Raw genomic sequence first — 1,153,433 nt, forward strand, 5'->3', positions numbered from 1 at the left:
TTCCAGGACAAGGGAATATTCTGTGTTGCATTAATGGTTTCAAATACCATGTACAGAATGTCGGCCCAGATTTCCGGGAAACATTTGAGTTGTTTATTCGAAAGGCCATCTGGGCCAGGAGCTCCCGAGTTACTCGCTTGCGATATGCATAGAAGGATATCATCTCTATCGAACGTGATATGAAAAGGTGAAAGCGGACCCGGGCTAGCTATGCCCGATTGATCCGATGGAGCAGCAAAAGCAGTGGAGTAATATTGGATCCACTCATCCTCCATGACATCATTCATTTGAATGGCCACTTGGTGCCCAGATGTAGCTTGGTTTATGATGTTCCAAGTTTGCGCGGAGTTTTTAGTGGCCAAAGCTTTTAGCATGTTAAACCCATCGCTTTGGTAAAGTTTGGCTCTTTTACCTCTTATCCAATTTGTATATTTAGTTTTAATTGTAGTTAGGGCATGGTTGCGCAATGACGGGGGAAGCTTAGCAATGCTTCTTTTATCAGCTCTAAATTTGGCTTTTCTCATTCTTATTTCATGATCATGAATGTGAAGGTGAGGAGTCTGCTTGTGCTTATGTATAGTTGAACCTCGCTGAAAGAGTTGCATCAGATCATAATATATTAAGTCACTATATCCAGAGACTCCATTTCTAGCTTTTAACTCGGCTTGATAACAATTTCTAAATGCTGTCAGGGACGACTCAGACCACGTCAATTTATTCCTTGCGGAATTTATGTTACAGATGCCCGGAATATATGCAGGCAATGATTGGTTTGTGTTTAGAGTAGAAGACCAAATCATATTTAACATGTTATGATCACTAGCATCTGTTTGAAGGATTTGGAAAGCTGTGATCTTATTTAGCATACGGGTCGTGGTATACATGAAATCTATAATTCCCGTGGACCCATTCCGATGCCAAGTGGGTCTCGGAGGGACATCCTGTGGCAAAGTTCCATTCAGCACAAGCAGACTCCTGGACCTCACAAAAGACGACCACTTATCAAGTCGTTCTCTTTCAGAGGTGCGTGGAGGACCCAAACAATGAAGATTTAGATCGCCAACCACAAGTATATGTTCTGTTAAACCTTCAAGTAAAACAATGTCAAGTGCCTTAGCCATACAGTCCAGAAAACAGTCATCCTGGATACCCGCCGGGTTCCAATAAACATTTACAATAGCACATGTAAACATCCCCATCCCGACTCTTGTCATTTGTAGAAACGGGTTAGGAGAGTACCATGGTTTGATTTTTAGGCCTGCCGACTGCTTCACTGCCGTCAGCAAGCCCGATGTAGGCCGACCCCACCGACTTTTTACTGCTGGGGTTAAGAGGATATCAAAGTTGTTCCATGAAGGCATCTCTGTGAGCCATGTTTCTTGTAGTATGATGACATCATGATCAACCAAGCATACATTCTTATTGTTTAACAAATGATTATGGCCTCTGGAGTTCCAGCTAATAAACGACACTGTCACACTTCGCAAATCCTTATCCTAACAATCACTTGCTTTGGTGTTGCACTTACATGTTTTTGCAGTTGGGGGTTGGTCTTGTTTTAAAGTATGTATTGAATTAGATGTCGGGATATAACTTGATACGGAGTTTGTGGGTTCTATCATTGTCTGGAGCTTGAAACCCAACTCGAGCAATTGAGTTTTTACAGCCCATATGGTGTTTACCACTACTCTCGAGTTGAACCATAAATTACCAGATGTACAGTTTGATTGATTCACAAATTCAACTAGTTCAATATCAATTGTTCCAATATCATCTAACTCTGGAATTTCCCCAAAAATTGCAAGGACAGAAGCTCGATTAAGATTGTATTGCTTTGCTGGTGCGGGTAAACAAGTGAGGGTCAGAGCATGAATAGCTGGACGTTTAAATCCTACAGTTGTTATCTTTTTGTTACCTATCGATGGTAAAGTTTTAGGGTTCGATGGTATTTCCAGACTGGCTTTAGGCTGAGAAAGACCATGGTTCTCAAAGAACTTAACCAACGAGGACTGAATCAACATATCCATATTTCCCGCAATGCCAAGCTCATGAGGGGATTTATTTGATGTTTTTGTTGGGGACACTTGAATCGGCATTTGAGATTCAGAGTTTCCAGGTGCGATATTCGAGACTTTCTGTGTAGTTGTTTGGGTACAATATAATTCAGATGTAGCCAATTTTGGTTTTGCTACCTCGTTTGTACTAAATTCTAGCTTTCTGGGGGCTGGTTGAAGTGCCATATATTCATCAATGGCGTGCCTCAACTCTTTGAGTCGTGTGTCTCTATTCACGCATGGTTTTGATGAAACCATATTAGGTGAAGGTGTACTGGGGATCTGTTTTTGTTGGACATTTTCGGAAACATCAGTGGCAGCACGGATCAGATCATTTAAAGGACTATGATCTGGAGCTGGAGTTATCGATGCTACATGATCGTTTATTTTTCGGTTTCTTGCTTGAGAAGAATATTTTTTGGCAATCGCTTTGGCCGCAGTTACAGAATTAGCAGCTGGAATGGAGATGTTTTTAACAAAGGTTTTAATTTGTGAGGAACCTTTGATTGTAGATTTAATATTTTTAGATTTTTTTGCAAGTGGAGGTTTTTTAAGTCCCCGTTTGTTGTTTGAGTCAAACAAGGGATATGTGGCTTTTTGAGAATGTTCCACCCCAGTGTTAATTGGGTCGCACGAGAGGTCAATTATGGGATTCGCAAAACAAGGAATAGTCTGGTAAACATGCAGGGGAACTGCAGTTGGAAAGTAGGTCTGAGATGCTATTGACCTTTTGTTGCTTGTTGGGCAGTCAGTTTTGGACATGTTTTCTAGTTTACTGGCAAGTGTTAGATGCTCTGCCAGTAATTGATTTAATTGGGCGGAGTGCAGGTCTGCTTTCGTTATTAGGGCCTCAAACAACTTTGCTAAGGCCATAATGGCCGTGTTCATAGACATTAGAGCTACTCCTGTGTTTACAGTAGAGGAATCAGTGAATCCAGCTTCTTTAGTGTTTTGGGTCGTCATTCTCCGCGGTGTAGGGGCTGTAAAAGACAGATTGGCAACCGACTGGGCTGCACTGACGTTTGTGAACAAGATTGGTGATCTAGACAAATTTTCAGAGCGAGTGTATGAAGAGAAGGCCGTTGCATTATAGTCCAAATCAATGATGGGCACAGTTTCAATATTTGAGAGAGGGTTTAGGCTGGAACCTGTTTTTAACTTGTGAGCTTCATCTAGAAGCAAAGACTTCGAATCAGATATTTTTATATGCTGAGCAGTAGTGCCTGTCAAGACATTCTTTAATAGAACGCTATCTGTGAGAGACACGTTTTCTTCAGCAAAGACCACAGAATCAGTTACACCAGTGTCAGCGACTGTAACCCTTGGTGTTGTGCCTTCTTTTACTACTACCTTTGTATCAGGCTCAACTAAGGCGATTTCGTGATCTATAGGGGGTGCTAGCACAGGACTGAATAAAGGAGGACCATTGTTGTATTTAGAATGTAGTGAGGAAGTTGGGATAGACGAGTCACAACAAAATGGACGGATATCCATACTTGCCAGTATGTCCGTTTTTGTTTTGGATTTTCCAGTGACATTGCTCACACGAGGGGTGGAACTCAGTCGTGGTTTTTTGGATTTTGTAGCTGTCACTTTTTCAGCAGAAATGTCATCATTTGAAAAGTGTGAGGTTAAAACTGGAGGCATGCCTGTTTTTAAGGAAACAATGCTGCGTTTCATGTTGAACAATTCAGTACAAAATAAAAAAAAATATATAGATAAATAATAATAAGTAAAAGATGGATAGGTAGATGACTGATGTCTTGTCCCAACAAATCACCTTAGATATTATCGCTGCACGCTGCAACAAGCGCGGCAAAGCGGGTAAGCGGGACTTGACCGGGACTTTGCTCCGGTGCGCGCGCGCGGTGCGCGCGCTCGGCAGGCTTTATAGTACCGCCCACACAAAAGGTAAGCAAAGCCTAAACAAAGGAAAAGTGCATTAGTTAATGTCCAATATATATGTTGGAAAATGGTGAGTGGTAAGTTCAACGATTCCTTTCACCTTCTGGGCGTTGTAGTGTAAATCTTCCAAGTAAACGTCCAAATAATTCAGCGAGGATCCTGAGAGATCGGCAAGAAGCTGCGGGTAAGCGGGACTTGACCGGGACTTTGCTCCGGTGCGCGCGCGCGGTGCGCGCGCTCGGCAGGCTTTATAGTACCGCCCACACAAAAGGTAAGCAAAGCCTTCTGGGCGTTGTAGTGTAAATCTTCCAAGTAAACGTCCAAATAATTCAGCGAGGATCCTGAGAGATCGGCAAGAAGCTGCGGGTAAGCGGGACTTGACCGGGATTTTGCTGGAATGTGACAGCCACAGTTACATCAAAGCATCTCAGGAAAGGGGAAGACAATACCTTCCTCTGCCCATGGCCAGATTTAAAATCTCAAAGGTCAAATGTCTGAAGTTCTCTATTGTCTGAAGTTCTGCTGGTGGCAGCAAATACTGATGAGTTAATTGAAACAGGCCTGCGATAGGCCTGAGTGCAGAAGTGACAGAAGGGGGCAGGACACTAAAACCTCTTTGATATGCATGTGTCAACTTGAAACTAGCTCCCACCCATCTGTATGAAGAGCAGTGAATGGGATGTCTGGGGCAACTATTTACAGTAGGCAACCCCTGCTGAGGGACCTCCTTTCAGAGTGGCGAAGTATGTGATTTGAGGGAGAAATAAATCTGTGCTCACCACAAGCTTAAAGGAGACCTGTGCTTTGATCAAGAGTCACAGAGAGCTCAATTAACCAGAGAGACACTTTGATCCACAACAGACAGAAAGATGGGTGGGATTTAGTATTACATGTTGTCACCCTTTACCTTTCCTGTTGCTGGGAGGGAGAAAAAGGAGAGTAAACATGAATATTAAAAAAGAGGGGGTCTCTCAAAGGTGGGGTAGAGTTCCATTTATTGTGCCCTAACAAATACCACACAGAACGTAGGTTGGGTTGCCTGTGCGACTCAGAGCCAGTTTCCACTTTCTAAACCAAAACGGATTGAACTGAGCCTTTGTCGATTAACCTACTTCAGCAAAACTGCCATTCTGCCCATGCCACGTGGTCCACACACTGATGGAGAGGGCACAAAACAAAATGGCAAGGAGGGGGATTATCTTTTTTTTTAAATTTACATTTATGCCCCAATTTCTACCATATAAGTGCATTTGGCTACTAATGTAGTAAAATGCTACCACCCTGGTGTAGCCAAAATTAAATTTCAGCTGCCATCAGCCTACTCTCCAACACTGGGTTAGAATCATCCTGGGATTAAAATGGGTGGACACCTGCCCAGGCAGCCATATGGGATACTAAGAGCAGCACATAACAAAAATGGTTGCAGTGAAACAGGGGCTTCAGTATGCTATGATATGATATTTTATTTGTATCGCGCTCGTACACAAGTGTTTCAGAGCGTGACAAGGAAGGGGAGGGGAACAGGGGATAGCACAACAACCATCTTACTAGGCCCAGTGACATTGAGAACGAGCAAGTGCATGGGACAGGGAAAGGGGAAAAGTGCATGGAAGGGAGAGACTGGAAAGTGCGGAGCAGAGGTGAACAGATTAATAATAATAAATAAAAAATAAATAGAAAATAGAGGCAATAAACAGTGGTAGTGCAGCCAGCAAGTGGCAAGTGCTGTGTTTAAGGCAGCAGCAGACTGGGTAAGTCTGAATAAGTGCAGAAAAAGAAGAAAATGGGAGGGGGTTGGGGACTGTATGGGTACACAGTTCCCAGTGCAAGGGGTGGCCAGGAGGCAGTGCAGGTGGGTGGGAGGGTGAGCAGGAACCTGGGCCCAGGGGACAGAGTGTGGCCAAGTGCACAGTGCCAAAAGAGAGCAGATCAGCAGGGGAGAGGGAAGAGGGGAAGCAAAGGCAGAAGCAAAGAGGAAGGTCTTGCGGTGCTTCCCGAACCAGAGATGGTTCTCCTCAAGTTTTAGAGTGGCAGGGAGGCTAGTCCAGAGGGAGGCCCCAGCCGAAGACTGAGATCTACCCCCAGCTTGTTTCTTTAAAAAACGACTGACTGTGAGGGAGTTAGAGTTGGAGGAGCGAAGAGCTCGAGAGGGGAGTGTTAGGAAAGATTTCGTAATTGTAGGTAATTTTCCTTCCATGTGGCAACCCCTAAACTTTTTGCTGTTGTTTTTCACCTTGTTCTTGACTTTGCCAGAGAAGTGCAGCCTTCTGCCGCACCCCTCTGGGCTTTCGCTCCTTTCTTATGGGGAAACTGACATGCCCTTAAGACAGTCAGTACCGGGGAACGCTGTTTCCCGTAGTTTCTTTTATCATGTTGCGGCTTTCGTGCAACATGACACAAGAGGGCACTGTAAGCTAAGTTACAGCTCTCTTGGGTCTCTAGCCTTCTACAGGCCCTAGATACTCGTTTAGGATTGTATTTGATCGGTGCAAGTCATTCAGGGACTGGAATGGTGGCAGCGATCGTTTTGTGTATTTTGAGCTCCTTTTGGCGTTCTAAGCGCGTTTTCTGCGCTTCACCCAAAATGGTGGACTGGCTCCCAAAATGGCCAGACCACGAGGCTCCTTTGTCCTGTCCGCTGACCGTCTTGCTCCCTTCACCTTCCCCAGGTCGAGCCGACCCAGGGCCTTCCTTATTTGGGCATCTACTTTCCCGCGAAACACGGATGCTTTCGCGGGCTTCTACATGTCTTTTGTGTGCCTCCAGGATGTGGGCTGGGATGTCTGGTCCCAATACACATCCTGGGTGCCAGAGAGTCTAGGGTGGTGTGAATGCCTGGGACCACCGTGGTCCGTGATTGGTCCACGAATGGTGCGAGTGTTGATGAGCGGATCTCCCATTGGGTCCCCTCCGTTTTGGCGCGAAGGGAACCGTGGATAAGAGGGGGCTGGAAACACCACTACCATGTCGATCTCCTGAGTTCTCACGAACGAAGGAATACAGGAGCCAAGTATCCTGCAACCAAGAGGCTGGACCGAGGAATCGCTGGTGACCCGCCGAAGGACTCCTCCTTTGCACTGCTGTCGTCCTGTGAAATCCTTTCCTCCTTTGATCGAACCAGAAGGCCTGTACTGGTGCTTCGACCTTTGGAATAGCAGGAACAGCTATTCTCGGCATCTTCACCATCTCCTGCCAGTAAGCCTTCGGAAGCGTCTCTGGGCCATCCAGTTGACTGACCAGCTTACACAGGAGTCTTGCTCTGTAACCGCCGCCAGGTTGTGTAGTATTTCGAGTCCTTGTCACTCTCACACGCTTCGTACACTTGGCGTTCCCAAGTCTGAAGTGAGTAGTGTACATTTGGCTCAGATACACCCGGCCGCTCCGTTGCCCTGCTGTGGTGACAAAACTGTGCAGGTTTCTTCGATTGGGATGTCTTTTTACTCAACACGACGACGAGGCGTTCCCTGCTCTTCTGAACCTGCCAGCTGCTGAAACTGACGCGGAGAAGCCTGGGTCTGCTTGCATCGGGGACCGGTGAGTAGTTTAGCTAGGATCTGGTCGCCCTCCTGCAGGAGCCCATTGCTTTTCCCCGCTGTGTAAAACAGCACCCTTTTGCCGTACTCGCGCTCTGCTTCTGCTCACTGTGGAGGCTGCGCTTGAGTCGCGGAACTTGTTCTCCTTCATTTGTGCACTGAACTGAACTGCCTGCTTTCCTTAGAAGAGACTCTCCTTTTGCCCGGTGGCACCAGCGTGTGCAGGTACTTTTGAGCACAAGGCTCCACTCTTCACAGGGCTCGGACTTCCATCTAGTTAGGTGCCTCTGAAGGCGAACTGAGTCTAAAGCATTGTATCGCACTGCCTGTTTTCCTTCCCTTGCAGGTGGACTACACATTTCGTGCATATAACGCTTGCGACTGTCGTATTTGTATATATATTGTGTTGATATGGTATGTGTTGGTTTACTATCATTATATTGTGATTTTCTCGCTGCGGTCATTGTTTTAAAGGCCTTAAAATAAATGTGTATATATTTTTGATATAACAACTGTTTGGAGTAGTTTGTAAGTGATCTTGCTTTGTGTGCTCATTGCGGGCTTTCAGTCACCCTCACCCCTCTTGAGACCTAGTCTTGACCGCCGCGATCGCTACCTTGATTGGTCTGGCTCGTCCAGAGGTTACCCTGTTCCAAGTAATTAGGTTGGCCTTCTGAACTTCTGCGCCACCAGGACAGAGTTCAGAAATCCGTCTTAACAGGGAGGTATTTGCGGAGGGATAGCTGAAGGTATTTTGGACCCAGGCCCCAGAAAGTCTTGTGGACAATGCAGAGGGTTTTGAATTTAATCCTTACATCCACTGGGAGCCAATGGAGAGATTTCAGAGCTGGAGAGATACGATCCCAGGGCTTGAGGCCAGTCCTGTTCTGGATTAGTTGCAGAGGGCAGAGAGTAGAGGCAGGTAGATTTAGAAAGAGGCTGTTACAATAGTCCAACCTAGAGAGAACCAGAGTTTGGGAGACAGCTTCTGGGGGAAGGAGAGGAAAGGCAGAGTACCTCTGAGTGGGTGCAATAGGAAATTTGACTTTTTAGAGATCTTAGAGATGTGGGCGGAGAAGGAAAATGTGTCGTCAAAGATGACCCTGAGGTTCTTAGCCTTGCAGGTGGGGGTAGGAGGAGGGCCAAGGGAGGCCGGCCACAGAGTGAGGGGAAAGCATGGTGAAGGTGTGCCGATGAGGAGGATCTCTGTCTTGCTGGCATTCAGTCAAAGATCATTGGGGGCACACTAATCTTGAATGGCAGTTAGGCAATCAGAATTGAGAGAGGGAGAGGAGGTGGCAGAGGGCAGCCTGAAAATTAGTTGAGTGTCGTCCCTCTAGTGTGAGTAAATGAGTAGATGTCCCTCTAGTCACAAAAAGAAAGGCAAATAAAACATGGAACCAGCTAAAGTTTTGGAGGACCCACAAAGTTTGATAACATTATCCCAAAAATGAAATTATGCCCCAATAGTTTCCCACCACATTGGCTAAACAGAATCCTCTTTCCTTGGGTCAAAGTTCTACCCATGGAATGTTCTACATCACTGTTATGTCCTGGTCTGGGGCACCCAGACCAGGACGACCAAGGCTGGGGGCACCGAGCTGAAATGCGGCGGTCACGCAGCGGGACTTCAGGCAGGGATCACCCTGCAGATGTTGGGAGCACCCGACATGACTTCCAGGCTGGTGACACCCAGCAGACAGCTCGGGACTGGGGGCCCGTCTGGTTATGGGCTATGTGTGTGGTAAATTAGGGTGGGGATTATGGTAGTAGTTACTGGCTTTAGTGGTTGCTGGGTGTTCAGGGGGGGTTGGGTTCTGAGGATTCAATTATGGCAGGTATTGATAATATTCAGACAGGTGGGAAGAGGTGGAGAGCCTAGGTTTTGCAGGTGGTTTACAATGAGTTGTACTCTTTGCAGTAGGATATCAGATGTCCGAAGGGATATATGCAGGGCAGGCCCTCAGTCAGATACGCAGCACCAGAATGGGTGCACAAACCTCGTAAGAGGTGCAACCCAATGTGCCAGGCCAGTTCTTCCTGTTTCCCAAAGACCAGTGTGGCAGGATGACAGGCCACCCATTCTGCACCTCTCAGGCCCTAACATGGACCCCTCCATTATTCACCGCTGGAGGCCTGGGTTCTTCAAGGCCTGTATTTACATTATTCCTTCTCTTCTTCCAATTGCGGCTGGTGTGCGCAGCATCTCTTCCCAGTAGGGAGAGTGGCAACAGTGAATGCAGCGTAGGCCACGCCTTACTTCCCCTTTTTTTTTCCAGCACCGTTCACGGAGCACAGCACACTCACAGCCAATGGTCCCAGGAGGGCAGTGCATGCTATCCTTTCACCATTAGATGGCCCGGGATTTCTTCGCTCCGGAGCATTTCCCCTTTTCTTTTTTTTAATTGCCTTTACCTGGGGCTCCTCTGACTCTCGGCAGGGCCCAGGATCATTAGGGGGCAATCCTCTTTATTTGAATCCTCTCCGGCAGGGAGCAGGCATTTTTTTCTTCATCTGCTCATGCTGGAGTACATCTTGCACGGGTGCCACACTTCCTTTCACCGCCAGGCCCGGGATCATAGTGGGGGTAGATGGGGCTCTGGCGGTTCTCCTCTCTGCTCCAGCTGGAGCACTGTAGCCACGCTCCCGACAGCGATCATAGTGAGGGCTCTAGCGGCGGCACCACTCGGGACGGTGTTGCCGCTTGCAGTTGCAGGCACTCACCTCCTTCTCCTTCCTTCGCTCCGGAGCGCAGCAGCGGGCCCTTACACCATGAGGCAGGAAGCCTCTCAGCATCTTCTTTCTCCTTGCGGGGTGGGGGCCAGATCCTTCTCACTGAAACCTGCCACAGACCGCTCGCAGGGCCCAGCCAGGACAGCTGAGACAGCCACGGCGACCAAGGCTGGTGGCACCCAGCCGACATGCTGGGGACACGCAGCGGACCATAGGCTGCGGTCACGCAGCGGGACTTCAGGCAGGGATCACCCTGCAGATGTCGGAAGCAACGGACATGACTTCCAGGCTGGGGACACCCAGCAGACAGCTCGGGCTTGGGGGCACGCAGTCAGCCGTGAGCATGCGGGCTCCTCCTAGTCCTGGGGGCACCCAGGCCTGCAACAGAAGACGGTGACCGCGTTGCCCAGCAGGGGCACCAGTTTCCTGGTGTAGAGTTTCCCAGCAGGGGCTCTACTGTCATGGTAGGCAGCCAAGCGGGACGGTGTTGCCCGGCAGGGGCACTGTCAATGTGGAGGGCCTGGCAGGGCAGGCCCTCAATCAGTTACGCAGAACCAGCATGGTGCTGCGCAATAAACACACAGTACATCAGAGTTCCATACTTCCAGACTGAATGCGCAGGAGACCGCCCATTCCTTTTTTATTGCATATAGTCACGTGGCTACTGCCACAAGCTCCTGGGAGATACAATGCTCCCAGGAGGGGTGACCCATTACAATCACCATTGCATCCGCCTTTCCACTATTCTGGGTCCATAGGTTGCCTCTCCCTCATCTTTGGTACTAAAACACAGGGCCCATTTTCTGTTAAACAATGGTTGCCTAGCAACCTACCCCTGGGAGATCTTTCATTACACAGGCGATTAGATAACCCTGCAAATGAGTGAATGAAGCCACTACCTTCCTCCAAAGCAGAGGTCTTCAAACTGTGAGGCACGCCAGAGCCCAGCATGAAATGTGTAAAAAATAAAAATAAAAAAAACTTTTTTTTTTTTAGTTTGTAGGATATGGGCAGGGGCGGCTCACATGGTCAGACTGGACCATAAAACAGCTCAGGCACCAATGAAAAAGTGTCCCACAGTTGCAAATGGATATTCATTCCTTTAGGCACAGAATGTTTGAATAGTACCATGGGCGTGTTTTTTGTTAAAATGTAAGCAAATTGTGATATTAAAGAATATTTATTCAGCAACAATGGTCAAAACTACTGGTTGCATAGTTAAGTAACTCATGAAACTGGCCTATTGGTCAAAAAGAGTGACCCATTTTGACTGGCCTACACTAGCATTTTGCGTTTTTGGTACAGGCGTTGCCCTAATACCCTATAGGCCAGTCCGAGCCTGGCCGCTCATCCATAATGGGCTTGTCAACCCAGTGGCCCACTCACCCATTATGGAGGAGCCGAGGAGCCAGCCCAGTGAAACACTGAGTACTCCCTCAGCTGCTTTTTCCAGTTGAGGGAGTGCTCCTGGGCTGGCTGAACTGTCAAAAGGAAACACTGTTTCCCTTTGACAGCACAGTACCCCAGCCACACTTGCTCACTGAGCTATGCAAGGCTGGGGGTGTTTTGCTTTGCCAGCCTTACATAGCTCATTGGAAATGCTGGCTGGGGCACTGCATGTCTGTATGTGTGAGGGGGAGCTCTTGCACCTCCTCGCACATACAGACAGAGCAACCTGGAGTGGGGCATTTCAGCTCCCACGTGCAGGTCCCTGCAGAAGGTACGTTTATGTTCATTTATTTTTTTATTTACATAGTGTATGGATGCACGTATGCTTCTGTTATGAGTCAGTGTATGATGATGGGTGCTGGTATGAATGATAGTGATAGCTGTGTGAAGGTGTGTGTGTGTTTGTTTTGGTCTGTTGAGCTGATTTTCTTTATCTATTAGAGATGTCCAGTCAAAAATACCATACTTTCCCCCTTTGGCCCCAACGCCAATTGTAAACTGTTTGGTTTTTTTACCAATTTTATTTTTAACGTATGCTAAAAAATGCAACATTTTAACCCATTATTTTAAAAAAAATTCACGGTGGAAACCCCCCGGAAACCCACTTGATTGGTTCGGGCTCAGCTCCCTCTGGCCCTCGGACTGTTTTGGGAACAGAGTGGGGGGAGCCCATGGCCTGTGATGGGGTGGAGTGAGCCCAGGGACTGGTTGGGAGTGTGATGAGGGAGCCCAGCGACTGTGATGCGAGCAGGTGGGGGAGCCCAGGGATTATACTGGGAGTAGGGTGCGGTGACAGCGCAAAATAGTTCATAGCCGATTGTACATACTGTCCATTTGGCATTTTTGGGGCGGCCCGGCCTGCCCAAATTTTGCTCAGGGGGGGCCCAGGTCAAAAAGTTTGAAGACCACCGCTCTAAAGGAATGGGAGAACCACAGTTGCCACAAGAGCAGGACCTCCCATTCAGGCGTTGTGGCACTATTGAATGCTGTGTTTGGCAAGGCGCAGCAGGTGTTGTGGGTTTATAAATAGCAAATGGGCTATACCCTGGGTCGCAAATTTGTGTGTATTAATATGATGGCGAGTTACTTATACGAGCCTTGCTGTGGATGGGTAGCAAGCTTCTACGCAGCTAATGGCTGAGCACTTCAGGACAAGGCAGAAAGAAGCTCTGCAAGTGATGTAAAGCGCACATATTATTACCCCCAGAACGAAAATAGAGAAACACATGTATTACCCGTTACAAGAAGGCTGACTGGCAACATGGAGGCAGTTTTTTTACCCCTAATTCATTTGAAAAAGGTGAAAGGGTTCCATGTGGCTTTAAAAACGAAACTTCATTTGATTGGCTATCACGCATTTAAATGAGCTCAACGAATGCCGTTTTTTTTGTGTGTGTAGCAGGAAGGGGGTTGCTTTAACTTGCTACGCGGGTAGGCAGCAGATAGGTTTTTGTTAAAAATTGAAGCAGACCATGTTATATTTTCATTTAGTTGAAGTTCTCGTTTGTAGTTGGACCAGCTCCATGCTTGAGTGATGGGGGTGGGACTAGACCACTGTTGTTTGTGTTACTTTGATTCTTTTCATTTTGTATTAAAAGTTTTGTATGCGAGGCTGTTTGAAAGCGTGTAGGTTATGACCACTTGAAAACCTCGTGCACGCCTCTTGCATTCGTTTGCTGTCAGAAAATCCAATGCCTTCTCAGTAAGTAACAGGGTTGGATTTTCTGACAGTGTGGATCTAGACTTTCTTGCTTTTAAAGACCTAAAGCGTTAGGCTCCCGTGAACGCCATGACGGCTGCTTTACATTCCGTGGGGGGAACGTTTGAGCAACTGAGCTATCCCGGAATGCACGGACCATTGCCGCCTTTCCTAGACCCATAGATGCATCAATTTAATTGTGAAGATTTGTATGTACATCTTTTGATCACCGTAATACGGCAAGATTGGCGTTACAAACACACAGACCTGCCTACTTTTGAACATCAAAAACCCTAACAGTTCAGTGGTGCACGCACGCCTCACATAAGTGCTTACAAATGACTATCGGGATCTCTTTTTTTCCATCTAGCTAAACCTAAATATGCCTGTTTTTTTAAAAATTAATAACAACTTCACAAAATGTGATTTGCCCAGGATCACACACACTAGTTAAGTGACGAAGCTGGATTTGAGACCAGCCTGCAACTTAAGCACCTGACCATATATTATTTATTTAAAGAGCAGGACCTCCCATTCAGGCGCTGTAGCACTGTTGAATGCTGTTTGGCAAGGGGCAGCAGGTTTTGTGTGTTTAGAAATGGCAAATGCGGCTGTTACTTATGAGCCTTCCGTTGCGAAAATAGAAAAGCAAATGTATGACCGGGTTACAAGAAGGCTGACTGGCAATATTGAGGCAGTGGCCTAATTTGTACCCAAATTAATTTGATAAAGGTAAACATGTGTTTTTAAAAATGAAACTTCATTTGATTGGCTGTCGCACATTTAAATGAGCTTAATGAATGCCTTTTTTTGCGTGTGGGGGGGGGGCTTTGCTTTAGCTTGCTACGCGGGTAGGGAGCGGTTTGTTTTTTGTTAATAAAATAGAAGCCTCCCATGTTGTCATTTAAAGTTCACGTTTTGAGTTGGACCGCTCCACGCATGAGTGATGGGGGTGGGGCTAGACCATTGATAGTTGTTACTTTGATTATTTTCATGTTGTAATGAACGTTTCGTATGCGAGGGTGTTTGAGAGCGTGTAGATTATGACCACTGCAAAACATCATGTACGCCTCTTGCATTCGTTTGCTGTCAGAAAATCCTATGCCTGCTCTCTAAGTAGTTAACGGGGTTGGATTTTCTGACAGTGCGGATCTAGCTTTTCTTACTTTTATAGACCCAAATACATTGGGTAGCAGGCTTCTATGCAGCTAACGGCTTGTGCTGAGTAGAGCACTTCAGGACAAGGCAGAATGTATTCCAAAGGAAAAGGTGATGCAGGGATTTTCAGGTGCTGACAGGCAGCACGGAGGTTAAACACTAATTGCCCACTGGGGAGGCTAAACCCTTTTTTGCCAGCAAGTGGTTGAGGTGGAGGATTTGGCAATGAGGTTATAACACTTCTGTATATCCCACGAGAAGGGGGGAAAAGAAACTTGTACTACAAGCGATGCAAAGTGCACCTATTCTTCCCACCCTCCCCCATGAAAATGAAGAATACAATGTATTGCCAATTTACAAGAAGGCTGACTGGCAGTTGCTGTACCCCCAAATTAATTAATTGAAAGGGTCGAAAGTCACTGATGCCACCCTGGTCGGATGCAGTCTCTGCATCCAAGCGTTGTGGCCTTCAGGCGAGATTAAGTGGGTACGTTGAAGATGGTGGTTTGAGGTACTAGCAGAGCAGTACCCATCATTGCCAGAGGGTGGGAGAACCACGAACATTTTCTTGCTCCCCCCCCATATGCAGACCGCACAATTTCATAAAGCCTTCTTCGTGCCCCCAAACATCCCACTTATGCATCTACTTTTTTGGTAACGTTAGTGGCAGATGGCATTTTAACACGTAACAAATAAAACTGCAGGAACATTGCAGATGCAGAAAAGTGATCTATTGGCGATCTGTCCAGGTGCTCTTGGGCAAAATACATGCAACCCTCCTAATTTGCACATGGATTGCACCAACAGAAATGACTTCACAGAAAAGGACATTGCAGGGAACATAATCATCATTCTCTGAATAAATTGCTATTAGGCCAAGTGGCAAATAACTTTGGTGCAACATACCTGAAATTGCACTATGGAGCAACTCTTGGCACTTTAAACACTGTTCAGTTGTATATAGCTCCCAACAAATGCTCAATAACAGAAGAAAATAGTCATTAGGCTTTTAAAAAAAAATAGAATGATATATTAACATAAGCTATGAAGTGATGCACTTGGAAAGCTGCAGTTAACATCTTGCGAGTAAATTATTTGCCCAGTATCACACATTTTGGTTAAATGGTGAAACCGGAATGTGGACAATTTAAGTAACTGAGCACACCTTCACAGATTTAGTTGATGAAGATATTTATTTAGGTTTTGCTTTGCATTTCATGTGCTTAAATAATACTTTATTTATTGCAATGCCTTGGAAGCAAACCAATAACCTAATAACCTTAGACTTTCGTAGTAGACTAACTATATAAACATTGTCATAGAAATATGTTGAGAAATGAGTATGGCTTTACGTTTTATTCTTCTCCCCATCCTGCATGCAAAGTCACAATAGCATGACCAGATTAATGTGAGCCTAACAAATCCGCCTTGGGTTTTAAAGCCATAGTCATTATTTCATAAATCATGCAACATTATGCACTCCTGTCACTTCAGATTACGCCCTCCTGTTGTGGTTTATTACGCGGTCACACCCAACTCTGGGAGTTTCTTTCCCCGCAATTAATGTGCTGTAAAATAAAGCACTTTTAGTTTTTGTTAAGGTTGAATATGGTAAGGCCTCCAAGTATCTATTGCCACAATGGAATTGGAACCAGGCTGGTGTATTCAAATTTCACAAAGAGATTAACATCAGCCGCCAATGCTGTGGCAACACGAGAACAAAAATGACTTCCGTACAGACACTAACACAGATAATACTAAGATATGCAGTCACAATTATTTTGTTTTAAATCACTCACCAATACAGTAAAAAAAATAACAATTTAATAGACAGTGATTTCTGATTTGTGGCAGAATACTTTTCTCCCAGCAAACCCCCCCCCCCCTCCAATTAGACTAGGCCCCTCTGAACTGAAGGCCAGAAGCAGAGAGCGGCAACACAATTGGAACATCTGTTTTGTGATTAGAATCACAGATGCAATATGAGAAAGAAAAGCACATGGGAGAATTTGTTTTGCTGTATATGAAAAACAGGCAGGGCTTTGGGGTTTTGGTCAGAGCACAGTGGCTACAAAGGGGCAATTTCGTTTTGCAGCTTGCATATGTAAATACAATACCAGGCTTCACACATCTGATTTAAAATGAAGGGGATCAATGGGGAATTTTGTTTTACACCCTGCACACTCAAAACACACTGAGTTTGTTGGTTTTGAATGCCAACAAACCACCACCTGCGATTTCTATAGGGGAATTAATTGATTTACTTTAAAGACAAACAGGATATTTTTCTATGGGGAAATAACTAGAACAGTGCTTTAAAAATGATCGCGCCTACACAATCTATGGCTTTGGGGTAGTTTTACTTAAAGGAGATGCCTTGAAACGGGCATCAGGGAACATCATGGCACCTCTGGGACGGCAAGGGGGTTTAAGGATCTCCTCTGAATCCTCCAAGAGGGGTCCCAATCAGCTTCTCTGTCTCCTGGTTCCAGTCTCCAATGCAAGATTTAGGCCTCTTTGCTGGGATGTTTCTCGCAAAATTTCAGCAGCAGGGTGCCTCAGTGGAGGAAGTCCAGTTCTAATGGCAAATGACATCACAAACTTGTCATGATTCTCGCGAAAGGGACTGGGTAATTTTTCACTCCCCACCTGTGTGCTAATCGGACAAGGGGATGTGGGAGTGAGTTATATGCATACATGTAAAGATTTGAAAATGTAGGGTACTTGCCATGTTGAGAGATTGTGTTTAAAGCAGGCAGAGCCCACCTGTCAAAGTGGGATGATGAAGCTTTCTCCTCCCACAGCTGGTGGGGTGTTGTGGGTTCAGTGGGGTGGAGGGTTACCCGAAGCAGGGTACAGGTTACATATTTCCTAAACCTTCTGGCAGAGGGCCGGTTATGGTGATTTTGTGTGCTGTCAGATGTAGCTTTGGTTTCAGCATAAGTGCAATTCTTTCAGTGGGGGTAGGCGGGACAGGACTTTGTCAAGGGTGTGATGCTTGCATGGAAGGGAAGCAGCACTTCTCAACAGCTGTTTCATAGTTAGCAGCACTTTAGGTGCTGGAGCCCCATCCAGTCCCTAGCCAGTGTTTCAGCACAGGTGCAGAAAACACATTCCATCTCATAAAATCACAGCTATCTATACAATTTTCAAGACAATCACTATGGAAGACCTCGCTGCCATTCTTGCATCCCTCAAGGCCACATTGTATGTATCGGACTCCATACTCAAGACCCTTTCCAGCTGAAGCACTCCTCCATTACCTGACTATAATTAACAGCTCCCAGCAGGACAACACTATATTAGTCCCTCAGGCAAGTGGCCACTCAACAAAAGTGGTGTGTGGGAGACAAACACCTGCATCATGCTTTACATGGCAAGTAAACTTACAGGTGCTCCATGTACATGACATGACGGTGACCAGATACTGCTCTGCACTAGTGTCCTGGCTGTGACTGTGAAGACATTATTACCTCCTCATCCGGTTTCCTGCTGTGAGCAGGAGTTCAGTGTCGGAATCCCAGTATGAAGTTTCAGTAGCTCACACCTTTGCTCTGTAGTCCGTGCACAGTGAGTGTTAACAGCAGCCTGTTTCTCCTCTCCCATGACTACAAACATATTGTTGTTCACAGCAGCTAATCCATATGAGTCTTCAAGCATTATGATGCACAGAGCCGGAACCAGCCCCTTGCCTCGCTTAACGTTTAAATCTCTAACTAGTAACTTCCCTCCCACCCCTGAACGTCTTTCCCTGACAATTTCAGAGTACATACCTTCCTGTTGACTGCAAAGCTGTCACTTGTCGCAGTTCCCACTTCCCCTCCCCACTTGCCCCCCCTCCACCCTGTTTCCTGTAGGTAGTAATCCCTGATGGGTACGAAAAAATCATTACCTGTGCTGTCATATTTTCCTACCCTGTGAAATGTTCCTACCGCTGCTTTTTTCCATTTTCTCCAGCATTGGATCTTTCATAGATGTTCATACTGTGAACATTCCCTGTCGTCACGCTGGGAACCCCCGGTTACCTAATGGAGAAATTGACACCTTGAGTGCCCTACCCATATTGTTGTGAATGCTTTTGGTCCCTACCAATGGGCTGTTGAGTGCATAGCTCCGCCCCAGCAGCTTCCCCTCATATTTCAACCACCTTCTTTGCTGATAGGAATCCTCGTGTTCGTGTCTCCAAAGAGCAATTATTTCAGCAACAATTGGCTGGAAATTACCTAAGTACCAACTGAGTATCATAAGAACGCAATGATCACATTGCACTCCTTTTTCCAAAATGCTACTATTCCGGCGGAAACAGCATTACATTATTTAGATGCCAAGATAGCCCTAAAGTATTACCTCAACTGCACAAACGCCTTCAGGGCTACAAGACAACTTATCATTGCATTTGGGGGTAGCTTAGGCAGTGGTGGTAGACTGAACCTGCAGAGATTCAAAAACCTCTCATTGTTTCATATTATTAGCACTCGTATCCCAGAAGGAATGCACCCTGCAAGGCCACAAGGGGGCAGAGAGCTCCCTGTGAAAGGTTATCCCATGAGATAGAGGACACGAGCCTCCGACCTTCACTAGTCCAAACCCAAAGTTTTAGTGCCCAGATGCCCCATCCCAAGATCCCAGCATTCCAGTGTACCCATCAACCCCAGACCACCGTCCATAAAACTGTAAGTGTGCCGATCTATCCGGAGGATCACAGCAGAAAGGAGCGCTCACCCCACCAGGGGTCCCTGTGATATATGCTGCGAGAAAACTAACAAATTTAAGCTTGGTGTGGGAAGAACTGCAACGGCACTGACGCGTCTGGTATCGAGCAGGGGTTTAGAGTTATTGTGACCTCAAAAGTAGTCTGTCTGCAGGCTACAGATGGATCTACTGAATTGTTACAGTAATTGCCAATTAGGATCTTTAAGCTTGATGACGTATTAAGAATCATCCCACATGGAATAAGAGGAGCAGACTAAGCTGGGAACAATGGCTGCCTATGTATCGGATCGCACCAACCAGCTACAAATATTTCTAACCTATGCAATGTCAAAATGTGCTATTGTTAGGATTTTCTGACGAGTAGCAAAGAATGACATTACACTGAGCTTTGACCTATTTAAGAGCAAGGAAAACTTGTAGGGTTATGTTTTCGCTGTGGAGGGTGTGGCAAGCTGGCAGCCAACTTCATGGTCAAGCTTTCTATGCCCGATGGTTGCACGGTCTTGCCCCAAAGAAATCCACAGGTGACGCACTTCCTTTATTAAACTAAACTTCCTTCATTCCTTACATCGCTAACCCTTCTTGGCCAACATCCAGCTTCTTTACAGAATAAGGAGGAATGGTCAGGCAAAGCAACAACCCAAAGTTAAACCTTCGATTTGCATATTGACTTCTGCTTTTAAATACATTTAATTTGGGTCACAGCTTTGTGAATAGGCAGGGGCGCTGAACTATTGGACACCATTTACATCAGTTAGTTCTTAAACATGTTAATCCAACTGGTTTGCGCATGTGCTGCTGTGGAGGGTTGTAATGGAGAGTTGGTGCATTACACAGGACATACATTGTGCTTGAGGAGATGGCATACGATCATTTTTAAAAGCAGTATTTCATCACCCTTGGGTCACTGGTGTGCAACAGGGAAATTGTGCCATTTAAGCGCAAGATTATGGAACCCAACAGGCCCATCAATGTCACAGTGAATGGACTCCTTGCTAGCTGTGCTGCAATTAATGGTGTTCCTGCAATGGTTTTAGAATCGCATCTGTGAAGTACAAACCTGCATTTCAAAGTAATCCCTGTAGAAGGCACAGTTCATGACTTGTTCAACAAACGTGAAACAGTATTTATTCTGTTGAGATGTATATTTAAATTAATCATGCAAAACCACTCCATGAAACTTGTGTAGGATGAGGACAAACAGAAATGATCGAACATGTTCTCTTGGAGTGTGTCTTTAACCTAATAGTTACAGATGTTTAAAGCAGCCCCTTGTGTGTAATTATGTTCAGCTAATTCTGGTGTTTAAGCCCCTTTTGCATTATGGTGAATGTAGTCCTACTATGGAAGTTTACACAAATATTACGCCCAGGGCGAACACCAGAAACATGGATGGCAATTCACCAAAATGCCTGGGGTAGGTCACACACACCTATGATCACAGGAAGTGATTTCATATGACATTTGACTCCAATGACATTATGTAAAATAAGATCACATGCCATTTAATCCTAGCAACATCACCTGAAGCAACTGATGGGTGTAAAAATCATACTAAGTTTTACATTTTTATAAAACACCAAACCAATACTAAATAAGACATGAGAACTTTTTTAGATACTAACCTTACTTTAAGATGTATGCTGTCTTGATATGCTATGGAGATCAATTTATGATGGGGCTAGACCCAGTAGAAACAACATTGGACAGGGGTACTGCCATTCATATGCCACTGTAGTCTCCTATGGCCACTTATGTTTTTAGTTTTCATCTTGATTGGGGTACACTGAGTGTAATTCCCAGCCATGTCGTCTTTAACATGGGCACCTAGTGTAGTGCATTTGGGTTTATAGTCATAATGTCGAAAAAAAAAATGTCGAAAAAAAATGTCAAACAGTAATGTCGACATCCCATACATATAATGGAGAAAGTGAATTTTTCGACAAAAAAATGATCAATTAACGTAGGCAGTAACACAAAGTAAATAAACATGACAAAACTAGCGTTTATTATTGGGGGGGTTCCCCCACCCTACATCACGAACCATCCCAGCACCCCCTCCCCTTCCCCTCGTCCGTAATCACCCACTTCTCTATTACACTAGATAAAGGTAGGTTACGAAATGGTTAACACACTAGATGACATTCCTGAGTAAAGCACCTTGTTTTGGTAGCAGGAAACCAGTAACGGGTGTGGAAAACCGTCATTCACTGACAGAACATCTCGTGAGAGGGTACTTCAGGCAATATATTACACTTCATTCATAGTCAGAACTGGAGAAAAGGTAAGACACACGACCATTATAATAAAATAAAATGTACTATAACACACATAGTATAACATACCACAAAAAAATTTTTATGTATCGTTTCAGGTGATAAAATGGAAAACAAAGTGGAATTTATAAGCAGTCAAAAAGGAGGAAAGCAGTTAATTTGGAATGGTTACATATTCTATAAGGAACTTCAAAGAAAAGAGGATTTACTGGCGCTGCGCGGAATATGCAAAAAATAAATGTACAGCACGCGCAGTAACAGTCGGAACAGAGGTACAGGGTAAACAAGAACACAATCATATGCCTGATCAGATGAATATAATAATCAAGAAAACCTTGACGGAACTAAAAAGAAAAGCGATTGAACATGAGGGGGAAGCTAGCGGATCTGTACTCAGAGAAGTTTGTGGCCAGTTACCGACACATATAACAGCTCAGTTGCCGGCTGAAAAATTAATGCAGCGCACTATTAACCGAACCAAACATGCTAATGAAAACCTACCACCTCCACCAATATCCTTTGAAAATATAACAATTCCGGACATTTTTAAAGTTACTGCGAGAGGAGACAATTTTTACTGTGGCTCAATTGAAATGAACACTGACAAAATCTTAGTGTTCGCTACCGCAAATAACTTTAAGCATCTGAGTCGAAGCAAAAATTGGCAGAGTGACGCAACTTTTAAGGTATGCCCTCACCCGTTTTTTCAGTTTTACACCGTACATGGGACAATCAATGACAAACTAATACCGCTAATACTTTTTGATGCCAAAAAAAACAGAGGAAACATACAAAATCATATACAATAAAATGAAGGAAACAACACCAGATACGAAACCAGAGACCATAATCATGGATTACGAAACAGCTCAAATCAAGGGATTTTCTAGCGTGTACAGAGAAACTAAAATAAAAGGATGTTTTTTTCATTTCACACAGCGTGTTTGGAGAAAGATACAAAAATTAGGTTTGGGATCAAAATATACAGAGGACAGTTGCTTTCAAATGAACGTTAAGAAACTTTTTGCTTTGGCTTTAGTACCGGAAAATCATGTCATTACTTTTTACGAACATTTAATTGAAAGTCAGTACTATAAAAATCATGAGGATGAGTGTACAAATTTACTGGACTACTTCGAGAACACCTGGATAGGCCAATTAACTAGGAGTGGAAACAGACGCAGACCGAAATACCCAATAGAATTGTGGAACTGCTACCAGGCTACCATGGAAAACAAACCAAGAACAAATAACGCGTTAGAAGGCTGGCATAGCCGCATAAATAAAAATTTCAACACACAGCATCCTAATTTGTGGCATTTTTTAAAGGACTTAAAATTAGAGCAACAGCATCAGGAATTGCGCATTTCACAAACAATTTCATTGGCAAATCAAGCACCAAAAAGAAAAAAGTACAGAGATTATGACAATAAATTAATGCAAATAGTACACAAATTCAGCATGGAGAACAAGGAAAGTTACTTAGATTCTCTAGCATTTAACTTGAAATGTTAAGAAAAACACTTACAGTTCATGTTCATCGAGATTCCGTGTTGAAAAGGGTGAAAACTCCGAGAAAATCCCATAAATCCAGGTGTAAAGCAAAATTGAAGTGAACATGAAAAAGTGCCGATTCCAGGCGAAAATCCACACCATCAAAAAAAAAATGTCCAAAGTCCAAGAAAAGAATCCGTAATCCACATAAATCCACTGTCCAAATACCTGTTCCAGGTGAACGCCATACTCCGGAAAAAACCAAATAGTGATCCATATGCGAAATCTCCAGCTCCGAAAAAAACCATAATCCAAAAAAAAAGGAAACATCCAGGTGGGCACAGTCCGAGGCATCCAAGTAGACCCAGTCCATCCGATGAAAAAAGCCAGAAAAAATAGTGAAAAACAAAAAAAAATCCAAAAATTCCGAGGACCGAACTAACGTAGACGCGACCGCGGGAGAAACTTATCGAGAGTGAGCTTTAAAAATGGCGCTTACGCCAACGTTGAAGTACGTGCCGTGCATACGAAACCAAAAAAAAAATATGTTATTATTGATAGACATGCATTTTTAGCACGCTAGCACCATCAACTGGTTATCTAAAGTATTACATGTTCAACTGAAATATAAACTTACATTTATTTATTTAATTAAAAACATGCATCCCAAAGTTATATTTAAAAATATTACTTATATTTAAAAAGTTTACTATTTACTATTTAATTATTATACAGATTTAATAAAACATGAACTGACTTGCCTTATATGAGAGATGATTGCTTTATTAATTATTGCATGTATTGAATGCATGTTATTATTTTAGTTATGTCAAAAAATGTCGAAAAAAACTAATGTCGACATTTTTGTATGTCGACATTACAACGTTTCGACATTAATTTGTCGACATTTTGACTGTCGACATTATTGTTGTCGACATTATGACTGCCCACCGTGCATTTGATATATTAAGGCAATAAGTAGGAGTCAGAATTAAATGCAGAAAATAACATTGGGTTTGGACTTCCAGGCTTAACAAAAGACCTCATCCTGTTAGGGAAAAACAGCAAGTGAATCCTGTATACCATTTTTCTAGAATACATTTCAAACTTGGGTGTTCCAAGTACCTTGGTTATAGTAAACATAGCAGTTATTTCTTCAGTGCTCCCTGCAAGGCTTGTAGCCACAGTATGGTAAGACCGCGGCTAATAAAACTGGGTGAATGGTTTTACAAACTCTACATTGGCCTTGCTTTTATCATAAACACGCTTTTTGCTTCTCTGAAAAATGCTGAGCACTGATAAAGGGCTGAAGATGTACCAGAATTTTGCTTCTGTTAGATGGTATGCTAATAGGGGGATTTGACAGCTTATGCTCCGCTAGTATAGAAGGGCTGACATCCGAAGACAGTGTAGGAGATTAGCTGTTCTGACGGGGCTGGCAGACGAAGGCAGATGGAAGGCTGGGAGGACATTCCATAAAGATGAACTGGGGCGTTTATCCTCTGGAGAAGGGAGAGGTCGAAGTGCCTCCTTTTTTCTTGCTTGCGTTTCAAGCCTCTAAATTAGATTTTTGGATTTTTTAAGGCATTTGATTCCCCAAAGGATGAAAGCACTATGGCTATTTGCGTCTGAGATTAACTATTTTCAATAGTGCCACATGGGGATTAAACCCTACCCATAGTAATAAGCTCACCACAAATTCATAATTGATTATTAGCTGACACCATGGGCCCTTCCAATTGGCACTGCGTCCCTTTTCGCTGTTTTTGCCAAAAGAGACGATGGTGATTCTGATTTTTCCAGTTGGCAGGGATATTTTTGGAATTTTTAATTGGATTGTGCAGACAGCTCCAGACATGGAGTCGTCTTTTACAGCCCTCATATCTCCCTACCTTGTACATCTATTAAGTATTGGAGGTTTTACCCATCATTCATTTCACATTGAGAAAGGTATTGAGGGAAGGTGTGTCTATGAAAATGGCTTAGCAAGATTTGACGAGGTAGCCTTGCAAGACCCGGCTGAGGCAGGCAGTTACTTTTAAGGTAGCTATAATGTCTCTGAGAAGGTTGATTAGTCTTGGGTTGACTTGGCGGCAGTGCTAACTATAGCTGCCTACTCAAACATTTTTGCATATTAAGTGTCATGTTTAGTCACGATATTAGCAATGTTTATATATTTCTCATAATTAACAGATGCATACTATACAGGAGGGTCTAAGAGCATTTGAGTTTTCATTACTGAGAAATTTGGCAGAAGCCTTTTGAATATGAGCTTTATCTGTAGCGCATCTATTTTGTATTGATATGTTAAATATGGGCCCTGTCTTTAAAACACACTAAGGGTTATGGGAAGGTATGTGCAGTGGTCTTTCAACATGGGTGACATTTGTAAGCCTGTCTTGTCCTGTTGCAATTAGCTACCCACTGCAGGAGGTAGTTGTCTACACTCTTTACTGATACACAAGGACAGGTATGTGCTTTTCCCTACCTTTACTCCTACCACCGCACCTGCAAAGGGGGGGGGGGGTTCTTGGACACTCCCCCGGGGGAGGAGGGAAGGAGGCTCTGAATGTAGGAGGCTCTGAAGGTAGGAGAGCTAAGAGTCACTTAATGCTAATACTGATCTAAGCTGCACATGTTGGGTCTAGTATTCAATTGCAGTGGCGCAACAACCAGTTGGCAGATTGGACTCTAGCCCCGCCCCCCCGTGAAATTTTGGACTACTTTAACTTGACCTGGCTGACCTACAGAGCAGTGGCTGGACAGGACACAGAGGATGAACGGTGACAGCAGCATACATTTGTAGGCAGATGAAATCATGATGGTGGTAAGAGTTGATACTTGCATGTCTGGGGAATGATTGGAAGGGTGGGGGACAGGAAACTGCTTTTTCTCACACCGGTTCTGAAGTGCGTGGTTTCAAATGAGAAGGGGAGAGTTAACTGTTGTAACATTGAAGTTGAACTTAGAATAGTCTCATTCGAATATCTAACAAAGTTAGATGTCCCCTTACAAGTACGTTTGTCCCTGCCCCACAGTTTCTGATGTTGGTGCTTCTCCCAACATTCGAATGTGTAGCACCCCCCCAATATATTTTAGCCCAGGTGCACCCCTGAACTTCTGCCATCATATGTGAAGTACAGCCTCAAATGCCCAGTAATGCAATTGAATGCCCTTTAACAGTGTATGAGGTACCACATGTGAAGCCTCGGGTGTATGAGTCAATCGTGTGCCCATCTCAGCCCCAAATGATCCATAAACGCCAAATAGTTCCTTACAGGCATGGCATACTGAACAAGGGTGATGTGCACCCTCAAATATCACAGAAAATGACATTGAATGTCTCATGCAAATGGTACATCACTACAAGTAATGTGCAGCCTCATGGCCAGTTGCTGCTGTGTTTTGCTAAATGCATCCTCAAATGTCAATTTGAGGATGCATTTGGTTCCACATATTCAAGGCATCTTTGCCATCATGGGTCTGCAGTCTGTGGCTAATCTGATGTTTTGGCCTATAGCTCCCATGATCACTTGCAATTGACTATGATGTAAAAGCCTGATGGCTGATGTAGTCTGAAACATCGGGAGAGGCAAAGATAGCAGGCCACCGCAATAGGTGATTTGCAGCCTCATATGTCCATTTGCTGCCACCATATGCCACAAATGCCTAAGAACATACATATTCCCAATACTTAATACAGCCTCACCACTTTGCCTTTCCACCTAACCTTTCTAACTGTCCTGAAAACATTTTGTAATTTCTGTCTTACCTCCCACAAATGTTAAACTTTGTAAGGCGCTCTGGGACCCTCTGCATGCGTTTGATGTAGACAACATTGATGAGAATATAAGTGGGGCAGAAGTGGAGAAGTGCTGGGTTCAGGGGAGGTGGGGCACTGCTGATAACAATAACATTTTTCCTATATACCAACCCAGTTTCATTCATCTTTAGACATGCCAGTATAAAATGAGATTCACACATCTCAAGGAAGCACTTCTTAAAGAGACACTAATTTTAAGCCTGACATTATTCTGAGCCTATGCTTGGATGTGTTGATGCCAACGCTAAGCATTTCAAATGATCTATTACTTCACCAAAGCACTTTACACAAATCACTGTTGTCCCAGCAACTTAAATAAATGATCATTTGCTGACCTCAAAAGGATGAAAGGTTGAATTGACCTTACTAGCATTGAAACTTGTGACGTGCACACAACACAGATCCCAACATAAAACACTTCAACTCCTGAGCTATATTATCAGTTTGTTATCCTTAAATATGCAAAGCACAGTATTTTGTAATGCATTGGCTCTGGGAAGTTAGGTTTCTTAACATCACACTGGCTATTACAGTGCTAAGAAGCAGCATGAATGTCATGGTCCACTAGTTAACCTAATAGTTTTGAAAAGGACTGGACTGGAGTGGACAGGAGAGGGTGGGGGGCGGGGGGTAGATATTGTAATCTTTTGAACTTCAAAATGTATTCAAAAAGCATACTGTCGTAATTGTATAGCTCAGCAACTCAGGAACTGAAAAGCTCAACTGACATGTGCCTGTCTGCACTTTCCAAGATGAATCAGCCCTTTATCCTTCAGAGGTTGAGAAATTAAGTACTATTACATTTCTTAGTAATGAAATATATTTTCCTAGCACTTCAGAGTCAGACATGAAGCACTATGCATAAATAATGGTATGCCAATTATTTTACCTGCATAGAGGGAAATGTAGACCACATGAAAATCAAAATGTGATTGTTTTTGCACAAATGACATCCTTAGAAGCATGAAACAAGAAGGTATGCATCTGGGGCATCCAATTCTGCTTGGCATATATAAAAAAAAAGAAAATCTCCAGCTGCACCTTTCCAAATAAAGTACATTGGAAGACAAAACTTGACAGGCTGTTTTTGCAATTAAAGAGGATTCTGATACTCACTTTACATTTGTTTTACTCACTGCTTCTGTGTTCCTTGACCAGGGGTCACAGAGGCAGTGCCAGAGGTTGCAGGAGAGTCACCAGGGATCGCAGTATTCTGCCTCTGGAGATCCCAAATGAGGTCTATGACCAGAATACGCTCCCATTCCCCCCGGGATTGCTCTTCTACCCCACAGTGCACTGCCTCTTCAAAATTCAATATTTTTTGCTGCTCTCTGTGACCTCTTAGACAGGTGGGGTTTTCATTTTACTAATTATGCAGATGACACCCAGCTGGTCTTTGAGTTGAGCGGCACATATATTGAGGATGCGCAACATAGTTTATTTGGCAATCCAATATTGGAGGAACTCATGCTCTTTGGATCTTCCCAGGCCAGATCTAAATTGATTGGCCAGTATGAGAGTTTCTCTATTGGTGAACATATTATCAAAACGGTAGTTAGAGTCAAAAAATTGGGTATCATCTTTTACTACTATCTGAGCTCCAATGTGCACATTGATCAGGTCACTCGAGAGTGAAACCATATGTAACAGGTCAATTGCAAGATCCTTGGGCATGCGTTAATCATGTCAAGGATCGATTATTGTAATGCTCTGATGAGTGGAGATAGTGGAAACTGCATGAGGCGCCTCCAAGTACTCCAAAATGATGCTGTGTGTGTATAGTCATGGGTATTCCTAGACATGAGCCCATAACTATACATCGGAAGAGTCTACACTGGCTCCCAGTGGAAGCACAAGTTTGTTTTAAAGCTTTGACCATCGTCCATAGATGTCTGTATGGCAAGGCTCTGGATTATCTGAGAGATTGTTATTTAGCATCATGTTCGAGTCACTAGAGTTAGTGATTCAGTGCGCCTATTGTCCCAATAAGTAGAACAACTACGGGCATGGGCAGATCATTTACTGTCCGTGCCGCCACTTTGTGGAACCAGTTGCCGAAAGAGCTATGTTCCGAGTCAGACCTTCTGATTTAGGAAGAGGCTAAAGACCTTCCTTTTTGAGTATCCTAGGTGGTTACGTCTACCTGCTGCTGGCTTCTCCCACTCTTATGGGTTCTCGGCGCCCTGATGCCTGCGGGCTTCAGCGCCTTAGAAATACAAATCAAAACCATTGCAATTTAAGTACTGTATTATTGACTTTTACTTCAAATTGATAATTAGGCAATGTATACAATATTTTACATAGAAATTCATGTTCTCTCTAATTATTAGAGCCAATTGCTCTCAAATAAAGGCACAGTTAGGCAGTGGTAATAAGCGGTTCCCGGTTATATTAATTAAGTTTAGGTTACGAAGAGTAACTTGAATCTACTTTAAAGCGGTTCAGAGGAAGAGAAGCTATGATGGCAAACAGTCATGTTGCCATATGATCTGCGTACCCAGACAAAACATAACAATGCTTGCCGAATGTTGAGTGCATGAGAATTAAATGGGGGAAAACCTGGTACATGGTGAGAGTACCCGAGTATAGGATGGCATTAGTACTTATGCATGTGATGACAACACCTGCCTGGTGAGAGTTCCATGGCATGTAATGTTAACTATTGGCAAACAGTAGCATGTCGGATGCAAAGCTCATGTGCAATGTGCTGGTTTGGGGAATGGCACAATGCCATGCATCAAGTTTGAAACCCTGGAGGCACAGAGTAAGCCATAATGGATAGAATACTATTAGTGGGTAATAAAGCCAATAAATATAGAGCTTAGAAGTGATCCATCTACAAGAAGCACTATAAAAATACCCCAATTATAATTGTGATGCAAGTACAATGCCATCATACTGAAAGGTCCAGTAATTTGTGCAAGTTGCTGAATAGCTGGCAATGATTGGAGTTCCTTGCTGTATGAAGATAATACCTGTACAAGTTTGTATATTGAAATATCCTGGTAAAACCTAAAAATGATGCTAACTTGGTCATGCACTTGTACGATAAACAAATCCTGAAAGTACACAAATCTCAATAGCTACAGTAGGAAGAAAGAAAGCAAAGGGGTTTGTGTCGCAGCTTAACCCTCTGGGAAAGGAGGGGGACCCTGCCGAGGCCCCCTGGAACCGCAGCTGGGCTTGTGGATGGTCAACCCACATGGTATAGAGCTGCCCAAGGCCAGGGATATTACACCAGACCATCGTGGAGATCTGGCTCAGCTGTTACATAAAATGTTCCTCCTGGAACAGATGGGGACCCTGCTGAGGGTCTCTGGGACTGCCTGGGGGATGGTCAACCAACATGGGAGAGAGCCGCCGAAGGCTAGGGACATCACCCACAACCATCCTGGAGCTCTGGCTGTGGTGGTAGGGGCTCATGTACCTGGCCTTGGGTGGCTGTCTCCATGTGGGTTGAGCATTAACAAATACTTTTGTTAACTTGCTTCATGATGCCTTCACATGGCACTTATTATAAAGTGCTTTATGTAGAGCAATATACATACAATATCACCCACCCTGTGTTGGTACTCATTTATCAACCTTAGAAGGATGAAAGGCAGAGTTGGTCTTTCCAGGATTCGGATCTGCAACCTGCAGATCACACACACACACTACAGCAGTGAGCACTCATCCCACTGAGCTGTCTTACCGGCTATAGTAAAATGAGGAATTGCTCTCAAAGTCAGAAAGCAAATTACACTCTGTATTGGATACCATTAAACTGGTAACTGAACAGCATGGCAAGTTCATCTGCAGGTCTGGTGCGAAGTTGGCCACACGTTAAGCCCAAGTGGATCTACTTTTCCGGCTTCAGAGGTGGGCAAAATACATACCATTTGGAGGGTTCATAACTGTGTAATAAAGAATTTAGAGTAGCGCAGGGAAAACAGCGCACTCACACAGCATCCCATACTCTGGGCACTCATTATCTCATATATGCAAACAAGCATCTCGAACAGCATGCCGTGGAGATAGGAAAGAGACACATTACAACAAAGCATTAATTGTGGCACAATGAAATCAAGGGCCACATTATATGCTATAGTCCCACATTGCTACACTGTACACAAGCGTTTTGTCAAGTGACCCAAGGTTTTTGTCAAGTGACCGAACACACTAAGATAGAATGTATTGGGGTGATATGCAACAGAGACAAAGGCAGAAAGAACATGCTATAACTACAATTTGCGAAAAGCAAAAGACATAGTCCGACATGGATGCTTATTCTACTCTCAATGATCTTTGGAAGTTTTGTCTGCATTGTGAATTTGAGGTGTTTAAGAACAGACTAAATCATTGACTCACCTCCCCTGCAGTGTGCCTGAAATAAACCTTTTATGAGTCTAGCAATTGTATAGAATTCCAGAAGGGCACATGATTTGTTATTCTGATACCAGAAACAGCCCAGGAGTTTACATTGTTTAAAAAAAGATGTATTTCTTTTAGGGGTAGCAATGGAGTCCTCTGCGGTTGCAGGTACAACTCACCCCTCCTCCCACCATTACGTCCCTGGCCATTCAGGCATTGCCATGAGTCATGCAGTTTTGATTTTGGAACAATAGTTTTAATGATCTGGAAAATATGCATAGCAGCAGCTTGTTGGCAGAACCCTCTGAAAATGTACATGCAACGTGAGCGTGAGCTTATCTAGTAGATTTTGATCTACTGGCTTCTGTGCATTTGCTCTTGAACATCACAAGCTCATCTGCGGGTACTTCCTCGCCCCTACACCACAGGACGTGCGAGAAAGCCCAATGGGGAAGGGAGAAGAGTAACTCGAGCAATGCCTTTCAAGCCAGTGGTTTGTATCCGTTTGGCTACGTTGGCCACTTCAGTGACTTATATCTGACATCTGAAGTTCAGCGGACAAGCCTAACTTATAGACTTTTTCTAACATTGATTCCGACTATGTAGACCCAAAAGTTTATTAAAGAGTATATTTTGTTATTACGGCTAATCGAATCATGTGTTTAAAAGCAGGCTACCTACGTTCCAGGTTTTTGTCCTAAAATGTCATTGATCATGCTTGTGCAATTTTCTTACTGATCTCTGATCTGGGACATTACACAACTTTATTCAGAAACAGTTTCCAATGTTTGAATCGACATATTTAATTATTTCTCTTAACAGACAACACACAAATTAACACCGGGATCTAGTTGCCACTTTTTAACTGCTGATAATTGATGATTTAATTTTTATGATACTTATTATTACAATATCTGTTTTCTTTATTTATCCACTGTATCCACTGGACCTTTTGATATTCTTTAGACTCACATCCTCGCCCCTTGTTTCCTTTGTTGTGGAAACTACTGGATCATTGTTGTGGATTAGGGGCAAAATAAGAAGAGATGGTGGAAAAGAAAATCAACTCACCAAGTAGGGTCAATAGAAGGAAAAAAACAAAAGAAATTAAATGGGACTACAACAAAAAACAATATGGAGGGTACATGATTATGTAAAAGTTAAAGCTGGGAAAATATAGGAAATCAAGTAGTCAGTCGAAGCAGTAGTCAAGAATGCCAACCCTAAAGTAACTCCAACAACCCACAGACAGGGGATGCAGAGGTGGGGTGATCGCCATGACCGGTGGAGACAATCCTCAAGACGAACCATGAGAAGCTACCAAGACTATCTGTACGCCTGTAGAGAGCCCCAACAGGGCATTAGACACACATACAAACCCCTCCATCCCTACACAGCTGAGAGTTTACTAATTTAGCGACAGTCCTCGTAGAAACCTGCCCCTGTCTGAGGCACGTGAATACCTCTGTAGAAGAGCCAGTAAATCTACATACTTTATTGCCTTAATTGCTGGGATTACTAGAAGGTGCATTAATGGACTTCTCAGAGATGAAGTTTAACATCTTGACTGTTTCAAAAGTTGTTTAAGCAATCAGTCTTGGGTTCTTTAACCATAATGGATGATTTGGTAAGGACCATTAATAAAAAGATCCCTGATGACTGGATTAGCCCACGGGCAGCGAACAAGTTGCCTGCAATCCATCAATTGAATTTGAACCCTTATCCAACCTACTCTCAGAGATCTGTGACCACTGAAAACAACCAAAAAAACGGTTCTAAAGCGGGTAGTGGCTTTGGACAGACCCCACCTGGTAAGGCAGAAATCTGGAAGTAGGCAAGATCAGACGTGTCTTCTCCATGGTTCTATGAAATATCACATGAAATTCCCTAACCACCACCCCTTCCCTCCTCCAACCCTCCCACATTGGCAAGATCTTTTGTCAATCAGTGGGGTTTCACCCCCAAAGACCCCCTTCCCCGCCTCTCCTCCGCTCCCTTCCCCACCAAAAGCCTTTCTCACCACAGCACGCTAACAGGCATAAATACGCACACACTTATTTAGCTGCTCCCTGCCCTCTCCCCAAACATTATGCGCGCACACACACTCGTGTGCATCGCAGGGGCTGACAAGTTTTTTTTTTCTTCTCAAAAGACCGCTCAGAGCAGTCTCCGAGCGGTCTTTCTCTAAATCAGTGTTTGAAGATGTCGATTTTACCAAATAGATTTCTTCACTTAGTACACTTGTCCATACATCTATGGGAGCATCTGACATTGCAACAGACCCTCTAATCAGGGGGTCTTTTGATGGGGATAGATCCACTTAAACCTAATGAGAGGGAATCAACTGTTCCTTTGATCAAAAAGGCTACCCATTGGCTCAAAACTCATTATTTTGCCCAAGATAAATCAATTTTATTGCCCACACGAACGGCATGGGTAGGTAATGCAACAACACATTCAACTGGGGTCTGAGTCACCATCGGCTTTTCAAATATGGTTATTACTCAACTGTATCAGTCCAGTCACCTAAAAGGAAAGCTAGGATTTACCCATTGTCATTTTTATAGTACAGACCTTTCTTGTCTAGCAAATCCGTGCAGTTTACAGGAAACCCAACAGCACCCTATCAGAGGGTAACGCTACTCCGTGATTGCTAGTGAAAACCACAAATTAGGCACACAACTGCCTTAGTCCCATAATCTCCCCAACGAGGAGAGACCCTGTTTGGTTGGTATTTTGACAGACAACTGATTCCAAGTGCTAACAGCCTTAGAATAAATTGATTGACTACCTGAAGATAATCCTAAACGCAGGCATGAAGTTTACAGAAAGGCTACAAGGGGAATTGACAGTGTTCCATTTTGACAACATGGAAACTTGCAGGCCAATTTGACAGATTGATAAATCGGGACGATCTCCATAAACTACAATTGTATATGATGTGATTCTCCTGGAGGAAACAAGGGCCTTGTACCCTGGTGGGCTTGATGGCTACGCCACATTACAAATTGTGCAGCAAAAAAAAGATGAGGTCGCACCTACGGTGGCCTAACAACATCGGTGAAAGTTTCTTGGGAAGCTGCATTAATCCCATTACAATATACCTCACCAAATGTCCAATTCAACTCGGTAAGATTAACCAAAGAGGTCCCACTGCTATATATAGTCAACTTTTACGACATGGTCTGCAATGATGCTGTGGAATCCGCACTTGCCAATTTAAAAATAACTATGTACCATCAATTGAGTTGGTTGTCAGGCAAACCCCCTAGTATTACACTGGAGGGAGATTTCAATCTTAAACTAAGTAACTAACTGGTTGCCTGAAAGAATCCTGGATGACATTGAGGACTCGATGTTGGATATCCCATTGGTGTTCATTTTAGATCCCCATACCTGGGTGAATGTACTTAAGCTGTACCACTGGCTACATGATGTGAGATTATGATCAATTGATGTTCGCTACAAGAGTGATATCCCTGACAACTACATTTTTAGAAATCAAGGTAAATCAACACTAGATTATCTGTGCCATCACTCCTAAGTCTCTGGAGAATAGCTCTGGGGCAGCGCGTTCACCTTGGAAGCAAGACGCGGTGCAACACAGGTTCGAGCACTGCGTCCACGCTTAGAAACCTCTGGGTATTATGCGTGTTATAAATAACCAATTACATTTACAAGTATTTAAAAGTCCATTAAGAAATTCAAAGTAGTTTGGTTCTAGTAGCGCACCATTGTGCACTGTCGCTGATTTTGGGCTAAAGTCCTGTATTTCCTTGGACCAATAAGTCATGACTACAAACTGAATAGAATTCGAAAGGATGGTGGCAATGTAAAAAAAAAAAAGTGGAATTATCGGTGAAATAGTAGTTCGCTGGCTTCTATTTTAGCTCAAGGCTGTGCTGCCAAAAGGATCTTGCAACATCAGCATTTAATCCTGAGTATCACTGTGAGCTTTGTCAGAGATGGAGCATCAGGAATGAGGGTGGCCAGCTCATTTAATGAAGATTGTAAGGGAACTGAAGCAGCGCTGATGAATGCACTAAGTTCACCCCCTAGACAAGCAATGTGTTTGCAGGGAAATCTCCTTCAATGAAAAGAAGTGCTATTTTAAAAACAAAGATGTAATCTGCGGTTTGTGCACAGCATTTGAAAAACATACGAGCAAAGTGTGCAGTATTTTCAAGTCCCCTCGCATCAAAATACAGTGACAAGGCCCGAAATGAACATTGCAAGTACAAGAAAATATCCTGCATTAAAATGGAGAACCGTTTAATCAAAGAAACAAATGGGAATTTAAAATGACAACAGACACATTTGGCCTTGCATTTTCTACCGCTGTTTATTTTACAGAAATCAGGGTTTGTGGTTATGAAACCTACAGAGGACATGTGGACCTTTTGATGGGCGTTTGACAGGCCAGAGCAATGGATAAACTGCTGTGTATTTGGTGAAAATTAAAAATATAGGGGCATAGAAAAATGTAATTTTAAAAGTGGCAACCAACCAAACGAGAAACCAACATGAATCCAGCATTGGCTATAGGAGGTTTGAACTCTGGCATCAGGTATTCTGTTCAATTCACCCCCACCAGCACTGAGATGTTAAGACAGATCCCATGTTTTCTCAAGCAGTTGGAATTCTTGTAGTTTGAGCCATAATAAGGACAGTCTTTGGGACTTTGTCACAGGGACGCTGAAAAGCAGTGTTTTTATGGCTTGCATCTCTATATGTTGAGCTTAAGATAATGGAAAAAAAAAAAGTTCAGCTTGACCAGCGCATCTGTTTTGCCTAATCAGCTATTTTAATCTCCGAGGCCTCTCCTGGAGGAAGGAACTGACCTTTTGAATAAAAAGGGAAGGCTGTCTGAGATCGCCAGAGCCTGAAAACCCATTCTCTGTTTTTGACAGACCCACATGCAGATGAACTGTAATATTTTGTGAAAAAAGAGAAAATGCATTGGGGAAACAGCACTGGATTCATATTTCTGTTGATATCTCCCAAACGAAATGTCACAGCAAGCTCATTCGTTTTGTTAAACATTCTGTTTAGAGTATCAGGTGCACTAAAAAAAATGTGATTTCTAATGACACAAATTTGCCTAATTTGCATTTCAATGTGTAGAATTGTCAAATGTCCTAGCATCCGCAGTGACAAGCCCATTACTTTTAGACGGAAAATAATTTGTATATAAAAGTAGGAGTGAGTTAAATGGAAAAACCGGCATCTCATCAACCATTTCGGATGTCATGATGAAAATTGCATTGTTTGATTTGTGCAAGAGAGCGAAATATGGTGAGCTAATTGGTAAAGTTGCATATGTGTAGAAAGTACTATTTCAGAATGTTAACAATGATATTGCATTAAATGAGAGGAAAACGGGGTATAGAATGTACTCCCATCAGACTGCCCTCTTCATTCCTATGTCCAATGACAGTGCATGGGTGGGTCACATTTGGAACACTTTCAATCACATATATTGTCCAATCAGATTGGGGACTGTATACACACCTCAAAAAGGTGGGGGTTTGGGTCTATAAAATATTCATCAGACACTAGGGGTAGGAGGAGGAAGAACAATTGATAACAGTAAGAAGGCACAGATTGCTCTCCTTTTAGACCCATTGGTGGATTATTAGCACAGATTGTAAGTGCGGCCTACCAGGAGTTAACACCACAGGCCTTCTTTAGTGGAAGAAATAGCAGACTGGCTGTGAAGGAGAGCTGATCCCAACTTGTTGACTGATGCCAATCGCTTCCTAGAGAGGAGGAATTGAACCAGTCCTTAAGAGGGTGTCTACCTGCCTCTGATAATATGCAAGTCTGATCTAAGTAGAAAATCCTGAGTGGAGTGATACTTTTAATGGAATTGGATAACTTCCTGGCCCTGTTATTTGTAAGTACTGAGGGGCAGAGATATATAAATTGACTTACAGTAAATATGTAATGGGCGTTTGTGCTTCTGGAATTATATATTTGATTAAAAAGATCATATGGTGTGTATATGGGTAGATCCCTTGACTCCTATTATGTGAATTGTACAAGCACAGACGAGCATGATCTATCTCACTGTGTGTATACATAGTCAAAGTAATTGAAGTCACCATCAAGAAGACTTGTTATGCTTAGTTGCTCCAGACATATTTTTAAGTTAACCATTGAAAGTGAGAAAGGTACACTTTTACACAGTAATAAAATAAAACATCACTGAAGGGAATCTAGTTTACATACATTTCTCTTTCTACAAGCGATTGACATACCTGACGGTGCAGTAGTTTGTTGCAATTGAGTTTTATTGAATGCTGCTGAAATGCTGACCTGTCTATTGAGTAAGGGTGGGTGTATTTTCAATAAATGGTAAGTAGAGGGAATTGGAAAGGCAGGGATACTTTAAACTAATTTTATGTCTTTTAAAGGTGAAAGATTCATCCAAACTCGCACGCATTCCATCCATGGTGCACACTCTCTCAAGGTGTTAAAAGTCTCAATTTCTATAACTGCAGCTTTGAAAACTGCGGTGACTAGTGTGTTGATTATTTTTCATCATATAAACAAAGGGGGGTGTCCTAACAGGCATAAGCCTCACAGCTAAATCCGTATTCATGTTAGTTATGGGTTGTCTCCACAATATAATGAAAATAATTTGTGGACATCATTCAAAGAGTGTGTGTCTCACAACTAGTGGGGTTTCCTAACAGAAACTCCCTATTAAATAAGGAGCTCATAAACCTGTGTTTATTAATAACACATTTCCATATGTCCTCACATTGGTCCCTTAGAGCCTAAGGACCCAAACACACTCAACTGAATTGAATTCTGTCAAGAAATAACTTGTTTTATTCTTAATAGTCAAGGCTTATAAAATTCAAATAACAAATTTATCAATACATCCAATACAAACATTGGAAAACATGTAGAAAACCTAGTATATACAGTCTTAACAATGAAATAAAGAATCCTGCAAACAGTTCACATACATAAAAATGAAGGTAACCTTAAATATGGAAAAATGTGTATCCCAATGGTTTAAAACAGTTAAGCAAAAAAAAATCAAGCTGTTTACAGTTTATATCCCAAAGCACAGCAAGAAATCTGCATCCACTTAGGTGTATGTGATCCTAAGTTTTTAGATGGGTAGAGCTCTAAATTGCAGCTACGTTCCAGTTTCAACTTAACTGAATCTTTCCAGAAAAAAAGGGTTCAACTGTTATCCCAATTAATTCAAAGATTGAGTCCATGGGCAGCTGAACTCGAGGTCTCAGCTCAACTGAATCTTTACCAAACCATTTACCAGTTGTTTTCCAATAGATTCGAAAATTGAGTCCATGGGCAACTAAACTAGGGCGTCTACGCGTGACACCGAGATGAATCCTAATCTGTGCTGTACTCGTACAAGACTAGATCAGGAGGTACGGGTGATCTAAGTTTCGGCGGATTGGAATATTTCCCACCTTCCTCAGGACATGTAGTAGAAGTGACCCCTGAGGTAAAAAAGAAAAACAAAAACTATTTAGTCAACAGAGCTTATGCAGCGGGTTGTCTTTAAAGTGCTGTTTAGTGACTAGTGGGGCATGCGTAGGTATACTAGGTGAGACTACCCGCCCAACGTCTAATGGCATTACGTCACTATAGCCAATAGTAGACGTCTGGGGTGTAAGTTGAGGGTTATATATATCTGCATATGCGAGAATTGAAGACAAAATCAAATAAAAAGATGTGCACAGAAAGAGAAAATATCAGAAACTAGGGAGTCTGGCAGTAAGTGAACCAATAAACCCTCAGGTGGTGTATTAGGAGCTACGGCGTGGTGTAGTGTGGCATGTGAAGTCCAGTCAAAAGCCGGAAGCCCTCTGGCTTCATTGGTTTAGAGAAGGTAAAGTCCGCAGCACGTGAAGCTACAACCAGGGGGGGGGGCGGGCAGAGCATATTTCATGCATCTCTGTCTTAACCAAAATTTAAACACTTACAGACTCTGGTCAAAAGAATAACTTTTGACCAGAACTGATTGCACTGCTATGCTGACATGTGCATGTGTGCACCTCTATGTAAAACAAAAGAAATGATTAATGAATGGACGCATCTATACATGTTAACAGCACAATGTGCTCACATCCATGTCTACGCATTAATTAGAGTAGCGTAATGTAACCTAAGTGCCTACCTTTCTCATGCAGTGCATAATGCCATCATGTTGGGTCACTGCAGCTTGTATTAATAAACCTTGGCTGCAGTTAGAACAAGAAAGAACACCGTAGGGGCCGCAGCGTGGCTTGTTGGCAACTTTAGAATATTCGCGTGTTAGAAAAATCAGTCCCATCTAAATTGAAATACGCGTGTGCACAATAACATGTGTGCTGCTACCTCTGTGTATAACAATACCGGAGTCACATTTGCAAACTTAATAAAAGCTAACTGTATTACCGGGGTTAGACATTCTAGGAAGTTGTTTGTCATGCAAATCCGTAAGGGTTACTGCCTCGAATGGCTTGCGGTTGTCAAAGAAACTGTCTGGCAATAGAGAAGGAGCATAGATGATTGCAGGGAGCTCTCTAGCTCTAAATTAACATAGTTTCAAGGCAGAACTGCGGCTGATACTGTTTAAGGATGCAATGCCTATCAGCTAACAGTCTAGCCCTAAAGATACTGTGTTGGTATCTCGTCGTTTAGACCCTTAGTTTTGTCCATGGTCTCAAGACGATAGATCCATCTTGCCTCCTTATATAACAGTGTTTTATGTAAATTCACACTGTTTTTTTTACTCCATCAACCATCACTTAAGATCGTCTGGAGAGTTTTGTGATTCTAAAAAATGTGTTGCCATGGGGGCTGCATGATTTCTGCATCTAATCCTCGATCGATGTTCTCCGATCCTGGTAGTAATAGAATGTGTGGTTTGTCCTACGTATCTAAGCCCACAGGGGCATTCAATACAGTAAATCACATTGCTTGTCTTACAATTGGACATAAATCTTATGTCCCATTTTTTTTGTACCAATTTGAAAATGCGTTGTTTTACTCGTGAATTTGCACGCCCTACAGTTGTCACAAGGGAAGTGTCCTACAACTGTACATAAAGTTTGCTGACTGATGTTTGTCCTCTGGTTATATCGCACATGTGCCAACTGATCTTGTAGGTTCCTTGATCTTTTAAATGCAAACAATGGCATGCTTATATTGTGTAGGCATGTGGAAACCATAGGCCAGTATTTATTAGGGCTTTTTTTTACTGCAAATTACTCTGTGCTAAATGTAGTAACACAGGCTATTCTCTCCTGTGCCAACTTCTTAATTTTTGGTTCCAAGAGACTTTCCCTTGGGGTAAATCTGGTCCTTTTTAAGGGCATTTCAATTTCTTGGGGTATCCCCACTCTCTCAGATCACCTGCTAATTTATTAGCATGTGTAGTAATCCGTGATCTCTGTACAATTTCGTCTAAGTCTCAGGAACTGGCTGAAAGGCAGATTTTCTTTCAATGCTCTTGGGTGAAAGCTGCGGAAATGTAGCGTTGTGTTCCTGTCTGTAATCTTCTTATATAGGGAGCACAAGAGATGGCCAATGTTAGTTATCTGTAGATCCAAGAAGTTAATGGAATGATGGCCATATTCCATGATAAAAGTAATGGTATCATGTAGACTATTTAGATATTTTAAAAAGTCTCCTACTGATTCAACATTACCTTCCCAAATGAAAATGACATTGTCTATGTATCTGTGCCATTTTTTTTATCTGAGTGTTGAAAGGGTTGGTATCACTGAGCACAAATTTCTCTTCAAAATCTGCCATAAACATTATAGCCAAACTAGGCGCAAAAGCAGCACCCATAGCCGTGCCTCTAGTTTGGAAGTAGAATTGGTCAGCATATTTGAAGAAGTTCTTTTTGTAAGGCAATGGACATAAGTTCTGCAATGAACGCAGCTGGAACTCTTTGTTGAGTGGCATTGTGAGTAAGCTGATGACATAATTTATATTGCTTCCTCTTGTGGTATGTTAGTGTAGAGCACTTGTATGTCCATTTGTGACCAAAAGTTCCTTCTCGTCAAAGCTCAGTCCTTCAAATATTTTAATGGTCGCAGTTGTATCTTTGAGATGTTCTTGTTTTTTGACTTATTGGTTGCAGAAATAGATCGACAAATTTACATAGAGGTTCTAACAGTGACCCACACCTAGACAATATGGGTCTACCCGGTGGTATAGTGGGATTCTTGTGTATTTTCGGAAGAGCATAAAATGAGGGTGTTCCTTTACTCTGAAATATTAAGCTATTCCAGTTCTTCCTTGGAGATCCACCCTCTGTCTGCTCCAAATTGTGTAGATTCTCGGATTAGCTCCAGGATAGCTGCTGACGGGTCCCGTCTTAATGGCTGATAGCTCTGACTGTCTTCTAGAAGGTCCAAGACCATTTTATTGTACAGTGTCTGGGAAAAAACTCCACTGTCTCCTCCCTTGTCTGCTGGTTTTATCACAAGTCTGTGATCTGATGTTAACGCTTCCAGTGCGTTTCTCTCATTATTGGATAGATTATTCCTGATGTTTTTGGTTTTTCCTTTAAGTCTTTTAAGGTCACCCAAGACACATAGGATTTCACTTGCCACTTGATTGTCAGTAGCGGTAAAGGTAGAAGGAAGCCGAAGACCTGTATCCTGTATATTTTATTTCTTCATCTTTATCCAAGAAGTAATGTCCCAATCGAAGTTTTCTAAAAAATAGTTTTATTTCTGTCTCTGTAGTGAACCAGTCCGTACAATTTGTAGGGATGTATGAGAGGCCCTTGCCAAAAAGATTTATCTGGGTAGGGGACAACTCCATCTCTGAGAGATTAAATATCGGGATATCAGGCTGTGCCTGTTCCCCGGTGCAGGTCTATTCGTAGATCTAACGGTCTGTTCTATTGGAAGAATCCCCTCCTTCATTGACATTGTCATCGCCTGTCCATGGTTCCCATTCTGGATATTAGATTTGTCCCGAGTGTCCTCGGAATTGGCCTCTCCCTAAAAAAGACCTTTGTCCTCTTGACCTATGTTTGTTGCTGCCCTATTTGGTGCGGGGTATCCCCTGAGGAATTGCTGCTAGTATCAGAGAAAGTTACCCACCTACGATGGCCTCTTCTATTATTTGTTGCGGTCTAGCCTGATTTTTTTGGTTGTAAATATTGAGCACTTAAATAGGGATAGATGCTTTCAACTCTAAATTCCTGTATATCCTTCCCTAGTTTTTTTGTTTTCTTTGAGAGAGTAGCTGTTTTGAATTCTTATAGTTTCTCTATCTCTCTGATTTTCGCATTAGTATTAAGCAGATTAGAGGTGAATTTGAGTTCCTCAGCTTCTAATTCCTTCTGCGCCATAATTGCTAATCTTTGTGCAGTGGAAATCGTCAAAACCATTAGATCCCTACTTCTCTTTGTAGCAATTTGGCTAAATCCTATTTTATAGGCCTCGTCCTCTAAGAACAGGTCTGGTTCATTATGTAATATCAGGCCAGCTGGCCAGCCAGTCTTTATTTCATTGTTAAGACTGTATATACTATGTTTTCTATACGTTTTCCAATGTTTGTATTGGATGTATTGATAAATTGTCATTTGAATTTTATAGGGCTTTTTTATTAAGAATAAAACACTCATTTTTTGACATAATTCAATTCAGTTGAGTGTGTTTGGGCCCTTAGGCTTTAAGGGACCTATATGAGGACATATGGAGATGGGTTATTAATAAACACATGTTTATGAGCTCCTCATTTAATGGGGAGTTTCTGTTAGGACACCCCACTAGTTGTGAGATATACACAATCTTTGGGCGATGTCCACATTTTCTGTTCATTATATTGTGGAGACAACCCATAACTAATATGAATACGGATTGAGCTGTGAGGCTTATGCCTGTTAGGAAACCCTCCCCCCTTGTCTATATGGTTATATTTATATCCCAGTCCTTGACAGAGCAGGGATGTACCCTTCACCATATTATATTTTTCATCATAGGCAGTCATGGATGGATGTTTAACTTATCTTTATATGTAGTCAATTATTTCTATCTGGTTAAAAGATATACCATCTGTGCAACCCTATGTGTTTCTTGTCCCGAAGGGGGGGCCTGTAAGAAATAAATGTTAATACATTTGTGGGTCCCAGATTCATAAAAATAACTATATAATAAAATTGGCCCTGCCTGGTTTGGGATGGGTGGAAAGTTCCACTGAATTAGATGTTGCCCGATTAAAACATCCTACAAAACTACAGGTCCAATAACTAAATAAATAAAACAGATTATTCCTGGGATAACCAGTGTCATTGCAACATAGACCTTTTTAACTTGTGCGGTGCTCAGAAATATGCGTGGAGATTTTCTGTTGCATTGAATTATATATTGATATCACAGCCTACTTGGGGAAATACTAAGGTTTGCACAGATGTAGAGAATATTAAGGTTTGAATTGGAGTTGTAAGTGAATCAGTCCTAGTAGAAAAGTTTGCACTTCTGCTTAGTGAGAATTTTGGAGGCAGGCTGTTCAGTTTTAAAGAGAGAGATGTCTGACATAGCAGCACATGCGACACATGCCCTTGCTCCTTCAGTTATATTTGGAAGGGCATTGGACGGCCACAGATATTGTTCTTTGAAGACAGATGTTCGACAGAATGGCCTTAGTTGGCACAGGCATTTGGGATGAACGTGGCCAACTAAATCAGTCCCTACAGAGGTTATATATTAAGAATACTTTAAACTGTTCTGCCTCTTATTCTCACCTCCAATTGGTAGAGGGCAGGTTAGCAGACGGGGATGCTCAGATTAAACGGTACCAAGAAGCGGCCAAGGAAAATTCTGAAGAGCTGCTGAACAATTTTGCAGTAAAACAATGGTAGAAATTGTGCGGCTGCAGGAAAACCTGAAAAAATGGCAGGTTTCCATATTGGAACAGCACAATGTCATGGTCCAAAAGCAAGCTGAATCTCGTGATAAACTGCGGAACCAAGTGACACAATGTTTGAGTCCCCAGGACACTTAATCAACAAAAGGGACTACCTCTGCTCCGTTCCCTACTACAACTCGCATGCCGATCAGCACCGATGCACCAAATTTTGCGACAATGTACAATCACCCGCCACCCTATTTAGAATACCTCCCCCCATAGCGGTCTTCCCACTCACCAGGGGGGAGTATTCTCTTTATTCTCGTTTGTTTTTAAACTGCACCCGTTGTGTCGCCTCACAAGTGATATGCGTCTCTCTAGGAGAATTAACACCAACCGTAGTCGGATGGCTCCAGCTAACCTATCACTACGGGAATACAAGTTCCATGATCCAGACCACAACGTCCGACTCACAGGTATACCTCTATTTACATACTTCTGCAGTCCAAGCCTGTCCAGTGTATAGTCCTGGTTATTCACCAGAACCTTTTACCTCGAAGACCTACACACAAGCTCCAGTCCCTATCCAGACAATACAATTTAACATTTATACAACATACTGATCAACAATACGTCCTAATACTTAAAACTTTTGCCCATTGTTGCCCCACACAATCACACCCTCCCCTCAAAGCACATGTTGCTGGTTGCTTGTACTTAAATTTCCTATGTTGCACTGACACTTGTTCTGCTACCGGACCCCCCCATCAAGGCGCTTCACCGTACCCCTTCTTCTGCAGGGCTCTTGCCTGCCCTTAAGTGGGGTTTTTCCAAGGGGCCCCTGATGCCTTTACCCGGGGCCTTACCTATGGGCCCCGGGGCATTACCTGAGTCGGTAATGCCCCCGACGCTCGGGTTATATTGCTTAAAACAAGAACTGTGTAAAATTAACAGTTTGGGGGCATTATCATTTAACTGTGGCGAATCTACATGTGCTCTAGCGCCTTGAAGCATCTTCTTTGTGCTAGATGGAATTACCAGTAATTATCACTGACCAAAATTAGATGGTAAAATACTGCTTTAATCTCAATGAACAAAAGCAGGGGGAAATACAGCTATTCAATTTCACACCTTGGTTTGCTTGTACAGAGTTTATATACTTTCACATACATCACGATGTCATACTTGGCATTTCATAAAAGCCCATTAGGGGAACATATCTACTTACAAAATTATGTAAGGGTTAATATCTCATTGGGTGCCCCCTTGTCTGTAGGACACGCCCTGAGCTACTTCTACATACATCACATACTGATTATAGCAGAGGGCTAATAATGCAACATTGTATATGAAAGTGTGTGGCAGGCCTTTTCATTGGTTGGCAACCCTTTTCAACTTTGGACTTTCAGCTCGTCTTAGTAGCACGCAAACAGAACAAAACATCATAGATAGAAACACAAGGTGTCGTTTCCTTCCCTTCAGCAAACAATGTATTGCCTTGCCTTCCCTGTTCTGCTGAAAGGTGTGACTTGGTTTTTTAAGTTTGCTGATTTGCTGATTTGCTGATTTGCTGATTTGCTGATTTGCTGATTTGCTGATTTGCTGATCACCAAGGGGTGTTCTCCCTTGCTCTTCCACCTGTACTCCTGCATCCCCGCCTTCTGTGCTAGCCTCTAATACTACTTGAAAGAGCACTGTAAAGAGTGAGGGATTGTAGCAGTAAACATTTGCATACCAAACATATTTTGCAAGCAGAACCTATTTAATGTCTTATATTATGTGCATTCTAAGAATGTCATCAATTGACATGTACATAATTATTTTCCAGTGCATTCAAGATTTTTTGCAACACATACCCCACACCTACAACCCTATATTATTAAACATGTGCTCAGTGAAGCTGTTTCTGTATACCAGCGAGTTACCGTATACTTTAAGGTCTATGCCCAATGGAACTCTGAACACTTGGAAAGGATGTAGATTTAGTGAGAATCCTTCAACTATTTGAATAGCCATTGCCCTAATATTATAGAGAAGTAATACTAGGCATAGTCGATACCCATTTTCCCTTGCAGGCCAAGAAAATTATATTGCAATGTTGCTCTCCACCTATAGGGTATTGTTAGCAGTGTTAAAGTAGGAGATGTTGAGTAGAACATTTGTCTAATCAAAATCCTTAGATTGGCAAATTATTAGAGTTTCGTAATGTTTTAACTTGCAAGGAGAACGCTGCAAAACACTTGCATGACATATGTACAAAGAGGAAGCATCGGATGAGGCTACACATCCAAGTAGACTGCTTACTCGAAGTCAGTAACCAATTGTTGGCTGATAGTTTGTTTACATAGTGTGGGTGAAGCTTTTGTTAAGGCACCATGAGTAGCAGAAATTCTGGTACTTGAATGTTATCTTTCGTAGAGTCAAAAGAGGAAAAGTCCAGGTTGATATCTAAATGTGTTCTGGGGCACAAGTGAGAGTCATAAGGTAAAAGCATGGTAGAACCAAGTGTCAGACATGGGTCGGGAGGGAACATTATTTAGGTAATGTGTCCAGGCAAATCTTGGTTAGATTCTGTTGTTCATGGATCCACTTTTTCATATAAGTATTTAACCTCTTGTGGATGTATTCTGTTAGGGTTTTATAGGCTTTTAAGGTCACCCTTTCATAGTAGGGTAATGCAAATGAGCTTTACCAGAAAAGTAAGATTAATTATTTTAAGAGAAAGCAAATGCCAGTTAATTGTTGTGGCTTGTACCTTATTAAATCTTTTTAGTAAGGTGAGAATTGTCTGTGTGCGCTGCTAAAAATCTTCTGAGCGGCACCCAGAAGCAAGCTTGGCAAGCTCACATGCGCACAGTTTAGAGGGAACATTGGCTCGTCATCCATTTTCTTCCAATGGCAATCCCAAACAGTGTGTGTGTGTGTGTTTGTGTGTGTGTATATATTTAGCTAGCTTCTCTATGCTTTTTCTACCTTGTGTTACAGTGTATTTACAGTTATTGGTCAACAGGTTTCTAATTTTCATAACTTCATATTTTGGATCATGTTTCTCTTAGTTCATTCGGTTCCATCGTCAGTCTTCAGTATTTTCATATTGGTTCAGCATAGGCTTATATTTTCATGACATCATGTTACTGTCCTCAACCTTTGGTTCAGAGTTCAACCATGATTCACATAGCTGCATTCTGGCACTTTGCCAGTGGACATCTTTCTTGGTTACTACCTTCCACTGTTTCAATGTGGGGGTAGCTTCTGAATGGCTGTCTGAGTGCATATTGTCTTTCATTCAATCGACACAGTATAGAGAGGTCACACACTTGTGCAAGGTTTCCCAATTGTAACTCTTCGTCTGCTAGTCCAATTAGACGGTGCAGAGGGGGCAGCAACTAGAGAAAGCATCCACCTGCTCCTCTACATACCTATGGGAGTGATGAAGCATTGTGGCTAGGATTGCATGTGTGACTATTTTTTCTAGAAGTGAAAAGTGGATGACTCTACCCAAATCACAAGATGTATTACCATTGGAACCTTTTGCTGATTAACTTTTGTTAAGACATTTACTTTCTATGACTGAACAATTTTCATGAAGTGATTTTAAATCCTGGGGAAGAGAGATTGCCCAAGACATTAGATGGTCCTTGAGGAAATCGTTTAGTATTCATGGCCTTGTGAATTGCCATACTTTTTATTTTTGTGTTTGTATGAGAGTATGAGAAACCCAAAGGCACTCTCACAACTACTCCCCTGGGAAGGGACAACGGTTTTGGATCATGACCTTGGTGGTGGACTAGCGAGGGAGGATCACCTGGGGATTTGGGAGAGGTTGCCAGAGGGTGAGACACGGTATTCCCCCTTTTCTGACAGTGACTTACCTTACCCTCTCTCGGCCTTTGTAGGGTATTGCTGTCCATTTCCTACTGTTTCCCCTGAAGTCAGACCAATTTCTACACCTAGATTTAAACTGTCCAGAGTCGGTGGCTGTAGCTTTCAGGTCAAAGCAACTCAACTCTGGAACTCCCTACCATCCACCCTGCGGACAGATCAACCATACCCCTCGTTCTAACATAACCTCATAAGGTGGCTCAAAGACACTGACAAATAACAGACTACCTACTGCCTGGATTCTATCCTGCATGTCCCTCCACCTTTGCATTTTTGCACACACCTACTTCTTAGCAGCTACTGCCTAGCCGAGTAGGACTGTAAATATGTGTACCATTATTGTTGCCTTTTGTGTATATTCTTGTATATCTCCTGTTCTTTTTATGCCATGTGTTTCTGTAACCAAGCTGTAAGTTGTCTTATCAAATGCGCCTGGTTACCCCTGGGTCTGGTGCGCAATACAAGTAATAAAAACAGACAAACAAAACAAACAACAAGTACTGAGAAGAAGAAGCTATCCCCAGGAGTAATGCAGATTACCTATAGGAAACACTATAGTACTGGGATGAAGAGGAAGCCTGAAGGCTATAGAGCTGAGGACCAGCCATGTCCTGTCAATTGAACTGATTGTGGTCAGGCAATTGAGCCTTGGAATTCACATCTGCAGCCTGTTAGAGGCGCCCATGTGGACTCCACACGCAGATCAGGGCGCAAGAACCCTGTGGAATGAGCGAGGAGCCGGAAGGCCATCACATCCCACCTGAAACCGGGGGAGAACGGGACACAGAGGCCCTCGAGGAAAGCACAGTATAGCAGTGTCACTGCATGGCGAGGGAGCCATGGAAGGTGGCTATCCCTGTATTGTGGCTGAGAGGTGCTTGTTCCCTTGACTGGAAGCCAGTCTATTGGCGTCTATGGGGCAGGCAGTGAGATCCTGACCGTGCAAACCAAGAAACTTGGAAAGAACTGTTACGCGACTGGTGAGTGCCAATGAATTTATTATTATTATTATTATTATTATTTATGCGCAACCAAAGTGGCCTAGAGGCATACGGGCGCAGATCGTTTGGACATTTCCAGCAGATAACTTAAGAAGCTGATTATCTAAAGAGGTGTGTCTTGAGTTAATTCTTAAATTCTCCAATTGAGCCACAGTTTATGTTGGATGGTAAGGCGTTCCATATTGCGGGGGCGCTAGACCAGAAATCTCACTTTCTCACGAGTTCTAAGGAGGTTTTAGGAACTTCAAGGTTTCGATCCATATTTGAGGGGAGTGACTGTTTATTTGCTTACATTTTAGCCTATTAGCTATGTAAGAAGCATCACCGGCAAGAGCCTTAAACGTGATAGTTTGGAGTCTAAAAGTCACCCTCTGCTCTATGGGTAGCCAATGCAGTTTTCTTCTTATCTCTGAAACATGGGCACATTTTCTTAAACCCAGAAGTGCTCTTATAGAGCTATTCTGAACTACCTGGAGCTTGTTCAGTTTTGTTTATATCAATAAGTGGTGCAAGGGCAACAAGGGGCTAAGGAATAAACATAAGGGGAGCAGGGAAGTGTGAGCAAAAAGCTAAATTGAAAGTTTAAGCTGCGTTTGAATCTTTCTTACAAAGTGTGAATAAAAGGGTGACTGGTTCACGACCTGTAGTGGGTGGACCATGAGGTCTGTCAACTGCGCCAAGACCAGGTAGCGCCAAAAATAAAGAGGAATTGTAAAAGTGACCTACAAATCAGAGATAGGGGAATATTGAATTTGAATCAGTACAACAAGTTTGGGAAAGGGGAATCTAAGCTCCTGCTGAACATTGTGAGATTAACTGTGAGTCAAGACTGCAAGCTTGGAGAAGGAAGTCCTGAGCTTCTTGGGAACACTACCTATAGAACATTGTTTTATGAATCCACGCTTGAAGCTGAAGTTGTTTTGGAGAATCAGTACCTGCAGCTTGGAGTAAGAACTCTGAGCTCTTTCAGAACATTGTGGTTTGAATCAGTACACAAAGCTTGGGGGAAGGGAAGCTTGAGTTTCTTGAGAACATTATCTTTGGAACAGTATCCTGAACTATGGGAAAGGGAGCTGGAGACTGCTCCAGACTTTAACTCGAAATAGTGTCCAACATAGAGTATCCCTGCACTACCTTTAGATATTAGACGTGAGGGCAAGGATAGGTTTTGACACAGACCGTCTTTTGTTTGGGACTTCTGGACATAGACGTTCCTTAGTTTCTTTAGGTAGGCCAATCCCCACCATAGCTATAGGGGAAGTTAGGTGTTACACCCATCCGACTTTTTAAACTACTGTTACATCTATTTTCTGTGCCATCACTTTATACCATGCCTGTGTCATAGAGGGCCAGTTGTCATGTGTTGGTGTGTTCCCTTAGCTTTTAGAAGAGGCAGGGAATTCCTCTACACAGTACGGAAAGTGAGGCATGTTGATACATTTTCTTTTAAAATAAAATGGCATATTTAGAAAGATCTTCAACCAGTTGTCTGTCTCAAATTACTGACCCCTCAACACCCTGTTCATTTTCCGAAGGCCCCTAGTGACGTTTTATGATCCATTGTGCCCTTTGTGTTAAAACAAAGTATGCTTGAACTATTGCTTTTATTCACTATACCGACTACCCACCTGTCAGTATCCAGAGTGCATCCTTTTTCCTTCTTTGAAACTCTGTCCTTTGCATTCATTTACAGGGTGGGTTGTATTTCGTAGTTGTTAAAGCCTTTATTCAGCAAGAGTCATCAGGTACAAATAAAATATACAAAAACGCACGCATGCATACAAAACCAATATAAGAAGATTCCATAAAAAAACAGGTTAAATAAAATTGGAAGAACTTTTGCAAAAAACATTTACATTTCAATTTGATAGAACTAGTGAGTTGTTCCTCTTGTGCCATGCCCATCGAATGAACAGTGAGACAAATAACCTGAATATTATATCGATAGATTTGCATTGGTACAAAGCGTCTGTGTATTCTCCTTGGGGTGAGAACAACCAATGGGACCAAATATCTTCTCCTGAGCTCCTTTAGACCAGGACAAAATAGTAAGAAATGTAATTCTCTTCATCACAAATTGGCCATCTTTTGTTTTGATATTTGTAGCAACTGACAGTAAAGGACCTCAGCCGCAAAGTGCACAAACAAAACCTGGTAAACTGTGCCCGAGTAAAGGATGGGACTAAAACATCCAAGTAATCCTCCCAGCCTAGCAGTGGTTTGTAAATCATGAACTCTGGTCCACTAGCCAATGCTGAGCTATTTAGAATGACTGTATATTATCTATATCTTTGGTAGTCCATCTTCACCAATAGCTTAGCAGTCAAGGGCATAGTTTTTGGGCTTTCCCAGAATATACTTAAGCCCCACACAGAGCCATTTGTTCACGTGGATCAGCAACAGGACTTTATAAGAACCTCTCAGGGACATCACATAAGTGAGAGCATCCCAGTATTTGGACAGGCCTGGAGTTCCCCATACTCTCAACCACTAAATAACGGGTCTCGTTTCTGCTTAATCTCCTGTAGGGCCTATATCACACTTCATCCTTTTTGCTGCTGTTGGCGTGCTTTGTGGAACAAATAGAATGTTCTTAAGAAATGTGTTCTCAACCACAATTATGGGGGAAGAGTTTACTTATCCCCAGACCTCAGACCCAAAGATGGTGGAAGCTTTAGCTTGGGCATGGTACACTGCGATGACTGTCGTAATTGCTCGTTCACCATGCCTGAAAACTTTTTAAGGCCCCACTGTTTTTTTTCGAAAGTGATCTTGGACTTCGTGAGCTGTTGCAGCCACCCGCCCCCTGATGAAAAATCAAATGGTCATAACATTGCACCTGTGTCATGATGCCCACTCCCGGGGAGCCGGTTCAAGCCCTGCTTCACCGAAAGTGGACATCCAGTCCCCAAGGAAAGACCCAGCAACCCCATATAGGGGCATTTTGGACAGTGTCCTGGCGCCTATGGTGCCAGGCTCATTATGGGAGTGCTTGGGTGCACTTACCTGATGCAGACCATTCTGCAGGATCCCGGCTTCCTTGAGGCCTGAAAGGAACTACTTTACCTGTGGGACTAATTTACCATCCGGGTGTGGTCGGGGAAGGATACATACCTGATTGGAGGAAGGATACATACCTGGAACTTCTTCCAAGGCTATTTAAACCCCACACGAACAGCCACACGCTCACCGTGTCTGCTCCTGCATCCTGAATCACCTGCAAAGGAAGAGAACAGAAGAAGGAAAAGTTCTTACCTGCTAAATCCGCATCCCGGAGACATCTCGCCGACAATCCTGAAAAAGAAGACTTTTATTTAAAAGCTCATCGCGTCAATCGCTGCAGCGCCGCATTGCACTCACCTTTACAGGGCGCCTCCATGTTCAGCAGCGATCATCCGGATTCGCAGTCACGCCCCAGCGCCTAGGGAGAAAAAGGCAAGAACAAAAGGTGAGAGAGAGAAGGGGAAAGCTAAATCTCCATGTTAAGACTTACCTGTTGATTCATTCCCTCTTCATTTCGGGTCCGCGCCGCATCCTGGCATTAGCGGACCCCGGCCCCTAAGGGGAAAAAAGGACATCAGCGTTAATGAGCGAATGAAAAGACATTACCGAAAAACGCTCATTAAAGACTTACCTGATTTCTACAAGGATTTCACCTCTCATCTCGGGTCGGTGCCTGTTCCCCGGCATCCCGTACCCCCGGCCCCTATGGGGAAAAAGACACTAGCATTAGTACATTAATGCATGGACACAAGGGGAACCTCTTATCAAAAAACTTACCTGGAAGCCAAGCAAGTTTGGTTCTCACCAATCCGGAAATCCAGTGAAGTAACTGGATATCAACGCGCCCTGCATCAGAAGCAGGATGGAGAGCTCGTCCTTCCAGACCCTAAGAAGGATACTTCTGCGAGCCAGACAAGCCAGATTTGGGGGCCCGGTCCAGTCCGTCTTCCGAACCCTGCGCATCACCTTAGAAGAGGTCACAGCACCGCGAACCAGGCCAGCGCCTCCGTGGGAGTCAGGTGAGCGTTACAACCTGCTCCTGTATGGTGCATACCACCATCATGTCCAGACCCCTGTCTCTAGGGTTCCTTAGGCCGAAGACCATCTATTTAGTCTTGCTGGCATTGATCTCCAGCCCAAGGTCCTGAGAGCTACGTTCAAAACAGTCGACACCCTTTGTAAACCCATCAAGGACGTGGACAACAATGCGGCATTGCCCGTGAAAGAGTGTGAGCATCCTATCACCCCCAAGCCTAGGTGGACCTGAATTGGCAGCCAGAAGAACATCAATAATGGAGTCTATGTCAATGCAAAATAACAGGGGGGCCTAAATGCATTACTGGCGCAACCCCCTATGAACTCCCGGAGTCTGTCTTGTATTCTCCTCCAGGCTCCAACGGACAACTCCAGTATTAGAATATACTCAATGTATTGGCTTCAGGCCAGAAGCATCCCAGATAACCTTTTGAAGTACCTCCCATAGCTGCCTCCTGGGGACACTGTCTAAGGCTGTCTTCAGCTCCACAAACGCAGCATACAGCCTGGTCTTATTGATTAATGGATGTTTCTGAATGATCAAATGGAGCCTAAAACTCTGATCCACTGTGCTTATGTCTACCTGGAAACTTGCTTGAAGATTGATTAATGGCGAGGTTCATCCACCCATGCTTTGTAGCGCTTCAAGATGCTCTTGGCAAAAAAGTTCCTGCCACGTCATGGAGTGCAAGATAAGGCGATCATTTGATGGTTCTCCCTTCTTGAATATTGGGACAATTACTGCAACATTCTATGTGTCCGGCATCATGACAGTAGCCAGTATGAAGTTCAAGTTCTTAGTCATTCTCGGCACCCAGATTGCAAGCTCACTTTTGGATATGTCTAGTGGGATGTTATTGGGACCTGGGGTCTTCCCACTTGTGTTGGGACCTTAGTGCCTCTTCTACCTCCCCCAAATTTAATACCAAATTGGTCATCCCCTGTAGATCTGATTGTATTTTGTAGTGTGCTAGAAGTGTATGTTGTGATGATAATACAGTAGGTATTTGTATACAACCTTGACTGGGCAGTCCTTTTATAATTTGGTAATTGTATTTTTGCTCTGTTGCAACTAACCAATGATCTACAATCTTTCAGAGGTAAGCCTGCCGTTCTGTCCACGTTACCAAAATTGGACAAGGAGGTTTATAATTTGCTTGTGTGACCAATCTGTTTGGATCCTTTCTGGTGTACCAGAGGTGTGGGGCTGCTATTAAAAACAGATTGAACATCTTGGGCACCAGCGGTTCAAGGATGAATAATCATCACTTACCTCATCACACTTAACCCCATCAAGAATACGTTTTTCTTAGAGACTGGTTTCTCAGATACCTTCTTGACGGTGCTGTTATACCAAAAACATGACGCAGCCAACAAGGTAATCTCCTACGTGGGCAAAATATTGCCCTCTATAGAAGAAACATTTAATGATTGTGGAAAAGCACTCCAGGCAGCGGTGTGGGCATTGAAAAACTACTGGCCATTTATCCAGGGATAGCACATCATAGTAGAGACCACCAAAGCATAACTTTGCTCCCCCTGGACGAATCCTCACCAAACTTTGCAAAAAAAGTATAAGGCCTGCTCTGAATCTTTTTGGCAAGTTGGGTGAGATTTTGTCAAGGGGGGCAAAGTTGTAGGCGGGGTCCCAAAAATCTTTTTTTGCAATAGACCTAATGGAAAAATATTTTGCTCATGCCTACAGCCCAAACCGCTGAACGGATTTTCACAAATTTTCAGCAGGAGCGGCAGCTTGGTCCCGAAAGTGTGCTTTTGTAAATGTGGTGTAAATCCATCCAGTAGTTTTTTTTAAAACTGGCAAAATGTAGGTCTACCCACTTCCCTGTTCTCTCCAGACAGGACCCTGATTGGCCCAAGGAGCATATTTTATCCACAAAAGCATGTGGATGTGTTTTGCTTCTCTGGATTGATAATCTTTTTTCCAAAAGAAGTGTTTCTCTTCTCCGAGGGGAGGTATTGTTTTATTGCAGATAAACTGTAGCATGGCAATAAAGCGCTGGTGGTGGAAGTACCTTGATACATTTACAGGGTCAGGAGAAAAGAGTTTTCCTGGTGTTTTTATGTCTATCCCTTCTTTGTTTTGATATGCTATGCGTAGGAAGTTGTGCAAGTCTTCCCATACATACTCTGTACAACTCAAAGTGACAAACCGTGTGGGTGGGCCAAGGTTGCGTAGCATAAACCGTACATATGCTTGATGTCAGACCCAGTGTTGCTTTGTACCACATATGTTTGCCAAGAGATTTGTGATACTTGACTGTAAAACTTCATCTTTGTCTTGCACCTTTTGAAGTGGTTGCATAGCAGACAAGTTTAAAACATTGGAAACTGTTTTGAATGTGTGCAACTCTGAAAGTGAGCTAGCAACCCTGTTACAAACAGGAGGTGTAAAATGTATTCAACCTTTTGTCTGAAGCTGGGGTCTTCAGAATACATTTGTAAAGAGCGGTATTCTGATGCTGTTATTTGTGTGCATCTTTCATCATACCTGCTACCTTTTCCAGTAGGGAAGATTGGAGGAATGGCTTGTGCTTCTACACTTTTTTTCCCATATGCTGATTGGAGATCCTTGGGCTTGCCGCATTTAATGTTTCTAGTGCATTGTCTATGCTGTCTTTGGAGTGCAGTGGGTGAATTGTATACTGGTCTAAAATATTGGATGCTGTAATAGGATCTACATGTTCAAATTGGCCAGTTGATGAGGACTCCTGAATTATTTCAGAGGTTTCACTGAGGTTTCTGTCAATGTTTAATTGTTTGTAATATTTATTGTTCTCTTTAAGATATTGTAGGGCTTCGCTAACTTTATTTAAGTCTACTAGTTGCTGCCAAATTCTTTTGTAGGTACACCATTAACTAGGATTATCAAAGATTGATCTATTGGCCGTTGCACTCCCAGAGTGTGCACATTTTCTTTAATCTTTAAGATCTAATGGCAAATAAACTACTTTGCCATTAACGCCTTTTAGTAATTCAGCAGGCGGCAACTAGGCGGTTTTAGGTTGAAGGCGTATTATAGCTTGAAATGGGTGTACTGTTTGGATTATAATACTCTCATACAAATTAAGCTGTTGCAGTGGTTTTGGAAGTCGAAATATTTTCAAGTTATAAGTGATAGCCCTCTTAGGCATTTGGTTATTATCAAGCTTTGCTATGCAGTATGTGCAAAGTATTGAGGGGTTACTAATTTCATACTTGTTTTCTGTTATAAGGTAGAGAGCTAATTGGAACCATTGGGATTACTCATTGTTTTCTATTTTGTACTCTATATCTACAGTTTTGGTGCTGTTTGTATAAAATGTTCTTCGGCAACACACTCCTACTTGGTTTGGTACTTCAGCAGATGTGCTTCTAAACTTTGCTAATAATGTTTTGTACTTGTGTATTAGAAGGCTGGTATCTGTGAGGTTGTTGCTACCCTTTTCTAAAGTTACTGGATTTTGTAAGTGCTCTTCACTTCCAAAATATTTGCTTTGGATGTGGTCTATTTCTTCCAGGAGTTCTTTGGCTGTGCCATGTAGGAGAATGTGAATGAAATGCTCTAGTTTTAAAGCAGGACGTTTTGCATAGTACAGTCTCTGGATAAGATTTCGTATAGTGGAATTGTGTTGCTAACATTTTGATATGGTGGAAGGTGCTTCTGCAAGCAGGCCCCCAGTAATGCAGGCTAATGAATGTCCTTGCAGTCCTGTGTATTTGCACAGTCGACAGGAGTCCATGGATTGCAACATTTGAATTTCCTCTTTTGCTTTCAAATAATAGAGGAATTATAAGATTTCAAGATTGCTTTTGTACGTTACACATTGAGGTTCAGGGCCATTTGTAGACGGTACAGATTGGTTCAGTGGAATGGTATGTAGACTGGAAGTTTGTTACGGATATTCTTTCAATGAGAGTTTCCTCTGCCATAATGGTGTCTGCCATTTTACACAAATATGTCTCTGTGCTATTTGTGTGAATCCACTCACCTAGACAGAAGTTTTGCAAAGGTATCCATGTTCATATTGCGCATGTTGCGAAGTACTTTTACTTTTGTTAGTGGTTTCATGCTGTTCAAAATTAATATAAACACTTCCTTTTGAGGAGCATTGCATTGTGTAAGAGACCTTCCAGGATCAGTTTTCTGTGGTAAGTTTTAAGGGTTGAGCGTGATTTCTCTGCTGCTTATATAAGGTTCTGAAGGACTCTATGGTGGAACATTTCTTGTAAAATGTTTTAGAATTCTTACCTGTGGCTACGTTAACATTGGCATGCAGTGATAGGGCCACTGGTAGTTTTATTCTTTTTAATACATTTCTTTTTAGTTTTACATTTTGGAAGAGGGGTCACACTTTTTTTTCCAGCTAGCTGGTTCAGTTTTGCTCAGTGACCGTATTAGCTGTTTTGTTGGAACATTTCGTAAAAACTCTGCTAGAGGCGATTACTATGTTGTATGCTTTTAGTTTTATCTGCTCTATTTCTTTGTTTTCTAGGGAGTTGCTTTTTGGTAGGCATTCCTTGTGTCTTTTGGGGGAAAAAAAGGATTTTGTGGATTTTAAAGTTATGCACAGTTCACACAAATATATTGCACGAGTATGTGAATATGAGGGTAGGCATAAATAGAGGGGTGTGTGATTGTGGAATGGGCTGTTACTTCTGGTTGGGAAGGTTCTACTGGTATCCGTGTGTTGATGCGTGAAAGGATTGCTTTAGTGTCTATGACAGTGTACTGTGCATGAATTAGTAAGGACATTGTTTTCAGAGAACTAAGATACTGGTGTTGAGATGCAAATACAAAGAGTGGAGCTGCTGGGATGCAATGAGTAAGAGTGAAGGAAATGCTGTTGTATTGTAGCCTACAAATTCTATCCAACCCAACATTGCACTTTCTGAGTAACAGGAAGAATACTGGAGGAAAAAACACAGATGAAACCTACTCTTCATATCCAACAAAGTTGAGTACTGTAGTAGTCGACGTTCCTGTCTTTCAAGAGGCTTTTCTTCACTGCAATTGCGAAATAAGGAAGTTGGTGGGTATGTGTGTTAATGGCACAATAAATGCTAGGAGAACACATTATTTTACATCATAGGAGGATTTGTTGGGAGGAAGAGTTTGTATGTGTGCAATTGTACAGCACTGCATAGGAATGGGGATTTAGGAGCATCAACGTTGTTATGGGGGCTAGTGGTGCAGTGATAAGTAGGCCCTACGGAGCTGCACTTTTCCAAGTGTGTGAGTTGTTGTTGCACTACTTGCATTGGAAATGGAGTTGTGCAAGTCCTAATACAGTGAGAAAAAGGTCCAGAAAGATGCACAGATTAGTAAGAAGAATGTTAGTGTGTGGAATTGTATTAACTTTCCCACCCACACATGCTTGCTACATGAGTGCCGAAATCCTTTCCTGTTGCTTTCATTTATTTATCAAAATTTACCAGTAGCACTGTTGCCAATGTATACATGCATTTGTTAGCTTTCCTTGCAATGGTGCATTTTGTTAATTGTGCAGTTTATGTACTTGCCATGCTTTGGTAATACACATGCATTTTCCATTTTTGTTTGCATTCTGGGCATTTCACAGCAGGTGTGTTAGTGGGGGAAGGGGTTGTAAATGTGACAGAAGAAAAGAAGAAAATAACAGTTTGCACATTACAATGGGTGATAGGCGAAGAATGCATGTTGTGGTGATATAGTGACGTTTTACATAAGATCTAGCACTTGAACCTGCTGTGCAAATGTTCTCAAAGTCGTTTACTTTTTTCTTTTTTAAACAAAATGACAGAGTGCTGCTAAAATTGAAATATATGTGGTTTGCAACTGTTATGCAAGTGGGCATTAAAAGAAAACGTTGAAAGACCACAGCATTGTAAGTAACTGCCACTTGATGTCAGGAGATTATGATTATTGAGTAGGTTATGCAGGGTAAGTGGCAGGCACCCTGTTCATATGCATTTGTAAAAGAGTTGCAAATGTACTCTACAAAATATATGAATACCTGTAGTGTTTGTTGATGGATGCAGATGTGGATAAATCTGGAAGCAGAAATCTTGGAGATTTGTACAGTCCTTTTTGATGGAGGTGCTTTTGATTTACAGGAGACCTGCACTGAGTGTTCAACAGTACATCTAACGTGTTCAACAGTGATGACACAGATGTAGAGTTCTTGGATGTGATTGGTGGATGGGTTGTGTGACTAAACAGTAGCCAATGAGGGAGTGCTGCAAAGAGTGAAGTGGAAAGGAAAGGATGACTGCCCTGGTGTTACGGGGGTCACATACATCACGGTAGTCCACAGACAGGGCGGGGCCACCTCCAGGGCTGCTTAGCATGCCTGGCATTGAAATTGGACTGTGGGGATTAGCCAATCAGGTGTTGAGGGTGTGCTTCATAGGAAGAGAGGGTAATGCTGTTTCCATTGCTGTGTGCAGTAAAGATGGTAGAGATGCAGAAAGTCAGGGTGATGATAGTTGGAGATTAATTTGTAAATGATCTGGAGAAATATGCAGAGGGAAGAAGCATTTCTGCCAATCTTGGTTTTGAAGGAGTGCAGGCTTAGTGGTGCAGTGTGCATGGCTGAAATTTGCCAGGAATGCTTGCTCTTTGTAGAGTTATGGCCACTTTCAGAACTCCTGATGTTTTACTGGTGCATTGTGGCACACTGCATTTGGGTTACATTAGTGCTCCAAATTTGCTCAGTGCACTGAAAGACTTGGTGAAGGCACTGATGCTGCTTTTTCCAAGTGCAAATGTGGTTTTCTCATACATACCAGCTAGGGCAACCCCAATGTCCTCAGTCCCCAGCAAGATGCCGGAAGGTGTCTTGTAAACAGAGGCATGTCTTCATGTTTGTATAGTGCTGGGATGTTCTCTTTTGACAATGAAAACATTAATTCTCTGAATGTGAAGTTTTCACTGCAGATGGCATTTCTTTGTCCACCATTGGAAATGCCATTTTTGTTTTTTACTTCATGGAGGGACATTTGTAGAGGGCCCTCCTTTCTCCTTCCTGGTGACGTGGTACTTCCCTCTCTGATAAACCTTTTTGTGGGAGATCTAGTCAGTTTACTGTAGGGTGGTGCTGTTTGCTGCTCTGTGATGTTTAGTGGTGCATGGGCTGAAAATAAAGAGCCTGATGCATGGGCAGAATTGACCAGAGGCTCCTCCCAGCCCCTTGTTGGGAACACCACAAACTGTCTTCACAGCCTCTGCACCATATGTATGCCATTTTGAGGTGTAGCTGTAAGATATTGAGCTGTTTCGAGTAAAATAACTCCTCCTCCCCAAACCCACCTGCAAACTGCTAGTCCTTTTCATTCTCCTTCTGCTTTAACTCCCTCCAAGCCGACTACCTGCAGGCCGAGTGGCTGTATCATGGCGCTGTCCCTTGTACTTCCTACTTCCTGTAGTTTCTGGTCTGTAACCTGAACAGCTGGGGTTCCTGGCCAGCTTTATGGGAGGTTTTCATTTTTGAGATTCTACTTGTCTGAAAATCTTTGTCTCCTACTGTGGGTGAGTATACAATTGGTTGGAGAGTCACTTTCTGTGTTGTGGTAAACTGCTCATGTAGTATGAATGGTCCTGTGCCAGATGCCAGCAGGCTGCACTCTCATATGTTGGGGTCTGACTTAGGGTTTTGTAAAGTCTGTAAGAGAATACTAAACGTGTTTATTAAGGTTCTTATCTGTTCTTCATGGCCCTGTTGATTGTCCCCACCTCTTCATAACTTCCAATACTCATTTTGAAAATCATGTTGGTTTGTTTTCTAAAAATATTATTTAAGTGTGGCTACGTCATGAATCTCAATTTTTGTGAATTCTGGGCCAAGTTTTGGGATTGAGAATGTTGCTGGCTGGGATATGTTTTGTGATTTGATGTGTTTTTGTGAAATGGGGCCAAGTGTTTTAGACTCCACTGGTTTGAAGTGGTGAGAGGGTACTCCTCTGGCCTTAGGGATTCTTGGCAAGTTTTCACCATTTGAATCTGGCCCATAATTTTAAGATCCTCTACAGTTTTTATTGCTGATATTGTAATGCATTATGCAAGATCTGGTTTGCAAATTCTCTTTCCTGCGTTGATGATGCTATAATCTGGGGAACATGTGTAGGCCAATTACTTAGGACCTGCAGGGAATTGAAAAGCATTCTAGGAAATCCTTTTTGTATCGCCTCTAAGGGTACACTGCACAGAAGTGGTACGTACACTCTTGGCCCTCGTGTACCTCCAACTTCATTGCCTAGGTTCATGTAATGGGTGAATCCATCCCAGACGAGAGTGTTCATCAAGCACCTGAGTGTCTCCATTCAGCCTTAAATCTCTAGAGAGAGACATACGAAGTGTGTGCTGCCTAAGCTGTGGAAATAAAATATGTATGCTTGCATCCCCTTCCTTGATGGGGTATTGCAAACATTGTGTGAAGGAGACTCAGTTGACCTGGTGGTGTTTCCAAGCAACAAAATGTCTAATGTTCCTCTCAGCTACATTTTGATCCTAAACCTACGAAACGTAGCAGGCTTGATATTTTACATTTTAGAGCATTATCAACTTTGTTATTAATCATCCCCTTCAAAATCTTCACAGTATAATTTTATCTTTAGAATGTGGGTTAGTGGTAACCATGAAAGCAAGAATATCCAACTCCTATGGTCCACTGCTCTTCCGACCTGTTTTTCACCAGGACAAAGGTCATTCTCTGAGTCCACTATGATCAGTTGCTTGCTCTCAGCATACTGTTGTGGTTCTTGTAGGAGAATCGGTGTCTAGCCATAGTCTGTTGGTGTTGATCATGTTGTTGAATAGCAGGTCATTGGCAAAAGGTATTGGGAGGCTTCTTCTCTTGTCAGACAAAATTGCACCAGCAGCACTGAAAATATGGTTCCGATTACATTGTAGATGGGAGCAGCTTAGGAAGTCGATGGCTTCACAGATGAGCACGGCTTGCCACACAGACAGCTTAGATAACCAATATTGGCCGGATTATCTTCTTTTCAGTGCTAAAATGTCACTCAAGTTCACATCACCATTTGTGTAGCATTGGGCTTGCTTCCACTAGCTATTGTACACTCTGGCTCAGCCACATTGGAGAATCAGGATCAAGAAGCACATGAGTGTGTGAGAATTGCACGTGCCACATGAGGTCCACCTTTGCCTGACACGGATGCAGTTTTTAAGAGGGGACTGACATATGACAGATTGCTACTTGCTGGTGGGGATTCTCAGCTATCTGTCATTCACTCCTATTCTGTAAACAATTATTCTTTTAAAAACATCTTGTGCAGTTATACAAATTTAAACTAATTATCAGCAGCATCTTGAGATGCTGCCCTCCTCTCCAGTCAGAAATGTAGCCACTTTCCGCTTAAGTGATGGAGGTAGAGCTGGGGGGGCAAGTTAATGGATAAGGTGTGACAAAGTCCCCTGCCTGCCCATTGGTGTAATGGTAGGGGTGCCACAGGGTGTCTGGTGCCACCACTCACACCATGATGCTGAACACCAGGTGGTGGAATGGGGAGGATCCCATGGCCAACTCTTTCAAACCATGTGCTGAAGGCAGGGGCACACCACAAAATATATCAAAATGGTGATATCACTTTAAGGTATTTAGAGCAGAGTTTCACACTAATACGTTAACCCACTTGGTGATTCCCGCCACAGAGAATTAGTACATAGACTTTCATATATCACAGGATGCAGTCCACACAAAGACACAATCATTGCAGACACTACAAATAGTCAATAGACAATGTGAAGAAAACACAGACCACAGCAGTAAATGTTGCGGGACACATCACCTAGAGAAGACCAAGCTGTTCCATGGAATACATTCTTCTGACTGCACAACACTCATAGAAAAATCATGCAAATCAAAAGCGAGAAGGTGGTGGTGTGCTTTAAGAGCTCACACTACAGATCCATAAAAAGTGAAGGCGGGGCGTAGGCAGTCATTAAGAGGTTACAAAGAATATTAGTCCATAATAAAAGTTATACAGAGAAACACCTGAATCCTGTGTAAGTCAAATGAGGCCCATATTTAAGGGGCAGGTTCTTACCAGACAGTGCGATTTTTCTGAATGCACTCTTTCTCAAAACAATCTGGACGAGAGCAGATGGAGAAAGGAGAGTGTAAGATGAGGAGTATGAATACCAGGTGAAAAGAGGGAATGTGAAATATCTGTCTGTGAAAAAGAGGAAAGTGAAAGGAACACTGTAAAAGAGAGGGGGTGTCTCTAAGAGAAAGTGAAATTGGAGTAAAGGTCATGTCTGGCCCATATAGGACCAAGTTGGTAAAGGCATGGGGCCAACCTGGAGCATGTGAATGTTGAGCTGGGAACAGGTGGAGAAGTGAGCATTTATTGTAATGTCGAGGAGGTGCAAGCAAAACACAATGTATAATAAAGGAGAGAAACTAGCTTCCATTACATATGAGCACTTGGTAAGGCATCGAGGAGGAAAGTGTGTTTGGTGTGATGAGCAGTTATTGCAGGACCTATCTACAGGAAGATTAAATTATTTATAATGCGCAGATCCTCATGGGAAACGAGCAGAAACTCCATCTATGCTCAGAGTTTAACAGTATGGTAAACAATGGTAAACACAGGCATGATCATAAAGTAAGGTGAGTTATTGGAAAAGAAATGTTTAACTTCTTCCGAAATAATGAAAGGGAGTTGAGTTTCAGAAGGTCAGGAGGCGGCAGCGAGTTCTAGGCTCGAGGACCACATACAGGAAAAATGTCTGTCTCCACGATGTGTGAAGTGAGAAGAGGATCTTCAGAAGATTTTGACTAGTGGATCTTACTATACGATTTGGACAACGTGCAGAAATCTTGGAAACAATATAGCTGGGAGCTAGGCCATGGAGGCTCTTGAAAACAAGGCAGAGGATATTGAAAATGATCTACTGTTGTACTGGGAGCCAATGAAGACTTCTAAGAAAGGGGATAGTGATATGGTTCTTGGGATATTGTAAGGGAGGCTGATGGCTGCATTTTGTGGGACTTAAGATGATGCATTTGCCCAGCCAGAATGCCCATGAGAAGAGCATTGCAACAATCCAGTTTTGAATTCACCAGTGTCCCAACAACTGGATCTTTTTGTGCAATGAGAGGAAAAATAGGCTCCAGCAGTTTAAATAGATAATACATTGATTTCCCAATTCTGTTGACATGTAAATTACAGTTCAGGTTCGACTTTCAGATGGAACCAAGGTTCTTCACTTCATAAGAAAAAAAAAGTAGGTACTTCAAATCGAGCGGGGCAGGGGATATAGGAATGTGAGTCTGCCAAACCGGTTTCTTGGGCTAAATGGAATAATGTTGGTCTTAGTGGGATTTAATTCTAGCTTTTTATGTGTTGGGCACATACAAATATTGGACAGTGCTGTACATGGGATCACAACAAAAACAAGAAGTGTGGCCAGCAAGTGGTATCCAAAAGTGCAGGTAGGGGGACTTTAGAGTTACAGATACAGACCCAAGTGCAAGGGTTGCCAGGAGGCAGTGTGGGTGTGCAACTAGACGAGCAGGTACCTGGGCCCGAATCAGAGGGTAGCCAGGTGACCAGTGCAGTATCGGACAAAAAAATCGGCAGGGGAGAGGAAAAGAGAAGCCAGAAGCAAAGAGGAAGGTCTTGAGGAGCATCTGGAACTGGAGATGGTTCTCAAGTTTCAGAGAGGCTGGATGGCTGTTCCAGAGGTAGGTCCCAGCCAAAGAAAGATCTACCATGAATCGTTACTTGCAGAGGAAACTGACCCTGTGGGAGTTAGAGGAGCAGAGAGCTCGAGTAGGAAGGTATTTGTGAAGAGAGAGTTGGAGGTATTGAGGACCCAGGAGGCCTTGTGGACAATGCAGAGTCTTGAACCTAATCCTGGCAACCAATGCAGAGATTTCAGTGCTGGAGATACTATCCCTGGGCTTGAGGCCAAGCACAAGTCTCGGTCTGTTTAGGATGAGTTGCAGAGGGCGGAGAGAGAAGCAGGCAGATTTAGAAAGAGGGTGTTGCAGTTGTCCAGCCTTGATAGAACCAGAGCTCTGGAGACAGTGCGCTTCTGGGGGAAGGAGAGGAAAGGAAGTGTACATCTGAGGAGGTGCAGTTGGTAGTATGACTTCTAGAGATGTCGGATATGAGGGGAGAAGGTGTGTGGAGTCAAAGATGACCCAGAGGTTCTTTGCCTCACAGGTGGGAGCAGGAAGAGGGCCAAGGGAGGCCCACCAGAGGGCAACAGGAAAGGAGGGTGCAGGTGTGCCAATGAGGAGAATCTGTCTTACTGGCATTAAGGCAGAGATCGTTGGCGGTACACCACTCCTGGATAGCAGACAGACAGTCTGAGAGGAGAAGAGGTGCCAGAGGGGAGCCTGAAAATGAGCTGAGTCATCCGCATAGCACTGAAAGTTGTAGCAGAGAGCGGCAATGCGGTGGGCAAAAAGTGCCAGTTATTGGTTGAACAGCCAGGGAGAGAGGTTAGACCCCTGGGGAACACCACAGGTAGAGAGTGAGGTAGAGAGTGAGATAGAGGAAAGGAAGGACCCAAGTTGGACCTGGGAGGGTCGATCAGAGGAACGAGGTCAGCCAGTCCAGTGCCTGATCGTGATAACATGGGTATCACTGAGACGATTGATCAGGATGTCATGGTTGACCGTGTCAAAGGCAGAAGAGGGATAGAGTAAGATGAGGCCAGAGGGGAGATTAGACTCAAGGTTAGAGAGCAGGTCTTTATGGATGTTAAGGAGAGCAATTTCTGTGCTTCTGGCTGCTCTGACGCCATACTAATGGTCATGGAGACAACCAACAAATTCAGTGTGAAGATTTAAGCTGGGAGATGGCCAGCTTTTCCAATAGCTTGCCCAGGAAAGGAGTGATGGAGATTAGGGCGATAGTTAGCCGGGCAGGAGGGGGTCAGCAGAGGGTTTCTTGAGAAGGGGATGCACAAGAGAGTGCTTAAGGGGGGGAAGGGAAGGCTCAAGTGGCAAAGAAGTGGTTGCAGAGGTCAGCCAGGGCAGGAGCAAGGGGGTCAATGTGGCCCTTGATGGTTTTGGAAGAACAGGGAAAAACCTGTTTGACAAAAGCTTCATAGGTCGGACTTGTCTAGAAACCTTGTCAGGGAAGAACAAAGGAAAGGAAGAATAAGAGAAAGAGGGCGGAGAGGTGGCCACAGGCTGGCCAGAGGTGGATGGAGGAGGAGAGAGCTAGAGGGTGGACCGGATGTCCTGGGTTTTAGAATTGAAATGAGAAGCTGTGGCCATGCAGAGGGCCTGGGACAGGAGAGGTAGACTGCAGCAGGATTGGCCAGCTCCTTGCACATTTTAAAGAGTTCAGCGAAGTTGTTAGTGCTAACAGGTTCAAATCTCCCAAATTCAAACTCATAAACACAATGCCTGCAAGTGCCACTGATGTAGGATAACCAACAGGTCATCTAAGCCATAGCTTTTCATTCTCTACAAAAAAATGCTGTACATGAAATCCTTAAAATACATGGTATGAGTTAAAAATAATTTTGGACAATAAATTAGTGGGTGCTTTAAAGTTTCAAGTTTTTTTTGATATTCACAAAATTAACAATAACATACCCGGTGGTTGCTTAAATTATTCTTTTCAAAAGCTCTCTAGTCGGATGCAGGTTCCATTCTAGTCGTTCTTGTGGGTTAGGAAAGATTTTCACATAAGGAGCAAGTAAACCAAGTAGCTTGTGTTCGTATTGTATGTGACAGTCACTCAAAACCATGATGTAATTCCAGAGCGCAGCTCCAATCGTGCTGGTACAATCTTATTTAAACTTTTCCTGTATTAGCCTTTAAATCAGCCAAAGACAACTCCAAATCAGACAACACCTTTTCACGATATGCACCAAGCAAATACAACATGGTTTCCTGTCCAGAAGTCATGACCATTACCAGATCCCCATACAACAAGTCCCTAGGTGGAATCAAGATTCTAGAATAAATTTGCAAGTACTTCCACTGGGTTCTAGATGTTATAGAATTCAACTCAAACTCAAATCAAATTGCGACACTGTGGACTGCATTTGAGCTATGCAGTGCTTTGCGCCATATGAAACTTTCTAACTTATTGAGCATGTTAAGCACCCAGAACTGCAAAGTTTTGGCTCCATAGTCAATTTCGGAATAACCTTTCCTGCATAGTATTTCACTACAGGGGTCCATGAGAATTTGCAATTTATAGATTTGATCCCTAACATCTGAGATGCCAAAGCAGCAGCATTATATATCATGTATTCAAGTATGTAGTGCTTGCTAGTCTTACCAATGATGGGGAAGCCAAGGTAAATTTTGTCAACCACCTTCATACAATCATGGTTAATCTTCCAATTAAAAACTTACTTTTTCCTATACTTGGTAAACTTCAAAACTTTGGTATTCCTTGTATTCACTTTTAAAGAATTCTCTTCAGCACCTTCTCTCTTCAGCACCTTCTGAGAAAGCTGTAATCAACTGCTGTAACCCATAGGGGTGCGATCAAATAACAGAAAATCATCAGCATAAGAAAGCCAGACTAATTTACACGACCCTAATTTTAGAAGAATAAACTAGCACAATCCCAAACACTTGTGTACATTCGACATGTACATTTTTTGTGTACATTCGACATGTACATTTTAAATAGGCAGGGGGCCAAGATGCATCCCTGCCTCAAACCTATCGTAGTTTCGATTTTCCTTGAGAGATCCTGATTGATCTAGATGCACCTGTTTGAGTGCTTGTACAACCCAAAAATCAGTTGAAGTCCCACAGGTATTCCCCTATTATACAACTTGCGATTCATCAGATCCAAGGCTGATGTTAAATCAGTTGAGGCCACATATAGACACTCATACCTTCCAGATCAAGTCAATTCCTGCAGATATCTCAGAACATTGCCAGTCAAGTTGGTACTATGTAGCTTCCTAATGCCTGTTTGAGGTTCCCTATAGCTGTCCATGCCTACCGCCCATTCTTCAAGATGATGTAGCAAATAAGTGCCAAAAACCTTATTGTCCGCATAAAGGATAATAATTGGGTGATAGATTCTACAATCAATTTCAGACCCTTTTTGTACACTGGGACAATATGAAGTGTGCCAGAAAGTAGAAAAACACCCGTTGTCAACCACATCTATATAAATAAGATGGTTAGAATGGTTGTCCATACCAATGGATCACCCTTAAATAAACAGTTTGAAAGATCATTATGCTCAGCGGCCATTGAATTACTTACTTTCCCAATAATATCCTGCACCTTCTCTTGATCAAAAGCAGTTGTCCCATAATCGACACATTGGTCCAATACAGGATTAATTGGAGGAGAAAGCACTGTCCATCAAATAAAGGGTTTCAAAATTACAGACCCAATCACCCACATCTACTGCATTAATTTGTTTCTGTGACTGCCCACAGCCTAAAGAGTTAACCACTCGCCAGAAGTTTCATACATCGCTCTTTTTTTTTTAGGATGTCAAGCATTGTTTCAACATCTTTTTGAAGATGTGCATGCTGTTACTTGTGCCAATTTTTAAAACTTTGCCTAAATAGTTTTATTTCTTTTACTTCATCAAGCACCAATTCATTTTTCTTCGATTCCCCTTATTGGGTACCTCACCACTCATTTCTTCTGCGCCACAATAGAATCAAAAACATGGATATATTTACAGGGCTTCCCCAATTGCATGTTAGTCGCTTTGTTTTTCAATAGTGTCCTTTAAATTTCTATCTATAAAAAATTCATAATTGGTAAGATTAAAAGTATTTAAATCGTGAGTAGTATTTAGAACAGATGCTATTCGCTTATAAAAGCAAGCAACTGCCCCAACATTCCAGATAGCTATGTTATTACCTGGTTTAAACTCTAGATTAACATGACCTCCCATATTACACCTAGACAGTTGCAGATCGAAAAGCAGCCATCAAAATATTGTGGTCACTCCACACACTTTGTACACATCCATGAGACTACAGAAATTGAATAAAAAAAATGATCAACAAGAATATAATCCAAAACCGAAAAATTGTTAACATCATACCGGAATATCATCGGCACAAAGTCCATTTTAAATCATGTACATTTTTTTTAGAGTTGGAATCCACAGGAGGCAAGCAGACCATGTTTTAATAATATCCCCATTAAGACTGGTGGAATGGAATTCAAATCCTGTGCTAATAGCACTAATCAATTGTCAGTCGAGCCATGCAAATTCAGAATGCATGCAAATACTCACTTCTGCAGCTAGAGACCCCCCCCCTTCACCTTTAGAAACTAAAGGTCAGAACATATTTTACCATATGCTTTGCTCAGTTGGTAGATTTAAGGATACAAAGCCCTCCTTCCCCTCAATGGTTTTTTTTTGCCTGCGACCGCCTGCCTTTGGAAACACATGTCTCAGCTTCTGAGGAAACTGTTTGGCTCACCAGTGGGAATTGATTGAGCCTTGCGTCTGCCCCTGGTGCGCTTTACCTTTCCTCAGTGTTTATCAGGGATTTGCCTTGAATGAACTTGCACTGTTATTGATAACTGGAAATAACTGACCTAGTGTCGCTCTTAAATCAGCAACTGCGGGCCACTGGAGCCTTGGCGCTGATTTTGGTATTCTACACTGTGGCTTCAGCACTGAAACATTCTTGTTTTTAGTTTTGGGTGGTGACTGCAGGTCTTGGAGCCTTTGAGTCAACACATTTAACAGATAACCGTATTTGCTGTGAATATCGAGAACTGCAAATAACTTGCCCAGTGCAATTTTCTAATCCTTAAATGTGGGCCTTTGGAGCCTTGGATCCGATTTTGGAATTACACACTGTGGCCTCTGTTCTGAAACTTCCTTGCTTTTCATTTGGGCGGTGACTGCAGGCCTTGTGCCTTTGAGCCAACCCAGTAATACATTTAATAGGTAACTGCAGGTTGTTGGAGGCTTTGAGCTGATGGAACTATTATACTCTGACAAAATCCAATACATGTTCAATAATAAAACAAGTCTTTGGTCGGTGTCTGCGGGCCACTGAGCATTTGAGCGTATCGTATTGTTATACATAGGTGCTTTTGTGTCAAGGTTTTATGTATTTGTCATCTTTGTGTTACATTTGGTTCTGTGTTTTGCATTATAGAGTAGATTTCTGCCTAAAGTAGAGTACATTGTTGTCAATCTTATGCCTATATGTTAAAATAATCAATGCCACAAAAGAAATCCCAGGGAACAGGTGAGGTAGTGCTCTCTTCAAACTCAAAGAGCTCTGGGCAAAGAAAGAAATTACACACTTGCTGAACTAGAAAGCCCCTTGAACTCTGTCCTAAAATTTCTTCGTCTGACATTAGATCTTATTGGACATATACAGAGGAACAGGAAAAACAGCTACAAGTGAATTACTTCCATGTCTGCCTCAAAAACCCACTTTACAAAAGGGGAGAACCGGGAGATCCTTTTAATAAACTTTGTCTGACTTCCTCCGCCATAGCAGAGTCTGGAATTTCTTCAATCAAAATGGGGACATCATTATAAATGCTCAATTGGACGGACTCTCTGGCCAGACCATAGGGGCAATTATGGAGGAACTCCAACATCAATGTTTTCCTACAACTGAGGTAGAGGTTCATTTTGATCAGACCCAGTAAGAATGACACATCATACCCAACCATCTCAGATTTTGGCTAGCTCATCAAAAAACTAACATGGAAACCAACATCTATCAATAATCCCGGAGACAGGCCTTGGGCCTACCGACTAGGAAAACCTGTTCAGATCTATCACACCAAGATGAAATAATGTTAGTACAAGAAAATCACAATTTCAAGCACCCTTGCTGGCTATCCCGTTAAATCTATACGCTCCCCAATTGTATATCCTGAATCACTAAATTCCACACTGAACTCCTCACCATCATCTGCAGTTTCTTTTGTAAATCCAACTCCAGGACAATCTTTTGGTGTATCTCCAGGATACTCCATTGTTAGTATTATTCATAGCAGTTAGTGTAATTTCTATAATGGCTTTAACAAAAATATTTGAAATAATGGAGGAAAAAACAGATACTCATTCAATTCTATTAAACTCACTTTTAGATAAGGTGACAATGATGGAAAAAAATGATCTAAATACAATTTCATCTTCAATTTTACAACGGAATGAGTATCAAGAGGTAATACCACCAAAAAACATTTCTTTACTTACAGTAAACAATATTATACCCGAGGCAACTCAGACCAGATGTATCGTTGACTATGGAGTCTTGGAAGAGCACATTACACTGATTCCACAGGACTGTGACAAAGTTGAAACATATCAAACTCCATTAGATCAAAACATTTTAAAATTTCCTGATTTAGAAAGTGGAAATCATCAAGAGACATTTTTCGATATATTTACCAAGGTCTGATCAACATTTAAAAAAATAAAAAAAACAAATTGCTAATAAAATCAACAACCTTTGGCTCCAGGAAATCCCTAGGAGCATTGACCATACACTCAAGACCAGGGAACCCCAAAAGTAATTTAATTTAAAAAAATTCAGGATAGTAAACGGAAACAAACAGAAACCAACACATTGCTGACTGAAGGGTTGGGAGGGCAGAGCAACATTCAGGAGCAGGCTTTGGTTGTAAGCAAGGGAACACATAACTCTCCAGGGGACGGGAACCTGCACAATCTCTCTACTTATTCAATACCAAGTGAATTATCAACTCCTAATCCAACTATGCCTAGTAGCCCTGATCCAGTTCTGCTAACACGCCATATGCAATGTATTGCGATGCATTTAGAAAACAAGAGCGTTTATTTTGGAAAAATTCACCACACTCGAACAGAGAAGACTCTACTCATCACAAGACCAGGAGAGGTCTACTCAATAACCTGAATATCACCCCCATAAGGCTAGGGGAAGCCATAGGAATGTAAATGGGTCTAGGAGTGCGAGTTTAAGCACCCTGAGAGAAGGGCATACATCCAATGAAGAAACTAAAAGACTAAGCTCCTCTCCTATGGTTGGAAAAAAAGGAAAGGCTTGATTTCAGGGTGGGGGACAGCAAAAGGATGATCAACATTGCTTATACCTACATATGAAGGATAGGCAGAGGCGAGTCTCGTATCGTAACAAAACATTTGTTCTAGCACTTATGGAAGCAATCCCGGGCCTACCGTCAATTCAGTCTACAGATATGTTGATCGAAATGTCCTAGACAAAGTAAAGCTGGTAGTTCCATCAACACTTTTCAGGGAAGCCTTATGAGAGGCGAAACGTCATTTTAAGCAGGGAGGATTTAGATTGGAGAAGGATAACTGTGATATTAACTGTAAACAGTCATATTCACAGAGGTTAATACCCCCAACTATGGAACCTCATTTGGGGTATTTACCCTTGCAAAGGAGAACAGGGAAAGTTAGTGAGTCAAGTTGTTGTTGTAGATACCGCAAACATGAGGGATCAAACTGCTTGGTCTTGATTACAAGGTGCCTTAGGGAAGCACAGAAATACCTTGCAAAAGTAATGTCTAACAGCTCCTACAAAACACAATATATGACTTGCCTCATGGAACACTAGAGGCTTTTCTCATTTACTATTGCATATAAACACTGCACTATTATTTTGTTTCAGGAAACTTGGCTTCTTGATCCGCCAGTATGGGAAATCATACGATTTCAGCCATTAAAGGTAAAAAAGCGAGGCCTTCAGCCAGTTAATTGACGGCATGTAAATTAGCCCTGGAACCTTGGATGGCTCCTAATCCAGTTATCCAACTGACAAGACTGTATGGCCCTAAAACAAAGGTCTCCCCTTGAAGCAGCATGCTGTACTGAATCTATACTGGAATCTGCAAGTTATTGTGGATGAAGAGTTTATAGTGGCAGTGGAATCAATGTTGGATCTCTGTCAGGCTGATGATAACATTTACACTGTCATTATAGCGGGTGACCTGAACGTCAAGTGTTTTCATACTTAAGATACCTTAGCATCCACCAGAGCATCACGATGGCAACACCTAATGAAAAACAGAGGTTTTGTGATGTTGAAAGGGGTCCTTAAAGGAGATAATCCCCTGCATCCAACCTGGAGGCACCTCTCAGATAGCAATAATTGACTTCGTATTGGTTTCCAGACAATCCTTTAATGAAATGGTTGAGTTTGCATTTCCACTCAACATCTAAGTGACCATGACATCCTCACAGTATCCTAGGAACTACCAGTTACTCAATCTCCCCCACGCCCCAAGAAGTATCTGTAAGCACACGGTAGAGATTGAAAGTGGGGAAAAATGTATATTTTGTTTTGAGACACCCCTTCAGTCTTTCTAGCCTAAGTTCCATCCTTGAATCTAAGTGGTGATTGAATTGAAGAGAGATGTCAGTCCTAAACTTATTCATGAAAAACAAGCAGTATGGGCAGCAGAGCACTTTTAAACCGACACATTTACGATGAGGAGCTAAAACAAAAAAAACTCAATGCAGGAACGCGCTAAGAATTCTGCTCAAGGACAACTCTGAATTTAAATGGCCCCTGATAAGAAAGGTAAAACCGAAATACCGAAATTGTGCAAGAATGCACAAGGCCAAAATGCTCCAACAAGATGGGAAAGCTATGCTCCTTGCTATAAACTCCAAATCGAGTGCTCAAATCTGGAATTTTTTAAATTTGCCTCCAATGATCTGCGCTTGCCATTAATGATCAACTCAATTCAGGATGATGAATGGAGAGCTTATTTTGGCAAACTATATGCCAACATATATGATCAAGTCCTGAGGATACAGATTCCCCCTGATGGTCTAGGGGAGCTGCTATTTGATGAGGAAGATATCCTGTATGAAATTCAGGAAGATATCCTGTATGAAATTAAGAGGTTAAGTACTTTGCGAGCCCCAGTGTCAGTTGGCTTAAACCTAATGCTGAAAACCCACCCAGAGCAATGATATAATAGTTTATTTATATAGCGCCTATACACAATGTGTTTCAAAGTGCTTCAAGGCAAGGTAGGGAACAAGGGAAAATACAATGACATTCTTGTAGGCCATGAACAGTAAGGATGTGAAATGTAACTATTGTACTCGGCCTGACAACATTTCATATAGTGCAAGAGCTAAGACATAGATAAGTAAGGGAGGGGGAGAGTAGGAAGGAAATGCAAACAGACTACCATACTAGGCCTGATGACATTTCTGGTAGAGCCAGAGAAAAACAAAAGGTGAGGGAGAGGGGTACAGAAAGGGAGGGGAGGAACAAAAACAAGCGACTATCGTACTAGGCCTGATGACATTTCAGATAGTGCCGGGGGGGGAATGGAAGGGGAAGAGGAGTAAGGAGAGGGAGGATGGGGAGGAGACAGACAAGGTTGCTATCATACTAGGTCCAGGGACAATTCTGATAGAGTAAGTGCATAGAAGAAAGTAAGAGGAGGAGGAGGAGGAGAGATGGGGGGAAAAAGGAGAAAGGGAGAGGAGTAGAGAACAGGAGTAAGCAGTCAAAAAGAGCAGAGAAGCAATAGGGGAGAGTGAATACATTTGCAGAAGTCAGTAGTAACACATAATGTTGCATGCCAGGATACAAGATGAAGATGGGAACAACATGATTCAGGGCCACCATGAGTACAAGATGCAAAGGAAGTCCAGCATGAGAGTTGAGAAAGAGACACACACTGTGAATCAATGAAGTCCATAAAAGTCAAATCCAGCATTGGCCACAAGACGGTGATTGTGAAACCAGAATGTATTGGGACAGACTCCTGCAGAAGTAGGCTGGAGGAGGTGGAGGTGGAGGGGGAGCAGGGTTGAAGAATCAAGCAAAACAGGCAGCACCTCTGTGTGAGAAGGGTGGGATTGTACAAGGGAACATCACAGTGGGACCAGAGGGGGTGGGGATGCCTGTAGAGACAGAGGGAGTAAACGCATGTTGGTGCATGCTGACCTGCTGTCTGAGCAGGGGGTCGGACCATGGGTCCTCTTGGACTGAACAGGTCCAAACAGGAATTGCCCTTTCTTTTGTCTGCCTTTCACTTCAGACAACTGGGCGAGAATGGGCTGCAATACTATATCTCATTTGTATGCAAGTATTGCAGAATAAAATTCTTTTGTCATGGAAATATTCAGTGATAATTCTGATTTTTTTTTTAAAAAGGGAGACTGACATAATCTGGTAAATTATTGCCCAATAGCCCGTGTGCACTTCACGGGAAAGGTATTCACACGCCTGATAGTGGAAGACCTAAAGAAATGGGTGATTGTGAATCTCCAATTTGACACTTGTCAGTCGGGTTTTGTCAGCAATTAGGACACTGCTAAATCTACTAATATCAACAAAAAATAGTAGTTCAAGCTGGCCTACCTCTCTATACAGCATTTTATAGACTTTAAAAAGGCATTCGACTCAGTGCATAGGGAATTATTGACTTAGAAGAAAGACAAAATATATTTTTAATTTGATCAATCAACTGTATTTGGCGACATTTATACAACGCAAGTTAAACAGGGAAGGACTATTGTCAGGGCTGATTCCAACCCATTCTGATCTAAAACAAGGCTTTGTTTAAGCCCTGGCTCTTTTCACCATCTTTATTAAAGATTTAGGGGCGCATCTCTGCAAAATAAATTAATTCCCACCAAATGTAGGGTCATTATTAATGTCATGGGTAATACATGCAGACAATTTAGTCCTATTGGATAAAAAGTTGATAGCACTTCAAAGAAAACTTTGGACTTTAGAACAATATGCTGTGGAAAACTTGTTAAATGTTAATGTACAAAAATCCAAAATGTTAATGTTTGCAACAAAGAAAATGCATAGGAAACCTTCATTCCGATGACAAATATGTAATGAGCCTCCCCAGATTGTGCCATAATATTATCTGGTAGTTAATATAAGTACGAATATCCACAAAAGTCCTTTAAAACTGCTAGTGAGACGTAAGATGGAAACAATGGTGGCTCAAGCACCATTGTCCATAAAAAATATAAGAAATTGTCAGGTATTCCCGTGATGAGCATTTATAAGCACAAGGCAGTCCCTACGGTAATCTACGTGGCATAGACAAAATTAGAGGAGTATAGACCCAATTGGGAGAAATTAGAGGGACTGTATTGGAAAAGAGTATTACTAGTTACAAAAGGTTTTCCTATATAGATAATCCACTTAATTTTTACATCTTTGAGAGGCATGGTAACTTGGCATATTCTAATACTGTATAGGAAATGTTTCATGAATCGCTATACTACCTGCTTGCTACCGCTTTAGGTCAGATATTAACTATACAGACAGACAAATCCTTTGCATCATTTCCAAACATTCCTACACCCAACATTCTAAGGGCAGAATTTGGCCTAGATTGTTACTAAATAATCCGGAATGACCGAAAAGCTTTTTCTTTTATTATGATTGGAGGAAGTCCTGGGAGGACTGCAATAACAGTGGTATGATATGATATGATAGTTTATTTATATAGCGCCTATACACAATGTCTTTCAAAGCGCTTCAAGGAGGGAGGGGGACATAGGAAAATACAGTTACATTCAGCAAGAGTCCTTGAAACAATACAGAATGTGAAAATAACTATCATAATAGGCCTGTCGACATTTCTGATAGTGCAAGTGCATAGACAAGTAAGGCAAGAGGTAATGGATAGGAAGGAGAACAAAGCAAGCAGTAACATTACTATGTCTGACGACAATTTAAGCAGTGCAGGTGTTAACAAGAGGTGGGGTGGGGTGGGCAAGGGGACGGAGGGGGGGGTAAGGAGAACAAGGCACGCTACTGAGCAAAAATGTCAGTGACGAATTTGAAAAGCAGGGGAGGGTGAGGAGGGGAGACAGACAAGCTGCTATCAAGAGTCACGGAACAGATGATAGGAGTAAGTGCTAGGAGGGGGAAGTCTGAGAGGAGGGAGAATAAGAAGGGGGGTAGGAAGGTAATGGAAGAGGATGGAAGTGAGGAGGGGGGAAGGGAAGGAGGCAGGAAGGTAGTTGGCATGGAATGTTAGAGGTATTAGTACGATGGTACAAATGGAAATAGAATAGACGATTCAAGTGCATGAGACGGGTGTAGTGCATGGGACAGATGGAGTACAAGGGACGGATTGAGCGCATGCGACAAGTGACATAGGTTGAACCGATAATGCAGGATGAAGTACGCAGAATGATTGAGAGCGTGGTAAACAATTTATATTTGTTTGCTATTAAAGTGCTCCATCAAGTTCCTATATAATTGCAGAAATGTCCGAGCCCTAGATAGTCCAATTGGTTTTTAAGGCTGCTTTTTGATTTATGGATATACAGAGAGGTTTTAGGAACCTATTCAGAATGGGCAAATTACCAGAAAACATATAGATTCTGCCAAGATAAGGACGAGCTTGAAACATTACAACACATTGTCACTTGTCCAAACCTACTGATCCAAAGGAGGCAATTTTTCCACAGGCCCTTCTTGGATTACAAGTTTCTACCTAGGGATAAAATGTGGGACAACATTTTCTTTTAAATGGTCAATTTGTTTCACTAATTTTAGCTGCAGTGAATTATTTGTTGTTCTTGAACATCCTATCAAGTAATAATGAAGGGTTTTCTATTCAATGCTTGGAATTTGTGAAAATCAATGGCTTTGTTTTTAGAAATTGGTGAAAGATTTATTAAATTCTTTGTATTCGATCTAATTGTCTATAAATGTGTCATTTTATGTAGAATAGAATATTGAAAGGTTGAACATTTGCAGCCAAACCATTAAAAGGTTAAAAAAATTGTAAAACATCTCAAACATTTCCTGAATGATTTACTAATTGGATTTTTCATTTGTGTCAAGGGAAAAAGTCTAAACATTCAATCTTCCGTTCTTACTCTTCTGGACCAACTTCTTTCCCAGAAGCTCAACAATTTAAACCGCTTTTGAGGCTATAGGAGGATTCCCAGCATCCTCCACCGGAGCCAAAACCTGCAGCGATTCAGGGATATGTATTATGTCCAGTGAATCACAGGAATTACTGCACAACCCGGGTGCTCAGATTGTATGGGTTGAGACAAACATCAGTTTAGCAGTAAAGAAATGGCTTGAAGCAAGAGGCAGAGGTGGGGTCCAGGTGTATTAACACAGCAAATGAGTTTGATTAGCATTTTCAAATCCATTATTTTAGGTTCGAATTGAGCAGTATAATATACACTTTTACCTCAGATTTAATATTCTCATATAAAGAAACTAACATCAAAACCACATAATTCAGCACCACCAGAGCTTCCTGAGCACTGCCATCCATTTCCATATCTGTTTGCTTAAGTAGAGTAGTGTGCCTCCTAAACGAATCAGTACGAGGAGCAGATATATGAGGTCAGAGGGCTATCATTGTTGTCACTGTTACCTTCTGATGGAATTGGAGGAGGGTTGTCAGTTATTTGAAACACCACCTTGCCCTTCAAGCCCTCCGCAGCCTGAATGTCAGCAAATGGGTTGGAATCGAGGACATATCCTTTCCCACAGTATTAAAAAAACAGGATTTATTTTCCATCTTTTTATAGCCGCCTACCCAGCTTAGCAATCCCCAACTGGCAGGATGTTACCTAGTTCACTTCCGCCCCCCCCCCACCCCTGAGAAACACTGGGACAGGAAGGGCACAAGCCATCTCAAACATCTGTTCATTTAGCGGTACATTACTCTACTGTGAGAGGCTTCTTGATGCATACATAATAAAAACACACCTGGTGGCGAAACTCACTGAAGATTTGCTGTCCTTATACAGTCTGAGTCACCTTCAGTCTGTGCCTATCTCCCGCACAGCAAACAATACTAGTCATGCACTGTGTGCGTTCCATGCCAACCAGGGTGTTTTATAGATGATAGGTGTCACACAAGAAGCAGTCTGCATAGAAAGACACAAAAACAAAGTAGAAAAATTCCAAGCAGTGCAAATAGCACTCGTGCACTTCCCAGGTGCTTGTTGGACATCTTTTTTGGCTATATTTTTTAGTATCTCATGCTATCTCGTTGTATCTTGCGTTATTTTGGAATAGTGGTATTTTTGTCAGCTCTTGGTAATATACTATGGTACATTTATTGGGTATATTTCTAGTGGTGAGACTAACTTCAAAATGCTGCCTTATAATTATTTTACCAAGGTCACTAACGCTAAAGAAGTAGAGGACTTAGTACACTATGACTAATCAGCTCATGCACTCCTTTGGTATCTTATGTATGCCAAATGATGCCTTTTTAGCTTTGTTTCAAAATACATTGATCATTTCACAACCACATAGCTCTACTCGCACGCATGCCTAGCACTGGTGAAAATTCAACTCATTAAATAAAAGATTGATCTTAGGTTTTACCACATGTGGTAATGTGAATTACTGCCTGCAGTAAAATAGACTTACCACCCGTTAGCTCATAGACTGAGGTTCAACAATAACTTAGAAAAACGAACTGGATCAGCATTCGTATTGTCTCTTTTGTGGCTTTATAAAATGTTAAAATTCAGAATATGACCAAACAGTTGCATTATACTGTACTCCTTTACAGTGGCTTATACTTGAACATGGATAAAATGCATTTCATTAGAGCCCGCACAAATTAAATGCTTTTCTAATAATAAGCTTCAGTTTCACATTTGTTGCTGGCTGGCCTGCGCACCGTCTGATGAGAAAACCTTGAATGTTTCTCTCACAATCCTTGGCATTTAGGAGACTTACCTTAACAAAAGCTGACTTCATAAATGAGTCCATGTAAAATATATAGATCGTGAATTACTTTAAAATATATATATATATTTCTCTCAACCTGTAAGCATTTCTCATGTATATTACATGATCCTCAATTGCTGTATAATTACTAAATCTGGTGGTGATAGGAACAAAGGAAATCATGTGCTATTTAATGGGCTGTCTTGTCAAGGGCAGGATCTCATTGACTGACACATGAGTTTGAGAAAAAAGGCTTGAGACAGAGGGCTGGGTCATTCACTCACCCACTGGTAAAAGTAGCAGAAATACTGGCAGAGAGCTGACTACAGGGCCCTTATCTCTGGCTGACTTCAGGGAGTTGAAAGGCTGACTCGTTCGTTCCATGCAGAAAGGGAGTGGACGTGATAAGAATTCTCCTATCCTGTCTTAGCTGAGTAGGGGAATATCGCCAACAGATTTAGTAATTATACAGTAATTGAGGAGCGTATAATATACGTGAGAAATGCTTACAGGTAGAAATATGTTTGTTTTTTTAAAGTAATTAACAATCTATATTTTACATGGACACTCATTTATGAAGTGAGCTTTTGTTAAGTCTCCTAACTGTGAGAGAGAGCGAGCTCAATAGAATGAGCACGACAGTGAGAGCAAGAGCGAGCGCGCAAGGGAGGAAGAGAGAGAGGGCACAAGAGATCGAGACAATTGAGTGAGAGAGTGTAAGAGAGCAAGCAAGAGAGCAAGCGAGGACAAGAGCGCAAGAGAGCCCGAGAGTGCGATTGAGAGACAGAGTTCGTGAGAGAACAAGAGCATGTGAGTGAATGAGGGCGCAAGAGAGGGGCAGCGCAAGAGAGGGGCAGCGCAAGAGAGGTGCAGCGCAAGAGAGACACTCACTGGTGAAGGTAGCAGAAGGACTAGCAGAGAGGGTAATGACCCAGCCCTCTCTGCGTCAAGCCTTTTTCTCAAACTAATGTGTCCTTCAAAGAGAACCTCCCCTTGACAAATTGGCTCATTAAATAGCACGTAACTTCCTTTGTGCCTTTGACTGAGATTCAAACTGCATCGTTGAAGAGAAAAATGTTACATTCATCCAGCGCCCTTTCCTCCTTTTTCATAAATGAACAGTGGGGTGCAGAGAAGTATAGGGGAAATACTTTTCCCTATTCTGAATTTCAACAAGGTAGCTCTGCATTTCATCATCCGCAGCTTAGCAAAGGTCTGAATTTTAACTAGGGCCAAGGGTGTGAGACTCATGTGTGAGCCTCAAACTGTGTCTAATAGATCATAGTATTACGCAAAAAGCTCAAGCCAGCCAATTTGAATTTGAGCCTGCACAACAGGTTTTATTATTTGCACCACACCACAGCAATGGACTAAATGCAATGAAAGTAAAATAACATACTAATTCTACTAACATTCCCCGACCCAATAACATATTCCCCTACTAATATTCAATGCAATTTAGGCCATTGCTCATGAGTGCAAAAGATTGGTTTATAGGGGCAAAGTGGCCCATTTAATAAAATGTAAAGCTATTTGAACAGCGCAAAGCCAACTGGAAATGTAGAATTAGATTTGTTCTGCAGTGAATACATGACCGGGTTGAGATGCAAGTTGATTCATTGTTCATTTATGAAATAGGAGGAAACAGTGCTGAACGAATGTAACATTTTTCTCTTCAGCACTGCAGTTTGAAGCTGCATGCGATTTAATGGGCTTTTTTGTCAAAGAGCGCGAGAAAGAGCAAGAGTTGAAAGCAAGCGAGAGTGAGAACGAGCATGAGGGAGAGAGCGAAAGCGAATGAGGGAGCATGAGAGAACGTGAGCAAGAGAGTTGGAGAGAGTTAGAGAGAGGTGTTAAAAAACCAACCCGCAAAGGGACCTAGGAGCTAATTACCGCACCATAATTTACGGTGCCGTAATTAGCACCTTCCCCATTGAGCCCTATGGGGCAAAAATGGGAATGGGGACGGGCCCTTGGTGAATGGGGAATTACCGACCCCCGCCAACCTTGGAATGGGGTGGTAATTCCGCCATTCACCATGGCCGAGTCGCAAAAATAACGGCGTCAACCAAGGCGCTAATAGCGCCTTGGTTAATGCCAGGGTTGGAATGAGGCCCATGGTGTTTTCTACTTCAGTCATGGCTAATTCTGCTTCATTTACTATGAGTGGCTCTCCAAGAGGTTCTTGACTTCCTGTAACAGAATGTTGACTGCCCTCAGGAGTGTCTTCCTTTAGTTGTGCTTGAACTTCTTCCTCTTGTTGGTGTTCATTGTCCAACATGTTTTGTACTACTTGAATTTCTGTTTTTATACTGCTTTTATTTGCATTGCCAGCATCTTCAATGGTGCCTAATAAATCCTTCTTTTCTCCACGGTTTCTAAATTTGGAGTAGACATGTAGTAAAGTTCTCTATGTTCAGGAGTTTTAAATGATCGATTTATAGGATTCATTATGCTGGTTTTGGTAAGTTTAACAAGACTACCTGCACAGGTTTTGACTATGTATTTACTTTTTTTTCATCTGGTTTAATATTCTTGTATGAGAAATTTTAGGCTACGTGGTATAGGCACATGTTTTACAAAACAACTTCTGTTGGGGTAGTATGTGTCTAATACATTGTTTTTCAAAATGTCCTGGCTGTTGGGATCATTTTTGGCTATTGTTTCTATATCTTGGTACAATGTGAGTACTCTTTTTCTGGATGCAGCAGGACCAAGGCTTAGCCAGACTGCGTTCAGATTTGCCATATAGGGCTGTGCCTGTTGAACGGTCTGCAGCTTTTGTAGCACCCACATTCTCTATGGAAGAGAATTTTCTATGCCAAAGTTGTACAATTTTTGTGACAGTGTTTTGTCAGATATGTCACCCCAGATGTCTTTTAGGTATATTTCCTCAACTATGGTTAGGTAGGCTGTGACATATTGTGAAACAGCAGTGGAATTGTTTGCAATGTACTGTATACCTATGTTTGCATTCCACAAGAGGGCAATGGTTGCATTGTAATCATTTATGTACTAGAAGCTTATTTATTTTAATGCAGTATGTGTTTTTAGGTGACTTGCCTTTCACACTGTGTATAAAAGAAGACATGGAGCTCTTTACTTTTACTGAAACTGGATTGCCTTTGTTTTTATATCTGCGTCGACAATATTTGCCACATTTATGTCTTAGTGGGCTACATACACAGATGTTACACTTCCATTGTGTGGTTTCTGAAGGGATGTCACAGGTCACATATTTGTGAATGATCTGCAAAACAGTGGCATCACTGTCCTGAACAAATTTAGGAGCATTTGTAATCCACAAAAGCATGTGGATGTGTGATGCTCCTCTGGGCTGATATTCTTTTCTCCAAAAGAAGTGTTGCACTTCTCTGAGGGGAGGCATTGTTTTATTACAGATGAAGTGCAGCATGGCAATAAAGTGGTGATGAAATTACCCTGATACATTTACAGGGTCAAGAGAGCAGAGTTCTCCTGGTGTTTATATGTCTATCCCTTCTTTGTTTTGGTTTGCTATGCGTTGGAAGTCATGCAAGTCTTCCCATGCATACCCTGCACAACTTTAAGTGACAAACCATGTGGGTGGGCCAATGTTCCGTAGCATACACTGTACATCTGTGTGATGTCGGAACCAGTATTCTTTTGGCAAATATGCATGGTACAAAAGATTTGTGATACTTGATTGCAAAACTTCATCTTTGTCTTAGTTCTTTTGAAGTAGTTGCGTAACAGACATGTTTAAAAAATTGGAGCCTGTTTTCAATGTGTGTTCAACTCCGTTATAGGTTTGCTAGTTCACTTTCAAACAGGAGGTGGAATATGTATTCAATGTTTCGTCTGAATCTGGAGTCTTCAGAATACATTCATAAAGAGCGGTATTCTGATGCTGTTATATTTGTGCATCATTCCTACTGAAAAAGATGGAAGGTACGATGAAACAGTAGAGGAAAGGCTCGAGTTCTACACTTTTTTTCCCCCATATGCTGATTGGAAATCCTTTGGATTGCCACATGTGATATGTTTCTAGTGCATCATCTATGGTGTATTTGGAGTGCTGTTGGTAAATTGTATACTGGTCTAAAAAAATTGATGCCGTAATGGGACCTACAAGTTCAAATTGGCCAGTTGATGAGGAATCCTGAATTATTTCGTTATTGTCCCTTAAGTTTTCTTCAATGTTTATTTCTTTGTAGTACTCCTTGATCTCTTAAAGTTAGAGAAGCCCTACAATATCTTAAAGTCTACTAGTTGTTGCCAAATTCTTTTCTTTCATAGGTACAGCATGCACAAGGATAATCAAAGATTGATCTATGCACTCCTAGAGTCTGTTTTCTTTGTTTTCCATTAGATCTTAAACTACTTTGCCACAAATGCCTTTCAGTAATTCAGAAGGAGGCAACTTTGCTGTTTTAGGTTGAATGCGTATTATAACTTGAAATGGATGTACTGTTTGGATTATAATTCTCTCATATAAATTATGCCCACTTCCAAAACCTCCAACAGCTTATTTCCAAGTTATTAGTGATAGCCTATGAAGGCATTTTGTTATAATCAAGCTTTGCATTGCAGTATGTGCAAAGTATTGAGGGGTTAGTAATTTTGTATTTGTTTTCTGCCATAAGGGATTCCTCATGGTTTTCTATTTTGTACATTATCTACAGTTTTGGTGCTCTTTGTATAAAATGTTCTGTGACAGCACACATGTATTTGGTTAGGTTCTTCAGCATATGTGCTTTTAAACTTTGCTATTTTTTTGTGATTGTTCATTAGATGGTTGCCATTTGTAAGGTTTTCGCTACTCTTCTCTAAAGTTACTGGATCTTCACTTCCAAAATATTTGCTTTGGATGTGATATATTTCTTGGAGTTCTTTGGCTGTGCCTTGAAGGAGAATGTGATTAAAATGTTCGAGTTGTGTAGCAGGACTGTTTGCATAGTACAGACTCTGTACAAGATTCTGTATATTGGAATGGTGTGTTGCTAACATTTTGATGTGGTGGAAGGTGCTTTTGCAAGCCAGTCCGGAAATGCAGGCTAATGAATATCCTTGCAGTCCTTTGTGCACTGGACAGGAGTCCATGGTTTGCAATTACCAAGTTGTTGTTCTCATGTTCTGTTACTTTCACATAGTGATTGAGGAATTGCCATAAAAATTTGAAGGTTTCTTTTCATACGTTACACATTGAGGTGCAGGGCCATTTGTAGATGGGACGGATTGGTTCGGTGGAATGGAAAGTTGATTGTAAGTTTGTTGGGGACATTCTTTGAATTAGGGTTTCTTCTTCCATAATGGTGTTGTCTACTATTTCAAACCCCCGGCCACTGCTATATATGGCAATTGGGTTTTTCTGCTCTTGTTTGTATGTCTCTTCATTGAAATATGGTTCTCTGCCGGTTGTGGGAATCCACTCACCCGCACATAAGTTTGCAAAGGTTTCTATGTTGAAATTGCACATGTTGTGAAGTACTTGTTGTAGTTTAATGATTAATTTTAATCAGCATGAAACCACTAATAAAATTAATCTAAAAAATGTTCATTTGAGGAGCATTGCACTGTCAATGATGCTTCCAGGATTAGTCTTCTGCAGTAAGTTTTAAGGGTTATGTGACTTCTCTGCTGTTTTTATAAGATTCTGAAGTACTCTACAGTGGAAAAACCTTTAGTAAAATAAATGTTTTGGACTGCTTCACTGTGGTTATGTTAAAATTGGTAGATGCAGTGCTAGTGCTGTTGGTAGGTTTATTCTTTTTATTTTTACTTTTTGGAAGAGGGCCCATATCTTCTTTCCTGCTGGCTGGTTGAGTTATGGTGAGCGACTGTAGCAAATGTTAAAACAAAACAGCTTATACAAATTTTGCTAGAGGTGGATGACTATTTTGCATGCTATTAGGTAGGCATTCTCTTCTGTTGGAGAAAAAAAGAACATTGTCGGTTTGAAAGTTGTGCTATGTATTTGCCTGCACTGTTCATGAATGTGCGAATATCAGGGCAGGCATGCATTGAGGGCTGTGTGATTGTGCAATGGGCTGTTAATTCTGGTTGGGAAGGTTGTAATAATAGCTGTGTGTGATGTGTGGAGGGCTTGCTGCAGTGCGTATGACAGTGTACTGTACATGAATAAGTAAGGACATTATGATGTTTTTTACGATATGGTTGGTGTTACAATACTGGTGTTCAGATGAGAATACAAAGAGTGTGCCAGCTGAGGTGCAATGAGTAAGAGTGAAGCAAATGGTGTTGGATTGGATAGAATCTTGTAGGCGACTATATGGCTACACTGCACTGTGAGTTTCAGAAAGAATACTACTACACTTTGTTGGATGTGAAGAGTAGTTGCCTTCTGGGTTTTATCTTCTAGTGGAGATGTTTCTATCTTTCAGGAGGCTGTTCTTTACTGCAGTTGGAAGAGAAGAATATTTGTGAGTGTGCATGGTAATGGCACAACCTGTACTTGGAAGAACACATTATTTTTTAACTGTAGGAGGATTTGTTGAGAAGAAGAGTTAGTAACATTACATGTACTTAAGAGGATGTAACACTGCTGTTGGGGCAGACGGGTTGCCACCAGATTTCTAATGCTTGTTAGGCAGGTAGCTTCCCAGTGTCACTAGGATATTACAGGCCCTGTTGGCCTACAAAGTCAGGTGTTGGAAAATCTCACCCTCTATGGGTGTGCAATTGTATAACACTGTATGGGAATGGGGACTTGGGAGCACCAGCATTGTTGGTATTGGGGCCGGTAGTTGGTATTATACCCTATGGGGCTGCAGTTTTCAAAGTGTGAGAGTGGTTGTTGCCCTGTTTGTATTTGAAATGGCATACAAGTCCTAGTAGGCTGAGGAAAGTGGAGAAGCCTAGAAAGATGTACAGATTCGAAAGGAGAATGTTAGTTTGTGAAATTTCATTAACTTTCCCACACATGGATGCTTGGTACATGAGTGCTATTGCAGTATGTTTGAGAAATGCTTTTCCTTGACTTTCATTTTTTTATTAAAAATTACACACAGCACTGCTGTAAAGTGCTCATGCATTCATTTGGTTTCCATCACATGGTGGTGAAATGTGTAGCTGTAAACGCAGTGCATTTTGTAATTTTTCGATCTATGTACATGGCATGCTTTGGTAACTTGCATTGTTTTTTTGTTTTCAATTGTGTATTGTCGAAGTTTTACTGCAGGTGTGTTAGTGGGAAAAATGGTTTTAAAAGTGACAGAAGGAAACAAGAAAAGAACAATTTCCACATTAGAATGGGTGATAAGGGCAAGCATGCATGGTGTGGTCATATACTGAAGTTTCACATAGGATCTGGCACTTACACATGCTGTGGAAATGTTTCACATGTGGATTTCTTTTCTGTTACACATAATCACACAGTGATGCTGAAATCATAACAGTTTCAAAACAGACATTTCAAAGTGCTCATTAAAAGAAAACCTCAGCAGGCACTATTGTAAGTAACTGCCACTTGATGTCAGGAGATGGGAGAAATGAGAGTATTATTGATTTAGTAGGTTATGCAGGGTAAGTGGCAGGAACCCTGTTCAAATGCATTTATGAAAAGTTAGACATTTACTTTACAACATGCATGCATACCTGTACTTTGTGTTGCTTGATGTAGATGTCCATGAATCTGTAGACATATTGGAGACTTTTACAGTACTTTGTGATGCAGGTGCTTGGGTATCACAGGAGACCTGTAATGAGTGTTGAACAGTACATCTGCAGTGTTGCACTGAGATGATGGATTTATTTGTAGAGTTATTGGCTGTGATTGGTGGATGGATGTGTGACTGCTTAACAGTAGCCAATGAGGGAGTGCTGCAAAGAGTGAAGTGGAAAGGGAAGAAGGGCTGCCCCTGTTACGGGGTCCGCAGACACTGCGTGTCACATCCAGGTCTTTTGAGCATGCCTGGAATGGAAATGGGACACTGGGGATTAGCCAATCAGGTGTTGAGGTTGTGCTTTATATAGGAAGAGAGGGTAATACTTTTTTTTTCATTGCTTTGTGTAGTGAAGATGGCAGAGATGCAGAGTTAGTGTGTTGATGGTGGGAGAATCCTTTGTGAGTGATTTGCAGAAATGCCTCTTCTTGTGCACATCTTGGATTTCAGGGAGTGGAGGCCATGTGGGGCAGTGTGCCTGGCCAAAAATTGCATGGAGTGCTTGCACGTTGTATGGATATGGCCGCTTTCAGTACTCATGATGTTGTAGAAGTGCATTGTGGAGCACTGCGTTTGGGCTCTATCGGTGCTGCAAGTTTGCTGAGTGCATTGAAGGACCTGGTGAAGCCACTGATGCTGGTTTTTTCCAATGCAAAGGTGGTTTTCACACACATGCCACCCAGAGCAGAACCACCCCAATGTTGTCTGTCCGCAGGAAGGTGTCTTGTAAACAGAGGCATGTCTGCATGTTTGTGAAGTGTTGGGATGTTCTCTTTCCACAATGATAATTCTTTTAGTGTGAACTCTTTTACTGCAGATGGCATTTTTGTCCAGACTTGGAAATGCCTTCTTCTTTTACAATCTAAGGGATTTTCTGAAGAGATTCATGAAAGACTGTAAGGAAGAAAATAAGAGAAAAGGCACACAAAATACAAAACAAAAGGTGTTTTTTTTACCAGCCCCTTAAAGGCTCTTTTCAGAGCCACCACCAAAGAGGAAATCTCCTACTATGGGTTACATTTCTTTCTCCACCCCCTTGAATTGGATGATATGTCTGCGGACACCACAATGGTCCATGGATTGCACGTGGCACATATAGGGCTTTTGAGGATGGTAGGCATGGGAATGGGACTCTAGAGGGCAGGGGATTGGCCAATAAGGTTTCCTGGGTGTGGTATGCTAGGAGAGACTGGCAGAAGGTATGTTTGCTGAGAGGAGTGCAGATGGCTATGGTTACAGCTGTGTCTTTCAGGAGGCAGAGTGCGGATTTTTGGGAACTAGTGGATACATTGGTTGCAGGTATATGCAGAGCACTGTGGAGTGACGGCACATCTTGGATTTTTTCATGTTGATGTGCAGTGGTATGGAGTGCGCGGCATGAAGTGCGTGGACTTGCTTCCACTTTGTGCCACTTTGGTGATGCGCCATCATCCGGTTATTATTATTTTTCATTGTGGAGAGAACAGTTCAGGACATGTTACCACAATCTCACTTTATTTTGCGATGAAGGAGGCATTTGGGAAAGTCATAGACATGTTGCCAAACTCCTGAGTAATTTTTTCTCACATTGTCCAGAGACAGATGTGGCTGCGCTCCAGTTCATTTGGTCCGCAAATGGAGAAAGCGAGGTGCAATGTCAACAAGGCTGTTTGCGCATTTTTGAGAGATGTTGGCATGTCGTCCTTCCAAAATAAAAACATTACATTTCATAGTACCAATATTTTTTGCAGAGATGGAATCCATCTTACTCATGGCAATAAGCTTTGTTTTGTGAAATATCCAAAATGCTTTGCTGCCCTTTTTGCAACTATAGCAAGCATTTTGCAGTAACTGTTGCCCACTTTAAATCTTCCAAAAAAGTCTCTTTTCAGAGCCACGAATTACCCACGCGAAAGAGTGGAATGTTGTTTTTTATGGCACCACCAGCTAAACTTTTGGGATATCCATGGACTACTGCACTCTCCACATACTTCGAAGGGGCATGCACCATTTCTATTTTTCAACTGTGAAAGGTGGCTCTGAAAACAACCCGTTTTTTTTGTTTTATGATTTTGTTTTGGTATTTATATACAGGACACACAAGGAAGGGATGGATGGATGGATGGATGGATGGTGAAGGGGCACCAACCCCAGGGATGAAGGGCAGGTGGAGAGAGGAAGAAGTTGGTTGGGCCTCACTTAGGTAGGGGGGGGCACTGTTCCTCATGCTCTCGACCGTAGCCTCGAAAAGCACTTTGAAACTGTTCCCCCTGCAGAGTACTGCGTCGCAGTACATACACAATACAGTGTGACCCTCAAAAGGCAAGTGTCCACTGCGTTATGTATGGCCTGTGAGGCCTGTTCAGGAATCTGCTGCCCCACAGGAGTGTCTCTTGTGGTGACAGGAGCAGATGTAGGGAATGCAATATGGGAACTCAACCTGCTACCTCCTTCAAAACGGACGACCCTCCGAACTGCTGCCTTGTGGTACAACCTCAGGTGTCACTGCATGGAGGTGGTCCCGTAGCTGTACAGCCCAGGCTTACCGCGACTGAGTTCTGCCTCAGTGCAGCGAACTTTGTTTGCATGCGCCTTGGGTATCCACAAAGGTGGTAAATGGCCTCCACACTCAGACTCACACTGGCAGCTGGTAGTGGGGACTTCCAATACCTTATCCTCTTCCTCAGAAGCACCATGCCTGTTCCCCTCTCCAGACCCTCTAGAAGATGGTGGTGGTTGGGGGTGGTGGTGCTGAGGAGGCAGCAGCAGGAGCAGCCATGGATGCCATAATGTGCATCAGCAGGAATCCAGCAACCCCAATCCCAATCTCAGTCAAGTGCTCTGTCCTGGGTAGCCAAAAACAGAATGAGGAGCAGCAGTGGAGTATGGCCTTTTATAGTGGTGCAGGTGAGCGCTCCATGGACAGCCGCACACTCCGTGGAAACTTCGAACCCCAACCTGGGCTCAAAGTTGCAAAAAGTCTCTAGATCAACCTGGGCATGGTCTAGGACCTCTGCAAGGGTGTGGTTTCAGCTTAAAACGCCCTGGATTGGGCAACAATGCACTTTTAAACTGTTCAGGGGTACGAACAGTGTTCACGGGTGGGCCTGGTGCTCAGCGTGGGTGTGAACACATAGTGACGTCCGCGGATAGGACGGCTATCCATAGGTCACTTATTGCGCGATGTGCGTATGCGACTTTGGTGTTTGTAGGACTGGGGCAGGATTCCCACACTAATTAAAAGTGCAACACATGCAGAAGATAGTTCCGGACAGGCGCAATGTCCGCGGACTCCAAATGGGGCTTTGTAAAAAGAGAAAAAAAAACACAACCCACCAACAATATATACATAGATATTTATTTCCACACTGAAATACACTACATTATGAAAGGCAAGGGGTATCCGAATGGGAAACATATATAGGGCATATGGGGAATTGGGGTTTTCAAAAGGCTGTTCATCGGGTGGGGGAATTGGGGTTTTCAAGAGGCTGTTCTTCAACTGTGCAAAATTGGTGTTAAGCTGATCCATTTTTGCAGAGAGACTTCTGAGTTCATCTATAACATTAACATTTTGGGTCTGTCTGTGCCCCTATTCTTGCACATTTGCTGGTAATTCCAGGCCAGTTTATTCATTTGAACTACGTGCTGTTAAAAAAAAAATACATGTTTCAGTGACATGTGTAGCAGTGTACATTACTTTTACTACTTTAAAAATTGTATTGTGTACCATTAGAGTTCTTCCGTCACTCGTTTAATCATGGGGGACATTTTCCTCTAACCACTCCAGGATGCTTGCCATTTCTGTGGCCACCATTTTGGGGCTGGCAGTATGATGTAAGGGACATGTAGGCAAATCAATGGTATCATCGTAAAAACCTAACAAATTCTGTGGGAAAACATTGTTAAAGGGATATTATGGTTACAAGTAAGATTGAAAAACCCCAGAATTTGACCGTTATGGTAAGCTTAGCAACCATAACTCGCACCACCACCGTGCACTGATGAGACTAACACACAGGACATCAAAGATGACATCACATATGGCATGGATAACATCATGGATGATATGAATTTAATTTTGATAAAGTCTCTACAAGGAGTTGTGATTATAATGTTGGAAAAAAGATGTCAGGGGTGATCGTATCATGAACTACTTCATCTGTTAAAGAATGTACTGCTCTAAACAACATTCCATGGCAGTAATCTTCCTAGTACAGGAACCTAATCATACAAAAACATAGGCATTGGCTGCAGCATGCGACATAAAGGTACAATATTTATAATCTTGCTATGTTGGATAGTAAAATAATGAATGCTTTCTTATCAGACTTTTGAGTACTGTCAAACATTTAATAACTAGCTAATAATTCAAACTTGTGTTCTACTGCAAGCCATACATACAAAGACCACAATGCATACACATCAGAGGCACATACAGAGAAACTAATGTAAGTAAAAAAGAAGCAGTATCAACACACTGTTAATAACCTAAACATTTATCTTCATGTACAGACATGATTGGTGTGTTTGAGGCCTGCTCATTGCCCCATGTATATGCACCATAAGCTGCGGTGAACCCTAAGGAAAGTACTGTAAGAACCTATGAGAAGGGTAGCATCTACATATATAGTACTTTTTGAGTTTTAAGTGAACAAAACCACCTGGCCTAGATATCTCCATGAACAAAAACAAGGGGCCAGGCATGTGATGTCATAAGTGATGACATCAATGACATTTATGATGTCATCTTTGGTGTCCTGGGTGTTAGACTTAGTAGTGCACTGCGGTGGCGCGAGTTATGGTTGCTTAGCTTACCATAACTGGCGAATTTCTGGTGTTTTTCGATTGTACTTGTAACCATAATATCGCTTTAACAAAGTTTTCCCACTGAATTTGTTAAAACTTTGATATGTTTTTATTATTGCAATTTAACCATAATGTCCCTTTTTCACTGAATAATATATATAGATGCAGAATAATGAATAAAGACCATCTTTATTTTGCGTGTACCTAAGTAGAATACTGGGATAATTATTTTCCAGCAGGCATGGCTATTCATGAGCTGTAGTTACTTTTCCACAGAAAATGACTGGTAAATTCCTTATTTTCCTTTGTTTTCTGCTTAACATTAAAGTAGATTAAAGTAGTCTGTCCTGCCTCTTTCTCCATCTACACCTCTGCTAGGTATCGCTTGCTGGCTCACACAGCTCCCCGACCCCTTAACATTGCATGAAACCTGGTGCCCTGCACTTCAACATGAGATATGGAGGTAAGCTCCCCCCCCCCCTTTGGCCCTGCAGACATTCGTACATTGGCGCCTCCAACTGTCCTTTCCCTCACATCTCTGCCTGATTGTGGCAATACATTCATGGCTGAGGTCATGAATAAACAAAAACACTGACGTGCGTTGCACCTGCAAATTACGTTTATTCTCATTCGGACTGAACTGCAAGCTGCCATTCCAAGAAGGTGGCCTGCACACCGCCCTACTCCCAAGGCCTGATCCTAAGGCTCTTGTCTGCTCCATGTCCACTCAGGTATGCTTCCTACCCCCCTTACCCCCTGTGATGCATGTGTGCGCCCCCCCCAATCCCCCCCATGTCCTGATGAGGCATGTCTGTGTGCCCCCCACCCCCCTCTCGTCCCCATGAGGCATGTCTGTGTGTCTCCCACCCCCCTCTGGTCCCCATGAGGCATGTCTGTGTGTCTCCCACCCGCCTCTGGTCCCCATGAGGCATGTCTGTGTGCCCCCACCCCCCCTCTGGTCCCCATGAGGCATGTCTGTGTGCCCCCACCCCCCCTCTGGTCCCCATGAGGCATGTCTGTGTGCCCCCACCCCCCCTCTGGTCCCCATGAGGCATGTCTGTGTGCCCCCACCCCCCCTCTGGTCCCCATGAGGCATGTCTGTGTGCCCCCACCCCCCCTCTGGTCCCCATGAGGCATGTCTGTGTGCCCCCACCCCCCCTCTGGTCCCCATGAGGCATGTCTGTGTGCCCCCACCCCCCTCTGGTCCCCATGAGGCATGTCTGTGTGCCCCCACCCCCCTCTGGTCCCCATGAGGCATGTCTGTGTGCCCCCACCCCCCTCTGGTCCCCATGAGGCATGTCTGTGTGCCCCCACCCCCCTCTGGTCCCCATGAGGCATGTCTGTGTGCCCCCACCCCCCCTCTGGTCCCCATGAGGCGTGTGTCTGTGTGCCCCCACCCCCCCTCTGGTCCCCATGAGGCGTGTGTCTGTGTGCCCCCACCCCCCTCTGGATGCTGTGTACCCCCCACCCCCCCGGCCCCTGTGATTGTGTGTGTGTGTACCCCCCGGCCCCCCGGCCCCTGTGATTGTGTGTGTGTACCCCCCGGCCCCTGTGATTGTGTGTGTACCCCCCGGCCCCTGTGATGCGTGCGTGTGTACCCCCCACCGCCCCCCCGGCCCCTGTGATGCGTGCGTGTGTACCCCCCACCGCCCCCCCGGCCCCTGTGATGCGTGCGTGTGTACCCCCCACCGCCCCCCCGGCCCCTGTGATGCGTGCGTGTGTACCCCCCACCGCCCCCCCGGCCCCTGTGATGCGTGCGTGTGTACCCCCCACCGCCCCCCCGGCCCCTGTGATGCGTGCGTGTGTACCCCCCACCGCCCCCCCGGCCCCTGTGATGCGTGCGTGTGTGTACCCCCCACGGCCCCCCCGGCCCCTGTGATGCGTGCGTGTGTTGCCCCCACGGCCCCCCCGGCCCCTGTGATGCGTGCGTGTGTTGCCCCCACGGCCCCCCCGGCCCCTGTGATGCGTGCGTGTGTTGCCCCCACCGCCCCCCCGGCCCCTGTGATGCGTGCGTGTGTTGCCCCCACCGCCCCCCGGCCCCTGTGATGCGTGCGTGTGTTGCCCCCACCGCCCCTCCGGCCCCTGTGATGCGTGCGTGTGTGTGCCCCCACCGCCCCCCCGGCCCCTGTGATGCATGTGCGTGTGCCCCTCCACCCATAGTATGCATTTGACCTTTTTGGATTTTATGGTGTCAAACAATTCCTAACTTAGATGCCTGGTAGCGTGAATTCAGTCTTACTGCTGCGGATAGGATTACTGCTTTTGCACTAGCTTTGAAAAGTTTTTAAATGTCTGTATCTAAAAAATAGTGAGTTTGGAGGGTTCCACGGGCTTGACCCGCACTGTAGATGGGTTGATGGACTACTGCGAGGGAGAAGCTTATTTACAAGTCTGAGCCTTGTTCCTCCTACATTTAATGCAAAGCCTTTCCCGTTGGTATATTACATTGTTTATTCCAAATACAATATGAAAAATGTAAATGCTCTTCAGTCCACTGACTGAGCATGCTAATTAAAGCTTACTTAGCAGAAAGCTTGATACCACACATTTTTCTTAACACTGACAATTTAAATACATCACGGTTTATTTCAAAACAAGCCAGAGACAAAGCTGCAGCCAGAGATATAGCTGCAGTTCCCACAATATCGAGGCATGTTCCTCAGCCCATGGACCTGCCTAAGATTCCCACAGGTTTGTTCTTGGTGGCATCTTCTCAAGCCTGTATCGGCCATAGAGCCTGCTATATAATTGACACCAACAATACTAACTTGCACCAGTTAGTAACTTCTCCTTATGTCAAGAGTGGTGAAAAGCGGGTCTGCTTCCCCTGTGTCTGTGACAAACAATAGAAGCCTCTCCTCTTTTTATGGTTGAGTTTAGGCTATCCACCATTTACTGAGAGGAGACATGTCTGTATTCTGATTGGTTAGTTATTCAGGCATAGGAGAAGTAAGGTCTGAAGACATGGGGGAGCCATCTTGGATTCTGAATTAGTGCTTTGGATAGATGATTTCCAATAGGTATCTTGTCTCCCCCCAACCCCTTGCCCTCTTAAAGATTGTCACTTTGTTTGGAAATTCCTGCAGTTGTAATGAACAGGTTTTTGTATGAAAACGAAAAACCAAAAGGCAGTTTTCTTTCCCATTTTAATTTTTGTATTAATCATTCTGCCAAGTCTATGGATGGTACCTTTGGTCCTTTGGTAAGAATAGCAATGCTGCTGAGGGACTTGGTGTGGTGGTGTTACCGCAGAGTTGAGCTTGGTAAGCCCAGGTGTAGCCTTCATCCTCGTCTAGGTCCTCCTGCATGCACAAGGAGAGAAAGACAAACTGGATATAATTGAACAGACCACAGGATTTAGTTTTATTCTTTTCCTCGCCTTTTGATAGGATGCCTCTCCTACTTACCCCTGGAGCTCTAAAAGGAGAACATATCCCTTGAGGCAGAGCAGTCTGTGTGTGCCTGTATTCAACTTCTAGTCAGCGTACCCCTGCTTCATGTAGCCACATTTGTAGAGGTTCCTCCTTTCTCCTTCCTGGTGACGTGGTGCTTCTCACTCTGAAACATTTTTGTGGAAGATCTGGTCAGTTTACTGTAGGCTGGTGCTGTTTGCTGCTCTGTGATGTTCAGTGGTGCATTGGCTGAAGATATAGGCCCTGGTGCATGGGAAGAATGGACCACCAGAGCCTCCTCCCAGCTCCTTTGTGGAAAACCCCCAAATTGTCTTCACAGCCTCTGCACCATCCTGTAGTGCGTGTATGAAAAATGTACTAAAAAAACATAGCGCCAATGCATGGTCATTTTGGACACTCACTTCCATTACCGCAATAAGCCATGAAAGCCTACATTTTCATGGGCTCAGCAAGTAAACATGTATTTCTGCAGTTGAGGCAAAGTCATATATTGATGTTAGTTGAACTAATTGGGAAGAATAGTTATGGTATTGTCCGCCGAAGGACAAACCAGAAAGGGAGTCGGAGCGCTCTGCAGGTGCAGTAATAAGGGACACTGTGAATGAAAGCAAGGGGAGAAGCTGGGGTTTCTTCCGGTTCTTACTGGAATATTCCACTGTGGGCCCCTCATGGTTATAGTCTGCTCTTCGGCCGGGAGCAGTCTGGTAACCCATGATGGGCAGGGATCGAAAGTAGCCCCATAAAGAGAGGTTATTTGAAGAAGTCAGTTAGAATTTAGACCACAGGTGATGCAGTCTCACTGAGAGGGAGGATGCTCCACCTCAGAATCCAGTTAGGGAGAGTGATCTTTGTCTACCTGCTCTGGGACTAAGCAGTGGTGTTGTGGCCAAGATGAAGGTGTCTTCTGCAACAATCTTTCTTAACAGTGAAGTTACTTTTCTATGTTTTGTATGACTAATTGTGTGCTTATTCTTTCTATATATGTTTAATAAAGGGCCTATAACGAGCCATTTATATACCTAATATAGCTAAGGTGTGATGTGCAGTTCTGTTTCTATCCGAGTCCAATAACTGATTTTGCTAGGGGCTGGGAGGCGTAAGCATTGGTTCTCCTTTTGTGGCCACGATAAATGCAAAACACATCCGTTTACCGTTTTGAGGTGTAGCTGTAAGATATTGAGCTATGGTGTGTAAGTCTCACTTCCTCCCCACACCCACCTGAAAACTGCTGGTCCTTTGCATTCTCCTTTCCTTCTGCTTTGACCCCCTCCAATCCGATGACCTGCAGGCCGAGTGGCTGTATCATGGTGCTGTCCTTGGTACTTCCTGGCCTGTCACCTGACCAGGTTTGCTGGGGTTCCTGGCCAGCTTTATGGCAGGTTTTAATTTTTGAGATCCTACTTGTCTGAAAATCTTTGTCTCCTGAAAACTTTACTGTGGGTGAGTAAAACATTGGTAGAGAGTTCCTTTCTGTGTTGTTGTCTGTTAGTTTTGTGGTAAGCTGCTCATGCAATGTGAATGGCCCTGTGCCTGATACCAGCAGACTGCCCTCTCCTACATTGCGGTCTGACTTGGGGTTTTGTAAAGTTTGTAATAGAACACTATATGTATTTAAGGTTCTTATCTGCTCTTGGTGGCCCTGTCAATTTTCCCCACCTGCTCATTACTTCCAATAAATAATTTTTTGATAAACCAACCCAGACTTGATTTTCAAAATGAGTAAGTGTGGGCTAGGGGAAGCATACACATTTTTGAATTCTGGCCCAGGTTTTAGGGTTGAGAATGTTGCATGCCTGGGAGGTGTTTTGTGATCTGATGTTTTTGTGAGAATTGAGGCCAAGTGTTAGATTGCACTAGAGATTCTTGATATATTATATTTTATTTGTATCACGCTCATATAAGTGTTCCAGAGCGCGACGAAGCAGGGGGAAGAAGGGAGGACAAAACAACAATCTTACTAGGCCCAATAACATTGATAAAGCACACGTGCAGGGGGAGGGAAGGGGGAACGTGCAAGGGAGAAATTAGTGGAAAGTGCTGAGCAAGGGATAACATAACTGGTAGTGCAGCCATTGAGGTGGCAAGTACAAAGGTAAGGCACAGACAAGGGGTGTCTGATAAGTGCAGCTAAGGGGACTGCAGGGTTATGGATACCGACCCAAGTGCAAGGGTTGCCAGGAGGCAGTGCGGGTGTGTGGCTGGGTAGGCAGGCACCTGGGCCCAGAGATCAGAGGGAACTTCCCAAGATCAGACTTGGGAAGTTTTCCTCATTTGAATATTGTCTAAGTTTTAAGATTCTCTACAGGCTTAATTGCTGATATTGTAATGCATTATCTAAGAGGTGGTTTTCAAATTCTCTTCCCTGTGTTGATGATGCTTTAATCTGGGGAAAATGTAGGCCAATTACTAGGGACCTGCAGGGACTTGAAAAGAGTTCTAGGAAATCCCTTCTTGTTTCGCCTCCACGGTACACTTCACAGAAATGGTGCATACACGCTTGGCCCCAGTGTACCTCCAACTTCATTACCTAGGTTCTTGTGATATATGCTTGATGAACATACCCTCAGTTCTGGGATGATTTCACCTGAGTGTCTCCATTCAGTCCTATGTCTCCTGAGAGAGACATACAAAGTGTATGTGCTACCGATGCTTTGGAAATAAAATCTGTATGCTTGCATACCTTACTGGATGAAGTATTGCAATAAATGTGTGAAGGAGACTCAGTTGACCTGGTGGTGTTTCCAAGCAACAAAATGTCTCCTCTCTGCTTACAATGATGATGCCCTAAAATGTCAAATAGCACGTCTGCTGCGTTTTGCATGTTTAGGTTCAAAATGTAGCAATCATCACCTTCAACAACTTCACAGTATAATTTTATCGTCAGAATTTGGGCACGCGTTTATCATGAAAACAAGAATAACCAACCACTACAGTCCACTGCTCTGCTGACTTGTTTTTCACCGGGACAAATGTCGTTTTCTGACTCCACTTTGATCGGTTGCTTGCTCTCAGCATACTGTTGCGGTTCTTGTAGGAGAAGCAGTGTCTTGCCATAGTCTGCTGGTGTTGATTCATTTTGATGAATAGCAGTTAACTGACTGACAACAGAAGAAGCTTCCCTGTACCTTTATAGAAAATTTCAGCAGCACTGCAAATATGTTCTAATTTCATTGTAGATGGGGGCAGTTTAGGATGTCTTCATAGACTAGCACGGCTGGCCAGACAGCTTGGATAACCAATATTGGATGGATTATCTTCTTGTCAGTGCTAACATGTCACTCAAATCCACATTCATCATTTGTGTAGCATTGGGCTTGCTTCCACTAGCTAGTGTACACTCTGGCCCAGGCACATTGAAGAATCAGGATCAAGAAGCACATGAGTGTGTGAGAATTGCACCTGACACAGAAATCAGTCATGTCAGTCCCCTCTTAAAAACTGCATCTACTTGCCGGTGGGGATTCTCAGCTGTCTTCCCAAGATGTTTTTGAAAGAATAATTGTTTATCAGGAGCATCTTCATATCCTGCCCTCCTCGCCAGTCTGAAAGGCAGCCACTTTCAGCTTAAAGCAGCCGGTGGAGGTAGAGCTTCGGGGCAGTGGGGGGCAAAGTCAATGGATGAGGTCTGCCAAAAAGTCACCTACCTGCCCATTCGCATCATGGAGTGGTGTCACCAGACACCCTGTGGCACCCATACCATCAGACCAAACACCAGGTGATGGAACCGTGTGAAGGCAGGGGTGCACAACAGAATATATCAAAATTGTGATATCACTAAGGTATTTAGGGCAGTTTCACATGCACATGTAGAAATTGTGAAAATGGATGACTGTTTATAGAAATTGGAGAAAGATCAAATACATAAATAATTCCCTAAATCTAATTGTTTATACATTCGTCATTTTATGTAGTATAGAATAATAAAAGGTTGAACATTTTTAGCCAAACCATAAAAGTAAAAAAAAAAAATTGTAAGATATCTCAAATATTTCCTGAAGGATTTCCTAGTTGCATTTTGCGTTTGAACGTTTTTAGACTGTGTCAAGGGAAAATCTTCCATTATTACTCTTCTGGACCAACTTCTTTCCCAGAGGCTCAACAATTACTGTTCTCGAGGCTATAGGAGGATTCCCAGCATCCTCCATCGGAGCCAAAACCTGCAGCGAATCAGGCACATGTATTATGTCCAGTGAATCACAGGAATTACTTGCACAGCCCGGTTTCTCAGATTGTATGGGTTGAGACAAACATGAGTTCAGCAGTAAAGAAATGGCTTGTAGCAAGTCGCAGAGGTGGGGTCCAGGTGTATTGGAGTTTTTAAATCCAATTAATTTGCTGCATTAACCGATTATTTAGGTATCGAATTGAGCAGTATAATATACACCTTTACCTAAGATTTTATATTCTCATATAAAGAAACGAACATCGAAAGCGCATACTTCAGCACCACCAGAGCTTTTTGAGCACTGCCATCCATTTCCATATCTGTTTGCTTAAGTGGAGTAGTGTGCCTCCTAAACTGACCAGGATGATGAGCAGATATATAGGAGGACAGAGGTGTATCATTGTTGTCACTGTTACCTTCTGAAGGAATTGGAGGAGTCTTGTCACAGGTATCATTTGAAACACCTCCTTGCCCTTCAAGCCCTCCACAACCTGTAGTTCAGCACATGGGTTGGAATCGATGGACCTATCCTTTCCCACAGTATTAAACAAATACAGGATTTCTTTTTCCATCTTTTCGTTTTCAGACACCTGCCCAGCTTTGAAATGCCCACTTGCAGGAAGTTGATACCTAGGTCACTTCTGCTCTCCCTCAGAAACACTGGGACAGGAAGTGCGCAAGCCATCTCAAACATCTGTTCATTTAGCGGTATATTACTCAACCGTGAGAGACTTCTATATGCATACATGATACAACACACCTGGTGGTGAAACTCACTGAAGCTGTGCTGTCTTTGTACAGTCTGAGTCCCCTTGAGTCCGTGCCTATCTCCCACATTGGAAACAATAGTTGTCATGATCTCTGCGTGCGCTTTACACCAACCAGTGTGTTTTGTAGAGAATTGGTGTCACCCTAGAAGCGGTCCGCACAGAAATACACAAAAACAAAGTAGCAACATTCCAAGAATTGCAAACAGCACTCGTTGTGCACTCCGCAGGCGCTTGATAGAGATTTTTGGGCTATATAGATTATAGAATCTCATGTTATCTTGGTATAGTGGTATTTATGTCAGCTCCTGGTAATATATTTTGGTACATTTATGGGGTATCTTTTTAGTGGTGCGAGTAACTTCAAAATGCTGCCTAATCATTATTTTACCAAGGTCACCAATGGTAAACAAGTATTAAACTTAGTACACTTTGACTAATCAGCTCATGCCCTCCTTTGGTATCTTATGTATCATACCACATTGTGCCTTTTTGGCTGTTTGAAAATTCATTGATCATTTCACAAACAAATTGCTATACTCATACGCACTTCTGAAAACTCAACTCATAAAAAAAAGTTCTCTTACGTTTTACCCCATGTGGTGATGTGAATTTTCGCCTGCAGTAAAATAAGCTTACCACCCGTTCACTCATAGATTGAGGTCCAACAATAACTTTGACACATATTGAGAATGCTGATCCAATTTGTTTTTCTCTTTTGTAGCTTTATAAAATGTCAGAATATGACCAAACAGTTGAATTATACTGTAATCCTTTACAGTGGCTTATACTTGAACATGGATAAAATGCATTTAATTAGAAAAGCTATTTAATTTGTGTGAGCTCTCTAATAAAAAGCTTCAGTTAAACATTTGCTGCTGGCAGGCCTGTGCCTGTGCACTGTCTGATGAGGGAACCTTGAATGTTACTCTCATAATACTTGGCATTTAGGAGACTTATCTTAACAAAAGTTGATTTCACAAATGAGAGTCCATGTAAAATATAGATTGTGAATTAATTTAAAAAATATATATATTTCTCACGTATATTACACGCTCCTCAATTACTCCATAATTACTAAATCTGTTGGCGATAGGAACAAAGGAAACCATGTGCTATTTCATGGGCTGTTTTGTCAAGGGCAGGTTCTCTTTGACTGACACATGAATTTTTCAGAAAAAAGCCTTGAGGCAGAGGGCTGGGTCATTCACTCACCCACTGGTGAAGGTAGCAGAAGGTAGCAGAAGCACTGGCAGAGAGGGAGAGCGGACTACAGGGCCCCTATCTCTGGCTGACTTCGGGGAGTTGAAAGGCTGATTCTTTCATTACAGGCAGAAAGGGAGTGGACGTGATAAGAATTCTCCTGTCCTATACTGTCGGAGCGGAGTCAGGGAATATCGCCAACAGATTTAGTAATTATACAGTAATTGAGGAGCGTATACTATACTTGAGAAATGCTTATATGAAGAAATATATATGTTTGTTTTTTAAGTAATTCACAATCTATATTTTACATGGACTCTCATTTATGAAGTGAGCTTTTAAGTTAACAATCTCCAAACTGTGACAGTGTGAGGGAGCGAGAGTGTGATTTAGAGAGGAAGAGAGCAAAAGAGGGCAAGAAAGAGAGCGAGAGAGTGCAAGCGAGAGAGAACAAGAGAGCACGAGACAGTGCGAGTGTGTGACTCAGACTGAGCTAGAGAGAGTGGGATTGAGAGAGGACGAGAGAGCGGAAGAGAGCAACCGAGAGTGAGAGATCGAAACCGAGAGTGAGGGAGTGTGCACAAGAGCAAAAATGAGAGCAAGAGAACAAAAGAGTGATCGACAGTGAATGAGCGAGCATGAGAGACAGAAAAAGAGTGATCGAGAGTGTGAGCGAGCACAAGCAAGAGTGATCGAGAGTCAGTGAGCGAGAAAAGTGAGCATGAGCAAGAGAGCGAGCAAGCAAGCGAAAGAACAAGTGCGAACGGGAGAGCTTGAGAGAGAGAGACACTCATTGGTGAAGGTAGCAGGAGGACTGGCAGAGAGTGAATGACCCAGCCCTCTCTGCGTCAAGATTTTTTCTCAAACTCATGTGTCATTCAAAGAGAACCTCCCCTTGACAAATCAGCTAATTAAATAGCACATGACTTCCCTTGTGCCTTTGACCGAGATTGAAACTGCAGCGCTGAAGAGAAAAATGTTAAATTAATCTGGCGCTGTTTCCTCCTTTTTCATAAATGAAAAATGGGGTGCACAGAAGTATAGGGAAATACCTTTCCCTATTCTGAATGTCAACAAGGTAGCTCTGCATTTCATCATCCGCATCAAAGGTCTGAATTTTAACTAGGGCCAAGGGTGTGAGTCTCATGTGTGAGCCTCAAACTGTGTCTAATAGATCTCAATATTACGCAAAAAGCTCAAACCAGCCAATTTGAATTTGAGCCTGCACAACAGGTTTTATCATTTGCACCACAGCAATGGACTAAATGCAATGAAAGTAAAATATACTAATTCTACTAACATTCCAGGACCCAATAACATATTCCCCTATTAATAGTCAATGCAATTTAGGCCATTGCTTATGAGTGCAAAACATTGGTACATAGGGGCAAAGTGGCCCATTTAATAATGTAAAGATATTTGGACAGCACAAAGCCAACTGGAAATGTAGAATTAGATTTGTTCTGCTATGAATACATGACGGGGTTGAGATGCAAGTTGATTTATTCAAACTGCCTCCATTGTTCATTTATGAAAGGAGGAAACCACGCTGGATGAATTTACCATTTTTCTATTCAGCACTGCAGTTTGAATCTCTGTCAAAGGCACAAAGGAAACCATGCTGGATGAATGTACCATTTTTCTATTCAGCACTGCAGTTTGAATCTCTGTCAAAGGCACAAAGGAAATCGCGTGCTATTTAATGGGCTGTTTTGTCAAAGAGCAAGAACGCAAGAAAGCAAGAGAGAGTGTGAGAGAGAGCAAATGAGTGAGAGCGAGAGCAAATGATGGCGTATGAAAGCGAGCATGAGAGAACTTGAGCTAGAGAGCAAGAGTGCGAGAGCGTGCAATTGAGAGGAGAAAGCGAGTGAGAGCAAGCATGAGAGCGTGAGCGAGCACAAGAGTGATCTAGAGTGCAACAGAGCGTGTGCAAGTGAGCGAGAGAGCGACAGCGAACGAGAGAGGGCTATCACGAATGATAGTGTGAGACCGAGAGCAAACAAGAGAGCTATCACGACCGAGTGTGAGAGACCGAGAGCGAGTGAAGGGGAGGGAGAGACTGAGCACATGAGAGCAAGAGACAGCAAGATAGAGAATGCAAGAGAGCGTGAGAGCGACAGAACAGGAGAGCGTGAAGAGAGAGCACAAGAGTGAGTGAGAGTGAGCGAAAGCAAGAGGAAGAGCGCAAGCAAGAGTGAGAATGCAAGTGAGAGCAAGAGAAACAGAGTGAGCGAGAGCAAGTGAGAAAGTGAGCGTGAGCGCGCACGAGCGAGCGAGCCAGAGAGTGACCAAGCCAGAGAGTGAGCCAGAGCGATCGAGAGAGAGAGGGCAAGAGATCAAGAAAGAGAACAAGTGAAAGCAAACCTGAGAGAGTGTGGAAGTTCCAGGAAATGAGAGAGCCCAAGTGAGAGCAAGAAAGAGAGAGAGAGCACAAGAGCGAGAGAGCATGAGAGCACAAGAGAGCATGTGCGAGAGATGGAGAGAGCAAGCGAGAGCAAATGGGAGAGAGAGAGAGAGAGAGAGCACAAATGAGGGAGCGAGCACAAGCGTGAGAGTGAGCGAGCACGTGCATGAGAGAGTGAGTGAGCAAGAGTGAGGCAGAGAGGGCACAGAGTGAGGCAGAGAGGGCACAGAGTGAGGCAGAGAGGGCACAGAGTGAGGCAGAGAGGGCACAGAGTGAGGCAGAGAGGGCACAGAGTGAGGCAGAGAGGGCACAGAGTGAGTAAAGTAACACCTCCTATGTTGTAGGCAGCTAAACCTGTGGGGGCTGTTACAACAGCTGAAAGCTTGTTGGTAAATTTTTGGAGGAATTTGCTGATAATTGCTATTGATGTTTTGCCAGAACCAGCTTCACCACTTACATAGAGAAGTACAGGTTTATAATGTTTACAGCTACAAGTTTTAGTTTCATGCTGCCGACCAGGTTCAATTTCTTTAGTTATTTCTAGGAAAATGCTATGTTGCCCATCATTGAGTAGTGATTTCAGCAGAGCAAAGTTTTCTTCGGATTCCTCATATTGACACATGGTGTTTTCTACTTCAGTCATACTAATTCTGCTTCATTAACTATGAGTGGCTCTCCAAGAGGTTCTTGACTTCCTGTATCAGGTTGACTGCCCTCAGGAATGTCTTCATTTAGTTGTGCTTGAACTTCTTCCTCTTGTTTGTGTTTATTGTACAACATGTTTTGTACTGCTTGAAATGATTGAAGAAGCTTTCAATGCAAATGAAAGCAGTATAACAAAAGGAGTCATGGGTGCCTAATACATCCACTTCTTTTCTCCACGGTTTAAAATGTTGGAGTAGAGACATGTAGTAAAGTTCTCTGTTTTAAAATGATCGCTTTATATGATTAATTATGCTGTGTTTGGTAAGTTTAACAAGGCTGCCTTCACAGGTTTTGACTGTGTATTTACTTGTTTTTCATCTGGTTTAATATTTGTCTTGTACGAGAAATGTTGGGCTACGTGGCATAGGCACATGTTTTACAAAGCACAGCTTCTGTTTGGGTAGTATGTGTCCAATACATTGTTTTTCAAAATGTCCTGGCTGTTGGGATAGTTTTTGGCTATTGTTTCTATATCTTGGTAAAATTTGAGTACTCTTCTTCTTGATGCAGCAGGACAAATGCTTAGACAGACTGTGCTCAGATTTGCCATATAGGGCTGTGCCTGTTGAACGGTCTGCAGCTTTTGTAGCATCCACATTCTCCATGTAAGAGAATTTTCATGCCAAAGCTGTACAATTTTTGTGACCGTGTTTTGTCAGATGATATGTCACCCCAGGTGTCTTTTAGCTCTGTTTTCTCAGCTATGGTTAGGTAGGCTGTGACATATCGTGCAACAGCAGTGGAATTTTCTGCAATGTTATGTTACTTATATTATGTTATTTTGCATTTCTATAGCGCCTTATGTACCATTGTTATGGTCTCAAAGAGCTGGTAGGTTGAAAGCCCTCGGGAACTGAAGCTCAAGTCAGTAGAGGAAATGGAGAGAGTCAAAGATGCGTGTGAGCACCAGATATGTGTGCAGCTGGTGTGGCATTTGTGTGATAGCTGCTTCTTAGCAGTAGGTGTGGTGGTTGAGAGATCAGGGGTATGTGTTTGTTCTGGCATGTTTTGTCCAGACCGATTATGGCTGGGTTATGCCAGAGGAGAACGCCTAGACTGGAGGGTGTGTAGCTGGAAGAGTTTAGTTAGAGTGATGGGAAGTATGCGGTAGATGATGGTATGAGAACAGCTATACCGAATGGTGTCATAGTATCGCTGTGTTCTAGTTGAGTGGTGGTGTAAGGAAGAGAGTAAACGTGGAGTTGTGAATGGTGGTTTACATTAGGTGTTTGAGATCGGGCCTACTCCAGTAGTTATGTGTACTCTATACGTACTCTTTTCTCCTGGGTCATCCGTTTCACCTGGTTCGTCGGTTCCACCCAGTTCATTCGTTCCCCTTAGATACTACACTTGTTCCAACCCTGTACTTCCATACTTCTTTTTCTTATTTACATTTCTCATTCGATCGATCCACTTCATCCTTTCCATCTGTATACTTCAATCATTCTATTCAATATATTTGAAATCCCTTACAGGTATACTACAGTACATTGTAGTGTGTAGACAAAATGGGTCAATCAGGCACACACCCAAGTCTTGCCTAGTAGGTAGTGTGCAAGTGAAACCATTATTTATTTTCATCTATAAGTTCAATATTCTGAATGATATACCACTCATATCATCCCCTTCTCAAAATACCGACTTCCCCCCGGTCACACTGAACCAGGAATCAGGCTAGTGGTAAAGGTAATTTGTTTATTTACTTAGAATTTATTTAATTTTTATTTATTTATTTAAATCTCTGTATTTAGGTTATTTCAAAGTAATTACAACTCAGTACCGACAATCATAAGTTAAACAATCAGAGCATAACAACATATAAAATGTAATAAACATAACAAATCAAATACAGTGCAGAAAAAACACAATCAATAATTGACCATTCACCATTAATTATCCTAAATACTGCTCTTACACTTAACCAACAAGAATACAACATCAAAGACACCACAAACATCAACCCTCCCCTCCCACCTACCGCCCAAAGAAAAATAAGCAATAGATGAATTAAAAAAATGTTCTGAGCGCATCAGGCATAAAACTCATTGAATTTACTCCACTGTTCATCATAAATATCCTCTTTGTGTAGTCTACTCATTTTCAATTTACTTAGAATTTATAATCACAATATATTTTTAATAGGTAACAACGATCACCAATGGGGTGACAGGAACAATGAATAATATCTTTAATGCACTAGGAATCAAGTAATGAACACAAAGAATACAGCAAAGAAAAGAATACTTTTGGGTTGGTTTGGAACAGATAGCACTATGGTTAGGGGTTCCCCCTGCAACACCCCTCAAAACCCACCAATAGGCAATTTAATTAGATGGGAGGGGAGAGCAGGTACTCGGGGGGGAGAGGTGGGGGAACACAGACCAAACAGAATATCACTCCCACCTTCCCCCTTTGAACAAAAGAGAAAAACGGATTTGACTTTTCAACTGTCAGGATGGCTTTGAATTTGGCTGAGCAAAAACACTAAATATGTTCAAAAATGTTTAACTTAATATACATTTCTACGGGAGCTGCTTTGAACAGATGCAAGCAAGCAAGAGCAATGATTTAATCAAAAGAAAACAATTGGAATCTCAAAGGCAAAGTGGGAAATAATTTAAAGGCAATTGACATGTGTAAAACCTTTCAAAATATACATTTTCTGCAAACTTTTACTTACGCGATTTCTAATAAAAACGGGTCAACCGCAGTTTCGCAATTTTGAGTTGTGAATGTAGCTGAGGATGTTACAAGTGGGAGTTGAAATTTTGTTTGTATCTATCTTAAAAACTGAGGGAGTTATAATATGGCTTATGCTTTTACTCAAGACTAGAGTATGCAGGCTAGACAACCAAGTCGGGACGCAGTAAGCTCCGAGACTGATTCATGACTTCAGTAACCGATCCCCAGCACCTTCCCCGGTGAAACCAGGCCAAACACTGAAAGTGGGATTTATGGATCAGAGTTACACAAATAAAGATGACTATGAAATTGGCACTGTAGCAACTAGACCGAATAAGTAGCATTAAAGATTCTGACACTATTGCTGGTTAGGAAAGTAGGGATAGTTCGGAGATTATGGTGGAACAAGATAATGCAAGGTATACAATAGTTCTCTAGCGTCCTGTTAATACTCACAATCCACTGGGATTTAAGATTTTTGGCCTGTCAAGATTCTGGTCAATGGATCGGATCTATCAGGGAAGGACAGCACATCAGTCTCAGGACAGGATCAGCTAGGCCGGTCACCGGAACTGGACGGCATCTGCCCTTGTTGTTTCTGGTATTTCAAATCAGCGGGATGGCGAGTTCATCAGGGAAGCATGTATGGCAGCGAGCCAGATAGTTGCAGGATGCTAGTTTCAGGATGCTTTCCAGCTACACTGGGTTGTGAGGATAAGTTGAGGATTGAGGCCTTGCTGAAAATGGTTCAGCTACTGCTTGGCCTGGTCCTTGGCATCTGGATCTGGAAGGATATTGAATGCTGGATCAGAGTGCTTCGCTGGAATCAGAAGAGAGTCTGTATGTGTTAGATGTCATTTGAAAGGATAAATAGAGACATCACAAAAATGGGTGTATCGGTCGGCTTAACTAAACTTTCCCCTGTGAACTGGGATTGGATCAGACCTTCATCTCTGCCTTGCATTCAAGTGATTGTCTCAAAGGCAGATGCCAAATTTATGGTTCGGTTTTTACAATCCTTAGAAACCTCCCCTAGCCACTAGTATCAAAATCGAATTTTGTCCTACATACATATTTATACATTTGTAACCCCAATGAAAATCACATACAAGGATTTACATATTTTATGGAATATCTGTTCCTCAAAATCCCGCAGCTGTGAGATCTTGTTTCGCCTTTTTGCAGCATTTTGTCCATTTCGCCAAGAAACATTTTCCAAATTTCCACAAATGTGTGTTTGACATAGGAATGTGTGTACAAAGTTTAACAATTCTAGCATTAATACAGTTCCCATAAAACCACATATATTGCCGTTCCTGGTAAGAATACGTTACACAGTTCCACCACGTTTTGAAATGTAGTGCCAAAAATTAGACTAACAAATCTGCCCTTGTTATATTTTTCACCACTTTGGATAGCAAGTTATGAGTCTTTAAAAAATGGTTTGCAGCAAATAGTCAGCCTTTTGTCTCTCTGGAGCTCAAGGAGTAGCCCCCACCTTTGGCAACCTTCTGCAAGCCAAGTTTACGACCTCTTCACACGTCCATTTACTGGCCTGGAGAATCTGCCATTGTTCAGTCTCTGGCTGCAGACAAAAGTCTGTCCTACCCCACAATTATCATATGTCAGTGAATATCTGCTGAGAGGAATGCCCTCCCCTTGGGGGAAACCTGTTTTTCCACTTCTTGCAGGCCCAGCCAGGCTAATTTACTTGTAATAAAGCAGAAAATAAACTTGTTGCATCAGATGAAATAGATAAATTACATTCTTGGCTTTAAACCTATGGGAAGACTGAGATCTGTATTCCTTTCAGCAACAGCACTTTTATATTTGCTAATCTGGCAGGCTTTTAGTTTAGATAACTTTGAAGTTTACCTGGGAGAGCCCATTTGACAGGGGCTGTCACTCACAGGTAGCCCAGTGTGCTGCACCCAGATTTTTGACAGCAACTGTCATTCACAGGCAATCCAGTTTTGCTGAGGAGGTGTATTGCTCGACATTTCAGGACATGTTGGGAAGTTTAATATACAGGCAAACTTTGGAGTTCCCCTTGCAAAGCGCTGCTGCTCCTTCTGCACTCTGTTTTTGTCATGGGGCCCACTGGCACTTTTTCTGCAGCATGTGCTCTATTCCACCACACATGCACCCTGGGTGGCAGGTTGTGCAGCCATCATTTTGTGTGTTCAAAATAAAACGTGGTTTTGGTGTGCACAAAAGTTTTGCCGCCATTTTAATGTTTCTTGCACCATAGATAGCAGAGTGCTATACTATGCGGCCTCAGAGTGGGTCAATACATCCCACATACCTATGTTTGCATTCCACACGAGGGCAGTGGTTGCATTGTAATAATATATGTACTTTGAAGCTTTTTTCTTTTAATGCAGTATGTGTTTTTAGGCGAGTTGTCTTTCACACTGTGTCTAAAAGAAGACATGAAGCTGTTTACTTGTCCTTTTACTGAAACTGGTTTGCCTTTGTTTTTATATCTGCGTTGACAATATTTGCCACATTTATGTCTTGGTGAGCTACATACACAGACGTTACGCTTCCAATGTGTGGTTTCTGAAGGGATGTCGCAGGTTACATATTTGGGAATGATATGCAAAACAGTGGCATCACTGTCCTGAACAAATTGAGGAGCATTTTTAATCCACAAAAGCATGTGGTTGTGTGATGCTCCTCTGGACTGATTCTTTTCTCCAAAAGAAGTATTGCACATCTCTGAGGGGAGGAATTGTTTTATTACAGATGAAGTGCAGCATGACAATAAAGTGGTGATGAAATTGCTCTCTTGACCCTGTAAATGTATCGAGGTAGAGTTCTCGTGGTGTTTTTATGTCTATCCCTTCTTTGTTTTGGTTTGCTATGCGTTGGAAGTCATGCAAGTCTTCCCATGCATATTCGGCACAACTTAAACTGACAAACCATGTGGGTGGGCCAAAGTTCCATAGCACACTGTACATCTGCGTTATGTCAGAACCAGTATTTTTGTACCATGCATATTTGCCACGAGATTTGTGATACAAGACAAAGATAAAGTTTTGCAATCATGTATCTTTTGAAGTAGTTACGTAGCAGACATGTTTAAAAAAATTGGAACCTGTTTAAAATGTGTGTGCAACTCCATCACAGAGTTGCTAGTTCACTTTCAAACAGGAGGTGGATTATGTATTCAATGTTTCATCTGATTCTGGGGTCTTCAGAATACCTTCATAAAGAGCGGTATTCTGACGCTGTTATATTTGCATCTTTCATCGTACCTTCCACCTTTTTAAGTAGGAAACAGTAGAGGAAATGCTTGTGCTTCTACACTTTTTTCCCAAATGCTGATTGGAGATCCTTTGGCTTGCCTCATTTGATATATTTCTACTGCATCTTCCATGGTGTCTTTAGAGTGCACTGGGTGAATTGTATACTGGTCTAAAAAATTGGATGCCGTAATGGGACCTACAAGTTCAAATTGGACAGTTGACGAGGAATCCTGAATTATTTAGTTAGTATCCCTTAAGTTTGCTTCAATGTTTATTTCTTTGTAGTACTCCTTGGTCTCTTTAAGATATTGTAAGACTTCTCTAACTTTGATCATCCTTGTGCATGGTGTACCTACGAAAGGCAAAAGAATTTGCAACGGCCAATCTTTAAGTCTACTAGTTGTTGCCACTCCTAGAGAGTCTACTTTTTCTTTAAGATCTAATGGAAAAAAAACAAATTTGCCACAAAGGCCTTTCAGTAATTCAGAGGAGGCAACTTTGCTGTTTTAGGTTGAAGGCGTATTATAGCTTGAAATGGATGTACTGTTTGGATTATAATGCTCTCATATGAATTAAGCTGTTGGAGAGGTTTTGGAAGTGGGCATATTTCCAAATTACTAGTGATAGCCTTTTATTATAATCAAGCTTTACAGTGCAGTAAGTATTGCGGGGTTAGTAATTTTGTATTTGTTTTCTGCCATAAGATAGAAAACAATTAGGAATCCAAATGGTGCAAATTAGCTCTATTTTGTACGTTATATCTACAGTTTTGGTGCTCTTCGTATAAAAAGTTCTACAACACACACCTATTTGGTTAGGTACTTCAGCATATGTGCTTTTAACTTTGCTATTTTTTTGTGTTTGTTCATTAGAAGGTTGCCATTTATAAGGTTTTTGCTACTCTTCTCTAAAGTTACTAGATTTTCTAAGAGATCACATCCAAAGCAAATATTTTGGAAGTGAAAGATCAATTTTCTTGAAGGAGTTCTTTTGCTGTGCCTTGAAGGAGAATGTGAGAAAACTGTTCCAGTTCTAAAGCAGGACTTTTTGCATAGTACAGTCTCTCTACTAGATTCTGTTTAGTGGAATGATGTGTTGCTAACATTTTGATGCGGTAGAAGGTGCTTTTGCAAGCAGGTCTGGAAATGTAAACTAATGTCCTTGCAGTCTTTTGTAATTGCAAACCATGGACTCCTGTCCAGTGCGCAAAGTTTTTATTCTTATTTTCGCTTTTACTTTCACATAGTGATTGAGGATTTGCCATAAAGATTTGAAGGATTGTTTTCATACGTTACATATTGAAGAGCAGGGCCATTTGTAGATGGAAGGATTGGTTCGGTGGAATGGAATGCTGATTGTAAGTTTGTTGCCGACATTCTTTGAATGAGGGTTTCTTCTGCTATAATGGTGTTTTCTACTATTTCAACCCCCCAGCCACTGCTATATATGGCAATTGGGTTTGTCTGCTCTGGTTTGTATGTCTCCATTGAAATATGGTTCTCTGCTGGTTGTGGGAATCCACTCACCCGCACAGAAGTTTTCAAAGGTATCTATGTTGACATTGCGCATGTTTTGAAGTACTTGTAGTTTACTGATTAATTTTATTAGTGGTTTCCTGCTGGTTAAAATTAATATAAAAAATGTTCATTTGGGAAGCATTGCACTTTCAATGAGCGCTTCCAGGATTAGTCTCCTGCTGTAAATTGTACGGGTTGTGTGACTTCTCTGCTGTTTTCATAGGATTCTGAAGTACTCTACAGTGGAAATTCTTTGGACTGCTTCACTGTGGCTATGTTCAAATTGGTAGATGCAGTGCTGGTGAGATTGGTAGGTTTATGTTTCTTAATACATTTCTTTTTATTTTTACTTTTTGGAAGAGGGCCATACTTTCTTTCCTACTAGCTGGTTGAGTTCTGTTGAGTGACTGTAGCAAATGTTAAAACAAAACGGCGAATACAAATTTTGCTAGAGGTGGGTGACTATTTTCTCCAACAGACGAGAATGCCTACCTAAAAGCATGCAAAAAAGGAAATTGTGAGTTTGAAAGTTGTGCAATGTATTTGCGTGCACTGTACATGAGTATGCGAATATCAGGGAAGGCACAAATAGAGGGCTGTGTGATTGTGCAATGGGTTGTTAGTTGTGGTTGGGAATGTTGTAATAATAGCTGTGTGTTGATCTGTGGAGGGCTTGCTGCAGTGCGTATGACAGTGTACTTACTGTACATGAATAAGTAAGGACATTATGATGTTTTTATGATACTTGTTGATGTTACAATAATCATGTGAGAACACAAAGTGTGCCTGCTGAGGTGCAATGAGTAAGAGTGAAGCAAATTGTGTTGGATTGGATAGAATCTTGTAGGCTACTATATGGCTACACTACACTGTATGAATTTCAGAAAGAATACTACTACACTTTGTTGGATGTGAAGAGTAGTTGTCTTCTGGGTTTTATCTTCTAGTGGAGATGTTTGTCTTTCTGGAGGCTGTTCTTTACTGCAGTTGAAAAAGAAGAAAATCAGTGGGTATGCATGGTAATGGCACAACATGTACTAGAAGAACACATTATTTTAGACTGTAGGAGGATTTGTTGGGAAGAAGAGTAAGTACCATTGCATGTAATTACGAGTATGGTTGTAACACTGCTGTTGGTGCAGACGGGTTGCCACCAGATTCCTAATACCCGTTTGGCAGGTAGCTTCCTAGTGACACTAGGATATTACAGGCCCTGTTGGCCTGCAAAGTCAGGTGTTGGAAAATCTCACCCTCTATGGGTATGCAATTGTATAACACTGTATGGGAATGGGGACTTGGGAGCACCAGCATTGTTGGTATTGGGGCCGGTAGTTGGTATTATGCCCTATGGGGCTACAGTTTTCAAAGTGTGAGAGTGCTTGCACTTTGTAGAGATAAGGCCGCTTTCAGTACTCCTGATGTTATAGATGTGCATTGTGGAGCACTGCGTTTGGGTTATATCAGTGCTGCGAGTTTGCTGAGTGCACTGAAGGACCTGGTGAAGGCACTGATGCTGCTTTTTCCCAGTGCAAAGGTGGTTTTCTCACATCGCACCTAGAGCAGAACAACCCCAATGTCCTCTGTCCTCAGCAAGATGCAGGAAGTTGTCCTGTAAACCGAGGCATGTCTGCATTTTTGTGTAATGCTGGGATGTTCTCTTTCCACAATGAGAACATTAATTCTTTTAGTGTGAACTTGGCTACGGCTGTCTTTCAGGAGGCAGAGTGTGGATTGTTGGGAACTTGTGGATACATTGGTTGCAGGTGTATGCAGAGCACTGTTGAGTGGCGGCACATCTTGGATTTTATCATGTTGATGTGCATTGGTATTGAGTGCGCGGCATGAAGTGGGTGGACCTACTTCCACTTTGTGCACTTTGGTGATGCGCCATCATCCGCCCATTATTGTTCATTGTGGAGGGAACAGTTTAGGCCATGTTACCGCAATCTCACTTTATTTTGCAATGAAGGAGGCATTTGGGAAAGTCATGGACATGTTTCCAAACTCCAAAGTCATTTTTTCTCTCATTACCCAGAGACAGATGTGGCTGCACTCCAGTTTGTTTGGTCCGCAAATGGAGAAAGCGAAGCTCAATATCAACAAGGCTGTTGGCACATTTTGAGAGATGTTGGCATGTCGTCCTACCAAAATGAAAACATTACATTTCGTAATACCAATATTTTTTGCAGGAATGGAATCCATCTTACTGATGGCAATCAGCTTTTTTTGCAAAATATACAAAATGCTTTGCTGCCTTTTTGCAACTATAGCAAGCACTTTGCAGTAGGTGTTGCCCACTTTTAATCATCCAAAAAAAACAAAAAAGGCTCTTTTGCGTGGGAAACTTGTGGCTCTGAAAAGAGTTAAATGTTTTTTATGGCACCACCAGCTAAATGTATTGGGATGTCCATGGGCTACCGCGCTGTCCATGGACTTCGCAGAGGCATGCACCATTTCTTTGTTACTTCTTTTTTTCAACTGTGAAAGGTGGTTCTGAAAATAACCATTTTTTTTGTTTTATGATTGTTTGGTATTTTCTATACAGGACACACAAGGAAGGGAAGGGATGGGTGGTGAAGGGGCACCAAGCACAAAGACGAGGTGCAGGTGGAGAGAGAAAGATGTTGGTTGGGCCTCACTTGGGTATGGGGCACTGTTCTTCATGCTCTCAACCGTAGCCTTGAAAAGCACTCTGAAACTATTCCCCCCGCAGAGTACTGCATCGCAGTACATACACAATACAATGTGAACCTCAAAAAGCAAGGGTCCACTGCATTATGTATTGCCTGTGAGGCCTGTTTAGGGATCTGCTGCCCCACAGGAGTGTCTGTTGTGGTGACAGGAGAGATGTGGATGCAATATAGGAATTCAACCTGCTACCTCCTTCAAAAGGGACAACCCTGCGAACAGCTGCCTTATGGTTCAACCTCAGGTGTTGCCGCATGGAGGTGGTCCCATAGCTGTACAGCCCAGGCTTACAGCGACTGAGAGCTGCCTCAGTGCAGCGAACTTTGGTTGCACACGCCTTCGGTACACCCCAAAGGTGGTAAATAGCCTCCACACTCCACACTCAAGACTCACGCTGGTAGTGGGGACTTTCACTACCTCATCATCTTCCTTTGCATCATCATGCCTATTGCCCTCTCCAGTCCCTCTAGAAGATGGTGGTGGTTGGGGGTGGTGGTGCTGAGGAGGCAGCAGCAGGAGCAGCCATGAATGCCATAATGTGAATCATCAGGAATCCAGCAACAGCATTCTCATTCAAGTGCTCTGTCCTGGGTAGCCAAAAACAGAATGAGGAGCAGCAGTGGAGTGTGGCCTTATATAGTGGTGCAGGTGAGCGCTCCGTGGAAAGTCGCACGCTCTGTGGACTCTTTGAACCCCAAGATGGGCTCAAAGTTGCAAAAAGTCCCTAGATCAACCAGGGCATGGTCTAGGTCCTCGGCAAGGGTGAAGTTTCAGCTTACAATGCCCTGGATTGGGTAACAATGCACTTTTACACTATTCAGGGGTACGAACAGTGTTCATGGATGGGCCTGATGCACAGCGTGGGTGTGGTTACATGGTGACATCTGCAGATAGGATGGCTGTCCATAGGACACCAAAAGAGGGATGTGCATATGCGCCTAGGTGTTCGTAGGACTGGGGTGGTATTCCCAAACTAATTAAAAGTGCAACGCATGCAGCGGATAGTTGTGGACAGGCGCAATGTCCTCGGACTCCAAATGGGGCTTTTTAAAAAGAGAAAAAAAAACACACCCATATAGTTATTTATTTATACACAGAAATACACTACATTAGGAAAGGCAAGGGATATCAGAATGGGACACATATAGGGCATATGGGGGAATTGGGGTTTTCATGAGGCTGTTAATCAGGGGAGGAAGGGATTGAGGTCTCATCAATGCATTGGTGATCAAAGGGATCTGGTGGGGATGATTGGCTGGGACAAGAAGGGGCGGAGATATACGTGGGCAGCGGTATTTAATTTTGTCTATTATATGCCTTTCTACAAATGTCTTCAACTGTGCAAAATTGGTGTTAAGCTGATCAATGTTTGCAGAGAGACATCTGAGTTAATCTACAACATTTACATTTTGGGTCTGTCTGTTCCCATATTCTTGCACATGTGGTGGTAATTCCAGGCCAGTTTCTTCATTTGAACTACGTGCTGTTAAAATAAATAAAAAAAAATATGTTTCAGTGACATGTGTAGCAGTGTACATTACTTTTACTACTTTCTAATGGTACACAATACAATTTTAGTTACTTCTGTCACTCATTTAATCATGGGGGACATTTTCCACTAACCTCTCCAGGGTGCTTGCCATTTCTGTGGCCACCATGTTGGGGCGGGGGGTGCTGTATAATGTAAGGGACATGTAGGCAAATCAAGGGTATCCTGGTAAAAACCTGTGAAAAAACATAGTACAATTTAACCATAACACCCCTTTAACGAATATAAAACCTATCTAATTCAGTGGGAAAACTTTGTTAAAGGGATATTATGGTTACAAGTAAGATAGAAAAACCAGACATTTGCCAGTTATGGTAAGCTTAGCAACCATTAATCACACCACCACAGTGCACTGCTAAGAGACACACCCAGGACATCAAAGATGACATCAAATATGTCATTGATGACATCAATGATGTGAATTTAATTTTAATAAAGTCCCTACAAGGAGTTGTGATTATAATATTGGCAAAAAGATGTCAGGGGTGATCGAGAGACGTATCATGATCTACTTCATCTGTTAAAGAATGTACTGCCAAACACCATTCCATGGCAGTGTTCTTCCTAGTACAGGAACCTAATCATACAGAAACATAGGCGTTGGCTGCAGCATGCACCATAGAGGTACAAGATTTATAATCTCGCAATGTTGGATAGTAAAATAATCAATGTTTTCTGATGAGTTTTGAGTACTGTCAAACATTTAATATCTAGCTAATAATTAAACACTTATTAAACACTTGTCTAACTACAAGCAATATATACAAAGACCACAATGCACACACTTCCGAGAGAACATACAGGGAAACTAAAGTAATTAAAAAAGAAGCAGTATCATCACAAACTGTTAATATCCTAAATGTTTATCTTCATGTACAGAAATTATTGGTGTGTTTGAAGCCTATTCATTGCCCCATGTATATGCACCGTAAACTGTGAAGCAACCCCAAGGAAAGTACTGTAAGAACATATGAGAAGGGTGACGTTTACATATATAGTACCTTTTTGAATTTTAAGTGAACAAAACCACCTGGCCTAGATATATCGAACAAAAACAAGGGGCCAGACATGTGATGTCATCAGTGACATTTGTGATGTCATCTTTGATGTCCTGGGTGTTAGACTTGGCAGTGCACTGTTGTGCCGTGAGTTATGGTTGCTTAGCTTACCATAACTGGTGAATTACTGGTGTTTTTTGATTGAACTTGTAACCATAATATCCCTTTAACAAAGTTTTCCCACTGAATTTGTTAAAACTTTGATGTTTTTATTATTGCAATTTAACCATAACATCCCTTTTTCACTGAATAATATATATAGATGCAGAATAATTAATAAAGACCATCTTTATTTTTCATGTACCCAAGTAGAATACTGGGATCATTATTTTTCAGCAGGCATGGCTATTCATGAGCTGTAGTTACTTTTCCAGAGAAAATGACTGGTAAATTCCTTAATTTCCTTTAATGTTAAGCAGAAAATAAAGTATTTTGTACTGCCTCTTTCTCCATCTACACCTCGGCTCGGCATCGCTTGCTGGCTCACACAGCTCCCCGACCCCTTAACATTGCATGAATCCTGGTGCCCTGCACTTCAGCATGGGATATGGTGTGAAGCCCACCCCCCCCCCCTTGGGCCCTGCAGGCTTCCATACATTCCCCCCTCTGGACCCTGTGATGCATGTGTGCGCCCCCCGACCCCCCTCTGGACCCTGTGATGCATGTGTGCGCCCCCCGACCCCCCTCTGGACCCTGTGATGCTTGTGTGCGCGCCCCCCGACCCCCTCTGGACCCCGTGATGCGTGTGTGTGCGCGTCCCCCGCCCCCCTCTGGACCCTGTGATGCGTGTGTGTGCACGCCCCATGCCCCTCTGGACCCTGTGATACGTGTGTGTGCACGCCCCATGCCCCTCTGGACCCTGTGATACGTGTGTGTGCACGCCCCATGCCCCTCTGGACCCTGTGATACGTGTGTGTGCACGCCCCATGCCCCTCTGGACCCTGTGATACGTGTGTGTGCACGCCCCATGCCCCTCTGGACCCTGTGATACGTGTGTGTGCACGCCCCATGCCCCTCTGGACCCTGTGATACGTGTGTGTGCACGCCCCATGCCCCTCTGGACCCTGTGATACGTGTGTGTGCACGCCCCATGCCCCTCTGGACCCTGTGATACGTGTGTGTGCACGCCCCATGCCCCTCTGGACCCTGTGATGCGTGTGTGCGCGCGCCCCATGCCCCTCTGGACCCTGTGATGCGCGTGTGCGCGCGCCCCATGCCCCTCTGGACCCTGTGATGCGCGTGTGCGCGCGCCCCATGCCCCTCTGGACCCTGTGATGCACGTGTGTGCGCGCCCCATGCCCCTCTGGACCCCGTGATGCGTGTGTGCGCGCCCCATGCCCCTCTGGACCCCGTGATGCGTGTGTGCCCCCCATCCCCCTCTGGACCCCGTGATGCATGTGTGTGTGTGCCCCACATCCCCCTCTGGACCCCGTGATGCATGTGTGTGTGTGCCCCACATCCCCCTCTGGACCCCGTGATGCATGTGTGTGTGTGCCCCACATCCCCCTCTGGACCCCGTGATGCATGTGTGTGTGTGCCCCACATCCCCCTCTGGACCCTGTGATGCATGCGTGTGCCCCTCACCCCCCCTCTGACCTGCATGATGTAGCATATGTACCCCCACCGGACCCCCATGATGCAGCGTGTGTGCCCCCCACCCACTCTGGCCCCTGTGGACCGCTGTGAAGCGTATGCCCCCACCCACCTTACCCCCTGTGTTTTTTCTGTGCCCCCCCATCACCCGCTCTTGCCACTAAGGATGTTGCTCGGTGCCCCCAACCCCTCTGGTCCCCCGTTTGTACCCCCACCCCCCTCCTGCAGGAGCTGTCTGGATACTTTATGTTCAACACCACCATCTTGCAGCCAATACTGGGTTTTTGACTTTTACTCATGGACTCATGGTGCTTTACCCTTTCTCAACTTTCATTCTGGACTTCCACTGCATCTCGGACTCATGGTGGCACTTGTATTATGCTGTGACCTTCCTTATCTTGAATCCTGGTTTACATTTGATTGTTCTCTTGCATCATTATGTGTTATACAATTGCAGGAGTCAGAAATATTACGCTCCCCTCTGGTCTCCCTTGAAGTCTGTGTGCCCCCCACCCACTCCCCTGGTGCCCTGTAGTCTTGGGATGTCGGCCCCTTTGAATCCTTCTTCTGTCCCCCCTCCCTCTCCTCCCTTCCCTATATCCTTAGCACTTATGCTATTCAGAAATGTCACCTGACCTCTTTGATAGCTGTTTGTTTGTCCCCCACACCTCATTTGTTTCTCCTACCTCTCCACTTCCAGCACTCTCTGAAATGCCATCAGGCCTAGTACGATTGTTGCTAGTTTTGTTCTTTTCCCTTACTCCAACCCCCTTACCCCTCCCCTCTTGTTTAATTCCAGCACCACCTCAATTGTCGTTGGGCATAGTAATGTAGTCGCTTGTTGGTCTCTTTCTCCCCTCCCCCCTCCGCATCGTTGTCTATAGCACTTGCACTATCTGAAATGTCGCCAGGCTGATTATGATATTTAATTCTCACATTCTGATTGTTTGAAGGACTTGTAAAAATGTCATTGTATTCTCCCATGTTCCCTCCCTGCCTTGATGTGCTTTGAAACACATTGAATGTAATATTTTCTATTGACTTGATTATTTATATAGCACATATACACAGTTTGCTAGTATACTCAGGAAAGAAGGCTATACAAAATGTAGCTTTGATAAAATGAGTGAAGTTGAAACCTAGCTCTATGGCACCAGTCACTACCATTACAGATGTTTATACTAGACCAACACATTTGTAATCCTGCTGAATAGACTCTTCTGAATGAGTTGCTGTGACTGAGGGTCCATTCCTTGCTTCTTACTGCCACTTCCCCGCCAGGACCAGTGTCCGGGCCTTCAAGTTTTCATTTAGGCTTTACGCTCCTTTGCTGCCTTGTGTTTTGCACTCATGTGCAGAGGTCAGTAAACAGCCCCGTGATAATCTTGATCTACTCTTTCCCTCTATTGCTTTTTGTAGGATTTTGCCAGAGAAGCCGCAATGTGTGGCTGTTGGTATGCACACATTCTCCAAAGTAGCATCCGTCTCACAAGTGAAAGACTTTGTGACTGTGTACTTGCCAGCCAGACCTCTTTCAAAGCTGTTCACTTATCACAGGAACGTGGTTCCCTACTTTCTGTTTTGAGGGATGGGGAGTGGATAAGCTTGGGGATGAAGTTAAAGGTTGGCATCCTGTAATGTACCCTCCATGATAAAAGCTAACAAATCGTCCATTGGATTGTGCATTAGGTAATTTCTGCATTACCTATGCTGCTTTAGATTATTTTCCCAGCTGAAGTCAAGGCCTCCCCTTGCATCCCCGATGATGAGCATTTTTCTTCCACAAAATATCCACACCTTAAAGCCTCCACTCATATTATGCATTCAACCTTTTTGGATTTTATGGTGTCAAACGATTCCTAACTTACATGCCTTTTTTAAATGTTTGTTTGGTAGCATGAATTCAGTCTTGCTGCTGCAGCTAGGATTACTACTTTTGCACTAGCTTTGAAAGGAGTTTTTAAATGTCTGGATCTAAAAATAGTGGGTTTGGAGGGTTCTACAATCTTGACCCTCATTGTAGATGGGTTGATGTAAATGATAATCTTCTCCCTCAAGTAGTCCAAGTCTGAGCCTTGTTCCTCCTACATTTAATGCAAAGTCTCCAAGTCTATAGTTGGTACCTTGGTCCTCTGGTAAGAATAGCAGTGCTGCTGAGGGACTTGGTGGGGCAGTGTTACTGCACAGTTGGTCTTGTTAAGCCCAGGTGTAGTCTTCATCCTCCTCTAGGTCCTCCTGCAGGCACAAGGAGAGAAAGACAAACTGGATATAATTGAACATACCACAGGATTCAGTTTGCTTCCTTTCCCCGTCTTTTGACTGGATACCTCTCCTACTTACCCCTTGAGCTCTAAGGCTCTGCCTCATGGGATTGGTTGTCCTCTGTTTGTGGCTGTACCCACCGTCTAATCGGCGTACCCCTGCTTCATGCAGGAACATTTGTAGAGGTTCCTCCTTTCTCCTTCCTGGTGATGTGGTGCTTCCCACTCTGATAAACATTTTCGTGGGAGATATGGTCAATTTACTGTAGGCTGCTGCTGTTTGCGGCTCTGTGATGTTCAGTGGTGTATTGGCTCAAGATATAGGGCCTGGTGCATGAGAAGAATGGACCACCAGAGTCTCCTCCCAGCTCCTTGGCGGCAAAACCCAAACTGTCTTCACAGCCCATGCACCATCCTGTAGTGCGTGTATGAATATGAATAATGAACTAAAAAACATAGCGCCAATGCACGGTCATTTTGGACACTCACTTCCATTACTGCAATGACGACAAGCCATGAAAGCCTACATTTTCATGGGCTCAGCAAGTAAACATGTATTTTTGCAGTCGAGGCAAGATCATATATTGATGTTAGTTGAACTAATTGGGAAGAATAGTTATGGTATTGTCCGCCGAAGGACAAGCCAGAAAGGGACTGAGCGCTCTGCAGGTGCAGTGATAAGGGACACTGTGAATGAAAGCAAGGAGAGAAGCAGGGGTGTCTTCCGGTTCTAACTGGAATATTCCACTCTGGCCCACTCGTGCTTAACATCTGCTCTTCGTCCGGGAACAGTCTGGTAACCCAGGATGGGCAGGGATCGAAAGTAGCCCCATAAAAAGAGGTTATTTGAACAAGTCAGTTAGAATTTAGACCCCAGGTGATGCAGTCTCACTGAGAGGGAGGGCACTCCACCTCAGAATCCTGTTAGGGTGAGTGATCTCTTTGCCTACCTGCTCTGGGACTAAGCAGTGTTGTTGTGGCCGAGATGAAGGTGTCTTCTGCAACAATCTTTCTCAACAGTGAAGTTAATTTTCTATGTTTTGTATAACTAATTCTGTGCTTATTATTTCTATATATATTGTTCAATAAAGGGCCTATAACAAGCCATTTATATACCTAAAATAACTAAGGTGTGTAGTTCTGTGTCTATCCAAGTCCAATAATTGATTTTGCTAGGCGCCGGGAGGCGTAAGCATTGGTTCTCCTTGTGTGGCCACGATAAAAGCAAAACGCATCCGTATACCGTTTTGAGGTGTGGCTGTAAGATATTGAGCTGTTGTGTGCAAGTCTCACTTCCTCCCCACACCCACCTGAAAACTGCTGGTCCTTTACATTCTCCTTTCCTTCTGCTTTGACTCCCTCCAGGCCGATAACCTGCGGGCCGAGTGGCCATATCATGGTGCTGTCCCTTGTACTTTCTGTTGTTCCTGACCTGTCACCCTACCAGGTTTGCTGGGGTTCCTGGCCAGCTTTATGGCAGGTTTTAATTTTTGAGACCCTACTTGTCTGAAAATCTTCGTCTCCTGAAAACTGTTTTTACTGTGGGTGAGTAAAAAATTGTGGTAAACTGCTCATGCAGTGTGAATGGCACTGTACCTGATAACAGCAGACTGCCCTCTCCTATATTGGGGCCTGACTTGGGGTTTTGTAAAGTCTGTAATAGAACACTATGTATGCGTTTAAGTTTCTTATCTGCTCTTGGTGGCTCTGTCAAGTTTCCCCCATCTGCTCATTACTTCCAATATATCATTTTTTGATAAACCAACCCAGACTTGATTTTCAAAATAAGTGGCACGCATATACGTTTTATTTTAATTCTGGCCCATGTTTTAGGGTTGAGAATGTTGCATGCTGGGAGATGTTTTGTGATCTGATGTTTTGTTGAGACGTTAGGCCAAGTGTTTTAGACTGCACTGCTTTGAAGTGGTGAGAGGGTAGGCCTTTGGCCCGTAGAGATTCTTGATATGATATATTTTATTTGTATTGTGCTCATACACAAGTGTTGGAGTGCAACGAAGCAAGGGATGGGAAACAAGGGAGGACAAAACAACCATCTTACTAGGCCCAGTAACATTGAGAAAGTGCAGGGGGAGGGAAGAGGGAAAGTGCAAGGGAGAGATGAGTGGAAAGTGCTGAGCAAGGGATAAAATAACTGGTAGTGCAGCCAGCGAGGTGGCAAGTACAAGGTTAAGGCACTGACGAGGGGTGTCTGATATGTGCAGCTAAGGGGACTGCAGGGTTACAGATACAGCCCCAAGTGCAAGGGTTGCCAGGAGGCTGTGCAGTGTGGCTGGGTGGGCAGGGGCCTGGGCCTGAAGATCAGAGGGAACTTCCCAAGATCAGACTTGGGAAGTTTTCCTCATTTGAATCTGTAGGTTTTAAGATTCTCTACAGGCTTAATTGCTGATATTGTAATGCATTATCTAAGATTTGGTTTGCAAATTCTGTTCCCTGTGTTGTTGATGCTTTAATCTGGGGAAATTGTGAGCCAATTACTCGGGACCTGCAGGGACTTGAAAAGAGTTCTAGGAAATCCTTCTTCTATCACCTCCAGGGTACACTTCACAGAAGTGGTGCGTACACTCTTGGACCCAGTATACCTCCAACTACATTACCTAGGTTCATTTGATATATGCTTGATGAACATTCCCTCAGGGCTGAATGGATACACTCAGGTGAATTCATCCCATACAAAGTGTGTGTGCGTGCTACCTCTGCTGTGGAAATAAAATCTGTATGCTTGCATACCTTACTGGATGGAGTATTGCAAAAATTATGTGAAGGAGACTCAGTTGACCTGGTGGTGTTTCCAAGCAACACAATGTCCAATGTTCCTCTCTGCTACATTTTGATCCTAAACATACAAAACGTGGCAGGCTTGATATTTGACATTTTAGGGCATCATCATCGTCATCATCATTATAAGCAATCATCACTTCAGCATCTTCACAGGATAATTTTATCTTCAGAATTTGGGCACGTGTTTACCATGAAATCGATAATAACCAACCCCTAAGGTCAACTGCTCTGCTGACCTGTTTTTCACCGGTACAAAGGTCGTTCTCTGACTCCACTAAGATCGGTTGGTTGCTCTCAGCATACTGTAGCGGTTCTTGTAGGACAAGCAATGTCTTGCCATAGTCTGCTGGTGTTGATTCATTTTGATGAATAGCAGTTAACTGACTGACAACAGAAGAACCCTCGCTGTACCTTTTTAGAGAAAATTGTACCAGCAGCACTGAAAATATGATCTCCTTTCAATGTAGATGGGGGCAGCTTAGGATGTCGATGGCTTCAGACTAATACGGCTGGCCAGACAATCCAGCCAATATTGGTTATCCAAGCTGTCTATGTTCTTGTCAGTGCTAACATGTCGCTCAAATCCACATTCATCATTTGTGTAGCACTGGGCTTGCTTCCACTAGCTAGTGTACACCCTGGCCCAGGCACATTGAATAATCAGGATCAAGAAGCACATGAGTGTGTGAGAATTGCACCTGACACCGATGCAGTTTTTAAGAGCAGACTGACATGACTGATATTCTACTTGCTTATGGGGATTCTCAACTGGCTGCACGAGATGTTTTTGAAAGAATTGCCATTCACTCCCTACTCTGTAAACAGTTATACATATTTTAACTGTTTAACAGCAGCATCTTGATATACGGCCCTCCTCGCCTGTCTGAAATGCAGCCAATTTCTGGCTAAAACAGCCGGTGGAGGTGGAGCTTGGGGGGCAAAGTCAATGGATGATGTGTGACAGTCCCCTGCCTGCCCATTAGCATCATGGTGTCTGTGGTGTCAGACACCCTGTGGCACCCATACCATCAGGCCAAACACCAGGTGATGGAACAGGGAGAACCCATGGCCAACTCCTTTAAACCGTGTGTCTATATATTCTGTTATGCACCCCTGCCTTCAAATTGTGATATCACTTTAAGGTATTTAGGGCAGTGTTTCACATGCACATGTAGAAATTGTGAAAATTAATTACTTTGTTTTTAGAAATTGTTGAAAGATTTATGGAATGATTTAGGTACGATCTAATTGTTTATACATTTGTGTAATTTAATGTAGTATAGAATAATGAAAGGTTGAATATTTTGAGCCAAACCATGAAAGTTAAAACATTGTAAGAGATATCTCAAATATTTCCTGAACGATTTCCTAGTTGCATTTTGCATTTGAATATTTTTAGACTGTGTCAAGGGAAAATCCTCCATTCTTACTCTTCTGGGCCAACTTCTTTCCCAGAGGCTCAAAAATGTTAACTGCTTTCGGGGCTTTAGGAGGATTCCCAGCATCCTCCACCGGAGCCAAAACCTGCAGCAAATCAGGCACATGTATTATGTCCATTGAATCACAGGAATTATGTACAGAACCCGGTTGCTCAGATTGTATGGGTTGAGACAGACATGATGAGTTCAGCAGTAAAAAATGGCTTTTAGCAAGTCGCAGAGGTGGAGTCCAGGTGTATTGGCGTTTTCAAATCCAACTCATTTGCTGTGTTAACCAATTATTTAGGGATCGAATTGAGCAGTATAATATACACCTTTACCTCAGTTTCTTTATATGAGAATTTAAAATCTAACATCGAAAACACATACTTCAGCACCACCAGAGCTTTTTGAGCACTGCCATCCATTTCCATATCTGTTTGCTTAAGTGGAGTAGTGTGCCTCCTAAACTGACCAGGATGTGGAGCAGATATGTAGGAGGACAGAGGGGTATCCCTGTTGTCACTATTATCTTCTGAAGGAATTGGAGGAGTGTTGTCACAGGTATCATTTGAAACACCTCCTTGCCCTCCACAACCTGTGGTTCAGCACATGGGTTGCAATCAATGGACCTATCCTTTCCCACAGTATTAAACAAATACAGGATTTCTTTTTCCATCTTTTCATTTTTAGAGACCTGCCCAGCTTTGAAATCCCCACTGGCAGGATGTGGATACCTAGGTCACTTCTGCTCTCCCTCAGAAACACCGAGACGGGAAGGGCACAAGCCATCTCAAACATCTGTTCGTTTAGCGGTAAATTACTCAACCGTGAGAGGCTTCTATATGTATACATGATATAACACACCTAGTGGCGAAACTCACCGTAGCTCTGCTGCCTTTGTACAGTCTGAGTCACCTTCAGTCCGTGCCGATCTCCCGCATTGCAAACAATACTTGTCATGAGCTCCGCGTACGCTCTACACCAACCGGGGTGTTTTATAGAGAATTGGTGTCACCCTAGAAGCGGTCCACACAGAAATACACAAAAACAAAGTAGCAACATTCCATGCAGTGCTAGCAGCACTTGTTGTGCACTCAAAGGGCGCTTGATAGAGATCTTTTTGGGCTATATCAATTATAGTATCTCATGTTATCTTGTTATAGTGGTATTTTTGTCAGCTCCTGGTAATATATTTTGGTAAATTTATTGGGGTATCTTTTTAGTGGTGAGACTTACTTCAAAATTCAGCCTAATAATTATTTTACCAAGGTCACTTACGGTAAACAAGTACTAGACTTAGTACACTCTGACTAATCATCTCATGCCCTTCTTTGGTATCTTATGTATGATACCACATTATGCCTTTTTGGCTGTTTCAAAATACATTGATCATTTCACAACCAAATAGCTGTACACGCATGCCTAGCACTTATGAAAACTCAACTCATAAAAAAGATTAATCTTAACGTTTTACCACATGAGGTAATGTGAATTTCCGCCTGCAGTAAAATAAGCTTACCACCCATTCACTCATAGATTGAGGTCCAACAATAACTTAGACACATAATAAGAATGCTGATCCAATTCGTTTTTCTCTTTTGTTGCTTTGGTCATATTCTGAATTTTAACATTTTACAAACAGTTGCATTATACTGTACTCCTTTACAGTGGCTTATACTTGAACATGGATAAATGTATTTCATTAGAGAGCCCGCACACATTAAATAGCTTTTCTAATAATAAGCTTCAGTTACACATTTGTTGCTGGCTGGCCTGCGCACTTTCTGATGAGGGAACCTTGAATGGTTCTCACAATCCTTGGCATTTAGGAGACTTATCTTAAAATCTCACGTCATATGAGTCGATGTAAAATATAGATCGTGAATTACTTAAAAATATATATATATTTCTCTCACACAACTTGTAAGCATTTCTCACGTATATTACACGCTTCTCAATTACTGGATAATTACTAAATCTGTTGGCGATCGGAACAAAGGAAATCATGGGCTGTTTTGTCAAGGGCAGAGTCCCTTTGACACATACGTTTGAGAAAAAAGCCTTAAGACAGAGGGCGGGGTCATTCACTCACTCACTGGGGAAGGTAGCAGAAGGACTGGCAGAGAGACAGCTGACTACAGGGCCCTTTTCCTCTGGCTGACTTCGGGGAGTTGAAAGGCTGACTCGTTCGTTCCTGGCAGTAAGGGAGTGGGCGTGGTAGAATTCACCTGTCCTATCCTGTTTTAGCTGAGTTGGGGAATATCGCCAACAGATTTAGTAATTGTATAGTAATTGAGGAGCGTATAATATACGTGAGAAATGCTTACAGGTAAAAATATTTTTTTGAAGTAATTTGCAATCTATATTTTACATGGACTCATTTATGAAGTGAGCTTTTGTTAAGTCTCTTAACTGCGAGTGCGAGAGAGCAATCAAGAGTGAGCACGAGTGAGGGCGAGCGAGCAAGAGCACAAGAGAGCACAAGAGAACGAGAGGGAGAGTGTGCAAAAGAGCGTGAAATAAGGAGAGCGAGAGAGCAAGCGAAAGATGGAGAGAGCAAGCAAGAGCGTGAGAGCATGAGCATGAGATGCGACACAGTGAGAGTGAGCGTGTGAGCGCTGGATAGAGTGGGCGAGAGAACAAGAAATCAACAGAGCATGAAAAAGACAGAGCAAGAAAGCAAGAGTGAGCAAGTGAGACAGCGAGCGAGAGCAAGAGAGCCAGCGAGAGAGCAAGCGACGAGAGAGAGAGCAAGCGACGAGAGAGAGAGCAAGCGACGAGAGAGAGAGCAAGCGACGAGAGAGAGAGAGCAAGCGACGAGAGAGAGAGAGCAAGCGACGAGAGAGAGAGCAAGCGACGAGAGAGAGAGCAAGCGACGAGAGAGAGAGCAAGCGACGAGAGAGGGAGCAAGCGACGAGAGAGGGAGCAAGCGACGAGAGAGGGAGCAAGCGACGAGAGAGGGAGCAAGCGACGGATGAGTGAGGGAGCAAGCGACGGATGAGTGAGGGAGCAAGCGACGGATGAGTGAGGGAGCAAGCGACGGGTGAGTGAGGGAGCAAGCGACGGGTGAGTGAGGGAGCAAGCGACGGGTGAGTGAGGGAGCAAGCGACGGGTGAGTGAGGGAGCAAGCGACGGGTGAGTGAGGGAGCAAGCGACGGGTGAGTGAGGGAGCAAGCGACGGGTGAGTGAGGGAGCAAGCGACGGGTGAGTGAGGGAGCAAGCGACGGGTGAGTGAGGGAGCAAGCGACGGGTGAGTGAGGGAGCAAGCGACGGGTGAGTGAGGGAGCAAGCGACGGGTGAGTGAGGGAGCAAGCGACGGGTGAGTGAGGGAGCAAGCGACGGGTGAGTGAGGGAGCAAGCGACGGGTGAGTGAGGGAGCAAGCGACGGGTGAGTGAGGGGGCAAGCGACGGGTGAGTGAGGGGGCAAGGGACGGGTGAGTGAGGGGGCAAGCGACGGGTGAGTGAGTGCAAGCGACGGGTGAGTGAGTGCAAGCGACGGGGGAGTGAGTGCAAGCGACGGTGATGGATAGAGAGCGAGTGAGAGAACAAGAAATCAACAGAGCTTGAAAGAGACAGAGCGAGTGAGCAAGCGAGAGAGAATGCAATTTGGAGAGGGTGAGAGCAAGAGAGGGAGAGCGCGTGCAACAGAGCTAGCCAAGAGACCGAGACCGAGAGCATGTGAGAGCAAGCGAGACAGCAAGAGAGGACATGAGGGCGAGTGTGCAACCGAGATTGAGCTAGAGAGAGAGTGCGATTGACTGTCACTATCTGCTTGCTCTCTTGCACCCTCTCACGCTCTCTCCCTTTCTCGCTCTCTCAGAGCATGAGAGCAAGAGAGCAAGCAAGAGGGCAAGAGAGACAATGAGAGTGCAAGAGAGCAAGCGAGAACGCGAGTGTGAGCAAGCAAGAGCGTGCAAGCGACAGCAAGAAACCCAGTGAGCAAGAGCATGAGAGAGAACAAGAGAGCGAGTGAGAGAGCATGAGGGAGCGAGCGTGAGAGTGCAAGTAAGAGACAGAGCGAGTGAGGGAGAGAAAGCAAGAGTGCAAGAGAACGAGAGGGAGAGTGTGCAAAAGAGCGAGAGCGTGAGGGAATGTGTGAGCAAGAGCACGCAATAGAGTAAGAGAACAAGAGTGAGCGAGAGCATGAGCCAGTGAGATGAAGTGAAAGAGCAAGGGAACAAGAGAGAGCACAAGAGAACACGAGAGAGAGGGAGGGAGCGAGCAAGAGAGGAGTAAGAGAATGAGATAGAGCCAGCGAGAGAGTGAGTGAGATAGCTAGCGAGCAAGAAAGCAAGCAAGCGAGAGAGAGCAAGCAAGAGAGAGAGCAAGAGAGACCGAGAGTCAGTAAAAGCACATGAAAGAGCGAGAGAGCGCGAGCACGAGAGATTGCGAGAGAGCAAGAGTGAGGGAGAGAGAGATGGTGAGAGAGCAAGTGAGAGAGAGCAAGAGTGTGAGAGCGCGAGAGAGTGGGAGAGCGAGAGACGGTGAGAGAGCGAGCAAGGAGCAAGTATGAGAGAGGGCAAGAGCGAGAGAGCAAAAAAGAGAGCACAAGAGTGATCGAGAGGGAGAGAGCACAAGCGAGACACTCACTGTTGAAGGTAGTAGAAGGACTGGCTGAATGATAGAGAGTGTGAATGACCCAGCCCCCTCTGCATCAAGCCTTTTTCTCAAAGAGAACCTCCCCTTGACAAATCAGCTCATTAAATCGCACACAACTTCCTTTGTGCCTTTGACTGAGATTCAAACTGCAGCGCTGAAGAGAAAAAGGTTACATTCATCCGATGCGGTTTCCTCCTTTTTCATAAATGAACAATGGGGTGCAGAGAAGTATAGGGAAATACTTTTCCCTATTCTGAATTTCAACAAGGTAGCTCTGCATTTCATCATCCGCAGCAAAGGTCTGAATTTTAACTAGGGCCAAGGGTGAGAGATTCATGTGTGAGCCTCAAACTTTGTATAATAGATCTCAATATTACGCAAAAAGCTCAAGCAAGCCAATTTGAATTTGAGCCTGCACGACAGGTTTTATCATTTGCACCACACCACAGCAATGGACTAAATGCAATGAAAGTAAAATAACATACTAATTCTTCTAACATTCCAGGACCCAATAACAAATTCCCCCTACTAATATTCAATGCAATTTAGGCCATTGCTCATGAGTGCAAAACATTTTGGTGCATAGGGGCAAAGTGGCCCATTTAATAAAATCTAAAGCTATTTGAACAGCGTAAAGCAAACTGGAATTGTAGAATTAGATTTGTTCTGCAGTGAATACATGACAGGGTTGAGATGCAAGTTGATTTATTCAAACTGCCTCCATTGTTCATTTATGAAAGAGGAAACAGCGCTGGATAAATGTACCATTTTTCTCTTCAGCACTGCAGTTTGAATCTCCGTCAAAGGCACAAAAGAAATCGTGTGTTATTTAATGGGCTGTTTTGTCAAAGCGAGTGAGAGTGAGAGGGAGCAATCACAAGTTTGAGAGAGAGCAAATGCTAGAGAGTGAGCGAGAGAGGGCAAGAGAGTGAGCCTAGAGAGTGAGAGCCAGAGAGAGAGCAAGCAAGAGAGGGAAAGTGAGCGAGAGAATGAGAGAGGGTGAGCGAGAGTCAGAGAGCAAGTGAGAACGAATGAAAGGGAAAGTGAGCGAGAGAGCAAGCAAGAGAGCAAGAGAGAGTGAGCAGGGAGCAAGTGAGAGAGAGGGAGCCAAAGAGAGCAAACGAGAGAGCCTGAGTGAGAAAGTGAGCAACAGAGGGAGAGCAAGTTAGAACAAGAGAAACAGAGTGTGCGAAAGAGCAATCAAGAAAGTGAGCATGAGAGCACACGAGAGAGAGAGAGCAGGAGAGTGAGCGATCAAGAGAGGGTGAGAGCTTAAGAAAGTACAAGCGAGGGAACAAGAGAGCACAAGTGAGAGAGCAAGAAAGAGGGAGAACAAGTGAGCGAGAGAGTATGAGAGCACAAGAGCAAGAGATAGCAAGCGTGAGCGAGAGCAAGCAAGAGCGAGAGAGAGAGCAAACTGGAGCAAGAGAGAGCGTGAGAGAGTGAGCGCGAGAGAGAGAGTATGAGCGCGAGAGAGAGTATGAGCGCGAGAGAGAGAGTATGAGCGCGAGAGAGAGAGTATGAGCGCGAGAGAGAGAGTATGAGCGCGAGAGAGAGAGTATGAGCGCGAGAGAGAGAGTATGAGCGCGAGAGAGAGAGTATGAGCGCGAGAGAGAGAGTATGAGCGCGAGAGAGAGAGTATGAGCGCGAGAGAGAGAGTATGAGCGCGAGAGAGTATGAGCGCGAGAGAGCAAGAGCACAAAAAAGTGAACATGAGAGAGAGTGTGAGAGCATGAGAGCACAAGAGAGCAAGTGCGAGAGATAGCAGGCATGAGCGAGAGAGTGCCCGAGCATGAGAGAGGGAGAGCACGAGAGCGAGCATGAGTGAGTGCAAGAGAATGGAAGAGAGCGCGAGAGAGAGAGAGCGAGAGAGCATGTGAAAAAACTGGAGAGAGCGCGAGAGAGAGCGAGAGAGCATGAGCCCGAGAGAGTGAGTGACCGAGCACGAGAGAGAGCAAGAGAAAGAGCGAGAGCTTGAGATAGTGAGCATGAGAAAGAGCAAGAGAGAGAGGGAAAGTGAGAGAGAGCGAGCAAGAGAGAGTGCGAGTGACAAACCGAGAACATGCGAGAGAGCGAGCAAGAGAGCGAGCAAGAGAGCGAGTAAGCAAGAGAGCGGGTGACTGAATGGGAGAGCGTGAATAGAGCGAGTGCAAGAGCTAGCGAGAGACTGCAAGACTAGCATGAGAGAGCATGAGAGAGAGAGTGAGCGAGAGAGAAAGATCAAGAGAGAAAGAGAATGAGTGCGAGCAAGAGTTTCTCTTGCTCTTACTTACATTCTCTGAGTGATTGAGAGTGCGCAAAAGAGCAAGCTAGAAAGTGAGCATGAGAGCGCATGAGAGAGCAAGAGAGCAAGCAAGCCAGAGAGTGAGAGAGCCATAGAGTGAGCAAGAGCGATCGAGAGAGGGCAAGAGAGCACAAGAGAGCAAGTGCGAGAGATAGCAAGCATGAGCGAGACAGAGCAAACGGGAGGAAGTGCGAGAGAGTGAGCATGAGTCTGTGAGCACGAGAGAGGGAGAGTATGAGAGAGTGCAAGAGAATGGAAGAGAGTGAGATGAGAGGCAGCAAGAGTGAGCGCAGGAGAGCTAGAGAGAGTGCGAGTGAGAGACCGAAAGCGTGAGAGAGTGAGAGAGAGCAAGAGAGAGTGAGAGAGCCAGAGAGAGTGAGAGAGAGGGAGCGAGCGAATGAATGAATGTAGGCAACAGAGAGTGAGCAAGCACGAGAGGGAGAGAAATAGCGAGAGAACGAGAGTGCAAGAGTAGGAGAGAGACAGCAAGAGAGCAAGTGCGAGAGCTAGAATGAGAGAGTGCAAGAGGGAGTGCTAGAGAGAGCGAGCATGAGCGAGAGATACTGAGAGCGTGCACAAGAGAGCAACAGAGAGAGTGTGAGAGCCAAAGCAAGAGAGCAAGATAGCAAGCAAGTGAATGAGAGAGCAAGCACGAGATCAAGAGAGAGAGCAAGGGGGAGATGGCAAGAGAGGGAGAGTGAGGGAGAGAGGGAGGCAGAGGGAGAGCACATGAGAGAGAGGGGAGAGCACGAGAGAGAGCGATGGCGAGAGAGAGCAAGAGACAGAGCAAGAGAGTGAGCAGTAGAGAGCGAGCATGAGAGAGTGCAAGAGAGAACGAGAGAGAACATGAATAAAGGGAGCGAGAGAGTGAGAATGCAGGAGAGAGCAGGAGAGAGCATGAGAGCAAGAGAGCAAGAGTGCCAGCAAGAGCGTGCGAGTGAGTGAGAGCAAGTGAGAGAATGAGAGCAAGATTGATCAAGAGAGAGGGCACAAGAATGAGAGTGCTAGAGAGCCAATGCTAGGGAGAGCAAGCGCGAGGGAATCTGAGCATGAGAATCCGAGAGAATCAGAGCATGAGAGAGTGCGAGAGACTCTCTCTGCCAGTCCTTCTGCTACCTTCGCCAGTGAGTGTGTGAATGACCCAGCCCTCTCTGCCTCAAGGCTTTTTCTCAAACTTGTTATTCAAAGAGATCCTCCCCTTGACAAATCAGCCCACTAAATAGCAAGTGATTTCCTTTGTGCTTTTGACTGAGATTCAAACTGCAGCGCTGAAGACAAAAATGTTACATTCATCCAGCGCTGTTTCTTCCTTTTTCATAAATGAACAATGGAGTGTAGAGAAATTTCCCTATTCTTAATTTAAACAGGGTAGTTCTGCATTTCATCATCCACAGTTTAGCAAAGGTCTGAATTGTAACTAGGGCCAAGGGTGTGAGACTCATGTGTGAGCCTCAAGCTGTATCTAATAGATGTCAGCATTATAATGCAAAAAAGCACAAGCCAGCCAATTTGAATTTAACCCTGCTCAACCGGTTTTATCCTTTGCAGCACATCAAAGCAATGGACTAAATGCAATGAAAGTAAACTAACATACTCATTCTACTAACATTCCAGGACCCAATATTATATTCCCCTACTAATATTCAGTGCAATTTAGGCCATTGCTTATGAGTGCAAAAGGTTGGTGTATGGGGGCAAAGTGGCCCATTTAATAAAATGTAAAGATATTTGAACAGCGCAAAGCCCACTGGAAATGTAGAATTAGATTTGTTCTGCAGTGAATACATGACAGGGTTGAGATGCAAGTTGATTCATTGCTCATTTATGAAAAAGGAGGAATCAGTGCTGGATGAATGTACCATTTTTCTCTTCAGCACTGCAGTTTGAATCTCCATCAAAGGCAAAAAGGAAACTGCAAGCTATTTAATTGGCTGTTTTGTCAAAGAGCAAGAGTGCGAGAGTGAATGTGAGCGAGAGGGAGCGAGCAAGAGAGCGCGAGAGTCAGCAAGAGTGAAAGTGAGAGAGAGGGTGTACGAGAGAGTGAGCATGTGAGCGTGGGAATGAACAAGAGAGCTAGAGAGCGAGAGAAAGAGCAAGAGCGTGCGAGAGAGCAAGCAGAAGTGAGAGAGCGCAAGCAGAAGTGAGAGAGCAAGCGTGAGAGAGCATGAGAGAGAGTGCGGTAGAGAGAGAGGGCGAAAGAGGGAGAGTGAATGCAAGAGAGCGAGCATGAGAGAGCGAGCGAGAGGGCAAGAGAGCGAGAGAGTAAAAGTGAGAGAGGGAACATGAGAGGGAGCATGAGAGCATGAGCGAGCATGAGAGAGTGAGCAAAAGTGCATGAGATAGCGAGAGTGATAGACAGCAAGAGAGCATGAGAGCTAGAGTGAGCAAGCATGAGATAGTGCAAGTGAGAGACCGAGAGCGTGAGAATGAGCAAGAGAGCAAGCAAGCTAGTTTGAGAGCGAGATGTCAAGAGAGCAAGACAAAATGTAAGAGCAAGCGAGAGAGTGAGCAAGACAGCACACGAGAGAGAGCAAGCGAGAGAGAGTGCAAGAGAGTGGGAGAGAGCAAGAGTGAGCGACAGCAAGACAGAGCAAGTTTAAGAGCTAGAGAGAGCGAGCATGAGGGTGCTAGAGCGAGCAGGCTTGAGAGAGTGACACAGCATGAGAGAGAGCGAGAGAGCGTGAGAGCAAGCGAGAGTGAAAGTGAGCGTGAGGGAGAGAGCGAGAGTGAGAGGGAGCTAGAGAGATTGAGAGAGAGCAAGTCTGAGAGAGCACGAAAGAGTGTGAGAGAACGAGCGAGTGCAATTTAGAGAGAGAGGGAGAGTGAGTGCGAGTGGGAGCACAAGAGAGCGAGCATGAGTGAGCACAAGATGGAGTGAGCTAGAGAGCGAGAGTGCAAGAGAGCAAGCACAAGTGAGAGTGCGAGAGAGAGAGCACGAGAGAGTGAGCATGAGAGAGAATGAGCATGAGAGAGTGTGATTGATGGAGGGAGAGAAACTGAGCGAGAGAGCAAGTGAAAAAGTGTGTGAGAGCACACGAGAGTGAGGGAGCAAGAGAGCAAGCAAGGCAGTGAGAGAGAGCGCGAGTCAGTGAGTGAGAGCAAGCAGGAGAGCAAGTGAAAGCAAACACGAGCATAAAGCACAAGCAAGAGAGCGAGCGAGAGCAAGTGCGAGAGATAGTGCGAGAGATAGCAAACTGGAGCAAGCAAGAGAGAGAGTGAGCAAACTGGAGCAAGCATGAGCACGAGCGAAAGAGTGAGAGTGACCAAGCACGAGAGAGGGAGAGTGAGCAAGAGCGAGCTAGAGAGGGAGAGAGCAAGAGAGTGAGAGCGAGCATTAGAGAGTGCAAGAGAGCGGCTGAGAGAGAGACAGCAAGAGAAAGTGAGCGCCGGAGAGCTAGAGAGAGCGAGCATGTGAGAGAGCAAGCACGAGAGTGCTAGAGAGATGAAGTGCGATTGAGAGACAGAGCAAGAGACAGCGAGAGAGAAAGAGAGCGCGAAACCAAGAGGGATAAAGAGAGCTAGAGAGCAAGAGTGAGCGGATGAGCTAGAGCGAGAGAGAATGTGAGCAAGAGAGCGAGAGAAATGGCGAGAGAGCAAGAGCAAGTGAGCAAGCATGAGAACGAGCGAGAAATAAGGAGAGCAAGCAAGAGACTGAGAGCAAGAGACAGCAAGCGTGAGAGAGTGCGAGCGTGAGTGCTAGAGAAAGCAAGCATGAGAGACAGAGCATAAGTGTGCGAGAGCAACAGAGAGCAAAAGCAAGAGCACACGAGCGAGCGATGGTGAAGGAGCAAGGAAGAGAGCGAGAGAGCAAGGGAGAGGGAGCAAGAGATCGAGGGAGAGCGGGATAACGAGGGAGAGCACATGAGAGAGAGCGAAGGCAAGAGCAAGCAAGAGAATGAGAGAGCAAGAGTGTGAGCAGTAGAGCGCACAAGAGACAGTGCAAGAGATAGCGAGCGAGAGAGCAATCACGAGAAAGTGAGAGCCAAATGCAAGAGAATGAGAGAGCAAATGTGAGAGAACGAGAGAGCAAGTGAGAGAGCAAGAGAAGGTGATCAAGAGTGTGAGAGCGAGAGATAGCGAGTGAGAGCGAGAGATAGCGAGTGAGTGCATGAGACAGAGAAAGCACGAGAGAGAGCAAGTGAGAGAGCAGAAGAGCGAGCAAGAGAGGGAAAGAGCAAGCTTGAGAGAGTGCAAGAAAGCGAGAGAGCTAGAGCGAGCGAGTGAGAGACTGAGCGCAAGAGAGGGCAAGGGCGAGAGTGCTAGAGAGCCAGCACGAGTGCGATTGAGGGACCGAGAGCAAGAGAGCATGAGACCAAGAGTGAGCAAGCTAGCTAGAGCGAGAGAGGAATGTGAGCAAGAGAGCAAGCGAGAAAGGAGCAAGCACGAGAGTGAGTGAGAGAGCGAGAGAACATGAGAGAGAGCAAGAGAGCACACAGAAATACAACAGAGCAAGCAAGAGAGACCGTGAGAGCATGAGAGTGGGAGAGAGGGAGAAAGAGCAGGCATGAGAGAGAGAGGGAGCATGAGTTGAGAGGCCGAGAGCGTGAGAGTGAAAGCAAGAGAGCACACGAGAGAGATAGCAAGAGAGCAAGCAAGAGAATGAGAAGGAGCAAGCAAGAGCTAGAGAGAGCACATGAGAGAGCTAGCAAGAGAGCAAGCAAGAGAAGGAGCAAGCAAGAGAGACAGAGCATGCGAGAGAGAGCACGAGAGGGACAGAGCAAGCGAGAGAGAGCGCGCAAGAGAGCAAGAGATATCGAACGAGAGTGATCACGAAAGACTGAGAAAGAGAGCAAGAGAGAATGAGAGCAAGTGCGAGAGAGAACAAGATAGAAAGTAAGAGAATGAGAGAGAGCAAGTGAGACAAGAGAATGTGATCAAGAGTGAGAGTGCGAGTGATGGCGAGTGAGCGAGATAGAGTGCGATAGCAAGTGAGAATGAGAGATCATGAATAGAGAGCACATGAGAGAGCGAACACAAGAGTGAGCAAGTGAGAGTGAACAAGTGAGAGTGAGAATGAGAGCAAGATTGATCAAGAGAGAGAGCACGAGGGACTCCGAGCACGAAAGAGACTCTCTGCCAGTCCTTCTGCTACCTTCGCTAGTGAGTGAGTAAGTGAGTGAGTGACTGACCCATCCCTCTGTACCTCAAGCCTTTCTCAAACTCATGTGTCATCCAAAGAGAACCTCCCCTTGACAAATCATTCAACTAAATACTAAGTGAATTCCTTTGTGCTTTTGACCGAGATTCAAACTGCAGCGCTGAAGAGAAAAATGTTACATTCATCCGGTGCTGTTTCCTCCTTTTCATAAATGAACAATGGAGTGTAGAGAAATGTCCCTAATCTGAATTTCAACAAGGTAGTTCCGCATTTCATCATCCGCAGTTTAGCAAAGGTCTGACTGTTAGACACAGCTTGAGGCTCACACCCTTGGCTCTGTTTAATAGATGTCAGCATTATAAAGCAAAAAGCACAAGCCAGCCAATTTGAATTTAACCCTGCCCAACAGGTTTTATCATTTGCACCACACCACAGCAATGGACTAAATGCAATGAAAGTAAAATAACATACTAATTCTACTAACATTCCCCAACCCAATAACCTATTCCCCCACAAATAAGCAATGGCCTAAATTGCATTGAATATGTGTGCAAAACTTTGGTGTATAGGGGAAAAGTGGCCCATTTCATAAAATGTAAAGATATTTGAACTGCACAAAACCAACTGGAATTGTAGAGTTAGATTTGTTCTGCAGTGAATACACGACAGGGTTGAGATGCAAGTTTATTTATTCAAACTGCCTCCATTGTTCATTTATGAAAAAGGAGGAAACCGCGCCGGATGAATGTACCATTTTTTTCTGCAGTGCTGCAGTTTGAATCTCCGTCAAAGGCACTAATGAAATCGCGTGCGATTTAATGGGCTGTTTTGTCAAAGAGAGAGAGCCTGAGCATGAGAGAGTGCAATAGTGAAAGCAAGCAAGAGCAAGAGCGTGTGAGAGCAAGAGTGAGAGCACAAAAGCGAGAGAGAGAGCGAGCGAGAATGAGAGCAAGCATGAGAGAGTGAAGCAAGAGTGAGAGCGAGAGAACAAGCGAGAGAGCAAGAGCGTGAGCGAGAGCAAGTGAGAGAGAGAGCAAGAGATTAAGCGAAAGGGAGTGAGCAAGAGCACGAGAGAGCAAGTGAGGGCATGAGAGAGAAAGTGAGAGAACGAAAAAGCAAGTGAGAGAGCGAGAAAACAAGAGCAAGCACGAGAGTTCGATTGAGAGAGCATGAGACAGAGCGAGCAAGCATGAGAGCACGTGATCGAGCATGAGATTGAGCAAGAGAGCTAGAGAGCGAGAGAGAGAGCAAGCTAGAGAGAGTGAACAAGCTAGAGTGAAAGAGCTAACAAGCAAGAGAGCAAGGCAGATCGAGAGAATGAGAGAGCAAGCGAGAGAGAGCAGGAGACTGAGCGCGAGAGATTGAGAGCGAGCGCAAGAAAGCGAACACGAGGGAGAGTGGGAGTAAGAGAGTTTGAGTGAGCGAGTGTGAGAGCGCGAGAGCAAGACAGAGGAAGGTAGCGAGAATGAGCAAGAGAGTGAAAACATGAGCGAGAGAGAGCACGAAAGTGAATGAGAGAACAAGTGAGGGAGTGAGCAAGAGTGAGAGCAAGCGAGTGAGAGCGAGAGATAGCAAGAAAGCAAGCGTGAGCGAGAGATTGCGAGAGAGCGCACAAGAGAATGAGTGAGCAACCAAGAGCAAGCACGAGAGGGTGACAGTGCGAGAGTGAGGGAGAGCAAGACATCAAGAGAGCAGGCAAGAGAGCGCAAGAGAGCAAGCGAGGGAGAGAATGAGTGAGTCTGAGCAAGAGAGATCGAGCAAGCAGGAGAGAGAGAGAGAGAGCAAGACTGAGTGAGAAAGTGAGCATGAGAGGGCAAGTGAGAGCAAGCGAGTCAGAGAGAGGGGGCAAGAGTGCAAGAATGAGAGAGTAAGAGACACAGAGCGAGCAAGAGTGAGCAAGCGAAAGAGCAAGAGAGCATGAGAGAGAGCAAGAGAGCAAGCGCGAGAGTTAGCGAGATAACGAGAGAGCAAGCAAGAGAATGCAAATTGGTGCAAGAGTGAGTGATTGAGAGTGAGTGAGTGAGAGCGAGTGAGAGCGAGAACAAGCACGAGAGAGAACGAGCATGAGAGAGTGAGCGACTGAGCATGGGAGAGGGAGAGCGAGAGTGAGCAACAGTGAGAAAGCAAGAGATTGCGAACAAGAGAGCAAGCATGAGTGCGTACGAGCGAGAGCTAGAGGGAGCGAGCATAAGAGAGAGTGCGAGAGACAGAGAAAGAGAGCGAGAAGGAGCGAGCAAGAGAATGAGAGAGCACATGAGAGAAAGAGAGAACATGAGAGAGATAGTGAGAGTGCAAGCAAGAGAATGTGCGAGAGAGAGAGAGCAAGAGAGTGAGCAAGAGTGAAAGAGAGGGGGAGCATGAGAGGGCGTGAACGAGATGAGCATGAGAGACTGATTGAGAGAAGGTGAGATGGTGGGAGAGGGAGAGAGTGAAGGAGAGAGAGACGTGAGCAAGCATGAGGGAGAGCGAGCAAGAGTAAAAGTGGGAGAGGGAGCATGAGAGAGTGAACATGAGAGCATGAGCATGCACGAGAGTGAGCCAGAAAATGACAGTGAGAGAGAGAGAGCGAGAGCAAGCGTAAGCGTGAGAGAGCACACGAGCGAGTGCGGGAGAGTGAGTGAGAGTGACCGAGCACAAGAGGGAGGGAGAGAGAGAGGGTGAGCATGAGAGCATGAGATCGAGAGAGTGAGCGCTAGAGAGAACAAGCACGAGAGAGTGCAAGTGAGAGACCGAGAGCATGAGAGCGCGAGAGAGTGAAAGCGAGCTAGTACGAGAGAGAGCGAGATATGGCAAGAGAGCAAGACAGAATGTAGGCAAGAGAGCAAGCCAGAAAGAGCGAGAGAGAACTTGAGAGAAAGCAAGAGAGCACACGAGAGAGAGAAATGGCGAGAGAATGAGAGAATGAGCAAGCGAGCGAGAGTGGAATCGGGTGAGAGTGATGGGGAGAGAGCGAGAGTGGGAGAGGGAGCATGAGCGTGAGCAAGTACAAGAGTGAGCAAGAGAGCAAGCACACTGCGAGAGAGCATGAGAGTGAGAGAGCGTGAAAGAGAGAGAACGAGAGAGTGCGAGAGATGGAGTGAATGGGAGTGAGCATGAGCGAGAGAGTGAGCAAGAGTGAAAGTGAGCAAGACAGAGTGGGAGCACGAGCGAGCACAAGAGCGAGCAAGAGTGCGAGAGAGCAAGCATAAGTGAGCGAGAGTGCAAGAGAGCATGAGAGAGCGAAACTGAGTGAGTGAAAGTGTGAGAAAGCAAGTGAGAAAGTGTGTGAGAGCACACGAGAGAGAGTGAGAGCAAGAGGGCAAGCGAAGCAGAGAGTGAGCGAGAGCAAGCAGGAAAGCAAGTGAAAGTGAACGCGAGAAAGCATGAGAGCATAAGCAAGCGAGAAGGCACAAGTGAGAGCATGCGAGAGCAAGTGAGAGAGATAGCGAGCGACAGAGCAAGCAAGAGAGAGAGATTGCAAACGGGAGTGAGAAAGAGTGAGAGAGAATGAGCACAAGCAAGAGAGCGAGCACGAGCACAAGAGTGAGTGAGCGAGCATGAGAGAGAGTGTGAGTGACATCATGAGAGAGCAAGATAGAGCAAGCAGGAGAGTGCTAGAGAGATCGAGTCCAATTGAGAGACAGAAAGCAAGAGAACATGAGAGCGTGAAATGGAGATAGCGAGAGAGCAAGAGTAAGCAAGCTAGAGCGAGAGAAATGGCAAGAGAATGTGAGCAAGAGAGCAAGTGTGCAAGCACGCGAGAGCGAGCAAGGGAGTGAGCGGATGAGCAAAAATGAGAGAGCAAGAGTGCCAGAGAACACGAGAGAAAGGGAGAGCAAGAGAGCACACGAGAGAGAAATGGCGAGAGAGCAAGCAAGGGAACAAGAGAGCGAGAGAGTGTGCGAGTGATTGACAGCAAGAGAGGAAGCGCAAGAGAGCGAGCATGAGTGTGATTGAGAGACTGAGAGCAAGAGAGCCAAAATCGAGAGAGATGAAGAGAGTAAGAGTGAGTGAGCGAGCTAGCGCGAGAGCGATGGTGAGAGTGAGAATGTGAGCAAGAGTGAGATGGTGATAGCAAGGGAGAATGAGAGAGCAGGAGAGAGCACACAAGAAAGAGAAATAGCAAGAGAGCAAGCAAGAGAACAAGAGAGCAAGTGAGAGACACAGAGAGCGAGCACGAGCGTGCATGAAAGAGTGCCATAGAGCGGGAGAGAGTGAGAAAGAGACAGCAAGAGAGACCAGGCATGAGAGGGAGCATAAGAGAGCCCGAAAGCGAGAGCAAAAGCAAGAGAGCACACAAGAGCAAGCAAGAGAATGAGAGCAAGCAAGAGAACGAGAGCGATAGAGAGAGAGAGATGGAGCAAGCGAGAGAGAGAGCGCAAAAGAGTGAGCACTAGAGAACGAGTGTGAGAGAGTGCAAGAGATAGTGACCGTGAGTGATCACGAGAGAGTGAGAGAAAGAGAGAGTGAGCAAGTGACAGAGAGAGAATGAGAGAGAGCAAGTGAGAGCAAGTGAGAGAACGAGAGAGAGCATGAATAGAGGGAGAGCGAGCACAAGAGTGTGAACATGAGAGTGAGCAAGTGAGAGTGAGAAAGTAAGGGAGAATGAGAGCGCAAGATTGCTCGAGAGAGAGAGTGCATGAGCAAGCAAGAGAGAGAGCGCTAGAGAGTGAATGCGAGGGAGAGCGAGCGTGAGGGAGTCTAAGCACGAGAAGGAGCAAGAGAAGAGTGACGGAGAGCATGAGAGAGACACTCTGGTAGTCCTCCTGCTACCTGTGCCAGTGAGTGAGTGACTGATAAAAAGGCTTGAGGTACAGAGGGATGGGTAAAAATCATGTAATTCAAAGAGAACCTCCCCTTGACAAATCAGTCCACTAAATAGCAAGTGATTTCTTTTGTGCTTTTGACCGAGATTCAAACTGCAGCGCTGAAGAGAAAAATGTTACATTCATCCGGTGCTGTTTCCTCCTTTTCATAAATGAACAATGGAGTGTTGAGAAATGTCCCTATCCTGAATTTCAACAAGGTAGTTCCGCATTTCATCATACACAGTTTAGCAAAGGTCTGAATTTTAACTAGTGCCAAGGTGTGAGACTCATGTGTGAGCCTTAAGCTGTGTCTAATAGATGTCAGCATTATAACGAAAAAAGCACAAGCCAGCCAATTTGAATGCAACCCTGCACAATAGGTTTTATCATTTGCACCACACCACAGCAATGGACTAAATGCAATGAAAGTAAAATAACATATTAATTCTACTAACATTCCAGGACCCAATAATATATTCCCCGTCTAATATTCAATGCAATTTAGGCCATTGCTTATGTGTGCAAAACTTTGGTGTATAGGGGAAAAGTGGCCCATTTCATAAAATGTAAAGATATTTGAACTGCACAAAACCAACTGGAATTGTAGAGTTAGATTTGTTCTGCAGTGAATACACGACAGGGTTGAGGTGCAAGTTTATTTATTCAAACTGCCGCCATTGTTCATTTATGAAAAAGGAGGAAACGGCACCGGATGAATGTACCATTTTGTGCTGCAGTTTGAATCTCCGTCAAAGGCACTAATGAAATCGCGTGCGATTTAATGGGCTGTTTTGTCAGAGAGAGTGCATGAGCGAGCGAGAGTGAGAGTACGTGAGAGACCGAGAGAGTAAGAGCAAGAAAGCAAGAGAGAGAGAGCGCAAGTGAGAATGAGAGCAAGCATGAGTGAAGCAAGAGAGAGTGAGAGCAAGTGAGAGCAAGAGCGTGAGCTCGAGAGAGAGAGCAAGTGAGGGAGAGCAAGAGTGAGCGAGAGCAAGTGAGAGAGAGCACGAGCTTAAGCGAAAGGGAGTGAGCAAGAGCATGAGAGAGAGCAAGTGAGAGCATGAGAGAAAGCGAGAGAGCGAAAGAAAGCAAGTGAGAGAGAACGAGAAAACAAGAGAGCAAGCACAAGAGAGTGCGATTGAGAGAGAATGAGACCGAGAGAGCGAGTAAGCATGAGAGCACGTGATCGAGCATGAGATTGAGCTGGAGAGCAAGAGAGCGAGAGAGCGAGAGAGCAAGCTAGAGTGAGAGAGCGAACAAGCTAGAGTGAGAGCTAACAAGCAAGAGAGCAAGAGAGAATGAGAGAGCAAGCGAGAGAGAGCGAGCAAGTGAGTGAGCGCGAGAGATTGAGAGAGATTGAGAGAGAGCATGAGAGCGAGCGCAAGAAAGCGAGCACGAGAGAGGGTGTGAGTAAGAGTATGAGTGAGCGAGTGTGAGAGTGCGAGAGAGCAACAGAGAAAGAGAGCAAGACGGAGAAAACGTGAGCGAGAGAGAGAGCAAGAAAGCGAGAGAGAGAGATTGCAAGAGAGAGCACAAGAGAATGTGAGTGAGCAACCAAGAGCAAGCATGAGGGTGACAGTGTGAGAGAGAGAGAGAGAGAGAGAGAGAGAGCGAGCGAGAGAGAACAAGAGAGTCCGAGCAAGAGAGAGATCGAGCAAGCAGGAGAAAGAGAGAGAGCAAGACCGAGTGAGAAAGTGAGCATGAGAGGGCAAGTGAGAGAGCAAGCGAGCCAGAGAGAGGGGGCAAGAGTGCAAGAATGAGAGAGTAAGAGACACCGACCGAGCGAGCAAGAGAGTGAGCAAGCGAAAGAGAGAGCACGAGAGAGAGAGCAAGCGTGAGAGTTAGCGAGATAAGAGCAAGCAAGAGAGCAAGAGAATGCAAATGGGAGCAAGAGTGAGTGAGAGTGCACGAGTGTGCGCGAGTGAGAGCGCGTGAGAGCGAGAACAAGCACAAGCAAGAGAGAACGAGTGTGAGAGAGCGACTGAGCATGAGAGAGGGAGAGCGAGAGTGAGCAACAGTGAGAAAGCAAGAGATTGCGAGCAAGAGAGCAAGCATGAGAGTGCGTGCGAGCACGAGAGAGAGTGCGAGAGACTGAGAGAAAGAGAGTGAGAAGGAGCGAGCAAGAGAGCGAGAGAGCACATAAAGAGAGAACATGAGAGAGATAGTGAGAGTGCAAGCAAGAGAATGTGCGACAGTGTGAGAGAGCAAGAGTGAGCGAGAGTGAAAGCGAGAGAGGGGGAGCATGAGAGAGCTTGAGCGAGCACAAGAGTGAACGAGCAAGCACAAGTGAGAAAGAGTAAGCGCAAGTGTGAGCGAGCACGCGAGAGATGAGCATGAGAGACTGCGATTGAGAGAAGGAGAGAGGGTGGGAGAGGGAGAGAGTGAATGAGAGAGCGCGAGCAAACATGAGAGAGTGAGCAAGAGTAAAAGTGGGAGAGGGAGCATGAGAGAGTGAGCATGAGAGCGTGAGCAAGAAAGTGACAGTGAGAGAGCAAGAGAGTGCGAGAGAGCAAGTACAAGTGAGAGAGTGAAAGCAAGCGTAAGCATGAGAGAGAATGAGAGTGATCGAGCACAAGAGGGAGAGAGAGAGGGTGAGCATGAGATAGCAAGAGTGAGAGACAGCGAAAGAGTGAGCGCTGGAGAGAGCAAGCACGAGAGAGAGTGCAAGTGAGAGACAGAGAGCATGAGAGTGCGAGAGAGAGCGAAAGAGAGCAAGTACGAGAGAGAGCGAGATATGGCAAGAGAGCAAGACAGAATGTAGGCAAGAGAGCAAGCCAGAAAGAACATGAGAGAAAGAGAAAGCAAGAGAGCAAGAGAGCACATGAGAGAGAGAAATGACGAGAGAGTGAGCAAGCGAGCGAGAGTGAAATCGAGTGAGAGTGATGGGGAGAGTGGGAGAGGGAGCATGAGAGAGCGAGCGTGAAAGAGAGTGAGAATGAGTGTGATTGAGAGGGCGAGAGAGATGGAGTGAATGCGAGTGAGTGAGCATCAGAGAGCGAGCAAGAGAGAGCAAGAGTGAAAGTGAGCAAGATAGAGTGGGAGCACGAGAGAGCGAGAGAGCGAGCACAAGAGTGTGAGCAAGAGTGCGAGAGAGCAAGCACAAGTGAGAGAGCCCGAGAGAGTGCGATTGAGAGTGGGGGAGAGAGCGAAACTGAGTGAGTGAACGTGTGAGAAAGAGCAAGTGAGAAAGTTTGTGAGACCACACGAGAGAGAGTGAGAGAGAAAGAGGGCAAGCGAGGCAGAGAGTGAGAGCAAGCAGGAGAGCAAGTGAAAGTGAACACGAGAGAGCATGAGAGAGCATAAGCAAGCGAGAGCACAAGTGAGAGAGCATGCGAGAGCAAGTGTGAGAGATAGCGAGCAAGAGAGTGAGAGAGAAAGAGCGAGAGAGAGAATGAGCACAAGCAAGAGAGCGAGCATGAGCGCAAGAGTAAATGAGAGTGAGCATGAGAGAGAGTGAGTCAGAACGCGAGAGAGCAAGACAGAGCAAGCACGAGAGTGCTAGAGAGATCGAGTCCAATTGAGAGACAGAAAGCAAGAGAACATGAGAGCGCGAGAGCGTGAAATGAAGAGATAGCGAGAGAGCAAGAGTGAGCAAGCGATCTAGAGCGAGAGAAATGGCAAGAGAGAATGTGAGCAAGAGAGCGAGAGATGGCAAGAGAGCGAGAGCAAGTGAGCGAGCAAGGGAGTGAGAGCAGATGAGCAAAAGTGAGAGAGCAAGAGTGCCAGAGCACACGAGAGAGAGAAATAGCGAGAGAGCAAGCAAGGGGACAAAAGAGCGAGAGAGCGTGCGAGTGATTGACAGCAAGAGAGAGGAAGTGCAAAAGAGCGAGCATGAGTGTGATTGAGAGACTGAGAGCAAGAGAGCCAAAATCGAGAGAGATGAAGAGAGTAAGAGTAAGTGAGCGAGCTAGTGCGAGAGCGATGGTGAGAGCGAGAGAATGTGAGCAAGAGAGTGAGAGATGGTGAGAGCAAGGGAGAATGTGAGAGCAAGATTCAGAGCAAGAGAAAGAGAGCAAGAGAGAGCACACGAGAGAGAAATAGCAAGAGAACAAGAGAGCAAGTGAGAGAGACAGAGAGCATGAGCGAGCATGAAAGAGTGCCATAGAGTGGGAGAGAGTGAGAAAGAGACAGCAAGAGAGATCAGGCATGAGAGAGAGAGAGAGGGAGCATGAGAGAGTGCGAAAGCGAGAGCAAAAGCAAGAGAGCACACGAGAGCAAGCAAGAGAACGACAGCGATAGAGAGTGAGAGACAGAGAAAGCAAGAGAGAGCGCAAAAGAGTGAGCACTAGAGAGCGAGCGTGAGAGAGTGCAAGAGATAGCGATCGAGAGTGATCACGAGAGAAAGAGAATGAGAGAGAACAAATGAGAGAATGAGAGAGAGCATGAATAGAGCGAGCACAAGAGTGCGAACATGAGAGAGTGAGCAAGTGAGAGTGAGCAAGTAAGAGAGAGAATGAGAGAGCAAGATTGACCGAGAGAGAGAGTGCATGAGCAAGTAAGAGAGAGTGAGCGCGCTAGAGAGTGAATGCGAGGGAGTCCGAGCATGAGAAAGAGCAAGAGAAGAGTGACGGAGAGCATGAGAGACACTCTCTGGTAGTCCTTCTGCTACCTTCGCCAGTGAGTGAGTGACTGAGAAAAAGGCTTGAGGTACAGAGGGATGGGTAAAACTCATGTCATTCAAAGAGAACCTCCCCTTGACAAATCAGTCTACTAAATAGCAAGTCATTTCCTTTGTGCTTTTGACCGAGATTCAAACTGCAGCGCTGAAGAGAAAAATGTTACATTCATCCGGTGCTGTTTCCTCCTTTTTCATAAATGAACAATGGAGTGTAGAGAAATGTCCCTATCCTGAATTTCAACAAGGTAGTTCCGCATTTCATCATACACAGTTTAGCAAAGGTCTGAATTTTAACTAGCGCCAAGGGTGTGAGACTCATGTGTGAGCCTCAAGCTGTGTCTAATAGATTTCAGCATTATAACGAAAAAAGCACAAGCCAGCCAATTTGAATGTAACCCTGCACAATAGGTTTTATCATTTGCACCACACCACAGCAATGGACTAAATGCAATGAAAGTAAAATAACATACTAATTCTACTAACATTCCAGGACCCAATAATATATTCCCCTTCTAATATTCAATGCAATTTAGGCCATTGCCCCTATACACCAACGTTTTGCGCTCATAAGCAAAGTGGCCCATTTCATAAAATGTAAAGATATTTGAACTGCGCAAAGCCAACTGGAATTGTAGAATTAGATGTGTTCTGCAGTGAATACATGACAGGGTTGAGATGCAAGTTTATTTATTCAAACTGCCTCTATTGTTCATTTATGAAAAAGGAGGAAACCGCGCCGAATGAATCAAACTGCAGCGCTGAAGGGAAAAATGTTAAAATCACTGTCAAAGGAAAAAAGGAAAACTTGCTATTTAATGGGCTGTTTAGTCAGTGAGAGAGCGCGTGAGGGAGGGAGTGAGTGAGAGAGCAAGAGTGAGAGAGCGAGCAGGAGTGAAAGTGAGCAAGAGTGAGAGAGCGAGCGAGAGTGAAAGTGAGCAAGAGTGAGAGCGAGTGAGATTCAAAGTGAGCAAGAGTGAGTGAAAGTGAGCAAAAGAGAGTGAGAGCAAAAGCGAATGAGAGAATGAGCGAGAGAGCGAGCGAGCATGTGAGAGCACGAGCGAGTGAGTGAAGGCAAGAAAGCATGAGAGAGAGAGAACGAGACAGCGTGAGCGAGCATGACAGCGAGTGAGCTAGAGCAAGTGAGAAATATAGCGAGAGCAAGCGAGAGTGAGAGAGCGAGTAAGATCATGAGAGAGAGCATGAGTGATCACGAGAGAGAGTGTGAGACCGAGAGCGAGTGAGAGAGCGAGAGAGAGAGAGAGAGAAAACAAAAGGGAGCATGAGTGCAAGTGAGCACGAGAGAGAGAGCAGGTGAGAGAGAGCAAGAGCGTAAGAGTGAGCAAGCGAGAGAGAATGAGAGAGGGCATGAGAGAAAGCAAGTGAGAGAGCAAGTGAGAGCAAGAGTGAGTGTGCATGAGAGCGTGTGAGAGCGAGAGAGAGAGTGAGAGTGAGCAAGAGAGAGAGAGAGTGAGAGAGAGAGAGAACGAACACCGGAGAGTGTGAATAGAAAGAGAGCAAGAGAGCTAGCGAGAGAGCACAAAAGATGGCATGAGAACGACATGGAGCATGAGAGAGCGAGAGAGAGCCGGAGAGAGAGAAAGCTAGAGTGAGAGCAAGAAAGATAGAGCAAGAGAGCAAGCGAGAGAGAGAGAGAGCAAGCAAGAGAGCGAGAGAAACAGAGTGAGAGCACGAAAAAGAGCAAGTGAGAAATTGAGCGTGGGAGCGCATGAGAGAGAGTGAGTGAGCCAGAGAAGTGAGCAAGAGAGCAAGCAAGAAAGCAAGTGAAAGCAAACACGAGAGCGTGAAAGAGAGCGTGAGAGAGTGAGAGCACGAGCAAGTGAGAGAGAGCAAGAGAGCTAGAGAGAGCATGAGAGAGAGCAAGCACAAGAGACAGAGCAATAGAGTGAGAACGAGCACAGGAGAGAGAGAGAGAGCGAGAGCAAGAGAGCGAGAGAGAACAAGAGAGTGAGGGAGAGCGAGAGTGAGCATGAGTGCAAGACAGCAAGAGAGAGCAAGCATGAGAGAGTGCAAGAGATGAGAGTGAGTGAGCACGAGAGAGAGAACAAGAGAGAGCATGAATTGAGAGAGCGAGAGAGTGAGAATGCGGGAGAGAGCATGAGAGCAAGAGAGCGAGTGCAAAAGAGTGCCAGCAAGAGATTGCGAGTGAGTGAGAGCAAGCGAGAGAATGAGAGTAAGATTGATCAAGAGAGAAGGCACAAGAATGAGAGTGCTAGAGAGCGAATGCGAGGGAGAGCAAGCGCGAGGGAATCCAAGCATGAGAGTGCGAGAGAATCCGAGCACGAGAGAGTGCGAGAGACTCTCTCTGCCAGCCCTTCTGCAACCTTATCCAGTGAATAAGTGAATGACCCAGCCCTCTCTGCCTCAAGGCTTTTTCTCAAACTTGTGTCATCCAAAGAGATCCTCCGCTTGACAAATCAGCCCACTAAAATAGCAAGTGATTTCCTTTGTGCGTTTGACTGAGATTCAAACTGCAGTGCTGAGGACAAAAATGTTACATTCATCCAGCGCTGTTTCTTCCTTTTTCATACATGAACAATGGAGTGTAGAGAAATGTCCCTATTCTGAATTTAAACAAGGTAGTTCTGCATTTCATCATCCACAGTTTAGCAAAGGTCTGAATGTAACTAGGGCCAAGGGTGTGAGACTCATGTGTGAGCCTCAAGCTGTATCTAATAGATGTCAGTATTATAACGCAAAAAGCACAAGTCAGCCAATCTGAATTTAACCGGTTTTATAATTTGCAGCACATCAAAGCAATGGACTAAATGCAATGAAAGTAAAATAACCTACTCATTCTACTAACATTCCAGGACCCAATATTATATTCCCCTACTAGTATTCAGTGCAATTTAGGCCATTGCTTATGAGTGCAAAACGTTGGTGTACAGGGGCAAAGTGGCCCATTTAATAAAATGTAAAGATATTTAAACAGCGCAAAGTCAACTGGAAATGTAGAATTAGATTTGTTCTGCAGTGAATACATGACAGGGTTGAGATGCAAGTTGATTCCTTGTTCATTTATGAAAAAGGAGGAAACAGTGCTGGATGAATGTACCATTTTTCTCTTCAGCACTGCAGTTTGAATCTCCATCAAAGGCACAAAGGAAACTGACAAAACAGCCAATTAAATAGCTTGCAAAGAGCGAGAGTGCGAGAGTGAATGTGAGCGAGAGAGAGCGAGCAAGAGTGTGAGCGAGAGTGAAAGTGAGAGAGAGAGGGAGCACAAGAGAGTGAGCATGAGAGAGCGTGAGAGTGAACAAGAGAGCTAGAGAGCGAGAGAAAGAGCGTGAGAGAGCAAGCGTGAGAGAGCAGGAGAGAGAGTGCGATAGAGCAAGAGAGGGAGAGTGAATGCGAGAGAGCGAGCATGAGAGCGAGCGAGCAAGCAAGAGAGTAAAAGTGAGAGAGGGAACATGAGAGAGCGAGCATGAGCGAGCACGAGAGAGTGAGCAAAAGTGCATGAGATAGCGAGAGTGATAGACCGCAAGAGAGTGAGCATGAGAGCTAGAGAGAGCAAGCATGAGATAGTGCAAGTGAGAGACCGAGAGTGTGGGAATGAGCAAGAGAGCAAGCAAGCTAGTGTGAGAGCGAGATGTCAAGAGAGCAAGACAAAATGTAAGCAAGAGAGCAAGCGAGAAAGAGTGAGCAAGAGAACACATGAGAGAGAGCAAGCGAGAGAGAGTGCAAGAGAGCGGGAGAGAGCAAGAGTGAGTGACAGCAAGACAGAGCAAGTTTAAGAGCTAGAGAGAGCGAGCATGAGTGCTAGAGAGAGCAGGCATGAGAGAGTGAGACACAGCATGAGAGAGAGCGAGAGAGCATGAGAGAGCAAGCAAGAGTGAAAGTGAGCGTGAGTGAGTGAGGGAGAGCGAGAGGGAGCTAGAGAGATTGAGAGAGAGCAAGAGTGCGAGAGCAAGCACAAGTGAGAGCGAGAGAGCAAGTCTGAGAGAGCACGAAAGAGTGAGTGTGTGAGAACGAGAGAGAGTGCAATTTAGAGGCAGAGGGAGCGTGAGCAAGAGTGAAAGTGAGCAAGAGTGAGAGTGCGAGCACAAGAGAGCGAGCATGAGTGAGCACACGATAGAGTGAGCAAGAGAGCCTGAGAGAGAGAGAGCGAGAGTGCAAGAGTGCGAGAGAGCAAGCACAAGTGAGAGTGAGAGTGCATGAGAGAGTGAGCATGAGAGAGAGCCAGCATGAGAGAGAGAGGGAGAGAAACTGAGCGAAAGTGTGAGAAAGAGAAAGTGAGAAAGTGTGTGAGAGCACACGAGAGAGAGCAAGGGAGCAAGAGAGCAAGCGAGGCAGTGAGTGAGTGAGAGCGAGTCAGGGTGAGCGAGAGCAAGCAGGAGAGATGGCAAGAGAGCAAGCAAGAGAGCAAGTGAAAGCAAACACGAGAGTGCACAAGCAAGCGAGAGAGCACAAGCGAGAGAGCACAAGCGAGAGCGAGAAGAGATCAAGAGAGAAAGCAAGCGAGCGAGAGAGCATGCGAGATCAAGTGCAAGAGATATCAAGAGAGAGCAAACTGGAGCGAGCGAGAGCAAGAGAGAAAGAGTGAGCGAGAGAGAGTGAGAGCGAGCGAGCACGAGAGAGAGTGAGAGCGAGCGAGCACGAGAGAGTGAGAGCGAGCGAGCACGAGAGAGTGAGAGCGAGCGAGCACGAGAGAGGGAGAGCGAGCGAGCACGAGAGAGGGAGAGTGAGCGAGCACGAGAGAGGGAGAGTGAGAGAGCGAGCATTAGAGAGTGCAAGAGAGAGACAGCAAGAGAAAGTGAGCGCCGGAGAGCTAGAGAGAGCAAGCGCGATAGTGCTAGAGAAAGCAAGCACGAGAGAGTGAGAGACTGAGAGCTTAAGAGTGTGCGAGAGAGAGCAACTGAGAGCAAGAGCAAGAGAGCACACGAGCGAGCGAAAGCGAGGGAGCAAGGAAGAGAGCAAGGGAGAGGGAGCAAAAGAGCGAGGGAGAGAGGGATAACGAGGGAGAGCACATGAGAGAGTGTAAGCAGTAGAGCGCTCAAGAGACAGTGAAAGAGAGCAAGAGATAGCGAGTGAGAGAGCAATCACGAGAAAGTGAGAGCAATCACGAGAAAGTGAGAGCAAATGTGAGAGAGAGAACGAGAGAGCAAGTGAGAGAGAGCAAGAGAAGGTGATCAAGAGTGTGAGAGCGAGAGATAGCGAGTGAGTGCATCAGATGACGCACGAGAGAGAGCAAGTGAGAGCGCAAGAGCGAGCAAGAGAGGGAAAAAGCGAGCTTGAGAGAGTGCAAGAAAGCGAGAGAGAGTGAGTGTGAGAGAGCGAGCATGAGAGAGATTGCGACTGAGAGCCCAAGAGAGGGCAAGGGCGAGAGTGCTAGAGAGAGCCAGCACGAGTGTGAATGAGGGACCGAGAGCAAGAGAGCAGGAGAGCAAGAGTGAGTAAGCTAGCTAGAGCGAGAGAGAGAATGTGAGCAAGAGAGCAAGCGAGAAAGGAGCAAGGACGAGAGAGCGAGTGATAGAGCGAGAGAGAGAGCGAGAGAACACGAGAGAGCAAGAGAGCACACGAGAGAGAGAGCGCAAGAGAGCATACGAGAGAGAAATGGCGAGAGCAAGCAAGAGAGCGAGAGGGAGAGCAAGAGAGCTGGAGAGAGTGCAAGTGATTGACAGCAAGAGAGAGCAAGTGCAATAGAGAGACAGAGAGCGTGAGAATGCGTAATCGAGAGATGAAGCGAGAGAGAGAGAGAATATGAGCGAGTGAGTGAGAGAGGGCAACAGAGAAATACAAGAGAGTAAGCAAGAGAGCAATTGAGAGAGACAGTGAGAGAGCATGAGAGAGTGCAAGAGAGGGGGAGAGAGGAAGAAAGAGAGCAGGCATGAGAGAGAGAGGGAGCATGAGTGAGAGGCCGAGCGCGTGAGTGAGAGTGAAAGCAAGAGAGCACACGAGAGATAGCAAGAGAGCAATCAAGAGAATGAGAAGCAGCATGCAAGAGCTAGAGAGAGCACATGAGAGCTAGTGAGAGAGCAAGAAAGAGAACAAGAGCGAGAGAATCAGAGCATGCAAGAGAGGGAGGACGAGAGAGACAGCAAGCGAGAGAGAGAGCGCGAGAGAGTGCAAGAGCAAGAGATCAAGAGATATCGAACGAGAGTGATCACGACAGAGTGAGAAAGAGTAAGAGTGAGCAAGAGAGAGTGAGAGCAAGAAAGTAAGAGAACGAGAGCAAGTGAGACAAGAGAATGTGATCAAGAGTGTGAGTGCAAGAGATGGTGAGTGAGAGCGAGATAGAGTGTGATAGCAAGTGAGAGAATGAGAGCATGAATAGAGCGCATGAGAGAGCGAGAGAGGGAGGGCAAGAGTGCAAACACAAGAGTGTGAGCAAGTGAGAGTGAGAGCAAGATTGATCGAGAGAGAGCACGAGGGACTCCAAGCACGAAAGAGACTCTCTGCCAGTCCTTCTGCTACCTTCGCCAGTGAGTGAGTGACTGACCCATCCCTCTGTACCTCAAGCCTTTCTCAAAATCATGTGTCATCCAAAGAGAACCTCCCCTTGACAAATCATTCCACAAAATAGCAACTGATTTCCTTTGTGCTTTTGACCGAGATTCAAACTGCGGCACTGAAGAGAAAAATATTACATTCATCCGGTGCTGTTTCCTCGTTTTCATAAATGAACAATGGAGTGTAGAGAAATGTCCCTAATCTGAATTTCAACAAGGTAGTTCCGCATTTCATCATCCGCAGTTTAGCAAAGGTCTGACTGTTAAATAGAGCCAAAGGTGTGAGACTCATGTTTGAGCCTCACGCTGTATCTAATAGATGTTAGCATTATAAAGCAAAAAGCACAAGCCAGCCAGTTTGAATTTAACCCTGCACAACAGGTTTTATCATTTGCACCACACCACAGCAATGGACTAAATGCAATGAAAGTAAAATAACATACTAATTCTACTAACATTCCCCGACCCAATAACCTATTCCCCCACAAATATTCAATGCAATTTAGGCCATTGCTTATGTGTGCAAAACTTTGGTGTATAGGGGAAAAGTGGCCCATTTCATAAAATGTAAAGATATTTGAACTGCACAAAACCAACTGGAATTGTAGAGTTAGATTTGTTCTGCAGTGAATACACGACAGGGTTGAGGTGCAAGTTTATTTATTCAAACTGCCTCCATTGTTCATTTATGAAAAAGGAGGAAACGGCGCCAGATGAATGTACCATTTTTTTCTGCAGTTTGAATCTCTGTCAAAGGCACTAATGAAATCGCGTGCGATTTAATGGGCTGTTTTGTCAGAGAGAGAGCCTGAGAGAGTGCAAGAGTGAGCGAGAGTGAGTGAGTACGTGAGAGACCGAGAGAGTGAGAGCAAGAAAGCAAGAGAGAGAGAGCAAGTGAGAATGAGAGCAAGCATGAGAGTGAAGCAAGAGTGAGAGCGAGAGAGCAAGTGAGAGAGCAAGAGCGTGAGCTCGAGAGAGAGCAAGTGAGAGTGAGCGAGAGCAAGTGAGAGAGAGCAAGAGAGTGAGCACGAGATTAAGCGAAAGGGAGTGAGCAAGAGCACGAGAGAGCAAGTGAGAGCAAGCGAGAGAGCGAAAGAAAGCAAGTGAGAGAGAACGAGTAAACAAGAGAGAGCAAGCACAAGAGTGCGATTGAGAGAGCATGAGAATGAGACCGAGAGCGAGTAAGCATGAGAGCACGTGATTGAGCATGATATTGCGCTAGAGAGCAAGCTAGAGTGAGAGAGCGAACAAGCTAGAGTGAGAGCTAACGAGCAAGAGAGCAAGACAGATCAAGAGAGAATGAGAGAGCGAGAGAGAGCAAGTGAGTGAGCGCGAGAGATTGAGAGAGATTGAGAGAGATCAAGTGAGAGCATGAGAGCGAGCGCAAGAAAGCGAGCACGAGAGAGTGTGTAAGAGTATGAGTGAGTGTGAGAGTGCGAGAGAGCAAGCGAGAGAGAGAACAAGAGAGTCCGAGCAAGAGAGAGATCGAGCAAGCAGGAGAAAGAGAGAGAGCAAGACCGAGTGAGAAAGTGAGCATGAGAGGGCCAGTGAGAGAGCAAGCGAGCCAGAGAGAGGGGGCAAGAGTGCAAGAATGAGAGAGTAAGAGACACCGAGCAGGAGAGTGAGCAAGCGAAAGAGAGCAAGAGAGCACGAGAGAGAGAGCAAGAGAGCAAGCGCGAGAGTTGGCGAGATAAGAGCAAGCAAGAGAGCAAGAGAATGCAAATGGGAGCAAGAGTGAGTGAGAGTGCACGAGTGTGCGCGTGAGATCGAGTGAGAGCAAGAACAAGCACAAGCAAGAGAGAACGAGTGTGAGAGAGCGACTGAGCATGAGAGAGGGAGAGCGAGAGCGAGCAACAGTGAGAAAGCAAGAGATTGCAAGCAAGAGAGCAAGCATGAGAGTGCGTGCGAGCAAGAGAGCTAGTGAGAGCAAGCAGGAGAGAGAGTGCGAGAGACTGAGAGAAAGAGTGAGAAGGAGCGAGCAAGAGAGCACATAAAAAGAGAACATGAGAGAGATAGTGAGAGTGCAAGCAAGAGAATGTGCAAGAGTGTGAGAGAGAGCAAGAGAGTGAGCCAGAGTGAAAGCGAGAGAGAGGGGGGAGCATGAGAGAGCGTGAGCGAGCACAAGAGTGAACTAGAGAGTGAGGAAGAGTAAGCGAGCACGCGAGAGATGAGCATGAGAGACCGCGATTGAGAGAAGGAGAGAGGGTGGGAGAGGGAGCGAGTGAATGAGAGAGCGCGAGCAAACATGAGAGAGAGAGAGTGAGCAAGAGTAAAAGTGGGAGAGGGAGCATGAGAGCATGAGCGAGCACAAGAGAGTGAGCAAGAAAGTGACAGTGAGCGAGAGCAAGAGAGTGCAAGTACAAGTGAGAGAGAGAGTGAGAGCAAGCGTGAGAGAGCGAGAGAGAGAGCACACGAGCGAGTGCGGGAGAGTGAATGAGAGTGATCGAGCACAAGAGAGGGAGAGAGAGAGGGTGAGCATGAGAGTGCAAGAGAGCATGAGATAGCAAGAGTGAGAGACAGCGAAAGAGTGAGCGCTAGAGAGAGCAAGCACGAGAGAGAGTGCAAGTGAGAGACAGAGAGCATGAGAGCGCGAGAGAGAGCAAAAGCGAGCAAGAGAGCAAGTACGAGAGAGAGCGAGATATGGCAAGAGAGCAAGACAGAATGTAGGCAAGAGAGCAAGCCAGAAAGAACGAGAGAGAACATGAGAGAGAAAGAGAGAGCAAGAGAGCACATGAGAGAGAGAAATGACGAGAGAGTGAGCAAGCAAGCGAGAGTGAAATCGAGTGAGAGTGATGGGGAGAGAGCGGGAGTGGGAGAGGAAGCATGAGAGAGCGAGCATGAGCGTGAGCAAGCACAAGAGAGTGAGCAAGAGAGCAAGCACACTGCGAGAGAGCACGAGAGTGAGAGAGCGTGAAAGAGTGAGAATGAGAGTGTGATTGAGAGAGGGCGAGAGAGATGGAGTGAATGCGAGCGAGTGAGCATCAGAGAGCGAGCAAGAGAGTGAGCAAGAGTGAAAGTGAGCAAGACAGAGTGGGAGTACGAGAGAACGGGAGCACGAGAGAGCGAGCAGGAGCGAGCACAAGAGAGTGAGCAAGAGTGCGAGAGAGCAAGCACAAGTGAGAGAGCGAGAGAGCACAAGAGAGTGCGATTGAGAGTGGGGGAGAGAGCGAAACTGAGTGAGTGAAAATGTGAGAAAGAGCAAGTAAGAAAGTTTGTGAGACCACACGAGAGAGAGTGAGAGAGAAAGAGGGCAAGCGAGGCAGAGAGTGAGAGCAAGCAGGAGAGCAAGTGAAAGTGAACACGAGAGAGCATGAGAGAGAATAAGCAAGCGAGAGAGCACAAGTCAGAGAGCAAGTGTGAGAGATAGCGAGCAAGAGAGTGAGAGAGAGAATGAGCACAAGCAAGAGAGCGAGCATGAGCGCAAGAGTGAATGAGAGTGAGCATGAGAGAGAGTGTGAGTCAGAGCATGAGAGAGCAAGACAGAGCAAGCACGAGAGTGCTAGAGAGATCGAGTCCAATTGAGAGACAGAAAGCAAGAGAACATGAGAGCGCGAGAGTGTGAATTGAAGAGATAGCGAGAGAGCAAGAGTGAGCAAGCGATCTAGAGCGAGAGAAATGGCAAGAGAGAATGTGAGCAAGAGAGCGAGAGAGATGGCAAGAGAGCGAGAGCAAGTGAGCGAGCAAGGGAGTGAGAGAGCAAGAGTGCCAGAGAACACGAGAGAAAGAGAGAGCAAGAGAGCACACGAGACAGAGAAATAGCGAGAGAGCAAGCAAGGGGACAAAAGAGCGAGAGAGTGCGAGTGATTGACAGCAAGAGAGAGGAAGCGCAAGAGAGCGAGCATGAGTGTGATTGAGAGACTGAGAGCAAGAGAGCCAAAATCGAGAGAGATGAAGAGAGTAAGAGTAAGTGAGCGAGCTAGTGCGAGAGCGATGGTGAGAGCGAGAGAATGTGAGCAAGAGATGGTGAGAGCAAGGGAGAATGTGAGAGCAAGATTCAGAGCAAGAGAAAGAGAGCAAGCGAGAACATGAGAGAGAGAAAGAGAGCAAGAGAGAGCACACGAGAGGGAAATAGCAAGAGAACAAGAGAGCAAGTGAGAGAGACAGAGAGCATGAGCGAGCATGAAAGAGTGCCATAGAGTGGGAGAGAGTGAGAAAGAGACAGCAAGAGAGACCAGGCATGAGAGAGAGAGGGAGCATGAGAGAGTGCGAAAGCGAGAGCAAAAGCAAGAGAGCACACGAGAGCAAGCAAGAGAATGAGAGAGCAAGCAAGAGAGCACATGAGAGCAAGCAAGAGAACGACAGCGATAGTGAGTGAGAGAGACAGAGCAAGCAAGAGAGAGAGCGCAAAAGAGTGAGCACTAGAGAGCGAGCATGAGAGAGTGCAAGAGATAGCGACCGAGAGTGATCACGAGAGAAAGAGAGTGAGCAAGTGTGAGTGAGCAAGTAAGAGAGAGAGAATGAGAGAGAACAAGTGAGAGAACGAGAGAGAGCATGAATAGAGAGAGCGAGCACAAGAGTGCGAACATGAGAGAGTGAGCAAGTGAGAGGGAGCAAGTAAGAGAGAGAAAGAGAGCAAGATTGACCGAGAGAGAGAGTGCATGAGCAAGCAAGAGAGAGAGAGAGCGCTAGAGAGTGAATGCGAGGGAGAGCGAGCATGAGGGAGTCTGAGCATGAGAAAGAGCAAGAGAAGAGTGACGGAGAGCATGAGAGAGACTCTCTGGTAGTCCTTCTGCTACCTTCGCCAGTGAGTGAGTGACTGAGAAAAAGGCTTGAGGTACAGAGGGATGGGTAAAACTCATGTGTCATTCAAAGAGAACCTCCCCTTGACAAATCAGTCTACTAAATAGCAAGTGATTTCCTTTGTGCTTTTGACCGAGATTCAAACTGCAGTGCTGAAGAGAAAAATGTTACATTCATCCGGTGCTGTTTCCTGCTTTTCATAAATGAACAATGGAGTGTAAAGAAATGTCCCTATCCTGAATTTCAACAAGGTAGTTCCGCATTTCATCATACACAGTTTAGCAAAGGTCTGAATTTTAACTAGCGCCAAGGGTGTGAGACTCATGTGTGAGCCTCAAGCTGTGTCTAATAGATTTCAGCATTATAACGAAAAAAGCACAAGCCAGCCAATTTGAATGTAACCCTGCACAATAGGTTTTATCATTTGCACCACACCACAGCAGTGGACTAAATGCAATGAAAGTAAAATAACATACAAATTCTACTAACATTCCAGGACCTAATAATATATTCCCCTTCTAATATTCAATGCAATTCAGGCAATTGCTTATGAGTGCAAAACGTTGGGGCAAAATGGCCCATTTCATAAAATGTAAAGATATTTGAACTGCGCAAAGCCAACTGGAATTGTAGAATTAGATTTGTTCTGCAGTGAATACATGACAGGGTTGAGATGCAAGTTTATTTATTCAAACTGCCTCTATTGTTCATTTATGAAAAAGGAGGAAACCGCGCTGAATGAATCAAACTGCAGCGCTGAAAGGAAAAATGTTAAAATCACTGTCAAAGGCAAAAAGGAAATAACTTGCTATTTAATGGGCTGTTTAGTCGGAGAGTGTGTGAGGGAGTGAGTGAGAGAGCAAGAGTGAGAGCGAGCAAGAGTGAAAGTGAGCAAAAGAGAGTGAGAGAGCAAGAGCGAATGAGTGAGAATGAGCGAGAGAGAGAGCGAGCATGTGAGAGCAAGAGCGAGAGAGTGAAGGCAAGAAAGCATGAGCGAGAGAACGAGACAGCGTGAGTGAGCATGACAGCGAGTGAGCTAGAGCAAGCGAGAGAAATATAGCGAGAGAGAGCAAGCGAGGGCGAGAGAGAGTGAGTAAGATCATGAGAGAGAGCATGAGAGCAATCACGAGAGAGTGAGACTGTGAGCGAGTGAGAGAGAATGAAAGAGCACTAGTGCAAGTGAGCATGAGCGAGAGAGAACGAGAGAGAGCAGGTGAGAGAGCAAGAGCGTAAGAGTGAGCAAGCGAGAGAATGAAAGAGAGCATGAGAGAAAACAAGTGAGAGCAAGTGAGAGAGTGAGTGCATGAGAGCATGTGAGAGTGAGTGAGAGAGAGAGCAAGAGCGAGCAAAAGAGAGCAAGCGAGAGAGAGAGCGAGAGAGAGCATGAGAGAGTGCAAGAGAGCAGGAGAGAGTGAGAGACAGCAAGAGAGCGAGCATGAGAGTGTGTGAGTGAGACCGAGAGACCAAGAGAGAGTGAGCACAAGAGTGTTAGAGAGACATGGCGAGAGAGTGAACATGAGCAAGAGAGCGAACAAGAGAGCGAGAGAGAGAGAGTAAAAGCGAGAGAGTGAACGTGAGCATGAGAGCAAGCGAGAAAGAGCAAGCAAGCCTGAGAGAGCACAAGAGTGAGTGAGAGAGCGAGGGAGCAAGAGAGGGAGAGCGAGAGAGAGCAAGTAAGAGAGACAGAGAGCAAGTGAGAGAGAGCAAGAGAGTGAGTGCTAGAGAGCGAGCTTGAGAGAGTGCAAGAGATAGCGAGAGAGTGTGAGTGAGAGAGTGAGCAAGTGAGATAGAGAATGAGAGGGAGCATGTGAGAGAGAGAGAGACAGGAGAAGGTGATCAAGAGTGTGAGTGTGTGAGCGAGAGATAGCAAGTGCGAGATAGAGAGAGCGAGAGTGTGCGAGAGCAAGTGAGAGATGTCAAGAGCGAGAGAGAGAGCAAGAGTGAGAGAGCGAGCAAGAGTGAGAGAGAAAGATAAAGAGCGAGCACAAGGGAGTCTGAGCAGGAGATAGAGCGAGAGAGCATGAGAGAGACTCACTGGTGAAGGTAGCAGAAGGAATGGCAGAGAGTGAGTGAATGACCCAGCCCTCTCTGCCTTTTTCTCAAACCCATGTGTCATTCAAAGAGAACCTCCTCTTGACAAATCAGTCAGTGAATTTCTTTGTGCTTTTGACCGAGATTCAAAATGCAGCTCTGAACCAGCGCTGTTTCCTCCTTTTTCATAAATGAACAATGGAGTGTAGAGAAACTTCCCTGTTCTGCATTTCAACAAGGTAGTTCCACATTTCATCATTCACAGTTTAGCAAAGGTCTGAATTATAGCTAGGGCCAAGGGTGTGAGACTCATGTGTGAGCCTCAATCTGTGTCTAATAGATGTCAGCATTATAATGCACAAAGCACAAGCCAGCCAGTTTGAATTTGACCCTGCACAACAGGTTTTATCATTTGCACCACACCACAGCAATGGAATAAATGCAATGAAAGTAAAATAACATACTAATTCTACCAACATTCCAGGACTCAATAACATATTCCCCAACAAATAGTCAATGCAATTTAGGCCATTGCTTATGAGTGCAAAACGTTGGTGTATAGGGGCGAAGTAGCCCATTTCATGAAATGTAACGTTATTTGAACTGCACAAAGCCAACTGGAAATGTAGAATTAGATTTGTTCTGCAGTGAATATGTGACAAGGTTGAGATGCAAGTTGATTTATTCAAACTACCTCCATTGTTCACTTATGAAAAAGGAGGAAACAGTGCCGGATGAATGTAACGTTTTTTTCTGCAGCGCAGCAGTTTGAATCTCCGTCAGGCACAAATGAAATGCGTGCCATTTACTGGGCTGTTTTTGTCAAGAGTGAAAGCAAGCCAGAGTGAGTGAGCGAGCGAGTGAGAGTGAAAGGGAGCAAGAGTAAGAGCGAGAGAGTGACAGCGAGCGAGTATGTGACAGCGAGTATGTGAGAGCGAGAGAGTGAGAATGAAAGCGAGTGAGAGAGCGAGCATGAGAGAGCATGAGAATGAGAGAGCGAGCGAGAGATCGTGAGAGCAAGCAAGAGAGCAAGAGAGAGTTAGAGTGAGCGAGAGAGAGAACAAGAGAGTGCGAGTGAGCAACTGAGAGCGAGCACGAGAGCGCAAGAATGAGAGAGCGAGTGAGAGCAAGAGAGTGAGAGTGAGTGCGAGTGAGCAACTGAGAGCGAGCACGAGAGCGCAAGAATGAGAGAGCGAGTGAGATTGTGAGAGCAAGCAAGAGAGCAAAAGAGTGCGAGAGAGAGCAAGTGAGAGAGTGAGAGAGAGGGGAGAGAGTGAAAGAAAGAGAGGGAGAGATTGAGATAGAGAGAAAGCAAGAGGGCGAGCAAGTGTGCGTGAGAGACACAGAGCGAGCAAGAGAGTATGAGAGAGAGCGAGCACAAGCAAGTGAGAGAGAACAAGAGTGCACAAGGGAGAGCGAAAGAGCAAGAAAGACTGCAAGACAGAGCGTGAGTGAGAGCACAAGCTAGCGAGAGAGCAAGAGAGAACGAGAGAGCAAGCGCGAGAGCGAGCAAGCACAAGTGCGAGCGAGATAGCAAGAGAGCGCAAACGGGAGCAAGAGCAAGCGAGAGCATGAGCGTGAGTGAGAGTCACTGACATGAGAGCGAGAGTGAGCAAGAGTGAGAGAGAGTGCGAGAGCAAGAGTGAGTAAAAGAGACTGAGAGTGAGCATGAGAGAGTGTAAGAGATCGGGAGAGCGAGGGTGAGAGAGAGTGAGCTAGAGTGAGAGAACAAGAGCAAGAGAGAGCAAGAGAGCGATCAAGAGATAGTGTGAGTGAGAGACTGAGAGAGCATGAGAGAGCGAGTGACAGAGAACAGGAGAGCGTGAATAGTGAGAGAGCATGAAAGAGTGAGTGAGAGCGACAGAGCAAGCAAGAGAGGGAGAATGAGAGCGAGAGGGTGAGCGAGTGCATGAGAGCGTGAGAGAGAGGAACAGAGAGAGAGCAAATGAGAGAGAACAAGAGAGCAAGAGTGAATGAGAGCAAGTGAGAGAGCGAGCATGAGAGAGTGAGTGACAGAATGGGAGAGCATGAATAGAAAGAGAGCGAGAGAGTGCAAGAGAGAGCATGAGAGAATGAGAGGGTGCATGAGAGAGAGAGTGAGAGCGAGAGAGAGGGTGATAGAGGCAGAGAGAGAGCAAGCAAGCGAGAGAGAGAACGAGAGAGAGCTAGTGAGAGAGCAAGCAAGAGAGCGAGAGAGCACAAGAGAGCAAGAGAGCGAAAGTGAGTGAGCGAGAGAGAGAGAGAGCGAGAGAGAGCAAGCGAGAGAGAGGTCAGAGAGAGAATGAGAGAGAGCAAGAGAGTGAGCAAGTAAGAGAGAGAGATAGTGAGAACCAGAGAGAGCAAGTGAGAGAGAGACTGAGTGAGAAAGTGAGAGAGAGTCTGAGTGTGAGAGAGAGAGAGAGCAAGAGAAACTGAGAGCGTGAGAAAGAGCAAGCGAGAAAGTGAGCCTGAGTGCATAAGAACGAGCGAGCAAGAGAGCTAGTGAAAGCGAACACGAGAGAGAGAGCGTGAGAGTCAGAGAGCATGAGCAAGTGAGAGAGAGAGAGAGAATGAGAGAGAGCACAAGAGTGAGAATGAGCAAGAAAGCGCAAGAGAGCAAGCGTGATAGAGACAGAGAGAGCGACAATGAGAGAGTGCAAGAGAGCAGGAGAGCGAGAGAGAGAGCAAGAGTGAGCATGAGAGAGCTTCTGAGAGCAAACATGAGAGAGCGAGTACAAGAGAGCGATCACGAGATAGTGTGAGTGAGAGACTGAGAGCGTGTGATAGAGAGAGCGAGAGAGAGCGAGGGCAAGGGAGTGTGAGAGTGTTCACGAGAGTGTGTGTGTGAGAGACCGAGAGCGAGTGATAGAGCGAGAGAGAATATGAGAGAGCAAGTGAGAGAGAGTGACAGAACGGGAGAGCGTGAATAGAGAGAGCATGAAAGAGCGAGTGAGAGTGACAGAGAAAGGGAGAACGAGAGAGAGCAAGTGAGAGAGCGACAGAAGGCAAGCGAGAGGGAGAACGAGAGAGCAAGAGAGTGAATGAGAGCAAGTGAGAGAGAGGGTGAGTGACAGAACGGGAGAGCGTGAATAGAAAGAGCGGGAGAGCGCAAGAGTGCATGAGAGAATGCATGAGAGAGTGAGAGAGTGAGCAAGAGAGTGAGAGAGCAAGCGAGAGAGAGAATGAGAGAGCGAGCGAGAGCAAGCAAGAGAGCAATAGAGCAATAGAGAAAGAGAGAGTGAGTGAGCGGGAGCGAGAGGGAGAGAGAGAACGAGAGAGAGAGAGCAAGAGAGTGAGCAAGAGAGAGAGAGCAAGAGAGTGAGCAAGAGAGAGACGGAGTGAGAAAGAGAGAGCAAGAGAAACAGAGTGTGAGAAAGAGCAGGTGAGAAAGTGAGCGTGAGAGCAAGAGAGCAAGCAAGTGAAAGCGAACACAAGAGAGACCGTGAGAGAGAGCACAAGTGAGAGAGCACAGGAGTGAGAAAGAGCGAGAGAGAGCACGAGAGAGCAAGCGTGAGAGAGCGAGAGAATGAGAATGAACACAGGCGAGAGAGGGAGAGAAAGAGGGTGAGCAAGAGAGTGAGAGCAAGAGAGTGAGCACGAGAGAGCTAGAGAGCGCGAACATGAGAGAGAGTGCGAACGAGAGACCGAGAACGAGTGCAAGAGGGTAGGAGAGAGCGAGAGTGAGAGCGATCACGAGTGTGTGAGTGAGAGACTGAGAGCGAGTGATGGAGAGAGAGAGCAAGTGTGAGAGAGCAAGAGCGTGAGAGAGAGCAAGCGAGAGAGAGCATGAGAGAGAGTGACAGAGAATGGGAGAGTGTGAATAGAGAGAGAATGAATGAGCGAGTGAGAGAGCGACGGAGAGCAAGCGCGAGAGGGAGAACGAGAGAGAGCAAGTGAGAGAGCAACAGAGAGCAAGCGAGAGAGGGAGAATGAGAGAGCAAGAGAATGAGTGAGTGCTTGAGAGCACGAGAGAGAGCAAATGAGAGAGAACAAGAGAGAGCAAGAGAGTGAATGAGAGCAAGCGAGAGAGCGAGCATGAGAAAGCGAATGACGGAATGCGAGCGCACAAGAGAGCATGAGAGAACGAGAGGGTGCATGAGAGAGAGCCAGAGAGAGAGCAAGCGAGAGAGAGAGAACAAGAGTGAACAAGCAAGCGAGAGAGCACAAGAGAGCAAGAGAGCGTAAGCGGGAGTAAGCGGGAGCGAGAGAGAGAGTGTGAGTGAGGGAGAGCGTAATAGAGAGCAAGCAAGAGAGAAAATGAGAGAGCGAGCAAGAGTGTGAGAGAGCAAGCAAGGGAGAGAGCAAGTAAGAGAGAGAGAGTGAGAGCCAGAGAGAGCAAACGATTGGAGGAGCAGGAGAGAGAGAGCAAGAGAGTGAGTGAGAGTGCAAGCAAGAGAGCAAGCGAGAGAGTGCAAGTGAGAGAGAGACTGAATGAGAAAATGTGAGAGCAAGAGAAACAGAGCGAGTGAGAGCATGAGAAAGAGCAAGCGAGAAAGTGAGCGTAAGAGCGCGTGAGAGAGAACGAACGAGCCAGAGAGAGAGAGAGAGAGAGCAAGCAAGAGGGCAAGTGAAAGTGAACACAAGATAGAAAGCGTGAGAGAGAGAGCACGAGCAAGTGAGGGAGAATGAGAGCACGAGAGTGAGAGCGAGAAAGAGAGCGCACAAGAGAGCAAGCGTGAAAGAGAGAGTGAGCGAGAATGAGCACAGGCGAGAGGGAGAGTGAGAGCAAGAGAGCGAGCATGAGAGAGTGCAAGAGAGCAAAAGTGAGAGACCGCAAGAGAGAGAGCAAGAGACTGAGATAGAGCAAGAGTGAGAGCGCATGAGAGAGATTTCGAGTGAGACCGAGAGAGAGAGCGATAGAGAGCAAGCGAGAGAGAGAACGAGTGAGAGAATGTGAGTGAGAGAGAGAGTGATCAAGAGCGAGAGAGAAAAAGGCAATGAACGGTGGCAGTGCAGCCTCAATTATTTATTTTTCTTATGCATGCATGTACAAAATGAGCTGCAGGACTGAGTCTCTTGCTTTCTATTGACAATAATCTATTTTATGGTATGCTGTATTATTGGCATTTGTTCCAAGCATGCCACCATTTTCATGGTTTCCAGGTGGTCACGTGTATCTGAACAAATGGAGGGAGTGGTTAGGTATGGGAGAAAGATATGTGTTTTGCTTTAATGTTGGTGCATGTAGAGCACAGAGCACCTGGTGTCTGTGTGGGTGTGTTTTCTTTGCTTGTTTTCAGATGGGAGATCTAGAGAGTCAGTGGAGGATCTGGGTGTTTTAGCCAGTGGTTCAGGTTTTCAAGTTGATTGGAGAGATGTAGAGTTGTGACTATGCTGGTGTGGGTTGAGGATTTTCTTAAGCCATTTGTGTTAGCTAGTTTGCGAGCATGTGTTGAGTGAGTGTGGATAAAACAGTAGACTGTTAGTAGGATATGTTGTTTGCATATTGCTTGTGACCTGAGATTTTATAACAGGGCTTGCAGCAGAAAGTGCAGGGTCACTCACTCACTCTCTGGCTGACTTTGGGAGCAGAAAGGCTGGCAGCTGTCTAAGGAGGGTTTGGACCAGATAAGAGTTCTTCTTTCCAACAACAAGAGTGAGGGGTCTCGAACAGTTCAAGACGCACACATAATTAAAGATTTCTGCAGTAAGTTCAGTCAACTTGAGGAGAGTGCAGATAAGTGAATGCTTGATACTAGGTAGCGTACGGTAAATGTCATTTCGTTTGTTGTTGCTGCACCATGACATTTTAAACGAGCATTTAAAACTGTGTTCATATTTTTTTCTCTCACGTTTTGCTGTGATAATACTCCGATTGGCAGAAGCTATGCTCTGACAATTTTTTGTTGCGAAGTACAAGGCCAATGTTGGCAGAACTCTGGGAATTATTGCAAATAGAATGTTTTGAAACCCATTGCAGGAAAGACTTTGCTTATGTTTGAATTACAATGTGGATGTACATGTCATTTTGAGTAACTTGCATAGTTCTAGCTTCTGATAAAGAAGTACTTATTCTGTACTCAGCGTTATTGGGTTGGCATGCAGAGAGATGTAGAACGTGCAGTAAAAATAAATCAAAACAAAGTTAATCACTGTAAATTGTCTAACTCTGAGAGGCTCTGAATGACTGTTTCGTCTTTCATTTGCATGGTAAATGTATTCTGGGATGCAAGCCACAAGGTGGTATTGTAGATAAGATACCACAGGAGGTGATGAGTTAATGGTTTAGAGTGTACTAAGTCCAGTGCTTGATTAGTGATTCCGGTAAAATAACAATTATCAGATGCTATGCTGAAGTTAGGCTCACCACTATACCAAAAATACTACTATACCACAAAAATACCATGAGATACTAAAAATATAGCACAAAAAGATTTCTAACAGGGCTTATTTCTTATAATACCTAATTATAAAACACAATGGGGAGCAACGTAATGCATTTATGTCCAAGAGCATCTAGCTATAAACTATATAATGGAGCAGTATCTGCACCAAAGTGTAACAACACTCAGAGAAAGAATATGGTATTGTGTGTTGCTACCCACTTGTATTACAGAAACACTGTGCTACTATCTCATTTGAATTATTGTTCTTTGTATGTTGGGCTTTTAGATATGTTCCTCTTCTCCTTCAATTTATTCTTCATCCTCGTGATCTCTTTGTGTGCCCTCCAGCCCCTCTGGTTTCCCGTAATGTCTCTGTATGCCCCTGATGCCTGTGATGTGACTGCATGCCCAGACCCTCTCGCTCCCTGTGTTCATTGAGTGCCCACACCCTCTGGTTTCCTGTGTCGTCACTGCAAAAACCAACCCTCTGATCCCCATGATGTCGCTATATGCCTCCAGCCCTCTTAGTTCCCTGCGATGTTGCTGAGTGCCCCTGGTCCCCTAGATATCGTTATGTGCCCCGTACCCCTCTCGTTTCCCGTATTGTCACTTTGTGTTCCCACCCCTCTGGTCTCCTTTATGTTGCTGTGTAAACCCAGCCCCTCTGATTCCCGTGATGTCTCTCTGTGCCCCCTCTAGTTCCCATGCTGTTGGTGTGCGCCCAGACCCTCTGTTCCTATTGTACCGTTCCCTCCTGTCTCTGTCTTGGCACTTGCACTATCTGGATGTCGTTAGACTGAGTCCAGTGGCTAGTCTTTGCATTCCTGTTCATGGCCTGTAGGAGTGTCTTTGCGTTTTCCCTTATCTTCGAGCGCTTTTGAAGCGCATTGTGTGCTGTTGCTGGTTAGATGGACCATCATATCATATCATATATCATATATATCACTATGCTTACGCTCTACTCCATCACTCAGAGTGTAGCTACACCCCTCAATCAATTCGGCCTAGCTGCTCTCATACGATAACTACCTCGCAAACACCTCATCATTCTAATAGAACACAGCTATATCCCACGAAAAACCGGCCTAGGTATACACATAAGCGTCCCACAGGCCTAACGCAGCCAGAACCCAGTCTTGGTTTCCACCTGCCAGACTGCACACATTGCACTTATACCAATACCACCACACCTAATGCTAGGATGCAGCTTCCATCAGGCAATTACATAAGCTGCACACTTAACTGGTGCATCCAAGCACCCTTCTTTACCCTACTCTTTCAACTGACCTGGACTACGGTCCCCCAAAGGCGTTCAACCTACCAGCGCTTTGAGGTCATACCAGTGATATATAGAATGCTACATAAATGCCAAATAACATGACATAATTGAAATTAAATAAAATCGTTACCACTGAATATTTGCAAATAGCACCTTATTTGGTTCTACAACATGGTCTGCCTATTCCGTGAAAATTTGAGTTTCATTTCCTATGTTTTGTATTTAAATGTATTCACAGGCTTACCGCTACTTAGCTGATCTCATTGCCTTGCATCAACATTCTCGCTCATTACACTCTGTTTCTTTGCGTCTTCATGTTCATGCTCCTTGTGCAACTTCTCGCTTCAGTTCATTTCACCTCTTAGATGCTAAATTAAGGAATGCTTTGCCTCTTCATGTTTGTCTAACCACTACATTAAAATAATTTAAAATATGACGGAAGCAAGATTTTATTTTCTGTCCTTAGCCTTCCTACTTAACTATGCTTATATTGGTTTGACATTGTCTATTTTGTGTACTTATCTAACATTTAAATCTGTTTAATTTGTTTTTGTGCCACCAATGTATAACGATTTGTTCCCAACTTTGATAAAAGGGCTGTAAGACTACAACGAATAAAAAAAAACCACCAACAAAGCGGTACGAATATTGGACAGTGAAATGGTTCCACGTCTGAGAAAACCCAAGAAAATAAAGCAATTTAGAGTAGTGCAATGCGACCATGTGTCAAATGGACATAAAACTCTACACAGAGCAGTGCAATCCACTTCCATGTGAGAACACCTAGTGTGAAAACACAATATTGATCAGTGCAATGCATCTATGTCTGACACACCTAGATAGAACACACAATATAGGGCAGTGCAGTCCACTTAAGTCTGAATACGCAAGTTGAAAACACTATGTAGAGCATTAGAAAATGCCATATTGATCAGTACAATGTACTTAATTTTGACACCTTCCATAGTAATGCACTTGTACGACAAAACCTAGATTGAAAGAACACAATATAAAGCAGTAAAATGTACCTATGTTTTGGAAATCATTGATATAGTACACAGTGTATACGAAAATAGAATGTGCTTATATCTGACCACACCTAGACAGAAAACACCATATTAGGCAATGTAATGTGCTAAAATCTAAGAATATCCAGGTATGAAACACAGTATGGAGCAGTGCAATGTGTGTATGTCAAAGTATACCTAGATGCAAAACACTTCTAAGAGCAGTGAAAACACCCAGGAAGAAAAATACTATATGGAGTAGTGCAATGCAATTATGTCTGATAAACATGGTAATGTGACAAGGGACTCAGGCTACCCCACCTTTTCGGCACTTGCCGGTAGTTTTCCACAACACAAAACAGATCATCTAGTTTGATCTGTACATGCATGAAAGATCACCAATGTAACATTTATACAAAAAACATCTTTATTTTCTGGATTGTTTCATAAAAACCTACTTGAGGCTGTTATACATGTTTTACCATGTTAGACCAAATACACTTTTTGGTTCCCATACATTTTGTCATATTAAACATATCACAAAATTGCAGTATGCGTTTTACACAGTGAGAAGTTAGTACTGGTGGTGACTTAGAGTATGGTTCCCATAACCAAACATATATCTAGTCTCACTACATTGGTGATCTTTCCTGCATGTACGGATCAAACTAGATGATCTGTTTTGTGTTGTGAAAAACTACCGGCAAGTGCCGAAAAAGTGGGGCCGCCTGAGTCCCTTGTCACATTACCGAGTTCAAAACCCTCATGACACAGGCTCCTCTAGATCAAAAAAGAGGGTCCTAATACACCCCACAGACACAGAAAATGATAAACATCATGCCAGGACATGATGATACTGTGAATTCAGCATTTGGAGAATGCAGCATAATGATGTTGGTAAGCTGTTGATTAAGTAGTCACAGTGTAGAGCAATACAACATAACCAAGTTATGGGTTAAACTTGTTTAAAATGCAGAGCAGTTATGTTGTTACTGTAAAGAGAACACAGCTGGAGATTCTCGTTACCCGAGTGTTGCTGGGGGTTTCATCCCAGCAGGCTGTCTGGCTAGGATGCCAGGTGAACAGGCAAACAGAAGGGCTGCTAAGGCATGGCTGTCCTGGGTTTCCGTATGAAATGTGCAGTTGTGGGTGACATGACCCAGCCATCATTGAATCAGCTGTGGGGAGGGCAGGCGTTGGTACGGGCGGAGCAGAGAGCAGTGGGACTCAAGCGCGGATTCTCTTTTAAAAGAAGAAGGAAAAAATGATTTCATTGGGAAAAAAGAGCTGGAGGGTGAGGAACACATGCTTTCCAGGCTACATGTGGAGTTTGGCTCCAAAACAGCCTAAAACATTCCATGTCCATCTGCCTTATCATTCTGGGACCAAAAGCAACACATTATATTTCATATCTCTTAGTAGCATTTCCCATGACATGGACATTTTGCCTTTCCTCAATATCCAAAGGGAACGGGTCTGTGGTAAAATAGCATTCAGTAGATCATTGATTACCCCTTAACCAGAGTTGAAGGACTAGCTTGACCTTACCAAACAATTATTTCATTGGAGTCAATTCACAAATATATTACTCTAAGTAACTCAAACCTACTCTTGACTTACTCATTGTCAGAAATCAGCATTTCAGTCATCAGGGCTCTGTAGCACAACCCTGTATTGTCCCCATGCACCCTCTTCAGTTGTGATAATTGATAACTGAGCACTCTTCTTATGCCACACTGTCTTAGGAGGGCATTTACCAGGACACAGCATCACAGTAAGAACTGATGTCTTCATACAGAAGTACATCACCACATAATCACAAACTATTAGACTGTGACCTGAAGCAAGTGCTCCTCTTGCCTTCTACTTTCAGTTCCCCCTTAAATATCCCTACTCCTGTGTGGCCTTCTGGGACTGGCATAGTTCCACCTTGGGACTAGTGGGATTTGTTCTGGAATTTTGGATTTCTCTTCCCAAGAACTTGCGACTCTGTGATGTGTCCCAGTTGTGCTGTTTGGTTCTTTTTTGTCTTGGCGCTTGCTACCTATTTGCAAAATTACTGACACTATTGTTGTTTGCTCTTGCAGCAGCAGCAGGTCGCTGTTATTTCTCCCCCCCCACAGATTTTGTGACACTGCCAGATGGTTCCATCTTACTTGTGGTCATACACTGTTCTTACATTGTAGAAGAGATGTGTAAGTGTTCTCCTCAAGGTATCATTCCACTCAGACAGTGCTACCCCATTCACAGAAGGTGTACTATGAATAATTCAGGAGTAACTCAGACTTACTCATAGGAACTTCTTTTGTGAATAAAAATGCTCTCTTCAGTAGTAACTAGAGTTACTCATAGTAACCTCGTTCTAACCTTGTTGTGAATTGGCCCCATTGTGTTTGTCATAGCCATCATAAACAAGACATTCACTTAAGTTTGGGTTACAGCCTAACCTAAAATGTCTTACTTGTAGATGATACACTTTAGATACTGACTACCATTCTTGTATATACAGTACAGGGTTTGTTTTTTAAAGTACAGATGTATGAACATTAGGAATGCCAACATTAATGTTTAATATATTATTGAATACTAAAAGTAAAATCAAATATACTTTAACTTTTTTATAAATCGTAAACCTAAGTATTTTTTAATACAGTATTAGATAGACATTTCTGCATATTGTATTATTGTTTCGAGTTGATTATTGTGCAGATTATGTAACATAACATCAAAGGTCATTGAACTTTTGGTGATATGTTCATGTTGTAAAGGTTAACATTGCAACCAATGAATAATCTTGATAGTTCCTAATTTGATTATTATGTTTGTGGTTGACGCTTGAGAATGTGGATAGTTCTAGAAGTACACCTAGACAAAAGTGAAAGTGTGTAATGTGACCTATTAATGTTTATGTATTTGGAAGCCTGTTTTTGCTTCGTAGGTTATGAACTTTGATACTTTTCATTGAGGCACAATGATAATTTGGTGTGTGGAATATACAGCACATGGTTGACATTTGTTTTTCATGTGTGTTTGAAAAACTAACTTGAAAGTTATGTGCTTATTTGTTCATTGTTAGAAATCTAGGACAGAAGTTGTACTTGATCCAGATGAATGTCTATATCCCAGGTAGAGGCTCTACCAAACTTCCACATTGAGTTCAAAATACAGATCTGCGTGGGGGGGGCGCGGTTAGAAGAAGACAGTAGTTATAGGGGGCCCCTTTTTTCAATGTAAATTCAAATTTTGATAGGTGGGAACGCCCCCTGGTTGTCCTTATTCCTGCCCCCTTTTGATATGGGTGTCTTTCTTTTTGATATGGAATGTGATATCAGTTAATGTTTGATATCAAAATGTTTTGATATAAAATGTTATATCAATTTGATATCTGTTCTATATAAACGGCTATATAAAGTGTGTTTGTGTACTTTGATACAGTTTGATATGAAGTGTTTATCAAAATGTTTTTGTTTGTAAATGTTTATTCGAATAATAAAATACTCATTAAACACATACATATAAAATATCACAGTAAGACATAATTCATTGGTGCATTTAAAATACAAACGTATTCAGTACATTTTAAAATAGTCACAAAAAAAAAGTTTCTGTTGAGTACACATATTACAATATGATTAAGATGCTGCCACTTGCCTTCTCAAAAAACCCCTTCTATAAAACATTGCAGACTTCAAGTACAATAACAAGGCCCAAGCTGACAGTTTCGTTTATGCCCTTAATAAGTAAGACAGTGCTGGCCTGTGTTGACGCAAATCTGTGTGTCTCAGGACTTGCAATATAGTCCCCTGTCTAGTGACCCCATACCCTGGACATAACAGAATAAAGTGGGTAACATTTTCAAAAGGGGCACCACAGACGGGGCAACTTGGATCGTCCGATATCCTGCCCAATTTGCTGTGTTGCCTCTCAAGCGTAAGCAGTCAAAACGAGCCCTTGTAATGAGCCAGCTTTGATGGCCTGCCCTAGCCCTGATAAAATACGGCTGTAGAGTGGACATTTCACTTATGTGCTGATGGTAACCATCTGCCTGAGACACCCGTGTTACATTGGAGCATATAGCCACAATTTCCCTGGTTCCTGCTTCCTTGGAAAATCGTACGTCCTTAGTATGTATCATCCTGGTGGCGGGAGGCACAACTTTTGCCTTACACATCAGCTCTTTAATTGATTTTAGCCAAGGTATTTTATGCCACAGATCCTTACTCAGGGTTGCCTTTATTATAAAGTGGCACAATGAGGTATTCGTGTTGCCCCAAATTCTTAGGCAAAACATGCTTGGGGCAACTGCCCAATCGTCCTCCAAACAGGTCATCCCAATTCTCTGTGCACCGAGGCGCAAGAAGAAGAACCAGGGAGTCCCAATAACCTTTTGAAGTAACAATTTTCCCTGGCCTGCATGTCACCAGGCTTTTGATACCCCCAGAGAGCTGCTCCATATAGAGAGGCTGCCTTGACTTGCATTGTATACACTTTTGAGTGCCAATTCCAAGTGTTGACCTTTACATTTAGTGGAAAAACAGGAGAGAACCCTCAGGTATTGGCACATTTTTAGGGACTGTTTTATTACATGTCCTTACTTGTTAGAGACTCAGAGTATGATTATTTGGGTGTCAGATTCTCGATCACATCCCCCTTACAGGTTATGGGGCACATCCTGATAGACATCCTGCCTCCACTACAACTCATGACTTCTGATTTTGCAGAATTAATTTTAAGACCTAGGCTGTTCATGAAGGAGGCATAATCGTCCACCAAGGCCTGTAATGCCATGGGGTTCTGGCCATGAGCACTGTATCATCGGTGTAGGCCAGAACCGGGAACGGCCTGCCCCCTACTCGCAGAAAGTCCACAGCAATGTTATCATCCACCAAGGCCTGTAATGCCCTCGGGGTTCTGGCCATGAGCACTGTATCATCGGTGTAGGCCAGAACTGGGAATGGCCTGCCCCCCACTCGCAGGAAGTCCACAACAGTGTTCAACAAAACCTGCAACAGCCCATTGATGTACAGAATGAAGATTATGGGGGCCAATACACACCCCTAACGTACACCCAGTATGATGACAAACCACTCGGTGCACCTCCCACGTGGTCCAAACCGAACATTGGCTTTGGTGTTCGAGTGGATCTCCCGCAACACTTCCAGAATATCCACAGGACAACCCATGGACTCAAGCACGTCCCACAGCTTTGCACGATCCACTTTATCAAAAGCTGTGCTTAAGTCCATGAACGCAAGGAAGACTAGCTTGCCCTTACAGAAGACAAAGTTCGATAGCAAGAGGTACAGGTTGAGCACCTGCTCCATGGTGCCCAAACCAGGGTGGAAACCAAATTGTATATCCTTTAAGATGTCCCTCTCAGTAAGCCAACACTCTATGTGGCCCAACAGCACCCGGCCAAACATTTTAAACAATGTATCCAACAGAGAAATGGGGCGATATGAGGAAGGTTTGGTGATATCCCCCTTTGTGAAAATCGGAAAAATGGTTGCCATCTTCCAAGATGGTGGATAATGGCCTGAGCTTAAGCAAGTATTAAATGCTGCAGTCAGCAGCAGGGCCCATAAATTAATTTGGCTCATGAAGAGGTCAGCAGGTATGGCATCCTGGCCAGGGGCCCGATTTCGAGACTGTGCCCCAATTGCTTTGGTCACCTCCTCCAAAGAAAAGCCTAGAGCCACTCCTGTGCACTGCTTTTCCTCTCTAACTTTGCCATCGTCATACAAGGTTCCAAAATAAGAGACCCAATCTGCAGCCCCCACATGGGTTCCCTATGGGCCTTGAGTGCCTTATCGCAAGACCCCCTTGATACAAATTCCCAGAAGCCCTTTACATCATTTACCCAGATGGCCTCTAGAAATTCCTCCCAGGCCATGACCTCCAGCTCCAGTTTCCTTTGCTCAATCGTCTTCCAATAGTCTTTACACTGCTGAGCAATGATGTGTCTGTCCACCGCAGGATCCTTTAGAGCATCCAAAAGGGCCGATTTTACCAACCTGCATTTTTGATCAAACCAGCCATGCTTTCCTTCACTTCCTGGTTGTTTAGGGACCATTGAGAAACCCCCCATGAGTGCCTCCAAGATAGCCACGAAGAAGCCCACCATTACCCGTTGGCTGTTCGATTCATCCATGATCCCCATCAGGACAGCGCATTGGGTGGCCAATATTTCCAAATGCAAGCCAGAACCAAAACTTTCCCCCATTTGATTCTTCTTCGTGATGCCACATCACTGCCTACTTGACACAAAATGCTAGAAGTGCGTGCCTCCACATCAGTTAATCCCTTAATAGTTAACACCAATGGGTAATGATCACTGTTCCCCACTAGAGCAACTTCAAAACTCTCCATGAGTTTCCAGAGGTCCAACGTAAGACAAAAATAGTCTTTGGTGGAAGAGCCCAAATGATTGTTGAACGTGCGTTTGCCGGGGATCTCTGGATTAATGTGCCCATTCACTGAGTGCAAGCCCCACTCGATAAGCCAGGTGCTCAACTGTAGGCCTCTGGTACAGACCCTTTTATCCTCCACTTCCGGTTCAAGAACCCTGGACATTTGTTCCTCGGTGGGTTCATAGAGGTCCTTAGAAAGACCACAACCCATTTTTACTTTAAATTCCCCACCCCAAATAAGTCTTTTCTTCAGGTTCATTGGGTCAACCATATACATGTCTACAAATTCCTTGAGTTTAGACCAAACCTCCCCCTCTACCTTGTTTGGACTATTGTAAAAATTAAAAAAATCGAAACCTTCGGTGCCCGGGGACTTAAACCTCAAGAGATGTAGGAATTCCAACCTGGTCTCAACCACCACCACCCTACAAGGTGAGGAGGCTTTGACCATCTCTGCCAAACCAACAGAACGCCACCCTCTCCTGTTCTTTTTGGCGAGCATGCCATACGAAGCATAGCCATCCAAACGGGGCAGCTCCTACTCCCAAGTTTCTTGCAGTAGTATGATCTTGTGACGTTTCAAAAATTCCACGTTCTCATCCAACTGCAATTTGCTCCTAGAGCCAGCTATTTTCCAGGTGACACATTTGATTTCCTTATCCAACCCATTTTCTTCGAGCCCTGAAGTATTGCCTGATTGCCCCCCTCAAGGGTGAGCACGGTGCTTCTCCTGTTCGAGCCCTGTGGGAGTCCCCACTCCCCCCCCCCCCAAGGGTGAGCACTGCTCTCCCTCCTGTCAATCCTGGGCATCCATCGACATAAGTGGTTCAAATCGATTCTGTACAACAGTTTACCAATCGTTTCTGCCCGCCCCGGTCGGTCACAGCCATTTATCCTCACAGTGGCCCATGAAAGCACGTGTTCCACGGTGGGGGGCAGCAGCTAGAACAACACTGCCCTGATAAAAATCCCCCTGTGAAAGCCATTCCCCTTGATCCTCCGGTAGGGCTGCCACCACCCTCCCTTGGGATACACATAATCCAGGCCCACCAATCTGCTATCTAGTTTTAAGCCATTAGCCCTCAGACCCCTTGTTAGGTTAGAGGTCATCATGTGGCTGCCTGTATTGTGGTGTCATTCTCCAATCCCCATATTAGTCACCCTTACTTAACTTCCCGGTGGGGCCCACCCAGCCCACTCTTCTAGCCATTAGCACTGATTTTGGGTTTATACTAGGGCCCATTATATTCGAGTTAATCCAGCGTGTAGCTTTATTCATCAATGATGTGGTTGTTTCTAAAGCACCCCCATTATCACACCTACTAAGGGGGCCACCTGCAGGGGTGATTAAGTACTGTGCCAGCGCTGCCTTCCCACCCACTGGATGTATTTTTAGATGGGGCACACGGAGGAGGATTTGCTCCTTCCATAGACAGCCCTAGGCCAGTGTGACTTGTTAATACAGCTGTGGGAGTGGGCCACAGAGGGATGTGGCTAGTGGCTATACCCTCCCTTTCCCCTGTCCCATCTGACTACTTGCCCTGGTGGTGGTTTACTCTAGACGCAGTCCACTCCCGGTGCTATTTTGATTGATGGCATTGACTTCCATTTTTAGATCTCTAATTGAGTCGTCCATTATCATCAAGGTTTCCATATTCCCTTTTTTAAATATTTGCAACAGGGCGTATTTGGCCTCTAGTCTGGTTTGCCATTGAACATACAGGGAGGGCACCCCATCAGATGGCCCCTGTTTGCATCCAGTAATGAAAACAGGGGTTTCAATTTATTGTCTAATAACGCCTCCAAGCAGGTTTTGTCATCATCTTTTGTAGATGATGCTATGGATTCATCCCTGGATAGTGATGTAGCCCCCAGATCATCTAGGGTCTCCTCAACCAGCCTAGGGATGACCAGTGATATTGCTATTTCCCCGAGGGTGCCAGATGTTTCAATATCCTTATTTACTGACGGCACCCCAGAGGCACCCCCCATGACACTCCCTTGGGGGCTCATGATACACAGGATGCTGGGGACAGAAATCATTTATCCAATTTCCCCACCTGCCATTACATTAGTAATATTGAGGAGGCGGCTTCCCAGGTGGCTTGTTCTGTCACTTGTATTCTGTAGGCCAAGTTCCCCGCCATGGTTTTTGGATAGGAGTCCAACGAAAGTTGGCTAACCTTTTGTGTAGGTTTAAGGGCCCTGCCAGCTGGCTTTCTGATTGTCTTAGGGGTTCTTATATGCTTTGATTTTTTTGTCGCTATTGGCCATAATTCCTTCCTCTCTTAATTTGCGCTTTGCCATTGTTAAGGCAGATCACCTTAGCCGGCCCACACAGGGGCCCTTAAAAGACTGATAGAGGAATAGTCAGGGGAGAAAGGAAAAAATGAAAGTGGTGTTTCAGAAGGCACCAAGAGCGGTGCCTGCACAGTAGAGAGTACCACAGCCAGGCAGCCAAGGTGCAGGGTACAGGGTTGTAGCTAAGGACACAGGCCAACTACCTTAAAATCCGTTAAGAAATAGCAAACAAGTAAAACACTGTATTAGCACTAATGTTTAAAAAAAAATATATAAAAATGCAACAGTGCATACAGTATTCTCAAATCAAAAGGATGCACCATGCATAAGTTGCGCCCAAAGCACAAATAAAATACATGACCCACAGGGAGACAGCAGACAAACCGCCTGCAATTTTCCCAAAAGGTGGCGAGAGGAGAGCAACCCAATCCTTGCAGCCCCACTAACAGCAAAACAATCAAGCTAGTGTGCTTAGCATTGCACACTGCTTGGGTGAAAAGCACTCCTAGACACGGGGGAGAGTTATGTCTCATAGCCCCCTAAAAAGGATATAACCCGGCACACAAGAAGAAAGAGGGAGAGGAGAGCCTTGCAGCCCTCTTTTACAAGCAGTTCAGTAGAGAAAAACTCTAGAGCACACTTGAATAGTGCTGATCAATAACTAAATGCAGCTAAAACTGAGATGTGAGGTATTATAAAGCAAGAACTCATATTTGAGCCAGCAAAATAGATACATTGAATACGATGTTTAAACATGCTTCATGGTTAATGCGTGGTTAATACAAAAGTACGATTGTTACGGTTGCATGGCAACAGCAATCAACAGTCAACAAGGCGTCCACAAAGGATTAGAAAAATAAAAAGCACTATGGAACACAAGTCACGTGCACACAGAGACACTGTGTCAGATGGGTGATACGAGTTTGCTACGAAATAGCAACTTTAAAAGGAAATGTCACAAGAGCAGTCACAGTATCAATGTCAATGTCAAAATGGCAGTTTTTAGCAGCATTCCCGTTTGTATTTCCTCTTTCAGGAATATGCAAGAATGGGCAGGGGAGCAACAAAACACGGCGGGGCACTGCACGACTAACGAAAGCTGAGCAAGACTCCTGGGCATCAGCGATCGTCCAAGAGGGTTCGGGAGATAAGCTTCCAAAGTATTGGGTCCCAGGCAAAGCAAAACAGATTGGGACAAGATTCACACTCCCATAGTAGGGGGGCCGCAGGGTATCACGGGATAAAGTACCAACGTTAATGCCTGCGTTAAACCAGCATTAGACTGGCCAAGAAGAACAAACAGGACCAAATGAGGGTGGGGCATACCTGACGGCTAAGGGAGCTGCCTTAGTCCGACTCCCCCCACCCGCCCTCGAGACCCAGTCAACACAACGGAGCACACTACCTGCAGCTGCAGTCTGCGGTGGACCGTCTGCCAATGTGTTCTCCCAACGCCTCAGCCAGAACTGGAGATGAACAAACAAACAGGACGAATTCAGCAGTTGTGCAGGAACACGCGCACACGCCGCCGAAGGATGCCAAAACACTCAGCAGGACTCCTGCTCCTGCAAACACTTCATAAGCAGGAAGTCCTCCTTCCAATTGTTAACCCTCTCCTTGCCAGAGCACAGAGACCAGGGGAAAGTGTTCCAAGGACGCCAAAGGACTCAGCAGGACTCCCGTTCACAAAAGGTGCACTACGAATAATTCAGGAGTAACTCTGATTTACCTATTTTTGGAAGCCTGTTTTTGCTTAGTAGGTTATTAAATTTGATACTTTTAATTGAGGCACCCATGATGATTTGGTGTGTGGAATATACAGCACATGGTTGACATTTGTTTTTCATGTGCGTTTGAAAAACTAACTTGAAAGTTATCTGCTTATTTGTTCATACAGAAATCTAGGACAGAAGTTGTACTTGATCCAGATGAAATTCTATGTGCCACGTAGTGGCTCTACCAAGCTTCCACATTGAGTACAAAATACAGATCTCGGGGTGAGAAGAAGACAGTAGTTATAGGGGGCCCTTTTTTCCAATGTTAAAGTTTTGACAGGTGGGATCGCCCCCTGGTTGTCCTTATTCTGCCCCCTTTTGATATGGGTGTAATTCTTTTTGATATGGAATTTGATATCAATTAATGTTTGATATCAAAATGTTTTGAAATAAAATGTTATATCGATTTGATATCCATTTTATATGAATGGCTACATACAGTGTGTTTGTCTACTTTGATACGGTTTGATATAAAGTTTATATCAAAATGATATAAAGTGTATATCAACATGTTTTTATATGGGAGAGTGTGTGTGTGCTGTTGCTTGATCGAGGACAAAGTGAATTGTGAGGAGTTAGACGGTGAGTGTTAGGGTTTGGTGATGCAGCAATGACGCGGGAGTGAGTGGTGCTGCATGTGTGAGAGTTTGATGGAGGTGGAATATAAAAATAGGCAGATTGGTTGACAACACAGTGCTAAGAGTTTTACGAATATAAATCTAGGCACGCTAAATGACATCATGACTTGATAGGGGTTTTAGAGAGTTTGAATATAATTCTATGGATTTGATATAATTTTACAACACTTCTAGCTGATTTTTTTTTATATCGGATATTTTTCTGATATCCTTTTTGATATCAAATTATCAGTCATTTTTATATCACAATTCATTTCTTGATATCAAAATTTCTCGATATCAAAATAATTATTGTTAATATAAAATTTGATTGAAAGGGCTGGCTTAAAACTGTGATGGAGACCCCGGGGAGAGTCGGACAACCCGGATATATATCGCTCTGAGATGGGCTGGAAAACGCAGCACTTTTTCAGGAAGCAGATATTATGAACAGTTATAGCTATGGAGAGGGGTTAACACGCCCAGGAAGTCCCCTTGATTTGCTGGTGTACGAAGGGCTGGAGGATGCTCAGGATCTAATGGCCGTTTATGAATCCGAAGAGTTTTGGGACAATGATGAGGCTGTTTTGAAGCAATCATTTGCAGTCGACGCAAACCCTGACGATGAGGACTGCGAATCTACGGTGATGTCGGCGGACGCAGCAATAATGACGGAGACCACTTCTGGCCCCCAGAACCTGATGAAAAACAGATCCAAGTGTGCGGGGGTGCAGCGAACCAGACTATGGCTGAGACTATTAATATTTATTGTGCTTGCTATTCCAGCCGGTTTGAAACCCCAGGGTCTTTTGAAAGTAGCCTGTTTAAGGCTTGTCTATCGCTGCTGGAGACCGACGGCCTTGAAGACAATGCCACAATTCAATGCGTTTGTTGTTCAAAACAAAATGAAAGCCCGGCGGATATCAATCTGTGCACGGATTATATTGTGCTAATGCACATCGACATGGACAAGCAGACCCCTCTTCGTGCTGATTTGTGTGCCACCCAAGGGATTACAGCTATCATAACGGGGGCATGTTTAAAACAACACTTTTACAGGTGGTGCTACGGACATACAATTAATGATCCACAGCAGGATGCTCACGAGTTTTTGGAAAAAGCTTTGCAGATAATTCACTACATAAAATATGTTTTGTGTTGAGCCCAAAACACAGTATAGACTTGTTGCGACGGACACAACCGCTGACACAGATAAGGATCGGAGCGGGGACTGAGCAATGTGTATCTAAAACATAATGGGCTATAGAATCGGCGAATCACCCGCTTTTGAAAATTAAGTAGTTTAGTCGCATGTGTCCGATGGGTGCTTAAAACATCATTGAAAAAACAGTTCCCAAGGAGGATAAAATATATATAAATGGAGTATAACATGAGCGCTTAACGAAGCAGTGGCATACAATGTGGTTGTGCGGTGTTTGCAGGTGTTATTTTAATGTGAATGTTCTAATGTGAATATATTTTGTATAAAATCATCATTTTTAAATGCGAATAAAAACTGTTGTTTATAAATACTGACTGTGTCATTATGTTGGGTTGTTACGGGACATATGTCTGGCCTGAAGCTGTCAAAAATATATTATAATGGCGGGGTTGACAGCCTGTATCATAAAATGCGAGGCAATGGTGAGAAGGTGTCACGGAGGCTGTTAAGACGTGGCTTTCAGGGGAGGAGGCCTAAGCATTGCAAATGCCGGGCCAGAAAAACGTTTTAAATGGCGAATGACTGTGTTATGTGATGTCAATGAACAATGGCAGGCAGATATTATGAATTTGAGCCAGCTCCGTGAAGACAACTTTACTTTATTTTATTTATAACGTGCAGCCATAAACCTGTAGGTGTGAGGGCACAGACAGAACATACTGGACATGAAACATTCACAGACTGATAGCAGGCGGTATGCCAAGGTCAAAGACCCAACCCGGACCCAGGAAATAGAAAGCTTGCCTAACGGAACAGCCAGGTCAACGATGGTTTCCGCTATATTCTAGCCATCATCGATGTTCGATCAAAATACGCCTATGTTGAGGCTTTGAAGAACAAGATGGTGCTGAGCGTAGCAGCGGCTTTAAAGCACATATTTAACAACGGAAAAGTCCCTGCTAAACTACAGACAGATGCTGGTAAAAAGTTTTTAAATAAACTGCTCCAAATTTTTCTAAAGCAGCACAGTGTACACCACTTTGTAACACACGCTAAAGTTAAAGCCTCTATTGTAGAACTTGTATACACACTTGTAAAACATGACCCAGCGGCATTTTTACAACTAAAAACACCTGAAGATATGTGGAGGTGCTACCCGCCTTTATAAATGTGTATAACAACACGCATCATAGATTAAATTAAACCATTAAAACCATACTGGCGGGTGTAACACTGAAAAATTCCCTGGCTGTCTGGAAAAAACTGTACGGTGAAAGACTTTTCAAAAAGACAAAATATATACCCCTTAAAAAGGGCCGTCTTCACAAAGGGGTACGAGCAGAACTACAGCAACGAGATCTTTATTATAGATGGCGTGGTTGAAAGGAAGGGTGTTTCTATATGTATATAGATTCAATGATTATTTGTGGGAGGGTGTTCAGGGTGTTTTTTATAAGGATGAGATCCAGAAAGTCAGTAAAAAGCAGTAGTGCATTTATAGAATCGACAAAACCATAAAAATTAAAGGTCGTTCAAATGGCTGGGATGGCCTGACAAATTCAACAGTTGGGTACCCGTCGGATCCGTAAAGACCACAGGTGCTTAGCTGGAGTCTGCATCTTTTTATATCATGCTTCCCAGCAACGCTTCAGCCGAGACATTTCCATTGAACAAAATATCCAACTTTACTATGAAGTTGGTCAAACCCGTAAATCTGGAGGGTCAATGAGCGGTTGCGCTCACTGAGGTTCAGTATGTCCGATAACGGGACACGTTAGCCCCGGGGCAAGCTATGTTTATCATAAAACGAACAAACCCTCCAATGCTTTGGCCAGGAGGATTTCCTGAGGGACATTATCCAAATATACAGCAACTTGTCAGAGTCATCAACAAGGCCCTAGCATGCATACCCGAGTATGAAGACACATCGCTACATCTAGGACCGCACCAGCAGAACATTTTTCTACAGGGCCCAGACCCATCTGTTAGGTTTTCAACAAACAGGAAAGTGTGCAGCATATTGGGAACTGTGCCAACACATTGGAAGTAAAGAACCATGGGAAAAAAACTGCACCGATATTAATGTTTTTTTTTCCATAGCTTATTGCTTTATAGCGACATTGTGGAGTATCAGAGGGTGGGGGACAGCTACGCCCTGCTACTTAGAACCATGGAGATTAAAGGAAACAACAACGATATTTTGTGTAAAAACAACTTTGACACCATCAACATACAGATCAGAGACGATCAGGGGCAGTGTGTATCATTTAAATACGGAAGAATCTGGCTGCAGTGGCACTTCAGACCGCTCCAGCTAAAAGACATATAATGGCAGTGGTGAAGAACTATGGATACCCAAGGACTTGCATGGAATATTACATGAACCAAGCCGATTCCGGTAATCAACTGTATTTTAGCAGAGCCCCCGTCGTGTATGGGGCAGGACTGAGTGATATCTTTAAAAGTCTTTCTATGGCGCGGCTTTAAATTAGTTAAACCGCACATGAAATCGGCGGCTGGCAATGTTGCAAAAGATGTTGTGGGAAGCGTGACAACAGCGGTTGCTGAGCGGCTAGCCAGACAGAAAAAGGAGGGTCAGGATGGGTCGGGGCTCATTTATAAATAAAATAAAAGCATAAAGAGGAACAGGTCGGCATCCATGTTGCGCGGTCCACCAAGACCCTACCGGAAGAACAGCGCAAAGCCCTGCTGCGCACCAACGCATGGGAAGAAGAAACATGTTATTCCTAAAAGACACAAGGGTGGTGATATCTTCTAAAGAACAATGGCCTTTCTACATGGAGCATCTGGGGAGTGTGTAAAATCGGAGCTCAATCTCTTTACCATGCCCCTACCCAAACCAGCATTGACAACTGTTTCTATTTTGAGGTCTCGCCACTGGCGGCTTTATCACTGCTAGCCCCCATAGAGTTTATTGTATCGGGTTCGACCGATATGTATCTGGATTTGGATGATACTCTGCTACATCTAACCAGTAAAATAACAAAGGCTGATAGAACCAACATTGCGGACACAATCGCTTACCCGATAGCCAGCATGTTCAATCAGGTGGAATGATGCTCAGCCACCGACTGATAACGCAGAGCGATAAATGGTACGCCTACCGGGCCTACTTACAGAACCTGTTAAATTATAGCAGTGATGTTATGGACAAACAGCTTTCGGCTGGTCTCTTTTACCATGATAACACAGGGCACCACTCTGGACAGTGATTACAAGGGATTTGTGAAAAGAGCCTATCATGCCAGGACCAAAAGAGTATTTGATTGACTAGGCTGCCTACACGCTGACCTATTCTTTCAGAATAAACTAATGATTAACAGCGTTGATCTTAAAGTGAAACTATCCAGAAACATAGATGATTTCTGCCTCATGAGCAGGGACGCCGAGCAATACAAACTACTCATTGTATTGACCAGTTTATTCATTAAGCATGTAAGCATCTCACCGACTCTTAGACTGGTGCATACAGATGCGCTCCAGATATCTAACATGAAATACCCTGTGGAGAGAGTTGCTCTCAAAGTTTTCAGCATTCCTACCAGTTGCCGTGGTACCAGTCCCGACAACCTGGTTCTATGGCAGCTCCCTAAAATAATCATCATAGGGATTGTTGAAACAATGACCCTCACTGGGGCATACGATAAGAACCCCTGTGAGTTCAAACACTGTAACAGGAACTATGCAGTGCTGCACAAGGACAGTGTTTCGATCCCCGCCAAAGCGTATACCCCCAACTTTGGACTTCCGAACATAATCAGAGAATACATGGGGGTGGTGGCTGTCACGGTGAAACACAAGCACCATATGCCGGTTTCATTTACACAGAGCAAATATGCTCTCAACTATACCCCGCTGGCCTTTGATCTAAGACCTGATCATGTGTCAGCGGGGCATTTCAACCTCGTGAGGACCGGAAACCTACATGCTGAGATAAAGTTTGAAAGAAACCCAACCGCCACACATTTGCTGCTAGCGTGGAGCCCTTTTGATAGCGTTGTTGAGATCAACGCACATTGTAACATACTTTTTGATATTTAATGGACACTCTACAGATAAGAGGATTTCTGTGCATGCATAGACTCGCATTAAAAACATTTCACAGTGTGTATACTAGCGATACATGTCCCAGCCGTTTACCCAGAAATGTCCTGTAAGCCAGGTGGTGAACAATGACCCTCAGGACCGGGGTGGAACATACTGGATAGCTCTGTGGCTGGAGGCGGATGTGTTAATAGTGTTTGACAGTTTTAGCGTGCTTCCTGTACCACCCCATGTACACCAGAGTTTTAATAGACTATGTACAAAGCATCGCAAAGTATTTATGCTATATTACTGTACCGGTTCAAGACTCTAAATGCATGACCTGCGGTCAACACTGTATATTCTTCATCACTCAAATGTCAGAATGGAGAGCGCTGTCAGCTGTTTTGAAAATGTATTCGAGCAACCCCATGCAAAATGATCAAATGGTGGACATATTTGTTAAGAAGACGCTACACAACGTGCCTAGATCTTGCAAAATGTTTAGTGTGTCAAAAATGTAAATGTGTATCGTCTGTACACTGATACATGTGTCAAAAATTAGCAATTGTTTAAACCATGCAGCGCGTGTTCTTATTCATACTAGATAATATAACATAATAAACAACCAGTCATGTTTATGAATTGAAAACATTTATTCATAAAAAGACATTTAATACTTAAGGAAAAATGTTATAGCAGAATATAGCGGCGAAGAATAATACACATTCAAAAATTGGCGCGCACATTACTCTGATAACCATATAGACCTGTCACGGCCTTGTCGAGGTCTATACGTTTCAGAGTCATGCATGCTGAAGGCAGTTAAAGAATCCATAAGCCAACTGGTATTCCACCCTCTTTCATGACTGGGTGAGCGGAGGCTGCTGATGGGTGTACAGACTATTTTGTTGGCGAGGAGTTGCAGGAGCCCCGGCTTTTAGCTGCTCCAGAAGGTGGCATTGGCCGACATTACCCACAGCCAAAGTCGGTATATTTTAATCAGCCACCACCTGCATAAACCCGTTCCAAACGATGACGGCATTTATTGTAGAAGTAGGGTGTCGGTTTGCAAAACTTTGTACTAGATCGTGCAAGTTCAAATCCCTTAAAACCCTGCCTTTATAAACAAACTCTCCCCTATCAGTCCATACGGCCACATCCTTTGCAAATTTCATCTTATGTAGCAATAGTTCTGCATTAAGTTTAGAACATTGGGTAAGCATGTTTAAGACATCAGCTACAACTTAATCTGTCCCCGACGGTTCCCTTGCACCGCTAGATTCTTCGGGCGGCATGTATAAAGGTTGTTTGTTTTTCTCTGCATCGCCGTGTCAGGTATGGTTTAAGTATTTGTGCAGACTATTCAAATAGACCGCTGCTTTATCATGCAATGATAAATAAGATCTGTTCAAAGCATCCTTCATTTCCAAGTCAAGACGCATTCTAGCAACTTTTCATATATCTCAATCCGGCAGAGCTTTGGGAGTCGTCAGGTTTTCTAACTGACACTTGTCGATGAGATACAATTAATGTGTGTGTTCTATTATTGGCCCCCAAGAAAGCTGGTGATTAACGGTACGGCTATGCCTATGAGCGATCCTATGAACCCACCATCCTGCGAGACCACTTTTCTTTTAGCCCTTAGCGATATTTGCTTATTGCACAGTTTCTTGATGACCTTCATTTTCTTTTTCAACAAACTTATTTGACTGTGTGTTAGGGGGACATGTCCCTTTAAAGTGTTCTGAGCAATCTCTGCAATAGTTGACGCCAGATTGTCAGAGGCAGTGGCTAGAATGGCCTTCAGCAGTGCAATGTTTCTTCATATGTGTGTCGACATGGTGATAGCGTGACAGGGTTGTGACGCGATATTGCATTTAATGTTGTTTTTAGATGTCTTTCTCAGGATATAAACAGCAAGTAATCCCATCAGAAATAGATTGGTGCGCAATCTATAATCCTCACAAGTGTTTGTTTTTAAATTAACCAGGTGAAATCCGTACGGTTTACTGGTCACGTCTTCAAAATCTTCAATGAAAAAATGTGTTTTGGTCAGATACATCTGGCGGGCTATCATGGCTAGCTGCTGTTTATCCCGGGGGGGTTTAAATAACACTATATAGCTTGTGTTTCGTGTTATTGATCTGTTTTGCACGATATAACCTATGCTCAGATTGCGGAGATGGGAATATGGAGTAAAGGCTTTTTCTAGTTTGGCATTCTGACTCCCCTCGGTCATCAAATCGTCCACAATAATCATACTCACCACGCTCTGCGGTAATAAATAATCGTCGTTGAGACTCGGGTATCCTTTCTACAAACCGAAGGTATTTAAACTGATGTTGCAGAGTGTTGTAAATAGGTTGCCAGAAGCTTTGAAACCAAATAATATTTTAAGGGGGCATGTGATATCATGGTGTGGGCGTTTTCTAAATGTTTTCTTTTTAAAAAAATAACACTTGCCCCAGCTAGAAGGGCCTGCCAGCACACAGGCGAAGGGGGTGTTGTAGCCTGGTATCCATAATGAAAATACTTGCGCATTAGTGAAGCATGTGCAGATATCCAAGTATCAGCCACTCGGTAAGTTGAAATCACATTGAATGGCACGCCCTTCAAGCTTCTAAAAGTTGATAAAACAAACATTACTGCAGCTGCAAGCTTCTACCCAGCGTTTAAGCCCTATGGCGAAACTTACACCGAACTGAAAATAAAAAAGTTATAAATAAAACAAAATGATGCATTATACATCTTGAAAACTGTATAAAACACATACCATATGTATTGCACACGACATAGCTTTAGGAGTTATAATGATTCATTCAGTGTATAGTGCCCCAGCCTCGCGAACCTGTAAAGAACATTGTGTTAGCATTTGCCTTGCATTCCACAGCAACGGTTTTCAGAAATAAGAGAAGAATTTGTGGCGTTGAAGCCACAGGCCCCTTTGGATGAAACAAAAGAACAACTCCATGTTACGGGCCCCCAGATACTCCTTGGGCCCTGATGGGTGAACCAGAAACAACTTGGATTCTAGGGGCCCCCAGACACTCCTTTGGCCCTGATGGGTGAACCACAAACAACTTTGACCTAGGTGCCCCCAGACACTCCTCTGGCCCCGATGGGCAAACCAGAAACAACTTTGATCCTAGGGGCCCCCAGACATTCCTTGGGGCCCCGATGGGCAAACTAGAAACAACTTTGATCATAGGGGTCCCCCAGACATTCCTTGAGGCCGTGATGGTCGAACTAGAAATATCTTTGATCCTAGGGGCCCCCCAGACATTCCTTACGGCCCACTCAGGATGACTCAAAAACGGTGCTTCGCCCTCTGTGGCGTGGTTGTCAAAACTCTGTGATCAATGTCTTGGTAGCAGCAGCTCTGCCAGTCTACAACCCTTGGAGATGACGAAGCAATGTGAGCCATGCAGAGCCAAGCGGGCCTAGTGTTGAATTTACAAAAGAACTCTGTGGCGTTAGGATCCCCAAATCCCACGACCCTTGTTGATGCTGTAACAAAAGAGGGAACCCGATTCCGGTGTTGTTGAAACATTCCAAATGTGTTGCTCTGTGCAGAACAGCCCCTGTCCCAGCACCCTCAAAAGCCCCAGTAGAAACAGGTTGCGTCATTCCATTCACCTCGGGACATCCAAGATTTGTTCAACCGTCTGCCAAATGCGCCAGCCCGCTCCATCCTGCCATCTGTAATTTGCTGAATCAGTCACTCTACAATTCACATCCAGAGATTGCGACACCTGTCCCATCGGGTGTTGAAGACCATTTCTATAAAAACAGAGAAATATAGGCTTATAATGTTAATATTTATACCCTGAGTCAGAAAATAAGATCCTGAATCTCAGCAGCTTAAAAAATGTCAACCGCTTGTGTGATCTGTGACACATATACAAACCGAACATTATTTTATAAAAGGGGCCGTTATATTTTAAAATCATGACACACAGTTAAGAAAACAACACAATAGCGATTATGTAACCATCAGGCTCAGTGCGGCCATTTGGACCAGTAGGGACAGTCGCAGGATCGCCGCTGCAATACCGCAAATGTCTCTAATGGTCCAAACGGCCGCCGTGTCCCTAACTGTTTAAATGGCCGCACTGTTCCTAATGGTCCAATTGGTTGCACTCTCTCTGATGGTCAGCTGTGCTCTCCAGCAAATTTGAAAGATCCCCCATGTTTAAAATAAATATTTAACACACACAAATGATGTATCTAACGCACATTTATGTTTTAAAAACTGACACACACACACAAGCATGCGCACACAATTTGCTGGAATTTGTGATTGTAAAAATACACATGAATTTATCAAAATGTATTTCACCTTTGACTATTGTAAATGTTCATGGCAGCATGTGCTTAATACGCAGAGCTATCTTCTGAACTATCACTGCACCTAAGTTTATCAAAATTTATGTCAACTTTGGCTACTGTAAATGCTTAATACAGCCCTGCAGAAATGTGAGCCGGGATTGCTTGATCAGCACGTAATTCACAACAATAGCCATGCGATAGGGTTAGAGCTGCCGTGTGATATTTAAGTTCGGTGAACAATGCAAACTGACTTCTTTAGCACAGACGGATCTATAGTTTAAACACCCCCATACCAGAAATTGCTAAAGCTCTCAAAAGCCAAGCTTTCAAATATTGCAACGCTTAACTAAAGAAGAGCGCTGTGAACTCCCTTGTGGATATTTAAAAAAGCATTCTCACAACCGTTGCTTGCAACAAAATACGAGGAATTTGGTTAGTGGTTGGTAATTAACTACGTCCACGCACAAAACCCTCTAAGATCCTAGATCATTGCAAGGCCTGCAACTAAACACGTCTTTACATTACAAATGCCACGCTCATTGTCTGTAGCTATCTTCCAGACAGTGGGGAGCTGTCATTGCCTCCCAACACAGATTGTCTAGGTCTAAAACTGCTGTTTCACATTTTAAAAGCACAATACCCTGCCATCAGAAACACCTTTTGAAAAATATATGCAAATCCCACCAGGCAATGTTTCTTATCTTATTCACACTGTGTTGTTCAACGCCTCAAAGTCAAGATAATATAAGCTGGGCCTGGGGTGGTGTCTTCCTGCTCCGGCTGAGATATCGGCCTTCAGAGTAGGTTTACAAAGGTCTACAGCGCCAACACTCTCTTATTCACTGTCGGCCCGTTAATCCATCTCCCACTGAGAGTTGCACCATGAGGGGGCTGTCTCTGTTAGCTATTCACCTTTGAAGGGGGGCTGTAACTCACACATCCAGTTGTGCAAGCCCAGCGCTGTACCAATGGTTCAGGGGACCCCTCTTCAAAAGAACATGTTAAACATCTTTGTAGAAGGGGATTTGTAGTTCTTTTTCCCCTTGTGACACTTAGGTGACACCATTAGGGCTACATAATTTTGAATGTCCCACATTGCCTCCTTAGACTGTGTGAGCATACAATACTCAGCCCTGGATCTCTTGACATTGCAAATTTAACACGTCTAGTCTAATAGTTATTTAAAGTTCTGTGTTCATCAGGAAATGTGCACGTGCAGACGCCTGGAGCATTATCATTAATGCCCATCATCTTAAATGTTTGATATTATCTTTTTAGATTGTGTGAGCCTATGATACTCAACTCTGAGTCTTCTGACAGTGTCATTTTATCATACCAAATTAAAATACTTGGCTATACACTCCAGGCATAACAAGAGCCCAGATTCACAGTCTGTCCTCTCAGCCATGGATCGCTTGACATTGCAAATTTGTCCCACCTATCGTAATAGCCATTTGAAGTTCTGGGTTTATCAGGAGATGTGCACGTGCAGGGGCTTGGGGCATTATCAAGAATGCCCCGTCATTTTAAATGTTTGATATTATCCCTTAAAATTGTGTGAGGCCACGCTACTCAGCTCTGTGTCTCCTGAGAGTGTCATTTCGTTACACCTAGATAACAAGAGCCCCCATCCATGAGCTGTACCATGTTTTCCAAGCTCAAACTCTACGGGGGCAGTGCGCTGTCTTTCAGCTAGGCATAGATGCATTTAATTTGCATAATTCAGGAACCAGTTTTAAATGTGCAAAAATGCCTATTTTTCATCACACGTATGGTACCATCATTGCGGGGACTTATTTCATTATTCTTATTTGGAACTGAATGCATTCATATGCACATTCCTAAATCATTTTCACATTACTCTTCATACATTGTAACATCTACTTCTGAATATCAGTACCTGCCCGCATCAAAGGGATGCACAAGAGATGAACAGTGATGGTATTGTGTTCCCCATAACATATTCACTTAAAGGCTCTTCATTTGGTTATTGCGCCCAAAAGGGCGTAATGACAGAATGAAGAGCCTTTAAATAAACATTCCAAAATGTGTCTGCAAAGAGAACTGGGGAACAGAATGATGATGCACACGACCTAGGATCACACACTGTGGTCAAGGGAGGATCATGGATTTATATTCAGGTTTTTTTTGTTTTACAGTCACCATCTTGTCCACTGAAACACATCTCCTCTCAAGGATTGTTTTTTACAAAGATGTTATGGTCCACTTTGGGATTGTTTGTGATAATATTGAAGTTAATTTCCGTACGGGGAGAGTGCATGATTATTGTAAATGGAAAGTCCCCATAAAGATTGTGTGTTAATACTTTTTTTGAAGTACCCTTAGGGTTGGTGTGTGTTCTTAAAGATGCTAAGTCCTCATAAAGATGGTGTGTGATAATGGTGATGTACATTTTCCTCACAGGGATAGTCTGTGGTAATAATGATGGAGATGGTACATGGTGTGTGATGATGATGTTGAACAGACATGTTGTATGGTAATACCAGTGTTGAAGTCCCCACATAGATGGCTTGTGATTATCAGGACATTAACGTCCTCATAAAGATGGTGTAGTGTTCTGTAGTCCCAAATGAATTTTTGTATCATGATACAGATGTTCAGGTCCTCACAGAGGTGTCTGTGATAATTAAGTTAATGTCCCCACAGAGATAGTGTATGATAAGAATGAAGTCTTCACAGAGGTGGTGTGTGGGTATAATGATTTTAAGCACATATCCTCTCGAAGATTGGCTTTATAAATATTGTATGGTCCATTTTGGAATTGTGTGTGATATTAGTGAAGTTAATTACCCTATGGGGTGGGTGCATGATTACTCTAAATGGAAAGTCCCCACAAAGATTGTGTGTTAATAATATTATTGAAGTACCCATAGGGTCAGTGTGCGTTCATAAAGATAAGTCCTCATAGAGATGGTGTGTGAAAATGGCGATGTAAAAGTCCCTCACAGAGATAGTATCTGTTAATAATGATGTTAAATCCCTGATGGAGATGGTGTGTGATTATGATGATATTAAAATCCCCATACAGTTGAAGTCCCAATACAGACTGTGTGCCATCATACAGATGTTCAGGTCCTCACAGAGATGATGTGTGATAAAAATGAAGTCCTCACAGAGGAGGTGTGCGATTACAATGATTTGAAACACATTTTCTTGAGGATTGACTTTATAAAGATGTTACGGTCCACTTCTGGACTGTGCATGATAATAGTGAAGTTAATTTCCTTATGGGGAGGGTGTAAGATTATTACAAATGGAAAGACCCCACAAAGAAGATGTGTTAATACTATTTTTAAGGACCCATAGGATTGGTGTGTGTTCATAAAGATTCCACGTCCTCATAGTAATGGTGTGTAATAATGACAAAGTTACTCACCATGGTGACTACTTTGCTCCTAGTCCATAGTTCCCTTTCCTCCACACTTGTGGGACATTTTCTCCTTTGGGTCGGGACCAGAGCACTTTTAATAGCATCAACAAATTAACTGATTTGTGAAGAGCTTCTGAGTTCACTTGTTCTATTGAGGTAGAACTTCAGAGCTCGTCTGACATCTAGGTTATGAAGGACCCTCTCAGCATCAGAGAGAGGAAGAAGACCAGTAAAGATAATGACGGATTCAAATGGAATTCTGAAACCACTTTAGGAAGGAAGGAAGGGTGAGTGCAAAGCACAACCTTATCCATATGGAAAGTTAGGAACAGATGTTCCACAGAAAGAGCCTGAAGCTCACTCATTCGTCTTGCAGATGTTACCACAATGAAAAAAGCCACCTTCCTAGACAGGTACTTGATTTTGGTAGTGGCCATGTGTTCAAAAGGCTTATGAAATAAAGCAGTGAGGACCACAGTCAGAATCCATTTGCGGTCAGGGGGACGAACCAGTGGAAAAGATGGAGAAAACCTGCAAAATGTCTCTTGACTGGATTAACCAGTGCAAAGGAGCTATTTCTGTAGACAGGTAAGGCGCAATGGCAGAAAAATATGTCTTGCATAATAAGACATGTATCCCGGAGGCTGCAAGGTCAGATACAAAAGACAAAACAGTGTCAATAGAAGCATGCCTGGGATCAAGCTCTTTGGCTAGACACCAATGACAAAAACGGAGCCACTTGCTCCTGTATTGAGCTCTTATAGAGGGCTTTCATGCCGCTTGAATTATACGCATGTTGTCCTCTGAGAGGTTGAACTGCGCTAATTATCGGAACTGAGGCACCAGGCCGCCAAGTTGAATGATTGTGGGGAGAGGTGCCACAGCTGGTGATTGCTCTGGTGAAGAAGGTCGGGAATCTGCAGCAACACTGATCGAAGAGGACACCGACAGGTGCTGCAGTTCCGTAAACCAGAACCTGGTTGGCCCCCAAGGAGCTATGAAGAGGAGAGTGCATTTCAATGCACTCCTGAGTTTCCAAAGTGACCGATGAATCAATGGCAAAGGAGGGAAGGCCTAGGCTTTCATGATGTCCCGGCGGCATCTCGAGGGCGTCCCCCAAGGAAGACACCCTGAGTCCGTCCCTGGAAGCATAAAGAGGAAGTTTCCTTTTCCATGATGTCGCAAAGAGGTCCACCTCTGGAGTACCCCATTGCTGAATAATCTTGGTGAGAACATCAGTGTTCATCTCCCACTTGTAACTCGCTGCAGATAGGTGGCTGAGGGAGTCCGCAGTCACATTGATGTGACCCGGAATATGCACAGCTTGGAGCCAGACATTGTGTTGGATAGGCCAATTCCAAATTTTAATTGCACCAGAAGGGGAGACTTGGTGCCCCCCTTTTTGTTGATGTAGAACATTGCTACGGAATTGTCTGTGCAAATTTGAACCACACTGTTGGTGATAGAGGGTTGAAAAGCCTTGATGTCATGACCCTTGCCCCTGGCCCTTACTGGCAAGTCAGCTTTCCAGTTATGGCCAGGTCAAAAGCCTTAAAACCTCATCCAAGACTCTCTTGGAGTCAGTTCTGGCGCCTTTGGCGACAGGCTCATAACCATCATGAAGACCAACATTAGAATGGGACTATTTACTTGGGACTATTTAACTTGTGGGGGGCGGGGGTTCAGCCAACATGGAGGCACACACATAGCTCAGTTACAAGGAACTGAGCTCTGCGGTCTAGTCTTTTGTGTGTGGCAGGCCTGGGACTACTTTACCTGGACTACTTTGGGTGTGGCAGGCCTGGGACTATTTCACCTGCACTACTTTACCTGAGACTATTTAAACCGCACCCAAACAGCAGAACATGCTTTGCGTTATTCTGCTGTGGGTAGCGTAACGCTCACCGTGTCCAGTTATTTGATGCCAGCTTAACTGAAACCAAGGACCTGCACAGAGAGAAAGAACACTACGAAACCTACCTGGAACTGTATCCTGTCTTCAATCCATCTCTGACTTCAGTTCCTCTCACCTGAAGGTACAGACTCCATCATCCGGCACCGCATGCATCCTGGAATACCATAACCTGGAAAGAGGAGAAAGAAAGACAGCATTAGTAAGCGCTTACTCACGTTTCCTCCCGAATGAAGAAAGCCACACAATTCTTACATGGGTAGTCATCTCCTGGTAAGTATCATTGCTGGAACATTACGGTGCTCGGCGAGGAACATCGCAACCTGCAAGGAGAGAAAAGACACAGGTTAGCAATATAAAAGGCGAAATAGCGCCGCGCATTGCGCATTACTCACCGGACAACATCGCGCACACCGCACTTTCGCCTACCGGCCCATGCTATTCTTCAAACTGCATGACAACACCAAAAGAAGCAAGACATTATTATTCGAACTAAGAGGAACATAAGAACTGCATATAAAGACTGTAAAGCAGCAAACCTACGGAGTCGCAGCAGGACTGGATTCCCACAGGTGGGCTTGCACCAGTGAAGTAACTTGGTCGCTGCTCGCCCCCCACATCTAAGTGCCCCTGCCATGAGGAGCAGGACGAAGAATCAACCTTTTACAATATTAAGATGAGGAGAAGGCCCAAAGGGGAGGAAGGAGTTGGGGCCAAGGGAGGTGGGAAAACATAAAGACAAACTGGTATTGAATCCAGCTCTCCTTTATTGCAGACCCATCTTTAATAAGAGGCCTTACCAAGGGACCGGGAGAGGGTTAGAGAGTGCAAATCATCAGACCAAGGCTGGGTGGCATCCCCGTGGATACCAGGTGAGCGTAACACTTGATCACCAGAAAAACTGCCAGAAGCTCCAGGTAATTGATATGGAACCACCTGTCATGAGACATCCACAAATTGTACACCTCGAGGTGACGCGGTGACGCAGTGTCGCACCCCACCCGAGAAGGGAGGTGGGCAGGGCTCCTGGAAGGAGGTCCCCACTGAAAGGTTGCTGGCGGGTGACCACTATTGAAGATCCGCCGTCATGCAGGATGGGACTGGAATCATCTTGGAATCCGGTTCCGTAGCCTTGGACCAGCAGTTCCAGCGGAACCCTGCCCGAGCGACTGACAAAACCCATCTGTCGACTGTGATGGTCTGCCACGCCACCAGATGAGAAGAAATTCGTCCTCCCAACGGAGTCTCCTGCAACCGATGGAAAATATCATTTGCTGAAGAGTAGGCTGTTGGCTGAGAAAAATAACAGCCACTTTGCCGTTGCTGTTTACGGCCGGGCCCGCAAGCTGGAGCCTCTACTCAGTGCGCACAGCGATACTGAATGCCTCTGAAACCAGAGACGGACCTTGTTTGAGACCCCAATCTCTGAGTATAAGGTGCCGTTGCTGGTATTTTCGCAAGGACTGGCAATGACTTGGCAGTTTGTGTACTTGCCTTGGTCTTTGTGAGTTCCTCATCCGTGGAGGAGTGGAACAGTTCTTTACCCTCGAAGGGGAGATCAAGCACCTTGTCCTGAACTTCCTTCAAACATTTTGTAGCATGCAGCCACGCCTGGTGGGACGTCTACCCTGACCACAAGGCCTTGAGCAGAAGTGTCTACGTGATGGGCCGCAGCCTCAAGTAAATCCTGCGCCAGAACCCCGACGTCGGATAAGCCGAAGTCTTCGAGCGATCAGGAGGAATACATTCCTGAAACTTGGCTAGCTCCTTCCACAGTTTGTCATTGGCAGCTGCCAGGATAAGCTCAGCATTAGCCTGACGGAGCTGAAGAGCCGAATTGGAAAAACCCTTTTCCCAATGGCGTCTAGAAGCTTTTCTTCCTGAGATGCTGCAGTGGAGGATGTAGAGGTCAGCTTTGACTGGAGCATAGCTGCTGCCACTTACATTGAAGAGGGGAGCGGGCATGCCGACAAGTATATGTTCTCAGATGCGTAAAGCTTATTTTTTTCATTCATTTATTTATTTATTTATTAAACATTCTTGTATCAATGCGCCACATGCTCATGGGCCTCAGGGAACGCACACATACGACCACAAGATAGACAACCAAAACAAACAGTATTAGGAACGGTGTGAAAAGGGAAATACCAGTGGCAAACTCAGGTCAAAAGTACCAGATCCAAAAAGGGGAACAAATCAGGCGGACATGGTCTAGTCAGGAGGTAGGTTAAAGAGGAGTGTCTTTGGCTCATGTTTGAACTTGACAGTTAACTCAACAGCTCTAAAGTTTGGGGGCAGCAGGTTCCACAATTGCAGGCCTTGCACACTAAAGCTAGGGCCACCAGCCTTTACCAACCTAAATCTGGATTTGACCAATCTCATGCATTATTGGGGCCTAAGAGGGCGAGAAGAAACCTGAAGGTGTGCTGATACTGGGGTGCCATGTTCGTCACACATTTATGTGTGAGCGTCAAAACTCTGTGCCTGATTCTAAGTTTTACAGGCAGCCAATAAAGAGACCCGGCCGGGCCACCGTAACATGGCCTTGCCTAGAAAGATATGAGACTGCCCGCACTGCACCATTCTGTGAGACCTGCAGGGCTGCTATGAGGGGGTTTGTGTAGCCAGTGAACAGACTATTATTGTAGTCCTTATCAACGTGTGTTGATAAGGACTGATGCCAACATAGCTAGGTTTTCTGAGGAAAGAAAAGGGCGAACGTTGCATAAAAGCTTTGTAATCAGCCCACAGGAGGAGCAAATGGATGCCACATGATGTGACATGGACATTTCAGAGTCCAGAACCACTCCTAGGGTCTTGACCCTCTCTGCCACCGGGATCAATGTAACCAGGAGTAGGAACTGTTTATACTCTCCTGACAGAGACCTCCATCTCGTAGTGGGAGCTATGATTAAGAGCATGGTTTTGCTGACATTGAGAGCCAAGGAATTAGTGGCCATCCAAAGATGGATCACTTTATAGATGATCTTCAACTTGGCTGCATCCTCAGAATATTAGCCTGACAATTTGGCAACCGCCTGCGTGTCGTCAGCGTAATTGGCCACCTGGACAACCAAGCTGATCAGCAGGAGCACAAATGGAATCAGATAAACATTAAACAGGGTTGCAGCAATATAAGATCCCTAAGGCACCCCACAGGTAATAGGTGAGGGATCCAAACAGACTTCACCAACATTCACCCTAGAGTTCCTAGTGCCCAAGAAGGAAGAAATCCAACAGGCTGCTTTGGGAGAGCACCCAGCCAAATATTGTAATCATCCCTTGAGTAGGTCATGATTAACAAGGTCGAATGCTGAGGATAAGTCCAGCAGCATTACGACCGATAATTGTCCTTGATCCATGTTCAACAGTAGATTGGTTTGCAGGTCAAGCATAGAGGTTTCCGTGCCAAACCGTTCCGGAAACCGGATTGGCAGGACAATAAAATCTCCCCACAGGGAGAGCTGGAGGAGGTGGCACCGTCGGAAACGGCATAGGGATTGTTGGAGCAGGGGCCGGCTCAGGCGGCTTAGGATAAATGATCTTAAATAAATCCTTAAAGTATGCCGTCATGGAATCAGAATGTATAAGCATCTGAAACTTGCCAAAAAATGTATCCTCAGATGAAGGTCTAGGTGCTGAAGTGGGCAGAGTGGGCAGAGGCCGCTCGGAAGGGGTGTACACCCAGGTTCGCAAAGAGGATGGTTGCCAGGATGGTTCCCCCACTAACTGGATCCACGTAGATCAAAGGCGTGGGCGCAGGAGGGAGTGAGACTGTATGCAGCAGCAGAGTCCGAGCACACCAATCCATTGGAGGGAGGAATGGGTTCTTATTATCCACAAAAGGTGGAAAAGGCTGCTCTGCACGAAAAATAGGCTCCTCAGCACCAGCCGTGGTGAACGTTGGTATAAGAGAGGTAGTCAAAATGGCCACTGTGGACCGCAGGGGTTGGACCGCCATTTTGTCAATGCCTGAGGCGAACTGCGTCACAGGTGTAAGTGAGGCCGTGGTCACCACAGGAGAGTCATGGGTCTTATGTGCCATTTTAGCCTTGTGCTGAGTGGCCCGCTGGGAATCTTTCCTGTTGAGGTGTCCTCCTCAACACCTAGGCGATCATGTTGACACCAACGCTACCTGATTCGCAAGATGCCGTCCACCCCTCTACTCCCCGCCACCCTGTACAGCTGTACCCCTCCTCTGTGCCCCTCTTCTTCCTACCCCACTGTACATCTGTTCGGTTGTTGCCTCTGAAAAGCACTCCATTATGCGCTTGAATCTTACTGAATAGGATTGGTAGCTCTGGTTTTTAAGCCTTGGCTCCAGATCTCTGGAACCAGCTTCCGTCTTCTCTCAAGGGCTGCGAGTCTACCACCATGTTCAAGAAATTGCTAAAGACATATCTATTTGAGCTAGCCTAATGTAACTATTTTATTCCATGGTATTGAATCTCCCGTTTCCGACACTCATTTCTTTGCTTTCTGTTTTGTCTCTGTCATGTGAGCGCACTGGGACCTATGGGTGAATGGCGCTATATGAGAACATAATAGATAGATAGATAGATAGATAGATAGATAGATAGATAGATAGATAGATAGATAGATAGATAGATTATGCATCTGTACTGTTGTATAACACTGTAAAGCGCTCTGTTGCTTCTTGATGCTAGGTTTGGACTCAATAATACCATAATAATAATAACAGTGAAAGGCATTTGTCAGGCGTTCATCAGCTGATTGGTCGAGGCAGGGGCAAGAATCCCATGCTGTCTTCCACAAGCCCCAAACACCTGCTACAACAGCCACAAAGCACCAGGTTTTGATGCAGCGCCAGGCATCTGGTATCAGATTGATGCTGCAACCGTACAGGGGATTCTTAACAATAGAACAAGGATCAACAAAGATGTAAGATTGAGTGTGGATTTCTAAAAATAAACGTGCAGAGTCTTGGCCTTAAAAAGGGCATGGAGAGCCAACACGGTTGCAGGATGTTGAAAAGCAGTTTGATGGCAGTGACAGAAAGGGATGTTGGTTGCAGGGATATGATGCAGCTTTCTGTAAGGCAGCAGTTTCGAGTTTGCAGTTTTTGTAGTCCCTTTCTAATCCCTTTCTAGCTAAGAGTCTCAGTCTAAGAGTCTCAGGAGAATGTCTTTATTTGTGCTACAGCTGACTGCACCAGTGCAAATACAGTCATGCTTTATTCATCAATATTTCAAGGGCTGTACTTCCAAGGGCAGTGAGGGAACATTGAAGTATGAATACCTGAGATGGTGCAAGGACATTTAGAGGAAATATCTCACAATTGATTGTGCACCTGGGGATTTCTAGAAAAACCTGTTAAAGGTGAGAGTCCCTTGAATTATGATAGTAATACTTGGAATGTGATAGGAGTACTGGCACGTATCATGGAAAAACCTGGTAAGAAATTACAGTAGAAGGGTGTATGATGACAACAGCTGGCAAATGTCGTGTGTACCTCGGTATATGAAGGAATTTACTAAGACATGTGTATGCAATTGATTTGCAAAAGCCAAAACTATTCACTTTGGCCATACAATTCGTTATTGCTAATGAAATGTAATAGTCAAGCTAAAAGTCCCCATACAATTGTCATAAATGTATGTATGACTTGATATAGTTGGATCAGATAAAGCTTGCCTTGTAATGTAATGTAAAGACATTTTCTATGGCAGAGCAGCTGCCATTGTGGTGCGCACTGTGATCAAAGTTAAAAAGAAGTCAGACCTGGACTCAGGTTTGACTGAACCACAGTGCAGGGAAACATGCTGAATGATGAAGCAGTTGGCATTAAACTGAAGATACACATTTATATAGTTGAACTGCCTAACAAGAAAGAACTGCACTGCTGTATATGAATGAACTGCAAAGTAAAATCTCGTGCGTGAGCCAGCTTATGTCAGTAATATAGATGAAAGAGAAATGCAGTGGTAATGTGTTTTTGTATTTCCTCGAAAAATTAATATATATGCTATGTTTTAATAACATGATAGTGACACATAATTAGTAAATAGTAGCATTTAATAATTTTAAGCAAACGCTCCTTTTATTTTGTACAGTTTCTGCATGAAGTAAAATGCTGAGCAAATCACTTGTGACTAAAGACAATTCTTGTGTTGAGTATTCTGTTGGAGCAGGGAAGGGAGATGTCCCCTTGACCTCTTGCCTTATCCCAGCATAAGGGAGATGGATGTCAGTCTGCAGGCAGCAAACCTGTTGTTTCGCTCAAGTTCACATTCAGCGTCGTTCCCTTTCTCTGATGCAGTGCTATTCCTCTGTTGCTCCCTTCGTTCCTTCCTATGTCATTATAAACTTTGGCTTTGAAAGTTTAGTGGAGGCCCTCATGATCTAGAACAAAACTGTGCCAGTACAATTGTATAAATATTGTACATTGCAAAACAAATGCATGTTTTTCTTTGCTCAGTCTTTGTATTTTGAATGCATGCAGAAAGGCAGCACATTCTGTGCCTTGAATATGCAGGCTAGTTAATGGGGGTTACTTTAAACAAAGCCCCTGTTCCTTCTGCCTGTTCACGCCCTGTAACAGATGTGTAAATGTAATTTACATTCAAAGAGATTCTTGTAAGAAGCCTCTGCAGTAGTTGGCTGAAAAGAAAATGCTCTGCCTCAGATGTAACCTTTTTTTAGCAGACGCTGTAACTTTGATTTTAATAAGGTTTAACTTGAGAGGGGGCGCTGTTGTGCACGCACAAGATGGAAGCCTAGCTGTAGAGCTCTGCCCTGATCGCAATCCTGATTCAAAATTAATCCTACTTCGGGGCCACCCAGAGAAGCACTTCGGCTCAATATTCACTTCTTAAGTGAAGAAGACTGGCTGAGATATCCGACCTGCGAGGTGTGACCGAAAGATACGAGGTACGGCATCCAGCCCTGAGTTCCACACAGAAACCACTCCAGTTTGCAGGGGGAGCTGCACCACTGGGCCACAGAGGGGGAGGAGCCCAGTGGATCTGCTGGCCTGCGGTTCAGCAAGGCTTGCCTTCCCCCTCGTGCAGGGTCACATCAATGGCTTTCTGGCTACCCGCACAAGTGAGGCTGCACTAGCTGCAGAGTTATATATCCCGAAGCGCCAGAAAAACGCATCAACACCGACCAGAGGGTCTGCGACCAGCAGCCCACCAGGGTACGGCCGTGGCTGCCCACGCAAGCCGCTCAGAATTAACACATCACCTCCTATGTAAATGATGCACGGATTTAGGGGCTGAAGCGGCGACATTCGGAAAGGACACCCAGCCGTGATCTGTCATCGCCCGGAGGTGACAGTGGCCATCCCACCCCCCACACAAACTTACCGACTGTGGAGTTGATGTCACAAAGAGAGCAGGGTCGGCAGACTTGCACACACTCTGAACCGCGTATGTGGCAGGTATCCTCAAAGAAGAGTCCCACCGACGAGGAGAAGATTTGATATGATATGGCATTTATAACACACATATGCACAAGTGTTTCAGGGGCCGAGAAGTCAAGGGGGGGAACAAAGGGAGGACAGACAACGATCCTACTAGGCCAGGTGTCATTCAGATCACGCAAATGCATGGGAAGGGGGCAGGGACAGTGCAGTACATGGGAATAGATAATAACAATAGGCAAGTAAATGCCAGCATGTGGCAAGTGCATGGGTAAGTGCAGACACCAGGTATTAGGAGCTGGTAGGGGGAATGTAGGGATACAGAAACAGACCCTAAGTGCGGGGGTTGCCAGGCAGGCAGTGCAGGTGTGTGACGCTGGTGGGGGAGGGATCTGGGCCCGAGATCAGAGGGAGTCCAGGTAGCCAGTGCAGTTTTGGTTACAGCCAGGAGGTCAGCAAAGGAGAGGAGGAGAAAAAGCAGAAGCAAAGAGAAAATATTTGAGGTGCTTCCGAAACCAAAGATGGTTCTCCTCAAGTTTAACAGAGGCAAGGAGGCTGTTCCAGAGAGAGGCACCAACCGAAGAAAGAGATCTCCCACCAACACGTTGCTTGGAGAAGCAACTGACCCTGAGGGAGTTGGAGAAGGATGAGCGAAGGGTTCGAGAAGGAAGATATTTAGGAAGAGAGAGTTGAAGGTATTGAGGTCCCAGGCCAAAGAAGGCCTTGTGGATGATGCAGAGGGTTTTGAACTTAATCCTGGCAGCCACTGGGAGCCAGTGCAGAGATTTCAGTCCTGGAGAGATACGACCCCTGGGCTTGAGGCCAAGGACAAGTCTTGCAGTCTAGTTCTGGATAAGTTGCAGAGGGCAGACAGTAAAAGCAGGCAGATTTAGAAAGAGGCTATTGCAATAGTGCAGCTAGAGAGAACCAGAGCTCTGGAGACAGTGAGCTTCTGGGGGAAGGAGAGGAAAGGAAGAATGCCTCTGAGGAGGTGTAGCTGGTAGTGTGACTTCTTAGAGATGTCAGAGATGTGAGGCGAGAAGGAGAGTTTGGAGTCGAAGATGACACCAAGGTTTTTTGCCGTGCAGGTGGGAGCAGGAAGAGGGCCAAGAGAGGCCAGCCAGAGAGCTACAGGAAAGGGGGGAGCAGATGTGCCGATGAGGAGAATCTCAGTCTTACTGGCATTGAGGCAGAGGTCATTGGTGGCACACCACTCCTGTATAGCAGACAGACAGTCAGAGATGAGGGAAGGAGAGGAGGAGGCAGAGGGTAGCCTGAAAATGAGCTGGGTGTTATCCGCATAGCACTGAAAGTTGGGGCAGAGAGCGGCGGTGCGGTGGGCAAGGAGTGCTAAGTATTGGTTGAACAGCCAAGGAGAGAGGTTAGACCCCTGGAGGACACCACAAGTAGAGGAGAAGATAACGGAGAGGAAGGACCCAAGTTGGACCTGGGACGGTCGGTCAGAGAGGAAAGAATTCAGCCACGCCAGAGCCTGGCCGGTGATACCCAGGTTATCACAGAGATGGTTCAGCAGGATGGCATGGTTGACAGTGTCAAAGGCAGAAGAGGGATCAAGCAGGATGAGGACGCGCAGGGTGTTAGAGTCAAGGTTGGAGAGCAGGTCTTCACGGATGTTCAGGAGAGCATTTTCCGTGCTTCTGGCAGCTCTGAATCCAGACTGATGGTCATGGAGACAACCAACAGATTTAGTGTGGAGATTAAGCTGAGAGATGGCCAGTTTCTCCAGAAGCTTTCCCAGGAAGGGAGTGATAGAGATTGGGCGATAGTTAGCCGGGCAGGAGGGGTCAGCAGAGGCTTTCTTAAGAAGAGGGTGCACAAGGAGGTCTTCAGGGGGATGGAAAAACTCCAGTGGCGAAGGAATGATTGCAGAAATCAGCCAGGGCAGGAGCCAGGGAGTCGATGTAGTCCTTGATAGTTTTGGAGGAACAGGGTTGAACCTGTTTCGATGATAGCACTTGGCAACCAGATCCGTTGAACCCAGGGCCCCTCCCGATCAGCTCACTCAACGCGATTAAACAGACCACAGTACCGGTCCATATGCAGACGGAAGCCTTTCAGGATCTCTTGCTACTCGGCTGTTGGCTGCTGCAGCGACTGCGTTTACGATACGTGGGGGGACACAGTCCATCCTTGTGTCCCTGCCCGAGGGCACTCCGGGTCTACTGCTGGTATCTGTTAGATAAGAGGTTGCATTCTCCTTCAAAAGCCTTTTTTGTGCTGCAATTCCTTTTCGCTCTGATAAATTCACCTTTCGGGATGTTGTCAATTACATTTCTGCTGTGGCAGCTCGTGGCAAATAGTACTGAATTCACCTCTGTGGGTTTCCTGTAAGTAGTTGTTATTATACTCTTGTTTTCAACAGCGATATTTATGTCCAGAAAGCCGATATTGCATTCACTGTGTGTCCCTGTGAGTTCGATACCATACTGGTTGGTAGTCAGGTATTCTTTGTAATGTTTAGTTGGTCTGTTGTTCCTGACCATATCATTAGCACATTTCCGATATATAACAATACCATTTGTAAATCAAAGGCTTGAAATCTTGGTCCGAAAAGGCATTCGTATTGGTGCATAAATACCATGGCAGGTGCATATGCTCCCATGGCAATACCCTTAGTTTGCTTGTAATAGGCCTTGTTGAAGATAAATACTGTGCTTGTAAGAGAGAACTCCAAAGAATCCTTGGTAAATTCCAGACGATAAAAAAATAGGAGGCTTTTACAAATGCAAAGTCGATGGCCTTGAGTGCCGGAGTGTGGTCTATTGCTGTGTATAGTGGCTTGAGATCTAAGGTCACGAGGAGGAAGTGGGGATCTCAAATTACCTCATTGAGGATGAGTAGGGTGTGCATAGTGTCTCTCAAATAGGTTGGTATTTTGTGGACCTCTGGGGCTACGTAGTTAATGTACTTAGCTATTGGCTCGGTGACCCACCCTATTGCGCTCAGGATAGGTTTTCCGTCTGGCATTTTATCAAATGATTTGTGTACTTTTGGGATAAAGTAGATGGTAGGCATTTTGGAATGTTTCAGCTGGAGGTAATTCAGTTCCCCATACGTTAGTAGCCTTCGATAGTGACATTTCATGATGAGGATCTTTGCTTGTCTGATAATGGATTTGCTGGGGTTTTTTGTCAGTTACTTGTAACAGCCTGGGGTTGATAAGAGCGTGGTAGCCATCTGGATATAGTCAGTTCTGTCTAGTATCACTATGTTTCCACCCTTGTCTGCTTCCTTGATTGTGATAAAGTTTTTTGTCTAAGTATTTTGAGGGCATGGTTTTCTTCTGGGGTTAGATTATCAGGTCTTGTTTCTTTCTTGTGCCTCATTTTATCCTCTAGCCTGTGTAGATCACGTGTGACGGCTCGCTGAGATATGTCAATCGCGTTTTCTCCTTGTATGTTCCATTTTCTCCTTTTTTGTTCGGCGTGAATTTCGACCGGTGTGATTTCCGGTATATTGAGGTTAGGTTCTTCTATGTCTAGGACTTTAAGTATGTCTCTTTTTGAGTGAATCTTTTCAATTTCATGATTCTCCTCTAAATTAACAAGTAGATGCTTCAGTTCCCTTTTTTCCATATTTATTTCACTGATTGTTGGTTTGGTTATTCGAGGGGGTGGCAAGACACCTGCTTGGCAAATAGTTTATTTTATTTAAATTTTGTAGCATATTTGAATAGGTCTGTGTTTGCTTCAATGAGATCCACTTTGGCCGTTGACGCAAAAGATAATCCATTTTCTGGTTTCCTTTTTAATCAATAAAATACCAAATAATCAGAACTGTGAAGAGCTCACTTTGGTAATCATTTCAACAATTTACATCACGAGAGCTCACTGCTGCCATGTATGGCACAGCAGCAAGTAAGAGAATTAGGAAACAAATTCAGTGCTGGTGAAAACCTGCAGATTTAAAAGAAGGCATGAAATATTTATTTAACATTTCTAATAAGCCTTCTCCTAGCATACGTCGTACTTCTTGATTCTTTTTTTTGCTGCAGCCTCAAAAAACAGCAATCCTAAATTGCCTTGTGGAATCACATACACAGTTACAAACTTTTGGGAACTCTGACAGAGATGACCTGCAACGGAAATTTGCCATTTACATGTCTCTCTCAATTCCAATATGGGGTCTCAAAACTCTGATATTTTAAGTATTAATATAGATTAGGATAGTCCTGCATTTTTCTTCCACTCTAGCTGAAATTTAAAATGCCTGTGCTATTTCGTCACATAGCTGCTAACCTTACAAATAAATAATTTGAGTTCTTAGATAGGGAAATCCTACTGCCAGGTCTGCCCTTGCGAGTTTAATAAGGCTGCAAAAGTATTTTAGGGGTGAAGCAAGAATTCAAGAAGTTCACATGGTTCAGATATTTATCAGACAATACATGCGTTTTTCAGTAATGTATGGATGGATATGTGGTATGCTTTGTACACTAATGCAATAAGCCACTTTGGGGGCATTTTGTAGGAATGTATAATTGTTCATATGCTGGCTGTTGTTTATTTGGCATGGGTTTAATATTGGACATTTTAGGAGTGGGATGAGGCAAGAAGGAATGCTGATATAATTCTGCACAATATCCTCACCCATCATCCAGCCAGTGTTTGAATGTTTATTTTATTAGTACATTTGCTGAAGAACGTTAAGCAAATTTGGGCAGATTATCAACTGGCACCACCTGACAAATCTCAGAGTTTTTGCTTTTGAAATGTAGGCAGCTCTGGATGTCCCTGGAGCCTCTTGTTAAAGTTGCCACCTATAAATACTACTTTCTAGCGCTCTCCATTTTCCACAAGAACATTCAAATCTTGAGTGCGACCCAGTTCATTTGCACTGTTTGGCACAACAGCTACCTATTGGACAAACCACTGCACAACGGGGATGTACAGAAACCCACTTCAGAAAGTCTGGAGGATATGGATCCTTTCCATACACATTTCTGCAATCCGGAAGCTGCCACCCACTCATGTGGAACACGCAACACCCTCCTCCACCCACCAGACCTGCCTAGTCACTGGGTTTAGCTCAGAGACTCTCGGTTTTTATGCTCTTCTCCAGGTTTTCTGCAGCAGGCCCAGAGTTGCTAATAACTTTGCGACTGCAGCATCTCTTGTTGGAGACAGTTTCTGGCCTGTCTGTGCCCACGGCACCGCCGGCCCTGGCTGCCCTCAGGCCATAGCTGAGTCTCCCAAGCTGAAATCCATTCATCATCATCCATCCGCAGCGCAGTCCAGGCCACTGCAGCTGATCTGACTGTTGTCGGACTTGTGCGGTGTGTGTTGGCCTGTGAAAGAAGGTTGTCTGACTCTGGTCTCGAGATGACTCGTACATGCATAGTCAATCAGTATCATACTGTTATGTAATGAAATCTGTTATGCAGCTCTTGGCTGCTTAGAGCAGAACTGTTTCTAATGATATTCCAGGTGATGGTTTGATTGCACTAGCATTCTTGTCAGTGCTTCAGCCTCTGATCTGAGAATATGAGCTGTAGCACACAACAAGATAGGCTCTTCTATAATGAAAGCCAACATAATGAGGGTCATCATGGCTTAGTCATGAGGGTGCTTCCAGTTAATTTAAAGCCAATGGCCTCTATGTCCAGATGATGAAAGTGGCTCTCCTTTTAGTGTTTCTTTCTTAAAATCTTACTGTATGGCCTGGTGTCCTGGTGTCAATATTAGTTAGGCTCTATCTCTACTCAGTGCGTATACTGTGTACTTAGCTAAGCATGCCACTTCCTGCTGATTAACTAAATTGGCCACTACTTAGGAGAAGCCACACAAAATAGTGAACATGTTGTACTCTATTTATTTATTATTTTGTAAAGGACTGAAACAAATGGCCTGGAGATATAAGAGTGCCAACAGGACAAACATGATGAAGAACAGAAAAGATACCAAACAGATTTGTAGCATATCGGGAAAGGGGCAGCATTAAGAGCCAAGACAAGAGCACAGCCTTTAACCCCCGTTTAAAGCAGCCAAGAGTGACACATGCCCTAAGTTTGGGGGGTAGGGCATTCCAGCATTTGGGAGTGATATACTGAAATGCTTCCTGATTGACCATGGTCAATTTAGCTCTGGGGACACACAGAAGGTGGGTGCTGTTAGATCGCAATACTCTGCGAGCCAGAAGCTAGGACAGCCTGTTTGACAGATAAATTGAGTTAAGGCTCTTCAAGTATTTGTGTGTTAAGAAGAGCAAATGAAAGGTGATCCTGGTGTCAACTGGAAGCCAATGAAGCGCTCACCTAGTTCAGAAATGTGAGATATTTTACCTAGACCTTCTACTGCCCGAACAGCGCTGTTTTTAACAGTCTGAGGTTTGGTGGGTACTCCTATCCCTTTGCCCTTCAACACACTGGCACAGTAATCTATTTTCGAGTCAGAAATGACTCTAGCAACAGCCATGCTGTTGTCATGGGTCATTAAAGGTCTAAGTTGAGTCAACAACTTCATATAATAAGACGAGGAAGAGGAAAGACTGTTAACATGCATATTCATTTTAAGTTCTTTATCAAAGACAACACCCAATGTCCTTACTTTGGGAAGTGTAGTAATAGAGCAGCCAGCTGTAAAGCATTCTCAGTATTTGGGGTCTAACTTCTTGAGCCCGGCTGCAGTACCTGTTCTCATCAACTCTATCTGGAGTCATTAAGAGCAAGACCATTGTCCATCATCCATGATTGAATCATGATCAATGCAGGTCAATGCTGGAGCTCTCGAGGCGAACACATAATGGATGTAGTTCAACAGTGGTTTTGGTGCTTCTAATAATTATCTTTAACAAGAACAGCTATCAGGTGGCTTGTGATGCTTCAGTGCCCAAGAACAGAAAGTTTGCTGAAGGTTAGGTTCAATGCAGATGTAAGTTTATTTGGAGCCATGACCCAGCACCTAAAGTACACACATGACAGGCTGCCTCCTTACTTGTGTGTTTAGTCATAGTTTTCTAAGAACTGTAGTGGATGCTGGCACCCACCCGTGGTGGTAGCACTCATCAGCTCCATCAATCAGGGGTCCAGAAGCAGATATTCTCCTGTTAGTGGCCCCAGCACACAAGCACATCAAAGCTCCTCCAGCAACGATCAACAATGCTTACCACTGCAGCTGTAATATTGCTCAAGGCAATTCCTCATTCAGACAGCAGTCTCCCTTGCATGGGAGGGGGAACTGGCCTGGGATAGTCTAATCCAGTTCCACACCACTAGTGTCTACTATAGTGTACATGAGAGTAACACTGCATCTACTAAACTACTCCAAATTGGGCCTCATTATAAGTGTGCCGGTCCGGTAACAACGGTGCCGGTAAGCCTACCGGCACTGTTGTTACCAGACCGGCACTACAAGTCTGCCTGGTATGTCTGACCATGCCGGGCACAGCAACACGGTAAGCAGACCGTAAGGGAAGCACCATCACCGTTATTAACGGTGCTGGTGCTTCCATGTTCCCCACCCCCATAGAGTCTTATGGTACCCGATGGGAATGGGGAGTAACACAATTGCCGGCGCCTGACTTTCCGGCCGCCGGGGGTTGCAATACCCTGTTGTTACCTGCAAGTCAGGCGCTGGTAATTTTTCTCGGGTCTGGCGGCAAGCTTGCTGCCAGACCCGTAATGAGGCCCAAAGTTGTTTATCTCACCCATCAGACTAATAAAACCAGCTTAGATCAGCATGGGGACCTGCATCGAGAATGTCACTCAGGCTCCTGTCATGAATATGCACCCTTTTCTCTATTTAGAGGAAGCCACAAAATAATGGTCATGTCCCCATGCTGTGGTTAAAGGCTTTGTATGACTTTGAAGGGGATTGGATGCAGCATTTTGTAGGACACAGACAATAAAACATGTAAAGAAAGTCTCCAAGGTATCCACCAGAGTAGCAGGACTAACATTGACAAAACTCCCAGGTCCAGGCAGTTTGACAAACTTTTTAAAGGTGTCTTTTGCATGATAAGTTACATTTTATATCCTATATTTAATAGCACCCTAAATATTTATTTAATTTCAGATTCGTGTAGAGGGAATACAATGACTTCAATTCATAAAACAGGCTGCTCACATAGATTATCTTTTTAGACCCTTTTATTAAATCTATCCTGGCAGAATTTTAAGTGTGAAAAAGTAAGAATCTTATTCAAATATAAAAGGCATGTTTGCAGAATTGCTTTTCCACCATTCATTTTATTTTATGCTATTCTTCCAAGCACAGACCTAGTTTGAGAGCAGCACAAGGCTTCAGGACAGATTGCACAGGAGCAGACAATGCAGGCTCATAGGGGTCTTCTAAACTGGTTTGGCAATGCATGGTCAGAAATTCATAAAGTAGAGAGAGCCAATCCCTGGGCCAAGTTAGAATCTTGAAGTATCTTAAGGGGTCTATTTATAGCATAACTTTATCTCTCCACTTAAATAACTACACCCAAATAAAAAAATACAAAGCATGCATTTGTAAACCTTTGTTTATCTGTCAGGTGTCACTAATTCATTGGGTCAGGACTATGTTTTGCCCCACATCTTGACCACTTTTCCTGGAGGATTTAACCAAATATTTGCTACAGAAACATGCAATTAACTATAGGTTATGAATCTTAGATAGCAGGCTCATTATACAATGATGAAACTGTAGTCTGTCAATGTGTACCTATTATTTTGCAGAGGCAACTATGAATATAGGTAGAAAGCATTCTAGAATATTGGGGTTAGATGCTGCTTATTTAAGAACACCCGCTTCGATACCCTAGAACACAGTTGTGTAATACCAGCAAACAAACTACTATGTTGACACCTTATTGTCAACCTTCAACCAAACCATGAACAAATTGGTAGACGTAAGACTATGTGAACACAAGAAAAATGCTGGTAAAAACACATAAACCCAAGGACCGCCTCACCTTGATGGCATGATGTAGTACATGCTGGGCACTCATCACTGAAGCTAAAACTCTGTATTTGCCATGGCTATCGCAGAAGCTGCTAACCGGAATCAAGCCCTCTTTGTGCCAGTCACGATCGGCCTTCATGCAACACAACCCTAGACATCCATTGCAACCCTTACTTACAAGGACTTCACTGATACTCTTCCATCACCAACATTGGCCTCATACAAGGACCATCATTACCACTGCCATCATGAACTAGTTCTCAAAATCCACCTTTATCCCAGACCCCAAAAAGTCAAGGCCTCACTCGATCTGGCCAATTTCCTGAGCTCCTTAAAAATAGGGGTAACATGCCCAATCCCCAGAAACCCCACTCTAGACTCAGATCACCTTGCTAAATATAGACCAATCAATATCCTTCGGGTCATTGGTAAAATCATAGAGAAGGCAGTTGCCAATCAACTCTATAATTGGATTAACCAATATAACCTGATACATGACTACATATGTGGATGTAGACCTAGTTATAGCATGGAAACTTCAACATCCAGGTCATAGATGATGCTCTCCAAATCATAAATAAATATGACTCCTGCCTCTTAGTTTTCCTAAACCTCTCTGTCACGTTGAACAAGGTTGACCATGCATACACGCCTACTCTTAGATAGAATGTAGTTCATAGGGACAGTGCTCAACTGGTTTGTCTCCTATCGCTTGGAGAGATACATAGCAGTTCAGATGTGTAACTTCACTTCTGACCTTTACCCAGTCACCTGAGCCGTACTTCAGTGATCAGTACTTTGCACTATGATCTTCAGTTTCTGTATGGAATACTGTGATTGTACTCAAGAGATGTCATGCCGCAGAATTGCCTCGACACCATCCAAGAGTGAATAACAAGCACTTACCTGAAGCTCAGCCCCAGCAAAACTGAATTATTACTATCTATCTAAATAGGAGGTCATCCAAGGGTGGACAAATGAAATGCACCTTGATATATTCGCACATCAGTTGGCCCCATGTGCAAAATCAGTTTGGTTCATTGACAGTACTCTCCTTCTACAACATATCAAGTGAAAAGCCCTAAACTGTGTGATATTAACAAGCACATCTCCAGAAGATACTTTCCTTTCAACTGAGGGTTTCAGAATTGCAGTCAAGACCATAGTTACCTCATGTCACTGTGACAGAATTCCATCTGGTGAGGAAGGGATAGCCTGAGCCATTTTGATTTTTATTACATACAATTTTGCAGGTAATTCTGTTTCTGAAAGGTGGGTCTGCTGATCTGACCAACTGCTCTATTCTAAAATTATAAAGCAAATATGTGCATTTGCTAAAATAATCTCCTGACACCCTCAGCACCAGCTACAGGTTGAAATGTCACAAGCGCATTTCTAGCAGCTGTTGGAACACAAAGTGGGAGCAGGCAGAGGTGGCTGTTTAACTGTCTGCTCCTTTGATACAAATGATAATAATTTTGTAGCATATGCAGCCTGATGGCACATTAAACTGTACATTTAATCCATGCATAGTTGTATCATGGTACTGCTTCGATCACACATTTATACAGCCACAGCAATTTATATCATACTAGTGTCAATCCTATGAGCAGGGCACAACTATGACAGAACAATGTCTGTTAGCTGTATGGCCTGAATGTCTCCACAGTGGTACTTTTTGGCCCTCTTACTGAAAGGGTAGCACCTTCCTTCAAGGTACATAAACACTTGTGGTAGAAGGTTCTTGAAAGCCAGCACTGACATAACAAAGCCACACTAACAAGGTTTTGACCACTGGAGTCCCATTGAAGGCAAGAGACATAGGAAGGGGTCTGTCAAACACCAGTGTCCTCCGCCGCACATGGTGGTTGTAATGGCGTCTAGCAGATTAAGTACAGAACAGCACAGGAGACTACTCTTCCCGGTTTCCCAAGCATGCTGCACATGCATCAGCTGATGAGTTACATTGTGTCGGCCTCTGAAGGTGGAGGATGTGGTCAGAATGCAGTGATTTTGGCTCTTGCTGCTTCTCTGTGCTCCTCAACTGTGCTAACAAGTATTGAGTAGCTGGTGAACTGTTCTCTTTGGTTTTTGGATTGTCTTTTGGATTGCTCTGATGCCTGTTTTCTGCTTCTTCGACTAGTTTGGATCAAAGGACTTGGGTATAAGTGGTTGAACTCGGATTTCTGCAAAACAGATTGAACTTTGGAACACCCTCTTCTGGATTTGGTGCCTTGGATTGTTTTTTCTTATGGAACGGTCTGTGGGTTCTTCTATATCTTGGAAATGCCTTCTTGGTGAATGTTTCTTGCCTCCTCCTTTTTTTCCCCTTGTGTAGTGCATCCTCGTGCCATCTGGGTTTAGGTCTCTTACTTTTTTATTCTTTTCTGGGTTTCTTCACTCCCAACATCCTCTCACAATGATCAGACTGTTATTTTACTGGCCAGACCTGCTCCTCACCTACTCCAGGTATTTGATAAGGGGACTGGGGAATTAGAGTAATAAGGGGACTGCTAGTTCAGACTTTATTATTCACAGTATATTTTGTTTCCTTTACAGCTTGGAGAGAGCTGGGTGGTGCACCTCCTTAACTTCCTTTTGCTCATTCACTCGGTTAGTGGAGTTAGTGTCATTTCTCCCTGGCTAATAGATTGAGAAGGTGGCCATCACTTAAACTGGGACCTCCGTGCCTAACAGATTGAGGAGCCTTTTCCACATGAACTGATAATGGAGGCCATATCCTCGTTCTGACAGGATATGCCCTGATAAGGGGAAATGATGAAGATATTGAAACCCATTTCAAGGCCTAAGCCTGAGACCTGGAACTCCTTGATTTGACAAAGGGCGACACCAGTGTCCTAGATTATACAATATGTTTCTATCAGCTGGCTGCAGAGACAGCTTAGCTAGAACAGAAAAAGGCTGCCGTCTTTTATAGGGGTATTAAAGATGGAAATAAGGACCTGTTATCAGTGGTGCTGCCCATCCCTACTTCCTATCCGGATTTGGTAGATGTGGTCCCCCAAGTTGTTACCAGTCATACTGAGAGGAAGGGGGAATCATCCCTTCTGTTTGACCAGTTGCGGGAGTCCAAACCTTACTGAACCACCTCCTGAGCCCATGCAAATAGGAGGAATTAGTGGCTTGTTAACCGCAGCTGTGAAAGCGAGAAGGTGCGCAGCCAGCACCTGTTATTATTGTGGGAAAACTGGACATTTCATTAAAGAATGTCCACAGAGACCCAAAAGACCCAGTGGTTTTTCAGAAAGCTCATTCATAAACCGGGTGTCTGGATGAGCCTAACTCTTGTTCACCCTCATCGTGCTAGAAACCTCACGTCCTATGTTTTGGTTCTTTTCTCGTTTTCTTCACTCCCAAAATTGTTTGTAATCAGTTAGACATTTCTTCTACTTGCCTGGATCTACTCCTCACCTATTCCAGGGATTTGATAAGGGTACTGGGGAATTAGAATAATAAGGGGACTGCTATTTCATGCTTTATGATTCACCATATATTATGTTTCCTTTACAGCTTGGAGAGAGCCTGGCAGCACACAACCTTAACTTTCTTTTCCCCTATCTTTCTGTTAGTGGAGTTAGTTGCATTTTTCCCTGGCTGATAGATTGGGAAGAAGGCCAATCAGTGCATATGGGACCTTTGTGCTTAGCAGGGGCAGAGTTAGAGTAGCCAGACGATAGAGGGGGCAGACAGATGGGTTTGACCATCTTGGTTTCTGTCAGGGCTCCCTACAACTTCCTGTCCCCTTATTTCTTGCTGGACAAGGCACTCTGGCTGTGATGGCAAAGGACACTTGTTACAACAGCCTGCATTGGGTCCCTTACAGCAAGATTGCTTTGGACCAATCCCCTGTTATCTTTCCATTTTAAGGAGAAGGGCACCCCTTCTTCTTTGCTTCATCTATGGACTCTAAAGACAATAAGAAGGATTCAATTGACCTCTCTTTGGAGTATAGTCTACTGCAACGTCCTCTGCCAAAGAGGTACATTCAGAAGGCAGAGGCAGGCTCTGACCCCTAAACATCCATGAAAAAGTGAGGGTTAACTGCTGAGGCCTCTCTTCTGCCTGCATTGGAACCAGTATCCTGTTCACAGGAGATGAAGGACCCAGTGTAGGTGGCAGCCCAATTCTTGCAGTGGAAGCGCAGAATGAAAGGACTCCCCTTGTCCCGGAGAACCTGTATTGGGCCTCCCGTCGACCCAGAAATCCAGTAGCAGCTTGAAACCCTGTTTCATTGCCACAAGACATCTTCAAGTGGATTGTCTATACTCAAGGCACTTTGAGCCTCCACAGGATCCAGGGGGCTGCTTTGGGCATTCCATGCAACTTCCAATCACTTGCAGCACTTTGAGCCATCCTGATGCCAGTTCGACCCATTGAAGCAGACCGTCTCATTTTGACCTAATCGCAGGCTCAATGTCATGAGAGCAGGTGACTCAAGTGCCGACTTGATTGCTGGAAGCCATCAACTCGCCTGTTTCAAATGTCCACTCAACCCAGCATAGTCAACATTGTTATGCCGACTCAATCACCACCTCCAAACTGTTGCAAGCCATTGTCTCAACCGTCTCGAACACCAACGCCAACAGGAGCCTGCACCTTTGAGCCCATTCAATACCAACTGGTAGTTGGGCTCCATTGACTCAAACATCTTGACATCGGCTAGATTGCACCAAAAGAGTCTAGAAAATGTGAAGGTACTGTGAAGAGACCCTGTCTCCATGTGCAACCTTTTGGGATGATAGTGACTTTTAATCCCCTTTCTGTACCTTTTTCTACATGAGCATACCTTTGAAAGTTGGCATTTATAGAAACAGTAAAACATATCCACCATAAAACACAGCCCTACTTAGCATTATATAGTGGTGCACAATGTGTAAACGGGCTGCCAATTCTAAGGGAGCTGCTTTCACATGCGATGATGCGGCAAGCAATATTCAAATACTTCCCAAACATTCGTAGGTGATGGCATTAATCTTGGAGTGCTGGACAATTTCATAAAGGTATAGTCAATGTGATAGCATTATCAGAATGTTTTTTCTGTCTAATGGTTGTCAGAATTGACTTTTCTTCTTAAAAAGTCTTTCATTGGGAAATTCACTCCATCTACCCTTGTGTGGTGTCTCCCTTCTCAAATGTCTTTCTGGACATTTTGATACATTCTCTACATTTCAAAATGCAGTGTCAGGGATCTCTTTATCCTCACAATGTCTCTTGGATATCTCAGTACCTTTACTACATTTGCCAGATTGCACCATCAGAGCTCCCAATATCACAATGGGCCGTACTACAAGCTTGGCTGCTAAAATTCAATTACTGTTATCGTCGCTTGCAATGTTACTTAATACAGCCAATTACAAGTGGTAGAACAGTGGTGTTAGCCCTCGTATTTGGAGTCCATAGGACTCCAGAGGGATTTTTGAGGAATTAACATGGATGCAGGGCTGTCACAGGGTAGTTGAGGCCCGGGGCAAAACAAGTGGTAGGCCCCCCTTGCTATTTTTTGACTACGCCTGTGGCATCGAGAATAGGAGACAAAAAGAATCTTGTTTTCAGTTTGTGTGTGGAGGGAATAGATATGTTGATGAGGCACCCTGGATGCAGTTAGGGCAACTGGGCTAAGATCAGATTTTGCTGTTGGTTCATTGTCCTTACCATGAAAAAGATATGAAGGATATATCTGGAGAATTAAAACACTGGATATCTCGCAAAGTTCATGTCAATGTCCTCCCAACATATGTCATCTTCCACTATTATTTAGAGTCATGAACCATGAGCCTATGTTTTAAACTCTAGTGAGATGAAATCTTCCCTCACAATACCCCCTACCAGAAGCCTTCCTTATTTAAAGTGGGTTTTGCTTCCTATAGTAAGCTATTTTTGCAGGGGAGTATTATTTGTGTAAATTGGCCAAACAGACTGATGTATCAGACCAAAAGCTTCTTGGAATGAACTTGATTGTTTTATGTTTCTGGCATCTATTATTTTGTTCAAATATAATCCATGTTTTGATGTAACAGTAGCCTAGGTATTCCTATATTCAGATCGAAGAGTTTGTATTATATCACATTTATACGAACATCGATTCAGGTTTGACCTCTGGCTTCATGTTCTAAGCACTGTAAAATAGGTGCCAACACCAGGACCACATTGACACCCTCGGTCCAGCCTTGGTCAATTCCACATCCAAGCCCACGTCTCTGTGGCCACTAACAGCATGGCAGAACTTTTTTAAATCTGTAAGGAGATGGCCAATCCTTCTGCATTCTCCGCCTCTCCTGTTCCCCCCCAGGCCCTCTGTATGTCCCTGGCTATCCACTTCACTACTAAAACTTAGGACATCCTGTCCTTGCTCTCCCCTTCCTCTCTCTCTCTCAGCCCCCTTATGGCCTTTCCCTCTCCTCCTCCATTCTCCTCTTTCTCTCTGAGAACACTTGATGATGTTTCGAGACACGTCTGATCTATGAGTGTAGTCCAAACAGGTGCTCCCCTGCTCCTCTAGAACCATCATGGACCACATTGACACCCTTGCTCCAGCCTTGGCCGATTTCTGCAATCACTCCTTTGCCACTGGAACTTTCCACTCTCTCTTCAAGCACTCCCTTGTGCATCCCCTCCTAAAAAAGCATTCTTCAGATCCCACCTGTCTGGCTAACTGTTGCCTTATCCCTTTCACTCCTTTCCTTGGCAAACTTGTGGAAAAACTGACCATCTCCCAGATTACTCTTCACACTGAAACTGTTGGTTGTCTCCATGATCATCAGCCTGGCTTCAGAGCAGCCAGAGGCACAGAAACTGCTCTCCTGAACACCGTGAAGATTTGCTCTCCAATCTCGACTCCAGCATCCCTTCTGTCCTCATCCTCCTTGACCTTTCCTCTGCTTTCGACACAGTCAATCACACCATCCTGATCAATCGACTCAGTGAGAACCTGGGCCTCACGGATCAGGCCCTGGAGTGGCTGACCTTTTTCCTCCTGGACTGAGCCTCACAGCTCCAACTTGTGTTTTTTCTCTCCATCGCCTCTCTCTCTCTCTACATGTGGTATCCCAAAGGGCTCCAACCTCTCACTCTGGCACTTCAATCTCTATGTCTCTATGTGGCCCTTTTGGCCCACCTAATCTCTACCTTCTGCTCCAACTTTCAGTGTTATGCGGATGACACACAGCTCTCTTTCAGGCTCCCTACAGCCTCCTCTCCTCTCTCATGCATTCCTGACTGTCTATCCATGAGTCAGGAGTGGTGTGCCTCTAATGATCTCTGCCTTAATGCCAGTGAGACTGAGATCCTTCTCATCTGGATACCTGCTCCCGCTTTTCCTCTCTCACTCTGGCCGCCCTCTTTGGGCCCTCTTCCTTCGCCTTCCTGTGAGACAAAAAACATTGGGGTCATCTTTGACTCCACTCTCTCCTTCTCTCCTCACATCACTGACCTTTCCAAGAAGGCTCATTACCAGCTGCACCTCCTCAAAGGTACTCTTTTTTTCTCACTTTCCCCCAGAAGCTCATTGTCGCCAGAGCCCTGATTCTCTCTAGGTTGGACTACTATAACAGCCTCTTTCTCAATCTGCCTTCCTCTACTATCTGCCCTCTGCAACTAATCCAGAACAGGACTGTGAGACTTATCCTGGGTCTCAAGCGCAGGGACCGTATCTCTCCAGCCCTGACATCTCTCCACTGTGTCCTGGTAGCTGCAAGGATCAAGTTCATGACCCTCTGCACCTTCCACAAGGCTTTCTGGAGCCGGGGCCTGCACTACATCCAACACTCTCTTCCTAAATACCTTCCTTCTCAAGCCGTTCGCTCTGCTGCCTACAACTCTCTGAGGGTCAGGTGCTTCTCCAGGCAGAGAGTTGCGGCAGATCACTTTCCTATGCAGGTGCCTCCCTCTGGAATGGCCTCCCTGCCTATCTCAAACTTGAGCCAGACCACCTGAAGTTCCAGAAGCAGCTCAAGACTTTCCTTTTCTCCTCTGCTTTCTCTCTATCCCTCCCCTGCTGACCTCTCTCCCTAGCTGCCTGCTGCGCTGACTGGTTGCTTGGATACCCTCAGATTCTCACTGGGTACCAGGATCTGGTATGACCAGTCTCCTCAGCAATGCCTCCGGGTCTGTTGCGCACTATGGGCTGTAACTGAAACCTCTACAGTCCCTTGCCTCTTTGCACTTACCCAGAGCCGCGCTGCCCTGGCTTCACTTAGTCAGACCACAAATGGGTGGACGGTTTTGAATGAATCCTAACCACTGGCATTGCTCTGGGCAACCTTTCACACCACTGTTTTTTAGCCCTTCTGCGCTATTGCCAAAGGGGTCCAGCCAAATGCAAATCAGTCAGGTACGGCCACCAATGGTAGCAGCCCAGCCCGAACTGTTAGGCCAGGTCCTCTCTGCATGGAAACACAAGCAACCTCAGACATGTTTTGCCCTTGTTGGGCCTCCTCAGTGAGGTGCAGCTTGGTTCCCTATGGCACAGCAAGCAAGTGACCCACGTCTGGGCATACCCTCCTCACCTGCAGTTCCGGAACCCAAACTGGAGAATAACTGTGGTCTTTGGGCGTTGTAATCTTTCGCCTTTTTTTTTAGAGAGAGTGTCTCTCCCGAAATGAAGCCACAACGGAAGCTTTATGAACCAGCTACCCTGGGGACTTCCTTCTGGAAGGAGACAAAAATAAACGGGAAAAAAGCCTAATCAGGCATAAAAAAAACCTGCGTTGGTAGGATACAGAGTAGTTCTCGCTGAGAATCATAACGAAAGTGAAGGGTAGATGGGCTCCTATGGCTGCGAGGCGAAGAGTAGCCAGTTGAGTGGTCAAGGCAGCAATGACAGGACAGAAACTCCTGTAGAAACACAGCACCGTACAGGGAGGAAGCGTGGAGACCAGGGAGATAGGAATGCGGAAGGCAAGCAAAAGCGCTACTGCGTGGGGCAGCTAGATGGAGAAAGAGCCCACGGCTCAGAAAGAGAAAGAGAGAGAGGGAGAGAGAGAGAGCGGGGGATAGCCGCGGAGTACGCCGGCCACCACCAGGAGGAAAATGTAAGCGACACAGAACCACAACTGCAGGGAACAGAAAGAACAGCAAGAAAGTGAAAGATAGGATCCTAACAAGGAACAAGAGAAAACTTACAAGCGTTGTGCACCCGAGGCAGCGGAAAGTAACCGCGTAGGTTGCAACGCAGTGAGGAGCACAATGGGCGTGGCTAAAGTACGCATCCAGTGTGCATGGAAAACACTAGACCGAGGCTTGTGGCTGTGGTGGAACATGGCAGGAAGACTAATGGCCACCCAGACACGTTCTGGACCACAGGCGCCATGGCAAGAGGCGCATGACAGTATCTTAACCACTGGCAGTGCTCTGGGCAACCTTCCACACCACTGTTTTTAGCCCGTCTTCACCATTGCAAAAGGGGTCCAGTCATATGCAAATAAGTCAGATACTGCCACCAATGGTAGCAGCCCATCCCAAACTGCTAGGCCAGGTCCCTTCTCCTTTTTGGTTTGCACTTACTCAGAGCGATGCTGCCCTGATCGCATTTTCCCTTTCCCTCTCCCTCTCCCTTGCACGATCTGAATGACACAAGGCCTAGTGAGATCGCTTGTCTTGCCTTCCCTCCGTGCCCTCCCTTGTCTTCTCATGCCTAGAAACACATATGTACAGGCGTTATAAATGACTTATCATGTCATATCATACTATGAAATGTAATTTTACTTAATTTATCAACCTCAGAAGAATGAACTGCTGGTTCAGCCCTGCTGAAATATGAACTTGGAAAGTGCAGACTGGCATATGTCAGATTTGAGCTGTTAACCAATTGTGACACAGTATGCTGTTTAACCCACTGGGCAGTAAAAAGAAACATGTATTAGGATTTCACCCTCTCGTGCCCCATCAAGTCCTTTTTTGTTACAAAATGAAACAATACTCTTATCATGTTTACTAGTGGGTTATGCCATATTCTTCCTTCTAATCACTGTAATAATAAGTCAGAAATATATTATAAGAAAGCTGAGAAGCTTAAGTGTTCACCAATGGGATTTATGTGTAGTCTAAAGGTCACAGGTTTGACTCCAATGACCACTCAAATGCTCCTACATTGCATAAAGGAACTCCAGACTCGGAGAGTACCCAGGAATTACTTCCGACCTGGTACTCATAGGTATATGTCACCCCTGTAGTATGGAATAGCCAGTCTACTATATAACCTTCAAACTCTCCTTCAGCCAATGTATGTTAACCCCAGATTACTTCTAGATCAGCTCTTGCCTTTTAGCAAGGTTCATGCTATATAAATACAAATACAAATACTCACAGTGCACTGGATATGATATTCATTGGAAAAAGGCTTGACCAATGTGCCAGGGTCAGTGATTAGGCATTATTAATACATATGATACAAAATGTGCATGTACTCCATGAGGCTCAAAAGTGAATAATAGTAATTATTGCAATGAGTCTAAACAACTCAGATGGTCTTCAATATCAAAATATATACACCCTACCCAAGAGCAGCGGTAAAAATCCAGCCATAAAAAGTCACTTGCCACCTCAATACTTCACATACGCACGGCACGCCACTTCATACTTGCCATGAGTCAATAATCACTAGCCAGTTAAAATGTTGAGCCCTGCTATGAGGCTCTCAATATATACATAAATTCTCCCTGTATTGATTCAATATAATTAAACAAAATCCATGAAGGTAATGCAATATCATCTCATGCTACCTCTATAGGGATTTCAATATCAACTTAGAACTTTAGCATGAACGGAATTATCATCCCTGTAGGTTGCTCGATACTAATATAAATTAAGCCTGTGCCACTCTTAATATAATGCTTCACAAGGGCTGTGGTGGTGACACCCGTATAATCACGCATCATCCTGAAGGGCAAATAATCGCTCATTATCCTTCATGGATAAGCAATACACATACAAACACAAGGACTAGTACAATGACAATATCATCACAGAGATCTTGGGGGCTTCAATATCATCACAGAGAATTCCCATGTTGACCTCAACATCATGACATACAATCCCTGTGGGAACTTCAATACCATCAAACAATTCTTCTGGGTATTTCAAGATCATCCCACACGCCATGCTTTTAGGGTGTTACGCATCATCACACAGCATCTCTTTGGGATTTCAGACCAAACACCATCCCTATAAAGTGTCCCAGGCACTCCCAGGTTCGAAAGCCGGGGACTAAATCTACCCCGTACAGTCGGTAGCAAGGGAAGCCAGGCAGAACACGGTACCTTAAGCGGAAAGGATCCTCCAGCGGTGGCAGTTGTTCCAGGCAGTGGCAGCAGGGCTCGACGTCGGTCAGGGGAGAAGAAGTTCTCGCTGAAGAGCAGAAGAAGAGGGTCGTTGCACTGCCCGGGAAGAAACCAGCCGCGGAGTCCTCCGGTTAAAGGGTTGGTACCGACTTTCGCGGTATGGGGGTAAAGTGTGGTATTCCGGTTGCCGGGGTGCTTGGCACAGGCAAGGCGGCCACGAGATACCTCAAAGAACGGAAAGAAGGCGAAAACTGGTTGTCCCCACCAGTCAAGGGAAGGAGCCACTCCGTTAAGAGTTCTCCTCGGTCGTCGGGAAAAAGTGGTGAGACGGTTCAGCAGGGCTCCACCGGGTGGTGTCGTCGAAGCAGGTCGGCTCAGCTCTTCCCTCGTCGGATTCTTGGTCCTGTGGCGACTTCTGAAGTCCCAGTCCCCAAAGCCCTGCTTTTATGCAGCAAACCCCCATTCACCCAGCCTAGCTGTCACTCAAACATGCTAAGTGGTGAGCCGGGCGGCTCACCACTTGGGCCAATCAGGACGGAGTGCGACTTGAGTTACCAAGGTAACTCAGTCCAGGGTGCCTAAATCCCCCTCCACCCCTCCTAAGTACCCCAGACAGAGTGGCACCACTTTGGAGGGCTTCTGTGGAGAAGCCCGCCAAAAGTGGAACAAAGGGCTCCACTTTGGGTCAGAGTTACAGAGGCGAACACCAACGCCATTTTAGAATCAAGTTTTGGCAAAAAGTCCCAACCGGAGTTATAAAAATAAATATATAAACCGGCGGTATGTTTAAGGCTACCGTAAATAAATAATTAAATGTGTTAGCCTAAAACAATGGGAAATCCCATAGGGAAATATTCGCGGTCGAATATAAAAAGTAGTTTCCACTGCCACCAGCCAAAACTCGATCAGGGGGGACGGAGACGTGCCCCCTCGACTAACAGACCCTGGGGCAATCGAATTGCCCCAGCCAGTACGTCCACAATATGATGGTTTGTACTGGTTCTGTTCAGGATTCAAGACTAGCAAAGTCTTTGGTGACTTTACATGCCCTGGGAGACAGTAGTCAGTCCCAGGGTATGGAGTCTATGTTGGGGAGTCCCTAGGACACCCCTGGGTCACGGCACAGAGGGTGCTGTGTGACCCACATCACAAAAATACATGAGGCCCTATGGAGTAAAAGACCCCATAGCCCATTCAACACAAGGTTCAACCAAGAAAACACACTTCAACATGTCCAAGAGTGAGGGTAAAAGAGTCTCACTCTTGGCAGGAGAAAAAAATTAAACCCCAGAAATCCAGCAAAGCTGCTGGGGGACTCACTAGGTAGGGAAATTCAGCCTAAACAGAGAATTCTCCCTAACACCATCCCAGCACAGACTTCTTCATTGTCACACAACTTCCTTGTGGGGCTTCAACATCATCGCACACAATCCCTGTGGGGACTTCAAGTACATCAAACAATACTTCTGGGTACACCGATGCTTTTAGGGTCTTAACCATCATTACACACCATCTCTTTAGGGATTTCAGATCAAACACCATTCCTATGGAATGTTCAACATCATTGCGCATCAGTCCTGTGAGTAGTTCACTATTATCAGTCAACATTCTTGTAAGGACTACAGTACCATCAACATTTCCACTCATGGATTACAGCATTATCACACACCATCCCTGCACAGACTTCTTCATTGTCACACAACTTCCTTGTGGGGACTTCAATATCATCGCCCACCTTTCTTGTGGGGACTTCAATATTGTCACACACCATAATTTTAGGGATAAATGCATCATCTCGCATCACCTCTTCAGGAACTTCACATCAGATGAAATCATCCCTGTGGGGTCTTCAATATCATTACATATCCCTTTGCTTTGTGGGAAGATCATTATCAATGATCATGAACCATGTGTGTTAACCTTAATATTGTCCCATTGAAGATCTGTGACAATATCAGTATAAATATTCAAAAGTATAGATGTATTTTATCATCTGGTGCCTTCCTTCATTATCATCACAAACATTTCCTTGGAAAACAATTTTCATGAATTACAGTGTCAGTGGGACATCAGAATCATTAGACACTATCCCGGCAGGGACTTCATTATCATTGTACAGCATCCCTGAGAAAATTACAAAATTGATCAAACACCATCTCCTGTTGAGTTTTTAATAGCATCCCTCTGTTTATGTTAATAGTATCACACAACATTCCTGTAAGGACTTTAGTATTGTGAGGACTCAGTAATGCGGGGCGGACAACTGTTTGAAGATCTTTCAAAATATGCCATTTTATTTTAAAAGAAAATCTATTAAAATGCCTCACTTTCCCTATTCTGTTGAGGAATTCCCTGCCTATTCTAAAAGCTAAGGGAACACACTCTTAACATAGGGCAACTGGCCCTCACACTAAGCAACAAACATTAATAAAAGGTACGGCAATTGAACAGGACATGAATTATACATCATGTCTTAAATGACCTTTGAGTTTCCTGGGTGATCTCCCTTCCCCAGGATTTAAAGTCACTTCATGAAATTGTTCATTCATAGAAAGAAAATGTCTTGGGTTAGTTCCTGATGATTTTTGAAGTCAAAACAAAAGTTCATCAACAAAAGGTTCCAATAGTAACAAATCTCATGACTTGGGTAGTGTTTTCCACTTCTGGAAAAAATGGCCACAATGGAAATCCTGCCCACGATACTTTATCACTCCCATAGGTAGATTCTCCACAGTTCAAAGAAAATTACAATATCCAAGCTGGTAATATTACACAGTTCTTGATTAACAATTAGGACTTCTTCAATTAAAGCCTTGACATTGAAGGGTATGCTTATCAGGATGCCTTTTCAATACTGCTGCTTCTACTTCAACAATGATTCTTCTACTTGCTTTACCATGAGAACAGACACCTCTTGTCCCACGGTTTTTCACCTTGGCTTCAACAATTGCACCATAGCATCTACTGACAACCAGATACACCTCTTTAGTTCTAGGGCTTTGGACTACCGCGACAACTTCAATGACTCTTAAACACGAGGTTATTGCATCAAAAGATGACTCCTGTTCATTCCATTTGACCTTGAGATCACCTCCCTACTTGCTGGGCATGCTGTCCTGCTGATTGGTTACTCGCCACCATAACTGCCAATCAGGCAACGCCGGCAGGTGAAGCTGGCCTCTCCCACAAAGGCCTTACAACTAAGGCTACTCCTGTCCGATCCTCTCAAAGCCTGGAGAAGTGGAGACCGAAGGAACTCTGCAAGGTGACATTCTCACATGTATCTGTGCGCTTATCACTCTGTGCTCCTGTACAGGCATTATCTAACCTGTGTGTACGGGACACGTTGTAACCAAAGACTCACATGCCAGTATTACACCTTTCCTCCCCATGTCAGAGCGCTGATCACCTGAAACGATACTTTAACTTGGCCATTGCATCCCATCCTGGCCCAATACTATGCACCTAGCCCACCCGGAACTCGTACTTGTCTTTATGCTATGCACTGCAAATAAACCACTTTTATATGTATTGCAACTAGCTTATGCTATTTACCAGGTACAGCACCTAGCCTCCCTGACTTTGCATCGTACCTATCATGCCATAATGTTATGCACTGCTACCATATCCTCACCGATTTTGTTATTGAGTCTTTCAATTCTAGTGAAATGTCCGCATCCATTAAAGTAACATGGGTCAGACCCCTACTCAAAAAACCTTCATTAGACCCAGCAATCCCCACGAATGACAGGCCCATCACAACAGTGGCATTTCTCTTCAAAATCATTGACAAAATAGCATATACCCAAGTACAAACCCACCTAGAACAGAACCACTTACTAGGGGATAGAAAATCAGGATTCTATCCCAGTCACAATACTGAGACCGCCCTTCTAGATTTAAAAAAACAGATGGTCTCTATCAGGGATTCTGGTAAACTGTGCATCTTACTACTTCTAGACCTCTCTGCGGCTTTTGATTTAGTCGACCATGACAAATTATGCCAAGCCCTAAACACCAACTTTCACTTCTCCAAGAAAGCTACTATTTGAATAAAATCCTTTCTCTCTGACCGCACCTCAAGAGTCACCCTAGGGGAAGAAGCAGCTGATCCCAACCCCGTACATTTGGGAGTACCACAAGGATCCTGTCTCTCCCCTACGCTTTACAACGCCTACACGAAATTACTCTTCGCGGCACTAGATGCCATGGGAGTAATGTATACAAACTTCGCCGATGAAACACAAATACTTATACCCATTACAGGTAACCTCGAACAGGACATAGCTTGCATTAACAAAATCTACTCCCTCATCCAAAATTGGATGGCTAACAATAGTCTCTCCCTCAACGGAGAAAAAATTGAGATCCTCATCGTCGGCTCCCCAGCCATACTCGGCTAACTCCACCCTGACTACACATCCATAATGATAGACAACACCTCCATCACTATATCTCACAAAGTCAAAACCCTAGGAGTTCACCTTGACTCCAATCTCATCATAAATAACCATATTAGCGCTCTTGCCTCCTCCATGGCATATACAGCCAAACTCATCACACTAAGCAGGCCTCTCCTTTCCACTGAAAACTGACTGACAATTGCCAGAGCCTTTATCCTAACAAAGATAGACTACTGCAACGTTCTACTGTTAGGTACCTCAAAAAAGAATTTAAACAAACTGCAACTACTCCAAAACAAAGTCCTTAGAGCAGCTCGGGGTATTAACAGAAGAGAGCATATTTCTCAACACAGAAAAGATGCTCATTGGCTTCCAGTACAAGCGACAATTCTCCACAAAACTCTCACCATCACCCACAAATGTATCTCTGACAACGCCCCTATCTATCTCAGTCGAAGCATTTCTTGCAAAATCACAGCCAGAACACTCAGATCCAGCGCCAATACACACCTCCACATCCCACGCTTCACAACATCCAGAGCAGGCAATGCCAGCTTCCCCATAGCAGCTCCTTGCATCTGGAACTCGCTTCCCACCCACCTTAGCAATGAAACGTCCTTTCCAAAGTTCAAGAAACAACTAAAAACCTAGTTGTTTAAAAAATACTAACACTGTAAGTGCAACACAGCATGTTTCCTCAGTCTGTATGCTGCCAAATCTGCATGTACCTCGCGTTTATTTTGTGGAACCCAACTATCCTCTTCATGCCTATGTATCTGCCTAAGATTCCCAAGATTGATGCAAGTTGCTCAAGGCGCCTGAGATGCTTGTAACTGCCTAAGATTCTCAAGATATTTGGAACTGCTTAAGATGCCTATGATGTATGTAACCTATGCCGTGACACCCAATGGTTTAGGCGTGTAATCAAATGCAATAAATAAAATTAAAAAAAATAAAATAAACAGACTGCTACAACGTCAATGATTTTTAGACAGACTTCAACAAGACAGATTTTCAAAATGTTTCAACCTCCTCAGGTAGGCAAGATTCTTCCAATAGATTCCTTCAAAGGGACAGCCTCTCTGCCTCTCTTGTCTAACTGCCATGACAACAAGCTGTGCTTGCCTTCAGAACTCACTCTTCTCTGGCCGTGACCTTTTTGGGCATTACAGGTTCAGTCTGCTTCTGTATAATCTTTATAAGCTGCCAATTCCCCTTCCCCAACTTAGCCCATACAATTACCTAGAGGCATTGGTGTCACTCCCTTAGCTTCAGGTAATACGTATGCACTTGTATCTTAGGCCTTTGGGTTGTTAGTAACTTCACAATACTGCTGGACTGCTTTAAACTCTGAGAAAGTTTCAGTTTTACTCTTGGTATGGGGTACCTCTAGGCTTAGGCAATGCTTGTTCTCTTTTTCAGTCTTTTATACTCTCGTGAAAGAAAGGTTTGTCACTTGTATACAATGTTTAAAGTTTAGTCTTTCAAGAACAACCATAATTAGGCACACGCAACCACTCCATGATGTAATTCTCCAGCTTTCAAAGTGGTTGTGTAATTGTAATCCCATAGAAGCAAATGATAGCGTCTAGGCCTCTTTGGGGAATCACAATAAGGCCCACACAATGACTCATTAATGTAGTTTTCCCACAATGAAGATTGTAACTTTGAAATTGTCACCGTTAAGTGTTCTGCAATGGCCTTCGCAGTTTTCCCTTTTCTTAACGAGGGGCACGCGACCACACCTTGAACATTAACAGTCTTCGGTGTGTGGAACAGTGGCCTGTAACAGCATTAGCTTCCTACGTGAGCAAGGAGACTTTTCCTCTATAAGCATGTGTTACATTTCCATTGTTCAAAGAAGCTTTAAATACAGCAGTTTGGGAGGGCAGGACTCTCTTAGAACACGCAGCTGGAATCTGCTGTTTCCACACTCCTGTGTGCCTCTTATTCTCCCACTTCTACTTGGTTTTACAGCCTTGTGCCTTTAACTCCTTCCCCCTTTCTCTCCCTGGGGGGGCCTTTTATGCCTCCCACGTTCAGTGATAATTTTCAGGTGTGGGCTATCACCAGCCCTCTTCCTCCTTTCATTCTATCTAAGATTCTGGGACTTGTAGTTTATTTCAACAAAGTTAGGTTTTAGCACATTTAAAGTTCTTTTAAGGGGAGGTTTAATTCCCATAAAGTTATTAAGATAGGGGCTATAAAGATTAGCCTTTACACAGGAAACTAGTTTATTGAAGACACCATTTCCACATTCCTTTATAGTGTATCCTTGGGTTTGACAAAGGTGCTTAGTTTGTGATACCAAAAAGGATCTTTCTTTTGGTAATGTTTGTTCAGATGTTACAACATTAAAGTCCATAACTCGAGATCTAACATGAGAGTTAGGGACTTTAAAATGACAATAAGCAATCACCTCTCTATGTACTTTGGGAGGATTCTTTCTTCCAGAGGAAAAATACAGTCTCATCCCACAGAATCTCCTCATCACCCTGGGCCCCTTCTCCTCCCAGGTGATCCTCCTGCAGAATGCCACCCCCATGGTTAGGATCAGGAAACATCTACCTTCCTATGGCTACCTATGAGGAGACTTTAGGCAGGGTTTCAGTGAGGGATCTGCAGGATTCTTCACAGTATCCTCACACATACACTGGAGGAATTCCAACCCTATCATACACCATATTTTCACAGACTTCAGCATTGTTACACAGCATTGCTTTGGGGACTTAATTTGTATCCAATACCAACCCTGTGTTGACATCCATATCATAACGCACCATCCTCATAGTATTTTCAATATGACTCCATTCCATAGGGACTTTAGTTTTATTATGCAGCATACTTGCAAGGCTTTAAATGCCACCAAAATCCCTCCTTATGGGGACTTCAGCGTCCTCACACACAATCTTTCTGGGAACTTCATATCATATCACACCCTCCCTATAGAGACTTTGATATCATCACAAATCATTGTGTAAGGTTTTAATTATTATCAAACCATCTTTATAGGGCCTTGAGCACCCTCACAAACCATACCCTTGGAGCTTCCACATAACACAAAATATGTGGTGAATGTATTATATAATCCCAGAATTCATGTTGGAGGTTCTGAATAAATGAAGATCATCAACCCTTTTTCATTTTTTCATTTTAATATTATAACACACAAACTCAATTAAAATGAATGGTATAACTCAATGAACATGTCAATATATGTACATACCCTCTCAGACAGACTGTTAATATAATCATCATTATTTAGGAAATTTTGGCCCGATCCAGCACAGAAGTAGCCGCATGCCAAGAAGGAGCGTGCGCCAACCGCGGCACAAACCAGCAATTGCGCGCCACGCGTATTCATGGATTTCCTGAGGCATCAGTAGCCGTGGCACAATGAACAGCAGGCGGCGCCAGTAACGCCCCCAACACGGCCCTGTGCGCAGGAAAAAGCCAGTGAAATGCCTAATATGGCGCAAGGCCCCGTGCCATCCATGGCCCAGCACACAGCCCGCCCCTCGTAATCGGGTGAAAAATCAGAGCGTACCCCGCTCGCGGCAGCCAAATCACGTGCAAAGGGCCACGCGTACCCCCGCAAAATCACGTACCCCGCTTGTGGCAGCCAAATCGTGTGTAAAGGGCTGCGCGTACCCCCATGAAATCGCATGCCGCGCTCGTACCAGCCAAATCATCTGCAAAGGGCCGCACTTACCCCTGTGAAATCGCGTACCCCACTTACGCCAGCCAAATCCTGTGTAAAGGCCTGCGCGTACCACCGCGAAATCGCGTACCCCAGTCGTGCTAGCCAAATCGCGTGGAAAGGGCTGCGCATACCCCCATGAAATAACGCACCCTGCTCGCGCCTGCCAAGACCTGCGCGTGCTGCCATCTGCCGCAAACACACCCGCAGGCAGCCCACACCACAAGGGCCGCCCCAACACCCATGACCATACCCCACAGGCAGTCCACACCACATGGGATCCCCCATTACCTGTCACCATACCCCACAGGCAGACCACCCATGACCATACCCCGCAGGCAACCCACACCACAAAGACCCGCCAACACCCGTGACCATACCTGCAGGCAGCCCACACCAAATGGGATCCCCCATCACCCGTGGCCATACCCCGCAGGCAGCCCAAACCACAAGGGCCCCCCAACACCTGTTACCATACCCCGCAGGAAGCCCACACTACATGGGACCCCCCAACACCCATGACTATACCCCTCAGACAGCCCACACCACATGGGACCCCAAAACCCGTGACCATACCCCCCAGGCAGCCCACACCCATGGGATCCCCCATCACCCGTGACCATGCACCGCAGGCAGCCCACACCACAAGGGCCTGTTAGGGAGGATTCTCCAAATGTGCTAATTTCCCTTACCTTTTGAGACCCCCAGCAACTTTGCTGGATTTCTGGGATTTTATTTTTTACCTAGGAAGAGTGTAAGCCTTTTTTCCCACTCTTCCATGTATTTTGTGTGTGTTTTACTTTTGTGTTCTTTGGTGATGGAGTTTTTAAAGCAACACCAGTGGCATCATCTTTTTCTGTGTCACACAGCACCTTCAGTGCAGTAGCATAGGGTTGTCTTTCAGACTCCCCAAGGTTTAAATACCTTCCATGAGACTGACTACTGTCTCCCAGGGTATGTAAAGTTAAATTAACTTTACTAGTCTTTTTAAATGTACTGACCCAGCACACCCTATCTTACTATAGAGTACTGGAGGGGTTGCTTAGCTTCCCCTGAGTCAAAACACTCATGCAACAGTAAAATGTTACCTTTTAAATGGCTGGTGGCAGTGGTTTAGATCAACCGCTAACAATGGTAGCTCAAAATCAAGGGTAGCCATGTTTTTCAATATTGCGCCCCAGACCTATCTGTAAATACAGACTCCGGTCATCTTTTTTCGCCATTTCTTTTACGAAAAGTCCTTCTTGTGTTTGTCTCCCAAACCAGGTTTGGTCCCTTTGTTCTTGCCCTTTGTTGGGCTTCTGTACGGAAGCCCTACTCTGGTGCCAGAGTGTCTGGGGTGGACAGGATGTGAGGGAGGTGCCCGCAACTCCCTGTGCTTAGTCTCCTAGGAGACCTGAATGCACTCTGGTGTGGTTGGCCGGCTGGCTGTCTGGCAAGGACAGCCACCCTGCTGTGTGAGTGAAGCCAGGCTGTGATAAATGGGGGAAAACTGTTTAAAAGAAGGTGTCTGGGACTTGGAAAGCAAAGTCGACCATTGGAACGAAAGAACCGAAGAGGAGAGGAAGGAAGAGGACTGCTGCAACTCCTGGATGACCGGTGAAGCACTGCTGCAGGTCCGAATTGCCTGAAACTCTGACGACAGAGAAGCCCTTCAAGGTTAACTTCTTCCCTTGAGTTTGGTGAGAACAACCAACTCGCAAGCCACCTGGACACCGTCCTATTCTAGTCGAATTTTCTTCAAAGTGCTGTTGAAAACCGGATAGCCAGAGGGAAGGAAACCAGGGGGACTTTAAGGCACTCACACCTTAAACTGACGTCTTGCTACAGCTTTTGCCCTCTTCCCTGGGCAGTGCAGAAACCTCCCGACATCCTCCTTCTTGTCCCCACGACTGAAGCTCACGAACAGCGAGATCTGCTTGAACTGCCAGGAACAACTGCCTCAGCTACAGCTTTCTTCATTTAAAAGGTACTGTGCAAATGCGGTCCGGAAAACTTTTTGGCCATTGAGAAAGTGCGTGAAACTTTCCTCAACTATGAAGGCTTGTCCTTCCCTAAACATTCGTCCAACTTTTTTGCCTAGCCAAATCCTTTAAAAATCTGTGGCAAAGACTTAACCGTTACTTACCAGGACTGTGCTATCCTATACAAAAGATTCTGAACCATTGACTTTGGCCCAGGCCTATTGAGAAGTTTGCTTGTTGCATTTAGCTGAAACCCTTTGCCCTGACTATGAATGTATTTTGGCTGTCTATTCTGATAACCTTGTTTTTTTTTTTCCTCCCTTCTTAAGTATCTGAAGTGCCGTTTTGCTCACACTTCATTTTTGAGCTAACCTTGTTCAATTACTTACCAGTTGGATTTTTGTGGTATATTAGTGTGTGATATTGAAATGCTTGTCTAGTGTCATGTTTTATAAATGATTGAGTAAATAAATGTATATTCTTTTACTAAGAAACCTTGAGTAAATGTCTACTTGAATCACTGTGTTGGTGGGTTCTTTGTGTAACTTGTTCTACTGCTCACTTAAACTCTTGAGATAAGTCTGTCTGCTCAGCCATCGCTATCCCTTTACTGTGTATTTCAGGATTGTACCAAAGGTGAAATTGTGCTTGCACTTGTAGTCCTAATTACCTGTAGTGTTCCCAAAGGGTACTGTATATGATTCTGCCTAACACTGGTGTACAGTGGTGAGGATAAAGTATAGTGATTACACTTAGAGTGCTACTATTACCTTTGCTCAACTAACCACAAGGCTAAACACCACTAGAAGCAATTTGAATCATGTCTGATCTGGAAAGCTACAGTCAGGAGACCCTCCTTACTTACACTGTTGATCATTTGAAAAATCTGTGTAGAGATAGGAATCTCTCTGTTAAGGGCAAAACGTCAGAATTAATTGAAAAAGTGTTGGAGAATCAAAGTCTGGGGAGTGGGTCTGAAATGTCTACCCCTCTAGCAAATGTGGAAAATGATGAGGAAGATAATGTTTCAAATATTATGGATGAATTAGATGAGGCAGATGAGTCTCACAAATTAGGCCCTATTGCTCCCCTATTTGCTCAGAAACCTCAACCTTTGTCCACTGGCACCCCATCAGGTCCTACACTCAGTCCTGAATTCATTGCTCTAGAAAAGATGAGGATTGAATTGGAATTCAAACGTATTAATGCTCAATCTGAACAAAAGCAGCAAGAACTTAAGCTAAGAGAAATGGAGTTGAATCATGCACTAGAAATGAAAAAGTTGTCTATTGAGAATGCTTCTCTCCCAGAGTCTTCTAGGTCTTCCAGTCCTAAGAGACCATGTATGCCTGAACAAATTGTTGGTATGTATGAGGCTAAGCTTGATATTTTGGATTGGTTGCCAATGTTTGAGTAAAACCATGGGATTCAAGATATTACAGGGAATCAGTTGCTTCCTTGGTTCTTCTATAGGCTACCCACTGTTGTACCTGATGTTGTGATGGAGTTGGGGGAGGTGGATAGAATGGATTATGAGTATGTGAAGCTAGCTTTAATTGCTAGATTTGGGAAGACCCCTTCCCAGTACCTTTAGAGGTTTAAGACCCTCAAAAAGCATGATGGTACCCCTTGGGCTACCTCAGTGTGTGAATGTTTGAAGAACTTAGAGGGTTGGATTAAGGGTTACAGAATTAACACTTATGAAGGTATGAGAAATCTTGTTATGTTGGAGTCAATCTATGATGCCTGCTCTCCTGAGCTCAGACAGAACTTTGCTGATTCTAAGGAGATAGATCCAAAGAAGTTAACTAAGGCTGCTGCCTTGTGGGTTGCCAACAGGGCTACTCACAAGGATGTTGTGGCAACTCCCAAAAAGGATGGGGGAAGCAGCACAATGGTGAGAACACAGATAAATCTAAATCCATCCAACCAGAAGAGGCCCCCACACATATCCAGGGTAAGCCACATGGGAAACCAAATAGGGCTAGTGAATCTTCTGGTGCCCAATCAGAGGGAGGTCAGCAGAAACCCCCATTCCAGAGAGCATTTGGTAAATGCTATGTCTGTCGGTCAACTGACCATGTGAAAGGAGATCCCATGTGCAAGGGTAAACCTGCAGGGATCAGCACTGCCTCCTTAGCCGTCTCCCCAGAGGAAGAAGTACAAATAGCTATTGCCCACTTTCAACTATTTGCTGAAGCACCCTTGGGTCTTCAAGCTACTGTATCCATAGAGTCCATGGGTCTGGGTAAGAAACAGAATATGGATGCGTACAAACTCTAGAGGGTATTATATGGACAGTGTTCTTGTCAATGGCCAGGATATTCCTGCCAGGAGAGACACTGGGGCCAGCAGAACAGTAGTGGATGAAGGCTTTTTCAAGCCTGAGGATGTTGCTGAGGATGTTTAGTGGGACCCAAAGGTCCCACTAAATTCTCTGGAGGCCCTGTTCAGTTGGTTCCAATTCTACCAGCTCTCATTCAGTGTAATAATATGACAGTGAGGATCCCTGTCAGTGTCAAGAATGAGGTGTCTGGGAGAGTCCTGTTGGGGAATGATTTAAAAACTCTAGGAGTATTATGCAGTACCCCCAGGCCTCCCAGTGAGAGAAAACAGAGCCAAACCAAATTGGCTCGAGAGGCAACTTTACGAGACCACTCTGAGCCTGTGAGAACCTCTACAGAGAACCCCACTGCAAGCCCTGGTGTTAGTAAGTTGACCTCTAACCTAGGCAAATCTGAGGCTAGTATAGTAGGGAAATGGGAGCCCCAACCAAGCTCCATCATTGTCCAACCAATTGTAAAGTCTTTGACCCCACTCCCTGCTTCTGAGGAAGAGGTGGATAGACACATTGGACCCCTCTCTAGGCCTGTGAGAAATGGTAACTCTCAACGCTGGTGGAAAACCAGGAAAAATAGGTCTAAGGCTAAAAAACTTAAGACTGTTGGAACTTCTACTGAAGACTCCAATGTAATCCTAGTATTAGGAGGGAAACCTCTAAGCCAAGTAAAACCAGATCTCAGAGGAAGTGGCAGCATGTACCTTGCTTGACCACAGCCCCTCCAGCCAAGATACCTGAGACCACACCTGCTCTTGTGAGAGAGGTGGTGAGGAACCATGGAGGCTCCTCTAGATCTAAGGACCCCTTGAAAAAGCCTAATGTAGGTTCAGAGGTTGTTACAACTTCTGAGGGACTGTGAGATCAGATCCCTGGTACATTAAAAAAGAGAGATGTACCACAACAGGTTTGTAGGTCATATAGTTTACAAATGAAAACCACTGCACGTTTCATAGCAAGGGTTACAAAAGTTTGCTGGTGTACTCAGCAGGCCTTTTAACCGACTTGCAACAGGAGATCCATCCTGGTGGGGATTCGATCCTCCTGATCCTTAGTCTGGGGGAGACGAGTGTTAAGGAGATTTCTCACACGAGTGCTACATTTCCTCTACCTCAGAGCCCTGCAGCTCTTTTGCTATATTTTTGGGCTTTGAACTTTTCATTTTCAATGTGTAGACATTTTTTGCTCATGGGCTATGGAGTCTCGCCCACCCCCTAGGCATCATCATTTTACTCTGTGTCACCCAGCACCTTCAGTGCAGTGACACAGGGTTGTCTTTTCTGACTTCCCACTTTAAACTCAATTTTCTGGGACTGACTACTGTCTCCCAGAGCATGTAAAGTTATCATTGTCTTTACAAGTGTTTTTAAATGTACAGACCCAGTACACCCTATCTTCCAATAGATTACTGGAGGGGTTAATAGTTATCCCCTTTTGTCGGATTCTCATGGAACATTAGTTTGTTCCCCTTTCTCTGAGATTTGGCTGGTGGCAGTGGTATCTACCATTTGTATTCTACCGCAGACTATGAAAATAGCCTCGGTACCGTTAGAGGCTATGGTGGTAGCCTCAAACTCAAACCCGGTAATCCACTTTTATTTTAACTTGATTTCGGTGGAGTTGTTTCGCCATATCTTTTTGTAAAGGTCTTTCTAGTGTTTTAGGGGTTGCTTAGCTTCCCCTGAGTCAAAACACTCATGTAACAGTAAAATGTTACCTTTTCCTATTTTAAGTGGCTGGTGACAGTGGTTTAGATCAACTACCGTGATTTCTCGCGACCACTAACAACGGTAGCTCAAAATCAAGTGTAGCCATGTTTTTCAATATTGCGCCCTAGACCTATCTGTAAAACAGACTCCGGTCATCTTTTTTCACCATTTCTGTTAGAAAAAGTCCTTCTTGTGTTTGTCTCTGTGCGACAAACCAGGTTTGGTTCCTTTGTTCGCCGTCTTTTGGCGGGCTTCTGCACAGAAGCCCTCCTTAGGTGCCTGAGTGTCTGGGTGGGCAGGATGTGAGGGAGGGGTTTGAGGGCCCCTGCACAGGGTATCCTTGGAGAACCAAGTCGCACTTTTGTTTGATTGGCTAGGTGGCTGCCCTGCCAGGACAGCCACCCTGCTGTGTGATTGACAGCCAGGCTGTGTGAATGGGGGATTTGGTGCATAAAAATGCAGTCTCTGGGACTGGAAGGCAGAGTTGCCACTGGAATGAGAGAACTAATGAGAAGCTGAAGGAAGACAACTGCTAAAACTACTGGACACCCGGTGAAGGCCTGCTGCAGGTCCGAATCGCCTGAAACTTCGATGACAGAGGAGATCTGCAAGGAATCTTCTCCTCTTGAGCTTGGTGGGAACAACCAGCTCGCCAAACGCCAGACACCGGTCCTCATCCTGGTCGAATTCGGTGTGCATCACTGCAGTAGATCGGATAGACAGTGGGAAGAAAACCAGTTTGGGTTTTATGGAGCGCACCTTTTATTTGTCGTTTGCTCCGCTGCTGGCTTCATCCCTGGGCAGTGCAGGACCCTCCAGCTGTCCTCCTTCTTGTCACCATGACTGAAGCTTCAGTAACTGTGAGCCTGCAGGAACTGCCAGGAACAACTGCCTCAGCTACAGCATTCTTCTTCTTTTAAGGTACTGTGCAAATTCGGTTGTTCGTTCCATCCGACCGCGGTGAAAGTGCGGGAAACCTTTCACCTCTCTGAAGGCTTGTCCGTCTCTTCTCCTTTAAATAACTTTTCCTCTGACCAACTTAATTTTGAACTCTTGGCAAAGACTTAACCGCAAACTACTTTGAACTGTGTGATCCTCTGCAAAGACTCTGAACCATTAACATTGGCGCAGACCTATTGACTTGAATCCTAGTTGTAGTAAGCCTTTTCTAGATTGCCCTGCCTATAACTTGTTGGTGTTGTTGATTTTGGATAACCTTGTCTTTTCTCCCTTTTTTCAATTTCTGGAGTGCCATTTTGCTCACACTTCATTTTGAGCCTAACTTGTGCAGAATTGATTGGAGGTTGTTATAGTATATTAATACTGTGATTTTCTGCTGCTTTAAAAGGTTGAGAGGGAGGAGGCAAGGTCGGCCCTTTCCGAGAGGAAGAGAGAGATAGGGACAGGGAGCCTGTAGATGGTGGCGAAGGTGAGAGAGAGTAGGCAAGACTCCAAGCCTAGAGATGAAGCATTCAAAAGAGGAGTAGGATTGAGTGGGTATGATGGAAGCAGGGACCCACCTGGGGAAAATCAAGGCCACTCATCCTCTGGGCCTGTTGGGTCTGGTTTTGGAGAGGATTTTGTAGCCCTCAGGAAGGAGAATTTCAAGAGCAGTGACAGAGCTGGCATTGAACCACATCTCAATAAGAGCGAGGACAGCAATTGAAGGTATTGTGGACCCAGGCCCCAGAAAGACTTGTGAACAATGCAAAGGGTCTTGAATGTAATCCTTGCAGCAACTGGGAGCCAATGAAGAGATTTCAGGGCTGGAGAAATACAATCCCAGGTCTTGAGGCCAAGGACAAGTCTGGATGAACTGAAGAGGACGAAGAGTGGTTGCAGTCAGATTTAGAAAGAGGCTGTTGCAATAGCCCAGCCCATATAGAACCAGAGCTCTAGAGACAGTGGGCTTCTGGTGGAAGGAGAGGAAAGGAAGAATACCTCTGAGGAGGTGCAGTTGGTAGTTAGACTTTTTTGAGACATGAGAGATGTGTGCAGAAAAGGAAAGCCTATAGTTGAAGATGACCCCAAGGCTTTTAGCCTCGCAAGTGGGAGCAGGGAGAGGGCCAAGGGAGGCCGGCCAGAGAGTGACAGGAAAGGAAGGTGCTGGTGTGGTGATGAGGAGGATATCTGTCTTACTGGCATTAAGGCAGAGGTCATTGGCGGTGCACCACTCCTGGATTGCAGAGAGGAGAGGGGACAGAAAAGAGGATGTCAGTAATTGTCTGCCTGGAAGTAGCATTGACCTAAGTGTCAGCAATGGGTAGGCCTAGGTTAGAGTCCAGGTGAGCTTTTTTCAGCTTTTTTCTTCCAGACCTCGTGAAAGAGGTAGGATATATAATAGAGTAGCAGTTTGAATACATAGGGGAGGTACAAAGTACCATGGGGGTAGCAGAGACGAGAGAGAGACAGACAGGGGAGCTGCACAATGCACAGGATCTCCCCAGGTGGCCTAGCAGTCAGGCAGGCAAAGAGGAAAACAGATGTGCAATGGAAGGCAGTCAATGCACAGATTTAAAAGCACACCTAAATTCGAATTTCCAATAAAGCACTAAAATGCAGCACAAAATGGAGAATGCACATTTAAAAGCACACCTAAAATTCGAATAGCCAATAAAGCACTAAAATGCAGCAGAAAATGGAGAATGCACAGATTTAAAAACACCTAAATTCGAATTTTGAGCAAGGCACTAAAAAGCAGCAGAAAGTGATGAATGTGCGAGTTTGAAGCACAACAAGGTACATATTACAAGTTGTGCAGAAATTACAGTTTGCAGTTAAGCTAGAGGGGCAGGGAGGCATGATTCAACCAAGCAACCAAGGGCAGAGTGTCCAGGGGAGGAATATAGTACACGACCGGGCGATCTGGGGTGCTTACCGGTGCAATGCAAAAGCTGATTTCACATGGTCATTGAATGCAGGGGTCACTGCCAGTTTGTTCTTTGAGGAGCATGGCCTGGGGATAAGTTGATGGAGCAGCGGCATGGAGAGGGGCTCCCTTCAGCTCTGTAGAGGGCCGGACAGGGTCCTAAGTGTGGGCCTTGAAGGGGGCTGGCTCCGTCGCCTGCGTTCCCCCTATTGGACTCAAAGGTGATGCAAGGCCAATCAAAGCCCATGAAAGGCGGGCTCATGGTGCAGGCAGGGGAGGCAGTCCCCCTACTTAGATGGCGGCAGCCATGTTAGCATGGTTGAAAAATGATGGTGAAAGTGTAGAAAATCACCAAAGCCTACTTTGTGGTGCCGAGGTCGGCGCGTTATGCCCAGAGATGATACCACAATTGGACGGGCTGGATTGTCTCAGGACATGGGATTCCTATCTATCTGACTTAAATGGGAGACAGGTCTGTCCGGAGGAGGTCAAATTGAATTCTCAGTTTGGGCTGCACATTGATGCCATGGGAAGTGTGGGTTTTGGGGCAATTTGGGGGAATAGGTGGTGCAGCCACGTCTGGCCCCCCCCGAGTGGCTTAGCTGTGGGTTGACTCGAATTGTAACATTCTTGGAGTTGCTCTTAATTCTGGTGGCATTAACGATTTGGGCAGTTGGGCTGCAAGGTAGGAACGTGATACTTTGGTCAGATAGTATGTCAGTAGTGCAGGTGATCAATGGCTAAAGGGCAACATGCCCAATCGTCCTGAGGCTCTTAAAACAACTGGTATTACTATGCCAGAGGGACAGCATACAATTTCAAGAAAGACATGTATCGGGTGTTTTGAATAATGCTCCTGCTGCTCCATCTCATTCAAGATGCAGGAATTCTGGCAGTGGCTGCCACAGGCAAAGGACTAGATGATTGCTTTTCCCGAGACACTTTGAAAGCTTAGTGCCCCGAATTGGCCCCTTCTATGGCAAACTCGGTGTCTAAGAAATTCGGTGGGGTGCAGGGTTTGGGGCATGTATTTCACAGGGATTCCTTAAGACTCTTCCTGGACAATTTGCAATAGGAGGGGGGTGCCTGTAGGGACTGCAAGGGGAAAAGTGTCAACAGTACGCTTCTTTGATGGGGTTCAGGGCATAGACAGCCCTTTGGCTGATTTTGCGGTGAGATGGGCTTTGGCTCAGCTGTAAAATGGTGGAGGCATCGCGGAAGGATACGAGGAGGTCTGTGGATCCTCAAAAATTGTTTGGGCTGGTGCAGGGACTGGGGTGGAGGGGGTTTCTATAGGAGCACTCACGAGGCAGCACTGTTTAGTGTTTGTACAGCCTTCTTCAGGGCATTCAGGATAGGCGAGTTGGTGCGAACCGCCACAGGAGATAGGGATGGAGATTGGCTTTCACTGATGTGGCCATCATGGGAGGGGTTGTCCTACACTTGTGGGTAAGGAGGTCTAAGACAGATCAAGAAAGGAAAGGGGTCAGGCTGTCTATAGAAAGACTTGACAATGAGTAGATTTGCCCTGTAAGGGCCATGGTTGATATGATCGCTCTCAGCAGTGTGGTTGGGGGTCCACTCTTTCTTCACCAAGATGGGTCCTGCATATCCCATTTTATATTTAGAAGAGTGTTTGAGAAGGCCTTGGAGGGGGTGGTGCATGGGGATCTGGGTTTTGCCCCACATTCCTTTCAGATAGGTGCGGCTACTAATGCGACAGGGTTGGGGTTGGAGAAGGAACTCATCATTTATATTGGGCGGTAGAAGTCAGTGTCATTTAAGGGTTATATCAGGCAACACTGGTTTGTCAACTTCAGGCAAGAAATAGGACCAGGGGGTCGGGGGTGGATAAGTGGTACTGAACTTTCTGACGATGATCTCCAGGAGACTGGCGTGGATCATGGGGCACTCATTCATCAGGAGGATGGAGCGGAGAGTGCACAAATGTCCAACGCTGTTGATGTGCCCTGGGGTGGATGTGTTTTTGTTTGACATGGGGGGCATGCAGGTTGGGCTGGTCTGCAAAATCGTGTCATTACAAAGTATGGGGCACCGGCTACTCAACCCAGACTTGGTCATTTTGCAAGTTAGGGGCAATGGTTTGGTGCCATCAGGGAGAAGAGAGGCGAGGGAATGTTTGGTATATCTCTTCTCCTGGTTGAGCCACTTTTGCCGAAAGGCAGTGATCGCAAGGTCCCAGATTATTCCTTGGACTCAGTGGGGCAGCCTGGGTTGGCACAACCCCTGAACATTTCCACACAAAAGTCGAATTAAGAAACTGGCCTAGCTGGCATCTTGCCACGGGTGCCTCAGGATTGTGGCCAATGGGCTGGTGATCAACCTTTACAAAGATTAAGTGCACCTGTCTGATAAAGGCAACAAACTGTTGCTCATGAACTTTCTGGCCTTCATTTGCACAGCATGGCAAGGGGAGAGTTCCCCAGACCAGGGGGTCCAAGCCCCTGTGGCTGGTGGGGGAGGACCATATCGACAGTGAGTTGCCCCTTCTAGGGATCCCGGGCCATTAAGGTATAGTGGCAAGGGCTGGCAGCCTCTCATTGTGAGATCTGCCCACATGAAGGCAAGACCACTTTCAAAATGGAAGGGCTGCCTGGTTGGGCGGGTCAGGGGTGGCAATGGCAGAAGGACGGGCGGTGTGTGACCATCCCGCATCCAGGTCAGGCTGGATGATTTTCACAGGCTTCGGCAGGCGGCCGGTGTCTGGTGGCAGGAAGATCTCTAACAGGGGAACCCAGGGAGGGGTGAACCTCAGCCCTCCCCGGACTCCACCATCACTAGCCTCTCCCCCATCGCTACTTGACCATGCAACTCGGAAAGGCGTTTTTCCATCCCACCTACCCTATACGATGGCTGGGGAGGAGTGGGGGGACCATATGGACAGTGAGTTGCACAACCTAGGGACCCCAGGGCCACTAAGGTCCAGTGTTAAGGACTGGCTGCCTCTCACTGTGAGGGTTTCAGACCAGTGGGGGTCTGGGCAGGGCCGGGGAGATGGGATCAGGAGCAGTGGCATTGATGGGGGGGGGCTGAGGCGTCTATAGCCCCAGGTCTTTGGTTGTAGTCCTGGATAGAAGCTCAGGGCTACAACCAAAAGGCTAGCTAGTCCTGAGTCCCGACAGTCCCGACATTAGCGTAGTCCCAGGTCTTTTCCAAATCTAGCAACACCCCTGATCAGGAGGCAGTAGGCACAGGGGTGGAGTATCGGGGCTCATGAGGTCGCCCCCAACAGAGGGCATGACCGGGAGGCCAGCACTGCCCCCTGAAAAGCCCATAACAGTGTCAGGCATGGTCTATGATTCCAAGAGTGCACCCATGACAATACCACTCCAATAAAGGTACTCTATGCATCAAAGAGAAGCTGGTTGTTAGTGAGTTAGAGCGTTAATGTTGTATTCTTCAACCACACTTTAGTTCTGCCAAAATTGGAACTTCAGTCTATCAAGCAACAGCGAAACAAATGAAGCTGTTAAAAGCAGTATTTGAAAATGATCTCCCTATGATACAAAATGACACTACCTTCAACGGAGTGGCTGGCGCTACTGCATTAGAGATGTATGCATCAAAGAGCAGCTGATTGACATCATTTCCCCTCTACATATAGATGTAATACTTCTGGTGGAGAGCTAAAGCTTTGTGTTTCCGGGCCTAAAAAGATATAACTGCGTCTTGTAGACAACGAATTCTTAATGAGGCTGAAAACGCATAATGTACTTTAAAATAGCACAGTATTCAAGAACAAAAGTGAACGGGTCACACTATTTTTACTCAACCTATTATTCATGACATTATCATAAAGAAAATGTTCCTTTATTAAAGCTCTCACTGTCAAAGTGCATCAAGACTCATAGGGGACCTGTGACAAAATTAGCCAAAATGCAATTACATGACAGGCAGCACCAGTCGGCTCCAGCGTTGAAGCACGCAGTGCAATGTGTCACTTCAAGTGAAGTATCTGGGGCAGTGGTTTTTATAATACAGTAGCCTAGTTTCACATGCTCTATATGCAAATCAATGAAACTGATACAGCACAAAGGAAAGGTACACTATACTAGGCTGCTTTTCTGACCCTCCCAAGTAATTAACTGGGTTTGATAGTTCTGTAGAGCAAATTAAGTGTACTACAAACGAATTTGGAATGTAAGGCGACTCTAGTAAGTGTGGAGCTTGCAAAGAGGTATCTCCTATAATGAAACAGTGAGAGTTAGGTGGCAGCTTGGGAGTTTCACCCAGCAAACTCCTTGAAGTCAGTTCAGCCTTCAGGAAGGATTGCATTTGAATTTGCACCATACAGCGTGCCTCATCACGAGTTGGGCGGTATCCCAGCTGAAGTACCGCCCAACTGTAATAGCGTTAGCGCCCACCGGTTCGGCAGGCCGATCACGGGTTGGGCGTTAACTGTAAATCCCCATTCCTCATTGGGTCCATTGGGCCCAATGAGGAATCTTCACCGCTAATACTGTGCGCTAATACAGCCGGTGGTAATACATGGCGCTAAATGGGATTTTCACCCCCAGAAAAAAGCTGGAGGTAAAATAGACCATTTTAGCGCCCAACTTGTCATAGGGTCAGCTCTTAAATGCGGCAGTAATACCGTTACCGTCGCATTTAAGGGCTACAGCCCAACTCGTGATGAGGCCCAATGTGTGCATTCGGCTTAAGTAACCAGGGGCGCAATGAACAGCAGGGGTGGAAGAACCCATTGCAATAATGCCTCGATTTTGCTGTTGACTTTTGTGCAACAATTTAAAAAAGTGTGAGCTTCATTTTCAACGAGACTGGCATTTTATTTTAAGGACATGGGCCTGATTTACAAAAGGGCTTTACAATGGTGCAATCCCATTGAAAAACACTTTGTAAATCAGGCCTCACATGTTGCATTAAACAACTGGTATCACTGGAGGGGGGCCTTTAAACTCCTGATATAAACAATAGGCCCAATGCTCAATCTTTTTCGGCACAAATGAAGGGAAACTCTGGGGCAGCTACTTCATTTAAGCCAGAACAACATTTGTCCTATTCACAAAGGGCATAATCGGCCTGTGTATCTGTGTATATGTTTAATGTAGTTTTGGAAACTAATAAATAAATATCCCAAAAAAAGATGCAGACATTCTGAATGTAAAGTGCACCCCGAATTCAAACAATCACGTGCTTTCAAATGGGGAAAAAAACAAAAGGTATTTGGAACAGGCGCAAAGGAAGATGTAATACACAAGAGCTTTATATCTGACCCTTTCATACATTCACTTTTTTTAAGTGGGTCCACAGCAGCATAAACCACTGCTGCCCCACCTTCATTTCCATGGCTCTTTTTCTCTTTTTCATTAAAGGATAGTTCCGGGACTTTTTTTTTATTGTCCCTACGGTTCGGCCATGTGTTTTTAAGCATAAATCGGTAGATTGTAGAAAACTTTCCTATGGACCTTACCCGACTTTTCGTCCATTAACGCACTCGAAATCAGCTGCCATTTTGTGATAATCCTATCACTTTCCGCATCGCCCTGTCTGACCTGCTTTTGTGGCACTAAATCAAACCCCCCGCCCCTGAGCCTGACATCAGCAGACGCGTACCGCCCATTTCCCAACGCCAAAGCACGTTTCGTGTCAACAATCACTGCGCCTCAGCTAATGGAGTGTCGCCATGGAAATGGCAGGACGCCTCTTTCCTCAATAAGTATAAACACACCGTTTCACAACACACAGCAGCCGATTTCCGATTCCATTCCTCTCTCTGTGTTACTTTGAGTATTCTGTGACTCGTTTCTGTGCTCTGGTCAGCTACCTTCGCCGCTTCTAGGCCTTGTGAACACCTGTACCATCTCTGTAAATTATTTTACTTTCTTTACCATACAATGGCTACAATAATGTCGTATATGTACGAGCCCGAGTACACCGAGGAGGAACTACTGGAAAGGCAAGCACGCGAAAACGATGGGGATTCGGAAGGCAGTTGGGAGGACCAGTCAACGAATGAAGAGCCTGGACCATGTCGCATGGACGGCGTCTCCACCTGGTGCACGTGCAATCGGTGCGAGCTAATGCCAACTGAGGAGGAGAACTGCTGCTGTCGTGAAAATTCCGGGTGCTTGGCCTACATTTCGGAAGGCGAGCCAAGTCCGCAATGCATCACCGAGCTGCTAGAGTTCGGGGAAGCCTGCCTCTCACGGACCGTGTTGAGGATGATGATGGTGCTTATGCACGAACTTCGCGGCACTGTTCGTCCGCGTAATCCGAGTAACAAGTAAGTATACTCTGGTTGTGATGTCAGTGATGCCACTACTATTTCATGGTCGTCTCCCACATATAAAATTACATCTACATATCATTCGAACGCATGTAAATTGGTTCCATTGCATCTTTCTTTTTCACAGGTGGTACAGGCTGGTGGCCTATCGTTGCTTCACTTGGTGGCTTCACGGGAGGCTCGGACACCGCGTTCGGAGAGTAATACCTGCCTGTGCGGTACTTGCCATTAGACAACATTTCCCCAGCGACAGTGGACAATACCGCGGATTTTCCCTGGATGTGCTGCAACCGGAACTTTACAATGTGTAATGTTTATTATTTATGTTCAATTGAAATTAATATCTAAAATAAAACCCAACATATATTTTAACAATGGTTGTTTTGATTTGATTTGATTTGGTATTTATAATCTCACCCCCCTGCCTTCCATGTACTAGATCCTGCAGCCTGCCTCTTACATGAAGTTAGATGGCCTCTCCTTGGTGAGGCCCTGCGGCAAACGAGTCTTGTCTGCACGACCACCGCCCCAATCCACCCCCGCCCTATCAAAGGCAGTTCGCACCGGGGTACTTGCGCTGGCAAGTGGAGCTGTCAGGGAGCGATAAAGGCCAAGAGGTGCCAAAGACCATGTACACTTCAAAGTGGTCTATAGAGCATGGGTTGTTGTTCCCATGTCTACCTCCAGACCCCGTGTCTCCTGCCAAGCATCCCCCCTCACGCTGGACCCCCCCCTGCAATCCACATAAGTGTGTCTCCATTCACGAGTCTTCCTGTGTCTTGTCTGCACGACCACCGCCCCAATCCACCCCCCGCCCTATCAAAGGCAGTTCGCACCGGGGTACTTGCGCTGGCAAGTGGAGCTGTCAGGGAGCGATAAAGGCCAAGAGGTGCCAAAGACCATGTACACTTCAAAGTGGTCTATAGAGCATGGGTTGTTGTTCCCATGTCTACCTCCAGACCCGTGTCTCCTGCCAAGCATCCCCCCTCACGCTGGACGCCCCCCTGCAATCCACATAAGTGTGTCTCCATTCACGAGTCTTCCTGTGTCTTGTCTGCACGACCACCGCCCCAATCCACCCCCCGCCCTATCAAAGGCAGTTCGCACCGGGGTACTTGCGCTGGCAAGTGGAGCTGTCAGGGAGCGATAAAGGCCAAGAGGTGCCAAAGACCATGTACACTTCAAAGTGGTCTATAGAGCATGGGTTGTTGTTCCCATGTCTACCTCCAGACCCCGTGTCTCCTGCCAAGCATCCCCCCTCACGCTGGACGCCCCCCTGCAAACCGCATAATGCCACGACATATACACGTCATTCATTCACAAACACACCCCTGTTTCGAATTCTTTATAACCCACTTCATATTTCGAATGAGAACTTCTTTGCGCTTTGCTAGTCAACCCGTGAAGGTGCTGGTTAACTGCTCTTCGTCTCTGTGAACTTCCGTGACCACTTCGATCAAACTCGTCAGTTTGCAACCTGTGAACTGCTCCCTGTTCTACGACAAGAAACTACTCTGATCCCTGCATCTAATTGTTTGTTCGTCAAGGTAAGGCCATGTACCATAATCATTTTGCGTCCAATTTTTTAATTTATATCTATTTGCTAGTAGTCATCAAATTGCATCCATGTTTTCTTTTCGTTCAAGACAGTACATGCAAGGAACTAGTCACATGTTCTGAGTTTAGTCAAATTATTTTTCTATTTTTTTAAAGTTATTCAAATACTTATCCGCATGTGAATAACGTGTATAGTTCCAAGAACCAAACCGAACCTTGCATTGGACCTTTTATGTGTCATTTAATTTTTTAACACATTGGTATTCATTGAGAATTGTTGATCTTTACTTTTCAGAACTTTCCACAATGCCTGCCTGTTCCATTGGCTGTTGCCCTTCGAAGACCCATAATAAATCTGAAGGTACTATAATGCATGTTTTCCCTAAGACAATAGATCAGATAAGAGAATGGGTCCGATATTGCGGATATCCACCGTCTGAGCTTGAAAGTAGAGTCCTAGAAGTCTTTGCGGACAAGAGGGGTGATCGATACCGCATCTGCAGCAAGCACTTTAGCTCAGACATGTACTCCACATCATTGCTAATAAAGAAGAAAACACCGCGAGCGAGGCGAAAATTGCTCTCAACCGCTATTCCCACTCTATTCGTCCACATCCCTCCACTGGTGAGACAAGTTTACGGATCTAGCTCTCGGCCTTGCGGTAGTGTGTAGCATTAGCTAACAATAATTTCCCAGAGGGCGCTAGAGGGCCATCCAAGATGGCCGCCTTGGCCTGAGCTCCCGCAATCACCCCGCATTAATCCTTAATAATCCTGCTATTTCCTACACTGCACAGCCCCAACTCCCCGTCTCCCGTCTCCCCGATCCGCCCAGCTGCCTGCCGGTGTTTTTGCCAACGAGAATCAGCCTCTCCATGCCTATTCAAGACCCGTGAGTCTGAGCCCTGCGCAACTGGCCCACCGGAGCAGGGGAGGCCGCAGCCCACGCCCAGCCCGCCGACCGCAAGTGCCTACACCGTGCCGCCGGGAGGTCGGCCCCGCTCGGCGTGGACAGAGCCCAGCGCGAGAGCGAACGACCGTGACGGGGGTCCAGAGGCGCGGGCTCGGCATCCGCCAGGCGCGCGGTCCACATCGGTGCCCGCCCGCCCCCAATCAGCCCCGCCGGAGTTCGGAAGAGGGAGACCGGAGGACCGGCGGAGACACCAGGTACGGGGGGGGTTCGCGCGCTGCGCTGAAGTTGGCCCCGACCACCCCCCCAGCCCGGCCCCCCGCCGGTTGGCCCCGGCCGCAGGTGGCCACGATCCGGAGCTGCGGGTCGGGTGGAGTTCCCGCCGGCGCACGGAGGCATCGGCCTCGAGGGAAGCCGGGGGCCTGCTTCGGATCGGCGAGGGAGAGAGTCGCGGGGAACACCCCTGGATGATCCGGCTCTCCTCGTCCCCCCTCCATTTTGGATTGACGAGCCACCCAACACTCCGGGGGCGTTATTTTTTCTGCACCCCTCCGGCACCACGGCGCCCTGACATCCACCACACAGCCAGTCGGGACGATCACCAACGCTAGGCTGCATCTCACTCCATGCCCTACCGAGGCCACAGCTACAAGCCGAACTGAGAGCTTCGACCACCGGCTCCCCCACCGCGGAACCGGCACCATCTCAGAGGGAGTCCAACGGTGGCCGCCAACCTCTCACCCAAAACAAACCGCATCAAAGGCGCAGAACGCAATCCGAAAACGGTGCTCCTTTTTGCTATTGAACCATAACTCGCCCAAAACCGTGCAACCGCTCACCCCAGGCCGCACAATACAACAGCTCTCACTTAAAGCGCACCGGCTCCATAGCCGAAATGGGGAAAAACGACAAGTCTCAGAGGAAATTAACTTTCGAAGGCGGCACGACTCCAAGGGCCCACGTCCAGCGGGAAGACCAACTGCCCGCTCCCGGTGGTTTACCACCGACAGAACCAGAGGGCAATCCATTTGAAATAAAAGAACTCCTTTTAGACCTGAAGGCAAGCATCGGAAATCTGAACAACAAAATGGACGGCCTAGCCTCTAAGGTAGACCTCCTTCAACACCGCATAGACACTCACACAGAACGTCTGGACGAGGTCGAGCAAAGAGTGTCGAATCTGGATGATGGCACGTCATCCCTCTCAACCAAAGTTTCGCAACTTGAAACCCAAATGAAGGCAACAATAGCTAAATGTGAGGACCTCGAAGGTCGTTCAAGACGGAATAACATAAGAATCGTCGGGGTGAGAGAACATCAGCCGCAAAGCAGAATGGAGGAGTTCGTGGAGTCGCTCTGCTCATCACTCTTCAGTAGGGAAGCACTGTCCCCAATGTTCATAGTGGAGAGAGCCCACAGGATTCCATCGACCCGTCCAGCCCCAGGCGCTTCACCCAGACCAATTATTGCCAGGTTACTCAACTACAAGGACCGAGACACTATCCTCCGCCTGGCAAGAGAGAAAGGAGAGCTCCTTCATGATGGGGATAAAATTCATTTCTATCCAGACTTCTCCCCTATGGTACAAACCCAGAGGAAATCCTTCACCGCCATCAAACAGAGACTCCGTGCCAATCAATTACCATACTCGATGCTCTTTCCTGCACGGCTCAGAGTGCAGCACGGAGAGAGGGTCCACTTTTTCCAAACACCCGAGGAGGCACGCATGTTTCTGGACCAGATGGGCTGTCCGGACCCGAACCCCGACCGTCCCAGGCCCCAAAGAGACAGAAATAACAGGAATCCGCCATAGTCCGGAGTGACCGGGGGCGGTGTGAAAACTTGCAGGATGGTACGACGGAAACAGGCTCAAGCCATAGTGATTTCAATGCGGGGCGGGGTAGCTTGGAGGGCCCCTGGCGCCCCTAGCACAGCTCCAGTTTATTCCCCAGGGTACACTCGGCTACCAGTAGGTCTCTAAGCTGAGTCCCCCGGATGTACAGTGTTCACAGCGACATGGTTTCCAACAGTTACGCTGTTTGTTTCAAAGGGATTAGGTGGGATCTCTCTGTGGGCCAGTTGGGGGTTGCCCACCAGGAAGAGGGAAACACCACGGGTTGGTGGGGGGCTGTCCACGGACGGTGCCCCCAAGGTTCATTTGGAAAGTTCAGCGCCACCGGTTCGCACCCCCCCTCTCGCCCTCCGCCTCCTGGGCAGACTCCGATGTCATCTACGCTAGCAAGCTACAAAGCTAGTGGCACCAAGGCCAACAAGTCTCTTCTCGGCACCTCTCCGAGACCAACGGCAATAAACGAAAGGCTGACAATTAGAATGCCTCACCCAAACCATTCAACGTATTAACGTGGAACATTAGAGGCGGCAATATCCCAGCCAAAACCAGGAAAATCCTCCAATACCTCAGGCGGCACGAAATCGACGTGGCTATGATTCAAGAGACCCACCTTCTGCCAGGGAATGAGCACCAGTGGGCCAAGAGCTGGGGCTGTCACAGATACTATTCCTCTTACTCAACCTACTCTAGAGGAGTCGCCATACTTATACACAGAAGAATGAACTTTCGCCTGTTACGCATGGCAAAAGACACGGAGGGGAGAGCCATCTTAGTAAGCGGCATCGTAACCGGACGGAAGGTGACCTTTGTCAACTCCTACGCTCCGAACACAGATGGCCCCGATAATTTCGGATGGGTACTTACCCAGCTGTCCAAACTGGATCCTGCGACCATAATCTGGGGGGGAGACATGAACACTGTGCTTGATCCACTAAAGGACAGATCAAAACCCTCTCCTCTGCCTCCCACCAAAGCGGGCCTCCAAATAAAAGAAATTTGCAACGCCTTCAGCCTGATAGATATTTGGAGGGTCTCCAATGGCGACTCACGGGAATTCACCTTTCACTCACCTGTACACAACTCGAGCTCACGCATTGACTATCTCTTCATCTCTGCAAGTGGACCTCTGACGGGAGATCGATGCAACATACATCCGAGAACTATCTCCGATCATTCCCCCATCTTCCTCAACTTAAAGCCTTCCACGCCGACACCACCGCTACAACGATGGCGCTTCAAGAACGGCTCGCTAAGGGATGAAGTGTTTGCTTCCGAGCTAAGAGACGAGATCATGGGGTTTCTGGATGCCAATGCTGGGTCAGTCACATCCGCTAGCACAATGTGGGAGGCACTAAAATGCTTCATCAGAGGAGTCTGCCACGCCAAGGAAAATGGCATCCATCGGCTTATCAAGCGCGAGCTCACAGACAGCGAAGAGAGACTAAAGAGCCTCGAGCGCCAAGTCATTAATGGGGCGGACCCCAAAATATCAGCAACCCTGAGAGAAGAATTGACGAACTTCAATCTGATAGCAGACCGTGAGGTCAAATTCCTGAATCGTAATTGCCAAGCACGTCAGTACGGAGAAGGCCAAAAGCCTGGGGCCCTTCTAGCAAACTTAATCAGAGCCGACAACAGAGGGGCACACATTGAGACGATCCGGACCGCCACGGGAGAGTTAGTCTATACTGATGAAAGGATAGCGGAGGAGTTCGGGGTCTTCTATCAAGAACTATATAGTGCTAAACTCAACAAAGCGTCGACTGCCCCGCTGGAGTACCTGCAAGACACCGAACTCTACTGGGTCGAACATCCTCTCCGAGAACCCTTAAATGAAATGATCACGCAAGACGAGATCTTAGAGGCCATAAAATCGCTCCCCAGCTCCAAAGCGCCGGGCCCCGACGGACTGACGGGAGAATTCTATAAGTCCTTCGCGGGCACCTTGGCCCCTCTCCTGGAGGCAGTATATGCGGAAGCACTGGAAAGAGGGCACCTGCCCCCTACGACCTGTGAAGCAAACGTTATTCTTCTGCACAAGGCTGGCAAACCTCCAGAAGACTGCTCGTCGTACCGACCTATATCTCTCCTCAATCTAGACAATAAAATACTTGCCAAGGTGCTGGCCAGGAGATTGATACCATTGATGCCTGCCCTGGTTCTGGCGGACCAAGCCGGCTTCATCCCAGGCCGCAACACGACGTTTGGTCTTAGGAGAATGTTCGGTGTCATGGCCGCGCTGGACCCCTCACTGCAGGCCGTGGCGGTGCTTCTCGATGCCGAGAAGGCATTTGACTCGGTCGAGTGGCCTTTTCTGTTTATGGTGCTCACTAGAATGGGCCTAGGCGCCCGTTTCATTAACCTGGTCTCCCTCCTGTATACCAAGCCTCGTGCCAACATTATTGTTGGTACAGCCAAGTCGGCGTCAATAGCTCTGCAACGAGGCACAAGACAAGGCTGCCCACTATCGGCCTTAATATTCGCCCTGGTGATGGAACCTCTAGCCTCCAATCTGCGGGAACAGAGACAACGGAGAGGTCTTACTATAGGTCCCCACAAGCTCATCATCTCGCTCTACGCCGACGACGTAGCACTATTCATCCGAAACCCAGAAGAAAATCTTAACCCAGTTATGAGAGAAGTCCTCAAGTTCGGAGCAGCGTCGGGATTAAAAATCAACCACGCAAAATCCATCGTATTCCCACTAACACCAGCCACCAAACAGTTCTCGGACGACTTCAACCTCACATGGAAGTGCTCCGGAGTTAGGTATCTTGGGATACAGCTATCTCTAAATCGTCAGGAAGTGTTCCGGGATAACTATGAAGTGGTGGTCAAATCACTTCAGGACAAGATCTCCCGTTGGAAGTCTCTTCCGCTAACCCTCTGGGGCAGGATTTCCCTGGTGAAGATGGTGATTTTACCCAAGCTATTATATCTCTTCAACAATATTCCAATGTCGCTGCAACAATCCTTTTGGAAAAAATTGAAAAGCTTGGTCCTTGAACTACTCTGGGCGGGTAAGCCAGCGAGAGTGGCATACACCACGCTAACACTCCCAGTCTCCGAGGGGGGATTGGCTCTACCGGACCTGGAAAGATACTATTTGGCGGCCCAAGCACAGTTTCTCAGTCATTGGTACGCCTCCCCAGTGATCCGACCCCATGTACAAGTTGAGCGTGCCCTTGCAACACCTAACTTCCTAACTGCAATCATCTTTAGTCAAACGCCAGTTCTCAGTGCCACGATGAACGTGATGCTCATAACGTACAAGGCTTGGAAGACGCTGGCCCAGAAGCTCGGGGTGCAGTCAAGGTACTCCCCGCTCCTACCCATCAAGTTCATTCCCGGAGTCCCGCTAACCTCGGAGACGGTGTTCCACAGGTGGGTCGACAAGCTGGGCATACGTACACTGGGGGATCTCTTCACAGAGGAGGGATTTCTAACACCGCAGCAAGCAAAAAGTAAAGGAGGAGACACAGCTCTGGACGTGTTCCTCTACTTCAGAACTCGCTACACAATGCAGACTCTACTACCAGACTTCCCTCGTCAGCCACCAACATGGCAATTACTACATAACGTCATCCAAGCGCAGGGCGAGGGCAGGCTGGTGTCGCAGATATACAAGGCTCTCACTCCCGGCTCATCCCTCGCCATCTCAGGGGCAAAGGCCAGATGGGAGAAATCGTTACAGGTTAAAATTTCTGATGAAGACTGGACGTTCTGCCTGAAACAAACTCAGAAAGTGGCGCTGAACTCACGTCTTAAACTTATCCACTTCAACTTTCTCCATCAAACATATCACACACCGGCGAAGACAAACAAGCATCACCCAGACACAGAAGCGAAATGCATCAGATGTGGGCTAGTCTCTGCAAACTTTACTCACATGGCCTGGGAGTGCCCCGAGCTCTCACCTTTCTGGAATCAGGTTCTGAAGACGACTGCCGCCGTTGTGGGAGAACCAATACAACCTAGTCATACAGCGGCTATGTTGGGCATGACTAGGCTGCTCTCCGCCCCAATAAGGAAACTGGCGGGGGTAATGCTGACTCTGGCCCGTAGGAGGGTCGCCATGGCATGGGGTAGAGGCCCCCTTCCATCGGCGCAGGCCTGGCGCAAAGACTTGCTATATTACCAGGATGTAGAAACAGACTTCATTAAATTACTCCCGCTGCACGCCCGACCCCCAGACATCTGGGGGCCACTGACCCTGTTCTTGATGAGCGAAGCAGCTGAGCACGCATCTGCATCTTCAGACTCGGTGGTCACCCCCCCGGTGAGGTCTGGGCCAGATTAACTCCACATCCTCGACATGTTGGCTGGTGGGGGCACTGGCTCAATTACAGAGGACGCTGATTCAGGGGGACGGAGATGTGAGGGGGTGTGGGGGAGGGGCAACGGGCGGGTTCCGGGTCAAGGCGCAAAGTTTCAGTCCACCCTAATGTGGGTGTGAAGTTGTATCATGTTTTAAATACCAAAAATAAAGTTCGTAAAAAAATAAAAAAAAAAATAATTTCCCCATTTATGTATCCACTCAAGATGAAGGCGGAGGATTCTCCATCCGTGTCGTTATTGCAGTCATCAGCCACTTCAAGCGCCTATCGGGTAATCTTACTTAGCTATTCTGCCACTGACTTGTTTTAGGCATGTAAATCAATACTTTTAATTTATCGTGTAATTATTTTACCTAATGGTACACCCTAGTACTCGTCCTCTAGTCTTTGTTTTCAATTATAATTATTGTTATCCAAAATAATGCAAGTACTGTCTTTCAGGGAGATGCTGAGGAGTCCAATGCTTTGACGACAACCGTTGATGTCACTCAGATGCTCGAGGTACGTTTCCGGACAGTTCCATTGATGGAGATCATCAGATCTTGCATTCTTGTAGCGTGATTGTTACACACAATGTTTCTTTCGTTTTTAGCCATTGATATGTCCTTCTGTCGTCGCCCTCCTATGTGTCTTCTTTTTTCAATATTGTGTTCATTACTAATGAAAGTCCTATGTTTCAGGGAGTCGATGGAGCATTAGTCCAAGAAGAAGGGGGAGCATGCAGTTACGGGTCGGCGCAACAGCTTGCAGAAGTGTGCACCGCAGTTACAGCGTCCCTTGATGTTCTTATGCATTTCGAGGTATGGATACTGACAGTTCGATCAAGCGAGATCATATGACGTGATTATATCCGCTATACTTCCTTCTTTATTAACGCAAGTACTATGTTTCAGGGAGATGACGGAGCTTCTTCTACAAGGACATCACCCCTAGTAGTTGATGCAGATCTCTGGGTGGTGACACTTCCAACGATCGAGCAAATCGAATCATATTTAGATATCCATTATTTATTTTTGACAACTGATCATTTGTGCAGGTCTATTTAGATGAGCCGTTGACGCCTGCACAAAGTTTATGTTCTTTTTAACAAATAGAAAACCATACTAATGCAATTACTGTGTTTCAGGGAGTTGCTGAAGCGTCATCTTCAATAATATCATCAATGGAAGTCTATGCGGAGCCCGAGGTATGGATCTTGACAGTTCCATCTAACTAGATCAACAATGCGTGAATAATTGTCGTTTGAATGTTCTACACAATGCGTTCATTCGTGTTTTGCTATTGAGATGTACGTGGGTATTGGTCCCCAAGTACATTTTGTGTTTTCAATATTATTATACATCCTAATGAAAGTTCTATGTTTCAGGGAGTCGATGGAGCGTCAGTGAGTGATGGATGTGCTTATCGTGAAAATATAGTCGTTGCATCGCAAGAGGAAGTGGAGACATGCACACACGAGTCGGAGCAACAGCGTCCAGATGTTGAAGTTCGAGGCAAGAAAGTTTCAAAGAAAAGAAAGCAAAAGAAGGTTAGTGTCCTGGTCACTATATTATGTTGTTTTTCACTGTTAATAGTTCAATACTGTAAGTTGTGTTTAAACTGAACATCCCTTTTCCAATCTGTCCTCTAGTTGCGAGTGGGTGTACGAACTAGATCTACACAGACAGTGAAGCGAACGAGAGATGTTGCTTGTCAAACCTTTTGGCAGGGACTTGAGACTGGAGATGCATCGTGCCAATGGGAAGAATATGAAGTGATTGACAACGGAGCTATACCACCACCAGCCATTGATAGTGAATGTCCTCCTGGTAGTTCGGATGCAGTCGGAGATCAATTCACAGAATCCACACCCGCAAAAACTAAGACCGCGAGAAAGTTGAGGAAATTGTTTTATTCTCCCATCGCCGGAGAAGGAACAGATGTTGCAATGGAAGAGAATGTAATGGACAACAATGAAACACCATCAATATCACTGAACATAGCGGAAGACGATATCAGAGATTGTACCTTTACTGTGAGTGACATGTCCTCAACGTTACAGGCCGAACCAGCTGGGATGCAGAGTGACAGTATAAGGAAAGAGGCCAAATTCATTGTATTCGATAGTTGTTTGATTGATATTATTATTATGCTGAAATGTGGGCATTTGGTTGGTGGGGAAGTATGTGGGGAGCCATTGATTAATGTGACTCGTGCAATTCGAGGCACTAACCTTAAAATACATGCCACCTGTACACAATATCATCCGTTCTCATGGTCTGCACAACCCATGCTGGGGCAACTGCCAGCAGGCAATCTACTTTGTGCAGCGGCCGCACTTTTTAGTGGTTCAAGTTTTAAAAAGTTAGAGTATTTCTTTCAGTTTGTGGGAATCCATTTAATTGCGAAAACTCAGTTCTACAAATACCAAACCGATTATCTATTTCCAGCCATTAGCGCAGCTTGGAGAATTGAAAAAATGTCTATTGAAAGTACATTCACGGGCAAACGGTTCAGGCTAGCCGGTGATGGACAGTGCGACAGCCCAGGATTTTCAGCCAAGTACTGCACCTACCACTTTCAGGACATGGAAAGTAAGAAAATTGTGAGTTCGGTGGTCATGCAGGTGTCACAAAGTACATCCTCAGTGGCCATGGAGAAAGTTGGCTTTGTAGCATCATTGTAAGAACTACAATCGCGGGGAATGGTGATCGACCTGATAGCCATGGACAGACACGTTTCAATTGCCAAGACAATGAGAGAAGAGTACAAAAATATAAATCACCAATTTGACGTATGGCATCTTGCAAAAACAATCAATAAAAAAATGTCGGCTGCAGGTAAAAAAAAAGATATGCAAGGTATTTCACAGTGGTCCAAGTCAATCAGCAACCATCTTTGGTGGAGCTCAAAAACATGTGAAGGGTCGTTGGAAATTCTACTGGAAAAATGGCGGTCAGTAATGCTACATTTCCACAATTGTGAACATGGCCATTTGTCCACAGAGGAGGCACGGAAGAAGAAGTGGTTGATTCCTTCATCACCCACTCATAAAGCCATTGAAAAGATTGTATTTGATAAAACTATAACAAGAGATTTGAGGGGACTCACGGAATTCTGCCACACAGGAGATTTGGAGGTGTTCCACAATATGTGCCTAAAGTACAGGCCAAAACGATTGCATTTTGGCATGGAGGGCATGATAAATCGGACTCTTCTAGCGGTCTTGGCACATAACCATAATGTTGGCCGTCAACAAAGTAGGACGACCGGAACTTTAGGGACGCTTCGCTACAATAAGGCCTTCACTAAAAGAAGTAAACAATGGGTGATCAAACCAGTGTTTGAGGATATGCAATATGAGTTTATTGAGAAACTTATTGTTGATGTCCTAGATAGGCACATACATGGAGTTGTGAACAAACCTGTGCAGGGGACAACTGCATTGCCACCCAACATTGCCTCTGTTCCATGTCCACCTAAAGCAGAGCTCATTGAGAAATACACATCACGGTTTAAATGATTGTAATTTGATTGTCTGTTCTCTCGAGCCTCCTCATGTCGCAGGCCCATTGAATATGTGTATCTATGTAATGTGTAAATAAAAGTGATTGCTCAGTGTACATGCAATGTGTCTCTCCACCCTTGCCCCTCCCTTCACCGTGCAGTAGTGCGAACCACCCGGGTGTCACCTGTGACTTTGCTCTCGAGTCTCCTCATGTCGCAGGCCCATTGAATATGTGTAGCTATGTATTGTGTAAATAAAAGTGATTGCTCAGTGTACATGCAATGTGTCCATTCCACCTTGTTCATTTGCGCATTAAATTAAACCAAACAGTAATATAAATCATTTTTCAAAAAATATAGAATGTCTCCGTATTTATGGTATTCTGGGGCTGCAAAGCACGCAGACAAAATGCAAAGATGGAGTGTAAATTTCAAGTCCTGTGAGATGGCCTTACACTGAATGTAGCTAACTAGGAATGTGTGCTCGTTCAAAGTGAAGGTCAGCTGCTTTGATTTTTTGCTCGGGTGCCGGAATGGCCCACGACTCAGTATAAGGTTCTATTGTTATTTGACCTTGACACGCCAGGACCATCCCGAAAGACTTCTTTTTGGGGGTGTGGTGCAATAACGTAAGAAACGATAATTAATAAAATTTCAGAAACGAAAGCCATTTAATGTTCGTTCATTAGAAGAAATAACGTCGGCATAGAAGGAGTGGTATTTCGGGGCTGCCCTACGCACAGACACAATGGAAAATGCAAATATAATGTAAGTAACACTTTAGATGAGTTTATACTGCAATTTAATTACTATACAGTAGCTTTAAAGACGGGTTAAGTTGTACTTGTTCGTTCTATGTGGCATATTGTTTTGTACCGCGCACTATCTTGAGGAGAACCATCTCCTTTTACGGAAGCACCTCAAAACCTTCCTCTTTGCTTCTGCTTTCTCTCTCCCTCTCCCCTGCTACAACTGGTCCACTGTCTGCGACCTCGGTCCTGGGCCCTTCCACTCTCCACCTGCACTGCCTCCCTGTCAACCCCTGCACTGGGGGACTGTCTCAGTATCCTACAGCCCCCCCTTCCCAGCACTTGTTCTGCACTTACCTTGCCTCGCCACGCCTTGAAACACTTGTGTATAGGCGCGTTGCAAATGCCATATTATATCATATCAGTGACAAAGTGGTCCACTGGCGCTCAGGCGGCTCTGAAAAAGGCCGAGGAGAGGGGGTGGGTTACTGGAAATGACGTATAATACCCAGTTGCACTGTCCTAGCTATGAAATAATTTCCCGACCTAATATATAAAATGAATAATTCTAATAAAGATCTGATGGTGAGACTAATTTCATTTTTTATGTTTTTAAAACAGGTACATCCTTCATTATTGTCCGTGTCACGAGTACCAGACACCGGCGGATGGATTTTACAACCGCCAGTTGCTTCTCCGCGTGAACAACGTTACCACCCTGACCATTTTATGGGACGATCGCCAAGTACAAGTATGCCCTTACGCGGTACTAATGGCTAGATGCAACATACATACCGTTGTGGTGGCCTAGTGCCTCGTTGTTGGAACAGCCATGCGATTATCAGTGCGACCGAAGAGCTTATTTTATCGTAAACCAACACCCTGTGTACTGCACACGAACATCGCTTGCCTCAAGACGAACTATTTTGGATCGAGAGCAAAGAAAAATGCAAATCGCTGAATATTCTCTAAACATTTGATGTCCAATAAATGTACTTTACCAAATGTACCGTGTTGCTGTTTGATTTTAAAGTACAGTTTCATATTCCGAATTGTGGCGCGCTGTGTTGTGAGCTGATCTGTGTTGGTTTCCGGGTTCTGTGTGGAGTCGCGTAGAAGACGCCTGGGCGCGTTTGCCTACGCAGCACAGTCACGTCACGGATAGAGGCGGGAATATGAATGTTTTGATAAAGTCTGTTTCAGGGGCGGGGGATTTGATTTAGTGCCGCAAACGCAGGTGAGCCAGGTCGATGGGGGGAAATGATAGGATTATCACAAAATGGCGGCTGATTTCGAGTGCGTTAATGGACGAAAAGTCGGGTAAGGTCCATAGGAAAGTTTTCTACGATCTACAGATTTATGCTTAAAAACACATGGCCGAACCGTAGGGACAATAAAAAAAAAGTCCCGGAACTATCCTTTAAGGACAGGCCACAGTGAAATGAGTACTGTGTGGGTGTTGGGTGACAATTTAACATTAGTGATGAAAGTACACAAGGGGACTTGTCACCACATAATTTACACTGATGCACTGCCCCCAGAAATGCACATGTCACTTTTGTAAGTATAGCAACTTGTGCATTTCCTAGAACCTCACAGGTAAAAGCAACACATACCCCCGATTATTTCCTAATTGCGTGATTCTTTCAGAATCAGGCTTATTATTGGCACATATTATATAAAGGGGGAAAAATATATGGGCAAAGAAACCCTCTTTTTTAGGGGGCATGACTCTTGAGGGTAGAAAGGATACACAATTATAAGGGGGTAGAGTAAACAGGCTTCCCTAGCCAGTAGCGTGATGGGTGGTTGGTAGGACCTTGCAAGAGAAATACTATATTGATAGTTAGCCACAGACAAAAATCACCACAGTGTGCATGAAACAATGATCAGCATTTATTTTCAAAGAAAAGAGAAGAAGTTTTGTCTGAAGGAATTCTTATGTGCCGTGGCACAACACAAGTACATATAAAAGTGCATGTATACTCTGCACGGTGGTGGGTTAGTAAAAAGTGGTTGCAGAACATTCAGTGTATCGCTTAGATGTGTGTTTCTGGTTCGGTAATTGGTTGGCGGAGCGCAGGGCTGGTAAACATGAGACAGCGCTGCAAGATGGATACCGAACTGTCTTCGGGACGTGTGCGTCAGTGGTCAAAATATGGCAGCTGCTTCCATTTCCTGGAAGTATAACTCCACCCCTCTGCATTAGTATTTCTGAGCCCTCCAGTTATGAACTTAAAAATCTTCAATATGACAATGTTTTCCAATTTACAAAAAAAGTCACAAACAATGTATGTTTGAATACGCCTGATAATAGTGGATGTAGCACACTGTCTCATTTCGGGACATGGTTGCAGCTGAGAACTGCAGATTTGAGAGATTTGTTCAAAAAGTATAACATTATCATCACAAGATTGTAAAGTAATTTAATAAGCTACCATCTTCCAACTCTCTGCTCTGTGACTTTTTCTGGGACACTAGGATCCCATTTTAGCTTCTAACTCTGGGTCCCAAGGTTGGATTTGCATGAAAGATCAATCATTTGATAGGTCTTTTCACAAGCTTTTCTGCACTATTTGAATCATTTTTATGAGAATGAGGGTTCCCGAGAGAATCAACAATTATGATTTCCCCATAGCATCTATGGTAATCTTAAGTCATATGCATACTTCTAACTTCAATTACACATCACATTTCTTTTCTCCACTTAGATGTAGATCCAGCCATCTATTTCTTTGTTGTTTTGGCCTACAATGAAAAACACTTATCATTCTATCAAAGAGCTCATATAGCTTCTTGGCTTTATTTCAAACAGAGGGCAGATTAGGTCATGGCAATATCAACAGCTGAGGCTGTCTAGGAGCTGAGTGAATTCATGCTTTATGTCCGTGTGTCTCAGAAAAATGTGTCATCAAATTCATGCAATTGGAATCATAATCACTGCTATGAAACATCTGGTGCTGTTATTAGGCGTATGTGGTCAAATAATTAGCAAAACAGCTCAGGCTAGTCCACCATCACGGATGTCATTCTGACTCAATGTTGTGTTCAATTGCTTAAGCATATATCTGGAAATGCTCTGACTTAAGTATCTCCTCCAGTCCAGGTTCCTCATCTGTCATTCCATCGAAACGACGCTTACCCTCTGACCTCATCATTCTTGAGCTCCTGTCTCCAGCACTGTTCATCACTCATCTCTCCTGGTCTTGCTTGTCTCAGCTTGCAGGGCATACTTCTTGCCTTAATGCCTACATTTGTCTGGTTTGTATTTGCACTCACGTCCCATTCTTCATTAATTAGCCCAATAAGTTAAAAATAAATCAGGATCACACGCTGCATAATTTTTGCTGTAACAATTTGATTTACCAAATGTTTTGTAACACCAGATTAAATGCCTCCTGGGGTTTCCCTAGACTGCTCTGTTTGTTAACTGAACTGCTTCCTTCGAGGCAAGATTTTGTCCAATAAAAAATGTAGTGAACTACTTAAAATACCAAATACATAAGAAAACAAAGCACTTATTCAAAAAGATATTTTGTTTATAGTTTGCCAAAACGTTTGCACAGAGAAAGCCGGTGAACATATAAAACAAGTACAATTCATCAATATCAATCTATACACTAACGTATACAAATCACAATGATAAATACAATACATATAAATACAATACACATACATTATAAAAAGATTTGGAATTCAATATGCACATTTTCACCTAACTGCTCATGAATCTTTATTGGAAAATGGACCAGAACAATAATGAGAGCAGTTGAGATATAATTGTGCATTGTAATGAAATCAACTGCTTAAAGTGACATACAATCATATTGTAAATGAATTCTAAGTGTTCCTCCACTTTCAGCATATTTCTCCTATTCCTTTCCCATCTGCATTCATTGAACTACTTCCCGGCCTTCCTCAATGGAGTTAATATGTTTTCTCCTGTGCCTTAAATGCTTCCAATTTAGCTGGTCACATTGTTTTGGAGCTCCTGGAATGCTGCAACACCTACCAACACTCTAGTGACGAGAGGGTCCCGAAGATACCCCTCCTCACCCCTAGATTTATGTTGAGGCGAAGAGCCAGGAATGCCTACAGCCACCCATCTTATGTCGAACGAATCCAGAGTGCACCAATGATTGACGAGTACACTGAAAGGTATCCTCTTAGTCAGCCATACAGACCTAATACAATGCAATTCTTTACATGTATAGGAGAAGAACCAGAGATCGTGGACAGAACCACATATATGGACAGTTTCAACTGAACACCAGGAAGCCGCAATGCTGACGTCATTCTTGACACCACAACATAGCAGCGTTAGACATGAAGCACACTCGCAGTCCTACACCGCATCACACAAAAACACACTTGTATACATGAAGAGCATGCTTACACAGTTCTATAGCTAGAGGACAGATACATATACATACTGTCAATGTTTTTGTTATTATTTTTTGCATTAGCCAAATGCAGTAATGCAGAACCGCTAGGCACAAGAGATCCTGAGCAAGCTTGCAGATGCTTAACGTGAACAACCCTTTTGGACTACAGGGATTATATATGGAACTTGATAGGACCAAGTGTGACTAACATATAGAGTACCTAGAATAACATGAACATGTAGAATATATATTATACATCTAAGAAAGAATACAGAAGGTCAAGAGCCAAAGGACCTGAGATGAGGAAAGCTGACTCGGGCTGCATGGAGCATGAAGCAGGTTCACAGCCAAGGTCAGCGATACGTGGACACATTTCGGTTTGCCGCAGAGAAACAGAATAAATCCTCATAATTGCAAGCTAAAGAGCTCGATTTGTGGCCCCTAAGCACATGGTACAGCCAGACAAGACAATGGACATTCACCCGTGGTGGGAAAGCAGAGCCGATCCCAACAAGTCAGACGCAGACTGCAAAAAGTGTTGCGACGTGAGGAGCACATTCTCATAGGCAAAGGTGGTAAACACAAGTTACAATGCAGACACATAATCGATCACATCACCTTGAAGAAGTGCATTGTGAGCTGAGAACTCGATCGAGTCCCAGGCTTAGTGAGATCAGCTCTAACAAATCACAGCCTAGAAACCCAGGGGTGGATGGCAAGGGGCATGAACCAATGGTAAGTCCACTACTCTGCAACAATGGAATAGATAGTTTCTTGTGGGTGGAATAGGCCAGCCACCTGACATACACGGACCAGTACAATAACCCTTATAGGAGTTCTCTATAGGTAGTAGTTCTCTCAATACTCAATCCCTTGGGATGATAGGTTTTTCAGGGAAGTGCCCAGGTGTTGACAACATACTCATACAAAACTATGTTGCATGCCATGGAGAACTGAGATGTAATGGAAAATTCCTGTTTTTCTTGAATTGATCCCACTTGGTTTTATTTGCAATAAATCGCAGTTTTATTTGCCATTGGCTGAGTTCTCTGTTTATTCTGGGGAGGGTATTGGGCCCTCAAAGTCAAGCGGACCCCAATCCATGCTCTGGCATACCTGGGAGCACCTCAAGTTAGTAGCAGATTTAATTGTTGGCTGCACCAGTCCAGCACAAGGCTGACTCCTCCGCTGCAGAACCTGAGAGACTGAAGGACTCCTCGCGTAATTGGATAATGACAGGGAACGTGTACCAGTGGAAAGATCATCAGGAGCCAGCTTGAAAATACACTGCCTGAAAGTTTGTGAGGCGTCCATGCAGCAGCCGAGCAGCACCAGCAAACCATGGAGTGTAAGTATTGACCCAGCAGCACAGCAACTTAGGTGTGAGGGGGGTGTTGAGTATTGTGGAGTACCATTTAGCATTGTTTAGCATTACAAAGTATTGTCGAGTATTGTCAGAGTATTGTTTAGCATTGTTAAACTTAGTAGGGACACGAGCGCAGGTAGATGTCATTATATCTGGTTAGGGTGCATTCGGGTTTAGAGGTAAAAGGTTCTGGTAAACAACCTAGACTATTGACTCGAAGGCACAGATGATAGGAGTATGTAAATAGTGGTTTCCTGTGGGTTGGGTGTTTTAGCTCGGGTCATAGATGACGGTATCCCTGTAAGGTTTAGCAATGAGCTGACCTAGATTGCATAAAGTGATTCGACTGGTTAAGTCTTGAGGAGGCGTATTATTTGCTAGGCGACGCCGCAGGTACAGATCCAACACAAGAGAATATTGGTATACTCTGCTAGGAGGCATGAAGACAGCTGTGGGGTTTTGCCAACAGGTTTTAGTAGTTTGAGTGCTGTGATTGACTTCTTAGCACTACCTTGTCTAGTAAATTGGTGGTGTCACCCGTAGGTTGGCACATAGGACACGGAGAGCACGAGACAGTGATGAGCTAGCATTAGAAAACATGCGATTGGCAGATCAGGTGGTGGACCAGCGGGAGGCGCATGAGTGTGGGTGTGCCTGAGGAGGCAGGGATTATTGTGAAGGGGGCAGTGCACGGAGCACACCTTACAGGTTGTGGAGCCAGAGAGGCTCGTAGTGAATTAAAAGTATTGTGATTACATTGTGTTACCCTCCAGCAGACTATAAAACCCCTCAATTTCAGGTCAGGTAAGAACAACCTCAATGTATCAAGGGAAGTGCAGGGGTGACATGACCTTACAGCACCTGTCTAAGACCCTCCCACCCGATAAAGATAAGATCTGCAAATTTATCATAGAATGGTCTAAAAGCACAGAGGGGAAGTTAACTAATCCATGGCCATGAAAATGTTTCTCCAAAGATGTGCAGCAATCACTACTGACACGCATACAGGATACCTATAAGGGGAAGAAGCTAGCAAGCCACATGGCTATATTCAAGCTCTGGAGAATGTTTTAAGAGGGCGAGGGGGATGCAGCGAGGTGTCAGTGGATGCTGAGCCAGCAGGAGGTGCAGGGGCCTGCAACCCCTCCCTCCGCTCCCCCACATGTCCCTTCAAGTGTGGTAACCAATGACACAGACGATGAGCTGGGGATGTATCCATTACATGAGCTAAGAGCAGCAGAGGGGTATTCAAATCCGATGTATAAACCACCACCATATAATAGGGAAGAGGGACAGAAAGGCACAGGGCAGCTGAACATTGAGAGAGACGCGACCAGCGAGGCACAGCAGGGCACAATGGAGGGCTAGGGGGCATAGCCACGAATGAGTGGATAGGGGGAGAAATCCTCCTGAAGCTGGAAGGGAAGACGGATGGGGAAACAGAGGGTGCAACCAAGGCAAAGGAAGGCTTGAGGGGGAGCAGCAAAACTGCGGATTGGGCTGAGATAATGGAAGGAATGGACAGGAAGGAGAAGGAAAGAGAAGAGAGGTTAGAGAGAGAGTCAGGGAGAGGAGAAGAGAGGAAGAGGAAGAGCAGGTACAGCGAGAAAGAGAAGAGAGAAGGGGGAGCGCAGAGAGAGGAACGACAGCAGCCTAGGAGGAGAAGAGACCAAGAAGAGGTTGAGAGGCGAAGGGAGGCAAAGGAGCAGGAAAAATGCAAGTTGATAGAGAGGGAACAGAGAACGTTGCTGGTGGAGATACTAGCGAGGGAGCACGTGCACAAGGAGGAGGATGAGCATGCAATCAGGGACATAAAGACATGATGGACAGTGGTTCGGGAAATGACAGAGCTCGAGGGGGCAGACACGCATAAACAGATAGCACAACCACATGGGGGTAGGAGGACTCCACAGAATCAGACAGAACAGGCCTAGGGGGCTGGGGAGGAGGAAGCAGGTACGACTTGCGTGACATCGGCATTACCATGAAACCCAACAAGGACACAACCACTAGGAGACTGAGTTTCATGGAGGATTTTTGCAGTAACATAGGCTCTGGGTCAGACAACGAAGGAAGACTCTGTGGGGACGAGGGAGGTGAGCGACGTAGGTCTCAATCCATGGGGACAGGTGCGGACAAATGTGTGACATGGGAAAGACCAGTACGGGGGGAGCAGGAGGTGGCAAGGACGAGCGGACACCCCAGTTGGTGAACGACTTATGTAACATCGATGACCAAGTACCATATGTACAAAGACTGAGACCTCCCAGGACAAAGAAAGTAGGAGATCGCTATAGTATGTTCCAGGGAAAGGATCCAGGAGGGGCCCAACCACAGTATCCAAATATCCATAACAGAACCAATAGATGTGTACACTGACATCAGAAATGCAGACAGACAGATCAGACTGACTAGAGGTGCGAATGGGGAGGTAGGGTTCACACAAATGCCCCTAATGGAAAAGGGAGGGGGGGCGACTTCAGTAAATACCATGGAAGCACATTGACAAGGAAAAAATGAGATATAGTTTACCATAGTTGTCGGCGGGTGCTGGGGAATGGATATATAAGATGGAAAGGATGACAGCGGGCCAGAGGTTAGCAGTGGGGTTGTAAAAGGACTTTTAGTGGTGATCCTCAGGGAAGCGGCAAATGATGTATGGAAAAGGGTGGGGTTCGCGGAAGTGACCTCCCAGAACATGGCACACAATGGCTTGCGTTTGCAAATTGTAGAGCTGCCGTATTGTAAGTCCTAAGGATGCAATACCCTGACACGTCAGACATTGGTGCAATTATTTCTCGCAAAATGGATATTGACGAAGACCCCTTACACTATATACAGGCGATCCAAGAGCATTGACGCCTTGAAACTCAACAAACGTGGAAGAAAACAGTAGCAGTATTTTACCACATATTATAATAATAATAATAATAATAATAATAATAATAATAATATATTATTATTATAATTAGAATGCCAGGGGTTGCCAGAACCTGTTCAGAAGCAGCTAAGAGCAAGAGAAAATAAAGAAGAAAGCGGAAGCAAGGAAGTTAGAAGAAGCGAAACTAGTGCACAAAAAATGATCAAAGTATGCCATGGAAGGGGCAGTGTTGACAAGCATGAGCATACTGCCGCCCATGAGGGAAGGATTCATGGGGCGGGGGAGTGTGCAGCATGGGTTTCGAGGAAGAGGGGGGACATCGATGGGACGTGAGTATGGGCCACAAATGCATCACAGCCAAGTGGGCCTCCAAGGGGGTTTTTGAGGGTACGGACCACAGGTGCAGTAAGGCCCAGGGGATTATGCAGGGGATTTCTAGGGGCAAGGGAGAGAGCCAACACAGTGTTTGACGTGCGTGCAGATAGGGCACATTTTTCGAGAGCTTGTAGAAGCAGGGGGATGCAGCAGAATCGGGGAACATAGTACCAGCAAGCATATCAGGGGGACCAAGATGGCTATTACACACCATGATAATCACAGCCACAACAAGGGCAGACACAGCACATACCCACAGGGACACCAGCCCAAGGCACAGATACCACAGATGCAAGCACCTGTGCCACAGTATTTGCAAACAACACATCAGGTGCCACAGATACAGAACAATATGCAGCCAAACGATGATACAGTGACACACATGGACTCCATGGCAACAGTCCCCATCAGGAAACTAGGGAGGGTTACGATGGTGGGAAACAACCCATTTACAGGGAACGGGATGTCCTCATTCCCTCAATAGGACAACCCACTCATAGACTTGATGTTTTTCATCCTGTCGATAACACCCAACCCTGTGGGGGAACCTCGCATAGGAGTGGCGATAGGTGACAAAATATTTTCCTTTCTTGTAGACACAGGGGCGACTTGGTCTTGCATTAGAGAGTGATCAGTTAGATTGTCAGGCGATACCATGAATACTCAAGGATTCTCTGGGGCTCGGGAAAAGTGGTTCCATTTACAGAGTTCCATTTACAGGGTTGCATGCAAACTCGTAATATTTTACCAGTGCCTGATTTCCCAGTGCCACTGAGAGATTCCAGGTACGGCAGCCTGGGAAGTCAGGCACCGGTAAAATGTAAGTCACCAGTACAGCATGCAATGTTATTGGGTAGGCTAATAGAAGTTATACAGTACCCCACGCAGATAGCCATAGTGAAGTGCCAGGCACACACACAAGTGGAAGATCCTTTCTCATGGGTAAACAAAGCAGCAGACTCTGAAGCAAAAGGTGCAGAATACTTTGGGGAGCCACTAGAAATGGAGACAGCATCACATGCAAGAGATTACACAAGAACAATGGTGCTAAAGGAAGGGTACAATGCATTACCAGAAACACAGATCATGGAGTTGCATGGAGCTGCACCGAGGGAGGAGAAGGCGTTGTGGACTAAGAGGGGATGCACAGTATCTCCTACAGATGCCCTATGGTGGCAGAACAAAACAGGAAAAGTGGTCATGCCATTAGCATTATTGAACACTGCACTGACACTGTTACATTATCCAACACACACAGGAAAGTTGGTCATTGCTGCCCATATTGGAGAAACATGGTTCTGTCCTAATTTGGCATAACACGTGGCTGAATTTGTAAGCAATTGTTTGACATGCAAGAAGTTCAGTGCAGGACATACATTGAAAGTTGTGAGAGGAGCCATGCCTCACCCAGCTTGTCCATTTCAGTATCTACATGTCGACTATGTTCACATGATCCAAGTGTGTCAAGGATACCGGTACATTATAGTGGTTGTGCACCCATTCTCTCTGTGGATGGGGGCAGGCCCCTGTTCACATTCTGGCACTCTCAGAGCAGCGTAATTCCTGGTCAGGGAAGTAGTCCCAAGATCTGGTGTTTGTGAGCTCCAGCACTCGCTTCGCCAATGAGATGTTCAAGCAGATCACTACGTTGCTGGGCATTCATCATATGTTCTCTTGTGCTCATCACCCACAAATGGGGTGTGTGAATGCCTAAATGGCCTTTTGAAGGAAATGATCTAAAAAAGAAACATAGCGTAAAAATGGCTACATTGCCTACCCCTTGCACTCTATGCATTGCCCAATAAGCCTGGGTCTGACCACCATTCAACACCCCAGGAGTTGGTAACAGGACAGTGCATGCAACTTCCATTAGCTCCTTCCACTCGGGCCACAAAGGACGCTGAAAGTAGTGAAGAAGTGTTAGGCTAGGAAATGTATTACTACATTACTTCCTTGATTTCTAGTGCCTCTTTTATCTCTCACCAGGTACAATGACACCGGGGAGGCCCAGAAGACAGTGGAGAAAGCAACAGTGACAGTGAACCCAAACACTGTGCACCAGAAAGACTTGTTAGTGTTGGGGTCACCGTTTTGATGAGGACTTTTATCTGGAGATGGGATGCACCTATATTCACTAGTCCCTACACCATGGAGAGAGTGGCAGATCGAGCAGTAAAGCTCGAAGGGAAGGCAGTCTGAAATCACCTCTCGGACATCAAGCCCTACAAAGCAGTGGCCTCACCTGGCAACGAGATCTACAAGACCAACAATGTTACCCACTGATTTGCACCCTGATACTTTCTCAAACCAATTTGTCCACAATGTGAGAAGGCCCAGCACATTTCGGTCCAGCTCGCCTAGAGTATACTATGTTGCCTTTGTAGCATATTTGGCACAAGCTTACCCGATACTCAGGGAAGGAATCCATTCTGTTCTTGCCATCCTGAGAGACACAGGAATACGAGACCTGTGGAAGCAGTTATTTATCTTTACCATCAATGATTACATGCCTTACGGGGCTTAAAGTATTAATCTGACACTAACACAATCACACTCACTTTGGCACATTTCAGGTGGGCAACTATATCATGAAGGGCTGCGCAGGGATTCAGCAGCACAGGTAAAGATGAGTGAAATAATAAAAAATGTACAATGTACTGATTATGTTGTGTCTCTTTATTCCAAGTGGAGTATTTGAATTCACATTTTGGAGAATATGGCTTGTTGCTAGTCTACTGCTGTATCCTCTACTAACATTACCCTGACCCCAGCAGGTGGTACGACCATGACAGGTGGACAGAAAAGCACTGCAAGCAGTAAGCGCAGTATTGATACAGACTGTAATGTGTGTCCGAAAATTGAGCTAAACAACATGGCGCCGGTGCGCAGCCATTTTGGACATTCACTTCCATCAATGCAATGAAAGCCTACATTTTCGTGGACTCAGTAAGTAAACGTGAATTTTGCAAACAGTTGCAAGGTCAGGATGATCTCAGATGTGTTAGTGGGAAGGAATGCTTGTTGTCTCGGCCACTGAAAGATGAGCCGAGGAGGGAGTGGGGCTATGCAGGTGCATCGATAATGAGTGCTGGGAACAGAGATGAGAGAGACAAACTGGGGTTTTCCACTTTTATCTAGATTTTTCCCATTTATGCGCCCATTGGTTGCTGTCTGCTTTTCGACCGAGGGCATATGCAACCATGAAGGGGTGGGGATTTATCCCAATTAAGAGCAGAGATATTGCTCAGAGAGGGGAGATAGAACTGGACCCCGGGTGATGAAGTCTTGCTGAGAGGGAGGATGCTCCGCTCCAGACCCCGTTAGCATCAGTGATCTCTCTGCCTACCTGCTTTTGGGACTAATCAGTGTTGTAAATAAAGGGCCTATAATGAGCCATTTATTTTATCTTTCTAACCAGTAGTTTATGTGTGCTTCATTGCCTCCCTGAGCCCACATTTTTGCTTCTGTTCGGGGCAAGAGGGTGCAGAAATCTGAGGCCCCTGCATGTGCCTCGAAAAGCAAAACATTTGGAGCTGTAAACAGGGTCTTTGTGCTGCTATTGATGCCAAGAAATCCCTGCTAAATTGACATATTTGATGTATTGGACTCTGCGAGGCAATATTGGGTTTGTGATTATTTGATGAGAAAGATTGTTTTTTGTGATATTGTGGATAGGGACATGAAACATTAATTTGATATCATGAGTTCCCTGTTCAGGAAGAAAGGAAGTTACGCAGACGGAGACACTCTTGGAGTGACTATCCCAGGGTGGACCAAAAGTCCATATAATAAAGTAGCGCAAACCTGGGCTTGTGGTGCAGGTCTGAGTGAGACCTGGGTTTATAGCATAGGAGAGGCAAGCCCGGCTGAGGTAGTGGGCTGCCTGCAACAGGTGCCTGTGGAGAAAGGGAAAGAGTGTTCAGCATTAGGCAGAAGAGGTTAGATTCTGTTACATGCTTTCCGAAAGCAGCATCAACAGAACGTGGAGCTACAAGTGTGTTGAGATTAGAAAAGGAGCTGGCGGTGGAGAAGCAGATTGCGTTAATGCAGCAGCTTCAAATGAAATTGTATCATGATAAGGCAGACAAATATCCGGCAGTAGCCGAGCGTGCTGCTGTAAGGGTTGCTCGAAACAAATATCGAAAGCGAAGAGGAAGGGTGAACACTCGTAAGGTAGGAACTGTGATAGCCTCTGCAGGGGTTGATTGGGACCCTGATCAATGGGATGAGGATGTCTTCGACAGTACCAGCACAGAGAGTGGTTCAGAACTGGAGGTAGCATCTCGGCCAGAGTCTGGTCAGATGGGTATAACAACTAAACCAGTGATTCGCAGGCAAGCTTGTCCTAATCCCAACAATCCCAGCGGCAGGGTTGGTGGACTTGGCCACGCTAGAGGATTATTCCCAGCAAGGTTTTTGCCCTTGTCACAGGAGACACAAATTCAGGAGATGTTACATGTAGGCCCTCCCTGTGATGATGATGGGGGAGATGTGCAAATGTCTTTATTACAATTGCTGGCCTAAGGGTGTAACCGCAAGTATCTGATCACCTCTGACTGGCCCTCGGAGGAGAAGAAAAGGTATACTTTGAGAGAGGCCATACAAAGAGTGAGGGAGCATGCTTTGAAAGAAGCAATTCATTTAGAAACACCCCAACATACCGGAGTGGTAGCATTGTCAGTTTCCTCTAGAAATGCCATAATCAGAACCGCTCCCCCTGCATATAAGAATGTTATAATTACACTATTAGTGGGAATGATGGGGAGAATGACAGATGAAGTGGTGGATGCCATTCAGCAATTGGCCGACCTATGGGAATGGGAAACGGCTGAGAATAGACCTAATGCACGGGAACGAGAGGAGCAGAGTGAAAGGCGAACTCCTGGAAAGAGGTTCGAGAGTAGAGATTTGCAGATGTCCAGAAAGGATATGTTTTTAGCACTTCTAAAAGATGGTGTGCCCCTAGAGGACATTGATGGGATTGAGACATGGTACATATACAAGTTATATAAAAAACAAGGGCTTGAAGACAAAGCAGGGTACAAGCAAGTGAAACGGCAGGAGGTGCAGAAACCCAGTAGGGATTTGGTACCTTCCGCTCCACCTGTGGAAGATGTGGATGACAAATCTTTGGGAACGTCCCCACAATTTCAGCTAACCTAGGCAGATTTGAGGAAAATGTAAGTGCAATGGTGGGAATGGAGTCTAAATATGGCCATTCGAAGTACGAATAGGATTGTGGTCAAAGTAATTAAGGTGGACAGACAACCTCATGTGAAAGTGAAATTATTTTGGCAATCAGGAAATATCCAAGAGGTCCGCGCCTTAGGCTTCTGCGATACATGGGAATCCTTCAAGATTGAATGGGCGGCATTTCAAAATTACCTGTTTGGGGGGAAAAGAGACTCCTGCCATGCAGACTAATATTGATCAGAAAATTGGAAGTTTAAAAAGGGACACTTATCTAGTTTTAGTGGATCCCATACCTGAATACATTATTGGATTTGATATTTTGGAGGGTGTACCTCACTCTAGGGTTGGAAGGTAAAAAATATCAGTTTGGGGTGAGTGCTTTGACTTGTACCACGGTTGTGGTAGGAAAATTGCCCAGGGCAGGTTCCGTTAGCTACAAAGCGGATTTCCATGAAACAGTATCGTATTGCGGGGAGACAGAAAGAGATTTCAGACACCATTAAAGGATACGGGGAAGCTGGTGTGTTGCGTCCCATAACCACGGCTTGGAACAAACCGGTCTGGCCTGTGAAAAAAACAGACAGAAGTTACTGTATGACTGTAGATTATCACAACTTGAATAAATACACCCCTCCATTAATACCTGCAGTCCCAGATGCTGTTACATTGATTGAGAATGTGAAGAAGTTTGAGGGAACGTGTTGCAGTGTTAGATTTGGCTAATGCTTTCTCCACCCTGCCGATTCCTGAGGAATGTCAGGAGCAATTTGCATTTTACTGGAATGGGAGGCAATATACGTTCGTTCGAACGTCCGCCAATGGGATATATATCCACAGTACGACCATCTGTCACCGACTGGTGGCAGAACATTTAGACAAAATTCCAGCAAACCAGATGTGCAAATTGTGCATTACATTGATGACATATTGATACAAGGAAAAGATGAGCATAGCATGCAAATGCACTTGTAACTTATCAGGGAAGGTTTACGTAAGGACATGGGAAATTAATTAAGCTAAAACACGGGGTCCAGCAGAGACCGTGAACTTCTTGGGAACACAATGGCATAATGGACACCATAAAATGGTGCCAAAAGTCAAGCAAAAGATTCTTGAGTTCTCCACCCGCAAGAAACAAGCTCAGCAGTTCATTGGGTTGTTTGGATTTTGAAGACAGCACATACCACATTTGGGGCAGATATTGGCGCTCCTTTACCGAGTGATGCGCAAGAAATTCCATTTCAAATGGGGTGAGGAGCAAGAGAAAGTGTTTCAGCTAGCAAAATATACCATACACAAAGTGCTGGATTTATGGCCCTTGAGGGAAGGGGAGGTAGAGTTGAATGTGTCCGTGCAAGACAATTATGTCAACTGGAACTTGTGACAAAAACGGGACAGGCAGCGGGTGCCTTTAGGATTTTGGAGTCGTAAGCTGCCTGGGGCTGGTGACTGATATTCTCCGTTTGAAAAACAGAGGTTAGCTTGCTATTGGGCACTAGTGAATACCGAACAGATGACGGTGGGACATAATGTATTAATCCAACCGGAAATCCCAATCACACAGTGGGTATTAAGCTCCCCTAAAACACATCGGATAGGGCATGCACAGGAGGCTAGCATTATTAAATGGAAGTGGTAGATTCAAGACTGTGCCAAAACAGGAAAGGCTGAAGTTGCAAACGTACATGAACAAGTTGTAGGAGTGCCGCTAGTAGACCTGAAATCTACGTAAAGGACAGAAATCGATGAGTCCCCAGTCAAATGGGGATTCCTGGATGGAGAATTAACACGGGAACAAGTTGAACATGCCTGTTTCACAGGTGGGTCAGCCAAATATGTAGGGACTGAGTGACATTGGAAAGCAATAGCATACAATCCTAAACTTAAGAAAGTGTTAACCACTTCTGGGAAAGGGAAAAGCAGTCAGTTCGCAGAATTATATGCAGTTTATCAGGCTTTGAAGCAAGAGGCACCTGGTTTTTGTTATATCTAAACAGACTCATGGTCCATTGAGAATGGGCTGGCTGTTTGGCTGCCTACATGGCAGAATAATGGATGGAAGATTCATAACAAAGAGGTATGTGGAAAAGAGTTGTGGCAAGATATTGCTGAGATGCTAGCTCACACAGCTGTAAATGTGTCACATGTAGATGCACATTGTGTTGCAGATGAACATGACAAAATTGCAGTCATGGATACAAGGTCAGAGGAAGATGATTTGGAAGGGATTGCTAAGTGGTCCCACCAGAAAAGTGGGCATCTTGGAGAAAAGGATACTATCAAGTGGGCACAAAATAGGGGAATTAACCTTGCATTGGAGATTGTGAAAACAGTGATTTTACAATGCCCTTTGTGACAGCATCAAAAGCAGAGGTCTATTCCCCAGGTAATTCAAGGCACATTGCAATGGGGTAAAGTACCCAAACAGATTTGGCAGATCGATTACATCGGTCCTTTACCTATTATCGAGGATGTCAATATGCGTGCACTGTTGTGGACACGTATTCTGGTTACCTGATGGTGTTGCCATGCAAAAGAGCCACGCAATGCAATAAGATTAAATTGTTGGATCAAGTGGCTGTGTACTATGGAGCAACATTACAGATTCAGAGTGACAATGGGTCACACTTTAAGGGAAAATTGGTTCTGGATTATTGTGAGGAGAAAGGCATTGAATGAATCTTTCACGTCCCCTACAACCCTGAGGCTTTGGGGTTGATTGAGCGAATGAATGGATTGTTGAAAGAACAGTTGCATAAAACAGGTGATGGCACCTTGAAGGGGTGGCGTGTGCATGTGTTGGAGGCCATCCAGATCCTTAATAATCACCCCATTGCAAACAGGGAGGCTTCCCTGCAGCGCATGTTAATGCCAGCCATACAAATGAAGCCCAACCGAGCTACTGAAACTTTCTTGTATTGGTAAATGTCTGCTGGGGGTTTAGCTCCTTATCGAGCCACTCCTCAGTCTGCTGGGTGGATTTGCAGGCAAGGGAAGAAATCCAATTGGAATCCATGGGAATTGTGGTGATTGGAGTATGGATTCCCTCTAACTATGTGGGATTGATTGCCCCCTGATCTGGATTAGCCTTAAAGGGTATTCAGGTGTTGGGTGCGATTATGGATCCAGAATATCAAGGAGAAATAAAAGTAATATTGTTGAACAGTGTAGAGAATATGTTGCCCATTTATGTAGGAGATAAGGTAGCACAACTAATTTTGGTACCTGTGAAATTGTCAGTGGTGAAGAAGGGAGAACAGCCTACTGTAGTGACAACCCGTGGGGTAAAGGCTTTGGCTCCTCAGATACGATGGCCTCTGGTGCGAAGGCGTGGATGGAAAAGCCAAGTGGTCCGCCCGTTCCAGCGGATGTGATTGCAGCAGGAGAGGATTGGGTGGTCCTGGTAATGGAACCTGTTCCCGCTGACAAATCATATTTGCGTGAGTAATGTACTCCACTGATATCTTGTTTTGCACCTTGATTCTTTAAGATCCTGGGTATGCTGATTGCATCTGCGATGATTTGTGGAGTACGTTCGGGAGGGTTTGGGGACATGCCAGGAGAAGTGGCAAATGTCTCCAGTGTACAGATGGAACCAAAGAACTGGAAGTCTGTTACAATTGCTGCACCAAATGATGCTTCCATGGGGCGGAACGCGTTGTTTCACGGAATCGACGTGGGCGTAAGCGTGATGTCTTACTCCCTTCTGCAGTTTCCATGTCCTTTGTGCAGCATGGCTATTCGGCCATAGTGGAGCAACCTGAAAATATTCAAATTTTTCTGGCTCTGAGGGTACTGAACATCTCACGTTTCCTCTTGACAGACATTCATGCTGCCTCTAATTTGATTTTCACATGTGTAGTAGCTGTGCCAACACCTGCCCCTGTGCTGCGACATCTATTTGGAGTGTTGCATGAGGATTCATTAGGGAGGAATCCAACGTATATGGTTCTTTTTCCGTTTATGAGTACTGTCACTTATAATGTTGCCCCGACTGATGTTTGTTATCAAATGACTTGTGATCTGCACTATATTGGTAAATGTCAACAATTGGATTTGATCAATGATCGAGAAGTGACTGATTTCGAAAACCGCCTGTGCAATCGACCAGCGAATGCGTGCACTGACATATCATATCAAATCATATGCTTTGCAATTATACTGTTTTAACATCCAACCACCTGAATCATGTGAAACTTACTACGGCATGGTTGTTATCCTGTGGGATCTGGATGTATTCATATATTCCTGCTAATATTTCAGGTGGCCCATGTGCTTTAACACACCTTAGTTTAATGATGTTTACTTTGCAACCTGCTGTTCGACGGTCTGCGCGGTCTAGTCACAATACAGCCTTGTCGCCTGATTGAGATTCTGATGTGCATTTGTTATCTGAAGCCGAAATATTGGCTCTGACTATTTACATGATATGGATTTGGGGTTTAGCTTCAGAGGGATGTAAAACCATGATTGCATTAGCTTGTTCAGTTGTCAAAGGGCTGAATGAAACTTCTTAAGCTTTGACTGAGATGCTATAGGAAGTAAACATTTTAGAAAAGCTATTTTGCAGACTAGACCTGCAATTGATTATCTGTTTTTGAAGCATAATTTGGGAGGCAAGGCTGTGGAAGGGATGTGTTGTTTTAACTTGGAGGACCAGTACCAGTCCATTGAAGAGCATATTGGTGGGTTGAGGGTTCTGATTTCTCAAGTCACTCAAGACTGGGACGGGGGATGGTGGGATCAGATGTTTGCATGGATTCCAGACACTTTGTATTCTGTTTTTATTTGTTGTTGTTGTTGTGTTTCATGTATTCCAAATGTAATGGGTATGTTTCATAGGTTTAGGGAACCTTGTTTTCGTCAATTGGGTTATGATAGTTGATTGTCAAAGGGGTGGAGTGTAATGCGTTGCGAAAATCGAGCTAAACAGCATGGCGCCGGTGCGCAGCCATATTGGACATTCACTTCCATCACTACAATAAAAGCCTACGTTTTTGTGGGCTCAGTAAGTAAACGTGAATTCTGCAAACGGTTGCAATGTTAGAATGATCTCAGATGAGCTAGCAGGAAGGAATGCTTGTTGTCTCGTCCACTGAAGGACGATCCGAGGAGGGAGTGGGGTTCTGCAGGTGCAGCTATAAGGGGTGCTGGGAAAGGAGATGAGAGAGAGAGAAGCTGGGTTTTTCCACTTCTATCTGGATTTTTCCACTCTGTGCTTGCTGCTCTTCGGCCAAGGGCAGATGCAACCATGAAGGGGCAGGGATCAATCCCAGTAAAGAGCTGAGATATTGCTCAGAAAGGGGAAATAGAACTGGACCCCGGGTGATGAATTCTCACTGAGATGGAAGACGTTCCACTCCAGACCCCTTTAGCAGGAGTGATCTCTCTGCCTACCTGCTTCTGGGACTAAGAAGTGTTGAGGAGGCTGAGATGAAGTTGTCTTTTGCAACCACTGCTACGGTGATGTCCTTTATTCCTGTTTATATCTAATTATGTATATGTTTTATGTGTTGGTTATATGTATGTTTATTGGGTGTAAATAAAGGGCCTATAATGAGCCATTTATTTTATCTTTCTAACCAGTAGTTTATGTGTGCTTCATTGGCTCCCTGAGTCCACATTTCTGCTTCTGTTCAGGGTAAGAGGGTGCAGAAACCCTAGGCCCCTGCATGTGCCTCGAAAAGGAAAACACAGACATGAAGGGGTTAGATCTCTATCTCACCGACACTGCTCGAGTGCTTAATAACATGTGGTATAAGCACATGACCAAAGTTGGTAAGGAAACCACCGGGGAGAGCTGTTATGTCTTCTCATTAATCCCCTATGCCATGAGTGCCTCCAGAACGTTTACAGCAACTGAAATACCAGCAGCAAGAGCCCAGTGCCTGATGTACCTGTCGATGGTAACAACTTGAAGATTTTAAGGGAAGTGAGCAACGTTGAGATGGATGTCTCAGGCGACGTTCCCATATAGGGACAGTTACATAAAGACACTCGACATGATGAACAATTATTGGCAGTTAGACGAAGCAATACAATATATAACTGATAGGCAATAGAAAGGAGACATAAAGACTATAATGTTGAAACCATTGCCCTACCATGGACATGGGGAAGGAGATAGGAGGAAAACCTGGATGCTGGGAAAGTTGCCAGATGCTTGTGTATTTTCAAGTGTACCTCGAGGATGGATGAAAGGATGGATTGGTGGGAAGCAAAGCGCTTACCCTAACACTATAACCAGTGAATAAAGTACAAAAAGAAAAGGATAAGTGCCTGAAAGAATGGGATGCAAGTGCAAAGTTGCTCACTTGGGTCGAGAATGAAGTTGGGCCAATGCCTATAATACCCCTGAAAACACCAGCATTCTGTTACCAGAATGACAGTGAGAAGAAAGATGGGGAGAATAGAGGATGCCGTAGCATAGAACAGCATGCAGTGAAGAAGACAGGAACCGCAGTACTGATGGATCACTACTGGGCATGCAGATCCAAGGCATACGAGAAGCTACCACCCAACTGGGGAGGAGTTTGCTTGCTGGTACATATCAATATGCCATCATTGGTTGTTCCATGAAATGATATAAAGTTTGATGACTTCCAGAAGATGAACACTAATAAAAGAAAGAAGATGTCAGTGGAAGAAGGAGAAACAGGAAATGAAAAAAAGAGGCCGGCCGAGACAAGTAGAGTGAAAAGAAGCAATTATTTCTCAGATGAGTCAGAAACAGCTCTAGATGATGTACCACCAGAACACAGGTTGTTCAGCAGGACACAAATGTTTTTCGCATTTCGCATCCGTAGTTCCAGCTATACAGATGTATGCAAATGCAAAATGTCTACAGACCATGAGGTGGGAACTGATGATGACAATAAACTCTACAGTGAATGGATTCAAAACAATAAAGGAAGAGCTTTGAGCAGTAAGGTTGATGGCACTCCAGAATAGATATGGTCTGGATCTGCTCACAGCAATGGAACGAGTGTGCACAAAAATTGGGAGTTTCTGTTGCACATTCAGACCTGCCAATGATGAAGATAAGGGCACCCTGACCAAAGCAGTAACACGACTATCCCAAATACATGCCAAAATGGAGGAAGAAGCCAAGGGGACTGGAAAAGATCAACGCTGGATAGTGTACCTGTGTTCATGGATACCTTCATGACTGTCAGACGGACTGAAAGTTATATTAGGAGCACTAATATTGGCACTAGTGAGGCTATGCGTGGTGAAGATCTGTATTGCCCAGTGTTGAAAACCAGCAGACAAAACTATTGGAATGAAGGCACTGAAAGATGTGAGCAAAGGACAAAAAGTGGAGGAGAGAGACAAGCCGAGAGAAAGAATTGCAAACAGTCAACTATTCCCACTTGAGGCAATGAAGCTAGATAAGCCATTTGATACTAAGTTCTACAAAGGGAAATGGGTATGGTGCAACCTGGAATGAGAAAGGAGTGTGCAGTTATATGTATTGGACTTTTGACGATCATGTAAATTATTATGGACACCTCAGAGGGATTAGAAAAATATGACAAGCAGCTAAATGTATAAAATATGAGGATGTGGTCGACAAGTCGACCAGAGGGGGAACTGAAGAGAGGGTCCCTAACATGCCCCTCCTCACCCCCAGATTCATGTTGAGACGAAGAGCAAGGAATGCCCGCACCCACCCTTCTTATGTCGAACGAATCCTGAGTGCATCAATGATTGATAAGTACACTGAAAGGTATCTTCTCAGGCAGCCATACAGACCGAATACAATGCAAGTCTTTACATGTATAGGAGAAGAACTAGAGATCGTGGACAGAACCACTTATATGGACAGTGTCGACTGAGCCAAAAACAAAGATGGGGACCCCTACATGGGCATCTGGGGGTAAATTCAATATATACTAAACAAATAGGATGCCCTATGTGCTGAAAAACTCAATACATGTGTTTCAGAAAACGCATGCTGAGGGCCAGAGAGTGTGTTCTTATTAAAAATATATAATTTTATTCTGTTACAATTTTATAAAATACATAATTTCTAAACAGTTATAAGACAACAATTCATTTCCAACATACATATATTTTTTTGTGCAAATAACGCATTTTTGTGCAAACATTTCTCCTATACATATATCGCTAATACACAATTCAACCATTCATTTTCACAACCAAATCTGGTTTGTATAAAGACGTTCTAAAAAGCTTTTGCAGTAGTAATATTCCTACTTTGACCGTCCACCATTATGCATCAACTACAAGTATCCAAGATTATTCTAGTAGTATTCCTCTCATCATTGGATTTCCTTTTGTATAGTTTCGACTTGACATCAATTGGCCAGATTTTTCATAACCATTGGTTAATGTCTTCTACAGGATAACTAGGACTGAGCACCAAGAAGCTACAATGCTGACATCATTAGTGACACCTCAACGTAGCAGCGTTAGACATGAAGCACACTTGTAGTCCTGCACCGCATCACACAAACAAACTCGTATACATGCAGAACATGCTTACACAGTTCTGTAGCTAGAGGACAGATACATATACATACTGTCAATGCTTTTCATTTTTTTTGCATTAGCCAAATGCAGTAACGAAGAGCCACAAAGCACAGGAGATCCTGAGCAAGCTTGCAGATGCTTAACGCAAACAACCCTACGGGAATACAGGGACATGTATGGAACCTGATAGGACCAATTGTGACTAACGTATAGAATACTTAGAATAACATGAACATGTAAAATGTATATTATACTTCTAAGGAAAATTACAGAAGGCCCAAGAACCCCAGGACCTGAGATGAGGAAAGCTGACTCGGGCTGCATTGAGCATGAAGCAGGCTCACAGCCAAGGTCAGAGATATGTGGACACATTCCAATCTCTGACGACAAGGGGACCAGCCACAGAGAAAAGGAATACATCCTCATAATTGCAAAATGAAGAGCTTGATTTTGTGGTCCCTAAGCACGTGGTACAACCAGATGAGACAATGGACATTCACCTGCGGTGGGGAAAGCAGACACGATCCCAGCAAGTTAGACGCAGACTGCAAGAAGTGTTGCGATGTGGGAAGCACATTCTCATAGGCAAAGGTTGTACAGACAAGTTACAATGCAGATGCAATCATTCACATCACATTGAAGAGGTGCATAGTGAGCTGAGAACTCGATTGAGTCCCAAGCCTGGGGAGATCAGCTCTAACCAATCACAGCCTAGAAACCCAGGGGTGGATGGCAAGGGGCATGAACCAATGGTAAACCCACTACTCTGCAACAACGTAATAGATAGTTGCTTGGAGATGGGAAAGACCAGCCACCTGACATGCACAGACCAGTAGAATAACCTATATATGGGTTCTCTATACTTAGCACCTATTGCTGAAGTTAGTACACTAAAGTCCATTGATTTGCCTCCCTGCAATAAGTCTCCCACCCTGATAGCAACAGCGGATCACCGCAGGTTTTGCCAAATACAAACACATTCGGGGCACTTGATGAAGAGGCAGGGGAGGAAACAATTGTTTCTTTTAACAAACTGCAGGATCCCTTGTTTATGGGTATGTGCGAGGAATAGTTGGCACCTATAGGACCAATAGCTTTTTTAATTGGGACTGGGTGTTCAGCAGTCGAAGCATGGAATCTCACCATCTTCCTGGAAACCAATATGGGTGGTGCTGACATACATCCACTCAGACACTCCACATCCATCAATTCCATCAAAGCTCTCTCCACAACGGCAATTTCCATAGTTGGTTGAAGTATTTCCTTGGATACCTCCTCATAACCATTAATTGATGGAAGATTGGTTAGGCATGGAACAGCATCCCCCTTTCGACACTCCCCACCCAGGCCAAAACCACTTCTTACAGTCGGCATATTCAAAATATGTGCTAGAAAGCCTAAAGAAAAACAAGGGACACTTCCTTGTTTCCAGGCAGCACAATTTTGGTAAAACAATCAGCATTAACTGTTCAAGGTTATTTGGTTTTAGCACCAAGGGAGAAAATGGTTGTAACTGTCTCTAGGGGGCCTTCAGAGAAGGACCAGGAGGGCAGAACCACAATGCACCTGGTGCTTAAGAGGTGCTTGACAGCTATGAGGCAGTTTCAGGGTGCTTGACAGCTCTTAAGACAGAGTTCAAGATGGGAGAAAGCTGCAGGTATCAGGCGGCAGGCAGTTCGGCAAGTGAGGGTGGATGGACGGCTGCAGGCTGGCCTACATAGCAGCTCGGTGTCAAGAATCGTTTTCTCTGTGCTGGTTGGCGGTTCGGGAACGCTGGTCGAGGGCATCTCGGACGGCTCTCGTCACCTTCAGTGTCACCAATGGGACCTGGGGGGAATAAGGTGACTGTTTCTCTAAAAAGCGACAGGCCCTGAGCCAGATCGTCCCACCCAGCTTCAGCAGCAGCAAGGACTTCGGAGTCCATAGGTAGCTTTGACAAATACCGTCGAGCCTGTTAAAAAAGCCTTTATGGATGCTGTACAGAATATTAGTGAAGAAAAGTAGTACTCTCAGAGTGTGCAAGGAGTGTGAAGTCTGGCACCAGGAATATCAAAGTCTGTCTACGACTTTAATCTTTGAAGTAGGAGCTGTGTTTAAAATCCCCAGCATCTTGTGGAGCGAGTCACGGAGAGTGTGTGAGAAGTGTGCAGTGTGGCACCAGGAATATCAAAGTCTGTCTAAGACTCCCATCTTTGAAGGAGGAGCTGTGTTTAAAACACCCAGCATCTCGCAGAGTGAGTCACAGGGAGTGTGTGAGGAGTGTGCATTCTAGCACCAGGAATATCAAAGTCTGTCTACGACTTTCATCTTTGAAGGAGGAGCTGTGTTTAAAACCTGCAGCATCTCACAGAGCGAGTCGCGGACAGTGTGCGAGGAGTGTGCATTCTGGCGGTGCGTCCAGCCGGGCAAGGGGGGAAAAGGAGGGAAAAAATGTCTGGCGTGTGCTGAAATCCCTCAGAATCCCTCTCTTGCAACACACTACTCTAGGGCTGAGGGCTGGTGAAAGCTACATACCGGTGAAGGCGTGGCTATGGGAGACCAGTGAACATTTGAAGCGGCCCTGGGACGCCTGGAATTGGGTAAGAGAAGCTGACTTCCATGTACTGTTTGACCCCCCAGCCCGGGACCCCATTATTATTTGCCAACTGTTTTGGAGAAACCACTTCCAAACCTGACATTCTATTAGGCCTGACTCGGGTGCCTGTGGGGTGATTTCCTAACCTTTTGAGCTCAAAGCAAGTCAGTAACAAGGATATGGCAACATGCTAGTCTACTGACCAGTAGGCTAACCACTGCACTTCAACTTAGCCAGATCTGTAGCTGGAGTGGGCACCATCCAAATGTCCAAATCACGCAATGGAAAGTTGTAAATCACAGAAAAGGGACGCATTGCTTTACAAGCACATGAGGAACTGGACAGGTTGTGAGAAGTGCAGTAACTTCAACTGAAAGGGACTCCTGTGGAACCAAATGTTGTCCTTAATGAAGTGGAAGCCCACCATTAGGGAGCACTAAAATGCATTTATGCTGACGTCCACAGAAGGCAAGGGTAGCAAACGGGGAACACACAGTGAGTTGGTCCTTGAAGTAACCAGTACTACTAGTCTGTACTCTGAAGCACTGCAAAACGGGCATTGCCCAATTAAGGAGGCCTAGGCTCAGAGCAAAGGGCGAAGTGGAGAAGAAGCACTTCTCACAGAAGAAGCCCACATAACTTTTGCAAATCCAAACCTCACGTCCATTGAGAATGACGTAAATGTTGCGACAGAAACCAACCTAATTGCACAAAATGCTGAGTCACAGGAAAAAAACTGACAACCAAAATCCCACTACTTTAAATAGCGAAGACCCGAATATACTGGACCACACTTTTGAGAAACTCTGTAATTATATGGATGGCATCAGGCAGCGTTCTCACCGAACATGCAAAAAAAGCATGCCGCACTGCCATCCATAATATGAAAGACCTGGAAATGGTCATGATCATGAGCTGAGTCCTTTAAACAGCTCCATAATTGACCATCAGAACTTACAAAGGATCAGACAAGCCCAGACCTTAACATTAAATGATAACTAGTTCACCCCTAAGAGCATCACGCTGAGGTGGGACTCCAACATTATGCCACAGATAGAAACCCTATGTCTAGCATCTCAAAATAACTGCAAAAGAGCTGCAGGATGGCACTGTCTGAGGGCTGAAGGCTGTAGCTGCTCTCACCTGTTGCCTGTCGCCGTTCCTCATCTCCCCAGTGGCTGATAGAAAGCCCTGCGGCGGCAGCTCTCCGTGGAATTGTGCTCCTTCTTCGTGGGTGCAGGAGTGTATCGAAGATAGCACCTGGGGCGGGACCAGAGGTCACTTCCTTTGGCTGGAGCTCCTCCCCTCCTGACTGACGTGCTCCCTCTAGCCTATAACTGCCCTGCTGAACGCGCACCGCGCGCGCACCGCAGAAGTACCGAAAAAGTACTGTTTGCTGTCCTGCTGCCATTCTGCCCACGCTACGCTACGCTGCGCCAGCGCTTTCAGGATTTGAGAGCCGTGTGTGCTCTCGACCGCGATTTGGACTCGTGGAGGACGTCTGGGCCTGCTGCACTGGACTTGCCTGACTTCCTTTCCACTGAGGTGACTGATACTTTTGGCCCGCCTTTCTCTCTCTATTCAATCGCATCGTCCAGTCACACTTGTTGTGCTGGAGTTCATTCCGGACTTTGGATTTGGTGTGCCCAATGCTGTGTGCCCAACGCTGTGTGCCCACCACTATATAGTGTGCCCTTGGGAGTTGCCATCACCTCAACTATATAAAAAAAAAAAATAATAATAATAATAAAAAAAAAGTTGTAGATTCTATGTGAATTGTAAAGATTGAATCTACTATCACACGAATTACTCGAACTTATTTCCTCTGCTTTTTGTTATAGGTCACTTCCTTTGGCTGGAGCTCCTCCCCTCCTGACTGACGTGCTCCCTCTAGCCTATAACTGCCCTGCTGAACGCGCACCGCGCGCGCACCGCAGAAGTACCGAAAAAGTACTGTTTGCTGTTCGCTGCTCGCGGTGCGCGCTCGGTGGGTAAGTTTAAACAGCTTTTTTACTTTCTTGGCTTGCGCTTAAGTTAATCTATGTCTCTCTAAGCCTACGAGTACATTTACATCAAGGTAATAGTTAGTGGTCTTCGTAGTGGAGCTACGCTACATTCTCCTGCTCCAGCTAAACGCTGCAAGAGGAATCGCTCACTATTAACTAACGCCAAAAGGGGCATTTCTACAGAGACTACGGATATGGAGGACCCTGATACTATGGTTCAAACTAAGTTCGTTACTGAGGTCACTCCATTGAATGAGATGGACTCTGGATCCAGCACTGATTTGGTAACTCCAGAGATATGTAATAATGAACCCAATGCCTCGGCTAGCATGCTGTCTTCTGATTTATGTATAACACTTCCCAATTCAATGTTTATTGCTGAATCAAATTGTTCAGGTGTTACTTATCCTAAATTGAGTAACCAAACAGGCAATTAAAATACTAACCCCCAGTTAGAACATGGGGATACTATACTCCTTAATAAAAATCAGGAGATTGCTCTTCCGCTGGCCCTATCAGAATCCTGGGTAAACATGAGTGCGGAGTCTTTGACTCCTCTGATGATCGCGCCTTCCAGCACCACTGAGATAAATTCCAGTTCACCCAAAGGGTGGATGGATGACAGTCCTAACCTGGAGGATAGCATTGTGAGAGCAGCTATTAAAAGGGAAATGGGAATTAAGAGTTTTAACCATCATTTGGCTGACTTCTCTACTCTCCCCCCAATGATTGAAACTGATCTGGGTAGACGTATTAGGCTTTCTTATGAACCCTCTTCCCCAATCTCACAGAGAAGATGCAAAGGGGACCCACCTACTTTGCCTACTTATGAACCATCCTCCCCCTACTCTGCTCCAACCCAAGTATCCACATCATATGGGAAAGCTACAAATGGAGGCTCTTCCAAGCTATATTGTTCAGAACAACGGAACAATTTGCCTATGGCTACAAAACAGCAAACTGTAATTCCCAATGTTACATCTCATCGTGACTATTCTCATTCACCTCCAATAGAAGATACTAATCTTATCCATGACTCTATTCATACACTGAATTCTCAACCTCAAATGGAACTACCATTCAATCCAGAAGCGTTTCCTATCATTACGCGTATACTGAATTTACTTCATAAAGGTCATGAACGCACGCATGAAGAAGTCAGGTTTCTTCATTTGCAAAATACGGAAATATCTTCTAAAATAAATAAGATAGAAGGTCTGTTATTCGCATGCAACACAATCTCTCTTCTGAGTTCTAATCACACTACTCCTAACATCTGCAGTGACAAAGGTACTCAGACAAAAACATATGCGGAAATCGTAGCTGATCCCCCAATGCCCTTGCAATCTCCATCAGGGTTTCAGAAATGTAAGATGGAACAATTAGTGGAAACAAATGCGGCTAACATTGAGAAATTATTGTTTGCCTTCAAGGAAATCCAGTCAACTTTATTACTAGTTACCAAATCAAATAACGACGTGGTCCAAAATACAGTTGAATCTCCTACGCTCCCTTTTCCAGATAGTCCTTCTGCATTTACTGATTTACTTGCGCTATCGGACAAGGTGATCGATTTAGATTTGGCATGTGACAAATCAATTGCATCATCATCGTCTGGTGAAGTTCTCCCAATGGTCCTTACTAGAAAACAAAAAAGAGCACAACAGAGAGCTGGAAAAAGAAAAGGGGCCGATAAAAGACTTAAACAAAAAGTAGAAAAAAAAAATCTAAGAATCAGAGTGCTCCTAAACCAGATCGTCATAATACAAACATAAAAGAAATATGCAATTTGTCAGGCGGGGAGGGTACTATTGACTTGAATCAGCTAAATGCGGAATCCAAAGCGGTGCTCAATCTTTCTATACCACTTATTCCTAATTTACCTGATGCATGTGTAAAAGAGGCTCGCCCAAAATGCAACAAACAAATGTGTAAACAATCGCCGAAAAAAAAAAAAATTGCAAATGAAAAGTAACTCATGCGAGGAAACAGAATTACCCTCCTCGATGTTCACACTTGAAGAGCCGCATTTGACTGTAAAACAAGCCACGCTCTCTAACTTTTATCCTCTGCTAGCCTTAAAAAAAACTGATAGATTCATTCAAGGTGCATGCAATGATGCAATGTCGAAAAATCAGCGAAACTCACCGACACAAATGCCAAAAGTGGCTGTGTCCAACTCGGCTGAAAATCCGAGCAGCAATATTGAAAGCCTGGGGAAAAAAAAGAGATTGATCCACTGATTGAAAACTCAAGTCGGGAAAGGCAAAGTGAGAATTTAACACCTATCCCTCCAATTGCGATCAGTTCCCCATCACCTGAGAGCAAAAAGGTAACAGCCATGATTAACACAGCTGATGAACTAAAAGGGACTGTCTTTATGGGATGGGAGAGCAATGTTGAATTTCATGGTAAGGCAAGGCTTAACCAGTCTTACTTTATCTCAACTTTGCAAGCTGTACCGGCCTTGAGATTGATCAGATCCAACGATATTGACTGGATTACACTTGCAACCGTAAACAACAATAAAATGATTTGCAGATACAATTCTCCACTAATCTTAAAATTGATCTGGGAACAAAAGGCGGATCTACTTTCCATAGGTCTAGTACCTACATTATTTTCTAATATTGACGACGCAGAAAGCTTCGTCAATACCCCGATTCCTGCAGTTCAAACCCCTTCTGTATTAAAAGATCAAGGGGTAGCTTTGGACCTCGATGCGAGTACCCTTACACAATTGATGGCAATTGTATCCGCTCTCAAGGGAATACAATCTGCAGGTACTACCGCAGTCGCACCTAGCTCCAATTCTGGAGTACTAGGACGATCCTAGCTTGGGGGATTTCTTGATTGTGTCCTGGAATTCCTGCGGTCTTAACAACTTCCGATCATGGACCAACAAAAAGAATCGTCCTCAGCCAGATGTTGTCTTTTTACAGGAAACAATGTGCCGCTTTCCATTTTCAATTGAGGGTTTTTATGTTTTCTCACATGCGGCCTCGCAGGGTCCTATGGGCCGGCCATCAGGAGGAATTGCTATTCTAATTAATACTTTAACCAAATGTGTTGCTAAATATATATGTTGCACTCAAAGCATCATTGCTGTTGAATTAACAGCCATAAATTTGTCTAAAGATGCACTGCTGTTAGTTTGCATTTATTGGAATAAATTGTCTTCCCCTCTTGATATTATCATTGAATAAATGAATTCGCTATTAGTAGCAGCTTTTGCACGAAATTCAGCTCTCAAAATAATTGTTGGTGGTGATTTTAATGCACTATGTTATGATTTATCATTAACCAAAAGGAATCTGATTCCTAGCCATTCTCTTAATTCTGTACGAAATGGACAAACTTGGCTTAATTTTATTTTGGAATGGGACATTCAACCAGCTCCTGTATTACTAAATCCATTTAACTTTTCTTGGCATAGGGGTAACTCTAAATCTCGGATTGATTTTTTCTTTGTATCAACATGTTTATACTCTTCTATCAAACCGGTTATTATTTCTGACCCTGAACTTGGGGATCATATGTTAATTTCCCTATCTATTCAACTACTTACTGCTCGTTTTGATGCTATGCCTAGCTTAACTTTATTTGAATCTGATCGACATCTATTATCTATACGATGGAATCCGAAAGTGTGTTGCAAACTGTTGCAAATGATTGCGGCGGATCCGCTCATCTCTACTGACCTTTGCGATTGTTATTTCTCTTTACGTAAAGTTGAAGAGCTTAATATGAAATGTATTCAATTTCACCTAACAAAAATTGCCTTGTCTAAATGCTCTACAATCGAATCTAATGCAAACCACATACATAAATTCAATAAGTTGGTTGCTGACTCAAAAAAAGAGAAGTACAAAAAAATCAGGGAGATCATGAGATCCATGTCTCCCTCCCTTTGCAGGTCAATTGCGCTAAATCGAATAAAACAAGTTTACAAAAACAGAATTAAATTTCTGAAAATTTCCATGTACATTACTGATAATCAAAATATGATGTATCACCTATTAAAATATAATACAAGACAATCTTGGTCACTACTACGCTCTTTAAAATCAGGCCAACAATCTGATCCGCAATGCGTAATTTCTGCTGATGCGTGGACTAACTTCATAACACAAAAATTTAAATTGCCCGACCGTTTTTCTTTTGTCAAAAACCATTATCCAAGGTTCATTCGAAATACAAGAACTGGATGGACGGTTAATGACATCATTGGTGTAATCAATAAACTTAACAACTCAAAAGCACCAGGTCCAGATGGGCTCCCTTCGTGTGTTTATAAATCGGATCCCCTTTTTTGGGCATACATCTTAAAGATCCGGTTTGATTTGATCTTACAAACCGGAGAAATTCCTTCAACATGGCACTCAGCACACATAATACCTATTTATAAAAAAGGCCCCCCTGAATTGCCATGCAATTATCGCTCCATTGCACTTACTGATGCTTCATCCAAAATCTTCTCTCTTTTACTCCTGCAGGAGCTTCAAATGTATATCACACGTAATAACTTGCTCTCAATATTCCAGGTGGGTTTTAGAAAGTTCATTGGCTGTCCTTTGAATGCAACAATTCTTGTGCATCTCTATGCACAGACGAAAAATGCACACATGGGGCCTGTGTATATGGCCAGTCTGGATCTGACAGCTGCATTTGACAGCGTAATTCGAGAAATTCTCTGGGCAAAACTGATCAAAATGGAAATCCCTTATTCCTTGGTTGCACTGATCGCCATGTTGCACCTCAAGACCTCTTATCGAATTCGCTTAAATCGTAATGGTGCCTTAACCAATTCAATCTGTACCGAAATTGGCGTTAAGCAAGGATGCAATATGGCGGCAGTACTATTCAACTTATATCTATATGGGATTGACTCTCTTTGGAAAGATCAGCATGTATTTCCAGCTAAGTTGGGTGCACTTAGGCTTGATTGGATCGGTTTTGCAGACGATCTTCTCTTTTTTGATCGCACCCCGTTTGGCCTTCAGAATAAACTCGATCTATTTGCTAAATTCGCTCATAATCTGAATCTCATAGTTAATCCAACTAAATCTTCAATTCTTACTTTCTATGATGGGCGATGCAAAGTAAACACATTTTCATGGCTCTTGCAAGGAGTCGAACTTTGCTACACCTCATCCATCCGCTATTTGGGCTATCCACTGATGGATTCTTATTCTTTAAGTATGTGGCAAACATTTCTTAACAATAAAGCCAAAACTTTAGCCGCTCAGATGAAAATCATATTCCATAAATATTGCTTATTTTCTTTATTACCTCTTATTCATTTTTACTTACTCAAAGTTGAACCCTGCTTATTATACCCTTTGGATATATGTTTATATGAAATTGATTCTTTTCTTGATACAATACAGGGAAAAATGTGGAAGTCTGCCCTGGGTTTAGCTCAGTCCATACCAAATGTCTTTATTTGCCACGAAATCAATCTGTTGCCTCTATCTGTAAAAAGAAATTGGCGAAATATAAAAAACTATATTAAAATGCTGGACCCTCCGGCAAACTCCTTATATTTTAATTTGAATAAATTACTTGAAAATTCAAGTATTCACTCACTCAAAGTATTCACAAACAAATTAAATGCAATTTTACATGCTATTGATGAAACCCCCGAAAGTATGACCTTGCTGCTTCCTGCTCAAAAAAAAAAATATGAACTCTACTTTTGGTGTAAGCTTACAGATAAAATGGGAACTTACCCATCATATTCTGAATATAACCAATTTCGTAGAAAGTGGGGTGATCGTGCATTTTATTTGACTCAATTTCCCTCTGCGGTGGGCAGAAAACTTCTAATGCGTTTTCGATTGAATCAATTTCGAACTCTATCCAAAACAAAAAATTGGAATACATCATTTCAGAACGGCTTTTCCACTCTATGCCGTTTTTGTGAAGCTTTGGAAGCAGATGAAACACTTAAACATATGGTCATCGCTTGTCCCTTCTTCTCACCATCCCGTAAAAAAATTTTCAATTTGAAGGCTCAGTTCCAAACAGACACTAGTATGGAAGCACTTTGGAACCGTTGTATGTGCAGTAATAGTTTGTCATTTAATTTGAAATTGATAGAATTATTGTCAATTATTGAAGTAAAACTAAATGAATTTACTACACTTTCGATATAAGAATTTGAATTTGATGTATTAAGCACAAACTGCGGTATGGAAATATTATCCTTACAAATCTCATGTATGTTTTAAACTCATTGTTAAATTGTTATTGTGCTGGATGTTTTAAGTTTTATTTTTAATGATTGTAAAGGTTTGTATAAACCAAACACAATAAAAAAAAAATAAATAAATAACTTTGTTTATGGAGAATCCTGAGGATCCCAATGTTGACATCACTCCCTCTCAAAATGCCTCCACTTCTAACCATCCTGAAAAAGAGACTGCAATTTCTGCTGTGCTGATGAGTTTGGCTGCTACCCCAATGGTCGAGTCTAATCTAGACATAATGGTTGCTGTTTCCCCCTGCCAAGCGCAGCAGCTGCAGGATTCCACTGTGCAGAAACCAGAACCAGCGATCTTTCAGGGAACAATAATGAGCTTGAAAATCAATCCACAAATATGTGGCTGTCTTCACATAAATAGGGGCCAATGATAAAAGGTTTCCAGGCCATTCCTGACTTACAGGCCTTGAGGTCTGACAACATTCAAAGGGTTGCCTTTCCCAAAAAAGCCACAGAGAGGTTGGTTTGTTACTATTCCTCCAACCTGATCACACAAATTGTGTGGAACAATCGAGAAGCCCATAAGACCCTTGGTTACCAGTTGGGACCATTGATCACAGAAGCGGATGTCGATGCCTATCTGTCCCCTGCACAGTTACCACAAGTTCTTGAAACTGTCTTACTAAATAAGTTTGGGAGCGCAGTAGTGGCAAGAACGGATTCAGAGGATTGTCCTTGGCTTGAAGCTTCAATTGAAATGTTTAAGAAAACTAAGGCTAAGCAGTCGAGCCTTTGAGGGAGGCCCCCTGAAAGTAATGTCCTGGAATATATGCGGCTTCCACAAATTAGACGGTCACTCTGGAGTGGATTTAAAGATGGCAAGTGTGATATTACTACAAGAAACCATGAAATCTTTGAGCTGGAAGGTTGCTGCAAGCAAGCATTCAGAGGATCAAAGGGATGACCAACAGGAGGACTGGGAATTTCTCTTGACCTAAATTGCTACTGTACACATTCTAAGATAAAGGTCAGGTCTAAGGACCTGATGGCAATTTACTTTTATCTGCTGTGCCTAGAAGCGAATGTGATGTTCATAAATGTTTACTGGAATCAAGCAAACACTAAACTTTAAGACCTACTGCAGGAATTAGATCACCTGTTTATGGAGTGGTTGGGAAAGAAGGGCAAAAAAGAGTACCTTGTTGTCACCGGGGATCTTAATGCTGGGACTAGCAAACTCAATCTTGAACTCAATCATCAGACAGGAGTTTGGCCTAATCTTTCGAGTGCCAAGTGGAAGAAATTGACAGAGTTTGATAAATTATTAAATCCGGCACCAATGTCCCTTTACCAGAGTTGGGGTGAAAACCAGAGTAGAGTGTCAGGTGCCAGTATTACAGATTTCAAGGTACACATGACCAAACAAATCTCGTTAATTGATTCCTCTAAAGTGGAGCTAATTTTTAATATGGCCACAGTAAAGAAGAAGCCCTTTAAATATGAATGCACAGTCACTACAGACCAGCTCGGTACCTACGCACTGTAAGCCGAGCATGCCAAATTCATCACAAAAAGGGAAGTGATTCCAAAATATATTCGTATCTTCCCTTGCCCAAAATTGCAGGCAATTTACCTTTGTTTCCGACTTAACCAAATCCTGTAGGTTTTGCACTAACTGTGCTGTCATAGAGACTATCAAACATCTAGTAACTAATTGTTCCGCACTGGGGGAGGAAAGGAACAGATATCTTGGGACTTTAACTGTGAGTGATGTTATTTGGACTGGCCTGATGGGAGGGCAATGGTAGGGTTTGATTTTTGCACTATGTGGGTTTCTTGCCTTATTAATTAAGGGAATTGAAGATTTAAGGAAATGATCAGTTTAATTCTGTTTTAATTTTTGATCAAGTCAACATATGATGATCTAAACTTAATTAATGTTAATAACATGTATAATGATGTATTACATTTTATTTTCTTCTCTGGTATGTAATAGTGAAAGGTGTGTACACTTGTTTGAACCAAAACACTAATATAAAAATAATAATTATTTAAAAACTCTCAATACCCAATCCCTTGGGATGATAGATTTTGCAGGGAAGGGACCAGGTGATGATGTCATACTCTTACAAAACTGGACCGCACACCATGGAGAGGCAAGATGTACTGGAGAATTCCTGTTTTTCTTGTATTGGTCCCTGTTGGTTTTATTTGCTATAAACCACAGTATTTCTTGCCATTTGCTGAGTCCTCCATTTATTCTGGGGGGGTGTTGGGCCCTTGAAGTTAAACGGATCCCCAGACATGCTCTGGCATACCTGGGATCCCTCCCAACACTACCAGTTGGAATTCCAGAGGAGGAGGTGAGCTGCCAGGTCTGTCCTCCTCCATGTCCTTGCAGAAGTTGCAGTACCCTTTAATGTGCATGTCCGCCTTCAAACCAAAACACCACCAGAGTGGTGTTTCATCTGGCTCCAATACTTTGAAAATCTGAAAATAGCTTGCACTACTGGTGCAGCCAGTAGACAGCACACCTCATACAGGTATGTTCAGGTCCGTGAGACAGAGCTGAGTGGCAGCTTCCATCGACTGGAATTTCATACTGGCAGAAACTTCCAAACAGCTCCAATGGCTTATATTACAGTATAACACAATCATGTTGCCAAGAACACAGTCTGTTCCATGTAGTCACCCTGCACCTCTCCCGTAGGCAACCATCCTATTTTGGGCCCATTGCTCCCACAGGAATCTCCATGGCCTCACAGCCCTTCCCCTTTGGATTTGCATTTTCTGTCTCCCTCAGCATCACTTAACTGGTTTCACTCCCAGTCTACCCATTCCTCACCGCTGGCTGCTTATCCTCATGCTGGCCACCGCCGAAATAGTAAAGGGAGGTTGTGCAACCTTCACCATTTCCAGTGATGGTCATCTTGGTCTGAAGCTTTTTGTGGGAAATGTCCACAATGCTGATTTCCCTAAAAAAAAGATCATTGGATCCATGTTTTTTTTCCCCGAGATCCTAGTAGCTTCAGTGGCTGTGGGGGTCTGAGAGGGGCGGGGGGGGTTGTAAGTGCCTATCAGGTGCAAAATGTCCTTTCACTCAGGCGTATGACCCAGGCCCCGGGCCGCATGAAATGCGGGACGATAGAGAGTCTGGGAGTTTAGGCGCGGGGCGGGGGAAAACGGCGCAAAAGCATAGGGAGGGGCGTCCGAATGGCGCCACAGGAAACAAAAGCCCAGGAAGGGCAGGAAACGGCACCTGGGTAGGTGCGAATTGTAACAGCAAGAGGTCAGGGGGGGTAACCCGGCCGCCCCCAGGAAGGAACAAAAGGCCGGGGTGTATAAGTAAGCCTGGAAAAGGAGAGGCGGCACAAACCAGGTAAGAGCTCACCTCTCTCGGGTAGGCTCTTGGTACCTGGAGAAGCGGAAGGAAAAACGTTTGCTCTTGCGGGCTCATGCATTTTCTACCTCTCTAGAAGTTTATACTATCGCGGTGGCTACAACAGTGCCGGAGCAGGAGCGAAGGATACTTTAGCAGTGGCCAAAACAGAAGCGCGACCGACAGAATTCAGACGAGAAGGATGGCGGAAGGAAGAGCAAAGAGGGCCCGAGAATTCTCAGAATGGGCAAGAAAGGCAGAGAAGGAGTATGGAGCATAATGGGTGCTAGAAGTAGTGCAGAAAGAAGAAAGAGCGAAGGCAACGTCACCTCTGCTGTTCATAGAGCCCAGCAGCAGCGAAGGAGAAGACGAGGTACCGCAAGGACAGAAAAGGGGGAGAGCGGAGTCAAAAAGATCAGATGAACAGACGGAGGCACCGACTAAGAGAAAGAAAAAAGATAAAAAGAAAGGTACTGTGAATAATAATGTGGGGAATAAAATAGTAAAAATGTTAAAAAAATTGCGTCACGGTTTCGGGTAAGTCGCCCAGAACCAATGACAAGAAGAGCAGACGGGGGAGGAAAAGCAGGGAAGAGTGGCAGGGGAGTTCATCAGACGAATCAAGCAGTGATGACGAAGAAAGGGATCACCTAAAGGCTTGGGTTAAATGGAGAGGAGTGGTGAGCAAAGAAAGGCGGAGTGGGGCAGGGGGGCAGGGGCAGAACCCAGAGAGGCCCCGGTCCCCGCACCACAGGGGGCATCAGCTGAGCCCAGGGAAGCCCCGGTCCCGGCACCACAAGGGGCACCAGTAGTCCCGGTGCCGCAAGGGGCACCAACTCTATCGAAACCACAAGGTGTACCGGTAGGGCCAAACATACGGGCATGGGCCACACCAACGGGGGCAATACCGCCGGTGGCAGCGGCGGAAAACGAGGTGCTACTCATGACGAAATATGGCAGGCCAACCATGGGTAAAGACGCAAAGGGCAGGTCAATGAAAGCGATGGCTTGGTACATAAATGACAAAGTAAAGGTAAAAATCTGGAGAAAGGAATTGATCGATATATTTACATTATTAGATTATCAAAAGAGGGGGATGAATGTGGCACGGGAGGACATGAAAGAGGATGAAAAAAGCTTACTAAAAAAGGGGCCAGTACTAAGGAACTTTCACAATTGGATGTCGGCCTTCACCATAATGTCTACAATCATATTACAAAAATGTAACGGGGTAGCGTTAGTGGCATATCAACAGAGGGTGCTCAAGGTCCACGCAGCATTTGGAGGGGATGCATGGCTGGAGTATGACCATGAGTTCAGAAAGGAGATGGACTGCTTTCCGGATATGGGCTGGGACGAAGAAAACTTTAACCTCTACATTTTTAACGTGCTAAAAGAGAAATGGGATTCCAAGGAGCGGAGCACAGGGGGACAGCAAAGAAGGCAGTATTGGCAGAATGATTACAAAACGGATTATCGATCGAGTGGCAGAAGGTACGGATCCAGCTATGACAGGAATAGAGACCAGAGTTTTCGGAGCAGAAATTACGGGTCACAGAGAGGAAGGCAGAGCAGCCTGCCCCAGACAACACAGGGTGGGGGCAGTGGGAAAACGGGGACGGCACGAGCGGAACCAAGGCAATGCAGGAGCTTTGAAAAGGGGGTACCTTGCACCTGGGGATGGAGGTGCAAATTCAGCCACAGTGCGAGAGATGCAAGGGTGACCACAGCAGCTCCAAGTGCACAAGGGCCGCGGCGCCAAGCGGCAGAAGAGATGAGACGCGGAAATGAAAACTGGGACAGGAAAGGGACCACGCCGGTAAAAATCGGGAAGATGGAAAGGTGGCTCCGGAAATACCCCGACCAAGAAGCGGCAGAACAGATCAGGCAAGGCTTTAGAGAGGGTTTCAACATCCCGTTTACCGGGCAGGGAGCACATGACATTCCTAGGAATCTAAAATCAGCAAGCGAAAACAGGGAGATAGTGACCAGTAAGATCAGGAAGGAAGTAGAACTAGCGAGGGTAGAGGGCCCGTTCACGGACCTACCATTCGAAGAATTTTTATGTTCACCACTAGGACTGGTGCCGAAAAAAGAAGAGGGGGAATACAGGTTGATACACCACAAGTCCTACCCCCCGGGTGCCTCGGTGAACGACGGCATCGCTCAGAGCGAGGCAACAGTATCATATTCAGACTTCGAGGAGGCGGTGGAACTGGTCAGAAAGGCAGGGAAAGGGCATGGATGGCGAAAGCAGACATTAAATCGGCATTTCGCCTGTTGCCAGTCAACAGCAGTTCACAAAGATGGTTATGCATGCATTGGGAGGGGGAATACTTCATCGACAAATGCCTTCCGATGGAGTGCGCCATCTCATGCACATATTTCGAGAGGGTGAGCTCATTCTTACAATGGGCAGTAGCACAGGAGATGAGGGAGTCCATGATGGTGCATTACCTGGACGATTTCTTATTCGTCGGCCCCAAAGGTGCGGATATATGCTGGGCAACACTGGACAAATTCATAGAAATAACGAGCGAGTGGGGTTTTCCTCTAGCGGAGGAGAAAACGATGGGGCCAACACAGGTTATCCAATTCCTAGGTATAGAAATCGACTCAAACAAGGGGAGGTGTCAGATCCCGGAGGATGAGGTGACGGAGCTGCTGAAGACAATAAAGGAACTACAAGGAAGAAACAAAGCAACAGTGAGAGAATTGCAAGCGCTGGCAGGTAAACTGAACTTCGCAGGAAGAGTCATACCTCAGGGGAAGGTGTTCCAGAGAAGGATCGAGCTGAAAACGAGAGGTGCTACCAAAGGGCACCACAGGGTCAGGCTAGGGGGAGGAATCAAGAGCGATCTGGAAGTATGGGCAGAATTTCTGAAAAACTTCAAGGGGGCGGTAATATGGCGCTCACCGGTGAACGATGAAGGTAAAAGGGTGTTGGTCACCGATGCAGCCGGTGGCTTTGGGTTTGGCGCAATACTGGGGAAAAAATGGTGTGCAGGCAAGTGGCCAAAATCATGGCAAGTGGCGGAATGGACAAAGAACATAACGCTGCTGGAGCTCTTCCCGATATGGGTCGCATTATGCGCATGGAGGGAAGAGCTAGGGAACAAGGAGTTGGCAGTATGGTCAGATAACATGGCGGTGGTGCACGTGTTAAACAAAGTAAGCGCGTCATGCATGATAGTATTGGAATTAATGGGGGCAATCACACTGGAAAGCCTAAAAATGAATACATGCATAAAGGCGAGGAAAAAAAATGTGGTGGCTGATGCAATCTCTCGCTTTCAGTGGGAGAAAATCAGGGAGCAGAGACCGGACACGGAAAGGAAAGAACGCCCACGCCACGAAAGGCATGGGTCCCGTTGGAGGCACTAGAAAGGAAAGCACGGTTGGCCTCAAGGTCGACTCAAAAGAGGTGGGAGAAGAACGGAGAAAGGAAAGGGTCATCGACAAGCTGACCATAAATGCCCTGACATACAAGACTGGTAAGCAGTATGAAAAGCATGTAAAAAATGTGTTGATGGAAACAGGTGTAAAAGAGGTGGAAAAAATTTCAACGGAAAAAATGTGTGAATTTCTTGAAGGGGCATTTGCCAAAGGGAAAAAAAAGCTGGGCAGCAGCGCACCTAGCGGCGGTGGCATATACCACAAAAGTGGCGGGCATACCGGACCCGACTGACAGCGCTAAGATGAAATACGCTATGAGGGGATGGGCAAAATTAGAGGGGAAGAAACCAGATAGCAGAAGGCCGGTAAATTTTGGGAAATTGATAATTCTGCCAAAGGTGCTGCAAGACACATGCAGCAGCACGTACGAAACCGCGTTGTTCAGGGCAGAATTTGCGCTAGCATACTATGGAGCATTCAGAATAGGGGAACTGGTGGCCAGGAATACAGTGGCAGGAGACGGCCTGGCAAGAAAAGATGTTAGTATGGGTATCAAGGGGATGTCTATAATGCTAAGGAAATCTAAGACAGACCAAATAGGGAAGGGAAGAGCAATAGATCTCAATTGCATCAGAGAAAAGGACTACTGTCCCAGATGCATCACCCAAGAATTCCTGGTGCTGCGACCAGAGGTCGACGGACAGTTATTGATCCATAGGGACGGCAGCGCGCTCAGCAGGTACCAGTTTCAAGCAGTATTAAAACAGGCGGTGGCGAAAGCGGGATGGGATGCAGCCGATTCTGGGACACACTCTTTTAGGATAGGGGCAGCAACCTCTGCGTGGGCGGGGGCCTGGGAGCAAAGGGGGTGAGACGAATTGGGGGATGGAAGTCGCAATGTTTTAAGAAATACATAAGGGAGGAACTGATATGACACTTATCTCCCCCGTTTCTACAGAGGCCGGACCATACAAATCGGCATGGATAGTGGGGCACTCTTTCGTGACCCGGGCAGGCAGGTGGCTGGAAGAGGTGAAGCAAGGACTAAATTTCAGGAACACAATCACGTCATGGTGGGGCTTCCTGGGGATGCACTGGGAGGACATCCACGACAGGCTATCGGACCTGATATTTTCAGGGAACCCCCCGAGTACCTGGTTATACATCTAGGGAGGAACGACCTAGTGAGCACAAATTGGGGTAAATTACAAAGGAACATCTGCGAGTCACTGCATAGCATAGCCCGCAGCTGGTGGAAAACCGAGATTTTTATGTCGGAGATAATACCAAGAAGGGTCTGGCATGGGGCACAGAAGAGGCATGCAATTAAGATAGCCAGAAAGAAACTGAATAAATCAGTAGAAAAGTACTGCAAGAGCACAGGGCTGCATTTCATAAGACATGGCTTACACTGGAACAACCCAGACATGTTTCACCAGGATGGGGTGCACCTATCAAAGGAAGGGATGGGGGTTTTTTCCGACAACATTTTTAGGGCACTCCAGGAACAGGGTTGTAGGTAGGGTGCTTTTGGGGGGGACCTCAGCGGGCATAAGGATCACTCACTCAGGTGTGGCGGCATGTGCCCAGGAACGAAGGCTCAGGGATAACAAGGACTCAGGAGGAGCCTTGGGCAGCTTCGGAACTGGACACAATGTGCCCAAAAGCATATGGCTGTATAATTATGTTTGTTGTGTTGTATTTTCTGTAAGAAAATAAAATGCCTACGGCCTACAACTTTTCCATACACATAAGTTGTCTGTAATTTTATTGCTTAGGTAGGGATCTGGTAAGAGAAGCAAAGTGAACCCACACTACTCAGCCTATCACCTTGGGCTAGCTGGCCATTAACAGCATTGTACGCCATTCCCGTCTAGTCTGTAAGACTATTTTACATTAACGGTTGAGGGCAAACCACAGCATACTTCTCTAAAATGGGTCTAGTCATTCCAGCACCATGGAAACACAGTGTCGTTTTGTGTCTCTCAAGCCATAACAACCATGGCATGAATTGTAGTGCAACGTTCTGAGCTGGTTTTTAAAACTTCTGTCAATTCCAATGGTTTCCTAAGGGCTTATGTGGGCAGATGTTTACATTTCTTAAAGTTTTCCGTTTCGCAACTGATGCTGCCATTGTGTCAGTCAGCAGGTCATACGCCCCTGCATGGCTGTAGAATGTGTGCACATAGTTTTTGGCTGTTCGTTATAGAGCCCCTCACGCAAACCTGTTGTGTGCAATGCTGCACTGTGTGTGGTGTGGGCGCAGAGCGGAAAGGGACAACATGTAGCAAATCCCGTCATCGTGCACTCCTAGAATTTGCATTCTAGTCTTTCCCGCTCGAGATCAGCGTGAGACCATGTGATTATGTTTTATGCAGCCTGATGTGATTTAAAACATGCACTTAAAATGGCCTTAGCATATTCCAGGCAGAGTATCACTTAAAAGGCAGCTACTGCGTAATTATAATGTTGCAGTCCTGCTAGATTACGGGACCGCCGGGGATTCCGTGCAGCGGCCGCAGCGAGGAAGAGGAAAGACCTTGCTGTCACCTTCCAGTGGTAATTGGGTTGGCTTGTGTGGAAGATACGCTGAAATATAATGAAAAGGCAAACGTTGGCTCAAGAGTCTTCCCATTACGGTTGTAGGTGAGAGCATTTTGTGAACTCCTTTTCATTTTAACGTGGTATGGAACACAATGGTTCTTGAAAACAAAAATAAAATGTCAATGAGATTTTGCTTTACTGTTGCTCCTCGGTGTCTTCATAGCTTTCGCCATTTTCCCCTGTACATTCGATGGCAATGAGCTATTCCAAGAAGTGCAGCACACGGCACCGTGTCCTTGGTACTGTAGACAGGAAAGGACAACCTCTGCGTAGCCAATGCAAATATCCAACGTGCTCTAGCGGCCAGGATGCTGCTGACATTGCAATCTGTACATCCGGATTCTGGTCATTGTCAATGTCAATTAAGGGACTACTTTGTATATATGCAAATAGGTTAACAAAGTAGCTTTTCAAAAGGCAAGCTCGATGCCACCCCGAGTTTCTGCCCCTCTACTACCACTCTTGTTCCGCCATTTGAGTAAAAAAAAAAGGTGACGGATTGTCAAATAGCAGAGATTCTACAGAGTGGTAAACCAACTAATTGTCATGGGGAACCCTGCCTTTCGAAAGTGATAAAAAGTGCATGGCAAGTCTTGGTACAGCAATTGCAGGGTTTGTTAATGCATGGTTTCAGACCACATATGTTCCTATATTATATAAGCATGAATTACTCCCATCTTAAAAAAAAGATATCCTTGGATCCAAACATTGCATCAAATTATAGACCCATTACCAATGTTCCTTTTCTTCGAAAGACCTTAGACTGCATTGCTTGTTTGCAAATACAAGCTCATCTGGAATTGCACAATCTCCTTGGCTCAAGGCAGTTGGACTTCCGGGCGCATGAGTCAGCTCTCCTAGACCTGAAAGCTAGACTGTCTACTAAAAGGGATTAGGGCTATGTCTCTTTGCTTTTATTGTTAGACCTCTTGGCAGCCTTTGAGCTGGTGGATTTGAATGTTTTATCTAAAGCTTCCTTTACCAAAGAAAATGCTTTAAACTTTTTATTTTACTTAAGGGCGTGGTTTTTACTTGGCTTTTATGTCTGTATCTTGCATACAGGCTTGCTTTGCTTTGTAGCTGTTGTTTTGTATTGCTTTTTCTTGCATGATATCTCGTACCTTTCAATTGTTTTTATTTTGTATCCTTCTTTTATGCTATTGTGCTTGTTTTGCTCTCGTCATTTTTTTCTCCACTGTTGTATGTGTTTTGTGTATTTGTTCTTTAGCGAGTGTTTGCACATGGGCCTAAGGCTATATACAAGTGCATAAATAAATAAATAAATAAAGATCTGAGCAGTTTACATTCTCATTTGCCTTTCTGCAGAACTCCTCTCACGTGACTCTGGTATTTGTTCACGCCAGCAGAGTTGGCCATTTTCTTCACAAACAGTATTCACTTGTATGACGTTTATGAACCACTCTCTGCAGCTTTGCCCCAAATAGTATTTATTGGGTGTACAGCGAACAATACGCAAATCGAATTTCGAGGCTCTGCCGTTTATTTCCTTTTCAGGCTTAAACCAGTGGGGCAGGATGACTCGTTTATCGTGACTCGGCATATCGAATGTCTGCTTGCACGATATTATGACTATTTCCTTCAATGAAAGGTGCACACCTTGCAACATGCCCATAACAGCTGTTCTCTAAATGCTACCACCTGGCCTTAAATGTTGAGTGCATTTGACCCCTGCGAATCTCCATTCATTTCACCATTCTCCTGATGGCAAGGGACCCTCTTTTAAAGGTTGCACATCTCTGAGTTAACTACTATAATATTTGCATACGCATGTGCTGTTGCAGGCAGGCACTCATTACAGGAAGGACATTTCAATGTATCACAGTGTCCCTCTGAGAGACATTCATCATGGAGCACATTCCAGCATGATCTAGGACTTCCTGACACCACAGGACGTGCACCCACCCACTGCTTTGCAACGTGACCGCTGGAGTCCCACATCCTATGCATATGGGTGGCAGCCAAACCCACCTCACTATAAATCGATTATCATCAGCGCTGGTTAATGTGCCCGCTCTCGCCGGGTCCAAGATCTAGAATCAGATCTCTAGCTGGATCTCTGGATCCGGCTTGCCTCTGCCTCAGCCCTGGCAAACAACCCAGACAAATGCTGTGTGCAAGATTTTTCGGTGCGCCCCACCTCGCCCTACCCCCTAGGGGTGGGGGCATGCTGAAACAATTTTTCTCAATGTCCCTCCATTCACTAACAATGAACCGAGGGACAGGTAGGCATGTTTTCACCAGGCCAGACACTTTAAGAACAGTTGCTGAGCATGTTTGGTCAATTGAGCCCTCTGCTGTTCTTGTATTAAACATGGGCCCTTCGACATGGGAGGCCCGAGGGCGTAAACTGGGAGGAGGGGTTGTTGTGGGCCCGGCCGGGGCAGCACCTCCCAGGTGCTTGCCCCATTAGCATGCCAGTGACAGAGCGGGCCTCCAGGCCCCAGCCACAATGGTGACCCAGACATCTGGGCACCCCAGACGGCAGGGAGGTGGCAGAGGCAGGTGACAAAAGGTAGTCCCTGCCCCTGACGCCCCACATCAAAGCTCCCCCCGTCCCATCCGGACGGATGCGGAGACAAGGGGCCTTTGATACATCAAAGGGGGCTACCTTGCCCTCAGGCCAGTTTTGGCCTATAACTAGGGCGGGCAAGGTAGCCCCCAGTCATCTGTTCCCCTATCCTGGCAGCAATCTGGAGCTGCAGGACAGCGATTAAAAAAACCTCACTCCCTCCCGCTAGATAAAGGTAATATCGACGTATAATCGGGGATCAAATGGGACAGGCACTAATAGTAAAATTGAAAAACCCTCAAGATAGAACAGGCACCAAATGAAAGGACATAGGGTCACAGGAATAGGCAAAATAAAGAAGTTATCATTGAACTCAAAAAATCTAAATAAATATATAAATCAGATAAACTGGAAGGCAAACATCTCATAAAGCAAATCAAGTAAATAACCAAAAACAAAGGACAGGCTGCTAAACTTGAAGTAGGTTGATGAAAGCGAGTGCTCAAGAACCCACCCCGAGAAGAAACAATGCAATAACAACGCATAGGGGGTTTCAAACACAAGTGGATCATGAGCTAAGTGAATGCTGAAAGGCTAAAACGCCTTAAAAATTGTCAGTTAGTAATACACAGGCTCAAAGAACCCACCCGCGAGGAGAAACAATGCAATAACAACGCATAGGGGGTTTCAAACACAAGTGGATCATGAGCTAGGTGAACGCCGAAAGTCTAAAACACCTTCAAAATGATCAATATTAATACACAGGCTCAAAGAACCCTCCCCTGAGGAGAAACAATCAAATAATGGATCATGAGCAGGGAATAATCCTAGTAAGGCTTTAAGAACCCACCCCATTGAAGAACAATCCAATAAAAGCACATTGGAAGTTCAAAACACAAGTGGAACATGAGCAGTGAAAAATCCTAGTAAGGCTCTAAGGACCCACCCCCCGGAGGAGAAACAATGCAATAAAAGCACATACAGGGTTTCAAAACACAAGTGGATCATGAGCAGTGAAAAATCCTAGTAAGGCTCTAAGAACCCACCCCCCGAGGAGAAACAATACAAAAAAAGCACATACAGGGTTTCAAAACACAAGTGGACCATGAGCAGGGAAAAATCCTAGTAAGGCTCTAAGAAATCACCCCCGTTGGAAAACAATACAATAAAAGCCCATAGGGGATTTCAAACACAAGTGGATCATGAGCGAGGTGAACGACGAAAGGCTAAAACACTTTCAGATAAGTCTGTTATTAATACACAGGCTCAAAGAACCCACCCCGAGGAGAAACAAAGCAATAACAATTCATAGGGGGTTCAAACACAAGTGGATCATGAGCTGAGAAAACACCATTTAAAACACCAAATTTGTATCCACAAAGGCTAAAGCGCCTGCAAAAAATTGCCAAATTATAATTAACAAATTCAATGGCTCAAAGAACCCACCCTGAGGAGAAACAATGCAATAACAACACATAGGGGGTTTCAAACACAAGTGGATCATGAGCTAGGTGAATGCTGAAAGGCTAAAACACATTGAAAAGGTTCAGTTATTAATACACAGGCTCAAAGAACCCACCCCCGAAGAGAAACAATGCAATAGCAATGCATAGGGGGTTTCAAACACAAGTGGATCATGAGCCTAGAGAACAGCAATACTTCACCCTGTGAGCATGGAAGGGCACAAGCCCCAAACCCAGGTCACGTTGGCTGCAAGTGGAAACACAAGAACCCACCTCTGAGGATCAGGTTGGCCGCAGGTGGAAACACAAGAACCCACCTGTGAGGATCAGGTTGGGTGCAGGTGGAAACACAAGAACCCACCTCTGGGGATCCAAGTTGGCTGCAGCTGGAAACACAAGAACTCGCCTCAGCTCAAGAACCCACCTCTGAGTTGGAAAAGTAATAGCGCCTCACCACAAAGAAACCAAGGGAAGGGCACTGCCCCCAAACTGAAGACTAGTGAAGGCAACCCAATGCTCCAGAATTCACTTGGAAAAGACAAAATGTATGAAGAGGAAAGTAAGCTGCAAAATCAAAAAGGAAACAACAGACACAGCTCACACGCTGGGTCCACCAAACGTCACAAGCTTTTTTCATAAAGGGCGGCAGGGATCAGCCTCGAGTTGGCCCTACGTGGGAGTAGGGTCCCGCTCACCTGATCCCCTGTTCCCCAAAATATTTGTGTTCGTTTTCTTATGATGTTTTATGGTTGGTTTTCCTTTGCACCATAGCTATTGTTACAATAAAGCTTGTGGCCAAAGTTTTTCCACCTCACATCTCGTTTGGCCTCCTCCTTGCAGACCTTGTCATTACAGTCATTACTGTCATACTTGCCATCAATGTCACTGTTCCACCTGCATGCCTCTTCCCCGCACTAAAACGCTTCCAGGCTTATGTGTGTGACCCGCCGCACCGCTCTTGACAGATAGAAAATAAACAGCGGTTTGCCTCCAGCTCACTGTCATGCAAACTTCAGTGAGCTGGCGGTAAACCGTCCATTATTTGCTGCACTAAGAGAAGACAGATTCCAATGCTTTTTCTTCTATCAGCAGTAAATTGGTAAGTTTGTGCTGGGGAGTTAATGTTTCAGTCTGGAAACGGCTGTAATAACACGAGTGGGTCCACAGTTCAGCTTTTATGAAGGAACCTTAGAATGTTACAGATGGCTGAAGCCAACATAGTAACACCTGGAGCTTGTCCCAGGGTAGTGGTTGCCTGAATAACGGGATCAGGAGAACAATGGAAATGTCACGCCACTAGAATTGAGAGAAAGGACAGTTGGAGAACAGTTGGAAATGTAGGAGGATGAGAAGTGGTCCTTGGGCGTGAGTAGAGGCTGGGTTGCTGGTTCTGCTGGCTGGGAGGGGGTCCCATTCCAGCGGCATTTTTAAGACATTGTGTGGCCTGGATCCTGTTGGAAGATCTGGAGGAGAGCGCACTGCCTTGACTGATGGGCCTCCGTTCTCCCATGGGGGCATGTCGGAAAGAAATCTATAGAGTACCACACAGAAATGTGTGGCAGAGCTCATGGCACTATCTTCGGCCCAGCTGGTAGCATGGGCACCGGTGGCACTAGAGCCTTGGGCCTCCACAGCTGTGCCAGGCAGCTCCTCACACTACTCCCCACTGTCAACTGCAGCTCCTACACTGCTCACCACTGTCAACTCTCTACTCTTCACATAGCCCACAGTACTAGCTTCTTACACTGCCCATTAGACAAAGCCCTTTATACTGTTCATCAGTGCCATGTCTTCACACTGCTTATCAGTGCAAAATCTTGCTCCTCACTTTGCCCACAGTACCATCTTCTCACTATGCCCACTAGCTACAGTGCCTCACCTTCCTCACCAGTGCCGCCTTTTCACACATTCCACATGTGCCAGCAGCTTTCCATTAGAACCAGCCCCTCACAATGCCCACCAGTGCAAGTTCCTCACTCTTCCCACCATTGCTGGCTTCAATCCTTACCCACTATTGGAAATTTCTCACGCTGCCCAGGGCTACCAGTTTTTCTCTGTCCCCCACTGTCCGCTTCTCACAACTACACAGCAGTACCAGCTTCTCACACTGCCAACAGGAGCCAGCTTCTTACACCACCCATCACTGACTATGAGTGACAGCTCTTCATACTGCCATCTGTGCCCCTCTCACACGGCCCAGCAGCAGGGCCATCTTAAGGAATCTTGGGGCCCCGGGCACAGGCTCCTTCGGGCCCCACTCCGAACCAAAGAAATTATAGGATACAAAATCCCTGGTTGCCGTCCTCACATCGCAATCATAACCCCCAGGTTGATTTTTTTTGTCCTCCAGCAATGAAAATATGCCTGGGGCTCCCTACCAGTCTTCCTTACCCTCTTTTCAGACTAGCTGGAATCGGAATAATAAACAAGCAGCATCTGAAGGGCAACATTTTCAGTCCAGGACGAGGTTAGTTTTGTTCAAGCATAGGTACAGGAACATTTTTTGAAATGGCAGCGACGAGAAAGGTGTAGTTCAAATGTAGGGCAGAGATAAGTAGCTGTATGAAAAAGGCACACATACCCCAGCATAGAGAGATGCCTCAGGTTGGCAGTCTCATTAAAAGTAAAAGTGCCCAACCATGTAGACAGATTGCGATTGTGGATATACATTAGAAGCTATTGTTTTCAAGAAGTTTTGCTATTAGTCCACAAATAACAAATGACTTTGTGGTGTGCAATATATCAATGGTCACGATTATTATATACAATTCAACACTAACCAGTAAAATCATGAGTGAGACTTTTTTTGAAGAGCATACCCTTAGAACAAAATGGCTCTTAGAGACCGAATTCCCGATTCTCGGCTAGGTGTACAATTCTGAAAATGTCAGGTTATGTTTTACCGACATGTTCAGTAATTAACAGCTATTCTGATGTTCTCTGATATCACTGAGGGAGCACACAATGCACCAGTTCAGGAAACTTTGCACCTGTTGCCAGCATTGGCTTGAAACCAACCTGGCAATCACCAGTTCTGTAAACAGGTAATTTGCATGTCAGACATGTCAGACACACACACTACCTCCTTTGGTGGGTTCCTTGTGTTAATATCACCACAAAAATGTCACCTTACAAGAATGGCACCTTTTTTGCAGCGATATTACCCCATGGATCCTGCCGGGGACACCCCTGGAACCCTCATCTTTTTTTTAAAGGAAGCAGGGGACACCCCTGCAATCCCGTTCCCATTAAAAACTAATATTAACCCCATCATTAATGTCGCCTATGCTGTTTCCCAATGACTATATATATGGCAACATTATTGGAGGGGATAATATTACGTGATACCCTTTGGTGGTGGTCCGCTTATTGCACTTTCGCTATTGTGGAGGAGTGTTAGCAGATAGAAGAGGCAAGGTAAGCCCCCCCTTTCCCAGTCACAACCTACAATACGCAACTAACTAGACATGTGCATTTGCACCGGGGTAAACCAACAGATTAAGTGCTTTTCAACAAAAGCAAAAACAAAAAATCTCACAAGTACGCCTGATCCTAATTGTGCTGGTTTAAGTAGATATTTTGCACATAATTGAAAATAACTCTGCAACGTTCCTAAAATGACTGGATTATTTTTGGGTGTTGGAGGGATAGGTTGCTCCACAGTGATCAACAAAGTCAGTGTAGCCTGCCAATCAGCGCTCCCTCAAAATCAGTCATGTAGTAACACTTGACAATTTATCTATTGCTTAAGTAGTTAGACCATTGCATAATAAGTAAACAGTGATAGGACAAATATTTAGTCACAAGAGTAAACACTCCATGTCTATCAGAAAATATGTTTAATAAACAAAATGGACACTGCACGCCAACACGTGTTTCAGCCCTCTCCGGGCCGTCCTCAGGGCATATTTGTTGTTACAATGTTCAGTGTTCTAAGGTGAGGTAGCTTGATAACGGGGAGTTTGCTTAATGGTCCTGGCTTCTCGAATATACGAACAAGTTCTATGGTGAGGTAGCTTGATTATGGGGAGTTTGCTTAACGGTCCTGGCTTCTCGAATATACGAACAAGTTCTTTAAACGCCTAAATGCGTGTGCAGCTCGGCAGGTTTCTGCCGTCTGTCTCCGGCTTCCTGGAAGTTGTTCCACAGTGCTACGGAAAACTTAAAAATAAACGGAATGCAAAAAAGGGGTGTTTTGGGCAGCGCTTTTGTTAAATTGCAAATGTTGTGCAATTTTACGAAATTGCTGCTGAAAACTTGCAACCCGCCAATGAATTAAAAAAACAGGCGAAATGCAGACCGTTTGTGACACAGAGGTATCGTCCTCTGCGCCAATGCCCAGGACCCCCAGAGAATGGGGCGAGTACCTGGGCATCATGAAAAGGCACAATTAATCATGGTGTTTACCACGCTCACTGTGCCTTGAACACAATCAAGCCCTGAGAATTTTCAACAGTTTACAGACTGGCAATGTGGACAAGTTAGGCAAAAGAAGATTACATGAGTTGCCCATGATCATGCATGTTTTCTTTAAGAGGTGAAGCTGAGATTTGAGCTGAATCTGTAATTTCTGTACTTGACCACATTGTTTCCCAGTTCTTATCATAGAGCAAGGTGCAATTATTTGTGTTTCACTTTCATGAACAAAAATAGTACCTTATTGTATTAAGAACTGACTTGGAAAGTATGCAATTCACATAATAACCCAATGTGAAGTATTTTAGGCAAAAGGACAATGGTTCTAGCTTCATTTTCACGATCACCAAAGCAAGTACATTAGCACCACAATATTAATTGATATGAGCTTTAACGGCTTCATCTGGGATTTTCAATTGTATTTTAAAGCTTTACATGCACCCGAAAGAAAGAATTGAAGACTGTTATTTAGTATGTGCAGGAGTACCTTTCAAATTGTATAATAAAGCAGATTTTTTTTTGCCAAATGAGCAGACTAGAAAGTATGTTTGCCAGAGGTCTGTGACGTTTGGTTAGCTTGCTTCTGTCTAGAACCCCTTGCACTGTCTGTGACATTTGGTTGGCTTGCTTCTGTCTAGAACCCCTTAGACTCAAATGACCTACATGAAAAGAATGATCAACCACTAGGCTCATCAACGCCACCTGTAAGTGAGAAGGCACGCCTTTTCACAGGAGACAGCACAGCACAATTCAGTGGCATAACATGATTTGTCCAGGATCAGTGTATCTTCTGCTGGAAAAGGTGGGATATGAGCCCAACAGTTTGGTTCCTGTGTCTCGAATTTGACAACCTAATCTCCTCGCCTACTAACACTTTATGTTCCTCATTGGAAAGTGGTTGCCAGTTTTAACAACTCTCATTCAGAGCAAAAAAAACTCTAGGCCTGATCCAGATGGATGCTATGTCACTTTTTGTAGCTGGCGCTAACTGGTGCAATCAGATTGCTGTGTAGCACACGTTAAGTGTTACTATCACGAAAGTATATATACATGCATGTTTATCAACCTCAGACATAGGAAAGGCTGAGTCGGCCTTGCTGGAATTTAGTACTGTGATTTGGCATATGAACACAAATCCCTGTAACCAGTACCTAACAAACTGATCTATCTTCTGAGCAATCATGGTACTCTAATATATCAATATGCATTTCAACATTTGGTATGGCACATGATCTATATAGATCTCACAGAAGGGTGAGAAAACTACAGGAGTTGTGCTATAATGACTAGTCAAACTGTGTACTACAGTGAACACAAAAAGCATTATAGGATTAATTGATAGGACTAAATGCACTGGTCAGCAACAGCCTGGCTGCACGTTTGGCACCCCAGCAGTTCACCATACATGGAATGGGTTAATTTAGTTTTGTAAAACAAATGGGCACTGACTAACTTCAATCAAGCAGCCATGTGGGGGCGCCCTCCAGGGTGGGGGCCCGGGCACATGCCCCTTTTGCCCTCCCATAAAAAACGTCTCAGCCCAGCAGTAGCACCTTCCACTGTCCACAAGTAAGAATTCCTCATAACATACACCAGTGTGGACCTTGGGTCCTCTGGGTTGTCCTGACACGGCTCAGAGCAGCCAGGGCATATAAAGCATAGCAGTTTCACACGCCACTGGTCAGTAGTACACTGGGCCCCATTATGAGTTTCGCTGCATTCTGCAGAAATAGCACAAAACTTGATAACTATTATGTTATGTTTTTAAACTATTATATTATTTTGAACATTACCTTTGATCGGAGCTCAACTGCCAGCTCTATCCCCTCTGAACTCTGCCTCCTCAGAACTCTGCCTCCTCCTCCAAACTCCACCCCCTACTCGGCCACTGGGGGATACATCTTTGCATTTTTTCCATTTCCACCACTGATTATCTTCACTCTTGGCCATATTCTGTGTGCACCCATAAATGGAGGATGGGTGGGACCATAATAGTGTACTCAGGTGTCGCAATTGCATTCTGAGCTCGCCAGACCTGCTCCAGGATAAAGGTTAAATCTCGTACTCTGGTGATATCTGCTACCAACCTGTGCATGCTTGTCATTATGTTACTAACTGTGGAGGTAGAGAAATTTTTTAAAGTGGCAGGGCATACATGTTGTCCCGGATTTGACATAATCAAAGCATGCAAGAAGTAACTCCACTACTTTAGCCCATTACCCATCTTGACAAGAATAAAGTATGGTTGAACCATGGATTATTTGTCTTGTGTTATGTTTGTTGATCACCATATGATAGGTTATTTATAGCGCTTAATACCCCGAGGTTTCTGCGACCCTGGGATCGAATCTGTGTGGCTTTGTGTCGTCTTGCTTCCAAGGCGCCCACGTTGCCGCTGAGCTACCTTCCCAAGGCACCAGCTATCACAAACCCTCTGTGTGCCTGTTGCTATTTAGTATTCTGATGTGCACTTGATGACGCAGTATGTGGCGGTGTCGTGCAGTAGAGCTGCATGTGGGCGACCGACACAAAGAATCTTCAATTTACCTGGGAGTCAATGCTGGAGAAGCGATGCAGGGCTCAGCACAACCGCCGCCCAATGCAGGCAAGGCTTTTGAGCGATATTCGTTACATGCTCCATATTTGTCAGCTCTCTGTTATAGATCAAGATGATGAACTGAGTGTGAAGGAGGATTCTTCCAAGAGGGCTCCAAAGTGAACGTGAAGTGCATTCTTCCTCCTTCTTTTCACCGCTTCCCACGTGTTCTCCTGGAAGTTCTCTGAGGCTCTTGAGCATTCTGAAACCCGGTAGTCATATCATCTTGATCCATAACAGACAGCTGACAAATATGGAGCATGTAACCTATATCACTCAAAAGCCTCAGAGAACTTCCAGGGGAACACGTGGGAAGCGGTGAAAAGAAGGAGGAAGAATGCACTTCACGTTCCCTTTGGAGCCCTCTTGGAAGAATCCTCCTTCACACTCAGTTCATAAGAAAAGAACACTATATGGAAAGGCAAAAAAGTAGTATGTTTATACTGTCTGTGTTCCAACTATTCCGATGCTAGAATATGATTGACAGGACAAATCACACCAGAAACATTTTCATGGAAAATCACCACACCAAACTAACGGCCATTTCCTTCGGTTGCTCTATAAATGTCACTCAGACCTAAGTCTCTTATCCCGTGATCACATGCATTTCCTTCTTGAGTGTTGACTTTCTCATCCTAAATCTGTTGCATGACTGTTTCATGGCATGCTTATTGGCTTTATCAATCTGAATCTAAGAGTTCTCGTGTTCCTTTTCCATATCTAGGTGGCACGCTGGGCATTCTGTAAGAGTGAGAACTCCCCTCAGGTGTGGGCGGCGGCAGGAACGAGGCTGAGAATGGCGCTCTCCGCCCTTATATAACTGCTTGCCCCACCGGATGCAGGTAAGGAAGGCCCTCACCCTTCTGCCGCTGAGCCCCTCCCCATTTACCCCCCACCACAAGCCACAGCAGCAGAGCAGTGATATCAAAGGCCCCTGCCATGGCCCACGAGGCAGCCCCTAATGGTGCCGCTCTTGTAGGGCCATGAGGGCAACTCCAGGTTCTGATGTCAATGTTACAGCCACTATCCTCAAGTGGAGGTGAGAGTTTGGTAAATGACTAACCCAGCCACACACATATTTACAGAAATATTGTGCTTTAAAATGAACGCATTAATCCTTGGCAATAATATTCAATTACATTCTCATAGACAGCCTTTAATTCGATTCCTTTCTTTTCAGCTAACCATTTAGACAATGCAAACAATGTTAATCTCATGACAAACTAAGTGCATGAGGGCATATTTATTCCCTCTCTGCTTTACAAATAAAGAGAGATCTAGTTAGTGTGTAAATGTGTTTGTGGTTCAATATCCATTTGACCTAAATATACTTAGAATTTGTGTGAGTTTTATGCATTGACACACCAGACTACTTGTCGCCCAGGGACCTCAGACGTCAGGTGGCCTCATCAAATCTAGATTGTCTTTTATTGGTTCCCAGGCAACAGGGCACCGCCGAGCCATAGGGATATACCGCAAGAAGGGCAGTAGCTTTGCACCACTTGTCAGGGGAAATGGAGGAGTCAGGCTTATCTTTCAGAGTATAGAATGTATTCGCTTCTGAATAAAAGTGCTCCTTTTGACACAATTATATATTTCAGGGGTTCTTTAAGCACAAGTCTCCCTGAATGGTTTTAGCTTCTCAGCAACACTGTAGGTATGGTAGCAGCTAAGGTGCTTCTTTCTGGGACAGGAACAGATGTAGGACTTTTGGATTATGCTGTCACCCAGGGCAAGCAATCAGTCACCTCAGCTCAGGGGAACAGCAAGGCAGCATCGCCTGAAAATTTATCAGCTGTGCTGCAGGAACAGGCCCAGGTAATGGCAATTCTCTATCGGGCAGGAACAATTGGGTAGAGAAGGGCAGGATTCGATCTTGGGAGGTTTTGGCGGCTGAAGGCCAGGAATTGGTTAGAGATTATTTTGGACAAAAGGGTGAATGTTAAGCATAGGCCATAGATTGGTCTCAGGAATAATTGACAGGCAAAGTCCCGGAATCAGTAAGAGTCTGTCTTGGACTGAAGGATAAATGACAGGCGAAGGCTATAGGTTGATCGCAGGGATATTTGTCATATGAAGGAGAGGAATCTGATAGAGTTTAGCTTGGACCTAAGAGTGAATGGCAAGTGAGGACCACAGCTTGGTCTCAGGAATGGTTTGCAGTCAAAGGCCCGGATTACAGAAGCCTCCATACTTTTGTCTGGTTTTACTAGAATGTTATCCTATTCGGCAAAGGGCCATTTGGTACCATGGTTCTTCCACACCTGGCTGTATCTCTCCCAAATGCCATTGTTGTAAGGTGGACATGATGGGATGCGAAGACATTAAAATTGTTTTGGAACTTTTGTTTCTCTTGTGGTGTCTGCTCTCACGCTTAAGACAGTGCTGTGCTTTGTGTGTAGCAATTCATGCTGCTTCAGCCAATTCAGGGAATGTGGGTGGCATTGGTTTTGGGGATATGGTTGGTGGGTGAGCATGGGTATGTGGGAGGTGGGTGACTATGGGTGTTGGCAGTGTGGGGAGTGCATGGGCATGGCTGATGGGGTTGTGGGAGGGGATGGGTACGAGTATGAGTATGTCTTGGTTAAATACACTTTAGTGAAGCTATTTTACAATGAAATGTGAATTCACATGTGTTAAAAAATAGTTCTGAATGAGCCGATGATGGTTGGTGCTTCCTTTCCTTGCATCATCACGTCAAACTTGAGGTGGCCTCTGGTAACCTGCATCATCTTAGTCAGAATTAGCGTTGCAGTCCTCTTGAGGAATGGGGACCTTCCTCCTAATGCACATATCGTGCTGCATTGCGCAGACCATAACAATATCCCCGACTTCCTAGGAAATCCAAATGTGCCCCCAATGCACACACTGGTCTGTAAGTATGCCTCCTTGTACGCCACCTGCTGTGGTGTTGCAGGGTTTCTGATGGGTGTCATCAGCCATGGTAGCAGCGGATAGGCAGAGCCACCGGCAATAGGTAAGAGAAGTGCTGCCAAGTGCAGTTTGAGAAGACGCTGTGCTGGAGTGCTGGAGCCCAGAGGAACCGCTCCGCTGCCTTTGATTGCTGTTTGCTTTTTTCTCGCTGGAGCTCTGTAGCATGTTGAAAGAGCGAAGCGAATCCAGATCACTAGTGCCCTTACTAGCTTGTGCACGAAGTGCTGCCAAGTGCAGTTTGTGCAATAGAGGCAGAGGAACGGAAGCACAAAGTCCTCTCTCACCCATTTAAGAGGTACTGGGTTATAGCTGTGGGGTTGTGCGGTGTGCTCTCTGATGATCAATTTTGCACACTTCAAATCATGTATTTTCTGCAAAGCAAACAACAGGAGGACGTGGGGCTTTGACTCCTGTTTTTACCCATCCTTGAATTGCCTCCTATCCGCCTCACCCTGGCAGCCTGCCTTGGCAGTCTCCCCGCTCCTCTGCAAATTGAAGGCGTAATATTTCTGAGGAGCCTTTACCATCAGCAAACCAGGACTTTGTCCTTACTTCAACCAGCATAAAAAAGAACATTATTCATTTCTTTCACACTTGGGAGCGCACGCTTGGGAGATTTACCAATAAACATCTCTGATGTTCTTGTTCCTTTGTCATCACATCAGCCCAAACGTCAGCCAGTCAATCTTGTTAGCACCTTAAAGTTCCTGTTAGGAAAGATTTCTTAATACTGGGTAATTTCCTTCCATGTGGCAACCCCTAAACTTTTTGCTGTTGTTTTCACCATGATCTAGACTTTGCCAGAGAAGTGCAGCCTTCTGCCGCACTCCTCTGGGCTTTCGCTCCATTCTTATGGGGAAACTGACATGCCCTTAAGACAGTCAGTACCGGGAAACGTTGTTTTCCGCAGTTTCTTTATCATGTTGCAGCTTTTGCGCAACATGGCACAAGAGGGCACTGTAAGCTAAGTTACTGCCCTCTTGGGTCTCTAGTCTTCGACAGGACCTAGATACTCTCTTTGGATTGTAAATGAACGGTGCAAGTGAATCACGGACGGGATTGGTGGCAGCGATCGTTTCTTGTGTTTTTGAGCTCCTTTTGGCGTTTTAAGAGCGTTTCTCGCACTTAGTCCAAAATGGTGGCCTGGCTCCCAAAATGGCCAGACCACGAGGCTCTTTGTCCTGTCCACTGACCATCTTGCCCCCTTCACCTCCCCCAGGTCGAGCCGACCCGGGGCCTTCCTTATTTGGGCATGTACTTTCCCGCGAAACACAGATGCTTTCGCAGGCTTCTACAGGCCTTGTGTGTGCCTCCAGGATGGGGGCTGGGATGTCTGGTCCCAATATACATCCTGGGGGCCATAGAGTCTAGGGTGGTGTGAATGCCTGGGACCCCCGTGGTGTGTGATAGGTCCGCATTTGGTGTGAGTGCTTTATGAGCGGATCTCCCATTGGGTCCCCTCTATTTTGGCGCGAAGGGAACCGTGGATAAGAGGGGGCTGGAAATGCCACTACCATGTCGATCTCCTGAGTTCTCATGAACAAAGGAATACAGGAGCCAAGTATCCTGCAACCACGAGGCTGAACCGAGGAATCGCTGGGGACCCGCTGAAGGACTGCTCCTCTGCACTGCTGTTGCTTTGTGAAACCCTTTCTACCTCGGATCGAACGAGAAGGCCTGTACTGGTACTTGGACCCTTGGAATAGTGGGAACAACTATTCTCGGCATCTTCACCATCTCCTGCACGTAAGCCTTCGGAAGTGTCTCTGGGCCATCCAGCAGACTGACCAACCTACCCAGGAGTCTTGCTCTGTAACCGCCGTCAGGTTGTGTTGTATTACGAGTCCTTGTCACTCGCACACGATTTGTACACTTGGCATTCCCAGGTCTGAAGTGAGTAGTGTACATTTGTCTGAAATACACCCGGCCACTCCATTGCCCTGCTGTGGTAACAAACTGTGCGGGTTCCCTGCGTTTGGGACATCCTCAACTCAACTTCTGCTGCTGCGGAATCTACATGACGCCGAGACGTCCCCTGCTCGTATCTGAACCTGCCAGCACTGAAACTGACGCGGAGAAGCTTGGGTCTGCTTGCATCGGGGACCGGAGAGTAGCATCGCTAGGAACTGGTCGCCCTCCTGCAGGAGCCCATAGCTTTTCCCCGCTGTGTCTAACAGCACGCCTTTCCGTACTCACGCTATGCTTCTGCCCACAGTGGAGGCTGCGCTTGAGACGCGGAGCTCTGTTCATCTTCATTTGCACACCGAACTAAACTGCCTGATTCCCTCGAAGAGACTCCCCTTTTTGCCCGTTGGCACCAGCGTGTGCAGGTACTTTTGAGCACAAGGCTCCACTCTTCGCAGGGCTTAGACTTCCTTTTAGTTAGGTGCCTCTGAAGGCGGACTGGGTCTAATTATTATTCGCACTGCCTGTTTTCCCCCCATTCTAGGTGGTCTACACATTTTGTGCGTCTAACTCGTTAGACTCGTTTGTATTTGTATATATATTGTATTGGTTTGGTATGTGTTGGTTTACTTGAATTTTATTGTGATTTATCGCTACGGTCAATGTTACAAAGGCCTTGTAATAAATGTGTATATATTTTTAAAATAACACCTGCTTGGAGTAATTTGTAAGTGTCCTTGCTTTGTGTGCTCATTGCAGGCTTTCAGTCACCCTCACCCCTCTTGAGACCTAGTCTTGACCGCCGCGATCGCTACCCTGATTGATCTGGCTTGTCCAGAGGTTACCCTGTTCCAAGAAACTAGGCTGGCCTTCTGAACCTCTGCCCCTCCAGGACAGAGTTCAGAAATCCGTCTGAACAGTCCCCATATCCAGTGAATCACAATCAAGGTACAACGTCTAGCAAGGACAAATTAACCCATCCTCTGGGGTAACTTTCTGAAACTGTGATTTTGTTTCCTAGTCATGATTCGGATACTTTGGATTCCTCACTCGAGTCATCCATATAATCTTGTTCTTCTTGTTTGTCTTATTCTTCAACTCTTCCCGGAAGAAGTTATGGACAGCAGCACCCTCATCACTTGCAGCCTTAAATTCCATGTTATACTCCATGGTCAAAGTATTTGACCTCATAAAAGTGGAAGTCAAGGCTCATACCCTTAAATAGACCTCAGTTCAACAAAAGATAGAGGATTGCTTAAACACCTTCGACAATCAGTCTGCATCTATTAAGTCTTCTACCTCTAACAGGCTGGGTGGGCAGGACCTTGAAAGAGCCGTCCCCCTACATGGGGATTCAGCTGTGATCATGGCTCATACTCCACTGTGAGGGAATGGCTGCAAGAAATTCAAAGATTGAGTGATCTTCCGTGTAATGAGAGTGCCAGTAACTCCCCTTCACCTGCAATATTTTATATGGCAGAAGTAAGGCATGACGAAGGCTTTATGATGAAAAAAGTTTTCCATAAGGGGCGACGAAAGAACAAATAAAAAAAACAGAAATCCCAAAAAATCAATATATGAGGAAATCCAGGAGGGCTTGGCCTGTAACTACGATCAGAAACCTGGAACCTCTCCACAGATTGCCCCTATTATTGCAACTACCTGATTAACTCGAGTTGGCAGATTCTGAACTATTTGTTTAAGAAATGCTCAACATGATTTTGGTCATGTTTGCTCTTTTGGCCGAGTTTTCATTTGATACTCTGCCGGGCGTGAAGCAATAAGGACGCATCTTTAATGAATTAAACCAGTGTCTGGGTTGTGTGAAAGGCAACCAGTCATGTAGATTCATTTGCAGCAATGTTTGCACAGTGTATGGTTTGTTAGATGCGTGTTTTTTTGTATGTATGTTTGGTGTGAGTACGTCATGGGGGAGATAGGGTCTGTATATAGTTCGGTGTTGATTTTGTGCTGATTACTTTTCTTTCATTTGTGTATCGTTTATGTAGGTTGTCTCTATTTGTAAAAAAAATAATTATGATCATGTTAACTTAATAAATATGCACTATAATTGACTGTCTTGTTCTTTTTGAATAGCATTTTAAATGTGCTAATACATAATTGGTTGAATCACATTTAGGATCTGTTTGTGTATATGACTAAGGGCAACTGGCAGGTGCCCCTGGAGGAGGAAGCAAAACCAAAAAACACCTTTTCAACTTCAGAAGGCCTTTTTCAGTTCACAGTAGTGCGGCAGAAGGCCCATCCCATGGCCAATCTTGCCAGTTTTCATCTTTCCCAATCATTTGTAAAGTTCCTGGAGCTCCAGAACAGATATGGACAAGTGCCATCCCAACATGTTAAGGTAAAGGCTGTACATATAGCTCCAAAACCAGCCACCAAGAAGCACGTCAGTGCTGTCCTTGGCTTTGTAGGCTATTATTGAAAATTCACCCAGATTGTTTTGGACAGAACCTGACCACTAACCAATAAACTAGCCAAGAGTAGCCTAACATCATCCCATGGATCAATGTACCAAGAAACATTTGACAGCATGAACGAAGCTGTTTGTAAGAGCCTGGTGCTAGTAATGCAGTTTTTATCCAAGAATTTCAATTACAAACAGATGCTTTATCCATTAGTTTGATTACCGTATGATAACAGGTACACGAGAAAGAAGAGAAGCATATAATGTTCATCAACAGAAAGCTCTTTCGCTGCAAAGGAAATTACCCGGTTGTTGAGCTGGATTGTCTAGCAATAAGATGCGCTGTATTAGTTTATGGTACTATCGGCTGGGGCGCTGTCATGATTCCTGCCCCTCATGTCCCCAGCCCTCCAAGATGTCAGGCTGGAGCCAGGCCACAATCACCTACATGGCCCTCATGGGCCTCTCCATCCCTCCAAAGACCCACTTGGAGTCAGACTTGGCGCTTGTGGCACCAGACTCAATCACTCCCATAGGATAACATTGGGGATTGGACTTGTAGTGCATTGATGGGGACAAGATGGATGCCCCCACATATTCCGGTTCCCAGAACTGCATGTGCAGTCTAGTCTTTTGGGTGCGGTTCAGCCCACCCAGAGACACCTGGGATACCCAGAGACTATTTAAGCCACGCCCAGGCTGAGAAACATGCTTTGTGTTTTCTGCACCTGCAGCGTGACACTCACCATGTTCGGATCGGTCTCCAGTAGGCCTGCATCTTTCTTCTGCGCTCAGCTCCTGCAAGAACAAGAACACTGTTAGGAACAGCCTTACCTTGCGGCGCTTCTGCCCATCATTCATCGCTCCTTCTGTTCTGCGGGCATCATTCCCACCCCGTCACGCCGCTTCCTAAGGAAAAGGGAAAAGAACAGAAAAAAGGCATTGGTAAGCATTCAGCAAATCTTCGCTTATTTTTTAAAGACTGTACGAGCTTCAAGCGCTTACCTGAAATCCAGCCGCTCTGGGGGAACTCTGTCTCCGGAACTTCTCATCCATCTGCAAGAGCGAAAAGACACTCCAGGTTAGCGTGGAGACATCTAGAGGCGCCACATACTGCGCTTACTCACCGCATTTCTTCTTCATAACCGGCATCCACGTTGAAAACGTCGCGGCACCTAAAAGAGACAGAAAAAGAACTCAGTTCAACACAAATACGAAAGGGTCGCATCGCGCTCTCACTCACCTTCAGCGCTACTCATCTCAGCAGCACGTCACCATCCCTGGACGCCGGCCATCATCTAAAGAAGGAAAGGAACGAAGTTAGAGAACTGTTCAAAAGACTCTTTATACTTACCTGTCAGACTCTTGCCAGTGAAGTAACTAAGCAGCAACGAGTCCGCATCAATCAACGCGCCCCTGCGCTGAAAGCAGGATGGACAGCACACTTTCCAAGAAAACAAGGCCCAGTCTCCAGTCAAGTAGACTCCAGGGAAGGGTTCGAGGTCGTAAGAGGTCAGAACAGGCTGAGTGACGTCCCCGTGGATACCAGGTGAGCGTTACAGGTGCCAAGTAAAATTTGTCACGGATCACGCCACATTGGTCTGGATAGTGAGAAATAAAGACACACACACCCTCATTCTGAGATGGTTCTGGGCCCTACAGCTATCAAACTTAAACATGGGGCTGCCACCAAACATGCAAATGTAAATTTTGTTTTCCCAGTGCTAGCAGGTATACAGTGGCCCAGGAGACGAGCAGGACTTGGGAGAAAGGGCACAGGTGCGAGACAAGGTCAGTAACCTGACCTCATCAAGAGGGGAAGGGGACTCCTCAGCCTGGAGTGGGAGGCGTGGGAGGCCTACTAGGGTGGATCCCATTACTGAGGAACGTTGGGAGGCCCACAGTTCCTGTCTGCTCCATAAGATCCTTCATGTGCTTAGGCAGTACCACTGTGAATTTTTCCATACCTCCTGATAACGATGCTGGCTATTTTCTATCTTTTCATTGCAGGTCAAAACATGCATTAAAGTTCTTGGCGGACTGCCCCACAAAATAACAGTTCACAAGAGACTCCAGATAGACTGCTCCAGTTACAAGATCTGCTCAGACATTATAAAATGAGTGAAGCGCTATGCAGAATGACAGAGACCATCCGCAGCTGCTAGAAATGGGGTATGCCAATAGCTGTCACCCGTGCAAGCTGTGATCAAGCTGATGCACAAGGATTCGCTAACACAGACTATTTCAAACCTGGTATTAAATCCTTCATGTAACTTTGATATTAAATTAGTCTATTTTACCTTGCTTTAGCTGTGCTTTCAAGCTGTTAATGTCTAGAAAACAAGTGGTATATATCTATTCTCGTGAACCAACTGTTAAATAAATCTCTAAACTTAAGAAAGTATGACTCCAAAATATTTATTTCATTTAGTATATGTGATATTTTATTTGACGTATGCTTAGATTTCTGAACTGCATTATCGACACTCTGTCTAGCTTGTTCCAAAAAATATTTTAATCTCAAAACCTCTGCATCGGAAATGCTCTGATTTCCAGCAGTACACTAACTTGTGCTTACAGGACCAGTGCACAATGTGCCAGATAGTAAAGAACTCATCAAAGACTCCCACCTCTACAACCGAAAAAGGATGGCACAATGACAACACTCAAGAAGGAAGTGAGAACAAAGGTTGCTTTGTTTATTGAGACATTCTCTGCATATTAGCTTCAGAATTATTAGACTAGTAGAGAAAGGAATATAAACATTTACCACCCTCTTCCTTGTAATATCATCATCATCATACGCTTTATTCTGAAACAAATGACATCGAGTACAAGCAATCACACGTCAAAAAAGGTCAATAAAAACACAATTGTCATCTAAGGACTCATAAACCATACATTCATTCAAATTAACAATAGCACAAAAAAATCCAATTGATTATCATAAAACAATAAATGTTTCAGTCCACAATGATTCCAATTTCTGAAATGGCCCAATCTTATTCAACAATGTGTTACTTATGAAGACAAGCCACACTCAAAACTGAAGCACCTGCAAATGCCACACTCTGTTTGGAATTCTTTCTATAGATGTTTGCTGCCCCCTTCACAGACTCATTGCTGCTGCTATTGACTAATGGAATTAACAACAGCAGTGTACGTCCTGAGGGTGGGGACCAAAAGAGAAAATTATGTTCATCCTTTTAGTTGCAGGAACACATAGGGCACGTTATGTCTAATGAAAGGGACCAATGGATCAAAAAAGCCAGTAAAGGGTAATATCCCTAATAAAACCTTTTCCCTTTTTAGGTTTTTTAAAGATTGGCTCTATTTAGTTAATATACACCTCTAGGCCTAGATTTTGCATGCATGTGAGGTGTCGTTCCATAAGGGTATTACCCCTGGAATTTCCTAAGGTGTCCATTAGTGCCCACTCATAAATACCTTTTTGGTCATATGGATGGAAAAAAGATCAATAACTTCTAGATTATCCCAAACTGAGCTTAGATAGCAGTGTTTTTACATGAGCGGCCCAGGGCTAAGATTGCCCATGCTAGTCTGCAATCCATTCAACGTAGCATCTTTTGAGGGGTTGCCGAGGATCACAGAATCAGTCAGAAAAAATACTCAATGATGGGGGACTCAGGTACACATCAAAGCCCAGCTTTCTTCAGACAATTAATCTAACCTGGGACAGCATACAAGCATTTCATCTCATAACCCTCGCCTTTCTAATGATTACAAGTTAGTTTTCTTACAAAATTGCATTATCAGTTTACAAAACCTACGTGAAATTTGTGTTGGTTACTAGGTCGAGCTACATATATAATGTTTAGGGATTAGTCACTCAATTGGTGGATACCAAGCTGATGGCTCCACCTGGGCCCATCCTACCGACAGATATTATTTCTAATACATCACTATAGGCCTAATTGATTGGTTGACGCTATCCATTATGGGCGGTGTGGAAAGGGGATTTCTTATTGGTTGGCATCTAGCTTACCAACCATATACACTTTGACAGGGTGTCAAGATACGAGTGAGACAAAAGTGGGAGAAGAGACTTCCATAGTCTGCCATATTCCTAATTAAAGAATACTCATAATCATTCCGAGACAATGAGGCCTTCCCTTATTGATGACTTCCTTTATTCTTTGAACTTGGCCTTGTGTGCCGCCTGGTGTCCGTGTGCATATTGAGGGAGTTCTGCACTTGTCCTATATGTTTGGCACATAACAAATAGTGTTCTTCTTATCTGGATCACGTGTTGGGATACTGGGTTTGGGAGTGGATTGCCTTCTGTTTATTAAGGTTTCAGCTAATTCTACTGTGCATGCTGTGTTCTTTGTGGCTACTCTTGGCACTGGTCAGTTACTTTCTATGAATCCTTTTGGCATGCTTATCTCACGCACCTGGACATAAAGGTTTGTTTTTGTGCTCTTATTAAACTTCATTAACTGGGAGTCTACCACATCTCATCCTGGGAACTGTTATCTCATGGGGAATTGCGGTCTATATTCGCACAATAACTTACGTTAGGATTAGGAAATAATAAGTTAAGTTAGGTTGTAAACCAACTGCGGGTGTCGGGGAGGAAATCAGACTCTGACACGGAGTCTGTGATACATAAAGAACAAAGTGTTCAAAATTTGAGACACTCCCGTCCCCTGCACACCATATGTACTGAATAAAACAGTCAAAGTCTTTATACAAAGTAAATCAAACCATTTAACTAAAAAGGATTACAAATATATGAATTCAAAAGAGCATAACAGTTGTTATACAAATAAATAGAAAGTTAATGTGCATTAAAAAAAAAAACAATATAATGCCTGTAGCTGGTGTATTGAGTCTTACTGTGACACGTTTATGAGGCTCACCGCGTTTTGGGGCTAATACCCCTTCTTCAGAAGCAAACGATTATGTAAAGTTTTATGCAAGAAGAATCAGTCAGGAACTATTTTCTAAAGATGGTGCATCACAATGTGTCAGACAAAATCAGAGATATCAGAAACCCTCTATATACATGCAACATACTATTATTAACAATTTGTCAAGAACCTTTCCATCACCATGAATCAAATCATGTTGGAAATCTGAATAATTTTCAATACTGACAATTGAATGACCCTTGGCATCTGGTGTGGAATGCTGGTTGCCTCCTCTTCCAAACGGGGGTGATTCTAGTTACCTTAGGCAGTGTAGACCTTCATTAAAACCTGGTAATAATCAGTGTTTGGCTTCTAAGTATTGGGTAGGTATGGAACAGTCAGTGTTCATACAGGGGTGCCATTCACCTAGGTTACCCATTAGTACTCCCATTGCCCTCTCAGTGTGGCAAACATAGGGGCAAGTATAGAAAAGAGGTTGGAATGCCTTGGTTGGCTCCACCTAACATAGAGTCTAACGCTTTTCCACCCTAGGGTAATGGAGTCTCTAAGATTTAAAAGCCTACCTGAATAAGGTCCAACGTCTAGATGGCAATCGCCAGCTGACCATGTCTTAAGAATGTAGCACTGTTGCTTGCTCGAAAAAAATTGCTTTCTGCAGTGTTTCAACTCGACTAAAGCATCAATCTATAGTTATCCAATGGTTAGATATTCCTGAAAATAGACCGCAATATTTTAGATAATTCAATTAGCTGACTAAACCCTAAGCCGCAGTATATGTGATAAAAAGACACTCACCTACAAATGTATATGTAAGTAGAGAAGTCCATGAATATGGTATAGTTTAGCATTGGTGGAGTTATTAGTGGCGGGACTCCCTTTCTCCTGCGCACCTCCTCTTTTCTTGTTTCTGAATCAGACCAGCAGCCTGGATCCTGGTTTGTCGGGGAACCAACTCTGGGGTTCCCATTTATTTAGAAGATTTGTGGGGATGACAAACTATGGATCAGTTGGGCGCTGGTAGGGTATGATGGTCCAGTGGTCGCTGTTGAGCGAATTAATCAAATATATGGTCCAGTCAAGTCTTAGTCATTAATTTGGTTGTTTATTTTTGGTTAGTTAGCACCAAAGAAAACATCATTGTAGAAATGAATGACAATTTTTGATATGGTAAATCGCTACACAGCCGATGCGCGTTTCAACCTAAGTCTTTTTCAAGGCTGTGATTAGTGAGTTGGTTTCATGGTGATGTGATGCACACAGTGAAGTGACATGGTGAAACCCATTGTTATTTATGACATGTATATTCCATCCAATATGCATACATTAATAGATAGTTTCAGAAATTAGGAATGGAAGCACATTGTGGCAAAAAATTGGTAATTGGCAAGTCTGTGATCGTGAGTGGTGGTGACAAGGTGGATTACAGGGCAGGAACATATAACAATTGATAGTTACATTTGGGCATAACGAGATGCATAATTGCAGTTAAAGTAAAATGAGACAGAGTAAGAGACAATGTACCAAGGGAGACAAGGAAACAAAGAGAGTCAATTAGTTGAGTGAAAGGGCCAAGAGAAATTGGTATGGCAGCCTTGTTGGAGGAAAAAGAAAAAGAAGAGTCTTACCCAATTGAGTTAGGGGGTGGGATTCAAGATGCTGTAGGCTGGTCCTCCCAGATAAGGGCGCCAGGGGGGCTGGATAGCCGGTCTGAAAGGTAGATAGATGGCGTTCTAAGCAAGGATGGGACCCATGGACGAGTGGCAGAAGGGCGACTAGTGTGGTGTGCCCTAAATGGGCCGCGTGGTGACTTGCAGACTGGCAGATGTAGTGACCAGTAGGGTGAATTCCGGTTGGCAGGGCAATGGAACTAGTTGTGCTCTGGCCGGGTTGTTCCTACCTATGGTGTTGCGGCGGTGGTAAAGGGCGAGTGGTGCGGTCAGATGACCAGAGTGTGGGTGGTTCTGGAGCCCCCAGCGGGGGAACAAAGTGACAGAGGATGCACTGGCCGGTGCAAGTGGCCAAGGGCTAGCATGTGCCAGATGCGGCACGTGGTACTGTCCAAGTTGCTCTCGAGAGAAAGCATGTCCTGGGTAGGAACCAGGCATGCTGATAGTATGGGGTGTTTAGAACTCTAGAGAGTAATTGTTACTGACTAGGAATTTATCTACCTCCCGTTAGGTTCCCTCATTGCGAAGAGGGAGGTTTATGAACATTACAGGTAGGCTGTAACCGCATGCTACTGCATACAAGTGTTTTTATGCTTGGAAAAATAATTCTTCTCCCTCCTCTTTAGCCACTTATAAAATTGCTGCTAAAGACTATAAACGTGCTATTGTCAATCCAACAAAGAATAATCGTAAAATAAGAATTCTTAATGCGCAATCAGAGGTTAAGGAATTATTCAAAATCCTTAAAGAACAAGAAACCCCTTTTAGGCAGGATATTGGTTCAGTTACCAAGGATGCTGCCTGGTGTACATCCATCCTGAAGCCATGCAGGGCAAAGTTGGCAAAATTAGATCTGATATTGTCAGGAAAAGAGAGACTCAAACTAAAATATCTGGAGTTACTGACCATTTTCCTCTGGTCATTAATTCCCATATTCCCTCGTTTAGCTTCACGGCGATAACAGTAGACAAATTGGCCACTATAATAGACCAGTTTAAGACCACCAGCTGCAAAGGAGATTCTTGCTCAGCGCTAATTATTAAATCTTGGTCTGATACTCTATTAGATGCCATTTGTACATTTTTTAATGCTTCTTTTGCAGACAATTCGGTGCCTATGGGTCTTACAAAGGCGTGGATTACACCTATTCTTAAAAAACCTGATGATAATCTGCTGAGCTATAGACCTATCACCAATACTCAATTTTCATTAAAGATCTTGGATCGGGTGGCCTATGTTCAGATCTCTGCCCATCTCAACGTTCACCCGATTCTTCATTAATTTCAATCAGTGTTTAGGCAGGGGTTCGGAACCAAGTCTGCCCATCTGAAACTCAAGTCAAGATTAGTAGATTGCATGGATAAGGGCCTGCCATCCCTTCTTATGCTTTTGGACTTATTGGCAGCCTTTAACCTGGTGGATCATTCCATTCGGATCCCCAGGTTGAGGGTGGTGGCCAATTTCTCTAACGAGGCAGCAAAGTTGCTCTCTTCTTTTTTAAGTAACCAGGAGTGCAGGGTCCAATGTGGGGATGTGGAGTTCCCTCCCTCTATATTAGAATTTGGTGTTCCACAAGGAGCATGCCTATCGCCATGTTTTTACAACATTTTTACTGTTCCATTCTTCATGCTCCTTGAGCAAAATGGTATAGTATTTACCAATTACGCTGATGATACAAAGTGCCTCATCCGTGACAAAGACAAACTATATCTCAACAAGGTTTACAATATGATCAAAAATCGGATGATTCAGCTTTACTGCCTTTTGTTAATTGTGCACAACTGTCGGCTGGGCAAGATGACGGCTTATCTACACGCCCTGATTGAAGAAAAAAGTCTCACGAGAAGTCTCAGGTCCAACAACACTGATCAGCTCATTTCATCAAAATGTAATACCGTCAAGGCTAGCAAAGGTGCATTCCTGAAATGGACTACCCCTAGAACCAAGGGGAATTAAATCAACCAAAGATTTTTTTTAAAGAAATTAAATATATGGCTTTTTAATTAACCCCTCCTCATCACTTTGGTCCCCCTCCCGGGTGGTACCTTCTTTCTGTTTGATGTCTGTGGGCCTCATTACGAGACCGGCGGTAACCTGCCGGATTTTCCGGCTCGGTTACCACCGGACTTGTATTACCATTCCGCCTCCGTGATTCCTGGAATTACCGGGGCATTACAACCCCGGTGACCCAGGAATTCCGGAGGCGGAATTCAGTAAATCCCCATTCCCATTGAGTCCTGTATGGGAATGGGGACCATGGAAACACCGGCACCATCTTGTGATGGTGCCAGTGTTTCCACGTCTGCCTACAGGCGGGTGGTGTTAAACCCGCCAGGTCAGACCTGGCGGGAATGACACCTCTGCCTGCAGGACTCGAGATCACCCGGTATGGAAACAACGGTGGCGGCGGGTTTACCGCCACCGTTATTTCCATACCGGGTGACTCGTATTGAGGCCCTGTGAGCCTTTCTGTTTGTTTTTTTGTATTGGTGCCCTTAAACCTCGGGTCCATGGACTGCACGTTATAAATTAATAAAAGTAAAGTAAAGCATTGTGTATAATGGTAGCTAGCAAGCCGGGGTTGATATTTCATACATACATACATTTAAATGGGTGATGTATACAAACTCAGAATTGATGGCTGGTTTGTCGTTGTGGGCATGTGCGGGTGTTCCATGTACAAAATGGAATCTTGCTATATGTTAAGTGATGAATTATATGAATGGTAACAATGTTCACTCTACAACATAAAAAAATGTTGTTCTCTTTTCGTTTTATTTTTCCTCTCAACATACTTCCAAGCAGGATGATATTTTGTATCCTTTACAAATTGCATTTGTAAAACTATGTATGCCGTGTGGGCTGATTTTATTTTGTTCATTTGTGTTTTAGTTCTAAATATATTATCAATTGTATTTTTTTATGGCACTGTGGACAAACACTTTTCTGCACCCCTTTGCCTTTGGATTGCACTACTGTTATTTATCAATGACTTGTTCATTATTTATTTTCTTGCAATTTTGCATGTAACTTATGATTTTATGACTTGTAGCCTGGAAGAAGAACGTTGGGTCGAAACACGTGCCAGCTATACTCATTCTGATATTATGTCCATATTAAACACATTGCCTTTGCGCAGAGTGGCTGTGTAACTTTTTGTATAGTTATCTTTGAGTATTCATATTTTGCTCACCGTGCTCACGCTGCCTCTTTGTGTGATTTATTCTCCAGGACCACAAGTCATGAAGCAGCAATCACCATTAGCTTCACAATCCTCCCAGTGTTTCGTGTAATTGTGGGGTCAATGGGACACTCGGACACTGTCCCAGAAGGTCTAATAAGATGGTTTATGGGGAACATTCTGGGTATTTCATCTGTTTGTGTATACTCATGTACTTGAGTATCCATGTTTATTATTATGGTGATTTCCACTGCCTTTTTGCCCACATTTTTTACGTTGGTTCAGTGCTATTTTCAGGACACAGATAGCTGTCAGGACCAGTACCAGTATGTCTAATAATATTTTGAATGAGTTTTCCGACCAGTTGCGTACCCATGTGAACAGATAATAAAAACAATCATCATCTTCAAAGTCTCACCTCTGATACCATTTTGGTGTGCAGTTCTTGTAAGGCTGTAATAGTCTTTGTGAATTTTCCTCAGCGTTTGCTGGTGGGTACATACGCCTCCCTCCATGGCCGTTAGCAGATCATGGACATATCTCTTTTGGAGGGTCTTTAGCCTTAATGCTTTCAACTCTACCCTGATCACACTAAATTCTTTTATAGTTGCATTTATTGTTTGAAATAGCTCACATTTGGTTATGTGTAACCATTTGGCATGTAGCACTATTTGCAAGACAGGGGCCAAATAGGAGGTGAACAGCATTGCTGCTCGGCTGAGCAGTTTATGTTCATCTGGTATGTCATTATAGGACTCTATCGATTCTGCCGAAAAATAGTTTTCCCTTTTAATACGTTTTAGGGTGAGAAACCTCTTATTTCTGACAGTTTTACTCATCAGCGAGAAATCGCAAATCTGCACCTCACTCTGAGGCACCACCAGAGTCGGTGCACTTATTATCAGTATGGAGCCAAGACCTCCCCAATTTGGGGGAAGTTGCACATAAGGCTTTGAACCACATGCCTGGTAAAACATCTACAACCTGTGTTCATTCCAGCATTCACTGTACCATTATTTCTGAAGCACAGGGTAGCATTTTTCACAGGTATTATGGGTACTGGTCCTCCCTCATCTTTTACACATTTGAGCAGTTTTGTTCACTTAAAACTGGTGTCACCATAAGCAGGGGGATACATAACCTATCATGACAAAGTGCTTATGTTTAGCAAAACCTGCATGGTATTGTTCAACATGGCATGTCAATCTTCTGGGCGTCCTTTAAATGCCTAAATACCTCACAATTCGTTTTTGGGGGAGTGCCAATATTTATTTAAATTGAGGAATTGAAAACAAGCTAGGAATGCAGAAATTGGCAGGGTAATGTTTAAAATGGCACAATGGTACATTAAGCTGAACTCTGGCACATTCAAGAGTACCATAGTGCATTTGAGCATCAACAGTGGAAGGTTGGCAAATCTAGTATGATCTTATTCTTGAAGCAATAATCATTGCTATGCTTGTCATCAGAATACTCTTGGTTGGCCTCATACATTTGCCACAAAGCCTCATAAATCAAAGCTCTCCCACTGGCTATATCACATTTCCTGATACGATAGATACATGGATTACTGTGAGGTCATCCTTCCACAGTCAATACCTCCAGTTTTGATCTTCTTTTTACACATTTGTAACGTAGGATTAGTTGCAGTCTCTACCCACAGATAAAGAAAAACACATGTTTGCTTAATTGAATATTCTATTACGGAGCACCCTGTCATATATTATCAACTTTCAGATGTTCTTTGGAAGCCACCTTGCATGTGCTACCACCATCCTTGCATATAACAGCAAGTACGATTGTATAGAGGTGGAGCAAATACCCCCACTCAAAGCTCCGCCCCCGTGCTGCCTATATGTTGGGAGCCAGGGTATGCAACACGTGCAGTACCTGTAAGAATGCCTATACCGTAAAGAATAATGCAAGTAAGGAACCCATTGAGGAAACCATATATACTCTCACGACAATATGATGGCGATTTGAATAAAATCCTGGAGGAAGTGTGAAAATAAGCAAGAAAGAAGACTGATGACATCATGTAAAGCAAAACTGATGCATCCAGAACAGAGACAAGAGGCTGAAGAATGTAAAAATTCTATGAGATTTGAAGACAAAGTGATAAAGATAAACAACATCTCGGGCTCGATGAAGATGCTCATGTTACAGAAACGATGAAGAAAATACAAAGTAATTCTAAAATTGTACAGATGCAGTAAACGCAAGTAGGGAAAAGTATCCTTAAGGCTGGCTACGTAGTGAATAGATTGCGGCGATGCGCCAATGTATATGCATAGGAATGTATAGACTATGGATGTTCCACAACACACTTTAGCAGAGTCTGGACCCTTCAATAGAAAGGCTTTTTTAGTGTGGCGCAGTTGGAAAATTACTTAATGATGGAGGTGAAGCCAAGAAAGGCTTGGCTGGCCCAGCACCAGGAAGTCAATGCCACCGTGATCTTGGATGTTCATGCAGTAGTTGCAAAACATTTGAAAAAAACAAACACCTGTCTGAGGTGAGGAGCAAGAACATTGAAGACGCCAGAGGTTCATCATTTAATAGTATTTTAAATACAGAAAAGCTCTGAAACATAGTCTCCGGTCACATGGTTGGATGAAAATAGATACTGAGTTGAGCTGTATCGAAACCAAGAGACAAAGTATGCCTATACCCCCTTTTAATCTCAGGCACAGAGAACATTTCCAAGGCCAATGTTCAAAGGCTAATTGACTTTCAGACAGCAAGAGTGATGATAGATGGCAGGCTAATTAGGTGGAAAGCTATGGTGATGACCAGCACTAGGTGGTAGCCTGCATGCTGCTAGCGTGTATGGAATATTACAAAGGGGTACGAGGGTGCCAACCAATTATAGAGGGCCATGTCATAGAGAGCCCTATAGTATATTTAACCAGTTGGACATTGTGTATTTGATGACGTCCGTAATCACCTTCCCTGACAAGTATGGAACCATACCTAAATGTTCCCTTTAAGCCCATCACTTTCACAAGTAGGTTTTTGTAGTTTGTCACATCAATGATGACAAGGTTTTGCTATATAAACTGTATTTTCTATGAAACTAGCTGAGGGAGAAGATTGAGCATATGTTCGTTGAAGTTCGTTATACTCCCTGTTTTAGATAATTGAAAATAAAACAGATGTATTTTGCCAACTACCTGAGTCAGTCTAATTATTGATGTTGAGTATATTCTGCATCCCCATCCATCTCAAAGTATTGCTACCCCATCTTAAAGGGCCTAGTGTTGAGTACATGGGTTGATGTGGCAGCAGAGGATGGCTAAAGACCCATCGACCAAGTAGGTCTCGAAATATCGAATATCCTCCTCATTTGGCTGGATGAACGTGTAGCTGCCTGTAGATAGCCATTAGCAAAAACTTGCAAGTTACTAAAGGGATAGGTGGGACGGTACCCTCTTTCACAGAATTCTCTCCCGATTTCTACAGGGAGCTGAGCGGAGCGAAGGCTGAAGCGGCTGGTTGAGGAGGACGCGATCTCGAGGGTCAGAAGCTGAAAACGCGAATAGTGAGTAGACTGAACATTTAGCTATTTGGAACCACTCTTTCCCAATAGAACCTACCAAAACAGGCATCCAACCGTTGGGACTACTCTTCTCTGATAGAACCCACTAAAACAGGTACCTAGGCATCCCATAAAAACTTCCTAAACAAGGGTGCGAGGCAGACTGATATATGCACCAGGCACTTTGAAGCTGGGTAGTTTCAAACAACATAAGTTGTCGATAAATATATAGATGTGTTACTTTATTTGCACATTCAAAACACCTTTTTCCTTTATTTATGGTATATGTTCTATTTTGAATTTCCTTCATGTTTAAGTTGTATTGGTTTGTTGAAAAAATGTACTATTTGTTTTTATTTACAATTCAAAAAAATGTTTTGTACATATATGTAAGTGTTTGCTTTAATACAAGCTGTTTATTTCCATAGCCCCTTGTGTGTATGTGGGTTTTCCTTCTGGACATTTTCACATTTTCAATGGGACATTGTCTTTAGGATATACTCCATTAGTAAAATCAACAAAGGTTCCTTGATATAACAAATAGGTCTTGCTTTACTCGATGACAAAATCAGGATGAGCCTTTATCAGTAGCAGTACCAATTTTTTCTGTATCAGTGTACTTCCTGCCTGAGTCTGCTACTCTTCACCACGGGCATACCGAATATTTGGGTGTAGTAGACTGAGAGAGAGGGCAAACAATGATGAGCATTGAGTGGGGAAAGTGATAAAGGGATAATGGGGAAAGAGTGAAGGGATTGGTGTGGTATTTTGTATTAAGGATGAATAAGGTCATAGTTTAAGGTATATGGACAAGTAGCGATCCGTATAATAAGCCCAGAATCCTTCGTCAAGGGACATTTTAAGAAGAAGTTGTTCTAAAGTCCAAGTAGACAAACCTAGGCTGCGAACGATCAAGGATCGTTAAAGAGAACTTATATTCTGATCCGAATCATTATTAGGTGCTGGAGAAGTTGTAAGGAGCGTTGACAGAGATGTACTGATGATGTTTATTGAATAGGTAGATCAAAGTAATGTGAAACATAGAGGTTTGGAGCTGCGACGATTGGTGCACGCTCATATTGTATTATTTTTCTGAAAATTATTCATCTGTGTAAAATAACCGTAAGTACTGACAGTCGATTGTGACTGGTCATGATGTAAGATAATACTCCACTTATACACTTGTGTAGGCAGCTGCCAAAACACACAACCAAGCTTAAGCAGTACAGTGCAGAATGGGTTAAAGGCACGGTAGATAACATGTTCATGCCATGGCCACAAGGAGGATCACTGTCTAAAGCAGTTTTGCAACATATGATGACATACTTGCATGCAGTGTACACGGGAAAGAAGCTAGAAAAGAGGTTAGCTAGCTTAAAGCTTTGAAAGATGTACCAGAAGAAAAAGGAGACCCGCCTCCTCAAGACTGGATGATTAACCAGTGTAAAGAGGGGGGTGAAGAGCCTTCTGCTCCTCCTACCATGCCTGAAGTAAATAGCGATAGTACGAAAGATGACGGATTATATCCTTTAAGAGAGCTTAAGGCAGCGATAGGGTGTAGCAACCCGACACAAAAATCGCCTACATGTAGCACCGACGAGAGTCCCGAAAAGACTCCAGAGATGGATGTTTCCCTAAAGTCCCACGGCACAAGGAGAGAAGTTACCGACCAGGTATGTCTTTAGATGCAGAAAGAGAAATAAAGAGATGAAAAGGAAAGACAAAGCTGATGAGGTAGTGCTTATACAGAAGAGAGGATGGGTGGTCAGATATTGCTCAAACTTGATGGGAATAGCATTGAGGAAGTAATACAAAAGGAAGATCAGGATGAACAAGATGAAAAATCAGGAACGAGAGAAACGATTGAAAGAAGATAAAGATAAAAGAAAGAGTAGACAAAGACAGGAACAACTGTATCAAGATGAACAGTTGAGAAAGCAGGAGAGAGCAGAGGAGCAAAGAAAGTATGACAATAGGCAAAAGGCAATTGAAGAACGAGACAGGCTGGAAAAGAAAAGGGAAAAAGAGGAAGAACAGAAATTGAGAGATAAAACAATGCAAAGACAAAAACACGAGAGAAGAGAGGTGACAGACAGGAAGAAGAAACAGTGAGGAAGCAAAGAAACAAAGAGAGTTTGATGACAAAATGGAAGGAAAGAGAAGGCAAAGAGCACGCGACATTGATTGCATAGTGAAAGAGTTAATGGAACTTAATCCAGTAGTGGCATGGGAGGACATAGAGGAGTTCTTCCCTACACAAGAACCAATGCCAGGACCCTCTAGAGTAGAATTATAAGATAATTTTGATATGGCAGCTATTGAAGAAAGAATCAAGAAGGTTTATTGGGAGATGAGGACAAAAAGTGAATCGAGAAATAAAGGGAAAGACGATCGATTTGAACAATCTATTTGGGGACAAGATATGTCAGACGAAGAAAGAGAAACCTTCCATGGGCAGGAAGACACTAGTGCATGTGGTCCCAAGGTGTGTTTTCCGACAGATAGGGAAGTAAGATGGTTGGATCTGGACCTCCCTAAACTGAGGACACCAGAGCCTCTGGCGCGGCCAGTTTGATATAAAAGCAACCTCTTAGTGAGAGGGGGGACACGTCACCCTATCTGACTAGGCCTAAAGTCATTACCAGGAAGAAGACAGTGTGGAACAATTGTACCTGCTATGGATAGAAAGACGATGGGAGACAAGTGCGATTTTGGGATTTCGCAGTTCCTTTGCTAGAAAAAGGAGTGGACAGACCACAGTATATACCATGGCCCCAGATGGATAAAGATAATTTAAGGTGTAAACTCCTGAGTCTGATGTTGGGTGCCGGAAATGGGTCTACGAATTAGACAAAAGGGCAGGAGGAAATACGCTAGCCATTGGGGATATTAAGGGAGAAGCTATCCTTGGGGAAAGTGCTGATGACATTTGGTCGAGAGCAGGATACATGAGTGTCACTGCACAGAACAGAGCACATGATGGAGTAATTGTAGAGCGACACTCTGGAAAGTTCTTTGTGTACAATATCCTGATACGCCAGATATGGGAGCTATAATGGCACGAAAGATGCAGGAAGGGGGGGATCTGCTTGTTTACATTAACATTTTTCAAGAGCAGTGGTCTTTGGAAACACAGGAACTGTAGGGAAAATCTATACCTGTATTCTATCATATATTATGTAAGGTACTACCAGAAGAGGTACAGAAACAGCTCAAGAAGGTGGTGGGTATGGAGACAAAACCATGGCCAGAAATACAGCTGACCAGTGTGCATAATTGCCGATTGTTGCAGGAGAAAAATCAAAAGAGAGACGATGGTAGGAAGATTGAGAAGGCTAAGCTAGTACAGAAGAAGCTATTGAAGCATGCTATAGAAGGTGCAATGGTAACTAGTGGAGAAGGGCCAGGATCACAGCAAGCAGCAGGTATGCTGCAGGTGAACAACCAACGTCAGTTTGATCAAGGAGGGAACAGATTCGTCCCAAGAGGTAGGGGAATTTTCTGTGGAAGAGGAGGCTTTCAGAATAGTAAAGGAAATGATCAGAGTAATCAAGGTGGGTTTCAAACTATGCAGAGAGATAATCAAGGCATGCAAGGAGGACACGTCATAAGAATCCCTCCTGTATGTAGGACATGTGGAATGACAGGGCACATAGCTCAAACTAGTGGGAGCCAAGGGTATATGCAGAATGGGCAGTTCTCAAGAGGGGGCACCTCTTATCCACCTGCATATAGCTCACAAAGTAGCGATGGTAAATTGACCGAGATCAGGCAGTGTATCAAGCACAAGTGCCGAGAATACAACAAGCCTTACAGCCAAAGCCAGCACCATTGAATCCAACACAAGGGCAGTCACAGCATGCATCCATGCAGATACAGCAGAGCGCAAACACAGATCAGTTATTGACTCCTGGGTTAGGGGGTATCACTGTCGAGGGTGGGAATCCTTTCACGGGCACAGGAATAAGTATGTACCCACAATAGGACAGCTTACTGGTTGATTTGATGAGTTCAGTACTATCTCTGATTCCCAATCCTCAAGAGGAACCGAGGGTTATTTGTCACTATAGGAGGCAAATCCTTTTCTTTTTTAGTAGACACAGGTGCAATTCGCTCATGTATACGAGAGGGAAACTGTTCATTGTCGGGTAATGCCATGAATGCTCAAGGATTCTGCGGAGCTACAAGTAGAGTTCCTTGTACTGAAAAACTGCCAGTCTCTATAGAAGAATGTGATATGTATGTTCCATTGTTGTACTCACGGCAGACACCAGTTAATATACTGGACCAAGATTTAATGACAAAACTAAACATGACAATCTCTTTCACTGATGAAGGCATAGCGTGTTCAACACAAGGAATACATTATTTAAATGTGGGCAAACATATTATGGCATTTACAGGTCAAATAGCCATACAAGGATTACCATTAGAATCAGAAGCATTTCACTATGGGGGACCCATTTTGTTAACATGGCTGCCTGGTGTATTGGGTAAGACTATGAGAATACGTAATGAATGTCTCTTTAGGCCAGAGATTCCCATGGATGAAGAGGGGGGACTGATTTTTCCCTTAGAGTTGCAAGCAGCTGTAGTGCGAGGGGAATTGGCTATGCTCATAGGATTTGATGATGATGGCAGATCATGGAGCATGGCGATTGCTATTGGAGAGGGTTACAGATTGATTGACATCACTGATGAGGACACATTTAGAGATGACCGGTCAGACAATAAGGTAGTATTTGAGATGAGCATTACATATTGGGTTAGGGCAGAAAGACACAAGGTTCCACAGAAAATCGTGATAGTATGACAGCGTCCTGCATTTTTTTATGAAGATATGGGGAAAGTGCAAGTTTCTTTATGGACCACTGGCCCTTATGACGTAGGCCTATTAAAAGGGCTTGGAGAAGATAAGATCAAACTGAAGGGTGGGAATCCTTTCACGGGCACAGAAATCAGTATGTACCCACAATAGGACAGCTCACTGGGTTTTTGATGGGTTCAGTACTATCTGTGATTCCCAATCCTCAAGGGGAACTGAGGGTTGACGTCAATATAGGAGGCAAATCCTTTTCTTTTTTAGTAGACACAGGTGCAACTCGCTCAAGTATACAAGAGGGAAAATGTTCATTGTTGGGTAATGCCATGAATGCTCAAGGATTCTCAGGAGCTACAAGTAGAGTTCCTTTTACTGAAAAATTGCTAGTCTCAATAGAAGAATGCGATAAGTCTGTTCCATTGTTGTACTCACGGCAGACAACAGTTAATATACTGGCCCGAGATTTAATGACAAAACTAAACATGACAATCTTTTTCACTGATGAAGGCATAGTGTGTTCAACACCAGGAATACATTATTTAAACGTGGGCAAACATATTATGGCATTTACAGGTCAAATAGCCTTGCAAGGATTACCATTGTAATCAGAAGTATTTCACTATGGGTACCCATTTTGTTAACATGGCTGCCTGGTATGTTGGTTAAGACTATGAGAAAATGAATTCCTCTTTAGGACAGAGATTCCCATGGACGAGGGGGGGGGCTGTTTTTTCTCTTAGAGTTGCAAGCAGCTGTAGTGCAAGGAGAATTGGCTATGCTCATGGAGCATGGTGATTGCTATTGGGGAGGGTTACAGATTGACTGACGTCACTGATGAGGACAGATTTATAGATGACCGGTCAGACGATGAGGTAGTATTTGAGATGAACATTACATATTGGGTTAGGGCAGAAAGACATGAGGTTCCACAGAAAATCATGATAGTACGACAGCGGCCTGCATTTTTTTCTGAAGATATGGCAAAAGTGCATGTTTCTTTATGGTCAACGGGCCCTTATGATGTAGGCCTATTAAAAGGGGTTGGAGAAGTTAAGATCAAACTGAAGGCATGAGCAATTTTACCTTGAGCAACGCAGTATCCCATGTCTCGAGAGGCAGACAAGGGTATTTTTAAAAGGATATCCCCTATGATGGATCAGGACATTTTAGTGACGTCAGAGTCACCATGCAATACCGCCATGTACCCTATCAAAAAATCTAAAGGGGGTTTGTGGCATTTAATTCAAGATATGAAACCAATTAACCAGATTGTAAAGGCAGAGTTTCCTCTAGTTCCTAACACGGCGAAAATCCTATGTAGTATCCCGGCTGAGGCATGATATTTCCCTGTGATTGATTTGAAAAATGTGTTTTTCTCAATCTCGTTGCATAAAGATTCTCAGGATCTGAGGTCATTTATGTTTCGTCAGACTTAGCTGAAAAGCACAAGATTGCCCCAAGGGTATTGTGAGTCTCCATCGTTTTTCAATAGTCATGCAGATGGACCTAAGCAATGTTGATTTGCCAAGTGTTGTGGTGCAATACGTAGATGATATTTTGCTCTGCAGCACATCAGAAGAAGAGTGTAGACGTGACTCAGTTAAGTTAATGATCACCCTAGCAGAGAAAGGATATAAAGTGGACAAAGAGAAATTGCAGCATTGCCAAGAAGAGGTGTTATATGTAGGACAGTTAATCTCACATAAAGGAAAGAAAGTTACACCTGAACGGGCTGAGGCAATTTTGAAAACAGTAAAACCGCACACGATTAAGCAAATGCAACAGTATTTAGGACTCTGCAATTATGTCAGAGCATGAGTATTTGATTATAATTCTTACTGAAGACCATTGTAGCAAGCCCTGAAAAAGGCACAGCAGAATCAGTAAAAAATGGTATGGATGAGGAGCTGGAGGAAAGGTTTGATGAGTTAAAAAATACAATTTGCACAGCTCCAGTTTTAGGGATTGCCAGTTATTCTGAGGAATTCTTTTTATTTTCGCACACAAATGGAACAGACATGACAACAGTGCTCACGAAAAGAACTACGTTGCGGTAAAAGCCTTTAGCATATTACAGTGGGATTTTGGACCCAGTAATGAGGGGTCACTTCCCTTGCGAACAATTGTTGGCAGCCGCCACGTTCCCTATTGAGAAATCTACCAGCATAGTAATGGGGTGTTCCATGACGTTATTTGTTGAAGATGCTTTATTTGCTGTTTTGGAAAAACTCAAAGGGCTTCTGCTTATGACGTGGTATATCAAACCCAATGATTAAAATAGTCAGATGTAAAACAGTGAACCATGCCACATCTGTAGCTGAACCACTGGCAGAGGACGAGCAGGTACATGACTGCTCGAATTATGAGGAATTTTATGTAGAGATACTGAGGGTAAGGGAAAACACTCTAGCAGCGGGGGAGATGCTCTTTATTGATGGTTCTTCGAAGATCGATTAAACTGCTGGGCAAAGATATTCAGGTGTCGGTGTGGTAAAACACAGGGCTAATGAGGAATTTGAAGTAAGGACAAGTGTACTACTACGTCTCAGAATTAGTGGTGCTAATTGTCACGCTCGAGAAACACGCAGACCAGGTAGTAACAGTATACAGTGACTCCGCCAATGTGACATCAACAGTACCCGCAGGGTTAGCATGTTGGAAAAGGAGGGGCTACTTCCAAGCGGACGGCACTCCAGTGCAACATGCTGCCTTATTGCACAGACTTGTTAAAGCACTATAACTCCCAGTAGCCATTGTAATAGTTAAGTGAGCAGCGCACACTAAGAGAGCAGACTTTATTTCACGTGGAAATCAAGCCCCAGACAAAGTAGCATAAAGAGTTGTATATTCACCGGATATAATGAGTTTTGATACGCCTGATATGAAAGAAAGAATGGTGGTGATGATGATTGTGAATGAATGCTTTAACAATTTGTTGAAAACACAATTGATGGAAGTTCAAGGTGGAGCCCCACAGGATGAGAAAGATCTGTGGACACTGAGTGGGTGTTCTTTATCCCCTTCCAAGGCACTTTAGTGACAGGAAATCACTTTTTAACTGGTGATACCTGTAGCCTTATTAAGGGTGGTGTTTGAACAGCTACACTACCCTGCACATGTCACTATGGAGAGCCTCGCAGCAACCACTGTGGCGGATTGGTTCGTACTGAACCTGTTATAACACTTTGCTTTTTATGTAGTAAATTGAATCACATGTCAAGAATGTACTGCTGGGCATACGCTGCGAACAGTCAGAGAAGTTATTCCTCAACCAAGTGGTCCTTTTCAGCTTTTACATATCTACTATGTTGATACGCTGCAGGTATGTAACGGATATAGGAATATGAAAGTGGTGGTGTACTCCTTCTCTAGGTGGATCGAGGCCGGTGCATGTACACACCCTGATGCCACTTGCGCTGCAAAGATTTTAGTCTGAGAAATATTTCTTAGATGGGGAGTATGTGAGGTGTTGAGATCAGATAATGCCCCACATTTTGTGAATGAGGTTTTTGAGCAAATAAGTTTGTTATTGAGCATTAAGCATACGTTTTCTTTTGCTTATCACCCGCAAGCAAACGGCATATGTGAGAGACTCAGCGGTCTGCTCAAAAAGAGGATAGCCAAACTAAAGCTAACATTGAAAAAGGGATAGCTGCATTGCCTGCTCCTTGCATTATATGTATTGAGGAATAAACCAGGCTCTGACCATCATCTCACACTCCATGAACTAGTCACAGGGAGGCGAATGAGAACACCTCTCATTCCTTCATCGAGGACTAGAAGTGATGCCCAGACAACAGCAGAATTGTTAGAAAATGAGCTACATGCTCACTTAACATGTATGACCACAAGTATCTCTCTCATTTCAGATCAAGTTAAGCGGTCGGAGTGTTGATCTCAGAACACAGATGAAGACCATACAGCAACCACATCTGAGGAATTACAGATCCCAAGAATATTTCCAGGTGATAACATTCTAATTAGGAATTTTAGGCGAAAGTGGCACAAGCCCAGACTTAACTGCCCTTTCGTAGTGGAGTACACAACCCCATCGGTAGTAAAGGTACTAGGGAGATGCGCATGGATAAACCTGGAGGACATAAATGTCTACGCTGGAGAGATGACTGCACCTCTACCTCATTTGGAAGCAAGGCACAAAGAAGAAGTTCAGGACTTGCAGACTAGATTAATGACGAGGAAGAAGGATGTAGAGACTATCCAGTAACATATAAAGAGTAAATTGGACTGTGGTTCTTCCAAGACACTCTTTGTAGCTATTAAGCAAGGAGTGAAAAAGCTATTGTTCTTGAGACACAGGAGTTTGCTAACATTGGACTGTGAGGCATTGAGACCCTGAAGAATAAAAATGTCAAATCTCGAGTTCCTTTTCAACCACTGGAAGAGGGAGCAGTTTCCTGACTCCTTTCTTACTGAGTTTCAGTTTGGAGGCACCCATGGTGGTGTCTAATGGCAACACATATCAGATCATTTTTGCTGTTTTCCTCTTCATTCTTAGTGCATATGCTGCGCTGGTTGGGAGAACTAGTGATATTCACCTGTTTCTGCAAGATCCTAAAAATGGTCCCTTTGTGAGGAGACTGCTCGCAGCCATTATTGAGCAAATCCTCCAGCTACCTGAGTTTTGTACAGAAAGTACGGCTGGTCCAATCTAATGAAGATGTCCACAAACTACTCTGTCTGATATACGAGATAATCAAGCAGATTCGTCTACTACCTGAGCATCTGACAAACTTGCCTGATTAAAGTTTATTTTCCTTCCTTAAAATTAATCACAGGGAAGATGGGAAATATTGATAGCAATAATAATAATGTGGCAAACAACGAGAGATCACAGCAACATGCAAGAAGCCACTGTTGGTGGAGCTGGATGTATTGGTATTTAATATATACATGTATTATATTTATCTTTATTCTACTGTTTCTAACAATAGATACTGTTTATTATGTTGGTCCAAAGAGAGCAGCGGTTCCCCTGTATCTTCCTATGCAGAAGGAAGGTACAGATAAAGCAATTATACAAAAGCCAAGGCCATATGTGATTGTTCCTACACCAGTAGCTCATGTAAAGACATCAAGTGTCTCTATGATTCCCCAGTAAGAAGGAACTATGCTGATATACTTCATGAGATTTTCATAAAAGCTCATGAGACAAGAAAGGGACCTAAGAGAAATGCAAGGGAGGATAATCATGATTTGAATGACTACCTAGATAGCACAGCGCATTTGGGGAATAACATGTGGTATCAGCACAGAGGTGGGAAAGAGGACCTCAGAGGAGGAATGGTATGTCTGTGCACTCCTGCCTTATAGTACGGGAAAGTCTAAGATATTCATAGCTGTTGAAATAGATGTTCAGACAGCACATTGCCTATCTCACATAACACTCTGTCAAGCAAGAGGTCAGTTCATGGGCCGAACAGCATCTTTGGTATGAGCAACAGAATGGTCAGCTCCAGACGAAGATGATTATGTCCAAGAAACAAAGACAAGAGCAAGAGCACACACCAGAAATCATGTGATAATATTTGAGCAGCTTGGAGTGAAAGGAGCTGGAATCAGATGGGAAGTAAACAGAAGACTTGAGAGCCCAGGAAAAACTGCAGAAGAAATTCGAAGCTGGAAGGAAAGAGGCCGGATGCAGATCTGGGAATCAGTACTTTCTCCAGACGGATGCGAGGAAGGTGTGGTTATCTGCAGAGCCTGGGTAGTAATTGTTTGTTTGTTTGTTTTATTTATTTATATAGCATGCCTGACCCAGAGGTTTCTGGGCGCTAAAGGTAAGGATGTGGGATCCAAGATGGCCGCCGGGGTGAGGAGACGCATTTAAGCCGCGCTCCGCCCGGGCCGCTTAAAAATAAGCACATATGTAGTAGTATGCAGGTCAGTTTGCCCCCCCCCAACAGCTGAAGATCCCCCCGGGGGAGAACGCAGCGCAGACAAACTGCGGACGATGGATAGAGAACAGAGAGAGTGAGTGACCAGCCCCTCCCCCATCAAGGCCGATCGGAACCTCCCGCGCTTGGGAGGGAGATCTGGGCAGACGAAGAGGACAGTGGTGCGGCGGCCCTCACCGTGGAGCGGGATCCGGGGTGCCACTAGCGACCGCAGCGAAGAACCGCCCTCTCCGGCAGTGCACAGACGAGCAGCTGGCTCAGTAGGAAGCACGGATGCCGCGACAGCGATAGCGATTGAAAAGGCACGGAGGCCGGAGAGGACGGTGGGATCGGGGAGGACCACTGGAGAAGTGGGGCGGGGGCCGCCCCGAGATACCTCGCCCGGAGCAAAGAGGTGAGCCCAGCTAAGGGGAACAGCGGGGGAACCCACACATATGGAACGCATATAAAGACAGACCAATACCCCGGGGGGGGGAACAAAAGAGGAATTTGGGAAGACAGAGTGAAATGAAAAGCATATCCACCGCATGGTAGAAATTTACAGCAACATATTGGATGGGGCATCCCTCTCCCAAAGAACGCAACACCGCATAATGCAGGGACCCTCCCAGTCAGCCCGAACTCAGTAGTGCGGCGGCGGCGCTAAAGGAGTCCCCCCTCCCAAAATATTGAAAGCGAGAGCAGTGGACCCGGAATTGCGGCGGAGAGGACATAGAAGAACATACCGGGGAGAGCCACAGTTTCCACGCAACGAAGGGGGGAGCCCGGCGCGCCCTAGCCATCACAAGCGGACATGCACAGGGAGACCACGGGAAAGATACGGAATCACAAGATCAACGTGCAGAAACGACAGGGACTCCGCTCACAAAAGCTTAGTTGAGGAATCGAATTGGTGGAAGGCCGGACAACAGGGCAGCAGGAGGGCGTTGAAGCCCCATCGATATTCTAACAAGGCACTCTACCATGTCAAGAGCTAAAGGAAAGGGCAACCCCACCCAACAGGTGCCACAATCCACAAAACAAGGCGCAGACATATTGCAAATGTGGTCAGCAGAGGGCACATCGCAATCGAGAGGGAAGACCCAGGGAGAGCCCATGGGGGAGACCGAAACACTCTCTCAGCAACAACAACCACTGACAAAAGCAGACATGCAAACCTGGTTTATGGACTTGCAAGAAAAGTTCATGTCTACAGTTCAAGAACAATTCACAACCATGAAGAACGAAATGAAACAAGCAGTGCAGGACATGAGAGTTGATATAGCCAAGCTAGAAGAGAGAACAGACATAGTGGAGAGGACAGTGCAGAGTCTCGAGGAAGACGCGAAACAGACAAGTGAAACACAAGAACATCTGGTAAGACTTACTCATAACCTGGAAATACAATGTGAAGATTTGGAGAACTGCTCCAGACGCTCCAACATTCGTATTAAGAACATGGCGGAATCAGTACTAGACAAAGATCTAAAAGAGGCGGTGAAATAGGTGTTCAGAGACATCCTGGGAGTTCCAGAAGCAGAAGATATAAGAATCGACAGAGTCCACAGGGTAGGACCTAGAAGAACTGGGGCCCCAGGAGAAAGATCACGAGATGTCCTGGCGGCTCTTTTCTCTTATCCGCAGAAAGAACAGATTCTGAGGAGGGCCAGGGAACTAGAGCATATTAAAATGAATGGGCAAGACATACAATTGTACCAAGACTTAGCTCTAGTGACCCTCCAAAAAAGGAGAGCAATGGCCCCACTGGTCAAAGCGTTAGTAGCGAAACAGATCCGCTACAAATGGACCTTCCCATTTGGGCTGCTATTCACATGGGAAGGAAAACAGAGAAGAGTGACCACGTGGAAAGAAGGCCTCAGTACAATGGACTACAAGAGGAAGAGATGGAACGGGAGGAGTCTACACTCAGGAGAGAATGAACAAGGAGACCAGAGGGCTGGGAATCAAGCAAGCAAAAGAAGGCAAACGCAGGAAGGGAGACCCGGAGAAAAGTACCATGAGAAACCCAGAAAATAAATACACTTTGGATGTTAGCACAGAACTGCTGAAATAAAGACCCAATCGGGGGGATGGATGAGAACGGAGCTGCATGAACAACACGCAGACGGCGGTCTGGTCGGGACCCAGCGGTTTGGATCTCGGTAAGGACAGATGGAACAGTGGGGTTTAGGATTCCCCACAAAATACCCCCCGAGGGTATGGAGGGCAGGGAGCGAAGGGTGCAACGCCCTAGCGTCAGTAGGAAACCTCGCCCTACTCGGGGGACAGTTTGTTTGGTTTAAAGTTCAATATTGGGGGGGAGTTCAGGGGAAGGGGGGGGTCGGAGGCATCAACGGAAAGAATCAAGCACAGAAGGGGACTCAACGCCAATGCATACTTGCATAACAGAATGGGGATGATACACATTTTAACCTATAACATTAGGGGCATGAATCATCCAACAAAACGGGTGAAGCTGGAGAAACAGATTAAAAGGGGAAAAGCAGATATACTGCTACTCCAAGAAACCCATATCAGAACGAGGGACAAGCAGAAAACACGCATAAAAGGGTATCAAATATGGGCACAAGCAACGACAACAGAAAAAAAAGCAGGGGTGCTGATAGCGTTGAAAGAAGGGAAAGACACTAAACTGATGGACACGGTCATAGACAAAGAGGGAAGATATGCCTTTGCCAATGTGGAGATTGAGGGATATCGCATTACCCTTGCCTCAATATATGCACCCAATCAGGGACAGGATGGTTTTCTCAGAGACGTCCTGGGGAAATTAGAAGACTTTGCAAAGGGGGAGGTGATCATGGGAGGGGACCTCAACATGGCGTGGAACCCACATTTAGATAGAAGTACGGGGAACATACACGGCCAAGGGGCACCATCAAAGCGTTTTAGACAACAGATGGACCACATGGCCTTGAATGATTTTTGGAGGGAACTGAAGGAGGAACAAAGGGGGTACACATATTTCTCGCATGTTCACAATTCCATGTCCAGGATAGACTACTTCTGGGTATCGGTGGGTCTCATGGGTAAGATACAAGGGCTAGAAAAAGGAGCGATAGCGCTCTCGGACCATGCCCCACTATGGCTAGATGTGTCTCTTCCTGGGAAGAAGAATGGGCTCTGGAGGTGGAGGTTACCGCTGGAACTGATCCAGGACCCAATAACCGGGGAATCCATAAGGGAAATGATAGAAGAATACTTTGCACAGAATGATACCGGGGAAGTCACAATGAGCACAGTCTGGGACGCGTTTAAAGCAGTTATTCGGGGGAAGATGATGGCATTGAAAATCACAAAAGAAAAACAAAGATATATGTGGGAAAAGGAGTTGAAAAAACAATCGAAGATATCCAAGAGAAAATGCTGTCACACCCCACTAAGATGTTGAAAAAATCGCTGAAACATACACAGGGCCAATTAGAGATGCTACGCACAAAAGGTGCAGAAAGGAACTTACTCTATCTGAAACAGAGATATTACCTAAAAGCGAACAAAGCAGATAGTCTCTTAGCGAGACAACTCCATGCGAAACAGAAAGAAACAACAATTAAGGCCATGCGTAATGTGAAAGCTGACATACAAACGCGCAGACAAGACATGGGGGAAGCACTGAGGGAATACTACCAAACTCTCAACTCCACACAACACCCTAATACAGGCGCCCAAGACTCTTATCTAGAAGCCCTACAGATCCCGCAGATTTCTGAGGAGGATAAACAATCCCTAGAGAACCCAATTAGTGAAGAGGAAGTTAGAAAAGCAATAAATGGACTCCCAACTAACAAAGCACCAAGCCCAGATGGTTTTACGGCTCCATTTTATAAAAAATACTCAGACTTATTGACCCCAGTCTTAGCTAGGCTCTTGAACTCATTTAAAGATAGCAGCAATGTGACCCCCACAATGAATGAAGCGAAGGTGTTAGTTTTTCACAAAACAGGTAAAGATCCAACATACTCCGCATCATATAGACGAATCTCCCTGATAAATCTGGATGCAAAAATCTCTACGAAGATTCTGGCAACAAGACTATCCCCGCTTCTCCCAAAACTGATCAGTATGGACCAATCAGGCTTCATTCCTGGCAGGCAAACGCATGACAATATTAGGAGGCTCATTCATCTAGTGGAAAAAATAGGCATAACTCACACCCCAGCAATACTGCTATCAGTAGACGCCGAGAAGGCCTTTGATCGGGTGGAATGGTCAATGTTATTTAGAGTTCTAAAGTGCATGGGTTTTGGGGAAAAATATATTGCGAGAATTAGAGCGAACTATAACTTCCCATCCAGTAGAATAGCCATTAATGGAGAGGTAACTGACAAGGTGATAATATCAAGAGGGACAAAACAGGGCTGCCACCTTTCCCCATTAATGTACGCTATCTTTTTAGAACCTCTACTAATAAAAATAAGGGAATCGACACTCATTAGAGGGATAAATATGGCAGGACAGCAACATAAGGCGATAGCATATGTGGATGATATGCTAATAGTCCTAGAAGATCCCGAACCACGTTATCAGCTGCGGTTGAGGAACTAGAAGATTTCTCAGGTCTGAAGATAAATAGAAAAAAATCAGAAATCCTATTCCTGGCGGATGATAGAGCAAACATAGAAGGGGAAGCAAAGCAAATGGACCTTAAGATCGTAGAAAAGGGTATAAAATACCTGGGAATAATAGTACCTCAAAAAATTGGGCAATTTACCCGCGGCCACTCACAAGCATCCGAAGAGAAGTAGGTAGGTGGAATCCATTACAGATATCTTGGTGGGGCAGGATTCAGTCAGTTAAGATGACCATCCTCCCAAGGGTACTATACTACTTTCAGGCTCTCCCGGTGGGTGTCCCCCATACGTTCTTCAAAACTCTAACGAAATTGGTATCATCCTTCATATGGAAAGGGAAAACGCCGAGAATAGCCAGGACGGTCCTCACGGCACCAACCAGCGAGGGGGGGATGGCGCTTCCCCACTTTAAGAAATTCTTTCAGGCGGCGCAGCTTAAGGTCCTGCGGGAGTGGTTGGGGGAGAATCCGCAGCAGATCTGGGCCAAGCAAGACAGGGCAGTAGCGAGAACCCCACTGGTAGAGCTTCTCTGGAAACAGAGGCAACACAGACACGAGAATTTAGGGATAAGTGAAATGATGAGGACCACGCTGGAAGCATGGGATAGCCAAACACGGTAAGGTATAATGACCACGACGCTGGGACCCTTTACGCCCATAAGCAGGAATCCGCAATTCCGACCAGGGATGGAACAAGGGGCATATGATAACTGGGAGGAAGCAGGCATAACGAAAATAGGCGAAATGTTCGAGGACAATGAAATTAGGTCACTAAACTCCTGCTTTGCAAGCTCAACTCTCCCCAAAGGCGATATATATAGATACGAGCAGTTAAAACATTGGCTAGATTCCCTGATCATCACCAAAGCGGCAACTAGGGATCTTATATTGTTCGAGACATACATCATCTCCAACACAGGGGCAAAAAAATGGGTATCGACTCTGTATAAATTCATAAACACACAAGGGGAAGAAGCTAAATGGTCATACAGGATCAAGTGGGGCAGAACGCTGGGGGAGGAGCTGACGAAAAGACAGTTGGAGGATCTATGGAAACAGTTCCCCAAAATGACTCGCTCGGCACAGACCAGAGAAATGTGGATCAAAATCATGACACAGTGGCACTATGCCGCAGAGAGGTTGCATTTGATGTTCCCCAACATGTCAAACCAATGTTGGCGAGGATGCGCCGAGGTGGGAACGTGGAAACATATATGGTGGGATTGTAAAGGCATAAAGCCCTTTTGGGAGGAAGTTAAAGGTGAGATGGGTAAAGTGTTCCCAGATTTGGGGCTGATTGGAGAAGGGGTGTGGCTTTGTGGAATTAGAGATGACATAACAAGGCTATACAATAAATCACAGTGGAGAAGCTTTATGGGACTTCTCATTGCGGCATGGACAACAATTGCCCAGAACTGGAAGAATAAAAACACCCAACTGACTTATACTTGGCTACAGAAGGTATGGGCCATATAACAATGGAGAAAATCCCCCACATAATCCAAGGAACGAGGGACAAGTTTGTAAAGGAATGGGAAGGGACTCTGCAATACCTTCAGTCAGATTTTATGGAACAATGGTGCCCCCATAATATCAAAGTATCAGACATCTTCAGCGCATGAAAGGAATCCTTGACATCACGATATCAAGCGACCCGAGGGGGGGGAGGAGGAGGGAGAGGGGGATGTTATAATGTTTGATGTTTATTCTATGTAAAACCAATACATACAAGTATTAAAGGTAAGGATGTGGTTACAAGCAAGATACAAATTATACAAATTATACAATGGTTACATGATACAGTTATAGAAGACAGAATATACAATTATAGAAGGCAGAGTACAGATAATGAGTACAGTAATATAAGTACAAATGAAAAGATACCAGTAATATAAGTACAAATGAAAAGACACCAGTCTGTATTCCCCTAACTTATTTAGACATCCCACCCCATCTACGGATGGGGTGGGATGTCTAAATAAGTTAGGGGAATACAGACTGGTGTCTGTATAGAGAAGTAGAGTTAGTTGTCGTTCAGTAACCATATGATGACTTGGTTTCTGAATTTTTCAAAATTTTGAATAGTTTTGATGTCCTGTGGAAGAGTGTTCCATAATTGGGTGGTTAGAACCGGGAAACTGGTACCCTCTGCTCTTTTGCGGTTGTATCTGGGCACTGCCAGGCAGGAAGTGTTGGTAGATCTTGTGATTCTGGTCAATAGTTTCATAGTGAATTTGTCTGAGAGATATGGTGGGTTTGGTGGTTCAAAGCTTTGAAGGTAAACCAGGTCGTTTTTAAGTCATTTTATTCTTGTATAGAGAGCCATTTGTGGGACTTTCTGATTGCTGAGATGTGCTCTCTTCTGGGTATGTTGAGCGCAGCTCTAAGCGTGTTATTTTGCAGAATCTGCAACTTGTTGATTATGAATTTGTTTGCTCCTAGGTATAGGCCATTGCAGTAATCCAGTTTGGACTGTATAAGTGCTCTGGCCAGTATGATGCAACTGTTGGTAGACAGCAGGGGTCTGCAAGCCTTGATTAGTTTGCCTGTGTAGGCGGTGGTCGAGGCAATCATATTAACCTGTTTAGTGAGATTGGTGTTGGCATCAAGGTAGAAACCCAATGTTTTTAAATGTTTGGCAATGGGTATATTTTTACCATCAGTGAGGATGCTATTGTAGTTGGGACTAAGTTTCTGTAGGTTATTGGGTTATCCGACTAAGAGCAACTCAGTCTTATCATCATTCAGACAGAGACCATGTTGGCCATCCATGCCTGAATGATGGTGTAGACTTCATTGATGCGACAGACATAAGCGTCATAGGTGCCTGAGAGTGTTAGGAGTATCTGGGAGTCATCTACATAGTTAGTGTAGGTGACACCCAGACAGTCCAATTTGTTGAATAGCGACTTTGTAAAGATATTATACAAAGTAGGTGAGATGCAAGAGCCTTGTGGGACACCACAGGAGATGGGGATCGGATCGGCTGCAGCTGTAGGTGAGAAGACCCGCATAGTTCTATTCCCGAGGAAGGATTGAATCCATGAGATGGTAGAGTTGATGAAGTGTGCTGCCAATGACAGGTGGTCAAATAAGATTTTATGATCAACCAGGTCAAAGGCAGCTGATAGGTCTAAAAGGAGTAGGATGGCAACTCTACCTTTTTCTTTTATTTCATCAATCTGGCTTTTGAGGTCCACAAGGGCCGTTTCCGTTCCATGTAGGGGTCTAAACCCAGGTTGACGGGTTCCTAATAATTGATTGTCCTCTAGATAGTCTTGGATTTGCACGTATGCAACTGTATCTAAGATTTTCAATAAGAAAGGGACTGTGGTGATTGGTCTATAGTTAGTGGGTATGGATGGATATAATGTATGTTTCTTAAGTAATGTTAGAACCCAAGATTGTTTCAGGTTACTTGGGACGGAGTTGCTAGCGAATGAGGCATTTATTAGTTTGGTAATAAATGGAGATAAGTCTCTGGCTGCATCTTTTATGATCTGGGCTGGGCAACTGTCATCTTTACAATTAGAAGGTATTAGGGATGCTATAATTGTTTGTACCTCAGGTACAGATACTTTGTTAAATTTGAATCCAGAGTTGAAGTATGTGTTCGAAGGCTGGGTTGGGCCGGTAGGATTGTCAGAGGTGAGTTGGAGACGTTTGTCAGCAATTTTGACTTGGAGTCCTGTGATTTTGTTGGAGAGAGCATTTTGGATGCTAGTGCACCAAGGTTTGTCCTTGGTGCAAGTATCTACCAGTGGGTTAGAGTTTTCCAATTCTCTTAAGATGTTAAATAATTCTTTAGTACTGGAGCATGCTTGATTTATTCATACGTTGAAGGTTCCTTTTTTGGTGCAGAGTATCTCGTTTTTATATGTGGCAGTGATATTATTTAGATTAATTTTGTTCTCTGAGGAAGGGGTTGTTTTCCAAAGTGTCTCAAGTTTTCTTTTTTCTGTACGTAGTAGTTTAAGTTCAGGGGTGAACCAGGAGTTCAAGTGTGCTCTAGGTTTGCCTTAGCAAAGTTTTAGCGGGGCAATGGTATCTATAGCTTTGGTCATAGAATTGTTATATATGTCAACCAGCAGATTCAGGTCAATTGTGGCTGGTATTGCATTAAGTATAGGGGTTACCAGGGGAATTATGGCCTCAGCCGTAATGTTGCGTTTGTTCCTAGTTAGACAAGAGGGTGCTGTAGCGGGTTTCCTAGGCTCTAAGTTGTTGATATCTATTTCTAGGGATAGAAGATAATGATCAGTCCAAGCGAGTGGAGAGGAGTCCTTGAGGGTGATGTTTCAGTTAAGGTCTGCTACCCAGTCAAGTGTCCTACCTTTTACATGAGTGGGTTGGGTGCTGATTTGTATGTTCTGAACCCTGCATTGGCTAAGGAGGTACGTGTAAGGTCATTGGGGTCGTTATAGCCTAGGATGAAGTCGCCTAGGATAATGTTCTGTTCTCTAAGTTTGGTATTTTCAGCAGTGATAGACGTAATGTCTTCTTTGAACGATCGGGAGGACCTGGCGGCCTATATATTAGGTGGATAGTGACAGTATTTTTAGGGGATGTTTGTAGCTTGACTGAAAGGAGTTCACAGGATGTCAGGGGAGGAGAGGTGGACAGTCTCATATCTAGGGAGGATTTAAAGATGATGGCTAAACCTCCTCCTCGCGTGTTGGGTTCATCAGCTCTAAGAATATAGTAGTTATTGGGGATAGCTAGAGTTAAGGGCGGACAAGCTACATCGTGTGACCAGGTTTCTGTCATGGCTAGAAAGTCAAAGTTATTAGTGTGAATGACTTCTGCGATTTCAATTGCATATGCAACGAGGGACCTGGCATTTAGTAGTGCCCCTTTTATGGGTTTTTGGGTGTCCTTCTGGGTGTGACTGGGGTGGTTGTCGATTAAGGTCTTTGTCATGTTGGTGCAGGAGTTTTCGTGCTTTTGATTGGGATAGTTGGAGGTTGTATGCACATTACTAGTAATCTTAGTGTTAATGTTGGCTGGTAGGTTAACGTTCATAGGGTGTCTAGTCCCTATTCTATTATTTCGTTCTATGGTGTTAGGATTGGTGATCGGTATGTCTAGTTGCAAATTAGTTGTGGTAGGTGAGAACATGGGCGCTCTAAGATTAGGATTAGGATTAGGTATGTGCATAATGTGCGAGACCTTAGACAGTGAATCCTGGTCATGCCTGCTATGGGAAATGAAAAGTTGTTACTCGTGTTAAAGTGGATCTGGTCATACACTGTTATGTGTGGTTTAATGTGTGTTTTGGTATCATGGGTGTGTTTGTTGGGGCTGGCAATGAGAGAGTGGTGTTGCCTAGGGGGAGAGGTGCCATGGAGGGTAGGAATGGCGTAGGGCATGTGATAGGGTGATGCCGGGGGCACACTGGTTTGGACAGTCCATTTTTGTAGGCAAAATAGTGGTTACCAAGGCAAGGTACACTATCCTGCATGATATAGTACGGGAACATGATTAAGAAAAGGTACTTTTGCATAGTGGCAGCAGCAGTGTCGGCTATTTCTGTGATATGCAGGAGGGCTAACAACAACAGAATGGACTATTCCAACAGTGAGTGAGAGGGCTTAACAGCAACAGGTAGGCAGTTTAGCGTTTGGCATTTAGACAGGCAACTACAGTATAGAATATTCCAGCAGTACAGCAGCTAAATACGCTGTCCCAGCAATGTGTAGGAGGGCTAACAACAGCAGAATTGACTATTCCAACAGTGAGTGGGAGTACTTAACAGCAGCAAGTAGGCTATTACAGTATTTGTGCAGGCTATTTCTATATTTCACTAATATGCGGGGTGTTATACAGTATTGGGCAGGCTACAGCAAAAATTGGTTGTCTTAGCAGTAATTGAAAGCAGCGGCATGATTGGTAATTTCAATGTTAAAGGAGAGCATTATCGGATGTTGTGTTCTGCTTACATAGGAACATCAGGGCATTCAGCATAGGATCAAGGGTGTGCATTGAGGTTTGCAAAATTAAACATATAATGGGATATAGCGGTAGGATGGGAGCACAAATAGGATCGGGTTAGCATGCAAACATTTTGTGAGGTAGCATCATACCGAAGTTTTACGTGGTAGTTCTTGCCGTTGTTATGCGCCTCAGATGACTCAGTGAGTCGCGGAGTACTAGTCCATGAAATGATCATGAGATGATAAAGATCAGCCTCCCCGCCTCCAGCGGCAAACAGGGTCAAACAGGGCCTTGGATCGGCCGGCTCTTTTGCCTGCCGGCGGATGCTCGTATAATTAAAACGAGTGGTTGATTGGCAACCTGGAGGACGCTGGCCTCATTGTGGCACTGCATTGCGCCCGACATTTTGTTTTCCATAAGCGAATGTCGGTGCTGATGCGTCCTCAGGTCTAAATCTGCCGCACGCCAACCATTGACATTGGGGAAAATGGATGCAAACCTTTATGGCCAAGACTTGCAAAACTACTGACATGGGTCGAAGATAAAGGAGGCCCTTTACAGATAGTGCCTTTGGACAATGCAAAATTGTGTTTCACAAAAAATGGCACAAGAAACGTTGGAGAGAATCAACATTGTGGTCGAGTCTTTGATGTACCAGGAATTAACATTGGAACTGCAGTGATAATGGATCACTACTGGGCCTGGGAATCAAGAGCTCACATGAAGCTGCCCATAGATTGGGGAGGACGGTGTTCTATAGTAATCGTATATGTTCCATCATTGGTGATTCCTAAAAGTGACTTGAATATTGGTGAATTTCCAAAAGCAGATGCTCACGTGAGGAAGAAGAGATCGGCTGAGCTACTGAATAGAATGAAGAGAGAGAACTATTTCTCAGCCAAGTCAATAGCAGCATTTGATTCAATTCCATATGAACACAGATTGTTCAGTCAGACCTCATTGATATTCACGATAATCTTCATGCCCTGGATCCAGACAGCAGCAAATACCAAGTGGTTACAGATAACCAGGTGGGAATTGTTATAGACGATTAACGCTACTATAAAAGGATTCAATGCAATCAAGGAAGAGCTGAGAGTCATCCGACTGATGACTCTTCAGAACAGCTATGTTCTAGACATGATCATAGCTATGGATGGAGGTGTTTGTGCCACAATCGAAGAATCACGATGCACAATCATACCTTCTCATGTTGACAAGAAATGCACCTTGACAGAGGCCATAATGCTGCTGACGAAATTACACATCCAGATGATATACAAAGTGGAAGACATTGCGGATGACAGTCGGCTTGGATTAATCTTCTCATGGGTTCCACAATGGATGGCGGACATGTTCAAGTTCCTTGGAGCCCTGATAGTGATGGTTCTGCTTGGGTTTTGTGTGATCAGAATAATAATCTCACAATGCAAGAAGACAACAAAGAAAGCTGTAGGAATGAAGATCATGATTGATGTCGAATCAGGATTGAAAACTAAGGAACTGAGAGATGAAGAGATCAGAGACTACATGAAGGCCACACAGTATGTGGGGAAATGGATCTACTGCAGTCCAAATGGACAATGCATGCTTATGTTCTGGAATAAAGATGAGCATGTTAAGTCAGCAGGATGCTTGAAAGGGGTCATAAAGATATGGGTCCCAAAGAAGCATTTCTTTAGACAAGGATGTCTAGATGTGAAGAGTGATGAAATAGTGGTTGATGAATCACCCAGAGGGGGGAGTGTAGAGGTGGAGCCAAGTATCCCGACTCAAAGCTCTGCCCCATGCTTCCTATATCTTGGGAGCCAGAGTGTACAACACTTGCAGTACCTGTAAGAATGCCTATTCAAGAAAGGCGTGGCTGGCCAAGCACCAGGAAAGCCACTGTGAGCTTGGATGTTCATGCAGTAGTTACAAAACATGTGAAAAGAACAAACTCCTGCTGAGGTGAGGAGCAAGAACATTGAAGACGTCAAAGGTTCATCATTTAATAGTATTTTAAATACATAAAAGGTGTGAAACATGGTCTCCAGTCACATGGTCTGATGAAAATAGATACTGAGTTGAGTTGTATCGAAACCAAGAGACAAAGTATGCCTATACTCCCTTTTATTCTCAGGCACAGAGAACATTTCCAAGGCCAATGTTCAAAGGCTAATTGACTGGCAGATGGCAAAAGTGATGATAGATGGCAGGCTAATTAGGTAGGAATCTATGGCCATGACCAGCACCTGGATGCCAGCCTGCATGCTGCTAGCGTCTGTGGAATATTACAGAGTTCCAACCAATTATAGAGGGCCACGTAATAGAGAGACCTATAGTTTATGTAACCCATAGGATGTTGTGTATTTGATGACGTTCGTAATGACTTGCACAAGAGGAGGGCTTAGTTGCCCCACCTGATGTTAGAGACTGAATCACCTTCCCTGACAAGTATGGAACATATCCCTAGATGTTCCCTTTAAGTTTATCACTTTCCCAAGTAGGTTTTGTAGTTTGCCACGTGGATTGACATCAATGATGGTGAGTTTTTGCTTTATAAACTATATTTATAATGAAACTCGCTGAGTGAGAAGATCGAGCGGATGTTCGTTGATGTTCGTTATACTCCCTGGGCCTCATTCCGAGTTCGGAGGTAACCACGCCGCTATTTGCGGCATGGCTCCCTCCGAACTTGTCCAAACTCCGGCCTGGTGAATGGAGTAATTGCCGGTCCATTCCGAGGTCGGAGGGACCGGTAATTCCCCATTCACCAGGGCCATTCCCCATTCCCATTTGAGCCCCCATAGGGCTCAATGGGAAGGGGGAAGGCGTCAATAACGGTACCGTAAATTACGGTACAGTTATTGACCCCGGAGTCCCCTTAAAAGCAGGCGTTAAGGACGGGACCCACAAAGGGAACTCGTAGTAGGGCGGTAAGGGTTTAACGGCACCGGTCTCGTTACCGGTGACTGTTAACCCTTACCGCCTTACTCGGAATGAGGCCCCCTGTTTTAGATAATTGAAAATAAAACAGATATACTTTGCCAACTCCCTGAGTCAGTCTAATTATTGATGTTTGAGTATATTCTGCATCCCCATCCATCTTAAAGTGTTGCTACCCTGTCTTAAAGGGCCTGGGGTCGGGTACACAGGTTCAATTGTATTTTGAATTCTGCCAATTTAAATCATAATGTATCAACTAGGGAGGAAAAACTGTATGCATTATATCTCTTGGTAGATTATCTATTATTTCAGACTGTTATACTTACGTCTCTGAGCACAATATTTACAATGGGTGTCCTTCTTAGGGCATGCAATTTATGACTGGAATTGTTTCGAGTGTGGTAGTTCTTCCCGTTTAAGGAAAATGACAAACAATATGTCTGCTGTGTAACTGTGTTACAATTGAACCTATGCATTTATGATGGGTATGTAAATGTTGTGTTGCAAGAAGGCCCAACTTCATCCGTACAAAGGGGGCCAGAGCATGGGTGAGGTCAGGATCCTATTTACTGAGGTTCATCATGCCCAGCCTACTCGAAACTTCACAAGCTGCCCTTATTATCCTTTTTGTTCTTTTTGAACCCTGATCCCCCCTTTGCCAACCACAGATTTGTTTTTACAAGGTTGTAACTGTGGGGACACAACACAATATATACAATAGCACACAAAATAAAGCCTTTATTCAGAGTTTGTCAGTGCAGGGAAAAAAAGGTTGGTGAAGTTACAGTAATTCGATTATGATATTTAATCATTTGTGATTTGGTCATAAAGTGCAGAAAATTCCTACTGAACTTCGAAGAGGTTTGTCATTCACTGTACTACCTAAAAAATCAGGATTTACTGCAGTCAAAATTACCACCAGCAGTATATCCTCTAGATTAACAATTGAGTCCAAAGGGCTCAAGATTACAACTGTCCCAAGCATAAAACAATGTAAAAGCAATCTTTCTTGTTTTTCATTACAAGACAACACACATCCATATTATGCGATTAGAAATATTGCGTTATGTGCAGATTTACATACACAACACCACAATTAAAAAAACAGACACTGAATACCCTCTCCACCATACCACAGCGGAGGGCATCTGCACTGATAAGTGTTCGTGATCATGGGTGACTGCCCACAGACTAGATGCTCAAATAACAGGGAATGGAATGGCCAATAAAATAAATCCAATCACTTTAAACCAACAATGGTGGCTCTTAAAATAGTCTTTTGGATGTCTCTTTTCACAAAAAACGACAAAGTTCATGTTTAATGTTACATAATAGACGCCCATTGCCAGAAAAACAAATGTCATCAAGATTACACTGTTTGTTTTCATTTAATACTCTCTTGGCACATTGAATTTTAATCATGTGTGAGATAAATGCCAAGAAGTGCTAGTGCATGTACATGTTCTTCTGCTGCCATTATTTACATACACTTAAACTAGAAGTGCACATCTAAAAGGGCAAGTGATGACATGTGCTAACACACATACCAATTTCACTATTTTTCATAGTTAAATTCATACCGTGAACTTAAAATATATGAACACGATTGAAGGGGGGGGGCTGGGTGAGCAAGTCTGGTCTGCATTTTTGTCAGGTCATACAACCTCTACCATGGTTGAAGTAACTACCTTTCTAAAATCCCTTAAGCTTGAAGAATATTTAAAACTGGGTGTTATTGAAACATAGTTTGTACATCCATGTATTGGAGAGCTTTCTTGCTTTTTTTCTTTGTTTTATGTGGAAAATGTGTGTGGAGTATTTTAATTTGAGGAATATCTGTGAATCTTTTTTGTATATTGTGAATACTTCTTTTATTGAGTATAATATTGATGAACTTGTTTCTTTTTCTTTTTTTAGTGTATTGTATTTGTTTAAAGTTAACTTGTTTAACCATTAAAAACGATTACACAATAAAAGAAAGCTATACAAACGATCTTCCTGAGACTTTTGTACAGCTCTAATTCACCCCAAATATATTCACATACCTCAACTTTATTTGTAAGTCTATTTTCTTTCTAAAACACATGATCCACTTTAAATTATGCTGCTGTGCTAATTGTACAAAACAGAGTATAGAAGGTATTTCTATACATAAAGAAATATTGTGTATATTTACATGGCCATTTGTATTTGATCATTACTTTACAAAGGCAAGTGATCATGTAACAAATGTAATGTTTTCAACTTGTGCAAATATTCACATTATTTAATGCACACACTACTAATTCAAATATTTGCAAACATGTACATGCATTTAAATACCCTGCTCACACCATTCCATATTACATCATCTTGTACATGTTTGCAGATATTAAAACGATATTCTTCAAAACTTGAAAACTGTTATACACAATAATAACCATGATAATCTCTCCTCATTTCACATGCTTAAAGTGCAACATACTAATACCACGGCTGGATATCTACCATGTAAATGCATCAAGCAAATCTAGCTACAATATAGTTGCCTTACTGTATACCTTAATTATTTATTTGTTTTGATTCTGAAAGAACCTTTACAAAAACAAGAAGCGAAATACTTTTACATTTCATAACCTTAAATCAATACATCATCAATAAATAACTAAATTTCCCTTTCATTAAAATAACGTAAATTAATGTGAATTAAACCTATCATAGTGCAATCGATATATTACCAAATTTCCAGCTTAATGTGCAAGAACAGTAATACAATGGTAATAAGATAAAATGGATACATTGAAAAATGCCCTGAGCAAACATTAAGCATACAAGAATATATATAAAAAATCATATGAATAATTAATATATTAATTAAGAAAGACATTTGGTTATAATTGACCACAGCTGGTATAATGCAATGTGCAAGCTCTCTGATTCGGAATTGAGGCAGTAATCCTAAAATTCAGCTGATTTAATAGAATCCTAATCATGCACATATTGTCCTGGTAAACACATATAAGCTGCCCGAAATTGTATTCATTCTGTAAAAATATGTCTCGCAGTCTCAATCAATTGCGCTTTTTCTCAAATGCGGCATCCCCTTTTGTTTTAACGGCATCTTAATATGGTCTCTGTAAGGATGACATGGTATCAAGGGTAGACGGACACAAGTGATTACAGTTCAAGGGTTTTTACTAAACTGTATAGGCAGGTTGGAAAAACGCCTAATCTAAACCTAAATCTAAGATGGGAGCAAGCTATAACCATCATATAATAATAAGTCAGTCCTAGTGGCGTCTTGTCAAGTAAAAGGGCCTATACTAAGAACAAAATATTGTCAATCCTTATGCTAAAATACAAAAGAGTGTGGGATAGGGGTCACAAGAAAGAAGTGTTCACAAATGATAAGTCGTCAGGATGGGTTAGCCTGGGGTCTCCCTTCCCCACGTTTTGAGCACTGGACAAGGCAGGACTCCTGAGCATAGAACACTCTTAAGCTTTCCCAGCACGAGACAGCAGTTCCGCTTCACGTATCAGGAACTTCGGTGGTTAAGTGTCTTTTCTACAAGAAGTCTCTTGCCCCCAAGGACCTGCTGGATTCCAAAAAAAACAAAAAAACTAAGTTCTGTTCCAAATGTATGTTGGGTGATGTTTTCACCCCTGGATCCCCCTCTTCCCGGCACAGACCCCTCAAACATTCCTTATCAATGTCAAGATCTTCAGAGGTTGTCTCTCCTGCTTTCGAGGATCTGAAAGATTCAAATAACAAACAAAAAGTTATTTTGGATTGCACTTGAGATGATGATTCTTCACCCCAGGGTCCCTCTCTTCCAGGCAGAGACCCCCTCTCCAATATCAGCCTCCGTCCCATCTGGTTCACTCTGGCTCATTTCTTAAGATTCCTTATTCTTGTGTTGTCAATGGGATGATGGTTTTCCACCCCCTGGATCCCTCTCTGCCAGACTCAGACCCTTTGATGGAGTGATGGTTTTCAATGCCCTGGATCCCTCTCTGCCGGGCTCAGACCGTTCTCGAATACTGGTCTCCCTCCATTGGATTCACTCTGGCTCTCATTCGCTGGCTTTCTTCTTTTGCTTTCAGAGTTTTTGGGTGACAACGTTTCACCCTTGGATCTTTCTCTTCTGGGCTCAGTCCCATTTCAAACATCTGCTTCCCTCCGTCGTGTTCACTCTGGCTTTTGCAAAGATATTTTCTCCTTGGCATTCACAAATGTTATTGTCCTTTTAAACAGTACTCCGTGGACATTCCTCTGTCCGGTTCACTTTTGTCAACACACTGTTTCTTGGAACTTTAGACTTCACCCCTCTTTATTGACATCCCTCCGCCGGGTTCACACTTGCCATTTCACAATTCCTTTTACTTTCTTCTGATGTGGGATTCACTTCCATTGCACTCTTAATTGTTGGTCAAAGACTTTCGACTTTACTCTGATTTTGCAAGACCCCTGTATGACCACTTTGACCTATCTTTGCGGCTCCCCTAGGGCCTTCTGGTATCAGTAGTTTCTTTCAAACACAGTATTAACCATAGTCTGTTGAGTCAGAACCCACGCGGTGCCGGACCCCTCTGCAGCTGGTCTTCCCTAAACAATTTACAATCCTTTGAAATTTCCTCAATGTGCTACTTTGCGATATTGATTGAACACAGTTCAGTTTCTTTATCGGTTACCCTTGGACTCACTGGCTTTGATTAAGCAATTGGCTTTTCACTCCTTCTTGAGTCAAGGCTTGTACTGCAGTAGCAGGCATCTCCCTCTTTCCTGCTTATCAGCAGAGGAACACTCCATGTACCATTGACATATGCTGCAACACACTGGAGCTATTGCTTGCAGCCTTATGTTTCCTTCTGCGTATTCTTCATGGGTCTGGGTCGGAAAGGCACGGTCGCTTCTCTCCTTGTCGTCCCTTCGATACTCGCTGCCTTTCTCCTCCGCTTGAACTGCCGTGCTTGGATAGCTCTCTTGTCATGCTGCATGCCTTGCTCATACTGTGCTCTTGTTCTCCACCTTTTATCACTGTGGGGAAGAGAAAGGGCCATCAGGTGTGTGTGGTTCTGGTCAACTGCCTGACTCTACCTGACCCTTGTATCAGGATATGTTAGGTAAACAGCTCTAGAGTTAGTCGGTTGTCTTTTGTGGGGTGCAAAAGTGTTCATGTTGGAAAGGGGAGCAATGTTTCTGAATGTCCTACTTGGTAGGATGCGGAAAAGTTGTTTAGGGGAATTATAACCCTCATACTGGGAGGGTTGGTAAACTTAGAAGGGTGAGTTTGGTACGGTTTGTGAAATGCACAGGACTGACCGGGATAATTGTTGTGTGAGGAGCATGGAAAATTGTGGGGATGGTAGTTTTTTGGGAAAGCAGACTGGGTGTTCAGGAAAGAGTAATCATAAGGACGTGGAGAAGATTGGTGGTGAGTATTCGGGTGGGAACCTAGAAAACAGGTATTCTGGGAGAGATGTTTTCTGAATGTAATGGGGTTTGAGATCCTTGGGGATTTGTTATAGATGGATGGGTTGTTGGATTTGGTTAAGGGAGATTCCATGTGTGGAAGCGAGGCAGATGTGGTACAGCCTACAAAATACTCAGGGACTCTGTCCTCACCTTCTTCCCTGGAATAATACTGCGTCGCAACGGGGGCATTTCCCATAGCATATCTCAGGTCTCCCCTACCCAGGTGATCCTCCCTCGCTCGTCCACCCCAGTGTTGGGATCTGAGAGCACCAGCCCTTCCATGGCCACCTGAATAAGGGATTCCCAAGGTCTACCTGGGAGAATACACTCAGGTTTTTCACAGCGCCCTGGAAAACTAACAGAGGTAATTGGTTAGTTTTCAATATAAGCATTAGATCTCGAGCTGCTGGACGGGAGCTTTGGAGAAGGTAAGATTGTGTTTTGAAATAACACAGATATTGTTTCTTCCTAATTTACACAGAAACTTGAATCCCAAATCAGCCGCAGATGCTACTTCAGAAACAGTAATCGCTACTTTCCACAGGAAGAAAATACTTCAGTTAAATAACTGCCCCACTAGAACCTGCTTGATATATCCATTTTCTGCTGCACAGCTATCCCTCAAGTGAAAGACATCTAACAAGGCCAGAACTAACCTATCTATAGACTTTCTGAAATGTTATCATCTCTTGCTATTCCCTTTGTACATTTGCCTTGGGTAAGGACCGTTATTGTTGTTTATCCTCTGTCCCCCCTCTTTTTTGCCTTGTGGCGCATAATAACACTTTTTGCTGTAGGCGCCATAAAAATGTTCAATAAATAAAGAAATAAAAATAAATAATAACATGAGAATATTTCAGTATCTTGGAAAGATAACCTCTCACTCAGTCTACAAACCTTAAATATGATGCCATATAGAGTCTGTATGCCAATTTCTCCGACCTTTTGTGGACAGAATTGATCAGATGCAGTTGCACATTTGCTAATTTGCACCAAAACATGCACCCTATTTTTAAAGTGAATTTCGATGTGAACACCATAATGCACAATTTGAAATGCCCTTACACACCCTTTCCAAAATTTGAGCAAATCAAGAAGCATTTCAATACATTATAAAACAAATCCCATAATCACAAAGGGGATACACATTTTAAATCACAGAAAATGAAGAAGTTCTTTGCACCTCTTTGGAAAAGGCACAAAGGTATATACAATGAATAACAGGATGAATTCTGACCATTTCATACTTTTAATGTTTAGTGAAATTGCCTAGGTACAAACCACTCCTATGCCACTTGGATTCCTATCCCTCAAATAGGTATAGAAATATTTGCCATTAGGAACTATTTCCATTTCCAAAAGCTGATCTTCCTGCTGTGACATTAGGTCAGAGGACTAGGAAAATCTACTATGATGTCCGAACAGTGGGATACAACATGTTTTATGGCAGGTATTGTTTTCCCTTATAGGATGCTATTTGGGAGAGGAAACATGAGGGTCGATTACTGCTGGTGATAATTTGACCTAGTTAAATGTTCCATTTTGTTAGGCTCATTGGGAGGAAACCTCCAGAAAGTGCTTCAAGTATATCCTCTGCTTTTCAACCAAAATCAGAATCTGGCAGTGCAGGAAATTAGCAGATAAGTGGGAGGGGATTGAATTACTGACACTTTATCTATATTTGCTCCTGCAATCCCAAATTCGTAATTAGACCCTTCACATTTTGTATATGGTGTGTGACCACTGGGCCTCCACTGTGCACTGCCTGCAATGTTGGTCTATAAAGAACAGCACAGTGGTGGAAAAGGAGGCCAGGGAACCTATACACAACATACCATTATAGATGAGTAGCTTTACACTATGGGGTACATTTCACCTCAAGGTTCTGAGTGACCCCTCTTTCCTCTCCGCCAGACAACTTGAGCTCCACTCTTGTTGCCTATTACATGTCACTCAATATCCCTCAGTGGAATATATCTCTGCATGATATCTGCCCATCTATAATTCAATATTTTTCTTTTTTTGTTATTTGACAATAACAGACCCTTTAAAGACCTGGCAATGTGAAATGTTCTGCTAGTGCCCATGTAGAAGCTAACAGCCTTCAATCCCATGCTGTTAAAAACAGAGCCCCAAAACTAATGTGTGAAAGTACACTTCCTATCACTTCTTTCGTATTACCACCCAGCCATGTAGGAATAGGCAAACCACCTTTCTATATAAAGAAACCTGATCATTATTGCAACTAATGCAAGCAAACAAAACACAGAATATAAGAATTTTCATCTGATTTTTTGAGAATTTGCCCGTAAATATTTAGAAATCCATTCAATATTTTCTATTTATATACAATTATATGCTACAGTATGTAAAACAGTACTTATTAAGTACATTTGAACTATGGCATTTACACATTCTTTTTTCCAACAGATAAACAAATGTCAAACAGAGATCTAAAGAAAACAAAGAAAACAAGGTACTAATTATGCAATATTATACAGTTACCATCCTCTGAAAACCTTGATCGAAAATGTACAAGCAAGGGGAGAGATGAACCTCACATTTTCAGAGCAAATTTATCAACCATCAAAATAGTAATGAATCATTCAACTACATTAAATAAGAAATCCCCAAAATTGGCCTCTACAACAGTGCCATCAGAGAATCAAAACCCAAAAGGCCCCAAAACAAGAAGTGCCTTCTTCCAATGTCAATGTGGTACCAAAAGCAAGTTAAAAAACCTTTAGAAAAAAGTTACTTTCTAGATTCCACACTAATATTATAAAGACATTGGACAGGTCATATTACTCACTTGTCTATTAGCAACGAAACATTTGCAGTACTCTCAAACTAAAGAGAGACCTATTGTAATCTTGAACAGAATGAAACTGCTAACAAAATCATTTTTTTTAAATAGACACAAAACATAGACCCATGTGCAATGTCAACATGGAAACACTTCTGCAAATGTTGTCAGGGTGATTAGTTCTATACAAACAACATAGACATGTTCTTCCATCAAACAATTTACTTCCAGGAACCAGAAAATCCATTGCAATGAAAAGTGTTGGCATAGGCTATGAGGCGGTTAAAGGAAACATTTTGATAAAAGAAACTTTGCTCCCAAAATCTTCTGTAACAAACATTTACCCAAATGCTCCTTCTTATCAGGTACCATGCCTAGTATGCAAATGGTCAGGTATGTTACATGCAGTGAAAAAATGTTTAATATATCGATATTTGGTGCAATACAAATATTGTTATGGTTGATGGAATTAAGCATGTGGCTCCTATTTGCATCCACAATGAATGACATGGGCATTCTTTGAGTTGCATTTCAGAAGCATCTTGCAAAAGCACCTTTCTCAATGTGAAAATGCTGAAATCACACCATAGGATGCACAAACGTGTGTATTCACTGTACAGGGCTAAAAGTCTAGCTCTAGAATTCCTAAAAGTAAGCTAGACCTTGCTAACAGGTACAGCACAAGAAGTCATTGGACAAATAATTGAAATTCAAAATAAATACTTTGCTGATGAGCGAACTAAATGAATATATCAAACTATATACACATGATGTTGTAAGCAATATGTTCCTTTCCACTCCATATCACTCAGAAAAAGTAACATTTCAAAACGCCACTGCCGAAATTCCAGATAAAGTCTGTGTCTGCTGTTGTAGAACATTCTACAAAAAAAATACATGAATAGTATGCATCTGTCTGAAAATATAGGATGAGCAATCACAATAGATTAAACCAGCACTGAACCTCACAGCAGAAGATGAACATTGTGTAACTGATCCATTATTAGTTTGAATGTATTGCAGTAATATTCTTAATGACAACCACATGCTCTCTTAAGCCATAACTTAGAAGTATTCACACGTCCTGAAATATTGCAACAACTGAACTTATATGAGAGTATCATAATTCAATCAGTGCACCCTGTCCAACCTGCCATACAGTGACAACCCAAAGCTGCAAGTTGCCTCGATAAGAATTACTTAGATGCATTCATTGCAATGTTGTTTACTAATCATCAGACATTAAAGACAATTCTGGAGTAGGATATCCATCTTTAATTGTGATGGACAATGAAGTAACAACAGAAAACACAAATTATCTAAAAACGAGTTGATTTAAACAGTTTGAAGCAGAACCTTCTATATCTGAAAGAGCAAAACACATACTAAAAAGACATACACATCAACAATATCATAAACAAAGCTAACCGAGTATATAAAGACACTCCACGTCCTGGTAAATTTGAACATGTTGATCCAAAAATGATGGGTAACATGTGTGCCTCTAAACAATCCACCCACTACATTCAAGAGACATGATGGAAGATGCTTTAGAAACATATCAATTGAGTCACACACAAGGGTGCTGTTTTCCACCATGTTTCTCTACAGGAAGAGGAGGAAGACATGATGACAAATGATCATTCTCTCGGAATGTACTCTGAAGATCCACATTTCCATCAAAATATTGAGCACATTTTTCATGTTTTGTTTGAAAGTGAGCTGGCAGCCTTTTACTATGGTTTTGCTCAAACATTAAAAATGGTCACTGATTCTGCCAACATGTCAGCAAGTGACAAACTCCAAAATAAAAAAAAAAGATACAAATTGAATTTTTCAGTCACATGTTATCAATATCTTGGCAAATAAGCTTGTTTTATAACAATACTGATTCTGCTGTTATGCTTACTTTTGCTATTTTCTAATGATCCCAGGTCCTGCCACTTGGTTCATGACACTTATTTATGCAGAACACACATGAGATATTTTGCATGACTTACTACACACTTGAGACCAAAATAAAAAATATAGAGATTTAAAAAGAACAGAATAACTTACCACTGTTGTATTTCCATGTTACACTTTGTAACATAGTGTGGCCTCTACTTTGAGAGCTAGAGCATTTCGTTTGGAGAAAAGAATACTATTAAAGAGAAGCTCAACATAATCACTCACTATTGTGGATAAATGATGCTACAAAATCTTGTCACGAGACTGATGACACAGTCTTAGAATGTATTGAAAAATACACTACGTGTGTCATCCCAAAGGAGGCCATGAATATTGACCTATGAGCCAAAGTATTACATTTCCAATGACATAAGTGTGGAAAATGGTGCTGACAATGATACAGAAACAAAGGGAAATACTACACCAATTGTAATTTTGGATCCCTAAGACCTGATTGCACCAAAGGTTAGGTAAATAGTTTTATGTTTGCTTTTAGACACAGTGCCAAAGTCAAACCTCCAAAACCACATGCATTACCAAAAGAGATGAAGACTTCAAATACATTAATGATTATAATTACATTGCATCAATTTAAGAATGACTACCAATTTGTCACAGATAACTCAACTATTGTGACAAGTTATGGGACATTGTATCTCATCAAGTCTGAGTAAAACGACCTCTGGGAGGGCAATTCATCTGAAAAAAACCTCTCCAACATCGTTAGGTTTTGGCATAAAAATGCATGCCAATACGGAATGTGGTTCGTATCAAGCATCCGATTGTTCAACATGCACAGCTTTGTATGGAAAATACTAAAACCTTTTCTGGCTAAGCCCAGGTCCAGTCTCCTCTCCAAAAAGAGCACTGAAAGCATTTCAAGAAGTTGAATGTCTAACAGAAGAAACAGTCAAGATATCCTAATAACTAGTGTTATTGAGACATATTGGGACATATTGGGCCTCATCCTGAGTTCCGCAGTAATACAGTGGTATTACCATAACCGCTGTGGTATCTGGTGGAATTACCACCCATTTTTGGCAGTATTTTGGTGGTATTTCAAATTGTTATATGGGGGAAATATCTGTTTTTTCATCTTGGCAGTAATTCCATTTTTTGAATTAGTGCCAGGGCTAATTCTGCCTAATTCTGCCTGATGTTGGTGGAAATTCCACTAGAGATAATTCCACTGGGGCTAATTTCACAGCTGGAATTAGCATTGACTCTTTACTCAGCGGTGTAGTAATTCCATTACTGCCACTTTTACCATGCACTGCCAAACTCCTAATGAGCCCCACTTTCTGAACATAAGTTATTCTTTGGAAAGCATATGTTTGTATGATATAGTACAATAGTAAACATTCAAAAAAATCCTCCAAATAGAGTTTTAAATTGTGAAGGATGTCAAGTGAGACATTCAAAACCCAGCTTAACTATCTGCCTATCAGCAGACCAGAAAACTCGATGTAACACAGCTCTCCATCAGTCGTTTAAACCTTGTCAAATTGAAAAAGGATTATTAGGGCAAGATGATACGTTTAATGCTGCTTTTGAGGTTACTAAAAGCAGCTAAACAAATATTAAAAGATGAGAATCACCAAGAAGAACGAATAGATAGATACATTGTTAATCTGCTAAAGGGAGTCCATCATTGTTTCTAGATAGTCAATAACTAACTAGAGATCCACTTATTCACTGAAACAGAAAAAAACAATCGGTAGGGTGGAGCATGTTATTATAAGTGCAAACAATCTGGAAATTATGTATCAGTGCCTATGTCTTAGTCAAATGATACAAAACTCATGACTGTTTACAACATAGGAGGTGCAATTTTGCATAGACTCCTACTACTAGCAGTTGAGCATCAAAACAAACTTGCCCACCATAGATTGTATGTAGAGGCAGAATGCGATTGAAGTAGAAATATGTCTATGTCACATTAAAGTTCTCACAAAAGATGAGCTGAGCATAGTTTTTAACATCATTTTAGTCCTTGTTCACCTTAGAACGCCAGAAGTCCTTAAGACTAGATATGAAGAGGTATTTGAGGCAAACATATCAATGTATTTGGTGATCTCATATAGTTAATACTTGTTACAGGTCTATCTGTTTTCAAAACATAAGGTCATAAAGACAGCCGTACCACACTTGGCAGCATAAGGAATGTAAACCGCTGGCATCACTTTTGCTACAGAGAGCTAGTGGCAAATATGTTTAGGAAACAAAACCCACTTGTGCGCAAATACAAAAAAACACCAGTCAAAGGCCAACTTGTTTTTTCAAAACATTAGGTCATAAAGAAAGTCATACTCCACTTGGCAGCGTTGGGATGTAAACCTCTAACATCACTCACATTTGCTACATAGAGCAAGTACCAAATATGTGTTAAGCAAAATAACGTACCTGTGCCCAAATTCTAAAGAAAGTCAGAATTGGTGTACTTTCTGAGCATGCTAACACAAACTTAAAATATTGACTTTGAAATGAACTATAAGTAAAACAAACAGCAGGTCCTCAACTGATGGCCCAGTTACCACATCAAAACAAGCAAGGTGTGCGTTTAAGGTCTACACTGGCAAACTGTTCAGGCAGTGCCCAATTTAATGATAGCATGTTTCAAAAAGAGAAGTAGCACATAGTCCACATCAATTGCGAACACACATTAAAAGTACATGGCTTGGTATTCTCTAGGCTTCAATAAATTACTGTCTGCCTAAACCAACCAGAAAAATCTGTATCCAATATAGCCAGATTAGAAAAGGTATAGACTCGCTGCCTCATATGCAAAGCGGTTCTAAGATGCATCATGGACATGGACCAGGGTTTAGTCAATTGAGCAATGGCTACAGTTGCTTACCTCTGTATCCAAAATACGACGAAAGCCAATTTGTCATAGTCACATTTGATAATCCTAAAAAAAACTCAAATAGGTCTTTGCACATCATCACTTTTTCTTCTTTTTGAGGGTATGTATGTACTTCTTGCTTAAAACATAGTGTATTGAAAAATAATACATTAAACATAAATTGAACATTTACATCAAGAAGGAAAGTGGAAGAGGGAAAGGAAAAAGACAACAACAAAAGTATCCGTAATACCTATTGACTGTCATACAAATCACCCCTACAGGTTGTTAAATGCATCCCATATTGTACCCAAGTCTTCAATCGTGTCTTTTCTTAGATAAGTGACCCTTTCTCTTGCAGGCAATAACATCAAACTATTCACTCAATCTTTATAAGAAGGCTTTTCTGCATTTTTCCATATTTTATTTTGCACCGTATTCCAAGTTCTATATACCAATTTGTTCTTATAGATAGTTAAGCCCAGAGCTGTGGACATTAAAAGCAATATCTAACAACACCTTCCAATAATTCTCCACCTTCTTGCAAAACGAAAACACACAGGCTGTCATACCCCCACAGATTTAAACAGACAGCAATTATCCAATGACATTAAATTGCAAGACCACATTTTCCAAGTAGACCCATGCAAGTGATCCATGATTTTGTGCTGTGTATATCTCAAGTCCAAATACACTTTCCATTGTGATGATCCCAAACAAATATGCTTCCATTCTTTTTCCGAAATTCCCTGTTGAAGCTCACTTTCCCAGTTTCTTTTACCTCTTAAAATAGATAATCAGGTCAGGAGTTGTGATAATCTTAGGTATATTTGAATAGGATAGAAGGGTCAAACTGGAAAGTCTGTAACGGACATGTGCTTCATGCAACTTTATCTGTTACACTTTGAACAAAGTATGACACAGTTCTTGTAGTTGCCTATAACAACAATGTTCTTGTGAATGTAGCTTATATTTAAATTTGAGAAATCCAAAGCCCAGAAGCTTGTTACTCTCCAGGACTTGACCAATCATTTAGATCCCCAACCTTATCCAGTGTATCCATAAAAGCATATGATTATCAATTTGTATTGCAGCGTTCTTCCAAAGACAAGATTCTTTTGACAAGATATAATTTTTCATCCCTCACCATGTTATAATTTTTCCATTACCTTATGACATGTTTAATCATTGGTGTTGTTGCAGAAACTTTAAACGTATTCTCCAAAGCACACTTCAGAGGTATCCAATGGGTACATGTCTTTTCAATATTTACCAAGTTTGGAGTCAATTTAGCATCCGTTGTCATACTGTAATGAAAAGTATGTAACAAATATGTTCTGTGATATTCCCTAAACTTGGGAAACCCAAAACCACCTTGATCAACAGACTCTTGAAGTAAATCCATGGGAATGTTTGTTTCCCATAAGAATACATTAAAAACTTTGCATATCTCTGAAACTAAATTATTAGTATGGGGCAATGGCAACATCCTAAATGTATGCAATAGTTTGGGGGAGAACTGTCATTTTGTCCAATTCTATCTTACCCAAATGTGTCACTCCCATCTCTTACAAATGTCTTCAATTGCATGTGATTTCAACAGAAAATCATGAAATAATATTCGATTTAAATCTCTAATAATACAAACCACCAAGTACTTAAACTCTTTGCTTTCCCAATTAAATTTGGTGTCTCCAAATAAACCCCTGTGACAAGAGGTATTAAAGGGAATGATTTATGTTTTTGACATATTCACCTTAAGTTCTGGAACACTTCTAAATGTGTGTAGTTGTAATAATTTCGGATTCAGAAAAAGTTAGGTAATGACAGGTTATCTCAATGACTCACCGGTACTCCTCTTCCTCTCCTCTCTCTCTCTTTCTCTCCCTCTCTCTGGATCGGATATCTTCCAACAGGGGGATGAGTATGAAAGCCTTCCTAAACTCTTTTCTCTACGTCTAGAAGACTAGAGGAGAGAAAAGGTCTCAGGGAAACCCTCTGGGGAAGAAAACTCTGTGTCAGCGACTGCAGGATCGATGTTGTCTGTGCAGCGAAGATTCAGGTGAAGACTGGTGCAAAGCGGTCTTGACGGAGAAATAAGAAGAGAGTTTGGTAAGTATATCAGGGTAAGTGTGTGATAGAAATTTAAGGTAAGTATTTCTCAAGTTACCCTTAAAAAGGATTAGGAGGTGTATCACGCTGGAAGAGGAGACTTCTGGTAATCACCTGATGGAGTACGGAAATTCGTTAGCACAGTACAGAGTATAGAGGGAGCAAGAAGTGTAAAAGTAAGGGGTCTTTACCTGGCAAGTTGTGGGAGAGGAGCTTGGGTGTACAACATCAATAACAGGTGTTGAACGAGCGGGTCTGTAGACCGAACTCGGAATCCCTAGATATTAAATAAGGGAAAGAATTGTGTCAACTAAGGGTTGCTGTTTGAATCAGGGGGTGTCTGTTTACATCTATCCTTCGTACCGATGAACCCTCACCATCTGCTCACCGGATTCCTCGACTGAGCCGATGATTAGGTGTTTGCGAGAGGGGGCTGGAGTCTCTGTGGTCGGAGAGGAGTCGAGTAGAAATGCAGAGTCTGAAAGCCGGAAAGAACGAGGGACAGATTTAGGTGCTATAAAGTTTTGGATGCAGGAAAGACATATTGGAAAGGTATCCCTAGATACGAACTTACGTAGCTTTGTCTGTGAAGAGTAGCAACGCATCCGTGCGTTGTCAGCAGGGACAGATAAACTGAATCTCGAGTAGGAGGGTGGAGCTTCCTTGGTGCTGAGTTGTGCATTGTCTAGACCCACACCGTCAGTTGCGGTGGCCATCTTTTAAGGAAAAATGGCCGAAATCCGTCGTCCATGGGACCAACGATGCCACAAAGACCAATGTCTCCAAAGAGGCGTGACAGTAGTACCTCCATCAGCCTATGAAAGGATCTCTCTGGATTACATATGAGAAGCAATCAAACTTGTAAATATAACCTACACAATCTACCTCTTTGATCTCTGCATCATTGCAAATTAATATAGCCAACGGTTCAATACATAAGTTGAACAGAAGAGGAGATAATGGACAACCTTGCCTCATCCCTCTTTTAATGGGAACCCATTTGGAAGTCATTGTATTCACCAAGACCTGGGCATTTTCTTTATTACAAAGTTTATCAAGCAGGTTCAGGAATGTAACCCAGATAATCAAACAAGGAAGATTGTCCCAACAGGAAAAGGTGGGTATTTTTTAACAGTTGAATAAGTCACTGTGTGCTGTCTCAAAATATGATCGCTAAAAGAGGAACACACTTGGCTAGGTGTGTGTAATTAACACCTAGTATGGTATCCTTGTGGTGGCTCTCTGTGCAGCGGAGAGCCAGCAACCTGTGTTATTAAAGGACATGTAATGGTATGTCCTCATGTATGCTCTCAAATATGTAGGAGCTAAAACACTCTATGCTGGACACTTAGCGTATAGAATATATCTATAGAAAAATATCACATATTTTATTTTAAACACCAGAGTCAAAAAAGAATTCTCAAATAACAATTTCTAAATACATACATTCTAGGTAGGCATTAATGAATCAAAAAAGCCTAAAATCAGAATCAGAAAAAGAAGAAATAAAGCTAAAGAAAGTTAGAAAGATATAAAGCAAATGTGGCTAATATTTAGAACAAAAACTTTGTTTTAGGCAAATCAACAAGACAAATTGCAGAATAAAAACTGCATGAGTCAAACCGTGCAGTTAGACCAGGGACTGGCCTGTGAACGGTCAATCTCTCGTAGCGTATATATCAATCACTCATATAACGTTGAGGAATTATCCTATTGGTTTAGACTAGTTGAACCCCAATTGGGAAGCAATCATGATGAGAATTATTTCTTTGTAATTCTGCTAGTAAGAGTCATTGGGCCTCATTACGAGTCCAGCGGTAACCGAGCTGGAAAAACCGGCAGGTTACCGCCAGACTCGTATTACCATTCCCCCTCCATGATTCCCGGAATCACTGGGCCATTACAACCCCGGTGACCCGGTAATTCCGGAGGCAGAATTCGGTAAATCCCCATTCCCTTGGAGTCGTATAGGACTCCATGGGAATGGGGAAGTGGAAACACCGGCACCATGCTGTAATGGTGCCGGTGTTTCCACGTCCACCTCCAGGCGGGTGGTGTTAAACCCACCAGGTCAGACCTGGCGTGAGTGACACCCCCCGCCTGCAGAACTCGAGATCAGCCGGTCCGGAAAGAACGGTGGTGGCGGATTGACCGGCTGTCTCGTAATGAGGCCCATTGTCTTTTGATTCTAGTCGGGGTTAGAATCTGCTCAGGGTGTAACCCTACATCCAATCTTACAGCAAAGGATTCGCAAATATTAACAGTTAATCCTATCAAAGGCTTTCTCTGCATCAATACTCAAAGGCGTGCATGGTTCAATCAATGACTTACTCAAATCGATTACGTTATGTAGTTCCCTAATTTCATCTGAACTATAACGTCCTAATAAAACCCAGTCTGCTTTGTATGAATTGTTAGGGAGTATTATACTTAATCTCTTAGCGTATACCTTGGACAACAACTTTTTATCCACCTTTAGCAAATATATTGGTCTATAATTTGCACAATCATCGTGATTTTTCCCAGATTTCGGAATTAAAATAATTAAGACTGATGGCATAGATGGGGTCACCAAAGCTCTATGTATCAACAGGTAAACATTTCTATACAAACTCTTGACCAAATGCTCCATAGAATTCTATGGGTAAGTCATCCAAACCTGGGTTTCTACCTCCTTTCATGAGATTTATAACCTCTAACATCTCTTCCAAAGTTGCTCTTTTGTTAAGAAGAACACATTCCCCAAATCTCATTTTTGTAGTATCCACATTATCCAAAAAAGCCAATTTTCAGATTGTTCTAAGAATATTTCTGAAGAATAAAGACTCTCATAATAAGCCTGAAACATCTCGCAATCTCCACATTTTTTTTCTTATTATATTTCATGGTCTGCAATAATTAAAACCTGTCTCCTGTCAACATTGTCTTTTAAACGGCGAGTCAACCCGTCCTTTCCCCATGCTCCCAGAATGCCTGTATTGTATAAAAAATGATTTGTTCTCTCTTTCTCTTGCCTACATTTTAACCTTGGGCTGTGCACTTGTAAACATGGTCAATAAAGTCTTTACATAGGGAATGAGTTACATGGCATTCTCATGTGTTTGTGCAAACACAGGTCCATTTTTACTAAACTTGGATGCAAGCAAAGCAAAAGAAGAAATAGCTTGCACTGTAGAGTGTAACAAACTTCATACTTTCTACACTTTGCACGTGGAAATATACTCAGTACATGAAATTCCAATCCTTCTAAAAGTCTACATATCGATAGGAAAACACATCAGAGATCTCTTTAGTGCATACCTCAATATCATCACACTCCACATCTCGAAGTGCCTTTAAATTTGAGAACAGAAGTAGATTACAAAAACTATGCAAATGTTGCCATCAATGTACAGTTTCACGTGTCACTGCTTGTGAATAATATTTACTTGCAGGATTGACCATATCTTTGTGGTGCACTTGCTGACCTGTACAGTAATGCAACAACACAACATTATACAAATCACAGTGTATCTGACATATGTGAGTTATTGGATACATGTGTAGCAATTTGTTAATTCACCCTAAACACACATGAGGATCCCTAAGAATTCCTCATGTACTTATTAGATGTTCTCGGGATGACATTCTGGACATTGCAAATACTTGGAAACATACCTGCAGATTCTGCAACCACGTTTCACATGCCAATGTTCCAAGTGAGTGATTTGTGTATGCATTTATAGCAAACTGTGATAGTTCACCATTTCAACAACTGTATTGTGCTCTTCTTGCAATTGAGGCATTATGTCCCCTACAAAAATAGACAGAAACAAACTGTCAATGTGTTATGCTAATGCTTCTGAGATATTTGACAAATGGAAACAAAAAACAACTGTAAACTAACCAACGTCAATTATGGACAAGTGTCTCTTGGCGGAAAAACGTTCAGCACAGTAGGCATAATATGCCATACAACGTTCAGTACTACATCTAGAAATTGCACAGTGAATGTACAACACAGGTGGTTGGCTCGAGTGTAATGATTCTTGCATCAGCCATAAACAAACATTACCTGTAAACACACACAATTCCTACTTATTATTAATTAAATAACTATTCACCAATTAACGTTATTCTTGCAATGTTCATCGCTTTTAATGTAACATTAGAATACACCACTGAGCGTCTAACCAATATAAAAAATGAAGAATACAGCAAGGTATATCCTATGCATTACTTTCTATAAATTCATCTTTAGAACTACAACATCAGAAATAAGTAATTCTGTATGCAGTAACCCGAATTAAAACGGAAGCCTACACTATTGATAAGTTGAACTACTCAAAATAACCTTATATTTGCACTATATATTGTTTTTAACGGTAAACAATATGCCAATGGGTGTCTAATTACTTGAGAATGCTGCTTACCCCGCAAGCTTACATGATATACAATACTGCCCATATTATCTACTTAAAAACTATAATATTACAAATACCATTGTGTATTCAGCAACCTAAATTCCAACAAATACCAGCCCTACTAAATAACCATTAAACTGAATAAGATGCCTGCACTGTTTACCAGGGACGTCATTTCACCAAAATGCCAGGGGTAGCGGAAGTGACATCACAGTGCCACACCCCCAAGAGTGACATCACAGGAAGTGATGTCATTTGACCACACCCCTACAGGAAGTGATGTCATTTGACCACACCCCACAGGAAGTGATGTCATTAGACCACGCCCCCACCATGACATCACAGGAAGTGGCCTAATAAAGCATTATCGCTCAGTGCATTAAGAAAAAAATGGTTACGATATCAGTGTATTCTGACATTTCATACAAGAATGGATCATCATATGTATCAGTGTCAAGGTCCATGTTGCCACGTGAAGTGTATGAACCCCAATCCCCTCTTTATGTGGATCTGCCCTGTTATTTCAACAGGACTACAGAGCGAAATCACATTCTGGGGGGACAGGGACGGATAGGCGGGCACGGGGTGACGGGGATAGGGGAAAGCCAGGATAAAAGGGGAGATTGGAGAATATTTCACCAGAAAACATGTATGGCATCCTCAGTTTTTAATGACTCTTCTGCTTGTGTTATTTTGGCTGCCAAAAGATTAGTTCAAAATGTGTTCAAGGCATACAGTGCATTACTGAGTGATACAAACTTCAGTACCAAAAGCCTCATCAGTCCAGTGCCCAGATTTTATGGGGGAAAAAATCCTGGCTGCATTTTGCATTACTCCCACACTCACCAACACTCTTTATATGCCTAGGTTTCTGTTCCTACATGTTCATTGTCCTCCACACCCCGCACCACAATGGTACACATTCCAACAATTAGTACTATTATATAGATTTTTGGATAATGCCCAACAGTTGCTCTTCCTTCACTCTGATCATAAGACTTAAAATGTAGTTTCTTACCAGATTGAGCAGAACAGTGGCTTGACAGACGTGCCGGTGCTGCTGTTTCAATGGCATGTGAGGTGAAGATTCTGACTCGAAGGCAGGTTGTTGCTTAGGTTACTGGAAACCAGAGGAGAGGTCTGTGAGTGTTCAATGGCAACAGATCAAGAAGACACAGAACTCTGGTAGTGGAGCTGCAGGTGTTTGGCAGAGAAGAGGCTGCAAGTATGGCAGGTGCTGTTTTGAGGTCACAGAACTCTGGTAGTCGAGCTGCAGGTGTTTGGCAGAGAAGAGGCTGCAAGTATGGCAGGTGCTGTTTTGAGGTCACAGAATACTGGCTGTGATGCCGATGGTGCCGGGCTGGTTTTAACAGAGGGCACTGACTGGGTGTGTCTCATCATTGCTTGGTTGACTACAAATCAAGGATACGGTGCTGGCATTGTGAAGACAGAACTGTAGCTGTGGGGTAGCTGGTGACTGGCTTAATGGAAGTTGCTGCTTAGATGGCTCATCATTGCTTCCTTGACTGGAAATGAAGAAGAGCCAGGCGGGAATCGGATAGCAAATGTTTTCATGACACAAGACTCCAGCTGTGCTGCAGCTTCTGGCTGACCTGTCAAGAAGATGCTGATGGAGGCTACTCAGATTCTAAGAGACTGGCGGTTGACAGATGCTTGTGGCTGTGCTACTAGTAGTGCCTGTCTGGCTTCACAGGAAAAGGCTAATTGAATGTCTTGCTGTTGCTTAGACTGAAAATCTGTAGGATGCCGGCGGTGTGGCAGATGATGCCATTTTAAAGACACACATGATGTTTCTGACGTAATGGTCCATTGTTGCTTAGCTCACTGGTAAAAAATAGGATGTTGACTAAACTCAACAGCATACCATGCAGTGTTTTGAAGATGAGACAAACTGGTTGTAGTGCATGAGCGATGTATCATGGCTGACTTCATGAGGAGAAGAGGCTGGTAGTGTAGGAGAGTAGCAGATGGTTTTGAAGACTGTATGTGGTGCTGATTAGGTCTGCGTGACTTGAAAAGAAAGACCTAACTGGAAAATTGAGCTATAATCTAACAGTGTCGAAGAATATAATGGTTCATCTTTTCAGAGGATACCTCCTGTGTCGCATGTCAGCAAATCGGTCAATGGCATCACTCAAATTTACCTCTTCAACCTCCATAGGTTCACATGCCATTACCAACAAATCACTAAGTCTGTTGTCTCCACATCTATTTCGCAAATAGTTTTTAACTCTTTTCAAACAGGAGAAGAACCTCTCATTTGTTGCAGTTGTAATTGGCAATGCAAGAACCAGATCCAACAGATTTAGGACATCAGAAAAGCCTCTTGGAGATTCATTGAGATAGTACCTGACAGAGTGAATACCTGCTAAAGTCTTGCCAGATAAATAGCCCCTTGCAGTGTCAAGCCCTGAATGCAATGCAGCATAATCTACTTGGGGCCCTAGGTAGTGCCGAGCAAGAAGATCTGCAGATGAGTCCTCCAAGAAATTTTTAGCCCTTGGATTGAACATGCCGGCAGCCTTGATAAGCCCCATGTTATCTATAAAACGAGCATCCAACTCTCTTACAAACCTATCCAAGGTGCAGAAAAACACCTCTTGCTTTATCCGTTCAGTCTGTGGCATTCGATCCTCAGAGTGCTCATAATGTCCAGGCCTCTTCCCTACAGTAGTACCAACAAGGTATTCTTTGAGTTTGCTGCACAGTTGGTGGTGCCTTACTGGTAAAGCTCTGCGGTCGTGGTCTTCAACTGTTTCAATACCACATTTTTCTGCCAATTCCGTTGCATCATTGACGATTTTCACCCAATGGCATTCTTGTCTAAGGTTGACGAGGGCAGTTCTTGTCACTTGAATTAGGTGACTCGCATCTGGCAAATCAAGATGCTTTCTCTGAAGTTCATCAGATAACACACGAATCTTTTTCAGAATTGCTTCCATACTTAACAAAGTTAGCAAAAACTCAAAGCACTGCATATTTCGGAGAAGTCCTCTGGCTTCTGAACAAGCCTGCTTGTCACGTTGTTGCGATGATTCTATTAAACTGAGAACAACTATAATGGTTTCAAATCGAGCCTGTATTTTTTTAACACACGCGTACCAATAAAACCATCTAGTGCCACAAAGTCTTTCTAATTCTTGTACTTCCAGACCGCTTTCTGTTTGAGCTTTTACAAAGAGTTCGTGCCGAGGAGAACTTTGTGAAAGGAACACATACACAGCCTGCAAAGTTGAGAAAAAATCCTTCACTGTTTGTATGTTAGTGATAGTTTGCACTAACGCAAGGTTTAGACGATGTGCATGACAGTGAATGTAAACTGCCTGTGGAGCAATTTCTTTTATTTTCGCTTGCACTCCATTGAAACAGCCACTCATAACTGATGCCCCATCATAGCATTGTGCCACACAGTTCTTCCAGTCAAGGCCAGCATCGCGTACAGATTTGTGAATGGCTGCAGCTAAACTGGAGGCATCCAACTTTTCCATGTGGTAACATCCCATGGCTTTTTCCTGAATGTTCCCATCTTGATCTACAAACCGGATCACAAAGCTCATCTGTTCTTTATGCGAAATGTCTTTGGTTTCATCAACCAACACTGCAAAGTGCTTTGTCACTTTCCTAACGATATTCTGACGTATAAGATTTGCCACAACTGAGATCATGTCATTTTGATACTCTGGAGATGTGTAGTGCCCATATCGTCTAGCCATTTTTACTTTAAGAAGTTCATTATTATCAGACAGCAAACGCAATATTGCTATGAAGTTTCCCTTATTGTGGGAGTCTTGCGATTCATCTGTGGCTCGGAAAGCAAGTCCTTGACGACCCAAAACACATACAACCTTTAGTAACTGCAGCACATGTTGACGATTCTCTTCAATCTCTTGGTCCCCAACCTTTTCTAGCATTGACACAATTGAGTGGTGAGGGCCTGTAGTCTGTTGTACACACTTAAAGTCTGCCCAAGCTACAACTGAAGACTTATGCTTATCAGAATCTGAGTGCATCTTTAAAGAACGACGTGTCTTTTCCCATTTAGCGAAGCCAATATCAACAAATGGAACATTGCCACGTGCACGCCCCCCTCCTCCAGAATTAGAACCAAAATGTCTGCATGCAAAGCAGTATACTTTATCTTTCAGAACGGAATACTCCACCCAAGGATATGTTTTGTAGTCTCCGTTAAACTTACGGGAACCAGTTACAGGGTATGTAGGAAGTTTTGGCTGTACAGGGTCACTGCATGGATTTGGGGACAGATCAGTCACCACACTGTCATCTAAATTGGGAGCTGGAGATCTTCTTGGAATGCCCTGCTCAGCTAGACACATCTGCATACTGTTATCGCTCTGCAACCAAGAGCTGCTTGTGCTCTCCCCGAGGAGTGAAATGTCGGGAGAGCAAGCACCAGTGGGAGGATCATCAAACATGCCAATACGGGAAGAACAATCCTCAACATCAGGGTTGAAAGAGCACTCTGCGCTATCCAGGAACGTTGAAGTGTTGCTTGGGTCATCAGCATCACGTGAAACCGTCACAGCAATGTCTGCATGTGAACAAGAGCCTTCAGTGGCCACTACAAATGAAGGAGATGCTATGTCAGCCAAGGAAGGTGGAGCTGTAGACAAAGAGTCAGCATGTGGAGATAGTGAACCAATGTCAGCACATGTAGATGCACTGTCTGCACCTGAAGAAGCAGCTTCGCTGCCAGCAAGAGTTGATGTGCTGGCCGATGGTTGGACAACATGTGCAGCTGTGTTTGAACTGCCACTTGAGTTATCATCAGACCTCTTGCGCTTGCTTGAATCAGAGCCTGGAGTAGGGCCAGCTCCTCTTGCTTTTGGAGAAAACATATCAACGATTGACCTCTGTTTTGGATCCTTGGGTTTTCCTGTAGGTGTAGACATGTTCGTTCTTTTAGTACTGCTAAATCAGAAGCGATTGTTCAAGCAAATGATGGATTCCTCAGTGTCCTCCTGACTTCTTTTGTGCTTCACTCTTCTTTGGAGGACCACTTCCGCTGAATACCAAAGAGGAGACAAATCTGAAATGTATTGCTTTGGCTTACAAGTTTATCACTGTACTCCCTGAAAATAAGCGAGTACGCCCCAAAAAGAAAAACAGATTACAAATACTCCCAACAAAAAATAGGAAACAAACACTGTGGACCCTGAGCCCTTCTTTCACACACACAGTTCCATGGATGTTTGGAGAGGTAGCGCACGTAGTTCCAAAGGAAGAAAGTACTATTATTACTGCTCGATCGGTAGACATGCACATGATCTTTTAATGTGTATGAGTAACTAGGTGCAACATAATTATTAGAAAAACCTTTCAGTTTTTCAGTTAAAGCATTTTTACTTGCTTACAAAATACTGCCGTGGGGAACTAGATTTACATTTTTACTCCCTAAAAATCATTTTACTTCCAAGTTTACAAAATAGGGAATACAATAGTCCCACTTCAAAATCTTATCTGGAGCACTGAGTACATACCTAAGCAGTGATTTCAAGCATTTATTTTCGTAGCTTACTTTTAGGTCAGTCCTATCTGTCAAGGTAATACTTTACATTTGAGAGATTAACAGTTGCAACCTGTTCAAACTCTGCCTCTAAGAAAAAAGGAAACCTGTGGGTCCCAAAAAACTGAAGTGAAGCATGTGTTCAGTGTCATACAGTTTGAAGTTAATTGTGTGCTGTTCTCTGATTAAATGGAAGAGAAACAGCCATCTTTTCTGTTGAAACAACTAGGACAAGGCTGCAATGCATAAATAGAGATGGAATAACAGATCAGATCATTAACATATGCTGTACATTTTCAATATGTTGCTTCACGTTCATTTACCTCTCACAGCGGTCACAGATAAGGCCTGATGTCAGCTGCTCAATGGTGGTACTGTTTGCTGGCGTTGAGAACACAGCAAGGAAGGAACTTCCACACGAAGATGCAGGTCTGAAAATAATAACAAAATATCAGAAAGATTCATTTGTGCAACACCAGACCATATTAATTTTTAATAGAGTTTTAGAGTTCTGGGGTGCACGCATCATGCAGAGACAAACTGGACCACAGAGGCTTTGCACCTGACAGACCTAGAGAATGACTTCAGGCCCGGCAACGATTCATCATTAACCTTCTGTAACTCAGAGGGATGCATGTTATGCACCATTGTCCTAGGATCTCTAGGAACTAGCTCTGTAGGCCGCAGCAGGCCCAGGCTGAGTGTGTGGCTCGGGCAAGGAGCAGTTTACATAATGTCGTGTCACAATGTAAAATCCTAGTTAAATGCATTGCAAAATGTATAGGCTGCAGGCCACAAATGACTTGGATTTCATCTGCCTGTGGTTAATTTAAGCAGTATAATTTGCATAAGCTGTTGCTTTAAGCTGGGCTCAGGAGGGCACATGAACACAGTGGCGAGGGGCAAGGGGCACATGGACACAGTGACGAGGGGCACATCGACACACTGGCTGGGGTCGTGGGCACATGGAACCGGCTATGACTTATCTTACAGCAGGAATTAAAAAGGCCTTCAATCACTCCCCCACATGATCTATAAAAGACAAAATGTAACGTTAGTAAAACGAATTTGGTGCTGCTGGCATCAGCGGCTTGCTTACTTTCCCTAATGTAAAGCCGTTGCCGTGCCAGCACTGAATTCATTATACTAACATGCTTGCCAACCCTACAGATTTAGGCAGTAGGCTACTGCTTTTTAAGCAGTCCTACCGCCTACAGATTTCAGTGACAGACCCCACTGCTTTTTACAGTGGAAGGTAATTTATGTGACTCTAAGGCGGGCTGCAGGACATAGCATGCAACACATTAGTCTGTCTGTACAGTGGGCTGGTAGGTGATTACTTTCATTGGACTCAGACCAATCCAGTGACCTGACAGCTATGTGACTCTGCCCTGCACTCTGGCCAGGACAGGCCTTAGGTGAACCACTATCAAAGGCAAGTGGCAGAGCGTAACACAATCACACTGCATCTGCCTGTCACGTAGTCACTTATTCTGTACTTCAGTTTCTTTCTCCTGACCTTTCCACCTATTTTGGCACCACTCATCTGCTCATTTTGCACACCATGGCATTGCCCCTCTGCTCACCACAGGTTGCCATATTGTAGAGCAACCAACCTCTACAGTGCAAGTCCCCCAGACGAAGGATTGAATGAATGGGGTAAATAGTGAGGGACGCCCATGTATATTGCAGGACCGTGAGAGAATTGGCAACTGTGAGCAATGTGTGGCCTATACACTTCTCAGTGTCCATCAGTCCATGCTGGAAAATATTTAGGGGGGTGGTGGAGCCGCCCTGGAAGAGACATATGCTCAAATGAAGGAAATGGGGTAGGGACAAACATTGAGCAGTGTGGATATTCTGCACACGAACCTAAATTCACTAATGATGGGGAAAGAGCCCAGCCAGGTGAGTAGACTACTGGGCAGCTGGGATTAGGGGAACCAGGCAACGAATGACCTTTGTGGCCAATGGCCGGTGTGGAAGGTGGTGATCCGGTGTGCTGAGCAGTGGAACCCTGCACACCTGCATCTTCTGAATGTGAAATAGGAGTGTCTGAATATCACAACACAGGCGGGGGAACTACAGGCTGAAAGAGGGAGACTATCAGTCACTAGTACGAGTCCTAGAGGCGCTGGTTAAGAATGTATGTGCCGGTGGCAGCTTAACAACATTGCAAGCCGCCGCCGGCACATATTTGCACGTCAGTAAAATGAATTTGGTGCTGCGGCCTGAGACCTGCCGTCGGTACCTGAATTCATTTTACTACATTGCAAAGATATGCCGGCGGCAGCTTGCAGGCCGCCGCCGGCACATATTTGCACGTCAGTAAAATTAATCACATAACATAACACTTTGACCACTGCTTCTAAGCCCTGTACATGAACTGCACTGTTGCTGCCGTAGCTACCCCAGGGCCTCTGGGCAGTATCAGGGCTCCACCTGCAATCTTGAATTCATCGCAGTAGAGTGACAGTCCCGAGGCAAGGTAGTACAACAGGTTAGGTGACACTTACTGAGATGCTTCGATGTGATATCTTCAAATTTAAACGTGTCGAATTCTTATTTACTGCTTTTTTTTACTGATGTTTTTACTGCCAAATGAGGGGGAGAGTAAACCCCGCACCACCACTCCTTTCCTATAGGCCTAACTCCAACCCACCACCCACCATACATTTCAGGCCTTCACGTTTTTGTTCGAATGCATTCTCTAAAATGTGTTCTAAAATGCGCCGTTTGCACGTTAGAGGTTCGGTTGCTTGCTCATAGGGTGGGGGATTGTATCCCCGGACCACCTACTGAAAATGAAAAGGCGGCACCAGTGATCAGTGCTTCACTCAGGCAGGTGTGTGCCGGGTCACCACTAGGGAACTAGGAGACGCAGTATATATGACTTCTTACATACTACTGTCCCCCTCCTAACTTGCAAAAAAACTCTCAAGACACTCCCCAGAAAGGCCCCTACTATCAAACATTGCCTCCTCACCCCTTACACCCATTCAACCGCAAGAGAGCGGGGCTCCGGCTTCACAGTCCATGCCTCCACACTCTGAAACGCGCTCCCTGCCCACCTGCGAGACGAACCATCATACAACAGATTTAAATAAAAAACCTCACAACCTGCCTCTTTAACTAAGCTTCTGTACCCCGGCTTTTTTTATGTTGTCCTTTTTTGTCTGATTGTAACTAGCGCCTAGATGCCTACTGGCTTGGTCGACTCATACAAATGCCTAAATACATAAATAAACAACTGCTTATTTGCTAACCCTTTCAGAAGGGGAATGTTGCCTGGGGGACTGCGGGGTGCGCAAGGTGTGACATCACAGTCAGCAAAATACCCTCACATGTACCCGATAACAATCAATTGAAGGAATTCGCTTACAAGAAAAAAACACGGAACATTCTGGTCTTAGCCAGAAGCCCTATAGTAGCCAGTCACGCAGCCGGCATATTTGTCTGCACCAGAGCACACAGAGGGAGTGGCTTCAGCAAATACATTAGCCACCCTACAAAGGTGAGGCCTGGGGCATGCCGCTTCTCGCCTGGAGACTCTTGTATGCATTTAACTCCCTGTTGGTTTTGGCGCGCAGCCTGCTTTTGTGTTGAGATGGACGAAACACAGCCCATCTCGTGGGGACAGATTGGGCGCGCATCCCAGTTTCTGCTTGTTATTAAACATTCCTTTGACGGGTCAATGCAAAGTGCATAAAGGGAGGCAGAGATATGACTGCCTCAAAAATCATTTTTATGACAAACTCGACCTTATCGGTTGGGTGGCTGAAAAGATTGGGCAGTTACAACAGTAACAAAGTGATTCATTTAGTGACGTGCAAATATGTGCCGGCGGCCGCGCTCCTTGGGAGTTTCGCACTTACTGTATGTACCTGGCTCAGACGGAGGAGTCTAAAGTTGGAAACAGTCGTGTGAATGGCTGCAGTGTTACCGACCCCCGTGCCGCTGGCATGATGAGAACAGCCCCTCCCTGAGGCTGGGCAGGCGCTACTGGAGTGTCAGGGCACCACGCCTCAGAGTCACCAGCAGAAGTAACCCGCCCGCAGCCCGGACTCGCTGCTCGTCGGCGGAGAGGGGACTGGGGAGTGCAGGAACCGCGCCCGTTCCTGAGGAGGGCTGGCCGCGCAGCCGGCGTCCAGGGAGCCCTTCCTACCCGCAGCCCAGGAGAACAGGGGTGCGGCAGCGGCGTCGTCCACTCTCACACCCGCCCCATGGAGCCCCGGGCGATGCCACTGCTGCTGCTGATGGCAGGTGAGTGGCGCCCCCTGAGCTACCGCGGTCTCCCACCCACCACTACAACATGGGTCAGATCATAGAGGGGCCATGAAACTGCAATGGCACCCCAGAGAACGAGAGATGCCCCGAGAAGTGGGGAGTGCCTGGCAGGGAGAGTCGCCCCGGGTGAGAAGTGGACCAGGGGGACGAGGGGCCACCGCGGGGTGAGAGACATCTTAAGGCCATGACAGGAGTGAGGGGCAACCTGCAGGGTGGCCACCTGTGGTGCCCAGGGCGCTTACTCCCAGCTGTGTTTAAAGACGGTTAGAGCACAGCAGCCAACAGCTGTCATTATATGAATAGTTCCAGAATTCCCAGCGTTACCTGTGGAAACTAGACGTGGTTTACAACGCGCTTCCACTGAACACTCACCTCAGGCGGCAAGTGCCCAGTGCTGACATCTTTTAAAGAATGCCAACCCCAGAGAGTAGGGAATCCGTGCTTTCCTCAAATCCCCCACTGAAGGCGGCCTGTGGTCAGTTAGCGCCTATCCCATACTTCAAAGAAGTCCGAACCTCCGGTGGCACGTGATCAGCGCACATCCCATCCTTCAAACTAGCCCCCCATCAGGGGCATTTGGACGAGAAAGGGCATAGAAAGTGAAAACATAGAGGATGAAAGGAGAGGGGGCGTAGAACTGGATGGTGGGAGGACGGGTCCAAGGGTGTCAACACTCCCATTTTCAAAAAAACAAAAGAAAAAGAAATAAAGAGCCAACAAAACCCATTCTCAGTGAAACACAATTCGAATTCATGGCCCAGAACCTTATACCTGTCCCTTGATTTCCTGAATGAACGTGCAGAGGTGACATGGCGCCTAGTACTGGCGTTAAGCTGCTTTCAAGCACTTCAAGTTTGCAGCCTCGGTGAATAAGTGAACCGAAGCGCAGGGCGAATGGGATGTTCCCAGGTCCCCACAGTGTATGTAGTCAGGTGGGAAACGGTGGGTCCAATATCAGGATGTTACACTCGTGCGTGTGATGGACCATTTGCATCTATGCTGACTTTTCTAAATAGGCGTCTCGCTCCCCCTAACACAGTAGCCCTTTTGCGGGCCCCTGCAGCCAATAGACAACGTGTTCCCTCTAATGCAATGCAGCCCATCCAAATTTAAACACACGCTAACCTCAAATGAAAGCGTTTTCGTTTTTAATGGCAGGGTGGTGTTCCAAACAGTGTTTAGGAGATGTGGTTACTTTGCAGGTGTGCAATTAATCTGCGCGGGAGACACCCCGAGGACTAGAAGCTGTGTATGCTGTACCGGTCCACTTTCCTGAGACATATCGCACTCTCCCAGCTGTGTAAACAGCCAGTGTTGCCCGTCTACGCGTCTGTCACCTGTCGCGTGAATGGATGGAGGGCTCTGCCACCGCCTTTCCCGAAGAGAGTAGTGTGGATTAGACAGCACTAGAGGGACATGTGATATGTTTCATGTGACTGAGCCCTGACCCATCCAGGCTTTCAGGCAAACCAAACGTGTTACATCGAGCCGAGGGGTGGCTCTGGATTCATGTGCATACATTTTTAGGCAATTGAAATCGTGGTGTGGGCGGCGGCCTGCAAGCTGCCGCCGGCATATATTTGCAATGTAGTAAAAATGAATTCGGGTGCCGACGGCAGGCCTCAGGCTGAGGCCTGCCGTCGGCACCGGGCACCCGAATTCATTTTACTACATTGCAAATATATGCCGGCGGCAGCTTGCAGGCCGCCGCCGGCACATATTTGCACGTCGTCAGTAAAATGAATTTGGTGCTGGGCTGCGCGGCCTGAGGCCCTCAGGCCGCGCAGCACCAAATTCATTTTACTGACGACGTGCAAATATGTGCCGGCGGCGGCCTGCAAGCTGCCGCCGGCATATATTTGCAATGTAGTAAAAATGAATTCGGGTGCCGACGGCAGGCCAGGCTCAGGCCCAAATTCATTTTACTGACGATGTGCAAATATGTGCCGGCGGCGGCCTGCAAGCTGCCGCCGGCATATATTTGCAATGTAGTAAAATGAATTCGGGTGCCGACGGCAGGCCTCTGCCGTCGGCACCCGAATTCATTTTACTACATTGCAAATATATGCCGGCGGCAGCTTGCAGGCCGCCGCCGGCACAATTACACGTCGTCAGTAAAATGAATTTGGTGAGCTGCGGCCTGAGGCCTGCCTGCCGTCGGCGGCGACCTCGGCTCACGCTCGGCTCGACTCGAGTCTCGACTCAGTCACTCACCTCGTCAGTCAGTCACTGGCCTGGCATCCTCCTTCAGCGGGGGTGGATCAACGTGGGTGGAGGATGCAGCTGGACTGTTTGGACACAACACAGCCTCAGCTGGCAGCAGCAAGACGAGAAAGCACCACACGCGTCGTGAAATAATAAAAATGGAGGCCAACACAAGCGTCGCAGCACGCTGTGGCCACGCCCCCTCCTCCTCTGATTGGTCAATGGCCAGAGGTCGCAAGAGATTGACAGGGGTCGCTGGCCAATCGCCAGCGGTCGCTCTTGCGACCTCTGGCGACCCCCAAATGACGTCCCTGCTGTTTACTAAACTTCACAAAATAAAAGTGTGCCTGCAGGCTTCAGTGTTCTTAATGTTACAATTAGAATATACCAACAGGTGCCTAACTACTTTAAAACATTGACTAGACTGCAAGATTGGGATCTAACAATGATTTAAATGGTATCCAGTGATTCCATCGAATACAAAGCATTGATTGCAAACGCATCGAAAAGATTCATTTTTTAAAGGTAAAGGTTTTATTTTTATTATATTGGGTTTTAAGGAGTAAAGAATTGGGGGTGGGGGGATCCACATAAAAAAAAGGGGAAAAAATGCATTTTTTTCGATTCAATTTTTTCTATGCTTTTGCATTCGATGCTATCACTATAAACCATATAACCATCCACTAATTTGCATATTACTGAAACTAACAATTTCTTTATGAACTAAACGTGTTTTTACTTCTTCTTGGATTTTCTTTTCCATGACTCAATGATTAGAAATATGTAAAGACAACACCAATGTTGTAGACATAACCTTGTGTATCAAACATAGTATATGTAATGTACTATTTATGTCAATAAAAATCGTAATGGGCCTCATTCTAAGTTTGCCGTCTAGAAACAGTAGTAGTTTCCAGACAGGCAAACTACGGGTTTGCCTGCCGGAGCCACTGTGCCCGAGCCTGCCGGGCACAGCGGTCACAGTAGGTAAAGCCACCACGGAAGCACTGGTACCGTTTACAACGGTGCCGTTGCTTCCGTGTCCCCATTCTGCAGAGTCCTATGGGACTCTATGCGAATGGGGATTAATGAAATTGCCGGCGCCTAACTTCCCGGCGGCCAGACATGGAATAGCCTGGTCGCACCGGGAAGTCAGGCACCGGTAACTCATTATGCGTCCAGTGGCAACCCACTGGTAGCACCGGCATGGTTAGCACCGGACCCCTAATGAAGCCCAATGTATCTAATATTGTTCAAAATATATTTTAGTTCTAATTACAATTGCTGTTCTACCACAGAAACTAAGCATGGCCAAGGCCACAGAACCGCCACTACATCCACTAGCAGTGCCTGCAGTTGCACAACACTCGCATGCCTAAAACTAATCCTGGGTAACCTCCCAGCCTACTATACACCCAACATTAGACACATGTTTTTGCGGAAAAAACAACTAATTGACTATAAACCAAACATTCCACAGGCACATTTACAACACTACAATCAGTATATAATCAGTGCCAGGAAAAGGGGGGCACACTACTACACACCCAACATTACACACATGTTTTTGCCGAACAACCAATTGACTATACACCAAACATTCCACAGGCACATTTACAACAATACAATCATTATATAATCAGTGCCAGGAAAAGGGGGGCACAGAGCCTTGCCTGAAACCATGCCCATGCACAATTTACACAGCTACAGATGATAACAAGACTGGCAAATACAGAGACATTTACAATACTACAACCAGTGCCTCTGCAATGCCAAAGAAAGGTGCATAGAATGTCTGTGCCCCTTTATGAGACATTTTCTTTTTTATATTACCTAACCTACAACACAGCCAACATAAACCAACCTTACAACCCAACCTATGAAACAGCCAACATTCTGCAAACACTACCAACGACCAAACCCTCTTTGCACCCAACATTCCACAGGCACTTTTACAATGCAACAATCAATGCACCATAAATTCCAAGGACAAGTGAGCATGGGACTGGCCTGTAACCAGGCCCCTACAATCAGTTCATCATCAGTGTCGTAGAAAGGTGAGCACAGGGCCTGGCACATTCTGACAAGACCCATGCACCTCTCAACAAAACTAAACCCCAACCTACTATGCACCCAACAATTCTGGGACACTTTTACAATAGTACAAGCAGTATATAATCAGTGGCAGGAATCCGTGGGCAAAGGGCCTGGTCACAGGCCAGGCCTCTTGCCCATTTTATGCTGGCACTGATGATAGCAAGACCGATAAACACACAACAGAAACACAAGGCTGGGGTTCCTTTATGCAAATGTCCTTTTTGCCGCAAAATATCTGTGGCCACCATTGCAATATGCGGATTCAGCAAAAAAGGTAACTTTGTTTGGTAGCATTTTGCTGACATCACCCAACCCATCATGACCACCCCTCACGGTACCTCATTATTATCACATTACTCAACCTTGTTGCAGTCCCCTTTTACCACTGCATCTCTCTATCTCACCACAGTCCCTCATTTGGCCATTGTCTCGGGAGGATAGCTCTGGGGCAATGTGCTCGCCTTGGAATCAAGACGACGCGGAGCAACACAGGTTCGATCCCCGGGTCCGTGCTTAGAAACCTCTGGGTATTAGGCGTGTTATAAATAACCTATCATTTCATTACCATCACCTCCCCATCCACATCAACCCTCATAACCTCGTAAACCTTCATTCCTGTTACAGTCTCTCATTACCATCTCCCCTCCTTTTAACAGTCCCTAATTACATGCATCCTGGCATTCCTCCACAGCCCCACACTATCCTTCACCCAGCCTCCTTCACCATACTCACAGTCCATCATAACCTCATTACCATTGCCTTGTTCATCTTCATCACAGTCACTGCTTACCAGCACATCCCTCTTTCCCATCACGGTCTCTCATTAACCTGCACCCCTCATTCCGTGCCTCATTATCCTTTCTACAAGCATCCTGATAAGTTCCTTATTATCAATACTATGTGCATCCTCATTCCAGTCCCTGAGATGTAGGCTTCATACACTTTACAACATTACAGCTTAAGCCCCCAGCCCCTCCTGTGACTCCTTTTTTACTTATCTGCACCTGCCAGTGTACCTGATTTGTAGATTGCTCAAAGAGGCATGCATTAGATGTTGAAGCCCCCAAACATTGCAGTGTTCAAGGTTTGAATGGTACATTGTGTTAAGTGGGGCAGGAGTCAGCAGAACTAAAGATATGGGAAAGAAACCAATGGAAAACAAACACCCCACACTGTTAGAGTGCTCTTAGGAAGGATGGGCTAGAGTCATTGATGGTAGTTGCAGTTCAGTTGAAACTCAGTATATCAGGACAGTCCCTTTGCAAGATCAGAGGTGGCATATTCACCCACATATCAGGCTTGTGCCTCTATAAGGCCTATAGAGATGAGGCACAACCAGTCATGTGTTAGGCCTTTGACTAATGGAGCCCATTGTGTCAAATACCCTTTTGGTATTTTAACCATGATGAAAGAGTGAACCCTGCCCTTTCCTCACAACTACCCACACAATCCTGATAGGGTATTATTAATGTTGTTGATATTATTAGTATTATTACAAATTATATATATTAGATAATTCACAAAAACATAATTGGTGATGCATAGACAAAGAAACATATAACATAGCAAGTATACATTTTTTTTAAATTAATTCTATTTGATAAATTAAATAGAAACACATTCATAGTCTTCCTCATCACAGTCCATCTTCCTTGTCTCCGATTGTATCCCTTCTTCCTTGTTACAGTACCTGGTCATTCTTCTAGACACAGTCCCTCTTTCTCCTTACAGTTCCTCTTACTATTCCTCATCATAGTCCCCCTTATCCTCTTACTCATTGTAAACCCTCTTCTTCGTCACAGTCTTTACTACTTGTCAAAGTCCCTTTTCCTCTTCTTCTTTCCAGTTCCTTTTTTGTCCTGGTACATCTTCCTCATCCTAATCCATCTTTCTCACTGCAGCCCCCCCTTCCTCATCACAGTGCTTTTCCTTCTTGCTCATTGCAGTCCCTATTCCTCATCCCAATGCCTCTTTTTGTCGTCCCAGTCCCACTTTCTCATCACAGTCCATATTCCTCTGCTTGGCCATAGTTACTCTTCCTCATCACAGTCCCTTTTTTACTTCCAGGTCCTAGTCCCTCTTCCTTGTCTCAGTTCCTCAATCATGTACCTGTTCCTCTTCCTAATCACAGTCCCTCTTGCTCTTCTTCATCTCAGTCCCTCTTCCACATTGCAGTCCCTCATCCAGTTCCTTGGCAAGGTCCTATTCCTTTTCACTGGCCCTTTTCCTCTTCCTGGTCCTAGTCCCTCTTCTTTGTCTCAGTCCTTCCTATTTATCTCAGTACCCCTTTGTCATTGAAGTCTCTCTTACTATTCCTTGGCTCAGTAAATAGCAACCTACAGTGAAGGCAACTGCCACAGGTGCACACAATCACCACAGGTGGAGTCAATGGAGCCTGTCCCAGCATAAAAGGAGTACACCCACACACCACACCCATTCCCACACCAAAATGATACCACTAGGTGTTGCAATCATGGGGCTGGAGGACATGCCTGTACTACTACAACTACAGCAACAACAGCAACTACAACAACTACTACAGCAGCAACAACAGGCAGCACAGAGGAGACGCAGGAGGAGAAGGAGGGTGAGACAGCCCAGCAATTACCACCAGTGCAGCCAGTAGTACCTCGTAGGCAGCCACCAATCCCTCACATCAGATCCAGTCCATTCAATCTAACCCCTGAGCAGATCCACACCCTGTACCGTTTGGACCGGGCCACCGTCACCACCATTGTGGACATGATACATGATGACATTGTCAGCTTCACCGAAGTACGCACTGCCACCCCCCCGCTACTAAAGGTGGGGTCTGCGCTCCAGATCCTGGCCAAAGGCACCTACCAGCACGCAGTGGGCCAGCTGCATCATATATCACAACCACTCTTTTCATGCATGCTGACTCAAAGGGTGGATGCCCTCCTAAAGCACGCTAGCACCCACATATCCCTACCACGGACTGCCCAGGAGATTGCCGACATCAAAGTAGGCTTCCATGCACTGGCAGGCATGCCCAATTGCGTTGGTGCCCTCGACTGCACCCGTGTTGAATTGGTAGTCCCTCATGCCATAGAGGCTGTGTACCGCAATCGCAAGCAATACCACTCCATCAATGTGCAGATGGTATGTGACTCCAGCAAGATCATCATACATTGTTGTGCCCGATATCCCGGATCGACACATGATTCCATGATGCTGCATAACTCCACGCTACCCCGTCACATGGAGCGACATGCTGGACAACATGCCTGGCTGCTTGGTGAGTTGCCTGACTGGCCCATGGCAGTGCATCGGGGATGTGATGTGGGTGGATGCATACTCCACCTGGGTGGGAATGGGGGGATGCATACTCCACCTGGGTGAGAATGGGCGGTGAGTGGACAATGCACTCAAAGCTAAACACTTCTGACCTGAACCTTCCAACCCGAACATGACACATCACTGCCACACATTGGACCAATGCCGTACATCAATGACAACATGTAAGACTCACAACCACGCCCCCATGGGTCTGTCAAGCAATGCATGACTTAACATGATTACAACTGTGCCAATGTGGCTAGTGTGATTAGGCACAGTGTAGCATACACTGCAATCATGGGAGGCGGGACATTGTGCCGCATCCACAGTACATCCGCATCAGCATGCAAGATAACACCCTGCAACATCTGTACAACGCCATCCAGACTAGCAGACCATATTGCAGTAGACAATGCATCCAAATAATCTTTGTGCATACGTACAGGGACATGTGCATGTCAACAGCAAATAGCTGCCGCCATGGCTGTGAATCCTGAAGGTGGCAGCTCAGAATGACTCACACAGACCTCTCTGTACTCCCATGCAGGTGATGGAGGATATCCCTTGAAGTCGTGGCTACTTACCCCCAAGCGAAACCCGCGTAACAGCCATGAAGAGGAGTACAATCGGGTTCATACCCGTACCCGTGTTGTGATTGAGCAGACCTTTGGCCTGTTTAAGGCGCGATTCCGCTGCCTAAGCAGGTCTGGTGGAGCACTCCTTTATATGTCTGAGAAGGTGGCAAAGATCACCATGGCCTGGGTCATGCTGCACAACATGTGCGTCCGGAGAAATGCACCACTGCCACCTGACATTGACCTGCATGCACCGGGTGAGGATGATGAGGATGAAGATGGAGGAGAAGGCGCACCCCTGCCAGTACGTGATACCCAAGATGGCCGTGCTGTACGCCAGTCACTGATTGACGACTACTTCTGACCCACAGGGACGTTGATGGATATGTGTCAGTACTACACTGAACACTGGGTCCACGTGGAGATGCACACATGGAATGTGGGAGTTGGGCACTGTGCACTGTCATGAATAAAATGAATACACACAAAATGAACAATGTCAGGCATTGAATGATTTTGTACACAACGGGTGTATTAATGTAAACAACAGAAAAGTGCCTCACCCCTCCACCACTCACATGCCCTCCCCTCTCCCCCCTTGCCCCTAACACACCAAAACTCCCCATACCCCCAATTAACTCTGCATACCCCCAATGAACTCCCCATACAGCCCCATGAACACCCCCTTATTCCCCTATACACCACCGACACCACCTCCCCCACTCCCATTGTTGTTCCACACTATTTTCGTGGTTTCTTAGTGTCCGGGGGCAGCATTTCCGACTGCCTCGCACTATGCCTTGTCTGTCGCACAGGGCGGGAGGGTGCAGAGGATGTGAGTGTGGTGGATGTGGTGGATGCCGTAGTGATTGGCATGGCTGGCACCGGTTGTTGCTGCTGCATTTGTTGCAGTATTGCGGTCAGGACCTGCGTGGCGGCCCCCAGACTGTCACGCATCATGACCGCAGAGGCATTTATGGTGGCAGTGTTCCCTGCAATGATCTGCGCAATCTCTCACCTTGTGTCCTCTCCCTCAGCCACATATTGCCGAACAAGTTCCAGCATGGAGTCCTGCCTTGCCTCCACCCTTGATAGCTGTGCCCCAAGGTCAGTGGAAGCAGCAGAGGTTGAGGGTGCTACGGCTGGCTGTCCAATTGCAGGGCTGGCCTTGGGGGTGGTGCTGAGGTCTGAACTGTGGAGTGCAGGATTCGCAATGGTGCTGGAGGGTGTGGCCTGAGTGTGCGGTTGAGGGTTGGACAGGGGGCTTGGGGTGTGTGGACATGCCACATGGATTAGGCCTTCCTCGTCCACATACTCCTCCGCTCCAATGTCGATGTCGCTCAGTGGGGCTGTGGCTGCTGCCTCGCCCACAGAAATTGTTGCAGCAGAATGGGTGCCACTGGCCTCCCCTTCTGCTGGTGTTGCCAGCTTGGTGATTCCGGTCTCATCCATAGCAGTGGGGCCCTCATGTGCCGGCATGGCCTGTGCACTCACCCTGGCTTGTTGTGTGGGCTGCGAGGCTGCCCCGGAGGTGGTTTTGCCAGTGGCAGTTGTTTTGACCCGGGATGTGGATGCCCTTGTGGCTGGAACTTCACTGCCATTTTCTCCATCAGTGCCTGGGGGGGTACAAGAGATGCAGGGCATCATTGATGGTGTTACATGCAACATGCATTAAATGGTGCTGTGGAGATTTTCATTTATCATGCATTCATATCTTACAGGTGTGTCACACAGGATAGTTTGAAGGGGGCATTTTGGCATTTGCCGTGACGTCTCAATTCAGGAATGCTGCATGGCAGGTGGCATGCTGTTGTATTGGGGTTAGTGTGATGTATGACATGGGAATGGTCCCTGTGTGTTGGCTGTCTGTTGGTAATTGGGATTGGCACTCAGCATGCATTTCAGTGTGGCAGGGTTTGGGCCTCCATCTGGACATGGATATGTTGATGTGTGTGTGTTGGGACATGCATTGCCTTGCTTAGGATGTATTCCAGATCACTTGTGCTATGTCATGGTTTGCCCTACTGGGGTCTGCAGGGTCACTCACCGCCATCTCCAGATGTTGCGGCACCCGTCTCCATCTCCCCGAAGCCCTCAATAGACTCCATCTGGATGAAAGTACTACATGTCTCTTCCCAGCGCATTAGTTTGGTCGGGGAGTGGGCACCCCTGCCTGTGGCCATGGCCTCCCTCCGATTGCTGACCAGGATGTTGCGGACCCTAAGGTGGAGGTCATCTCACCTTTTCTTGCATTCGTTGACTGTCCGTGTGGTGGTGCCGACTGCAGATACCTCGCGGACTACCTCCTCCCATATCTCCTTCTTCCTCTGCTTTGCCTCCCTTTTGAGGTTATGGGTGTTTATCTCCTCAGCATGGACAGCAAGGGTGTCTGTCAACATGTTAAGTTCCTCATCAGAGAAATGCTTCTTGCGCATGCGGGCGTTGGATTTTCTGGTTGCCTTAGACATGTTGATTTGAAAGGCCCTGTTCTCTCCTGTGCAACACTGGTGGTTTGGGAGGATGCAATGGATTGTGTTTTTAAAGATGGCCACCGGCGCATTTCCCGTTCTGACACGTTGACGTTACTTCCGGGTCTGGTATTACGAGCCCGGTATTAGCATGATGTTATTACCGGGTCGGTATTAAGGGGTGCTTCCTAGGCGGAGGCGGTATCGGCGGGTCCCATGATGACACTATCGGGGGGGTTGGAGGGCCTTTAGCAGCATGTCGGTATGGCCATTACCGGCATGGAGGATCGTGCGAGCTCATGCACTCGTAATCAGCTGCTATTAGCAGCATCAAACGAGCACGGACCCGCTAGTTCCTCCGTGGCCGGTAATGATCCTGTTTTTAGTCAAAAGGTAAATGTTGTTAGAGGTGACTTGTCAAAATCAGCTGTAAAGAAATACAGTTACATGTTTTGAGTACAAGAGTAAATACATACATCCGATACTGTCCAAATGTTTACTAGTGTAAATGAAATTGTAGATTCTCATCAGCATTAACTACTTTATAAAGATATTCTATCATTTTTCACAAAGCTATTACTGTTAGGGTATTCATTGAGCATAGACCTAGTTTTGTGAATAAATGGAGAGCTTCACAAGACATAGAAGGAAGTATAAAGTGAGGGAAGCAGTTCTTAAGGGATCAATACTGGAGATTGAGTGGACAAATAATGAGGGATGAGGAGTGTGGGCAATTTGGCAGTATGGGATCTACAAGCTACTGGAGGTGAGGTGGGGCGGAGCAGATTACCCAGTCTCAGGATCATTGGGAGATTTATGGATGGTGGTGTGGGCATAAGTGTTGGGATGAGCCATTCCTTAAAGAGAAGCGCATTGATCTCCTTCCAAAAATATAGAAAGGAGGTTGCAAGTCTGGGGTTGATGAGGAGGAGGTTCCAGTGCCATGTGGAAGGACCTATTCCACCCCTACGGGGTAAAATAGCGCTTTAGCTACCATTCATGTCAGCATTCCCCTTGTATATGTGAACTAGCATTTGCCTGACAAGGCCTGGTAGGAAGAAGAGCCTTGAAGCAAGTAAGCAGGAAATGTGCAATTTGTTTAAAGAGTAGTGCAACATGTCATATTTAGAATATAGCGCTTTGACAAAAGTCCAGTCTATACTCCATTGCAACATAGTTCTTCAAATAGCAGAGAGGAACTAAAAGCGCTTTAAGCTGCTGGAGGTTTATAAAAACCTCATCTTGCAAACACAGCCATATATATTAATTATACCACACATGAATACATGTAACCACTCACTATACTAAAGCATTTAGCAGTGGTAAACAGCAGGAACATTCATACGTACATGCATGCTAACATGTTCGAAAGGGTAGATATAAGCAGATCTATGCAAGAACAAACATATGCTGAAATCACTGCACTGGCCATATGTTATTTACAATCCATTTTATTCTCCATATTAAAGGCAGTTTTCCAGGACGAGAAGCAGCAGTGTACAGACACGTATATGCAAAGGCCTTGAATTTGTACCTACAAGCACAATGCTGTCCGCGCATATTGCTTTGTCATGATGACGGCATCAGACCTAAAAGCTCCGGCCTGTAGTTGATAAAGCAATGAGATAATTACTCCAGACTATTTGTTCCCTGAAGCATCATACTACGGACAGATAATGGGAACAGACAATTTGGGCACATTGCTGAAGATTGATAACATGAGGCTAGACCCTCAGAGTACTTTGCTGGGAATTGATAATAGGACGATGAGACAATATCTCAGAGTGCCTTGCTGAAGCTGGGAACTAATACCACAGACACTAACCAAAAGGGGACTTGCTCCACAAATCTGTTTAGCTATGTCATGAAGAGGAGGAGTCCTGGTCACAGGGGGTGTTCGACTTTGGGCTACACCTCATTTGCAATTGTTTTTTCTGGCTTGAATACTGTGTTTTAAGATGTGGTGTTCATTTATTTTGAATGCAGTAGAAATGTGCTTGCATTATATGTGATGAAGGTAAATTGAGTTCTGATTAATGTAATGATCTAAACTTTGGTTTTAGTTTGGAAAACGCAGAGTAGGTTCTGAAATGCTTTTTATACTATCACTGTGAATTGTGCAGTCTTTGAGATGGTACAGAGCCTTTGCTGGCACTGTTAATAGAAACCCGCTGAGTCCATGCTAGGCTGCACTGGACTCTCTGTGTCAGAAAGCTCATATGTTTTGAAGCTGCATGTTTGGGACATTGTACATTGCTTCAAGTACAGGGATATGATTAGTTATCCTCAATCACATGTGATTTATTTTACGTGCTAATTCAGAGACCTTTGGAGGGTCTTTTTATGACAGAAATAAATGTTGATACAATTTTGTTATTGTTTATTGAAGTGAGAATTCATTGAGGTCTGGATATGTAAATGAAACTCCTTTTTTACAACATGGTCTTTGTGACTCTAGTGCGCTGATGCAATGATATGCTAACTAACCACCAAATGTTATGTGATGCAGAGTTTGCTTCTCTCCTTTTCTGTCCCTTTCTCTATCCATCTGTTGTGTACATTAGGTACAGCCTCATAAATGGGTGCGCAGAGCTCGTGAGCTCTTAAATAAGCAGCTAGGTTGGTAGGTAAGTAGTTAGCTCTAGCAGAACAAAGTTACTAATGAAAAAGGTTGGTTATAACAACAGTGCTGCAACAAGTGACTAATGAGGTTGGACGGGGGTACACCTCTGAGCCCATGTAAGTAAATGTAAATCATAGCGAGAGCACATTCAGTACTGAACCAAGGCGAGGGAAGACCTTCCCTGCGATTGTTGTTCAGTGTCTGTTAGCTTCACTGTGTTAATCCACAGTGCTAGAATTGACTCTCAGTTGAACTGAGAGAAGGGGAAATTCCCTTCAGATTCAGAGATAAGGCTGACTGCAATGGTCAGAATACATGACACCAGAGTTTGGGGACGCAGACAGAGAAGGCCTGTCTTCTAGTTCTTTCCTTCCTGCACCGGATTAGTTCAAGTCTGCATGCGGTTGCTTCTGGTGGATCGCAGCCCTCCAGCAAGCCCGACCTTCTCAGGAAGATAGATTGGGCACTTGGGGCTGACGGCCTAACAAATGATGTAGCAGGGTTTAAAGGTGATATTGATGAATTGGCAGAAGCCTTTGATGAGTCGTGCTGCAGCATGCAGCCTGTAAATTAGTGATTAAGCGATAGGTGATGTCTCTAGTCATGTTATGTGAGACGTCATCAGTGATGTCATACATGTGCTCTAGTTTCCAGTGATGTCATTAGTGTGCTTATGGGCTCCCCAAAGTGGGCTCCCAGTTACAGTGGCTTAGTTCCTGCACCTACCCGAATTCAGGGTTTGTGTTGTGCTAAACCGCCATCTTCATGTCACATCAACTAAAAGATTTGTAAACCACAGACAGTACTTTAAATTCAGCTCTTGCCTTCACCGGAAGCCAATGCAAGGCCTTCCTATGATCAGAAATGTGTTGCCTGCGGTTAGTGCAGGCAGTAGTTTGAGCCGTGTCATTTTATACAACTTGCAGGTTTTGGCGGAAGTTCCAACTAGCACACTGTGACAATAATCCAATTTGGTGAGAACAACTGCTCTAACAATAGTGACACAGTTATTTTCAAACAGTTGAGGGTAAATCTGCTGGAGCAACCTTAAATTAAAGCAAGAGGAGCTCACTAGCGCACTGGTGTGGTAGTCCATACTCGAGAAAGTGTCTAGTGTTACACCCATGGTTTTGACCTTCCGAAGAGCATTGTTGACACAGCCATCAATATCAAACTGATTTTAATCTTATTTTATCCTCACTAGTTTCTGTACGGAAGCCACCAACATCTGCTCTGTCCTAGCGCCATTTAAACACATCCAGGCACAACTCATCCAGGATTTTATGAGACTGTAAATGGTACTGATCTTATCTTGATCAGTAGTAAAGTTGCCAAATTGTTCAGTCAATAGTTACGTATTGTCCACAAAGTTATTAAATATAATGTTCTGTTCGGACAATAGATTGAAGAGTGGCTTCATATATACATTGAAAAGTGATGGTTACAAACATGCACCCAGGGGGTCTCTACAGATCAGCGCCTCATCCTCTCACAGTTTACCTCCAAAGCAGATTGTAGATAACCTGATAAAATCCATGATACAGAGTTGGGGGAGAACCCCAGAGTTAGGCAACGTCCATTCAGCAAAATCGTGTCATCCAAAGGATTGAATGCTGCCCAAGGATCCAACATGAGGAAGAAACAGCATCCCTCCCTTGTCAATAATGTCAAACATCTGTGATTAAAAATGGAGTACTGACTCTGTACCATGTCGAGGATGAAATTCTGACTGATGATGGTGTAGAACATAATTCCTTTCAATATATTGCTGAAATCAGCATGTGGCTATTTTGTCCACCACTTTGAGTAGAAACGGAATGTTTGTTATAGGCCGGTAATTATTCGGGTCATATGGTTCAAGTCCAGGTTTCTTTATAGGCATTGTAACTTCAAAGTTTTTGATGATCTCTGGCACTAAGCAGTGCAGGAGGTTGGCCTTGGTGAAATTAAACATTTCTGAAACTGTAAGAAAAATCTTGGCCGGACAACCATCATTCATAATGGTGGTAAGATGCATGTTTTTAATAGTGGAGAGCATGCCCTGCACGACAATAGGTTTAAAGACAAATGGGTTCTGATCAGGAAGATCGACTAAGGCTCCTATTGTGCACTCAAATGTAATCTTAACAAGGGGCTCTGTTTGTTTGAAAGCAATTATTTTCTCTATATCGTTTGGATCTTATTTTCAAAGTGATCTTGAACTCTAATACAATACTGAGTGTCATTTCTATATGGCATTTTAGCTCACCGAAAATGGAAAAATGCTCCTGCGTATTGTTTTCTGCTTATGAAATGCGAGAGTTATGATTCTCTTTTTTAGAATTACAAATATCATTTTTATATTCAGCTGGTAAAGATTTCCAGGCTCGTTTGTCATCAAGACAGTTTGTTTTTTTCCAGGCTTTCTCTTTCAGCTGTTTATCTTTTTTTGTTGTCTAGAATTTTGAAGAACCATTTTTCTTGATTTAAGAGGGCCTATGTTGTTCAAAAAAGAGATCAATTCAGAATTGTAGGCATCACTAAAAGCCTCAGGAGTATATGTTTCTTTAGTTGAAGCCAATAAGAGCTCCATGCAGTTGGAAAGTTCAGTAGCCGATATATTCTTAAGATTACGGCTTAAGGTAGTGATAACATGCAAGAAAACTCTCTTGAGCCTAAATGGTGTCGTGATGTAAAAGAAGGCCATAGCATGGTCGGACCATATACAAGGCTCTACAGAAGTAACAACACTACTGATATACTTAGTAGTGATGCAGTCTAAATTGTTACCCTTAGTATGCATGGCTGCTCCCAAAATCTGTGTGAACCCCATATTTCATAGTGCATCCTTCAAATAAGCTGCATCTTTATCTGAGGGGTCTCCCAAACAAAAATTCAGTTCAACCAAGATAATAGTGTCCATGTTAGATTTGGGCAAAGACAGAAGAACTTCATAAGAGCATTATGAAAGTGTGTCATGTCTTTCAGTGGCTGGTAAAAAAGGATAACATTAATACAAAAATGGCCATGTGGTGTGAGTTTTACCAAAATATATCCGCAGTCATCCATAGTATTTATCTGGCTTCAGAATAATCCAAAATTGGAGCGATAAATAAATTCTGCCCCACCTCCTTTGCCCTTTGCCTGATTGGCATTACATATGGAATAATCTGCTGTAACTGCAATGTCAATTGCAGGTCCTGAAGTATCAGATAGACAAGGTTCCATAAGAAATAGCATATCCACATCCCTATCCACAATTAAGTCCCTTATGTCATCAGCATGTTTATGCAACAACAAAGTGTTGAGGAGAGCACAGCTCAGGTTCCCAAGGGTAACGGTACAGGTGTAAAGCTCATCCGTAGCGGTAGAGATGTTAACCTTACTTAGATGGAGATGATAAATATCTTCATTTGTTACAGAAGGGTCATGATAGACAATGGAGTGCAACACCTTATCAATGTTTTCATATGGTAAAGGAGGACATGCCTACAAGAATTAATCGAGAACAACCACCTCCTCGGTCTACGCCAATCCAGTTTACGACCGAGGCATGGCACAGAAACTGCTTTGCTTGATTTAAAAAATCAAATGCACGATCTCAGAGACGTCGGCAAACCCACGCTCATTCTCCTATTGGACCTCTCCACTGCCTGCGATCTGGTGGATCATCAGACCCTATGTCACCACCTCTCCACCGCAGCCAATTTCTCTCCAAGTGCCTGTACCTGGATAACCTCCTTTCTACAGGACAGAGTCATAAATGTTTTCTCTGATTCGTCCTGTGCCGACCCGAGTCTCATTAGTTGCGGGGTATCGCAGAGATCCTGTATTGCCCCTGCACTATACAACCTCTTCACTAGGCCACTTTTCAAAATTCTGGATGCCTTAGGCATCTCATACACCAACTACGCGGATGATACACAGGTATTAATCCCCCTCTCAGGTAACTACCAGTCTGACCTTAACACCCTAAATGCCATCTACTCTACCATCCAATCCTGGATGGCAGTGAACTGGCTCTGTCTCAATAGTGAGAAGACAGAACTTCTATTAATCGGATCCTCAGGTAACCTAGGAAAACTGGATGAAAAATACTCATCCTTTATTATCGACAACATCCCTATTGCAGTTTCCAAAGTCATGAAGACTCTGGGAGTGTACATTGAACCTGACCTAAGCATGAACAGGCAGGTCAATGCCGTCGCCTCTGCATCTGCATACCACTCCAAACTACTTAACGCAGCTAGACCCTTCCTCTCCCAAGAAAACTGTCTCACTATTGCGCACGGCGATTATCGGCTCCAGGATCGACTACTGCAATGTACTCTTTGTAGGGACCTTTTGCAAAAACCTGGCCAAACTCCAATTAGCTCAAAACAACACTTTGAGAGTCGCCACAGGCACTTCTAGACACAACCACATCTCGGACATCAAGAGGAAGGTTCACTGGCTCACCGTCAAGGAGAGAATTGTGTTCAAAACACTGGCCTTGACGCACAAATGCCTCCATGTGCTGGCACCACCCTACCTAGCCCACAGAATTATCCCCCACACCACTTCCAGACCATCAAGAACGGCCTACGCCAACAGAATAATGGCACCCATCACACACAAAGTGCACGCTGGTGGCTCGAGCTTCCCTAACATGGCTGCCACCCACTGGAACGCTCTCCCTCCAGAACTGCATCAGATTGACTCTCACGCAGCCTTCAGGAAAGCCATCAAGACTGGGCTCTTTGTCTAAAAGATGCCTGGAGAGCCATAAGCGGATGCACTCACTGTATGCCTCCCTGTAATGCCCAATGTAAATGTTCACTATGTATTTTATCATTCCGCACCAAGTATTTTTGTGGGGCCGCATTACTGTAACCCTGAATCATGCCTTCATACATGTCCTTCACAGCGCCTCAATGCCCGAGGGCTGCAGTGCGCTCTATAAATATAAATAAATAAAATAAATAAATCTTACCAAGTGATTAAACAAAATCAGTAAGTGAAACATGTGACAAAGTGGTGGAGGTTACACAAGGGACAGCCAGCAGAAATCTTTTCCATACACGATAGATCTGCAGTGGGTAGGAACACAGGAGGGGTTTTAGTAAGACAAGCTAGATGGAGTGCCGAGGCTGTATCTTCAGGCTGAGTATGTGTCACAATGTTCAAGATAATAAGGGGGAGGGGTGAAAAGTGCTATTCGAACCAGGTTGCTGAATGATAGCAATATTTTCTGGGAATTCTTCGCAGACACAACAGTTAATAGATCATTTGAATGATTAATCATTGTTGTATTGTGGTCTTGAGGAGTAATAAGGGCCTAAACAGTGCTACAGAAATCAGAACAAGGTGGCTGAAAAATTGCAATGTTCGCATGGGGACAACAGTTAATAAATCATTGGAATTACTAATTATTGTCGTATTGTAGGATATTATAACTGTATTATAAATGTCTATTTACTAAAAGCCTCCTCTGAATTATAGGGTGGCGATAGCTGCCCCATAGTTAACGTGAAACCTATCATCCATAGGATAATCAATGTTTCTATGGTTAATAACTCTGAGCCCTAGCACGGATCAGCATGCCCTTTGCCATTCTTATGTTAGAACCCGGCTCCTCAAGACTGGAATCTTTAGGGCAAATCTGTGTTGTGGTTCAAAAGATAGAAAGGGTAAAAAAAAAATGTTTTTTCATTTTTCCATTCATTTTTCCATGGGAAAAATGTCCAGTTTTTTCTCAGGCACATAGTCCAAACTTCTGAAAGGATTAGTGCCAAATAAGAAACAAGTTGAGGCAAAGCTCTTGAAGGAAATCCTTTTGTAGCCAAAATATTAGTTTTACAACATAGAAATTTACCATAAAATGATATAAAAGTTGTTAAGTCGTTTTGAGAGCAGGGAGTATGTGGGCAGGCTGAAGAAGGATGATGTGTGAAGGTCTAGGGCTTGAGGATAGCATAGTTTTGTTTTTTTTCAATCGTTTTGCCAAGATCGAAAAGCGGCACAAACATGGGAAAGAAAGAGTAAATGCCCCATAACTATAATACATTGAGTTGTGGTAATCAGTATGGTTGCTATTTAGGGGAAGATGAGCATTTCAAGTAAATGTAGTTTTTTTGCTTCTTGATTCAGTATTCTGTATCGAGTGATTTATGAGGTTGGTCTTTGTACAGAGTATGTAAAAGTTGATTTTAGCAATCTTTAATATTTGATTTGGTTGAAGGGAGGATGTAAGAGCTACAAAGGAGCTAGGTAACAGGATCCAGCTATTACCAGCCGCACAACCTTGTATCCCAGGGCCCAACAGGAGCCACTGTACCTACACCCCTAATCAGTCTCCACCAGGACCCATAGGGGGCGCCTGACCGCAATCCCTAGCCTTGAGAAAGACCTACGGATCGTAACACGTGTCGGCTGACCACATGGAGACATAAGAGCCCCGTCTGTACCTTAAATAAGGGTGTACTCTAAAACTTCAAAACCAATAAACAAACCCCTTTGCACAAACAAGCGCCAAAAACGCAACAAACTGTGTGGAAAATCATTTTCTTGAAAACAATTGAAGCAAGATATCTAGGTTAAAAAACCTTTTTCTTCTAGGTAAGTAAGTGGTGTCGCCCTTTGACAGAGGTGCTGTGCGCACAGAGATAAATGAGTACTATTTCACATGATCTTTCGATTTGACGAGCAATGGGATGAGTAAGAGGGAAAAAGATGGAAAACGAGTAAGAGGGATTCATGGGTATTATTCAAGATTCATGATGAATGGTAAAATTAAAGATGGGAAAAAGGAAAGGATTAATTTTACATGTTGTGGATAGTGTGCTTATTTGATATGAATGATTGTTAAAAAAATATTATTCTCAACTCAGACTGTTGATTGCATATTAGAAGTTGAGTTGATGGCGCTTTTTTAAGTTTCCCATGTTTACATTTAAATAGTTTGCGCTTAAAAGGGGCTTTGGGTTTTCAGTGTGTCCATAAACACTAGTCTGAGAAACACTAGCTATCAGATGCCAGTTTGGTGTGCCATCTATTAGTGATGTGATGAAGCCACAATGTTCTTTTTTCATATGAGAGTTTTTTCTTTCCAAAGGAATATAAACATGTAGAACCAGTGAGAAACAACTGACCACATCTTGTGCATTTGGCAATGTCTTCTTTTATACCGTCTAAACTACGGGTGAAGGTAAAAAACTACTCATGCACCCAGTGACAATTTGTTCACCATCATCATTGACTACTGTAACTTCCTGCTCTACTGGTAGGATTGCGATAACTTTCTTGTGAATAGAGGTCTTTATATGAACTAATGCTCTTATTACCATGATCACTCATCTTGTACACGAGTGAGGTGCGCTATGGCAGGCAAGGAAGTCAGTGAAGGAGATGAAACTAGAGTGTCTGAATTTTAATTGGCCTCAAGAGCAAGAGTGGTCAGTCATTAAATTACTTTTTGCTATTGGTTCAATAGTTGAAGAACATGTGAAGTGCTTGAAGTTTGATTGCCCACTTGTTAGTTTCTTTTTTTTATTGTTTCTGGTTTATTTAAATCTTTACAAGATGTGAAAATAGATAATACATAATGATGAAATATTTTGAGTAAAATTAAGAAATAAGAACATTATACAGATGTCAAAGCAAAACATACATTTTCTATAGATTTTCTAGAGTGACAAACACTAATTACATCATTAAACAACATTGCATATATTTTTTTTAAAGGCATTCTCTCTAGGTTTCATTGATATTGAGTCACTGTGAAGTAGTTTGAACCACAAAAGTTCCCTATCGACATAGTCAGTGTTATTCACAAAATGAGAAAAATATAACATTCTTTGCAGGATCAGTTTAGGGCACACTAGTAGAAGGTGCATCAAAGTTTCTTTCACTCCATTTACCTGACAAAATCTACTGTATTTAGACGTGCCAGAGATAGGATAACGAATGTTCAGTATCTCCTGCATGTTTAAAACATTAAAACAAAAGCGCATAGTGCCATTTCTAAAGGTACGAGAAGGGTATTTCACAATATTTCTTTCAGGACTAGGGTACCACTTCTAATAAGATACAGAATGATAGTACAGTTTGGAGTTCAAAATCACAACATTGCTCTCCATCAAATCAAATGATCTAATTAATTTTTTTAATCTTGATTGGATTATTAAGAGTCTGGAGATAAGATCCCAATTTGTGTACAAATATTTCAACATTCCTTTTCAGAGAGTTTATGAATAGACCTGAATTTTCTTAACCAATTTTAGTGTACATCAAATCTTTTTTACTAACTATGCATTTTCTCAAAAGTGACATTTTTTTCCAATGCATACAACTCTGCAAAGATTTTAAGCCAAATTCATAATGAATAATTTCAAAAGGAATACATTTGGTAAGAAAAACAAAACATTTCTCCACATGGGGGCCTTGATGATTTTTAGATAGAGAAAAATTCTAAGTTGTTGGTTAGGCGTGGCATTACTTTGGAACAATAGAAGTCTCTGCACAGCCACTTCAAGAATTTCCCATATTTCCTTTTGATGACTCTCATTTGTCTTGAACCAACAACTGCCGTCAGCCTTAAGCAGTTTATAAGAACATTGTTGGAATAAGAACTAGAAAAGAAATATCCGAGGTAGCAAAAAGCATTATGAGGTTTTATGCCAATAACTTCACATTTCCAAGTACAGTTCAAAGTTTGTTTCCTTGACTAAAATGAATGATAATCGTTTCTGACAGATTAATTTTGAGTTTTAAATCAGAGTTAAAAGCCGAAAAGCATTCATTTATCGCTCTAGGCCAATTGTTGTGGAATCAAATAATAAAAAATAATCGGCATAAGCGACCCATTGCAATCTCAACGAGCCAATCTTTGGAGCAAGTACAGCTCTGGAAACATGCAAATTAAAAAGAGTTGCGGCAAGAATGCATCCTGGCTTCAGGCCATTATAAGTACTTCTGTCCTTTGACATGAATCCGTCATGAATCCATCATTATTCAACCTTACTTTCATTTTGGTGCTGGAATACAGATATACTAACAAGTCCAATAGACCTTTCTCAATCCCAAGATCAGATAATATTTTCCAGAGAATGGGCCTATCAACCATGTCGAAGGCCATCAATAGGTCCATGGATACAATGTATATAGGTTGTCTACCTTTTACCCGAGCACTACACTGTAAAGAGGAGAGTAAAAGGCCCCCAGCGTTGGTCCCAATATTCTGTCTAAATCCTATGTTTCGGAAGTCAGAAATTTTTGCAAGAACAATTGAAGCAATTGGTCTATAATTAAACGGCTTCAAGCGGTCGCCTATCTTGAATAGAGCAATAACATAGGATAATTTCCAGGAGGTCAGGGTTTGCTTATGTCGGATAACATCGCTAACAATTATATTCAATACTCAAGCCCACATAACAGGATCCTGTTTGAGAACAGTATAGGACAGATTTTTTGGACCTGGGGTATTGGAAGACTTGGAGGTATTAATATATCCTATTATATTAGAGATCGAGAAAACAAGGTTCCAAATGGAAGTCGACATTTTTGACTAGTAACAGGTGCCTTATATATTGCACAAAGTACTTAATTGGATTTATGGTTAGTTGTATCTGGGAAGCTTCTGTATTATTCATAAGGGACCAGATATTCTGAGAGTTATTTCCCTTCATTGATGTTAGAATATTTTCGCAGTCCGTTTGGTGTAGTGCAGAGCGATCGAATATAATCCAATTTTTGTAGCGTTGCCTTACTTTTTAAATATTATGTTTAGTTACAAACACATCATCACCAATTTAGGATATACGTCGAATTTCTTTCCTCAACTGAGCTTTACATTGTTTAATCTCTGAATCAAATGTGTGATTATGTTTGGGAACCGGAATTAACTGAGCAAGGCCCTGAGAAGGGAATTTGTGAAGCAAAACTTTTATTCATTAAAGTTTGTGCAGAGTATTACAGTTGAAATCATGCAGCATAAGATTAGTACATTTCACTTTCTTCTGCAGAATCCATTTCACTCTTGTGCCCCTTACATTAACCTCTGAGGTCTGACAGTAAACATCACGATCTTCAGATCGCTTTGTCCATTCTGTATTGAAAGAAAGCATAGAGTGATCACTGTATGGTTTTGTGTGAATGTCCAAATCCCCTACTTTCTCAAAAAAGTTGCTCACTAATGCATATGTAGTCAATAATAGATGATTTGCCACAGGGTTTCCAGGTAGGTTTGTTGTTAAACGTGAACTTTAAACCCCCGCTGTTAGCAAGCCATTGTGCCCCCCTGTATACTTTGTTACCTTTTTTAGGGTGACAGTCACCCATAGAGGCAAGGGCCAATTCCATATCAGGGACAGACTGATTAGTCAGCATTCAAGATTCCTGCCAAAATAATTAAGAACCCATGATGAATATCAAGCCAGTCCTCCATCCTTGAATTCAAGTTCTCTAGCATTTTACTAAGCTGAATATCTGTATAGTCTACAGAATTCCAATATATATTTAATATCAAGAGATTAAATTGTCCCGCTTTGAAGGGACACTTGAAATGTAGCTAACATCATGCAATATAATACTTGTATGTCCGAGATCATTAAAATTGAGTTGCCTTTTCTGAATGCAAGAGCAAGATCGCCCTTTGGGTGGCCTCGCTCACTGATCTTTGAAGGCAGACATTTAACTAAGAAACCATTGAGTATAAGATTACCACGAGCCCAGGTTTCTTAAAGTAAAATAAATTCATACTGGGCAAGTTCTAGCATAATGCTATTGTTTGTTAGTAGGTGAGAATGGCCATGGGAATTCCAAGATACTAAACGAAAAGAACAGACAGAACTAAAGAGGCTTACCTAGAGTTTTAAGCTGGGCAATGGATTCCCTGAGAGATGGGGCAAGCCACCTCCAATCCTGGATTTCTTTCGCTGTTAGTTCAACACCATACACGGGTTTAGACTGACCTGTAGATATTCCTGTTGGAGCAGGTAAAGACTGTTGAGATTTGAGATCAGTGATCTTTTGGCTAATGGCACTATAAGGGTTTGCCTCAAAGCCACGCTTTTGGAGAGATGCAGAGTCCTTTAGTATTAGAGTTCAAATAAGAGACAAATGAATAATTAAACGAACATAGTCATATCTATATAAATGTATATAGTCAATCAATTTTATACCAGCTGAAGCAATAAGGCTCAGCTCAGGTATATCAGAAAACAGACTGAGTATATAAGAGCTGCTCAATGAATAAGGGCCGCCTTCTTCGAACACGTAGTTCAGTGTTAAACTCTGATCATTTGGAAAGACCGGAGGTCTAAGGCATTTTGCTAATTCCACGCAACTTTGTTTTCTTGAACTATGAGTGTCATGTGTAGCATTATCAGAGGGTTTCAATAGGTAATTTGGATATAAAATCGCATTATTGTGCACAGGAATCCCGTGATCAGTAGGATAAACAGAGGATCCCAACTCGTGTGTATGCAGAGGGCGCAGACCAGAAGTGTTAATCCCATGTAAGGAATCAAGTGTCTTTTGATGAAGTATACTTTCAATTAGATGGCGGCCCGATTTTTCATTCAGTCCACCTTCTTACGTAGCTCCCATCCTCTCACAATCAACAGCTGATTTGTCAAAAGATCCACTTTCAATCGATGCTTTGATCTTTTCGGTGCGGGAACTGGACAACTAAAGTTTGTGCTTTCCCTACCTAAAGAAGAGTCTTCATCATTTCAGCGACAACACCCCCTTGAAGGGAACTTGTGTACCTTTTCATGGGGATTGTTGCAGATGTTCATTAGCATTGAGTACGCATTTGTGTGATCTAAACCATTGGAGTTACTCTGATTAGGTGGAAGAGTGGGTGCATCCATAGACACAGGGATGGTAAGTCTCTTGTTTTTTTCTTTTTCGTTTGGAGTAGCTAAGCCAACCGAAGTTGGAGTGTTCAATCGGGATGAATTTGCCAGATTCTTAAATATATCAAGGACTCCAAGCTCAATAGATTTCAGGTATTTATCTATCTGACGTGAGGTTTCTTTGTTCTTAAGAGCCTCAGATAGCCGATTTGTACTTTCAGAGTATTCACATTGAGTTGCTCTATGTGTATGGAACAATAGTGGCAGGGGCAACATTACATTTCTTTGCAAGTCTGTTGTCAATAGAGTCAGTTACAATGATTACTTCCTTGTCAAATTGCGAGTCGTTAATAACCTCGTACAAACCTTTGCCGCGCAAGAACTTTCAAGAAGAATTATTGAAAGTCTTCAAGGCTTATTTTCATCTATTTTTTTTCTTTTTTCTTTGATAGTTTAACTGCAAACTGATCGACATTGGGGACCAGAGCTGCGGGGTCAGTGCCATGCACTTGAGCAGACGTTTAATCAGCAGACTCAAGGCGACCAATGTGAATGTCAGAACTATCAATGTTTTTTTCAGTTATAGATGAAACACTCTTAACAGTTGCAAGCTCAAATCTAAAGTCATTTTTCCCAGTTGAATGTGCAACACACGGAGAAAGTAATGGGGCGTCTATTGGAGAAATAACCAACAAGCATAATTTCGTTCAGATCGAATGAATGTTTTCTTAGTTCACCAAGAATCTTTCCGTTCGATGTTTCAGACATTTCAGCAAGGTCTGATTGTTCATGTATGTTCAATGCTTTGTTTGGTGCAGAACAGTTTTGTGCTGCATTAGAATAGCATGACATGGATCCAAGGTATTGAGAAAGGCCCAAAAAGCGTGATTTCGCCAGATTTAAAGATCGGAGGAGTGTTTATGTGGGAGTGCTCGAGTTCAATCTCTTTGAAGGAGCCTGCACTGTCACACTCCTCCATAAAGTTGTTTAAAGACTCAGTACAGCAGTCCTTGACAAAGAGACATTGAGACACTCACTGCGATATTTTCCAATATTTTGACACATACAGCGCAGTGACAGAAGTAACACGTGCGTTTGAGCATTGCTGAGCACAATCATCATCAGCGTTGTCTAAAGACATAGGAAGGGTAATGGAAGCAGCACGCTAAATGCTCATGCAGTGTGTCAGCGGTGGAGAGGACGTCCCACTAACATTTTCCTTCAGAGTAGAATTTTTCGTCTTCATTATTAGAGCGGAAGTTGCAATCTAATATATGTTAAATAAAAGTTATGAGCTGAGGATCATGGTGGCATGTATCGCAATGATAAAACTTCTCACGTATTTGGAAACAGACACAAGCACCTCAAAACCTTCTATATCGGTAGTAAATGAGTACAGTGATGAACGATCACACCGCAGCCAGCAAGTCCATGGCCCAGGCTTAACAGGCGTAGAGAGGTTGAAGTAGGGGCATGGTCTCTAGTAAAATGTAAGTAAAGAGACGTATTTAGAGGGAAAAATGCACAATCATTTGGAAAGTGAAGTTAAAATCATGAAGTGTCCAACAAGGTTCAACGTACAGGAGTTGTGTAAACAGACACGGTAGATGTCGCACCTGTGTGTAGATCCGTGAAGCAGAGTCTCCAGGCGTAACAGGCCACTTCCAAGGCCACTTCCTCAAGGGCGCGCATGCCGGGGTGCGTACGTATGCATTTATGTAGAGAGGTTGAAGTAGGGCTCGTGGTTTCTAGTAAAATGTAAGTAAAGAGACGTATTTACAGTTAAAAATGCACAATAAGTGAGAAAGGGAAGTTAAAATCATGAAGTGTCCAACAAGGTTCAACGTACAACAGGAGTGGTGAAGACAGACACGGCAGATGTCGCAGCTGTGTGTAGATCCGTGAAGCAGAGTCTTCAGGCGTAACAGGCCACTTCCAAGGCCACTTCCTCAAGGGCGCGCGTGAAGGGGCACGCGCATATGCGTTTATGTAGAGAGGTTGAAGTAGGGGGCGTGGTCTCTAGTAAAATGTAAGTAAAGAGACATATTTAGAGTCAAAAATGCACAATAAGTGGGAAAGTGAAGAGTGGGAAATTGAAGTTAAAATCATGAAGTGTCCAACAAAGTTCAACGTACAACAGGAGTGGTGTAAACAGACATGGCAGATGTCGCAGCTGTGTGTATATCCATGAAGCAGAGACTCCAGGCATAACAGGCCACTTCCAAGGCCACTTTCGCAAGGGTGCCATTGCCAGTTTCTATGACGAGTACGGCACCAATGAGAAAAAAAATCTGAGGAATATCTCCTTTTTTTGTCATGCTAATGTGTTTTAGTTTTTCTTTCTAAGAAGAGTGGAGAAAGAGAGAATTTTGAGTGCTTTCTGAAGAGTGCTGTGTTTGGATTGTTTGAGAATGGATAACTACTAGAGTGGTTGGAGGAGAATTTTCCCTCAGATGGGAAAATGCAAGAGGAGGGCGCTGAGGTGCTGCCGCCTGGAGGACGTTCCAGCTCTGGATTATGTGATTTTATTTTTTATGTTCCAATAACATGTATTAAAGTCTAACAATTGTCAGTTATAGAAGTCATTGTGCTTTTTATTTATGGTTTAGCACGGTAAAACAGATAGTTATGAAACTGAAAAATATGATTGAGGTGTTTATAAATAATTATGTTTTCATTGTAGCTTAGGTTCAGGCCATAGGTGAGTGGTAGCAGGAATGCCCTGGAAGGGACATATAGGCCACCATTATAACAGTAATCTGTCCTTTAGGGCAGGGCATTTACTGGTTCTGGTAATGATATAGTGTCATGTTAACGTACTCGCTTCATGAATGTCTGGTTTAGGCCACAGGTTAGTATTAGTATGAGTTGAATGGAGAGGGAGGGCCATGCTACCATGCTAATAGGCGTGAATAATTGTGGCAGGAAAGCTTTTGGGCTTGGTAATGCCATGGCAGTAATGTTAAGGAATGAAGATTGCAAAAGCGCGTAGCGCAGGAAGTCTTGATTCTATTAAAGACACAGAGGCAAGCATTATGCTTCATCTTCTTTATTGCCGCCAAACATAGCTATTCAAATGTAACCATTTTTTTTATAAACTTCTTTCTTTTAACAACTTTTTAGAAAACACTGAGTGAAAACAGTCCTTCTCTTGAGTCCTACTACAAATCCCATGAGGCTCTCTGCTCCCAGTACTCCCTGCCTCATTCTCGCCCTCCAATGAGAGCCCTCCTGCTGGTATAAGACACTCTTGCCTACAGGTGCCTTCCTCTTCTTTTTGATGCTAAACTTTCATATAACTTGATGTAGAACCTAGGCCGCTGCTGACAATATCTCTGCCTGCCTTTTCCTTCTCTTGCTCTCCAGCTTTGTCTCGCCTTCCTGATTACTCTCGAGAGTTTTTCTACTCTTCCCCTTAAGTAAAAGAGATATAACACATTAGGGAGGGGAATTCGCTGAACTCATCATCTCTGTGTCTGAAAGCTAAAGGTTAGATTTTCACATCTTACATTAATTCATTAGTGGAATTCCCTCAGGGAGGGATAATGCTCGCCTCCGTATCTTTAACAGAATCAAGACTTCCTGCGCTAAGCGCTTTGCCAATCTTCATTCTATGACAAGACCGGAGGCGAGCATTATGCTTGTTCAAAGCTCTGAACCTCTGCCATAGCAATGTTTTCTACTGGCTTGAAATAGAATGTTCTGAAAACTGAGTCACTAGACCAGTCTGCTGCCCTCAGAATCTCCTGCAGCGGAACTCCGGCTGCAAAAGCTCCCAAAGCCATAGATCCTCTTGCCGAGTGTGATCCGAAGACAGAAATGTCTATGCCCGCTTGCTCCATAACCTCTTTCACCCATCTGGCTATAGAAGCTGATGCTACAGCTTTAAACGGCTTCCTACGCGCTATTAACAATTGCGTTACACCATGTGATCTCAACGCTGCAGTCTCTGCCTCGTAACATTTGATGCATTTGGCAACACAAAGCTTGCTAATATTAGGAAAATAAGGATAAGATATAACCTTCGAATTAGTCTTAGTTCGCTGCGCAATGTTAAAGGCTATCCCCTCAGGGTAAAAAAAAATTCTATCCGTCTCTAGGGCCTTCAGGTCAGATACTCTTCTACAAGAAACCAGACAGAGTAGGGTAGCTAGCTTCCCGGATAGCTGCCTTCTTGACAGCAGATCGTTTCTTGGCCACTTCTCAAATAGGTGTAAAAATGTGTTGACATCCCACAATACTGAGCACTTAGGGCCCGGGGCTTTGTCATCTTGACACCCTTTAGCAGCCGAACCACCGCTTGGTGTTCCCCTACTGGTTGTCCATCTACTAAGTCGTGTCCAGCCGATATGGCTGATCTATTATCCCCCACTGTCCTGAAAGCTTTCCCGGTAGACAAAAGGGACGCTAGGTAATTCAATACGTACTCTATAGGGGTTGAAAAGGGAGAAACACTCCTCCCCCTGCACCAAAACTCCCAGGCTTGCCACGCGGAACTATAGCTCCGGATTGTAGACGATGCCCATGATACTTTGATAAGCTCTGAAGCTTCTTCTGAAAGGCCTGACAGGCACCATATGCACCCGTAACTCTGCCCGCTATCAAGTTGAGGCTGTTGTTCAGGATCAGGGGATGGGGCATGCCTTTCGGATCCACTAGGAGATCTGCCCTGTGGTCTATCCTGTGTGGGAAATCCATAGAAAGCTCCATCAGAACTAGAAACCAGGCTTGCAACCTCCATTCTGGTGCCACTAAGACTAACTCTGCTTTGTCCCTGCGGACCTTTGCTAGTGCCCTCGCCAGCATCGCGAAGGGGGGAAAGGCATAATGGAAGTGACCCTTCCAGCTGTGAAGGAAAGCATCCATCCCCATCGCGCCCGGATCTACCTCCAGATGAAATACTTGGGGAGTTGGGAATTTAGCCTCAAAGCAAACAGATCTGTGTCGAACGGTCCCCATTTCAGCAGTAGTTTCTCGAAGACCGATTTGTGGAACATCCAGTCGCTCAAATCTGTTAGGTACCGGGAGTTCCAGTCAGCTACTTCGTTCCTCGTCCCTTCAGGTATTCTGCTTTGATTTCTATCTCCCTCTCTAGGCAAAAGTGACAGAAGTCCTTTGCTAGTTCTGCCAACATCTTGGACTTTGTCCCTATATTGTCTATTCTGCGGAGGATAGAACATTTCGCTCTTCCTTTGGAGAAAGCCTGAATCACGAAGGAACCCCCTAGCAGTTCCAGGCAATTGATATGTAATTCTAGCTCTTCTTGTGACCACTTTCCCCCTGTCTCCACTAGGCCACGTCTTGCTCCCCATCCTGATCTGCTGGCGTCTGGCTCTATAATAATCTCCGGTATCTCTCCAAAAATGGAGCACCCGTTCCAGGCTTCCATGTTGCTAAGCCACCATTGGATCTCTGTTCTGCTCTCCTGGTCTAGCATGACTAACTGATGATATCTCCACCCCTTGCGTAGGTATCTTATCTTGAGTCTCTGAAGAGCTCTGTAATGAAGGGGACCTGGGAAAATCGCCTGGATCGATGCCGCTAGTAAGCCAGCTATCCTGGCTAGATTCCGAAGCAATATAACCATCTTCTTTAGTGTCGCTCTCAAATATCTTTTTATAGATCTGATCTTTGTCATAGGTAATTCTAAGGTGGCCTTTCCTGTGTCTATCATAAAGCCTAGTAATTATGTTCTTTGGCAGGGAGACAAAGCCGACTTTTCGTAATTTATCAGGAATCCTAAGCCTGATATCAGCGTCATGGCCCATTGGACTTTCTGAAGCAGTCTCTGTTTGTCCTCGGCCATGAACAGAATATCGTCCAGATATATGATAATTCACAGCCCTTCGTCTCGCAACGACGCCGCGAGAGGTCTCATCAGTTTGGTGAAGAGCCACGGAGCACAGGCGAGGCCAAACGGAAGCATATTGAACTGCCACGTCTGTTCCCTCCAAGTGAATTGAAGGAAGTGCCGATACTGTGGTGCTATTGGGACTGTCAAATACGCATCCTTCAGATCTAATCCCACTACCCAATCGTCCTTTCTGAGTAGGTTGGCCAGAAGATGGATTCCTTCCATCTTGAAGTGTTTGTAAACTAGCCTGCTGTTCAATTCTTTCAAATTGATTACCGGACGCACCTTCCCCTTCCTGTGCACTAAAAACATGTTGCTTAAGAAACCTTGTGAATGGTGTTGCGCCCTTTCTACAGCTTGCTTCTCTGCTAGCGCCTGAATCTCCTTGTCTAACAGCTACCGCTCCTCCTCCAAGCAGATAATTCCTGGCAGAGGTCTCTCCTGTATGTGCAAGCTCATGAAAACTAGATGATACCTCTGCGCTGTCTGGAGGACCCAAGCGTCTGATGAAAGCTCTCGCCAATTGTGCATAAATAATCCTGTTCTCCCTCCTACTGGAGGATAATTCGCACTGCGCTTTCTCACCTGAGATGTTGTTTTGATGTCTGAATTAGCCTCTGCGTCTGCTTCCTCTGAAGCTTCTGCCTCTGTTCGGAAAGAATGTGTCCTGTTGACGTGTCTCCCAGTATTGGGCTCTTTGACCTTGGGGCCTTCTGTTCGAGTTGAACCGGCCGGTCGAACAGCCTCTGAATCGACCGGCCCCGGCAAAACCTCACCCGGGGAATACTTTTTTAATTGAAGCCTGAGCCTTCTCTAAGGTTGCGTAGGACCCCACGAACCTACTCATTTCCTTGACAAAGGTGTCCCCAAAAAGGAGACCCTTTGCGCCTTCTCCTGCCTCATATGAGGCTAGATCGCCTAGTTTGGCATCTATCTTAATCAACATGGACTTCCTTCTTTCTGCCGATAAGACAGAGTTAGCATTCCCGAGCAGACACACAGCACGCTATGCCCAGCCTGCGAGAATGTTGGGGTCTACAGGCTCTCCCGTATCCTTGGATCTTTCGGCCAAGTCCATAATTTTGGGTATGGCGCCAGTCAAATCCAGCACTTTGTCTTGGCAAGACCTCCAAGTGCGGTCCATACCTTTCCTGAGGTCCTTGCTTGCCTTGGAAACGAAAGCGAGCATTTTGGGGTCTAGCTCGGGTGTCTCTGAAGCTTTGCCTTTGAGCTCAGGCCTGGGGCACTCGGCTCTAAGTCGAAATTACGTTTCCTTCTCCAGTGGCTTTCTTATCTTTTGAGCCATGTAGATAGCCACTCTGGGTGACGGGGTCCATTCAGTGCACCACGGATGGCGGATAGTGTCTGGTTCAAACATATCTGAAGTATCGTCCTCTGGGGCACACTCCACTGTGTTGGCTTGAAGAGTACCTGTCGCTTTAGGATAGTCTGGTACTTTATCAATGCTTTGAGTGTCCTCCTCCTCCTCTTGATAGAATTCTTTGGATGAGGACACAGCATCCTCTATATTTTATTCCCCTGGGGGTGGTGGGGGGAGGCTGGGCAGGGCTGATCTGGCCAGGAAGGCGTCTTTTAGTCTGAGAAATGCATCAGCTGCCTCCAGGGGCTTCTCACTCGACCCATTACTCGTGCCCGGGGGGATAGAAGAGTGCTTCCTCTTCCAGGCCACTTTACGCCCCCTATTTGTGTCTTCCAGAGGCTTAGTGGAGGTTCTCTCTTCAGGATCTTCTTGGAAGCCAGCATTACTGCCCAATATATTCTCAACAGCCAACAATCTCTCCTGTATGGGTTGTTCCCCCTGAGCAACAGCTCTGGCAAGGGGGTCCCCAAGTACTTTCTTGAAACTGAGAGATAAATCTCTGTCTTCTTCCAGCAGCTCTTCCTCCTTCTCCTCATATTCGTTCCAGTATTCATGGCTGTCAGATGCCATGCTACAGAGTTGAACTTGAGACTGTATCCCATCAAGAACAGAGAGGAGAAAATGTCCTGGTGTCTCTGCAGTACAAGCAGCTTGGGAGGCTATGAAAGCGGCACCTCAGATGTGCCTGATAGCCACTTGTCTTATTATTATTATTATTATTATTATTATTATTATTATTATTATTATTATTTTTAATAAATGCCTCTAGAAGAGGAGCGCAAGCGTTCTGAGGAGAAATCCCAGACGTTCGGGAGGTGCGCGCCCGTTTACTAGCCTCATTAGCTATAGAAATGGGCTCTGTTTGACCCACTGTGCATGCGATTGTATGCGCATCACTTGCCGTAATGCGGCGCCACCGCTGCCTTCAGCGATTGGCTTCACCCGCTCGGCCGCGTAATACACTAAACTTTAGGGGAAACGGGCCCAAATGCTAGCGATAACACTCGCGGGCTGTTTCCCATCCAGTGAGAGAAAGAATACTGCTGATTCCCTATGCGCGCCGACGCGCGTACAAAGGTGGGGCTAATTATTTAAAATGTATACTCTGTGCGCACATTGCCACAAACAGACGCTGCGCTTCGCAGTAAAAGCATAATCTCTGGAAAAAACCTGCTAACATCCGATAATCAATGCTCTGACTGAATAGCATAAAGCAAAGCCACTTAACTGTCCGGCAGCATAAAAGAAGAGGAAGGCACCTGTGGGCAAGAGTGTCTTATACCAGCAGGAGGGCTCTCATTGGAGGGCGAGACTGAGGCAGGGACTACTGGGAGCAGAGAGCCTCATGGGATTTGTAGTAGGACTCAATAGAAAAACTGTTTTCACTCAGATGTTTTCTGAAAAGTTGTTAAAAAAAATAAGAAGTTTATTTAAAAAAAATGGTTATATTTGAATACCTGTATTTGGCGGTAATAAAGAAGATGAAGCATAATGCTCGCCTCCGGTCTTGTCATAGAATTTGTTTCACTTGAATTAGTATGTCGGTGTGAGGTTTTCTATGCCCTAAGTGATACAAATTACCAATAGAGATGGTGGTTTTAGGTATGTGTATGCATTTTAAAGTAGATAGCATTGAAAGTTAAATAATATGTGAGTGAGCTACTTATATTTAATTATGTTTTTCACTGTAAATTAGGTTTAGGACATAGATAAGAGTTAGCATGAGTATCAAAGACAGAGGCAAACATGCTAATAGCAGTGAACACTTCTGGGTAGGTGAGCTATTTGGGTAGGATAATGTTATGAGTTAATGTTAAGGAAAATTCTTCATTTGGGATCCAAAAGGTGGTCTTAGGTTTTCTATGGCCTAAGTAATAAAGCTGAACAATAGATATGATTGTGGTCTTAGGTATGCTTAAGTATGGTAGCGAAGATAGTATTGAAAGTTTGATAAGTGACTTGGGTATTTATGTTAGTGTTGTTATTCACTGTAGATGAGGTTTAGGCCATGAGTAAGTGTTAGCATGAGTTCCATGGAGAGCGAGTAATGTGCCAGTATGATCACAGTAGTGACTACTTCTGGGCTGTTGAGTTTAGTTTAAGTACAAGCCCAATATGTCCTCTAATTCTTAATAAAAGTGTTATTTTGTCTGCTACTTAGGTCAGCATTTTGTGTGCTATTGGGAAAAGTACATTGAAGTCAATTATGTCTTTGTTTTGTAACATTGTATAATTTGTATTTAACAGACAAGGAAGTCATTTGAGTGAGGAAGAGGCTTGTTCGGGTGCGATATGATGATATAGAAAAGGACGCGATTAAGGAGTGTTTGGGAGATATTAAAGGAATTTTGCAAAATATTCAGATGACTGTAGGTCATGAAGTACGACATTGTGGAGTTTAGGAGGAAAACAGACAGTGTGGTAGGGGAATGTTTGAATAATGAAGTAAATTTCAGTTCTGGAGTACAGAAAGGAACACAATTCCCACAACCACTTTCCCTCCCCAATAAATATTTTGTTTAAATCTTTGTTTTACGTATTGGTATATCTTTTACAATTGTTAGTGTTATAGGAGTTGTTCAAGGAAGAGGTAGTAATAGGTAAGTGATTGAGAGGTTGTTCATGAAATGATGGTGTGTGTCTGCACGATGTCCATTTTAGGTAAGCATTTTTCTTGAAAGCATGGGATGCTGTAAGCTTGTGGCCCATTTATTCAAACAAAGATTTCTATCAGCACCCTATGTTGATAAGGCAGGGTGCTAGTATGGATAATATATTTGATGATGGTCTGCACTGGTTGATAACAGGTGGAGTGCCAGTTTGTAAGTAATTTCCATTGCCTTAGTCTATAACTTTGGTTTAAGGGTGTTAATGACTGATGTAGTGTGCTGTGTCATATTTTCTTCTCCACTTTCCCATTGGCCCACTGCACTAGCACTGCTTTTTTCCACTGCTTTCTTGTCCATCACTCTTCATCTGGTGCATCATTCCTTTTTGTTTGTTTTGCCCCTAGATTCTGACTATTTGTTAGGTGTTTTAACAAATGCAGATTTTGAGTGAGATCCTCAAGAAATGGATCATCTAAAAATATATGAGAGGATGTGCTGTTATTAGATGCCCCAAATTTGGAAATGAGCAGGTGACCTTATTGTTAAAGGTGATCTCCGCATTTCCAGGGGGCTCTGCTGACCATCTAGTTTGAATACAATTCAGTCTGAGCACTCGGTTGACACCAAAGGTGTCCCAGTTCATTTGTCCATGATGGTTCCTTTAAAGTCATGTCACTATAAAATGTGATGCAAACAAAAGAAAATGCATCATGTTTTAGGAATAAAAATGCAAGTGAGACAGCAGCAGGTTACATCTTTGCTGCCACACTCAAAGGAAAATTGCATGACAATGTCACAAAATATCATGTGATGCAAAATGCACCCCCTCTGCTCCTAATTCAAGCAGGAGCGTGGTTTTGCCTTATATTTCTAGATGTTTAAAAATGCATCCTGTTTGTGTAATTGGGATGCAAATTTAAATGTGCAAAGAAGGTCTTTGACTTGTGAAAATGGGTAGACCCAAAAAAAGGTAATCTGAATAGATGCATATAAAATGCACCCATTCATATGTTCTTTGGGCATTAAGTGGCTCCTTTTTTTGGTGAAGTGATCGCTAAAGATGAAAGCTCATTTGTGGGTTGTGGTGTGGTACTGTGCGGTTCTTATAAGCTCATCTACAAAGAAAATGGATTTCAGGTGCGCCGCGCAGTGCTGCACTGTAAGCTACGGGTATGTTTTCCTTTTTGTTTCATTTACCCACCGTTAGGACTTGCACAGAAAACTTCATAGGTGGTAATGGTGATATAAGGTTTGGTGGTAATCTGATTCTGGTGGCAATGGCATTGACATCCTTGCTAAGGGACTCTTCCTGAATTCAGTTATTTAAGTTGTGTGGTGGGCTGTTATTGGCAGGGTCAGCAAACTGGCTTCATATATTTTCTAAGCAAGAAAGAAAAGTACCCAGAATTTGGGGACTCCCATTCCCTGGACACTATCCTGGGCCTCAAAAAAGCCAAATGATTTTATAGACGGTATAATCAATTAGTAGTATAATCATATCATTTACATGGTTATAAAACAATAATTAATGGGAAAAAATCTTGGATCACGTTCTCATTGTCATAAACCACAAACTTCAATATGTAGACAAAACAAAACCCAAATCTTTTCGAGAAAAAATTCTCTTCTTCAGGGGTATATTTCTTAACACATGCTGAAAGTAACAAAAAACGAATGTAACTGTTCATTCGGATATTACACTTCCAGTATTCACAATGTCATCAATTCCAAGCACTGATTGGAATCACTGATATATGAGGTGAGTAAACAAGCCTAGGATGTATTGTGAATACTGGAAGTGTAATATTTGAATGAAAATTTACATTAGTTACTTATATTCGTTTTTTCTCATTACTTTCAGCACGCATTAAGAAATATACATTAAGAATAGATTTTTTTCTCTCAACACCTTCAGTTTTGTCTTCATATTAAAGTCTGTACATTTATGACATTGGGAATGTAAGCCAAGATTTTTTCCCCATAAATTATTGATATCTAACCATGTAATTTAGGTATATGCATACATTACTAATTTCTTATTTCCTTTATAAAAATATTTTGACTTTTATGAGGCCCAGGAGAATGTGCAGGTTACAGGAGTTCCCACATTTTTGGTATTTTTCTTTCTTGCTTGTAATCATACAGTCCATGTGCCTGGACTGCTTTTTCTCCCCTGCACCTGGAGATTATTCCACAAACATTGTTTTTGCAATCTTTTTTCACAATTTCTAGATATCACTAGTCACTATGTAACTAAGTGGTGTGCACTGTGTTGCCTTGTTTGTATTAATGTATAGTGTAGCCATCCCCAGCGCATCAGGGTGGGGGGTGTACATGAGAGGCTCCCTGTTGACTCCTCACAATCAAAATGGTGCCGCTCGGGGAAGAGCCATTCGTGGCTGGAAAATGCAGGCAGTGCAGAGTGTGTTCTCGCCCTCATTTCCCTTTGTGTACTGGGAACATCAGTGTTTTCAATGGTACCTTTATGGTTTTGTTGTTCTATACGAATGCCACAAGCAATTTGTTATGCGTTCAAAAGAATGCCTGGGGGACCACCACTGGGAATTATTCTGGGCCGGACGACCATCTTAATGGTGTTGATTCTCCCTAGCCATGACATAGTCAATGGGACCCATTTGAGTAGTTGTAATTTAATGGCATCAAACAGTGGTTGATCATTTGTACTGTATAGCCCCCCAGTTGTGGTCGTCACCCCCAACAGTTGTATGCCCTTGTTGTGCCCAATGGAAGGGCACGTTGTGCCTACCGACAAGTTCAGAATTTCTGATTTGGAGATATGTATTTGCAACCCTGTGACAGCCCCAGGCAATTCGATTTCACAAATGACCACTGGCAGTGAGTGATGGGGCTCCATAAGTGAGAGGAGCAAATCAACCACAAATTCCAATACTGTGTGGTTCTCCCCCCCAAAAGGAATAGCCCTAATTGTCCCCACGGATCAAGGTTTACTGAGAAATGGTTCTAATTGTATTGCATAAAGAAGCTCTTATAAGGGACAGCCCTGTTCAGTGCCTCGCCCCAGGGACTGTCTGAGAGAGCTGGCCATTTATTAGAAGTCTAAATGTTGTGTTAATGCAGTTGGCTCAGATTTTCTGTAGGAAGGGTGCCCCGAACGCTGTGAATTCCATAGTGAAGAACATGAAGGACCATTCAACTCGATCAAATGCTTTTTCAGTGTCTAGCGAGAGGAGTATTTCCGGGTATTCTTCATGGTTGTTTTTTCGATCAGGTGACAAACCCTATGGATATTATCAAAAGTTTGCTTGCATTTTATAAACCCTGATTGGTCCGGGGACCTAAATTATGGCAGGATATACTCTAATTTGATTGCCAGGATTTTTGTGTAGATTTTGGCATCTAAATTTATTAAGGCGATGGGTCTGTAAGACCCCCACCAGGACGGGACTTTATCTGGCTTCAGGTTAATTCTACCCAATAAAGACACAGACGACCAAATGTAGTCAATTTGGGAGAATGACGTGTGTGCCAGTGAATAGAAATTGTATCCCTTCTCTGTCCTCCAGATTGAGGTCCATGTGTCTTTCAGGGCTAGGTGGTCCATTTTAGCGACTAGGGCTTCTGAGGGGGAGACCCGTCCATGGTAGGTTTTAACGCTTCTATCTCTCTGCAGCTCCCACATTATGTTGATGTCTCCCATTCATAAAATGTCCTTCTTCGTGAATGATTCAAGGTCGGTTAGGGTTGCTTTCATGAATCCATCCTGGCCCAATATATGGTGGCCACTGTAAGTGTTATTACCCCTACCTTATGTGTGGGGAACAGGTATTTCCCCTTATTTATTTGCCATTGAGTCTAGGACATGAATCGTCTGGCCTGAGTGAATTGCGATAAGGAACATGGTTAATTTCCCTGGGGTGTTTGCTTGCCAGATGTGGGTATAGTGCTGTAGCCTATAACTTTGCCTATCTTGTTTTTTAATGTGTGTCTCTTCTAGGGCCACAATGTCAGGTTTTGCCTTCTGGAGGAATTGCTCTACTTTCCTCCTTTTGACAGGGGTGTGTAGCGCCCTGGTATTAAGCTTTAGGAGCTAGGACATACACACCTGTGATAACTGGTAGTGCTGCATCGAGCACCTCACCCCACACCTTTGCCACTCAAACAAACCCCCACATCTCCTTCCCTGTCCCCTGACCATCCCCCCTTCCCAATCCCCCACCACAACAGTAAACCATTATAGGTGATTGAGCCCGTTCATTGAGCTTCTCTTAGAATACACTCCTTCTGGTTGTTTGACGTTATTGTTGATACTATGTCCCTGGGCCATGCCCCAGGTTCTGATCTCTTCGGGCCAGTCCTATGGATCCTGTCAATCTGTATCTCTTCCACTTTCTCATCACCTAACAGCTCCACAAAGATGTGTTGTGCTGTTTCTTTATAGTCTTTGTCTGCCACTTCGAGTGGAAAATTCCTTAACTTGATATTAGATCTTGTGGATCCATTTTCTAGGTATTTGCATTATATTGTGAGGTTGTGAGAGATTCTCACCAGGTCTAGCAAGGTTTCCTCCATCTATCTAGTATCCTCGATGATCTCCTGGAGTGCTCTTTCTGTGGTGTCAATGCGCTCTTCTAGTGACACCACATTTTTTGTATTGCCTGTTTTACTTCTGTTGTAAGCATGGCGAACTGGGTCTGGAATGAGGCAGTTAGTGTGTCTTGGAAGTCATTGAAGCAAGATCCCATGTCTGACTTACTCATAGCCAGGTTTTGTACCTTAATGCTGATCTGGGTGTCTTCCCCCGGATACAGTCCACAATGTTCTGGAGCCTGGCTATGGGTTCTCTGGACCAACACCACTGTAGAGTGTCTTCTTAGATGGTGGGGGTCGCTTGCTAGAGGTGCCCCGGTTCTTGCCCCTGGCATTGGGCTGGCCAGGGGGGGCACTCATTGTGGGCCAAAGGGGGTGAGGTTGCAGAAGATTGGTGGCTCCCACCCCAATTCACTGCCTCAGGGAATGTTGCTGTCGCTTACTGTCTGGGGATCGCATCTGTCCCACCTCCCCTCTCGTTCTGGGGGGGAGGTCCTCCCCCGCCCTCAGCTGAATTTCTGCAGCTGGATTGAAGTTATGCATGGGGGTAGGAGGCAGGGGGGAAAACAGGTACCGGCCCCCGCTCCACCGGTTTACAGCAGGTCCTAGTCCCCTTTTTCCCTGCCACCCGGTCATCAGGCGAGATCCACGGGGGCCTGTGTGCCTCCAGACAACAATTGCACCTTCCTACCTGAGGTTCACCATGGAGTCACCACCAATGTTGGCAATCTCGCAGAGGGTGTGGTTGACCTGGCAGCATAGGCTGCTTCAGCTGGGTGGAGCGCCATAGGGACGCTGTTCGTGCCCCATCACCACAAGGTGTCTGGCCACTCTCACCGCCCCGGCCTCCTCGCTGCCACCGTCCAGATACCCTCTCTCCCTGCTGACAGGTATTTCTGTTTGCTGGGTGGGCTACAATGCCCCTGACCACTGGCAACCCTCAACGGGCATCTCACCCCTCATGGCAGAGGACGGCAAGGGAGTTAGATCCCCACTGTCTGCCGTTGCTTAACTTGCTTCACTGCTGCAGAGTTTCCTCACTCTGCCTGCATGTATGTTCACACCTTCAGGAGCTCATGTGTCCAACGCTGACAGGGCTCAATCTGCTGCCCCCCCCGCCAGCATCCCTTTAGTTGGGAGTGCAGGGTCATTTATACGCTGCACTGGTGCCTCATTGCTGTTTTATTGCTTGATTGCATGGAAAATGAAGACAGATATCCTGTGCTCACGTCTGGCTGTCTCTGGTCGCCATCTTGGAATCCATATAATCTTTTTTTAATACATTTTCCAGGTGGAGACGAATCTATGTGCTGTCCATGCCTGCAGAGTGTCCGCCGTTGCTCAAACTGCAAGTCCATATTTTCAGCTTACATTTATCAACTGAGCCATCATTAGCTCTTAACATTACCTGGAGCCATTTCCTGAGTTAGTGATTGGTGTTCCTTGGCGGGGTTTACTTTTAGTATTTTTTGAAGCTTTTAAGATTGGCTACTCTCCAACAGTGTTTGGTGGGGGGGCTAAGGGGGTGGGTCCTGAATTTTTTCATGATGTTGCTTAACCTGCTTCCTTACTGTTTACTGAACCACTCATTATTTTTTGCTTCCTGCTTTGTATTCTCTAGTTCTTGTTTCTCTCTGCTGTATCTTGTTTATAGATTGATTGTCATCACTTCATTATATTGTATTATTTCAATCATTATTGTCAAGGTCTTTGGCGTGAGGCGCTATAGAAGTAACTAAAACAAATAAAACAAACAGAACACTTGTCTTTCATGAGAAGTCTGGTGTTAATGTGACGTTCATGATACCTGGTGCATTGTTACGAAAATATTCCATTACTTCACTGGGGTATCATAAGGTTTTAGGAGAAAGGATGCTAATGATAGTGGGCATACCCCTGAGGACCTAGTGTTTTATGTTTAATGATATATGGGGGAGAAATAGAAAATACAAGTATATACATATTATATTGTATGGCATTATGTGGCAGGGAGGAAAGGGAACTATAAATCCCCTACATCGCAAACTGCTTACCATCTTTTCTGACGCCTATTACTGTCCCAGTGTCCGTTTCACGTTCCTGGGCTTAGAGCCATACATATACCAGACATTTACATATATAAATGCACGTACAACTATTTCTCCTACAAACCAGCTTGCATTACCAACATCGATAAGATAGCCTGATGGAGTATGTTTAAAGCATGATTATCAGATGCCTGCCAAATGTTACTGCAAACAATTCAATTGTATAGGATTGCCAGACTTTTAAGGGACATGAGAGCCAGGTCCAACCCAATACGTTTGATGTGGTTCCTGGTGAAGACCAAGGGTTTTCCTCCATAGTATCAGTACTTAATAATCTGTTTTCCCATGGAATACCAGTGTCAACCCAAATCTCTGCACCATATTCTCTGTTCTACTTTGCATGAAACACTTTTAACAAACCGAGGACAACAAGGCGACCATAAAAGAATTTGACACCACAAAGGACCGAAATGACCTGATGATTTTTAAGGGGCACCACTTCTCTCTGAGCTGCACAGTGAAATGTGTCACTGAACGTTAGCCCTACATTTTTGCTTTCCTGAACTTCCTCAAGACAGCTACTTTCAATTTACGTACAAACTTTTCTGTTCTCACATTTCTTCCCCAGGCACAAATGATCTTTGTTTTAGATATGTTTTTTACTTGATAATTCTCTTTACTGTATCTGACCACGTTAGGTCAACAGACATTACAGGCCAGTTCTGCTAAGAACTGCTAGCAAAATTAAGTCATTAGCAGAGGTCTCATATCTCATATAATATTGGTCCAGTTTAGGGGAGAAGGATCAGATTGCTATTACGTCCTCCTATACATCGGCCATATACAGAATAAATAGGTATAGTTGAGAGAATGCATCCCTACCTGAGGTCCTTGCTGCATTCTAACACCTCTAAAACCCCACATTGTACATTTAACCTGGCCACAACTGTTCTCTTAGTATACAAGTAAGTTATCATAAATAGTATGCCACCCTCAATACTACTCCTTCTTGGTTTTACAGACAGGCAAGTTCTGTTGATGGTTTCAAAGGATGTGGTGGGGTCTAGGAAAGACAGATACATAAGCCCTTCTTCTCTGCAGTGCCACCAATAGTGGAAGAAACAACCTATTCAATGAGGTATAGATATTAGGTTGGAACTTGGAATCCTGTTTGCTGGCAGGGCATAAATACCTTGGACTAATTTCTCTAAGAAGGACACTAGGGAAAATGTTACTTGATGCACACAGCAATGCATCCATCCTGTAAGTGGCTTTTAGGTACCGAAATCCCTTTTTAAAATAGGTATTAGAATACTCTGTATCTAAGAAGCTTGGACCCACCATGCAAGGCCTATCACACAGAAACGTTAGTGTAAAATATCTGCACCATTGGTGAGACTTGCATTTAGTAAGTTGCACAGCCTATTGGGGGCCTGAGGCTGTCAACAGTTTAAAATCAATAGCAATAGCAATAACATCCAGAACAAAGGCAGAGCAGTTCCACATTGATGTTGCCTCCAAGTTGGAAACACTCTTAATTCAGGACTATGGCAAAGAGCAAACACATGCTCTTTTTATGCTTAAAAATTGGATTGAACAAGACTTTTTAGGGACCATATCATCTCCAGAAGTTGTGATAATCATGATGAGAAATAATGTCTTGCATATGAGCATGCATAGCAAGCAGGAGTTGTTTTTTAAAATCATTAATTAGAACATTTTCCTTGGCTTTTCTAATCTTATTTATAGAAAAGAGGTGAGCTTTAGAGCAGAACTCACAACTGCTCTTTTCATTTCCAATTAGTCGGTTCATAGCTCCTTTATGTGTCTGAGGTCACTATATCATGAAAAGGAGATACTTTGTTCAGCCATGAGAATTACATGTATGGTGTTGGGTATATTTGTGTGCTCCTGTTGCTACCCAAACTGGTAGAGTCTCAAAAGAACTGCAGTAAGAGGCACGATCAGTCAGGGCCAATGTTCAGAGACTAATCAAGTCAATAAAGTGGACCCAAACCTCAACCTTCCTCAAAACCCTGCCGCTCATTTCAAAGCAGACGATTCCACAGTTGACTTCCAGATAAGCGGAGGCAGCCATGATCTATGGCTATGTCCAATTACAAGTTAGATGGAAGTGGTCACTCGCTAATCTGGTGATCCATTTAAAAGACACATTGGAAATGCAAAGCCCAACCAGAATAGTTTCCTGAGGCCCCTGCTCCCCTGCTTCCCTGCTCCTAAGAACTAAAGTAGCCATTCTGGCAGTTGTACAAAAATGTGTGTTAAATAATAATAATAATAATAATAATAATAATAATAATAATAATAATAATAATAATAAGTTCTTATAGTCAGATTTCTTCCTCGTATAAGTGCTGTAGAATCAGGTGTTATTATCGAGCCATTTTAAATGGTACTCTATTTATCTAATTCAGAAGTATGGAAAGCTAATTTGGCCCAATCACGAAGGTCAGAGTACCAACCAAATCCTGGATTGGGATTCCAGGAGCGTTAAAGATAATTTTTTAAACAAAGTGTAGCACCACCAATGAGGCAATCAATGTACGGAGATGCCACCTTGGTATTCTTTTAAGTAACGTTGTCTTCATAAAAAGTCAGACTAGAGAAAATAACCATATCATGTACACAACACTCTCTTTCCACAGCTTTAGGAATGAGCATTAGATGCTGCATTGGATTTAGACTGTTCAGTTCACGTTCCAAATTTGTAAACAAGCAGGCCTCACCCAGGATAATGTTACCAACTGAGGATGAAAGTGATTTTAAGGAATCCAAGTTAGTCTACTCGTGGGCGGATGGCAATCCAGAACCCAGTGAATTCTATAAAGCTGCTTTATTCTTCATTTGTAAGAGACGAAGTAATGGCAATGGAGTTCTTGGCTTAATTCTAAAGCTTCCAGCCATCACCTCTTTTGTTTTGCTGTAGTCACCCCGAGTGGGATGGGTATGGCGAGATGTGGGTTCCGTGCCTGCTGGGCCTAGAGACCTAAGTAATCCTCACTGATGAGGCCAACAAGGCCGAAACATTTTTGGGGATCTGTGTGGTCTCATGCAGAAGCTATGTCATCAAGCAGTTTGGGCTGTACTGCCCTTTTGGGGTGGTTCCAGGCCTGATTTTGATATGGTCTTTCGCCTTTTTGGCATGGCTTGGCAGGTGAAAAACGATGGTCTGGAGGGTTGACCACAGCAATGCCAGAGGTTAAGATTAATTCTTAAACTTCCAGCCATCACCTCTTTTGTTTTTCTGTAGTCACCCCGAGTGGGATGGTTATGCCCAGACATGGGTTTGCCTGCTGGGCCTAGAGACCCAAGCTACATCTCAATGATAGGCCCCAATAAGGCTGAAACATGTCTGGGGATGCTTGTGGTTCGGGCTGGTCTGGCCCTCTTGTGGTGGGGCCAAGCCTGATTTGCATATGGTCTTTCCCCTTTTGTAACATCTTGGCAGGCAACAAACAATGGTCTGGACGGTTGCCCACAGCAATGTCAGAGGTTAAGATTAATTCCAAACCTTCCAGCCATCACCTCTTCTTTTTTGATGTAGTCACCCTGAGTATGACGGATATGCCCAGGCATGGGCCATGTGCATGCTGGGCATAGACAACCAAGCTACACCTCACTGATAAACCCCAACAAGGCCAAAACATGTTATGGGATGCGTGTGGGCTTGTGCAGAAGGTATGTGACCAAGCAGTTTGGGCTGGATTGCCCCTTTTGGAGTGGAACCAAGCCTGATTTGCATATGGTTTTTCCCCTTCTGTCCTGGCTTCACAGGTGAAAAACTATGGTCTGGAGGGTAGTCCAGAGCAATTCCAGAGGTTAAGATTAATTCCACCAGCCATCACCTCTTTTGTTTTAATGGAGTCCTTAGGTACAGAGACAGGAATTGAAGTAACACAAACATTGTATTATTAGTCAATTTGTCTTTGGTGACCAAGTTCCTATAAATTGTTTTTAGATCATAGATCGTAAGCTACAGTATTGCCAGACTAAATAGCCTTTGACACCTCATGATGGGTCTGAGGCCCCTAAGATCCAGGATGAGTATCTGGAAGGAGTAAGGGCATTAGCACCTGCTGGGGTAGAGCCATGATAACTAACATTCTGTTTACAGTAAACGCAGTGCATCATGTGGCTTGACGAGGCCGGTACCATCAAGATGTTTCTTGCTAACACCATAAGTCATAAGTCATTGATTGTCTACCTGGTTTGCATACCCGTCAACCTTTTGAGTTGCCAAGGCAGTTGAGAAAAAAGGGTTTTGTTAATGTCTGTGAGAGCTCCTTTGTCACTTCTGGACAGGCAACGGGATTGGCAGATGAGTGAATTTACTCTAGGGCGGGTGGCACCGGCCAAAAGCAATTGAGGTGACAGGTATTAATAGATTGAGGTTTCGACTACAGGACACAGACAGTGATTAGAAGAGGTCTAACACTTTGTTTTGACATGCAATTTCATACAAAGGTTTACATAAAACACTCTACCTGCCATGCAAGAATGACAGTCAGTATGTGCAATGGATCTCTATGTGGTCAGCCGGCTTTATACCAGTGCATAAAGCAAGCAGACGCCATAGGGATCTCCAGCATTTGCACGAGCATGAAAATCCATGCTAGCGTAAATGCTGGAGCATTTGCTAGGTGGAGAGGAAGGAAGGTGGCGGAAACGCAAGGTTCATTCAACCCCTCCTCTCTTGCATATAACTGATTACAAATGGGGTATGACTTTAATCGAAGGCATTAAAGTCTTACTCAAGGCTTTTATGACTTCTATTAATGTTACGACGTGCTTGAAAATGAGCTCCTATGTGCCTGAATCTGATTTGTTTTCAGTTGGAGCTCTAATGGGATTCGCTAGTGTATCCTCTTCACTTACACCAGAAAATGGCACCAAAATGTATGCAATCCCATTGCACATACTCAGAATCTCTTTTTAACGCCCTACACAAATCAAAGTTCAGTTTGGCATATTTTATAGTGCATTCTGTGTTCCCAAATGAAATAATTGATGCAATGTGATGGTCTGATAGCACAGCGAAGAGCGCTCGCTTTGACATCTGTATAGAGCTTGCTGACGCAGGTTCAAATCTGGCAGGGCCAAATTCAGCCTTTCATTCTTCCGAGGTCGGTAAATGAGCACCACACACCATGGGTAATAATAAGCAGTGCTCAGATACCTGAGGGTTTGTAGCGCTATAAAATGCTAAATTATTATTATTATTATTATTTGAACAGGCGCAAGGTGAAGCATGATGCCTGAGAGGGCCATTTCTGACCCTTCCATGCATTGTGTGTACATGGAATGGAAGTGGTATGACCCAGTGCAGTCCCACTTGTTCTTAATTTGATGATCAGATAGATAATTTTTTTCATTTTTAAATCTTTCACGGTGAAGTGCCTGTCTCTATGAAAGGTGCTCCCAGCACCCACAAATACACAGAGTAGATTCTGAACAGTGGTCTGCTCTCCACATAATCACATATTTTCAGCAGCCAGACCTTTCGAGGGGGATGCAGTTCACATCTTAACAGACTTAAAGTCTGGCTCAAGTGAATGACAGAGGCTGTAATCACACTTAAGGCACAGACCTGTGTCAACAAATAAATTACCTGGGCAGCCTAATTTCAAAGAACCTCCTGACACTAGGTGCAACGATGACCAGGCCTCTCTGAGTCATAAGTTGCCCTACTATCAATTCCAAATAAAGCAGCATTATATGACACCAAATGTTCTGCTGACAGGCAAGGGGATGGGAGTGCAATTTCATATTGTGATATATCTCATTACATTACATGTAAAGAAATAAAATGCACTGTTAAAATGGCACATATGGAATCAAATGTTTGTTTATAACTTTTGGTCGAAAGGTCGTAGAAAGTTACTTTTTTAATTTGTTCAGGGTGAAAAGCTCTACTAGCTGAATGTAATTTAAAAAATATATTTGTTTAAGTATGCAAATTAGGCGAATGCAAATAGTTTACATGCAGGATAGAATGCTATTCTGTGCAGTGTCCAAGCACAGAAAATGTATTTTGGGAACTAAAAGGATAGCGCACAGTATACATAACCAAGAAAAATAATGTTACTAAAGTCATTCTCTGGCTACATCGCCAAGCAGAATTCAGTTACTAGCGCTGTACCACTAAAGAATCAGGGGAAGGGTTACTAACTGCTATCCATTTTCCCACCTTTAAGGTCCATCGAGAATGACAAATGTTCACATGAATGCAACCGAACCACCACTAAAGGGAATCTAGCAAGCATACACATTAAACAAACATTTTCCATTTTGCAAGCAATTTACATGCAGGAGTGTTAAGTAGCCTGTCTTTTAATTTGAGTTTCTGTAATGCTGTTTGAGATTATCACATGTCTATCGGGTAGAGAAGATGTGTTTATGTGTATTCCAAAGAAGTAGAGAGACTTAGATAAGCAGGGACGCTCCAATTTAATTTGTTTTCTTATAAAATGACAACTTTATCCTAGCCCACATGCACTTTTCAATGCATGTTAAATAAAATGGACATATGGTGATGTGCGTTTTACAAAAGTCTCTTTTCTGGTAAATTCAACATTAAAAATTAAGGTCACTAGTGAATTGATAATTATTTATGGGAGTCATCATTGACAGTGGAATTAATAGATGTCAAATGTATTCATTTTTTCTATTGTATTGGTAAGTAGACCTTCTATGCAACCCTGTGTGTTTCTTCTCCCAAAAGAGGAGGGAGGCTGCAGGTCATACATATTGTTGAATTGTTGATCGCAGTTTCATAAAAATATTAATTCAATTAATACAAATTGCACTTGCCTGATTTGGGGTGGGTAGAGTTCCCAGAACTAGTTTTCACCTGCTTAAACTAGAGGTGCTACTGAGATATGATTTCTGGGACTACTAGTGTCATTGCAATAGAAACATCTTAACCCAAGTTTTACAGAGTTTATGAATGTGCATGGAAGCTTTGTGTTAAATTTCAACTACATGGTATTGATATCTCAGACTCATAAGGAGATACTAAGGTGTGACCAGAAATACAACTTTTGTATAGAATATATGAAGCTTTGAATTAGCAGTTGAAGTTACAGTGGTAAAAAAGGAGTAAGAAAGGTTTTCATTTTTCTGCTTTGTGAGAAATGTCTGACATTAAAATACATGTGATTGAAGCCCATGCTCTTTCAATATTATATTTGAAAGGGGATTGGACAGCCACCGATATTGAAATATGGAAAACGAAAAGATGGAAAGAATGGCATCTTTGGGTTCAGATAATTTAGATGAAAGGGGCCCATTAAATCAGTCCCTACAGAGACTATGTTGAGACTTCAACAGTCAAGGAAGACACATTTAAACTGATATGCCTCTGTGCAGACCTGTATTTCCACCTTATAATTGGTGCATGGCAGATTAGCAGACAGGGATGCTGAGACAAACAGTGCCACAACACGGCTCAGAAAACTTCTGAGGATCTGCTGACCGCCAAGCAACTGTGTGATGAGAAATTGGAAGGCATTTTGGGCTTGTAAGAAACACTGAAAGAAAGTCAGGTTTCTGCAATGCAACAGAAAAATGGCATTGATCAAATGCAACAAGTTGTCCAATCAACAGAACCTTTAACAACCTAGTACTGGGGACGCTAAAACCAAATGGACAAAGGAGACTTTGTGCCGACCTAAGGGAGGTGAATAAAGAGGTCCACATGCCAAAGTGGCCACTTCCCTATACTGACCAATGGCTGGCTAAGATCCAAGGATCGAAAGTGTACTCAGCCCTTGACCTGACAACAAATATTGGACAGTACCCGTGAATAGGGAAGATCAGTATAGGCTTGCCTTTATCTTCAGAAGGCAACAATATTCGTTGGCCGGCATGGCCTTTGTATACATCAATTCAGGAAATGAGTTAAACATTTTCCTTTACAAGGCCATACCATATTTGGGCAAAAGAGGAAACCTGGCCTGTGTGGATGATCTGTTGATCAACAGCTCAATTGTGGAGGAATATCTGGAAGATATCTGAAATGTTCTTGCCCAATTGTAAAAAGCTGGTGAAAAATTATCTTTCCAGAAAGCGCAATGCTGTACAACCAGAATGAACTTTCTCGGGCATGGAATCACAGGTGAGTGTCTCAATCCCCAGAAAAAGAAGATTGAGACTCTACTCAAATTAAAGAACTCCACAACTCAACACGAGTTGCAAAGCCTAATTGGATTATCTAATTATAGTTTTAGTTCATTGAGGGTCACGCAGAGATCATTCCACCTTTGGTCCACTTATTGAAGGCTGGGAGTGGGTTGAGGCAGTAAATCAATTAAAGCGAAGCCTTTTAGAAGCTCTTTTCTGGCTTACCCCATCAAGAATAAGCAGTTTTCCTCAGAGATTGGTTTTGGAGATACCTGCATGAGTGCAGTGTTATCAACAAGGTAATTTACTATGTGAGCAAAACGTAAGCAAAGGTTTATCCGCCATAGAAGAAAAATGTAACGATCTTGAGCAAGGGCTCCTGGCGATGGTGTTGGTGTTGAGAAATTACTGCCCTTTTATCCAGGGGAAGAACACCATAGTAGAGACCTCCCACCAACCATTCCGATATCTACAAAGAGATTGAATATGAACTGGGAATGTCTTCTTGTGGCTTCTGTCAATGCAGTGCTTTCCTGTAGAGGTCAGGTATGGGCAAAATAAGAAGAGCCAAATAGTTCAAGGATTCACAGATTTCCATGACTGTGCCTAAGAACATTGTCTCAAAGATGAAAATATAATCACCACTGATAATAGAGACATACCTAGAGTCCCTGCATAAGGGATATGTGGATGGGTATTCATACCATGTTACTAAAGATGGAGAGAAAGAATTGGTTGTGGCATTCGGAATGCGTGGGTGAATGATCTTCCCGAAAACTCTGCTGGTTACAAAATTGGTCCCTGAAATAGTCAGGTGGCAGAGCTGATTGCAATTTATAAAGCTGTCCTTACTGCTTTAAACCACCAACTCACAGAAATGGTGATTATCACTGACTCTGATTATGTGCAAAGTGTGTTTGTGGAAAACCCAATTATTTGAAAAAACAAAGGCATGCTTTGTGCAAATAATAAACTTTTAGAACATGGTACATTGATCCAGATTATTGATAATCTGGTAACGTCTAATGAAATGATGATCTATTGGAAAAAGATCAAAGGTAATTCCAAGATGGAGGGTCCTGTTAAAACTAGAAATTATTTGGCTGACTAATTAGCCAAATGGAGATGAACAGGGGAACTTCCTAGATATGGAACACCTCATGGGAGGAATCCAGGTCACAGTAGTAACCAGATCTCAAACTCACACTGACAGTGAACTTTTAGCTGCTCAGTGGCAGCTGAGTGGAGTAGAGATTCTCCTAATGCAGACTTGATCACTGCTCAAAAGAGGATCCCATCATAGAGAAATTGTATCAATATTAAAACAACCAAAACAGTTTTCCTCGGACAAAACCAAATTATCAAGGAAAAAAAGAACTCTGAGTTCTCTTGAAATTTCAGAAGTGCGCAGTGTGTGTATCTACTCTCCTGGATCCGCTGCATGGCCCTGTAGCTATTGGAAGTTGTTGCTTTACATTTCACCTTTAAGAACCTTGCGAGACCGTGAAGCGCTGTACATTGCAGGATGTGTTCATAGTGTTCAGCTGTAGGCTGGGTGAGGAGGCTCTCAGTCACCACGCAGAGTTCACTATCGAGATACTATGAAAACTGTCAAATGGTGTAAATATGCCCTATGCAGTTCTACACATCAAGCTGGAAAGTGCAACCACGGTCCTGTAACTGTTAATGATGATACAAATGGCCCTTCTTGCCCAGAAAACGATAAACAAAAGCCAGCTGCATAAATGCAACCAAAGATTACTGGTTTCTTTACTTCTGTTCATACTGATGTTTCTGAAGGAAGCAATTCAATTGACCTAAAACCTCCCTCATGCAGTCCTGAAGCCATATTTGGAAAATAATGTCTAGGGTCTTCTATAATCGATATTGACAACTCATTGCTTAACATGTGCTTGGGCTTACAGAGAAACTCTGAAGGTGGGACAGATACTCAGCTAAATGCATCAGAGCGATATAATAAAATTATGGGAACTAATCTATCTGAGTGCCCTGACATAAAAAGACTGGTCTCTACATCTGAGTCATCAGACTTTGATAGTGGAGATGAAAGCATAATGCTGTCGGACACACTTTCTTTTTTAGAAAAAAAGAAAGAAATTCCTCTGACTTCCGTAACAAATGCCATGACTGCCAAGCTTGACCCGTTTAGTTTAGTTTAGTTTAGTTCAGTTCAGTTTATTGAGCATTTTTTAGGCACTTATACAGCAGAATTGTGCTTCAAAGCTCCACAAGAATAAATGGGAAGGGAACAGGGGAGAGAAAAAACATTGGTAGAACAGAAATATACAGTCATGGTCCTACTGGGCCTTGTGGTATTCAGACATGCAAGTGCTGTGAGGAAGTGCAGGAGATATGGATGGATGGGGGGCAAGGAATAGACAAGTGCTGATGGGGGGCCTGGGAGGGAAGTTCCAACGGGAGCCAAGGAGGAGGCTCAATGACTAAGTGGGAGTGTGGGCGACTCGGGATAGGATGTAGAGCCGCTCGGCTGGGGCCTGCAGGGTCACTGCAGTGGCGGGGGAGGTCCTGGTGTCAACTGGGCAGAAGGGCCTAGTATCCTGTGAGATTCATGAGGACCAGGCCACCAGTCTCAGTGGCAGTTGGATAATTAGCAGGGAAGGGAAAGAGGGAAAGAGGTAGAGAAAAGAAAGGTTTTGAGCAGTTTCTGGAACTTATGGAGGTCCGGCTCAAGTCTGAGAGGGGCAGGTAGGCTGTTCTAAAAGGAGGCACCATCCAATGAGAGAGACCTGCCCCCCCACTCTCTGCTTAAAGAAGTGTTTGGCAATCAAAGAGATGGTGTTAGAGCAGCAGAGAGCTCTAGCAGGGGAATTGTTTGCAGTGGTTCAGCCTAGAGAGGACTAGAGCTTTGGAGACATTGAGCTTCTGAGGGAAGGTGAGGAAAGACAGAATGCCTCAGAGGAGGTAGAGCTGAAAGTGGGCCTTCTTGGTAAGGCCCATGATGTGAGGGGTGAAGGAGAGAGCAGAGTTGAAGATGCCCCCAAGGTATTTGGTAGTGGGGGTAGTGAGCCCTGGGAGTGTGTGCAGAGGGTAGGAGGAAAAGAGGGCAAAGGTGTCCCAATGAGAAGGATCTCCATCTTACTGGCACTAAAACAGAGCTTGTTAGCTGCACACCATACCTGAATGGCGGACAGACAATCGAGGATGAGAGAGGAGGAAGAAGATGTAGGAGGGGGAACTTTTAAGGAAAGCTGTGTGCCATCAGCATAGCACTGAAAATGAAGAGAGAAGCGGGTGATCAGGTAAGGCAGAGGGACAAGATAGATATTGAAGAGCCAAGGTGATAGGATGGAGCCCTGGGGGATGCCACAGGTAGAAAGTGTGGTGGCGGAGGTGAAAGGTCCCAGTTGCAACTTGGAAGGACAATTAGTAAGGAAAGCGGTCAGCCAATTCAGTACCCGGTCAGTGATGCTGAAGGTATCACAGAGTCGTTTTAGGGAAAGAGTGGTTGACCTTGTCAAAGGCAGAGGAGCGGTAAAGGACAATGAGAACAGTGGGAGAGTTAGAGTCGAAATTTGTGAGCATGACTTCACTCATTGTTCACCCTTTGCTCAGTGGCGAAAGAACAAAGTGAGCTTAAATGAATCCTAGTAAAAATTGTGAACGTCATTCTTGTTTGCTATTCAAATCAGAAGTGGGAACATCTAGAAGTTATGGTTCCTGTCACTAATGAAGTTGCCACCCAGGAAATCATTTCTTAACAGGACTCGCCTGTTCCCATACTGCATCAGGATCAGCAGCAGATTGCTGTACAAACACCATTGACTCAAGAACAGCTTGAAGATGTGATAGAAAAATCACCTATTGAAGACATTGTGAATGTCTCTGATATTTCTTTTTATCCTCGCAGGTTTTGTAGAGGGAAGCACATTGTGCACTTCACAAATTAAGTTAGCATAAGTAAGTAAGCGTAAGGTGGCTCTCACTGATGGGATCACAGACACAAACCAGTTTAGTCCCTAGTGGGACGTCATACTTTCTCTAGTTGGGAAAACAAAAATTACTAGAGCCCAAATATATATATATACATATATATATATATATTCACTAAAATAAAACTTTGTTAAGGGGACGTTATGGTTAAGTTGCCCAACCATAAACCTGTGCTCTTCACTAAAAAACCTATTCAAACGTGCCATTATGGTTCAAAGTAAAACAGAAAAACCCCTGAAAATAGGCAGTTATGGTAGGCTAAGCAACCATAACTGGCCGCACCATTGTGCACTGCTAACACTAACACCCAGGACATCAAAGATGACATCACATCATGAGACACTCCTGTGGGGGAGCGCATTCCTCCAGCTGCGTCACAAGCCATTCGCGATGCTGTTGACCCTTACCTTTCGAGGGTCACAATATTGTGTATGTACTGTGATGCAGTTCTCTGCAGGGGGGAGAGTCTTCGAAGTGCTTTTGAGGCTACAGTCACCGAGCACAAGAAGAACTGCGCCCTACCTAAGTGAACGCCACCCTATATCTTTCTCTCTCCACCTGGCCCTTCTTATCCCCGTGGTTGGTATCCCTTCCTTACCCTCCCTTACCCTCCTCTCCTAGTGTGTCGTGTTCATAAAAGCAGTGAACTGAAAAGTTAGCAAAATTTAACAAAAGGCTCTTTTCAGAGCCGCCTTTCTCAGTGCAACAATAGAGCTTTGAAATGACCGTTGTAGGCCCCCTCGTTTTTTTTTTTAAAGTCCGCGGACAGTCATGGCACACACAAAAATGGAGGGTGCAAGCAAAGCAAAACCAATGTACTTTTCGCTGAGAGTAAGTGGTGGCTCTAAAAAGAGCCTTTCATTGGTGTTGAGTATGCTTCAAAAACTGTAGGGTGTAAAAAATGGATCACCAAATAGGCTACTATGATTCAAAAAGAAAGTTGCAATGCATGTTGTACATTGTGAAGAAAAATTTGATTGTCAACATATGTGAGATGAACTCCATCTCTGCGAAATATGAAAGAGCTGCGAAACAAAATGTTTTCATTGTGGAATGAGGACATGCCAACATTTCTTAGAAATGCACAAACAGCCTTATTCACATTGTGCCGCGCTTTTTCCATTTGTGGGCCAAAGGCAGATGAACGCAGCCACTTTTGTCTTTGAGCAATACGGGAAAAAGTATATGGCAATTTGGAAACATGTCCATGACTTGCGCAAGTCCTTCCTTCATTGCAAATTGCAAATAAATGCCAGAAACATGGCCTAAACTATTGCCGCCACAATGAATGATAAGTATATCAGGATGACGCTCTGTCTGTAAAGTAATGCAGAGAGGTACCAAGTCCAACCACCTCATTCCGTGCACGCCATGCCAGTGCACTTCCACATGAGGAAATCCAACATCTGCAGATAGACCGCAACTTTCTGCATGCACCTTCAGCCAATGTATCCACGAGTCTCCCATAATCCAGATAATCTATTGTCGAGCACACAGAGCCATGGCTGACTCGTCTCCTGTCAGGGAAAAGACGTTATGACTAAATATCTCCATACAAAACACACCCACTGACACTCAATGACCAATCCCTACCTTCGCACATTCTCATTTGCATGCGTCTCCACCCCAAAATCCCCGTTGGTAAAAGGCGGCGCCTGCAAACTACCGCCATGTTCGCGGACATGTACAGCACCAGAGCGTGCCAACTGTATATTGAACTATTATTCCCCTTTTCCCTTTGAAGGTGGGCTCTGAAAAGAGCCGTTGTTTTTTTTTTTTGGGCAGATGCCTTACAGACACCTGTTATTTTTCTTTTTTTTGTGCTATTTTTTGTTCTTACTTTACTCCTACAACCATTACAGAACCTTCTGCCAAGCAAGCGTCACATTCCAAAAGAACATGGCATTTCCCAAAGAAGATAGCGCAACACCATCTGCTTCGAAAATAAGCCTCATTACTGGGTACAATGTTCTCGTGGCTGCAGAAAAACATACCAGCACGTATCATAAAAACACACAAGCAGTACCAGTTAAACGGTCTGCAGCTTCATAGCAGCCACATTCTCTATGAGAGAGCATTTTCATGCCTATGCTGTACAATTTCTGTGACTCTGTTTTTTCAGATGATAAGTCATCCCAGAGGTCTCTGTTTTTTCTTCTTTGGTTAAGTAGGCTGTGACATATCGTGCAACTGCAGTGGAATTGTCTGCAATGTACTGCACATCTACGTTTGCATTCTTTAAGAGGGCAATGATTACATTGTAATCATTGATATATTTTGCTTCTTCTATCCTGTTTATGTAATATATGTTCTTAGGTAATTAACCTTTGACAATATGTCTAACTGAAGACATGAAGTTGTTTACTTTACCTGTTGTTGTAACTGGTCTAGGGAAAGCAAAGCGGCATTTGGTGTAGTATTTCCCTTTGTTTTTATATTTGCGCCAACAATATTTCCCACATTTGTGTCTTTGAAATTTTAACATTTGTGCATGAAGGTCACTATGTGTTGTTTGTGAAAGGATTTCACAAGTGACATATTTTTCGATAAACTGTATAACAGTGGCATCACTTGACCAAATTTAGGAGCATCTTTAATCCATAAAAGCATGTGGATATGTGGTGCTCCTCTGGCTTGGAGTGTTGCACTATACTGCTATACGTCAGTGGTCAAGCTGGTTCAGGCAAAACATTCTTAATCAAAATCATCAGCAAGTTCCTTCAACAATTGACAAACAACAAACTGTCAGCTGTTGTAAATGCCCCCACAGGTTTAGGTGCCTACAAAATAGGCAGTGTCACTATACACTGATCACTACTCCTTCCAATAGAACACCAAAACAAATTAGATTATTGCAAACTTTCTTCAGAAGCTGCAGTGGGACTACGCAGATTTGAAACAAATGAAAATTCTACTAATAGATGAGGTGAGCATGTTCTACAACCTATTGATGGCTGTGATTCCCCTCAGATTACAAGAGGTACTCAAAACAGACTACGAAGAGCTGTTTGGAGGAACACACATAATTGTTTTCGGAGATCTTCCTCAATTAACACCAGTGAAAGGTGAACCTATTTTTAAAATATTAGGGCACAAACTCTGCCGTAAAACTCTTGGCAGCATAGGAAATGTCAACCTTTGGCAACATTTCCAATACAGAGAATTAACAGAAAACATTCACCAGTCTGCAGACCTCACATACGCCAACATTTTAAAAAGTATTAGAGTTGGTGTACTATCTCAAGAAGCACATGCAATATTAAAAACCAGGCACATCCATGCACTCTATGGCCATAACTCATGTGCTACTGATCTCATGGAACAATTAGCACACAAAAAAGTCAATTGTATGTCCTTGATGCCAATTCTTGCAAACTGTTCCAAATTCAATGAAACAATGTTAAAAAAAGAAATGCAACCAATAATTGAAATTTCCACAAACTGGACGTACATGGTATGACACTACCCATGTGTCAAAAAGCCACAACAAGACTAAATCCCTTAGAAAACTCAATCTCCAACACAGCTGGTTTGGAAAAATATTAAAATTATCTTTAAACTGCAGAGTAATGCTTAAACGTAACCTTGACGTGGAGCAAGGACTAGTTAATGGAGCACTTGGTACAGTTGTTGGCTTTCAAACATACCCACGTGAGAATAACATTCAGTTTGTCAATATTCTCTTTGACAAACTATCAGAAGTTAAAAGGATAGGCCGCTCAACATCCCGCTTCCTTCTTTTCAAAGACATGTATGTACGCAGAGAACAATTTTCTCTAACTCTAGCATACACAGTCACCATTCACAAATCACAAGGTCTTACCCTAGATAAAGCATTGATAGATTTTGGAGCACAGTCTTTAAAGAAGGCTTGAGCTATGTATCACTATCACGCTTACGTACACTTGATGGACTATTTCTAATCAACTTTAATGCAAGTAAAGTAAATGCTGATAATGCTTGCATTCTAGAATACAATAGACTACGTTCATGTACACCCCATCTAAAAACCTATCCTGTTCCACAAAAAAGGCAAACGTTGTAAAAGAAAACTACTTCAAACAGAAACGATACAGGATCTCACTGCAATTCCTCCAAAGAAAGTAAAAGAAGCTAATACTTCATCAAGTACCACAACCAAAGAAGAATCTACTGCTCAAAGTAACTCAATTATTTCTTCAAAGAAGCAACACACACTGTGAACAAATGACTTGGACACAGAACTGTCAGGTCCATTCAAATTTTCAAATACAACTCGTGTAAATTGTTACGCAAATGTAGCAATAAATATTCTATTCCAATTGCCACCAATCATTGACAACATTTACTTACACAATATAGACCAATTGTGTTTGCAAATGTTAGTAGTCCAATTCATGTCTTATTCCATGAACAATGTAGGTGTTGTCAGGATTGTTGGTTGCATTTCTATGAAGGACTGTGTTGGAAAGGTCAAATTCACTATAAACTCACAAGAAGATCCACAAGAATTTCCAATGTACTTACTACATGTACTGGAAAACAAAAACATACCTATAAATTGAAATCTTCCAGATGTCATACATGTGGAAACATACATGCACTCTCTGCAGCCATGTGGCCCAGGAACAAATCTCTAATGAACGCTTTGTGTATGTATCCATACCTAACTTTGAATCCATTCCATTTCAGCAACTTGTACAAAATGCAAACCATGGCAGATTATGTACTACCTGCAATTCAGATAATCGCTACACCTTACAAATACAGACACATAGTAAATAGGTAATAGAAATGCTTTTACGTTACAATACATATGGTACTAAAAACAATTGCAAGCTGACTGGATTCACACATGGTCAAGTATCACTTGGTAAGAAAACCTTCACAACAATAGGTATAATCTACCACGCAGAAGCCACAACCAATGCAGGTCCTTACACTGCATATATAATAAAGAAATGCGGATGGTTTGAATGTAATGATACTACCATTACTCTAAAACAAAGATTACCAGCAAATCCTGTAAACGCTTATTTAATATTCTTAAAACCAAAATGTAATAACTAATCTGTGTATAAACATTAACAAAACTTCAATTACAAAACTATAAATAGCTAGAATACGCCAACAGGCATCTAACTGCCCCAAAAATCTGCAACAACCCAACAGATAGATGAATAACTTGAAAGTATAAATATAAAATGATAACCAGTTAGAATACACCAACAGGTATCTAACTGCCCCAAAAAATCTGCAACAAGCCAACATATAGAAGATTAGCAAGAAATAACAAATAAACACTGAAAACAAAGAAAGAAATATATTGTACCATAACAATAATTTTGTTTTTTTTTTAATCCAGCATGGATTTCTTTTCCCACAGACCCAATGATTTAATAAACAAACACAGAAACTGAGCAAATTGCACAGTACACTGGTTTGAAATATAGTACTTCTAAAGTACTAAATATGAGGGTCAAAATAATGCAGAAATCTCTATTATGCAATGCAATAACGCATTATGAACTACCTACACTAACATATGATCTTTGTTTTTTTCACAGAGATTGAAAAAGAATATCTGCTCCAGTTACCCATGTCATGAAAAAGATATAACCAATCACAAAAAGGTCCAACAGTAAGTATATAATAATTTAACTCACAAATACCGCCGCATCACACAACCATTCAAGCAAACATCTAACTATACACCACAATCCAAAATGTATACTTCCATGGGTATGTTATACTGCAGTGCTTATTACCGAACTTTACAATCTTAATTGCATGAATTAGCCAAAACTTCACATATAAACTCTACAAATCAAACTTTTGGGTTGTGGATATTTGATGGATGTTTGATTCTATGGGTGTGTTATGCTGCAGTGGTTTTGGACAGGGCCTAGAGTCTTGGGTGCATGGCCATGCACCCAAGACTCTAGGCCCCGGCCACAACCAGCGCAGCATAGCACACCCATAGAATCAAACATTTTGACTGTGGTATGTGGGCTACTTATAGGGGATATTAATTACAATCAATGCTCTACTAACAACCCAAAGCCAACATCATACTAAAGTAAAATAGCTAGTAGTGCATTTATTATGTCCGCGGACAGCCGCAAAGACCACGGACATGGCAAACACATCAGGGGCACCTGTCACCTAAACAAATACAGCATTTGATCCATCTCTTACTCCCCCACTCTCCCCAAGCACTCCAACACACCAACACACTCCCCAAAATTGTATTTTCCCCGTTCGAGGCCGCGCTGTTGTGGATGTCTGCGGATCAAAGATGGCGGGCGCATCAAAACAATGTGACGCACCTCACGCTTCACCTCAGCCAATCAGCGAACACGTTGCATGTCCGCGGACATGACGCAAGCCAATTAGCCAATAGGTGTCCTGTCCGTGGAGCAAACAGGGAAATGTGTCCACGGAGCGGACATAGATATCACACATTTTTTGAGACCTACCTTTTGGTCATTCTAAAAAAAACTACTGGACGGATTTCTTCCAAATTTACAAAAGCACGCTTCCGGGACCAAGCCGCTGCTCCTGCCACAAATTTGGTGAAAATCCGTCCAGCGGTTTGAGCTGTAGGCGTGAGAAAAGATTTTTCCCCATTCACTCTATGGGAAAAAAATAAATTTTGGGACCCCCCTATAACTTTGCCCCCTTGGACCAAACCGCACTAAACTTTGTAAAAAAAATTCAGAGTGGGCCATACACTTTTTTTTGCAAAGTTTGGTGAGGATTCGTCCATGGAGAGCAAAGTTATAAGCCACCCAAAAGTGATGAGGCACTTCACAGTCCCAAAAAATAAACACTTCAATCAAATTAAAGAAACAAGTTTACTGTAAACAAAATGATGGCAAAAGCACACAACAAACAATACAGGACACAAGGGGGAATATACACGGTAGTGGCTGTGTAGTTATGGTTAAGTTGCTAATCCCATAGGGATAGCACTTTTTGGGTGGCTTATAACTTTGCTCCCCCTGGACGAATCCTCGCCAAACTTTGCAAAAAAAGGTATCTGTCCCACTCTGAATTCTTTTTGAAAATTTGAGTGAGGTTTTGTCCAGGGATCGCAAAGTTATAGGAGGGGTCCCAAAGTTTATTTTTTCCCATAGACATAATGGGAAAAAACTTTGTGCACGCCTACAGCTCAAACCGCTGGACGGATTTCCACCAGATTTGCGGCAGGAGCGGTGGCTTAGTCTCGAAAGCATGCTTTTGCAAATTTGGTGTTAATCCATCCAGTCGTTTTTTTTAAATGACCAAAACGTAAGACAAAAATATTTGTGATATCTATGTCTGCTCTGCTGACAGGACACCGATTGGCCAATTGACTTGCGTCATGTTCACGTATTTGCCAATTGGCTGGGGTGAGGCGTGAGCTGCGTCACATTGTTTAAATGCGCCTGCTATCTTGGATCCGCCGACAGCGTGACGGCGAACAGAGGCAAAATGCAATTTTGGGGAGTGTGTTGGTGTGCAGAAGTGCTTGTGGAGGGTTGGGGAGTAAGAGATGGGTCAAATACTGTATTTGTTTAGGTGGCAGGTGCCCCTGATGTGTTCGCCATGTCCGCGGTCTTCGCGGCTGTCCGAGGACATAAGAAATGCACTACTGGCTATTTTACTTTAGTATGATGTTGGTTTTGGGTTGTTTGTAGAGGATTGATTGTAATTAATATCCCCTATAAGCAGCCCATGTACCACGGTCAAAATGTTTGGTAGCATAGGTATGTTATACTGCAGTGGTTGTGGCCAGGGCCTAGAGTCTTGGGTGCATGGCCGAAGGCCGTAAGCCGTAGGCCATGCATCCAAGAGTCTAGGCCCTGGCCATAACCACTGCAGCATAACACACTCATAGAATTAAACACCCATCAAATATCCAGAACCCACAACTGTGTGTACTGTTTCATTTGTAGAGTTTGTATGTGAAGTTTTGGCTAGGCTATGCAGTTAAGATTGTAGAGTTTGTAATAGGACTGCGTTATAAGATACCTTTGGAAGTAAATATTTTGGATTGTGGTGTATGAGTGGGTACATTTTCTTTGAGATCTAATGGTAAATAAACTACTTTGCCATTAATGCCTTTCACTAATTCAGAGGAAGGTAATTTAGCTGTTTTTGTTGAAGGCATATTATTGCTTGAAATGGATGCACTGTTTGAATTATGATGCTCTCATATAAATTTAGTTGTTGAAGGGGTTTTGGTAATGGGAATAATTCAAAGTTGTTTGTGATAGCATGTGAAGGTGTTTGGTTGTCTTGTTAATCACTTTTTGTTTCGTTTTACATTTTGATAGAGGAGGGAACGTTTCTGTACCGGAAGCTTCTTTTGTTTCACTTAATGACTGTATTAGCTGTTTTGTTTGAACTTTTTGTACAAAATCTGCTAGAGATGGATAATTATTTTGGACACTTTTATTTTGATTTGCTCTACTTCTGTGTTGCTTTCTACAGAGTTGATTTTTGGTAGGCATTCTTTGGGATTTGTTGGAGAAAAAAAGAAAGTGTGGGTTGTGCTGTTGTGCAATGTATGTTTTTTATTGCATGAGTATCTGATTATGATGGTAAGGATGATTGTGGAGGTGTGTGATTGTGCAATGGGCAGCTATATCAAGTTGGGAAGCATATTCTTGTATTTGTGTGTTACTAAAGTGGGCTTGAGATGACAATATAAAGTATGCAACTGGTAAGGGGAAGCTTTAATACTACACCTAATGGGAAAGGGTTAATACACTTCTTTGTTCTACAATACTAAAATGCTAGTGTGTTTGAGTAACAGTTAGAACATTATGTTAGTATTATACCTACTTTTATGTATGGAAAGAGTAGGTTTCTTCAAAGTCGTTGTTCGTACTTCAGACGCCGCTGCTTTTCAGGAGAGTGGTCTTCACTGCAATTGTAAAAGAAAGAAGTTAGTGAATATGTGTGTTTATAGCACTTTTGTTAATGTAGACATTTTATTTCTTTTTGCAGTAGTAGTGTTTTCTTACAACTGAGCATAGTATGCATATGCACTTTCCTTTGCCTATGTGCATCCTGTATATTTTATTTAGGATTTGTTAGTTTAATATGTTTTACAAATTAGTATAATAGTAAACGTATAGAGCAAACTTGTTTTTTTAATGTTATGTTATTGGATGGTAAGAGGTAGAAGAAATAATCATATGAATTATTTTGCTATTTTTACTGGGTAAATGGCAGGGATTGTACAGAAAAGCATGCAATGTATGCATTTGTGAAGGTGTGGGAAATAAAGGAGTAGGATTTCATATAGAGGCAGTGGTGTTGTTTGAGCTGGGAGCCTTTGTAATTATATTGTCTGTGTGTGTGCTTGAATGAAGATGCATGTACTCATCCTGGCTGCTTGTCATTTTATAACACACTGGACACTCTTTTTCATAATTATACTGTTATTTATCCCATCTTTTAATATGAAATAAAACATGTTTAGAAAGCTGTGTGAGTAAACAAAAATTTGGAGAGGAAACATGTTCGCAATTGACACTGCATCATAGCAAATGGGAGAAATTACGTTAAGTTAATTTGACAGTTTATAGAGCGTAAGTGGCAGTTACTCTGTTTATATGTATTCCTAGAAGAGCTGTGCATGTACTATGTAGAAAAAATTCATACCTGTAGTCTGTGTTCATGCATGTGGATGTGCATGAATCGAATCTTCAAGTAGAAATATTGGGCAGTTTTATAGTAGTTGTTGCTGTAGGTCTGTTGCAGTGACAGCCGAATTGTACTGAGAGTGAGCAACAGTACATCTAAAGTGCTGATGTGTGATGATGGAGTTAGATGTAGAGTTCTTGGATGTGATTGGGGGATGATTGTGTGACTGCTTAACAGTAGCCAATGAGGAAATGGTGCAGAGAGTGAAGTGGAAAGGGTACAAGGACTGCCCCAGTGTTACACGCTCCTCGGACACCGAGGGTGTCCGCGGGCAGGGCGTGCCACATCTGGGGTTTCTCAGCCAATGCAGCATGGAAAGGGGACTGTAGGGAACAGCCAATCAGATGTTGAGGTTGTGGTTTGTGTTGAAAGAGGCTGTGTGTAGTGAAGATGGTAGAGGTGGAGAAAATCAGGGTGTTGGTGGTTGGAGATATGTTTGCGCATGGTTTGGAGTAGTATGCTAAATGTAGGAATGTGGCAAACAATTTTGATGTTAAAGGAGTGGAGGTGGTGTGGAGCACTGTGCCTGGTTTTAATGGGCAGGGAATTGTTCAAGTTTGTGGAGATATGGGCAGGGTAAAATTCCACATGTAGTTGTTTTGTACTGTGGTGTTTTGTATTTGGGGTATGTCAGTGCCCCTATTTTGTTGTCAGATCTGGAATATTTGGTTCAGGCAGCAATGAAAATGCTTGCAAATGTCAAGGTTATTTTTCTGGTTTAGTACCTATGGCAATATGGGACAATAGTTTTGTTTTTTGTCCTCAGCAGGTGGAAAGAAGAAGATGTAGGGTGTGGTTTATTGAGGTAGGTCGCAGACCTTCTCATTCTCTGTTTTACAGTAATGTTGGTATCATTATATTTGACCCATCCACTCTTCTTTTCTATATATGCAGTGTAGTGATGTGCATTGGTTGTGGCTCCTATGTGGTAGATTATACCTACTGTTGTGAAGGTTTTTTTTACCAAGTGATAGTTTACTATGTGTACATCCAGGTAGCTTGCAGTTGTTTTTGGTACCATCTGCATTCTAACTTGAAAGCATTACTATTATGTATTTACTATTTGTCTGTATTTGTAAGGTGGCAAGACGCCCACACCGTTCATCTTGTTATTGACCGAAAGTGGGATAGTACAAACACGTGTGCAAATTATAGGCCTCTAATATATAACTCCGGTCATTGGGGTCAGGGTCCGCGGCATGGCCGGAGGGGGTTGCAGCAGGGTTTGCTCGGACATTCTCATACAAGCACATTTTGTCAGGGCTCGGCACTTGCTCCTTTCAAAAATGTTTACGTGATTTTCTGTGTCAGGAGGAGATGGGATGAGATGACAGGTGGTGTGGCCTAACTGTGGGAGTTGCTGGGAGAGTGCGAAGTTCTCCAGAGGAACAAAATAAATGATTCAAAATGTCACCCGCATTGGTGAATGGTAGCAAACAATTCATATGTTTTTCAAAAATATTTGTAATGCCACTGTGGTCTGAAGGGCTATCGGCTCCCATTCTGAGTGAAGGACAGCGCCGTTGAATTTTTGTTTCCTAGCTGAGCAAACCCACGCATGGTACACAGTATAAGGTTCAATTTTTTTTTTACCTTGAAACAAAGGGAGGATTCTGAAAGGAATGCATGAAGGGAGGGATGTAGGACTTTCAAATATGATAATGTTCACCATTCAAAAAATTGACAACGGAACTTGTAATTTCATTTTATGGAAATTTGTTGATCTGAACGGAGTGTCTGCGTTACGCTGATAGAATGGAAATGCTGAATATTATGTAAGTTTTACTTTGGATAATTTTATACACAAACTAGTCAAATTATCATTCGGTGACCATTATTGGTGGGTTACATTGTATTGCTTGTTGAGTGTGGCATATTGCAATGACACGCAATACAACATGTGTGTGTAGTTTGTTTTTTCCTGGGCACATGGGCAGTGCAGCATCGAGATGCGTGTAGTCCAGTAGTGGGTTCCCCCAGGTTCTACAAACGCGTAATTCAATGCTAATATTTAATTAAAATTCCATCTATCTGTTCTTCTTGGCTTTATCTTGCTACCTGATTTCAGTGTCAGCCTCCACATCCCATTTCGAGCTGACCATACTCCATAGCAGTAATTTGTGAAGTAAATTGAAGAGTACTTTGTACATTGTTTTGTCTGAGTTCCCATTGTTTCACGTCCGTGTTTATCAATAGTTGTAACAGGGGCTAAATTAATGGTTAACATGAGAAACTGTAATAAAGATTGGGTACTGAGACACATTTCTGGATTCCAAATACCTACTTACGTTTTTTTTTAACCGTCAGCTACAGATACACGTGAATGGGTGGATAACAGTGACGCCTTTTTGGGACGATCGCCCCGGGCCCATATGCCCTTAGCCGTACCAGCGATAAGGAACAACTTCACATCGTTTACGGTGGCCTAGCGCCAAGTTCATGCCAAAGCCTTGCGATTCACAGTGCATCCAATACACTTCTTATACCCAAAAGGAACACAGCATCACTCACAATAAATATTTGTGGATCGAGAAAGAAGAAAAGAAGAAAAAAATTACCTATTTGTTTGAATATGGCAATCGCCGGATGTTCTCTGAGCATTTATTGTGAAATAAAGTAAAATTGTACAGTTTTGCTATTTCCTTTAAAAGTATGGTTTTATATTCGAAATTGGGACACACTGTGTTGTGAGATGATGTGTGTTGATATTCCGGGTTCTGCATCAAGTAACGTTATCACATAGGTGATGACTGGGTGCATTTTACTATGCTGTATATTAATGTCCTGGAGATAGGTGGAGAATGTCACTAGGTTTGGTGATGTCAGCCTCAGGGACGGGGCATATGAATTAGTGCTACCAGGGCAGTCCACCTTGGGCGATGCAGCAACAGATAAGATTATCACAAGATGGCCGCTCCCTAGTGCCTGATTTTGCATGTGTAAAAAAGAGGAAAATTACGGTAAGGTGCTTAGGAAATGTTTGTACGATCGATCAATGTATGCTTAGAAGCACATGCCCGAACATTTGGGAAAATAATATTTCTGAGTGCACTATTCTTTTAATAGAAGGACTAGTAAATAAACCCACCTGGCCTAGATATGGAAGTGAACAAAAAAGAAGGGGCTAGACATGCAATGTCATGTCATCAATGATATTTGTGATGTCATCTTTGATGTCCTGGGTGTTAGTCTTAGCAGTGCACAGTGGTGGCGTGAGTTATGGTTGCTTAACTTACCATAGCTGGCAAATTTCAGTTTTTTTTTATTTTACTGTAACCATAACGTCCTTTTAACAACATTTTTTTACTGAATTTAATAGGTTTTTAGTAGAGCAACTTAACCATAACGTCCCTTTAACCAAGTTTTTTTACTGAATTTCATAGGTTTTTAGGTGCACAACTTAATCATAACGTCCCCTTAACAAAGTTTTTTCATTGAATTTCATAGGTTTTTATTAGTCCACTTAACCATAATGTCCCTTTAACAACATTTTTTCAGTGAATTTCATGGGTTTTTACCAGTGCATGCTATTTTCCTACAACTTACTAATATCATACTTACCCAATATAGCAATATTTGTGTCCAATTTACAAAGTTCACCTTAAAACTCCTTCTAGAATAATTTTTAACACTTCTATACAATTTTTGCCACTATTTCAACCAACTAGTTTTGCATTCGTAGATGTCTACAAACATCTGACTTCATTGCGGACCTTCCGGTCAGTGACACATGACCATACGCTGGCGCGCAGCATGATGACGTGTACGAGAACCCATCCACACTTCACGATAAGATCCGTGCTTCGCGGACAATTCAGAACTGCATTTTCTACTGATCTACGAACTTTCAACTTCAAAATTTCCATTTCACAGCTCTGACACCTATTCCTACTCATTATTCATTAACAATCTAGTACACAGTACATCATTTTAGCAAAACTGCTATTTATCTTGAAATGACATAAGCTAATGCCATTCCTCCTCCCCAAGAGCCACCACCACTGTTGTAATCAAGGAGCGTGAGAAACACTGCCCCCTACTTTAGAAATAACACACGTGCAACATTTTCCCCTGTCCACCTACCCCTCCATATTAGTGTTTGGTGGCTCTTCCCTCATTACTCTCCCCACCTTTCGTTCTTAGCTCTCCTGCCAAAAATAAATACATCCAAAAACAACAAAAGAAATGTTCCTTTAGGAACCACCTTTCACGGTTAAAAAATAGAACTAAAAAAAACATATAGACTCCATCTACTTTATATTTCTCAGTAAAGTACATAGACTCAATAAGATTTTCCAATATTTCCATTTGCATTTTGTGTTATGCTAATGGGAATATTGTGGCGTTTATCCTCCGTTCCTGGGACTGGAACGGTGGATACCAGCCCGGAAGCCCAAGTTATCAGCCCAAGCGAAGCGAGGGTGGGTAACGAGGTCTCTGGACCATTAACCCCCCATTCCAGCCCCTGTAATGGGGGATGAATGCCATTAGCAGCCTAGGTTCCCAAAGCGGGAACCCGGGCTGCTAAAAAAATAGATTTTTCTTCCCACACGTCCCGGTTTGCGAAGGAAAATCCTTTGCCAAGATGGCCACCATGGAAGGGGAAGGCGGAATTCCATACAGGGCCCTTCTTCGCTTTCCATGGCAGCTTACAGAAGGCAAAAAGGGAACTCTCTGACCATATTACCACAAGCACATTTTTCTTCCTTTTGAAATCTATCCCAATTCCGAATAATTTTATGACAAAGCCAGTCCAAGGAGGACATGGCCACTTTAATCCCATGTTGTGTCCTTCATTGTCATGGCCATTACCCAGATTTTCTGGATCATGACCTTATTCCATGACCCGGACAATGTGGCCACTGCCCTTGGCCACAAGCTACACCTCAGTCACCAAAGGTATAGCACTATTTTTTGTACCTATATTATGACACTGGTCAAAAAGTAAAACACGGGCACATTTGCAAATCCATGCTTTCAGGTCCTTCTCAATGCTCCTTACACAAGTTTGCTGGAAATCCACCCATGTTTTATTTTTTCAAAAGTGTCAAATATATCCACAAACAATAGTCATATAACCTAGCCCCCACTTAACAAAATCCATTCAGACTTTCTGAAAACATTTATATCTAGATCTATAATCGTTTTGCAAACGTTTGTGTAGATTTGTCAAATGGCACAACATTTATAAGCCTTTACATTATTTTGGGACCCCCCCTCTAATTTTGCCCCTTTTGACAAAATTCCACCAAGCTTTGCAAAATCATTTATATCTATATCTATTATCATTTTCCCAAATTAAGTGTAGATTCGTCAAATGGCACATCATTCATAAGCTTTTACATAATTTTGGGACCCCCCTAGTTTTGCCCCCTCGTGACAGAATCCCACCAAAGTTTGCCAAGAGTGGGTGAAGTAGTTGCGCCCGTGCACGGTTTTCATTCGCTCGTGTCACTAACTCTGCTGCGCTTTTCACTGATACGTTTTTCCTCCAACACGTGTGCACAGACTTCTCTGCTGCGTGAAATCTCCTATGTGCGTGCCCTTTATTACGTGAACTCTTCTACGCGTGAACATGGTCTTCGCAGGTACGTGTTATCTACAACGCGTGTGCGTGGTCTTCGCAGCTATGTGTTATCTACAGCACGTGTGTGTAGTCTTCGCAGGTATGTGTTTTCTACATATGCTAACACCTGTTTTTAGCTTCTTGCAGCCATATTCCTTCCCATCCTCATCACCCCTCACCTCCCTAAAGAATATTTGATAAGTTTCACAAGTGCAATGTTGTGTTTTTTTTATATGTTTTTACCGCGATGTCGAAGGACACCAGACGCGAATCCAAGATGGCGGGCGTTTCTAAAAATTTGACGCACTTCACGCTTCACCCCAGCCAATCAAAGAACACATCACATGTCCGCGGACATGACGCAAGCTGTTTGGCCAATCAGTGTCCTGTCCACGGAGCGAACAGGGAAGTGTGTCCGCGGAGCAGACATAGATATCACCATTTTTTTTGCCTTACATTTTCGTCATTTAAAAAAAAAATACTGGACGGATTTACACCAATCCTCATCCCCCCATATCCCCAGAGATTGTTTTTCGAATTTGACAAGTGCAATGCTGCTTTTTTGTAATGTTTTTGCCGTGCTGTCTGCGGACTACAAAATTGTTCACAAATCCAAGATGGCGGGTGTTTCAGGGAAACCGACACATTTCACGTTTTCTCACCATCCAATCAGCGGACGCGTGCCGATGTCCGCGGACCATGCAAAAGTCTGCAAATTTTTCTGCTCAACAAGAGGCCAGTCCGTGGACAGAACCGGGAAGTGAGTCCACGGACCACACATAGATATCACTAATTTTTTTGCCTTACATTTTGGTCGTTTGAAGAAAAACTACCGGACGGATTTACACCAAATAAACAAAAACACGCTTTCGTACAGTGGTTTGGGCTGTAGGCGTGAGCAAAGTTTTTTTTCCATTATGTCTATATAACGTTGCCCCCTCTGGACCAAACCTCACCAAACATTGCAAAATAATTCAGAGTCGGCCAAATACTTTTTTTGCAAAGTTTGGTGAGGATTCATCCACAGGGAGCGAAGTTATAAGCAGCCTAAAAAGTGCTCTCCCTATGGAAACAGCAACTTAACCATAACTACATGGCCGCTACCGCAGGCCATGTAGTTCAGTGAAAAAAACTTTGTTAAAGGGACGTTATGGTTCGAAGTAAAACCGAAAAACCCCTGAAATTCGCCAGTTATGGTAAGCTAAGCAACCATAACTCGCGCCACCACCGTGCACTGCTAAGACTAACACCCAGGACATCAAAGATGACATCACACATGTCATTGATGACATCACTGATGACATCACATGTCTGGCTCCCTCTTTTTTCCTTTACTGACATATCTAGGCCAGTAATAGTCAGGAACTAAACATTCAAAAAGTACTATATTTGTAGACTTATACTTCAAATATGTTCTTACAGTAATTCACTTGGGGTTCACTTACAGCATATGAAACATATACATAGGGGAAAACACAGACTTGGAAGACAGCAATGCTTTCTATGTATGAAGATGACCAGTAAGGTTATCAACACTTTCTTACAGTTCTGTTGTTCTTTTATTACTGTACTTTCACTGGATATGCTCATATTTGTATACATTGTACTCACAATACTTTCCTTAGTGTCCAGTCACATTATGTGATAGATATACATAGGAAAGTAGTACCTTTGAAGCAGAGCAATCATTTCTGTGCATGAAGATAATCAGTTAGGGTATGAAGATTGTCTGCTAATACTGCTGTTTTTTTGTTTACTTCAGTTTCCCTGTATATGCTCATATTTGTATGTGTTGCTGTCTATTTGTGTTTTGCTTGCAATAATGCAGTCACGTAGTAAGTGGGTTTTATTAGGTACTTATTATATGTTTACAGTATGCAGATCTCTAATAGGAAAGCATTTATAATTTTAATATTTAACAGGGCAAGATTATTAATATTGCACCTCCATCATGTCTGCTGCACACTATACCTATGTTTCTACATAAGTATCTTAGTATACTAGAAAAAAAACTTCATAATAGAATGCTATTTGGATTAATGCATTGCTTAATGCACGACGTACCTCATTATATTTATTCCAATCATCCTTGACACTTTTTGATTAACATTACAATAGGAATCCCTTGAACAGACTTTTCATGAAAAGTAAATGCACATGTGATGTCATCCATGACATTTGTGATGTCATCTTTGATGTCCTGGGTGTTAGTCTTAGCAGTGCACGGTGGTGGTGCTAGTTATGGTTGCTTAGCTAACCATAACTGACGAATTTCAGTTTTTTTTTGGTTTTACTTGGAACCATAACGTCCCTTTAACAAAGTTTTTTTCACTGAATATATATATATATATATATATATATATATATATATATATATATATATATAATTACTAGAGCCCAAGGAGATGGCACAATTAGACAAGGGTACCTTCAAAGGCAGCTCGACAAATGACTTCAACCATGCTCTGATCAGCCACCTTGTCATTACCGCTGTTGAACCCTGTGTCTGAAATGCCTCTGATTAGTACAGCTAGTCAGTTGCAATCACACCCCTTGACACGCAAGACAGATATTATTGCTCATTTTCAGGTTCCTGCCACATATCTGCAGCAAACTTATTCTAGAGGTCTGGTTTATTTTAACAATTCACCATTGCCTACACAAGCAACCATGTTTAATACGAGTCTCCTTTTTACATCCTCCACCCCAACTCTGCTGGGTGGGACTATGCAATTTGAATCAGGAGGTGTTTTACCATTTGGGAAAAGGGTCAAGCTGGAAGAACATAACCTGAAAATGGAGAGCCCTTTTTGAAATCGGTCTTTCCTACTTGACCTATGGCGTAAAATACCTTGCCTAAACAATTAGCTTGGAGGACTTGATCCATATAGAATTGCCAGTAGTTGATAGCCCTACTAATTGGGCACTGATAGAATATATATCACAAGTGGTTGTAGCTCTACCAATCTCACTGTTGGTGGACCTTGGAATGCAATGCATTCCTGATATAGGTCTAACAAATTATTCTTGTCTTGTGGGAAGTCAAATATGAAATAAGGAAGGAGTGGGGGGACATTTCTTGTGAAGGTAAAATGTTCCAGGGGATAGGACAAAAGCAAGCCTTTTATGAAGGGTGAAATATATGTTGCTGTGGCAACTGACCTTTGCCTTCTTGCATCATACCCAGATTGCTTTGTTCTGCACCAATTGGAAGTGAACAGGAAGGAAAGTGAGCCCAACAGAAAGGCAAGATGGAAAAACCAGTCTCAGTACTCCTGCTGTCTTCTCTGGCTTTTCTAAGACAAATCCCCTGTCCAAAGCTTTCAGCTTCAAAGATCCTTTGGTGTGCAACACCCTGTTGTGAATCTGGCCATTGTTATGTGTGTACCTCTTTGAAGTATGGTTCTTATTAGATCTCCTAGTGTGATTTCCTGGGTTTGAGAGGGGGTGCTACTAGAGAATCAATGGAGCAAGGTTTCTGCCTGTTGTCTCACTTGCCCAAGTAGAGACAGAGGGGCTAGCCCTGAATCCACAAAGTCCTGCCGTAGATAATATGGACTACAGGGTTTTGACACTTGTATGATACCAATGTAATGCGCCATTAAAACCAGACATGGGTTACTCTTAGAGTTTACTCTGTCAACAGACTGATAGGGCCTCAGTTATGATTTCTTGGATAATAGGTGCAGAAGTTAAATGCAGCCTCTGTCTGCAGTGAATTTGAGACACAGCAATTGTTAGAATGTACATGTGACCATCAAACCTGCCCTGTGCTACTGAAGAGCAGGTGCTGCCGATGTCAGAAGGGCAAATGTATACACTATGCTTTTGGTATGGAGCTTCATAAAAGAGCGCTCAGATTAGCAGATCACCGTTTCAGAGATGGATTACTCACATTATTGTTAAAAATCAAAAAGGCTTGCGCTTTCTAATCCTCACCCAATGGCATTATTATTATTACATTTCTTATAGAGAGCAACATGCCCATATGTCTCAGTGCGCATTCCTTCTCAATGAGTGAAACTGATAGATGAGGCAGAGGCAGAGGAAGGAGTGAGGGGGGTTTCAACCAGCAGGTGAAAGGGTTATATTATTCTGCAGTGTGTGTCAGAATCCGAGTCTTCGGATTCGTGACTCACCTGTTTGTTGTTTGTGGTCCTTTTTCTGGCGTTCACAGGCTTCTTTTTCTTTGAGGAGCGCGCCTTGTAGAGGTATGGTCTTGATTCTGCTGAATCCAGTCTACTAGCAGGTAACGAGCGCTGCAATTCCAGGCTTCAGCCTGCAGCAGCTCTGAGGAGTCGGAGAATGTTAAAAGTTACAGGAAGGATCCGGGAAGGGTCTGGGACAAGGAAGAACCTGACCGGGAATGAGACTGAAGCGGCACGCGTAGCTTCGAAGGGCAGAGGTAGCAGAACTGATCATGAAGATTTACCAGGAACGAGGAATAGGATATGGTTATTTTGTTTGATATGAAGGCAAAAAACATGGCTAGGTGGAAAATGGTACACAACTTGCTAGGCCGAGGAAAACAGACAAGCGGAGCATTGAGACGCACCGAGGTGCGGGGGCGTGTCTATTTTCAAGGAAGCATGAGAGTGAATCAGAAATCCTAGACTGCACAAATCCTTGGCAGCGGCCATGTTAGGAAGAGTCGAAGTGAAGTAATCATTGACTGAGGTACCAGGCTGACCAGAAGGGTCGGAATCGCCAATTCATGACAGCATACCCCCTTCTAAACTCCAGTCCACCAGACTTGCCCGGATGAGTCCAATGAAAATGCTGTAACAGGTGGGGAGCATTCATGTTGGAGACTGCTTCCCAAGTGCATTTGCTGGGCAGATAGCCTTTGCATTCCACCAGATATTGGAGGTGACCTCTTCTGTACCTGGAATCGCAGATCCTGGAAACCTCAAATTCAACTTGGTTGTTGACAAGGAGTGGGGGAGGTCGAGCTGTTGACTTGCTTGAGTGGTGAAATGGTTTCAATGAAGATGTATGAAAGACTGGGTGGATTCTTCTCCAGGATTCCGGTAATCGGAGTCAGACGGCAACAGAGTTGATGATTTCAGTCACAGTGAAAGGTCCATAAAAGCGAGGTGCCAGTTTGTTGGGTCTCAGAAGCCTGGGTAAGTATCGAGCAGAGAGCCAAACTTTATCACCCATAGCATAGGAAGGCCCAGGTCGCCTCTTGGTATCAGGAAATTTCTTTATGTCCATCATGGCCTTTTCTAGGTGTTCCTTAACTTGTTTGTGTACTGAAACCAGCGGGGCAATCCATGAATCCACTGATGGAGTTAATGTGGTCTGAGGTAAGAGCGTGGGTAGGACAGACGGATGGAACCCCTGAGTACAAAAAAAGGACTGGTCTTGGTTGTGGAGTGATCAGAGTTGTTGTGCGCAAATTCAGCTACTGGAATCAATAATGACCAATCCTCCTGGACCTTCGAAGCAAAACACCATAGATACTGTTTGAGGGTTTGGTTTACTCTCTCAGTGATAACATTTGTCTGAGGATGATATCTTGAAGACAAGGCACGTTGAATGCCTAACTGCTGACAGAGGCGTTTGCAGAACTTGGAAATGTATTGGGGTCCGCGGTCGTAGATGATCTTGGAGGGAAGGCCGTGCAATCAAAAGATGTGAGTATCCAAGATCCCTGCCATTTCATGTGCTGAAGGTAGCTTGGTTAGAGGAGTAAAATGGGCAATGTGAGAAAATAGGTCTATAGTAACCATTATAGTGGTATGTCCTTTGGAGGGAAGAAGATCCACGATGAAATCGGTGGCAATGGTTTCCCAGGGTTGAGATGGCAGGTCAGGTTGATGAAGCAATCCTACTGGTTTCCTGTTGTCAGTCTTGTTCTGGTTACAAATTGTACACGCTTGCATATACGCGCGTATGTCTGAGAGAATCTTAGGCCACCAGAAGTTCATCCTGATTGTCTGGTATGTGGCCTTGATTCCTCGGTGCCCGGAATGGAATGTGTCATGGCAAATATTCATGATCTTAGGCTGAGTGTTCTGAGTAGGAGTAAGCAAATTCTTGTCTTTGAAGAGGTATCCATCCTTGGTAAAAAGTGCCCAGTGGTTATCCTTGGTTTAATCCTTCCAAATGTCCGAAGTCACAGTCTCTGAGCGTATAATTTCTGAAAGCGAATTAACCTGGGCTATGAACACCTTGTCAGGAAACATCTTGGGAAAGGTAAGTGCTTCTTCTGTCATGTAGTCCGGTCTTCTGGAGAGAGCCTCAGAAATTACATTGGAAGGACCAGGAAAAGGTTGAATACGGAAATGATATTGGGTGTAGAAATAGGCCCAACGTGCTTGGCGGCTGTTTCTACATTCCATAGACTGCAAAACTTGGAGGTTTCGATGATCAGTCCTTACCAGCACGGGATGTCTAGCGCCCAAAAGTAGGTAACGGCATTCTGTGAAGGCCTGTCTAATGGCAAACAGTTCCTTTTCCAGGACCGAGTAATGTGTCTCACTAGGATGTAGGGTCCATGACAAATAAGCAATGGGTGCTCTTGTCCATCTTCTGCTTCGTGTTTGAGGACTGCCCCAATCGCGTATTATGAAGCATCGGTCTCTACCAGGAAGGGTTTGGTGGTGTCTGGTTGAGCCAGGATGGGTCCACTAGTAAATTGATGTTTAAGTTTCTGAAAGGCGGCTTCTTGACTTGCTGTCCAGCAAAAAGGTGTGTTCTTCTTCAGTAGACTGACAATGGGTTGCACAATAGCTGAGAATGTAGGAATGAATTTCCTATAGAAATTAGCAAGTCCTAGGATTGACTGTACTTGTTTAACTGAGGCTGGTGCTGGCCAGGGGAGGATGGCTTCAACCCTGGTTGGGTCCATGGCACCCCTTGAGGGCTCAGTACGAATCCTAAGTACTTAACCGTGGATACGTGGAAGATACACTTCTCGGGTTTGGCCAACAGATGGTGGTCTCGTGACCGTTGTAAGACCAGGGTGACGTGTTCCTGATGCAGAGCTGGGTCTTGTGAGTAAACCAATATGTCATCTAAGTAGACTATAACAAAAAGGAACAACATGTCAGAGAAGACTCGGTCCATAAAATGTTGGAATATAGCAGGAGCATTGCCTAGACCAAATGGCATCACTAGGTATTCGTAGTGGCCAAAAGGGGTTCAAAAGGCTGTCTTCCATTCGTCGCCTTCCATGATGCAAAGCAGATGGTAAGCTCCTCGCAAATCCAGTTTAGTGAAAATGACCGCTCCACGTAATGTCTCCACTATGTGCGATATGAGTGGTAATGGGTATTGGTCTTTGAGGGTACATTTATTCAGTCCCCGGTAATCCAGGCATGGACAGAGTTCATTGGTATCCTTTTTTGGTCAGATTGGTGTCTAAGTATTCACGGAGGGCAGATTTCTCAGGCTCAGACGGAATGAACATCCTCCCAAAGGGAATGACTGCATCGTCTTCCGTATCAATAGCATAGTCTTCAGGGCGATGAGGGGGAAGTGACTGTACAATGGCGGAGGAAAAAACATCTGAAAACTGATGGTATATTTCAGGCACCTGTGTTATAGTGGAAACGGTGATGTGTTGCGAGTATGGGAACCTTTCTCCTGTGGACTGTTGGGATCTCCCGGAAAGGCAATGAGTGAGACAAAACTCAGAACCCAAGAACAAGGATCCTGCCGTCCAGTTGATGTATGGATTGTGTTTCTGTAACCAAGGCATGCCCGGCACTATGGGTATGGGGTAATGAGCGGCCCTAATTATGTCAAAGCGCAATAATTCTTGATGATTGTGAATAGAAAGTAAGAGCTCTATTGAGTTATGGGTCCGGAGGATAGGGGTCTTCCATCTATTCCTTTGACCGCCTGGAAGACATTCTTGGTTTCTCATGGAATGTGATGTTCCTGTGCCCATTTGTCATCAAGAAAGATACCCATTGCCCCACAATCCACCAAGGCCAGGATGGAAGATATTTCCTTGTTGGGTGTATATAGAGTCACTTGGAGTAGCATCAAGGAATTATTTAGGGAACAGTCCAGGGTTAGAGGAACGTCAGAGCACGGACCTTTCTCCCGAAGCTGAGCTCCATTCAGGACCGGGAGCAGGTGTTTCCCGAACGTCTTGGAGGAGCTATCAGGCAATTTCTTATTAAATGTTTGTCTGAGGCACAATACATACAAAGACCACTGTTGATCCGTCGGGTCTTTCCTGGGAAGTGATGGGACCCCTCAAGGAACCCAGCTGTATGGGCTCTGGCTCAGTCGAACTTGGGTTAGATGTTTCTTTTTCCTTAGGGCTGGTGTATTCAAGTTGGGGTCTTTGTAGAGGACTCTGTGTCTTCTTCTTCTCAGCCTTTCTTTCTTGTATCCTGAAGTCAATCTGTAGACACAGACCTAATAGGGCCTGGAAGGATCCGGGACGGGCTACCCTGGCCAATTCATCCTTAACCTCTTCATTTAATCCGCGTCAGAACAAGGTAAAGCAAACTTCAGGGGTCCAGTCAGCGTCTTTAGCCAATTGTTTGAAGCGGGTTACATATGTCAACATATCCTGGGTGCCCTGCTGGAATTCCAGCAGTTTTTCCTGGGCAGAATACACCTGTTCTGGACGGTCAAATATGGCCTTAAGGGCAGTAACAAATTCATCATTGTTGTCAAGTAACGAATCCCCTGCAGACACCAAAGGGGTGGCCCAGGCCAATGCATTGCTGGATAGATGAGAGATCATAAACCCCACCTTGGCTCTGGGAGTGGAGAAATAGTACGGTTGAAAGGTAACATGAACCAGGCATGAATCAAGGAAGGAGCGTGATGTTTTTGGGTTACCATCATATTTATCCACTATACCTCCTACTGATGCACTTTCTTGATAAGCTGAATCCCTGGACAGAACGAGCTGTTTTAAGGCTGCGATTTCAGCCTTAAGGTTTTCCTGCATTCCTCTCATGAGGTCTTGTACAGCAGCCTCCATTGTGGAAACAGTATTAGTAGGTAGGCGTCTCAAACTGTCAGAATCCGAGTCTTCGGATTCATGACTCACCAGTTTGTTACTTGTGGTCCTTTTTCTGGCGTTCACATGCTTCTTTTCCTTTGAGGATTGCGCCTTGTAGAGGTATGGTCTTGATTCCACTGAATCCAGTCTGCTGACAGGTAACGAGCGCTGCAATTGCAGGCTCCAGCCTGCGGCAGCTCCAAGGAGTTGGAGAACGTTCAAAGTTCCAGGAAGGATCCGGGAAAGGTCTGGGACAAGGAAGAACCCGACCGGTAATGAGACTGAAGCGGCACGCGTAGCTCCGAAGGGCGGAGGTAGCAGAACTGCTCAGGAAGGTTTACCAGGAAGGAGGTAGGATATGGTTACTTTGTTGAATAGGAAGGCAAAAAACACGGCATGGGGGAAAAGGATACACAACTTGCCGGGACAAGGAGAACAGACAAGCGGAGCGTTGAGATGCGCCGAGGTGCGGGCGTGTCTATTTTCAAGGAAGCACGAGAGTGAATCAGAAAGACTAGACCGCACAGTTCCTTGGCGGCGGCCATGTTAGGAAGGGTCAGAGTGAAGCTATCATTGACTGAGGGACCAGGCTGACCAGAAGGGTCGGAATCACTGATTCATGACAGTGTGAGAGACAGCCAGGAGCCTTTTGCAGTTTCTACACAGTATAGGGATGGAATAGGTGGTGGGTAGGAGTGGGCAACAGGAGTATACAGGTGTCATTTCTGCGACATGTGGGCAATTCCCATGTGAACGGAGGGATAGAGCTGTGAGTGGGAGATTGAGAGTGTGAAAGTGCATCACAAGGGTGGAGTGAGATTGTTGTACAAATGCAAGGCTCCACTGAGTAGCAGTGAGTAGCTCTTCCAGAAGGGCCTGTGTGGTATGGTTACACTGACAAAGATTGGAGGGGCTCAGAACCAGCTCCTCAAGGGTAGATTTGTGAATTGGGACAGGTATCATTGTTTAAGGGTCCACTAAAACGTACAGTGGGGGAAATGACTGTACAGAAGACTGGTAGCGACCAACAAGGAATGTGCAATAGGCAGAGACAGACCAAATCTAAGTAAAAAGCAAGTAGTCATCCCACAATTGCACAGGGGGGGTCATACCACGACGTGTAAATAATAGATCAATATTGACCAACAACAGTTGCACATTGGGGAAGTAATGATCAAATGTAAATACTAGGTCAGTAGCAATCAACAATGAATACAAAGTAGGCCAGTAACAAACACATTTGAATAAAAGACTGGTAATTGTTGGGTCAATACTGATCAACACAATTACATTGTAGGCGAGTTGTGGCCAACATGATTAAACAATAGGGCAGAAGTGAACATTCACTTACATACTATGCAATTTGTGACCAACAAAATGAATTACTGAGTTATCAACCACACAATTAAACAATTAACAGCTGGAAATTAATTCAGTGGAAATAGCTGTCCAATTGCGACTTCTGTGGTTAATTAATAGTGCAGTGGTTATGTGTATAGTGTAAAACTAGGTCTAATTGCCAACAATAGGTTGTCACAGGAAGGAAAATGAGGGATTAATACATTTCCAAAAGAAACTTCAATGTTGCAGTTGCCAGGTGCTGAAATTCCACTTTCACATATTGGAGCGCCAAGGTGGACATTGCAATGCCAAGACGATTGCAAAGGTCACAGCAGAGCATTTGATATGGCATTCAAGACTGCTGCTCATACCTCTTCTGGGTCATGAGTGTTGGCTAGCACCTTACCTCACTCAGCGAGGTACTGCCACTGGCATACCTGATGGCACAAAATAAGTCAAACATGGCAAGGGGCCAATTATTTGGCTAATGCGGTCGATAAAGCCTTGTAGACCTTACGTCCCATTATAAAGGTCGATAATGGGACGTAAGGTCTACAAGGGCATAAACAACACTTCCACGTTGGCCTTAAAATACTTACTTAGGGATGGTCTTAGTAGCATTGCGTCTCAGTTGTCCTGATGCCGCACCTGGACCTGGAATTCCGTGGTTTGACAAAGTCCTGCTTCTTCTCCCACAAGTCAAGGCATTTCAATAGAACTGTACAATAGATCTTGGTGATTGGCTCTAGAAGGAAGATACTTAAGGAGGTATTTGCAAACCTATGGGAATTCAGGAAGAACAAAAAAACCCTAAGCACTTAAGGGATCAGAAATCTGGGAGTGTCTCCAATTGCACCATTGCATTTAGGGGCCGGCAGAGAGAAGGAGACCAGAGTGAACGGTTTTGCTTGAACAGGTATGCTGTCAGGCCATCTGGACTTAGAACTGTTTATGGCGGTGGGCGGAATGTCTACCGCTGTTCCATCTGTAAAAATTGGGGATTAGAGCTTTTTGCTTGGGCTATTTCTGATGGGTTGTTTAGGGATATGCCTCTCCTGCCCCTCTTCTGTGTACACATTGACTAAAAAGCTGAAATACCTGTCCTACAGGAAAGAGGTCCCTGTAAATCATGGTGCTTCGTAGCCACTTGTGATAATTAGCCATCTGCCAAAAAAGTTCCAGACTCCATATTGGCTGCTGCAAGCTTGAGTATTTGCCAAATCTGCTGGCACATTTCCCACAGCGCTGCTTGATCTCTGCACTCTGCCCTGGGGCTGGGGTGTATCTGATGGGAGCAGTTTCCTCAAAGTGGCTAGCCTAACTGCCCGCTTGGGCTGCTGTTTTGTAATCTCAATCTCCATTAAATGTAGTAGTTTATCTGTTTTTCCTATGCAGCCTCCTCAGTTTCACCACATTCATACAGGCTGCCTTTGTAAAACAAGCGCAAAATTCAAGAATCAGACCAGGATCAATATCTGCCCTTAATATGCTTTCCGTTGGGGTCTTGGGGCCAAACACAATAGTTTTGGTGAATGTGACAGGACCCCAGACATGGCATCCCAGTCTTGCTCTGATTCCCCCTACTACTGTCAACTGCTGGTGGGTATTGCGTGTATTGGGCTGACTGGAAAAAATAAGGACAAGAATGGAGTTTGTGGTCTAACTGTTGGGTCAATCATTATATCATCGACTATGAACCACTGTGATCCCGGACCAAAACATATTTTATGATGGAAGCTAATGCCCGACACTTTTAGATGGAGGCAGAGAGAGGATGCCCGACTTCAACCGGCTGTTTACCTTTCATAAACTGATAACCAGGGTCATTTGGAGAACCAAGCTTCTCTGGCTGACTTGGTAGTCGTTTACCTGGGTAGGTACGGCATTCCCATGCCTTCTTCCTTCTTGTCGAAACTGTAGCACCTGATCTCCCCAGTAGGTGGCGTAACAATCAGACCAAGCACTAGCAGAGTTTGTTTTCTTCTATCTTTCCTCTATCTTGATGAGTGTTGATTTATTTTAACAATTGTACTTCATACATCATTAGTCACCAGTGAGGGTCAATGAGCTTGTAAAATGCAAGCGCCCTTGCCCGGGCCTTACCTGATCGAGACGGCTGCGGCATCTGGAGTACTTTCCATGACTGCCTGCCATGTAAAGTGAGAAGGGACTGGCGGCCATTCTTTTTCTTTACTTTATATTGCATTGGTTTTAATGGCCGCCACGGAAAGTTAGAAGGGACTACGTGTAGTCCCTTCTCCCAGATCCTTGGCGGGCATTTTTTTTTGCTCGAGTCAAGAAACGGTTGTAGCACCATTTCTCGACCTGGGAAAAATTGCAATTAGTACGGCAGTACGACGTGCCTGGGTAATAATGGCAAAATGACCCTCGAAGGGGGACCATTACTGGTCGGGTAGTGCCCGCAGGGTTGCATATAACAATGGCCCCGGGGGCATTACCCGACCGGTAATGGACTCCCTCCGAGAGTCATATTGCCTAAGTGTGGAACTGTATCAAAGAACATTACTGACTTCTGAAATTACCAGCAATTGTAGATTCTATTTCGTAGCTACATTTTTAAACTCGTCTGAACGGCGTTTATAAAATACCATATTCAAAATGATATGGAAAGCCTTTATTAACTTACAGGCTTTTTAGTTTGTGGAAACAGAAGAAACGTAGAACAGCACATTAATCCTAAAATAATATCTTCCAAAGCCCAAATGTAATTCCAGCCGCATCCAGCACCCTTGTGTAAAGCTTAAACTGACACAGAGCTTTAGTCTGATGCAATATTAAAAAATGCGTCTCGAGGGCTTCATGCCGTCTGCGGTAATCCATGGGCAATGAAATGTATCATTGTTTTGTTTTCTTGGACATCTGGCGCTGGACTAAAAGAAGGCCCAAATCAGAGAGCAGCGTTGGTATTGCTGCACGTGTTACGTTTGAAATTCAATACGTCCCTGCTAACCTTCATAACAGGGTAAGAAAGCATTAGGAGATATACTCGCCTGCTGCACGTGCAACGTTTTATCACCTTCTACAGCAATTGCTCATGTGGTACGCAATCAACACAGCAGCTGTTCACACTGTTACTATATATATATATATATATAAGAAATGAATACACAACGGGGTCCATCCTGGTCCTCTTCAAAGGTGATGAGAAGGGTGCATCGGAGAAGCACACCGTTCCACTCTCTTTGGATATCCCCCGAAGGAGGTTTATTCCAGGCTGCAGTCAAGGAAAGTGATTGTGCAAGGAAGGCATCTTCAAAACATTCTGGTTTTTTTTTACAATTTCGATATTTACATGCATAATCAGGTGGTATTTACCACATGAGGCATTTCTATGCTTACCACATTCAGTAAATTCAAATCATAATTGTGCAGGCAAGTCGTAATGAGGCTCACACACGTGTAACACTTAATAGCCCTAAATAGCTTCGATATAATATTTTAAATACTTATGAGCACACATGGCGTTGGACACTGATACCAAGAGATGAAGGGCTGTGTTAACTATACTGGCACAAAAGTGAAACCACAAGACATATTCTTACTCTATGTAAACAACTAGAGAGGGAACACCCACAAGGCTTTGACAGTGTTTAACTAACATTATACACATTGAAGAGACTCAATTCTGGAATTCTGGGCTGCAATTCTTTCGGCGGAATCTATAGTTGTATCAGGTGCTGCCTTCAATGTGTGGAAGAAGGCCACTTCCCGAATATTTCCCCAGTAACTGAATCACCTGATGGACCTTGAATCACTTACTTGTCACTTTTTTTTCTTTTATTGGTGATCGGACATCTTATTCAAAAGGGAAATTACTTACCCTGATCTTATGTGATTATTTTATAGCATGATCTTATTGAAGATATTAACTGTTTGTACTGTGTCATAATTTGATCTTGTTTATTATACTGTATTTCATCTGGTTTTAATCGTGTATATTTAGATTGCAATATTATGTTTTCTAGTCATGTTTTAATGAAATGTGTTTGTGTTTGTATTTTAACATGTGTAAAGGTTTGTATTAACCATAAACACAAATAAAGAAAAAAGAAAAAAAATAGCCCTAAATGTTTGGATAGGCTGATGTCTTGGAACTTTAGGAAACATTCTCTTATTGATTTAATATTGATAACCCTGGATGGATGGCACCTATATCAAGTAGTTACAAATGATACGGACACAGGAGTAATCTCTTGAAGTTGTTTATGTGCTGTGTCTGTATGGCAATATGACTCTAATTATTTTTAAATGTGTGTCTTGTCTTCGCCATAGATCAGTCCACATTTTACTCTTGCATCCTGTCTGTACTTGGTCAGCTCATTGATATCACTTTTTCTGCTTTTTCCCTGGCAAGCCTCAGACTTTTCCCTCCTGTGCCTTTTCCAGGACCAGGGGTTTAATTTTCCCCTTTGACGTAGTCCAATCTCTTCCATAGAATTCTTCACCAGATCCAGGCCTCTGGCATGAGCGGCTCTTCAAACGTCTCTTTTATCCTTTACTCCTTTTTGTTCTTCTTAACTTTCTTTTCAGTAAAGAGTAATTCATTTTCTTCTTCCTCTCTGCCCCCCATCTCCCAGGTTAGACTCCCTATGTCCATGGTTACTGCCCTCTCACTATTAAGGACCCCTCTCTGTTTTCCCACTTTTTTTTAGTCTCAGTTTTTGTTCCTGTTTAAAGGGAGTCCAGAATGCTTGATCTGGATTCTACTTTTCAAATTTGAATGTAGTTTGGTTTTCATTGGTCTCCCCTTTTTGCAGCAGATTTCCCTTGTCCTTTCAGTCCAGCCTCTCAGATGGCTTGCTTTTTCATATCTGTCTTTTCCAGAGAGGGATTCCTTTGGAAGTCTGTTAGTGTCAATACGCCCTTCCTCTCAGAGAGAGGTGAACCCTCTAGAGTGGCCCTTGCAGAGACATCATTTCACCAAATTGCCAGGGGTAGGGGAAGTGGCATCACATGACACTTGACCTCTGATGACATCACAGGAAGTGATGTCATTTGACCCCACCACAAAGTGATATCACAGGAAGTGATGGAACACAATCCTTCACCCCTTGACAAAACAGGAAGTGGCATCACACAGCATTGTTCCTAAGTACACTATGAAAAATGTGGTTATGGTATCACTGTAATATGATATACATATCATACAAGAATAGTTCACCACATGTATCATTAATATCAAAGTGTATAGGCCCATATTACTAAATTACTGTGAGTAGTAGATACCATTAAACTGGTAACTGAGATTTAACAGCAGGCCAGTTCATCTACAGGTTTGGTGCTAAGTGGGCCACATGTCAAGCCTGGATCTACTTTTCAGGCTTCAGAGTTTGGCAAAATGCATACCATTGTGAGGGTTCATAACTGTGTATTAAAGCATTTAAAGTAGCGCAGGGAAACAGAGCACTCACACAGCATCCCGTACTCTGGGCACCCATTACCTTATAAATGCAAACAGACATCCTGAGCAGCATGTCAGGGAGATAGCAAAAATATGCACATTACAACAAACAATGTATCTGCTAGGTGCTAGGGCGAACATTTCTACATTGTATACAAGCTGTTAGGCAGAGGGATTTTGTCAGGTGACCGAAGACACAGAGATGAAATGTCTTGTGATGATGGTAACAGAGACAGCGGCAGAAGAAAACATTCTATGACTGCAACTTGTGAAAAGCAAAATACATAGTCCGAAATGGATGCTTATTCTACTCTAAATGCTTTTTGGACGTTTTTTCTGCATTGAGAATATGAGGTGTTTAAGAACAGAGTAAATCAAGTGTCTCGCCCCCTGAAGTGTGCCTGAAATAAACCTTTAATGAGTCTAGCAATTATTGTTTAGAATTGCAGAAAGACAACTTATTTGTTACTCCTATTCGTTCTTATTTAGGGTCACCTCTAAATTGTTACACTTGTGGAACCCCCTGTTTTTTTTTTTAAACAGGCCTAAACAAGAAAGGCAGCCACTCCAGAAACAAAGAGCCACATGGCGCTGGCCACAGTCCAGGAGCTTCCATTAAATAAATTAAAACACTGTGGTAGCAAGGGAGACCTCAGGGGTCACAACTGCGACCCCTGGTAACTGCCAAGTGACATAAATTGGGCCTTCCAGTCCTTACTCCTTTCTTTCTACCTGTGATTTTTCTCCCTCCTACTGAGAATTTCCCATCTCAAACCCCTGGTATTCTCTGACTCAGATTTTCTCATCAGCTTGTTTGACCTTTGTTTGTTTCCTTCCCACTCCTAGGCCTCGTTGTTGACCATCACAACTTCTTCTGCACTTTCTGTTCCTTTCTCCATACACCCTACTCTGAACACCATCCCTCACTATTCATAGTCTCACCATATTCTTTACCTACACACCTCCTTCTCCATGTCTTCTTTTCCATATCTCTGTTTGTTAACTGGTCGGCCCTCTTCTTCACCCTCCGTGGGATGAATGTTACTTGTTCAGTCGCATGCAAGCATAAGGAAGCCTTCTTCTTCTTTGGTCCCAGCAGGCAACTTGCATCATTCACTGTGCAATAAGTATTTGCCAAAAAGTCAGAAGAATGCATATTCCTTAGACTCCCTCTTTATTATCATCCTACCTCATTGATTATAGGTATTTCTTCCAAAGGGACTCATGGTCTCTCCAGAGAATAAGTTACTTTATCACACACCTCATTTCAGTATGCTCCTCTTTGTTCGTGGAGTGAGATTTTCGAGCATGTCGGTAGTGCAGGGGGTGCCAAGACTTTGGTTTTACAATTCTCACATCTTTGTGATGATGTTTGTTTGTTTGTTTGTTCATCTATAAAGCTCACCAAAACCCTCAGGTATCTGGGCACATTACAACTTTACATATAAAGTTAAATGGGCAGAGATAAACATGTACAGGAGGTTATTTACAATACATTACAGAGATATACAAGAAAGGCAGGTTAGCGCATTGGTTATACTTCTTGCAAGAAGGGCCAGATTTTCGCATTTTTTCTGAAGCCATGGTAGGACGATTCAGCTCTTAGGTCAGCAGACAGGGAGTTCCAAAGTTTGGGTGCGAGCACAAGAAAACGACTTCCTCCTACTTTCTGTAACTTAAATCTTTGAACTGAGTGTAGGGTTCTTGTAGGTCGGTCTGATGAGTTTCTGGAGAATGTACATGCCAAGTATTTAGGGGCAGAGTTGGAGAGGCATTTGTGAGTGAGGGTTAGAGTTTTGAAAGTGATTCTGTCTTTAATTGAAAGGGATAGGGTGTTTCCGTCTTACAACTGAGATTTACTGGGTTCTAGGGATGTTGAGCACGGTTCCTATCGCACTGTTTTCCAATATTTGTAGTTTTTTTACATTATGCTTACTCGTCCCTAGATATAAGGCATTGCAATAGTCTAATTTATTGAGGATTACTGCTCTTGACAATGTAATACAGCTTACTGTTGATAGAAATGGTCTGCAGGCATTGATTAGTTTGCAAGTGTAAGCCGTGGCGGAGGCTGTGGCATTGCCTTGTCTACTCAAGGTCAAGGCTGAGTCAAGATAAATGACCAGAGTTTTTACCTCCTTACATACTTTTATGTTGATGTAGTCTATTTTGAAAGATTTGAACTGGTTACTTTGTTTATTCAGTCTTGCCGTGGAGCCAGTGAGAAGTAGCTCTGTCTTTTCGTCATTAAGACAAAGACTGTGAGTGGCCATCCACGCTTGGATAATGAGGTAGATTTTATTAAGCAGGGTCGAGTCGGTGTTGTAATCGCCTGTGATGGTTATTCAGTCTTGCCGTGGAGCCAGTGAGAAGTAGCTCTGTCTTTTCGTCATTAAGACAAAGACTGTGAGTGGCCATCCATGCTTGGATAATGAGGTAGAGCAGGGTCGAGTCGGTGTCGTAATCGCCTGTGATGGAAATGAGAATCTGAGTGTCATCCGCATGGTTGGTGTAGGTGACACCCAGATTGTCAAGATCATTCAATAGTGGCTTAGTAAAAAATATTGTACAGCGTGGGAGGGACACACAACCCCTGAGATACTCCAGAGGTGACCGGTGCAGGCTCAGATGACGCAGTGGTACAAATACCCTCATGGTTCTGTTATCTAACAAGGATTGTATCCAAGCAGTCAGAGGAGGAATAGGCAGCTGTCATGAGGTGATTGCAGAGTACCTTGTGATTGACTAAATCAAATGCAGCCGAGAGGCCCAAAAGAAGAAGGAGCACAAGCATACCTTTATCCTTTAAATCGTCCATTTGTTATTTCAAATCTATTAAAGCTGATTCTGTGCCATGTTTAGGTCTAAAGCCTGACTGTCGCAGACCAAGGAGATTGTTGAATTCAAGGTGGGCCTGAATCTGTAAATATGCCTCCCTGTGTAGGATTTTCAGGAGGAATGGAACATTGGTTATTGGCCTGTAGTTGGTCGGAATGTTGAGGTCAAGGCTTGGTTTTTTAATAGTGGGAGGAACCAAGCATCTTTTAAGTTGGTAAGGATGGTGCATGTTTCGAAAGATGCATTTATTAGCATAGCAATGGAAGGCACTAGTTCCATGGCTGCCTCTTTAATAATTGGAGCCGGGCAGGTTCTCCCTGGCATCTGGAAGGTTTAAGGCTGGATATTATGTCCACAACTTCACAGATGGAGACCGGTGTCAATTTAAAGCGGTTACATGGTTTTACAGAAGTTGCCTGTGACTCTTGCAAGGGCAGGTCCACTGATAGACTTAATTTTTTATTTCAATTTTCTCTTATAAAAGCGATTTATTTTTAAGGAGAGCAGTTCGAATATTCGTGAACCAGGTCACGTCTTTAGTACAGGTTTCTACTGGTGGTATAGGGGATTATAGCTCTCTCAGGATGATGAATAGTTCTCTAGTACCTGACTTGGCTTTTTGATTCAATCGTTGTAAGTGTCCCTTTTAGTTTGAACGATTGAGGATTTGTATCTAGTAGAGATTTTGGAGAGTTTTTCCTTGTTCAGTGCTGTTGGGTTATTTTTCCATAATAATTCAGCACTTCTTTTTTCATTACGTAAGGCTTTGAGATTAGGGGTGAACCAGGAGTTTAGATGCGCTTGAGACTTTGCTTTGTACATTTTTAGAGGCGCTATTTTATCAATAAGTAAACTCGGAAATAGTATACTCACTAGCCGCACTCACTTTCATAAGTGATAGACCAATATTGTCAAATGAGCTCCAAAGTGCTGAGTTTATTAGACAAGGGACAGAAAATCACAACAAATAGCAACAACTAAAAGTAAATCTTCACAAGAGTATATTGTTACATGCAATGTCTATTCACATTTGAATGGAGAACTAGGGTTAGTATTTCTGATGCAGTTTCTATTCCTAAAACACAACGCCAAAGTTAGTATTGCAGATGCAATTTCTGTTTTGAAAATAGCAAAAAGCCACGCCAACACGTGTTTCGACCCTCTGGGGTCGTCTTCAGGGCACATGATAATTGTTATTTCATTCCACATGCAATCAACACATACATCAGTTTGACAGAAAATCTCAATAAACAATTTTAACACCTGTACAGTCCATCAAATAGCACAGAGGAGAGAAACGGGTACAACAAAGAGAGGAAATTGTCATTAGTTTTTAAAGGCTGATGCCACAACAATTAATTGAACTGTAGAATTGCCCCAGTTCAAAGCTAATTTTGCTTGAGTTTGTAATTCCCGAACCGGCTGTTTAGCATATCTTCATTTTAAGAACTATATTTAAGCCCCAGTTTCTGGTGAGTGCCAGAGGAGCCGGTAAGTTCGTCAGATGAGGTTGTATGCTGTCTTGTAGTGTGAAGGAGATGATGCGATGGTCAGTCCGGCACAGGGTTCATTGGATATGATCTTGATATCGCAGTTGAGGTCAACTAACCAGTCTAAAGTTCTCCCTTTGTTATGCGTGGGCACGTTGATACGGTGGATGAAGCCTGATTCTGTGATAATATTGGCAAATGCTGAGGCATTGTCATCATTCATGTCGTGGAGGCCTAGATTAAAGTCTCCTAGTAGCATGATTTGTGATCCTGGTTTAGTGTTTGAAGTGAGTAGTGAAGTGATATCTTCCTCAAAGGTGGAGATTGGGCCTTGTGGTCTATATATAAGGTGCATAGTGATTGTGCGTGAAGCCGAGAGTGGTAATTTGACTGACAGAAGTTCTCCTAAGTGGAAAGTGATATAGGGTAGGGCCCTTAGTGCCAGCATAGTTTTTGAAATAAAGGCGATGCCGCCAACCTCTAGAGGTTTCTCTTTCTAGCCTAAGTATGTTTGTTTGTTTGTTTGTTTGTTTGTTTGTTTTATTTGTAGAGCGCTCCGGATCCGTGGGTAGAAGGGCACTTAAGGAAGCGGTTACAGGCATGAGATATGCATTTACATAGTACAGCAATTTACAAAAATGTACATAGTACAACAATTTACATATAATACAGGCATGGTTGCGGCTGTTAGATATTAGAAGGTGAGCGTAAATGCTACTCTTTGTTCAATAACCAGCCAATAACAAGTTTCCTAAAGATCGGGAAGGACTCAGTGGTTTAATTAATTTTGAGTGGTAGGGTGTTCCAAAGTTGGGAGGCTAGCACTGCGAAGCTAGCGCCTCCTGCTCTTTTTAAGGCAAATCTGGGCACTAACAGGCAAAAGGAGTTGGATGATCTGGTGGTTCTGGATGTGGATTTTAAAGTTCATTTATTGGAGAGGTATGGTGGGGCTAGGTTGTTTAAGGCCCTGTAAGTGAGGCAGATAGTTTTGAGGTCAATTTCTTGCTGTATGGACAGCCATTTACACGCTTTCCTCGTTGTGGAGATGTGCTCATGCCTTGGGATGTTGAGTGCTGCACGCAGAGCATTGTTTTGGAGAACCTGGAGTTTGTTAGTAACCGACTGGTTGGCTCCTAGGTACAGGCTGTTGCAATAGTCTAGTTTGGATTGAATGAGTGCTCTGGCCAGAGTGAGGCAGCTGTCGGGGGATAGGAAGCATCTGCTAGCCCTAATTAGCTTACCCGTATAAGCAGTGGCCGAGGCAGTTGAGTTGATTTGTTTGGAGAGGTTGGTGTTGGCATCAAGGTGGAAGCCGGAGGTTTTCACACTTTTAGCGATGGGGATGGTGTTATCGTCTATCATAATGTTCTTGTAGCTGGGACTGAGTTCAGACAGGTTATTAGGAGAGCCGACCAGCAGAAGCTCTGTCTTCTCATCATTCAGGCAGAGGCCGTGGGTGGCCATCCATGCCTGAATGATGGAGAAGATTTTGTTGATCCGGGTGACATCCGCATTGTAGTTGCCTGAGATGGTGAGAAGAATCTGGGTGTCATCTGCATAGTTGGTGTAGGTGACACCCAGACTGTCCAGTTTATCGAATAGTGGCTTCGTAAATATATTGTACAGGGTGGGGGAGACACAGGAGCCTTGTGCCTAAGTATGGTGTAGTTTTCAGGTATGGCTAGTGAAAGAGTTGGACATGCTGTGGCATGAAGACAAGTCTCAGTTATAGCTAGGAAATGTAGTTGATTTAGGACTATGAGGTCTGCAATATCTAAAGCGTGAGCTGACAAGGATCTAGCATTTAAAAGCACACCCTTGATCGGTGAAGTGTCGTTGTCAGAGGTGTTTGAAGGAAGAATCACAGTTGTCTGTCGGGTTAGGTTATTTGTTGATATGCCGTTGTCTGGATTGAGCTTGATTCTGCTCCTTAGTGAGGTTGAAATGCTTGTTTTGGCTCTACCATTAGATAGTAGTTGATGGGCATTTTTAGTTCTGGATGCGAGCATGTGGTTTCTAAAGTTTATAGGGCAAGGTTGGTTGGGTGTAGGACGGGTGGCATATAATTGGATCCATTGAGATGGGGAAAGCGGGCCGTTGGGACTCGTTATTGTCCTGACGGTTGAGGTGGGATTAACAAAGACTAGTTGGCAAGGTGGCAGGAATTTGGTTGGTGTTATACGAGCCAACAGTGGTATCGTAGTGGCCATAGTAAGAGAGGTACAAGGTTCACAAGGCATGACAGGAGTGGTATAGGCTTTCCTGAAGGTGCTGTGTAACTGGGGGTTAGACATGGCATCAGTGGTGTGTGGAAGTAGAGTTAGTATGAGGAGTGAGCTAAGCACAGGCAGCATGCATAAGTTACGGTGGTGAGCAAGTACATGATTTATGGGTCAGAGCTAATGTGCGTATATTATAAGATGCTCAGTTAGTAGACTGAGGATAGGCCGAGCATAAGTTTAACTAGGTGGCACTAGTATTGAGAGGTTGACTAGATGGCTCAAAGTTTGTTATTGTTCTGATCTCGGTGATTCGCCTTGATGGTCGTGCAGCTATAAACTACCTCCGTCCCCAAGTACCGCTCAAGCAGGTAAAGAATACTGCCCTAGCAATCTTTGAGGCCACAGGTGATGAGTGGCGTCGTCAATCAGATACCCGGAACACCGGAAGGACCCCCGAGAGCTGTAAGGCAAAGGTTAGGATCAGGTATACTATGAACAATAATGGCAGTGCAAGCAAACAAGGAATATTGACAAAGCTTACCCTGGGGATGATAGGACAGGTAGTAAACCTGAAGAGACAACGAGGGAAGACCAACAGCAGGCTGGGATGTACAGCACTTCCTCCAACTCACACCGGTAGCCAGAGCGTGACCAGATAGTAAGTCCATCCAAGGTCCAGGTGGTGAACCCCAAATGACTCAGGAGACAAAACGTGATCGCCAGGAATTGCGTGGGTAGAAGTTCGCCAAAACAGAAGGGTAATCCAGAGCAATTCCAGGGCCAGAAAAAAGGGGTCAAGAGTTCCAAGGGTCCAGTAGATGCGTCGAAACAAAAGGGCAATCCAAGACAAGTCCAAATAACGGTCCATGGTCGAGTTCCAAAGTGTATCAGAAAGAACGAGGGTAATGCCGAACAGGTCTCTGGTGGAAACAGCTGTGAAGCACTGAGTGTTTCCTCTCAGCTCTTTTTGAAGGAAAGGTAGATCACGTGACAGGGCACGTGACCGTACAGGAGCGTCACGTGATGGACGTACGCCATCAGTGATTGGTGTTCGTCCGATGTGGACGCCAGCGTCGGCTACAGGCGATCCCGTGACCAGTCACGTGATCGTCTGAGCGAGACGCGATCAGAATCCCCCGTGCGCGGGAGCTGGAGTCGACGACGCCGGAGCCGTCGGGCATGTATGAGACGCCATGGCAAGCGCCAGCACGGAAATGGGCGGAAAGAGGTGGTTCTGCCCCCTCGGACATCCCGCCTGCCGTGTCTTCCCCGTTGGTGTGGGTGGTGGGTATGGGAACGAACGGTGCCTGGTGAGTGATGGGAGGAGGGCAGGACCGGGGACGTGACAGAGCCCCCCCCCAAAGGCCCACGACCGCGTGGGCTCGTAGGATTAGCACGATGAAAACGGGCCAACAAACGGGGGGCATGAACATCCCGGGAAGCCACCCACGAACGATCCTCCGGGCCATAACCCAACCAGTCCACCAAGTACTGCAGGACACCCCGATGAACGCGAGAACCCAAGATAGCCCGGACTTCAAACACATCGGGAGAAGAGACTGAGACGGGAGCAGGAGGAGAAACCAAGCGGGTAGGGCCAAGGCAAGGCTTAAGGAGAGAAACGTGGAAAACTGGGTGGATCCGCCAGGCGGGGGGAACCGCCAGACGCAACACCACCGGGTTCAGAACTTTGACTACTTCATAAGGACCCACAAAACGAGGCAACAACTTGCGGCAGCCATGGATATGTAGATGACGAGTGGACAGCCAAACCCTATCCCCCACCCCGTAAACGGGTGGAACAGCCCTCTTTTTGTCAGCAGCCGCCTTCATAGAAGCCTGTGCCTCACGTAAGTGGACCAAGGTCTGAGCGTGTACCGATACGATGTCTCGGGCACAAGCCGCTGCGGCTGGGGTGTCGGAAGAGGAAAAGTCAGGAATGGGGAGGGCACGAGGATGTTGACCGTAGAGGGAAAAGAAAGGTGAGTAACCGGTAGCCGAGTGCAGAGCATTGTTGTAGGCAAACTCCGCAATTTGTAGCAGATTGAGCCATGTGTCCTGGTATTGTAGTGTCAGGCAGCGTAGATACTGTTCCATCATTTGGTTGACCCTTTCGGTCTGACCGTCACTCTCCGGGTGATACGAAGAGGAAAACCGGGCATCTATGCCCAACAGAGCCGTTAGGGCCCGCCAAAAGCGGGAAGTGAACTGGGAACCACGATCAGAGACCAACACATGGGGCAATCCGAAAAGGCAGAAGACATGCTTGAAGAAATGTTTGGCCAAGACAGGGGCTGAAGGTATTCCCTTACAGGGTATGAAACGTGCAAACTTGGTATATGAGTCAACTATGACCCAAATAGTGTCGAACCCATGAGTGCGGGGGAGATCAGTGACCAGATCCATGGAGATCGTATGCCAAGGTCGTGGAGGGATTGGGAGAGGAAGGAGCAGACCCAAAGGCCGACCCCTGCGCGATTTGCCCTGGGCACACACCGCACAGGTATTGACATAGTCCCGTACGTCACGCTTCATCGTAGGCCACCAGCACCAACGCTTCAGTAGATCTAAGGTGCGAAGCTGTCCGGGGTGACCGTTGATGGCAGCGTTGTGGGACCAGGTCAGCGCTTGGTTCCGGGTTTCACTTGTGGGTAGAAGGAGTTTACCCCCCTGAACGAAAGGCAACCCATCTTGCATGACTGGGTCCCATTCCGCCAGTGATTGTGGATACTGAGAGGCCCATTGGCGGATAGTGGACAACAAGGAGGGAGTGGGTGTGCATAGACAGATTACGTGATTCTTTCCCAACAGGGTGTCCGGGAAAAAGGGAAGGGTCTCCCCCCCAGGTGAACGTGACAGGGCATCGGCTTTACCGTGTCCAACACCGGGCCTGTGTTTGACCACGAAATCATAAGAGGCAAAGAAAAGATGCCACCTAACCTGGCGACTGTTTGTACACTTCAAGGAAGCAAGGTCCTGGAGATTTTTATGATTGGAGAACACCGTGGTTTGATGTTTGGCACCTAGAAGGTGGTGTCTCCAGACCTGTAGTGCATCCTTAATAGCCAGTAGTTCCTTTTCTGTAACCGTGTAGTGTAGTTCGGTAGTCGTGAACTTGCGGGAGTGGAATGCTACCGGATGCAAACGGTTGGTGGTAGGGCTGGTCTGGGATAACACCGCACCTAATGCATAGGACGAGGCATCTGCTTCCAGGATATACGGAAGGTCGGGATCAGGGTGCTGTAATACCGGAGCGGAGGTGAACAGGGTTTTCAGAATATCGAAAGCAGATTGCTGAGCCGTGGACCATACATAGGGGACAGAAGGGCTAGTGAGTGCCGTAAGTGGAGCCGCAACCGAAGAAAACCCTGATATGAATCTCCGATAGAAGTTCGCGAATCCTAGGAACGACTGCAGCTGCTTGAGATTGGTCGGAGTGGGCCATTCGTCGATCGCCCGTACCTTGGATTGATTCATAGAGAGCCCCTTGGGCGTGATATGGAACCCCAGAAATTCGATTTGATTAGCATGGAACGTACATTTCTCGGGTTTGGCGTAAAGGGCGTTGCTTTGAAGTCGCGACAGTACTTCTCTGACATGTGTTATGTGTTCATCAAGGGAAGTGGAGAACACCAGAATGTCATCTAGATAAACAATTACATAAGTGTTTACGATGTCGTTGAAAACGTCGTCCATAAAGTGTTGGAAGGTAGCTGGGGCGTTACATAGGCCAAAAGGCATGACAGTATACTCGAATAGGCCTTGTCGTGAGCAGAAGGCCGTTTTCCATTCATCACCGTCACGCATGCGTATAAGATTGTATGCCCCGCGGAGGTCAAGTTTGGTGTATATCGTGGCATGGGTGAGTTTGTCCAGCAAGGGAGTGATCAGAGGTATGGGGTAGCGGTTCTTTACTGTGACGGCATTCAAGCGCCTATAATCGACACAGGGACAGAGGTCCCCTTCCTTCTTTGGAACGAAGAATATAGGGCTTGCAGCCAGAGAAGTCGATGGACGAATGTGTCCTAGCCGTAAAGCCTGTTGGACATACTCCTGCAAGGTCCGCTCTTCCATCTGAGTAAGGGAGTAGATACGACCCTTCGGGATAGATGCACCAGGTATCAGGTCGATAGGACAGTCGTAAGGTCGATGCGGGGGTAGGCCTTCTGCCGAACCCTTATCGAATACCGCCTGGAAATCGTGGTAAACAGCAGGTATCCCACCCGTGACAGCCCCTACTGTGTGCGTATCATGGTGGTCTGTATTATCCCCTATAGCCATGGACGTGACGCTTCCCAGGATGCCCGCTGGACTGGAGAACTGAGGCGTTGCCAGGAGGCAGTAGTGTTGGCAAGTTTCGGATTCGAATGAAACCTGACCCGTCCCCCAGTTAATGAGGGGATTGTGTAGCCTTAGCCAAGGAATGCCTAATATCACTCCGAACTGAGGGGTAGAGATGAGATCGAATGATATCGTCTCTTTGTGGTTTTCCTGAACAACCAGCTCTAAGGGAGCGGTCTGTTGCCGGATCGGGCCAGAGGCAAGAGACGTACCATCCACCGCCTGGACCGGTTCGGGACATTCCTTTGTGACTAAAGGCAGGTTCAATGAACTGGCCAAGGCTATGTCTATGAAGCAGCCTGTAGCACCTGAGTCTATTACTATTGACACGGCGTGAGAACCAGTAGCATGGTTCAGAAAGGCCTGTACTATAATGGGTCGCACAGGACCAAAGGTGGGTTCAGAGGTATTCCGGATAGTACTCGCTCCCACCTCTGATCTTAGGGGCGAGCCTTCTGAAAACCCGGGTTTCTGTTTTTTGGACGGCGAGGGCACTCTTTTATGAAATGTCCGTTAAGACCGCAGTAAAAACAGGCATTGTCCGTTCTCCTGCGCTCTCGTTCAACGTGAGAGATAGGGCTGCGGATCCCGCCTATCTGCATGGGTTCGGGGGTAGCAACGGCCGTGGATGGAAGTGGGAACGAGGATGAACCTTCTCCGCGTCGCTCCGATCGTCTGGCATCGACTTGCAATGTTAAGTCCACTAACTCAGCATATATAGTGGGAAGTGTAGGCACTACGGACAAGGCATCTTTCATGGCCCCAGATAAACCCCGATAATACACCACAGCCTTTTTATTTTCTGGCCAGGAGGTCTCCGCAGACAGCTGATTGAACCTGGTGATGTACTCTATGAGGGTTGAGCGACCCTGCGTGAGATCTAGGAATTCCATGTCTCTAGACTGCGCTTTGTGCCTGGTGTCAAATACTTTTGCCATCTCTTGGGTCAGTAATTCAAAATCGTACAACGCAGGGTGGTTGTTTTCCAGCAACGGATTGGCCCATGTGGCGGCTACCCCTGATAGATGGGAGAGAAGAAAGGCTGCTTTTGATACGGAATCGGGGAAAGCCTGAGGACGACACATGAAATGGAGTTTACAGTGATTGATGAAAGTACGGTATTTCTTTGGGTCGCCCTGGTATCTTTCGGGGGTAGCCAAGGGGAGAGGGCTTTGGATCACCACAGGAGCGGCCGGGAAGGAAGGGGGTATGACAGGAGGAGGGTTTTGGGGAGGAATGATTTCGTCAAATTCGGCTTCTGCAGGTAAGGGATGGCTTGTACTTAGTACCGTGTCGAGGCGGTGGTGTAATGCGGTGGTGGCAGCGGTCATATCAGCGTGTAGGGTTGCAGTAGCGGTTGCCATATCGACCCTGAGTGCTGTCACTGCCTGCATTAGAGCCGTCACGGGGTCCCCGGCTGAGGTGTCCATAGCTGGACGACCAGTAGGCTTCACAGTCTGTTCTGATCTCGGTGATTCGCCTTGATGGTCGTGCAGCTATAAACTACCTCCGTCCCCAAGTACCGCTCGAGCAGGTAAAGAATACTGCCCTAGCAATCTTTGAGGCCACAGGTGATGAGTGGCGTCGTCAATCAGATACCCGGAACACCGGAAGGACCCCCGAGAGCTGTAAGGCAAAGGTTAGGATCAGGTATACTATGAACAATAATGGCAGTGCAAGCAAACAAGGAATATTGAAAAAGCTTACCCTGGGGATGATAGGACAGGTAGTAAACCTGAAGAGACAACGAGGGAAGACCAACAGCAGGCTGGGATGTACAGCACTTCCTCCAACTCACACCGGTAGCCAGAGCGTGACCAGATAGTAAGTCCATCCAAGGTCCAGGTGGTGAACCCCAAATGACTCAGGAGACAAAACGTGATCGCCAGGAATTGCGTGGGTAGAAGTTCGCCAAAACAGAAGGGTAATCCAGAGCAATTCCAGGGCCAGAAAAAAGGGGTCAAGAGTTCCAAGGGTCCAGTAGATGCGTCGAAACAAAAGGGCAATCCAAGACAAGTCCAAATAACGGTCCGTGGTCGAGTTCCAAAGTGTATCAGAAAGAACGAGGGTAATGCCGAACAGGTCTCTGGTGGAAACAGCTGTGAAGCACTGAGTGTTTCCTCTCAGCTCTTTTTGAAGGAAAGGTAGATCACGTGACAGGGCACGTGACCGCACAGGAGCGTCACGTGATGGACGTACGCCATCAGTGATTGGTGTTCGTCCGATGTGGACGCCAGCGTCGGCTACAGGCGATCCCGTGACCAGTCACGTGATCGTCTGAGCGAGACGCGATCAGAATCCCCCGTGCGCGGGAGCTGGAGTCGACGACGCCGGAGCCGTCGGGCATGTATGAGACGCCATGGCAAGCGCCAGCACGGAAATGGGCGGAAAGAGGTGGTTCTGCCCCCTCGGACATCCCGCCTGCCGTGTCTTCCCCGTTGGTGTGGGTGGTGGGTATGGGAACGAACGGTGCCTGGTGAGTGACGGGAGGAGGGCAGGACCGGGGACGTGACAGATATGCCTAGGACAAAAGACGATTTAGCCCAGGTAGAAATGCAATCACAAATAGAGGCAAGCAGCAAGTAAATGCACAGCAAGTAAATGTATTGCCAATGTTCTAGATTTGGCAGAAGACACTATTATAAAATGGTTTATTTGCTAATCTAAATTCTTTCTCCTAGCAACAATTTGTTAATCTTATGCATTATTATGATGATTTTTAAGATATATCCTGTTACTACTTTGACTATGGATGCTGTGGAGAGCCCAGTTCATTTTGTCCAAAATAATATTGACGATTTCAAATTTAGAACACTTTCTCATAATCTTAAAATTATATGCATCAAACGTTTCCCTGAGAAGGTTATTAAACAGGTCCACATTTTTTCCTGACCAAAATAGTCAGGTCTTCTGAGAATTTTAGTCGACTGCTTTCAACAATAAGTTGTGTCTAAGACAATTAATTAATTTAATTGTGCAAAGAAATACAATATGATCACTCAAATTAGTAATTATAGGAATGTATCCTTCAACAATAATCTTCAAAAAGCGAGAAACACATATATAATCAGCATGAGGGGTTTGGCCATATCTTATTCTCAGACTTCTTTTTTATTGTATCCAGCATTGTGCAGCTCCAACCCTCCAAAAAGGTTGACCAAAAACTCAAACCTATGTCTGTATGCTCGGTATAAGCCAGAAAACTATCATCAAGAGTTTGGCAACTCGTATTTAAGGCACCAACAATCAAAAAAAGGCTGCCCCATCTCTGCCTGTGACCAAAAATTTAAGATGTTGTTAATATATTCTTGGATAGGGGGTAGCCAAGCTATTTTCATTTTGCTGAGTACAGACACGTTTGTTGGGATGTGCTTTAGTAAGTGTGTCTGTCAAATTAGCAGCAGTAGTGGAAAAGGTTGGGATAAACTGCCAATAATTTCTGGCAAGCCTGAGGACAGCTCTTAGCTCCCATTTAGGGTGCTAGCAAAGACCACTGATTTTAATTTCGCACTTTGGGGTTGTATTAATCCATTACCAACAAAGCACCCTAGGCATTTTGCAGCACTGGAAATATGTATCCCTCACTCGAGAGGTGGAAATCTTGAAAAAATACTTCTACAAAAAGAAGCCTGTTGGATTGATTTTTTAAACATAGCCAATCCGAAAAGGTTGAATAAATAATGTTGACTAAATTATTCCCTATACATTTTTGACGGGTTAAATTTAAATTAAGAGGACATCTATTGTGATTTAAATTGTTAGACAATTATAATATGTAAAATACCATTCTAAAGGAAGCATAATTGAGGATTGTTGTACAATGTATATTTTAAAATGTTCTCCTTTTCTTTCTCATTCTAATCTTGTTGTTTTCTTATTAAGAATATTGTGAAAAAGATAAAACATATGTCTTTCAAGTGTCTAAAATAATAAACAAAGTGTCAGGTTGCTTGATTGTCGTGAAGAGTATGAAACCTCCGCCCCCAAGTGCCACAGGGAGAGAATCCAAGATTACTCCCTATGCGATCATTGAGGCCACAGGTGGGTAGTTCTTGAAGCCCGGAACCACGGAATGTTGAAACCCAAGGCAGCTGTAAAGGAAAACCTTTATTAGCAATCAAATGAGTACAGTACAAGCGAACACGCAGAATAAAGAGCAGGGTTTACCTAAGCTGATGGGTGACGAAGCCCAGAATCCTATGATGGTTGATAATTCCATGGAGGGGCACATGAGCTGGTTTCCCCGATGACAATAGGGAGAAGAACTGTAGACTGGGTTAAAACCCAACCTGCCCTCCTGTAACTTGATGAAACGAAAGGACCAAAATCCAAAGTACTTGATAACGTAATGCAGTGAAGAGGAAAATGCCAAGTCCAATTCAGGGTAATCCAAGACAGTCCAAAAGGCGTTCCGAGTTCAAATGATCCAGCAAACAGAGCCAAAAGACGTGAGCAAAGCAAATCCGAAAACAGTCCAAGAGTCAAGACCCGAGAAACACAAAGTATCCAAACGCTGTATAGAGTCCTCCAAAGAACAGCTGTGAAGCGCGGACGTGCGGAAGTTCAGCGTTTAAGTAGTGGATGCTTCCGCATCACCTGATCCACGAGTGAGACGGATGAACGCGTCACGTCACCCACAAGCGCGACAGGTGAGCGTTGTTTAGATCTCAATGGTCTCCATGATCTTGGAAATGACTTTCTGCGCGCAGCATCCTGTAGCCGGCGCCTGCGAGCTCCCTCCTGCAGACGCCATGGCAGACGCCAGTGAAGGAACGGGGAACCCTTGAGTCTGCATATGTGGCCCTTGGGGTAAACCCGCTCACGTGACACCCGTCCACTGTGAGTGACAGGAAATGGAAACCTGGCTGGGGTAACTGGTGCATTGTGAGTTTTGCCTGTCCTAGATAGAGTGTGAGTATTGCCTGTCCTAGATGCTTGTGAAATAGGGACAGAATGAGGGGATTGAGTGACAGAGCCCCCCCCAAAGGCCCACAACCCCGTGGGCACAAGGGATTGTCCCTATGGAAACGGGAAACCAAACAAGGGACATGAACATCACCCGCGGGAATCCATGAGCGCTCCTCCAGGCCATAACCCTTCCAATCCACTAGGTACTGTAAGGGCCCTTGGAGAAACGAGAACCCAGAATAGCAGACACTTCAAAGACATCCGGAGAGGAAGGGGAAATCGGGGCCCCAGGGGAACGAAGACGGGTAGGACCAGGGCAAGGTTTGAGAAGAGAGACATGAAAGACAGTGTGAAGCCGCCACGAGACCGGGACTCGAAGGCGATAGGCCACGGGGTTGATCACCCGGGAGACCACAAAAGGACCAACGAAACGGGGCAACAACTTGCGGCAACCCTGCAGATGTAGATGGAGAGAAGAAAGCCACATTCTATCCCCCACAGCAAACGAAGGGGCCACAGAACGCTTCCGATCCACGGCAGCCTTCATGGAATCCGGGGCTTCTTTGAGGTGCAGCAAGGTCTGCGCATGGACAGCCGAGATGTCTCTGATGCAAGAAGAGGCAGCCGGATTACCAGAAAGCGAGAAATCCGGGATGGGCAGGATTTTAGGGTGCTGACTATACAAGACATAGAAGGGAGAGAAACCAGTGGAGGAGTGCACCGCTTTGTTATAGGCGAATTCAGCCATATGCAAGATGCGAAACCAGGACTGTTGATGCTGGAGAGTCAGACAACGCAGGTACTGCTCCATGGTTTGATTAACCCTCTCGGGCTGTCCATCCGTCTCAGGATGGTAGGCCGAAGAGTAACGTGAATCGATCCCCACTAATCTAGTCAAGGCACGCCAGAAACGAGAAGTGAATTGAGGACCCCTGTCGGACAGCAACACTGATGGTAAACCGAAAAGGCATACGATGGACTTAAAAAACAATCCCGCCAGAACAGGAGCAGAGGGAATGCCCGAACATGGAATAAACCGTGCCATTTTGGTGAACGAGTCTACCACAACCCAGATGGAATCAAAACCCTGAACCCTGGGAAGGTCCGTCACGAAATCCATCGTCAAGGTATGCCAGGGCCTCGGGGGTATGGGTAGAGGCTGCAGGAGACCCAACGGGCGTCCTTTCCTATGTTTGGATTGGGCACAAACAGAGCAAGTGTTAACATAGCATTCTACATCCCTTCTCATGGAAGGCCACCAACACCAACGTTGTAGAAGCGAGAGTGTTCTTCGCTGACCAGGATGTGCATGAACAGGGAGATCATGGGACCATTCAAGAGCCAGATTGCGAACATCCGTGGTAGGTAGAAACAACTTGTTCTGAAAGAAAGGCAGACCGTCTTGTAATACCAAATCCCAATCTGGAAGTAAGGATGGGTGAGTGGAAACCCACGTCGGACCATATCCAGCAGAGTCAGAGAAGGGGTACAAAGACATATCACATTTTTCTTATCTAGCAAGGTCTCAGGATAGAATGGCAATGAAACCTCCCCAGGAGAGCGAGACAAAGCATCAGCCTTTCCATGAACGGTACCAGGACGATGCATGATCGGGAAATCGTAAGCGTCAAAAAACAGATGCCACCTGACAAGTCTACTATTTGAGCATTTTAGAGATGCTAGATTGCGAAGATTCTGATGCTCTGAGAATACCATCACCCGATGTTTTGCACTCAGGAGATGGTGACGCCAGACTTGGAAAGCCTCTTTAACAGCCAGAAGTTCTTTTTCGGTCACCGTATAGTGACACTCTGTGGGTGTGAACTTCAGGGAATGAAAGGCGACTGGATGCAAGCGTCCAGTAGTGACACACTCTTGAGATAGAATTGCCCCTAAGGAGAATGAGGACGCGTCCGCCTCGACTATGAAAGGAAGATCACTGTCAGGGTGTTGGAGGACAGGAGCAGTGGTAAACGCAGCTTTAAGGGTATCGAATGCAAGCTGTTGATCGTTGGACCAATTGAATGGGACAAGAGGACTGGTCAAAAGAGTAAGATGTGCTGCTATGGAGGAAAATCCAGAAATGAATCTTCTATAATAGTTTGCAAAACCCAAAAAAGACTGCAATGCTTTAAGGTTGGTGGGAACCGGCCACTCCAATACTGCCTTGACTTTGGCATGGTTCATAGTGAGACCATCAAGAGTGTTGTGGAACCCTAAAAACTCAATGTTGTCGGTGTGAAATTGACATTTTTCGGGTTTTGCAAAAAGGGAGAACATGCGTAAACGTTTTAGTACCTCCCTTACGTGTAGGATGTGTTCCTCTTGAGAACGTGAAAAATGAGAATGTCATCCAGATTGACCACCATGAATACATCTAGAATATCGCTAAATATTTCATTCATGAAGCGCTGGAATGTAGCAGGAGCATTGCAAAGGCGGAAGGGCATGACCAAGTATTCGTACAACCCGTAACAAGTGCAAAAGGCCGTTTTCCACTCATCACCATTATACGCACCCCTGAGATCCAACTTGGTGTATACTGAAGCATGCGTGAGGCGATCTAATAGAGGCGTGATGAGAGGTATAGGATACCTATCCTTTTTGGTGATGGCATTTAGGTGTCGGTAGTCAACACATGGCAAAGATCTCCATCCTTCTTTGGGACAAAGAAGATGGGACTGGCCGCTGGAGACGAAGATGGACGTATGTGACCCTTACGTAGGGATTCTTGAATGTAAGCTTTCAAGGTCTGTTCCTCAGTGGGAGATAGCGAATAAATACGACCCTTTGGGACTACAGAATCTGGTAGTAATTCAATAGGACAATCGTACACCCTATGAGGTGGAAGGATTTCCGATGATCCCTTATCAAAGGCTTCCAGGTAGTCCCGGTAGAGCTCCGGAATTGACTCTGCTACAAGATCAACAATGTGCGTGTTTGCCAAGGGAACGGAAGAAGATTCCAAGGAGAATAGTGAAACAGTACTGAGGAGTTGGGCTGGAGTGCTCTCAGTAGGAGGTGTAGTAAGGCAAAACTCCTGGCAAACTTCTGACTCAAAAAACACAGAACCTGTCTTCCAATTGATCAAAGGGTTATGCAGACGCAACCAAGGAATGCCTAAAATAAGGCCGTATTGGGGCATGGATATCAGGTCAAAACTAATGGTTTCTTTGTGGTTAGTTTGTATGACCAAAGTGAGAGGTGCTGTCTGCTGTTTAACTGGGGCAGAAACTAACTAACTCCCGTCTATAGTCTGCACGGGTTCTGGTCGGGTCTTGGTGATAAGAGGAAGATTGAGTGTGTGGGCCATATTGATATCTATGTAATTACCAGTGGCACCAGAGTCGATGATTACAGTTACTGAATGTGAGACCACAGTACTGGGTTGCAACAATGCATGTACCATCACGGGTCTGATGGTGCCAAACGCAGGTACCTGGTCCGGGGAGTAACATATAGCGCTCAAACCCACCCCCGGATCTATGGTCGAGCTGCCCGAAAAACCTGAGCTTTAGCCTTTGGGCGACGTGGACATTCCTTCACAAAGTTACCAATCAACCCACAATAATAGCAAGCATTGTCCACCCTCCTGCGTTCCCTTTCCGTGGAAGTTAAAGGACTTCGTAGGCCTCCAACTTGCATAGGTTCTGAAGCAGACTCGGAATGAGAGGATCCTGTAGAAGGGATAGAACCAGAAAACCCAGCTTCAGCTTTCCGTTCTGAACGTCTGGCATCGACCTGGAGAGCCAGATCCACTAAATCGGGGAACGCTGTGGGCAAGGAAGGAACTACTGATAATGCATCTTTCATAGTGTTGTTCAGACCCTTGTAGAATACCACGGCCCTCTTGCTCTCGGGCCATGAAGTCTCAGCTGACAGTTGATTGAATTTTGTGATATATTCAATGAGTGTTCCCCTGCCTTGATGTAATTCTAACAGTTCTAGATCCCTGGATTGGGCTTTGTGGCGGGTGTCAAAGACACGTGACATTTATGTCACCAGGAGGTCAAAGTCGTATAATGCCGGGTTATTGTTCTCAAGAAGTGGGTTGGCCCAGGCAGCGGCTGTACCAGATAAATGTGACAACAGAAAGGCAGCCTTAGAAGTAGGATCGGGGAAGGAGGTAGGTCGACACAGAAAGTGTAACTTGCACTGATTGATAAATGTGCGGTACTTGGTGGGATCCCCCTTTAATCTTTCAGGTGCAGCCAATGGGAAAGGAGTGGGTAGAATCACGGGAGCAGGAGTGGCTGGGCCTGGGGCCTGGGGAACTGGGGCGGGTGGTGCTGCGTCCCCGAACTCTGCATCTGCAGGTAAAGGGTTGCAGGTACTCTGAATAGCATCTAAGTGCTGGTGAAGGGCTGTGGTGGCAGCAGCCATGTCTGCTCTTAGTACTGTGATCGCTTGAACCATAGCTGCCATGGGGTCATCCGTGGCACCCTGCATATTCTGCACGACAAAGAATGGCTTCAGAGTCTGTCAGGTTGCTTGATTGTCGTGAAGAGTATGAAACCTCCGTCCCCAAGTACCATAGAGAGAGAATACAAGATTACTCCCTATGCGATCATTGAGGCCACAGGTGGGTAGTTCTTGAAGCCCGGAACCACAGAATGTTGAAACCCAAGGCAGCTGTAAAGGAAAACCTTTATTAGCAATCAAATGAGTACAGTACAAGTGAACAACCAGAATAAAGAGCAGGGCTTACCTAAGCTGATGGGTGACGAAGCCCAGAATCCTATGATGGTTGATAATTCCGTGGAGGGGCACGTGAGCTGGTTTCCCCCATGACAATAGGGAGAAGAACTGTAGACTGGGTTAAAACCCAACCTGCGCTCCTGTAACTTGTTGAAACGAAAGGACCAAAATCCAAAGTACTTGATAACGTAATGCAGTGAAGAGGAAAATGCCAAGTCCAATTCAGGGTAATCCAAGACAGTCCAAAAGGTGTTCCGAGTTCAAATGATCCAGCAAACAGAGCCAAAAGACGTGAGCAAAGCAAATCCGAAAACAGTCCAAGAGTCAAGAGCCGAGAAACACAAAGTATCCAAACGCCGTACAGAGTCCTCCAAGGAACAGCTGTGAAGCGCAGACGTGCAGAAGTTCAGCGCTTAAGTAGTGGATGCTTCCGCGTCACTTGATCCACGAGTGAGACGGATGAACGCGTCACATGACCCGCAAGCGCGACACATGAGCGTTGTTTAGATCTCAATGGTCTCCATGATCGCGGAAATGACTTTCTGCGCGCAGCATCCTGTAGCCGGCGCCTGCGAGCTCCCTCCTGCAGACGCCATGGCAGACGCCAGTGAAGGAACGGGGAACCCTTGAGTCTGCATATGTGGCCCTTGGGGTAAACCCGCTCACGCGACACCCGTCCACTGTGAGTGACAGGAAATGGAAACCTGGCTGGGGTAACTGGTGCATTGTGAGTGTTGCCTGTCCTGTTTAGAGTGTGAGTATTGCCTGTCCTAGATGCTTGTGAAATAGGGATAGAATGAGGGGATAGCGTGACACAAAGCTTTTTGGACAACCTTTAGAACATATATCCACATCAATATGGAGTCCATGTTAATATTGTGATGGCCTTTGCGACAGGAAATAAGAAGTGAGGTTTCACCTAAATTTAAATATTTGGTGAAACTACCTGGAATATTTGGGTTCTCTTAATATTATTTGTACTCTTGATAAATGTTTATTATCAATACATAAATAAATGTGTTATTGAAACAATAAGGAATTGCTTGTTCCAGCTGGAATTTATGAGCATACTGTTGTTGAGGTATAGTGTATACATAAGGAGTGTGAATCACTATGGTAATGACTCCATCTTGGCTCACAAACATACTTGCTTGCAGATCAACAAAATGATTGTGAGAATGTTGTTTGTTCCGCATATATAAGAGTAGTTTTAGAAAAAGTAAGCTAAAACGTAACGGTCTCTGGTAACATACTTATCCATGCATTGGATATATTTTTAGCCTCATATATATACATTGTTTTCAGAGGGTCAGTGTGGATGGAGAAAGTATGGGCAAGAAAACATGGGAAAATTGGTTTCTAAGAGATGTGATGTGTGGATATATCTTTGAAAAATTGAAGAATTTTTGCAAGCTCAGTGAAAGAGTTGGGAGTGAGTAAATAAGCAACTTTGTCCACTATATATTCTTTGTATGAATACATTTGTGAATGTTAAAAGACACACTTTCTCTGACTGTATTTAGATACCAACAAGTAAATTGGAAATAAAGTTTTTGTGAAGGGAAGTCTACATTAGTTTTATATTTTGCTATGCGAGCATGTTAGAAATGCAGTCTTTACTATCTTTGGTTTAGACAGAATGCCAAGAGCAACATTAATGCTGAAAATAATATGTCTTGTAGTGAAAGAACTTGAGGTTGCACCTGAACAAGGGTCATTGGGCCTCATTCCGACCCTGGCGTTAACCAAGGCGCTATTAGCGCCTTGGTTGACGCCGTTATCTTTCCGACTCCGCCATGGTGAATGGCGGAATTACCGCCCCATTCCAAGGTTGGTAGGGTCGGGAACTCGGAATAGGGCGGTAAGGGTTTAACGGTACCGGTCTCGTTAACGGTGACCGTTAACCCTTACCGCCCTACTCGGAATGACCCCCATTGACTTTAAACATGTCCAGAATCTGGAGAATAATTCAATCAATTTTTAAATGTTTTGTATGAATTTCTATTAATACGAAGATTATGAATGGTGTAATTTTTCTCTCTGTTTAAGCTTTTACAATTTAATTTATATGTTTCTATCTATTACTTATCTATTAAGTTTAAATTCTATGGAATGAAAGAGAATACTACTATCTCTTTTTTTTTAGTCCTTATTTTCACCACTTATTTGTGCAAGTGCAATGGGAACAACCCTTGATGGTCTTCCAAGGCCATGTTCCCTTTTATTTGTTGTATACATCAGAGTACCAGAGGTTGTTTGTTCCCCCACTACCCATTTAAATGTATCATCATATTTTACTGTAACATAATATTCATACTTGTGGTCTCACTTACCAGAAGCTTTCTAACTTCACTTCTATGTGTAATTATGATTGTAATTTGTCTGAATTGCCCAAGCTTCCACTTGCAGGTAAGTGTCATCAATTTAAAATTTCTGTCTTGCATTCAACAGGACACATTGTCTGTATCTCATGTGAGGATGCATTGACCAAACAACTAACCTTTGTATTAGATCATCAGATATGGTGCTGTCATTTACTGTGTGTTAACATTTTCTTAAATATACACCAGTAAAATCACTTCTTTGCTACATTGCCCTATTTCAATCTTAAATTATAGATGTTTGATCATTAAAACTAAAATTAAACAAAATATTTTGATTGGCTATTACCAGTGAGATCAGATGTCTTTAAAATCCAAAAGGCATACATCTGCGATTTGGAAGATGATTCCAGCCATGCAATCTCTTGTTAACTGTCAACAAAACAATGTCACTCATCTCCTGCCTCTATTATCCATGACCTCTCTGCCATGATCTTTCTCCATCACCTACCCTGTGGACCCTCTCACTTCATGTCCTTTTCTCATCTCAGCCCTCATCTGGAGAACTCCTTACAACCTGATTTTGATTTTGAGAGATTTATAACACACTCGAAACGGAACAAACCGTATAATGGCGCTGATGACTTTATACTGAAAGATTTAACAGAGATACAATAGTACCCACATTCCATCCAAAGGGCATCATGTTCTGACCTACCAGGGATGATCTACTTCATTTGAACAGAAATCTTTTAAGAGCTTTACGGAACTTAAACAATGAGTCCAAGGTCCTGATTTCCCTAGATAGGCTGTTCCAGAGTCTAGGGCCAAATACAGCAAATCCTCTATCCCCTCTCAACACAAAAGAAGATGAGGGGATAGCTAGCAGGGCATGATCCCTTGAACGAAGACATCTGGAGGGTTGGTAATGCTTAAGTATATCTTTCAGGTAGTCCGGTGCTAAAGTATTCAATCACTTGAATACCAAACATGCTACCTTGAATTTAATGCAGTCCTCAACCGATAACCAGTGGAGTAAGAGACGAGAGGGGGACACATGGGCAGTTTTATTTAGTCCATAGATCAACCTAACTGCTGCATTCTGCGCTCTTTGCAATCTGTAGAGTTGTTTTTTTGGAATGCCCATCAATTGACTATTACAATAGTCTAAGTGGGCATTTGTAAGTGCTCCCACTCCCAAAGTGTGATCCCCTTCAGGAATATAGGGGAGAGTTTGCCGAAGAAATCTTAGGGAACCTGACTTTCACTACCTCAGTTGTCCTGTCAGGTGCAGCCAAGGTTTTTAACTTTGGTGGAAAACTTAAGTTCTACTCCTAATAGCTTTGGAAGTGACAGATTTTTTATATTGGCCGCCAGATGTTCTGGGCCAAACAGAATAAACTCTGTCTTAGTTGCGTTCAGTTGTAGTTGATTAGAAGCCATCCCATAACTAATCTCTTGAAGGCTTTCACTGATCTTGGCAAGGGTTTGCTCAATGCTTCTCCAGAAAGGATGTAAACCACCGAATGACATGCTTAAAAACCTTCCCAACTGTCCTTAATCTGTCCAGAAGAATGGTATGATTGACTGTATCGAAGGCGGCTGATAGGTCAAGCATTACCAGAAGTGAAAGCTTGCCCTGATCCGCCACCTTCAATAATTCATCATAGACTGCCATCAGAGCCGTCTCCGTATCAAATTTTGGACGGAACCCAGATGGTAGGGGATCTAAAAGTAGCTCTTCTTCAACAAATGCCTGTAATTGTTGAGTCACCACTTTTTCCAGTATCTTCCCTGGCCAGGGAATACCTGCAATAGGATGATATTTCTGGAGAACTAGAGGGTCCACATTGTTTTTCTTTAAAAGGGGGGTAAGTGTGGTATATTTAAGCAACTGAGGCACTACTCCTTGATCTAACAATTCGTTAACAAAGACAGTGACAAAAGGAGCGATTTTCCTCTGCCATACACTTAGCAGCGACTGCCGGTAAGGGAAACAAACAATTATTAGTAGGCTTCAGATTCTTGATCAGTGCACATAAGTTATCCACCGTCACATGGTGAAAGTCAAATTCTTTTAAGGAGTGTGCTGCTTGATCCTGATATCTGATATCTAGACCTTCGTTTAATTGCTCAGATGTAAAATGAACTGGATTTGTGGTTGCAGTATTATTCATAATTGTAGCAATTTTATCTACAAAGAATTTATTGAATTTGTTAGCCTGTGCAAGTGAGGAGGTAATAGACAAAATGTTACTAGTAGGTTGATTAAATTTAGAGATACTTGAGAAGAGTTCTCTTGAGTGAATACCTGCTGCACTAATTTCTTTATGGAGGAAATTCTGTTTTGCCTCAAAAATAGCCTTTTTGTAAGTCAAAAGTGCTTTTTTGGCTTTAGTACTATTAATTTCCGTATGAACTTATTGCCATTTTTTCCCTGTCGAACTGACTTGTTTACGTAATTGAATCAAGTTCTGTGTAAACCAAGGTTTGGAAATCCTTTTTTTCATAGGATTTATTGGAGCAAACCTAGAGCAAATAGCTTGCATAATTTTAGTACCTGCAAGCAAGAACTCCTCACTGAGCAATGTATTGTCAACCAAGGAAAGTGAATTGAATACTTCTTGTGCAGGTATTTTGTCCATATCTTTGCCTCTCCGTATCAGTGGCTCGAAGTCCTCTTTAGGACTTCGGGAATTTTTCAATTTGGCTGCAAGTATAAACACTTGGAGCGCATGATCTGACCAGTAAATTGGTATATTATCTAAAAGCGATTTACAAATGCCTCTAGTCAAAATTAAATCAAGGCAATGACGCTTATTGTGTGTAGGTGAAATTCCCAAACATTATAGGCCTTGATTTTCCAAAATATCCCAGAATCCCTTAGAACCTGAGTGATTATGGTCATCGAGCCATAAATTCCAATCCCCCAATAATAGTATTTCTGTACATTTACTACCTACTGTAGTTAAGAAAATCAGAAATCAGAACCTGAAATCCGAAATCTCACCAATACTCATACATCTAAGGCTGCACTCAAGCTCCATCTTATACACCTTGAAAGGTATACAAACTGATACCAGCAGATCCCATAAAATCATTCACTGTAAATTCCCCGACATATCTCTGTTAATACTTCTGTATGTTCCTGGCTGTTTTTGCTCCCGTTTTATGACCCTATGTTCAACTAACATCACTAGACCCTTTTGTAAGACACCTGCTTGAGGTATTGAGCATCATTTGATATGTATCACTGTAGATTAATACATACAAAAAAGTACTCTTTTAAATCATGCCTGAATTAAGTTGTTTCAGATAATCCAAGCCACAATGAATGATTCTGCTTACGCCTGCAGATAAATCCAATGACATTCCATGCTTCTCTTTCTGCCACTACTCTGAAGAACAAGTGCACAAGACCATTCAAGATCTAAAATCCACCACTTGCCCTCGGGATGATCGTCCCACTGACATTTTTGAGGATTCTCTTGATCTTTTAGTGCCCTGGCTAACAAAACTTATCAACCTTTCATTTGATGAGGGTCTAGTCCCATCTTCCCTCAAGGTTGCATGGGTCACACCTTTGCTTAAAAAGGACAATCTCAACCCATCGGTTGCTGAAAACTACAGGCTCATCACAAATGTGCCATTTATTCTCAAAACTTTAGATAAATTGGCATATCTCCAATTTCAAAAACATATTGAGGAACAGAACATCTTGGGCCTGCGACAGTCTGGCTACAAAAGCACCGGACAGAAACCGCCCTTCTTAACCTTAAATCCACCTTGGCCGGCATGGCGAACAAATGTCATCCTGCCCTGCTTATGCTGCTTGACCCCTCTGTGGCCTTCGATCTAGTAGACCACGCTCTACTGGTGACCAGGATAGGGAAGGTCACCCACTGTTCTACTTCAGCATCCAATTGGATATCGTCCTTCCTGGGACCTCGGACCTTCCAGGTTTTCACTGGGGATGATCACTCCTCACCTGTCATCCAAACCTGTGGTGTCCTCCAGGGCTCCTGTTTGTCCCCACTTCTTTTAGATGCCCTGAGTGTCCGGTATACCAACTACGTCGATGACACTCAGGTCGTTCTTCAGCTCAGTGGGCATTATGAGCAAGATCTTTGTGCTATAAATATCATCTATAACGCTATCCAGGACTGGATGGGTTGTAACTCATTAGCACTTAACTGTAAAATGACCGAAACCTCCGATTGTCGCCTCTGAAGCAGGTCTGAGTAAATTGGCGCCCAAGTATTCCACTTTCGAATTGCAGGCAATACTTTCCCATCTCCAAGAAGGTTAAAACTCGGGGAGTAGTTCTTGCTGAGGAACTATCTATGAGGTCTCATGTGTCTCACATTCACTCCACATGTGGTCTCATCACCAAACGTGTACAGTACATTCGCCCTTTCATCACTACTGAAAATTGTTCCTTGCTGCCTACTGCCCTCATTAATTTGAGACTCGACTACTGTAACAGCTTGTTAGCAGGCACTCCTGCCCTTTATATTCGGGCTCTCCAAGTTACCCAAAATAATGCGGTCCGAGCGACCTTGGGTCTCCCTCGTCACACACACGTTTCTGTTTCTAGGAAAGCATTGCACTGGCTTCATATTAAGCAAAGGATTACTCACAACATTTTGACAATGGCTTTCAAATGCCTCTCTCACTCAGACCATGTGAAGCTTAATCTCCACACTAGGAGCCTTGGTTCTTCTATGGCGCCTACTTTCTTCCAACCTAGATTCAAACTGGCACGCCTGGGTGGGACCAGCTTTGATGTTCAGGCACCTCTTCTGTGGAATCCTCTTCCTGTCACCATGCGTCTAGCGAGTAATCTCACTTCCTTCAAGAAAGCTGCTTAAACTCATCTTTTCAACCTTAGCCCAGACTAATATCTTCTTTTTTTACTGCTGAAAATTCTGGTTATTATTCTCTTCTCATGCTCTTTGTTGTCTTGTCTGTTCTGTTCTTTCTGCGCTCTGAGGCCTATGGGCGTGTGGCGCTCTATACAAATTAAAATAAATAAATAAAATGCTACAAGAGTCAGGCATGTCCTTGAGAAGCATGCGTTAGTAGGTAACGTTTGCTAGCATCTACACTAGGCAGAAGCCAAAATAAATAGTGGACCACATCTGGATTAGCTTGAGAGGCCTGATGCTGGAGACACCTGAGGGCTAAAGCAAGGTAAAGGCTGTGGGCTCTGTGAGGATTCTACAATGTTTTTTTTATCACTTGGGGGCTAGACCTCATGACAGAGGCAGGTGGATCAGATGCGGCATGCTTAAGCATTATTCTACCATATCCTGTGGGGCTAAGTTGCCAAATTGAACAATGAGCTGTGGCAAAGTGTGAGAAAGATGCAAAAGGTATGTTTCATATGTTATGTGATTAAGAAACTAGGGCCACACCATTTAGCAACAAGGAGAATTAAGTAAGATAGACATGTCCGTACAATCGTTTTTGTGTAAAAGGTGTTAAGGTCCAGGTGGTCACAAAGTAAGCACAGCATCATTGTGCAAAAACTAGAAGCCAGGCTGTTAACTGAGAGTAGTGTATCGTATAGAGTCGAAAAGTTTGTAACAGCAAAATAGACAGGTGGCAAACATTTTTTTTTCTTTTAACGACATTAACTAACCATGACCGTCTCTTTTGATTCCACCTTTTCTTGGTCGAACTGCTCACTTTCTCCTGTGCTTTGGCTTGGAATTCTGGTTGCGTAGATATGATAGCTGTTCTTATAGGAAGCATGCAGAAACATTTTGATACAAGACATTTTAAAGCCACTGGCATTTCTCAGTCTAATTATTAACTTCACATACAGTTCAGTACTTCTTGTAAATTTGACAACTAACTTTATCTTCCAGAGTGAAAGTAATTTTTTTTGTCTTTCACTTTATTTGTTTTACTTCGAAACATAAACAAATGAAATATTCCTTGACCATTTCTAACATTTCTTTAAATAATATTTTGCAGTAAGAAAAATGACAGAAAACAATTTCAAGATTTTGTTCCATTGTTCTCAGTTTACCCTATGGCCCAGTGTGTTCCAATGGATGTAACATGGTTCAAAAAGATAAACTATCGCCTGGTGGCAGGTCCCCCTTGGCCAGCTGGGGAAAATAGTACCCTCTCAGTTACAGGCCAAATTAGACAGGTATCACATTTTGGATACCTACCAATCTGGGTTTGAGCCTTTGCATGGGACTGAGACAGCGCTAGTTGCAGTGTCAGATGATGTACTAAAGAACACTGATGAAGGGGCACCAACGTTTATTTATTTATTTAACATTTGTTCAGCACACACAAAACCCTCAGGCATCAAGGCGGTTTTACAACCAGTAACACTCAATTATGAACAAGAGAGGGGCATAGATAAGACAGAGTCACGAGTGAGGTAAATAGGTATGTGAATGTCACGTGGCTTGGGTGAAAAGCCAGGTCTTTAATGCTTTTCTGAAGGACCAGTAGGATTGGTCTACTTTTAGAGGTGTTGGGAGAGAGTTCCATAGGTGAGCTGCCACTGATGGGAAGCTCATACCACCACTTTTTACCTGTTTGGATTTGGGTTGGATAAGTCTGTGGGTCTATGTCGTTTTAACAGGTCTGGAGGACTGGGCCTTTGAGAATCTTTGGGAGAGGTAGGGCGGGCAGATTTGGTCAAACGTTTGTGAGTGATGGATACAGTTTTAAAGATGATCCTTTCCTTGATTGGGAACCAATGAATGTTTCTTCTCCCCTCAGTTATGTGTTCTCTTTTTGGAATGCTGAGAGCTTTTTGGGTAGCATTGTGCTGGATCAATTGGAGTTTGTGGATGTTGTGCATCGAGGTGCCAGTGAAAAGGTCATTGCAGTAGTCCAACCTGGCTCCAATGATGGCTCTGGCAAGGGTCAGACAGGGTTTTGAGGCTTGGAAAGCTCTGCCATCATTAATTAGCTTCATGGTGTATTTTTTATTTATTTTTATTTTTGGATTTGTAGAGCGCGCTACAGCCCTTAGGCATTGAGGCGCTTGTACATGCAGTTTGTAAGCAGGCTTCATTCAAGGTTACATTAGCAGCTCCCAACATTGGGATTTCTTAATTACACATCTAGTTTGACGAGAGACAGTGGACAGTTCATGCAATGGTTAATGATTAGGTCCATTCATTGAGTTTCAGCAGAAGGGTGCAGTCATACAAATAGCCTGGTTTTGACAGCTTTGCAGAAGGCTATCTGGGAGTCAATAGATCTGATATGCGCAGGAAGAGCGTTCCAGTGTGAGCCGGCCATGGCTGGGAAGCTGGTGCCGCCTGCATGGAGCCTACGTGTTTTGGGAATGGCAATCCTGTTTGCGTAGGCTGTTCTGGTTATGTGTAAGGGCGAGGGTCTTAAAGATAATTCTTTCTTTGACAGGAAGCCAGTGCACCTCTCTCCTGACCTCCGAAATGTGATCCTTTCTGGAGATCCGAGTACCAGCTCTGAGGGCATTGTTTTGGACTAGTTGGAGTTTGGTGATGTTATTGCAAGAGGTCCCTACGAGGAGGGCATTGCAATAATCCAATCTTGAACCAATTATGGCACTTGTAATGGTGAGGGAGTTCTGTTGCGATAGGATTCGTCTGGCTCTGTTAAGCAGTTTGGAATAGTATGCTGAGGATGGGGCAATAGCACTTACTTGTCTGTTCAGGGTCAGATTGGAATCAAGATTATCGCCCAGGGTCTTGAGTGTTTGGGACACCATGATGGGTAGGTTATCAATGGTGAAGTAGCTATACCGACAATCTAGTTTACTCAGGGAGGCTGGGGTTCCAATTAGCAGGAGTTCAGTTTTGTCACTGTTGAGACATAACCAATGTTCTGCCATCCACGATTGGATTGTTGAGTAAATGTAGTTAAGGGTGTTCATGTCAGAATTATAGTCACCTGTGAGAGGGATAAGCACCTGGGTGTCATCAGCATAATTGGTGTATGCGATGCCCAGTGTGTCCAGTATGTTGAACAGGGGCCTCGTGAAAAGGTTGTAGAGGGTGGGGGCAATGCAGGAGCCCTGTGGCACTCCGCATTTGATGTGTCTAGGCTTGCCACAAGCTGAGTCGGAGTAGATTTTCATAGCTCTTTCCTGTAGAAACAACGTGATCCAGTCACATGCCCCAGGGGAGAAGTTGGCTGCTGTGACGAGGTGGTGGCAGAGGGTCTTGTGATCAACAAGGTCAAATGCAGCAGATAAATCAAGGAGTAGAAGGAGCGCGGGTTTGCCTGCGTCTCTGAAATCGTCAATTTGGTTTTTTAGGTCTAGTAGGGCCGTTTCGGATGGAATCCTGGCTGCCGAAGGCCAAGAAGGCGGTTGTCTTCAAGGAATTGTTGAACTTGCAGGTAGGCTGCCTTGTCCAGGATTTTCAGTAAGAAGGGGACGGTGATGATGGGCCTATAGTTCCCTGGAACCGTTGGGACAAGGGGGGGTTTCTTGAGGAGCGGGAGTACCCAAGCTTCCTTGAGGCCAGTGGGGACATGGGCACATCGGAATGAGGAGTTGATGAAAGCCGTGAGGAAGGGGGCGAGGGTAATGGCACAGTCTTTGATGAGTTGGGCTGGACAGATGTCCCCTTTACAGTTAGTAGGTTTGATGGAATTAAGGAGGGAGAGTACTTCATATTCGCTCATACCCTTGAAGTCAAAAGGCAGGGACACAGCCGATATCGTAGCTGGTGGGTGTTAGCTATTATTTGGGTAATGGCTTTTTGATGAGCTATGATTTTGGCTTGAAGAGTGTTGATTTTATAAAGAATGGTATTTTGAATCTCATTGCACCACTTTTCATCCTTGCAAATGGTGGATGGTGGCATGGGGGGGGTTTCCATCTCCCTGAAAATGGCGAAGATTTCTCTGGTCCCTGATTTTGCCTTTGCAATCCTTGTGTTGAAGGAGGCGGCTTTTGCTTTAGTTATGGCAGTTTTATATTCTTTAGTGATGGCATTGAAGGCTATCTTGGTAGTGTTGTTGGGGTTCACTTTCCATGCTGAGAGTGCTGCTCTTTTCTTAGAGCGTAGTTCCAGAGGTTCCTGAGAAAACCATGCATTTGAGTGTTTAGCTCTCTTAGCTTTTCTCAAGGTGAGTGCGGCTATGGCCTCGACAGCTTGAGTGATAGCTAGTTTAAATGCACTGGCCAAGGTTTCAGGGTCATTGGAGAAGGGTGGCAGGAGAGCAGGCACCATCAGGTGGGGCATGATATTCTCCTCAGGGAGCTGGTGCGCACTCCTGGCTAGTGAGACAGGAAGTGGGGTGACGGTTTTAGGAGGCCCTTTGGATGTATTGAGGTTAAATTGAATGTAGTGGTGGTCAGACCATGGAATGGCAGTAATGTCAATGATCTGGATAGAGCAGTCATGGTGTGCAACCCAATCCAGGGTGCGCCCTTTAACATGGGTTGACTGGGAGATGGCTTGAGAGAACCCTATCGTGGATAAGGCCTTCTTTAGAGTGGCTGCATGGGTGTCGCTAGGGTCATTGAGTCCTAGATTGAGAACTGCTAGGAGCAGAACTTTAGAGGTCTTTTTAGGTTGTCTGATAGGGAGTGAATCAGAGCCTCATGGATGTCTGTGACTGGGCCAGGGGGGCGATATACAATGTGTGGGGAAATGATGCAGTTGGCAGTGAGATTGATTTTGAGCATGAGGTATTCACAGTTTTGATTGAGTTCCCCATCAATCCTTCTGATGGCAAGTGTGTCTTTGACAATGAGGGCAACCCATCCAGCTTTCTGGTGGGTGCGGTCCTACCGGAAGATTGTATAGCCTGTTGGAATGGCGAGGATGAGAGCTGGGCCAGAGGATTCATTCAGCCAGGTTTCGGTGAGAATGAAAAGGTCTGTGTTGTCCTTAATAATGAGGTCATGCACATCTAGGGAGTATGCAGGAAGGGAGCGAGCATTGAGCAGTGCGCATTTGAGGGATGTGAGAGATGTGCCCTCTGAGGCAGGTGGCATGGTGGCATCAACATTTGTCACCGTGGCATTGACATTAGGCAAAGTGGCATCAACATTTCGCAAAGTGGCATTAGCATCATGCAAAGTGGCATTGGCATTAGGCAAAGTGGCATTAACAGTAGTCTTGGGTGGGATATACTTGGCGTTAGGAAAAGGCATTATGCGTATCAAGACATCAATGCCGGAGTGTGGCTGGGGTGCCTGATGGATGGTTGGCAATGCCAATTTTTCGGTAGGCGGGTGCATGTCTTTAGTTGTCATGGCATCAGGTGACAGTGATTTTCTAGTAGAGGAGGAGGGAGGATCCGGCGTAGGTCTGTCGACGGGCGGAGTGTTTTTGAGGTTGTGGCGTACCTTGGGAGGCTGGTGAGTGGCGGAGGGTGAGATGGGGGAATGAGAGCTGCGATGAGCCATTGAATGGTGAGAGCGACTGGGGGTAGGTATGGGCATTGCTAGTGGCTGTGGTGAGGGTAGGTGGGTGGGCCTGCGGGTGAGCGGAGTGGGGGAGCATGCTCAGGCCCTTTGTTTTCCAGCACTGATACGTGAATTTGGCCCTTAAACGGGCGTTTCTCTGTAGGGGATGTGGATAGTATGTTGTAGGTGGTGGCGGAAAGATGCGCTCACAGAGACGCAGATTTCTCCAGGGATAGCGTGCAGGTGCAGCGGGGATGGGAGATTCTTGGCAATTACCTTCAATACGCATGTATGGGTTAGCGTCCTGCAGCGTCGAGCAGCGGAGAGGTGCAGAGAGGGAGCGAGGCCTTGTCTCCAGGCCTTCGCTCCACGGCTTCACCTTCCGGTGCACCGCCCCTACATTTAAGGCAGGAGGGGAAGGACGGGAAGCGTGGCTGAGCCAATCTGGCTTCACCTTGGTGTTGTGATGATTGTTGGTTACCATGGTAATTGCTGGGGCCATCTTGGAGCTTCCAGTGGCCTCGTGGCCCATATCTGATGCCGCAATCTTCAACGGCCACTCCGGTGCACTGAAAGCGATCGGATGATCAGCTGGGCAGTCAGCTGTTGAACAGAGGATCATCTGGGCAGTCCCTTGCAGCAGAGCTGCAGAGAGGGAGCAAGGACTTGTCTACAGGCTTTTGCTCCACGCACGTGTAGGCGGCTGCAGTGGCAATGGTTGTGACCTGATGTGTCAGTGAGAGTGTGGAGTCGTGGTATACACCTAGAGTCTTTACTGATGCAGAGACAGGGATCTCAAGCCTGTCAATGCTGAAGTTGGCATACTGAAGATCCAGTATTTTTGATAACTGATGGAGGTTCAACCAACAGGAACTCTGTCTTTTCCTCATTTAGACAGAGGCCATTAGCAGCCATCCATGCTTGGATAGACAGGTAGATTGCATTGAGGGCTTGGGAGTCATTCAGTGTTGTACCTGGTGATGGGTGAAAGAATTTGCCTATCGTCAGTATAGTTTGTGTAAGAGATACCGATGGAGTCCAGGATATCACAGAGGGTTTTTGTGAATATATTTTAAAGCGTGGGGGGGCACAGGAACCTTGGGGCACACCACATGTGACGGGGAAAGAGGGGCACAGGCAACATCTGAAAATACTTTGATTGATCTATCTGTCAGAAAGTATGCTACCCATGAAGTGGCTTTTGTGAGAAATTGGAAGACGATGTGAGGTGGTGGCAGAGAATTTTGTGGTCCACCAGGTCTAAGGAGGTAGTTAGCTCAAGTAGGAGGGGGAGGGCCAGCTTGGCTTCATCCCTAATTGCGTCACATAGATTTTTTAGTTATAACAAGGCAGATTCTGGTCCATGCCCAGGTTGGAAGCCAGACTGGTATAGTCCTAGGATGTGGTTAATTTCCAGGTAAAGTTGTATTTGGGCGGCCCTGCTAGGATTTGTAAAGGGAATGGGATGGTGGTAATTGGGCGGTAATTGTTGGAGATAGCCGGCTCTATCATAGGTTTTTTTGATTAATTGGAGAACCCAGGCTTCCTTCAGGGATGCAGGGACTATGACTGAAGAGAAGGTAGGCGTTGATGAAGCTGGTGATGAAGGAAATGAGCGCTTCTGCGCAGTCTTTGACAATCGGGTCTGGGCAGGTGTGCACTTGACATCTGGATGGCTTGAGGTTTTTAAGGAGGGCGGCCACTTTTGTGTCCCAAACATGGTGGAAGTGGAAAGTGTCTGGTTTGGGAGGAGAGGGTGTGGTGGGGTGGATAGAGGAGGGGTTTTAATAAGTGATTGATTGGTGAGGGTTTTCTACTGTAGGCTGACGACTTTGTTGAGCAGGGCCTCTTGGATGTTTACACACTAGGTTTCATCTTTGGTGATGCCCGGTGGTGGCAGGGCAGGGGCTTCTAATTCCCTAAGGATGGTGAAAAGTTCTTTGGTGTTGGAGTTGGCATTGGCAATTCTGTTGTTATAGGATGTAGCTTTGATCTGAATGATGTGTTTGTAGTTCTTGGCAGTAGCTTTGAATAAAGCTTCATGGGCATCCAATGGGGACTTTTTCCAGGCTTTTTCGGTCTGTCATTTCTTCTATCTTAGTTCTTTTAGGTGATTTGTGAACTACGAGTTGGTGTGGATCAGTGTCTTTACCTTCCGCAGTGCTAATGGGGAGAATGTATCTACAGCCATTGCCAGTGTTTTCAGATAGATGTCAGCGAGCGCAACTGGGTTGTTGGCCATGTTATGGAAGTTGTCTAGTTTAAGCTTAGACAGTAGAGGGGTGATTCTGTCCTTGATGATTTTGTGAGAGCTGCACACTCAGGTAGGAAGCAAAGGGGTAATGGTAGAGGTGTTTTCATTAGGCTGTGGAACAGTAAATGTCACAATATAGTGGTCGGACCAAGGACACAGGTAGATAGCATTAATATTTACCATGCCATTGAGATTCACAAGTCAGTTGAGGGTGTGGCCTTTGGTATGCGTGGGGGCCTTGACACAGTGGACGAAGACTAGTGTACTTAGACCATAATGCCACTTCCCTAGTCAACTCACTGTCAGGTCATTGAGGCCCAAGTTAAAGTCACCAATGAGGATAAGTTTGTTAGAGGGCTGGCATTGAGTGCATGTTGGTGGTCTTTCTCAAAGGTACCTGGTGGTACAGGGGGGCTGTAGAGGATATTGAGCAGGATCAAGCTGGTGTGGGCGGTGTTGTGGTTAGCAGATAGCAGGTCACAGTTCCCATCCATTTTAAGTACACATTGTCTGATTTTAAGTGAGTCTTTATAAATCAGAGCAACACCCCCTCCTCTGGTGTCCTGTCTATCTGACCTAAGGATGTTGAACCCTTGCGGGATAGCTAGGGACAAGGCAGGGCCTGAGGCTGCTTGTAGCCATGATTTTGTGATGGCTAGGAAGTCTAGATCAACTGAGGTGATGAGGTCAAGGAGGTCTGTCGCCTGGGCTGGGATGCACCTGGCGTTAAGCAATGCTCCCTTGGTGTAGGTTGCATTAGATAGGATGCCCACCTGGAGCTTAGATGCTACCTTAGGCTGTGTAGGTAACATAGATCAGGGGTGGTCTGTGAACATGGTAGGTTCTTTATCCAGAGGCGGGTAGTGATGCTGAGGCTGTTTGTTATCAAGAGGCATATTTGTGGAGGTGCAGTTGTCTAACCTTGAGTTTCTCATTTGCCAGGGTGGGGTACAGGACATGTAGGTAGGTTAATTTCTCCTTTGCAGTGAGTTATTTCTAGTCTCAGCGGCTGGGGGATAGTGTGTTTCATACCTATAAGGACAGTGCTGTTGTGCACTGTAAGAGTGGGGTGTGCATGCCTGTTGCTCAGGCAGTAAATTACATGTGTTTGGGCAATTCTGTGCACTTTGTGTCGAGATCCATATTAACACATAGGTGTAGTATGGAAGTAGTGTGCTTGGCTGACAATTCGGGGGCACAGGGAAGTTGGGGGACCTTGCGGTGCCATTATGGGAAACAGGTGCTGCGGCTGTGAGTGCGGGAAGCCTGGTGAGAACATTGGAGGCACAGGGAATGACGGGGGACTTTTCAGTGTCATTATGAGACACATGTGCTGCAGCTGTGAGCGCAGGCATGCTGGTGAGCACATTGGAGGCACAGGGAAATACAGGGGACCTTGCAGTGCCATTTTTATGAGCGAGTGGGGCAGGGCACACTGTTAGGCAGGTTGTGGGGGGTAGTTAGGGTGCAATTGGTTCTACTCCGAGGCTGGTATAGGTTTCTCAGGCATGGTCAGCTGTCAGTGAGGCACATGGTGAAGGGGCAGAAGTAGATAATGAGTGACAAAAGCAATGGGATGCAGAGAGCAGTGTGGGCAAAGAAGCAAATCATAGCTAGACAAAGTGGCATTAGCTGGCATTTTCAGTGTTCACTTACTTTTGGCAGATGGCGTAAGAGCTGCATCAACTTGCTTTAATATTGTCCTTGTGAGACTTAATGCAGCGAGAGAGCGGCAGAGAGTTTCCCTGGCCTTGAGCAACAGCATTTGGAAATGGCCGGCTCCACCTTCCGGCTTCGTTGGGACAAGGCCATTTTTTGCAGGCTGGCCCAATCAGGCTACTGGATGATTGCGAGGTCTTTGTGCTGGTATTCAGTGCTTGTCCCGGCGGTCATCTTTTCAGATGCAGCTTCAATGCATTTTACCAAGGCTTTTTGGTGCGGAGAAGATCAAAGGGGTCCCATAGTGGGTTTCTGGGATCAATGAGGCAGCAGAGGCAGCAGAGAGTTTCCCTGGCCTTGAGCATCGGCCTTTGGAAATGGACGGCTCCACCTTACAGCTTGGTTGGAAAAAGGCCATGTGTTGCAGGCTTGCCCAATTAGGCTGCTGGGTCATTGGTAGGTCTTTGTGGTGATATTCAGTGGTCGTCACAGCAGCCATCTTTTTGGTGCAGATTCAATGTATTTTACCAAGGCTTCTTGGTGCAGAGGAGATCGAAGGGGTCCCATGGTGGGCTCTGGGATCAATGAGCCTGCAGAGGCAGCAGAGAGTTTCCCTCGCCTTGAGCAGCAGCCTTTGGAAATGGCCGTCTCCACCTTCCGGCTTGGTTGGGGCAAGGCCATTTGTTGCAGGCTGGCCCAATCAGGCTGCTGGGTGATTGATAGGTCTTTGTGCTGGTATTCAGTAGTTGTTGTTAAATATGTTGGACCCCTCTGCTGCGTTAGAGACAGTTAATCATGATACCCTGCTAAAGAGACTCTCAAGTGTTGCAGGAGTATCAAATGAAGCACTACCTTCGTTTTGTTTATTTCTGACGGATCGTCAGCAAAATGTGAAGTTGGGCAATTTCATCTTCCCAGAAATTAATGTAGGTTGGAGAGTACCGCAGAATACTCCCTGTCCCTGATTCTTTTTAATATTTATATGCAACCCATGATGACAATTTTCTTCAAATTCAAAATTGTATGCCATACATTTTCTGTTTATATACCCAGTTATATATGCGGATTCAAGATCTCAAAATGCCACTGAATAACATTATTAAATGCACTGAGGAAATTGCACATTGGATGTCTCTAAATAGACTCCAACTAAATCCCACCAGGACAGAGATCATCCTATTGGGCCCAAAAGATATAATACATATGTTGCTAAGGTTATGTACTTGGGAAACAACTGACAGTCTGATTTGGGCCTTCACTAACAAATCTATACTACGTTCAGTCAGTTTACTATCATCTTCGGCTACTCCAGGCAGCCTTTCCATTTCTGGATCACTGTGATGTTCCATTAGTAGTGTGATCATTGCTCAACTCGAAGCTGGATTATGTCAATGCTTTTTTAATAGGGATTCCTAAATATCAGCTTAGAAGACTGCAGGTTGCCCAAATACTGCATTGAGAATGATTTTCAAAATGCCAAAATTTACATTGGTAACTAAGTACCGAATTTCTTTACACTGGTTGGCAGTTAGTCCTCAAATTGATTTCAAGGTGCTCTGCCTGATGTACAAATGTGTGAACGGATTGGCCCCTCCTTACCTTGCAGATAATATTTCGACCTTTCAGCTTACAAGATCATTGAGATGAGAAGATAAAAAATTGTTAAAGGTACCATCATCCTGCTTTGTTCAAAGAGGAGATAGACACTTTTCTGTCTATGGACTACGACTTTGGCACTCTCTGCCTATTGAACTAAGAAGCACCATGTTAGAATAAGCATTATACTAGCATTGTATTCACATTGCATCTTCTTGTATATCATATTCTTCCCTTTGTATATAGTTTAATGACCGTGCATCTTACAAGTCTTGGTTACTTTGGAACCTGGTTGCTGGTCACTGTTCAGCATTCTAGGTTCTGGAGTGCTAAGGGAGATGGATTGATGAAAGAGAGGAGGACGGTTGAGCTGCCCCTGGCTGGGGGTCGTTTCCTTTGAGGTTGAACCTATTTGAATAAAGGTGTTTGAAGCTCACAATTGGTCTCTGCCTACAATCAATTGACATAACACACTACTTCTCTACTTTAATTTCGTAAACCACTAAAAACCTATCTATTTTTATAATTTACTCAATATCGCATTATTGCATATCTCATTTAAAAGGTAATTTAAAATCAGTACCCAAATGCAGATTATTCTGCCAGGTGAGCGTTATAAATCACAAATACAAATACAATTGAGCCAGCCCTTTATTTCTGTCTATGGACACATCCATTTGGGGATTTTCAAAAATCTATGCTAAGTAGGCACCTGCTTTAAGATGCCTTTGACTCAAATATATGGAGAATGAAGATAACGAAACAATATTTGTTAAAGAGACATGGAATGTAACTCTATTTTGCTGCAGTACTGCTGCAGTTGATTCACGTTGTAATGAGTCTATCACCTATTGAATTATTTTTCCACCTGATAGGCCATCTCCAAAACAAGAAAGATTTTTGCAAACAATGCCATTCTTGACCCAACACATTTCAGGTATTTCAAGTGGTTTATTTCCTTTGGTCACACTTGTCATGGGGTTTTAAGTGCCCTACCCAAAACTGTAGGTTGTCATGCCCGGGTTGTTTCTCTGTGGAATAAAGGGATTATGTGTGACATTGCCCTTCTCTTAAATCTCATGGAATCATCTGTGTAACTGGGTAAGAGCCTAGTCCTCTGGGATCATTCTTTGCTATGGGGGCCTCCGGAGGGATTCCCCAGGGGCTTCTGTCCCCTGGTTCTATATTTGGCTCACCCAGACCCAGTCCACATTGTCTGGCTGACCAACTATTGAATTTTAGGAGTCTTAGTGCTGGACTGTTGTCTCCTACGCAAAGGGCAGGATGACTTGAGCTGGGGATGCAGTTCAGGGTTCAGTTTGAGTCTCTTGAGATGTCATCCCCACACACATGCTGGTGTGACTGAAAGGTTACTTTGTCACAATCCGCACTAAGTAATGACACAGTTGTCCTGCAACATCAATAGGGCCTGTTTCTTTCTGGGAGCAAAGACAAGCTCAACAAATTGGATCAAATGAGTCTATTGGAACAATTTAAACAAATGATGCCACAGTTTCACAATGGTTGAGATGAGGAACCCAAAGCTAGAGTAGCATCTTCATACAACACTTTGGGCCTCATTACGACTTTGGGGATAGCCATGCCCTTAATAAGGGCATGGCTGCCTCCAAAATCTTGTCTGGGTCCGGGTTCCCTGAATGGGGAAATACCGGGCCATTCCGAGTATGGAGGGCCCGATATTTCCTCCTTCAGGGAATCCGGGCCCGGTCCTTCCCCATATCCCAAGGCTCAATGGGAATGGGGAGGGAGCTAACAACGGGCCATTACGAACGGGCCCGTTGTTAGCTCGAACGGGCCCGTTGTTAGCTCCCTGGTCCCCTCGTGGGACCCGCTATGGATGTCTGGAAAAACCAGATGTCCAGAGCGGGTCCCGTGAAGGGACCTCGTAATAGTGCAGAGTGGGTTTAACGGCTCCGGCACCATTACCGGCGCCGTTAAACCCATTCCGCACAAGTTATAATGAGGCCCATTGTATTGAAATGAAATAACATGCATAACCTACAAGAAACCACTGTGTCCTACATTGGCTAAAACCCAGATTACCAACAACTACAAGTTATACTCATGCTTAAAAAATTCAAATCAACCAAGAGGCTATCACCTTACAATTATCGTATGCTTAGCCTTGGTTATGCCAAAAAACATTATGTTCATCTCGCACATTTGCGGAAAAGATAAGCTTGGTAGAATAAAAGGGAGAGAGGGAAGAGAAAGAGTAGGAAGGAGAAATATAAAGGTGGACAGGACAATGCTCAGAAGAGCAGAAGGGAAATGAAGAAAAGAGGGTGTGTTGTGAAGGGAGAATGTCTCATATCAAAGGGAACTCTCGGTTATACACTGTGTATCATTTTACAGTACAACCTACATTCAAATTAACTGCACATACAATAGACTGCACAGTAAACCCCATGATGGTATTAAGAAGGCCTCTTTGATAATACATCTTCCCATCCTACATTGATGTGCTTGAAGGCCTCAAAACAACACCCTGCCATCTAGTTCTAACCCTGTTGACCTCTTTGTTAGGACCTTTGGGTTAGTCCACCTATATGTTTCTAGGAGGAAGGGTTGCTACTTCAAACAGAAGGTAAAGGCAATTGTCTTTAAAAGGTAACCTTCCGTCTTGTGTACATGTGCTACTTGGTTCCATCAGGCTGATATCAATAGAGGGGTAAGGTCTTTCCAGTTAGATGAGATTGCCTTGAATGCATCCACAATCAAGATGTCCAAGCGTCTTCCTTGGTCGTTATGAGATCTGGTGTGAAATTTCACAGAAGACTGTGTAAATTGAGAATGGTATTGAAATGATGCAGATCTGCATAATTATGTGCCATTTCGCTCCCCAAAAGCTTGAGGTGTATCCGGCAGGGAAACAATATGTATATTAGAGATCCCTCTTCTGACCAGCCTGACCAGTAGTGACTCTGGTCCAGGTTTCTATAAAATGTACCAAGCTTCGACAGTGTGAAGAAGGCTCTATTATAGATCATAAACTGAGTTTGTGTCATTCAGGCCAACCCGGATGTTTCGAATGTTCTGCCATGCTGGCTGATGGAATCTACTTTTGTAGAATCACAATAAGTACTCCTTTGGTGTTCTTGCCATTCAGATGGCATTGAGATCTAGGAGACAAAGACATGTAAATGGTAGATGCCGACCCTGAATATGTGCATATTGCAGTATTTTCCTGAATCTGTCCGCATTATCATTCCATTGAACCAATTGTATATCTAACAAATTCCCCAACAGGCAGTCGGTATGATGCTTGCAGCTCATCACAAGGAAGCAGACCCCCCCCCCTCTCTGAACGGACCTGGTTTATAAATAATATCCACAACTTTGACCATAGCAGCCACAATGTAAACATTCACATTCCTATTGTATTCATTATTATATAATAAAGGAGTAAAACAAGTCAGTGTTCTGGCCCTTATTCTCTTTTACATATATCTCAGTGATATTGGCAATGTTTAAGATAAGTATATGCTTTCCTTCCCAGAATAGTATTTTGCTTCATTACCTGGTTAGTTTAAGTTGATGATCTGGTGTTAATGGACCACACTCTGATAGGCTTGCAAAGAATAGTGAATAAAGTAGGAGGGTATAGCTGAAAGAGCAACTAAGAAATTTACACTAAAAAGTCCTAAATAATGAAATTTAGCAGGAAGCAAAACCTATACTCGTCTTATAAATGGACGTTGGGAAACGAGACTGTGGAGTTAATGAGTTTAAATATCTAGGATATTACTTCTATTCCAACTTGACATAAAGAGAAGGGCAATTAATAGGATAACCCCCACTACAGCTGCAATATGGGGATTTAATCATCTAAAGTATGGGGGTTCTCAGACAAAAAAATAGTCACTCAGGTAACGTACGCCTTAGAAACCAAGGCCAAATGACCTAGTTGGAGTGAAAGGATGAGATCTGTATATTGGGAAGCAGTAGGAAACCTGTCAAATTCCTGCCTCAACCCATAATTAGATTTGAATTTCGGCTAACTTTGCTCAGAAGGCTAATAGAGAAAAAAAAGAATGTCCTACTTTGTGAAAATGAAGGTAGCTAAGGACAACATCCTACAATGGTTCTTCATTTAAACAACAAGTCATGAATCCTCTCTATTGTCCAAACACAATACATTTTTGAGTGATTTTGATTTAAATTCATCATACAAAGAAGTAACTGAGCAAGAACTATTATGTCTTAATAGAATGAGAAAAAGAGTAACTAATGAAATTGGAACAGGAATTACGAGATTCTGGGGAGTGTAAACTGCTACACTTGTAGATGCTGTAACAGGCCAGACTCATGTGAGACTGTTAAACATTGGGTACCAGACCGTAAGGCACTTACTGATAAAAAATGTGACTATTTTATAAAATGTGTACATAATCCAGATTTTATTTTTACAGAGCTATTTTGAGAAAGATGTAGGCGAGGAGATCACATTTCTCTGATGCTGGAATTGTGTTTTTTTTTTTACATTATGTCCTAAACGAATTAGAAAAGCTGAAAGGGGAATTTGATTTGATGTTTTAATTGGAATAGGGATATGACTCAACACTCGATGAATTGTAATTATGTAATCTAATTATGTTTTCTTTTAAAGTATTAATGTTACATATTGCAACAGTAATTGTATATATTGCAACAGTAATACATTTTAACTGTATAGTTGCTGTAGGTTATTTATTAACCAAATGCCAATAAATAAATACAATTATAATGTATAGGTTGAGAAACTGACACAGGCGTAACCCTAATTCACCATCCACAGCATATAGCCTATTGCATGTGCATCAGATAGTTGCCATGTTCTGAAGGGAGAGTTTTGCAGTTATGAAGTGGTGCCTCCACTAAATTTGATTATTTATCCAACCAGTCTATAGAAGAGATGTGGTCATCATTTGCCTCCCATCGCATCCCCTTATTCATTACGAAAGTGTACAAGTACATTTTAAAATGATGTAACCACACTCCCACATGCAAAGTGTGCAAATGGAGTCTAGATAATGCAATTCTCGGTTTCTTGTCTTTCCACAGAAATGTGGTTAGCCTTTTATTCATATTGTTAACTAAGCATGGTGGGCATTATACTGGAAACATAGAAAGGTCAGGTTTCCATACTGCTCCGCCAAGATACAAGGAGCATGGACCATGTACTCAAGAGGAACTCAGCCTTTGATTATGTGGTTGTCATATTTAACTGTATTGTGTCTTGATTGCGGTAAGTAAATAGAATACCCAGGTACCTAAAACATGAAGGTTGCCAGAGGAAGTTAGATACCTCTATGTGCGACTTGTGACAGTGATTGTGCAAGGGAATCAATATTTAGTTTATATCCTGATATCTTTGAATTTTATACAATTTCTTCCATGAAGGTGTGGGTAGACTCTTGAACATCCTCCAAATAGGACAGGATGTCATTGGCATATTCTGGCGTTTTGATTCAACAAGTTTCTGTACCTACTCCTTTGACAATGTTATCGGTGTGGATCTGCTGCAATAGTTCTTCTAGGGAGAGTACTAAAAGCAGAGGGGACAGGGGCATCCCTGTCACAAAGTGTGAGGAAGTGTGAGGAAAAGACTCAGTTCATGAATATTATAGCCTGTGGCTGTTGGTAAAGGATGAGAACCAGGCACATAAATGTTTGCCCAAAAGCATGCAATCAGAGAGCTTCCGCCAGGAAAGGCTACCTCACTCTATCAAAGGCCTTCTGCACACTCTGGACGCTCTACCTGACAGCCTCAACCCTAATAGCCTAGTGGAAGAATTTAACAATATCATGAACATAACTCTTGACAACATCGCACCACTCAAGCTCAGAAATAGCAAGCCAAAGAACCACTTGAACAACTGGTTCACCCCTCTCTTAAAAAATCTGAGATTAGAAAAAAGGAAATGGGAAAATACATGGAAAATTAACCCCAGCCCAGAAAATAAACTGAAATTAGCTAAAATCTCTTCTCATTACAAAAAAGAAATCATCTTAGCTAAACAAGAGACCTACAATAACAGAATCACACAAGCCAAATCAAGTACTAAAGAACTGTTCGCCATACTCAGAGAACTGGAAAACCCAATAACACCTCAAGACAACTGTCTTAAAGATAAAAAGTGGTGCTCCGAAATCCAGCAAGCCCTCTCTAACAAAGTCCGAAACCTCCAAAAGAAAATAGAACTAAAACGTGAGACCCTAGCACCCAATAGATTACCGCCTATCAAGACACTTCCTAACTCCAAACCCACTACGCAATTCCACTTCTCCAAAGTCTCCATACTAGAAGTAGAGAAAGTAATACTCGGTCTAAAACCGTCCAACTGCAAAGGAGACTCATGTCCAGCACAACTCATCAAAGATGCCGCACGAGATCTAGCACCATTTATCACCAAGTTAATTAATGCCTCCTTTACCACAGGCATTATCCCCAGTAACTTAAAAGAGTCCTGGGTGCTCCCACTCTTAAAAAAGGCTACTCTAGACCCCACCATACCCACTAACTATAGACCTATTACTACGGTACCATTCCTTCTGAAGATACTGGATAAGGTGGCATATATACAAATCCAGAGTTTCCTGGAACAAAATCAACTACTAGGCTCCCGACAATCTGGCTTCCGCCCTCTTCACGGCACAGAAACTGCATTGATTGACCTGAAAGCCCAAATAGACAAAGTAAGAGATTCTGGTAAACCAGCACTCCTCCTACTACTAGACCTATCGGCCGCTTTTGATTTAGTGGACCATAAAATCCTATGTAACCACCTAGATTCAGCAGCACACTTCTCCACTGAGGCTATAGCATGGATACAATCCTTCCTCAGTGATCGCACCATGAGGGTTTTCTCACCTATAGCAGCTGCAGACCCCATCCCTATTACCTGCGGTGTGCCACAGGGATCATGCGTTTCACCAACGCTATATAACATATTCACTAAGCCCCTGTTTGATGATCTGGACCTTCTGGGTATCACGTATACCAACTACGCTGACGATACCCAGATCCTCCTCCCACTCACAGGGGTTTACGAAAAAGATCTAGCAATGGTGAACAAAATATACAGCATCGTTCAGGCATGGATGGCAACCCATGGCCTATGCCTGAACGACGATAAAACTGAGCTTCTTATCCTAGGCACCGCACCCCTCATCAAAAAACTAAGCACAAACTACTCTTCCTTTATCATAGATGGGAACTGCATACAAGTTGCCAAAGAAGTTAAAACATTAGGGATATACCTTGATTCTACCCTATCATTTTCCAAACAGGTAAACTCCCTAGCTTCCTCGACAGCCTACACTTGTAAGCTCATTAGAGCAGGAAAACAATTCCTTTCCCAGCACAGCTGTCTAACATTAGCCAGAGCCCTCATCATTTCTAAACTTGATTATTGTAACGCACTGTACATAGGAGCCAATAAATCTATCATAAACAAAATACAGATACAGCAAAACAAGGCCCTCCGAGCGGCATTGAACGTCCCCAGGAGAGAACACATTACAGCAATAAGAAGGAAACACAAATGGCTCTCCACCCACGAGAAAATCAGACTCAAAACTGCATCTCTCACATACAAATCCCTACACAACAAAGCCCCACAATACCTTAAGGACAGATTCACCAGAACACACCCCACAAGACAAACCAGACTTGCTTACACCAATCGCCTACAAGTACCACGCTTTAAACTGACCACCATAGGCGGAGCTAGCTTCCCAGTCAAAGCTGCTCAACTGTGGAACGAATTACCCACTACTGCGAGGCTAGAACACTCCTTCTCCAAATTCAGGCAAATTGTAATTAACTGGCTAACGACAGCAACTGCCAATTGAAAAACTTGCACCTGTAACTGGTAATTTCTGTAACCGCTAATGTCTGTAACTTGTAACTGTAACCTGTAACTTATGCTCTAAGCTGTATATATTCTTACTTTTGCGCCCTTATACTCCAGGGTCTGGTGCGCACAATAAATTCCAAACAAATTCCAAACAAAACATCTACAGTATTGGCCACCTACAGCGTATTGACTTCTTTTGGCCAACTCATGATATTGCAAAGATGTTGGGTATTTGTTGAGGACTGTTTGTTTGTTGTTCTTTGTTCTTCATGTGTTAACAGGGGAACAAGGAAGTCCAGTCACATCAACAAAATGTTAGCCAAGATGCTCGCCTATGCATTAATCAGTGAGATAGGCTGATAATTCATGATCAACCGTGGATACTTCTTTGGTTTGCACATAACGTGCATCATGGCCTCATAGAAGGTGCCCTGGGGAGTTATATCTGTGTTATAGCATACACCTAGAGTCTGTAACTTTGGTTGAGAAAGTCTCCATAGGTGTGGACAAAATCAATGGGGATCCTGTCTGGTCCAATGGCCTTACATTTCTTTAGCTTCATTATCGCTATTCGAATATCTTTAAGTGCAATGTCTCACTCCACCTCCCGGAGATGACTAGGGGGAACAGAAGTATTTGATGGGTGAGGAATGCTCTGTAGGCACTTGTGAATAAGAGACAGAGAGGACTAGAGCTCTAGTGTGTATAAGCCTTCATAATATTTAGCAAACTCCAAATCGTGGATTCAGGGAATAATCTCCACTGAGTGCAGCAACTTTATTTTTGTTGTTTTCGCTTATAAGTATGAGGCGGTCCGAGTTCCTGCCATATTAGCTCCTCCCAAAAATGTGGAACAGTATTTCAAGTGCACTCGTGATGCACTCGTGATGCCCATTTCTAGCTTTCGTTATTGTAGATCACCTTTGCCTTCATGAATGTGTTCACAATTTCGGGGATAGGTGATTGCGAATACTCCCTTTCTCTAACTGTTTCATTTTTATTAAGGATGGTGTCTGTATTTTGCTTCACCATTGTATTGTTCAATGTCACAAAGCTGAGTATATGTTGACATAGTGCAACTTTATAAGCATCCCATATGATGGCAAAGGACGTGGTGCCATTTTCAGTAATATGGAAGATTTCCTTCGTGAATTGTTCAACTGCTCAACTGAATTCAAACATTCTTGGGAACAAAGAAGTGTGACGTTGTCCGCACAAATATCCACACTGATGCCAACTGCTAGTCCAAGGGTGCTTATAGTGATCTTCACAACCAATGATGAGGGTGGCAGATTAAATCAGATTGTGGGGCATACCAGGGTCTTGGGGAATTTGGCACTGCGGCCGACCTCTCTGTTGACTTTCCTGAGCTTTGCCTCTTCCCTAGCCCAGGGGAACTAAACAGATGTTAGTAATACCACCAGATGCTCCGGCTTGCAAGGGAATGGGGTCAAACATTGTAGACTCTGGCACCGGCTATGTGGAATTCTTAGTCAAAGCTCCACACATTTTGTTAAATTACATCCCTAATGTCTGTTATTCTTCATAGGGCTAATGGTGTTCTTCCTGAGCTGATGGATTTCTAACTCCCTAGGAGCCTTCTAACTGTCCCTCGCCCAGCCCTGCATAGTTTTCTAGGGAATTTATGGATGGTGTCTCCTTCCACCCAGTTCCACTGACCTATCATCCACACACTGTCTCAGCAGTCCCTCTACTACACAGGGTCTCTAGATGTTTCCTCTCTACTTCACTTCTATCCCTCTCATGCTTACACTACTTCTTCCTAGGTCCACCCATTGATTTTCATTCTCTTCTCAACTCCTTCTCTCACTTCTACTGGAATCCATAGAAATTACTGAAAAAAATAAATAAGTGGGATATTTAATAGAATTTGGCTGAACGAAAATTACAAACAGCCAAAAAACAAAATGTCAAATAAATATCCCATTTGGTTCGATTACAGTGAAAAAGGGAGCAGGGTTTTAGGGGTTGTCTTTTTCACAATAATTGCAACAGGGTATGCGGGGTGGGCTAAACAATAAAGGTTTAAAACAAGAAAAAACCCTGCAATGACCGTTCCCTTGCACGTAAGTGAAGGCAACCAGCGTCACAGTGGAATGGAGGAGTCAACAGCACACCGCAAAGTGTGCCGCTAAAAGGTAAGTAAATTGGTTGGGGGTACGGGTTGCAAGAAATGTCCATAAAAAAAAAAAAAGTCATTTTCGTTTAAATGACTTTTGGTTTTATCTCAGTTTGACATTTTTGATTCGAACAAATCATGGACAATCACTTCTACTACTACCTCCAACTACCACTTTGCTACGGTCTCCTTGATACTGCTACCTCTCTGTCCTTCGCACTGTTCTTGTTCCACTACCACTTCTCACTACTACAACCTCTCTACTATCACTGATCAATGGCGCATCGAGTGTTAGCAGCCTCAGTGTGTCTTCAGCTTCAAAGCCCTAACTGTGGTGCTGCCCCTTTAAGGGCACATGCACGCGGCGGAGTGAATTTGCACTCCGCCTTGTGTGGTATAAATAAAGTGGGCATTCCTGGCCACCTCAGAGCGACCGGGGAGCTGACCCAACTACAAGTGTGCGTGCTTGGCCTTTGTAGGAGGGAGGGGGGGCTCCCAGACACTCCGGGTGCAGCGCATGCAACCGGAGACACATCACAGTGGCGATGAAGTGAGATCTCATGAACCCAGGCACGGCGGTGAAAGGCAGTGATTTTTTTGTCAATTTCACCATTCCTGAATGCCACGGAGAGGGTGAGATCCATGCCGTTTGGCCGCCATTTTGACGACTTGCTCAGGAGGTAGGCACTTTATGCCATCCGAGCAGAATTTTTGGATTCCCTAGCAGGGGAACAGCTGATTCTGTTCATTCTGTGTTTTGAAGTGTTTCTTTACACTTTTACATCGAGTTTGAAGTGAGGAGCTGGGGGAGGCCTGCAATTCCTTTGTTTGTTCCCTTGGGCCCACCCTGCTCAATTTCTGGAGCCACTGGAGTGGCTAGGAAGTCCCTGATCTGCAAAAGTCACCTGATCTGTGCACTGCTGGACTGGGGCGTACTGGGTGTGCACCTGGTGCCCCAATTTTTCACACTTTGGACATTTTCCAAGTGGTGCCTGGGTGGACATTCTGGACTGTTTTGCATGGTGGTGGAGGAGTCATCAGAAGTTTGAAGGAGCAGTGCCTGACCAACATCATCACACTCATCCTCTGAGTGCAGTCATAACAGTGTCTGACCAACATTGTCACACTAATCATCTGTGTGCAGGTCAGTGAGTTGCCACCCCATTTATTTAGGGAGGGGTGCCTGTGCGCTCACTGCCATGCACTGCTTGTGTTAAAACAGCAGGGCGCACTTACGCCAGTGCCTGAATTTGACATCTCAGGTGCCCCGTCCAGTCTGGGGCGAAGTGGAAAATGTGGATCGACAGGCTGGATATGTACTTCAGAGTAATGGGTGAAACCAACGATGACAGCAAGGTGGCAATGCTTTTGTATTCCACAGGGCCTGCAGTCGATGAGGTGTTTCAGTCCCTGGAGCCTCTAAATGCCACATATGATGCAGACAAGACCGCATTAAGGTAGTACTTCATGCCAGTTGCAAATGCTGACTATGAACGTTTTGTGATGCGCTCTGTCTGCCGGAAGGATGACGAAACATTGAACAACTTTTACGGCTGGTTGCACCGATTGCCTCTGCAATGTGCATGCAACAATGTGGACACAATGATCCGCAACCAGTTGATTCAAGGTTGCTAATCAGGAAAGCTGCTCAGATAGGTGCTGCATGAAACGGGAATCACGCTGCCTTGCATTTTGGAACTTGGGCGTTGCCAGGAGGTGTCCGGGGTGAGAGCATCCAGAATGAAAGCAGTGGTGCTCCTGGCGAAGTCGGAAGAGGTGTGCACAGTGGGCCGTGGCCAAGCGGGCAGAAGCATGAGACGACCAGGTGGCAACCAGCATGATCGCAGCACAAGAACAATGGACTCCTGCATGAAGTGTGGATATGACCTCCCTCACCCCGCAGAGTGCCCAGCGCAAGGGAAATCATGTGGCCAGTCTGGGGCATCATATCACTATGCCCGGATGTGCACAGCTCCAATGCCGGTCATGGTCCTGAGTGGACCCATTAGAGCAGGGTTTTTCAGGCAACAGCGCCCGCCTAACGTCACCCAGGTGGATGAAGGGGAGGAAGGTGCCCCTCAGGAAGACGATGATGAGGAGGAGGAGGAGGAGAACATCTTCTTTGTGTTGAGTGCTGGTGCTCTACGGCCCAAGAACAGTAGACAGCCATGGTGTCTGGTACAGGTGCTGGTCGACACAAGGGCTTCAGTGAATGTCATGACGCAGGAACACTATGATGCCATGGAATGCCCGCCAAAGCTCCAAACCACTAAAGCATGTATATTTATGTTTGGAGGGGAACAACCCATCCTGCTAGATGGGGCGTTTGTGGCCAAAGTAGGACAAAGAGGGTCATCTATCAGGGCCTGCTTCTATGTCATGGCGGTCAGCAATAACACCTTACTGAGCTGTGAAGCTGCGAAGGCACTCGGTATAGTGAGTTTTAACTACTCCATCCATGTGAAGGATGTGCAGGAGCTCCTTGCGAAGTACATTCAGCTGTTTCAGGGCATCGGCCACATGGCAGGTGATCCGGTGAGGCTCCACATTGATGAGTCCATCCAACCGATCACTTTGAAGCATCGCCGGGTCCCGTTGCATCTGCTCTGCGGGACTTGGTTGAGAAAGAGATGGACAGCTTAGTTGAGTTGGACATCATTGAAAAGGTGGAAGGCCAGACATCCTGGGTTTCTCCTATTGTCATTGCCAGGAAACCCAAGCTGCCGGGCTTGGTGCGCATATGTGTGGACATGCGGCTCCCAAACAAAGCCATCAAAAGGGAGCGCCATATCACCCCCACCAAAGATGACATCTAGGCAGAGCAACAAGGATCCTGGTTCTTCTCCAAGCTGAACTTGAGGGCTGGATATCATCAGGTGGTGTTGCACCCCGAGTCGAGGGACATCACGAGATTCATCACGCACTGCAATCTCTACCACTACAAGCGCCTGAGCTTTGGGGTGTCGTCTGCAGCAGAGGTATTCCCGAACGTAATCCGTGGTGCCCTTGCTGGCTTCGAGGGAGTGTTAAACATAAGTGATGATATCTTGGTGTTTGCGTGGTTGGGGGCTGAGCACTTGGGCATGCTGGCAAGGACACTCGAGCGACTTAAATCCCTAGGGCTGACAATGCACAAGAACAAGTGTGAATTCCTGAAAAATAACATTGAGTTCTTTGGCTTTGTGTTCAAAGATGGGGGTGCGTCACCAGACCCTCGCAAAGTGAAGGACATTGTCGAGGCACGACCCCCGGAGAATGGTCACATATTGTGGCCAGTTCTTGAAGAACCTTGCATCCCGGCTGGAGCCGATGCAGACTCAGACTAAAAAAGATGTCGCCTGGCAGTGGAGCCTTTGGAGAAGGCTGCTTTTGAAGACATCAAAGGGTCTTTGACAGCATAGGACACCATGGCATTCTTTGACCCATCCCTTCAATCGGAAATCGGGGTTGATGCCAGCCCTTTTGGACTGGGTGTGGTGCTCAATCAGACCGATTCCAAATCGGAGGTCCTGCCAGTTGCTTATGCCAGCAAGGCATTGTCAGCGACGGAGCAAAGGTACTCTCAAATTGAGAGAGAGGCCTTGGCGGTCCTGTGGGGATGTCATCACTTCCAGCTTTTTGTCCTGGGCAGGCCGGTGATGGTGGTTACGGATCACAAGCCCCTCCTGCCCATGCTGGCAGGGTTGTCCTCAAAGCCGCCGGCAAGGATTGAGAGGTGGATGCTGGTCTTGCTGGAGTATGTTGTATCACTGGTATATTGGCCGGGCAACAACAATGCAGCCAATTATCTGTCAAGACACCCACAGGGGGAACCAGAGGGGCTGAGGAACATCAGTGCAGAGGAGGCTGATGAGCATGTCAGGCTGGTGGTGGAGGTGGCAACTCCTAACTCGGTGCCGATCCATGAGCTGGGACAGGCAGCAGCAGAGGGCGAGTGTTTCATCATCCTGAAGGCGGCTCTACAACAAGGCTTGTGGAAATCTGTAGTGGAAACGTTGACGCTGAGGACCCAGGAAGCAAAGTCGGCCCTTGAACACCTATGGAGGGTCAAGGATGAGTTGGCATTCTCCAAGTCAGGACTGTTGTTCATGGGTGACCGAATTGTGATCCCACAGGTCAAGGTCACATAGGTGATTGAACTGGCACACCAAGGACATCAAGGTACTGCCAAGACCAAGGCCCGCCTGTGACAGAAGGTGTGGTTTATGGATCTGGAAAGGCGGGTTGAGGAGTTTGTGGCGGCCTGCTTCTTGGGCCAGGCGGCATCCCCGGCTCAGTGGGAACCCATCATAGAGACCAATGGCGAGAGGTACAAAGCCCTCGGAGATCATCCACACTGACTATGGGTCCACAGGCCGGGACACACACTTTCTTGTGGTCGTGGGTGAATGGTCCAGGTATCCGGAGGTGGAGTTCATCGAGTCAGTGGCCTTCGAGAACGTTGCTGTCGCGATGGAGAAAATCTTTGCTGCGCACGGAGTGCCCCAGGTGCTGTGTTCGGACAATGGTCTGCCTTTCCAAGGGGATAGCTTTGCCCAGTTGATGGAGGAGTATGGGGTCCATCACTGCAAGGTCACGCCTCTGTTGCCTCGAGCAAACAGTGAGGCAGAACACTTCATGAGAACACTAAACAAGGTGTTCTGCATTGCTCAGGGCCAGGGGCACAGTCTGCAGAAGGCTCTATACCAATTCTTCCTGGAGTACCGTGCAACTCCACACACATCCACGGGTGAGGCTCTGGCTGAAGCACGGTTCAAGCTGTGTCTGAGGGGCCTTATCCCAGAAATAGGAGAGAGAGAGCCAGCGGTCATCAATGACAAGCAGGTGGAAAGGGAGAGGAGAAGCAGGACTGAGTAGGAGAATATTAGGCGAGGACTCCACCCCCAGCAGTTGGTACCCGGCGATGAGGTACTAGTCAAGAATCGACATCCGCAAGGGAAGCTAACTTTGACATGGGAGCCGGGTCCGCTGGATGTGGTAGCAGTGCATGGCTCCATGGTAACAGTGTTAGATGGGACTGCCTCTGTCACTCGCAATGCCAGTTTGTTCAAGAAGCTTGGAGAAGCCAGGTCGGAGGCATTGCAGAGAAGGGACGTGAATGACCTACTGGATGAGGGCAGTGGCCTTGCCCATCTGCCAAGCTCCCCTCCTTGGGGGAGCTCAGGTGAGGAGGGCCCGATCCAGTAGGCAGGCAGGAGGTATCCCCAGAGGGTTGGCAGGGGGAGGCCTGCCCACCTGAGTGACTATGTCCTGGACCCCTGAACTGGTGGGAACACACTGTGGACTGGAATTGATGCTTGGTAATATTGTGTGTGTAGTTAACCTCTGTTCTTCGTTTGTTGTGAAAAAGGAGGAGTACGGTGCTGCCCCTTTAAGGGCACATGCACACGGCGGCGTGACGTTGCGCTCCGCCGCATGCGAGCAGGATTATTGAGGTGATTATTGAGCTGCCGGCTGCCTGCCTGGTTTACGATCTTTCTGTAACCTGGCCATGAGTTAATGGAATCAAGAGCTTAAAGGTACGAATGACAGATCGAAACTGTGTACTTCTACCTGTTTCTGAAGTTGGATTGTTCGGTACACACCTCAAGTCCCCGGACAGGACAGGAGGGTAGCTCACAGTTTACTGTGTGATTGGTTGCCTAGCACTCATGTTTGTGTTTTTGTGTGTGTGTGTGTGTGTGTGTGTGCCTTTGAATGAACTGTGAGTCCACGGACGATCAATCTGGAGTATTAAACACTCAAAACAGGCCGTCGGCATTGCTGACGAACTGAAAGCTAAATTGTTCATGCAAAACATTCAACACTCTTGGGCTCCCGATAATAACATAAACTTCCTGGTCCCACGTTTGCTGCAGCTACAGTTATTTGTAATTATTTTATGCAACAGACTATTTTAGCTCTTTGGCATTCCTGTGGAAGCGAGAGGAGGGGGGGGGCTGACTTTGATGACCCCTAAACACGTTGTCTGTTCGTCGTTTCCTGGTAACTGTGATTTTCGTTTTCCGTTGTACATTTGAGATTTTTTGTCATTTCATTTTTTAGGTACTTTCAGGTACTCCAAAGTATTTAAGGTAATTTAAGGTATTTTGGCTAATTTAGTCATTTTTGTATTGCATGCTCTTTATTTTACTGATGGGGAATGTCAAAAAGAAAGGCTTATTCTGATCTATCATCAGGGGTGGAGGGGAAACATTTTACCTATCAGTGATGTTGATATTCTTATTAAAGAAATTAAAGATCTGTTGCATGACATAGACGTTGTGTGCCTACCGCAGGTTAAAGGGTTAGCCCCTCTTAGGGGTCTCCCTTCAAATTGTGTTATTAAAGGGGCTAACCTGGTATTGAGAATGACCAAGAAGCGACCCATCTTGGTTCACTTTGTTCATTTAAATCCCCCCTGCAAAAAATAAACCCAAAGAACATATACAGGAATTTGAGGTAGACAAAAATCCGGGGCAGGAAGTGGATAAAAACTATGAACTACTGGTCTGTGCTATTAGTTTTAAGGAAATGCCTTTTTGCAACATAATAGAAATGCATGATTCAACGACCAGTGTGAATATTGTTGATAGAGAGGTTTCGTCTCCTGGCAAAGAGACCCCAGATTTAATTAGTTGGGAAGAACCACACCTGCTCCAGGTGGAGGTGACGATAATAGATACAAACATCCCATTAACAAACAGATTCCTTCCTTTGGGCGAAATTACCATTATGGTGTCTGGGTGCCATGTTGTAGATGACACATTGGGTAATGCTGTGGATGATGCAGAACCAGCTAAAATACCTCATAATGAAAGCAGGGGCAAGACCAAGGTTCTGACATTGAAATAAACAGCTGACTAAACACCCTAATCCATTTAAGTGTAAACATGTGGGGAAGGACAATGCCAATAGTCAGACCCTCGGGGTAACATTCCAGCTCTTGTTGAAATACATAGCTGTGCTTGGATTAATAAAGACGCCTTTAAACATTTCTGTGCGGAGGTTAGCTCATTTAAAAAGGAGTTGTTTGCTTTAGTTGTTAAAATTGAGCACCTGAGTTTGATACAACAGGGTACTCGCCAAGTGGGTCAAAGCTGTAATAAACATCCATCCGGCGATAAGGTTACTCAGGTTTATACTGTGGTTAACGATACCAAATATAAGTGTTCTGTTCACCCAAGTTACCTTACATTTACTCACCTGAGCAAGTGCAATAGCAATTTGTTGGCTCATTTGGGTTTTCCAACTGGACCAAGAGGGTTGCATGAACAACCAGGTACAGATTGGATAAGACCCATAGTAACTACATTTTAGAAGTGTACACATTTTAATCCTCCTCGCTTCAATTCAAACACCTTCCAGGCACCCAGTGGATTTCGAGGGAGCAATACATTGTTCAGTGATCCCTATTCAGGTCCTATGCGTGGAGATCAGATCAAGACTGCAATCCTAATGTATAATGTGGCTAGGATTTCAACTGGTGTCTATGAGAAATAAGGGTCCCTGACAAACAAATGTGTTCACTGAATCCGGACGGTAAAGGGCTGTATTTCTATTGTTTGGTGCTTAAGAAAGGAAATGCCCAACTGTCCTGATAATTACATCCAAGAGTTTTTTTATAATACGTTTTTGGTTGATGGTCTTTTGGCCGCTGATTTCTGCATGTATCCCCTATGCTTCAAAGATTACTCTTAGAGCTGCCCCAGCAAGGGTCAACCAGACGTTCTGAGCATCAGATAAATAGGAACTAGGCTGTTGAGCCAGTGCAATCACCCAAAATGGCTCCTATAATCAGAGCGATGGGTAGTGCCACTAGCGAAAGAGGGGTGGAGAGCTTGCTGTCTGACTGGGGACTTAAGGGGGTAGATTGACCATTGACTAAAATTAGACAGGTGTCTTATAGATGTAGATTCACCTGCATCCTGCTGTCTTGGAATATTGCTGGACTAAATAAGCATCTGTCAGACCCAACTTGGAATAATGTTATCAGGGATTTCAATGTTATTTTCATTCAAGAAACATGGGTGCTGGGATGGGCTGATATTCAGGGCTAGAAGACGTTTATAGTAAATGCTACCAAGGGTGTTTGGGGCAGACCGGTGGGTGGGTTGATTGCCGAGATGGATAGCACCCTCCACTGGGACCAGGGGATTCGATTATTTCCAATGGTGTTGAAACACACTGTATTGAAGAACGTTAAGTTGTACGCTGTTTTGTTGATCTTAAGACAGCATTGGATGGGGTTCCCCGACAACTGCTTTGGCAAGTTCTATCAATGAAAAAAGTTCCAAGTTCTTACTGTTGTCCATACAGGCCTTGCATTTTGAAAATCAGGCAGCTGTTAAATTTGGTTTAGTTGGGGAGACAACAGCACAAGGTGGGAAAAGTTGTTAGGCAGGACTGTGATCTTGCCCTGCTGCTTTTCTGCACCTTTATTACTGAAGTTACAGAATAAGTGGTCCAACACTGGCTGGAGGGACTTCCAACGTTATTTTATTCAGATGATGCAGTGTTACTTTCTACATCCCCAATGGGCTTGGAATGGACAATGTTCCCACTGGCTTTACTCTCTTCTGCCAAAACCAAGACTTAGGTCATGGAGGTGTATCAATCATTGCAAAGTCCAACTTAGAGCTTTTTTCTTCCTCTTGCCCCTGTCAAGGATGCAATATTCTCTTGGTTAAAATGACACCATCTTTCCACAGTTGTATCAACTTTGTTTTGATCTATAGGCCAGCATCTCTCTTGCCAGATTTTAACAAGGACTGCCTCTATGTTTTTTGGGGACCTAAACTGCTGGCGCAGGAATACGCTGGACAAAGAAGCCATTGACTTAGAACATGCTTTAAATAACATCAACTACCATGTCTGCAATAACGAACCTGCTACTAGTAAAAACAGTATTCTACATTGGGTGGTCTCTAGAAATCTCGAGAAGATATCAATCAGACCAGCCAATGTATGTGGTCGAACCACTTCCTCGTAGACTTTCAAATTCAGCCTATCGCTTCACCTTTGAAATTAAACAACCCTGCAAAATCAGTTACCAGTCGTAACTTTAAGAAAGTGCTCACTCAAGATATCAAAGAATGTCTAAACTTAATTATGGCCTTGCATCCTCTTTCTCCAACAACTTTACAAAAATGCTGGATCAAATTGGCTCCCTAAAACCATGGTTTGTACGGGATAACATAGGGCACCATAAATGTTTTGCACCTGAGCTCACTGTCCTGAAAAAGCACAAGTGCCAACTTGAATCTCATTGGCTTAAACACTGATTAGAGGAAAATAGAAACACCAGGAAGGAGGCTGATAGAACATACAAACTCAAAATTGCTGACATCAAAAAGAATGTCTTCAATTCCCTAATCAGCCAATCCTCTAATTGCACAGGAGAACTTTTTAAGATTATGAAATCCTTAGAGAAATCAAGAGCCCTCCAAACTACCTTCCTGCCAATTAATCGGGACTCTGCACTTGTCTAAGCTGTGTTTGAGGCCAAAATCATTAATGCAAGGGACAAAATTAACACATCTTTGGGGTTCACTGAAATACCCAATAACCTTCAGACATTTGATGTTGGGTTTTCTGAACATCCAGCGTTTTCATTATTACCAATCGCCATAAAGGACATGCATACGATGCTTTTGTCTTTGCATCCAACATCATATTCAGAAAACATTCTCTCGCCTAAATTAATCCTCGAGCATAGTGAATTGTTTGTCCCCTTCTTGACCGGATTTGTTAATGCATCTTTTGAAAGACTGATCAGTTCTGGATTCAATTAAGGCCATTACTGTTACTCCTTTCCTCAAGAAACCCAGCCTAGATCTAAAGTATCTGGGCAATCTTAGACCCATTACAAACTGCAATGTTCTCCTCAAAATCCTAGATAAATTGGCCACCTCCAAATTTCAAAGTTACGTGGAATCAAATGGTATCCAGAACTGCAGGCAATCAGGTTGTCCACCCTCTCAAAGTACAGAGACTGCTCTGGTCGATTTGCAGTCCCATACATTGTAGATCATGGATGAAGGAAAAGCTGGGCTGTTGGTCTTGTTGGACCTGTCAGCAGCTTTCGATTTAGTGGAACATGTTCGCCTCTTGCATTCCTTACATCACCTTAGATAGACACTGCTCTAAAGAGGCCACTGACTGCTTCCACTCTTTTCTAACTAATCGAGAGTCAAGGATCCAGTGGGACTCTGCATCCTCTCCATCAGCACCCTCTCTGTGTGGAGCATGCCTTTCAACGGTTTTGTTCAACCTATATATCCAGCCACTCTGCTCACTCCTTGACGACCAGGGCATATTGTTCACGAATTACGCTGATAACATATAGTGCTGGAAATTATTGGCAACCACACTTACGACTCTGCCACCTTAGCCAGGTTCTACGATCAAATCGAGGCATGGATGTCAAACAACTGGCTCTGTTTCAATAGCAGCAAAACTGAACTCCTTGTCTTCAGTTCCCCGCAGGCCCTGGCTAAACTAAGTGTCGATTACAAAAAATTTCAAATTCGGTATAGTGCCATTGAAGTGCAAAACAAGGTTAAAGCCCTGGGCTTTCAGTTGGAGGCATCTATGAATGTGGATGTTTATGTAAATCAGGAGAGCCGTAAATGTAGCTATCATCTTCATCTACTTAGAAACATCTGTTCTTTCATCACAGAAAATAACTGTGCGAGAAACCATTCTGTCGAGGCTTGACTACTGAAACTCGCTACTGATCAGAGCCTCATCCTTCAACCTAAAGAAATGCCAAGTACACAAAATGATGCTGTGTGCGTGTCAAAAAGAACACAAGAAGGGTCACTGTCTCCAACCACAGGAGGGACCTCTATTGGCTCCCGATACAGGAGCGCATACGTTTCAAAGCTTGTACCTTGATTCATCGGTGCATCTGTGGAGAGGTTCCATCAAACCTAAAACATTGAACCCCCTGTTGTATCCCAAATAGAGCACTATACTTTCCGAACCAACAGAAGGTTCTCTGCCCCAGCTTCAAATGATCAAGAGGCCTGGGTAGATCCTTTCCAGCAAGAGTGGCTAAGCCCTGGAATGCACTGCCTCTCACCCTCAGATTAGAGGCTGACTTGAAATCCTTTAGGAAATCTTTAAAAACTCATCTCTTTAATTAATTTGCATTGATCCCGGCTTGAAATTGTCTCCTCAAAAAGTATTAGATCCGGCCCCTACTATCTGGGGCCCACTTGTCTTGTTTCTTTATGTTTGTTCTTACTGCGTGAGTATTGCGTCCTGATGCTTGTGGGCTTTCGGTGCAGCATACAAATAAAGAAATAAATAAATAACATGCGTTGCTTTGTAAACAAATGTAAAGAGCTTGGCTTAGCACTGAATGTTGGGAAAACTAAGATCTTGCGTTTCCATCCAAGCAAAATTAGGAGATGTGACTTGTGTATCTTGGTGGATGGGATCAGGCTGGAACAAGTCTAATCCTATGATTATGTGGGTATCTGCTTTTCTGAGACCAATACATGGTGTGCCCAAGTGGAAAGGTCTTGGACCACTTTGGTCAAATACAGTGGGGGAGCGAGAAGTTTCTTCTGCAAGCATGATAAAGGTGCAATCTCACCAACCTTAGAAATGTATCAGAAACAGGCAGATGTGACGGCCCTCTATGGCACAGATAATTGGGGTTACTAAAATCACTGGTCTTTAGTAACAGCAGAGGATACGTTTTTAAAGAGCTTACTCTCATTGCTGCAAAGTGCCCCTGTTGCTGTGCTCCGAATGGAAGTGGATTTGTGCCATATTGGGGGTGAGATTAGTTTAAGACCGGATCTTTACTGATTCAGGGTGTGGAGTACGCTAGGTCTTGTGGAGTACCGAGAAGCCTTGCAACATGTTTTGTCAGCAGCAGAGGGGGGGTAGGTCTCTGCCATGGATAGTACATGTTAGGAAGACATTAGTTTCCCTCAATCTCCCTGGGCTGTGGTTTAACCCAACCACTATTGACCGAGCCACTGTTTCGAGAGTTAAACAATCTGCCCTGATTCTATCTCATAGGAGGATGGAAGAATCATGTTCAGCTTTGCGGCTAGCATAGGATATGTTACTGACAAAGAAGATTTTGGTTCTGAAATGTATCTTGACCTCATTACCCCTCTCCCTCATTTGCACAAACCCTCTTTCTGGGGTTTAGATTGGGCATACTGAAGGTTTCCTCCTTTACCGAGTCTTGGGGGAGCTGAATTATGGTCTATGTGTGCTTTGTGGTGCTGACAAGGAAACCCGGGAGCACTTTACGCTGTTCTAAGAGGAACTCAGGTGGATGAAGAAAGTTTATTTAAAAAATGTATCCATATGGCTTGACTATGCCTGAGTAAGATAATCAAGGAATCTGCAACCCCCTCGAAATTTAGATACAGATGAACTACTATAATTGAGATTGTGCCTTAATCTTTTGACCATTCGTATGCACATGAACTTAATGGATTTTCTTTTCACCTCTGGTACAACGTCAGATGTGTAAAGTGTTTTAAATTTGTCCTGTTTTAGGTTTTAAAGTAAAAAAATAAAAGTGTTTTGAACCATGAGTTTTGTACCTAAAGACAACAATATTGAATAAAGGCTGTAAGGCTGTGATGATAATGAGGTCTGTCACTACCACGCTTCACTACCACTACTCCCCCTTCTTTTCTACTTCCACTACCATTCTACTACTCCTGCTACTTTTCTCCCTCTCTACTCTCACTACCACACTCTACTAAGGCTACTACCACTAATCCATACGACTGTGATCAGTTCTTACTACTATGACTACCTATTCCCACTACTACTCTACCACTCCCACTTCCACTACCTCTACTTCAAAATACTACTACCTCCTTCCTACTCTTATTTTAGCACTACTACACCCACTTCTTACTCTCATGCACACCCTTTCCACGGAACCCTCTCTCCAGTAACCTCCACACTCCTTCCATGCTATCCTCCACTGGTCCCTTGAACCACAGGACTCCACTTCCTGTTGTCACCCAACTAACCCACACTAATCAACTTCCAAACACCCCTTTAAATATCCCACCACTTCAAGTATCCCACCATTTCCCAGAATCAACTTTCCCTGACCCATCAACTTACCTTCCTTGAGGGGGAGGGACTGGGTAGGGCCTAAGGAGACTTCTAAATGGCGTTTTACTACACGGTATTACTGCATTTTTGGTGTGGGCTTTGCAATAGCCCATAGCGAGCTGCTGTTCCCCATAGCTTTGACCTTTCTGCAGGCTTTTTTCAATAATATAGACCCTTGTGGAGATATTCAGTGATGATGTCACTGTGAATATGTCTGCCAGGTGGCGACATTTCCCTAAAAATGCGCCCTCCAGACAATCAAACACTTTCCCCAAATATTCTATGAAGTAATAATATATGACTATACCCCTCCTAGAATATTTGGGGAAAGAAATTTAGGGCTCAGTAAAAATGTTGCCTACCTGGCCACTTGTTCACAGCAAATTGACAAGGGTGGGCCTGGGAGTCTCTGTGCCAGACATTATTCCTGGTTACGAGAGACTTACCCAGAGTCTTTAGCTCACTATCTTTCACAGAGAAGAAATATCCCGAACATATCAGTCTTTGTCCTGCCCTGGGGCAGTCCAGCACCGAAATGCTAGGCAACAAGAACAAGAGTACCAACAGCATCCCCAGACACGTGTTTCGTTCTGGTTGGACCTCATCAGTAGGGAGGAGCTGTGCCTCTCTAAGAATAGTGAGCAAGGGGTCCACGTCTGGATTCCCCTAGTAACTTATGGTGAGACCCAAAGTTACTTAAATATGCAAATTGACAATTCTTAGAGAGGCACAGATCCACCCTACTGATGAGGTCCAACCAGACCGAAACACATGTCTGGGGTTTCTGTTCGAACTCTTGTTCAGAGGAGAATTGCCTAGCATTTCGGTGCTGGACTGCCCCAGGGCAGGACCAAGACTGATATGTTTGGGATATTTCTTCTCTGTGAAAGATAGTGAGCTAAAGACTCTGGGTAAGTCGTAACCAGGACTAATGTCTGGCAGAGGGACTCCCAGGACCCCCTTGTTAATTTGCACTTGTTCACAGCAACATTATCACATGGAACCCTGGTGGACTAGTGGGTTGGGAAGGCCTATGGCCTTTCTTTATTATTTTGAAAATCCCTGGTGGTTCAGTGGACTCCCCTCTCCAGAAAGTGAGTCCCTGGTGGTTTAGAGGGATCCAGGCTTTCCTGGAGGCCTTTGATATAGAATCCCTGGTGGAGTAGTGGTTAATTTCCCCCTACACAGGCTCCAGCTGATGATGTCTGATGGAGCCATCATCCTGCTGGTTGTGGCAGAGTCTGCTGCGGTCCTGCCACCAATGTTCTTAGGTAAGCCAGGGCTGCCACCAATGTTCTTAGGTAAGCCAGGACTCCTCTTTCCCCTGGCATAGCTGGAAAAGCTGCCCTATCACCGAAGGTTCGTATTAAGTTACCACCTATTAGATCAGTGCTGGGCATTGCACCAATCTAAGGAGATGACTACCGGAACTTGGTCCAATATAATGAGTGGGGATATTTCAGATTTGTAGATGTGCAGCCCCATAGCTTTGCTGAAGAATGTATAGTCGATCCTAGATTAAGTAGGGTGAGTTCGGCAGAAGAAAGTGTATTGATTTCTGTCTGGGTTACATAGTCCCCATGCATCAACTAGGTAGTTGCTTTGGATAAAATGCTGGAATTTTTGATGCATCTTTGAGAAGGTAAAAGTGTTATGTGGCATCCTATCTATTGGTAGGTCTACCGGATGGTTTCATCTCCTCCTATTATGAGGGAGGTTTTATTGGGGGACTGAATAAACTGGCACAACTCATTCCTGAATGCAGAGTCGGCTTGATTGGGCCAGTATACATTAAAAACTATCAAAGATGTCTCTATGATTTAATCAACTAATGCACATCTCCCTTTCCCTGTCTGTTTTCACCTTTTGAATCTGTACTTCAAGTTTTTTATGAAATAGGATTGCAACTCCCCCTTTGCAACCATTTGCCTCAGAGAAGCCCACATAACCCAAGCACAGCCCCTTAAGCCTAGCTGACTGAAGCTCTGAAAGGTGCGTCTCCTGAATAAAGGCTACTGGAGCTTCTAGGTCTCTCATGTGGGAAAGAACTCTTTGTCTCATTATGGGAGATCTTAGTCCTCTAGAATTGAATGTGACAAAATTATGAGTTTCATTGAAGGATATGATTTGCTGGCCCCCTTGCAACATAGTGCACCTTTTGACCTGAAGGCCTAATACTAATAGTAGGTGATGCATGCCCCTGCTTGAGGTGTATAGCAGAATAGTGAGTTGTGTGTATATGATCGATACAGTATATAGTGAAAAAAAGATATGTGGACATGCAGGTTATGGAACAAAATGGAAACACGTTGGTCCTACTGTCAGAACCATCATATAAGAACAGCGTCACTTTCACCTCACAGTGACCAAAACTGGGGCTAGTCCCTAGACGCAATCCCATCATCAACGTTCCAAAGCTACTCATTCTTATGAGGTCTGTTGTTGACCTCGCATTATTGTCGAGTGTGCAGACGCACACACAGATCGCCACTGTCTCAGCCTTATTCAATGCTAAATATCGCATAGCAGTCAACATTAAAGTCTTATCAACCTACAAATGCATAGGTAAGTTCAAACTTGTGACTCTTTTTCACTTTCTGGTCTCTCCTTATTATCAGGAATTCCCTTAGACTTCACAGGATCTGGATCTTTCTCTCTCTTCACAGAACATATTCCGCTTCTTGGCTGGATGAAAAGCGCCCAATATTAGTCATGGTGGTGCAGCCTTTTGTAAGCAAAATATTGACAAACTTCCTCCAACTTCTGGGGGTGGTTCTTTTGTTTTCTGTGAGAGGCATCCTTATGGCGGGGGTGTCACTTGGTTCTGACAGATGGGCCAATTTCCGCATTGTCTTCCACATTAGAATCTAAAAATGGTACCAAGTCACCTGGCTCATCAAAAACTTTGAAAGACCATTTGATGTTGTTATTACCATTTGTGCATGTGCTAGGAGGCTGTACCTGAGACTGCTTAATTGTAGCTATGGCCACAAGCTTAAGAATGTCTTCTTCTTCTTTACTGTATTTTTGGAAAAATTGTGAGATATCTATATTGGTTTTCCATTGATTAGCATCTTACCCCCTCATTCTGTAACTGCCACCAGTATCTGAACTATGTCGGCGTAGTGCAGAACATAGGCTATCATTGAGTGATGCTTCTTTTCTTGAACTTTTATTTCTGACCAACACTGTCTACTCTTTGAATCTCGAGTGGAGGATGAAAAACAAGTCGTAATGCATCTCTCAAGCCATGCCACATGATAACTGCTGTTGAATTTCAAAGGCAAGCTGAAAAATCATATATTATTTCTCCTGCTCTTATCTTCCAGCATGCTGACACTGGCATCCAACTTGAAAGGTCTTCCCTGAATGTACTCCTTGCCTTCCATTCAATCTTTTAGTGAGAGTATCCTCTCCTCTGCATGCGCCAGGTGGCTGTGAAATTGAGGCATCTCTTGCAGAATGGATTTCTCTTCGTCCTGGACCTCTTGTATGCAGCGATCAATTGCAGACATTGCCTTCTGAATATTTGCCAATTCCCCCAATATAGCCCTCCGGTAGTAAACAATATTTTACATAGGGGTGTGCTGTGGTGGGTGGGGTCGGAGCTTGTCCAGGAGCTGGAGAAGACACCTTTGTGAAATTCAGGTACTTTTTGGGGTCATCTTTCCTTTTGTAGTGGTGCATACTTGTATCCAGGTGGAGAATGTCTAATAGCATCCCAACTTGTAGGGCTTTGGCTATGCCAACTCTTATATTGAACACCTAAAACAATATTTTAAAATAAGAATGCTCCACTCTAAGATGGCCCCCGCTGTTCTGAGCACTTGGTACTAGGTTGGGGAGCAAGTAGAAAAGTAATCAGACCTGTTGCAGTTTGTGTTGCCTCCACAGCCCTGGACAACGGCTCCATAGAACTTATGAGTGCCTGATACCGTGGGTTCAGTACGCACAGCGTTAGCATGCAGCGCAGCTGTTAGGGAGAATTCTCCTGAATGGCTAATTTCCCTTACCTAATTAGTCCCTCTGCAGCTTTGCTGGATTTCTAGGATTTATTTTTCACCTGGTAAGAGTGTGAGCCTTTTTCCCACTCTTACATGTGATTTGCTGTGTGTGTTTTTACCATTTGTGTGATCCTGGGCTCTGGAGCCTTACCTACTCCATGAGCACCATTTTTGTGTATGTTACACAGCACCTTCAGTGCAGTGACTACTGTCTCCCAGAAACATGCAAAGTTGCCATTAACTTTATGGAGTCTATTCAAACTACAGACCCAGTGCACCCATCTTACATGGAGTATTGGAAAGGGTTAATTCCTATCCCTTTTTGTCTGTGTCTCTTGGAGCATTGTTTTGCTCCCTTTACATCAAGACTTGGCTGGTGGCAGTGGTAACTACCCTAACTTTTCTACTGCAGTTATTTTATATAACTATGGTATTGTTTTAGGCTATTATTTTAGCCGGAAACATAAACCCGCTTGATCAAATACATTTTATTTTGGCTCCGGCTGGGTTTAGTCACCATTTCTTTTAGTTAAAATCTTTCTCGTGTTCATCTCTGTGCACCAAACCTGGGTTGATTCCTTTGTTCGCTGTCTTTTCGTGGGCTTCTGCTTCTCCTTAAGGCGCCTGAAAGTCTGGGTAGGCAGGATGTGAGGGAGGGTTCTTTGGACCCCTACCATGGGTTCCCTTGGTAACCCAAGTCGCACTCCTCTCTGATTGGCTAAGGGGACTGTCCTTGCCAGGACAGCCACCCTGCTGTGTGATTGACAGCCAGGCTGTATGAATGGGGGAAAACTGCATAAAAAGCAGGTCTCTGGTACTGGAAAGGCAGAGTCGCCACTGGAACGCAAGAACCAACGAGGAGCTGACAGAAGAGGACCCCTTCAACGACTGAACCGCCCGGTGAAGCCCTGCTGCAGGTCCGAATCGTCAGAATCCGACGACAGAGAAGATCCTCCAGGAAACTTCTTCCCTTGAGCAGGTGGTACCAACCAGTTTGCCCAAACTGCAAGCCAGTATCCCTCCTCTGGTCGAATTCGCTGTACAGAGCTACAGTGGGCCGGATAGTCAGGAAGGTCAGACCCTGCTTGGGTTTTAAGGAGTGCACCTTTTATTTGTTGCTTTGCTCTGCTGCTGGTTTCTTCCCTGGGTAGTGCAGGACCCTCCAGTCTTCCTACTTCGTGTTAGTCCAACAGTCGCTTCAGGAACCGTGAGCCTGCAGGAACTACCAGGAACGTCCGCCTCAGCTACTGCTTCCTCTCCGTTTAAAGGTACTGTGCAAACCCGGTTGCTCGTCTCGTTCAGCCGCGGAGAAAGTGTGTGAAATCTTTCTCCAATCCGAGGGCTTTTCCTTCTCTTCTTTTTAAACTAACTTTTCTACCCCCCAACCTCGTCCGAAATCCGTGGCACAAACTTTTTGTGCGAACTACCCTGAACCATGTGATCTTGAGCAAAAGACTTTTGTCCTATTGATTTTGGCCCTAAGCCTTTTCTACCTGTTTCTATGTCTGTAGTTCCTTCTGTTCTATTGCCCTGAGTACTTACCTGTTGGTGTGGTTCAATTTCTATTAACTGTGTCTTTCTCTTCCTTTTAAATTGCTGGAGTGCCATTTTGCTCCCACTTCATTGTGTTAGCTTGACTTGTCTGGGATTTAAGGGAAGTGGTGTGGTGTATTGAGAGTGTGATTTCTAAACTTCTTATAATGGTGTAATGTTATACAACTGAAATGTGAAATAAATGTATATTCTTTTACTTGAAAACCTTGAGTCAGTGTTTGCCTGAATCATAGTAATTGCTGTCATTTGTGTAACTATTTGATACTGCTCACTTACTCTTGAGATAAGTCTGGCTGCTCCGCTACTGCTACTACTTTAACTGTGTAGTACGGGCTTGTACCAAAGGTGAATTTGTACTGCCACTTGTCTTAATTGTGTGTGGTGTTCCCAAAGGGGACTGTATATAATTCTGCCTAACAGCAGCCGTCGACCAGCAGGGACCCCAAAATAAGAAAGGTGTGGGCGGGGGGTGCAGCTATTACTGCATCTCACTAAACTGCCCCAACTCGTGCTTACTTCAATGCATGTCTCATTCTGCACTGCCTCCTGAGGGTAGCCGTACTTTTCTTGTGTCTCTACAACTGTTTCTCTGCATTTTCCTGCATTTATTCCCTCTAGGCGGGTGTTCCTGCGTGTGCTTGCACACTGCTTAGTGTTGTGTCCACTAGGCATTTCTCTTCTTCTCTAGGTTCCCTCTCATCCATACTACTGGTGTCCTATAGGCCTTTTCCTCCCTAGGCTGAGCTGAGCCTGGCTCCCACCACTTTTTCCACTCACTGCTTGTTTGCTGTCCTCGTTTGCATGTTTCCGTCTGCGCTCTGCTGTTGCTGGATGTTTCCCTCTGTCCCCCCTTCCCAAATCCCCTCCTGTGCACCTTGTGGGCATTGTTTTGGACAGTGTTCCCTTCTTCTCCTCTTCTCTCTTGTCCTTTCCCTTTCCTCTATCAGACCCTGTATGGTGCTTTCAATGTCCCCCATCTTCTTCAGCTGCTTCTCTATCACCTATCCTATTCCTCTCACTAAGACTGGAAGGAAGAAGCTCAAGAAGGATACCCTGGTCTCCAATCCAGGCCTTCCCATTGCTGACACCTATGTCAGTGCCTCCTCCAGACAGACCCTCACCGACATTCTCTTTGTCGTTACTTCTGACATTCTTCCTCTTCTCCCATTAACGGTGCCACAGGTGGGAGGCCCTCTTGGCCCCTGTCCTATCCTTCAGAGTCATCATTAATGTCTATCTGAATTGCACCGTCATGGTCCAGGGCCCTCAGCCCAATCTCCTACTATTTGAGAGGTTCCTACCTCGCCTATCCAACCCCCTTACTTCTCCTGCTACTCCTTCTACCACTTATTTGGCTCCACGGCCACCTCCTTCATCGACATCTCTGGCTTCATTTCCATCTATTACCTCTCTGGCCCCTCATCCACCTCTGTCTTCCACCTCTCTGGCTTCCCTGTCATCAACTACCTCTCTGGCTCCCTTGCCAGCCTCCTCCCCTCGGGCTCCCTTGCCACCTTCGGCCTTCACCCCTCTGGCTTCCTTGCCATCTAATACCTCTCTGGCACCTCTGCCACCCCCTCCTACTTCCTCTCTGGCTCTTCTGTTGCCTCCTCCTTCCACCTTTCTGGCTCCTCAGCCACTGCTGATGCGTACTCCTCTCTCCTGTACCCCCCCCCGAGAAAAGGATTGAGACTGAAATAGACGAAAGTTTCCTCAAACATGTTGACATACAGGTTTGCTAAGTAAGGGGCTGTGGCAGCCCCCATTGCTGTACCCTCCACTTCATTATAAAATTGGCCCATAAATTGGAAAAAGTTGTTGGTTAGTGCAACTTCAGTGCACCATCTGATAAAGGAAGTGGATACAGGATGGTCATATAATGATTGTATATCTAGACACATCATCAAGTTTTCACGTGGATCAAAAGGAAGACCTTCAATTTTCTTTAGTGTCCTGGACATAGCTCTTCATTCCTGCTATAAAGGGTCTGAGATAGGAATCAACATACTTGGAAAGGGGTTCAATTAATCCCTGATACAATGGGTCTGCCCGGGGGTTTCTCAAGGTTTTTGTGAGTTTTAGGGAGGATATAAAATACTGGTACCCTACCGTTCTCGTTAACCAAATATTCTCCCTCTTGTTTACTGAATTTCCACTGCCCCAACCACCCACTTTGGTCTTAATCATGGCAAGCAATCTCCCACTTGGGTTGCTATCCGTTTTTTTGATAGCTGTTTACATCAGATAAAAGTCTCAAGCATTCTTCAATATAATTGCTGCTGTTCATGACTACTATCGCTCCAGCTTTATCTGCTTGGCGAATGATTACATCTTTATTAGAACCCAAAGCTTTGAGGGTAATTTGTTCTTTCCGTTTAAGTTGGAGTGTTTAGAAATGCCCTTAGATTACAACAAACCTATTTGTTCCATAACTTTGCTTTAAAAAACAATGATTCAGGTGTGTGAGAGTTGTAAGGAGCGCAGAAGACTGAGAGGTTTTGTAGTCCACTGTGGTTGTCAGATTCAACGAAAGTCTGATTCATGAAGATCTCTGTACGGTGTAAATTCAAATGGATTATGGTACTTGGATCCTACAAAATTAAGACAATTGTTGAGGGTTCTTTCTTCTCTCTCAGACAGTGGGACATTAGACAGATTGACTACCAGCCCCTGTGGCTGTGGGTCTGCATCCACTGGGGTTCCCACTCCCGACTGTTATTTCCTCTCTCTAAAAAAGGTTGTCATTGTCCATTCCTTGTGGGAAGGTTTCCTTCACCGCTTGGGGTGATTGACTCCCTCATTGTCATACCCACTGGTACCTGGTCTGTTACAGTCTTTATTATCCTCAGAGCCTCTCCATCGCTCGAGCTGTAAAGGTATTGCGGAAACGTACTCTGCAATTCTGTTTCTGTCCTGGCCTTGGGTCACCAAACTTATAATCCTTAGTAGTATAAGGAAAACTCTTCTCATGTGAGAAGTTTTGTAAGTCTTTTTTCATTCTTTTGACTGTTTCTGTGACAGTTTTTACTTTAAACTCTTGCATTTCTTTAAGATGCAAAAGAGAGGGGGGTCTGGGAAACTCTCTACCAGCACGAACACAGCCCATTGACTTGTTCTTGGGTGGATGGCCCCTGGGAGAGTCTCAACCAAGTCTTTAGCTCACTGTTCTTTTCACAGAAAAGAAATTTCCCCACATATCAGTCTTTGTCCTGCCCAGGGGCAGTCCAGCACCGAAATGCTAGGCAATTCTCCTCTGAACAAGAGTACCACAGCAACCCCATACACATGTTTCAACCTTGTTGGGCATCATCAGTGAGGTGAAGCTGCGCCCCTCTAAGAACAGTAAGCAAGGGGTCCACGTCTGGATTCCCCTGGTAACTTAGGGTGAGACCCAAAGTTACTTAGTATGCAAAACAGAGGGGGGTCTGGGAAACTCTCTACCAGCACGAACACAGCCTATTGACTTGTTCTTAGGTGGATGGCCCCTGGGAGTGTCTCAACCAGGTCTTTAGCTCACTGTTCTTTTCACAGAAAAGAAATTTCCCCACATATCAGTCTTTGTCCTGCCCAGGGGCAGTCCAGCACCGAAATGCTAGGCAATTCTCCTCTGAACAAGAGTACCACAGCAACCCCATACACGTGTTTCAACCTTGTTGGGCATCATCAGTGAGGTGAAGCTGCGCCCCTCTAAGAACAGTGAGCAAGGGCTCCACGTCTGGATTCCCCTGGTAACTTAGGGTGCGACCCAAAGTTACTTAGTATGCAAAACAGAGGGGGGTCTGGGAAACTCTCTACCAGCACAAACACAGCCCATTGACTTGTTCTTGGGTGGATGGCCCCTGGGAGAGTCTCAACCAAGTCTTTAGCTAACTGTTCTTTTCACAGAAAAGTAATTTCCCCACATATCAGTCTTTGTCCTGCCCAGGGGCAATCCAGCACCGAAATGCTAATCCATGGTGGTGACGAGTGCCGCAGGGTTGGCCTGTCAGGAGATGAGCTGGCCCGCCTTTCCTCTCTAGCAGCAAACTCAATGCTGCAGCAACTAAGAAAATGGAGGTGTATGAGAGAAACAAACTGAAGGAATTACACCTGCCGTTGTATGGGAAAACACTCGTGCAAGATCTTTCAACACAAAATCTTGAGAACTGTGCAGAAACGGAGAACCCTCAACTGGTCAAAAAAGACTCGAAATATTTGCACGCGGACATCAGTGTAAAAAATACACCAGGCAAAATGGCAAAGCAAACAGAAAGTAATGGTGGGCAAATGGAAGAAAGAAACATCGACATAAAGTTAGCACCGATAAAGATCCAAATTGCAACACCTCATGGAAAGGATCTGACAAGCCCAGTCCCCTTTCTGAATAATCCTGATCCATCACGAAGAGAGGAAGTGACTAGAGACACTCACGCTTCAGCAAGGAATAGCAGCTTTGACATTGAGAGTTTAAATGACTCTCTACAGGACATGTGTAACCCCATGAACTTCACAGATTTGGGAAATGAATCCACAAAGGGGAGGGGGCAAAAGGCAACCCCATTGAAGTGATTTCATGCAAAAGCGATGAGAAATGCAAAGGTAGTGCAAAAACATGGGTGCACTCAAATCAAAACCACCCAAAAAAACGCCCTGGCGACAAGCTCCCAAAGAAGTAATAGCGCATGAAAAAGCAAGGACATACAGAAAGATCACTTCTCAAAGAATGATGAGCTCCTATAGTGCGGGCTCACTAGCAAGCTTTTTTTTAAAAAATGACAATTTCGCCCAGTTGAACTTTGGCGAACTCTCTGATGCGGGGATCCTGGAAGGAGCTCATGTTCAACCTAACCATGAGAGACCCGAAAAACAGGGTTTTACCCGGTCTGGCATTTGTCCTGCATTGGAGATTTCTACAGAACCCATGAGCTTTGACCAGGGTAAAATCATGAGCATGAGTACCTGTACTAACCAAGTTTTGGGGGAACCAGCTTGACATGCAGAAAAATAACTTTATTTCCCCTCTACAAGCAATTGAGGATACCACGGAAGACGTACATCATAAGCCGATGAACAACCATTAACATAGCCCTGACTTGAGGGGGGACAACTTGTCTCTCCATAGCACCATTCAGGATGCCCAGGAAACCTCATAATTTCCACTGGGGGGTCTCTCCCCGACCAAGACGGGAGTACAAGTTCATGCAATGAATCTGGGAATCAAGGAACTGCCCACCGAATTAAGGAATATTAAAGGTCAAGAAACGGCGACATTGGACACGAAAATTAACCAATCAAAAACGCGACATGAGGAACAAAGGAGTGCCCCAGAGCAGCACTTGACATCCAATAAAAACAATGCCCAAAGTCCTCAAAATGCACGACCATCTGTGCTATCCCTGGTCTCAAATAGAAGATCTACAGCTACATCTCAACCTAGTGGCAAAGAGACTCCAACCAAAAAAACGGATCTCTTTGCCATTATGTCCGGAGTGACGATCGCATTGGCCCCGTTTAGTAAACTATATGAGGCTTTAAATGACACCTTGAAGGACCATACCACGCTGGCTGCTATGATGCACACCAAGTTGATATACCTGGAGGGGTACATCACAGCACTAGATGCCTAAAAGGGGACTGCACAGGACACATGCAAACAACTGGATGCACCAGAAGTTCAGAATCGTGGACCTCTACAATCAGGTAAAGCACCGAGATTATCGGGCACTTTGACAATTGGTACTCAGGCAACGCGTGAGCCTAATAAAGACCTTAGACCTCACACAATGATTACTTCACTCCATGAAAACACTGGCAATACTAGCAGATAATTCAAGTCCAGACCTAAAATAAACAAGGACACCGTAATAGAGAAACAACTGGAAAAACCCACAAGAAGTACACCATGTGAGTGTGTGAAAAACGTATTACACCGACCAAGAAAACCACACAACAATTGCATAGTTCTGGAAAAAGCAGCGATTACAAATCCTCTACCTCACCTAACCAAGCAAGACAGAAACACCATTCAAAGTGATACAGATATTTATCCAATGTTCTCCCAAATAAGGTCTAATAAACAGACAGACACAAGATTTGTAACAATAGTTAGTGGTACACAAGGGAGTCATTCGTCTGTACAAGAGAGTGAAGACACCAAAGTTACAAAGCCAACTCCTATTCCGGCTCAGAGGAAAATGGCAGTAACAATTCAACTGAACGCTTTGGCTGCCTCATCCAAATGTCAGGACTATGAAAAGTTAAATACACCCCTGATAACTATAGAAGAATCGGAAGAGAGTATAGACTTAATGGATTTAACTCAATACTCAGTGGAAGAGGCGGAATCGGAACTGACCGTACAACTATTGGGGGGAAACCAATTACAGTAATGACTCAGAATCCAACTATCAGTCAACCTTGGAATAAAACAAATTCACCTATGTTGTTGACCTTGGTCGACAGGTGCAAATAATTGGCAAAGGAAAGAAGAACCCATGACCGGGGGCTGAGTGACCAAATATCAACAGGGGAAAGAACGAACAAAGCCTACCCTGTAAAGACTACATAGTATTCAGGAAGAAGTCAAAACAGACCACACCTGAGTACAAGTCCCACGAGAAGAAGGTGCAATGAGCCTATTGGAAATGCTCCAACCACGAAACAAAAAAAGATAGACAAGGTTTCGCCTGGAACTTAGTGACTGAGAGTATCTGAGCGAGCTTTGAGACCGAATAAAAGGGAGGAGCAGCAAAGGGGGGGATGCGTCCCATACAGTTTAAAGATCAAGAGTACTCGTAACTTTAAGTTAGAGAAAATAGGGGATAAACAAGAAGAGACAATCCTTAACAGAAAAAAAAATCATGACCCTCTTCCAATGCATCCCAAATCTGCGGCAGATTCGCTCAGATGATGTAAAAATCATAGAGTTTGGATCAAAGTGGAGATTGAATAGTGTATATCTTCACATCCCCTCATTGGTGGTGCAGATGACGCTGATAGCCACAACAGAGAACTTCTTAATGTTGGGTTTTGATTTTACAGAATGTACCATAGAGAGGGCCGATCCATAAAACTGCAAGCACAATGCGAGACCACGGGTAAATAGAGAGTCTCCAGTTCCTTGGTCTAATCTAACAAATTCGGAAGATGAAAAAAATTATGACAAAAGGAAAGAGTACAAAGATAAGAAAGGAGTGTTGTCACAAAATGCGAGTGACAAATTCCGAGAGCGGGAAGAGCAGGCAACTGCAGAGCGTGAACCAAATCTACGGCTCCACGAGGATGATCCATGGAGACCTAAGAGAAGAGAAAATTTGACTTTTGAAGATCCCCTCTGAACATAGGCTGTGAGCCAAAAGGTCAGCTTCCAAAATTAACAGTGACCTTTAAACCAGATGCAAATTTAACTTATCAATATGAACAAAGTAACATTCCTGATAAAGGATTGCAAACTCATTACCATCAAAAATTGGCATGGAGTTTGGAAGCCTTAGCAAACCAAGTAAGAAGATAGCCACTCATAGATGCCAAAAGCTATCAGGAAAAAGGTGGAGGTGGAATATCAACCCCTGGTTCAATGCTTAATAATCATAGGTTCTTGGAACACAAGAGGCTTTAGCCATTTACTGATGCCTACTGTTGTCAACTTAGGTGATTTTGACATCTTATGTCTCCAAGAGACATGGCTAACTGAAAAACCTTACTTGGATGGTTATGACATTTTTATTTCACCAGCCTCAAAAGCATCAAAAGGACAAACATCATCTGGACTGTTGATAGGAAAAAAGGGTTGCAGCCTTTAGGCAATCACATAGTGAGCTCTAAGTGTAAGCTATTTTGTATTTTTATGGTTCACGTGGCTGCAGCAGAATGGTGATTAACATATTGAGGCTGCCCAATGTAATAAGTACTAGTAGAGGAATAGCATCACCTTGTATTGCTTCAAATTAAATCAGTCACACTGGTGTAGTTTTTCAATCAATTTATTGTTTACCATGAGTTGATTTGGTACTGAGTCGGTTGACAATTATTTCAAAACTATAGCATGTACTTTTCCTTTATCATGAACTGATTCAATTCTGTGATAGTTGATGATGGTCCAAAAAATATGGCTCTCTCTTGATAGGTGGCTTCACATTGGCATCAATTAACTTGAAGGTCTCACTTTTGAAATTTGAGATGTTACTTCACATTATTGTTATTAATTACAAATTAGAATATCCTTATCCTTAGATAATATATTTGAAATTGTTTTGTCACTTCGGTGTGAAAGTTCTTGAAGGTCTAAAGATGTTACTTCACATCAGTATCATTAGTTTTATCCTTAGATAGTTTCTTTGAAATTGTTTTGTCACTTCGGTGCAAATGTTCTTGAAGGTCTAAAGATGTTCCTTCACATCAGTACCATTAGTTTCAAGTTTGTAGATTCCTGATTGCTTATTTGGATGTTACTTCACATCAATAGCATTGTTGGCATTACTAAGTGACGTGGGTTAAAAAACAATGCCTCTTACTAGTCCCTGGAAACGTGTGTCCCCAATTTTGTGATTACTTCTTCAGGAGGGTTTGTCAAACAAGTGCAAAAGTGTTTCGGTTTTGCGTAAGGTCCCTAAGGGTGAATACAGAGAGAGACATTGTCAATTTAACTGTTATGCCAATTCTAAAGTGTTTATTGCAGCAGGATTGGTATTGGTCGGATTGGCATTGGTTAAATATTGCAAAGTATTATTTAGATGTTTCTGAAGGCTGAACATAAGGGTATGGCTTTTGATCATGAATAACGATGTATTGTGCTAAATATTGTTAGTTGGTGCCATTATAAACACCCACACAGTATCACTGTTTCACTGTGCCCTTTTGAGCATGTCGAATTTAAGGATACATCTTGTACTTACGTATAGAATCTTGCCTTTGTTCTTTAGTGCAGGGTAAATATTGCTGTATTTCCTGAATTTACATCGGAATTGCTTTGGGTGTTGTAAGCCACCTGTAGTGTTGCTTTACACGTGGCCGCTATCTTTCAATTACATTGGTGTTTCACGTAATCTGTTTGTAAAAAACATGACATTATTTTAGTTCCAGCGTTAGTTTCTGTGTGCAGATCTAAGCACTGATATTGGGGATACCTATCGCTTCTAATCTTACCTGTAGATTATGACTATCTTGAATGGAAAAATCTTCAATTTTGCATTCGGCGTGATAACCGTATAGTTCTGTAGTTGGAACAGTGACTAATATGGAGGTTTATTTGAACCAACGTGATGCGGCGTAACGTGCATATGCTGCGTTATCGCGTCATCACGTTGTGCGCCATTTAGAATCGGGATTTACCTTGTTGTTCAATCGCGGACATGATTACAGTTGCTGATGAGTTTTGAAATCAACATTTTCTTACTATTTGCCTGCATGTTAATTATTCTGTATGGATTTCAGAGGTTGACTCAAATAGAGTAAGCTGATCTTAGCTGTCTCGGACATTGAATTTAAGGGTTGGATGAACATGGTGCTAATTGCAATTATTATGATTTTTTGTTATGGTTTTATAGCCCTGACTGTGTAATTGGCCGATGTTGATCTTGGTGGAAAAGTGAAGGGTGGAGGCTAGTCTTGTTTTAGCTGAGTTCTCACAATATGTAAATTGTTGTTGGATCTGTGGGCCGAACAGTTGTGGATTCAGTACTACTTGTACATTAAGATGAGGACCAGCTGGTTGGAATTGGAATGTTGGTTATATTATATATTATATTTCTGTATCTGTGTTCAATTCTGAGTGACAGCAATCCATTAGGCAGATCCATTTTGCTTCACACAGTCTGAGTTTTTGCTCCCAGTTGCCTCCTCTTGTTGATTTGTGTACCTTTCGGATACCAAAAAATGTCACCTGGTCAATTTTGTCCTGTTCGTGTTGCGAGAAGAAATGGTATGCCAGTGGGTATCCGATGTCTCTATTTTTGAGAGTCCCTAGGTGTTCTGCTATTCTGATCTTGAGTTGTCTAATTGTACTCCTTATGTACAGTTTGTGACAGGAGCATTTAATTCCATATACTACAAATTTTGTATTGCAATTCATGAAGTCTCCTATTTTGTGTTTTTTTCCATTCTTTAGTTTAAGTGATGTTTTGCCATTTTCTGAATACGGGCACATTGTGCATGATCCACATCTGTGATGTCTATACAGTTTTTCAGTATTCCATAATTATGTTTTCTTAAGTTGAAAATGTGATGGACAAAGAATGATTTTCTAGTTATTGGCTTTCCTGTATGTCAAACTTGGTGTGTCACTTAAGTGTCCTTTAAGGTCAACATCAGCTTTGAGGATAGGCCAGTGTTGTGTTAAAATTGTTCTCAACTTTTGAGCTTCAGAGTTATAGGTGGTAATGAATCTAATTTCTTTTGATTCCTCTGTTGTTATTTTAATTTTATTCTGGAGTAATTCTTGTCTTGTTTTGCATTGAGTTTTTTATACGCTCTTTTGAGCATTTCTGCTTTGTAACCTCTGATTTTTAATTTTTCTTGGGCTTGTGATACATGTTTTTCAAATTCCTTGGTTTCAGTGCAGTTCCTCTTAATTCTTAGGAATTCTCTGAATGGAATGTTGTTTGTGATGTGCTGCGGCTGATTACTCGATGCATGAAGGTTGCTATTGCTGGCTGTGGGTTTGACATAAAGGGTAGATTGGATTGTGTTGTTGTCGATGTATAATTCTAAGTCCAGAAATTGGATCTTTTCTGTGCTTTCTTGCATTGTGAGTTTGAGATTGTAAGAGTTGTTGTTCAGGTCTTCATGAAATGTTTTGAGATGGATTTTTGTGACATTCCTGATTACCAAAATGTCATCAACGAACCTCCCCCAGTAGACAATACAGTTGTTTTCTGTGAATAAAGTATGTTGCCAGGCATGATATGGCTCAAAGTGGCCCATATAGGTGTTGGCATAGGCTGGGGCAAATTTGGCACCCATAGCTCTTCCTTGCTTTTGTCTCAAAATGTCATCATTGAATGTGAAAATATTATTATTGAGCGTGAAGTGGAGCATTTCTAGTATCATGAGGTTTTGTTGATGGTAAGATATTGACCTTGTTTTGAGAAAATGGTATATGATATCAATTGCTTTGGTGTACAGAATACTGGTATAAAGTGATGAAAAGTCGAATGTGACTAATCTGAAGTCTGGTTCCCAATGTACTGCAGTTAATTGCTGGATCACATGTTTGGTGTCCTGTATGAAGGAGGACATTCCATTAGCTAGCGGTTGGAGGTGTTTATCAATGAATTCTGAGATGGGTTCAGTGAGCAATTCAATCCCATTAATGATTGGTCTTGTATGGAAGTTGGGAGAATGCTTTGTGAATCTTAGGTGTAAAATAAACTGTTGCAAGAACTGGATGTGGAGTTTTCATGAAGTTGTTTTCATCTTCGGTTACTAGTCCTTGTTCAAACCAGTGGTTGTTGAGATTATGCCATTCTTCTGATAACTGGGGCAGTGGGTTTTTCACACATTTTTCATAACAATTGGTATCTTCAAGGTGAAAGTTTGCCATTGTGATGTAATCCTTGGTGTAGAGGAGTACTATTTTTCCTCCTTTGTCAGCTTGTTTAACCGTTATATCCTGTTTTTCTCTCAGGTCTTGTAATGCTTTGGATTCAGAATACATGAGATAGTATTTGATTTTGGAAAATTATGAGCCTTTGTGGTAAAGTTTCCTGTGGTCATTGGTGACCAATTGTTGAAAAATGTCGATTGCATTTTCAGATTTAAAGTAAGGATTAAACTTAGATTTTGGTTTTAGTGTGGTTTCCGCTGCTAAACCAAGGTTCAGGTTTAGGTCAGATGCAAATGTTTGTATGATAAGGATATCTGTGGTTTCCTGAATGTTCATTAGATCTATTGTGTTTTCTACAATTTGGGATGATAGACCTGATGGTATGGATGAAGTCTCTGTTGCGGATTTCTTGATTTAAGTGCTGAAGTCTTTTTTCAGTTTAAGTCTTCTGCAAAATGTGAATAAGTCCAAATTGGTGAGAAAGTGAACCATGTGGTTTGAGGGGCAAAACGAGAGACCCTTGTTGAGTGCTGTAATTAAAGCAGTGAGAGTTCTATATCTGTCAGATTGACTAGTAGGTCTTCCTGGGTTTGTTGCTTTTTGATCTGGTATAGATTCCTTGAGTGTTTATGGTGTCTCTGTATGCTCCCCTTGCCACTCTTGCCTCTTCTTGTGGGTTGCCATTTGTTGAAATAGGTTGTGTAATTTTTGCTTTTGGAAGCACTGCTTTGAATACTGGATATGTCCTTGCCAATCTGTATCTTTAGTATTCCTCTAAAAAAGAGAAGGGAGTATCTTATGCAAAGGAACGGCATACAATATGTCTCGGTAAGGTAAAACTAATTGCACTGTATGCCGTTCCTTTGCAGTCACAAATGTTGCGAGTTCCACAGATAAACGTATGAGCAGGATAGATGTCCTCGAAAATACTCCACACACTTAGCAAAATTCAAAAAAGTTTTCAAGTGACGCTCACCCATGTGCACACCATGTATGAAGTTCTAATATGTGAACTTGACCTACTAGGTTCTTAACCAAATGTTGCAATTTTTATGTCCTAGTGTTTGGTGCACAAGGCCTTGTGCACGAAGCAAAGTGTGAACATCCACTGTTTTAAGTGTCCTTAAGAGATTAAGTCTATAATGGTGCTTTCTTTAATACCTAGAAACACGAATATGTGTTGATGCCCTATGAGAAAAGACCTACACATGTAAACTGATTCTAGTTGTCACTGTTGCTACTAGCATCACAAAAGTATGCAATTCTCATTTAACATCTTGTGTTTGCCCCCTGGGTTGCATTGTGTATGCCTCCTTCAAAACACGATGTAAAAATATGTTTCTTGTATATTTGTTAGGCTTGTTTTTTATTGATTTTAAACTTTATGTGAAGTGTATACCAATTAAAATATTTTTTTCTAATTGAACCTTGTGCATGGCTGTATAAACATTTGTTGACAGCTTGTGTGTTTCCTATGGGCTTTGAGTCACTGACTACCTTGTGTGTTTGGAAGTAGGGTAGCTGGTTGTGTAACCTGTTGTTCTTTGAAGCGGAAAAGGGCCAATGTTAACCTAGGATTGCCGGTTAGAAAGTAAGGAGGTCATCCAAGCCAGTGCCCAGTCCATGATGCCCAGAGTATCATAGAAATGATTCAGGAGGGTGGTATAATTGGCAGAGGACAGATCAAGGAGGATAAGAATAGAAGGAGAGTTATAGTCAAGGTTTGAGAGCAAGTCTTAACTGGTGTTCAGGAGAGCAGTTTCCATGCCTCTGGCTGGTCTGAAGCCAGTCTGTTGGTTGTGGAGACAGCCAACAGATTCGGTATAGTGGATTATTTGGGAGATGACCACCTTCTTTAGGTGTTTGTCCAAGATGGGGGTAGTGGAGATAGGGTGGGAGTTAGCCGGACAGACGGACAGAGGGGGTCCACGGGTGGATTTTTTAGGCTGGGGTGCACAAGGGAATGCTTGAGAGGTTATGAGACGGAGCCAGTGGTAAAAGATTGATTGAAGAACTCAGCCAAAGAAGGAGCAACGGTGACCATATTGTCCTTGAAAGATCTAGAGGAGCAGGGGAGCGCTTGTTTAGAGGAGACTTTCATAGAGCAAACAGTCTTGGTGAGAAGGAAGAGAGTAGGAGGGATGGAGAGAGAGGAGCAATGGAGGCCTAAGAGCGGGTGGAGTAGGGAGGGGAGTGGAGGAGAGTGAGGACAGGATGTCCTGAGTTTTGGTCGAAAAGTGTGAGGCCAATACCGTGCAGAGGGCCTGGGAAGGAAGAGGGGATGCAAAGACTACAGTAGGATTGGTAAGTTCCTTACAGATTTAAAAAAGATCAGCCGTGTTGTTAGGGGCACCAGATATGCAGGTTTGAATATGGGTCTTCTTCTTGGACCGCATGAAGAGTCTGTAATGCCTTTGGAGCAGGCGGCAAGCCAGTTTGTCAGTGGATGTGTTAGAATCAACCACTCCCGTTCCACAACTTTGCAATTGCTTTTAAGAGAGGTTAGCTGGGAATCATACCAATTGTTGCACTTGGAGGCAGGCTTCATGCAGAGCCTCATGGCACAGTGCAAATATTTCAAGGTGTTGGATATGGAGAGGTGAAGATTAGCAAGGACTATGTCAGAGAGACAGTCAACAGCAGCAGTGGAGGGGGAGTGAAAGAAGCAGCAAAGGCGGCTCCTGACACTGGCTTCATCGGTTGGATGATGGAGATGGAGGCTGTCAGTGCAGGAGGAGGTTTACCCGGGGAGCCTAGGAGCTCGAGGTGAGAGGAGAGGAGAGAGTAATCAGACCAAGAGAGAGGTATACTGAGAGGGTTAGATGGAGGGAGGTCAGCAGCGATGAGTGCATCCAGAGTATGCCCAGCTGAGTGAGTCAGACCAGAAGGAAGAATGGTGAGGGAGAGAGAGTCACAGAGATTGCGAAAGGGTAAGTCCACTTCAGGAGAGTCAAAATGAATATTGAAGTCGCTGAGGAAGAGAAGCTTAGAGGTAGAGGTGAGGAGGTGAGGTCAGCCCACTCTGCAAGGAAGAGGGATACCAGACCAGGAGACTTGTAGATAGTAGCAAGAGTGATTGACAGGGTAGGAGAGATGCTAAGCTTACAGACAAGACATTAAAAGGAGGAGTTGGCTTGAATGGGTATGATAGAGGCAGGGATCCATTCAGCAAAGACAAGGGCCACTCTGCCTCCAGGCAGGTTAGGCCTGGGCTTGGAGAGGATCTTGTAGTCTTCAGGAAGAAAAGTGTCAAAAGCAGGGACAGAGCTGGCATTGAACCACATCTCGGTAACAGCGAGGACATTGAGATCAAAGTCTTCAAGGAGTTGACAGATGTCAGGGGCATGTTTAACAGCAGAGTGAGAATTCCGGATAGCTGAGTGAAGCTGGTTGCCCCTTTAAAAGTATTATGAGGGGGAGTACAGGGACTTGGTACCGGGGAGGAGGCCAGAGGGGTGGTAGGTGGAAGAGTGGTAGGAGAAGGGTGGAAATTAAAGAGAGGCGGGAGGTGCCTGTTAAGTAGGAGGAGGTTGGGCTGAGAGTCGTGGGCAGTGACAATGGTGTTCTGATAGACATTAATGATGCACCTAGAGGATGAGAAGTGAGCCAAGAGCACTTTCCATCTAGTTCCACCATTGATGGACAAAGAAGAGAAAGGAGAGAGGACACAGACCATATGCGGAGTCCATAGGTCTGGAGAAGGAATGACAAAGAGGATTTCGGTGATAGTCTGCCCAGAAGAGTTGACATAAGTATCAGCAATGGGCAGGTCTGGATTAGAGGCCAAGAGACGCTTCTTAAACCTTTTCTTTCCATGCTTTGAAAGAGATAGAGGGAGGGGGAATGGGCGGATGCACGGGGAGGGAGGGGGAAAAGGAGAACTGCACAGAGCACAAAGGAGCTCACCAAGCAGCTTAGCAGCCAAGAGACATAGAGAGACAGGGTTTAATCAATATCACACAGGACCGTAGATTTCAATTAAACCCTAGAATTGAGGATCCAAAAACAAGAGAATGCAAAGTACAACACAGGCAGCCAATTTAGAAACACCTAGATTTGTATTCACCAATGCATGGAATGCAGTAGTTTAACAAGACAACCTGATTTAGCATACCTAGATTTGAAATTCACATATACATGGAAATGCAGCAATTCAACTTGGCAGCCTGATTTAGAAACACCTAGATTAAAGGTCACACATACTTGGAAAATGGAAGTATTTCTGAATGGTGCAGCTGAAATTATAATGCACCAAGGTTGTTTTGGAGTTCCTAAATGCAGGGTTGTTGGGTTGTTGTTGAGCACTTCAGAGAACCATGAAGAAAAGGAATTCCACAGTAGAGAATCCCACCAACATTGAGCTGGATGAGTTCCAGTTCCTGCAAGAATACAAGTCTATAACACACTTGTTGACTGGAAGCCCACCACTGTCTCTGCTACTATTTTGAGTGGTCAAAGGGTCAAAGGGATGGGCTCCATGGTATTGTCGGAGAAAGATGTGGACATGCGTTATAAGCAATGCAACAAGTGAGGGATCAATAGCAAGGGTGACCGACATTCAGATATACAGTTTTGGGAGGCCATCCTGAAAATGGACCGGCACTGTTGAGGTGAGTCCCAGATGCCATTTGAAACAGGCAATTTCACTCTCACTGAACAACAAGTTTCTCTTTTGACTGTTGCCTGAGGCAGGGCTAAGTTGAATTGCAGCATGTCCTGGTTCGAGAAGTTCTGAGGCTTGACACCGGAGGAGTCAGAAAAGTTGCTCACACCATAGGAGTAGCTACATCAATGACTCATTGAGAACACTGATTCATAAGATGGCAGGCTTGGCTCAGTATTTGATTTCCTCTGGTGGATGTGATAGGTCAGGTCTGCACCCTGAACCCAAACAATACAGAGTGAAGAGTCTTGCAGGCAAAACTCTGAAAACAGCAGCCACTGTGGCAACTGGCAAGATATGACAAGTATCATCTGGGGACCCAACCTTACCAGTCTTTCAAGCTGAAGGACTATCTGCCCCAGATTTTCTGTTGGGTATTTTATTAAGGGTGGAACAATGCAATTTTGATGTATAGGAGTAATGTCAGGTGCAAGGGTATTACAGTTCCCATAGGAAGGGCGATGTTCTGTGATGCAGACAGCTGCAATGCTACGGCTGGTAGGTAGGAGAAGATGTAGGGGGGGGCGCAGACAACACAGACCAATAGGCTGTTGCAGATATTTTATTTAGTTGATTACTTATTTAGGGGTGACAACGTGTACCCTTACTTGTAACCCCCTCGGTGTGTATCCCATTTACAGCACTCTGTTGCTTCTCAGCTAAGTTTGTGCTTTGTGTTGTATTGTATTGTATGGTTATTTGATAGAGTGCGAGCAAAGACCAGTAAAGGCATCAAGGTGCTAGGTTTGAGAAAGGAGTGAGATGTCTGAGGGAAAGAAGTTAAAACAGAAATGTTTTTAGGTGCTTGCGGAAAGGGAGAAATTGGGCAGTATTCTGCAATTCAACTGGGAGATCATTCCAAAGAGTAGGACCTAGGACCGAGAATGATATTTCTCCTGCATGAGAACGTAAGTGGCGGGGGATGCACAGAAGTCAGAGTTTGCTGAGTGTAGATCTCTGCAGGGTTTATACCGAACAAATTTAGATTGTAGAAATTCCGCTCTAATGCCATGGATGGCATGATGGAAAAGGCAAAGGGCCAATACGCTTTCTTACCGGGAGACAGTGAAGCTGGAGAAGAAGTTCCTGGTAATTTGCCAGTCTATGAGCATTTAGAGCCAAGTGAGCTACCGAGTTTTAGAGGATCTGAAGGCTATGTAAAAGAAATTCAGGCTGGTCTAAATAGATCCCGTTGCAGTAGTCAATCGACCCCATAATAGAGGCTGTGACCACTTTGGCTCGAGCATTGTTAGGAAGAAATGGAAGAACCTTTCTTAACACTTTAAGTTGAGCAAAGCCCATTTGGCAAATGGCAGACACTTGGGCTCACCTGGAACCAGAAGAAAGAATTTTTATACCTAAGCTCTTAACCATAGAAGCAGGTTCCGGTCAGGGTCCAAGAGACGAAGGCCAATATTCGGCGATCCAAGCGGAATCTGGGCAGATAGAACCAACCAGTAAGACTTTGTTTTGTCCCTGTTAAGTTTAAGCCAGTTTTCTGACATGAAGTCAGCAACAGCAGAGAGACAGTTATTTAATTTAGAAGGGGGATCAGTAGATGAGGAATTAAGACGAAAGAGAATTTGAGTGTCATCGGCATAGGAAAAGATGTGAATGCCGTGATTGGAGATAAGTTTGACAAGAGCCAGCATGTATGGATTAAAAAGTAGAGGAGAACCCTGCGGAATCCCACAATTCAAAGTAAAGGGGGAGGAAGTAAAATGAGGCAGAGAGACTGTCTGGGTTCGGCTAGCTAGAAAAGAAGAGAACCACTTCAAGGGGACGCACAGGATTCCGGCTTTGTAAAGGTAGTGAAAGAGTCAGTGATGGTCTACGGTGTCAAAAGCCGCAGAGATATCAAGGAGACTAAGCATTCCTGTCTCTCCATGGTCCTGAAGCAGAGCGATGTCATGAAGAAGCGAGACCACAACTGACTAGGTGCCCATCTCTGGGTGAAAACTAGCCTGGAAGCAGTGAAGAAAATGGTTGCTTTCAAGATAGGTAGGGATCTACGGGGTGACAATAGCTTCAAGCAGTTTCATGATGGCCCGAAGATGCGGGATCGGCCGATAGCACTCAGGAGAGGGGAAATAACTGCATGTTTGAGAGAGTCAGGGATGCGACCGGTAGAGAGGGAATAGTGGAGGGCTGAAGTAAGCAGCAGGACAAGACTGTGAGAGAGAGATTGCAGAATTCAGAGGGGAATAGGGTTCAGCAGGGGAAGCTGATTTAAGTTTGAGAAGGGCAGTAGCAACCATGGTGTCAGTCACAGTGCTAAACTGAAAAGTGTTAGAGGGGACAGAGAGAGGAAAGGTCTCAGAGAGAGTGTCAGAGATATGTCTTTCAGCATTAATCTGATCTCGAATTTTGCAAATCTTTGCTTTAAAGAAGAGTGCTACTTGGCCACGGTGTTTTTAGGTATGAAAATTGGCAGTAGGAGGGTGAATAGGAGTGGTTAATTCCTTTGCCACCTGGAAATGTTCTCGAAGAGCAGGAGACGTTCATGATTCGATCGGAAAAATACTGGCCTTTGATTTTTTTTATAGTGCTTTGATATGTGTTTCTTGCTTCAACATATGCTAGTTTAGCAATGAGATTGGAGAAAGAACAATGCCATCTGTGTTCTGCTTGTCTGCACCTTTGTTCAAAGCGCGCAGTTCAGAGCATTACCATGGGGCATATTTGTTTGCATGAGAGGGAGAGAGCATAGGGGGTGCCAGAGCATCCGCAATATACTATGGAGCCTTAATCAGGGAGTCACAAGCGTTAGAGTCAGCTGTCAGGCCTTGACAAGTGAGATTTTCAATTGACATGGCAATATCACTGGGGGAGATATTTACCCACGGTCGTCAATGTTGAAACTTCACAGAAGGGGGAGGTGTGGGTTTGGGTAGAGCAAGAGGAATAGAAAAGGGAATCAGAAAGTGATCAGACCAGGATACTGGTTGAGGAGCAAAGGAAAGAACATCAGGAATGTTGGAGAAAATGAGATCAAGCTGATAGCCAGCCTGATGGGTGGGGGCGTGATTGCAGGAGGGGAAGATCAAAATCAGAGAAGGATGAAATGAGTTTGGCAGCCTGCTGATCACGCGGGTCATCAGGGTGGAGATTAAAGTCCCTAAAGGAATATTCTAGGATAGGTCAGGTAAAGATCAGCAATCAGCTGTGTAAAACGTTTAAGAAATCCAATAGTGATATAGCAGGGACAACGATAAAGAATCAGGAAGTGAAGGGACCACTCCAAAGACATCTGAATTCTTAAGAGAAAGAGCTTACAGGTGAGACTATGATTAAGCTCAACAATAGAACAGCATAAATGATTTTTGAATATGATAGCAACACTCCTACCATTTGTTTAATGTGGATCGCTCAAGATGAAGAAAGGAATCAGAATCTGGACCATGTCTGGTCCCGAAGCATCAGTGAACAAGGTCTCTGTAATACAGAAGACTTCAGTAATACAGAAGACTTCAGGTGCAATTTCATCTAGTACAGAATAGATGTTGTCACAATGTGCAACAGCTGAGCGTGTATTAACAAGAAGAACTTGCAGGCTACAGGAGGGATTACCCTCATTCACTTGTGCGCTGAAATGCAAATGAGCGCTTAATCAGAGTGCTGCATGGATACATCTGTGCGTGCCTCTCATCGTTGGCAAAAATATTAGTTTCTATGACCCATGGCCCGGAGCAGTCCCTAGCGGGCACAGACAGAATTATCTTAAGCGCGCCTTTGACGCACTGATGGCACACCTGCTGCGCCCGTCCGCTGCACGGGTGTTCTCTCCACCACATTTATGCCAGGAAGAGAGATCAGGAGGCGTGTGTGTCACATCAGGGGTGAACACAGAAAGAGGACTCCAGCTGAGCAAAGGCAGAGTCTTCAGAGGACTAGACTCAGAACAGTGAAAATACTGACACGGGTAAGTAAAAAGTAAAATTACAAATTAAAAACATAGAGCACCATCAGAAGTGTAAACAGTTACAATTAAGTAATGATAGCACAAAGCGAGGGGCTTTATAATGGAAGTTCCAAGTGGAACGACATCACCTCTCTAAACAATGCAGACTTTCTCTCCAGCACTTTATGCTGGGGAGAGAGATCAGGAGGAGTGTGTGGCACGTCAGGGGTGAACACAGAAAGAGGACTCTCGCCGAGCAAATGTGTAGTCTTCAGAGGAATACACTCAGAACAGTGAAAATCCCAAAAATATATACATACATACACACATACACACATACACACATACATGAAATCCTCAACATCCACAAATGCCTATTTCAGTCAATATGGTTTATATTAATACAAGTATGACTAGCATTCATATTAAAAAGAAAATCCAAAAATAGAGTTCCACTTCCATACACATGTTAAGGGTCATTCATTCATTGCATTTGGGCCTCTCCAAGCTGCTGACGTTGTCTGGTTGTGAACAGCGCAGGCCAGACAACAGTTTCAAATCTACTAAGGATTAAATGTTGTTGGTTAATTGCACCTCCTCACTTCTTCTGGGAATGCATGTCAATCTAAACATATAAAAGAAATCAGTCCTGATCCATCATTGCTTTTTCGCTCAAAAGACAGCACACACCAATCACTCATTTCAACAATTCTGTTGTTTTCACCTATCTTGTTAGGAGTTGTCTCAATATTTTGAAATAAAAACAAGTTCAGGAATGAAGAGTTATATAAATAAATCAAAGAAATAATCTGACAACCATCACATGAAGTGAATTTGCTAAGAAACCCTGACTGACGAATGCATGTACCAGGATGCTACGCAACGCTCCCAAAGGCTGATGCTAAAATGAAGTGACAGACAGAGAAGGAATAAATTGCCACCAGGTTGCTGACTATTATTTCATCTGCATGTGATGTCTGGCAGCATGGAATTGCATACATATATAGCTACTGTCTTGGCAGCCTCTTCATGTGGAACCTGGGTAGCGGCAACAGTCAAAATAATAAACATTGACAAAGCTAACAGTTTCGCCTTCGTTAAAGGGAACTACTTTGTTCTCACAGGCTTCCTGCCAGGATTCAGGAACATAGTCTGGAGAGGGTGCCTACGTGGTGATGCTCTGGCCACAGTCGAAAATGACCAGCTATGATCACTATGTCCAACCATGGTTGGCACGAGTCCGCCATCTTTGACAATGCTGGTTGGCAATGGTTGACTATGGTTGGGAATTGCTGATTATGGTCGGCAATGGTTGACTATGATCAGCTATGGACAGCAATGTTCACCCATCGTTGAATATGGTCAGGGATGGTTGGGCCATGTTCGATCATGTCTTGTGATGGTTGACCATGGTTGCCAATGGTGGACATTGGTTGCCAATGTTTGATGGTGGTCTAATGTAGTTGGTAATGATCAGCAATACTTGACATTGGTCTTCTGTGGTTGGGGATTGTTGCCTGTGGTTGAAGATGCAACGAGTCAGCCAGAATGCATGCCCACTGATTAACCCTTAAGAACCTCTGACAATATTCCTGAAACTAAAATGGCTAAAGGCTGAGGCATAAGGCAGTCCAGCCAAACAAAACCTATGACCTATAGCGTCTATGATATGTCATGTTATATAGCATTAATTGTGGCTCTCATATTTGTGACCCTAACGCACCACCTAAATTAGTCAAACTAAAAAAGTTAGAAGACAACAGTTTCAGTGGGAGGTTTCCGATAATTCAACACAACTAGCAATTGTGGCTGTTGATATAAGGGACGCATGCTCTCCACATTACGCATAATGGCCTGGCTATTCTTGTAGACATCAGACAGTGGTGTGGATCACGACAGCTGTATTTGAGGATTGTGTGTGTGAGTATGTGTGTGTGTGTGTGAGTGTGTGGTGTGCATGCACACAGGACAGTCAATAGTGCAAGGCAGAGATAACTGTGTAATCTGATGGATAAGATGTTGATAGTTGTGTGTGATCACAGGTAATGTTTATAGTTAGCAACAAATGGAATCTTTCAGGTGCTCATTTTGTTCTGCCGTTCTTATGTACATAATGTTAGTGCCTCTGGTTGTTTATTTGAACTCTGTGGGCTGCATGCCTGGCCATGTCAAAGCTTGTTTTTTATTTCCCATAACCATGTGTTTTAATTGGCTCATTAAAAATATCATGTACAGAAACAGTTTATTAATAATAAGTCTGAAATTGTTTGGATTTTTCATTTTGTATTAGCACCAGAACTAATTTAATAATATTCCGCTCATGGATAGCTGGATAGCAAAAAACAAAGCCTCTATAAAATGATGATTAACAACTTTATGAGTGTGACAGGCAGTTTTTGAGCAAAGCCCAATTTTAGGTCTAGTGGGAAAAGCTTTAGCTCTCTATCAGAGCACTTTTGTTGACCCCAGAGTAAGTTGCCAAGAGAGTTAGCACAGAAGAAGCATCGCATATGGGAAGAATACTATTCTAGTATAATCAGTTTCCTTGTCCTGAAGACGGCCCACACCCATTAGACCAACAGCATTCGAGAGTGCACTGTATTAGTCTAGACGGCCGAAACATATGTCGACAAAGTAAAGGAAATATTCACTGAATTTGAATTTCTCTCCATTTACAATTATACTCTATGGGTTGTTCTATATGAGTCACAATATTGAACTACACCCTAAAAAACGTTACGTATAAATATAGAGAGGCTGTACAGAACAAATAAAGGAAGAAACAGCGTCTCATCGCCAACGGATGTGTTAATTTACGAAGGAGATATCAAAGATAATGATGGTTGATCTTTATTTCCACATCTTTAGAAAGTATTTGTCCCAAAAAGAATTGCTTTGATTTTACTACTACTTTTTTCATTGATGTTTACTTATTGATGTCACATTGAGTTTTTTGTTTGAAAATACCCAAGGATGAATGTAGTAAATGTGTATTTTGATGGTTTTTTTTTAGAAATGTACATTATTTTGTAATATCCTTTTAAAGTTTTTTTTTTTAGAAATGTATTAAATTGAATAAAATCTGGATATTTATATATAAAAGCTATGTACTAAATGATCTATTACATGAATAGATTGTCAATTAACTGACTTGTAGACACTTGGGGACATAAAGAAAGGGGTAGTCGACCTGTTGGTTCTCTGCTTTTTCTGCCCCAGGCAGGCTGACAGCCAACAGAACACCAAGGGCGCCTGGTCTGCTCTGGCCATGCAGGCCCAACTACTCCAGGTCACCACGCAAATGCATCCTTGCTGGACATTGTTGTCATTAACTGTTGGGGGTCCACTGCAGGCTGCTTCCCTGCCCAGGGAGCCAACAGTCCCTCTCCTCACCTTCTCTCGTGTTTCTCCCTTCGCCGTTCCATCCATGCTCTAATGGTTATTTTTCCTTTTGAAACTTCTCCCATGCCCAGCCCACTTCTAGGGCATGGCAGTTCTGTTTCTTAGTGTTCTTATTTTTGCTCTTACTTCCTTCAACATTCCATCCAGCCCAATGGTAGGCTGGATGGATCAGTCCAGGTAGGTTCCCGAGTAAAACACACACAAGCACTACACTAAATAAAGCATAATATTCATGCAGCCTCTGTGTCTTTATCTGTATATATCCCTTAGGCGACAAGTATCCAGCCCCGTCTAGCCCATCCCAATTTGGGCCATGGGCTACATACGCAATTGTTTCACATTTATAAATAGCTTCTAGTGGAGGTATCATTTTGGGAGATGTGGAATGTATGGCAGTGTATTGTACTAAAGCAGATTTTATAACATAATCTCATTTATGTAATTATAAATCACTATTTCTGGAAAATGACAAAGTTAGGGTGACCATGTTTTTTTCCTCACACTGCTGCCCATCCACTCAACCCTTCATGAAGCATTCTTTGTGAATATATTATTATTTACAGGAAGGAAGCACTGTGTCTATTCCAATTACATGGTCTTGAAAAGTATTCACATGCAACCTGACTGATGTTTGGAGCAGTTATGGTATGTGCAGGCCTGATAAATTAAGACACATGTTAGGCTGACGAGCTAACTGGAAGATTGGCATTCTGGAATATACTATGACGTGGAAGCATTGGGAATTCTTATATAGCGCAATATGCAATAATGCATATTCATAAAGCAATAGGTCTGACTTTGCCAACGTAGACGCTAAGCCTTATTCCCCATTGGGAATTTACAAAAGGAATGTTACCCTATACATTAATAAAGGGCAGAAGTTTTAGTTTTACCAGGGATTTCAAAACAAGTCCTTTGCACAGTCGTCTCCATAGCCTACATGTTCTATCAGCCATTCTCAGTGTATCTATTTTGAGCAGGGAAACAATGGGGGCTTTCATTTCCTGAGGAAAGCCCTGTGACCCAGGATTATGGTAGTTCAGAAGTCTGTTCAATACAGGAATCATATGTCATAATGTCATATCACTGGAGCCTATTAGGACCAGAAAACACACCCTTTCAAGCGGTAGGCCAGTAGTGTTGTGGCAGGCTTATTGGACTAGCATAAATGAACAATTGTAAATATGTGATGACAGATGAAATCTTCAGTTTCTGTGAGAGGAGGACATGGCAGATTTAATTGTTTCCAGAGGTAGTTCATTCAACGCAACACTGGCGCCTGTGAAATTTGCAAGGCAGCATGGAGCACATTGTTGAGTGCGACAGAGAGTGTCTAGAGTCTGCAGGAGTCGGCCGGGGTAGCAGTGTGGCGGCTTCTATGGTGGTGCGAGGAGAAGCCTCACCAGCCTGTTCTGAGAGCTCGGGGGTTTCAGTCCTGTGAGTGGAGAAAAAACCTTACCCCTTTTGAGACCAATTGCTTAGCATGACAAAACCAGGGAAAGCAGACCTGTTGATGAATAAGGTAAACTCCTTACCTACACCTGACTTGGTGGGGCTTAATGAACAGGCGCACACACTTCTCTTACCTGAGTCACATGTCCAACAAAGTGGGAGTGAGTCAGGGCAATGAGCATTAGATATGTGTACAAATTGAAATACATGCTACGGGTGAATAAATAGCTCCAACTAGTGGCCTAAATGTAAACTGTAAAGGCAAAACCAAAACAATATCCAAAGGAGGGAAAATTACCTCTTTTTACAGTGTAAAATCTGTGGACACCTCCCCATTACGGTTGAAAGGGCTGGATAAAAGGCTGATATGATATGATATGATATGATATGGTATTTATAACGTGCCTATACACAAGTGTTTCAAGGCGCGACGAGGCAGGGGAGGGAAAACAGTGGAAAGACAGACAAACGATCCTACTAGGCCAAGTGTCATTCAGATCGCGCAAGTGCAAGGGTAGGGAGAAAGGGAAAAAGTGCCTGGGGGAAGGGAGAGGGTGAAAGTGCAGTACATGGGATAGAAGAATAAATACGATAGGTAAAAGCGGCCTGATGGTGGCAAGTGCAAGGTAGAGCAGACAAGAGCTGGTGGGAGGGACTGTAGGGATACAGAAAATCAGTCCCTAAGTGCAGGGTTTCTAGGGAGGCAGGGCAGGAGTGCAAAGGTTGGGACCTGGCCCCAAGGTCAGAAGGGTGGCCAGGTAACCAGTGCAGATTCGGCCGGGGATTTCAGCAGGGGAGAGAGGCAGAGAAAGCAGAAGCAAAGAGGAAGGTTTTGAGGTGTTTCCGGAACCGGAGATGGTTCTCCTCAAGTTTCAGGGAGGCAGAAAGGCTGTTCCAGAGGGAGGCCCTGCCAAAGAGAGAGATTGACCACCAACTTGTTGCTTGGAGAAGCGGCTGACCCTGAGGGAGTTGGAGGCAGATGAGCGAAGAGCCCGAGAAGGAAGGTATTTAGGAAGAGAAAGTTGAAGGTAATGCGGCCCCAGAAGGCCTTGTGGATAATGCAGAGGGTTTTGTTCATAGCAGATGCTGAACTCTTGGATTTGAATATGACTGACATACAATGTATGGAGGGACCACGTCTATGTGGTAATTTGAGGTACTCAGATGATTTCTCCTCAGTTACATTGCCCTCCATTGATATGTCTATGGAGAGAAAAGAACTGGCGGATGATAATAATGAATTGTGGTCTACCCCCCATTCATTACAGAGAAAGGATTGTAGTTCCTTCATTAAGCAGTATAAGGATGAAGGCACAGAGAAGGCACATATTGGAACTGTTCTGCATGCTCTTAATTATGTACTTTCTTCATTTGTGAGTTCTATGAACATACACAAATTGAGGTTAAGCTGCATACGGTAATTCTGGAGTCTGTGGCCACTAAATTAGATTCTATCATTAAGGCAGATGAACTTTGTGATTGCCTTAAATTCCCTACTGGCAGCAAATGTTTCAATACACAACGTTTGTTGCCCACACTGTTACTCAGATTGTTGTCTCCTGTAGACATTATGAAAAAAAATGAGTGTAGGGATAGGGCTGTGGAGAAGCAGGCAGGCCCAGTCAATCAATTTGTGATGGGGAAGATGAATTAAGTATGACTCAAGTTGATATAAGTGATGAGCTAACTTCTCAATCTGTTCAAGTATTTGGCCAAAAGGAAAAGCATAGTGAAGATAACCAGTTGAGGAAACAACAGGTGGATCATCATTTAGGGAAACACAAAAAGAAATGTAAAACTGTAAAAGCTATGGGCTCAAAGGTTAGGGGTTCGAGGACATTTTTGAGAATTGTGCCAAAGTTGTTAACTAATTTGGAGCCACCTAGTTGAACCCAGTCGAAGGTTTTGCATGTTTAACAGAAAGAAGCTTCTTCCTCAGAACCTGTTCGACTTAATCATTTTTCTTCCAGACCAGTGGCTGATGGGGCTTCACATACATCCGCCTGAAAGGGCAAGAGCTGTGAGATCATCCAGTGATTTGGGTGTGAAGCAAGGGTGCATAGATCCATTGCCACAGAATCAATCCTTGTCTGAACTGGCAAAAAATCAGACAGACAGTACTGCGTCCCTGATGGATGAACTAGGTAAACCATTGCAGGATAATTTGGCAATTATATTACCGAACCGACATAAAAAAATAACACATTTTGATTAATTCTCTTTTGTTTGGACCTTAAACTGAGCATGTGCATTGTCATGTCTCCATAACTAATGGATAAAAAAATGGTGAGATTGGTAAAGACCCTGCTTACACTATAAAAATCAAGTCTACTAATGAGAGCCAACAACATTTTTCTAAGGCTGTGAGTGTCAACATGGATTTAGCGCTGAAGGAAAGATTTAGGACAAAATAGAAACGAAATGCTCTGAGTGAGCGTAAAGTCTAATGCTCTGGAAATGAGAGTGCCCAAAGAGAGTGGGGTTTAAAAGAGAGACCTAATGATGAATATATGCTCCAAGGTAGAAGTCCAACTAAGCTTCAGGGTGTTTGGGTTATTCAAAAGAAGCAGCCTAATAGTATTTTGAAAGTGCAATTTCCTTGGATCTGCAGTTTTCCTAAAGTGTGGATGTGTGGGATAGAGGTGCGATCTCTAAAGTAGGAGAGGATCAGACATCTCCAGCCATGAACCGACTAAGGGAGAACAGTATCAAGTTGGAATGTCTTTTTAAAGAATGGTGGTGGTGATGAACAGGCATAATGGGCCTCATTACGAGTTTGGAGGCAGCCATGGTGCTGTTAGCACCATGGCTGTCTCCAAACAGGGCTCCATTACCGGGCTCCTGCAATGGGGACTTACTGGGTCATTCTGACATAGGAGGACCCAGTAATCCCTCCTTGCAGGAACCATTCCCCATTCCCATTTGAGCCCCCATCACAAGTGGCCCGTTATTACCTCCCTCTTCCCCTTGCGGGACCCGGATAAGACGTCTGGTTTTACCAGACATCTGGTCCGGGTCCCGCAAAGGGAACCTTGTAATCAGCCACCCTTGTAATGGGGCCCAATGTGTTGTTACTCTTTGCTGAGATACCAAACCTATGCGCAATATCAATTGAAGACATTTCTAGGATTGATTTAATTAAGGAAGAGCGTGCATACCTAGTTACATTGGACATAAAGTCAAAACATTTTTTTGATTTGTCATATTGAGAGAGGCACCATTAATGTGACAATTAGGCTAGGAGGTGACTGCTTATATTCCCCCACTGCAGTCAAGGCTATGCCAATATTCACGTTTAGGGATTTCTCCTTCAAAAGATTTGTTGATGGCTATCCATAGGAGTAATGTGGTGGGGCGGGAAGTGTGTATGCTATCTTCTGAACAACCTTCCAATACAAGTACAACTGATTGGTTTTGGGTCTCTTGGGCCCTTTGTACAACCAGGGCAGATTCCGCTGATCATTCTCTTTAACAAAGATGGAAAACTTCTATGTTGGAATTCCCTGGGTTACTCTCAGTTGTACGGGAATAATGAATTGGGGAAATGGTTAAAGAGTTATGATATTTTACTACTGCACAAGGTTGTTGTCCTTTCCGGCTCTGGACGGCCTTGCCATTGTTTTTCAAAATGCAAAACATAACCAGGGAGACCGCCCTTCCGCGGTCTACTTACGGCTGTGAGGTTTGGCACACATTGGAATTTGGAAACAAAATAAGAAATCATACTTGGTGCACTAGGTATAGAACTTACAATTAAGACCACACTGTTCCCCTTTGTAGTCTTAATTATTAATGTATATTGGCACACAAGGTTTGGGGATATGACACTTTTTTTGATAGATTCGGCAATTGTATGAAGGAATGGAATTCAGTGCATAAAATGGGCGTATTATGTTGGGTACAAGAAAGGTAGCAGGCGCCCTTCTCTAGAAAGAACACAGCATGATAACCTGTTCTGCGTTTTTTTTCCCCACTTTGAAAGGGAGGAATATACATTTGCATATCAGTCTGTGTCCCGCCCTCAAGAGCAGTCCAGCACAGAAATGCCAGGCAAACCTTCATTGAACAAGAGTACCAATTTAGGGTGACCAACCCCAAGTTCCTTGTAAAAATACAAGAAAGGTAGCGGGCACCCCTGTCTAGAAAGAACACGGCATGATAACCTGTTCTGTGTTTTCTTCCCACTTTGAGAGTCTGCAGCGATCGCTTTTTGCTCGCTGTACTTTTCACGGAGTAGGAACATCCATTTGCATATCAGTCTTTGTCCCACCCACAAGGGCAGTCCAGCAACGAAATGCCAGGCAAACCTCCATTGAACAAGAGTACCAACAGCAACCCCATACACGTGTTTAAGCCTTGTTGGGCCTCATCATTGAGTTGGAGCTGTGCCTCTCGGAGCACAGTGGCAAATGGCCTCCATATCAATTCTACAAAAACGAAATATTGGGGTTCACAGGGAAGAAAGGGAATATAACATTTAGTTGGACTGTTAATGAACAACAGTTGACACAGGTGGACAGTGAGATATATCTAGGACTCCTGATAACGAGTAAGCAAACAAAATATTGTATGTGGGAGTTCTATAAATAAATAAAGCCATGTCCCTGGCAACTCAATTTAGGAACACTTACAATAGATTTGGTAGTTCCTCCCTAAGTTTGGTGTTAGGTTTTTTGAAGTGAAGATTGTTTTGAAATTGCTTTGTGGCATGGAAAACTCGCAGCCTTGGGTTTTGGAGCCCCCACACGTCTTGGAGGGTCTGATTTGGAATCAAGCTTTAGGAGTATCACTACTGCCCTAATATGATACAAATTAGGGAGGCCGTTACATATACCCCTTCTCTTTTATTTTGCATGAATGTCAGGGACGTCATTTGGGGGTCGCCAGAGGTCGCAACTGCGACCTCTGAGGTCTCCCTTGCGACCTCTGTGGTCACCCTTGCGACCTCTAGAAAAAAATGGGAGAAAAAAGATTTATTTGAATTTGTTTTTTTGAATTTTTTTTTGTTGTAATGCAAGCTCATGGGCTGTGGCCAGCACCATGCGGCACTGTACTTCTGGAGTGGCTGGCTTTCTTGTTAAAGCCCCTTAAAAAAGAAGAAAAAGAAGAAAAGGAGTGCCACAAGTCTAACACTTTCAGCACTGACCCTAAATAAGAAAGATTAGGAATACCAAATAAAGTGTCTTTCTGGAATTCTATACAATAATTGATACTCATTAAAGGTTTATTTCAGGCACACTTCAGGGGGTGAGTCACTGATTTAGTCTGTTCTTAAATGCCTCAAATCAGGCTTTCATCCTTCTGAGGTCGATACATGAGTACCAACACAGGTTGGGTGATATTGGGTGTACATTTTTTCTATATAAAGCGCTTAAGCATAAGTGCTATATAACAACACATCATCATTTGGTCATGGTGCTTGCATTCACAGTAATTTGGTAATATGGACCTATACACACTGATCTTAACGATACATATGGCGATCCATTCTTGTATGAAATGTACATCACATTATAGTGATAGCGTAACCATATTTTTTGTAGTGTACAATGCTATGCGATAGCACTTCCTATTTGGTCAACGGGTGAAAGGTCGCGTTCCATCGCATCCCGCAATATCACTTTGGGGTGGGATCAAATGACATCACGTCCTGTGATGTCACCAGGGGGTCAAGGGTCGTGTGATGTCACTTCCGCTACCCCTGGCATTTTGGTGAAATGACGTCCCTGATGAATGTATAGCTGTAGGGTAATCTGCAGCAAAAGACTCAGCTGCATGAAGAGCTGCTTCATGTGTTGCTCCTCGGTACTATGAACTTTGCACCAGGTTCTCAAAATAAATCACAGTTGCCCCACTTTTGAAAAGAAAAGTAAAATGGGTGCAAAAGATGCACAACGTGGGAGGAAAGCATGCAAATACACCAAATTAAGCACGCAAAGGCAAGTGACCACAGAAAACGAGCAAAGATACAGACTCATGATGCACCAATGATGGATGTTGTTGTTTAGAGATGTTGGATACGTTTCATCTTATTGCATTCAATGTTCACGTGGCTATTCGTCTTGCAGTACCCCTTTTTTCAGAGCAGCACCTCGGTTCGAGGGTCCTGTATCACGTTGCTCCTGCCTCTTGCTTTGCCCTCTCATCCGTTGACACCTCTGTGGACCCCACTTTTCTTTTATATTTTCCTCATTAGGGACAGCCCCATCACAATGAAAAATAACACACAAAATAATGTGTATTTGTGTTTTCTCTCAACCCATACCTCAGCAGCCATAGACGGAGTCTGTAGTAAAGCTGCCACGAGAACCTGACCCGCTAATGAGATAGCTGGTCTATGGGAATGCAGATTACTTGTCCATGGCTTCCTGCGCTGGGTTCATTGAACAGAGGGTTGGCATTTGAGAAAATTATGGACACATAGAGGTAAGCAGTGCCATTAACAAGGGAAATATTAGATGGATACAATGAATAGTATTTAAGATTGGTATGTATTCAAGTAAATCAGAGAAAAAGGGAGAGAGAAGCTTATCAGGGGAAAGGATAGAGTGACAGAGAGCGAGTGAGATAGTGAGGCAGAGAGAGTGTAAGGGAGATGGAGAGGTGAGAGAGTGTCAGGGGAAAGGAGAAGGGTAAATGGGGGGCTGAGTGGGAAAGTTGGAAGTGGAGTGGGGGACAGGGGAAGGTACTGTGTGCGGGGTACTGACAGTGCAATGCATGAACGTGAACATGCGAGTTGTCTGCCGAGTACAGTGGAAGGAGTGTCGGGAGGTGGTCATGTTGTGCATGGTTATGTTTTGTCATGCCTTGCTATACTTTGTTACGGATTATTAGGATAAGTTTCTGCCCTACTATTTCAGACCACGCTATGCCACGATACAAACTCAGGGCACGCTAATTGTAGTGAATTAGTCGGAGCCTCCCTTCCAACTTTCAACTGACACCACACAGATTTTCCAACCATAGTGCCTCTGAGATATAGGGGGATGGTACAACATTGGATATGCTTGCATCTGACAGAGCCAAGCACAATAAAGCGGTGGCATTACTATGCTGGCAAGTACAAGTTATGTTTTCTGTTTGCACTGTTAAATGAATCCCCCATAGTAAATAAGACCCTTGTGCCAAATCTCTACATTTATGTAATGTTTTACTTAGTGCCACTTACTGTGTGATGTATTAGCTTCACAGGTTAACTGTCCATTCTCTGCCATACATCTTCTTTTAACACACTCTGAGCTCCCTGACATACACCACCATACTCTTTTGAGGAGCTGGGGGACCTTCCATGCAAGGTCCAGGTAAACATGACGTTTCAGGGATAATAAGGCTCTTGTTAGCTCAATTACTGATGGGTTGGCAGTTTAGTTTAGTTTATTATTTATATAGCGCCGCCTGGCCCTGGGGCATCCAGGCGCCTGGCATGGTTACAAAGTAGCCAACAAATTACAAATATGGTAAACATAGGTAAACATTGCAGGTAGTATAGACGTTATAAAACAGTTACTGATAATATACACATTATAACGTATTTACAAGGTTTGATATTGTGCAGATTATAAAGGCGGTATGTACATCTGTGTGTTAAAAGGTTGGCCTTTTAGGCTTCTTTGGCCAGTAGCCAAGTTTTGGCACTGTGTCTGAATCAGTGAAAGGATGGTTCGGATCAGAGATCGGCTGGTAGTGAGTTCCAGAGTTTAGCGGCAAGCACAGGGAAGCTTGTGCCACCTGCTTTTTGGAGCTTAAATCTGGGAATATTTAAGCAATGTGTTTGGGTTGATCTAGTTGGGCGAGATGGGGTGTGGAGCGTGAAGTTGTCCGAGAGGTATCTAGGTGCTTGGTTGGATAAACATTTGTGTGTCAGAGAGTATGTTTTGTATTCGATTCTCTGAGGTATAGATAGCCATAGATATGCGCGTCTGGCGTCAGAGATGTGCTCGAGTTTGGGTACGTTCATAGCTGCTCTTAGTGAGTTATTTTAGATAACTTGAAGCTTGTTGATGTTCTTTTGGCTGGTACCCAGGTAGAGAGCGTTGCAATAGTCGACTTTGGAGAGTACTAGTGCTCTGGCTAAGGTGGTGCAGTTGGAGGTCGAGAGGTAAGGTCTACTGGCATCGATGAGCTCATATGTCTAAGCGGTGGCAGATGAGATGGCGTTGATTTGTCTTGTCAGTGTAAATTGAGGAGTCAAGGTAAATCCCAAGAATTTTGACACTGTTGGAGACAGAGATGTTCTTGCCGTCAATGGTGAATGTCTGGTAAAGTTTGTCGAGTTTATTGAGTCTGGATTGGAAGCCTAGGAGAAGAAGCTCGGTCTTGTCGTCGTTGAGGCAGAGGCCATGTTTGGCCATCCATTCTTGGATAATGGAATACATTTTGTTGAGTACTGTGTTGTTGGTGGAGTAATCGCCTGTTAGTGGGATGAGTATTTGAGTGTCATCTGCGTAATTCGTGTAGATGACACCCAAGTGGTCCGGTATGTCGAAGAGAGGTTTTGTAAACCCATTATATAGTGTGGGGGAAACACAGGAGCCCTGGGGGACGCCACATGTAACGGGGCTGGTTCGGCAGAGGCTGTGGGAGCAAAGACCCTCATGGATCTGTTATTCAGTAAGGACTGAATCCAGGCATTGGCCTTGTCGGAGAATTTGGCTGCTGAAGCTAGATGTTTGCTTAGAATGTCATGATTTACCAAGTCAAAGGCAGCCGACAAGTCGAGGAGGAGAAGAAGGGCTAGTATGCCGTTGTCTTTGAGGTTGTCCATTTGTGTCTTGAGATCGATCAAGGCTCTTGCTGTGCCGTGTTTGGGGTGGAAGCCCGATTGTCTTAGACCTAGCAAGTTATTTTTCTCTAGGTGGTTCTGGATCTGCAGGTATGCTGTTTAAGAGGAGGGGCACAGTAGTAATAGGTCTGTAATTCGTGGGGACACTGGGGTCTAGCGTGGGTTTCTTGAGTAGAGGTAAAACCCAGGAGTCCTTTAGGTTGTTAGGTACCATGCTGGATGTGACGGATGAGTTTATAAGAGATGTGATGAAAGGGGAAAGATGTTTGGCTGTGTCTTTGATAACTGGAGCAGGGCAGGTGTCACCTTGGCATTTGGAGGGTTTCAGTGAGTTAATTATGTCTTCAACCTCTTTGGTAGTGATAGTGGAGAATTCGAATAGGTTGTTATCGTCCATTTGTGAGGTGTGGGTGGAAGAGATGGGATTGTCTGCGAAGGTGAGACTTTCTTTCTTTGACTCTATTTTAGCTTGTAACATAGCAATTTTGCCACGGAGTGCTTCTTGTATGTTGGTACACCAAGAAATGTCTTTGGTGCATGTGACTGGAATGGGGGATGGGGAATTGAGGTCTCTCAGGATGTTAAAGAGCTCTTTGGTATTGGATTTGGCATTACAGATTCTCTCATTGTACATATTTTTTTAGTTTAGATGATTGCTGACTTGTAGATATTGGAGGCTATGGAGTAGGATGTTTTATGATTAGCAGAAGGAGACTGTTTCCACACTGATTCAGCTTGTCTTTTGTTTTTGCAGAGAGTTTTTAGTTCAGGAGTTGAGGTGCGCGTGTGGTTTGGCTCTCCATAGTTTGAGTGGTGCTACAGTATTTATGGCCTTGAGAATGGTTGTGTTATAGAGGTCTACTAATTCAGTGGGGTTAGTAATGGTGGGTGTGATATCGATGATGGGTTGGAGTAGAGTGATGAGTTTCTCGACTGTGATATTTTTGCTGTTTCTTGTGAGTGTGGGTGGAGCGTTGGGAAGGGACGCAGGTGTTTTTTTGTCTTGATGGTGAAGATGATGAGGTGATGGTCCGTCCAGGCACATGGTGTGTTGGAGAGGATGGTGGTGTTGCAGTTGAGGTCAGCAATCCAGTCGAGGATGCAGCCTTTGTTGTGTGTGGGTTGAAAGATGTGGTGGGTGAGTCCTAATTCTGAGATAGTATTAGCGACTGTGCTTGCTTTGTCATCTTTCTCGTCATTGTACCCCAGGTAGAAGTCACATAGAATAAGTAACCGTGAGTTGGGTTTGGTGTTGTTAGAGAGCAGGAGAGCTATTTCGTCATTAAATGAGGATATAGGGCCCGGTGGTCTGTAGATAAAATGGGAGGTGATTGTGCTGTGATAGTTGTGGATAGTTTGATGGTGAGTAATTCAGCAGATGGGAGTGATTGGTTTTGTATGTGTCTTATGTTAAGGGAGCTTCTTGCAATAATGTCTACACCGCTGCCTTTGGCTGTTTGTCTGTCTGCGCGGTAGATGGTGTAGTCATTTGGGATGGCTAGCGCTAGAGTGGGGCCTGATGCTGCGTGGAACCAGGTCTCAGTAATAGATAAGAAGTCTATATCGTTGAGTGAGATGATGTCGGCTATGTCTAGGGCATGGGCGACTAGTGATCTAGCGTTGATAAGTGTGCCTTTGATAGTTTCGGTGATAGCTTGGTGTGGTTTTCTTTTGAGTGCATGGGGGAGGTGGCATTGCAGCAGGGAGTGAACTGGTTGGGAGATACTGTTGTGTTTGTAATGTGAGTTGCTGGTTTTGTTTTAGTTTTACTTTTGCTTGGGCCTATGTTAGGAGGAGTCGAGGTGGTATGTGTCCTGGATCTGAGGCGGTCGTGTCTCATTGTGCCTATGCTGGGATAGGAATTCCTGATGGTATTGTTCTTTGGGGTGGGAATGCAAGGGATAGTGGCATGCATTGCTTTTTGGATCCTGCAAGTGTCTACCGTGGGGTGAAGCTCAGTGAGGGCGGGCTGGAATGGGTTTATATTGGGTAGGAATGGGGTGGGACATGGGATGGGATGGTGTCTAGGACATGCTGGTCTGCTAAAACCGTTAGGGTGGGGGAGGAAACATAAAGGGCCAGATTCTCAAAACCTTTTTTGGTGCGAGTGAGGAGATGCACTAGTTGGATAGAGGATACATATGTGGTGCCTTACCGTGGATAGATTTATGAACTTGGAGAAGACATTTAAGTCTGGTCTTGTTTTGCATCATCAGCCATCCAGCCTGGTGATGGTAAGAGTAAGTACATGTGAAGTGAAAGAGTTCAAAGAGAGTCCTGGCAGCGAAGTCAATGATCTTGTCTAAGGGGACAGAAGGCATAGCTGGGCAGAACAAAGAGGATGCTAGCACAGTAGTCCAGTTTAGATAAGATAAGAGTGGTTGAGAGATGCATGACAGTGTTGAAAGGAAGGAGATGCTCAATTTTCCTAATATTGAGGAGGTTGAAGAAAGTCGCTGTTGCAGCTTTGAAGATGAACGTAGATGAGGTGTGAGAAGAGTCATAGATGATGCAGAGATTTCTAACTGAAGAGTAATAGGATAGTGTGTCAGGTGGGAAGTGGATAGGAAGGGTGGCATATTTTTGGAAGGGAAGAAGAGCACCTCTGTCCTGGAACAGGTTCACATCAGCAAGTGCAAATGAAAAGAGAAGATTTGGGTGTTATCCGCAAGGAGTTGAGATGAGAACCTAAAAGAGGAGATTTGTGGCCCAAGAACAGATGTGTAAAGTATAAAGAGTACCCAAGACACAGCCTTGTAGAACACCAACAGTTAGAGAAGTGAGTTGAAACATGTTGTTTCAAAAAACAGAGGATTGGTGAGGTGCAAAGTAGGATTCAATCCAGGCACAGGCTTGAATGTGAATCCCAAGAAGAGAGAGAGTTTTACAGATATCAGAGTGATCAACAGTGTCAAAGGCAGCAGACAGGTCAAGGAGAATTAGGATCGAGGGTAGGTTGGAGTGGGTTGTAGGTCAAATGGTCGAATCTAAATGGTCGACAGGACAAATGGTCAACACCAAAAGGTCAACAGGTCAAATGATCGAATTTTTTTTTGTTTTTTCACATTTTTTTTTTTGGGGGGCCCTCCCCAAAACCCCTTTTTTTGCTAAAAACCCCTTTTTATCCCTAAACGAAAACCTAAAATATATATATATAACTAAAAAAAAAATGTGATCATTTGTCCTGTCGACCAAATTGTGTCGACCATTTGTCTGTCGACCATTTGTCTGTCGACCATTTGACTAGACACCGTTGGAGTGCTTAGCAGATGCGACGAAGGTAGAGAAATTCATGAGAATAGTTTTCATAGAGTGACAGGAGCGGAACACTGCATGTAGGGGGGTTTCTAAGGTTGTGTATGTCTAGGAAATTAGTAATACAGGATGAACACAACCCTTTTCAGCACTTTAGAGAGTGCGGAAGGAGAGACACAGGACAATGGTTTGGCGGCAGGTTCGGGTCAGCCCCTTGCTTGTTTAAGAGAGGAATGACCATGACCGTTTTGAAACTAGAGGGAAAGCAAGCCGAGTCCTAGGAAACGTTGAAGAATTAAGCAAGTTGAGAAGCCAATAAAGATGCAATAGGTTTGACTAGCTGAGGAGCAAGATGGTCTGATGGGGTACAAGAAGTGTAAGCCTTCATCAGTAGAGATAGGACTTCTTCAGTATTAGTGTGACTAAAGTGGGAGAGAGAGGCAAAGTATGATGGTAGTTTAGGCAAAGTGTAGAATGTAGGAAGGGAGAGTGTGAAGAAGGAAAGGAGAGAGTCTCTAATTTTGTAAATTCTTGCTAGGTCTGTTCACAAATCTCCTTGCCAGCTTAAATTACACAGATTGACTAGCAACTCATGTACTGTAGATAAACACCTGCTAGGACACTTCTGCTCTGGAAACATTTACATTCTCCCACCAGTACGTTCCACTTCTCCCTCTGTTGGAATGAGCGCCAAGAGCCTTACAAAATCACCAAAGTTGTACAATACTAAACAACTTTATATTATGCTGCACTACATTTAGAAGGCACATACAAAAGAGGAGTGCCTTCCGAGGTGAGGGAGGGAGTTGAAGACTGCACATAAAAGAGTCTCTACTTACTATGAAAATCACTTCCTGGGAAGTTATTATCATAATGTATCATCAGTGTAAATAACCCTATTTCACTGGATGGCAGTCCTGTGTCAGCATGAGGCACAAGACAGAATACCCAAAGTGAATGTCATTTTGAAAACAGATAAGCGAGATGAAAAGCAAGATAACAGGTCAGCCTTTTGTGATCTTGTTAAACATTGACTACTGCTCTGAAGGGGTACAGGGATGAGTACTGGTTTCGAAGGTCGTACTCAGTCCCACTCTATTACTCAAACAGCAGTGGATGCCTTCATAAAGATGAAACATTGGATGACGCAAATTGGATACCTTCTTCTGCTCTTTAAGGTGCATGGGTCGGGGGTCAGGCTATACACTTCAAGAGGGATGTTAGCCAGCAAGGAATCATCCAAAACAACAATAGTACTGTGGTACCAACATAAATGTCCAATCAGTCATTCAAATTAACTTTATTCGGATAAACAAAGATACCCATCAAAGTACAGTACAAAAATATCAACGTCATAGTATAATGAAACAATAATAGCAGTATAAAACCAACACATATTGAAACATACATCAAATAGGATTCAGAACAGCTTTCCTAGTTTGTAAGGCACTTTGAAGATGATTAAGAAAGGTCAAAGTTGATGGTGTGGAATTTACTGAGAGTAGAGAAAAAAAGTGCTGGTCAACATTTCCTGAAGTAAAGGTTTAATGGTTTCTAATGTCGGAATTCATTGGACAGAAGAACATGAAGTGTAAAATATCTTTCTGCAGCTCAATGGAAAATAAACAATATGGATCATGTAACTGGGCAGCATTAGAACTTCAATGCCATGTCGATTGGCTTGTGTTTAAAGGTCAGAGTAAACCATGTCAAGGTTCCCAGAGCTTGTAAGATCTTTGGTTTTCTGGTACAAAACGTGCAAGTTGCCCTTTAACTTGGATGTGAATGTGCAACCAAGGTAGTAAAAATTGGCACAGACTTTAATGATGCTATTTTTCGCTCTATAAACTGGGAATTTAAATCGCTTTCGGCCCAATTGACAAACTAGCAATGTGAATTCCACTTTTGGTGATTTCCACCTCCTGCTCTCAAAGCAGAATAACTCTTCATTCGAAGGCTAGGATTACAACATCTTTTAAAGACCAAAAGTGCTTCCTATTTTTCAATTTGTCTGCTTGACTTATCTGGGAGCTCTACTCAGAGAAAATGTCATAAATCGTCCAAATGTAAAATGTGGCTTTATTCAGCTGTAAATAAAAAAAATAAATAGAAAGACTGGCATGATTCTGTGAGTTTGTAGTCTCTCTATTACCTATTCTTTACATACTATAACAGGCTTTCCCTTTAATACTAAGGGGAACATTCCTGTCCCATGATATGTGCATTATTAAAACATATGCTTTGTTATGTTATTGTGATTTATGCTGCACACTGCTACCATTTTCATGAACTCCAGGTGCTCTGCTGGATCTGAAAAGGAAGGCGTGCTGGGAGGACTTAGTAGGATAGAGAAGGAAAGCGCTAGAGAGCTTTGATATGCTTTTGGTGGCTTCAGTTTGAAAAAAACAGTCACTGTGTGCTGTGTTTGTTTTTAGTTGGTAAGGGTTAGGTGGTGTTTGTTTTGTGTGTGGGATGATTTGTGTGTAGTTGGATGTGTTTTCTGTGGTGTGTAGTGTTTAGCTGAGTTGCTGTGTGTGAGCCAAATTATGGTGGTTTGGGATTTCTGCTCCGTTAGAGGCATGTGGGTGTTTTGTTTGGATTGTGAGGGTGAATATGCAGGATATCAGAACATTTGAGTAGGGTTGGTTAGTGATGTGAAGCCTACATTTTGAAAACTCTGATTATATTCAAAAATGCAACTAAATAAAACAATATAATACATCCATTTTAGGTCAGACACTGATCTCTGTTTTGAATGAGTTGCAAAATACCCAGTTTGGTATATTATAAAAGATTTTTTATGAGAAAACAATCAATCTCTTAAGTTCTGATAACCATTTCAATCAACATAAACCAAACACATCTGAGGTTGATTCACCTTCTTACAATAAAACACTATACAATTGTTTTCAATTGTGGCTTACTCTTCTGAAACCTTTCTCTCTGTTTGTATTTGGAGCACTTAAAGTATGATGCTGCAGAAAATGGGTTGCTGTATATTGTCTCCATAGCCAACAGGACGCTCTAAGCGTATTAGTCTCAATCAAAAATTAAAAGTAGGCCTCTCTGATGAGCCTAAAATGCAAGACATTGGTTGAAAATGCTCCACTGTATTGCTCACTATGAAATCTCAAAATGCTAATAATGTGCCCTTGTGTTTCTCAATAGGAACCCTTAAAATGCATTCAATTGAATGCCTTTCCTGGTACCTCTTTGAATAATGTTGATTATTAATTTAATCTAAATATGTGTGCTTCTAAAAACATAATTCAAAGATAATTAGATTCTTAATTTTGGCTTGGCATGCTTGCTCATACCCATGCCTTTAGTTGCTGGCCTTGGTGTTTCTGCTTCCTTCAGATCTGCTAGGGTTATTGAGATCATCTTTACATCTTTCCTCTGTTCTGCATTTCTGGCTACCTGTGGGGCAGCACCTCATACTTCTAGGGTTCTTCTGAAACTGCTCTCCTAGCCTGATCTTTTGACCGCTTTATTTACTGATTTTGGAGCTCATTAAATGTAATTTCCAATGCCAAGTACTGAGGCTTATATTCCTTCATTGATCACTGACATAGTTGCTATATCTTTGTTTACCTATTGGTTATTTTTGTTTTTAAAACATGTCTCTAGATAATTGGGTCTTATATTACTTCATTAGACTCCTGACATTATTTCAGTTTCATTATTTCTCCTGTTAGTTATCTTATCTAATAACACTTCCCTCCATTAATTGGGTCTTCTATTACCTCACCAGACACTTCCTGTGTGCTGTTATCGTATTTGATACAACTTGACTGTATATTAATTGGATCATTTTCCTTCTCTTTATCTGTCTAGTTCCTTGTCATATGTTTTATCTTGCTTGGACTAATTGCAGAAGGGACGACTCACAATCTGAGTTTTTCCTGACTGTGTGTCAGCAAGATTGCAAAATAATCTTTTGCACTTTTTAATTGCTAAATGTGAAAAAGAAGGCTTTATTTGCCTGCTAGGCTTTTATACATAAATTGTATCTTAATATATGAATCTAACTAATATTGTCAATAAGCAAACTCTTTCTAAACGCTTAAAAAAGGTGTATAGGAGTACTCATAGCATGCATAGCTTTTTAGGCCTTGTGTTGGCACTTCAGTAATGATATATGCATCTAGTGAATGCATAGCTACTTGTGGCCTTGTGGTCTTATGCTAGCACTTCTATAATGACATATGTATCTAGTGAATGTAAGAGTAAGCATACCAGGTGTCACATGTATGTTTTACACAGTTCTAATCATCTGGGTGTCCGTATATATAACCCTGCTTATGGCCCAAATGCTGAATGTAGAGGTTTAAGAACTCATGGTTACCCCAGAAATAGCCAAATACATTAGACTTGAAGGCATTGATTGCTAAGTCCAGTTTCCTGATAAAGGCTGCATATGCGTTAATCAGCTGTTGCAACTATCATGCTGTTCTGGTCACTAGAACAGTATTGTCTGCATAGGCTAATGCTGGCAATTTGCTTACCACCCAGCTGAGGAACTTCAGCTTTACATTTCACAAGAAGTTGATAGAGGTATTTAATGTAAAGGGAAAATAACAGGCGGGCTAATACGCATTCTTGCTAAACTCCCTCTTGTACCAGCAACCAAGAATTACAATACCCACTTGGGCCCGAATGTACACAAGCCTTATTGTACTTATGCAAGTAGGACAGTACATTGATTAAATCAGATGGATATCCCAAAGAGTTTACTATATTCGATAACTTGTTCTTATTAACTGTATTGAACGCTAATTTCTTTCTTTTTAAGGAAGATCCAATTAGAGATTATTAAGTAAAGGTTTAATGCTTACTCAGAAATTCCCAGCCTTTCACAAAATCCCAGCTGGGTAGGAGCCAGTTTGTTATTAGTGTCGAAGCAGAGTTGCAGTCGACCAAGAACTGCGCTACCAAAGATTTTAAAAGTCGAGTTGAGGAGAGATATGGGTGTATACGAGGCCAGAAGATCTCGCTGGCCCTTTTTATATGTAGAGCACATTACTTTCTGATTCCATGCATCTGGAAGTGAGCCTCAAAATGGTATTGCATTAAAACAATAGTTAGAAGTGGGACCCAACAATATTTTAGGTGAACTATAGAGATCTTCCTAAACTATCAAGCATGGGAAGCTCTCTATAGCTCACCTAAATGCTTTACGTATTACCTAATACAATATTATATAATATTATGGTAAATATTGGTAATACAATCTTGGTATTACCTAATAAACGTACGTACCTAATAGGCACAGATCCACCTCACTGATGATGCCCAACAAGGCTGGAACACATGTATGGGGTTGCTGTTTGTACTCTTGTGCAGAGGAGAATTGCCTAGCATTTCGGTGCTGGACTGCACCTGGGCAGGAGAAAGACTGATATGCAGGGATATTTCTTCTCTGTGGAAGGGGCAGTGAGCTAAAGACTTGGTTGAGACTCTCTCAGGGGCCATCCACCCAAGAACAGGTCGATGGGCTGTGTTTGTGTTGGTAGAAAGACTCCCAGAACCCCCTCTGTTTTACATATTAAGTAACTTTGGGTCTCACCCTGAGTTACCAGGGGAATCCAGATGTGGACCCCTTGCTCACTGTTCTCAGAGAGGCACAGCTACACCTCACTGATGATGCCCAACAAGGCTGAAACATGTGTATGGGGCTGCTGTTGGTACTCTTGTTCAGAGTAGAATTGCCTAGCATTTCGGTGCTGCACTGCCCCTGGGCAGGACAAAGACTGATATGTAGGGATATTTCTTCTCTATGAAAGGGACAGTGAGCTAAAGACTTGGTTGAGACTCTCCCAGGGGCCGTCCACCAAGAACAGGTCAATGGGCTGTGTTTGTGCCGGTAGAGAGACTCCCAGAACCCCCTTTGTTTTGCATATTAAGTAACTTTGGGTCCCACCCTAAGTTACCAGGGGAATCAAGACATGGAACCCTTGCTAACTGTTCTCAGAGAGACACAGCTCTACCTCACTGATGATGCCCAACAAGGCTGAAACACGTGTATGGGATTGCTGTTGGTGCTCTTGTTCAGAGTAGAATTGCCTAGCATTTCGGTGCTGAACTGCCCCTGGGCCGGACAAAGAATGATACGCAGGGATATTTCTTCTCTGTGAAAGGGACAGTGAGCTAAAGTCTTGGTTGAGACTCTCCCAGGGGCCATCCCCCAAAGAACAGGTCAATGGGCTGTGTTTGTGCTGGTAGAGAGACTCCCGGAACCCCCTTTGTTTTGTTATTAACCTCTTCTCAGCCAGTCAGAATGTTTAGAGTGCAGTCAATAACTACTAGTATTGATTGCATTCTGAATATTCTGTGTTCAAAAGCAGAAAGGGAAACAACCATGCAATTTCCAGGAAAGATTATTTTCAACACTTCCTCTCTGGGAGGACCTTTTTTTGGCTGCAGAATGCTATTTAACACATGAAAGAGAAAGTGCATTCTCAACCAAGTTGCAATTACAATGCATACCTTATGAAGACAAACAAGTTATTTAAATACTTCAAAATAAAACCACATTTAATTTACTAACACAGTTTGTCTATTTACTTTAAACACTCTTAAAGTAACAATGTTTACTTGGTGGTGTGTCATTATCCTACAATAACGACCCCTTCTGTCTATGTGGCTATATGATATCAAGACCTGTTGTTGTTTGAAAATCTTTTTTTTTTAATGAATTAGCTGTTTTTGACAAGTTTTCAATATTATACTTAAAAAAGGATAACAAAAGAAGAACATTTAGATTAGATTTGCAATGCAAATACATTTTCACTTCAACTTTTACATTTTCATTTGTTTCATGCAATAAAAAAGTGCATCCTTTAAAAAAAAGGAAAGTATTAAAACAATTGGATAATCTATGAGTGTTTCTGTTTAGAACATATTTACATAAACATACAAGATGTTATTCATATCGCCTTACAACTAATTTGTATGGTCATCTTTTCAAAAATGTATGCCTCCAATAAAAACTGATTTAAAGCAAAAGGAAAGAGACGAAAGAAACGTAATTATTCAACTACGTCCCAATCTACATTTTCTAAAAAGTGCATTATGCCTATTCTCACCCTGTCTGTATTAGTTGAAAAGATTAGAGAAAGTCCTCGGATTAGGATTCTTCACAAAAGAAGGAACCATTTATAAACCCATGCAGGAAAAATCTGCAAAGATTCCTCGCTTTGTATGCCTAATTCCAGAATACACAACCTATCACATTTTCCCTAACACAATAAACTGGGAACGTCAAATGCAATCGTGAATTTAAATGTCAAATGTTTCTTTTCAATACAACGGCTTATTTGCCAAATACTAAATTCCTACATAAAACAAACCACAACAATGATTTTGGGAACCTGGAGGTCTGTGTGTTTCCTGTCACTTTCTACCAAATGCTGAACACTTCCAAGATTCTTGATGTATCTTGCACCAGCTCTAACTGTAAAGAATGAATTCAGTTATATCTATCCAGCTGCAAGTACTTTACGTCGCTGCACTAATGACCACTTAGCACAGCCATTATTTGCAGTTCAAAAGAACTGCACACACTGATTTATTTACTCAGGACATGTTTATGTAATGGCCTTTATATAAATGAAATCATCACAGGCAGTAATCTCTTTCCCATTATTTGGCTACATTTCTCCTGCTTTAATTTCACAAATGGGAAATCAATTCTTTTCTGTGGGAATTAGTGGTAGTGGTGCATCACTTGTATAGGGCCTTTCACCATTAGTATGGTCACAACGCACTGTAGGTTTAACGCCCTGGGGGGACTGGAGTAGAGTTATGGGAAGAGATTTGAGGATGTGCTAGCATGCGTGTGTGCACATTGACCAATGCTTAAGGTGTGGGTGGTAGCCTAGTCCCTGCTATCCACCCATATCGAAATGGCATGTGGATAGGTGGCGATGAGGGGTCTAGCGTTCGTACGGGAAAGTGGGTAGAAGATATGTTTGCTACTACGCATTGAATTTATATTGTGAACTGTAGCTGCATTCTTATGGCAGAGGTATTGTGCAAAGTGTCTTCAAGTGGTGGATGATGGCGGGTGTGTGCAGGTCTGCAGTGATGCCTTTGGATTATTCCCCTGTGCATGGAGAGAAAGTGGTTAAATGCATGATTTACCCTCTAAGCAGTGATTCAAGAATTTACTGCTAAATGATCTGTCAAGGGACAATGACCTACGCCCACCGTGAAACTGCCTGTACTGGAGGGAGAATATGAGGGAGTTATGGGAAGGGGGAAAATAGGGGGGTACGAACTATTCCAGGGCCAGTGCATCCTCTGCCACCTTCATATGTTGTCTACCATCAACCATTTGAAGAATATCTTACAGATATTTTGACAAACTTGGCATTTCTCCAGTGCCGTGGCTGAATTCCGATTTGAGAGTTTCAATATTCAAGTTTGTTTCGTGCCAATAGCCGCTTGACGTTTCGAAGGTCAGCCCAATTTACAGTATGTGTAGGTCATTATATAGAACAAATCTATCTTTGCAGCAACAGACTTCCATACAACAAGCAGATACACTAATAGAATGCAATAATAGAGGTATATTGAGATGGCTGGACTGCGGAAGTCCATTGAGCGAGGTGATTCAGAGGGTTACATGCACGGGAAACAATTTAGGGAGGGAAGTTGAAACTAGTGTGTGCAAGTGTATTGGGTGATGAGCTCCAGTTGAAGTTGCATTCCTGTGAGTTTCACACACCTTTGCAATGGTTATGATCATTCCATGGGTTTGAAGCAATGGAAGAGGAAGGGAAGTGTGTTCACTTTTATGTTATGAATTAAAAACAACATGTTCCCAATAAAGTAACTGCATTAATTAGAGATGCATCCCACAAAGGTGCACGTCCTACCGTTCCCAGCTCCCCAACTCAATATGGTCAGTGTTATTGGGTCGCTGTGCCGCACCTCATGTTACACACTGTTTCACATGCAGTCTCCGACAGGGCCAACTGTGTACAAAGCGTGACGTCCTTTTGTACATTGCCACTAACTAGTAATATGTCTAATATCTCAATATGATGTCATGGCTGACCTGAAAATCTCTTTTGTGCAAGAATATATAGGATTAAAGACATACATTCCCCTGAGTTACCGGTCTCCATTTACAGACAAAAAGATCAGTCCTTTCTTCATTTTTCATACCCCTCTAATATCACAGATCCTCTCTTCAAAGCAGAAATTGGACAGAGGCGAGCCATCTGTTTCACTTGACACCTGCCGCATAAACACACAAATATAGCTTTAGGACAGGACAGCTGCATGAACACTAGCGAAATTGGGTTTGTGCTGCCTAATAAAAAAGAGCTATGAAGGACAATTTGATCGAGCCAACAAGGAAGAAGTAAATTGTGTTAAGCAGTTACTGTGGAAATCCCTTGGCAGCATTTTATCACCCTTGCTTGTTTCAGATGAATAAAAGAGAATAACGTAACCACTTTCATTCCCACTCTCCTTCAAGTAGATAATATTTTAGATACTTTATTTTATGCCACAAGAAAAGACACCCAAAATGGCTGAAGGCTAAGCGGAGATAATGTGGGAAGATAGTGGTTTTATAGCACTGTCAAAAAATGTTAACTTATTTGATGTTTTATTTTATAAGTATAGAGATTGCAGAATAGAAACAAGCGGCAAGATTTTCTGTTGGCATCCATCTTGATTAGATTACATGTGCTATAGCCCAAAAGAGTTTATGGTCTGGAGCAATGAAATACAATCCCTTGTGAGAGATACTCGTACCTTGTTATTTTTCATAGTTCTTCACATTTGATTGTTTGTGTGGTTGGACAAATACAGCCTCTTGAAGCGTGCCCAGTCCAAAAGCCAATCTATTTCTCGAGTCCTCACCTCTACAAGCAACATGTTGCCTTTAAAATGCTCTACTGTAGTTTAGCTTGTACCAATATCGAGAGTGTAGGTTCACCTAGTCCCCTAGCTGCCTCAGTCCTGTACTGCCCAATATAATGAAGTTAGCCTGTCTCTATTGAAATGTGTTGGTCATTCCAGCCTTTTTTCCCCATAAATTGGAGATTGGTGACCGTACACATATTAGCAACCTCTGAAAGGGTTAATCTGCTCTTGCCCTCATGTAACATAAAATTAACATGTTATTTCCTTTTGTCTTTCCCAGAGCTGAGCTTATTTTTGCACATTATTCCATTAAATCTCTGCCTCTCTTATAACATCAGTACCCTCAACACTCTAAAACTGCCTTACTTGCTCCAAGTCACATGGTGCATTATCTCAACTGAACAATTTAGCTTTTTCAGCAGGTGGCAATTCTCTCCTATCATCTGGAGGTCTCTGTGTTGAAACAAAGATGCTGGTGTTTCTCTTCTCGTTGTAAGCAACCTAACCAAACCCCTGATGTATCAACAATCCCTGGATTAACGAGTAGCAGGCTGTGAGTGAGGACAGTGCTTATCACCATATCAAGGTTCGCCTACAGGTTGGTGGTATATATAGTTACCCAGATGTTTTTTTTTCTGTTGCTGCCAACTCACAAATATCAAGGTAGCCCATGAGCTACGAACCTTAGCCTCCACTACGCAGCCACTCTGACCCTCACTTACGCCTCCAGACCTCACAAGAGTGTCAAGAACATCACCACCATCTCCTCCGCTCCATGCTATGCCTATGCCAAATACCGATTTTTGGGTGAGGGTTTGCAACATGAAGAGTCACAGCAAGGGTTAGGGCAAGGGCCAGTGTCTAAGGTAAAGAAGGTATAGCAGTGGCAGGGTTAAACTGTGCAATGTGTTGCAGAGAGCAAGGCATGGCACCTGGGTTGGATGTGATCCAAATCATTGCTGCCACAGGAGTGGAGTGTAAATGAGCACCTCTTCTGGGGCATACATGATTCCTGTAGTAGGATTCAATCCAGAGCGGGATGCCGAGGATCCCAGGGGCAACATATTCTCCTGCTATGCCAAAAGCACAGGCCACCTCGACTGCATAGGCTCTCGCTAGCTCCCGACCACTCCCAAGCCATTCCAGCTGGTGCCAAACCTCCCTAGAGACACATCCTGACACAGATGTGAGAAGAGTCGCCTATGTGATTAGGACAAGTATTCCCAAAAAGAAGAGCACCAACAAAAATGAATGGTTCATACCCTCACCCTTCTACTGATCTGCAAGAAGGTAGACTTGCGCACCTGTCTGTGCCTTTTCTGTCCCTCTATGTCCCCAGCATCATCCCAGCTGAAGCCCAGCAGCCTTACCAGCACACTGTGTGACCCATATGGTAGATGATTACCCACAAGACTGGACCTTACTTAGACAGTTTTGTGGTCCACGGTAAAAAGCCTAATCGGGCCGCCAGCTTGCCTTTGTTGGCAGACTGCAAATCCTCTAGCATTTTTAGTGCAATGCATGCTTAAACTCTGTGCTCTTCCATGTATTTATCGTGGATGCAGCCCAACTGGTTACCTGTGTTTTGGTTGCTGTCTGCCTGATTTTCTGAACTTTGATCACTACCCACCTGATTGCTTGAATTCTCATAATTTCCAAGCTGTTTGCCACCCACCTGATTACCTGTATTTGTCCTTTACTCGCAATCACTATGTTCCTTCACATAGTTCTCCACTGCTTCCTAAGCACCCTCTACCTACCACTTAACTGAGAATGTTATGCACTGCAGAGCATGCTGCCCATTTTAATCCTCTTTTTCTTCTACTCCCAATCCATTGCCACCCCTCCCACATCTCCAAAATGTAGTTTTGTTTGTGTCTCACACTTCAGCTCAAACTTCATCCACCCCACTTCTGCTGGAATGTACCCCCCTTCCCCTCTATCATCCTCCTCCGCATCTGAAAAGTAATTTAATTGGCAATTGCCAGAAAATCAATATTCCTCTACCCGGAAAAAGATTGTGATCAAACATTTATATCTGAAGTCGTGTGTGACACAATGTTTTCTTTAAATGTAATTTTGTTTGAACATATACATTTGTAAAAAATAATATGCTTTACACGTATTAGAAACATTTAAGGGCATCCTTGAGAAAACAATCAGACGACATATGTTTCATGTGCTAAGGGCTTTTTTAAGGCAGTTGACATGCATATATTGACATCTGAAATACCCAGAAAATATGTCAACACAAAATAGACTACAAACTTGACCGTTGCAACATTCGTAAGGAGTACAAGACACATATTAGGATGCACATAGAAGAAAACAAATAAGGGCAAGGAAGGAACATATAATAATACATTGAACCATACGTTGTTCGTAAGATTAGAAATAAACAAAATGTTTTGGGGAGTGGCTTGGCGCCGTAGAAGATGGCAGCCTAGCTCTCAGGCTCCGCTCCGGTGGAATATCAATACATTTATAATTACATTTATAATTATATTCATTTACCTTATTTTTGATCCTCTGGATGCTGCTTACCCTCCGGTCCGGTTCCAGATGTCGGAGGAGCTTCGTTGAGGTTCTGGCAGCCGTCCTTTACCAAGGCCTTCTTCCAGGACACTGGGCCCTTCAAGCCGCGTCATCCCGTACACAGTGCGGCTAACTATTCCTGTCAGCTGAGCCACGGCGGTGACGGGCGCGGCCCGCTTATGGCTACAGGAACCTTCTTCTCGCGCAACACCATATTTAAAGAGAAAGGAGGAGAAAGATTTTACCTTCATATTAAAAACTGTTTCTTGACTTCTGCTAACCCTTGAAAAGGAAAAGAAAGGAGAAAAAGAAAGGAAAAGGGAAGAAAGGAAAAATAGAAAAAGGGGAGGTAGGAGAGGGGGTGGATGAAGAAGAGAGGGGGAGAAGGAGGAAATTAAAAAAAGAGAAGGAGAGAAGGGGAGGAAAAGACAAACAAAAACAAAAATGAGGAGGAAAAAGAGAGAATAAGGAAGAAGGAGAGGAGGAGCAAGAAGAGAAAGGAAAGGAATGAAAGAAAAGAGAAAAGAAAGATAAGTAAAAGGAGAAGAGGAGACGAAGAGGAGAAGGAAAGAAGAAAGAAAAGAGGACAAATAAGAAGCAAATTATACACAAAGACAAACAGGAAAAGGAAGAAAGGAGAAACAAAAAGAAAAAAGAGTGCAAAAGACAAGTGAGAAAGTGAAGAAAATAAACCAAAAGAAGAATAAAGAAAAGTTGTGTTAAGAGTTTACGGATAAGAAGATAAAGAAAGAAGTGAAGAGATAAAGAGAGGAAGAATACTCTATTAAATCACACTATGGCAACAAAGAAAGTGCAAGCCAAAACTTCATCATCTGCTGTGCTCAAAAGGCAAAAAAGCGAATCTCCTCCACCTATAGAAAACTCAAAACCCGGTTATGCAAATGTTATTATCAGAAATTAGAGTTCTCAAACCTTTCATGGAAGACACTAATGCTAAATTACAACAACTTGATACTAAGTGGTCTGTCTTTGAGGCCAGGATGAATGAGGTTGAAAGGCAGGTCGGGAATGCAGAGGATATTTCCAACAAAGTCAACTCATTGGAAGCCATAGTATTAACTCTACAACAACAGGCTGAAAATCTTGAAAATCAAAACAGAATAAATAATCTTTGTGTTATTGGTCTTCCTGAGGGAATTGAAAAGGAAAATCACACTGCCTTCCTATATGTTTTCTTACCTCAAGTTCTTAACCTCTCGGCCTCAGTACAGCTTAATAACCAAAGAGCGCAAAAATTGGCTCTTTCACACCCTCACGAAATTACTACAACCTACCCAGGACCATGATACTAGCTCTTCTTAATTTTACGCATGTCACTCTTATTATGGAAAAAGTCAGGCAAATCAGCAATTTAACCTGGGAAGGAAAAATAATTTTTATAACACAGGATGTAGGCAAAGCAACGCTGCAAGAAGAAAGAAGCTTCTTACATTCAGAGCAGCACTTAGGCAACTAAATGTGAGATATGGTATCGTACATCCTGCCACCCTCAAAGTTATTCTTAATGGACAGACCTCAACATTTCAGAATTCAGCGGATATACGTAGGTATATCCAATCTCAGAAAAGGAATGACATGGAAATGTCACCTTCTATTACTTGAATATGTTAATCTTTCCACTTTCTCCATCGGACCAGGGTTTCGGCAGGCCTAGTTCTTATTTCCGGCCCCCCCCCCCCCCCACCATCATATTTTTTTTTTACATTTACATGGACTGGTATGGCTTTTTTATTTAGTCCCCTCTTTATCCATAATCCTTTATGATGACCCACTGTTACCTAAGTCCATGTTATATCCTTGTGGTGTGTCCCCTTCCTTGTGTCTCTCTCCCTTTATATTTTCATCTGTTTTGCTAGATACATTACTATTTCCCATATTAAAATGCCATATCATTCTAATCTATTGGTACCCAAATGTTTGCAACTTTTCGTTTATCACTTTGGTTTATCTATATCATATAGTTTATAGATTCACTATCACATTTTCATGTCTCTCAACATAGTCTCTTGGAACATTAAAGGATTACATAATCCAATCAAAAGACAAAAAGTATTATCTCGTCTAAAAAGATTGAAACCTTCAATCGCCTGCATTCAAGAATCCCACACTTCCAATGAAGAAGCGGCCAAACTTAAGAATAATTTGGTTGGTCAGGTGTTCTCTAGTGCTGCAAATGGAAAAATAAATGGAGTCATTGCTTTAGTTAGAAAATCTCTTAAATGCAACAAACTCTCTAATGAAACTGATGATATGGGAAGATGGATTTTGCTCAAACTATCGAATAATTCTAAAGAATATTCCATACTTAACATTTTTGGCCCAGCATCCGCTGATCCTTATTTCTGGAGGCAGCTCAGAAATCACATGCTACAAGCTAATCCCCATAAATTAATTGTGTGTGGTGATTGCAATCAAATTATAGACCCCTTTTTACATAGGAAATCTAGTGTCTGCTTTACCATTTCTACTTCTCATAAATAATTCAATAATTTTGTATCTGAGCTGGGCCTTAGTGATGCATGGTGCTTACTTCACCCCACTAATTCTGATTTTACCTTTTATTCCGCACCCCGTACATCTTTTTCAAGACTGGATTATATTTTCATACCCAACTCCATGGCAAACGTTCACCTAAAAGCCCAAATTGAATCCATTACAATCTCTGATCATGCTCCCGTTCACATCTAACTACAATCTCCCAGTAATTCTAAACGCTCAAATAGATGGCGATTTAATATTAGCCTACTGAACGATGTCTTACTCACACCCTTTATTATCCACTCACTGAGAACAAAGATCAAGACACATCCACTACTAACAACTGGGATTGTTATAAGGCCGTCTCAGAGGTAATATTATCTAATTTGCAGCCAATAAAAAGAAAAGACTAAAACAAGAGTCGGAATCTATTCTTAGACAGCTAAAACCATTGGAAATTCAATTCGCTAGTACTAGTTCACCCACGGTTCTTAGAGAAGTCTTAAAGTTAAGACTTCAATATAATACATTTGTTACTCAATGTTCTTGTGCAAATATGCTCAAATACAAATGAAAAATCTACCAACTTTCCAATAAGGCGAGCAAATCTTTAGCCTCTTATTTTAAATTCAAAAAAGAAAAGTCTAGAGTTGTCACCCTGCAAGACCACAATGCTCTGATACAGATATTCTTCAAATTTTCTCAAAATTCTACTCTAAATGGTACTCCTCTGAAGCTTTTTCCAATAATACCTCTATCGACGATGTTCGACTTAACATACCTAGAAACACTTACCCCCAGATAGATGTCAACTCTCTTAATGCTCCTATTACCCCTGCTGAAATTCTCCAAGCCATTAAACATCTCAGAAAAGGCAAAGCTCCTGGCCCTGATGGCTTTCCTATAGACTTCTATTCTCATTTGTCCAACCTATTAGTTCCTAAACTTACTAATCTTTACTCTCACTTTATATCGGAAGGGAAGGCCCACAGTTCTTTTCTTGAAGCCATGATTATTGTTTTTCCCAAACCCAATAAAAACCTGAACTCCCTCAAAGTGATCGCCCAATTTCCCTCATTAATACCGACTGTAAGATTTATGCAACCATTTTAGCCAATATACACCTCCCCTTTCTTCCCAAACTCCTTAAACAAGATCAAGCTGGATATGTTAAAGGTAGAGTATCTTCCTCTAACATTAGACTTTTCTTGGATATTATTGATTTAATACATCAATCCAAAGATCCCCATGCTGCAGTAGCCTTAGATGCCAAAAAGGCTTTCAATAGAGTTGAATGGGACTTTTTATTTAAAACCCTCAAATGGCATGGTTTTGGCCCTCCTTATTTATCCCTGATTAACGTACTGTACTCAATGCGCAAATCTGCAATTTTTGTGAACGGACAACTTTCTGCCTTTTTCCCACTGTCCAGAGGAACACATCAAGGCTGCCCCCTTTCTCCAATCCTTTTTCATTTTAGCTCTTGAACCATTTTTTAGAGACTATCAGACAAAATGACAATATATCAGGGATCCAATATCAAAACATTCATATTAAAACAGCTGCATATGCGGATGATGTTCTTATATTCCTGAAAAATCCAAAACAAAGTGGTCCACACCTTTAACAGAATATCTCTAACTTCTCTAAAGTATCTGGATATAAGCTTAACATTGATGAATCAGAAATCCTTCCCCTTAACAAATACTGCATGCCACACCATACACTATCCTTAGGAAGGAAATGGTGTCCCCAAGGTCTGAAATATCTTGGAGTACATATGACCACTCTAGTCTGTGATATGCGAAAAAGAAATATAGAATTCATACTAGCCAGAGTCAATTAACTTATAACATCATGGTCTCTCCTTTATCTATCCTAGTGGGGTCGTTTAGAGTCCATAAAGATGATGATCTCTCCCGTAATTCTCTAACTTCTATATACGCTACCTATTTCCTTTCCCCTTTCCTTTTTCAAGTCCTCAGACTCTTGCCTACTTACATTTTTATGGGGTAAAGGAAGATGTAGAATATCACTTAGTAAACTAAAGAAACCTTGCTCTATGGGTGGTGTTAATTTTCCAGATTTTAGAAAGTTTCACATAGCCTTTGTTATTAAGCAAGTAAAAAAGTGGTTTGTTCAAGAAGAATTGGAGAATACTCCCAATTGGGTGCTGCTGGAAAAAGCTGCAGCTTTCCCAAATCCCCTATCGGATATTTACCTCATCAAAAGTAATAATAAACGTATGGCATTTTTCTGAATCCGTCAGTCTGCACTATATCTTAAACTATATATGTTCCCATCTCGTACCACATTTTCTGACTTTACCTCTCCCCTTATTTGGCTTAATCCCCTTATTAAGGTGAAAGGCAAATCGATATTGTGGAAGCCATGGTTATTTAGAAACATTAAATATTGTAACCAATTTTTCTCACATAATGTTCCTATTATTTTTGAAGACTTTGCTATCAAATATCATCTTCCTGCATCTGCCAATGAAACAATACTTGACTATTATTGCTGCTCTGTTTGAAAATTACGATCAATTTATTCATAACTCCAATACACCCAATGTATTAAGATTGTTTTATATACTAAATCACAATTGTACTGCATCTTTCTTCTATAAATCTCTGAATGCAACTCCATCGGCTGGTCCGCTACATAATGATTGGAGAGTTGACTGTACAGTGCCGGACCGTCAATATGACTGGCCTCCACAGTGGAAATGCATCTCGAGAATTACTTTGTCAGCCAGTCTAATCCAAACCCTTTCTTTCTTCCTTCATAGGGCTTTTTCTACCCCTGCTTCCCCTTTCAAATGGGTGCTTGTTACCTAATGGCCTTTGCTGGAGTTGCTATCTACTTTCAGGCTCTTTTAAACATGTGTTTGTTGAATGTCAACATGTTAAACCCTTTTGGATTTCTGTATGGCAAACGATCAAACTCATTTTTAAAACACAGCAAGACTTTTGTTTCAACTTTCTCATCTTTGGGAGCTCCCTCCTACAAACTTCAATAGCCATACAAAAAACGATTTGATCTATGTCTCATAGTTGCACTGCAAACCATCACTACTAATTGGAAAGGTCTGCAATGGATTCATTACAAGGGTTGGTGGAATAATATTTGTAACATGCATAGGCTAGAAAATTGTATAGCTTCCTCTCCTGCTCGACTATGCAAACATAATTTGAAATGGCAACCATTTCTTGATGTTTTATCTAATACAGATTACCACTTATATTATCATTATATATTTCGTTATTCCCTCCCACTTCTCCTTTTGTTTGTGTTCCATCCTGTCTGTCATGTTTGTTATATGTATAAGCCTGTTATTATGTTATTGTTTCGTTACTCCCCCTTTTTTATATAAAAAAATATTGCTTTGTTGATGTTATCTAAACCCTTCTACTTACACATACCAGATATTGTTGTAAATCATCTGCACTTCTTTAAATAATGTTGTTGATATCTCTTATTTACGTACTGGCATTTGTTCTTGTTTATTATTAATGATTATTGAACATCTTGTATGTGATTTCTCATAATAAAAATCTTTTAAACTAAAAAAAAAGAAATAAACCAAATGTTTAAGTAATACACAATTGAAATTGCTTAAATCCTCTTTTTGTAATTGCATTGATATAAAATTTGGTGACCAAATGCCTTAACTCGTGTTACTTCAACAGAGGAAGAAGAAGAAAAATGAAACTATAGCCAAAGAAAACTGAAAACAAATAGAGATGATGCAACATCTGGATATTTAAAAGAAACACTATTAATCCTATTGCCAGCTAATGTTGGTTTGTTATTATATGAAATTGAAGCAATCACATTTGCTCATGTTCAAAGGACCCTACCCTGGAACTCTGGATTGTCTAATTTCTTTGCAATAGAATTAGCTCCCACCACCCACACCCTCATCTCTCTGTTAATGTCATCACCAAAACATGGATTCCCCCATGAGCAAGTCTACACTGGCAGTCCTGCACACTGATTCTGCTATAGTCTGCCACTGCCTTAATCTATTGATATGATAGGTAATTTATAACACACTAAATACCCAGAGGGGTCTAAGCGTGGACCTGGGGCTTGAACCTGTGTTGCTCTGTGTTGTCTTGCCTCCAAGATGAGCACATTGCCGCTGAACTATCGTCCCGAGACAATTGTTCTCACATATCAAAAAGAGGCAGAGTGGTAGCCTTTATGATTTCTAAGGCCAGCACTTATGCACAACATTCCCTCTCCATCTTCACCTCTTTTCTTTCAAACGGATGAAAGAAAGCCTGTGAGGTTGAAATGGCACGAGGGTGTTGTGCTGTTGGTCCCAGGAGGGACACCATCCACCCCAGCACCGGAGCGCTAGGCCACGTCACCTCTCCCATAATTGTTGCTATGAGGCCTGCGAGTGCTGAAGCCCGCAAGGGTGAAAGGGCACGAGGGTGTTGTGCAGTTGGTCCCAGGAGGGGCACCATCCATCCAGCGCCAGAGTGCTAGGCCACACCCCCTCTCCCATAACTGTTGCTATGAGGCCCAACAGGCCTGAAGCCTGCTAGGGTGAAAGGGCGCAATGGTGTTCTGTTGGTGGTCCCAGGAGGGCCGGAGCGCTAGGCCACACCCCCTCTCCAATAACTGCTTCTATGAGGACCACCAGGGCTGAAGCCCGCAAGGGTGAAAGGGCACAAGGGTGTTGCGCTCCCGCAGGGTGTTTCGCAAGAGCAGGGCAATGGAGTGGAAGGCTCCAATTAACTAGAACTGAGGTGAGGAACCTTCTTGAGCATTCGGCCCTGTTGCGCTTCCGCCCCAGAGGGTTGGTCTGTATATTGCTGAAGAATGGCTGCTGTTGTCGCAATGGAGGAGGTGGAAGAACTTCCATCTCCCTTCCCCCCTCTGTTCTCCTCTGTAATCTGCAAGGTCACACGGATTCCAAATCAAAGCGTAAATTCAAGGTGGTGCGAAGAAAGGGGGCTCTGTCCAGGGAAGTGGAGGAGATCAGTCTGTGGATATTAACTCTGGCAGGGTGTCTGATGCAACCACAGATTCAACTACTGTTGACACTTTTTGCAACTTAAAGAGAGCAATGAGGGAGACAATCTGTGAGAAATCTAGTAGCATCACTTGTCCTAAAGGTAAGCACTTTGCACGATTACGCAAAACCCTTCAAAGCCCTGTCCTCAGCCCCCCATTGACTTGACCCAAGGGGGAAACCTCTTAAGCATGAACCACAATGTAGATATGCCTAATGTAAATCGTCCCACCACAGCAGAGAGATTAGACCACATGCCCGCTGCTGATATCTTACAGAAATCGGGCAATGGAAGCGGGAAAATGACCTTGGGTAGAGCTTAACTCATCCGGGGCAGTGGTTTGCTGGATACCCGTGTGGCTTCCTTTGCCCTGCCTGGTTTGGCACCAAGTCCTGCTCCTGGATCCTCCTGCCTGGCCCCTTTTCTGGGGATAATATTGGGTACAGATGTTGCCCACCACTTGTCAACTTTTGGCCCCCCTTTTTTTCCACCTGCCACAAACTTAATGGATTTAATGGGTCTAGCCTGTGAGGGAACCTGTGAGGAAAAGCACCCCTCTGGCTCCATCAGCAGTATCTCGAGCAAATCTTTCTCAGCTGTTCACTCTGGGGCCAGCTCCTATGGGCATCCAAGCCCCTTACCCAAGGGAATGTGTCCCTCTTAGACTCAGCACATATAGTGCATAATACTACCCGGGCCTGTTCCTGCAAATGAGTGCTCTCCAAACTGGCAGTCATAAAAAACTGCTGTTGGGATTGATTGAGGCCCAGGAGAGGTACTGAGGGGTGGAGAGGGTTTATTAAGGGATGGGGATATGTCCATAGGCTCCATCACAGATGTGGGGCCAGAGCCCCTGTGTCCTAGCTCGTCATTGCTCCTGGCATCCTGAATGTCCCTACTATGAAAAGGCAACCCCAGGCTGATCAGCCATTGGAACCAAGAAGTGGGATTGTAGCAAGTACATTTCCCAAACCTAAAATTATGGGGGGTCATGGACATTATGTAAGCAACAAACTCCTATCCGGGGCGAACCTTACCTCTTTGGGCCCTCTGAGATATGGGAGTTACAGAAGGTACTGGACCGTAGAAGCTGAACTGATAAGAGAGATTTGCTCTATGGACCAACAAAGGTGTTGTTATCTTTCTTTTTCTTGTTGACCTGTTGTATAATACCTTAGACATGTTTGTTTGCTTACAATGTGCTTTGATGGCCTGATGGCCGAATAAAGTTAATTTGATATTTAAAAGAAACACTATTAATCCTTTGGTAGCTATTGTTGGTTTGTAATTATATGATATTGAAGTTTTTATATCATTATCACACACAATCAAATTTGTTGATGTTCAAAAGAACCTACCCTGGAACTCTGGAATGTCTTATTTCTTTACAATAGAATTAGCTCCCACCACCCACACCCGCATTTCTCTGTTAATGTCATCACCAAAACATGGATTCCCACACGAGCAAGTCTACACTGGCAGTCCTGCACACTGATTCTGCTATTTTCTGCCGCTGCCTTAATCTATTGTTGACACATATCAAAAGGAGGCAGAGGCGTTGCCTTTATGATTTCTAAGGCCAGCACTTATGCACCACATCTCCCCTCCATCTTCACCTCTTTTCTTTCAAACACATTACTGTTCCCCTTCTCGCACCAACACATTTTACCATTAGTCTCATGCAAAGGCTCCCTTGCACTCTCAACCACTTCTCTGAGGACCTTGGCCATATACCGGATTTATAACTTTCAGATCTACTGTCATACTCTCTGGAGGCTCCAACCTCCAATGATTAACAGACATTGGGCCTCATTACGAGTCTGGCGGTAACCTGCCGGTTTTTCCGGCTCGGTTACCGCCAGACTCGTATTACCATTCCGCCTCCGTGATTCCCGGAATTACCGGGGCATTACAACCCCAATGACCTGGGAATTCCGGGTACGTATTTCGGTAAATCCCCATTCCCATTGAGTCCCTTAGGACTCAATGGGAATGGGGGCCATGGAAACACCGGCACCATCTTGTGATGGTGCCGGTGTTTCCACGTCTGCCTGCAGGCGGGCGGTGTTAAACCCGCCAGGTCAGACCTCGCATAAATGACACCTCCGCCTGCAGGACTCGAGATCAGGCGATCCGGAAACAACGGTGGCGGCGGGTTTACCGCCACCGTTATTTCCGGACTGCCTGACTCGTAATGAGGCCCATTGATTTCAGCTTGACTCCACTCATTCTGAAGATTGCAGGTCACTTTCCCCAAATAACCAACACACATTGTCGACAATTGACGTATTCTAGTCTTCCTCTCACCTTCCACCGAAAACTCTCTCCTTTATTCCACTGTCTCTATCCCTCCTCCATTCTCCAACCACAACGGGGGGGGGCGCCTGGGGGAAGTCCACCCATTTTTTTCAGAGGTTGGACTCAGTGCCCCTAGCTAAAATGAGAAATAATGAATGTCCTCTTTGAATTTGTACATTAAAGCCCATCACGGTATCTAACCATAGTCGTCAGGTTTGTATGCCGGACACTTCACCACCGCACTATATATCATGTTGAAAAACAACAAACAACTAAAGGTGAAATGTCCCATGTCGGTACTGCAAGTCCCTGGGAAACATTTGTATTGGTTCTTGGAGTTTACAACATGCACACCTTTTAACGTTTTCAAAAACACTACTAGACGAAAATATCCTGTCTTGGTTTTGTGTGTGTGTTGATTTTATGAAAGGCAAATTCCATTCGTCCTGTGCAATTTGGTTGGTTATGCAAAGCCAAATTAATGAAATGTGCATGTTTCACCTTGACATGCTAATTTCTGGCGACGTCACATCCCATTGCATTTGTTGATTAGTCCCCCCACTTTAATTTTTAAGACTTGACTCCTGTCCACAACGATTACAAAACACAAGTTCATAATTGATTCATGGTCCCCTGCGAGCAAGTCAATTCTCCCCTTTAAGCTCTATCAAACCCTTAGTTTTGTTTTATTTCAGAACAGGGGGAAACCCTGAACGGTGGCACTTGGTGAGATACTCTATGACAGCAACATGTACGATCGCAGGATAACATGAGACGGGTCTCACCGCTCGTACTGCGTCACTAGGTTCCAACTATCGAGTGACTAGGAGGCTAAATGTGGATGCTCGGTACTTCCAAGATGCCTGCACCTGCATAGTTCAAAGGCGCACACTGCAGGCTCTTTCTTCTATTATATCACACAGTGTGTCAAAACCAATGCAATACCTACACAAAGCAAATGCAGTTTTAGTAAATAAATAACCAAACACGGCAAATGTGAATAAAATCCTCTTCAAATGTATAACTTGCATTACAGATTATTAAGACACCTGTTGGTTGACGGAGAATGCAGCCTCTTTCTCTTTACTGGCAACTGCACTATAGAAAAAGGTTGTGACTCTTTAGGTCTGAAAGATACACTTTCTAAAACATTCAATTGGTATGTTAATGAGTCCGTCCACTTTTTTTTTTAGGACTTGACTCCTGGAATTCCCTTTAATCACTAAAAGTACTTGAATTAAAACCTAACCTTCCTCTTGGTCCCTATATCAAAATCCCCTATAACTAAAGTATTTCCCTACCTAATACACAACTGCAGTCTGTCTACAAATAAAAACATACAAATCAATGATACAAATAAATAACAGGGCAGCCCAAAAAGTGCATGTGTACTTACACAGTACCTGCTCATACAGGCTGACGGCAAATAGAGGCTTGCAGTGCTGGGACCACTCACTGAACGTGTGCCTTTCTTGCTGCAGTGGTTCCAGAGGTGCTGAGGGTGATTCATACTGGTTAGGTAGGGAGGTGGGGGCTTGGGCCGCTTTCTTTACTAGATTCTCCTTTAGGAAAGCATCATCAACCATGGCGGGTACCTGCTAATGCCGACAATAATGGGTGAGCCCTAGAGGCCTCATCACAAGTTCTGCAGTGCTGGAAAAAGCTGGTGGTTATTCTGTTTCTGCCAGATTTTTGAGCGGTAAGAGAATTACAAACGTTTTTATTGCATCCCAGAACTTCGAATTTGACCTTGAAGTACTCACTTCTTCTCCAGCGTCATGCTGGAGGTAAACCCATCCCTTCAAGGCCAAATATCATTGAAATTACCACAGCGGAAGCTCAAGATAATTCCACCAAAATCCCATGGACTCCAAAAATGGGGATTAGCACTGACCGTCCACCACTTGTAATCCCGCGGTAAACCTATGGGGTCAAGGGACAGAAACAGTGAAGACGTTTGGCAGTAATGCAGCAGATTGACCACTGAATTACAACGCAGCAACTCGTAATGAGGATGATGCCCTGCACGCTTATGTTTCAGGGCAGGGGTGTTTCTAGGTTTGTAAAAGATCTGGGCCTATGCTAATGTTGTGATTGTCGGGACTCGGGGCTAGCTAGCCTTTTGGTTGCTGTCCCTGAGCTTCTATGCAGGGCTATAACTAAAAACACAGAGGCTATAGTCCCCCCCACCCCAGCAACACCTCTGTTTCAGCGCCACCTATGAACAGTGGCTCGAAACTGCAAAGCTCTGCTAGGGACGGCTGTGGCCTGGTTTGTAATGAAGAAGGCCTGCAGAATGGGCACATGGTTCTCTCACTCTGTTCCATTCAGAAGAAAGTAGGGTAGCTAAGTCAGACTGTTGCACTTTACCAGTGTATATACATGACCTATTTATAGAATAGGACTCATTGAAGGCAGGAACGCTTTTTATACAGCGCCTTTCTCAGTATGAGAGGCTCTTGGCTATTACTCTGTTCCTTGTATGGAGGACGGGTTGGTGTGGGTGTAGTTTACTTTTAATTTCCCAATCAAAAGACTTGGCAGAGACACCATTCGCAGCGATGCCTCTGAGGAGCTGTGATTGCAGCTGGTAGTTTAGGGGGATTATGTTTTCTTTAAAACCTCAACTGCCTTTAAAGACGTGGCCCAGGCGTGGTTATAACGAAGCCCTATGTTGTGGCCTCAAAGGACGACAGGACGGCCAAGGTAGTTGTAACTGCCTTATTCAACAACAGAACGTGGGGTAGCAACCGCAGCTTTAAAAATGTTGTATTTATGTTTGCGGTCGCTTTTGAAGCGGAGGAGCCTGAGAAACTCGGAAAGAAAAACCGCAGCGTTTTCCAACACAACTGCGTTGTGTTTCTGCCTGAATCTGCTTTCCCATTTGGGGCTCTCGGGCTCCCCACGGGGAGCCCGAGAGCCCCAAATGGGAAAGCAGATTCAGGCAGAAACAACGCAGCATTTCCCATTTGGGGCTCTCCGAGAGCCCCAAATGGGAAATCAGCTGTAGGCACAAACACTACGCGGCATGTAAACACAACCGCGTTGTGTCTCTGCCTGCTGTGGCTTTCACTTTGGGTCTCCGGTGCTCCGTTGGGAGCACGGGAGACCCAAAGTGATAGCCACAGCAGGCAGAAACACAATGCGGTTGTGTTGGAAAACACTGCGGTTTTTCTTTCCGAGTTTCTCAGGCTCCTCCGAGCCGGAGGAGCCTGAGAAACTTGGAAAGAAAAACCGCAGCGTTTTCCAACACAATAACGTTGTATTTATGTTTGCGGTCGCTTCAAAAGTGACCGCAAACATAAATACAACGTTTTTAAAGCTGCAGTTTTATTTCTAAGTTTTCCGGGCTCCTCCAGCCCGGAAAACTTAGAAAAAAACCCCAGCTAGTGCTTATTTATTTTTTTAAATAAATAGCACTTACCGAGATTCAGCTGCAGCTTTCCTGCTCTGGTCTCCGGTCCCCGTCCGCCGCGTACAGCACTAATGAAGGGAAAGCCACCCAGCGGTTGCTTTTGTTTACTACAGCTGGCTGGCTTTTCCTTCATTAGTGCCGCAAAAGCAAAAGCCAGCACAGGAGGGCATCCATTTCATAAAATGGATGCGCCCATGTGCTTGCTTTTGCGAATTTTGAGCTTGAATAGCTCAAAATTTTACATAGGAAGTTTTAAAAAAGAGAATGCTAGTATTTTTTTTTTATGTTGCCTATCTATTTTTTAAATAACATTTTTTACTAGACCATGCCTTTAAAACTCGCCTGGACCATACCCACTCCTCGCTTTGCAGCTCTGCTCCGTCCCTGCTGATCTCCTTTGCTCAAATCTCCAGCCAGACATCCGGGGTTTCTCGACCCCATCTATCCCGCTAATCACTTCTACTCCTCATCTGCGAAGCCTGACCTCTTGGGCCCTCCCATCAGCGCTGCAAAGACCAGCAGGCCGCTGAGCAGCCTATAAAACCACTCTGTGCTCATCCTCATAACCCACACCGGCTGAGCTGACCTTCTATGAGGTGGGGCTCGCTATTCCTTCCTGGCACCAGTTCTGCTCAGCGGGGCCAAGCCTGGCATCTCTGCGTACACTATAAGTCAACACTGTGGCAGTCGCCCCTCATCCGTCCCCACTACACAGCGGAACCATGTCGAAGAGTGGAAAAGCGGCGAAGCAAGCAGATATCGCAGCTATGATGTCCAACTCGGGCCAAAATAAGGTGAGCAAAGCCGACCCTACCACCACAACGACTCCCAGCGTCCTCCCTTTAACGGAGCATCCGCAGGTCGAGCACTTCGCCACCAAATCAGACTTAAAAGACCTTCAAGTAGCCCTCACTAAGGAGATCCAAAAAGGCACAGAGGAGGTCACCAAAAAGATTGCATCTCTAGACAAAAGAGTGGAGGAAGTGGAAAAGCGCCCTGAGGAGGTGGAGAATGGCCTATGTGACAACACCTTTGAACTGGAGTGCGGCTTAAATAGAATAGCAACCCTGGAAGCCAGATGCGACGCACTCGAGTATAAGCAGGAGGACATCAAGAATCGCTCCCGGCGCAATAATATTCGCATCCGTGGAATTCCCGCTTCAATCACCAATGCAGCTCTCGAGAGCTTCGTTAGCGACCTACTCAGGTTCATTATAACTCTCCCCGACAGCGCCCCGCTGGAAATCGACAGAGTCCATCGCACAGCGCCCAGGCAAGCCTCTTCCTCTCCGCCAGATGTTCTCGCCCGGATTCACTTTTTCAAGGTCAAAGAGCAAATAATGAGAGAGGCCAGGTCCCTGAAACAAATCACTTTCAGAGGTGCAGACATCGCATTGTTCCAAGACCTTGCGAGCATAACCCTCCAGAAAAGGAAAGCCCTTCGGAACCTCACGGAATGGCTTCAAGAAAGGAAAGTACAATACAGATGGGGTCACCCCACATATTTGTGCTTCGAGTGGGAAGGCGTGCGCAAGCAAATCCGAAGCCCCAAGGAGGCAGGCCAATTTTTGGGAATAAGATCAGCAAACAAGGATTCTGACCATGCCACCTGCTCTCAATCCCAACCCAACTCGTCTACATCCAATCGCTGGTCCCGTGCCAGTGGGAGGCGTAGACCACGGGGCCCCCGGAGGCAACGCAATCCAGACTGATCATCAGCCTCCACATCTCCCTCTGGCCGGCTTGCCAGACCAATTGTCTCTCTCTCCTCGGCGTCCCCTTGCGCCATCAGACTCCCTTCAGCTCTCCATCCTCCCCTCATCTTACTCGGTAGACGCTATGTCAATGCCTAGCACCCCGGGGGACACCAATAGTCTCGCACTTTGACACACAACCCCAGGCCCTTGTTTCCTACACAGCCCTCAGGCTTATCACCCCACGTCCTGGGTGGTTTTTCTGCTCATTTAGCGGGATGCAACTCTCGACGACGGGGTCCACCAGTAACCCCACGAATGAGCTTTATGGTCTCATTCTCAAAGTTTTGGGGGGGGCAGCTTTAAGCCATAGGAACCGTTTACCTCCCTTAAAACCCCAGTTATCGGCTTTAGTTTTATTTGTAGACATCGGTAATTATAGCACTCCTTCACACTCCCTTGGGAAGACTCCAAAGCATTGCAGCCATCGCATAGCTCACCCACACAACACTTGCTTCGTACTCAGAACTAATAGGCCCGAACAGCGCTAGGGAGGTTCGCATCCTGACCTGGAATGTCCAAGGCATTAACTCCCCCAGGAAGCGCAAATCGGTGAAGCACAGGCTGGCTGCTTTAAACAGGGATATAGTCATTCTCCAGGAGACTCATCTCTTGCCAGCCGACGAACACCGAATCAAATTCAAGCGCTTTAAACAGGGCTTCTTTGCCTCTAGTGGTGAGAAAAAACAGGCGGTGGCAATCTTATTAACCGACAAATTCCCTCTATCCAACCCCACAGTCAAAAAGGACCCATCGGGTAGATACCTTTTCGTCCGAGGCCTCATTGCAGAACAGCCAATCACAATTGCGGGGGTCTATGCCCTGAATGCAAATCAGGACAAATTCATAGATGAGCTACTCCCCCCGCTTTTAACTTTTACCACAGGGTATCTCCTAGTCGGGGGGGGGGACTTCAACTTAGTACCGGACCCAACAAAGGACAAGTCCCTTCCGCCATCCCTCCCTGACTTTTCCCGGGCCCTTGCATTTGCCAGATTTCTTAAAGAGTCGGGCACGGTCGACATATGGAGGGTAGCCAATCCTGACACTCATGATTACACGTTCTTCTCAAACGCACACGGAGGTCACTCTTGAATTGATGTACTACTTGCCACCAGCACCTTATTCCCCTGCTTTAGCAATATAGAAATCCACACAAGAATGGTGTCTAACCATGCGCCCGCCTCAGCAGATCTCTTTATCTTGGGAGGCCCGGACCCCCCTCCTAGGTTCTGGAAACTCAACAACACCTTACTATTAGATCAGGGGATCAGGGGAGAGGAAGAAGAAGCACTGATTAACTATTTCGAGGAAAATCAGAACCCTGAAACCCCAATTGGGCTGTTATGGGAGGCCATGAAACCAGTCATAAGGGGAGTATTAATTAGTGCAGCATCCGAGCAATTCCGAGTCTCCAAAATCCTCACTCAAGCTCTAGAGTCCAAACTATCCTCCCTAGAAAATGACCTTAAGATCCAATACTCTAGAAAGGCGGACAGGGAGCTAAAAAAGGCAAAAGGGGCTCTGGAGATGCACTGGGCCGACCGCACAGCAAAGGTTCTGGCATATACGAAACAATTCTTCTCACCATTACCGATCCAACCAGCTCGCTGCAACCTCTACTCGAAGAACTAGAAGCATTTGGGGCGTGTTCTGGGTTCAGGGTGAACTACGATAAGTCCTCCGTCCTCCCGATTAACCTCCCAAGGCGCCAGGGAAATACTCTATGTCTCGACCTGCTAATCCCGTGGGCTCACACCTCGTTGGAGTATCTGGGCGTCCACATCCCCAAATCCAGCTCGTTAATCTACAAACACAACTTCCCTCAGTTATTTAAAACGCTACGCTCAGACCTGAAACGGTGGGACAAACAGGAGATCTCATGGCTGGGTCGGGCTGCCACGGTAAAAATGAACCTGCTCCCCAGAGTGCTATATCACTGCCATGCGCTCCCAACTCATATCCCGGAAGCGGACCTTGTAGCATTGCAGCGCGATATTATGAAATTCATTTGGGGAGGGAAAAGACCCTGCATCGCCAGGAAAATCATGACCCGCAGCCGACAACTTGGAGGTCTGGGGGTTCCGGACATCGCTAGATATCGGCGCACAGCTCAACTCGCGCATACCTTCACTTGGACTCGCTCAGAGGATCGCCCAGCCTGGCTGCAAATGGAAGAAGCATGGTGCACGTCCCCCTTATCAGACCTACCCCACATCCAGTCCCAGAATACTCTGCCCGCAATGTCTCCGCATCCAGCAACCTGCAATACAGTGGACAATTGGAAAGTTGCAAATAGAAAGTGGGGAATCAAAAGCACGCTGGGCCCGCTGACCCCAATCTGGGGCAATCCGGGCTTCTCCCTCGGCCTTTGCCACCGAAGCTTCGTTAAATGGTCAGAGGGTGGCCTCCACAGGATCTCAGACTTTTTAAACGAAGGCCAGCCGCTCTCCTTTGAGGACTGTAAGGCGAAGTTTAACATCACCGAGGAGGAACAATTCCGGTATACTTAGATCCGGCACTGGATCTCGCAACACCCCTCGAACTATCGCTAACGGCATCCCCTCCAAGAGGTAAGATCTCCACCCTCTATAAACTCTTAGAAAAAAACAATCCCGAATCGAAGGAAAGGTACATGCTGAACTGGGAGCACGATTTGGGGCGCCCCGTGGACCCTGAGGCCTGGGACAAAATTTGGTCAAGACTTCACAGGAGCGCCCAGTGTGTTACTAATAGGGAAGGAGGATATAAAGTATGCTTTAGGTACTATATTACGCCATCCCAACTGTATAAAGCGGGTGTGAGGCCCTCACCGAACTGCTGGAGGGAGTGCAAGCAAGAGGGGTCGCTTTTCCATCTCTTATGGGACTGCCCTAAAGCGGCGCACTATTGGAAGTGGGTTCTGACGCATATCCAAGCAATAACAGGCCTCAACATCCCGTGGGACCCTGGAATCATTTAACTGGGAGACTCGGGGGAGGGGGACCTGCCAATGTCAGGAGACGTAGCCCGCCTATGTACTCATCTACTATTGGCGGCCAAGATCACCCTTGTCTGTCTTTGGAAGCACCACGAGGGCCCCTCCATCCCACTCTGGTGGGCTATGTGCTGGGACATTGTTGTTGTGGAAAGAGTCACTGCATCCCGCCTGGGCAACCTCAATCCCTTCCTGAACACCTGGGCCCCATTTATGGACTATGCGAACCGTTACCCTGCCCTCACACTAAAGCCGCCCAGTGTCCGCTGTTGCGCCCTGCTGCTTTGGAGTGGGTTAACCTGCCAATAGCCCACTCTATATCCTGTGTTGACCAATTAGATACATGCGTGTAAAGACCTATGGGTGACTGATTAGTGCATTCCATGAAGTGTGCTGGAAGTTGATACTTGTTTGCGATATGCAATTCCCAAACCTCAGCAGGAATTATATTTGCTGAGAGGTCGTTAGTGTGAGAGTCAGGGTGCCTAATTATTGACCAGATGCATCTCTTATCATGCTTACAAATCGATTTTATAAGATCATACTTTGCTTTGTTATAAGTTAAGACCCTGATTTCTCTAATATTATTCTTATAGGATTGTAAAATACGTTTTTTCATAAGCAAATACTGAGCAGTGCTCAATTGATCAGATTTGAATATTCTCAGGGCTCTATTCCTTGCTCGCTTCAATAGCATAACTTTATGATCAAACGAGTGCGTCAGTGGTAATTTCCGGGGTTTCTGCCTGGCAAGAAGATCGGATAAAGCTGTCTTGGCAATGGTAGATACAATCAAATCCTTCTGGAGGGAAGGGAGACCAGGATGAGAAATTGTCTCATCGATCTCCTCTAGTTCACAATGGACCTGACTTACTAATTTTTGACATAACACGGGATTCCATCTGATGGATAAGTTTGCACGATCAATTTCTAGTAATTGTAGTAACTTGTCCAATACATGTCCCATAAACGGAATTCCAATAGTGATCTCTATATGTGCGTGATCACTGTAACTGATCCTGTGACTGATCACTGTCTTTGCTTTGTGTACAAGTGACTGTGATATACAAAAAAAGTCAATCATTGAGCGCATCGTGCCACGGGTCATTGTGTATTTAAAGGTAGAATAATCACATTTAACAAAGCTTAGATCCCAATCTGCCACATATTGTCCCCATTGGCTCTCCTAGTTCCTTCATTACGGTGCTCTGCTACAACCTCAGACATCTCCAAACAATATGAATTCAAAACCCCTCCCATGATAATATCGCAATAAGAATCATATGTCCATGTATTTTCTAGACAGGTGTCGATCTCATCAAACATAGCATTGATGTCAATTTTCTGGGGGTTCTAGTATAGACTAACTAACAATAGTGGTTTATGTTTACGTGAAATCGGGGTGATAACAACAGCAAGAATATGGTCAGATGCATAGATTAGCTTGGAGGTACAGTCAATATTATTATTTATTGCAATTGCTAGGCCTCCCGAGGGACGCCGCTCCTTTGCGTTAGTTGCATGTGCGCAGAAGGTACGAAAACCATGCAATATCAGCCACCGGTTTTCATGGTTTCCTGAATCAACATTATATTCGGTACTTGCAAAGGCAGTAGCCAAGCCAACCACTTAGAGATGTTACGAAACCCAAATGAATTCCATGAATGTATTACCAATTCATGATTCAACTGCTGCTAATTCGCAGATTTATTGCACTTATTGTTAAAAATTGTTTTCAGCAGGGGCTCGACCCAGGCCATCTCCTTATTATTCGATGCAATAGAAAGCAATTGATATATGCATAGTTTTTCATCAGAATTTCTGCCAGACACTCCAGTGGTGGACTCAGCTTCTTTGCCATAGCTAGGCAACTGATATTGTAGGAACTCCTGTGCGACCGTTTCATCATTAAAGGTATGCAATGTAAAGCCTAGTTCGAGCAGTTCTGACCTATGTGACCATATACATTTTAAGACAGCACATAGCAAGTCATTCTGTGGTTTTAATGTCGTGATAAGGAAATGCCTTTGAAATCCTTCGTGGTAAGCATTCTTAAGGGAGGAACGCATTACATGAGTTCAAGCAGGTATTTTCTATTAATTCTAGCATCTCCTAATATGTCAGCTTTAACCTCCAGGCCGATGAGATTAATAACCCCACCCGTGCTCACAGAATTAGCTGTTTGTTCGTTAAGTCTGTCAGGTACTTTTGCAGTGCCTAGGTTAGAGGCTATTGGCATATCGGGGGCTACCGATGCTGCTCTATCTATTGTATTCTCCCTCCCCAGTGCAAGCCCCATTCCCATCATGTCCGTCTCCAGACGGGCTTAGGCTCCCTGAACACTTATTTGCCTATCGAGGGGGGAGTTTACCATCTTTTGCAAGTCTAATTCCTTAATTAGGGATTCCGAAGTTATCAGTCCTCCTTCTAGGGCTTTTTTCAATGACCCCAACATGTATGCGTGTGGTTCAGTCCCTACAATAACTTGTGAAGGCCACATCGCCTGCAAAGGGCCAGTCTCGTGAGTTACATTTGGGAGAACCGGTTGCCTTCTAGGAAAGCTAGAAATCCTAGAGGCATTGGACAGCTCGTGAGGGGCAGAAGTAGTACCGAGCTGCCGACTTCCACCATGCAAAGGCTGCACTACCACTTTCCCTAATGTTAGTTCCCTGAATTTTCCTGAACTGGTTACTTTTATAAAACCGTTCTCAGACGCCAAGGCAGTCCCTGAAGAGCTGACCCTTTTGCCAGAGCAAACTTCCGCATGTGAACAACCTTTGCTAATCTCCATGCACAAGCCCTTGCACAATTGACCATTCCCCCCAGAGCTCACCTTAGAAGGAGACCCTTCTATACTTATCAGTGGGGCTGTATGTGTGTGTTTCCTTCCTTCCCGGCAAAAGTAGTTATTGAAATTCATTTATTTTTCTCAACTTTTACCAATGTTTCGGATGGAGGAATTATAGTCACCTTTTTAATAGGTTTTCCATTCGTCTCTGCTTCGCACTTTTTACTTCCTATGGGTTGCTCTGTGCTCTTAGGTTGAGCGATTGCTTCGGGTCGAAGAAGGGCTTGACTCTCTTCACTAAGTTGGTCAACATCAATTATATCATCCTCGCTAGTCGTAGTGGAATTGTTTTTCATGGTGAGTTTGCATGCTTTTACTTTTTCCCCAGACATTGCTTTTGTTTTTTTAGCTTGTTCCACTGCCGCTTTTTGCTTCCTCACAGCTCTGTTGACTGCACGATTCTGTAATTTCTTAGTACGTCTGGACAAAAAAACGACCTTTTCCTTAGTAGCACTTGCGGTACTTTCATATTTCTCCTTTTGCCCAATTATCTTCGTAAGGGCTGTGGGGCTATCCAAAGACTCAATCCTGTGTTGTGGCCTCTGAGTCGTAGGGCATCCCGTGCTCTGTAGGGTATTGTGTCTAATTTCTTCTATCGCAGATTTCATTGCATTTATTTCAGCAGCTATTTCAGCCATACTGTAAGCCCTGGGTTCCGAGCATTGCGTGCCTTTGTCATCAGAGGACATTGGATCCTTCAAAATAGGACGTAGCGTTGCTGTACTAGGTTCCTGAAAGGATTCTTTAGTGTTGTTAGGGCAAGTCTCCCTTGCAATTTTGAAACCGTCCAGCCTATTATTCCTAGCAAGGATGTCAGTCATAGAGGATTTAATCTCCCTGATCACGAGATCCGTATAGTCATGCCCTTTGTCCAAGAGGTCTAGTATACGAATGATTACAGGGAAAGTAAGAGGCACCCCTGATTCACCTGGGCAGGACATATTGATGTTTGCTGCCACTCCATATGGAAGAGCACCCATGGCTTCCTCACCGCCAGTCAACAAGTTACTCAGGTTTGCTTTACTATTCCCTGTATTGAACTCCTCCTCCCCAAATGACAAATGGCACTCACTAGCAATTTTTTCACATATACCCCTTGTTATGGGGGCTATAGTATCTCCACTTCCATTGGCACACCACCGGGTATTTTTTATCTTGGGATAGCTACACGCCTTAGTTCCATGGGTACGCGGAATTAGAGGAGTCAGGAGACCAATTGATAGCCTGACACGTTTATCCAACTCAGCCATAACATCGGGTCCGATCTTCGATATATCATTCCCAGACTCAGTATTACAGGTAGATGCATTTGAAGTGCTCATTTCATGTGGATACGTGAGATTACAGTCCAGAGACCCCGAGCCCTCCATAAGGCCTTTCTCAGGGCTCTGATTTGTTAGGTAAGACTTTACACCCGAATTAAGAGCACCCTGTGCAAATAAATGAACCTGAGCGGTATGTACAGTCCCTTTGATTGCCTCGCCCTCCACCAGTTTACCAGCACTTGGCGAAATGGGCACCATGGGTAAACTAATTTCATCCTGTACCTCATTTCCCTGCTACTTTCAGTGATTCTGGTACAGGGGAAAGAGTGGCAGTGCTCATATCAGGATAGGTGCTCTTACCTTCACATTCCAATAAATCAATATTCAGTATACCTGACAATGTCGACTCGACACATCTGCCACTGCACAAGCCACTTGCCATATGTTGTTCGTGCGCTGCCTACAGCTTAGCAGGTAGCTCAGTCCTCGTATAAAGGAGAGCCCACAATAAGACTCAGTTCAAACAGAGGATTAGAAATCCTACCTCACCCCCTCTTACCCTCCCACCCTAACAGCCCAACAGCACACTTGGGCACACTTAGAATGCGTGCACGGAATGCGCGTGCACCCCACGTTATGTGGAGCTTCCGGGAGCAAGGGGCAGGAGCCACAACACACAATGCATCTAAAAAAGTGAAATAGAATGCAAACGTAAATAACATGAAAAGTTCTCACTTTCAGGTTGAAAACAATGCTAGCCCCGCTCACAAATCCACTCAGCCCAGCCCAGCCCACAGCGTAACGTAACGTAAGCCAGACCAGCCCACAACCCTCGTGCTTAGTATTACAAACCCAATAGTCACAATGTATTTACTTTGGGTAAGTGGAGTCCTTAAGGTGTTTCGCCTCATAGGCGCGGGGACGACTTCTTCTTGTCCTCACAGCACCACGTGTAGATGCAAAGTCCTCCAAAAAAAACAGTAGTCGAGGCAAAGTCCAGGCAGAGTCTTAGCCTAACATCAAACTTGGGCACACTTAGAATTCGCCTGTGACATTACAGACATTACAGAGCACCAACCGCTCAGGTTTTTTCCCCTGGAGCTTTTTTTTCCTTGAGACTCAGCTCTCCGGGTGGCCCCTGCGCCTCCCTGATTTATTCATTTGGGTTGCACTAGGCCTTACCTACTCTCTTCAAAGGGCACCAAACCCAGGACGGTAAGGCCTGGCACTGACAGATACCCTTAAGTATGTCTGTGGTACTCTTTTCATAGACCATATTAAAAAAAAAATAGATATAAATTGAAGAATGCACTGAATAATGGTCCAGAGTTGCTTTTATTTTATTAGTATTTGAATGAATTTTACAGATAATAAACGGTGGCCTATGACATGATTCCATGCAACAAACCGAAATAGGTTACACCATCAAATCTTTGTTATTTCGATGAATTTTATATGAACGGGTATCTTAGATCAATATATACATTTGGAAGATTATGCTTTTTATTCAGATGGTCTGTAGACAGAAGATTTTGAAGGAAATTCAATTAACCTATGTGTAATTGTTTTTTTTTAAACTATAAAGCACTATACATTAAAATAAAAGAAATGTAATCAGTTAAGGCTATCTGTCTAACCATGAAAAAGCCTGAGTTTCACAGGGTTGAAGGGAATACGTTATTTATTTATTAATTTATTTATAACATTTGTTTTACGCCCAAATCTAGTGTGTGGAAGTAACTGTACAATGCAAACATGCAAACAGTTTATTCATCACGTTTGTAGGACTATCCCGGTAGGGTTTAATTACATCACATTATTAATTTCACATACTCCTCATTCAGCAGCGAGAGTTCCCATCAGTCCCACACTTCATCCTTGAAGTCATAACTTCTCACTCAACATGAAAGAAGAGGCTAATGTTAGAGGTTCAAAAGGCTAGCACTTTCTGGAAAGGCTCCAGTGAAAGACGTCATCCTCTATGAGAGGGCAGCACAAACCCCATCCAATCTCTGTCTACCGATTCCGTCATCGTCACCACTCTAGTCCAGCATTGACCTACGTACATATCCTCCCTCTTTTTCTCCGAAGATTGCCCATCCCCTCTTGACTCTTCTCCATTGAATGAATGAGTCTGCTGTTTTTGGAATATGTGCCATGCAATGGTGTAATACAATCACAATGTGCATAGTCACACACTGTACACTTCACATAATCATCATTACATAAAAGATCTACTGTGCGCAAGAACATACAATCTACACTTCCCGTCTCCTTTGCAAGTAACAGTGCCTTATAGGAAAATTGTGAACAGTCCTACATTGATTCTTCAAATAGTACACATTATTAACCTCCACACTTTGTATCATAACAGAGACCGTGCACATATCACACATATAACAAGTGAAGTGGCATTCTGCACATCCCCTCCCACACACACACAAACACTCACACTCTTCTAGAAAAAAATCATAAAATGCGTTAGGGTGAGATTGTCACAGGAGGGGGGCATGTAAAAAGGTTTTTCTAAAAAAGGGGCCTTAAACAAGGCTGTGCTCTTCCCCCCTCCTATTTAATCTCTATGTTGCCCATTTATATCAAGCATTAAGGGGTGTGCATACTTTTCCCTGACATTTGGAGGGGAGAGTACTCTATGGCTTTCTAACGCAGACGGACGGCAGTGGGCCTCCAGCACTCTTTAGAAGCCTTGCATTTATATGCAAAGCGGAATGACCTTAGGATTAATCTGAAGAATGACAATAGGAAAGAGGGCATTTGGTGGCACATCTTACTCTTGGGTCCTGGGTGGGACAAATCTGGAGCAGGTGAAATATTATCAATATCTAGGCCTGCCTATAGAGGCTATAAGTAGCCTGGCATATTATGCTGAGGCTCTCCCCCAAAGCATGGCAAAAATTGTTGGCAATTAAGGGTGTTATAAGCAGGAATGGGGGACATCCTATTGAGGTGAAGCTTAGAAGGTCTCTTTCGTCCCAACAATAATATGCGTTCAAAGTCCTCCCTGAGAAAGCGGTCCAATGGCTCCATAAATTAGAAGCTAAAATAATGCACTCTTTATTAGGTCTTCCGGGCTCAGTCCCGGTTGAAGTAAAAGGCTGGAACTTGGGCTGCAGTCATTAATGTCACTATGGAGAATAGGGAGATGTACATTTTGGCTTAATAACACAGGTGATGCGTAAATATCTCTTCTGTGTTTAACAGCAGAGCATGCAATCTGAGATCCCGCAGTATAACTTATAACATGTTGCTACGCACAGTTAAGGTCCACCAAGAAGCGATCGACTTGCGTTCTCCGCCTGCTACTTTTCCCAAACATGTTAAAGTGAAAACGATTGCTTGGGATCGTCCCCAGTCTATGGGCCTTATTCCGAGTTGGGCCGTAAGGGTGAACGGTCACCGGTAATGATGCCGGTGCCGGTGAACCCTTACCGCCCAATTCTGAGTTCCCTTAGCCGGGTCGGTCCCGCTAAGGGACTAGGGTGCTATTTGCCAGAATGAGGCCCTATATCTAGATTAGCTCATATCAGACGGTATACGCTTTATACTCATCAGGGATTGTTCACAGAAAATCCCTACAGTTGCCTGACGAAACTCTGCAGCCCGGCCTTAATACTGTAATATTTACCTGTGCATGACTATTTTACTAGTACGTGAATACGTGGGGGCTTGGAGGGGTACACCATTGGATGGGCGGCTGCGTAGGTTGTGCAAAGCTAACACGGAACCCTCAAGGCATACACTTACGGCCTGTCCCATTTTTGGAAAGGAATACGAAAAGGACAACAGCAAAATTGTCCCTTATGGCTCTGACCAATTTTGGGCAACTATATTTGGCGCAGTATCCCTGGTTGGAATTTCTGCGGCATACTATGTATGGCTTGAGGCAAAGAAAAGCCTGGATTTGTTCCCTGCATGATTGAGTATAAATAAATAAGGTTGATGGGATCTATATGAGAAGCGGTTTGTATCTAACTGAATTATTATCAATTGAATGTTATGTTGTATTTAATTTTAATATTAGGTATAGGTAATGTATAATGGTTGTGTATTAATAAATGTGATTTTATGTAGTGTAAAAGCTGGTATCAACAGCTACACACGCTTAATTAAAAAAAAGAAATGCGTTTTACAATCCTCACAGAATGGTTTTATAATGTATGCACAACAGCAGGTTAGCTTTGTTAATCCCTGTCAGGGTGGCAGTTGAGTTTGTAACATCATATCTAGATGAACTAATACCTAATTTAGGTGCATTTGTGCAAATAACCGAAGATACAATTTCAATTTTTTTTAATGTTCCAAAAGTAATGGTTTTGAAGTTTCCTCTTTTATTATTCCTTCAGAACTGGGGAAGCTCTTGAGAGTTGAACATTTGAAGATGTAGTTGAACATTTCCTTTTCCCCTATTTTTCCTTCTTTTAACCTTTTTTATGAAGGCACAAAATATGCACTTCCAAAACAGTTAACTTAAATTACAGAAATTCTGACACAAATGTAAAGACATGTAACAACTTCAGCTATGAGTTAATACGTGTCCAACCTACATGAATATAGGCATGCACATATGTGATTATTTACTTGGATTTAAGCAGGCAGCAGGAGGAGACAAAAAAGGAGACCAGACCCATATTCCAGAAATGTCGAGTTGGCACAATGCATGTTTTGCACCAGTGTACATATTTACTGTTTCAAAGCATTTTTGCAGTCGTACAAAGAGCAGACATTTTGCATGGGTGCAATGCAATGCAAGTTGTCGCAACCTTCACACTGGAGCAAACATTTTAATGTATGCAATTATTTATTTATTGAGTAAATTTTTAGGAAGCGTGCAAACCCTGCTTATGCGCTGGTTGCAGAAGAGGGAGGAGTGGGGTAAAGGATGCGAGTTTTCTTTTCAAGCAAATCATGTTTGAAATGTTACCACATTTGCAAAGTGCTAATTGCAGTAGAATCAAAGTGCTAAATGCAGTACAGACATGCATGATTACTGCTGGTGGGAAATCAAGGCAATTGGAGTATAAAAAATGCCACTAAGAAATATATCTAGGCCTGCAAACAACTAATGCCAACATATATTGGCTGTCTGTGCTGAGATTTATTCCCGTACCTTTTCTTAATGTTCTCCTGTTGTGTGGTGCAATAATTTATTAGCAAGCTCTTCATACTAGTCAATTATCTACCCTTCTTCTAAGCCAGCCACTTGTTTTTTCACTGAGATTTATAACATAACTTGTTAGTTCTGTATATCTATTTGACTGGGGTTCTTTTCCAATTATTGACTATTCAACAAAACCAATTTGAAGTATCGTGTTTTATAGTTTTCTTAAACACTTAATATACGAGACAGCATTTAAAAACTATACAGGCTGTCATCGGTTCTTGAGATATGCGCACACCTCAGTTCCAGGGGCCTCCACAGCAATGCACTTTAGGTGAACTACAGCAGTAAATTGTACAGCTAAAACAGAATGTCCTTAGCCTGCTTTCAGCCACGATTGTAGGCATATTTGAAAAAACCTACAAAAGCTGCAGAGACATCTTTAGTGCACCCACCTGATATAGATGTTTGGAAAGGATCCAACAAGTTGTATTTTAAACTTCATGCTGTGACCCTTTTCTCCACCCCTTTATGTTAAACGCGACTATGTCTTTCTCTGTCAAACTGCAGCCCATTCCTACTTGTATGCACTTCCAAAACAGGGAAAAAGGCTTGCACGAGAAAGTCTGGCAAGCAGGCTTGTAATTTACGCGTAAATCCTACTTATCACACAACAGTGAACGTGCTTAAAGATAAAACTATTGTGGTAGAAGAGCAACAGGATCACATGGAAGTATTTCTGATTTAATCACAGATCAATTGTATTTGGGATTCTTATAAATGGATGTAAAGGCTGAAATCCTGCACTTTCTAAATGCTGCATTTTATTCAGGCAGCTGGATAGGAGGTGCCAAGCACGATTCACACTCCTGTGCCCATTTCGAAGTACCAGGCACATTCATGCCGAAATATGTGACATATGATGAGCAAATAAACCAGCAGAGAGCCGCAGTTGGGCCCTGTCCAGTAACTATCAGAATAACAGCACCTATTGAAGTACCGACAACTAAGAAAACATGGACAGTAAGGTACCCATTGAGAAAACCATATGGACAAGTGAGACAGAATGGCGATTGTCAGAATTTAATACCTGAAGAAGCTAAGAAGATACTGAAGGAAGACTGATGATGTCATAAGAACCTGAACTGACTCAAATATCGAAGATATAATGACCTGAGAATGATGACAAACGAGACGAAACACCATGGACAAGTGACATCCTCAGCCTAAGGTGAAACAATTGATGTCAAGATGTCAGAAACTTACACCATATGCACGATGAAGATATCCAGTCAGTTTAAACGTGTACATATGCAAAGTAACTGCAAGAAGCACAGAAATCACGAGGCTTGCTTATGCTTAGTAGTAAGATAGATAGCGGCAAGCGCCACCTATACATATCTACCTCAAAAGGAGCACTTCCACTACGCACAAGAGCAGAATCAACCAAAGGTTACTAAAGGTCTCAAGAGGAGAGTTTCTCATCAAACAAATCGAGAATTCAAGACAGAGAGAAGCCAAGGTTGTATCATCTGAAATAGGCCAACAATGGCTACAATTAACGAGAAGAAGAACAGAGTATCCTGTTCAGAAAGGTCAAGATAAGCCACAGATGGCAGACGACTGGCAGAATTAAATCAAATATATGAAATTGCATGAAGGAAAAACCTGATTTCACGGTGTCGAAATCACGTGACCAGACAAGCAGGAAGGGATGAAACTTTCACACCTACGCATGAACCTTTGCCATGCCCAGACGCCTTAACTTTCCCAGACCAAGAAGCATACTCGAGGCCAATCACAAAGAAATAATTGACGCATTACCACTGAGATGATGATTGATTGTAACAATAATTGGAGGGAAACTGGGGGGGAACAAACTCCCTGCACCTGGCTGGCTATTCTGCACGCTAATAAGCACAAGTGGAAAAGAATGTGTGGGGCTGATGCCAACCCAATCATAGTGGACCGTGTTATCTAGGGTCCTATAGGAGTTAGTAGAACCAATGAGACATCGTACTTTTAGTGATGTTTACAGTAGCCATTTTGAAGGAAGGGCTTAGTTGCCCCTCCTGACATTGTGTATCCAATCCCCTCTCCCCGTTACCATATACAGATATAGTACCTATATTAAAGTTACCTTCCTAGAACCAATCAAGTTGCATGCTAAGTTTTTAAGAGTTACATGTCAGTGATGATGAGTTTTTGGAATAAATGTTTTGTTTTTTCTGAAATTAATTGGAGTTGAAACGAGAAGGAAGATCGAGTGATTGCTGATACTCATGAACTCCATGTTTTTTTGTACTTGTCATTAAACACACTCCCTTTGCCAAACTATTGAGTTGTCATTATTGATTTGGTGCAAGAGTACGAATCTGAATACCCATCCATCTCAAGGGTGCTGCTGCTCATCTTAAAGTGCTGTTTGGAAACCCCCAGTCCTATGGACTGGCAGGGGTCCATCGGGCACACAGCCATTGAGTACCTGTTAGGCTGACATGCAACTCCAAATCAGGCCTGCTCACAACATAATTAGATGAGTGTTATTGCTTATGTTGACAGTAAAGGTGAGGAGTGATTTCTCTGTGGATTGATGGATAGAGGGGCCTTACATGCAGGGGCCTAGAAGCCTCTTCACGTTGTTATTATTGGGTAGGCAATCATTGCACTGCCATTTTCAGAGTGGAGGGTAGCATCCAATAGTCTTGAAAACACACCAGTGAGCAAGCCTACAGGTTTGTTGCGGTGCATGCTTTATCCATTTAATTAAATCTTCACCCCCCACACTCTTTAGCTATTCCATTTCAGGGCAATCGTTGAACAGAAAGAGGACATGAAAAGCAGCAAGAACACATGAAAAGCAATGACTGTAAACTTTCAATCGCAGAATCCCTTTCTTAAACAATGACCACCTCCCAAGTGTCTCTTCCAATAGTCCATACGCTATGCCTACATTCATTGTTCATGTCCAACTCCCCTCCTCTTTCTTGCTGTTCCCACCTGTCTTGTTAAGGACGAGCTTCTTGGTTATGGTTATAAGGGGTGACTAGGACTTAGAGTTTTGAGATTTTAAATGTACTTGATTTCTTCATGTGTCGGGCTGATGTAGGCTAGTGGGAAGCAGTTAGGCACTTCTATGCAAAAGCGCTCTGGTGGCGATATTTCCCCTCATGGGGGTGCCTGCTCACGTATAATGAAGACTACAGGCGTGGGTCAGGTGGAATGAGACGCCCAGTTTGCAATGATTTAATACCAAGGCAACATCATTACTGCAAGGAAGCCCTGGGAGGTTGGAATGTTCCCTTCAATGTTTGGAATGTAAACTGAAGACTGCAGAATGGTTTCAGACTGTAGTGAATTTAACAGATCGTCAAGGATTATTGATTTCCTGTTACTTATGACTTTTCTTAAACTTTTTGTTATTCATTGCCCACAGCAATCCAACACTTTAACAAAGGTCTTGACAACATCTCCAGGACATGTGTTTACTTTTTTCCTTGAACAACGTAACTTCGTTGCTTTCCCCTGCTTAAACTATGTGGTGTAAGTGGTTTAGGAGTCAAGGAGGCACTGATAATTTGAGGTTTAGAGCTCATTTGAGGAGGGATTCTAAGCCTTCGAGGCTTTTTGTTCTGGGATGAGGTTGGGCGATATTGAATGTTGGCAGATTAGTCTGATGATGCTGGGTGGCCTACATTTTTTATGTTTCTACTGTGGCTTTATCACAGCTTTGAAGAGTACAAAATAGGGAGCCTCTGTTCCGTGATTGTTCCTAGTAGTTTTGATTGAAAATTGTGATTCAGTGTATTTGGGACAAGGACGCGTATTATCCCTCCTCTACTCCTGGCTGGTTTCCCACATACTTTTGTCTTTCTTTTGTTCTTACCAAAGACAAACTCGTCAATCTGGACTTTTGATGGCATTGCTTTAGGAAAAACAGCAATGTTTACATCATTAAATATTTCAATTCTATATGCTTCAGGTGAGCAAGTAAAGAAGCAACAAAATAATTATAGTACTTTGGAGTCAAATTAAAAGAATGCCCAACCAAGTTTCTCTAGAAAAAATAGGACGCTTAAATTACGCTAAAAATAAAACACTAATAAAAGGGTAATAACCTACCCCAGGAAAGTAACACACAGAATATGCAGACTTTTGGATGAAAAAGGGGCACTCGGAATCTGAAGAGGGTGGCCTTGCAATAGCCTCTGCAGCAATCTTTAAGTACAAAGGGTGTATTTAAAAGGTAACGAGTTGGGTCTTAAATGTCTCCAGGTCCCTTAAATCTAGGACACTGAGACAGAAAAACTATGAGAATCATTATCTTCTTTCTGGGAAACCCAACATCATCAGGTCAAGCTTCCTGGTAATTTCCAATGAGTTGAGTAAGCGTTGAAATTTTAGAGTCAGATGCTCCCGATGGAGTTGGTGTTCAGGCATTTGACATGGCCCAGCGAAGCAATACAGTCCTGCAGCTGTGATCGGCTCGAATCGGCTGGAGAACAGGCAGGTGATGGTTGGGTCAGTATCTTAAGGTGTTTGAGTCAACACAGTCCTGTGATGAGATTCGGCTCTCCAGCAGTGATCAGTTAGGAGATGGCTGGAGTGCAGGCAAGTTGATCATTGAGGTAGAGGCTCAATGGCCCAAAGCAGATTGAAAAAGCAGTGAGTGACAAAAGCAGCTTTAGGAGGCCTGCAGTTGCTTGAAAACAACTGGTAAGCAGTTAAGTTGGCTCAAAAGTGGTTTGATCCAGGGGACAGGCTACAGAGCTGTTTCCTGGCTTCTTGGTTGCTTGGTGCCACATCCATCCAGAGTCTCCAAGAATACAGTGAATCATTCTTAAGACCTTTCAAACCAAGACGGTTGACAGAGAGCACATGCCGGTGTCATCATCTTCAGTGAGCAGGATTCTGGTTACCAGTGTTAAGGCATCAGGGGGGACTTTACGAAAACAGCTTTTCTGCCCAAATGGTCCTATGAGATCGGTAAGGGGAAGGTCACCTCTATGGCAGAGGACTTTGGGCAAACTGTACTGCAATACGTTCCAGGTGAAACCTTCTTCATCGGATGGCCAAAGATGATTCAACTGAGAGGGGGTTGTTAATCCCATTACATACTCAACTTTCTGATGCAGACTGGTCCATTTCAAGCCTTCTGTAAAGGGCAAATCCAAAAAGCACTGACAAGGTGATGACAGTCACAGAGTGCTTTGTCTGCACAACATAAGGAAGTGGCACAGGAAGTGTGATTGGCCTAAGATTTTTAAAGTTGGTGGGACACTTCTCCAGACCGTACTTCTCTCCTGGACTACTCTAACTCCTCCCTCTCGCCTGTCTGCCTTGCATCAAAGAGACTGAAGCAATTAAAATGTGTGTGTGACACCTCTGTTGTAAGGGCAGTGATTTCCTATGAAGCACTGGTCTCTGCCATACCCTTCGAGGTACATACAATCCTTTCAGGAAGTTGATCAGCCTTCTGGAAGAAAACAAATTGGTTTTAGGGTTGGTCTCAAATGGATTGCTTTGCTTGAAATTCAGTCCCAGACAAATTAAATACAAAGGCCATGAAATAGTAGAAACCAGGCTGCCAATAAAAGGGGATCAAAGTGTTTTAGTGAGTATAACTGTATATTGCCATTCAGCCACCATGTCAAACAAGACATGGCATTTTATTTATCTATAAATACAACTGCCACCAGTTCTTGGGGGCACAGAAAAATATATTATTCAGATGTTGGAACTTTGGGTTCCAACAAGCTGTTTGGAAGAATTCACACATTGCTCTGTAACTGCCATGTTGCCAAACTATAAGGCAGCAGCTGCAGGTGACGTTAGGCATTTCCAGCATAAATACATGTTTGCACTATACTTTTAAACATGGAGCATGTTGAAAGTGATCTCTGATTATCCGATCTCCCTTTCTGAGATCCCATTATCAGCATATCTTTTTTCTAAAATATTTAAAACAGATCAGGCTGCTATACCTTCCCAGATAGTATTTTGTTATAGTAAATGTGTTCCACATGTTAACAGACAGAACCAACATATGGGAATTGAAGCTGTGTAGATCATATTGAGAGCAACCAACAGGAGTAAAAACAACCCAAGAAGAGCTTATAAGAGTGTTTTCTATGACTTAGCGATAGATAGAATACTGAGCTTCTCTAGACTAGATGTTATTTCCGGATTGTTCTGATACGTCAAAACCAAATCCTCTTCCCAATATTTCTTATAGGAATGCACAGTAGAACCTCTTTTGGCATCTAGAATAAAGGACAACAATACATTATTTTCGTTATAAGCACATCCAAATATAAATCCTCAAATTTAGAAATCTATCTTGCCCTAAAGGATTTCATCAAATGTTGCTTAATGTAATGCCTAAACTCGAAGTACATGAAGTTATCTGTCTTCTATGATTAAAAATATTTTTTACTGTGGTTGAAATTTAGCAGTTGACATTAACTTAACAGCTGTCCCAGTCTTAGGAAGCTTCTTTTCTGCAAGTTGTGAATCTAGTTGTTTCTAACCCTGGCATGAAGTCTAGGTTATCCCAAATCGAGCATAGTGAAGATGGAAAAGATGAAACCCACTGAGCGCCCAGCAACGAAGAGTAGTACATGCCGATTGAAGGTCATTCAGAGGTAAAGATCTTGATCGAGAAAAAAGCCATAACAAATCTTTTAATAGAATAGGGAGATCCCTTGGACATGTAAATAAAGAGGATGTTAAAGTTATGCTCAAACATTTAAATGTTTTGTGATTCAAATTTCTAATCTTAAAAACTGGAAAGCTATATGCTGTCTGCAGCTTTTCAGAGGTATGTAATAGTTCCAATTAGAGGGTTTCATTTTGAAACCTGAGATGCATTGAAAGGCGGTTGAGTGATTTGGGGAACAGTACTAATTAGCATGCTTGTAAAAAATATAATATCATCTGCAAAGAGAGCCTGCATAATGCATACCTTTCCTGTACCTCTAGTGATTTCCTGAAATTTTTCATGTTGCCTAATAGATTGGGATTGATATTCAATGGCTAATACAAAGATTAGTGTGGATAGGTGGCCACCCTGCCAAGTCCTCTTAGTAATTGAAAGGACATCATTAACTTTTAATTTGGTAGTGGGACACAGATAATTTGAAAGAATTCACTGAAGCCACATCCAAATGTGACAAATATATTTTGAATATAAGTGTGATCTAGATCTTCAAATGTATTTTTACATGGGCAATAATATGGTTCATGGGGGGTTTATTTTACCCAGGTAATTTATCACTGTTGCAAAGTGCCAAATATTATCATTGGTGAACGGACCTGAAATAAATCCTGATGATAGGCCTCAATTAATCTGGGCCAAATTGAAGCCACTCTGGTAGCTAATACATTTATATCAACAGTTTCAATGTTGGAGTGATCTTGAAACTAGTAAATAATCAACTCTGGAGTAACTTCTATGCATGCAGGAATGATAAGTAAAACCCATAGTAGATGGTTTCATGTGGCCTCAAACATCTACTAAATGTATATCGGTGATCCCTTCTCTAATGGCAGGAGTGAGAAGACATTGCAATATTGGCACACATGCAAACCTATTTAGGATACAAAACTACATTAAAGCCTCGCCCAATTATTAGTTTGTCAAACTGAAAATGGGCTATTTTGGTAACAAATCACTCATTAGGACAGTAAATTAAAGAAATTATCAAATGCATACTATCAAGATTGTCACCTGGCAACAATAAAAACCTTAATTCACGCACTAATTAAAATTGCCACCTGCTTCCTCTTGGTGTCTGGGAAATAAAATAACTGGAATGGGAAACATTTTTTATGTAATCAGAAGTACTCTTTCTCCAACAAATGGGATCCTGTAGAAGAAAGCTATTGACTTCTCAATCAATCAATCTGGTTAAGAAATGTTTCTGTTTTTGTAGGCCATTAAGACCCTGCACATTTATTGACATCACCTTTACGTTTGACATTCAAGTAAAGAAAGCAATTTGCCATAAACGTTGCAGTTGAAAAATTCTAGTACATGCATATTAACCCCTATGGTTACATGTCCTTATAACAACATATTTTATAACAAATGAACATATACCAAACATTTTGCAACGACAAACACAGCATATTTTTTTTTGGGGGGGGTTACCAACCACCCCCAAACTTCCCTTTCTCACCCCTTAACCCACCAGCCATTTCCTCACAATAGTTACCTCTTTACCTTGCCCCACATACATTTTCATTATGGTTTGTTGTTGTAAACGTTTCGGCATATGTACATGTCTACATAAAAGTTTTGTTATTTTGTTATAAAGACTGGACACCAACTCTTATAAGCTAAACATGTGATTTGATTTCTTTGGACCTGCTATGACCTTTAAGTAGTGTCGATTGAAATGACTATACAGGATTTGTAGCATGGATTGACTGAAACCCCCCCACAAGCATTATTCAAGAAACCGAATATATCCTTTTTTAGATTATTAGGGAATCTGGGTAATTTACAAAAGAATATGACAATGAATAATTGTAATGTCCCAAAACCAGCACAATTATTATACCACCAGATAGTGTGAATGGTGTATAGTGACCTTTTCGAATGGCATTTTTTGGAATGCCATTATGTCGAAAAAATGTCCCAGAAAAAAAATATTTTGAATGTCTTTTTTTTTTTTCTAAACGAGGGTCCCCCCCCAAATCGCACGTTTTCTTTTTTAAAACACTTTTTTTACTTTCAAAACCCCCAAAAAAACATATTAAAACATTAAATAAAAAAATAATACATTCAGAATATTTTTTTCTGCAAGATTTTTTCAACATATTTGCATTTCGAAGAAATGCATTCGAAGAAATGACCGGATACCAGTGTGAACAATATGTGACAAACATCTAAATGTGAACTAATAATGTCATAAATAGTAAATATAGTGAAAACATTAGATCAAATGGAGACATGTTTGTAATCTAACATCACTGTAAATGTATGTATCCTCTCACCTGACAGTAGCAGAAGAAATTATCATAATAAGTCTGATGTCCCCCTTATGATCAGACTGAATGTTTTACGCTGAAGGGCCGAATGAGCTGGTTTTAAGGCACTAAGGCATGTGCTTGCAAATCAGGGTTTGATGCAGCCTTACTTCATTTTATGTTGATTTATATCATTCTCACTGATTTTAGGAGGCACTTGATTAGGAGACACATCATCTTTAATAATGTTAGGGCCACTAAGGGGGCCATGTTCCCCCTGAATGAATTGCAACAACATTACTTTTATCCCAGATGTTTGTAATTATGTCAAAGTAATTTTAAAAGAGATATGGTACACAGTTTTAGTTATTATGTTGTTTTATTTATGTGCTCCTATACTTGGGAGATAATAAGGATGTGTCTTATCTTTTGTGAGTTACTATATTGTATGTTAATGGATAAGGCTGAATAAAAATGACTTACTACAAAAAAAGAATAATATAAATTCTATCAAAAATAAAGTATTGAAGCATTGGGATCAACACTCTGCTCCCTTATATGCATCGAGAATAGCTGGTGTCTATTTACCCTGCAGCTTCTTCTATGTTTGTTTTGGGACCATGGTGGTGGCAAGTTGGCTTGGGAAGATTTCTCTTTTGCGTCTTCTTAATCATTTGAAATATTAAGAAATGTTTCTGCTACTCCAAGTGTGGTGAAGCGATGGAGCATGTTATCAAGAGAGGAGATCATTGTAGACAGGAGTCCACAGTGATACAGAATTTTACTGGTTTCATGTGGTGGTGTTTTAGAAATGTTGCAGGAGCCACGTCTTTACAGAGTTGCAGAAAACCACTTTGAAATTCGATTAAAATGTTGACCTCTTCCTTTCGGAAATATGTTTTAATGGAAATAAGTAGATATTCGATAGTGCATCTAGGACAAAACCTTTACATTGTAGATATTTGCTAAATAGTCTGTGAGGTCAATTCAAGGTTAAGCTGGATGTACCTTCAGGTACCAAGATGTCTCCAAATAACACCTGAATATACTATCTCCAGATATTCATTTGTAATTCCTTTTGGAATAACTGTGATTTGATTATTTTCCTTCTGAACTCACTTTCATAACACTCCATTTTGTCCTCAATTGTTGTATGATTTTATCCAAGCATTTAAACCTATTGAACAAGTGTAGAGTTTTCAAATGCCTGACCAAAAAGATTGTTTTCTGCATCTTGAATTATTTGTTCTAATGCTTTCACGGTTTAGATTATGTCTCAGATGGATTTGGTTAAGTCTTTTCTAAGCTTGTGATGTCTTGTTTTATGCCTCCATGTGTTGTGACAAACTGACTTCTGCCCACCAGGGGTGAAAAGTCGAATGGAGCGTAAAACACATCCCTCACACTTCTGCAAACCAAGAGCCAACACAACCATAAAGGCACATCAGGCACAGTTATGAGATATACCTTCTTTGCCTTTTGCAGTAACGTGGGTTGAGGGAAAGTTACACTCTCAAGAGGCGTGTTTGACAAATTAGGGGAATTTGGTTGGCCTTCCCAAGAGGGAGTCCCCTCTTTTAGGTCTAAGTAGTTGAGCCGGCTTAGTTGAACACTGCCTAACGAGCAGGACAAATGGGATTCCACTGGGGGTGACCCCAATTTGAAGAAAGGAGACCCCCTAAAAGGGATGTCAGTAATCCTCCCTATTTTCAAGATCCCAATATCATTGTCGGCCTGAAGGAACTTAACTTGTGTAATGACTTAAGATTCCTGTATGGCTGGATGGTGTGGTTTCTGACCCTCTGTATGCACAGCATTCACCTGGACCGAGGTTGAGCTGGCGCAGCCCATCCCCTTTCTGAGGGAGAGATAATGGACCAATCTGTATTGGAGACATTCAGCAGAGGAGCCAGTGGAGCCAGAGAGGAGAGACGAGCACCTCCTTGGAGGTGTGGCAGGAGGCACACGAATGTACGAAAAGCGCGTCAAAGGGAACAAAAGAAGAGTCCACGGAGAGCTTGCAGACTTGCCGGAGCAGGAGCCAGAACCTACCAGCCTCAGAGAACAACATGGAGCACCCACCACAGGATAGGCAGAACTCCTGTGACCTGCAATACCTGTACCCAGAGACAGAAGGGAGCCTGAGGGATGGCAGGGCAAACTCCACCAGAAAGGAAAAACAAGAAGGGAACCAAAGAAGTGTTGCCTCAGTCGCTGAACTCTCCACAAGTCTCCCAAAAGCACCACCCATGGAACAGAAGTACTCAGTGGCTCCAGGAGCTAGGAAGAGAGGAGGCTTAGACCAATCAAACCCCATGGTAGAGTAAGAAACCTGAAAGCGCAAGGTGGGCTGAGAGAAGCCAAACCCCATGGTTGTGTAGAAAACCTGAAAGCCCAAGGTGGGCTGAGAGAAATCGAAGCCCAGGTTGTGCTAAGAAGGCTGACAGCCCAAGGAGCACTGAGAGAAGTCAAACCCCATGGCTGGGTAGAAAATCTGAAAGCCCAAGACTGGTTGAGAAAAAAACAAACCCCAGGATCTGGTAAGAAAACAAACCCCATGGTGGGGTAGCAAATCTGAAAGCAGGGCTAAGACAAACCACAGACTCCAAGGAGGGGTGACAGAAAGCTGACTCGAAGGTGGGGTAAGACAAACTAAACCTAAGGTCGGGTGGAAAGCCGGAGACCCGAAGGGTGGTGAGAGAGCAAGGGAAAACAGAACCCCAAAGCATTGTGGAAGGAACCGAAGCTCAAGTTTGAATAAAGACTAAGAATGGCCTAGACAGTGAAAACATTTTGAACTTTCGTGAGAAAGAAAACAATGGCAGTAACTGGGGTTGGGGGCTTTGAACTGAGTTGAACTGTATAGACCAAGAGGAACTTGGAGAGCATAGTCTGTGCACCAGGGTGGGGAACACTGATGAGCAAGTTACACAAGGGTTGGGGGTCAGAAGCCAACCAGCATTCACTTAATTAGGACCAAGTGTACCTTTTCCTGTGTTTGTCTGTTTTTTTATAGTGGTATGATAAGAACGTAGATAAGCATAGGGTTTTTAACAGAGACATTTTGCGTTGCAGGAGATACCATGACAAGCCCACTTATACTTTTTTCTATCTAGAGTAGGATCAAGATTCTCGATTTAAGGTCAGGATATGTTTCTTTCCATTTATATCTAATAAAAAAGGTTTGAACAGAAAGCCACCTTGTCCATCTCCAAATTCTGATCTAACACATGTGTAAATGTGATTCAGTAACTACCCACATAGTGAAGTATAACAGTCGAAAGTAAGGGACTGTCCAATAAAGGTTCTATAAAATATATATATACTTTAATCAAACACGCATGTGCAGTAGTATCTAAATAGAAAACACTACAGAAAACCCACCCATGATGAAAGAGCACTGAATAAGCAAAGGGATAAATATGCAGCACTCAGAGTAATGAAACAGGCATGAAAGGCAAATAAAACCCACAGTGTTCTTTTAAAAGATATGTTCTTGGGTGCAGAAGGGATAAAAATTACCAAACTAGTCCTAGGGCTCAAAAACAGACCAAGGGGACAGTTAGTAGTCAGTAATACCTTGTTGCAGATATTGGCAGTTTAACAGCATCAACCCAGAATTCAAGCTGTTGTGCGAGCAGTTTGAACCAAGTTCGGGTGCAGTGAGTCGTGCTGCTCAAAGCTGCAAGCTGGCATTGAGCTAGGGCAAATCTGGTGGCTCAGACCAGTTTGAAGGCAGCATTCAAGTGATGAAGGTAGGACCATCCACTAGGATCAGTTCAGAGACTAGCCAGTTCGAGTCATGTTCTAATCTCTAAGTAGGGTCTGCAAGTGACGCTCCCGTGGTTCGAGTCAAGGGTCAGTGACATTTCAAAGCAGTGATCCTGATGCTCTGGTGAGCGGTTATGCAAATATGTAGTTGCAGTTCGGGCCGGGTTGAGTTTGTGTAACTGCTGGTTCGAGTTGGCAAGTGATACACAAGCAGCTTGAGTGGGGTCCACGAAAAACATTTAATTTACGCCATGCAGGTGATGGGCTTTGTGAGGGACAATTCAGTGTCAAGCTGGTTTGAAATGCATGCACACTGGTTCAAAGAGTTTGGTTGAGTGACAAAGGCATCACCGGCGGGTCCTGTGATTTGAGATATGGTGAACCCAATTCAAAAGCAGTTTGTCCCGTTCGATGCGATGAAAACAGAGATCCTTGCTGTCTTGTCTCTCAGGGTACTGTGAATTCAAATCCAGAGATTCAAGGAGCTGATGGGTCCTTGTTCTCAAGCTCCCATACTCAGGGGAGGCTAGCACACAACTGCAGGGGTCCTTAAACACAGTGAGGCCCTCAGTAGCATTGTGGCTGCTTGAGGGACAGTTCTTGTCCCAACAGTAGTTCACCCCCACTACTCCCTGTGTGATTGGACTAATGGTAGTCTGCTTTATGGTTCCAACCCCTGTTCTTAGAGCAAGTGGGCTTTTACTTCTGACATCACACCCAAAGCGTTTTGTGGTAAAGGAAGTAGAGGGAACAGGGAGCAAAAATATAGACATAGAGAAACAAGATGGTGGAACCTTCCTCCAACTGTAAAGGGCTCCCTCTGTCTACACTAACCTCACCCTTTCCCTTCTCAATAGCATCAAATGCCTTTAGATATCCTGCACCCTGGTGCAAGTCTAATCCTGTTGTGAATGGGTGCCCTTTGATTCCTATTCTCAGGACAGCTTCCCGAGGAGTGACTTTCTCTCTGGGGTAGATCTTAACTGCCTTCACAAAGGAACAACGGGAGGACCCCCAAGTCTTCACACCTGATAGCAATAGTAATGGCAGCCTGTCTGGGAGAATATACATACACCTTTCATAGATGAGCTGGACTCACAGACCTGACATGTGTGATATCAAATTGTTGTGGCTGTAATAATTATGAGAAATACCATTACTCAGGTATGGCTTATATTTAAGGATGTGTCTTCCACCAGGACAGTAATCTCAGAATAATAGGGTTTTGGAACAGGAGTGCATGTCTTAAATGCAGCCCCTATGCTGCAGAGACTTGACTGTCACAGCACAGGTCAAAAGGGCCCCTGTGTCCTCTAAACTGGCTCTCTGTCACTGGTAGAGCAGGCAGTACAGACCAGGATACTGATGCAGCAGAGCACAGTAAACACTATGTGTCTCGCAAGGACCTTATGAAAGAGGAATCTTCCTTTCAGAGATTGAATTACCTGCATTGTTGTATTCATTAATAAACATTTTAAAACAATGACTTATACATCCTTGCTAGATGGCCATTCCTCCACTATGCCTTGCTTAAGGTGTGCTATGTCATCCCTAGAAGCTGGAGAGACTGTTAAATCATCCTTTACACCTGAATCTGTTTTGGTTTTCAGGGTTAGCCGGATACGCAAGCAGGAAGCAGATTGTCTGACTAGTCACCCTCAGAGGCGTGGTGAACACCTTGATTAATGCTCTTTTGGGCCTTTATATTTTGCCATAAGTTGACACATTTTATGAGGCAATGAGTATGGCTCACTCTAAATAAAAGAGCAAGGACATGTGTGATAGGAACTAGTGTGTAAGGTTTTAAAACCCCTAGACATGAGTAAGGATTGACAGGCCACAGTATCATGAATGAACTGCAGGTATTGCCTTTCCACTGGTGATAGATAATAACTGAACCACCTCAGAGCCAAATATGCAAAGTGGGCACAAGAAGCCATGAGGGATATAGTATTCCATTAGATCCAAAGATGTGCAGGAAACCGCCACATGTACATGAGTGTAACTGTATGATTCTTTCTGACAGAAGCCCTGTTGAGAAGGAACTCATCAATATTTAATACAGGCTTTGCTAGCTTTGATTACTAGCCGGTCTCGCATTGTTGTAAGAGACATATACCAGGATAAGAAAAACATTCTTGAGCAGAACAGTCTCACTGCACATCTGAAAGTGATTCTGCAAACCATAGAAAAGTTACGCAATACAGAACTACTCACTGTTCTGCTTTATATCGATTTGGCATGAGATGCAGGACTCATTTTATTTTATTTGTTAAAACATGAACCTAGCTCGAGAGCAGTGGAGTGCTCTAACAGAGTGTGGCATTTTATAACATTAATGCAGTACTGTGAGATCTGTGCGTTGATATACGCGTCCATTGGAATGAGTCCTTAGTCAGGTAGTGTTTAAAGATCCATGTTTTAAGAGATTTGCGAAACTGGAGAATTGTGGGGGCATTCCGAGCCAACACCAGGATCGTATTCCAGAGGGTGGGTGCATGACAAAAGAAGGATTGTCTGTCAGTCTCTCTTTGAAGACGAGTTGTGATTCAAGCCGGTTGGTTGACTTGCTGCATAAGGAGTGTGTGCCACCAGATATGTGGAGCTCAGCCTCCAGGTACACTGGTGTGCTACTCCTGGCTGTTTTGCAGATGAAAGATGCAGTCTTGAACAGTATCTTGGCTTGGAGTGGAAGCCAATGTAGTTCGCATAGGATAGGGTAATTCAGTCAAGTTTCTATGCTGCAGTGTGGTGGACTGTTTTTAGGGGGGGCCAAGTGAGCATCTGAGAGACCTGTCAGGAGAGCATTTCCCCCATTGACGTGCTTGACCAAAAGGGCCTGCACTACAAGCCGGAAGTCCTGCAGCAGAATGAAGGTTTTGATTTTTCCAAGGATAGAGATTCTGAGCCAGGTTGTTTGGGCCTTCTTGGCTATGTGTTTCTGGTAGGACAGACTGCTGTCAATGGTGAAGTCTAAGGATTTTGCTGAGTCTGAGAGTTGTGGATCAAATCCTTCTACTTGCATATTATTGAGCCATTGTTGGACAAGGTGTGTTTTAGCGGGCGGACCGATTCATTCTTGGATGGCTTTAGGTTGAGGTAGGCAGTCAACATCCAGGACTGGATGATGGCAAGGTAATAGCAGAGATGAATGATGTCCTGTGCGCTATTTACACTCATGTACAACTATCATCTGCGTATTGGTGGATGGCTATATTGGAATCATTAAGGAGAGTGCCCCGAGGCTCCATGTAAAGGTTAAAAAGGATTGGTGAGAGGATGGAGCCTTGGGGACTCCGCAGGAGACCTGAAGTTGGTTAGAGCACAAGTTAATCTGGATAGTCTGGTGTCTGCCTTAGACGTAGGTGGTGAACCAATTCAGGACAGTGCTGTAGAACCCAATCCTGTCAGCAAGCGAAGGATGTGTTGGTTGCAGTGCAAAATTTAGCCGAGAGGTCAAGGAGGACGAGGAGGCATGAGTCACCCTTATCCATGATTTGGAGAGCATCATCCACCACCTGGATGGTGGCTGTCTCGATGCTACACTTTGGGCGGATCCCTGACTGATAGTGATTTAGGAGGTAAAGCTGTTTGATTCTAGCGAGTAGCTATGTAGCAACTAGTTTTTCCAAGATTTTTCCAATAAACGGTAGGTTCATAATTGATCTGTAGTTGGCCAGGTCGTCTGGATCTAGGGTGAGCTTTTTCAATATAGGTCATACAAAACCAGTCTTAGGGTTGTCTGGGAATGATCCTTCTGTGAGGGAGCCATTGATGATGGTGAGTAGCACATTGATCACTGTCAATTGTCAAATGATGGAAGCCGGAATTATATAATCAGAGTATGAGGTCGTTTTGAGGGAGGCAATGATTTGTAAGAGATCCGGGGAAAAGAGAGGAGCGAATTTGGTCCAGAGGGGTAGTGTGTGTGCCAGGGTCCAGGGGATGCTAATGCTGTGAGAGGTTGATTCGATGGTCTCACGGATTTAGTCTATTTTTCAATCAAAAATCATTTGCTTCTATTACATTTTTCCTGAGTTGCGTGTACCTCGAGATTCAGGTGAGGGTTTGGTACAATGTTTTACTGCTTCAAAGCAGGCTTTGCTTCTGTTAGAGGTTGCCGCAATGGTGGTGGAATATTGGTGGTGGAGTAGTGAGCAGTTTTTGACACACATAATTTTGAGGTTGGTGAGGTCTCCCAAGATATGGTTTTTGCGCCACCATTTCTCCTGGGCTCTGATTTAGCGTTTGTTGGAGGCTAACTCGGGGGTGTTCTATGGGGGGATGGTGTGGTCTTGGCTGGATTTTAGGGTGGCACGAGTGTCCACCAATTTCATAGCAAAGTTGTTGAATTATTCCAGGCGGTCTGAAGCATTCCCTGTCGTGGGGAAGTCTGCAAAGTTTGCTTCTAGCTCATTGACTGGGAAAGGTTTGATTGAGCAGAATGAGGGGGCATTTACCCTGACCTTTGTGAGCCATATTCGTGTGGGTGACTGATAATGGGATAGCTGTGTGGTCAGACCAGTCAAGTGGAATAGGGTCTGCACAGGCGATGCAAGGGGATAAAGTGAAGACTGAGCCTAGGGTGGTGCCTTTGTTGTGCATGGGGGACAGTACATTTTGATTAAGTTCCTTGGAAGCGCTCAGTGCGAAAAACATGCTTCGAGTGCGGTTGTCAGCCTGTGCCTCAGGGACGTTTAAATCATAGAGAAAGACATTATTTGAATGTGCTAAATTGGCAGAGGAGCGTTTGTTGGAGATGTCTACAATGAAAGAGTCACTCCTATGAGGTGGGCTGTAGATGAGGTAGAAGGTGATGGATTTCTTGTGCTATAGAGGGAACCAGTAAGTGAAGGATTCAAATTAGCTTGTTCTGGGAGAGGGGATGATGAAGCATGGCCAATTGCTCCTTTGGAAGGTTTCCACTTTGCCTCCTATCCTTACTGGCAAGTCGGCATGTTGGATGCATTAGCCTTGGGGTAGTAGGATGTCACAAACATGTGGTGAGGATGGGGTAAAGCATATTTCAGTGATGAACAGGGCATCAAGGTTGTTGTACGAGATAGGGTTAGTGATCTCTGCAGCGTGAGTGACTGCTGAGTAAGCACTGATCAACATGAGAAGGCATGTGCATGTGGTCTATGGGTGTTGGATGGGGGTAAGGGCAATATTGATGAAGTTCCCTATGTTAGCTTTCTGGGGTTGCCCATGGAACTTGGCCATTCCAACACTAGTGAGAGTGGGGATGGGCTGTGGAGAGAGGAGACAAATGGTGATGTATTTTGGTGAGTAGCAGTAGTAGCAATTAATTTGTGGGTGAAATGCAGAATAGCGGGTCAGGCCCAAACAGGCACAAACATGTGAGGTCCTTGTCTTTGCACGTCCTTTACTGAGAACGCTGGTGATGAAGATGCCTAAGGAGGACTGATTAAATAGGTGGTGGGTGGAGCAACCATGTGACAGGGTCTGGTCATGTGACCAGAAGCCTACTCAATTCTGTCCGCCTGGAGCCGGTCTAAAGTCCTTAAGTAGAGAAGGTGTGAAAACTGGTGGTGGGCAGAGCAACTGAGTAGCAGGGCCTGGTCACGGGACAAGCATCCCACTCAATTCTATCTGCCTGGAGCTGGGCTATGGTCCTTAAGTAGAGACTTGGATGTGATGTGGCAATTATTTCCGATCATATGAATGTTATTTGTCTATCATGAATGTTATGTGACAATCATTCAGATCACAGTTGTCATGCATCACGTCCCTGCACCTGCTAGAGTCTCTACAGCACGTACACCCACCTTCACCTCAGGTTCGTATGTAGGACAGTGGCAGCCTGGGGTCCGCTTCCCTCGTGCATGGACTGGTACCAATCACCACATGAGGAAATATAATTTGGGACGTTTACATCCATTCCTATATTGGCAGCTTCCTTGGCGCATTGGGTCAGGCAGAGTCAGGAGTCCTGATACCCGGCAGTCACGCTCACTTCTGGGCCACGTAACAACAAAGGCCCGCTCACGTGATAATTCCACGGGGCACATGACACGAAAGCGCCGCTCACGTGACAAGGCTTCCATAGCAACGGGATAAAAGCCGGGTCTCTGCGCTTGCACAGTGCTTCACAGCTGTTCCTTACCGGCACTGTTTGGCATTCATCACAACCTTGATTCCTGGCATATTCTGATCACGGACTACGACTCACAGACTTCCACTTGTTTTCCCCTTCTGTTTTGGCGCCTCTCGAACAGATCTCTTGTTTTGACCCACAGACTGTTAAACTGGCCTCCTTCTGCTTCAGCCCTTGGATTTGTTGTTTTTCCCCGAACTTACCTGGATTTACGAGTCAGCTCGTGACATTCCACTTGCTGCAACGCTTCTTGTTTCTTCCTCCATTGAGGTATCGAGCGACATTCATCTACAGGTGTGCCCAGTGATTGGTAGATCAAGCACGAAGCGGTGACCTGTTACTGCTGTCCTTCTGTGGTGACCCATACCATTCACTGAGGGTGCTGCCCCAACGCCCACCACGTGCTTTGCTTCCAAGTTCCCAGTTTGGTTAGAGTTGACACTCCTCCCATACTTAGGAAAGCCATTTCTCTGACACTATCGGTTAACCATAACTGACTGTTACCATTGGTGTCGTGCTAAATAATTGTTTGCCTTAGAGTGGCCTTGGGGTTTCCAGTGTTCCGTGGTTCCTGCGTTCCAGTACCTATCACCTGTGGCCTCAAAGATTGCACAGAGAATTATATTTTATCTCCCTGTGTGGTACTTGGGGATGGAGGCCTCTCTAATCTACACGACAATCACGTCTTGACAACAGTCTACCATGGAATGTGTATTGTAAAGCATTCAGGAGTCTCATATGGTCTTCTGTGTACACGGTTGTAGGGATATTAGAGACACCATGCCACCAACGGATCCACCAGGGAAGGAGGCAGAGAATGGAGGGACTGCGCTGCAGCCCAATTAAAGAAAAATAATAATGAAGATGAAGATCTCACCAAAAACTGACCCTCTATCCAAGAAGGACCTTGCAGTATTTAACGGATCCAAGACAGTGGCATGTAGTGCTGCTGGAACAGTTTTCATAGTAGGGCTGCTGACTGGTGCTGAAAGTGCACCAACATAAATAAATAAATAAATAAATAAATAAATAAATAAATGAGTGTAGCAAATGAGTGTATGTCTTTCAGCAGAAGCATCTGTATAGTACCCTCAATGCATTCCTTTTACGAAATGTGGTCAATTAGTGCATTCTGTTGCATATTTACCAAATATATGGATAAAGTGTGGCAGAAGAGCATAAGGACGTGTATAGAAAGCACTGAAATAGCATCCATATGCTAGGAAGTTGCTAGAACCAACAACTGCGGCACTGCCTCAGAACCTGACAGAGGAAGAGACATGACTTAGTTGCTGTGAACAGCGTACAGTGATGAGCTTCCTACACAGCTCTAAAGGGCCTCATGAATGCATGTGACGTAGCACAATGTTCACAGCGCACAGGTGCATTTGTCCACTGCAGTTTACACGTTGTTAAAATTCCTATTAGATGGCGAGAAATAACTCTAGATAAACAACCAGAATGTGTTGACATAGTAGCAGTAATACTCGGGTAACAAAACGTTGGGCCACAACAAAGATTAAGCCCATCACAAATAATATGGCATCTGAAATTACCTGCAACAGGAATAATGTGCTGTGTTATAAAATGCCATTCTGAATACTCCAGCAAGATACTACATCCCACAGGGCATCATATTCAGCTTTGCAATGCTGCAATGGTCCTCCTCTGAATATTGGACCAGACCATATTCTCAAAATATTGTAACACATAATATGGCCTGAGGATGATGTTCACTATAGTAATCACTGCTGGGCAGCCTTGTGGGTCGGAGAAAGACTGATATGCAAATGAATATTTGTCATCCCTGAAGGGTGCAGTGAGCTAAAACATGTTTGTAGACCCTCCTGAGTGGAAGAAATTCCCTAGAACAGGGTATTGGACCCATGTTCGTTCTCAGTAGAGGGGCACCCACACTCCTTTGCAACATTGACATTTAAAGGAAGACTTACATAAGTGCTAGACTTTTTCAAAGTCATCTTTTGATGAACTGCTTATTAAGTTTTTTCTGTGTGGTTTCAGCTACTATTGACAGTCTCCACAGAGATATGCCCTGTGAGCATCCTCTGCAATTACTCTTTATCCTGTAATGTAGTCCCTTTCTAATACCCAGCTCACTGTGTGATATGCCCTGGATAAGCTCACTCATATCTGCTTTTAATGGCTTTATTTACTCAGTTGTTCCTTTAAAGGCTAGAGTCACTTGTGAGGTGCTTGTGTTCATATCCAAAGTAACTAGAAATCTATTCTTGGTAATACCTAGTACCACTCAGGGCTCTGCTTGTCATGAAAGACACATTCACTCTGAGCTCCGCTCCTGATGTCACCTGAGCACTGTCAGAACTATGACCCAGAGTCACACAGAGCTACATGCCTAACACCCACATCACTTGAACCAACTCAAAGTGCTACTACTAAATACAATCACATTCTCTCAACCCTCTGCTCTTCATAATAAAGGTAAACTAGCAAAGGTCTGCATAGTCTGATCTAAAGAGAGGTTTAGCTTTGTACGAACATCTGAATATGATAGAGGAAGTAGAGTTAAGGTTTGCAAAGTACATCATTTGTGCATAGTAGATATTGACAGATTTCCATCGGCCATCTGAAGCCTTCTGGGTTTCTTTCAAAGTCCCTGGAGCTCATTCAATACATTCTTCATGAATGTCTGGTCTGCTAATCGGCCTAACTTTAAAAAGACACCGTGTGCTTTCAAACATGCTTGTAGGGTGCATAACTGCCTCACAAGGCATAGAGACACATATGTATACTTTCCACTGAGTGCCGTCTTTGGACATACCAGCAATCATTAGGCAACATGGCCACCTGTCAAGGAAAGGTGCACGAGAGAAGTGTGCCCATGGCCTGCTGAACCAGGATCTATGTACATTTTGTTAAAACATCTACTGGCATTTGGGAAGCAAATCAATACATGTACAGTTGAAAATTGGCAACTCAGATGATAACTGTACCAAAGCTTTTACTCAGAGAAAATAGATAATTATTCTCAATAGAAGCTCAGAACAAAACCATTCTAAGTCGAAGGAGGTTCATTTTAAAAGGGGAACTACATGGTTAAAACGTAATTGTTAGCCGGTCCTTTTTTCATATATTGTGGTTAACCTTGCAATTGAATTCCAGACACCTGTCAATATAAAGCCGCTTTCCTCCAAAGAATTCAAATATGGTAAGAATAGAAACAAAGCCATGGGAATTTTCTCTTTAATCTTTTTAATGTGCACACGAAAACACATACATGTATGTTAAATGTCAACTCCGTTGATGAGCTCATCTGCCCTTGGGAGGTAGGCTATCATAGAGATTTCCACTGGCACGTCCAAAGAGCAGGTACCTGTTATTTCTATAATCCAATGACACCTTCAGTTAGGCACCACTTTACCTCTGACACCTGGTGGCAGATTGATTTCCTCCTATACATTGGAGAATTGAAACACCTGTATGTTTCCAATGGAAGATATGGTGGCGTGCAGAGAAAAGAAGTTATGATCAATTCACATTTTGCTGAAAGTTTCCAACATTTCTCTCACGCCCACTGTCTATTCAGACAATAGCAGTTGTTCCTAGGGATGATTTTCCTCTTCTGAACAGTTGGGCTGCGATAAAATACTGTGCCCTGCTTCATATGAGAATTTCAAACCCCTCCAGCTGGCTGATGCTGGTTTCTAAAGGTTCCGATGAACCATCAGTATACTGGTGGAACTGGACCTATCGGGGGATGAACTTGCAAGGGCTATTCATTACAAACGGAGTCTCTTTGATCCCAGGAGGTAGGCCAGGGTTGAAGATTAGGAAACCATAGACAGATGATAAAGAAAAGCTTAGTTTCACTACGTTTGATTTCACATGGACGGATTTCCTGTGCTTCATGTGCATTTCTGCAGACTGTGGCCTCTGGGATCTGCTGAGAAAGCGGGTGAACATTTCTTTAGGACTGTTTTTTCTAATTGGGTTCAAGCAGTGGGCTTAAAATTGACTAATGTCCTACAATTATTCTCCTTTGAATGGCATTGTAACCCACTACTCCATTGGTTCCTGTAGGAGCTGTTGACAGCTCAAGGTCCCCTTCAATGGGATTAAGATGTTCATCAGTGGAGAGAGAGAGAGAGAGAGAGAGAGAGAGAGAGAGAGACCGACCGACCGACCTACTCTTCCTTTCCATGGTGCCTAAGGAACAGGCCAACCACACCTGGAAGAAAGCTGAAGCCTGACATGGCTTAAAGAACCTTTGAACAGAACACCCAAGGACACCATCGTTGAAATTGCAGAAATGTGCTTTGAATATTGCAGGGTTCATGTACTGGACACCAAGCAGCTTTTAAAGTCAATGCCATTTCCTAGAATTTCACATTTGCTTTAGAGATATTTTTGGGCCTGATGACCCATCCCGGAATCGTCTTGGAGACACTGACTAGTCACACATTTTCCTGCCTTCTGCATACTGGGCCTTCCTGGGCAAGCTGCCTGGATCAGTCCAGACCTCTGGTCTAGACACCTGCTTTAAAGCCATTCCCCACTGATTGAGCTTCTTTGAGCCAACACACCACAAAGTCATCTGGACTAAATATTTTGCTTTTGAGAGTGAGAGAGAGAGAGAGAGAGAGAAGCACATACAAGTCTGTTTGAAATTGCTAAGTGTTCTTAAGAGACTACAGTAGTGTTTTATTGTATGAAGGGCCCCTTTCCGGGCACCCTATGTACAATGACTCTATGAGAATACCTTGGACACTAATGAGAGGGTTTACTCATCTATTTGCCTTTTTTGGTATCCCTACTACAGTACAGTCCCATGTTTACATGCCTGGCTATGTAATATATCAACCTATGCATAGTCCACAAGGCTTTCTGGGGACGGGGCCTGCACTACCTACAACGCTCTCTCCCTAAATACTCCCCTTCTAGAGCCCTCCGCTCAGCCTCTTCCAAATCTCTGCAGGTGAGCCGTTGCTCCAAACAGAGATTTGGGGGTAGAACTTTATCCTCTGCAGGCTCCTCCCTCTGGAACAGCTTCCTTGCCTTTCTCCATCTTGAACCGGATCTCTGCAAGTTCCAGAAACTCCTGAAGACATTCCTCTTCTCTTCCTCCTTCTCTCTCCCTCTCCCCTGCTAACCACCTCTCTTCTCTCTCCTGCTTTGCGCCCCAACTCTGCTCAGTTTCGCTGACTGGTCGCCTGGTGCACCTTCAGAGCCACACAGGTCCCAGGCTCCCTCGCCAGTCCTACACTTGTCTCCTGGCCTCTGTCTCAGGGATCTCAGGCGACAGATCAGTGTTACGAGGTCGGCAGCAACCCATCGGTCGCAACGGTGGGTTACTGCTGACCTTGTAATGAGGCCCTCTGTGTTTTTAATGGACTCAATTTTCTGTAGCCCTACATGGGCGGGCCTTTTATTTTGTTACTTACCGCACAGTTTTTGGGTAGCTTCTGCTGCTGGCCCACCTTTCTGATGAGTACACTCAGCCCTTAGGCCATGCTACCAATATAGATTGATTGATTGCTTGCATTACACTGTCAGCAGATTAGGCCTGGTGGTTGGTAATTGGCCAGTCACAATTCTTAGATCACAGGCGTTACTTACTGGTACATGCTTGCAGTATGAGAAGCCTTATTGGATTCCCTGGTTTTCCTCCTCTCGGACCACCCCCTTCCTCGCCTTCCACCACCCTGCTACCCTGCCTTTCCATGGCTAAGTACCTCTCTTACCTGCCATTATTGCATCTGTGATCTAGCTGCCATCGTGTCTTTTGTTGACTACCTGCATGCTGTTCAAATAGTCAGGTTACCTGGAGCACTGGTATGCTCTTTCTATCATGACCATGTGGTTTCTCCATAAATTAAAAAAAGGCCTTTGGCATCCCAGATATCATAGCCATGAAGGTGTGTTTGGTGGGCCAAACCAGGAGATGACATCCTGCTGCCCTAGTTAAAGCCCTTTACTTCACTTGCAGTTATTAACTTGAGCAAGCACCATTACCACCCTCTACACTACACTACATCAAACATGTCATTATGATCATTTGAATATTGACATTTTGTTTGTTCCATTGAAGACAGTGCTGTAGCAGAAGGCTACATTTGCTAATTAAGCCTTCCGCCCTAACATCCCATGGTTTTTCATTTGTCCATAGAACTTGCTCTATGTTAAGTGGGTGAAATAAGCACATTGAGAATATTCTCCCCAGACTATAATGGCTGTTATTATGCCCTCTTTGTTATAAGCTCTGATTTGAGGTTGGGCCTATAACCTGTGGGGAAGGCATATAACAGCAGTTACAGTCCAAGTCAATCGTCATTGATTAGTGCAAAGGGGACCACTCAAGTTTAATCTGTGTCCTTCACCTAAATAGTCTGTTGCAGAAATTGAATATTGTTTGTAGATAGATAATCACTCATACTATGATATCAAAAGAAAACCAGACAGGAGTGTTATTAAATCATGTTGGGAGAAAATATAAGCCAAATGATAAAGCCCAGTTGATGAGGCTCGACCGCAATTAAGACCGCTTTCCTTCATTACCAGTATTACGCTATTATAAAACCAAGGTAGTGCCCTCCATGCAAATTGGTACAGAATGTTTACATCTAAAGGACCTCCATTGCAATAAATTGCAATAAATTGGTGGACATCCTTTTGATGTGAGTCCAGTCTCTACCTGACTTTACTCCATGTTCCGGAATTTGGTTTGAGTTGGGACTAACCTCCTTAAGTAGCCAAAGTTAAGTGGCAAACAATCTTACTAATTGAACAAAATCATAATATCTCCTGCGGATTCCCTGTTTTCCTTATTGAAGGCTCTTGATTCTCAACACTGATTCTGAGGTCGTATTAGCTTGGGACAATACTTCTTATTGAATCTTATCGAATCTGGGTGCCACTAGGGAGGATTTAATTGAAAATCCATTAAGGATAGGAGACTTTTCTGGGATACTGATTGGCGCTTGACAGCAGACTCAGGGCTCTCCGAGCAATGGTGGTATCCTAGCGGTAATACCACCGGGATACCACCAATGGAAATAGCGTCACCGTTACTTAGTCTGACGCAATTTGCGCTGTATCCTGAGTAGCATTAAGGTGGTAAGTTCCCATTCCCCATTGGGTCCGTTGGACCCATTGGGGTTGGAGAGTGCTATTAGCGCTGGCTCAATTAGTGCCACTCTAATAGTGCCAAATAACAGGCGGAAAGCAGGATTTTTACCTTCAGCAAAAAGCTGGAGATAAAACTCCAAAATTTTCGCCCAACTCATGATAGGACCAGCACTTAAGTGCGGCGGTAATAGCATTACTGCTGCATTTACGGGCTACCACCCAACTCCTGATGATGCCTTCAGTGTCTACATTCAAGTTATTCACTGATTTAGTCTTAACAGAGAAGAAGAGGAACTCTATTCTGCCCTATCTACATACGTGTCCATCTCAACTTGTTTCTGGAAACTTTATGAGAATAAGATTGAACTTGCATAAAACTTATGAAATAACTAGCAAAAAGTATGTGTACTCTTCATGGGTTCTATAGACAGTCATGGGAACACTCTCATCATTTATTGAAAACCAATAATCCTGTATTTCACTGTTCTGAGTCCCTTATCGCGTGATGTGCTTTGCACTATGAAGTAAACTGCACTGAGAATGGGCTTGTGTGGCTGGCTGACACACCCTGGATCTAATGTGGAGGGAAGGCAAAATGTTGCTTGCGCAGGAAATTGTGACCTTCTGTGTACTCTCCCCACCTATCACCTCACCCTGTCATGGTGCAAATATTTTGGAAACGCCCGTTCAAAGGCCATGAAACGTGATTGGATTTGTGTTCCTCACATCGAGATGCTTAAAATAAGCTTTGTCTGGTCCTTGTACGACCACATCGATGTTTCGTGATTTTAGGCAACCGTCTCAAGTGGGGTTAGGTGTCCAAATGTCATGTAGCGGGTAATGTCTGGAGGGTCCTAACCGGTAACCATGCAAAATGTGGTGCAGATTGGTGGAATGGTGTGCAATTGTATAAAGAACAAACTAACAGATGTTCTGCTTTATTCACTGAAAAAACGTTGTTAAAGGGACGTTAAGGTTAAGTTGCACTAACAAAAACCCATGAAATTCAGTGAAAAACGTTGTTAAAGGGGCGTTATGGTCACAAGTAAAACCGAAAAACCTCAGAAATTTGACAGTTGTGGTACGCTAAGCAACCATAACTTGCGCCACCTCCAGACAATTTTCCGAATTAAGGGGTGTTACATATGTACACATTAACCTTTTTGTATGTTGTTAAGACACTTTCATTAGGATTTGGCCACAGTTCATGGTGTGCATTCATGGCGAAATAAGCAAGCCTCAAACACACAAATGATTTGTGTATTCATGATGAAGTCTAATGTTACTGTCATTTTTTGGTGGTGTTCTTTCTTTCATCCTTACTTAAGTTTCTTTGTGTGTGCCTCAGAAGTGTATGCATTGTAGGTCTTGATGTGTATTGTTTGTACTAAAAGAAGCATGTAGTAAGTCTTCAATTATTTGTCATTTATTCTATGTTTATCATTACTGAAAACTCTGACAAGGTACCATTTATGATATTACTATCCAAAATTACCAAATTAAAATAGTCTGCTTCTATAGTGCATGCTGCAGCCAAAGCCTATGTGTATGTATTCACAACACTCCAATATTATGTTTTGTTGAGATGAATACATTCTTTAATACATTAAGCATTTTATGATAGTAACAAGATGTGAGGGGGGATCAGGATATCGAACATTATAAACACAACCCGTTTTAGAGACTTTTTATCGCAATTAATTACATATGTGATGTCATTGGTGATGTCATCAATGACATGTGTGATGTCATCTTTGATGTCCTCGGTGTAGTCTTAGCAGTGTACAGAGGTGGCACAAGTTATGGTTGCTTAGCGTTCCATAACTGGCGAATTTCTGAGGTTTTTCGGTTTTACTTGTAACCATAACGTCCCTTGACTGCACTGAAATTCCTGTCACATTCCCCAAACTGTTCTCTCCACAACAAACTATAATAATGTCTGGATGTTTCAATTCAACCTTATTTGCACAAAATGGGACCAAGTCAACCCACTTCATGCTCGCAATCCATACCAGAATACTTCCGATTCAGGGAATCCAAGATGTGTGGCTATTCCACAATGCTCAGCATACACCTTCAACCAATGGACCCACAAGTCCCCCGTAATCCAAACAGTCTGCCTTCTGAAAGACATTGGACACACTCCTGGAAAAGTTGGCCATCTCCCAGCTTAATCTTCACACTGAATCTGTTGGTTGTCTTCATGACTATCAGTCTGGCTTCAGAGCTGCCAGAAGCACGCAAACTGCTCTCCTGAACATCCGTGAAGACCTGCTCTCCAACCTGGATTCCAACACCCCCTGTGTCCTCATCTTACTTGATCTCTCTTCTGCCATTTAACATGGTCAACCATGACATCCTGCTCAACCGTCTCCGTGATAACCTTGGTATCACCGGTCAGGCCATGGCTTGGCTGACTTCTTTCCTCTCTGATCGATCCTCCCAGGTTCAAATTGGGTCCTTCCTCTCCTCTATCTCTATCTCTAACTGTAATGTTCCCCAAAGGTTTAACCTCTCTCCCTGGCTGTTCAACCAATACATGGCACTTCTTTCCTACCGCATTGCCACACTCTGCCCCAACTTTCAGTGCTATGCAGATGACACTCAGCTCATATTCAGGCTAACTTGAGCCACCTATTCTCTTTCTTTCATCACTGACTGCCTGTCTGCTATCCAGGAGTGGTGTGCTGCCAATGACCTCTGCCTTAAAGGGTTAGTGCGCTCAAAAATATTATTGTCCCGTGCGTTTGGGCATGTGTTTTTAAGCATACGTTGATCAATCGTACAATCATTTCCTATGCACCTTACCGTAGTTTCCTCACTTTTACACATGCAAAATCAGGCAGCAGGGCGTGGCCATCTTGTGCTAATCTTATCCGTTGCCGCATCACCCTAAGGTGAACTGCCCTTGCAGCACTAAATCATATCCCTGCCCCTGAAGCTGACATCAATAGACGTGTACGGCCCATTTCACAATGCCAATGCACGTCTTGTTTCAACATTCTCTGCGCTCCAGCTAATGACGTGTCTCCATGGTAAAGGAAAGACGCCTCTTTCCTCAATAAGTATAAACAGACCGCTTCTCATCAGACAACATCAGAGTTGCTTTTTCAATCGTTTCACTGTCTTTTTTTGTGTATCGTGTGGCTCGTTTCTGCTCTGTTCTACTCTCTTTGTTGCTCATAGCCCATGTGAACAGATATTAGTACTATCATTACTATCTATTTTAATTTTGTCGCATAATGGCAACAATACAGCCCTACCAGTAGGAGCCGGAGTATTCTGAGGTGGAATTAGTCAAAAGAGAAAGAGGCAGAAATGATGGAGCTTCGGACGACAGTTGGGAGGGCGAATCACCGGATCAAGAGCCTGAGCCTAGTGTCAACGTTATCAATCTTCACATCTATTTCTTGCGTATCACTTTCTTCAAACACCCCCTCCTCCTCACCTGCTTCTTCTGATAAACTGTCTTGACGTTGTTCCTTTTTTCTTCGATCTCTTCTTTTCTTTTGGATGAGGTATGGTCTTCCCCGGAGCGAAGCCACTATGATGCGTTTGTAAAGGAGGCAGCAAAGGACCCCGAGAGTCCTTGGAGAGGAAAAAGCCAAATTGGCAGAAAAAACCTCTCGTGAAGAGGGTAAGGCAGACTCTCAAAACTGGTAGGAATGCAGGTGTTTCCTATAGAGGTCGGGAACGAAGGTGGTAGTGATTTCCTTGTCAATACTGATAAATTCTTTCACAGGTAATTTGGATCGGAAAGCAACTCCAAGAGTCTTCACAGCGGAAGTAGACAGGACGCCGTGAATCCGGAGCCACAGGTAAACTGAGTTCTGGAAAGCAAAGGAGGAAAGAAGGAAAGAGGAACAGAGCAGATAAATGGAAAGAAAGCAGACCGCCAAAGAGAGCGGTAGCGAAAAGTAGGCAGAAAAAAGTACGAGCGAAAACAGAGGAGTAACGGCGAAACCCGGAAGGCCACCGAAGCCAAGAAGCAGAAAAAATAGAAAGAAAAAGAAAGGCCAGGCAAAAACAGGGCAGAAGGCAAACACAAGTGGTGGAACCCAGAAGCGAAAGCGGAAAGGGTTACAACACAACGTGTCACGGAAAGGGGCGTGGTTAAAAGGAGAAGGAAACAAACATAGACAAATAGCTAGGACGCTGCACCTCAAAGTGAAAGAAAGAAACAGCACCATTCAATGGCGGATAAATCGACATGTACTCCATAGTTTCCATGAAGGCAAGCGCCTAACGCATGTGACACCCAGTCGCATGGAAGATGTTGCCACCTGGTATACCTGCAATCAGTGCAAGGTCATGCCAACTGAGGAGGAGAGCTGTTGTTGCAGAGAAAACTCTGGATGCTCGGCCTACATATTGGAAGAAGGCACACCACCGCTATGCGTTACCGAGCTGCATGACTTCATTGATTATGATGGTGCTTATGCATGAACATCGCGCAACATTTCGCCCTTGCAATCCAAGTAACTCTAGATTTGATGTCACTTTGACCACTGAGTCAACTTACATTTCCTGTTTGTCTCCTATATTGTCGTAATTTTGATCTGTCACCGCCAAATTAATGTAGTCTTGCAATTCTATACATCACTTGTGATTTGGGGAAATCATAATGGTCATTTTACTTGTCTTTCACGTACAACCAAGAAACAATATTTCTCTGTGCCCCAAACATTACGAAATGCATAGCTCTTCACTTTTGTAATGTGTCTACACTTTAAAGCCCAAGTTGATTGATCCATGAAGTAACATTTGTACTGGCAACTATGCTATACGGTACACGATTGCATTTTCAACTAAGGTTTGATACACTTATCATGTTCATTTAAATACAGTTTGTATGTTTCTCTTCCACAGGTGGTACAGGCTGGTTGCCGATCGTGCGTTTACACATAGCTCTCAACTCACACGCTTTTGACGGGTGTCACCCGCCTTGTAAAGGGCTGTATCACCCGCCAAGCCTCCTGCATGCCCATTCATTCCAATGGGCGTTTCACCCGCAAAAAACAAAATCGGGTGATTTCACCGCCTTTACAGCACAAATGGTTGAGAGCTATGGTTTACATGGTGGGTTCATGGGAGGCTTGGATACTGCTTTCGATGAGTAATACCTGCCTGTGTCGTTAGTGCCATTAGAGCCACATTCCTCAGTGACAGCGGTCAGTACAGGGGATTTTCCCACACTGTGCTAGAACCCGAAGTATATAATGCGTAGTACATTTGTGCCATCAACATCAGCAACAAAATTAAATACAACAGAACCTTTATGAATGGTTGTTTCAATTTTTCAGTGAATCAAGGTATCTTCCGTGCAGGGGCCATTGTTCACATGGCCTCTCCAGACCCAGTGCCTCCAGGCAGGCTCCCCTGAAGCAGACCGCGCCCTAGAAATCCGCATAAGTGTGTCTCTCCGTTCAGCGGTGTTCTAGGCCTTGTCTGCACACCTCATGCCCATCCATCCCCCCTCTATTATCAACAGCAGTTTGCCCCTTTTGGAATTACCCTGCCAAGGGGTCTGGCAGGGATGGGAACGGCCAAGATGTCAAACACCATGTACACTTCAAAGGTATCTTACATGCAGGGGCCATTGTACACATGGGCTAGCCATACCCAGTGTCTCCAGGCAGGCACCCCAGCTATCCACAAAAGACCACACCATAAACACGTCACTCATTCACATACACACCCACTTTTCTAATTCTTTATAAATCCCTTGATATTTATCATGAGAACATCTGTGAGCACTGCAAGTCAATTCGTGATCGTGCTACCTGAGCACATCTGTGACCACTGAAAGTCAGCTCGTCATCGTGCTACCTGTGAACATCTCTGAGCACTGGAAGTCAACTTGTGATTGCGCTACCTGTTCTCCTGCTACTGACTACTCTACTTGCTAAATCTAACTGTTGGTCAAGGTTAGGGCAGGTCCCCTAATCACCTCTTCTTGATCTCTAAATTTCTATCTATTTCTAACGAATGTACCCAGTAGTGTAATGTTCATTCATCTCATTGCCATTACCATTGACTTCTGTTTAATTTGTTCTGTTCTCGATATATAGCAATTGTCATCAGTGTCAATTGGGATAGAATTGCATCCTTTGCGGACCGTGTTTATAAGCTTGTTTCCTTTTGATGCATGAAAGTACATTCAACGGACGAGTAACACGTTACGATTTGCATCACATCAATCAATTCTGTATGAAAGTTATCCTAGTGTATAGTCCACTACGCTTCACAGGTTTTGCTTCTGAGACCAAAACAAACATTGCATACAAAAACATATGATATACTCCCATCTTTCTCACGCATTCATGTAAAATCAATTTTTTACTACGTGTACTTTTTTTTACAGATTTTTCAACAATGCCTGCTTGTATGGTTTACGGTTGCCGTTCTAAGACCCATACCAAAAGTAAGGACACAATAATGCATATATTCCAGAGGAATATAGATCTAATAAGAGAATGGGTCAGATATTGCATGATGTGTGCTGGGCGAGCTTGAAAGTAGAGCCCAGGATGTCTTGGGGGACACAAATGAGCATCGAGCCAGAACGTCTCGTAAATTGCTTCCAAATGCAATTCCAACTCTATTCATGCACATGCTGCCTCAGGTGAGTCCCGGTTCATGAATTAGCTGTAGGCCTTGGGGTACTGAAGAGGTAACTACATTAACGGATTGATGCTTTTGGTGTAAATGTTTCTTACTAAACTTTGCATATTTACCAGATTGTATTGCTTTATAACCATACCCCTGGTTTTAGGAGCATCATAGACAATTATTTACGAACACAGAAAACTATGCCATAGTGCCCTTCGAAATAAGCATAATCTTTTCAAAATCGGTTGCTTCACATATCAATTCTTTTAGGACTATCGGTAGTGATGACATCACCAACACATTCAGTATACCAATAGTGAGCCATACAGACTTGCGGAAGTTCATATTATTGAGAGTTGGATCTTCCCACATATCTAATGCAAATCTAATTTTCCCTTTACCACTTTGTGACAATGCACTGAAAATGAAGGTGCAAGATTCTGCATCCATTTCTTTTCTGGAGCCAACAACAATTTCGAGCACCTATCAGGTAGTTTTATTTCACTTTTTGATTACGGAAATGTATTATGCATGGAATTTTAAATAATAGGACATAGTTTACGTATCCTGTCATTTGTTTACATAATGTTTCATTTATGGGTTTTTATTTATATGTATCATTGCCTGCATCCGATTGTCTCTGTTCAATTTCACTGTTTTCATCCATACTAAAACAAGTACTGTGTTACAGGGGGATGCTGGTACTTCGACTACAATTACATCACACGTTGGAGCTGGTCCAGAGTATGAGGTATGCCTACTGACAGTTCCCTTGAATGAAAGAAAGTAAATCCTACATCTGATACTATTAGACAGTGACATTCACATAAACGTGCAGTTTTTCAAACTTTTATCATTTGAGTTCTAATGTTACAATTTCTACCCTAATGCCGAATACAATGCAAAATGCTTGAGTGCAACATTACAATCAGTAGGTTTTGCACAGTGATCTCTGATCAAGTACACTTGCCATCAATCAGGTGAAATTCGAAATGTCTATTTTGACTAAATGACGTGCACTGTTTACGAGGGTATGTATGTAAGCAATGAGTGCGATGAAAGAATTTGATTGCAAATACGACTGGCTTTTCTTTAATGAATATTCTTTTCAAGGGATGTATACAATGTCTGGAATTAGAAGAGGAGGCCCATGGATCAGAGGTGGGAGACCAGCTTGCTTTTGGGGTCGTTACAGTGAAGAACACGTTTTCACAGAAAATCAAGAAAATGAGGGTAACTTACAAACAATTTTGTTTATGAAAAGTGGTTTGGGCTGGTGTTGTCTTCATAAATTGTGTTTTAAAAAATATAAAGTGCTATATACTGTATGTTGGATTTACACTGAACATGTTTTTACAACCCATCCCCTAGAGGCCCAGAAGGAAAAGAAGTATAAAGACACAGACAACAAATGAAACCAAAGATGCTGCTTGCCAAACAGATTTCACCATGGATCAAATATTATTTGAGCCACAGGGTAGTCCAGTCAATAGGCAGACTCGAGATGCTTCTGCCCAATGGCCAGAAAATGAATTGAATGTGACTGGCGAAGCAAGCAAAGTGTTTTTGGACCATTGCTACAATGTGAGAACTCGACAAGATGAAGAAGAAACTGAATATAAGGAAGATGCTTTTGAAGTACTCAGTGAGCACTTCACACAATCTACACCCGCAAAAAAAGGGCCACCCAATAAAACAATCGGCATTGATGGTTTCTCCAGTTCGTGTGCAAATAACACAAGATGAAATAACAGACACTGAAGCCTCAACGCAATTGACCGAGGAACTTGCCAAAGATCTCGACTTCAGTGTGTCCTGTTCAGCCGATATATGTCCACCACAGTTGAGTCACAAACCACATTCATACAGAACGATAGTCTAATAAAGGAGCACAAATACATTGTATTCGACAGCTGTCTGGTAGAGATTATACTAATGCTGAAATGTGTCCATCCAGTGAGGGGGGAAGTATGCGGGCAGCCATTGGTGAATGTGACTCATGTATCACAAGGCACTAACCTGAAAATCCAAGCCACCTGTACCCAGCTCCATGCTACATTTCATGGTCCACTCAACCCATGCTGGGCAAAGTGCCAGCTGGAAATCTACTGTGTGCAGTGGCTCTACTTTGAGTAAGTTGTCCAGTTTCTGTCTATTTGTGGGACTTCAGTTCCTTTCTAAAATGCAGTACCACAAATATCAATGAGAATATTTATTCCCTGCTAATAGTGATGCCTGTAAAATTGAACAAATGTCAATTGAAAGGACATTCTCTGACAAAAGGTTCAGGCTAGCTGGCGATGGAGAGTGTGACAGCCCCGTATTTTCAGCAAAGTATTGCATACCACTTTCAGGACATGGAAACTAAAAGAATTGTGAGGTCAGTGGTCGTGCAGGTGTCTGAATGTTAATCCTCAGGGGCCATGGAGAAACATGGTTTTATTAAATCCCAAGAAGATCTCCAATCGAGGGGAATGCAAGTAGACCTCATAGCCACCGACAGACATGTTTCAATAGCCAAAGCCATGCGAGAGCAGTTTTCAAACATTCACCATCAATTTGATGTATGGCACGTTGACAAATCAATCAATAAAAAATCATGGCTGCTGGTAAAAAAAAGGGTTCTGAAACTATTTTACAGTGGTCCCCGTCTTTGAGAAACCATCTTTCATGGAGCTCCAACACCTGTGGTGGGTCTGTGGAAATTCTACTTGAAAAATGGTGCTCATTAATGCACCTCTGTTCCAACGTTCACTCTTGGACAGAAAGCCTACAATTTCACCAATGTGCACATGGACCTTTATCGGAGAAGCAGGAACGCAAGAAGAAGTGGTTGGTTCCATCTTCACCTCCACACAAAGCTCTTGAGAAGATTGTGTTTGATAAAACTTTATCAAGAGATCTGAAGGGACTCACACAATTCTGTCACACAGGAGATTTGGAGTTGTTCCACAATGTGTGCCTAAAGCACAGGCCCAAGAGATTGCATTTCGGCATAGACAGAATGCAATATTGAACATTACTAGCGGTATTAGCAAATAACGAGAACGTATGGAGAGAACAATCAAAGACTGCAGGAAACTTTGGGGTGCTTCATTACAAAATGGCCTTTGCGAAAAGAAGCAAAAAATGGGTGGTCAAGCCAATATACCAGGAAACAGAATTTCGATTTTGTGAATGATCTCACTTTGACTGTGTTGGACATGCATACTCATGGAATCGCTCATGATTTTGTTCCTAGGACACACACATTGCCACAAAACATTGCTAATGTGCCCTGTCCACTGAAAGCAGACCTCATGGAACAGTTCACTTCACGGTTCAAATGTTTAGAAGATATTTATTTGTTCAACAATGTTTATATAAATTGTCCAAATAAAGCGTCCAAATTGTCTTTTCAAATGTATCATCTTTGTCAATGGTCCAAATAAAGCGTCCAGATTGTCTTTTCAAATGTAGCCTCTTTGTCAATTGTCCAAATAAAGCATCCAAATTGTCTTTTGAAATGTATCCTCTTTGGCCATTTTTTTTAAAGAAGTGCCTTTTGTAGGATGCCATAGATTGTAACACTGTGCTTTTACACTTCCAGCTTTCATCGAGCTCTTGTGGTTCCTTCACTGATCGTGGAAGGGTGAGATGGATATCAACATGAAAGCAACTGCGGGGTCTGCAGTTGCCTTATCAAGCACGTGTTCAAATAGCTGAATAAATACGTGTCCCACAAAGGAATGAGACCTAGGCTAGATAAGAAACTTGGCATGCAAGAACTACTGACTGTAAGCAAAACAACGCATGAAAGGGGGTTGTTGGTGTGAAATAGCTGCATTCTGATTTGTATTTTTATGGGGGCATGTGTTAGGTGTTGTTGCTATCGAATGCCTTATCAGATGCCCGATCTTTGATTTGCGGCCTTTGGAGTCTTCAATTTCAAACGCAGTGGGGATACGTGTCAGTGTTACCAAAATATATGACCACTCCTGAATAGGTATATGGGAGGTGAATTTAAGGTGGTGCAGGGGTAGGGTCTGGGGACCAGATGCGTTCAAAGGGAACAGGGGTCATGGATTCAGGGGACTGTGGCCTGGCAGGAGAGGGTTGGAGATAGCATGAGTCAGTGAGCAGAGACAGATTGTGCACTAAGGTTGGCGCAGGGCTTGCTCTTGCATTCTTGTACAAGCACATTTTGTCAGGGCTCGAGACTCGTTACTTGCAAAAATGAATAGCTAAATTGCCGTTAGAAGAGGAGACAGTTGGTGGGGGCTGGCTGTTTGAGGCACTGGGAGAGTGAGCAGTTCACCAGAGGGCCAGAGGAACTCTAAAATAAGGCATTTGGAAGTAAACTAACTGTAACTGTTTTCATTAAAAAAAAGTAAATCACTAGAAATTTCGCGCAGTATTGGTGGATGCCAGCAAATAATTTGTTTATTTTTCAAAAATATTTAAAATGCCACGTTGGTCTGCAGGGCTATTCGCTCCCATGGGAGTGAAGGTCGCTGCGTTTGAATTTTGCTGGTGAGCTGTGAACATCCACGCATTCTACACTCTATAAGGTTTGATTGTTTTTGTCCTTGGAAGAAAGGGAGGATTTGGAATGGAATGGATTAAGGGAGGTTTGTAATACCATCAAATATGATAAGGTTCACCATTCCAAAACTGTGCAAAGGAACATGTAATTTCATTTTCATAGTTTATAGACGAACGAGTCAAGGTTTCATTTCCTGATTAGTATTGCCAGTAATGGGTTGTTGTTTGTGGCATATTGCAACGACACGCAAAAACAACGTGTGTGTACTTGTCTTTGTCCCGGGCACATGGGCAGTCCAGAACCAAAATGCATGTAATCCACGTCTGGGTTCCCCCAGGTTCCACCAGCGCAAAATTCTATGCTAATATTCCATTAAAATGCCATCTCTGTGTTCTTCTAGTTCTTCCGTCAGCTTCTGCATCCGCATCCCATTGCGAGCTAAACGTACTCTATAGCACTAACCTCTCAAGCACATCGTAGACTCCAACTTTCCACAATGTTTTCTCTGTGTTTCCATTGTTTCATGTTTGTGTTCATCATTAGTTTTCTCACAGTGCAGAATTAATGGGTAAATTGATCAATTAAAATAAAGAACGGCTACTGAGACACATTTCTGTTATGTTTTATAAACAGCTACATCCTGCCATTCTGCGAATGTGATCATTTCCAGATACCAATTGATTGCTTCTTCAGCAGGCAGTTGCAGATAGACCAAAATGGCTGGATTTCAATCACGCTGGTTTGGGCCGATCGCCCCGGGTCGATGTTAGGTAAGATTTGCACAGAACTGGTAAATCCTCCTTTCCTGGTTCAACCCCAGAACTTTTTGCTACATTAGTGGGATATTTTTCCTTAATACCTCTGTGAGTGGGAACCTTTTTCCACACATAATCTTTAAACCTTTTTATGGGTGCCATTTTTAGACTCTCCATAGTGTCTTTTTAAAGTTATCATCTTTAAAAACTTATTGGCAATAAGTGCCTGTTGTTGCTGGGTTGCCCTAGAGGATCCCCTTTTAACTTTCTTGTGCTATTCTTGAGTGAACTACAATTCCCAAGGATAGAAAGGATCATTGGATCCCTTTTACATTTTATTTAGTGAAACGAGCACACCCCACCTTATGTGGAGTGCTGGGGAGATGCAATGTATCCTCTTTCACACTAAAACTGTAATAATTCTGTTACAGTAACAAGATTACCTTCAAGGGCAGGTGGCAGTGACACCTTGTATTTATTTGGTGCAACTTTACTGCGGGCTGTGTTTACAGCTGCAGTTAAGGGACCTAAGGGTGTCCATTTTACCAAAATGGCCCGTCTTCTTTTTTTTGCCATTTTAGGGTTTCTTGTTGTTTCTTGTTCCTTCCCCTGATATCCAGGGTGGGAAATTCCTTTGTGTGAGTTTTGTCTTCAGCGGGAGTCTCCTGGACTCCCCGCCCAGGCTCCAGGAAGTGAGGGAGGAGTCCAAAACTACCCAGCCCTTTGTCTTACACCTTGCTTGATTGGGGACAATTCCCCTTGGGGGGCTGGCTGTCCTGATTGGACAACCAGACCGCCCCTTCTTGTAAAATGCGGGGAGAGAATGCAGAGGTTGTGTTGTAATTCCTGATAAATACTGCAAACCTGGAAGCTGAAGATATGTCAGCCACTGGAACTTAAACCAAAGAGGAAGATGAAGGAAAAGTGGCTGAGAGTATTTCCAGTGACTGGAGAGCCTGTTGTGTATCCCGAGCCTGCTGTAGCCCTTCCTTCCAATCAACCTGAGGACTCTGAAAACGATGACCCTAACCCAGAGCCTGGTGAAACCCACCAGACACAAGATGACCTGCAGTTTGAGCCATCCCACATATTGCTGCGACCTTGTGTTGTTGCAATACCCCAATAACCTGGGACCTCAAGCCATTGTGCGGTGCATGGTCTTCCGAATTCCGAATCTCACTGAAACTTTGTGAGAATCCTGGTGGATCTCCAGAGACACAAATCAAGTACAAAAAGTTCCCTCACCAGGGTGCTAGACCTTTAAAATGACAAGAATTCAACCACAATTTTCTGTCTTCTTCTGTGCTCCTTGAAAAGGTGCCAAAATCGCAGAACCACATTCAGCCACAAGGGGAACCTTGCCCAGAGCCTTCTTTATTGATCCCTGCTGCAAAGTCCCTTCTGAGGTCTTGTTTTCAGTCTCCAAGGCAAGGAATCCTTTGCTCGGGTATTTGGCTGCAGACGCTGAAGTTCTCCTGCTGCAAAAGGTTATCCAATGCTTAGGTACTGTGTTGGCTTGGGTATGTACTTTCCTTAAGCCTGTTAGGATTTCTGTGTAGTTAAGTGGTGTTTGCTGTGATTGGGAGATCCCTCGTCTGGTGCACCCAGTCCCACTGCTAGAATCCTGCTAGGGTGTCTTCTGTGAAGCCCCTAGACCCTCTTCAAACTCTAAAGTACAGTACATACCTGTTTGCCCAGTTTTCCTAAGGAACTATGACTTTTGCTACTAAGGAATCTATTCTGACAATGCTTCTTGGTCACTAGTCCTAGTGACCCCCCCTTCTGCCACTGCGAACACTCATGCTCCAAGAATAAGGGAAAGACTGTCAAGGGATTGGGACTTTTGCCTAGAAAAGAAAATAAGTGTTTTTTTTTCAACAAATCTTTTTATTTGATTTTGACAGTAAAACAAGCATCTCATGAGCGTCAGTTTGGTTATCGCAAAATGAGTACAGTGAAGAAACACAAACATTAAGAAAATAACCAAATAGGGACAGGGGGGACAGTGGGAGCAGGAGGGGGGGTAAAGTTACTTACTTGTGAAGATTTGTTTGTGTAACTGTAATTCTTAGAGTGAACAGTTACAGAAGTTCTTACTGATCTTGAATGTGTGATGCACTATTCTTGAAAGTATGGTTAACATCTTTCTTCCTTAGCCACTGTTTGGCCAGTCTAATAGAAAGTAAATGTGGGGTATTTTACTCTCCTGTTATTAGGTTGTGCCACTTCCCAAAAGTGAAGTGTTGGTATCACCAGATTAGTCCCTTGAGGATAATTGTATGAGTGTCCCCCAACTGGGTCTAGCTTGCCGTGACTTGCTGCTAGCCTGTCCTTAATAAGTCTGCATTAGGTTGTTGCCTACCTAGAATAACTATTCAGTAAAGTGCAAAATTGGGTTTTACTTTCCCCCTCCATTGTGAGGTTAAACAAAGTATGTGGGTTTTACTTACCTTGTGTTAGCTGTGTGCCATCCAAAATAAGTTAAACGAGTTACTGCTTACCTCAATCTGGGGTTCCCTGATTTCAAAAGCATCTGTAATTGTATATTACATCTTTAGGTTTTACTCACCTAGCATAACTGTGTTATGACAAAAGTAGTTATAGGTTTTTACTGCACCTAGAATAAGTGTTTCACTATTCACCAAACATATATTGTCCAGTTGACTGATTAAGTGATTTGTACTGAGAATTATAATACAACTGGAAGGATCTACTGCCCTTGCATTACTGAATGTAATTGTAAAAAGTAACCATTAGTTTTTACTCCCCAAGAATAGGCTTGACCTATACTGAATGTGTATGAAAAGGCTTTGACTTCCCTAGAACTACTGTTAGGTACTTCAAATAAGGTCTATACATGGGTCTGTGTACTTTCAAGTATAGTGTTGTGGTTTTATATTGTGATTTAATATAGTGTGTTAGTACTTACCTACCCCTAGGTTTGTCTGGGCCTACTTGTATTTAAATAAATCCTTTATTTTTACATACATAGTGTTTCAGTGTTTGTTTGGATCATTTGTATGACAATTTCACGTGTACTGATTCTACAGCCCTCTCTCCCTCCTAAAATAAATCTGGCTGCTCTGTCTACACTACCATATAATCAGGCGGTACAGCCTTATACTAAGAGTGGAGCCTTGTACTGCCTCAGTTGAACGGTTTTACTAAGCCTTAGTTGGACTTCAGAAAAACTGTTCTAACAGCCGATATGCCCTTTCGCGGTACCAGCGTTGGGAAGCAACCTGACATCGTTTACGGTGGTTTAACAACAAGCTGATGAAGAAGCCTTGCGATTCACGGTGCGTCCAATGCGCTTCTTATACCCAAAGGAACACTGTATGACTCACGATAAACATATGCGGATCGAGAACAAAGAAAGAAATTACCAATGTGGTAAAATATGGAAATTGGCAGATGGTCTTGGAGCGTTTATTGTGAAATAAAAGCACATTATGAATTGCAGAGTATTGCGGTTTCCTTTGAAAATATTGTTTTGTATTCAAAATTGGGATGCGCTGTGCTGTGAGAGGATGTGTGTTGATATTGCGGGTTCTGCGTCAACTGACGTCAAGACCTAGGTGATTACTGAGAGCGTTTGGCTTCCCTGCCCAATAACATAATGGAGAAAGGCGGAGAATATCGCTAGGAATGGTGATGTGAGCTTCTGGGGTGGGGGATATGATTTTGTGCCGCAAGGTCAGTTCACCTTAGGGCGATGCAGCAACGGATAAGATTACCACAAGATGGCCGCGCCCTGCTGCCTGATTTCGCATGTGTAAAAGTGAGGAAAACTACAGTAAGGTGCCTAGGAAATGGTTTGTACGATCGATCAACGTATGCTTAAAAACATATGCCAGAATGCTCGGGACAATAATATTTTTGAGGGCACTATTCCTTTAATGCCAGTAATACTGAGATTCTCCTCATCAGCACACCCACTCACTCCTTTCCTGTCACTCTCTGGCCGGCCTCTCTTGGTCCTCTTCCTGCTCCCACCTGCAAGGCTAAAAACCTCAGGGTCATCTTTGACTCCATACGCTCCTTCTCTCCTCACATATCTGATGTCTCTAAGCAGTCTCACTACCAACTGCACCTCCTCAGAGGTATTCTTCCTTTCCTCTCCTTCCCCCAGAAGCTCACTGTCTCCAGAGCTCTAGTTCACTCTAGGCTGGACTATTGCAACAGCCTCTTTCTAAATCTTCTACTCTCCACCCTCTACAACTCATCCAGAACAGGACTGCAAGACTTGTCCTTGGCCTCAAGCCCAGGGATTGTATCTCTCCAGGACTGAAATCTCTGCACTGGCTCCCAGTCGCTGCGAGGATAAAGTTCAAAACCCTCTGCATTGTCCATAAGGCCTTCTGGGGCCTGGGGCCTCAATACCTTCAACTCTCTCTTCCTAAATGTCTTCCTTCTCGAGCTCTTCGCTCATCTGCTACTCAGGGTCAGTTGCTTCTCCAATTAATGAGTTGGTGGTAGATCTCTTTCTTCGGCTGGGGCTTCCCTCTGGAACAATCTCCCTGCCTCCCTAACTTGAGGAGAACCATCTCTGGTTCTGGAAGTACCTCAAAACCTGGCTCTTTGCTTCTGCTTTCTCTCCTCCTCTTCCCTGCTGAATTCCTGGCTGAAACTGAAACTGAACTGGTTACCTGGTCACCCTCTGATCTCGGGCCCAGGTTCCCTCCTCCACCAGTTGCACAGCAGCACACCTCCCTTGAAACCCACTCTTGGGGACTGTTTTCTGTATCCCTACAGTCCCCTACCAGCACTTGACACCTGATGTCTGCACTTACCATTGCACTTGCCACCAGCTGGTCGTACTTTTTACTTATTGCTTTTAGTTACTCTATTTATCCCTTATACTGCACTGTCCCCCTCTCCATCCCCCCGGGCTTTTCCCCTTCCCTCTTCCCCTGTACTTGCGTGATCTGAATTATACCTGGCCTAGTAAGATCGTTGTCTCTGTCTTCCCTCTGTTCCCCCCACTTGCCTCGTCATGTCTTGAAACACTTGTGTATAGGCACGTTAGAAATGCCATATCATATCATATCATTGCCATGACCATTGTCAATCCTCTCACAACTCCTACTAACAAAACTCCTGCTATCCTCTCTTCCTGTACAACACACGCAGGAAACCTGATTGGCTGATCCCCCGATGTCCGTGGATACCCACGACTGTCTGCGGTCCCTGCAGTCCCCCTTTCTGTGCCAGACAACCTTAAAAGACCCGAATGTGGCACAGGCAAATCTTCCAATTAGCGGGAGTGAAGAGGTTCACACTTAATTACAAAAATGTATTGTACAGTGGTGGCTCTTAAAAGAGCCTTTTTTGATTTTTTCAGTTTTTATTTTTTTTGTTAATTTTTTGATTTGTATTTCCTAAAAATACTATTTTAATATGTACTGTAGATCTTTTTAACATAAACTTTCTCGGTACCGATCGTTCATTCTCTGTCAAATCTCTTTTAGAGATGTTGAAGATCTTTAATTGGAGGTTTTGTTCCCTCGTGCTTTCTCCTTCGGTTTGGCTCTAGATCTTGTTGCCATGGTCGATTGATTTTGTGTATTTGTTACCCCGCCTCATCTTTCGCTGACACCTCTTGTTGCCGCCCCTCTTCCTTGTCCTGAGTGTTGACCTCGTCCTCTTCTTTCCGACTTGCTGTCTAGGTGCAGCAGTTTGAACTCCTCTAAAAAATTAAATTTTTTTGATGCCATTCCCTCTGTTTTTGGTGAGCCCATTGCTGAGCTGCTCTGGTCTTCACTTAGTGGTACTTGTGCTTGAATATCATTTTTCTACATTTGTTCCAGTCTGATTTGTTCAGTCTAAAGAAATCAAAAAGATTATGAGCAAACACTGGAAGGTCTTGCTCACTGATCCACACCTTAAACCAGTTTTAGATGATGCACCAAATATTACATATCGTAAGGACACTACTCTTAAAACAATGTTGTCTCCTAGTCTGGTGATAACCAAAACAGCCGACAGTATGAAAATGACGAATTTGAACAGGAATGGTTTTTATCCATGTGCTAACTGTAAATTGTGCAAACATGTGTCTAAAGTCCCCTTTACCAGCATGAATGGTTTGTGTTGGAAATACAAACATAGAATTTTTTGTATCATGAAATTTGTAGTGTATGTTATAACTTGTGCGTGTGGTTTACACTACATAGGCTCTCTATAGGACCTTTAAAGATGCATATTTTACAACACTACAGAGCCATCAAGAATGGAGATCTAACTTATCCTAGCCATTTCCAAGAGAAACATAATGGTGATGTGAAATACCTATCTTTTCTGGGGCTGGCCCATATACCGCCCAATACAAGATTAGGTAACTGTGAACTGAAATTGAGGCAATTTGAAGCAACGATGATCTGTAAATTTGATACTCTGAAACCGAAAGGCCTCAACATAGATGCTGAGATGTATGTGTTCTTACAAACATGAATGTAATAACCGATAGGCATCAATGTTTTTGAACCCACCTGAACTGCTATTTTGCACGTTTTCGAATGCCATAACTATCATGGTATTTATGACACAGGAATTGCAATTTGCACATAATCTGTCTCCACTATGGGACAAGTACTAATTGGACATTTCTTATTCCTTATTTTTCATTTCTTATTTCCTATTTTCATTTTTTGCCAACAATGTATGACATTATCTATGCATGACATCTATATTGCCAATTTGCACGCTTTCTTGGAAGATGCTTGTGTTGTACCTGGCATTAGCAGCGATTGCTGACCAAGTTTGTAATTTAGATCATTAGATCATGCAATTGAGGCACTTGCCCTTTCAAAGGATGGTTAATGACTGCTGCGAGTGCTCCGAGGCTTGTAAGCACTTGCCCCAGAGGGGGCTTATCTCTGACTGCGGCTATTTTAGTTGCTTTCAGACATATAACGATAAAAAAGCACACTAGTGCATTTAATACACCCATTCTTTTGAATATATCACATATTAAACATGGGCAGTTTGTAACACTACAATTTATCTGTTCATTTAATATTAATGACAGATACTGATCTGCTGAACGTAGAGAATTAACTCATTGTACGTCATCACTACATCCAATATTATCTATATAGTTAACTAACCATTCCAAGATGGAGGTTTTGTAAACAGGTATGTCACAGACTCTCGATGATGCGGTCACATGACTACCAAACACGTGACTGAACAGGAAATGTAGCATTTTGTAACTGTCTTTTTAAACTCTATGGTGTTATCGGCACAATTGGATTGCATTAGTCTGAGGAAGCCTGAGCATTCAGGCGGAACGCGTGACTTTTTCCACCCTTGCGGTGAGTGACTTTTTTACAACCTTATGGCTGTCACAGAGGTGATTTCTTGCACCTCTGTCTTTTATGATGTGCTGTGAAATGTTATAATAAAGATGTCATTTTAAAGTAGCAAGGTTTTGTGTGCTGGGATCTTTTTGTACTTGCCTGATATATGGTTTTTTGTAGTGCTACAACCGCGTAGAGGCTTGTGTGTTTTTGATTTTTAACGAATTTGGCTGAATTCGTATTCCTAGCAGAGCGCCAGTTTTTAGCTAAATTGTTGTATCTGATATATATATATATATATGTATATATATATGTATATATATATATATATATATATATATATATATATATATATATATATATATATATATATAGGGTTCCTGCTACTTACCCTGTAATAAGCTTCTCAATAATCATATTCTCTTTTTTAACCACTCTAGCAAATGCCATGCATTACAGCATTCATCACCTGCTCACATGACGCAGCAAACAATTACAATACTCTGCGCTTCAAAATGTTTCTATTTACAATCCTTGTGATGAAATTAAAAAAATGCGTATGTGCATGTATAGCAAGCAGCATGTGTCACTGTTTAAAAACATAAAGAAAAATCAGATAAAATAGATCTGTAGACCATTTTTAAGTGACACTTAGCGTCTGCCAGTTTGATATGTTGGCACCACATGCATACATCCTGACATCACCCTTTCCCATCTATAGGTGCTATTTAAGTCTTTCTTTTTTCCTTTGCATTCTGTCACTTCCAATTCCAGTTCTCCAATTATAAAACTCAAACTACAAGTCCCAGTAAGCAAAGAAAAAAAACACCACTGTACTTCAAGATTTGAAACTGTGACATTTATATTAAATAAACAAATAAAATACTGTGCTTTTCAAAAAAGAATTGAAGTATTTTTAAGAAAGTTAACAAATGCATATCTGCATTTACAGCAGCACGGTGTCACTATTTCATAAGAGAAAGTAAAGCAGATAAAATAAATATGTGCACCTTTTATAATTGGCACCCAGTGTGTGCCAGTTTAATATATTGACAGTACATGTGTCATACATCGCCCTCGGAAGTGCTGGCAAAGATGGAGATACACCAAACATGGCTGTCTATGGTTCCAGTTTGACGGTCCAGTCTACCTCCAAGATGGCAGCCGACCCTTTAACACTAGGGGAAGTGCGTTGCTTCCCTGCATTGTATCCGTCTCTTGGACTATGCTGCTGAATCCTGTTTTCGTACAGTGTTCTCGCTTACCTCTTTTCTACCTCCTGCTTTTGCCTTCTGCCAGTTCTTTGTCACCATAGGGGTGGTTTCTCTCTGTCTCAGGTAATTTTCGTGGTTTCCGTATTTTCTTGCTCACTTCTTAATCTCTTGTGTTACTTTCCTTTTAGCTTCCATGGCTATAGGTTTCTCCCTTATTTTTCGTCTCGTAATTCTCTCTGCTTTCTATCTCTGTATCTTTCATTTGTATCTTAGTCTATTCTGTCCATACCCGGTAGTTCACTTCCTATATTTCGTTCTATCCTACTTTTTCTGCTCTCCCGTTTTGCGGCTACCAGTAGCAGGCCTGTCTCCGGTTGCCGCAATCAGCTTACCTGCTAGTCCGTTCTGGGTCGCGTCTTCTCGACCGAGAACTCTTTTATATCCGCTTCCTTTCATATACATGCTTTCTTTAGTCTTATCTCTAGCATTTAGGTACCGGGTCTAACCCTTCTTCTGTTGTTCTGTCCACAGTCCTTTTTCCTCTTTCTCTGTCTTCTTCCAATCCCCGAGTCTTACCTCCAGGTCACAGACTGTCATCTGTGGAACGCTTGTTGAAGGAGTTCATACTTACTTTCAAGGAAGATTACAAGTCTATGACACCTCCATTGACTGTTTGCTCTGAATTCTCCACTCTGGATACAGACCTTATCACCTCGCTGTATTTCTATTATCACAAACATTCATTCATAGTCAGTTACTACCTTGAGTACAGCATTTTTGAGCAAATTACAGCAACCAATACCAATCAGGGTTTTTTACAGCAGAAGGCTTTTTCCCTGACCTTTTGGGGGCTTGCTCCTTGGGGATCCCCTGGATTGGGTTCTATTTCCGGTCAAGGTGGCCTCTGAGGGAGCTTGCCCCTATCTCCATCAGAAGAAGGAGAGGAAGCCCAACGGACTCAAGAAGTCACGCAAGAAGAAGAAAGCTCTATTGAAGAGACAGGTGAGAAGGAATGTCGGGAGGTAGCCCCAAGGTTTGACAACATGTACACTTCCTAACATAACCCATTCCAATCTTCAGCTGCTTATGCAGTCCTCATTTTTTTTCTACATTCTGTGACTTGTACGCCAACTTTCACAATGGGAAAAGTGGAACTAAAAGTCCTAGACCGCAAACATAAAATGTAGGACTACATAAACACCAAATTATTAGAATGTATCATGTTGGCAAGTATACATATACTTAGAACATATTAAACTTCCACACACCAACTGACATTTAAATGTGTAGTACAACTCTTTTCCATCAACATTTCTTCTCTTTTGCAAAATGTTACACAGCTTCTATAAATGCACATACACATTGCTTAACTTTCATGAAAATGTTCCTAAAAGCAGCCACCTTTTAACCATCCACCAATTTTATTAACTCCTTCCTTTGTAAATATGAACATTGCTTACTAAAAGTACTTCGCCATTTCCACATATCCTGCTAACTTTCTTTTACAATTATAAGAAAGAAGCACAGAAGCGGAGTGGTTGCTGAGTGGTGCAGTCCTGCAGTCACTCCTTTTCCTAGCTGTACCTGGCTGAGTCTTTCTACCCTGCCTATCCTGTTGGCTGACTGGGAGGAGCAAGATTTAAAAACCCAGTTTGACCGTGGAGTGGTTGCTGAGTGGTGCAGTCCTGCAGTCATGGCAGGCAGGCCAGCAGTGGAGGAGCATGAGGACCGACGCCTGAGAAGCTCCCGTCCTCGTTGCGATGGCGCCTCAGTACAGGAGAGGGAGAATGAGGAAATTGAAAAAGAAAATGGGGCCCCTGGTAGGCCCAGAGAGCTGAGTGAAATCAGAGGTAAGAGGCAGGGGGGTGCAGGCTATGCGACCCCCTCCCTAACATCAAGATGCAGATTACTGCGTGTGCCGGTATTAAAGCCCTCGAGCATCAATATAAACAATGTAAACAACACAAATATCTGCATGCACTCTCCCAACAAACTGGTGTCTAGTGCCCCCCCGACCTTCTCAAGTACCCAAGTGAAGAGCACCACTTTTGATCTTGGAGGGGCTCTTACCCCGACACTGTTGCAAAGGGGGACGAATGAGACAATGGTGGCATGTGGGTTAGAGGACCCCAAAGACATAGAGATGGAAACAATCTTGCCGAGAACCCCAGTAACAACAGACAGTGACAAAAGAACTGCTGAAACTCCAGGTCTCCCCATACGAGACGGTGTAGAAACTGAAATCCCGCCTCCCCTGTACCCGCTAACCTCCTTGGCGGGACTGCAAGGGGGGTCACCTGGGGAGCTGATGCCGGGTGTCCCCCCGGCTGGCGAGGCTCCTATCCTGTCGGTGGAGCCATTGGTGGCAGCCGCGGTTCTCCCGCAGTCACCTTGTGCCACGGCGCTGCGGCAGGCCGTGAGGACCGTAGAGGTGGTGGTCCATGCGTCTGGCGGCGGTGTGGCCTCTGGCTTGTCAGCGGAGGAGAAGTGCCCTGAAGAGCCCAGCCCATCTCCAGAGTGTGGGGCCGTGGCTGGATTGGGCAGTGAGGGGGGAAAATTGCAGGACGACGCCGCCAGCCCGATCAGTGAAGCATGGGAGGAGGAGGCGGATCTCATTGCAACCCATCTGGAGGCGAGCGAGGACCGCGCTCCCGAGGACACGAATGGGCAGCGTCTGCGGCATCGTTGGGAAAGGGGGAGGGGGCCAGAGGAGCTGAGCTGTTATGTGATGAGCCTGCCTCCTGCTGGCGGCCTACCAACACTGAGGGGAATAAATCCAAAAAAAGGAAGGAACATGCAACAACCGCATCCAAACAAAATAAATGAAAAGCTGAAAGAAACACAATAAAACCTTACTATAGAGGTACTAGCCACAGAATAAAGGAATCAAGCCTAAAATGTACAATTATGTTGCAGACTTCTTTAAGAAAAGGGGTGAAAGCACGGCTTTGCCTCCCAAAGAAATTTCAGACGTTGAGCTCTTGGAAGGTTGGGTGGCAGTTGAAGACGCTATTGAGCCAGTGACAACATCTAAGAACACACAAGGGGTAGAGGAACCAAACCAGACACCCCCAGCCATACAATCAGTGTCGGGAACGCCCTCGCGATGGCATTATGGGAAACCCCCAGCCACTTACACCAGCAACAGGACTGGAGGCAACGGGCCTTGACCAGAACGTTGCCCATCAAAAAGGCACACCCCCATTGGGGGCTGAGGGTGGTGAGTTCGATCATGTGTCTACTTTTGAAAAGTCCAACGGAGAAGTGCCCACTTATCGACCCCCCAACAAGTGCCCTGCTTTCATGAGCCCTCCATCCGGCATTGAAGCTACGAATACTGCCAAAAAAATGACATCAAGTGAATCTGATGTCTGTCCTACTGCGAGCAGGAATGGAAGAGGAAGAGACAGTTTACAAGGAAGTTTTAGGGACACTCCACACAAGAAAGTGGATTTAATGGGAATCATGTTGATGGTGACGATAGCTCTTGCCCCATTTGGTAAACATTACGAAGCCCTGAATGATTCAGTAAGAGACCAAACTGCAGTCAATGCTTTAATGCATACCAAACTCCTGTATCTAGAAAAAAAATATACTGTCCAGAGATGCGAGACAAGATAACACAAGAGAGCAAAGCACATCATGTGCAATGGTTCTGGAGAGGAAAACACAAGGAACCCAGACGAGAGTCTCTCACCCAAATAAGAGCAGCGAGAAAGCAGTTGGTGGAAAAATCTTGAGCACACTGGATAATGGTTGTATTAATATGGACTGCATAGAGATAAGACCGGTGATCCCCTATAGCATATCGAGTACCAAACCCCAAAACAAAACACCAAATATAAAACAGAAAGAACTTGATAGCTTCTTCACCAAGAAACCTAAACTCTCTGATAAGCCTGTAGTTAAAGATGGGCAGAACCCCGAAAAGGGAGAAGTCAAGAGTGTGGTTCCAAAAACACTGACCTCTCCAGTGTTGAATAGACACATCGGAGTAGCAAAGCGAAAAATTAAGGATCCTAATAGCGACCAGAGAACATCACCAATCAAAACCACGTAGAGAAAAAGGAAATTCTTGGGGGAAGAGAAAGCGGAGGAGGAGTTCAGATCCATGGAGGTTCTCGAAGATTCCGAATCAGATATACCACGGACAATGGAGAAAGTCTGTAAAAACAATACTAAGAGACGAGCTGGAGCAGTGGTCAAAAAGTTTAAGTCCAAAAGAGAAGTGGGGTACAGCGATGACTCATATAGAAACTTGGAAGAAAAACGAAAGGCCTTAGAGCCTCGTTCCCCAAAGACCGTAAAGAAAGGAAAAGAGCACATCCCTTCTCCAGATAAACGTGGAAATGCTTATAGACACAGTCGATTCATGCTGAGAAAGACTGAGGACAAGTCCAAGCCTGGGAACCCTCTGGATTCCAATCGCCATAACAAAGAGAGAGAACGGAGCAGACATCAAGTAACGCATGACACAAGAGAGGATCATACAAGGTGCTCTCCAAACAAACGCATTAAGAGCAACTGCAACATCTTCCAAATGGAGAGAACAAGAGAAAAAACGGACGGTTTCAGGTTAAGTTGGAACTCAACGCTGGACATCTTCGACCAAGTACCCAACTTACAGCAGCTGACCTCACAAGATATAAAAATCTTTCAAACCTGCGAGAAAGGCAGGATAGACCGGGCCTATCTACATATCCCATCTGCAATGGTGACGAATATCTTAAAGAAAGAGAGACATAACCTAAGGCTCCTGGGCTACGACCTGATAGAAATACAGGAGAATGATCAGCCGAAAGAGAAGGGGCTGCCAAGTCGATCAAAAAGGAGAGCATTCTCAGTCAATGAGAGGGCGACATATGGACAATTCAGGTCCACCAGAGAGGACGACGGATCTTGTTGTAGTACTAAAATCTCATCATGCGCAGAACAGCAGGACCACCGGAGGAAGGATAAATTAAAGTCATATAGAAAGGAGTTGGAAGGGGGCTTACTCCATGAAAAAAAAAGAAATCTGGGGGAGTAAAACCTTCGAGTAAAACAGAAAGATGGCCTAAAGGTCCTGGAGAAAAAATAAGTATTACAGTGGCCCAAAGCCCCCAAAGAAACACCAGGGCTGAGAGAGACCTAGAGGAAGGAACTTCAGCTACTCAGCAGAAACGGACATGGGCATCTAAAATGCAAAAATACTCAAGTAAGATCTAGCAATAAGTGGACAAAAAACCCCCGTTGAGTGAGCCAGACAAGCCACACCGCCTGATCATGGGCTCTTGGAACACACAAGGGTTTTCCCACTTGACGGTCATTTCAGACGTGAATCTGGGAACATTCGATATCCTGTGTTTACAGGAGACATGGCTGCTGTCGAAGCCTCACCTGGATGGCTATGCTCCAACCTTTACCCCTGCGCAGAAGGGAATTTCCGGACGGCTAAGGGCCGGCCTTCTGACAGCAGTAAGATCAGGAAGTGGATTGGAACGTCAGGCTGAGCTCCACCTATCTCCCTTCACCCAGGCTACCAGATTAGGGTGGCAAATAAACACGGGAGCAAGGGGAAAGAACTTTCAAAACATTCTAATCTTCAACACGTATTGGAATCCAGCAGAGACCGACACAGACCAATACCTAGAGAAAATCGACCACCTGCTGGAAGAAGAGCGTGAACACCATCAAACAATCCACATCATAATAAATGGTGATTTGAATTGCAGACTAGAGCCTAGTGATAACCCCGAAAATCAGGTAATCCTACCAGTAGGGGAGAGAGGTAAAAGATGGGAAAATCTAATGGATAAATGGGACCTTCACAACATACATTGGTTGAGATCCAAGAAAAACAATGAAATTCCCACATGGCAAAGAAACAACCAAAAAAGGACAATCAATCACACTTTTGTCTCAAGGGACCGATTGAGTCTGAATAAATCCTTCAGCGTGGAAGAAACAGATAACAGCGACCACTATATGCTGAAAACAACATGGCTAACGAAAAGACCGGTTCAGGAACGAATGATACAAGGGCTAGAAACAGGCCCCAGAGGGAACTGTTTGAAGCTAATGGCCAAAAGTATCAGCATAATCACGAGGGTATACAACAACAACCTCAAGGAAACAACTGGGAAACAAAATAAATCTATAATTCTGGACTACGTGCCGCTACTGGAAGCATATCGCACAACAAAGCCTCCAGGGGGCCTCAATCGTGAAGCACATAAACACAGTTATGACAGAGAATTGGTTACGCAAAGAGCCATCCTAAGAACATTTCAGCGGGTGGCGACAAGTTCAAACTCAAATATGTTGACTCAAAGATTCCACCAAGCCCAACGCTACTACAAAAGCTGGTTGAGACAACATCATGCAAGGCTTCTGCAACAGGATGCTGAAAAAATGCTGAGAACACTTGTGACGAAAAGCAGCAAAGAGTTCTGGTCACTAATCAATTCCTCAACTACAAAGATCAATAACAACCTACAGAACAATGTGAGCGAAGAGCAATGGGTAGAGTTCTTTGCGACCTTGTACAAAAGTCCTAAGAATGAGACCCTCGAAAGTTCTGGGAAATAAGTGACAGCGTGGGAAATCCCAGGCGACACAGAGTTAATCAAACTAAAAATCAATAAACTTAAAATTTCGACAGCACCGGGGCCAGACGGCATTTCTAACATCGACTTGAAGACTAATGTGGATACTTGGGCCCCTCTCATCGGGCAGATTTTCCACAACTGTAATTCAAGCAACAAGGTTCCTCCTTCTTGGAAGACATCAAACGTCGTCCCTATCTTCAAAAAAGGAGACAAAGAAGATCCAAGGAACTACCGCCCCATAGCGCTCTTGGACGTTATTGGTAAGGTGTTTGGATCATGTGCTTTGGATGGCCTCTACAACTGGCTAAAAGACTCTACTTATACAGACCGGTTCCAGACGGGCTTCGTGCGAAACATCGGCACTACCGCAAACATTATCTTGTTAAGCTCCCTTAAAGCAAAAGTACAACAAGGAGCCCCATGTATATTCATGGCTTTCATAGACCTCGTTCAGGCATTTGATTTAGTTAATCGAGAACGACTGTGGATTAATCTAAGGCGTAAGAACTGCCCGGATAAAATCTTGGCTCCCATCAAGGCGTTATACGAGGACACCACCATGAGAGTCCGCCTGAATGGCGAGGGGGCCCTATCGAAGGAAATCTGCACTGCTCGGGGAGTGAAGCAGGGCTGCCTGCTAGCTCCGGTCCTATATAATGCGTACATAGCAGACCTGGAAGAGGGGTTTATTACCACGAGATGCTTCACCCTGTCACTAGGGGGTGAGAAGGTCCAGAGACACTTGTACATGGATAACATCATCCTGTTAGACCAGACAGTGGTGGGGCTACAAAGACAACTTGGCAGCCTGCTCAATTTCTTAAAAGAGAACGACCTTGAACTAAACAAGAGCAAAACTAAGATCATGGCATTCGAAACATCATCTAGAACAACCAATAAACAGAAATGGTACATGGACAATGAAAGAATTGAAGTTGTAAAGAGCTTCACATATTTGGGAGTGACGTTAAGTAACAGCAGTATAGGACTTCCAATGCAAGAATCATTACTAGCCAAAACAAGGACCTTGACAGCCCAAGCAAGAACAATTGACAGAAAGTTTGGGAAATATTCTACGATCCCGGTACTGTTTTTTTTCAAGGCCAAGGTTGTCCCGTGCATAATTTACGGAACGGAAGCTATACAACAAATCCCGAGCAAGCTCTTGGCTATTCTGGAAGAAAGTGCTGGGCCTTCCGCTGTCCATCCCAACCTACCTAATTAGTCAAGAATTATGCTTATCATCCCTGAAGGGGCCTGTCTTGAGGAACACCATGATGCTCTTTAGAAAAGTCATAATGGAACCTACAGCCCCTGTTTTCGAGATCCTGAGTAAAGAACTAGGCAGTGGCAAAAACAAAACGCTAGCAACATGGGCTGACGGCTGTACAAACCTACTTGAAGAGGTGGCCCTGACGAGGGACACACTAATTCTAAACCCAACGAAGGTGGCGAAAAAAACTGACCGAATTGGACTGGATCAAAACACAAGACAAGGCAACGTCATACAAGCTAAACCAGAACTTCCCTAATGTCCCTAAAAAAATCAACAACGTCAGAGGATATCTTAAAAAATTCCCAGACAAATGCCTGTGCTTCATCTTTCTAAGAATCAGACTGAACCTGTTAAAGACCCTGAGATTCAGTTTAGAAGAGGTCGCTCCGAAATTGGAATCAATTCATCATCTTTTGCTGTCATGTAAAGGTACCAAAGAAGAAAGAGAAACGTATCTATTGAAATTCTTGGGAACCTCTACCATAGTGGATGAAGATGAATGGTGGGGCCCGTTTGATGGGTGGAGAGAAAACTGAATGGGCAGTGGCCGTGGTCCTCTTCTTCAAACAAATTGGTCTGGTTCAGGAATATAAACTGGTCACGAAAGAGTCCTAAGAACATTTATGGAAGCTACCACACAGCTGAATGCTAACCCATTTATGGACACTTGAAGACTTTCCTTTCTGAAAGAGAAAATTTTGTTTTGCTGACGATTGGATTTTCTTTTTGTAAAAATGGTATTACAATTAAATCAAATATAAAAAAAGAAAGAAGCACATCACTGAACTCTACAACCGAAAAATGAATACTCTTTGCATCCAACAAAGTGAGTACATTAATGTACCATATATGTGCATGTAATTACAGCAGCACAGTTCCACTATATATTATACCAGACTACTCTTTTCAAACCAAAATTTATTTCACTCTAACCCATTATATTCCACCATTCACAATCTTACTATTCCCTTTTAGCAACACCCACACTGATGCTAAAAACAGCACAACCACCCTACAGATGCAATAACACCATCACTGCCTTACTCACTAACCCAACACCATTGCAGCTCTGTAGACTCTTACTTGCACATCCTTCCCAACCACACCTAATATACCACCTCACAATCAAACAGCACTCTGTTCTATTCACCTCTACAATCACACCCACACACTAATGCACCATACATGCATATACACTGCACAACTTTCCAATGCAAACGTTCTCTTTTCCAAACAGACATAAGAAAATGCCTACTAAACACCAACTCCGTAGAAAAGAAAGAAAAAGTAGAGCAGATAAGACTAAAACTACACCACATAGTCATCCACCTGTAAAACAATGTATAGACAACATTAAAACAAAAGAGCTAGTAACCTCACTCAACAAAACTAAACCAACCACGACTAAAGAAGGTCAGACCCCTCTTGCTAAAACAAAAAATAAACAATTATGTACAAAGAACAGCAGACCTACTAACAAACCTAACTCTCTATCAGTGTTAACGTAGTCAAGGTAAAGCAATCCAAAAAAATGATGTTACAGAAAATGAGCCACTATAGAGTTCTTCACAATCTTAAAAAAACAGCTGAAAAGTCACAATCTACCTTTAAAAACTACTGCTGGAGACTAATCCTGCAGGCTTTAATTGACAGTGCTTTTCTACTAAAGAGAACATTGTTTATATTGATTTTAAACAGAATGAAACCACTAACTAAATTAATCAATATGTTAGAAAAAGTACTACTAAACATGCGCATTGTCAATATAGAGACCTTTTCAAACTTCTTTGATGTTGAATGGATTCACACAAGCAACACAGAATCATACTTCAATGAAGAAGATTATAAACAAGAACAACACAAGCCAATTGCCATAGACAATAACGGTTGAGGGTGTGAAATGGTAGAACACACCATTATGGCAAAAGAAAGCCTTATAAAAAACAAGTCCCCAACAAACTTTGAACCAAATGCTCCTTTCGCCCAAACAAACCGTCCATTGTACAAGTTGACATGCAGCTCAATTTGTAATATATGCCAACAATCCTTTAAATCTTTACGACAATTCCTCAATCACTTTGTGGAACTAAAAGACAAAAGGAAAATTAAAACTTTACAAACCATAGACCCCTGTCCACTGCACAGCCACACTGGTCCGCAAAGATATTCATTAGCCTGCATAATTTTAGGAACTGCTTCCAAAAGTACTTTCCACCACATCAAAATGTTAGCAACACACCATTCTACGATATGGAATCTTGTGCATAGATAGACTATACTATAAAAAACGTTCTGTTCTAGAACTCCAATATTTAAATAACATTCTCCTACATGGAACACCCAAAGAACTGCTTCAAGAAACAGAACACATCCAATGTAAATACTTTGGAACTGTAGCTGACTTAAAAAACTCAGTACCTTTATAAAACATTACCAAAAACCTCATAAACACCAACGTTCTAATGAAGACATACAAAAATGAAATAGCTAAGTTTCAAAACACATCTGCTGAAATACCAGACCAAATATGTGTCTGTCGTCCCAGAATGTTTTATGAAAAGAGCACACAAATAGTAGATCTAGCCTACAAAATAGAAGACAAAGAAGAATCCCAGTGGTTCCAATTGGCTTTATATTTAACAACAGAAACGAAATACAAAATAACTAACCCCTCAACAGTTTTCACATACTGCAACACAATGCTTGACAATAACCAAATTCCATCACGTGCTATCATTAATAACTTAGAAATAGTCCCACTTCTGAAAGCTCTCCAACAGCTTAACTTGCATGAGAGCATTATAATACAAACAGTGCACCCATTTTCAAGCTATGACACGCCTTCAACCGAAATCATCCAAATTACCTCCATCCAAGTTACTAAACGGCATCCGTGGCAAAGTAGTATATTTACCATTAGACCTAAAAGAAAATGTTCAAATTCTAGGCGTACAATGGCCAATAGATCTTTGATTGTACTAATAAATGGTGAGCCAACAAAACACAAAAAAATGTGGCAACAACTAGTTGACTTAAACAAAGTTAGACGAGCCCTACAATCTCTAAAAGAAAACAATGAGTACTACAAAGATATAAGCATATAGGAAAACATAAGAGAAATCACCCAAATTATTCAAGACTCACCACCAACTGGCCAATTTGAACATGTAGATCCTGTTACTGCAGCCAACATTTTAGATCAGTATACAATTTACCCACTACACTCCAAAGACACAATTGAAGATACATTAGAAACACATCAAATGAATCAAGCCAAAGGATCCCCAATGAGCATATGAGAAAAATGTGTAGAAGCACGTTCTTTTCCTCTACTCTTTCCTACAGGAAAAGTAGGAAGATATGATGAAAGGTCTGCGCAAATCAGTGAAACAGAATATCGCTCCTTAAGAATGTATTCTGAAGACCCCAGATTATGTCAAAATGTTGAGTACATTTTCCACCTCCTCTTTGAAAGTGAACGATGGAGTTGCTCACAAATTAAAAACAGGCTCTAACTTTTTAAACATATCCGCTATTCAACTGCTTAAAAAAAACAAAAGACAAAGATGAGGTTTTGCAGTCAAGTGTAACTAATCTCTTGGCAAACATGTGTGGTACAAAAGAATACTGGTTTTAACGTCATGCTGATGTTGTTGTATGCTAAGGAACCTAGGCCCACCCACATGGTTTGTTACTTTAAGTTGTGCACAGTACTCATGGGATGACTTGCACAACTTCTTATGCACTGTAAACCAAAATAAAGATGGAATACATATAAAAACACCAGGACTACTCTGTTCTCTTGACCCTGTCAATGTATCAATGTACTTTTATCTTTGCTTCATTGCATTGTCCATTTTATCTGCAATAAAACTACCCCTACGTTCAGAGAAGGGCAACACTTGTTTTGGAGATAAGAATATCAATCCAGAGGAGCACACACATCCACATGCTTTCATGGATAAAATATGCACCATAATGTGGCCATGATAGTGACACCACTTGTTTACAGTTAATTGAAAAATACATTACCTGTGACATCCCTTCAGAAATCACAGATAGCGACCTACAAACACAAATTTTACGCTTCCAAAAACATAAATGTGGCAAATACTGCCAACATAGATATAAAAATAAAGGAAAATACTACACCAAATGTTGCTTTGGCTTCCCTCAACCAATTTCCTAAAAAGGACAAGTAAATAGCTTGAAGTCATCTGTTAGACACAGCGTAAAAGGCAAATCCCCTAAAAATGCATACAACGTTAAAAGGAACAAAGCATCCAAATACATCAATGATTGCAATGCAATCATCTCGATCTTGTGGAATGCAAAAACATACATACAATACGTTGCAGACAATTACACTGTAGCTGCAAGGTATGTCACAGTCTATCTCCACCAAAGCTGAGAAAACAGAGCTAAACTACCTCTGGGATGACATATCATCTGACAAAACACTATCACAGAAACTGTACAGCTTTGTTATAAAAATGCTCTTGCATAGAGAATGCAGGTTGTATGAAGCTGCAGACCATTTAACAAGTGCAGCCTTACATGGCAAGTCTGAACACATTGTCTGACTGAACCTTGGACCAGCTTCTTCCTGAAAAAGAGTACTAAAATACTACCAAGAGATAGAAAACATAGCCACAAATGATCCCAACAGCTAGGACATTTTAAAAAGCAATGTAATTGACACATACTATGGAAATAGAAGTGCTGCTTTGGAAAGAATGTCTGTACAACATTGCTCAAAACTACACCTACAAAAACAATGCTACACCAAATGAGACAACTGGCAAATATTCAGTCCCAACTTGTGAATGAACCCTACTAACACTCACCAAACCCAGTATATCTCCACAACATAGAGAAATATATTACATGGCCCTACTTGAACTTTTTAAACCTTGGAAAAAGGAAACATGATTATTATGTGACTATGACACATTTGAAGCCGCATTCACAGCAAATGAAAGCAGTATAATAAATGGCAATTTCAAACAATACAAACAAATGTTGTACAATGAACGCCAAAAAGAAGAAATGTAAGCTCAACTAGACAAAGACACTACTGAGGACAGTCAACCTTCCCTTACAGAAAGCCAAGAAGCACTTGGAGAACTACTCATTCTAAATGAAGCAGACATAGCCATTACTGAGGTAGAAAATACCATGTACGAATATAAATTATCTGAGGAAGTCTTGTCAGTGCTGAAATCACAGCTAAATGATGAACAACTCACCATTTATCTAGAAGCCACTCAAGAAATTTGACATGGTTTGAAACATGAAACTAAAACATGTAGCTGTAAAAATTATAAATCTGTACTCTGATATGTAAGTGGTGAGCTAGTTGTGGTAAAACATTCTTAATTAAAATAATCAGCGCATTTCTACAAAACCTAACAAACAACTATTTGGCTGTAGTAACAGCCCCCACAGGTTTAGTTGCCTACAACATAGGAGGTGTAACTTTACACCAACTACTACTCCTCCCCATAGAACACCAAACCAAATGAGAATACTACAAATTATCAGCAGAAGCTGCTACTGAAGTGCACAGAATTCTAAAACAAATGAAAGTGCTACTGATAGATGAAGTAAGCATGATTTCTAATCTCATGTTGGCTTTAATTCATCTCAGAATGCAAGAAGTCCTTAAAACCAACTATGAAGAGGAAAGCATGTTACAGTTAACACCAGTGAAAGGTCAACCTATTTTCAAAACATTAGGACACAAACAATGCCATAATTTCTTCATCAGCATTGGAAATGTAAATCTCTGGCAACATTTTCACTACAGAGAGCTCACTCAAAACATGTCCCAGTCTGCAGACCTCACATATGCTAACATTTTAAAAAGCATTAGAACTGGTCTACTTACTAAAGATGCTAAATCCATCTTAAATAGTAGACTAATCCATGAGCTATTGTCAGTACTCACCCAGTATCCAGCAAGCCGGAACCCAGATGCAACAGCCAGATCTCTGCAAGCCAGGGAAACGTAGAACCTAAGCTAGTCCAAGCCGGGTCTCCTCACATGAGGGAGATCTTTCTTTAGATTCTTGCTTCTGCTGAATTAGAATCACCAGAACAAAAGGGAAAATCAAATGAAAGAGAGGGATAACCATACCGCTGTAGCCCAGACTGCAAGGGAAATAGACAATGTTTGGTCTAAAGGATGCAGTTAGCAAGATAACATAGAACAACAACAGAAAGCAGCCTACGCAAGAGTGTTCGAATGCAGGTCGACCCGTGGGCAGGAAATGTTTGAATATTCAATTGGGCAATCTCCCTACAACAGAAGACAAGGATCATTCATGTTTAAGCACTAGTATCTGAAAAGTGTCTGAACAAGGACAATCAATGACCTGTGTCTTACCAGTATGGGACTGTTGTCCTAAGTCTTTACATGAGAGCATTAAAGAGGCATAAATGTGAAGGAAGGGCAGGTTAGTATGGGAGCTGCAGCCGGATGGCAAGAGGGACACACTAGGTTTGGGTAGGTGTGCTATATGTTACTGCAAGGCGTCCAGTAAGTGCACATAGTTATCCTGTATAGAATACTTGGAGCCAATCAGTAAGTCCTAGACAAGGTGGCTAGTTCTGGGAGCAGCCGTGGAGTGTTTCAAATAATGGTAAGGTGGTGAGTTGGCTAGTTCTGTGAGCAGCTGTGGATTGTGCTGTGGAGTTTCAAGTACTGGAATACGATACAAGCACGGAGAGATAGCTCTTCGTGATCGCGCTGAGAAGGAAAATCAGAGAGTGACTGGTATGGTTTATGAATAAGAATACAGTAGTTTGAGCGGAATCAAACAGCACAAGGAAAGACACCATAGGTGTTGTAGCAGGCATCTGAGAACCAGGTAAACAATTTGTTAGTGAGGCATAGGGTCGTTTAACAGGCGGGCAGCAAAGGTATCAAGTTGGCAGGCAAAACCGAATGTCGATGAATCGTGCAAGAAGTCAGAGCTTCAATGACGAGTCAGGATACTCCAAAAGAACATAGCTCAAGACGGCAATCAGAAGCAGCATTATTAGTAGCCCGGAAGCTTTTATAAAACATCATTGTAGTAAGCCGACAGTAAGGAACGTGCGGATCACTTGAAATGCGGCAAGCACTGCACTGAAGTGGAATGCATTGTTGTTAGATGCGTCTTTGGTGTGTATGTTTCCATGGCAACTTCCACTTCAGATAAAACGCAGCATCCACATAACGGGGCAACCGCGCTACTTGCTTCGCTTTACTTCATGGTAGGCTCACATTTTCTGAGGCTTCACGGCCCACCGGGACCATAACAGCTATATGGATGAAACACATCTGCTTCTGATTTCATGGCACAATCAACTGAACAAAATCTTAAATGTATGTCCTTAATGCCAACCCTTGCAAGCTGTAGTCAATTCAACGAGACAATGGGCCTCATTACAACCTGCCAGTCCGGGACCGTGCAAAATCCGTGACAGCGGTAAAAACGTTTCCGTGTCCGCAAGGTTGCGGAAAAACCGTCCGATTACACGCTGTCGGTCGCGCGCACCACACGGACTCGGAAACGTTGTTACCGCCGTCACGGAAAACCCCACGGAAATGGAAATAACGAAGCAAAACCCGTTTCCGCCTCCGCCACCACGGACACGGAACCGGAAATACCATGATCGCCAAAACAGGAAACAGAGAGGCGGCCATCATATAAAAGCACAATCCATTGCCATCCAGAGCCAGCACAAGCACAATCCTAACTCTGAGAAGCCAAAAGGGACCACCAGCATGTCTGCCAGGATTCCTGCTCAGAGGCAGCGCAAACAGCGCTTCAGCGAGGCGGAGCTAACCGTCTTGGTGGAGCACATTGTGGACAATGCTGAGATGCTGTTCAGCGCCGACCAACGGCGTGCCACACAGCAGCGGAGGAAGGAGTTGTGGGCCGAAGCTGCACGCAAGTGCACTGCCGTGGGCGTGGCAGTGAGGAGCGTGAAGGACTGCCACAAGCGTTGGGACGACCTGAGGCTGAGGGTACGCAACCTCATTTCCACGCACCGCCAACGCAGCAGTGGGACAGGCGGGGGACCCCCTTCCCCACTGAGGCTGCAAGCATGGGAGGAGCGTTGCAGCAGCGTCCTCCACCTAGAGGGAATCCATGGGATCGGGCAGGCTGAGGCAGGAGTGAGCCCACCTGCAGATGCCGGTAAGTGCCCAAACATGAATGCCACATGTAAATATGCAGTTGTGAGTACTGGGCCAAAGGACCCATTAACAACCCCCCCCCCAGGCAGTGCATGTGTGGGCCAAAGGACCCATTAACAACCCCCCCCAGGCAGTGCATGTGTGGGCCAAAGGACCCATTAACAACCCCCCCCCCAGGCAGTGCATGTGTGGGCCAAAGGACCCATCATGATCCGTATGGCAACCAATATCACTGAATGCAGACACCAGCAATCAGATGCATGTGACTAACACTATTCAATGTACAATCTTAATGACGCATGTGATGCACCCATCTGCCACCACAACAACACTAATTGCATGCCCTTTGTGTCCCCACAGCCGTTTCAAGTGACAGTGATACTGCACAACAGGCCAGCCAATCTGCATCGGCAAGTACACTAGCCACCGCCACCACACAGGAGGATGCTGCCGGCAGTTCTGCACCTCTGGCCACATTACCAGCCACTACAGATGTGCGGCACACCACCACCACCGACATCCCCACCATCTCCACACTGGCTGAGTCTAGACAGGTGCCACAGGAACCTATCATGGCCACCCAACACAACACCGAAGGCAGCATCACTGCAGAGGGGGTGGCCTGCAGTGATAACAGTGCCCCGCAAGAGCACTCGGAAACGGGGCCACAGGGGGAGATGCCCACATTGGAAGACCTGGGCTCCTTCCATGAGCTGGGGTTCAGCCCCACTTCACTCGGGAGTCCCATGAGGTCGCCCACCCCATCCATGGCCGAACTGAATGCCCGCATGCAGCGGATGGACGACCAGCAGGCTACCCTCACCCAGCTGGTGGAGAGGCAGCTAGAGGAATCCAGGCTGCAGAGGGAGAGCTACAGCGCCTCAGTGCGTCGCCTGTCGAGGTCCATTGGACGCTTTGCGAGCACCATAGTGACCCTTGCACGCCATGTGCGGGAGGGCAACGACCACACCTCCAGGCTTGTAGAGCCCATGTTGGTTGGCCAACAGGCAAATCTGGCACGGATGCCCTCAATCCCAGATTCTGGCCCATCAAACACTACCACCCCATCCAGCTCCACTACTGCCAGTCCAAGGAGGCGCTCGAGTAGGCTAACGGGTCCCTCGGGCAAGGTTACACAGGCACAGAAGCGCACACGGAAGTGATGGCATGTGTGTGGGGCAGTGCAGGACACATGTGGACTACAAGGGTGTGAGAGGGGTGGGCACGTTTGGGTGGTAGGGTAGGTAGTTTTGGGGGTTTGGACAATGTGCTCTGGGTGGGGGTGGGCACGTTTGGGTGGTGGGGTAGGTAGTTTTGGGGGTTTGGACAATGGGCTCTGGGTGGGGGTGGGCACGTTTGGGTGGTGGGTGGCCCCGGGTGTACAGCCTCCCTAACCAATGCACCTTCTTCCCTGTTGTTATTACATCAATACATCACCATTTCAAATCAAGACATACATGTGTGGACATTGATCATTTATTTTGCAGTGCAACTATTAACTCATTGTCGTCACCATGTTTGTGCATTTCTGTGAATGTGCTGTGACTCAAAAGTAAATGCGAATTAGGGCATCCCGTGCTCTCTGGCCATCATGTGGACCCCCAGGGGGAGGCGGTGCCATCCCATCCCCATCTCCATCCCCATCCCCATCCCCATCTCCATCCCCATCCCCATCCCCATCTCCATCCCCATCCCCATCTTCCTCATCTGCGTCTGGTGGCATTGGGATGTTCCTGCGCAGGCATATATTGTGCAGCATGGCACATACGAGCGTGATTTTGCCCGTCTTCACTGGGCTGTACAGCAGTGATCCGCCAGATCTGCTCAGACAGTGGAAACGGGCCTTCAGCAGTCCAAATGTCCTCTCAATCATTCCACGTGTGCGGATATGTGCCCTATTGTATGCCTCTTCATGCCTGTTCCTTGGTCTCCGTACAGGTGTCATCATCCATGGCGTGAGTGCATATCCCGCATCACCTACATGGGATGTAGATGGGGGAACATGTCAGTGTTTGTGGCATCATGTCCTCATCTGCTGCTGTGCATTCGTGTATCATCATTCATTCATGCATATGTACCATGCAGTGTATGGCGGTATGTCTTGGGCATCACGAGGTATGTCGCTGACTGCATATGGGCCTACACATTAACTTGCATGTTTACTGTGCCCTGCGGGTGACATTTGATTGTGTGCATGTCATGGTGCAGTGCTGTCCACACATGGCAGAGTGACTCCACTGTACGGAAGTAGTAAATACACGTCGTCTCATTTACACGCCTCTCATTCTTTTTGGGGCAGTGTTTCAATTGAGGGTGGGTGTCTGCAGTGGCACAGGGTTCATGGGACAGTGACGGGATTGGCTGTGGCAGCGTGTGCACGGGCACATTGTGGTGCCCTGTCATGTCTTCCTTCATGATGTTTGGCATCCGCTGTGTATTTGGTAGATGGAAGGGGGGTGATGCATGTGCGGTCACAGCGGCACACTCACAATGCTCATTGGCCTGGACACACACACACCACTCCGACAGGTTTGTAGCATCGTCAGCTGTACTCACCCAATAGCCATGTGCTTTGTCCGGCATAGCGTTCCATGTACCGTGACAACGTGGAATTCCGCAGTACCATTGAGTCATGTGATGAGCCTGGGAAACGTGCGCAGCAGTGTGTAATCAGTTGCATGGCATCACAAACCATCTGGACATTCAAAGAGTGATACTGTTTCCTATTGCGGAACACCGCCTCAATTGCATGTGGTACTGTCAGCTCGACGTGGGTGCAGTCAACTGCGCCTATGCAATTTGGCATGCCTGCTATGGCATGGAAGGCCAACTTGGTGGCAATGACCTCGGGGAGGGTGCGGGGTAGGGCTATGTGTTCCGACACATGGCGCAACAGGGCATCCAGTACCTGTACCAGGATTTTTGAGAAACACGGTTGTGATATGCCGTGCAGCTCACCAACCGTGTGTTGATAGGTGCCAGTGCCAAGGAAATGCAGAACTGAGACAACCTTCAAGAGGGGGGGGATGGCGGTGGGGGTGTCAATTAGGCTGCTGATGTTGTCCTCAATCATGGCGGTGATGTGCAGGATTGTTGCACGGTTCAGCCGGTATAGGGTGTGGATCTGTCCTGGGGTGAGGTTCCAGGGTGAGGCCCTGATGCGTGGTATTGGTGGCTGGCGGCGGGGTCGGGCTGGCTGGGCAATGGGGTTTGCCATAGCTGCAGGGTTGGCTGGTTGCCGCCTGCGCCTCCTCCGCCTACGCCTCCTCCTCTGCGCCATTACTGCCACCATGTGCAGTGCTGCCTGTTGGTTGAGTAGGCCCAGTCCCAGTGCTACTAGACCTGCTGCCTGCATGGTTCTGTGTTGTGTTGGGCTGGGTGTGGCCCTTTTGTAGGCTCCCAGTGGCCTGCTAGGTCCAGCTGGGCTGATTTGGTGCACCTGTGCCCTGATTCAGTTCAGCAGGCAGTGTATAACGCCATGTTCGCGGTGGCGGCGGTTCCGCCACCGTGATCACGATATTTCCGCCATTTTTTTGCCGGTATTTCCGTGTCCGCGCTAGTTGTGATGCTCACGGTGTTTCGTGTTGACGGTAACGGAGGGGTTTCCGTGCAGACGGACTTAACGGGAACCCTATTTCCGCGGTGACGGTTTAGGGTGGTGCTATTACCGGGGCCGCGGGTCATGATTGCGCGGACATGGAAACGGTGCCGGTATGGTTTTACCGGCAGTGTTAATTCCGGACCGGAGTACTTGTAATGAGGCCCAATGTTTAAAAAAGAAATGCAACTCATACTGCATAGCAGCTCCACAGAGAAACTGGAAATGCACAGCATGAGACTTCCTATGTATCAACAAGCAACAGCACAACTAAATAGCTTAGAAAAATGTATCGCCAACACAGCAGGATTGGAGAGATATTGACTTTGTGTCTAAACTGCAGAGTAATTATGAAACATAACCTTGATGTAGAACCAGGTTTAGTCAATGGAGCAATTGGCACAGTTGTTGGCATCCAAACATATCCACATGACAACATCTTTTAGTTTGTTAAAATCCACTTTGACAAACTTTCAGAAGTTAAACTAATTGGCCAGACAACAGCGCGTTTCCTTCTTTTCAAAGACATGTACCTACGAAGCAATTTTCTCTATCTCTTGCACATCCTGTCACTATTCACAAATCATAAGGTGTAACCCTAGATCAAGCATTGATTGAAATTGGCAGCACAATATTTGAAGAAAGTATGAGTTACATAGCACTTTCATATCTCCGTACACTCAATGGTCAATTCCTAGTTAACTTTGATGTGAACAAAGTCAACACTGACATTCCTTGCATCCTGCAATACAACAAGCTACAAGCACTATACACCCCCATCTAGATATGTACCCTCTACCCCAAAAATAGAAACCTATTAAAAGAAACGTAATACAAACAGAAGCTATAGCAGATCTCCCAACAATACTGCTAAAAGAACAATGAATAACTCCTTCTGCATAAAACAAAACAACCACAAAACTGTTTAGTACAAAGTCAACTGCACATCCATCAGAAAAGAACAAATCTCTCTTCTCCAGAAAGATCTGCAAGCCCATCAAACAATCCACAATCAGAACTCTCTGGTCCATTTAAATTCAGGAACACAACTGGAGTACATTGTTATGCTAATGTGACAATGAATCTTCTCTTTCAATTGCCACCAATTGTTAACAAAATGTACTTAAATGGCATAGACTAGTTGTGTTTGCACATGCTCTTCCTTCATAGAAATGCCACAAATAATCCTGACAACACTTACAGTGTCTCAGGTATAAGGCAAGAATTGTACTACTGTGCATGAATGGTGAAATGTACCATAAACACACCGGAAGATCCACAAGAATTCCTTATTTACTTACTACAAGTACTGGAAAACAAAAACATCTCTATTAATGAAATCTTCCAGATTGAATACACATGGAAACATGCATGCACTCTCTGCAACCATGAGTCACAAGACCACATCCCTAATGAACGATTTGTATATGTATCCACACCAAATTCTGAATCCATTCCATTTCACCAGCTTCTGTAGAATGCAAATCATGGCATATTATGCCCTTTTTGCAATTCAGACAATTGTTCCACCATGCAAATAAACTCAAATACTGCTTCCAACGTACCATGGAGATGGTACCAAATATAACTGTAAGCTTACAGGCTTCACACACGGCCAAGTATCTCTTGGAAAGAAAACCTTCACAACAGTAGGTATAACACACCACACTGGTGCCACAACCACTTCAGGGCACTACACTGCATATGTCAAAAAAAGAAGTGGTTGGGTTGAATGTGTAATAATACCTCTGTTAATCCAAAACATAGGTTACCAGCATATTTAACAAATGCCTAATTAATATTCCTTCAATCCAAATTTTGTCACTAAACTATAGCACAATTAACAGTTAGAATTTGCAAGCAATTATCAAACTACATCCATAATACTACAATAGTTCTTTTGAAAGTCAATCTAGTTAGAATACGCCAGCAGGTATGTACTTGAAAAACACCCTTCATTCCAAAACACTTCAAATATGCCATCTCAATTCTTGTACAACAACACACCTTCTAACCTCTAATGTAGTTAGAATATGCCAACAGGAATCTAACTACTTCAAGCATTCGATTAATAACAACATACTTGTACTCTCATCCTGAAACTGACATAACTGTAATCATTTTTTTTATCCAGTACAGATCTTTTTCCAATCACCCAATGATTATGTAATGTCAAAACAACAGCAGTGTGGCATACACTAATGTTGTACAAACATAGTACTTAGCATGTACTGTTTATAAGTGTCCAAACAATGTATATGTAAAATTGTATACAACTACAGCTTTTGATCGATCCTGCTTAACCAATTGTACTGTTTTTTTTCTCACAGAAAATAAACCAGAGATTTCAGATTCATAATGCTACAACACTGAGCAACCACAGCAATTATAATCAAATAGATATTCTATAAGCACCATCCTCATTTGTACTGCAATCATAAGTACCAGATACAGTTCAATTACATCATTCCTCCATATTACAAACATTTTGTACTCCCACTACCTTACCTAAAATTACTATACACATATTGCTACTATGGTGATTCTGGACATACTCCTACCACATTACCGATAATTACTATACACATATTACTACTGTGGTGGTTGCGCCCAGTGCACACATTTCTGGGGCCATTTTTGGGGCAACGTTATGAATGTTGACACTAGATTCAATGTTACACAATGCATTTCTCACATATGCATGTACTTGGAGTTCCTGCATTAAAGATTTGAAATGTCATGCCTGAACCTGGTGATTAACATTATAATTCAAAACTGCCAAGAAATAGAAATGTAAACACTTTATGTCTGTACATTTCAAAGCATGGCTTAGCTCAGAAATGTTGAATCATATATACGAGCATTGAAGGGCCTCCAGTCCAGTTGATGCCAGTCAGAAAATGTTTATATGTTATGATCAGGCCAGCCAGATAGCTTTTAAGACTACTTTGAAATGTTCTTTCATTGTATACAAGATAGACTTCAAAGAAGATAAGCTTCATAAATCTACTACAAGCACCCATTAGTGAACGCAAGACTTTAATTTCATAGATAATCTGTGACCAATTCATCATCCATCAATGTCAAATATAGTCTTTAAAAGGTTAACAGATCAGCCTACTGGCATTTAGATGCCCAGCACATGCCAGCTGCCTTGGATTAGTTAAGGTTAAAGGTAATTGAAGGTACACACAGCCAAAGACAAATTGCTTTGGATAGGAAAACTTAGAAAGGGAACACGTAGGTAATGTGCCATCCCTGCTCTCTTGTGGGCAAACCAAAAAAAAAGAATGCTTTAAATGTGCAAAAACAAAATTAAGCCTTGCATCGCAGGCAGGCTCTGATTGGTCTGAGCTTTGGATATGTTGTACATAAAGAAAAAAACAGTATTATATGTTGTCATTTTGGAAATTAGCAAATGTGCCAAAAATGTGTAAACTCATCAAAATGTACCAGCAATTCTTCATATAAAATATCAAAATGTTGCCCTGGGTGTACAGCAACTAAATATTTAAGTTTTTTACCAAGGTAGAAGAGTTAAAAATTAGAGCATGAAACAAAATGAGCTTTTCTTCAGAAAGAGTAACACCCACCCACCTTTTTGGTCGCATAGAAGACAAACCACTCCATTGCAACAGACCACAGGTGGGATTAGAGGGAAATATAATGGGATACCCATAGGCCAGAAGGATGGATTATGGAATACTGGCAGAGGAAGAAACAGGAGGGGAGCCAACAGGAGTTTGCCAAGCAACACAACTGACTCTTAACAGATGAAATATCAGTCCGTGAGACCTGTCCTTTGAGAGAAGAAATACAGAGTAGTCAATGCATGGATGACCAGTAAGTGCTTGGTGATTGAATCCACAGAAGCCCTCTGAATTGAGATTTTATGAACGATCAACCGTGATCCATATATTGTGCAATTTGAAAACTGGGAAAAATCTGGGAAGATAAAGACTGGGAACATCGATCTTCATAAATACAAGCCTTGTGTGTCCTTATCTATATATCAAATGCAAAGTGAGAGAATATCCTTTGAAGGCCTGATTGACTTTGAATTGAAAAACTGAATTTGAAACTTAAAAAATGCTGAGCTGCCATTTTAAAGTGAGATTGCCTTTCTAAAGCTAAGTATTATTTGCAAATATAGTTAGTGGTGGAAGCTGGTGTTGAGACATGATGGGTCATTGTTCCAAGCAAAGTACTATCACCTGCTATGATATCATGCTTCAAAGCTGTCAGTCTAGGAAATAATATAGTCTGGATGTTTGCAAAGCGAAATGCATGATGAAAGAATTAATTCTATTCATTAAGAACTGTGTGAAGTAATTCTCTTCATTTCTATGTCTGTCAATGCCTAGGCGGAGTCAGGTGTAGTGAGTGAGGGAAGCAAATTTCCATCGAAATATCTGTTACTGGAGAATAGTACACCCCCAGCCCAGAAATATAAAGAGACAGAAAGCATTATATTTAGGCCCTTTTGAAACAGTGCATGTATCTGGATTAAAAGGAATGCCATACACACACATATCATGTTTAGTTAAAGCCACATATACACACATAGGGAGAACTGCACCCATACATGCAGGAAACAAAGTGTGTATGTGGATTCAGAATAGAACACATAGATTCCCGATGACAGTATTTGTGAATGCAAACTTACATGAGCTAATGCAAACAAGTTGACTTTTTCATGTAAATGGCTTAACACATAGCCAGCCCTATGTTAGCCGATACTTGCTTATATGTCAAGTGGCCTCCATATAGCTAAAACCTTCACTACCTTCCACCTGCACAGGGGAGTTGGCACAAGGAGATATTATTTTAATGTGAGTAATATCAATTTCTCCAGTACTAAACTTGTCTTAATGTTGGAGAAAATTGAATGTTTTAACCCTAAACAGTTCATTGAAATGTTAGTAATGTTCATAAAGAAACCCATACTAAGTATAATGTTAGTATGTTTAACTTTTATTAGAATATAGCTGATTTTTATGGACTTGTAGTAGTGAGATTCATATAGTTAGGTGATATTTAATTTTTTGATTTAAATATTCTTTTGTATTCAAACCTCATTGAAGTGCACTCCGGTGTAAAGTCAGAGACCCAGTTGTCTGAAAACTATTTTTTCTTAAATAAATTTCATTTGCAATACTTTACAATCTGTTCTTTGCCCATAATTGCAGGATGGGTTTATATGAGTAAGAGCACTGGATTGGCATGTCACACCTGCGTAAGCCAATATTAAAACATATTTAAAAAATACTTAACACAGTGATGTTTATTACACCAAGGGAAATCAATTCTATCCTGCTGCTAATTTATAATGTGTTCTTTGCTGTTAGGAAAGATTTCGTAATTGTAGGTAATTTTCCTTCCATGTGGCAACCCCTAAACTTTTTGCTGTTGTTTTTCACCTTGTTCTTGACTTTGCCAGAGAAGTGCAGCCTTCTGCCGCACTCCTCTGGGCTTTCGCTCCTTTCTTACGGGGAAACTGACATGCCCTTAAGACAGTCAGTACCGGGGAACGCTGTTTCCCGTAGTTTCTTTTATCATGTTGCGACTTTCGTGCAACATGACACAAGAGGGCACTGTAAGCTAAGTTACAGCTCTCTTGGGTCTCTAGCCTTCTACAGGCCCTAGATACTCTTTTAGGATTGTATCTGATCGGTGCAAGTGATTCAGGGACGGGAATGGTGGCAGCGATCGTTTCTTGTGTTTTGAGCTCCTTTTGGCGTTCTAAGCGCGTTTCTCGCACTTAACCCAAAATGGTGGCCTGGCTCCCAAAATGGCCAGACCACGAGGCTCCTTTGTCCTGTCCGCTGACCGTCTTGCTCCCTTCACCTTCCCCAGGTCGAGCCGACCCGGGGCCTTCCTTATTTGGGCATGTACTTTCCCGCGAAACACAGATGCTTTCGCGGGCTTCTACATGTCTTGTGTGTGCCTCCAGGATGTGGGCTGGGATGTCTGGTCCCAATACACATCCTGGGTGCCAGAGAGTCTAGGGTGGTGTGAATGCCTGGGACCACCGTGGTCCGTGATTGGTCCACGAATGGTGTGAGCGTTGATGAGCAGATCTCCCATTGGGTCCCCTCCGTTTTGGCGCGAAGGGAACCGTGGATAAGAGGGGGCTGGAAACACCACTACCATGTCGATCTCCTGAGTTCTCACGAACGAAGGAATACAGGAGCCAAGTATCCTGCAACCAAGAGGCTGAACCGAGGAATCGCTGGTGACCCGCTGAAGGACTTCTCCTCTGCACTGCTGTCGTCTTGTGAAACCCTTTTCACCTTTGATCGAACCAGAAGGCCTGTACTGGTACTTCGACCCTTGGAATAACGGGAACAGCTATTCTCGGCATCTTCACCATCTCCTGCCAGTAAGCCTTCGGAAGCGTCTCTGGGCCATCCAGCTGACTGACCAGCTTACACAGAAGTCTTGCTCTGTAACCGCCGCCAGGTTGTGTAGTATTTCGAGTCCTTGTCACTCTCACACGCTTCGTACACTTGGCGTTCCCAGGTCTGAAGTGAGTAGTGTACATTTGGCTCAGATACACACGGCCGCTCCGTTGCCCTCCTGTGGTAACAAACTGTGCGGGTTTCTTCGATTGGGACGTCTTTTTACTCAACACGACGACGAGGTGTTCCCTGCTCTTCTGAACCTGCCAGCTGCTGAAACTGATGCGGAGAAGCCTGGGTCTGCTTGCATCGGGGACCGGTGAGTAGCATAGCTAGGATCTGGTCGCCCTCCTGCAGGAGCCCATTGCTTTTCCCCGCTGTGCCAAACAGCACCCTTTTCCGTACTTGCGCTCTGCTTCTGCCCACTGTGGAGGCTGCGCTTGAGTCGCGGAACTTGTTCTTCTTCTTTTGTGCACTAAACTGAACTGCCTGATTTCCCTCGAAGAGCTTCTCCTTTTGCCCGTTGGCACCAGCGCGTGCAGGTACTTTTGAGCACAAGGCTCCACTCTTCGCAGGGCTCGGACTTCCATCTAGTTAGGTGCCTCTGAAGGCGAACTGGGTCTAAGCATTATTGTGCACTGCCTGTTTTCCCTCCCTTTTAGGTGGACTACACATTTCGTGCATATAACGCTTGAGACTTGTTGTATTTGTATATATATTGTGTTGATATGGTATGTGTTGGTTTACTATCGTTATATTGTGATTTTCTCGCTACGGTCATTGTTTTAAAGGCCTTGAAATAAATGTGTATATATTTTTAATATAACAACCGTTTGGAGTAGTTTGTAAGTGTTCTTGCTTTGTGTGCTCATTGCGGGCTTTCAGTCACCCTCACCCCTCTTGAGACCTAGTCTTGACCGCCGTGATCGCTACCTTGATTGGTCTGGCTCGTCCAGAGGTTACCCTGTTCCAAGTAATTAGGTTGGCCTTCTGAACTTCTGCGCCACCAGTACAGAGTTCAGAAATCCGTCTTAACATTTGCCCTATCTCAAAAGAACATAACAAAAGAGTGCCCATCAGCATGTCTTGAAACACAATCCAGTCCTCCATCCAATCCTAGTCTATGCTAAATTCGGTTCCTTACCACTAATATAAAAGACTAACATATATTTAACCAGAAAGGCCCATAAGGGATTTTCTCTTCCCCTGGATGTGGTAGCAGGTTTCTGACCCCAACCCGAAATGTCTGTCTCGCTTTTCCCAGGCCACATGCCTGATTGCACAGTTAAAACAAAATGACAGTCTCCCTTCTTTCCTGGTGGCAGTTGGCTCCTGTAACCCACCCAAGTGTCTATTTATCTTCTAGCAGGCCACATGCCTGATTATACTCAAAGTGTCTCTTCATTCTTCTTTTTCTCCTGAAGGAAACATATAGCTGAGCCGTGGTTACTCAGAACATGATTTCTCTCAGCCCACCTAGGGTTTGAGTATTTCTCTCTTCATCTTGGACTACTGATTCTCTCAAACCACAACCTAGGGATATTGTTCCTTTCTTCCCTCTTGGGGAATCACACTGCACATCTCGTTTTGGGAACTTACCCTGCCTTGGGGTCCTATTTCTACTACCGTGCCTTGGGGTCCTGTTACTCTCACCCTGCCCTGGGGCTTTTGGTTTCTCACCCCGCCTGGGGATTTCCTCTCTCCTACCCTGGCTTTGGGTAACTCATGTCCCACGCCATCTTGGGATATCTTGTTTCTTTCTCAACCACTATAGGGCTTTGGCCGGTCTCCTTACCCTCCTTTCTTCTCCCTGTGAAAACTATGTACCTGGTTTGATGTAGCCGTATTCCTTGGGAGAGGTACAGAACCACGGTCTGATTTCCTGCTTAGTTCTCCATATCTTCGTTGGTTCTGGTGACTGACTCCACAGGATGTCCATCACCTATTGTTCGGTCTGTGGGATTTCCTTTGCTTGTGATTGAGATTGATGCCTTCCTTTACCTGTGATTTACTCTGCAAAACGTCCTCCCTTTTCGGCTGGCCCAACAGGAGTTTCTCTCACTTTCTCATCCAGCTTCTTTATGATTCAGGCTGAGCCGAGATTGCACAGCCTCTTGTTGGAATTCAAGCTCCAGCTGTCTTTAAAAGCCTGCATTTCAGCTTCTCTTTGCGATGTGTGCACACTGACTACTGGCAAGAAGACATGGACAAGGAACAACACATGAAACCCAGGTGAGATTTTGTTTGTTTTTAATCCTTGCACACACTCTATTGGCATAAACACCATTTACAGTGTACTTTATTTCATGATAGATGACTTGTGCTTGCATTTTTAGTCCATCACCTTTGGACCAATGCCATGTCTAGAGACCCCAGCTACACCTTACTGATGAGGCCCAATGAGGCTGAAACATGTCTGATGTTGCTTGTGGTCTTGTACAGAAGGGATATGGCCTGCTATTTTGGATGAATTGACCCTTTTTGGGAGTAGGCACATACTTGATTTTCATATAATCATCGCCCATCTGTAATAGTAATTTCAGGGACATTGGCTGGATACTCCTAGATTAATTACAAGTTTTAAGAGCACAACCAACCTTTGTAGGCATGGTGCAACAACATGGTAAGCCAAACGACACCATGAAGAATAACTCTGTCCCTGGTGGCAACAGAAAACACAGTACATGAATTAATTAGTAGATTAAATCCCAATAAATAGGACATAATTCAATTTCATAGACAGTCTCATCACACGTGACACATAATTGAAGAATGCTGTCTATTAATTAGAAACAAACACAGAGGACACCTACCGTACTCCCTACACATACAAACAGAGATGAGGCGCCACACAAGGTCAAACACAAAGAGATTGCCTGGTCTCATGGCCTCAGAATGAGGCATGGTAACTTTTTTAATGAACAATGAATGGTCCAATGGCCTCTCTCTCCCTACACCCTGTCTGGCTCATGTCTTAAACCAACCTATCTAAACCCTAAGTGGTATGCTGCCCATTAAGTAAAATGCAAGCCAATTACCTATGGTATAGATGACATTGTTTTACCTTTATCAATATAGATGTGGTCTCAGGAGGAGCCATTAGATTATCGTAACCCAATGAAATGTTCTGTACTTATAGAGTCTATATGTGGTCACCACCACCAACCTATCCCTGTTTCCTGCAGGGTTTTGTAACTAAGAGTATGTTATGACATCAGTTATGATGGATTTTGAGTATATAAGCCAAAGTTTTTTTAATGAAAATATGGAGAGAAACAAGAGTTTGATGCTTGTATGCTGTCCCTGCTTTAAATTTGAATGGATGAAAATAAAGCTTTATTGCGTCTTGCACTTTGTCTACTTCGTCTTTGAGTCCGGTTTGGATTGACTTCAATTCCTGTAGGTTGGGACTTTCCTGGGTAGTTTTAAAAATGTGATTGGTTAAATCTTTCCATCTGCTTGCCTCAAGGCCAGACACTCTAATATTATACACATTTCATAGCTTCATTGGTTGATTAAAATTTCTGTGTATGTGAAAAGAAAAATGCGGGGCCCATTTGCTATGAGAAATATTGAATGCTAAAACAGTAATATTTTTCACAAGCAATTTGCCACACTGATAAAACACAGATTTCTGTAATCCCATTGCCCAGACAAACATCTGAATTTGGGCATGACTATGTCAGATATTTATTCAGAAAATTATGAATATTAGTAATTTTTTAAATACATATCCAATTCTCAGCATTACAATGCACTTCTCAGCTTGTTTGTAGCTAGTATGGTTGCAATTGTATAAGGGACATTGTTTTCTGTGTTTTAACATATCTAACCGCATGATATTATATATTTAAAATAAAAAAAAGTACATGCCCAACCTTGTCCAAAAGAAGCCTCACCAAACCCATGATAGAAATCCAAAGCGTTATTCATACATGTACACAGTAAGATATTCCCTACTTTAAACCATTAAACATACACATCTTTGTGTAATAATTACAGAGATTTACATACATTTATAAAGATGCCATTGATATCTTTTAAATACATTATAGAAAGATAAAAAACAGCGTTTCATTTGCTTTTGAAAAATGAAATGCACAGTATTTTTGATACGCTGGTATCTGTTTCCACTTTTAGAGATGGAGTTCCAAAATTAATAAAGAGTTATGTTATTATTTATAGAAAGCAATGAGGCTCATACTTCACCAACATTTCTTATTGGTGGATTCCAATTATGTACCTGTTTAAATGCACTAGCGTCTCCTTTTATTTCTGAATACAGGGAGTTCTATTGTTAACTGTGTCTTTCAGCATTTCCTGTTTCCGCTTTAAATTATGCAAAACCCTTTCTTTGTGTGAAATGTACTAAGTCCCAATATTGTTCTTGGGACAGTTTAGTTTGTAGCAGAATCTGTCTCTTAAAGGAGTCGGTAATGGCCAGAAATATTAATGCATAAAACAAGTAATTATTTTGACGCCTCTTCCTTTACAATGAGGAAGTCTTCATGTCTCATGTTAGAGACTGTCCTTTAAATAGGGTATCACCTATTCACTTGATTTGTCAGTGCAATATTTTGTCATACAATAAATCATATGTGCGACACTAGAAGAAGCAGTGCAGTTTGCATTAGTTTATTGTTTTCAGGTTCCATTTCTGGTGACAATAGCAACTTTCTCAGCATAATATATTAAAAAGAAATAGCTAAATTTGAAAATATGTATGCTGAAATACCAGATGAATTGTGTGCCTACTGTCATAGAACATTCAACAAAAGAAACATGATTAGTAGAAGAAGCTAAATATAATCTAACCTGCTATTATGTTGCACTTCTTGCTATAATAACCTCAGTATCCATCACATGCCCTTTTGATGTGTGCAAAGACTCTCCATAAATCAAATCTATAGGAAAGCATAATTATTCAAAAAGTTCATTATTTCCAAGCCACTGTACGATTACAACCCAATGCTGCCAAATTGCCCCCTTCTCAATTACTCTCAGTGATCTGTGCCAATATGTCATATTTACATCTCCACTGCAAAGAACATGTTTAAACTGTAGAGGTAGGCTGTCAATTAGATCCATTTTTAATCATGTTACTAAATTGCGTTGACAAGTTGAAAAAACTAGTTGATCAGCACAAAGTTATGGAGGCTATTCAATATCTAAAAGAACTAAATTAAGTTCCAAATATATACCTGTTGATAAAGTCATAAATGGGGGTTACCACATATTTAAGGATACTTTTCAGTTTGAAAGGGCTATGTTTGACATGTGCGACTATTACACAATCCATGTCTATTTCTGAGACATCACAGGAAATTATTTGTAAAAATATCAAATGAGACCGGTTAAAGATGCCTGATGAGTGTATGGAAAAAAAAGCTTAGAAGCTTGTGGTTATTCACTTCCTTTCCCCACAGAGAAAGGAGGAAGATATAATGAGAGATTTTTGCAGATTGTCTAAAAATGTATTCTGAAGATCCCATGTTCTGAAAGCCTATTGAGCTGATTTATTATCTGTTGTTTCAGAGTGAACTTGCTTATTCTGTTGTGTTGCCCATACAAGGAAAACTGGCATTCACTTTGCAAACATATCTGGGAGTGAACTAGTCCAAATGGTTGGGGACAAAAGTGAAGTGCTGGAGTCAAGTATTACACATACATCTGCCAATATGTGTGGCACAAAATAATAATTGTTCAAACAACATGCTGATGTTTGCTACATGGTAATGAACCTTGGACTGCTCTATTGGTTTATTTATTTATTTATGTATTTATTTATTTATTTTTATTTTTATATTTGTAAAGCGCCTGGCAGCCCAGAGGCATCACAGCGCTGTTTCAAGAACGTGACTTAGTTACAGGAGGTGGGGTCGATACATATGTTATACATTGGTTACAGACAGTGTTATATGCCTTACAGGTTGGCATGACCAGCGGTAGCACAGAGAGTGGTCCGACATTGTAGTACAGATATTGTGGCGGATTACACGAACAGCAGGGTTTTTATTGCTTTTCTGAAGACTGTGTGGGATTCAATGCCTCTGATAGCGGGAGGTAGCAGGTTCCAGTTGGTCACCACTAGAACTGGGAAGCTAGAGCCGCCTGCCCTAATCCTGAGACTTTTAGGAATGGAAAGTCGGTTAGTATGGCTGGACCTAGCGGTTCTGCTAGATGGGGGTGCAGAGAATCTTTGTGCGAGGTAGCGAGGTGCTGTGTCATGGCGACATTTGTGGCTCAGTGCAAGGGATTTAAAGAGGATGCATTCTTTGATGGGTAGTCAGTGGACGGACTTCCTTGTAGTCAAGATTTGGTCTCTTTCAGAGATCCCTGTGGCTGCTCTAATTGCATTGTTCTGCACTGTTTGAAGTTTCTTGATATTCCTTGCCGACGTGCCTAGTAGGAGTGCGTTGCAGTAGTCTAGGCGTGATCCTATAATTGCTCTTGTAATGGTGAGGGAGTTTTGTTGCGTAAGGAAGGGCCTGGCAGCAGTGATAAGTTTCAAGTGGTAGGCTGCGCTGATGAAATTGTGTTCATCTGTCTTTTCATGGTGAATTAGAATCCAGGTAAACTCCTAATGTTTTGACTGGCTGGAATACAGGGATGCGAGAGCTATCGATGAGGAAGGAGTCATATTGGGAACCCATTTTTTTGATTGTGGTTGGAGAGATGATGATAAGAAGTTCAGTCTTTTCACTGTTAAGGCAGAGCCAGTTTTCAGCCATCCATGACTGGATGGTGGTGTACATGGAATTGAGTGTTTTTTGGTTGGTCTCGTAGTCACTCATCAGGGGGATGAGGACATGCGTATCGTCGGCATAATTGGTGTATATGATGCCCATCAGGTCGAGGTATTTGAATAGAGATCTAGTGAATAGATTGTACAGGGTGGGTGAGATGCAGGATCCTTGCGGAACCCTGCACTTGATTAGATGTGGTTGTGCGCAGGCTTGGTCTGAGAAGACTTTAATTGCTCTACCCTTGAGAAAGGATGCGATCCATGCAGTGGCATTAGGTGAGAAATTGCCAGCCGTTGAGAGGTGGTGTCATAGGGTGTCATATTCCACCAGGTCGAATGACGCGGAGAGGTCGAGGATTAATAGGAAGGCCGATTTGCCCACATCTCTGAGGTCATCAATTTGGTTCTTGAGATCCAATAATGCGGTTTCTGTGCCATGGTTGGGGCGGAAGCCCGACTGTCGGAGGTTAATCAGATGATGAGTTTCTAGGTATTTCTGGACTTGGATGTTTGCTGCTTTGTCTAAAATCTTCAGAAGGAAGGGGACCGTTGTGATGGGCCTGTAGTTCCCTGGTGATATTGGGTCAAGTGTAGGTTTCTTCAGCAGCGGGCGCACCCAGGTTTCTTTGAGGCAGCAGGGCACTTGGTTTGAATGGAATGAAGCGTTGATGAAGGCAGTGATGAACGGTACTAGGGTAGGGGCGCTGTGCTTGATGAGCTGGGCAGGGCATGAGTCACCCTTACAGTTGGAAGGCTTGATTGAGTTGAGTATGGATAGGACTTCCTTTTCTGTCATCTCCTGGAATGAGAAGGCTGGAATTTCGGCTGGGGTGTTCTGGTGAAGATCGGATAGTTGTAGCGTTAAGGCTTTTTGATGGCTGATGATTTTTTCTTGGAGGGTGTTTAGTTTATTGAGCATGGCTTCTTGAATGTCGTTGCACCAATCTTTGTCTTTGTTCAAGGGATTGGAGGGGAGGGTAGGGGTTTCTTGTTCTCTGAAGATTGCGAAGATTTCTCTGGACCCAGATTTTGCATTGGCTATCCTGGAGTTGAAGGAAGTAGCTTTGGCTGTGATGATAGGGGATTTGTATTGTTTAGCAATGTTTTTAAAGGCAAGTTTGGTGGCGTCATTAGGTTTTGATTGCCAAGCAGAGAGAGCTGATTGTTTGTGTGAGCGAAGTTTCAGGAGATCCTGGGTGTACCAGGAGTTGGTTTGTCTGATGGGTTTGGCTTTTCTTTGCTTAAGGGGTGCAATGGTGTCTATGGCTTTGAAGATGATGAGATTGTAGGTGGCTGCAAGGGTGTCCGGATCATTAGTAAATGGATGCTCAAGTTCTGGAACCTGGAGATGTGGCAGTAGCCTTTCCTTGGTGAGTTGCTTGGCGCTCCTAGTGAGGGCGGGCGGCAGTCCCTTGGGTGGTGATCGGGACTTTGGCGTAGTTAAGATTGAAATGGATAGCCACATGGTCTGACCCAGGAATGGAGGTGATGCTTGGGATTGATAGTGGACAATTGTGTTGGGCAATCGAAACCAGGGTGCGACCTTTGTTATGGGTCGGTTCTGACACTGCTTCTTTGAAGCCGAATGTAGCGAGGGCATTGTTGAGGAAGGAGGCATTCCCGTCTGCGGGGTCATCGAGGCCGAGATTCATGCCACCAAGGAGGATGGATATGGTGTATTCCTTGAGGTTGTCGCCGAGGATATGCAAGAGTGCTTCTTGGAATTCTGTAGTTGGTCCTGGTGGGCGGTAGGTGACATGGGTGGTGATGGTACAGCTAGGCGAGGGGTTAATTTTTTGATGAGCTTGTTTGTCACTTTAGTTTTTCAGAAGAGCATTGGGATGGTTTACGTGACTTTGTACATGCATCAAACCAAAGTAAAAAGGAATTTACCTAAAAGTACTCATGACATTTGTTCATTAGATTCATTGAAAGGTTCTGCAACAAGGATTGCCCTCCACTTTGAGAGGTTACCATTTTGTATGTAAAGAATAATAATCTAGATGAGATCCACATATTCACATGTTGCTGTGGATCAAATGTGCACCTACATTTCAATGTGACACCAACCATTAGCACTGGATGCAATTTATAGTACACGTATCATGTCCTTTAAAGGCATTGATAAAGACCTAGGATCTAAGGTGCTATGTTTATAATGACATATGTGTGGTAAATACGACTGTACTACAGAAAAAAAAAATACACAATGTAATTTCTGTTTACCCAAACCTGTAAACTCCAAAGGTTATTTAAATAGTTTCACGTCTTCTGTCAGACACAGTGCTACTAGACAATCCTTCAAAAATACATATATCAAAGAGACAAAACCTTCAAAGGAGATAAAGGGCCTCATTCTGAGTAGGGCGGTAAGGGATACCGGGCACTGGTAAGGAGACCGGTGCCGGTAATCCCTTCCCGCCCTACTACAAGGTCCCTTAGCGGGTCCCTCCAGTAACGCCTGGTCTGACCAGGCGTTATGGACGGGACCTGCAAAGGGACCAGGGCGCAAATAACGGGCTTGACATGCGCAAGCCCATTATCTGCGCCCTCCCCATTCCCAGGGAGCCCTATGGGGGCTCAAATGGGAATGGGGAATGGTATTTTCAATGGAGATCTACCGGTCCCGCAAAGGTCGGAGTACACCGGTAAGTCCCCATTGAACTAGACCGGTGCCGGACCGTTATTGGTGGCAGTCATGGCGCAAATAGTGCCATGACTACCACCAATCTCAGAATGAGGCCCAAAGTCTCTAAAACATTAACAATACCAACCTTATCAATGTTTCCAAGTGGACTTCATTGCAGATGACTATACAGATATGACAAAGATGTATTCATCAAACATGTAAAGAGAAAATTGAAAGACCTCTGGAATGGCATTTCATCTCTGAAATTGTGTAGCTTTAGCAGTACAATGTCAAAAAGAAAGTGCTGAGCATTTAAAGCTACAGTAGGTCTAGCAGGCACATCACTGTACAGTAGATGGGCTACCATAGTTTGGCTTATTGTCTGTTGATATTCATCTAAAAAAAAGTATTGGGATTATGCCAAGAAAAGGAAGATATAGCTGTTTAAGAGACACAGGGTCATGCCATACTTAAAACCAACCTCACTGACACACAACATCTGAATATAAGTCCTGCTTTGGAATACATGTAATTGTATGAAAAAAAAGGTTTCCGTGGTCGAAACAGTGGGTAGATATGGCCTTTAGATTTGTAAAGGTTGTTTATTCAAACACTCAAATGCTAGTTTGATTAACCATGCCAAATTTTCTTGCCACTTTACTGTAAAAATGAGGTCTAGTAGATGGTTTATTTGTAGTTGCTCATGTTTTGGTGAACTGAACAAGAACTGAGAAAAAGTGCACTACTTCTAAGTTGCTTTAGAGGAAATAGAAACTAGCATTAGCTGTGAAAATGTAAATGCCTTCCAGGAAGAGAAGAACTTTTTGGAGAACAACTAACTCAAAATCTGGTAGCAATAGTAGTGATTGAGTTTGGACATGCCATGCTACAAGACAAACAGGCAGATACTGGTTTGGCAGTTCTTGTCCCTCAATTGAATGAGGAACAACTCTGAATTTACCATCAACTAACTGAGCAAGATGAACATGGATTTGTTACAAGAACATGACATTCGTGTGCACTGAATATCAACCCCTTCTTTTGTACTTTGATGGTGAGGTTGCTTAATACAAATGTTTTCTGATTGACATAATCTGTAACTTTTTACAGCATAACACAGTAATGATCTCTTGTGTTATTACATCCCCATAGTCCTGTCTGCTTGCAATGTAGTTATTCCCAAGTACCAGCTTCTATTGCTACCAGTTGCACATCAAAACAAGTTAAAATATAGAATGATGTCTGCAGAAGCAGCAACTTAATTCAGCAGAGTTCTGTGTGAAATGTAAATTCTCTTTATACATGAGACGAGGCGAGCATGGTTTCTAACATAATGCTAGTATTCATTGGCAATACAATGCAGTAAATAATAAGTCTACCTGTCTACAACTGTTTAGAGGAAAAATTCAAATGCATTTGTTTATTTTTTTTTAATTAAAATGTGTTTGGTTTGTATCTTAAACCTTACATTTCCGTTCTACTAAAATACATTTATGTTTCGTCAATTAGTTCATCATTTTCCTTTTTTTCCATTATTCCTGTTGGGTTTCTTTCTCGGTTGTGATGTCTTCCCAAAAATAGATGATGGTAGCAACCATTTTCCTATTGTTTCCCCATCAGGATTTGGTTCCATCTTTCCATTGTGGTCAGTTCTACTGTGGTGCTTTGGTATTTGCCACCATATATCAGACGTTTTTCGTTAAGCGCCTCGCATTCCAATAGGATGTGATATATCGTTTCGCTCTTCCCGGCAGTTCCACAAAATCTGCAATCTTTGTTATACGCCTTTTTTTGGCTCCAGTTTCCCAGTACTTCTCTTGTAGGGAGGAAATTCAATCTCAGTCTTAAAAACTTATCTCAGATTCTTCTGTCCGGGTACAGGTTGAGGTAGTGTGGGAGTTGGTTAACCGCTCTTGATTCACCTTCGGATTTTAAGTTCATTTTGTATACGATCTTTGAGCTCTTGTGTCTCAATCCAATCTAGACGCGCTATCTTTTTTTTACGATCTGGGGCATTTGTGTCAATGTCTCTAATGTAATATCTCTTTTCATGCATATCCTCCTGGTTGCTTCTTTGCATATTTTTAATACTAGGTCACTGACTTCATATTTTGATCTTCTCAGGATGTCCAGGGCAGGAATCTTTTCTTCGCTGTTTACTTTCCTGGACAAATCTAATGTTTTCCATTCCACTATCGATTGCAGGGATTGAAGTCCCAATTCGTAGCGTATCCGAATCATTGGCTTTGCTTTCGGCAGCCCTAATGTTTTCCGCCAGAATATCGCCTCTAGTTTTGTCCATATGGTTTGGTCCAGGTTCAGGTTAATCATTGTTTCTGCTCCATAGGTTAAAATCGCTGTCACCTTTTGTTTATAGAATGTCAGTACTGTTCTAAGGGAACATTTCCCTGTCTTGCCAAGGCTTTGGTTTTTGATTTCAGATGTTGCGTCCATGGTCTTTCCGTTATTGATTGGTTGATTGGTTGATCCAGATTCCTAAGTATTTGTATGTGGTAACCTGGATAAGTTTTTCTTTTTTCAGGAAATATGTATACTTATTTTCTCCTTGTTTCTTTCTCTCTGTCAGCAGAATTGTTTTTGTTTTCTTTATGTTTATTAATAGTTTGTTTTGTTCCATATATTCCTGTGTTTTAGTCAGTGCCATTTGGAGTCCGCCTGGAGTTTTGGCCAGCAAGATGATGTCATCTGCATATATTAAGCCAGGCACTATCGTGGCATTTAGTTTTGGTGGGTTTATCTTTGGTTCGTTTATGGCTTTCTCAAAGTCTGATGTGAACAAACTAAACAATGTGGCTGCCAAGGGGCAACCCTGTTTTAGTCCATGCCAAGTATTGATTAATTTTGTTACTACTCCGTCTGCTGTCATTCTTACTTGGATTTTAGTATTTGTGTATAGTAGTTTAATGGGTTCCAGTATGTCACTCGGACATCCCCATTGTTCCAGTTTGGCCCATAGTAGGTAGGTCACAATTGACTTTGTCATAAGCCAGGCTGAGATCAACATAAGCTACATATATTTCTGTTTTTGTCTTCAGTGCTTCGTGTTTCAGCATATTTAGGATTATCAAGTTTATGTTCGTACCGACATTATGGACAAATCCAGTCTGTCTCACTGCCAAATGATTTGTTTGTTTGGACCATATATTGAGTTTTGTGAGTAGCAGATTGGCGAATATTTTTCCTAGCGGATCCAGAAGTGCTAGTGGCCGATAATTCATTGGTTCTTTGGTTGCGCCTTGTTTGTATATTGGAATCAGGGTTGCCAATTGCCAGGAATCCGGCAACTTTTTAGTGCGGTTGATGAGCTTGATGATTTCTCCGCAGAATATTGTCCAAGCTTCAGGATTCTTTTTTAGGGTAGCGTTTGACATGCCATCGGGTCCAGGTGCTCTTGATGCATTTAGCTTCTTAGTTGCGTTGGTGATTTCTTCAATATTATAGTCAACTTTCCAGCTCTTTTCGCATGGTAAGTAGTTCTTGTTGGTTTCTGGTGTTCTTTCTTGGTATAACTCAGTTAAATATGTTACCCAAGAGGCTTCAGAGACGTCTACTATCATTACGTCTTTGCTGTTTTTATTCGGTTTTAGTAGCTCCCATAGGTGTCCCGTGTTGTTATTTTTGAGGGTCTTCATCATTTGTTCTGCATTGCTTTGATCTTGCACCATTTTTGCATTCTTTAGCCAATTTTTAAATCTCTGTTTGGGTGTGCTTATCATTCGCCTTTTCGTACGGGGAGATTCTGATTTGGCTCTCTTTATCGCGGTTTTCTTTTCGTGTTTTTTTTCGGCTATTGCTTTATTGTATGTGTATTTGGGTGTGAGTTGAGGCTGGTCTTTCTGTTTCTCTGTTAATCGAAATTGTTTGAATATCCATCCATAATTGACTCTATCGGCATCTTCTAGTGACGAGGTCTGAACCTTTTGGTAAGCGTTGTTAGTTTGTTCATTGGAATCTTTAGTCTGTTCATTCTAGTCGTCACTGTGAGTTGGGGGATGTTTATTCTTGGGCGCTCAATGGTGTTCATTTCCCACGTGCGCTTGAGGATGTAGTGGTCGCTATGTTTACTATATATATTCACCGCTTTAGTTCAAGATTGGGGTATTCCTTTAGTGGCGAAGATGTAGTCAATAATTGATTTGTTTTCCCCTCACGACCATGTAGGATCTGGTATGTTTGTTTCTTTATTAACTGCATCCCAGCGTTCAAAATTCCTATTTTGTAGTTCTGTTGCCCATCTCCGTGCTCGTTGTTCGAGAGCATGTTCTTCCATTATTTCCCCTTCGTCATCGAATAAATGGAGGTTAAGGTCACCACATATGACACATTCTACGCCTTCATATTTCAGGGCAGTGCTATCTATCAGTGACATTATTGAATCTATCACTGTCTCCTCTTTAGTTTTTCTGGGGTTCCAATAGACGTTTGTGATGCTTAGATACATATCTGTGGTGCTCGGTGGAATTGGGGTACACATTAGCTGATTCGTTGTTTCAATTTTCAATATCATATTTTGGCCCCAGCCACTTATATTATGGTATTCAATGACTTCTGCATTCAAATCTTGTTTAATTAGCGTGATGAGTCCAGCTGATGGTCGGCCCGTTCTGTTAGCAATAGCTGGATTTGTGTAAGTGAGATAGCCTTCACATATTGGGGGATCAATCAGCCATGTCTCTTGTAGACATATGATAGTGCTTCATTCAATTCTGGTTGATCCGTTTGAAATAAGTGTTGATGGCCTCTTGTGTTCCATGAGCATATTATAACTGTTTTTTTCTTGTTTGGTATTTGTTGTTATGGATCTCCTGTCTATATAGTCCTCTATGTTTGCTTTCGGTGCTGATGTCTCGCCAAAAGGGTTAGGGCTCCTGGTTCCATCCTGCTGTTTCTTTCACTGACTGATGGTGATATTTTGTATTTATGTACTGGGCAGTTTCTCTCTTTTGTCTCTGTATGTCATCCTTTCTTCATGCTCTGTGTACGTCATATCTGTACCGTGGCTGATGTTTGAAAGCTTTCTGTTATTGTTCCGCCATGGTATATAGTTGGTATCAGTGATTCTGTTATCTTGGCAGTCCTCCTCTGTAATTGTAAACACCCATGACTTAATCTCTTTAGCGCAAGCTGTTATTTGTCTGATCAATTCTGTTGTGTAACAATATGTCCATATTTTGTCCAGTCTTTTCTCGTTGGTGAATTCAATTAATTTGAGATCTTTAGAGTTCAGTTTCCTCCGTTTCGGTATTGCTTGTAGGAGGCGTAATGTGTTTGTTCTATTCATGATAATTTTGGACTCTTTATCAGATTTCCCTTCTAGTCTCAGATGGATGGTTTTAGGTTTCCAATGGGGGTCGATAAATTGTGGTTTTTCCAGTTGCATGCTTTCCACCGTGGGGTTGTTTTTCTCATTTCGCTCAGATCTTTCTGAGCTAATGGGACTGGCCTCTGCTGATTGGTTCTCGTGGTCTGCTCTCCCTCTACTTGTTGACGAGAGATTGTAGTTTCCGGAGGGCAGTTCATCATCCGTTATTTCCACGCAGCTAATATAACTGGTCTCTGTTGATTGGTTTCCGTGGTCTGCTCTCTCTCTACTTGTTAACACGGGATTGTTGATTCCAGAGGGCAGTTCATTGTCCGATATTTCCTCACAGGATAACTCTATGGACATTTGTGTTCCTGTGTTTGTTTCTTCGTAACAGTCTACTATTATCATTGAAGTCATGTCTGTTTGTTGTTCAGATAACGTCGTTCTCATTGAGTTTTCATCTCATTATTTTCAATGTCTTGTGTCGAGTAAGTAGATAGGTTCATCAACAATTCGATATTTCTCTGTTTTATTTCTTCTGTTTCTGAGTTCTGAATTGTCACCTTTTCTGCCTTTTTTCCTTGTCCTTGTGTAGGTTCTTCAACTCCTCCTTTTTTTTCAGTCATGTTTCCAATAGCTTTCGATCTTATTGGCATCTTTGTTTCAGTCTGTTTTAGTTTTCTGGAAATGTCCTTATCACTTTGTACCAAGTGTCGGAGGAAAGCTCTCAAGCCTCTCTGTTGTTTTTTGATTTGTTTTTTCTTGCTTTCCATTTTTACTTTATCTGGAGTATTCTGTGTTTGTTGTTCGAATATGCTATAGTTCTGGTCCCCTTTACTTTGTTTCTTGTTCTGATCTCTCTTTGTTTCTGTTGACTCTCCTTTCTGGTTTGGATATTTTTCGTTTGGTTTATTTCTTATCGTATCTGATGTTAAATCAATCAAAAGTATATTCGCTTCAGGGCTCGTATCTTCTTTTTGGAATTTATTTTCCTTGCCCTGGTTATCAGAGTCTCTTATTTTTGCTTTCTGTCCTTTCATAAATTCCTCATATAATTCGTTCTTCTTTTGGGTCTGTTCTCTGTGGTTATTACATGTTAGCGAAGTCTTAGTAATCGTGATTATGGCTTCTGTGAGTTCAGCTTTATCCATTCGGTCTTGCCTTGCTATTTCTGCCAGGCGTTGTTGCCAGATGTAACTGTTTTTGGCTTCTACACTCAGCCTTTCTTGTATCTTGTATATAAGTTGTTCCAGACTCTTTTGTTTATCGTATATGGAGTTTAGGATCTTTGCATGTTCTTTCGTTGTTTCTATGTTTACTTCCTGTAGTCTTACATATGGTGTCATTGTTTGTGTGGTTACTGCAATTAAGATATTTTGCAGGTCTACCATTGTGGTGGCTACTGATTCCTGCTGTTGGCTTGGGTTTATAGTACAGGAACAGGTGTACTCTTCCATCTTGATCGTCTTTCTCTTATTGTGGATACCTTCATTTGACATTAAGTTCTTTTTTGCTGTTATGACCCCGGGCTCACTGGTAAGTGGGTTCCTAAAGTCCCTAGCACTGTTTTCTGTTCTCTGTCCCAGATCATTGGCAAGTCTTTTATTTTTTTAATTTGTTTGTTGTAATTGCATTAGGGCTTCAATTTCTGATAGGTCCAACGAGAGTCGTTCCAAGCGGCAAGGGCTTAGTGGGGCTGTCTCTTTCCACTGGTGTTCAGATTGTGTTGCTCTCTGATAATATTGTTTCCATTTTTCCTTTGCTTGAATTGCTTTCTCCTTCTGGGAGAGTGGTTCTCCACCCGCTGCACCATTCTAGTTGCCCTGGGAGGGCAGCCTGGTCATTTCCTTTATGGTTGTTTCGACTTCTGGTTCTCTATCGCTGGTTTGAATGTGTTCACTCTTGCTCTGCAGGTCTTTTCTCCCTTGTACTTGTGGCAATTTTTCAGATCCTACCTCGATATTTCAGGCATTTTCCCCTTTATTCTGAACTTGCAGTAATCTGTTGGCTGTGGCACCACTTGTAAGATTTTGTGTTTTGGTGTTTTTTCCGACATTTCTTTCAGCTACACTTATAGTCTGTGTCAGTGGTTGTTTCATTTCATTGATGCTTCCGTGGACGTTAAAAATGGGTATTGTCACTTTAAGAGGGAAGCCTTTTGATTCTTTTCCCATGGCCAGGCGTTCGTGTTCTGCTGCTCTTTTGTTGTTTTCCTTTGAGGCATTGGGCAGCTTCTCTGACATTTTTTTTTCCTGAGCCTCGTGTGGTGTACTGGCAGCTCCTCCATATTCAACTCTTCTTCTTGCGATTCTTCTTCCATCCACGAGTCTTGCGCCGAAAGCAAAAGTGCAGCTGGTCACGCCTCGGGTTCTTCTGACTCGAAACACTGCCTTACTGGTGTCCGCACTGAGTCCAGGCAGGTGCTAGCCCTCTGCGAGGAGGATGCTCACTCTCCGGGGAACCCCAAGCACCAGCCCCGGACTCCAGACGCCCACAGGTAACAGGGGGTCTGGGTTAAGGAGGGGGGCGCAGGGGGTTGAAGTCAGATAAAAGTTGTTAATTTCTCTATATATGTCTGACTAGTTAAGAGGCGCACACTATCATTAAGCGTTGGGTTGTCACAATATTTGTCGTTTCCCAATGTTTACAACCGGCATTAAATGGATGTTTTATTCTCTTACGGTATAACCGTGGAAAGAGTCTCACATTCAGCAAGGGGGTCAAAGGACATGTCCCGCAGTCCCCCCACGCTATGCTTTTCGGTTTGGTTCGCTTTTCTTGTTATACGATTTTCGTTTTTTGCGTGGGGGTCAAAGGACTAGTCCCACAGTCCCCCCACACTAGGGTATCACTCTGGCTGTTTTCTATTTTCAATTTGCTAACGGTTGCTGATGGTTAGGTATCAAATATTAGTCAGTTACACCTGTTCCGCCAGATGTCAGTCAATTGCAGGAGTTTTAGTCTTATGCCAAGACCAAGCGGAGGTAAGGGGGGTTAGCAGTTTAACAGTTTAGCCGGCGAGGAAGGTTTCCTTACCTTTGTGGGTGGCTTGGGGGTGTCTGCACTCTGCAGCTCCACTGTTCCCACGGACTCCTGCAGACTCCACACTCTACTCCACACTCCGCGGCCCACTTCGTGGCCATGTGGTGGTAATATCCTGTTCTCTGGGTTCTGGGCTCCTCACAAACCCGTTCCTGGTTGGGAGATATATGTGTAAAGTTTGGGCTGTTCACTAACAACGCTGGTCTTGTTGGGTGTTCAAAAGATGTCACTTCGCGTAAAATGAAAATGTCATTCTCAGAGTTCGTAAAGCCGCGGTGCGATTGCCGTGCACTAGTGTTGTCATGCATTTGACTCTAATCAACAACCAACCTGTTTTCAAAAGACTAACTCAGAAAGAATGTCATACCATTTTGCACAGTGTAGACAATGTTAATCACTGGCTTAACTTCAAGTACAGATTTGCGTGTCAGGCCACAGACTCCAACTATGCTCAGATTCTGAAATGTATCAGGATGGGTGTACATTCTGATCATTGTATTTCTGCTTTAAAAAAGGTATCTTAGAATCTTTCAAATGGGCTTTCACAAGAATAGGGTGACCATGTCATGATGCCTACTCCCGGAGAACCAGTCCAGGACCAGCGTCCCCGGAAGCACACATCATGTTCCCGGGGAAAAGGCCAGCAACCCCTAGTAGGGGCCCTTTGGACACTGTCCTGGCGCCTTTGGCGCCAGGCTCATTTTGGACCTCAGTCCTGGCGCCATAGGCGCCAGGCACATAAAGGGAGTGTTTATGTGAACTTACCTGATGCAGACCGTGCTGCCAGATCCAGACCTCTTTGAGGCCTGAAAGGGACTATTTTGCCTGTGGGACTATTTTGCCACTCGGGCGTGGCCGGAGAAGAATACGTACCTGGAACTACTTTGGGGGCTATTTAAGCCACGCCCAGACAGCAGCTCACGCTTCGCGTTGTTCTGCACCTAGCAGCTGGACGCTCACCGTGTCTGCTCCTGCATCCTGACTCCAGCCACGCCCACCTCCATCCTGGAACACCTGAAAGGAAAGAAGAGAAGGGAAAAGGTGAACAGAAGAACATTACCTGCTTCTACCCGGAGTCCGGAGTCATCACGCCGGTGATCCTAAGGGAAGACATTTATTTTAAAGACGCATCGCGTTGCTCGCTGCAGCGGCGCGTTCCACTCATCTATTCACGAGGCATCTCCGTGCTCCTTAGCGACCATCTGCACGATCCGCCGCATACCTGCGCCTAAGGGGGAAGAGAAGAACAAAAGGTGAGCAAAAGGAACATATTGAGGAACGCCAGATTTTCGCCATAAGACTTACCTGATTATTGTTGGGAGAATCTTTCCTCATCTCGGGTCGGCGCCGCTTCTTCGGCAGTACCGTACCCCGACCCCTATGGGTAAAAAAGACACACGCATTAGTGGGTGAATATAAGGACATTAAAGGAACCACCCATCATAAACTCACCTGAGTTTACCTTCGGCGAATTGTTTCCTCTATGCATAATCTTCACTCAGCACCTGTGATAAAAGGGATAAGAGACGGACTACTGAATATAAAGGCAAATAGAAAAGGAGGCCAACTCTTGAACTTTACAACAGTATACTTACGGCACCTTGCCAGGAAAGTCAAGTAAGCTTGGATCCTCACCAATCCGAACACCAGTGAAGTAACTGGATAAAATCGCACCCCTGCACCAGAAGCAGGATGGAGAGCTCGTTGTAGGGATTTGGTATTATCCTGCATCCTAATGGAACCTTTGGTCAGTGTATTGATTGACAATGGAGTATTAAGGGTTAGAATGTTTATGTGTGACCGGGGTTCTATGTGGTCAGTTGGGAGATGTAAGCCTACCTGGGAGGATGCAGGTGTATGTTGCCCTGAACCCAGATGTACCTGACATTATATGACCATCATAATGTACTGGAACTAAATAAAGAAGTTACTGGAACTTCACCTGAGGTCATGGTCATCTGTGGGGAACAAGTAGTTCTACATTGGCGACGAGGATGCTGGCTGTGCTGGGGGGACAGCATTGAAGATGGCACATACACCTCCCCCCAACCCAAGAAGAAGACCTCCCAGGTAGGGCGAGCGCTTAAAACTGTAGGCGCAGAAGGGCCCAGCGCATGGAGCTCAGGGGCAGAAAGTAAGGGGCTGCGCCAGAGCCAGGGGCCAGCTGGCCTGTCACTAGAAGGACAGGTCAGGGAAAGAGGAAAGCAAGAGACTGAGGAGGGGCTGAGGGCCAGAGACTGATTGCTTAAGGGGTCTGGGACCACTAGCTGCAGCATGGAGGGCTTGGTGCCCATGGCAGTAGCAATTTGAAGAGGCCTGGGGTCTAGTTACGCCTGGAAATTATGAGGAAGCCATGCTGGGCAGCTGAGGGATATAGCCCAAGGCAGTAGCAACAGGAGAGGCTTGGAGCCTAAACTGCGCCTGGAAATTAAGCAATGAGGAGGCATGCTGTGCAACTGAGGACTATAAGCCCAAGGCAGTAGCAACAGGAGAGGCTTGGAGCCTAAGCTGCGCCGGAAAAGAAACAATGAGGAGTGATGTTGTACAGCTTGAGGCCTGGAGTTGGGGCAGCAGCAATAGAAGAGGTTGGGAACGTAAGCTGCGCCTATATGTTAAATAGAAGATTGGTGGCGAATGTGAAAAGCGCCTGGAGCAGAGGAGGGTCCTGGGGGGCCATTCCAGCGTTTGAGGGGGCTTGGAGCCCATACCTGCACCTAAGAGACTTGTAGCCCGTGGCTGCACCTTACGGGCTTACAGCCCATGTGCAGAGATGAAAGAATATTGCCCAAGACAACATGTGTAGTGCCTGGAGGGGCAAGGGCCCATTTGCAGCAGCGCTAAGGAGGTGCCTGAGGGGCTATCACTCATATGAGGTGATGAGGAACTTTGAGGGCATGTTGTCAGTAGTTCCTGAGGGGCTTGGAGCCTACTTAAGAACTGAGAGATGCGGTAGGAGGCAAAGGGAGTACAATTTTTATAGCAGGCGGCTGGCAGCAATGAAAAGCAGCATTATGAACATACCAGGAAAGGAACGCTTCGGGAGGTGATATTTACAAAAGGAAGTGTGGCAGATGGATTGGTAAATCCATTTCTGTTGCGGGCGGCTGCATTTTCGCCCTTTGGAATTTTTTTTAAAAAGCTTAAATTGTGAATGATCTTAATTGCCGGAATGAATAACAGAGGTACTTTTAAGTTAAGAGATGATGCTTTCACGAGCATAAGTAAAGGAAGCAATTTGGTCTTGCCTTCATTGAATTGGTTAAGTAGTTATAATTAGTTATTGATTCAGAATCTGTTGTCATGTGAGGCCTGAATGGCATTTGGACAGCGTGAGTGCATGAGAGCGTGAACCTGTATGTTGTCCGGTGTAGTTTCTTGTGGTATAGGTTGTCCTGTAATAGGGGTACTTCATGGAAGTTGTTGAAGCTTAAGAGCAGAGAACAAAGTTTATAGTTTTTAGATTGGATTTAGGTATCAAGGGTGTTTGTAATTAGTCAACCAAGGGATTAAGTGATCCAAATGTGAGGTTTTATTAAGTAGGTTAAAGTTGCATATTAGTAGAAAGAGATTGAGATATGCGTAGTAATAGTGTTTTCTGAAATGCTATTTGGTATTTATGTTGTAGGTACATTGGTATGAGAGGTATCTTGCAAGTGGTAGTTAGCATGTTTGATAGGTGTGCACGGATGGTGTGTAAAAGTCGTGGCCTCTGTTACCTCTGTCAACAAATACTTGGTAATGTTATGATGCAAAGGCAAAAAATTGTGGTACGGTCATGTTTAACTAACACGCTTTTCCTTCCACAGATGGACATTTAATGAAATATAGGTTGCATTGACAACATTGCTAGAGTTTGGTATGTGGAATCTGAAGTATAGTTATGTGCACTAATGTTTTATTTCCACAGGTGGGACTTTTGTAATGCAGATGTATTAAGACCTTATTTAATGCTAAAGTTTAGAGTGCTAAGTGTCAAACAAAGACAACATTGCTAGAGTTTGGTATGTGGAATCTGAAGTATAGTTATGTGCACTAATGTTTTATTTCCACAGGTGGGACTTTTGTAATGCAGATGTATTAAAACCTTATTTAATGCTAAAGTTTAGAGTGCTAAGTGTCAAACAAAGTTTTTGTTTGGTTGTTTGGTTTAGAAACCATTCAGAGTTTCATGATGATACAGCAAAGACTATAGTAGAGTCATTGATGTTGGTATGATGCTGGCGTGAATGAAGTGTGGTTTTCCCTAATAGGAGCTGTATTGTATTTAGGAATACTTTCAACATGGGCAATTTAGGGGTATTGGTGTCACAAGAAGTGAAGTATTTACCCGGGTATCTGGGATACTCAGTCTAGTTGGAGGTGGTGTGTATTTAGGTACATACCGGTTTGCATTGTTGGGTGTGAGGGAGATGTGTGTGTGTTCTTTTGTGGGACGATGAAGTTAGGTTTAGGAAGAGAGGTATGGGTGCCTCTATTTGTAAAAGTTTTAGTAAGGATGTTTGAGCAGTTGGGTGCCTTTTCCTCACTTGGTAGAAAGAGGAAGGGGCATTGATTGTAATTGTGTCCCACGGCTGTGTGGACTATTTTGGAATATGTAATGAGACTAGCAGAATGTTCTCAGTTACGAGTGATGAGGCAAGTGCATTGAACGTGGGGTTGTTTGTGTGCGTGTTGTTATTAGCCATTATGGTTAAGTTATCTACTTGTGTTTTTATGTCCCTAAGGAAGGGAGATATGTAGGGATTTGGTATTATCCTGCATCCTAATGGAACCTTTGGTCAGTGTATTGATTGACAATGGAGTATTAAGGGTTAGAATGTTTATGTGTGACTGGGGTTCTATGTGGTCAGTTGGGAGATGTAAGCCTACCTGGGAGGATGCAGGTTTATGTTGCCCTGAACCCAGATGTACCTGACATTATATGACCATCATAATGTACTGGAACTAAATAAAGAAGTTACTGGAACTTCACCTGAGGTCATGGTCATCTGTGGGGAACAAGGAGTTCTACACTCGTCCTTTCGAACCTTAAGGTGAGAGTTAACGGGGAATTTCGGAGGTGGTCTGAGGAGAGTGAAAGAGGGAAGTGGGAGGCCGACGCGCTACTCCACAAGTAGTTAATCCCCTTTCTCCATCTGCAGAAGGATTCTCCTGCGAGTCAGACAAGTGAGATTTGGGGGTCCTGTCCAGTCGGTCTTCCGAGTTCTGCGCATCACCTTAGAAGAGGCCGCAGCAGTCCAGACCTGGTCAGCGTCTCCGTGGGAGTCAGGTGAGCATTACAGACCTCTCAGTGGCCTGGTCTACAGTTTATGTCAACAGAAAGCTTTGAGAACCAATGGTCTTGCCCTTTATACTGACAGTCTACAAAGGACCGCCGCCTTCAATTGGGTTGTTAGAAATGAATTGATCATGTACTTGTGGATATACGTCAGAAATTCTATTAATCACCCTTGAGTAACGTAGCACTTTCATTTGTGTGTACATCCACAGTCCTCTACCTACTAAACCTTGACACAGGCAAGTTAATGTTTACATCCTTTGCATTGTGGAATTGAACAGAATTTCTATTTTGTACACTCCACACTTAGACTTGTATCCAGTACACCAACAAAGTATAGCTTGTAAAAAGCTAACTAAAGATATGTATCTACAACTTACGAAATGCCTACTTCATATTTTTAAAACCAAAATGTGCATAACAAGTAATACACAGACTGCTGTGAAATGATAAAACCTGCAGGGGATAAGGGCATGGGTGTTGGCATCCGTGGAGGCTTTTGAACGCTTGTAGTCTTGGTGATGTTTGCCTCCCCCCCTGCTCAGGACATTACATTCATTAATCTCTCCCACGAGGGCAAAGCCTGCGATCGATAAGGGTGTGGGTGTTGCCATCCCTGGAGGCTTTGGAACACTGTAGATGAGGTGTTTACCCCCCTCCTTATGGTAGACTGGCAAATATGGTAATCCAGGCCAATATTTCACTTTCCTGTCCAATATTGCAGAAATCAGGATTCTTGTCTTTTTAGATAAGTTAAGTTGCCCTTATTCGAGGTAAAAGTACATTGGAAAAAGGGGTCACTGTGCACACTTGTCTGGGATAGAATAGGATATAAAAAAAGTGCTTAAATTACACGCAAACATACATAACACAGACACTAGGGTAGAATATGTTTAGATATGAAGGATAGTATATTGGCAGATAATCCATTATTTTATGTATACTCAGTTTAAATAGCTGCAAATATCCGATAGCCACAAAGTAGTTATAAAAAACTGAAGAACACAGAAACAAATTGTTTTGTGCAGAAATGGGAGTGTATTTGAACATAAGTGAGTATGAGGTGATTCAGCAGTTTAAATGGTAGGAATATACAATTTCTTACAGGGATGTTGAAAGATTTTCTATAAATAAAACTTGGCAGTGGGTTAAAAGGAGATAAATGCGGGATTACCCAATTGAAAGCAAGATAACTTATCAATGTTCTGGATACAGTATGTTAGGGAGCCTGAAGGCCTGCGTCATCCCAAACTGCTTTGAAAACCGTTCTCACAGTTGCAAAATGTCTCATGTTTATTGGAAACTTGGGACAGTACCTAGATGTGCTCATTTGAATGAGGAGTCATGTGTCATTCTGCATTTTTCGAATTTGGGAAGTAGCAAGTCATTCTAAGCAGGACTAATGAACAATGTATTAAAAGTAATGTCCAGATTTACATATTAAGATTGTGCAATCCTGTATTTACTATAAGAGATGTGTTTAAAATGAACAGGATGTAGTTCCAGCATTTTGACTGACCAACTGTGGCTGCTGATGGCTTCCATCTGACTGAAAATAAGCATTGCTGTGTGCACAGATCCCCTTGGCTGGTGAGGCTTTTTTGAAGTATGACTGAGCTAAGGTCTCCGGGACAACGCTACTCACCCCCTTGCTTAGAACGTTAAATTCATTCATCTCCTCCACAAAGGCAAAGCCCACATGCGATAAGGGAAAAGGTGTTGGTGTCCCGTGGAGTGCTTGTGTACCCGTGGGGCGCCGAAGGCTCTCTTTCACCTTTACATTTACCTTTTCATTCGCACAAGCGGCTAGGAGCAGGCTGAAGTGGCCTGCTGTTGGACTGACTGTGCGAAGCTGTGGCCAGCATAGGCAGAAGCTGTGTTGTCTGCTGCCACTTCCCCTTGTTGCTCAAGCCTTAAGCCGGCAAACCGAAGGCCTACAAACCAAAAGTAACACATTTTCTACTGAAGGTTTTAAACTCTGAAATGCTGAAACTAAGCTAAATCTCTTTTTCTGATCTCTGGTGTTACTGCAAGCTCTAATTTAAACTTCCAGGCTACAAGACTGTATTGAAGAGCCTAGTGACAATAACCAACAGTTGCACACCATACTTGAATATAGAGTGTCGCCTTTCACTATTTAGTAACAAGTTGATTACTGGATTTTTTCTGCTTGTTGGATTACCTGGCCAGTGTTTTGTCCTGATAAGGAGTGTTTGCGACTCGTTGGATACACTACTGTCCTGGGGACACAGAATTGTTCTGGCAGTAACTGCATGTAGCCCCTTCTCAATTTTGGGCTGTGCTAGGAGGACCTGAAGCTGCAGGTCTCCTTGGTTGATTCTTTATTAGCAGTGCCAGCTCCAGCTGAATTGTGGAGAAACAGTGGCTGATATACCATCAGTCATCTTACATGGTGGGGGTGGAGACGGACCCCTAAATTGTCAAGCATGTCTCACCCTGAGCCAGGCAGTTTAGGCAGTTTCTGACCAAACCAACCATTTTTCAGGGCACTATTTCTAAAAGAACTTTGTCTTGAACTGTTTTAATAGACTCTTTCTGCCTTCAATATGGTGTAAAAAGTGCATATAGTGTATTTTCACTAATATTACCTTTTCTTAATATATTATTGGCTTTAAAAATGTCTAAAGGAAAGGCTATGACCCCTATCTCACCAAACGATAGAGAAAAGACAATTTACAAAATGTTTCAGCCAATAAAAGTTGTAAATATTGTAGTTTCTGAAATAACGAGCTTGCTTCACGAAACAGAAACACCCAAATGTAACGCACAACTAGCCCCAAACCCAAGACCAGCTAAAAATTGCGTAGCTAACGCCAAATGTGTGATAAATAATATGGAGGATGACCGCATCTTGTTCTTCCCTGTTCCCCTAGAAAATCCTCCTGCTAATATGGCCTATCATTCATCCCTCATAAGGACCCTCTTTTGCCCTTTGAAGTTGCGAAGAGACTGGGCCAGGAGGGTGTGCATACATTATGTCTTGCCAATAAATAGAGGATGGGGGAAATTCTGCAAACAGTACTCAGAACAAATTTAGTGGACATTCCCGGCTTTGTGGATACCCAACCTTTGACTGACAAACTCACGAAAAAAAGCGCACTGTCCCCTGCAGCCAGATTACAGACACATGACGAGAGGGAGGACGATGAAAATACTGATGAGGTTATTGTAATAGACCCTCATTGAACTTGCACACTAGGTAAGTCCGCTTAATAATGTGTGCATTTCAAATCCAAATCCAAATGCCCAGAACCAGCTGGCAAAGCCCTCAAGGATGAGTGAGTGTGGTAAAAAAAAGTTGTGCTCTAAGCGCATTAGGGTTAGGCGTGCCCGCAATAAGTGCAACTCCCCCTCCCTGAAAATGCTTGTGACCCCAAAAAAAAAAACAGTGGCACCAGAGATTATCAGGGTAATTCATGGAATAAATGTGCGCCGAAAAGGGGAGCGCAAGCTGGAAAATCGCAGCGCACGCGTGCTAAAGCCGCGCACGCAGTCATTCATCGATTCATGGAATGCGCTGCATGTGTAAAACCTGGGATGTGTGCCAAATCCGTGGGTGGCGCACGCGGGCGCACACGCCACTAAACGGCATGCGCGACGCGCACAGGGAAAGCGCACATCGCGTAGCGCACACAAGAAAAGTGTGCATAATACGGGGCATAACACGTGGAATGGGGAATAACGTGTGAAAATGTTGGCGTTATGGGGGAAGTACGGGAGGTAAATGCTCGCAACGCCCACACGTGCAAGTGTCACAACCTGACTAAGGCAGCACATCGACCCCTTCCAACTGCAGAGTGTTGCTGGTAGGCAAATGTGGCAGTGTACTGCATACAACATGAACTGCATCTGCAAGGAGACGGGCTCGTTAAGACATGAAGAAGCTACATGTATATATGCAAAAAGTCCTGTATGTAAAACCATATACAAATCCACCATGCAGTGGAGAAATGAACAACAATCCCCACTAGGGATGTATACCCAGTTTGGACTACAGACTGCCCACACAATTTATGGGAGCCCAATGCCTCTGTGTAAGTTAGTGTCACTTGGTCACACCCTTTGTGAGCCCATGGAAAGGGGAAGCAGGGTAGGTGCGTGTGTCAGGAACCCACGTTTCTAACCCAAAGACAGGACAAGCCTGCATGTGCCCAGCTGGAATACACAATGGATGCTTACGGGAGCCACACAAAGCAACACACTATAACATTAATTCACAATCTGAAAGAAAATGGTTATGAACAAAAAAGTAAATGCAAATCAAATATAGAAAAAGCAAAAGTAAATGTAAAGTAAAAGAAACAAATTAAATAATAAAGTAAAAATCAGAAGCATAACCAATGTATGAAAATCAAAATAACAAATCAAGAATTAAATAAAATGAAAATAATAAATAGAAAAAAGAAGAAGAAATAAAGATAACAAATTAATTAAATACTAATTTCATTTAGCAAATCGGAATGATATGTGAAAAAACCCCAAAAAAATTAAGAAAAAAAAAAATGGCCTGCACGATGATGGTACAGAGACCCATGCAGCACCTCACGGGTAGCACGCATTTCTGCCTGCAAGGCCTCGCGTGATGCCCGGATCTCCTCACGGGTTGCCTGGAGCTCAACTGAGAGTGTGCGTGTTAGCTGCTCCAGCTGCTGTTCTGACCTTGTACTCCGGGACACCTCAAGTTCACCCAGAGCATCTCTGAGGGACCTGTGTTCTAACCTCAGGGCATCCCTGCGGGTCTGTTTCTCCAGTCAAGCCCGTCGGTCCCTGTTGGACGCCAACATGTCCTCCCTGTGTGAGTGGCAAATTGGACTCTGTTGCCTGTTGCTGTAGCTCCACCTGCCTTTCAGGGGGGAGCATGGAAGTGGCCACCTTATCCACGGCCTGAGCCATCATCTCACACAATGCCCCCTTTTGTGCTGCTATAGTGTACATGGAGTTCTCCCGCACAGTCTTGCCTGGTGACGCACGGCCACCACATTGTTGGGCACCACACCTGTTTGGGGCAAGGTGGACTTTCCAACACTGAATGCCCCATAGATGGGTCTACCCCCAGTGCAGGTGGGTTGGACAGAACAGCATCTGTGCCAGAAACACTCACCTGCGACGGGACTTATGTCTCAATGTGTCACACCACAAGGAACCTGGCGGCTTTGGACTAAATGGAAGCTGCGTCCTCCATTACTGGTTCCTTCACGTACAACGAAGCTCAGAGTACGCGTCTAGTCTTTTTTCTACACATTCCGACGCCCGTATATAAGCCACTCACTTCCAGGGTCGGATGCGTTGCAACGAACAGTTTTTCCTGATCGCCTGCGCTGCCGTACTCCTTGCACTTCGATCCTCAGTGTTTTGCTCTCTTACTCGCCTCGTTTCCTCCCGTCCTTCCTCTTTGTATTTCCACCTTTTCCTCTCGCCTCCGTTTCCTTGACCCTCCTCTTTCTACCTCTGCTCCCATCTTCCTCCTGTCCCTTCCTCCCGTCTTGTGTTATTTTCCCTCGAGCTTGCCTTCTTTCATTACTTTCCTCCCAGTCCTTACCTTAGCCTTGCCTTCCCGTGTATCGACTACCTTCTGTTCAACGGACTGCCTTGCCTCATCCCCATTGGCATTTTCTTGTACTTCCTGTGTACCGACTCCTGCCTGCCTAACGGATTGCCTGCCTTTTACTGTACTGTATTGTTGCTATCCAGACTTTCTACCACTGGACCTACACCCAGGTTAACCATCTCCGGATATTCCTTGTCCACTCATCTCTTCAGCTGAAGCATTCCTTTCTGGGGTTTTCTATGCCTCTGGCTTTTTCCCCACTGTTTTACGGCTGAGGAGGGTAGCCACAGTTCACCCGTTGGGTGTCACTGTGGCGTCCTTTCACGGTCGTCCTTATCTGCAAAAAAAAAAGGGAAAGACTCGAACACAAGATAACCCGAAGCTTGCTTTACATCGGAAGATCAGAGGTGAGGAAGAAGGGGAGGACAGGGGATCAGACTCTTCACAAGCAGAAGAAGATATAACAGATATATCTGACACAATGTCAGATTCAGCACCTGATTCATAGAGGTCTCCAGAGGTGTACCCAGAGACACCCGTGGCCAGTATGGTCTGTAGGAGTAATGGGTTTTCACCCACCACCACCCCACGCCCTCCACTGGTGCCTGGTTGTGGCTGTGAGTACCCCTGCCTCTGCACCATCTCCTCCTCCTTAACAGCATCTAGTGGCTCATCACCTGCAAAAACATAAAAGAAAAGTAATGAAAACAGGCATGAGCACCATAGCACACACACATAGGCATGACAAGGCAGACATCCAGTACATGAATGACACATGTCACACATGACAATAACTCTGGCATGCATGCACTGGCAATGAGTTGGAAGGGGAGGCAAAAAGCAGACACTGAGGACTCCAAGATGGAAAAGCAACACATGTGCTGCATGCTGGATAGCACTGGCATCACACATTAGCCTGTGAGTGGCATGGACAATCCACATACATGACACATGCCAGCACACAGATGGCACGTAGCATAGCCATGGCAGATTTGACAAGGACACCCAGATGGTAGTAAATCATTACCGTCACCCATCCATGTGAGATGGACATCATGAAATAGAACATGCAAAATAGTGTGACAAAACGCGCATGTGCCACACGCTGCAACAAAGCCAGTGTTCACTAATGCAGTGATGGCATGCACATCGATACATCAACGGTTGGTCACTCCGACATGACAGAAGACAATTGTCATGTTCAACATTCAAACAGGGCCCCGAAGTGATTGTGTGCAGGCCATGTGTAGGTGCACATTTCTCAGTCAGCCTGATTGATGAAATCATTCCCATAATAAGGAAACATATGTGGGCCATTGTGGGGTGTAATCTATGTCTGAAGTATGTTACATTTGGGGCAGAAGGGAACACAAATGTGTAGTAAACATGCAAAGGATTGCATCAATCAGGCAGAATGAACAGGAAAACAGTATGAACAATGTTGTGGCAAGATGGCAGTTGAAGGGCAAGTGCAGTAATCAGGTGCAAATTGTCAACTGCGGTCAGAAGGGATACTTGAAAACCCAAACCCAAGGGCGAGCTATGGTTTGGAGGCACCACATGGGTGACCCATAGCAGTCATAAATACACAGCCTCACCTGGCACTCAATCAGAACACATCACCCAAGCAACATACACATGGTTTGCACACACATGCATGGCGACTCACCGGACATTGCCTCAAGATCTGGTAGGCCTCCCACGCCTTGGATCTGATCCTCTGTGATGAAGCCTCCAGCGATAGACTCATGTTCTGTGAATACTTCCTCCTCTGGTGGAGACCCACTGCCAGTCACCAGAGTAGAGGCATGATTGGAAGCCAGCTTGTTCTTTGCTCTGCGTTTGAGGCCATTCCACCGCTTAGAGCAATCATCAGCTGTACGCCTGACAAATCCAAGGGCACTAATCTGGTCCACGATGCACTGCCAGTGGGCCCTACGTTGAGCTGTCATAGTCTTGCACCCTGCAGTCACCAGCATTTCGCGGCCATTGGCCGACATGTAGCCCACATGTGCGTCTAGTTCCACATCATTGAAACTACTCTTCCTTGACGTGCCGCAGAGGGGAGCCGTGCCTGGGGTCCCAGCCTGTACCGCAAGAGCACCCTTCTTCCTCTTGGGAGGTGGTGCGGACCCTGAGTGGCTTACGCCGCTCTGGTTGGTAGAGGCTGAAGCGCAGGTGGACTGGGCACTGGAAGTAGCCAAAGGCACGATGACCAAAGGTTTCACTGCAGGCATTGGCTGCTGGGTGATGTTGGCAGGACCAACCTCGGTGTGATGGACTTGGACCAACACTGTCCCTTCTGGGAGACTCGGAGCTGGGGTGGATTGAGCTGCAGATGCCCCTGCAGCCTCCTCACCCTGGCTACTTGGGGCAGCAGATGACATTGCTGCCCCAAATCCACGGGGCCTGGTGACAGCAACTTTCACCGCCACACGTGGCTTTGACTTGGTGACACGGAAGTCAGCCTGGGAGTCATCCTGTGCCGGTTCCGTTGACAATATGGGCCGGGTTAACAAGGCCTGAGCTGGGATGATGTCAGCTCTATCTCCCCAACCCATTGGGGGGGGGCATAGGTGTCCCTGATTGGTCCTCCACACACTGGCCTCTTGGGCCACCCTGCACATCCTGGCCAAGTCCCCTACCGTGCCCACCTCTTGGAGGTCGGCCATCTTTGCCTCCCCTTACCGCTTGGTCGCCTCCCAACCATGGCACTGATGTTATTGTGCGAATGGGAGATGCAATAAACAATGTTGGGCAATTGGGGTTAAAGGGGCAGGGTACTAGATGGAATACGTACCCTAGTGCTCTAGCAAGGCTGTCTGTGACCCCTGGGGGAAGATGACGGGTCAGGCAATGCCCAGGCACCCCAAAAACACAATTGAATGTACACGCGACCCCTGGTAGCCCACATGCATGGAATAAAGAACCCACACTACGCTGTGGCACCCAGAAACACAAAAAGAAGTGTATACATGGTACACGCTGGCTACAATGACCTCTGAATGGGTACGCGACACACGGGGGCAACCACAGTTGAAAAATACGTGTGCGACTCACCATCTGCCTGGAAAAAGAATGTGAAAAAGACACGTGTTTGCGCGTTGGCAACACCCCCGCCAAAAGAAGAATTGAACGCTGTCTGAGTATACAAGGAGTACGAACTGGAACCATTGTGAAGTAATTGCGTGTGAACCGACAAGAAGTACAAGAATCATCCGCTCGGTCTCCACATAAAGCACGTACAAGAAAATGGCATCCTACGCGTACCTTTTAACCCAGCCCACACATGCGACGTCGCTTACGCGCGTACGTGCTAAGGGCCTTTTTTTCAAATACACGCAGTGACACCCGGACGTGCAGTTTTTGCACGTGTACAATCAACATGCACCTGTGTGTAGGGAAACGCCCACGCGCATTACCTCACAGACGCGCTTACGCACTAAGGGCCTTTCCTCGAATTACACGCTGATGTGCAGTTTTTTCACGTGCCAAATCACTCTGTATAAAGCTGGCCACCAACAACACATGGAAGACAACGCTCCTGCCCAGAAGGCAATTTTCCTGCCCCCAAGAGCCCCAAGCACGCTCCCACCTGCCATCTGCTGCTGCCTGCCTGCCTGCTGGCCACGTGCCCTGCTGTTTGATGCCTGCACATCAGCCATCTGCAGGGTTCCAGTTGCTGTGACCACCCCTGCTGGAACAGAAGACTCCCGACTGGCATTCCATTGCTCCACAGCCCAACCCCAGGACCCATTTGCCCACCCACACCTTCCTGGGGGGTTGCCATGTCTGACACAACACCCTCTGGCACCAGTGGCAACCCCCCAGCAGAGACACAGAGGGCTGCCAGCTTCAGTGGCAATGAAGTTGGCATCCTGGTGGAGCAAGTCCTGGGGCATTATGATGCCCTCTTTGGAAGGTCACAAGTCGATAATGAAGGACAGAAGAGGATCTGGAAGGACATCGTGGCTGCAATCCACATGGAGGGGGTGGTAGCCTACGACATGCAACACGTCCGGAAGCGCTGGCAGGACTTCAGATCCAGGACCCTCAGCAAGGCCCGGCGCCTCTTGAAGGCAAAGCATGCAGAGGGGTGCCGGGTCCACCTTACCAACAACCAGATGAGGTTCCTGGAACGCATACACCCAGTGCTCCACCTCCAGATCCTTCAGAGGCAGACCCATCCGGAGTCGAGCGGTAAGTGTCCATGCGTACTGATTGGACGCTGTACAGGTTGAGGAGTGGCAGGAGTGTGCAGGTTGCACATATGTCTTGGAAGGACCATGTATGGATGTGTATGTACAGGGACATGAGCCTGCCGATGCAAGTCCAGTCATGTGTGAGGCACATCAATGGTGTATGTGTTCAAATACATGGTGCCCAAATGCATGTGTCGCTGCACACATGTGTATAATTATGTGTATTTACTGTGGCATGGTTGTGGTATGACACATGGATGCTGGTTCCACCTTCCTGTATGTGCACAATGTACATGTGCGTGTGTGTGTATTTGACATGGGTGCCACTTTGATACACCATGCATGTGACACCGACATGTAGGAGGCTGGTTGGCAGATGTGACATGGATGCCAATGATTTAACTGCGACAGGTGGTGGAGATGTACAGATGCATGTATGTCTGGTGGCGTGTGTGCATGTGTTTGGCACTCCCCATGTTGCATTTGACGTCAGGCTAACCTTTGGATGCTCATGCTTTTGCATGTGTATGGATGGTGCTGCCTGCTGCAACATTCCTGTTAATTTGTGCATGTGTGTGGGTTCAAATAATAGGTGTGTTGGGGATTGTGATGAAATGTGTGAAGTTTGACACTGCCACTCATGTGCAACTGTCATGTGTGTATCAGACCATTGTACAGTGCCCTGATGGCTGTGTTCTGTCTCTCCCTGTCTGCAGCGTCAACTGATGAAGAGGGTGGAGACGGTGCTGTGGAGCACAGCGGTAGTGATCCCACCGCCAGCCAGTGACACAAGGCCCAGTTCTCCTCCCAAGTTGTCATCTCGTTGGGGAGTGAGGGTCTGGTGCTACGTCTGCGGCCCCGGCTGCCGAGGGTAGGTCCAAGAGGCAGAGGTCAGAGATGGACTCCTCGGCAGCAGAAGGGGCAGCTGAGACCCCACAGGGGCCTATGGAGGAAGATGGAACCGAGTTATCCAGGTTGGTGGAGGGTTTGGTTGAGGAGGATGCTGTGGAAGGGCCACACACGGGGTCTGGAGGGGGGGATTCCACTGGTGCTAGTGGTGCAGTCCAAGGGCATGGACAGGAGGCAGCACAGGCAGCCGCAGAGGTGCGTGTGTGTAATCCTGTCCCCGATCCTGTGACTGCATCATCCCGCACCAGCATGGATTCCTTCATCCAGACCCATTTTCAGGGAGGGGATCCGCTAACAACAACTGGCCTTCCTCTCCCTGTGGACGTGGCAATTCGGGACCGTGTTGAGCCTGTCCTGGCTGGGGTGGCGTTGCATCAACTTGGCATCCGGGATAACATGCAGGGTTCTCATGAGGACGCTGCACGTTACTTCAGATGCCTCAATGACCGCGTCGACTGGCTAGGAGGGATCACCGGTGCTGGGTTCCTCTGTGTGCTGGGCCTTATGCCGACCCCCTCCTCAAATGAACCCCCTATGCGCCAGTTGTCCTCTGTGCCATCTTTCGGGCCAGGTATCACCTATCCACCCTGTGGAGCTGACTTGACCCAGCGGCCAGGCTGGTGGAGGACACATCCCTGCCACAGTTGGGAGTCAGAGGTCCAGCAGGGGTGGCCACCCCAAAAACTGGAACCCAGCAGGAGGAGGACGTGCAGGCATCAACAGGCAGGGCACATGCACGGCAGCAGCAGGCTTAAGCTGGAAGCGATGATGGCTCGGGGCCATCAACATCAGAGTGGCAGGCATCGGCCGGAGGGTAGGAGGACACTGGATTGGGAGTGTCTTCCGTGTGGCAGCGGTTGGGCCAGCAAATAGATGCAGAGCGGTGGCAGGCGGAAGAGGCACGGCTCACTATGGTCAAGGCGGAGAACTCCATGCGCAGGGCGCTGAGGCAGGCTGAGTGCCTCGAGGAAATTCGCAGGGAGTTGGAGGTGGACATAGCATTATCCCTGCGAGACCTAGGGGCCAGGGAACAGGCCCGCCTCCAGGACGTTGAACAGGATTTGATGATGCCCTAGCCCGGGAAATAAACAAGTGAGCTGTAGGACTTGCCCGCTGTCATTGTATATAGTTCATTAGTGTTAGGTTTCCTTCCTATTTTTCTTTCATTTGGGGTGCATGGACTATGCCCCACCTTTTTGTATATAGTTATTTATTAGGTAGGGTGTTTTGTAGGTTTCCTTTGGATAGTTGGGCTCATGGACCCTGGATTTTTACATTGTATATAGTTCAGGACTGGATTTGACTTAATTTATTATTTTTTTTACCATGGAGAAATGATATTCTATTTTTCTTACCTTTGGATTTGGTTTGATGGACAAACCCTTTGGAGCGAATTCATTTGGATTTATTTGGATTCAGCATTCATATATTTTTCATTAATTTTGGACATCCAGCCTTTTGTTTATTTATTTTTTCTTGATTGATTTTCTTTCATTCCGTTTATTTTTTATATTTAATACATTTTCTTTTCATACTTCATTTGTGTGGTATTCTCTCATTAGTTTTGTGCATGTCACGATGTGGGTTTTCTCATTCACTTGCCCCCATTGTGTGTGTCTGACAGACATGGATTGATGTGCATACCTGTCATTTGGGATCTATCATGACATGGGTATTTCAATGTGGAGTGGATGGAATACTTGTTTGGGTGTTTGGACTGGGGTGGCATGGGGTGGGATTTGGGTCATGAGTCGGGGCCTGCTGGCAGGTGCCTGTCACTGGGGGTGGGTGGGGCTGCAGGGGGACATGAGTGGGGGCCTGATGGAAGTTGCCCCTCACTGGGGGTGGGTGGATGGGTGGAGGGACATGAGTCGGGGCCTGCTGGCAGGTGCCCGTCACTGGGGGTGGGGTGGGGGGACATGAGTAGGGGCTCACAAGAGTGCTCACAAGTGCATGGTGGCATGTGGGCTGCCTGCAGGGCATGGTGAGGGTTTTAGGGTAGTCCCCTGTGGTGTGGGCTGCCTGCAGGGCATGGACAGGGGGGAAACCGCACACCCGGGAGGGCCCACAATGCCAAATAGCATGTGAAACTTTCTGCACACACCCCAAATACACGTACCCCGCTCTCGTCTGGAGTATCGCGTGTGAAACTTCCTGCGCAACCCCAAAATACACGTACCCCGCTCGCACAAGGCCTATCACTTGTGAAACTTCCCGCGCACCCCCAAAATACACGTACCCCGCTCGCACAAGGCCTATCACATGTGAAACTCCTCGCGTACCCCCCAAATACACGTACCCCGCTCTCGACTGGAGTATTGCGTGTGAAACTTCCCGCCTATCCCCCAAATACACATACCCCACTCACACAAGGCCTATCGCGTGTGAAACTTCCCACGCACCCCCAAAATACACATACCCCGCTCGCACAAGGCCTATCGCTTGTGACACTCCCTGCGTACCCCCAAAATACACATAACCCGCTCTCGCCTGGAGTATTGCGTGTGAAACTTCCCGCGTATCCCCCAAATACACGTACCCCGCTCGCACAAGGCCTATTGCGTGTGATAATCCTTGCGTAACCCCCAAATACACGTACCCTGCTCTCGCCTGGAGTATCGCGTGTGAAACTTCCTGCGTATTCCCCAAATACACGTACCCCGCTCGCACAAGGGCTATCGCGTGTGATACTCCTCACGTACCCCCCAAATACACGTACACCGCTCTCGCCTGGAGTATCGCGTGTGAAACTCCCCACACCCCTGAAATACACGCAGGCACCCCATCCACCCTGGCCATGCCACACAGGCAGCCCACTCACCCTCCCCATGCCCTGCAGGCAGCCCATCCACCCTGGGCATGCCCCACAGGCAGCCCACGCCACAGGGGGGTGCTTTTTCTACGCAACTTACCTGGCGCGAACGGGGTACACGTATTCCGAGGGGTGCGCCAATACCTTTTCATGCTTTTGGGTGTCGTGAGTGGGGTGCTTGTAGGTTTTTCACGCGATTACAGTGTACCGGCCCTGTAAGCTAGTGCAGGGTTAGTGCGGCGCTTTGCGCTGCACTGGGGATTTCAATGCCTTTTCCTTGCGCAAGGGGCGTTCTTGGGGGCGTAACTGGCGCTGCGGGATGTTCTCTGCTCCAGCACTCCAAATGGCTTGGTAATTCCATGAATACACGGTGCGCCAGAATGCTGTTTAGCGCACACGGCTGACACACGCTGGCGCACGCTCCTTCTCTGCGCTGCTCGCGTGTGCTGCCTCTGCAGTGAAATCTATAAATTACCCCCATTTATCTTCAGAGACCCTCGATAGGGCTGGGCCTGACTTAACAGAGTCTCTTAATGTTAACAGAAATGTAACTGTAGACAAAATCGGGAAGACTTTATTGGAGCTTCTCTGTGAAATAAAAGTAATAAAATAAGGCGTTGGTGCACTCTCTTAATAACAAGCTTCGTGAGAAAGATTGCTCAATAAAATCCTCTGTTAACAACTTTATTGCTGGGGAAGCAATATTGGAAAAAGAGAGTACAGGCAGAGGACCATCAACCAACCGAATAACCGGTCCCTCAAGAACTGAGAGAAGAAACACTCTTGCACATCATCAACATAGCATAACATATAATTCAGCCCTATAACTGGTCACTGGAACTAATCTGCTTACTTTCTTTGGCTCAAAGAATTCCGGTGACAAGCAGCAATCTGGCTCAACCTACTGCATGGTGGATGTACGACCACGCAACACCCTCTTACATCTCTTCAATAAAGGGGTCATCTAATGACAACTACTCTCTGGACCACACTCAGTCCTATGATAGCTTTAAAACACATAGGGGCAACTACAAAAACTTCACAATGCTAAAAGTCCCAAGGTTTGGTCAAGATTTTTATGAAGATCAAGACTCACTAAAGAACAAATGTAAGCATTGGATACGATACATGAAGGGCTGTGTCTCAATAATAAGATCTGACATTATAATGGGCAAGAGAGTCCATCTCTCAAGTGGTCTGTTTGATTCTATCCAAGTCTTTCTTCAATCTTGGGACCTAGTGGATGGATTTATGGCCATCGACTTTCACATATATGCCCAAGTAGGTTCTGCAATTAGGCTTAATCCCATTGCTCCAGGCAAAAGTACCATCTAAGAGTCAAAAAGGCATAGTCGGGTGATCCTTGTATAGAGCAGTGCACATTTCAACCAGTTAACAACAGATGAGGTAGGGGACTTGGAAGAAGTTGATTGACTGAGGCCTGAGATGGGCCTGCCCCTTAACTGTAAAATCATTTCCTGGAATATTGCGGGCAGTGCTAAGCATCTAGATGATCCGGAATGGACTGATTTTATCAGGGGTGTTAATTTAATACTATTCCAGGAAACCTGGGAAACTGAGCTACCAGCCCTACAAGGGTACTGTTCCTTTGATACTCTGGCAAGGAAAGTGCCCAAAGGAAGAATGAGTGGTGGGTTAACCATCTATATAGAAACATCCTTAAACTGGGATATCTACAATATCTGGACGCATGAACTCCTGGGGAAAATGATATCCTTCTTTTTAATATACATAACAGGCCAACATCTAAAGCTGGGTTAGACACTGTAGAGAAACTCTATAATCTGAGAATGCAAGAGAGGCGGGCTGACCAACAAAAGACATTTATTCTTGTGGGAAGTGATTTCAATCTGCAGTTGGAGCCCCTCCCAGAATTAGATGGATTGTGGGAGGATCAGGAAAGTGCCTGGGAATTTCCACCTTTAGATGCTTTGAAACCAAGGAGGACACATTCCAAGGCATCGATACAATTTGATTATGAAAAAAGGGCTCCTGGATGAAAAAATACATATTCTGCTCAGAAGGGCTCAATGATTATCAAAATACAGGTGAACGGGTCAATGTGACCAGCAAGCTCCCCTACTGCTCATTCTTGATTCTCATCAAGATTCAAGTACCACACCTACATTTTTACAATACTTCTTTTTATGATTTGTAGCATTTGCTTGCTTAATGGTTTAGGTAATGGTGCTGAACATCAATAATTACATATAAAGCAATGTAGATTTGCACAGTAAACAGGGGCAAGTTAAATTTCTTGTGCATACATATATACAGTCAACATAGTACAGTTTCTACTATCGATATATAGAGAGAATGACAGAGTTCAGAGCACATAAACGAATGAAAACGGTTATACAACATGTATGATGATGGGATACAGTGAAAAACATCTGTGACACTGTAGTTTGAAAGTGATCGTCTACACCAAGGTGTTTCAGCCTTAAGCCTTATGTGGGGGGTATATGAGCCATTTTCTTCTTGGGGCCTTCGTCAGGACAAGGAAGACTGTGTTGTCTAGATGTTCAGAGAGTGCTGTGGGGCGTAAATGCGACCACAGGCGAAAGTAAAGAGTCCAGAGACCCGTAGTGTCTCATTGCTCGAGGTCCTAGTGGACACCTAATCATAGGTGGTCGCGGACATGCAGTCACATCAATTGCCTAATTGGGCTAGTTTCAGTGTGTCCTGTGGGGCACTCGTGTGTCTGCTTGTGTTGGGAATAGCGAAAAATAGATCCCTCCCCGGGGTTCCTGTCATGAATCAGGACGAGCGGAGCGTTGCTGCACAAGCTCCTTCTCTGGTGGCGAGTTCGGCGTTCTAGATACAATTTGTACTTTGCACAATCTGGGCCTAAGGGCCTGCAATCACCATTTTACAAAAGACCAACCTGTCAACATGACTGTTGTGAGTCACACTGGTCGCTTCATAATAAATAATTTTTTAGTGTCAGCAAAGGACTGGAGAAGGGTAAACAACATTGAGGTCCTAAATAAAGTGGACAGTGATCACAAGCCGCTAAGTGTACACTTTGTACCACATCCACACTTTACACAGTGTACTCCGATGAAAGACAGGGTGGTTCCTCTAGTCGTAAATGTGCATGCTCACAAATCACTAAAGTGGGCTAGGATTTTGGATCATGATATGAAACCCCTACTATACAATGCTATTTTGGCCAATCTCACAGAAATGTGCAGAGAAGGCGGCACCGAGAATAAGGTGTTAATGGAATATGGTCACCTCATTGATAATCTCCTGCCACATGTAACTAGAAAGTCCCAGGAGGTCAAGAGAGATCCACTACATAAAGTCAGGTGGTATGATAAAGAATGCGGTCAAGCTAAACACCAGATAATTATCAGTCGGAACCAGTTTCAATAGGGCGCTTCAATGCACTGAAATAGGCGGCTTATGCTACCTCGAGATGGAAGTTGCTTAGGAGGACACATGTAGAGGGTGACTCAGGAGCCTTCTGGAAGCTGATTTCAGGGGCAGCAGGAGTTTGAGAAAACCATTTCTCTAGTCTCTATTATAGTTCTAAGCGATCTTACCAAGAGAAGTGCCTTGACCACTATTAACTCTGCAGGGCCTTCTCTGAAGAATATATTTTACATTAGTCTTGCAGAGGTCTCAAAAGCTATATCAACTAAAAGGTGTGGCAAGCCATCAGGCCCCTACTGCGTTCCATCAGTTTTATCTGAAGATAAGGTTGCTATCGTGCCCCTGTACTGTGTAAACCTGTTAATGCAGTTATCAAACTGAAAATAGCCTCACACCTGGCAGCAAGCAGTCATCATATCAATTTATTAAAAGTGGGGGGGGGGGACTTGCCAGCAAACTATAGGCCTATCTCACTCCTGAACTCACCGTGGAAGAATTTTGCTAAGGTAATTCTGTCCCATCTCCAAACTTGGGTTGACGAGAACAAAATAATTAGCAACCTTCAGACTGGCTTTCAGAGGCGCAAAAAGACAGTGGGACAATGTTTTAGATTATTGTTACTGATCAAGAATTACACTGTGCTCAATCTATATGCAATGTTTGAATACCTGAGGACAGATTTTGATGAGGTCTATAAAATAAATGTGTCAGGTCCTTCAAAAAATAAGTCTGTGCACATCTGATTGCCATGATCCAGGAGTTGTACAGTAACAACAAGGGTGTAGTAAAATATGATGTGGCTGGCAAGACCACAGTCCCCTTTCCCGTCCATAAGGGTGTGAGAAAGGGATGTGTCCTTGCACCTTTATTGTTCTGCATATATATGAAAGAAATAGCAGCACTGCTAGAGGACATCGTGGACTTCCCAAAGGTGGGCCAGGATAGATATCCTGCTCTCCTCTGTGCAGACACTGTAGTCTTGTTATCCGCCATGCCACAAGGGCCAAAAATCTGCCTGCCAATTTTTCTGTATAAATGTGGTGATCTTGATCTAAGTTTAAATATTGGTAACATTAAAGTTCTGCCGTTCAAGCCAGAATTTACCAAGCAATGTAGAATAAACATTGAAGTGGAAGGCCATCACTTAGAAAAGTCCAAAATGTATGATTACTTGGGTGTCTGATTCAATGAAAATGGGCAATACTTCTCCCAGCTAGAGAAGGCATGCTCCAGGCTAGGGAAATATGGTGGAACAACATTATCCTTTTTCAACAGATATGAGATAGTGGCAATCCACCCAGATATCGAGCGGTAATGCAAAAGAGCTATTCCTGCCACCCTCAATGGTTCACATTTATGGGGTAACTCAAGTACACTCAGTCTTGCCAGGGTGGAAAACAAATTTAGGAAACAACTGTTGCAGCTCCCTAGCTCGACCTCTAATGCTCTTATACATATGGAACTTCACATATATCGAATCAGTGACATAGCTTCTCTCTTTCCAACATTGTACTGAGTGAGAAGATCTGGGGAAGGATTTAGATGCCTTCCAACATCTCCTGGGCATTGAGTGTGGTAAAAGTATTCTTTGGGTGGCTTATGTGAAAAAAGCTTCTTTGAATTTAAAGAGGCCAGACTGTGGGAAGAGCCCCAAAACATAGATAAGGCGGCATACAGAAGAATTAAAAAGAGGCCATTTTCTTGTCAAGGAAAAGATGATTGGAAATGCAAATAGATTGTATTGTGTTTCGGGGTATCTTTGCTCCAAACTTGAATTTGGTCTAGTAAGATATCTTAATTATCTGTCTCCCCTCACACAAGATTGCTCTTTGTAAGATTGCGGTTTGACCCTGCCAATTGCCACTTTAACCAACTGCTGGGCTTGGGGTAGACAAAAGGCTTGCCCTGTGTGAGGTGTGGGAGATGAGACCGTGACCCATTTCCTCTTCTTGCCTGCAGTCACTAAATTACTGAGGGTGAGATATGTACACCCACCACTGAGGGAAGCAGATGTTTACTCCATCATTGAGGCATTAGAACTATGCAAAGGAACCCCTAACCCACGCATTGCAAGCTTTGTTGACCAATATGTTCATAGAGCTTGGCTTCTAAGATGAGAACGGATGGGCCCAGTGATAGAGGAAAAATGACTTTGAAATCATCTGAACACGAAACACAGCTACTATCTTTCTACGTGTAATGATCACTACAAACCGTTTCCGGCAATACATCAGTCTTCAGGCATTGCAACACAGAAAGCGTAGAGTCTCCTACCTGGAAATAGATGAATGACCAAATCGTAGCTCCAATGGTGTTCCAGGTTTCACAAGAAAGGATGGAAAGATATATCCCAGTAGAACATAGGAATCCCCCTGGCAATCCCCTTCGGAGCCCGGTTAAGTACTTGGCGACCGTGGGAAAACCAGGGAAACCCTCATGGGGGAGAAAACCCTATGAAGAGCTGCTGGGGAGCGTTGGTATAGGCGAGGCAGACAGGAGGAAACTGAAGGACCTCGGGTTCCGATTATAACGTTATGTGTTGGTTAAATGCTGGAGAGGTATAAGGGTGAAAACACAAGGTTCAATTGAAAGATGAGAAAACTACACAATAAGGAATGATGGTGAGATTAGGAAAACAGAATTACCATTCAAACATCTAGACAGGGAGTTTAGTAGTTGAGGAACCCTGGGAACCGAGTCCGTTCAAGAACTATTCCTTTGTATGAAACGGGAAGTTCTGGGAAGCAACATATAAAGAATTTAAGAATCAAAGAAGGTCGGATGGCAAAGGTCGGAGTGTATGAGTGTATGAGAAAGAAATCTACCTTCAAGGGGAACACGAAATAAAGTCGATATTAGCCGCATACTGTGGGGGCGTGGCTTAATGGTTACCAATACGATACCCTCGATCCGATCGTATTCCGGATTCTAAGAATGAACAGATGCATCAATAGGAAGAAAACACGGTACGGATAGAAGGAAGGAGGAAACAATGAGATGTAAAGACTGAACTAGCTATACTCACTGAGCGTCCGTATACTCCTAAGAGAGTAGCAACGCGCCGGTATCCAGGACTTCCCGGCTGATATGCTGAAGAGAGATCGACTTCCGCATCCTGCGTGGCTCGAGGCAGGGAAACAACTAGACCGTTGCTAGGGCTGCCGCGGTCATAACCCGGTGCGGCCATCTTGGAATAGGTAGAAGAGGAATGATTCGTCCTCACGAACATTACAGTATGCCCCTTCTTAGGTCCTTCCCCTCCCGGCTTGTCAGGATGTCTGGCGTGAAATAGTTTTACGAGACGAGGAGCATGTACAGCGTCTTCCGGCTCCCAGGTACGATCTGAAGGGGAATAACCCTTCCAATCGATCAAATATTGTAAATGTCCTTGATGCATACGGGAATCACAAATTCCCTTCACCTCAAACCCAGGACCAGATGAGGCCAAAATAGGGGGAGGACGAGTCGTTATCGTTGGGTGAAATGAATTTCGATTGTCCGGTTTCAATTGAGAAACATGGAAAAAAGGGTGAATTCGGGACCAGGTTTTAGGAAGAATAAGTCTAAAGGCAGCACTGCCAATGGGTTTATCCACCCGGAAAGGACCAAAGTATCTTGGAGACAGTTTGGACGGTACCAGGTGTCTGGGGAGAAACCGTGAAGACAACCATACCCTGTCTCCTGATTTGATGATAGGTGCAGGAGAGCGAGAACGATCAGCAAATTTCTTCATTCTATCCTGGGTTTGCACTAGGGTATCTTTAGCCCTCTTGTGGCCTTGTCTGATTTGATTCATTAAATGGTCTACATCAGGAAATCTGTGTTCCGATCTTTTTACTATCGGAAATGCTGAGGGACTGAATCCGTAGGAGCAGAAAAAAGGAGAAGTGCGAATGGTGGAGTGATAGGAGTTATTGTAAGCATACTCTGCCAAAGGAAGTAGATCTTTCCAGTTATCCTGAGCTGCCGAAATGTAATTTCTTAGATATCCCTCTAGAGTTTGATTGAGCCGTTCCGTCTGCCCATTGGATTGAGGGTGATAACCGGAACTGAGGGCACGGGAAATCCCGAGATGTTGACAGATGTGCTTCCAGTAGAGGGAGGTATATTGTGTTCCACGATCAGATATGATTGTATCTGGTAGGCCATGTAACGCAAAAATGTTATTGGTAAAGATACGGGCCATAACGGCCGCTGTAGGAATCCCGGCAAGAGGTATGAAGTGAGCCATCTTTGTAAAGGAATCGATCACCACCACTATTGCCGAACACCCCTTTGAGGGGGGAAGATCAACGATGAAATCCATTGAGATTATCTGCCAAGGACGCGATGGAATGGGCATCTTGACCAGTAGTCCTGCTGGAGTCCTTCGGGGAGACTTGTTCTGAAGACAATCCGGACAAGATCCAATGTATCTTTTTATGTCCTCCCGTAGAGTCGGCCACCAGAACCAGCGAGAAACCATTTCTTGTGTGGAGGTGATTCCACGATGTCCCGCTACCTTAGATTTGTGACACATATCCAATACCTCCTTCTGGAGGGAGGTTGTAGGGATGAAGGCCCGATGACCTAGGAAATAGCATCCATCCTCCTTGACCAATGTGGGTAGTGTCCCTAGTGATATGCCTGGTTTTCCAACTGATTTGGATTGACCCCTCAGACGTGTCAGGAAGTCATGGGAGGTATGTAACCCTAACGCCATTTTAGGAAAAATCGGTTCAGAACTAAAGGAATCATTAGGGAGCTGTTCTTTACGTGATAAAGCGTCAGCGATTACGTTATCTTTCCCAGGTATGAAGGAGAAAGTGATCCTAAAAGGAGAAAAAAAATGAGCCCACCGGGCCTGACGACTATTGCAAGTCTGGGCGTACTGTAGAATACGAAGGTTGTGATGATCCGTTCGAACTTCCACCGGGTACTTAGCTCCAAGTAGTAAATGTCGCCACTCTTCGAAAGCCCTTTTGATGGCTAACAGCTCCTTCTCCAATACCGTGTAATTTAATTCTGCAGGTGCCAATGTCTTAGATAGATATGCCACTGGATGTTCCTGTTCGGAATTATCAGACTGAAGAAGAACTGCTCCCAAAGCATATTGAGAAGCATCAGTCTCCACGATAAACTGGCGATTCTGATCAGGTGTCGGCAGAACAGGGGCGGACGTGAACAGATCTTTAAGTCTCCTAAAGGCTTGATCTGTAATCTCAGGCCAAGAAAAGGACACCCCCTTTTTTAACAGATTCGTCAGTGGTTTAGTCAGGCTTGAGAATCCCGGAATAAACCGCCGGTAAAAATTGGCAAGGCCGATAAACCGCTGAATGTCTTTCCCTGAGGTCGGGATAGGCCAATCCAATACGGCGGAAACCTTCTCCGGGTCCATAGCTACACCTTTGGCCGATAGAACATAACCCAGGTAAGTGACTTGAGGTTGGTGGAAGGAGCATTTCTCTAATTTGCAGAATAGGTGATTTTGATGTAGACGACGAAGAACCTCACCCACATGTTTAACATGGTCCTGTAGAGTATAGGAGAAGACCAAAATATCGTCCAGATATACTATTACATTATGTAAGAGTAGATCAGCGAAGAGATGGTCCATAAAGCGTTGAAATACCGCCGGGGCATTAGAGAGCCCGAACGGCATAACATGGTATTGGTAATGACCAAATGGTGTCCGGAATGCCGTCTTCCATTCATCTCCGGCCTTGATCCTTATCAGATGGTATGCTCCCTTGAGATCCAATTTAGTGTATAATTTTGCCCCCCTGACTGCTTCCAGAATATCCGGTATCAGGGGCATCGGATATTTGTCTGGTATAGTGATTTTATTGAGACCCCGGAAATCTATGCAAGGGCGAAGTTCCGTTGTGTTCCGTTTAGATACAAAAAATAGGGAAGCAGCTGCCGGTGAAGTAGATTCAGTGATCAACCCATTCATAAGATTTACTCTAAGATACTCTCGTAACGCCTCTTTTTCGTTATGAGATAGGAAGTACATTCGACCAAAGGGTAAAGGTTGGTCAGGTATTAGATCGATGGCACAATCGTCTCGTCTATGAGGTGGTAACAGTGAGTACTCAGAGGTAGAAAAGACTTCTTTATATTGATAGTACATGTTGGGAAGACCTGTGATTTGATTGAGAGTTGTGATTCCCTGAAATTTAGGAGAGGAAGAGCTGGTGTCCAACAGAACCTCTTGTTGATCTTTTATGCAGTGGCCAAGACAAAATTCGGAACCCAAAAAGAAGGACCCAGCTGTCCAATTAATAAAGGGGTTATGCTTCCTGAGCCATGGTATGCCCAAAATAATAGGATGGTGTGCTGCTCGGATGATGTCTAGAATTATGTGTTCATGACGAGAAGAGATAGACATAAGCAGGGGACCAGTATGATCCGTAATGGGTCCAGATGTCAAAGGACTGCCATCAACACTTTCCACGGGAATGGATTCTATCTTACAAGACCGTGGGATACCATGAGAAGAGGCCCAGTGATCGTCGATAAAATTCCCGGCCGCACCACTATCAATAAGGACCGGGATATCTTGTAGGACCTGTTTCCCAAAGGTTAGAGATACCTTTACAACCACCATGGTAGTATCCGAGGGATTGTTACAAGTGGATGTATGGACAACTTGTGAGGAACCTTGTTTAGTCATAGGATCCCGAACCGTGGTTCCCCTTACGGTCGGGCGTTTGCGTTTCCCGATCTCCTTGGTGGTGCAATTGGACACTCCTGTACGGTGTGGGTATTGGAACCACAATACATACGTAAACCAAGGGATCGTCTTCGACTCCGTTCCTCAAAGGAAAGAGGTCCTCTGCCTGTTGCACCTAGTTGCATGGGTTCCTCGGTGGATGGAACCCGTGGAGTAGCAGGCAGATTAGCAGGAAAACGGGGCAACCGTCCTTTCCTTTTTTCACTGGTGCGTTCCTTCATTCGATAATCAATCTGAAGGACTAGTGCGATAAACTCAGTTAAAGAAGAAGAGCGAGGAACCCTGGATATTTCATCTTTCAATTCTTCTGACAGTCCTCTTCTAAAGATGGTTATCTGTGCGTCATCGGACCAAGTAGTTTCGCTGGCCATTTGTTTAAATCTGGTTATATAAGCCAAAATGTCTGAATTTCCCTGTTTTAAATCTAGTAAGTGTTCTTGGGAAGCTACTCGAATCTCCTGCCGGCCAAACATAGTACGAACACTATTACAAAAGGCCGGATGGGAGTCTAATATAGGGTTATTACTGGTGATTAGGGGTGTGGCCCAGGCTAAAGCTGGTCCAGTCATTTGGGACACCATGTAACCCACACGATCCCGATCAGTATGAAAAAAGGCGTTTTTAAAAGAAAACTGAACGTAACAGGAATCTATGAATTCTTTCACCTTATGGGGATTCCCATCGAATTGGCCTCCAGGAAGAGGCCCTGGAGGGACCTCTGAGCAATGAGGAACCCGTGAGGCAGCAGTATGTTGTGCTAATTGTTGGGCCATCTGCTGAGCTGCCTGTTGTTGATTCTGCTTTAGGGCAGTATTCTCCTGCTGGAGTTGTTGAACCTCAGTGGTTAAGGATTGTACTGCAGCGATCAACTGTTGGATCTGCTGTTGTTGTTGGGAATCCATAATGAGGATCTTCTAAGCTCCTAGTTGCAATGACTAAAGAGCAAAGTTTTTTTTTCTGGCGTTGCTATCTGTAATGATCACTACAAACCGTTTCCGGCAATACATCAGTCTTCAGGCATTGCAACACAGAAAGCGTAGAGTCTCCTACCTGGAAATAGATGAATGACCAAATCGTAGCTCCAATGGTGTTCCAGGTTTCACAAGAAAGGATGGAAAGATATATCCCAGTAGAACATAGGAATCCCCCTGGCATCCCCTTCGGAGCCCGGTTAAGTACTTGGCGACCGTGGGAAAACCAGGGAAACCCTCATGGGGGAGAAAACCCTATGAAGAGCTGCTGGGGAGCGTTGGTATAGGCGAGGCAGACAGGAGGAAACTGAAGGACCTCGGGTTCCGATTATAACGTTATGTGTTGGTTAAATGCTGGAGAGGTATAAGGGTGAAAACACAAGGTTCAATTGAAAGATGAGAAAACTACACAATAAGGAATGATGGTGAGATTAGGAAAACAGAATTACCATTTAAACATCTAGACAGGGAGTTTAGTAGTTGAGGAACCCTGGGAACCGAGTCCGTTCAAGAACTATTCCTTTGTATGAAACGGGAAGTTCTGGGAAGCAACATATAAAGAATTTAAGAATCAAAGAAGGTCGGATGGCAAAGGTCGGAGTGTATGAGTGTATGAGAAAGAAATCTACCTTCAAGGGGAACACGAAATAAAGTCGATATTAGCCGCGTACTGTGGGGGCGTGGCTTAATGGTTACCAATACGATACCCTCGATCCGATCGTATTCCGGATTCTAAGAATGAACAGATGCATCAATAGGAAGAAAACACGGTACGAATAGAAGGAAGGAGGAAACAATGAGATGTAAAGACTGAACTAGCTATACTCACTGAGCGTCCGTATACTCCTAAGAGAGTAGCAACGCGCCGGTATCCAGGACTTCCCGGCTGATATGCCGAAGAGAGATCGACTTCCGCATCCTGCGTGGCTCGAGGCAGGGAAACAACTAGACCGTTGCTAGGGCTGCCGCGGTCATAACCCGGTGCGGCCATCTTGGAATAGGTAGAAGAGGAATGATTCATCCTCACGAACATTACACTACGTGATACTTTGAGAAAGACACAAACCTCTGCTATTATCAAGAGCCAGTGGGGCTGCGATTATAATCTCCCCACAGGACTCAAACTCGATTAATGTTCTTCACTTCTTTTATTGGGCACTTCGCACTCTCACTACATGGATTCATTTTTAATTGTGAAGAACTTTGATTGATTGTATTTTTTATCTTTGTAGCTGTTATGGCATTTGTGCTGACTAAACTTTGATTGATTAAGTAAACATCTCTTATTTGCAAAGTTGTGATAAAATGTACAATACTTTAAGTACTCCTTACATCCCTCAATTAGTTGTGTCTAAAATACATTACACAGAACATGTAACATACATTTCTACCAAAATTAAATGTACTCTTGAAGTGTTTATTCTGCACTTTAACGTTGAGAATATACCAATTAGTGTATAACAATGTATTAATCTTAAGTGCATTTAAGATATTGTCATATGCTATTGATTTCTATATTTTCATCTTTAAATTAGTAACTCTAATTAACTCCTTAAGGTCATCAAACTATTATGTATCAAATACATTGACCGGAAAGTGTAACCCAATTTGTACCGAAAGTTAAATCAATACCCGTTTTGTTCACTCTTCCCATGTTACTATTGAGGCTGATTTCTATTAATTTATTAAATGTTATGTTCATTGAAAGTTATTCAGTTAGGCTACTTGTTTCAGTATTTTTTTCAAAACATGGGATTTTTAAAAGAAATACTTTTTAGATCATTTTCCACTTTGAGACAAGAATTAGAAATACTACAAACATATTGTACATACGGAATTGTTTCATGAAAAAGTCTATTTTATGTACTATCTATGGGAAGTGAGAAGGGACTATGTACAGCCCCTTCACCCCGTGCCAAATCAGCCAACTGTTTTGTTCTTTTTTTCAGTTAAATAAACACACTATTACTACTAACAGGCTGGGGTACTAATAGCAATAAGCCGTTTGCCCGGGGGGTGAGCATTATTGCATCAGGTAATCCGGCTGGGCCTTCGTTAAGTAACTATGGGCACAAAGAATATCCTGGACCATTAATGACCTCCGCCCACCCGACTGAGGGCTTATTACTTAATTGAAAGATTTGTCAGTGAGTATTGAATAATACTCTGCTAAATGTCCACAAACCACAATGGTGATTGCATTTGTTTTCCCATGCATTTCAACCATTCTGACTGCGATGTTTCCGAACTAGTCAATCTGTCTATCTTTCGGTTTGCAAATAAATCTGTGGACCAGGATCCAGAGAAGCAGGTTCACGGGTACTGATTATAATCTCCCCACAGGACTCAAACTCGATTAATGTTCTTCACTTCTTTTATTGGGCACTTCGCACTCTCACTACATGGATTCATTTTTAATTGTGAAGAACTTTGATTGATTGTATTTTTTATCTTTGTAGCTGTTATGGCATTTTTGCTGACTAAACTTTGATTGATTAAGTAAACATCTCTTATTTGCAAAGTTGTGATAAAATGTACAATACTTTAAGTACTCTTTTCATCCCTCAATTAGTTGTGACTAAAATACATTACACAGAACATGTAACATACATTTCTACCAAAATTAAATGTACTCTTGAAGTGTTTATTCCGCACTTTAATGTTGAGAATATACCAATTAGTGTATAACAATGTATTAATCTTAAGTGCATTTAAGATATTGTCATATGCTATTGATTTCTATATTTTCATCTTTAAATTAGTAACTCTAATTAACTCCTTAAGGTCATCAAACTATTGTGTATCAAATACATTGACCGGAAAGTGTAACCCAATTTCTACCAAAAGTTAAATCAATACCTGTTTTGTTCACTCTTCCCATGTTACTATTGAGGCTGATTTCTAGTAATTTATTAAATGTTATGTTCATTGAAAGTTATTCAATTAGGCTACTTGTTTCAGTATTTTTTTTTTCCCTGTGGATGTGGCAATTCGGGACCGTGTTGAGCCTGTCCTGGCTGGGGTGGCGTTGCATCAACTTGGCATCCGGGATAACATGCAGGGTTCTCATGAGGACGCTGCACATTACTTCAGATGCCTCATTGACCGCGTCGACTGGCTATGAGGGATCACCGGTGCTGGGTTCCTCTGTGTGCTGGGCCTTATGCCGACCCCCTCCTCAACTGAACCCCCTATGCGCCAGTTGTCCTCTGTGCCATCTTCCGGGCCAGGTATCACCTATCCACCCTGTGGAGCTGACTCTGACCCAGCGGCCAGGCTGGTGAAGGACACATCCCTGCCACAGTTGGGAGTCAGAGGTCCAGCAGGGGTGGCCACCCCAAAAACTGGAACCCAGCAGGAGGAGGACGTGCAGGCATCAACAGGCAGGGCACATGCACGGCAGCAGCAGGCTCAAGCTGGAAGCGATGATGGCTTGGGGCCATCAACATCAGAGTGGCAGGCATCGGCCGGAGGGTAGGAGGACACTGGATTGGGAGTGTCTTCCGTGTGGCAGCGGTTGGGCCAGCAAATAGATGCAGAGCGGTGGCAGGCGGAAGAGGCACGGCTCACTATGGTCAAGGCGGAGAACTCCATGCGCAGGGCGCTGAGGCAGGCTGAGTGCCTCGAGGAAATTCGCAGGGAGTTGGAGGTGGACATAGCATTATCCCTGCGAGACCTCGGGGCCAGGGAACAGGCCCGCCTCCAGGACGTTGAACAGGAGTTTGATGATGCCCTAGCCCAGGAAATAAACAAGTGAGCCGAAGGACTTGCCCGCCGTCATTGTATATAGTTCATTAGTGTTAGGTTTCCTTCCTATTTTTCTTTCATTTGGGGTGCATGGACTATGCCCCACCTTTTTGTCTATAGTTATTTATTAGGTAGGGTGTTTTGTAGGTTTCCTTTGGATAGTTGGGCTCATGGACCCTGGATTTTTACATTGTATATAGTTCAGGACTGGATTTGACTTAATTTATTATTTTTTTTCCCATGGAGAAATGATATTCTATTTTTCTTACCTTTGGATTTGGTTTGATGGACAAACCCTTTGGAGCGATTTTCATTTGGATTTATTTGGATTCAGCATTCATATATTTTTCATTAATTTTGGACATCCAGCCTTTTGTTTATTTATTTTTTCTTGATTGATTTTCTTTCATTCCGTTTATTTTTTATATTTAATACATTTTCTTTTCATACTTCATTTGTGTGGTATTCTCTCATTAGTTTTGTGCATGTCACGATGTGGGTTTTCTCATTCACTTGCCCCCATTGTGTGTGTCTGACAGACATGGATTGATGTGCATACCTGTCATTTGGGATCTATCATGACATGGGTATTTCAATGTGGAGTGGATGGAATACTTGTTTGGGTGTTTGGACTGGGGTGGCATGGGGTAGGATTTGGGTCATGAGTCGGGGCCTGCTGGCAGGTGCCCGTCACTGGGGGTGGGTGGGGGTGCAGGGGGACATGAGTGGGGGCCTGTTGGAAGTTGCCCCTCACTGGGGGTGGGTGGATGGGTGGAGGGACATGAGTTGTGAGCCTGCTGGCAGGTGCCCGTCACTGGGGGTGGGGTGGGGGGACATGAGTAGGGGCTCACAAGAGTGCTCACAAGTGCATGGTGGCATGTGGGCTGCCTGCAGGGCATGGTGAGGGTTTTAGGGTAGTCCCCTGTGGTGTGGGCTGCCTGCAGGGCATGGACAGGGGAGAAACCGCACACCCGGGAGGGCCCACAATGCCAAATAGCATGTGAAACTTCCTGCACACACCCCAAATACACGTACCCCGCTCTCGTCTGGAGTATCGCGTGTGAAACTTCCTGCGCAACCCCAAAATACATGTACCCCGCTCGCACAAGTCCTATCACGTGTGAAACTTCCCGCGCACCCCCAAAATACACGTACCCCGCTCGCACAAGGCCTATCACATGTGAAACTCCCCGCGTACCCCCCAAATACACGTACCCCGCTCTCGCCTGGAGTATTGCGTGTGAAACTTCCCGCCTATCCCCCAAATACACATACCCCACTCACACAAGGCCTATCACGTGTGAAACTTCCCACGCACCCCCAAAATACACATACCCCGCTCGCACAAGGCCTATCGCTTGTGAAACTCCCTGCGTACCCCCAAAATACACATACCCCGCTCTCGTCTGGAGTATTGCGTGTGAAACTTCCCGCGTATCCCCCAAATACACGTACCCCGCTTGCACAAGGCCTATTGCGTGTGATACTCCTCGCGTACCCCCCAAATACACGTACACCGCTCTCGCCTGGAGTATCGCGTGTGAAACTCCCCACACCCCTGAAATACACGCAGGCACCCCATCCACCCTGGCCATGCCACACAGGCAGCCCACTCACCCTCCCCATGCCCTGCAGGCAGCCCATCCACCCTGGGCATGCCCCACAGGCAGCCCACGCCACAGGGGGGTGCTTTTTCTACGCAACTTACCTGGCGCGAACGGGGTACACGTATTCCGAGGGGTGCGCCAATACCTTTTCATGCTTTTGGGTGTCGTGAGTGGGGTGCTTGTAGGTTTTTCACGCGATTACAGTGTACCGGCCCTGTAAGCTGGTGCAGGGTTAGTGCGGCGCTTTGCGCTGCACTGGGGATTTCAATGCCTTTTCCTTGCGCAAGGGGCGTTCTTGGGGGCGTAACTGGTGCTGCGGGATGTTCTCTGCTCCAGCACTCCAAATGGCTTGGTAATTCCATGAATACACGGTGCTCCAGAATGCTGTTTAGCCACACGGCTGGCACACGCTGGCGCACGCTCCCTCTCTGCGCTGCTCGCGTGTGCTGCCTCTGCAGTGAAATCTATAAATTACCCCCATTTATATTCAGAGACCCTCGATAGGGCTGGGCCTGACTTAACAGAGTCTCTTAATGTTAACAGAAATGTAACTGTAGACAAAATCGGGAAGACTTTATTGGAGCTTCTCTGTGAAATAAAAGTAATAAAATAAGGCGTTGGTGCACTCTCTTAATAACAAGCTTCGTGAGAAAGATTGCTCAATAAAATCCTCTGTTAACAACTTTATTGCTGGGGAAGCAATATTGGAAAAAGAGAGTACAGGCAGAGGACCATCAACCAACCGAATAACCGGTCCCTCAAGAACTGAGAGAAGAAACACTCTTGCACATCATCAACATCGCATAACATATAATTCAGCCCTATAACTGGTCACTGGAACTAATCTGCTTACTTTCTTTGGCTCAAAGAATTCCGGTGACAAGCAGCAATCTGGCTCAACCTACTGCATGGTGGATGTACGACCACGCAACACCCTCTTACATCTCTTCAATAAAGGGGTCATCTAATGACAACTACTCTCTGGACCACACTCAGTCCTATGATAGCTTTAAAACACATAGGGGCAACTACAAAAACTTCACAATGTTAAAAGTCCCAAGGTTTGGTCAAGATTTTTATGAAGATCAAGACTCACTAAAGAACAAATGTAAGCATTGGATACGATACATGAAGGGCTGTGTCTCAATAATAAGATCTGACATTATAATGGGCAAGGGAGTCCATCTCTCAAGTGGTCTGTTTGATTCTATCCAAGTCTTTCTTCAATCTTGGGACCTAGTGGATGGATTTATGGCCATCGACTTTCACACATATGCCCAAGTAGGTTCTGCAATTAGGCTTAATCCCATTGCTCCAGGCAAAATTACCATCTAAGAGTCAAAAAGGCATAGTCAGGTGATCCTTGTATAGAGCAGTGCACATTTCAACCAGTTAACAACAGATGAGGTAGGGGACTTGGAAGAAGTTGATTGACTGAGGCCTGAGATGGGCCTGCCCCTTAACTGTAAAATCCTTTCCTGGAATATTGCGGGCATTGCTAAGCATCTAGATGATCCGGAATGGACTGATTTTATCAGGGGTGTTAATTTAATACTATTCCAGGAAACCTGGGAAACTGAGCTACCAGCCCTACAAGGGTACTGTTCCTTTGATACTCTGGCAAGGAAAGTGCCCAAAGGAAGACTGAGTGGTGGGTTAACCATCTATATAGAAACATCCTTAAACTGGGATATCTACAATATCTGGACGCATGGACTCCTGGGGAAAATTATATCCTTCTTTTTAATAGACATAACAGGCCAACATCTAAAGCTGGGTTAGACACTGTAGAGAAACTCTATGATCTGCGAATGCAAGAGAGGCGGGCTGACCAGCAAAAGACATTTATTCTTGTGGGAAGTGATTTCAATCTGCAGTTGGAGCCCCTCCCAGAATTAGATGGATTGTGGGAGGATCAGGAAAGGGCCTGGGAATTTCCACCTTTAGATGCCTTGAAACCAAGGAGGACACATTCCAAGGCATCGATACAATTTGATTATGAAAAAAGGGCTCCTGGATGAAAAAATACATATTCTGCTCAGAAGGGCTCAATGATTATCAAAATACAGGTGAACGGGTCAATGTGACCAGCAAGCTCCCCTACTGCTCATTCTTGATTCTCATCAAGATTCAAGTACCACACCTACATTTTTACAATTCTTCTTTTTATGATTTGTAGCATTTGCTTGCTTAATGGTTTAGGTAATGGTGCTGAACATCAATAATTACTTATAAAGCAATGTAGATTTGCACAGTAAACAGGGGCAAGTTAAATTTCTTGTGCATACATATATACAGTCAACATAGTACAGTTTCTACTGTCGATATATAGAGAGAATGACAGGGTTCAGAGCACATAAACAAATGAAAACGGTTATACAACATGTATGACGATGGGATACAGTGAAAAACATCTGTGACACTGTAGTTTGAAAGTGATCGTCTACACCAAGGTGTTTCAGCCTTAAGCCTTATGTGGGGGGTATATGAGCCATTTTGTTCTTGGGGCCTTCGTCAGGACAAGGAAGACTGTGTTGTCTAGATGTTCAGAGAGTGCTGTGGGGCGTAAATGCGACCACAGGCGAAAGTGAAGAGTCCAGAGACCCGTAGTGTCTCATTGCTCGAGGTCCTAGTGGACACCTAATCATAGGTGGTCGCGGACATGCAGTCACATCAATTGCCTAATTGGGCTAGTTTCAGTGTGTCCTGTGGGGCACTCGTGTGTCTGCTTGTGTTGGGAATAGCGAAAAATAGATCCCTCCCCGGGGTTCCTGTCATGAATCAGGACGAGCGGAGCGTTGCTGCACAAGCTCCTTCTCTGGTGGCGAGTTCGGCGTTCTAGATACAATTTGTACTTTGCACAATCTGGGCCTAAGGGCCTGCAATCACCATTTTACAAAAGACCAACCTGTCAACATGACTGTTGTGAGTCACACTGGTCGCTTCATAATAAATTATTTTTTAGTGTCAGCAAAGGACTGGAGAAGGGTAAACAACGTTGAGGTCCTAAATAAAGTGGACAGTGATCACAAGCCGCTAAGTGTACACTTTGTACCACATCCACACTTTACATAGTGTACTCAGATGAAAGACAGGGTGGTTCCTCTAGTCGTAAATGTGCATGCTCACAAATCACTAAAGTGGGCTAGGATTTTGGATCATGATATGAAACCCCTACTATACAATGCTATTTTGGCCAATCTCACAGAAATGTGCAGAGAAGGCGGCGCCGAGAAAAAGGTGTTAATGGAGTATGGTCACCTCATTGATAATCTCCTGCCACATGTAACTAGAAAGTCCCAGGAGGTCAAGAGAGACCCACTACATAAAGTCAGGTGGTATGATAAAGAATGCGGTCAAGCTAAACACCAGATAATTATCAGTCGGAACCAGTTTCAATAGGGCGCTTCAATGCACTGAAATAGGCGGCTTATGCTACCTCGAGATGGAAGTTGCTTAGGAGGACACATGTAGAGGGTGACTCAGGAGCCTTCTGGAAGCTGATTTCAGGGGCAGCAGGAGCTTGAGAAAACCATTTCTCTAGTCTCTATTATAATTCTAAGCGATCTTACCAAGAGAAGTGCCTTGACCACTATTAACTCTGCAGGGCCTTCTCTGAAGAATATATTTTACATTAGTCTTGCAGAGGTCTCAAAAGCTATATCAACTAAAAGGTGTGGCAAGCCATCAGGCCCCTACTGCGTTCCATCAGATTTATCTGAAGATAAGGTTGCTATCGTGCCCCTGTACTGTGTAAACCTGTTAATGCAGTTATCAAACTGAAAATGGCCTCACACCTGGCAGCAAGCAGTCATCATATCAATTTATTATAAGTGGGGGGGGGGACTTGCCAGCAAACTATAGGCCTATCTCACTCCTGAACTCATCGTGGAAGAATTTTGCTAAGGTAATTCTGTCCCATCTCCAAACTTGGGTTGACGAGAACAAAATAATTAGCAACCTTCAGACTGGCTTTCAGAGGCGCAAAAAGACAGTGGGACAAAGTTTTAGATTATTTTTACTGATCAAGAATTACACTGTGCTCAATCTATATGCAATGTTTGAATACCTGAGGACAGATTTTGATGAGGTCTATAAAAAAATGTGTCAGGTCCTTCAAAAAATAAGTCTGTGCACATCTGATTGCCATGATCCAGGAGTTGTACAGTAACAACAAGGGTGTAGTAAAATATGATGTGGCTGGCAAGACCACAGTCCCCTTTCCCGTCCATAAGGGTGTGAGAAAGGGATGTGTCCTTGCACCTTTATTGTTCTGCATATATATGAAAGAAATAGCAGCACTGCTAGAGGACATCGTGGACTTCCCAAAGGTGGGCCAGGATAGATATCCTGCTCTCCTCTGTGCAGACACTGTAGTCTTGTTATCCGCCATGCCACAAGGGCCAAAAATCTGCCTGCCAATTTTTCTGTATAAATGTGGTGATCTTGATCTAAGTTTAAATATTGGTAACATTAAAGTTCTGCCGTTCAAGCCAGAATTCACCAAGCAATGTAGAATAAACATTGAAGTGGAAGGCCATCACTTAGAAAAGTCCAAAATGTATGATTACTTGGGTGTCTGATTCAATGAAAATGGGCAATATTTCTCCCAGCTAGATAAGGCATGCTCCAGGCTAGGGAAATATGGTGGAACAACATTATCCTTTTTCAACAGATATGAGATAGTGGCAATCCACCCAGATATCGAGCGGTAATGCAAAAGAGCTATTCCTGCCACCCTCAATGGTTCACATTTATGGGGTAACTCAAGTACACTCAGTCTTGCCAGGGTGGAAAACAAATTTAGGAAACAACTATTGCAGCTCCCTAGCTCGACCTCTAATGCTCTTATACATATGGAACTTGACATATATCGAATCAGTGACATAGCTTCTCTCTTTCCAACATTGTACTGAGTGAGAAGATCTGGGGAAGTATTTAGATGCCTTCCAACATCTCCTGGGCATTGAGTGTGGTAAAAGTATTCTTTGGATGGCTTATGTGAAAAAAGCTTCTTTGAATTTAAAGAGGCCAGACTGTGGGAAGAGCCCCAAAACATAGATAAGGCGGCACACAGAAGAATTAAAAGGAGGCCATTGTCTTGTCAAGGAAAAGATGATTGGAAATGCAAATAGATTGTATTGTGTTTCGGGGTATCTTTGCTCCAAACTTGAATTTGGTCTAGTAAGATATCTTAATTATCTGTCTCCCCTCACACAAGATTGCTCTTTGTAAGATTGCGGTTTGACCCTGCCAATTGCCACTTTAACCAACTGCTGGGCTTGGGGTAGACAAAAGGCTTGCCCTGTGTGAGGTGTGGGAGATGAGACCGTGACCCATTTCCTCTTCTTGTCTGCAGTCACTAAATTACTGAGGGTGAGATATGTACACCCACCACTGAGGGAAGCAGATGTTTACTCCATCATTGAGGCATTAGAACTATGCAAAGGAACCCCTAACCCACACATTGCAAGCTGTGTTGACCAATATGTTCATAGAGCTTGGCTTCTAAGATGAGAACGGATGGGCCCACCCAGTGATAGAGGAAAAATGACTTTGAAATCATCTGAACACGAAACACAGCTACTATCTTTCTACGTGATAATTTGAGAAAGACACAAACCTCTGCTATTATCAAGAGCCAGTGGGGCTGCGATTATAATCTCCCCACAGGACTCAAACTCGATTAATGTTCTTCACTTCTTTTATTGGGCACTTCGCACTCTCACTACATGGATTCATTTTTAATTGTGAAGAACTTTCATTGACTGTATTTTTTATCTTTGTAGCTGTTATGGCATTTTTGCTGACTAAACTTTGATTGATTAAGTAAACATCTCTTATTTGCAAAATTGTGATAAAATGTACAATACTTTAAGTACTCCTTACATCCCTCAATTAGTTGTGTCTAAAATACATTACACAGAACATGTAACATACATTTCTACCAAAATTAAATGTACTCTTGAAGTGTTTATTCTGCACTTTAACATTGAGAATATACCAATTAGTGTATAACATTGTATTAATCTTAAGTGCATTTAAGATATTGTCATATGCTATTGATTTCTATATTTTCATCTTTAAATTAGTAACTCTAATTAACTCCTTAAGGTCATCAAACTATTGTGTATCAAATACATTGACCGGAAAGTGTAACCCAATTTCTACCTAAAGTTAAATCAATACCTGTTTTGTTCACTCTTCCCATGTTACTATTGAGGCTGATTTCTAGTAATTTATTAAATGTTATGTTCATTGAAAGTTATTCAGTTAGGCTACTTGTTTCAGTATTTTTTTCAAAACATGGGATTTTTAAAAGAAATACTTTTTAGATTATTTTCCACTTTGAGACAAGAATTAGAAATACTACAAACATATTGTACATACGGAATTGTTTCATGAAAAAGTCTATTTTATGTACGATCTATGGGAAGTGATAAGGGACTATGTACAGCCCCTTCACCCCGTGCCAAATCAGCCAACTGTTTTGTTCTTTTTTTCAGTTAAATAAACACACTATTACTACTAACAGGCTGGGGTACTAATAGCAATAAGCCGTTTGCCCGGGGGGGTGAGCATTATTGCATCAGGTAATCCGGCTGGGCCTTCGTTAAGTAACTATGGGCACAAAGAATATCCTGGACCATTAATGACCTCTGCCCACCCGACTGAGGGCTTATTACTTAATTGAAAGATTTGTCAGTGAGTATTGAATAATACTCTGCTAAATGTCCACAAACCACAATGGTGATTGCATTTGTTTTCCCATGCATTTCAACCATTCTGACTGCGATGATTCCGAACTAGTGAATCTGTCTATCTTTCGGTTTGCAAATAAATCTGTGGACCAGGATATAGAGAAGCAGGTTCACGGGTACTGAACCAAATGAGACAAACAAGAAGTGAATTAGTTTTGTATAGTCTGTGGACACTCAGGCCGACTCTGGTAAACCAATTCATGTTTCCTATGTTTTGTTACTTTCGAGACCAAGTGCCTAATCCTCCCAAATGTTTGACACATATCTCTTCAGTACCTGAAACTGTAACTGCAAAAGAAAATGTTTGGGATCCCCTTATACCTTTGCCCCTTTAACCTAAAAAGTACTGGGATTATACATTTTGGGAAACGTTTGTGCAGTTTCATCAAACAGTACAAAGTTATAAGCCACCAAAAATGTGCTCTTCATATTGGGAGTACAACTTAACTATACTTTCAGGGTATCCATGACAGACTTTGTAATATATATATATATATATATATATATATATATATATATATATATATATATATATATATATATATATATATATATATATATGAAATAAATGCTTTTCAAAGGAAAGGCAGCGAGTGGAATGCACTCCAGAGAGCAGCTGCAACAGGAGAACAATGTCCTTGCAGCAGATAAGTGGAAAAAACTCCTCAGCATTCCTGGCAGCATGTTTTCTTTATTAATATAAGTGCATCAGGAAAGGGAAACAAGAAAAAAACGATGCGTTTTGCGGTACACAGACCGCTTGATCACGTAGGTTTACAAACAACACAGATGATGGACTGCAATTTATCCCCAAACAGACTCTCTGATTTAACATAGAGAGTGTCTACCTGCTAAAAGCCACTCATTCAACGTGTTTTACAAGGCAGCCATATTGGAACGACTCGATGGTATATAATTACTCATAAGAGAATACAGACCTCTTCCTCTAACATTTGCGACATGGATTACATTCATTATTTGCAAATGCATGTCAAAAGGACAAAAACAATATGTGATGCCACTTAGAATACATCATTTACACAAAGCAACCATGTGTCTTTAAAGTTCAACACTATACCATGATTTAAGACGTGCATTTGTGTGTCCATAATGCGTTAATCATTGCATCAAAAGGAGGAAGTAGTCAAATGTAGCTCCTGGCTGCCTGATAGTCAAGTGACAATGGCAGCCTTTGTAGAGTGCATGTGGCGTACAACAAACTCGAATGATACTCGGACAAGATGCATGTAGGCAATGATTAGAATTTGTGCAAAAATGCAAAAGATAAAGAGTTTGGATGTATGTGCAAATAGCATTTCAGCAGCAAAAATATGTACATAGCAGCGATTGAATAAAGTGCATAGTGCTCTCCGTCCATGTATATACCTCACCTATCCATGTAGGGCTCTTTGGTTAATACTTTAATGTGTGGATTTAAAATCCTGTTTATATCGAGTAAAGAAAATCTCTGTTAATTTATATTTCTCCCAAACTCAGAGGTATATGCATGGACTACTAATCTGTTTTTTACAGAAAAAGTTTTCTTTTTATAAAGTGCAAAGTGCGTGCAAATGTTGCTTGATTATAAAGTGCCAAGTGCATAAAACATCCAAATTCATAAAAAGACCTATAAGTCATATAAAAGATAAAAAATATCTCTTTCATATAGACCCATATACATGCATCGTAATGTTTAAAAGGAGAGAAGTATATCAAATGCAAGGTAAAAAAACCTTTTTGATGTTCAGTCCATATAGAATTATCACCGATTTGACGCCACAGAGCGGGTAAAATCAAGTCCAAAAGTCTCTGTGTTGTAAGAGCCACTTAAAATAAGTATCAAAACCTATACAGTTACATTTAAAAAAAATAAATGTTTAAAAACTACACCAAAACTGTGAGAGCAAAACCCCAGACCAGTATTTCATAAATGAACATGTGATAGCACCATATTCATCGAAGATTTAGGAAGTAGGAAAATGGGAAACATGTTGTAGTCGGAGAAACATTGTACGTTTCATTACTCAGGGGATAACACGTATTATTCGTGTGTCCTAGTCTTTAACTTAGAAAGAAAAGAACAGGCCTATGGGACATGTGCTGCCTGGTCAGAGCAAGTATGAGACATTATCTACTTGAGCTTCATGTACCCAGGAAGGTATATAGTTCCTCATCAAGATTGTGACCCCTGGGTTTTTTGTCTCTAGGTCTAAAATACACCTGGTTTCTAACTGTCGTAGTGTTAGTTCACGATTGCCTCCTCTGAGTGGTTTGGTAATGGTATGTATGCCAAAAAAGGTTAAGCCCTCTAATTTGCCTCCATGTTGATTCTTGAAATGAAGGGCCATAGGGTAAGTCGGATCAGCATTCTTAATTGCCCTAATGTGTTGCAGCACCCTTAATTTGAGTAGTCCTTTGGTGCTACCGACATACCACTTGTTGCATGGGCAATTCAACACATATACCACATATTCGGTTTCACAAGTGATTCTAGACACAATCTTAATGTTCTTTCCTAAAATGGGATGTAAATAACAGCTGATGTTAACAGCATAAGTACATGCTTTACATTTAGAACATTTTTGAAAGCCCGGTCTCTTGATGTTCATCCAATTGGCTCCTGATTGATTAACTAGAGGACTCATGAAACTGGGCACCAGTGTATCTTTCAATGAAGGCGATCTACGGAATGTGATGTTGACTTTAGGTGCCAGTAACTCGCCCAGATGTTCATCTAGTTTTAAAACATGCCAATGTTTTTGTAATACTTGGCGAATATTTTGGGCCCTGTTACCAAAAGTCAGAATCAGACGTATGTCTGTATTGTCCGTGATCTTCGTTTGTACAGCATTGGAAACCAGTAGTAGGGAACAGTCCATGTCCCTAGCTTTTAAAAATGCTCTTTCCAGTATTTTAATTGGATAGCCTCGATTTTTGAATCTCTGGGCCATCCAGGCACATTCGCTGTCAAAGGTGTTAATATTGGAACAGTTTCTACGTATGCGTATGAATTCCCCATACGGGATGCTCCATTTTAAGGCTGTGGGATGGCTGCTCCTTGCATGAAATGGAATGTTTGAGCTGGTTGGCTTTCTATATAGGCTGCTGGTAAGTTCGCCATTGGCCACTGAAACTGCGATATCCAAGAACACTATATCAGTCTTGCTATGATTCTCTGTGAATTGAAGGTTGAGATCATTGATATTTAATATCCTCACAAAGTCTAGCCATTCTCGATCGCTGCCATCCCAGATCACAAACAGATCATCGATGTAACGTAGCCACAGTATTATATTGTCTGTATGTAGGATGTTGCTCGGATGCCAGACAACAAACTTCTCCCACCAGCCCATTGTTAGATTCGCATATGAGGGAGCAAACGTGGTGTTTCATGAAAAAGTCTATTTTATGTACTATCTATGGGAAGTGAGAAGGGACTATGTACAGCCCCTTCACCCCGTGCCAAATCAGCCAACTGTTTTGTTCTTTTTTCAGTTAAATAAACACACTATTACTACTAACAGGCTGGGGTACTAATAGCAATAAGCCGTTTGCCCGGGGGGGTGAGCATTATTGCATCAGGTAATACGGCTGGGCCTTCGTTAAGTAACTATGGGCACAAAGAATATCCTGGATCATTAATGACCTCCGCCCACCCGACTGAGGGCTTATTACTTAATTGAAAGATTTGTCAGTGAGTATTGAATAATACTCTGCTAAATGTCCACAAACCACAATGGTGATTGCATTGGTTTTCCCATGCATTTCAACCATTCTGACTGCGATGTTTCCGAACTAGTCAATCTGTCTATCTTTCGGTTTGCAAATAAATCTGTGGACCAGGATACAGAGAAGCAGGTTCACGGGTACTGACCCAAATGAGACAAACAAGAAGTGAATTCGTTTTGTATAGTCTGTGGACACTCAGGCCGACTCTGGTAAACCAATTCATGTTTCCTATGTTTTGTTACTTTCGAGACCAAGTGCCTAATCCTCCCAAATGTTTGACACATATCTCTTCAGTACCTGAAACTGTAACTGCAAAAGAAAATGTTTGGGATCCCCTTATACCTTTGCCCCTTTAAACTAAAAAGTACTGGGATTATACATTTTGGGAAACGTTTGTGCAGTTTCATCAAACAGTACAAAGTTATAAGCCACCAAAAATGTGCTCTTCATATTGGGAGTACAACTTAACTATACTTTCAGGGTATCCATGACAGACTTTGTAATATATATATAAAAACCCCTGAAATTCGACAGTTATGGTAAGCTAAGCAACCATAACTCGCGCCACCACCGTGCACTGCTAAGACTAACACCCACGACATCAAAGATGACATCACAAATGTCATTGATGACATCACTGATGACATCACATGTCTGGCTCACTCTTTTTTCCTTTACTGACATATCTAGGTCACATGGTTTCTTCAGTAACAGTCAGAAACAAAAAATGTTATTTTATTTGTAGACCTATCCTTCAAGTAGTTTCTTACAGTAATTCCCTTAGAGTCCAGTCACATCATATGAAACATATACATAGGGGAAAACACAAACGTGAAAGACAGCAATCATTTTTGTGCATGAAGATAATCAATAGAGTTATCAGCACTTTCTGATAGTCCTGTTGTTTTTTTATGGCTCTACTATCCCTGTATATGGTCATATTTGTATACATTGTACTCACACTACTTTCCTTAGGGTCCAATCACATCATGTGATACATATACATAAGGTAAATAGCAGCTTTGAAATAGAGTAATCATTTATTTGCATGAAAATAATCAGTTAGGTTATGAATTCTTTCTGCTACTACTTCTGCTTTTTTACTAACATCACTTTCCCTGTATATACCCATATTTGTATGTGTTCTTGTCTCTTTGTGTTTTGTCTGTAGTAATGCATTTATATAATACATGGGTTTTATTAGCTATTTATTACATATTTCACAGTACACAAAATTCTATTAAGAAAACAATTATCATTTCATTATTCAACATATCAACATTACGAATATTATACCTTTATTATTTATGCTGCACACATTGCCTATGTTTCAGCATGAGTAGCTTAGTATACTGCATAGAACTTCATAATAGAATGCTATTTATATTATTGCATTGCTTAATGCACTAATGAGCTCTTGATATTTCTTCCAATGATCTCTGACACTTTTTTCTCAACATTATAATAAGAATCCCTTGTACAGACATTTCATGAAGAGTAAATGCATATGTGATGTCACCAATGACATTTGTGATATCATCTTTGATGTCGTGGGTTTTAGTCTTAGCAGTGCACGGTGGAGGCGCGAGTTATGGTTGCTTAGCTTACCATAACTGTCGAATTTCTGGGGTTTTTCAGTTTTACTTGGAACCATAACGTCCCTTTAACAAAGTTTTTTCACTGAATTTCATAGGTTTTTACTAGTGCAACTTAACGATAACGTCCCTTTAACAAAGTTTTTTCACTGAATTTCATAGGTTTTTAGTAGCGCAACTTAACCATAATGTCCCTTTAACAACGTTTTTTCATTGAATTTCATAGGTTTTTAGTAGCACAATTTAATAATAATAACTCTGATTTTATGTACATGTAAAATTGAACATACTGAACCTCCTCTACTGAGTTTGATGTCCACGAACTCTTTTAATGTCCGCGGACATGTTCACACAATAGCATCACTACCTAAAAACTCTGGGGGGGGGGTGTTTAATTGTTATATCATAACATATGAACATTTTACAAATTCACAAACAAGCACACATACACATTATATGTAGTAATGCATAAGAAGTGTAACCCATATATATATATATAACACATTAACCATTCATTTAAATATAATTTGTTCTAAAATGGAATATACCAAAAGAAGTTACATAGGCTTCCAACATAAAACCTCACAAACACTCCACAACCAAGAACAACAGCAGATCTACAGAACACTCAGAACACACCTTACCTGAAATAGTAAGTTTACTGCATTTTACTCATATATTTGTACATTTTCTGTATTAGATTAAAAAAAATGATATTATTTTTTTTCTCACAGAAATGTCTAGTACTCTGGTGTGGCTAGAGGAGCATTTCCCACATGAGGAAATGTCAGAAGATAGTGAATCTAATGGTAGACACTTTAAAATATAAACCATTTAATTATTATTTATTATTTTATATATATTTAACATATATATTTTTTTTTTACAGAGCATACCAACATAGAAAGTACTACAGAAAAAGCTGTTATGGATAAGGCTCTTCACAGCATACAAGAAAAAATGGATCTATTGTTGGCTAATTTTAATAATTTAAAAACCTTTGTGGAAGATCATTTTAAACAGAAAACCACGTACCATTGTCCCACATGTACCTGTCCCCCCCTCACCATATCCCAGTCAATTATCCTCAAACCCTCTCCATGAACTAAAACGTTTTGATGAGACTTCCATCCCTTCTTCACGTCATACAAATCCTGTTCAAACCCCTAATTCTTCTGTTTTTGTTTCAGTTTCTGCCTCACCTTCTCTGTCATAAATTAATCATACATGTTAAATAAAGTTACATTTTTATATTGTGTTCTAATTCATTTCATGTTTTTAAAAAAAAAAGCAATTTAGGTGTACGCGGACAGCGCGGGTGTCCAGAATGTCCGTAAAGAAACGAAAATGGAGGTGTCCTGAAAAACATTATACCTGTCCGTATTGTTCGCTAGCAAGTTGAAACTCTTCTATGAACACATGCGGTGTCCTGAAATGTTCGTAAATAAACAAAATGGGGGTGTCCTGAAGAACACTATATCTGTCCGTATTGTTCGCTTGCAAGTTGAAACTATTCTAAGAACACACGCGGTGTCCTGAAATGTTCTTAAATAAACAAAATTAGGGTGTCCTGAAGAACACTATGCCTGTCTGTATTGTTCGTTCGTAAGTTGAAACTGTTCTAAGAACACAAACTGTCTCCTGAAATGTTCGTCAATGGACGAAATTGGCGTGTCCTGACGACGCTGTCCGTATTGTTCGTTGACAAAATGAAAGTGTTCTTAGAACATATTATGTATCCTGAAATGTTCGTAAATATACAAAATAGGGCTGTCCTGAGGACGCTATACCTGTCCGTATTGTTTGCAACCAAATTGAAACTATTCTAAGAACACATGTTGTGTCCTAAAATGTTCGTAACTAAACAAAATGGGGGTGTCTTGAGGACACTATGTCTGTCCGTATTGTTCGCAAGCAAGTTGAAACTCTTCTAAGAACAAACGCCTGTCCGTAACTGTTCGTTTGACGTTTGACGCACTTTTAATTTCTTCAGGACACGAACAGCGTCCGTAGAACATCAACGCGCATGCGCAAACCATTGTCGGTGCATTTGGTGTTCTGTGGACAGCCGCTCTCTTTGCGGACATGTTCGCGAAGCTATCATGTGACCACACCCACACTGATCGTGTGTTCTAAATGCGGACACTGTTCGTGTCCCCGAACAATTTAAAAGTACATTTTCAAGTAATCCACAATATTTTTCCAGAAAAACTCACCATGACACAAGTCCCACATAGTAATGCTGAGTTTCTACATACTTTTAGAAACTTTTTGAACCATTTTTTGTGTTCGATCTGTCCGAGGACAGCGCGCATGTCTGCGAACCGTGTACAAGCACCCCTATAAAAGACCACGCCCTAGAGCTTATTCTCATTGTGTTTCTGGCTATCCTACAGAGCACAGAAATTTGTTCTGCCAACTGCAGATTTCCATCAAGAACCTGATGGCATCCATGGCTGCACTGCTGCCACCTGGTGCTGCATCTGCTTCAGCACCACCTCCACCCCCTCCACCACCACCACCTCCCCAAGGGCCTGAAGAGGGGAACAGGAGTGAGGATGCAGAGGAGGAAGAAGAGGATGATGAGGATGAGGTAGTTGAACTCCCTACTACCCGCACTCGGCGTGAGTCTTGGGTGTGGCGGTTATTTACCATTCGTGGGAATGGTCCTAGGGCTTGTGCGAACCAAGTCACCTGCAACGAGTGCAAAATGCTACTTAGTCGCGGAGGCCTGGTTCGTACAGTTTTGGGACCACTACCATGAAGCAACACCTGAAGTCATTCCACACTGGGGCCGTTCGCAAGGTTGTACAATTGCGAGGAGCGTGGCAGGTTGACTTCTTCTACTTCATCCTCCCTTTCTGATCCTGTCACTAAAAGGAACAGCGTATTCCTCAAACTGCCTCACAGGCCATACACAATGCTGAAAACCCTTACCTTTCAAGGGTCACAGTTTTGTGTATGTACTGCGACGCAGTACTCTGCAGGGGGGAGCGACTTCGAAGTGCTTTTGAGACTATCGTCTCAGAGCACGAGAAGATCTGCTCACTACCCAAATGAAACCCACTCTACATCTTCCTCTCTCAGCTCGTCCTTTCTTATCCCCGTGGTTGGTGTCCTCCCCTTTACCCTCCTTTCCCCTCCTCTCCTAGTGTGTCTTGTATAAAAAACCAAAAAAAATATAAAACAACAAAAATTAAAAAAAAATAAGGCTCTTTTCAGAGCCGCCTTTCACAGTTAAAAAATAGTAGTGAAAATAAATGAAGCAGGGCCCTGTGTATTTTTTAGAAGTCTGCGGACAGTCCGCGGACATCTAAAATTTTGGAGTGCTGCCCTATCACAACCATTGCAATTCTATCTGGGAGGAAGTGGTGGCTCTGAAAAGAGCCTTTTGGTGGTGATTGTGTTTGAAAAATTAGAAATAATCAACACCTACTACAAAATGGATGCTGTAATTCTAAAAAAGGTTGCAATGCATTTTGTAAATTTCTCAGAAAAATCTGATTGCCAGCATAAGTAAGATGGACTCCATCTCTGCGAAAAATGTATGTACTACGAAAAATAATATTTTCATTGTGAAAAGAGGACATGCCAAAATCTCTTAGAAAAGCAGAAACAGCCTTATTGACATTGCGCCTTGCTTTCGCCATTTGTGGACCAAATGAAGAAGAACGAAGCCACATTTGTCTCTGCGCAATCCGTGAAAAAATTACTTGAGAATTTGGAAACATGACATGACCTTCCCAAGTGTTTCTTTCATTGCAAATTGCAAAGAAATTCCAGACACATGTCCGAAACTGTTCCCTCCACAATGAATTATAATTATATCTGAATGTTGCTCTGTCTCCAAAGTAGCACAAAGAGGTAGCAAGTCCAACCACTTCATTCCACGTACTCCATGCCAGTGTACTTCCACATGTGGAAATCCAAGATCTAGAGCTACTCTACAGCTTTCTGCATGCACCTTCAACCAATGTATCCACAGGGCTCCCAAAATCCAAACAATTTGTTTTCTGAAACACACAGCAATAGCTATCTGTTCTTCTCTCAGCAAAAAGAGTATCTGAGAAACTCTCTACTGGCGGAATACACCCACTAAACTTTCCTGACCAATCACTTTGTATGCTCATTCTCATTTGCATGGCTTCCCAACCCAAAAACCCCCGGATGTAACATCCGATGTCCGCGAACTACCGCTGTGTCCGCGGACATATGTCATGTCGCGGCGGGGATGGCGGATGTGGAATCGCTGGCGGTTCTGTCCGCCGTAGCATTCCACTCCTCGTCTTCCACGTACCGCTCTAGTCGTTTTACGCGATCGTGACCCGGAAGTATAAATCACTTCACTTCCGGGTCGCATACGCGTTGCAACGTTTCCGGGTTCCCTCCTGTGTTGCTGCCGCTCCCGTTACTGGTGATATTCCTGCCTTTCTGCCTTTCGTTTCGCTGTTTCCACGCAGCTGTGTTCCACCCTTGTTTCTCTGCCTTGCCCTTTGCCTCGTCCCTGTCTAGCCTTCCTTTCTCCTTTTCCCCTTTCTTTTTTGCCTCTTCTTACCTCTTCCTTTACCCCTTTTTCTTTTTCCCTTTCCTTCCCAGCTTTGTCCTTCTTTCCTACCTTTTTTCCTTATTTGGATCCTCCTCCTGCCAGACCTGTGCCTGCCTACCGGACTGCCTGTGATTTATCCCTTGTACCTATTTGGAACTTCCGTCTACCAGACCCGTGCCTGCTTACTGGACTGCCTGTGTTCAATCCCTTGTACCTTTATTGGTATCTATCGGTGCCTGCTTTTCGGATTGCTCTTCCATCAGCGAACTTACCTTCTTCGATCATCCACCTGAAATACTACTTCTAGGGGTTTTTTGTGCCTTCCGGCTTTTTTCCCCCTGTGAGGCGCTCTCGGTAGGATAACCCCCGTTGCCCCTATCTTAGTGGCACGGTGGCATCCTATCGAGGGCGTCCTTATCTTCACAAGAAAAAAGAGAAGCCTCCACGACATAAGGACGGAAAGATCAAGCAGAAAGAGGAAGGTGAGGAGTTGGGGGAAGGGGGAGAATCCGCCATTTCATCAGAAGAAGAAGATATAACCGACATTCGTGACAGTTTGCAACGCCAACAAGAAACTGAGATGGCACCCCCCCAGCAAGTACAGGAACTTATAGCCGCCGTCCAAAACCTTAATTTGGAGGTCCAGAACCTTAAGACAACCAACGCAGCATTGCAGTTAAGAATGAATGAACGGGAGCGACCCTCTGCAGACCTACCTTCACTCCCTTTGGTTTCAAGCAAATTTGATGGATCGCCGAAACAAGTCAAGGAGACCTTAGATGCCTGTAATCTCCACTTTTCCTTCCGTCCGCAGACCTTCACATCAGATCATGCCAAAGTAGGATTCATGATTACCCACATGACGGGTAATGCCCTGGCGTGGGCCACCCCTTTGGTTAACCAACCAGATCCTGTGCTGCAGAACTATAATGATTTCAAAACCCTGCTGCAGCAAACATTTCTACTCACAGACAGTACCTTTCTGGCCTCTGAGGACCTCTTAGACATCCGTCAGGGAAACACAGATCTTCTCTCCTACATCACTACGTTCAAGCAGATAGCCGCCGAAGCTGGCTGGCAGGAACAGGCCCAATATGCCATTTTCTGTCTAGGGTTGAGAGAGGATCTCAAGGACGAACTGGCACGTATCGACCGTCTGTCCTCCTTTTCGGATCTCATCACGGCCGCTCTTCGGATTGATTTCCGGCTCTCGGAACGATGGTCAGAAAGAAAAAAGAACAAACTCTACAGTCTCCCTCCCCTAGAAGCCCAGTTGCCTTCTTCTCTACCACCTTCACGTCAAGGCAAAGAGGAACCGATGCAGATCGGTACTGCTCGTGCACCACTCACCCCGGAAGAACGGAAGAGACAAAGGGATGGCAACATGTGTATGTATTGTGGAGCCTCTAGCCATCTGTTACGGAACTGTCCTGACGTCCCTCCGAGGCGTTCGGGAAACGAGCGCCCTCGGTGAGTATTGGGACGCACTCCCGAGGGGCCATTCCTAGTCCTTACGCAACTCTGTCGATAGCATCTTCTGGTATACCGGAGGATTCTAGGTTGATGGTTCTGTCAGTCACTCTTACTGTGGGCAGGACCGTGGTCCCAACTCAGGCTTTACTCGACTGTGGTGCAGCCGGCAACTTCATAGATACCTTGTTGGCTAAACAAAAGGGCATAAATCGTCTGGCCAAACAGGAGGATCAGAAAGTCGAAGGAGTGGATGGTGAACCTTTGATTTCCGGCATGATCACACACACCACTGAAGAATTACACCTAAGTATCCAGCAACATACCGAAAAGATCTCGTTTGACATCATCCGAGCAGCCCATTTCCCTATCATACTAGGGATAAACTGGCTCCGAAAGCACAACCCTCACATTGACTGGGCAAAGAACGTACTCAGTTTTCAGTCCACCTTTTGTAGATCCGAATGTCTGCCTGAACCAAAGTTTGAGACTGTACAGACTACCAGTGTTTACGACTCCATACTCATACATTGTCTTCCACATCATCTACAAGAATACGCAGAGGTAGTGACAGAAAAGACGCCTAGCGACCTTCCTCCCCACCGACCGGAAGACTGCTGTCTGGATCTTGTTCCTGGGGCACTGGTACCTTTCTGTAGGATGTTCCCTTTATCTCTCAGAGAAAGACACTTCCTCTGGGAATATCTGGATAACAATCTGGCCAACGGGCTTATAAGACCTTCAAAATCACCGGCTGGAGCTTCACTGTTTTTCATCCCAAAGAAGGACACACAAGAGTTGAGACCCTGTATTGACTACAGGAGTCTAAACAAGGTGACCATAAAGGACAGGTATCCCATGCCTCTTATCACCGAAATCATTCAAGCTGTTCATGGCGCCACAATCTTCAAAAAATTGGATCTCTGGAATGCCTACCATCTTCTCCGGATCCAAAAAGGGGATGAATGGAAGACAGCTTTCAGGACCCCCTATGGGTTGTACGAATACCAAGTGATGCCCTTTGGGCTCGTCAATGCCCCTTCAGTGTTCCAGCGTTTTATGGACCAGCTTTTTTCAGACCTGCTGTGTCAGACCACGATTGTCTATCTCGATGACATACTGGTGTATTCAAGAACTCCGGAGGAACATGTAGTCCATGTCAAAGAGGTCTTCCAGAGACTAAGAGAAAACCACCTCTCAGTCAAATTAGACAAGTGTGTCTTTTCTACAACCTCCATCCCATATTTGGGTTTCATATTATCCAGTCGGGGTGTCGCCATGGATCCCCGCAAAGTATCTGCCATTTTGGAATGGCCTTCACCTAAATCCATCAAGGATGTACAAAGATTCCTAGGTCTGGCGAACTTTTACCAGAAATTCATATCCAACTTATCCCACCGGATTGTACCTATTACCACTCTACTCAAGAAAAGCTCCAATCCATTTTCCTGGTCCAGCGAAGCTGCGAATAGTTTCCACAATCTCAAGGAAGCCTTCTGTACCGCCCCCATCCTTCAGCAGCCAGATCAAGACTGGCCTTTCATTGTCGAGACAGATGCTTCTTCATCAGCTATGGGGGCAGTTCTTTTGCAGGAACATCAAGGAGTGGAACATCCAGTCTCCTATTTTTCCAAGACTCTCAACGACAGCCAAAGGAACTACTCAGTCATAGAGCGTGAATTATTGGCCATGAAGTCAGCCTGTTTGGGGTGGCGTCACCTCCTACAAGGAGGTAAACATCCATTCTCCATCAGAACCGATAACAAGAATCTACAAGTCCTGCGACAGTTCGAGTGCTACAACACACGGCAAGCACGCTGGGCTCACTTCTTTGCCCAGTTCGATTTCGACATTACCTACATCCCAGGGCAACAGAATTTAGTCGCGGACGCTCTGTCTCGCAGAGGAGCCTATGTGACAGAATCCGACAGGACACATGATCTGATGTTCCCTTTGACAAGGCGAATAGGAGTTCTGTCCACTTTCTTGAGGCAAGTGAAAGAAGCTTCAAAAGGGGGTTTTGAATCGGAGAGACACCCACAAGACATCGTCTAAGACGTCAAGGAAGGACTCTACTTTGTGGAAGGCAAATTATACCTACCCACTCCAGAATTTCGGAGATTGGCGTTAAAGTGGTGTCACAACTCCAAGTTGGCAGGTCATCGAGGTACCAAGGGCACGTTGGATTATCTGCAGAGGCACTTTTATTGGCCGGAGATGCGACGAGACGTGGCCTGTTATGTACAATCCTGCGTGACCTGCCTTCGCAGCAAGAGTTCCCGTCTTAGACCTTTGGGGCTTTTGGAACCTAATCCTGTTCCCGACGGTCCTTGGGAAGTTGTTTCTACCAATTTCATCGTGGACTTGCCTCCTTCTCAAGGGTTCACATGCATTATGGTGGTGATCGATTTCTTCACTAAAATGGCTCACTTCTCCCCGTTACCAGGTGTACCGACAGCAGTAGCTATGGCCGAAACATTCATCAAGGATGTCTTTCGTCTCCACGGGATACCAAAGAAGATCATCTCAGATCGAGGTAGCCAATACACCTCTCGTTTCTGGAAACATCTCTGCAGCCGTTTGGGTATAGAGAGAGCTCTAACCTCTGGGTTCCACCCTCAGTCCAACGGACAGACGGAACGTCTGAATGCCACCTTAGAGCAGTACCTACGATGTTATGTGAACCTTCAACAGGATAACTGGGTTTCTCTACTACCCCTGGCAGAGTTCTCCTACAATAACTCCTTTCATACTACTCTCGGTTTCACCCCTTTTTTCTGCAGCTATGGCTACCATCCCCGGTCTATACTGCCGGTCTCGAATGTCTCCACCTCTTTACCCACAGTTGATTCCACTCTCGCCTTGTTGAGAGACGTTCACCTGCAGGCTAAACACAACCTTAGCAAAGCACAAATGAGATACAAGGGCCAGGCCGACAAACTTCGGAAAACAGTACCTGATTGGGGGGTGGGTTCTCAGGTCATGTTGTCCACAAGATACCTACCACGATGGGTAGACCCTTCCAAACTCTCCCCTAAATTTCTGGGTCCATACGAAATCACCCAAGCCATCAACCCGGTAGCTTTTCTTCTAAAACTACCCAAGAGCCTTCAGAGGGTTCACCCGGTGTTTCATGCCTCACAACTTAAATCATTTCATGCAGACATCTGGTCCCGTAAAGAGAAGAAGACCCCCTTGCCTGCTACTTTGACCCAGGAGGAATTTGAAGTAGCCCAAATCTGTGACTCCCGATACCGCCGGGGACGGCTGGAATTCCTGATACGGTGGAAGGGGTATCACTGGTCAGAAAACTCTTGGGAACCAGCCTCTCATGTACATGCCCCACTTTCGGTCCGCTGGTTTTATCGCGCTAATCCGGGTAAACCGGGGGGAGGCCTCCCTAGGAGGGGGCATACTGTCATGCCGCGGCGGGGATGGCGGATGTGGAATCGCTGGGGGTTCTGTCCGCCGTAGCATTCCACTCCTCGTCTTCCGCGTACCGCTCTAGTCGTTTTACGCGATCGTGACCCGGAAGTATAAATCACTTCACTTCCGGGTCGCATACGCGTTGCAACGTTTCCGGGTTCCCTCCTGTGTTGCTGCCGCTCCCGTTACTGGTGATATTCCTGCCTTTCTGCCTTTCGTTTCGCTGTTTCCACGCAGCTGTGTTCCACCCTTGTTTCTCTGCCTTGCCCTTTGCCTCGTCCCTGTCTAGCCTTCCTTTCTCCTTTTCCCCTTTCTTTTTTGCCTCTTCTTACCTCTTCCTTTACCCCTTTTTCTTTTTCCCTTTCCTTCCCAGCTTTGTCCTTCTTTCCTACCTTTTTTCCTTATTTGGATCCTCCTCCTGCCAGACCTGTGCCTGCCTACCGGACTGCCTGTGATTTATCCCTTGTACCTATTTGGAACTTCCGTCTACCAGACCCGTGCCTGCTTACTGGACTGCCTGTGTTCAATCCCTTGTACCTTTATTGGTATCTATCGGTGCCTGCTTTTCGGATTGCTCTTCCATCAGCGAACTTACCTTCTTCGATCATCCACCTGAAATACTACTTCTAGGGGTTTTTTGTGCCTTCCGGCTTTTTTCCCCCTGATGGGCGCTCTCGGTAGGATAACCCCCGTTGCCCCTATCTTAGTGGCACGGTGGCATCCTATCGAGGGCGTCCTTATCTTCACAAGAAAAAAGAGAAGCCTCCACGACATAAGGACGGAAAGATCAAGCAGAAAGAGGAAGGTGAGGAGTTGGGGGAAGGGGGAGAATCCGCCATTTCATCAGAAGAAGAAGATATAACCGACATTCGTGACAGTTTGCAACGCCAACAAGAAACTGAGATGGCAACCCCCCAGCAAGTACAGGAACTTATAGCCGCCGTCCAAAACCTTAATTTGGAGGTCCAGAACCTTAAGACAACCAACGCAGCATTGAAGTTAAGAATGAATGAACGGGAGCGACCCTCTGCAGACCTACCTTCACTCCCTTTGGTTTCAAGCAAATTTGATGGATCGCCGAAACGAGTCAAGGAGTTCTTAGATGCCTGTAATCTCCACTTTTCCTTCCGTCCGCAGACCTTCACATCAGATCATGCAAAAGTAGGATTCATGATTACCCACATGACGGGTAATGCCCTGGCGTGGGCCACCCCTTTGGTTAACCAACCAGATCCTGTGCTGCAGAACTATAATGATTTCAAAACCCTGTTGCAGCAAACATTTCTACTCACAGACAGTACCTTTCTGGCCTCTGAGGACCTCTTAGACATCCGTCAGGGAAACACAGATCTTCTCTCCTACATCACTACGTTCAAGCAGATAGCCGCCGAAGCTGGCTGGCAGGAACAGGCCCAATATGCCATTTTCCGTCTAGGGTTGAGAGAAGATCTCAAGGACGAACTGGCACGTATCGACCGTCTGTCCTCCTTTTCGGATCTCATCACGGCCGCTCTTCGGATTGATTTCCGGCTCTCGGAACGATGGTCAGAAAGAAAAAAGAACAAACTCTACAGTCTCCCTCCCCTAGAAGCCCAGTTGCCTTCTTCTCTACCACCTTCACGTCAAGGCAAAGAGGAACCGATGCAGATCGGTACTGCTCGTGCACCACTCACCCCGGAAGAACGGAAGAGACGAAGGGATGGCAACATGTGTATGTATTGTGGAGCCTCTAGCCATCTGTTACGGAACTGTCCTGACGTCCCTCCGAGGCGTTCGGGAAACGAGCGCCCTCGGTGAGTATTGGGACGCACTCCCGAGGGGCCATTCCTAGTCCTTACGCAACTCTGTCGATAGCATCTTCTGGTATACCGGAGGATTCTAGGTTGATGGTTCTGTCAGTCACTCTTACTGTGGGCAGGACCGTGGTCCCAACTCAGGCTTTACTCGACTGTGGTGCAGCCGGCAACTTCATAGATACCTTGTGGGCTAAACAAAAGGGCATAAATCGTCTGGCCAAATAGGAGGATCAGAAAGTCGAAGGAGTGGATGGTGAACCTTTGATTTCCGGCATGATCACACACACCACTGAAGAATTACACCTAAGTATCCAGCAACATACCGAAAAGATCTCGTTTGACATCATCCGAGCAGCCCATTTCCCTATCATGCTAGGGATAAACTGGCTCCGAAAGCACAACCCTCACATTGACTGGGCAAAGAACGTACTCAGTTTTCAGTCCACCTTTTGTAGATCCGAATGTCTGCCTGAACCAAAGTTTGAGACTGTACAGACTACCAGTGTTTACGACTCCAGACTCATACATTGTCTTCCACATCATCTACAAGAATACGCAGAGGTAGTGACAGAAAAGACGCCTAGCGACTTTCCTCCCCACCGACCGGAAGACTGCTGTCTGGATCTTGTTCCTGGGGCACTGGTACCTTTCTGTAGGATGTTCCCTTTATCTCTCAGAGAAAGACACTTCCTCCGGGAATATCAGGATAACAATCTGGCCAACAGGCTTATAAGACCTTCAAAATCACCGGCTGGAGCTTCACTGTTTTTCATCCCAAAGAAGGACACACAAGAGTTGAGACCCTGTATTGACTACAGGAGTCTAAACAAGGTGACCATAAAGGACAGGTATCCCATGCCTCTTATCACCGAAATCATTCAAGCTGTTCATGGCGCCACAATCTTCACAAAATTGGATCTCCAGAATGCCTACCATCTTCTCCGGATCCAAAAAGGGAATGAATGGAAAACAGCTTTCAGGACCCCCTATGGGTTGTACGAATACCAAGTGATGCCCTTTGGGCTCGTCAATGCCCCTTCAGTGTTCCAACGTTTTATGGACCAGCTTTTTTCAGACCTGCTGTGTCAGACCACGATTGTCTATCTCGATGACATACTGGTGTATTCAAGAACTCCAGAGGAACATGTAGTCCATGTCAAAGAGGTCTTCCAGAGACTAAGAGAAAACCACCTCTCAGTCAAATTAGACAAGTGTGTCTTTTCTGCAACCTCCATCCCATACTTGGGTTTCATATTATCCAGTCGGGGTGTCGCCATGGATCCCCGCAAAGTATCTGCCATTTTGGAATGGCCTTCACCTAAATCCATCAAGGATGTACAAAGATTCCTAGGTCTGGCGAACTTTTACCGTAAATTCATATCCAACTTATCCCACCGGATTGTACCTATTACCACTCTACTCAAGAAAAGCTCCAATCCATTTTCCTGGTCCAGCGAAGCTGCGGATAGTTTCCACAATCTCAAGGAAGCCTTCTGTACCGCCCCCATCCTTCAGCAGCCAGATCAAGACTGGCCTTTCATTGTCAAGACAGATGCTTCTTCATCAGCTATGGTGGCAGTTCTTTTGCAGGAACATCAAGGAGTGGAACATCCAGTCTCCTATTTTTCCAAGACTCTCAACGACAGCCAAAGGAACTACTCAGTCATAGAGCGTGAATTATTGGCCATGAAGTCAGCCTGTTTGGAGTGGCGTCACCTCCTACAAGGAGGTAAACCTCCATTCTCCATCAGAACCGATAACAAGAATCTACAAGTCCTGCGACAGTTCGAGTGCTACAACACACGGCAAGCACGCTGGGCTCACTTCTTTGCCCAGTTCGATTTCGACATTACCTACATCCCAGGGCAACAGAATTTAGTCGCGGACGCTCTGTCTCGCAGAGGAGCCTATGTGACAGAATCCGACAGGACACATGATCTGATGTTCCCTTTGACAAGGCGAATAGGAGTTCTGTCCACTTTCTTGAGGCAAGTGAAAGAAGCTTCAAAAGGGGGTTTTGAATCGGAGAGACACCCACAAGACATTGTCCAAGACATCAAGGAAGGACTCTACTTTGTGGAAGGCAAATTATACCTACCCACTCCAGAATTTCGGAGATTGGCGTTAAAGTGGTGTCACAACTCCAAGTTGGCAGGTCATCGAGGTACCAAGGGCACGTTGGATTATCTGCAGAGGCACTTTTATTGGCCGGAGATGCGACGAGACGTGGCCTGTTATGTACAATCCTGCGTGACCTGCCTTCGCAGCAAGAGTTCCTGTCTTAGACCTTTGGGGCTTTTGGAACCCAATCCTGTTCCCGACGGTCCTTGGGAAGTTGTTTCTACCAATTTCATCGTGGACTTGCCTCCTTCTCAAGGGTTCACATGCATTATGGTGGTGATCGATTTCTTCACTAAAATGGCTCACTTCTCCCCGTTACCAGGTGTACCGACAGCAGTAGCTATGGCCGAAACATTCATCAAGGATGTCTTTCGTCTCCACGGGATACCAAAGAAGATCATCTCAGATCGAGGTAGCCAATACACCTCTCGTTTCTGGAAACATCTCTGCAGCCGTTTGGGTATAGAGAGAGCTCTAACGTCCGGGTTCCACCCTCAGTCCAACGGACAGACGGAACGTCTGAATGCCACCTTAGAGCAGTACCTACGATGTTATGTGAACCTTCAACAGGATAACTGGGTTTCTCTACTACCCCTGGCAGAGTTCTCCTACAATAACTCCTTTCATACTACTCTCGGTTTCACCCCTTTTTTCTGCAGCTGTGGCTACCATCCCCGGTCTATACTGCCGGTCTCTAATGTCTCCACCTCTTTACCCACAGTTGATTCCACTCTCGCCTTGTTGAGAGACGTCCACCTGCAGGCTAAACACAACCTTAGCAAAGCACAAATGAGATACAAGGGCCAGGCCGACAAACTTCGGAAAACAGTACCTGATTGGGGGGTGGGTTCTCAGGTCATGTTGTCCACAAGATACCTACCACGATGGGTACACCCTTCCAAACTTTCCCCTAAATTTCTGGGTCCATACGAAATCACCCAAGCCATCAACCCGGTAGCTTTTCTTCTAAAACTACCCAAGAGCCTTCAGAGGGTTCACCCGGTGTTTCATGCCTCACAACTTAAATCATTTCATGCAGACATCTGGTCCCGTAAAGAGGAGAAAACCCCCTTGCCTGCTACTTCGACCCAGGAGGAATTTGAAGTAGCCCAAATCTGTGACTCCCGATACCGCCGGGGACGGCTGGAATTCCTGATACGGTGGAAGGGGTATCACTGGTCAGAAAACTCTTGGGAACCAGCCTCTCATGTACATGCCCCACTTTCGGTCCGCTGGTTTTATCGTGCTAATCCGGGTAAACCGGGGGGAGGCCTCCCTAGGAGGGGGCATACTGTCATGCCGCGGCGGGGATGGCGGATGTGGAATCGCTGGGGGTTCTGTCCGCCGTAGCATTCCATTCCTCGTCTTCCGCGTACCGCTCTAGTCGTTGTACGCGATCGTGACCCGGAAGTATAAATCACTTCACTTCCGGGTCGCATACGCATTGCAACGTTTCCGGGTTCCCTCCTGTGTTGCTGCCGCTCCCGTTACTGGTGATATTCCAGCCTTTCTGCCTTTCGTTTCGCTGTTTCCACGCAGCTGTGTTCCACCCTTGTTTCTCTGCCTTGCGCTTTGCCTCGTCCCTGTCTAGCCTTCCTTTCTCCTTTTCCCCCTTTCTTTTTTGCCGATTCTTACCTCTTCCTTTACCCCTTTTTCTTTTTCCCTTTCCTTCCCAGCTTTGTCCTTCTTTCCTACCTTTTTTCCTTATTTGGATCCTCCTCCTGCCAGACCTGTGCCTGCTTACCGGACTGCCTGTGTTCATTCCCTTGTACCTATTTGGAACTTCCTCCTGCCAGACATGTGCCTGCCTACCGGACTGCCTGTGATTTATCCCTTGTACCTATTTGGAACTTCCGTCTACCAGACCCGTGCCTGCTTACTGGACTGCCTGTGTTCAATCCCTTGTACCTTTATTGGTATCTATCGGTGCCTGCTTTTCGGATTGCTCTTCCATCAGCGAACTTACCTTCTTTGATCATCCACCTGAAATACTACTTCTAGGGGTTTTTTGTGCCTTCCGGCTTTTTTCCCCCTGTGAGGCGCTCTCGGTAGGATAACCCCCGTTGCCCCTATCTTAGTGGCACGGTGGCATCCTATCGAGGGCGTCCTTATCTTCACAAGAAAAAAGAGAAGCCTCCACGACATAAGGACGGAAAGATCAAGCAGAAAGAGGAAGGTGAGGAGTTGGGGAAGGGGGAGAATCCGCCATTTCATCAGAAGAAGAAGATATAACCGACATTCGTGACAATATCGTAACATGGACAGCCCTTCTACCATTTCCACTTCACTCTCTGTGCCATTCCCTCATTGGATGTAGCTAAGAAGTCACATGACCATCCACCAATCACATAGAACACCTCTACATCTAACTGCATTATCATAGATCAGCACTGCAAATGTACTGTTAATCTCTCTGAGTACAAGTGTCATTTCATTGGAAATCACCTTCTACAAGAAATACTATACAAGTCTCCAAGATTTCTACTTGCAGCTCCATGCATATCCATATGCATGAACACAAACTACAGGTATTCATATTTTCTGTAAAGTACATGTACAATTATTCTAGTTTCATATAAACAGATTAACTGACTTTTACCTGGTATAATCTGTAAAATGAACTTACTGGGCCTCATTACACGGAAGGCGGTAAGCCATGGCGCTACTAGCGCCATGGCTGCCGCCGGTACCTTACCGGGTCCGCCTTGGTGGATGGCGGAATTAGCGCCATATTCCAAGGTGTGTGGGGGCGCTAATTCCGCCATCCACCATTGCCCCTTCACCATTGCCAGTCAGCCCCATAGGGCTCCATGTTAATGGTGAAGGTGCTAATTACGGTACCGCAAATTGCGGTACCGTAATTAGCACCAAGGTCCCTTTGCGGGTCCCGTACTTAACGCCTGTAAAAACCAGGCGTTAAGGGAGGACCCGCAAAGGGACCTCGTAGTAAGGCGGTAAGGGTTTACTGGTACCGGTGCCCTTACCGGTACCGGTAAACCCTTACCGCCTTCCGTGTAATGAGGCCCACTGTCTTTTTTTCCATCTCCTAAAATTAACTGTCACTTACAAACCTTTATACAATTTAATTTCTTTTTACACACACATATTCAAATCATGTTGAACTAACATTTTTTAAATAAAATATATAGAGTGCATATAGTCTAACAAAATTGCAAGCACACACTATGTTCCAATCTCAAACAACAATACTTGTACAATAACATAAACATTTATTTATTTATATAGCGCAGCAGCCCATGACATTGAAGCACTATTGCTTGCAAGAGCTTAGCTACAGGAATAGTGGTATTCAGTGGTACATTATGAATTTCACAAGGCATAGTAAAGATATTTTTTTTGCTACAGTTAGTCATTGCAATACAGTTTAGTCATTAAAAACATATGATATGTATTCAGCTGGTGCGACGTATCCTATGTGAATAAGATAGTTTTAATGGTTTTGAGGAAGGCGCTGAGGATGTTAATTCAAAAAATCAATGTCTAAATTAAAAACAGTGCTATATACGAACAAAATTACTAATTTGTTTCTTTTACTATTGCAGTGAAGACCATTCTCCTGAAACGAAGCAGCCGATTTTGAAGTACAAAGAACAACTAAGAAGTAACCTGCTCATTTTAGAAAAAAAGTAAGTTGAATACCACCATAATATTTGTATTATTACTCAAACAAACTGTAAAGTTAATTCATGCTATTTCTGTGCCTAAAAATAGAGATTGTGCACCATTCTCTCCAAAAATCCCCATTTCTTAAACAGCAATTTGCAGCCAGAATGGCCCACAAATTCCTATTTTTCGGCACACAAATGACCCAACTCAGCTGCTAGAATTTTGATACCGGTTTGAGTACCGCTTACCCGCACTACCCGCTGTGCCTGTTTCTGCTCTGCGAGGACTTTTGAAGTTGGACTGCTTTTTCTACTAAGAGTGAATCTCTGTTTGTTTCGGCTTCTCCACCGCCAGATCAGCCTAGTCCAGGCTGGGCTCAACAACTCCGCCCCTATCACGGCGATTGGCTGTGCGAGAAGTCACTCAACTCTACAAATTGTTCGCGCACGCGCACAGCGCGCGCGCACACGGGCGAGTACCGGTTTGAGTACCGCTTACCCGCACTACCCGCTGTACCTGTTTCTGCTCTGCGAGGACTTTTGAAGTTGGACTGCTTTTTCTACTAAGGTGATGATTCGACCTTATCAAGCCGAACTTTATTGACTCACAAACACTATCCAAGTGAAAGTGACAGCGTGTTTTCTGTTTGTTTTCAGAGTGAATCTCTGTTTGTTTCGGCTTCTCCACCGCCAGATCCGCCTAGTCCAGGCTGGGCTCAACAACTCCGCCCCTATCACGGCGATTGGCCGTGCGAGGAGTCACTCACCTCTACAAATTGTTCGCGCACGCGCACAGCGCGCGCGCACACGGGCGAGTACCGGTTTGAGTACCGCTTACCCGCTTTGCCGCTTTTACGGTGGAGGTGGCCCTTTTCATTAACTTCATAGAAAAGTAAGTGCCCTACAAGATCAGCTTCTTTTCTTTCTTTCACTGCTGTCCAGTGTTGCCCAGTGGTTTAAGCTCCATCTCGTGGCCGTTGATTTAGCACAGGCCTGTATGCCAGTGAGTGCGTGAGTCATGTCAAAGCGTAGACAGGTTTATTCGTTAAAATCTGACATGCCTCCCATGATAATAACTAGCTCTAGTCCCAATGGCAACCCGAACACTGCCCCCAAAAATTGCTGTCTCATAAATCCATTGTGTTGACTCCATGTCCACGACCCACAAAAGACCCGGGCATACTACTATTTAAACCGACCTCCTTATCCACACCGAAACCAAATGTTCAGTTGAAACCACAGGCTTTTCAGCCACATAAAGCAAACCCTAGCTCTGGCCTACCAATACAACGACCATTCAACAAGCCCATTGCGGGACTAATGGCATTTGGCGAAATATCTGATAACACCATGTTAAATTCACCTCGCCAACAACTCCCGCAATTGGTTGTAAATTCTTCTGAATCTTCTATGTCAACTGACTACACCGCTGATTCCCCAGACAATCAAGAGGTTTCTCTTTATGCAAGTCAGTGCGAGTCTCCAATACCGATTCGCATTTCTCATAACTCACTACATAGTTCAAACTCTGACTCCCCATCCCCAGACCACTCCTTATCTGCTATTTCTTATGTACACCCAACCCCGCGGCGTCCTGCAATACAATCAAAGTGTGAGTCAGCTGAAACTCATCCACAACTGTTACAAACCACCCTGGCAGCAATTAACACAACTTTATTATCCATGTTTAAACTCTTTGAAGTTCTGGATGCTAAAATAACGAAGCAAGAATCAAAGTTGGATGAATTATTAGTATGGACTCAAAAAGTTAACCTGGCTCCTCATGCTTTTCCCCCCGTAAGCCCAGGCATACCGTGCATCGATTTAACCAATAAAACGATTGCAACAAGGTCATCTTTACCGTGCATTCCAACTCATTCTGTACTGCCTGCTGTCCCCCACATTATTACAACAAGCCCTCCAAAACAGTCTCTTGCTCGCATGACCCCAACAAATAACTCATGGGTCAGTGTGCAAGAATTTACTGTGAACGATCATGTGTCGGCCCCTGTAATGGACTTCATTCCCCCCCTTATGTCTGTACCAAATATTACGCATAGCACAGTCCCTGGCTCTGATCCAAAAATTAAGAAGATCAGAGCTACCAGTAAACAACAACCACACAAAAAAAGGAAAACCAAAAATATGCCTATTCCACGCGTGACTAAAGCATCACTAAATGCTTTTTTCAAGAAAATTACCATTCCAAGTGCTGATGCTCCACCTGTCCCAAAAAGCATTTCAGTTGCCCCAACTAACCTACCATTGCACCCCAATGACCAAGCCCCCTCTGCTATCATCGAAGCCTATGAACCACTAGATGCTTTGGTCAACACTCTTAGTGCTGACTCAAATATCAAACATCATGACCTAGTGATAACCGAGCAGCCAATTCCCCACATGGTTAACGTACCACCTGTGACCAAACCCACCGAATCTGAATGTCAAAGATCCCTGATTTTGAAGGAAATGCGAAAGGCGTTGGACGCCTATATGGATGAGTGTAACCATGGGCAACCCCAACAACTAACGAAGTTAACCACTGATATTTCATCAAAATCAGTATCTTGGTCCTCCCCGGTGGCTCAACAGGCAAAATCATCAAACTCTGCAACTCACGGTGATGCACACATTTTCACACGTTTTCCTAATAATTAACCACCAATTGCACCTCAGTCTCATGTCATTAAAATAGCCTCTTGGAACACCCGAGGCTACACTCATTTGCACACTTCTGTACAATCTTTGACGGACTATGCTATAATTGCACTTCAGGAGACTTGGTATTTGGTCCCCCCTACTTGGGACAACTTTGATGTTATTCTGTTACCAGCAAAGATGGGATTACGTGGTCGCCCTTCATCTGGTTTAATGGTTGCAGTTAATAAGAAACTTGGCTTCAAAATGGAGGCGTGGTTAAATGTTAATATCTTTTTGCAACTAGTAAAGATCACCCACAGTGACCATACCATAGCCCTTATTAACATCTATCGCAATCTGGCAGGTCTATCTGACATAGCCTTCTTTGCGGGGTTAACGGTCCTGTTAGATGAAATATCGGCAACTCCTGGTATCACTGATACCCTGATCATGGGTGACTTAAATATGGACTGTTTATCCCCTGGTAACCAAAACAAGACAAGGGCCTTATCCACCTGGTCCCATCTTATGTATGAGCGCAACATGCGAGTAATCAATGGCTCAGTGGAACGTGATATCCCCCCGAAACCCACATGGCAGCGTGGTAAGAGTCAAAGTATCATTGATTACATGTACATTGACCAATCTATGTATAGTAGTGTTATCTCATTTGAAATAATTGCACAAGCTGCAAGTGATCACCATCTTCTTTCATTACATCTTAACTGGTCAGGTACCCCCCTCATCAAACAATGGATGACCCAACACCTAACGGTTAATAATGCAAAAAAACCGCCTAAAATGGTCTGAGAGAACCCTTACACAGTTCTCAAATGCACTGCTCGCAGTTGATAACTCATATGAATTAATTGAGTACACCGATCTTCTTGAACCATACCGGAATACAATCGTACTAAACCCAAAGATAAAAAAACACAAACATCTTTACGACCCTATAATTAAAGCACGCAGGGCCGAATATCGCAAGGAAAAGAGACTCATCCTTAAGTTAAATAACACCGATACTCACAGGGCATTAAGATCTATTAAATGTAAATATTCGAATTGGATTCGTGGACGTCGAGCATGGATGTTTCAACAAGACAGTGAAGCCATGCTGCGTTCAATCGAGTCCAAGAATTCGGCTGAAATATGGCGCCTCCTCAATTCGAATTCTAACTTATCACAGGCACATGCTCAAACAGGTGCGGTTACCGAAGCTGCTTGGATCGCACATTTTTCAGACTTATACTGTGATCCGCTCTTCCATCATAACGCATATAAGCCCCAATCCAAAACTCAGTGGAACCTTACCTGCTCCCCGGCCCTACTTGAAGAACTGATCACAAAGTTGAGCTCTTCACGTGCCGCTGGGCCTGACGGCCTACACAATGCCATCCTGAAAGAAAACCCGAGGCTATGGGCAAAAAATCTCCATGCCATTTTCTCCGAAATTATGAAACGCCATATTTTACCAACTTCGTGGCTATGCTCTGTCATAGTCCCGATTTATAAGAAGGGTGATCGTGCTGATACTTGTAATTATCGCCCTATTGCCCTTCTAGATGTCCCGGGCAAACTTTTTGCTAAACTAGTTCTAAATGAATTCAATCTTTGGACAGACCTCGCTGCCAAGCGAGATCGGCAACAAACAGGATTTGTCGCAGGTATGGGTACCTGTATAAACCTGTTAACTTTAAATGCAATAAAAGCCCACAGCCAGTCTCACAAACAATCCATTTATTTCGCATTCATTGATCTACATGCTGCCTTTGACTCTGTCTCACGTGCCCTGCTTATGAGGAAACTAACAAGAGACAACTGCCCCCCAGATCTTCACGATATTATCTACGCATTTCATGCAGACACTTCGATTCGTGTAAGGCTCACTTTAGATGGCTTGTTGTCTGCCCCGATTAAAACAGACCGGGGCCTAAAGCAAGGGTGTTTATTAGCTGCAGCAATTTTTAATTATTTCATCCATGATCTAACTCCAATTTTTCTACAGATTGCCTCCGATGCTCCAGTCCTTAAAGGTCAAAAAGTTACTAATTTAAACTACGCGGATGACATAGTTCTCATTTCAAAAACGCTGCAGGGCTTACAGAACCTCATCGATGCATTTAACGTGTACCTAATTGAGAACCAACTGATAATCAACATTAAAAAAAAACAGATTGTAGTTTACAAGGCAAATCGGCTACATAAATTTAAACCCAAATGGTTATTTAATTATACTCCACTGGAAGTTGTGCAATCATATACTTACCTGGGTTGTGAATTTAGTGGCTCGCTCAAACCGCACCATCAAATTGACCGCATGGAGGCAAAATTGACTTCAGCAATTTCGCAATCTAAAATCATCTTACATAAATTTGGAAAATTTACAATTCAACCGATAATAACTTACTGGTCCATGAAAGCAATCCCCTCTATTCTGTATGGGGCTGAAACCCTATTGAATTTCAATCACGTACATCTGGAGAGATTTGAGGGAAAGTTTCGGAGGGCTGTGCTCAACCTTCCCCATTGTGTTCCAAGTGCTTGGTTGCGATATGAAGTAGGCCTTGTCTCCATACACGCGATTTATACTTGGCGATGTTGTATGTTATTTCGTAAATGTCTTATGGCAAACCAAAAAATGAATATGTTATCTGTAATAGGTGCCTTCATGCTAACAACCGACAAGAACTTTGTAAAATCGTGGATTAATCTGTGTTTGGAAGCCTTAGCATCTGCTAACATTTCAATCGACAAGTTAATAGCTAATCCCGTAGGTTCCAAAACAGCATTTTATAATCTAGATTGGTCAAATACCATCGATAAATGCCAAAAGTATCGCCAACCATGTAAGTTTCGCTTCTGGCCCAAACCAATGAAATGCCCTGAATCTTATCTTTTAAAATTCCCCTCTGATAAATTAAGAGCAGCCTTCATGAGAACACGATTCAATTTATGGCCCACTTACCAGGTTCAGGCAAGGCGAAATCTGCGATCACGAGCCCTACAAGCATGTCGATTCTGTATGCAAGTTAATACAATTGAATCCTTGGAACATTTAGTCTGTTACTGTCCTAAATTGAATGCCCTAAGGTTAATACATTTCATGAAAGTACTGCCTTGCATAGAAACTGTCGACCCAGAAATGAGATGGACCTTCTTATTGTGCTCTAATACTTATCTTTTGCAGATTGCACTAACCAACTTTTTATTATCCTTAAGCTTAGATAAAAGTTAAACGAGATGTAATCTAAGTCTTATGCAGCTTGAAAACTAAAAGTTAAGGAAAAGAGGTAATCCCTCCTTTTTTTCCTCTTAATTTTATTTTCTATAATGTTAGTGAATTATTTATCTCTGAAGTGTATCTATTTTATCTAAATTTTATTATGTATTAGTTAAATGTGTATATATGTGTGATGAAGGGCAACAACACTTGTGCTGCTTGACTCTGTACATTCTATCATGAAATTCTTCTAAAACTGATGTTATTTTATGATTATAACAAAAATTCATCAAATTATTATGTTCGTATATTGAAAAGTTGTTTCAACAGCTAAATCAATAAAAAAAAATATTATAGAACAAACAACTGTTTTAATTGTATAGCATTAGATTTACTATTTGTACTTCTACACACCACTAGCTTACTTTTTTCTGTCATCTGAACCCCAGTTTAGTAGCACATTAATTCAAGAATACCCATCCCTACTAGTTGTAGTTGCCCAATGCACAATCACACACCATTACATACATCTTTATCATCTTACTCAAACACTCATGCACACAGGACACATACATTGCAGAACACCCCAACCCATACCTTGTTTATTTTTTTCAACAGACCCTAAAGAATGCCTACCAAAAGTCAAGTCCGTAGAAAGCAACGCAGAAGTAGAGCAAATGAAAATAAAAGTGTCCAACATAAGCATCCATCTCTATCAGAATTTGTAAAAAAAAGTTGAAACAAAACAGCTAATACAGTCATTTAGTGAAACAAAAGAAGTTTCAAGTACAAAAACTGTGCCTCCTCTATCAAAATGTAAAACAAACCAGAAAACAATTAACAAAAAATCAGCTATCACTACAGATAAAACTGCTTATATAAATCTTGATATAGTGCAAAGTAAGCATACCAAGAAAAGTATTTTAGCCAAAATGTTCCATCACAGAGTCCTTCAAAATCTTATAAAAAAACGAGAGAAACCAAGTTCAACCCTTAAAACCTATCGTAGGAAATTAATATTAGAAGCGTTGATACACAGCGCAATTCTTCTCAAAAGGAAGTTATTTGTTTTAGTGTTAAACAAAATGAAACCACTAACAAAACTAATGACTAAATTACAAAAAAGATTTCTCTATAAACGAAATGTCAACAGAAAGAACTTCTTAAGTATCTGCGGAGGTGAATGGAGTCACACTACAAGCACAGAACCATACTTTAATGAAGAAGCATACAAACAAAATCAAACAAATACAATTGCCATACATAGCAGTGGTCGAGGTTATGAAAAAGCGAATAATACCATAATGGAACAAGAAGTACTCCTTACAAAAATATGCCCTGAAAACTTAGAATTACCCCTCCATTCAACTGAATCAGAACGTCTAGTGTACAAATGGCCATGCACGTCAATGTGTAACATTCCCCAAAACAATTCAAGTCTTTACGCCAATTCCTCAATCAATATGTGAAAGGCAAAGACAAAATCAAAATTAAATTACTGCAAAATACAGATACCTGTACAGTGCGCAAGTACACAGGACTACAAGGACATTCATTGGCCTGCATTACAGGACCTACTTGCAAAACCACCTTCCATGATATCAAAAGGATATCAACACATCATTCAACTATAAGAAATCTAGTTTATAAACTGTACTATGCTAAAAGTCCTGCTTTAGCACTAGCCAATTTAAATAACATTCTTCTACATGGTACAGAAAAAGACCTACTTGAAGAAATCGACTATATCCAGAAAAAATATTTTGGAAGTGAAAGCCACTTACAGAATGAAATAGCTGTAAACTAAATTAGCAACAATTCTACACATGGCAACCTTTTACTACACACATACAAAAAAGAAATACTAAAATTTAAAAGTACATCAGCTGAAGTACCAAACCATGTGTGTGTATGTTGCCGCAGAACTTTTTATAAAAGTAACACAAAAACTGTAGAACCATCATACAAAATAGAAGACAATAAAGATACTAAATGGTTTGAATTAGCTCTCTACCTTATAGCAGAAAACAAATACGAAATAACTGACCCCTTAATACTTTGCAGTTACTGCACTACAAAACTTGACAACAACCAAACTCCTTCACGTGCTATCACAAATAATTTGGAATTATATCTACTACCAAAACCCCTACAACAACTTAATGTATATGAGGGCATCATAATACAAACAGTGCACACATTTCAAGCAATAATACGCCTTCAACCAAAAACAGCAAAATTACCTCCCTCTGAATTAGTGAAAGGTATTTGTGGAAAAGTAATGTATTTACCATTAGATCTAAAAGAAAATGTGCACACTCTAGGAGTGCAACGTCCAATGCAGCAATCTTTAATTATCTTAGTAAATGGAGTACCTATAAAAGACAAAAGAATTTGGCAACAGCTGGTAGATTTACATAAAGTTAGGCAAGCCTTACAATATCTTAAAGAGAATAATGAATATTACAAAGAAATTAATATTGAAGAAAACTTGAAGGATACAACTGAAATAATTCAAGAGACACAAGAAGCTGGTCAATTTGAGCTTGTAGATCCTGCTACAATATCAAATACTTTAGACCATGGGTGTACAACATACGGCCCGTGGGCCAGTTGCGGCCCGCCATGCTCTTTTGTCCGGCCCACGAGGCACAAAGACTTTCCTAATAGAGGGCAAAACACTGGCCCTCATTGGCTCAGCACATACACGCCCCACGTCGCTCCTACGAGCAACGTAATGCGTGTGTGCTGCACCAATGGAGGGCCAGCACTGCGGCTGACGTGGTCCATAAGGCTTGATGCCGGAAGGCATTTCAGCCTTGGACCACGCCAGCCGTAGTACGATTCCAGAGTTCCAGCTTACCTGCCGCTTACCTGCCTGCCTTCCAGCATGTCTCCTGTAAGTGGTCTGTTTGTGTTTGTGTGTCGGGTTTGTTTTGCTTTATGTTTGTGTGTGTATGTTGCGATGGGGGTGTGGGGGGGGTGTCGGATGTGTATGAATGTTTGGATTTGAATGTATTTTGTGTGTATGTTGAGATGTGGGGGTGAGGGGGTGTGTCGGATGTGTATGAATGTTTGGATTTGAATGTATTTTGTGTGTATGTTGAGATGCGGGGTGGGGGGGTGTGTCGGATGTGTATGAATGTTTGGATTTGAATGTATGTTGAGATGCGGGGGTGGGAGGGTGTGTCGGATGTGTATGAATGTTTGGATTTGAATGTATTTTGTGTGTATGTTGAGATGCGGGGGTGGGGGGGTGTGTCGGATGTGTATGAATGTTTGGATTTGAATGTATTTTGTGTGTATGTTGAGATGCGGGGGTGGGGGGGGTGTGTCGGATGTGTATGAATGTTTGGATTTTAAAGTTTTTTTTGTGTATGTTGAGATGCGGTGGTGGGGGTGTGTGTCGGATGTGTATGAATGTTTGGATTTGAATGTATTTTGTGTGTTTGTTGAGATGCGGGGGTGGGGGGTGTCGGATGTGTGTCGGATGTGTATGAATGTTTGGATTTGAATGTATTTTGTGTGTATGTTGAGATGCGGGGGTGGGGGGTGTCGGATGTGTGTCGGATGTGTATGAATGTTTGGATTTTAATGTATTTTGTGTGTATGTTGAGATGCGGGGGTGGGGGGGTGTGTCGGATGTGTATGAATGTTTGGATTTGAATGTATTTTGTGTGTATGTTGAGATGCGGGTGTTTGGTTGGGGGTGAGGGGGCCATGGGGCATAGTGTTTGGTTGGGGGTGAGGGGGACATGGGGCATAGTGTTTGGTTGGGGGTGAGGGGGCCATGAGGCATAGTGTTTGGTTGGGGGTGAGGGGGCCATGGGGCATAGTGTTTGGTTGGGGGTAAGGGGGCCCTGGGGCATAGTGTTTGGTTGGGGGTGAGGGTGCCATGGGGCATAGTGTTTGGTTGGGGGTGAGGGGGCCATGAGGCATAGTGTTTGGTTGGGGGTGAGGGGGCCATGGGGCATAGTGTTTGGTTGGGGGTGAGGGGGCCATGGGGCATAGTGTTTGTTGGGGGTAAGGGGGCCCTGGGCATAGTGTTTGGTTGGGGGTGAGGGGGCCATGGGGCATTGTTTGGTTGGGGGTGAGAGACATGGGGCATAGTGTTTGGTTGGGGGTGAGGGGGCCATGGGGCATAGTGTTTGGTTGGGTGTGGGGGGCCCATGGGGCATAGTGTTTGGTTGGGGGTAAGGGGGTCCTGGGACATAGTGTTTGGTTGGGGGTGAGGGACATGGGGCATAATGTTTGGTTGGGGGTGAGGGGGCCATAGGGCATTGTGTTTGGTTGGGTGTAAGGGGGCCATGGGGCATAGTGTTTGGTTGGGGGTGAGGGACATGGGGCATAGTGTTTGGTCGGGGGTGAGGGGGCCATGGGGCATAGTGTTGCACTCCAAGAGTGAACCCAATAATGAAGCTAAAACAGGCACAGTTAGGAGATGTTCATCTTTGGCTTTTTGAGGAAACCTGACTCAACAAAGGCCATACTCCTCTTGGGCAACCCAAATAGCAAACTGTAGTAGTCCAAAATAACGGCATGTCCAATATAGGGTCAATAAAATATATATAAGTTAATTAAACAGGCGAGATACAATAACTAAATAGAAATAAATTATAACAATGGAAAATGTGTAGTACAAAATGTAAGTTTGAAATGCAAATAAAAATCGTTACCCCTCAAAAACATTCTTTTTCCATGTGTTTAGTACAAATTGGGGGTTTAAAAAGCCTCCTGCCACGCCCTGCCTACCGCCCCGCCACATTTACTTTTCGGCCCACTATAGCCCTCATGTAAGGTACTTTCGGCCCTCTGTCAAAATCAGTTGTGCACCCCTCCTTTAGACCATTATACAATTCATCCATTGCACTCTAATGACACCATAGAAGATGCACTGGAAACGTAGAAATTGCGTCAAACAAAAACATCACCAATTAGCATATTCTTGGTCCAGCTAAATCTAGAAAAAGAGTTCTAAAATCATACGAAGATATAGAAACAATAGCCAAACATGATGCCAACAGCCAAGACATTTTAAAAAACAATTTATTGGACACATACTACCCAAACAGAAGTAATTCTTTGGAAACCATGGGCCTCATTACGACCCTGGCACTGACGCTGGTAAATTACCAACTCCGCCATGGTGAAAGGCGGAATAACCACCCCATTCCAAGGTTGGCAGGGCGGTAATTCCCCATTCACCATGGCCCCTTCCCCATTCCCATTTTTGGCCCACAGGGTTCAATGGGAATGGGGGAGGTGCTAATTACGGCACTGTAAATTAATTAAATTAAAAGCAGGCGTTAAAGTGCAACCCGCAAAGGGACCACGTAATCAGGCGTTAAGGGTTTAACGGCGCCGACACCTTTTACGGCGCCGTTAACCCCTTAACGACACAGTTGTAATGAGGCCCCATGTGTCTATACCACATAGCCCAAAACTACACATACAAAAATAATATAAAACCTGATGAAAAAAAAGGTAAATACAGAGTGACAAACTGTGAAGGCAGCTTAGTAAAACTCACCAAATCAAATTTAATTAATCATATCAAATTGTCATTTAAGACTCCTCAACATAAAGAAGTATATTACATGTCCCTGCTACAACTCTTTAAACCATGGAGAAAAGAAGAAGAAATACAAGATAACTATGACGCATATGAAGACGCTTTCAAAGCAAAAGAAAGCACTCTAACTGATGTAAACTTTACACAGTACAAAACAATGCTGCAGAATGAACAGCAACACGAAGGAGAACTCCAGGCCCAACTAGATAAGGACACTCCTGACAGTATTCAACCTTCTGTAATAGGAATCCAAGAACTACTGGGAGAACCACTAATAACAAATGAGACAGAATTAGCTACGATAGAAGTAGAAAACACCATGTGTCAGTATGAAGATAAGGAAGACTTAACTATACTACAATCAAAACTAAACAATGAGCAAAGTAGCATTTTTCAAGAAGTAACAAAACAAATTGCACATGGTGTAAAACATGAAAATAAAGAATGTTCCTGCCATAATTATAAACCTATACTACTGTACGTCATCGGTGAAGCTGGTTCTGGCAAAACATTCCTAAACAAAATCATTAGTTAGTTCCTTCAACAATTGACAAACAACAAACTGTCAGCTGTTGTCACTGCCCCCACAGTTTTAGCTGCCTGCAACATAGGTGGTGTAACATTACACCGATTACTACTATTACCAGTAGAACACCAGAACAAATTAGACTATTACAAACTTTCTGCAGAAGCTGCAATGGAATTACGCAGAGTATTGAAACAAATGAAAATGCTACTAATAGATGAAGTGAGCATGGTCTCCAACCTGATGTTAGCTTTGATTCACCTCAGATTACAAGAAGTACTCAAAACAGACTATGAAGAGCTCTTTGCAGGAAAACACATTATTGTTTTTGGAGATCTGCTTCAATTAACACCAGTAAAAGGTGAGCCTATTTTTAAAACATTAGGACACAAACTCTGCCGTAAAACTGTTGGCAGCATTCAAAATGTCAACCTTTGGCAACATTTCCAATACAGAGAATTAACAGAAAACATGCGGCAATCTGCAGATCTCAATTATGCCAACATTTTAAAAAGTATCAGAGTTGGTATACTTTCTAAAGAAGCAGAAGCAATATTGAAAACCCGGCACATTAATGCACTTTATGGCGTTAATGCATGTGCTACAGATGTTATGGAACAATTAGCCCACAAAAATGTCAATTGTATGGCCTTAATGCCAACTCTTGCAAGCTGTTTCAAATTCAATGAAATCATGCTAAGTAAAGAAATGCAACCAATCATGGAAATTAGCGCCACAGACAAACTAGATGTACATGGTATGACACTACCCATGTGTGACCGAGCCACAACAAGACTAAATAGTTTAGAAAAATCAATCTCAAACACAGCAGGCTTAGAAAAGATATTAAAATTATCCTTAAATTGCAGAGTAATGCTTAAACGTAACCTTGACGTGGACCAAGGACTAGTTAATGGAGCACTGGGTACAGTTGTTGGCTTATAAACATACCCACGTGACAACAAAATTCAGTTTGTCAATATACTCGTAGACAAACTTTCAGAAGTAAAAAGGATAGGACGCTCAACAGCTAGATTCCTTCTCTTCAAAGATATGCATGTACGCAGAGAACAATTTTCTCTAACTCTTGCACACGCAGTCACGATTCATAAATCACAAGGTCTTACCCTAGACAAAACAATGATAGATATTGGTAACACAGTCTTTAAAGAAGGCATGAGCTATGTAGCACTATCACGCTTACGTACACTTGACGGTCTATTTCTAATCAACTTTGATGCAAGTAAAATAAACGCTGATATTCCTTGCATTTTAGAATACAATAGACTTCACTCACTATACACCCCCCACCTAAACACATATTCTGTTCCACAAAAAGTAAAACGTTATAAAAGAAAAATTAATCAAACAGAAATGCAACAGGATGTCACTGCAAATCCTCCAAAGAGAGTAAAAGAAACTAATACTTCATCAAGTACCACAAGCAAAAAAAAATCAATTAGGGAAAGTAAACCAAGTACTTCTTTAAAGAAGGAAGACAAACTCCAAAAAAAGAAGTTACATACAGAACTACCTGGACCATTTAAATTCTTAAATATAGTTGGTGTAAGTTGCTACGCAAATGTAGCAATGAATATTCTATTTCAATTACCACCTATTGTTGACAACATTTACTTACACCGTACAGACCCATTGTGTTTGCAAATGTTAGTACTTCACAGAAATGCAGCAAACAATCCTGACAACACGTCTAGTGTTTTTGGAATAAGACAACAATTGGACTACTGTGCTGGAATGGTGAAATTCACTATAAATTCACAGGAAGATCCACAAGAATTTCTAATGTACTTACTACAAGTACTGGAAAACAAAAACATACCTATAAATGAAATCTTTCAGATTTCATACATGTGGAAACATACATGCACTCTCTGCAACAATGTGACACAAGAAGAAATCCCCAATGAACGCTTCATATATATCAATACCAAATTGTGAATCCATTCCATTTCAGCGACTTGTACAAAATGCAAACCATGGTAGATTATGCTCTACCTGCAATTCAGATAATCGCTCCACGTTAGTAATACAAACACATAGAAAATACATAATGCTAATGCTTCTACGTTACAATGCAGATGGTACCAAAAACAACTGCAAGCTGACTGGATTCACACATGGTCAAATATCACTTGGTAAGAAAACCTTCACAACAATAGGTATAATCTACCACGCAGGAGCCACAACCATTTCAGGGCACTACACTGCATATATAAAAAAGAAATGTGGATGGTTTGAATGTAATGATAGTACCATTACTCTAAAGCAGAGATTACCAGGAAATCTTACAAACACTTATTTTATGTTCTTAAAACCAAAATTTGACAACTAAACTGTATTTAAACCCTAAGTAAACTTGTGGTAAAAAAATATAAACTGTTAGAATACTCCAAAAGCTATCTAACTGCTCAAAGATTCTACAACAACTAATCAGATAAATGAATACCACTAAATTAGACCAAAAAATACACAGTTAGAATACGCCAATTGGTATCTAACTGTCCCAAAATTTTACAATATCCAAATAGATAAATCAATACCATTAAAATATATCAAAAAAATAGACAGTTAGAATACGCCAATTGGTATCTAACTGCTCCAAAATTTTATAATATCAAAACAAATAAATAATATGTTACTGCTCCAAAAAAATACAACAAGCCAAAGTATAAAGCATTAGCCAGAAACAACAAGTGAACACTGAAAACAAACAAATAAACTGTAGCATAACAGAAAAAGTTTTTTTTTTAATCCAACATGGATTTTTTTTTCTCCCACAGACCCAATGATTTTAGCAACAAATACAGAAACTGAGCAAATTGCACAGTACTCTGATTTGTAATCTACTAAATATGAGGGTCCAAAAAAAAAAGTATATTGATTATACAATGTAATAAGTCATTACAAAATACTAATACTAACATGCTATTTTCTTTTATCACAGAAATGAACAAGAAAAACATGGACTCCCGTTACTAGACCAAACAGTAAGTATACAATAATAAGGAGAACCATAGTAGCATATGACATCCATAGTATCTAATACCTTTGTTCCTTATACATTTGTTTTTCACCCAAATTATAAGCAAATATGAATGTGATATGCTGCGGTGGTTGTTGCCAGGGCATACAGTCTTGGGTGCATGGTCAAATGGCCAGGCACCCAAGACTCTATGCCCTGGCAACAACCACTGCAGAATATCACATCCATAGAGTCAAACATTTCAACTATGATCTATGGAAACTTTTAATGTCCGCGGACATTATGAGTGTTCTTAGAACACTTTCAACTTGCCAGAGAACAATACGGACAGCGTTTTCAGGACACCCCCTACGAACATTTCAGGACACTGCGAGTGTTCTTAGAACACATTCAACTTGCCAGCGAACAATACGGACTACGCCTTCAGGACACCCCCTACGAACATTCCAGGACACCGGGAGTGTTCTTAGAAACGTCTTCAGAACACCCCCATTTTGTTTATTTGCGAACATTTCAGGACACCGCAAGTGTTCTTAGAACACATTCAACTTGACAGAGAACAATACGGACAGCGTCCTCAGGACACCCCCATTTTGGTTATTTGCGAACATTTCAGGACACCGCAAATGTTCTTAGAACACATTCAACTTGTCAGCCACAACCCCCATTCATATTTGTGAACATTTCAGGACACAGCGAGTGTTCGACAACGTCTTCAGAACACCCCCATTTTGTGTAGTTGCGAACAATTCAGGACACCGCAAGTGTTCTTAGAACATATTCAACTTGACAACGAACAATACGGACAGCGTCCTCAGGACACCCCCATTTTGTTTATTTTTGAACATTTCAGGACACTGCGAGTGTTCTTAGAACAGTTTCAGTTTGCTTGCGAACAATACGGACACATATTGAGTCCTCAGAACACCCCCCATTCAGTTTATTTAGAACATTTCAGAACACCCGTGATGTCCGCAGACAAATCGAACACAAAAAGAACATCCAACACATGAAAAACACAACTTTCATCCTATCTCATACACTCCCACCCTCCCCAAACACTCCTACACACCAACACACTCTACTAAATACAAATTTTGAACAAAGTTTCACCGCGCTGTCCGCGGACGACCGCGAATCCAAGATGGCGGGCGCTACCGAAAATCTGACGCGCTTCACGCTCCACGCCATCCAATCAGCGAACACGTTGCATGTCCGCGAACATCACGCAAGCCGATTGACCAATCAGGACACTGTCCGCGGAGCGAACAGGGTAGTGTGTCCGCGGACCGAACACAGATATCACTAATTTTTTTTACCTACTTTTTGGTCATTTAAAAAAAAAACTACTGGACGGATTTTCACCAAATTTGCAAAAGCACGCTTTCGGTACCAAGCCGCTGCTCCTGGTCCAAATTTGGTGAAAATCCGTCCAGCGGTTTGGGCTGTAGACGCGAGCAACATTTTTTTCCCATTCAGTCTATGGGAAAAAAAAAAAGTTTAGGGACCCCCCCTATATAACTTTGCCCCCCCCTGGACGAATCCTCACCAAACTTTGCAAAAAAATTCAGGGTGACCCAAAGTTTGGTGAGGATCCGTCCAGGGAGAGCGAAGTTATAAGCCGCCCAAAAAGTGCTCTTCCTATGGAAACACCAACTTAACCATAACTACATGGCCACTACCGAGGCCATGTAATATATATATTCAATGCATATCAGTGCTGATTTTTGGACCAGTTTCCTGATACTGAAGTGGTGACACATGCCTGCGGATTGTTCTGACCTACCACACGTCTTCAGTTGTTGTGTGGGAGGTCCAACCAGGAGGCTTACCTTTACCTCTGATAACAAGATATGTGTTTAGTTTCCCTTTTGAATTGAAAAACGGAAGGGTCAATCATGTATTTTGTCTATTGTTCAGGTGCTCCTGGATCCAGCATCTTGCCAATAAAATGTGCTTCTGATGGTATCAAAGCCTTCTGATACTTTTGTGCGTGTTGATGTGTGTCAAGGTGCATGGCATATATAGGACGGGACTTCATAGCTGCTTCATAAAATACAATAGTTAAATTACATTAGAGGCTGGTTACTACTTCTAGCATCACTCTTCTCTCAGATTTAAAGAAGCACCACAAGTCCCCTACCAAACCACCATGAATGTAGGACATGGAGGAAGATAACGCCATGACTAGCCATGACTAGCACCAACCTCGTAATGAGGCCCATTGTGTTTTTTACTTAATACAGTGTCAGAGCCACTGGCATTTGCAGTGTTGTGGGCTGCCTTTCAAGTACCTGCATAGATTGCTATTCTGTTCCATCCTGGGGAGGTGGTGGTTGGCCTCACTTTTCCATATGATTTGTACCACACTACCCATTCTAAGATGTTGGTTCTTCTGTTTTCCGTTTCTCTAGGAGGGCGCAGCCATTGTGTTACAATAATTACAGTCTGCTTCCCTCCGTTGTTGAATTTTTAGTTTCTTTGATCCTGAGGTTCTTACTTTTGGTTCCCTGTTGCTGCCTACCAGATCCCAGTATTTGCTGAAAACCTGATTTATTTCCTGGGTTACTGTTTTTTTTGCTGTTATCTTGCCATGTCCTCTAGTGTGACTACTATATTTGCTGAAACCTTGCCTTTTCTATTGACTGACACTTTAGGGCCGCATCACGAGTTTGGCTTCAGCCCTTAAATGGGGCAGTAACGGAAGTACCGCTGCATTTAAGGGCTGGCCAAATCACGAATTGGTTGGAAAATTTCATTTTTACCTCCAGCTTTTTGCACGAGGTAAACATCACTATTTTCGGGCCATTTTGGCAGTTTTCCACGCTATTCCCGCCGGCAGGATTAGCCAAACCCATGGATTTATCAGGCCCCGCAACTCGTGATCCGCAAATTGCAGCGGACCAAGTTGCAGTAGCCCTATTAGAAATGGGTGATAATGAGGCGTCCTACTCGTGATGTGGCCTTAGTGTCTCATTATGGGTTTTGACCTATTATTACGGTAATGAGGTATTAAGGCTGCTAATACCTTCAAATAGATACCACTGGTGGTAATTGTGTCATCTTCACCTAATGTTTATTTCCTGTTAATCCTCATCCTAAAATCGCTTTAGACTTCATTGGGGAATGGGGGTATTGCTGCTGGTGGTAATTCTACCAGAAGTAGTACGGCCATATATCTGGAGGAAATACTGTCATGGAAATGCAGGCAGTTCTACAGATTATGGGTTAACACATCCATCAACAGGTTGTTATGAATTTAATTCTTCACTGTAGGAGGATAAGTAGAGGCTAAAGCACTTACAAAGCCCTCAAACATCTGCAAAAAAAGAGTGAACCCAATCATGATGGTAAAACAGGCACAGTTAATAGATGTACCAAAACAAAGGGGGGTCTGGGAGTCTCTCTACCAGCACGAACACGGCCCAATTACCTGTTCTCAACCAAGTCTTTAGCTCACTGTCTCTTTCACAGAGAAGAAATATCCCTGCATATCAGTCTTTGTCCTGCCCAGGGGCAGTCAAGCACCGAAATGCTAGGCAATTCTCCTCTAAACAAGAGTACCAATTTCAACCCCATACACGTGTTTCAGCCTTGTTGGGCATCATCAGTGAGGAGGAGCAGTGCCTCTCTGAGAACAGTGAGCAAGGGTTCCACGTCTGGATTCCCCTGGTAACTTAGGGTGCGACCCAAAGTTACTAAATATGCAAAACAAAGGGGGGGTCTGGGAGTCTCTCTACCAGCATGAACATGGCCCAATGACCTGTTCTTGGTTGAATGGCCCCTGGGAGAGTCTCAACCAAGTCTTTAGCTCACTGTCCCTTTCACAGAGAAGAAATATCCCTGCATATCAGTCTTTGTCCTGCCTCCTTTGCCTTTTGGGGTAATGTGGGCAGAGGGAAGGATGCACTCTCAAAAGGGATGTGAATATTAAACAGTAGCAACCCAAACAGCAAAGTAAAACAGTCCATAATAAAGGAATGTTCAACCAAGGGTTCTGTAAAAATATTTATATTTTAAATGAGCACACCATATGCAATAAAACCTAAAAATACATCACTACAAAAACCCACTGGTGTAGAAAGAACAAAGAATATGTAAGACAGGAAGATGCAGCATTCTTGGTAATGATACAGGGGAGAAAATACAATAAAAATCACAAGGTTCTTCTAACAGCATATATTCTTGTAGTAAAAGTGGTTAACGTGACCTAACCTCTCTATTGGGCCCAAAAATGTACCAGGGAGCATTTATCAAGTAATATTACATTTGCAGTGTCTTGGTGGTTCGACAAAGGTGAGCCATGCTTCTAAGAGCTGCTTTGGTGGTTCAATTTGGGCTTCAATGCTGCGGTTGCGGTAGTCCAGATGGCAAGCAGATGTCTAGTCATGGTCGAATTGAAGGTTGCTCCAGTTCAAAGCAATGCTCAAGCCATGCTGATTGTGGTTATCACTAGGTTTTAATCAATTGTCGAGGTTTGATGGCATATGGGCTGATGCCAGGATGCGCACAGCGTAGCTCAAACAGTGCAGTTTGGGAAGAGCAGCCAGGTCCCTTCAATTATCAACTCAATCAGCGGTGAAGAGGATGGCGGTTCAAACAGTGATTCGAGTAATGCCAGCGCAGCAATGATTCTTTGTTCAAGCCAAGACAATGACACACCTCTGCTTGAGCGTTGTGGTGGTGAACTTGTTCAAATGTGCAGTACTGTGATTGGAAGGTAAATGAGTTAAAAGCATCCACACCCCGGATTCTGGCAGTTTGATGGCAAAAGTTAAGGAATCCTGGCTTTCGTGGCTCTTTTGAGGTGTGAGTCCACTCTGGAGTGCCAAGGGCAAGTGTAGTCCTTGGTCTTAGGCACCCAAATGCAGGAGAGACAGGCATGCACCTGTAGGGGTCTTTCAGCATGGTGGGGCCATGAGTACCAGCATGGCTGGCATATAAGCAGGTCTTGCAACAGCAGCAGGTCACCCCAATGTGCCCTAGGGATGGTTATGGAGCAGAACTTGCCTCTGCCTTGGACTACCTGTCTTCACCTTACAACTGGAGGACTTTGAAAACTACTGCTTTCCAAACAGGGCCCAAACTAAATCCGGTGTCCATGTAATAGCTGTGCTATCTCGTTGTCCTTCCTTTAGTGCTTGTAGTAGGGCCTGGTATATGCTGCATAATCGAGAATCCATGCTCAGAAGAAATTGCATATGCTGAGAAATGTTTGCATGTCCTTCACTGTGTGGGGTCCAGCTGCTGCACGTACCGCTGCTGCCCTGTCAGGGATTATTCTTTTGCCATCTTTTGATATCAGTTGTCCTAGATACAGTACCTTTGCTAGGCAGTACTGCAACTTCTCTCTGTCCACCTTGTACCCTTTGCGTGCCAGCAAATTCAGTAATGTTATCGAGTCTGCTCTGCACTGTTCCTCATTCTCACTACAAATCAAAAGGTCAATCTACGTATTGGATCACTGTGCTTTTAACATAAATATTGCCAAGATCTTCATGCAATATTCTGTTGAAAATGCTTGGGCTTTCACATAATCCCTGTGGTAATCTGCAATGTTCATATCTTTTCCCTCCCAGGGTAAATGCAGTTAGGTATTATGAACTTGGATCGAGTGGTACTGAGAAAAAAGCATTTTTCAAGTCCACCACTGTGAAATGTGTGGCTTTCTTTGGGATGCTGCACAAAATGGATCCGGGATTTGGGACAAGGGGAAACTCCTTTTGTATGATGTCATTAAGTGGGTGTAAATCCTGCACCATCCTCCAAGCCCCTCCCTTTATTTTCTTAATAGGATACATCGCTGTATTGCAAGGGGAATTTGATGGCACAATGATACCCTACTTTCATTTATTCCCTCCTCTGCTTCTCTTGACACGGGATATTGTCTCACCCGGGGAAATACCACACCGGGTTTGAGTTTAATCTTTACTTGTGTTACCTCTTGCAAGAGCCCTACATTGTGTGGGTTGGTGGTCCATACATTTGTAGGTACCTGCTGCATATCCTCATCAAAAAATGATGGTGGTGCACTGAAAATGGCCATGAGGGGGTTTGGTACTCGCCTGTTTTGGATCATTATATCGTATGGCATGCATATTTCCATTATTATCTCCACATCATTGTCATAGTCATTGAACAGCTCTTCGTCTACCAGGTCACGCAATGCTATGTTTGGGTCTATGCACAACACTGTTCACCACTCGCGTCCATGCGTGTCCAGACCTATTGCCACAATACGTCCAGCTGATACTTGTACTCCTTGCAGATCTAATGGGAGGATGGTACCTGGTAGTATTTCAGGGTCAGCAACAGGGTGGAAGACAAAGTCATACAGTACTTTCCATTCCTTTCGTGTTATTTCGGGAACCACTCTGGCTAGGGCCTGTATCCCATACACAGACATGTCTGCTTACGTGCGCCCCCTTCGGACAGCTACTTCATTTGCTATTGTGTTAATCAACAGCATTGCCCGGAGCGGGCATATTCCTGGCGTGGAGAATACTATGCCCCTTTCAGTAAAAGAAAGTTTCATATTAAGTTTACTAAGGAGATCTCTCCCCAGCAAATTTACCAGCAAGTCTTTGTGGTTACAATAGGGGTGCTCACACTGTTTTCCCTCTATTTTAACATCAACATTTTTAGTGTAAGGAACCGGGACCACAGCCCCAGCGTTTCCAAATTCTTGCCCCACAGCGGAAATCTGCCTTCCATTAGGCACGATTTTTCCGCTCCTGAGTCCAGCATGAAGATGAACTGTCTGTCTCCTATCTCCGAACCTACCAGTGGTTCCTCGTCTGGACCTAGGGTAGTTGACAGGACTGGACACGCAAGCGCTCTCTGTGGGCTGTCCTAATCTGGGTGTGTGTTCATCCCCGGAAAAGAAAATAGGTTTTCCCCAATCATAGCTGTTCCCTGAAATGGCGCTTGGGCACCGTTTGTGGTGGTGGCGAAAGGATTATTGTGCGTGTTCCCCATTTGATCTTGGCGTGTTAATCATTGTTGTGTTCCCTGTGGTGGTGCTCTGGGCCCTTGTGTAAACCAGGTGTCAGTCTGTTCCTCTTGTCCATAACCTCCCATAGGCAGCCCATATGGACTCCCTGGGTGGGCATGGCCAAATTGATGTTCATTATTAAACCTTTGCGGCTTCTGGTAATACGCCATAGGACAGGCACGACATTCCCTAGCAAAATGGCCCTACCTCCCACATGACCAGCATACCCCTTGGCCTCCTCCTCTGGACTCTTGTACTCTGTACCCTCCTCTCTGTCCCTGGTAACCAACTCTTCCTCTTCCAGTCCTTTCTTGCCTCTGGGGCCCTCCATACTGCTCTTCTCCAGCCCATTGCTCCTGATGTTTTACCGCCCATGTGGCTACCATCCTAGCTTTCAGCGCTGTCGGCCACTCCTCCTGGGGGTAGTGCGGCTGTTACTTTCGCGACCTTCACCAGTTTATTTTGTACAAGTTTGGCTTTGTCTGCCAATCTCCTCTGTGCAATTTCTTTCTCCCTTTCTTTGATCCTCCTACAATGATGTACTATAATGCTTTGTATTCCTGGTCAACCGTTGGCTTCTATCCCAGCAATTTTATCAGGGGCCTTCTGTACCTCCTTTGGGAGGCCTCTCTTGACAATAAAGTAAAAAAAAGAGGTTGACTGGTCCCAGGCCATGCCCATCTCTGCCCTTCACATATCCTGCACCCGAAGAATGACCTGCGCAGCATCTTCCTCGTCCCCCATTGTGCAGTGCATAACTGAGTGTAAATCAGGGTGATCAGGGAAGGTTCTCCTCAGTGCATCCCACACCCGGGCTCTCACATTATTAAATGACACTACATCATGCCGGTCACAATCCATTGTTAGTCCCGGGAACTCTGCCTTCACCCACACCCCGTCTGCTTGATCATCCACTGCCGATACCAGCAAGCTCTTGACATCCCCTATTGCTAATGAGACCCCAGCAGTGTTTTTCTCAAAGGCATATATCCATTGTCCTGCACCCCCAGACAGTGGGGGTAGCGTTTTCAACAAATGTGTCTTATCCATCAGTGCCCAAATCACGTTGTGAGGCCTTCCTGCCCCCTTATGGATGAGGGGCATCTTCAGATTTGTCCTCCCCCTGCCCTTACTTACCTTAGTTCCTTTTTTATTCGCCAGCGCCATTTTCCCTATCCTGTTCATGAGCCTTCCTTGCCACCCTTCTTCTTCCCCTTCCGCCAGTGGGGTTTGCCGCTGCACTTGCTGACCCCCTCCTGTTGCTCCCTCCTCACACTCATCAACATCGCTCAACATTCTTCTTCTTCTCTCCTGTCAGATGTCACACTACTGTGCCCTACACTTACCCGGTCACTTTCTTGCTCAATTCTCACATCTTAACCAGGGCACTATCAATGCGGAAGAGGAAGTCCCCGGACTTCCATTCTTCCTCTGCTATAATGGTGGGGTTCCTCAATGGTTGTGGCGACGGTGTCGGCCCTCCCTCTGGCTTCGGCAGTGTATTTTCACACAGTGTTCTTAGTCGGGGCAACTCTGCTTGGGTATTGGCCATTTGGTATTCTAAATTTTGAGTGATGCGTCCTATGTGGGTCAGGGGTGTGCTTGTTGGACCGTATGAACCTTTGGAGTCATAAGGGGGAGGGTGGCTACTGCCGGCATAGTGGGTGCACTTGGTCGGGGTAGAAATAACGGATCACAATATCCCTGAGCAGCTTTTGTCAGCAATGGGTACAGCTTTTTTGGTTCTTCTCCCTCCATCTTTCCCCCTCCTCCTTCTTGATTTGTGGCCACTACAGGTTGCGACTCCTTATCCTTATTTTTTGTAGTAGGTGTCTCTTCGAACATCCTCCAGAGATCCAATACTTCCCTTCTATTTTGGAGCTGCTTCCCTTTATATTTGGCCATTAAGTATATTGCCACACGGCCTAACACCATCTTATCGAAAGACCCTCTTTCTGGCCATATTTGAGACAACCCTTCCCCCTTAATCTCTGTTAACCACTCCCCATGGTACTTTTTTATCTTCTCACTATACAAGGGAAGGTGTTGGCAGATGTGCAAGAGTGGTGGATCTGCTCCCATGATTTCTTCCCACTGTCTGGGTGTGTGTGTGTGTGTGTGTCAGTCACCACTGTACATAATTCAATTATTTGATATCTCTAGCATCAACCTTTCAAACTGTATTTCAAAACATGGTGCTTGTGCCTCATATTGCTTTGATCACTTCACAGATAGAACAAAAACATAGAGCATGAACCAATTGACAAGTTGACCTGACAATCTGACACACCTTTACTGACAACAAAAAACATGAAACATGTATTTATGATAACCTTTTATACCCTCTGCCCTTTTACAAAAATAACATATTTTCCCCTTCTTCACACTTCACATTCACCTCACCCTGGCCCCCTATGGGCCAACCTCTAAAAAACATTTATCACTACCAAAAAGTAAGAATTACTGCTATTTTCCAAGTCTACTCAATATACAAGACTCCTACGTATTCCTTTGTCCTCACTTATATTCCTGCACTGGTCGAGACAGTACTATGTGGCGGTTTCTAGTCATAATATCGAAAAAATAATGTCGAATTACAAAAATGTCGAATTCAAAAATGTCGAATTCAAAAATGTCGAAAACACATACATATAATAGAAAAAGTCATTAATTCGAAAATAAAATGTCGAAAAAAAATTGAAAAACCAATGTTAAAATAACTGTAAAATATCACATATACTAACGTTTTTTATTGGGGGGGTCCCCCCCAAACCCCCCATCCCAAACCCCTACCCCAACCCTCCACTCCTCCCCATCCCCCCAACACCCCCCATGGATATACCTTTAATTTTTTTAAAAAAGTATTTAATAAAACATTAATTAAATAATTAATTATTAAAAAAAACCATCCCAAACCCCTACCCCAACCCCCCCTCCTCCCCATCCCCCCCACTCACCATGGATATACCTTTAACCATTTAAAAAAAATATGTTTTATAAAATATAATTAATTAATTATTTATTTAAACATTAATTCGAAAAAAAATCGACATTTTTGTAATTCGACATTTTTATTTTCGACATTTTTTTTTCGACATTTTGACTTTCGATATTATTGTATTCGACATTATGACTGGACACCCTATGTGGCGCCGCCTTCCACTCCCTTTCGGAGCTAGGTTCCCGTATCTCCTCACACCTTAATCAACAATCACTCAATCTCATTCACACCCAATCCACCCCATAATACGTTCCCCTACTATTTTAATCTGACCCTTCTCCCACCAATATTCCCTCCTTTAATTCTTCTTGCAATCGATACTCACGTGTCCATGGTATCGGACAGATCCTTTGTCGTATCGGTCTCTTGGTCTTCCCAATGTATAGTAAACCGCATGGGCAACTAATCACATAAATGGCCCATTTCGTATTGCAGTTGGAAAAATGATTTAATATCCACTTCCTGCCCTTCAATTCAATTTCCTTGGTGTTTGATGTGAGGCTACACACTGAACACTTTCCACACTTATAGTGGCCATTTATGTGATTAGTTGCCCATGCGGTTTACTATACATTCGGAAGACCAAGAGACTGATACGACAAAGGATCTGTGAACACAGATCCTGCGTCAAAAATAAGGTTCCTGAAAAACCATTAGTAGCACATTTTATCGCAGCGAAACACACTCATGAAGACATACATTGGACCATCATTCAGATAATCAGTCCCCATCCGAGAGGAGGGGATAGAGATCTGAAGTTAAGAAAAAGTGAGCAAAAATGGATATTTGACCTTAACACGGTCAAAGACGGTTTGAACATTGCTATTGAATGGGGCCTGTTTATACACTAACATTGCACCATCATTTCTCATTAAATGTATGCTTATGTATCAAAAACCTGCGGCATGTGAAGTAATACAGGCATTTATCTACAGACATGCCAGGCTGATTGCACTGTGTGACACCTTATATAATAACACGCTAAATAGGTGTCGGTTCATTATTTCTGTTCGAAATATCTATGATTATGAAGATGTGTTCTGCTATGATATAGAACGAGCGAGCAGAAAACTACAGGACGCACTACCAGCTGAAGTCTCAGTAGTTCGCTACCTTGTAGCCGTTCAGGCTCACTTCGCTATATTACATAGCGAGCATTTGGAGAACTACAAAGCCCATGAAAGATTGCGCTTCTCAGTAGTTTCTCACCGCAGATCCCGAGGCCACGTGATAAAAAATATATTAAAAAATGCTGGACGCGGGCACGCACGCATTTGCACTTATGTGGTCACATGACTCACCTTTCCAGACTACCGCATAGCAGTTGCGAGTAAACGGTGAGGAGGACGATCGAGAGATGCCCATTTTTTCATTTACTAAGGTAATGTGAGCCCTTAGGTTCCTTATGAAGAAGCTGTTCAGGACACGGAGCGGATAGAATCATTCTGACAACAGATTTTCTGTGTTTAGGTTTTTGTGAATGTGATTCCTGGCTACGAGTCATTTTGATGTTACATTAATGGGGGAAGAGATACGAGGAAGTAACCCGTGTGGGGCCCCCTCCCGTTTTTTGCGGTAAGCACCAGGGGTGGTGTCCGTTGAGATACAATTTGTGATATTTGCGGATCATCATTTTTAGTAATGAAGAATTGTCCCCTTTTGTGACTATTAAATTAGGTGGACTGCGATAAGTTAGCAACACGTTGTCATGTAGTGGAAGACCTTTTTCTTCGAGAAGGTCACTTCCTTAAAGGAGGCCACTAAGGAAACAAAGTGAAGTCCTTGTACATAACATTCAAATAGACCTTGAAGTAAGGTGGGATATGATAATGAGAATATGAAATGTACGATGTATAAATTAGAGATCACGCATGAACATGTTGGGAAGCTGTTAGCTATCATGTAAAAAATAGAAGGAGTGAAGAAATTGCATATGTTATGGATATGTACATGACACTGAATCAATAGATGAAGCACAAACTCATGTTTGGGGGGGAGTGTTGGGTTTTGATCCAGGTGTGATCATTACTTGATGTAATAATTGGTCTGTAGGCTAAAAGTAATAGGAGTTTATGTAGGTGACAGCTGTGTTTTGTTATACATTACATGACATCACACATGATATTTGATATAGATGTCTGTCTTGTTTTTTTAATCTTTTTTAGATCTAATTGTGGGAGCACATGGGTGCCCCCGGTATGCAACACGTTTTCAACATGACTACGTGAAAAAGAAACAGTGTCCTGAAGACAGAATCTATGAAGAATTACAAAGGAAATTAACTTGATTGTGTTCTTGATAAATAATATAGATTCCAGAAACACATGTTCAGTGTTGACACATTTATTTCTCCCAAGGAAGAAAGGAAAAAGTGTGTTTGATAAGAACATACAATTACAGTGTGTCCATAGAGTGTGTTTTGATTGTAAAAAATATAACAGGTGATGTTCAGATGCATACTTAAATGACTGGGAAAACAGATGTTTTTTGTGTCAATCATTAGGGTTCTTTTCATATGTATCACTTGTGTTTTATAGTTTTTTATGACTATGATAGACATTAAAATATGTATTATTTTTGTAAAAGTCGTGTGTGCCTGCCTATACATCTGATGGGTAGTGTGTATGTGTAACAGACAGTTATTATAGACAAGCTCATAGCCTAAGAGACAGGAAGCCGTTCTCTGTGGGATTTTGTTTATTGTCTCTGTCATCAGAGTACTGACAAGGGGACGTCTCCCCGCGATGGGATGAGCAATAGATCCATTCCATACAGAATGTACTTCGGGGTGGGGGGGAAAGACCCTTCCTCCCTTACACTTTACACCCTTACCAGATGGCAATTACTCTCACTGGTGGACTAAACAAATCAGGAGATAATACTGTTCACTTGCTGTTTTGTTGTTTTACTTGTCTTGCTGGCTTTGTTGCATTGCTTGGCCATATCATTTTATTAGTGGTCCTCTATGGCAGATTATGGTCTTCCTCTGTTTCTCAGCACATTTCCTACAAATGAATCTGCAGATCGCTTGAGATCCTTCAGCAGAGAATTTGTTTGTATGCAATGGACTCCTTTACTACATCGGGTTTGTGTTTGATGACATATTAAGCCTCTTGTTTATTTTGCATGGTTCAATGGGTCTCAGGGAAGGGTCACCTCACATATATGTTCCCCAAAGAAGACATAGGTACAGTGACCATCTCTTCTAGTCCTTGACAGGAACCCATTGCATTCGGCAGTTTGTAATGATGTTAATGCATAAGGGATCCCAAGGAACACACTCTCGAATCAGTAAAACGTGCTAATTAAAGAGCCACTTTTACAGCTCTGCTTCAAGTGAAATACACGTCTTTAGATAGTCATTAAAATACCCATCTGCACAGAATTAAGGACTATAAGAGTCTGCAATCAAATAAACAAGCAATGGCATTGAAGTGACCTTTATATTGGGCATCCCTTTTAAGTGAACAAGGCCTTTGTATAAGAGAAAAGAAAATGAAAAAGGGATTCAGTCGTTGACGTGCACTGCTGCACACACCGAAGGGAAGTTTCCAGCTTTTTAATGATTCTACATTAGGAGTTGAGGTAAAATGAGAATAATAAAAGGGCATTCATTATGTGACACTCCTCTTTCGTGTCATCTCGTGCCATGCTGAGAGTGACACGTGTACGTTATCAAAAGATCACAAAAAACATGACACTTTAAGATATGTTATAGAGAAACAGGCGTTTGAACTAAACATATGTTGATTTTGAGGGAACGTATGATTCATTATTTCTGCATTCGGATTCTCCTTACTCCTGAACCCAATGCCCCGTTTGGGTGCACAGGGTAATAACAGGTTATGGCAATTATAATCTTGTGTTTCTGACAAAAATATCAATATAGCACTAACACACAAGATCAATTTCAAAGTTATCCACAACATTATTTACTTTAGTTTTTTCTTATGACATGTCTGAGTCACTATATAATTTTAATCAAGTGGACAAGAATGATGACACTAAGAACTAGCTGTTGATGTGCCATTGACCAGGGCAAGGTAAGCAGTACAAAATGACTTGGACTTTACACTCCCAAAATATCTCCCTCTCCGCCATTCTGTATACTTTCAACTTTCCCATGTGGGTACAAGATAGACCAATTGACATCATATAAACATATGAAATGCATTTTAGAGAAAAATGCTTTATGGATAACACTACATTATTATCAATATTGAAAAATTCAGTCCATCATGTTGTATAAAAAAAAGAAATCTAACCAAATGCATTAAGATTATTGACATCAACATAGAAGATGTAGATCCACCAGGGGGCGCCTAGATGCACTGACGCATCCGCACTGGTCTCCTCCAAAGGGCGCCGTAAGAGGGACTTGAGCCCCCCCAGACCCTCAGGAGTACAGTGCCGACCCCCCCCATGGATTGCTGTCGCAGCGGAGCCCCCGCGGACCCTAACTCCGATCTTCCGGCGTGGAGAACTTGCCGAGTTCGGGCCCTTGGAGAGAGGAGGGAGAGGGAGCTCCACCTTCCCCCACACCGCGGCTCCGCAGGAACTAACGGAGAGCTGCGTAGGGGTTGAGGCCTGCGGCTTCCTGGAATCCCGGAATCCCGACGGCTGCTAGGGGCCCAAAGAAGAACCCGGAGGATTGAAGCGACCGGGGCCTGTACCCTACAACATCTCCAGCCAGGAAGGTGGCCTGCGACTACTTCAAAGTCGCTGTTGACTCCGTCAAGCGTGCAAATCTCATTGCCCGCACCTCGGCCTGGACATCGCTGGGGAAGCAGAGTCTGCGGAGAGACGTGGGGACCCTGACACAGCGAGAGCCCGTGCAAGACAGGCTGCGACCCCGGCGGCGTACGCGACCCGACAGGAAGAGCATTTTTACCGGGGTTGCACTAGCAAAGAGGGCCGAAACGCATGCCTCCGCTTCCGCGTGGAGAAGCAGGCCGTCTCCAACGCTCTAGGGCGGCTTGAGGAAAATACCCGAGAAGTTTCAGCCGTCCACGGATAGTAACCCTCAATCCACAGGTCTCCATCTTCCTCGGCACAGTACTTTGCAGCTGAAAACAACAGAAAGTGTAACAGAACAATTTTCTGGGCAATTTACATCGAATCAAGCAAGAGGGGCCCGCAGCGGTCCCTTAGTCCCCTCCATCTCCGGCCTTCCCCGGACTCTGCAAGTCCCACATGGCATGAGAGCGCCCCAAGTCAACCTTCACGATTTGCCTCGAGTAACCCCCCACCTCAACGAAGGGTGTAAAGTTAAGGCCGTATACAGAGATATCCCCCCGGTGAGCGCACCCCAGTGTTGTGGGGGGGCCCAACGGCACAGCCCGCCTGGTCTGTGGAGTCCGGGGGGAGCCCTTGTGGATATGATCGGGGAGAGCCTATGACCTGGAAAGAGGACCTACAGAAATTTCGGCGCCTGCCTCCAAGATCAACAACCTGCCCTGAGATGGCGGCCCCGACACACCTGGATATGTCGGATACTAGCACAGTCACCAAAGGTATGGCTGCCCTCCTGGTGGAAATAAGAGGCTTCAGAGCAGACATAACGCTACGGCTGGATACCCTGGATAAAAAAAGTGGACAATATAGACGACAGGGTCCAAGCGCTTGAAAACAACACAGCCTCGAATGACTTATTCGAGACGCAATTTGACATGCGCCTATCGGAACTCGAGAGGAGACAAGAGAAATGCTCCCTAAAGCTTGATGACTTAGAGAATAGAGAACAACACTGTAATCTTCGCTTTTTGGGGTTCCCGGAGCGGGAAGGTGAAACGCAAATGGACATAATTAAAGCTGTAAACGCGGTGGTGGGATCACTCTTTGAGGGGGCGAACACGAATGAACCCACTATTGATAGAGCTCACAGGGCGGGAGCGGTCAACAGGGGCCCCAGGTCCATTCTCGTACGTTTCCACTACTTAGAAGAACAAAATTCTGGAACTGGCACGTATGAAGGGCCCGGTGGACTGGGAGGGGGCCCGGATTTCGGTGTACCAGGATCTGTCTGCCTTCACCCTGGCAAGACTTCGACTTTGCTCCCCGCTGACGAAAATGCTCCAAACCAAGGGGGTCCGATACAGATGGGGATACCCTTTTTCACTTTCCTTTGAACTGGAAGGGTACAAATATGCCCTGGTCACGGAGGATGACATTCGTAGGGTGTCGGGCGAACTGCTCGGAGAACCAAACGTGGAAGTGGAAGAGCAAGAGCGCGGAAGAGAGCCTGTTGGACCCGGGAGAATTAAGGCTTCACAGGAGAGACGTAATGTCTGAGGCCACAGGAAGTTCAGAAGAGTGGCTCCGACATCCCCTGGTCAACCTGACACTTGAGGAACTCCAAGAAGCTTCACGGTCTAGTTTGTTTTTCATACCATTGGGGGAAGCACTGTAATTATTTGTAATCTGAACATGACAGGGGGGAGGGGGGGCTCAAGTTGTTGTTACTGAAGAGCTCAAGAGCCCGGAGGAGGGAGACAATGGTGGCCTGGCTCAGCGACAGGATAAAGCCGCTGGTCCACCAGGCGTTCAGAGGGAGGAGGAAGGGGGGAGGGAAACGTTGGGGTTTGTTCAAGAGGATTTTAGTTGGGTCAAGTCAAGTTTTCTGGTCTGTTTTGTAACTGCAGGTTTGTTATTTGACTATAGCAGGGGGCGGAAGTACTGCGGGAGCACTGGAATTTGCCGTCCCGAGAAGGGAGACATAAGCTTTTACCATCGCTATGATGGATGATTCCTTTCAATTTTTGACAGTGGGCTCGTTAAATGTGCGGGGGCTCAATTCTCCCACTAAAAGGTCGTTGCTGGTGAGGGAATTTTCAAGGCTCCGGCTCCAATTCTTATTTGTACAAGAAACACATTGGGTTAGGGACAAGGAACCAAAGCTGAGAGCTAAAGCTATTGAACAAGTGTATGCAGCGTCCTTCCAGGCCAAGAAACGAGGAGTTGCCCTATTGGTTTCTCCCGGGGCACACTTCGTTCTCAAAGCCCAGAGGTCAGACCCGGAAGGACGATATATCATGGTTAAAGGGGATCTGAGGGTTCGGCTGTTCACCCCGGTCTGTATTTATGCCCCAAATGAGGCGCAAGATGGCTTCTGGATGGGGATGAGAGAGAAAATTGTAGCATTTTCTGAGGGTACTTTACTAGTCGGGGGGATTTTAACATGGTTCTTTGCCCTGACAGAGACAGGAGCTCGCCCAACCCATGTCCTAATCAACGGCTCCAAAAAAAAATTGGCTGAGGCATTTCAAACAGTTAATGAAGATCTGGGCTTGAGCGACACACACCACACAAAACAAGATCGAGACCCGACTTCACATTTTTTTCGAAACCACATGCTACTTTTTCCCGTATTGATTATATCTTGGTTGACGCCACGCTCCGAGGCGAGGTCATGGAATCAGGGGTAGAGGTGGTTCCCTGGACAGACCATGACATGGTTAGAATAAAAATGGGTATGCCCCCGGCCTCGCCACCTGGGTCCCTATGGAGGTGTAACGACCTCCTTCTGCACGACAAAGAGGTACGGCAATCCCTCCTTACAGCTATTACAGAATACTTCTCTATCAACGACAATGGGGAGGTCGGAGTTATGGGTGTCTGGGAGGCATTCAAGGCGACCATTAGGGGCATTCTCATCGAGACAAGTTCAAGAAAAAAGAGGGAAAGGGGCCAAGAGGAGAAATTATTAAGGAAAAAGATAGAGGCTATCCAACCGGGTGGGAAACTAAAAACACAAATGTTCCCCGGAAAGTGGGAGGAACTCCAAAGGTTGCGCTCAAGCCTGGCAGACCTCCAGGTGGGACAAACAGAAAAAAAGCTGTCCTTCCTGAAACAGAAGTACATGGAAAAAGGGGAAAAGGCAGATAAAATATTAGCTTGGAGGCTCTGGGAGCTCAGAAATAGTAGGAGGGTTAATTCCATCCGGCCACCGGGAGGGGAGTCAACTGTAAGAGATAATAAAATAGCTGAACACTTTCGGCAGTATTATGAACGCCTGTACTCCTCGGAATACGCAGGGGACGGAACCGAGATCGACAACTTCTTGGACTCCCTCCCGATTCCCGGCCTCTCACCCGAAAAGGCAGATATACTGGATCTCCCCGTATCCCCAGAGGAGATAATAGATACCATATCCTCCCTGAAGAGTGGAACAGCCCCAGGCGACGATGGGTTCACAGTCAAGTTTTATAAGACCTATCGGTCAACGCTAGCCCCGTTTATGGCCAAAATGTTTAACTCAGCACTTCATCAGGGCACCCTCACACCCTCGATGATGTCAGCATTGATAGTAGTAATCCCCAAAGAGGGGAAGGACCCTTCCCAGTGTCAATCATATCGCCCCATTTTCCTTCTTAACGTGGATGTTAAGATCCTGGCCAAACTTCTGGCGAACAGACTGGCGAAGCTCCTCCCCTCACTAATACATGGAGACCAGGTAGGGTTCATTCCGGGACGCCAGAGTTCCGATAACATACGGAAGACCCTAGGCCTCATGCACGAGGCCTCGAGGCAGGGGGTAGAGGGCTACTTGCTTGCTTTAGACTCTGAAAAGGCCTTCGACCGTGTCGAGTGGCCTTATATGGGTAGAGTTCTCCAGAAAATGGGCCTCAGGGAGAATTTTTGTAGGTGGGTCTCGACACTATATAATAGCCCCACGGCAAGAGTCTTGGTCAATGGTGGCACGTCGGAACCCCTGGCCTTATCTAGAGGGACCCGGCAAGGCTGTCCTCTTTCCCCCCTTCTATACGCTTTGGCAATGGAGCCCCTGGCCATAGCGATCCGAGCCGACCAGGAAATTACAGGGATACGTTGTGGCGATTGCGACTTTAAACTCTCTCTATTTGCCGACGATATTTTGGGGTATCTAACCAACCTCCAGGTCTCACTACCTAGATTATTCAATCTTATAAACCTCTATGGGGCCTTCTCGGGGCTTACGATAAACGCCTCCAAGTCTAGTATTATGCCGATGGGTCCCGGGGACCAAGACATTGGGGATCGCTCGGAATTATTGGGAGTGAGAATAGAACGAGTGTCCACTAGGTATCTAGGCACCTGTGTTCCTAGGAATCTTTCGCTACTATATCAGTGTAACTTCCCGGAGATTTTGGCCAAGATTAGCAGCGATCTCAAACGCTGGGCGCCTCTTACACTCTCTTGGTTTGGGTGTATGGTAACGGTTAAAATGAACATCTTACCTCGCTTATTGTATCTTTTTGCAGCCCTCCTTGTGGTCATTCCTGAATCCTTCTTCGAGGTTTTACACGTCCGAGTCCTCCAGTTTATATGGGACGGAAGGAGAGCAAGAGTCAAATTCTCCACCTTGACCCTTCCGAAGTCTCACGGTGGAATCGCCCTTCCCGACTTCAGACTATATTATAAAGCAGCTCAGCTCCGGGTGATGTTGGAGCACATGAGAGAGGATATGAGGACATATTGGACATACATTGTGGATATCCATACCCACCCGAAAAAAGTTAGAGATCTACTATGGGCCTCCCCTAAAACCATCCCCTCCCACCTTAGAGTGCACCCCACACTAGCAGTCTTATGGGCAGTCTGGAAACCGAATAAAGATAACAAAATGCTGTCACCCTGGCCGTCCCCTTTAACATCGCTATGGGGTCCCCCTATCAATCTAGACACCAGAGGCTTCCGCGACACTCAAGCTTGGTCAGACATGGGTTTGGAGAGGGTTTCCCAACTCTCCCACGAGTAGGGCTTCATAGATTACGAACAATTGACCGAAGCACTGGGTGACAAACCACCTTCGATATTTGAGTATTTGCGTTTGAAGGGAATTCTGACTCACCCTCGGTGGGCTGACAACCTAAATCGCCCCCTCACCCTCTTTGAAGAAGTAATAGCTAAAAGTGTCTCTCGAAAGAGCTCTCTGTCCAAGTTTTATAGTACTCTGATAACGGCTAATCTGGAGGGTAGGCAACCTTTCAAACGAATATGGGAAGAAAGGCTGAGCATGACGTTGGATGACCACACATGGAGGGCAATTTTCAAAACTATATTTACCAGTACTCTGTACACCGCAGCCATGTAGCACAGCTTCAAGATTCTCCACTCCTGGCATTGCCCTCCTGCCACCCTGTCCAGAATGTTCGCAGAAGTATCCCCCTACTGTCCTAGGTTATGTCACCAAAGGGGCACATGGTTCCATATGTGGTGGGGATGTCCGGTTATTCAGGTGTACTGGTCGGAGCTTCTCAGCTGGATTAAGGATATAGAGGGGTTTAGTCCATCGCTACTCCCCTTAGAAATCCTCCTGGGTACCACCATGCCGGAAACGGCACAGAGTGCATTCCCGAGGGTCATCGGGCCATGCTGAGGGCGGGGAGGCTAGCATTGGCCCAAAAATGGAAAAGCGCCTTAGCACCAACCAAGGAGGAATGGCTTTGTAAGCTAAGGGTGATTTACGTATGAAAGCTTACAGCAGTGAAAAATGACAAAGTCTCAGATTTCACACAGGAATGGACCGCAGTTCTCCTCCATGACGAATGTGTCTCAATGCGTCTGTAAAGATATGTTTTATTATGTATCCTCCGGGCTTATCCCAGCACCGGCCCTAGAAATGGAGATTGACCCTCATTTTGCTCTGAACCACGCTGATCCCACGATGTCAAATTTTATAACAAATGAATACAACGATGTTTGAAAGTTCTCTCTGCAGCTTTTATAACCCGCAAAAACCTCAAAACTGGGTATGTTGCAAAGTAGGGGGGGTGGGGGAATGGGATTAAAAGATAAAAACGTTGACATCCTTGTCTGTAAGCCTATTGTTTGGTCGGTGGGGATTGCCGTCGCACCCTGCCTTGTATGTACAATGTCAATAAAAATATAGTTAAAAAAACATAGAAGATGTAACAGACCTAGGATGTTGATAACTGAAAAAATCTACAATTCTGGTACGTCTTAAACCAGTAAGCACATTGTAAACAGTAGGCAGCCTTCCTGCCTCCAGACTGTAAAGAGCTGTGCTCTTCTCCCCATGTGATTTGTTTCCTAACCTTTAATCTAATTGAAGTAGAGACTTTTTAGGTTTTGACGTTTAGCTCCAGTGACATCTATCTTGCCACAACCATTGAAATTGTGAAGAGAATGAAAAAGAGATCGCATTCAATCTCCCCTCTTGTCATTCCTGGCATTGCCGTTTGCTCCTACCTATGCGCGTAGCAGCCTGTATTTGCCAACTTTGCTGTAAATCAGACATTTATTTACTTTACCCATCAAAGAATGTTTTAATGAATTGAATAGCTATCTAGCTTATCTCATTTCTTGCCTTTCAAAAGAGGGGGGATCATTACCCAATTAACCCCCTTAGATGATTTGAAAGAGTTAAGTCCTGCACATGCTGCGCCACAAATAAAGTTCTAACAGTAAGGTCCAAAGCAATGCTAGATATGTTAGATGGGTTAATGCTAGATGTATTCATTTGGCTGATTTCATGTGAAATCCACTTCAAGTCCTTGAAAGATAAAAGTATTGGGTTTATTGTTATAATGGTGGATGTTGCATGGAGAAGCTAACACCCTTACTATAATCCATTGGAAACTGATAATCCTTGCCCGGGGAAGTTAATAGGCTTTACTGAATTGCATGAAAAACTAACAAGCCTGACATGCGTGTTATAAACAAGGGGTACTTTTCAAAGGCTGAAGAAATTAACAATGGCTACATCTTAAAGGAGGAGGTTGCACTGAGAGCCCTACATCATGACAGTGCCATTTAGGTAGACATTAATGATGGCCCTACAAGACAGCAGGGTCGGATTGGACCCTCTGCCTTTCGGCCCGTGGCATGGGCCGATATCGTCCCTAGGATGTGGGGGCCGGTTTCTGGCCATGCCTGATCCTGTTTGGAAGAAAAAAAGATGGAAACAAATATATATTTTTTCAAATTCTTTTTTTTTCTTTTTCCAAAAAGCCTTTCATCCTTCTTAGGTCGATAAATGAGTACCAACACAGGTTGGGTGACATTGTATGCATATTTGTTCCATAAAAAAGAGCTTAAGCGTAAGTGCTACACAATAACATATCATCATTTGGCATTGGACATCTGCTTGGATTCACAGTAATTTAGTGTGCTTAGGAACAATGCTATTTGATGCCACTTCCTGTTTTGTCAAGGGGTGAAACGTCGTGTTTCATCGCTTCCCAGGATGTCACTTTGGGGTGGGGTCAAATGACATCACTTCCGGTGATGTCATCAGAGGTCAAGGGTCATGAGGCGAGGGGTGGGCCACTTTCTTTTGGGTGACCGGGCCTATTTCTTGTCCCAGTCCGACCCTGGAAGACAGGAAGGATGCCAAGAGTACTTCCCAGTGGGTACCACCATTAATGGGAGAGGAAAAGGAAGGGGAGAGCACTGCAACCATATGGGGAGCCCAAAGGTCCAGAGAGGGAACAACAAAGAGGATGTTGTTGAATGTCTGTCTGGAAGAAGCATTGACATAGTTGTCAGCGATAGGCAGACCTGGATTCCAGACTTCGACAGAGGGATGGGATAGGTGATAGAATAGCACTTAGAGAAGATAGGGGAGATAGAGAGCACCATTAAGGGAGAGCACAGAAAGAAAGAGGGGGAGAGAGGGACGGAGGGAGAAATGCAGTGCACAACACCAAACTACACCACACAGCAAAGCAACAATCTAAATGAGGTGCCCAGGAAAGAGAAAAGGCATAGGTTAGATCAAACAGCAGAAAAACAAGACACCAAGAGCACATTATCAGGAAAAGGGAAAATCCTAGATAGAGGGATAGAGGGGAAAAAACACCACCAATATAAAAACACACAGATATGACTTTCCAAGAAGAGGGGAAAAAGCCTAATTTTTAAACACACAAGCAATGTAAATATACACATATCTGACTTTCCTAAAAGAGGGGAAAAAGCCTAATTTGTAAACACACCAGCAATTTAAAAACACACAGCTTTGACTTTCCTAGAGGAGGGTAAGACACAAATGGCCAACTAACACAATTCACCTAGCGCCAGAAATGGATAAAATAAGCTGTGATGGGCATCAGACTAAAACATATAAATTGGAGTAATAAGAGAGGAGGGACAGTTAAATAGAGAACAGTAATGGCTGTTCCCCCTGCCCGCACCTTTCTTACCTTGTCAATCGCTGCTGGTTGACGGCTGAACTGCATGATCCCACGGCGAACACCGGCAAACACCTTCTGGATCTGCAAGTGGGGAAGCTGCCCTTTTCCTCAGGGCTCTTTGCTGCAGGGGGGCTGCCACAGGCAGAGGGCTGCCCTAGGGTCTAGTTTTAAGGGGAAACTCAGCGAATCACTGGGTTGGGGTGGACAGGAGAGGGAGGAGGGAATTGGGAGAGGGCTCAGGCAGAGGCCAGGACAACCGCAACTGTGGTGCAATGTTTAAGATGTGTAAAAGAAAGGCAGATTACATTGGCACAACAGAGGGGCTCAGGCCTTACCTCCAGGATCGCTGCCGTATGGAAATGAAGGTGGAGGGGGTGTGGCCTAGCCTGGTAGCTATGAAGGCACTCCTGGCCCAGAAGAAGTGGCCCAACACCCGTGCCCTTGGTCCCATGGGCTTCTGCCCAAGCGGGCTGGGCTGCAGGCTTTGAAGGTGGAGGGGGCGTAGCCTAGCCCAGCAGCTACAGAGGCCCTCCTGGTCCAGAAGCAGTGGTCCAACACACCTCTGCCCAAGTCAAACGTATTGCTGCAGACACGCAGAAAAGTATAGCAATATTGGAGGGAGCCATGGATCATCATTGCATGTCAATCATTATTCCAACCCTAATTGCCCCTCAGCATTTGTGCCATCACTTTTGTAACCACATACCTGTCAACTATGGTTCCTGCTCTAAACTTCTATAATGTCATTCCTACACTCAAATACCAAAGTAAGTTGATAAATGACCAATGCTATGTGTCAATCACATTAAAATAACATAGACAAGGCATGACAGTGAATAACTTGTAAAGATTGTCCCTTCCTCCCTCTAACATATCTGCAATGTACAAATATCACCATACATCACCAGCTGCCCAGCATATTTCCAACCAAAGGAGGCTGCTGTTCATCAAACCAGGCACTGCACCCACACTGCCCACCACCAGTTTTCATGCATTCCAGGTGCTATTTAAGGACTCTATCCTAGTTCCTGGCAGGCTGCATTGAGTGGGGACGCTGCTGGTCACTTAACTGTATATAAACACAAGGGTGTGCCTGAACATACAAAGTCAAAAAATATCATTTGTGGAGCTAACAGTATTATTCTCCTGGTAGCCTAAACAATAGATTAAATCAAATTCAATATTTAAATTTACTGGTCTCTCACCAGTCAAAGTAACCTTTATGAGAAAAAAAGGGGAAAAAGTACATTGGCATAAAAAAATTATAAACTTGCTTTAATTGTTAGTTTGTAACTAGACAGTGTGTCAATTTAATAAAAACATACAACATGAAAAACATACAAAAGCAATGCAATTTACAAAGAGAAAAAAACAGGACTATTTAGTCCATACAATCAATGCGAGCAGAATTTATGAAAAGGTTCACAGAAGTAGGCGTACAACCCCACTAGGAAATACACATAGGAACCCAATATATGGGAACTGACAAAAAATGATTTGGTGTTAGCAAAACAGTGAATATATTTTAAATCATAAAAGTTTTCCGAGCTAATAAAACTATCCCTAGCTGACCCTTACTTGTCTAAAGGCTCAGATTAAACAATTTCGTGAAAATGGCACAGTACATGCGCCAACCAGAGCCTGATTATGGCTACAATAAAAAAAAAATATATATCACACAGAATATTGTTTGCTAAGCCTAATTTTGGCTAACCATGTAAACAATGTCGCATAGTGCTGTGTGTTAAGCCAGATTTTGGCTGAATCTTTTTTTTTTCGACATATACAATGTCACCCAAACAGTCATTTATCTGCTGTGTTGTCACAGGCTGAAAGGGGGTGTACTACGCCTACCGCTATAAAGCGTGTATGTCCATGATGCCAAACCGCAGGAGAATGTAGATCCTGCGACCATTACATAGGACTAGTTGGCATTTTGGTGGTATATTGATGGGTAGCAACCACCTTCCTCAGGTACTGGGATCTTCACATTCAGCCTTAATACAGACAGCCTTAATGTAGGGGGTCCTCCTGAAAAGGTAGAAACAGGGGACATTTTGTGAACTCAAAAGGTTTAACTTTAAATGGGAAGAGAACTAGAGAATATACCAATATATGGTGAAGGCATCAGGCCTCAGAGCCCCAAAAACAAGTTGTCAGTACCCCCAGACAGAGAACTTGAAGGTTACCAGAAAGGCGCCTTTAAAGTGTAAAGAGCGTGCCCAAAAACTAAGTCACCTCGTGAGAGAAATAAGTGAAAGATGTGATCATATAGTGAAAAATGTGTGTGATAGAATACAAAAAATGCTGTGCAAAAGAAAGGCACATAAATCAAAACATGGCGGAACGTACCTCAGAGGGCACATCATGTGCTCACCATGCAAGATGTCGTGCATTCAGCACATTATTTGGGTTTAGCAATTAGAAAACAAACTGAATCTGGAATTTTCACCTAAAGTGAAAGAGGAGGAGAACAAAGACATAAAGGTGGCGATAGTTTATGTGCAGCAGTAATTTAATACGGCTGGTGTGCAGGTATGGTAAAGGTAACAAGAACTCACCATATGAATATGTGGATGCCCATGAAGCGCTTTGTATTTTGCGCAGGACACAAAAACTCCTAGCCTGGGGCTGGTGGTATCAGGCTATGGGTTGATGAGTATGGCAGTGCTGCATAATAGTAAAAAATGACAAGCCCAACATGTGAGTTAGGCAGTGTAAATAAAACGCCCAGCGCATGGGTCAGTCATGGCTTAGTGAGAAGAGTAAGTAAAGTGGAACTTACTGTTGACTTCTACCACGTAGAAGCAGCAAATGACTTGCTTCTAAAGAAAGCTGCGGCTTGCTTCTGGAAAATGCTGCGTGTATACGCTATTCTTCATAGTGAAGAAAGAGGCAGACAGTGGGGGTGTAGTAGCACTCAACTGGAAGGCACGTAACACTGAATGGAAAAGGTGGACAAAGAAAGAGGACTGGGACTAACAAAGTGAATTGGTAACACTGAATGAAAAAGGCAGACAAAGAAAGGGGACTTGGACTAACAAAGTGAATGGAAAGCAAAATGGAGCCCTTCCATGAATGACCGGACACAAACAAGGGACTAACACTAACATTGCAGGCTTGCTGAGATGTTAGTGAAGCCAGGCATTATTTACTATATGCAAAGGGTACTAATCCTATGAATGAATGACCGGACATAGACAAGGGACTAATACTAACATTGCAGGCTTGCTGAAACTTTAGTGAGGCCAGGCATTATGTACTATATGCAAAGGGTACTAATCCTAGGGAAAAAAACATTAGAAAGCGAAAATGGGCAGCACACCCCAAAGCATATGGAGTGTTAATTCTACCAAATTCGAAGCTGCATGAAAGAAAATTGAAAACCAACCAATAATAAACATTGGTAAAAATAAACATATAGAAATGCATAAATGCAAAAATTGTGAAAAAATTATAAAAAAGTTTTTTTGAAGAGGACTAGTTAAAAAATTAGTTAAATAAATATAGCCTTAGTGCCAAAGCGGAGATAGCTCATTAAGACCATTGGAAATGGTGTCCAATTGGAAAATCCAACGAGCCTCCTTTGTGGACAGAGTTTGAGAGGGGTTGGAAGAGTTTTTGACAACATCAATCACGCACCAGCGCAGATCCTCTGTAGAGTGGCCGTATTCCATGTAATGGCTCACTAGTGGTGAGTTAATTGACTTACGTCGAATCCTGGAGTGGTGCTCCGTGATTCTAGTGTGTACTGGCCGTGTAATTTTTCCAATATATTTGAGCCCACATGGGCATTCAATGCAATAGATAGCCCATGCAGTCTTGCAATTTGAATAGTGTCTCAATTCCCAAAGTTTGCCATGCACCAGGACTGTTTTTGTCGTCATCGCAAATTTACAAATGGAGCAGGACCCGCAGGGAAAATTACCCGTCAGTGGGCGAAGGTCCCAACTGGTCGTAGTGGATCTAGAAGATTTTAGTGAAGAGGAGGCATGGACTAATTGGTCCTTGAGATTCTTTTGTCTCTTCATGGCGAAGATCGGCAATGGTTCAGCTGGTAAAGCTAATTGTGCCACTGACCAATGCTTCTTAATTGCTTTTTTAATGAGAAAGGAATGGGACTATAAGTAAGGGCACATACTAGTTTGTCCTGTGGCTCCACATTTTTAGGTAGTAGCAGGGTGTCCCGAGGGGTGAATCTTGCTCGTTTATTGGAATTGGTGATCAATTTTTTGGGGTACCCTCGCTGGCGGAACTTAGTGGTCAGGTTAGTAGCATGTTGGACATAATCTGCTATGGATGTACAGTTCTGTCTAATGCGTAGAAACTGGGAATAGGGTAAGTTTTCTTTCAGAGTGCGTGGGTGGTAACTGTCGTAATGCAGTAATGTATTACGATCTGTGGGCTTGGTAAAAAGAGAACAGACCAGTTGGTTGGCCTTATGTTGAATGAGTAAATCAAGAAAAGGGATTTCGATATTGCTCATATCATGAGTAAATTTAATCGTCCGGTGGCAAGAGTTCAACCAGAGAAGAAAGGAGTCAAGTCCCTGGGAGGTGCCGTGCCAGATGAAGATTATGTCGTCTATATAGCGCCTCCAGCTCTCGATATATTGGCGATATGGATTAATGTCAGAAAAAATGAATTTGGACTCAAAGTCAGCCATAAAAATGATGGCCAGGCTGGGGGCGAAGGCCGCACCCATTGCAGTGCCTTGGGTTTGCTGATAAAATTGATTTTGATATGCAAAGTAGTTCCTGGTAAGTGCCAGGGAGAGTAATTCCATGATAAATTCAGTGGGAGCTTTGAAACTTGATGCAGAATGGGTCAGATTGTTTCTGATACAGTCCATAGCCTCATCGTGTGGGATGTTAGTATACAATGCCGTGATATCTAGTGTGACCAGAAGGATGGTAGCTGGGTCAAAGGTCTTGCCTTCAAACAGAGAAATTACTGCAGTACTATCTCTTAGATATGTCTCTGTTTGTTGGCTAATGGGTTGTAAATATTTGTCAATGAATTGGCAGACTGGTTCCAAAACGGTACCACAGCCTACTATTATAGGCCACCCTGGTGGTTTAGCCAAGTCTTTATGGATTTTAGGAATGGCATAAAATTTAGGGGTGGAACAGTTGGGTTTGTTAAGAAATTGTGCTTCTTTTGGAGTGATCCAGGAGTGTAGTAAGGCATAATCTGTGATTTCTGAAATCATCTTCTGGATGTCTTTAATTAGATCCTTGCGGAGGGGGCGGTAACTGCCTGGTACACTGAGAATGTCTTGTACCATAGTGTGGTATTGAGACTGATTTAGTATTACTATGCCCCCACCCTTATCCGCAGGTTTGATGACAATTTTTGAGTTACTGCTGAGGGATTTTAAGGCTAGTCTCTCTGCTTGTGTTAGATTGTAACTGTGTTGTAACTTGTGCTGCCCTGCCACTCAGTTCCTCCATCCACTACCAATTCTCGCACCTTCCAGGTACCTTCCAGGTAGTTACTTAAGGGTTCCAGGCCAGCTCCAGAAATACTGCATTGAGGACGATGCTGGTCATGTGACCAGGTCATGCTACTAAATTACTCCCACCCACCTATTTATCAAGTCCTTTTTAGGCTTCCTCATTGCCGTCCTCCTCAGCAAAGGCCGGATGTAGACAAAGACCTTAGCTGTTTGTGCCTGTTCAGGCCTGCTAGAGCCAGATGTGTTATCCTGCATTTCACCTACAAACTAGACGCTACTGCTACTACTCACCGAAAGACATTGCCATGTTTCACCTCCATTCACAGCCTATCACCAACCTCACTAGGGTTTGAAAAGCAAGGCTTCCTGGGCAGACCCGTCAAGCTACGCTTGCAAACCTCACCAATAAATGTATCCTCTGCCCACATCCAACACCCTTGTTACTCATACACACGCCCCTCATACTGGTCAATGTTCCCTCAGCATTCGTTCATGCCGAAAGATCACAGACCTCATATCGTACAACAACCTCAAGGAAACACATTCAGCATACATATTTTTCTGAGTATCATTCCGCGTAAAGTGTGAGAAGGACCGAATCATGCAAGTAACCCATACAACAGTGATACTCACTTATCAGTAACTGGAATTGATATTGGCTGAAGCCTCTACCTGAACAGAAAATGTATGATACTCATGCCAGTTGATGTGGCATAGCACTGTATGTGATTTCGACTTGCCAAGCCCTTCATACTCATTGTCTTCAATCTCCCAAACGTTAATGTATAGTACCCTGAAAGACATTTGGTGAATGTGACAATTACAACAAGCAGTACAACAGTAAAACCTCCCGAATAACAGCAGTTCTTCTACTACAGCCTACATAACAGGATTGTACAGTCTCATGCCCCCATGAATTATTTTGAAGTGAGCCATACATATCTGTTACGGTCAAGGATTCCTATGCATGTCAGACTCTTCGGGGTGTATGTGACACAGCATGCTCTATGCACTGCTTCCATTAGTATTGCATACCCCAAGGACATCATAATGAATCGTGCCTTGTAAGCTCAATATCGTATGGTTCAAACGCACATTCAAATGACCCCCATTTCAAAGTCGACCTACCAACCCCCAGGGCAACATGGATATATTTCTGAGCTCAACACTGGGTAATCAAGGGGCAGACATCCATCTGATTGCCCACATTACAACAATGGTTTGGAATGTATGTGTGTATTACAACAAAGCTCCCACCCCTGCCACGACTGACATTCACAGTGTGAAACAGATCTGCGCAATGTGTCCCCATGGGTGAATGATTGTCAATGAAACCTAGAGCCACATGACTCCTAACATTGCAATAGAAGCACAGATGTCCCTGGTGTGTCAAGAGCCCTAACGAGGCCCAAGAAGGAACTGTGTTCTATGCAACAGTGATTGGCAACTCAATGTGCCTAGGCCAACTTGATATGATATGATAGGTTATTTATAACGTGCTTAGTACCCAGAGGTTTCTAAGCGTGGACCTGGGGATCGAACCTGTGTTCCTCCGTGTCGTCTTGCTATCCTCCCGAGACTCATGAGTCATGTGTATAGAGAATCCAGACATTTAGCATACATTGACCCCTTTGATATGGCACTGAACTAACCACCGACAATGGATAGATAACACAATAAGTGTGTCAATGACTGACAAGTACCCAGGTAATATGTTCTTATATGTTGTGCAGTACTCACATCATGTGTGGCATGCTAGTAAATGTGCCAAACACACAATGAACCGTTACTAGCAATGTGTACAACATCTCAAAAGAATGCATATCTATAGTATTATGGAAACTACACACAGCCACAAAGGGATTTGGAAGCAGGAAATGCTGGATGATATACACTCACAATTCACACACACATATTCAGGCCCATATGTACAGACACATACTCATAAAGGGCTTCTCAGTCAAAAACAGCACGATTTACATCACATTTCATGGCACAGCATCAGGCCAAAGTCCTTCTTGCTGTGGATTTGACAAGAATCTGATTTAGAAAAATGCGCACTGCTTCACAGTACAGGGAATTTGCATTAACATCCCACGGGCATACACATCAATAATCATTACACATTACAATGTGCATGCAACTCTGGAAATATAAATGTGTACAATTGTCAGACCCATCTATTCATGTCTTTATGACCATGCTCATTCCCTGAAATCAGCTTGTTGGATGTCATGGTCAATGTGACATACATGTTGCTATTCATGCAACATCAAACGTGTTGCAGAAGCCTGGTCTTACTGGAACTAACATCCCACTAATTTATCAATCCAATATGTTTTCGAGGCTGTACAGCAAATGGCCAAATGGTAAGAGGAGTAATGGATTATTGATCATAAAACAGGAACGTTTAAGAACATGTGAATGGCATGAAAAATATATTTTCATATAACCTTCTCATATTAAAGACAAAACCATATACATAAAAACATCTACTAAAAACCGTCCATCAAAACATGCAAAACCCTCCTATACAAAATCCAATATTCAGGCCTCCAGTATCAAGTACGCCCAAGGTGTTGGCAAGGGCCAACTGGGCTTCACCTCAGCCTCTCTCTGTTATGCCCACATCTTTTTATTGAGATTGTCAAGGACCTGGCTTCTCTGGACCTCAATGAGTTCATTGGCTGGGTGGGCCTTGGCCTCTCTGGACACAGCTTCTTAGCCTCTCCCTGGCCGCTCTCGTTGCCTGCCTTCTTCCTCGAGCACACACCTTCATAACGTGTTTGTGCACCTTCGACATTCCCCCCTGCCTTTTCTTCCTAAATTTGGAGCGTAACAAAAACATCCCGCCTGCCTTTCACTTCAGCTCCATGTCTTTCTTATGATGTATTTCCAGCTGCCCCGCAATCCTCTTTTGCTGGTTCTCCCTCGCAAATATTACCTACTGCTTAAATAGTCACTCATCTCGGAACTGTTCTGGATTGACACACCCACTAACACAGACTAGCTTCATGTTGCTCCCATTTATCCTACCAGTGAACGGAGGATAGCACAGGGCCAACGGGCTGGTCTTGGAAGCAAGACCATGCAGAGCAACAGAGGTTCAAATCGTGGATCCGAACTCAGGTATGGTATTAGGTGCGTTATAAAAAAAGTATTAAATAGATAAATACACATTTTAGGCACATATCTCTGCATTTAGTTTAGGTCTCCTACCAGTGAGGCTTCTCCTTTACTGCCTCGCTACTTGTATATTCTTGCATCTCTGTACAAACGTCAACTTCCACCATGGACAAAGGCAAATCACTAAAGGAAAAGGGGCTCCAGCCCTCCCAATTTCTGCTGCCACATGGCTAGAAAGCATTATTGTTATGGTTATTATTATTAGGGTATTTATTGAGCACATACCTAGCTTGGGGAAGCAATGGTGTACTTTACAATCATTGGAGCAACCACGCAGTGAGGGAAGCCGAGACACAAGGGAGCCCTTTGAGTATTTGAGTATTAGAGTTCGAGCAGAGTTGAGCAGTCTTTGCAGGAGACACCCAGGCTGCCTCTCTCTCTGTGCTCCATTCTACAGCCACCATTTTGTGGGAGGACCTACAAAAACTTACCCAGCACCACGGAGCGGTCGCGGAGTTCGAGCAGAGTTGAGCAGTCTTTGCAGTCCTTGTCAGGACTGAAAGGCTGTCAGGCTGCAAAAGAAATGAAACCAGAACCCGCGTACCCCACGCAATCTTTGCAGGGGAGACCAACAACAGAGGTTGAAGAACCGGAAAAAAGATATCTGAGGAGTACGGGCCCTGCTCCATCAATACTTCAAACCTCACAACCAATAAACCAAGCAGCCACAAAACAAGCACCTAAAGCACGCTTACCAGTTCAAGCAAATCCTGGCCCTAAATCCCCCCCCACACTCAACCACCCCAAGCGGGACTCCCAGCAGACGCTCAAACTGCATCTTTAACCCTGCAGCACCAAAAAAAGCCATATCACTGGCTAAAGACTTTCAAAGCATTCAGCCGTCATCTGCGACCGAAGCCGGCGTGACACCGCATCACAATTCGGCCTCTCGGCCGCAAATCCCAAAAGAATCAAATGCGGAGCCGAACGAAGACCCAACCTCGCGCCAACTCCCTCCCACCAGGAGCAGCCCATTGCAGCATGTCAGAGGACAGGCTGCGAGGGGCTTCGCCCCAGCAGAGGGAGCAACCGCGGATGAGCCCGCTCACAACAATAACACGAGTGCCGCAGGAAACCGAGAAATCTCACCGGCTCCCAGCACCACCTGCGAAGGACGAGCGCCGAGGATCTCGACCAGGTCGCCGGCGGCTCCAGCTCCCGCGGAGAGACCGGCTCGCAGCACTGTTGCAGCTATGGTTCACGTGTCGGAGACCGCGGAGGAAGCAGCAGGAGCTGAGGCCTGGGAGAATCACAGCACGCCTCCCCGGCTCCTCGCTCCAACAACCCCACAGTCTGGAAGAGCGCCCCTAGTGGTGATCGACGGAACTCAACCAAACAGTGTTTGGGAAGAGTTCGCTCCAGGCAAAAAAGTCACACCTGAAACAGACTCAGCACCCGGCACATAAACTAACAAGAAAAAAAAAGGTCCGACACAGCCTGCTCAAAAAACACAGAAAACCAAGCAGGCTAATTGCAGCCAGACAAAAAGAAAAACTAACAAAAACCGCAATCAGCAAAAAACGATAAAAGGGAAGCAGGACCCCTCAAATGAAGCACTACTAAAAATCACCTTCTGTAATTCCCTGAAAGAATTTTTCTCCAGACAGGGGAAGCGTAAACACGATATTCTCAACGAATTAACTGACAACGAGATACTGGAGGCTCTAATTGACCCAGTGCCGGCACCTAAAGCTCGTAAAACGACATCCAAGGTCCTAGACTCAGAGGAGACCAGCCTAGTCAAAACTCAAACAGCATAACACAGGACCCAACAACGCCAATTGGCAAACTCATGGACAAACCACCACCAAAAGCGGCAATCATAGACGAACACCCACAGTACTCTATCGACCCTCTGCCTCAAAAGGAACCCAAGTCACAGCTGGACGAAGATGCACCCTCCCAAGCCAACGAAACCCACTCAGAAGCAGAAAAAAACATTGGATCCCAAAACAAGCTGCCGGAATCCCAAACTCCCAAAACAGCAACACATAAAATCATTGAACAAAGACAAGACCCATCAGCTCCAGCAGTCGGAGCAGACTGGGAAATTTTGCTAAGACCCAGACCCATGAGAACAAGTACCCTAACAAGGGACCAAAGAGAAAGTTACCTGCCACACAATCAGACACAAGAAAGATCAAGATCTGAGCAGCCCCAAACATCACCGGCTAGACCTGGCAGAATAAGCCTCCCTCAAACAACAGAAACTCTGTCAAGGAAATGAGACATGATGACCATAATATTAGCGATAACCATAGCTCTAGCTCCTTTCGGAAAACTTTACGAGACCCTGAATGACACGCTAAAAGAAAACACAACCCTAATTGCTCTCATGCATACAAAACTAATCTTTCTAGAAGGCTTCATCACGGCCAAGGAACAAGAAATAAAAACTAAAGACCATACTCCGAGAGCTGAAAAGGGAGAACAAAAACATTCTCGACTGCAGAAACCCAAACAGAGCAACCACTATGCGCCCAGATCTTCAGTTTCCGAAGCAGACTACCAGAAGATCCCAAAATAAAGAAAATCCTGGGAACCAAAGGAAAAGAAACACGCAAGAAAAATCAGTCACCCAACTAACTCAACACAACAACAAGGCACAATTCCCTACCCCTTAGAAGGCTATCCACTTGATACAGTAGAGAAAGTCTTAGAAAGCTCCTGAGGGAGGTTAGACAATGAAGGTGCTTTGCCTTTAGGTTCTCACAACCAGACAAAGACAGAAGCGGTCAATAAGCGCTATCTACTAACCCGGGGTCAGGGATGCCTATGTTAGGGAAGTGGTGCATTAAAGATAAGATAGAGAGGGACAGCCAATGGACCCATTGAAAAAACAATAAAACCTTTGAACTGTCTGTTACGCTTGGAGTGTTTCTCCTGCCGTATGTGACATGTGGTGTCATTGTGTGATCCTATAGACCATGATACAGGGGTCACCCATGGCTATCCAGGATGCTACGAATCATGATACTGATGAATACTGCATGAATCCCCATGAGAGCCAATCCAGGAGCCATAGGGTGGGACCTATATGGCGACAAATAAGTGACTATCAGAGGTGAAGCCATTGTTTGGATTGGTTTATGAATGAAGATACTAGAGGGGACTTATGGAAGAGTCAGGGTTGGCTCATAAATGTTCCTTGGAGATAGGATCAAGAGTTATCGATTGAAAATATTGAGGTAAAGTAGAGGTGATCCTGATGAATCTTGGGCATACGTGCTTAATCTTAAAACATGGCCAACCCATAGAACTACATATCTGTGAGAAGCTACTGCACCCTTATATAGAGGACGTGGAAACACTGAAACCTTCCAAAAGGGCTGAGGCAGGCTTTGATAAATATAAAAGCAGAAAAGAAGGAGACCCACACAGAGGGTTCCTATAACCCACTTCACTCGAATTCGCAGAAGCTCAGAGAATAGAGCTGCTTCTAGAACAAGCTCGGAAAAGCCTGGTTTTGAAAGCTGATAGCTGAACACTGTGGACACCACACTTTGAAGATAGGGGAGGGCTCCTGTATCAAGTCATTGATAATCAAAGAAGGGATGGAGTTAACTACCTTCACTTATTGGTGGCAAAGTAGTTTTGGAAGGGAGTGTTGAACCTAGTCCACTCCAATCAGATGGATGGACACTTTGGGCTTTAAACAACCCAGAAAACTCTGCTTGGCCAGATCAACTAACTTGAAGAATATGCACAGACTTATAGGTTTGGTGTGTGCTGCCCAATCTGTCAGAAGACCTGATGATGTACCACAAGCACCGCTACACCGTTTAACCATCACATAGGTTCCCTTCCACCTGATTGACATGACTGCAGTCAGCCCCTTAGAGCCATCAAAACCAGGGAATCGATATACCTGGTGATAGTTGACTATGCAACCTGATATTCGGAAGCTATAGTGAAGGTCCTCATAGGATTTCCAGCATAAACCCTCATTAAATAGGAACGCAGTTGATGTGGAGACTGATATGATATATGATGTGATAGGTTATTTATAATGCACTTAATACCCAGATGTTTCTAAGCGCGGACCCATGGATCGAACCTGTGTTGCTCCATGTCGGCTTGCTTCCAAGGCAAGCACATTGCCCCTGAGCTATCCTCCTGGGACAAATTGAGTTAACAGTACTGATGAAGATCACAACCCTCGAGACATCCATTTATCACCTTAAGACTTGCAGCCTAGTGGGGCTTTTTAATCTGTCATTAAAGTGTATCTACAGGAAGCTGGTTTCTGAATACATGCAAGCTTTTTGTAGTTCGGAAAACACCACATTCTTCTACTGATTTCTCATCCTTTGAGCTGGTCTATGGCAGAAACCCCATAGGCATCCTCCACATCCTAAAAGAGGATGGGAATGGCCAGACAGTTGAAAAAACAGTGACCATCCAATGATAAGGAGTACACGAGGATACATGGAGAAACCAGCAACCATCCCATTGTAAGGAATAGAAAATAATACGTGCACAAGGTCCACCAGCTGGTAAAAAGCCTCCTACCAGAGGCACAGAGTTGACAGGGGAAAAGGTTTAAAAAGAAAATCAGGTTACATGCATTTTAAGTGAGAGACCAGTTAATGGTCTTGCTACCAACCACACCGAATAAACAACTAGCAATGTGGCACAGATCCTATGTCATTACAGAAGGTTGCTTCTCCCCTAACCTACAAAGAACATCAAGCCGATCAAAGGAAGTCCTCCCAGATATATTATATAAACAAGCTAAAGAGATGGAAAGAAAACAGTAACCTCCACCTGCTTCTGTTATACGTTAACAATATGAGGGAGAAACCTTTGCCCATCGAAGTACAAGTGGTAGCCGTACCAGTTGGGGTGTCTATCAAACAACACCAGGAGTTAGCCCACCAAGGGTACGCTGACATACCCTCTATGAACCCCAGACATGTGCAAGGGATTGTCCACAAGATAAACATTCCCCACAGGGAGGGTAATATGTCTCCAACCCTATAGCTTACCCAAAGCCTGAAAGCTGATAATGAGCAAAGAATTAAAAAATAAAATTGCTGAACCTAGGTGTGATCATAAGATCATATAGTGAATGTTTTTTCCTGTTGTCCTTGCCCCAAGGCCTGAGAACTCCTGCCAATCTGTATTGAGTTTAAGCGCATCAATGAAATATCCAAATTGTATTCATATCCAATGCCCTGGATAGACAGGTTGGTAAGAAGACTAGATCCATCAAAGTTTATTTCAACCCCACATTCAACTAAAGGTTACTGCCAGGTGCCTTTAAATGAAGAAGCCAAACCTAAACCCACAACTTCCACCCCATAAGGCTTATTGCAGAACCCAGTCCTACCAGACCAAATGTCATCTGGCCTGGAACTGCGTCAAATGTTTGGGGTTTCAAGTAGAAAATGGACAGGTGCCCCCTCAAAATGTGAAGTTACAAGCAGTCCAGAAAGTCCCTAGACCAGTCACGAAAAAGGATATTCAAGCTTTCTGGGGACTGATGTGCTACTACTGTCGATTTATACCAAAGTTCTCAGATCTCAGAAAGAGCAACAACTCTAACAGACTGACCTTGCAATGGTCATTCCAATACCATCAAATGGGACAGCCTGGTCACAATTGCCTTCAACCAGTGGAAATGAGCATTATTATGTCAGAGTCCGACATGTATCTTACCATTGTTTATATGGCAGATCGATGTTTCCACTATCGGCCTATGTGCAGTGTTATCATAAGTAGAAAAGGGGGAGGAGACACAAATCATGTACATTAGCCCCAACCTATTCCCTAGTGAGATGCATTATTTGACAGTCAAGCTGGAGTGGCTTGCTATCAAGTGGGGGTCTATAGTTTGCAATATTATCTGCCCGGCCGGTGATTCAAACTAGTGACAGACTATGCTCTGCTAGTGTTGGTGCTCCTAAAATAAATATGAATCCTCACATTATCAAACTGGAACTAAACAAGCAAGTGTAGATTTTGCATCCCAATACCATGAGTCATACAGTGGACAGGTAGAGGGGAGTCAGATGAAAGGGTGGTTATGTTTGACAAGGCCAGTATCCCTGCTTTGTCAAGAGGGGTTTTTGAAACATTCGGGGGTGGGAGGACTACCAGGGAGTAATCCAGAGCCAGTCCTTCCCCTGAGGAGGATGGTGGCATTTGAGAGGGTCCCAGTTCCTCATCCCCACCTTGTGCTAGTATGTTTCTGTGCCATACAGTCTTTCCTCATCCATACCTCATAAGTAATAGGGTCACCGGAATTTGTTTTATTCTGGCAAACACCTACACTATGGCAGACCGGAGTAGCAATGAACACCCAAAAAGATGCAGCAGCCCACCAGTGCCACATGCAAGCGGAACATCAGAGCCAGAGCAGCACCCAGTGAGAGTGAGAGCCGCACTGGAGAGGCAGAGCTCACACAAACCTGGAGAAAGTAGTGGTCTGCGTACAAACACAGCCAGATGGCCAAATGGCCAAGAGAACCAAAACCAATCCTAGACCACCGGGGAATTGGAGAAGTGGCAGTGGCCCCAAACAAAGACTTACCAATATGGTGGAAAACCTGCCAGAGGCCCCCAAACATGAACGTGGACTTGGCAAAACATGTGCCCTCATTGTAGAGCCACAGCTGACTCGGACATAGGAAAGGGGCAGAGATGAACCCACTATTTGTCAATGTTCTTTTTATAACACCACCTGGTGGGGAGGGAAAAGCAGGTTAAGATTGGACAGGGTAAGATACCAAATGGGAAAAGGGGGGGGGGTTATTGTGGCAGATTCACTTCTGCTCTGAAGCAGTGCAAGGATAAGCATGTTGCTGCACTAACAGGACTTCATTGTGCTGCTAAACGAGCGTTATTTGCCTTTTGAAAACCAGCATTACGAGCTGTGAAGGGGCTCTTGCTGGTGCCCGTGTGCTTCCTGGAGGAGGCAGCACTTGCGCTGTACACGTGACGTATCACGTGAGTTTCAACATCCTCAAAGCGCTGAGCCAACCACCCTTGCGGCGTTAAGCCCGTCGGAGTCAAGCCCACTGGCTGTTGTGCGGCTGTTTGGCGCTGTGGCGCATAAGGTACTTTTGAAGCAGATTTTATTTTATTACACTTACGTGGCTCATATTGGTAATTCGCTTCCTTAAGCACACCTACTATCTATCTGATCTATTCATATTCTACTTGTTTGGCCACAAATGAGACTTAGGAGCTCACCCTTAATGGAAGACATGGCCGACCAGGACGGCTCATATTTGGGTGGAGAGGGTGCGGCAAGGCCAGCAGTGTCTAATTCTTCCGCCCCAGGTCCATCCCAACCAGCTCTAATGATCACTCATGCCCTCATTCATACATACAGACAGCAGATAACTGAGGCAATTATTCCCTCATCTCTTATTGAAAATGGTTGGAAAAGAGGGTTGGAATACACATTAACAACAACAAAAATCCAGAGTAGAATTAATGATCATTTCGTCAGAAAAAGGAATAAGTGTACCAATGATCTAGCTGATTTAACAGACATTATCTGGCAGCTTACTGATCAAAATCATGAGGACATTGAAAGATCTCCTCCTACAGAACGTCCCCAGGTAATTCTGTTGTCATCAAGCAATACTTCAGAAAACAGAGTAAGATTGCCTGGAACTCAGGATCAACAAGAAGGGCCCACAACTCCATCTTTACAGGTGCCCTCTTCGGCTAGTGAAAGCACGCTGGCAGCTCTGAGTATTTTTCTTAACTCCCTGGTTTCAGTGTTTGAACTTCTAAAAACAGAAGTACAAACCCAAGCAGGTCTTCTGCTGTAACTTTCTAATGAAGTCTCAAAGAACGAATCAACAATGACGGCGCTGAACAATATCATGAATACAATTTTGATTCCGATCATAAAAGACTCACAAATAGAGGGAGTGAAACAAGGGCTGGACATCGCCCAAATTTATATCTTATTAAAGGAGGAGGCAAAGGGTAATGTTACAACACACAAACTCTTAAAAAATCTCCCCTTGGAAATTCAAAACTGATTGAAGAGGGTCCTATCGATTCTTTTGATGATACCCAGCAGTCAGATTCAGTCTTAGAAGAATTTAGAAGACTAGCAAATGTAGACATTGAAGGAACAGAAGAGATCTTGGAGAGCCCATTAAAAGCAAATGCCGATAACCCTCATGACTGTTCGACTTATGAAGCAAACTCGAGTCTTGGGGTTTTTCAGAACCCCAAGAGAAGAAAGCGGCAAAAGCAGAAAAAGAGGGGTAGTGTCAAGGATATTCTTCTACATCCGCAGCTGAGAAAACTTTGAAAAAATCTAAGAATTAAAAAAAACAGCCCCTAAAAAACAGGAACAAACTTATTCCTGAAAAAGTTGGCAATACCTTTCGAGGATAAATTATCAGAACTCGCTGCTGCCACATCTTCGGTCACAGAATCTCTTCAGAGCATAAATTCTATCACACCCAGTACCAGCAAATGGGGTCCCGGCAAAAATGAAAAAAAAAGGTACCTGCAAGAAGTAGTGAGGGATCAAGCGGCATTAAGGTACAAACTTCAAATACTGACATGCAAACTGAACCTACATCTTCCCTGATTGTAGCCCCTAATAATCAAAACCCAAAAGTGGGCCATACAAACACTAAGATAGCCCCAATATTTTTAAAAAATAAGGCTCAAAAGGAGAAAAAAGATAAAACCAGCTGTGAGGTCTCACAAGAAATTTCAAATATTAAAATCAAATTGGCTCCTATCTTCGTAAAATCAGTGGTGAAACCAGTAATTCCAATATTAACAACTGCACCCTCCCAGCCACCCATTATTCATGATGAGATGCCAACTAGGTCTGCACCAAGTGAAGCTGACTGTCGGAATGGCTGGGGGAAATCTAGAAATCTTGAGTCTCTTCCTCAGGGTGGAGAAAGAGAGGAGCTTGACAGATTCCATCATATCACAACTGCAAGAAAAATGGAATCAGAGATGGCAAACTTTACAATCCCGAAGATTTGGTTAAGACTTGAGAGACCCAATAAGTGTACATCACTCTGCAGATCAGTCTTACTGTCGGAAATTAAGAAAAACTACTATCTGTTTCTCTTTGCCTCAGAAGACATAGAGTACGTTAAATTCCCGGCAATCGATGACAAATTTTATGTGGAGATTGGTCTAAACTCAAGAAGAGCCCAACAGGCCCTTTTTAGTAACAAAAATGAGTTGGCTAGAGCAGGCATGCTGGTATATGAATCAGAAGAGGAAGACAGGTCCAGGCCTCAATACAACACAAACGGGATTGGAGGATGCATCCAACTTTGCAGGAGTGGCCGGAACATCGAAAGAGCCACCAAGGAGTATGGCACCTGGGTTTAAGCTAAATGATAATGTCATAACAAAACTCCCTGAGATCATCTCACAAATCTTTTTGAAACTTGGGGAGGAGCAAAATAGTCTTTAGACAAAAAGGGTTTAAGACTAGTCTCTTGGAATACGAGAGGTCCCAGCTTCTTAAAAAAAAAGAAACTAAAAAAGGATCTGCTGCAAAACAATGATATTTTGTTAATCCAGGAGACCTGGCTCATTAACCCCATTGAGATAGAGGGTTTCACAGTCTTAAATCTCGGGGCTTCACAAAAACTGAAAGGGAGACCGGCAGGAGGACTTTTAACTCCAGTATTAAAGAAATTGAACCCCTGTGCAATAACGTGGTGGGCATACAAGCCTGTAAAGTAGAGATAGAACTAGATGTACCTCGCGCCACCCTGGTGCTTATTAATATTTATTGGAACCCAGCCAGTACGAACCTTCAAGAGTTCACAGAAATTTTACATTCTATACTTACGGCGGTAAAGATTGATTATGAGGGCGCCCACATCATTCTAGCAGGGGATTTCAATGCAGATCAAATAAAACCAGGGAGTGTGAAGATTGGACAATCTAAGCCGAGTACACTGCGGAAGGGGAAATACTGGTGGGATTTCCTTTCATCTTAGGATTTTGAAAGGATATACGAGAAAAATAGGGGTGTGGAAACAGGAGAACCTACATGGCACCAAGGGTCCTCTCAATCCACACTAGATTACATCTTCGCAACATCGGGTCTCACAACTCACTGCCCTAGTCTCACACTTAATTGGGAAGGAGGCAATGACCATGCAAGTTTGGAACTCTGATTTTCGGAAATACAGAAACCCCGTAATCAGTTCACCTCCCAGGAACTTGAAGGCTCAAAGGGCAAACTGAGAGTGGTCAAATATAAACATGGAGGGAAAAGCTGAACAAACTTCTCGAAGCAGTCCCATCTCCAGCGTGTATAGAGGAATTTCACCCAGAGAAATTTGGGAACTTTGTGTGGTCCATCTGTCTCCCAAGCGAGGTAAAGGCCGCAGGGAAACAAATACATATCCATCACTTTGACGAAGAAACACACAAACAGAAGAGAATCCTGCGACAAACACTCCTCCACATAAGGAAAAATGGAGTAGAGGACCCCTTTGATTGCATGCAAAAACTTAAGAAGGTCAAACAATCCTACAGAAATTGGACAAAGAACCACAAACATCAAAAACTGCAAGAAGATGGGGAGAGAATGCTCTACCTCCTTAATGCTAACAACTGTAGAAATTTCTGGGCAGCGCTAAACCAACTGGAGACTGGCTATAATAGTTCCCTATGCAACTTGGTTCCAGACCATAGATGGGTGGACTACCTGTCCAAAAACTTTGAACATCCGGGATCCAGAGAGTTCATCAGGCCTATTTCCAGTTAGGCATTGACATTTAACGAACAAGACATCGAGGAGCTTATTGCATCCTCTTCCACATCAAAGGCTGCTAGGCCTAATGGACTCACCTATCAGGTGTTAAAAAATCAGCCTAAATTATGGGTAAAGCTGCTGTACCATCTTTTTCAGGAAATCCTTAAGAACAGGATATATCCTCCTTCATGGAAGAGTGGATTAATTATTCCATTCTGTAAGGGGGGTGATAGGTTAAGCCCAGAAAGCTATCAACCTATCGCCCTCCTGGATATAGACAGCAAACTCTTCATGCGACTATTGTTGAAAGAATTTACGTCGTGGGTGGATTCTAAACAGATCCTCTCCCAGCATCAAACAGGCTTTAGGAAAGGACTCTCCACCATCTTGAACGGACTCTTCTTGAACCTACTTACTGAAAGATCCAATGAGAAGGAGGGCACTCCGCTATTTGGGGCCTGGGTTGACCTGTCCAAAGAATTAGACCTAGTGGACAGGTCCCTCCTATGGCAGAAGCTCTATAGCTGGGGGATTCCAGCACCCCTGTTGGCCATGCTTATAGAGCTACATAAGAACACTACCATTAGGGTGAGGCTGGACGATCTTGGCAATCTCTCGGAGGTAATACAGGTACTCAAGGGAGTTCGGCAAGGGTGTCTGGGTGACCCTTTATGTTTTAACTTATTTCTGTCAGACCTCGGAGATTTCCTAGCCTCTGCATCGATGGCATGCCCTAGGATAAATGGGAGAAGAATATATTGGTTGGCCTATGCGGATGATCTCGTCCTGTTGGATGGTTCAGCGATTGGTCTGCAGCAGCTCTTGTCCAAATTAAGCGAATATGCCAAAATAAATGGCCTTATAATAAACCAATTAAAGTCCAAGATACTTATATTCAAACATCCCAACAAAAATCTGTCCTCTAGGAACTGGTTCTTGGACGGTAAGGTAATTTCTCGGGTTGATGAGCTCTCTTACTTGGGCTACGAAATCTTAGCTTCCCCAGCCTTGAACAAGGTGATACCGGTTATATTTGAAAAGACCTCTAAAATTACTGCTCAAATGAAGAATTTGAATGGAAAATTTTGTAAATTTTCAATACTTCCACTCATCAAATTCTATATAGGCAAAGCAGTCCCAGTTCTCCTTTATGGCTTGGAAGCAAAACCTCTGATTTGGAACTATGATTGGAACAAAATCGAGGGACGCCTGTGGAAAACAACACTACATCTTCCATTATGTACTCCACTCGTCAGTCTGAGATTCAAACTGGGCCTGATTTCCCTGGTCTGTCGTGCGGATTGGAAACTCCTGTCTCTTTACCGTAACATAATAACAGCAAGTGTGACTACTCTTTATTTTGACGCAAATGAACATCTCACAAAAGCAAAGTCGAAACAACTTCTTGGTTTGGAAGGAAAAGTGGGAGGTATCCTGCTCAGGTTGGATCTAACAACAGAAATGCTCATTCAAAATCCCATGAAGGTCAAAAAACAACTTGAAATGAGCGACTTGATCCGAACAATTGATGGAGTAAGGAATCTTAATCCACCAAACTTCTTTCTGAAAGTAGAGAGAAAACTTGGTACTCTTCCACGTTACCTCCAAAAATTTCCAGAACGAAGTATAAGAAATAACTTTCTTAGGCTGAGACTAAACATAGCTTATACGGGGGAAATCTTGGCACAAAGAAACCAGGGTGATAAAGCAAAAAAGCTTTGCAGGCACTGTGACTCTCCGAATTTACAATCACTCAAACACCTGCTGTTGGAGTGCGAAGGCACATGGGACACAAGATTACAGTTGTTGGGGAGATTTGTAACTAGAGAGGAGAGCTTAGCAGAGGATTCATTTTGGGTTAGACTTATTTCTGGTCAAGAAATCATGCTCACTGCGGCAATAGTACAGGTTTTGGAAACATTTTCTATATTAGTGAACTGTTAAGCCATGGGTCTTTTAGTGAGCATGATTGATGAGGTTGATTTGTCTTCCCTAGTCACCCTTGGTGGTCTATGCTATTTTATTTTTATTTTTCCAATCTAGTTTGTGCCCAATTCTGGTGTAAACAAATGTTTTCACATTTTTTGTAAAGGTTTTCTTTGTAAAAACCAAAAACAAATAAATAAAATTTTTTAAAAAAATATAAGCAAAGGCTAAAGCACCTACTCAACGATCACATTTCTATAAACAAAGAGCCAACCCAATCAGAAAGGGAAAAGAGATATACCGCCTTTGCCTTTTGTGGTAATGTGGGCCTAGGTAATGCTATACTCTCATGAGGGTTGTGAATGTGATTCAGTAGTAACCCAAACAGTGAAGTATACAAGTCCAAAATAAAGGAATGTCTAGTTAAGTTTCTATAAAAATGCATACATTTGAATTAAACACACTGCCTGCAATAGTAGCTAAATAAAAAGCACTATAAAAACCCACGTCTGTTGAAAGAACACAGAATATGCAAGATAACATGATGCAACACTCTGTGTAGTGAGGCAGGGGGAGAAAGGCAATAAAAACACAATGCTCATAGAGGATATGTTTTCGAGTTGCAACTAGAGATCAATGTGACGTAGCCAGTCAATAGTGCCCAAAATGGAACAGGGGGGCAGTTATCAGACAATAATATATTTGAAGTGTGTTGGCGCCTCTACAACAGTGGACCAGGAATCTGCAGTTCAATGCATTACTCAAGTGGTGTGGTTTGGTTGTGCAGTTGAGCTTTGATGGCAGTCGAGCTGATGATGGGATATGCAGGTGAGTGGGTTCAATCTAATGGCTTGAAGGATGCAGTTCAGACAGAACAACAGGGTCAGTTTGATCATAGACTGGATGGTGATGAAGAAACCAGTGGTTTGAACCCTGGTTTGAGCAATGCAAGCGCAGAGATGCTTATTTGTGTGAGATAGAGCAAAGAAAGGCTTCAGCTGCTGGGATGAGGGGCATACTCGGTCGAATGGGCAGAACTGAAGTTGGAAATTTGGTTTGTGGCAAAGGCCTCTCCGGAAGGTCCTGTTGCTTGGAACTGGGTCAAACGCACTTGAATCTCAGCTCAATGGCGAGATTACAGGAATCCTGGCTGTGTTGGCTCTCAGGAGTTGTGTACCCCAGGGTCTCAGGCACAAGTTGAGTCATTTTCACAGGCTCCCAAATATGGGAAAGGCAGCACACACCTTTAGGAGTCCTTCAACATGATGATCTCCTGGGAAACAGTGTGGCTGGCAGAAAACAGGTCTTGATCCAGCATCATTTCACCCGAAATTTCACTGGGGATGGTTAGGGGATAGACCTTGCCTCTGCCTTGGATCACCTGCCTTCATCTAACAACTTGAGGACTTTGGAAAGGGATGTTCTCCCAACAGGGTTCAACACAATGTCATTCAAGTGTTGAAGTCTAGAGATGATTCAAAGAATGAGTGGGGGACCATTCTTTTAAAGGTAAAGGTCTACAGGTGATTGGACAAAAGTAAGCCTGCTTTAAGGGTCCAATCTCCATCCTTGGAACAAGTGGAGTTTGCCTTCTGACATCACAACCAAAGTGCCTTGTGCTACAGGAAGTAGAGGGAACTGGAATGAAAGATAGAGGCAGAGAGTAACAAGATGGTGAAACCTTCCTCCAGCTATTAGGAGCTTCCATTGTCTAAACTAACTTGCCCCTTTCCCTTCCCAAAAAAATCAAAGGCCCTTTTGGTGTGCCACACCCTGGTGTGAGGCTACTCCTTTTGTGAATGGGTATGCCATTTGATTCTTATTCCCAGGACATCTTCCTGTGAAGACACTGTTTCTCTGTGGAGGGTGTTATATGAATTCACAAAGGCCAAAGAGAGGTAATCCCCAGGAATAATGTCTGGCAGCAGCAAATGTAGCCTAGATAGATGGAATTCACATAACCCTTCCCCAGATACACTGTCCTTTTAGGGATGGCACATGTGTGATATCAATTTCATATGGCTTTGGAAAACATTGAGAGATTACAGCCACCATACCTCAAACTCTGGTGTGGCTTACCTTTACAGTTTAAAGTGCTACCAGAATAGCATCCTCATAGTTATGTTGTTTTTGGAACAGGGTGCACTTCTTAAATACAGCCCCTGCACTGCAGAGACTTGGCTATCACTTGAATCTGTCAAATTGGCACCTGTGTCCTCTGAACCTGCCCTTTGCTACTGTAGAGCAGGTGCTGCAGATCAGGCTACTGATCCAGTAGGTCATAGATGTACACTAGGCTTGTGTAAGGAGTTTATGAAAAATGGGAATCTGGCATATCTCAGATGGAATTACCCACATCAGTGTGTTCATTAATACAGATAGGAAAAGCCAGGACTTCTACACGCTTGCAAGATGTCAATTCTTCACAGGTGTGAAGGAAGGCAACAGGACGAAGGAAGGTGTGGGTTGTGTGGGTGAGGTAAGAAGATGTAGAATTAGCAGACCAGCAGACAAGCTGGAGGAAAGACTTGAGAAAACGGGGGGCATTTCTAAAACATTGGTTGCCCACACTGTTTCTGCTAGTGAATGGCAATCGTCTGCCTACACCCAACTATGAGATATTCTCCTCACTAGTCACTGAAAGTAAATGTCACGTGTGTATGACATGGTTGGTAATCACTGGGACTTTCTCCTCTGCAGTTCTTGCTCCAGAAAGGTGTCAAGGATAGCAAACTTAGCTACAGCCACTCAGTGGTGTGCTCATTCTTCATACACACTGTAGTATTTTCCCCTCTGTAATCACTGATAAACAATGATAATTGCAAGTATATTATGCAAGATGGTCACAAGAAGTGTCACCTCCTATGTACCAGCCACAAAAATATAGCACATGTCTTGCACAATCAGTCACAGCCATGTAACATGATATTCCTGTCTACAACCTGCTCTAGGAATATCTCCACCTGTATCACTGTCTAGAACAGTCACATGATTGTATGGCATGCAAGGTAGCAACTGAGATTGGTCTTCCCTAGAACTGGACTCAAAATGATGTTGTGTTGCATATTCAATTACAGCAACTGAATACTAAGCTCCTGCCTACTTCCGATTCTTATGGTTTTCCTCCCTAGTCTCTGACAAAAAGTATGTTGTGAAAGTATGAGATGAAAGGTGTTTAGAGGGGTTCCCTCCTCCCTAGTACTTCTCACATAAAGGTATCATGCGTGTTAGACACTCTGTAACAGCCTCTGGATGGCAAAATCCTGACTCCAACAAACCCTGCAATTTTAGGTTCACTAGTTGTTGATATCAAGTGTTACATGCGTGTTTGTCATGCAAGAAAATCACTGGGGCTTTCTCCTCACTACTACTAGTCACAAAAACATAGCACATCGGCTGCACACTGAGTCGAAGCTGCTCAATGTAATCTGCTTCTGACCAACTTTGAGATTTTCTCTTCACTAGCATGTTTTCTTCACATGTACTCTCAACAATATGGCACACTCACTTACAACCACTAAATGGTTGCCTCTTGGGCTTTCTCCTTCATGGTCACCAGCTCACTCACAGCATATGTAACACAAGATGGTCACTGTGAATATATCCACACTCTGCCTTGGCCTGCAAGACTGATGATGAAATCCAGCCGTGTGTGCCTTAAATACTGTCGGGGCAGAACTTGCCAAAATCACTTCAAACAAACCTCAAAGGAAGTGGCTCAAAGTGGTGTTGATGGTGAAGAGGAGTGGAGGGTGTTCTACGTGAGGCTCCTGTATCTGAATGAACTGTGCTGTACCTTTAAGGAGCATTCCCCAGCATCCAGAGTGCTTTTAGGGCCATCCCCCAACAAAGCAGTGTGAAGTGGCTCAAAGTGGTGTTGACGGTGAAGAGGAGTGGAGGGTGTTCTATGTGAACCTCATGTGACTGAATCAACTGGGCTGTACCTTTAAGGAGCATATCCCAGCATCCAGAATGCTTTTAAGGTCATCCCCAGGAAAGAGGTGCAAAGTGGCTCAAAGTGGTGTTGACGAGGGGTGGTATGATATGATATGATAGGTTATTTATAACACGCTTAATACCGAGAGGTTTCTAAGTACGGACCCGGTGGGATCGGACCTGTGGTGCTCCATGTCATTTTGCTTTCAAGGCGAGCATGTCGCCCTTGAGCTTTCCTCCCGAATCCGGCATAGAGCCTCCTACAGGCCCATAGTGGACATTGGTGTTCTTTGGGGTGTGTGATAGTGCGATCCGGTGGACATTTATCCACCTGTTACACCACATTTTGTATTTGCCAGTCAGCCAGCTGTCCGGAACAGGGAAAATAGTATGGAGAACCCCTGAGAAAACAAAAAAAAACTGTGTATACACAACCTTCTTCAATCTCGGTAAGGAAGTGACGTGCAACAAGTCCAACCTCTCACTAACATTTAAACGTTAAACTCTGTCTCAAGTGAAAGAGCGGGTGGGAGGCTGGTGGGCTAAGCTCTGGTACCAATCGGCAGACGAACATTGCTGGAGACTGCAGCGGGGAGTTAGGAGGGAGGAGCTAGGGGTGAGCTGTCCAATGTTGAGTGGCAGTAGTTACAGGCCAAGAGGGAGTCCGTACATCCGTGTCTTTCGCCAGTGCTTAGTGGCACGGGTACACAGATGCTCTCAGATGCATAGTAGAGTAGCAAAGTAAAGTAAAGTAAAATAAAGTCTTACAAATGTCTTGGGTCCCACCATTCGCCCGTGCCTATGATCTATACGGGGGTCGGGGGGAGTACATCTCCACCAAACCTCATAAGGTGGGGACTGTGGGCCTTGGGCCTTTGATCTATACGGGGTATTTTCTCATAACCTCATAAGGTAGGGATTGTGGTCTGTGTGCCTTTGATCTACACGGGTGTCACTTTTCCTCTTTAAACCCCGTAAGGTAGAGTCTGCGGGCCTTGTGCCTTTGACCTAATCGGGGGATGTAAAGGCTGCTATGGACTGAATTAGACAAGTGAAAGTTTCTAAAACAGAGACTGTGGGCACCAAGGGATTTTAGGAAATGTCCCGACAAGGACTGAGAAGTCAATCATGTGTGGAAGGGCAAGAAGGCTTTGCAGTTCAGCAGGTTAAAGTTGACCAAAACAGACAGAACCCCCCCCCCCCCATACAATGGCTGGGGGACTGCAGTTCCAAATACAGGAAGATAACCAAGTCGAGCAGCTGGTGGAATCATTGCAAGTAAACGTGGGTGATCCACAGGGAGTGAAGCTGCCTTGAAAAACCCCCAAAAGAGGTTGAAACTGCGGCATTCTTATTCTGCACACAGTCTGGAAAGCAATGCAACTCAGATTGTGCAGCTATGAGGATGGGTAAACGGAGATCCATCTCGCGAGGACCAGGATGTTTAGTGGGTAAGGGCCTGTGTACTCTAGTAACTATGGGGGGCTCAGCGCTAATTACATTGTTCTTTTGTAGGAACTTTAGTGGCACTAGTACTAGCTGCAAAGACGTGGAGAGGACGACTTCAGTAATTACTCCAGTACAGCCTGGGTTGATGATGAACAGAGCTACATGTGAGAATGGAAAGGATGAGTTGGCACCTAATGCTCAAAATACAGACTAATCATCAATGATTTAAGTATGATCGAATATGTAGATTCAATACTCATCCATACAATGCAACCACCACTGCAGGACATGATCATAAACAAAGCTGAAACGAAAACTGTAGATGTTGTGGTGGAAATTCACCAAGGGAACTTGGAGCATCAGGTCTTGTCTCGAGGTTCAGTAATAAATCTTGCTCCAGATGATGTAGGTGTGTCCCTGGAGTCCATATGCACAACAAAGAATGTTGCAGTACTGATCTCTCCAAAGGAGAATGACAAAGGTACGCAGGGTCAAAAACTTTCAATGGGAAACAGAATAATCCTACAAACCAGCGATCCATCTTTTTCAGCCTCTCCTACTGACATAACTAAAATTATAGACAATTAGTGGCCTAGTGGGTCGGGGGAGGATAGCCTGAAATGTCCTTTTCCCCAAGCAAAATTACATCTGTTAACATTTAGAAAATTACTAAAAGCTCCAAGCATGTTCCCAGTCGGTGAGTGGTGGCGTAAGTCTCTTATAGGGTAAACATGCATAGAACAGGCATGCAGGTGCTAAGGACAATGTGTGTGTGCTGCGAAAACAGAGCAGTCTGTTCTTTTTGTACATTTTCTTAGGTAAGCTTTAATGTCCTCTAATGTCTTCATCTGATCTTACAGCACTTGGATAACTGCAGACAGCATCTTAAAGCTGCAGTTCGTGGGAACTGGGAATGGTATGCTCACACCTGTCCATAGGTGATGTAAGTCATCCACCAGAGACCCTTCAACTTAAGGGTAGCACTGTTCTAGGACTTGTGGAGACCATTGCCATGCAACCATATGGAGAGCACAGGGGGAACCTGCTGGCAGATGCTCTTCCTAGCATGTCAGAGCCACAAATAATTCTTCCCTGGTCAGAGGAGGGCTGCTGGATTAGCAAGAGAGATTTAATGTATGAGTACATCAGTTACAAGATAGTAGATCCTAACGCCAGGATACAGGTTACAGAATGGTGTGCTGAAGGACAAACACCAGAGTGTGTCCTCTGTTACCTGTATGACGCACCCCCTCTCTCTCTTTGAAGGATGATGTGGCTCTTCAGGCCTTCTGATGACTGCTGCTCAGGTGGAGGTCAAACTGCTAATCCTCAAAGTTACTTCCTGAACTTCCATGGTGGGAGGTTGGCAAGTGGTTTACACTGCCACCCTAGAGTCAGAGCCCATACTCTGTCCTCGGAAAATCAGCAGTCCCCACAAGAAAGCTTTCATTTTAGAGGGTTTCGGAGTGACTGACTTTAGGTGGATATCACTGGCATGCTGCTTGTTGCAAAACGGTCCAGTATTTGGAATGTGTGGCAGTAATTTACAAACTGGAAGTTTACAATCTGTGGCCAGATCACAAGTATCCGTGACTAGAGTAAAGATGTTTAGTTCAAAACTCAGAGAAGGCATGAAGCCTTCAAATGAATAAACAGTTTGGCCATTTAATGTTTCTAGATGAGTAAGGATCCTTTTGCTTTCCGCTAGAAATCTACTGATCCTTTTTGACAAAAAAATGCACACTTCTCCAAAAACAGACAATACACAACATGCATTGATAGTCTAGCACAAACACAGTTACATTGCAATCCTCTATTGTTGGTTTGCCCATTATTACCGGTTAAATGTTGTGTTGGAGGTAGCCTCTCAGCAGTGTGGCTTGATGTTCTGAGGACATTAGAGGGTCTTTTCCTCAGACCGTGGTAGTCCTGAGGTGGCTGTGTTGAGGCAGTGTTCAGAGGAGCTTAGGGGCTGAGTCCCAAGGGCCATATTCCAGGTTTTAGGTACAAGTCTTATGGAGTGGAGGTACGGGTACCGCACGTACAGTGGGTAAAGCTGCTGAATTGTGCAAAGCCACCCGAGCCCTAAGCTGCTCTGTATCTGATATTAGTTTTATATATTAACAAACTGCTAATATGGAATGTCGATTTTGTTCTAAGGAGGGGAAAGCGGAAGCTCTGAAACACATCATTTTGTTTTGGACAGGTTTGACCGATTTAAGAACGTGTTACTTGGGAAAAGTGGTTGCTAGCAACTATTCAGGAGACAGTGACGAATTCTGGTCATTCCTCCTTCGTGGAGAAAATAATTCAGCAATAGTTTTTTTGGTGACATTTCTGAAAGAAGTGTTTGAAAGGAACCAGAACGATATGTGAGCCTAACAATATTGCCTTGCAGATGGTTTTCTGTGTGGGACTCAAGTGATGGTCTGTTCAAATGTTCTTCCTTTTGTTGTTTTTGCCTTCACTAGAAAAAGGTTTGTAATAAACTAAAAAGTCTAAATTAAAAAATCATTAAAAAAAATATTATTTTTGCCTTTCCCACAATCTGTGATTGATTGATTGATTGATATTTTATTTCTATCGCGGATTTGGGAGCATTGGTAGCTGTGGCCTGTGTGAGAGGAGGAAGCTGTAGATGGTCTTAATACCCTGACTCCGGACAAATGGCTGCAGAGAGATACAACCTGGGACGTGGGGTGTTGAGCTGGTGGACATACAGTGAACACTCACGGTGTAGAGTGTATGTTCTCTCCCTGACTTAGGGTTTTTGGTGTCTTAAAGAGAAACACATATGAGGGATTCCTATACTTCTGTTCCCAGTTTGTTTCCCTCTTGATTTGCATTGTATTTAATACAAGGGAGAGTCCCATTTAATGTGCTCCAGCTAACACTTCCAGTAAGGGTGGGTACAGAGCAGATACTGTTACTGAGGTTGTTCCCAATTATGTGTCTACTACTAGCACAGGAGGTCAATCTGCTAGCATTGATCCCAGTGTTTCAAGGAAGCTTGATGGTAGAAGGTTACACCATCCGGCTTTGTATGAGATCCCGACCACTCCATTAAGTGGTGGTCATGTGCTTTCTTTACATATCAAAAGACATACAGCAAAGGGGGAATGGTAATTTCAGCACAGTCTCTTCATAAAGCCACAGAGGATGACAATTTGATCATTATAGCAGAAGGACTACAACTAAACATTAATTGGCACACTAAGTCGCTGCCACGATTCTTATGATCTGATCCCGTAAGGAAAGGCCCAGAAAGAATATTAATAGTATTTATGGGAGCATTCAGTGCTACAAATACAAGATCATGGTCAAGTCTATTTGCAACCTTAAATTCTTTCGCAAACTGCACACTCACAAGGTCCATTAATGCATAGTTAATATGAGACTTTGAGCTCCCCTTTTTTAATATCGGTTTCGCAGGTATTTCACCCATGAGTTAGAGCAAAATTACGACTCATTTATCATTTTACCAATTTATTAGACTTTTTTCTCCAACTGAAATCTTAATAATGTGGATGTTGAGTTTGCATATGAAGGTATTTCTATGGCTGTGGTTCCATTTGTCACTTGTAAAAAGGCTGGTTTAAAAGTTCAGCATATAGTGCGTAACACTTAATATGATACCGACTGTAAAGTGTTATCCCGAGGATCAGATCTGAATATAAATCCTTGTTAAAGAGCATGAGAAATTAACCCTCAATGACCGGTGGGTTGCTCTTTAGAATGCTGATGTAACAAAAGACTACAGAGTATTTTGGAACATCATAGCTACAGTGGAAATGAAGGATTTCAGACTCAAAAGAACTGTGCTATTCCAAGTAAATTTAAGGTCTCACAAATATGTCCTAGCAGTCTGGATCCATATGCAATTTACTAATCAACCAAAAATTCCAAATGAAAATCTATGCAAGTTTCTCAGTTCATTTAACAGCAATTATTTGATTGTAATTCCAGACACATGGGGCACCGTTAGGATGAACTCTTACAGGGCATCCCATTATCAATGAAGATCTTACTATATGGACGAAGACTGTTATGACATATTTGTGAGATCCTAAATTTACTTGGAATAGAGCAATTCTGTTGGGTCTGAAATCCTTAATTTCCACTGTTAACTTTTGTTCGGGTAGGGGTTAAGCCCGACATGACCTCGCACTGCAGCTGTCCACCAAATGTTGTTATATTATTATATACTGGTCTCCTGAATGCACTGCGCTGCCTGATTAACCCCATAACAGTAATTAATCATAGCTACAGTCACAGATACTAAAAACCAGTGTGAAATTTCCACAGCAACCTCTGTTGATGATGGTACGAACACTTCAAACAGTTGTGCAAAAGGAACGAGGAAGCCAATGTTGATCAGCCTGTCGAGTTCAGTGATTTGGGTTTGGCAATGCCTGAGTTGGGTCCACTGTTCTCAGAATCTGAGGTAAATTTGAGCTTATAGTCATCGAGGGGAGGGACGGCTCCTGGCAGAGATGAGATCTTGACCATTCTTCTTTTAATTGAACTGCTCATTTTGGTCCTTTTTTACTGTTCTTTTAATATAATCAATAAATGTGGCTTGGTGCCAAAAAGCTGGTTGTCAGCTGAGATTGTGCCAATTTATAAGAAGGGAGACCAAAATTGTTCTGCTAACTATTGCTTGTGTATATGTATGGGCCATTTTGCCTTCTCGACTATAAAGTTGGGTGGAAGATGATAATATGATTTCAGATTTACAAGGCAGTTTTAGATGTTCTAGAAAAAATAAGGGAACCATTGAGAAATGTTTTTTAATTTGTGCACTTTCAGAAATATTGTATTCAGAAAAAGAGATTTTTGTATTTAGTTTGTGTGGACCTCAGGACTGGCTTTGATAAGATTAATAGAATTAAATGATGGGTGCTCCTGGATTCCCTAAATACACTACACTGTCTCATACAGGTGATTACCTCTCTGTACACAAAGAATACAGCTAGAGTCAGGTATGGTCAAGGGGGCAAGTACACTAACTTGTTAGTGTATAGAGGTCAGACAGGGCAGTGCCTCACCCTTATCCATTTTGTATTTAAGCATGTTAGCCTGGTTGATAGAAACATTTGAAAGTGATGCACTAACTATTGTAAACAGGAAGGTCAACATTTTATTATATGTCGATGATGTTGTTTTAATGTCCAAGACCCATATCATGTTTTTGAGGAATGGAAATTGGAGGTTAATCTTTCAATAACTCTGACCATGGCGAGCTGGAAGAAATAACTGTATTGTAATTTAAAGATTCTGATAATAGACAGGTAGACCACTTTGATTACTTAGATGTCAGAATGGCTGCAAATTGATCCTGATTGATTAATTGATATTGATTGATATTTTATTTCTATTGTGCTTGTACACAAGTGTTTTAGAGCGCGACAAGGCAAGGGAGGGGGACAGGGGAGAACAAAACAACGATCTTACTAGGCCCAATGACATTGAGAACACGCAAGTGCATGGGAGAGGGTGGAGGGGAAAAGTGCATGGAAGGGGGGAGAGGTGGAAAGTGTGAAGCAGAGGAGAAACAGATAAATAACAAATAACTAATAAAGGCAACAAACAGTGGTAATGCAGCCAGCAATTTACAAGTGCTAGGTTTAAGTCAGCAGACAGGGTAGGTCGGATAAGTGCAGGAAGAAAAAGGGGGGGCTGTATGGGTACAGATACAGACCCCCGTGCAAGGGGCGGCCGGAGGCAGTGCGGGAGGGTCGCAGGATGAGCAGGTACCTGGGCCCAAAAGACAGAGGGTGGCCAGGTGCACAGTGCCAAGAGAGAACAGTTCAGCAGGGGAGAGGGGGAGTGAAGGTAGAAGAAAAGAGGAAGGTCTTGAGGTGCTTCCGGAACCAGAGATGGTTCTCCTCAAGTTTTAGAGTGGCAGGGAGGCTGTTCCAGAGGGAGTCCCCAGCCGAAGACAGAGATCTACCCCCAGCTCTGACTGACCCTGAGTGAGTTGGAGGTAGAGGAGCGAAGAGCTCGAGAGGGGAGGTATTTGCGGAGGGATAGCTGAAGGTATTTTGGACCCAGGCCCCAGAAAGCCTTGTGGACAATGCAGAGGGTTTTGAATTTAATCCTTGCACCCACTGGGAGCGAGTGGAGCGATTTCAGAGCTGGAGAGATACGATCCCAGGGCTTGAGGCCAAGGACAAGTCTCGCAGTCCTGTTCTGGATTAGTTGCAGCGGGCGGAGAGTAGAGGCAGGAGATTTAGAAAGAGGCTGTTACAATAGTCCACGCTAGAGAGAACCAGAGCTTGAGATACCATGAGCTTCTGGGGAAGGAGAGGAAATGCAGAGTACCTCTGAGGAGGTGCAGTCAGAAATTTGACTTTTTAGAGACCTCAGAGATGTGGGCGGAGAAGGAAAGGGTGGAGTCAAAGATGACCCCGAGGTTCCTAGCCTCGCAGGTGGGGGTAGGAGGATGGCCAAGGGAGGCCGGCCAGAGAGTGAGGGGAAAGGATGGTGAAGGTGTGCCGATGAGGAGGATCTCCCTCTTGCTGGCATTCAGACAAAGATCATTGGTGCCACACCAATCTTGAATGGCAGTTAGGCAATCAGAGATGAGAGAGGGAGAGGAGGTGGCAGAGGGCAACCTGAAAATAACGTGCGTGTCATCAGCGTAGCACCGGAAATTTGAGCAAAAAATGGCAATGCAGTGGGCGAGAGTTGCCAGATATTGGTTGAAAAGCCAGGGCAGAGGTTAGACCCCTGGGGAACACCACAGGTAGAGAGGAAGATAGATGAAAGGAAGGACCCAAGTTGGACCTGGGAGGGTCCACCTGAGAGGAAAGAGGTCAGGCAGGCCAGAGCCTGATCAGTGATACCCAGTTTTTCACGGAGACAGTTGAGCAGGATGGTATGGTTGACTGTGTCGAAGGCAGAAGAGAGATCGAGGAGGATGAGGACAGAGGGAATGTTAGAGTCAAGGTTGGTGAGCAGATCTTCACAGATGTTTTGGAGATCAGTTTCAGTGCTTCTGGCAGCTCTGAAGCCAGACTGGTGGTCACGGAGACAGCCAACAGAATTGGAATGAAGGTTAAGCTGAGAGATGGCAACTTTTCCAGGAGTTTGCCAAGAAAGGGAGTAATGGAAATTGGGCGATAGTTAGCTGGACAAGAAGGATCAGCTGTGGGTTTCTTGAGAAGAGGATGCACAAAGGAGTGCTTCAGAGGGGAGGGAAAGGATCCAGAAGCAAAGGAGTGGTTGCAAAAATCAGCAAAGGCCGGAGCGAGGGTGTCAATGTGGTCCTGGGGTAAACAAGTGGACCATAGTGGGAGTGTGATGAGGTAGCATTCCCGGAGCCACTCTTGCTTTCATGAGGTCAGATTCGAGGCCAGTGCTGCTATATTATATGTGAAAGACTTATCGGGTCATGTGACAGAAATGGGAGAGAAACAGGGATCTTGCCATTTGGTATGTGGCTTGGAGAAAAGTATTGCTTTTCTAGCTCTGTCTGATTAAGAATGATGAATTAAACCCCAATCAAGGTGCCCTGCAAGAAACCTTTCGCCAAAGGGAGCATTTCAAGAGGAAAAGAGGAAATGGATTAATTTCATTAACGCACTTCTGTGAAGTCTAGGGCTTCAGACCTTATGGAATAGTAACATCAAGGCGCTGGGTCATTTTATTGTAGGCCAATTCTATCACATATTTTTGTTTTACCATCTCATGGTGTTATGATAGGTTATTTATAACGTGCTTAATACCTAGAGGTTTCTAAGCACAGACCCAGGGATCGAACCTGTGTTGCTGCGTGTCGTCTTGGGAGCATGTTGCCCCTGAGCTATCCTCCGAGGAATGTTACAAACATTGCCTCAGTTAGATGGAGGGACCTATAGGGCTCTTTATTCAAGATTCAATTGTAACATATTGTCACTTGTTATTGTTACATTCAAATGCAACACATTTTCTGTGGATACCTACCATTTTTGTGCTTACATTTCTGAGATATTAATGCACTGTTTTATTTGTTTCCCTTGTTCAATAAGCAAAGACCGAATATTTGGTTTCTTTGTATTTGGGAGGACAGAATATCAGCTCTGAGAGAAGCATTAGCCCTTTCTACAGCATTACCTATGAAATATGTGGTTTTATCATTTGTACAGTAGCAAGATTTTGAATGGCACAAGCATAAAGCATATTTTAAATTGATATCTTAATAATAATAATAATATGTATTTTTCTGGTGTTTTTAAATTTATGTTTTTCATGTTTTATCCCTGGGTGTATTGTATTGTTTTTATGGATATGTATTTTATTCGAATAAAGTATGGTTAATTGTTGCCACATCTATAATCTTACTGCTCATGTTTTCCATGACATGATTGTCTCCTAAGGTTATACAAAGTTATATACCTGATCATGCACTTGTCTTACTTAATTCAAGTTACAATATTCAGTGAAACTGTAGTTAAATTGACGTTAAATGTACAGTTAAGTGCAACCCCCCAGAAATCTAGCAATGAAGGACTGCTGAGCAGCCTTATCTCCGAGCCCCTGGAAAATGATGACATCATAGATTGCATTCCATGTACATTAGTGATGACACCAATTGTGACATTACAGATGATACCTAGTGTGAATTCACCTATGACATCAAAGTGCAGATCACACCTATTAGTGAGAGATTGGTATTTAAAATAAACTAGAGCACCCTCTGTAAATAAAATAAAAAATAAAAAAAAATAAAAAAAGGGTTTGGCTGTCAGGTGCAGTGATGTCGTCTGTGATGTCACCAGTGTGCTCATGAGCCCCACAGCACGGGCCTCAGATTTAAGGTGGCATAGCTTTCCTTGACTGCGGCATTTCTAGGATTTTGTTGAATGAAACCAAAATCTTAATACCTCTTAAACTAAGTTGTTTACAGTGAGTAACAAGGGTTTGCTATGCAAAGCATTATTCAACTTTAACTTGCACTTACACTCCTTTACTTCTACTCTGCTCTCTACTTTCGGTTTCTTTTCATTTCCACGTGCTCACAAGGACCAGACACATCCTTGCAAGCACTGCCACTATCCCACAATGCAATGTGCTTGAGTAATTCCCGTATCGGTGTTCCTTGACGGCAATCATTCCGAGAATTGTTCAGGTCCTGCGAACATTTGTAATCCATCAATCTAAATTGTGAATGAATAACAAGGCAGATCTTAACACTCGTGATTCACACTCACTAAAAGCCTTACGCAAAATATGACTGCCACCAAATTATTTCAAATTATGCTCGGGATACATTTTATTTTATATTAGAAAGCAATGTTCACACTTATTTTTTTCTTGTGTACTGATGGCTTTCTAAATGAACCGAATGTCTAGCAGACCACACTAATACACAGTATTTTTTGACTGATTTATTTCACATCCACGTGTTTTAAGTATTGTTTATTAAGTTGTAAATCCTCATGTGCGATAGGAAAACCTTGAAAATGTAACTACTTTTCTAGGCCCCCTAAAAAGCCACATCTTGACAAATCGTTCTCATCCTCCCTCCCAAAAGCCTCCTTGGGGTCAAACATTCAGTCAATGCCATTCTTAAATCATTTCCGCAATTGTTGCTTGTGAGAATTTCTGAAATGCTTTTGAGGAAAAATAGAACATTTTTAATTTTGTAAAGCCTCAGTAATGCATAATGTGATTAAAATGTTTGATAGCATGAGGCACTCAGGTCTATGGGCACTTTCAAAAAATGTATTCAACGGATTCCCACAAAACCAAGAAATATTCTTTTTCTTTTTCGCTTCAACCAACAAAACGGTTTTTTAAACTCTTTTTTGCGGTTCAGGTTGTGCACATGAGCAACAATTATGCCCCCCCCTGTGGGAAATCCCATGCAAAAAAACAAAAATACACCTTTTTTCAGCTCTGCATACCATGTGCACCATTGGATGGATGTGTGCCAAATCTTCCAGATGTTTGCTACCACTTTGTCAAACAATTCTGGAAACTCTCTTGTAGCTTTGCCTAGAGCTTCAAAAATTATAAGCAACAGGATTTTGAAAATCAATGAAATAAGCATTTGTGGGTTTGTAAAAGCAGGAATATTGTCCTTCCACCCGAAATGTGAAAGTAAAATAAGTCATTTCAGCTAAGTGACACATGGTACAGTGCCACCCAGTAAACATCTCTGGCGACTCACCTCCAGTTCAGAGCCACTGAGCAATGCATTTTGGATATACAAATCTGCCCAAACGCCTGCTTTCAGATCCAGGAAATTGTCTTTGACATATAAGGCAGAACTATTTTATACTTAGCTTTTTTTAGCCCATGATAGACGGCTCTCACTTCACCTTAAGGCACAATGGAGGAAACAGGGGGATGTCAAGCACCTGAGTATGACTGACAGAGTGTTCAAGTGTCCTTTTCAAGATCAACTTCTTGATCAGCTCTTGCTCAACTTCTTTTCTCCCACTTGCGGCTAGTGGATGAGATGGCAGGCCACCCTCATGTTCTCTGATCAGCGGCAGCTGTTGATGTGTCTATTCCTGAGATGTCCTCCTTACCCACACCACCAAAGAGTTTCAGAGCTTCCTTCTTTCTTGTGGCCCAATCAGCACTCTGTTATGCTTAAAAGTGAGTTTGAAAGGAAATCCTCATTCATGCGACGCACCATGCTTTTGTAGCCAACTGGTGCTCTGATTCGGTTAAGGTCTGCTCCATTGGGTCATCAGCGGAAGGTTCTGGAAAATCTAGAGCATGTCACCTGTGAAGATAGTAATATCCCATTGTCTTTAATTCGCCATAATGACCTCGTTAGAATGAAGAGGGCACCCCCTCATCAGCATGTCTGGGTACAGGGCTTTTCACTTTTGAAATCAAGTTCAAAGACTTCTGGAGTGTCAAATTGTATTAGTTCTATGAAGAGGTATGGGACATAATGTTTGAACTGGTCTTCTGAGGTGGAAGCAAAGGAAATACCTCTAAGTTAAACATTTCTTTGCCTCTATTGTTTCTCCAATGCTTCGATTCTTATCAGGCACGTTGACTCATCGTTAGCGAGATCCATAAGAGTAGCTTTGGCATTTGTCATTCTGGATTCGACCATCAACATTTTTTAAGATCAGAAATTGTTTTGGTCCAGTCTGCCTGAATACTGGACATTTCAAGCTTGAACAAAATAACAATCGAAAATCAGCTTTAGTAATAAGAGATGTGAGGTCATCTTCCGTTGATGAAAGCTGTGAAGCTTCCCTCATCACTGGGATCTGAGTACATTGGTTTTAATTAAAACATATGGCTGAACATGTTTGCTGAATTCATAGCGTCAATGAAATCACTGAGAAAGGCGGGTACAAATGCGTGCAGGTAATATTATGAGACAAGTCTCCAACACATCTCTGAATATAAATGAGCACCGGTGAATTTTCAGCACAACCACGTGGGCTCACTTCTGAGTTACCATATGCGATATGGCCCGTTAGGTGGTCAACATGGAGGCAGAGGGGTGTTAAAACATGGCCCCTGAAGATACATCAGACAAGGGGATCTGCACCAACAGCCTGTGCAAGATGCGCACGGCCCCCAAAAATTATCTAAGAAAGTCACTCTTGGCTCGTGGTGAAAATTGGATCACCCTACTAAACACAAGGGAGCGGGCGAAGTGAGGTTTATGTGTCAGTGCCCTGTGGTTTACCAAATGTGAAGGGTTAACTGCCCCTCACCTGCCAACAGAGAAATATCACTACCATCCAAAAAACATTAATGGTTTGAATTGCCATATGTGGGTGAACCCTCAAGCCCGCTCACATTGAAAAATAGCAAACAGAGGATACCATGAAAGTCATAGCAGAAAGGCAGTGACCATCATAAATGAACAAGCATGTGTGCAGCCATCCCACACCTGCATCAACTCAGATCTCAGGAGCACACTGCACCAGTAGCCAAAAGCCCAGAATGAGCGGTGTTCCAGAAGAGCCAGTCCCAGTGAGCATCCTGAAGTGGACAAGCCCTCCTGCCTTGGCAGAAGACAGGCAGCACATAGACTGATTTGGAAGGAGCTATGTCTACATACCCATTCCAGCGCCAGCCTCAAGCAAAAATCTGAAGCCCCTGGCATAATCTACAGTCTATACCTCGTGGATCATCAAGTTGGTCCATTTCTTTGCATCCCTCAGCCACCAAGCAGAACACCAACACAATTAAACTACTCCACAGAGAAGACGTGGTCGATCTGTTGTGCTGATGTCTCTGTCTTGGAGGCCCCACAAAGTAAAACCCAACGTAATATGGCAAGTGGATCTGATGCCATGCACATCAGAGTCTTCATGCTTTGCCACCACTGATATCCACGTCATGTATAAGACTGTGATTTCATTTAGTGTAAAGAAAGTGGTCCTGTATAGCGCTCCTCTGTCACTAATGGTGGCCTTGTTGTGCTTGGCTCTGTAAGAAAAGGGTGAGAGTCATTAGTGGGGCAGTGGGAGAGGCACGTGCAAACCTGTGATGTTGATGGGTGGAGGTCAGAAGTACCTGGTTTCTGTGGGCCAATCGCCTTTCTCTGGGTTTTGTGGAGAAACGTGGGAGTATGTTATCCACAGAGAAGTGCACAAGACCTCATAGACTGTAGCGCTTTGAATCCGGTTAGATGATGTTGTAGGAGCAAGTGAGAGGGCTCAAGAGAAGACCATAGTCATGGTTCAGTCAGTGTTGATGTAATAATGGCTTTACCTGTCACCACCATCTGCAGGGAGATATGTGTGTGTGCATAGTGTAAGGTGGTATGAGATCATAGAGGGGAGTCGGTTGATCAGGTGTATTATTATTATTATGGCATTTATTGAGCCGTACCTAGCTTCGGAAGCAATAGACTGCTTTGCAACCATATGGGGGGAAACAAGGTTAGGGATCAGAGAAACAAGAGTTGGGGATCTTAAAACAGGGCAGGAAGGGCAATTGGGCAATTGTCAACAAAGAGTCTGCAAGTAACCAGGGGAGAAAAAAGCAGTGGGGATCATATCACCCAGTCTCAGGTTTGGTGGGGAATGGATGGTGTATGGACCTAGTTGATAAGGAGGAGTCATTTCTTGACAAAGAGAATCTTGAGCTTGTTCCTGAACTGTAGAAGTGAGGGGGCGAGTCCCATATTGATGGGGAGGAGGTTCCAGAGTCTTGGGGCGTAGACATAGAAGGCCTTCCTGCACTGGAAATATTCCAGTCTTTACATGTCTTTAATTCTGGTGGATCTTAGGGCTGGGGAGATTCTGAGTTTCTCAGTGAGGTAGCTTGATGACTTCAGGATGACAGCCTCGTAGGTGATGCAGCAGGACTTGAAGATGATATAGGCTTGCAGCAGGAGACAGGGCAGTTCAGTGAGGGTTGTGTGATGTCATCACATTTGCAGAGTCCTTTGATGACTCATGCTGCAGCATGCAAGACACATCTCAGGGAACCAGGTTAGTTACCATAAGGTCTTCCAAAAGGGCATTGCTATCATCCAGATGGGAGACGACAAAGGCTTGGTCAGCAGATCTGAAGTTGTTTTCTGGGACGAAGGGCTTGATTTTCTGGAGGAGAGAAAGTTGGTACCAAGCTGTTTGTGTCTCCCTTGCTACATGCAAGTTTGAAGGAAAGGTGTCTGTCGTAGTCAAACCCAAGGGACTTGGCACAAGTGGCCAGCTGGAGTGTGAAGCCCTCAAGGTGTATAGCAAACAGATCTAGGTCTGGATGTCTGGGGTTTCTGTGTTGTTGGTCAGTGAAGGAATTGAGTCTTTGAGGGATTGAGCTTCAGGTAAGCACTGGAAATCTACGACTGGATCAATGAGAGACAGGCCATGAGCCTGTGCATACCTTCATTGTAGGATGTCTTGAGGTAGAGCTGTGTGCTGTCTGCTTATTGGTGGATGTGGATGTTTTGTGGTGTTTGGAGGGTTCCAAGTGGTTCCATTTAAAGATTAAGGAACACAGGGGAGAGGCTAGATCCTTCCCGGACTCCACATGAGATGGGTAGAGTTGGTGATCTGGAGGAATCCACTTGTGCAAACTGGTGTCGATTAGCAAGGTACGATTTGATCCAGATGAGTACAATCTCGCTGATCTGCATGAGGCCACATATATTGTCAGTAAGTGTCTTGTGACCTACTGTGTCAAATGCTGCTGAGAGGTTAAGGAGAACTAGGAGGCACGGATGGCCATCATCAAGGATTTTAAGGGCATTGTCAATCACATTAATGGTAGCCGTATTTGTGCTGTATCTGTGTCTGAAGCAGTATTGGTAGGATTGACGTAGGGGGAGTAGTGCTTACAAGGATAACACACCCGCAACTATGCACTTCCACCACTGTCCTCTTGCAGACAGGTCACATGCCATTAGCTACATTGCATTGCCACTGTCAATCCACCTTCTCTCTCTCTCTCTAATAGATACTTTTCATCCCATGTGCAATAAAACAAGCTTGTGCAAGATGGCAGATGTGGGGAAGGGGCAGTCTGGAAACTCCACTTAATGACCATATGCTATTTGCTAATGATAATGAGAGACAAGAACATTTGGTTCAGAGAAAGGGCTACTGGAAATTAGAGGGCTGCAGTTACCTATTTCACCTTCCATTAGTATACTGGTTGGCAGGCTGCAAGATGCCTCACACCTCACTCTAGCATACTCAGATGCTGTGCTCAGGGGCCTGCTCAGAATCCTTCAGGGCAAGGCACGTCTTGGCAGGGCAAGAAGGCAATTGTCCTGGCTCGTTCGGGTGCAAAGATTTTCCAGTCAAAACAGTTGTGTCTGGGAAAAATCTCTGCTTCCACCTGGCCCAGAATGACCCTATTAAAGGACCATTTCCATGTTGTTCCATCATTGTTTAACAATTTCAAAAATCCACCCTTTCCTTTATGCATTCTGACTCTGTTGACAGGCATATAAAAACACATTCTTATTGGGATACAATGTGCATCTCTTTCATCTGTTAAGCAATTTGTAGGAACTATAAAGGATTAAAGAAATGAGTTCACTGTTGTTGCGATGATGCGTGCATAGGCTTGCTTGAGTCTGAGGCCATTTTATGCAGACGTTCAGGAGCTATTTCGTCTATTGGAATATCTTGTTCCCGATGCCCACTATCATTTGGGCAGTGGCGATTGATCTTGCTCTGTACATGACATTACATTTTTGGAAAACCAGAGATAGTCATGCCTGAACCACAGGGGAGGGCATTAATCTCTTTAGAAGTTCCGAAATGAAACCATCATCTACTGCAATGCAATTTTCATTGTTTTTAGGAGACAGAATGTTCTGGTAGATACTGCATTAGATTCAAATCAGGAAACCTTAGTCTTGACCGGGTCACTGCACAGTGGTAAACTAGCTTTTCCAAAACGGATTTGAAACTCATATTCGCTTTCAGTATCTGAGCCAAACAAAATTGGTTTATGTTGCTAATTTCTTAAAAATGATCTCTTGTTAATAAACATGCCAATGCTTTTACATAACCCTGGAGGTTATTACGATTTTTGTCACTGAGCTTAAAATGTATCTAACCAGTGTTAAGTGGAGCATTTATCATTACTTTAAAAATAATGTATAATATAATATAGTTTATGTTTTACATAGTGCTCCATGTCGACTTCCTCCTACTTCTTGTCACTGTAATAAAGGTCCTCAATATGACCCTAATTAATGGGAATGGATTTATTCACCTTGGAAAATGAAAAGCTGACTTTGCCCTGCTGTTGAATTTGAGAATTGGAGCAAAGTGCAGGCTGTCCCCTTGACAGACCAGAGTCATCATCAGCAGTGTATACATATATAACAATCAATTGAATTAGTTATAAACAACACTATTGTGTGCAGCAACTCCTGGTTTCTGTAAATTAAATGAAACCATCCTCTCTAAACCGTGCCTAATAATAGCTTTGCAGAGAGAGCTAATAGCTCTGCAGGGCGAAGCATGGACTTTATGGAGCTGATCTACAAAAAAGGTGCAAAATCCGCACTAACTACTTTGCGCAAGAACGAACATTGCACGTAGGAAAAGATGAGCGATGAGATAAGATAACTTGTAGAGCATATGAGAAGGCCTGGAATGCCCACAACACACCCCCATGGCAAGCAAAATGTAGCCCTTTCAAAAAACCTTTGCGCCGGGCACATGTCAAAAAGTAATCACCACAACATGCAATCCACCCCTGCGACTCACAAGTCCTCGACCCAGTACCCCGGCAAAACAGTGGCCAGTCCCTAACTCAAAGCAGCACCCCAGCAAAACTGCACCTCGTCCCCACTAACTCAAAGCAGCACCCTGGCGAAACTGCATCTCTGCCACCTTAACTCAAAGCAGGACCCGGCAAAAATGTGCCATGACCACCTAAATCAAAGCAGTGCCCTGGAAAAACTGCACCTAGTCCCCCCTAACTCAGAGCAGCTATTGCCCCCATACCTAAAAGTAGCACCCTGGAGAAACTGCGTCCATACCCCCTAACTCAAAACAACACCCTGGCATAACTTTGCCTCTTCCCCCTCTAACTCAAAGTAGTACCCTGGCGAAACTGCCCCCCCCCTTTCCCCCTAACTAACAGCAGAGCACCTGCAAAACTGCAGCCCGTACCCCCTAAGTCAAAGCAGCACTCACAAACTGTAAAACTTTGTATTCACCCCTACACTAAAGCAGCAGCCTCAAGTCTGCCCATCTCCCACTAACCCACTGTTTCAAACCCCCAACCCCAGTGAGCACCCTCAAGTCTACCCTTCTCCCATTACCCGCATTATCCCCAACCCCAGGCAGCACCATCAAGTCCACCCTCCTCCCACTACCCCTACAGACCTCCGCCACAAACACAGGCAACACCCTCAAGTCTGTTCCTCTCCCAGTACCAGCACTACAACAACCCCCCCAACCCCAGGCAGCACCCTCAAGTCCCCCACCCTCCAAGTACCCACACTGACCTCTGGCTCCACCGGAGGCAACATCCTAAAGTCCACTCCCGTCTCACTACCCCCACTGACCTCTGCCCGTACCCCAGCAGCACCTTCAAATACGCTCCCCTCCCACTACCCCTACTGCCCTTCTGCCCCAAATCAGGCAGCACCCTCAAGTCTGCTTTCCTCCCAGTACCCGCACTGGCATCTGCCCCAACTCCTGGCAGCACCTTCAAGCCCCCTCCTCTCCCAGTATCCCCATTGACCTCTGTCCCAACCCCATGTAGCACCCTCAAGTTCGCTCCCAGTACCCGACTGACCATCACCTCAACCCCAGGCTGCACCCTGAAGTCTACCCTCCTCCCACTGTCTCCACTGACCTCTGCCACAATCAAAGGCAGCACCATCATGTACGCCTTCCTCCCACTACCCTCACTGACCTCCACCCCAACACCAGGCAGCATCTTCAAGTCCCATCCACTCCTAGTACCCGCACTGATCTCTGCCCCAACCACAGACAGCATCCTCAAGTCCACTCCCCTTCCACAACCCCAACTGACCTCTGCCCCAACCCCAGGTAGCACTCACAAGTCCGCTCACCTGCCAGTACCAGTACTGACCACCGCCCCAACCCCTGGCAGCACCCTTAAGTCCACTCCACTTGTCAGTACCGACAGTGGCATCCACCCCAACCCCAAGCAACACCCTCAAGTCTGCTCCCAGTAGCCCCACCAACCGCCACCCCAACCCCAAGCAACACCCTCAAGTCTGCTCCCAGTAGCCCCACTGACCTCCACCACAACCCCAGGCAGCACCCGCAAGTCTGCTCCTCTCTCAGTTGCCCATTGACCTCTGCCCCAACCCCAAGCGGCACCCTTAATTCTGCTCACCTCCCATATCCACACTGGCCTCAGCCTCAATAGCATCCAGCGTCCTCATGTCTGCTGCCCTCCCACTACCCCGACTGAGCTCCACCCCAACCCGAGGCAGCACCTTTAAGCCTGCTCCCCTCCCAGAATCCTTATTGACTTCTGCCCAATCCCCAGGCAGCACCCTCAAATCTGCCCTCCTCCTACTTCTCCCACTGGGCCAACACCCCAACCCCAAACACCACCCTCAAGTCTGCTCCCCTCCAACTACCCCACTGACCTCCAACCTAACCTCGGGCAGCATGCTGAAGTCTGCCCTCTTCCCACTACCCCACTGGTTTCTGCCTCCAACACCAGACAGCACCCTTAAGTACGTCCTCCTCCCACTGCCCCAACCCAAAACCCCAGGCAGCACCTTCAAGCCCTCTCTCCTCCCACTACCCCCTCTGATGTCAGATCCAACACAAGGAAGCACCCACAAGTCCACTCCCCTCAGAGTAACCACACTGATCTCCACCCTCAAGTCTGCTCCCCTCCCAGTATCCCCACTGACCTCTCCCCAACTTCTGGCAGCACCCTCAAGTCTGCTCCCCTTGCCAGAACCCACAGTGGCATCCACCTCAACCCCAGGCAGCACCATCAAGTCTGCTCCTCTCCAATGGTTGCCCCATTGACCTCCGCCCCAACCCCAGGCAGCATCCTTAATTCTGCTCACCTCCCAGTATCTGCACTGGCCTCCACCTCAATACCATCCAGGACCCTCATGTCAGCTCCCCTCCCACTACCCCCACTGAGCTCCACCCCAATCCCAGGCAGCACCCTTAAGCTTGCTCCCCTCCCAGTATCCACATTGACCTCTGGCCAATCCCCAGGCAGCACCCTCAAATCTGCCCTCCTCCTACTACTCCCACTGTCCCAACCCCCCAACCTCAAGCTGCATCCCCAAGTCCGCTCCACTCCAACTACCACCACTGGCCTCCACCCCAACCCCAGGCAGCATGCTCAAGTCTGCCCTCTTCCCACTACCCCACTAGTTTCTGCCCCAACCCCAGGTAGCACCCTTAAGTCTGTCCTCCTCCCACTACTCCCACTGCCCTAACCCCAAACCCCTAACCCCAAACCCCAGTCAGCACCTTCAAGTCCTCTCTCCCCCTCTACCCCGTCTGATGTTCACCCCAACACAAGGCAGCACCCGCAAGTCCACTCCCCTCCCAGTTCCAACACTGACATCCACCCTCAAGTCCGCTCCCCTTCCACTATCCCCAGTGACCATCGGCCCAACCCCACGCAAAACCCTCAAGCCTGCTCCCCTCCCACTACCCCCACTGACTTCCACCCCAAGCAGCACCCTCAAGCCCTCTGCCCACTACTCCCACTGCCCCATCCCCCAACCCTATGAAACACCCTCAAGTCCACTCCACTCCCACTACCCCCACTGACTTCTGTGCCAACCCCAGGCAGCATCCTGAAGCCTGCCCTTCTCCCACTACCCTCACTGACCTCTGCCCCAAACCCAGACAGCACACTCAAGCCCTCTCTCCACCTGCCCCAACCCCCCAACCTCAGGCAGCAGCCTCAATTCTGCTCCCCTCTCAATACACCCAATGACGTCCGCCCCAAACCCAGGTAGCACCAACAAGTCTGCTCCCCTCCACTATCACCACTCCCACTGCCCCAACTCCAGGCAGCACCCTCAAGTTTGCTCCCCTCCCACTGCCCCCATTCACCTCGACCCCTACCCAACCCCATTCAGCACCCTTAAGTCTGCTCCTCTCCCAGTCCAATGTGAAGCAACAATCCACCTCAACTCATCTGGCCTGACTTCACCATGAAGTACACCTGCCACATATCCTCCTCAAACATGAACAACTGGGAGCACTGCCATTGAATCTAGGACCGTAGCTTCTTCCATGACTCCTTGGTAGACCATACAGCTGCACATCAACATGGCACCATAGTGTTGCACCAGCTCCACTTTGACCACTCCATGTACATGTGACATATGTGAGAAACCTGAAGGCACTCTCACAAACACCCCTCAGGGATCCTCTGCTCAGGTGGCCATGGAAGGGCCATCGCTTTTGGATACCAACCCTGGAGGCGACCAAGCGAGGGAGGATCACCTAAGTGAGGGTCCATGGGAATTGGGGAGAGTGGGCCGAATAACAAAACATGGTATCCCCTCTTCCCTAACACAGACTTGTCCTCCCTTCCCTCAGCTTTCATGGGCTACTTTCATTCATGCCCTAATGTTATGCTATGATATGATATGATTGGTTATTTATAACGCACTAATACCCAGAGGTTTCTAAGCTCGGCCCCGGGGATCGAACCTGTGTGGCTCTGTGCCGTCTTGCTTCCAAGGCGGGCACGTTGCCATTGAGCTATCCTCCCGAGACACTGTTCCCAATGAGTACTCACCAAGTAGTGAGAAGAGGAAGAAGCAACTAGGAGTAATGCACACTTCCTACTACGAACACCACTATAATACTGGGATGAAGAAGAGCAGTATAGAGCCATCCAATACTGTAGGTCAGGCATGTTCCAATAATTGGATTAATTATGCCCATGCAAGAGAAGCCCATGACTTACATCTGAAGCCCCTTAATAGGGCTCAGGTGTATAAAAGGGGTAAGCCCAAAAAGGAAAGGAGAGGGGAACCACTATGTTGGGAAGAGACTGAGATGCCTGATCGCCAGCATCGATACCAGAGGACCTACAGCTGGTGGGTGCAGGACCGGGAGCTTTCAAACTGGAAGACGGGCAGCTGGGGCTGCCAAACTGATGAGAGAGAGAAAGAGAGAGAAAGAGAGAAAGAGAGAGAGAAAGGGAGAAAGAGGGGGAGAGAGAGAGAGAGAGAGAGAGAGAGAGAGAGAGAGAGAGAGAGAGATGCTGTCCGTGTTGAGTTCCGGAGGCAGCTGGAGCTGCAAACACAGCTGGGAGAAGGGGGACACAGTCCACATTTGTGTGAAGCAAGAAGCCAAGAAGGAAAGTTGTGACATGCCCAACGAACGTAAGGGTCTGCTTACCCTCTACAGAGGAGGTGAGAAAGAGCCACAGGAACCACTGTTGAGGAGACGCAGATAGCTGGTGACTGTCAGAGGACACGGGAAGACCAGAGTGCTCACAGGGGACCACAGACAAGTAACGGTCCAAATGAATGTGAACAATATTGAATACCGAAATGAATGAAAACTGCTAATTGAGAATATTGAGCACCAAACTGAATGAAAAGTGATATTTGAATAAGACAAAGGACATTGAAATTGAACCACAAAGAACGATGAAACCATTGGCAAAGCAAGCTAGAAGGTGGGTCAAGTGGTCCTATTGCAAGATATTGAACATTGAGTGAATGAAATTAGCAGAAGTGCTACAGTGAAATCTTGGGGAAGGGAACCCTGGGAGTTGCAAGGATTGAAAAACACTGTCTTGGAGAAGGGAACCTTAAGACCCCCTTTTCTTTGTTGTGAACTCTGTCGAACTGTGTCATATTTAACCTAGGAATGAGAACCCCAACACCTCCTTTTTTTGTGAACTATACTATATTAAACTTGGGCAAGGGAAGTGCAAGAACTGGCGGGGCATTGTTGAAACAAGTAGCTATTAGAACTGTGTTGAACTTGGATAGGGAATCCAAGGAGAACTTTGAACCAAGAATAACTGAGACTTTGCTTTTGAACACTATTTTTTTGTTGGCTAAGAGAAAACCACCCCATGTTTAGTTCTAGATGTGAGAGTAAGCATAGGTTTTGACAAAGACAGACTTTTGATTTAGACTTACGGACCCAGACTTCCTTTAGTGTTCTTTAGGTAGGGAAATTCCCTCCATAGTTATAGGTCAAGTTAGGCATTACACCGTCCTGATATTGAAAAAAGACTGTAATATAGTAATGCAATGAGGTATTTGCATATCGTCTTTGTGCCATTGCTATAGCCTCAAAGCACTGCAGGTGATTGCGCTAGGAGGACCGAAGCCTGAGGAATCAGAGATTGTTATAGGTGATCTACAATGCGTGTGCGCATTTCAGCCTGCACAAAGGTAGGTAGGGATGGCTAATCCCTGCTAGAGACCCAAGTAGTGCAAGCTTTTGGTTGGTTGATGTCAAGGCTTTCAGAGAGTTTATATGTCAAGGAGACTGATAATGTGTCCAGCTAGACTGATTAAGTAATCATGGGACTCCGCTTTATTCCAGTGCTGGGTTGATGTATGATATGTGAGCAGTAGTGGGTGATTGCAGATGTGTGCAGGTGCGTGGCTGTACCTTGAGAGGGATACATCAATCTATCAGTGAGTGCGCAAGTGATGAGTGTATCCCGCTCATCCATAGTGAGGCCACAGCCCACCCCAACACCCACAATGCTAAATACCCATACCAGCGCATGAGGTGAAATCCACATTGCCAAGCAAGTAACAAAGCAGTACCTAAACATCAGTGGACCAGAGAGGAATTCAACGTACAATGAACTCAACCTCCACTTGAGAATAGGCAGAGGTGTTTGGGCTGTCACCACATACAACATTTCAAATATGTGGCAACACACATGAGCAAGTAAGTACCCATCCCCAATGAGAGACCCCAAACACCGTCATGAAACATCTCACACATCACCACAACCATCCCTGTATGCACACCATAACACTGTCACGGATTTAAAGACACGGCACACTCCAGACCAGGACTCTTTTCACTGGTGAGAGATGTGGTGCACAGTAAAAACGCTTTTCATTTATTGATTTCGGATTCTGTTTTGAGAAGTCACCCAACCCATCTCACACCCACCTTGACAAACATCCTGTGTCGCATGGATCATGAACCAGGTCGGTGTGTAATAATACAATATTTATTTATTTTTAAATTCAAATTCAAAATCAAACAAATCAAAGGTAGGGCAACAATCACCGGTCTGGTGATAATATGCAGCAAACTGTTATGATACACTTACTATAACTTTCTGACATTTGACACATGAGTTTAAATAGATGTGGAAACAAAGTCACTTTTTGGACATACTTATAGATGGCACAACTTTTAGGCACTCCCCCTGTAACACTCCCCCAAACACCTGCTGGCTATGTTTTGTGTGGGTGGAACGGAGTGGCAAGGAGTCAAAAATAAGAGGGAAAAATCAGATTGGAAATTCGACCTACCACACCAGAATGGGAGGCCAAAACGACATGAAAATCCCTTGAAAAATGAGTAAAATGGCACTTGGAAATCACTGTATAATTAGAGGTCAGTTTACATGTGCGGTAGAATGGATCGGACAGGAATTTGTGTGGCTGTACTAAAAGGCAAGAAAGCTTACAACCTACTAGGCAGGGAACTACAACAACATGAATACAGGTAAGAAAATCGACTTTGGGAAGGAAAGCAATGCAGCAAAAATCACACATGGCAGAATTGCAATGTCTTCTTTTTTCACGGATGTAAACAAGCAAACAGCTAAGGAAATGAGCTAAACAGTCAAATCGAAAATTGTTTTTTCTGATGGGGTAACAAGGCACATAACAGGTAAGATACTAAAGTTAAAGGATGACTTTTTATGGGGTAACAGTATGGGATTCTTTATAGGAAAGGTAAATCGCATTTTATAATGAACACAATTTCACAGGCAAACTTGGTTTTGTTAACAGAAATGATTTGTTCTGCTGGGGATGTATTTTAGAACTAAATCATTAAAGAAAGACACTGCACGCAAGGAGGTTAATTTGCAATTTTAACCAATTTGTGATGTGTTCCTCTTTATTTGGGAATTAATTATTTTTTCTAAAAATGGTACTAAGGAATTACACAAACAGCTGAAATTATTTCAATAGAATTCAACTAACATATGGAGACTAACATAGATTCTTCTAAGGAAAGGATAAACAGAGGATGCTGACAATTTAGGGAAATTACTAGGGTTTCTTATAGGATTTTTATGGGATTTGGACAGAATGCAAGATAACAGAGCACTGTATGTAGTTTCTTGGCACTGGGCAGGTTGATACTTACAAAATGGCCTGGAGTTGTTTTTTGGGACTCTGGACAGCGAGGTCAGGGTCTAGTCACTGGGTAGTGGCTGGGCTCTCCTTTATGGGAACAGCTGGGCAAAAGGGGTCTGGTCTCTGGATTCTCCCAAAGGGGATTAGTGGCCTCTCCTCTTTTCTCCTTGGATTAGTGGTTCTGCCTGGATCTGGATGGGTGGTTCTGCCTCGATCTAGATGGATGGTTCTGCCTGGATCTAGCTCAGGATAGGTGGTTCTGGATCAGTGCTTCTGCCTGGATCTGGATCAGCAACCTCTGGATCTGGTTCTTGAGTCTTGGAGTCTTGCAGGGTGAATGTTGAATGTCTGGATTTTTTAATGTCCTGAGTCTCCATATGCCTCCTTATATAGGCAGGATGAAATCAGAGGATTTTTACAGTGTGGGCAGAAGTCTTCTGAACATATCCCTTGGAGGGGATAGGTCAGGCTATGTGTGTCCCTACCTCCATGTGGGTGGATTGGTTTCAAGGAAGTGACATCAGTTTAAGTGTGGGTGTTTTATGACTGGCTTTTTTTCACCACAGTTACTTTTACCAAAATAAGTTATGGGACAAAACCCTTATATTTCAACTGTCAGATAGGCAAATCCCATATTTCACAAGGAATATGCTGGTTCAAACACCCAGTCTCGCGATGCTGCTTTGCCCTTTTGAAACTCTTTCGCAATTTCTCATGGAACAAATTTTATTTAAAATTCTACAAATAGCTACACATAAGCCTAAATGTTTCGGGCATATTTTCATCAAGTTTCATACCTCTGCCATTTACGCTTTCCCCAGAAATGCCTTTTTACTGCCATTCACGTCCACCACATGTCAGGAAGACCCACATGGTCTTATTTGACTTGTGCAAAAATTACATTAAAACTGTCATATATACACATCACTGTTTCTTTATATTACTGAAATAAATGTCTTAATGTAAAAAGTCTTTTAAATCAAATGAGCTGGATTTGTCCCCAAATGTGGGCAGTCTTTCCAACCCCCAGCCAAATGTCTTCCCCCGGTCAGCTTGCAAAAGGGTTTGCCATGACTTCCCCCTTGAAGTCCTCCAGTTTGAATAGAAGGGAACTCACACTTCTTTGTGAAGTGCTAATTCCCCTTGATCCATTGTCCCCTGCTGGGGAAATGCCGGCAAGTCTGACGAGGTCAAGAATTTCCTCACCTTGACCCTTTTCTCATGGGGCTGGATTTCTTTGAAGTGCCTGCCTTTCCAAACTGGTTCTGGAGATATTTGTATTTCTTTTTCTCTCTTTCTTCCCCAGAACCCAAGTCCTTTTGTAATTAATATAATATACATTTAAACCACCCCAGCCCCACACATATAATACTGTTTCTGTGAGGATATTGAGATGATTTCCCATTTAGCTTTCAAAAGAGCAGTGTTCTTGCTCTTGCAAAAGCAGATTTCACACGTGTGTTTATTTCAGTTCATTTTGAGATTCCCAAAGTGGTTCCTTTAGCACACATTGTCTTTGGTATTAACTTTCTGAAAGCTTTTCATACCTCTGGTCAGTTTATGTTACATAGGGATATGCTTGGCAAATGGGTTCTTTGATACTGACACATAGCAAGTGAGTGAAAGAGCTTCTTTTGAAGTACCTTGCGTGAGTTAATTTTTTTCCAAAAGTAAATTCAAGCCGTGTATCAGTAGAAATCCACATTCTTGGCCTTTCAAGTGGTTTCCCAGCACATCAGCTGCTCTGGGAATGCTTTTGCCTCACCTCTTGCTACTCAGCAGAAATTAAACATGCCAGGAGGGGTTTCCTTCAAGGGCCCAATCTTTGTGGAAAATGAATCAAGACCCAATTCCAAAGCCATCTTGAATGTCATGTGCGCAGTTTTAGTATTCAACATGACAGAACAGAAAAAGGTGATGCTGTTCTGAGCAGAGTTCATTTTCTGCTGGATTTAGATAAAAGACGCAAATGCAGCCATTCTTTGTATTGGCATTGGAAAGCTTGCCACCCCTACGGCAGGAAAAGAAAGCACAGCCGCGTTTGGGGTGAAATGGGGAAATGTGTTTTTGTTGTAGGGGGGTTTTTGTTGGGGCTGGCAAATGTACCCCACAACACATATCAAAAAATCATACAAACAGCACTAACATACTGACACTAAACATGCAGTGCCCCTGCACGAGACATGGAATCAGATAAACAGCCCTTGCCACCTCCAGCCATTTGATGACCCCACGTCTACATGTGTAACACATGCAAAGTCAATCAAAAATGCTTCCATGGCAAGCAATAACAACACAGAAAATCACCAAACACACATGAACACATTCACCAATGGAGTACAAAGTCAACCACAACATACAAGTCTCACACACACATACACAACATGTGCACAGTTGAACAACTTGCCCGTATTACAAAGCACACAAGTAGGCAAGAACAGATGTTCATGACAGTGCTTTCAAAAACGTAAATCCCAAAGGACGTCACCTCCCACATCTACAAGAGACCACCCATGTTTATCGAGCGTGGCTGCAACATCCATCACACACGGAGCATGCACACATGCCCCTTACTAAACAACACAGTAGCAACATGACACACAAAGTGAGGCCCCAACCCACATGACAGCCATAGGACATATGAACGTGGAGAACATGGAAAAAGTAAATGAACAACGAGACCCCAGGCAGTGCGATATAAACATCATGGAAACTTGTATTAAAAAAGGATATGAACACCAAAATAATGGCAAGGTGTGAGAAACATGATGGTATCCTCACTCCTACTCCCCCTGGATCCTCTTCTCAGGTGGCCACAGAAAGGTCATTGCTTTTGGATCCTGACCCTGTGGGGGAGCATCACCTGAGTGGATGGTCCTTTGGGATTGGGAATGGGATACCCACAGGCGAGACATGGTATCCCCCTTTACCTATTGAAAATCAACCTACACCTCCCACAGCCTTTATGGGCTATTGTCAAACATCTCCCCTCATTTTCCCATATTTTACCAATGGCAGTACTGGGATGAGGAAGAGGCGATTTAGAGTAGTGAACACCAGTAACTCTTTTCACCACTCTCTTGCTGCGATGGGGCAGATGCCTAGCAGAGTACTGCGAAGGTCAGGCATGTCCATTTAAATATAGGCAGGCAAGCCCAATAGAGAGCTCACACCTGAAACCTGTCAAGTTGTTGCAGGTGTATAAGAGGAGAACAAACCAGCATGGAATGATGTCTGTGAGGAGGCTGCCAAAGTGGGACCTGCAGGAGAGAAAGGATGCTGGCAAAAAGAGACCCCAATGGACTGTTGAGCCCAGGAGTCAATGGGCTGTGTGAGAACCACAATTGGGGAGGCCTCAATGGCCAAGGTACGCCGGCAAAGTGGTGAGCTTAGTGAGAGGAATATGAGGGACCGACAACATCCGTACAAGTTAAGTGGAGCTGCCACCCATCTACAGAGCAAATCTGAAGTGCGAGCAGGGTTCAGAAACGAAAGAAGAGACCAAAAGCATCCACTGAAGAGAAGCGGAGCAGCCGCTTGTGTGCAGAGAGAAACCAAGGAACGAGCGCAGCTCCAGAACAAAACATGACATGCAGGTGAAAGCAGAAGCAAGATGCACAGCTGCCCAGTGGAGTTGCCGAGGACCGGTGAGTCCTGAGGGAAGCCACTCAAGCCAGGACACTCCTGGGGCTGTAAGGGAAACCGGAAATGAAGGCTGAATGAATGAAATGCATTCACATGAGGAACCAAACTGGAGAAAATATTAAAAGTCATTGAACCGCCAAACAGCGGGCTCAAAGATTGTGTAGATTGAATGCCAAACTAAATTCAAGCTTTTGGGCAATGGTATGAGCCTATGACAAATGTGCATGGACTACAGAAACTACCCATTTAAAAGCCAAAATAAAACTGTATGAATCACAAAAGAAAGCAGAGATCGGAAATTGAAAATTAACACAAGAACAAAGTGGCAAAGAAACAAAATCGCTATAAAGTGAAATATAAGTAAGAATGCAGTGTGACACAGGGACACAGTGTGACAAGGCCAAAGACTGGCAAATGAGTCCTGACACATTGTGGCAAAGCCAAGAGGCTACCAAGATGAACTCAGGGTTCCTAGTGGGTGGACCGTGCGGTCCGACAACAATGCCTAGACCAGGGAGCCCCAGCTGTGAGAAGATAAAAAGATTGTTAAGTGGGAATACAGATACAGGTACAAACACAGAAAAACCTGTTTAGGCAGGAGAGCTTAGGGCTCCTGGTTGCATGATGTGTAGTGGGTGGACCATTCAGTGCAACAACTGCACCCAGGCCAGGGAGCCCCAACTGTGAAAAGCTAAGGAGGTTTCTGAAGAAAACCAAGGGAAAGCAACCTGATGAACTGGTAAGAAAACCAAAAGCAGTATAAAGTTGATCTGGAACTTATCTTGAACTTTGAAAGATTGGGAATAAGTGCAAGGTGCGTGTTTGAACTTGAGGAAGGGAAATCCAAGGTGTTGTGGAACTATTTGAGATCCCGAGACTTTCATAGAATTGACTTGAAATTGGGGAAGGGAACCCCAAAGTATTTTGTGGAATTGTTTGAAATCCAGAGACTTTGATAAAACTTTCTTGAACTTGGGGAAGGGAAGATGAAGATTGAGCCAGGAGTTTGAACACTGTTTCTTTCATTATTGACTTCCCTACATATTGTTTAGCTTTATTTGTGAGAGCAAGGATAGGTTTTGGTCACAGACAAACTTTTAAGTTGAACTCTCTAACTTAGACTTTCCTTAGTTTTCGTTCAGGTAGGGAAATCCCACCTTAGCATAATGCAAATTAGGCTTTCAACCATCCTGATATTTTATTTAATAAACCAATTTATTTTTAAAATGTATGTCTGTTGCCTGTGTCTTATTTCATGATTTCTTCCCAAATGGTGTCAGGGTGGGATACAGCTCAACTGATACAGGTTGGGGGACCCTAAGATTTGAAAAGATAAATTCCAGAGCATCAGCCCCCTCAATAGCTACCGAGGGTTCAATTGAGTTTGATATCCGTAGCAGTAGGGATGAGATTACTCCTCCAGGTGAAAGACAACTGATAACCCCCCACCGCCCTGTTGTGATACCCTTTCCACCCCCGATACATACATCAGATTAGCACCCAAATCATGGCTGACATGCAGGTTTGGAATTGAAGTATTGGCAGGAGTAATAGACCCAGACTTTAGAGGTGATCTTTAGTTATTGTTACAAATTCCAAGAGCTCAAGCCACATTTGCATTTTAGGGTTGCCATTGGAAGTGACAGTTGAAGATTTACAACTTTCTTCCACATCCTGCCTTTCAGTCTTACCCAATTCAACTTCCATGCTTGATACTCCACATCCATCCCATATAGTAAAGTTGGAATTACTTTCTCCTTATTGAAATTATTTAAGGGGCCAGTGGAAAATCTACAGTATTCGCCTTTCAAGCTTTTCATCTGGCAAGTTAACAGATTGATGTTCCACTTCAGTCCGTTCTCAACAGCTACAATATTAGGATGTGACATCATTTAGAATACTAGGTATGTGACCTCATTGATCTGTTTAACGGCCCATCATTAAGAGACCACTTGACGCAGGCTGCTTTTTTGTTGGGTTACTAAATTGTATGATATTAGACTTAGACAGATTAATAAGAAGGTTATTACTTTCGGCATAAGACCCCAGGGCAGTTATGAAAAGTTGGAGGCCATGTGGAGTATAATCCAAGAGCATGAGGTTGTCAGCGTAGGTAATCCAACAAACCCTTTGTTTCCCCAACGTCGTGCCCACAGAGGCCTTTTTGTTTAATACCTCATTCAAATCTGACAGAGGCAAGGAGCAAGGATGCATCCTTTCCTCACAGCTTTCTCTGTGCACATTGGCTTGGTCAAATGGCCCTGGCCATTGGGTCTAACCTAAATGGTCGAGTTCTCATGGAGATGTAATATTATTAATAACAATTCTAATAGGATCCACCATGGTCTTAGTTGGTTCCACAGGCACCCTCTATTAATGGTGTTGAAAGCTTTCGATAGATCCACTAGAGCGGCATAAAGGAGGGGCTAACCAGCTCTCCAAGCCTTCTCGCGAATGATGGTTATGATCAGGCCATTCAGGGAAGTAGACATTCCTTTACGGAACCCGATCTGCACTTTGTCCAAGATCCCATTGATCTGTGCCGACCGTTACAAATCTGGCATGATTGCAGCTGCGAACAACTTGCTTTCCACATCGAGAAGGGAGCGATCAGGCAATAGTTGGCAGTATCAGCCCAATCGCCCATTTTATAATTTGGAATTATAATTGCAGTTCTCCAGTTAGCTGGGCCCCATTTTGAGCGGAATATGTAATTGAACAGTGCCAGTAAAATCAGTGACAAAACATCTATGGTACACTTAATAAAATATTGTATTTGTTATGCCATTAGGCCTGGTCGCTCTTCAGGTTGATGAGGACTTTATCTATTCCGCTATATCTTCTTTGGTCAAATTTAATGACCAAGGACCATTATCATTACAGTCACCTACAATACCTGCTGGGTTCATATGTAATTCTCAGAAATTATTCAATCAGATGTTCTCTGCCAATAGGTTACTTTGCAACTGGGTTTGTGTCCCACTCTGATTCATTAATTCCCCAAAATGTCTCAAATTCTTTGATACGAATGTGCCCAACATTAGATCTCCCTGTTTCTGGCACTTCAAATATCTACTTGGCCTAGCCCAGTTCCTGTATTCTGTGACAAACTTCTTCTCTCTTAAAATGTCTAATTTTCTAGGGGGGGCGCTGTTGCACACGACAGACATGGCTGCCTGATTGGAGCGCTCCGGCCCTGGAATCATCTGTTGTACGGAAAATCCTGATTCGGAGCATGCTACAAGATACCGACCACACCGAGACGTGCCGTGGGTGTTGAAGCACCCACACGAGAAATCCTTGAGAGATAGGTGCCTGGACTGAGGAGCTACGAGACCTGGTGTTCACTACGGGGAGGAGCTGTGGAGCACACCGATTCCCGGAACCAGTACATTGCAGCGGTGAGCTGGGGGCATAGAGAGGAAGGCCTACAAGGACGTAGTGAGCACGGATCAGGACTGCGACGGTCTGCCCCGAGCTCGTCAGCCTATACTCCCTTCCATCGATATTCAAGAGCGATCCGAACACAGTGGGGCCAGATCAGCGCTACAGAGGCCAGAAAAGAACCGCTCCCCATATGCCGCCTGCCCGAGGTGATGCGCCCGAACGCCGGAGAGGTGAAGTCCCCCGCACCTGAGGGCCAGTGGTCACGAAGGAAGGTACTAGGCCCTTCAATATCCAAGAACGATCCGGACACAGAGGGACCAGGTCGGCGCTGCAGCTGCCGGGGGAGGACCGTTCCCGGTACGCCGCCTGACCGAGCGCTGGAGAGGTGCGGTCCCCTGCGCTTGAGGGGCCTGCGGCTACAGAGGGAGACACAAGATCCGAGGTTGGAAACTTCAAACGCTGGCAAGCTGGGGAGATGGGGGAAGGCCGGGCGGTGCTGACACCGAGGGAGACACCAACGGCTGCAGGGCGGACGGCTTCCCACGTGTCCTGCGGGGACCTTGTGGAACGGTCCCAGCGTGGAACAAACATTACGATTTGAACGCCGGACAATGGTTGACGATGCTCATGCCAACAATAAAGGAGTGTTGTGGGGCTGCTGGTTACTGTTCGAGTCTGCCAGATCTATTGCTGCTGCTGCAAATAAACACTGTTTATTGAGATGGTCAGCTGGGCCCCGGGAAGGCCGGTGATATTGTCGAACACTCGATGCAGAACACATAGTTGGCTAGCCAGTGTATCCTTAAGCAAGAAACGTGGGAGAGCGCAATCCATTGGAAAAGATAGACGCCTGTACTGGACTTGGCGGAGGGTCGTGACTGGGGTGGGGTGGCCCGATGATACTGAGTAGTAGGGAATAACTTCATATTCCTACGCCCCCAAACTACGGCGAAGAACAATATCCCCTCAGATTGGCCGGAACAGACCGCCAAGAGACTCCAGGGCCATGGGGAACACAAGGAAGCACGACAAGGTGGCGGAGGGAGCAAGCGCCAAAAAGAAAGGACTGATGGACTCATACATTAGCAGACAGGCGGGAAGCAGTGAACTTGAACCACCATTGGCGGCTAGCCCTGTGCCCAGTATAGAGAGCGAAGACAAGGTTGAGTACTTGACTAACATAGTCCAAAATTGATTCCTATCGCTGAATATGAAGCTGGACGACATCGTAACGACCATTGGCACATTGAAGACTAGAGCTGACAAGCATGACCTGAGACTAACGGAGGGGGAGAACAGAATTGGTACTACCAAGGACACGGTTGCTCGCCATGACCACGACATTGCCCAGCTCAAAGAAAGCTTGAACAAACTACAAAACAAGTGCGAAGACATGGAATCGCGCTCGAGAAGAAATAATGTACGCATCGTTGGTGTCCCAGAGTCATTTGGTAAAGAAAAAATGGAAGTGCGGGTGGAAGCTCTCCTAAAAACCCTGTTTGGAGCAGACTCCTTTTCAGAACACTTCCTGATTGAACGTGCACATCGAACGCTGGCTCCGCTACGGAAGCCTGGGGCACCGCGCTGCACGATTATTGCAAGAATGCTCAACTATAGGGACAGAGATACGGTCCTTCGGAAGGCAAGAGAACTTGGTACTCTGCAGTATGAAGACAGTCGCATACACATCTACCTAGACTTTGCCACTGGGGTTCAGGCCAGCCGAAGATCGTATGAGCCAGTCAAAAAACTTCTGAGAGCGCGACAGGTCCCATATGCACTAATATTCCCAGCCAAATTGAGAATTCAATATGGAGGAAGGGCGCACTTCTTTGAAAATCCTGCTGCAGCCCAGGCCTATGTGGAGGCCACTATTCCGCTGCCCCCGAGGGTCCGAAGGCCAGATCAGAATGGAAGACGCCCGCCTCCAGTGGAGGACTGAAACCTGGCTGAATAGCCCGGCAAATACAAGTAATCTTTGATGTTTTGGAGGTGGTCGGCCCCGTGGGGGCTCCAAGTAATGTACACCGGGTCGTGAGCCGGTCGGGTGGCCTCATGACTGCAACGAAGCACCCTTAGGAATGTTCCTAAAGGTTACTAGGGTTCATCGTCAAGTTGGGGTGGATGATGTGGGTGGAGGGGGGATAGGGAATATGGGGATGTTTTTCGGTATCGTAACCACCTAGACGAGTTTGAGCCTGGTGGGAAAGTTTGTATTGATGGATGTTGTAGGTTAATTGAAATGTGGTCTCGCAGACAATGGCGCTATTCAAAGGCTGGTTACTGGGTTACACAAGGTCACTTCTGTACAAGTACGATGTATACACTTACCAAATGGGAGACGGACTACGGATAAGATTAATGTCATGGAATGTCTGAGGCCTTAATAATCCAATGAAAGACAGGAAGGTCGGTAATTATGTTACTAGACATGGGCCTCAAATCTTAATTCTGCAAGAAACACATGCGCAGGGCCTGGTCAATGAGAGAATACTGGCAAAATGGGGCAAGTTGCGCTAGTACACGGACTATTCATCACAGCCTACCCTTATACATAGCTTGCTGGGCTTTATAGCCAAGGGACACCTGGCGGATCCGATGGGGAGTTATGTACTGGTGTGGGGGGAGCTAGCGGGGAAACATATAACCTTGTTAAACACCTATGGACCCAATCTAGACGACCCTGATTTCTACTTCCAAATGCTCGAGATGCTCACCAAACATGATGCAACCACTGTTTTTTGGGGTGGGGACTTCAATGTTGTACTAGACCAGGCCTTGGATAGATCCGCCAGGGTAACAAGGCCACCTTCTAAGGCGGCACTAACTTTAAAGCAAATAATTTCGCAGCTGTCCCAACAGGACGCCTGGAGGGTGCTCCATCCGGTCGATAAGTGGTTTACATTTTACTCTTCTGTACATGACAGTGAGTCACGCATAGATTATTGGTTTGCATCTTCGAATTTAGCACACGTCCTACAGAACTGCGAAAATCCTTCCTCGCACACTATCAGATCACTTTGAAAGATGCCCCTAGACCAACAAGGAGATGGAGAATGCCTAGAGACATACTGAAAGACCCAAATGTAGTTGAAACTCTAAACACTGACATTGCCAATTTTTTTACGGATAACGTTGGGTCCGTAGACCATATATCATCAGTATGGGAGGCTTTTAAAGTCTGGGTTAGGGGGGCACTGCTGTCCAAGACCGCTGGTCTTCTGAAGGGAGTACGCTGTGAACTGGAGAGGGTAGAGAGGGACCTGAATACACTGGAGGAGACCTATGGCCGCATGCATGGTGGGGACACTCTGGCGGAAATCCACAAGTCCCTTAGAGATTTTGATCGCCTGGCAGCAAGGGAAGTGCAATATATAGCAGCCCCTACCCGGACTCGCAGATACGGGGAGGGTAACAAGGCAGGAAAAATGCTGGCCAACCTGGTAAAACATGAAAAACAAATTACCCCGATCGCAATGATCCAAACGGCACAAAATGAGATAATAATGAGCGAACAGGGAATAAATGACGAATTCGTTAAATTTTACAAAAATCTTTATGCGCATAGTGATAGGAAATCCCCTGCTGTGACTAAAAACTACCTTTCTATGTTGGATCTCCTTAAACTCCAGAGGAAAGCAGGTTACTGCTGGAGCAACCTGTCACGGCAGAGGAGCTCACAGAGGCAATTAAAGAGCTCAGGTCTGGCAAGGCACCGGGCTCGGATGGTCTGGGAGCTGAATTTTACAAAGAATTTCGGGAGGAAATGGTCCCCGTGCTGATAGAGGTGTGGGAAGAGGCCCTGGGAAAACAAATATTGCCCCCGACAATGCGAGAAGCAATAATCACAGTATTGCCTAAACCCCGACGCCCGCCACAGCATATGTCTTCATACAGGCCCCTAACCCTGATAAACGTAGATGCAAAAATCTTTGCAAAGGTTCTAGCAAATCGTGTATTACCCTTAATGCCCATGCTGGTTCACCCGGACCAAAGTGGGTTCATTCCCCAAAGGTCCTCTGCCTTGAATCTGTGCAGGCTGTTTGGCATAATGTCACAAATAAACCCGAATAAACAAGCAGTGGCGGTGTCCCTAGACGCCGAGAAAGCGTTTGATTCGGTTTCGTGGGAGTACCTCTTCCTGGTGCTTGAGTCGTTTGGGATGGGCCCACACTTCATTAAATATGTTAGATTGCTATACACTGCCCCGGGTGCAAGGGTGTGCACGAATAGAACTATATCTGAGCTGTTTTAGTTGGGCAGAGGCACCAGCCAGGGGTGCCCTTTTTCCCCTATCCTTTTTGCTTTAACAAAAGAGCCCATGGCAGCGGCAGTGCGGTTGCGGCATGTAAACAAAGGTATAAGGCTGAAAGGAGCCACCCAGCTAATATCATTGCACGCGGACGATACACTATTGTATGTACGCGAGCCAGACAAAAACATAGCCCCCATCATGGCAGACATTAGTGAATTTGCAGAATATTCTGGATATACGGTGAACAATACTAAATCAGAAATGTTCCTGCTTACCCCCTTTACAAAGTGCCCTGCCCTGACGTGCGGCCTTAAGTGGTTGGAGCGACACATCAGATACCTGGGAGTGCTGGTTTCAAGCAGCAGGCAGACCCTATACTCAGATAACTCTGACCAGGCGCTACAAACACTCAGCACCAAGCTACAGGTCTGGAGGCATCTCCCAATCTCATTACACGGTAGAATCGCCATTCTCAAAATGATTGTACTCCCCAAGCTACTATACTTATTTGTAAATATTCCTATATGGCCGGGAAAGGAATTCTTCTCCAGACTGCGATCCATGGCTGTGTCGTTTCTGTGGAACGGCAAGGTGGCTAGGATAAGCTGGGAAAAGATGACAAAACCATACGAACCAGGGGGCATAGCAGCACCAGATTTTGAGCTCTACTACACGGTGGCGCAAGCACAGTTTGCGAAACACTGGTATGCTGAAGCGGACAACTCACCCCACACGTGGATAGAGGAATACACCACTGTACCCACAAACATCAGATCCGTTATATTTGATACTAGGCACAGGGATTCCTGTGAGTTCGACCCTGTGAGCTGCACCGTGAGGGTCTGGGGGGCTATATATAAAAAATTGAAAGTAGAACTTCCATACAACCCTGAAATTCCGCTATGGAAATACCCAAATGTTCCCCCTACATTTGACACCAGTATACAGGAGGCCTGGGACCCCGATATGGAGATGAAAGTGGGAGACATGTACATAGATGGGAAGTTCGTAACCATTGCAGTATTTACTAGGGGTGTGGGAGGAGGGCCGCTGCAAACGCTACAGTACTATCGAATGAGATCTGCATATCAAGCGCGATGGCCATCCTTCCCAGACAAACCTCCCTCCCACCCATGCATACAATTGGTTACAACTCGGGGAGGACTGGGAATCTCTAACCTGTATAAGACAATCCAAACCCACATCCCCACATCCAATCAAGTGAAAGAGAAATGGGAAGTGGATATGAGAATACAGATACCTGAGGACAAATGGGAAAGATATTGTGCACTTACAAAAAGGGTGTCCCTCAATGCGGGATTGCGCCAAATACAGTTTAAAATCCTGAATAGATTGCACTACACCTCTGCCAAAATCGCTAAATTCACACCTGATGATCCAGGCAACTACCCTGAATGTGGGACCCCCCAAGTGGGATCCTATCATATGTATTGGGAATGCCCGGTCGTGGCAAGGTTTTGGGCGAGGGTTGTAGCCATGTTGACAGACATCACGCAGATTTCCCTGTGTCTGACCCCACAAAAATACTTGTTTGGGGATATTGGGAAATGCTCTGAAAAAGTTAGAAGACTGTTCAATGTATCATGTGTTATTGCCAAGAAATGCATATTGCAAGTGCGGAAAAGCCCAACCCCCCCACCATGAACACTTACCTACGTGAATTAACTTATATCAATGAATGTGAGGAACAGTATGTGCTAACTCTACCAAGTACGAGCCGACCAAAAGACATTTGGGGCCCTTTCAGGGCGTACCTATGCGATATGCTTTTGGACAGTGAAACAACTATGTAAGCTATAGATTCTTCAACATTTGGTGGAGATATTGTTGTATGAAGGACCATATGTTGTGTTAATTGAATGCTGCTGTAACTGTTGAGACCATCAATAAAGAGATGTTTAAAAAAAAAATGTCTACTTTTCTAAGTGCCCCTTATTGAGGGTCCTGTATTTTCTTAGATACTTTTTTCAAGTCCACATTTCGTGGGTAAAGGCATATTTATGATTAGCGCTTGTTTTATCACAGCTGTATAAGGGCTTATCCTGTTCATGGATGAAATAAAGAAAATTAGATGGGGAACATACTAAATCAAGTAGTTCTAGTGACATCAGAGTCACTCTCTCACTTAGATTTGTATTCAGCACATGACCTCCCGCTCTAACTTTTAAAACCTCTTTCCTCCTGGATTAACCACTAGCTTTTGCTGCGTACCAATCTCAGTTCTTGATTCAGTCAGAAGAAATGTTGCAGTTACCATTTTGTGGTCTCTATTAGTGGTTGTGATCTCCATGAATAGAGGTTGTGATCTCCATGAATAGACACTGATTGAACATGTCACTGGATAACATTATATAAACTGGTATTTATAATATAAATGTATAAACTATAATCGAGCTCGAATAGCCGCTTGTCCATGTAGGAGCTGAGTGGTGGTTGCCCTTAATACTTCCATTGCCCACAAAAAGGTCTTACTCATCAATATAGTTCACCCATTTCATCCCGTTATCTCAGGCAACCGAATTTCTACAGAGAAATTAACATGGTGGTAGGCAATACAAATTCAGATCTACTGCCATTATTATGCTCCTTTCCCCTTTCAAAGAGGTTGCCTCCAACAAAATTACAGACAAATTCTCCAAAAAGGTATCTAAATTAAAACACGAGGGATTCCAATTGAGATTTACTATTGTTAAGCTTCTCATAGTAGCTCCTACCTGATAATACTATTTAGCTCCAAGAATGCCTTAACTGTTTCTCTCCAATGGTTCTAATTTTGTTATCATCGCATTCCGAGTGGCAATTAGGAGGGCTTCCGAAGGGCAGCCTCCATTATGATATGTGGCAAATTATTCCACTATGGAAAACCCATTTATTATGAGTCCTGACCTTAACCTTAACTTTTGCAGAAAAATCAGGTCATATTTTCTAAATATTTCTGGGGGTGCAAAATTATTTGTGAAGGTACTATGGCCCCTCAGGTTCCAACTCAGCATAATAATTTCAGAACCGGCAAGAGAGGAGCATTATTCTCCCCCAATTTCTGAAAAACTTGCAAGAGAATTTTGGGCAACATAGACCAAACATTACTATTTTACAATCAAAGAAGGCTGCGACTTGATGTACTCCACCCGCTTCTTTCCACCTACATGTTCTCTCATATTTCTTTGCGCATTGGCAAGAGTCCTGTGAGGCTTTCCGGCCCCTCCTAATGTTTCTACGATCGGATACTGCCCTCCTTTCTTCTTTGGGCTTATCGTTTAAAATTGCATAACCCAGTTCTTTGAAGGTACTTCTAGCTGCTAAGAGCGCATTGGTCCCCAGTCGGGTCTTAAGTCCTATATCTATGATGTTTGTTCAGTCGTCATACGGAAAATGAATATAGTCGATGTTGTGGGTTGATAGCAGGTACAGGTCAAAAATGTCTTATGTAGTTCATAATATTGCATGTCTGTTCAGAGCCTGTTGGTCTCCTACTGTTGCCAATTGTTCAATCCAAACTCTAGGGTGAGAAGGAAATAGCATATTGTTCGTCTCACTCTTATGTTTGGCACATATTTGTAAGGCCCTGTGCCCCTGTGGGTGAAGGTGCCTACGTTAGGGAATTTGTTGGTACTTGGGATGTCTGGAATTGATCCATGATCCCGAAGGCAAAGACTCCTCTGAATATTTATCTTACATTTGAGGTTGGAGTAATATTGGTTAGATGGAACAAGTAGATGATCTTTTGGGTTCTTTTTGCCTCAATAGAATATGGACTCCCATCTTCCCGGGACAAGCACCTTCATCACTGCAGGTGCATCCTCACAACCTTGTGGTGAATTAACATCTTTGGTGATTCTTTAGACTGTGAGTTTGCGATGCTACAATCTTCTTAGTCATCAGGTTTGTTTCCCTGGGGCTTCAGTTTGCTGCACTGCCTCTTTTGTTCTGACACTATTCGTTATGTTTACATTGCTCATGAACCATGACACTAATCCAGCCCCTGCTTCTTGTTGTTCTTCTGCCTGAAATTAACAGAAATCATCCGTCTCAGACCCTGAGGTGGCTTAATCTTTTGACTTGGTTTGAATACCAAAGTCTTTTCTTCGTGAGTTGGCACAATTAATGGCACGTGTCGCCTTACCCAACCTTTGGCCACTAAACAGTCCTTCTTTATCCTGCTCTCTACAAGCATCTAAATTGTCGGCAAGACTGAGATCACTCAAGAACTTTCTGGAGTCTCTCTTTGATTTCTTTCTTCTTTTTTGTCTTTTCTGCCACCATTTTGGAATGTCTTTCGGCTCAATTGATTGTATTGCAATTGTCAGTCGTTGGTTTATCGTCTCTTCTGGAACGATCTCTGAAGACACCTGTCCAACTGCTGGAATAATAGGATGCAACTCTTTCAGGTTTATTAAATCTCTTATCAGAGCAGACGATGGCACTGCTTGATCTAGTGTTGGATCGTTATCAGTGCCATAGAGTCCATCAAAGAGTTTTTATTGTGTTTTATGGTAGAGATTCTGGCAGAGGTTTTTTCCAGATACAATGTTCGAGATAACCGAGATCTCATTTGAGACCTCAAGTATTCTTTTGTTCATCTACACTAAGGTTGCGACAGTATTATTTTGCATCTTAGTTATGTCATTTTCTGTTTTATCCAGTGAGTCTTTTAAAGTGAACACAGTGCTCTTTATCTCACTAAGTTGTAAGGTGTTGGTGGAAAGATTAACCTTTATATTTTTGTATAAACTAACAAACAAGCTTAAGACCAAATTCAGGGCTGTGATGGAGGGTGCTGTTAGTTTAACCCGTTAGTCCATTTCCCAGAGTGTTTCATGCAAGTCTTGTGTGCAGCCAGCCCAATGGATGGAATGATGCTCAACGACAGATATCCCATCAATATTGAGGTCATATCGTTGTAATTTGTATTGCAATCCTCCTCTATTAAATGAATTTGCAGCAATGCAACGTTTGGCTCTGCAGGTGCATTTGTCAGCAAACCCCAATCCTCTTCCAAGTGAATTACTGCCTCTCAGACGTTTCCATCACTCACTGATTGGACTACCAGTTCCTCTGTTTGATGTCTAAACTTGCTTGTTTCAGAGCTTGGCCCGACCTCTGAAAAAATCTTTTATTTTTTTTGGGTTCTTGGCTGTTTGTATTCCAGAGATCGAGGGACTATCAGTTGGTCCTCCAGTTGGGCCAACAGAAGATTTTTCAGTCAGCTAGTCCATTAACTCGCTTGTCCCCGGTGGAATTCTTAAGACTTTATTTGCAAATGTTCTCATAATATGTAGTTGCAGAGTTGGAGCTTTGTCTGGGAGTATGAAACCCTTCTCCTGTTGTTTTCCATGGGACCAACCTGATTTACAGAGGGTATTCTCAATGTGTTAAGAGTTAAGGCTTGATCTGAGGTATCCACTGTCAAGACTAGTGGAGGATCGGTATCACTGCACACACTGTTCTGATTTTCCTGCGCACCCATGTTCCTATTTAGGTGACTGGTGTTGAGCAATGGAGTTGATGTCTCGTTTGACAGACTTGTGATCCCGAGACTATTGCATTGTCCTCGGCTATATGCATAAGCTTAGGAGTAAGCCTTGACATTATCGTCATTTTAACATTTTTATTTGACTCACATTTACTTCCTTTGAGGGCTTTGTTTTCTAATGGCCGCGTCTCAAGTCGAACATATGTAAGTGGTTATCAGTTTGGTTCAAGGTGATCTTTCCAACTAGCTTGTCATGGTTAGTTTTTACTTTTGGTGTATAAATAAAAGCAGAACTAACTTTCTCTGTGCTGCACCAGACCTCTTTGTTACTCAATGTTTGTGGAGGGACAGGTTATCGAAAGAAGTTTTTGAAACAAATATTGAGATTGTTGGTAATCTGTTGGACATTAAAAATGGGTGCCAGGGAATATTTGTAGCAGAGTCACCATGATGATGCTGTCTCCTCAACTCACTGTAGCAGCTCTCTGATATTACAGTTTTTAATCAGGCATAAAGGAGGAATTCCATAGAAAAGGATAAGTGCCCTCTGTTTCACTGCATGCAGTAGGATAATTACATGGAGGGGGTTCAAAGGCTATGTTGCCCGCAGTTACCAGCCTCTGCCCACTCTCCTCGTGTTTTCTATTCAGTGTTCCCTGCTTGCCACGACAGGTCTATTTCTGCTACTGGTGCTGCTTTCTACTTTCTCCATGCAAAACTTATCCAACCAACCGATGATTGTTTTGGAGGGAATCCGTCGAGCCAGTGTCCAACTCTCTCCAATTCGTGGTCACAGGGAGGGCTCAAAGGCACAAGGTAAGCAGTCACTCCCTGCCCCCGGCTTTGTTATTGGCTCCTTCACTTAGTCTGTACCAGAGACATTGTTTCGAGAAGGATTATCAAACCACTTTTTATTAGCTGAGCAGTAAACTGTTCCGTTCTTTTGCGATAATACTGGATGATACTATTTCAGTTACTGTTAGAGTTTCCACTCTGCTTCATTACACACTGAGAGTTCTGTCTGGAACTTCACCAAATAATAGTAGGCTCAGTTCAAAGGGTCTTTTCCTTGTAGTCACTGAGCTGCTAAATCCTTGTAGTCACTGAGCTGCTAAACTAGTAGTTAGGCCACTGATGGAACACTATGGTGCACCATGGTGACCAGCCGGCTGGGTCAGTGAATTGAGCCAAACAACCAAAACCACCAAACAGCTGACTAGAATGATTTAGGCTATCAGCCTTTATCAGCTTATTTCATTGTATAAGTCAGCTTTATAAATGCCAATACCAGGCAAATACCAGGCATATACCAACCACTTCGTCCTCCTCTATGCTTTCTGGGAGGCACCCAGCACACAACACACACCTCACCTCTCCTCAGCTCCTCCACAGCACCTCACTGTAAGCACTGTAAACAGTGTGAGCACGCAGGACACAATTCAGGTAACTCACTGCTCACGGTTCTCCGTCCCAGACACACTGCAGTACTTGTGGCACTCTCAGAGGGAGTCTTAGCAATGATCCGGCAAGCTCTCAGTGTATATAAAAAAAACACCAGCCACACACAAGTCGACAGGCCCATTGTGGGGAACAAGGAAAGTACCCTGCTGCGTCCTCACGTCTACAGACCACCCACTGTATCGTTAGCACATCAAGCAGCACCAGTAGCAATTGGCAGAGGAGAATGAAAGTGGAGACTGAGGTCGAGGCAAGGAGGAGTAGAATGAAAGAAATAAAAGATGCTCAGAGGATAGAAGAGTGTAAATACAGGTAGTGCAAGGATGTCAGGACCAGAAGGGAGCTCGTGGGAGAAGAGAGTCCTAGGGGGAGGAAGAACCCCCAAGAAAAGGTGGGTAGAGGACACCAGAAACCTGGCAAAAGGGACATCAGAAAGGAGGTTGAGTCACGCATGTGGGAGGGGCTTGTAAGGGAACACCAGGAGAGGGTCAGAGGAGATACCTGAAGGGGGTCGTAAATGATATCAATTTGAGAAAGAGGAGGCTGGAAGGAAACACCAGGAAGCAGTTGATGAAGACATTGAAGAGACAGGTGAGGTTTCAGTAAAAAACCAGGAAATGGTTTTAGGTGACCTAAGAGGGAGAAGTGAGGTTGGAAAGAGATGCCAATAGGAGGTTTGGGGATATTATTTGAGAGAGTAAGGAGGTTCAAATTAAACATCAGAGGAAGCTGAAAAGGATATTTGGAGAGGAAGGAGGTTGGAATGAGACATATGGAGGAGGGTTAAATGGTGTAGAAGATCAGAATCAGGTATACAAATTGTTAGGCCAAATTATATGCAGTACTCTTTGGGTACAACACACACAATTAGGACTACAAGTGACAGTACAAATTCACCTTTGGTACAAGCCTGTACTACACAGTAAAGGGGTAGTGATGGCCGAGGAGCCAGAGTTATCTCAAGAGTAAGTGAGCAGTATCAATAGTTACACAAAGGACAGCAATTACTATGATTCAAACAAACACTGACTCAAGGTTTCTGAGTAAAAGAATATACATTTATTTACACATCAGTTATAAAACATTTCACTAAAGTAAAGCAGTTGAAAAATCAGATTCTGGACAAGTTAGGCTCAAAATAAAGTGTGAGCAAAATGGCACTCCAGTAATTTAAAAGGGAGGGAAAGACAAAGGTAGACAGAAATTGAGTAGCACCAACAAGTAAGTAAGCAGGGCAATCTAGAAAAAGGAACTACAGTGAGAAAATCAAATATAAAAGGCCTGCCCCAAAGTTAATGGGTCAAAACCCTTTGCTCAAGATCACACAGTTCAGGGTAGTTCGCGGTTAAGTCTTTGCCAAGAGTTCAAGACGAAGTTGGTCGGCAGAAAAGTTAGTTTAATGAATGGGCTAGGACAAGCCCTCGGATTGGCGAAAGGTTTCACACCCTTCCACCGCGGTCGGACGAATATAACAACCGGATTTAAACAGTACCTTAAATGGCGAAGAAGGCTGTAGCTGAGGCGGATGTTCCTGGAAGGCCCTGCAGGCTCACGGTTCCTGAAGCAACTGTCGGACTGACACAAAGTTGGAAGACTGGAGGATCCTGCACTGCCCAGGGAAGAAACCAGCAGCAGAGCAAAGCAATGAATAAAATGTGGGCTCCTTAAAACGCAAGCAGGGTCCGTTCCTCCTGGCTATCCGGTTCACTGTAGCTCTGTACAGCAATTTCGACCAGCAAAGGGGGGCCTTGCTTGGAGTTTGGATGAACTGGTTGGTCCCACCAGCTCAGGGGAAGAAGATTCCTTGCAGATCTCCTCTGTCATCGAAGTTGAAGATTCGGAACTGCAGCAGGGCTTCACCAGGAGGTTTAGGCGTTGTAGGGGTTCTCTTCTCTCAGCTCCTCTTCGGTTCTCTCGTTCCAGTGGCGACTCTGCCTTCCCAGCCCCAGGGATCTGCTTTTTATGCAGTTTCCCCCCATTCACACAGCCTGGCTGTGAATCACACAGCAGGGTGGCTGTCCCGCTGGGACAGTCACCACAACCAATCACTTCAGAGTGCGACATGGGTCTCCAAGGAGACCCTGTGCAGGGAGTCCTAAACCCCTCCCTCACATCCTGTCCCCCTCAGACATACAGGTGCCTAAGGAGGGCTTCTGTGTAGAAGCCCGTGAAAGGACGGTGAACAAAGGAACCAAACCTAGTTTGGCGCGCAGAGTAAAACACAAGACAGACTTTTACAAAAAGAAATGCCGAATAAACCCAGCCGGAACCATATAAAAACATATACGGTCTTGCGGATTTATGTTCGAGGTTACCAAGACAGCCTAAAACAATACCAGGGTTATTTAAGATAACCGCAGTCGGAAAAATAGGAAAAATAGGGTATTTACCACTGCCACCAGCCAAGTCTTAATGAAAAGGGAACGAAACAATGTTCCAAGAGTAACAGACAAAAAGGGATAAGTATTAACTCTTTCCAGAACTCTATGTGAGCTAGTTTGTACTGGGTCTGTGATTTCTAAAAGAGACTAATAAAGTCAATGGCAACTTTACATGTTCTGAGAGACAGTAGTCAATCCCAGAAATTGGAATTTGAGGTTGGAAATCTAAAAGACAACCCTGTGTCACTGCACTGAAGGTGCTGTGTAACACACAGTAAAAAGATGATGCATACAGAGTAGGTGAGGATCCACAGTCTAAGAACACAAGAAAATGTTAAACACACACAGCAAAACACATGTAAGAGTGGGAAAAAAGGCTCATACTTTTACCAGGTGAAAAAAATAAATCCTAGAAATCCAGCAAAGCTGCTGAGGGACTCAGTAGGTAAGGGAAATTAGCCATTCTGGAGAATTCTCCCTAACAAAAACCCCTAAAAATGATGATCAGGGCGAGAGGGAAAGTAGGAGCATGTGGCCGAGTGTTGAGGGGGAGTATGATTGGAGACTGCTTAGAGAGGAAATGATAAGAGGTGCAAGAGAGATCACCATGGGCAGGAGGAAAGTGAGGATGGCACAAAGGAGGACAGTGTGAGAACCCTGAGATAGGGATAGGTTTCTGGGGTAGAGACATAAAACATCTGCACTCACTCAGACTACTGGCCATGATGGAAGTTCTGGGATATTCTTCACTACCCCCCTATCTCTGCTTCAACCCTTACCAAGGTCTAATGTGCATGTGAATGTGATGCCCAGAGACCCCCAAAGAGTGTGCTTCTAGAATTGTGGACGAGAAGCAGAGAACCTGGGACAATGAATTAGCGATAATAGAAAAAGTGCAGGCGGCTGAGAGTGACTCTGAACTGACTGTCTAAAATGGGACAGGACCTCAAAAATGAGATTTGCAATGTACCAGTACTTCAAGGTTTACATGTAGGAAGAAGACATGCTTTTTATCACTGAAGTTTTGGTTGCATTTTTCATGATTTGGCCCAACCTTCTAATTAAAGATCAAACCTTGAAAGTAAACAATTTTTGAACCATAGCTTCTTGTGTCTAGCGCATGTTCATGCTACTCCGCATCCTGACACTTCCATACAACTCTGTGTCTGGACTATGAATGTAGCGAATGTGCAAGGCAACTAACCACTAGGAATGGTGAAATGGTTGACCGATTATCTCTGTGGAAAATCAATCGCAATTAACTATTGTAATCAGTTTTGACTACAATGTGCACTGATCTAACCTGAAATGTAAAGTACCTATGTGAAATTCCTATATCCCTGTCCTTATGTTTCTACCTCAAACATATGTTTATCTCCTTGAAGAAGCTGTATTTGAGGCGGTGAGATACTTGCTGAGGAACATCAGACAATTGTATTTCTCTCAGGTATTAAACTTATTGATTACATAAAGTGGAAGAATTTAATTTCTATTACTAGAATGATAATGTTCAGCAGATAGCTTGATGCAAATGATTAGCTTGAACAATATCCATGGCTGAGACTTCATCTCTATTGTATTCCTCATGCATTGCGCTCTACTGTTACACTAGCATTCAATGCACTTTTTAGCACTTGTTCTCTTTGCAAAGATACTACTGTGAACAATGTATTCTTGCTCTATTGGAATGGGAGATCACTCTGGTAATCTGCTTTTATGTACTGAATGCACTTTTTGCACTTTGCCAAGATTTGAATATGACCAATGTATACCTATGTTAATAGAATCACTGAATATTTCTGTACCATGCCTTGAAGATGTGCCTAGTAATGTATATTGTTTTTATTATTCTTATTGTTGTTATTGACGGTTTTATATTTTGATGTATTGCATATTATAGGTGTTGGCTTTTATGGCAATGGCCGAAATGAAGCATGAACGAACGAAAGAACAAACGAACGAACAACCGCTTGGATCTCTGTCCCAAAAAGCAATTTTGAATTTGTTCAATCTCAGCCAGAGCAGCAAAACAGAAGGGAGTGAGGACATCAATCACTCATTTTGAGGGCTCAGCCCTGGTCATGTCTTAGTGCTACTCATTTTATTTAGGTAAATGTCCATATCATGTTTTAGCTGCTTGGCGAAGGTTGACTCGTCACATAGCAACAGTTCCCGGGCATAAACATATGACCCTGGGTATAATTTGATACATCTGGGCATTTCAGACTGCACTTTAAATCTTTGTTACTAGGTGCTTATTGGGCTGAACCGGGCCATATCATTCTGAGCCTGGACATAGTGGTTGTGTTTGGGAATATGTGGTTGAATCCTGGCACATGTTACTGGACATATCCAAATAAGACTGAAATTTGGTGCATAAGGGAATCTGGGAATATGAGGCTGCATCTGGGAACAGGGGGCTAAACAGATGCATAAAGGGAGTCATTGAGCCTAAGATGCTGAATGTGGAAATGTGGGCTCTGAATCTAGGCATATTATGCATATTTTGGTCATAATTGGCTGACACTGGGCAGCAAAGAAGAGACTGGACATAAGAGGTTGAGTCTGGACTTTGATTCATTCACTGGGCATAGGAGGCTGTACTTCGGCCTATGAGCTTCAATATTGCTATATTTTTATTTACTTATTTTTTATTTTTCTTATTTGGTTTGTTACAAACCTTTAAAAAGAAGTACACATCATCACATCACACAATATCCATCCTGTTCAAGATAGAAGCAAAAAACACAGCAATTTTAGAAACAACATTTCCGAGTGCAGTATTCATTAGTTAGTTCAATCCATCACTAGTTTAGATCAGAGACAAGGCATTCCGTGCAATAATGATTTCCAGAAAAAAAGTCAATGCTCTAGTAAGCCTTCTGTCACTTTTATATAAGAGTACTTTCCACCAGTCCTCTATGCTTAATGACGGACGTGCACTGCTGAATTTCCCCAGATGATTACATCGTTCACTAGATAGGGCCGGGCACAGCATTATTAGATGTTTAAGCGTTTCCTCTGATTCGTTACACAATCTGCATGATTTCAGTATGGGAGCATCATTCAGCCATAAATTAGTATGTTCTCTCATCTGAAAGGCATTTAGACGAAATTTTCCTTCGGTGTGGATCTGTCATCTGGTTCGCCTGGTTCAATATCTCAAATTGTGGGCATAGCGAAGACAGTGTTATTTTTCAATACAGGTTAAGCGTAAGCCAACAAACTATTGCATTGAATGAAATCAGGTAAGACACGTGACCAAAACATGTTTTCCAAGTGGTTCCATAGATCTGCAGAGCACCCGAGGCCGCACTCCGTTCTGTACAGAAGGGCAGGTACAGCTTTTTGTTTGTAAAACGATAACACCAGTAAAAGCGAAAATTTGCCATATTTTTTGTTAAGCCAAGTGGCTTGTATTGCCAGTTTCTTACATTTCATTTTGATGCTATTGACCCAAGGTGCATCGTTTATGTTCGAATTAAATACAGTGCCCAAGTATTTAATTTGCGATGTAGTTGCTAACATTTTGTCACCCTAGTGCCAATGACATTTTTGTCAGATTCGTGCATGGGATCCGTGTAGGTATTGCAATACTATGATCTCAGATTTGGTAGTATTTATGACCAAAGCATTATTTTTTACATATTTTTGAAGAGCTTTCAAGCTACGTTGCAGACCAATCGGTGTTGAATCAACCAAAATGAGATCATCTGCATAAATCATGTGGCCGATATGACAGCCATTGATTTTCGGAGGAAATGTGGCAGCTTCCTTCAGAGTTTGATCAACATCCGACAAAAAAAGATTGAAAATGAATGCTGCTAATGGGCAGCCTTGTTTTAACCCACAAAATGTTTGAATGTCCGTAGTCAGTTTACCCGTTTTATTAAGCCTGATACGTATATTTGTGTTGGTATGAAGGTCTTTTATGTCAAGGAGTAGACTGGCAGGACAGTTCCATTTAGACATCTTTTTTGGCGATTAATACTATCAAATGCATGAGATAAGTCGATGGATGCGATGTAGATTTTGCCACCAGCCTGCAAGTTATTCATTTTCAACATGTTGATTAATAGGACGGTAATGGCTAGGATCCGAACGGCTGCCTTTTTTAAAGATTGGCACGATAACAGCACTTTTCCACAAAGCTGGTGTTGTGGCAGTAAGAGCAATCTTGGTAAAGAGATCGTGGCAAAAGTCGGTTCCATTCCTCAGGGTTTTGCTTCAAGGTGAAATTAGTCAAGCCGTCAGGCCCAGGGGCTCTAGATGAACTCAATTTTGTAATGGTCTCTAAGATGTCAGATTTCTCAAATGTTAGATCCCAATGATTCAACTCTGGCACAGATGATACACTAGTATCTCCCTTGATACTGTAAAGTTGTGTATAATAATTAATCCAGCTTTCTTCGGATACCATATTCTCTTGTAAGGCATCTCGAGGAGCACTAATATTATTTATAAGGTTCCAAAAGTCACAGGTATTTTTGTTTGCCAGTTTTGACATCATGGCTTCTGCATCAAGTTGGAGCAAGGACGCTTAATGCTGTTTTAACCAGTTTTTATATGATTGCTTTATTTTTTTCCTTTGCAAGATGGATGCACTGGTCAAGTCTCTTGAACAGCCTCGAATCTCCATCCTCATGATGCATTTACGTTTCAGAATGTTCAGATCAAAAACGTGGGTTTGTTGAAAAGTTTGACATCTAGGACCTTTGTTGGTCTCTTTGTACTGCTTTAGTAAGTGCCGATATTCAATTTGATTTGGTTCCCTCAAGAAAGCTTGATTTAGGTTCTTTACCTCTTTGTTTTTTAGGCGCAGACGAATCCTGTTGGATTATACAGAGATGTCATGTCCCCAATATACACCCATCTTGCCTGTCACAGCAATTACCAGTTTTAATAAATTGTGATCACTTTCTTGTTTTTCAACCACCTGAAGTGACTGCACCCGGGCATGAAGTTCATCAGAAACATAAAAGTAATCGAGATTATATTTTTGTGACATCCTTTTCCAGGTAGGTTTCGCAGGGATGTCTCCAATAGTGTATCTGTTAAGCATTGACATTCCTCGTGCAGACATCTCTGCAATCCACAGCAAGGCGTTATTTTGAGTGGTGGTGATGCCATTCGATGTCTTTATTTGTGCTTTTAGGCAATCGATGTTTAAGTCGCCACACAGAACAATTTTGGGTGACAGTTCCTTTCATAGATGGTGTCAAGAAGGATTGAAATTTGATCAATAAATCGCTTGGTGTTGCCAATACATATTAATGATTGAAATTATGTCCTCAGAGCATTTTACTGTGTTCTCTAGTTTAACAGATACTAGTTGAACATAAGGTGTTATATTTCTACTCTCTTTGATTTGATACCCAGAACTTTTTCTTATCATAATCATTAGACCGGCCATAGGTCTACCTTTTCTGTTTCGAATAGCAGGGTTTAAAGCCACTTCAAACTCATCACACAGTGGATGCTGTGATAACCACGTCTCCTGAAGACACACAATGTCCAATCCCGTGAGCCAGGAGTAAGTAAAGAGGTGGTTAAACCCACAGGAATTCCATGATGCTACTGACAAGAAAGTTCGATTTTCGGGCTTTGAGCGTTACCTTCGGTGGGCGTTGGCCAAAGATTTAGCAACCCAATCCCATTTGTTCGACTGTATTGCTCCCACTCCATTGGTATCCATAGAGTTATTATTTTTTTCAGATGGTCCGTCACATGAAAAGGTTATTTGATTTGGTTCGCTGATCAAGGAAGCATTTGATATCTTTGAGGGCAACCCGTCGTCAACATTAGGCCCATTTAATAGGTCAAGTGATGTCCCCATGGGGTGGGTTGTCTCAGGACCACCAAGGAACCCAGCAGCATGCTTATGTTGCAAGGGGGATACAGATCGAATTGACCTTGATAGAATACCATCTTTCTGTAGTTTCCTGTGGAATTTGATCTTCTCGGATATCAAAGCCCATTGATAAAAGAACAGCTGCAGAGTCCAAAAGAATATTGCGTTTTATCCCTGAATCAATATGCAATCGCACACCATTTTGCGGTTCTTTATAGAATTCCACAGTTCCAATGTCCCCTGTTTCAATTGTGCGAAGATTTGGAACATAATGAAATAGTCGGAGGACATTGTTCCGATTTAGTGTGAGGCCATCATTATTAGACACTATACATTCCAAGATCAGTTGGTATTTAAAAATCGGCTTTTTAGGAATTGGCAATTTTAATTGATTCCTCACAGAAGAAACCTGTTTCGTGCTGTGCTCGTTTGTTGAAGATCTTGTAGCATGATCCCTCCTGTTTCCACTTTCCTGTATGTTATTAGCCATAGTGTCAGTGGAAACGATTAGAGGACTCCCTATCCATTTATTCACATTATTGATGGTTAATTCCTTCAATTTGCTATGTTCGTTCATTGGTAGGTTCTTCCATCTTTCTCCCAGAGTAAGAACCTTCGAGCTTTCAGATTTTGAATTTATAACGGCCTGGGTTTCTTTCGTGGATACAATAACACAATGTCTTGAATTCTGCATGTGTTCAAGGAAGGCAGTGTTAGGAAGAGAAGTTCCAACTAATTCAACAGGATTTATGTCATTAGCAACTTTGATCAAGGCTTCTGTCAATATTTCAGGGTCATCATCATGATCATATGTGGACAGGTCTAAAAGATCTACAACAGATTCTGGGGATCTAATCGCGGTTGTATCGGAGATGACACAAGATACAGACTTATCTGAAACAGCCTGGTTGTCCTTTTGCTCTTTGTTGCTTGTGACAGGATTAAGGGTGAAACTTATGGCCTTTAAGTTTCGCAAGAACCTACGAGAACCATTCATAGCACAAGGTTTCCTCTTGATTACATTTTTTGGGTTTTTTTGCTGATCCACTTTTACACTCTGTTGTTTGCCATCCGGTTTGGTCTTGGTGTTAAATATGGCAAACAGAGCCGCCTGATCCTCTATAGTATCAGCGGCCTCAGCAGTTGCATTGACTACCAGGGCCTCCTGAGCAGCTACAGTATCAGCAACCTCTAATGTTACATTAGAGGTGGTTGGCTCCTGCATATCTTGATTTGCGCCATTATCTTTTTGCTTAACACTTTGTAAGGTGGTAGAAAAGGAGCAGATATCACTTACTGGTACGAGGCTTTCCACAGCACAGATCTTAACATTACGGGGCAAGACGTTGGAGTTTGTTTCACTTGATAGCTCCAGAACTTCCACAACACGGGTTTTGCCAACAGTTGATAAGATATTAAGTTCTGTGGTTAGGAGATCACTGGGTGCTGGTGGAGAGATATTAATTACCTCAGAGATGTTTGGCAGGCCCAAAGGAGGAGTACATAGCCCTGTGGATAGTACTTCAACACAAGGATTTGGGGCAGTTTTCAGGCTCTGTCGTTGGAAGATGCTTAAAGCCTGTTTAGCCACTTCGGCGAGTAGTTTTTTGTCATCAGCATCTTTTATCCGTTGGTCATTGGTGGTAATAAAACTGCAGTCAATTTTATCTGACAATATACCCAACAACTTTATAGACAAGGCGCTTGCGTGCTCAATCGCACAGATTTATGCGTTCAAAAGCGCGACTAACATTGTAAGGTCTTTCACACCATCTTGAACCTGTTCATATAGATTCACAAACGGAGAAAGTGTTATTGACATGGAGGACATCAGAATGGGTAAAAGTTCTTGGGATGTTTTTTTCATCATTTGTGCATAGTCTGATTCACAAGGAGTTCGAGCTGCTGTTTTAAAGGAGGTTCTTCGAATCTTAGGAAACGCACGTTTCATGATTGAAGATTCGGATGATTCATCATCAGAAGAGCAGTCTGTTGTCTGATTCTGAACATTCTGAATGTTTGTTGGCATAGATGATGCATCGCCATTTTTGTTTGCTCCATTAGGGCGGTATTGTTGATCTTTACAGAAAGGTGAATCGGGAGTGTTAACAGACTTATTGTTAAGAGGTCTAGGTCTCGATTGTGAACAATGTACTTCCGGAGAGCCACTGTCTTCGATCCTTCTTTTGAAGGAACCAGAAAAACAGTTACTGTCAGACTCAAACATGGGTCTACTTTGACCATTCTCTATATCTGTGGCCTGTGTTGAATCAGAGGTTCTGTTTGTGTTTTGTTTAAGGTTAGCACGAGCACTATTGATTTGTTCTAAGTCAACCAAGAGTTTGTTGACAATTTCAATAGAATTCCGCCTATTTAAAGGAGTAATCAACGAAGAATCAGAAAAGACGGAGTCCATTTCACGGCCACACTCACCTGAATGATGATTACATTGCTCAGGGGACGCAGCTGAGACAAGCACAGGCTCCGAGGGGAACTGACACGAAAATGGTGCTTGCAATTTCTCAGTCGCTATGCGGGCCAAAACATCCAGTCTAGGTACAGCAAACACAGCATTAAGCATAATGGGAACAGCATTTGGTTCTGAGTCTTTCACAGCCTTCATGTGCAGTTTTATCTGTTTTGCCAAATCACTGTCATGTGATAATATTGCTATATTAAACACTCACAAGACTTGGGAAACTAAATCGAGGCGTGTGAGGTTACTGCGGGGCATATAGTCTGTCAGAGTACACAACAGACTCTATACCAGGGCACGTGAAGTAAATCTGAGAATGTATGGCCGATTCTGGGCATAGAGGGCTTGATTAAGGCATTATAGTCTCAACATGGCCAGAAAGGCAGTGACTGGTCGGTGGGGTTGGATGTGAGTTGCACATGTAGCATTTTGGGCCTATATGACAGAGCGTCATTAGTCTGAGATGGGCGTGCACAGCCAAACCTGTATGTATTTGGCTACATCTGGGCATATGAGATTCAGCCTAGGCATACACGGATGAACCTGGGTAGAGAGACAATTCTTAGGCTTAGCAAGCTGAATTGGGTCCTATTGGGTCCTATGAGGCCGAGTCTGTACTGCGAACTCTTCACCACCTGGGCATCGAGGCAGCCCCATGGTATACGAAGATGGGTCTTGCCCTTAAATAAGGAGCATTTATATTTGCAAGAGTAGGGAACGTGTTGCAGCCGCTATAGTAAATTAATTCCCCAGACGGCAAATCGTTGCATAGCCTATCGTCATTGCTACTTATCACTGGATAAATATGGCTGACGCAGCATCTGTTGCAGATCAGCACAGTACAACTTCCAGTGTGGGTGTCACCAAGCTACACAACTTTGAACAGACAAAAAACTGTGTTCGTTTTTCTGGGCAAGTTGTCATTTTTATTGTGCAGTCTGAAATTCCAGGATGGACAGAGAAAATTAATCCCGGTTCACTGCTGTCTCGTGTGTAATAGAGCGGGAGGCGGCTGGCGGCGGAATACCTCGGAGGCCAAGCCCGGCCTTTTTAAAGCACAGTACACTGTCTACTTATTCCAGGCTACACGAATCTGCAGCTGGTCTAATTGTTAGTTTAATTGATAATTATATATTGCAGAGCGAGGTTGTCAGTACGGTGGCATTTTCGGGGGTGACGATCCCAGTGGGCTCCATCACTCCACTTCAGCATGAAATACAGAACTGTGCGGCTCCCCGCGGGAGAGCTTTCCCTCCTAAGCTTGTTGAAGTTTAGAAAAAAGTTCTGGATCCTCTTACTTCAGGCAATATGGCAGCGATGAAATGGAGTGTGAGGATTTTCAGGCAGAGAAGGAACATGTGACTACTTTAGTATGAGTTGGACCCCGGAACTTGCAAATTACAGCAGTGGGGCCCTTTTTTCATTAATTGATAACACATTTTAAGAATTCACACAACTTTGTTCAGGAACATGTTTTACTTGGAAAAAAGTGCAACGTACACATGCGTAAATTTCACATGATTCACAAAGTAAACTACGTACCCTTACAATGCAACTTATGCCAGAAGGACCGAGCAAGTACTGCAAACTACTTGACTTACACATTCGTGACTCACTACCAAGTGAGTGTTCCAATGAGTATGTCAGGAAGGGGTCATGCCAATGGACATGTTAGTGAACACTCATCATGTTATAACTTAAATGCGTATGCACACATACTTGTAAATGCATTTCCCAAGAGTATCTGCGCTACTGACATACCTCGGATAATGGTAATGGTAAAAACACGTGGCATTTAGAATGTCTCCTGTTGTTACCAGCTGCCTAAATATGCGTTTGCACTAAAACCAAAATATTTCTCGTGTGGTTTATAGCAAATACCTCAGGTATTACAACCTTCAATCCCACATGTATAGCACAGTGTAAATTCTACATGATCTTGTGTGTTTAAATACAACATGAACATCTCAAAAAACTGCAGTAACCGCCACTGAAAACGCAGCAGCAAGGACTGATAACACACCCCACAACATACGTGAAGTGCATCAAAGGCCCACCTGACGCATGCGCTGAGCTAAGTGATCTTTCATATTATTTTATTTTATTTTTTAGAATTTCGGAAGCCCTTTCACCAACGTGCTGTGCATAATTATGAACATGGTATTCATAAGCATCCAACAGTGTATGGCAACATCAAGAGGCAAACATTAGTGATGGTAACAAAGTAACGTAAGGCGTTGATGGAAAGAAGCCGGCATAGGGGCCGAGTGAACTTGGGGTGGGGGGGGAATTCCAGAGTCCTGGTGTGAGATGGAAAAAGACTGAAAATGGGACGCAGAGAGATAATACGAAACAACGAGAAGAAATCGAGAAGAAGTGTAAAGAGAGTGAGACAGAGCCCCTGATTCGTGGATTATTTGCGCCAAAAAAACAGGATTTGTGCCCCATTCTGCCCGCAAATCCCTGTTTAACTAATGGGGATTTGCGGGCAGAATGGGGCACAAATCCGTTTTTTTTTGGCGCAAATAATCAATGACTCAGGCCCAGAGTCTAGAGAGGAATACGAGAAAAATATAGTGAGAAGCCATTGAATGGATGGATACGTTTATGGGCAGTACATACACAAATAGATTGGAGTTAAGAGAGACCACAGGCAAGAAGGCCAAGAAGAGACGAGGAAGAGCAGAGTTAGGAGAAACCCGGGGCAATCATGGTAAAGGATATGTCTCCCATGGGGCAGTGTGGAAATACAGTATCATATGGGTAAACCCAGAAGCACACAAAGGCTCAACTTGCTGTGAGAAATGGATGGACACACACAGCCAGCTGGAATGAAGACAGCTTGGGGCAGAGGACACAAGGTAGAGTCCGATCACTGTTCAGATGGCAAGACTATCACTCGATGCCCATACACTAGCAAATATTCACGTTCAGCATGCTGGGGACACAAATCACGTGCCACGTGCCTCATTAAAGGGGGGCAATGAGAGCAGCGGTGCCATTCGCCCAGCTTCGGCCCTGAAGCTGGTGGGGTTTTGCATTTCTCTGCTGGATGAAGTTTCCGGCATTCAGTGAGGTGGTGTCATGCCATGATGTCTTAGACCACTTTTCCTGTAGTTCAGAGCCAAGTCTTGGCTCCTTATACCCACCATGTTACCGAAGCCAGACACAGAGGCTGCCTTCTCCACCCTTGGATGCATCACTGAGGGAGGGGCGTGGTCATACTTTCACATCGTGCAGTCATCGTCTCCCAGAGATGCTCTGCAATGATTCTGGGCAATGCTGTAGGGCCTCCCAAATCGAGGCAGGGTAACTCCTGGTACCATCCAAATGGCCCAGGAGAGGGCCAGCTTCCCTCCTCTAAAACGGGCTCCTCTCCACCACTTAGGCAGGAGACAACAGTCTCGGCCAACACATAGCGGTGTCAGCCCCCATTGGCTCCCCCCCCTTGTCGTGTACAGATGACATATCTTGGAAATCAAAACCTGAGCAGTCAGTGAATAATAGTCCAACAACCTTTTACATTTTGGAAACACAGATCACAGTTTATTGGAGCATAGATACAAAATTGGGGACAGTCCCAGTCCTAAAGCACCATGGTTCATGACCATCTATACCACAAAAAGGCTTAGCCCCCAAAAAGGTTGGGGCAGTTTCTGACTCTTCCGGTGTCCCCTTGCCGCCTCCATGCATGTCGCAAGGCACCAGACATACGTGCCAGATTGTTGCACAGAGTGCTTCTCCCTCGGGCCACTGCACATGAAGGTGAGGAGTCTCCAGGGATCCAATGCCCGTCATCCAACTTTGGCTCGGGTACGGCCATCGGGAAACCGCCCACGGTTCAAGCCGTGGTGAACTTCTCCCCGGCTAGGACTGCCCCTAATTCCGCCTGTGACAAGAAAGGAACAATTAGTACAAGATAAAGCCAGCAAATTCACACAAATCCCTTCCCCACTTACACCTCGAACTCTGCTGAAAACGAAAAAATTCATACAAATTGAAGCATGAAAAACATTTTTAAACCTTTCCCCCGACACACCCCTAGTCAATGCTTAAAATTGGAACGACCCTACCACCTGCCACCAGCACCATAAAAAACCTGCCCTTTGCACCACTTACACTCGATGTCCGCTGAAAATGAAAATAGAATACGAATTGAAGCCTGCAGGTCTTTTTTTAACATCCTGTTGCTACTCCCACCCTACAGTCTTCTGAAGAATTCAAATTTGTACCGTATGCATCAAGCAATTGAACCCACCTTCCTCTGAACTTACGCCTCGCTGTAATCTTAACCTGTAATATTATAAACCATCAGCCATATGAAATCCTTTGGAACCATTTCCTTTACCCCCATTTGCCTTCGCTGTTGGTTAAAATTGGTCAATAATACCCCTATGAAGAAAGCCAACCCTTGAAACTGATTACCACATTGCTTCTTACACTCTGGTCCCCCCCCAATTCCTACCTCCCTGTCCTTACCTACCAGGATCCCCCTACCCCAGTTCCATCCACTTGTGCTACATAACCTGCCATTGGGTGAGGGTGAATGGGTAATTCGACGGAGGAGGACTGCGAACAGAGGCCGCTTTTGCAGTCCTCGTCTGTATTTGTAGGCCGTCCCCAGGGCCCGGCCGGAATAGCCCACCCTGGGAACACCCTCTCCCCGTGACACAGCGGAAGGGGTAGGAACCTCACCTGCGGGGAGAGGAGGCTGCCAGAGGGGCGCCCACGCTATGTGGGACATCCCTCAAGCACCCCCTGCAGGGGCTAGTACGTCCCCTAAGCAAGGGAAGGGTGAGGTGAGACAATCACCTCACCCTTCCACAAAGTAGCAGGGTGCTAAGCACCCAGAGCAAAGTAACAGGCAGGCAGGGAGAGCAATAACCCCGCCCCCCCATTCCTGGGGGCCAGACAGTCGGCTACTACCGGCCTGGGGGCCGGGTCACAGACCCCAACAAACACACTGCTCTTATAAAAGAGTTCCACAGCTCCACAGAAACACAATCTGTTTGTTGACCCTGAACGGGGACCCAAACAGGCAGGAGGTTCACTGTTAACTCAGTGTCCTCCACTTTTCCTCCTTTTCCACAAAACCCTCCCACCTTAGAAAAGACGGGAGAAGAACAAAGGAAGAGAGGAACAGGGCACTGTACAGTGACCACAACAAGTCTTGGGACAAGAAAGGTGGCACGGGCCAGAGGGGGCTACCTCTGGACCCGGTGCCCAAAAGTATGATGTCAGATGGATATGTGATTATTGTTATTGTTTTCATAACCATATCTGTGACAAAAAAATCCTACGGCCTTTTATTGCCAACATTTGCAAACTGTGTGGTCCTACTCACTTATTCCATTGAGGGTGGGTCAGATATGGAACTTGCATGCATATGGGTCCAACAGTAATGCCTGAGCCTGTTTAAAGTCATGCGCATGTAGTCAAAAGTGATGGGCATGTCCTCTGTAGTTTTCAACGTGTCCTGTGAACAATTCTTAGTAAGTTAATTTTTGGGGACATTCTACTTTAGACAAGAGCACTGCATGTGCAACAATGTATAGCAAAAGGTCCACTGGTCTTACATTCCAGTACCTGTGATAGGGAACAGAAACACCATTTGCCATGTCGATATCGAAAGGGAGACTGAGAGATCAAGTTAGAGATTACACTAAATATGCCATTGTTTGCGCCTATATGCATTTTCCACATGCTTGATGAGCAGGAGCAAAGGGGTGTCTGGAAAACTGTATCCGAGAGCTGTTTAAATATGTCATGTAGATTATCAGTGTGAAGTGGAGAGAGAAAGCAACATGGAGTTGGAAAACGGTGACCAACTCTAAAGGTGGTGACTAGTTCCCACTGCTTCTGTAGAGAAGACCGTTTCTCTCTCTTTTGGTCTTATCTATATTCATAAAAGTGAAAATGTGTGGGTTTGTGGCTGGGAGAAGGGTTGTTCCTTATAGAATTACACACTGTTTCACCAATCTGCACCAAATTGTGCATAGTTACCTGTTGGGACCATGTGGACATTACTGGCTACATGACATTTGGACACCCCACCCCTTTCCTTGGATTTCAGCAAAACTCAAAATATGTGTGTGGGTTTGTGGCAAGGTAAAACGCTGCTCCTTATACAATGCAGACTGTTTCACCAATCTGAATGTGCACCAACTGTTGCATAGTTACCTGTTACGCCCCTCAAGACATTACTGGCTACATGACATGTGGACACCCCACCCCTTTTCCAGGATTTCAGCAGAAGTCAACATTTGTTTGTGGGTTTGTGGCTTGGCAAAGTGTTTTTCCTTATACAATTCCACTCTGTTTCACTAAGCTGCACCACATTTTGCATAGTTACCTGTTAGGACCCTCCTGACATTACTGGCTATATGACATTTGGACACCCCAGCCCTTTTTCATGGATTCCAGCAAACCTCTTGCGTGAGTCTGTGTGAGAGTCCAGTCTCACCCAAGACATCGGTTTTCCTCTGTGGAGAGCACTTCAAGAGAGAGCACATTGTAAAAGGATACTGTGCCTTTAAGATCCAGGCCCCACCCTTAAAAACCCTTCCCAGGTGCGTAGCACTGCGCGTGACTCCGTGTGAGAGTCTAGTCTTACCCCAGTCACTCCACGGGCACGAGCAGTACGAGTGGCAGTGGAGATCAGGGAGGCTTGGGGTACTTCCAGCAGACCCAAAACAAATGCGAAGCAACGGCAGTCTGGAGAAATTGACATTGCATCTGCAGTACCTGCAGAGAAGCAGGGGAAAGTCCCACAGCCTGGAAGTACATGGAAGCTGACAGGGACAGAATTCCAAGTAAGTGTACCTGTGTCATTATGAGTAAGGTTGAGTAAGGTGTGCAAATCACCAAACGTTGCTACAAACAGCCACTCTTGACATTATTGATGTTACCGACGCGGAGCTGCTGGAGGCAAAGTTGGACACAGGCTATGTCTATGGAAGGCCCACGCTGAGTGAAATAACTGTGCCACCTAACAACTTAGTATCAGATTTAGTATCAGACCCTTCCACTACCGAGGTCGACGAGCATGCTGCAGGGGCTGCAAGCAGTATAGTCATCAAACGCTGCAACAACACTGTAGCCAATGCTGACGCCAGCATAGATGCTGGCATGATGATCTCTCGTGGTCCCTCTGACAGCAGACAACAAATACCAGCCCCAAACCTTTCTGGGAGAACACAGACACAAGCGCAATTGCATGAATGCGAGGCAAGAGAAGCCAACGGGACATTTAATTGCACACATGAAGGCATAGAAGCAAACACAATGGAACGTTCATTGACAGCTGATATCACCGAAAAAAAGATCGAAATAGACGTTGAGGCCAACAATGAATTTGAAGAAGCCAACGCTGACACAAATACAAAGACAAACATTGCGCCACATCTGGTTCATTACTGACAAACAACAAAGTACTATTAGGAGTTATAGCAATAGTCGGAAAAGATCACAGGCAAATGATGGGAAACAAGAGAACCGAGGAATTTTTGAGCCGCAAGGAAAACAGGCTAATCCTGAAATGATAGACATTACCAAAAAGGAGTTTCTTGATGAATGTGAATGCGACACGAGCGAAGTGTGGGACCCAGATTGGGATAAAATAATCTACCAACGAATTGCTACAAACTCGTAAATATGCATTTCTGAACATAAAGACATGCAAAAAAATCATCTGAGAACCAATCCCCCGCAGCAAATAATATGTCGACTCCAATATTTGGGAAAAACAAGAGAAACACGAGGTCAGGGGGATTCATCTTTAACGAGTCCACAGCGGCAGAAGAACTAAAAGAACTTGACTGGCACTCAAACTTTATTTTCAAAATGAATGCAAAAGAACAACGAGTTGCCAGAAACCTAGGCAAGTGTAAAGCCGTGATACAGTTGCAACAGATCAGATGTCCCAAATCAGGGGAAACGATGCACAGCTCTTTTAGCCATACTCCTGCTGTTTTACCAAAACTTGGAGTAAAACACCAACAATTAATAAAGAATCCAATTGAAGTGAGAGAAGACAGAGAGATCCCAATCCAATGTGAAAACACAGAAGAAAACTGCACTGCCAACCAAAGAAATCAAACAAGCCCAACATTAGAAGGCTTGTATTGTTCAGACACTTCTGACACCCACAATGATCGAAAGAACCCAAATGACAACAATAGGGGCCACCCAAAACACCAGGAAAATTACTGATCCAACAACCAAAATAAGGGAGAACAAAAAAGCAACAGACCTGAGAAAGAGACAAAAGACTGTACCAACAAACCCATTGACAAAACTCAGATCTCAATCACAGCAGGAATTCAAATCCACAACTATATGATGGCAGCTTTGATGATCTCCCTGGCTCTCTAACCCAAATTATATGAGGCAATAAATGAAAGCATTAAGGACAACGCAACCATTATACAACATTGGTTTATCTGGAAACCTGTGTATCCAAAATTGAAGAAAGACTAAAAGTGGAAGCAGAAGCATCTGCATCATGGCAGAGAAGGATGTGTGACCTCGCAAGCAGCGAATACAGAGAAAAAATCACGGCTGTGTCCCTACTTATGGACATAATCAAATGGATGCAAGGCTTGATAAGTGACTAGGAGAAAGAGCACCTGAAACTGGCTGCACCACAAAAAAATAACAAGACAATAAGTGGAAGCAGATTCATAGAAGAAAGCAAACAGGTCACTAATGTGCAGAGATCCAATTCAATATGTGACTCCAGCCTTTCCCACAAGGATGATGAAGATAGAACTGATGACAGTGGGAGTAGAGCATGGACAAATGCACAGAGTGCCTTACCAAGCAGAAACAAGATGACCAATGGCTCTAAAGCCCCCCACACAGTAACATGGTGGAAAACATTTCAAAGATGTCAAAGAAGGACATAATAAAACATAGAGAGAAAGTCCAACTCATAACCAACAAAGTGGTGAAGTACCTATGCGAAATGTCAATGCTGGCAACGACTGGGAACTTGATGACCATGCCGATGGAAATGATCTGCTATACCCTATCTTCAATGGAAAGACAAAGGATGAAACAAAAAGTAAACTGGAGTACCAGACTAACAACCAACAAAAGTAAAAAGAAAATAACAAGAGTGACACGCCAAAGCAAGGAAAGGAATCAAAGAACATGAAAATCAAATCGAAGGTGCGACCTGAGGGCTCTTGTGCATTCCTAAGGAATATAAAGACACTTCCTCCGCCTGAAAGAAACCTAGGCCTAGCACAGTTGTACCAAACGCAGTTAGCAAAAAGGATGCTCACCCAAAGGTTCGATATCACACAAATAGACTTAACTACACAGGAGGGTGACACAGCATCCCACCTTGAATTAGGAGAAGAAGACTTGATTGATAATGTATCATTCTATATCAATGGAAATATCACAGGAACTGACTCGATAATACTTGAAACCCTCACTAACAATCAAGAAAAACTTCAGAACAGAAATTGTGAGTCTGAAAATTAGAAATCAAGATTGGAACAGAGCTCCCATGTCATCGAACACACTTCCAGACGCTCTTTGAAAAACATAGAATGGTCAAGGGCAAGGGGATTAATCTCCTTGATATAACCATTGACATAGAACCCGCAGCTTTGCTGGTCTGGAACCCAAAACGACCAGAGAATAGGCAACAGAGAAATCGGGGGGAGGACTACATCAAATCAATCCACAAAGGGGAAAGCCACGACAACATCAAACATTTAATTAGAAAACATCTTTAAGGACAGAGTGGAAGTAAACTTAAATTGGAAAAATGTCATGCAACTATTACAGTGTGCGCCCTCATTGAGAGACATTTCAAATGATGACATCGCAGTTGTCGAGTATGTGGATGAAAAGAGAGCTGACAGTGTAATCTTACATTGAACTGGAGCCTGGCAAGGGTACTTATCTTACAACATAGCTCAGAGCTATATCGCCTGGGCTTCGAAGTGAAAGATCAATGCCGAGAATTTCCAAGGATCAAGAAGAGCACAAGTCAGAAGAATAAAGATGTGGAGGTGAGAGACAAGGGCAAAAATCACTCACATGACAGAGGATCTCAAGACCAACAGAGACGACATTAAAGTGACATTCGACAACACAAATTGTGAACAGGCTGCCTCTTCCAAGTTGAATAGCAAGGGAAAGACACAAAGAGACAACAAGTGGTCATGGATAGCGGCAGCCTTAAACAAATCAAAACAAGCTTAACTAACCAACATTGGAAAAGACCCAAAAAATTGCCTGATATCGTGGAACACCAGAGGATGTACCTACTTGTTCAACCACAGAGGATTTGAATTAAAAAGGGCGAATATAATCTGCCTTCAGGAAACTTGGCTTCAGGAAACACCAGAATGCAACAGTTACGAAGTTCTAATGAATCCATAAAAAAAAGAAAAGAACGGAAGGCCCTACGCAGATCATTTTACAGTTATCAAAAATAGCAGCGAGTCTAAAAGTAATCAAAACTGGCAATCCCAATTCGTACATACAGTGGTCCCTGTTACAATCTAAAGAACAGGATGAAGACTTGTATACACATATGATGTAGATAAATGTGTAATGGAACCCTACCAAAATAAAAAACTGACAAGTTCCTAAACACGATAACTACAATAATTAGGAATGCCCACAAAATTGTGCATAACCCGACGATCCTACTGTGTTGAGACTTTAACATCAGATGCCTGAATAAACATGGTCACCCATTGGCAGAAATAATGGAAGATAAAGACAAGAACGCATTAAATTGGTTACACTTAGCTGACCAACAGAACTTATTCAAGCTAAAAGGACAAATTGATGGGTATATCCCAGGAAAACCCACTTGGTCAAACGGGCTGCAAACATCGATGATCAATTATGTCAGGATTTCAAGGAACTTTTTTGATTAAGTTATTAGACTTGAGGTCATATGGCAGAATACAAGTGACCACAACCTATTGAAGGTGACCGCAGAGAAACTGGCTCCTAAGGCACAAATGGTGGAATTAAATCACAGAGGCAACAGATTGAAACTTGGGAAGACCGATACCCTAACCCGAACAAACAACTATATAGAACAATCTAATGGCGGGTCAACAGACAGGTTGTGCGAACCTCTACTGAATGTCTACAACGTAGTCCAAACAGGAATAAAGCTCCCTCTTTTAAAACCCAGACATCAATATAGTAAAAGTCTAGTTGAAAGAAAAATACATCTAAGACAAGACTTAGGGGCGCAGAAAAGACTGAATGTAGACGTGAATGAGAGAGAAATTCTGCGACAAATTCAATTGAAGAAACAACAATATAAATCCTGTTTGATAAGTTTCAAGTCTCTATGAGATCAAGAGCAAAGCAAGACAATGCTGAAAGTCATGGCCAACTCTAATACAAGAGAGATATAGGGTATAATAAACAACTTAACCCTTGATCAGCCGAGGCATCTGAGCAGTGGGGTCACCAAAGGTAGATGGGTAGAACACTACTCAGAGGTATTTGCAAGCTAAATGAGAGATCCAGAGGATGACAATGTAGATAGGCAGCAGCGTTGGGATCTAAACATGGAGCCGGGAGATGTTGAAAGGATTATAAGAAAACTAAATAACTCCACTGCAGCCGGGCCCAACGGACTAACAAACCTGATGTTAAAAAAGATCCTTGTGCATGGGCATGCCTGATAACAACAATCCTCAAAAATATTGAGAAACACGATCTCTACCGTCATCATGGACGACAAGCATAATCATCCCGATTTTCAAAAAAGGCGGGAGAGAAGAGTAGGCTAATTATGTCCCAATAGCCTTGCTTGATGTCATCGGAATTATGTTTGCCTCCATACTCCAAGTCAACCTGACTAAGTGGGCAGAGAGAGTTAAGATAACTGACCCGCGGCAAACAGGTTTTACAAGGGGAACGGGCACAGAACTGAACCTGTTCATCCTCTCACTTTTAAAGTTGGACCCATTAAGAAGTAAAGGCAAACTCTACCTAGCCTCTATCGATCTAAAACAGGCGTTCGACGGGGTGAACAGAGGAAAATTTTGGAAAAAACTACAGGCCTGGAATTGCCCTGATGAAATTCTGCAGCCGATAAAAGCACTACATCAGAACACACCAACACGTGTAAGACTAAACATCGATGGAGCATTGTCGGCAGCTATACAAACTAAAAGAGGGGTCTAGCAAGGATGCCCTCTAGCGGCAACACTCTTCACTGCCAGTGATGGGTAAGATACACGAGCACTCTAACACCCTCTTCCTAACAAATGGGTTAAGGGTTGATAGATAGACAAGTTTAGATCTTGGTGTAGTGAACCCTAGAGTAATCCATTTGTCTACCATGTATTGTGTGTGCTACTAGATCCAACCTTGGAAAACCTGTTTAGTGCTGTTGCTATTTGATGAAGTCAAAGATGGGATACAATTCTTCCACTTTTCAGTTAGAACTTAGGAAAGACCAAAGAAGGACACTAGGTTAGATACTGAATGATTTTAAGGAAAACATAGGTTATTCCAAGTAGTCCGGGCTGGTGGGAGGGGGGCAATGTAGGAGAAGTTCTATTGAAGGCGAGGCAAGCAAGGGCTGATTATGAGACCATTCTGGGTGGAAAGATTCTGTCAGGTTGCTTTGCGTGTTATGATATCCACAGTGAAGAACACAGTAAATACAATGTTTTAGCAGCAATTGGCCGGGTAGAGAAAGACTTAACGCATGATTGAAGTTTGTCATAAGTGAAGATATTTGGCTCCAATATTGTACTCCTCTGTATGGGGCAGAGGAGCAGGTCACCAAACAGGCCCAGAAACAGAGTCAATTTACAAGCTATAGTCCTTCCTAAAATTAAGTTAGGAATTGAAGGCTGTCAGAGTACAGAAGGGAACAAGGCTCCAGGTCTGGATACAATTTTGGGTGACATGCATTAGAAACCTCCAGTTCTGGGACTCTTAACTGTCAAAAATATAGTTTTGAAAACAGGGAAGAGTCGCCCCTCCTGGAAAGCCTTTGAAAGGATTTCCCTTTTTTAAAAAAATGCTGCTAAAGAGAAGACAGAGAACTAATATCCAATTTCACTTCTTGATATTGTACGGTAGGCCCAAAACCTGATCGAAAAAACAATCCCAGCATTCAATAAAGAGTTCATGATTTGCAAGAAAAACAGATTTAGTACATGCAAATAAGGACGGGAGGGTCATCCAGCGCAGTAGAACTGAAAACTGGAAATGCTCTTGACACGCCTGTATAATTTTACAGTTTTTATACACAGAGACCATTAACAACAAATATCAACTACATGCTGATCCCATACTCTCCATTGACTAGCCCCTATACAAAAACCTAAACACCCCCTATACAACCCAAACCCATTGTTAGCAAACTACTCATGATCATTTGGATGCCGGCTCCTACGAATGACCTAACTGTGTTAGTCAGCAGAAAATACTTAGCTTTGATTGGACAACATTATTGATATTACTGTTGCTACAATGGCTTCTTCTATTGGCCAGGACAACTTCATGATGTGCATGCCCCCGAAATAACTAATCCTGAACTGTGACCTCAGAACCCGTTAGCAACAAAATGGTCAAAGTACTACTTTCTCATGAGACCAGATAACTTGGTAGCCCTCAGCGATTCTCAGACCTTGCAGCTGTGCCCTTGGCAATACCTCATGCGACTTCCATCTTGAAACATGTGGCTTTCCTAGCATACATCCTCCCATATCTGTCCCATATCTGTCTTTGGAAAAAGGTGACTATATATATATATATATAAAAAAGCAGCCAAAGTACTGTTCCTGGGAGTTAATTTCTTGGATTTATTTGTTCTCTTTCACCTGTCAGTTGCAGTTCCAATGGTCCAACCACTTCTCAGTGGAGACAGTATAACCACAACCTTGTTCAACACACTGGCTAGGTTTTGCCTGCAGGCCCTGTTCACACCAAAATGTGTCCTTCACTGTCCTCAAATGTGTCTAATTTTGGGAGCATAGCATTACTATTTCCTGCCTGAAACACCTGGGAACAGCTAAGTCTTGCAATAATAGCCACTCTCTGTGTGGCTCCTTACCCTTCACCCAATGGCCTTGGCAATCTGAACAGGACAGAAACTCAGAAATGCGACTAGTGCCTTAAATTACAAAAGGCTACCAACTCTTAACTGGGTCTAGTTCAAAATGGCAGGGATCTGTAAGCTGGCACTTTTGCTAGTAGCAATTAATATCTACTCTCCTGAATGCTAAAACTCTCCGGCCTTTCAACCAACTTTCTCCTCCACTGCAACAAAGACACTTCAATAATGTTTGCTAAACGATTATTATAGTGGCATTGACCTAAATGCTAAGTGTGATGGACAGTATCTTTTGCTGCCCATCATTAACCCAGCAATGCTTTCTAAAGTGTGTCAAAACGAAGAGCACTTTACACTTGGACCCAAATGCAAAAACAATTAATTGAAATACTGACACTAAAATGACAAGCTGTCTATGCTAATAGAACGATTGCAGCCTGAAACTCCTTCCACATTTGGGACGCTGCACCTGCATGCCAACACTCCCCCTTTAGTTAATTCATTAACTAATCTGCTTGCTTCCTTCTGTTTATCAAAATCTGTCTTTGGTTCGAATACTTTATACACATAATGCAAACTTTCTCCACCCTTGGCATATTCCTCTGGGGTACAAGTTAAAAAGCATCAACCTCCATCTCCCGCACAATCAACCCAATGTTAAATAAAGATCTCTGGGTTGTGTGGAGAGTAAGACAGTTTCTATGCGGGACCAATGGGCTGCTCTGCCCTTACCATCCCACTAGTGTGTGTATGCACTTGTTTCAAGCGGCTAATGGCTTCATCTATTTTAAGGGTTAGGGACATCATAGTTATTCCTTTGGGCAGTGTCTTTGTGCTGCACCATATGATGCAGCACTGCGGAGCAAAAATGTACAAGCACCAGGACAAGAACAGGAGCCAACACTTTGCAAACAGTACTTCGCCACAACGGCACCCGCATGAGTATTGATGATATATAGTCTTGCTTCACCACCTCCGCTTCCTTTTGCATTACAGTACGTACATCGTGCATGGCCATTATTGCGCATGTCAAAGATACATTATTGGAATCATGGGGTGGAGCACATATGATTAAACCACAGGTTGTCTGTTTCGGGGTGATGCACATCTGTACTACTACTTGGAAAGCCCTCCAGATCCACCATATCCCTCTTAATTCTAGTCACTAACACACCACTATTGTTTTGCAATAATCCAGGGTTGGTATAATTGTTAAACCTACCCCTAAAATACCTAAAATACCAATATGCCATTCCAACCATAAAGAGAGAGAGAGAGAGAGAGAGAGAGAGAGAGAGAGAGAGAGAGAGAGAGAGAGAGAGAGAGAGAAAGAGAGAGAGAACAGACAAACAACATAAGGCAATATTCTTCTTCCACTGTCCGATGTTCTTGAAAAGTGCAAAGAAGTGGGTTTACTGTCCATCTGCCCGTAGGGGCGAACTGTGTTCAGAAAAGTTGAACAAGTTTCTAAACAACTAATCTTTTACTCCTCATCCTGCTGTTGGTTGTGGGACATGACTGTGTTGGCCTTTTGGGTGTAGCTGAGGTGTATCCAGATCTTCCTGCCTGCAACCTTTACTTCTGTGGGTATAGCAAGGGACCGTCCCTCAAAGCATGGTTAATTCAATTTTCTGATGGAAACCTTATCCCCCGGAAAACTTGCTATGGTTGTTGGGGTGTTGGTGTGCCATTTTTTCCACTGTGTAATTCAGAGCACGGTCCCTTTGGATGAGGTCCGCCCCGGTGGAAGATAGGACTGAGACATTTTTGTTAAGGCCCTGATTATATCCCTCAAGCTCTTCTCCTAAAATGTTCACAGAATTGTGAGCATCAGAGGTTGTGCATGCAAGTGTGAGTCGGGTATGCAACCTCCTGACTGTAAGTATCTGATGTGGTGTAAAATGTTTGTCTTTCCCTGGCTGATTCCTAACGGCGAATAAAGCAAAAGGAAGGTAGTTTAACCAATTCTTCTGTAATTAATGGCATGTTTTAGCTAATCGTTCTTTCAATAGACCATTATGGAATTCTACAACGCTGTTGGTTTGAGGTGGTATATGGACATAACTTGTGCTTCATGTCCAATAAGGAGGTGATTTCTTTAAAGAGTTCATTAAAAAAGTGTGTCCCATTAGCAGATTTCAGTATATCACATATTTTCCAACGAGAAAATACCTTGTGTACTAAAAATGTAACTGCCGATTTGGCATCAGGTTGGACACCTGGACCAGCTTCAATATCTTTGGGATATTGCAAAGAATGGTGGCAGGATTAGGGACCACTGGGAACTCTGCTTCTACAATCTTCTTCAATGGGCATCAGTCCTGAACCATCCTTCAACTTGAACCCTTTGCTCTTTTCACCAGATATATAGCCGTATTGATCTATTGATTGATTTAGAATTTGTAAAGCGCATATCCTTTTGGAACCAAGCAGAAACGAGCATCTAGGCCTTGGTGTTAACATTCCTTCAAGAGTTTAGACATAATAGAGAGTCACTTGAATAAATAAACCTTCAAGTTACACTGAAAAAGGGTAAAAGAACTAATGTACTGCAAGTCCTCTGGAAGTAGATTTCAGAGGTGTGGGTCCCTGATAAAAAAACAGCAATCACTTCGGGAAAAATAATGAGAAAACGGAATAGACAGCATGTTTTTACCATATGAGCGCAGTGCTCTTGTGGGCAGATAAGGCTTTATTTTTGAGATCAGGCACTCAGGTGCTGTTCCATTGATACACGTGTGTATAAGACACAGTGATCTAAATTCGATTCTCTTTCGAACCAGCAACAAATGCAACCTTCTTTGGTGGGCGGAGATAGGAGCCATTTTAGGCATTTTGGGCCACCTGTAGTAATTTAATTTGGCTCTCAGGTGCTCCCAGAAGAAGAGTGCCGCAGTAGTTTAGTCTAGAGTTTGTCATTGTCCCCACGACTGTGGCCCAATCTGATCCGGGAAATAAGTGGCAAAATAGGTTTTGAAAGCTTGAGTTGATAAAACACGGACTTAACCACATCTGAAACATGGGTATTACAGCCCAGGGATGGTTACCAAATGCAGCTGAACTTTTTTACTTTACTTGAGAAGGATTGCTGTGTCAAAAATGGTTGGCCAGCAAATGATTGTTTAAAAGTTGTTTAAATGGTGTGTTGAACCAAACACTATAACCTCTGTTTTAGAGGGATTGAGCTGGAGCTTATTTTCGATCATCCCATTTTTAATTGCATTAGCACAGCCCAACACATGTTCAATCTCATCTGGTACTGCTTTCATTCTTACATAGATCTGTGTGTCGTCCGCATAGGAATGATAATTCAATTTGAACTTCGAGAAGATATCCATCAAAGGTCTGAGATCGATATTGAACAAAATTGGAGACACGGACGACCCCTGAGGCACTCCACACACGACTGGACAAGCAAGTTGTTTTCAGGGTTGGGTTGGGTCTATATAGAAAACTGTACAGTAATCTCCCCCATCTTCATCGATACCAGACAGTATTAGCTTGTCTGCCCTTGTGATCACTGCTTCTAAATCTAATGTGATAATGGTGCGTGGCTCCCTTTCCTGGGGAACCACTGCCCTGAACAAGAATTCAGCATGTATGCACAGTATCTTGTCCTGAATCCCGGCACCCCTCCTAACAAAATTGTTACTCCATAGAAAAATAAATCTGGATGTAGGGAAACTCCCTGCATGGGGCTGTTGTTAAAACGTGATTGTGTTATTGCTGCAGATCTAGCAGGGTGTATGTCTGGTGTTGAACAAACTATACCTTCCTCATTGAATGAAATCATCATATTCAGCTTGCTCAGGAGATTTCTGCCCAGAATGTTAACTGAGGTGTCGTTGGTGTCACAGGTTTCCCCCCTTCTCACCTGTCTGTGTCGTTTATTGGAGTTCTTCGATGGAGTCTTCTTGCGCACAGTTCGGGTCTTGTATAACCCTGTGCGTATGTCCTCGGGTTCCAGCGTGCTTTCAGCGTCCCGACTCCTGGATCGTTCAGAATGCCCGGGATGTCCTGGAAACAGCAAAGAGTGTACTCGGAAAAACAAGTACACTTAGATCCAGGATGCAAGAGAGGACAAAAAGGGAAGGAATGAATGAGGAGGAAATAATAGGGGACCAGGAACCAGGAATCAAAGAAGTTAGCAAGAGTGAACTACGGCAGCACACGTCTAGCCACTGCAAGCAATAGCATTGAGACACGCAGGGCCGCGGGGGCGTGTCTGCTTTATAGAACGTGATGCGTCTGACGGGGAATCTGGTAAACAGCGTTCTGTGTTTGACGGCCATGTTGGAAGTACTGCTGAGTGCAAGCCCTTATGTGTCAGGGACCAGGAAGTCCAGAAGGGACGCGTACGATAGTTCATTACAGCATGCCTCCTCCAAAGGCCTGTTCCCCGGGTTTGTCCGGGTGTATAAGATGATACCTTTTGAGTAATCTGGGGGCATTTAGGTTTGAGATTGGTTCCCAGGTGCGTTCACTGGGAGGGTACCCTTTCCACTCAACCAGATACTGTAGCTGACCACGTCTGTACCTGGAGTCACATATTCTGGACACTTCGTATTCTAGCTGGTCTAGCTGGTCATCGACAATTACAGGGGTAGACCTTGGAGCAGTCCAGGAGGCCTGGACGTATGGTTTCATTAGAGACGTGTGAAACACTGGGTGGATCCTCTTCCAGGAGTCTGGTAGTTTGAGTCGGAAGGCCACTGGGTTAATGATTTCCTTTATGGAAAAGGGGCCATAGTACCGGGGAGCCAACTTATTCGGTCGTAAGTGTCGAGGCAGTAGTTTCGAGGATAGCCAGACCTTATCACCCACTGCATAGGAAGGCCCTGGTCTTCTCTTGGAGTCCGCATAATTATAGTTCAGGCCCATTTTAGGTGTTCTTTGGCTTCCTTGTGTACGTTGATTAGGGTTTCAATCCAGGAGCCGACTGTAGGTACTGGTGTAGGATGTGGGAGAATGGATGGTATAAAAGAAGGGTGGAATCCTTGGCTGCAAAAAAAAGGGCTGACCTTGACAGCCGAGTCATCCGAATTGTTGTAGGCGAATTCAGCCACAGGTATTAAGAGTGACCAATCGTCCTGGACCTTGGTGGTGAAACAACGAAGATATTGCTCTAGGTTGGGTTCACACATTCAGTAGCTCCGTTAGTCTGTGGATGATAACCTGAGGAGAGGGCACGTTGGATTCCTAGTATACGGCATAAGTGTTTCCAAAATTGAGATATGTATTGAGGTCCTCTGTCTGATATGATCTTGGAAGGGAGTCAAGTCGGAATATGTGTTCCAGGAAGATTCCAGCTAGTTCTGAGGAAGATGGTAGTTTATACAATGGCATAAAATGAGCCATGTGAGTGAATAAATCAATGGCGACCATGATAGTCGTGTATCCCCTGGTGTCAGTCTAGAAATACGGATACCTCTACTTTGAGACCGCAAACGCGTTTTGGTGGCCGTGGACCAACCGTCTCATGCACAATACGACAGAATATAGGTTTTCGAGTTTGCCAATGAACTGCCATTTTGATGTAACAAGAATCGCCATTTCGTTTTCTAACCATTGCTCATTGCTTTCTGTTCCTATTGCTTCGCAGTATATTTTCCGCTTACACTGCTCGACTGTGGAACATTGTTGTCTGTATGTGAAAAGGACAAGGCCACAGGGCCGTGAGGATAACAAGAGTTCGCTGAAACACAAACGTAGGCAGCGCCAGGAAGAATGCCCGGCTCCCTCCTTAATGTAGCCTTGAAGCAGAGCTGCAGGGCATTTAATCATTTCACAGCTGCCAGCCAGTCTCGTTATATGGTAGAATATGTTAGAATAATACCGCTAAAGGCTTGAATTATGCTTTTCTAACGGCCCCCCTTTGCTGAGCCCGCTAAGAGCATGTCGGCTCCCAGGAGGCGAATACCACCTGATAGACAGCAAGGTCCGGAATGCAACTCCCCCCCGTATGTAGTTTGCTTTCAAGAACAGAAGCGCCGTGTTCTATTCAATAACCGAAAGATGCCTACGCACTCACAAATTGCAAATTGTTACTAGAATAGATGTTTGAAGGTGTCATAGTGGTCGGAGATGTCCATCATCACACCAAGTTCAAAGAAACCCGATAAAGAGGGGTGTTAAACATGTCATAGCTGATTGTTTGATATGCATTTTCGTAATTCACTCTCTTGCGTCCCTCGAGGTCTAGAGATACACGTCGCGGGGCGTGAGGCAGAGTTGGCCAACTGAGACTTTTGCTTTGCAATAAAACCCTAGCTTTGGGAATACAACCTCGTGTCTGGTGTCTCTATCGTGTGTGGAGACCTGCCTTGTTTCCATAGACGTCAGGGTGCCCTAGGGGCCCCTTTCAAGATGGCGCCCGAATAGGGACCCTCCCCCACTTGTCCCTTCATGTAATGTTGTAATTGAGAAAGGCAGAGAACGGCGAGGACGGGACAATCGAGCCGGGATCAAGAGGTGTTCGGGGCACCCTGTAAAAGTGATGAGAGACTCCTTTGCAGATCTGCACACATCTGATCCCTGATCGACGTGCCTGGCTAGAGAACAAGGAGGCGAGGGTCCCGAAACGAGGCGGAAGCCAAGAAACGCAGACACGACGTCCTTTGGTGCGTCAGTATACAGACGACTTGATTTATCAGGTGAGTCATTCCCCGATTCAAAGTATCCTGATATTGGTTGAGAGTTGACTTTGCAAAATCAAACGCCCTAGGTAAGGTTGATTAACCAGGGGGAAGGTTGAAACATGCCTGGGGTATTGTCCACCTTAGCAGGGTTTTTCCGCTGTGGTAGACAATCTTTGGAAAATGACCAAATTGTACCATCTGGGGGAACGCCGGCATATGAGATGTATGTGAAGTATGGAGTGGGTGCGATAATATTCTGTGAGACTTGGCATAGGCAAACCAGAAAGCAACAAGACCATCAGTGGCCGATTAATGGTAGTTTTGAGATGGCGAGGATAGATAACTTGGAAAGGATGTTGATAAGCAAGAAAGCGCGTCCTGCAGCATTTGAGACTTTTAAAGACTGGAGAAAGGAAGCAATGCTCCGATTTAAAAGCAGAGCAAAGCATGCACGCAGGCATAAATCAAAAGGTGAGGTAGCGAAAGAAAAAGAAGAGGAGGAGTGGACTGAGAGTCTAAGAAGGGCAGGCAGGCGTGACCAGTTGAATATAGAAAAGATATACCCACAACAAGAATTACACATGGCAGATGAATTGATAGAAAATATATTGACCCATACACAACAAGGCCCAAGATCAGAAGTAAGACCAGACACGTCAGTAGCTATTGCCCAGACCCCGCCGATAGCCCAAGCTCCCCCTCCGGTAGCTCAAGCCCTCCCACAGCCACAGACCGCGCACGTAACACTTCCTACTAGCCAACCAGGCCGCCCACAACAGACACTCGCTGTTCCCATTGTCCCATCCGCACCTCCCGCCTTAGACACAGACTCGGTACCGTCCGTTCCTCCCAGGTTGAAGTTGAAACCACGGGGGCAAGAGGCGGGACTGACAAACGGGAGTGCACGAGGGTAACCTGCAGTGCTATCAGCAAAGAAAGGAAGGTGGAATTGCAGCAACAGGCAGAGATGTATATAGACGGGAATGATGGGACGGCAACATTGGCTTCGATATATGACTTTCGTAGAAGCAACGAAAGACAGGTAGTGTTGGAATGCATGGGTGAATATTTGGTGGAGAGATGGAAACAGCTAATTAGGAAATTACCACCACAGCGATTGTTAGATTTGAATGCATTAGCGCGCTGTAGGGAGAGGGATGAAGAAGTGAGAGAACATGTGTATAGACTTTTTGAGCTTAAAGATGAATTAGATAATGACTATGCCAAAATGTTTACTTCACCTGGGTACAGGAGTCGGGAAGTCGGGAGACCTGAAAAGGGGAAAAAGGGGTCGAATAATAAACGGCAGCAGTTACCATCGCCGGGGCAGAAGGAGATGGTGAACGAATTATCGTTGCTAAAACAGGTGGGGGCACACTTGAAGGAATGTCTAATTAGAACACAGATATTAATGCAGCAAGTAGTAGGACATAATAGAGGGCGAGGGAACGCACAAGGAAGGAGTAGTTCAAATATGCATGGGGGAACAGTGGGGCCAAATCAGTGTGCACATTGTAAAGAGGAAGGACATTGGCGAGTGCAATGCCCGCATCTACAGAATAGAAATGGGTCTGGTCAGAGGAGACAGCATAGAGGACACCCAGGAGCGAATGGACCAAATAGGAATAGTATGCAGCAGCATCATAATAACGGAGATAATCAAAACCAAGGCCAAAACCAAAGTGCCACAAACCAGAGTCAGGGACAGCAAAATTAACAATATGGAAATCAGAGTGGGGGAAATAGAGGGAAGAGTGGAAATGTTTTCGATACACAGCCAAACACGTATTACAGTAATAGTAATGATTACACATCGGACGATATGTTATTTCCTCAATAGGGCAGCCCAGGACAGGGGTCGGAACCAGTGTCTATTCCCGTGAATCAGAGAGGACCCTACGTAGAAATGAGAGTCGGGAATGAGGAGCACCGCTTTCTTATAGATACAGGAGCACAGAAGTGTTCAATAGACCATCACTTGGTTCCGAATATACCACTGTCAGGGCAAAATAATATTTTCGTAGTGTTCGCAGGTACACCAGTCATAAACCCAGTGTCCAAACCAGTCCCAGTTACCATAGGACCATTTACCGAACATTGCCCTTTCCTTCTAACAGAAAATTGTGGAGAACATTTGTTGGGATTAAACTTGTTAAAACTAGGTTCTGTTATACATTGCACGGCAGACAGAGTGTTTCTAACGATATGGCCACACGATGCCCCTGTGTCAGAATTCCTGTCCGAAGCATTACCAGGGGAACTAAGTAAAGTACCAACCTGTATATGGGCAATGCATGACAACGATGTGGGATGTTTAAAGATAGAGCCAGTAAAGATTATTTTAAAAGAAGGTGTTACCCTACCGCGAATACCCCAATACAAAATTTCGGTTGAAGGTGAGAAAGGATTGAAGAGTATTGTTACCGATTTGGTGAAATTAGGGGTAATAGAGGAAATCACAGGTAGTACATGCAACAGCCCGATTCTTCCGGTTTATAAAAAAGGAGGTAATGAGGTACCATACCGTTTCATAATTGATCTACGTGCATTGAATAAGGTAGTAGATCCGCAATTTCCTCTAGTGCCAGACGTCACTACAATATTGACAATGATACCTGTTTCAGCAGAATATTTTAGTGTAATAGATTTGAAAAACGCATTCTTTAGTATTCCAGTGGACAAGGACAGTAGATATTTGTTCGCGTTCACATTAGGAGGACGATCATTTACATTTACGCAGATTCCGCAAGGTTATACGGAAAGTCCAAGTATTTACAGTAGAGCATTAAAAGAACAGCTAGACATGCTGGAAGTACCCGTGGGTTGTTTACTTTTGCAATACATAGACGATTTATTGCTAGCTGCAGACACAGAGGAGATTTGTAAAGAAAGCACTGTATTACTACTGTCACACCTAGCGGCACATGGCCATAAAGCTAGTTTGAAGAAATTTCAGTATAATCGAAAGGAGGTAGCTTATTTGGGCTACCTACTTTCGAAAGGAGGGAGAAGACTAACGCCAGAACGCATAGAAAGTATTTCTTGTATGCCTATTCCAAAGACACAAAAAGGAGTCAGAGCCATAGTAGGCATGGCTTCATATTGCCGACAATGGATTGGTAATTTTGCGTTAATTGTGAAACCATTAGTGAATTTGACTAGAAAAGATGCGGTTATGCCTTTGCAGTGGGATGAGGAATGTCAGAGAGCATTTGATGGATTGAAAACTGCATTATGCTCGGCTCCAGTTTTGGGTACGCCGAACTATAAGAACATTTTTAGACTATTTGTGTGTGAAAGTGAAGGATGTGCATTGGCGGTTTTCACACAGGAACAAGGTGGAAGAAATAGGCCGTGCGGCTTTTTTTCTTCTGCGCTGGAGCCTGTAGCGCACGCACTACCATGATGTTTGCGATCTGTCGTGGCAGCTGCTGCGTCAGTGAAACAAACGGAAGGGATGGTATTGGGGCACACTTTAATTTTGATGGTGCCACATGCCATAGACGTTCTATTAAATAAGACACAGATGCAACACCTCACCTCTGCTAGATTGACAAGATATGAGATTATCTTGTTCGCGCCCCATATCCAAATTATGAGGTGTAGCTCTTTGAATCCTGCAGAATTAATGCCACTAACCATAAAAGAAATTGGGAAGAATGAATCAGCCCCCCACGATTGCTTAATGGTCACTGAGGAAGAAACCAAGGGGAGAGTTGATTTAAGTGATATTCCACAGAAAGAGCCGGATGGAGAGTTATTTTGTGACGGCTCATGTTTTAAATTACCAAATGGCACGACAACTGCCGCATACGCTATCACTACCCTAGAGAGTGTTGTAGAAAGTAAAAGAATCCCCTATAATTCAGCACAAGGCGCGGAAATAATAGCAGTAACCAGAGCCTGTGAAATTTCTGAAAATTTGAATGTGAATATATATACTGATAGTACGCGTTTGGAGTGGTTCAGAACTTTGGTCGACTCTGGGCTGAGAGAGGGTTTCTGACATCACATGGTGCCAGAATTCAACATGGCCCTTTGATTGTACGATTGCTGTCTGCACTCACGTTTCCAAAGCGCCTAGCAATAGTGAAATGCGAGGCACATAAAAAAGTAACATGCAAAATAGGAGAGGGAAACGCGTTTGCAGACAGAATTGCGAAACAAACTGCCACTGATTTGAATAGCAAGATGATGACGGTTCAGTCAGAGGAAGTACCCTGTATGATAGAAGTTGGAGTTGCGACTGTCAAACAAATGCAGGCCGAGGCTATGGCCGATGAAATACAGGGATGGGCAGAGGATCTGCTGAGTTGGATTTGGAGGGTTGTTGGGTGGACAAGGGAACTAGAAACTGGATGTTGCCAAATTCATATGTGACCGCAATGGTCACAATGGCCCACAGCCCTACGCACATCTGTGCCAAGAAAATGAAACAGCACCTTTCTACAGTATGGAAGAATGTAAACATAAAAAAGAATGCAGAGAGGTTGGCGCAGAACTGTATCACGTGTTTACAACACAATGTAGGAAAGGGAACAATGACACCAACAGGCAGTTTTGGCCCACCCTCCATGCCGTTTGAGGTAGTTCATTTTGATTTCATAGAGATGGAGAGGTGCCAAAACTTAAAATACGTTGTGGTGGTAATCTGTGCATTCAGTAAGTGGGTGGAGGCATATCCTTTAAAAGATTGCACAGCAATGACTACGGCAAAAGTAATGTTGAAGGAGTATTTTTCCAGATTTGGCTTGCCCCGGGTCCTATGGTCTGATAATGGACCGCATTTTGTGGGTGCAGTGGTATTACAGATATGTGCTGGTCTCCAGATTGATAAGAGATTCCATAGTTCAAGGCATCCGAGTTCTGCCGGTCTTGTGGAGATGCACAACGGGATTCTTAAATCAAAGATTAGCAAGATTTGTGCGGGAAGCAAGTTGAGTTGGGTGGATGCATTACCAATAGCACTATTATGCATGCGTATGTCTGTACAGGCTAAAACTGGGCTCTCCCCATACAAGATCGTAATGGGGAAGCCGGCAAATGTTTGGTGCGCACCTCAGCCAAAACGACTCAGTGAGATAGAACATCCTGTGCTTAGTACTTATTGTGGCAGTTTAATGCAGAAATTGCGTTTGATTTATCAGCAGGTGCAGGAGGCATTACCAGCACGGTATACCGGTCCGGGGCACGCGCTGGAGCCAGGAGACTGGGTGCTGCTAAAAAACTTTGAAAGAAAGTCATCCTTAGCACACAGGTGGCGCAGGCCCCATCAAGTACTTTTAGCGATGCAGACGGCAATACGGGTGGATGGAAGGAAGTCTTGGATCCATGCCACCCATGCCAAAAAGATTCCAACTCCACTGAAAGTCTTGCCTGACACTGCTGACCGGAAAGAGACAGCGGTCCCAGAAACGAAAGAAACTGTTGCCAGTGAGCAGCCACCTAATCTGCCAAAACGAGAAGTGAAACTCGAAACAAAGCCTGAGACGATTGCCAAAAAGGGGGAAGGAAAAAAGTGCCCCAACGTTGCCCAGCAGAATCGACATCACTGCTGACCGACGTGAAATCTGCCTTGCAGATACCAGCAAAACCAAATCGTGTTCCCCTTTGGCGCCCACCAGCACTTGCCAGCACGCCAAAAAACGAATTTGCATCATTGGCGCTGCGCACACCAGCACCTGCAGTAGCGCCATAGGCTGACTTCAAGCCTGAATCTGAAAGTGCACCGGCACTGTTCACGGATCATACGATACCAGGAGCAAGGCGATACAACCTGTGGCCTCGGAAGACAAAGTGATCCGCATTCTTTTTTGGTGTTTATGTCAACCTCTGGTTCAGCTCATGGACGGAGAAGGAACCAGGGGTGTAGAGGAGAGAAGCGTGAGAATTGTGCAAGTCGGACAATTCAAGACTCGCGGCTCCTCGGTGCGATCATAAAAAGTACATGTGTCCTGAACCAGAACGGACAAGCTGGGCGCACATGGTACTATGGCAAGTGAGATATATGATTAACAGTACATGTGTCCGGAACCAGAGCGGACAAGCTGGGCGCACATGATACTGAGGCAATAACTGATCAAAGGTCCTCTGAGCAGCATAAGAATTGACAAGTGATCTCGCCTAAAAACGAATAATCGAATCCAGGCTAAAAAGGACAGGCAAAACTGAATTGTGAGAATTCCATTGAACTTATAGACATCAGAGCAAGCGCGACGAAGAGAGATATCCACAACGAACTGTGATAAGGAAGAAGAAGGACGACGAGAAACATGCCGGGACTGGTTCCAGCCTCCTCCTGCACTACAACCGCTGAGAATGAGTCAGTTATAAAGACTATAAATTTAAGAAAAACACAGGGTAAAACAAATTGTATGCTGACACTAAAGATAATAATATGCTTTATGAGCGTGGTAGCAACAATATCGACAGGTGGGTAGAAACAATACACCCATTAGAAATGTTTTTACCAATAATTAATATATCCACTACTGAAAGACCGGTTCAGGTGATCACTTATACCCTACCCCCAATGGAAGAAAAACACAGGGAAGGTTTTGGAAATAACACCTTACTACTGATAATGAACATGACACATGCAATCCTGAAGAAAACAAACTGCTGGGTATGTGCCCATTTACCACAGCATGCCAGAAAAGGAATAGGGTGGTATGTGCAGCCATTACCATTAAGTTCTGCATGTAGTGCATCTTTAGGTGCAATGTTCTATGGGAAGTGGAATGAGAGTAATACGGGTCAATTAGAAGGAACCAACATGAATGAGTTTGAGGAGATAATAATGAAGCCTGTGGGTTATTCCATTTTCCATAAAGCACAAGTAATAGCCCCAGAGCCCATGAGGAAAAGTACACGGAAGATAACACGACAAAATAGGCGAGATAGATTGTCCCCGCCAGAAAAACATCTGTAATGACGTTTCGTGTAAGAACAAAAGGGGACAAAGATGCAATTCCCCCATCTTACACAGTGAATTATTGCCCAAGAACTGTCCGTTTTTGTCTAAAAAAGAAAGGCTCTTTTTCAGTCGGAACATATACTGGTTGTATGAATACAGTGGTACTAAAATGGGAAATAGAACCAGAATACGTAGGTGATCCAGTTTATTTTATATGTGGAGAGAAAGCATACCCTTGGTTGCCCAGAAACTGGGGAGGTACATGTTACCTAGGGCTACTGTTCCCAGGAGTATTCCTCTTAGAACAGCAGCCATGGCCAGATTATCCAGAACTAGAGTCAAGAGGACTGACGAAGGTGTACTAATAGCAACTGATGTAGCAAAATCATTCATTCCATTCTTAGGACAGATAGTGAACTCCTATAATATAAGGCGACTGTCCAGAATCCTAAAGAATACAATAAACACAACAACAGATATATTATTTAACATGACGTTGGAAGAAAGAGGAATCAGGTTAATGACGCTGCAAAATAGAATGGCTCTCGATGTAATCCTGGTTGATCGTGGGGGAATTTGCAAAATAGTGGGATCAGCATGTTGCGTTTATGTCAATGACTATTCCCCCACGATCTTTGAAGCAATAAAGAAAATGCACGTTCTAAGCTCTGAAATTCCACGGGAGAAGGGAGCTGGGGAATAGGATCTTGGTTTTGGGGAATACTACGATCTTGGGGATGGAAGTTGATCTCAATATTAGTAGTGGTGTTCGGAATATTCCTAACGTGCTGTTGTTGTATACATTGTTTACCCATAGTTTGTGCAGAGGTAACTGAGGGATGTACGGAAGGATGCATGCATATGATAACAAAGAAAAAACAACCTCATGATCGAACTAGCCCAGACCCAAATGAGATGAAAGCAGTGAAAGAGTTGATGACAATAGATATTGATGAAGACAATGATGTCCACGATAGCATGCAAGACTCAGATATAAGTACTTCAGATTCATCATCACTAGAGGAGTTTTCAATAAATAGATGAGACGTTTGGCATACAGCCAAAGGAGGGTTTGTCAGTCTAGAAATACGGATACCTCTACTTTGAGACCCAAACGCATTTTGGTGGCCGTGGTCCAACCGTCTCATGCACGATACGACAGAATATAGGTTTTCGAGTTTGCCAATTAACGGCCATTTTGATGTAACAAGAATCGCCATTTTGTTTTCTAACCATTGCTCATTGCTTTCTGTTCCTATTGCTTCGTAGCATATTTTCCGCTTACACTGCTCGACTGTGGAACATTGTTGTCTGTATGTGAAAAGGACAAGGCCACAGGGCTGTGAGGATAACAAGAGTTCGCTGAAACACAAACGTAGGCAGCGCCAGGAAGAATGCCCGGCTCCCTCCTTAATGTAGCCTTGAAGCAGAGCTGCAGGGCATATAATCATTTCACAGCTGCCAGCCAGTCTCGTTATATGGTAAAATATGTTAGAATAATACCGCTAAAGGCTTGAATTATGCTTTTCTAACGGCCCCCCTTTGCTGAGCCTGCTAAGAGCATGTCGGCTCCCAGGACGCGAATAGCACCTGATAGATAGCAAGGTCCGGAATGCAACTCCCCCCCGTATGTAGTTCGCTTCCAAGAACAGAAGTGCCGTGTTCTATTCAATAACCGAAAGATGCCTACGCACTCACAAATTGCAAATTGTTACTAGAATAGATGTTTAAAGGTGTCATAGTGGTCGGAGATGTCCATCATCACACCAAGTTCAAAGAAACCCGATAAAGAGGGGTGTTAAACATGTCATAGCTGATTGTTTGATATGCATTTTGTATATATGTAACTGATGTACGTAATTCACACTCTTGCGTCCCTCGAGGTCTAGAGATACACGTCGCGGGGCGTGAGACCGAGTTGGCCAACTGAGACATTTGCTTTGCAATAAAACCCTAGCTTTGGGAATACAACCTCGTGTCTGGCGTCTCTATCGTGTGTGGTGACCCGTCTTGTTTCCATAGATGTCAGGGTCCCCTAGGGGCCCCTTTCACTGGAGGGTGGCAATTCCACAATAAAGTCTGTAGCAATGTATTCCCAGGGCCTTGTTGGTAGCGTTGGTTGAAGTAGGTGACCCGCCGGTCTCTTGTTATGCTTGTTTTGATTGCAGACTGCACAGGCTTGGATGTACAGTTGGACATCAACTTTCATTTTTGGCTGCCAAAATTGTCTTTGTATTAAACGGAGAGTGTTGGTGATGTCACAATGTCCTGAGTGAAGGGTATCGTGTGAGAGGTTCATAATCCTTTGTCGTAGTCTCTGTGTGGGGATGACCAGGCCATTATCCTTGAACAAATACCCCTCCGTTGTTCTAAGATTCCATTGATTCTTCCCTGTAAATTCCTTCCAGATCTCAGAGGACTGGGTTTGAATCTGAATGTCTTCCAGCAGGCTGATTGCTTGGGCATTTTTGGGAAGGACCGATCTTCAAGAGTTTCGTAGTCGGGCCGTCGGGATAAGGCGTCAGCAATTATGTTGTGTGTTCCGGGGACATGATGGATTTGGAACTGGTACTGGGCGAAGAAGAAGGCCCAATGGGCTTGACGACTATTCCTACATTCCAGAGATTGTAAAACTTGAAGATTCCAATGGTCCGTACGGACCTGAACAGGATGTTTTGCTCCCAGGAGTAGATGACGCCACTCTGTGAAGGCTTGACGGATGGCTAACAGTTCCATTTCCAAATCAGAATAATGAATCTCGAATTAGGGTTCGCGAGAGATAAGCAATGCGGTGTTCTAGGTTGTCCTCAAATTCCTGCTTTAGAACTGCTCTGATGGCGTAGTTGGAGGCATCCGTCTCCACTAGGAAAGGTCGATCAATGTCAGGTTGAGCCAGAATGGGGCTTGTGTAAACTCCACCTTCAATCGTTGGAACGCTTCATCTTGGGCTGCTGTCCAGAGAAAGGGAGTATCTTTTTTCAACAATGTAATGATCGGTTGAACTATCTCAGAAAAGGAAGGTATGAATTTCCGGTAAAAGTTGGCAAGCCCCAGGAAGGATTGAATCTGTTTCACAGTAGTTGGAACAGGCCAGGATAGTATGGCTTTTACTTTTGAGTGGTCCATTGCAATTCCTTCTGGACTAAGGACAAATCCTAGATAGTGAAGAGTAGAGACATGGAAAAGGCATTTCTCGGGTTTAGCCAGGAGCTTATGTTCACGTAACCGCTGTAAGACTGCCTTAACATGCTCTTCATGCTTAAGATGGTCCTTGGAGTATATCAGAATATTGTCCAGGTAAACTATGACGAAGAGGAACAGCATATCGGAGAACACCCGATCCACGAAACGTTGGAAGACCGCTGGGGCATTGGCGAGTCCGAAGGGCATGACCAGGTATTCAAAGTGACCAAAGGGTGTTCTAAAGGCTATTTTCCATTCGTCACCCTCCTTTATACGGATCAGATGGTAGGCACCTCTGAGATCCAATTTTGTGAAGACTACAGCTCCTCTCACCGCTTCCAGGATATCCGAGATTAAGGGCAATGGGTAGCGGTCCTTGAGGGTGCATTGATTTAGACCACGATAATCAAGACAAGGCCTAAGCTCCTTAGTATCTTTCTTGGGAACAAAGAACAATGAAGCTCCCGCCGGAGATTTGGATGGTCGTATGGTGCCATTTTCAAGGTTGGTATCCAAGTATTCTTGGAGGGCCCTTTTCTCTGGTTCGGATAGAATGAACATCCTTCCAAAAGGAATCACTGCTGAGGGTTCAGTATCAATAGCGCAATCTTCAGGACTGTGAGGGGGTAGGGCCTGAACTATGGCAGTTGAAAACACATCAGTGTAATCCTGATAGGCCCTGGGGACCTGGATAATATTTGAGACCGTGAATGGGCCCTGCTGGTCTGTGAGCGTACCGTCAGAGGATGTCGATGAGGAATCCAGGGATAGGCAGTGAGACATACAATGCTCGGAACCAAAAAACAAGGATCCTGCTGCCCAGTTGATGTATGGGTTGTGCTTCTGTAACCAGGGAATACCCAGTAACATGGGATAATGGGCAGACTTGATGATGTCAAATTTGATCACCTCTCGATGATGGTTTATCGAGAGCTGGATCTCTTTGGTTTGTAGGGTTATGGGTCCTGAAGAGAAAGGTCTTCCATCGATAGCCTCTACAGGTTTCATGATGCCTCGGGTTTCATATGGAATGTGGTGGGTAGTGACCCAATCTTGAGCTATAAATATCCCCATGGCCCCACAATCCACCAATGCCAAAATGGGGTAAGTTTCTTTCTTGGATGGCGATAGAAAGGCCTGAAAGATCACACTATTTTTTTGTCCAGGAGAATTCAAGGATGGAATAGATGTAGAGCAAACATCTCTCTCCCATAGCTGTGCTCCATCTAGGATCGGGATCTGGCGTTTCCCGAAAGCCGTGGAGGAGCTAAGGGACATTCTCTCACAAGATGTTTATCTGAGGCACAATACATACACAGCCCAGTTTGAATCCATGGCAGTCTTTCTTGCGGGGATATCGGTCCGCGGAAGGCCCCCAGTTGCATGGGTTCTGGGTCTGTAGTGGGGGCAGTAGCGGGCTCAGATTTAGAGGAAGGTTCTATGGAGGTCTTTTGGTAAGGCACTTTAGTCTTCTTCTTTTCCGCCTTCCTTTCTTGGATACAGAAGTCTATTTGTAAAGAGAGGTGCATAAGAGCCTGGAAGGAACCTGGGCGAGCTACCCTGGCTAGCTCTTCTTTTATTTTTTCATTCAGTCCTCTTTGAAAAAGGGTAAGCAGGCCTCCGAGGACCAACTGCTTCCTTGGCCAGTTGCTTAAAGCGTGTCACATAGGTAAGCATATCCTGCAAACCTTGTTGGAAATCCAGTAGGCGTTCCTGGGCACTGTAGACCTGTTCTGGGCGGTCAAACATGGTATTTAGAGCCTGTACGAATCCATCATAGTCATCCAGGATGGTATCTCTAGAATTAACTAAGGGCGTAGCCCAAGTTAATGCATTCCCGGAAATATGCGAAATCATAAAGCCCACCTTTGCCCTGGGGGTAGAGAAGTAGTAGGGCTTTCTAAACACGAATCATGGAATCCGCGAAGATTTTTTGGTGAACCATCATATTTATCCACTACTCCGTCCAGCAATACACTTTTCTTGGTCGCGGAATCACGTGACAGGACTAATTGTTTTAATGCGGCATTCTCGGCTTTGAGATTCTGAACTTCTGTTGTTAACTCCTGCATGCCGTGCATGAGGTCTTGGACTGCCGCCTCCATGTCCGTATCAGTTTCAGTTTGTTGGCGTCTCAATCTGTCACAGGTTTCCCCCCTTCTCACCTGTCTGTGTTGTTTATTGGAGTTCTTTGATGGAGTCTTCTTGCACAGAGTTCGGGTCTTGTATAACCCTGGATCGTTCAGAATGTCCGGGAAGTCCTGGAAACAGCGAAGAGTGTACTCAGAAAAACAAGTACACAGAGATCCGGGATGCAAGAGAATGAATGAGGAGGAAATAATAGGGGACCAGGAACCAGGAATCAAAGAAGTTAGGAAGAGCGAACTACGGCAGCACACATCTAGCCACTGAAAGCGGTAGCGTTGAGACCCGCAGGGCCGCGGGGGCATGTCTGCTTTATAGAACGTGATGCGTCCGATGCAGAAACTGGTAAACAGCATTCTGTGTTTGACGGCCATGTTGGAAGTACTGCTGAGTGCAAGCCCCTATGTGTCAGGGACCAGGAAGTCCAGAAGGGACGCGTCCGATGGTTCATGACAGTTGGAGTACAATCAGGGTGCAGACAACTCCTGTGTGGCTACACTGATGGGTAAATCTTCCAATACAATTGCCCCAGTGGATCTCTGCATGTCCATTATTTTATCTGACAAGGGAATCTTCCCTTCCCTGATACAGGACCTGTTAGCTCCTGTGTCTACCATAAAACTGAATGTTCAATCTCCTACCTTCACTCCCACTCTGGGTTACTCTTCCAGGTCAGACGTGACTGACAGTAGTGAGCATGTCAGAACTCTCTGTGGGCTGTCCTATTGGGGATGGGCGTTCTTACCTGGAAGCGGGAAGAAATTCCTCACTAAGATGTTCGCTCCTGTGTAATGCATTGCTGTGACTTGTGTTAGGGGATTTTTTATCCCATGGCTGTTTAAGGGTTTGCATGGGTGACTGCTGTATCTGCATCTATGTGACATTTGGTGCTGGGTACTGGATCAGCTGTGACCACATGGAGCCTGGGGCATACATGGGTCCTGGGATGTGCATTTGGCCTGGGGAATGCATGTGGTCTTAGCTATATGGGAAAACGCGGGGCTGCATTTGAGATGGTGGTTGGTAGGTGAGCTTGAATGCTGGACCACTAGAGTTGGTTAAGCAAAGGGTGGCCTGCTTCTGCACTCTGATGAAAAATTACCTATCTATCCACAAAACCAACACTGTCCTCCAAACCTGGGTCGCACTCCACATCTGCTCCCTCTGCCTCTTTGGAAGTTGCCGCTTTCCCCACTGGAAACCTCTTGTTTCCCATCTGCCATCTCCTGGTCCTCGCATCCATCCATGAATTGGCGTCTGTATCTTCTGCCCATCTGGCGTGTTGGTAATCACTGCCCCTTCCATGCTGAATTTAGCTAGATGTTTCTGGACCAACTTAGCCTCTGCCCTCTGGGCTTACTCCATTATCTATTCTTTTCTTGCCTTTTCCTACAAAAATGTCTTTATCTCGGGCCATACCTTTGCCTCGATAACAACTACGTTATCTAAATCCCTTTGCCCTTCTGCGGGGAGATCTCTGTGCAACATGTGATTATAAAAACTGCTATATTCTTGTCCCATCCTTCTACTGTGTCTAATCTCCATATTTCCTGAATCTGGCTGGTGAATTTAAATTGCAGGGTATTTATCTGCTCTCAGTGTGCGGCCCATGATGGAATGTATGTAAAGTGTGTCGACGTAGGTGTCCTCAATTCTTTCCACATGTACGTTCAACATTTGGGTATCACTGCTCACCCATACCCCTGGGCACCCCGCCTCCTCTAGATTTCATCCGCCTGTTCCCCTCATAGGGTAGCGAATATACTCTTCATGTCTCCCACAGCTAACGTGATACCTGCTGTCTGCTTGTCCAGGGCATAGAGCCACTTCCCTGTTCCCACTGTAAGAAAGAGCAGTGTCTTCATGGGAATGTTTTCAAAACCCGGGAGGCCCAGGGCACATAACATGCTCTCCCTCTTTACTTCTGTATCAAGGGCAACTGTGTTCCTCTTTTCCTGTTTCGTGATGTCTTCCTTCCCTTCTTATCCATTATTAGGGCCATTTTATCGAGCCATGGTCTTAGCCTAGGGCCCCTTGGTGTTACTTCCCTCTTTTCTTCGTCTATCTCCCAATCCTCATCTTCACCTGCTGCTTCTCCTTCGCTGTATACCATGTCATAATCTACACTACTGTTGCATTTGTCCCTATGCTGCAGAACCTCTGGAGTGCCCCCTGAATTGGGTGATTCTTCGTTTGAGTCTACCTTGATATCTTTGATAACCTTACTATCAATCTTGAAAAAAATCCGTCACACCCTCCACTCATCTGTGCCTATTGCTGCACACTGCCCCTCCTCTTGTCCCTGCATCACCTTCGCCAGCTCCTCCTCTGAATCCTTTAGCAATGCTTCTAACTCTCTGCAGGATTTACTTTCTACTTCCATAATCAGTGAGTCTCATGTTTTATGCTTATGTTCCTCCGGTGTTACATTTTTTGGCTCAGTGGGGTGAATACTGGGGGTTGGTGTACCCTGCTGTGGGATGTAAAGAAAACAACCCAAAAGGAGTCCGGCGGTGGCCTGTGCAGGTGCCTGATTGATTTCCTCTGTGCTTTCATCAGGGGCATCCCCACGTCTTCGCACATGTCCCACAATTCAAGTATGCTCTGTCTGTTTATCAGTTTTCTCATTTCATAAATTGACAACAAATGTGTATACATATGTTCTAGTATAGCTCTATCATGCGTGCTCTCCTCTGGCTAAGTTATGAAAATGTTGCCTTCTGTACTCTGAACCAACTTGCGGTGGAACTTCAGGAGTTTTTTCCTATACTGCAGGAACGTCTTACACATATGCTCCAACCGAGTACTCGTACTACTTCTCCAATCCAACCTTTTTTAAGCCAAAACTCTCACAAACAGAGATCCAGCAGTGAATCACATCAAAGGTCAAAACACACTAACAACTAACAAACCGAATCCTGTCATTCACAAGAAGGAATTAAAAAGAACTTCCAGCCCCTGAAGACACTTCTACTAGTACAAGAAGCCCCGAGAACCTATCCTCACAATGTGCTGCATATGCCCTACAGCAACCACTTCCATATACGTAACTGCTAAGAAAAACAAGCAATAAAAGACATCCATTTACACAATTTACTTCTATTTATGTCATCATCTTTCCGCACAGCGGGGGAGCCTCACCTCACTATTGAGCGAAATGTATGTATTATTCCACAATGTTGTCTTCCTTCATCTTCAAGGGGTTTCTCCTTCTCTCTTCTATTCACTCATAGGCCATAAAGTAACAACAACTGTTGTTTTCCCTCCTCTCTGTTTTTCCTGCAAGATTACACTCATGTTCAATGTGTCCCCCTCAATTGCCTGCAGAGCTGGGCACAGTGCCCTACTCCAGGTATCAGGCAGACCTTCAGAGAAACTCAGCGCCTACAAATCTCTTGGTCGTGTACGCATGAACTGGTGATTGCAGTTAGACACATCAACTCGGTGGTCCTGGAAATCACATCAGGGCCAACATAATGTATCGTAGGCCCAACGCCCAATAAATAAAAACAATCTCAGGAATCAATAAGGAGTGCATGATTTGCAAGAAATACTAGATTTATTACATGCAAATATGCCTGGGAGGGTCAGACAGCTGTATAACTGAAAAACTGAAAACGCTATGTAGGGCTGAGTTGGTGGCGATTGCATTGGCGATTGATAGGGTGTGCGAGTTGGGGTATGAGAAGGTGGTGGTGTTCTCGGATTCATTAAGTGGGTTGCAGGCGATCGTGGCAGGGGATGGTGATAGGAAGGATGTGATTTTGGACATCAGGAGGAAGATTGATCGCTGTGTGCGTGGAGGAATGGATTTGGAGTTGGCGTGGGTCCACAGCCACCGTGGCATTTTGGGTAATGAGTTGGTGGATCTGGCAGCGGGTGAAGATATGAGGAGGGGAACGGTTGATGTGAGGTTGCCTTTGAGTGTGGATGAGGTGAAGGCTGTGGTGGTGAGACGGGTCATGGACGAGTGGCAGGAGAGGTGGGTGAGTGGGGTGAAGGGCAGGTGGATGTTTGGTGTCCGAGGGAAAGTGTTGGTGAAGGTGGACGGGGGAAGTCTGGAATGGAGGAGGGGGAGGAGGTGATGCTGAATCGGTTGAGGATAGGGCATGTGGGGCTGAATGATTGTCTGCATCGAGTGGGGAAGCATGAGTCAAGGGACTGTGCAGTGTGTGGGGTGCCTGAGACTGTGGGACATTTTTTGCTTAGGTGTGAGAGACATGTTGTGGAGAGAGAATTGATGAGGGTTCGGTTGTCTGCGCTGGGTGTGGCTGAGATGAGTGGGAAGGCTTTGCTGGGAGGTGACGGGGTGAGAGGCAGGAGGAGGAGCAGTGTGTTGTTGCATTTTGTGAGACAGACGGGGTGGTGGGAGGAGTTGTGAGTTTATGTGGGCTATGTGTTGATTGGTGGGATGGTGCACATCATCCTAATGGATGGGGAAGCACCTGCGTGGGCCGCCCACGCATTCGATAATTTAGAAGAAGAAGCTATCGACATGCCCATCTACGTTTACAGTTTTTATACACAGAAACCATAAAACAACTTTTGCCACAAATAACTACATGCTGATCCCACGCTCCCCATTTGCTAGCCCCTATACAAATACCTAAACACTCCCTACACAACCGGAACCCATTGGGTAGTGAACTACTCATGATCATTTGGATGCGTCCCTATGAATGACCTAATTGTGTGGTCAGCAGAGAATACTCCCCTTTGATTGGACAACATTATTGATTTTAATTTTGCTACAATGGCCTTCTCCCATTAGCCAGGACAACTTCATGATGTGCATGCCCCCTGAAACAACCAATCCTTAAACGATTGTGAACAGTGAATTCAGCACCCCATGGCAACAAAATGGATACAATACTACTTTCTCATGAGACCAAACAACTCAACACCTCAGTGATTCTCAGACCTTGCAGTTGTACCCTTGGCAACACCTCATGCGACTTCCATCTTGAAACATGTTGCTTTACTAGCACACATCCTCCCATATCTCTCTTGGGAATCAGTCGGCTTTATAAAAAAGGTGGCAAAAGTACTGATCCTGGGATCTAATTTCCTAGATATACTTGCTCTCTTTCACCTGTCAGTTCCAGTTCCAGTTCCAATAGTCAAACCACTTCTCAATGGAGGCAGTATAACCACAACCTTGTTAAGGTCTTGCCTGCAGGCCTTGTTCATAGCAAAACATACTCCATAACCTTAGAACAGGGAACAAAGCAAATGGTAAAAAATCTGCATGGACACTGGGCCAAGAAACACTGAGAATAGCGCCTAGCTCCAGATACCTTGGCATGTAAATATGTGCGAGCATCTATGATGGGCCTTGGGCGTTAATTGCTAAATGAAAATGTAGACAACTTGCATGTCAAGCTTATGTCCAAAACAAAAATATGGAAAGTTCTCTTTAAGGCCAGTAATTCATTTCTTCCAACAAAAAGTAGTACCGGCCCTTATCTAAGAAGCGGTAAACGCCTTTGGATGCTCACACGAGCTGTGGGCAACTTTTCAAAATATATTCTGGGTCAAAGTGCTGCAATTGCCAAAAGGCACATCAACAGCTTGTATACGACACAAACTGTGCTTGATATCCATTCATTCAAGGATAAGTTGGAACTTATTGTCACTCTATCGAAAAACGAAAGTAAAAGAGAAAATTCCACAATTTGAAATCTTGCATGATTTAGGTACTGACAGCATGAATGACTCCCTAACAAATTGAAACAAGTGCTGTGAAGGAATGCTTGAAGAATATGACGTTGATATGGACACGCTCCACAGAAATCCCAATTTGGAAAAAAGTCAAATCTGGCAAACTGATTGGAGTTGAACTGGAGAGCAAAGAAAATGCTGAGGTCTTATGAAAGATGTTCCTGGCGAGTCAAACGGCTTGAGAAAACTACAAAGCCACGTGTAGCTCTTTCCTGGCCAAATTCAAAAACAAACGTATATGCGCTTTCATCTTAATGCATTTCAAACAAAAGAGAGACTTCGAGTCTGGACCAAATACTCGAACGTAAAACCACTCTGCAGATTCTGCGACTTAGAAGATGAGACATTGAAACACCTTACTTTGTTTTGCCAAAACTTACGGCCATTAAGAACTAGGCACCTGGGTCCTCAATTCTTAAGACAGTCGTCTCTAAGTGTAGAAGACTGGTGTCAAAAAATGTTTGACGGTGTTCACTTGAAACTGATATTTGCTTTGACTAATTTTGTAAATGATATGGAAAAGTTATTGGCAGCAAAAAGTTGTGATGTGAAATGTCAAAAAACCAACAAAGGGCATCTGGTTCTATTGGAACATTGTGATGAGGGTGGGATTGGTGATAAGAGTGTTTTTCCTCCCTTGTTTTTCTATTTTTAAAGGTTTTGTATAAACCAATAAAATAAAACAAAAAAACAAAACAAAAAAAAACATGCCATTTACTGTCATCACATGTATCTAATGTTGGGAACATAGCGTTACCTATCTCCTGTCTGAAACACCTGGCAACAGCTAAGTCTTGCAACTACTCTCTGTGTTGCTCCTTACCCTACCACCAATGGCCCTGGCAATTTGGACACTCATCCAGGAATCGGGTAGCTTGAGTCGGAATGAGACAGGATTGACAACCTCCTTTATGGAAAATGGTCCATAGTACCGAGGAGCCAATTTGTTTGGCCGTAGATGTCGGGGTAATAGTTTCGAGGACAACCAGACTTGATCACCAACAGAATAGGAGGGTGCTGGTCTTCTCTTGGAATCCGCATAGAGCTTAGTGCGTGTTTGTGCCTCTTTCAAATGTTCCTTGGCTTCCTTGTGAATGTTGATGAGAGTCTGTATCCAAGAGTCGAGAGTAGGTACTGGAGTGGGATGTGGAAGAACAGAAGGTAAAACGGACGGGTGAAAACCTTGACTGCAATAGAAAGGGTTGACCTTGAGTGCAGAGTGATCGGAATTGTTGTAGGCAAACTCGGCCAGGGGTATGAGGAGAGACCAGTCATCCTGAACCTTGGTGGCAAAACAACAAAGATATTGCTCCAGAGTTTGATTTACACGTTCCGTGGCTCTGTTGGTTTGTGGGTGATAACCTGATGAGAGAGCACATTGGATCCCTAGAATGCGATAGAGATGTTTCTAGAATTGTGAGACATATTGAGGTCCTCGGTCCGATATGATCTTGGAAGGAATTCCATGGAGACGGAAAATATGTTCCAGGAAGATTCCAGCAAGTTCTGAGGAGGATGGTAGCTTGTACAAAGGTGTGAAATGAGCCATATGGGTGAACAAGTCTATGGTTACCATGATAGTCGTGTACCCTCGGGAAGGTGGTAACTCCACAATGAAGTACGTAGCAATAAACTCCCATGGTCTTGTTGGCAGCGATGGTTGCAGTAGAAGACCCGCCGGTCTCGTATTATCATGTTTGTTTTGACTGCAGACGTACTGTTGTATGTCGGTCTTCATTTGAGGCCACCAAAACTGTCTTTGTGTTACACCGTGGCGACACTGGTCTCTTTGGCAGTGCCGCCGTGTGTACGGAGCGATACGATCCAATACGTCCAAGATGGCCGCGGATGCCGTGCCGTTGTTACAGACAACGGTATCGATGTTCCACGGTCCCTAGAGACACGGATGGCTGTTCACGTGATCACATATAGTGAAGGAAGTACTGCTACCCGCAACGTCGCTACTGCTGATTTCGGCACTCCACTCTCCTCTCCTTTCTCATCTCAGCCCCATTCCGGGTCTGTTTTTTCTCTGGCAAGTTATCACTCCCAACATCCATTCAGGCTGTCTTCGCTTTCTGCTTTCCCATCCAAAGTAAGTTAGCGTGTTTTCCCAAACACCCGTTCCCCGCGTTACTTGTTCCCATTGGCTGAAGTTGAACCTCTTTTTCTATAAGGGAGGGCTTATGTTACTGTTCTCGGACTACAATATTGGAAACTGATCTCCCCGGTCACCTTACTTTTCTTTGTAACCTCAGCATAATCCTACAGTAAGTTCCAGCCTGTTACCTCTCCTGAGTCTTTCAGCCTGTCCTTCACTATTGAATACTTATCTGTCTGTTCTGCTCCTGTAGAGAGTTCATCTCCATTACAAGTTGTCAGCTACACCGAAGACCTCTACTACCTCAAGACCTCTTCACCTGTGAGCGACATCATCCAGGGTTTTATTCCCCAGAGGGTTTCCCTGGGGGTTTTGCTCCTTCCCACACTGGTTCTGTATTGTTCCCGGTGTGGGGGGAGTAGAGCTGGGTGGGGGTACTTTCATTTCAGCATTTGTATCCTCCAAGGGAAGTCGCTGTTAAATCAGGTTAGTGATACTTTTAAGATTGAATGTTGTCAAAGAAGTTACCATCTAACAGATAGCGACGCCATAGAATTAGAAACTATACTTGAGCTTTCAGCCTTCCCATGGAGCAACAAATGCAGCAGCTTATGGCTGCGATGCAAGCCATGTCCCTCGAGGTACAGACTCTTAAGCAAGATAATGCCCAACTTAAGCAACAGGTTGCTAGAGCTTTCTTTGAGTCACCTCCAGCCACTTTACAAATGGGCAAATTTGATGGGGATCCTCACAAGTTGAAGGAATTTCTGGATAGCTGTACCGTCCAGTTTACCTTCAAGTCTCGGTTTTTTCCCACTGATAAGGTCAAGGTGGGGTTCTTAATATCCCATTTGGCCGGGCCTGCATTAGCCTGGGCTACCCCGTTGGTCACTTCCGGTAATGCCATTCTTGATTCTTATCTAGCCTTTACTAATAGTCTAAAGTCCATGTTTAGCCGACAAGAGGTCGCTGTTACCACTCAGGAAAAAGTACTTGATTTGAGACAGGGCTCTAAAGACCTTATGTCCTACATCACTCAGTTTAAACAATTATCCGCCGAGACGGGTTGGCCTGATGATGGTCTTCTCACACTTTTCCGACGAGGACTGTCTGAAGATCTTAAAGATGAGATTGCCAAAGTTCCTCGCCCAGCCAACCTGGCAGATGTGATTACTCTCACAATGCAGATAGACTACCGTCTGCACGAACGCTCCCATGAGAAAAGTAAGGGAAAGAGTGTTCGGTCAATACAAGAATACCATCCTCCCACTAACAAGCCCTCATCAGGGGATGAACCGATGCAAATCGGATCGGTTCGAGCCCCCCTCTCTAGTATTGAGACAGAAATACGAAAGACCCTTGGCCTATGTATGTATTGTGGATCGTCTTCACACATTTTACACGATTGTCCCATAGTTCCACCTCGCCGGGCACCAATCTCGGTGCCGGGAAACGCCAGGGTCCTGCCATAGGGGGGGAAATGGCAGGATTACAGACACAGAGTTCCCCACACAGATTCGGATTATCTTTAGAACCACCTTCCGATAACCAGACAATGGTAGTTCTCTCCCTAACCATAGTGTTACCAGACATAACATTAAGGGGCATACCGGCATTAGTTGATTGCGGGGCAGCAGGGAACTTTTTGGATGATCAATGGGCTGCAGATAGAGGGATCGCTAGAGAGACCAAATCTTTGGCCACATCTATTCAAGGGGTAGATGGTAATCCCTTAAGCTCTGGACCCATACGAGAACAGACTAGACAAGTCACCTGCATGATCGCTTCCCACAGAGAATCTATGGTGTTCGATCTGATCAAGACCGGCCATTTCCCGGTCATATTAGGTCTTCCTTGGCTGCGGGTCCATAACCCATACATTAATTGGACAGGTGGTACATTATTTTTAGGCTCAGAACATTGTGTGAATAATTGCCTTTCTCATGATACTGTTGGAGTTCAGGTCCCTTCGGAGATAGTTAGCCCTCTCTCGGCACCGCTGGTCAGTCAGCTCGGACTTATCCCAGAATGCCATCAATCTTACCACACAGTGTTTGCAGCACCCGAATATCCAATGCTACCACCCCATCGGAGAGACGACTGCCATATAGACCTATTACCTGACACTCCTCTCCCTTTCGGACGCATGTATATACTATCTCAGTGAGAAAAGAAGGCCCTCAAAGAATATCTACATGCAAACATTCAGAATGGACTCATAACAGAATCCAAATCCCCGGCAGGAGCCTCATTATTTTTTATTCCAAAGAAGGAATCTGAAGAACTCAGGCCCTGCATCGATTATCGGGGCCTCAATAAGATCACTGTGCCCGATAAATATCGGATGCCGTTGATAAATGATATACTAGAAGCAGTTCAGGGGGCTTCTGTCTACACAAAACTGGATCTCAGAGGTGCATACCATTTGATATGGATAGCTCCGGGAGACGAGTGGAAAACGGCCTTTCGGACACCGTTTGGCCATTATGAATATCGAGTTATGCCATTCGGTCTTGTCAACGCTCCCGCTGTTTTCCAGCGTTTCATGGATCATTTGATTGCTGACATCCTCCTCCATTTTGTTGTCATATATTTGGACGATATTCTGGTCTTTTCATCAAATAAGGAAGAACATATTCGACATGTCAACATAGTCTTAGAACGCTTACAATCCTACCTCTTATATTGCGAAGCCGAGAAGTGTGCCTTCCACCAAGATAGCGTTACCTATTTGGGATTTGTACTGTCTGCACAAGGAATCTCCATGGATCCTAAGAAGGTCTCTGCGGTATTGGAGTGGCCTTCTCCAACAAGTATAAAGGACATACAACGTTTTCTTGGTTTCGCGAACTTCTATCGGAAATTTATTCCCAATTTCTCAGAGATCATTCTTCCCATCAGCAGACTACTAAAGAAGGGAGTTGTTTTTACATGGGACAAGCAAGCCCAAGAAGCCTTTGAAACCCTGAAAGGATTATTCACATCGGCTCCCGTATTGTCAACTCCAGATCAGTCTCTGCAATTCATAGTAGAAACTGACGCCTCTCATCACGCATTAGGGGCCGTTCTATTACAAAGTTCAGAAGAAAGGGAGGAAAGACCAGTGGCCTACTTATCCAAGACCTTTAATCCTTCAGAAATAAACTAATCAGTTCTGGAGAAGGAGCTTTTAGCTATAAAGAGAGCTTTTGAAGAATGGAGACACCTTCTCCTAGGCTCTCCCTTTCCGGTCCAGGTACGCACTGATCATCATAACCTCAAAGATCTTCAGCAAGCACAGACTACCAATAGCAGACAAGCAAGGTGGGCCCATTTCTTCCTACCATTCCGGATTGAATTCACGTTCTTACCGGGATGTCAAAATCTACGAGCAGACGCCTTGTCTCGAAAAGACAAACCCATTCACAACTTTCGTTCGGAAAGGCTATTTCCAAAAGCTCAATTCATCGCGGTACTTACAGAATTTCTTCAAAAGCTACATCAAGACACAACTCAACACAGGCAATTATGTGAGAGTCTGGAAGCAGCTCACCATCTCACAAAGGATCGATGGTATTTCTTCTATGGGGAACAGGTCCTGGTTCCTACACCTTCCCTGCAAAAGGAAGTCCTACAGATGTGTCACGACTCCCGGGCAGCCGGGCATCGCGGCTATCAAACTACTCTTAATTTGATTAAGCAACATTTCTGGTGGCCCACCTTATGCTCTGATGTCAGGGACTACGTAGCAGCATGCACCGTATGTGTACAATCCAAAACTCCTCGATCTCCACCATTCGGTTTACTGGCTCGCATGCCTATCCCGGAGAAACCCTGGCAGGTGATTTCCACAGATTTTATTGTGGATCTCCCCTCTTCCTCTAAATACACTACCGTTATGGTCACCATTGACTATTTTACCAAACTGGCACATTTTACACCGTTAATCAAGATCCCAGGAGCTTCTCACATGGCCAAGCTGTTTATTACAGAGGTGTTTTCTCGACATGGTCTACCAGACACCATAGTATCGGATCGAGGCCCTCAATATACCTCTCGTTTTTGGAAAGAAGTCTGTCACGCATTGGGAATCAAGAGGGCTCTTAGCTCGGGATACCACCCCCAGACCAACGGACAGACTGAACGCCTCAACCAAACTTTAGAGTGTTACTTGCAATGTTTTGTTTCAGCGGCTCAGGACAATTGGGTCGATCTACTTCCATTAGCGGAATTCGCTTAAAACAACTCTATCCATTCTGCGTTGAAGACTAGCCCTTTCCACTGTTCATATGGATATCACCCTTCCTTTGTTCCTACGGTATCCCCTTCCTCCACCAGTTGTCCAGGGGTCGATGATCTTATATCAAACATACAGAAGGGCCATCAGATCGCTCGTTTATCCCTCCAAGCTGCACAAGACAGAGCCAAACGGTTTGCTTATCGTCATCGCCGTGTGATGCCGGAACTAAAGGTGGGAGATTCAGTTTGGCTAGCCTCACGGTTCCTCGCAAGGCACTTAACTCCATCTAAACTATCTCCGAAATTCTTTGGCCCTTTCAAGGTGAGAGAATTAATAGGAAATACAGCAGTTCATCTGACTTTGCCCCTATCATGGTTTCGTATACATCCAGTCTTTCATGTCTCTCAAATCAAGATGTCTGTAAAGGATCGTTTTCTACGTTCTAATAAGGCACATCCTCCCCCGGTTATGACAAACACCGGCCCAGAATATGAGGTGGCCAGTATCGTTGATTCCCGTTATTATAGGGGCCGCCTTCAATTTCTGATAGACTGGAAAGGCTACTCTCCTGCTGAGAGAACATGGGAACCTGCTTCGGGGGTTCACGCCCCTAGACTCATACAGCGATTTTTCCGGTTCCATCCTGGGAAGCCGGATTCACCCCCTTTGAGGAGGGGGCATACTGTTACACCGTGGCGACACTGGTCTCTTTGGCAGCGCCGCCGTGTGTACGATGCGATACGATCCAATACATCAAAGATGGCCGCGGATGTCCGTGCCGTTGTTACAGACAACGGTATAGACGTTGCACGCTCCCCAGAGACACGGATGGCTGTTCACATGATCACATATAGTGAAGGAAGTACTGCTACCCGCCGCATCGCTACTGCTGATTTCGGCGCTCCACTCTCCTCTCCTTTCTCATCTCGGCCCCATTCCGGGTCTGGTTTTTCTCCGGCAAGTTATCACTCCCAACATCCATTCAGGCTGTCTTCACTTTCTGCTTTCCCATCCAAAGTAAGTTAGCGTGTTTTCCCAAACACCCGTTCCCCGCGTTACTTGTTCCCATTGGCTGAAGTTTAACCTCTTTTTCTATAAGGGAGGTTACTGTTCTCGGACTACAATATTGGAAACTGGTATCCCCGGTCACCTTACTGTTCTTTGTAACCTCAGCATAATCCTACAGTAAGTTCCAGCCTGTTACCTCTCCTGAGTCTTTCAGCCTGTCCTTCACTATTGAATACTTATCTGTCTGTTCTGCTCCTGTAGAGAGTTCATCTCCATTACGAGTTGTCAGCTACACCGAAGACCTCTACTACCTCAAGACCTCTTCACCTGTGAGCGACATCGTCCAGGGTTTTCTTCCCCAGTGGGTTTCCCTGAGTGTTTTGCTCCTTCCCACACTGGTTCTGTATTGTTCCCGGTGTGGGGGAGTAGAGCTGTCTGGGGGTACTTTCATTTCAGCATTTGTATCCTCCAAGGGAAGTCGCTGTTAAATCAGGTTAGTGATACTTTCAAGATTGAATGTTGTCAAAGAAGTTACCATCTAACACTTTGTATAAGATGAAGGGTGTTAGTTATACCACGATGACCGGAGTGAGGGGTATCATGGCAGAGGTTTATTATCTTGTGTTGTAATTTCTGCGTAGGAATGACCAGTGCATTGTCCTTGAATAGATATTCTTCCTTGACTCTTGGATTCCATGCATTGTTCCTTGAAATCTCCTTCCAGAGGTCAGAGGACTGGGTTTGAGCTCGGATTTCTTCCAGGAGGTTGATTGCCTGAGCTACAAAGATAGTTTGGGGAAACATCTTAGGAGAGGCCTTATCCTCAGTGGTTGCGTAGCCTGGACGTCGAGATAAGGCGTCAGCAATCATGTTTTGTGATCCGGGAACGTGAGTGATTTGAAACTGGTATTGCGCAAAGAAGTAGGCCCAACGGGCCTGACGACTGTTCCTGCACTCCAAAGACTGTAGGATTTGTAGATTCCGATGATCTGTGTGGACCTGAACTGGATATCTAGCACCCAGAAGTAGGTGTTGCCATTCAGTGAAGGCTTGGCGGATGGCCAAGAGTTCCTTTTCCAGGACGGAATAGTGAGTCTCACTGGGGGTCAGGGTTCGTAAAAGGTAAGCAATGGGGTGTTCCAGTCCATCCTCAAGTTCCTGTTTCAAGACAGCCCCCATGGCTTAGTTAGAGGCATCCATTTCCACTAGAAATGGGCGATTTGTGTCGAGTTGGGTCAGGATGGGGGCTTGCGTGAACTCCGTCTTCAATCGTTGGAATGCCTGATCTTGCGATGTAGACCAGATAAAGGGGGTGTCCTTCTTCAATAGAGCTACGATCGGCTGAAAAATCTCTGAAAAGGTAGAAATAAACTTCTGGGAGAAGTTGGCGAGCCCCAGGAAGGATTGCACTTGTTTCACAGAAGTGGGAGCGGGCCAAGCTAGTATGGCCTTTACCTTCGAAGGGTCCATGCCAATTCCTTCTGGGCTAAGGATGAATCCTAGGTAGTGAACAGAAGTAACGTAGAACAAGCATTTTTCGGGTTTGGCTAACAGTTTGTTTTCACAAAGTCGTTGTAGTACTGCCTTTATGTGTTCTTCATGTTTAAGAGGATCTTTGGAAAAAATCAATATGTCATCCAGATAGACAATGACGAAGAGGAACAACATATCAGAGAACACCCTGTCCATAAAACGCTGAAAGACTGCAGGAGCATTGGCTAGTCCAAAAGGCATGACTAGGTATTCAAAGTGACCAAAGGGTGTTCTAAAGGCTGTCTTCCATTCGTCCCCTTCCCGGATTCGAATTAAATGGTAGGCACCTCGGAGATCCAGCTTTGTGAAAATTACGGCTCCTCTCACAGCTTCTAGGATATCCGAAATCAGGGGCAGTGGGTATCGATCTTTGAGGGTGCATTGGTTTAAGCCTCGATAGTCGAGGCAAGGTCTGAGTTCCTTGGTGTCCTTCTTGGGAACGAAGAACAACGAAGCACCCGCTGGAGATTTCGAGGGTCTTATTGTGCCGTTTTCAAGATTGGTGTCGAGGTATTCCCAAAGGGCCTTTTTCTCAGGTTCGGAAAGGATGAATATTCGGCCGAAGGGAATTACAGCTGAGGGATCTGTATCTATGGCACAGTCTTCAGGCCTGTGAGGGGGTAATGCTTGGACTATGGTGGTAGAAAATACATCAGCATACTCCTGATAGGACTCTGGAACTTGTATGATATTGGAAACCATGAGTGGTGTTTCTTGGTCTCTTGGAGGTTCTTTAGGAGTTATCGAGGAAGGGTCCAGGGATAGACAGTGGGACATACAGAACTCTGAGCCCAGGAATAATGATCCTGCTGTCCAATTGATATACGGATTGTGTTTTTGTAGCTAGGGCATACCCAAAACCATGGGGTAATGGGCTGACTTAATGATGTCGAATGTAATCCACTCTTGATGATGATTTATGGAAAGTTGGATCTCTTTAATCTGCAGGTTTATGGGTCCTGAAGAGAGGGGTCTTCCGTCAATTGCGTCCACCGGTTGCATGGTGTTTCGTGTCTTGGACGGAATTTGATGACTAACTACTCAGTCTTGATCAATGAAAATTCCCATAGCTCCGCAGTCCACCAAGGCCAGAATGGGATAGGTCTTGTCTTTGGAGGGCGAGAGGAAGACCTGTAGAATCACCAAACTATTTTGTCCAGGAGAGTTCAAGGATGGAATTGATGTGGAGCAAACATCTCTCTCCCAACACCTCACTCCATCTAGGATCGGGAGCTGGCGTTTCCCAAACGTCGTGGAGGGGCTAGAGGGCATTCTCTAACAAGATGTTTATCCGAGGCACAATACATGCACAGGCCTGTGTCGATCCTTCTCATCCTTTCTTGAGGGGAAATAGGCCCACGGAAGGCTCCGATTTGCATGGGTTCCAGATCTGTGTCAGGGGTTGGGTCTGAATCGGTTTTAACAGAGGTCTCAAGGGAATTCTTTTGAAAAGGTGTCTTGGTCTTACTTCTTTCAGCCTTTCTTTCCTGGATTCGAAAGTCTATCTGCAGGGCTAGATCCATAAGAGCCTGGAAGGAACTAGGACAAGCTACCCGGGCTAATTCATCCTTAATGTCCCTGCGAAATAGAGTGAAACTTGCTTCAGAGGACCAATCCGCTTCCTTGACCAGTTGTTTGAATCTAGTAACGTATGTTAACATATCCTGGGTACCCTGTTGAAAATCAAGTAAGCGTTCTTGAGCACTAAAAACCTGTTCTGGGCGGTCGAACATAGTCTTGAGTGCCTGAATGAATCTATCATAATCATCCAGGAGGGTATCCCGTGAGTTGACTAAGGGCGTAGCCCAGGTTAACGCATTCCCTGTGAGGTGCGAGATAATGAAGCCCACCTTCGCCCTAGAAGTTGAAAAATAATAGAGCTTAAAGGTAAAATGCACCAAGCAGGAATCCAGGAATCCACATAAGGATTTTGCTGATCCCTCATATTCGTCCACCACTCCACCAAGTAACACACTGTCCTTGTTAGCGGGGTCGCAAGACAACACTAGCTGCTTTAGCGCAGCATTCTCAGCCTTTAAGTTCTGTACTTCAGTTGTGAGCTCTTGCATGTCACGCATAAGGTCCTGGACTGCTTTCTCCATAGCAGTATCAGTGTCGGTCATTTGGCGTCTCAAACTGTCATAAATCTCCCCCGTCTCACCTGGGATCGCTTCTTGCTCTGTTCCGCGGGAGGATTCCTCTTGTGGATGGATCGGGTCTTGTATAGACTTGCTCGAGTCTCGTCAGGCTGCAGAGCGCGTTCAGAGTTCCGGGAAGGCCGTTGTTCCAGGATGTCCAGGGAAGTAGGTAGCGGTCGCTAAGAATGGGGATTCCAGGAGTCGAGTAGAGGGAGAGGAAGAAGGAAGGGAACCAGGATCTTGGATAGAAGATTCGCCAAACAGCACACACACGTCGAGTCACTACCTAATGATAGCGTTGAGACGCGCGGAGCCGCTGGGATGTGGGCAATTTATAGGACGTGCCGTGTGCGTCGTGAAAGCTGGTGTGAGGCTAGTCGCTTCTTGCGGCCATTTTGGGAGTAACAAGGAATACAAGCCCCGGCGCAATAAGGACCAGGAGGTCCTGAAAGGGCAAGTTCTATGGTTCATTACAATGGGGACCAAATTGTGGTTTGACCACCCCACCACTTCAATTGTGGCATTCTTCAGGTAATATTTGAGGTCTCTCTCCAGGAAAAAATAATCTTTGAGGGAGTAAGTTTGGTGTGGGGGGGCGGGGGAATAGAATGTGTACAACTTTTGAAGGGGCTGCAGAGTTCTCCACGCATCAATCAACAGGTGGTCCGAGATCAACTCCCGGTAGGATTGCCTGTCTCTGGGGGTTAGCGCTCCCTCTCTATAGGACTTCCAGTCCATGTCTGGGTTCATGATCAGGTTGAAATCCCCTCCACAGGTCAATGATCCCGCTCTGATACTGTCTTATTGTGTGAAAAGTTCTGGACAGAATACTAGCTGCTGGGCATTGGGGGCATATGCATAGCATAGAATGACTTCTTTAGATCTAATTGATCCCTGCACTATAAGGGATCTCCCACCTGGGTCTCTTTGCATTTGAGCGATGTTCAATTCTAGGGAGGCGCGGTACAAGATACCCACTCCACCGTTCTTTTCTGGCCCTGAGGCCAATATAGCCCCTCCCAGTTGCTTACCCCTTGGAGCAAACTCTTTGTTGTGTCTGAAATGTGGTTTCTTGCACGAATAGGATGTCCAGCTTAGCTTGCTGGAATGCTTTGATTAACATGGATCTCTTCTGTGGTGAGTTGAGGCCCTTCACATTCAAGGACCCCATGCATATGGTGTCACATGCCATTAATGTATTTTAAGGTGCGCTTTCCATGTAGCCAGGTGTAGTGTCTCCTAATCCGTGTTCGTAAGCCTCTGTCTTTCTGCTGTGGCCTTGCTTTTGAGCATTGTTTGTCTGGTATCCAACTACATGTGTTTCTTGCCTGAATGTGGTGTAATATATGTGTGTTGGTCTCTTGGTAGGCCAACTTCCTGTACTCCCCTCTGCTACCCTGATTGGAACCCCAACTTCCCCCGACCCCCTTCAGACCCCATGAAGAAAAAGAAAAAAAGAGGGAAAAAGAACACTTTCCTGAACATTGCCGATGCCCTAGGTATAAACATAGGGTCACACAACGGGTGTTGCCTCAAGAACCCGTTGTACATAAATTGTAGTTTGTCACTGATAATAGGTGTGAATGCTTGTTGATAATGTTATCATATGCCCAGCATGGCTGTTAGCATGAGTTGGGGCCTGGGAGGGGGATGGCGAAGAGAGAGAGGCCCTCCTGCAGTGTTTTGGCGGCCACAACTCCTCTTATGATAACTGGTTGGAGCATGTTCGTTCCTGCAGTCAATAGAGAGCTCTGTTAACCCCTCTGCGGCCCTCCTTTCATGACGTTTTCATTGCTTGGCTATTTCATTCAGGGGGTTTTTAGCCTTTTAAACTTTCTCTTGCCTCTAGATCGGCCCCTTGGCATCCCAGGTCCGATTGGCTTTCGTACTGGCTGCAATGAGGATGGCATTTCTTCTCCTTCCGCTTTGCTTTCTTTTCCCTGCAGGTTTTTCAATACACTAACTGCTTCCTCCCCCGAGACCACTCTGTATTCTTCTTGGGCGTAGTCGGACATGAGTGTGAAAGGGAACCCCCTTCTGTACCTTGTGTTACACTCTGGCAGCCAGGGAGGTAGAGGTCCTGGTCAATTTTGACTCTTGTGTCTTCAAAGTCTATGAACTTTCTTTCTCTTGCGTGCTTGACGATTTCTACTTCGTGCCTGTAATGGTGGCACTTTGCTAACACTGATCGTTGGCTCCCTGGGGGCCACCTGCCCGGTGGACTCTTTCGAATTCCAATTCTGGGAGCAGTGGCGAGGGAAGGAGGGCAGCTATCAGATCTTTAACTTGTCTCTCCAGGTTTGCAAGTGCCTCATTCGGGGGCTCCTTGAGGCTCTGGATTCTTATGTTTGCTCTCCTCTCTCTATTTTCTAAATCATCAATTTTGGCCTCTAGGTCTAGGTTTCTCTGTTTCAGTTCCTGGAACTGGCCTTCTGTTTTCATCTCTACAAAGTCCACGGACTGTTGGTAGTTCTCCAGTGCCTCCACTTCGTCCTCAATCCAATGTACTTTCTCCTGGGGTGCGCTGACTCTTGTGGTCATACTGTTTCTAAATTAGCTAATTTTGTCGAGTTGGAGGCGAATGTCCGCTTTCGTTGAGGTATCTTGGCCAGCTCCTGGGATAATAGGGCCCTCCTGGGATTGGGTAGCTGCCATTGTTGTGTTCCCCCTTCAAAACTCTTGTAGTCTATGGGCTCTGGTGGGGGCTATGTCTCCCAGCATGTACAATTTGTTGTTCTTATGTCTCTGGGGGGAGTGTGTCACTGGTTCAGAGTGTTCGCTGGATGCAGGCCAATTTGCTACAAGGTGTGTCTCTTGAGTGGGGAACACTGTCTTCTTTGCCTTTCCAGGGGATGTTTGGCTGTCCAAGGGGATTCACTTGCTTTGTGTAGGTTGTGGCAGGGTATGATGAGAGGCTCCTCTCTCTACCTGTCTTTTGGCCTATGGGCTGGGCCTCTGTTGATTTCCCTGAAGGGGTTTCTCCAATGCTGGGTCCTTTGCAACCTCTGGGTGTGTACTCGCCCCGTTGTGGGACGTCAGATTTGGCAGTCTTATGGGGAGGGGGCTTGTTCACCCCTGGCTGCTTAGTGTTATGGACCTGGGCTGGGTCTTGACCCTGTCAGGGTGTGTGATTGATTCAACAGTAGGGATACAGGCTGCTGGCTGTCCTAGCCTCTTAGAGCACTAGCGCTCATAATCCCGTTTTGTCTTCGTCCGCTGAATGCTGCCTATAGAGCATGGGGCTTGTTCAGTTAATTGCTCAGTTATGGAGATTCCAATCTCCCACTGTGCCTTGTATCAGGGCATGAGGGTGAGGTGCAACACGGTTGTTACGGCTGCAGGGTTTGCAAGGGGGGACGACAGGGACGGCGAGGGCAAGCAGCTACCCTGGGGCCCGCGCTCCTGAGGACCCTGTTGGCTGCCGGGGAGCAAGAGCGCAGCTTCCCCCGTTTGTTGTCAGGTTTCTTGGGTTCTTGTTGGAGCTGGGTTTGCGCTTACTCGTCGGCCCCAACCCGCTCTCCTTACCCGTCTTGACTGAAGTGGTGAAATCCTCCGATGGACACCTCCTGCGTAGGGGTTGCCAGAGTACTCTGCTGCTCTTTGGGGGTTGGCGGGTCTCCTGGGCTGTGCTCGTTGCATGGAGAGCGCTTTTTCCGGGCTCTGTGGGTCTGCTCCCATTCTCTATTTGTTGCTGTCCATAACACTCTCTCCTTAGGCGGCGCTTCACCTCCACGTCCCTTCTGCTCCAATGTTGTTCAATCTTTCCCTCGCTGGCAATGCCTCCCCTCCCCTCTGGTCTCCGATTCCAGTGAAATGAAGGCTTATTGGGGTGTCTGCTTTCTTCTGAATGGACACCTCCTGTGAGGGGGTCGTCAGAGAATTTTGCTGCTCTTCGGTGGTTAATTGGTCTCATGGGCTGCGCTCTTTGCCTGGTGAGTGCTTCTTTCGGGCTCTGTGGGTCTGCGCTGTCCTCACTTTGTTGCCGCCAGTAACGCTCTCTCCTTGGGAAGTGATTCACCTCCACGGCCGCTCTGCTCCTATATTGCTCGCTCCTCCCCTTGCCTACAATGCCTCTCCTCCCCGTCGGTCTCTGATTTCTGGCAAAAGGAAGGCTTACTGGGGGGTCTGCTTTCTTCCAAACACCATTAAGGCATCTTCTGTTATGCTCTTCTAAGCTGGTATCGTGTTAGGAGTACACATGGCTGTGTTGAGTGAGGTGGTGCAGTCGGCGGTGCTACGTGGGCTGCGGGCCTCTCCCACTCTCACCGCGCTTTCGGCGATAGACGTCCCGATTCCTCTCAAAGTTGGTTTTATTCATGGCTGACACTTTAAGGCGCGAGATTATTCTTGAGGGACTGGTTCCAGGCTGGGCAAGCATTGGTCCTTCGCCATAAATCTCTGGCTCGTGAGAAGACATGCACTCAGGCAGCCATTTCGCCTGCGCGGCCTGGTGGTCTCTCCAGCCCTAATCTTTTAATAGCTCATTGTCAAGTTGAAAAAGCTAACTTTGACACTAGGGACTTCAGGTCCTATAGCTCCCTCAGTACTGAGATGGGTAAGAGGGATGTAGAGGGACTAAACTGTAGGAGTAGTCAGCTAATTAACATAGATGACCCACACCTGAGGGAGACAGGTAGGTTTAAAAGTTCCTCCTGATGTGCAGGTCATAGAGAAGAGGCAGGAGTGGAAGGAGCAGGAGATGGAGAAGTAGTGCGGACCATATTTACAGAAGCAGGTGGGACTGGAGGAGTGAGAAGATGCTGGGACCACTGTGGGTCCTGAGAGGGTCTGCGCCTCTAATCATCCCCAGTGCAGAGGTCACACAGCGGGAAGCCTGAAAGCGAAATGCTCACCCATTCCCAAAACATTGTGCAGCGATTTCATAGCGCGAATCAGACAAAGTGAAGGAACCCGGGAGACCTCTGGAGTATTTGGTTGCTGTGCCTAGACAAGCCACAGTCACTGAAGTCCTGCGAGTATCGAGCAGAATGGAGGAAAGTGACGTACGCAGTGAGTCCCCTGTCTGCGAGTGACGCCTGAGTGCTCCTCGTTGTCTGCGTGTTCTGAATTGGCAGGTTCATTCGCGTATGTGCGAAAGAGGTATTGTCGAATAACTATCAGAAAGCAATGAAAGTGGCTTATAAGGAAACAAAGTAATTATAAAAACCAGTTTGTGAGTTTATGGCCAGCACAACAACCCGGTGGGAGACTCCTCTAAAAACTGAATTGTACAACCAATACCCAAGTCAAGAGAGAGTGAAATCTGAGCAATACCAATCCAACAAGTATTGCCAACAGCCAGAGGGCATTGGTAAAATGTATACCGATTGAATCCTAGAACTCTTGATGATCTAAGCTCACAATACCTAAAACAAGGCAGAAGCAGAATAAGACTGTGGGCCTCATTACGAGTTTGCCCGTCCGGAAATAAGGGTGCCGGTAGCAAAGTACAGGCACAGTTTATGGACCGGCAAACTCTGAGTCTGCCCTAGGGGCCATGGAACTTCCAGCAGTCCTGAACTGCTGGGAATTCAGGCGCCTCCCAGAAGACGTCTCATGGAAGCATTGTCCCACCAGGATATCAGGTGGCAGAAACAGTGTTATGGGGTCGACGGCAACCCGCTGGTCGCACCGATGGGTTACCACCAACCTCATAATGAAGCCCAAGAGTGTCTATATGTGCAACTTTGTGGGTGAATTTGAGGGACTTACGGATATGGATCATAACTCCACGACTCTGGATGGACTAATAGTGCTGGGGGCCCCATGGTCTAGCAAACATTTCACATCCCCTGGCTAATCCATGAGTTTCCTGTAAATAAAACACCTTAAACTTGTGTCGTTCAATATACAGTTGTAGCTTATGCATTTGAACAGGGTTATCCAGACCCCTAATGTTCTAACTCATACATACTATGTTATTATCTGCCATCCAGATGGTAGGTTTGCATCAGCAGAAGGATGGCCCAATGTCCACATGCCAGCAAGGTCCTAACCAGATTGGAAAGGGTTGAATCAAGGTACTATTAACTTGAGGGTAAGTTGTGACCCGTCTCTACGGTCGCAAGTCAAGCAATTTTTCAAACTTTTGTCCCTCTGCTCCACACCCGCCCGTAACCCCCTCCCAATTAGAAGGGTGAAACCCCAAAATAACAACAACAACAATCGCAGCACATAAGAAGCATAGCGTGGTGCAGAATTCAGAGATTGATAAAGAAGCATTCTGCAGGATACAGACGAGGTCGTTGTGGGCCCAAGAGCAATTTAAGAGCATGGATTAGTATCAAATAAGGGTAGGAGGAGATCGCACAGGTGGGCTCCGCAGAAATCTCCCAGTCAGCATGGCAGGGCCATGTATCAATAGGAATCGGAAAGAGTCAATAAGGGGAATGAGATACAGCCAATAGCCAGGGAAGTGTTCATCAATACATTTAGAGGCCTCCTCAGGGATAGTAAAGAAGAAGACCCTATCTGAATGTTCAGTCCTCTGGGTACAATTGCTGGGTACATCATGGAGTATTTGACACCCAATTCTCTGAGACGTTTCTTGGTGACTAGGAAGGTTTTTTTTTCCTGCTGAATGGCAACAGAGAAGTCTGGGTACAAATGGATCCTGGCTGTAACGCTCACCTGATTCCCGCAGAGGCGCCGGTCTTGATTGGGTGAATGCCGTATCTTCAAAGGTGATGTGTAACACACGGTTGGCTCTTTGGGCTGGACCTCTGTGCACTGTATGTCTGACTCGAAGAGTAAGATGTCTGCAGATAGAAAATATGGGATTAATGAACTGGGGTTATTGGGTGCCTCTCTCCTCCTCCCTTTCTCTTCTCCTGTAGAACCCCAAAGGTTAACGCCCTCACCTTAGGTAAGTGAACGCCGAGCTCTCCATCTACCTCGAGGCAGGGTGCCGTAACCAGTTTCTTCACTGGATAAGGGTGCAGGCCTCTTGACCTCAGAGGACTGCTGTCCGTCGTTAACTGCACGAACGGTAAGTTCTGGGCACTTCAAATGTCTTAAAAGTCTTTTGTAATGATATCTCTTGTTTTGCAGGGTTCCGGCGATGGCGGATGGCGGGCTGATGAGAGTTGAGGATCGAACCCGCGTGAGGAATAGAAGCGCCTGGAAGCACGTAAGTAAGCGCTTGTAGCCTGCTTCACGATGCGCACTAACTGTCCCTTTTATCTTGCAGGTACAAGTTCGGAGCTTTAGAGAAGCTGAAGGGTGCTGGAATACCCACTAGATTCGGCGTGGGAAGGAGTAATGGCACGTGAGTAATAAAGTTGCCCAATGTCTTTAAACGCACCTTCTTTTGTCTTTCAGATGCGGGATGCAGCGCCGAAGGCCTCCGGAGCGTGCGAAGAGCTGGTGAGCTTTTGTCTTTCAGATGCCGGAATGCAGTGCGAAGACCTCCAGAGCATGCGAAGAGTAGATAAGCCTTTGTCTTTCAGATGCCGGAATGCAGCGCGAGGCGTTGGTGACAGCCGATGGACCAGGTAAGAGATGCGCTGCCACTGACGACCGTAGTGCTAACCTGTTCTTTCTTTGTCTTTACAGGTGCTGCTGAAGACTGGATTCCAGGATGGTAAGCCTTTGTTCCCTTAGGCCCAGGATCAGAAGCAGAAGACACGATGATCGTTCTGCTGCAGAGAATGCAGAATAACGCAAAGCAAGATTCATCCATCGGGTGTGGTTTAAATAGCCTCCTGTAGTGCTTAGGTGTCTCCTTCCACAGCCTCGCCTAGGTGAGAAAAGAGTTCCTGCTTTCCAGAAGAGTTCCAGTGTTCTGAACCTAGGGAGTGGCTCCTGCCCCACCCAACAGGAAAAGTAGTCCCAAACAGAAGAGGATCAGGGGCTCAACTGGCAGGTAAGTAAGCAGCATGGTCTGCTGCAGGTAAGTCCACCCAAGCATTATGAGCCCGGCGCTTCCAGCGCTGGGACTGGGCATCTTTATGAGCCTGGTGCCACTGGCGCCAGGACAGGGTCCAAAAGGTCCCAATTGGGACTGGCTGGCACTCGGAACCAGGGTTATGGGTCTGCTTCCAAGGGAGTCGGGCAAGTCCTGATCTTTTGGAAGCAGAGATCATGACACTGGCAGAGCTTAGTAGTAGCTCCCCTTTAGTTCGGGCTGCGCGCAACAAAGCATCCCTGTCACGGTAGTTTAGCACTCTGGCTATGATAGGACAGGGGGGTCTGGGTTTGGGCTTAGTCGCCAGTGAGCGGTGGGACCGCTCAATCGCAAACTGTGGTGAGAATTTAGGGGTGTGCAGTAAGTAGAGAAGTATTCGCTCCACATAATCCTCCATGGGGCCATCGATTTTCTCTTCAGGCACACCAATAATGCGCACGTTATTACACCTGGACCTTAACTCTCGATCTTAATTCTTTTTGATGACCTCCTGGCCCTGCCTGGATAGCAAGGCCACATCCGATCGGAGTGTCGCGATACCATTCTCTGCTATGCTGATCCTAGACTCCACCTCTGCCACTTGACTATCAGTCTTCTCCATCCAAGCTTTGATGGAGCTGATAGTCCCGCTCATATCATCAAGCTTTGTGTGAAGTGTGGTAAACCCCTTCTGCATATATTCCATCATATTTTGGAGTTCTGTGGGTTCTGTGGCCATTTCAGGGGGGGCTTCAGCTTTTTGCTGGTCCCCTTAGTCATGACCGTACTAGGTTATATATGCTCTGCAGCAGGGGGGGTAAAGCTGGTAATGTGAGAATCAGGAAGAAAGGGCTGGCCTTCAGTATTCGTGGCAGCGACAACAGCCAATAGGACAAAGCAGTTCAGTAGATCAGAAAAGCATGCATACCGGGAGAGGTGCAGAGGAGACGAGTTAGCATGGCAGTGCGGAGTCTACCCGGTGGTAGGAGCTTGTAAAGTAGCCAAACCAGGGATCCAAGGAACTAGTAGGAGGGACGCTTCAAATTTCTTTACTCAGCTTGTGGCCAGGTTAGGAATCAGGTTCTTCCACCTTAATCAGAGGGCACCATCTACCCAATCATTGAGAAATGAGAGCGATTGTCGAATTAACAATGTGCACACACCCTCCGTGTCTTTTGCGCTCTGTTGTGATGGGAACCAAAGCAACTGCAGTGAGGGATAAAGCTAGTTGATACCACTCATAGAGCCAGTCCCCAGGCCAGATCATGTGTATGACCCAGTGAGGACCACAACCGTGATAGGGATTAAGGAGTCAATGGTTGCCAATCTCGCGGCTCACGACCAACAGTTCTGCCAGAATCCCACAGCAAAATCTTGGTTGACTCACCCTGTATGGGATGCAATGGATTGTACTCTCCCACGTGGTCTGAGCAACGCACTTAGTTCGCAGGCCTCAGAGCGAAGTATCACAACCTTTCCGACTGGTCTAGCCATATGGCTGCGGTGACCCTTACAGCAGACATAGAACGCTTTTCACATAATCCAGGTGGTATTGTATACAGCGGGAACCAACATGCAAAGGGAACCACAAGGGAGATTACCTTAAAATTGGGGAGTGTTATGGCCAGTGGAGTGTGGATTTAACCCCACTGCACCCAAACCCTGCACACGGCTCACCAGCCACACTCAGTTACAGGGAAGTCCCTAGTAATTCACGGGAAGGAGAATTCACTTTGTGTACAAGGCGGAACCCATTCATCGGTTCAGCTCCCGAGTAACATGTCCCGATTCGCTTATATTGTGCAGCTTGCAGAATGGATGTGGGGCAGGGTCCAGCGGGTCCGCAGTGAGTCAGCACGGCCGGCGCCCATATGTGGTAGGTGCTATTCCCATGTCCTACTCAGATCGGGAAGACTCATTTTAACTAGGGTCTGTGGATAGTTGCAGTAGTGAGGGGGGCCCATTCAGGCAGATCGTGCGGGGCGATACGTTACTCCGTCAAGTCTGTAGGGCTGGGAGGGAATCTTTACCACACCAGCAGCAGCCCAGGGCCACACCCATCTACCACCAGGAGTATGGTGTAGGGGTGCGGGTACCTGTGACAGGGTCCGATGGTGATCCCCTGTCAGTCGTGGCTGCCCTCCAATAACAATGTCGAGGGACAATCTGCTCAGTGTGTCTCACATGGCGGTAGGACCGAGGATAAATCTCTTTGGACGTACTTGTGGTCTGCAGTTTCGTACCCACAGGGGGGTGGAGATTGTAGTTCCATCACGCGGGTAGGCAGGGGCAGCGCAGCCCGTATCCCCCGGCTACCCACGCAGACTGAGCTGTCTCGTGTAAAGTACTGGTGCTCCGATCCCGCAAGGGACAGGGGCAGCTACCCACTGCACGGACCTCCGCTAGTCACCCTGGGACCAGTTCCGCGATGACAGAAGAGGACGGGATTCCCTGCAGCGGAGAGGCTTGTTGATGGCACCGCCCCCTTCACAACCTAAGGAGACGTGCTATCTTGCTAGCAAGGATGCTGCGCCACCTGGATACAGGACCGTCTTCTGGGTATTGGCCACCAACAATGTAGCGTTGATTCCTCAGCTTCTTCATATCAATGGTGCTGGGAGATAGAGCAGAATCACCTCATGGCTGTCAGATGACCATTTATCGGGTTTTCATGGCTTGAAGTGGCACCAATCAGGATACTTAGTTGTGGAGAATGCTGTCTAGAGCAGAGCTCCTCTTTCAGGCAGCCATTCTGTAGCTGCGCAACAGCACCCCTTTATTGGTGCATATTAACCATAAACCTCCCTTTAACCAAGTCTTTCAAGTGAATTTCATGGGTTTTTACCAGTGTATGCTAATTTCTTACAACTTACTAATATCATACTTACTGCAATATAGCAACATTTCTGTTCAATTTCTGAAGTTTCACCTTAAACTCTGCCATTCCCCACCTTCTAGTATCATTTTTAACACCTATATACACATTTGGCAAATTTTATCACTGGTTTTGTGATCATCGACATTCACAAATGTCCGGCGTCCTCACAGACTTTTCGGACAATGTCACATGACCAGACACGTGGGGCATGATGACATGATTGCAAATATGTCCGCACTTGGCTAACGGGTCCATGCTTCGCGAACAATTCGGAACTGCATTTTCTGCTGATCTAGGAACTTTCAAGCTCAAAATGTACCCTTGGACAGCTCCTACCCCTATTCTTACTCATTATCCATTAACAATCTAGCACACAGCACATACTTGGGAGAATATTAGAAAAACTGCTATTTATCTTACAAATGGCATCAGCTATGGCCTCGTCCCCAAGAGCCACCACCACCAGCTGGAGGACCTACACAACGAAAGAAGTGCAATACTTCAAAAGGCAATCAAGAAGACCAGGAAGATGAGGTAGAAGAAGTGCCTGCCACTAGCACCTAGAGAGAATCATGGTGCGACAGTTCTTTACCACTGTTGGTAATGTACCAAAGACTAAAGATGCCAAAGTGAAATTAATTGAGTACACTCAGTAGCAGAAAACTTGGGTAGTACTCCTATGGGACTATCCCATGTGGTGCCACACCAAATCCAACCACTGCAATGCTTGCAGAAAGGTTGTTCCTTTCTTAGGAAGTAGCAGGCTGTCTTCCTGAACCTCATCTTCCTCAACCAATGCTGTAACGTCACAGCCTACTTATGTGGGACACGTAATCCCACCGGCTACCGTGCAAGAAATAAAAGAGGCAGTTGATCCATATTTTTGGAAACAACAGTACTCTGTATATACTGCAACATATCACTCTGCAGGGGGGGGGGGATTTCTGCTTGTTAAGCTGTAATCAATTAGCATGAGAAACACTGCCCTCTCCTTTAGATTTAATACACACGCAACATCTTCCCCTGTCCGCCAACCCCTCCATATGTGTGGTTGGTGCCCCTTACCTCATTTCCATCAACACCTTACTTTCTGGCCTCTCCTGCAAACCATTACAAAAAAGGGAAATCAATAAAAAAAGGTTCCGTTCCGAACCACCTTTCACAGTTGATAAATAGAACAAAAAAATAAGCGTATAGACTCCATCTACGTTACATTTTTCAGATTCATTACGATTCTTCAACATTCCATTACCATTTTCTACTATGCTAATGGAAATAATGGACAATTGTATACTACAGAAAAAGATAGTAGCACAGAAACACATTTCTATCCGAAATTCTTCTCTCTAGTATATAACAAACACCATAATCCATTGCCGTTTATAACTATCCACAGTCTCAGCATTCCCCTGTCTAACCCATGCCTTATTAGAAAACCTGGGTTGCACATGGACACCATCACACAAAACGGCTCTTCTACTCTTTTTACTGTTATGTTTGTAACACTCCCACATTACCTGCTTTATACAATTCACACAAATATATATCGACAATCACTTAAAAAAACTCTAAATATAGCCTATCAACATATTAAACTTCCATCCACCAACTGCTATTTAAAATGATCTACAAATCTTTTGCATCTACATTTCCCAAAAAATGTACATAGTTCTCCTATAAATGCACTTACACATTGTTCAGTGTCAGAAGTGCTTAAATAAAAGGGGCAGTATGGATGGACAAGTGCTCATGGGGGCCTAGGATGGAAGTGCCAAATGATCCCAAGATGGGAGGCCACTAGATCTCTGCAGGGGCAGAGGGTCTGAAGGATGGGGTACATATTAACCATAACATCCCTTTAACAGAGTATTTTCTGTCAATCAAAAAGTTTTTTTATAAGTAAAAATCTTTCATAATGGTACCTTGCCAAAGGCCAGGCCCTCTGCCCATAGCCGATACGTATTGACAATTAAAAAAAAAACACAACACAGATTTCCAAAAGCATCCTTTCAGGTCATTGCTGATGCTCCTCGCACAACTTTGCTGCAGTCCCGTCCAGCAGTCCGGGCTGCAGCCGCAAGCAGATTTTTTCTCCGATTTAAATCTACAACTTCAGACATGCCGAATGCCCCAATAAGTAAATCAAAATAAGCATTCGTCCTTGCCGTGGACCAGGCCCATTGTCCATGCATCAAACATATATAACTATTTTTTTGCCACTGCCCACAGCAGAAAAGTTATATCACTATTTATATACTTGGATTTCCACACTTTCCAAAAAATAAAACACAGGACAGATTTGCAAATGCATCCGTTTAGGTCCTTGCTGATGTTCCTTGCTCAAGTTTGCTGCAAACCCGTCCTACACTCTGGGCTGCAGCCGCAACCAGATTTTTTTCCCCATTTCAACCTAGAGCTTCGGTCATGCCGCATGCCCCAATCAGTAACTCAGAGCAGGCATTCGTCCTTGTCGAGGGCCAGGCCCATTGTCCATGCACCAAAGTTATATCACCATATCATGCCGCATCCCCCAATAAGTGAATCAAAATAGGCATTCGTCCTTGCTGTGGGCCAGGCCCATTGTCCATGCATCAAACTTATATAACTATTTTGTGTGCCACTGCTCACTGCAGAAAAGTGATATCACTATATTATATACTTGCGTTTCAACACTTTACGAAGAATAAAACACAGGACAGATTTGCAAAAGCATCCTTTTATGTCCTTGCTGATGTTCCTTGCGCAAGTTTGCTGCAAACCCGTCCAACACTCTGGACTGCAGCCGCAACCAGATTTTATTTCCCCATTTCAACCTAGAGCTTTGGTCATGCCGCATGCCCCAATAAGTAACTCAGAGGAGGCATTCATCCTTTTAGAGGACCAGGCCCATTGTCCATGCATCAAAGTTATATCACTATTTTTTGTGCTTACATTTGGACACTTTGGAAAAATAAAACACAAAATAGATTTGCAAAACCATGCTTTCAGGTCCTTGCTGATGTTCCCGCACATATTTGTTGACATTCAGTACAGCAATTCAGGCTGTAGCCGCATGCTATAATATAAATATTACAGGGTCTGTGGTAGCTGCCCTGTAGTTATGGTTAAGTTGCTCAACTCATAGGAAGAGCACTTTCTGGGTGGCTTATAACTTTGTCCCCCCCACCCCCCAGATGAATCCTCGCCAAACTTTACAAAAAAGAGTATATCGCCCCTCAGAATGATTTTGTGAAGTTTAGTGCATTTTCATCAAGGGGGGGCAAAGTTATAGTGGAGGACCCAAAATGTGTGGAGATCCTCATAAACGCAATGGAAAATAAATTTGGCTGAATCTTGGGGTCATTTTTAAGTCCTCTCTCTGTTTTACTCCTTACGTTTTCGAGCTTGTAAAGAAATCCTATGCTTTTTGCTTGACCTCCTTACAGGCATTCTACCGTTTCTCATCTTCCCCCAGAAGCTAAAGGTGTGTAGAGCCCTGGTTATGTGTAGGCTGGACTACTGCAATCGCCTCTACCTCAACCGCTCCCTTTGTTGTTTATGCTCCTTTTGGCTAATCTAGAATAGGGCTGCAAGACTTATCCTTGGCCTCAAAACCAGGGATCGTGTCACTGCAGCCCTAAAATGTGTACATTGGCTTCTTCTAATTGCAGGGATGAAGTTCGAGATACTTTGTATAATTGACAAGGCTTTCTGGGGCATGGGACTATAATATTTCGAACTTTGTTCCCCTAAATACTGGCCTGCTAGAGCCATCCACTGTTGTAACTGCAATACTGTACTTGTCAAATGCTTTTTGAAACAGAGAGTGGGAGGCATGTCTCTATCTTCAGCCAGTGCCTCTGTTTGGAATAGCCTTTCTGCTCCTCCTATACTTCAGCTGGACTTCCTTAAGTTCCAGAAAGTTCTGAAAACTCTGGTTTTGTGTTTCTGTTTTACTTAATACCTTCCCTGCTAACTTATACCACTGCCACCAATACTGGTGGTCTGGTCCCTCCTGAACCTCCCAGGTTCCAGACTCATATCTAGTCGACAACAGTACAGCCCCCCTTATGTCATTGATGGTATCAATGACATCTGTGATGTCATCGTCATCTTTGATGTTCTAGGTATTAGTGCTAGCAGTGCATGCTGGTGGCATGAGCTATGGTTGCTTAGCTTACCATAACTGGCTAATTTCTGCGGGTTTTCAATTTTACTTGTAACCATAACGTCCCTTTACCAACTTCTTTTATGGAATTTCATAGGTTTTCATTAGTGCAGCTTAACCATAACATCCCTTTACCAAAGTTTGTTCACTGAATATATATCCACAATGACAAAATTAACTGTTGTACACATATTTTTATGAAACAGTTTGTTTGCATGTCATTGTACATTATTGAATTTTGTGATAACATAGGTGATATGCCAACCCCGTAACTTTCCCCATTCACTATGAACACATGATAATCTGCTCCCTCTACCTCACTTTTCTTCTTTTTTTGATATTTCATTTTGTTTCTGAGTGTTATATTTTTGTGCCACACCTCTGATTAACACTTATCCGTATTTTCTTCTTTCGTAAAGTGGGATTAACAAGACTTTGGTTGGCCATCAGTTTTCTTATTTCTTCAAATAGATGGTGATTGATCTGTTTAGTTTTACTAACAGCTGAGCACCAGACACAACAGTGAGTTCGACTATGGAATACCAGTTTTGTACGGAAAAGCCTGGTGCGCAAAAGCAATAGAGCTGGCTCTCCAGCAGACCTTGGCTCACCAGATGTCTTTAAGACCATCCTCTCCCAGAAAACACCTGCAGAATATTACCTCAATCTTTTCAATCACTCACTAGCACCAGGAGCCATGCCACAAGTCTTCAAATCGGAATACATCAAACCACTCCTTAAAGATCCATCAGGAAACATGAAATAACTAGCCAACTACCGACCAATCTCAACCATCCCATACCCGGCGAAACTACTAGAAAGCTGTGTCTAAAAAGAAATGCTAGAACATGTAGAAACAAATTGGATGCTAGATCAGGCACAAGTAGACTTCAGACTCATGAGAGGAGCGGTAACTGCATCGATATCTATATGGGATGATCTAAAGACCAATGCAGACTCCAATTTTAATTCAGCACTAATACTACTCAATCTGTTAGCAGCCTTCGACACAGTCAACCACGATATACTCATCAAAAGACTAAAAGGCATTGGATTTGGCAACACAGCTCTCCTATCCTTCTTCACAGAAAGAATGGAAATGACCTGGATAGCACCATTCAAATCAGCACCTCGAAAAACAACATGTGGAGTTTGCATGTCATCATTTGCATACGCATAAGTAAGTTAACACTTTTGGATTTCATTTTCTCGGTGGATGAAGTAGTATCTACTTTTCAACCGATACCAGTTATTTGGTCGGACAATTTTCTTCTTCCTTCTTCCTTTTCTGGTCTATGTTACTGTTCCTTTTAAACCAAACCGCCAGGCTCGAACACACCAGCGTATTTGGGCTAAGGTTATCCAGAACTTGTTGCAGGATGTCTTAAAGATAATAAGTCAACACTGAAGGACATAGAGCAGTGGTCTTCAAACTTTTTTGGCCAGGGCCCCCCTGAGCAAAATTTGGGCAGGTCGGGACCCCCCAGAAATGCCAAATGGACAGTATATATTGCGCGCCGCCACCTGCTCCCATCAAAGTCGCTGGGCTCCCTCATCCCACTCCTACCCAGTCGCTGGTCTCTCCCCACCCCATCACACACCCAGGGCTCTCCCCACTCTGCTCCCATCACTATCCCATGGTTCCCGCCCATTGTGCTCCCACCATAGTCCCTCGGTTCCCCCATCCCGTTCCCAACACAGTCTGAGGGCCAGTGGCGGCTGGTGAATCTTTTTTAAGTGGAGGGGCATTAAGGGGAGGTTCGGGGGGGTTTCCCCCTGTGAATTTTTTTTTAAATAATAGGTTAAAATGTTGCATTGTAGAGCATACTTTTAACAAAAAATGGGTAAATAGCCAAACAGTTTGCAATTGTTGCTGGGAGTCCAGGGGGCAGGCATTGATATTTTATTTCTATCGCGCTCGTACACAAGTGTTTCAGAGCGTGACAAGGCAAGGGAGGGGAACAGAGGAAAATAAAACAGCCATCTTACTAGGCCCAGTGACATTGAGAACGCGCAAGTGTGAGGGGAAAAGTGCATGGAAGGGGGGAGAAGTGGAAAGTGCGAAGCAGAGGAGAAACAGATAAATAACAATAAATAAATAATAAAGGCAACAAACAGTGGTAGTGCAGCCAGCAATTTGCAAGTGCTACGTTTAAGGCAGCAGACAGGGTAGGTCTGATAAGTGCAGGAAGAAAGATGGTTCTCCTCAAGTTTTAGAGTGGCAGGGCGCTGTTCCAGAGGGAGGCCCCAGCCGAAGACGGAGATCTACCCCCAGCTCGTTTCTTTGATAAACGACTGACCCTGAGGGAGTTGGAGGTAGAGGAGTGAAGAGCTCGAGAGGGGAGGTATTTGCGGAGGAATAGCTGAAGGTATTTTGGACCGAGGCCCCAGAAAGCCTTGTGGACAAGGCAGAGGGTTTTGAATGATAGATGTCCGGTAAAAAGATACCATCCCTGTCCCCTGGGCCCCACTGGTCCTAACACAATGAACATGATTATGTGTATATGCAAGGCGCTGCACATTCATACAGCAATCACTCTATCATTCACATGAGCATCCATCACCATACACTCACTCATGACGCATCCATACACATGTTTAAATAAAAACAATGAACATAAACGTACCTTCTGCATTGGCCTGTGTGTGGGTGCTGCTCCAGCTGCTCTGTCCGTATGTGCGAGGAGGCGCAGGAGCTCCCCCTCGGACATACAGACATGCAGTGCCCCAGCCAGCATTTCCAATGAGCTATGCAATGCTGGCGAAGCAAAACGCCCCAGCACTTGCATGGCTCAGTGAGCATGTGCGGCTGGGGAACTAAACTGAACTGTCAAAGGGAAACATTGTTTCCCTTTGACAGTTCTGCCAGCCCAGGAGCACTCCATTAGCTGGATAAAGCAGCTGAGGGAGTGCTCACTGTTTCACTGGGCTGGCTCCTTAGCTCCTCCATAATGGGTGAGGGGCCACTATGCAGTTAGTAATGTTGACCATTGTTGCTGAATATATCACAATTTACTTACATTTTAACACAAAGCACCCCTTTGGGTACTATTGAAACAGTGGGCTTCATAACTACTCTGGCGGTAGCTGTGCCGGTAAAACCGGCACGGCTGCCACTGGAGTTGCATCCGGGTCTGGCACCCGCGAATGGGCAATTACTAGGTCATGCCGAGTTAGGCGGACATGATAATTGCCCTTTCGAAGGTGCCGGTAGATCCCCATTCCCATTTGAGCCCCATATGGCTCAAATGGGAAGGGGGAGCTCGGATGCACCGGCACCGTTAATAACGGTGCTGGTGCATCCGACGAGCTGAGGTCAGACCTGGCGGGGGCTGTCAAGCACCCACGAGCACAACTCTTACTATGGCGGAACGGTAGCAACGGTGCCGGTAGCTTACCAGCACCGTTGTTACTGGTCCGCCATAGTAGTAATGAGGCCCAGTCTGTGACTAAAGGAATGAATATCCATTTACAACTGTGGGCCACTTTTTCATTGTTGCCTGAGACAGTTTCATGCTTCAGCCCGCCCATGTGGGCCACCCCTGCCCATTTCTTCCAATCTAAAAAAAAAAAAAAAAAAAAAAAAAAAAAAACGTTTTTCATGCTGAGCTCTCAGGGCCCCCCTGGGATGCACCCGCGGACCCCTAGGGGGTCGCGACCCACAGTTTGAATACCACTGACATAGAGGAAGATTTCCTCGACTCCTGTTCTGCCCTAATTTCAGCTGTGGCGGCCACAGCTGACGTGCTAGCTCCTATGAAACTGGTAGTTTGCCGGACAAGAACATCAACACTGTGGTTCACAGCCGATCTGAGGCTATTGAAGTAAACATCTCGGAGGGTTGAATGTAAATGGTTTGTGAGTTCTGAACTAGATTCCAAAGCTAACTACAAATCAGCTCTCCTCATTTATCAGAATGCCATTAAAAGTGCTAAGTCTCAGCACTATGTGGATCATCTCACGCCTGCCGCCTGCTCGCCACGTGAGCTTTTCAAGATAGCCAAGGAGCTGACGATACCACAGCCTCCACTGGTAGATCCCTCTCGCTCCCAAGCAGTCTGTGTCCAGATCAGCAGTTCCTTTCAGAAAAACATTGTTAAGATTAGGAATGCCATTGTTGTAGCGCAATCATGTGTTTAAATTGTTACTTTGGTATTACCAGCACACTCAGAAGGAACACCTTCACTTTTCTTTTCAATCCTGTGACTAATGGGATTGTTGCGGATGCCATTGACAAATTGAAATCACGCCCCCTTTGTATCATATACCCTTATGTTTGATTCAAGCCCTTCTGTCCAATTGTGTGTCTTTTTTTACTGCTTCTCTTAGTAACTCTATCACTTACAGTGACATTCCGCCTTCTCTAAAACATGCTGTTCTCTATCGCCTGCTGAAAAAGCCCCAACTTAATCCAGCTCCTCCTGACAGCCATTGCCCTATCTCGTTGCTGCCTGTCCCTATGAAAGATATGGAAACCATTGCTACACCTCATGTCTCCAGTTTCTACGAAGCCGATGGTCACCTACATCCCTGTCAGGTAGGCTTTTGCCCACGCATATGTACCGAGTCAGTTATGGTCTTGCTATTCGACAATAGGGCAAGATCGCATAGAGGTCAGAGTCCTTATTCTCCTTGACTCTTCCGCAGCCTTTGACACAATTGATCATGCGATTTTGCTTCAGCATCCTAAACAGAGTGGGATGGCAGGCATACCTCTAGCCTGGTTTGGGTCTTTCCTTTTAGAGCATCAGCAGACCGTGTCCCTGTTTCCTTTTTCCTCCACCCCCTTTTCAGTGTCATGTGTGGTCCCTCAGGGTTCCTCTCTGTCCTCCCTACTGTTTAATCTAAATCTGCTCTTTCTTGCTGACCTTGTCTCCTCTCACGGCGTACGCTTTTATACTTATGCCAATGACACTCAGCTGATCTTCCGCCGCGGTGCCCAGACCTCGAACCCCCCCCCCGTCGAAATGAAGGGGCTGTCTTGCCGAGATTGGGGCATGGATGGCGGAGAACAGGCTGAGGCTAAATGGGGAAAAAACGGAGGTCCTTGTAGTGGGTTCCAGTGACCCTCTGCCCTACTGGAATTCTGATTTTTGGCCTACCTCACTCGGCCCCTGCCCTGTCCCGAGTAGCTGTGTGAAAAGCCTAGGGATAAAACTTACTTCCTCTGGTTCACAGGAGTCTTAAATGTATTCAGTTTGTAACACTGTTTTTTTACACTGAAAGTACTGAGGAAGGACCTGCCTTTCTTGCCACCTGACCATCGCTCTCTGGTGGTTATGACCTCTGTCATGGGCTCTCTGGATTACTGCAATGGCATCTACTTGGACAGCCAGATTTCTGATCCAGAGACTCGAGACCCTTCAAAATGCTGCTGCACATCTGGCTCTGAGGGTCCCTAAAATCCCCCATTCCAGCCCACTTCCAGCCTAGCTTCACTGGCTCCTAATTAGAAGCCGTATTAAATTCACGGTACTGTGTGTTGCGCACCATTCAGTCCAATGTATAGGTCCTGTCTTTCTTTGCTCTAAACTGACCAACTGTGCACCGGCACAAAGGCTTTGCCCACTGGTAAAAGCCTTTTGGTGGTTCCACGTTTTCGTAGGGCTAGGCCTGGAGGACAATCTTTCTCTGCCTTGGTTCCCACTTTGTGGAATTCTCTCCTACTTTTTTTACGTGATATACCTGACCATTTATGTTTTCATAAAGCTTTAAAAACATTCCTCTTTTAGGCTTCTGATATGCTCCTTTCTTCCTGGTCTTCCTCAGGAGCGCCCAGATGCCTTCAGGCCAGGTTTCTTCTTGCGTTTAATACATTTAAATACATACATACATACACACATGGCACTCAAATCATCTACAAAATCAGCACCAGCGAAGAACAAAATAGAACACACACCAACCGCTGCACTGAAATAAACCACTGTATTAGCACCAACAGGCTTAAACTCAACCTAGACAAAACCGATTGCACCCAATGACCTGTTGAATAACCACCACATCCCATGGCTCACTGAGCTGGAAAATCCACCAGAACCATCCAAAGTGATAACAAATCTTGCAATCCTCATGGACAATGAGCAATAAATAGAAAGGCTTCTTCCACTTACACACAATCAAAACATCATTCCTGTCTTCACCTTCACATACAGAACAGTCACCGTCATCTCTCACATCATGTCAAAAATATACTATGCCAACAGCATATATCTCGGAATAACAGAATACCTTATGAGGAAACTACCACGAATACAGAACACAGCAGAAAGACTACTCCTCAAACTCAATAAGAGAGAACACATCAGCCCAGTTCTGTGAACACTACATTGGTTACCAGTCAAAAAATGAATCCCCGTCAAAACACTCTGCATAACACACAGAGCAATCAACGGCCAAGAAGCGGAATTCATATAAGAAAAAATCTCCAACTACAAACCAACATGAATACTATGGTACAGCAATGACATTAAATGACATTCACCTCAAGCCGAAACAATACCCAAAACAAAAATTCAGGGGATCAGCATTCTCCTGCATAGCAGTGAGACTTTGGAACTGGCTCCCAAAGGAAATACGAATAACAGAGGATCATCTAAAATTCAGGAAACTGCCAGAAACATGGCACTTTAATGCACAGAGCTAAATAAAGAGTACAAAAGAGAGAAAACCACCATCACAACACAATACAAATCTACTAAACCAGATTACCCAATGAAAGCCTGACCCTGAGCTCAGTAGAATAAGATTAACCCAATTGATCCACCCAATGCACAGAAAAAGATCCAAACAACCCTGACTAACCTACTAGAAACTCTCTAATACTCTGCATACCCACCACCCAACAATGGAGAAACAAGACACTTACCTTTGCCACAAACAAAACAAAACAAAACCACCCCAAATTATATGCAGTCTACCAACTCTCCACAACACCCAAGATGCACATAAAACAACTACATACAACCACCCACCAAACACCACATAACTGAATCTACTAGCAGCACATCAAAGCTACCTTGTGCTTTTCCCTCTCAATCTAACTAACTAATGAACCCATCCCAGCCCCCTTCACTTTGAAATCCTCCTGGGTGAATAGAGACCATTTAAATGGCATTTCTCCACGGTATAACTCACAATAACATGACTTAACATAACATAACGGATCATTGACCTGAAATTGCCCCTTTTTTAATTGTCATGTTTTAGGTGTCTCTAACTTTGGGTTTCCCTGCTATCAGTACTGTAACTTTACAGTTACTTGCTATTATATGAAATATTAAATCCCTCCCACCAATCATGTGTATGTGATTGTACACCGAATGTGCTTCTTTGCCTTTGTCCATTTGTTTTTCCCAAAAATAAAGCCCAATTGGTTGGGTATTATCTTTGGGACGGGATGACCTGAGGGGACCTCAACTATATGACATTTCCCTGTTGTTGTTCCTCTCTCTCACTCTTCCGACCTTCACCCCCAACCACACTTCATCCCCAGTGCACTGGTATACGTAGGGCTAATACCACCATATATGTGTACACAGGTACCACTGGTGGTAACATTGACATCTCCACCTATGAGATTTCATTATTCTGTTGGTACCATTGCTGCAATATTTTTAAAGTAATACCAGCATGCACATATAGGGGTACACACCCATACTTGTGTATACTCGGGAAATACTACTTGATTCTGTTACCACCTGTTTTTTCAATTACTTTCATACTCATAATGAGGACCTTTTTTTTATTTATTTTTTTGTTTGTTTTTTTTTCGATAATATATCTTTACAACAACCATGTTTTATAAAAATCCACATAAAAACATAAAACCAATATTCTTATTACTTTTCATTACTCGAGCTTCAATAGTTTCATAATACTATACAAGATTACCACAGAAAATAAAGTAGGCATCAGACAGCATTGAAACATAATTATGGCATATCCATCTTCACGTAATCATACATAAATCATATCTTGACCTGTATGTCAAAGTGGGTTTTTAGAACGTTACATTCAGTTACAGTTTAGCTTTTATTTGCCACTTCGTCTCATCCTCAGTGGTAGTTCATAGTTGTTGATTCTTTTTCCAAATTGCTTTCAATAACAATCAAAAGATAGTACAGGTCAATAATCAATGATTTCCTATATCCCCACATACATTGAAGCCATAGAGATTCACAGTCATAAGTATCGTTTTCATTCACATATTTCCCAAGATGGATTTGCCTTTAGTTAGAAAAAAAGGGACAATATATTACCAGATGTTTCAAAGTCTCATTTGATGTTAATTTACACAATCTGCAACCTTCTACATATATTAGTACGCTGTGGTGCCAATTTTTGATCCTATCTGCTGTTCTAAAAAGATTGAATTTAAAGTGCATATGTTTATCACAGATCTTTTGACCGGGCACCTGCTTGATATATTCAAGTACTGGTTTTTGGGTATGACGAAATTTTGCGTATTCCTTATACAATATATAGGACCCAATTATGTCAGCTGTAACTGCCCAATCATATTGTCGTAATTTCATCTTCACTGTTTGTGGCCGTCTGACTAAGTCTGCTGTATTCATGGCAATTTTTTCTAGCATTGTTATACATTGTTGACCGGCATCAAATATAGACTTTGGCGTTCCCAGTTTTAACATGTCTCCAAGATCTTCATACAATGAGTTTGGCACTGGGTCTAACATCTTTGCATAACTGGCCATTTTGCGCCACAAATATTTCGTAGCTAACGAGGTGAGCCCCAGTTCATGAGTAATTATCGAGTTTGGTAGTGACATCGGTAAGTGCAAGACTTGTTTCCATATTTTGCCCTGCACCTTGTTAAGAATTTTGCCAATTTCAAGAGTACATAAGTCTAGCCCATAGATGATTATCGGTTCCACTTTAAGTGTATAATATTCAATTAGTGGAACCAATGAGAATTGACAAAGCTTCTTATGTATTAATTTCATTTGCGAAATTAGTGGCGATGCTTTGGTAATAATTTCCAACTGCCATTTTGCAAGTGAGTCAGCATTTGTTAAATTGTATCCTAAATATATCAAGCCCAGTGCCCTTGGGATACATAGCCCCTTGATGATGCATTTGTAATGAATTATCTTTTTCTTGTTTGTAAGAACCATAATATTTGATTTCCTTGTATTTAGATTCAAATTGTGACTGTCACAGAATTCTACCAAACACGTCAATTTATTTTGCAGTCCGAATGGAGTAAGATCGAATAGTATTAGGTCATCCGCAAAGGCCATCCAATCCAAACACAATGACCCGAATTTGACCACAAAGGAATTACAGCCTGACCATATTGCACCAATTTCTGTTAAGTACAGGTTAAATAGGGTAGCTGCAAGGTTACATCCCTGCTTAACACCTATATATGTGTCAATTGGTGAAGTAAGAGAACCATTTTGATCTATTTTTATCCTGTAATTCGTGTTAGTATGCAGTAATACAATCATTGCTATGATTTGAGATGGTATATTAAGCTCTTTCATTCTTTTCCAGAGGATTTGTCTAAATACCGAGTCAAATGCTCCTGATATGTCCAGCAAAGCCATATAAATCGGTCCATGATCTTTCATCCTAGTTATCTTTAATAGGTGAGCCAATACGGTAGCATTTAGTTGTGTGCCCATCCCTTTCCTGAAACCGGTTTGGAATCGGGATAGGATCTCTTGTTTTACAATAAAGATGTTTAGATCTTTTAAGATTAGGGCAGCAAATACTTTTGCTATTACATCTATAAGCGCTACTGGTCTAAAGTTTGCTGGATCATTAAGTGGCCTTTTTTGTGTATGGGGATCACAATGGCCGATAACCATGACATCGGTACTCTCTTAGTTTGCAAAACACATTCTATACTCCTCAGTGTAATGGCTGCCCACAGCTTGGGATCATCTTTTAAGACACAGGGGGGAATGCCACCCGGGCCCGCAGCCTTTGATGGTTTCAAATTCCTTATTATCAATTCTATATCTTCCAGTCCCCATGGGCATTTTGTTGGCAAGTCTGACATGTTAACCTCAGTCTGCAGATATCTAAATTTAAATGGCAGTGCATATTTATTGCGATAGACATCTATCCAGGCCTCCCCACTGACAGCCGAGCTCAAAGGTAATCCTTCCTTCATTAAGGGATCTCTTAGCATTGCCCAGATTTCTCTTGTGTTTTTTTGAATTAGGTTATATATCATGTTCTGATTAACTTTTTGATATTTAGCAATTTTTATTTGCTTGAGATCATTTTTGTAACTTGTCATAATAGCCTTTTTTTCGGTGCAGTAAGATGACTTACCATTCCAGAATTTTGACAGATTACGCAGTGCTAGGTTCTTCTTCTTTTTCCTAATTGCAATTTCAGCATTATACCGTCCCTTTTGTTTTTTCTGTGTATTATTCTCTTTTTGTGCTGCCAACCATTCTATATGCCTACGTATCATGTTAGAATTTTGCAATTCGAGGGTCTTAACACTCATCAACTGCAGATTCATTTTAACATTATCCCTGTTCACCAAGAAATTCAATTCCCTATATAGTCTCGTGCTCCATCGTATGGATAGGGCTTGTCGATCAATTTCCAGTAGTGACAAAGCAGGTAACACATTATATATTGGAAAAGTACATACGAAAGAACACTCCAATATGCAGTGATCACTTAGTTGTGAGTTTATGATATTACACATAGATGCAGTATTAGCTAGTGGTCCAGACATCACAATGTAGTCAATTGTAGAATTCTTGGGACCGTGAGACCAAGTGAATAGTGGATCTTTAGCAAGATATGGTATTATATTCATATCCCATTGTTCATAAAACTTTGACCATATTTGTCCCCTTTCAAAGGAGGATGTGACATACCCATAATTAGATGTTGCTTGGACCGTACTGCTCTTGGCAAGATTACAATTAAAGTCACCACCTATAATTATCATAACATTAGGAGATTTTTCTACAGCTGCCGACATTACATTATTTAATTTTTCCATATTGGTATCTAGAGTGGTTATCATCGGGTTCCAATATAACGATATTAGTAGTATATGTGGATACCTTATAGTACTTGATCTAATTTCTATTGAGAGTATGTCGGCAGATGTAAAAACTTGCCGTGCCTTAACCGCATATGTATGTTTCACAAAAATTGCTAGTCCACCAGATGGACGCCCAGTTTCTCCCCTCACTGCATGTGCACAAAATGCCGTGTAGCCTTCTAAATAGATGTCCGCTAGTGCCATGGTTTCCTGTACAACAATTATAGCAGGCAATTTACCCTGATGCAATTTCTGGAACCATGCATTCAAGTTCTTCAGGCCACAACAGTTCCATGAATTTATACTCAAAACATCATTTTATAGATTTACTTTTCCTGACTGCTCACCAATTAGAGTCTTCATTAATGGTTCAAGCCATGCAAGGCTTGTGACAATTTGAGCCACTGCCTCTGATTGTTCTCTTATTTTTTCTTGCATGCTTACAATTTCATTCCCTCTCCCCCCCGCAATAGATTCATTTTGGCAAACTTGAGGCTGGTATTCAACAAAACTACTTGCATCTTCCATTGAAAAATACATCGATAATTCATAACCCAACATTTCAAAATCTTTAGCATGTTGCCATATTAGAGAAGCAATTATTATATTTTGATATTTACACAACATCCTACAATTAGGAACATATGGAAGCCTAATCCAATCAATATCATATGATACCAGGTTATGCAGATTTGGAATTTGGTGAAACACCTTCATCAGTGAAGCCCGATTTAAATTTGGTTTTTCGACCTTTGACGGATCTACCGTCCACCCCATCACCAATTTCATCTCGGGGGATACTTGTTTATGATCATCCCTACCATTACAATTGTGTCCATCCTGTAACTTGGTCTCTATATCGGGTTTCTCTTTGACATGGGCGTCTGGTTGTAGCGTATTTACCAGTAAGTTACCAAACCCAAGTGCCTTAGTTGTCTCAAATTCTTTTTTCTCATTTTGTGCATGAGTGGTATCCTTATTGGTCACTGCGTCTGAGGTCTGAGTAGTGTCTTCAGTATTAAACACAGTACCATGAGAAGGTTGAGTTAGAGAGGTTATTTTTTTATCCATCTTTTCAAAAAAACGTTGGAGCTGTGTTTGTATAAGTTGAGGTGTCGATATATTGGCAGCATCTTTAGCACCTACCAAGCTATCTTCACTACACCTCTGTTCTGGTGTTTTATTAGGCCCCTTTGCAGCTGCGGATATAGAACTCTCTTTGACAATGCCATCATTGACCTCCAAAAGTGCCTGGCTTTCCATATTTAATTGGGTTAAGTCAATGATTGTTTCATCCTTCGTTTTGTTTACAGTGTTTTTTTTTTAAACGTCTCTCCTAGCATCAACACTTTTTTTTGTTTTTTGTTCCCATTTTTTTCAGTTAAAGTGCCCCCCACCTGCGGTAGAATATTTTGTGTTCTTGTGAATGCTTGTCTCTTTTTTGCTCTAGCATAGAGCTTTTGTGCTTTACGAGACATAAAGTATGGTGTTTGGTTTACATTGGGCTCTTCAGCTACAATTTTAATAGGATCGTATTCTTTACTATTGTCACCTTCAATTAAATCAATCAGATCAGTAAGAGCTGAAGGGCTGTCAGGACCACTATGTGATAGAGGGACATAGTTATCCCCATGTACCGCCTGTTCTCCACCAAGCACAGCAACAGGAACTAAATTTGCAGCTAGTACAATTTGTTCCAATACCAAGATTCTCTCATGTTGGAGTTTTGCGATTTCTGCATACGGGGGGAGCTGTTTTGTGTTTTTATCAAATGAACAGGAATCTATATTTCCTTCCAAAATATTGTCCATGTTCCCCAGATACGTTTGGGTAAATTGTGATTTTAAAACAGGGACAGTACAGTTATTTGCCGCTCCTGTTGGTTCCACTACAATTGTCTCAGTTCTGGCATTGCCTCTAAGGAGCTGTTCAGCCCAAAATGTGTGGCATTTTTCCTGTGCCATCATGTACCCTTCGATTCTACTCAATCTATAGGCAATGTCAGAAGTTGCTGTGCCCAGGGGACCGATTGCTCATTGGGTATATTCATGACCCTTATCGAGCAAATTTAGGATCCTTGCCAGCACAGGGAAATTTTGTAGCTCTTGTTGATTCAAATCAACCAATGTATCTTCGAGTGGAAAGAGTGGTAATTATGAATTTGGTTGGCGTGTTGAGTAAGGAATTCTTTTAGCTTGTAGTGGGTCAGACCCTAACACAGGTGAGTGTGGATACATTATGTGAGATGGATTGCCCACTAAGTCATGGGCAGGTGAGCTTGCGTTTTGTTTCTTTTCTTTTTCTCCCCAATTCCTCTCATTTTTGTTTGTTTCTTTTAATTGATCAAGATTGGCCGCGATTGCTGCATGAAAGTGAACTTGTTCTCTCAGACCCTGTGAGATCGCTGCGGGGGTCGAGGGACCATTTGATAGGCGTGTTCTACTGTGTAGTTCTGCAAGAACCACTGGTGCTACTAATGATGTGTCATCGGTAGATTAACTGTGTCCCTCGCTTACCACACCCAGCAACGAGCTGTCAGTAATAGGTATATTACATATAGGGTTTGATGGATATGTAATTCCAACCGTGTTCTCCATGTGTATTTGAGCCGATATCTCTATTTTTTTTAATGCCTCATTTGAATTTGCCAAGTCAACCACTGATAAGTTTAAAGTGGGTATATTTGCTGGTGTTGGTGCTAATTCCTTATCGCTTGAAGTCTTACTATTACTTCTCCCCTTTTTTTTTGGTTTGATTTATAGTGTCGTGAGCTAATTCATCCTCTGGCATATTTCCTTCGCCTAGCATGGAAGGAGACCCATTAAGACACCTTTTCCCGTTTCTTAACTTTTTAACCATGCTATACTGCCTCAAAGCACAAGTTTCTATTACTTACCGATAATGCAAAGTACACACACGGTCAGTAGGACACCACGCTTTCCAGTAATGCTATGGGTATCTTATGTTCTGCTCCCCCAGCCACACAGCAGTCTCATTATATGACTTCCCGCTTGTTATACAAATCCACCCTGCTTTAGACTCCTTATAATTCACAAATCATACCTCCATCGATTCATCAGTTCAGAGATCAAGTAAATTTCTAACCTTTGATTTCACAGTTATTTACGCACACCCCGCACTCCGCACCGCGAACAGCAAACAGTACTTAATGTACTTGCTGGGTGCGCGCGCGGGTGCGCTGATGCCGGTGCTTTTATTTAGTGGCGTGCGCGCCAGGGAGGCGGAGCCAGCGAGTGAGAACCTTGAAACAACAAGAAAAGGGACGCATTACGTTCTATCCAATTATTGGTTTGTAACACCCCCTAACAGCACGCCGTTGTCAACGTGCCTAACACAACACTCGTTAGCAGCTCGTACGAGCAAACCGATGTTAGCAGCTCGTATTACAGCCTATACAATCAGTTATCTTTTTCTATTTCCGTGAGTCAGACAGTCCAGTGTTGCTGTTTAAGACGTCCTCCTTGTGGTCAAACAGCAACGCGGCAATGAGAATGCCCTGCTCCACGTTTCCAATGTGTTTCAATGAACGTGATCAGGAAGCCGCAGCGCAGACCCCACAAAGTCCTTCTCGACAGCAAACAGTACTTAATAGGAGGACCTTTTTTGTTTCATTCTTTTTTATGAAATACTAAATATTTTGCACTATTTATTTTGACAATTTATTTTGAAGTATCGTTGAGTTTTGTACATATGTAAATGTAATACATTCACTGCCTCTGCCTATCAATACCCACAGGGTGTCATTATATGACACAATTTACCAGACTTAAATTTGTTTTGGAGCTTCAACTTCTTGCTTAAAATGTATATGCACAGCCTGCATCAGCGACTTAGTCCTCCGCGCCAATCACTCAATCTTTCTGGTTATTCAGTCGGTAGAATGCGCCCCTAAGTAGGTCGGCAACTTGCACACAAGAGTTTACAAGCTGGGTCCCTCTACATATCGGCACAAATTAACCTAACAATACCAATGCAGCTTTAAAATAAATTACTTCTGCGGGAACAAAAAATCAGGAAAATGCAATAATGCATTGACTCATTCGTGTTTTACCTTATTACCATTTAGATGAGCAAAACCAACCCGTGAACAAAATGACATTTGATCACTCTTTAAACTGCTTTGTAGACCTGAATGTGGTGCAGAACTCTATTAGCATAACAGAGTTAGGATGCTATTTTGATGCGAATTTATTGGATGGGATACATTAGAAACTGAACTTAAGTGGAGCAGAACAAAAGTTGTCATTGGTACATGTTCTTTTAGACTCTTGTCGGAACATTATTTAACTGTTGGTTGGAAGTGTGATGTAGCTGACATGGTAAGGGCTTCCAATATGTGACAGATGTGCAGAACTAGTCTGGCAGCTGATGCAGTAGTTTATTGTTGAATTTGATTAATATGCAACCAAGGGCCTACTTTCTAAAGGGTGTATCATTATCAGGAAGGGGTCTGCATGTCTGCGCACGTACTTCAGTCCCCTCTTTGCTAATTTGATTGCTTACTCTACAAAGTGCAAACAATGCATGGACAAATGTGTGGATTCTGGTTGCTGTGGACTGTTTGCACTTTTGTAGCGCATACGGTTGTAAGTGGCCCCACTATGCACGTGCTTGGGGAAGGCATTTAAATAGATTCCTATGGGATCTGCTTCTTTGAGCAGATACAAAAAGCTGGCGGATTCCTTTGGAATCCATAGCTTTTTTGCTTCCATCAAACATGATGTGAGTGGAGATGCTGTAAGATTTGAAGAGCGCAGCGGATGAGGTGGCGGAGTCACAAATTAGCATCCATGTCCTTGCTGTGCCATAGAAATAAATGACAATCTGGCATTTCCTAAAAGCATCCATATAAGTTTAAAAGCAAGCTTTCTCTGAACCAACATTTTACAATGAGCCCTACAAGTTTGAAATGCTACATTCAAATCTAGTGAAATACATCATCATGACAGTAAAGAAAGGTAATCACTGTATAGGTAAATATATGTTTACTCAGAAACATACTCATTAGATATTGGGATTTAAACAACGTTCTTCAACAATTTCAATAAGCAGTAGTGCAAAATTAATACAATTAAAATAAAATGTATATTTGTATTTGTATTTTGCATTTGTATCGCGCACATGACGGACCAAACCGTATAGTGGCCCAGATGGAAAGACATAAATATGCAAAGCAGCACCAGACCATAGGGAATGCAACAAAATAAACAACATCTGTGGTAGACTTACCTAAACATAACAATCTTCAGAGCTCTGCGAAACTTACACAAAGATTTAATGGCCATGATTTCAATTGGGAGCGAGTTCCAAAGTTTAGGGCCAAAGACCGCAAATCCTCTATCTCCTCTTGTTAAATAAACTGAGTGAGGAATTACCAAAAGAAGGCAATCACTTGATCGCAAAGATCTCGTAGGTTGATAGAGCCGAATCTAATCGCTCAAATATGCTGCAGCCAGCACATTTATGCATTTAAAGATAAGGCAGGCCCCCTTAAATCTAATACAGCCTTCAAGTGCAAGCCAGTGTAAGGCACGGCGAGAAAGTGATACATGGGCAGTTTTGGCCAACTTACAAATCACCCCACTACCCTAATTTCGGCTTTTTGAAGTCTCACAATTGTTTGGAGGAAATACCAGTCAATTGCCTGTTGCAACAGTCCAGTTGTGTATTAGTTAAGGCACCCACCACTAGGGCGTGATCTTCCTCAGGGTTACAGGGAAGTACCTGTTGTAAAAGTCTCAACATATAATGCACTTCCTGGACTTTTGCTCCAACCTGGATTTCACTACCCAAGTCATCCTGCCAAACACAGCCTAGATGTTTTACCATAGAGACAAATTTTAAACTTGTTCCCAAAAGAGTCAGGACCCGTAACTTCTTTGCAGCAAAAGGAGATGTTTTGGACCGAACAAAATCTGTTCAGTTCTAGCTGCATTTAATTGGAGCTGATTGTTGCACATCCAACAACCAACCTCCTCCAGGCACTGACCCAACTTACCAAATGCTTCATCAAAATTAACAATCCTGATGAAGATTTGGGTATCGTCTGCATAGGAGTGAAAACTCATCCCATGTCGTCTCAGGATCTCTAGCAAGGGTTGCATGTATAAGTTAAACAATAAGGACCACAATGACAACGCCTGTGGGACTCCACAATTCAACTTAATGAGATCTGATATAAATTCGCCAAATCTCACTTGCTGATGGTGATCCGTCAAAAATTGATCTAAATCAACCAGCAGCCTGCTCAGAGACCCTTACAGTCACTTTAAGCCGATCTAAAAGAGTGGAATGGTTCACAGTATCGAAGGCAAATTGGTACACAGGTATGAGGCTATCACTGGTGATTCCTTTTGGGATTACTGTCCTAACTCCAACACCATCTCATTACAGTTTGCTATATTTAGGTTATATACACAAGCGAAGACCTACTTTCCTGACAAATGGACCTCAGGACCCCTATTCTTGGAAGCACCTGTTCGTTTGTTGGTCTGTGACATCTTGGCAAACTTTAGGCATCACTTCAATATTGGGGTTGCACTGTGTCCCCTTTTTATACATATATCTGTATGTGTTCAAATTAATTATGGGTTACGTTGTTTCATGAACCTGGACCTGGATAGAAGTTATGCATACATCTTACAGACTGCACTTGGAATTGAATTCTGCGTTACCAAAATGATGTCTTATTGTGTTTTACTGTGTTACAATGTGTTTTATGTTTCATGTTTGTGTAAAGTCCACATTTTGGACTATATCACAATAAAATTAGTATTATATTATTATTATTATTATTATTATTATTATTATTATTATTATTATTAATAATAATAATAATAATAATAATAATAATAATAATAATAAAGATCACTATTCAACAGTATTTAACATAGTATCCATTTAAGGACCCATTACAACATTTTATTACCTGCCATTTGTGTAATAGTAATGCATAGCAGGCCTGGTTGAACTTTCCAACACACACTTGAATCACAAACATTCTGTGGAGCTTTCCAAGACAAAACTTAGTTATACTTTAAAAAAAAGTTTGACTGAAATGTGACCACATGGTGAGAGCTCCTATTCATTCTTCATCTTCAGCATTTCCAGAGATGAAGGATGTCAGTGAAGGATGCTGGCTTAGGATATTTAGGGAAGGGTTCATAAACTGGAGTTGACTGTGAGAAAAGCATGGTATCAAGAGAGACACAGACTCAAAGATGTTAGTTTCAAAACCTTTATTTACTAAGGTTCCTAGGTTGGTGTAATGCCTAACTGGCCCTAACACTAAAGGGATGGTTCCTTTAAATTATGTTTCTTAGAGCTGTCGAAGTCTGAAAGTCCAAAATAAAAATCTGTCTGTGTTTAAACCTATGCTTGCCATCGCTCTTTAATATAATGTGTTAGGAAGTCTCTTAGAGAGAAATATAGTGGTTCAACAGAAAATAGCTGGTTTCAGGGGATTGTCTCACCAAGTGTGGGTTGGTCATCTTCACAAAAGTGAGTTCAATCAAAAAAGGGCTGTTCATAGGACCCTCTCCACAGTTCTTGCAGCATCCTTACACTTTCAATGTCTTAAGTTCTTTGGGATTCTCTTCCCCAAGCGTTAGCTCTTCCAAGTTCAAAAACACAACCAAAAGAAATATACACAGTCCATCAAGACATAACTTCTTCAGTATTACAAAATAATAAGTATTCCACTTTGTTGGGCCTCTCAGGGTTCCCTTCCCTTCCCTGAGCTTAGACCCCTTTTTGTTTTAATTTTTTTGTGTGTGTGTTTATTGTTTAAAAACAAACCTTATACAAAATGTATGAACCTATAAGTAAAGGGAACTATATATCAAATACATTAATGGTTATAATATACAGCAAAAGAGTAATGTCAATATTGTTAAAATTGAGATTAAAATTACATAAAATAACATTTCGGTATTTAGTCACATCACAAATCACAGAAATTAAGATCAAATTGTCCAGAGGAATTTAAAAGTCAAAACTAGTCACCTTCTTTGCTTAGCTCATTGGTATTAAAACTGAGATAGCTTTTAGCGTAGGAAGTAGACATTCCTGGGCACTGTGTTAGAATGTGACAGGCTGACTCCACAGCCCACTTGCAAGATGGCACATTCTTTAAATCTTTGAATAGAAGCTGAGTAGGATTTTCTTAAATATGTATAAGGAACATTTCTACCAAAACAATGTGTACTGTATTCAGCATAGAGTGTCATAGAAGATAGGCGGTCAACATCATTACAATGGTCGAAAACTCGACCGTTCGTCTTTAAAAAAAGGGCCCAGTTGCGAAGGCTTATTAATTCATTTAAGGAAAGATTTAAATCATTTAGCTGAGTATCTGCATCCTCACAGAGCTGCAATAGAAACTCATTCTTACAGGACCATGTCTTTGTAGACGCTATGTAGCATAGAAGACTGTTAGCCATATCAGTAGCAAGCAATATTGTAATGGACATGCTGCTGCGCTGCATTGGCCAACAGGATCTTAGTGATTGTAGGCATAATTCACACCGAAGAGCCTCCGCTGGTGCGGCCTGCGCGACCCCAAGTATAGATCTCATTATTCTACCTTCCAATCTATTCACCCAATTCATCAGATGCCGCGGGATAGCGGCCAACCCATATAATATTCCCGGAACTATACTTTTCCAATAAAGGGCTACCTGCCCCTCAATATTGTTATCTCTCTTAAGATGGATACATTATTGAAGAAGAAACCATTTCTTCAATATCTTAAACATATGTAATTGTTATAAAATAGGGGAACTACATATGGGAAATAATAAGTATGTATATTGGTCTACAACTTCTAGCCTCGTCCCAATCATAGTCTAGATGAACACAGATCGATCTGCTAGAACGCACCTGTTAGGAGGAAAAGGCAGGCAGATGACACACTAAGCAGTGTCCACTTGCAGTGAGTGGACAAAAAGCATGCCATCTGGTGAAACTTGGAAGGAGGATGAGCGAGGAGACAAGAATCCCTGAACACAGCTTTTGGGAGAGACACGTTTACCTGATTCTGCAAGGTGGGAGCAGCAACGATTCAAGAAGGCTGGCTACACACCAGTGAGTGTGCAGCTCTTGATGTGGGACAAAACAGGAATCCCTGAGGGCAGTTTTTGGGGGATTCATGCTCACCTGATTTTCCTGAGAAGGGGAAGCAGAGATTTTTGCAAGTGGTTAACACAGATTGGACACATTTGCAACAACATGTCAGCAAACACATCAGTCTGATCTCGGAGGTGTGCTGATCCTGATCTTTTCACTCTTGCATCAGCACTTGCTTTTTGCACTTGGAGACCAAAATTGCATGTGCTCAAGTGAAATTATTATTTAATTCCATACCTCTATATCTAGAGACTCTGTGTTACATGTGCAAGTACAAGAGACAACGCCCGTTTTACACCATGTCAATCAACATCCACTGAGACCAACAGAGAAGGTTGCACTTAAGTTCTTGAAAAGCAGAAGGAGATTGAAATTCCCAGGTCTCTGTCTCTGCTGCCCCATCCACCGATAGGCGAGACAGTGATGATGGGACGATTGTTGATCAAGACAAAGATTATAATCCATCAAGGAAATTAGAATTGCTTCTGGAAATCAGGGATACTGAACAGGAACAGGAGAATTTCCTCACAGATGTAGAGACTGAAGAAACTGGATCCATGTTTAAAGCTGCTTTGAGAAACAGCTGTCACAAGTCATAAAGCAAATCAGATCATTATGTGGCATCCAGAGCACCATCTTTAACTTCACCAACACTATCCCATCCACATTAGCCCAGCCTGTGTGCTAGCCCACAATGAAAGTCAAAAGTGTTCCAGTTTGTCGGAGATTAATTAAACATCAACCAGATATGTTTACTGGCACACTCTGTGGAAAACAGCAAGTTAGGGATCACCTTGGGTACCACACCTATTTGGTTCCTTTTCATTTGGTATCATGGAAAGTCATAGGAAGAAATCAAATGATTTGAGGTGCTTCCCGCCCCCTAGCATCAGATAACTAGCTCCCCTCCACCACTCTACACAATTACTCCTAATGTACGATTGCTGTTTGAGTGTTTTAGAGGGTGAAAACAAGCCCTAGCCATGGTAGCCCAGGGTGTAGAGCTGTGATACCCAATTACACCAGGGCCATGTTATGGAAGTTTGAGCATGGCCCAAAAATTCACAGGTCTAATGACAGACAGCAACATCTCAGTGCAAACCTGATTATAAAGTTGACCATAGATCTCTTGACATACTCTTTTGTTGAAAACCCTGGATTCGAGCACCACATCGGAAGGTCAATCACTGCTAGGAAGTTCCCAACCTATGTTTTTTTCTCTCGCAAAGCAGTATTAGAATTGTACAACAAGGTTATGACTACAACATGGTGGGTACTACAGTAGTTTTTTAGACATAAAGTCCACTTTAACCTTGAACAGGTGTACCATTGTTCATAATATTGACTACATGGTCATTACAACACATCAAAGCCATTTCCTTCATTCAAACCAAGCAGTGCATAAGTCAAGAGGGCAGAAGGTTTATGAAATTCAGCACCTGTCAATATTGTGCATGCAAGGTTTTCAGGACAGAATCCATATGGGGAGTTGAAAGCTGGGAGAACGTGGAAGAGTTGGATGCACAGTGGCTAAGGCCTCAACATTTCTGTTTGGGCTTTGTTGCAGCAGACAGTTTGTTGCAGTGGATCAAATGCCCGTGTTGCTTTATGAACTGGTAAGACAATGCATGCCCTCTGCATTGCACAAATGCTTCACCTAGTGATCACACACTTTATCAGTAATTGCGAGCATCTGTGGAAAAGGAAATGAAATCACATTTCAGCAGGTATTACCATGCCAAAGTGTACTGTGGTCACTGCAGGTGTGCCACAAGTTTCCACTGCAACATGACGAACTAATGGACCATCTGTTGGAGCTCTTCTTTGCACATGTTGGACAAGCCAAGTGAGCAATTCAATGCCATCACAGATTATTGATGCTCTCTTGGCAGAACACCAGATGGCACATTTTTAACATGTCATTGGCAGGTAATGTACAATGTCTGCTCTGTGCTACAGCATCTCGAGGAGGCCGCTAAGTGGCTTTGTCAACTTAATGCATCCCTGAGTTAGGTTCTCCCTTTTTTGAGCTTGCTTGGCCTCAACCTGATCAATATGATGAGGGCCAGTGCCTTGGCAGATAATTCAATCTGGCACAAATAGTTAGGGACATGCTTTCAATCGTGTGTGGTTGCCCATGAGTAGTTGGATTTTGTAGACCCATATTTCAAGGTAAACCTCTTTTCATCCGTGTTTTGGCCATTACCCCAGCCATGCCAACAACAGGAATCGAAGCATCAATAGGCAGTGCTTAACTCACACCGGTTGAAAGATTTTAGGACAATGTGGGAGCAGCCTATGCCTAGCAGAATCTGTGGAACATCCTCCTCATTGACTCAGGCCTCTTTAATACAGATGAGTCATCAATAGGGCTGTGTGAAACTGAGGGACTTCACAGTCACGAAATTCATGAAGTTTACCTCACAACTTTACAAACTTTAATAATATGTATTATTATTAATTCAACTGTTAACAATAAAGTAGGCTCTTTGACGGGATGTCCCATCACCAATAACCACGCTGACTCTTATGACAAGTCCAAGCGTATTTAATTGAAAACTTAATGGTCAGAATGGCTGCTTCTGTTCTTGATTCTTTGGGGTCTAAGGGAATGGGGATTATTGGCGCTAGGGCTGTTCCTTCTCCTCTCTCAATTTCCCCGGGTCTGGAACCCACCTACGAGCCCCAGATATCCCTACCGGGCTGTTAGTCACTACCAATCACTTTAGGTGTTTGCCCAAAAACAATGGCTACCTGACTCCCTAGGGAAATTCTATATTTCCCTCTCCTATCGTTGGTTAGTCTCGGGTAATAGGGAATTGTGCCTTCTTTCACACAGCATCACGCACACTTCTTTCACAACCCCTCACACTTGACCCTTTCCTATACTGATCCCATAATCTATTCTCCCCCCACCACGTTACTATCCCTCCAATCACCTTTCCACCTCCAGCCTTCGATCACACTCCTATTCTTTATTGTTGCTTGTACTTCCAACTATCCCTCTACCTTGGCTCATGTTCCCTCCTTCCTCTCACACTACTTCCTCACCTCTTGCCATTGCCCTCATTATAATTTCTATCTCACTTAATGCCAATAGATCCTCCTACTCTCCCACCCACTGTCACTCTTCCCTCTCTACTACTGTTCCTATTTCCCTACTACCACTACCTCTCTACTACCTTTACTGCTCCAAGACACCCAGGGATATGGTGCCCTCCACACCGCTTTCACTGTTACTGAACCCGGGGATATGGCATCCAGCTCGCCGTCTACTAGCCCCTGTTCTTCGGGCAGGGACTCTCAGGGATATTTTGCCCTGTACACCCTTCTCGCAGCTATATAATCCAGGGATAGTGTGCCCTGCTCACCCCTGTGCTACTGACTACCACTCTACCACTTGTCTTCTTCCCTTGCTACTCCCAGCACCTACCACCTTTACTCCCAACTACTACTGCTCCACTCCTACTACTATCCCACTCGTCACGTCTCCTGTTCTACCTCTAATACAAACACTCTCCTCTCTCTCCCACAAACACTTCACAGACCTCCTCCTTAATAATAGCCTCTGCACTCCAGTCGCACTTTCCTCCTCTGGTCTCTTGGACATTCTCCTTTATCTCCTATCCTCACCCAACTAACCCACACCTACACACTCACACACACCTCCTTAAATATCCCAGACCTCCCATGATTGGCCAGTCACCCTGTCCAATTACTTGTCTCAAGGGAGAGTCACAGGGGGAGCCCCACCCACTTTTCTGGAAGCATCTCTGGCAAGGAAAGTGGCAGAGATTCTGAGGAACTGGAGTCCCTGTTCCATTGGAGCCTTCTAATGGGCATTTTCAACCTTAATATCTCGGGTGAGCTGGCGGGAGCCTCATTAATAAGGCCTCTTTTCCTGAATGGTGTTTAGATTTCTGGAGACTTTGCTACACCACTTTCTCAACCACTTTCTCATGTGGCCAGTGTTAGGCTGTGTGCTGCGAAGAAGTGTGAACAACTGCTGAGTGGTGGCTTCTCTCTGCTGCTCCCCGCTGCAGTTTTCCCCCATCAGTGTTTGCTATCATCATAGATGAGGCGGGGATGGGAGGGGGTCTGTACACACTTGCGCAAGCACCATGGAATGCTCGGGGTGGACTCCCTCCCTTCCCTTACATGGCCTGTAAGCAGGCCTTGTCACACCTCTTTTTCCAAGCCTCAGTTTTAGAGTGATTCTGGGAAAAATGCCACCAGTGAATAAATATAGTATATCCCCGTTACCTCCCGCCCCCACCTCCACAAACCTAGTAACGTTTTTCGGCAACACTATAAATGCCTTCAAATGACTTTTTATGGGCAGATAAATATGCCATTACTGGTGAGATAATGGGCTTATTACTTCCATGTCAAAAGGATGATGGAAATGATGATGCCATGCACTGTTGATACCCAGCAGGCTACGCAATGATACGCAGTTTGACTACCTATTTGGCTCTGCTGGCTGTGATGTGGGAGTGAGATTGACTGTAACCTTGTAACTGGAAGAATCTGGAGGAATCCTTTGTTCTGCTGTATGATCCTCACGTATTTTCCCTACTAAATGCTGGTTATTTCTAATTATACAGTCTACAACTAATAGGTGAATTCTCACCAATGTGCTTTTGTTTGTTTATTATGTTCCACCGAATATACTTTAGAAGGAAATACAATTCCCAAATGGTGTTATGGTTCTTCAATCTTTAGCAGAACTGTATTAATATATTTGAATACATGTTTGCAAACATTCTCAGCCACAAATAGGATTAGGGAGAATTTGTATCTGTTAAATTAGTGGTGAAGGCCGAAAGAAACAGCAAAGATTGAAACTTTGCATAGTGGCAAAGTTGTGAACTTTGCTCAATCACCTCAGTGGGAAAAAAGCTTCACACCCACCAGATCTTCAACAGGAACAGACAGCGGACAATCAGATGCTTAATGCCTACCTACTGGACACTTCACCTGTAGGTAGGGATGATTAACCAATACTGACACAGCAAGCAATCCATCTGGACGTGGCGTGTGTGTCTGGTTGCTCAAAGTTGCAGCTGAATCACTAATCTGCCCCAAACATGTGTAGAGTCTGAGATAGTTTTAGTGCCACCAAGCTTGTTATCTCCAACCACAGGAGCCTCACAGTGCTGCATGTTGAACAATTGACATTTATAAAATATAAACAGTCTCTTCATTTCAGAAGGTGATGAAATAACATGTACCCATAGCCAACACACCAGCTCACATGATGATGATGTGTTACCCCAGTACATGCCAAAAACAGAAAAAGAGGAGCAGGGTTGTTTTGCCAGATGATAGATTTGTTACCCCAGGATGTCCGACATGACAATAGGAGCAGGGTTGTTTTGAAGTGCTTGTGGTTGGGAGAATGATAGCCATAGTAATGCATGTAAATTAGAGGCACTGGCAAGTAGATGCCATTCACATGCATTTGAGTAATGTGTGTGTAATGTCTTCAAATCCTTGTATTGTCTCATAACACCATTTATCAAAGGTTCCCAGATTCTTTTACCGGTCACAGCCAGCCACTAAGATTCTTCCAGTATCCTACACTGTGCAGGCAGCCACCAACGTTCTCACGCTATCCCAGAGGGTGTAGCCTTTCACCAGGGTTCCCAGACCCTTCCCCTGACAGCGTCGCAGGTGCACCATGAAAATGTCTGCAAAGGGCAATGCTAAGAACCAGGTGCAGAACCCTAGAACAAACAAAATAGTGTATAAGCAGCCCCGAGTGACCCAGAGAAAACTGCATTACACCCCCAAGTGAACAAACAAGTTAAGAAATAAGTGAACAAACACTCCTACTACTAAAACTATGAGTAAAACGAAAACACTACTGTAGTACAATACTATTTGAATACAATACAACTACAAGATAATAGTCAAATCAATACATGACAAACACACAAGGAAAATACTGGGAAGGTTTAAATAGTTATTTTGTGCTGGTTTATTTTTTGGGAGATATGATCATGTATTGGGAACCGTATATAGATTATTAATACTGTATACGGTGACAAAAACGAGGAAAGCGTCACTAGACATCGGACCTCTCACTGCTCAATAAACTCCACTTTAAAGAAAGGTGTCTGATCACCAATGAGCATCATAGCCAATGCCAACAACGAAAGCAGAGCCCTCTTTCAAGCCATTAAGCATTACATCAACCCTCTCCCAAACCCACCTGTACTGCACTCCATTTAGAAATCCACCTCCATCAACTCTTACTACATCAGGAAGATCAGCATGATCCACCAGCCCATAGACCCCCATGCTACAGCTAAAGCGGTGGCTGGTGACTATTTTGATTGGAGGGGAGGAAATATTTGCCACAAATAAGCATGCATGGCAAACCTAGAAAGAGAGCCCAAACCAGTTAAGCAGGGTTTGGGGGGGGGGGCGGGTGCTCCCCATAGAACATCTTTTGATTGATGGGTTAAAATGGCATTATACCGCACACTATCTGTGAACAATGAAGTAAAAAGCCACACAGTTGGCAATCAGTTTTATAGGGTAACACATGAAAAATCCAATATCCAATAGATGCAAGTCACCAACAGTGCACAGGAGCATTTCTCACTGTGTTTCCATAATGCCTTTCCCCATAATATGCCTGCATAAAAACGTTCACACTGGTTGTTCCCCTACATTCCCATGCTGGTTGTACCTATCCCTGACATTATTCCCGTATAAGAACATAATCATGTTTGCTTTGTGCATAATGCCAGAAATGAATGATACTTTAAGGAAACATGTCCAAGATGCTTATGCTGATAATGTGCAGTGCCAGCACATAAGACCATTTTGACAAATTGATCCCGTCCTGGTTGTCTAGTGCTTACCTGAAGCTCAACCTCTCCAAGATGGAATTCCCACTGCTGGCCAACAACACCAAACACCCTGGCATTCATACCTGGCTCTCATCTATGAACCTCAAGGGCTTCTACACTTCCCACTTGACCACCCGTGCCTAGTCCCATGGGTTCTGCATCGACAGACTCCTCTCCTTCAAGGAGCATACAGGAAGGAAGACACACACTGCTTCATACCACCTTTCCCTCCTGTGTAAAATCAAGCCCTTAATCCAAGTAAACTATTTCAGACCTGCTTTCCAAACCTTAGTTATCTCCCACCTGGATTGTGTCATTGGCCTCCTTTAGGGTATTCCTGAAACCGCTAAGATGTGTCCTACATGCTGCAGCAGGATATAAAGGACTACACACATTTAACCACATATCCCTGACCCTTATCAAACTGCACTCGCTCCTGCAGCACACAAGTATCACCTTCAAATACTGCTGCATGATCTACAAGGCAGTTGCCCTCAAGTCCCCAAACTCCCTTGCTGAGTAGGTCAGCATCTGCAGAGGCTTATGATCCACCAAAAGCAAGGTCATCTGCAGACTAGAACTACACCAGGACCGGAAAGAAAAAAAACAGAAGACAGGTTTTCTTTCTCTATACCCCAGACTCTGGAACATTCTCCCAGTAAACACGAGGCTCACCACCTTGCTTTTACATTTCAGGAAGGAGCCCAAGACCCTCTACTTCAAGTAATGGCTCCTCCCTAACACTTAGGTCCACACATCCTTCACTCCCCACCTAACATGAGAATGGGTGATCTGGTCCCCGCCACCCTGTTCCCTCCCTGGTGCCTTGTAGATCCCTTGCTGACAAATTGACCACCCTCTGTCTCCCTCAATTTTTGCTTCCAGCGCCCTTGCGTGGCTAGCATGCGATCTGTTCCCCTGCTATGTACTTCCACCTATGCTTTGTAAAGCACTCTGTTTCCTTCTGAATTCCCAAAGCTAATCTCAGCTCAATAAACACCCTGAGAATAATAATGTGAATGATAATAACAATATTAATATTAACAATACTACTACTACTAATAATAATTTTAAAAAGGGCAACATTTTTCTTTTTTATATGAGGATATAAACACAGGACACTATCACACACAGAACAAACAGCACAGACAAAGGTTACAACAATTCTCTTCAAAAACACCCTGAACACAAAGACACTACATCAAAGTCTAACCCCAAACAGATAAAACCCCACCAAACCCCTCAAAGCACAGCTCCAAGGCTCCACAATAACTACAAGCACCCTGCATGTGTGAGCCCACCCTATGAACACCTTCCCTCACAGCCTAGCCAAACCGCAAAGGGACAGGAAGTGAGCTGGGACTTAACTAGGGGGTTGCACATACTTGGGGAGATTTGTGTGCGCTATAGACTAAACAACCTCGACACATCACCCGAGAAGGCTCTGATTGGCTAGACAAATAGGGCCCATTATTCAGCTCAAGATATTCAGTTTCTGATTGGATGACACATCATTGTAGGACACCTGGAAGACTTCAACAAGTCTGTTTTGGCTTCACCAGCATCATAACCCATCCCTTTCTCTAGGTAGGGAAGAATCTTTGATACAAGATTAATCCATTTCCACTGCTTCATCTTTGGGAGTTCGTTCTGGCCTAATACATAGTACTAGAACTGGTTATTTGACATTAGTCATTATAGTTATATATCAAACAAATCGCAATTGTGGAGCTAGCATTTCTATTCCAACTGTTAATTGCAAAGCATTTTAAATATTGTGAAAACGATTTAATCCATCTTCATTCATTATGTCATGAAAATTCTTCCACCCAAACAATTCATCCACCCAAACATCAAAGTACAAAAATGAATGTTTCCAAAGTCACATCACTCTTGTGCATATTTCATAAGTTTGTGTGTGCCTTTCTGACAAATAGGCATTCCGTTTATTTTATTTATGCCCCCTTATCACATCATCAGCACTCAAGTTATTTTCTTAAAATTATGTTTCTCAGATGACGTTCCCTAGACACCTGCGACTCATGCAAGAGTCGGAAGATTGGGAATTTTAATTGTTTATTTGTAAAGCACTGTAAGGTAAGAATTAGTGCAGTACACTTTTATCCCAGCAATAATAGTGTCAACAATTATAACCTATGAGGGAACAAGTACTGCCAAATCCAGTAGGTTTAGAGGAGTGCCTTTAGGGAGCCAGGACAGACTAAGTCAATAGTTCTCATGTATTTCTTCTTAGATAAGTCTTAACAAAGTTAGTAAGTTCAGAAGAAATCACTGTAACTCAAGTGAGCTTCGTTGTAGAGATCACAAGCAGTTAGGCCAGTGCAGTTGAGTTGAGATAAATACCCCAAGACCCACTGTACCTGTTATTTAAAGGAAAATGTTCCAGCTGGATTCCTCCTTGCTACAGCTTTCCAGACCCTTGTACCTGAACCTTGGTCATGGTGACGAAAGGGAGGACATCTGGCATGCTCCTGCAGCAGTACTCACGAGAGGGACTCCCTAGCAATGGATTTCCTTTCTTTCAGTGGCACTTCTAGGTTTTGGCGCCTTTTCCTTGGCACCAATGCAGAACGAAAACTCTGGTTGGAAGAAGCTTGCTCCCTCGGTCCTGGACTCGGGTGAGGGGACTCTGGATCAAGATTTCCTTCTTTTATATGTCCTATGGATGCCCACGAAGACTTGGATGGATTTAGACTTCACAAGACAATGCACTTGTCAATGGTCACTGGACCCCTGGCATTGGGTTCTGCAGCTCTGGTGAGGCAGAGCAAGTCAGGGGTTGCGCCAAATGAAAGGTTGTCTTGAGGCTGGTTGGTCCCACCAGCCTAAGGGAGGAAATCATCCTGTGTGGGTCTTCACATTTGATTTCAAAATGAAGTCAGCACAGCTGCAGGGCTTCACCGGGCACTTTGCGGTTCCGGTGTGTGCTGCTGGTTTCTATTCATGTCTTCTGCTTTGGATGTTCTTCTGCAGTGGTCGACTCTGCCTCTAGTCCCAAAACCTCTCCTTTTAAGAAATGTCCCATTCCTTCACAATCTAGGTTGTCAATCACACAGCAGGACAGCCAAATGGCTAATAAGGACTGGTTTCACTCAGGCCCGCCTATAGACAAAGGACAGGGCAGTTGAGGGACCCTCCCTCACTTCCTGCCTTTCCAAACACACTGGAGCCTGGGTGGGCTTCAGGGCTGAAGCCTGCCAATGGCGAAACACACAAAGGATTCAAACCTGTTTCAACTAACAGAGTAAATGCCAAGAAGGAACTAATAAACCGAAAATGGTAAAAAAAGAAGACAGGGGCCACTTTCGAAAAAGATGGTCACCCATGGGTGCTGTACTGCAGCTGAGGATTCAGCTTGAAGTAAAAATGCACACTGGTAGTAAAAATTAAACCACTGCCACTGAAAGACCCAAGAAATATCGAGGCTTAAAATACACCAATCTCAGGCCGAAAAGATACAAGTATCTTTTATTACTGTACAGTTTACAAAGCAAAACAGATACCATCTGGCTCCCAACACCTTGCAGTGTGTACCAGCAGACACAGTGAGGAGTGAGAGTGCTGGACATCTAAACACAGACATATTTATACGATTTTTGCAATACTGTCCAGCCTCTCTACAAGTTAATAATTTGCGGGCTACAGTTTGTGCCTAGTTCACATGACAGATGTTACAATATTTGGCAAAGGATTAAACAAGTTTACATGTCCATGAACATTCAATGGTACTGTTGGTTCTTGAATCCACTGTTACGCTCATCTGATATCCCCGGGGGTGTCTGGAAGGCTCTGAGATCTGGAACCCTGGATGCGTAGTTGCCCAGTGCTGAATAATGAAGCTTAGTTATTTGTAGGGTGAACTATCCATCCTGCGTTTCTTGTGCAGGGGTGCTTGACATTTGTTGGCGAGCTGCCCGAGTTGCTTCACTGGTGCAGTACGCCTTCCTTTTGGCCTAAACCAAGAGTTTTACTCAACCATTCGCTTTACTCAAAACCCCATGTCTCAATGTCCGTACATCCTGAATAACAATATTCAGATATATCAATCACCATTAGATCCTTGACAGTGATATCCTTCATTACAAAAACATTAGTCATTTTCTGAGGTGCATGTATTTTTGGTCCCAATGTACCTACAGTTTGCGCACAACATCCCTCTAACATTGAACATATGGCAGGAAGACATTGTATGCAACAACAACAGAACAATAGAATACCAAGGATTACAACAAGACTGAAAAGAGCTTCCATCCCCAAGACCGTAAAAAGTCCCAGAACCAAGCACTAAGATCCCACTTTCAATCGGGAACATGCACTTCTGTACTTAGGCCATACATATTTTGTATTGCCTTGAATATGGTAGGGGAGGAGTCAGGCACAAAAACATAACAAGCAGATCCCACCAATTTACATACTCCACCACGCTCAGCTAGGATAACGTCTAACACCATCCTGTTCTGTAGAGCCACTAATCTAATTGCTTTCTGTTCCAATGTCATGTTGTATAGTATATCGGTGGTTCTGTTGATGGTTCTCTCCAATATTCTTGCCAGTCTCCTAATATCTTCAGAGTTCATGATCTGTCCCCAAAATGGCACGAAGGATTTTGCTACATCACCCATGACCTGTGAAGGAGTATCACCATTCGCGTCCCGCCTTGGATGAGCTCTAGAGACCTCAGAGGTGCTGGCTACAAATACCCCTGGTAGCAAGATACCCAAATAACAAGTACCCTGCCAATCTCTATGTAGCCAAGGATAAGCTTCATTGCCACAAACAAAATAAACAGGATCACCTACATACAAAGGTTTCTCCTCACTAGTCAGATTTGCAATATTGGTACAACCCTCAAAAGTACCCATTGACTGAGAACCATCCCTTTTTATGCAGAAGGAAACAGAGTTGGGGCTATGAATGATAGTGTAAGAAGGAGGAATGGCATCCCGGTTGCCTACGGGCGCCATCTTGAAAGAAATCAACGATTGGAAAGGTCTAGAAAATCTATCGGAAGGCCTAATAGAAGCAACATTGAGTGTCATGGTCTCTGCTTCCAAAAGGTCAGGGTTTTCCCAACTCCCTTGGAAGCAGATCCATAACCCAGGTTCCGAGTGCCAACCAGTCCCAATTGGGACCTTTTGGACCCAGTCCTGGCGCCAGTGGCACCAGGCTCATAAATATGCCCAGTCCCAGCGCTGGAAGCGCCGGGCTCATAATGCTTGGGTGGACTTACCTTCAGCAGACCATGCTGCTTACTTGCCTGCCAGTTGAGCCTCTGATCCTCTTCTGTTTGGAACTACTTTTCCTGTTGGGTGGGGCTGGAGCCACTCCCTAGATTCAAAACACTGGAACTCTTCTGGAAGGCAGGAACTCTTTTCTTACCAGGAACTCTTTTCTTACTTAGGCGTGGCTGTGGAAGGAGACACCTAAGCACTACAGGAGGCTATTTAAACCACACCCGGTGGATGAATCTTGCTTTGCGTTATTCTGCAACCTCTGCAGCAGAACGCTCATCGTGTCTTCTGCATCCGGTCCTGGGCCTAAGGAAAAAGGCTTATCATCCTGAATCCAGTCTTCAGCAACACCTATAAAGACAAGAAAGAACAGGTTAGCATTCCGGCATCTGAAAGGCAAAGGCTTACCATCCTGAATCCAGTCTTCAGCAACACCTATAAAGACAAGAAAGAACAGGTTAGCATTCTGGCATCTGAAAGGCAAAGGCTTACCTACTCTTCGTGCGCTCTGGAGGTCTTCACACTGCATTCCGGAATCTGAAAGACAAAAGTTTACCAACTCTTTGCACGCTCCGGAGGCCTTTGGCGCTGCATCCCGCATCTGAAAGACAAAACAAGGTGCGTTTAAAGACATTGGGGAACTTTAATACTCACGTGCCATTACTCCTTTCCACATCTAATCCAGTGGGTATTCCGGCACCCTGCAGCCGCTCCGAACTCGTACCTGCAAAATAAAAAGACAGTTAGAGCGCATAGTGAAGCAGGCAACAAGCGCTTACTTACGTGCTTCCAGGCGCTTCTATTCATCACACGGGCTCCATCTTCAACTCACTTCAGCCCGTCATCCGCCATCGCCGGAACCCTGCAAAACAAGAGACATCATTACTAAAGACTTTAAAGACATTTGAATGACTCGAAACTTACCGTTCGTGCAGTAAACGACGGACAGCAGTCCTCTGAAGTCAAGAGGCCTGCGCTACCTATCCAGTGAAGAAACTGGTTACAGCACCCTGCCCCGAGGCAGATGGAGAGCTCGGCATTCACTTACCTAAGGTGAGAGCGTTAACCTTTGGGGGTCTACAGGAGAGGAGAAGAGGAAAGAGATAGGGACACCCCAATAACCCCAGTTCATTAACCCCATATTTTCTATCTGCAGACATCTTACTCTACACGTCAGGCATACAGTGCACAGAGGTCCAGCCCAAAGAGCCAACCGGGTGCTACACATCACCTTTGAAGATACGGTAGTCGCCCAGTCAAGACCGGCGCCTCTGCGAGAATCAGGTGAGCGTTACAGAACGCAAAGCCTACCGCAAAACTCTCGCCCAGGCGCTATGGAAACCTCGGATACTGACCCCCTAGCCCGGTTACTTGGGGAACTAAGGGCAGAAGTGCATGCAGCTCGTCAGGAAATGAATGCTCTAAGAAGGGAACTAATTATTTCCAAGGAGAGAACAGACAATCTTGCTAGACAAGTGCTACAGTCACAAGCCGGACAGACCCCGTTACCCGCATCAGGGGCAAATCTTCCTTCAACATCCTCTATGAATCCAGTGCAGATCAACCTACCTGTGACCCAAAGAGGTTTGCAGTATTTATCAATCAGTGCCGGTTGCACTTCTTATGCCGGCCAGCAGCCTTTCCAACTGATCAAGCAAAAGTAGCTTTTGTACTTTCGTACCTTAGTGGCAATGCGGCAGACTGGTCGATCCCTCTAGTTAATCAAGATGATCCGGTTCTCCATGATTTTCAAGCCTTTCAGCTTAGTATGGAAAAACTGTTCGCAAGACATTCACAGGGGCAGGCCTTGGACAATGAGCTTCTTTCGTTGCGACAGGGTAATCAAGACCTTTTGGCTTATATTGCATCTTTCAATAGACTAATAGTGGAAACTCAATGGCCTGAGGACAAAAGGATTACGCTGTTTTATAGAGGTCTACGTGGAGAGCTCAAAGACGTTTTAGCCCAAGTAGTGAATCCCCCACAAGACTGTTCGGATTATATAGACTTGGTCGTTCAAATAGATCACAGGCTGCAGAACAGGAAGGCCGATCGTTCCAAGTTTGATGCTCGAGTATTTTCCAAACCGCCAACTCCTTCCAAAGGAGTAGACTCCGGGGAACCCATGCAAATAGGGGGTCTGAAAGGTCCTCTAACACAAAGGGAGCGGGAAAGGAGGAAACAGTTGCAATTATGCCTATATTGCGGAAACTCAGGGCACTTTCTTCGAGACTGTCCGGTGAAACCTGCCAAGAAGGCAGTAGGAGCTGCAGTTACCAAAGTTACAAACTCTGAGCAGGGAAACGACCTCGCCCGACAAGAATAGAGGTCCTCTTGCCGAGCGTGAAAACCAGTTCCGTGACCTCGCATTTCGTGATACCTATGGTCCTCATTAGCCCTGATAATCCGGATCGATTACATGCAATTGAAGCTTACGTCGACAGAGGTGCCATCGGCAATTATGTGGATCATGAAATGGTTTTGAGGATGAATCTAACTCTTTGACCCAAGGCTGTAAAGGACGTCATTACTACGGTGGATGGTACGGAGATAGCCTCCGGGCCAGTAACGCATACCACTCAAGAGGTGACGCTAGTAAGTCAAGATGGACACCATGAGAAGATCGTGTTTGATGTGATCAAGGCCCCTCAGTTTCAGATTATTCTAGGAATACCTTGGTTAGAGAAACACAATCCTCTGATCGATTGGCGAGCAAGAACGGTCCAGTTTCCAGAATGTGTCTCTACTTGTCACCCTCCACCTGGTGTTGCACTGGCCGCAATTTCTTCAGAGACTCCCCAGTTACCTCCCGAATACCTAGAATACCAAGATGTTTTCCGGAAGGATCAGGCTAACTCTCTACCTCCTCATAGGTCTTATGACTGCCAGATAGACCTGATACCTGGATCTACTACTCCTTGTAGTAGAATTTATGCCCTCACCGAGCCTGAGAACCTTCACCTTCGACAATACCTGGATCAATACCTGGCAAATGGGTTTATTCGTCCTTCCAAGTCCCCTGCTTCTTCAGCTTTGTTCTTCGTTCCAAAAAAGGAAGGAGACCTTAGAACTTGTATCAGGTGAGCGTTACATTGAGTTTGCTCCTATTTGCAAAAAGGGAACATCCCAGAGGTTGTCAGGACCCATCTTTCAAATTCATTCAAATCAGTCCCATCGAAGTTCCCAGAGATACTATCATTCCAACTAGTAAAGAATAGTGCCCTTAGAGAGGTGTTGTCATGATGCCTAACCCCGGGCATCAGGACAAAGGCCCTCAGCTCCGGGAGCAGGCATCCAGACATTTGTTTAAACCTCAGCAGCCCCGGCTAGGGGCTGTCTGGGTTCAGTCCTGGCACCTTAGGTGCCAGGCTCATCATAGAAATCATTCCTGGCGCCATAGGTGCCAGGCTCATAGACTTTACTTACCTGATGCAGACCATGCTGCAAAAGAGTCCAAGCCTACATGAGGCCTGGATGGGACTATTTTGCTACAGGGCCTATTTTTTACTCAGGCGTGGCTCTAGGGAACTTCTTACCTGGAACTACTTTGGATGCTATTTAAACCACACCCGAACAGCAGCACATGCTTCGCGTTATTCTGCATCCAGCAGCGTGACGCTCACCGTGCCTGCAGCCAGCATCCAGTCTTCTGCCACGCCTGCGTGCCTGCAGCCAGCATCCAGTCTTCTGCCACGCCCGCCTCGAATCCGGAGCTCCCAGAATAAAGAAGAAGAAAAGGACAAGGTTAGAAAACAAACTTATTTCAAATTCCTCACCTAATCCCGGAACCATTTCATCTCCGGACCTGGAAAGTACATCAGTCCTGCACGCGTCACTTCGCCAGCTCCAGCACAGCGCCATACTCACCAGTTCTCACAGCATCTTTCGATCCGGCACTGTCTCCATCATTTCTTCGCCGTAATCCGGCACCTAGGGGACACAAGAAAAAACAAGGTGAGCCAAGGGAATCAACAAATACAACCTCTTACCACCATAGACTTACCACCGGTGGTATTATTCCATAACTCTCCACATTTTCATATGCCGAAAAAACAACACGTTAACGCATGCAATAGTTACCGGACAGCGTTGGGTAACTCAGACTCTTACCTGAACGTCAGCAGCAGCTACGAGACCTTCTTCTCACAAACTCAGTTGCAACTTAAGGAAGGAAGGGGACAAGAGTGAACATCGGGCACATTGAACTCTTGAACTTGATACTTACCAATCCCGCCAGGGACCTCAGAGTCAATACTTACCAGAACTCTCCCAACGCCTTCAAACCAGTGAAGTAACTGGTATCTACGCGCCCCTGCAAGACACACAGGATGGAGAGCTCATCTTTTACGAACATAAGGTGAGGATACTAAGGGGATATCGGAGGTGATTAGTGGGGGAGAGCGAGAACAGTTGGTAGGCCATCACTAAAACCCACAGGTGGTTAATCCCTGTCTCCACTTGCAGGAAAACACTTCTTCGGGTCCAGCAGACAAGACTAGGTGGGCCAGTACAGACAGTCATCTCTGCACTTTGCATCACGTTGAAGGAGACCACAGCTGTCCGGGTCCGATCGACACCCCTGTGGGGTCCAGGTGAGCGTGACAGGTGTGGCAGGCAGTAGTCAAAGGAAGAGGATGAATATACCAGCCCAACCCTTTTTCCCCGTGCTGTGGCAAATGCGAACATATCCAGCAGTTTGTTTTGTTTAGAATCACATGGGTCACATTCATAATTAATAGAAGTTTATTATTGTGGTAACTCTGTCTGTTTTGGGAATCCCTACAAGGTAGAGTGTGCAGATGCATGAAAGGTGAAGACATAGTGGGAACACTCTTGGTAGATAACAAAGTCTTAAGTGGACGCACCCCCTCAATATACCAAAACCCAAGTGCAAGTACAACTGTTAAACCAGTTAACATTATTACAAGAAAACAGTATGTCCTCAAGGACCATGATTTTTGGATGCTCAATGTCTTTGTTAGTCACAAGAACCAATCGGTTGCTTCGTACGAGTAGAGTTAGCAACGGGCATTGTTCCTTAAAGTTCATTTCGAAAAGTTTCTGTGACAGACTCTTTAAGTTTGTTCATTGTGATCTCCTGACCACGTGATTTATCTTGCTCGAAGGTAACTTTACCGGTCCTGGCCACTTACTTATGTTTCAGTGAGAGAGTGCTAGAGACTAGCTCAACAGTGGTTCCTCGTGGGCACAGCCGAGCTGTGCTGTAAGTTTAGTGGCGTGGATGCAGATCATACCGCAAGACTCCAGGTACGGCGTGATCTGTGATCAGAGTGTCGTTGCTTCCTAATGGAAGTGGTGAAACAGAAGCAAGATTGCTCAAAGGTGCAGAAAGATCTGAAGAAGAATTCAAAGACAAAGCAGCAGTCTCCCCAGGCCACACAGGCTCAGGAAGAATCTCTGAGACACCCTTGGTGTTGTTCAAGACAGGCTTATCATACGAAGCAGAACAAACAGTTTCCTTCTTTTCTTCTTCATCGAGTGGCAAAGGAAAAGGTATTTTCTTGATGTGCGTCGCGTGTATCCAGTGTTGCTTTCCTGCTACTCATACAGCGGTCTGTGTAGCCAACAGGACCTGGAACAGTCCTCTCCAACATGGTGCGAGACAGGATGCTCTTATGAAAACCTTTGTAATCACCCAGTCGAAGTCCATGACCTGGCCCCTCGTATTTAACTCAAAGGGCATCTTGCACCTGTTGATAAATCAAATACAAGTTTTGAGTTAAATGGTCACAGTATTCAGAAAGAAGCAAATGCTCCACGTCTTTCAGTATTTTGGGTTTAGGTAGATTCCGAATATTAGCTGAGCTCCCCATCATGATCTCGTACGGGGAGAGTCCAGTTCTAGTCTGTGGGGTCATCCGTATGGACAGTAAAACTACCGGTAAGGCATCTGGCCATTTCAGGTTACTGCTAGCACAAACTTTTGCTAGCTTGTTCTTTAGGATACCATTATGGCGTTCTCCAAGTCCAGCACTCTGACTGTGTCTAGCCATATGGAACCGTTTATCAATCTTCAATCCCGCGCATACTTGCAGGATAACAGCAGCGATAAAATGCAGACCATTGTCCGACCAGATGACTCTCGGCAAACCAAACCTAGGAAAATATTCCTTAAGCGTGGTTTTCGCTGTTGTCATTGTGGTGGCATCTTTCACAGGGAAGGCTTCAACCCACTTGCTAAAGACACAAATGACTACCAGAACATACTTGTAGTTGTAGCAGAGTTCCATTTAAATGAAGTTGAAATGTATTACCTCGAAAGTCACAGAGGGGGGACCAAAACTACCCCTCGGTGTCGCTGTATCCTTCCCCACATTATGCTGTAAGCATACCATACAGTTTTGGACCAAACGCTGAGCAGGTTTTAAAATATTTACATTTACCCAAACAGGTTCTAGCAATTTACAGATTTTTCTAGCACATATATGAGTAGGACCATGAGCCATCGTAACCATGGCAGTGACATAAGCATCAGGTAGCATCCATCTTTTCCTTATATTGTCTTGCCAGCAACCATCCTCATCCAAACTTGCTAAACCCTCACCCCAGTGTTTAAGTTCTTCTAGAGTGGCATCAGCTTGAATATTTTTTATTGAATCAATTCCTTCATCTATTATACAGGTATTCATACCTTTCTTTTGTTATATACATTTCTGAACATAAATCAGCAGCAGTCTGTTTAGCTATCCTGTCAGCAAACACGTTTCCTCTCCCTACATCGTCTGTTACTTTCTGATGTGCGGCGCGCTTCATTATTGCTAGTTGAGTAGGAAGCGCAAGTGCTGAGAGTAGATGAACTATCGAGGTACCATGTTATATTTTAGTTCTGTGTGAGGTCAAGAAACCTCATTCTGCCCATAATCTACCAAAGTTGTGAACCACCACAAAGGCATACTGGCTATCTGTAAATATATTTACTACTCTAAGCCCTTTTGAAAGTTCACAAGCTCGAGTCAATGCGATAATCTCTGCGGCCTGAGCGGAGTTATGCAATATTCTCTTGGTTTCCAAAATCGTGCTTAATGTAGTGATGGCATAGGCAGCAGTGCATGTGCCACCTGGAAGTTTGAAGCAGGAGCCATCGCAAAACAGCTCCCCTTGTGGATCTTTCAATGGTGTATCATTTATGTCAATTCTGCCTTAGGTTTCTTGCTCTGTGGTATAGAGGCAGTCATGTGACATTTTGTCACTGCAAACAATGTCTTGTGGAAGAGACAACAATTCAGCCGGATTCAATATGCAACACCTCTTAATTTGGATATGCGATGCAAAGAGGATCCGTTCATATCTTGTTAATCGTGCGGAAGTAAGGTGTTGCGTTTGCGTTCTATTTAGTAGAAAGTCTACGGAGTGGGGTACCATCACGGTTAAAGAGTGAACTAAAACCATACCCTTATATTGTTTTACGGACGCAGCAGCGACAGCTCTCAAACATCTCAACAAAGCGCATGCAACAGGATCAAGAGTGGAGGAAAAATAACTGCACATCTATTCTTCCCCCCATGTTCCTGCGTTAACACAGCCAAAGCACATCCATCACATTCATGCAAATATAACACGAAGGCCTTATCATAATTTGGTGTGCCCAAAACTGGTGCTGAACAGAGTGCAGCCTTGAGCAGATGAAAAGCTTTCTGGTATTCCAAGTTCCACGGTAATGGCAAAGAAATGCCCTTGTTTGTCAATGCCAACATTGGTTTTATCACTAGTGAACAATTAGGGATCCACTGTCTACAGTAAGAAGCCATTCCTATCAAGGCTCTGACCTCTTTCTGTGTATTTGGGACAGACATGCTACAGATGCGTTTTATCCATTCAGGTGTCAATCTTCTTCCCTCCATTCACAGGAGATAGCCTAGATAGGCGACCTCCTGTCAACAATACTGAAACTTTTTCCATGAAGCCCTATGCCCATGCTCTGCTAGATGAATAAGCAACAACACGGTGCCCTCCTTGCAAGCAACGTCTGAGTCTGCAGCTAAGAGAAGATCGTCAACGTATTGCAACAATGTACAAGTGGGAAGCAACTCAAGTGTATCAAGCTGCTTTTGCAAAGCCCTACTGTAAATGCTCGGACCCTCCGTGTACCCTTGTGGCACACGAGTGAACATAAACGAGCATCCCCCTAAGGTGAACGTGAACAAATATCTACTATCCACGTGTACGGGAATACTAAAGAAGGCAATCTTAAGTTCCACCACACTGAAATGAGTAGCAGAAGCTGGAATCATCATTAATATCGTGGTTACATCGGGCACAATTGGGAATTGTGGAGCAACAATCTTATTGATAGCACGCAAATCAATAATAAAACGGAAAGGAATTGCATTATCCCCTTTCTTATACACCGGTAAAATCGGGCTATTGCACAAACTTCCTGCAATTTCCTCGATTACTCCACGATGAACAAAATCAGAAACTATGCTCTACAGAGCCTGCTCACCATCAACTGAAATCTTATATTGTAGAATACATGGCAACTTAGCTCCTAACTTCAAAACAATTTTAACAGGTTCAATTTTCAAAATGCCGACATTGTCATTAACCGCCCATAAAAAGGCTGGATTTTCACTAAATTCAGGCAGAAAAGGTCTAGTAAAAAATTGTGGGGAATAAGATTGCTGGGGTGAAATCGTCAAACGTACTCCATCCAAAGAACAATTAATTACCACATTTAATTCCTTCAACAGATTCAACCCCAACAAATTCTCACCAGAATTCGTCAATAGAAGAAATGGACAGTGATCCGTGAACGACCCCAGTATCGGTACCGGCTGAGAAATTGGACTAACCACTGGCATGCCAAAAAACCCTACAGAAATGTTATTTTACAACTGACAGTGGAATATCTGGAACCTGTGAATGATCAATGGAAAACTTCTGTGCTCCTGTGTCTATTAAAAATAGATGCTTCCTATTCCCCATGTTCATCTCAACATAGGGTCCTTTCTGAACGATGGGAATAGGCACCGGTTCCACACCCTGCTTCGGACTGTCCTAACAAAATAATATATCGTCAAAGACAAGATCCTCAGAAAGATAGGAAGTTGAAGGATTATCAAAAATATTTCTACCATCTATACTAGGTTGCTGACTATCTTGCGAGAATGACTTTTGATTTTGACAGAACTGGCTTCTACTAGGACCCCCTACCCCAGGGCAGCCTCTGGATCATCTTATTAAGACTAGCAGACTCTTTTACCGGATTGATCTCAGAATCTGCTATATCCTCTTTACTGCTAGAATTACTGCACAGCTCCAAAAACCCTTCCTCCTCCTCACCTGATGAGGTAGAATAGTTTAGCTTCTTTCTTTGGGATTGCCGCGCTGGAGTCTTCTTCTTTGTGAGCAGATACAGTCTGCCTCGAAAGGAAGCCACCGTGACTCTATATAGAGAAATTCACAGTGACTCCTCCCGGCGACAGCTAGACATATTTCAGGGGAAAAAGGCACGAAGGCATAAAAAACCCCACGATGTTTCTAAAAGGACTATCGATTAGGATGATCCGATGAGAGGTAAACTTTCCGTAATGAAGCAGAAGTCACCGGAGGAGCTCTCCAAGACGGAAGTGAGGATGGTCAACAACTTCACAAGCAGAAAATGAAAAAGAAGGAGAGGTAGTGATCCAGGAGGAAGTGGCAAGTAACAACGGATAGACTTGAAGCAAGGAAATGGAAGAGGGGGGAAAGGGGAGGAAGGTGGAACAAGGATTACTGAATAAACACAGAATAGAGCGCACACAACACGGGAAAGCACAGTTGCAACGTGCTGATCCGTCGAGTAACTGATGGTTATATACCTGACGGCGGCCATGTTGGAAAAAGACTAGACCACGGTGTAGCGTTTCAAGGAAACGTGGCGGAACAGTCTAATGGCGTCGGAGTTTCCACCTCTGCCAGACTCGCCAGCTGCCAGGAGTCGTGACACATCTACCCATGATACCATATTTGTTATTCCATCTCTGCTGAAGTATCGGGCATTGTGCTCGTCAATGAACCCCTTGTCTGCAATAAGCACATTGATTCATGTGTACAGGACCTAACTGTGCATTACTTTGTGGAACAAACTGGCCTCGAAACTGTGTATTCCCACCTCTAGATCCCCTTACTATCTGCTGCAACAATACTTTAGTTTTCAGGTCTCCCTTTTTCTTTTCAATCCTCTCTTTTTCATTATTGACTCTATTTTCGTAATACTGAGCCATATGCAATACTTCAGACTGTGATTTAGCTTGCCAAGCACTTTCGGAAGTCATGATTTGTGATTGGATATCAGGCAGCAATCCACACACAAATGTATACACAAACAACTATTTACCTGACTCGGAATTTAAATCCTGTCCGCTAAAATCTGAAAATACTTGTTCGGACCGAATTTGGTACACCTTCAGATTTTCCTTGGGTACAAGCAGTGAGTTTGTCCCAAACAATCCTTTTCTCGGGAACCAAAGTCTTTCATTTTGTTACTATTCTGTCTGGCAATGTCAGTATCACCTGTGGTGGTCTCTCACCAGCTTTCCTTTCTCCATCTAACCGCACCAAGTTAACCCACGTGTCACCCAGTCCTGCTTGATCATCTATAGTCCTAATCTGTTTCCATAAATCAGCAGGTAGGATCACAGGGAACAACAAGTCTATATCACCTAAGGTGAAAACTGATGAATGCAAGACAGATTCTTTATAAAACCCTGTTGGATTTTTCCTAATGTCTGGAATCAACTGCCTAATAGTGTTCACTTCCTGTCTGGAGAAAGGGACATGAACACATTGTGATACATAGTGAGCTTCAATAGTAGTGGCTGCTGCACCTGTTGCAACATTAGCTGGAATCTCAACTTTAGGAACAAATGTCCGAGGAACCTCTCTCATAGGCAACTGAGTAGTAGGCAACTCCGAACGTTTGTTAAGCAATAAAGCCAGTATCGGGCGCAAAGGCTCTCTAATAAATAAACATCAATTCAGCAGGACAACAAATCTTTTTCTTCATACACTCATCCTGCAGGTATTCTATCATTACCTGTAACACTTCTCTGCATTTCTGGAGTATACTGACTAAACGTATCATATACTTTTATGGGAGATATCAACACATCCGAAATCCATCTAAGCGCATCCCTTGTGCAAATTTGTGTCTCTTCACTCGTTTATTTACAAGGAGGAAGGAACCATTTCTGCACATACAGAGTGTCCAATCTATCACCATCTACTTCATCATTCTGTAACCGTTCTAACTCCCTTCTTAACGACATGCTCATTTACTTTCTCTGCAGTATCCCTTGAATAAGCTAAGATATTCAAATCCCTCAAACCTTGTGGGACATCCATGTCCATCAATTTATTCCACATTGCAGCCAAGTGTATTCCCATCCCCTCAATAAAAACATTATGTTCGGGAATACGTTCTAGATCAAGAAGTGTAGCTAAGACAGCAGATTTTTCACATTTCTCTATACATTTCTTAGCCCATGCATACAATTCTTTCTTCTTATCTTTGGAAACTGTACTACTTTTGATTCAGCACTCACCCCTTAATTTGATACAAGCAAAGCAGAACCGCTTGGGAAAGAGATAGTAGATAAATCCTGTACAACAGGTATTGGAGACACTACTGCTGGCAACAAAGACGGAATCACAGGAACAGTAATGGTCGGTAAAGGTGGAGATACAGAAGGAGAAGCAACAATAGGTAGAGGAGCAACAGCTGGCGGCGGAGGAACAATGGGAAGAACAGGGCAGCTATGGGAGGAGGTGCAACAGCGGGAAGAGGTACATAAGGAGGCGGTCCAGTGGCAGCATGTCTTACATTGATTTAAAAGCTTATCAATTAGTTAATCTGAGACATGAAAATCTTTAGCCGGATATATTTTCTGTACACCAAGTTGAAAAGCCGTATCCATGTTTCTAACAGACTCTGACTGTTTCTGTTGATCATACAATAATGCCTTTTCTGAATTAGACAAATGACGACGTGCATGCTTCTCTTTATTCTTAATTTGTTGCATAGCTTCTTTTTTTTCCAATTTTGAATTACATCAAATGCTGCAGGTCTAGCTTTTTTCTTTGACAATATGGACTCTAAATACTCTATTCGGGCAATCTCAAAACTACCATTGACTGGCCTTTGAAATTTGGGAAGCATGTCTAGTTTGTCTGTGCCAAATATCGTTGCATACTATACTATCAATGCCGTACTTACAGTACATAGTAAATGCTGGCGACCCCTCCTGTGGCGCCGGTGGGTCAAATTCCAAAGACTGTCTGTCTCTGTGGAATAAACCCCTGAAACAGGTAGACAATTTCCCAGGCATGTCAGATCACTGGTGTTACCTGACGTTGTTTGTGCTCATGAGGACAAAACTGCAACCAAATATCAGGAGACTTAGGAATCGGGGCACAACTCACCTGATTACAAAGGACTGAGGAGGTCCGATCGGATTACAAAGTACAAAGGACCCTCGTGGTTGGAGATTTTGGCAAAACTGCCCCCCTCGATATGTGGACCATCATCAAGATGCCTTCTCGGACCGCGTGCTCACTGTCCAGGGATCGGATTGTGCAGTACTGTCGAGGTGTCGCGTCTCATACAAAGGGGCCCCCTTTTTTCTCACCGTCCGATCCCGGTCGATGGCTGCGTCTTCTCTTCAACGAGGTGGCATCAATCTTGAGGGTCCCTATTCGGGTGCCATCTGAAAGACCAAAGAAATATCGAGGCTTAGTACCACAAATGAAATTCACCAATCTCGGGCTGAAAAGATACAAGTATCTTTTAGTTTACAAAGCAAAACGATAGCTATCTGGGTCCCAACACCTCACAGTGTGTACCAGCAGACACATTGAGGAGTAAGAGTGCTGGACATCTAAACACAGACATATTTATATAATTTTTGCAATACTGTCCAGCCTCTCTACAAGTTAATAATTTGCAGGCTAGAGTTTGTGCCTAGTTCACATGACAGATGTTACAATAGTATGCAAAGGATTGAACAAGTTTACATGTCCATGAAGATTCAATGGTACTGTTGGTTCTCGAATACATGTTAAGCCTTATTCCAAAAGTCACTACAATGCAGTTCAGCTAGAGCATATGATCGAAGTTTACTCTTCATTGTTTTGGTGTTTATATAAGGATGAGGCTTGTGAGCGCAGACAAAAATTACATGGCAGTGCGTATGCGCAAGGTTTCTTTACATAGGCTAAACAGTCGACTCTCGGTCAACCTAAACATTAACAAAGCTCAAAGGTCATTCGGCTCGACTGCAAGTCGAAAACACAGTCCACCATTTTAAAACATGGAACATGAGTCAAAATCAAAATGGCAGATGAGTCTCAAAATGGCGGCAGAGTTAACCCAAAATCGGAACTTTGCGAATGCGGTTTTCTGTGTAACGCGAATGGGCTTGGGCCAATATTCATAATAAGGAGGCACTATCTGATTATGGTTTAACATCACCAGCTATTTAAAGTATGTAAGTGTAACAAAAATATCACAATAGAAGTTGGATAGAGAACTACTAAGTAATCCCCCAGCACTCCACATAGGGTTGTGTGTGCTGGTCCCACAACAAGAAAGGTAAGTAAGACAGGGATCATCTTACTATTCTTGGGAATGGTAGTTCCACCAAGAAAATGTTATTAAACATTAAGAGAAGTCCAAGTGACTTCTTAGTGGCACTGCACCTAAGGTGCTGCATGTCACCATACAAAAAGAAGATGCCTATTGTGTTTGTCAGACTCCAGAAAACAGCAAAAAACACAAATACTGGTCAGGAAAAATAAACAAGGGAGTGAGAAAAGGTCCCACTCACTCAGGGGTAAAGAACCACAAGCCCTAAGTGCAGCAAAAGAGCTGGGGGTCTCTACGATTGAAGGGAATTAGCACATAAATGAATATTCTCCCTAATAAGCGTGTATACACAGGTGAATTGCTTCAAAGCGCTTCCAGGATGTAAATCCCAAATCTGGTACTGCAAAGTAAGACCATCAGTCACAAAGTCATATGTTAACAACAGTTTATTGACTTCAAGCGGACCCAGGTTCATCTAGGACTGAGCACATCCATAGAGAAATTGGGCAATTTACATCATGGTTTGCTTGTCTTATATAGAGTTCTGGTTTGCTTAAGTTGTCAATTTCCAGAAGTTTATGGTTTCCTGCGGTGTATACATTTTTCTGCGAAAAACATACATCTCACTGTATCATATTGGCACAAATTAATCATTCACAAAGTTTAAACTGTTCGCAGTGCAAGGAGACATTCTTGCATACCCAATCTATGTTTTGGCACAAACAAAGGTCGCTGTGCATCTGTGGCTCGGCAGTTTGTTTAAAATCCCCCATCCTGGAAAGAACAGAGCATGTTATGCTTTTGTTAATATTTAGTGTATATATTTGCAGGCTTGTGCAATTAGCTGTGGGAGACAGGAGACAGGACGGCATACATTATCACTTATCTTACTTGTGCCAGGCTGTTCAAAGTTTGGGGCCTGCGCAAACACTGAGATAATCATTTCTTGCAAAAACATGCTTTTCTGAAGAGCTCATCAGCTTCAGGCTGCAATAATTTTGAGCTGGAAATGGAAAACACAAAATGGGGTCAAATGCGCAAGATGGAGTCGGAAAGTGAGCAACAATGTGAGAGATAAGACTTACAAAAAATGGATGCCATTTCACAAGACGGGAAGGGAACAAGGCAATACAGTGGTCATTCTTAGGCATTGAAGTTTCCGAATGAGCTAACAAAAATAACTAGCAACCTAGGGCTGAGGCATTTCTACTAGTGCAAGTGCATGACTGAAGGAAAGGAGAGAAGTGGGAGAGGAGAAGGAAAGGGCATACAATCAATAAACTGCCGTATTAGGCCTAACGGTTTGTCAGATAGTCCAAGTTCATAACAAGAGTAGGGAGAAAAGGTGGGGGGCAGGGGGAAAAGGACATACAGAACAATAAACTACCGTACTAGGCCTGGTGACCATCAGGTTGATTGATGATTAGTGATCTCTAATGCGCCTATGCACAAGTGTTTCAGCCGCAACCAAGATTGGGGGGGAGACAAAGGGAGGACAGGACAAACAATCTTGCTAGGCCTAGTGCATTCCAGGCTGTGCAAGTGCGCAGACAGGAAGTGTGAGGAAGGGGAAGGGCGGACAAGTGATCCCCGTCCATCAGGTGCATGTGTTAAGTGGAGAGAGGTTGCCCCTCTCATGGAACGCATTCTGAGTGTAGTAGGGCCAGGCAGAGTGCAGAGGCTCAGAAGCAAGTGTAGTACTGGTGGGGGAGCCTGGGACCTGTGAGGCTCCGGAGGTGCACCAGGCAATCAGTCAGTGAAACTGAGCAGAAATGGGGAGGATAAAGGAGGCGGGAAGCAGGAGAGAAGAGAAAGGAGGTTAGCAGGGGAGAGGGAGAGAGAAAGGGGAAGAGAAAAGATCTACCCACAAATCTCTGTTTGGAGAAATGGCTCTACTGCAGAGATTTGGAAGAGGTGAGGGGATGGCTCTAGAAGGAGACTATTTAGGAAGAGAACATTGGAGAATGTGAGGGTCCCCACCCCAGACGGCCTTGTGGACTATGCAGAGGGACTCAAACTTGATCCTTGCAGTCACAGGGAGCACGCCAGAGAGATTCAGTCCCTGGGCTTGAGGTCAAGGATAAGTCTTGCAGTTCTGTTCTGGATAAGTTGAAGAGGTTGACAGTGTAAGTAGGAACATTGAGAAAGAAACTGTTACAGTAGTCCAGTCTAGAGAGAGCCATGGCTCTGGAGATAATGAGCCTCGGGGGAAAATGAGAAAAGGTAGAATACCTCTGAAGAGTGTTGGGACTTTTTAGAGATGTCCCAGACGTGAGAAAAGATGGAGCGAGTGGAGTAGGAGATGACCCCCAATATTTTTTGCCTCGCTGGTGTGTAAGAGCACAGGAACGAGGGGGGCCAGCCAGAGTGAAACTGGGAAAGCGGGAGCGGTGGTCTCAATGAGGATGATCTCTGTCTTACTGGCATTAAGGAAGAGATCATTTGCAGCACACCAGGACTGAATTGCAGACATTCAGTTAGGGATGAGCGAAGAGGAAGAAGAGGCCGAGGGTAGCCTGAAAGGGAGCTGTTTGTCATCCGCATACCACTGAAAGTTGGAGGTGAAGTCAGAGATTCTGTTGGCCAAAGGAGCCATGTAGACATTCAAGTACCAGGTGGATAGATTAGATCCCTGGGGAACACCACAAGTAGAGAGAGTGATAGCAGAGAGAAAGGACCTAAGTTCAACCTGGGAGGGACGATCTGAGAGAATGGACGTTAGCCATGACAGGGCCTGCACTGTGATGCCCTGTGAATCATGCAGACTGGATATCAGGATGTTGTGGTTTACCGTATCGAAAGCAGAACAGAGGTCAAGAAGGATGAGGACAGAGGAAGAGTTAGAGTCAAGATTTGAGACCAGGTGTACACGGGTGTTCAGAAGAGCAGTTTCAGTGTCCTCTGGATTCTCTAAAGCCAGACTGATGGTCCTGGAGACAGCCAACAATTCTGGTGTGGAGGGTAAGCTGAGAGATAGCCAACTTCTCCAAGAGTTTGCCCAGGAAAGGCGTGATAGAGATCGGGCAATAGTTTGCCAGAATGAAAGGGTCGGCAAAGGGTTTTTTGAGCAGTGTGTGCACAAGAGAATGCTTGAGAGAAGTGGGAAAAACTCCAGTGGTGAAGGAGAGGTTTCAGAGGTCTGCCAAGACTGGAGCAAGAGGGTTGATGTTGTCCTTGATGGTTTTGGAGGGGCAGGGGTCCACCTGTTTGAAAGAGGTTTTCATAGACCAGACTTATCTGGAAACCTCCTCAGGTGTGACAGGGGAGAGGGAGAAGAGAAGAGGGGGAGGAGTGGAGGCTGCCAAGCGGGGCCCAAGAGATGATGGTGCATGTGTGGGTGCAGAGGAGAGAGAGGACAGGATGTCCTGTGTTTGGCTTTGTTGTGTGCAGCCAGGGCCATTCAGAAAGACTGGGTGGGTGCAGTAGAGTATGAGGCTGCAGTAGGGTTGGCCAGTTCCTTGAAGACTTTGAAAAGTTTGGACATGTTGTTCGATGCCGCAGAGATGCAGGGTTGAATATGAACTCTTTTCTTGTACTGGATGCAGAGTCTATAATGCCTTCCTTTGCAGAAGGCGGCAGGTCAGCTTGTCAGAGGGTGCGCCTGAAGATCCCAATTTCCATTCCGCTGCCCTGCACTTGTGTTTAAGGTCAGCCAAATCAGGATCATACCAAGAGTTGCACTTTTTGGCAGGCTTCAGTCAGACCCTCATGCCAAGGTTGAGAGGGCTGTGTCAGGGTGGGAGACCGCCACAGGAGTAGGAGGAGGAGAGTAGGTAGAGGCAAAGGCAGCCACTGACACTCTTTTCATGGGTCGGGTGACCTTGAAAGTGGAAGGCAATGCAGGTGTGCCAGTGCTAAAGGAGAAGAAAACTTCAAGTGAGAAGAGAGAAGAGAGTGATCAGTCCAGGAGAGCGATGCAGTGAGATGGATGGAGAGAAGGATGCCTGTGGAGATGAGAGCATCCAAGGTGTGGCCAGCAGTGAGCGTCGGACCAGAAGGTAGAATGGAGAGAGAGAGTCGCATAGGTTGCAGAAAGGTCCGGATGAGTCAGGAGAGACAAGATGGATGGTAAGATCCTCCAGCAGGAGGAGTTAGGAGGAGAAAAAGAGGGAAGATGTCAGGTCAGCCCATTCCTAGAGGAAGAGGGTGGACTGATCCGGTGTCTGATAGAAGGTGGCCAGAATAAGAGAGGACACAGGCAAGAGAGAGAGCCTGCAGACCAGGCATTTGAAGGAAGAATAGGCCTGAGTGGGAATGATGGAAACTGGGATCCACCCAGGAAAGATCAGGGATAGTACCCCTTCTGGCCTGTTGGGCCTTGGCCCAGAGAGGATCTTGTAGCCTTCCGGCAGAAGGGTGTCAAAACTTGTGACAGAGCTGTCCTTAAACCATGTCTCGGTGAGAGCAAGAACATCAAGGTCCAGGTGTTCAAGGAGGTGGCAGATGTTAGAGGAGTGCTTTACTGCAGAGCGAGAGTTAAGCATGGCAACATGGAGCTGAATGCAATTTTTGAAAGCCTTACGAGGTGGTGTGCAGGGGACAGAGGTCCCCCACCCCATAAGTGGTATGAGTGCTTGCGAGATAGAGGCAGTAGAATTCAGAGGTGCTGAGGATGCCAAAGAAGTTAGTGAGGAGAGTGCAGGCAAGGGAGCCAGGAGAGCGGCGGATGGAAAGGGAACCAATGAGGGCAAGGCTGACGAGATTGTATGTGCAGCAAGTGTGGGCGAGGGAGTCAGGGTGGCCCTAGCAGGTAAAGGAGCCAGGGAGGTCATATATGCAGATGGCAAGTGAGCCAGTGAGGAGGAAGGTGGAAAGTTGGTAAGGCGAGGGAGGAGCCTATCGAAAATTAGGAGGTTGGGTTGAGGCCGCTGTGTCAGAATGGTACCATTCCTATAGACATTTATGATGACCCTGGAGGTGGAGAAGAAGGCAGGTGCCACAGTTAATGTGTGAGGAAGAGTAGGGAGAGAACAGCGCAATCATATGAAGAGTCCATAGGTTGGGTGAGGGAATGACAAAGAGGATGTAAGTGAGAGTCTCTCTGGTGTTATGTTAACAGCAATAGACGTGCAACTGTTCTTTACCAGTTTACATTATTGACATCTCCACAGTTGATTTCTACGCATTCTAAGATCTATTTTTATGAGGATTTTTCCACTAATTGCCAGTTAGTCATTCTTTGGAAACACTTTAATTTGTGTGAGGCAACACGTGTTTCGTCAATATCATGCACTTCAATCGAACTCAAGTTATTGCATTCAAATTCTGTTTCTCAGTAGCATTTCCTTTCACACCTGCATCACGTGTTGCAGTTATAGTCATTTTCATTATCTAAGTGGTCACTTATTTTCTGCAATAACGACTGTTTCGTTTTGTTTGTGCCCAGCCTTCCCCGTTCGCAGAAGCAAAGATGAAGTCTCTGCCTCCCTTCCCCACCAACTGACCTAAGAATGTCCCCCTCATAGATGCATACTTTCAAATGCCCTCTTTTACCCCCTTGCTAAATGGTGCCAGTCGTAGGCCTTTCTGTGCATTTAAAAGCATATCCCAAATTCGCCTAGATATGCTTTTAAATGCCCATAAAACAAACCCATTCCCCTGCACCTGTTAGACCAAGCACATTCATGATTCATGACAAAGTCAGTTCTTAGCCTTCCGTGCATTTTCTTTTTTTGTTAAGGTGGTCCAGCAGCTGCATGGATTGCTGCTGTCCCACTTGTATTTCCTCCATAGAGAGAAATAAACCCCTTTGCCCTGTCTTTATATCTGACCACCAACCAACCAGGCTGCCCAGCACATTATTTGCGCTCCTCAACACCCGTATAGAGATGCACAGGTCATCTTTGAGGATAAGGTGGCCTGAACAGTTCCAAAAATTGGGCTTCTAAAACATGCCTGCTCTTCACTATTTTTACGTGTCTCGTTTTTTGAGAATTTGGCATTTGGTCTTTTTGAACACAGCTGAGTGCATGTCGTGGAACACAGCATATCTGTCTCCTTCTGAAGGAGCCATCTCGGTAGGCCTCCGAGGAATAGCATCATGAAAAGGTTTCTTTGTTTAAAAGAATGTCACCGCCCCATCTCTAGTTTTAATTGGTGTTTCTGATGACAATTGCCTCAAATACCTTTTACACAAGCCATGTAAAGCAGAAAATATGTTTTCGATCGTCAACCTTAATTTGCAAACTCTGTCACCAATTTCTCCATTAGCCCATTTAGAGAATCTTGCCTTAATTGGAAGCTCGCTCATTCTTGCTCCTATTATCAATGCGCAGCGCAGTGAAGAGAGTACCTATTAAAGTGCAAATCCTGCACCTTTCATAGAGGGGACATCAATTATACACAGGGCTTTAAGGAAGTAGAATATTCAATTGAAGACCAATCAGAATACGCCGCCATCTCATAAGCTATGCTTCTGCAATTTGACTTCTGCCTGTGATGCGACTTCTTGCCGGTGAAAGTAGCTCTGAACAATCCTGTCCATTGATATCTCGAATGTGAAAACCAACACAATTCTGGCTGAGCTATCCTTTCTTGTACATTGTGCATTGCATTATACAGGATTGACTCCTGATCAGATCTCCAAAGGTTACAAATTAACTGTGTGGGTGCTTGCACTGCCGGCGCATTCATTAATGTTAGCTTCATTTCCTTTCTCAAGACACAGAAGTGCTCTGCGTGACATCCTAAGTAGTACGTAAAATGTTGTGTTGGACTCGTTGGCAGGCAGAGTGCAACAATATGAGCTGTAGGAAATGGCAGAGCACTAGGACTTTGGGAAGTTCTCCTGACCTGCATGAGGTGTTTTTACTGACACGTTTCACTGCCGATTTCTTCACTGCCGTTGTTGCCCCTTTTTTCTGTGAAATCCGGGAGAAAAAAACCCGCAAACTCAGTTGCATCCTCCCACACAACCTCGCTCCATTCAATAATATTGCCTCCCACTAAACAACTATCTACTTTTTGTGATGCAAAAAACGGGTTCCATGTCTTAAAATCGCAGCAAAAATGGCTGTGAATACAAAATATTGCGGAAAAAATGCCGTGATTTTTTGCGCCACAATCATGTAAAGGATGCAGGGGACACCACCGCAACCCCTGGACCCATTATACAATTTAAGGGGAGCGGGGGACACCCACACAACCCCCGCTCCCCTTAAATGGTATAATGGGGTACACCTTTACCGGGTCAAACCACAACATTTTTGCAGCGATTATTTTTACCAGCTACATTTTCCCCCACGATTTTATTACCTGATACCAAAAAACGCTGCATTGAAAACATCTGCAGCGAATATTGGCCACCACGGGTGTTGCTTGGTCAGGAAAAGAAACACTAGATACCGTCCTAACCCAGGAAGCAGGTAGGCGGGAATAGTGGAAAATGCCTTTCATTTCAGCAGAGCACGTGGCCGACAGGGAGCAGTAGTTTAAATAGTTCAGGTGAGGAGGCAAGGACATGAATGCCCCTACTTGAGCATACACCCTTAATATGCTTTTGATCAGTGACCCTTTTCTCTGGTAGTAGTTTGCTGGTCATTGGCCCAAGCCAGGCCTCTGAAGCAGACCTCTAAAGCCTGGAGTCAGGTAAATGGATCCGGGGCTCAGAGGGCTTAGAGTGTTAGAAGTTAAAAACTAGATGTAGGTGATGGACCAACACGCTGGGGTGACACGTCTCTCCCACAAGGTACTTTTCTTTTTCTTTTTTCAGCTGAGGGAGTGGTCCTAATAGAAATGCAATAAAGCAGGCAGGTCATAGGATCTAAGGGATTGTATTTCCTGGTTATTCACCACTGCCCTGCTGATCTTAAGAAACATTCTGTGACCTTCTGAATTCACAAATTGCTAAATCTGCTAAACTGTCTCTGCCTGAGTTGTATATGTTAGAAATATATGGATAAATATGGCTTAAAGATGGCAGAAGGTGTAGATGCAGCATTAGCACAACAAGTCACAGGTGTGTGACTTAACAGAGGGCTGAGGTGCTGTGGAGACCCCTCAACACTGACTTTGAAACTACTCTTTGTATTTCACCTGCTTTGCTGATTTACACTTTGAACTTGTATAGGAACTGGTGGAGGAGAGCAGTGGAGTTTGACTTTGGGTGCCCCTTGGTTCTGGCATAACATCTACTATTATGACGGTGCCTGTCTTAGATGCTAATGACCCCATTGCAGAATTTGAGATCTTATGTTTGGGTGACACTGGGGTGGGGAATGGGGCCAAAGGGAGTAATGCTGCGCCAGTGACAAGTGGTCCAAAAGCTGCCCCTAAAATTCCAATTAGGTCTACTGGTACAAAGGCAATTCTTATCCTGATACAATCCTTCTACTCTTGCAGGAAAGCCATCCCATAAAGTAAGTTGAAAATAACAATTACAAAAAAAAGTGCATCGTATTTGTTAAATCTTTGCAATTTTGGGAACTAATATGATTAGTACCCCATTTGTAGTCTTATTTACAAATGTTCCTAATCCTAACTCTTGTGAGAGGTCCTAGGTGGGAGGCATAATCAAAGCTCTCAGTCCCCACCTGACCCTTATGTCAAAAGAACGTAGTTTAGCTTTCTCAATGAATAGAAATTCCATAAAAGGAGCCCAAGGAGAAGGGACGTATCCTTTTGTGAGATGCAGCAGTTCGCATACATCACAAATCAGCTGTCCCGCAGACTAATGCATTTGGTCGCAGAAGGACATGTGAAAAGGGTTAAATGTCGTGTTTAGGAGAGAGTGGAATTGGTTCTCCTTAACAATGGGTGTGTTCCTTTGTTTCTCATGGACAATGTTAATTCTTCTGGTTCTGTTGATGATCCCATCACAACTGTGGTTAGCAATGTTTAGGGGTTTTCAGGGGATCTGGGATGGCCCTAAAATGGAGAGAATAGCTAATTAAGAGATGGATGCTACGCACTGTGGAAACACATTTAAGAGTAATTAGTTGTTTTATGTGCAACATCAAGGTGGCAACACTTGAGGGTTCACAGACTAGTATTCATTCTAGTTTGGTAGTTAGGGGTTCTCAAAAAGGGAACACCTAACAGAGCTAAAATCATCCCTCAGACTATTAGAAAGGAGCGGGCCTTTCCCGTTTTAATGGTAGGTGTCCCTAAGTTGTTTAAAAATGTCAGTAAAGGGGACACTTTACTGCCCCCACTCCCTGCTCTTCCTCCGGCCATCTGTCCTCCCTCCTTCTCTACCTTTCCCCTGTTCTCTGCAGACAAGGTTTCTAGACAAGTCCAATCTATGAAAGTCTCGTCAAAACAGGTTCACCCCTGTTCCTCTAAAACTATCAAGGACCACATCGACTCCCTGGCTCCTGCCCTGGCTGACTTCTGTAATCACTCCTTCGCCACGGGAGATTTCCCATCCCCCCTGAAGAAATCCCTTGTGCACCCTCTTCTTACGAAACCCACTGCCGACCCCTCTTGCCCAGCCAACTAACTCCCAATCTCCATCACTCCCTTCCCGGGCAAGCTCCTGGAGAAACTGGCCATCTCCCAGCTTAATCTCCAGACTGAATCTGTTGGTTGTCTCCATGACCATCAGTCTGGCTTTGGAGCTGCCGGAAGCACGGAAACTGCTTGCCTGAACATCCGTGAAAACATGCTCTTCAATCTTGGTTCTAACACCCCTTGCGTCCTCATCCTGCTTGATCTCTCTTCTGCCTTTGACACTGTCAACTATGCCATCCTGCTCAACCGTCTTCGGGATAACCTGGGTATCACTGGTCAGGCTCTGGCGTGGCTGACTTCTTTCCTCTGTGACCGACCCTCTCAGGTCCAACTTGGGTCCTTCCTCTCTGCTATCTTTTTCTCTACTTGTGGTTTCCCTCAGGGGTCTAACCGCTCTCCCTGTCTGTTTAACCAATACCTGGCACTCCTGGCCCATCGCATAGCCACTCTCTGCCTCAACTTTCAGTGTTATGCGGATGACACCAAGCTCATTTTCAGGCTACCCTCGGCCTCCTCCTCTACTTCCCTCATCTCTGACTGTCTGTCTACTATACAGGAGTGGTGTGCCGCCAATGACCTTTGCCTTAATGCCAGTATAACTGAGATTCTCCTCATTGGCACTCCCGCTCCCTCCTTTCCTGTAGCCCTCTGGCCGGCCTCTCTTGGCCCTCTTCCTGCTCCCACCTGTGTGGCAAAAAACCTCGGAGTCATCTTTCACTCTACACTCTCCTTCTCTCGTCACATCTCTAAGAAGTCACACTACCAACTGCACCTCCTCAGAGGTATTCTTCCTTTCCTCTCCTTCCCCCAAAAGCTCACTGTCTCCAGAGCTCTGGTTCTTTCTAAGCTGGACTACTGCAACAGCCTCTTTCTAAATCTGCCTGTTTCTACTCTCTGCCCTCTGAAACTTATCCAGAACAGGACGGCGAGACTTGTCCTTGCCCTCAAGCCTAGGGATCGTATCTCCCCAGGACTGAAATCTCTACACTGGCTCCCTGTGGCTGCGAGGATTAAGTTCAAAACCCTCGGCATCGTCCACAAGGCCTTCTGGGGCCTGGGGCCTCAATACCTTCAACTCTCTCTTCCTAAATACCTTCCTTCCCGAGCTCTTCGCTCATCTGCCTCAAACTCCCTCAGGGTCAGTCGCTTCTCCAAGCAACAAGTTGGTGGTAGACCTCTTTCTTCGGCTGGGGCCTCCCTCTGGAACAGCCTCCCTGCCTCCCTGAAACTTGAGGAGAATCGTCTCTGGTTCCAGAAGCACCTCAAAACCTTTCTCTTTGCCTCTGCTTTTTCTCCTCCTCTCCCTTGCTGACTTCCTGGCTGACACTAACTTTGCACTGGTTGCCTGGCCACCCTCTGATCTCAGGCCCAGATCCACCCCCCTGCCAGTCGTACTCCTATACTGCCCTCCTGGCAACCCCGCACTTGGGGACTGTTTTTGTATCCCAACAGTCCCACTACCAGAACTTGACACCTGTTGTCTGCACTTACCCTTGCACTTGCCACCTGCTTGCCATACTTTACCTATTGTTATGTTTTCTCCTATGTGCTGCACTGTCCTCTCCCCCTTCCCACACCGCACTTCTCTCCCCTCCCCTTCCTATGCACTTGTGCGATCTGAATGGCATCTGGCCTAGTAGGATCGTTGTCTGTCTTCCCTCTGTTCCCCCCTTGCCTCGTCGCGCCTTGAAACACCTGTGTATAGGTGCATTATAAATGCCATATCATATCAATGAATGAATACAGTGGCGTAGGTACATTACATGGGTGACTTGCTACTAGACAGAGTTGGATATTAGATTTATTTTATTGTCCTGTTCCCTTTACCCCCAAATGTTGATGTTATGGTTGGGTATTGTCCGATAGATCTTTGTGCACCAAATGACATGATTTACCTCCCAGGGATCATCTATCCAATTTAGACATCACCGAGGCAATAGACTATCGGGTGTTTATTGTAAAATAAAGATAGATGTGATTTAAAACGTGCCCAGAGTAAGCACAATTTGGAGGTATTCTGGTAAACTGCCCCCTCCCGTGCATCATGTGATCACAATCGAATGACACTGTGATTCCTCCACTAAGCTAATTTGATTGGGGGACTGTGCAGGGCTCGTCCCTTTTAATGGATCGTCCTGAATAAGAATTGCATTGAGGACTATAGTTGGGTTAGTGAGCAAAGCCATTGAGAGTCGTCGGTATTATTTTCTTTCTTAGTTGTCAGATTGTCTACAAGTGACCTGGACAGTTGATCCCATTCATATAATAAAATAATAATGTATTTCTTATATAGTGCTACACGCACAAAGGTCTCACAGTGCTCAAATAACTGTAGACTTTATTATTCCACAGGGTAGTACTCCACATTAGGGTAGTCTACATTTTGTATTGCAGCTAGTCTGGGACATTGTGGAAGGCCTAGTGGTGGCATGCTTGTTTGGATAGCTGCTGATTTGAATACCAAAAATGTTGTCATCAACTTGGGCCACACGGATATTATACTTATGGAAATGAAGAAAACTGGGACTATGTATTTTATTTGCTGAATGTTTATATTAGACCAGTTATTAAATCAATTCCATTTTGGAGCAAGGTCACAATCTGGCAAAGAGCCCACCAAGGTCCCACATAGTTGAGCTTGTTGAGTTTAACACCCAATATGAACTACATTTTGCAATAAGAGGTCTAAACGATGATTAGGATGATGAGAGGGGTATTCTGAAACTAAGTTACCCCCTCCTCCTCATTAATATAAACCTTCATGGCGACTGGTCTTCAGTGATTTGCAAGTATATGGTATGCTGTGATGTTTGCCTCACCCTCGGTTATGGTCAGTAGATTTTTGGTGAATGGTGATAAATGACAGGTCAGGGATTATTGGGTGAATGTGATGCATGCATGATTTTGAGGTGGTCATGTGGCACTGAGCTGTGAATGGACTGTAACCGAGGATGAACTGGTAGGTGTGACCTGTGATACATCTTAAAAAAAGAATAACTGGATTACAAGAAACCGACTGACATCCTGACTATTTCTTGTGTATGTGTGAAGGGTCACCTTGTAGATATACCACTGGCATCACGTTTCGGAGGAAACAGACCCACGCATGTTGTGGAGGGGGGCACAACCAACTGGAACACCCACCATAATCTGCCAGACCTCTTCAGGTAAGAGTTTTACTGACACATGTCACATTACAGTACAGCGGAACAGTGCTTGCGGGTATGTTTTGTGTATATGTGACATAGCTCATTTATACTTACCTTGTAATCCCATTTGCATTTCATACTGCTTTTTCTGAAGTGCAGTTTGTGTACCCATTCCAAGAATACAGTACTCAGGGGTGGGTTAGCAGCTCTTTGCCCAATAGCGACCAGGATAGTTATGATGATGGAGGATCCAAAGTTGGGAGCCATCCCGTCCCCTGCACACTATATAATGTTGTCCACAAAGACATTTAATGGACTTGCATGTGATGTCACATGTCGAGCACATTCAAATGTAGTTCATAATAGTCTTGATTTAAGAAAAAGTAGAATTTATTTAATTCAAAGAAATAGGGAAACTATTTCAATAGTTGCACTAAATTGTAGCTCAGTTTGTAATAAATACATGCAAAAGAAAGCAACAAAAGAACAATATCCCTAGGAAACATATGCTTGGCTGACACGTTTCGAGGTAATTTCCTCTTCTTCTAGAGCCTAGTAGCACTAGGACACAAAATAGTTGAAAGAGAGCGAGATACAAGGGAGAGAAGAAAGGGGGGGAAAGGGGGAGAGAGAATAGCTGATGACATTTATATTTTGCATAGTCAGGTATGGCAAACATTGTAAAACATATGCTCAGGAAGTGTTAACCACCAGTGGTTGTTAAGTAGTAACAATGCATAATGTTAGAGTAATTGTTATTTGACATGCTGTGTATTTAATACAAAGTTCATAGCGATGCCCAGCTTCATGCTGTTGCTCTAAACTGTAATACTGTGAGGGGACCCGGTGAGCACCAATTTGAAAGAACATTAGTTGAGGGGTTAATAATGATATGGCTAGATTAACGCATTATCTTTAGTGATCGATCAACAGGGAAGGTTGAAGCCATAGTGATTTAGAGGGCCTGGATATCTAGTTAATGGTGGCAGTAAGCCGGTGATAACTCATAAAAAATAAAAAATAGGTTCCATCACTCACAAGTCACTAGAGTGAAACAAAAGTATCATTCTCTTGTCGTGAAGTCGATAAATCCTTTGGATCAGAAGGAGTATAGTTTCAATATATTCAACTGTGTTAGGTAAACCTAACTACATCTGTGGAAATGGAAGTAGAGGAAAACTTACATATCATCCAGTAGCATGATGATGTGGAAGCGCTTTATTGATGACATATTCGGCATATGGTGTTGCACAGAGGATGAACAACTACTATTCTTGGAATATCTGAACTCAGTACATGACAGTATCAAATTTACTATGGATATAGATAAACCACTTCTACATTTCCTGGATGTAAACATAGAAATCAAGAATAACACTCTATCTACATCAGTTTACCACAAACCAACGGATGCCAACAATCTTCTCCACTCTACAAGTTTTCACCCAAAAGCAATACTCAAAAGCCTCCCGTTCAGCCAGATGTTAAGACTTAAAAGGATCATATCAGATCCAGCAGGACTAGACATGGAGTGCTCCAAATTGATTGATAAATTTGAATCGAGAGGTGACCCAGCCTCGATATTGAGCGAAACCAAGGAAAGGTCTGATCTAAGAACTAAGGAACAACTTTTATCTGTGAAAAACAAAGATAAGGAACCACCACTCCTATACATATCTAAATTCTCCCGTCAGAGCTTCCAAAATAGTAAGACAATTAGAAAACACTGGGAGATACTCCAAAACGATCCAACACTCCATAAACTATTCCCTAAAGCACCAATGATGGCATTCAAAAGAGAATCAAAAAATAGGGCTCCTGGTGTGGAACCTATTCTACCCAGGAGGGTTAACTAGGAAAACAAAAGATACAAATGAATAGGTCCAAGGATGCTAGGCTCAGAACAACACCTCCACATGTATTATCAAACTCTGCATTGCTAAGGAAGGAATCACTCTTCAATAGTATGTTGTAGAGATAAATCTCATTTGTTTATATTAAAGTTGTGTGCAAAAAGACATAAATCCAACATTTAGAGAAATTAGGACATCAAAATGGTTTGCTAAAACAGAACAATCAGACAAAAAAATATATTTACAACACACAGTGCCAAAAAAACATTTTTTGGGACAATCTCCAAATTGTGTGTGTGTAACAAACCCGACTCCTATTAGGATTTGCCAAGAAATTCACATATTGCAGTGTACATATTCAAGTCAACATTTGTGGAAAACACATAGAACAATGGTAGGTACACAAATATATTTTTCTTGCGTAAACAGCATTAATGTGCTGTAGTTTTGGGGGGAGTAGTGCGTCTACACCAGGTGTTTCAGCCGTTTCTAGGTGGGCTAGGTGTGCCTCATCTTTAACACGGCCTTCATCAGGACGGAGTTCTGTGTAGATTGACGTCTGTGCTATGGGTTAATAGATTTCACAGGCGCTAAATTTGAGATCTGCTAGCCGCATGGGCTGGTCTCTGTATGGTCCTCTCGCTGGAGGTCGAAAAATGCTGATCCAGGGTGGTATCAGTGGGAAACAGACACGGCTTGCACAGCTGTGAGGGTTGCAGCATGGGCAGCCTGTCTGCCAACAAAGTACGAGCTGGAGCTCCTCAGGCTGCTGTGTCACAGTTGAGACTGCAGGGGCCTGACTGCAAAGCGTTGGTAACACTGTTACGCTGTGCAAGCCGTGTCTGTTTCCCACTGATACCACCCTGGATCAGCATTTTTCGACCTCCAGCGAGAGGACCATAACTCATCCTACTTGAAAGCACTGACAACCTAACCCATAAAGTGTGAATATGGGTTATAACATGAAAAAGTGGAACGCACATGTATGGAAGAAATAGAAATAGAAATAGGACAGGAATTATCTCGATTTCCTTTATTTTTCCTTCCTCTTTGTCCAATTGATCAAAAGAAAAACAGTTTAAATGATTTTTTGATTTAAAAAGATGCCTTATCCTTTTAGGGTATTACTTATCACTATTGGATATCCCTACTATGCCGACCGGTTTCAGTGACATTGGAGGTCATTACAACCCCGGCGTTAAGGGTTAACGACGGCGTTAACCCTTAACGCCGGATTCCCACTTTAACGCCTGCTTTTGGCAGGCGTTAAAGTCCATGGCGCTAACCCGCCATGGTGCTAATTACGCCGCCGTAATTTACGGCGGCGTAATTAGCGCCTTCCCCACTCCCATTATGCCCTATGGGACAAAAATGGGAATGGGGAAGGGAAAATGGGAAATGGGGATTTACCGCCCCACTCACCTTGGAATGGGGCGGTAAATCCGCCATCCACCATGGTGTAAACGTAGTTTACACCATGGTGGTAAAGTTGGTGCACTTAGCACCAAGGTTGTAATGACCTCCATTGAGCGGTTTTATCCCTTTCTTCAGGACCTCCTGCTGCCTTGATTTCAGAAGCCTTATTACTGGATTCAGGAAAACACCCTAAAAGATTTTCTCTGGGAAAATATTCTTTCCGAGCATCTTCTTTTTCAATTATATTATCAAGTATTCCACAACAAAATGGCATAGGGCAATGACAAAACCACTTGCCCAACGTTAGCGGATTTTGGCAGCTTTGTCTTTGGACACAAAGGCTTGACATCCATTCGCTATTATAGGACACAATCAAAAAGACAAGAACATACTCTTAATGAAATGGCCAAGAAGTTTGCCACATCTCTGAGTGAGTGTCTGAGCATATAGTTTCAAGAGACTTCTTTCCACATTTAAGTGTTCCTGTCATTACCTGAGGTTGTCCTTTCATTTTCCAGGAACCCTGCAGCGAAAAACTTCACCGCAGCCACCATCTTGTGACTTTGTATTTGTTATGCTACACACAATCAGTTGTCAACAATGGTGTTATCATTATCACATAAGTGGACCAGGATTTGCTGGGTTCTTTTGATGACAAAATGCATGTAAATACAAGCTTAAACCTCGGCCGACTTCTTTACATGATAACATTTGTTATGAACTTCCTAATAGGTTTTCCAGAAAACAATGTAATGATGCACATTTCATTCTGTTAATTTTAACCCGGCTCACAAGAATTTGTCAACATGAGAATAAACAATTTTAGTTGACAGTTAATGTTGAACAAAAATACCCATGTTGTTACACACGTTATGGTGTGATCAGGTAATGTGTAAGAGATTATCTCTAACATTATTCGACCAATCACTCTGTTCGTTTATTTTGCCATGATGAAGGCAGAGCTCCATTACTACAATTGAAAAAAGGGATTTGTCTGTTCTTTATAATGTTGCCAGATGTTGCTGTGCAATAGCCTCATGTGATCCATTCTTAATCTAAAGATCCAGCTACATGCTCTACTCAGGAATATGGCATTGATATCCCTGCCTCTAGGCAGTGTCTTGATCTGCTCTAAAACCGTCCATGGGAAATCGTTCTATTGATGTTTTCCTTTCAGAAAATGCTTCACCATCAGTGCATTTTCCTTTTTTGTAATAATACAGTGTTCAGTTATTCATTTGCTGACCGGTCTATGTATCATAGACCACATGGCATTTAATGAGGTAAATAAATAAAATATTTGGAATTACAGTTGGTAACTTTTTTTGTCTCCATGGTGTGTGCCTGCCCATGTCTACAGATTTACTGCAACATGTTTGTACACAGACTGAGCACGAACCGCGTGGGCTGTGCACGATTGAGTGAATAACTTGAGACATAATCCCTTACATATTACCTGATCACACCATGCCTTGTGTAACAACACAGATATTTTTGATCAGCATTAACTGTCAACAAGTGTTTATTCTCATTTTGGCACACTCTTGTGCACCAGATTAAAAAGTGCAGAACGAAATGTGCATTCTTAAATTATTTTCTAAATAACCGATTAGGAAGTTCATAAAAAATGCGATCATGTAAACGCGGCAATCACAGTTTCAGCTTGTATTTACAAGCCTTTTTTCACCAAGAGAACCCACCGACTCATGGTACAATCACATGATAATGATGACATCATTACAAGAAGATATGAAACGTTGGCATGTTTAGTGTGTGTAGAGTAACAAATAAAAAGTCACAAGATGGCATCCACAGCAAACAATCATGATTATTCGCCACAGAGTACATGGACCCTTCCAGGAGACACTCAGAACAAGATCCTTAGGAGGGTCAAACGGTTTAAAGAGGTGAACAGTCTGATCTCAGAAATAAAAGGCCTCCTTTCTGATATCGATGGTCTGCCTTGTTCCACTTTAGTGCTGACAACCCCAACAACTCTTAAGGACCATGTTCAGTTGGTTAATGATCTTGTCACATGCTCTACAACAAACTGTGTCTTTCAAGTGAGTGGGGTTGATCTAATGACCCTTTGCATACCCGGCATGTCCAAAATCAGTCAAATGTTTGCAATAAGCTCAAGTAATCGCATAAATGAAAGTAATGATGACCATCTGTCTCCGTTCGTATTGTCGCAACAATTTGGTCAAAAAGGGGTCAGGAACTACATTACTCCAGCGAATACCAACAGTTCCACTTTAGGCACCAGCAGTACCAGTATAATAGAGACTCACGGGTTGGAGCCTCAAAAGGATACTTCAATTTTGACAGATCAATCAAGGTTACGATTGCTCAGAAGTTTGATCACTGGACGAATGAGTTGGCAATGGTGCTTGGGGATATCAAAAAGTAGATGGGCATGGCGATCCCCACTCAGGCCAGACGGGAGTTACAGGAGGCAAAGAGGGCCTCTGGGGCTTCGGCTGCAGTGGTGTGCTCAGTTCATCAGCCCCTCCAAACTCACAGGACTGGCTTTAAGGACTCCGCTATGAGAGTTACATCTATAGGAGATTGCTAAGGTCTTCTTTAAAGGCTGTTCCTCCCCACCTCTGCTCTCTTAGGTCTGATACAAGCAAGACTGAGCTTTCCAATTATGCACTCCCCTCCATTATCAGGTTCAAATCGGAATACTCTGGGGAGATCAAGGGTGTATACTACTCCTGGTGGGCCCTGTGGCCCTGTGTGTAATGATTCCAATCTTTCTGTGACACTGATGAATGCTCCCTCGGGTTATTGTGGGTCACACAGAAAGATACAGAGTTTATAAAGAACAAATGCATACACTGGATTAGGCATGTAAAGGATGTTTTTCAATCATAAGAGGTGATATAGTAGACTGTGTGCGGGGCGGTTACGACCCTGCAACTATGACTATATCACTATCGAGTTTTCATCACCGTTTCTTGCTCACGGTCTGTTGTCTATAGACTATAGATGTTACCAGAAAGGGAGAATCAGTATCACTTTGAGATGCACCTCTTTTCTCCATAACTCTCTAACGTTAGTGAACAATGTACTACCAATTTGCAGCCTTTCATGACTTCTGGTTCTAATGAGGGGATCCGTATTTTGGGGTCAGTCTGCAGATCTTATAGATCAAGATGAAGTTGATTGACTGGAAAAGGGGCGTGATGCACCCAAAACAGTCTCCCATGGTTCCAATCTTCTTTGTTGGACTATTGCAGGGGTGTTTAGAACACTGAATGTTCCTGAGCGGTCTGCTTTTGTTTGTGGGTTCAAAGTTATTGCCCTACAGGAGACTTGGGCAATCGATCCAATTATCCTACCAGGTTACTAGCGTTTCGAGATCCCTTCTTCTAAATTTCCGGAAGGGCACACCCAGTGAGGTGTCACTGGGTTGGAAAGTAGGGGCTATTACAGCATCCTCCCCCGATCTCCGGATTCTGTCTATTAAAACTAGTAAAGATTAATCATTCTGCTTATACATCATCTGTAACACGCTACGGAGTGGGCGTGGTCTGGCCACCTTGGAGTGTCTTCACGACTTGATAGTCACTAAACCCATCCATCCTTCCACACATAATTTTCCTCTGGTGGTTGGGGATTTCAATTTACAGTTAGAACCACTGAAAGCACTGGTAGGGATGTGGGATGACCAGGCCTGGGATATTCCCACTTTGATTGCATCTCTCCGACACAGATCATATCGCCTAGCGGTTGAATCGGCATGCATTAGGTATAATCTGAAATTGAGGGCAAGCAACAGAAGATTCCCTAATGATCAGCCAGCTAGACAGACCTTTAGAGGCCACACTGTCCAATCTTTAATTGATTACATCTTTGTCTCAGTAGCTTGAGTGGGAGAAAATTAGGGAGTTTAGGATTTTCAAAAGGTCTGAAAGTGACAATTTTTCTCGCTCCGTCTGTTTATGGGGGAATAACTCTGGAGCGGACACATCAAGCCCTACCCAATACAGGGCAGTTAGAGATCATAGGTCATGCACGCAAAGCAGTGACGTAGGATATCCTCATGGCTCGTTAAGCAAAACCACTCATCTACCTCTGAATTGCTGATAACTTAAGAACCATCTATGAACTGATCCAGCAGACCTGGCAATTCTGAAAAACTGAAATGTAATATTTTTCCCCATGTTACTGCCCCGACTGGTAAAGAAAAGTTGAAAGCGGTGAGACACAATAGTTTGTACAATGATGCTTGTGGAGCTGCCAAGAGAGAAATAGAAAGATTTGCTGCTTTTCAAACGAGGGTGGATAGAGTTAAGCTACGTCAGTTATAAGTGGTTGATTTCCAGTAAAAAGTAAGCTTATGTAGAGGAAACGTGGGAGGTCCTTTGTAATGCTCTGCAATCCAGGGATACTGTATTATTCTGGAAAAAGGTAACAGCCAGGGAATTGAAGGGTGAGTTTTCTCCGGGCTGTTCCATTAATGGACTTGCCTGGAGGTCACATTTCTCAAATCTCTATTGCTCACTTTTTACACTATTCCATCCACAGGCATACAACATCAGTCATCCACAGAAAACACCCAGAATTATGGAGAAAGAGGTAGTGGATGCTATTGTTTCTTTGAAACATGGGAAGGCTGCAGGTCTTAACTTAATTCCTTCGGATTTATTCAAAAACAAGATTTCTGTCTGGACACCTGTGCTATGTAAAATATTTAACCCCATCCGGTTACAGGATGATTCCTGAATCATGGCACAAGGCAGTGATTGTTCCCCTGTACAAGAAAGGCGGTAGGGATATCCCGTCTAACCACAGACCAATCTCTCTGCTAGACGGCTCAGGGAAGCTGTTTGGAAAGGTTATATTAAAGCGCCTAAAAGCCTGTGTGGACAGTAATAACAGCATCAGCGAACTCGAGGTAGGTTTCAGGGTGGTTGGTGGCACGGTGGACCAATGTTTTATTCTGTTCATGATAATACAAAAGTAACTGTGCTGTGGAGAATGAAGGTGTATGCCCTGCTTTTGGACCTAAGACAGCTTGCTGCTCAGTCACCAGAGAAAACCTGAGGCAGATTCTACCGGCATGTAAGGCCCGTCCATAGCTGATCTCCGAAAATTTCCAAACTTTCTTCTAATACTATGGCATGTGTACGTTATGGGCCCGGTTGGGAGATAGCTAGCACCTTTTATGTTGTGCGGGGTGTTAGACAGGGCTGTATCCTGGCCCCACTTTTATTTAACATCTATATGCAGGAAATTATAGATGCTTTGGTAAGTGGGGCTAAGGACTGTGCCCAAAAATGGCTTCAGCTAGATTTCCAGATTTATTTTATGCAGACGAGGTGGTTTTGATTGCTACCACACCACACGGTCTGCAGAAATCTTTAGCCAATTTCTTGGGCAAGTGCAAGGATTTACAATTGGAACTGAACACCAGCAATTCTAAATTGATGGAATTCAGACCATGAGCTATGAAATATGTGCCAATTAGAATGGATGTGGGGGGTGTTCCAAATGAGCAGGTTGGCTACTTTGACTACCTGGGAGTGAGGTTTCATGAGTCCTCTAGATGGGTGGACGAAGTAGATAAGGCTGCTTTAACCCTAGAAAAATATGACGGGCCAACCCTGTCTTTTGTCTGTGGCTAATATTTCGAGACAGGCTAAGTAGTCAGTATACAGTTTTGCACAGCATACCATGCCAATGGGGTCTCTTAAGTAGGGGGCCAACTAGCTCATGGATTCAACAGCCCGTGCAGCTTTGATTATATTGAGCATAGCATTAGTATAAGCAGTTCGAACTGTAAAGGCTGTCGAAAAGGCTGTCGCAGGGAGAGGGTTTTGTCCAATTTTCAACTATAAACTGGAATTTGTTGATGTATTATGTTTTCAAGAGACATGGTTGTGTGGTGACTCTTTGTTGGTAAAATATTTTCTGGACTACTGGATAACAATTTGTCTGGCTACTCGGGTGGGTGCTGGTAGGTTATGTAAGGGCCTTGCTATGTTGCTGCGATGCACTTGGGGGTGGGGCCCTATGCATATTTCCTCACATTTAGACCAAATTCTGTTGATATCTATTACACATGCTAACAAGGTGGACTCCAGCCTCCTGATAGGCAATATCTACCTCCGCCCGAAGGAGGATATGAAAAATATTTTATCTCCTGACGGATGAAAGATTTTTTACTATGTGAATGTGAATCAAGCATGGTCATGGTGGGTGAATTTAACGGCAGACTGGCAAATCTTGGGAAGCCTACTGAGAGACTGCTTTTAGAAGCTGCTGCGGGGATCCCGAGAAGGTCTGTGGGTGACGATCCCCCTAAATATACTTTTAGCCGAGCTGGTAGTATCTTTTTAATTGACTATTATCTGGTTGATTGTTACTCTTTTTGGAGGTTGGACCATTTTGAGGTATGTCCCTGTTCGGAAAGTGATCACTAGCCTTTGATTCTTGGGTGGAATACGGAATCGTCAATCCCTGTCCTAAAGTCTACCTCTATAAGTGACAATTTGTCCTCAGACCACCATTCTAGAAAACTGTCTAAAGAAAAGCTGGCAGAAATTCTGGATAGTGCACAGCTAGCAAGAGGTCATTTTTTGTTACAGATAATAATAATAATAATAATAATAATAATAATAATAATTTGGCATTTATATAGCGCTACGAACCCTCAGGTATCTGAGCGCTGCTTATTATTACCCACGGTATGTGGTGCTCATTTATCGACCTCGGAAGGAAGAAAGGCTGAGTTTGGCCCCGCCGGGTCAAAGCGAGCGCTCTACTCGCTGTGCCACTTGACCGGCAGATATCCGTAGAGGATCTGGTGGTCAATGTATTAGCAAGTGAGAAATTAGAGACTTTTATCTCCGAAAGGTGCACGTATTCTGGCAATTCTAGGTTCCCTGATGGATCAGGGAGGCGGGTAGGTCCACAGAACAATGCTCCGTGGTTTGATGCAGAGCGTCATAGAGCTAGGTTTGTCCTGTGGTTAGCATCTAGAACATAAAGTAGCACAGCTGGGACTAGTTACATGGCTAAGTGGGATTATATAAAACTCCTGAGGCTAAAGAGAACATTCTTTTATGAATCTAACTGGGAAAGACTGGAAGCATCTATACAGGATAGAGATGCAAAGTGTTTTCGGAATCTGGTGTCTTGTGGATTCCGGGATGATATTCAGGATATGGTTTGTCCGATGTCAGACCGTTAATGGGCCCAGCACTTTGGAGCCATTATTTTTGGAAATGGTATAATATCTACTCCGCTGGCAAATGTAGATACAGGTCTTATTTTCTCATGTGAAGAAGTGGAGCCTGCTATCACTGGGACCAGTACCGGCAAGGCATCATGTCCGGATTGGTATTAGACCAGAAGTATATAAATGGTTCCCAGAATGGTATCTACTAGTTCTATTAAGACTTTTGAACTCCATCGCTGCGTCAATGACTATTCCCCATTCTTGGTCTCTGAGTCTAATTAAATCTATCTTCAAAAAAGGCTTGCGGCTGGATCCTCACTGCTACCGCCCCATATTTCCAAAAATGTGTTTTACTGTCTGCTGGTCAGGTCAGAGACTTGAGCTGATCATCAGGACAGATTTAGAAAGGGATTCTCGACATCTGATCATGTTTTTGTGCTTTCAACTATCTTAGATAAATATGTGAAGGATAGGAGGGGCGTGGTAAATGCTGGTTTCCTGGATCTAGCTAAAGCATTTGACTCTATTGATCGCTCTCTTCTCTGAAAAAAACTCCAGAGATTGGGAGTTACTGTCTCTCTATTACAATGTTTGTCCATCCGTATTCTGACACCACCGCTTCTGTAACAGATATTCCCAGTGGAGGTTCTACTAGTGTGTTTTCTACTAATAAAAGTGTGTGCCAGTTATGCCCACTGGTTCCACTCTTGTTTTATCTTTTTATCAGATTGTATGATGATGCGCTTCAGTGGAAGAGCCTCCGATGTAGAGGAGAATAATGCACAAAACCCCCTCTCCTAGCTAGCTGATGCTGATAAAAAACAAAGCTGTGTGCAGCGCGACCTCCAGAGCTGCTAATCAGTGTTTCTCTAACCTCTGATGGCACCCGCTGCCCGAAGATCTAGTGGGATATGACACAGTCTGCACGGCTGGGAAATGGCACCTCCCCGCTTGGTCCTGGCATGAAGGAGTGAGCCATGATCTATGGCAGCTACAGCAAAGGATCTCTGCTGGATGTGCCTCTTTCCGCACAAGCCTGCTAGTTCCCAGCGGTGGCACTTTGCTTTGTAGCATGGGTTTGCGCCTGTAATGTGATGTGCGGCACTGGAGTTATAATGTGAGGGGTTGAGGGCAGGCAGAGGCCCAGTGACTGGGCATTGATCGGGGCCAGCCGGTACCCGCTGCGACTTTCCTGCCCATCATGGAGCACAGTCCTCAACTGCCTGCAGCTTCACAACAATTGCTGTTGCCCGTACCTCAAGATCCGAGGTGTGCTAGCGCCAGTGAAGGTGCGTTTCCTTTTAGTGTGGTGAAGCTTGCCCAATGCACAGGGGCCTCCCTCTGTGTAGGGCAAACATCATTTGGGGGAATTGTACCCTCGAGGTAGGTCTGCTGGCTCCTCTTACAAGTGAAGGGACCCTTGCACTCACATACTGGCTGTGATGGTGGAAGCATGTGGAACCCAGTGTCGTGACTCCAGAGGCACACAGCCAACTACCCCAGGAACTTGGGCCCCTGCATTTCTAGGCACCCTGCAAAATACCAGTGAGTGATGTTTGGACATTGTCATTGCCTCTCCACTAACACTAACAACTGTTGAACCAAGGTGTGGCTACAACATTCCACCTTCCTTGCCTTACTTAATCTCACTTATTCCTTCTATCATCACATTTTGTGGCTCTTTTTACTAATTGAAAGCCTGGTGTGTGTTTTTAACTTCCCTGCACCCCATTTTGCATTGCATTGTGTGTCTCTTTTTGCAAATTCAAAGCCCGGTGTGTGTTTTTAACTTCCCTGCACCCAATTTTGAATTGCATTTTGTGTCTCTTTTTGCAAATTCGAAACCTGGTGTGTGTTTTTAACCTCTCTGCACCCCATTTTACAGTGCATTTTGTATTTCTTTTTGCAAATTTCTAGCCTGGTGTGTGCATTTAAATTCTCGGCACCTCATTTTGCATTGCTTATTCTTTCTCTTTTTGCAAATTCAAAGCCGGGTGTGTGTTTTTAACTTCTCTGCACCCATTTTTGCATTGCATTTTGTGTCTCTTTTTGCAAATTTGAAGCCCGGTGTGTGTTTTTTAACTTCTCTGCACCCCATTTTGCATTGCATTGTGTGTCTCTTTTTGTAAATTGGAAACCTGGTGTGTGTTTTTAACTTTCCTGCACCCAATTTTGAATTGCATTTTGTGTCTCTTTTTGCAAATTCGAAGCCTGGTGTGTGTTTTTAACTTCCTTGCACCCCATTTTGCATTGCACTTTGTGTTTCATTTTGCAAATTCGAAGCATGATGTGTGTTTTTAACTTCTCTGCACCCCATTTTGTATTGCATTTTGTGTCTCTTTTTACAAATTCGAAGCATGGTTTGTGTTTTTAATCTTCTCTGTACCCCATTTTGCATTGCATTTTGTGTCTCTTTTTTACAAATTGGATGTCTGGTGTGTGTTTTTTGAACATCTCTGCACCCATCTGTGGTACTATAGTATTCCCAGTGCATCTGTTCTCTTGTTTGCCTTGGCTACTGGTCTGCTGGTGAGTCTGTGATCGGACTGTGCTGTGCAGCCCCCTCCTCTTTCTTTCTTCCAACTATCCGCTACCGCCCCTATGGAACTCACCAATTTACCGATCTTCTCCAACTGTTGCACTATCACCTATCCTCCCTCTCTGATGAAGTCTCGAAGAAAAAAGCTTAAAAAAGATATACTGACCAATAGCCCTGGCCTACCTATTGCCAGTGCAACTTCAAGACATATCTTCACTGATATCCTCTTTTATGTCGTCTCTCCAGATCTATGGACTCCACATCTCATCTCCTCTCTCTCCTCTCACATCCTCACCCATTGATGGTGGCACTAAATGGGAAGTCCTCTTGGCAGGCTTTGCATCGTCCAGGGGTATCATTAATGTCTACCAGGGTGGTACTATCTTGGTTCAGAGTCCTCAACCCAACCTCCTCCTCTTTGACTGGTGCCTGGCGTCCCTCATTAACTTCCTTCCCACACTTGGTACTCCTTCAACTCTCTTGGTCCCTCCCTTTGACTGGTGTACAACGCCCTTGTACCCCTCCCGGAAAACCTTCAAAGGTGGAGACCCCTTGCATCTTGCCATGCTTAATGCTCGTTCTGCCATTAAACACTCTGCCGGCATCTGCCTCCTCCTTGAAGACCTTGACCTGGATATCCTTGCTTTTACAGAGACGTGGTTCAATGCCAGCTCAGTCACTGCTTTTCACTGCCTTCTCCCTGATGGCTATAAGATCATCTCCAAGCCTCACTCTAACCGTGCTGGCGGTGGGGTTGCTCTGATCTTCTATCAGTGGGCTCCTTCTTACCTCATACCCACCCAGCCTTACCCTTCCTTCAAGAGCCTGATTTGCACGCGGGTCATCTCTCCCACCTCCTCTCTGACCATTGCCACTATCTACAGGCCACCTGGCTCTACCACCCTGTTCCGCTTTGAATAGGCTGTTTTCTCCTCCTCTCTCCTCACAACCACTTTTAAGCTCCTTCTCGTGGGCTATTGCAACATCCACCTTGACTCCTCAATCACAGCATCCACTCTCTCCTGTGAACTCTGCACCTCACTCTCCCTCGCCATTCTCCCTTCTGGTCCTACCCATTCAGCTGGACACACTCTTGATGCCTTCATCCACACTGATCTTTCACTCCCTGGCCCACTGATCACCCCAGTCTCCTGGTCAGACCATTCTCTTCTCTCACCTGGGTCCTCTCAGCCCTCTGACTGCACCTCCTCAGCCCTGCCAACCTCGTTCATGAACATCTGTCTGATGAAACGAGTGTCATTGACTGCCTTCACATTTACCTTCATCCCCCTTCTCTCCCCACTACAGACTCAACCTCTGACTCTGATTCTGCTCTCACCAACCTCCATCCTGCCATTACTAATACCCTTGACATTCTTGCCCCAGTCATGAGGATCTGCCTGAAACATGCCTCCAAGCGTAACACCTAGAATGACTCTGAACTTGCAGCCCTGAAACGCAAGTGCAGAGCTGCGGAACGGAAGTGGCAGACCTCAGGCTCACCCTCTGACAAACTGGCCTGTCACCTGCTCTGATGGCAATACAGACTCTCAATCTGCGCCAAGAAAAGGGCCCACATCCAGGCTCATGTCTCTGGTGCATCGAAAAACATGGCAAACTCTTTTAAATCTGCAGGAAACGAGCCAAACCTTTTGTAGTCTCCTCCTCATCTCTTCCCTCCCAGGCCATCTGCAATGCACTGGCCACTCACTTCAATGCAAAAACTCAGGACATCATTAGCACCCTTGCGTCCCAACCCCCTTTCCCCACTACCCTTCCTCCTATGGCCTCCCATCCTCTCTCTGCCTTTCTCTCCTCCTTCTCTCCAATCACACCTGATGAGGTCACCAAAGTTGTCTGCTCCATGAAGGTCACCTCCAAACAGGTCTCCCCCTGCTCCTCCAGAACCATTACGGGTAATATTGGCTCTCTTGCCCCTGCACTTGCTGATTTTTGCAACCACTCTTTTGCTACTGGATCTTTCTCCTCCATCCCTCAAGCACTCCCTTGTACGAACCCTCCTGAAAAAACCTTCGACAGACCTGTGCAGTCCAGCCAACTACTGGCCATATCTATCACCCCTTCCTTGAGAAACTCTTGGAGAAGCTGGTCTTCCCCCAATTGACCCAGCACACTGAACTTGTTGGTTATCTCCGCAACCATCAATCTGGATTCTGAGCATCCAGAGGCACAGAAACTGCTCTTCTGAACACCTGTGAGGAGCTCCTTGCATCTCCTGATTCCAGTGCTCCAGCTGCTCTCATTCTACTTGATCTCTCCTCTGCATTTGATATGGTCAAGCACTCCATCCTCATAAAATAGCTCCACGATACCCTAGGTATTTCAGAGCGGGCACTGGACTGGCTGACTTTCTTCCTCAATGACCATCCATCCTAGGTTCTTCTGGGCTCTTTCTCCTCCCCCACCCTGCATTGTCCCCAAGGGCTTCAACCTTTCTCGCTGGCTCTTTAACACCTGTCTTGCTCTGCTTGCTCACCTCATTTCCACCTTTTCCCCTACCTTCCAGTGTTACGCAGATGACACACAACTCTTCTTCAAACTTCCTTCCGATCCTCTCCTTACTTCCTCCATCATTCCTGACTGCCTATCTGCAATCCAGTCCTGGTGCACCTCCATGGAGCTCTGTCTCAACACCAGCAAGACTGAGATCCTTCCTATTGGGACACCTGCTCCTTCTTAATTCCCTTCACTTTGGCCATCTTCAATGGGCTCTCCCCCTTCTCCTTGGATTCATCTTCGACTCCTCTATTTCCTTACCCCCTCACATTCAGGACCTTGCCAAGAAGTCCCACTTTCAACTCCACCTCCTCAAAGGAATTCTTCCTTTCCTCCCTTTCCCCCAGAAGCACAATATCCTTTTCCTTAATCTACCCTCTTCTTCTCTACGACCCCTGCAGCTAATCCAGTATAGGGCTGCATGCCCAGGGACCACATCTCTCCAGCCCTAAACACTCTCCACTGGCTCCCGGTTGCTGCATCGATCACATTCAAATCCGTCTGCATCATCCACAAGGGTTTCTGGGGCTAGGGATCAAGCTATCTACAACTTGCTCTCACTAAATACTCTCCCTCCAGATCTTTATGTTCTTCTGGCAACAACTCTCTGTGTGTCAAGTGCTTCACTAAACAGCAAGCTGGTGGCCGATCTCTTTCCTCAGCAGGCTCCCTCCTATGGAACAGCCTCCCCATTCCTCTTCAACTTGATTCTGACCTCCTCATATTCTTTAAGCATCAAGACTTTCCTTTTCACCTCCTCAATCCCTTCTTCCTCTTCGGCTAAACTCTACAGTCACTGAGATTGGTGATGAGGGCCCTTATGTGTCCTTCTGCCTCCTGGCTTCTCTAGCCCAATCGCCCGCCTACAGGCTCCCCTTCTCCCAGCACTTGCCTTGGCAACCTCTGGCCTATGCCACCACAGGCCTGCACTTACCTATTTATTGGCAGCTGACCACTCCACCTAGGAATTTACAGCTGCTCACTCCCTTGCACTTCTCTCTTGATACACCTAGCACTTACCCCCCACTCCCTCATCCCTTTTCTGTCTCTGCACTTGCACATTCTGAATGCTCAAAAGGCCTGGTAGGTCTGCCTCAATCTTTCATTGTTATATGCGATTTTCATTCCCATGTTCCCTTCTTGCTGCCCTGTGAGCATTTTGAAACACAATTTACTTGATGTATAAGCGCCTTACAAATGCACAATAAATAAATAAAATACCCCTCATCTGCTAGGCCCTTTCCCCCGTGGCTGAATTGTGAAAAGAGAAAAATAATATGAGGCCGGGAAACCCAAAGGAAACACACCAAACACCGGTTACAAAGGAACATACAAAGTACTTTATTTTAAGGTCAAGCAATGACAAAGTCAATGACAGATGAGATAGCTATCGGCCCTCAGTACAACACAACGAACTTCAACGGGGTTTGATGTATTCAGTGAGAGACTGTACATTGGGACATTCAGGCTTTTATACATTTCTCCAGCCTGTTGTCCAACACCTTCGCGGGTTAACCATTCCATGAATGTATTACTGGCCTAGGGTCTCTGCCAGGTCAATCTTCTAATACATACATCAGTATACGCATAGATCAGTTCCGTTGATACAGGTAATCCATTTACATGCAGGTCAACAGAAGGAAAAGGTCTCAGTTCACGACCCTAACAAGTGGCTTGCAGGAAAGTTATACATTAGCTGTACGGAGGTCATGCCGACCAGATTCTGTTCGGAATGGCATCGTCCACCATTTTGATGTACAGGGTGACTTTTACACAGCAAGAGAACCTAAAATGGCGGTTTGATTCAAGATGGCGGCTTACATCAATTTCTAAGGTCAAGACCTTGCCGTAGAGAGTTATTCGCGTACAGCATAGGCCAATATACATACAATCGTTTACAATAGGAGGCATAATTTAATAACCAGTTTGACAAACCCTCCTTTTGGCCTATGCCAATTGCTAAGACTACTTCTGATTTCCTTGCAAGTAACTCCAAACGTCATCGTCCATACACCCTGAATCGCCATCAGAGATATCTATGGCCATCAGGTCATTCACTAAGATCTCTTTTAACACATACACTTTGGAAGTTTTATCCAGGGCATATACGCTGTGTCCTATTGTACCTATCGCCTGAGCACAACATCCCCTAGCATCGAACATATACTAGGCAGACATTGGATACAAAAACAAAGGAATAGCAGAACTCCCAAAATGATCAACAAAACCGAAAGTACCTTCCAAACCCAAGATCGCAAGAAATCCCAGAACCAAACACCATGATTCCAGTTCCCCTCGGGAACATGCACTTCTGAACTAAGGACGTGCAGTTTCTGAATTGCTTTGAAAATGGTTGGGGAGGAGTCTGGTTGAAAACACAGCAAGCGGACCCCACTAATTTACATACTCCACCACGTTCAGCCAGAATGACATCTAATGCTATCCGGTTCTGGACTGCTACTAATCTTATCGCTTTCTTCTCTAATGTCATGTTATAGAGTATATCTGTGGTCCGCTTGATGGTTCTCTCCAGTACTCTCCTGATGTCTTCGGAATTTGCTATCTGCCCCAAAATGGCACAACTGATTTTGCTATATCTCCCATCACTTGTGCGGAGGTATCACCATTCTCGTCCCGCCGTGGACGAGCCTTTGAAACTTCCAAAGTGCTTGCTATGAATACCCCAGGTAACAGGATCCCTAAATAACAGGTTCCCTGCCAATCCCTGGGCAACCATGGAAATGCTACATTACCGCAAACGAAATAGACAGATTCGCCCACATACAAAGGTCTGTTTTCCCCAGTCAAATATTCAACGTTGGCACAGCATTTAAAATCTCCCATTGACCGGGTACCATTCCTCTGTATGCAGAAAGAAACTAACTGAATCGGGGCTATGGTTACCAGAATAAGAAGGAGGCACGGCATCCTTATTGCCTATCGGAGCCATTTTAAAGGAAACTAAAGATTGGAAAGGACGGGATAGTCTATCAGAAGGCCTAATTGAAGCAACATTGAGTTTGCTCCTATTTGCGAAAAGCGAGCATCCCAGGGGAGTCAGAACACGTTTCTCAAAATCATTCAAATTAGTTCCATCAAAGTTCCCCGAAATGCTATCATTCCATCGGCCAAAGAACAGTGCTCTAAGAGAGGCATAACAAGCAGTTGTCAAAGGTAAAGGATGAATATACCAACCAAGCCCCTTATCCCCATGTTGCAGTAAATGCGAACAGACCCAACAATTGGTTTTGTTAAAAATGGCATGTGTCGAATTCATAATCAGCATCATAGTATTATTGTGATACTTCTGTCTATGCTTAGAGTCCTTAGGTGACAGAGTATGCAAATGTACAAAAGGAGTAAAAACAGTAGGTACAATTTCAGTTGGCAAAAGAGGCTCTAGAGGATAAATCTCCTCGACGTACCAGAATCCTAAAGCAGTTACTATAAAAAACCCAATTATTATCATCAAAACACAGCAATACGTTTTCGGGGCCCAGGCACATTGTTCATTGTCCAAGTTGGTCACCCCCTTATTTACAAGTCCAAAACGGGCAGTAGCGGTGGCAGGCATCATAGTCTTCCGATGGAAACCCCAATGTTCGTTGCTGGCGACCCCCCGGTCGCGCGGCTTCTTAGTCCTTCCCCAACCCTAGCCGACAGAGCCCTCTTTCCCAAAATTTGGGCAAAAGCAAGCCCTTGATGATCCTTTCCTTCTTTTGAATGCATAGTCGAACCGTGCCGTAGGTCTATTTTCGCCGCGGAAGATTATATCTGGTGGTTCCCGGTACTGTTTGATCCGGAAATAAGGTAACGTCACTCCCTGAGGGAAGCAACGTATCAGAGGCAACGGAAGTTGCAGAATTTGAAGCAATGGTTTCCGGCAATGACTTTTCCAAAGAGTGTGGAGACAAAATGGACGGTTCCCCAAGCCCCACGGGCTCAGAGAGATTCTCTGACTCACTCACAGTGCTATTTGCTGCTTCAGGATCATCGATTGCAGCATTAGCGAGGGGTTCTGTTTCTTCTGTAACGTGCAGCATCGGGTGAGGAGGTTTCTTGACATGCGTTGCATGTATCCAGTTCTTTTTTCCAGCCACCCGCACTGACGTTTGGGTGACCAACAAGACCTGGAATGCTCCCCGCCAGCGAGGCGCGAGACAAGAAGACCACTCGTATGCTCTCACCAGGACCCAGCTCCCAGGCCGGATGTTGTGTCCTGGGCCCTCATAACGTACAGGTAAAGCTGATCGTACATGATGATAAATTAAATACAGATTTTTTGTCAACTGGTTACAGTAGTCTGAAAGCAATATATTCTCAACATTTCTCAGTGCTTTAGGTTTCAGAAGACCCCAAATATTGGCAGGCCTCCCCATCACCACCTCAAATGGAGAGAGCCCAGTCTTAGTTTGAGGGGTAGTGCGCATGGCTAATAACATGATCGGTAAGGCATCCGGCCATTTTAGTTTGGTACCGGCACACGTCTTAGCGAGTTTGTTCTTTAGGATACCGTTATGTCTCTCTACCAAACCGGCACTTTGAGGATGTCTAGCCGAATGAAATCGCTTATCAATATGTAGTGCGTACATATCTGTAAAATTACAGCAGCAACAAAATGTGGACCATTGTCCAACCAGATGACTCTTGACAACCCAAACCACGGGAAGTACTCCTTTATCATAATTTTCGCAGTGGTCATGGCTGTAGCATCTTTGACAGGGAAAGCCTCAACCCATATACTAAAGACACAAATGACCACAAGGACATATTTTAAACTATTGCACCGCTCCATCTCAAAAAAATCAAAATGAATCACTTCAAACGGGACAGAAGGAGGCCCAAAGCTACCCCTTGGAGTTACAGTCTACTTCCCCACATTGTGCTGTAGGCAAATCATGCAATTTTGGACATAATGCTGAGCAATTTTCGAAATCTTATCATTTACCCAGACTTTCTCTAACATTTTCGTAATCTGTTGAGCACACACATGTGTGGGACCGTGTACAATAGTAACCATCATGACTATGTAGGCATTAGGAAGTAACCATTTCCCTTCAACTGTGTCCACCCAACACCCATCATCATCTAATTTCCCCAAGCCTTCAGCCCATTTCTTAGATTCTTCCATTGTGGCATCAGCTTGGATATCCCGCACAGACCCAATATCCTCGTCCATTACATAGACATCCCTAATTTCTCTTAGAGCATACATTTCTGTGCGAAGATCTGTGGCAGTTTGTCTGGCTATCTGATCAGTGAAAGCATTCCCTTTTCCTACATCGTCTGTGATCTTGCGATGCGCTGCGCATTTCATGATCACTAACTGACTAGGGAGCGCGAGCGCAGAGAGCAATTGTACTATCAGGGGGCCATGCTGAATCTTGGTCCCATGTGAAGTTAGAAACCCTCTCTCTGACCGAAGTCTCCCAAAGTTGTGAGCCACCCCAAAAGCATACTGACTACCAGTATATATATTCACTGTTAGCCCTTTGGAAAGCTCACAAGCTCGGGTTAACGCTATAATCTCTGCGGCCTGCGCAGAGTTATGTGTAATTCGCTTGGTCTCTACAACCGTGCTCAATGTAGTGACTACATAAGCAGCTGTGGATGTACCATCCGGAAGTTTGAAACAGGAGCCATCACAAAATAGCTCCCCTTGCGCATTATCCAAAGGAGTGTCCTTAAGATCAATTCTACCCATCGATTCTTGTTCAGTAGTATACAGGCAGTCATGTGACTCATCATCACCGCAAACAGTATTTTGCGGGAAAGGTAGGAGTTCAGCCGGATTAAGAAAACAACACCTCCTAATTTGTATGTGGGTAGAAAACAAAATTAATTCATATCTCGTCAATCTGCGGAAGTGAGGTGTTGCGTTTGGGTTTTGTTCAATAGAACATCTACAGAGTGAGGCACCATCAGGGTTAAATCATGGCCTAGACCATTCCCTCACTCTGTTTTACAGACGCGGAAGCAGCAGCGACAGCTCGCAAACATCTTGGCAAAGCGCATGCGACAGGATCAAGGGCGGAAGAGTAATAACCGCACTGCCTATTCTTCCCTCCATGTTCCTGCATTAATACAGCCAAAGCACATCCATCACATTCATGCACAAACAACACAAAGGCCTTGTTGTAATTTGGTGTACCCAAAACCAGTACAGAGCATAATGCAGTCTTGAGAAGCTGAAATGATTGTTGATGTTCCGATTTCCATGGCAATGGCGAAGAAATGCCCTTCTTTGTCAAAGCCAACATTGGTTTTATCACTAGTGAAAAGTTTGGGATCCATAACCTACAGTAAGAAGCCATACCTATTAAGGCTCTGACTTCCTTCTGTGTATTTGGGACAGACATGCCAGAAATGTGTTTTATTCTTTCAGGTGTCAATCTTCTTCCCTCCTTTGACAGGAGGTCGCCTAAATAGGTGAAATCCTGGCAACAATATTGAAACTTTTTAAGCAAAGCTTTGTGACCATGCTTAGCTAGATGGATGAGCAACAATACAGTGCCTTCTTTACAAGAGCTCTCAGAATCTGCTGCTAAAAGCAAGTCGTCAACGTACTGAAGCAGCGTACAAGTAGGGGGTAATTCAAGAGTATCAATGCGTTCTTTCAAGGCCCTACTGTAAATGCTAGGACTCTCGGTGTAACCTTGAGGAGCACGAGTAAATGTGAACGAGCGTCCCCCTAAGGTGAACGCGAACAAATATCTACTGTCCTTGTGTATAGGAATACTGAAGAAAGCATTCTTCAAGTCCACAACACTAAAGTAAGTAGCCGTAGCCGGAATCATAGTTAATATCATCGTCACATCAGGCACAATTGGAAATTGTGGAGCGACAACTCTATTGATGGCACGCAAATCAATTATAAAACGAAACGGAATAGCATTATTGCCTTTTTTGTACACAGGTAGGATCGGACTATTGCACAAACTTCCTGTAATCTCCTCAATCACTCCACGATGCACAAAATCGGAAACAATGCTCTTCAAAGCTTGCTCACCTTCAACCGGGATCTTATACTGCGGAATACGTGGCAGCTTAATACCATGTTTCATGACTATTCTAACAGGCTCAATCTGTAGAACGCCAACATCATTGTCGTCAGCCGCCCACAAACATTCCGGAACATTACTGAATTCTGGTGGCAAAGGTCTAGTCAAAAATTGTGAAACAGAAAACTGCTGTGATGAAATCATCAAACGCACTCCATCAGATGAACAATGAATTACCGCATTTAATTCCTTCAACAGATTCAACCCCAACAAATTCTCTCCACAATTCGGAGTCAAAAGAAATGGACAATGGTCCGTAAAGGGACCCAAAGAAATAGGTACCGGCGAAGAAACAGGACAAAAGACTGGTGTGCCAGAAAACCCTACGGAGACATTGGTTTGCCCTGACAGTGGAATGTTTGGAACCCGAGAATGATCAATGGAGCACTTCTGTGCTCCAGTGTCTATCAAGAACAGATGTTTCCTATTTCCCACTACCATTTCAATGTAGGGACCTTTCTGACTAACGGGAATAGGTGTAGGTTCCAAACCCTGCTCCGGGCAATCCTAACGAAACAGTATATCATCAGAAGGAAGCTCCTCAGAGAGGTAAGCTGCAGAAGGGTGATCGAATATGTTTCTAGTATCCACACTCGAAGTCTGATTGTCCTGTGAAAAAGGTTGCTGAGGATCCTGCGAAAACTGACCGCTACCAGGGCCCCCCACCTCGGGGCGACCTCTGGGTCGTCTACCCATACTCCCAAATGTGTTATTCGACCTCTGTCAAAGGACGGGGCATTGTGCACGCCAATGACCCTCCTGGCGACAATAGGCACACTGGTTTATGTTCACAGGACCCAAGGGCACATTCCCTTGTGGAACATACTGACCTCTAATCTGCGAATTACCCCCTCTGGGGCCTCTAACAATTTGTTGTAACAATATGTTAGTCTTTAAGTCTCCTTTTCTCTTTTCTACTCTATCTTTTTCATTATTGACACAGTTCTCGTAGTATTGAGCCATGTGCAGTACTTCTGATTGGGATTTCACCTGCCAAGCACTCTCGGAAGACATAATCTGTGACAGTATGTCAGGCAGCAATCACCGCACAAATTTGTCTACAAATAACCTTTTCCCAGATTCTGTGCCTAAATCCTGTCCACTAAAGTCCGAGAATACTTGTTCGAACCGATTAAAGAACTCGGTGGCACCCTCAGATTTTCCCTGGACACAGGCCGTAAGCTTGTCCCAAATAATTATTTTTTTCGGGAATTATAGTTTTTAATTTTGCAATGATTCTGTCAGGCAAAGTGAGTATCACCTGAGGCGGTCTCTCACCAGCTGGCCTTTGCCCGTCAAGCCTAATTATATTAGCCCACGTATCTCCCAACCCAGGTGCATCATCTATTGTTCTAACCTGCTTCCACAAATCTACGGGCAGGAGTACAGGGAATAACAAGTCAATATTGCCTAGGGTGAACACTGAGGACTGCAAGACGGACTCTATCTCTTTATAGAATCCTGTCGGATTTTTCCTAATGTCGGGAATAGATTGCCTAATAGTGTTCACTTCCTGTCGTGAAAACGGGACGTGAACAAACTGTGATACATAATGTGCAGGAATGTCCACAGCAGCGATACCTGCTGCAGCATTAGCGGCAATCTTAACTTGGGACAAATGTCGGTGTACCTCTCTCATAGGCAACTGAGATATAGGCAACTCCGAACGCTTACTAAGCAACAGAGCTAAGTCGAGCGCTAAAGCTGTCGAAGAAGTGTCAAGTGAAAAAGCTCTCTTATAAATACCTAGTAACTCTGTGGGACAACTAACCTTCTTCCTCACACATTCATCCTGCAGGTACTCTACCATTACCCAAATCACCTTCCTCATTTCTAGTGTATATTGACTATATATGTCATATACCTCAACCAGAGTTATCGATAAAATCCGAAATCCATCTAATCGCATCTCTTGTACAAATTTGTGCTTCCTCAGATGCCCATTTACGACACGGAAGAAATTGTTTCTGTATGTACATACTCTCTTCTTCGTCATTATCATTCCGTAACTTCTCGAAATCTCTCCTATACTCAAACAACCTCTGGACATGCTCAAGTACTTTCTCCACAGTATCTCTTGATAGTGCTGAAGTATTCAGATCCCTCAGCCCCTGTGGGAGATCCACATTATTTAATTTACCCCACATTACGCATAAATGAATCCCTAAACCTTCAATAAAAACATTTTTCTCAGGAAAATTATCCATATTAGACAGTGTGGCAAAAACATTAGCTCGATCATCTCTCTCCATACAATGCTTAGCCCATGCAAACAAATCCCGCTTTTTATCTGTAGGGACAGTATTACGAGTAACAACCTTCGACCCCGCACCCCGATCAACTATAGTCGGTACAGAACCACTCGGGAGTGGAGGTGCAGGCAGATTCAATGGAGGTGTTATTACTGGTGCAATGGGAAGAGGTAGTAGAGCAGGCAGAGGAACAACAGCCGGAATAATAGGAGCAACAGGTTGAGCAGGTAGAGCAGGAATAACAGCAGGAAGAGGCAAAGCAACAGGAAGAGGATCGTACGGAGGTGGTGCAGAGGCACCAGACCTTCGCTCGTTTAACAATTTGGGCCTCATCACGAGTTGGTCTGTATCCCTTAAATGCGGTGGTAACGGTATTATCGCAGCATTTAAGGGCTGGCCCTATCACGAGTTGGGCCCTAAATCGGCTGTTTTACCTCCAGCTTTTTTCTGGAGGTGAAAATCCCTGTTTTTGGCGGTATTACAGCCGGCTGTATTAGCCCGCAGTATTAGCAGCGAAAATTCCCCATTGGATCCAATGGACCCAATCAGGAATGGGGATTTACCGTTAAGGCCCAACCCGTGATCCGGTGGTAATACCACCGGGCCGGTCAGTGCTAGGGCTATTACAGTCCGTGGTATTACAGCCGGGAATACAGCCCAACTCGTGATGAGGCCCTTTGTCGAGAAACTCGTCAGAAACATGAAGGTCTTTAGAAGGATAGATTTTCTGAATACCGCGTGAGAAAGCCCTATCCATATTCCTAACTGACTCAGACTGTTTGTCCTGATCATATAACAACGCCTTTTCAGCATTTGTTTTATGACGGCGCGCATGTTTTTCCCTAGTCTTAAGCTGCTGCAAAGCTTCTTTTTTCCAATTCTGCAGAACATCAAATGCTGCGGGTCTGGCCTTTTTCTTTAATAAGACCGACTCTAAGTATTCAATACGAGGGATCTCAAAACTACCATTGATTGGCCACTGAACTTCGGAGGCATGTCTGGTTTGTTTGTGCCAAATATCATTAAATACTACACTTCCAATGCCATGTTTACAATACATAGTAAACGCCGGTGACCCCTCCTCTGGTGCCGGGCAGCTAAATTCCAAAGATTGTCGATCGCTGCGGAATAATGCCCTAAAGCAGCTAGACAATTTCCCAGGCATTTCTCAAAAACTTGGTGTTACCTGGTCAATAATTGTGTCTGCAGATACAATGCGCCAAATTCAAATTGTCAGGGTTAAATTAAGAGTCGGGTCACGACTCACCTGACCAAACCTAAGGAGGACCGTACGGTTTATCAAAGAACTTACCTAACAGATTTTACCTTGTGTTTGGTGATTTCGGCAAATCTGCCCGCCTCAAAAGTGGACCCTCGTCAAGATGCCGTCTCAGACCGCACGGCTCTCATCCAAGGATTGGATCGTGCAGCGCTGTAGAGGTGTCGCGTCTCGTTCAGTAGGGCCCGTAGTATCACACCGTCCGATACCGGTCCGATAGCATGCGTCAACCTTCAATGGTCTGGCATCAGTCTTGAAGGTCCCTATTCGGGCGCCAACTGTGAAAAGAGAAAAATAATATGAGGCCGGGAAACCCAAAGGAAACACACCAAACACTGGTTACAAAGGAACATACAAAGTACTTCATTTTAAGGTCGCGCAATGACAAAGTCAATGACAGATCAGATAGCTATCGGCCCTCAGTACAACACAACAAACTTCAACGCGGTTCGATGTATTCAGTGAGAGACTGTACATTGGGACATTCAGGCTTTCATACATTTCTCCAGCCTGTTGTCCAACCCCTTCGGGGTTAACCATTCCATGAATGTATTACTGGTCTAGGGTCTCTGCCAGGTCAATCTTCCAATACATACATTAGTATGTGTATAGATCAGTTCCATTGATACAGGTAATCCATTTACATGCATGTCAACAGAAGGACAAGGTCTCAGTTCACGACCCTAACAAGTGGCTTGCAGGCAAGTTATACATTAGCTGTACCGAGGTCATGTCGACCAGATTCTGTTCGGAATGGCATCGTCCACCATTTTGATGTACAGGGTGACTTTTACACAGCAAGAGAACCTAAAATGGCGGTTTGATTCAAGATGGCGGTTTACATCAATTTCTAAGGTCAAGACCTTGCCGTAGAGAGTTATTCACGTACAGTTTTAAGCAACTTGGCGTAGGCCAATATACATACAATCGTTTACAATAGGAGGCATGATTTAATATCCAGTTTGACAAAATGGGGTAATGTACCATACGCTTTTTTATGCAGATGATGCTATATTGTTAGATCTGACCCCAAAGGGACTTGACGGCAGTCTTAAATATGGATCAGATTATTTTAAAGACAACAGTCTAAATTAAATCTGATAAAAACCAAGATGGTTGTTTTCAGGTCAACAAAAACAAAGAAAACACCTATAATTGGTGTATTGACAAAGTGAAGTTAACTGTGGCTGATTCATATTGCTACTTGGGAGTCAAGTTTTCAAGCAATTGCTGTGGTCTACACACTTAGCATCAGTAGAGGTGTGGGATGGATCAGGATAATTTATCAAAGGTTTGGTGGGTTTCGATTTGATAAATGTATTCAGGTGCTGGAGGCTAAGATTTATTCAGGCATATTGCACGGCAGTGAGATCAGGGGAAGTGTGAGTTGAACTTCATTAGATCGCAGCTTACAATTTTGCCTGAGAAAGCTGCTGGGCGTGTTGTCGAGCAGCCTGGGATCTCCCTTTGCATTGGTGTCCGGGGTTCCAAATATTGGCGTACAGGCTAAATGTAGGTTTTTTAAGTATTTTCCTGAACTACTTCCTGTTACAGTGGTGAACTCTAATATTGCGAATGTGAGGGAGGAATTGGCAAATGCGGCAACGTATGCTATTTGCACCTGGTATAAGGAGTGTTCCATCTTGTGGAAAAAATGGGGAATTGCCTTTGTTGAATTAAGGGGGGTCTGGATTGCAAAACGACAATTGTCTATGAAAGCCAGAAGGAGAGAATTTGATTTGCCATTAAATATTATGGAAATCTGATGCTCACTCGGCCACTTGATGAAGGCTCATCGTATTTATTGTGAGAATTTCTCGCTAAGTGTCATTCACTCTAAGGTGCACAGATTATGATTTCAATGGTGCGTTTGAGTGTCTTACCACTTGGTTTTTTAATACAAAGCTTTGCACCGGTGTAAGTGGGGCGGATGAGGATCTTATTCATTTCTTATTTATTTGTCAAAAATGTTTAGATCTTAGACGCCTATGGCTGAGGTGACATTTTAATGTCCATAATATTAGGCATGTCACTGATGCTATGAATTTTGTTCTGTCCTGTGTCGATGCTTGCTTCATTAATGATGTATCCTTGTATATTATTGTGGCTTTTAAACTTATGGTCAGAAAACTTTACGTGTTTAGCAATTTCTATTGTACATTTTAGCACGTAATGTTTTGTACTTCGAACTATATTGCATAGTATTTGAGGTCAATGGTGACTTTTTAATTCTGAATTGTATCGTATTTTATTTGATGTAAATGGTGAAAACCGAAAAATAAAGTATTTATCTATCTTATTTATCTATTTATCTTTCTATAAGTGACATGAGAATGGTGCTATATCGCCAGCATTGAAGTTATACAACAGGCACATACTGCCTGCAGTACAAAGAAAACACCTATAATTGGTGTATTGACAAAGTGAAGTTAACTGTGGCTGATTCCTATTGCTACTTGGGAGTCAAGTTTTCAAGCAATTGCTCGTGGTCTACACACTTAGCACCAGTAGAGGTGTGGGATGGATCAGGATAATTCATCAAAGATTTGGTAGGTTTCGATTTGATAAATGTATTCAGGTGCTGGAGGCTAAGATTTATTCAGGCATATTGCACGGCAGTGAGATCAGGGGAAGTGTGAGTTGAACTTCATTAGATCGCAGCTTACAAATTTGCCTGAGAAAGCTGCTGGGCATGTTGTCGAGCAGCCTGAGATTTCCCTTTGCATTGGTGTCCGGGGTTCCAAATATTGGCGTACAGGCTGAATGTAGGTTTTTTGAGTATTTTCCTGAACTACTTTCTGTTACGGTGGTGAACTCTAATATTGCAAATGTGAGGGAGGAATTGGCAAATGCGGCAACGTATGCTATTTACACCTGGTATAAGAAGTGTTCCATCTTGTGGAAAAAATGGGGAATTGCCTTTGTTGAATTAAGGGGGGTCTGGATTGCAAAACGACAACTGTCTATGAAAGCCAGAAGGAGAGAATTTGACTTGCCATTAAATATTATGGAAAACTGATGCTCACTCGGCCACTTGATGAGGGCTCATCGTATTTATTGTGAGAATTTCTCGCTAAGTGCCATTCACTCTACGGTGCACAGATTATGATTTCAATGGTGCGTTTGAGTGTCTTACCACTTGGTTGTTTAATACAAAGCTTTGCACCGGTGTAAGTGGGGCGGATGAGGATCTTATTCATTTCTTATTTATTTGTCAAAAATGTTTAGATCTTAGATGCCTATGGCTGAGGTGACATTTTAATGTCCATAATATTAGGCATGTCACTGATGCTATGAATTTTGTTCTGTCCTGTGTCAATGCTTGCTTCATTAATGATGTATCCTTGTATATTACTGAGGATTTTAAACTTATGGTCAGAAAACTTTACGTTTTTAGTAATTTCTATTGTACATTTTAGCACGTAATATTTTGTACTTCGAACTATATTGCGTAGTATTTGAGGTCAATGGTGACTTTTTAATTCTGAATTGTATCGTATTGTATTTGATGTAAATGGTGAAAACCGAAATAAAGTATTTATCTATCTTATTTATCTATTTATCTTTCTATAAGTGACATGAGGATGGTGCTATATCACCAGCATTGAAGTTATACAACAGGCACGTTCTTCCTGCAGTACTGTATGGAGCAGAGCTTTGGGAATACTCCAATGTTGGGAAATTAGTCATTGGAGAGAATGCATTTCTGAAGAAATTGTTAGTTTCTTGGAGTGCCACCTGGGAGAAAGCAGAAGGTGTCTCACCCGCTAGTCCCCAGGGATCTGTCATCCAGGTGGCCAGAACTAGGCCATCGCTTTTGGATCCAGTTCCTGGGGGTGGACCAGTGCAGGAGAATCACCTGGATGGGGGATCTTAGGAGAGTGGAAGTGGGACATCAGACAGCGAGGCGCAGTATCCCCTTCCCTATAACACCTTTACCCCATACTGCCAGGTAGGATACTTGGGGATTCAAATCCCCCCTCCCTTTTCCGACACAAACACTTTCTCACGGACAACTCACTGTGAGGGAAAATGGACTAAAACCCGAGCCATATACCTGACATGTCCCAACAATATGGTGAGGCAGGTTCAGGCAATTACTGATCATTACACACACACCTGACTTCGATCACACTTCCCCACACGGATCAAAGGCGGAGCACGAGAGCAAACACTGAGTTAGACAAAGCACACAAGGAACCAGCAGTTCCAACATGGCAGTTTAATACAAGGCGAAAGACAGCAAGCACGAAAAGGAATGCAAAGGATGGGCCGTTGACCTTTTCACCCGAAAGACTGTAACGTTTATGAGCCTTCAGGATTTGAAAACATAGGGCCTCATTACGAGGTGGGAGGTAAGGGATTACGAGTTCCCTTTGCGGGTCCTTCCTTAACGCCTGGTTTTTGCAGGAGTTAAGGACGGGATACGCAAAGGGACTCTAGAGCTAATAACGGTACCACAATTTGTGGTACCATTATTAGCGCCTTCCCCATTTCCATTGAGCCCTATTGGGGCTTAAATGGGAATGGCCCTGGTGAATGGGGAATTACCGGTCCCTCCGACGTCGGAATGGACCGGTAATTGCTCAATTCACCAGGGCGGAGTCGGAAGGGTTTTGGAGGCACTCATGGAGCTAATGGCTCCATGGCTGCCTCCAACCTCGTAATGAGGCCCATAGACCTGGAATCAAAGCAGAAGACTCCTGCATTGTGTGTCAGAGGTACCCGGGGCTCTCCCGTGTCGATAGTCAAAAAGGGGAGAAGCGGTTGCATTTGTGGTACTGTCCTTGGCTCCTACAACAAAGAAAAGCCAGTGAAGGCAGCACAGTTGGGGAGACTGATACCAACCATGGGCAGTCTGGAACCCAAGGTTGTAAGTGGCAACATTGTATGAAGGAATTTAAAGAGGACAGGGCATTAAGCATATGTGGCAAGTGATGCGAACATAAGTAATGCACTAAATGAGTGACAGAACTTGAAAGGAAGATAGTTACTGTAAAAAGAGTGGTCCGGCACCACCTGCATACTCATTCGAAAGTCTCTGTTAGGTATCTGAACCCAAAGGGGACAAATCTGTAGAGAAGGAATTGTAAAATCATAGTGGTCCTGCAACGGGTCAAGCTAAACCTGTGCACATTCAAAGGTCTTCGAAACTTGATGGAAATTGGTCTGAGCCTGGCTGAGGGAGACTAATTGTGTTTAAAAAAAGATCTGAGCCCAACTGAGGGGGATCCAAAGAAAGGGGGTCTGAGCCCGGCTGGGGGAGATCCGGGGTGAACCGTAAATCACCCGAAAGAATATCCTGTGAACATTGTGCTAAAGAGATGTGAGCCCGCCTGAGGGGGATCAAAAAGGAACAAACATTGTACTAAAGAGATCTGAGCAGACTAAGGGAGATCCAGCTGAATAGTGAATCACCTAAAGTGAATAATTGTAGACATCCAAAGAGGTAAAGAACTTATCGTTTTTGTTTGGTTGCATCAGGCCCTCTGAATGAAGAGACTTTGAGGAGTAAAGAGACTTGCATACAGAAGGCCCGATGTTATGATTGAACTGTATCCTCATGCTAAAGAAGCCAGACACTGTGCTACGCTCGAGTGAACCATCTTGTCCAGTTCTGAAAACATGGGGAAAGGAGGCCAACGGCCTGAAAATCCTGACAAATCATTTTGAAAACTTCTTTCTTTTTGTAACATTATCCCCCATGCTGTTTGTATTTAGAGGTAAGGATTGGCAATAGGCTTTTTAGAGTAGACCCTTTTATTTTGACAAGACACCACTAGGACTGCGTTATTATTATTTGATGGTCGTAACTTGCTCCAATCTGTAGATGTAGGTTTAGATAGGCGTTTATCATACCCTTGTTGAAGTTCAATAAACACTCTTGAACTGTGGTCACTTGTGTCTGTCTTACTGTTGATACCATGCCTTCCTTACACCCCACAGTAGGGATTCACCATGAACTTGGTACATTTCCAGTTGATACATAAGCAATGTGTAAGCTGGTTTTGTTCTGGGCCAGAATATGAACCCAACTAGATTTGAGCCAGTGCAGGGATGCAATCTTACATCTTTCATCCCTGCATGGGGGCAGTCTGAAATGGCTGGCTTATGTTAAGGAAATTCTATTTGAACTAAATGTATCCGAATTCTGGGAAGATCCACAGTCTATTTCTTTGTCAGACCTTGATGTCTTTAAATCACTAATAAAGTCATGGACATTGGAACGGCGTCCGTTAGATGCCTTCAGGTTGATGCTGAGTTCAGAGTATTTCAACTACAGGCCAAGGGTGGGGTTTAAAATATATTTAGATATAATTTCCCCTGCCTAAAAAAATTCATTGTATGCACGTTTTAGGCTGGGTTTTCTCCCAGTTGCAGCCTTCACATCTTCATGGAAGGAACACGATTCTGATATATGCCCATTTTGCAGTCTTGTTAAAGAAACCATCTCCCATTTTCTGTTAATTTGCCCCTAGACTATTCGGTTGTGGCATATGTAGTTGAGGCTTATATTACAGAAGGCTGGCGCCCGCACATTAAAATCTGCTATGCACTTTTTGATGCAGCCTTCCTATCTACTGGTATTTTTTGGTACGGCCCGATACATCCACAGAGCCTGGTTACAAAGGAAAAGGGCATTGAAATAATTACATATGTTCATGCTATAATTGTTTGCAGCCAATGAATTGGACGTTTTATGAATGCTGGTGGTATTGACGCAGCTGAGTTTTATCATTTTTTTAGAACTTTTAAAATATCTTTTAGAATCTTTGTTATGTACCTGGGCTTCATTACAAGTGTGCCGGTCTGGTAACAACGCTGCCGGTAAGCCTACGGCACTGTTGCTACCAGACCGGCACACTACGAGTCTGTGGGCGGGTGCCATTCTGCCTGCCAGGGTCAGACCTGGCGGGCGGAATGGCACCCGCCTGCAGACATTCACGGAAGCACGAGCACCGTTGTTAATGCTGCCGTTGCTTCCGTTATCCCCATTCCCATTGAGTCCTATGGGACTCAAATGGGAATGGGGATTAACATTTACCAGCGCCTGACTTCACGGAACACCGGGGTCGTAATCCCCAGTGATTCCAGCAAGCCAGGCACCGGTAAATATTGCAAGTCCGGCGGCAACGCTCGCAGAACTCGTAGTTTGCCAGTCCATAAATAACGGTACCGGCTATCTTACCGGTACAGTTGTTTCCGGACCGGCAACCTCATAATGAGGCCCATTGTTTTATTTGTGTAGATGCTTCCATGTTGTGGCCCAGCCTATTCTGCATTTCTTATGTTTTGTTTTGTTGTCAATTTGGTCTACACTTTATTTTGCCACAGTTGATTTTCCACTTGTAGTCTGGTGAGGATATGAATAGGTAGCTATTTATTTGGCAATTCTCTGTGCCTATATGATAGATATTTGCCATTTGTGCATTGAGAGCCTTTACCACAGTTCTGCTGCCTTGGTTTAGGTGTCTTTGTTTGGCTAGATTTGTGTTGTGTTCCTAGTTAGAGAGCATGGTATTGGATTTCATTTTTGCTTACTATCAGTGATCAATATTTCATGGTATCATATGGTGTGGAGATTGTGTGTGATGCAATGAGTGCATAGTCCACATGTTTCCTAGACTGGTGTTTGGGTTCCTATGAATGATGACGATTATTAGATCACTTTTGAGTGTGCTTGTGTTGATTTGCATGTGTATCTGCTGGTATTGATCCTTGAGTGAGTGGCTGCTACTGTTGGATAGCTGTCTACCTGATTACTATTAGTGTGATTACCGCAGGCATGTGCGTTTCTGGCTTTTGGTTGCAATCAGGAGGCCACCACAAATAGGGAATTTCCTTTGTTGTGTCACCGGTATGCTGTCTGTCAGCAAGACTTCTCTCAATGACTGCCGTGCTGTTTGCTTTCTTCTTGTAAGGTTGCTGTTGAGGAGTGGGCTCTTGTTATTTGTTGGGGATAGCGAGGTGGCCAAAGGCCTGGAGTGAGTACTCTGTTCATTCCTATGAGATTGTTGTGGACACAATCCATGCTGCATTCTGATGCTGCACATGTCTGCTGGTCTGTGTTTGCTGTTGTTCTTTGGGGGTGACTTCCATCATGCTTGGTGTTTTGTCAAGTAATAATAATAATAATAATAATGTATTTCTTATATAACGTTACACATCCGTAGGTCTGAGAGCACTGAAATAACAACAGACATTATTATCCCACAGAATGGTACTCCATTTATCAACATCGGGAGGATGAAAGGCTGAGTTGGCCCTTCCAGGGTTTTAACCTGCCACAGCAAGCTGCACACAGATATCAGGTGAAAGCGCTTAGCACATATCTGATCAACTGGTTGCAGGTGCATGCTCATGAATGCTACCTGGGGTGTGTCCCATTGTGACTTTTGCTGAAGATGAATTTTTATGCTTTTCATCTTGCTTGTTATATTGTTAGTAGGTGTGTGAATATGTGACGAAGTTCATTCTCTGTCTGGTCTTGACTGATTTGAGTGTATATGGTATGCTGTTATGTATTGTCTCACTTTTCCTCCATGCATGTCGGTAGAAATGTGGTGAATGGTGATGAATGGCTGCTCAGAGAATCTTGAGTTAATGTGATGCATGTATGATTCTTAGCGTGTCAGCTGAGTCTGAGGCTGTGTAAGCCTGAGGGTGGACTAGTGGGGGCCTCACTGTGATACATCTGAGATGAAGAGTATTTGGAATTTCTGGAACCTACTGTAAATAAAGCTACATATTTTATACCCTCCGACTGCTGCTATTACCTACGTGAGCAGTGACCTTGTGGATATAACAAAATGTCGTAAGACTAGCTACTTCTTTGTGCATGTAATGGAATATTTTCTGATGATAAACCTTCCTGTTCTACTTTTAGTAATGATAGGTACGCTAGCCATATCCAGTAAATGTGTACATTGTGTTTGATTGGCAATAATGTGTGTATTATATTCCTCAATATATATTTTTTTAAATTATAACAGTATAAAATTTCTGTATATTGATTTGACGGTATGTATGTATTGTCATTTGAGTATGTCCAGTATACCCATTTTATAAAATATACCATGGGGTGGGTGGGGTTGGAGTTGGAATTCTGGTGATGTTTTGATGTTAGTTAATGTTATAAGCAATAATGTTCCTACGTGTTTCCAATATTGGCAATATAGTGTATGTGATTGCTGAGGGTGCAGATTGTTCTGGAACTATATACAAGCTAAAAGGACATTTTGTGATGTGACCTATCATGACTTACATTAATGAACATAGTAGCAAGTGCATGTTTGATCTATAGGTTTTTCCTTTTCATACTTTTATGAAGCCATACATGCTCTGTTTGTGTGTCTACTTGAGCACAGATGGTCACTGTGTTGTAACAGCTTTGAGGGGTCAGAAATATGAGGCGAACCACTTTGTGAAGTTTTCTCAACATATGCTATTTTATTACATTATTAGGTTGGATGAACACCTCTCTATCGCTACCCTGACAAGAATTTCACTGCCTAAAATAAACTAAAGGAAACACTCTAACAAAGGATATCTGTCCCTCAGACTTAAACATACAACAAATAAACAAGGAAATGTGAAGCAGTTCAAAACAATAATGATTGAGTTCATAAAGTAACCCAAGTATCTGTTCAGAACCTGGGAAAACTCCCCGTCCCCAGGTTATAAACATGATTCTGCTTCACAGTTCAAGAAAAGAACACAAGGAAATCCTGATTTGCAACCAAGTCCCAATATAGTTTGATGAAAGTTCAACTTGTGAACAGAAAGTTCCAACACATAGGGCCTCATTACACCAATGGCGGTAAGGATTTACCGGTACCGGTAAAATACCGGTACCGGTATATCCTTACCGCCTTACTGCGAGGTCCCTTTGCGGGTTGGGGGATTTAACGCCTGCTTTTTGCAGGCGTTAAAATCCAACCCGCTAAGGGACCTCAGAGCTAATAACGGCACCACAAAATTGCGGTGCCGTAATTAGCGCCTTCCCCATTCCCAAAGAGCCCTACGGGGCAGAAATGGGAATGGGGAAGGGCAATGGTGGAAGGGGGATTTACCGCCCCTCCAACCTTGGAATGGGGCGGTAAATCCCCTTTCCGCCAAGGCGGTGCCGGTATTTTACCGGCATGAGCCATGGCGCTAATAGCGCCATGGCTCACCACCTACCGCGTAATGAGGCCCATAGATTATAATATTCTTCTTCTTCTCTAAACAGGGTTTCAGTTCCTCAATAGTAACAATGTTCATACTGGCCAGGATGATTTGCCAGTTCTTCAGTTCCTCAATAGCAACAATTTTTATATTGGTCAGGATGATTTGCCAATTCAACAATTCCTCAATAGCAAAATTGTTTATATTGGTCAGGAGGATTTGCCACTTCACTGATTCCTCAATAGCAACAATTTTTATATTGGTCAGGATGATTTGCCAATTCAACAATTCCTCAATAGCAAAATTGTTTATATTGGTCAGGAGGATTTGCCACTTCACTGATTCCTCAATAGCAACACTGTTTATATTGGTCAGGATGATTTGCCAATTCAACAATTCCTCAATAGCAACATTGTTTATATTGGTCAGGAGGATTTGCCACTTCACTGATTCCTCAATAGCAACACTGTTTATATTGGTCAGGATGATTTGCCACTTCAACAACTGCAGGAAATATAACTTCTCCCCTGCAGCCTTGCTTGGCTTTTCCTCCAGTACTACTAAAACAAACAATGTCTCTCTTAGGACTACCTTGTAGCCCTTCTCCAACTTTCACTTGGCCGGCTACCTTGCCAAAGATTTTTCATTCTGGTAAACACCCATGCCCGAACAGCTTTTCACAGCAACATTGCTTTTTATATTCATTATTAAGTGACAAGAGATTATACCAGTGTCACCGCATTCAACAACTGACAGCTTCAAGACTCTCATCACCTTTTCAGGGAATATAAGATTCACATTGACACTCTTTAACACATTTTAGTAAATGATGTTCCTGTCCTTCTGGACACTTGACCACAGAAGGGTAGTAGTTTCGCCACTCTTGTTTCCCCTCTTCACAAACAACTAAAAGACTGACAGGCATAGGGTCTCCTTTTACCTCTCCGCTGGTTTTGACAAACTGTGGGTATCCCAATGTGTACCAGATGTATATATTATGGGCACTTAGTTCCAGAGTTTACATCCCTTGCATTAGCCTCCTCCTGCTGTTTGTAATATCGGGCAGATTTAGTTTGTCTTATTTCCAGCCTCTCTTGGCAATGCTTAATGCCATCAACTCTTGATAAAGTTGCCCCTACTGTTGGTTGGGTTTTCCAGAAACTCCCACTTTCAACATTACAGTAATTTGGCTTTTGTTTGTTCAGGCTTAGCTGGTTTTCCCAGGCTAGATATGCACCTATAGCTTAGGAACCATTGTTACTCTTCTTTTGTTTCTCAAATGTTCAGTATTCAACATGAGGGTGGGAATTATTTCTATTCACACTTTAGTGCTGCTACTACGTGAGTGCCTCTCACTGGCAGACCTGCGTCCCACCTGCAAGCAGGGACAAAGCACTCTGGGGTCACTCACTGGTCTCAATGTGCGCCTCAGTTTCCCTCGCGTTCCACAGGACTTCTGCTGCTCCATCTCTTCACAATGACGCAAACCTCTCTGGTAAGCCTGCCTTTGCCCGTGCTACTTCCAATTGGACCGCCACTTGCCCCCTGGTGGACACCAGTCACCAGAGACGGGCTTGAGGTTTACAGGTGCAAGCCAGCCACCTAAATACAGCCTCCTGCACACTTCCCAGTGCACAGCCTCTGCAGAAATGGTGACAAAAGGGAATGCCTTACTTCTCCATGCATCCTGCTACCCAACCTCAGCACTTAAGATTTCTAGGGATATGAACCCTCTCAGAGCCATCAGCTGGAATCTGCCCTGCAATGTTCCCAGCATGCTCTCCTTCCTCCAGCTTCTGTCTGGGCTGCCAACTCAAACCACATGCTTTCTGCTTCTGACTTCCTCTTCACTTCACTAGCAGAGCTAGCTCCTTCTCTATGACTAGCAGCTGAGGGGACCTTTTAAGCTTCTCAGTCTCCCTCAGGTGTGGGTGATCTACACTAATGAAGAGACCAATCCTGCCATATTGTGCCTCTTCTGCCCTCTTCCTCAGTCCAATACTTAGGGAATTCTCTGACTTGAAGTCCCTAAAGAAAAATGTAGGTTTTCTTATTTCTATTGTTCTACTTTCAAACTGCAATGTGTTTCTTGTAACATTTTTTAAAGGAACTTTGTAAGAATGAGTCATTGATCCTGATTGTACAGAAAAGGGCAATTTTTTACACTGTTGTTATTCCCAACTTTCCTTTCACTGCCCCCTTGGGTCTAAGGGAGGTTCTTAGCTTTATAGGTTTCCCAAACTTTAGACGGACCTTGATTTCTCTCAAAGTCCACGAATGCATGAGTGAATTCACCCTTATTTGTATTGATATATTGTTTGCCAACCAGATGTTTGTTACAACAAGCCATTACAAGTGTTGGCATTGCTTCCATAGATCCCGGACGAAGAAGCTGAATGAATCCTGGAATCCGAAGAGGGCTGAGCGGGCTTGTACAAGACCTGAACTGCTCGGAAGAAAACCCTGACAAAGGACTCCGCAAAACAGAGAAAACAGGTGAGAAAAGGGGAAACATGTGACACTAGCTAAGCATGGTCACAAAGCTTCGCTTAAAAAATTTCAATATTGTTGTCAGGAGGGGGCCTATCTAGGCTATCTCCTATCAAAGGAGGGAAGAAGATTGACACCTGAAAGAATAAAACACATTTCTGGCATGTCTGTCCCAAATACACAGAAGGAAGTTAGATCCTTGATAGGTATGGCTTCTTACTGTAGGGTGTGGATCCCGAATTTCTCACTAGTGATCAAACCGATGGTGGCTTTGACAAAGAAGGGCATTTCTTTGCCATTGTCATGGAACGCGGTACACCAGCAGTCGTTTGACTTGCTTAAGACTGCATTATGCTCTGCACCAGTTTTGGGCACATCAAACTATGAAAAAGCCTTTGTGTTGTTTGTGAATGAATGTGAGGATGTGCTTTGGCTGTATTAACGCAGGAACGTGGAGGGAAGAATAGGCCGTGCGGCTACTATTCTTCCGCCCTTGATCCTGTAGCATGCGCTTTGCCAAGATGTTTGCGCGCTGTCGCTGCTGCTGCCGCGTCTGTAAAACAGAGTGAGGGAATGGTCCTAGGCCATGATCTAACCCTGATGGGGCCTCGCTCTGTAGATGTTCTATTGAACCGAACTCAAACGCAACACCTCACTTCTGCACGGTTGACAAGATATGAATTGATCTTGTTTGCTCCTCACATTCAAATTAAGAGGTGTTTTGTCCTTAATCTGGCTGAACTCCTACCTTTTCCGCAACATACTACTTGAGGCGATGAAGAGTCACATGATTGTTTGTATATGACTGAACAAGAAACAAAGGGCAGAATTGATTTGAAAGATACTCCTTTGCATAATCCGCAAGGAGAGCTGTTTTGTGACGGCTCCTGCTTTAAACTTCCGGATGGTACATCCACAGCTGCTTATGCAATCACTACATTGAGCACAGTTGTGGAAACTAAGAGAATTACGCATAATTCTGCGCAGGCCGCAGAGATTATAGCATTGACCTGAGCTTGTGAACTCTCCAAAGGGCTTGCAGTAAATATATATACTGATAGTCAGTATGCCTTTGGGGTGGTTCACAACTTTGGGAGACTTTGGTCAGAAAGATGGTTCCTAACTTCGCATGGCATCAAGATTCAACATGGCTCCCTAATAGTGCAACTACATCAGCGCTTGCGCTCCCTACTCAGTTAGCAGTTATGAAATGTGCAGCACATCGAAAGATTGTGGATGATATTGGAAAAGGGAATGCTTTCGCTGATCAGATAGCTAGACAAACTGCCACAGATCTTTTCACGGAAATGTATGTTTCAAAGGAGACTGTAGATGCCTATGTAAAAGACATAACGGTATTAACAAGAACATGCTCGCTAAGACATGTGCCAGCACCAAACTAAAATGGCCGGACGCCTTACTGATCGTGTTACTAGCCATGCGTACAACCCCTCAAACTAAGACTGGGCTCTCTCCATTTGCGGTGGTAATGGGGAGACCTGCCAATATCTGGAATTTTCCGAAATGCCGAAATTTAAAGAATGTTGAAAATGTACTACTTTCAGATTATTGTAGTCAATTGACTAAAAACCTGTATTTGATTTACCACCAGGTACGAGAAGATTTACCTGTGCGATATGAGGGCCCGGGCCAAGGCATACGACCTGGGAGCTGGGTGCTTGTCAAATCATTTGAGCGCACCTCCTGCCTCGCGCCTCGCTGGCGTGGGCCATTCCAGGTCCTATTGGTCACCCAAACAGTGGTGTGGGTAGCTGGACGAAAGAACTGCATCCACGCATCACACATCAAGAAACTTCCTCGCCCTGTGCCATACGCTACAGAAGAAACAGAACCCCTCGCTGATACTGCAACCAATGATCCCAAAGCAGTAAGCAGCACTGAGAGTGTGTCAGAGAATATCTCTGAGCCCAGGCGGCTTGGGGAAGCTGCCATTTTGTCTCCACACTCTCCGCAAATTTTGCATCCGGAAACGGCTGTTTCAAACTCAGCCTCTTCACTTGCCTCCGACACGTTGCTTCCAGCAGGAAGTGACGACATATTGTTTCCAGATCAATCAGTACCAGGAAAAGTACTATACAACTTGCAACCACGTAGATAGACTTACGGCACGGTTCGGCTTTGCATTCGGAGAAGGAAAATAGTCATTGAGGGCTTGCTTTTGCCCAAATTTGAGAAAGGGGATTCTGTTGGCTAGGGTTGTGGAAGGACTAAGAAATCGCGCAACCGGGGGGTCGCCAGCAACGAACATTGGGGTTTCCATCCGAATACTACAATGCCTGCTACCGCCGCCGCTCGTATTGGACTTGTAAATAATGGGGTGACCAACCGGGACAATGGACAAAATGCCTGGACCCCGAAAATGTATTGCTGTATTCTTGTAACGATATTTGGTTTTTTAATAGTCGCTGCCTTAGGATTATGGTACCTAGAGGAAACTCATTCTTTAAAACTTTTGTTGCCTACTGAAAGTGCACCCATTGTTCCTACTCCCTTTGTACATTTGCACACTTTATCCCCTCGGGATTCCCAGCACAGACAAAGGTACCATAATAACACTCTACTACTTATCATGAATGCTACACATGCCATTTTTAATAAAACCAACTGCTGGGTCTGCTCACATGTACCGCAACACAGGGATAAGGGGCTAGGTTGGTATATTCATCCCTTACCGTTGACAACTGCCTGCTGTGCTTCTCTTAGAGCATTGTTCTTTGGCTGATGGAATGATAGCATCTCAGGGAACTTTGATGGCACCAATTTGAATAGTTTTGAGAAACGTGTTTTGACTCCCCTGGGATGCTCGCTTTTTTGCAAATAGGAGTAAACCGAATGTTGCTTCTATTAGGCCTTCTGACAAACTGTCTCGTCCTTTCCAATCTTTGATTTCCTTTAAAATGGCTCAGATAGGCAATAAGGATGCCATGCCTCGTTCTTACACTGTTAACCATAGCCCCAATTCAGTTTCTTTTTGCATACAGAGGAATGGAACTCAGTCAATGGGAAAATTTCTAGGTTGTGCCAACGTTGCAAATTTGACTGGGGAAAACAGACCTTTGTATGTAGGCGAACCTGTCTACTTTGTCTGCAGTAATGTAGCATTCCCATGGTTGCCCAGGGATTGGCAGGGAACCTGTTATTTAGGGATCCTTTTACCTCGGGTGTTTATAGCTAGTACAAAAGAAGTTTTGAAGGCTCGTCCACGGCGGGATGAGAATGTTGATACCCTGGCACAAGTATTGGGAGATATAGGAAAATCAGTTGTGCCATTTTAGGGGCAGATAGCAAATTCAGAAGATATTAGAAAACTAGCGAGAGTACTGGAGAGAACCATCAACCGGACCACGGACATACTCTACAATATGACGTTAGAACAAAAGGCGATAAGATTAGTAGCACTTCAAAATTGAATGGCATTAGATGTCATTCTAGCTGAGCGTGGTGGAGTATGCAAATTAGTGGGGTCGGCTTGCTATGTTTTCGCACCAGATTCCTCCCCAACTATCTTCAAGGCAATACAAAATCTGCACGTCCTTAGTTCGAAGTGCATGTTCTCGAGGTAAACTGGGATTTAAGTGCTTGGTTCTGGGACTTCTTGCGGTCTTGGGGTTGGAAGGTGCTTTTGGTCTTATTGATTATTTTGGGAATACTGTTGTTTCTTTGTTGTTGTATTCAGTGTCTGCCTGGTATGTGTTCGATACTAGGGGGATGTTGCGCACAAGCGGTAGGTTCGATAGGACATAAAGTATATGCCCCAGATAAGACTTCCAAAGAATACGTATTGAAGGATATTTTAGCAAAAGACCTAATGACAATAGATATTTCGGATAGTGATTCAGGGTGCATGGATAATGATGCATGGAGTTATTTGCAAGGAGACCCAAAGTAGTTTTAGCACTTGGCATAGGCCAAAAGGAGGGTTTGTTGGAATAGAAAGTATGTTGTGCCTCCTATTGTAATAAATACATTAATATTGGCCTACGCCAAGCTGCTCGAAAGTCGCTTGCGAAGGAAAATCTGTGTTGCAAGTCCTGACCTTAAATCTATGTAGGCCGCCATTTTAGGTCAAACCGCCATTTTAGGATTCGTTGTGTAAAAGTCACCCTGTCAGCTAAAATGGTGGACGATGTCATTGCAGAATACAACATGGCCGTCTTGACCTCTGTACATAGCTAATGTGTAATTTGCCTGCAGGCCACTTGTTGAGGTCATGAGCTGAGACCTCGTCCTTTGTTGACCTATGTGTAAAGGGATTACTTGTGCAATTAAACTAATCCACAAGCATATATTGAGACAATGTATTTACATACTGAACCAAGAACATCAGTCTTATTACATTGTATTTATGTTTAAGAAGGCCTGCATGGAAAACTTTAGAATACACAGCTATTGCATACGCTTGTTGATACATGTATTAAAAGCAAACCAGTTATATACGGTTATTTGAGACTTGGAACAAAGCTTAGATAGGTGATTTATTAAAAGGAATATTAATCCGAAGTGGGGCTGGGCCTCCCGCCCACAAAATGTACAAAAAGCGAATGCATTCTAATGTACAGCGTCTCTCACTGAGCACACTGAACCACGCTGGAGTTCGTTGTGTTGTACTGAGGGCCGATAGCTATCTGACTTTGCACTGTTTTCGTAATTGAATTCAGTATAGAATAAAGTACTTTGTATGTTCCTTTGTAACCCGTGTTCGGTGTATTTCCTTTTGGGGTACTGAGCCTCGATATTCTTTTTCTGTTTTCACATGACGACTCACTAGCAGCCTAAGCACACAACATACCTGGGGCTCAAAAAAAGGAATCCCCCCTAAAATTGCATATCCCGCCCCCAGATCAGACCAGCACAAAGGAGACAAGTCACTCCATCTACCTCCCTGTCCTGGGGCTGACAAAGATTGGTTGATACCAATTAACCCAAATGCTGAGAGAAGGGCTTTTTCATCTAAACCTTGCAGCAATAAACGAACCCCACAAAACCAGTCACTTGAATGATTAACATACAAGTCTGGTTTAAACACACCTGCCAGAAACCACCACCTAAGTGATTTACCTCCCAAAGAAACTCCGGCAAAATAACCTGACATGCTGTCAATAATGTCGGCTGTTACAATCGCCTTAGCCCCTTTTGGGAAATTGTAGGAGGCCATAAATGACACTTTAAAGGACCATACAACCCTTTTTGCACTGATGCACACCAAATTGATTTATTTGGAAGGCGTTCTTACCACCAAAGAAAGGGAGCCTAAGGAAATAGTCGGATCATCAGCTCCAGCAGACAACTGCTGTGTAAAGCAAGCTCCCCTCTCCGGCTGGTCTAGCAACCAACAATTAAACACGATAACGCAAACGGATCCACCTCCTTGTCCCCCACTCTACAGATTTGCCAGCAACCATCAAGATCTCCAAGATGCAACAATCCAACATGAAGGGATAAAATGCGCTCCTTTCCAAAAATGAAAACAAGCGGACATGGCTTACATCGTTATCGGATCACCAATAAAAACTAGTCTGCTGCAGAAAGTCGCCCTGGCACTAAAGGAACATCCCGAAATTTCAAGTAAAAAAACTAAAAAAAAGAACATTGTTGGGAGTACTCAAAGCCTAACCATTGCCTCAGAGAGGAAGTAAAATGACAACTCAACACCGCCCACCAGACATAGACCGATTCCTCAAACATCTCGAAGTTCTCCACAACCCCACGTATAGAATTCCCCAAGAACTGTGGAAGATTTCTTGGCAGACGAAAACTCTATGAACATCACCCTACTTCCTACACCCGAAAGAGGGGTGAGTGAGAAAGCTCTTGAAAGTGTAGTAGAAACAGAGCGGACAAAGGGAGGAAAACTGGCACCCAAAAAACACAGATGAAACAGCACACACACACCCTCCCCACAACCATGGGAGCACCAAGACGAGCAGTCCTCTCAAATAGACAAGGCACAAGCACAACCACTCAACAGTCTCGACCAGAGTCAAGACCTGGAAACAGAACTGTGGACAGAAGGAACAGTTATTCCAATTACTCACCGGGAAGAAACCCTCCAGCAAGGGCCATGGGATCTAAAATGACAGGCCGTAAATACTCTCAGCCTTCTCCACCTCGCTGCCTCTGGGCCCCAACCTGGCCGAGTAAAAAACCAGATCCCCAATCTTGAACGAGCAAGCCGGTTCTCACAAAAATGTTCAAGTAGGAATATATCCCAAGAAACACTGAAGTGCTAATATTAAATCGTGGAACAGTTATGAAGATCCTTAGGAACATCCGGGAATTTAATCATCTGAGACCAGACAACATCATCCTAGAGGAGCCTTACCACAAAGCACAGAAAGCGAAACCTTATCTCCACATAAAAGATGCCGCAATAGCCTCACCAACCAAGGAGGGGGTTGGACGAACTACTCCAAAGAGGGTACCTTCTAACTGAGTTTCAACCGAAACCATCCAATATCGATCAGTAAATTGCACCAAAACCAGTGACATCACATAGGGTACATTACAGATCAAAAACAGAAATGATTTGCTGGCCTGGCAACAGAGTGCAAAAATTAACAGAGAATAAACTCTCTAGCTTTCAAAACCAGAGGCATGGAAGTAGGAACCCAAACAAGTACCCGATGGAGCCGATGCGAAAGTCTAGACACCAACCCAAAGAAGGATCAAACCAGTTGAACAACAGCAGAGGCGTGAAAGAGACGGAAACGAAGAAACTGCCAGAAAAATCATTTAAAACTCGGCAAAAAACTCTTTCAATTGCCCCAATTAAACAGCTTTGGGCATGGCTGCCGAAATCAGCAACATCAACAGTAAATAAATAGCAACCAGTCACGAGACAAGATAAGAAGAAAATCCTGAGGAGCACAGCTGGAGCCAAATCAACAGTAACAACACTAAAAAGGGCCTTGTGGAACACTCGTGGCTACAAGCACTTGACGAAAATAGGCGAAATTGACTTGGGAGACTTTGACATCTTGGCTCTTCAGGAGACTTGGCTGACAACGACACCGTCAATGGACAGATTCGCAATAGAATCCTCGCCTGCGACTAGAGGATGGCTAGGCCGCCCTTCTGAAGGTCGTCTGATTGCAGTTTGCTCAGGTAGTGGGCTGTCTATCCAAAATCAGTTGTCATCCACACAAAGCCATCTATCAGTTTTGGAGAAGTGAGACAGGTATGAATCTACAACGGGGAAAACCCTGGAATCTCTAATCATCATAATCACGATGTACTGGAATCCATATGCCATTACGGAGGAGAAATTTCTAAGAACTATAGAAGCAGAAATTGACGGGATCTATGCCAACTCTGAAGTCTCATTAATAATCATCTGCGGCGATTTAAATGCCAAGTGCCCGAGACCCCAACAACCTTCTCCAACTAATAACTTAAAAACTCTGGGGTGATTCCCGAGGCCAACAATGGCAGAAACTAATGGATTCGAGAAATCTCCACAACACTGAACAGATTTCCCCCAAAGCCCAGCAATTCCCAACATGGGAGAGTGGGAGCCAAAAGGCAACAATTGATTATATCTTTGTCTCTGAGGCTATGCTCAATCTTGTGACATTTAAGTTAATTTTTTTTTTTTTTTTTTTTTATTGATTTAGCTGTTAAAAACAACTTTTCAATATACAAAATTCAAACATCAAACATTAAACATTTTAAAACAACACACATTTTCATTAAACATTTTAAAACAACAACAAACATTTACATTTATACATTTAAAATTCATATTGGATGTGCCGACTCAAACAGCGCCAGTACTATTATTACTTTAACATCACAAGAGACATATTGGTAAATTAGCAAATATCAGTCAATCTAATTATTACATCACAATCAGAATATTCATAATACACAGATTATCTGGTAGATGTCTTAGTAATCAGTTACTCCTCGTCAAGTCAGTCGCTGTTTGAGCTTGAAACCACCTCTTGGGTAGGAATATCCCAATTTATAGCCATCAAGAAATTACCTAGGGCCACCTGGACAGAATATTTAAGTTAATAAAATCTGATGCCAGCGACCACAACATTCTAAAAATAACTTGGTTTTCTCAAAGACCTATAAACCCAACGATGGCAGAAAAAGTAGAATCCACAAACCAAGGCAATCGGTTGAGATTAACAGCTGAAAGAATTGAAGAATTAACATCAAATTACAGAACTAAGCTTGCTCAAAATGGCAAAAGGAGACTACCACAAATTGATTATGAGGCTTTACTGATACCATATCAGATTGGCCCTTCAAAATATCACCATGCCATACAACCTGCCACCCACTTTTACGGTAAACTGCTTGTGGAGAAACATCGAGATCTGCGCATATTAAAGCGACAAGCCGCCAAATCCAAATCAGCACTACTCAACAAGAAGGAATCAAAGAAGTACGCATCCTGGGTCAAATCTCACCGAATAACACTCTACCAACATGATTCGGAGGAGATGCTGAGGAAGGTTGGTGGAAGAGACTCTAGAGAATTTTGGTCCCTTGTAAAAACGGCTGACAAGGAACAGGATTCCACGCTGCCCAACACCGTGAGCAATGAAAGATGGAAGACCCATTTTACCACCTTATTTCAAATTCCCGCTCAGAAATCCACGCCTCGTAAACCATTATGTAATACCCCTTGGGAAGACCTTTCAAACTCGGACAACATAGAAAGCGTTAAGTTGAACCAAAAAGGTTTCCTGTCTGACGAAATCCCAATCATCAGAGGGGTAATGGAGACTACAAAAACTCATGCAAAGACATCAGAACTTTCCACCAAAAGTCGCAAAGTGGCTCCGGTCCCCAGGATGATATACGCAGACAAAATCACCCTTCTGGATCAGACACCGATAGGCTTACAGCACCAATTGAACAACCTGGCAAGCTATATCTCAAAAAACAACCTTGAGATAAACAAAGAAAAAACCAAGATAATGATTCTCGAAAAACCAGCATTGAGAAAAAAAACACCAATGGAACCTTGAGAACACCAAAATCGAAGTAGTCAAAGACTTCAAATATCTAGGGGTAATGCTGGACAGCACAGGTCACAAACTAAGAATGCAGAGCTACCTATGGGAGAAGACACAGTAACTAACCTCCCAAGCCCGCATGATGGACAGAAAGTTCGGTCGGTTCTCACTGATCCCAGTGCTAAAGTTCTACAAGGCGAAAGTGGTTCCATCACTGACCTATGGAAGAGAAGCCTCACCTACAATTCCACTGGGCATCTGGCCCAAACTGGAAGGTTACTTCTGGCGAGAGGTCTTGCGCTTCCCGAAGTCAACCACCGTCTTAGCAATCAGACGAGAAATAGGCCTACTCTCACTGAAAGCCACAGTGGAAGCAAAAGAAATGGCACTTTACAGGAAAGTGATCATCCCAGACTTGCCCCCACTATACAACTTGATAAACAACGAATTGCAAAGAGGAGTCTGCAAAATGCTAGCAGCTTGGGCAGAAAAGAAAAGATTCCAGCTGGAACAAATTTCATGCTCTGAGGAGGAACTACTCTAAAATCCAACAAAAATTAAGAAAACAATGGACCAGCTCGACTGGATTGAAACCCAGGATCTGGCCGGATCTAATAAACTACACTCACCTGCCACAGCGCAGCAAAAAACTCAATGAAACAGAACAAGTCATCAAGAGATTGCCGAGTAAAGCATTGAGAGAAACATTTCTAAGGGCCAGGTTAACTCTCCTCCCAACCAACGAAATTTGAGCATTAATAGGCACATCAACAACTTCCATCTGCAGACTCTGTAAGGACAAATCCTCAACTGAATCAGTCCACCACCTGTTGACGAGCTGCCCGGCGACTTTAGCCCTAAGAAAAGCATACCTCAGCCCTCTCCTAGAGCCATTCTCCCTGCACAAAGAAGAAACATGGTGGAGTCGCCAAGTGAGTGGAAAAAAACCTCTTGGACAATTGCGACAGCAAAGATTCTTGAAGCAGACTTAGCAGAATGCTCCAAAGTTGAGAACTTACTACCCTCGGCAGAAAACGAGCTCAAAGAGCACGTGGCATCATGAAGCACCGGACTAGCCAAAAAAATCGACTTCTACTAATCATTCTAAAGGAACAAACCAGAAAAACAGAAAGTTAACTCCGAATACGGGAGAACTTCTGAAAATCTCTGAACCTCCACAAAAACATAAAATATGCAAAATTGATAAACACTCAAAAAAATAATAATAATAATTTGCCACATGTTTAAGTGCCAAGAGATTGTTTATCCTAAGTTTAGTAAGTAAGAAGCTGTCTTGTTAGTTTGTGGAATATTTTACATTCACCCAGACACCTTTCCTCGTGAATAACCCAGTTTTCTTGGCTGTATTATTTCTTAGTTGTTTCATGCATGTGATAATGATCTGTGTTTATTAAGATGATTGTTTCTGGATAGGCATGGTTTTCTAGTACATCCTCTCATGAAATGAAGGACATCCACAGATGAAATATATGATGTGTATGGTTTTTAGTAGATACTCATTAAGTCACAGCAATGGTATTTTAATCTAATATGTATAATCTTAACTTTTTAATTTAAACTGTGGCCTTGATAGGGTCTATGTCTCACCAAGATGATGTGGACAAATTGTATTTTTGTGTGTCTTGATTAGTGTGGGGGCTTGTGTGTTATCACATGTGTTGGGGAGTTTTGTTGTGTAATCTCCAGTGCTGTTAGTGTGAGTGGCTGATATGGATAGTGTACTTTAGTGTTTTGCCATGCATGTAGTTAAAATGTTGCTTTTATCGGTGCATGTGGGTTGGCCTACAAGATGTGACATGTTTGTACATTTAGGGAGTGCTTGCTTGAAACATTGTCAGGTATTGCGAGCAGTGGACTGCTGTATCTTTTTGGGAAAGTGGAACATGGGCAGCACAAAGAGCACACATTCGCTGCAGGTACTAACTTGATGACACTGTTAGACTCAGGCGGTGTTGTTTCAGTGTGGGCTATAGGGAAAAATATTGGTGAGTGTGCTCTTGGCCTCTGCCACTTTAATAGTTATGATATTTTTTCCGTTAAAGTAATTAAGACATTCTAATAGGTGTCTGAAGGGTGTGTAGTTACTGAGGACTGGAAACACTCTGAAGCACACATACATTTGGGTCAGGAAGGAGATATTCTCATATTCGTATTTCCCAACCGTATTTGTTATATTAAGTCGGATTGATTGTTAATGCTTTACATGTTTTTGCTTCTTATATTACAACTAACGGTTTGTTGATTTGTAATTAACTTTAGATAAGTAAGCGGAGTATTCTTTTAACTTCCTAACATGGTTGATATTTCCTACTGACACAGTTATGTTTTTCTACTAACACACTATCAACGCCTGCTTTACTTTTTGATTTTGAGTCTCTTCAGAGGTGTCTTTGATGTGATAGTTAAAATTCGGCACCTTCCGGGTCACCAAGTATTCAGAAAGGGCTAGCCATAATATGTCAGCAAATGCATGCGTGCTAATAAATACATACATTGTGACTGATTTATTTGTTTGTTTCTTTTGTTAACTTGTGAATTGGTCTCTGACTGACCAGTGGTTTCATGTTTATGTGCCATTTGAAGATTTTATATCCCTTATGCTTACAATACTTCCTCTTCAGTACATGTACTGCTGACCTTCCCAAATTAAATGTTGCTGGAAGTTTTATTTTGTTTCAGGGCTTACCTATTGTTTTGTATGTCAGTGTGTGTAATGAATTAACTTCTGCCCTGCAGGAGTGCAAGTATGAGTAGTGGCTAAAGCACCCACTCAGCACTCACACTTCTACAAACCAAGAACCAACTCCATCATAAAGTAAAATAGGCACAGTTAAGAGATATAGCTCCTTCACCTTTCTGTGGTAACGCGGGACGAGGAAATACTATGCTCTTAAGAGGGGTGTGAATGTGCTTTAGTAGCAACTCAAACAGAGGAGTATGACAGTGCAAAATAAAGTAATGTCCAATCAGGGATCTATAATAATATTTATTTTAATTAAACACACCATGTACAATAATAACTGTGAGGGGGGCTGTTACCCACTGTGTATGGCGAGGAGGAGCATCACAGCCATATTCCATTCCACATGAAACTAGCCCCTGAAACCGCTCACAGAGGAGCATTCAAAGGAGCAAGCTATTAAATATTGTAATCACAAAAGTAGATGTTGTCACATCCAAAGAAATTCCACTATTAGGACCTTCTTTTGTTAATGACCTTAAACATATGCAATCTAACTGACAGAAATATCAAATGCTAAACATATATTTAGACCTTACACTGGCTGCAGCACCACTCGTGGCCATATTCATAGATACCTCTAAATTTAAAATAGGCCAGTCTACCATTGAATTGACCCCCGGTGCCTAGAAGATGGTGACTGAGGGCAACAGCCTTTGAGCCACGCTACAGGTGGACCACTTTGAAGAAATTGGGGACATACAATTACAGCCACTTGTTGGCAGGCATCTGTGGGCACTTAGAGACATTGAGGGGAATAACTAATTTCAATTTTAAGTCTAACCATATGTTTCTTTTACAGGACTGTTTTTGTATTGCATTTAAACTGTGCTTTATAACGGTGACTCTATTAGCTATAGTCTCTGATTGCTTACGATTAGGTAAATGGTACTAACACAAAAAAGAAGTGTTTTTGTGCCCACTGACAGTGTACTTTAAAAATCTGTTATAATTAAGTAATGTATAAGCTATTTATTCTATTCTGAATGGTTACTTTTTTATTTATATAGTGTCAATATGAGGAAACATAAGGCATTATCCCCACTGAACAATATGTTCAGAAATAAGCAAAAGAAAATCTCATGTCCTTGAACCCTTAAACACACTAGTGGCTCTCTAGATGCTAATTTGAGAGAGGTATCTGGTCAAGTAAAACAGAATAACACTTGTAGAGGAAGAACTACAAAAAGACTTGAGAGCGGCAGGGCTTACCATAAGCGATACCTCTATACATATGACTAATCCAGTTCTTACCACAAGTACAGCTCCCAATAATCAACCTTCACCAACCAACCACAATGAAGCAACCAGAAGGAATTAACAATTCTAACCCCTTCCCACCTCATCACATCCCAGTGAATCACCAGTTATTCTTCACACAACATTAATGACCTCACTCAATACAGAGGCCTTAGCGATCACTGGTGGGAAAGCAATAGGTATGTCAACATTAAGGAATTCTTCTAAAATGTCTACTACTGTTGATCCTACCCCCTCGTCTGATCTTACTGATAGAATCCTAACAATTACTAGAACAATTGGTGCTTTAACCATGAACTTAAAGGAGATTTTCTATTTCCTAAAGAGTTTTAAACAGAGAATAATGCAGACCATGGCAATAATGGACGACTCCCTGAAGGCCATCCGAAACCCAAATCTTCGGATTGGCGCAACAAAGAGCCCCAATTAGCTTCCTAACCCACAGAAAGTCCCCACAACGGCAACTCACCTTCAACATCCAGTAGTCACAAAAGAAGACGCAATGACACCCAAAGAAATTCCACCAGTAGGACATTCTTTTATTCATGGCCTCAACCATACACAATCTAACCAATGGACACATACACTTCTAAAAAATATATTTAGACCTTCCACTGGCACAATGCCACTCATGGCTGTACTGACCGATGTCCCTAAACTGAAAATAGGACAATTCTATGCTTCCTGTCCTGTACTCCCTTGGCACACATGGGCGCTCATCATGTGTCCATGCATGGGGCAGTGCATTTTGACTACAGTGCATGTACATGGCTACCACTGCCCACAACCCCTGGCATGTATGTGTGAGATTGACCCATTCGCCATGAGTGACATGTATTGGACACGTCCCCTTGCCCATGTAGTATTTCTCTGCCTGGGGATTCATTCATTTGGACACATTATTAGCATTTACATGAGGTGTATTGCCGCACTGCAGTGACCTTATCCGCCACCGCCTGCCATATAGCCATTTTCCTTGTTTTGCTGGTATGACGGTTTCCACCCCCAAATAGTGCCTCTGCATGTACCATGACATTGTCTGTCAAGGCACTGAGTTCCATCTCCGTGAAGCGTGACTTGCAAAGCCGGACCTCTGGCAGCCTGGATTTGACACTCCCTGGAATGTCTGCAGTGTTGGATGGGGTGAATGGTAGCATGAAGTGGCTGATTTTAAATTGAATCTGTTTTTCAAAATGGTCCCAGAGAGCTTCTTGTTCCAGCAATAATGCTATTTCTGGAGCCAGTAATTCTGGCGCTGGTAGTTCCGGCTTCGGAATTAATGACCATGGTGATTCCAGAAGTCAGGGTGCTGCTATTGTTTTTTCTTGCAGATGTTTGACGGAATCACCAGCATTTTCTAATATTTGCTGTTAATTCTGGCATGACAGTAGTACCGTTTCTGCCAAAGAAGGAAGTGCACACCCGCGGATCTGGAATATTCTGGTAATTTCGGCAGTAGGTTTGCCTGTAATGGTACTAGCAGCATGCCAGAAATACTGGCATGTTTCCGGGTAGCTTGTCATGAGGGCCATAGTCTCTTTAATAAACAAATCCACTCATTCGATTAACAACAACATACATGGTCCTCTTGTTAATCCACAAAAGGTCCTCATGTCTAGACATGTTCAGTGGCTAGGGCCTTTAGAAAAAACAGTCCAATGGTGATCGCATCATACTCCCCTTTTCAAATCCAGAGACCCCATCTAACTTGCCAATTTCCAACCTGGCCACACAGAATATATTGGGGAATATTAGACTAGTTCCACTGTCATTTTTCTATCTATAAGAAAATGTCTTCTCTAACAATTACATTTATTGCAAGCTCCTCTTTATTTAGGCATACATGGATACATGACCATCTACATATACAGAGGCAAGATGTCCCAAAAACCATGACACACATCCATCCAAAGCTGGTTCCATCATTGAGTTACTATCCTGACAAGACTAATGGCAATGTAACAGAAAGTACCCTGCCTCCCAAAAACCCAAACAGTGCATGCGTGTTATTCCTTAGGAATTCATGTACTTTATGAGGAGCAGAATGGGCTCTTATCAATGAAAAATGATTTGGTATCTTAGCTATTGTAAGTTAAATGGATTGATGACTTCAGTATACTATAGATATGTCTGCGCCTGCCCCGTCCCCATATACCACAATGAATAATATTGTGCCCTTAACCAGTGTATCCGTAACAGATGATCAGGCTCTAGCTCTAGCCAAGAGAGCTATTGTTCCCTTGTTCACCCCATTAACCTTACTTTCATGGAACATTGCAGGTTCCTGTAACAAGTTGGCTCGGCAAGAGACGAGAGATAATCTTAATCACTTTGATGTACTCCTACTGCAAGAAATCTGGTTGGACCAAACTCCATTGCTAGATGGTTTTGTTACCCATTATATTCCAGCTGCAAAAAACTGGCATCATGCTAGATTTTCAGGCGGAATAGCGACCCTAATAAAATCAGCAATTGGGATTGATCACTGGCGTGTACCATTGAACTCACATCCTATACTAATTCTTCAACTACGCACACCATTAATGACACTTTATACTTACTTAATTGTTATAGTAATTATTCAGGTAGTTGACGCAACTCTCTTGTTAGGTGCCCACAAGGAAGCTATTTCGTATGTACTTTCGAGCAATACCTTGCCATCATTGGTATGTCTTTGGAGAAGTCTTTAATGGCCAAATGTGAGTACTGTTTGGAGGAAAACTTTTTCAATGCTACCAGGAGTCAACTCTTAATATCTGCATCCCCCCCCCCTGCTATGACTGACCCACAAAAACACTCTAAAGGCATATATCTTAGTTTGTTGCTTATGAGACTAGATCTTGGATCAGTCAATGGGCAGTTTCCTTCTGACCAACTTGGGGCTTTACCTTTAGTGCCCATTGTGTGTTGTCGACTATTGATTATTTTTGTGTAACGACAAAGAGATGGCTGAATATTGCAGGTGTCTATGTTCTTCCAGACTGCGGAAATGCTTGTAGAAGTTGCTGTTTGCTGTTCTGGAACGCTGCCCGCGTGTCTTTGGAAGCAGTGCTTGTAGTTGGAAAATACTTGTGGAGACATTCCAATACTTGGCTCCTCCCACATATCTGGTGTGCACTACAAAAACAGACGAGCGCGTACACCAGTGTACACACTGTGGAGGTGCCTGTAGAAGTGGCTGTTTGCTGTTCTGGAACGCTGCCCCAGAGCCTTTGGAAGCAGTGCCTGTAGTTGGAAAATACTTGTGGTACGTTCCTTGACTTTGCTGCAGTCCATATATATGGACTATAACCTAATACTAAGGACTTGGTAATATAAGGCTGAGCCTAATATTCTTTTTTTTTTTACTTTAGGAGACATTCCAATACTTGGCTCCTCCCACAAATCTGGTGTGCACTACAAAAACAGGCAAGCTGTGAAAGTGCCTGTAGAATTGGCTATCTGCAGTTCACTGTTTCCTACAGCACAGCACAGCACGCTGCAATACCTTGAGGGTGAATGCTTGCTTCATAATGTTGCCGGTGAGTAAATATGGCCGTTAGTTTGCTCGTCTCTCCAGAGAGGTGTAGCGTGAGAAAGTGCAGAATTGTTTGAAATTGTTACTGTGAAATATCACTGTGGACCTGCTGCCCCCATTCTAACTGCGGCGTATGAGAGTTGCTCAACCTCCTTAAACATAGATCTGTGCATTTGTCTGCTGCGAGTGATTGATTGACTGATTGAGTGGTTGTGGGTAAAGAGAGAGAACTACTGATTCGTGGTAGAATACCTGACTGAATGAATGGCGTCTGTGATAGTTGTGTCGCAGTGTGCAGCTGAAACCAAAATGATAATGGCGAGCACTGAACTGATTGAGATAGTTAAAGAATCAGAAGCAGAGGCAATGCGTGAGCATCCTAAACGAGCCAGCCGTGCATGCGCATGTAAAACCATTCATAAACAAGGTCCGCTTAATGAAGCCAAAATGGCAAAAATGACACAAAAAAATTTGCTAAAAAAGATTGCGCAGAATAAAGTCCTAAACTGAAATTGAGTAGAATGGATGAGGAAGCTGCTCTGATTGCGATCAAGGATGAATTAACAACAATTCTTCCATGCTTGTTTGCCGATGTGTTGGAGCCACATAGTGCCTCTGAAGGTCTGAAACAATTAGAACATTCTCAGAGGTGCCATGATGTACTGTAACTGATAGTGAGCAGCAATAAGACAACATGTATAAATAAGATCAATACCAGCATGAATATAATCACCCCCCATGGCCGTATAAGTGAATGCGATAATACTACAGAGAATGTAAATATAGTTGATACACAGGGCCTGTATATATACCTGATAGTGAGAACTCTGAAACTATTATAACATTAAATGAGAACAGCGGTACGCAAGACGACTCAATAATAACCATGCAGGCTGAAAATGTAATGGACACAAGTGAAATAATTAGCAATGCAATTGCTAGCAATAAAATAATAAGCCCGATTCTGACACAGGCAGTACAACTAGAAGGAAGTGACGACCATTAGTCACCGAAGAGTGACTTGCGAATTGAGGTTGATACTGTCACTGGGCTGATAGTGGAGACGCGCCTGCGTCAAGTGGATATTGAGCTGCTCAGCACAGCTCCACAGTCTTTACCAGTGACGACCGACCTAGAGATGAGTAAAGATGTAGAACAAATTGATGTGAGCCTATCAAGCATGAAGTCTAACAACATGTTTGAAGCATTAGAAACACTTCTGGCTACACTAGTTGACACGTATGAGAAGATTGAGCGCAAACTGGATATGCACTTCATATTATTACATAAAAGTATTACTAAAACTAGAAAAATGATGAGAGACAGCTGTATGAACACTGAGGTAAATATTGAGATGATGGCTAGCTTAGTAAACACCTCAACCCAAACGGAGATTAACTTGATAATACTTCAAGAAGAGTCTGAATCTGAATTATTAGAGCAAGAGGGTGCCCATCCAAACACTGACTTGAAGAAAGATACATGTAAAAAAACACACCTAGTATCAGATGACCCAGAGCAGTAATGAATCTGCAGGAAGGGAACATTGAAGTAGATCTGGTGAATACAGTGACTGGAATGAACCAACCTAAAAACCATCAAAGAATATTAACCAATGAACTAACACAAATGAGGAGAATAATGAACATGTAGTTGCAATTCATGCCGTAAATCAAACTCCTCAAACAACACCCAAAATTTAATGACATATGGAATTATTTGGAGAACCCCAGTGAGAAGGTACCTTCTGTATCATTACCCATGCGTGTAGGGGGGTGAAAAATAGCGGCAAAAAGAAAGAAGAAACGTGCAGAAAATCTTTATTGAGAGTGCAGAAACTGTTAGCAATACTAAAAGTGATGAGACTGCTAAGAAGAATACAAACCGAAATCTAGCAATAGATAGTAGTGAAAAACAACAAGATCTATCCGAGAGACTGATTGCTCAACAAGGAGATAAGTGTCCAGCACAACAAGAGAAACAACCCAATATACAAGCATTACAATTTCAAATAACTGAGCAGAATAATGGTAATAGTCTCCTTAATAGATCACATATACTCAATCTATGCCAGGCCATTTTACCACTGAGAATGATAATTACCGAAGACTTGAGGAATGTTGATCAATTGGTATCCACTGCAATAGTAACTACAAAGGTATGGTGTGCTAATCTGCCGATATTAGAATATATCTTACAATACAGCAATGAATTTAGAAAACTGGGATATGTATGTGAAGAAACAACTATGAACATCACTAAATATGGAAATATGCAAAATAATGATGATCAAAAGCAAAAAATAGCGGTATTGTGTGAAGAGCCGGTAAATAAAGAAAAAGCTTAGAAGGGTAAGAATAAGGAAGATGCACACTTAAAGGATTCGGAGAGCGCACAACAAAAAGACAGGAAGGATACTGAAAATGGTTACCAGTTGCTTTTAAAGCACAATTTAGTCAACAGCATTGATGACAACAAAATTGTAAGATCGTGGCAATTCCCATTTGTCAGCTGAAGAGGGACTGCTTGCTAACATAAACTTATTTTGTGTGGTTGTATTACTATACAAATGTTTGCAACTAAGGAACCCATAGGTAGCCCTAAGGGTGTGGGTGGGCTCTTAACCTCAATACGACACCCATGGGTGGGAGAGGACACCATTTGGTCCACTGACATGGTACTTGCAGTTTGTATATGTTGTGAAGGTGCTATGACATCCCCCATGCTGGTGGTAAACATTTATAATCCACTGAATGGAGTATGTAATAGAATAAACATACAGAAGGTAACGTGTATACTTGAGGAAAGTGATCCAGAAATTCCCATTATTCTGATGGGTGACCTTAACGCTATAATAGCAGATCCTAGACCATTGGCAGAAGAACTACGTGAAACTGGGCCAGTAAGATCTCAAGTCTTGAATAAACAAGGGATAAGCTTGGCCAGGCTGATTCAAACCTTTAATTTGAAACTACTAAATACTTTCCAAGTGACGCTAAAAGAAGACCTACCAGAGTATGTGGGAAATCTATGACCAAGATTGATTACTTTTAGAGCTAATGAAATCATGCTTGATATGGCAGTGGGAAGCCGGGATGATAGTGACCATCTCCTACTGCATCTACTGCTAACCATAGGAGAGGCTAAGAAGAATGAGCATGAACTGAATGGAGACATATATATAAATAGAAATGGGAATTGAATAAGATAGAACCCAGCTAAGCTAGAAAAAGATAAAAACATAGCAGATCAATAACTTATGATCTTCATTGAAAAGACACCTGGTAATGATGCTTCAGTGATTAAAGAATTTGAACAGGTCACTGAAACAATTAAAGTAGTCACAGCTCAGAAACAAGTATAATTCTCTACATGTGAAAGATGGAATTTGAACCACAAGCATAAACCTCTATTCGATAAGATCCATGAGGCTAAAAGAAAATTAAGAACTATAATATGAAACTTAAAATATGGTAATGTAGAGGATGCTAATATTAAGATAGAGTTGGGAAGAAAGAACAGAAGAAGTGGCTACGGCGACACAAAAATGACAGAGATAATGAAATCTGGAAAACACTAGCCTAAATGACGAGATCAAATAACCATTAAGGTATCTGGTCTATAATTAATGGAAACAAGAAGAAAGGTCTGCCTATTAAAAGTGTATGTGAACAGGACTGGCTTGCGCATATTAAAAAGACCTTGGGAACGCATGATGTGAACTATACAATGGTAGAAGAGGATGAGACTGATTGGAAAAGCAACACATCCATAGTAGAATGTAGTAATGCCCTATTAAAGTTATCACCTGAGAAATGGGCTGTTTATATGGATAGGTAAACATCGAAAGGTACCAAAAACATGGCAAGAAAGTTCTATATTACGATATATAAAAAAGGCTGCGGGAAGGACCCAACAAACTACCGGTTGTTAGAGATGTTAGATAGTCCGGTGAAAGTATTTACCAAAGTCCTACTTAAAGAGTTCAATCAGTGGATTGCAGATAATAACATACTTCCCCGTAATCAAACGGGATTTCAGGCCACATTTTCGACAATTCACAATGCTACTATTTTAGTGTTGACAATTGAATATGTATAGTATAGGTGAGAGCTGTCAGTGTATGGGACTTTTATTTATTTTTCCGCTGCATTTAATACACCATACTAAGAAATAAATTCTAGAGTAAATTGAAGCAATGGGGAGTACCAGTAGGACTGCTCACTATGATTAGATTACTGTACTCTAACACCTCGGTGAGAGTGAGGTTGGATGGGGGAGGGGAAGTTTCCACAATGATCCCAACAAACTGAGGAGTTAAACATGGATGCAACTTGGCCGCAACGCTCTTTAATCTTTATTTGGCAGACTTACCATTGCCATTTAGAGCAACAGCGTCGAAGGATGTTAAAATTGTATCATTAAAAATAAGCTGGTTAGGATATGTGGATGACCTCCTGTTGTTAGATAACACACCAGGAGGCCTCTAGTAGAAGCTGAATGTGTTAGACAAGGTTACATCCGAGAATGGATTAAAAATCAACCTAGTAAAAAACAAGGTGGTTGCCTTTATTGAGAAAACTAAACAAACAAAACAAACGAAATTGAGATGGAATATTGCAAGTCAAGATGTAGAGGTGGTGGATTCGTACACATATTTGAGGATCATTATTGACCATAAATGATCTTGGAAACTACAAGGGACAGATATAATAATTAAATGTATGAATGCCACAATGGCGTTGAGCCACTTTATAGGAAAACAAGGTGGATGCTCACTAAACACAATACTGATGTTATATTCAGCAAAGGTGATGCCATGCCTGTTAAATGTAGAGGATATTTGGGGGAAAAGGTTCAAAGTCGAGTAAGTTAGATTTGAAGGGAACATTTTTAAAATCTTACTCAGACTACTCAAATTGCTCCCTAGTGAATACATATATATACTTAGAATGTTACCAGATGTGTGTCACTGATTTTTTGGAATATAAAATTGCCATGTTGTATGCAAAGCTGGTATGGTTGGACAATGCTGCAACTATTGCACAGTTAATGCGAAGATTTGATACCATTGAGAAAAGGTTGGTGTTGAATACACTAATGTATATGAGAAATATTCTGCTGAAATGGGCAGAAGAGAATGTAAATGAAATGCTGACCTACTCACCTGCTAGAATTAAGCGTCTCTTGAAATATGCAATGCATGAGATTGTGAAAGAAAGAGACATGATTCAATTGGCAACAAAAGCAAACAGTGGCATGTTTATTCAATATTGGATGACTCGTATTGAAATACCTAGGTTCCTATTTGCATTTCCAGATAGTAGAAACATAAGAAACTACTGGTGATTTAAATTTAATGCGGCAGATACCTTGGACATTTTGGAAGCTAAATGAGGTGTCACACTTACTAACAGATGGTGTAGATTGTGCGGAGTGCTATTGATTGAAACAGCTGAACAAATATGCCAATGTGAGAGTCTTTTAAAAGTAAGACTGAAATATGTAAAAGCAAATAATAATGCATATGACCTGGAAAATATGAAATAAATGTGGAAACATCTTTTAAAGGGTAACAATGCTAATTTATTATTTCATATGATGTCTTTTTATGCTGTGTGTTTCAATAGTCTTAAAAACGTGTCTGATGGGATTTTAAACTGAATATTTTACTTGGGATATATGAAATGGTAGGACGTTGGTTTTAACTGATTTTTAACTGAAAACCTTTGTGATGATCAGTTGTGATGCTATTTTAACTTGGAAAATGTTTTTGATGCAGTCGTATATATGTAAAGTCTTGGTTGACTATATGCATATTAATACATAAATAAATAAAACTATGTTCTTCGGATCTGTTTGGCGCTTACCACACAACTGTTTTAACAGTTGATTGGACCACCCACTGATGCTGGAATAAATATTTCACACTTACACGAGATTGAGTTATCTAATTCATTTAAAAGACATCAGATGTCACAGACATAAAGAACACATCTTCAATTATAATTCTATCAATCTATTTTTGCCCCAGATTGAGAAAAACTTGAGTCAGGATGGAAGGGAGACAGATATCACAAATAATTATAATAATTACATGGACCTTGTCTCTTCTGTTTTCCCTACACCTACCAAATCGTCCATACTGATACCTGCTCAAGGATGGTTTTATGCCCAATGTAGCTCCTCCAAATCCAATAAGTTAAATACGTAAAAACTCAGCCTTCTGACAGATATCCTATTATCGAGGCCTCGGCCTCCTATAGAAAAATCACAGCAAAGCGGAAATCCACTCTAACAGCTGAGGCATGGGATGAACTGCTTAAGGCCTCAGCAAGCCTCAATTCTCGCTGTTTTTGGCAAATGGTAAACCATGGCCCCAAATACCTGTGCCAAAACTGCTGCACAAGATCTTGAATGGATTCGACATGTTTCTACATTATATGCTATAGCTCCAATGCCCTCACTTATAAGTCCTGATAAAATTACCAATAATTTAACTTAACTTGCGAGATTCTATCATATGCCAAGAGTCATTTTGTAAATCCCCAGGACCGGATAGCATCCATGCAGATCTCTTCCGTTGCCTTGAGGACTTTTGGGTGCAAATTTTGATTATAGGATTTAACAGCATGCTTTATTCGGGCATCTATCCATGTTCATCGAACAAAGCAGTGGTATGCCCTAATTACAAAAAAAGCCCAAGAAATATTCAAGTATTTTATAGACTGATTTTGTTTTTAGATTCAACTTTCAAAATATTTGGCAGACTGACACTAAAAAGACTACAGTCCTGGGTCAATGAAAACTGCATTACAGCAGGTACCCAGTTGGGTTTCAGAGAGGGCCTAAGCACTTGGAACCAAGCTCTCAATCTATGTCTCTTCATAGCAGAGGCTATTTTCCTCAAAAAAGAAAATGCATAGGTTGCATTTATGGATGTCAGTGCAGCTTTTGATAAAGTTAACCAAGCTAAATTGTGTAGCAAACTAAGAGAAATGGGATGCCCGGAAGACCTGGTAATTATTTTTTCCCAGTTACACGAAAACAACTGGGCTTGTGTTAGGTCAGGCCCTATAGGCCATTGCACATCCTACATTCCTTTCAAATCTGGTGTGCGTTTGTGTCAGACATATACCATTTTGCAGCAAAGAAGTTAGATGTACCTATCCTAGAAGGAATGCATATTTCTGTTCTCACATATGTGGATGACGCAGTTCTTATAGCACATACTCCACAATCCCTCTAGAAACTAATAAACGCTTATGTGGAGTTTGTGGCTAATTTGGATCTAGTAATAAATCCAAATCATCTATCCTTCTATTTCATTCATCTCATGAGCGCCCAAAGCCACCAATGTTTCATATCGATAGGGATACAATTTGAGTCTGTGATAACTTTGACTACTTGGGTATAACATTCACCCCTACTCTTAGTGCGATAAAACACATTGAAAAACAGAAAATGAAAATATCCCAGACCCTAGGAGGCATATCACGATTTACAAAGGCCTTTAAAACCCAGCCTAAAGACATGTTCTTCAAAATCTACTCTAGGAAAGCCAATCGATAGCCACATATGGCTTGGGCCTCTGTGCAATTGAGGACCTAACAATCCTCTAAACTATAGAAAATTGCTTTCTGAGGCAACTGCTTTGCCTCCCAAATTCAGCTCCATCCTTTGCCACACACAAATGGAATGGATTATTTGGTTGATGACCTAGTCAAAGAACCAGTTAAATTATGGTTATAGGTCTTGGCCAAATTAAAAAGGTGACACACACCCACCATAGCTTATGTGATATACTTGCATCTGAAAGTAATTGTCTAGTGATCGCTTGTTGCACATTTGTGAAGAAATATCTTTCTATGGCAGATGCCTCTGCAGGTTTTTCTGATGAGCCTTTAGTTTCCCAGAAATGTGCTAACATGGTAATACATTATTTAACCTTGCAATTGCATACAGAACGAGAGCATAAAGAACATCTCAAACGTGCAAACCTCACACATAACGTCAATCATTTAGGAATTGGTCCACTAAATTTAGCCTGCCTTAGTGGGCCAATCCATGTTTATGAAGGAAGTGGAAATTGCTCTTCTGACATCACACCCAATGTGCTTTGTGCTGCAGGAAGTAGAGGGGACAGGAAAGAGAAAGAGAGGCAGAGAGAAACAAGATGGCAGAATCTTCCCAAAACGGTACTGATTTCTCTCTGGCTACACTAACCCCACCTTCTCCCTTCATAATAGAATGAAATGTGTTTAGAAAAGCATCACGCACATGTGAATGGGCCTGCCCTTTGATTCCTGTTACAATGTCTGCTTCCTGTGGAGTGGTTGTCGCTGGAGAAAGGTTATTACCTGTCCTTACAAAGGAACGAAAGGAGGCACTCCACCCAAGGATACAGCCCTGCCAATGGGAATGGGTAGCCTTGTCTGTAATCAATACACACAACCCTTCCAAAGCTGAACTTGGGCCACAGGGCTGACGCATGTGTGATTTCAAATTTAATATGGCTACAATGATTTTAAGCAGTGCCTTGCAGCCACACATTTATTTTAAAGTTTAACTTGCCACCATCATAGGCTACTTATGATCACCCTAGATTTGGAACAGGGAGGATATCTTATATGCAGCTCTTGTGCTGCAGAGAATTGGCTGTCACTGTAGTTGTCAAGAGGGCACATGTGACTTCTGAACCTGCTCTGTGGCATTGGTAGATTTCCCTTTCAGAGATGAAATTACCTGCATCATTATATTATTTATTAAAATCCAATAAAGGCAGGGATCCTACACCTTTGCCAGATGGTAATTCCTCACATGCCCAGCCCAAAAAGTTTGAGGACCACCCTACTAAGGGTCAGGCTCATCCTCAAGCCAGGACAATAATTGAGTGCCATCTGCACTAGCATGTTGAGGTCCATCATACCCATTTTAACTCTCTGTACAGTGATGCCCCAATGCCCAAGCTCTGGACTCTTCTCAACCATGGCCCAGTTTCTCCCTAATCCTATTAGAGACATCTAGGCTCAGTTGCACTGCGTCAACTCCAATTCCAGTTTTAAAGATGCCTGTCTGGCTTTTTTTCCCTGTTCATAGTCTCTGAGTTCTAGATCCGGGGCCCTGATTAAGCCAGCGTTCCACTGCTGGAAAGTGTTTTAGCAGATAGAAGCCTGCTAAGATTTCTGTGGTGTCTGCACAGCTACAGAGATGATGTGGGATCGCCTGTCAGTCATTGCATCTTGGGGTCATCCCACCAGAGGGAAGTTACTTTTCCTCTCAGAAGATCACTCAACTACAGGCTGTGAATTTAAAGGCGTTTAGTGTGTCTCTCCTGTTTTGTCAGCACCTAGGCAGGATTGGACTGTATGCACAGTTTCCATATCTGAATCTACATGGTGATAACACTGCATGTAAGTGACCAGCATGTTTGTCAGGAACCAAGTCTGCTAGAAAACTCCTGGGGTCTGTGTGAACAGCTAACTCCTGGCTGTGCCCTGCCCCAGAATTCTTGGAATCTTTGCCTGTGAACTGGCCAGGGATTCTGCCTTGTACTAGTTTCTGGTCTTCAAATAGGCTAGTTCCCTTGCTCTGTGCCTGTTCCACTTTTAGGACGGTTTCAGGACCACTGCTTGGCACCTGTTCCTCTGCCTCAACAACCTCACCTGAGTGGGACAGTCCTCTCTTAATCACAAAAGTGAACCTGACCTTGATCTCCAGTTAAAGACAACTCATCCAGCTCTGGCAGGCCCTTCAGGGCTAAAGCTTCCCTGTCCGCCATCTCAGATATCTGCTCTACGTCCGTAGGCAACCCTGAGATCATTGAATCCAGTGCTAACTCCATAGACACCTCAATGGGCATTGTGTCCTCTCTCTAAAGAGTAGGAGCTTCAGGGGACGTCAGGCCTTGAATTGTCTCTCACACTCTCCAGCTGAGGAAGCCTCAGGGCCTCAGTCCTCAAGTGCCTCCTCTGATATTACCCCAACAAAAACAAATGAGAAAATAACAAAGGTGAAGAAAACCCAAGTTTATTTGGTCACATTTTGTATGCAATTTTTTAACCATTTTTATTGATTGAAAAATAGATGGGGGGTGGGGTAAGGGTATAACTTAAGGTGAATGGAAGTAGGGGGATGCAGGGACTCCCCCTGCATTATTAAAAAAGTACAAAAAGTCAAAAGAAATGTGCATTATTCAACCAAAATATAATCAGACATTTCCACCTTGTTATTTTTTTCAGGATTTTCATGTAGATTGCATTTTCCTGTGCTGCTCTTTCAGCTTGTGCTCTAAGTAATGCCACAACTATGTCTGGGACAGGGAGGTAATTCCCTAACAAATGCCCTACTGGAATGAAGTTCTTGAGTGCAACACAGTGCAGGGAGAGTTACCCCTCCGACTACGTTCTGTCATTGCCATTGACAGTAAGGCAGACCATCAAACCATTTTACAGCATTATCACACAAAGTGGGAGACTTTTCTACATTTATGGACACACTGTCCAGAAATACCTGAGTATTTGCAGGAACTGGAGCTCCCTCAAAGGACCCTGAACTATGTCCACTCAGAATGAGGGAACATTCGATACTCCCGGCCTAGTGGGACTTCTTCTGCTGAAATGCCCACATTAAATATGGCCTCCTCCAGGAGTGCAAAAGTTACCATTCGTTGCTTAGTTCTCCCCTTGAAAGCTGGATCTTCCTTTCTATGTGTCATATCCACACACAGAAAACAGAATCAGAGTGTTGAAGGTGCAGGACACTCATTTCTGGAGGGGCCCTCACTCTTCTTTTCTGTGAAGGCTGACCAACCATGGGACTGAGATATCCCTTCATATTTTGGGGGGTCTTTCTTTTGAGTTTCTGGCATTCAGCAGACACTTTGGGCCTGGCATTTGACATGCTCTGCTAGGACACGATTCCATGTCTGACTGATGGAGATGCAGTGCAATTGTTCAGCTGGTTGGAGGAACGCACACACCAGCACTAGCGCCTTCCCTCTCGTTCAGTATGCGGGGAACACAGAGTGACTGGTTTGGTGCGGATGAACAGGGAGCTTTGGCTGGTCTGGTGCTCCGGGTTGCTCTGAGGTCTTTTCAAATTGGTTGAGGAGATGGTTCACAATTTCAGGGTCTGCTCTTTTGGCACAGAAGTTCTGTTGCAGATTGATTGTTCCTGGTCCCCACCCCTGGTCAATCCCAATATTCCCTGTGAGTGGTTAGGAGTGCAGATCTCCCTTCTGTCTTAGATGGCTACTTCTTTAACTCCAGCAGAGTACTTTGGACAATTACAACTGTCCCAAAGGAAGTCCAGGTGAGAGACCCCAGAACATCTCTTTGGCCTTAAAAGATCCTCGAGGAAATTAAGGTATTCTGTTAAAGGGATGCAAGATTCCTTCTTTTAAGGGCACAAGTCCTCAGGAAGTTGGTCTGAAGCTAGCCTGTTTTATTTATTTATGTATTTCCATTTGTAAAGCATGCCGAACCGAGGGTATCTGGGCACTGGTTGCAGTACATAGATGAGATAATTGCAGTACATAATACAGAAGAGGTAGGCAGAGTACGATTTAGCAGTAATAAAGGTAGCACAGCTTGACAATATGAGCCAGGGGTCTTGTCTGAAGAGCCAGGTTTTGAGTTTCTTACAGAAGGACCAGAGCGAGGGGTTGGATCTGAGAACCTACGGCCACCTGCTTTAGCTTGTTTGAATTTGGGCGTGGTGAGGAGGTGGGAGGTGATGTCTCGCGTAGGTCTGTCGGAGTGAGGTTTGGTAAATTTGTTGGTGAGGTATTTCGGGGGCTGCATTAGTAATGCACTTGTGTATGATTGACAGGGTTTTGAATTTGATACAGTCTTGGACAGCTGCTATTATTTTAAAAAAGATTTCAAAGGGTATTTTCTTTTTCCAAAATACTTAAAAAGTTATCTAGGTGGCTCTTAAAAGAGCATTTGGGTTCTTTTACCAACATGTCATGAAAAAATATATTTTCAATCAGAAACATACTCTTCGCCTCTATGATGATTGAAATAATTTTGAATAACTTCTCTGTGCTCTTTTGTAGATGATTAAATAATGTCCTTTTCCCAAAGAGAAAAAAACCTGTGCTCCCTATCAAAAATATTTCTCCACAATGACAGCATATACCTCTCATTTCAAACACGCAATCTACAACTATATTGTAAAACCGAAAAAGCCTTATAAGCCAATGTTTTAACAATTCATCAGCTATGTCCTCAACAGTACTATGAACCTGATTCACAAAAACATGTCCATCTTCTGAAGAAACCGATTCCTCTCCTTCTGAAATTTGGCTCCATTTTCAAATAGCAAACAAAACAATTAATGTACTCCAAAAACAGCACTATCTCCTAAAGGTACACCTCACCCTTAAACAATGAAAATTTGCTATGTAGAAAAACTTGTGATATAATAATACAATATAATCTACAGTTTTATTGCCATAAATAAACATCGCTTACAAAATACATACTCTGATAGGTTCAACATTCAACAGCATCTGAGGTACTTGACATCCTGTTGGCAACCACACAGACAAACAACCAATCAGAGAGTAAAAACAAGAAATGCCACCTTCTTCCTCGTGTAAACTTCCTCCATTGCGAATTCTAATATCTGAGCTGACAAACAGTATTTTTCTCTATCACAATACAATGGAAAATTATATGGAATGGCTTGAGGAAATCCATACAGCAGAGGAAGAAATAAAAAAAAGAAGCTACTCAAGAAAAGGAAGCAGAAGAAAATGCATCACATTTAGGATATTGTGAGTACATTCTTTAAGTGTATGTAAAATGAGAGAAGCAACAATATGTTATTGAACAAACATCAGTCACCAAACCAATATAGTTTATCTAACTACTTTGAAATGTCTATGCAAACAACACAAGTATGGTTAAAGTGTATTATATCTTCAATGTTTAAAGATATTGCAAATATGTTCAAACAGATGAAGAAGTCATTCAAGTATCAAGAAGAATCAAGCAAGAAACAACACAAACAGTACCCACAACAGTAACCATGGATTCATTGACAGAACTAAAGTAACTCTTACTTAATACCCAACAACAAATAGAATCAATGAAAAAGGAAATTCAAAATTTAAAACAAATCATGTACAGTAAAAATCCAGATAATTTGATAAAGCAAAAGATGTATCATGTTTTCCAACTCAAAGAAAAAGAAAACCAACAAACAAATCCCCCCTAATAAACCTGTTTTGTTTGATAAACTTGTTTTGTTTTCAACAAAGCGTGTTTCAATATTTCTACACCCTTTTATATGCATTTTTAATGATTAAAGAGTATTGTAACTCTTACAAAAACTGTTTATGAATATGACACTAAGTACATGTTAAAGAAATATTTCAGTGGCTATCCAAAAAACCAACTAGGCCCTAATTCTTATAGCCACAACTATACTATTGGCTTTTTTTCTTCTCATTAATTTATTTCAAAATATTAAAAACAAAACACACTGAAAATAATAAGTACGTAAAGAATGCACTTTAAACACATTACACACATATCCGTGGGAATATGTCATAGAATTTTCACATCGGACACCCCCCTGTCATTGCTGCATTTACTTGTGTCTCCAAATGCTGATAGCACATTTGGCTAAACCGTAGCCACGGCTATACATCTATGTTTAAAAACAAATGTATGCTCCTATCTGAAAAAAAAGAAAACAGAATCAGTTCAATGACACACATACTTTTAAAAACAAAACTTTATGCACATGTATTTTATCACTCTCATATTTTGTATGAAATATGTGAAAGATGCAACTATAGGACACTGTTGTTCTCTTTCACCATACTAATAATTTGGTCATTGGGAAAAAAATCCAACTTGGATAGAAAAACATACAACAATATACAAAACTAAAAGAAAATACCACTTAAAAAAACTAATGGTTATTTATAAACTGGGTGAAAACAAACAAGTAACACTATACTAGTTGCAATCACGAAAAAGGATGGAAACGTTAAGGTATTTGGAGAACAAGAGAACATAGGGTAGGATAATTAAACTTGGAGAACAAGTTTAACTATTTTTAAATGTCTATGCAAGAAACACAAATATTTCAAACGGATGAAGAAGCCATTTAAGTGACAACGTCATCATTTGGGTCGACAATCCATCACCATGTAGGAAGAAGCAAACTGGTATGAATAAAAATGCAGACAGTTGGCGATTCTTTAAAGTAAAGGAAGACTTCTTGAGAAAAAATGCAGAGGAGGTATTGTGCACCTTCTACAACAAACCTCTATGCTGTGGACCTTCCAATATCCTGTCTCAAAGTCTAAAGGGCATCACTAATGATTAACCACCTAATGTGAATACACTGGGACGATGTTCGTGAGTATCATAAAGCACATGAACATCATAAAAGAAAACATGAATTGGTGCCGATAATTCCATAGACGAAGATCAGCACCACCGGCAGCACCTCCATCCACCAGTACATCACCAATGCCAACTGGAAATGCACCCTCTACATTGGCAGTGGTATCCACTACAGTGACACCTATTTTACCAACACCCAATCTAAACATGATGAAAGTCATGTGTGAACGATTCTGTGAATGGGTAGTTAAGGGAGATGCCACAATTAAGGAATGAGAGATATTCCATTCCATGTGATAAATAATTACAAATACTAGAAAAGTCACTGAGAAATCTTTCCATCCATCTCCTGCTTCCAGCTGCAACAGTCATTTGAATATAGGTTCACCTTTCACAGGCGTCAGTCAAGTGTACAACATCTACTGCAAATCCACTGGGATGATCATAACAATTCAGCTATAAGAAAAAACATACACAACATCATCTATTGAACGACCTCACAAAACACTCAGAAAACCCACAAGTACTGCATGCCTCTAAATACATTAAAAGTACAAGAAGTAAAATCAAACCATCTTCTACCTTAATAACCAATACCAAAGCTACATCTCCACATTAAAAAATACTTGCCACTCAAACACAGCAAATGAAAAAAATTATAAAGAACACCATCTACAACTAACACACACAACACTGGAAATACATCTTCACAAATGTAAATGGTGATCAACATTTACTGTCACAGCAGCCACACTCTTGCCATGTGCACAGTGAGAGTTCAAAAATCAAAAGGTCCAAAACTACAGAAAATGATGGCATTTATATTTTCCAAAATGAATACCAAAAAAGGGGACTATATACCAATAAAACTACTAACATTCCTGATGCATTTTCAGCACAACCTAACACTAAGCCCTACACAAATACAAAAGTAACAACAGCCAATAGCAAACAATTAAACTGACAGAAATCTATTTTCTCCCCACCCACCCTTTATCACAGCCATGGCTATTCAACGTGGCTAAATATCTTGGTTTGTACCCGGGGCTTCACAAACATTTTTCTGCAAACGCAAAATCAAAATAAATTGACCTTCAAAGCAATAAGTGAACAACTAAGTACATAAAATACCCTAGATAAAGAACAATAAGTACTCTATCACCCATAGGAACATATGATTATTGCAACCAAAATGTATGTTTATAGATGCGGCCACAAACATAGCCACGGCTACAGAGGGATTGTGTGCATGCCTACCTGAGCCGCATATGGTACATGTCCACAAACACACAACGTGTCATTTGTCCTAATATAGCCGCAGCTACAGAGGGGTGCTGTGGATGTCTACCAGCGAATAGCAATGTGGCGAATAATAACAACAGCACCATCAACTCATTAGAAACTACAACACAGACACACATCATACATACCCCACTCATACAAACTGCTTGAAATTCAAAGTAGGAATCATTTTCCTGGAAACAGAGAAACGCTGCAGATATCATCATGGCTGCAATGAAAGCTGTGTGGCTGATTGGAGACAGTTGGCGGTTTTGGTTGCTGGCTTTGTGTGAGAAACTAAATATTACCATGGACCTAGGTTTAACAAATTTCACAATTAAATGATTTTGAACACGAGGAATGCTGTGGTTTCAAATTCTTCCAAAATTGTTAAGTCTGAGAAGTACAGGGCCCCAAGACCTCGTACTCATTCATTGTGGAGGCAATGACTTGGAAAATATAAGAGGAGTGTACCTTACTTTAAACAAGACATGGTAAAGTGAATTGAACTATTTCCTTCACACCATCTTCATCTTTCCCAATCTAACTCAGAAGCAAACATGGAGATGGACCACCAGATTAAATGGTAACATTGAGAAATCCCAGAGAAATGTTAATAAAGCATTTTCAGCATTCATGAGAGACCACAGCCAATTATGGATTTCGAACAACAACATACAGTTCTACATGGCCAATTTCTATAGGCGTGACGGAGTACCGAAGAAGGAAATGCAATGTTCCTTCATAACTTCAAAAGAGTACTCCTGATGTGCTTAAATTCTACACTCAGTGTACGCCAAAACTGTCGTTTTAAGGACTACTTATCATGTATAAATACACAAATACAAAATAATAACAAAAAAACATTTTTATTATACCCGCGGCTACTGTTCATTGACTTTTATCATAGCCGCGGTTACAAAAAGTTATTTGAGAAGGGGACTGACTTTAACTTTTATACTACTATACAACTTGAATAATCAATACAGAACAACAATGCTCATGTACTTATATGAAATAACTGAAAAATAATAAAAATATGTAACAATAAACTAGGTAGGCTAACATTACATTGCCACACAATATAAAACCATAATTGAAAATACACACTCTAAAATAAATTCTATTGTACATCTAAAACTACACTACACTTTCTCCTGTTCATATTAATTTTGTTTAACGATTTTCTTCTATTTCTCTGCAAAGTCTCACATGCTCAAAAGTCTGAAAACACACATATTAAAATAAAAAAGACTCTCTAATACCTACCAAGTCTCTGACCATGGCCATTGGCCATGGACAGAGATTTTTCACCCCTGACAAGACTATATCTAAACCAAGAACTTTTAAAAAAAGACGGACACCTCAAACTATATAGCCGCGTATAACAAACTACACATACACGCTATCTGTAGTCTTTTGTTGCCTCGAATATAGCCACGAGTATCATCAAAATGGCAGAAAAAAGAAAAAAAACATCACTGCCTCCCAGGCCCTCACCAATTGCCCCCTTCATCTGTGCCAGCTCCCTCCATTCCCCAGATGGCCTCCTGACCTCCTCTGCCCTTTCCCTTTCACCCCAGAACACACGCTACTTCTGTGATGCAGTTTGCATCGAGATGTTTGCTATTCGCGGCTATAGCTGAGGCTGCAGAAAGCTTCATGCTGCAAACTCTTTCCCTGCACACCATCCAACTCCCAGATGTCACTCAGTAGCCCCACCTCTACCCTGATGACATTTGTATGTTTTCTGACCTACAAATAGCTTTTTACTGTGTTTCATTTTCCCATAACCTCGGCTATCGTCACAAATATCTCTTGCATCAAAAGAAAAACAAGCTGGCAGTCGTTTCATTTCTGAAAACCATGATCCTGCAATGCACCATGAGGGATAAAACTATAATTTTTGTAGGGACAGGGGCACCCCCATCTCCATCAAATTTTAAAATAATCACTGCACGGAATAACCCCAAACCACAAAACGATTGCGAGTCGCACGCTTCTTGCCCAAGTTGTTTCGGACCTGGTCCATCCATTCAGCGGTTTAGGCTGTGCACTTTGGCATAAATTGACCTTTTTTGTCTATGGGAAAATGAATCGGAAGTAGGCCGCACTTTTGGAAAAAAGAAATATGTGAAGCTTAATAACATTTTCACTTTTTAGTAAATCTTTACGAAACTGTGTATTCTGGGAGGGGCCACAGACTCTTAATCACTTTTGAAATTCCGGCTAAATCCTTTACATGTATCTAAGGTTATTAACAATAGAATTTTGAGGGGTTCCTATGCGTCCCCGACTCACCTTAACTATAGGGTGGCTATCGCTGCCCTATGATATATATATATATATATATATATATATATATATATATATATATATATATATATATATATATATATATATATATATATATATTCAAGGAAATAACTTTGTTAAAGGGTCATGCTGGTTAATTTGCAATAATAACCTATGAATTTCAATGAAAAAATGTTGTTAAAGGGACATTATCATTACAAGTAAAACTGAAAACCCCCAGAAATTCGCCAGTTATGGTAAGCTAAGCAACCATAACTCACGCCACCACTGTGCACTGCTAAGATAAACACCCAGTACATGAAATATGACATCACAAATGTCATTGATGACATCACATAGCTGGGCCACTTGTTTTGGTTCACTGACATGTGTAGCGTAGTTTCACTTTTTACTGATAATGAGAATTTTTAAAATGGAGAAGGTGCTATATATAAACATTAACCTTCTTATATCGTCTTAACGTACTTTCTATATAGTTTGATTTGACCTCATAATGTGCATACATGGGGCAATAAGCAGACCTCAGACACACAATTCATTGGTGTACATGATAATGAACTCTAATGTTATTGTCAGTTTTTTGTGCAGTTAAAAAATACATTTTTAAGCTCTTCTAGAACCTTTAAAGCTCAAAATGTAACCTTGCACAGCACCTACACCTATTCTTACTCATTATCCATTGACAATCTAGCTATTTATCTTACTAAATGGCACCAACTATTGCCATCCCTCCTCCCCAAGAGCCACCACCACCACTAGCTGGAGGACCTACACAGCGAAACAAGAGCAAAACTTCCAAAGACAATCAAGAAGACCAGGATGATGAGATAGTAGAAGTAGCACCCAGATAGAATCATGGGTGTGGCAGTTCTTTACCACTGTTGGAAATGTACAAAACGCTAAAGCTACCAAAGTGAAATGCGCTGAATGTAATGGTCTAGTCAGTCGCGGAAAACCTGGCCAGTTCTCCTACGGAACCACCTCGATGCGCCACAACACCAAATCCAACCACCACAATGCTCTCAAAAAGGCTGTTGCATTCTTAGGAAGCAGTAGGCTGTCTTCCCCTACCTCATCTTCCTCAGCCTACTTCTGTGGTACACAAAATCCCACCAGCTACCTTGCAAGCGATGAAAGAGGCTGTTGATCCATATCTTTCAAAAACAACAGACCTCTGTATATACTGCAACACACCAATCTGCAGGGGATACAATTTCAAAGTGCTTTTGAAGATGTAATCAAGGAGCATGAGAAACACTGCCCTTTACGTTATATTTAACACACGCGCACCATCTTCCCCTGCCCACCTGTCCCTCCATATCTGTGGTTGGTGTCACTTCCCTCATTTCCCTACCCACCTTACTTTCTGGCAAATCCTGCAAAAAAACAAAGCAGGATATTTCTTCCCATTCAAACCTAGGGTTCGGCCATGCTGCATGCCCCAATAATCAAATCAGAATACAAGATTATCAGATTATTGCAAGGTGGTAGAATGGGTAGATCACTATGCTTCATCTAGTACTTTAAACAGTTTACCCTGCTGCTGGAAGTAGGGTTCTTTTGTGAAGGTGCCCTTGCTTCTGCAAGTGTTAGGTTTCGAATAGGAGAGTGACCCGTGTTGACCTCAGCACTGGGTTATTCAATAAGTAACTTTTGTTGTAATTAAGCAGTCTTTAAAACCATTATTGATGCTATATTTATTATTAGAAGTCAACCAACACATTATTCGACTCGCTAGGTTCTTTCTCAAGGCATGTGGATTGTGGGCCAGTCATTGCTGCGAGGTTGTGGAAATGAGTCTGGCATTCTATTCCAATATCTTGTCCCACTATGGTCGCAAATAAGGGTGATTAATAATTTCAAAGGGTGTCCTGGTGACCATGTGGACACCTAGTTCAGCGGGCTTGGTAATTATCTGGTATTTAGCATTGTCTTGCAGTGTATGCAGCAATATTCATGGTGATCTGTTGATACAATCCTGTGCAGCACTTCGTGGCTGTAGCCAAAGACAGAATTTTAGCCAATGGCAGAATTTTTGTTCCCAATCATACCTATCCTGATTTTGAAAAACGTCAGCACATAGCCAGTTCCTGGTGCCATGCCCACTTTAGCCCCATTGCCAGTCCCTCAAGGTCATGGCCAGTAGCCAAATTATCTGAGTCATGGCAATCAAACCACTGCCCATGGCCAAAATCTTTTTTGTACCTACATTATGACACTTTTTAAAAAATAAAACACTGACACATTTGCAAAACTATGCTTTCAAATCTTTGGCAATGCTGCTTGAACAATTTTCCTGCAAATCCATTCATGTTTTATTTTTTGAAAAATTTCAAAATGTTCGTACATAAAATAGTTACATAATTTAGCTCCCAGTTGACCAAAATACATTCAGACTTTGCAGAAAAATTCAAGGTTCGGTCTATAATCATTCTAAAATCTTTTGTGCACATTTGTCAAATGACAACAAAGTTATAACCCATCTAAAAATGTTCAAAGCCTCCTCTAATTTTGCCCCCTCTTGACAAAATCCCACCAAACTTTGCAAAAGAATTAAAATCTGTGTCTTAAATCATTTTGCATACCTTTGTGCGGATTCGTGAACGGCACCAAATTTATAAGCCTTTCAAATATTTTGGGACTATCCTCTAATTTTGTTCCCTCTTGGCGTAACAGCACCAAACATTGTAGGACCATTCATAGTCACATCTAGAATGATATCACAAAATGTCATACAGTTTGATTGAGTGGCGCCGAAGTTATATGCCATCCAAATACTGGTTTTCACCAACCCTGTAATGCAAAAATGTATGGATGTCTCTGAACATCTGAGATGTTCACGAACATCACAGAACTGTCCCCGGACTGTTCGCGGACATCAGAGATGAAAAGCTACCTGTTATTTATGCTTTTTATGGCCATATTCCAACCTAACCACATCACCCCTACCTCCCCAGAGATTGTTTCATTAGTTTGACAAGTGCAATGTTGTATTTTTTTAATATGTTTTACCGTGATGTTCGTTGACAACAGGCACTGTCCGTGCATCCAACATGGCCGGCGTTTCCCAAAATCATGACGTACCTCACACTTTTCAACATTCAATCAACGGGCGCATCTGTTGTCCACGGACATCACACCACCCTCTGGACCAATTGGAGGCCTGCGAGTGGACTGAATGGGGAAGTGAGTCCGCAGACCTAACCCAGTTATCACACATTTATTTGTACCAACTTTTTGGCCGCTTCAAAAAACCTACAAAACAGAATTACACCAAATTTTCAAAAGCATGCTTTCTTGACAAAGCCACCTCTCTGGTGCAAATTTGAGGAAAATCCGTCCAGTGGTTTGCACAGTAGGCATGAGCACATTTTTTCATCTGGGGGGGAAAGTTATAGGGGAGTAGCAAAATGTGTGCAAATCCTCATAGATGCAATGTAAAAACCATTTTGCTCATGCAGCCCAAACTGTTTGACAGATTTTCACCAATTTTGCGGCAGGAGTAGCGGCTTGGTCCCGAAAGTGTGCTTTTGTAAATTTGGTGTAAAACCATGCAGTATTTTTTTTTAAAACAGCAAAAATTTGGTCAATTCAATGAGTGAAATGTGGGACCAGTGTGCAGACTCATTTCCCTTTTTTGGTCTGCTGTCATCCGCCGAGTCGAATGGCGGTTGCTTCCGCGTTGGCGGCTCCGACGTAAGCGACTATACCAGTAGTTACAGCATGTCGTTTTCATAGGTGCTGTGACGGTCTATTGGTCGTCCAAGATGGCGGCCGCTGGGAGGTACTTATTCATTCCTCTCCCAACGACTGCCACGTTGCAACCCCTGAATTTTTGGCTTGTGCTACTTTTTGGGTGAAATGCTTTTTTGCTTTCACCGCTTACACCGAGCCGCTCTGCTTCCTTTCGGTTCGCACCTCTTGCGATCCGCTTTCCTTTCCTTTTTCTCTGGCTCCCGCTCCTTACCTTACTTTGGCTCCAGCTGCTATTCTTCTCGTTCGGCTACTCCGAGGCGAGCCTCTCTCCCTGCTCTCTCCTCCGCCTTGGGTTTCTTTGCTGCCGCTCCTCGCGGTATCTGTTATCTCCGTGCCTCAGTCTTCCACTACGAAGAACTTGCTACAAGACCTCCTTTCTCCTACCCGCGGAGTTCCTCCTACCAGCATTGTCGGCGGTTACCTGACATCTAATCTCCTGGAAATCTCCTGCATGCCAAAGCATTTTTTCTGCTGTAGAGGCTTTTTCACTTACCACCTGACCACGGGAGAGGAGACTCAGGACTGCTTGTATCAAAGCATTCACTGTGGCTTCCTCTCATGGCAGGCAAACTTCATCTAAGGAGAAGCGTGATTATTACACATGTCACTATCTCAGCCCGAGCATTTGGAGAACTACGAAACAGGTGAGGAGTGTGGGGAGGGAGAAGAGCTAGGAGCCAAGGCTAAAAAAGACATCCGCGGGCACCCCCCTAGGCCAATCAGGGTCCAGCATGATATCCGCTGACATCGGACGTGCCCGCTGATTGGATGGTGAAAAGCGTGCGGTGCGTCAGATTTTTAAAAAAGGGGGCCATGTGGCCTTCACGGTCAGCGGACGGTGTCCGCGGATCGGGCGTTGGGGCAAACACATTTGGGGTTATTTGGTGGTCGAAAGAGGAGCTGTAAAGTATGGGGGAGTAGAGTAAAGATGATATACCTGGACCTGCTTGCCACAACTGAGACCTGGCTCAACGAGGGAGCAGGACCTACCCTTATGATAGTTGTACCTGACAGCCACCAGATACTCAGAGCAGATAAGCCTAATGGCAGAGGTGGTTGTCTAGCCATCATCTCCAAAACCACCCTTCCCATTAGACTTGCCACCTCACCACCTTGCTCATCCTGTGAAATACTCACATCTAAACTGATGTTATCCAACAACCGTACGCTGACTATCCACCTGATATACAGGCCCCCGGGACCACTAGCAACCTTCAAAGACGACTTAACTAGTCTCATAGCTAATAATACTAAAGACCACTCACAAACCCTGCTGAGGGGTGACTTTAATATTGGCTTTAATGATATAGACAACAAACACGCCCAATCAATAGCAGCCCTACTAAATGATCACGGATTTACCCAAAAAGTCCTCTCTCCCACCCACATTAAAGGTAGGACCCTCGACTGGGTATCCCATCTTAATTGCAATATCGCTATTACTGATACCATCCCGCAACTGTGGACGGAACACTACTTAATAATCTTTACCACTACGCTAGATCTCCTCAGCCCTAAAACCATTAGTATGGCACAACCCCTCCCTACCAGAAGTAACAAGGACATTATTGCGGTAAAACGTATCCCCCTCCTCCTTCCCTGTATCAACGGACTGGAAAGCAATGCCGATCCGGACACTCTAGTAAATACCTTCAACAACTCCATGTCTAAAGCACTAGAGACTATTGCACCAGTTAAACTGCGCAAAGGCAAGCAGGAAGCACACTTAAATGCCTGGTTCACACCCCAACTCAAAGATCTAAGAATACAAAAAAGAAAGCTCCAATCTATCTGGTGCAGCTCCCCTACTGACACTAATAAAGACAAATTAACCAAACTATCCAAACTCTATCAAAAAGAAATAATCAACACTGAAAAGAATATGTTCAATGACAGAATCACAAAAGCCAAATCTAACACTTAGGAACTCTTCTCCATCCTCCGGGAAATGGAATCCCCAATCCAACCGATAGACAATGTCCCCAAGGACAAGATATGGTGCACTAACATACAAAATGCTCAATCGAATAAAATGTCCTCTCTCCAACTCAAAATAGCTAACAGAAAGGCCACACTGCCCCTCTCTGATCAACAACTACCACAACTCACTGAGACTAGAACAAGTCCGCCCTTCAGCTTCAAGACTATCTCCATTATTGACACAAAAAAAGTCATACTCTCCCTCAAACCTTCTAACTGCAAGGGAGACAGCTGCCCAGCGCAAATAATAAAGGATGCAGCTAGGGACCTAGCCCCCTTTATCTCGAAGCTCATAAACTCCTCCTTTCAATCAAATACAGTACCTACCAATCTGAAAGAATCCTGGGTCCTTCACCTACTTAAAAAACAAACCCTTGATCCCACCATCCCAACCAACTACAGACCTATCACCACCATGCCTTTCCTACTTAAAATTATTGATAGAGTTGCCTATTTACAAATTCAGGACTATCTGGAGGCCAATCACCTGCTAGGCTCACGGCAATATGGCTTACACCCCCTCCATGGCACTGAAACAGCCCTGTTAGACCTCAAGACACAAATCTCGGAGCTAAAGGATAACGGAAAAACAGCTCTGCTCCTTCTACTGGACTTGTCGGCGGCCTTCGACTTAGTGGATTATGCAGTCTTATGCAACCATCTCAAGCTTGCCGCCAACTTCACAGGAGAGGCCATAGCCTGGGTCCAATCCTTTCTAGCTAACCGGACTATGAGAGTATTCTCCACAGGGGTCCTGTGTCTCACCCACTATGTACAACATTTTCACCAAACCGATGTTCGACAAGTTGGACAGAATGGACGTCACCTACACTAACTATGCAGATGACACCCAGATCCTCATACCCCTTTCGGGCAACTTTGAAGCGGACTCGGCCTTGGTGAACAAGATATACATCCTCATTCAGGCATGGATGGCGTCACATGGCCTCTGCCTGAATGACGACAAACCTGAGATACTGATCCTAGGCTTTGACACCAATCTAAAAAAACTAAGCCCAAACTACGCATCCTTCAACATTGATAACAATATCATCAAGGTGATGCCCATGGTAAAAACCTTAGGATTGTACCTGGATTCCTCTCTCACCCTCAAGAAGCAAGCCATTCCCTTACCTCCACAACAGCCTATACCTGCAAACTTATCTGAGCCTCTGGACTGTTTCTCTCTAGTGGTAGCTGTTTACCCTGGCCAATGCTCTCATAATGTCCAGATTAGTTTACTGCAATGCCCTGTACTCAGGAGCCAACAAGTATGTACAGACAAAATTCAAATACTGCAAAATAATGCCTTGAGAGCAGCGTTGAATATCCCCTACAGAGAGCATATCACTAAATTCAGAAAAGAGACTCACTGGCTAAAAATAAAGGACAGAATCTTCCTCAAAACAGTCTCTCTCACTTCCAAATGTCTGAACAATCTAGCACCTCCCTAATTGTCGGTAAGAATCACTAGGAGAATAGCCACCCGACCCACAAGATCTGCCAACACATCTATGCTTGAGATTCCCAGGTATAAATGGTCCACCGCGGGAGAAACCAGCTTCCCAGTTAAAGCTGCGCAATCGTGGAATACGCTCCCATTTGACCTCTGACTACAACAACCTTACCCCAAATTTAGACATAATGTACTCAAATGGCTTTGCATCAACGACTCATAACTGTTTCTACCTTTATCCCAATTGCTACTTGACCCACCAGACACGACTACCGCAACTATTGCAGCTGACCATGCATTCCCTGGTTGCAGGAATGCCCATAAAGCATATGCAATGACATGTACTGTACTGTATGTATGTATGTATATCTATATGTTCCTTAACATGCAAATTATATGCACTGTATTGTATGTATGTACATGCATGTGATAAGCATTGTAACTAAACTTTGAGACTTCTTGTACTGCTGTGCCCAGCTACCCAAGGGTTTGGTGTGTATTATCAAATGTATAAATAGACAAACAAACAAAAACAAACAAACAATATGGAGCTGTTTTCTAGGTGAAAAAAGTGAGCGAGGGTGCCACTCGATCTGCAGACACTATGGTAGTCCGTGAACATTGATGTGAGCAAACAGTTTGTAAAACACATTTGGAGTTATTTGATGGCTAAAAGAGGGCATGGAAGGTGTAGGGGAGTGGAATAAAGATGATATGGAGTTGTTTTTATTGGTGAAAAAGGGGTTTGTAGATTCTGCCAAGTCCACAGTCAATTTCAGTGTCCACCGACACTATTTCAATTGCAGGGGGTTCATGGTGAGTTTTTCTTATTTGACGGTGCATTCTACATACTTGTTATATGGTTTAATTATATTGTGGTGGTTGATGGTTGGTGGCCTTATTATTGCAGGCATGGCCATGGGGCATGCCCCAAAAAATCGTGCCACTGGCAACACATTTTATAGTAATATGTGTATAGTAATTATAGGTACTGTGGGCGGAGTATACAATATTTGTAATATGGTGTAATGATATAATTGAAGTCTATATGGTATTTATAATTGTAGTACAGTTGAGGATAGTGCTCCTTGATGCCTCCTACACCTTTCACATGGTCATCCTCATTTAATGGTTACATGATACCTTAAGCATCATGGACTAGGCACTGGACTGGCTGATCTGTTTTCTTCACTAACCGCCTTTCCCCGCTGCAACTGGGCTGTTTGTACTCCACCACCACACTGTGTACCTGCAGAGTACCCCAGGGTTGTATCCTATCATTGTGGCTATTGCATATCTATTTTGTCCCTCTGACTCACCTGATGTATTTCTTCTTTTCTTATTTCCAGTGTTATGTTAATGACACACAGCTTTGTTTAAACTTCCCTGAACTATTTTTTTCTCCTCGTTTTTTATCCCTTATTGTCCAACCACCATTGAGGCGTTGTGTGTGGCTAAAAAACTCTGAAAGAAGGCTAGTAAGACAGAGATCTTTCTTATTATGAGACCTGTTCCCTGTTTTTCTCATACCCTCTGGTCGCTGTCTTTGGGCCCTCTACTCTCACCAATCGGTGAGGCCAAAAACCTTGGGCTTATCTTTAATTCCTCTCTCTCCTTTACTCCTCACATTTTGGAACTTGGAAAAAAGCCCATGGTTTGAGCTAGACCTGCTTACTGGCATTGTACCGTTCCTTAACTTGCCCCAGAAGCTGAACATCTGTAGAGCCGGGTCCTGTGTAGGCTGAACTACTGCAACCGCCTCTTCCTTAACATCCCACTTTGTTGTCTATACCTCTTTCTGCTAATCTAGAATAGGGCTTCAAGATTTATCCTTGGTCTCAAGCTCAGGGATGGGATCTCTGCAGCTCTGAAAAGTGTACATTGGGTCCTGCTAATTGCAAGGACTACAATGTGTCAAACTTTGTTTTCCTAAATGCTTGTGAAATTCTTTTTGAAACAAAGAGAGGGAGGCATGTCTCTGTCTTTGGCCGGTGCCTCTCTTTGGGGCAACCTTCCTGCTCCTTTTATATTTGAGCTGGACTTGTTTAAGTAAAAAATAAATCTGAAAACTCTGCTTTTGTGTTTCTGTTTTACTTAATCCCTTTCTCAGCTAACTAATACCACTGCCACTGACAAGGTAGACAATGAATTACAAAGGATAAAATAGTTACAATTTAAATTACAAACAAATTATGAGAATGAAGGAGGGAAGACGAACCTACTATGCCTTGTGAGTGTTCAGAACATGCAAGTGCAGAGGGGTTGGGGGGTGGATAGATGCTGTGGTGCTCATGGAGAAGTGCTTGGGGCAAAGTGTTTAAGAAGGGAAAGGGTAGGTGCAAAGTCCTGCGGGGAGGGTGAGCCTAAGCAAGTGCAGTGATAGTGGCTGGAATGAAGATGTGGGGTGGTCAGGGCCCAAGGATACTTAAGGTCTAAAGTCACACTACTGTATGATTAGCAGGGAAGATGGGAGGAGAAGGAAGAGGTATAGAGAGAATTCTTGAGGCTTGTTATGATCTTGAGGTCTTGCTCAAGATGCATGGGGGGGGGTTATTCCACAGGAGCTCGCTCGCCGAGGATAGAGATCAACCACCAGCTCTCTGTTTAGCAAACCATTTCACACGCAGGGAGTTGGTACCAGAGGAGCGCAGTTGTTTGGAAGGAGAGTATTTGGTCAGAAAGCATTGAAGATAGAGTGATCCCTGGCCCCAGATAGCCTTGTGGATGATACAAATGGATTTGAATGTAATCTGTGCTGAGACTGGGAGCCAGTGAAGGCTTTGTAGGGCAGGAGAGATGCGGTCCATGGGCTTGAGGCCAGGGATAAGTCTTACTGCCATATTCTGGATTAGCTGGAGGGGTTGCAGGGAGGACAAAGGAAGATTAATGGGGAGGCTGTTGCAATAGTCTAGCCTTGAGAGAACCAGAGCACGGGTAACATTGAGTCTCTGGGGGAAGGTGAGGAAGGGTAGAGTACCTTTGAGAAGGAAGAGCTGAACGTGGGACTTCTTGACAATGTCTTGAACATGAGGGATGAAGGAGAGGGAGGAGTTGAAGATGACTCAGAGCTTCCTAGAGAATAACAAAGCAAAGGGAACTCAACATGCATTTTTTAGGCAGTGGCGGGCAGAGCAGTTCTAGGAAGTCCAATAACGTTAGCTAAAGGTGAACAAACATGTCACAATCTGCAGCAGTACCCAAATGCAATAGGCGGGGTGGAGTTAGTGCTTTCAAGTGCTAGGAACACTGACCAATTATTAGCTGCAGATCTCTTCTTGTGAAAAAGGAACATCTGCCTCCAGTTACTGGGGTGCATTTGGTAGAAATGTAATCATGCATGTTTCACTCGCATTAGTAGATAGGGAATTAAGTTTATGAAGAAGAAGGAGGAAGTGGACCTTCAGTCATCGCCATTTGAGGCACATGTGGTAGAAGAGATGACATTACCTCAGCAACAAATATAATAAGAGATTGCAGGCATTGATGAACCAATACAATTTTCAACTGCAAGCAGCATGCACGAAAAGCAAGCTTCAGACACTTCACATGTCCCAACCTGCAGTATTTTCCAGTAGTGTCATGAAAACATGTTAATGGTAGTACGGTTTTGGAGTCCTTCACATCGACACCACTAGCATCTCCGTCAACATCACCCATACAGCAGACACTGCAAAGTGCAATGAGCAGGCCACAGGAAGGAGGTAAGGTCAGAGCGTGTCTCAGCCTTCAAAATCAAGACAGGCATGTGTAGTTTTTTACATCATAAAAGTAACAACCGCTTCTTCCCACCAGCCAAATATATATAAAACTATTGTTTTGCTAGGGAAGCTGACCAATTTGGGCATCTCTTCTCTGTGGGCCCACATGAGACTGCATCCTCTGCATTCTTGTCAAAAGGCGACAGGTCAGTCTACCAACATTGATTTTAAGCACAGTACACATTTGCTCCACTACCCTTGTCCATTGCATCAGAGATTCTTGTAGACATACAACATATTTTATGAAACCCCATTGGAACATCATCTTTTCCTGCAGAACCATGGCATAATGGGGAGGATAGCTCAGTGGCAACGTGCTTGCCTTAGAAACAAGACTACACAAAGCAAAACAGGTTTCATCCCCGGGTCCGTGCTTAGAAACCTCTGGGTATTAAACGCGTTATAAATATGCAACTAAGACATATTCTTGTAACAGCGCCTCAATGCCCCCGGGCTGTGTGAGTGCTTTAAAAATGCAAATAAATAAATAAAAATAAATAAAAGGAGGAAAAAGAGTGTACAATCTTAAAGCCTGGGCCATACTTCTACACTAAAGTTGGAGGAAAGAGCCGCACAGTGAGCGGCATCAACAAAGATAGGCAGAACTAACCACAAGTTTACCCTGAATTTAATAAGATGGGATTCTGAGACCCACTAGGAGTGGGTAAGTGAAAGTACCCTGGCGCCCAAAGGTTAGTATGTTTACTGGCAATGACACCTGATCATCGTTGGAAGACCTACATTACCATGTAGTGATACTTGGAAGCTTAATACAGGAGGGCCAACATGAGGCCCTGACAACCCTGGCACCAGCCAAGACACACAAATAAGGAAGACATGCTCAGTACCCTATAAAACAGGAGCCACTCGAGAAAAAAAAAATCCAGGACGTCACCCCTACCACTTGACATCACCCACCATCAAATCCATGCAAAACACCCACAACTTCACTGCCACCCAAAGGCCATACCCGCTAAAACTAAACGACCCATCATCCAGAAAACTCAATTCCAATGTGCACTTATCAATGCACGTTCACTGACAGCCCATGCCACAGAGATCCATGACTTCATAACCGATCTGGATCTAGGCATACAAGCGATCACAGAGACCTGGCTACATGAAGCCTCCGGTCAGGCTGTCTGCCAAACCTTGCCACCAGGCTACATTATCCAGCGCCAAGACAGAACCTCCAGTAAAGGAGGAGGTGTCGCCCTGATTCTAAAGGAGACTCTCAACGCCAGACAACTTTAAATTTCGGAAGCTGACAACTTCGACAAGCTATCAGCGAGAATATCTCCCTCACCCAATGACACCATAACACTTCACATAGTCTAGCGTCCACCAGGCCCAACTCTCAACTTCCAATCCAACGTCACCCACATCCTAGGGGACAACCTCAAAACCAACTCAAGAGCCATTCTCCTAGGAGACATTAACTTAGGATTCAGAGACCCCAAAGACAAGAAAGTTAAAGCCTTCGCTAAAACGCTCCTAGATCTAGGATTTACCCAACTAGTCAATAACCCGACCCACACCAAAGGTTGCATACTAGACTGGATAGCAGATCACAACTGCGCAATTGACATCAGCTTAAACACTCCACGCCCTTGGACTGACCACCACTTACTACACTTCTTCATACCCTCAAAAACAGGAGGTAACCCAAGCCCACCCGCACCAGCTACTATGGCAAGGTCAAAAAAACTACTCACCGTGGACAGAATCCTCCCTCTCATTGTATCCTCGGCACTAGCTCAACCCACAACCAAAAACCCCACAGAACTAGTAGAGCGTTACAATACCACTCTCAAAGAGGTACTAGACGCGGTTAGAAGAGAATAAAGCTAAGAAGATACTTCATGCAAACTTGTGATTCACACAGGAACTCCTTTACGCGTGAGCCACTAAACGAGCATCACTAACAGCATGGCAATGGAACCCCTCCACTCCCACAAAAGACATCTACCTTACAATCACCAAGGACTATAAAAAGGCAATCTCCAGAGCCAAAGCTGCCACATATAACTCTAGAATTGAGAAAGCCAACTCCCAATCCAAAGAACTATTCGCCATCTACAACGAGCTAACCATCCCCCTCGCTACACAGCCCACCGAGAAAAATGAAACATGGTGTAATAACATCCAACATGCCATGTTAGATAAAATCAAAACCCTCCAGAAGAAGATTAAGACTCAATTCGACAATCTGCCTAGAGCTAGCTCACCCACATCGAAAACCCCCATCACCCTCCCATTCGCTAGCAATCAACATGACACAAACACACCCAAACCCTTTGCATTTAGGGATGTGACAACCCCTGAGGTCCTAGGGATCAGAAATGCATCAAACCATCGCTATTTAAAGGTGACACGTGCCCAGCCAACTTAGTCAAAGACTGTGCGACAGCCTTGGCCCCATTTGTCACCACCTTCATCAATGCCTCCTTCGCTATCTGCAACGTTCCACTTGCCCTTAAGGAAGCCTGGGTTCAGCCACTTCTAAAAAAAAAACACTTTTGACCCTGACTCTCCTAACACTACCGTCCAATTACCACTGTGCCATTCCTGCTGAAAATCCTGGACATGGCTGCATATCTACAGATTTAGTCCTATCTGGAAACGCACAACATCCTTGGTAAAAGACAGTCTGGCTTCCGCCCTCGTCACGGCACGGAATCAGCCCTACTCGACCTTAAGAATCAACTACTAGAAGCCATGGACAAAGGCAAATCCTCACTCCTCCTACTTCTAGATCTCCCCGTGGCCTTCGACTTGGTTGACCACAAGATCCTGTGCAAACACCTCATTGTCACTGCTCACTTCTCCAAAGAAGCCACAGCATGGATCACCTCCTTCCTGGAGGGCCGAGCTATGAGAGTCTTCTCTGACCAGGCCTCAGCCTCTCCATCCACCATTGGGTGTGGAGTCCCTCAAGGATCCTGCACATCTCCCACCCTTTACAATCTATTCACTCTTCCCCTTTTCAGTGACCTTGAGGAATTGGGCATAGCCTTTACCAACTGTGCGGACAATACATAAATCCTACTCCCCATCACAGGTGACTATGAACAAGACCTAAAAACCCTCCAGAAGACATATGCTCGCATAGAGTCATGGATGGCAGCCAATGGCCTATGTCTAAAAGGGGAAAAAACAGAAATCCTACTGGTAGGCCCCAAAGAGTCCCTAAAAAAACTAGATAATAAATACAGCTCCTTCAGTATTGGGAACACTGTTATCACAGCATCTGCTGCAGTGAAAACACTAGGAGTTTACTTGGACTCCACCCTTTCAATGAAAAGACAAGTCAGCGTCATCTCGTCATCGGCTGCACTCACTACTAAAATCATAAATGCAGTGAAACCCCACCTATCGCCAAATAACTGCCTCAAGATTGCCAGAGCCACCATTGGTGCATAGTAGACTATTGCAACATTCTACTTCTAGGCACTTGCGCAAATAACATCAACAGACTTCAAACTGCGCAAAACAACACCCTCAGAGCTGCCCTCAGTATCCCAAAGAGAGATCACAACTCCCAGGCGAGGAAAGATGCCCACTGTCTCCCCATCAAAGAACGCATAACATTCAAGGCCCTCACGATCATTCACAGGTGCCTCTCTCAGACTGCCCCAGTCTACCTAGCAGAAAGAATACACCAGGCTCCAGCCCACAGACCAAAACGAGACCAATACTCTCACCTACTCTCAGTCCCAGCTTTTAAAAGAGCCAAAGCTGGCGGCACTAGCTTTGGAGTTCTAGCCCCAAAAGCATGAAACACCCTCCCATGCAGCTTAAGAAACGTAGAATCTCTCACAGTGTTCAGAAAAATGCTAAAGACTGAACTTTTCAACTAGAACGCCGAACATATTGTCTCAAAATCTGTTCCTCTGTAACCTCGGAACGCCCTTTAACAATGTTCATTTCTTCTGTGTTCTCTGTTTTTTGTACTAGTGCTTTCTAATGTTTTGCCCTATAACCTGCTAAGTGAACATTCTGTAACAGCGCCACGATGCCTCCGGGCCGCTGGGCGCTTTATAAATCCAAATAAATAAATAAATAAATAAAACACATTTATACAGTTTTTTATCCCCTCAGAGTTGGTTCAGTTATTCCTAATTCCTTTTGATAATGAGAATGCATTTAAACTGAGAAATTCACATTGATCTAGAGTCTTCTGTTGACTGCTTGGCCATGACAGACAACCAAGGCAAAGCACTTTTTCAATGTCCCCTGACAATGGGCACGCTCTGATGATTGTAGTGCCAAAAATGGAAACCAGGTGTCACTATGGGCAGTTGCCTAGATCTACTTTATGGTACCACTGGTTCTTGGTCACAGCTCTTTGCTAGAGTATACACAAAGAAAGACAGGCAGCAGAGTGAGACATCCAGAGGTTCAGACTTATACCATAGGTCAGGAGGTGGCTTGAGCAGGGCATCTGTGCATTCATTTGGAATGTACATTAGTAAAGCACACGATTCATGCTCATTCAACACCAAGAGGGACATGGACAATGTATCTTGTGGCTGCACTGTATTGGATTGAGTAACACATTCATATAGGCAAATGCCCAGCATTTCCGGAGCTACTGATTTATTCTTAGTTAAAATAATGAAGTCCTGTTTGCATTGTCCTGTACCGCATCCCTACTAAGAGCCATCAAGGAGAAGAGCTTCTCATTTGTAATTGCTTAAGGGAGGGGTGAAAGAGGCTGTGACCTTTGGCAGGTGTCCCAGATGGACGTTCTTCTTTAGCCAGTTGCAAAGCCATGCCTTCTGAAAGCAACACCCTCGAATAGTACAACCAGCCTAAAATCGGCCTCTCCAGTATTTAGCACTTTTTTTCAAGTTTTGTGACAAAAACAACATACATGTTTCTGATTTAGACCCCAGCTACTGTATGGGTTTAACACTATGGATCACATATTTAACAGTGCCACATGTCTAACACATATTGACATTTACTGCACAAAATAATAGCTGCTGGTGTTAGGCAAGATTGTATGCAGTACCCTCTGGCAGACTGCACCAGCCTTGTCCTCTTGGCAATAGTTAACCCAACCTTTGGTATAAGCATGTACTACACACGTTGGTAGAGTGATTGAGCTGCCAGGCTTATCGCAACAGGGGTTAATGTGAGCTGTAGGGTTTTTACACAGAGACAAGTATCCAAATAGACACTTATACTCAAGGTTTCTTGATTAAACAATTATGAATTTATTTACAGTCAGTTGAAAAAGCCTTCAAAATATATGTCAGGACAGCAATGCTAGCTGAGCAAAAGTCTAGGTGAGCTGAAGCACTTCTTGTAGGTAGGTAAAAAGTCTTGCACGAGGTGGCGCTGTTGAGCAGCCCAAGATGGCTGCCTAGCTCTTTGGCTCTGGCAGTTATCCATCTGCATCTGCGGTTCATTCGGGTCCTGACACCTATAACTTGGTGGAACTGCTGCCTAACATCCCTGCCCTGCACCCTGCGAGTTTCGTCCGGATCTGTGCACCGGAGGGCTGTCTGTGGCCTTGGCTGGCCGTTGGGGGGTGCTGACCCCGAGGTGCGTCGAGACCCAGCCCTCTGGAGATGGGATCCCTGTGGCTGTGGCTGGCGACTGCTGCCCTGTGGCGGGCGCCCGGAGGCCCCGTGCGCCTGTGGAGTGCTGCTGCTATCTCCGTTGTCTGGGCTGTTGTGCCACGAGGCGGCGGCTGTGGCCTGTGCCGGAGCGCGGACCAGATCCTCCTTGCCCCCCCCTCTGCCATCTGCGCCGGAGCTCTCACCTCGGGCTACATACCGGCCGCCACCGGAGACCTCTGGACTACGCTCGACTGACCCCGGCAGGCCAGGTGAGGAGGTGGGGGGTTGTGCTCTCCGCCCCCTGCTACTGCGGCTGCGGCCGCGTATATAAATATTTGAAAAACTACCTGGCCCGCCGCGGGGGATGAATTAGATCCGATTCCGGCCCCGGCACCATCGGCTGCGCTCGCCAGCCTCGGGCCCACCTGCCTGTCCTAGGGGAGATCCCGCGCTGCGCCCCGCGGGACCTGCTGCTGGGCCCCGACTGGAGTGGCGGCCTTTATCCTTCAACGCACCACAATCTGTATCGATGTTGGGATGCACTGCACTAGCGAGGCCCAGCCAAGAATAACCACTACATTGCTACTATGCTGCGCTCTTCCTCAACAGCAACCACTTGCCTCCACTGGACCCCCAGCCACTGTCATCATTCTGTGAGGCCACCTACTCCCCCACTACGGTGGCCATCTCCACACGGCCCCCCCCCAGCTAAACTTGAGGCGCTCGGACTCCATATACCCGTCTGCAACCCCTGCTCCTCCTGGGTCCAGTTGCAGTGCCATCTGGCGACCAGCCCAGTGCCCGTAGCCCTTCCCAGCTGCCCCCTCAGTGGAGTACTACTTGCGGGCCACCTACATCTCCAGCCATACTATGTCAAACAGAATCAAGGGGGCCAATAAGGGGGGAGCCATGGACAGGTTTACCAAGGCCGCCCGAGGGCCGAGGCTGACCAGGCTTCTCCCGTACAGGAGGAACCCGAGATTGCGCCTCATCCTGGTCCGCAGTAACCGGACATCACCACATTGATGGAGTCCATGGCCAAAAACTTTGCCGCCTTCCATGAAAAACTGGATGACATCAATGCCAATGTCGCCTCGCTCAGAACACGTGTAGACCAGGCCGGAACCAGGATCACGGAGGCTGAAAATAGGATGTCAACAAACGAAGATGGCATACACACACTACAGGACACGGTCGCAACTCTGGCACGCGACCTGAAAAATGTGAAAGCAAAATGTGAGGACTTGGAGTCGCGCTCCCGTAGGAACAACCTGCGCATTATCGGGGTTCCTGAAAATGCCCTCATGGGACGCATGGAGGATGCTGTCGAATGCCTACTTAAGGAGCTCCTGGGGAACCCCTCCCTGTCACCATTCTTTACGGTCGAACGTGCTCATCGCGCTCTGTCCCCGCGCCCCAGACCAGGCGATATCCCCAGGCCCATAATTGCCAGAATCCTCAATTATCGCGACAGGGACTTCATCCTTCGCCTGGCACGCGAGAAGGGTGACTTACGCTGGGAGGCCCATACTATCAGGATTTTCCCTGATTTCTCTGTGGGAGTGCAGCAAGAGAGACGACAATTCTTAGGCGTCAAGAAGCTACTCAGAGAGCGCAATGCTCCTTACGCCATGCTGTTCCCCACGCGGCTCAAGATTACGCACAATGGCAAGCTGTTCTGTTTCACTGTCCCTAACGAAGCAGTGAGATTTATCGAGGCGCATATCCCACTCACTAATCCTGAAGGGGGTCGTGCCAACAACGCATAATCACGCTCCATATTGTTTGACTATACCGCACTCTATCTGGTGATCCTATCCACTCAACGTGATGATGGCAACGTCGCTCTTTAATCAGCAAATATAGATCCCTGTTGTGGGCGACTTGGCTGCCAGCACTTGCTCCAACCCTTGAGACACGCATCGTCGCCTGTCCTTGTGACTGATAGCCAGCCGCTCGTTCTGACTACTACTACATCCGTGCCCTATGGTTTTGGGCGAACATACAGACTCCAGGGATCGAGCATTGGATCCGCCCACCGCAGAAACCTATCCTGGGCAGTGTACACTGCCCGTCTCTACGTTTTAAGATGCCGACCGCACGGCAACAGCACACCTCTCTGCAGTTGCAATGTTCTTTTTTGTTTTCACCTGGTTGCCACTGTTTTTGGGCCCCGGTTGGGCCACGGTGGAGACGCACCCCAGTTGGGTGCTGCCCACCGACCGTAGTTTAGATGCTGGCTCTGGTTCTTCCGGAGACACTTGGGCTTGGGGAATTGTTGGCACCTGTGTTGGGAATGGGGGGGGTCTACACTGCAAATTGAGGGCGGGCAGTGAGGGTGGGGGTAGTAAAAGGGGGAATTGTTTAAATGAAAAAGGCATGGAAAAGGGGTGCATGATTGCAACGCTATATGTGTATACACCAGTTGACCACACGATACTGAACAGCAGAGCCTATCGTAGCTGGGATGTCCCATAATACCACCCCATGTCTCTGAACATTATGACATGGAATGTCCGGGGCCTGAGTAACTTCACCAAGGCACGTAGAATAACCGCATATGCCCAGAGACATGGAGTTAAGGTACTGCTTTTGCAAGAAACACACGTTCTTGGGCGTTTAGCAGCATGTCTTGTCCCAAGTAGGGGTGCTACCAGATACTACACAAAATACTCCACACAGGCTAGAGGAGTACTCACCCTGGTCCCTCCCCGACCACACTGGCACAAATCAGATCGGAACTTGAAACGTTCGAGGCTCATGCCCGGAGTGAGATACAATACTGTGCCCGGCCCATGGCGGCCCGGAAATACGGTGAAGGGGACAGACAGCGGAGGATGCTTGCCAGATTGGTCCGCGCAGAGGGTGGCAGAACACGCATAGACTGCGTCCAAGACACATCCGGGGCACTGGGCTGGTCTGACCAACACATTCTGGAAACCTTCACCGCATTCTACACAACTCTATATGGCCCCCAACAAGAACATAGCCTGCAAGACACTGACCTCCTACTTGACCACATCCCCATGACCCTCCTTTCCCGCGCTACCAGAGATCAACAAGAGGTACCGCTCACTCTTGACGAGATAACCACAGTTATATCGGGCTGCCCAAAGGGCAAAGCACCTGGCCCCGATGGTCTCACCTCGGAGTTTTACCAGGAACATGTAGCCCGTCCTGGCACCCAGATGCCTTGAAGTCTGGAATGAGTCGCTTGAACTAGGTATCCTGCCCCAATCTTTACGTGAGGCTGTTATAACTGTGCTCCCCAAACCAGGCAAACCACCGGATGAATGCGGGTCTTACAGACCCCTGTTTTTAATCAACACTGACACGAAAATGTGTGCCAAGATCATTGCGAGCAGGTTCCTCCCGATAATGACCCACCTGGTCCACCCCGATTAGAGTGGATTTGTTCCCGGTAGGTGCACATCCCTTAACATCCGCCGACTGTTCAATGTCATATCTAGAATCGACCCCAATGCCAATGCTGTAGCAGTCACCCTTGACGCCCAGAAGGCGTTCGACATGGTGTCATGGCAGTATTTGTGGGCAGTGCTCCGCAAAATGGGAATCGGCCTGCAAATGTTATCATATATCAAGCTACTATACACGGACCCGGTGGCCAGAGTCCTTATCAACTCAAAAGTCTCTTCTTCCTTCGCGCTTCACAGAGGCACCCGCCAAGGTTGCCCGTTCTCCCCAATACTCTTTGCGCTTGCTATCGAACCAATGGCCGACAGTGTCAGGGATAAACACGCATGAAAGGGCATATGCATGCGGGACACCCCGGAGATAATCTCGTTGTACGCGGACGATGCACTCCTATACATCAGAGACCCGGCTGCCCATTTAGATCCTATTCTCCGAGATATAATAAAAATAGGCACATTCTCGGGCTTCACAATCAATTACACGAAATCCGACATCTTCCCACTCACGGCGGCAACCCCCCGACCGGAATGTGAATTTCCCCTCTGTTGGTTACCCGAGGGTATTAGATACCTTGGGGTTCAGGTTTCCCTCAGTAGACCATCACTGTTAGCTGACAACTATACGGCTGTGGCGCAGCTAACGGAGACTCGGCTGTCGAAGTGGTGTAGTCTGCCAATTTCACTATCGGGTAGGCTTTCCTTAATTAAAATGATTATTGTCCCTAAGTTGCTCTACATCTTCGTGAATGTGCCAGTCTGGCCCGGAAGGCGATACTTCAGGGACCAACACACGGCCTGCGCCCAGTTTCTGTGGCATTCTGGAGCGGTGCGGAAAACGTGGCAGCATATGACTCTTCCCTATGAGAAAGGTGGCTTTACTGCCCCAGACTTCACCAAGTACTGGACTGCCGCACAAGCACAACATGCCTCACACTAGTATACATTTACGGACCCTCCCCCACATGTGAAACTTGAGAAACTGGCATGTGAGGAAGTCAATACTCTATCCCTCATTCTTCATCACACATTCCATGCTGATGCCCCTGCCGACCCCGTAGCAGCTACGATCATAGCTTGGAAACAACTACTGCAGGTACACACTGGTCCTCACCCATATTACAAATGGCTGCCCATTTGGCAGTTCCCGGGCCTCAGCCCTACTAATGATAAACTTCTACCGAGCACTGACCGATCTCTTCCCAGATGGGAAGTTCATTACCCCGCAGACATGGAGACCTGGGCACTCGGGCTCAGCACTGGAAATGCTGCAGTACTTCCGGTTAAGGGCAGCAATTCGAGCTTGGTGGCCCTCCTATCCCGAGGAGCCCCCAGACTCGCCTGAAATCCAATGTATAGCTAATTCTGTTGGAGCCAGGGGCATAACATCATTGTTATACAAAATGCAGATGGCTAGCACCGGTGAGGCACTGCAGCTGGCACGCGACATGTGGAGTAACGAACTGGGCGTACCCCTTTCAGATGTACTGTGGAATAAGATGTGCATACACACACGTAAAACCTCCCTAAATGCCAGATATAGATGTATGCAATACAAACTCCTGAATCGCTTATACTACACGCCACACAAGGCGGGACGATTCACACCCGACCAGCCCCAGCCATGCCCTAGATGCAAATCCACTGCTGCTGATCACATACATATGTTCTGGTCTTGTGAAGCACTGGGCCCATACTGGGAAGCCGTCATCGAGGCTTTATCTGAAATAACAACGATCCAGATCTCTTCTACACCTCTTGCTGTCTTGTTCGGAGTGTGGGATAAACCTGAGACAAGAAAGATGGCTAAATTTCTGAATGTTGCTACCATGGTAGCTAAAAACTGTATCTTGCAATGCTGGAAGCGCCGCTCCCCCCCATCATTCGAGATGTGGCTAAAGGCCCTCACTTGGACTCAAGTGTGCGATGAGGACTACATTAACACTCTTCCACTGACTTCCCACCCTAGAAATGTATGGACAGAGTTCTGTAGTTATCTGAACAACAAGGAGGATTTTGAACTTGCATCATCACCCCCGCTTGATGAGTTAACTTCAGCTATCCCGTAAACGCTCTGTATTATATACCCGAGGGCGCATCTCCCTAACTGGTCCCTTCAATATGTGAAATGACTTGCATGCAACTGCGTTACCATCTGATTTGTGCACTGTGTTGATAATCTGTACTCTTTCTATGCCAATAAAGAAAAGTTTAAAAAAAAAAAAAGTCTTGCACAATGTTTTAGAAGTTTTTCTAAAGAAATGAAATCACTGTAGGGCCACACGCTGTGAGGCTTGTGAGGGGCAAAGCTGCAAGCAACTCTGCAAAAGCAACCAAGACATGCCTCCACTGCGAACTAGCAAGGCTACACAACAAGAGGTAAATCCCCTTAGTTTTACAGTACCTTTGGTTAGAAGAAAGTGGTTCCAGCTACTTTCTGTTCCCGTGTAGGTCTGCAGATCCTGTTGTTCCTGGGCTTCAGTCATGGGTCATGGGGATAAGAGGGAGGACGTCTGGGGACATCTGCAGTATGAATGGAAGTTCAACGGCAGCAATGGGTAAACTTCAGATCAGCAGCACTTCAAGGTTTCAGCTTCTCACGGCTCTTGCAAACAGCACCATTGCGGTTCTCGGATACCACTATGGACTTTCCTCGCATCTGGGGTCCAGCACTCTGTTGAAGTGGCTCAGGCTTGGTCAGTCCTGCTTCATGAGAGTCCAGAGGATCTTCCTGGAGCTGGGGTCTGACTTAAACATGATGCACTCGATTCTGGTGCTCCTCTCCCTGGCAATCGGTACCTGCAGCAGCAATGGAAGTACAGCCAGCTCAGAGAGGATGTCCAGACAAGTTCGCTTTGGGGTTGATTGGTCCCACCAACCCAAGGGGATAGGTTGTCCCTTGGAGGGCTTCTCTAGTCGAGACGAATTCGGAGCTTCAGCAATGCAGCAGGGCTTCACCTGACAAACCAATGGTCCAGGAGATGCAGCAGGCGTCTCTTCCAAGTTCTTCTTCGGATTCCTTCATCCAGTGGTCGACTCTGTCTTCCAAGCAAAAAGCCTTGCCTTTTATGCAGGTTTCTCCCATTCATTCATAGCCTAGCTGTCAATCACACAGCAGGGTGGCTGTACTCCAAGGACAGCCCTCCAGTCATTCACACTTGGGTGCATTCATGTAACCAAGGAGACTAAGCACAGGGAGTTTCAGTCACCTCCCTCGCTTCCTGCCCTGACAGACACGCTGAAGCCAGAGACGGACTACACCAGTGAATCCCACCAAAGACAAAAAGAACAAAGGGACCAAACCTGGTTTTGTGCGGAGAGTAAATCTCAAGAAGGGCCTTTCCAACAAGAAATGGCAAAAAAGAAGACCGGGCCATTTTGACGAAATGGGCACCCCGGGGTGCTTTACTGCAGCTGCAATTGCAGCCCGCGGTAAACACACACAATGGTAGGAAAAAGTAAACCACTGCCATCAGCTATTAATTGTAGAAAGGGTAACATAAAAAATGTTACATGAGAAACTAGACAAAGGGGATTCTAAGTAATCCCTCCGGCATCCTATGGTAAGATAGTGTGTGCTGAGACTAGAAAGTTACAAAATGTAAGTAAAGTCAATTTCCCTTCACTGCTCTTGGAAACAGTAGTTTTATCAAGAGAAGGTATTTAAAACTTTTGGAAATCTGTGAGACTTCCCTGAAGGTGCTGTGTGTCACAGTGTAAAGATGATGCCTGTGGAGTTTGCCAGACTCCAAAATCGAAAGAAACACAGAGTCCAAATCACAGAAACATACATGAGAGAGTGGGAAAAAAGGTCTCACTCTCTCCAGGTTAGAAATTAAAAGTCGTTAAAGTCCAGCAAAAAGAGCTGGGGGTCTCTCAGGTAGAAGGGAATTCGTGCATTCCTGAGAATTCTCCCTAACACTAAACAAGAAAGAAACCCATATTTCTAAATAAAAGCGACGATTGGGCCCCATTATGATTTTGGCGGTGATGGTAAAGAAGGTGCACATTTGAATAATTCATGTTTTTTCCTTGTAAAACCCCGTATGAGTTGGGGGTAGTAATGCAGGCCACATTTTCAATAAATTGCATTAGGTAAATGCACATAATTAGGGGCTACAGCACCACTTGAAAATCAGTAGTTTTACCCTCACCCAAAAGGTGGAGGTACGACTATTATTGTTATTATGTGTTTGCTCAGAACAATAGGGGCCCCCAGAAATGTTTTTCAACAAGGGATGGGTTGGGCTGGCAAAATTCTTCCTTTTGATGAGTTTGCACCTTAAGGATTGAGCCATACATGGCATGAGGAAAACTGCTTACACCTGTACTGTCCTCGATGCAACTTGATTTTTTTGTGACCAGGAGCTTTGCATTGGGGCAATTAGCACTGGGGCACAAATGGCCCTAATACAAAAAAAAAATTCTTTCATGACATTTTTCACCAAGGCCGACGAAGCAATGTAAACAATGCTTGCCATTTTTAAACTGTATAGAATTGCTATAACCAAAAGGTCAAACGTTTGAAGTAATGCAGATACAACTCAGACGTTCGTCCCTACAAAGTGGACACGAGTACCATAATAGAAGCTGTATCGTGCCTAGTGTAGAAATGGCCAATGACTCACCCCGCTGTTATGCTTTGAGTATTGAGGTGTGTTAAGATAATTTACAGAGTTATTAAGACTGGCTTCTCTAAAGATCTGCAGCGAGCCTCCTGGTCACATGTTTGAGCGTGGAAACTGACAAATTAGCTTTTCATCCTCGAGAAATACAAATTAGTGTTAGCAAAAGTGACAGAAGACAATGTTGTGGTGGTATCCGGTGATTTTACTTAATACAAAATAAAAAATGGCATTTTAACGACTAGAAAATACCGAACAAATACCAATTGTTTAAAAAGAAAAAGATACGTGGTGGTAGGGTAACGGGCTAAATCTGGGGTGTGGGGGGGTTTAGGGTGGAGTACTAAACATTGTGAAACAGAAGGATTGGGGGGATCCCCCTCAAAAAAGAAAGCAAACCTTTGGTATTGTGTTCAGTATTTTGGGTTCTTTCAAAGTGTAGTCTCTATTTTTGGGTTCGATAAAACCACAAATGCTTTAGTGTGTGGTGTGTGCTTTTGGAATAGTCAATGCTTTTCTTTGCTTTGAGGTCATGCTGGTGGCTCAGCATTAGCTAGCCCTTTGGGCAAATACCCCTGCAGCATAAACTGTGAACGACCCGAATGTTATAGGTTTGAATCTAGGCAGGAGCTACTCAGCTTGACATCTTGTTTTAAGTGTAGATAGTGCATAACACTGATGTGGCTAAAGTGGAGATCAGACAATGTATTTGATTGAATGACTCACTCACTACATAAGTTCGTGAATTTTATTAGTCAACACATTTACTGCAGAGATGTGTAAGCACATCTTTAAATGTGGGCAGGCATTTCATCTTTTCTGAATTGCATACACCGGTATAATAAATTCATGGCAAGCAACAATTAGATTTCTCTGATCAAAGCCATGTGAAGAAGAAGGCACTCCATGCATTATTTGCTCCATTGTGTCAAATGTCTGAATTTTCACTCGCATTACCTTCTCTCGTGCCACTCAGAAACCCCTTTTTGTTAATACATATGTGTCGTGCTCTTTTATGATTTTGAGAATTCCACATGCTCTACTAAACCATCTTCAGCTGTGACATGGCCTCTCAACATGCCGGGACATTGCGTACTAAAGGAATGATTGGTTGTGGCAGCCATCTCTCGTGTCAATCACACAGGTGGTCGGGAAGTAGGCTGGCTGGTGAAATGAATTCCTGCATCCAGGATTCGCGTAACTGATGACAAGGGCTGATCCATGCAGGCAAAATTCGGTCCCAGAGAAATGTGCAAATTCAGAGCAAAATTCGCACATGGAGCGAAATTGGCAATGTTGGACAATTTCCTGCTGTGATTTCGCTTGTTGGTCCAATGAACAATTTGTTTTTTTCACACCTTCGAAACGTTTTGGCTTCCTAATTGCCTGGTGAAATTTCAGGCAATAACAAAAAAACACATTTCAGACAAAAAAAGCAAAATTCCCCTAAAAACGACAAATCAGGGAAAAATCTGCTGAGCCATCAAAGCGCAATGGGAGGCAAATGTCACCAATTTTGTTTCGCTTGAGGTAGTTTTGTTCAGCCCTTCCCATGATAGCTCACAGGATTCGGCTGCAGCCCAACATATTCCCAGAACTGCTCATCCCTGGAGGTCGACTTGGGGTGTAATGAAATCCGCATCTTCTCTATGGAGATTCTATGCGCAGATAGAATGCTCTGGTTTTCTTTGTCTTGTGATTGGCTATACAACATTGGGCCAGGGCTAGTCCACACTCAGAGAAAGCAGGGGAACTTGCACTGTAGCCAGCGGGACCATTTTTTAGTGTCATTTTCACATCTCTTTCCCTGCTTGTGAATATCTTTTGATTATTGTGCTTGTTTAGCAAATATCTTTCAAGTCTGATGACCCTGTTGCGAAAGTGTGTGAAATCCTTTCTGGGTGTTTTTTTATTTTTTTATGGAATCCCTTCTCGCTTACCTTTATTTATTTGACCCAAAAGAAGAAAAAAAACATGAAAAAGTAACCATTTATGAAACTGTATGTGAAATTCCTATTAGAAAACCCTTGTGACAGGCACTGTTGGTGCTTTTTTTTATTTTAAAAAAACCTCTCCTTAACATTCCTACTGCCACTTAAAAATAAAGTAAAGATTTAAGAAACAGGTGTGAAATCCTTTTTAGAAATCCTTGTGAAATCCCTTACCTCAGTCCCCCCCCACAACTGTTACCACGAAAAAAGTACTGGAACAATTGTATCACTTTGGGATCATATCCTCTTTGGATCAAGTAAAGGAGATGGTGACAACGGAGTACATGTTGTGGCAGTTGTGCAGCCTCTTGAGAAGGAGCCCAACGCCTCTTCTGTGGACATAGATGGAAAATACTTGGAGGAAAATAAAGGTGATTGTCTGGAACAGGAATAGTGAAGGGAGGAAAACAGTGGAGACACAGGACAGTACCAAGTAGACACTTGGGGAGGGTCTCAAATGATGGGGGAGGTGGTGGCGGGTGTGCCCGCAGATGCGGGACAAGAACATGAGGAGCTGGGTTGGATTTGGACAACCAGAAGGCAGAGTAGGAGGGTCAGCAGGAGTTGCAACATGAGGAGACAGAGAAGATGGCGCAGCATGAGAGGAACTTACTACTGCCACAACCTAGACGCCCAGAAGGGTCTTTGTGATTAGGTCACCTATTAGTAGCAACTGTCTGAGAAAAATACACCCCTACACAACCTGCGTTATCTACTACAGCCAGTTATGAAAACTGCTGAGTATTATCCAATGCATCCCGGAAAAACGACAAGACCGAGCAAAAACATGATTTGTATGCTAGCAGGCTGCAAGGCCTTGATGAAGGTATCCCCAGAGCCAGTAGCAGAGTAACACATGCCCAGACTGCTCCAAAATCTCCTAGTCCCCTTTTGCTTCGACCCTGTGGTGTGGCAAGCTACCTCCCAGCCCTCCCTTTGTTAAGCCTCTGAGCATAGGCCATTTTCTTTTTCTCTTGCATTTTGAGAGATTGTTCTTTTCATACCAAATCATCACACTGGCCTTGATCTTGAGTGTCAGCCCAAATCTACCATAGCAGTAAGGTCTAATGGACTCAGCTTAAATCTTGAGGTCTATAGTCCAACTGCATTCAAGTGACACTTCTCAACAGTGCACAGTTGTCTGCCACTCCCTACCAGTTCCGAAAACCCCCTGCCTAAACCCAGGACATACCAAATAGGGGAATTCCTATTGGTTACCAAAACATCCTCTTGCAATTGTCTGTTTTTAACCTTTCTTCTCCAAAATCTCATACCGATTATCATACAAATCTTAATTTCATCATGTATTTTTTAATTTATTTTTAAATCATGGACAAAGGAACAGTCCAATGCATTTTGGGCATACATCCTTCATCAGGTAACATATCTGTTTTATCTGGGTCTCTTCTAAAAGAAACTCTTTAAAAAGAAATTCTTTATACACCTGGTTGCAACTTGCTTACCGGTTTACCACGAGACAAGGGTCTCATAGCTTTGTTAGGGCAGTCCTTTGCAGAACAACTCAATAATTGGATGCACATGTCTTGCACCTTTGCGCCAATTAACGATGGGCTGCTCCATCCTGGATCCAAGTATTAAGCACAAAATATGTCACTGATTACTTAAGTCTCTTTTAGAAGAGGCACAGTTGGGGCAGTCACTTTCCCCGATGAAAGAAGTATATACGAAATACGTAGGACTTACGTGCTTGCCATATGACATGATTTAAAGAATACTTGATTTAATACAGATTTGTATTAAAGACCCCTTTGAAATGCCGCAGTTAGTCAGATTCAAAGGTAGTTAAGAGAGGGTTAATATGCAGAAGCACAGAATAAGTGAATATTGTCTCTGACAATGGACCCTCAACGTATTAACATCACCTCTGTCACTTGTGAACAATCGTAGAATTCAGTTGTGATTAGGCGAAGGCGAACTTATTTGACAACATTCCGAATATACTAATCATTGGGCTTTTTATGACAGAATCAGGCTTTACCAACTGTGGCTGTGGTTCAGGCAGGACCTTTTGAGTGATTTGGGCCAGAAGACATACAAATGACATGTATGTTTTGATTTTAGCATCAGCATTTTAGGCAGAAGCATAGGTAACATGTTTCTAGTGCATTTGAGGTAATCTGATTTATTAAGGTAAAACATAATTAGAATTTAGTTGAGGATGGGGTAGGCAATTAAACAGATTGTTCAGTTGAGGGATAGGTAGAACCTTCAAACAGGCAGGCCGTGTTGTTGTGACTACTCCCTACTACTAGACACAACCTAGCATGACAGAAATGAAGGTGGCATTTTGGCTCAGAGTGAGAAAAACATCCCAGAACTATTGGAGACAGGTCATAGATTAAATTCACTGACTCTGAGTATTCAACCGTGTTGTGACGTACACGAGAAAATACTTGCTGTGGAGAAAAGATCGTACAATTGTTTGGATGCACGAGTAGGTTATATTTAGTGGATGTGCTTTTTCTGATGAGACAAAATATTTTTTTATGATGAAAAAGCCTTGGAATTCTTAAGTGGCAGGAGGCTAATTACTAATGAGAGGCTATTACTGAGGGCACTGAGGCTACGCGAGAATCCAAATGACCACCCTGCATAATAAAAATGTAGGCAATATTTCTTTTCAAAGTGAGGATACGAACGTCACAGATTTGTTTGTTGGCACAAAGGACATTTTATTCACTGGCTGTTACTGAGTGGGCCATCTTATTGTGATGTATGAGATACAATACTTGCTGCATCAAACATTTTTCACAATAGAGGGGGACTTTTTTGTGACGAGACGACATGTTTGTAAAGAAAAAGTATTTCGTTTGAGCCAGAAGTCGATTGTATTCAGCAACTCTCTGAGATGACGCCTGTTATGTTCCAGGCCCCGCAGCCATGCGCGCGTGAGGACTGGCGTAGCAAAGGTAGGCCGCCCGGCCTGTGTCGCAGCTCCAGCAGGAGCTCAAAGAAACACGCAGCACACCCAGCGATGGTCTGCCCGGAACTGCCTCCCGAGCTCGGAGGCGGGGCTTTTATTTACGCGCCCTGCGTCACCGCGTAGCGAGACGCAGGGCGAATGCAACATTCCTCCTTTATTTCAAACAAAAACAACACTAATGCAACTACTAACATTAACTCACAACAACTCCCCAAATGTCCGAAACCCCCCCGTCTTTCTGCTTATACTTTGCGGGGGCTAAACTACCACACATAGTCTTTGAGCCGGCCAGGCGGTCTTGTGGCAGTTCTCAGGCCATACCTCCTTCCTCGGGCACTCACCTCTGCTGGTTCAGTGGGGGGCTCACCTTCACTGTCCGGGTCCCCCAGGTCAGGCTCACTGAACTGTTCCCAAACTCTGTCACTCGCTCCTGCCTCGTCCTGGATGGACACAGGCTCTCCTTCGTTGGGCTGAACTTCTTCGGCTTCCTGGTGGCACTCACCATCGGTCCACAGATTCCATGGCACCGCCTTGAACCACGACGCATTGCGCGTCACCTGACGGCGTCCTCTTGTCACAGTCACCATGGTTCCTTGCCTGTCACTGACGGTCCATGGGAGCTCTTCATATCTGGTGTCCAGTTTCGATTTTGTTGGATTACGCAACATGACCACTTGGTCACCTATTTGATGATTGGATGGCCTAGCCCTTCTCTTGTCGCTCATGTGGGCGTTGGCACTCCTTCTCTTTCTTTCGGTCCGCTCTTCGTTGAAGTCTTCCGGGGTCCTGCTAGGGTGATGCGGAATTGAAGATTTGATGGCTGTTCCAAACATGAGGTCGGTAGGCGGCACGCCTGTCGTGCTGTTTGGGATGACTCGATAGTTCCGCAGGAACCAGTACAGGTCAATTTTCCACGGGCTGGCATTCGCCCTCACCACTCTTAACACCTTGTTTAAGGTCCTCATGAAGCGTTCGACATCCCCGTTTGCCTGTGGCCACCTTGGCATGATGTGATGATATTTAATGTTGAGATCATGCAGATACTGTTTGAATTCTATCCCCGTGAAGGGGGGCCTGTTGTCACTTTTGATGGAGGTTGGGAGCCCATGGGTTGCGAACATTTTCTCTATGGCAGGGATGACCACGTCCGCTGCTGTGGATTCAACTATCTCAACTTCTGGGTAGCGGGAATGGTCGTCGATTGCCACCAACAGGTAAAGGCCTTCACTTAGCTTGCAGAAGTCAATGCTAATAGCATCCCATCGGGCGTGTCCACGTTCTGCTGACAGAATTGGTTCTGGTTCCGGTGGAGCCCCAGTGATCTGGCACGGTAGGCACGTGTTTATGAGTGTTTCGACCCGGTCGTCAATCTGTGGGAACCAAACCCTGTGCCTGATCCGAGCCTTTGTTCGTGCCATCCCTTGATGTCCCTCGTGAGCCAATGCCACTATCCTGTCTTGTAGGCTCAATGGGATGACGATGCGGTTACCTCTCAGCAGCAGTCCGCTCTCGGTGGCTGACAGATCTTGTCGAACGGTGAACATGCCGGATAGAAAACCCTTCGCTTCCACCGTTCTATTGTGTGCGTGCTTCATGAATGTCTTCCAATCGCCGGAAATGATGGCATTCTTCACTAGGTCACAACAAGGATCCCTGTGGGTCTCCGTTTCAATGTCTTCAATGCTGACGGCCTTGGGCCTCATGGCGCGTACCACCTGGCATATGTGCTCCTCGGTCTCTTCATCCACTTGGACTTCTTGTGGGGTTGCCGCTCGAGGATGCCTTGACAGGAAGTCTGCCGGGTTTCCGCTGCCCGGCTGGTAAACCAGTTCAAAGTTGTACTGCTGAAGATGGAGCAGCCATTTGGTGATCCTTGCCGGCGGGTGTGACGACGTACCCATGAAAATAGGTAGAAGGGGTTTGTGATCAGTGATCGGCGTGAATTGGCGTCCATACAGGTAGAGATGAAATAGCCGACACCCCCAGAGCACGGCGATGGCCTCCTTTTCAATATGAGAATATCTCTGCTCTGTGGCCGTGAGGGCTCTCGAGGCATATGCGATGGGTCTTTTCTCCCCTTCTTTAGTTACTTGCATCAGGATGGCTCCGAGTCCCACTGGGCTCGCATCGTCAAACAGTTCTGTAGGGAGTTCGGTGTTGTAGTACGCCATCTTTGTGTCGACGTTTTTTGGTGTCAACCCAACCTTTGGCATAAGCTTGTATAACACAGTTTTGGTAGCGTGTTGAGCATCCAGGCTTATCTCAAGAGGGGAAATGTGAGCTGTAGTGGAGTTACACAAATATGCACAGTTACAGGTATTCAAATAAACTCTTACACCAAGGTTTCTTGCATAAACAATTAACAATGTATTTATCAGTCAGTTATAAAGCCTTCTTTAGAAGGGAGCAATATACAAGTAACATACAAATACACTTCAATACTGTACACTCTGAGTTTCTGAATCAGACAAGACCCTTTTGGGATGGCCCACAGACACAACCTACACCCACAGGTGACTTCAATGACAAGGGTGCTGGGGACATTAATATCTTACTGTTGGAATTCAGAACACTCTTAAAAAGTTGGTAAAAGGCAAATGTTATTAGAACACAAGAAATTACAAATATTCTTAAGCAGGGCTAATACTTTCAGATATCAGTTAGAAGAGTAATTCAATTCAACAGACTATGCCAAAGTCAAGAGGCAAAGGTCTTTGTATAGGATGCAGCACTTCAGGTAAGTAAATGGAAAGGTATTTGCACAAGTTCTTAGGAGTCTTTGATGAAAAGAAGAATCAAATATAGGGCCACAAGCTGATTAGGCTTGTGAGTTGTGGAATTTACAAGCACTTCTACAGTAAGAGGTAAGTTCTCTTAGACTTATTTTACAGTACCTTGGTAAAGAAAAAAATGATGCAGCTGATGACATCTGTTCCTGTGCAGCTCTGCAGATCTCACTGTTCCTGGGCCTCAGTCATGGGGACAAGAGGGAAGATGTCGGGGGACTCATGCACTGCACTGGGACTGTCAAAACTGGCAACCAGCAAACTTCACTTTCAGTGGCTGTTTTGCGTTTCAGCTCCTTGCGGTATAGCAAATAGCAAATAGCAATAAGCGCGGTTCCTGGCTGTCAAGGTGAACTGTCCTTGCTTCTGGTGTCCCACACTCTGCTGAGGGGGCTCAGGCTTGGTCAGTCCTGCTTCATGGGAGTCCAGAGGATCTTCCAAAAGCTTTAGGCCAGCATAAAAGAAACACACACAATCTGGCGTCCCTCTCCCTGGCTATACGGTTTCCTGCAGCATCTCCGATGAAATTCAACCAGCTCCGAGATGGGAGTCCAGGTGGCTTACTTTGGAGTTGATTGGTCCCACCAACTCAAAGGGCGAAGTCGTCCTTCCAGGGGCTTCTCTGTCAATGCAAACTTGGAAAGTAGTCACTGCAGCAGGGCTTCACCGGGCAAACCACCGATCCAGGAGTTGCAGCAGGCGTCCTCTTCAAGCTCTTCTTCTGTTCCTTCATCCCGTGGTCGACTCTGCCTTCCAAGCCAAAAGACTTGCCTTTTATTCAGTTCTCTCCCATTCATTCCAGCATAGCTGTCACTCACCCAGAAGGTGGCTGTCCTTGCCGGACAGACAGCCAGCCAATCACCACAGAATGCATTTGGGTCTCCTAGGAGACTAAGCACAGGGAGTTTTGGGCACCTCCCTCACTTCCTGCCTACCCCAGACACTCGGGTGCCAGAGGCGGGTTTCTCTCATAAAGCCTGTCAAAGGAGAAATGAACAAGGAGACCAAACCTGGTTTGGTGTGCAGAGATACTCTCTAGAAGGACCTTCCCACAAAGACCTGGTGAGAAAAGAAGATTGTGCACCATTTTAGCAAACATGGCTGTACGCCATTTTGAAACAGATGGCTCTCGCGGTTATTTTACCGGAGCCACGAACGGTCGCGGTAAATGCAAACCAAGGTAGTTCAAAACGAATCCACTGCCACCAGCCAGTCAATTAAGGAAAGGGTAACATAAAAAAATGTTACATGAGCATTTAGACACAGGCTAATGTAAAATAGGGTGTGCTGGGTCTAGAAAATACAATGCTAAGTAATGTCAATTTCACTTTTCTGCTCTGGGAAACAGTAGTTGATCCCAGAGAATGTATTTAAATAAAAAACTTCTCTGTGGCACTGCACTGAAGGTGCTTTGTGACAAAGTTGTAAAAGATGATGCCTATGGAGTTGGTTAGACCCCATAACTAAAAGAAACAAACACAGAAAACACGTTGAATTGAAAACTTCAAAGTCCCAACGTTTATCAAAAGAGCTGGAGGGCTCTAAGGTGGGAGGAATTTGCACATTTTTGAGAATTCTCCCTAACACACCCACAAGCTAGTCTTGACCTAGGACAACTAAAGTCTGATTACGCATCCACCCTTGGTGGATCGGCATGGCCACAGCTAGGGGCATGGTCAAATATTGAATTCACGTGCTACATAATTGAGGCACGAATTTCACGACAGGAGAGTTTGTCTGAACCCAGACCACAATTTCCGGTCCTGATGAAGGCCATCTTACCTACAGCCATTGAAATAGGCTAAAGGCCGAAACACAGCCAGGTCGACTTTTTATAGTGCAGTGTCTGTCACACATACCGGGCACTTATTATTGTTTGATGTTTAAATCAATACCAATACCAGTCCCCTCTCAAGTATAACGGGACATACTGTTGAGTCATTAGACATTCCAAAGATGTACCAATGGTTATTGTGATTAGAAATGTTAATATATGCTTTATGTTGGGAATGTGTCGGGTTCACTTACCTGTAGTAATCACTGACATATATCAAATGTATTGTACAACGTTTTTATTATATATATCATTACATTGTTTTGGGGGCTTTTTTGTACAACCGGGTTCACCCTGATTATTTGTCTTTAAAAATTCTGTATTACCTGGGGAGATCCGGGCACCCCTCTTTTACGCTTCACCTATAGTGACACTTCTCATCAGCAGCTAACAGCCTATGAGAGAAATGACTGCCATGGCACAAAGTATCCACTCACAATTCAACGAAGCCTACAGTGCAAGAAATGAGCTAGATCAATTACAGGCAACAGCACAATTGGAAGACCCCAGTTGGAAGCCACCTCCATTCTACTTTGCAATTAAACAATGCAAAACCATCCCTGTTGCAACATTCACAATTGTGAGATAGTTGGGACATTCACTGCACCAAGAGATGAACAAATGCTGCCTGATGCCTGCTGTTTACTCGAGGTTTTTGAGGAGGCCATCAAGAAAGTTAGCTGTCAGAGTTCATCACTCAAATGGCTACAGACATTGGTATATCAGCTAGAACTCAAGAGGTCAAGCAGGATATGCGCCCGTGATTTGGATGGTGAGGTGGATACAGTCTCCTTGGTGTAATTTCTTGATACAGGTTTCAGGATCGAAGTGGCTGATTTTGTGCTGCATTGGAGTTCTGAGAACTTGGCACAGTTAAATGTGCCAAGATACAGTGTGTGGAAATGAAATTCGATGCAGAACAGAGTCATGGGGAAAATGAAACAACCTCTGTACTCAACACTCTCCCAGAAGAGATGTACACAACCTTGACTTCTTAATTCCCAAGAAGTACATTGCTCTTGCTGCCTACATCACCTGACCTTCTTCTGTGAACAGTAGTGAAACCAGTGATAGGCACAGAGGTATAGCATTGTGGGATAGACTCCCTGCTCAATCATGAATTCTTAATGCAGACGGTTCTATGAGAACATATGGTGAACTCTCAGCAATTCAGATAGCGTATGCACATCTATAGGACAGATCTCACATGGATAGGCATTGCAGTGCTGCAGTACTCCTATAAAACAAGAATTATGCCTGGACCTGAGAGTGTTGCCATGAAATCCCTAAGATTGCCATTCTAGTGTACAGGCCCTCCAGCCTCTTTTCCTTTGCAGTTGGTGAGCAGGTGCAAGTGGATCTAGGTCACGTGGCATAAACCCTGCCCACATGTCAGTAACTTTAAACTGTTGGTGCCTCCATATTTTGCTGCCCTTTTTCCCTTTTTAAGCAGCCCTCCAGCCTCTTTTCCTTTGCGGTCGGTGAGCAGGTGCAAGTCGACTTAGGTCACGTTTCCCAAGCCCACCCACTTAGACCTTGTCCTTCATAGACCTCCCCCTTCCTTTCTGCTCTTAACTCTTAGATCAAGGGCGCGTCTTGCCTGGGCGTCCGCAGTGAAGGACAGACTAAGGAAAGGGCAATTCCTTTTTGGACCTGCTCGGACTGGGAGGATCCAGGGCCCAAACCCCTGCTCAGACAACAGGTAACCACTCACTGACATTTGTTTTCTCCCTCCATCCCCACAGGCCATCCCCACCATCACCAGGCAACGCCAACGTTAACAACATCGCCCCTCCTCTAAAGCATGGGCTCCGCAAAGGAGCAACATCACCCACATCAGCCCCAAGCATATTAGCACCCCCTCACTGTCCACAACACAGAAGTTGATGCTCACCAACGCCCGCTCAGCTATCACCAATGCAGCAGACATCACTGACCTCATCACTATACAGGATCTTGACGCCATCTTCATCACTGAGACCTGACTGACACCCAACTCCACGTACATCCTAGACATCCTTGTCCCCAATGGCTACAGAATCCAACACAGCGTCCGGCCGAACAAGACCGGCGGAAGCCTCCCAGTCATCGACAAGACCTCATCAACATTGTCTCCTTCAAAGTCATCTCCTGCCACTTTCCACTCTCCCTGACGGACACAGCTACCTTCCATCTCATCTACAGACCACCCAAACCCAACCCCACCTTTATCAAAGACTTCACTGAACTGGTCACCACGATGTCCCTCGAGCATGCCAACAACATCTTTATAGGTGACTTCAACCTTCGAGGCGAAAAGGTACTCTAGCTGATAAAAGACACTCTCCCCAGCCTTTTCAACACCCTCAGCCTCACAGAGCATGTGAAAGACCCAACACACAAGAAAGTTAATATCCTCGACCTAATAATCACTGCACTGTCTTCCCTCATCTACAGCTCTCCACTCCCACTTGACTGGTCTGACTACCTAACCGTGCCTTTCAACATCCTGTACACTAACCTAGTCAAGCACTCCCAGCGGAAACCCATCAGACAAACCTTTAGATCCTTCAAGAACTTCCTGGTGGAAGCCCTCACGGAAGACCTCACCAACCTCCACCTTACATGGACCAAACACCCCTAACTGAACTGAACTACTACTCTCTGCTGGAAGCACTCAACACCTCCCTCTCAGCTTCCATCCATGGACAAGCACATGAACGGCGCCCAGTTACCTCAGGGTTCAGCGTGCTGTATAAATAAATAAACTAAACTAAACTCTGAAAAAACACACCTGCAAACCAAAACCATCAGTACCCTGGTACATGCAAGAACTCAACCTCAGCAAGAGTCATCAGGAAACAAGAGAAAACCTGTTACCACTCCAGGACCGCATCCAACCTGGTGCTTCTCAAGGAATTCCGAGCAGCCTGTCAACAACTCATCAATACAGCCAAGGCCTCCTAATATCAAAATACCAAACCAGAAGCCAACAAAAAAGCAAAGTGCTCTTTAAAGCGTTCAAGCACTGCATTAACCCGCTACCCAACCCTGCCATAATACACTCCTTAGAAAAAACACCCTTTTCATTGTCAAAATCAGTAAGATTTGCCAGCACATAGACACCAGCTCAGCAACCACAGACCCACCTCACATCCATCCTCATGAAATCGCCACACCCTGGACATAATTCAAGACACTCTTGACAGAGAACCTGGTGGAAACCCTAGCCGCCCTCAAAGCCATATCATATTCAGATGACATCCTCCCAGCATCCATCCTCAAGTGCCTTCCCACAGAAGCTCTCCTTCCCTAACTCAAGGCACCTTCTCATCAACCCTAAAACAGGACAAATCCTGCCTCTACTAAAGAAACTCAACCTGGATCCCGACAACCTAGGTAACTATCGCCGCATCACCAATCATCCTTTTATAGATAACATTATAAAGAACGTGGTAGCAGGGCAACTGCAGCAACACATCGACACCAACAATCTCCTCCAAACATACCAGTCTGGGTTCGGACCTGGATGCAGTACAGAGACAGCAACCATACAGGTGGCCGATGATGCCCTCAATATCCTTGATGAGGGCCACCACTGCCTCCTCGTTCTACTCAACCTCTTGGCCGCTTTCATCAAAGTAAACAACCAGGCAGTTATGGACACCCTACATCGGCGCATTGGGGTCCGCAACCTTGTCCTAGGCTGCTTCAATTCCTACCTCACCAACTGTCATCGGTTTGTTCAGATGGACACTAAAGATTGCCAATGCTACCCATCACCTGTGGAGTCCTGAAGGGTTCCATCCTCTCCCCAGTGATCTTGAAGCCCCTGGGAGCCCTCAAAGCCACACATAGCCTCTCCTCCTCAACACCTAGGTTGTCACATCACCCCTTGTGCCACCTGACCTGCTAGATGGCAACCCACTCATCTCCTCCCAACCCCCCACTGTATATCCGTTCTGTGGTTACCTCCGAAAAATGCCCCGATATGCATCTGTACTGCTGTATACCTCTGTAAAGCACTCTGTTATGTATCTGTATTGTTGAATACCTCTGTAAAGCGCTCTGTTGCTTCTCAAAGCAATGTCAGCGCTCCATAAATACCATAATAATAATAATGCATAATAAAGTGTACAGTCTGAGTGAGCCTTTATTGCTGCCAGAGCTATTGACCACAGGAAAACACATTAAAATGAATTAGCACTACATGGAGGTTGACTATTGAGAAAAACCTAGCCATAGCAAACACATTGGCTCAGATGATAATGGCTTGTCTGCTTCAAGTCACACACAGTGAAGAGGACATGGTATTTTTAGTGGGGTTGTTGTTGAGAAACAGACATTTCCAGTGACTGACTGCTAGTATTAGAGGTATGGCTTTCATATCATCACAGGGGGCAATTCACAGTAATGGAGCAGAGAGTTACCTTTAAATAGAGCCAAAAGCCCCCAACCCAAGACTTTTTGAGCTTCCCCTATTATTTGAAAGCTGCTAACTTGACAATTGATCAGGTTCTCCTGCATACATGAGAGGGATAGGCTCAGCATAACATTTCTCTTGGGGTCTCTTTGGTGATAGACATCAACTGCAACACTCATAACCCATGGCATAATGCCACAGGGGAGATCAAACTCTCCCCTCTCATAATTGTCCACAATACTTCCAACAAATCTGTTTCATCCTGCCTGTTTCCTGGCAGATAAGCCTTTGCCAACATCCTACACTCCTTTAGTATTGTACTGATGAGTGTAAAGACTGGGGGCTGGGGGGATCTGTAGTCCTGCTCTCTATATGACAGAGGAGAGGCACAGAGGACTCTAGCCAAGATTCTCTATTTTAGTAGCTATGGTCAAGCAATCAAGGCTTAGCTCTCAGGAGATGATGCAGACTGGTTCTTAAGTACAGTGTAGTCCCCAAATGCCCACAAAGGAATATCCTCACACTATGTTAGTGAAAAGACAGTCTTTATATAAATAAGGTTCACGTTATATACACAATCACAATAACACACTTGTGCTCTGACAATTCTAAAATGGTAAATATATACAGTTCTGGGTCATACCACTATTACTCTGATTCCATTAAAATTCGCCCACTGTTGACAGCCCCAAATAGCATACAAATTGACACAGTAAACCGATATCAACCATAGACTTAGGAGGAAGACAAGTTGGTTAGACAATTGGCAGAATACTGGCCCCGATACCTCGACACAGTTCTGTATGAGGAGCCCCCATCCTGGGCAACCTGTAAATGAAGATGCACTACAAGCCCAGTCTTTATATTGTCTATTAGAGTCTTATCTCCTTCTATAACAGTTCTACTGTCCCAAAGTACCTGGTTTCATAGAGTTCTTCGGTGAGTGGTCGACAGGCCCTTCTTGAGTGCACTCCCTTTAAGGCAGGAGCCACGGGTAGTCGAGATTCGGTGAAGAAAGGGGTGAACGTTGTCGTAGAGGGAGCAGCTTTGATCCTCATGGTGCTCGTTGACAAAGGCTCATGAACATCCTGTGAAGAAGAGGCGTATGGTGCACCACGAAGAGAAGTGTTTGTTGCTGCAAAAAGTCAATGAAGAACTTTTCCCTAGCAAGGGCGTTGAGTCATCGGCACCTGTCAATTCAGCACGGATCTTTCTTTCTTTCTTTCTTTCTTTCTTTCTTTCTTTCTTTCTTTCTTTCTTTCTTTCTTTCTTTCTTTCTTTCTTTCTTTCTTTCTTTCTTTCTTTCTTTCTTTCTTTCTTTCTTTCTTTCTTTCTTATTAACGAATGCATGGGCGGAACCACGCAGGCGCTTCCCCATCCAAAAGGATGATGTGCACCTACCCCACCAATCTTACACACAGCCCTCACATTCTCATAACTCCTCCCACCGCCCACCATCCCGTACACTGCTCTGTGGACCACACACAGGTGCCCAAAAACATACACTAGGAGTACAGGGTCATACTCCCACCCATGGGTGCCATAAGGGTATCCCAAGGGTGTGTTCACCACAACCAAAAAGAGGAAGAGCAGCACCGCCAGTAGTCACACATGAACTCCTCTGCGGAAAACAAGACAGAACATACATGATAAAGCAATAAAGGACAAGGATACAGAGGCCCTCGCCCTCCGCGGCATTTCCAGCATCACAATGAGGTTCACCTCCTCATCTGATTATCTGTTCCTCAGCCAATCCTCTCTTGAAATGGCTAAATGTTTGAGTCCTAAAACACTCCTCAAACTGTTCTCTGTCTCTCATCAGGGTTGGGCTCTCCTGATTGGCCTCGCTGGGTAGCTTAGGTAATCAATCTGCCACTGCATTGTTGCTACCTGGTACCAACACTAGTTTAATGTTGTACTTTGTCACCTCCACAATTCAGCAGCAGATGTGGGGGCTACAGTGCACATTACTTTCATGCTTAATATGTGGACCAGGGGTTTATGGTCAATCATTACTGCCACTGATAAAAACCCAAATATGTGTTTTGAAATGTCATAGGCACCAGTAGATCCTAAGTAATTCTTTTCAGATCCTCTCAATGTACTGGACATGAAGGTACTGGTTACTTCCTTCCCACATTGTACCTATGTGAGAACATGATCCAATCCCTTTTCACTTGTATCCATTGCAACATAGGTGTGAGCTCAGGTGTTGTGCATGCACAATTTATATTATTGTTGAGCATTTCAAACTCTTTTTGCATTCCCAGGGACAATACATGTTTTTTTCTTTGAATACTTCCCTCATGTGACTGTTTTTTCTGAAAACTTCTCCACCAATTGGAAATATACTCCACTAGTCCGGAGAACAATCAGAGTAGGTCCTAATGTTGTGGTTGGGCAAGCACCAACACTGCGTTTACGAAGTCCTTCCTCTGTGTAATGCCTGCTGCACAAATGTTCTTGATAAGGCATTGCTCCAAACTCAATCCGAAATATCTGAACATTTCAAGTTGAGCCACTCGGCCTTGATACAGCTGAGCAAGCCCAACAGTCATGCATCATGCTCACATTATATGGTCTCATTGATACCCATTATCTTGGAAGAAATAGGTCCTCTCACCTCAGCAAATAACTCCTAGATGAGCCATTGACATATTTCAACAGCCAAATGTAACCTAAATGGTAAGCACTTATAATGGTAATTCCCCAGGGGTATCACGAATATGATTTCTTGCACAGTTTGATTTGGTGATAACCAAACCATAGGATGAGTGTGGAGAACGCAGCTGTAAGCTCTAAGTGTGCTAGCATCTTGTCAATATTGGGTATTGGGTGCCAGTTAACCTATATGTTGGTATTTAGGACTCTCTGATCAACACTCAGCTGGGTCTGACAAGGTTGACTCGGGTAAGACATTGTGATGCCTCAATGGTCTCTATTATCCAATAGGTTGAAAACTGTTAGTGTTCACAATTCTAATGCTGGCCTAAATCTATGGGCATTCGGTTGTTCTCTCCTGCATACTATTTGCTGGTTGAATCTGGCCAACAAGCCTATTGTGAGTTGCAGGTTTCAGGTTGTTGTTCCTGTTGGTTACTCATGGCCTTACTAATTATATAGTAGTTGGTCAAGATAGGGCAATCTTCACCTGGGTGCATTTTCACAGTTATGACCACTGGCCCATACAGAACCTTTATTTTCCATGCATAGATTACATACAGTAGAGTTGTCTCTGAATTTGAGGTTAACCCACTTGAGGGCAACCACTTGGATGGGTGTCATCCCATACCCTGTTGCCTTGAATGGTGCTATTCGTAAGTCTGAAATTCCCGCCCACACCGATTCACTAGCCAGTACTGTGAGCCTGGCTCTAGCAGCATTTTGACCAGTGTTCCATCCACTGTCACCCAGTTTTTCACAATAATTTCTTCTTTGGCCACAAGGCCATCAGAAGGAACTCTAATTCCTCTGAATGTTCCTGTATGGTCTTAAGTCAGGCACATTGTCCATCTCCCCCTTTGGCGCATCCTGGCATAGTGTCCCCTGAAGCCACTCTTGAGGAACTTCGCTTGGAATGGCGAACATTCCTTTTCATCATAGTTGTGCCAACAACGTTTGCCACACTTTGACAGCATCTTTCCAGTCAATGCCCGATGTCTTTATTTCTCTTGTTGTTGGTTGACTCCTGGCTCGTCTATTATTCATGTTGTGATTTAGTGGTCCTTCAACTCACTCGATTCACCTGGTGTTGGGGCTCTATGGCCCTAGCATCAGTGCCATTCATGTCGCCAGCCTTTAAAATCTATAGTGTTTGAACCCCATCTTCACAGATCTCTCTAGCTCTATCCCAACAACCTGTTGACAATTGGTAATTTTTTACCTTTGATATGACATGATATGTCATTAATAACGCGCTAGTTCACCAGTGTTTCTAGACCCTTGAGATGTTTATCTTCTACAGTGAACTACATGTAGCTATGATGCCTTTAAGAGCAGCATTTAATTGTTCAGGCTTTCACCCTTTCCTTGCTTTGGAGAGAACAATTGGTACTACGCCAGGTTCACATTTGCAAATTAATCTTTGAGTTTTGCTAGTGCCTGCTCAAATGTCTTTGAAGATGTGCTTGAACCACTCTCGAGGTTTTCTGATATGGTGCCTAGTTACAGCAAGTTCTGGAAAATCCTTATGCTCTCTGTGCCCAAGCAGTGTAGGAGGCAGAGTATTTTGACTCTCATCCTGCTCTTACGTAAACTTGAAAGTAGTTTAGTCACAGCTCCCATTGTTCGGTTGCCTCATCCTGATGGGCTTGGAATGGGTGTGGCGCAACAATATTCAGCCTCTTTCCTCAGCTTGCTTACGAGGAGTGTCTCTCTTTGAATGTAAATGTGAGTTTGTTATGTTGTCTACTTTAACTACTGTTTGGAACCTTTGTCATGGGAAATGCTGTGGTTGCAGATCTGTGACTTGTGTTGTCCTATGAATAGTCTTACTACTGCACTACCACAATGTCTTGTGGTTGTAATGTCATAGTAAATGCATGCTTATACTTCCTCTAGCTGCCCAATGGTAACGGACTCATAACATGGGATTACACCAATCTCCCTCTCTCTTTTGCTCGCTCTCTCTTTCGTTCTCTGTCACTTTGTCTCTATGTTTCTCTCTGTCTCCGGCTCACACTATGTTATGTCTCTGTCTCTATTTCGATGAGTCATGGTGTCAGATGCACATTTTCTAGAGCCAATCCACCCGCTATATTCAACTTTATATTTGACAAATATATCTGTGATGAAAGGGTCATATGTTTGAATCAATAAGTACATAATGCCCACTGGCATTGGTGTTCATTTCATTTTCACAATTGCTTCAACAGAAATCACTCCATTGGAGTGTGGGGGTTGGGTTTCATGGTAAGGGTGGTAGTGCAGATGCTCAGTTCCCAGTGCACAGTCATCCTTGGAGAATTATGTATTGTGCATATATACAATATGTTTCAGAGTGCAGTTTAGTGGTTAAATGTTTGTCAGACAGGCTGATGTTTTCAAGTGACCTTTACAAATCTATGTACAAAACAGAGAGAATATTGAAAAGTCAAGACACTATTTTAATAGACACCATCACTTAAAGTTCTATGCCGTAGTTACGGCTCCTAGTTGTGCCTCCTTGTGAAAATTGATGTGGCGGAAAGTACACGTGTGCCCCCAAAGAGAAATAGATGCCCTGATCTCTATGATACTATGACACACATCTTAGGATGGAATATCTCAGGGGCAACCTGCTCGCCTTGGAAACAAAACACCAACACGGATCAAAGCAGGTTCCATGTGTTAAAATCACGTCAAAAATTGCTGATTACACAAAAAATCACCGTAAAAAGGCTGTGGTTTTGACGCCGCAATCCATGTAAAGGATGCAGGGGACAACCCTGCAACCCCCAGACCCATAATACCATTTAACGGGAGCGGGGGACACCCCCGCAACCCCTGCTCCCCTTAAATGGTATAATGGGGTACAACTTTACCGGGTCAAACCACAGCATTTTTGACGCAATTATTTGTAAAGGTGATATTTTTGCTGCTTTTTTATTACTGCATACCCCAAAGCAGGTTTAATCCCTGTGTCCGTGCTTAGAAACCTCTGGGTATTAGGTGCATAAATTACCAATTATAATAATTAATATATTTATAATTAAAATTGAGAGGGTGGTCTGAGACGAAAAGGACCACTTGTGGCCACTGCTGCCTCCCCTCTCCTGTTCCCCAGTGCCAAGACGCCGAAAACGAGTTACACATCAACAATCTGTACCCGTGGTTTTAGATTCTCCATAGATATGGCACTACCCTGGAAATACAAAAGTTTGAAACCTTTTTTGTCCCAATATTTTCATCATCAAACACTTGCCACTGTTATTTTAGATGAAATAGAACGCATCCTTTGGACGTGGAAATCGTGATAATGGTGTCTGCACACCAGGGAATGTCCAGCCAGCAGCTCATGGAGTTGGCAAACAATGATCCTGCAAGTCTCACACACAGACAGGAAACAGCAGTGTGACTCCAGTCATTGAAGTCATGCGTAGAGCGGATTTGGAACCCGCATGCAGCGCATCACAAGAGATAGATTACATATGCATTGCCAAATAACTATTCGGAGGAAACAGTAAGAGCCCAATATAACATGGAACATTTGTTCACTCCAAAAGGATTGGAGGAAGCAAACAACAGGCAACATTAACATGCATTCAATAAAGGATTTACGGTATGCACACAGTCCAAGGGCTCAGGGACATTAACATGTAATTGTTAAGATATTATCTACATTGCTCAGACTGACGTTCTATGCGGAATGGCGGTTCACAAAGATCTGCATATACTTTAGAAAGATGGCTCAGACAGAGTCCAGGGATCCTCTGCAAATTCCTATCAATGCTCTGGCCAATTTCCCATTTCAAAAACAAAAGATGGCGGCGCCCTGTGGAGTCGCTGAGACCTAACTGAGATTAAGCTAATAGATCAAATGGGAGAATTAATAGCAGTGAGGGCTGCTAGAGCCATTGCTCAACGTGCAAATCAATACTGCAACAGGTTTAACAAATGCCATGTCACGGGTCCATTAGCTCCACTTAATCAATCAGTGTGTTTGTTGAGAATCAGCTTCGAAAACTAGCAATAGGCAAACATTGATGCACCGTTCATGAAAACAAAAAGCAAATCCAATAAATCTGCTTATACAGCAACTGTCACGTGAAGGTTATGCGTGCAATTATGGCGAATTTCATATGTGCAAACGTCACTGTGCATGCACTCACGCGTTACTTAAGGGTGGTGCACCACGTGCCTGGCTCGCCGTTAAATGCACTGTTAAAAAGAGAGGCAAAATTAACCACTGCTAAGCCAATACATCTAATATGGTTTAGACTGTTTTTTATTTTTGCAAATACATTTTGTCGATTAATAGGTTTTTCATAAAAATTATTTCTCTCTGAGTACAATTAACCAAAGAGAAGGTAGAAAGGGAGCACAAACAAAATACATTAGGAATCTCTAGATTGATTGCATTTCCGACCACAACTAACATTTGGTCTTATATTTCCTCTCTGTGAGTATCTATCTATATATACAAATATATAAAGCAGCAAATCTGTTAGTTTGTTCCTCATACAAATCCACACCGTTCTACCAATCTGCACCACATTTTGCATAGTTACCTCTTAGGACCCTCTGAGCATTACTGGCAACATGATATTTGAACACCCCATTCCTTTCCCCGGATTTCAGCCCTTTCATATATGAGAAGGTTCCCTGAAATCGGTGAAACATCAATGTGGTCATAGAAGGACCAGCCAGCGCTCATTTTAAGCATCTCAACACGAGGAACACAACTCAAGGTTCTTTAGGGGATCCCTTGAAAACCACATTTATAAGCCCTACGATGCACCGTTTCCGAGATATTTGCACTGCAATGCGCTAAAAGGTACAGCACCACACCTGGGTGAGGCAACAGGTGGGGAGTGCACCCAGAAGGTCCCAGTATGCCGCAGCATGCCAACTATCGCCTCCCCTCCACGTCTGCCCGGGGTATGTCAGCCAGCCACATGCACTCATTCTCAATGCAGTTCACTTCAGAGGACTGCAAAGCAAATCAAGCGATAAGCGACTTTGGTAGAGCGACCTACAGGATTATTGATTTTCAACAATAGATGAGTGTGTTATCATGTGTCTGCAGAACCTGTGCGGAGTACAGGTACTTTTTGCTAGTATATTATAGAAAAGTTACCACTAATATTTATAGTAGTTCTTTCTTTTGTAGGCTACACAGTGTTTACCCTCTAACACTCAGAAGAACAAAAGGAGGATACAGTTGTATCCTGGGAAAACATAATCAGGGGGTAATCAATTTTCTCTTTTGCAATTATCCTGAGAATGTTTGCAAATATAATGGTATTTTAAGTGTTCTGATTCCTGTCCCTTTCTTTATATGTTGCAGTGGTGCATCTCAGGATTAAAATACCTCTCCTTCTTGTAGATAATTTCAACCGTTTGATTGCATTTAGGAAGAAAGATGTAATATTCGCACACCATAGCAGCACATGTTGTACCATTAATGGATTTTCTAAACTGATACTTTGCAATACAGCATTGAGTGTAGTGCACCTAAGTCAGCACTTAGATTCAGATTTTTCTACCAGATGGGTGTGAAGAGTAGTTTGAGACCTTTTTTGATTTTTTGGCTGTTATTTGAAAACTGTAAAAGACACGTGAGATTACATATGTATCAGAACACTGATGATTTATGTGCTATTGAACTCCCAAATGAAATTCAGATCATAGGCCAGATTACAGAAACTTTGCGCCAATGCAAGGGCAAAGTTGCACGGTATTAGCACTAGGGCAAAGTTCGCCCTATTTTTAAAAACACTGGCACACACTAGAAAACTACTGCACCATGACAAGGGCAGTGTGGCATATTAAAAGCACCAGGGCAAAAATTGCCCTAGTGCAAAAAAGATTAATTTCTACTGCATTTTTGCACCAGGGCAAAGTTTGCCCTAGTGCTAATACGGAATGATATTAGCACTAGGGCAAACTTTGCCCTGAGGCAAAAATGCATCCAAAATCTATCTTTTTTGCACTAGGTCCATTTTTGCCCTCGTGTTTTTAATATGTCAAACTGCACTTGTCATGGTGCAATAGTTTTCTAACGTGTCCCAGTGTATTAAAAACAGGATAAACGTTGCCCTAGTGCTAATATCGTGCAACTTTCTGTAATATGGCCCTTGAAGTTTTGAATCGCAGTTTTTTTTTTTTTTTTTAAATAACTTGTTTATGTCTGTTTGGTGACAAGACACACACGTATATGTATTAATGTATTATCTATTTTTATTTGTGGACACTATAACTGTTGGGATCACATGTCGACTGGTTTAGGGAAGGGTGGTTTTCCATTTATTTTTAAATTCATACAATTATTACTGACCACTGTACACATACATAATATTTTCTATACTAGGACTACATTTAAACCTATCCAGAGTAATAATAAACATCATCTGTATATGTGCAATTGAATTAGCACTAGAGTCAGGGACGACTAGTCCATAATGTGCGACGGGGCATTGACGAAACAATTTTGGACGAGCCAACAATCCAGCTGCAAAAAGCAGTTGAGGGAAAACTCCTGGACTGTCAAAGCGAAATGTGGTTTCCCTTTGACAGTTCACATCCCTGCGTCCATGTCCAATGGACCATGCAAGGCTGAGGCGTGTTACTTCCTCGGCCTTGCATGGCTTATTGGGGATGCAGGCTGTGGTACTGCAGCTCTGAATGTGTGTATGAGCACTTCTGCCTGGTACCGCACATTCAGAGCAGCTGGGGCATACTCTTCAGGGGAGCGTCCCAGCTCGGTGTCCTGGTTATTGTTCATGTGGTGTGCTCCATCAGATCAAAGACCCGCTAACCAACACAATGAATGCACACACCATGCTGATTAGCCGGTCTGTGCTCTGATGCATTAAATCAAAGGCCGCCTCACCAGCACCATGCTGATTAGCCGGTCTCTGCTCTGGTGAATTAAATCAAAGGCCGCCTCACCAGCACCATGCTGATTAGCCGGTCTCTGCTCTGGTGAATTAAATCAAAGGCCGCCTCACCAGCACCATGCTGATTAGCCGGTCTCTGCTCTGGTGCATTAAATCAAAGGCCTGCTCGGCAGCACAGAGACCCCTCTCGTATATAAGCACCCTGTTCCTGAACTTAGAGTGGGCTTCTGATTTGCGAGTGTGGGGGTAGTAGATGCATTTTTTTACTGGCCATCATTGGTGAGGCAAACATGATATCATGTTTACTTTAACATTGAGGCATACAGTGTAACCAGACCAGCTGCAGTAAGAGCGAGGGAAATGGGAAAAAGAGGTAAACCTTAAAGCGACAGAGTGAATAAATGGAAGGAACATGAGAGGTACTGAGGTGCCTCTGGAGAGAGACTCTAACCGTAACCACATCACATTGGCCCAGAAAAACATTACTGTTACTTTGTGTGACCACAAATAATCTGAGTCGTCTGTTGCCCCCCCCTCCCACAGTGACAACTCACAGTGATAACTGTGCATTCTCCACGGCTTGTGCATCCTTCCAGTCCGATCACATTTCCATCATTGGGAAAGAGGTTATTTAATTGTTTATTTGTTTGTTTATTGAGCCCTGATGGCAAGCGTTTTTCAATTTCAATGTGTTTGGGATTTTTTATTTTCGTTTTTGAATGAGGGTGTTATCATTGCTAAAATGCAAATAAAAATTAAATTAATCTTTAATTCTTGCTTGGAACACCGGTTTAGATATCTGTGAAACTGGGTGGGCAGATGGGTCACACAAAGTGCTGCATGCCATCACAGCCGATGAAAGTACAATGGTCCCGGTGAACTTTAGCACTGTTGCAAAGGGGCAGTTCACTCTTAATGTAAGTGTCGACTCCATGCTGAGTTCCTGTACTTTGTCACTGAAACTCAAGTAGCAATAGTGGGTAATAAGAGGGCTTTCCCATTGAAGTATTGAATCCATGCTGTCAGCTGCAGGTCCTCTCCCACTTGACATAGGGCCTCATCACGACCTGGGCGGTAACTAGCGCCGTCGCTATCTGCCCTACCGCCGAACCCCCAGGCGCTAATAGCGCTGGATCACGAGTTTGGCGGTAATGGTATTCCCCATTCCCCATTGAGCCCATTCGGGCATGCCACATTCCCCATTGGGCTCAATGGGGAAATTTCGCGCTCATACCGCTGGCGGATTTCCCGCCGGCGGTATGAGCGCAAATTTTCGTCAGATTTCCCCCCAGCTCAGAGCTGGGTCGAAATCCGCCAAAGCCCTGATTTGGCGGACCCTTAAATCCGGCGGTAATAGCGCTACCGCCAGATTTAAGGGTTACTGCCAAAGTTGTGATGAGGCCCATAGTGTGGCCGGGCTTGGAACAATTTCCAGCCCTTTCCCGTATAATGTTTTGCACCCAAGGTGAGAAGGGCCAGTCCTTTCCAACTAACATCAGTGTACCCATGCTAGAAACTGCAGAAACTCACTCATTAAAAGCTGCACATCCATGCTGAGGGTAGCCAGTAACCCCTCCCTGAAAGTATTCAAGCCATGCATACATGTGCTGACCCACTCCCTGGGATTTTACTGCACCCAAGCACCACTTTTTTGATTGGACCCTGAAAGTAATCAGGAGGAGCTGCTGGTTTGGCAATAAGTGGCATTGAACATGGCCCTCCCAATAATTGAAGAAGATAACATTTGAGCGATTTCTTAGCAGACCGCAACGTGTTAGCAGATCTGAGGTTACATAAAGTGTAATCCAGTAATACATTGAAAGCTGGAAAAATCAGTTCAGTATTGAAATGGTACAAAGGGTCATGGGGATGCTCATTATGTGGCAGTGATTCCCACGCGTTGCTAAGAAATTGAAGGTCAGTCATGCCACAGTCTCTATTTTAAACATGGTGATAACACCAGGTGTTACACTCACCTGGTATCCCCAGGGACGCCACCCAGCCGGGTTACTCGCTGGTATACTTCTCAGCTTGCCCAGATGTGGTCTGCGGGGAAGGTTCTGGCTGAAAATACAGGAGGCCTGTGTTCAAGACTGACCGACCGGGGTAAGTATCCTCCCTCCACCCCTGTATGATTTCAGCCCCTCCGGGGCCCTCTCATCACCTTGTGGTAGAGTTAGGCGTGCTCTCCATCCTGCCTTTTTTGCAGGGGTGCGTTGTCTTTCGTGGACGTGTGCGGTCCAGTTACTTCACTGACGCCGGCCCGTTTGATATTGTTCAGGTAGGTCTTATTGCTGTTCTTTAGTATTGTTGCTATCCTGCATGCCTTTCTTTGTTTAAAATGTCTCTTTTTCTCCCTTAGGTATGCGGAGGTTCAGCGCGGCGAACTGGCTTGGTTGAGCCCCGCTGGTAAATTATGGCGCATTAAGAGCGCTATGATGCGGAAAGTAAGCGCTATGTGCAGGGCTGCAAAGTATTGCCTTTGCTAACCTGTGTTTTCCTTCCTTGTAGGTTGCGGTGTTCTTCAGCATGAGTGGAATGTCCGGAGTGGTGCCTGCCGAGAGGTGACCAGCCAGGTAAGCCTTTTGAGCAGTTCGTAATTTGTAAATGTCTCTACTGCTTTCTTTAATGTTGCCTCTATCTTCCTCTTTCAGGTCGTTCTGTCCAGGAGGCGTGCAGATTCGAGGAAGCTGTTCTCAGGAGCTGCGAGTGGCTAAAGATGAAGACTGCTGGTAAGATGCTGCTGCTAATGATGTTCCTTTTGTCTCCTTGCAGGTTCTGCTTCTCCGAGGTTCGGGGGGAATAGCTGGACACGGTGAGCGTCACGTTGCAAGCTGCAAAGTAGCGCGAAGCGTGTTGTCTTGCTCGGGTGTGGTTTAAATAACCCCAACAAAATAGTCCAGGTAAAGTAGTCCCTAGGCTACCACACCCAAAACACTAGACTGCATAGCTTGGTTCCTAGGAACCAAGATATGTGGATGCTTCCATGTTGGCTGACAGTACAATAAAGTAGTTCCCAAGCACATTGTTTTGCATGGTGTATGAGCCTGGTGCCACAGGTGCCAGGACTGGCCCCATGAGGGCTTTTGAAGAGGATGCCAGGCTCTAGAGGCCTGAGTCCTGACTTCACCTGGCCAATGGGTTTGCCACAGGGAGTTTTGGGCGAGGGTCATGACACCTGTATGTATGAATATTTATTAGATACACATTAAAATATGTCTTTTTCTTATACTTCATGGTACCCTGGTTTATACTAGTAATGTATGTCATACTAGTGTTATAGCTGTGGATGTTTGCTGCCCTCCCATGCAAGGACGGGTAGCTGGTGTGTGACATATTTGTTTGTTACATATACTAAGTCCTTGGTCACACAGCCCCCTAAAAAAGAGGGACACCAAAACTCTTGATTTTTTCACATTTATGGACAACCCCTTTGGTTGGTGGAGGATTATAGTTGAAACATGGAAAATGTAAACATAATCTCATTCAAACAGTACAAAAAGTTTTTTGATCTACCATCTATTTTAGGAATACCATCCCCAACAGCAGCCATTGCCCAGCCATCTTATACAGATGACTTCGACTTGCTAACCCAAAAAAAGAAAAAAACGAATTCGCATGGACAACTGATGGTAGAGTATTTAAAATTTGGTGTGATTCCCGAGGAGCTTCAGGCAAAAACATACCCCGTGTGTTCCTCGACAACCCAAAGTTTATGGCTGATTTTAGTGGAATGGGCAACAAGTGCTCCCAGGATTGGGTAATTCTTGTAATAGCTACTGCTGAAGAAGAGCAAATCAAAAGAAGGAACTTGCCCTTGTAGAAAACAAAATTCAAGAGGAATCAATAATTCCTGAAACTAAAGCTCTTCTTGAAAAAATTGAGAACGAGATGACAAAATTCAAAGCTTTTACTATTGACAAAAAGATTTGTAAACTTAAAAAAGATCAAAACTATAAAGAGGAGGTAACCTATCCATATCTGGTGCCCAGGTTCTTTACACAAAGCAGTCAGAACCTGGGGAACCAGACAGGCTCCAATTATAGAAGACCATATAAAAAGTTTGTAAAATTCTCTAACCCATCGAACAGCAGCGATGTTGGGTCCACAAGTAACGGCCCCACCAACCAAGGGGGCTATCCGCAGAGAGGCCAATCACAACAATTTTTTGAAGGCCGGGCAGATGGGGAGAACCCGCCAACTAGGCAACCACGGGATGCGAACCTGCAAGTGGCAACCACTGCATCCACAAACATGGTGATACCTACTTTCAATTTGAACACTCATAATCTAACCCAGGCTGAAATTAGTGTTCTTAGGAAAGGACTTTGTTTTGTGCCTGTTTCAAAAGCTGACCACTTTAGAACAGAGATTGAAATGCAATTTTTTTTCTCGCATCTTACGGCTAAAATACTTCTTTCATGAAGCAACTGAAGAAAACTCTAAGAAGCATAGTAGTTTAGGATTGAGAACCTCCTTCTGTCTTTACTCCCCTAACTTCAGTGGTCTCTCCAGAGATTATTCGTTTTGAGAATAAAATACTGCGTGACATGAACCATCCAGTCAAGACCAAAAACAACTGCAAGAACAATCTCTCAAAAGAAAAAACACAAGCCCTTAAAAATTTGGAAATAAATCTCCTGTTTACTATAAAACCAGCAGATAAAGGGGACAGACTAGTATTGTGGGCAACTGATCTTTACAATGCAGAAGTTGAAAAACAACTAAGTAACTGTCTTTTCTACAAACGCCTTCCGGGTAATCCAACAGCTAAAATACTCGAGGAAATCACTAGTCTGATGACACATGCCTTGGAAAAAGGTTGGATCGATGAAAATGAAAAATCTTATCTGGTACACCACAATTCCATCAATCTGGCATTCTATTGCCTCCCAAAGATGCACAAATATGTTACAGTCCCACCAGGGTGCCATATTGTAGCAGCTATAGGGTGCATTTTGGAACCCCTATCAGTGTATGCAGACACCTTTTCAGGACCGTTTGTCAAAAAGATGCGTTAATTTGTTCAAGATATAACTAATATGATTAAGATTCTGAATACATTAGAGATTGGTCCAAATGACCTATGAGTATTCCTCAAATGAAATGTATTAACATCTTGCATCTTGAAAAAAGAGGAAACAAGTCTGTTCCATCTGACTTTATCACAGAATGTATAAGGGTGGCACTGACTAATAATTTTTTCATTGTGGAAGGGACATTTTATCAACAATAGCATGGGACAAGCATGGGCCCAACCTTCGCCCCTGACCTGGCAAATCTGTTCATGGACGATCTGGAGAATAGATCGATATATGTCGGCACCAATCCTTTTAAACATCAGATTAAGGCATGGTACTGGTATATTGACAACATCTTTATGTTATGGAAGGTGGCATAACGGACCTACATGCTTTCATGGATTGGCTCAACCAACAAGAAACATGTATTAACTTTACTATGACCTTGAATGAAATGAAAATCTCATTTTTAGATCTAGAGATATACAGAGCAGACAATAAATTGCAACCAACACTTTTCAAGAAACCAACTGATAAGAACACCTTCTTGTTATACAAACGCTACCATCCTCAAGTCTTTGCGAAAATCACCATATGGGCAATTTCTTCGCATTAGGCGCAACTGCTCAACAAAGGACGACTATGATCTTAACAGCCATAATCTCACACCAAGGCTGAAAGAGCGGGGCTATCCAGCACACATTATTCGAAGATCTATGAAGCTAGCATGCCACACCAACAGAGAATACTGTTTGGTAAAACATTTAAAAACAAAGGAAAACAAGATTACCTGTGTATCTACCTTTACACCAATTAGCAATGACCTAAGACGCAGTATATTAAAGAACTGGCCAATGGTAAACACAGAAGATTTCTGTATTAAAAAACACGTTTCGCATTTAAATGGTCGCCCAATCGTCATGACAAATTGGTACATACGTATCCGTCGAAACCCCCTGCTGACAACGGGATACAAACAACACTGTGGGAACTGCCCCCGGTAAAGGGGCATTTCAAATGAGGTAATTGCTCGATTTGCCGTCTAACTGGAAACATCAAAGAAATAGACCTGAAAGGTCAGAAGTGGCAATTAAATACATTTACCAATTGCAACACTAAATGGGCCATCTATGGAATCAAGTGCCCCTGTGGCCTGTTATACATCAGCAAGACTAAAAGGCCTGTAAAACGTTGGATCTGTGAGCACAGATCATGTGTGAAAAATATGGTAACTGACAAACCTTTGGTAGCCCACTTTAAATTGGCAAAACACACCAAAGAAGACATTTATTGGTTCATAATTCAAACAGTTGAAGCACATCCAAGAGGGGACAATAGAGAGCTGATCCTAAGAAAACTAGAACAAAAATGGATTTACTATCTCAATTCAGTTAAGGAAGGCATGAATATCGCCATTGAGTGGAGTCTGTTTATCCATTAAATCCTGGAATAGTACAACTTGTTCAGTCTAAGATTGGGTGATAATTTACATCATTTGAGCTTGATTAGAAAAGGAGTAATGGAAGAACCTACGAGTTGGGTTCCCTTGTTGCAAAACACTCCTTTATTAATATGCACACTATGAAGATCGAGTACAACTCCACCTTGGCGGCAGGCTGATTTATTTTTTTCTTTATTTTTATTTTTCATCTTCATTTTCATTTATATATATGAGGATAGAACAACATGGATCCTTTGCCCACAGGTATATTTTTGAGAGTAAGGCCTGCACAAATAATAGCATGCATGATCGTCCATCAGACAGGTAGACAGGTAAACAGGTAGGTTTATCCTCATTCAACATGGCAGACACACGTTTGTCACGTTCACGTTGGGCATGCGCGAGCACTTATACCGACACGTTGTTGTCGGTAAGCTAATATAAGCTTTCCCCCTTATCTGGCAAGAGAATAGTACTTGTAAGGATTCTAAAACAGGTTTTCTCGTACATAGGATATAATTCCTTGGATTGCACTATAAGGGATGACACAATACCACCGACGAAAAGGGCAGAATTTTGAACTGTATAAATAGTAAAACATCTGCGACGCTGTTCAATCATTCTCCATATACCAGTAAGTGAATTAGTGGATGTGTATCATGTATGTTTTAACACATGCGCAACAGATCATTAATACAGATTTCGGGTGGGTATCTAGGCCAACGTACAAAATCATTGAGGGTGCTGACAACGAATCGTAGAATCGAGACATTATCATTTCACCTTCAAGACAGACTACTGGGCCTTGGGATCCGTTAGCTATAAGGTAATCTTTCTTCATTTGTGCAAAACAAAGAAAAGAAAGGAACTGTTTGAACATATAAAAATCGGATAATTAAGATGTTACATCGACCGGCTGTTCAAACATAACAGTTTTTCAAAAAGGGAAATGTTGGTCTCTTTGAAAAGTGCATGTAGATTTTTCTAAATATGCCCATATAATTATACATGAATTGAACAAATTGGAATTTCATTTGTTCTTAACAGTTGGAGAGACACCTCAGTCCAACAATGAACAATGAAATTGTCGTGATTCCCCACATGTTGCTAAGAAATTGAAGGTCATTCATGCCACAGTCTATATTTTAAACACAGTGATAACACCTGGGTACTAGAAAATAATGAAGTATATATATTTGTTTGGTTTTTTAGACGGCCATGAAACCTTGAAAGTTAAGTCATCATATACAATGAACCACAGTGGGTTAGTCAGAAATGAAATAGTGTCCTGAAGACAGGTCCGAACAATACGTAATTTAGAATGTTCCTTGTACATGTTGTCGAATACAGCTGGACCTAGAAACACATCAAATGGTCCAAACAGTGTTGCTGGTTTTGAATTATTCCAAAACAAGCTTATGATGAAATAAAAATGTCGAAATAAGTCAATGAAAGCTAGACATGTTCACCTACTCACGTCTAAGTACTAACCTCACCTTCATTTGTCTAAACTGTGTTGAGACATGCAGTTTTTTTCATTTGTGTGATTTATACTGATTTCTTTTCTGTTTTTATTTCTTAATTGATATATATTGTTTTATGTTTTGTATGAATATGTATTAGATAAACATTAAAATATGTCTTTTTCTTGTACTTCATGGTACCCTGGTTTATACTAGTAATGCAAGTCATACTAGTGCTATACCTGTGGTTGTTTGACACCCTCCCACGCAAGGACGGGTAGCTGGTTTGCGACATATTTGTTTGTTCCCCCAAAAGGAGCCACCATACATTTCTGGGACACTTACATGTTAATTGCTACCTTTGAAAACTTTGAATGTACCAAGAGAAAGAAATATCACACGCTTGTCAGACATCTGTCTGGGCTTCAGCTTGAGACAATGGATCTGGGACACCTATGTGTGAAGTGGGGGAAGTGACAATAAACATCCAATCAAACTGGGAATACCCCCATGGCCACCCTGGGCTGAACTGACAGTTGGTGGTAGCCGGGAAAGACATGACCATATTTGGAGGACAAAGGCAACCCCATCTGTCTCAAAATACTATTTGATGAATACACTTTTAGGACTGTTAATTCTTTAACTGGACAGCGCAGAAATGTAAAAGTTCTACAGTTTAAGTGTCATTTTTGTGGCTTTCAAACAAGACGTATTAGCCTTCACTGGCGTATTGTGGACAGAAATGGCAGAGAATGGGACATTCTGAGGAAAGTGTGTATGGTGCCACTTTGAAATTCAAGATTACCATGCCTCATGATAAGATATACACATGTATAAAGTTATACAATTTTAGGTAAAGTAATTTCATTGAAAAACCACAAAAAACTTTTAGACAGACGAAACAAAGTCTGACAAATGGGAGAATTGGACTGCAATGTTAGGCGTGAAATATGTAATCTGCCTATATAATTTGTTAAAGTGCCACAACTGTACAAATATGTAATTTGTGTTAAAGACTGTTTGTAACAAAAGTAACTGTGTGATGATCATATGCATTGTAAAGCACACATCATAAATCTGACATCATGCCCCTAAAATCCAACAGGCTGACAGCAAGGCGGTAACAATCACCACTGACCAGTCCAGTTCTTAGAGGCATGCCCATCCTAAACATGCCCCATCATATAATCCCATGATGTCACCATGCCTTATAAATAAGAGAGGCTACATAACTCCAGACACTCTCTCCTGAATATCCAGCGCCTGCGTATCCTGCCATTCCAGATCCACCTTTGCAGGATTCCAGACTCTACTGCAAGGCCAAAGCATAGCTGATCCTATCCCTGCAAGGCCATTGATCCAGAAATTACACTAAAACCCCAATAACAAAGGGGAAAAGCTCTGGTACCCTTTTGAGAAGCATCCTGTCAGGCCAACTGAGGCGATGCCTACCCTCCCGAACCTTCTCCTCACCTGAGGATTCTGAGGAGCTGTATTGGTGCTCACGTGTTTGCCTGGAGGAAGTCCTTTTTGAATTCTGGAGCTTTCTTTCCTTAGGTTTCTCTTCTTGCTTGTGGTGCAAATAAGATCTGGCTCCCTCAGAGGCCACCTTGGCAGGATTAAGAACCTGTCCTCGGTGATCCCCGAGGAGCCAAACCCCAAACCAGGAAAAAAGCCAACAGCACAAAAAACCCTTGGTCGCAGAAGAGTGGTCCTTGGTGGGTGGATCGCAATTCGAGAGTTGCAAGGCCACACTGGTTGGTCTATTGAGGAGCAGTGGTTTCTGGAAGATGTAGTATCCAGTCCTGTGATTTGCTATAGTGAGATGGCACACGAATAATCTCAAAGTGACAACTATGCGGTGGAGACCACAGAAATAACAGGAGATTGGTCAAAAAGAAAATATAGGAGAGGAGAGAGAGCCCCGAATGGAACGGAGGTTCCGAGGTGAAAGGAAAAAACTATGCTACTGAAATGGGCGGCAGCGGCACATAAAGGAGGAAGTAAGCTATAGCTAAGATGACTGTAATCAGAAAGGAAATATACAGAATACGTACAGAAGTAATTCAAAATTAGACAAGAAGATAAGCAAAGAGGGCGTGGAAAACCACAGGAAGATAGAGATACAAAAGAAAACTCACCGGCAGTGTCAGTGGTCCAACGCCAGGACCGGAGGTACTGAAATAGAAACCAACATCTCAAAACAAAGAAGTGAACAATAGTTGGCTCACCTGAAGGACACAACTGAGCCGAACCACCAGTGCCGAGTCACTAGTGCACACAAGTACCTACCCCAATAGAGAGAGAAACCTAACAGGGATACTATAACTAACTGAGGAAGGAGAGCGAGAGAGAAAGACTTCGGGAAGCTTGGGAGATTGGAGCTGGGAAAAGTCACAAAGGAGGAAAAATACAGTGCTAAGCACAGCAGCGTTTGGGAGTCAAATTGACGATACAACGCACTGTTACAAGGGGCGTGTTCTCCATATAAAGCTGTGGCGGCCTTGTTGGGGGAACACTAGAATGCTAAAACAATTCCTGAGTGTTCTAATGTTTCCACCTTTACCAGAGCTCCCAAGGACGGAGTCTGACTGTATACCTTCTTCCCTTCATGGTACCCCCAAGTTTACTTGGGAACAACTGGTGGAACTTTCTTATGAGTTTGGGTGCATGGATGTGACTCTGGGGTTCCCAGGTTCTCTCCTCCACTGAGTAGCCTTTCCAATGCACCAAGTACTGCAATTGCCCCCGATGGTAACGGGAGTCCACCAAGCGTGAAATCTCATACTCCTCTAGGCTATCAACCACTGTTGGTCTTATTTTCTGGATCCTTCTGTGTAAAGGGTCCTCTGTGTATTCTTTAAGCAATGTGGTGTGAAATACCGGATGAACCCAATGTAAGCTCTTGGGCAATCGTATTTGGAAGGCCACTGGGTTGATCTGCTTGAGCACTGGATAAGGTCTGATGTAGCAGGGAGCGAACTTGCCCGTATGCACCCACTTGGGCAGAAACCTGGTAGATAACCAGACCAGTGTACCCTGCTTCCACTATGGGTTAGGCCTCCTCTTGTGATCTGCCCATCTCTTATATTCTTGTCGACTGGCTTCCAATGACTTGATGGCGGTGGCATATGCCCTCTGAATGTCCGTAAGGATACCGTCGATGGTAGGAGAGCTGGTGGCTGCAATCCCTGTCCAAGGGAGATGCTGAGGGTTATACACGTAGGTGCAAAAAAGGTCTCATGCGGATAGAGGTATGTATGCTGTTGTTATAAGTGAATTCCTCCTGTGAAAGGAAGAAAGCCCACTTCTCCTGTTCTGAGCTGTAAAAACATCTTCGATATTGCTCCAGACTGGTGTTTAGTCTCTCCGTCTGCCCATTACTTTGAGGGTGATATCCAGAAGACAGAGCCCTATGGATGCCCAATTGTCTGCATAATGATGGCCATAATTTCAAGGTAAACTGAGTGCCTCGGTCAGAGATAATTGTTCTGGGCAACCCATGTAATCGGACTATATCGCGTAAGAACACTTCAGCGGTTTCTGGAGCTGAAGGAAGTCGAGCTAGGGCAGAGAAGTGAGCCAATTTACTAAATGAGTTAATCATCACCATTATAGTGGTCTTACCCTGGGATTCTGGTAGGTCCACTATAAAGTCTGTGGAAATATGCTCCCAGGGGTGAGTGGGTAGCGAAGGCTGTTGTAAGAGGCCCAACGGTCTGCTAGTAGATGTCTTGCTGGAGGCACAGGTTGGACAAGAATTGACATACTTCTTGACATCCTGCGGTAAGGATGACCACCAAAACGGACGAGTGACTAACTCTTGTGTCTTCTTGATCCCTGGATGTCCTGCCAGGGGTGTATCATGACACCAGGATAGGGCTTGATTCTGGAGGTATTCTGTCGGTAAATACAAGGCCTCTCCAAAGTAACATAGACCATCTTCCCTTCTGCTTAATGAATGGTTGCCTGGCATACTTGGTGTTATCTTATAATGTTGTTGGATCTCTTGTTCTAAAGGAGTGATTGCAGAGAGAATCTTATTAGGGGGAAAGATATGTTCAGTACCAGGAGTCCATCCTGGATCGTATCCTAGGCTGCGTGACAAGGCATCCGCTACTTGATTTCGAGTGCCAGGTATGTAAGTTATGAGGAAGTCATACTGTGAAAAGAAATAGGCCCATCGTGCATGGCGGAGTTAGCACACTCCATCTGCTGCAGAACCTTCAAATTCCTATGGTCGGTTCTGATGATGAATTGGTGATTGGCTCCCTGAAGTAAATGGCGCCATTTCTGACAGGCCTGTTTGATGGCGAGCAACTCTTTCTCGATGACCGAGTAATTGCATTCACTCGATGATAATGTCCTTGAGTAGAAAGCTACTGGGTGTTCCAGGTTGTCCTCAGCCCTTTGCAAAAGTACTGCTCCCAGTGCCCCTTCAGAAGCATCAGTCTTGAGGAGGAATTGCTTGCTCTGATCTGGTTGGATGAGAACGGGTGCAGTGGTGAACAAGTCCTTTAACCGTTGGAAGGCATCTCGGGCTTCCTGACCAAAGGCAAACTTAACACCCTTCTTGAGTAGAGCAGTGATTGGCAACACTAGTTGAGGAAAATGTGGTGTAAATCTCCTGTAGAAATTTGCCAATCCTAAAAATCTTTGTACTTCTTTCACATTCTGAGGTTCTTTCCACTCCTTCACCGCCTTGACCTTCATGGGTCCATTAAGATGCCTTCTTGATTTAGGATATACCCCAAATATGAGACAGAGGTTACTTCAAATTGATACTTCTCCGGCATCACCAGAAGATGGTTCTTTAGTAACCGATGTAGCACCTCCCTTACTTGTATGCAGTGTTCGTTCAGAGTGCGAGTGAAAATGAGAATGTCATCCAAATAAACGACCACTGATAAGAATAACATGTCGACAAAAATCTTATCGATAAACCTCTGAAAGATTGCTGGTGCATTTACCAGACCGAATGGCATTACTCTGTATTCGAATAAGCCCAGGGGTGTTCAGAAGGCAGTCTTCCATTCGTCTCCTCTTCTTATCCGTAACAAATGATATGCACCTCGAAGGTCTAATTTTGTGAAGTACCTTGCTCCTTGAACTGCCTTGAGGATGTCCCGAATGAGTGGCATCAGATATCTATCCCTTATGGTTACTCGGTTGAGCCCACGATAGTCACTGCATGGTCTGAGCTCCGACGAGTCCTTCTTGGGGATGAAAAAGAGTGAAGCTGCGCAGGAAGATTTAGACTCCCTAATAAGGCCTTACTGCAAATTTGCTTCCAAATACTCCTTCAGTACCTTGTTTTCTGGCAGTGATAAAGGATACAGTCACCCAAACGGTACTGTAGATTCAGGCTCTAAGTCTATGGCGCAGTCTTCTAACCTGTGAGGTGGGAGCTTTCTAGGTAAAGTGTCCTCAAAAACTTCTGCGTACTCCTGATGCTGTAAAGGAATAGAACCCACAGTTCTAGTAGGCCTTAACGCTTCCCTCTTAGTTTCTGCTTTAACACTCAGGATTCCACACAATTCCTCTCACAGTACAAGGAGTTGAAACCTAAATGGTTAGCGGCCCAATCTATCTGGGGATTATGCTTACGCAACCAGGGGATTCCTAACACCACCGGAAAATGGGCCTGCCTGATAATGTCCAGGGATAGAAATTCTTCATGTCCTTCTATTCGCATCCTCAAAGGTTCAGTCTCTTGGATGATAGGTCCTGAAGACAGTGGGGTGCCGTCTACTCCTTCTACTGGAATAGGAGTCTGCTTCCTTTGTACAGGTACCTTATTTGTCCTGGCCCAATCCACATCAGTAAAGTTACCTGCGGCTCTGTAGTCCAGCATAGCCAGGACTTCTTTGGTCTCAGTCTCTGAGATCCTCAAATGGACAAGGAATACCATCAAATGATTATCATCGACTTCAGCTATTGGTCTGATGTTGCTACAAGGGTTACGGATTGCTCCCCCGAGATCTCCCTTGCATAAGACCGGGGGCTGGCGTTTCCCTTCCTACGAGGTGGAACCTCAGGACAGTTCCGGAGGAGATGTTTGGAAGATCTGCAATACATACAGAGACCTGCTTCTTTAAGCCTCTTGCGTTCTTCAGGGGTTAGAGGTCCTCGGGTAATTCCAATCTGCATTGGTTCTTCAGTGCTGATATTCTCCTTGACTGGTTGTGGAAAAGGATTCAGAGGAGGGTAGGTACGGGTTCTTCTCTTTTCTTGCCGATGTTCTCCCAGTCTGTATTCAATCTGTAAATACAATGTAACCAGCTCTTGGAATGAGGTAGGACGAGCAATCCTGGCCAATTCGTCTTTTATCTCCTCATGTAATCCATGTCTGAATATCGTCTGTTGAGCTGTATCTGGCAAGGCAGCCTTGGCGGCCAATCGCTGAAAGCGAGAGATGTAGGATTGTACATCTGACGTCCCCTGACGAGCATCGAGCATTGCCTCAAAGGCTGTGTAAGCAACCTCAGGCCTTTCTAACCGTTCTCTGAGCTTCCCAAGAAATTGATCGTAATCATTAAGGACTGGGTCATTGTTTGTTACCATAGGCGTAGCCCATGCTAGAGCATTGCCCGTAAGGTTGGTGATCAGAAAACCCACCTTAGATCTTGCTGTCTCAAAAGTATGGGTTTGAAAGGCAAAACGTATCTGGCAAGCGTCTATGAAATCCTTCAAACCTCCTGGATTACCATCATATTTGTTAATGGACGCTCTCATAGGAGGCAGATCTTCTCGGTACCCATTACGGGCTGTTACTTGTTGGCGAAGTACAGCATTCTCATTACAGAGGGTCTGTACTTCCGCAGTTAGGTTCTGCATATCAGCTACCAGTTCCTGGTATTGCTCCAAGGATGCCATGGTGTTCTTTAGGCGTTGTATTCTGTCAGGCCGACTGAGGCGATGCCTACCCTCCCGAACCTTCTCCTCACCTGAGGATTCTGAGGAGCTCTATCGGTGTGTAGTAACGAAGACCTCCGGTACTCAAGGTAAGTTCATAGGGTCCTTATTGTCCTTGTCCTGTACTCCATCAACAAGACACAGGGAAGGTAGGGGACACAGATGACACAAGATCAAAAGGGAAATACCGGGCTCACCCCCACACCCATCTTCTCAGCTCACAGCTTGCTCTCTCAGTAACTGTCCCCCAGTAGAACACTCCAACACCAACCTTCCACAGCTCATGACATCACACACACAGCTGCTCTGTAAGCCAGATTACTACACCTCTCCCTCCCTAGGGAAACACAAAAGAATGACTAAGGTAACGTGACCAGCACCAAACCTTAAACATCCAAACACAACAAAGTACTGAAAATTCCGCAACACAGCGGCCGCCTATACCCAGAACCCCTGGCAACTTCTATTAATAGGAACCGCACAAAAGGAAACCATTCACAGGGCAAACCGGACCAAGTAGAAAATGCCAACGGCATGCTAACCACACTACACAACTCACCAAATCCCTCAGTTAACACCTCGAGACCTCAAAAATAATAAACAGAGCACTCACACCTATCCTGAGCTGCCCCTCAGGACCTAGAGCTGCCACCCCTAGCCACACTATTGTTAGATAACACTAACACAACTACCTAACCGAACTTACCCTCCAACGCACTTCCACTCCGGTCTGCCACCCCGATGTATCAGAGCTGCCCCTCTGAGCACAAACCAACCGCCCCCTAAGGGAGCAACAACAAAAGCCCAACAGCAACCGAGGGACCCACGCAGCACAACCCTGACTGCAGTAAAATGAAGAACCGCATCTACAATACTGCTCCACTACTCCAAAACCGTTGGCAATTTCCTCCTTCTAACATTACACCATTTCTAAACAACCAGTGACAAACTGATTTACCAAACTCGGAATCAGGAGGCAAACTGGCAAAGTTAAAACCCCAACCCATAGTGACCTACCACGGACCTTAGACCAAGCACTACGGGCGACATGAAAATTCAACACAACTCAGGCATAGCGACCAGACTGAAGTTAAAACAAACGCTATGAAATACACCGCAGCAAAACAGCTGCCTTGAGAACAACACCCACGCCAAAAGTAACCTACCCTGATAACCATCAGGCACTAATGACCACAACACCCACGCCAATAGTGACCTACCCTGATTACACATCATGCACTAATGACCACAACACCAATGCCAATAGTGACCTACCCTGATAACACATCAGGCACTAATGACTACAACACCAATCAGGGCCGTCACGAGGGGGGTACCGGGGGCAAACTGCCCCGGCGTCACACTTGCGGGGGGTCTCGCGGCCCCCTCTCCTAAGTGGAAGGCAGCACAGTCTCCCGTGTCCTTTATTCACACGAGGGACTGTGCTGTCTGCTCTCTGCCCCTGTAATGATTTTGCTGTTTGTTGCGAAGCCGTTTGGCTCCGCAACAAACAGCAAAATAATAGGAGACAGCAAGGCTCAGAAGTGGGCTCTGCTGCCTCCCTTCATTCAGCTGAAAATGTGGACATGATGAATGACAAGAAAGGGCTCCTATCCTGTCAGTCAGTGTGTTCACGTTGCTCAACGTGACCACACTGACTGACAGGAGAGGAGTTCTCTCTTATCAGTCAGTGTGTTCACGTTGCTCAGCATGACCATGCTGACCGATGGGAGAGGAGTTCTCTCTTGTCAGTCAGTGTGTTCATGTTGTCAGCATGATCATGCTGACTGATGGGAGAGGAGTTATCTCCTGTCAGTCAGTGTGTTCATGTTGTCTGTGTGATCACGCTGACTGATGGGAGAGGAGTTCTCTCTTGTCAGTCAGTGTGTTCACGTTGCTCAGCATGACCACGCTGACTGACAGGAGAGGAGTTCTCTCTTGTCAGTCAGTGTGTTCACGTTGCTCAGCGTGACCACGCTGACTGATGGGAGAGGAGTTCTCTCTTGTCAGTCAGTGTGTTCACGTTGTTCAGCATGACCACGCTAACAAGAGAGAATTCCTCTCATGTCATTGAGTGTGTTCATGTTGTCAGCGTGATCACGCTGACTGATGGGAGAGGAGTTCTCTCTTGTCAGTGTGTTCACGTTGCTCAGCGTGATCATGCTGACGGATGGGAGAGGAGTTCTCTCTTGTCAGTCAGTGTATTCACGTTGCTCAGCGTGACCACGCTGACTGATGGGAGAGCAGTTCTCTCTTGTCAGTCAGTGTGTTCACGTTGCTCAGCATGACCACGCTGACTGATAGGAGAGGAGTTCTCTCTTGTCAGTCATTGTGTTCATGTTGTCAGCGTGATCACGCTGACTGATGGGAGAGGAGTTCTCTCTTGTCAGTCAGTGTGTTCATGTTGTTCAGCATGACCACGCTGACTGATGGGAGAGGAGTTCTCTCTCGTCAGCCAGTGTGTTCACGTTGCTCAGCATGACCACGCTGACTGACGGGAGAGGAGTACTCTCTTGTCAGTAAGTATGTTCGCGTTGCTCAGCATGACCACGCTGACTGACAGGAGAGGACTCCTCTCCTGTCAGTCAGTGTGTTCATGTTGTCAGCGTGATCACGCTGACTGATGGGAGAGGAGTTCTCTCTTGTCAGGCAGCATGTCTATGTGTCGGCTGCATGGATGCTTTTTAAGGGTGCATGGAGGTAAGGTAAGTGTTTTTTATTTTAAATTAAAAGTCCATATGTGTATTTAAATTAGTATGTATATGTGTATGTATGTATGAATGCACGCGTGCATGTTAGTGTTTGTGTCAATGCTGTGTTTGGTTTTATGTATACATGCATGTATGGAGTTGTGTAACTGGTGGATGAATGCATGGGTGAAAGTGTTTTTTGTGAGTGTGTGTTCAGCACCACACCTAAATGTAGCCACCCTTGGGGCCAGTTCATTAAGGGGTGGATTCATGGCATCAGAGGAGCACCTAGGCTAAAATGTTAGGGGGGAAAGGGGACTAACACTTCAAATGTTGGGAGAGGTGCTAACGTCAGAGGCTCTGAGGAAGGGGCAAACTTCCTTATGTGGGGCACCTAACATCTTTCCACATTTTGAATGAGACTATTCTGGTGAAGCTTCAATGTTACAAGCAGCTACCTCTGGCCTTCATTTCTGAAACGTCACACTCAAGGACTGCTGTGAGAATGAGATGTCTCATGTCACCACTACCCTTCTAATCACTCCCCTAGCATGCAAGTGCTAACCCCACATAACGATTTCCATTACCTAAAAATGTATGGTCTGCCTTTGGCCACTCAATTTAAAAACACCCTGTATGTCTTTCGCTGAAGTTCTTTTAAAAATAAGCATTGACAAAGCCAACAGTTTTGGCTTGTGTATAAGTATTAGGCATTCACCAGGCACTGCTATTAGCTGCTCAGGTACTCAAACCATTTTGCACTGGCACTATCAATAGCCAGCTAATACCAACACAGAAGTACCTTTCCTATGCCTACACCAATGCCCAAACTGTTAGCATTGCCAGTGCTCTTTTTGCTTTACCCTTGATGCACAGGACTATGCATCAGGGTTAAAGCAAACATACTACTTGGCTAAATTGGCCCACATTGAATGTTGGCCAATCTAGCCAGTAATAACACTTATGGTACACAGTCAGCCTGGATATACTTTCTGTGGCATGGCATTTTTACTGGCTGTGAGTCCGTACACGGTAATAATGGCATATATTGATGCAGCCTGCATCGACATAATAAAAACAACCAGCATGAATATATTTTTATACTAGCATATCTTGCTTGGAAAGGCGGCAACAGATGTATTGGAAAATGTTCCTATGCACAATTTGTGATTTTCAACTATTGGGAATTTCCATGTGCTTCCATACAAAACCAATTTCAAACTGTATTGATTTCTCCCCAATTTTGCAAAGAAAGTGCTGTAAAATGCATACTTTTAACCCAATGTTTCAAACATTTTCTTGGGAGTGAGAACCCCCCTCAAGCAACCCTTGTTTGCTTTGGGCTCCCTCACTGTGCTCTGTTGATCCTGCCTTATTGGCACAAACATTTAAGCCTATTAAGTTCAGAAATGTACCAGCCTCCACTGTACATCATTTGTCAGTGTGTATGATGTGTGTTTTAATGCGCACACAGGGGCAAGGTGCTCCTTAATATGATATGGCATTTATAACGTGCCGGTACATAAGTGTTTCTAGGCGCGACAAGGCAAGGAGGGAGAAACAAAAGAGTAGGACAAAACACAGATCTTACTAGGCCTTGTGTCATACAGATCGCGCAAGAGCAGGGAAGGGGGAAGGGGAGAAGTGCCGAGGGTGGGGTAGGATGCAGAAGTGCAGGAACAAAGGAGAAACAGGAGTGCAGCCAACGGGTGGCAAGTGTGGGTACTCATAAGTGCAGCCAACGGGTGGAGAATAAGAGCAAGAGCGGGGACTGTAGGGTTACAGATACAGACCACAAGTGCAGGGGAGCCAAGAGGCAGTGCAGGATTGCAACAGGACAGGCAGGGACCTGGGCCCGAATTCAGAGCTTGACCAGGTAACCAGTGCATGGATCAGGCAGGTGATCAGCAAGGGAGAGGAAGAGAGAAGGCAGAAGCAAAGAGACAGGTCTTGATGTGCTTAAGGAACCGGAGATGGTTCTCGTCAAGTTTCAGCGAGGCAGGAAGGCTGTTTCCAGAGGGAGGCCCCAGCCGAAGAAAGAGATCTGCCCTCAACTCTTTGCTTGGAAAAGTGACTGACCCTCATAGAATTGGAGGTGACGCAGTGGAGAGCTCATGCCATCTTACATATATTTATTCATATGATAAAAAGGTTAGTCTGGCATGAACCTTTCTTCAGTAGGGAAATCTAACTTTGCTGTAGTTGATTAGGAGTTGTTGTAACAAACCATATTTGGGATCCTTCACACAAACTCAAGGGGAGATTTCTCGAGTCTCCTGTTTGCGGAGGTGACGCCGCTGGCCGAGTGGAAAAAATTGTAAGGGGGCCTCACCAAATGTTTTGCCCCGGGCCTCACCACATCTTCTGACAGCCCTGACACCAATGCCAATAGCGACCACCCTTGACAACATATCGGCACTAATGACCATAACACCACACCGTAACCACTATATCAACTCCAAACATAAAACTGGGACCAAAACACCATAGCGACCTATCGTGGGACCAAACCAGGCACTATGAAACCTCCGACGCCAGACCAGGCACTACAATGGAACACGGAATGAGAACAGGCACACCGAGAACTCTACACACACACATGGCAATGAATACAACCCCGAAAACTCTACACTCACACATGGGCAATGAATACAACCCATGACCATACACATGGCGACCTACCCCAGTATGAAAGCTGGGCATCATGGAAAAACAACAACAACCCCTGCTGTCAACTAGCTCATGCGCACTCTCACACACAGACATGGCGAAAATGCCAGGTACCAAGAACCATGCGACCTCACATGCACAAACTACTTGCACGCGACTATACACTGCACTCACACTACGAACACTGATAACATTAAACATGCAACAATATAAAATGCTGATAAACATTTGCGTAATGCATGTAAAATTGAGTGTAAATATCATAAAGACCACATATGAAAAGTTGAAAACATTGCATAACACATGGGAAGTGATTATGTTCTGTCCCCAAGCATGCGAAATACGGTCCACATATGCAATACGGCATGAACTCCTGGGCACGAACAATGTCAATGTTGCATGAAAGTCAGTGTTCAAAGTGAAGGAGGTCACACTGAATGCATTTACCACCATAGCTCAGTTCAAAACCCCAGTCCAAACTCCATGAGGTTAACGTTAGCCTGGAACAAGGTTACACCCCTCAGATGAAGCACAGCACTGGCAGTAAACATTTGCAGCCTTAATTACGTTACACACCTGGGAGTTGCAAAAGGGAAAAACACTAACCCACCCACACAGGGTTATGATCTCCCACGAAAGGCCACAACAATGGACACCACAGGGAACAAACAAAGGCCTTCAAAACGTAACACAGGCCACCCCCCCGGGACTTAAATAAGGCGCTAGGTACCTGCCAAAACATGGGCCACCACATGTAACTGCATCCATTCCACTCACGCGGTCCGATACACTAACCTGACCAGGATCCCTTATTAAAGTCCACGCTGGAACTCTGAAAGTTACCACCAAATTGGACCATCAAAACAGCTGTTTGAATCAGCAAATTCCCAGAACGTACTTCCAGGCATGTAGATATTTACTCCATAACGATACTCCTATCGCCATGTCCACTCCGCACTTTTAACGCAGGCAGAAAGTTAAAACATGCACCCCATTTGGAATGCGACTTCCTGTACTTCCTGAATTCACTTCCTGATTACGCCAGGCTCAGCGAAGAACAACAACGGCCACTGATCACGTGGCTGCTGTAAGAGCTACGGCCCCAGCTGTGATGTCACCACAATCGCTGGGAGCACCAACCTGGCAATCCCTGCGGGGCTCAGCTGTCCCACCGACTAGACTGGCTCTGCCGGGCCATGAAGTGCAAGTGGCGGCTACAGCGTCTCTGAAAACTCGGCAGGCACTCGATCCTCTCGGCCCAGACACCAACATGTCCAGATGCCAGGCGCCAGCCAACGGCAACGAGAAAAGCTCACTCAGCCCCGCAAGCCCGACAAAGTGCACAAAGGCACAGACTGACGTGACGGAGAGGACACACCATTCCATCCACATTGGGTGATGGAAGATGCATGGCCTTTCTCCATTGCAGGCACGCCGGAGCACCTGGATCAAAGGCTGATGAATAGTGCGCCTGCAGGGTGAACCAAACAGGACGCCAAACCCAACAGATCCAGCAGCACACAACCCTCGATGGTCAAGGGGCATGCTGCAAGTTCAAACAGCATTTCACAGAACCGCTCCATGCACCGGATCAGACTGGAAGAAACGGCAAAGTCCAAAACATCAGCTGCCACCAGGGTACCCCCCCTCCCAACATGAGGGGCCACGAACAGCACTCGGCGGCCAATTGACATGGACTCGTCTGGGTGTGGGGGACATCACGGGGGTGGTGTTCCGGGAGTGCTGCACCCCCCCCCCAGCAGCGCCAAACAGAGGCAATCCACCTACCATCCCATCCTCGTCGCTAGTGTAGTAATGAAGACCTATGGTACTCAAGGTAAGTTCATAGGGTCTTTATTGTCCTTGTCCTGTACTCCATCAACAAGACACGGGGATGGTAGAGGATACAGATGACACAAGATCACAAGGGAAACACCAGGCTCACCCCCACACCCATCTTCTCAGCTCACAGCTTGCTCTCTCTCTAACTGTCCCCCAGTAGAACAC

The sequence above is a fragment of the Ambystoma mexicanum genome, chromosome 5p (assembly GCF_040938575.1).
Source record: "Ambystoma mexicanum isolate Mex_15411 chromosome 5p, UKY_AmexF1_1, whole genome shotgun sequence".
Taxonomy (NCBI): Eukaryota; Metazoa; Chordata; class Amphibia; order Caudata; family Ambystomatidae; genus Ambystoma; species Ambystoma mexicanum.